This window comes from Apodemus sylvaticus, chromosome 6 (assembly GCF_947179515.1).
Source record: "Apodemus sylvaticus chromosome 6, mApoSyl1.1, whole genome shotgun sequence".
NCBI lineage: Eukaryota > Metazoa > Chordata > Mammalia > Rodentia > Muridae > Apodemus > Apodemus sylvaticus.
Window position 1 is genome coordinate 68,523,676 of NC_067477.1, and position 1,153,433 is coordinate 69,677,108.

Here is a 1,153,433-nt window from a genome sequence, read left to right on the forward strand (position 1 = left end):
GTGAGAAGGCACCTTAGAGACCATCTCCCCTGGGCCCTCCTTTTGACACACAAGTATCCCACGGCCCAAACAAAGTGCTTTCTCTCGGCCGCCCAGCCAGGTTGGGCTTGCCTTTGGCAGCTGCCACTAGACCCTGGTTCCCTATTTCATCCTCACCTGATCTTTGTTCTCTTTCTGAACCTTACAGGAGTAGCTCTTGGGTTGGCAAAAAGCTTTCTGAAAGGATGCAGCTCTCTGTCACTTCTGGTTCTGTCTGTGGCAGTGGTTCTCAGCCTGTGGGTCTCAATTCCCCTGGGGGGAGTCGCATATCAAGTATCCTGCATATCAAATATTTACATTACAATTCATAGCAGTAGCAAAATTAGCATCATGAGAAAAGGATGCTACTCAAGGGATGTAGCACCAGGAAGGTTGAGACCCAGTGGTCTAGCGTCCTTCCTAGACTGCAGGCAGACTTTACTACCTTCTGCTTAGAATCCATGGCCTCCCAGGAAGGCTATGTTTAAAGTCCTCTTCCATACACTAATGGAAATCGGCAGATGACACGAACAGGTGGTCTGAGCTCTCCAGTCATGTTTTCTTTGGAAATTGCCCCCACTAGATCCCTTTCTTTCTAAGGAAGTGTTTTGCTTTTTAAATTATAATCTGCATCTTAGTCATTCAGTATTGAAACCTGCTATTTTCTACCTGTGCCCTGTTCTGACAGGCGAACTGGTTTGCTTTTTCAAAGGAGCCTTTTTTTGCCAGACCATTCTCATCTCATTAGAACAATCCCTTTGGGGTGTAGCCAGCACCAATGTGAACATCCAAGGCTTGTGGTCAATGTGCCCCTGAGCCCTTTCACACTTCCTCACTGCTCCACGCGGGGGCAGTGACATTTCGTTCCGCCATTGTGCTTTAATGTTCTTGGTCTCAGAACCCTTCCTCTGCCACCACAGACACATCTTCACTGTCTTCTGACTTCCACCACAGTAACAGCCCAGCCTAGATCATCACATTCTGCTTCTCTGCTGTCTCATTAATGCTGAAGAAATCTGCTCTGAAACTACCCAGCCACGGCACCCGTCGTTCCCGTAGGATTTGATGGTGACGCAGGTTCTCAGCTCTGCTCTGGACACCCAGCGTGCTGCCTGGTGTGTGCAAGTGAGGGAACAAACGGTGGCTGTGTATATGGTTACCTCTAATTGTACCTGCAGAACACTTCTCCTTTTTAGTGATTTCCAAAGCAGAATCAAAGACCACAATGGAGACTGGAAACTTCAGTGAATTTTTGCACCACAAGGAAATCAAACAACTCCAGATGGGCTCAGAGGTGTCTTGGTGGGAAAATGGTCTCTTTCCTCTTACTCCTCATTACTTACTTAGTCCCCAAGTCACGGGGTTACTGCAAAATCCGCTTTAGCATTATGGAATAGTAAATGACTGTTCTTCTTTGTCATTATATTAGTCTTAATTTTTAGATTTAGTAAATTTGCTTCTTAGCATAGGAACAGTACCTGTTGCTACACAAAGTTGTTTCAAAGCAGAAAATTACTTATAAATAAGAGAGGATTAATGGTTAATGTATATTATAACAGCACCGGTGAATCTCAGTTATGGTGTGTCTCACTGAGTTAAAGATATCAGCCTCTGTTTATTAAAACAATTCTACAAAATACAAACTGTATTGTAGTTGTCCCTTGATATTCCTGGGGAATCCAAATACTCAAATCTATGCCTAATCAAGTCCTCCATTTAAGCAAACTAGTATCTGCATATAACCTACAGTACCTCCAGGATACTTTAAATGACCTTTTGACCCAACACCTAAGATACTGTGAATGGGGAAATAGCTGATATGCTGGACAATTTAGAGAATGATAACGGGACAAAGTCTGTACATGTTTAATACAAATGTTATTGTTTCCAAATCTTTTCAACCTGTGGTTGGATGAACCCTTGGACACAAATGCTGGCAGGACACTGTAAATACACAGCTTGCTGGGTCCTAGATACAAACTATATATTGATAAAGCTGACCTAAAAACCCCTTCCAGGAAATGGAGCCTGCTTGAGTCAGTTTAGACTTCTACATAAGCTACTGGTGTCTGGGTGACCCAACAGCTTCCCATGCCAGCAGACACACTGGTGACTGGGGATGGTCTTGCCAATGAAGAAACATCTTCTGGCTGCATCCAGTATGACAGGAAGAACAGAGGTCATTCCTCTCTCTGTTGTTGTATTGCTTCTATTTCAACACACCATAGCATTATAACCCAGTCAATCCTGGAACTTCCTAGGGTACCTCAGTCTTGCCTTAGATTTATAACAACCCCGCTCCTTCAACCTTCCAAGTGCTGGCATTGGAGGGAGATTGTCACTTTTCCTCTTCTTCCTCCCCCTATTCCTCCTCCTCACAATATTTCTATACAGGCAGGGGCCACAGCCACTGTCCATTTAAAAAGCAGAGGAAAGGGTGTCCTGTACAAGTGAATGCTAACTACACGGGGTCAGAAAGGATCTGGACATAGCATGGCAAGACAAACCTTGGTTTCTGGCTTAGAAAAGAGATACCAAGCAACTGAGAGGCAGCAGAAAGCCTTTGCTGTCCAGCTTCAGCTGCCCGCAGGTCCCTGCTCTGCATGAACACCTAGGGGACAAAGAAGATCAGCCAGATGACATCCCTCTGACTGTCTAGCATTCTGGAGAGGCAGCACAAGATGCTATCCTCCCTTGGGAACTTTCACGTGTGACTCACTCTGCGCAGATGCTCATGTTGGTGTCAGCGCGCAGGTTACACTTGGCAACAGAGGGGAGAGAATCAGGTCCGGTGGGTTCAGGCTCTCAAGACAACAACCTTTGTGTTGGTGCTTTGGGGATAACGGGGAACGCCCTGCTTCTTGCTCTCTTGTCAAATTAAAAGGTGCTTTCCTCACTCCAAACTCAGCTGGAATAGATCTCGGCTTTGATGTGGGTGGTAAGTTTTGTGGGCAGATCAGGCCACACGTGTGACCTTTTTTCTACTCTGAGGAATTTGGGTTTCAGTTGGGGTTGAGATTAGACCTCAGGACCCATGTTGGTTGGCACTTTACAGGAGGAAAGGCCTGTGGGTGCCGGACTGACAGAAACTGAAGAAGGCTGCTGTCCAGTGCTCAGCCTGAGGTGGTGACAGTGTAATCAGAATGCCTTGCTTTGGGACCAGTGAGATAGCTTAGGCCTGATGGGGCTTGCTGCCAAGCTGTGAGTTCAATGCCTTGGCTTTCACATAGTGGAGGGAGGGAAGTAACTCCTTCAGGTTATTGTCCTTTCATTTCCATTTAGATGCTTTAACACACACACACACACACACACACACACACAGAAACACACACAGTCTCACACACAGACACACATTCACAGACACACACACAGACACACACAGAAACACAGACACAGTCTCACACACACACACACACACAAACACACTATAGATGGTTTATAAAAACCTTAATAATTGGGAGCACTAAATTGTGAGCAGTTATGAGGCTGAGGAAGGAGGGCAAGAGCCACACTTGAATCATCCCTGCTAAATGTCTTAGGAGCCAACTATAGAACTGCACTGGCGCTCTCTAGCCATGAAGTGGCTGACCTACCCTGACAGGGGAGTTCAGGCAATAGCTGAAAACCTTTACCTGCCCAGGCATACCCAGGACATAAAATTCAACTCATTGTTACTACTCAGCCAAGTTAATAACCTGAGAAGCAAACAAGTGTGTTCCTTGTGAAACAAAGGTCATCACTAGCCTCACCTCCAAGACGAGAAACACCACTCCTCACCAGGCTTTTTGTGAGCATTGAATGGTAAAATTCGTAGCTGAATGAGCAGTGAGTAATGTTGGATCCCCTCACTGACCGTTTCCATGGCTGCAAGGAATCGCCCCTTCTGAGAACCACTTTCCAAAGTGGACACGGCTCTTAGATTTGCATATCTGCTATTCTCCCTGCAGCAAGACGGGACCGTGAATAAAGCACAAACCAATAACTGCTTTTCCTGTCCATGTCCTGGCTCCCTGAACGGAGAACAGCTACAAGCATCTCCACCTTCCTCTGAGGGTGACCTTGAACGTTGGATCTCTTAACCTCCATTCATAAGTAGAAACATTTTTGATCAGTTCTGCTTCCTTTCCTAGCAGCTCCTAATTTGAAAACATTCCTCATTCTGACTACACACAAAACAGAAAGCTATAAAATCCTCTTGCTGCGGTTGAGTGCTGGTCACTGAATTAGACCTGGGAACCCAAGCGTTCTTTTCAAATGGTGATTCATGAAGAAGTGGTCATGAACGGGAAGAAAGCAGGAGTTTGGATCCTGGAGCTAGGCAGCCTGGACTCGCTTCCTAGCTCCACCAGCTCACTGTCTACGTGACTTGAACCAAGTGACTGGTTCTTGCCAAGCTTTGGTTTACTCATGTACTAAGCAAGAAGATAATTGTGTACATCTTATAGAGTCGCTGTGATGAGTAAGGAACACAGGTTGGAGCTGTAAGTGGCCTGGTATGCATAGCAGATATGAACCAGCCATAATTAATATCATCATGTCCCAGAGAAACGGGGGGAGGGGAGGTTTAGGGCCTTGAGGGAAGCTGTGACCCAAAAGAAGAGGGCACAGCTAGCAACAGCCAGGCCTGTGACAGGGGGAGGCATAGAGAAGAGCGCTGTATGGGAGGCATATGACCAGCTGCCAACTCCTAATGGGACAGGAGTGGCTGGCTGCTTGACAGGAATCTGCCACCCGAAAGCCCCTTTAGAATTTGACAGTCTCCATGATACTCTGTGGAATTCCTAGATACAATCTCCCTGCCAGCTGGCCCAAGATTTGTTCCAATGAGGATGACACGATAGTACAGGGCCGAATCAGTGACAGACCCTTTGTTCTGTCTCCCAGACTCCTGCGTGCTGGCGTACAGACATGTCCAGCTTGGCAGGCAGCTGACATCTGAAGGATTCGGGTTGTTATCAGATGGACACTCGTTCAACAGTGTCCCTCCTGGCCTCTGTGGGGCATGCAGCAGTGCACGTAGGCCTGCATACCTCCTATCTCTGCCCAGGCAATTACATGCCAGCCACCCTGCCCCATTCCAAGGCAGCTGGAGCCAGCCAGGGCACAGTGCTCGGTGTGGGGCAGGAGCTAAGCAGGTTTTCTCTCTCCATCCTTTTCGATGCCACGATCATTTTCTTCTAAGCAAAGGCCAGGGCAGCACTGGTCAATGTGGGAAACCAACCTGCAAGACCTTGAGACTAAGCCGTGCCTGCTCTGTAAGGGAGCTAATGGGCTCAGAAGAACGGGGAGAAGCTCCCCTCCTTCCCCGGCCACAGACTGCCCTGAGAATTGTGCTCAGATCTGGATTTAATCACTGGGTTTAAAGACTCGTCTGAGTGGGAAAGGTATATGTGTTGGCATGGGTCCTGGCCCAGGATCCAGGTTAGCAACCCACTTGTGCTAGATAATTTTATGCCAACTGAAGTCATTTGAGGAAGCCTTAATTAAAAAAGAAAAAGACCTACATAGGATAAGACTGTAGGCAAGCCTGTGGGGTATTTTCTTAATTAGTGATGGATAGGAAGAGGACCCAGCAGCCCCCTTGGGAAGTGCTATTCCTGGGTTCTTTAAGAAAGCAGGTAGAGCAAGCCAAGGAGAGCAAGCCAGTAAACAGCACCCCGCCATGGCCTCTTCATCAGCGCCTGCCTCCAAGTACCTGCCCTGCTTGAGTTCCTGATCTGACTGCCTTAGGTGACAATCTGGGATGTTGAAGCTCAAGCTGAAAAGACCCCTTTCCTTGCAAAGTTGCTTTGGCGGTGGGGTTTCCTCACAGAATAGTAGGCCTAACTAGGGTATTACCCAACTGGTCCTCAAAGTCGGTCTTTAGCATAAAAAACAAGGCCGGGCCATTCTGAGCGTCCCTGACCACTCTCCACAGTGTGTAGAATCTTCTTGGTGTGTTCTCTCACATACCGATGGAACACTAATGTCAGGACCACTTACTGACAGCTTGCTCTCAGGCAGCGGTAAGGATGCTCGGAGTGGTCCTTTCTTGCAGTCTCCCCACCAGTGCTGGACAGATGAGGACCCTGAGCACTGTGATATAATATTAGGAAACTTGGCCAAGGACACCCCACACAGAAACACGTAGGGCTAGCATCCAAATGAGGCTGTGTGACTCAGAGCAAGCTCCAACCACTGAGACACCCAATCCTTTGTCATCTCTGTTGGCATCTTGCTAAGGATAAGACCAGCACCTGTGAATGTTATTCCCACCTTTGCTTCAGCAGGGGCTGGATCCTTTACATGATTGACACTTGGGGCTAATTTGTTACATCCTAGACGCTAGTCAAAGTATTGCAAAGTGGATTTATTTCCTCGATGGTTTCTAGCTTGTTGGTTTTGCGTGGAGCTGAGGCGTCAAGGGCTCACTAAGCAAGTGCTCTGTGTTATCCTAGAGCTAGCAAGGAGAGCCGCGGCAAATGTGAAATGGCTTCTATTCAAAAGAAAAAGAACCTTTCTAGACACGGGAAATGCCCACCCTGCCCTCTAAGAAGGTCTGGCTTTTCTCTTTGGTTTCCTCGCTCACAGTCCTGACTCCATGTCAAGGCCTTTTGTTTGATAAAGTACCTACCACCCCAGGGCCTTTGCACCTTCTGAGATATTTCATATCTCTTGGAGTTGACTCTTCTTCACTCTTTGGGTCTCAGTTTAAGTCTTCTATAAGAGGTTCTCTCTCACCAGGTGGTGGTGGCACACACCTTTAATCCCAGTAGTGGGGAGGTAGAGGTAAGCAGATCTCTGAGTTCAAGTCCAGGCTGCTCTACACAGTGAGTTCCAGGACAGCCAGGGTTACACAGAGAAACTGTCTCAAAAAGGAAAAACAAACAAATAAACAAAACCTCCAAAACCAAAATGAAAAACAAAGCAATAACAAAAAAGTGGTTCTCTTTCACCTCCATTGTTTAGCATGGTTTTCCTCTGTTAGTCTCATCATTTCTGCTTCTACACACACACACACACACACACACACACATGTTTATATTATGTATGTATTTCTGTTTATTATATATTTGTATATGTATATTTATATCACATGTATTGGTTTTTTCATTAACTTATTAATTTATTCATTTTACCATCGATTGCAGCCCCCTCTGTCCTCCCAGTCCCCCGCTCTCATTCCCCTTTCCCTTCCCCTCTGAGAAGGGAGGGTGAGGTCCCTTCCCAGAAACCAGCCCACTATGGCACCTCAAGTCACTGCAGGACTAGGTACCTCCTCTCCCACTGAGGCCAGGCAAGACAGCCCAGTCAGGGAACAGGATCCAAAGGCAGGCAACAGAGTCAGTGTAAGCCCCGGCTCCAGTTGTTGGGGGACCCGCATGAAGACAAGCTGCACATCAGCTACAGATGTGCAGGGCAAGGGGTCTAGTTCTTGTATGCTCTTTGGCTGGTGGTTAAGTCTCCGGAAGCCCCAGGGTCTAGGTTAGTTGACTCTGTTGGTGTTCTTCTGGAGTCCCTATTCCCTCAGGTCCCTCACTCCTTCCTCCAACATGTCTTCCTACATGTCTTCCCCAGCTCAGCCTACAGTGATGCTTGGCTGCGGGGCTCTGCATCTGTTTCAGCCAGCTGTTGGGTGAAGCCTCTCAGAGTGAAGCTTCCTGTTTGTTTGTTTGTTTGTGTTGTTTTGTTTTCTTAAATATAGGGTCTCACTGCGTGGTCTGGGTGACCTGGATCTTGCTAAGTTGCTAAGTAGACCAGGTTGGACTGGAACTCACAGAGATCCGCCAGCTTCTGTCTCTTGAATGTTGGTGCTAAAGGCATGCACCACCCTGCTCCCACATCCCATCAGCGCCTCTGGGCAGTAGTAGGGTTTTCATTCTTCCCATTCTAGTCCCAGCACATAAAGAGGTGCTCACTGTAGGGAGTTGTGCAAAGAGAGTTGAACATTATCTTTGAGTTTTTAGATGTGGTCATCAGATCCCGTGACTTTTCTATCTTCTTTAGCTTTCACTGTCTCTATAGCAGGGCCAATAATTGCATGGCTACGTTTTCAAAGAAACTTTGGCTCAGGAAGCACTAGCCTTGTAATTATGCTCCTCAACAGTCCCCTGAGGTTTTTCGTTAAACTTGTTTCAAGCAAAAGAACCGCATGTTCAACACTGGTCAACACCAAAGGAAGATGTAGCATCCAGTTGCTGCCCTTCTGGATAAAGGAGTCTTTGGAGTGGGGAGCTGAGGGAGGTGTGAGGACTGAGCTCCGCCCACAGCTCACCCCAGGCACGATTCTGTTTGGTCAGCCACTGCTCAGTCACTTGCACAGTGCTTACTCATTCTACTCAATGCTCAATGCCAGCAGGAGCTGGAGATGTGGTGTGTGATGGCCCCTTTCTTTTCTGAAGGCCAGAATCTCTTGAGTTTCTGTCCTTCCCCCTCCCTCCTCCCCCCACACTCCTGATATTTACTAAGTATACGTAGGTGTACTTCCTACCTACATATCCACTTCAGGGCTGATGTTGAACTTAACCTCCTAGGCTGATGTTGAACTTAACCTCCTAGTGGCTTCTGTTTAATAGGTCGGCTATTTCTAGGACTTGAGTTTCACTTGGCTATTTTCTGAGCAACCAGTAGAGGCAGATCCTGTGCCTGAGGTTTCAGTACATAGAGTGAAAGGAGGGGCTGGTGAAGGAGCATGCATGAAATGTCTGCTCTGAAGAATGGAGTCTGCTGAAACACGGACAGATCTTCAGGCTAGAGAGATACCTAGATGGGCAAACAGGAGTCCAAATTCCCTAGCACTCATGTTAAAAAGAGGGGAAGGGCTGGGCATGGCTACAGATGTCTATAATCCCAGCACTGAGGGTGAAGACAAGTAGATCCTCAAAGTTTGCTGGTCAGCCAGCCCAGTCAAACCAGTGAGCTTGTGGTTTGTTTGGTAGAGAGCCTGTCTCAAGTCTGCAAAGAAGAAAGTAATAGAGGAAGACACCAACCTCCTGTTCTGGCCTGGGCATCACATTCAATACACACACACACACACACACACACACACACACAGACACACAGACACAAACACACACACACACAGACAAACGCACACACACAGACACACACACACACAAGTATAGCAGGGAGAAGAAGGGTGAGCAGGCAGCCTTTGACACAGGGCTAGGTGCCTCTGTGAGGAAAGAGCATGGATAGGCAGGGTGGGGCATTTCCACCCTTTCTCCTTACCTTATTTGTGAAAGCTGGAAGAGAGACCCGAGGACAAACCAGAATAGAAAAATGGTTTTCATGGCAGTCTTTGAAAAAACGCATTCAGCATCTCTCCATGGGTCAGGGAGAGATAAAGGGGGCAAGGTCAGAGCTCTTTGGGAAAGTATTCAGATGAAGGACAGACGTGACAGAGGTTATGGACATGTGTCAATAGTGGTAGAGTTACTCAGTCACCTAGGTAAGAGGGAGACTTGTGACCTTAGGAAGCAACATGGAGGCAACAGCGGAGGGCTCTGGGAGTGACCGAAGGTTTCAAGACTCCTTGTAGGGCGTGTACCACCGATGTAACTGCGGGCAGTTACATCGAACAGGTTACCTGGAAGGGAAGCTGGGGATGGATGGGAAGGTGGCGAGAAAGGAACGAGGCCAGGACAACAGATTGCTGATCGAGGTCCAAATTTTAATGGGTGACTGAGACTGAGGTTGGGGGTCAGACCCTTCCCCCAAGGTTCAAGAGTCTGCTCAGTGGGTGTTGGCTCCACTGCTCTACGGCTCCACTGTTCCAGTGGGGTAGCCTGCTTAATTCAGGAAATTATAGATCTGGAAGAACAATGGACTTCACCTTGGTCCACCTAGGTGGAGGAGATTGTGGCTAGCACCGAGGTCTGGAAACTCCCACTCAGAAGGCTGAGGGGAAAGGGCACACACCGAGGGTGGACTGACAGAGTATACATCTTTACATGGCCAACAGGCACCAGGCACCCAAGCCTGTGGTCAGGGCAAGGCTGAGGAGATGGCTCATTTGGTCATAAATGATTGCTCTGTGAACTTGAGGCCCAAGTTCAGATCCCAGCACCTACAGGTGTGGTGACACGTCTCTAGCCCCAGAGTGACATCTCTAAGAGCAGTATGGGCACATACTGGCTGGCCAATGTAGCTAACATCAGCAAGCTTCAGGTTCACTGAGAGAGACTAGGTCACAAAGGAAGGTGAACAAAAGTAAAGGAAGATACCCAGTATTGATCTCTGCCCTCCACACAGCACACACACACACACACACACACACACACACACACACACCTCATGTACAAGAATATGGTCGGGCTGAAGACAAAGATTTAGGAGTACTCAGCACAAGGGTACCAGCTGAATGGTAAGTTATTGAGCTTCCTTGGTCATCTGAAGCTAGGCTTTTCTGGTGTCTGGGTGGAGTCCTGATTCCCCGCCCCCAATACGGATAGTTCTTGGATCCTTAAGATACCAAGAAAGGGCTTCATTCTCTCTGCCCTCCTCCTCCTCCTCCTCAGTTGTCCAGCTTCTAATTCTTCAAACAACAGCTGAAGAGAGTCAACCCAGCAACTGTGAGGTACAAATGAGGAAGGCATCCAGACTGGAGAGCGGCGGGGGTGTCACAAGCACGGAGTAGGTAAAAATCATTTACCAGCTGTGTAAAGGCATGACACATTTACATAAATATTCTTCACAATAATTTGCATTGTGTCCTAGAGATTATTTCATTTTACAGTTCATTCACAGGGATCGCATGAACACTAGGCCTGAGCCACACTCCCAATGGAGTGTGTCCAAGGTGAGGAGATGAAAAGCCAAAAAGAGGCTGCTCCCCACAGTCTCCAAGGACGACAGGAGAGGCTGCTATCCACAGCCCTCCATGGACACCAGGCCTCTTCCTGGAGAGTGACTAGGGACTGTGTGCATGATTTTATTCCTGGTCAAACCTAAGTCTCAAGCTGGGTAGTCTGTATGTAATCATAACTTGCTACTCTCTCTCACTGACCCAGTGTTTGTGGCGGGCCACTGTGTAGGCCAGAGAGAGGCATGAAAACGTCCCTGAAAGAGCTAAGGACCCCTTCATGCTATGGCTGCTGCCTCCCTGAGCTCGGAACTGGCAAGACCAAACTGCTCTTCTGTTGGAAGCTGTCTCTCCAGGGTTCTGGCCTCCTGTCCCTGTCAGTCCTCAAATCACGCTTTCCCAGCTCTGGGCATGTGGGGCTGTCTAGAGACTTGGTTGTTACCACTGGGTGGGGACAGAATTCTAACTACACAAGGTAGATAAACCAGGGATGCCAATCATCCTCTGGTGTTCATAACACAGAGTCAGAGGTGCTTTAATTCGAACCCTCACCAATGTCTGTTCCAAAATGAAGGAAACAAACTTCCCAGTAGGTAGATGTTTATCCTGGCACAGCAGCTCTGTGGTGTGTATGTGTGTGTGTGTGTGTGTAACTGAGTGAGCATGTGTGAGCATATAACTGAATGAATAAGTGTGTGTAACTGTGAGTGTATACATGAGTGAGTATATTTGTGACTGTGTATGAGTGTGAACATATAAGTGAGTGAATAAGGGGATGTGTGAGTGTAAGACTATGAGTGTGTGTCTGACTGTGAGTGTGACTGAGTGAATAAGTGTGATTGTCACTGTAACCAGCTTTTTTTCCTTTACTAGTTTTGCTGACACTCTTGTCATATCTGCCACCAAGCTTGCGAGGTGACATCATTAACACAGATAGGTCATAAACCAGGACGCATACGAGGCCCATCAATTTTCAAATGTTAGTTAAAAAACAAAGCCAGAACATGTAACAGTGGTTATCACTGTTATGTGAGCCGTGTATTAGAACCCAAGACTTGGATTTTTAAAATATTTATTTTATTTGTGTACGTGTGTACACGCATGCTCATGCTCACCGAAGTCAGAAGACATTGGATCCCCTGGAGCTGGAGTTACAGAGAGTTACAGGTGTGCCTGAGATCCTGAAGGGACGCTGGGGAAGGGTTAGTAATGAGAAGTCTGCCTCTTCTTACATTTCTCTTTTAAAAAAACCCTTTTTTTAGTTCTTTGGGAGTTTCATACAACATTCCATTTACATTTTTTCAAAATGTGTTCTTTATATATATTTTGATCGAATTTAAAATATTAAAATGAATTAAAATATTTAATTACACATTAATAGTGGTCCTTTTATTATTTCTCCTCCTTTTCTTTCTTGTTTTCTTTCCCTTCCTCTCTCCCCTCTCCCTTCCTTCCTTCCTTTTTTGATTCAGGTCAGAGAGAAAGCTAAGCTGTTTAGAGTGCTTGCCGTTGTTCCACTGTGAGGGTCAGGGTTTCAAGCCCAGCATCCCCTTCAGGAATCTCAGACACACCTGTAACTCCAGCTCCAAGGGATCCAATGTCTTCTGGCTTCAGTGGTTACATGAGTATGCATGTACACATGCGCACAACAATATAATAAATCTTTTAAAAAATCCAAGTGGGGTCCCTTTAGTGCTTTCTGAGGACAGGTATTTATCTATAAAAAAATTAAAATTTGTCATTAACTAGCTGTATGTTTAATATGGATGTCCCGGTCCTTAGTCACCATAAAGTGTCCCAGACTTGCCTGACAGGTGACCCTGCTTCTTGAAAGCTCTTCAGACTTTTCCCAGCTCAAGTGGAAGTGCCAATCTAGATGTTTCTCTGCAGCAAAGCCCACATGACAGCTGCTTCTCCTCTCGGGACTCCTTGAGGCCAGGAAGGCAGCTCTGAGATCCGTGCTTGGCTGTGGCCCACACCCTTGGGGCCTCCGGCTCAGGACAGATGCTGTGACAAATGCTCTTGCACAAATGTTCTCCATCAAATCTCCCTGTTTTGCCCCCTCCCCCCACCCATGCTACCTGATTGTGTACCAAAGTCTGCCCTCAGGGGCCTGTACTCATTTTATTCATTACAAAACACAAGTTTCCAACACAAGGACTGGCACACATTTGGTACGCAACAATTGTTTGGAGGATGGATAAATATAAGAAAAACAGTGACACAGAGTGTACGACCACAAGTAAAGAAACACCTAGAAGTCCAAAGTCAAGGCTTAGCAAAGTCTCAAATTCCTGGGCCCCTTTCCTGGAAAAGTTGACCACAGGCATTCTAATATTATGCCCAAGGCTGGGTGGAAGAGACATTAAATGATACCTTTCCTGGAAAGACAACTGATACTCACATGAGACTGAATCCTATATCCCACAGCTGTCAGAGTCAGTCGGCTTCTGCTTTCCAGAATGTTCTGTTCACTGTGCAGGCCAACAAGCTATAGCAATGGCTTCTTGAGATGCCAAGGTGCTAGATGCAGGGTGATGTGCAGTTCTATGCTTCAAGGGGTTCGATTACCCTCCATCTTCCTTGGGATGAAGGACAGTTCCTTCCCCCAGGGACAGTTTTGGAAGTTTCTGGGAGGCCCCTGTGCCAGGTGTGGCCTCCAGAGCTGGATATTGGCTTGGGCCCTAAAGAGGTCGTCACAGCATCTTTGAGGAAACTGCAGCTCCCAGGCTCTTCCTGGGCTTGTCTTAACATTCCAAGTGGGAGAGAAATTAACTAGTCAGTACAAATTAAGCCAAACGGTTTCAAACTGTGACCTCTTAGATCAGTTTTCCTCAGCGAGAGCACAGTCCATACTAGTGGGGAGCACAGTCTATACTAGTGGGTAACACAGTCTGTACTAGTGGGGAGCACAGTCTATATTAGTGGGGAGCACAGTCTGTACTAGTGGGGAGCACAGTCTGTACTAGTGGGGAGCACAGTCTGTACTAGTGGGCCATGCAAGCTTCATTCATTTTGAAAATCAACTTTCGAGAACCAATTCGGCCAATTCCAAAAGGCATGGTTCTTATGGGGGAATTATAGCATTTGGACAATCCATACTGGACTAAGAGATAAGGAAAGAGTAGGTTGGGGGAAAGGCTAATAGTCAAGGTGATGGTGCCTTGATCAAGAGGCACAAGCAATTGGTGATCTACTCCCAGGGAAGTGTTTGTAGTGTACAGATGACATGGCCCCTACTACAGTTCCCAGTCGCACAGAGAAGGGTACGAAGACATTTTTGCTTGATACCCGTGGCAGTTTGGATAGGAATGGCCCTCACAGGCTCATGTATTTAAATGCTTGGCCACTAGGGAGCGACCCTACTTGAGAGGGATTATGAGGTGGCTTTTTGGGAGAGGGTGCAGCTTTATTGGAGAAAGTGTGTCACTGGGGGTGAGCTTTAAAGTTTCAAGGACCCAAACCTGGCCCAGTGGCTCTCTCTGCCTGCTGCCTGCCAATCTGGATGTAGAACTTTTCAGCTCCCATGCCTGCCTGCATGCTTCTGTCACAAGGATAATGGACTAAACCTCTGAAACAGTAAGCAAGCCTCAATCAAATTATTTTTTTAATGGCCATGGCCATGGTATGGTGTCTCTTCACAGCAATAGAACAGTGTCTAAGACACTATCCCTCTTTGTATACGTTCACACACGTGTGTGTGTGCTGTGTTTTGAGAGGATTTGACTTAGTGGGTTTAGTGGAAATGCTGGTTTTCCTTTAGGGGAGTAAAACCATATGGTCACTGTGATTTTTACTTCTTGCTCTTAGGAGAAAATTTCCTAAGAAGATGTAATTAATTAAGAAGTCTTTTAATGAAGGGTAACTGAAAATGTTGGGCACAATTTCTGGCTGGAATTATAGTGTGGTCTTAGACTCTTTAAATACACCCATCTCTTACAGCTCAGGCGGGGAGTTTGTGCTTGGTAAAGAAAGGAGGGAGACAGATGTTTGAGAATAATGGCAGTGCAGTTAGCCCTCCAGAGCCCTCCAGAGCCCCACAGCCATACTTGTGGTCCAACCAGCTACTAACCAAAAACTTAATCTAAAAATGGTCTAGAGAGATGGCTGACCATGTAAGAGTACTGATGACTCTCCTAGAGGACCCAGGTGTGATTCCCAGCACCCACATGGTACCAAAAAACTGAAGGTAATTCCAATTCCAGGCACTCTGATAGCTCCCTCTAGCCTCTGCCAACAATGCATGCATCTGGTGCACATACATATATGCAGACAAACCCCCCACACACATAAGGAATAAATCTCAATAAAAATTCTTGGCTGAACACATATAGATGATTTTCTTGTCATTATGTCTTTGTGTATAGTATTTATATTCTCTCAAGTATTATAAGAAAGTTAGGCTGGGCAAGGTGGCGCACACCTTTAATCCCAGCACTTGGGAGGCAGATGCAGGTGGATTTCTGAGTTCGAGGCCAGCCTGGTCTACAGAGTGAGTTCCAGGACAGCCAGGGCTAACACAGAGAAACCCTGTCTCCGGGGAAAAAAAAAAAGAAAGAAAGAAAGAAAGAAAGTTAGTGATGACTTGAAAAGAGTATGGTAGGGTTACACGGGCTAGATAAAGACTTCTGTTGTTGGAGACGCGTCTCCCTCTGTTATCAGGGTTTGCTTTGAACTAGAGACTCTCCTGACTCAGCTTCTTGAGTAGTCTGGATTATCATCTATGTCACCCCACAGTTTAGCATAAGAAAGTTGACTACCCATAGATTTTAGATTTCCTGGGTGCTCCAAAATGAAATCCCTTGTAGATACTGAGGGGTTAACTATATTTCATATTAACCTAGAAGAAAATCAGCACTGAGACCTCAGAGTCTTTACACAAGATGACAGCAGAGCCCTTCCTCTGTTGCTACATGCTGTTTGCCTCCCTGTGACGATGCCCCCACCCACTTCTGTCAATTTAGGGGTAGTCTGTTTGTTCAAGCTTTGCCAAAATTACTAACATATTGTAATAGTTACTTTCCCATTGCTGCGATCTAACACTGTGGCCAAGACAGCTTACACAAGAAAGAGTTTATTTGAGCTTATGACTCTGGAAGGTTAGTGGCCCACGATGGTGGACTGAAGGTACGGTGTGTGAACAACAGGCTGAGGGCTCATACCCTGAGCCACAAACAGGAGGCAGAGAAGGAACTAGGCATGGCTCCTAATTTAAAAGCCTCAAAGGGCTGTATGCCCTCCAGCAAGGCTAAACCTCCTAAACCTACTCAAAATAGGGGCCACCAGTTGAGAACTGATCATTCAGACATCTGAGCTCCCACACATTCATCATTCTCTGTGTTTGTGGGGCAGCTCTTCTAAGAAAGCCTCCCATCTCTCCTTTAACAGTGTCTTAAGTCAGGAAGTACTCAATCTCCTATCTGCTGAGGTCTTCTCGCTGGCGGGCAGTGGTCTCCTGCCCCAGGTGCTGACACCGTGGTGTGTGCTGTGTACCCAACTCCACCTCCAGCTGGAATTCTGGATCTGCTCCCCAGTCACAAGGTACGGGGCAAGTTATTCACATTTCTCCGAGTCATAACTTCCTCATCCCTGAAATAGGATAGGCCCAGCACCTGATGGCCTGTGTGGTGGAGAGGACTAGAGCGTGATTATAGGGGATGTTTGTACAGGCTGCGGGCTGTGGGAAGCAGCAGATGAGTGCTCCCTGCTGTGCCTGCCCATTTTTATTGTCACCTCCCAAGAAACTACAAGCTGACTTAAGATAAATTGTTAAGGTTATCATTTCCACATCATTCACACAATTGCTAAAAGATTTGGCATTAATTAAAGCAAACTGTCCAAGTAGATAAAATGATGCTTAATTCTGTACTTCTAATTTTAGTTTCTCCCCATTGTTTAGACTTTCCAAAATTCTGACATTTTACCAGGGCTCAGGGCTTTAGGAGATGCCTAACATCACCCTTGTGACTGTGAGCCAAGGTCTAGGTGCCTACAGGTCTCCACTCACACTTCTCAAGGAGACCAGAAGCTTCAAATTTCCTTTGGGTTTTTTTTTTTTTTTTTTTTTTAATCATCTTGACACAAGACCTTAAGAGAGGATATGTCTCCATCGGGTTGGCCTGTAGCCCAGACTATGGGAAGCTTTTCTTGATTGGTGGTTGATATAGGAGGGCCAAGGCCACTGAGTGGAGCCATCCCTGAGCAGGTGGTTCTTGACTATATAGGAAACAATCTGAGAAACCTACAATGAGCCATCCAGTAAGCAGTGCCCCTCCATGGCCTCTGCTTCAGTTCCTGCCTCCAGGTTCCTACTCTGAATTCCCGTCTTGTCTTCCCTCAATAGACTGTGACTCAGGATATGTGAGCCAAACAAACCCTTTCCTCTCCAAGTTGCTTTTGGTGATTGTTTTATCACAGCAATGGAAACCCTATATAGATGTAGTGCTTTTAGGATACAGTTCAGGGATGGACTGCCCAGTTCAGTTCCAGAAATGATTCATCTTCAGAGACAGACAGAACTGGTGGAGGGCGTGGGAGTTTTGGGGTTAAGTGAGATCATTAAGAGCCAAGACCATTAGTTCTACTTGCTGGAGATAATAGTTAATTCTAGAACTGTTTTGTTTGCCTTTGATTTTTTATTTATATCCTTTAAAATTATTTACATTATTTTTAATTGTCACATACAATTATGTTTTCATTGGATAGACATCACTAACTTTTGTTTTATTTTTGTTTTTGTTTTTTTGAGACAAGGTTTCTCTGTGTAGCCCTGGCTGTCCTGGAACTCACTCTGTAGACCAGGCTGGCCTCAAACTCAGAAATCCGCCTGTCTCTGCCTTCCAAGTGTTGGGATGAAAGGCGTGTGCCACCACTGCCCAGCTTCATGAACTTTTAAAAAAATCAAATTACTTATTTTTCTTTGCATTGACTATGAGAAAACACGACAAATTTACATTTGCATGTCTTTGGCTAAAAGCCAATAATTACCATAAGTTGCAAATTCAAATTAGAGTTGAAATTACAGCCAGTTTGTCTAAACCCTCTTCTAGCAGACAAGAAAGGAGGAAGTCTTTTGCAGAGCATCTTTACCTCCCTCTGGAATAGTCATGATGTGCATGGTATCATCTTAAAGCTTCTGGAAGGCTGGTAGTTTAAAGTCAAAACAACAACAACAACAACCCTTAAAACTGTTTTTGTTTTGTTTTGTTTTGTTTGGAATTTGGTTTTTTCGAGGCAGGGTTTCTCTGTGTAGTCCTGGCTGTCCTGGAACTCACTCTGTAGACCAGGCTGGCCTCAAACTCAGAAATCCACCTGCCTCTGCCTCCCAGAGTGCTGGGATTACAGTCGTGTGCCACCACCGCCTAGCTAAAATTGTTTTTAATTACACCTATTTAGTGTGTGTTTGTGTGTAGGCCTGAGTCTGCTCTGCCACAGGGCACTGGGAGTTTGACTGCCGGCTAAAGGGAAGTGCCCAGACACTGCTGGGCAGAGCACAGCCTGAGACTTGGCAAAGCTGGAGCTGGTTGGGGGAGGTGTCCCGGCCTGCGACAAGGATAAGGCCAGAGCTGTGGGGTTCTCAGGCACTTGGACATCTGGGTACCACTGGGAGTCATGGAAGAGCAGAGAACAGAGTGGGGTGGGGGGGCTCAGGCTGGGGATACCATCTTGCCTGGGGCTGGGAGGGTGGGGAGCAGCTGAGCATAGAGAGTCCTTTTACCAGAGATTAGGCTGCGGCCCAGTAGGCGAAGGCCTTCTTCATGGCTCCCCATGGTGAATCTTGATGAAAAGAGACAGTCCATGGTTCTAAACAGTTTACTGTCATGGCGGAAAATGGATTTGTGAAACCAGACCCTACTTCTCAGGGTGGGCCTGAGATTAAATACCTTTTGCAGGGAGGAATGTCTGGGAAAGGATCTTAATGGCTAAACCCTACAGGCCTCTAGATACCTCATGAGGATGGGGAACTCTGTTTTGAGCCTACGTGACCACAGGTCACGTCTCTTTTATATGAGAAGCAGGGCACATGTTCCAAGTCAAGTGTCTGGCAGGGAGCTGGGTATCGCCTAAGCCTCAGGCGTGTGCCCACGGAGTCTCTGGGTCTCGACCTGCTCTATCTTACCAAACTTCTTGGCATGGTTTTCGTCCCGTGTGTGTGTGTGTGTGTGTGTGTGTGTGTGTCTGTCTGTCTGTCTGTCTGTCTGTCTGTCTGTAGGAGTGCCTGCACGCCAAGGTGTTCATGTGGCGATCCAAGTATAACTTCCTGAAGTCAGCTCTCCCTAACTCCATTTTATAGATCTCAGAGATCAAACTCAAATGAGGCTCGGAGGCAAGTGCCTTTGCCAGACCAACGAATCTTTTGAACTTTATTTCTCTGCACTTATAAAAATGACATGACTACGGAGTCTTTAAAATTCTTTTAAATTACATTTATTTGTTTGATTGTTTGTTTATTTATTTATTTATTTATTTATTTATTTATTTTTGAGTCCAATTTATTTATGTCTGAGCACATTTATTATTCCACTGAGTGCAAGTGGACGTCAGGACAACTTGTGAGAGTGGATTTTCTTCTTCCGTCATGTGGGCAGGGATCAAATTCAGATCATCAGAGCTGCTTTTCTCTTCTGAGCCATCTTGATGGCCCTAAGAATCTTTAAAAATAATTAACTCAGGGAGACAAGAGAAAATAATGGGAGGGAGTATGAATATAATGATAAAAATATTGAAAACAAAACAAAAATATCTTATAAATATCTAGTTCCATATAAAATATATTTACAGAAATACTTTTTTTTTTTTTTTAGTAATCTATTATTTGTTTTAAAAATGATGTTAGCACCTGGGCCTGGTGGTAAATGCCTTTAATCCTAGCACTTAAGAGGCAGAGGCAGGAGGATTTCAGTGATTTCCAAGCCAGCCTAGTCATTCCAGGACAACTAGGGCCCCATAGAGAGACCATGTCTCAAAAATAAACAATAAATGTGATATTTACAGAAACAGCCCCCAGGAGAATTTGCAAAGTTACAGATTTCCTTTGAAAAGCATCAAAGTAAAGAAGATGGGTCTGGTGTAGAATCTTCAGCCTTTCTTTAAAGGCTTGTATACCAAAGTTGATGCAACTTTGTGCTGCCTTGTCAGGGGCTCACAGTGAAGAGGTGCCCCACTGTAGGCACAGGTTGTCCATTTGAGGGATCTCTGTGTAGGACCTATTCCCCTTTTTTTTCTCCACTTAAAACCAAGCAAAGCAGAGACAGTGACGTGGGTGGAGACCTCAGAATGCCTCCTGTTGTGCATGGGATGATCCACACCTATGGAGGCATGCATGCGCTGCCTGGGTTGAGCCTGAGACTGTTACAGACCAGATACTGCATCCCCTATCTGGGGGTATTGGTCTGCTTGACCAAGGAAGCCCAGAGGAAGCAACAAGTCAAGCTCATCTTCAAGGAAAAGTGGCAGGCTGGGGAAAGCACAGGCTTCATGCCAGGTCCTGGGGTAGTATCCAGTCTCTCCACCAGCCTCTGGGATACGTCACCAGACTGGTGGTTTTCACTGCCTTGCTCGGTGTATGACCCTGTGAGGGATGGAATCAGCTCTTTCTGTGGGCCACTCGTGTATCTCTAGCTATACTTTTTAGTCTTTCTCTCCTCTCCTCCCCTCTCCTCTCCTCTCCTCTCTTCTTCTCTCCTCTCCCCTCCTCCTCTCCTCTCCCCTCTTCTCCCTTCTCCTCCCCTCCCTCTCTTTCCCCTCCTCTCCCTTTCCTCCCCCCCTCTCCTCCCCTCCTCTCCCTTTCCTCTCCTCCGTCTCCTCCTCTCTTCCCTTTTCTCTCCCCTTTCCTGACCTTCTCTCCCCTGTTCTCCCCTCCCTTTCTCTCCCCTCCTTTCCTTTCCTGTTCTTTCCTCTTCTTCTTTCCCTTCTGCTCTTATCCCCTCTCCTCTCCTCCTCTCCTCCCCTCCTTCTTTTCTCCTCTTCTCTTTTCCCCCCTCCCCTCCTCTCTCCTCCTCTTCTTTCCTCTCCTCTACTTTATTCTTAAGTTCAGAATCTTATCACCTAGCCTTGGGTAGCCTTGAACCCATAGAGCTCAGACTAGCCTTGAACCTGGAGTCCTTTTACCTCTGCCTCCTGAGTGCTAGGAGCCCAGGCACATACCAGCACAACTCATATTTCTGGGTTATTATTGTTGTTATTATTATTATTATTATTATTATTGTTATTATTGTCTTGAGACAGGAACTCAACTGTGTTTCTGCCTGGCCTAGAATTCTCTATGCAAACCAGGCTGGCCTCTGACTGTTTCTGCTGAGTGCTGGGATTAAAAGTACCCACCACACACACACACACAGGTTATCATACATTACTATTACTATTATTATTTTATTTGACCATTGGTCAAATAAAATAATAATAGTAATAGTAATGTATGATAACCTGTGTGTGTGTGTGGGTGTGTGGTGGGTAGGATGGAGCAAAAAGACGAGATGCCTACCACGTATCAGGCATCGTGTTCCAGGCACGTGCCCCAGCCTTGCCCCGACTGAACACATGGGAGCTGAAAACAGCTCACACTCAATATGACACGGCCTCAGAGGCACCACGAGTGAGTGCAGTGATGGTGGACTGGGAATGCACTTGACACTTGTTTCTCCACAAACACAATTACTTTTCAGCTTAGTAGTAACCACTTCATAGAGGAAGAGTAAGCCAGGTAACTCACTGGAGATTAGCCCAAGAGACAACAGACAGGCACCCTCAGCTCAAGGCTACCCACTCTCAGCACTTCAGCAGACTCTAGGCACGGAAGGCAGTGCTGCCTGGAAGCTGGTCCCTCAAAACGCTCTCAAGGTTCCCTGAGGGAGCAATGTGCTTAGGATGGCCTTCAACTTTAGAAACTTCTAGAATATGCTTTGGCCTTACATCCAATGGCCAGTTTTAAAAACTCATGGCAACCCATTAGAAAATAACAGCACATTAAACTAGCTACAAGGCACAAAACATTATCATTCCTAAAGAGGTGATTTTCATTTCAGTTTCAGAAGAAATCCTGGAACAAACAGGCAAGACGAGCTGGCTCCCTGGGCGTACCAGGTCCCAGAGAGCTGGCACTGAAGCCTGAAACCCTTGTGCCAGGCAGCGGCTTGCAGGACTGTAGGAGCTGCTTTGATGAGACAGAATGGTGGAATGCCAACCACGTGGATACCTCTGGCTCTCCTGGCTGTACAAATAGTTCTCTAATTTGGGGTTAACAACAGCATATCTTTCTCATTAGCAAACCCAGTCTGCTTTTCCTGTTCTGCAATTACTGATGCACACTAACATGCTTGGCTTTTTACATGAATGCTAGGGTTTGAATTCAAGTTCTCCTACTTGCATGGTAAGCATTTTATCAACTGAGCCATTCTCTCTAGCCATCCCCCTGTCATAGGATTTTAATACTTGGTTGGCAGCTGTGAATGGTGGCTCCTATACAGCACCTAGGAGACTGAGACAGGAAGATCACTGTGAATTCAAGGCCAGACCAGGAAATATAGTGAACTCTATACTTGTCAGGGATACAAAGTGAGATCCTATCTTAAAAATCAATTAATCAATCAAAAACTCAAGTTTGTCACTACTATTAGACAAATTATGTATGAATAAGGACTGTATGTCACATCTTTATAGCCCATAGTTCACATAAAGCAAAGTGCTTTTTTGTTTGTTTGTTTGTTTTTTCAAGACAGGTTTTCTCTGTATAGCCCTGGCTGTCCTGGAACTCACTCTGTAGACTAGACTGGCCTCAAATTCAGAAATCCTCCTGCCTCTGCCTCCCAAGTGCTAGAATTAAAGGCATGCGCCACCACTGCCCAGCAGCAAAGTGCTTAAGAAATATGTCATATGTTGATTCTGGGAGTTCATTTAATGGGCCATCAAATTCCTGCATTCTGGGTCAAGTGGTGAAAAGCAGTAAGTCCCATGTATACAACTCTCAGATGCATAGGTTTTCATCACTGAGAATGCTGGCACAAAGATGCGTCCTCATGGGGAAATGTGGTCCTTCTGTGTGGCATTCTGTGCTTGAATGGGTATTCTACTTGAGGGCTGTGTGTTTATGACCTGATGCTGTCTCCAGGAAGGTGACATCTGAGAGCAGGACCCCCATGGAAGAGAGAAGCATGACTCCCTCGGGGGAGTCCGCGCTATAATCACATTGACTCCCTATAACTAGAGGGCTTTCATGGCTTCTCAAGGTCACATAGCTAACACGTAACAAGCCTTTCCCTAAACTGGACATTGTTCCTTAGTGGTCTTCCTCAGTGACTGGAAGGTTGAGGACCAATTTCCGTGTTGATATTTGCTGACAGTGTGAATAGTGAGACAGAGAGCTTCCTGTTAGAGTTTGCCAACCTATGCTCACGTCCTTTCCTGTTCTGCTTGAGTTTGAGATGCATCCAAGCTCCACAGTGGTCACTTACTGAATGACCTTCAGTGTGGGGGTAAAGGATGGGGGTCTGGCCTACACATCTTTCTTTCTTTCTTTCTTTTTTTTTTTTTTTTTTTTTTCTGAGACAGGGTTTCTCTGTATAGCCCTGGCTGTCCTGGAACTCACTCGGTAGACCAGGCTGGCCTCGAACTCAGAAATCCGCCTGCCTCTGCCTCCCAAGGCTGGGATTCCAGGCATGCGCCACCACTGCCCAGCATCCTACACATCTTTCTAAGCCTGGAGTGTTCTTCCTCATGATCTTCCTTACTCTGCCTGGACAACATTGTGGTACTTTTGTTGGCTGTCACAATTATTCTTTCTCAATGATTCTTTAGGGGCCTCTTTTCTCATTCTCCACAGATGAGGAAGGTGGAGAAGTGTGGGGCAGGCAGACAAGTTAAACAGCTGGCCCCAAATCATCCCAAAATTATTGTAGGGTACTGGAGTGGTATCTGAGAACTTTTATCTGAGCCATAAAATGAAACAGAGTGATTGAGATAGAAATAGAGGTAGGTAGGTAGGAAGGGAAAGAGAGGCAGAGAGAGAGAGAGAGAGAGAGAGAGAGAGAGAGAGAGAGAGAGAGAGAGAGAGAGAGAGAGAGAGAGAGGAGAGAGAGAGAAAGAGAGGTGGGGGAATGGCTTGGGCTTTTGAAACCACCTCCAATGACACACATCTACCAACTAGGCTATATCTTCTAATCCTTCTCAAACAGTTCCACCAATTGTAGACCAAACATTCAAATATATGAGCCAGGGGAGGCCATTCTCATTCAAGCTGCCACAGAATCTAAGTTCAAATTCATTTGGCTCTATCCATACATTCTTCAAGGCAATTTTTAAGCATTTATTTATTTTGTGTGTGGCACTTGCAGAGGTCAGAGGAGAACTCCCGGGGACTGGTTTTCTCCCTCCGCCTGTGCATTCCTGGGCTTTAATTCAGATATCAGGCTTTTGTGACAAGCACATTCACTCTCTGAGCCAGCTTCTTAGTGCTAGCCACATTCTCAATCCCTTTGTGTGCTGTCTAGATTTATGTGAACTCGACACAAACCATAGTTCCCTTCTCTGCTCCCTGGCCCACTATGGTGTGACCTCCGCTGCCCTGCCATGTCTTCCCTGCCTGGGTTGAATACGTTTATCTCAAGGTAACACAAGCTAAAGTCATCTGAGAGGAGGAACCTCAATCAAGAAAATGCCTCCATAAGATCAGGCTATAGGACAGTCTGTAAGGCATTCTCTTAATTAGAGATTGATAAGGCCACAGACCATTGTGGGTGGTCCAACCCTGGGCTAGTGGTCCTGGGTAGTATAAGGAAGCAGGCTGAACGACCGTGTGGAGCAGGTCAGTTGGTAACACCCCTCCATGGAGGCTACATCAGCTGCTGCCTGCAGGTTCCTGCCTTGTGTGAGTTCCTGCCCTCGCAGCTTTGGATGATGAACTGTTACCCAGAACTGTGATCTCCTCCCGAGTTGCACGTGTCATGGTGTTTCGTCACAGCAATAGTGACTCCGACTAAGATTCTTCGTAATCTGTCCTTGCCTTACCTTGCTCGTTTATTGATGTTGCTTTTGTTCTCATTCCCACTACGCGAGTTCTCTTCTGCTCCGCTCTTTTTCTTCTCCATCTGCTGTCATCCTCTTTATCATCTTCCCTGGTCCTCTTCTTCTCTCTTCTCCACATCAACTCTCCTCCTAATCCCATTAGTGATGGCCGTCATGACATTACGTACCGGAAAGTTCTAGCTTTGGGAAGCCCGCTGTCCGCACCTGGGCCCTTTCTACATGCTTTGCCACTTCATGAGACACAGTGCAGATGGGAGTTATAAATCTCTCAACTAGAGTGCTCCTACTTTTTATGATCAGTTAAGATACACTTTTAAAATCACCCCGATTGTGAACTTTGAGTTGAGACTGGTAAAGGCAATAAATGCAATATAAAGAAAAAGAAATAAACTTCAAGACAACACCTCCCTCCACCTTTTTTGGGTATATGAAAAAGCCACATGCACTGCAGAGATGCTTCTCAAATAAAATTCAATACCCCTGCTGCCTGATGCTTCCTTTTGCATTCTCTCTCTCTCTCTCTCTCTCTCTCTCTCTCTCTCTCTCTCAAGTCTTTGAAGTCCCCTTTGGGACTGTAGGCAGTATGAGGAAAATAGACTGGCCAGGCATACTGATTCGAGTTTCTGGGTTAGCCCAATTTCATGTTCATTTACTCTTACTTTCCTTGTTTTCCAGCATGATGGCTCTTTCCATATCTGAGCAGGTAATGCGTTCAGTGCATAGATGGTGAATGGTCCAGTACAGCTTCAGACCTGTAAACCACCTTACAGTCATCTTCAGGGCTCCAAGTGTCACCGAGGTGCTTCTGGGGATGAACTGGGTAGTGTTTTTTTGAGAGCACATTCTATTCTCATTTAATAAAGTAGCAGAGTGTGCTAATGGAAAATTAAGAGGATTTAAGGAATATGCATTCAGAAATGTCACAGCTTCCTTCATCAGTGTAACAAGAAATGCAATGGCAGACATAGAGACACCTGCCACTCTCATGGGTTGTGCTGGGAATTGTGTGAAGATTCCCAGTGTGTCATAAAAGGGACAGGAAATATACCCAAGATTGTAGAACAAGGCCCTTCCACTGTCTTATTCACAGTGTAATTCCCATTACCAGGGGGCCAAGATCACCACAAGATTTAATTATGAGTGCTGTGATTAAAGTTATAGGTCATTAGTTGTTCATCTGTAATGAGGCATATTTGGTTTGAAGCACCTTGTATAAAGTAAACATGCACTAGGAAATGCAAAATGCTCCGCAAAGGCTGGGTATGGGTGCAATATTATAATGTTTGAGGCAGGATATTGTTTGTTCAAAAAGAATCATTTTGCTGTTTTTTTCTGAAGTATAAAAGTAATCACACAACTGTAAGAAAAACATATTTGTTTCTTTAAAAGCAACTATATGAACATTGCAGAAAAGAGGCAGATAGACTAAGATAGATATCACCAACAGTCCTTATTTCTAGGTTAAGGGTTGGCAGTGTGGTTTATTTTTTTTTAATATGCTAATATTAAGCTGAAAGAATTCAATAAGCAGTGCCAGAATTTGCCCTTCTCCTGGTGTATATCAGACACCAATTCTGCTGCACTGTGCATTGTGTGAATGCCTTCTGAAGTATTTAAACAACTCTATTATTGGAGAGTCCGGATCATTCCAGGTTTCTGATAATACGCCATGTTCTCTTATATTTTCTGGTTGTGGGCCTAGCCTTTAACGGCTGAGCCATCTCTCCAGCCCACGCTATGTTCTCTATTGAATATCTTTGACTACGTACCTTGAGTCTGTATATGATGATCTCTCACGTACACTTTGAGACATATGGTTAAGTAAAAGAAGGTGTGTGTTCACATGTATGTTTGTACATTTGGGGGCCAGAGGTCAACCTCAGGTGTCATTTCTCAGTGGCCACCTTGTTTCTGCAGCAGGGTCTCTCACAGGCTGGGACCTTCCTACGGAGGCTATGCTGGCTGGTCAGTGAGACCCAGGGACCGTTGGTCTGTCTCCCTAATACTCGGGCCCTCCTGTTTGCATGGGAAACCCTTTATTAACTGAATTAATCTCCCCAGACTGAATATCTATTATTAAAGACTTGAGACACATACATATATGCATTCTGTTCCCCATGACAATCTATGAACCTTTCTAAACATATGTGTATGTATGTATGTATGTATGTATGTATGTATGTATGTATGTGTATAAAATAAACTTGAACTAATATCTTTCTCTTTTTAAGATTTATTTTAATATTTAGTGTGTGTGTGTGTGTGTGTGTGTGTGCCCTCAGAAGCCAGAAAATCTCTCCAAGCTGAAGTTATAGACGTTGTGTGCTGAAAACTGAACTTGTCTTCTGAGAGGTCATGGAGCACTCGTTCCTGCTGAGCCGTGTTTCCTGCTCAGTGACACTTTTCTCAAGTCATATTTTTATCTACTGAACTGAATTTATACTAGTGTTGTATGCTGTTATATTTACTTTTACATGCAAATATTAGTTATTATCACTTATTTTTTTCCAATTTGAAAGGTAAATTCTTGATTTGCACACATTTGATTCTTAATTAAAGGGAAGCCCTCTTTTCAGGGATTATTGACCGTTCACAAGTGCACCTACCCTTTGATCGCTTTTCCTGTGAGGGGTCTGTGTTTCTGTTAATTTGTAGGATGTTTTTTGATCTAACTATTGATTCTTTGCTATTACTTTGAGTTTAAAAACTATTGAAATGAAAGCTGTGCATAATAGTCCTTAAAAAGAAGAGCATTTTCCCACCAGGCATGGTGATGCATGCCTAGGCTCCCAGGGCTTGGGGGCTGGCAGTTGGGGGCCAGTTAAGAGTTCAGAGCTGACCTCGGCTACTTGAGACCTTGTCTCAACAAAACAAAACAAAACAAAGCAAAACAAAACAAAACAAAACAAAACAAAACAAAGCAAAGCAAAGCAAAGCAAAGCAAAGCAAAACAAAACAAAACAAAACAAAACAGAAGAGGGGGGAGGAGGATAACAGTTTCCCTAAAGTCACTTACAGACATAGCCCCTCCCTGACACGCATACCCTCTGTCTACCACTGGCTATATTTTCTTTACTTCTTTTGTTTCCTGGCAAATGTTTCCAAATGAAAGCCAGCTAACACCATCTTTACAAATAATGGAAGTTTCATCTTGAGATAAATAAATTGTTGTTTTAAATAAATAAAATTATGGGTTTTAAGCATTAGTGAAGCTTGTATTTATAGTCTTCACTTCCAAAGAATTTCAATTCAAAATATTTCTGAAGGTCAGTTTGTGTTTTCTTTTACTGTAACTGCTTCATGGTGGGGCCATTGATTCTTCCTGCCCTTCTCCCCGGCCCCAGCAATGATTAAAAACTGGGACAAATACAGGCCAAAATTACAAACCCAGTGTTAGTCAAAAGGAACTCTGAATATGTGGTGGTGCTCAGGGCTGGGGAATCTAGAATTTGCTACTTGGGAATGGAATTCCTCCCCTCCTCCTCCCCCTCCCCCTCCCCCTCCCCTCCCTCCACCCAGCCCTTTCCTAGGACTGGTGGCCTGGTCCTAAATATGCGTTTGCTTCCTTGGGGGAGGAGTAGTCATAGTGCTTGCGGCTATCTGAGCAGGGGTGGGGACATTCTTGGACCAACACTGAGACTTTATAAGAAGTGGAATTGCCCAAAAGAAGATGATTAATCATTCAAAGCATATCTCCCTCCCCTCCTTAAAAACAGAGCTGTGATTGGGCATGCATGCAAGCGTGTATGTGTTCATCTGCACACACATTTTGTCGTCTATTTTAAACTATTCAAGTAGGTTTTTCAGCTTGCCTTTTAGAACTGTAAATGATTTTTTTAAAATCCCAAGAACACCTCCATTTTCGAATAGTCTGGCAGGCCCTCCTATTAATTAATGGGGATAGCTAGTGATGGCTGCATTTTAACTTGAAGAGTGCGTAGTTGGCTGTGAGTATTGTCTAGCAAAGGCTGCAAGCACTAACTAGGAGCACTCTGCTACTTGTTTCCAGATTGTAGGGTAGGAGTGAGACTAAGGTTTTAAGGGATGACATTGGTATGTCCCATCTGCTGGAGCTTAGGCAAAGCCTCCTTCCTCTCTACCAATCACAAGGATAAAATCTCTGCTGCAAGCCTGACCATCTGGATCCCCCATTGTCTCCTGTGTTCACACCTGGAGAGTCAGGGCGAGTCCTTGATGGATGCTTTACAAAATTGCCTCGTAAAATCAAAGGACAGATGAACAATATTTTTCAAAGACTGGAAATGATAGAACAACATTCACAGCTTTCATTACTGCTTTGAGAATAATAATCCCAGCCCCTGGGAGTTGGTAGGAGTGCTTTTGTTCTTGTATGTGTTGCACTATTGGAGCTAAGAGTAAGATACTGGTGAAAGAGGTCCCCAGAATCTCATGAGGAAGCAGGGTCACCTCTGTATTGGGTGACTTGTCTTTCAGAGAGCAAATGATACCTGGGTTTTGTGGTCAGCAAGCCCTTCTGTCCAAATAGCCATGAAAGAGGATGCTTTTGAAGGGTTCCACACTGTTCTGAGTTACCATGACATTAGCAATGTCCACACACACACACACACACACACACACACACACACACACACACAGACACACACCTTCAGTGTGCTTAGCTAGGGCTTCTTCCTCCTCACTCCCCAAGCTACAGTCTGTGTACTGCTCCCTCGTCTGAGAGGAAAGACAGACGCCACCACCTCAAGCTGAGGTTACTTTCTGGATCCTATCAGTTTCTCCAGACACAGTAATGTATCTGCCCCTGGGGTGTGCCGCCAGGGGTCACAGGGCCCCACTGCCCAGCTGTTGCCTCTCTACTCTAGAGCTATGTGCTTTTTAGGGAGCAGGGAGCTAATTCCCCCAAGTGCCACACACTTGGAGACCCTTCAACATGAACTGCAACAGGGCAAAAACAGGAACACGTGCCGGTTTCCTGGCATCAGACAAAAGGCTGGGCACTTAATATCACCTTTTCCTTCCTTTCTGGTTCAGAAGAGGGAGTAGGTGCAATTTCAGAGAAGAACGAGGCTGATCCTTGCTAGGACTGTATTGTCTGCTAGCGCTACTCCAGCAAGGTTAGCCTCTTAAGGAATAATGAATTTGAAAGGTCCAGGGCGCAGGGAAACAATGAAACATAAGATCTAGACGGTCCACCCCAGTCATGTAGCAAGCTGACCTTGCTGTGAAGGGAACTTTCATCTGGTTAGGAATGTGGTATCACAACCAGGCTGCCACCCCAGCCGGTGCACCGTTTCCTCCCCTCTTTGTAAGGCCGCAGCAAGTAGCCTGGTGTGAAACTGGAACTCATGTGGGCAAAGAGGCTGGGCGGAGGGACAGCCATATTATCGAGTTATTACAAATGACCCGACTGGTAAATTCACACGTACGCATTCCACATTACAGGAAGCTCTCACGTCTCAGCAGCGTGTCCTGTTGGCCTTTCAGCATTGAATTTTCCATTGCTTACCTCTGAAATACCAGCTTCCAAAAGGCTGGCTAACTCATAGCGTGTAAGTTGGTTTTCCATAGTGAAGTAGGAAGATGGCCACTTGAATGCCAAAAATAATAATCTACACAAATTAAGCAAATCTACAGGACAAAAGACCACAGGCCCTGTCAGATGGCAGTGGGCTTGGCCTCCTTTGCTCTACAGTACTTCCTGTGAACTGATTTTGTTGGGTGAGGAATTTTTTTAGTGTGTGTGTGTGTGTGTGTGTGTGTGTGTGTGTATATCTATGTGTGTGATTATGTGTATGTATGTGTGTGTTTGTGAGTAAATATGTGTATATATGTATGTGTGTATGTATGAGCATGTGTATGTATGTGTATGTGTGTATGTGTGTATGTATGAGCATGTGTATATATGTGTATGTGTGTGCATGTGTGTATATATGAGCATGTGTATATATGTGTATGTGTGTATGTGTGTGCATATGTGTATGTATGAGCATGTATATGTATGTGCCCAAAATGAAGGGGAAGAAGAGGAAAGGTCAGACTAGCCCAGAGGAAGAGAAGACACAGTCTTGGCTCCTCTCTTGGGAGTCAGGTCCCTGTGTGTATATGAAACTAAAACAATCTTACCAGTTGGATCACAGAAATTTTTAGCAGCTCCATTTGTTCACAGATTACCATTTCTTTTTCTTCTTTATATAAAATTTCTTTAATTTCCCTTCTATTGCAAAAAAGTTATCTATAGATAAAAGCTTATGAAACTGCAAACTGATTATGCCTCCCCACTCCCTAACCGGTACCAACCTCCAAGCCACATTTACTTCCTGTGTTTGTACAGCCATAGTTGATTAGAATTTCTAGGAATCCTTGACAACATAGAAAAGAAACACAGATAAGGAAGGTGTACCAACAAATAATCTGTTTCCCTGCCCAAAATGAAGGGGAAGGAGGGGAAAGGTCAGACTAGCCCAGAGGAAGAGAAGACACAGTCTTGGCTCCTCTCTTGGGAGTCAGGTCCCTAAGGGGAGGTCTCCTGTCTCAGCCACCTTGATAAACTTATCAGACCAGAAAACTACCCAGTAAGTAGGTGGTGCCGGTGAAAGCTGACTAAAGAGCAGGAACTAACTGGTTGGGGTTAGGCAGAGGTCAGGGAAACAACTTCTGGATTTTTCCATTAATGAATGCTTCTGTGTGACAGCATTCTCTGCTTAACTTGGGTGTTTGATCCTCTGCACCCAGCAAGTGCTACTTTGCGGTGTGCTTGCTGCTACATTGAAATATGAAAATGGAAAACCCTTATGGGGGAATCTGTACATGGAAGAGAGTGCTTTGAACCATTTTTCACAGTAGCTCTCTGTGGGGATTGTACTAGAAAAAGTCGCTAAAACTCAAAGTGATCTCTAGGAATGCTTGCTCCCTTTGGGTAAAATGGGGCCACAGGGGACTCTCTAGGCATCAGTGCTCAGTCTCTGAGCACACACAATATATCCCCCTTCGTCACATCTGCTTAGACCAAAAAGCAGGCTGCATTCAGCCACTCCATCTCCTTCAGGTAGCCTGGAGTTGTATTGGAAAGTGACTGGATCAATCAAAGCCCTCCCCTTGAGGAATTTGAACTTGTGGTAGAGAAGGATAGGGACCAGAAATAGAGAAAGGCAAGGAAGGTGATGTGACATCATCCAGAAGCCAAGGGGCATAGAAAGATCAGGTGATGACTTTGTAGATAGAAGCTGGAAAAGAAAGAAGACTCACAACACTATCTGTTAGCAAGGGATAAACAAGGGAGTAAGGAAGAGTCTTTCTGTTCTGAATAAGGTTCTTGAGACTTGATATGTAATCCTAGAAGCCCTGCTGATTTTGTTGGGTGAGGATTTTTTTTTAGTGTGTGTGTGTGTGTGTGTGTGTGTGTCCAGACCTCCTGAGTACCCTTTACCCCATGATAAAAGACAAGGTCTGCTTTTTGTGCAACTTGAAGCATCCCCATTGTCAAAAGAACAGTTGACCCAAGATGGTCATGAATCTCTTCCTTGGTAACTTGAGCTCACAGTAAAGCACACACAGGTGGCTAGCAGCTTTGCATGTTAGTCTATATTTTGTGGGTTTGCCACACCGTATGTGGTCAGTGCTTTATGGGGGTCACCATAGTTCAAGAGGTTTTTTAAATTTCTATTTATTTATTTATTTATTTATTTATTTATTTATTTATTTATTTATTCTGAAGTTCTTTGATTTGTTATTTGGACTTCCAGACTCTAATTCTATGAACTAAATAATATTGGGGGATGGTTTTGTGCACTGTGTACTTAGATACAAATTGCTGTGCCCTGGGGTCTGGCTGCAGTCCAGATGAGGGCATTGCCAAGCATTTTCTGTTTCAGTGCTGTATAAAAATTGTTTTCCATCACTTCTGATTGGTTAATAAAGAGTTGATTCAGCCTATAGTGGAGCAGGAGAGGATATGGTGGGATTTCTGGTTCTGAGGGGAAAATAAAGGGGAGCTCAGGTGGGAGAGAGGCAATTTCACCTTGAGAGATGTTTCCATGGGCGTGTTGTCAGGGAAGCTACCATGAGGAAGGACACTGATGGAGCAGGAGTGGCCAGGGCATTGATGGGACATAGACAGCCATAGTCAGCCTGGAATAGTTCAGTATCTGCCCAGCTACAGCTCTTAAAGCTTGGAGCAAAAATAAGGCCTCCATGTCATTTATTTTGGAGATAAAAGGGGCAATAGAAATGCCCCCTCAAATTTATTTTAACCAATAAACTTTTTCTTTATAATGTTATCTGGTCTTAGACATTTTATGATAGCTACAATGAAAGCAAGCTAATACAAAATTTTCTTTAGAAATTACTAAAGAAATTTTCTTCAGAAATTTTAAAATTTCTTTAGAAATTCTAAATTCTTTAGAAATTTAGAAATTAGAGTCTTTACCCTTTTCTCTGAGTTATTCTTTCTCATTTTTTTTTTTTGTGGTGTTATAATGTGTATGATGTTGGTTTGCCCCTTACCTTTATTTGACATTTGCCCTGTGTGGTAATGGTAATGCTCTCTCCTACAATGTTTTTCTCATTCCTTCACACTCCTCTGCATCTCCACATCCCTCAGGACACTGTACCAGAAATACTACCAGCACTTTGAATTTATTGAGTTCAAAATGGAAGGTTTCTTTTTCTTTAAAATTCTCCTTATCTGTCTATTCTTTATCTGAATGGAATTGAGTTAAGGAAGGCCAAGCCTCAGTAGCTGGGATTATGACATCCTACTAATTCTCGCTGTGGACTTCCTATGTCCTCTCTGTGCCAATTATGCAAAGGCCTAGCAGCTTTGAGCAACGTGCTTATTATTTTATATAGTTTCTGAAGATTAGGAATCTGGGTGTGGTGTAGCTTGGCTGGGCTCTCACGAGGTTGGAGGAAAGCAGCTGTCAGGGTTGCAGTCACCTCAAAGCTTGGCCAGAACCAGTCTAAGATCACCGCCTCTTCCAGCAACTCCACACCTGTTGTCTCAGCTTCTTGGCCTGAAGCCTCCATTTCCTGCCGTGGGGTCCAGCCCATGGGACGGCTCACACCATAGCTTACTGGAGAGAGGGGAAAGATGGGTGGGGGCAGGGAGAAACAGGTGCTCAAGGTGGGAGCTGTAGTCCTTTTGCAACCTAATCTTGAGAGTCATACAACATCACCAGCAAGCCCAGCTCACACTTCAGACAGGTATTACTGTGGATCTGTTTGTGACACCAGTACCCTCTTCCCTATTTCTGTGGTCCCCACTCAGAAACACCCCCATTTCCCACTAGTGTTTGTTCTTAATGAAATACTCAGATCTTCAGTCTGTTCTGTATAATCTGGTGCTCTTGCATTAGTCTCTCTCTCTCTCTCTCTCTCTCTCTCTCTCTCTCTCTCTCTCTCTGCTGCTCTCTCTCTCTCCCTCCCTTCATATCTCCCTCCCTCCCTGTTTCCCTGTCTCTCCTTCTTCCTCTCCCTCTCTTCTCAAGAGTCTTTGATTTCTTTAGGCAGTAGGTGTCACTCTGCATACTTACCTCAGAGTTCTGTTGTTCAGTGGATCCCAGGTGCTGGGTGATTTAACCTGCCTAACAGTCACTCCCTTGCCTCACTTCCATCCTCCTACCCCAATGCCTCCCTGGTCCTGTCACCTCTTCAGGACTCACTTCCAGGTTCCCTGTGAGTTCTCAAAACTTCATGGATTTTTCCTCCATACCGTATGTAGTTATTTGACATGGTTTTTTATCTAGACTACTAGTTAGTGTTGGCTCATGACGTCTAGGATCAGCTATGAACATGGTACTTATTTATTATATAACTCTGTTGTTACAGACACAGTGGGGCTTTCCAGTGTTCAAACACTGTGATCATCTGGTGCCTATGGGGCACAGCCACTTCTCTTCAGTCCAGTATCTAAGGCCCTGTGATCTGGGCTTGTCTCTCCTTCCCTGGTCTGCTGCATAGACACCAGGCTTCTGACCACAATGACACATGCTGTTGACATGTGTTCTGTAAGCTCTACTTTACGCTACTTTCTCATTCTGTTTTCTGAACTCTCATGGGGTTAGATGGAAATCTCTTCCTAGAAGAAATGGAGCCTCAGAAAGCTTAAGTAATTGATTTAAAAGAAAAAAATCTAATGTTGGACCTGAATTTGGAAGCCTTATAGTCTGGCTCCAGGGCTAGAACAGCTCTAGAGTCTGGACAGTCTCTGCTACTATACTGCCCATTGGAGAGCAATGGGGGACTTCTTACCCCCCTTTCGATCACTTGGGAGCTGCTGCTTATTGCTTAATAAATTAATCAGGAGCTGCTAGTGTTTCAGGCAAAAAATGGTCCTCCTTTAAGGACCTGACAAAAATAATAGTCACATGCTCCCTTTTGTGATGGTTAATTTTTTTATTAACTTGACATAATCTGGGGTCACCTGGGAACCTCAGCTGAGAAAAGGCCTCTGTCAGATTGGCTTGTAGAAAAGTCTGTAGGATATTTTCTTGAATAATGATGGGTGTGGGAGGGCATTCAACCTGTGTGCAGGCAGTCCTGGGGTGCTATAAGAAAGCCAAGTGAGCAAGTCATGAGGAGCAAGACAGCAAGCAGTACCCTTCCATTGTCTCTGATTCAGTTCCTGCTTCTAGGTGCTGGCCTTGAGTTTCTCCCGTTTGGTTTTAGACTGTAAGCTGTAAGATAAAATAAGCCCTTTCCTCCCCAAGGTGCTTTTGGTCATGGTGTTTATCACAGCAATAGAACCAAGCAGTTATTCATGTTCAGCCACACTTGCTTGTCCCAAAGGGGCTGATGGGAATTCCTTAGCTCAGGCTTTTCGGTCTAAGGTAATCTGTGAACAGGTTCTATGGTTCTACCACGGGCTCTGCTCCTGCTATTGTATTTCACTCCATGAGATGCCTTGAACTTGAAAATTTCCTGCCTTAGTCTTCCTTGATGGCATCCAAGGCCAGAGCGATCAGACCTGGCATTAACTTTTTCTTATGAGTACTTTTAAACATGAAAGTAAAGTGAGCAGCCTATCAACTCCCACATTCTGTTAGTTACTTTAGACCAGTGGTTCTCAGCCTGTGGGTCACAACGCCTTTCCCCAAAGGGTCAATAGACCCTTTCACAGGGGTTGCCTAAGACCAGAGGAAAACACAGATATTTGCATTCTGATATTATAATAGTGGCAAAATTACTGTTATGAAGTAGCAATGAAAATAATTTTATGCTTGGGGGGGTCACCACATGAGGAACTGTATTAAAGGGGTGCAGCATCAGGAAAGTGGAGAACCACTGCTTTAGACCATGGGACCAGACACTAGCTGAAACAGCTCAAGGGAGGAAGTGTTTGTTTTGGCTTCTGGTTCAGAGGATAAAGTTCATCAGATGGGAAAGGCACTGTGGCTAGGGCAGCTCCACCCAAAGTGACAGGAGCCTGAGGTGGCAGCTGCCAACATCTGGAAGATGAGGAAGCAGACAATGCAAGCTGGTAACAGGAGTGGGCACAATCCTCAAAGGTCTGTCCCCGGAGACCCACCTATGCCAGCTATACCCCCAAAGTTCCACCCACTCCTCCAAACACTGTCAGCAACTGGAGTAGGAACCAAATGTTTAAATACAGGAGCCTACGGGGTCACACTTCAACACTTCATAAACACACACACACACACACACACACACACACACACACACACATACACACACACCTGGCAGAATAATTACTATCATTTTACCCTGTGTGTTTTCTGATAAATTTTACTGAATTAATTTTACTGGAGGCATAGATACCATGGAATGCACCCTTGCATGTGTTCTGGGGGAAAAGGACATTTTCCTACTCAGCCACAATAGGATTGTTCGCCTGCAAATTAGCAGTAATCTCTTTACGCTGTCTTCATTTAATCAGAATTACGTTTCCCAGTGTCCTAAGGGTCATATCCATCTTGTTTCTATCTCAGCATCTAGCAGAGGGTCTGACAAGCACAGATCAATGGAATGGGAACGAGAGACTAGATGAACAAATGGTTAGATGGATGTGACGTGAAACCACTCGGGTTTGGGAGGGGTGGGTTTGAGCAGTGAATTGTCTGGCCGGCTTGATGCTCTAGGGCCCCTGCTAGGGTGGGCATGCCTGGAGAATGGTCAGGCACGGTCTGATTTGAATGAGACAACAAGAAGGGAAGTTTGCAGAGCAAGCTGAAGAGTTTACTCCACAGCAGCAGCGTGGCCAAGCAGTGTCTCTACATTTTCCCACTTGCTTCAGAGACAAAGAAAGATTTCTTCCCTTTATGCATCTACAGTGGGAAGTTATAAGGAAATATGGACGTGCCTAGGATCTGTGGTTTCTTAAACTTTGAAGATTTATTTATACTTGGGGAGGGTGGGGGTGGGATGGAGGGATACCGTGTATGTGTAAATGCCCATGGAAGACAGAAGAAGGTACTGGATCTCTCAGAGCTGGAGTTATAGCTAGCTGTGAGATGGTTATGAGTTGCCCAAACTCAGGTCCACTTGAAAAGCAGCATGCACTCTTGACGACTGAGCCACACCTCCTGTCCCCTCAAACTTCTTAGGTGCAACTTAGATCCAGAAGCTAAAGAGAGAGGGAGCTTCGGATTTCATGTTTGTCTCTGAAACTTTGAGGCTCCAAACAACAAGCAAGGTTAACCTTCTGTAGACTTTCACTAATACCGTCCTGTGGAGATCTCAGGAGTCCTTCCCATAATGTTCTGAACAAATGAGTTGGAGCCACTGAAGCACAGTGTTTTTCTCAAAATCGTAGAGCCCACAGATGCTGTGTCCATGCACCAATGTGACGGAAATTGGAATCATAAATTATTGCCTGGAGGTTAATAGCAGTAAGCCAGGACTTTGGGAAGGCCTCATGCACAAACCCACCCCTATATTCGTGGGTAATAATAGAAATAAACATTGAGGAGAACATGAGGTGAGGCAGGGGTAAAAAGCCAGTGTTCTTTGAATGTCACCAGAACGCCTGAGCCATGGCGCAGCAAGGCAGGGATGCCTGCTTCTTGTGCTTTCTTTGACTCTAGCAGAAGAAAATTCATGTTATAGCCATGTTCCCTTCTGCTTACCCCTCCCCCCTTGGCCTTTCAATAAGGCCACTTAAATATCTACTGAGTTAGCTCTGAGATTTGCCTTTGGTGTTGGTAAGGTCTACACCCCTCCTCTGATATATGATATAAAATATATGATATAGTTAAAATTATATCTGAAGCCCATCACTATAAGAGTTAATATATTCCATAAAAAGCTATAAACCTATTTTATAATTATTATAATTATTCTGCTTATATATTTGTATGTACACACACATTTATTTTTGAAGTTTTCTTCCCAATTTTGATATATGAAAACGTTGGTTCAAGTTAACTGTGAACTTCTTAAACAAGTCCATGACAAATATTTTGCTTTCCTGTAGTTTTGGTCTTCCCCATGATATACTTTTAAATGTGCCAAAACTTAGAATTTTGGCACATGCCTGCTGGTATCTTCTGGTTACTTTGATTACTTTCATTGGCTACATTTCTCCTAAAATTTTGTGTATGTCAAATCTGCAGGGGCTAGTGCATTGCTGTTTATGTGTGATGGCTAAGGTATCCACAGCTGTCTCTGTTTTACTGTGGATAAACACTGAGTTAGAAACCATGGGTGTGTGTGATGAGAAGGCGACAGGAGACGTTGAGTTCAATCACAAAGCTGTCTTCCATCCCCTTACCTTCCAGCTCCCAGGAGCTTTCTTCAGTGGCCATGGAAGCTGGATGGTAGGGTAGACTAAGGCAGATTCTGGCAGCCCTACCTTCATGAAAAGCCCCAGAACTTCCTTTGATAGACACCCACATGATTTCCTGAAGATTCCAGAGAATTTTGCCATTGGCTTGGGATGACAAAACATTTCATGTTCTATCTATATGATCAAAGATAAAGGAGCACATTCATTCCTGTTGATCTGTATTCTTCGTGCCTTGGCCTAACTAAAAACAAAGATTTAACCAGGTAGAGTGGCTCATACATATAATCCTAGCATTCAAAATGAAGAGGTAGGGGAATTCTGAGGTCAAGGTCTGCCTGAGATACATAGTAAGGACCTGTTATAGACAGACCAGACAAACCCGCAAACAAAGAAACCAACATCCTAACAGTGGTCAAGGCCTAATTGTGATGTTTCACATTTGGTACTTTTGACAGGATTAGAGTTTCATCTGTGCATCATTTTGTCTTCTGGCTTTTTTGAAAACCTGACTCACAGTTGAACTTGGCACTGGAGGAGCTCATCCTATTTCTGTAGTGGTATGTTGGCTGAGATGCTACATCTAGGAAATAATACAACAGCCTCCATAGCACCTGCAGAAATTTGGGAGGATGAAAGCACTTGTGAAAGTCTGATTTCGTTCCTTGTTTATCTACAGCCTTACTAAAACAACATGAAGCCAAGTACAACTCAACCATTTAAAGGATTTAATGAAACAGACTCAGAATGAATGTTCCAAGTTGTGCAATCATTATCCAAGTAATTTTAGAGCATTCTGTCACCCCACAAAGACACCCTATACTCACTGGCAGTCAAGCCCATGCCCTGTCCTCGTCCCCCTGAGTCTTAGGCAGCTGTTAGACTGCTCTCTGCCTATTCCAAATAGATCTGATGAACAGAATCGCACCACATGTGCTCCTTTGTGATTGGCTTCTTTCACTGGAAATGTTCTTAATGTTCATCTATATTATAGTGTAAGTCAGTACTTCATTTTTATATAAATCTATCATCTTCATGTATTTACTAGTAACTAGGTATTTGGATTGTCTCTCAGGCTTGACTTTATGAATAATACTGTTATGAATATTTGTGCACAAGATTTTTATGGATATAAGTCTTCATTGCTTTGGAGTATATATGTAGAATTAGAGTTAGCCTGCAAAAGACTGGCCATCTCAGTGGTTAGTCATGCCTAGAGAGTTGATCATGGAGCACTAGTAGTTATTTATAGAGGCTGGAAGTGGGATCATGGTCTTTAGTTGTTTTGGCAATCCCACCATGCTCCAGGGCACAGCTCCACATCTATGCTTGCACAAATGGCCCTGGTTAAGCTCAGTGGGTCACAAAACAAAACAGAAAGACAGAAGTGTGTAAAAAAGGAACTTGGGAGGAGAAGAGAGTGATGGAGTGGAAGAGACATCAGAGGATCAAAAAGTATCATACTATGTAAGAAATTGTTAAAGAATAAATTAAGTGTGCCAGAGATTCCACTCAATGGTTAAGAATAAATTATTACATTTAATATATGTATATATAGGTTCTTAAATAAATTATGTATATTGTATCATATTTAAGACCAGAAAAAGTCTGAGGAAAGTAACAGTGCAGCATAATTGTACTGTAAACCTATGGAAAGTAGTATAGCTAGGCCTTTAATCCCAGAACTTGGAAGGCAGAGGTAAACAGATCTCTATGAGTTCAAGGTCAGCCTGGTTTACATGTTTCAGAGCAGCCAAGCCTACATAATGAGACCCTTCTCAAAACACAAAAACAAGCAAACAAACAAAACTAAGTATGTGCGATCCTGATTGAGCTTAAGACCTTCACCAAGGTGTATAAGGCTATATGGATGATGCCATAGCTCTGAGTGTCACACTAGATATAAATGGAAATTTACAACTAATGACTGTTCACTGGTCTATGAGTGTGATCTAAATCTCATCTGTCAAGTTTATGTAGGTCAAAGTCAATGTTATTTTTCTTGATTTTAAGCAGGTCAGTAGAAAGTAAATTTTGTTGCCCAATGGTATACGGCAGATAGCAAGGATTTATCTATCTCCTGACCTATGAATTTTAGAAACAAACAGATTCTCTGAAGCAGAAGGATCCCTGAAGTGATGTGTGCAGCATCCAGTAACATAACTGCTCAGCTAGCTGAGTATGCCTAGGACTGGGGAACTTTGCATGATGGGGATTAACCCTCATGTGCTGACAGCCCTGGACTCACTTCTTCAGAGCAAGCGGTATCGCCTCTGTATTCTTTCTCCCCTGATCTCTGAAACTACTAAGAATGAAAAAAGTACAGTGCATGTTTGATGCTCAGTAACACTTGAGGAGAGACTGAAATTATCAATTGCATTATTTACAATAAAAATTCATGGGGCTAGAGAGATGGTTCGGTGGTTAGGAGCACTTGTTCTTCTGCAGGAGACTTGGATTTGATCCCCAGTACCTGCATGGCTCACAATCATTTTTAACTCCAGTTCCAAGGGATTTGATGACCTCCACAGGAGCCAAGCATGCACGTGGTGTACACATGCATGTACCTACACATGTACCTACTTGCAGGCAAAACACTCACACAAAACTAAGATGAATAAATCTAATTTAAAAAGAGTGAACTTATGTATGCCTTTTATAGTTTAAAGCAAAAACAATAAAAAGAAAAATCTCTTTTCTCTCCCTCCCCCGCCTATCTCCCTCTCCTCACCCTCCCTCTCGCCTTCCATCTTTCCCATACAAGTCAAAATTTTGGTTGCCTCCTTCTTTCCTTGAATACCTATTGGATTCAAGATAATTACAAAAGTTGTGTGTTTTTTTATAAAACATTCGTTAATATTTAGAGTAGAGATTCTTATTTGAAGCAAAATTATTTAAATGCTCCCATTGTCAGTCCTAGCTTGGTCTTTAAATGTGAGCGTTGTATCATGTACTCGCATGTAAATATTTCCATTTTCATAGACATTTAGATGCTTTCTAATGGATGAATAGAAAAGATAAACCTCTGTTTCAACCTTCCTTTTTCCAAATGGGTGGGACTTTGGATCTTACACGTTCTTATTTGGCCTTCAGTCTTGGCTTGCTGAGCCATTGGGCCTGTCCTTCTTTGCCAATCTCTTTTCCTACTGGGTTTCCAGAGTCCAGCAACTCTTCCAGCAGAGGATGACGGCTGTGGCCTTCAGAGACCCTTACTCTTTCCTTGAACATGGCAGTCTCGAGGCTAGTGTGACAATAAGCATTCCTCTTCTGGGCTCGCAGGAGGTTTGCTCCCATCACAAATCTGTATACTCTCAAGAAGTTTAGTTTCTACCTTCCCTTTCCATGAGACCTGAGCAGTGCCCTGAGTCCTCTCATGTCCTCTCCAGACAGGATATGGTGACCCCAGGAGGTGTCCATTTCATTTGATCCATTACATCCTCATGTCCTGACAGCTTGTGTCACTACACAATGCTCAGCCTTCATGTTGAAGCAATCCAGTCCCAGCTGCTTTTCTTACTTAGGAAGCTTCTTCTTCCCCAGTGGATAAGAGTGAGGATGGCTAAGTCATAGATGAGGCTCCAGAACTCATTATCCTCTTCCCCTTTTGCAACTCAGAAGTTCACAATGGTGAACATCCATGCATTTGCAGCTGAATGTGTGAATTTATACTTTCTCAGGTAGACAGGGCCTGGCACGCAGCTTCCACAGCAAAGGTGGTGACATGAATAATTCTGCCCTGAAAATAAGGTTAACTCTGATCTCATGAGACCTACACCGCAGGCAGGAACAAGTATCACACAGACCTCATACTCTGCAGACCCTAAGCGAGTCTTCCTTCTTTTATGTATGCCAGAAAATGAAACACATTGTAAAATGGACTGCACTTGTGAAAAGATGACCACAAAATACTATTGTAAGAAATGGTCCTCTAAAGAGGTGGCTCGATGGTTAGGGGCCCTAGCCGTTCTGCTGTAGGACACAGGTTTGGTCCCCAGCACCCACATCTTAGTTCACAGTGGGCTGTAATTCCAGCTCCATGGGTGCTAAGGCCTCTATTTGTACTGAACACACGGTGCACATTCATGCATGTAGGTTAAACACCGTACACAGTAAATTAAAAATGAGATAGTTCCCATGTTCAATTTTTCTTGTGAAACTTAAGAGGTTATACAGATGTATAAAGTCAGGCTCAGATGTATAAAGTCAGGCTCTATACAAACTGTCATTAACTTTTCTTTTTTACTTATACTGACTGTATACATGTGTTAAAGTTTCCTCCTTCATCTATATTTTTAAAAAAATTCCTACAATAAGTAAATATTAAATTGTAATATAAAAAGTATCTTATTATGTTGTATTACTGAGTGGAAAACAGACCCCCCCCCCGACACACACACACACACACACACACACACATACCTTGTGATAAATTATTAGGATAAAAAGTAAATTGGGGTGGGAACTCAGACAAAATTACTTCCAAGTTTATTCCAGCCTGCAAGGCTTTATGAAGTTACCATTAAACTCAGCCAGTAAAGTAGATGACAAATTGTGGCATGGCCACGTTCTTTAGGACCTGTCTTCAGTTTGTATAGGAACTATTTAAACTAGCTTCAGTGAGACAACACTTCTTGGAAAGGTCCAGACAGAGCTAACCCTTGCTCCTACGTGGCAACCCTGGCTGTTTGCCCTTGGTACACTTTGTTCCTGTTGCTGTGAAACTCCCTAGTGTCTACTCACTGCCTCAACAAGGCTGGCCACCCCCAGGGACCCCTCAGAAGGCCTCGCTTCATCACCAGAGGATTATATTCAGAATAACAGTGGGATTTCAGGACCAAGGACAGGCTATTTTGTCCTGCCCCTCACCTTCGGCCTTGTAACATTAATTGTTTGGAATACTATCCTTAGGATGCATGCTATCTCATGGGATCAAAAGGCATAGATGTAGCTGGGACTGAGGATGGGGACTAGACTCATGCTCTTGGATGCTGTCAGATCTCTGCCCATTTCTCTCATCTTTGCATCTGTTTCTTTTCTCTCACTGCTACCCCTGTCTCCAAGTTCACAGGCCAGAAATACGATCTCCAATAGCTCTCAGAGCATTCATGTCTTAGGACTGGCTGCTCGGAAAGAGATTAGTTTGCCTCACTCCAAGCCCCTTTCTCTGTCCCTTCCTACCTTTCTTCCAATTTTAAATATTCAGAGAAAGGACAGAATGGCCCATCTTCAGTCATGGGCCCATTCCTGAAGGAAGGGAACATGTTGCTTTAATGTTACTCCTCCTGCTACAACTCAACAACTGCATTGGTAGAGGGAATAGGTAGACACACACACACAAACACACACATACACACACACACACACACACACAAAGGTGTGTGCAAAAATATATGATAAACATAATATATAATCAGGAATAATGACTCAGAAATGCAAATGACAAAATCATATCTAGAAACATTTTGCATAAAAATAAATAAAAACTTAAGTAGCCTGAGAAGTCATTATTGCACAACATCAGTCTGTAACTATATAGTCACCTGATAACTAGAATTCCATATTTCCAGTGGCTTTGAGCAATATGTCTTAAAGATAATAATCTTGAATATAGGAGTAGGGGACTTGCTGTCTGAGACACAGTAGTCAGGTAGTTAAGAAATAATATTCAACAATGCTAGATTTTGGTCAGTCTTTGCCAGTTCCTTCCAAGGGAGTGATGATTATACCTACTTTTTAGAGTAGAGTAAAACACATTTTATGTGAAAATCCTTTGGTTGAAAGAGTCAAGATGTTATTAAAAAGTTTCATGGCATGCCCCTTTTATGTTTTGTGAGAACCAGTTCAACAAATTTCCTTGTGGTGCAAAAGATTTGAGGGCAAGTGTGTTATTACACTTCAGTGATTCCTGATACAAGTATCGTTTATTAGATCAGATCCCTTGATTGAAGATTTATCTATAATTTCTATTCACTGTTTCCTATTTAGTAGTTTGTGTAGTAGTAGATTCCATGAAATTCTAAGTGCCCTCTGTACCCATGGTCTTTGCTAGAAAGTAGCTTCGGATAACTCTTTGTTTATAAAGGTGTTGCCCTCTACAGACAAGCACATGAGCATCTCTTCTAGAAACTGCCCAATAACAGGGCATTGTGTTAGATGTTAAAGTGACTACTTACCCTTCCCCTCTCAGGAAGTAGAAATATGACATTACATGGAGAGGTTGGAATGTTCTGGGCACCCTTTTGGAGAGAAACAGAGATCTTTAAAACTCCAAAGTTGATGGCTGACCAGAGCTACCACCATATTTTGAATAGGCATGGACTATATTTCTAGTTTGGCATGGAGCCTGCTGTGCTGGGCAGTGACAGAGCACTGGGACTTGTGGTCAGAGTGGAGCTTCTGAGATATTCTCCAGGCCTGTCTCACTTTGCTACAGGAGTAATCTCCATTAACTAATATATTTTTCTTTATTGATAATTTCTTTGAGACAAATTGCCCCAGGTGAGATAAAGGAGCTTAACTGTATTTTAATGACTCTAGATAGACATTGTCGCATTGCTTGGTAATACTTTTTTTAAGATCTTTCCTTCTGGGCTGGCTATTTATTTTAAGATCTTTCTGTAGAAACAACTTTAGCCCTCCCCACATCCACAAAGACAGATGAAGAGAGCCTTATTGAGGTGCCGTGTCACCTGGCAGGAACTTGACATCAACCAATAGACCAATGTGAAGTTCCTCTCACAGCCTTTGAGCAGGAACTCCTGTGTCAGCCATAATCCCCTCCAACTAGGGTGGAATGCTCAGACCAAGGTGAAGCCTATTGTTCTTTAAGGACCTGCAGTCTTCTGAGAAACACTAGCCATCTGTGGAGCAACTGAACTGATTCTGCTGAGAAGCTTTCAGCCCTTTCCCCCTCCCTATATATTGAGAGTTCTTCATTAAACTTTGAGACCTTGGTCTCTGTCTCTTTTTGCCTCCTTCCCATACATCCCCAGCTTCCCTTCCAGGTAACCCGTTCGATGTAACTGCGGGAGTTACAGACCATCAAGCTTATGACAGCATTCAATTGTGAATTCATCATCTGGTTAAATGGTAGAAGTAAGGACAGTACTAATGAGGTTGATGTGATATTTTTCACTTAAACTTTTTATTTCATGTTGAAACAATACTTTTAGACTGTTGCACACATATAAGAAAGAAATACAATCAAAACACATTGATTATTGAATTTGCTATTGATTGGCTGTGGGCTGAGTGTTTCCTCAGAGCCCATTGTAATGGAAGGCATAGTCCGTGGGTGATGGTGAAGCCTCAGGAAGTGAGGCCTAAAGGAGGTCTTTAGGTTATTGGGGCATCAGTCCTTTTGGTAGACAGTTTTTGTGAGATTCCTTAGTACTTCTCTGAAGAGAGTTGTAAAAGACCTGAGTTTGGCTCTACCCAACCCTCTGTGCTCCTGGTTCAAGTTGTAATCATTCATTTGCTCCAATGACAGAGTGACACTCTGTCATTATTCTAAACAAATCTCCCTGCCGGGCGGTGGTGGCACACACCTTTAATCCCAGTACTTGGGAGGCAAAGGCATGTGGATTTCTGAGTTTGAGGCCAACCTGGTCTACAGAGTGAGTTCCAGGACAGCCAGAACTACACAGAGAAACCCTGTCTCAAAAAACAAACAAACAAACAAACAAACAAAACCCCAAAAAACCCTAAACAAATCTCCCTTCTTTAATCATTGGCTGCCTCAGATGTTTCTTTGCAGTAATGCCAAGTTGACTAATACAGTGTCATTAATTTTCAGAATACAAACTTTTACTAATATTTATTATTTTAAAGTTATATTTGTGTGTCTGGGTCTGTGTGGAGGTATGCATATGTGAGTTTAGGCACCTAAGGAGACCAAAGGTGATGGATGCCCTTGATCTAAAGTTACAGGATCATGGGTGCTGGGACCCAAACTGGGTTCCTCTGCCACTGTTGACTGCCGAGTCATTTTTCCAGCCCTGAGAGCTTTACTTTTCCCCTTTCTTTTCTCTTTCAAAACCATCTCGCTTCATGTGTATCATCACACAGTGTGGTCTCTTAAGAGACTATTAAGAACTATTGATGAATTAGCATTATTTAAAAAAATCTTTTTTTCTCTGCTGAGGTTGGAGAGATAGCTCAGCACTCTGCTCTCCCAGAGGACCCAAGTTCAATTCCTAGAACCTACATCAGGGAGTTCACAACTCCAGATACAGGGGTTCTGATGCCCATTTCTAGCCTCCCCCACATGCATGTGGCATTCAAGTACAAGTGCACACACACACACACACACACACACACACACACACAAATATAAGTAAAGCTAAATCTTCTAAAAAAGATTTCTCTGTTAATATTTCTAAGATTTTCTTGCAAGCCATGGACTCGCACACACTCTGAAAGTCTCAATGCTGACCTTTTAGATTGTCTACAAACATGTTCATAGACATTTTTCAGGCAATGACACTCTATGTACTTCACTTGAATAGTTCCTGGGTATTTTGTTTAATGACATTTCCAGAGGGTCACCTTTGTCCAGTCTACTCTGCTGGACAGACAGAGGGCACACAACATACATTAGTCTGTTGCCTGTCAAAAATGACAAGAGAGTGTCAACCGTAAGTCACATCATTGTTTCTTAGATGCTAAAATGCAATCGATGTTGTATATCCCATATAGCAAAGACTTTGCCATCTACAATCCTCCTTTAAGTTATTAAACAGTCCATGTTGCTGTTTGATTGACCCCCTCATACCTTAGACTCAAGTGTGTCTACATTAGTTCTGTTGCTACTGTTATGATGTTCTTACAAAGTTGTTGGTTTAAGGCCACATACATTCTTTTTTAACTCTGAGAATAAGCAGTGCAACGTAGATTTGTTTCACTGGGCTAACCCTGCTGGAAGGACAGGGTAGAATTCACTTGCTTGACTTTTCCTGTTTGTGGGGAACCTACATTCCTTGGCCTGTGGCTTTTCCCGTCTTTTGAGCACAAAATGGTTCATCTTTCTCATTTCTCATCACTGATTTCACTCTCTTGACTTGTTCTTTCATTCATAAAGTGGTTTGTAGCTGTCAGACCTTCCTTGACAGGCAGGGGTGGGCCATCTCTTTCTTTCATATTTCTTCATTTAATTATACCCATAAAGGATCTTTTTCATGGAAGGTAAAATATTCACCAGTTTGGGATATTAGGATGGCAAGCAACTTGGAGAAGGATCATTTTTGCAACTATCACCATTGTCTAAAACTAAATTCAGGGCTCTCTTCTTTATTCAAATTCACTTTTGCTTCAAGGCTTTTCTATCTCAGTGACTGAAGTCACAACTAACCACTTCCTGTGACCATAATCATTCTATAATCCTAGTTTCCTTTTACTCATTTTCCATATCAGTCAATCAATCATGTGATCCACTGTGGTCTTGAAAGAAAATGGCTCCCTGGGCTCATAAGGATTGACTCTATTAGAAGGTTGTAGGAGTTGTAGGAGTAGGTGTGGCATTGCTGGAGAAAGTGTGTCACTCTGTAGGTGGGCTTTGAGGTCTCAGATGCTCTAGTCAGGCCTAGTAGGACTTTCTCTTCCTACTGCATGTGGATCCAGATGTAGAACTCTTAGCTCCTTTTCCAGCACCATGTCTGCTTGCACACTGCCATTAGCGTCATGCCATGATGATAATGGACTAAACCTCGGAGTGTAAGCCAGCCCCAACTAAATGCTTCGCTTTTTAAGAGTTGCTATGGTCTCTTTAAAGCAATAGAAACCCTGACTAAGACACCCACCAATCAGTCCCTTGTATCATTTCCTCCTGCTAAAGAATTCTCGGTCTAGTTGGGTGTGCTAGTGCACACTTTTAGTCTCAGCACTCAGGTGGTACGGTCTGAGACCAGCCTAATCTTTGTGGTGAGTTACAAGACAACCAGAGCTACATAGTGAGACTCTGTCTCAAACACACACACACACACACACACACACACACACACACACACACACACATACACACACACAGAGAGAGAGAGAGAGAGAGAGAGAGAGACAGACAGACAGACAGACAGAAAGAGAGAAAGATAGAGAGACAGAGACATAGAGACAGAGACAGAGAGACAGACACACAGACAGACACACAGACAGACAGAGGCTTCAGGGTCATTAGTTCTCCAGGTGCTGTGACTTGCTGGTTTGGCCCTCAGCATCCTCTCTTACTGTTTAATCACTGCGACCTCCCTGCCAACTTCTCTCAAAGAAGTAGTACATCTCAAAGCATGTCAGTCACAAAGTCTCTGGTTCGTTTTGTCCTTTTTATCCCTTGGTGCTGGGAATTGGACCCAGGACCTCTCACAGGCTAGGCAGGTGCTCCATCGCTGAGGTTCTCCCAGACCTCTTTTTATATTTGACATAGTCTCACTAGATAGGCTTCCAGGCCCTGCCAGGGATGCAGTTTTGATGTTACTGGTGTCCCATGCTGCTAGAGGGGCGATGCAGGCACTGTAAGACACCAAAGGTTGCATCTGGGTAGGCTTAACTCCTCTATATCTTACCATAGTCTTCCAGCTCCATGGGAACCCAGCACTGCTGTCCTGGTTACAGAGACTAAAGGTTCTCTTGGCTTTGAGAAGCAGTTTTCAGTGTTTCCTAAACCAAGCAAGCCTTCCATAGTGTCCGGCTCACAGCATTCACTGTCATTTCAAACTCACCATCTGCAAAGATAGATCTCTCCTCAGGTCCACACTTCTGCCATTTATTCCTCTGCTTATACTCTGTCCTTACTGTCTCCACCCCCGACCCGTCTAGCCAGGCACCAAGACTGACTAGACCTTACTTGGGGTACCTCTTACCCTTCACCCACATCTCCCACCACAGCTGGAAAATCCTGTTTTCACTTCACCAATAGTGAACAGCCTGGTCCTAGGTCACACTTCATCCTATACTTCATGGCCAAATAGAGTCTGGAAATATCACTGAAATTGAGTCACTCCCTGGGTCAGAATCCCTCAGCAGCTCCTGATCCTGCGTCACATTAGCTCCAAGCTTCTCTGTGTGGCCTTAAAGGCCCCCAGTAATCTGATCATCTGTGTTGTCCCAGCACCTGCTCTACACAGGACTGCTGTCTCCATGACCTCACTGGCTGCTCCCCCATGGCTCTGCCTGGTCGGGCCTCACTAGGAAGGCCTGCGTATTCCCTCCTGCCATCCCATACCTCCTCCTTCAGCCTGGTTCAGTTACCTTACCCAGTTTTGGCTCCCTAACTTGTCCTCGGGCCCACATTTGCTTCTGAACTTATAGAGCACTGTTAGGACGGAGGCCGCTGCTGTCTTGGCTCCTTAGTCTTCTCCAAGTAAAACTGAGATCGCTCCCCGCTTTCCGTTTTCCTGTTTCCATATTCAAGAAGTAAATTTTTTTCTTCACTGATTCTTGGAATTATCACCAAATCAGAGACTTTATTCCTAGCTTGAGATTAGTTTACTGACTAGATTTCTTTTAGCATTTCAAGCAATGAAGATGGTGGGATGTTTGACAGTTCGTGGGTCTGTGTTGATTGATGAGTAGCTCCTGACAGCAGAGAAAAGACAGTGAAATCACGAATATAAGCTAAACACGACCATTATACATGCTGGTCCCCAGACTGCTTTGTGTATCAGGTGCTATTACATAAAAGTAAGCAGGTGAGGAGGATGGGAGAGAGCTGATTTGGTCTCAGGAAATGTAGGACATTGGCAGTGGGGAGGGGTGCAGAACCATCTAATGGTCTCATCAAGATAACAGGCACAAAAAGGAGGCATGTAAAAGCAGGGTGAAAGAAGAAAAGGAGATTCATGGGAAACTAAGTCACAGCTCTGAAGAAACAAGTCCCACAACAGTTTTACTAAGAGAGATGGCACCTCCAAACCAACACGATGGTGGGCATTTCTGCAGCTGGAGCACATGTGTATTGAGCACCCAGATGAATAAAGCTTCCCCAGGAAGATTCCTCCCCACAGATGTGTGTGCCAACGTGTGACTGCTTTCACCAACGTGTGTGTCAGTGTGTGATCAGTTTACTGGTTACGACAACTTTACAACCTGGTCAGTAACAAGGTTTTCTGACCTTTACAGTGAGAAGACATCATGTTTATACATACTGTGATTCTCAGGCCACTGCCACCAAGCTGGGCAGATGCATGGGCACACACTCACACACAAAACATTCCTGAGCCATTAGCAGTTTGTGCCCTAAATGTAAAACAAGGAATTCCCCCAGATGAGTTTTAAATTCCAGAGCAATTACTGCGTCCAGTTTTGAAGATCCATAAGGTAGAATCATTCTGCCGGGGAGCTATTAGTGATGGGATTGCTCCTGCTTCAGAGTCTGTGCTGGGTCAACTCCTAAAGTACTCAATCACTTTTCAGATCATGCCGTGGTGTCACGTGGCCTAAAGAGAAGCTACCATCTTCAAAACCTAAGGAGGTAGAAGAAAGGAAGGCCACAGATTATCTTACTTGTAGACTATGTCTAATGAACTGCCTGAAAAGTCAAAGCATCAAAAACATTTTTCTGCTTTAGCAAATACAATATTAAATGTCAAGTTTCTTTAAGTAGAATAGACATTTAGACTAATTCATTCATGGTCATGTGACCATCATAAAGACGTAACGGCATTGAAGCTGCTAACAGCATACTCACTGGGTATACTTCTGTTGCTGGATTGTTTTCTAGCCAGTGCTGCCTTGACAATGTATTTTCACAGCAGAAACTGGCAGGATGCAAAATCTCCCACATCCTTTCGAAGAGGAAGTGCCTAATAAGAGATGAGGGGAACACTGGCTCAGCGATAAGGGAGTTGGATGGTGCACAGGCCTATGTGTTTGTGTTCTTACTTCTTCTCAGGCCTAAAGCAACCATGTATCATCAGGTTTTCTGAACCCTCAGCAAGTTGGAGCTGGTTTCAGAAACCTTCTAAGCAGGACTCCAGGAGATCGCTCTTGTCCGGTACAGGGCACCTGAGGCCAAACTCACTTAGAACTTCGTGCCTAGAAGGAATAGAAGCTCAAAACAAAACAAAAAACGAATCAACAACAAAAACCAAAACAACCCCCCAAACCAAAAACCAATCTTACCATCCAAATTTACAAGTATCTAGCTACCAAACTAGGGGAGAGAAGCTATGAGATTTCAGTTTGTTGAGATCCCTGTGGTTTCATTTACAAGACACTTTAAAAATACTAGAGTCGCCAGGCAGTGGTGGTGCACACCTTTAATCCCAGCACTTGGGAGGCAGAGGCAGGTGGATTTCTGAGTTCAAGGCCAGCCTGGTCTACAGAGTTCCAGGTCAGCCAGGGCTACACAGAGAGACCCTGTCTTGAAAAACCAACCAACCAACCAAAAAAACCAACAAGCAAACTAGAGTCAGTGGGACCAAAGCCATCTTGGCTTGTGCCCTTGTTGTTATAGATTAGTAAACTGAGTCAGACTTGTACTGTGTCCACTTTGTCCCATACTGCCCTACTGCTTGGCTGACCACAGAGTATAGTGAGCAGATTCCTATGGTTCTGATTCTATCATCTGTGGACTTTGGGGATGGCATATGGATTATCATGTAAAATATTTCATGCAAAAATGGTTCAATTGTAAAGTAGCAATTTTGTCAATTGGTAAAATTCTAAACAATTTATTTCAGGTATTAACAATACTAGAAAAATACAAAATGATCACACAGGTGTTTTCCCTTGCACTTAGTTCATGGGACACAGGGTATCCCTCGCACTTGGGATGTGCTAGGATTTCCCTAAATGTGGGAAATCCAACTGCACAACTATGGTAGTGGGGACTGCATTTCTGCTCACCTCTGGTTAAAAGAAGAGAGGTGCAAATCCAACGTGGATGGAAAAACTTGGACTAGATGTCACAATAAGTAAACCCAGCCTATCTTAACGCAAAAATACAGCAGATATTAAGTTAGTTACAACAGGTTCTGAGGAATTCATCATGTTCCATGCTCATTTAAATTCCCATCTAAAGGAAGAATCACGCACTCTAAAACCACAGCACTTGGAGGTGGAGGCAGGAGGATCTGGAGCTAAAGCCCAATCTGGGATATAGGAGAAAGACAAGAGGGTAAGAAGAGGGAGGGGGAAGAGGTGAAGAAGGAATCACTGTTGCTTTTTAAGGGATCAAAACATATTTGTGCTTCTTTTCTGACCTGTGCAGGAGATAAAGCGTACTTTCCCTCAGTTTGACCTTTCAGTGGTGAAATTGGCCCAGCCTAGCCTCTCACCTCTTCCCTTGAGACTTGGCACATGGATAGATTCGCTTTTCTTATGTTGAAAGTGAAAATACCATCACCACCCACTGATTACATAAGTGGGAGATACTCTTACTCTGTTGCAGTCTTAGTCAATGTTCTATTGCTATGAAGAGACACCATGACCATAACAACACATATATATAAACAGCCCTCAGAGTTATCCTGAGTTGGGGGAGGTGGTCAGAACCCCATCTCTCCTAGTCACTGTCTTCACCCTGGGCTAACATATATATAAAACATATAATCGTTTATAGTTTTAGAAGTTTAATCCATTATCATCATGGTGGGGAATGTGGTGGTAGCTCACAGGCAGACATGGTGTTGGAGAAGTAGCTGAGAGTTCTACATCTAAATCAGCAGGCAACAGGCAGAGAGATAGTGGGTCTCTCCACTGAGCATTTGAAACCCTAAAGCCCACCCCTAATGTTACACTTCCTCCAACAAGGCCACACCTACCTCAACAAGGCCACACCTCCTAATACCTGTCAAATTGTACCACTTCCTCATAACCAAACCTATGGAGGCCACTCCTATTCAAATTATCACAGCTGCCCATTAAAAAATCATCTACTTTCAAATATTCCCAAGCTCTGATATTGAATGATAGTCCCTGGGTTTCAAACCCAGGTGTTGATAGTTCTTAAAATGCCCCCTCCCAGGTATCTGAAAGGTTCAGGCAAGTTTACCACTGTGTTGAAGCAACAGGATTACTGCTCCTGGAGAATGCCAGGTCTGGTGAAGGTCAAGCCACTGCTGTAGTTCAAAGGTCAGTAGCACCCTTTATCTTTAATGTTCTCAAGTACTTCAGTGTAAATTTAGCATGCTCCAGGAGTTGGGAGCTGAGATAGCAAAGGGGCAGATCTCCATGCTATTCTTAGGTTGGGACGCATTGGCTTGCAAGAGAAGATTTGTGTATACCTTTTCAGTGCTAATTCAACCATGGTAGAGTATTTACACCATAGAAATATCCAAACCCTACAAATGGAACTCTTTATTCAATTTGTCAGCTGAGTTTCCTGCCTTTGGGGAAATTGCAGGGGTCAGCCCCTCATATGCAATTGATAAGCCTTGCCCTGGGAAAACCACCTTGGAGCTCATGCTAACTTCCCTGCCAGGTTAGGTCGAATTTATCTTTTCTTAGCAGCAGATAAGTAAATTTATCTTAATCAGAAATTGTAGAGAGCTTTTGGGGCCGCTTCTAGGAATTTGGCAGGAATTTGTCTTTGGGCTAGGATAGGGAAGTAGGTTCCAGAGGAATACAACTAAGAAATGCGGATCTTCATATTTTGATAGGTCTTGTTAAGACCCTGAATACAGTAATCATGGGACCTTTGTTTATGCTTTGTTCCTTAACTACTCTGTTTATGCCTTAGGACTGACCAAATTCTTTGCATGTACCTAGAATGTCCTAAAAGCATACGGGGTGGGGGTGGGGAGGGGGATAAACTCACTTTAACCTCAGCACTGGCTAGAGTCATGTTATAATGTTGTCTAATTGTCTTTTTATTTTCAATCCTCTTTCCCTCCCTTGAGACCCGTTGACTGGCCAGCTGGCTTGGTCAAGAAATCAATAGATAATGTTATAATATGGATCAAACTGAAGTCCTTGGCCTTGGTCAGAACTAAGAGTCACACTTGGCTCATTAGCAAGCCAGAGCTTGGTTCTTCCACTCTGAAGGGGTAACTAAGGAGAAAGAATAGATCCAGGTAGCAAAATATCCAGAGTCTGCTGTTGTCACCACAGTTCTGGTTGCATTGTACATAAAGGAAAAGGTTTTAAGAGTCTAGTACAGAACAGCACTCCTCTATTTCTCATGATGTTGCCTAGGCACCTGTCTGCATTAAAGAATGAAGATAAAAGAAGGCTAGACACTTACTGGTGTAGTTAGTTACAGAGATGGCTCTAACATTGACACGCCCCCTCCCCACTGCCAGAGCTTACTGGATATAGGAGGAGGCAGGAGTATCATTTTCAAGGCCAACCTTGGCTGCATGAAACCCTGTCACAAACAATAAACACAGCAGCAGCAGTTGTCAAGAGTAATGTGAGGAGGGAGTTTGGACACACCATTCCCTTGGTCCAGCTTAAGATGACTAGGATGCTAACTAGTTGGTGGCAGTCTTCTGGGAGACCCAGAGGTAGCAGATTCCTGGCAAAACTGCACGCTGGTCTCTGAGTCCCAGACACCACGGTTGCGGAGAAAAAATGCAGATTTCTTCTTCTTCTTCTTCTTCTTCTTCTTCTTCTTCTTCTTCTTCTTCTTCTTCTTCTTCTTCTTCTTCTTCTTCTTCTTCTTCTTCTTCTTCTTTTTCTTCTTCTTCTCCTCCTCCTCCTCCTCCTTTCTTCCTCTCTTCCTTCTCCTCCTTCTCCTCCTTCTCCTTCTCCTTCTCCTCCTCCTCCTTCTTCTTCTCCTTCTCCTCCTCCTGATTTATATATTTCATGTTTGTCAGTACACTGTACTTCAGACACACCAGAAGAAGGCATCAGATCCTATTAAAAATGTGAGCCACCATGTGGTTGCTGAGAATTGAATTCAGGACCTCTGGAAGAGAAAACAGTTCTCCTAGCCACTGAGGCATCTCTCCAACCTCCCAAAATGCAGATTTCTTTTTTTTATTATTTGATATATTTTTTATTTACATTTCAAATGATTTCCCCTTTTCTGGACCCCCACTCCCTGAAAGTCCAATCATCCCCCATCCCTCCCCCTGTTTTCCCACCCAACACTTACCACTTCCCTGTTCTGGTTTTGCCCTATACTGCTTCACTGAGTCTTTCCAGAACAAGGGGCCACTCCTCCGTTCTTCTTGTACCTCATTTGATGTGTGGATTATGTTTTGGGTATTCCAGTTTTCTAGGTTAACACCCACTTATTAGTGAGTGCATGCCATGATTCATCTTTTGAGTCTGGGTTACCTCACTTAGTATGATGTTCTCCAGCTCCATCCATTTGCCTAAGAATTTCATGAATTCATTGTTTCTAATGGCTGAATAGTACTCCATTGTGTAGATATACCACATTTTTTGCATCCACTCTTCTGTTGAGGGATAGCTGGGTTCTTTCCAGCTTCTGGCAATTATAAATAGAGCTGCTATGAACATAGTGGAACATGTATCCTTATTACATGCTGGGGAATCTTCTGGGTATATGCCCAGGAGTGGTATAGCAGGATTTTCTGGAAGTGAGGTGCCCAGTTTTCGGAGGAACCGCCAGACTGATTTCCAGAGTGGTTGTACCAATTTGCAATCCCACCAGCAGTGGAGGAGTGTTCCTCTTTCTCCACATCCTCACCAACACCTGCTGTCTCCTGAGTTTTTAATCTTAGCCATTCTGACTGGTGTAAGGTGAAATCTCAGGGTTGTTTTGATTTGCATTTCCCTAATGACTAATGAAGTTGAGCATTTTTTAAGATGCTTCTCCGCCATCCGAAGTTCTTCAGGTGAGAATTCTTTGTTTAACTCTGTACTCCATTTTTCAATAGGGTTATTTGGTTTTCTGGAGTCTAACTTCTTGAGTTCTTTATATATATTGGATATTAGCCCTCTATCTGATGTAGGGTTGGTGAAGATCTTTTCCCAATTTGTTGGTTGCCAATTTTCCCTTTTGATGGTGTCCTTTGCCTTACAGAAACTTTGTAATTTTATGAGGTCCCATTTGTCAATTCTTGATCTTAGAGCATAAGCTATTGGTGTTCTGTTTAGGAACTTTCCCCCTGTACCGATGTCCTCAAGGGTCTTCCCCAGTTTCTTTTCTATTAGCTTCAGAGTGTTTGGCTTTATGTGGAGGTCCTTGATCCGTTTGGAGTTGAGCTTAGTACAAAGAGACAAGGATAGATCAATTCCCATTCTTCTGCATGCTGACCTCCAGTTGACCCAGCACCATTTGTTGAAAAGGCTATCTTTTTTCCATTGGATGTTTCCCTCCCTTTGTCGAGGATCAAGTGGCCATAGGTGTGTGGGTTCATTTCTGGATCTTCAATCCTGTTCCATTGATCTGCCTGCCTGTCACTGTACCAATACCATACAGTTTTTAACACTATTGCTCTGTAGTATTGCTTAAGGTCAGGGATACTGATACCCCCAGAATTTCTTTTATTGTTGAGAATACTTTTAGCTATCCTGGGTTTTTTGTTATTCCAGATGAATTTGAGGATTGCTCTTTCTAACTCTGTGAAGAATTGAGTTGGGATTTTGATGGGTATTGCATTGAATCTATATATTGCTTTTGGCAAAATGGCCATTTTAACTATATTAATCCTCAAAATGCAGATTTCTAAGTCACTAAATTTTGAGATAATTTGTTATGCAGAAATAGGTAATTAGCCCAGTAATGTTAAAAATCAGATATCGCCGGGCGGTGGTGGCGCACGCCTTTAATCCCAGCACTCTGGGAGGCAGAGGCAGGCGGATTTCTGAGTTCGAGGCCAGCCTGGTCTACAGAGTGAGTTCCAGGACAGCCAGAACTACACAGAGAAACCCTGTCTCGGAAAAAAGAAAAAAAAAAAATCAGATATCAATGAAGGAGGGAGTTGGGGAAAATCATTCTTAGAAGTGAAAGCTATTAACACTGGGAAGGTAAGTACTGAACTAAATCTAGTTTTGAAAATCAAAAGCATATTAAAAGCAAACTTAAAATTAAGTAAATAAACAATATCAACATGTCTTGATGTTATTAAGGTTAAGAATTAAGAATCAAGCTTTGGTCTGCAGAGAAAAACACTTGATTTTCCAGGGAATGACAGTATTGGCATAATATACAAGCCTAGCTTCTGAACTTAGGAGAAGAGCCATCGAGGAAAACATCAGTTATAAACTAAAATAATCATTCTGAGCTGATTTTCCAATCATTGTGATGAAAAAAAAGAAATATTTCATTTTTGGCAGTTCTGTAGAACAGTAGCTATGAGCTACATGTAGCTACAACAATTAGGATTAAGTTTCTCAGCCATTCTAGGTATATGTCAGAGCTCAATCACTAAAAGTCACAGTACTTCACAGCATAGACAGAGAACCTTCCCAGAATCTAGACCTTCATACTGGGAAAGCCTTCTCTGCAAGGTTTTCATAAATTCTGGCACCAATATTTCCTCAGTTTGCTTTGCTACTTGTGACCGTTCATCCTGATCCACCAATTTGACTGGACCGAAGTGCCTAGGACATTAACAAAGCATATCTCCCATACATCCATGTCCACAGGGATTCAAGAGGAGACTAAGTGGGAAGACCTGTGCTGAACTTGGGTGATGTCATGCCATAGGCTGTGTGGTATTTTGAATGAGAATGGTATCCATAAGCTCATATATTTGAATGCTTAGTGACCAGGGAAAGGAACTGTCTGATAGGATAAAAAGAGTAGGAGGTATGACCTTGTAGGAGGAAGTGCGTCTCTGGAGTATGGGTCTTGAGGTTTCAAAAAAACCTATGCCAGGCCAGTTTCTCTGTCTCTATTTTTGTCTCTGTCTATGTCTCTCTTTCTCTGCCTTTGGATCAGGATGTAACGCTCAGCTACTGTTCCATCCTCTGCCTGCATGCTGTCATGCTCCCCAACATGATTATAATGGACTAAACCTCTGAAACTCTAGGTAAGCACCCAATTAAATGCTTTCTTTTATACAAGTTGCCTCCATCATGGTGTTTCTTCACAGCAATAGAAGACTGATTAAGATGGAAGTTGGTGCCAAGGACTGGGAAACTGCTAACCAGTCTGTTTGTTGGAGAAATATGGAAGACTTTGGGACTTTGTACTAGAAAAATGGTTGGATTCTTTAAATGGGGCATAATGGGCCCTGGTAGAGGAGCATGGAAGATAGACTGTGGTGCTGAAGGTGATGTTGAATGTAGGAGCCTTGCTCAAGAAGTTTCAGAGGAGAAGAATATAAGTAAGTGGCCTAGAGACCATTCTTGTGATATTTTAGTAAAGGATGTGGTTGCCTTTTGCCTTTGTCCAGAAAAAAAAAATCTATCTGTGGTTAAATTGAAGAGTTTTGAATTAATGGAATTGGCAGAGGAGATTTCAAGACAGCTTAGTATTGACTTTGTTGTGTGATTATTAGTGGTCATTCTTATGCAGATCTATAATGAAAAAGAACAAGCCAAGCAAGGAAAAATACAAGATGTATAGTTTGAGGAGAAAAGGAGATGTATAAAGAAACTAAGTCCTGTACTCAAGGAGATAAAAAGTTTTTAAAAAAAGCTTGATGTGGCTTAGAGAGATGGCTCAGCAGTTAAGAACACTGACTGCTCTACCAAAGGCCCTGAGTTCAAATCCCAGCAACCACATGGTGACTCACAACCATCCATAATGAGATCTGATGCCTTCTTCTGGGATGTCTGAAGACAGCTACAGTGTACTTACATGCAATAAAGAAATATTTTTTTAAAAGAAACTTGATGCTAAATGGGATAAAGGGAGTGGTCACCTCAGGGTAAGACCCCTCTGAGTTAAGCTTCCATCTTGTGGAAAGGAATTAAAAAGCTTAAGTAAAGGAAGCTATCAAAAACAGAAAGCTGATTGAACATGTATTTGAACAAGGGGGCCAAATTCTAGCCCCAGCAAGCTATAGAGCTTGGGAGCTTTTGGCCACGTGGTCTGGCTTTACAGTCAAGGATACATACAAGAAAGGGGTTATGGAATCTTCTCCCATGGCTAAGGAAGGCTGCTGAGGCCAGTCAGGGGTCAGAGGTGTCCCTGCATGGAGTCCCAGAGAGGCCACTGAAAGAAACTCTTAAGATGCCTAGATACCTTGGAGACCCCAAGATGTTGAAGATGACAAAACCATGGGACACTTGCCAAGAAGAGCTGCTAACACAGAGTGGAACCAGACCAAAAGAGAGAAATGTGTTTCAGTCAACAAACCTGAAAGGAACTGTAGATCTGAAGAGCACTTTGGCATCAGACTTGGAAATGCAGTTTGGAGTTTTTTCAGCTGGTTGTTTCATTTTGTTTTTTGGTCTTGCTTTGGTCCAGTATTTCCTCACTCTGCTCCCTTTCCTCCATTTTGGAATGGTGATGTATATCTTGTACCACTGTGTGTTTGAAGTATGTGATCACTGTTTAGTTTTGAGTTTACAGGGATTACAGTTAAGAGATAACTTTGGGCCTCAGAAGACACTTTGAACTTACAAACAGTATTGAGACAGTGATAGACTATGAGGAGTTTTGAAGTTGGTTTGAATTCATTTTTTCATATGGTTACAAGCACTACTTGAGAAAGATCAGGAGGTGAGGCTTTGTTGGATGAAGTTGGACATTGGGGGGTGGATGGGCCAGGCTCAGTCTCCCCTCTCCCCCTCCCCTCTCCCCCCTCCCCTCTCCCCTCTCTACTCTTCCCCCTTCCCCCTCTCCTCCCCTCTCCCCCTCATTTCTCCTCCTCTTTCCCCTCCACTCCCCCTCCTCTCTCCCCTCCCCCATCTTCTCCCTTCCCCTCCCCTCCCCTTCCCCCTCCTCCCCTCTCACCTCTCCTCCCCTCTCACCTCTCCTCCCTTCTCCCCTTCCCCCTCTCCCTTCTCCCTTCTCCCTCCCCTCTCCCCTTCTCCCTCTCCCCTCTCCCCTCCTCCCTCTCCCCTCTCTTCCCTCCCCCCTCTCCCCTCTCCTCTCCTCTCCCTTCTTCCCTCTCCCCTCCCCCCCATCATGATGTTAGCTGTTCTTCTCTGCCACGCCCTTCCTGAGATGATGGGCATGAACTTTTAACCAAAATAAATTTATTTTCTTTATATTTGCCACATGAAATTTCAAGTTCTGTCCAAAACAACTGAAACCACTTTACAATAAAGTCTCTTCTGGTTTAAAACTATTCTTTAAGGAATCTTCCAGGCCTGGGGCTGTTTTTCTCCAGAGTCAGAGGTTAAGGAGCCCCGAGAGTCTGGCTGCCATTTCCCCTAAATAGCCACCATTCCTAATTCTCAGTTTCCTTCTGTGTCACTTAGCATGTTTTCTGGGGCCTTGGGAAGTTCTTCCATGCCCCAGGTCAGCTGTGTGAAGTCAGGCCTGGGTGGTCTCTCAGTACTTTTTCTGCCTGACATTTGACTTCAGTCTCCTCTGCCCTGTGTTGATTCCATGCTATAGGTGTGGGCTTAGCTGGCAATTTTTCTGGCAGTCAAGAAACACTTGTCTATACTCTCAGAAGAAGATACAGAGACAAAGTGTAGAGCAGAGTCTAAGGGAAAGACCATCCAGAGACTAACCTACCTAGTGATCCATCCCATACACAGTTACAAAAACGCAGACACTATTATGGATGCCCGCAAGTACTTGCTGACTGGAGCTGGATATAGCTGTCACTTGGGAGGCTCTGCTTGGGCATGACAAATACAGAGGGGGACACTCTCAGCCATCCATTGATCTGAGCACAGGGTTCCCAATGGGGAATCTAGAGAAAGGACCCAAGGAGCTGAAGGGGTTTGCAGCGCCATAGGAGGAACAATGATATGAGCCACCCACTACTCCCAGAGCTCCCAGGGACAAAAACATCAACCAGATAGTACACATGGTGTTACCTACCCATGGCTCCAGACACATAGGTAGCATAAGATGGTCTTGTTGGACATCAAAGGGAGGAGAGGCCCTTGGTCCTGGAAAGGCTCAATACAGCAGTGTAGGGGAATACCAGTAAAGGGAATCAGGAGAGGGTTGATTGGGGAACCGGGGGAGGGGAGATGGGTTATTGGACTTTGGGGGGGGGGGACCAGGAAAGGGGAATCATTTGAAATGTAAATAAAGAATATATCTAATAATAATAATAATAAAAGTTGCTCTGGATTCCTCCAAAGGAATCTATTCATTGCTCTTCCCACTGCCGATTGGCTTCTTGACTGTTTAGTTCCCTGTGGTGAGAGTGGTAGGAGCCTCACCATTACATCTAAGCTCTCTTCCCTTCATCTACCCTTCCTACTTCAGCTCCATGGCCTAACTTGTCACTGTGAGGAATACCTTGATGATAGCAAGTTGAGAAGGTCTGGATTTGTTTGGCTTACACCTCCTGATCACAGCCCATCACAAGAGAAGTCAGAATAGGAACCCAAGCAGAAGAGCCAGGAACCAGGAAGGAACTCTGCTCCCTGGCTTTGCTGCCCAGGGCTGGCACAGCTGCCTTTCTTACACCACCTACTTGGAGTGGCACAGCTCACAGTGGTTGGGCCCTCCCACATCAATCATTAATCAAGAACATGTCCCACAGGCTTACCTACAGGCCCATCTGATGAAGGCACTTTCTCAGTTGAGGTTCCCTCTTGTGTCAAGAGGGAACTACCAAACACAGTGTGTCTCCTTATCTTCTCTCTCTGTTCTGCCTTTTAGCAAACTTATTCTTCCTTTGAATTCTTTAAAGAACTCTGGGAAAATTCCACATTGGTCAAATAAACATCTACATTTCTTTTGTTATAGGTTAGGTAACTGCAAAAGCTATAGCCTGTAGCATGTTTTGCATTGTGTGTGTGTACTCTAAATTCCCTTCTGTTGAAACCTGAGAACCTTATATATCATTGTGTTTCGGTGGAATGTTTTCACATTGAACCTTACCCACAGAGTCAGCGCTTGTTGTCCAACCAGCCAGCTAATCTGCCAGTCCTGCCTTCTGTTAGAAGAAGCCTTGATTTAATTTTCCTCGCTTTCTCCATGGCAGCCACATGGCATGTGAATTCCAATGTTTAGAAGCAAAGGTAGATGGATGCTGCCCTTGCTGTCCTCTAGAAACCGCCTGGCACTCCTCCGAAGCTGTGCAGATCTTCAGTCAGCTAGTCATTTAGTGCCCTGGAGGGTTTGTCTCCTGGGGCCATGGACAGGAATTCAGGTGGTGCGAGGTAGGTATAAACTGGAATAGGAACTGCTGGAAAAGGGAAACTGGGATGGGAGAGGAAAGCCAGTAAATTACAACAAATTCCAGAAGCCGATCATTTTAAGAAAGAATACATAAAGCTGACTATATTAAAACCTCCTTCCTTCACCTCACCAGAGAGTCCATGACTCAGAAAGTCTTCATGGACTTTCAGAGATTCACAGGAGCCATTTGAAGACCTTAGCCTTGCAGTAAACTGCGCCCTGAACCCCTAGCATGGCTTCGAAGATGTTGAAAATGAAAACTTTTTGGATTTAGGCAAAATCCTTTCTCTCTTAACAAAGCCTGGAATTATCGTGCTGTGAACTTAAGAAATTTAGTTTGACACTTTAAGCCGAGTAATGGCTTTGTTCTAGTTATGCGTTCAGCCTGCCCCTGGAGTGGTAGAACCCATTGATTCACAGAGACAGGGGTCATAGGGCACCGCCACTTACAGGGAATGAAAATTACTGTGGCTTAATATTTCAAGGGTAGCATGGTGCTTTTATCTTTCCTTTGGAACAGGGATTAAACTAACTCTGGGTTACAGGGCTGATGGACTGGAGAGGTACGAAAACAGATTTTGACATAAGAAAAGGGAACGGTGAAACAACGGGAGACTAGTTTCATGGAGTTGTATGTCACCTGGGGCGTCCGCCTGCTCACATCGAAGGAAGACTGACTCTCCCACATGCCCGTGTTTCTACCAAGTAAAATGTCTCTTTGGGGTTAATACTGATGCCAGGTTCCTGATATACCACACTTATTGGTCATCCTTGGCATATACATTCTTTTCTTTTTATACTGAAAATATTTTTCATAACAATATATTCTGATCACAGTTTCTCTTCCTTCAAGCTTCTTCCCACTTCCCCACCCAGCCAATTCTTCTCTCTCTTTAGAAAACAAACAGGCATGTTAACAAAATCCAGAACTTTTTAAAAGACAAAAAGAGGCACATATACATGCAGACACACGCACACACACAAACTCACTTACATACACACAGTACCCATACATACACAACCTATAAAAACACAAAATAGGAAACTATAATATATAAGCTTGCAAGGTAAACAAAATGCCCAGACAAAGCAATATGAGACAAAAAAGATTGCCAAAAATACCCTTGAGTTCATTTTGTGTTGGCCATCTACTGCTGGGCACAGGGCCTGCTCTAAAACTGGGGTTTGTATCCCCAGTGAGACTCCACTGGAGAAAACCACTGGTTTTGATTTGCAAGCTGGAGATCAGTTAAGGATAGTTTCCTGACTAAGGATGGGGACTTGTATTCACTTCCCCTCTCAGCACTGGGACCCTGCCTGACTCGAACTTGTGCAGGCCCTGTTCTTGCTGCCACAGTCACTGTGCGTTCATATGTGCATCAGCCCTATTTTGTCTGGAAAGCACTTTCTTTGTTGTCTTCATTCCCCGCTGGCCCTTCTCTTTCATTTTCTGTAGAGCTGCCTTTGCCTGGAGGGGAGGTTCAGTGAAGACATCCCATTAGTGCTGAGTGTTCTGAAGTCCCTGACTCTGCACCTTGTCCAGTTGAGGGTCTTGATATAAGCTCACATCTACTTCAAGAGCAGTTTCTCTGAGCAGGACACTGTTCATGGGTATAGCTGAATGATGTTAGGAGGCATTTAACTGTTATATTCCTTTGGTTGGACAATATTATTTGCTTATCCCTTGGGTCTTTGGTCTATTTAGTGTCAGGTCCTTGGCCACTAGAGCAGTGTCAGGCATGGGTTCCACCTCATAGAGTGGCCCTTACAACTGATCAGATAGTGGTTGGTGACTCCCACAAGTTTTGTGCCACTAATGCACCAGAGTGTCAAGCAGGCAAGTCACCACTGTGGATTGAAGGGTTTGTATCTGGGTTTGTGTTTACCTTTCTCCTCTGCTAACATGGAGAGTGCCTTCCAGTATCATGGACACTAATCAGTAGGGGTGAAGGCTCTAAGGAGGTACCAGCTTGATTTATCCATGTTCAATGAAAGTGTTGTCTTCAGCAACAGGACCTTATCATTTCCATAGAGCCCCTGTGGCTGTTTAATTAGATATAACCCACTCCTGGCATGGGAAATTATAGTTGGTGCCAAGACATGTCTAGTTGGGATATTGTCATACACACCCCCATTATTTGGTGTCTTCATTTAGAGTTCTTTCATATATGTATATATTTTTAAAAGCTTCTACTGTAGTAAGTTTCCATACGGCCCCTCTTGGTGTTTCCATAAGGTCTTTGGTGTTAATGCCCCTTCCCTGTATTCCCTCCTTTACCCTTCCTCTTCCCTACATTCTGCATGTAATCCTCCCATTCCAGTCTCTCTCCCACTTCTCTATAACTGTAAATTTTATTTCCCCTTCCTTAAGAGATGGTTATCCAAATAGTATTATGCCTATTAAAGGTGTAAAAGCTGACACATATAAGAGAATACATTGTCTTTGGGGTCTGGGTTACCTCACTCAGGATTTTTTTTTTTTTGGTTTTGGTTTTGGTTTTTTGGAGACAGGGTTCCTCTGTATAGCCCTGGAACTCACTCTGTAGACCAAGCTGGCCTCGAACTCAGAAATCTGCCTGCCTCTGCCTCCTAGAGTGCTGGGATTACAGGCGTGTGCCACCACCGCCCAGCAGGATTCTTCTTTTCTAGTTACATAAACTTACCTATGATGCACAAGATTTCCTTTTTAAGGGCTGAATGATATGCCATTGTGTAAATGTACCACACCTTCCCTATCTGTTTGTCTGTTGATGTGTATCTAGGCTGTTTCCTAATTCTGGAGATTATGAATAGAGCAGCAATGGACATAGACGAGCACGTCTTTCCCTGTAAGATGTGGAGAGCCCTGTGGGGACCTGTGCAATATTTGTACAGCTGGATGCTAGAGTAGATCTAATTCCCAGCTTCCCGAGGAACTGCCACAGCGCTTCCCATCATGGCTGTACAAGTTTGCCTTCACACCAGCAAAGGATAGTGCTCCTCTTACCCCTCACCTTTGCCAGCATGGGCTGCCGTTTGTTTTATTGATTTAGACCATTCATTCTCATAGGTGTAAGATGAAGTCTCAAAGTAGGTTTAGGCTTGCTTTTCCCTGATGACTAGGCTGTTGAGCGTTTCTTTAAATGTTTTTCAGACATTTGTGTTTTATCTTTTGAGAATTCTCTGTTCAGATATGTGCCCCATTTTTAAATTGGGTTGCTTGTTTTCTTGATGTCTAGTTTTTTTTTAAGCTCTTTATATATTTTAGATAGTAACCTCTCTTGGATGTGTAATTGGAAAGCTCTTTGCCATTCTGTATGTGATGGTGTCCTTTGCCGTGGAGAGGCTTTTCAGTTTCGTGAGGTCCCATTCATCCACCATTGCTCTTATCGCCCGTGCTGTGTGTCTCCAGGAAGCCCTGTCCTGTGCTGACTGGCTCAAGACAGTTCCCCACCTTCTTTGTTTTTAATTACGCTTCATCCATTTTGCATATCAATCCAGACTTTTTTTAAAAAAAAAAAAAACCTCACCTCAAATTTAATTTTTGAGAATGAAAACATTTTAGGATGGAAACGGTAAAGCAAAGGCACCGGGAGCTGTTGCTACAACAGGCAAAACAGAGCAAAAGAGTCACAGGGCAGAGAATAAGGAGCTGGCTCCGGAGCAGCCTGCTTGCTGCTCATGGGGCCCAAGGTAAGATTCTCAGTAGTCCTGTGAAAAACCAGACCTGATAACAAACCCGTGCCAGAGATAGAGATAGAGATAGAGATAGAGATAGAGATAGAGATAGAGATAGAGATAGAGATAGATAGATAGATAGCTATAGCTATAGCTATAGCTATATCTATAGCTATAGATATGATATAGGTATAGGTATAGGTGTAGGTGTAGGTGTAGGTGTAGGTGTAGATAAAGATAAGATATAGATATAGGTATAGGTATAGGTATAGGTGTAGGTGTAGGTGTAGGTGTAGGTGTAGATAAAGATAAGATATAGATATAGGTATAGGTATAGGTATAGATAAAGATTAGATATAGATGTAGGTATAGGTATAGGGATAGGTATAGATAAAGATAAGATATAGGTATAGATATATAGAGATAGATAGATAAATATAGATAGATAGATAGATATAGATAGATAGATAGATAGTTAGATATAGGTATAGGTATAGATAAGATATAGGTATAGGTATAGATATATATATATATAGATAGATATAGATAGATAGATAGATAGATATAGATAGATAGATAGATAGATAGATAGATAGATAGATATAGATATATAGTGGGATGTGATAGAGGAAGGTAATCAATATCGATCTCTCTCTGTCCTCCATGTTCATACACACCCATTTTTGTGAGCATGAACATGCCCACACACACACACACACACACACACACACACACACACACACACATGAGGATGTGGGGAAGATGATATCCCATGGAAAACTAGGAAAACTTCTAGTCAGTCCCATTAAGAGATGCCCATGGCCATCCCAGTCTCTCTCCATCCCAGTAAACGCCCTCTGACCTTGGTTTTCTCTGCAGCCCTCCCCCCACTGCTTTTATGAAGAACTCGTATTATTCTCTTCACCTCAGACAGAGCACCTTGCTATGATCATGCAGTCATAATCCAGGGCTATCATCACACCCAGAGTATGCCAAAGTATTCTGTAGCTCTCCAGATTTGATTCCCTTTCTCAGTGGAATGTTGCTAACACGATTATACATCCAAATTAAATGCTATCAGGACTACTGTGAACTTGAAAAACAGCAAGTTCCCTATTAATTACAAGTGGCCATCTGTCAGACATCCAGAAGGAGTTCTTTGGAGGGGATGTTGGAGCAGAGCAGAAGTTGGAGAGGGGGGTCTTACAGTACCTTTTATACCACAATTCTTAAGTTTACTCTTCAGAAGTAAAGAGATTTTTAAAAATAAAAGTCCCTCTATTGTTGATTCTAGATGTGAAATAATATGTGTGCATTTTTTTTTAAATCAGGAAAGAGCTAACACTCTTAGCTCAACGGTGAGAACACCTGCCTAGCATTTGTTTTCTCTCTAGCATGTCTGGGAAAACAAACAAGTAATAAAAAGGATAATAGACAGATTGAAATAGTGTGTTCATATTTTGACCCAAAGGAAAGCTGCATTATTCACATTTTATATATATCATGTGCAGTTTCAGGTTCATCCAGCACTCATTTAACTTATGGTATGTAGCTTTATATCTCCATTCACCCAAGGAATACATTTCCATAGGGACAATTGCAAACCTACGTCATCATTTGTGATAGTTATATAGACTTCTCTAATCCACTTAACCAACATCCTATTAGTTGGCTGTAGGGAGTGGTTTTTTTTTTTTAAGATTTATTTATTATATATGTAAATACACTGTAACTGTCCTCAGACACTCCAGAAGAGGACATCAGATCTCATTACAGATGGTTGTGAGCCACCATGTGGTTGCTGGGATTTGAACTCTGGACCTTTGGAAGAGCAGTCGGTGCTCTTAACCACTGAGCCATCTCTCCAGCCTCCTGGAGGAAGTGTTTTAAAAGTTTAGAAAATAATGCAATGAATACACTATCATGTGTGTCTTATGAAAAAGAGCTTTGAACATTTCCCCAAAACTTTTGAAAATTAACCATCCTTCTATACACTATTACACTTCAGAAAATCCTTTCTTTCTTTCTTTCTTTCTTTCTTTCTTTCTTTCTTTCTTTCTTTCTTTCTTTCTTTCTTTCTTTCTTTCTTCTCTCTCTCTCTCTCTCTCTCTCTCTCTCTCTCTCTCTCTTTCTTTCTTTCTTTCTTTCTTTTTTTTTTTTTTTTTTTTGGATTTGGTTTTTTCGAGACAGGGTTTCTCTGTGTAGCCCTGGCTGTCCTGAAACTCACTCTATAGACCAGGCTGGCCTCGAACTCAGAAATCCGCCTGCCTTTGCCTCCCAGAGTGCTGGGATTACAGGCGTGCGCCACCACCGCCCAGCTCTTTCATATATTTTTAAAAACATGTATATGTATGCATGGTTGTCTGTGTCTGGGTGTTGGGGTGCCCGAGGAGACCAGAAGATGTTCCAAGGAGTGTCCAGTCCCTTGGAACTGGACTCACAGGTGATTGAGAACTGCCCTGAGGGTGCTGGAAACTGAACTGGGCCCTCTGCAAGAGCAGCCAATGTGTAGAATGTAGCAGCTGAACCACCTCTCCAGCGCCGCCGACACAATCTTAAATTCTCTACTGTGAAGTTGAATGTCCTTCTGGAAATGATGAAGACAATAATGCATTGTGCCATTAGGCAGGGTCAGTTCCTAAAATTTTAAATAAAGGCTTTATTTGCCTATAGTCAACGAAATGTGCCTGTTAGGAAAAAAAAATGTTTTTCATAATTATTATTAGTAGACCCCATAGGATAATTTTTATCAATTTGCCCCTCATTCTATCACCCCAGGAAATACAGCATAATCTAAATCTCCTATAGAGAAATCCAATTTACATCCAGTTATATCTCCATAAAAACCAGCTGGACTATGATCTGAATGACCATAATGAAGCCCATGTGATGCGCCACAATGTCATTTTCTATAATCAAGTTGAAGTGAGTGCCAAGAATCCTCCCTTAGGAAAACCCTCAGATTCCAACTGCTGCCGTCCTTGTTTGGGAAAGAAAGGTCTCTTCATCATATGCTGCATTTGCAATGGCCGAGTAATTGTTTGCAACAGCTAGGAATATTTTCCTAGGTAAATACACTGTAAATTAGCTCTCACCTGCACTAAGGTCTAAGGAGAAATTTCTTGTGGGAATACAGAGATGTTTGGCACTGGGGTTCTGTAGAGATGGGGTGGGTTTCTGACACAAAGACCTATAAAGTTAGGTAGGCACTTCACACAGCCTGTTCTTCCCTTTCCTGCATATCAGTCAGGTTAAGTTTGAGTCTCTATGGCTCAAACTTAACACACAGCCTGCTCTAAGTGAATGAAATCTTCCTTCTTCTCTCTCTTCACTTTTATACTCAGAAAAAGAACTGACAGACATGGCCAGGTGGCTGCTACTTTACCTTACTGGGGTGTTGAGGCAGGAACACCACATGTGTTTTCCACATTTGGAAATGTGTTTACAAGGCTTTCCAGTCTTGGCTAAAGGATGGCTCAATGCCTCAGAAGGTGACTAGTGAACAAGACTAAGGACCCACCTGGGAGAAGTGGATCCTACTAATAGTGCGAAAATTCATTAGACTGTTGGCACTCCTTGAAAAATGTAGACACTGGAAGCAGTCCAGCGGAGAATGGCTGAGTGAATGAAAAGAGACAATAAAAAGGAAAGCCATGGCTTCTCCTAGGGATGGTGGAGGGGAAGGTTAATTGTAGATAAAAGGGAGAGCATAGCCAGAGGCAGGGGCATCTGGAGAGGCCAGAGTGAACACTGCCCAGAGCTGGGCCGTGCGAAGAGAGGAGGAGGGCAGAGCCCGAGACCAGAATGGTAAAGGGTAGATAGAAGGTCTGGATAATCAAAAGGGCTGGATTTTATAGAGAAGGGTGGCTGAGGGAAGGGCAGTCCAGTCCCTGGACTGGAGATGTTTAGGGTAGTGGGTGGGGTATGCCAGCCATAACCTGTCACAAATAGGAACTGAGGGATACAGGTAGCCAGGGGAGCTTTGATGTGTTAAATAGGCACCTCAGTTAGACATATGTCCCCTTTGAGACCTAACACTCAGTAGTTACAAACACTGGCTGCTCTTCCGGAGGACCCAGGTTCGATTCCCAGCACCTGCACAGCATCTGTAACTCTAAGGGGATCAATCCAATGACCTCTTCTGGGTTCTGAGAGCATTGCACGCCTGTGGTGCACAGACATACAAGCGTGTAAAACACCCATACACATAAAATAAAATAAGGAACAAACAAACACAAAACAGAAAAGGAGTTGGTCATTAGTTACCCTGGAGATAGTGGCAGGAAGACAGAAAAGAAAAGGAGCCATTTCTCTCTGAATGGGTCTTCTTGTCAGTGAAGAGAAAGAACCCAGGGGATGTGTGAATGGCTGCCAAAGGCCTGGAATGCTCTCTGGAATTGCCAAGTTCCCCTCTTACCTCTCCTCTGGATTCTTGACCTAATCACTTGCCACCCCTGTGGGCTTTCAGCCTCCAGCCTGGGTGGCCATCACTCCTCACTTTGATTGGCTGCTCTGTTTCCATTTCCTATTATGTTCTTTTTGGAAACCCAAAGGACTTCCAGACTAGATAATACCTTTAAGGTCATGCAACACAGGGCTGGCTGTGGGTTTGATGGCATGGCTCTACAGGCAAAGTTGTTTGCTCTACATGCCTGTGGCCTGAAATCAGGCTGGTGGCCACACATGGGTCATGACAGGAGCTCCCTCCCATAATAATACATTTTAAAAACAATACAATACCATACATAAAAGAGTAGTCAAACAAACAAGGGTTTGTTTAGAATGAGAAAAATATGAGTTACACATTTAAAAAAGTCAGCATGTACTCGCAGCATCACAAGGGCCAGGAACAGTTTTATAAAGTAGAAAAACCTGCTGTAAATACTTCCGAGATACTTCCAGTCCTTGGCTTGGCAGTTCTTAATCACGTTGTCAGACAATGGTTTTGTAATGTAATTTTCCACAGAATAAACAGAGAGTAACTTAATCTCTCTTGTAGCTTGCTAATTTAAACATTTGAAAATATCGAGTTAAGAACAATTCTTTGCTGGGTGTGTTGGCACACGCTTTTTGTCCCGGCATTTGTGAGGCAAAGCCAGGTGGATCTATATAGTAAGTTCCGGAACTGCCAAGACTTCCCAGTGAAACCCCATCGACAAACAAACAAACAAACAAACAACCCTCGATGACAACAAAAATATTTTCTTTCGGCACCATATTGATGATATTGTTTGGGAAAACTAGTACTTTGGGGTTCTTTTTTTTTTTCTTTTTGAAGTTTTTGTTTTCTTTTCCAGCTTCTGTTTTGTGTTCCGGTTTGTTTTTTTCTGTGACAGGGTGTAGGATTTAGTGGGGGTAGGGTGGTGGTGGGGTGGTACCTTGGGTCTAGGTCAAGGTATGCCTTAACATAGTACAGCAGCGATCATTCCTTTCAAGAGATCTCATGCAAGAAGTTTATTGGGGCAGAGGAAAAAGGCCATCTTAAGAGTTTGGACATCTTGAGTGAGAGCTAGAGATAGACAGGCATACAGAGAGAGACCAGGAGAAGGGTGTGTGTGTGGGGGGGTGTGGGTGTGTGATATAGAGAGGGACCTTTTAAAGGGCATGTAGCATAGAAAAGCATGCGATGCAGAATGATGATGGGAATCTGCCACACCTGGCGGCTGCAGGTGATGACAGCTGCTGGCACTGCGTCCCTGGAAGGCAGGCCGGTGGAGAACCTGATTTATGACACAGGGTCTTAGGATGTAGCAGAAGCCAGGCTTACTTTGAATTGAGATCCTCTGGCTTTAACTGCCCCAATACTAGAGTTACAGAATTTTTTTTAAATAGAAGTTACAAAGTTTAGGAGAGCTTTTTTCTTGGGGGACCAACATATTTTAGGCTAATTTTTCCTTTCCTGTACATATCTATCCATCTGTCCATCTATCTATCCCTCTTTCCACACACTGATCCATCTATCTATCTGTCTGTCTGTACATCCATCCAAGCATCCATCCATCCATCTGTTCTTCCACACACATCTGTCCATCCATCCATCCATCCATCCATCCAGAGCCGGGCTTTATAACATTGTTCATATTGAACTGTAGCCTGTGATTTTGCACTTTGCACCCAAAGGTCAGGACATCCAATGAATCACAGATGGAAAGTGACCAAGACCTCAGGAGGGAGACAGGTACATTTGTAGAAGAGATGGCAGGAAGTGGATAAATTTTCTGCAACTTTCATTTTTACCCTGAGAGAAAGAGATGTTAGGAACAGAATCCCAGATTTAGCAAATAAAAACATAAGATACAGTAAATTTCACATGGGTCATCTATTAAAAAGGTATTCACTGTTATCTAAAACTCACATTTAATTGGGGTATCCTGAATTTTGTCTCACAATCCTAGGAACCTCTTGAGAGAAGGAAACCCCTCACCCTGGGTGAGAGCTAGCCAAACTCTCGGGTTAAAAAACAGAAAATCCAATGGAGAGAGGGCTTTGTAATGAAATTCAGGTTCTTGGGTGTGTAGGCTTACACACCTCCTGTGACTTCAGAAACAAGGTCACAGACATAGGATTAAAGAGCAGCTCAAGCAGTTTCTCTTCTTTTTATCCTCCCCACTTGTGCTTTCAAGAGAACCCAGACAGAAATTTGTAAAAGAAAGATGTACTGATTATGGATTGGAATCCCAATCACAGAATGTGTTAGCATAAGAATATTTTATTCCACACTTCTCAAATATGCCATAATGTATTCACCCAAAGCAATAAATCATGTGCTGCAGGAGCAAATTATAAACAAATGATAGATGCTGGCGCTTCCCTCTCTAAGAAGCACAGAGCAGATAATTCAAAAAGAACAGATTTTATTGGAACGTCAATAGTTTTCATGACACAGATACTTAAACTACTCGTTTTCAACACACCCATATAAAGAAAGTGATGAAAAGTTTTGTTTTTTAAGGAAAAGATAATTTGACAGATGGAGTCTTTTTATGGGATCAGTGGAAGTGATAAAATTGAATAAATTACCAAGATTTTATCTCCCTTCCTGTAATTCTCCCTAAAGATTTAGCGATGGCAGATTGAATCAACTAGGAAATAAATTTTCAAGTTTATAATGTGTCTAAAACAGAAATTAAAGACCAGCTTCTAGCCTTTTCCAGAGTGTTATGCCTTTCAGCGACCTGCCCGAGTTTATCAAATGGACTTGTACCACAAAAGTTACCAGAAATGTTGCAGAAATTCTGCAGACGGTTCACTGTCTATTATTATTGGTAGTGCCAAGAATAAAATTACAAATTATTGTGAACTTTAAAAATGGGGCAACTTAAAAACAAAGAACAACATTTTAGATGAAATTATTTATCATGAAGCTGGATTAGATTTTTAATCAAATTGAAGTACAGTGTTTTGGTTCACAGCATGACTCTTATGATATTAAAGTCATGTGATCATGTTACATGACAGCATCTGTGCTGGAGAGGACTGGAGTTAGAGATTCCTTTTTTTTTTTTTTTTTCATTCTTGGAGACAGGGTTTCTCTGTGTAGCTCTGGCTGTCCTGGAACTCACTCTGTAGACTCCTTGACAGGCAGTCAGGTAGGGGGCAAAGACTAGGTGATCAAGATGTGAACTTTCAAGATGGCGATGGCGGCAACTTTCTCATTCTCAGATTTGAGACAAAGAAAGGCTGTGAACGTTTTTCATCTTTCACCAGCTGGCCCCTGCTGATGGACTCACTCAATGAGTTCAAGGTGAGATAAGGACACGTTACACAACAATTGTGGACCTGTCTTTCTTTAAACTTAACCAATCCTAAATTATAAGAGGAAGACCTTCAGAGACTTTCAAACCTCCCAACCTCTGCGTCTCAGAGGTTCTTTTGCACTGTGTGTCTCCTGCATGCAGCTGTTCCTCACCCTTAATTAAAAACCCTTTCTTCAACTGCTGAGTCTGTTCCTGTATGCAGTTTGTGATGTCCCCAGATGTAACTGGGTGCTCAGGGTTTTCTTGGCTTTTAAGGTTGTAACTGGCAGAGATGTTCTGATCAAGACCCACTTAGGGTAACATCAGAGGACTCCTGCTTGGGTGACAGTGGGCTGTTTTACTAGCAGGGTGTGTGCACCTTACTTTAAGGGAAATAATGATAGAATAGTTGTACTTTCTTCTCATACACTATCTTAGCCCCGCTTGTGCCTCAGTCCATTTTCTACTGCTATAACAAAATGCTGGAAGCTGGGAATTTTATAAAGGAAAGATTATTTTGCATATAGTTTTGGAGGCTAAGCATCTAGGATTGGAATCCCTTTCTGGTAAGGGTGGAGGGAGTGGTGAGAGTGGTGGGAATATAAAGTTTGCAAAGGACCACCAGCAGTATTATGAAGGGGAGTCTGACAGATCCTGTACCCCCTCATAGAGAGGCCAGAACCTCAAGACCCAGAGACAGGAAATGACTTCAAATTGCTCTCGCCAACTGAGTAGCAGAACTGGAGTCATGTGATTGGCCTCGAGCGAGTGAAAGGAGACAGAGTCCTCTAGGGCTGGGCACAAGCCTGCACTGAAGCTTCTGTACTGGCTTTTGTTGCGCTCTCAATTCTGATTTATGCAGGTGCTGCAAGCCTTTATTTCCAGCACTCAGGAGGCGGAGGTAGGTGGATCTCTATGAGTTCTAAACCAGCCAGGTTTACATGAGTTCCAGATCAGCCAAGGCTGCATAGTAAGATCCTGTGTCAGAAAAAACAAAACAAACCAACAAACAACAACAAAAACAAAAAAATCCTAGATGTACATTGGCAATGCTTACTAGGTGTGCTTTGTCTTTTGTATTAGATCGTGTCCTATGGTCACAGGTTTGTAGATCTACTTCACTGATTTTACTGCACCTATTGATAACAAGACATGGTAAGCAGGGTAGTAAATGAGAGTTAGGTCTTGTGTGGAGTAATTTATTGATTTTTTTTTTTAAATAAAAGCAGAAAATGAACTCTTGCTTTCTGCTATAGTTTTGGTTGTTACTCTGTCTCCTCACTTGCAAATGTTTCCCTTTGTCCATGTGTGCAAACTACCATTGGTGAGAAAATCATGAGATTAAGATTCTTTACACTGGGCCTTGAGTTGTGCAGCAATGCAGGCAGTGCTTACAGCAGTCCCACTTCCATCTCTAAATTGTAGCAGAAGGTTGTGGAAATAGTTAATCTCAATCTGGGGCTTCCACCCCACCTTTGGGTGTTCAGTTCCCAAATATAAGACACACACAACCTTTAGATTTATAATAAACCTTAATTAGCACTAGTGCTTGGCCAGTGTCTACCCTCTGTGCTATTAGAATCTGCTTTCTTATTAATAACCCTGAGTTATTAGTTACTATGTTGCATCTGAATAGCTCTTAACTCCAATTGGCCAGCCCTATGGCCATGATTTTAAGATTCGTACCCCATGGCATCTTCGCGTCTCTCCACTTTCTCTCTCTACTTCTTGGTCCTCCTCGACACCAAGCCCTGCCTGTCTCAGTTCTGCCCAGTTTATAATCTGTAAGCATTTTTATGCACCAATCAGGAATAACTTTGGAAACAAGGTCACATAAGTGTCATTTGGGCCCTTGGAGTCTGGGGGGGGGGCAATCAGGCCTTGGTGGGGGGTCAATATTTAGCATTACAATTCAAGCCTTATCAGACCAAACCACTACAGTAGATAAAGTTGTGATTGTTGTTGTTTTAGTTCTTTATGAGATACAGTTTCATTGTGTAGCCATCATGGCCTGAACCTCAGTATTTAGCCCAGGTCTCCAAGTTGTCCTAGTTGGTTTTTTGTCCACTTTACACAAACTAAAGATCTCAGGGAAAAGAAGCCTCAGCTGAGAAAAATGCCTCAATTTGGCTTTTAGGCAAATCTGTAGGGTATTTTCTTGACGAATGTTTGATGTGAGAGAGCACAGCCCACTGGGACTGTAAACTGAAATAAATCCCTTTTTCCCCCATATTGTTTTTGGTCACAGGTCACAGTATCGGGCTAACAAAGTTGCGCCACCATGCCTGGCCTTATGTGTAGTTCCAAGTTCCATCCTCCACGAATGCTGACATTACGTTTTGTGTGGTATGCTTAGCTTTTTATGTGGGGGCTGGGAACAGAACTCAGGTGTTCATGTTTGTGAATTGTGAAAAAGTTTTTTCCCCAATAAAGTGCGGGTTATCTACCAAGGATCAATATTCTGTACATCTCCTGAACTTTGTAAAACTTTTGTTTATGGGAAGACCCTGCTGCATTTCTAGTATTTTACAGGTAATACTTACCTACCAGACAAAACAGATAGTTGTATGCAAACACTGTATAGGTATGACCTTTATATGAAATCAGTGGAACCAAGAATAAATCATTGGCAGAGTTACCAAACTTAGGAATCCCAGCTTGGATTTCTACAAGCCAGATCTGATGCCCATCCTCTATAAGCCAATGAAAGGGGCCAACTTAATAATGGAAAACAGAAAAAAAAAAGATTTATTCAATATGACTACATTAGGAAGATAGACAAAGAAAAGCAACAACTTCTGAGTCCATCTTGATGGGGGATCAGGGTAGAGTTTAAATATAAAGCAAGAAATGTGAGTAACTAAACAATCAGGCAAGCTGTGTGTCTCCTACCCTCCACTGGTCCAGCTCCTGGTCCCTAGAACAAGGACAGTCTGTCCTGAGAGGCCATCTAACAAGTTGTAAGTCTTTCTCCAGGAGACTATTATCTTCTCTGGCTGTCCCCAGAACTTCAGCCATTCCCTCTTCCGAGCAAGAGATTTCTGGGGAAATTCTAATTTCTTGGGTTCAAGAGTCTGATTCCAAAGAGAGAGCACAACCTCTCATTAGAACATATTCATTCCTGACAGACAGGCCAGTTTCAGCAGTAGCATCAAGTGGGAGTGGATGATGGAGATAGAGTTAGATAGATAGATAGATAGATAGATAGATAGATAGATAGATAGAGAATAAAGAAGGGAGAGAGACCCCCATGAGAAAAGAGAGGCTCTAGAATGCTGGTATCAGACACTCTCAAAACCTTGGTTCTCCCAGAAGGGAAATAGATGACAATCATCCACCTCTCACAGACAGTCGCCCACCAAGCTGTGGGGCATATCTGTCTGCAAACTCCCAGCAGCAGGAAACTCCCTGATAAACCCCAGGGTGTTGCAAGATATTTCCTATCCATTCACATTGAAGCAGTGAGAGGCCAGTGATTGGAGGGGAGAGAGGAGGAGGAGCTAAGGAGGGAGAGAGGTGATGGCTTCAGATGTATTTCTGGTGTTTTAGAGAGGTTAGAAATATTGGGATAAGACTTTATCATTGTAAATTGGCATTGTGTAATTAGGAGTTTTATATACATAAATATATTTGGTTAGCTGTTCAAGTTTAAGAGTCATGCTTTACCGGATACTTGGAAGGAGTGGATGCTGTGCAGAAGTGTGGGACTCCCACCGTTTACAGAATCTATAGTGGAGAGGAAACACAGCTGGGATGCTGTGAGTGCTAGCTGGGAAAGAATGGCTCACGGAGACAGTGAGAACTGCGCTGAGCCGGGCTCTCTACGACTTGGTGCAGAGGCCTGGCAGAGTGATCAATATTAATTAATTAACACAATACCAGGGCTCATCCCCACTCTGGACGAGTAACAATCACTATAATAATAATTGAAATCTCCAAATGCTTTCATTTTTGGTGCCTGACCTTCAGTCCCTTCCTGATGTGGCCTTTCTTCTGAGTTTGCACCAAGGACTTCTTTCAACGCCTCTGATACTTCCAGCATGTTCCAGTCCAGTACCTTCTGAACAGAGCATTTGTTTCCGCTCTTTGTGTGAAACTAAGGTTTCCACTGGAGAGAAGTTTCTTCAGAGGAACTTTCATGAATGACCATAGCGACAGCAGTCCATTCTTGAAAGGGTTCAGTGCGATGCTACTAAAGCTTGCATCTTTGTGGGGAAGCCTCCCTCTCTTCACCAGCCCCATTCTCCCAGGTTTTAATGTGGGGAGGAAGCAGGGTTAGGGAGCTTCTCCCACCCCACCCCAGCTCCACTTCCCGGCTTCTGACCTCCCATGAACACGTGACCTCCCGTGAACACGTGACCTCCCGTGAACACGTGACCTCCCCTCATCTAGCATGGACCACGGTGACAGCAGTATGTGGGGCATAGACCTGAGTACTTCATTAAGCTCCAGGTCTTCTCAGAGCCAAGCAGTGATTCTTGCCTTTTAAAAGTTATCTGGCTCTGAACTTCCTGTAGACTCCCTTTACTACCATTTTGCCAGGCAAAACATGGTGGGGAGATTTGAGGAGGCTACAGAGTCAGCTGTGGGCTGCTCAAATCAAGGGAGACTATGGATGTCTCATTGAAATTTGTTTTCATCTTTGTTTTTGTTCATCTTTTTTTAAAAGATTTATTTATGTATATGCCTGCATGTGCACACCATTTATACTACAGTTGTAGTATACACTACTATACTACAGTATACACCATTTAACTATAGTTATAAATGGTTGTGAGCCACCATGTGGGTGCTGGGAACTGAACTCAGGACCTCAGGAAGAGCAGCCACTGCTCTTAACCACTGAGCCATCTCTCTAGCCATTCAGAAGCTGCTCCTAGTGTTCCACATTATGAAACAGGAGGCAGGAGAATGAGAGTTTAAAGACTTTTTCTCCACAACATACATACATACATACATACATACATACACACACATATGCAACATGAACTTATATGTATATACAGGCACACAAGAATACAAACATTAGTTTCTTACTAATATTGTCTCATGGGGCCTAGCTTCTTCTGCCTCAATCTGCGCCTGTAAACTTACAAAATGGTAAGATTTTTTTTTTTTGCTCATAACTCCAACCCAAATCCATTGCAATTTAAGAGGAGTAGCTTATCATCATCATCATCATTATTTTATTATTATTTTAATTATATTGGGTATTGAATACTGGAATACTAAGAAAGAATAGGAAAAGAGAAGCAGAAACATTAAGCAGGAGAAATGGGAGCTGACTAAAGGATGCAAGGTAAGGTATGGGTTCAAGTGAGAGCCCAGGCTACACTGTTATGGGTCCCAAGAAGGAAACAAATTTGCCTTAGGTAGCCTATGGCTCTTAATGCAACACTGGCTGGGTCAGGGCCAGAAGACTGAGCTCCCATCCATCCCCTGGCAGGAGAAGCATAGGCAGAAAGAAGATCTCAGTAGCTCTGAGCTTAACCTCTGAGTTTTCACCAGTTTGCTTCTAGCAGAAGATGTGGGCTCCCTGGCTTGTTCCCATGCCTCTAATAACAGTCAAAGGTGCAGGAGTGGTAAGAAGCCAGGTATACAGGAAGCTTCTGTGTCTTGACTGGGCAGAGGCACCTTCAGGCCTCTCAAGTACATAATTAACCAGCAAAGAGGATGCATGTGATGGTTTGAATGAGAATGGAGCCCCTAGGCGCATGTGTTTGAATACTTGGTCCTCAGTTGGTGGAACTGTTTAGGAAGGATTAGGAGGCGTGGCCTTGTTGGAGGTGGTATACCACTGGAGTTGGGCTTTGAGGTTTCAAAAGACTCTGGCAATGCCCATTTTCTTAGTCACCCCTCTTCTCCCTTCTTGCCTCATGGTTATGTCTCAAGATGTGGGCTCTCAGCTACTGCTCCAGCGGCATGCCATCCTGCCTGCTGTTAGGCTCCTTGTCTTGATGATTATAGACTCTAACCGTCTGAAACAAGCTCCAAATGAACCCTTATATAATAGGTCAGGGTGTTTTATCACAGCAAGAGAAAGGTAATTAAGACAGTGTATAGTAGGTTTGGTCTTTGTTCCTGATTTCTGTCATGAGCTTTTAAAACCCTGGGAATTTCCTGAGTAATAGGTGTGTCTTTTTGTAGATCCTAAAAACATCCACTGGGTAACCTTTGAATTTATGTTAATACATTGCCTTGGTCTCCGCTGGATTAGGACCCACTTCTAGGACAGGGGAAGGAGAGGGTGGGTGTTGATGAAGATTAAAGTCTACAGAAATCCTGGAGGAATTTCCCTGGCCCTGAACACTTGGAGTTGCTAAGTAAGAGGCAGAAGGAGAGAGTCTGGGAGCCCTGCCCTCCACTGCCTTCACCTGTCTGTCTCTGCAGCTGGCTACCCACAAGTGTTTCCCTGAGCACTGTGAGTCACCCTGGCCCATTACAAGGAAAGCATTGTGGGAACCCTGATTTATAGCCCATCTGCTAAAGGTGTAGCATGGCGATAACTTCATTCTTGCAATTGATGTCTTCAGTGGAGGTAATGTGCCAAAGCTGGTCAGTCAGTGTTCCGAAGGGCACCGAGGACTCTTTCAGGAAGAAAATAAGCCTGTGTCGTAACCACAATGAGCAGCACGGTAGTTTATTTACTGTGCTGTCCTACCATGCTGATTGGGGGGGTGCCCCTCTCAAAGTCATGCTGATAGAAAAGTAGCCATAGACAACATGCGTAAGAAGAAGCCCAGATTTTTTGTTTTACATTTTTAAATTAGATATTTTCTTTATTTACATTTCAAAAGCTATCCCCTTTCCTTGTTTCCTCTCCAAAATACTCCTATCCCATCTCCCCCTCTCCCTGCTTGAATTGTTGTAATAAAACTATTTCTTCCATGGGCAGTAAGGACAGGCTCTCAGGTCAGAGTCTACTTCCCCCAACCCTCTCCTCAGATATTTGCACAGGCAACACTGAACAAATGGATTATAGGAAACCATCAGAGAAAAGCCTAAAACTGGAAAAAACTATTAGGAAAGAATTTGCTTTTAGTCATTTCCATAAAAGCATTTGGGTACTTGCCACTAAGAGGGACTCAGTATTTTGTCGACCTTTGCACATTTTAAGGTTTTGTGTGTTTTTAATTACTTAAGGTGGGAGGAGAGACAGTAACTTCTTCACTCTTCCTGGTAATCTCCAGCCTCAGGGCAAAGGTAGCCTTCTCAAGGAAGTCTTCGAAGGTGCTATGGGCTTGATGTGGCCTCTATAACCTCTATAATCAACTATTTATTCTCTTGCTGCCCAAAGTTCTCTGTTTATCCAGGGTCTTCCTGATACACAGGAAGGCCTCAGAAGGAAAGGCATCCAGTTTGTCATCTTGTCTTTGGCTTTGCTTCTGGGGCCAGCACACATGGAGGTTTCAAGAAAATGCTTGTCAATTGAATGAATGGACGGATGGATGGACGGATGGATGGACAGATGAATGCTCAATTGAAGGGACTCAAGAAAGTAAGAGCTAAAATGTTGATTCCTATGCATGAATATGGAGAGTGTGAAATAACGCAGAACATTTATCCAGTTTATAGCAAACAGTAGATTGCGTGAGGCTCAGAACTTGGTACCAGAAATACAGTGATTGGCATGTTCCTGCCCCCATAGTCCTGGATGGGATAGAAATAAGGCAGACCCACAAACACAAACCAACCAAATTGTCGGTGATCAATGTTGCCACCATGCAGCTGACCTCAAACTTTTGATCCTCCTGCTTCAGAATTCTGGGTACTGAGATCAGAAATACTTGAGCTTCTATGGGGTAGGGGAGGGATACACACATTGAAGAGGTAGCAAGAGGATTGGCCTGCTTAGGAAACTGAGAGAAAGGTACTAAGATGGGTCACAATGAGGAAGGGGCAGGGACAGTGCCGGGGTTAAGGCTATTTATCTGCATGAGCCTGAATTCCTTCTCTCTCTCTCTCTCTCTCTCTCTCTCTCTCTCTCTCTCTCTCTCTCTCTCTCTCTGTGTGTGTGTGTGTGTGTTCCCACACATACATGCACAAGTGTTCATGTGTGTGTGTACCAATGTCTGTGTGTTTGTGGCACTCAGAGGTCAATGTTGGATGTCTTTCTCAATAGATTCTCTGCCTTATATTTTGAAACAGGATCCTTCACTGAGCCCAGCGTCAGACTGAGGCCAAAAGCCCCAAGGACCTTTAGACTCTGTCTCCCCAGGGCTGGGACTACACACTCACACTGCCTGGCTTTTGACGTGGATTCTTGGGTTCAGAACTCAGGTCTCTATGCTTCTGCCAGTTTAGTGAATGATCCATGTCCTCATCTCCTCAGCCCTGACTTATAGCTTTTTGTGACTGAAGCCTGGGTGGCCTCAATCCCCTCTTGTCAAGGGTTGGCATTACCAGAAAGCACCCACCATGCCTGGCCTTGAGTTTTAACTTCAGTGATTTCTCAAAAAGAGGAGGACTACATCTAACCTTTGCCCTGGGGTTTCTGTGAATTGTACAGTGAGTCTGTGGAGGTGGGCCAAGTGTGGAAGCTGAGAGGTCTGCAGGAGTCTGTGGTCTTCACTGGAAATGCTGATGGTTGTGGGCTGGTTAAAACAATGGTCTCAGGGAGAAGAGAGGCTCTGGAGGTACCGGTGGCAGAGTGAGCTGGGAGATTCTCTGTAACCTTGAAGGATGTGCAGGCATATCCATTGGTGTTTAACTGGGATGATAGAACCCTGAGTAGGCATCTGTAGGGAACAGAACACAGAGAAACAGTCATAAAGATCTTGGCCTGCTGGGTGGTGGTGGTGCATGCCTTTAATCCCAGCACTTGGGAGGCAGAGGCAGGTGGATTTCTTGGGAGGTTTCAGGCCAGCCTGGTCTACAGAGTGAGTTTCAGGACAGCCAGGGCTATACAGAGAAACCCTGTATCAAAAGAAGAAGAAGAAGAAGAAGAAGAAGAAGAAGAAGAAGAAGAAGAAGAAGAAGAAGAAGAAGAAGAAGAAGAAGAAGAAGAAGAAGAAGAAGATCTTGACCAATTGGAGGAGCTCGAAGGGGTGGCTGTGGCTCCTAGGGATAACCTAGGGATAAATATAAGTCACTGTTACTGCTAAAGCTGGCAGAAAATGGAAGGTATGGAGCTATCAAGACTAGGAGTGCCTGGCCTCTGCCCATGTGAGAGGTCACCAGCAGGGTTGGAGTTGGCTGGGTCATGAAGTCCTTGGCAATGTTAAAAAGCCACAGGACTCCACTGCTGCCAGCATCACCTACCCTTGCCATGTCTAGAAGCTCACGATAATGGAGAGATGGCTTCCTTATCACATGTATTCTTGTCCCTGGCAGCACCATGCACTGCTAACTCGCAAAGGCCTCTGGGAAATGCAATTCGCAGTCTTTCAGGCCTCACCAATGAAGCAGTGCAGTCAGGAAGGGCACTAGTGCAGAGAAGCCAAGGGCCAGCACAGGAGTATACAGATTTGTTTTCAAGCCGGGCAAAGAAAAACATATCTTTAGTTATTTTTTTTTCTTAAAAAAAAAAGTAATGCAAGCCCATTAGGAAAAAGAAAGAAAGCACAAACAACTGAACATCAAAAGCTCACCCAAAGCCCCACTCCCAGTATGTCTTCTCTCTCCCCTTCTCTCGACCTTATATTCTGTGTTGTAACCCAGTATCCTAAATGTATGCAATAAACCATCTGACAGGCGTTTCCTTTGTTCTAGCTCCCAGATTCGAGTGTTCTGCATTATCACATTTCTAACTGTAAATCACATTTCTATCACATTTTATATATATAAAAGAATTATTGGCTAAAAATAAACTGCAATTCAAGAAAACATTTCATGCAGAATATAGTCAGGACATAAACCCCCCCTCCTCTCCATTGGACTACCATTTAGGACTTACTTAGGTAGAAGTGGAAAATGAAGCATTTTAAATACATAAGAAAGCCAGGTCTTGGCTTGCTCTGTTCATTTTCTCTGATGGGGAGAAGTCGTTAGAACTCTGGGCAAAGGTAGGCAGTGTGAAGACAGGAGAGGCTCTGCCTGCGGCTTCTGTGGGCCCACTCCCTTCTTACTTGTCCTCACCTGATGCCAGTCTGGCCTCTCCTGAGTCATGCTTCTGCAGAGTATATGAGGCAGGGACTCAGGTAAAAAGATATTTAGCTAGGCGTGGTAGCATATGCCTTTAATTACTCTCAGCACTTAGGAGGCAGAGGCAGGGAGATTCCTGAGAGTTCAAGGCCTGGCTGATCTACATAGTGAGCTCTGGGCCTGTCAGGTATACATGGTGAGACCTTATCTCTAAAATAAAGTAAAATAAAATAAAATAAAATAAAATAAAATAAAATAAAATAAAATAAAATAAATTGTGTGTGTGTGTGTGTGTGTGTGTGTGTGTGTATGCTTTCTATATATTTATTTGAGACTGAGTAGTTCTGGCTGGCCTGGAACTTGCACATAGACCAGGCTTACAGAGATCCACATGTTCTATCTTCTCAGTGCTAGGATTAAAAACATGCATCACTACACCCAGGCACACATCACGGCACCCAGGCATGCATCACTACACCCAAGCATGCATCAGTACACACAAGCATGCATCAGTATACTCAAGTATGCATCACTACACCTAAGCATGCATCAGCACACCCAAGCATGCATCACTACACCCAGGCATGCATCACTACACCCAAGCATGCATCAGTACACACAAGCATGCATCAGTATACTCAAGCATGCATCACTACACCTAAGCATGCATCAGCACACCCAAGCATGCATCACTACACCCAGGCATGCATCACTACACCCAAGCATGCATCACTACACACAAGCATGCATCACTACACCCAAGCATGCATCACTACACCTAAGCATGCATCAGCACACCCAAGCATGCATCACTACACCCAGGCATGCATCACTACACCCAAGCATGCATCACTACACACAAGCATGCATCACTACACCCAAGCATGCATCACTACACCCAAATGTGTACCACTACACCAAAACATGCATCACTATACCCAAATATGCATCACTATACCCAAACATGCATCATTACACCCAAGAATGCATCACTACATCCAAATGTACACCACTATACCCAAGCATGCATCACTACACCCAAGCATGTATCACTACAACCAAGCATGCATCACTACACCCAAACATGCATCACTATACCCAGTCATGCACCACTACACCCAAGCATGCATCACTATACCCAAATATACATCATTACACCCAAACATGCATCACTATACCCAATCATGCACCACTACACCTAAGCATACATCATTACACCCAAACATGCATCACTATACTCAATCATGCATCACTACACCCCTGCTTTAAAATAGGTACTGTTTCTTAGGATCACAGGGTGGCCACACATCTCAGTATCTGTTAGGATGATCTTGAAGGCTGATAGCTGAGAATTGTGACATACATTGACTTAAAGAATGAGGAAACATTATCTCTCATAACTGGAAATCCCAGGTGGAACAGCTCTAAGAACTGAGAGATGAGCCAATCTGAGATGTTACTGTCTCCCTTGTTCCTCACTGCTCTGCTCTGCCCTGCCCTCTGTGGGTTCTGAGACTAGGTTCCTCTGCCGATGGTATCCAGTTGGCTGCCTCGGGGTTGTGCCACCTTTTCCCATATAGCAGAAAAGATAACCTCTTCAATGTAAAATCTCTTCCGCCCAAGCAGGTTCTTGCTACCACAGCAAAGCTTTACTATTTGCTTCTTATTATTTTGTTTATGTAATGGTTTACTATTTGACACTATTAATCTGAACTTTTAAAAGAGCAGCAGGATTGGATTCCTGGAACTGACCAGGAGTCCACCTTGAGTCTGCTGAACCAGAAGCCCCAGGGAGGGGCTTGGCCGGGATACCGTCTGAGAAGCTGGCCAAGGGTTCTGAGATCCTCGAGTTTGAGACTTTCTGTCTTAGGCCATGAAATAGTTTCTCTGTAGCAAGGGAAAGGACACAGGTCAAGCAAGGCAGGGGCCTGGTAGGACAGTGGATCCAAGGGCTGCTGGGCCCATCACACAGCTCCCACCACCAGGCCAGAAGAAAAAAAGGCAAAGTCAGCTGCCTGGGCTCTAAGGATCCCTGGGTATCCAAATAGTTCCACTAACTCCTAGCCACACAAGTGGGCACATAGGAAGGAAACAGGCAGGTCTGATTGCTGTCTCTCTCTCTTTACGTCAGGGGTCTTTGGACTGGTTTCTACAGGAGGTATAGGGCTGGCAGTGTGGGGGCTTTCTTTCAGCCTCTATACAGTGTCAACAGGATCCTGGAAGATACAACAGTCATTGCATGAAAATAAAGATAATCTCGCCAGGCAGTGGTGGCGAACGCCTTTAATCCCAGCAATTGGGAGGCAGAGGCAGGCAGATTTCTAAGTTCGAGTCCAGCCTGGTCTACTGTCTTGAAAAACCAGGAAAGAAAGAGAGAGAGAGAGAGAGAGAGAGAGAGAGAGAGAGAGAGAGAGAGAGAGAGAGAGAGAGAGAGAGAAGGAAAGAAAGAAAGAAAATCTGGCAAAAATAAGGGCTTTTGTTACTAAGAATATATCATCACTGTTCATAAGTTACAACTCTACCAAATAATACAAGATGTTAACAGTGGAGAAAACAGCCTGTGGGGTATTTGAAAACTCTGCATGAGTCTTCACAGCTTCTCTCTACATCTAAGATTATTTTAGGATATGGTTATTTTTAAAAAAACATACACTATGGTGTAAAATTCTAATGAGTAGAAATGCTTTGGGAAAAGCCTTTGTAAAATTAAGGCTCATTAAAATACTCCATCTTAAAATTTGACACTTTATTTTTTATGACTAATGCAAAAGATTTTTAGATACTTAAAGCCTAAACAAGAGAAAACTGAAAAATATTAACGAACATTTTTATTACATTTCCCAGAGCCAGACCCTGACAGAATAGTCAGGGAACAAACCGAGATGGACTCAAACACACCTGTGAGCTGAGACGTAATTAGGGACTGACACAAAGCGTGCTTTCTTTGGCCTCCTCTTAGACCCAGGAAAGACCAGGATGGCTCAGGTCCACGGGTACAACAATGCCAGCAAACACTTCCTTCTCTGAACCCGAGCTATACCCATGAGCTTATGGCCATAAATTCATTTTGATCTTGATTCACTAGCGATGGCACTGAAATGAACTCACTTCCTGTGTCCTGTAAAAGCACCCTGTGCACAGACTGAAACATACGTAGCTCATGACCAGGGATTGTCTCAACAGGCTAATACATCACCAAAATCTTTGTCTTGCATCCTGGAAACCTGGGTTATAATTAGGATGGATCAAGAAGCAGATCTTAATTTGCAATTTGGAAAGTGACTGTCATCTAAACAATGTATGGTATATTTTGCCTATGTCCCATCTACAATCAGTATTAGTGAGGAAGCCAATAGGTAAAAATGCCATCACATGTGGAAGTATCCCAACTAAGAACAACAGAAAAAAACAAACAAGCAAACAAGTGCTCAGGAGTAAGTTATCGCTACACCCCACATGTGGTTTAGCATTTCCCACACCCTCAGTTCACTGGGAGTACTTCCCATCTTATATATGTTTTTAATGTAAACTTCAACAAATTATTTACCATCCCCATGTTTCACTTTTTTGGTCATATTCACAATAGGGGCTCATAATTGAAGTTATGTCTTAGTTAACTGAAAAGTTAACTGAATTAGTGGTTGTAAAAGCTGTGACACCATATTAATTATTTTGAAAGTATTTCAGTTGCATGCAGACAATGATACTCAAACACCTACTAGGATAAAAGAAGACTCAGACACGGAGGGACTTTCATGGGAAATAATAAGTTACATGAGGATTAAGGAAGAATTTGAGGGACTACAAAGACAGCTCAGCAGTTGAAGGACACCAGCTGTTCTTCCAGACCCAGCCCACAAGAATCTGTGACTCCAGTTCCAGGGGGATTCAACTTCCTTTTCTGACTTCTGCAGGCAACAGGATCATCCATGTTTCACACACATACAAGTGGGCCAAACCCCACTACACATAAAATAAAAAGAAACACTTGGGGTGGACACAGTGGCATATAGCGTTAATTCCAGCACACAAGAAGCAGGAGATCTCTATGGGTTTGAGAGTAGCCTGGTCTTGGTAGTGAGTTCTAGGACAGTCAGGACTATATAGTGAGGCCCTTCTTGAAAAAAAAAAAAAAAAGATAGACCCCTGTGGCCATCAGACCCCTTCCATGTTAATGGTGTGAATGTGAAATGCTAATTAATCTGTTGAAGAAAATAGTTTGGTGGATCTTCCAAATGACTTCAAATTTTCACTTTCCCCCAAACTGAAAATGGGTATTCAAATCTTTAGGCACACATGTTCACATCAGTACTACTAACAGTAACTCAAATGTGGAAAGACCCCAAACATCCATCAGCTGATAAGTAGGGATATTATGGTATAGCCACAATTATTTAGCCATTAAGAATGAAGCACTGATATGTGGTACAATGTGGGTGAGCCTGAAAAACAACTTTATGTGAAGAGAAAGAAGCTGGAAGACGTCCCGTGTAGTATGGCCCACTTACAGGAAATGTCTGGTATAATTAAATCCATGGAAACAGAAGCAAATCAGTGGTTGCCAGGGATTGAGGAAAGGTAGGAACAGAAAATTACTGACCAAGGGGTTCAGACTTTTCTTTGGGGACAATGAAAGTATTTTGGCACTACAGAGCTAGTGGTTGTAACATGCTGTGGATGTAGTAAATGATGCTGAAATTTTCACTTTGAAATTGTGTGATGGTGAGTTTTGCCAACTTGACACAATCTAGAATCTTCTGGGAAGGGAGTCTCAGTAAGGAACTATCTATACTTCATTTATTATTTTATATATGGGTGTTTTCCCTACATTCATGTCTATGCACTTGAAGTGTCCTGTTATCTTGGAGATCAGAAGAGGGAGTTGGATTTCCTAGAATTAGAGTTATAGATGGTCACGAGCTACTGCTACCATAAGGGTGTTGGAAATGGAATCCCTGTTTTCTGAAAGAGCACCAAGTGCTCTTAACTGTTGAGTCATCTCTCCATTCTCTAAGTGAGGAATTATATAGACAGGTTTGCCTGTAAGAAGTCTGTGGGGGGTTATTATACTGATTAACTTAAGTGAGTGGGAAAGACCTGCCTACTCTGGGCGGCACCATTCCCTAGGCAGGGAATCCTAAACATGTAAGAGTAGAGATGCGTGTATTCACTCAGTGCTTTCTGCTGCTGACTGTGGATGGGATGTAACTAGCTGCTTTACCTCCTGATACCTTGGCTTCCCTGCAATGATGAACTGTGACTTCTCAGCTAAAATAAGCCCTTTCTCTTCTGTGTTGCTTTCATCAGGTTATTTTATTATAACAGAATTGAAAAGAAGAAAGTTGGCTTTATGGTTTTTTGTTTAAGTTATTTTGATGCTTGCTATGGTCTGGCTCTTAAATGTCTCCTGAAGGCACATGTGTTTAGATTTGGCTGGCAGTCAGTGGCATTGCTGAGAGATAGTAGAACCTCTAGAAGGGTGGTCTAATAGACAGAATTTAGTTACTGGAAGTGTACCCTTGTATCTGATTCTAACCCTGGATTCTTTATCACTCTTCCTGGCTCTCTCTGACATGATGGGCCTTGCCACAGTTCCCAGAGACTGTGACAACACCTTAAAAACCATGAATGATTGTCTTAGTTAGGGTTTCTATTGCTGTGAAGAGATACCATAACTGTGGCAACTCTTATAAAGGAAAACATCTAATTGAGTTTCAGAGTTCTAGTCCATTATTGTCGTGGCCAGAAGCATGGCAGCATGCGGGTAGATATGGTGCTGGAGGAGCTGAGAGTCCTTGATCCAAAGGCAGCAGGAAGTGGCTGTGCACCCCTGAGCCTGGGATTGAGTTTCTGAGACTTCAATATAACACGCTCCAACAAGGCCACACCTCCCGAGAGGGCCACTCCTTATGCGCTACATATTCAAACCCACGAGTCTGTGGGGAGAGGGGGCATTCCTAGTCAAACCACTCCAATGACTGTTTCAGGTATATTGTCATAGCAATGAAAAGCTGATTAATATAATATTCACTTTTAAAATGACTCAAGTTAAGGGACAAATATCTGAAATAAATGTACTGAAAGTTGGATTTTACCCATCTGTGCTCAGCCTCAGAGGCTGTTTGGCTCCCGCCTGTCTGTGCCCTCGGTCAAATCACAGACCTTTGATTTCTACCAGTCACAGAGTGTCTAACTTCCCTGCTGCACTCAGCGCTGGCAGCCCTGAGTTGATTGGCAGGTCTGTGATTGATTAGTAAATGCCCTTGCCAAGTAGGGATGGTGCTCCAGGAGGGACTCCCTTCCTACACAGGACAAGTTTTGGAAGTAAACTCATCTAGAACAGCATCAGGTTTGAACTTGCTTGGACTGTTGTTCTAGTTGTGACTACCCTAGAAGCCACTGTGCTCTTAAATTATGGAAATATTATTTAAATATTGTTAATAACTTTAGTCTTGGGATCCTTCTGACGTCTACTACAATCTCCAAGCTGCTAAAGCCCCAAGGTTTATACCTTCCACAGCTGCCTACTGGAAGGTGTCCCTGCAGATCACGAGAGGGGTCAGAGTGGCTCCTGGAGACGGGTTCAGATAACACTGGGGAAATGGCCTTCCCTCCTCTTTGGAAGTTATTTTCATTCTCTCCTCCAGTGAAGATAAATTACTCTCCAGCCTTTGTTTTGTTTGCCACTACTGGGATAGGACAGGACAACTGTCCTGCAGACATTCTCACTGTCTCCCTCCAGTGGCCATTGAGGCCTTCTTCTAGATACCCTGGGAAGCTCCTCAGTCCAGCTTGCAAGAGGTCCTGCCCTGCTGGCTTCCTGTCTAAAATCCCAGACAGTGTTGCAGGGCCCAGGTTCAGATGTCATGTCTCAGGAAACTATTTTCTAACCATCTATTGAGTACTGGCATCAGTGTCCCAAGGACATGGGCTCCTGTCACCCCAGTGCTGCTCTGGGCTTTTGGATGACAGCCTCTTGAAGTGAGGGCAATTTGAGCCTTTACCTTAAGGAAGGACACCTCTTCCTGGACAGACACGTGGAAGAAGCCAGCTGAGCACAGGCCCTGACAGCGCTTACACCCTCCCCGGTTGACGCCCACTCCCCAAAGCCCTGTGTGCCCCCACCAGCTACAATATCGGATTCTTCCCAATCTGACAGCACTCTCTCCTCTTCTGCCTCTCCTTCGCATGAACTGCAGCCCACTTCTCCCCTCAGAGGAGGTGAGCAGAGGGGCTGTTGGGAAAAGAATAAAAGTGAACAGACTGTAGGGACTTTATGACCAAAATAAATGATGCTCGAAAGACCGGCGCAGTTAGTTTTTCATTCCACTTAAATGAAAATCCAAATGTGCGAAGATGTGAACTGATCTCTCTCTCTCTCTCTCTCTCTCTCTCTCTCTCTCCTTCCCCCCCCCCCCCATTTGGAGGGAAAAGGCATCAGAAATCTGTAAAGACATCAGCTTACAGGTAGATAATTAAGCCTTTTAGGTAGGGTCTAGGGCTCTATGGCAAGTTGCTTGTAGTAGAAGCCAGAGAGACCTGGAACACAGTGTATCCTTCGAGAGAACACGAGAACACGAGTGACTTGGGGAGAGAATTTCTTTTTGTTTTTGTTTTTTTGAGACAGGGTTTCTCTGTGTAGCCTTGACTGTCCTGGAACTCACTCTGTAGACCAGGCTGGCCTCCAACTCAGAAATCTGCCTGCTTCTGTCTCCTAAGTGCTGGGATTAAAGGCGTGTGCCACCACTGCCCAGCTAGGGGAGAATTTCAGAACCTTTTAGTAAAAAGCTAAATGGTGTATAAATGGTGCACGAACATCTCCCGCAGGGCAAAGTTCAAAAATTTGCAGGATTTGGCAACGCCCTCCTTCCTGCAGTGCCTCCCTTTCTCTCTGTCCACCACTCCCTCCTCAGGGATACACACCAGCCTTGCACACCGGTGGGGGGAGGTCAAGGGGAATGTGTGTTAAGGAATCTGTCAGTTTCGGTTAAAACTGAATTCACCTCACTCTCTCAGGGATTGGAACCGTCTTACCCAAGTCAAACAAAAGAGGAAATGAGAGGAAGGAAAGACACCAGGTAGAGCTTAAACCTCACTGTTTAAGAAATACAGTCACCATAGTGACTAGCCCAGAAAGTGGCAATAAACTGTTCATGTGCATCTCAGACCTGAGATCCAGGTTTTGAAGTTTGTTAGGGGATTTAACGCAAATCAATATGCAAATCGAGAGCATAACAACAACAACAACAACAACAACAACAACAACAACAACAACAACAATTCCAGCCCTTTCTTGGGTCCCACACAGGTTAGCTAGAGTGGAGCTAGCCCAGATGCTCCTCAGCCCCAGTTCAAGAGGAAGAGCCCGGAGGAGGGCAGTCCCGGGGGCGGGGCCATGACGTTGGGGTCAAGGCGGGGCTTCTTCTCGTTCCTCCCCCGGCTGCGGCCGCCGCGGCGGCGGCTCTGAATCTCCAAAAGGGGCCCTCCGACTTCTCACTGGGCCAGTCCGGCGCTGGGTGGCGGAGCTCCCGCCGGTCTCAGAGCGGGACTCCCTTCTCTTCCGAGTTTCAAGCAACTTTCTCCGCCTCTGGAGCTAAAGTGGCTGCTGGCCGCCGCAGGTGGGAGAGCCCCCGGCCCGGCTCTCCGCATCTCCGCTGTGCATTCGCTCTGGGCAAGCCCTGGGTGCACCCTGGGGGTTCCCGACCTCGACTCTGTGGGCGAGATGCCTCTGGGACACATCATGAGGCTGGATCTGGAGAAGATCGCCCTGGAGTACATCGTGCCCTGTCTGCACGAGGTCGGCTTCTGCTACCTGGACAACTTCCTAGGCGAGGTGGTGGGCGACTGCGTGCTGGAGCGAGTCAAGCAGCTGCACTACAACGGGGCCCTGCGTGACGGCCAGCTGGCGGGGCCGCGCGCCGGCGTCTCCAAGCGGCACCTGCGAGGCGACCAGATCACGTGGATCGGGGGCAACGAGGAGGGCTGCGAGGCCATCAACTTCCTCCTGTCCCTCATCGACAGGCTGGTCCTGTACTGCGGGAGCCGGCTGGGCAAATACTATGTCAAGGAGCGGTCCAAGGTAGGATGCGTGCGGGTGCCCAGCCGCAGCTGCGCTGCAGGGGACGGGAAGCCTTCGTTCGGAGTGCTGTGTCGCCTTCGCTGGGCTGCAGCGAACTTTGGTTTTTTAACCAAGAAGTCAGCTTGCCTTATCTGCCTTACTTGCGCCCCCTCCACCTCCTGGCCTAACTCCTTAAGCAAAAGTCCACGTTGAGGGACTCAGGTGTCTCGTGATGATGAGCTTCTGCTGACTCGGAAAGAATTGCTCTGGTCTTGGTGATGACCGCAAGGACAACTGGCTGGTGGAGGGAAAAGATATTCGAAACACTGCGACACGCATGTCCGTGATCCGAAGTGTCTGCTTTAAAGCCACCCCGTACTGCCCTTCACAGTAGCCAGAGGCACTCTTAACTCTACTAGAGGCAAGTCTAATTTTTGCCTTGTGTTAGTTGGCTTGTAGAGTTAGGTGGGAGGGAAGAGTTTGATACGAGAAGTAAGACTCCACTTCTGCGTGCAGCCTCTGAGCTCTGGGGTCCAGAATTCTCTTAGACACCTCAGCCCAAGTGCCGAACCCCCACCCATCGCCTTTCTTTACCTATAAACTCATGGCAAAGTCCACTCAAACAGCCTGATAAGGTTCATGAAGAGAGTGGTGAAGTACCTCTGGGCAGAAATCTTGTTTTTTGTTCACACAGCCGGTAATGGGGGCAGTGGGTGGTGATGATTATCTTGAAAACGCTTTACAGGTAGATTGGCAGGCAGGTAGGCCAATGGGAGGCCGAGGAGCTGTGCCTGTGCGTTTAACGTTACTTTGGGTTAGTCTCGCTCCTGGCCATTTGTTCCAATAAGGATAGTAAAACCATCTCTCCAGGAGCAATTCAGAGCGATTCGCCCCCATGTTGCTGCTGCTCAAGGGACTCCCCGAACCATGAGAACTTCTGAAAGCCCGGGAAGGTAGAGCATTCTAGCGGCGGAGAAGCCACGAGCATTGCCACGGACTTCTCTTTAATAATAGATGTAAAGTTTCTCAGTGTAGGTTCGGTCTTGGGATAAACTACTGTAGTCTTGTTTGTCCCCAGAGCTGGAAAGATCACCCTTATAAAAAAGCAAGTGGTCACCTGGAAACGTCTGGAAGTGAAGGGTGGAGATGCGCCAGGAGAGTTGGTTGCTGCAGGCTGCTGTCAGGCTAGGAGGATGTGAAGGGACTGTCTGACTGACGAGGGTCCTTATGAATGGACCCAAAGTAAACCTTAGAGGAACTGTTGATTCCTACGTGTTAGTTTGATTTCGAAGTAGTGCAGAGTTACCTGAATTCTGTTCGAGAATGATGACAGGGTATTTTTTTTCCATCAGTCAGTTTGATGGTAGCCTCATCTGCGTTTTCATCAGGGGTGTTTCTGCACTAAATGACCTTGCTGATAACCCTGGGCTTAGCCTCTGTACTGGGAGGCACGTGTAGCTTTACTCTGAAAGGCCAATTGACACCTTATCAGTTTTGTCAAGTTTCTTCCAAGCTTAGCTGTTAAAGAATTTCCCCTCAGCGGTTTAGGAATACTGTTTCCCCCTCTGAGGGAGATTAGAATTAATGATATGGCGGGTCACTAACATGGTTTATTATTTAGCTTTGACTTAGTGGATGACGGGAGGATCCAGAGCTAGGATTTAATTCAAAGGTAATGAAAAAATTATTTCACCATCCAGGGTGAGGAGGGCGGGCTCTGTAGATCCTGGAGAGGGAGGTGGGGGGGTGGGGGGGTGGACCAAGTAACTTTCCAGTTAACTGTGTAAGAAGGTTACTGCGCATTGAAAAGAGAAAATCTGCCTTGCCCACGGAAGAGACGTCTTTCCTTATCCAGTTTCTGGCTGTCTTGACTGTTCCTGGCACGAAGTTTTCCTTCACGCCCTTTACAAAGTCCATTCCTAGATTGGACTATTCCCTGGGTAATTAGAACCAAAACAACAACAAAAACCAAAATAAAGCAAAAAAAAAAAAAAAAAAAAAAAAAAAAAAACAAGTTTCAACAAACTATTATGATAGATTTTTTAAATGTAAAACTTTGCTTTTGATTCTATTTTATTTTGATTTATTTTATTTTGATGTTTTAAATGTACAGCTCTGAGGCCTGTGGCTCCGGGTGCCTTGCTTGGGGTTTGCTGGTGATGCATTGTCAAGGCACATCCTGTCTATAGGGCTGCCCTCGCTTCCTTTCCCTCGGCCTGTTTTCTTTCTTACGTGCCCTTCCTCCCTCAGTGTCCTTCATTGGCACTACTTCCCACAGTACTGACATAGATAGACCTAATTTCCTCCTTATGATTCCAGGGGAAAATCTGTTTTCTTCATGGAGAGAACTTGTACTGATTTTCAACGTATTTATAACTTTTGATTGAGGGGATTTCAGACATGCACCCATGCAGACAGGCTAGCATGAACTCCCTCCCACCAGGCCATTTCAGCAACTGCCAGTTTGTACATTTAGTTTAGACTTTGTTTTTTTTAAAATATATACTTCAAATTCCTATGCATTACACTAATGGATGCATACACCCTCCTTACGGTTTTTTTTTTTTTAAACTGGACTTGTAAAGGTTATTGAATAATGTGAGCAGATTTGTAAAGGTATGGGAAGAAACAAGAATATTTACTGGTCTAAACTGTGGGAGTGCTTCTGTCCCTGTCATCCAGTCTCTCTCTCTCTCTCTCTCTCTCTCTCTGTGTGTGTGTGTGTGTGTGTGTGTGTGTGTATTAGAAATTGTCTGCTTTGCCTCTGTTGTAGCAAAGTGGGATTTGGAGTCCCTCTGGGGAAAGCAAGCCCCTGTGGTCCTGAGGAGTATCATGGCGCCCCCTAACCTCAAGTGTGGTCATCGCTTTCCAACTAGCACTGGCTATCTGTTGCTACTCCCTTCTGGAGACCCAGGCCATATCCAAAATAAATACTGCTTATAATTTGCTCCTTTTCTTTGGCTGCCTAGAGCCTGCAAATGGCTGTTTTCCAGAGAACGTGTAATTTATAGAACCGAATGTCCCTTTGCCTGAAGCATTCACTGTAGACTTGGAGTTGGGAACTCTAACAAAAATAAATACCGTTTATTGAGCTGTTCGCACCGCCTGGTGCCCTGCCTGGCACTATGCGAATTTTACTTTTCTGAGCCTCGGCCCCCAAATGAATCAAACACTTAGATAATAGACCCAAAGTCTCTCACAGTCAGGGACCAGAGGCGGTTTTAGAATGAGGTTGGGGGAGGATTGGTGTTACTAAGCCTTGTGGTCTTAGATAGTTAAGTCGCTTGGGTCTTATCAAATGTAAAACAATAATAATTCAGAGGCTTTGGGAAAAAGACCTTTATGACAACCCATGTAAAATTCTTAGAATTTCCAGTCTTCATCTTTGTTTAAAAGCTTCAGGTGAGTTTTGAGATTCTCACTCAGACTGGTTTGACTTGAGTCTGTTTGTAACTTCAGGCCTTCCTATTTAGCACTGCACATGTACATGTGTGTCTCTGAGTTTCAGTGCAGCACTCCCGTGAGCCAGTTTACACTCACAGGTACATGTGAGCTGTAGGCTAGTCTAGTTCCTCCTTAACTCCATCTCCAGCCACGAGACACACAGCACGAACTATCGACGTGGGCCACTTGAGTGCACTGAGGTGCAAGTGAAGTGCTGGGTTAGTTTTTCCAGGGTTGTTTTTAGGCAAGTATTGGTAGACTGGTTGTTAAGACCCTGACCAGAGAGAGCATCTGTGGGTAAGGGTGGTGAAAGGGTTGTGTTGTGAGCAGACAGGTCAGTCCTTTCCTGGAGACAATACCGAGGACTGAACAGCTTGTGGCTATTGAATAAGAGCCTGTAGCCTGGGGCGTGGGCTTGCTCCCCCCACCCACCCCCCCCTTTTGAGGAGCAGCTGTTTGGCCCGCCCTTCTGGTAGTGTTAGGGATGCTTGCTACTTAATGGAACTTGTGCTGGTTGGAAATGACTGTAAGCAAACATGGGGTGATGTACTGTGCTGATCTGATTTCTCTCAGGACACAAGCGCAGGAAATGCAGTCAGGAGTCTCAGAGGACTGGGACCCATAAACATGGAGCTGATGCGAGCTCTCTGCCTTTTAAGACTTTTCTTTTCTTCTCTGTTTCTGTTCTGTGTATTTCTTCCCCTCCACCCTTCTGATCCAGCCTTTGCTGCTGCTCCACACGCTTGACTCAAGGTGATGCCCTACAATGGCCGCTTCAGCTGTTAGTCAAGATGGCCTGACACTTGGACACCAGCCCCGAGTCCCAGCTTCCACTGCCCCAGAGAAAGCTGCACTGCCTCGACCTTAGCTCTGGATACTATGAGTCTTGGTTGGGGTGGTGCAAGCATATAGAATTGTATGTCACAAGTACGGTTGCCAGAACCCATGACGAGGTGTGATCCTTAAGAGAGCAGAGATTTGCAGTTTCTCTGTAGACAAAATCTTAAACTGTCTGAAGAAATGATTTATAGAAGAGGAATCCTGTCTTTGATGAGGGAGATTTCATGGTCTGTGTTGTTGAATGACACTTGGGGACATAAAAGAAGCTGTGCGACTGCTCAGGAGTCCCCCACCCACCCACCTATGGGGAAGCCATTTCTCCAGCCCCAATTATGTGTGCATTCGTGTGTGTGTGTGTGTGTGTGTGTGTGTGTGTGCGCGCGCGCGCGGGTGTGTCTTCTGGTCCCTCATCCAGGAAGAAAGGTGTCTCTCCTAGGAGAGGAGTCCTAGATCAGCCCCTGAGAAGGGCTGTGGGAATCAGTGCCTTGAAGGCTGGGGCTTGGTCACGTGGCCCAGGACTGGCTGGCGAATTCTGCTGTGTGAATTCATTATTATATTTGAAATTTTTATTTTTTATTTTTTGGATTTTTTTTTGTTTTGTTTGTTTTGGTTTTTGGTTTTTTTTTTTCAAGACAGGGTTTCTCTGTATAGCCCTGGCTATCCTGGAACTCACTCTGTAGACCAGGCTGGCCTCGAACTCAGAAAACCCCCTGCCTCTGCCTCCCAGAGTGCTGGGGTTACAGGCGTGCGCCACCACCGCCCGGCTCTGAAATTTTTAAATATGGCTCAGACTGAAAATAGTAAGCACCTTTCTGGTGTTTATTTGCTTATCTCTGTAACAGGCTTTTGGGTGTCAGGAAACAATTTCCTCTTTCTGACAGCTTATGCGAATTTGGTAAATTCTCCCCTGACTCCTGACTCTGGCTAGGAAAACTAGTTTTTCCTAATAATAAAAAGATCTTTGCATCCCAGGACGTATCCTGGCAGCACACCATGTATAGGAGACAATATGCTGAGGCCTGAAGACTTCCACTGAACAGAACTGCCTGGCGAGCATCTCCAAGCGCCACAGTACAATCAATGTGTCCTTCAGGACAAGACTCAGAAGGCTGCTCACCTGGGACTTTGGTCTGCTTGGCCTCTCTACTCTTAGCTAAATTCTCTGGTGCTGACTTGAGCCCAGTGAAGACCAAAGAGTAGTGAACAAAAGTGTCATACTGTGGGCAGGCAGATTTCTGAGTTCGAGGCTAGCCTGGTCTACAGAGTAAGTTCCAGGACAGTCAGGGTTACACAGAGAAACCCTGTCTTGAAAAACCAGTGTTGTACTGTGGACAAGGCTATTAGTTTTTTGTTTTGTTTTGTTAAGTTACTTTAGCCACAGATTTGACGATTCCTTTGTAGCAGCACTTTGTGGCTGTTAGCTAATACTTTGAGATGCCTGTCAATTTCCCCAGGTGTTTGTCATATGCACATGTTCTGACAGTAATGATAGTTCTGATGTTTTCGGCTGGGCATCTGCCAGGGGTGCCCAGTAGGTAGCTGAATCCAGAGGTACTGGAATTGTAAATACAACAGACAGATCATTTTTATGATGCCAGACTAAAGAATTCAACTTTGGCAGATGGCCAGGAACCATTGATTTGGCTTGGATTCATAGCTCTGTGGGTGTTTGCCAAATAAGATTAGTGAGCTTGGTTAATTATACATAGGATTTGTACCCTTTTCTCTTGGTTATTTCTATCTTCACCCAGAATAGCACTTGATTCAGTTTGCCACCTCTTGTGATCCTCATTTGTGGGTGAGCTTCTGCCCATGGTTTTAGTGAACTCTGTGTCTCTTACCCCTTGCCCGTCTCAGCGTTACTGACTGACCCCTGCTCTACGCTGTAAAATGTAGCCACTCAGGTTTCGAAATGGGGTTTATGTGGCCCCTGGCCTAGGGTTCTGTGTGCTTAGAACAGCAATGATACATCCTTATTAAGGCAAGCCAATTTTTGATTCTTTAGAGGGCACATCGATAATGTTGCCCAAGTTGTAGAGTAAATATGTATTGTCGCTTTGATGTAAACTACCCCCTCTGTAAGTTTAGGTGTTTGAGCACCTATTCCTGAGTTGGCACCGTTTTGTGAAGTTGTAGAACCTTTAGAAAGTGGAGCCTTGTTGGAGGAGATGGGTCACTGGAAGAGGGTGTTGTGGTCTGCAAGCCCTGTATAGGTCTACTCCAGCTTCCTGGCCGTAGGCACTTGAAGCTGCCAGTCCTGGCCAGGAATTCCCTCAAATTTTAATCCAAAACAAACCTTTCCTATTTCAAGATGGTTCTTGTCAGGTATTTGGTCACATCAACCAGAAAAATAGTTAAAATAATGCAAGTGTCTCATATTAATTATTTTTGCCTCTCAAAACAAAAAGAACCTCCAAATCTGTCTAATGGAAGGATGTAATAGTAGTCTGGATTATTTTGCCAGTCAGAAGACAAAATGGGAAACTCAGGTCCAAGTGCCAGTGATACCTGGTTTTGACTTTGTTAGGAGAACTTGAAGTTGTGGTGCTGTTTGGAGGTGTTTGTATGTTGTCCTAAGCTTGCGCTGCTGATATTCTCTAGATGAACGATAAAGCACCTCTCTCTCCCCAATCCATCCCAACCTCAGGAACTGTATGCAAAACTAGTCCCCCCTCTTACCATTTTGTTCTTTTTTTTTTTTTAAAGCAAACAAAACCCAACTTCTTTCATATTCATCTTGTTTTGTGGGTTAATTTGAGTGATTTGAATGGACCATCAAACCACTTAGCCAGAGACTCACAGGATCTTCGGTCAGAATTGGGCGTTGCTTGTTGTAGTTCACAGCTTCACTGTGGAACCTCAAATTTTCCTGGTTTTCTTTTCTTCAGTAGACATTCTGAAGGAAGAAGAGTGGCTGCCTTTGCTTCTCACCTTCTCTGTTGGTCCCTCCCCTCCCCCCCCTCCCCTCAGCCAGTCTGGTGATGTAGGCTCCCTACTAGTTATGGAGTTCCCCTTCTTAAAGCAGGATAATAACCAGTGCTGTTCCTCCCCATTGTCCACTGTAATAACCCTTTCAACCTCTGCTGAATCGTGAGGCCTTTTCTGTCTGACCTCCTGACTCTGCTACACTCAATCTCCTGACTGCCTTCATTCCTATCCCCTGAAATGCTAGAAAGAGACCTGCTAGGCACAGCCAGTTTGCCCCTCCATTGTCTTCCCCTCTATAGCTCCAGGCCATGTCATGCTTGTCTTTGGAAGCCTGTCCTCTGTCTCCTGCCTAGATGGCCCCAGGACGTTTATTTGGTTGCTTGTTCTGCCTCCCTTCAATTTAGAAGCTCCTGAATTCAGAGACCACTCTGCTTTGTATTATACAGTTCCTTAAGATTATGGACAGTTGACTTCATTTCCTCTTTGAAAGGAATTTTGAACTCAGTGGATGTCAGTATATGTGCGTGTTATGTAGTGTGTGTGTAATTATTTTAAAGCACATATGATTTGCTAGGAGATAAAGGAGTTTGCATCATGAGAGCTACCATGGGAAGTACATGAGGAATAGTGTGGGGCTTTTCCTGTTTCCTCTGTTAGCAAGAGTTCGGTTGATCAAATCCAAGCTCATTTATTCGTTGCTAAAGCTAATAAGGAACAAGCATTTTTAATTTACGCGTGAGATTTCGGGGGAACAACTAGGCCGTACGTACACATCTATGGCTTTTCTATTATTTGTGCAAATAAATTTCATTATTCAGAATATAGTTGAAAGGAAGCTTGGAACTGATTTCCTCCCGTTTCATAAGTCAAGGGGAAAGTATGTCGTGATGACCACAGATTAGAAGAAAGGAACAAAAAAAGGTTTATGGTCACTTTGGTGATTGCAAATCTGAAGACAGTGTCCTGCAAACAGCCGAGTCTCTGAAAAATTATGTATATATATATATATGTGTGTGTGTGTATATATATACATATATGTATATACATATATATATATTCCAACTATGGCTAACACTTAGGAGTCCAGAATCCCTGGCCCTTCAGAATAAAGAGGCCTAGCTATAAAGGGCGTGAGAAAGCCAAAGTGTGGGACTCTGCCCTGAAATCTCTGGACTGGAATCGAAGGTGTGATTCAGTAGAAATCGGGGTGTGGCTGTTTCGCTTCCTCCTGCTTAGTTATGCACGTCCTTGGTTTTTTTCCCCAGTTGGGGGTTGGGAGGTATATTTGGTAATTCAGAAGAACTTAGAATTCCTTATTGCTTGTTTTGTTGTGCTTTGTTTGTTTGGAGACAGTCTAGTTGCCTAGGCTGCCTCGAACTCACTATTAGCTGGGGAAGCTGTTCTGGGTCCTCTCCACGTCCCAAGAGCTAAGATGGCAGGCTCCACCCACTGTACCCTGCTTCTTCCTTTGCTCACCTTGGAGTTGAGGAAGACAGTTTCATCCCCGGCCCCTCTAGAAAGAACAGCACCTATTTCAGATAACACATTCCTAGTATTTTGGAAACCGTGTTGAGTGGTAGAAAGTCGGTGCTTTGGAACACTAGCGCACCTACACTTCGTAATGTCCAGAGCCTTCCTGGAGTCTCTGACTCTCAGTTCTTACTTACGTTCGTTTGTGGGTTTTGTTGTTTTGGAAGCCCAGATTGACCTTGAACTCGTGACCATGGACCTCAGGCTTCTGCTAAATACTAGGATTACAAGTGTGTGGGGTCATACCTGACTGTCCCCTGCGCTTGTCAGAGGGACGGAAGCTGTCTTCGAGGCGCTTCTGGACAATTGAATTAAGGGCTTGACTTGAAGCCAGGCATTCTTATTTCTAGTTCCCCTTACATTCCTCAAAAGCATCGAGGCATCTCTCTCTGAGAAGCCCCCCCTCCTTCTACCCCGGCTAAAGATCTTCTGGATGTCCTCCCTCCTTTAAGCCCGCAGTCTGCATCCAGTGAATTCTAATTAACGTGACTGTAGTCCTGCGGCTTGTGAATTCTAATTAATGTGCTAGTAACAGAGTTCAGATATCTCCCGAACTAGCTTTCTGCCCTAGCAGGGAAAATTGATCTCTTCCCCGGGATGCTTTTACTTGGTGCGTCTCGTTTTCTTTCCAGGGAAAAATGAATTTTTATGTTTCCTCAAAAAAAAAAAAATTTTTTTTTTTCTGAATTGTCCACTGATCAGCCGTCTTTGAAGCTAGTTTGGGAGCCATAGCTTGTGTTGGCATGACCTGAGGAAGAATGGTGCTGGAAAGAAGCCCCCAACATCCCAGACTGTGGAAGGACAGCCTGGCTGGCTGTGGACTGGCCCTGCGCTAACGTGGGGCCTGGGGCATTGGGAAAGGAGAGTGGAGAAAAAGACCAGGGACCTGGGTGGGGCTGGTGCAGAGGCCCAGGGGCAGCCACAACCTGATGGTGGGATGGGGTTGTCTCTGCAGTATGGTAACACGAGCCAAGACAGCAGCTTGGTCCTCGCTGCTTTGCCACAAGATTTAGGCGATTTCCTTTATTTCTGGCTCTGCCCTCAGCTTATAATTCATAAGTAACTTCAAGCACATTCATTTCTTGTTTTTATTTTTTTTTTTTTGGTATGGTTTTTGTTTTGGGTTTTTTTTGTTTGTTTGTTTGTTTGTTTCCTATCATGACTTTCTCTTTGTGGGAAACAATGAAATGAAATGACTCCTCTGGATCTTTAGATTCAATCTCAACTGGCTTGAAAATATTAGGAAAAGATGGTTCTGCATTGAACATGTCTAGATCTTTTTGGGCATTTCCTAAGCCAGAGAGTTTGACAGCTCTTTGCATAGCATCCTGTAAGGTGTTTCAGTGACCTCAGGATGACTTACAGAACACAGGAGGGTTTGGGTGTCTGAATGCAAACACTCCACTGTTTTCTGTGGAGGACTTCGGCATGTATTTTGGGATCTGAGGTGGGTCCTGGAGTTGTCATAGAACTCTTAATTCCCCCAGGAAGCAGGGTGGGGGGTGGGGGGGCAGGGGGCAGCTGGTCAGTCTTGCACCTTAAACAGCTTGCTTGTTAAACTTTGGATTTCAGCCTCACAGTCTTCAGCCAGACTGACCCAAAGACAAGTTAACTTACCTCCTCTGTGCCTCCATTTCTTCTCCTGCGAGGATGAGTACCCTCCTGATGGGTTCATGGCACAAATGTGGCAGCACTTGAGATGTACCCATGACAATCAGGGACATGGTCAGCACTGCATGAGTGTTTGTGTGGTAACTGCATGTGAGTCCCGTGTTTCCCGAGTTCTGACTGCATTGTCTTTTGGTGTGTGATATCTTTAACTGAGCAGATGCATTTTTCTAAGTGCTGAAATGCAAATATAGGATTCTCCCATCTAATCAGTGTTGCTTGAAAGCTTTTTTTTTTTTTTTTAAATTCCAGGACATTTCGATTGGTTAATAAAGTCTTTTCTTACAAGTTGCATTTAAATCACCATGGATTCCTTCATATACTTTGGGACTGATTTAAGATGAAAACATAAAGAGAGCCATTCACAGCTGTCACAGCCTTTCTAGACTGTGTATGGTCTTTAGGGCACTACAGGTGAAGTTTGAGGTTTCTGCTAAGTTTTTTTCTCAAGGAAGTTAAATGCTGTGAGTCCCAACCCCACGTTGTCTTTAGGGTGACTATGGATTTGTTCTCTAGGGACACATGGTAACCTCTAGGCCCATATAATAACCAGGGTTAATGACTCCCTCTGAATAGCCTTGATTCCGGACAAGCTTCTGCTCACCCTCCCAGTCACCAGGCAATTAAACAGGTTCTGTAGAAGTGCCACCTGGGCCCATAAGGGTTTAGGAAGTGACAGCTGCTAGGTCTGGACCAAAGCCTTGGGAAGGAGATGGTTAACCACTTGTCTTGGTGTCCTCCCGCCTGCTAGACTGGCTGATTTTGTAATTGCCAGGAGGAAGCCCCTGCTGAAAGCCTTTCTCTGGTGACTGGAGAACGGTGGGGGGAGGAGCCAGGGCTCCCCAGAGTCTGTTCCCTCCTCTGGCTGCCTGGCGGTGTGCTCGGGTGTGGGCTGGCTGCCACTCTCACGAAGCGCACGTAGCCCTGTCACTCAGTCATCTCCCTGCTGGCCGGGAGCCAGACCTCCACGGGAAGGGCTGCTTTCCCAAACCCAGACAGCCTGCGCTGCTATGTGGATGTTGCCAGGCCTGTTTACTGTGCCTAATTGCAGGACTTAGAAGAATCCCCTTCAAGCCAAGGAATTAGCTACAGCTGAGAAAGAAATGATGGTTGTCTCTTAAAGCCCTGATCTCCTGAGAGTTTCAGGGACATCCTGGGGGAGAGTGACTCACTCAGAACTTTGTGCACAAAATGGGGGACCCTCCGCAGTGGAATCTTGACAGTCTTGTGGTCTCCCGTAGTTCTGTGCAACCTTGTGGGCATATGCATGTTGTGTGGGGATGTCTGTGTGTTCTTGCGAGTGTTTTTTCCATGTGGAGCAGGAGCCAATTTCTTTAACATAAAGATCTCAAAAGACTATGGTACTTGGTACCTGTTAGCTCTATCGTCAATACCACAGAACAATTACATAAAAGGTTATCTTCTTCATAATTGCTGGTGTTTGTATGATCTGGAAGCCAAGGGCCAAGTTCACCGAGGAGTGGCTTGGAAAGTGAAGATGGTGAATTAATCTGCCCTTCCAGGTGCAGCATCCCTGCCAGAACCGGAAGGGCAGGCAGACCCACTTCAAAGGAGCTCAGCCATTTGTAACACCCATTTGCAGAAGTCCCGAAGTTCCTTCTTGGTTGTGCAATTGAGGTGGAAGGGCACGCACCTCGCCACGCTGCACCGGCAGTGAAGTTAATATGTAGCAGTACTCTGGGCGTGCGGGTTTGGGGAATGGCGCTGCTTTTAGTGTCAATGTAGGGGTGAGGAGGGCAGAAGGAGTTTTCCTTGTGAGACACAACCTATAGGGAACGTGAGGGATTTGGAGTTTGTTGAAAGGACTGTAAACCTGACACGCACTGGACTCTGTCATCTTGAAACTTTGGGAAGGAAAGTCTGGGAGCTGGACACAGCCATGCTGCTGCCCACCAAACTGCACTGCCTTCACTCCCCTCTCTAACCAGAGGTGCTCAAAGGGAGGAAATGGAAGGGCTTGATCGGAAACCATTGATAGGGATAGCGAGCAAGATGCTAAGATAGCTAACGACAGTGGGAGCCCTCACGTACCGTTGTTCTCTAAGTGCTTGAGTTGCCTACAGCTCCTCTCTTTACCCCGTAAGTGGTTGGAATAAATTTGTAAAAATTCTAAAGCTGGGCAATGAGATGGCTCGCCTGGTAGAGGCGCTCGCTCCTGCCAAGCCTGACCTCCTGAGTTTAGTCCTTGGGAACTCACAGGGAAGGATAGAAGCGACTCCCACAAGTTGTTCTCTGCCCTCTGAGTGTGTGTGTACACATGCTTACACACACACTAATCTCATAATAAGAAAAGATTTCTAAAACATTTTAAGTGTGTTTCCTGCCCCCACCCCCCCATCCAGACTTTCCCTTTTTGTTCCTTGCTCAGCTGGTGGCTACTGTGAACTTTGTGCTGGTGACATTTTCCTAAGCTTAGAAAAGGCTTTGCATGACTGTTGCCATCTTATGAAGAGGCCTTCACATTAATTTGGGTGAGCACGCGCGCACGCGAGCGTGTGTGTGTGTGTGTGTGTGTGTGTGTGTGTGTGTACACACGCGTGTACGCGCGCACGCGCGCATGAGAATGTATATGGGCACGTTCATGCTGTGATATGCATCGTTGAAAGTCAAAGGACAACAAACGGAGTTCCATCTCTCCACTCTCTTTGAGGCCCCCTAGGATAGAGTTCCAGCAGCCTGGCTTGGTGGCAGGCATTTTCCCAGAGTCAACCGGTGCTCTCGGGCCTTTCCATTGTAGGAACTTAATCTTGATGTCCTTGAAGAACACCAACCCATGATGGGGGAGGAGGGTGCTGAGGGCTAAAGTCTCAGTTCCAGTCAGTGCCCCAGGCTTTCTGCATTTAATTTGTAAAGGATATTTGGAGTTCTTTTGCTTGTGGTCAGAGCCAAATACCGAGTGTAACTTGACGTGCCAGCCTCAGTTGTCTTTAACTGACAAAACACATTCAAGAACAAACCTTGCAAAGACTGCGACTCTTCTTCTACTTTGTTGATTCTCTCTGGTCTTTTTGGTCGGACCGATGCAGAATGGAGAAATTCAAGCTTAGGGCTGTTGCTTGCCATGGAGGCCCCTGTGCAGTCAGCCAACCTTCGCCCTGCCTCTGCCTCCGTGTCATGTGTCACCTCATGGGCCCTGCCTAAGCAGTGCAGGACAGGAAGTGTTCAAGGGGCGGCTGGCCCTGCTCACCCTCCACATTCATTGTGTGAATTAAAGTATGTGCGGAACACAAACCTTTCTCCCCAGGTATTGACGCCCTTCCTCCTCTCAGGCCCTAAAAACACTGCCACCACACTGTCACCTAGCCCTTGCCATCTGAATACCAATGACTGTTTCAAGGTACAAAACTCAGTTGTGACTCTCCCCCTGGGCTTTTGTTCAGGCTAATGAAGGTGTGTGCTCTCCTTGATTTTCTCCTGACTCCTGACGTCTAGTTCTCTGTGTGGCTGTGCTTCGGGGTAGAGAGGGAAAGAAGGAGAGGGTCCCTGTGGCTCTAGATGCCAATGAAAGCAATCGATCTTGCACTACAGCTTTACATGGATTATTTACTTCGGTTTGCTTAACCCCATTTTTACAGATGACTTAGCTGAGGTACAAAGAGATTTAAGCGCTGGTAATCAAGCCCGTGCCTAGACAGTGCTGCATTCACGGGTTATTCTATGCATGGAAAATGTTTCTTCCCTCGCCTGCATTGTTGCCCTCTCCTCTCCCTCCTCCTCTCACTCCTCCTCCTTCCCCTCCTGCTCCTCCCAGGCAGTGTCTCTTTAACAGAACCATTCTTTTTAAAAGAAAGTTATTTATTTTATTATATGTAAGTACACTGTAGCTGTCTTCAGACACTCCAGAAGAGGGCATCAGATCTCATTACGGAAGATTGTGAACCACCATGTGGTTGCTGGGATTTGAACTCAGGACCTTCAGAAGAGCAGTCCGTGCTCTTAACCCTCTGAGCCATCTCTCCAGCCCTTAACAGAATCATTGTTAATTAAACAGATCCAAGGGCCAGAGAGATGGCGCTTGGTGATCAAGCAGAGGACCTTCGTTTGATTCCTAGCACTCAGGTCAAGCTGCTCACAGCAGCTTGTAACGGCCATTTCAGTGGGATCCAATGCCTCCCGGCCTCCACCAGTGCCAGTCCCTTCCCACCCATAGCGACAGAATTAAGCAATAATATTAAATCCCTCAAAAAGAAGAATTCAGAAAACACTCTTGAAAAGCGTTTGCTAATATTTGTTTAGTAAGAGGTCCAGTTTGTTAGTAAGACAAATTTTAAAGGCTGTTCCGCCAGATATCTTTAAAGTTCTACTGCTCTTGGTTTGGCTTTTTGTTGCATCCCTTTTGATTGTATCTCCTTTTATTGGATAGGCTACTCTAAAATTTGTGATGCTCCTGCTTCAGCCTCCTCAGGAACTGAGTAACAGGTGTGAGATACTGTGTCTGGTTTAAACAATATCTGTATATCAATTGTTAATTTTATAAATAAAATTATCATTAAAAAAATTTTTTTTGCTGAGTAAAAATTTGCATAGAATGCAACTTTGCATTTGTAAAGGTCAAGTTATATTAAGGAATCTGATTGCAAAGTCCTGAGCAATATGTGTGTGAGATATACATATATAATATAATATATACATTTATATGTGTATATATATATTCATTTTAATAAAAACACATGGCCTGGCCTCTTTCCTTTTAAGGGGCTAGGAGTCACACCCACGCTGCGGTGCATGTTAGGTATGACTCTATTGCTTGCCCCCACCCCCAACCCATCCCCACCCCTACCCTCACCTGCAGTATGATCTATAGGGAAGTACCAAGTGCACTGTCTGAAAATGATCATTATTGCTGAGTGAACGGTTGAAGCTGTTGATACTGGCTTTAAACCTGTATCCTTCCTCAGGCTGTGTTGGTTGCGTTAGAACATCCGTTGAGGCCTTGGAGTATAGCTCCTGGGCTTGATCTCTGAACTTGGTTTTTTGTTTGTTTTTAGAATTCTCCCACGGCCCCAAACAGATGCATGGTTTTCTTTTCTCCTGGTAGCATTTATACTTGGATTCTGATATATTTCTTCTATGTGTATGCACTTCTTGCCTGAACGTGACCATGGAGGTGTCTTGAAGCACATATCTCTGGTGTAGAGCCAGCTCGGGAACACCTGGTTCATTCCTCTCATTTCCTGTTGCTACAGAGCTGTGGAGAGGCCTCTGGGGATGGGGGGGTTGTGCACAGCAGGGGCCGGGGCTGGGGCTGGGGCTGGGGCCGGTGATGCATCAGAGAACGTGCAGAATCAGAGGACATGATGATTCATCTGTAAACCTGGGACTAGAACTAGGGTACAGGAACATTGATGTGCTATTAAAGTGTTGTAGTTTTCAAGTATTGGTCAAGCCAGGAAGTTTTTACCAATAAAAAACCCCTATAATAAGATACCTTCCTCATTCCCATAAAACAATGAGTGTTGCAGCCTTTTCCTCCAACCTGCACTCTGGCTCCTTCTGCAGACTTGATGAGGTTTAGATAACAGATCTGATAAGCCCGTCAGTTTCCGGAGTCTGTTACTGCCCCGTGCCCAAATTGGCACGGGTGTGATGACTCGTCACTGAGGTTTGCCTATCAGCGCATCCTTAGCTTCACAGTTTGAGATCCTGGCAAGGACCAGCAGACAGTTGGGAATGTGTCCGAGCCAAAACCCATCTCCTATGGCACTCAGCCAGAAACCTCAGTGGTACAATTGGTCAGCACGGTTGCAGCGGGACCTTTGAGCTTCCCGTGGTTTCCTCCCATTGTTTAAACGTGATGCACATGGCTTCTGGAATCAGAGAGCGGGTGACTTGCACTCTGGCCAGAAAAATGATTTCTTCCTTCCCTTCACAACGTGTATGCTCACAATTAGAGGGGCGTCCTAGTGGTAAATCCACTAGGATGCCAGCACATTCTCTCTGTTATACCTGCTGCAGTCAGTGGAGGGTGTGTTTGTGGGAACTGTCTGTATTTCCTGCTTGTATTTTAGTTCAAGCAGAGTTCTGAAGCCCGTGTGAGACACTGCTCTTTTCACGGTCCGCTGGGCTTAGATCGAGTCACCTCTCTCCTTGGACCTTGGAGGACTGTGTTAATCACTTGTCTCGTTGCTGTAACAAAACACCCGACAAAAGCAGCTGAAGGAAGGAAGGATTTATTTTGGCTCAAGTCCCAGGGCACGGTGCTTTGTGGCAGGAAGTCATGGCGCAGCTCAAAGCAGCTTGTCATGGTGATTCCACGGTCAGGAAGCAGAGGGAGAAGGATGCTGGTAGCCAGCCCATTTTCTCCCTTTTTAGTTAGGACAGGTCTTTCCACCTCAATTAACCCAATCTACAAAATCTATCACAGACATGGCCCGAGATCTGTCTCCAAGGCCATCCTACATCCTGTCAAATCGCAGCAATCGATATAAACCATGTAGCTCGTCGTCCTCCTCACAGGAAGGAGCTGGGATCACAGTCAGTTGCAGATGAGGTAGATGGCAGGCATCCAAACCACTGACCTTTTCTGAGAGCAGAGCTGTTTCAGAATATAAAACTAAAGCACTGACTGACAGCAGGTTTTTTAAATTATTATTATTTTTAATTTTAGATCCACCCAGTAGTTGGGGAGACCAGGATGGTGGGGAAATCACAGTGTAATTGTGCTAAGTGATTTTCATTGTTGGCCCTTACACTTCTGACCGCTGCTTCCAGGAATAGGCAATTCCCTACGTTCTAGGCCACTTCATCTGTCTCTTCCTCTCCAGCCACGTCAGCAATCACCCTTTTCCAGGCCACCATCTATTTAGTCAGACCATAATTTGTCAACTCCTTATTACAGTCACCTTGAAATCCGACTTTCGGGTAGACGTTCAGGCTGACAGAGCCATTTCATCTCTACACAGGACAGCACAGTGGCTCTTTCTGAGGCAGGCCGAGGGATGGCTAGCTGTGAGGGATGTAAAGTTACAGGTATCCTCTGATTTAAGCTTCGAGATCATTGCAAAGCCAGGCCAGTACTCCGCTTCTAGCAGGCAGTGTGTGTGAGGCCCAGCTCACTTAACTGGGGGCTCTTCTGGACTAGTCCTTTAACTCGTGAAGTGACCTTGCTGTTTATCAGGGAGTATCACAACCCAGACCCCCAAGTATGTCTGAAAGTATGCTTTCAGAGCAGAAGAAAGAACCATCTACAAGTTCATTGGTACCATGCATGTAGTTTTTTTTTTTTCTCCTTCAAAGAGACCTCTCTGTATTGTCTGTGCTGACACGTTAAGCATTAAGGTCTAGCTTCCCACTCACCCTTCTCTCTTCTTGTGGTCCTAAGCCTTTTATTGGGTAAGTCTGACCTTTACTCCCTTTAGGATCAGACGTATGTTTTTGTCTGATTCCACAGCTCAGGGGCACTGCTAGCCAAGCATAGTCCCTAAGCCCCACACCAAAGGCTCTTCTTCTGTCTTTGCCTCTCTGCACACTCTCTTCCTTCCTTCCTTCCTTTTAGAGAGGGTCTCCCTATGTAGACCAGGCTGTTCCCATGCTTACTGCCCTAGCGTCTAAGAACAGACACAGACACTTACATGTGCGCCCCCATATGCCTGCCTCTCATATCTGTAGATTCTGATCTCATGGGGTTCGGATGGGAACCTGGAACCTGCTTTTCCAAAAAGGAATATTTAAGAAAGGCAAGCATCGTGTTGATGATGTAGATGGGTGTCTTTAGGAAGCTCTTAGTGTTCTTCTAGGACACGGGGCTATCACTGGATCATTTACCCTGCACCGAGTCCTAAGGCAGGGCCTGCCTGGTACGCTTTCATATCAAAGATGACCTCGTGTTAGTTTTATGTACTGTATATGTCTGCTGGAGACTGAGTTTTTTTTTTTAAAACAGCATCTTTGGGATGATGTCTCCACAGGCGATGGTGGCTTGCTATCCAGGAAATGGAACAGGTTACGTTCGCCACGTGGACAACCCTAATGGTGACGGCCGCTGTATCACCTGTATCTACTACCTGAATAAGAATTGGGATGCCAAGGTACTGTGGAATAATGTGTGTGTGTGTGTGTGTGTGTGTGTGTTGGGGCGGGGGTGGGGGTGGGGTTACGAGCTTGGGGAGTTATATGCTATAGAAGGTTCAGATGCCCTGAGATGAGAAATCAGATCAAAAGAGCATGCCGTTTCCAATTAAGTAAAACCTTCCGGTAACTTTAGGAGCCTTATAGTTTCTAATAGCCTGTCTTCACTGTTTTATGTGCCCTCCCCCTCCCCCTGCCACCTATGGAATTAGTGCCAGAGTTGATAGGTTAGGATCAGTGGCTCTAGAGTCAATGTGTAGGGGGTAGGGTGATTGTGGTCAGGGGTTAAAGAAGGGAGGTGCTTGGACATGGGATGCAGAGTCGATGTGGCCCTCAGCGCAGCATAGGATGCACACCTTCCCTGCTATTGCTACCCTGAGAGAATTCCATAAATACAGAGCAGTGGGGTGTCAAAACTGTTCCTGAGAGAGACTTCCCACATAGCTATCTCAGGATGGTATGTCCCATGGGGGTGGCATTTGTCGTGGCCTGTGAAGAGCAGAGGTTTGTGTGGCTTGTTTTTGTATGGTAGATGGTAGAGATGTGAAGTTCATATAAAGTTCTCTGAATGTTAAGAATGATTTAGGAGTCTGTGAGGTGGGAGAACTTTACAAGCTTGCTTAGCTTTTGAACTTTCTGCAGCTCCGTTTGCTGTTTATTAGGGCAGGGTCCAGCTGTTATGATGTGAAACTGTATCTCTCTTCTCTATTTGGTAGTAAGTCTACAACAGTTCCTTCAGAGCTTCAAAGTATCTTTTGAGATAACTGTATTGTGAGCAGAGTTATTGGGACAACAGTGATAAACAAGGAAGAATGAAATCAACAAAGATTTGAGTTTCTGTCAGCATTAGACTGTGTCTGGTAATAATGATTTACAAGTGTAGCCTGATTTCTACCCAGAAGATAATTGTTTAAGTAGGACAAGTAGATTATATGAGTGAAAAAGAAAAGGCCGGTGATAGAGTGATGGATGAATAAAAAGGTAGATAGATAGCATGGTGTGAGAGGTCACGGAACTGTCCAGTTAACGGGGTCAGAGGGCATTTCAAGAGTTAAGGGGATGGCTATAAATTGTGATTGCAGGAGCAGCTGTATAGGAGGCTTGCTTAGACTTAGTATCTGATGGCACTATGAAACTGCTCAGGATTTGTCTGCTTGCTTTTGGCCTGTTGAAGCAGTCCGACTGGATGGTTTTGCTCTCTGACTGTCCTCTATTTTGTGTCTGTGGCCTTCATGGCCTTGGGAATAGGAAGATGCTGAGATGAAGCTGAATATGACTGTCTATAGCTAAGTCTGAAATAAGTGTGATTCCAAAGTATGAGGGGGAATAAATATTTATGGGATGAAACTCACTTAAAGTTGAGGTACAAGTGGTATTTCTCCTGGATAGAGATGATAAACCTCACGTGGAACCAGGAAATAACTAAGAACCTTCTTGGTCTTCAGTTACACGGAGGGGTCCTGCGGATATTTCCAGAAGGAAAATCGTTTGTAGCAGATGTGGAGCCCATTTTTGATAGACTCCTGTTCTTCTGGTCAGACCGCAGGAATCCACACGAAGTTCAGCCCTCCTATGCCACCAGGTAAGAGCTGGGGCCCCAGTTCCTCTTCCAGGGTACATAGGAACCCTATATCCTATATGGGGTGCTGGGTACACCCCAAAACTGACAGGTGAACCTGCTTGGAGTGATAGACATTGAAGGAACCTCTTTGGGATTTATTAGCATACAAATCTAACTTCAATTTAAAGTAACTATTAGCTTCCTAGTCTGTGAGCTGTGCATGCTGAAGTCTCAGTTCCTTAGGATGCTCCCCCTATCCTTCTGCCCCTTCCTTCTTGACCATTAGAAAAAGTTAGAGCTGCCTGGGCTTTAGGGTGCACTCCTGTAATACCAGCACGTGCGGAATCAAGATGGAGAGTTCAAGTCTCAAAAGCATCGGGGAACAGGCCCAGCTAGTACTGAGCCAGCCCTGCCCGGTCACACGCTCTGCTTCTCTGAGTGAAGTTACAGTCAGGTCAAGCAAAGAAAGAACCTTGGAAAGGAAAGAGTAATTTGTCTTGAATTCACTTCTTCACTCTTTGTGTAGCTTAAAGTTTGTCCGGGCTAGCGTGATCTATGAAATAACAATCTTATTCTATGTAATTCTATGAAATAACTGTCAGATGGTATAGTTTTGCTTGTTCATCTGTCTGTTGCTAGGACTTTATGCACACAATGCAAGCATTCTATCAACTGAGTAGACCCCAAACCTACAATTCAGTGTTCTTAAAACCTTTTGTGTTGTTGTTGTTGTTGTTTTTTCAAGACAGGGTTTCTCTGAACTCAGAAATCGGCCTGCCTCTGCCTCCCAAGTGCTGGGATTAATGGCATGCACCATCACCACCCGGCTTCCTTAAAACCTTTTATCTTTCTTTTTTTCTTCTATTTCTTTTCCCTCTTCCCTCCCTCCCTCCTTCCCTCTCTTCCTTGGCCCATGGATAAGCAGTGTTTTAAAGTCACTGAACATTTTAGAATTGTCTAATCTTAATCTAGAAAGCTGATAGAAGTATTTATGTCTTCTTCTGCCTTCAGTCCTCCCTCTCTCCCTCCCTCTCTCCCTCCCTCCCACCCTTCCTCCTCTCCCTGCACTGTGGGCCAGGCAGAGAGCAGAGTGGTGTGGAGCGGGGCTTTACTGGGAAGGGCGTTGAGGTGGGAAAGGCTGTGGAAGGAAGGTGCTAATCATTAGCAAGCTTAGCCTTCTGCATAGCCCTGCAGACATCCTGATGTGAGCCCCAGAGTTACAGATTTGGTCACGCTGTGACATGCTCTGTATAAGTAGGCACTAGTCCCTGATGCTGCCGCCGTGGCTTGTTTTATGGGGTTCAATAATAGGACCCTGTTTTATGGCACGATTCTCTAGTTACTTCCCAGCTCCCACTGTGACCAACTTTATAGAGAAAACATTAGCAAAAGTGATTGGAAGCCCCTGGGGGTAGAGTGGGGTGAGATGGGATGTTGTGGGAAGTATTGTGGCTAATAATAATTATAAAAGTAAAAGGTTTAAAAATCCAAGCATGAGATAGCTCCAAGTACAGTCTATCCCATGGATAGATAAAGCAAGTAACAGGAACAGTGGAAAGCCCAAAGGTATCCTACTGAACTGAGTCTTTTCACCAATGCCTAAAACTGAAAAAAGCAGGCCGAGAGTCAGAAAGGTTCCGTGACTGAACGAAGCTCCTCGTGAAAGCCTCCCTCAAATGTCACCTCCCTTTCTCTGCTCCCTTCCCATCGTCTTGAGCCTCCATCCATAGCGGGGGCAAGTCTCTTCCACTTCTTCCTGTGCAGAGTGCATTTCCCCATCGAGTTCTCATTCATCCCATCAGCCTCTGGAGCCCGAGCTCTGAAGAGAAGTTCCTAGGGATGGAGTCAGTTCAGCTCTGAGTGTTCAGAACAGGACCTGGCAGTCCCCGGAACACCTGTGTTCTGGGACATTTATATAGCATTGAACCCAAGGAAATATTTGTAAATTAAAATAGTGGTGGTTTTTTACAAATGCTTTTACTGTGAGCTTCACAGAGTGAGTCTGAAGTTTTTGGTGGTCTCTATAGCACATGATTTTCTTCCACAGGTACGCGATGACTGTCTGGTACTTCGATGCTGAAGAAAGGGCAGAAGCCAAAAAGAAATTCAGGAATTTAACTAGTAAGTATCTGGCTATTTTCTCTGACTTTAGTTTTTTGTTTTTCTGTTTTTTTAAGAATTATTTATTTCATGTGTATGAGTATACTATAGCTGTCTTCAGACATACCAGAAGAGGGCATTGGTTCCCACTATAGATGGTTGTGAGCCACCATGTTGTTGCTAGGAATTGAACTCAGGACCTCTGGAAGAGCAGTCAGTGCTCTTATCCGCTAAGACATATCTCCAGCCCTCTATGACTTTAGTTTTATCTTTTGTAATAACACTGTTTAGTCTCAGTTGTGACTCAGCTTCATATATTATGATATATAAAACCTCAGCCTTCATGCTCTTAAAAGAATCAGAAGGAAATGGTGGGACATCCCCCCACGGGATGCCCGTTGATTTCGTGATGGTTTGTAATAGATAGAAATAATTTAACTTTTTATTGTGAATGTTAATCAGTTATGTGCAACATAGAATTTTGTTCACAAATTTGACATTTATATAGAATATATAACGGATCCTAGCTCCAGTGGTCAATTTAAGTTGGTATGGAATGAGGCGCAGTACAGAAGCAGGGCTCTCACACTGTCAAACTGATAGGATTTAACATTGTTCCTGCCATCTGCAGCCAGTGTTTATAAGCCACACTTCTCAATGCTGGTTGCACTAAGCTAAGCATGGTGGAACCAGCACTCTAGGCTGGGGCAGGAGGATCGTGAATTCGATCGTGAATTCAGGTCATTACAGCCTGACCTCTGTAATGTCCTGCCTCCCCAAGAAGTTGTACAAAACCAGTAATCCTACCAAGTTGGTTCATAAAAAGTTAAATTCCTGGCCCTCTGAGTACAGGAAATACTGTGTCCTATATCCTTTCGAGTAACTGAACATTATTATATTGAATCGAGTTCCTAAGAAGTCTTACAGGGAGAATTGGAGATGTAGCTCAGAGTTGGAGCACTTGCCTAACACGTGGCATGTCCTGGGTATAATTCTCTCCACTACCAAATAAAGTGTATGTTTACATAAAGAAACTGACATAACTTTACCTAAGTCATTACCTCTTTGACCTTTGTACCTATCAAATGTCAAGAAAGACAGCTTTGCAAAGTTCTGGTGTGCGTGTGTGTGTGTGTGTTAGAGAGAGAAAGAGAGAGAGAGAGAGAGAGAGAGAGAGAGACTGACTTGTTAACTGACAAAATTAATCAAATTTGACTCCCTTTTCCCCCCTGTTTTCAACCCAGGAAAAGCTGAATCTGCTCTTGAGTAAAGACTGACTGGTGTGCAATCCGCTGGCCATTTGTTTAGTAACAGTTCCTGAAATGTTAAGTGTCACGATCCAAAGAGTCCGTGCAACCCCCCCCTCCTGCCCGCATCGCTCAGCTCCCCACCTTGTTTGTGGTACTTCGTATTTTCTTGCCGGGACGGGACTGCGTCGACCTTCAGACTTTGCCAGATGCACTCATTTGCTAACTCCAGAAATACCTGCAGACATCCTAGCTGGCCAGCGGTTTAATGGATAGATTTGAGAATACAGCTGTTGAGCCCAGGATTGCCTCTTATTCGCACTTTATGTATATGTCCTCATTTGAAAGGAAGAGGTTTGCAAAGAAATAAATTGGTGACAGATGCCATGAAGAGGCACCCTCAAAACTTTAACTTCCAGCGAGAGAGATATCTGAATGACATCCAGATGTTTTTAACCTAAAACTGGACAATTATGATGACCTAATGACATTATCACCTCTAGAAATGGCTGCTGTCATAGTGATCGATTTATAAATGTCCCACAGTGGATGTCCCTTTTTTTCCTGGCCCTACGACCCATTCTCTCTGAAGGTCATTGCTAAATCAATGGCTTTCTTGTCGAAGATGACCCCCAGTATTTTTGTTCTGCCGCTTCTTACTTGGGGAACCTAATTATCTAGAGAATAAAACTGGCCAGGAAGTTTGGGTTGTTTTTCTGGTATTGAAATTTGAAGTTAAATCAAAGGACAGAAAGCTCCCTGGTAATTTAGCCTTAGCTTCTGCTAACTCTGTGGGAAGAGCAGAGCCTAGAGGTGTATGATTACCACACGCACGACCAGCCGTTCGGGAGGGAGATGGTGTGGAAGTGTAGATGCCCCCCCTTTCATCCGTGTTCCCTTTAACTGTTCATCGTTCACCACAAAGAACAGCGCGCTGTACCCTTAAAAGAAATGGAAATAAACAGACCTCAGAGCTCTTGGAGTTCTTCCGCATCACCTGCCTTGCCAGCCTCACTTGAGTCGCCTTGATCCTTGACAGCAACTGGTTGGCAGTGTGGCCAGAGCTGTGGAATTTCCTAGAACCCGGGAGGTTCTCCTGCTGCAGGACGCAGGTGCCGCTTCCTCCAGGACTCTGTACCAAACACCTATTTTACAAAAGTTAGCCATCCCAGTTTTTGCTGCTGCTTCCCCATCTTTCAAACCTCTTTGACTTCCTTACTAGACTCCCACAAGCAGCATGCACCTGGAAGTGTTTTATTTCATCATGTTCAGACATTCAGACTGTCCAAGAAAGAAGCTGATACTTTTCCTTTAATTGTTGTGGAAAGTGTCCAGAAAGAACTGTCATTCCTTCCCCTGTGGCTTTTGTTTGTTTTATTTAGTATTTCCCACCTTCTAACTTGCAATGTCATTTCCTTATTTATTTTGTTTATTATCTTGTAGCCTGTGACGTCTAGAGTGTTTAGTACGAAGAAGACAGGAATTTTGTACGTTTTTGATCCATGCAGCATACTCCCAGCACCTAACCCAATACCTGGCATATAGCAAGCAGGGGCTTAGTAAATACATGTTCAATAAATTCGGTCTCCTCTGTAATGGTTTGATTCATTGTCATGTGTCTTTGGCAGGAAAGGCTTGCTGGATTTTATATCTTTGATTCTAGCCTTTAGACTGTTTGTATTTCTTTCTTTCTTGGATTTAGAAAGTGGTTTCTCCACCTGTGGGTCGTCTGACCCCCAAATGCCCCTTTCCCAAGGGCATATCAGATATTTACAACAGCAGCAAAACTACAGTATGGAGAAGTAATGAAAATAAACTTTATGGCTGGGGGTCACAGCATTAGGAAGGTCGAGAGCCTCACATCTACCTGGCAAGCACTCTTCCACTGAATCGTATCATCACGGCCCTTGTTGCTGTGACTTTCTGCTAAGAGTATAGAAAATTCTAGTCATGGTGAGTGCCTCATGCATGGGTGCCATGCCCCACACAGCCGGGACTTGATCTGACTGGGAACTGAAATAGAATGAAAAAAGAACTGACGGACATTTAAGCTGGGATCAGGCGGGCAGTGCTTTGTCCTCCTACACAACAACAGGGCCTTGTTATGTACAACACTAGAGTTAGCTCATCTTAGTAGCTCCCTGTAAGGGCGCAGACTCAAGTTGCCCTCTTCTGAGAAGAGGCAGCTGCACACAGTAGACAGTCTCATGCTCGCACACACTGTCAACATTAGCATTTTGCCCTCCTTCTGAGCTTCACCTATACAGGGCAGGCTTTGCCAATCCCATGGGTCTAAGGCATTGGACCCTTGACATGGCCATGCCCACATCAGCAAAACACCTTCACTCAAGACTTCATCTGCTCTACACACGTACCCGGGCAGAGCTGCTCCCCACACAACCCTGACACGAGGAGCAGAGTTTTTTTTTGCAGTTTCATGGCTGTGAAACGGTAAGAGAATCTTAAAACCTCAGTGAGGAAGGTAGGTAGATGGGTCATGTATCCAGCATCTCAGGGTTCTGTAAAAATGGTGACTGCCTTTTCAGGATTACTAACATCCCACGCTAGTGACAGGATTCTGAAGGGGAGCCATAGTCTGTATGAACTGCTGATCCCCGTCTGTACCCACCTGTGAAGAGCACTTAAACTGATGCTTGCCCTGCCCTTGCCGTTAGCACCTTCTGCTTTGAGTTCCTGCCTACTGTCCAGCTGAGCAGAAAGACTCCCAGGTCTAGGGGGAGCCAGCTGTGGCGTCAGGTGTGAGCATGTGTCCCCCTAGATCCCTGTTGAAACTTCAGTCCCTACACAGCAGAATAAAGACGTGGGGCATCTAGGTGACAAGGTCCTGGAGTTCAGTCGTGATGGCCGTGTTGCCCTTAGAGAAGACCTCTGAGGACTGGGATCAGTCCTTCCCCTGGGCATGTGAGGGCAGCAGAGGACACAGTACACACTGCAGCCTTCTTTGTACCGTGCAGCTCCTGGAACATTAGTCTTAGCTGGCTAAGTTCCTTTGGTACAAGAAGTCAGTTTCTGTGGTTTATTTTTTTTTTTCTTTTTGGTTTTTTGGTATTTTGGATTTGGTGTTTTCGAGACAGGGCTTCTCTGTATAGCCCTGGCTATCCTGGAACTCACTCTGTAGACCAGGCTGGCCTCAAACTCAGATCTGCCTGCGTCTGCCTCCCAGAGTGCTGGGATTACAGGCATACACCACCACTGCCCGGCTTTTCTGTGGTTTATTAATGACTCAAATGGCTTTTTTTTTTTTGAGAACAAGAAAGGGCTTTATCTCCAATGTCCATAGGGAGGACACGTCTTGTGTGGATGGAACTCAGGATTCACAGGTTTTCTCCACACACACATGCACCCCAATCCACTCATATCACTTCATATCTTTCCTTCACCCTTGCAACCCCTCCTGCAAAAGGAACAAAAATAAATAAATAAATAAATGAATAAGTAAATAAATAAATCCAACAAAAAGCTATCTCACCATGAAAAGTGTGATGTCATGGTATGTTACACAGTATACCCTTTGCCCAAACAGCTTTAGTTACAAATGTTCATTGCAATGAGTCTCTCTGGCTTCCGCTACACTATCAATCCTGGATCCTCAAGAGGACTCCTCCTGGCTATCCTGCTGTTGCCCTGTGGTGTGGAGCTCCTGCAGCTCTGGATCTGCAGGGCGGTCTTCCTCACTCGCTCGTGCAGTTCATAGATGGGGTAGAAGTTGGGGTGGACCGACTCAGAGCCCTGGATTTGGGCCTGGATGGGAGCTGAGTTGGTCGGCTTCTTGTTCGTTTAGAGTACATCGACACATGTCGTTGGAGTCCCAGGTTTCTGATGAGGGTCTCAGGGGGAAGTTGTAATGCATTTGTCCCCCTCTGAGGCACCACATGCTCAGGGACACCTTGGAAACAACTTTTTGACAGGCACCCATAGGATCGGAGGCTCTGATCCTTTAAAAAACAATCACAGCTTAAAGTGAAGATTTGAATACTCTTGAGTGTTGAGATAAAGTCTGTGCAAGCCAGATGTTGCAGAATTTTAGGGTCCATGCCATAAGGCACCCAACGTATGCTTCCTACCTAGTAAACAACAGTGTCTATAATCCACAGAAGCACAAAGCATCCGCCCATCATTATCAATGCTATGGTTGCTTTCATTATTGTAAAGTGGGAAAGGTCTTTGGTATGGAGTGAATATGAAATGTCCCGCATTATCTCATGAACCTTTGGGCCCTGTTCTGGATGGTTTCATGTCAACTTGACACAAGCTACAGTCATCTGAGAGGAGGGAAGCTCAATTTAAAAACCAAAAACAAGGGGGCTGGAGAGATGGCTCAGTGGTTAAGAGTACTGACTGCTCTTCCGAAGGTCCTGAGTTCAAATCCCAGCAACCTCATGGTGGCTTACAACCATCTGCAACAAGATCTGATGCCCTCTTTTGGGGTATCTGTATTATAAGTGTACTTACATATAATAAAGAAATAAATCTTAAAAAAAAAAACAAAAGAACAAAACCCAAAAACTTGCCTCCATAACACCAAGTTGTGGGCAAGCCTGTAGGACATTTGTTAATTAGTGATTGATGGGGGAGGGCCCAGGCCATTGTGGGTGGGGCCATCCCTGGGTTGGTGGTCCTGGGTGCTGGGTGCTGGGTGCTGTAATATAAGAAAGCAGGCTGAGCTAGCCCTAAGCAACATTCCTCCATGTCCTTTGCTTCAGTTCCTACTTCCAAGTTCCTGCCCTTCTCTCAGAAATGGACTGTTACCTGGAAGTATAAGAGAAAAACAAACCCTTTCCTCCCCAAGTTGCTTTTTGATTATGGTGTTTCACCACAGCAGCAGAACCCTAATTCTTCAGTCTGCTTAGATTGCATAGTTTTTTGAGAAGTTGGGAACCCCTTGGATGTGGGGTCCAGCTGAAGCTGTTTGGTCCCTATGAGGCCCAGGAAATTGTCAATACAGGTAAACCAGTTCCTCTGACCCATGCTGAGCACACTACCAGGCCTTCTCCATCCTCCAAAAGCCCAGGGCCAAAGCAACCCTTCCTCAAGTTGCTTCTTGGATAAGTTACCCACAGCAGGGACAAGAATAGCAGGAAGCCATGATGGCCACAAGGCCGTGGCTGTCAGTGGTAGAGTCTTTGACGGATCCTGCTGAGTGAGGTATCTGAGAGTTCTTCAGGCACTTTCCAGGCTGGGAGCAGTTCCCTAGAATTAGCAGTGGTTGCATCTTGTCCTGAACTGAACGGAGGGTTCTAATCTCTGCCTGAGCTGCTGAGAGTGACACTGAATCCATTAAATATGGCCCGTGGTAGAAGACAAGTCTCCGAGGCCTGATGACGGTCTGAATTTAGGAAGAGTGATAGAAGGCGGCCGGAACAAGCCTCCCAACCCCCCGGGTGTCGTTGCCCAGGTGTCCTTGCTGAAGGTCAAAGGATGCTTGAGAGACTGCAGAGAGTTCCTGGTGTTTGCTGTGATGGAGATGACAGGTCTCAATCTGACAGTGTCTCTAGATCTTTGTGAAGCAAAGGGCATGGCCAAGCCATCTCCCACTGGCTTAGCAAAACATTCCTTCTGTCTCAGGAATGCCTACCACTGCACCACATCATGCTCCGGAACCATGGCCACCAGGTAAGTCCCAGACAGCCCCACATGGGAAACAGAGCCAGAGACAGCAAGCAGCTTGCTCGTGGGGTCAGAGCACGTTCGGGCGAGCAGGTAACTGCTGAGCCAGCCCTTTGGTTTATAAAGCCAGCAGGTGGGGAAGGAGGTTGCGTTGTCAGGGAGTCTGTAGGGAGAAGCCAAGCAAATAGGTGGATCTAAGTAGGCGTGACTGCCAGAGAGACGGTGAGTCTTCGGGACACACAGAGGGGCCAGCCCAGAGCCTGGCTGGCTTCCCTGTGGAGGGCCATGTTCATGCTGCTCAGGAGACATTGCTAGGTCCTCTGGATTCCTACCCAAGAGAAGTGGGTGTTGAGCTAACCAAGCCAGCTTGCTCATGTACGGCATCTAAAGTGTCCATCATGTTTTCAGAGGGGAGAGGAGTCCATCACTATGAGAGACTGTATACCAGGCTCTTGACACATCCTCACAGCAGCCCACAGACATCAACCTTACAGAGGACACACTGGATTTAGGGATGCTAAGCAGTTGTTCTTGGGCACAAAGAGTTTGATCACAGAATCTTGTAAGTTCATAGCCAGACTTTCAGATATAGCTGTAATGCCTTTTGTGGCCAGAGGCTGGGACCTCAGAGATCAGAGGTCAAGTCTAAAACTCTCTGGAGCCATTTTTTTTCTTTCTTTGTGTGCTGGCTAGTCTTGTGTCAGCTTGACACACAAATCGGAGTTATCTAGAAGGAGGGAACCTTAACTGGGAAAATGCTTCCATCTAATCTGGCTCTAAGGCATTTTCTTAGTTAGTGATTGACAGGGGAGGGCCCAGTCCTTTGTGAGTGGTTCCATCCCTGGGATCTGTGGCCCTGGATCCTATAAGAAAGCAGCTGAGCAAGACATGGGGAGCAATCCCGTGAGCGGCACCCCTCTGTGGCCTCTCTGTCAGCCCCTGCCTCTAGGCTCCTTCCCCATCTGGGTTCCTGTGATGACTTCCTTTGGTGAGGAACAGGAATGTGGACGTATAAGCCAGATAAACCCTTTCCTCCCCCAACTTGCTTATTGGTCATGGTGTTTAGTTGCAGCAATAGAAACGCTAACTAAACCTCTTGGATTCCGGAAACACGCATTCTGTGTGGAAGCTTCCCCTGGTAGAAGTATGAGAGAGGTAGGGTGACGGAGAGAAGAGTGCCTCGGACCAGGCATGTTGGTGAGGAGCTATTTTAGGCTGTGTGTTCTCAGAGCAGCAAAGCAGTCCCTATGATGGACCAAAGGCAGATTACAGTGTGATGTGTGTTTATCATAACCACGCATGACTTATTTCAATTCATGGATCTTGACGCAAAGCACAGGTGGGGTCTGCATGGCATTGACCAGGCAATAGGTGCCCCAGGGTCCTCTCTGCTATTACTTCAAGACACTGTGCTTATACCAGGCAGGAGGCTAGCTCCTGGAGGGATTGTCAGATAGACCTTCTAATGTAGGCCATAAAGAAGAGTGTCTGGGCCTGCTCAGGGTCCTGAAACAGAATGGGAAGATGGTGTTCAATGTTATTGTTCAGTCCATCTCAAACCAGATGGAAAGATGATGGTGGTCCATAAAACAGGGCCTGTTTAGAGCAGGGAGCATTGGTTGGTGAGCTGCAGCAGTTAGAACTTTTTCAGTGACTCCCTAGCCAAGAAGGCCTGTGGAAAGGGCTGTAACCATTTTCTCTAGGAAATGATAGAACTTTGGGTAAGCTTAATCACTCTGTGTGGCTGGACATGGTGGCACATGTCATTGATCCCCACACGCAGGAGGCAGAGGTAGGTGGATCTGTGGGCTCATGGGCGACTTGTTACTAAGCAGGAAGCTCCACAGTGCATGATGGTAACCATTGCAGCTCGGGAGGCAGAGCCCTAGTCTATATGCTTAAGAGTGAACTTCATATGTACCCTAAAGAGCATACACAGGAAGCCTTGAAGCAAGATAAAATAAAAACATCACAGAAGACAACTGATGGCAAACCACATGCACAATAACAAGAAGGGAACACGAAGGGATGGCTGGACACTGGTGGCCAAACGTGTCAGTATAGGAAAGTTGAAGGCTCTTATCCACTTCATGAGCATTGCTAACTTTGCTACAGTGCTGGACAGGTACATGCACACACATATGCAAACATGCACACACACCTTTTGATTCGGCAATTATATCTGTGATGATTTGTATATGCTTGGCCCAGAGAGTGGCACTATTAGAGGGTGTGGCCCTGTTGGAGTAGGAGTGGCCTTGCTGGAGTAGGTGTGTCACTGTGGGTGTGAGCTTTAAGACCCTCATCCTAGCTGCCTAGAAGCCAGTATTCTGCTAGCAGCCTTCAGATGAAGAGATAGAACTCTCAGCTCCTCCTGCACCATGCCTGCCTAGATGCTGCCACATTCCTGCCTTGATGATAATGGACTGAACATCTGAACCTGTAAGCCAGCCCCAATTAAGTGTTGTCCTTGCTTTAGTCATGGTGTCTGTTCACAGCAGTAAAACCCTACAACAGTGTGTGTGGGCTTCTATGAAGTAGATCATGAAAGACAGTGACAGAGACGAATCCAAAACTGCTAAGCACTGCTTCTCATAGCACCTCCAACTAGGAAATGCTCAGATGCTTATCAAGCATGAAACTGCCTGGGGAAGTCAGTACATACCCTTCACAACAGTGTGCAACAAGCCAAGGTACACCTGGTGAGCTAGAGAAATCTCACAGTGATGCAGGCTGGGGAGGCGGACTCAAGGTGTGAAAGCATAAGAATCTGAGGTCAGAGGCACCCACATAAAAACAAGGCTTTGTAGCCTCGGGATCTGGGCAGAGATACAGGGGACGGAGGCTCTCTACTGGGCAGTTTATCTAAAATAATAATCTCTAGGCTGGAGAGATGGCTCAGAGGTTAAGAGTCCTGGCTGCTCTTCCGAAAGACCTGGGTTCAAGACTGAGCACCCACAGAGCATCTCACAACTGTCTGTAACTCCAGTGCCAGAGGAACCAGCACAGTCACACAGGCACACATGCAGGCAAAACACCAATGCCAAATATCCCTTCTCACACGAAGGTGTGACATTCCCAGATGTCAGATTATGCAGCTCTGGTTTTTTCCCTAGAATATACAATGACTGAGAAATGTTTTAGAAATTATCTTTATCTTTTTATACTGTGTGTTTTATCGAACACCAAGTTTAATACTAGGCCTACACTCTCCTGAGATAGATACACAGAATCAGAAACTGACCACACTTTCCATGAATTGCCCAGTGCCTAGATTTATTGATGCAAATGGGCAACTTGTACGGAGAATGTAAAACGAAATGTATAAAAGTAAGTAATTTTAGACTGAAAAGAGCCCTCAGCTGGTGGACAGGCCAACTTTAACTCTAGGAAGTTCCTGTTGTTTGAGCTTTTCAGGCCAAGAGATAACATGGCATCGAGGTCTTCAGAGAGAGGTGGCAACTGATAGGTGCGAAGCCACTGTGGCTGGCAGTAGCCAGGCTTCCCACAAGGCTTGGAGCCCGGAGTCTAAGCCAGAGAGCTAGCTGAGATAAAGTCATACCGTGTCTACTGGTGGTCCTGGCCTGCTGGTTTTCTATTCATTCAGGCCAAAGACTTGCTTCACTGGTACCTAGCCAGCATGGAACTGTCTCTCTCTAAGTAAGGGACCACCCACTGCTCTGCTGATCCAGAGAGAAAGGTAGACAAACAGCATCTCAGAGGTCTCCTTGGAGAACCTGGTTTCTAAGAGGCAGCTTGGAGGTTTGAAAGCAGCGTGGGGTTGCAGTCAAAACTTCAGGAATGCCACCAGGCAGCCTGGCGGCTGAGCCAGGACAGCTAGGTAGCCTAGCCGTGGGACAGGTGTCCTAACTGGCCAGGAGCTCATGCATGGCTCTTCCTGGGCTGGGCATTTGGGATTTTGAGGCTTTTGTTTTGTTTTGTTTGTTTTTGTTTTTGTTTTTTGTCTATCTGTCTGTCTGTCTGTCTCTGGAAGGTGCCCTAAGCACCTCTGACTTTGTCTCAAAGTTGCCATGTCCCCAACCCCAACCCTGGCCAAGGCCTAACTTAGTTCACTTTAGTTGTTGACTGGATTAGGGATTTAGAGAAGTGAAAACATCACTGTTTGAGGAGTGTCATCTGTTGAGCTTCGGTCAGCATGGGACTAGGTGGGCAAGCACAATTCAGTCAGGTATGTGAATACTGGGGGGAGGGGGAGAGACAGGGGTGGGATGGGGGACGAGGGGAGGAGGGGGAGAGACAGGGGTGGGATGGGGGACGAGGCATAGAGCAAACACCAAAGGTGATCGAAATCCCAAGGGTCCCCTAGCAGAGTAATTAAAATGTCTAGGATTAAAAATGAAAATCCACTAGTCATATCAAAAGTCAGGACAATTACACATTTTGTGAGAAAAAAAAAAAAAAGACTGCCTGCTGCAAAGACCGAAATAACCCTGTAGACATTATTTCACAAAGATTCAAAGGCTTACAATAAGAATATGTCAACAGATTCCCTTGAAACAATGAAATAATTATCTCAGCAAAGAAATAGATGTGGTAAAATATAGGAATTTCAGAACTGAAAAGATACAATTAAAATAAAATGCTCAGTGGCCAGGGCCTGAAGAGATGGCTCAGTGCTCAACAACCCTTGCTGCTCTTGCAGAGAACTCAGGTTCTGTTCCCAGCACACATCAATGGTTTGCATTGGTCCATAACTTTCGTTCCACGGGATCTGGCGCCCTCTCCTGGCTGCCCTGGGCACCAACAAGGCACATAATGCAGATACATAGATGAAGCAAAACACCCATGCACAAAAAATTAAAATAAATCTTAAGGAAAAACGAACAAAAACCTCGTTGAACAGACTCGGTACTAAACCAAAGACAACAGTACCTAGAACCTGAGGACTTAAGGGTATCAGGGTATATTGAGTGTAAAACCCAGAGGTAAACAAACAGAGGACAGGCCATTCAGAGCCTTAGTGATCTATGAGAGGGAGACACTCACCTGAACACCTAGATGGCTAAAATTCATATTATCAGCATTAATGGGGACAGAATGCAGGGCCCAAAAGTCCTCAGATAGTGTCTATCAAGCTCCCAAACTTGGCCAGACAGACAGACCAAAAAAAAAAAAAAAAAAAAAAAAAAAGCCTCAAAATCCCATAGCTAAAGATTAAACCAAAGCAAATTAACAATAAAACACCAGTAACTTAACTTCCAAAAAAATCAAAAACAAAAAAAAGAGGAAAATAAAACTTTAAACAGCCTGAGGTGAATGCAGTACCTGCTCAGGAAGAGCGAATGAGTGACAGCAGATCTAGAGTCATCAAGACCAGAAGTTAGCGGCACATGGTAATGAAGGATGATGGAGGGGGAGGAGGAGGAGGAGGAGGAGGAGGAGACTTACCAGCCATGAGCCCTGTATCTGAGAAGCCAATACTGCAGAAATGGAAGGTACACTGAGATGGCTTAGTGGGCTCAGGGGCTTGCTGCCAAGTCTGCTGATTGGAATTTGATCCTCAGATCCTATATGGTGAAAGGAGAGAGAGAGAGAGAGAGAGAGAGAGATCTGATTTTACCAAGTTGTCCCCTAACCTCCACACACCAATGCCATGGCAAATGCATGTAGTACACACACAGAGAATGAACAAATTTAATAAAAAACAAGATTGATAGCTGAATGGGTAACACATTTATTGTTTAAGTTTAAAGACCCAAGTTCAAATCCTCAGGACTTATGTAAATCCAGATACAGCGACATGCATCTGTAATCATAGTGCTTCTATAGCGGCATGGGAGGTGGAAAGGTAGAATTCCAGAAGCTTCTGGGCCAGGAGGCCTGTTTGTGGAGGAATTTTAATCCAGTAACTTGTCTGCTCTGGCAAGGGACCACATCCAAAGACCTTTTAGGTCTATGTGATCTGGCTGGAATACAGATGTGCCTTTAATCCCATGAGGCAAGCAGATCTCTGAGTTCAAGGCCAGCCTGGCATAGAGCAAGTTTCAGATGAAGAAAAATGTAGGTCTGGGCTTGTGAGTACATGCCTTTAATACCAGCAGTCAGAGGCAAGCAGATCTCTTGCGTTCTAGTCAGTCAGTTCAGCTGAGTCAATGAGTTGAGGGGCAGTGGAGTGGAGTTCAGAGGCAAGTTTTACAGGGACAGTTTTACAGAGACAGGTCGCAGAGAGACCAGGCTAGATGCAGGTGAAGCCAGAATCAGCCAGAGAGTGAGATGGAGCCAGATTAGAATAGTCCTGGTAGGAATCCGGTCTGGAGTTCACTTCAGTCTTAAGGCTCTGTTGGAGCAGAGAGACATCCTGTGGCTCAAGTGGAAAGTAGGCCCAAGCTCTGGACCTGGGCCTATTGTTATTACTAACAGCATTCACGCAATCCTCGAACGAACGAACGGCCTGCCCAGTGCAGTGGCACGGGGTATACATACCCCGCTCCTGATTCTCGCAGCTGCCTGGGACAGAGGGCTTAACAACTAACTGCTCGTTACTGTCTAATCTCTGTATTTTGTATCTTTCATTTTCAAATTATTTTGACCCCGCAAGGGCCATGACTCTCTAGCCTTCGCCTATTTTTTCCCAGACAAAGGTCCCCTAAACTAATAAACCACACAACAAATCACTTTTTATACATACTAATTTTCCCTGACTGATCCGAGGCCTGCGAGATCACACTGGAAAATGTGATTCTCAGTGTCTCCTCTCCTGTCCCCTGCCTTCACGGCCCACTTAGGGGAGGACTTGGTCCCGCCGAAGAAACATAATTTGGCAAATAATCTGATCAATTTCACTTATATTCCTGGCAATGAAATGTTAAGAGCCTACCTCACCGTTACATCATCTGAATAGGGCAGAGTCCGCAGAAGGAGATTGAATTTTGGAGCAAAGATCCAATTTCATGGAAATAAACCGCCGTACCTAAGTACATTTTAAAACTCTTTAGTAGAGTAGTTAATGCCAATTAAATTGTGGGCTGTCTGAATCATGAATTATCAATTCGGACATGATTTTGGTTTTCTTCTATAAGTAACTCCTTTTTTCTTTTTCTTTTTTTTTTCTTTTCTTTCTTTTTTTTTTTTAGAGGTTAGGTCATCTGAATTTAGCCATTTGGTCTTGAAATTTTTTTCTGTGCTTAGAAAGCTGCCCATGCCTGGTCAGCACTTTGTGTAAGACAGGAGTTGGCATGCCAGGTACATCTAGGGTTGTACTCAGCAAAGCTATAATAAAAAATAACTCAAAATTAACTTGGCTTCTGCCCTAGATTTTTTGTGCAGTGTGGAAAGAACATTGGCCAGTGGGGTTGGCTAGAGACGTATCAGACAGAGTGGCAACCTACAGCTTCCTTCAAGCTGAGACCACACTTGAAGTCTACACTCGAACCCCGTTGAATAATTCGTGCTGGTTTACATTCAACTGTCAGGCCTGTTAATCTTGCCCTGTCCAAACATGACTTTAATGTGGTGCTTCTCACTGGATCCCTGGACCCTTTAAAAGGCACCTTTTATTCACCATGGGTCATTGCCTCTGCATTTGCAAGGCCAAAGAGAGAGGCAAAGAGTCACATCCGGAACCCTACAACAATGGGCAAGTTGAGTCCTCAGAGGATACCTGTATGCCTGAGGCCTGTGCTACGTGCTCACCCGGTTGTTCTTTGTAACCAGAGTGAGGCAGCTCTTCCTCTTTCTGGGATGAGGAAACTACTCAGAACAGTTTAGGTGGCTCTGCCAAGGTTGCAGTGATGGAGTAGCAGAACTGGATTGGACTCCAGATCTCCAGTTCCTTGCTGTCTCTGTCCTTCCTGCAGAGTGGATAGCAAAGAAGGAGCGTGACTAGACCGGAGAGGCGAGCTTTCAATGCAGACGCGGATGCATTCTTAAATTTTCTCTCCCCATAATGAGTTATTCACAAGAGGTCCAGGGCCAGCCTCCTTATTCAGTCAGAGCTACGCATGCAGAAGGTCCGGCTCTGACCTTGAACACTTTCTTGCTGCTTAAATAGGATTTTCTTTGCCAGCCTCACGAGACTACTGGCCTTTTGGGTGTGAGATGTTTGGGGGTATATTCTCCCCCTTAAGGTAGAGTTAAGCAGCACAGGTTGTTTGGGGTGGACAGCACCGGGGTGCAGTTTGGAGCCTTTAGGCAGTGTACCTGAGGCCTCCCTTGTGTTCCTGTGTCAGACACACTTTCCAGGGATGAAAGGGAACATTGCCTTTTCTTCTTGACACACTTAGATTCCTACCTCGTGACTCGCAGCCTTCAGCCTACTTAATAGTGTGAACAACTGTGTTGAAATAAGACTAAAAAAAACTTTGATCTTTGGTGATTTTCCCACTTAAGACAGATAACCTTTCTCCTAACTCCTGGAAGTTAACTCTTATGTTCCTGAGTGCTTTTCTCTTCTTTTCTTTTCTTTTCTTTTTTTTTCTTTTGGGGACAGAGTATGCTTTTCCAAGTTAGGGTTTCTCTGTGTAGCCTTGGCTGTCCTGGAGCTCACTCTGTAGACCAAGCTGGTCTCACAAAGATATATCTGCCTCCCCCCCCCCCCTTTCTTCTGAGTGCTGGAGTTAAAGGTGTATACCACTACACTTGACCCCTTTGGGAACATTTATAGAGGTCATTTTGTGGTTCTTTTTTTTTTTTTTAATCTCTCATTATTTAGGGAATAGTGTTGTATCCTATTGACAATGTTTTACCAACCTGAGAAATTGTTCTAGGAGTGGATAAATACTGAGCTGATTAAAACACTACATAGTTCAGGAAGTCTCAAGTTTGTGTGTGTGACTGGAATGTGGTGTGTGTGTGTGTGTGTGTGTGTGTGTGTGTGAGAGAGAGAGAGAGAGAGAGAGAGAGAGAGAGAGAGAGAGAGAGAGAGAGAGAAGATGTCAAAAGGTAACTTGGGATTAAGGATTGGGGAGCCTTTCATCTTTTGAGGACTTCTGGGGAATAGGACTGAAGAGAGGCGGGATCTGGACAGTCTGCGTTGGTATCTCACTGCCCAGCAGCTCTAGGAAGCCTCTCTTGTTCCTCTTGCTCCACTGAGCTGGGGTGGCCGGAACTTGGGAAGGAGCTAACGATTCACCAACTATTGATTTGGAAAATTTCACTGGGTGTGATCCATAAAATGCGGGAAGTAGGACTTTCCCAAGAAACCTTTTCTGTCGACTGTTTTTTAATAGCTTGAAAAGGTAATATCCAAGCAAACGGGGAATGCCACAATTCTAAAAAGGTGGGAAGGAAGGACAAACTGCTTCCTTCCCCGGTACTTGGCTGTGTCGTGCTTTAGGGAGTGTCTTACCTCAGCAAATTCTCTCATTCTGGCCTCTGAGCGAGCTGCGCTGTCTCAGCCAGCACCCCAGGGCTCGCTCGTCCTGCACGCACGCCCCGTGCATTGGCTCGGTCATTTCCTCCTATTTTTCTGCTTATTCATCCTGTGGCCCGGGTTCCCCTTGACAGACTTTTCCCCCACCCTCCTGTGGGGAGAGATAACATTCTCGGGAGGGACTTTAATCCATCTGATAAGTTCTATTTTTAGCCATGCCCTGCAGCCTTTCCTCCTGGCTTGTAACTTTCACAGGCTCGCAGATTTCTGAGCCTCCTGCGGCTTTCTTGCCATCACTTGGTGCCAGGGGGTTCCTAACAGACAGAAGTTGAGTGGGGGAGCTCGGAAGGTGGATTGACTTCCGGGACAGGGGCACTTTCTCCTGGGTGTGGGGCGCTGTTTTTAGCTGCTTCCCCTCTGGGCTGCCCACGAATTTCCTCTTGTCAGTAAATTTATGTTATCTTGATAAAGGACACCCGTTTAAAAAACCAGACCGCTGTGACTTGCATGGTTAGCACTAGGGTCTGGCAGCTCCGATGCCCGGTAGCTACTAAGACTTCTACAGGGTGACAGCTTAACCTGCAGCCTTTGAATAAAGATTTAATCAAAGCAGCCAGTTCCCCACGTGAGGGGAGAAGTTTTGGGTTTGGTGTCATGTGATCTCTGCCTGTTGATTTCCTAGACAAGGATGTGGGAATAAACTTACCTCGGTACTTTATATAAATGTGCTTTTTCTCCTATTAACCCTTTGGCCCAGCATTCCTCTTCCTCAAACACACACACACACACACACACACACACACACACACACACACACACACACACACAATGGAAGTACTTCTGATGAGACTACAGAGTTTGAAGAGGAAAATGGGGTCCAAATGGTGGTGTCCCCCTGTCTCAGGAGTGCTCATGGGAACACCGTGGACCAGCGGTCTCCCAAGGCTCGATTTGCTCGGTCACCATCATACCTATTGTGCTTTATAAAACATGTAGCATAGTAGAGCTGGAGGTGGCGCCTCAGCCGGCCCTGCCAAGGTGTTCCCGGATCAAGCCACAGGACAGGCCAAGTACAGAAGTTTGTTGGGGGAAGGGAGCCAGGGAGCGGAGCCACAGGGTTCCTGGAAAGAGGAGGGCAGTCAGGACAGAAAGGGAGAGGAGAGGGGACAAGGAGAGGCCGGCCTGGAACATGTAGGGAAGAGAGGGAGAGGGATACAGAGAGGGAGGGAGGGAGAAGAGAAGAGAGAGGGAGGGGGGAAGGGAGAGAAAAGAGACCAGTGGTCCTTATACTCCTGGCTCCTTGCTGGAGCCTGGGGTGGAGATGCAGACTGTTGCTAGGTAACTGTTGGGCAGAACCTAGAGAAATTGCTGACCCCTATGGCCACTATAATACTGCAAGTGGCATTGGTAAATTGGATAGTTTCATGGGGTGGGACACACTTATCAAATGACTCACTACTGGTAAGATTTATGTAACTTATGGTGCTGGACTCAGTGGCATGGTTCAGGCTGTTTGCTGGTTTTTCTCAGCAGGGGCTGTGGGCAGTCAGGCAATGGGACCTATTTCTTTTCTAGAGCTAAGACTATCTAAAAGGACATTTTTAGGACTGCAAATGTACCTCAGAGCATGCAGAAGGTCCTGGGTTGGATCTTCAACTCTGCTGGGTATGGAGTCTTATGTCTGTCCAATCTCTGTATCAGTGGTTCTTAATGTCTGGTTTGAGACCTCTTTGGGGCTGTGTGGGTCACATTTCATATATCCCTGCATATCAGATACCCAAAACAGTAGGAAAGTTACAGTTATGAAGCAGCAACAAAAATAAGTTTATGGTTTGGGGTCACCACAGCAGGAGGAGCTATATTAAAGGGTCCCAGCATTGGGTAGGTTGAGAACCGCTGTTCCTGAGTCATTTGTAGTTCAAAGTTCAGATCAAAATTTAGTGTGTCAGCCTACCTTGTCCTTTCCAGATGCCACAGAGGTATGGCACGGCCTTAGCACATTTTTGTTGCTGTTTTTGTAATGAAATAACTGAAGCAGGATAACTTTATGAAGCAAGGAGGTTGATCTAGCTCCTAGCAAGGCTGGGTGGCTCTATGTGTTCTGCCTCTAAGAAGAGCTTTAGGATGGAAACCGTAGTGGTAGGAGTGAGCAGGAGAGCCAGTGAGTGACCAAGGAACCATTACCTCTCACCCCCCAGGGTTCCACCTTCCCCATGTGGGCACACAGGGAACATGCTGGAACAACACACAGTCCAAGCAGATCACAGTAGGCATTTCACTCGATAACAAGGACAAAGCCTGACCCAGCAGCCTGCCTTCTAAGAGGCCCACAGCCTTCCTCACTAAAAATGTGTTCGTCTTCCTGCAGGTGTCACACACTCTGGTGATAATGTGGTCTGTCACAGCAGCTTGTCTCTACCTCCATCTCCTCAGCTGAGAGCCAGAGGCCTTCATTCCCTCTCTTCTTGCCACTGCAATCTAAAGCTGGCTGAGCTCTGGCGGCAGAAGGCAGAGAGACACGGATCCCAAGGACCAGGGCTCTGGCTGAAGAGGCAGGGCAGGCTCACAGAGCTGAGCCTACAGCGCTACTCCCTCTCACCCCATGCCCAATCGGGCCTCTTGTTTGAACTAGAAGAATAACAATTTCGAAGCCAACCTTCCATCTTGCTTCTGACTATCAGCATGAGGAGGTGGCGACATTAGAAGAATCTCAGATGTATTTATGTCATTTCTACTTTGGAGCAACAGCAACAGACTAGAAAGGCCTTTGGCGTAAGCCTGTGTTTAAAAAGTTAGATGTGGTAGTTGGTGTCTAATTTTAGTCCTACATTTCTGTGGGCAGATGGGAGGTGGAGATGGGAGAATCGGGACAGTCTCTGAAGCTCAGGCACACAGCTTAGTTCCAGATAAAACAAGAGAGACCCTGCCTCAAAAACAAGGTGGAAGGAGAGACCCAACTCCTCAAAAGATGTTTTCTGACCTACACATAGGAGTCACAGCACACACCTGTATATGCATACACAGCTGCATACACACAGTAAGAAAGGGCTTGCAGTAAGGACATGCCGTTCCTGGTTTCTCATATCTCTTGTGATGGCAATAGGATCTTTTTTTTTTTTCCTATAGGGAGAGTAGAAGTAAGAAGAAAGTCTTACTCTGTAGCTCTTATCAAACTTGCAGAAATCCCCCTGCCTCTACCTGCTGGAATTACAGGTGTAATTAAAGGCACCCTGCTGTTTTCACTAGTTCCAAATACACAACTTGATGTGCCATTCTGAGTACCTGGACCTGTGGACAAGGGTGAAAATGATGAGCCTTTGCAATAGGTCTTATGGGCTGCGTGACCTTGGATAAACTCTCTACCCTCTCTGGGCGTTTTTTCTTCCCCTATAAAATGAGGCACATTTCCTAAAGGTTTTTGTAAGGCTTATGAATATTTACAGAGTCTTAATATGACAGACTTATGGACATCAAGACTCCATAGTGTCTGTCATATTGCCATATATATGCAGGGGTGCTAGATTTGTGTCTGTTAAGCAAATATAAAGTGAGGTAGTAACTTGTTATCAAATGCAAAAGTGATACAGCCTGCTTGCCTGCTACTTTGTATCAGCATAGTCTGTGACTCTGAAGCTCCAGTTGACCCAGGTTTTGGGAAGGAACCGTACAGAAATCAGGTCCTGTCAATGCTTAGCACAGGCTGTAATCTCAGAAGCTGTGGATGGAGGAGCTCAGGGAAGGGTGCAGCCTGTTGGATGGATCAGCAGAAGGCTCTGTAGCTTCCACAGCCCTCCTGCCTGGATGTGAGCGGCAGCCTACGCAGAGGAAGAAGACCTGACTCACTTGAGCACTTAGCTTCACAGGAATCCATCAGGTCCTGGAAACTCCCGAAGAAGCCTGGCCTTGGCAGGGCCCTCTATACAAATGAAAAGTAATGTTTAAAAGTTTCCTCTTCAGGGAGAATAATTACATCATAGCCATTTCTTATCCGATTAGATTACGGCCAGTTGCCGTGTGTGTGTGTGTGTGTGTGTGTGTGTGTGTGTGTGTGTGTGTGTGCGTGCTCTGCATTTACTTTAGGTCAAAGTTACTGTTTCACTCAAATGCCCCCCCCCTCACCTTGTGTTTCCCTGCTGCCCCATGAGTAAACCCTGAGGGTAGAAATGAGATCAGGAAAAGCAACTTCAAGGCTGCCAAATGGAGGCATTGGTGACGTTTAACCATCTAAGTGTTAAGCTTTTTCAGAGCAGCCTAGCTGAAGGGTCCAGTAAATGTCAGCCAGAGCCTCCTTCCTGTTACCAAGTAGACATTTTTCTTCAGAACCACTCTTGTCACGCTTAAGGTAGATTGTGATCCTCTGCCATGGGACAGGAAGTGAAGAAACCGAACCAACCACCACATCTCTGGACCCGTACACTAGTCTCTGCTGCAGCAGTCTCAGGTTTGGAAAGGTTCAGCTCTGATGGACTGGTCCCGAAAGTGACACTTGGTCTGACAACCTGTGCTCCATGGTTGTGGTTTGTGATGTAGCGATTCTCTTAGCTGCAAGAGTCAGGGCCCTGGGCAACTGCATCTGATATTGTGTCCCCAATGTGTCAGAGTAGCTTTATAGATCACATGTGGGAATCTGGGGGAAATTTGATTTTAGAGTCCAGGCCAGATGTTCTAATTCTGCAATCTAAGTTATCCACTCTTTGGGGGCCCATTTTCCTCCTTTGTTTGTTTGTTTGTTTGTTTGTTTGTTTGAGATAGTCTTACTCTTTACTTCTGGCTGTTGTAGGCTAGACTAACCTTGAACTCAGAGATCTATCTCCTGCCTCTGCCTCTGGGATTAAAGCGCCCTGCCCAGTTTTCTCCTTTGTAACTTCAATTGCCTCCTTTCTTTCTAACGGTGACTTGATGACTCTCATTTACTGAATCTGAACTCTTCCAGCTAAAATTTTTTTTTTTGTACCAAAGGAGAAACTCCCCCCCACCCCCCATGAGGGACAGTCACGTAGTCTGGATGTAGCTTCAGATGTCACTGTTAAGTAAATAATCAGCAGTCAATGACAGGAAGACCCAGAGCCATCTGGGTGACTGACTGATGGAACTACGAGGGGAGGGGTAGGATCTCTGATGCTTGACGATTAAGGGAATGTGGGTAGCAGATATCGGGCAATTCCCTGGTCCATCCTGGGCTATTTTATCCCATAACGACAGTGACAGAGACCTCCAGCTACACTCTCTGGCTCAGCCTCCTTGGCAATGGAAGGAAAGGGGTGTGAAGCGGGTGTGAAGTGGCCGGAACTGCCTACTTCTGCACTCCAGAGCTATTCCTCCATCCCTGGTTCCCCAGCCCCGCTGTGAGCTTTTCTCCTTTGGCTTTCAGTAGTGGTGAGCTCTGTAGTGGAGGGTGCTCGGGGAGCTTCCCACTTCAGTGCACACCCCTTCTGCTCACACTCCCACCTGTTCCTCTGGTGGTTATTTGTGGCATCCATCTATGGTTACAGTCACCACATCCAGGTGGTGCTAACCCTCTAGAAGTTTCCTCAGCACCCAGTGTGTACCAGGCTGCAGCCGGATCCTCTCTGAGCAGACAGGAAGCTGGCTCCATGCAGGACAAGCCCATCCGGCTTTGTTCTTGGCTTGCCTTCCAATAAGCTTCTCTTCCTCAGCTCCAGGGTGTGCTTAATTATTAGTGTGAACTCAGTCACAGATTTGCATGTAAAACCTCTCTGTTCAGAACACTAGTCCTGCCTGACAGAGAGTCATCCTCAGGAAGAGTTCCAGGAGACAGGTCCCTCCTCCCATGTGCACATACACCTATACAAATGGCCTTCGGGGCATGTGTGGTTAAGGGCAACCCTCCTCACTGTGGAAGGTAGCATGGATCACGCTATCCCCTGTAGGCAATTGTGATGAGATGTCAGTGGCTGCAAATTCTCCAGTCCCCTGGGCAGGTGCTTGACTCCATGATGACTGTGCGAACCATGACACTGAGTGAACTTTCTGGCCACTTACCAGAGTATTTACTGAGTGAAACTGACAAGGCCAGGTCCTTTACCCTCTGTTTCGGTCACGTCTGAAAAACCTGAGCTCTGATTTCAGCTCTAAAAGAGTTATTTCTTCTGGCCACAGAATTTATATTGCTGGGTATAAGCTCTACAGTGTAACTGTGTGAGCTCTCGAATTATAACACACGGCATTCCAAATTTCTTACACTAAAATGCAGGGTATTAAATGGGAAAGAATAGAATTCTGAAACATGGGAGAATATCGGGTTAGAGTCTGATAAAACTGACAATCACTAAAACACTTTTTACATTGATGGTGCATGTGTGTCCATGTGTGTGAGCAAAAGGGTGTGTGAACGGAGCTCAGGATCTGCCCTTCTACCGTGGGGCCCTGGGGGTGAGCTCAGGCAGCCAAGCTCAGCGGCAGTACCCTTAGCTGCTAAGCCAGCTCCCTGGCTCCCAAAATGGCCATCTTGAACCCTAAGTTACTCCAAACATTCCCCCCCCACTCCAACCCAGGGCCATCCCTTGACTTTTATGTTTGAAGAGACTAATTTCCCTTTGCATGAAGGTCCTGTGCTGCAAAAGGGAGGTCTCGTCCTCCCCAAGGCTCATCCGCAGCCGTCCCAAGCGGCCATCTTCCTCCAAGCTCCATCTGTCCTCTCCAGGGATGCTCATCAGCTCTGGCCTGAGAAGGCATACGGTCGATGGACCCTAGAACTTAGAGACATTGCTCATGCGCCAAGACTACCCTGAAGAACACGCATGGCTGAGGAGCCCACGCCTGTCAGGCCCATCGTGGTTCCAACTTTTCTGCTTATCCTTTTGTTAAGCCTGTTGTTTGATGGACTTTGAAGCTCTGGGGTTGATGTCCAAGTCTTTGACTCTTAGAGTTCTGTGGGTTGCTTTCTTTTAGCAACATCACACAGCATAGAATTCAATCAACTAATAATGTCACTAAACTCACTATTATCACTCTTCATGTAATTATTCTCAGGATAAGTATTTACTCTCATTTTTTTTTTTTAAATCTGTTTCTAGGGTCAGTTAAATGCTCACTATGTAAGCATGACGACTCGAATTTAGTCACCAGCATGCACATAAAAGCCAGGCAGACAGCAGGATGTGCCTATAATCCCTGAGCTGGAGAGGTGACGGCAGGAGGCCCGGCCAGCTGGTCCAGCAGAGCCATCAGGTTCCAGGTTCATTGAAAGAGGTCCCTTGTCCTAACAGGACAGGCAACAAGTCTATCTTAGTTAGGGTTTCCATTGCTGTGAAGAGACACGGTGACTAGGGCAACTCTTATAAAGGAAAACATTTAACGGGGCTGGCTTATAGTTGAGAGGTTAGTCCATTATCATCATGGTGGGAAGCACAGCATCATGCAGGCAGACTCAATGCTGGAGGAGGTGAGAGTTCTACATGCTGATCCAAAGACAGCAGCAGGAGGCTCTGTGTCACACTAGGGACACAGAGCATGTCCCTGAGCATGGGAGACCTCAAGGCCCGCCCCCACAAGTGACACACGTCCTCCAACAAAGCCATACCTCCTAACAATGCCACTTCCTTATGGCCAGGCATTCAAACACATGAGTCTGTGGCAGCCATTCCTTTTCAAACTGCCACGAAGCCCTTGAGGAGGTAGACCTGAGGTCAACTTCTCGCCTCTATGTGCATGTGCATAGAAGCATATGCACATTTGAATACACACACACACACACACACACACACACATACACACATACATACACACACATACACACACACACATACACACACATACACACACACACACACACACACACACACACACACACACACACACACTCCATTCTAGTGTTTATGTAAACCTTATTTTTGGGCTATCTCTTGAAAATAGCCCTAAGTTTTATTGCCTCTCAGGAAAGCTACCCTGGTGTTTCGGGTTTGACTCACCACACCCTGCCACCTTCTTTATTTCCATGTTTGTTTTGTGCCACTTCTGTCTTTGATTTTTGAGGTGGGAAGAAAGGCCTGCTTGCCTTTTAATTTTTATTTTACTATTTTTGAGACCAAGTCTTTGTGTGTAGCCGAGGCAGGCCCCTTGCCTCCGTCTCCCGAGTGCCTGGTCACAGGCATACACCACCACACCTGGTTGTCTGCTTTGATTCTTGCTCCTTTTTTTCATTTTTGTGTTTTAGAAACAAAACCCTGCTAATGTCTTTCTGGTCTTAAGTTTTTGATGTACCTAATTATTTTTTTCCCTATCTCCTACATTTAGACAGTATATATAGGTTTTTTCATAAATAAGAATATTCCTACACTTTGAATTTCTTCCTGTAGCCAACCTAAGCCTCACATGAAGACAATCTCAGGTAATCTCTCATATTCTGTTTTCTTCAGTAAAATGATCTCTAACCCAGATGTGGTGATACTGACCCGTAAGCCCAGTACTGCAGGCCAAGGAACTGGTAATTCAAGGCCAGCTTTAGTTACACAGGGAGTTCAAGGTTAACTTGGATTATGAGACCCCATGTCAACAAATAGATAAAACACACAAAGGGAAACGTCTTTTAAACCCCTCTCCTATTTTAGTGCTGGCATCAAACCCGATGCCTCCTGTGTTCTTAGCCTGACGTTTTCTATTTCACATTTTCCCTGTGGATTCATGTCTTCCTCCTGAGCAAGAGAGCCCCCTTGCCCTGTTTCAGGAGGTGCATGTGGGTGTCCAGCACAGTGGGCACCCTATTATTTGAATACTTCTTTGATGTGTCCTAAGCTTAACCAGGCTTTGGATTTCACCATGGACAAAGAGTTTTCTTTTATGTGAGTGCCATTTTTAGATTAATTTTCAGATTTGACATAGTAATGGCTGTTGTTACAGAGTTTTCATAGATATCTGCCTTTGTTTCCCCTTGCTCCCGCTGCCCTCTCCTGTCTCCCTGTCCCCTTCTTGCTGGCCTCTCCTTCCTCCCTGTAGCCCCTCCTCCCCTCTCCCACTTTTATGTCTTATATATTCCATTTCCCCTCCTTTATTCCCACCCCCACCTCAAGATCTCCTCCGTCTTGCTCATGGTCCCTTTTCTATCCTCATCACATACACGCGTGCATGCATGTGCACACATACACATTTAGATGTCATGCATCAGACATAACATGTGACATTTGTCATTCTGCATCTGGCTTGTTTCACTTAACATAATTTCAGGTTCAATTCCTAAATTTTTTTTTCTGAAAACAGCGTGGTTTTGTTTTGTTTTGTTCCTTAGCTAAAATAAATTCTGCTGTATTTATGTGTCACATCTTATTTCTCCACTTACTGATAGACACCTGGGTTAGTTTTACTTCTTAGTCACTATGGATACTATAGTAATAAACATGGATGTGGAAGCATCTCTGTGATATACTGACTTGCAGTCCTTCAGTATAGATCTAGAAAGGGGGCACCTGGGTCATATAGTTTTATTTTAGTTTTTTTGGAGGAGCCTCCTTATTTTCATCTGTAGTGGCTGTACTCAATTCCATTCCTAAAACACTCACGGACACCTTTCCATTACCTGCTTGCCAGCACTCGATGTCTTTTCTTGATGCTGATGGGGATGAGACAGAATCTTTAAGCAGTTTCAGTTTATGATTTCCTGGGAGCCAAGACTGATGGACACTTTTTCATATATCTACTGGCCACTTGTATTTCTTCTCTTGAGAACTGTTTAATTCATTAGCCCATATATTGATGGGGTATATTGACTTTTTTAGTGTTTAATGTTTTGAGTTCTTTTATATATTCTAGCTATTAATTTCTTCTCTTAGCAAAAGGTGTGTAGGAGTATGTCTTCAGTCAGGTTTGTTTTTGTTTGTTTGTTTATTTTGAACCGCATGGAAGCCTTAGTTTCATGGAATTCCATTTTTCAGTTCTCAGAATTGCTTCCTATATGAGAGTCCTTTTCCAGGAGTTCTTGCCTACAGCCACACCCTAAAGTATTTTTCCTGTGTCTTCCCCTAGCAGTTTCAAAGTTTCAGCTTTTCCATTGCAATCTTTTTGCTTGGGGTGAGGATACTAACCCAGTTTATTCTTCCAAGTGTGGATATCCAGTTTTCTCAGCACCATTTATTCAGGGGCTGGTTGATGACCGCATTGTCAAAAGCTGGCTCTAGTGGTGTGCGTTTATTTCTGTGTCTTCAGTTCCTCTGGTCTCCTGTATACTTTTGTGCCAATAACATGCAGTTTTGTTACTGTGGCTCTGTAGTATAGTTTGAGATCAAGTATCGTGATACTGCCAGCGTTGTTTTTCTTCTTAGGATGTGTGGGATTAAGTTTTCAAGTTTTCTCTGTAGTCATGTGTGTTTTATCTGTTACATTAAAATCATTTTATTAGACATATGCAATTTTAGAATTTTTAATACATTCATTATGTATTAAACTTTTTGAAGATCATAAAATATTTTTTCTTGGTAATGCTCCATGTTTAAATCTCTCTTCTATGATAACTATAGAGCTGTCCCAGCTTGCGCTCTTTAGTCTTCTTATTTTTGTAGAAAATAAAATAACTGTATGTGGATATGCCTTGCAAGTATAGCATACAGTTGTGTGCTGTATGTGTGTGTATGCGTATATGTGAGTGTGAGCATCCGCACATGTGTGTGGAGGCCAGAAGAGGATGCAGGGTGTCCCGCTCGCTCTCTCTTTGCCTCATTCCTCTGAGACAGGTCTCTCACTGACCGTGGAGCTCTGTTAGTGAGCCTCTTGCTCCCACCCCTTGATGCATGCACCGCACAGCACTGGAGTTATAAGCACCCATGTGGCCAGGCCTGGCTGTTTACAGGAGTGCTAGGATCTGAACTCAGGTCCTCACGCTGTGTGTCAGTCCTTTTCTTCTTGGTAGTAGGAAGCAGCATGCCGAAACTGAAATGGATAAGAGGTGTGGCCTTTAGAACAGAGATTTGGTTGAATTAGGTCCTGTGGATCCCTGTCATCGGAGCATGACATAGTGGGTGAGTCCTTGAGATCAGAGCATCTTGTGAGTGCCCACACGAACCTTCATGAGATTGGTGCACTACCATTTCCTTCTGGAGGGCAGGGTGCAAGTGAAGACACACGCCACCCCGCTATCTCAGCTCCTGCCTGAGGATATGCAAGCTCAATTTCTCAGAAAAGAGTCTTCTGAGACCGTATAGCTACCCATGATTTGCCATGCTCCTGTAAAATAACCCCAATTAGGCTCTGTGGTTTGTTAGGCTAGCCCTAGGAGAATAATCTCTTTTGTTATTGTCTCCCCCCCTCCCCACCCAGACAGGGTTTCTCTGTGTAGTCCTGGCTGTCCTAGAACTCACTCTGTAGACCAGGCCGGTCTCAAACTCAGAAATCCACCTGCCTCTGCCTCCCAGAGTGCTGGGATTACAGGTGTGTACCACCACCGCCTGGCTTGGTTTTTGTTTGTTTGGGGTTTTTTTTTTTTGTTTGTTTGTTTGTTTTTTGTTTTTTGTTTTTAATCTGAGGAGAACAGCTATTTGTTGATATCCCAGGAAAAGTAATACAACAACCCTTTTCTACAGAAAGAACTAAGCAAGCAAATGTATTTATCCTGCTGATCTCTCAATTCCATGGAACACCATAGGCCTTCACTCTCCTGGCCACATTTCTGTCGAGGTTCCCAACAATATATTTGCTCAGTCCTGAAATAAATAAATATTTTATGATTGCTGGGCTACCCACAAACGTGTTAAGGAAAGTCTGAAGTTTCTTTGCAGTTTACTTTTTTGTCCTTGGATTAAAGTCCTTAGAGTATCACTAATAGTGGATTGCCAGAATATAGCTTAGAAGTTAGCTATTTTCCTTCCTATAGCTGTGCAGCAGGGTGACCAGGCTGTGTGTCTTGCCTAAGCTTTTGATATTGCACAAACCAACCAGTCTTGCCCTGGGTTGATTCTATTTGGGGTGTAAATGCAGAGACAGAATGACTTTACTTCTGCTTGTGTATGTAGATGCCACGACCTATACAGCATAAAGCATGGGCCACAGATGGATAAATAACACATTTATGTAAGTGAAGCGGTTCCATCTGTGAACTTTCAGGGGTCTATTGGGGTACAGGGCATGTGGGCCTAGAAAACCATATCAGAAAAACTATGCCAAGAATTTAATGAAGACATACCAACAATGGGTACACTACCTCACCAGAACCTTACCAAAAGGATAGCTAACATCCCCAGGGTAACAGCCTTATCAGCTGACTGTCCAACAACTTAATGCACAGGTCAAGGGGCCAATAGACAGAGAGCTGTCAGCTGTTCCTGGCCTTAGCTGAGCACGGCCCATGCTGCTAGCCATGGTTCCCTTGAATTGTGCATCCATCTGTGCAGACCTGGACCTGTGCTGGTCTGGGTTATGTGCACCTCAGCAGCTCTCCTACTCAGCCTTACCTATCCAGCATCTGTGGAGGCGTCTTTATTAATTCTCTCCTTCTCTTTCCACCTAGGCCTCCTTGCACTGTAGCCTCTTTAGCCCTTCTGTTGTTGCACAATGTATGTTTGCATATAATATATACACATTGTTATGTGAATTGTAATGTGACATCCGAGGTGTCCTTGTGAGGTGGCATGCAGCTGTGCCTACTAGCCTCCAGTGCAGCCTGGCTTCAATCTGCCTGCTCTTGCACCCCCAGGATCTTATTCTTTGACCCCTGCATCACTGTATGCTCTGCACTTCCAGGCCTGGTTCCTCCCTGCTGGAGCCCCCAGGTTTTATGCCTTGTTACTGTCAGTCTGACAGCTACTGAAAGCAAACCTGTGGATTTACCCATAGCTTTACTTAGAAACGGACTCCTTGTTTAGGTGGCAGTGGTTTCTCTTTGCTGGACATAGACATGAACTTACTTTGCTCATTCTAATTGGGCTTCAAGTTCCTAGAATATGGTGGCTACAGAAAGTCTCAGACATTCTCTTGTGGTCTCTGCCTCATTCTCCTCTTCTGTAGGAACTCTGTCTGGGTACCCTTGACTTTTCTTATTTACTAAATGGCTCCTTTTTGGGCTTATTTGTCTCTTTGAAGTATATTCAAATTAATAATCTTAAAAAAAAATCAGTCAATGAATGTGCCTAATATGCTATCAGCTGTTCTTACAATACTACTGCCTCAGTCTCCCAAGGGGGAAAAACTACCCTGAAATTGCAAGAGTATACTGTCCTTCCTGGCTGGTTATCATATCTTGAGTTCCCTTTCTCATTTGCTAAATAACTTTGTAATGGTCTCTTGATTGCTACGGATGCCTAGAGATGTATCTTTTGTATTTCTTTAAACACAGCAATCAGCATTTTCTAATAGTCACATCTGGTGTGTATCCTCATTCTCCCTAGAGTCATTTTCTCTCTAGTGTGATTTCTCCCCTTTTTATCTGTGTCTCTATCTGTATCTACAATTACATCTACCTCTACCTTTCTATGTCTACCCATATCCATATCTATATCCATCTATATCAGTTATATCTGTGTCTATGTCTCTATATCTATATCATCTATATCTGTCTACATATATATATCACCTATATCTACCTATATTGATATCATTTATATCTATATATCATCTGTATATCTATATATCTCTGTATATCTCTCTATCTATAAAGATATAGATAGCTATCATCTCTATATAGCTAGATATATGTACACATCTGTATACGTAGATATTATCTAATCTCTTTATATATCTATATACCTATATAGAGACATAGACATGGATATAGATGATAGATATAAGATAGATAGATAGATAGATAGATAGATAGATAGATAGATAGATAATTGATATGGATAGAGGTAGAAAGGTAGAGATAGATATAAATGTAGATACAGATCTATAGATAAAAAGAAGATAAATCACACTAGAAAGGCACTATCTATCTATCTCTATATATGTTTATTCATGATATATGTCAAATGGATATGAACATATATGTATGTGCAACTAAATGCATATGTATATGCATGTGGGGGCTTGAATTTAGCAATGTTCTTCGATCAGTTGTCCACCTTACTTTTTGAGGCCAGGTCTTTCAGTCAAGCCCAGAGCTAGAGAATATGGCTTATAGCTTGCCCCTTAAAGTTCCTAACTCACTTTTAGGAGGCCACAATTAGATGTGGACCATCATGTCCACCCAACATTTATATTAACCTGGGTTCCGGATTCAAACTCTGGTCCTCTTGCTTCTGTGGCATGTACTTTAACTGCTGAGCCATCTCTCCATCCCTGATTGGTTTTAAATATGTATTCATTGTTGATTACTGTTGCCTAGGAAATATTTCTACGAATAGTGGCTAACTAAAACATGGCTGCAGTCCTTTGTGAAGAATTTTACCTGAGGGTAATGTGAGTATATGGCCCTCTCAACCCCAGAGTTCTGGAGTTCTGGAACTACTGAGAATGTAGGATCTCACAGGGCCTGGATCCCTTTGGTCTACCCTCGACCTCTGACACCTAGATGTCAGAGGAAAGACTCTTCTGTTGTTGCCCCTCTTGATATGTGGGTCTGGGCCATGATATAATGCCTCTTTCTGCAGCCCCAAGTTATTCACATCCAAATATAAGAATTTCAGGAAAAACAAACTGTCCTAGACAGAAGTGGGGTCTCTGCTCAAAATCTGCTCATTTGCCTCTGGGGTTCTTTGCTTTATTTTTTCCTTTTTTGTGAAGTGGTCCTTACATGCCCCAGGCTGCTCTTGATGTAATGGAGGATCCTCCTGATCTGTTTTTATCTCCCAGTTGCTGGGTGATAGGCATGGGCCCCTACACTGCACTGAGTGCTGTAGTTCTGATAGATAACTTCTCACTATATGTTTAGCACCTTTCACTTTTAAGAAGGGTGTGACTTTTATTCTCTAATGTTTTAATCAGAGACATGTTCCGTTTGTTTTGTTTTCTTTCCTTTTCTTTTTATGAGGGTTGTCCATGGTCCCAGGCCACTGTTACAGAGATTCTGATGTTTTATGGTCTTCTCTGACAACTCATTTGTCTTTGCTTTCTGACTTTGGAATACACACACTCTCTTGTTTTGGGTTTCTAATTGCAATTTTTAAGCAACACTATATAAATATCTTATGTATCTAAATGACAGAAAAATCTATCTTCCACCAGGTACATACTAAATGTTTTATAATCTGTCTTTGCAATAACCCCAGAAAAGTATAGAGTTTAAATGTTAAGTAACTTCATCAAGACCTTAAAACCATCTACTGTCCAAGCCATAGCCACAGGCTAAAGTCTGACACCACAGCCCCAGCCCTAAACTGCCGTACCCCAGTGGTCTCCACCTGTAGAGACCTAGCAAGTTGCTTTTATTAAAGTCTTTAGAGAGGAAATCACTGAGAATTCAATTTTTTTCAATATGCACCATAACAGTAATTTTGACTCAGTATCTGTTGATATCGTAATATGCCAGTCCTTGTGAAAGTCAGGCTTCCAGCAGCCGAACTGCATGTGTGCACAGACCTGTTCTTCCCTCTACACCAACACATTGTAGGGGAGTTTTCAGCCAGGGCAATGCCATGGCCATTTCTTGTTCTGGCTCTGCCTTTCTCCACATTTCACACAGAAAGAAGCAGCCTTCTCACTGGCTGTAGTCTGTTTTCAGTATGGATTGCTAATATGGGTGGATTTTCTTCGGGGCTTTGCTCATTCCTATGGGTTTTCCAGGGCGTTGCCAGCTACAGGGGGTAAACTTACAGGTTTAGAGCCAGGCTGCCCACCAGGTTCTTGGCTGAGTCCGTGGAAAAATCACTCAGCTTCTTTGTGCCTCTGTTTTCAAATCTGAAAAAAAAAAAATGTAAAGTGGGGCTGGAGAGATGGCTCAGCGGTTAAGAGCACTGACTGCTCTTCTGAAGGTCCTGAGTTCAAATCCCAGCAACCACATGGTGGCTCACAACCATCTGTAAAGAGATCTGACGCCCTCTTCTGGTGCTGTCTGAAGACAGCTACAGTGTACTTAAATATAATAATAGATTAATCTTTAGGCTGGAGTGAGCAGAGGTCCAAAATTCAAATTCCCAGCAACCACATGATGGCTCACAACCATCAGTACAGCTGCAGTGTACTCATATACATAAAATAAGTATTTTTTAAAAATGTAAAGCATCTATCATATGGAGTAATAAGAAATGTGTGTGTGTGTGTGTGTGTGTGTGTGTGTGTGTGTGTAGTGAGAGAGTCAAACCTTGCAACCTTGCTGAGGGTTTTCCTGCCTAATTGCTGGTTGTTTTTACAGATGTTCTCTAGAAATATTAAATAAAGAACAGGTAAGAATGAACATTGGCCATGGTGGGGTGAGCAGCTCAAAAGACAAGTTCTGTTTGACACACAGGGAAGAGCTTAATGCTGAATTTTAATAATTCATATTTTTATTTATTTCTCAGTGTTCTCTAAGTCCATTCATATTTTGTTTTCTGAATCAATGTGTGGTTGTTGTTGAGGGACTATTGGCAGTTAATGGTTGCTGGCCAGAAAATTGTCATTTTTTTCAGTGCTGTCACCATGGATAAGTTTTCCATACTAGCAAATAATCCCCAACCCATGCTCACACAGACAACTCTAATTAAGCTTAGTGTGTAGAAGGAAAATAAAATGAAGTATCAGAGAGGCTTCAGGGTTGGCACAGAACACACCAGACACACACCACATTCTCAGGAGATTTTATTATTTGGGCTGAGGACAGAGGGGATGCTTATGGATCGGGAAGAACTGATAATGGCCAATTGGCCCGTGGCCATTTTAAGAACTCTAGCAAGGGAAAGGAGAAGGGGGACAGAGAATTGGAGCAGCTGTCTCTGACTGGCTGGGAGGAGAGCAAGGAGATGAGGTAGCAGGCTTTTCATTTACATAGCTCAGGCCATTTTATCAGGCAATGTACCTTGGTCATGTGGTCCGATGGGTTTGAGAGACCTTATCAGGGCCAACACGTAGAGGGGAGATTTGGGAGGAAGAAGGGCTCACCATTCTGCAGGAAATAAAGGGGAGGGGATGAGGGAGGAAATGGGGGTGCAATGTTCCCAATTCATTATATACACATGTATGAATTATCAAATAAAAATAGCTTTTTGTTGAAAATTCCCATAGTTAGTGTGTCTGCTTTTGTTTCCACTTATTTCCAGTGTGGGTGTATATTTTGAGCAGAACATAATTAAAAACTTAAAGCTGAGAGTCTTAAAGGGAGTAATCTAATATCTCAATGGGTTTTGTTCCAGAAACATAAAAGCATGCCCGGTTTTGAAAAAAGACATTATTTGCATACATATGAATGTGTATCAAACCATTCTCGCTAACGCTCATTCTCTAACATTCTGCAGAGTTCATTGCACTAAACTTGAAGATCAGAAATTCTCCCCAATATCTCTAAATAAAAACATGTAAAATATTTTTAGATCTTCAAAGAACAAAATTCTTCTTTGTAGTTGGTGGATTCCGGTACACCCTGCCAAAGGCACTCTTTCTTGTCTTATTACTCTGTTCCTTGTCTTATATTGCCCTTTCTTGAGGATCCCCAAGTGCCAAGTTTTGGGTTAAGTTTTGAGTGTTCTTAATGGGAGAGAAAAAGGCTCTGGAAGGGTATTGGGTTTCCTGCCACTGAAGCGGTACCAAGAGCAATGTTCTGTCGAGAGGAATGGAAGGCACGTGATGCTGAGAGACTTGTTTATTTAAAAGTATAGAATGAATATATATATATATATATAAAGATTTCTTTATCTTAATATGTATGAATATCATGTACATGGTGCCTGTGGAGTCAGAGGAGGGCTCTGGATCCCCTGGAACTGGAGTTGTGAACCACCATTTTGGGCTGTGAATCAAACCTAGTCCCTCTGCGAGAGCACTTACCGCTCTAGACCGCGGAGCCATCTCTCTAGTCCCGTTTGCTTGTTAACCAGTGTTCCTTTGGCTTCAGTTAGTATTTACTGCCCTTCCCTAGAGTCAGGCTGCGAAACTCGCTTAGAATGAAGCCCAAAGCCCAAATAAGCAACTTTATAAGCAGATTCTGAACAAAGACAGGACGGAGCACACTCTAGTGCCTTCCTGGGCCAGGGCTGCTCTCCCCAGCAGGGGCAGCCCATCAGAGGCTGTTTTAGTAGCTCCCATACCAGGTGACACCGCGTACCTGGTGCCTTCTTCTAATGTTTCTGTGAGGATTCCCCTGTCCACACACTACCTGTGTATGTTGCTAGGCAGCAAAGAGATAAAGGCATTAGATGTAACCGGTTGCCTGCAACTCTGTCTGTTTCTACCTACTCAGCGCAAAGAAGCTTTCCTGTGGGGATTCATGTTCAAAAGCAAAGAAATCTTGTCTTCGTTTCTCTGCCTACATCATTAGTAGTGATGGCTCCATTTTTCTGAGGTGGCAAAGCCAAGGGAGCACTGACCCTGCCTTTGACTGCCTGTGTCACACCCCCTGCTGGGAGTACCCTCCCACCCTACCCTGCCACAGGACTTTGAAGGCTGCTCAGTGCTGGCTTTGTGACTGTTCTGGTGGGAGGAGATGATTTGCTGATAGTCACTCTGGCGCTCAGCTTTCTGCCACGCTCCCTCCAGGACTCTGCTCTTTGTGCCTCTATGTCACTCTTGGTCCACAGCAGCAGGGCTTGTCTTTGAACTCTTCATCCCATGGTGGCCACAGTTCAGTTCTCGCCTGTTCTCTATCTAGCAGTTTCTGGAGTATATCTGAAAAACAACCAGCTAATTTGGAGGGAAAACTAGCAGGGTTTAAGTCCCCTATCTTTTACCTGTCCAAACTCAGTGTGTGTGTGTGTATGTGTGTGTGTGTGTGTGTGTGTGTGTGTCTGTGTGTCTGTGTCTGTGTGTCTGTGTGTCTGTGTGTGTATGTGTGTGTGTCTGTCTCTGTCTCTGTGTCTCTGTGTGTATATGTATTTCTGTGTGTCTGTGTCTCTGTGCGTATGTGTGTGTCTGTGTCTCTGTGTGTATGTGTATGTCTGTGTCTCGTGTGTGTGTGTGTGTGTGTGTGTGTGTGTGTGGTGTGTGTCTGTGTGTGTGGTGTGTGTCTGTGTGTGTGTTGACTGCTGTTTGGTTTTGGACCCTGGGACCGGGGACTGAAGTGCATATTTTACATACCAAAGCAGACCTGGACTCCAGGTTCTCCCAGCATCCCTCAGTTTCTACCTGTCATACCCCGTCCTCAACCCTGACCTTGGGGGCTGGGCTGCCCTTCCTCAGAGGCTCTTCCCCATATAATGCAGACCTTCTGGTCCCCTACTTCTCCTCCTTCACCTTTTCCTCTCTTTCTCCCCTGTAACCGCCTCCCCCAGGGAGACTCCCCTGGCCTCCATCCTTGGGGCGAGTAAACTCAGTCAGAGCAGCTTCCCAGCAAGCCTGCCTCTACTGTGGTCTAGTGTGACTGGTTGGCTCATTTCACCAGTGGAGAAATAACCTTTCAGCTGCCGCTCTTCAAACACTATCCACCCTGATTTTTGAGCAAACATGCTAGGCTGGCCGGCCACCGATATCCAGTGTTCTGAACGTCTCCACTTTCTCAGTGCTGGGTTTATAAGGAAGTATCACATGCCCAACGTTTCTTTTTTAAAAAGTTAAAAAAAATATTTTTAATGTTATGTTGCATGCCTGTGCCTGAGTGTATATATATTTATACCAAGTGTGTACAGGAGCCATTGGGCCAGAAGAGGGCGTCAAATCTCTGGCCACTCGAGTTACAGGCAGTCATTAGCTGCTGTATGGATGTGTGTGTGTGTGTGTGTGTGTGTGTGTTTAAATATGTGTTCTCAAGGCTCAGATTAGGGTCTTATGGTTGCAGGACATACACTTCTTTGACTAAACAATATTCCCAAATCATCTCCCCTCTCATTATTTTCTAAGACAAATTTATTTAAGCATTATTTCTGTTTTAGCTTCCCGTGACGTTAAGCTATACATTTCAAGGGACTTCCAAAAACTAGTTTTGGAGTTACCAGTGAACCTGCTTGCTTTTGCTTGGGTTCACAAGTGTCTTTGTGGGAATGAACTGTATGGGTTTGTAAGGCAGCAATAGCTGTCACCACTGGACCACGTAGTTTAATTCCATCTGTTTCCTTCTTAGAAAACCCAGGACCAGGTGAAGACCAGATGTGGAGGGCTTTTTCATATACCCCAGGGCTGGGAGAAGGGCTAGGTGGGGCCATTCTGCAGCCCCACCCCTCATGTTATCTCCCGGCTTCCCTGTAGTGCCACAAAGTGTAACTAAGCTGCACGGCCCCAAGGGACCGTCCTCTCGCTCTAACCTCCTGACGCTGGCATTTCACATTTCAAGTGTAATTCAGCCCGTGATCTTGGGTAGCCCGCACCTTCACATTATGGGTCAGATTATGACAGTTGATCATCCCATGGCATGAATTCACAGCCTCTATTGCTCCTAGAGTCACCCCTGCCCCTGTCACACAGGAAGTGAAATCAAGCCCTTCTAGCCTGATTTGACAGGCTTGTTCAGGTCTCTCAGTTGCCCAGCCATTTAGCCAGGAACATTTTTCATCACGAGCTGTATGCGTTGTATACATCATTAAATAAATTTGTAGAAAATGTAAGTTCCCCTTATCCAATATCCAAGTTAGTTGACTGGGCATCATCGGTCTATGTAGAATATCTAGTAAATGAAACGCTGGTATGTGACCCAACATTATTAACTACTATAACTCATATATACCCATAATCATATATATATATTACTATAACTACATACATACTCATGAGTGTGTATACATACATGAACATTCATTAAACATAATACATAAGAGAATAAAGAAGTACTTTATTAATTTTCCCCCATATTTATTATTAAATTTTTTAAATGTATATTTATAGTATATAGATAATTTTGTATATTGATGGTATATGATATGATCATTGTGTATCTAATTAACTCAAGAAAATTAGCATATCTCTTATACATTTTATTATCTCTTTGGATGAGAGCATTCGACATCTACTGCCTTAGCAATTTTCATGAATACGATAGATGAATCTCTTTGGCACCTCAGGGCCTGGTGGAGGAGGACACAGCAATGGTGAGAGGACGTGCGGCAGAGCTGTCACGGGCCTACGGGAGGGTTTATGGGAGAACTGCTCATAACAACTTGATTTTGTGGTAACCAGCCAGGAGCCTGTGAGAATGACAGATTCCCTTCTGTAGGCAGTAGTGCCAGTGATCTAACACCTTCTTCTACTAGGTCTGATCTCTTACAGGTTCTATTGTACCTCATCATTGCCACTCTGAGGTTCAAGCTTTTGGCATGTAAGTCTTTGGAGGCCACACTCAAACTATGACCAAAGTGAAGTAGCGTAACAGAGACTTCTCTCAGAAGCTGTAGGCATGAGCTCCAGAGAAAGCATTGGTCCAGTAGGTAGGCATCCTGGGAATGTGGGATACTAGCCTCTGCAGCTTACTTGTGACCTATGTGTCCTTTCAAGCCCCGTGTATAACTTTAATGTTATGGTACATTTCTTCAGAGCCAATGTGGCCTTGTGGTTTCATTTATCATGATAAGCAATTAGAGCCACTTGGTAACTCATGAGAAATTCCCTTTTTAGTATACTCGGAATTATTTTTCAAATGCCATATAATTCCCTCTACTTGTAGAACCTTAAGAACCTTAAGAATCTATACCATGCCAGGTCTGGTGGCACATGCCTTTAATCCAATCACTTAGAAAGCAGAGGCAGGATGATCTCTGAGTTCAAAGCCAGCCTGGTCTAAGCTCTGTAGAGCCAAAGCTATACAGAGAAATCCTGTTTCAAAACAATAAAAATTAAACAAAACCAAAAAGGTGTGTACTCTGACTCTCCACTGGGGCATGCCTGAGACTTTGTGAGGCTCCTTTTGTACTTATGATACTACTGGACCTACCAGAGAGTGGCCCTTCCAAGCAGAGATGCTTGTCTTCCAGTCTGAAGCTGCTACTTACCGTTTCTCTCTTCCGAATTTCTCTCTCAGCTGTGGATTTTGGATCTGAGGATTACTCGGCTCTCAATATCAGGAAAGGGAAATTGTATTTTATTAGGGAAGTAGAGGGCCAACACTGTTTCTGTACCCTCTTGGCCTTTTAATGGGTTTGGAGATGTTACTCAGCAGGCAAGGGCACGTACGCTCTTACACATTTCAGTTCCTAGCATCCACATGGGGAGGCTCACAACTGCTGTGATTCCAGCACCAGGGGCTCCGATGCCCTCTTCTGGCCTCCATGCATACCACACACATTGACATGTACTAAGACATGCACATATACATAGAAACATCTTGAAAATAACACTAAGCAATATCCACGTGTCCACTTACACACATTGTTTCTAGGACTACACACCCCTGAAGGTACAGGTATTGACCATCACTCTGACCTCTTTAGAGTACCATGATCATCTCTCTTCAGGCAACGCAAGTGTTACTGCCAGGTCTCTGCTACTTTATATTCTATAATCCCCACAGATGGTGACAAACCCACTTTTGGAAAAACAAGTTTCTAAGCTTCTTGGTGATGCCAGCCCCTAAACTAACACTCTTCTTACTGTCTCAGTGACCAACGGACTCCTGGATCCTTCCAAGGGCTCCACAGGCTTTCTGATACAAAGGAATGAATACATTTTAGCATGCCTATTTCTCTGGGCCCTTTAATTTTTCATCTACAATCAACCATGATATTGTTTATCTTCTCTTTACTTAATTTGAGGCAAAAAAAAAAAAATTCCCAGGCTGCCATGAACTATTCAACCAGCTGTTGAAGAAAATCTCTGGAGCCTTTTCAAGGCAATAGATCTTATATCCTAGAAGGGAGGTCTCCATAGGAATAGCTCTCCCTCATCCACCGTGTAACCCCACTCTTAGTCAGGTAACTAAGTCAGTAACTCCAACACTCTTAGTCAGGACCTTAAATACACATCCAGGCAACTTCCGCTTTCCTCTTGGTCCGCCTTTGTTGGTTCCTTCAGTGTGTGATCCCCAACCCCCTGCAGGTCTGAACCTCTCTGGTTAGTCTATGCAGGTGGGAGCAGGTCCTGAGGAGAGTAACCGTCCACTCTGGAAAACCTCCCTCCATCAAAGCTGCTACATGATCATCAAGTTAGAGATTAGAGATTATCTTCTAACATGGAGACAAGTTCCCTTATCAAAGGAGCCAGGAAATTTGGAGGTTCAGTGTTACCAAATCATCTCCTAAATATTCCTCTCCCAACTACCACAGTTCTCTGTCTTCTCTACCAGGGTCCTGAGTTGAAGATAGACTTTCTAGGGTTCAGAATTCTTTCTGTTGAGATTTATTTTTGATAGTTTTCATTATTAATTCTTGACTTGGTTTCTAGTTTGGTTATTCCTCTGGATATTAACATATGAGGGTTTCTTGAAATCCAGCAGAGAGGTAAACAGAGTCTCCGCCTTTCCCACTTTGGTAGCTATCGCCCTAATGTATTTAAAGCATCAGCAGCCATAATTCCGAATCATGGGCAAATGCTTGCCACCCTCTCTTGTCTCACACTTGAGTTCTCACACAGGCACTCAGCTCTGCTCATCCCAGTCAGCTTCATGGGGAAATGCTTTTTGCTTCATTTTTCTAATCATTATTTTATTCAGTTTTACAGTTCAAAATAATTGAATAAGTAGCACTTTGAGTTTCCTAGAAGCATTTTATCCCTGCCCCACCTGGAAGAAATTTCCCTTATCAGTAACGTTTTCTGTTGGATGGTACATTTCTTCTCTGTAGTTTTTATTAAGGTTACTCATGATAAGCCTTTCCTTTATTTTTAGTTTTTTTTACGATAAGCCTTTCTATGGATTTTTAAATATATCCTAGAGGAAGGGGAGGGGGGAGAAGAAGGCTCTTAGGAAGGGATACCTCTTAAAGCTGTTAAAGGGAATGGAGTTAGCATATGTTCACACTGTTGTGAAACAGACGCCTAGGACTTTCTCATCTTGCAAGATGGTTGGTCTTCACTGTAAATTGACAGGATTTGTAATTTCTATGGGATTGAGACACACCTCCAGGTGTGTCTTTGAGGGCATTTCTAGCAAACTAATTTAGCAGAGAAGACTTTCACTGAATGTAGGTAGCGCCAGCCCAAGGGCTGAGAGCTCAGGAGCAGGGATGTCTAAATGGGGAATCTGGTCAGAAAAATAGGCAGGGCTACAGGAGCAGAACCTACGAATAAAATTATTCATAACGAGCTCTAAAACAGACATGATTGCCAAGTGGGTGGAAACATGGGTATTTATAACAAGGGAGCCATCACAACACTTTTGAAACAGGGTAGGGTTGCAAGATGGTTATCAGCTTTTTGGAACCAAAAATCATGCTTGCCATTCCTGGAACAGAACAATTTGCAATAAAAGTTACAGATGGGGCATCACCCAATCCTTGAGAAACATCAGTTTATCATAAAGAGGAATGAACTTAGTCTGTCTTTACTATAAGATGGCTTTTAAGCCTACGATGGAAGCAGGCTGGTTCTTCAGTATCTTTAGTGTTTTATATAATATGATCATTCTATCAGTGAACAAAGATATTTTTACTGCTTTCTAATTTGAATGTCCCCCTGCCAGGCCAGAACTTCAAATATTATTTGGAAAGAGCTGATGGGAATGGGTCAGTTTGTACTGATCCTTGAGTTAGAAGAAAGGCTTTTAGCCTTTTGCCGTTAGGAATGTTATCTATGGCCTTTTTACATAAGCCTTTCTTAGGTTGAGAAAAATTTGTTTTAGTTGTAGTTCAGTGAGGGCACTCTGGTTTGTATCTAATCTTGAAAAACTGTTCAATTTTGTCAAGTGCTTTTCTGGTATCAACTGAATTAATATGCTTTTTTCCCTTTTGATGGGGGAATGCAGTAGTGGACATGGAATCCCAGGGCCTTGTACATGTTAGGCAAATGTTCTACCACTGAACAGCATTTTCAGCCAGTCCTTAAGGGTGTTGTCTGTAAATCTGCTATGTGGGGTATTACATGCCGGGCCACAGTTGCATTCCATGAATGAATTTCATGTGTTCAGAGGAATCATCCTGCTATTGAATTTCTGTTACTATTAGTAGCTGCTGCATTCTGCCTAGGTATTTCTGCTCTTAGAGAACCTCTACATTTTGTCAACTGTAGTGAGTAATAATTAATAAAGAGTACCACCTGCCAGGCCTCGCCACCTAGTCCCGCGGGGGGTCTCGCTCAGGTCAGCTCTCACTGTCCCTGCCGAGCCAATCTTTTCCAGCTAGCTCTCACAGCATTCCAGCTGTGTTTCCTCTCTGCCATAGACTCTGTAAAAGAGTCCGGCGCTCCCGCCCTACACCCAAACACCTTGTAAAGCATGACTCTTAAATAGTTAACCAAATATATTTATGTTTATAAAACTCCCAATTATATAACGCCACTTACAATGATAAAGTATTATCCCAATATTTCTAACGTCTCCAAAAACACCAGAAATACGTCTCAAGCCATCTGGATATCCGTGTCTCCGCCTCTGCTCCTCTCCTCCACACCACCCAGCCTCTCTCCGCCCCTCTCTTCCCTTAGCTCCTCCTCCTCTCTCCCCCCTCCAATCACTGGCCTCTCACTGCCTCAGTGTCAATGGATAGAAAATATCTTGCAACAGTCAACAAGTGTCTTTCATTCAAGCTTGAAAGATTCTGTTTAGCATTTCTTAGAGATGTAGTCTAAGTGGTAATGAACCACTTTGGGTTTTTGTCTAAAAGTCTTAATTTCTCCTTTGGGCAGGTATGTGGACCCGTCTGTGCATACACACTTGGAGGGCAGAGCAGGGTGTCAGGGGTGTTCTGTCGGTATCTCTTTGCCTTGAGGCAGGGTCTCTCGCTTGCTGTCCACATTTGGCTGACTAGGCAAAGCAAGAACTTGGGATCTGCCTGTCTCTAACATGTCCGACCGGCTCTGTGAGGTGCTGGGGACCCACACCCCTTTCCTCATCATTGCCGATCAAGCATCTTACCTACCGAGCTGTCTCCCCAGCCCTTTCTCTTCAGTTTCTGAAGGGTAGTTTTTCTGAATACAGTATTTTGGATTGGCAGGTTTATTTTTTTATTTTTTTATTTTACTGGTTTATATAATTCTGCTGAGACAGAATCTCCCCTCCTTACTAGGAGCCGTTGGAAGTTGATAGCTACTGGAGAAGGACAACCATTCATTTCTGAAGGTGTTCCCACCGTCAGGTTCCCCATTCTCCAGTGGAGAGCCTCCCACCCATGCATATATGGGCAGCACTGATTGGACTTAGAGAATCATCACAGGGGAGAGGTGGGGCTAGGAAGAGGACAAGCTGGGGGTAATGCAGGAGGGGCTGCAGGAAAACGGGGTTAAATATCACAATCAGTACATGCCTGATATTCTCAAGAATAAAGAAAAATTATAATTAAATCTTGAAGAAGCTGACACATTGATTTCTTGAGTGGTTTCTAGAATTTTCTCTTTTACTTTTGATGCTTTGTGTCATTCTTTGGAAGAGTTGAAGATCATTGAGCTTTTAAACTTGTGGGGGTTTGTAGCTGGTGATTTTCTTTTTGTTTGTTTCTTCCACCAGATTTAGAAACATTTAGTTTTTTTCTTGCTGTGCCGTTTGGTTTTCAAATAAGTTCTTTGTTCGCATGGTTTGTTTCTGACACTTCCATAAAATAAATGTAAGTTTTCTTCCTTCTCTTTCCCCTTCTGACTAGGTTGCTAATGATCTTATAGTTCATAGAGTTCTTCCTTTGTCCAATCAGTCTGCTGCAGAATTCTTTGAGTCACGTTTGTAGTTTTATTTAATCTGTTTTCAGCACCAGATTTCCTATTTGTCCCATCTTTGTACTCTATGTCTCTGTTGATAGTCTCATTTTGTTTCTGCATCACTTGGTTTAGTTTTGTGTGTTCAGTACCTGAGGTGGAATGGAGGTCCGGCAGTAGATCACTCCCTGGGTGGAAAGAAACATTTGCTGGGGAGCAGACTGCCAAAGCTAACTCTGGAGAGAGAAGAATAACAGGACAGAAAAGAAGGATTTCACAAGAGTTAGCAGGGTGGGGTCTTTGAGCTGATACAGGCTGTTTCAACTGAAGGGGAACCAGAAACCTTGCCTAAGATAGTTGACCTTTGGGGGGCAGATTAAGGGAGGTCCCCGATAAACAGAAGCCTGCCTCCTGAGACCTGCTTTTCTGGTATAAAAAAAAAAGAAAGAAAGAAAGAAAGAAAGAAAGAAAGAAAGAAAGAAAGAAAGAAAGAAAGGAAGGAAGGAAGGAAGGAAGGAAGGAAGGAAGGAAGGAAGGAAGGAAGGAAGGAAGGAAGGAAGGAAGGAAGAAAGAAAGAAAGAAAGAAAGAAAGAAAGAAAGAAAGAAAGAAAGAAAGAAAGAAATCTGACTTTATGCTTGTTTACTCAATAAGAATCCTTCTGTTTACCTGGCGAAGCCCTCATGTTTCAGATGATGTCACCAGCCCTGCCATTTAGAACCTCTGCGATGATAACCTTAAATTCTCTGTTAGGCAGCTAATGTGAAACATGTTCTCAGCTTCAGTTTCGGAGTTTCCTTTTGGTTCTTTGGACCATGCCTTCCTGCTTCTTCACATATTATGGAATCTCTTGTTGGGATGTGAGCGTTTGAAAAACCTCGCTTCCAACATCCCAAGTGTTTGCGTTCTGGTTCCGTGCAGGGTAAGACCCTTCACTCATGAACACACTTCCCCCAAATAAAAACCTTTAGGAGGAACTCTCGAAGCTGTTTTGAATTCTCGTTCATCTGGCACTTTCCTGGGAACTACAGACAGTTCTAGAGACCAGTGGTGTTTGCTTTTTTTCAACTTTGCTGGTCTCTGAATTGGACAACCAGGTTCCAGACAAGCCAGAGTGCTAAGCACATGGTCTGTTCTTCTCAATGCCAAGGTAGAGACCTGAAATAGGAATTTCTTCCCAGTTGTACACATTATATACTGTAGGGCCTGAGAAACAGGTGTACAAAATGCTGTGATTTTTTTTCCCTCCCCTGTTTATTGAAATTCCTGTATGCTAGTTATTTTTTCCATTGTTGTGACAGAATGCCCGTCAAAAGCAACGAAAGGAGGAATGTTTATTAATTTGAGGGTACAGTTCATCATGGTGGGCAACCACTGCAGCACAAAGCATCCCCAGCCAAGAAGAGGGAGAAGAATGCTTATGGACAGCCTGATTTCTCCTTTTCATTCCATTTGGGACCAGCCCATGGAACGGTGATACCTGTTTTCAGGATTGGTCGCCACACCTCTATTAAACCTTTCTGGAAACACCCTCATAGACACATCTAGAGGTGTGTTTCCATGACAACTTTGATCCCTATTGACAATGAAGATTAAGCCTCATGTTCATCTTGGTTTTATGTTGGCCTAGGGGGTCCGTGTCTTGTAAGCTAGTCTCTAGATCGTCACAAAAGTCTTGTGCTTATGTTGTTAACTTGTCTTCACTGAGGGAGAAGTGGAGCATCATTAGAACTTCTAGTTGGGCTGGTGAGATGGCTCAGCAGTTAAGAGCACTGACTGCTCTTCTGAAGGTCCTGAGTTCAAATCCCAGCAACTACATGGTGGCTCACAACCATCTTTAATGAGATCTGACACCCTCTTATGGTGTGTCTAAAGACAGCTACAGTGTACTTACATATAATAATAAATCTTTTTTTTTTTTTTTAAAGAAAAGAACTTCTAGTCTTCCTTCTTGATATCCGGGTTCCTTTGTGAAAGGGCTAATAAGACTACTATAACATCAAACCAAGTACTATCAATATTTATCTGACTGGCTCTCTATCATCTGCCTACAGTTAATCTTGTTGCTTTCTTTTTCTGTTTTGCTTTTTGAGTCAAACTTATCATATGGTTCTGGCTGGTCTTGAACTCACATCTTCTTCAGAAGCAGTAGAATTATAGGCGTGTGTCAGCATTTTTGAGAGGGTCCAGTTTACAGGTATTCTAACATAAATAATCTATCTCTAGATTTGCTGATTCCCAGGATCACTTCTGGTATCACATCTCTTTTAGATTCCTTAGAGCAATGATTCTTAACCTTCCTAATACTGTGAACCTTTAATTCAGTTCCTCATGTCGAGGTGACCATCAACCATAAAATTATTTTGTTGCTATTCATAACTGTAATTTTGCTACTGTTATAAGTTATAATGTAAATATCTGATATGTAGGATATCTGATACACAGTCCTTTAAAAGGGCGCAACCACAGGTTGAGAACTGCTTTCTGAGACATAGAATTTGAGACAGGGATTTAGATAATATATTTTTAAGAAGAATATGAGCCCTGATGGTGGTGCAAGAGCCAGGCGGTGGCGGTGGTGGCGGTGGTGGTGGTGGTGCACGTCTGTAATCGCAGCACTCTGGGAGGCAGAGGCAGAGGAAGGCAGATTTCTGAGTTTGAGGCCAGCCTGGTCTACAGAGTGAGTTCCAGGACTGCCAGGGCTACACAGAGAAACCCTGTCTCGAAAAAAACCAAATCCACAAAAAAAAAAAAAAAAAAAAAAAAAAAAAAAAAAAAAATTAAAAATAAAAATAAAAATAAATATATGGGGAAGAAGAAAGTGGAGTAGGAACACAGGTTTGTAATCAGGTCAAGTTTATCTGAGGATTGATTTGTAGGGAGGAAAATGCCTGATCCTCAATCCTATCATAAAATACCCTGCATTAAGGTAAAGGGGCATCCTTTCAGCAAGTCACTGTCTTCAGGCAAATCTGAATTGGGAACCTAATTTTTTAACATGTACTGAAGACGGTGTTCTATGAAGTGACAGCTGTGAGCCACAAACAGCCAATATGTCCAATATCTGTGGGATCTAGATAGAATAGCTGTGACATCCATTTATACATATCTGGTTAGAAGTCTATGTTTTGCCTGGTATAGTGGCACAAACCTTCAATCCCAGGGCTCAGAAGGCAGAGGTCACCTCTATAAGTTTGCCTTGTCTATATAACAAGTTGTAGGCCAACTAAGACTACATGGTAAGACCCTGTCTCAAGCAAGTAAGCAAAGTCTCTATGTCCCTACCCCGTGGTAGAGTTAATTTGTTTCAATGGTGAAAGGACAAAGGTACTATTTTTTAAATTTGGTAATCTCAAATCTGAGGCCTGCTAACCTACTTAGTGCCTTCACTCTCTATGTAGGAAGTTTATAATTGAACTTTAAGCATCACGGAGCTGTAGCCACACATTCAAAAGCTATTAGGTTTCCACTGATAACACTTAAGGGGTTAAACAGGTTTTCCCACTAAGAATAGAACAAAAGGGTAAACAACACAATTAATAACAATCACAGCCTCAGTGTTCAGAGCACTGGAGAGCCAGATACCTACTCCTGGAGCAACCTTTTAAAGGAGCAACCTCCATTTGTTATTAAGCTGTTGGCTGCTTAGTGGGAGTGTGGTCCAAATTAGATTCAGCTTCCAAACTGAGTTAGACAAATACTATTTTGCCCTTTTTTGTATGCAAGCACATAGACTATTGTTGACCAAGCTAGGACCAGATCTCAGATATCCTATGGCCACATAAAAAAATATGTAAAGCATTCTTAAAGTAGTTGTCAGCCCCTAGTATAAGAGCAGAAATAGGCAGGAACTTGGAGGCAGGGAGTCCAGAAAACACAGGCGAATGAGGTGATCTTCCCCTGTATCCTCATCTCAGAGGGTTCATATGACCTTTTGGGTGAGGGCGCGGTTCCCAGATCGGCAGCTGCAGGAGCCACAGCTGGCGGGAGAAGTGGAGCAAGTGTGGCTGGAGGCTCAGTCCTTCCCAGTCCAGCGCTGCTCCTGCCAGGGTGTCCCCCTGAGGTCCGGTTGGTGACATGGCCATCATGAGCCGTTGCTTCCTTCATGGTGCTTCTTATCTGGAAAGTCGACTTCTCTCTTTTTCCCTCTGACTTTAATTTCTTTAAGGTTGAACCAATAGAGCCATCTGGTCTTCTGTCTCACTCACACACACACACACACACACACACACACACACACACACCATCACACACTGGATCATGTGGCCACCCAACTCTGTGGTTAAGCATTTTACCTTAAACATAACAGATATGAACAGAAGCACCTGCTTTCTGAGGAACCCTGGCTATGGTTGTTCCACAACTGTATTTAGTTGATTATATAGGTATACATAATATAATATATTATATATATTATGGCCCCCTTAATAATTCCAACAAATTATTATTTTAGTATCTTGTATAAAATGTGTTTTTGTTTTATGTTACTGGTGTTTCGCTTGCATGGATGTCTGCGTGAGGTCACCAGAAGCCCTGGAACAGGAGAGAGTTACAGACAAATATGAGCTGCCATGCGGGTGCTGGGAACTGAACCCCGGTCCTCTGGGAGAATAGCCAGTGCTCTGAACCTCTGAGCCCTCTCCAGCCCCTTATTTTAATATCTTAAGCTGCTCCTTTGGCTATGTCTATGTCTCTGTGTGGTATGCTTATAGTGTTATTCCTGCTTGTTTTACCTTTGGAGCTTCAGACTTTGAAATTGCAGATTTATACCATGTGCCGTCCCCTAGTCAGGGCTGCCGCTTTATACTCCCTCAGTTCTTAAGAAACTCATATAGTACCTCTTAGTCCAATATATTCAATTCTTAAAACGTTTACATTTTAATGTATGCATGGGTATTTTGCCTGTGTGTATGTATGTGCACCATGTAGATGCCTGGTGCCCCTGGAGGCAAGAAGCAGGCATTAGATCTTCTGGGACTGAAGTTACAGACATCTGTGGGCTACATGGTGCATAAGGATTGAACCCTAACCCTCTGGGAGAACAGCAAGTGCTCTAAGGGCTGAGCCCCAGTATAGTCAATGATTTTTAAGGCCATGACAACAACGCTATGTGAACGGAGCCATTGTGTATTCTGTGACAGTATTTTCATACTGAGCGACACCTTGTATTCCTTTGAGCTAAAAAAATCATTCCTTCTTATTTTCTATGAGTCACTAGCCACCCCATGAACAGGCAGACTCTTCTCTTAACATGCTTAAACACATTTAAATCTTCTCCTCCTGGCCAGCAGAGCTCCTTGAAGCATCCTGTGGCTCACGCAGTCCACTGTGCCCTCTAAGCTGCCAGCACAGTGGCCTTCCTGGGAAGACACGTCAGCCAGTCACAGGCAGCTCCATGAAGAAGCACCTCCATTTCTTGGCTGCTCCTCTGTTTTGCTAATATATGAGCTCTACTGGCTTCCTGAGGAAATATTTCCAGGTCACCTTCCTGAGTCCTCATTTACCAGAAAAAAAAAAAAAAGCTTTTATTCTGCAATCAGACTTGGTTGATTATTTTCCCAGGCAAAGAAATCTTGTCAGGGAAGTTGCTTTTACTGAGAACTAAAAGGTGTTTTATTTTAACTTGCAGGAAGGTCCCGGTGCTGTTGTCATTCCTAACTCTTCTTCTGGCCTTCCATCCCACCGCCGGAAGCTTTTGAGGATGTGTGCAGCCCAGACTCTTTTTTTCCCTTTTTTCTTTTATCTGATTGCAGTTTTGTGTGCACCCACGGTCTGAGAGCTTCTGGGTCTCGTGTGCTGAGTGCGTCGTCCTTACTCCTGACGTCACTTCCTCCTCTAGAACTCGTTTTATTTGGATGATTGGCCTTTGAAACTAATTTCAAGTTTCATTTTTTCTCATTTTCCACCTCATTTAATTTTGCTCTGTTTTCTGGGACATCGTTTCCACTTTGTCTTCCAGACCTTCTATGGTACTTTCAAAATACCTCCAACTGTTTTAATTTTCTTTTCTTTTCCTCTGAGTATTCTCTATTTTCTTTTAAATATCATCTTGTTTATAGCATAATGGATGTGAAGCAGTTTCTGAGATTGTCTGAGGATATTAATTATACGATTTCTTCTATGCGTTCCCGTTCTTCTAAGTGTCCATTTGGTCACCTCTCTCTATCTTTCTGTCAATGGTAGGAACTGTCTATAAATTCCTGGCGCTTCTTGGGTTCTCTCTTATTATCTAAGAGGAAGGTCATAGGCTTGGGACGGAGGTCGGTTAGTAATCGAGTACCCACCCAGCTAGCATTCAGGAAAGCCGTCAGGATCACCAGCACCATTAGCTGTGTATGTGTGCTGGAATAGGGGCTGGGGGATGGGTGCTCATGTGTGCTGCACGTGCACAGAAATCATAGGATGGTTTTCAGGAGCTGTTTTTTTCCCTTTCGCCTTACTGAGACAAGGCGTCTCTTGTTTCTGCTGTTGCAATGGCTTGCAAGCCTTCTGCCAATAATCCCGTCTTTCCATTTTACAGTAGGAGTGCTGGGATTATATGCCGTTGTACCTGGCCCCTCACACAGGTCTGGGTATACCTCAGGTCTCCAGGCTTGCACAATGAGCACTTTTACCCGCTGAACGAATCATCCCTAAGCCTTGGTTTGTTTTAATTTGGGAGCATCATTAACTTCTATCTTTAAAATAAAAATGTCCTTACTTGGTGACCTTGGAAAGAAGAAAAAGGAGGCACGGAATCTCCGATGTCACCCGAGAGCATGCATGAAATGTCTGTTATCTGATCTTGGCTGTAGCAGGGGTGCTGCCCTTCAGATCTTCATCTTGATCTTGGACCTCCCAGCCTTCAGTGCCAGGAGGAGTAAGTTTCTATTGCTGGTCAGTGGCACAATAACATCCATTTTATTATAGAAGCACAAACAGTCTAAGATCTCTTTGTCTCTCCGTCTCTCTCTGTTTCTCTGTGTGTGTGTGTGTGTGTGTGTGTGAGAGAGTGTGTGTGTGTGTATGTGTGTGTGTGTGTGAGTATGTGAGTGTGTGTGTGTGTGTGTGTGTGAGAGAGAGAGAGAGAGAGAGAGAGAGAGAGAGAGAGAGAGAGGGAAGGAGAGGGAGAGAGAGGGGGGAGGAAAGGGGGAGGGAGGGGAGAGGGAGAAGGAGAGGCAGAGGGAGAGGGAGATTTTTTTTTTCTTAAAAAAATCTTAAAGCAATATGAGGAAAAATTGTGCTCTGACAGTCTGACCCAACTTAGCATCTCCTTTTCTTTTCCTTCCTTCTTTCTTCCTTTTCTTTTCTTCTTCTTCTTCTTCTTCTTCTTCTTCTTCTTCTTCTTCTTCTTCTTCTTCTTCTTCTTCTTCTTCTTCTTCTTCTTCTTTTTTTGGTTTTTGGTTTTTGGTTTTTGGTTTTTGGAGTCAGAGTTTCTCTGTATAGCCTTGGCTGTCCTGGAACTCACTCTGTAGACCAGGCTGGCCTAGAACTCAGAAATCTGCCTGCCTCTGCCTCCCAAGTGCTGGGATTAAAGGTGAGCACCACCACTGCCTGGCAGCATCTCCTTTTCTAAAGCATATAAAACATGTTTTGTGTGTGTGTGTGTGTGTGTGTCTCCTTACTAATCAGACTTTCTATGTTATCATTTATTTTAAGTCTATGCCTATTCTGTATTCATATGTGCCTGTGGAGGCCAGAAGCAGGTGTCTCACTCCCTCTCATTGGAGTGGCAGAGTCGTTGGCTTCTATGTAAGTGCTGGAAATTGAACCTGGAGCTTCGCTCTTTGTGTACTGCTCTAGCAGGTGATGCAAACCTGGGAAAGTGGGGCCTAAAAATGAGGCAGACTAGAGTCTCACGAAATAGCCGACTTTATTCAACATTTATCATACGATGTATACTCTGAGGGCTAAGAAGACTGACCTAAATGTGCAATCACAGGGACAAGCTGCACTTGTCAAAACGTTCTTTCATAGAGGCATATATGCAAATAAACAAATAACAATAGTTCATTGTAATGAATAATCTGAAACATTTCCAAGCTTAGATTTTCTAAAATGCCTTAGGTCCACAGCTTCTTACACATTTACATGCTGCTTGTACTGGATAGTTTTATGTCAATTTGACACAAGCTAAGGCATCAGAGAGGAGGAAACCTCAATTTTAAAACCACCTTCACAAGATCAGGATAGAGGCAAGCCTGTAGGCATTTTCTTAATTAGTGATGGAGGGGGGAGGGCCCAGACCTTTGTGGGTGGTGCTACTCCTGGGCTGGTTGTCCTGGGTTCTATTAGAAAGCAGGCTGAGGAAACCATAGGGAGCAAGTCCGTGAGCAGCACACCTCCATGCCTCTGCATCAGCCCTGCTTCCAGTTCCTGCCTTGCTTTAGTTCATGTCCTTCTTTTGATAGAGAACTATAATGCGGAAGCATAAATTGAATAACCCCTTTCCTCCCCAAGTTGCTTTGGCCATGGTGTTTCATCACAGCAATAGTAACCTTATCTAAGACAATGTCCTACACGGAAAATTTTACATGCAGAAAACTATTAAAAATATTTTACAAATGTACCTTCATACTACATGTAGAAGTTATACATGAAGCATAATGCGTTTCGTTGTAACATATCATCCTGTGTGTCTTCAAATACCCCCAAATCTGAGAAACAGAGAAGTCCAACATTTCTGATAAAGGCTCTAATTTGAACGACTGTTGGATTAGTTAGTAAAATGTCTGATGCTGGTGAGGAAGGAGAACATGAGTCTTGTGGCCACTCTCCTAGCATTAGGTGTTGTTGCTGAGGTGTTTAGTTGACACCTAAACCATTTGTTCCTGACCCATGCAACTAAATGCCGTTAGCATCCAAGACTTAAAGAGACACAAGCAGAATGAGACACAACAGCATAGAGTTTATGGAAGCACATGGTATTTTAAAAGTAATTCAGCATTATCCTTAGGGAAATTTTCCAAACAGCTCTGAGAGTAGAGAACAGTCTTTCAAAATTATATAGGTAACACAAACAACAAGCATTATATTATTTCAAAATTAAGTGTGTGCACATTAAAAGTTAGAACAGGTGTCTTGCTAAAGATCTTTTCCACTCTTCTTTAAAAATTTAATACAATAGCATCAGGGAGCCCAAGCCAGCAAGGGTCTGTGCCAGGGAGGCCAGAGCAGTGTTTGGAGTTCTTCGCTTGAATTTTGTTTGCTGAATATTTTATCCCTCTACTGAATTCTAATTAGGTATCTCTCCCCCTACCCTTTTCTGCCTGAGGGATTTTTGCAGGACCAAAACCCAGAAGCTGCTTGAAGTCAGTGTGCCTCTTCGCTTTTTTCTTAACAGGCCAACCTTCTCAGAGAGACCATACTGGGGACTCCAGGTGTGAGGGAGCAGAGGGGGCACTGAGGTGCTGGGGCAGCTCACAGGCTGGAGATGAGCAGAAGCTTGGCAGGCTGAGGAGTGAGCTGCAGGGACAGAGGCCGTGCTCTGTGGCAGGGCCTCTGTGAGAGCTTAGGGAGCTGGCTCTGCACAGCAGAAGGAGGATTTCTAGTCATCAAAGACTGGCAAAAATCAATGTGCAGGGATAGGCAGGGCAGCCTTAAGAAAGCTTCTGTGGCCCATGAGTCACTCAAGAATTTGGCCCAGCCGTGGGGAGAGACTGAGCACAAGGAAGCCTCAGTGGGGTTTAAGACAGAGCTCAGTTGGGGGACACTGCACAGGATTAAAAGAGAATATGGAGTTGAAATTCTCTTCCCCACTGTGGTACGGACCAACTCATCCTAGACGTGTAAAAAGACTTAGGCCTAAGAGGAAGGATTTGCTGAGTTGTGATCCCCTATAAAGAGGATCATAGGCCATTGCTAACTGTTAGAGTGAACTCAAGGCTGTCTCGAGATGCAGAAAGCCTGACCTGCAGCCCATGATTCTACCTTGGTAAAATCCCGTTGCCTTTCTAGAACTTGGTTTCTCTTTTGGCAGGTTAACATTTTATTTATAAACACAGGAATGGGGGTGCGTGCCCACCCCTTCCTCTGGCTCGGTTCGCAACTCCCCTTCCCCAAGAAAGATCGGGGTCTGTAACACTGAGATGTGGAGGGTCAGGGCCGAAAGCTGGGTGTCTTGATGCATACCTGTAACCCCAGAACCTGGGAAATGGAGGTAGGAGTGTTCCTCTTTCTCTACATCCTCACCAACACCTGCTATCTCCTAAGTTGTTGTTTATTTTGTTTATTTGTTTGGTTTTTTTTTTTTTTTTTTGGATTTGGTTTGTTTGAGACAGGGTTTCTCTGTGTAGCCCAGGCTATCCTGAACTCACTCTGTAGACCAGGCTGGCCTCAAACTCAGAAATCTGCCTGCCTCTGCCTCTCAGAGTGCTGGGATTACAGGCGTGTGCCACCACCACCCGGCTGTCTCCTGAGTTTTTAATCTTAGCCATTCTGACTGGTGTAAGGTGAAATCTCAGGGTTGTTTTGATTTGCATTTCCCTAATGACTAGTGATGCTGAACACCATTTGCAGATGATATGATAGTATACTTAAGTGACTGAAAAAACTCCACCAGAGAACTCCTACAGCTGATAAACAACTTCAGCAACTACAGCTGGTTATAAAATCAACTCAAGCAAATCAGTAGCCTTCCTATACCCAAAGGATAAGCAGACTGAGAAAGAAATTAGGGAAATGACACCCTTCACAATAGCCACAAACAATATAAAGCATCTTGGGGTAACTCTAACCAAACAAGTGAAAGATCTATATGAGAAGAACTTCAGGTCTCTGAAGAAGGAAATCAAAGAAGACCTCAGAAAATGGAAAAATCTTCCATACTTGTGGATTGGCAGGATTAATATAGTAAAAATGGCCATCTTGCCAAAAGCAATCTACAGATTCAATGCAATCCCCATCAAAATCCCAACTCAGTTCTTCATAGAGTTAGAAAGTGCAATTCTCAAATTCATCTGGAATAACAAAAAACCTAGGATAGCTAAAACTATTCTCAACAGTAAAAGAACCTCCAGGGGAATCAGTATCCCAGACCTCAAGCAGTACTACAGAGCAATAGTGTTAAAAACTGCATGGTATTGGTACAGTGACAGGCAGGTAGATCAATGGAATAGGACTGAAGACCCAGAAATGAACCCACACACCTATGGTCACTTGATCTTTGACAAAGGAGCTGAAACCATCCAGTATAAAAAAGATAGCCTTTTCAACAAATGGTGCTGGCTCAACTGGAGGTCAGCATGCAGAAGAATGCAAATTGATCCATTCTTATCTCTTAGTTGTACTAAGCTCAACTCCTCCAAGTGGATCAAGGACCTCCACATAAAGCCAGACACACTGAAACTAATAGATAAGAAACTGGGGAAGACCCTTGAGGACATGGGCACAGGATAAAATTTCCTGAACAGAACACCAATAGCTTATGCTCTAAGATCAAGAATTGACAAATGGGACCTCATAAAATTACAAAGTTCTGTAGGACAAAGGACACTGTGAAGCGGACAAAATGGCAACCAACATATTAGAAAAAGATCTTCACCAACCCTACATCAGACAGAGGGCAAATATCCAATATATACAAAGAACTCAAGAAGTTAGGCTCCAGAGAGCCAAATAACCCTATTAAAAATGGGGTACAGAGCTAAACAAAGAATTTTCACCTGAAGAACTTTGAATGGCTGAGAAGCACCCCCACAGGCCACACCTCCTAATCCTCCCCAAATAGCCATCAACTGGGGACCAAGTATTCAAATGCCCAAGACTTATGGGGGACTTCTATTCAAACCACCAGTCATGGCAGCTTGCTAAGTGTGGTAGTTGTGGGTTACAGTATATATCTCGTTGTAATGATTTTGTTTGGAGGAAGTTCCCATTTACAGAGTTTACTAAGTGCTGGCTCTGCTGTTTGCAGCATTCTGTGAAGGGCTTGATGTGGTAAACTTCAGCTTAGGCTCATGATTCCAGGCTGGTCCTTATCACACTTTGCAGAAAGGTGGCAAACAGGATAGATAAGATAGGGTTCTCACACACAGTCTCATAGCTTAACAGTTAGGGTTGTGTTTAAACCATTGACTTTAATTGTCTTATAGAAAATATTTGAATATACATCATATACATACATGAATATATGGTGTCTGAATTTGCTTTCTATTTCAGTGATAAATGCCATGACCCTTAAAAGCAGCTTGGGGAGGAAAGGGTTTATTTCAGTTTACACTTTATAGTCCATTATGAGGGAAGTCGGGCCACAAATTCAAGCAGGAACCTAGAGGCAGGGTTTGAAGCAGAGATCATGGAGGAAACAATCCTTACTGGATTGCTCCTCAAGGCTTGCTCAGCCTTCTTTCTATATACACCTGGGACCACTACCTGCTGATGTCACTCTCACAGTGAGCTGGGCCCTCCCACATCAATCATTAATCAAGAAAATTTCCCATAGATTTGCTTACAGGCCAATTTGATAGAGGCATTTTCTCAATTGAGGATCCTTTTTCTAGAAGACTCTGGCTTGTGTGACAAATGAACTGGCACTTTCTCTGTACATGACTCACTCCATGAAATACTCATTGGCTGTCAGATAGTCTGTGTCGGGCGCTCATCTAGAATCAGGGGAGAAAGAAGTACATGGTAAGTCAGACCTTAGATGTCTGTGAAGGAGGCAGGGAGGATGCAAAACCAGGTAAACTTCTTTTTCTCCTCCAGTTGATAGAAAGGAACTTTATTGAGCCCAGGGGTCCTGAGCCAGGCAGGCCCCAGCATTATTTAACCTCCTCCTTGGGGTTCAAGTTGTTGGTGTGACACACTTGTGACAGTTGACAGAATGTAGGCATGCATAGCGCTTGTGGCAGAGCATTTTGTGAGCTGGGCAAGTGACATCTCAGTGATGCCACCACACAGGCACAACACCAGGTACGGGAGGATGGTGTAGTTGGACAAGATGAAGCCATTCTCCAGCTGCTCACCAGTGGATGTCAGTCACTGTGGGCGTGGCACAATGTCTTTCTTATTTTGGATCTTGGCTAGTGCTGCTGCTGGGCTCTACCTGAGGGTGATGGTTTGTCTCTTAGGGTCTTCACAAAGATCTGTGTGTTGCCTTCTCTTGGCTGCCTCATTGAGGAGAATGAGAACGCTATTACTTCCTGAAGATTATTTTGTGTGAATATGGGCGTGTGTGTGTGTGTGTGTGTGTGTGTGTGTGTGTGTGTGTCTGTGTTCACAGAGGCCAGAAAAGGCAATCTGCTCTTTTTTTGTAGATAAACAGAGCCTTTGAAAAAACAATACTTATTTTTTAAGGCTTTTTTTTTTTTAATTTTAACATCTATGTGGTTTTGCCTGCATGTAAGTCTGTGTAACACAGGCTGGCAGACCAGAATTGGGCATCTGATTTCCCACATCTATAGTCACAGATGTTTGTGAGTCACTATGTGGATTCTAAGAACCCAGGTTCTCTCCAAGAGCAGCAAATGCTCTTAATCACTGAGCCATCTCTCTATCATCTATATCCTAATAACTAGACGATGAGTTTGGGAAGTGGGTACTATGGTTTAGGGTAAACTTCCGGGAGATGGGCCAGTAAAGGTAATCCAAGGGGTAAGAGGGTCCATGGGACTCAAGAGAGAAGGCCAGGGTATCAGGGGTAGAGGTAGTAGAAAGAAAGGAGAGAGGGCAAAGTCCCTGGGATCAGCAGACCCTAATCTTGAAGGGTCTGAGACTTTTGGGGGATGAAGATAACAAGAAGAAACTGAAAACCTCAATAACACAAGGTAACACAGGCAGTGGTGGGAGAAGTTGACATACTTAATCCAACACGCCTGGTAAGCAGACCTATCCACGCCTCATAAAACCAGATGTGAGACTGGATCCTGCAGTTGTCTTCCTTCTTCTTCAGCATCGTGAGGATGACTACACAATCCTGGATGCTTCTGGTTACCTCTGTAGTGACAGCAGCATTCTTTAGTCTAGCCTGTTTAGTCTAGCTGTTCAATGCTAGAGCATATTTGCTTCCCGGGTTTCTTTCGCCTCATCAGACAACACTTATGCTCAGAATATCTTTTCTCATTGGTAACAACGTTCTCTTCACTGATCATCCTTGTGTTTTGTATTATGGGGGCAGTCTTTTAATGTTTGGTTTATTTAAACTGACTGTAAGAGGCCCTACCACAAAGGAGGCTGGGAGCTGGGAGCTGGGAGCTGGGAGCTGGGAGGCTAAGCCAGATTAAGGACCCAAGTAAAAAGAACACCCAGAGCAGTGTTAAAGGCAGGTCACACTAGAGGCCAGGCTCCATAGACCCCAACTCCATCATGGCCTCAGCACGAAAGCTTGCCACACCCTCACTGGAGTTGTCCTAGCTGGGCTAGCCATATGTGGATACACCTGTGACCAATTCCCTTGGCTATAGTTTCTGCCCTCATAGGGATGACTCCAGACTTCCTCACAGCAGGCTGCCTCTAGAAGGAGTTGGAAGGGGGAAGGGATTGCACGCAGTTCCCTTGCAGTGTTTGGATAGGACCCGAGATCCAGTTCTTCTGTCAGTTGCTCTTGCAGGCACAAGATTTATCACCCAGCACTGATAGTTCTTTTTTGCACAGGGTCATTCAAGAACCCACACTTCTAGGTTCACTGGTCAACTCTGGGGTCTCAAGTTAAGGGAGTACTCATAGAAACTAGGATCCTGGCTAATCTATCATTTGCATTTAAGTGCCATCTCTCCACAGCGGTCCAGTTCAATAGTATCTGTAGGAAGTGTCTTTGCATCCTTCCTGGCTGTGGAATGGAGTGGTAGGAATTCTTCCAGGGATTGCACTGCACAGTTGAATTGTCCTCGGGGCTTGTTTTTCCCTGATACTTGGCTAGCTACAATGCAAACATTGTGAAGTTCAGCCCTGGCCATAGTAGTCCTGAGCTGGTACCCTATTGGCCACCCATACCAGAAAGAGCAATGGCTATGCTGTCATCAGGCAAGTCACATTAGATCTCACTCATCTCCAAGTCCAGGTCAAGGAACTCAGCAATCTGGAGTCCTGGGTGATCGTTCAGCACCATCTCTGGGGACAACAAAGCCTGACTGCTTTGGGTGGCCACAAGGAAAGTACTCAAGGTGGGTACCTATGTGGGGACTGTCAGCTTATGTCTCAGTAAAAGTGTAGAGAAGATAGAGGCTAATACCTAGGTGAATGCCAGGGGAGGGGGAGAGGAAAGAGTCTTACCTTGCATCCATTCTTTGAACTTGTGTCCCCAGTCACGATACTGGTTGGCATTGTTGGTTCCTGCTTTGATTTCTGTGCTCGCTCGAATGTCCTGTCTGCTCCCTGCGTTGTGGCTGCCTCTGCTCACCGTGCCCACGTGTGCGCACCCCGGGCACCGGGCCGCGGGCCGCGGTGGAAACGTGAACCGCAATGAGACACGCTAGACCAGATAGCTCCACGTGGGCTTTATTTAAGAAGGGGAAGGGGTACCCGGTGGGAAGGGAAGGGGGAAGAGAAAGAAAGAGAGAGGAAAGGAGCGCTGCTCAGTTATATACCGGGGATGATGTAATTACAGGTAAAGGTGGGCTATGGAATTCTGGGTAAATGGCAGCCGTTGCCTTGGCAACAGACCTATACATTGCTTTGTATGGTGTCACAAGCTTTGCAGGCCTCAGGCCTTGGGTACCTACAGGCATCATCTCTTATATTCCCACCGGGACTTCCCCAGGCAGAGTGGTTGATGTACTGCCCAAGACTTTGTTGGTTTATAGTGACTTACAGCCATACAGTTGACTCGGTCCCAGCTTACTCTCATCCTAGTATACATTTTAAAGACTCTTTGGTAGTTACAGCATAGAGAATTTAGTACTAATAGTTAAGAAAGCTTGATTGAATTTTGGCTCAGTCACTTCCCTGTCACAGCTTGGGTAAAGTGTAGAACCTCTCTGTGCCTGAGTTTGGCTGGACCTTTCAGATCATTGTAAATAGTAAACATAACAAAGATGGATTTATGGTTTAGAGTCTCCCCCCTAAGTAATATCAATTCCATGCTGTCTCTAGTTCATCTTCATTCCCTCTTAGACTCATCCTGGGGAAGCCTCATCTCTGTGTGGAAAGGATTCTCATCAAGAGGAGGCCCAACTGTTGTATTCCATAGCTGCCTGCAGCTATTACGAACTGGGTTGCTGGAACAGAAACTGAGGGATGGATGGGGAAGGGGTGAAAAGAAAGAAGGGCCAGGACAATGTTTCACTGGTCGAGGCCAAAATTTTAATGTCGGTCAGACCTTTTAACAGTTTGGGCAAACCCTTCCCCCCAGACTCTGGGCTGAGTTCCGGTGGAAGTTGTCTAGCTTCTCTTGGAGGTCCTTGTCTTGACTGCTCCGGCAGGCAGCTGGGTGGGTCATCTGCTCAATTCAGGAATTCCTAGACCTGGAGGAACAATGAGCTTAGCCTTCATTGAGCTTCTCCACCCGAGGATAAAAATTCCTGCCTTAACCTACTTCCCTATTATTCCTGAAGCCAGGAATTGTCCTTGACCAATGTCAAATTCAAACCTTGTGCTTGACTGCCCCAATATGGCTCTGTACACCCAACCATCCTTCCTCGGGAGCCATGGTCAGTTCTTTCCATCAGTACTGGCCTCTAGGCTATCCTTCAGAGAGACACTGGAACACCATTCCCGCTATGGTATGGCCCCTGTCCACATTCTACCCTGCCCTGTGCTCTTTCCTTTACAGCACTATAGAAGTTTCCTGTGACTGCTATCACAGATGACCAAGCAGCAGTGAGTCCTTACACAGTTCTGAAGTCAAAAGACAAAATCAGTTCCTCTGGAGTGAGACCATTTTGTTTTTTTAATCTTCTGGTGACTGCAGGCATTCCTTGCTGTGGCTGTGTTACTCTAGTTTGTCCCTGTGGTCACAGTGCCAGCTCTGCTGTGTGCCTGTGCCAGACTGCCTACTGTCCTTCCTATAATACTATCATGTTTCAGGATAAATGAAGATAATATCCCCTTCCCTTACATCTGGAATCTCTTGTAATATATGTAATATTGACCAGTTCTAAAGATTAGGGATGGATAGTTTTGGGGGAATATTTTCAGCTAAATAATCATGTAAATGTAACATTGATTTGCCTTAATTTGTGTTTTGTGTGCATGTGTGTACATGTGTATGCATTCCCAAGTGGAGGCCATAGGAGGATGGCAGGTTCTCTCTCTCTCTCTCTCTCTCTCTCTCTCTCTCTCTTGCTGTCTGTCCATTGTTTTGAGCAGGGTCTCTCACCGGGAACTTGAGAGTTTGAAGCTAGACTGATGGCCACAAGTCCATGGGAATTCTCTTAACTCTGCTCCACCAGGTGCACAACGCCACATCCAACTTTATATGGGAGTTGGGGCTCCAAACTCAGGTCCTCATTGCTTGCACAGCGAGTACTCACTCTTACCCACTGAGTCATCTACCTAGGCCTTTAGTACATTTTATATCCCCTCGAGACTATATTAAAGTTCATGTGGAAGGAGATTTTGTTTTGCTTACCTTAAAAGTGTGAAGAAATATTTTGCCTTTTTGGTCTGCTGGAGCTGTGAAATGAATGGGGAAGTGACTTGAAAGTCCTTTTGGTTTAAGGTGGGGTTCAGTACACATGAAGAGTGCATTTGTTGCAGCATGTTTATATGACTTTTCTGTTTGCCTGATTTCCCAGGAGTTATGGAAGTGTAATGGCTTATAAGTTTTTTTTAATTTGTATAACTTCTTATACAATTGCAAATGCCACTTTTCATACCTCATACTCCAATAAACTGTATCAATCTATTGCTTTCTAAGGATGCAATGAGATTGAACCACTTAGCATGATATGGTTGCCATATAATAGATGTTTAATTGTCCCATAGCCAGCAGGGAGTAGCTCATTTACATTTGTGTGGAATATTGAACTATTGAACATATTAAACGTCTACACCTTACCAGTAAGTTTGTTTCTTATTTATTATTTCCAGTTGTTTTTGGCTTTTGATAGCAGGCTCTCAATGTGTTCTCCAGGCTGGTCTTGTATTCCTGGCTGAAGTGATCCTCTTGCTTTAGCCTCTTGAGTAGCCAGAACTATAAATATTCATGACTGTGTTCACCTTCTGTTTAATTTGTATTTGAGAATGACATCTCTAGAGTCACTGTATATGGGACTTCTCAGCAATCATCGCAAAGGCTCATAGTTAAAGGGCTCTCACTTGTGCCTCCCCATGAAGAGGGGAAGAGGGCTATCTGAAGAGATACTGATCCTAGAAGAAAGGGTAAAGGCTTCCAAGGTAGGACAAATGTCTTCCATTCTTGCATTCCCTCCTGGCTTGACTCACACTTTAACCAAATCTGTGGAATGATAGCTCTAAGTCCTTTCCCTTTGTGTTGGTCAACATTCTGTCACATGACTGTTATATGACACGCAACCAGAAGTAGAGAAGGTTTACTTTAGGTCACATTTTCTAGGTTTCACAGTTGTTCCAGTCTATTATAGGAGGAGAAGAATGGAGCAAAGGGACTGCTTACCACATGACAGCCAGGAGAAGGGGAAATGAAGAGGAAGAGGAAGAGGAGGAGAGGGAAGAAAAGAGAGAGGTGGACAGAGAGAGTCACTAAAGTTCTGACATTCTCTTCAAGGGCACACCCCCAACTGCCCATCTTCTTCTGCTGGTCCCACCGATTTCCCTAAATAGTAGCTGCCTTCCACAAGCTTCTGGGAGATATTTGCAAAATCTGCAATACTATTCCTATAGGCTAGATAATGTCTGAGAAATTTGGGCCCCACAGAAGTTTATTCTTGGCAAACAAATTCCGACTTAAACATGACCTCCTAAGTAGAAATATTTACTAGAAGCTGTGACTTGTGAGCATTTATCCAGACAGTATGCATCCATTCAAAGGTTGAGATGGGCAGGACCATACCAGGTTTTCTATGAGCTGGTGAGAGAAAGATGATGCATTGGCAATAATAAGTAGAAACCAAATCACTGGGAATTAGATGGTTTTATTAATCATTACACATCCAAAATCCAATCTGTAATTAAGTTTGTATCGAGGGAACTCTATGCAGGGCATCAGGTTTGCTACAAAACCCATCCCCCAGGAACTTTTAGGGGCAGTAAGAGAGAAAGAAAAACCAAGAGATCTTCAAAATCCTGTAATAGATGATTGTATTGGAAGATGACCTTGTCTACTTCTTCATCCAGTCCAACCCACATGGATGAGAAGAACTTTGCAGAACTTAGTGTAGCAGCTGTGGGTGGGGAAACTTTAAGGAGATTCCCCCCTTCATCTTTATCTTCGCCATGCCCATGTATATAACCCTTCTAAATATGGGCATTTGCCAAGTCTTGACTGTATTGGTGGAGACATGTCAAAAGCAATGGGATCATGTTCATGTGATTGCCTAAGAGTGTCCTGTTCCCCTTGTTTAGAGTCCCTTTCTGTTATTAGCTTTGGAAAAGGAAGATTCCATGCATCCTGTGGACATAGGAACTGCATGTTCCCAGTTCTTATGAGTGTGGGCAAATCTGTAGATGAAAGCCAAACCCTGAAGAGAACGGAGCCCTGGTCCATCTCTTGATTGCTATCTTGTGGGACCATGCTCCTAACTTTTGAAAAATGATGAGGATGGCTGGGGAGATGGCTCTGTGCGTAAGGTGCCCACTGTGAAAGCACAAGGACCTGAGTTCTGATCCCTGTCACCCACATAAAAACCAGGTGTCCTGGTGACCCAGTACTTGAGATGTGGCTGGGAGCAGAGGCTGATGGATCCCCTAAACTTGCTGGCTAGCTCATTTAGCTTAAGTGGCAAGTTCCCAGTTCAATGAGAGACTGTCTCAGAAAATAAGGATTATTAGTGACTAAGCCCACTCAGTCAGTCAATGGGTTCTCCAGGGAGGGAACTAGGATTTTAAAAAAAAAAGAAGAAGAAGAAGAAAACAAAAGAAGAAAAAGACAATTAGACTAACACTGTAGGATGATCCCAGCAAGTTTATTTTTCCCCCAGTCTGATTTTATATCATTTTAAGTACATGCAAATAATAAGGTCGGTTCTAGGTTAGGGAACAAACAAGGCAATAAACACAAATAGTCTAGGAACAAACAAGGCAATAAACTAAGTCCTGAGATCACTGTTTCTAGGGGCTTATCAAGATGAACAAGATATCTGAGCCTACTTCCCTGTCTTAGCCCAAAGTCAAATTCCTGCTGGAAGCCTACTTCTTTGTTCTAGCCCAAAGTCAGATTTCGGCCTGAGCTTACTTCCATGTCCTGGCCCAAAGTCAAATTCCTGCCAAGTTTCTAGAAGTGGCACCAAAAGCTCTCCACACATTAGCCTCTGGACTCTACCTGTAAACAAGTGCATGTATCTTCTTCCATACATGCACACATATAGAGATGAAATATATATAGACTACTATAATATCCAACATGTATATACACATAAAATTATGAGATGAGACGTATGTTCATTTCAACTGCTGAATTTGTATTAATTTATTACATAGCAATTAAAAAACCAGAAAAAACAAAAAAACTAGTATCTCCTGGCATGACCATCCCAACACCCCCCCCCACACACACACACACCCCAAAAGTAGTATTAATTTTACCACTGGGCAGAGAAGAAGAGGCAAGATGCAGATCCTGGGGAAGGGGTGGAGCCAATGGTGCCTCTCCAGGGTAAAGAGTTCATATTTGATCCCAGAATTCCTGGGGACCTTGTAACTAGCATATTTTTCTCATTACTATGACCAAGTACCTGGCAAGAAGCACCTCTAGGTAGAATAAACTTACTCTAGATCAAAGTTTAGGGAATATCTCTTTGGGGAAGGCCAGCTTTCCTTGTGGTGGTGGGAGGTTGCTTGATTACATCTGGCCAGGCAAGGAAGTAGAGAAAGCAGAATTCAGTACTTGCCTTGTTAGACTCCCAAAAACTGAGGGCACCCCAGCACCCCACACCTCGGAAGGCGACACCCATATCACTCACAAGAAATGGTCTTGATGCAATAACATGAGGATTTCTTTTATTCCAGAGCTCTGGGGTCCACAGCCGTACACTGCATGGGGTAGAGGACTGTGGGACCCCATGCAACTGAAGTCAGGGGTATTTAAAGGGGAAAAAAATCACAAGACAAGGGGTGGAGGACAAATTATGCATGGAATGGGGAAGTACAGAATGAGGAAGTAAGGAAGGTTAGAGATTATCTGGAGCAAACATCCTTGGGGCATTTTATAGTTAAACATTGGAACTAGAACAGGGTGGGCTATCTTTCTCAAGCTGAAAGCAGAAAAACAAGGTACTCTGTGCTGGGCTAGTTGTTAGTGGTCTAAAAACATTGAGTTGGGGTCTCTCAATAGCAATAGAAATTGAGTGCCATGAAGGGGCATCTGTGAGGGCTAAAGTTATGGGGTTTTTTTGGTTGTTTGTTTGTTTTGGTTTGGTTTTTTGGATTTGGTTTTTTTCGAGACAGGGTTTCTCTGTATAGCCTTGGCTGTCCTGGAGCTCACTCTGTAGACCAGGCTGGCCTCGAACTCAGAAATCTGTCTGCCTCTGTCTCCCAGAGTGCTGGGGTTACAGGCGTGTGCCACCACCGCCAGGCCAAAGTTATGTTTTAAGTTTAATTACTGTGCTTAAGATCTATAAAACAAAACAAAACAAAACAAAAATGCCTCTAACCTGTAAGCCCCACTTACCCAAGGGGCAAATAACTTCCTGGAATGCTAGGGACTGTTTATGTAAAATAAGCCAGTTTGCACTTCAGTAAACAAGATTGGTTGTCCCAAGTGCACAGGATATGCTTGATCACACATAGGCAGGCGATCCATAGACAGGATGTCAGGATGTATGCTTGCCCATGATTGGACGAAAGTAGGGAGTGTGTGTCCTGGGTTTGCCTTTCTAAATCCCTGTCTAATGTAATTCAGCAACATTCTCTGGGAATCCCAGGTATTCTGTCCATCGTACTGGCCAGTATTTAATAAAACTTGCTTCAAATCTGACTTTAAAAATTGTGGTAGTAGTCTTCTTTTCACCCAGGGGGATTATGATATCAATGAAGGAATGGCAAACTTTAGATCTCTTAGTACTAACTCTCCTCTGAATGAAGGTGTGAAAGGCTGGCTTGTTTAGCCACAGAGACAGAAGGAAATGCCCGTGCTCCCTGCTGCCTCCTCCCACAAACCCCCACTTCATGCCTCCTCCCAAACCAGGAGCTACTAGTCTGAAAGTTTCTTCTGTTATTCTCCACCACTTTCAAAGCTTGTGAAGATAAGTGGAATGAATACATTATTGGCTCTTAGAAAGGCTTCATAGATGATCTAAACAAAAGCTCCCACCCAGAGTTCCCCTCTTCCTGTTGACTCCTTCCTTCAGGGAGCCTGCATTTGATAGGCAAATGAAGCTTCTGGGGTGGGCAATCTGCCTCAGGCACATAGGCAGCCGGCCTGGCTGGGGTAACTACTTTATTCAAATGATCTATTTCTATTTTTGCCAGCGATCTAGCTTTGGTCTGATGGGTTCATTTTCAGTAAATACTGGAGAGAAATATATTCTTGTTACACAACTGTGTCGTTTTAACACTTCACCATCATGGGGTCTCTTCATTCTCTTCTTTCTTAGCTCTAAGTTCTTAGATGGTTCCCGATGGGGAAAGTGGAGTGCAGCTTGTTTCCCAAGCAGAATGTTTACTGCTGCTGTGCTCAGTGTTGTTTTCCTGACTCCTGGCTATCTGTCCGCCATCTTTATCCATTTTCAATGTTGTTCATTTTCTATTGTTCCTTAACTTATCCTTCCTTCACTCTGCTCAGGGTTATATCTGCCAGCAGCTGGTCAGCCTGCAGCCACTCTGAGGGACGCAGTGAGCATCAAAGGGAGTTTAGAGTTAGCCCCATCCCTCCAAGGCCAAAAGGGGAAAAATCACAAGACAAGGGTGGGAAGACACAATTCACAAGGCCAGTCCTTGCTGGACCTAGGTGCCGCTTGGCTAACACTTGTTTTACGACGCTCATAACCCCAGGTGTTTTCCGTTCCAGAAGTAATCCTGACTCTCCCTCATTGGCTTCCAGCCGTTCTGAAAATCCTGGGCCCCAGGTGGATTATCTTCTTCCGGCTTTTTGCCTCAGCTCCCAGATTTCCGCACGACGGTCCGGACTCTCTGGCTTAGCTGCCGTTTCATTGTTACACACTATCCGGGACGCCGGTAGTAGTATAACAATGCCCCCCCCCACACCTGATGGGTAATAGCGTCTTCGCCGGTACCCCCAGGAAGCCATCTTAGTTGCCTCCTGGAAAATCTCAAGTCTCTGAACTAATAAACCTCTACAATAAGGTCTGGACTCAATATAAACTAGATAATAATTCAAAATGGCCACCTAATGGCACCCTGATCCAATTGTTTTAAGGGATCTTAATACATACTATAAGCAATCCGGTAAATGGGACCGAATCCTATACATTTAAGCTTTTATCTATCTCCGGTCTAAGCCTTCTCTTTGCCCTGCCTGCTCCCCATCTGTGTTCCCACACCCTTAGCTCATTTGCTCCTATAGGCTGTGTGCTCAAGTTGATGTTAACAAGCCTAAATCTGCCTAGACATCACAATTTTATCCATTGCTGCCAGCTTTCTTTCTGTGATCCTAGCATCTTTACCAACCAAGACAATATACTTTCCTCTACCTATACAACCTGTCAAAGCTACTTAAGATTTCCATTCCTAGTCTCTCTTTAACTATTGCTCTCCTATCTTGCGCTCAATCTTGTCAGAAGTTTGTTATTAGATTTAAGACAGACAGAATTCCCAAAGGCCTGACAGCTTCTCCCAAGAGGTCTCAGAAGAAAGATGGACACCGCCACAGGATGCTGCCTGAAAGTGCAGTGGACAAAACTAGATACCTTGAGTCAAATGACTTAGCTAAACAAAGGTAAGCCATTTCTCATGTCATGGGTATCCATTCCACAGAGAAAAGCCGTGCATCTTCTGTGCTTGAAAGCCACACTGACAGCCAAAGTCACCATAGAGACCAAAGACCACAAAGAACTGCTGGCTACTGGAATCTGTCATTCTTTAATAATATGATTGCTAAGTTATTGTTTATTCCTCAGACTTCTGACTACATTGACAGCTAGACAGTTATCTCCTTACCTAAACTCTGTTTCCATTAAATGCTTCATATCTCCTCTCCTTGCTCTGTCACTTTCCCAACCTTCAATTCTATTTCTTCTGATCCACAAAGGCTCATCTTAAGGACTGTTCATGTGGTTAACTCATGTTATCTCTTTAATAAACTTGTTAGCTACAGGAAACCTACCCAAATCTACTGCTCATGGACCAAGTAGGCTCCATCCAGATAAGTACATCTGCCCAAGTTCCCACTTTACTACCTTTCCAAGGGGTGGGATTCCTCTGGGTTTCAATTGTACACCTTAAGAAAAATTTCCTTTCTCCCAAATGTACTTCGTCTTATTCCCTAACTATACTAATGTGTTCCAACATCTTGTCAAGTCCAGGCCCTTGCCATATCCAGGACAGCTCCAGAGAAGCAACCTTCAGATGCTCCAATCTCCTCTCAGCTTCTCCAGACGCAGACAGCTTCTACTGGACCTGTTCTCCTGACCTATCTTCAAATGGCTCTACAAACCCTGGACAGCAAGGAAGCAGCCAGTCCTCCTGGGACTGGACAATCACCCCCCATACCCCTTTCTCTAGGTTCCCCAGAGACACGCCGCCCCAATGTCAGCATGAAGCAGCCAGATCACAACAACGACCCTATTCCTGCTTCGCCGTATGCGCCGTCATTTCTTTTCTTTTTTCTTTTTCTTTTTCTTTTATTAATAAACCAAACATTGGGGACTGTTGGGGTTTTGTGTAAGCTCCACCCCACACCTACCTGGCAATAGCCAGGTATGCCCCGCCCCAGAGATCTGGCCCACTATAAGAAGGGCTACTTGCTCCTCCTCTCCCTCTTTGCTCACCGCTCTCCCACACGCTTACCTCTCTGCCCCTGGGGCTCTTCCCCCCTCTCCACGTGGTCATGGCCGGCCGCCTCCACACTCTCTCTCTCTCTCTTTCTCTCTCCTCTCTCTCTCCCTCTCTCCCTCTCTACCACTAACTCCCATCCCCTATTCTGAATAAACTCTATTCTATACCATGTCCGTGTTCACTGACTCCCTCACTGACTCGACGCCCCTTCATTTATACTCCTTCATGGGTAGAGGACAAAACATGCATGGAATGGGGAAGTACAGAATGAGGAAGTAAGGGAGGCTAGAGATTATCTGGAGCAAACGTCCTTGGGGCATTATATAGTTAAACTTTGGAACTAGAACAGGGTGGGCTATCTTTCTCAAGCTGAAAGCAGAAAAACAAGTTACTCTGTGATGGGCTAGTTGCTTAGAGGTCTAAAAACATTGAGTTGGGGGTCTCTCAGGACCAGTTTTTTATGTGGGTGGTAGGGATCTGAACTTGGATTATTGCTGAACTATCTCCTGAGTTTCTACCTCCAGGAATTTTCTATCATGAACAGAATGCTGGTAAAAACAAAACAAAACAAACAAAAAGACAAACAAATAAAAACAGACCATCCCACCGAGTGACAATAGTCTCTGGATCCTGTTTCTGGTGGCTTTGAGGTAAACTGATAAGAATGTTGCTTGTAGGAAACCCAGGAAAGTTGCGAAGGAGGGTTTGCAGCTGAAGGACCAAGATGTCTGTTAGGTGGTTGGTGTCTCTAAAGCTCTTAGATTCATGTCTGTCAACCCATGGGTCATGACCCCTTTGGGGTTCACACCCCAGATCTCCTGCATATCAGCTCTTTACATTATGACTCATAACAATATCAACATTACAGCTATGAAGTAGCAGTGAAATAAGTTTTTGGTTGGGGGTAACCATAACATAAGGAACTGTATTAAAGAGTCACAGCATTCAGAAGGTTGAAAACCATTGCGCCCATTTTTCATCTAAGAAAACAGCAGTCTACCTGCCCAATGAGACGCCTGTAGGATGACAAAACCCTAGTAGTGCCTCATGCTGCTGGGGCAGTTTCAGGAAGAGAACACAAGTGCTTGGCCCCTTGAGGTTGATATTTTACAGATTTGTTGTAAAGATGAAATCAGGTAATATCATGGTATATGGCACATAGAAAGTCCTAGACATGTTAGTGTGGTGCATCATTAACATCTTATTGTATGCTATTTGTCTTGTGTGTATAGGTGCAGGTACACTTATGTGTGTAGAGGTCAGAGGTCAACCTCAGATGTCACTCCTCAGGAGCCAACTACACTGTTTTTGAGATAGGAGCTCCCTTTGAGATTTGGTTTACTGATTAGACTGCAGGCTGGTGCTGATCCTCAGGGATCTTCCTGTCTGCGCCTCCCTAGGGCTGGGATTATAAGTGCATGCCACCATGCTTGGTTTATTATGCGGGGGAGGATGTTTGAACTCTGATCCTTGTGCTTATGTGACGAGCGCTTTAAGGACTGGGTCATCTCCCCAGCCCTAGTCGTTGTCTTTTCTTACCTGTAGCTGTGATTTGAAATAAAACTAAGATTAGCCTTGATTTTGAAAGGTTAGAAAATAATACAGCCTAACTCTAATGACCCCCAAGAAATCAGGAGTTTAAAATGCTTTCTCGTTTTGTTAGAAACTAGGTAAATGTCACATTCCAGAGCCTGCCCTTTGTTTAGACCTAGCAGAAAGGCCTTGAATAGGTGATCCTGGCCCCATAGGGTAACTGGAAATGGGCTAAGCTTATCTTCTGTAAACTTACGCCATTACCCCTAAGCAGGAGTTCACGCAGCTGTAGACATTATAGGAAACTAATTGGTCCACTGAGCGTGGGCTCCGATAATTTAAACTGATTGGCCTAAAAACTATGGAGTGGTACAAATCAATTGACTCTCATTTCTCGGGCTCTCCATGCTAAGAAATGATTGGTTTGTGATTCTCGGGCTCTGTTGTAAACTTATAAAAGATGTCACAATTCAGCACTCGGGGTCCATAGTCCTCTAACCCTGCATGGTGCGTGGCTATGGAACCCAGAATTCTGGAAATAAAGAAATCCTCATGCTATTGCATCGAGACCATTTCTCAAGAGTGATTTGGGTGTCGCCTTCCAGGGTGTGGGGTGCTGGGGCACCCTCGGGTTTTGGGGTCTTACATTTTCATGCATTCTTTTGATTTTTGAGACTTGATCTCCAGAATATATGGTCCTCTATTCATTCTCTCTCCCTCCCTCCCTTCCTTCCTTCTTTCTTTCTTTCTTTTTTCTTTTCTTTTCTTTTTTTTTTTTTTTTTTGTCTAATCAGCTATTGCTAAGAGGGAAGAGGGCAAGGTCATGTGGCACAAACTTGTTCCTTCTTAGTTTAGCTTGCAGACAGTCTGCAATCATTCTCTGGAAAGAGTAAGCAAAACTAAATGGACTTTACCTCCGAATCCTTATTTATTCCCTGTGGTCATTTACAATATTATGTAAGAGGTATTTCATTTGCAATATTGTACAACAGGCATCAAATAAACTCTAGCCCAGTCAATTATGCCTCAGCTTCTCTATTGCTTTTGGTTCCTGGGGCTTGTCTGAATTGATGCAACCATGACTGAGGATCTGCAACTCATAGTAGCTACTGGGCATACAAGAAGAGAACCTGCTTCTTGCTCTTTCTTGAGGCAATGACCGGGAGGCTAACAGTTATCTGGCCATGTAGTGAGCAGTCTAGGGGAAGCCTGCAGCCTACGAACAGTGAGCACACAGATGAGAAGGTATTAAACTTCAAGAAGGGCTTGGGCTTGGCCTTGGCAGTGGGGGGTTGGAGAGTCTGAAGTGGAAAATCTGGGACCAAATGGTGCAAATGGTGAGCGGGACAGAGTTGTTACTGTGGTGTGAGATTCCTCATTGGTCCGGGTTGGCAGTGTCCTTCTTTGATGAAGGTCTCAAAGAAAGACCAAGGCTTGTTTTAGACAAACGATAATTAGCTCCATTTGTGGAAAGGAAGTGTGTAGAGCTGTGAGGATCTGGTAATCAGGAGACTGATGTCTATAAATACTTGCAAAGGGCCCAGGCCTAGAACCAGCCCCACAGGTAGATACAATACTTGTCCCTTGCATCTGGACTCCTGAGTCTCATTCTGTCTGGAGCCCTGGCTTGTCATTGCTGGCCACCCACTAGGCCTCTGCCTATTTCCATGGTGGCACTGCCCTGCACAACAACTCGATGTCTCACGACTGGTGTGTCCTCATTGTAAGGGTGCCCTGGTACTCACGGAGCACTGTATATCTTAGATTAGTGCATGCTGGACTTTCTGCTGCTGATAGTGCCTGTGAGTCCTTTGGCCTGTGACCTCAGCCTTGGGCCACCTATGCTCAGAACTCCCTCTCTGACCTGTGGGGGACTTCCTAGAAGCCAGTCTTTGCAGCCGACATTCACTTTGCCTGGTCCAGAGGAGAGAGTGCAATGATTTGAAAAAAAATACATAGAACTGTCCAGGGCTCTCTGTAGTTAGCAGGTTGGGAATTTTCTGTAGCCGCTTATAGAAGAGAAGAAAGCTTTCAGATTAGCAACTTCTGTCTTTCAGAAGGCAAGCAGAGGTGAGATCTCAATAAATCAAACATGAAGGTGTTGCCCCCAAGTGGCACAAAAGAGATTAGATTCCAACTATCTGTTCCTATTAGTGACTCTCGAAAGCTGAGGGAAGCAGTGCTTTAAAAAAAAATGACATCGGTGAATTGCTGAGTTTGCAATTTGGGGAAAGTTGTCTTTATGGTTATTTTTGTTCCTATCCCAGACCAGTGTGGCCCCACCTCTGCTACCAGCGCCTGTTTTCAGACTCTGCTCCACCATCCCTAGGCCCCATCTCGGGGGTTTTCATCTGGAGTCAGATCCAGAGAAACTTGGGCAGCCTCATTTTCACTTGTCCCGTGTCCACCTGAGTATCTTCCTTGTGAGATGTGTGTGCCTTTCTGGGCAATGTCCTTAGACAGGTCGTACGGTTTTTGGAAGGCAGAGTGCCAGTCTTACTTTATGTGGGTGATCTTGTCTAAGACATCTCCCCACCGCCTCCGCCTTTTATTTCTGGGTCTACAAAGTGAGACCAGGCTGGGCTTGAGCTCTCGCAGACCCTGCCTGCCTCTGTTGGTATTAAAGGCATGCACTACCACACCTGGCTCCCCACACCCAGCTCTTTTAAAGTTTTGTTTTTATTGCTATTGTTGTGCTTCTCAATTCTTTGGCCCTGGATTCCTAATCCACAGAGGAAAGGGAGTGGCTATGCTTCGGCAAAGTATGTGCCACTCTTGAGGCATGTCATCCTGTCTGGTTCTGTTTATCCTCACATTCTCCACTGTGAGAGAAACCCATGTGTGCTGGCTAGTTTTATGTCATCTTGACACAAACTGGGGAAGAGGGAATCTCAATTGAGAAATTTGTATTATTTAGTGATTTTCTTATTTAGTGATTGATAGTGGTCCTGGGTTTTATAAGAAAGCAGGCCAAACAAACCAGGTCAAGCAAGGCAATAAACAGCACCCCTCCGCTGCCTCAGCCTCACCTCCTGCCTCTAGGTTCCTGCCCTGTTGAGTCCTGACTTCTTTCAGTGATAGACCACCACGTAGAGGTGTAACCCAGATAAACCCTTGTGGTATTTGTTTTAGGTTTCAAGTCCTTCACTTTCTCCCTCTCAGGCTGGAAGGATGAAGTGGTGTCCAGAGTGGGCGGGGTTCTGCAGGATCCCAGGCCAGCTGGCAGTGTGTGTGTGTTGTCTCTCTGTCTCTCTTTCTCTGTCTCTTTCTGTCTCTCTCTGTCTCTCTCTGTCTCTCTGTCTGTCTGTCTTTCTCTCTCTCTCTCTATATATATATATCACTTCTCTGAGGATGTTAGTGTTGCAAAGGCCTTCTCTGAAACAGGTCTCTGAGACAATCTTTATTCAGGGTGGGCTTGTATGCATACATTTTATTCAGGATGAGCCAGGACTATATATAGACTTTGGAGAGTGGGATGGAGTTTCCAAGGTAAATGAAAATCATTGGTTAGAGTCTAACATTCTGTAAATGTCTCATGTGCATGGAGAGGCGTTCCAGGAATCCCAGGTACTTGCTGGGTGGGTTCTTATTTGGAAGAGTGGAATTGAACTTGTAGGTCTGCCAAGGACTATCCAACCTTCTCCCACCAGAGGGTGTGGGGTTTCTGGTTTCCCACCAAGGTCAGAGAGGGAAGGCCCTTCTGGGAAAGGGAGTCCTTCATTCTGTGCCAGGCTCAGAGAAGTTGTCTGCTCAAGGTAGAATTCTACCTTAATTAGTAGACAAACCCTTTTCTCCCCAAATTGTCATGATGTTTTATCACAGCGGTAGAAACCCTGGCTAAGACACATGTGATGGATAGTTTTAGATCAACTTGACACAAGTTAAATCATTTGAGAGGAAGGAACCTCAATTGAGAAAATTATTGCATAAGATCTGACTAGAGGGCATTTTCTTAATTGCTGATCCACAGAGGAAGAGCCAGCCCATTGTGGGTGGAACCATCCCTCAGCTGGTGGTCCTGGGTTCTATAAGACAGCAGGCTGAGAAAGCTAGGGAGAGCCAGGTAGTAAACAGTGTCCTTTACAGTTGCTGCCTCCAGGTGCCCTGCTTGCATTCCTGTCCTGACTTCCTTCAGTGATGGATTATGGTGTGGAAGTATAAGCTGAATAAACCCTTTCCTCTACAACTTGCTTTGGTTGTGGTGTTCCATTGTAGCAGTAGTAGCTCTAACCCTAGTATCCTAATAATATGGCTGATGTGTGGACCGTAGTCTACAGGTCTTACCACCCAGGCGGCCAAGTCTCACGTAGCTCCGGGAGACACTCCTACTCTCTTCCTTTTCGGCTTCTCTTTGTTGGCCCAGGGGTGGATTTGGGATGCAAGAGCCAGTTCTTTGTGAAACCTTCCTGGATGCCACCCCCCCACCCCCCACCCCCCACCCACCCCCCACCGCACCCAAGATGGGAACAAAGAGATACTAGTCATTGTATAATGTTCTATCTATACTACAATCCCACAGAAAATGGACCTTGACCAGGCTAAAGGAGTAGACATGTTTTGATTGTGAATGGAACGGTCAAAAAACGTAATCTACCTCGTCCCTCTTCTCGCCCCTCTTCTCGTCCCCTCCAATGGGTCTGCGCTTGCTCAGTTCCCACTCCGCTCTCCTCACAGGACACAAGAGAGTGGAGCACTGTTTCCATATGTGTCTTTTGACATGTCAACCTTCCTAGATCTCAGTCACAACAGCTGAACAATGGGAATAGTGACCATTATGTTTTTAGCATTGCACTGAGAATTTCTAGTGTTTTTGTTTTTTGTTTTCTCTGCAGGAGAACTCTTGGCTTTGAAATGGGAACACACCCAGGCAAAGGTGCTGCTATCTCTATCACTGCAGTATGGGGCTTCACAACCAGCAGATGCATAGACTGAGGACATGACAGCTTCCAGGTATGGTTGAGAAGAAGGTTTTTATTGTAGATGTGAGGGACAATACAGCCAGAGGAGTGTGGAAGGGTCCAGAGCAGAGAGAGAAAGGAATAGACTAACCGTGAGCAGCAGTAGATGAAACATGGCCAGTAGACTGGATCAGGCTAGGAGAGGAGGTGGGTGGGACGGAGAGAGGGAGGGAGGGAGGGGAGGGGAGGGGGGAAGAGAGAGAGAGAGAGAGAGAGAGAGAGAGGAGAGAGAGAGAGAGAGAACAAGCATGAGCAAAGCAGCCTAAGAGGACAGGAAAGGGGATGGAGAAGGGAAGACTGTGTAAGGGGAAGACCACAAGCTGGAGTTTAGGGTAGGGTGGGGTAAGAAAAGCTAAGAACCATGGGTACTGAGGAAGGCTGGAGGCAGCAGGTGCTTTGATATGCTAATAGATACTTCAGATAGCATAGCCCCAGGTCCCTTCTGTTCTTGTTTTGTTTTTGTTTTTGGATTTGGTTTTGTTTTGCTTTGTTTTGTTTTCCCCAGGCAGGGTTTCTCTGTATAGCCTTGGCTGTCCTGGAACTCACTCTGTAGACCAGGCTGGCCTTGAACTCAGAAATCTGCCTGCCTCTGCCTCCCAGAGTGCTGGGATTACAGGCGTGCACCACCACTGCCTAACTCCCTGGTCCCTTCTGAATGAGATAGAAAATGGCTCCCTTGAGGGGAACTGTCCCAGAATTTGGGTGAATGGTGTTTCCTTCAGTTCTGACTATGGTTGAGTGGTTTGGAATGGAGCAGGAAGAGAGGGAAAGGGAGCCTGTCAGAGCACATCTGACAGGAATGCTTTTCCTTTGGTACTTGGCCTCTTGTGCGTGCATGCGTGTGCATGTGTGTATGTGTGTATGTGCGTATCTGTATGTATGTGTTCATGTTTGCCTATGCATAACCATGTATGTGCATATTTATCAATGTAAGCATCTATAAAACAGCCGCTGAGCTGATAATCTCACCATAGCTTAATGAATGAGAAACAACCCCCAAACAGGCAGAGGAGGAAGGCAGGGCTTCAGGCATAATAAATCCCTGGCCTGACAGTTTTTAGTATTTTCTGTCTGGAGGGGGAAAAAGGTGAATAAATAATAAATAAATAAATAAATAAAATTCACATTAAACAAAGAATTACCTTACAGTGTTTTTTGAAAGGAAGAAAAAGGGAGAGTTGAACTAGCAGAATTATTTCAAGATGATTTAGCAGGTGAGAGGGAGTTAGCTGTGACTGTTTTATGTCTCGTCTATTAGGGACTGTGCGCTGCGACAGATCCATTCTAAGTTATACAGTTGTTCGGCAAAACTTTTGTGGGTTTTTAAATTGACTGTAATGTTTTGCAATTGGAATATAAATTTATTCAAGCCTCTTATTTGGCCGCCTCAATGGCGCATTACAAAGTATTTTATGGTGTCTGATCTGTTTAGGTTTTACAACCAGCTTCCGTTTTGTGCTGCTCTCTTTATGGCCCGTGCTGAGAGCGGGGCTGGGTGCTCTGACGCCCGGTCCTAAGCTACTCTTGGGGTGCTGGAGAGGGGGTTCGCCAGCTGAACCCAGGATGTAAACAGGTCTCTTTGTTTTCATGCTATCTTTTTCCTGGATCCCTGCCACTTGTCTGGTGTGAGGCTACAGGGGACTGACTGTTTGGGCCTCATCCCAGCTGTGGTATTGCCTTCCTGGTCCTCCCTGTGAGCATGAAAGCTAAATTCCCAAGCTTCTTTGATGCTTTTGCCTTTGCTGGTGAACAATTGTCCTCCTCCCCGACTCCTCCCCTTTCTGGTTCTCCTCCCCTACCTTCTCTCCTCCTTCTCCTTCAACAGAGTCTGACTAAGTAGCCCAAGCTGGCCTGGAACTCAGTAGATAGACCTAGCTGGTTTCCAATGCACAGAGACCCATCATCTACCTCTGGCCCCCGAGTGCTGGGTGGTACGCGCTGCCATGATTGGCAGGGAACTAATTTTTTGAAAGAATAGCTGGTTATAGTCATTCCTCACCTTCTTACAACCCACTTTCATCAACCACTGGAAGAAATGCACTTGGGGCCTTAGAGAAACAAGAACGGAGCAGAGCCAAGAGGGCCAAGGGCTGACACAAAAAGGAAGAATGTGGCTCTTCCCACACTGTGTGGGAAAGCAGGAATCTGGGGGAGAGTAGAATAGAAGATATAACAGCCTAGCGATGGGTCAGGAGAAATGTCACTGAGGCTGAAGTGTGTCAGGCCAACGCCCACAGACACCCAGAAAACACACACTTCCGTCTGATACCCTGAGCCCACTGGGAAAGCTGTGCCTGGAGACCACTGGAGCATGTATCCTTATTACTTATCTGTTTTCTTTTGAGACAAAATAGGCCCAGCTATGTTTAAACTTGGGAATGCAAGGTGAGTGGGTGGGTGGAGGGGGAAAGAGATGAAGATGTACAGTCAGGTGTAGCGGTGATCAGAGATGTCAAGTTCCCAGAGAAGATGTGAGAGTGTGACTCTGGGCTGTGGACTGAAGGGCTGGCCTTTTGTTTGAGGACAGAAACCTCTGGATTTATAACAGAGAAGGACTTGATGGAGGCAGTGCAGGGGATTTGTGACAATAGGAGGGCAAGGTGACCTTTAAAATGGCTTTCATTTCTCAGTGGCATTAATGTGCAGCTAAACTTCCATTCTACTAACAATAACCATTACAGATGTCAGCATAGGCTAAGAGTGCTGACTGTAAGTGTTTATAGTTAGCAACTTATCTAATACCTGCCCCATCCAACAAACCATCTTGGGTAGGTTCTGTTTTATAGACGAGGAGATTGATGTTCATGAGGTTTAAGAGACTTGAACAAAATCACAGTTGGTGAGTATTCAGACCAGGATTTGAACCTTTGGCTGACACCCAAACCCTTGTGATTTATTATCATGTGGACATTCGGTTGTGGGTGTTTGTTGTGTACTGTAAAGCTAGTGAAAGCTGCTAAGATAACAAAGAAGCTTTTGCTCTTTCATCTCTTAATTGAACTGTATGAGGCTTTGCAATTCTGAGAATAGTAGAAAAAAATGGTAGCCAGTCACACGGAAGACTCTTCCCATCATTTTGGTCTGACATGTAGCTATCAAGTATCATATTCTGTTATAAAAGTCAGTGCGGGTACAAAGCAAACATTTACCAGGTCTGGTCTGATTAAGGAGGCCTCCAATTTGTCTTCTTACAAAGGTCTAGCCCTGTTTTTGTGGGGATTGCTCAGTGTGTACCCTGCCCTCTAGTGGCCGAATTCTCCCACAACCCAAGGCGTGTCAGCTCCATCCTGGCAGTGTAGTGGTGCAGGAGTCGCGGTGCATGGCAGACAGACAGGCACAATCTCTGCCCAAGGCATCCCTGCGTTCTCACCCGGTAGCTTCCCTTCCCATAGCCCACAAGAATGTAGCGGACAGCCGAATACTCCAGCAGACCACACTCTTAGTTCCATCTTAGAGGCTTAAGGCTTTGACAGCGAGGGATTGAGCCTGGGTAGGAACACCACTTTGATGGCAGAAAGTTCAGGAACTGACCTGCACACTATGTTGGGGCATCTTCCTTCAGGAAATGGGATAGCATTAACCACCGGAGAACTGAGTGGGGAAGAGCACGCGGATGGCTGGCTATCTGCAGATCAGTCAGAAAATGCTGGTTATCATTATCTTTGGCTTAAGATCTCCAGTAAGTAAGAGCTGCCTCTGATAACAGTGTGGCTGAGCTGCCGTTAGTCCTCACTGGACAATAAGCTCTGGGGAAGATAGAGATCTTCCTGGCATCCCCCTGCCAGCTTGTCAGCCACCCAGCAAATCTCCTTCGAATAAATAACATCTGTGTGTGTCAGTCACCAATGGAAGCCTGCGTACTGATTTCCTTACTTGCTCAGGCCCATAGGTTCTTTATTTGTTTCTCATTACGGATGGTTGTGAGCTACTATGTGGTTGCTGGGATTTGAACTCATGACCTCTGGAAGAGGAGCCGTTGCTCTTAACCACTGAGCCATCTTACCAGTTAAATTTATTTATTTATTTATTTATTTATTTATTTATTTATCTATTTGTTTATTTACTTATTTTTAAGACAGGGTCTTGCTACGTAGCCTTGGCCGGCCTGGAACTCTTTGAGGACAAGGTTGACCTTGAACTCATAGACATCTGCCAGCCATCTAATCTGCTGAGATTAGAGGCATGGGTCTCTACTCTCGGGTTGGTTTATTTTATCAGTGATCCAGCAGTTGCAGCTACAGGAGCTCAGCCTTGGCGAGGACTTAATTTGATCCTGATTTTTATTCTCTGTAATTTGTTTCCTGTCTGGAGACTTTCACTATTAACGGAAAAGCCAAGTTCTTGTTCTGCCATCCAAATCTGTGCTACAAAGACTCACATATGTATCTATAGACCAGAGTCTGATTTAATGCATGAAGAGCTTTTTTTCTAAAGGTTTAATTATTGATCTTATGTGTGTGTGGGTGTGTGCTTGTGTGTATGTATGTGTGTGTGTTTGTATGAGTGTATATATGTGTGTCTGTGTATATGTGTATATGCGTATATGTGTCTGTATATGTGTTTGTGTGTGTATATATGTGTGTGTATGTGTGTGTTTGCCTATGTGTACATATGTGACATGCATGCAGGTGCCCATGGAGCCCAGGAGAGGGCATCAAATTCCCTGAAACTGGAGTTACAGGTGGCTGTGAGCTGCCATTTGGTGCTGGTATCTGAACACAGACTCTCTGCTAGAGTATCAGATGCTCTTGACTTCTGAGCCATCTTTTCAGCCTGCCTTTCACTTTTTTTTAAGTATTTAAACATGGTTTATGATTTAGCACTTCATTCACTGCTTATAAGTATGCTCAAAATTTTTCCAAATTGACATTTTGTATATTGAAAATATTTTAAGATTGCTGATATACTTCCCTCCAATCCTTCCTTTCATTGAGCCAAGGTCTCATTATGCAGACTAGGATGGCCTTGAACTCACAGAGATCCACCTGCCTCTGCCTCTGTATCTTGAGTGCTGGAATGGAAGATGTATGTTGCCGTGCCCAGCCAATGTTGTTAGTCTTTTAACTGAAAATGGCTGCATCCATTTCCTTGGCTTGGTGTCCTCAGGGCTTCCAGATGAAGTTGATCTGGTTTACAGTGTCCACAACTCTCTTTTTCTGACACATTCACACATCAGCTGTACGAATGTAAAAAGTTAGCACAGGCTTTATTGTATATGCTTTTGCAGAACTCTAACCCTAAAGAGAGCCACCAGTGCAGCCTCCATGTGGAAGGGATGCAAACTTCTCATAGATCCTACCTCAGGCAGTTCTTCCCCCCCTACTTCAGTGATGTCAACTGAGAAATTGTAAACACATGTAATACAGAACCTTTCCTATAACATAAACACTTACGTATGCAGCGTGAAGTGGTCACCTCAGTCAAGATTATTAAAGTGCCCATCAACTATAGTTATCTTTTGTAATAAGAATATGTATGGTTTCTCTGAGGGCATTCCAAGGGTCCACTACACAGTTGCTGGCTGAGGTTATCACGCCATAGGTCTTCAGAGCGTACTCAGTCTGCGAGCAAAGCCCCACCCCGCAAACTCCTCAAGTAACTTTGAACATTTACTAGCAGAGAAGTGATAGTTACCATGTGATTAAACTCAGGCTCATCCAACCACTTTCTTAGAAACTGACCTTGCCCTAGGACAGCTCCTTTTCTAGTTACATCCTGGAGAGATGCACCAGGGATTGCTAGATTGGAGCAGAAGTGTACTGTCTGTTTCCAGAGGCCCCGAGTCACCCACAGGATTCTCACTGGTCTATAACTCCAGTTATAGGGCACCCAGTGCCCTCTTCTGGCCATCTTGGACAGCAGACATGCACAAGGTATGCAGACATACATGCAGGCAAAACAGCCATACATACAAAATAAAAGTAAATCTTTTTCTTCTTTTTGAAAAGAAAGTTTCAGGGGCTGGAGAGATGGCTCAGAGGTTAAGAGCACTGACTGCTCTTCCAGAGGTCCTGAGTTCAATTCCCAGCAACCACATGGTGGCTCACAACCATCTATAATGCGACCTGAAGCCTTCTTCTAGTGTGTCTGAAGATAGCTACAGTGTACTTATACAGAAAATAAATAGGGCTGGAGAGATGGATCAGTAGTTAAGAGCATCGACTGCTCCTCCAAAGGTCCTGAGTTCAATTCCTAGCAACCACATGGTGGCTCACAACCATAACAAGATCTGACACCCTTTTTTGGTATGTCTGAAGACAGCTAAAGTGCACTTACATATAATAAATAAATAAATCTAAGAAAAGAAAGAAAGAAAGAAAGGTTGTTAGGATAGAGATAAAACCTTTTTTCATGACTCTTAGCTCCCAACTTCAGAATAAAAGAGACGGAACCTGGGTATCATACTGATGGTTCTAATGGGGGAAGACTTATTTTTAGAAGACGTTCCCTTAGCGAGAGTCAAAAATTGTGCAGGCAGAAACCAACTGTTTCATATGGCTTTACCATAGACATACTTTCAGTCTTGACTGAGTGGATTTATTAAATATACAGCAAGCCAAAGTAAAAGTAAATATGAAGTAGCAGAGAGAGACAGAGAGAGAGAGAGAGAGAGAGAAAGAGAGAGAGAGAGAGAGGAACAGAAAGACAGAGGGATAGACAGAGGGACAGAGGGACAGAAGACAGATTGGGTTATTCCCAATAGTGAGAGTTCCAGACAGAACAGGGTCTGCTCAGGGGAGGCTTCTGACTGAAATACCAAATAGCAGCAGATAGAGATAGTATCATGGAACTGGATGTTCACAACACCAGCAAAGCTGACTGGCGAGCTAAGGCGGTCAGCTGTGTTCCCAGTTGAGCTTCTCTCTGTGTCTGAGCCTCCCGTGTCTGAATGTCTGCTGCAGGCATGTGTGTGTGTGTGTGTGTGTGTGTGTATGAGGTAAGCTAGAGAACTGCATGCTTAAGCTTCCAGTTGTTCTCAAGAGCACAGTGCTTTTCCACGTGGGCTGTTTTGTTCTCGTCTCTCTGTGTCACAGAGTTCCTGGGGACGGGCCCATGTTTGGACAGGGGGCCTTGGAGGCTGTGTTGAGAAAACATGGTGTGTGTAAATGTGTAATCCTGAATCCACAGCCAGCTTCTCTATAAACTCAAATAGCACATGACAATTAGCCTATACAATGTATGTTACACAAACCCAAGTACCAACTATACAAAAGGATATAAAGGGAGACCCTTTGGTAGAGTCCAAGAAGACTCCAACAACCATGTGCTTGTACAATTGCAACCCTTCAATTGTGGGCTAACTCTGCTCTTTGTATCTAACCAGAGCAAAAGGAGAAAGACTGAGGTGAATGGGTAGGGACTCAGGACATTGCCACCTCTTCCTGAGGGGCTCTTGTCAGTTAAGGGTTGCTCAGGGAAAGAGAGTCATTTTCTTCAAGGTATAGCCAACCCAAGGAACTCACACTCACGGGTCACAAACAAAAGACAAGGACATGGGAAATAGGACATGGAAAATAGGACATGGGAAATAGGACATGGAAAATAGGACATGGAAGGACTGTTGAAAAGAAGAGGTTCAGAGGGGATGGGAGAGGGGTGAGAGGATGATGGGGCGGGGCAATGACCTAAACACTTGCACACATGTATGACATTGCAGAAGATTGAGGGTGATGTGATTCCTGTGCTTGGGTTCCGTGATGAGGGCCTAGAAATCTTCAAGGCAAATCAGTAGATTTTAATGAAGAGGATGCTCTCCACAGGTGGGCCTGACCTCATCAGATGAGGGAAGCTGTCCGATTCTTCTGCAGATCTTGAAATACAGGAAGGAAGTGTTATGGAGATGCCCGCATTGCAAGGAAGAGGAGCCAGGGCTCTCAGCTCTGCAACCATATGAACTGCCAACAGCCGGTCGGTCTTTTCTCTTGTGCCATCTCAGTAGTGACACTGGTGAGAGAGAAGGCACAGAGAGGGGCAGCTTGGTTTCCAGAAGCATCTAAATCTATCGGCAATATGCAAATGAGCCCTCTTTTGATCCTTTCCAAGGCATTACCTGGAAGTCCAGCTTTGTTGATTTTGAGCCCATTTCTGGGGTGAACGTCTTGTAGTGTGTGTGTGGACAGCGTGGCTTTGGAGTTTGGGGTCCTGCATGAGATTCATAACGGAGATGGAATAGCCTGCATTTCAGATGCCGCAGGCTTTCTCTTCACTGTGCTGGCTGTGCAGTAGCTTGACCACCTACCTGCCCGCTCTTCCCAGCAAGGCTGGTACCCTCCTTTGTCCATCTTGGCACCATAACTGCCCAGCTCTGTGTAGCTGACTGTCTGCTGACTGAAGAGAGCCTCTTAGTTCCCAGGGAAGAACACAGAGGTCAGGAGGGCTTCCAACCCCTGCTCATTCTCACAGCTTGCCCCCAGGGCTACAGCTGGTTCTAAATTTGGGAACCTCTCCCTTGCCTGGGGAGACAGAGGCAGGAAGGCAACTGTGTCGTCTGCCCAGGATGTTAGTTAGTAGGCTAGCAGCCTCAGGCAGCTGCCACCAGGCTCAGCCATCTCCAGGTCTAGCCTGGCCTCCACCAGACCTTCCTGGCTCCGAATTGTGCACACACTTCCCGATGGCCTCCCGGCCCAGCTCCCGCCACTGCAGTTGGCAGCTTCACACTCTGTGAATTTTATTTGCAATCGATAAATAAGAAAAGCTATTATCACCCGGGCTTTGTCCCCTCATCATATATCTCGTCTGTCATACGCCATTTCAGGCAGGAGGGAGGGCTGTACACCCGGCACGTCCCCCTTCTCCCTCATCTTGGTTTCTGAGCCGTGGACCGAGATATAAACAAAGAGCTCACTTTTGAGTCAGCCGCAGAATGTCCAAGCATAAAAATCATATTTAGACATTATTGTATTTGAGATTAGCGCTGGGGGAGAAAAAAGTCATTACCTCGTCAGGCTCTTTGTCCTTATTAGAAGCGACAAAGAGTTTTGTTTTTCCAGTCACATGTGACAGCTCTGATGGGAAGAGGCTCTTTGTGGAGGTATTTTTAGACTGCCATGGCTTCTGGCCATCTCTGCCAGCTTTGTGGGAGGCACCTGATCAGAGTGTGCTTCGAGCTGGCAAAGAAGGTAGGGTTGCAGTTCCACATCAGACATCGTGTTGTGGGGAGAAGCTGCCTGCATAATGCTGTACAGCTAATTAGGAGCCCTAGCTTATTATTAGTATGGCTACACTCCTTCATGGTAACAAACATTTCAAATAGATTATATAGTTGGGAAGGCTAACACTCCGTTTCTGGGATGCCATAGAGTCTAGGAACTTTGTGTGTGTGGTGTGTGTGTGTGTGTGTACATGGAGATCTGTGTGTGTGTGTGCATGTGGAGGCCAGAGGTCAACTCTAGGTATTTATCCTTGTGAGACATCTACCTTGTTGTTGTCTTTTCTCCCAAGATTTATTTATTTTATGTTTGTGTGTGGGTCTGAGTGTATGCATGTGCGCTCACAGAAAACCTCAAAGGAGCACCAGCAGGTGCTCACATAGGCCAGAGAGGCATTGGGTTCCAGGGACTGGAGCTACAGGTGGTTTGTGAGCCACCTGATATGGGTAGTAGGAACAAAATTCAGGTCTTCTGCAAGAACAGCAAGTGTTCTCAGCCACTGAGCTGTCTCTCTAGCTCCTGCCTTGATTTTAGAGACAGGGTCTCTCATTGGCCTGGAGATTTCCAAGCAGGACAGTCTAGTTGGCTAGCAAGTCCCAGGACCTGGCAGGTTTTAGCTGCCTCAGTATTGGCATTATAGGGGTGCTCTGGCACACACTGCTCTAGAAGCATCTTGGGTGCTGAATATGCGGTGTGCCTCCCGTATCCTGAGGCAGCTAATGAACCTGTGCAGCCCGGCCCCAAGGTTCTTGGAAAGGCATCCTCTCTCAACATCTAAGTCAAACAGACATGAAGGTAGTGTTGCCCTGGCTTCATCATCTGCCAGAAAGTGAGTTCTCCACACCACCAGGACTGTAGCAGAAGCTCAGGGTGGCAGGGGACATTGCTTATCTTGATAATATGATAACAGTGGCATTTCTTGATCAGAACCCTGCAGGTTTCCTTTAATGCTCACAGCACTGAGGTTTGTGTGATACCTTGAGGCTTGTGTGACCCCTGACCCACCCTGCCCAGTATCTCGAGAAGGAAAGTGAGAGGTTGAGAAGCTAGACAACTAGAAGGGGGTCACAGCTGGGATAAAGTCCAAAAACATGTGCTTTCTGTCATGGGGGATATGAATTTAAATTCACACGTGTATACACATGTAGGACATGAACTTACAGTGGGACACTGAGGGGGACGATGGGTTCTAAAGGGAAGCAGAGTGGGCAGAGGAGAGCACAAGCAATTAAAGCTGAGGATGGAGCTATCAGGGTAGAGATGGGCAGGGGAGCCCGGGGAAGACACTGTGGAGAGCGGCTAAGAGCGAAGTCTAATACATAGACGTGTGGAAACGACAATACACAGCCTGGGCTTTGGGTGGCAACCATAACCCTCCCCCCCCTTTTTTTAAAGGAGTCAAATTACAGGAATACATGCACAGCTGGTGGATGTAACAAGACCAATGAATCCAAGTTCGATAGTGGACTGTTGCAGCCCATGGTCCAGGGCTTAGCTTTTACCGAGACAAAGATGGAGGGAGCGAGTCTACTGGGGGAGCTGGACTCAATGGTATGCTCTTAAAGGGGCTTCTGGGATCCTGGTCTTTCCCTCCTGGCCCAGGGAGGGTTCTGTTTTCACATAACACACACACACACACACACACACACACACACACACACACACACACACGGACCTTTTAGAACCATGAGGCATAAGAAACCACTTTCATTTATAATCTAATCACTCAGGGGTTTCGGCATAGTGGCAGAAAGCTGACTACCATGTAGGTATATGGGGCTTATGATAGAGGCTGTTTTAAAATGCTCAGATATTAAAAAAAATCTTCACAGACATAGAATCATAATAGATTCTTTTCTATAAATACTTAGTTCAAGTCTGGTGAGTTTAGCAGAAGCAAAATATACAAACAAGACTAAAATGGTGAATTTTGAACACATCTTCTTTTGTTCCTAGAGATTGGTTTCTAAAGCATCCCTTAAAGGCTTAAAAGTAATCAGACAGCCATTCAGTTGTGTGCTGTCCAGGTTATAACTCAAGTTTCACAGTAAATGACACGAAGAAGAAATAAGAGGAGACGACACCCCCACCCTTTCTGTCTCTCCTACACCCTGCAGCATCTGTTAGTCGTCCTTATCGTAGTAGCTAATAAATTCAAATTAAGGACAGCAAGAGTATTGAGATAATATTTCAGTGGGTTTACTGTTCAACATCTGATCTTACTAAGGCTGGATATTCCTGAATTAAAATTTCTTCCTTTAAGTTTTAAGATTTTAAAAAATTTACCCTTTTGGGGGGCATGTATATGGTGTATATGCACGTTCTCTCTCTCTCTCTCTCTCTCTCTCTCTCTCTCTCTCCCTCTCTCTCTCCCTCTCTCTCTCCCTCTCTCTCTTGGGGAGAAGAGGGGGGTTGGGGGTCTGAGGTTGATGTCTGGTGTTTTCCTTGCTCTCCAGCCCTTATTCTTAGATTGGGGCAGTCTTTTGCTGGTCCTGGATCTCATCAATTGGCTATTTTAATTAACCAGCTTGCTCCAGGGATCGCCTGTCTCTGCCTCCCTATTGTTGGGATTACAGGCAGCTCCCGTGCCTGCCTGGCTTCTGTGTGGGTGCTGGGGACCCTTAGCCCCACAGCAAGTGCCTTATCCATCCCAGCACATGAATTACAAGTTCTAGGAATAGGCTGTAAGAATGGTGCAAAAAATCTTTCAGTTCAGGAATTGGAAGCCAGTCAGATGTTTTCTTTCCATTCTTAAGGTGATGTTTATTTGACTTTTCAGATGGTGAAGAATTCTCTATTTTAAAAAAAAATTATTGAAGCCTTATAAAACCATTAGGATTTGTCTCCATTTTTATTAGACAGTAATCTTGTTTTTTTTCCTTACCTCAGAAGTATTCTCATATATGATCGTCCAGAACATATATGTTTCCTGGTGTAGGCTGGGCATACCCTGTTGGTTCTGGGATTGATATTCTCCTTAAACTACTTCTTGTGTATATTTAATATATAAATGTGCTGCACCACATGCCGCACGCAAATATACTTAAAATAATGCATTTATGTATATTATACATTCATTTATTTATCCCTAGCATGTAAGTATTATCATATACTAAATATCTTATATTAAAGATTCTTTTAAAGCTAGGGCCTGGGCTGTGGTGGTTATCCCTTTAATCCCAGACTGTATAGGTAGAAGTAGTTGAATCACTGGTTCAGGGCAGCCTGGTCTATATAGCGAGTTGCAGGACAGCCAAGACTATGTAGAGATATCCTGTGTCAAACCAAACCAACCGACTAACCAACCAACCAACCAACCCACCAACCAACCAACCAAACAATAAAGCCCCAAAAGTCCTTTTACTTTTCCCGTGTCTGTTAGATTCTCTTTAATTCCCATGGGTATTCAGAGTGTTTATACTGAGCCATTCCCATTTCTGGAGTGAATTTTCAGAAGTACCTCATTCGTTCTTTTCAGTTCTAATTTTTGCCGTAATTTTATAACATGGCTGTGGTTTTCAGCTTGTTTTCTTTCATCTGCATCTTCTCTCACCTCATCTATTATCATTTTATCTTTAAGCCCTTGTTGCAAACACTTGCTTATTTCAGTAAGTTCTGCTTTGCGTGTAGACAGAGTCTCACACTGGATTCTTTCTGTCTTCATTGTTTCCAGCCTGACTCCGCCTGTAGAGCTTACTGCAGTTTCTTCTGCTTGCTCTGCTATGGTTTGGATGACTTTAAAAGTCCTTCCCTGTGATATTTCATCTCTCTCTCTCTCTCTCTCTCTCTTTCTTTTTAGATTTATTTTATTATTACATGTAAGTACACTGTAGCTGTCGTCAGACACTCCAGAAGAGGGCGTCAGATCTCATTATGGATGGTTGTAAGCCACCATGTGGTTGCTGGGATTTGAACTCAGGACCTTTGGAAGAGCAGTCAGTGCTCTTAACCGCTGAGCCATCTCTCCACATATCTCATTTCATTTCCTCTAATGTATAATGTGAGGAAGGCTGTTGCTGCTTTCTCTAAGGCGAGGAAGTAGCAGGGTCTTGGGTGTGAGCCGGGAGTAAAGGGAGGTCATGTGGTCTTGACTGTTGTCTCAGTTTGACTCCCATTGCTGAGATAAAACACTGACTAAAAGCAACTTGAGGAGGAAAGGGTTAATTTTATCTTTCATCATGGAGGGAAGCCAAGGCAGGCTCCATGAGCCTGAAGGAACGGAAGCAGAGGCCATGGAGGAGTGCTGCTTGTTGGCTTGCTTCCCAAGGCATGCTCATCCTGCTTCCTCACACCACCCAGGGCCACCTGCTCAGGTGTGGTACTACCTACAATGAGCTGCATCGTCTAATGTCAACCATCAATCAAAAAGATGTCCCAGAGGCTTGTTCACAAACCAGTCTGGTGGTGGCCTTTTCTCCCCTGAGGTCTCTTCTTCACAAATGACTCCAGCTTGTGTCAAGTTGACATAAAACCCATGGTTCTGGTTTTCCTTGACCTCTCCCGGATGTGCTCTCCAACGTCAAGCAGTTGGGGAGTGCATGGTGTCTTTTGGATAGAGTGATCAAGCTGAGAGTGCTCATTCCGCTCCTGTATTTAATTTTGTTTTGCTAGGACAAATCCGCTGCAAGCCACTTCCAGGTCAGGAAGATTTGTTTGCTCACAGATACAGAAGAGCAGCCAATCATGGCAGGGAGAGCAGGGCAAGTACGTTGTAGCTCAGTGCCATGGCTGGACAGGACGTGGGGAATCCTAGCTCTCAGCTGCTTCTCTTCTGTGTCTGCTTTTGTTACTGGGAAACCTCCAGTATGTTTTGGTGCTGCTCACATTCAGGATGCTGGTTTACACATCTCACATCGGGCCCTGTCTCTCAGTTTATCCAGTCTGAACACACCCTCCCAGACACACCCAAGGGTTTGCCTCTAGCCAGTTCAGATGAGCTGGCTAGCTTTCATCAGCCCTGTTGTTCATTTTCCCATGTTTCTTCTAACCATAGTCTGCCTGAAGAAGAAAGTTAATGTTAATCATGCAGTTTACCTCCCTCTAGATTGGTGTTGACATTAACCCTTTTTGTGTTACTATAACAAAATACCCGAAGCTGGTTTCTTTATAAAGAAAAACAAAAAGCAAAAAACCTTATTTAGCTCACAGTTTTAGAGACTGGAAATCCAATTCTCCTCTCCTCTCCTCTCTTCCCGCATTACCTCCCCTTCCCCGCCCCCACCTCCTCTTTTTTTCCTTGACTTCTGGTGACAACTCCAGGGTAGTGAAACAGACAAGAGTTATAGTTCTTTGGGGGGTAGGGGGGAGGAAGGAGCAAGCACTCAGGGTAGACTCACTTTGTGACAATCCACTATCTCTCGTTTTTGAGGGTAGTACTCACCCCTTCTGCCGGCAGCACCCATATGGACTGATTTCCTCATCTCTGAAGGCTTGTCCCAACACCTTAGTGCTGCCACAGTGGGGGCCAGTCTTCTGGCATTCTGCAACTGGGAGATGAAGTTAAATGGCATAGATCCACCTCATTGCATTATTGTATTTATGAGAATTCTCAGTACTTCAATTAAATCAGTAGTTTACTCTCAGGCAAGGGGATGAGAACTCAGGAACAGGTGTGTGCAGTTTTTTCCTCTTTGCTCCTGTAGGTTCTGGTGTGAAGTTTATGACAGTAGGTCGCTTGTATATTTGGTTGCTACTGTTCAGTTTCTACTTCCCTTTATTCTTTAGGAATCAGGAGTTAAGAATTTAGCCAGGGCTACCTTCATTCTCACATCTCCCCATGACCCAAGGAAGCCTATAATAAGCCTACATAGTTCTCTTTGACTTGAATAGTTTCATTTTAAGAAGGTTAAAGATGAGAATAAAAATCAGTTCACACTGTAGTTGCGAAACTGTAGACCTGTAATATGAGTTATTAAAAATCATTATGACGTAGAAATATTTAACATGTCCATTTAAAAGTGCCCTGGGACAAATGCTTTGACAAAACAGCAAATCTGACAAACACACTGATTTTGTTGTTGTTCTAGAATATTCACATTTGTCTATCTAGGGATATATCAGGGTCCACTAGAACAGGTCAAACAGGTCGTCTCTGAGCCTCCATTCCTAGCAGGCTTGTATTCTTCACCAGACAGGGTCGATGGGAAGCCATTTCTCCTAGAAGGGAGTGACAGCCCTGAGGCTACACAAGACCGGAGACAGAGATATGCGCAGCACCCTGGAGGGGACAGGCCAGTGTCTTAGTCTGTGGTGCTGTCCCTTGCATTGCTAACTATTTGCACACTTAGAGAGGACACACTTAGAGGACAGGGCATGACTGGCTGCAGGGGCCAAGCTCAAGCCACAGAAGAGGGAATTCACTATCAGACTTGCAAGGGCGTGAGTGTCCCCATTGTGACTCGTATGTTCTGAGTGTCGACTGAGGCCCTTTCCGGTACCGTGTCCCTGAAGCAGTCTTCTGGTTTCAGCAAAGGTCTCCCCGTGTAACAGAAACTGCTGAAAACACACAGGTTTAAAGTGCTTCTGAGTCTTTCACGGTAATTTCTCATGGTAATGAGAGGCTCAGATTACCATTTGGTTTTTCCCTGAATACCGTGAGAAAAGAAGATTGTTACACCAACCTGAATAATTCCAGTCTGTGTGACAATTCTATTTCTCACTTTAAATTAACATATTGCCACCCTGATGCTCATGCAGGTCCTCTGGACATTTTAGTCAGTAGGACTCCGTGCTTTCTCATCTGATTGCCCCTGGACACTGACAAGCGTAAGCCAGCCACCTTCCTGAAAAACTCTCAATTCTATTTCCATCTCACATCCTCCATTTATTTCTACATCAAACACAGTTAGTGTTTGTTTAATTTATCTGTTTTAAAATGTGTTAAGACCAGATAAAATTCAAGACACCTAAGAGAATCAGTGATAAATTTCTTTGGGATCTCATTTTTGCCTCTACTTCAAAGTTTTCAAACAGGAAGAACAGCTTGGGGAAACTGAGGCAGCTTCTTTTAATAGTTTTGTGGAGATCATTTAAATTTTAGGACCAGTGTTTAAGGTGGGATGCCCTTTACACTACGTTGTCTGCCTGGTCTGAGGATACAGGGAACGTGATGAGAGGCAGAGGTGAGAGTCCGGCAAAGTCTGCGCCTGAGAGAAGGGCGGTTCCAGAGCTGTCCCAGACCTCACCAGAGCTCTCCCCTGCTGGCCTCTAGTTACCTCTTGCTCACCTATTCTGAAAAGCCAGGAACGGTAAAGAACAACATCGGAGCCCTTTTGGACTCCAAGAATTTGTTGCTGCTGTTGTTTTTAATGGCAGTTGGATGTCTATTATAAAGATCACTCCATTCAGTTCAGGAAAGAGAATCCCAGTTGTGAACTTACGGAGGGGGGCTTTGTTAGCTAACAAGATCAGGACTGATAGCTTAATCAAAAAGTTGGATGAAGCATGAAATTTGTTTAAGAACTAGCCATAAAAACAACCCTAGTGCACATGTACCTGTAACATTTTGCACTAAATTAAGATGTCTAAACATGCTCATTTGCATAGAATTGATAGGACTCCCCGCCTCTGTTCTGAGAGCAAGTCTACTGGTCAAAGCCTCACTATACCTTCCCTGTGCAAGTGACACAGTATGCTGTTTAAATCAGAGCCGGTTAAAAGAGAAGGGGAAAACAAAACAAAAACAAAACAAAAAAAAACCTAAAAGTGACTGATAGAACCAGGAGCAGACTCCACCTAGCATGTCCACACCCTTCCAGAGGGAGTCTACTCGGTCAGCTTCACGAGCTCACTCTTGTCCTGGTAGAAGCAACATTCACTCTCATGTTTAAATATTCAAACAATATTAAAGAAAATGCATCATCACAGCAACACGCAAACAGTGTTGTAAGCAACAGTCTCTAAAAGTAGGGCACTCTGCACTGACAGCCACAAAGCGACCCACAGTGAGCCCTGGGACCTGCCATCAGCGAGGGGGGGCAGATTGTGAATGCACCTGCATGCTGGGGAGAGGTCAGAGGGAACTCTTCTGTGCAGGCCTTGGAGGTCACCTTGTCCAAACTCAGCTCATTCCAGAGTTAAGACAGTTGAACTCCAGAGAGGTCAGGGTGAACTGCAGCGGGTCACAGAGAGAGAGAGAGAGAGAGAGAGAGAGAGAGAGAGAGAGAGAGAGAGAGAGAGAGAGCTCTTAAATGTGTCTATTTCCCAACCCTTATACTTAGTGGTGATTGCTTCACAATATGATTATCAACTTTCCCTCCTATATTTAGTCTAAATACATTGTTTGTATCAATAAATGGGTGCGTGTGTGTGTGTGTGTGTGTGTGTGTGTGTGTGTGTGTATATGTGTATATGTGTGTACATGTACACATGTGTTAAGATTTGTGGTTAAGGTAGCTGTGGTTTTTATAATGTTTAATAACAATGACAAATTCGTTAAATTGTTACTTTTTCCAAGGAGTAGAAGGTGGCATTTCTCTGTGAATGTGTCCTTGTGCTGGTCAGGCATGGAGACCCTTTCCTTCCTCCGGCTTAAGTGCTTGGCTTCTCTTTGTGTTTTGGAATCCATAACCTGTTACCAGTGCCTTCTGAAGTTGATATTTATCTAACACTTTCCTTGAAGTTCTTATTTTGCCTTTACTTAGATCCACTCTTTGTTTCTGCCTAGGTTTATGTTTCTTATTGGGAAATATATTTAATATATTTAATGTTTGTTATAGTATAGCTGGTGATAAGCTAAGGATATCTGTAGATAAAGTAAAAAAAAAAATCTAAAAGATTCCAGATCCATGTGTGTGTGTGTGTGTGTATGTGTGTGTGTGTATGTATGTGTGTATGTGTATGTGTGTGTATGTGTGTGTATTTGTGTGTGTATGTGTGTGTATGTGTGTGTATTTGTGTGTGTGTATGTGTGTATGTATTTGTGTATGTGTGTATGTATTTGTGTGTGTATGTGTGTATGTGTGTGTATGTGTGTGTGTATTTGTGTGTGTGTATGTATGTATTTGTGTGTGTGTATGTGTGTGTATTTGTGTGTGTATGTGTGTGTATTTGTGTTTGTGTATGTGTGTATGTATTTGTGTGTGTGTGTGTGTGTGTGTATGTGTGTGTATTTGTGTGTGTGTATGTGTGTATGTATTTGTGTGTGTGTATGTGTGTGTATTTGTGTGTGTATGTTTGTGTATTTGTGTGTGTGTATGTGTGTATGTATTTGTGTGTGTGTGTATGTGTGTGTATTTGTGTGTGTATGTGTGTGTATTTGTGTGTGTGTATGTGTGTATGTATTTGTGTGTGTGTATGTGTGTGTATTTGTGTGTGTATGTGTGTGTATTTGTGTGTGTGTATGTGTGTATGTATTTGTGTGTGTGTGTGTGTGTGCACATGAATGTGGAGATGAACGTTCAACATCAGGTTTCTTCCTCAGTCACTCCCCACCTTATTTTTCGAAACAAAATCTCACTGAGCCTAGGTCTGACTAGCCCGTCTGGTTAGCACACTTCAAGGATTCTCTTGTCTCTGCCTTTTCAGTGCTAGGATTAGAGGAACACACTACCACACCCAACGTTTATGTGGGTGCTGGGCTTTAGGCATAAGTCTTCAGGCTTATTGTACTGACTGGACCATATCCTTAGCCCTACTCCAAGATCACCCTGCCTCTGCCTCCCAAGTGCCAGATCAAGTTCTTAATCAACTGACTGGGATTCTAACAAAAATCGTGAGGAAGTCCCAGTAGTTTTGCCTATGCAATGAGTCCTGGGTGTAGTCGCACGTCCCCGAAGCATTTGGTTTCCGAGACTCTCGCTTGCCTCTAGAGTTATCCATCACAGCCTCCACCAGCCTTGTTTCCCCCTTATTCTTGCCTCAGGACCAAGGACACTTCCATCTTTGATGAAAGGGTGTTTTACTAACTGTTCTTATGTTGTTTATTTGCCCGTGGGCCCCAGGAATTTGCTTGTCTCTGTTTCTTCAGCATCAAGATAATGAGCATAAACCACCACCCTTAACTTTTAAGAAATCTGGCTAGTACTGAGGTCTAAGCATTTTGTCTACTGAGTCACCTCCCTAACCCTTGACTGACAAGTGTTGTTACAATGAGGTTGGCGATAGTGGCTTATCTGGTATATTAGTTACTTCTCTGCTGCTGTGATAAACACCCTGAGCAAGACAACTTACACAAGAGTTTATTTAGGCCTATGGTTTCAGAGGCCAGATGTCCATTATGGTAGTAGGTGACAGGCATGGTGTCAGGAACAGGAAGCAGGAAACTTGCGTACAAGCACGAGCAGAGAGAGTGAACAGCGAGTAGGGCTTAAGCTCCCAAACCCTGTCCTGTCCCCAGTGACACCTTCTCTAGCAATGCTGCACGTCCTCAAACAGTGCCACCAACTGACGACTAAGTGGGGGATGTTTCTCATTCAACCCTTTATAGCAGGCGCTGATGGCGTCAGAGTCAGCCTCAGCCTTTACAGAGAGATCCAGGACCAATCTCATCCTTCCTCCAGGAAGGCGCCCTCATGCATTTCATTATCTTCCCTTTCTTGGAAGCTGTTTCCTTAAAAACAAACAAACAAACAAACAAACAAACAAACAGACCCCAGACACAAAAGAGCCACAATGTGTTAACAGCGAAGTCTTCCTACAAAGTTCTTCTGGCAAAACTGAGAGGTCTTGGAGGCCCAGACACTCACACGGTATCACCTCTGTCTGGCCTTAAGCACACAGATCATCTCCCGTGATGGTACTTCTGGGTCCAGAGACCAAGCGGTGGATGAAAAGATAGGGTGCACATAGATACAAGGTGCCCAGGGATTCTACAGGGACAGGACTTTGCCTCAAGCCTATTCAATGTAGACCTACTTAATGCAATGACAAGGACACTGTAGTTTCTTAGAGACCACACTACTCAGTGCCCCAAAGAAAGTCCCTCATGATTGGAGCCTTCTTCTTCCTTGCTCCATTTGTCACTACATTTTGGGTTCTGCGACTACACTTGCACATCTCAGGGTGGGAATGTTGATTGTTCTTGCCTTCTTAGAGATTTTTCTTAGTTTCTACTCTTCCTCTCAGCTCCTTGTAGTTTTGGTTTCTGCTTCGGGAGCTTATTCCTTAGATCACATTATTTTGACGTTCCATAACACTTCCTTCTTGACCCTTTTAAGAATTTCATAGCTTCCAAACGTGTGTGTGTGCGCATGTGTGTGTGTGTGTGTATGTGTGTATATGTGTGTGTATGTGTTCATGTGTATGTGTGTTTGTGTATATGTCTGTGTGCATGTGTGTGTGTGTCTGTGTGCATGTGTATCTGTGTATGTGTCTGGGTACGTGTGTGTGTGTGTGTGTGCATGTGCATCTGTGTGTGTATGTATGTGCATGTGTGTGTGTTATTGCTCAGGCTCTTCTCTCCTCCTTCCTCAGTGATGATTTCTCTGATAATAACTTTAAGCCTGATTTTTCTCCAGACATCTAGAACAATTTTTCTTTTTTTTTGTTTTTTGTTTTTGGTTTTTTGTTTTTTGTTTTGTTTTGTTTTTTGGTTTTTTCGAGACAGGATTTCTCTGTGTAGCCCTGGCTATCCTGGAACTCTCTCTGTAGACCAGGCTGGCCTCTAACTCAGAAATCTGCCTGCCTCTGCCTCCCAAGTGCTGGGATTACAGACGTGTGCCACCACCGCCCGGCTTAGAACAGTTTTTCTAGCTACCTGGGTATTACATAAGCACCTAAAGTATACTCCCTAGAAGACTGGCTCTTGAATTTACATCCATTCCTCTATCTCTTTCTCTTCCTGTATTTTACATGGCTTTCTCCAGGATAGTCACATACTTGAGCCAGAAATGACAGTTATCCTTAGTTGTGCCCTATCATCTCTTTCCATGCTCAACCTATCACTGAGAACTATTTCTTTTTTTTTTTTAATTTTTTTTATTCGATATACTTTATTTACATTTCAAATGATTTCCCATTTTCTAGCCCCCCCCCACTCCCCGAAAGTCCCGTAAGCCCCCTTCTCTTCCCCTGACCTCCCTCCCACCCCTTGCCAGTTCCCCGTTCTGGTTTTGCCGAATACTGTTTCACTGAGTCTTTCCAGAACCAGGGACCACTCCTCCTTTCTTCTTGTATCTCATTTGATATGTGGATTATGTTTTAGGTATTCCAGTTTTTTAGGTTAATAACCACTTATTAGTGAGTGCATACCATGATTCACCTTTTGAGTCTGGGTTACCTAACTTAGTATGATGTTCTCTAGTTCCATCCATTTGCCTAAGAATTTCATGAATTCATTGTTTCTAATGGCTGAATAGTACTCCATTGTGTAGATATACCACATTTTTTGCATCCACTCTTCTGTTGAGGGATACCTGGGTTCTTTCCAGCATCTGGCAATTATAAATAGGGCTGCTATGAACATAGTAGAGCATGTATCCTTATTACATGGTGGGGAATCCTCTGGGTATATGCCCAGGAGTGGTATAGCAGGATCTTCTGGAAGTGAGGTGCCCAGTTTTTGGAGGAACCGCCAGACTGATTTCCAGAGTGGTTGTACCAATTTGCAACCCCACCAGCAGTGGAGGAGTGTTCCTCTTTCTCCACACCCTCTCCAACACCTGCTGTCTCCTGAATTTTTAATCTTAGCCATTCTGAGAACTATTTCTTAATGGTCTCAATTCTTTCTCCTGCCGTCCCCAATATGGCGTTTGTTTTGGCCTGAGGCTAGTCTCAAGATCACCACATAATCCAGGCTGGCGTTTGACTCTCAGCAATCCTTGTCCTTAAGCATTCCCAGTGCTGGGATTAGAAATGTGAGCCTGGGCCGGGCGGTGGTGGAGCACGTCTGTAATCCCAGCACTCTGGGAGGCAGAGGCAGGCAGATTTCTGAGTTCGAGGCCAGCCTGGTCTACAGAGTGAGTTCCAGGACAGCCAGGGCTATACAGAAAAACCTTGTCTCAAAAAAACCAAAATAAATAAATAAATAAATAAATAAATAAATAAATAAATAAAACCAAAAAAAAAAAAACAAAAAAAACAAAAAAACCAAAAAACAAAAAAAGAAATGTGAGCCTGAATTAGACCCAGAAAACCATCCTACCCTGTGGGATGTGGTTCTGGACTCTAGTCTCACAGTGTGACCTGTGGGATACCGTCTATCTTAGTTACTGTTCTATTGCTATGAGAAGACACCATGATCATGACAACTTTTTAAAAATAAAACCTGGGGCTGGTGAGATGGCTCAGTGGTTAAGAGCATTGACTCTTCTTCCAAAAAGGTCCTGAGTTCAAATCCCAGCAACCACATGGTGGCTCACAACCATCTGTAATGAGATCTGATGCACTCTTCTGGAGTGTCTGGAGACAGCTACAATGTACTTACATATAATAAATAAATAAATCTTTAAAAAAAAGATAAAAAAGTGCATTTTTCTTGTAAAAATAAACCTGACTGGGGACTTGCTTATGGCTTCAGAGAGTTAGTTAGAGAGTTAGTCCATTATCACCATGGCAGGCAAGCATGGTGCTTTGAGCTCATGTCCTAATCCATAGGCAGTCAGGCAGAGAAAGAGAGAGATTGGGCCTGGCATGGGCTTTAGAAATCTCAAAGACTCACCTCCTCCAACAAGGCCACACCTCCTAATCCTTCCCAAACAGTTCCGCTACCTGGGGATCAAGTATTCAAATATATGAGCTTATGAGGCGCCATTCTCCTTCAGACCACCACAGCATTCACATTTCTCAGCTAACATTTAGGGTGGCTCCTTCCCAGGAGCTGTTTGTAGTCATGGGCCCTTTGCATGCCAACAAAAAGGATGCCCTCTTCAGGCCTTTGTCAGCCAGAGACTGTATGTAGCTCTGGTGAGTAGGTTAGGACTTTACATTGGACCATGGCACTTCTTCTACTGAGACAGTCAGCCCCATCCCAGGGGACAGGCCTTAGCTATGAAAGCATAGGCGTGCGGCCATGCACATGCCAGCTGGCCACTCCACAGATTCTGAGATGGTGGCATCACCCCAGCCTACTGAATGGCTTGCAAGCTCTCTCCAGCCTCTATGACATCCTTTCCAGGGATTGTGTTTCTTTGAGTGCCTACATTTAACTCTTTATCCATGAGTCTATGTTTGATGTCTCTCACTCCTTTGGGGAGGCTTCTTGTACTCCTAGTGTGACTCCTTCGTTGTCCCTGTAATCTTGACACAGAGGGTGCATGCTTGTCATGTTGTATATCATACTCGAATGATCGACTTTCACTTTTTCATTTTAAAAATTTTCGAGCCAGGGTCTCAGATTGCCTAGGCTGGCCTTGGACTTATTTTGTAGCTGAGGATGACCTTGAACTCCCAATCCTCATGCCTCCACCTTCTAAGTGCTAGAATTACAGGTATATGCCTCAGCGACTGGCTAATTTTTACATCTTTGTCTCCCTTTTTTACTCTATGAATTTGAGGGCAGAGGGTGAAAATGCTTTAGTCAACTTTGTATTTCTGGTGTGGCATAGATAGATCATCAGTAAATTATTTATGGGCTACGGTTACAGGTCAAGAAAAGTCTAGGTTTAGACAGAATTACAGCACTTTTGTTTATTATATAAATATGTTATAAGCATAATAGTTCTATTTAGGGATGCAAAATGATCGAGAAAATAGCCCAGGAAGGAATCAACATTTCCTATTTACAGGTAAGAATAGGAAGCAAGGATGCTGATGGCAGGCAAGTCTTGGTCTTTCAAGAAGCATATTAAGGGCCTTAAGGCAGAATTTAAAGGGTAGCAGCTTGTAGGAAGAGGCTCTGATGTGAGCGAGGCAGATGAGCTGAGAACAAACTTGAATTAAGCCTTAGAGCAGATAGGGGAGCTTCTTTTAAAACCCACACTTGCAATTGACTGGCCGTTTGACCTCTGGGCAAGTCATTAACCTCTGGGTCTTAGTTTCCACATCTGTAAAGTGGAGATAATAATGTTTCCCTACTTCAAAGAATTATAGATTAATCAATGTCTGAAAATGTCTGTAACTTGGGCAACTCTATGTAAATATCCAGGACAGCACAGAGGGACGTCAGGTGGAAATTGCAGGGAAACAAAGCGGAGCCCCCTTTTAATTCATTCAAAATGTTCCAAATGGAAAATAATTGCAAACGTCCTCATCCTAGAAAGTGCCATGAAGGGAGAGCGGTTTCATTTGTACTTTGGGAAAATATCTTTTAGTTGATTATGGCTTCTTGGTTTCCATGCCTTTGAAGCAGAGGTGTGTGTTGGGGCCTATGGGTTTGGGCAGCGGGGACCAAGGCCTCTTGGATCAGTCCTGGAGCACACTGTGGCCAGTGTATGTGGCCAGTGACTGCTGTTGATGTATGACGTGCCTCCTCCTCTTTTGTTTCTTCTTCTCTCCCCACTTCCCAGCCTCCCTCCATTAGAGGAGAGTTCTAGGCATCGAGGGCACAGGCAGGGACTCACACCTGCCCATCAGGGCTCTTGGCTCCTCCCTGGAGGATTAAGGACTGGAGAAGGAGGACACCTCCTGATTTATGTGCACTTTAGATCATTTCATGGGATCCAAAATGGACAGTTATCCACTCTAACTTAGGTAAAGGGGTATATTTCCTGAGAGGACCAATTCATCAGCTGGCTTTTAGGGCCTGCCCATCCTGTCAAGTGGGTGATGGGCAGGATGACCGTGAAGGTTGGGTACTCAAGAGGTGAGACAGGCCCCTGATCCCTAGAGAACAAAGTGACAGAGAACCGGGAGAGGTCCTCATGATGCAGAAGGGAGGCAAAGGGGCAAGTGGGTAGATGGAATTAGGAGGTCAGTAGAGAGAGCACTGCTCTGGAGATGGAGACTGGGTGAACTAGGAAGGTTAGGGTAGTGGGCAGAGACCTCATAAGTTTCTCATGGAGAATGATGCTTTGAAGGAGAAATGTGGCATTTTTAGTGGGGCCCTGTTTTAGTTTCTCCTGCTCTTCGTCCCCCCACCGTGTGACCGTGTGTGTGTGTGTGTGTGTGTGTGTATGTGTGTGTGTTCTCTTTCTTTCCTCCTGTTGCTATGAATTTATCTTAAAGGAGAATGTTTATTTGGCTCCAAGTTCCAGGCTAGAGTCCAACGTGGTATGGCGAGTGGCGTGGCAGGAGAAGAAGGCTAAGGAACTGCTCACACTGCATCTGCTGTCCTGCAGCCCAGAGCAGATGCTTCCCAGAGATCTTCTCACTGTCTCAGCTTACGTGGGCCAGGATCTCCTGCCACAGGAGAGCACAGTCAAGACTGGTCTTTCCACATGCATTGATTAGTTTTATGTCAACTTGACACAAGCTAGCGTCACCTGAAAGAAGGGAACCTCAACTGAGAAAATGCCTCTACTAGATCCAGCTGCAGGGTATTTTTAAGTCAGTGGTTGATAGAGGTGGGCCCAGCCCACTGTGGGCAGTGCCATCCTTAGGCTGGTGGTTCTGGGATCTGTAAGAAAGCAGGCCAGGCAAGCCAGTGAGCAGTGCTCTTCCTTGGCCTCTGCATCAGCGCCTGCCTCCAGGTTCCTGTCCTGACTCCTTCAATGATGGATTGCAACGTGGAGGTGTAAGTCAATTAAACCCTTTCCTCCCCAGCTTGCTTTAGTCATAGTATTTCATTCCAGCAATAGAAACCCTAACTAAGACCCCATGTCAATTAATATAATGAATATAATCCTCCACAGGGAAGGTGCATTACAGCAGTCCAGACACATTCAAGAAACAATTATTTTAAGCTGGGCGATGGTGGCACACGCCTGTAATCCCAGCACTTGGGAGGCAGAGGCAGGCAGATTTCTGAGTTTGAGGCCAGCCTGGTCTACAGAGTGAGTTCTAGGACAGCCAGGGCTACACAGAGAAACCCTGTCTCAAAAAAAAAAAAAAAAAAAAAAAAAAAAAAAAAAAAAAAAAAGGAAGAAAGAAAGTAAAAAAGAAAGAAAACTCAATCATTTTAAAACAAAGGCAACAGAACAGGGAGGGCTGCTTCAGGTGACAGAGCTGCTCACAGGATGGTGTGCTTTTAGAGGCTCATGACCCTGGACTTAACTCTTACTGTGAACCATGTGTATCCTCCTAGGTTTCTGTGCTCACTGCAGCCCACCCATTTCTAGTCCCATTTCAGTACTGGGGAGGAGACAATCTGATCTAAGCTCAGGAGTTCCCGTGGGACTGTATTGTCTGGGATGCTCGGGTTAGTACCTCGGTGTGAGGAATCTATTTCCTGAGACAGGGTGTTACTGTGCAGCCCCCGGTGGGCTTGAACTCACCATCCTCTCGCCTCAGCCTTCTGAGTGCTGGGATTGCAGGTGTGCCACATTACACCTGGCTCTGCTGTGAATTATCTGTTGCTCATTGCAATGTACCTAGCTTCACAGGCATAGCTTGTCAGTTAGGAAGAAGAGACTAGGAGAAAGCTCCCTTGTCCAGGAGTTGATGGTACACACAGCTTATAACTGCCTGGTTGTGTAACCTGGTATCGCCGTGGGGGAGCTGCCCCAGCGCCTTTGTTACTCACTTCTTTCCTGTTTGAATTGTGAAAAGAATGTGTTACCCAAAGAGGAGCCCCACGACCTGAGGGATGGGATCTACTCAGTAGCTTGGCTAACAATGCCTTTGTGTTGCTGTGTGCTTGCTCTCATTAGCCTTCGGAGACCATGGTGGAACTGACCAGACCTGAGCCTTGTCAGCTCTATTGATGATTTGTATGGGCACAGATATTTGTGTCTTTCCCAGTGTCTGGCTTTACTTCAATTCGCTTCTTCTAAGTTCAGAATCAGGACCAAGCTTTTTATCTGAGTGCAAGCAATGCATTATATATCGGCACATCACTGTATTCTTATTTTCCTGGCTTTCTGAGACCAACTCCTTTTGTTTTATTACTATCGCCTGAAACAGAACAAACCTTCTGCCTGTTTTTATCTTCTGAATAAAATCTTTTCAGATAGCTTCTTGGGGGGGGCTGGAATAATTAATTACCCTCCCCCATCTTTCTCAATACATTTAATTTGAACTTTCTTAATGAAAACTCATCTCTCATAAATGCTGGCTTGGCCCGTTTTGTGTGTGTCTGCTCTGTCCCCCTTTGAGTGATGTGTAAATAAGAGGCAATCTGGTGATGAGTTTTGCTTGTGTCATGTGGAAGGGTGGAGAGGGAGGAGGGTTTGATGAATAGAGGTAACCAGAAAATGTACTTGATAATAACGTGGCCATGATTGATGTTGCAATTCCTGAAAAATTATCATTGTGATATAATTATTTGTTTATGAACTGTGCCCTGAGACTCCCAAGTTCTAGATTATTCATGGCACAGATAAAACTCCAAAGTCAATAATTCATCAAGGGCATAATGGCTTTGCTTCAGGGAGGTGGGGGGGGGTCACAGGGATATTACATCCTGTTTCTGACACTTCCACTATAAATCTGAGCACCTTCCAGCGCAGGGAGTGTCACCTCCTTACCTTCTGTTTCCTTTGTTCTCTTAGCTTTAACAGTTCATCCATATTATTCCTAAAGCCCCAAATTTTGTTTTCTTTCAGAAAAATACTTCCAAGATAGTCACTCCTTTTGTAATATTTTGTGGCTCCGAATAGGACAAGGCCGAGGGAACAAATGACCGTATGTCCCCAGAAAAGTATATGACAAATGCTGAAAAACCAGGGACTAAAAAGTCTAGTTCTGGGGGCTGGGGGAAACAGTCCGTGAATATATTTTGGGCTATTCTCTTTGATTTTGACCAGTAAAAGGGACTAAGGACACCCCGCCCCCTGCCATCGCCAATATTCAGGAAATTGAAGTGTTAGAGTTCCTAATTCTATTTTAAATTAGATGGATTTTACATACATGTGCCAAGAACATTGGCATTTCCATTTGGGATGCTGGGCCCATGATGGGGCTGATATAGCACTTTAATTCTTCCCAATTCTTCCCCATGGTTGGTTTTCTTATGCCTCAGTTTCCTTACAAGGAGGTACCCAGCCCTGGAAGTGTCTGTTATGGGTGCACCTTGTGTCTGTTATCTAGACTTTAACATATGCTTGGGTCAGGTCTCTAATTTCCATCAGTTATGTGAAGGGTATGTATGCCAAGCACAATGAAAGTGGGAGTGTTTTCACAGGGACAGGCCCTGTTCACCTCCTATTCTTAGTGAGCCACTTCCTTTCAATTAATTGTCACCACAGCACAGCCCAACCTTGGGCAAGGGCAATATGCAAAGAGGAGGGTAAAAAGACCCAGGTGTCCTAGTGGAATAGAGGTTTGAGTTAAGATGAAAACTTGATTTAACAGCTTATGAATCTAACCACAAGGGGCCTTAATTAAGAGCTAGGGCCCCAAATAAAATGATGGATTAGGACCTCCATACCATACAGACCCTGCTCACATCTGCAGCTGACTGACGTGTCCAAGGACACATTAGACTCTCGTGAATGGACTTACCCTTCCCCCACCCCACCCCACACAGTTAAGTCAGCCAGACCACTGCATGTGGTCTTCTTTCCATATATTTTTTTTTGTGTGTGTATGTAGTTGGGTGTTGTAGTTGTTGTAATCAGTACAGATGATGTCATGATGGAGCCAACCAGGTGCTTAATCTAATGAGATTGGTGTCTGTAGAGAGCCAAGGGACCTTTGAGTGAATAAAACTCTGTATGAATGCATGCTGTCGACTTGGGTATAGCCATATAAGGGACCCCGTAGCCTCAGGCTCAGAGGGATGGCAAATCTTCCCTTGTGCCATTGTTAGTGTGTGCAGAAAATGTGCACCACAGCTTTTTCTCCCTGGATATTTATAGGCTGAAGATGGCTCCCCTACAGGGACTGCTCCCTCTTAGATAATCTAAGCCTGTCTCTCTCAATGCAGCTGCACACCATAAACTTTGCCTCTCTGCTTATCTGAAATCACTCCACTTCTTTCTTCAGCTGTGCGCATTAACCCCACCTCTCTGCCTAACTCCATATAATAAAGAGGCTGTGCTTCTGGAGAGCTGTGGCTTCTCTAATTGGGAGCCCAGATCATTCTCCACACCCTTTCTGTGTGTCCACGTGTGACATGGGGGCACAAGGGAGATGGGGTTTGGAGTGATCCCAATGGTGATACCATTCACCAAGGACTGAAGGATTGCTAGGTGTAACCAGAAGTTAAGAGAGAAGCACGGAGCCCAGTCGTAGAACCCTCTTTGGTGGCTACAGTAGCTTCAGACTTCTAGTCCCTAAGAGCTGTAAGAGTCAGTATTTTGTGGTAATCAAGTGGCTGTAGGAAATTTAAACAAGGAGTTGATGGATCCTCATATGCTCAGATGCCAGTGACTAGAGCATGAAAGAATTCAGCCAACAATGCCATGGAGGGTGGTGGGTGGATGGGCGGGGCCTGGCCTACAGTTTTACAGAAACTTTGACATCTATCTTCACATCTTTGAAAGCCATGCAGATCGGAGGAGAATTTAGATTTAGTCAGTTTGACAGCAGAAAGAAAATTTCAATTCCAACCTTTTATCATAACTCTCCAACTGTGGGGTGGCAAACCCTCAGCATTCGAATGTCTACACATGATCTCTCCCCATTTCCAACAGTCTCTGGAAGGCTTGCCTGCAAGTCTAGAAGGGTATTTTAATAAGCTTTCTTTTATTCAGTATCTATTATGTGGCTGGCTGCAGGATACAACGTCACTCACAGTTTACCAAGGTCAACTACTTAGATCCCTTTGGCTTCCTTTCCTCTTTCTTCAGTTTATCTCCATAGTTGTTGGGTACAGAGAGGACAACAGTTAACTAGCCTACGTTTCTCACTGAGCCATTCTGTGCCAGCCAGGACCATAGGAATGAGTGAGCTTGTTGGTTTATTCATTTTAAACTTCCTCTCTTGATAGAACCTCAAGCTGTCCTGTCAAACATGGATGCTTTTAGTAGAATCTCTGCCCCTCAGTGGATCATGCTTATGTTTTCTTGTCTCCTTATGGCCATTTGACCACAGGGCCGGCACTATTTGTAAATCATAGTGCTGGGCACTCTAGAAGGCCCTGATGTTGAACAGACAATGGTTCATGTCTATGGGGGAGTTTTCCAGGCTAGCTTTCTTTTTCTTTAGAATGGTTTCCTAGGAGACACAAGAGAGTAGAGGCAGCTGGGGCTGTTCACTCACTCACCTTAGTGTTGTAGAGAGGTTTCCTGCTCCTGGTGGTGTTAGCAGTCTTTGGGAATTATGCCCCTTGACAAGATTTGTCTGTTTTCACTGCATGACATGACATGGCGTGTTAGCAAAGGCATCCTTCCCTTCCCTTGTTTTCCAAGACCTTCGCTCTCTGGTTTGAAATCTGGAGAGGAGCTTTGGCTTGACCAGACCACCTTCCGGGCTCATGTCTATACATCACTACCTGCTCTCAGTGCAGTGCACAGGCCCAAAGTGCTAGCTCCTCGTTAGTTGATTAAACATTCTCAATGCAAATAGACTGTTTAGGAGCAGAGGAGGATGGGTAAGAATCGCCATCCAGGAGGAAGACCAAACGCAGCTTCTTCAGGCTCAGCTCAGTCAGTGTGCATCTTCCCTCTTGGCTTTTCTGTTGCTTATGTGTAAAATTTTCTTGTTCTTTATTGCCGAATGAATTTCATCATTATCAGCTGGAAGACCTGAGGCGGTACTGGCTTCTGCTTAGCCCCCCACTCCCCCCAAATCTGCCTATCATCTGTAAATTAGAGCCCTGACAAACTTACATACTGCCAGCCTGGCAAAGGAGAGGCTCTGTGCTTATGCAGAGCTGGGGACTCTGGCTGGGCTGTCAGTCCTGGCACTGGGAAAGTGGCAGAGTTTCAGGATGGGCAATGGTCTGATCCTAGAGCTCACTCCCTTTCTATGACTGCAAGGTTACTTCTTTAGTGATCGTTTTAAAGCACTGATGGGTACTTAGAAAAACCAGGGAACTTGTTGATGATAAGAGTCTAGAATTTCTTCTACTTTCAGCGCAACAGTGCTGATGACGGCAAGAATCTGAATTAATTTATTATGCCTGGTTTGCCTCCGTTGGCCCCCATTGCTACCACTTCTGGATCACAGGGCTGAAAGTCCAGAGGTGGAGTGCCATGGCTGACTGTCATTGGCATCCACTGTCAGTTATACAGTAGTCCCTGTGCCTTGAGGAGACCCTGAAAACCAGCCCTAAGAGCCAGTGCCACCAGCATCCATCAGAGTGCCTTGGGTGGCCCCTTCCTCATTCACCAATTATTCATTTAGGACTGTATTTCTAGCTCAGACATTTGTCTTCTCAGCTTTTCTTTTTCCCCCTTTGTGTAGCCCCGGCTGTTCTGGAACTCACTCTGTAGACCAGGTTGGCCCTAAATTCAGAAATCTGCTTGCTTCTGCCTCTCAAGTGCTGGGATTACAGGCACACACCACTACTGCCTGGCTTCTCAGTCTTACTATATAATAATTATCTGACTCTCAGGGGGAAAGCGGGAAGAAAGGAGCTGGGCAAACTCAGTTGTGTGTTTCTTTATTTTTAAGTACTTCTGAATGAGGATCCACTTGTGGAATTGTAGAGAAGCCTAGGGCCATACAACTCCGCCTACCCTGACAGAGCCATGCCTCCATTAGCAACAGCTACCATGATGAGACAAACGTCACTGAAGACATAAAGCCAGGAAGGCGATAATTACCATTGTCTGAAGTTTTTGTGCAAAAGTTTGTCTCTGTTTGTAGTATACAGAGTTGACTAGTGATCCACCTCATCCTTACCTTTGAGATAACAGCTGGTGCTTTAGAAAACACTTCAGATAACCTGCCTTAAAACAAAACAGGCCACACGCTGACTTCACCGTAACACAGCCCAAGCACAGCTTCCTCAGGCTAGCCACAAAAGTAGGTATTGAGGTTAAAGAGAGAACATAAGCAATGGAGAGTTGGTTATACATTATAGATCATAAGGATGGAAACACAGAGTGCATTTTAAATGATTAATGTACGAAAACTGTCACCGTTTACTGTGCATTAATCAAGAAAAAAATGCACTTTCCCACAGAGGTTAATGTCCAGGCCCATTGTTCAGCTTTGATAGCGTGCACAATAGATGCTCACTATGACAATGAGTTGGGGTAGCTGGAAATTCAGGATGGTTGCAAGTCCCGTGTAGTATTTGGATTAGCATCGTAATCTGTGCCTTGTCAGCCTCACGAGGAAACAAGCTAGATATGTATTTTTTCAAGTGTTTTCATTTTCAAAAGTAAAAAATAATGACCAAGGTACCTGCTTAAACAAATACTACCAGCATTCGCCAGTTAGGATGATTACATGTAAAACAAATGATGCCAGAGTAACAAATCCAAGAGAAGTTTATTATGAAAATGGCACCTGCGGATGAAAAAATTAAGTTACATAAAGACAACCATGTATGTGACATGTATGAGAATCTACAAAAGTATAAAAAGAACCCTGTTGTAAATGAAGTATGTACATTTCTGATTTGCAGCATTATCAATGGTCAATGAAAAAAAAATGTTTCAAAATAAGCCAGGCACTCAGGAAGTTAAGTCCGGTTAGCTTCACACAAAACAATGTAGCATCGCTGTCGCTTTGTAACATTTTAATTAATTTTATATATATATTGTAGAGTTGGTAACACTGCTAAGGTTTTTACGAACAGAAGATCCCTTTCCCCATTATTCATCTACGGGGCGCCAGTCTCCTCATAAAAGTTTTCATATATTTGTACAAGAAATAGTTAAAAACACAGACACAGTCTTCACAGGTAATGAAGTGGTTTTTTTTTTCCATTTTGTAATTTTTAAACACTATGGATTTAGACAGCAGCTGTGATTATCTGTTAGTTTAAATCACCAGAAATCATTTTGACACAACACAGAAACATTTATAAAAGAAAAAAAAAAAAAACCCAGCTGTCTGGCTGTTCTGTAGCTGAGAGGCGCATTCCCTTGATTGTTCGATAGCTAGAGTACGGCTTCCAAAACTAATCTTTAAATTTCTCCATCGGCTTTCTTCATCTTCTAAACTGACTTAAGTCCTTCAAGGAAGCTCAGTGCTAAGATTTGTGGCATTTACCTTCCTTCTTTTATTATCCACCACAGCCTGGGCCCAACTCACAGAATCCAAAGTTCTAGAGGAAATCCACTCAGCACAGTGATAATTCAAAGGACAGCCGAGTTACTATATTAGCATTGCACGAATAAACAAATATATATGACAATTCTATATTCCATTAACCCCTCCCATTTTGTTTAAAAAAAATGTCGGTTGGCCTTTGAAACCATTTTCTGTCTAACTGGTAATTGCTTTATATACTGCTCCATCAGCCAACCTGAAAGGAAAGGAAAGAAAAGCACCCACTGCTTACAGGTAGAGCACAAGGGACTCTGGGAATGTTAGCAGCTGAGGCTGCATGGCGTCAGTGTGTTCCATATACCTGGGCATTATTCTCCAGTGCTCTGTGTAGTACTCCACAGAGAAAGTCAGACCCAGAATTCCATTGTGGGAAAGATGGCTCCATTAACCTTGAGCTAGTTAAGAGTCTTTTTTTTTTCTTTTTTTATCTCTGAGAATGAAATTGATTTGGGGTATCAGGGAAAGGGGAAGCAGAAGAGAGAAAGGGAAGACAGGGAGGGAAAGACCAGGGGAGGCAGGGAGAGTATACAACAGCAAAGCAACAGCAGGGATTTAGAAAAGTAAGACAGGATCCACAGACAATAGAAGCATATGGGTGACATCACAGGGAAAGGCCACCACACAAACCCACTAACCCCCAAGAGTCACCGATTCACTAGGACTGCAGGAATGGGACTGTGCCACTCCACTAGAGACAGAGCACGGAGAAAGACAGGGACAAAACGACTACAGTAGCTTAGCATACACTGCATATAGAAACACAGAAACTGCAATGGGACCCACAGCCAAGGACACTACACGTTGCACACATTACAGTTCTCACATCTGGGATTAGATGCCTTAACAAACAGCTGCCAAAAACGAAGTGGGAGAACAGTCTACACTGGACAGTCATTTGGAGTGTTTGACACCACACTGATTTCTGGCAACAAAGACAAAATAGGAACTTTTTTTCTTTTTCTTTTTCTTTTTTTTCCTCTTTTTTTTTTCATTGAATGTGCAGTTTTCAGTTGCAGTTATCTGTCTGAAGCTTAATAACCCATTCTTTAGTTTTAAAAACTTGTTGGTTTCAACTCAAATAAGAATCAAAGGGAAATAAATTCCATCAAATCAGCTCCCCCCCATACAACCTATTTTTTTCCTTAGCAAGAAATAAAAACAAACAAAACCCCAAATAGACAGAGAGCATGTTAAATATTTCTCCTTCTCCTTCTTTTACTCTGAAGTGTTACTGAAATTGCAAAAATCAGCCTCAGTTAGACTGAGTAAGGACAAAAGAATCTCAAAAATGGCAGTATGTTCTTAAACTGTTCTTCAAATCAGTCTGAGTTGTCCAGAAGTCCCCTTTTAATAGGGCTTTACTGACCCATTAAATTGAAAGTGAGGCTATGTTTGTTAGTTGGGAGGTAAAAAACTTTTAAGTCCTGCAGCAAATGTTAATGAGGGCTTTGTCTTAACTAACCAAGGAGACTGACTGTAGCAACGGACTCCAGACCAGGACAGAACACATTTTCTTTTCCAAAATCCAGCCCGGGAGCTGCATTTTGTATGAAGACATTATAGATTAATAAATGATAGCACCATGGTTTTAGAAATTAAGTTAATGTTTCAGTAATTAACACTTAGTCCAACTTTTTTTTTTTTTTTAAAAAACAAAACATTCTAGTCACAGGCCAGAAATTAAGTTTAAGAACCCAAATTATTTTTATGTGCAAGTAAGAAAATCTTAAAATCTTAATCATAAAAAGAATTAAATTCTGCATAAAATTCTAAAATACTATTCCCCTATTTTCAAAGGAATTAGGAACAGGAAAAAAAAAAACACCACCCACCCCATTTCATTTGACTTAGTCAAACAGGGCACAATTGTTTAAGCGTGTCTCTTTCCATCTTGATCATATCAAGATCTTTAGGAAGAAAACCCAATGGTTGTCACTTGAGAAATCTCTTGACCACAAGACTGAGTATTCTATGGCAGAGGCATATACACATTAAAGACACCTTAATAAAGATGCAAAGGAAAGCCAAACAACCCAACACACATCTTAGAAGACAAAATGGCAGGCAACCGGTCATCTGACCCTCTGAAGGCAAAAAATAAACATGTCTTTACAAGAAAGAATAAGTCCAATGAAAGAAAGACAGGGGGTGGAATGGGGCCACCGTGTTGCGAGAAGACGCTGACCAGCTCGAATTCAAAGTGCTAGAACGAAAGGTCTAAACGAAAATGACGATGCCTCCTGAGTGGGGCCCGCTCAGTCCTCCTTGCGCTCCAGAGTCTGTGCCGCGTGGATACCATTACTGTAGACCGGGAAGGGCAGCGTGGAGAAGAGTCCCTCAGCCGTGGTGAACACGTTGCCACCTGGCATCTGTGTGAGGCTAGCCGCGCTCACGGCGCCGCCAAATGGTCCTGACATGTTGAGTCGGTGGACGTGGTGGTAGAGCATCTCCATGGGCGTCTTGGGGTCGAGGCCAAAACCTGGGCTGTTAACGTCCACGAAGTTAACAGCATGCGCGTTGGGTAGCAGGTTGCCCTGCATGGCCAGGGTCACCTCAGCGGGTGCGTAGCGGATGGTGCCCGTGGTGTAGACCCTCTGTGCGGCTGTGCTGGTGGCTGCCAGGGTCCCGGTCACCCGGTGCACCAGCGGAAGCACGACGTTGCCCGCTTGCAACCTCTGTAGGGCCTCCAGGTCCCCAGTGTACAGCAAGGAGTTGGATGCACCAGGGCCACCCCCGCCACTCCCCGCCCCGCCCCCGGGGTGCTTGTCCCGCGGGGACGCCGAGAGCGGGGGCGACAGAGGATCAGAGGCCACCGGGGCTGTGCCGCTGAACTGAGTCTTGCGGCCAGCTGTGCCATCGGCGCCAGGTGGGGTGAGGACCGAGTCGGGAATGGCCACGTGCAGCGATCCCCCTCCTCCGCTGCCACCTCCCTGGCTCTGCGGGGACGGGAAGTGCTCAGAGGTGGGGGGCTTGGTCATGCTGTACGGGGACTCGTTCCTAGAGATCTCCCGGTTGGGCGGGTAGTTCCAGATGCTGCTGTCGTTGTCGAAGTTGATGGGCTCCGCGATCTCTGTCTTGATCTTGAGCACCGAGGCGCTGTGCGGAGACGACAGCAGGCGAGGAGGCTCCACCAGACCCGCGTCCAGGCCTGGGCTGGACGCGCTGGACAGGCGCCGGCGACTGGCGCTGCCGCCCTTCTGCCGTTTCCGCCGCCGCTTGCGCTTCTGGTGCTTGCTGGACGCCTGTGCGCCTGTCTCGTTTGCACTGTCTGAGTCCTTGGCACTGTCCGACGTGAGGGACTCGCAGGGCTGCAGCCGCAGGTCCGCCTCGCTCTCCACGTAGCGCTCCACTTTGATCTGCATGGGGCCCAGCGTGCCGAAGCCATCCTCGGCCGCCTTGGGGTGCTCAAAGTCCGAGTGCTCGAAGCTATCGTCGCTGTCACGGCTGTCCGGGTTGCTGGAGCTGTGGCCATCGTCATTGCAAGTCATGTCGTTGTCGCACGCGCTGCCTGACTTCTTGCGGTCAGGCTCCGGATCTTCGCTGTTCTCGGACTGATTGCCCTTCTCGTCGGACTTGGAGTTCTCATTGTCCTCTGTGTGAGGCCCGCGTGGCAGGGGGCGTGAGGGAAGAGAGAAGACACCTGTTAGCAGAACCAGCACAGCAGGAGCGCAGTGACAAACAGCTCAGGCTTGGCTGAAGTTTAGCCAAAGGGGCGGGTCATAGCACAGCAGCACCCACCCCTCCGGGAGGTCTTCCACAAACAAAGCCCCACATTTAGTACCAATGCAGACCCGCCCCCCCCCCCCCCGCCCCCAGGTTCTGCCCTGCCCTGGCCTGTGAACAGGTAATTCTTAGCACAGTCAAGTGTAGGAAGTCCTGCGGACACCTACACGGAGTCCAGGGAGTCAGATTAACCTGGAATATAGTTTTAGGGACATAAGAGATAAGATGACGGAATATCACGTGACTGTTAAGAGAGGTGCTTTGGTGAGAATCTATTCATTATTGAAAACCATGCTCTATATCTGTGGTTGGATTTTTTTTTTTTTTTTTGATTCACTGTGTTTTTATCTGCATTTGTCTCTTTCTTCAACTATAAGCTCACAATAGTATGGGGTTTTGTTGACTACTATGTAAGCAAAAGGCAGAGACTATTCTAGAACTTCAGCAGGGTTTGGGGGTGGGAGGGGATGATGACAAAACTTCACATTTTACTGACCAGGAAGGCAAGCTTCATCACGAAGTGTTGAAACACAGCCTCTACACCCCAAGCTGTGGTTGGCGTTCACAACCCTGTAATTCAGGGGCTCTGAAGGCCGATGGAGCGATAATCTAGTCACTTGCCTCATTTGAGGGAGAACAGATTTTCCCCAGCAGTCAGTCTCATGAGATCTAGAGGGATGTTGGTTTCTATGGCTTTGCCATAACAGTTGTGAGCAGCAAACTGGATTAGAACCCTGGGCGAATCCTGTACCGACTCTGGCCTTCATTTCCCCGTTAGGCAGCTGTGCAGCTGTAATGGAGAGTCCAGTTCTCTGCTTACTGTGTCTCTGGGAGGGGACTGGGAATGGAAGGAAGACCAACCTCCTCGTGGCTCCTGGACTCGCACTTCTTATCACTCAGGAAGTTTACTCCCTCAGATAACCAGAAATGGGAGACTATGGACTTGCTGTAGACACTTCCAGAAATAAAACCTAACGGTCTAGCAGCCGAGCAACTATTTTACTCTATTAGTATTGTATCACTATAAGAGTTGTTTACTGGGGTAGAGGGTCTAGAATAACTTCTGCAATTTGTTTGTGGATAGTATGGAGTAGTGACCAAGACATAAAAGCCTCTAGCCTGTGGGCTTAGAGTCTCCTTTAGAGGCTCCTTCCCAGCTTGGTGGGGCCTCTGTGGGGCTGGCAGAGCTGTTCCTGGCACTTGCTTCCAGCTGTGAAGCTATAGTATGAATAATAATAGTAATAGACTAGGAATAGTATCCTATTCCTTCTATAAGGACGGGAGGGCTAATATTAAGTGATTACTTACTCTTTCCTGTGTATTTATGTAAATGATGCATACATATCTGCCACAAGATATGTACACATAATATATATTACACATAACACACATAATATACATGTAATATATACTATATAATCTCTCTATATAATATATAATAAATATATAATATATAATATATAATATATAATATATAATATATAATAAATATATAATATATAATATATAATATATAATATATAATATATAATATATAATATATAATATATAATATATAATATAATCTCCATATAATATATAATATATAATCTCCATATTATGTATATATACAGATTAGTGTGTTTTGAGATAATTAGTCAGGAAAGATCTTGTTACAGGATTTGGCTTGCTGCTAGGCCTGTAACTGTGGCCCGATGACTGCTTCCCATCCCTCGAGTTCAGACCAGTATGCCTTAGCTATAGAGCATGGAGAAGTAGTACCTGTAATACCTGAGGTGTCTTTAGAGTCTGACTCCGAGTCGGATGTCTCTGAGGATTCTGAAGCTTTCTCTGGCAAATGTGGGAGTTGCGCAATGTCCATAGGCGTGTCCTTGTACTCGGGATTACTGTGGGAAGGAAGGCGCCTGTTATCAGGAGCAGGGGAGGGGCATTCATTCATCATCTCCTGAACTTCCTTGCCCTCCACTTTTGGGGTGGAGGAAGTTTAGAGGACTAAACGGGAAATCCTTTCTCAGCTGCTCACAGAACTCCGCAGAAGCCTGGATTGTGTGCGCCAGGGTACAGGTGCACCCTGCCACAATGATTGAATACCCAAATGCTGCAGGAAAGCCACTAAAAAGCTTTTAAATAATCAGGTACCACTGGGGGCCAGAGGACCATGCCGCTTGGCTCGCCTCCTGGCGTAACACCTGGGGGCTGGGCCAATGAGAGGAAATCTCGGAGATTCATTCCCACACCACCTGGTGTGTCCTGCCTTCTCTTGTGCTCCTAATGAGTTCACTGCCTCAGTACCCTTGCCTTGGCCCCTTGATGCAACTTCTCAGCTGTTCAGATTGCTCCGAAGCTGTGGGGGTGGGGGGGGGTGGCAGGCCCTCGGTGCCTAACGATCTGTCAGATGCACAGGTGCATCTTGGGATGCACGGCTCCTGAACTGTCAGCATGCCCATTACAATCACAGTTTCGTCTGCTCATGTGGTGCACACCTGTGGCTTGTTAGCTGGGAGTCTGATTGCACTGGGAGAGGCCCAGTGTGAGAGGGGCCCTAACAGAATGGATCTAACCCCATGTACGCAAATGTGCTTAATGTTTGTTCTGTTTTTAATTTAGAAACGAGCCTTTTCTGGAAATGAAATGCTTGGTCAGTTTGAGCTAGCCATCTTCTAGAAAAGCCCATCTCAGCCTGCCAGATTTATGAGCAACAGAGCCTTCTGTAATCTAAAGGCAGGAGAAAAGCATCTTGCCTCCAAATGGGCAATGCCTCTTCTATCTTGTATGTGACTGGCCAAGGCCGTGACAGCACATGATTAGGGACTCATTTGCTACTGAATCCCCATATTAAGAAGTCACTACTCTAAAATTGCAGACTTCCCTGGGAGGGTTAATTCACTAAGATGGATTATCAGGCATTTACTCCTTAGTGTGAATTAGCTTTAACAGCAACAGCTTTCTCTAGATAATCAGATGAGACTAATGGTAGGAAGGCAGACTTGGCTCTTTGAGTCCCTGAGTACTCTGAGGTTAGTATTTCTAGTAAGCGCTGCCAGGGAATGGGATGAAGACTGAGGGCAGAGATTCCTGAACGGCAGAGGCCGAGCATAGAGTGGGCCCAGATGTGAGGCGTTGCTTGAGTAAGAATAAGCCTTTTCGGCTAGGAAGGTGGGAATAAAAAGCCAACTTAGGAGTTTGTCTTGTGCCAAGGAATGCTTTTCTCACTAGATTTCCAGCCTGCAGGGTGGCGCCTATGAGGGACTGACTGGCTTGTGAGCTTCCTCGGGTCTCAACCCACGGACCTCAGCTTCCTGTAGTCATGCTACTATGGGGTGAGGGTGGGGGCGGGCTCCAAGATCTGTGTCTCCAACTCACTGTTATTATTGATCACAGGGTAGGTCTTAAGGTCATCTGTGAAAGATCTACCACAGTTGAGGCCAAGGTGTGGAAGCCCGAAGACTGGCCTTTGATAGCCAGACTGCTTTCTTCCTATCCATAAGGAATTTGATGAGCTACATTTACCAAATGCTTGTGGGCTGTTATTTTTCAGCTCAGGGGTAGATTAATAATGTTGGTCCAAATTCGTCTCTTAATCCTTGCTATCTCTGCCATCGCAGGCAGAGTGGGAAGTCATGTGATAGTCTAAAGGACTCTCGTAGAAAGCACACAGTGACCAATAAATAGATAAATAAATAAACACACAAATAAATACCATTGTGCATTTCTCAAGAAAATATACAATAACCAGAAAATAAATCCCACAGAACGTGAGTAACAAATGTAGATGCCTTCAGAGCCCTATCGTGTACCAACGTGGTAGACACGCCACCTAACCTATAGCCAATGCTGACTGCTGTTTAATTCTTCATAGTGACACCACCACGTTTGCCCAGCAAAAGAGCCTCCGTGTCTAGTATCTTGCTCTATTTTCTGTTTGTCACAGGTGCTTTGATAGCTTTGTGTAGTAGCGGTAGTGGCTGCTTTATGAAGGGACTTAAACAGATTCCTTGATGTCAGAGCCTGCAGGAAAAGATCGCAACCAAGGGGGACCATGCGGTCCTCATGAAAATCAGCCCTCGGAGAGAGCCACATTAAACACACACCCTTTTACAGAGAGAAATGATATAGAGCAGAAGAGGTCGAAAAAGGAAGCAAGAAAGCAGATAGATGAAAACCCTTGGAAGTGGCGTCCATTAAGGCCCTCTCTGGAGCAATGATCATTAGTGTCTGATTGATATGGTGCAGAAAGCAAACACATTCATGCCTTCAAGTCATCACCAAAGTGTGCGAGACACTGAAGGGCCAGTGTGCCGATGAGCCGTGCTTGTTAACATCTCAGCGCCATTTGGCTGTCTCTAAGAAAAATGGGACTCAGGTAGCCTTTGTCGAAATTATCAGCCAAAGGGCACCAACTTCCATTCATTAGCTCTACTGGAAGTTTTTCTATTCAGAGCACATGTGGTTTGGTGCCTTTAGGACAACAGAGGCCATAGAGTGGAGTTACGGTGGTGGGAGGTAGCCATGCCAAGTGCTGTGACAGCTCTGTGACAAGACCAGTAGAGAACTTTCCTGAAGGCTTGCCCTCGAACCCAAGCCATCCAGGCTGTTGGCTTCAGTCACTTTACTGCTTGTTGGAATTTCAAAGTAGAACAGACATCGGGAAAGGGAAGCAAAGGTGCCTTGTACCAACATTTAGGAAGCAGTAGAGTTTGGACTGCTGTGGATACAAATTTTAAGAATGTTAAACTTGACTAAAAGCCCAGATCAACAGGAAAAGAAGTTACGATCATTATCATCATTATTATTTTAATTACACGGAGACTGTCAGTACTCTGGCAAAGTGGTTCATCTTGCTTACCAAAATTTGAGTTCCCAAAGAACAAAACACTGTGCAGAAGGTTGAGGGGATCAAAACGGTGGATTGCGGAGGAAGCAAAGGTCCTTGCTATTGCCCTCTGGCTCTGTTTGCTCCCCAGGGACTGGAGTGCAAGGACAAAGGCAGGCAGGGGCATAAGGAGATGCTTTCTAGGATGCAGCAGCATCAGGCAAACATCTCAGGGTGGAACTTGTCCTAGGGAAGGAGAGCAGCTCTGGGGACAGGGCTGCCCAAAGATTGCCAACCAAGATTTAGTGGGCTTTGATCATCTCCCGTTTCTTTGAATCTTGCAGGAAGTAGAGCAGCCTGCCGGTCTATGTCCCTGTCCGAAGGCAGTACTCACGACCTGTCAGCTATTAACCACTGTGCATGCAGTTTATAACTGAGAGAGAACATAACAGAAAAGGTACCTAAGGAGATAGTTCACCCAGATGATGTTCTTCTCATTCGCATTCTTCGCGTTGATAGCTATGGTGGCACTAGACTGTATCCAGATGTAGCCTCCGTTCTTCTGCATCCAGCGATAGTACTTGGTCACACACTGACCCTTGTTCAGCACTGGGGTAGGGTAAAGGGAGATAAAACAAAACAGATAATTGTAATATTAAGATGGGCAGTAATATTAAGATGGGCATAGAACGGTTTTCATTTCTGCCCAACCTGAGACCAAAGCTTGGGGAACCCGACGGATGCCTGAGTTAAGATGCCATCAGCACAAATGAAATCAACATCTCACTGGAGCAGCAGCTGCTCAGCTAGGGTTCCTGGCATCTGTAGTGAGACTGTATTCCCTTCTGGACAGCCGTGGTGAAGAAGGAAGAAGAAAAGGGCTACTAATCTTTTTGGCTCAGAGCACACTTAATGTGGTGTGGCTATTGTCGCTGGGTTTAACATCAGATGGCAAGAAAGGCAAATCTCTGTCTGATTTATGCATAGCTCCGAGTTGCCCTCCGTGAGATTCTGGATATCTGAATGGTTCTGAAGATGCCTCGCCCCCGCCCCTCCCCCCCCCCCCCCCCCCCCGTTTGATCATTTCCCTTCAGCCTGAGCAATATCAACCCGTGTCCTTAGCCATCCGTTCCTTTTGATCTTGTCTTACAGAATTTATAGTCCTTGGATGAAGTAAATTTACATTGGTCAGCCAGGGTAAATTGTGGTGAGACAGCTGAAGGTTGGAACAAAAATATATCCCTGGGTTGAGTCAGAGAGAGACACTGGCCTAAGAGAGGCACAGCACTGGCTTGACTTGAGCCGTGCAGAGTGACAGCTCCAGCCGGACTCTGAAATATGGCACAAAATGAAGGAACAAGTAAAAACAATCAGTAATGTGAACCGGTGCCTTTAAATACCCACTGTAAGAAAGCTTTAAAATGCAGATGTTTAAAAACGATAGTCTAACCAGAATCTTGCCAAGTTGAAGTAGATTTGATTTGTATCTGAGTTCTCCTGAGCTAGTAAAAAGGGAAATGGTAGTAAATCATCTCCTAAATAAACGGCTATGGATGCAGAGAGTATGCAGGAAAGGCTCGGCTTTAGGACTTGAGACCACCGCTCTCACCCCCCCCGCCCCAAGCTCACCAGCCTGCCAGCCACTAGAGGGCAGTGCGCACTCGTCTACATGACCCACTTTTGGCATGTCCTTGTCTCCGTCTGCTAAAATGAAAAACCTCTAACTGCTGTAATAAATTTGGCTAAATTAGCTGCTAAATGGTTATCTCAAGTAATATGTATTTGCATTAATCATCTTGCTCTAAACCAGAACAAGCCAGAGTCCTAAAGACGTAGTAAATTCATATTGTCCATTTAATTACGGCTAATAAGTGCTTCATATACAATAGTTTCATGAAGTACATTTTGATTTTTTGGGGGGGGGTGTGTGGATGGGGAAAGGGAGTCACTTTGGAAAAGAGCAACATTCCAGGCCGTTGAAACTCTTCCTTCCTCTGAAAGTGGTCACAAATCAAAGATTCTGAGTCTATGAGCAGACAGACTTTCATGCTTTTCTCTCATTCCCCCCCCACTTTTTCTCTCACAATATGCTAAATGGATGGTTGTAAAATCTAATAATTATGTCTTTACTGTTGCTTGAAAAACGCCCTGATGAATGCTTCACACAGGGACAAGTTTTGTTCTGAAGCAACCACACAATGCAGGGCGTCGGACTGCCACCTTCCCTCTGTGGTCGGCCTCCACAGGTAGCTCTGTGAGCTCCTTTTGTTGGCAACAGTAAGTTCTGCCATCCTGCATGCACTGCTTCCCAGGTTACACAACTCCTAGCTGAAGCAGAAAGCAGTGAGGTGCCAGGTGTGCCACACGGCTCGCTCTCCTGTTCATGGCAGTGGCATGCAACACGGAGTGCTTTTATTCAGAGCTTCTCAGCCTGAGTGACCTGAGGACAGTGGCTTGTGCAAGTCTGCAGAGGAAATCACCACACTCCAATCTAGTTGGTGACAGAGTTCTATGTGCTTTGTAAGCAGAATAAAGGATAATTCCTAACGGTTTTAGTAATTTTAACAAAGATGAAAAGGCAAAACAAAACAAAAAACCCTTTTGCAGAATCATATGAAAAAAAAATTGAATTGTCACGTTAGGCTGTGGGGATTCTGGACGAGAGCAGAACCCAGAACAGACAACAAACAACAGAAAACACCAACTCCAGAATATAGAGCACTGAAAGGGTTAAGTTGAAGAAACAAATAAGATGAAGTTAGAATGTAAAGAATCAACAGAAAGATCACTCCACCCTCCATACATTCTCTTCCTTAAAACACCAACCTCCCTGACAGATTTCAGATAAACATCCTTTCTAATACAAAGAGCTGATGCAATGCCATCTTTAGATGATGAGGGAGGATGGCATGGTCTGCTTAAAGGGCATTTGCTGCGAAGATAAATACAGATTTATTAGGGTCCATGAATACATTAATTCAGTCTTTCATTACATCCAGGTCCAGGGATGCCTAGCCAAGAAGACATCCCTGAATGACAAGGAGGTAGACAGGTGAGTTCTGATGTGAAGAGGAGGCCAGGAGGAACTGAACAGCAAGGATTTCTTCCTCCTGGAGTCAGAGCACTGTGGCTGTTCCTGGCTCACTGGTGAATACCACAGGGTTCAGAGCTCATGGTGCACAGCTGAAGGCAAGAGGTCTCTGGGTCATAATTGTTCCCTGGACTTGTCTTTAACAGACTTTGCCAGGGTCACCATCTTCACACGGGCTTTAGCGATGACTCACGGGCTGGTGTTTTCGGAATGAGACTTCCGTGTACTATTGGAATCCGCAGAGATGACAAGATAGTAGTTCCAGGAGAGAATGAAATGTTGACCAAAACATTACCCAAGTTTGTTTTTGTTTCCAAGTTCACATAACAGAAGTTCCCAGGATGCCTTCTTTTATACTGAATCAGGAATATGTTTTGCTCATAACTTCTCACAGAATATAAATGTATAACTTTGGGATGAAGCTTATTTCTTGAAAAAAAAATCATCCTAGCAAATCATTTGGATCATTCCAGCTGTGCCAAAGGCAGGATCTGACAGCTTTTCCTGAGCTCATGTGGCCCTAATCAGCTCAAGAAGAAAAGCCATGTTGGTGCCAGTTTGAAAGAGATTTTTAGTGTGTAATAAATTAGAGAACTTGAAAAATACAAAAAGAAAAAAGAAAACCAACCCTTTTTGGATTCTCTGTTATCTAGTAGCTGCTGCTGTTGTTTTTGAGTTGTGGGTCTGAATAGTAGGGAGAAATGAGGGAATATTTAGGTCAGCCTTCTTCACAAAATCCTTTTTGTGGAGAAAACCAGAAATAAGTACAACATACCTTAGTTGATATGGCAGTCCTAAAAAATAGCCAATGAGCCCCAGAGTATGTTCAAACACACACACACATACCCCAAGAAGGAAGTACAGGGAGAGGAATTACACATGATAATTGTTTTTCCCTGTGGCGTCTGAGATGTGGGTTGGGCCCTGCTGACACATGATCTGGCACCAGCTTTGTGGCTTGTTCTAATGTGTGCATTCTACTCTCAAGATTCCTGGGCTGGTTGCCTTGTGTGCCCCAGTTCAACGGAACTGACCGATCACATCCAAACATCTTTACAATTCTGTCTCTTAAGGGTCTGCAGTTGAGGTATTAGTTTTTATTTAAAGCTCTCCGAGAGTTTCAATGGCTTTTTCTTAGATTTTTACAAGACATCCATGAAGACACAGGGAGGAGAAATAGGTTTACCCAGGTTTACTTGAATGATCCAGGCACTATTTTCTTCTTTTTGACTTCTAGTCTAGGGGAGTATCAGTAGCCATTGGTGGCTAATGCTCTGAGGACCCCTCCCCCCTCCCACTGAAGCCACCAGACCCACTGTGTCCCTGAAGGGCAGATCTGACCTTACATTTGTGTGAAGAACACAGTTTTTGTGTTCTCCTGGTTGAGATCTGCCCACCTAGCAAGTAAAGTACCACCATTGAGGGTCTGTTTGGCTTTTAGTCAAACACTACCCAATGCCCTATCGGGCAGGGAATGGCAAATAATGTACCCAAAAGCCAACTGTGAAGGGATTACATTTTAAATGATGTGACCTTTGATAGTCACCCCTCCCCCAATGAAAGATGGGGTGATAAGCTTTATTGAGCATCCTTTTAAAATGCCACTTGATCTCTTGACTCAAGACTATAGGCAAGAATGTTCTGTTTGTAAATAATACTCACTTTACCCCCAAGCCCCACAAACCTTGTTGTGTTGCCTTGGGGCATACCGTGTCCCTGCATACAGTTCCCACCCGAAGGAGTCACATTTCCTTGGGAAAACTTTGTCCACAGACAGACAGTGACTGAAAGGATACAAAAGAAGCCAGTGTCTGCAGCAGGGACAGCCTTCTGCTATCTGGACATATCAGTACAAATTTGCCTTTAGAAATATGAAGAGGAAGAACAAAAAGAGGGGGCTAATGTGGTGTCTTCCTATTGGGCTGTTCCTCAAAACCAAGCCAGGGTCTTAATAGTGAGGTAGTTGTGTCCTGTGGAGAGGCAAGCAGTGCAGTGTAGTCTGAAGAGATGAACACAAATCAAAGCAGTCACCTGGCACAGTGCCTCCCAGGAGGACATTCAGAGGTTTGCATATGGAAGACATTCAGAGGTTTGCATATGCATTAAAAAACTGCAATGCTTGGTGTATCCAGGTAAGTATAGAATAACTAGGAAATGGTAAGCTCATCGGACAGGCCACACTTCACATTCACAGTGTTGAACAAAGAGCTTCCTATCGGTGTGCAATAGGAGGACACATCTGCAGAATGCTTACCCCCCACTGAGCTACCTCCATCAGTAGCTGTGGAGCGGAGAGGCTGGTGCCTTTTGCTAGGGATTCAAAAATGATTTTCAAACACATTGAGGTGGCGTGTGAGAGTATGTGTGTGTGTGTGTGTGTGTGTGTGTTTAAGTAACGATGTGTGTGCTAAAATCATGCTTTCTACTTAATACCACAGTTGGGTGCTTAGCTGTGGCCACTGGTTTTCTTTCTACATTCACAAAACTGGCAGATGAAACATGAAAAAGAATACTGACTCTTTAATCTCTGCTTCTTCACCTAAGGCCCAAGGCAGGCTGACAGGGAAACTTCATTCTGGAAACAGACTTTTTGAAAAAAAAAAATTCTGGATTACTTTTTTTCTCTGCTTTTGAAAACTGTAGACTACTGAAGAAGGGACCTATCGCAAGCCTAAGAGAACAAATTTCATTACCTAAAAAGTTATAGTCCTTGATGCTTACAGGAAGGTCATTGTTAAGATCCACAGTGGAGACAGCATTGGAGCCGGAGACTGTGCTAAGTGCTTTATTTACTTGTGTTGAAGACAGTGCTTGGTTTAGAACCACTCAGAGGATCAGCTGACACTCTGATGCCAGGCACACTTTCCTATAGATTTTGCAATTAGTGAGCTAGATATATCTTTGATGGCAAGCATCCACGAACTGGTCTCCCCTCCTTCTTCTTTAAAATCTATGTGCTGAGCAATATTTGGTAAAGTTGGATGAGAGTTGATATTTAGTGAGAGTTCCAAGCTTAAAGACAAGGACCTGCAGATGTTCTGTGAATGACTATGCATCAGATATGGATTCCCTCTTGCACACTAATGACAGACTCTGCCTGAGCCACTGTCTGTGGTTTACAACCTCAGAAGAGGTTTTGTCCTCTTGCCCTGCCGATTGATAGATCTTTATTAACTGCTAATATTGAATCATGCAGAAAACTTTTCATTGATTTGGGACATGTCAATTTGTTCGGCTTAAAAAATAAATTTCCTTCTTCTTCATGATGATGTACTGAATCGAGTCCAAGCCTTTTAAAACCTGATGGCATTGGTGTGGTCTTCTCAGAAAGACACAATCAAAGGATGGTGGCACAAGTGACCCCTGAGATCTTAGAGCTTATTTTTAAAAGTTTATATGTATGGGTGTTTTTTTTCTTGCACATATGTATGTGCACCACATGCATGTCTGGTGTCTGTGGATCCACCTGGGTTTGGAGTTACAGACAGCTCATTGTGATCCATCAGGTGGTTGCTGGGAATTGAATGCTGGACCTCTGGAAGAGCAGTAAGTGTTACTAACCACTGAACTGCTTCTACGGTCCTCAGAGTTTTTTCAAGATATTTTTAGTTCAACTAGGGAGTTTTATTACTACTCATTCCTGCCCCTTCCAATGTAAAATAGTGAGATCTGGTGTTTTCCTAGCTTCTATACCTTTCTTTTTTGAAAAGATTTGTTATATAAAGGAAAAGTACTAAAGTCTCTAGAATGGCACCAAGAAAGGATTCTGGCTCAGAATGAAGGAAATTGTAGGTTTTCTCCAATCACTTAGGAAGATTTTTTTGAGTGCCTACTGTGGTAGGAGATTATGGTAAGCAAAGTCTGTCCATGGGCCTGCTCACTGGTCTCCTTGAGGAGTCTCGTGTGTGCAGAGTGATTGAAATGTTTTCTTCATTCTTCACCAGGATTTCTCTCCAGTTGCCTTTGAGTGGAGGGTCTCACTTCCATTTATGAGTTTATAATGGTTACAAGTACCTGGGAACTGGCATGGTACATCTGCTAAGGGGCAAGGAGGCTGACGTAGGCTGAGGGAAGCCCTTAAAAAGTTAGAAGAGAGGTTCAGAGACTGATGGAGAGTAAGAGAGGCAGAAGGGATGAAGTGGGCCTGGCTATCCTCAGTGGACGTACATGTAACAAGGTATGTTTTAGTTGATATGCCCCCCACAAAACTCAGTGAAGCCAGACAGGATCTGGGCATTGATTGGGAATGGTGAGTCAACCTCACAGCCACAGCCAAACTCTTCCTTGTATACTAGCCACATACGTGAAGTAAATTCTATGCTGCTCAGCTGAGCCTAGGAACACCTTAAAGGACCTTTTGTAATATGCAGAATGGATTTTTTAAAAGGAACATATAAAGATAAGTCACAAAAAAAATCAAGAATAGATGATATAATAGAAAAGTAATGGGGTTGATCCTATTAGGCTAGTTGGCTTAGGTGAAATGGGTGATTTAGAAGTATTGATTTTTTTTTTGGATCATGTTTTGTAAAAGCTGCTTTTGAAAGGACTATTTTTGATGTTCTTGTATTAAAAAACACATAACAAAAGCAGCAGCTACTACTTGAACTGGCAACCAGGGACGGGAGTCCACTGGAGAGTTGAATTTATCAGTCAAATCAAAGTTGTAGCTAGCTCTCTGGGGAAAGCGATTTTTTATTCCATGTTTCCCAACACTTCTCTGCTTCTGGAATGCCCTTGATACACCCCCGTATCTCCTGCCATCTTGGCTCCTTACCATCCTTTTTCTAGGGCTGGGCCTTGTCTACCCCTTCTGGCGCTTCTTTTCCATCTTTCCTTTGGATGCCCCCACCTCTGGGATCTCTGAATTTTATTCTTAAATCTTAATAGTCTTCATTGTATGTTATATATTCAGAGTTGGATGTCTCATGCTATCTTCCCCACCAGTACGTAAGTTCCCTGAATAGCTTATTTTTAAATTTCCTAGTAATATTACAAGGTGTCCTGTATGGTAAAAGTAGTCAGAAATGTTACATGGAGGTAAACAAGGAAAATATCCCTACTCTTATTCACACATGTAATAAAGTATTCATAGGAAAATATTACCCTGGGGAGAAACATCAGAGATTTCCTTTTCATCCCTAGAGCTAGATATAGTTATTTTTAATACAGTGTGTGTGCATGTGAGTATACCATGAATGCAAGATGCCTGCATAGGTCCCTGAAACTGGAGTTGTAGATGGGTTAGCTACCCTGTGGGTGCTGGAAACTAATCCCAGGTCCTCTGCAAAAGTAGCAAATGTTTTTTTATTACCGAGTCATCTCTCTAGTCCTAGTTTATATCATTTTTTAAAAAGTCAAGTTTATCGGATAATTACACACTCCTTTCATTTGAACATTGATTGAGATACCCTCAATCAATGTGCTTACATGCCACTATCATCAACAAAATCACTCCAACTCTAGAGGAAAAGGAACTTGAGCTGATTAGTTGGTTTGTATTTGCTCCTTATAAAATAGTTCTTCCTAGCTGCCAGTGTGGTCAGCACTGCTCCGTCTTCACTGTGAAGGGAGTTGGCAAGCGATCGTGGACTTACAAACCCTGGACTCTGATTCAGTGCATTTGGCACTGGCCTGAGGTGTTGCGTGTCTGCAGGCTCCTTGCACATGTCCACACTGCTCCGGAGCAGGCTGACAAGCGGGACAAGCACTCGACTGGTGAGCAGACTGCTTGCTTGCTATGGACTTGAAAAGCCCAACCCAGCACTTGCCCCAAGAAGAAAGATACAAAATACGAAGCCTAATCCATTCCTGCCTAGAAACCCGGTGCTTTCATGCAGGCCTGTGACAGTCTCTGCAGCTAAGGAACAGACAACGATGGAGACTGACTTGGCTTCTGGAAGGGAGGCAGCTGTGATAGCTATTCAATGTATTTTCTTCCATGGGAATTTTCATATTCATAAGGGAGAAGAGAAAAAAAAATCACTTACTTTGGGAAAAAGTCCAGGCAATGGCCAGGTTGTAGCAAAATCCCAGAAGACCCAGCCCAGAGGAAGCACCGAGATCAGAAAACAGCAGAGAGCCCCTGGTGCAATCTGTCTTTGGCCCACCCATCAAACTTTATTCCTTCCTGTCTTCCCTCACTCACAGCTCCCTTTCCTGTGAGCTATGGCTGCATACCCAAATCAACAATTAAATTCCCCCTTTGTTTGTGTGGCAGATGACAAATGCATGGAGGACATCTTGTGTTGCCTAGGCAGGCAGGGCACTTACTTTGATTGATGTTCAGTTGTAGAAAAAAATGAGCTGGGAAGGAATTACAATGGAGGGCCTGCAGACTGGAAGGGGATATACTAATTAGTCCTGCATTAAGCAGTCTGCTTGCATTTGGCGATGAGACGCCTTCAGGAGGGAAGTGTAGGGGTTATTGATGCAAAACAGCATGGAATGCATTATGCCAGGTAGCTGTAGAGTCATGTTGCTAAAAAATGTATTAAGAAGCAAGCAGTATGGCTACCGTGTATTGCTTGAACACTCGGCCTTAAGTATAGCGGGTCAGCCATGCTTTTTATTTCCACTTGGTCCTGTGGGCAACAGGGCAGGCCTTCTGTTTCTCTAGAAAGTCATTTGGAGTTTTTGTCATCCTGGAGGGGAGGCAGCCACTGTCTGTAGCTCATGCTTCTTTTCTTTGAATCCCACTGCAGAGTCGTGTCACTGGTAGAACACAATGTCACAAGGTGAAATAAAGACACGACACGTCTCTTTTTAAGGTTTTAGAGAACTGTTGACCTGACCTAGGAAGAACCCCAGGAGCTGGACCAATACAGCAGCTCAGACTGTAGGTGAAGGCTTCATTAGTAGGAATAAAGACAAATGCATGGATTTGGCTTTGCAGCCCGGGGTTTAGGCTCTAGGCAGACAGAGGGTTTTGTGCTGAAGCATCTTATAATTCAAGGGTGACCCAGATGCTCTTAGGTAGCTGGAACATGTGATCTAGGGGACAGGAATGGCCATCTCTAGGTCACTGTCTCCTGAGCAATGGAAGACTAGAGGGCAGTGGAGAGAGAAAGGTCCCCAAATAATCACTACCATATGCAGTTTAAAATTCAAACCTTGAAATGGTGATTTAGCCAATTTGACCTGAAGAACCAATGAAACTAGGCTTAATGAAAAGAAGTCACAGAGGTCTTTTGTCACAGTGGGAAATAAACAGACTTGAAACTCCCTTGACTTTAGAACCATGGTCACTAGGGAGACTGAACATGAACTCCTGGTAATCCTCCTGCCTTAGCCTCTCCACAGGGATGACAGATGTGAGCCACCAAGCCCTACTAACTATGTGACATTGTAGGTGGAGATCTATCTCGCTAACACCAGGCATCTTGAACTTGCCCAGTGGGAGGCAGGAGGTCTTGTGTTCTCAGTGTCTTTCAGAGTCATGTGATCCTAGTGCAGCTGAGATTTCTCCTTACTTTTCTGATTCTAGGGATGAGTTCATTTATGGATTTACAGACAGACACCTATGCTGAGAAGAGATGCCAGTGATAAAGGTAGGATTTCTAGTCCTCAAAGATGTCTGAGCCCCCTTTTCTTTAAGTCTTATCTATGACTGGGAGCACAAGACAGATATCAGAATATCTGAAGTATGATCAGATGTCTAAAACCCACCTTTCACAGACAGAACCAGGAACTGTGCCAATAGCTCTAGGAAGAAAAACTAAATAGTTAATGTGGTTTATTTTTTAACCACCCCTTTGTTTTAGAATTCTATCTTATTCTTGAACTGAATCTATGTCACTGTGACCTTCTCCTGCCAGGAAGGCACAGTTAAGGCCTCCTTCAGTAATAGCCTAGGGCTTTGGACAAGCAAGATGCTGTGCTGGCTCCTTGCCTTTCTTCCAGTGTTTACACAACCAAGACTTATTACATGCTCTGTCATTTTGTTACTGGGGCTGGCTTTGGTCTGAGAATTAGGTAAACATCAGACATTCCATCACACAATTTCAAACTCAATCTTACTTTATAATGATGTTAATGTTTATTGTACCAAGTGGGATGCATTTGTATATTTCAGCATCTTATTTCAGTCACAGAATGCAAAACCTGACATTGGAATCAGCTTGGTGTGTGTGTGTGTGTGTGTGTGTATGTGTGTGTGACAGAGAGAGGGCGGGAGAGAGGGAGGGAGGGAGGGAAGGAGGGAGAGAGAGAGAGAGAGAGAGAGAGAGAGAGAGAGAGAGAGAGAGAGAGAGAGAAAGAGAGAGAGAGAATATTAAGTCCTACAAGAACACTGGAATTTCAATCTGATTAGGATCAAAATTCTGCAGGATCAAAACAGTCCTTTTCTTCCCCCTACAGTTTGACTAATTGTGCATTACTTGACATTGTGAGGTTACTCCACAGCATGATAGCCAAACATGTGAAGTGTATTTTACTGTGCAGAATTATCAGCCCATTCTGTTTGTTTTTCATGTGTTTAAGGTTATTAAAAGAACTCAAAATGAGAAGGCATGTGTATGCGTTAAAAGTATGAACTCAATCATTGTTAGTAGGCTAACTCATAAAGCAGTAGCCAGTATGTCAATATCAGGTAATGAAAAAAAAAATCACAGAATGTGAAAGCATACTGTCTTTGTTTATTGTCTGGCAATTTAGCAGAAGAATCAGGAGAACCACATAGCGGTAGATGGTAGTGTAGTTTATTTTCTAGTACTTTTACATTAGTCTGGCTACTGAAAATAAGACAAGAGTTGCTGGGAAAAAGAGATGACATCAAGCACATTTGTTAGGGACTGTTGCCTCTGGGAAGAAGTGTGCTGCATGGCCTCAGCTGCTCAGCAATGGTGTTTCTTCAAGTTATATGTCAACATGTTTTTCAGATAAGGCCCAAGGATGACAATGCTCCTTTACAATCAGCACCAGGTTGCTGAATTTAGACCTTAATTAAGGCTCCCAAATGAGAAATCACTCCCTGCTCCAGCCCCCCCCCCCCATACCCCATCTTCTCAACCCTGTCTCCCCTCTTTCCTGCTAACATGGGGTGGGGTGGAGTAGTGTCTTGAAAACAATATGTCTATTTGAAAAGTCTTTACCTCTGGCCTGTGGCATTCCAGAAATATATCCATTGGTCTCTTCAGAGATCTGTATTTTTTTACATTTTTTCCCCCCAAATTCCCAGCAACAAAGAACCTGATGTTTCTACTCAGGAAACAACATCATTTTCCTCCCCAATTAATTGAAGAGCCATCTGCTTCTGTGATACACAACACCCATTCATTCTTAGCAACAAGTGTGTTCCCCGACTCCCCGGGGAGTGATAGCAAGGCACGTTCCTAGCGTTGGGAGTAGACTGTGCTAGAGAGCATCCTGCATTCAGGCTGTGCCAGAGACACAGATGTACAGAATCTGACACTGAGCTTCATTCCATATCAGTATTGCTAATGTAGAGTTAAGAAGACAGAAACGGTGTTGATCGCAGAGAGACCTGGGTTAACTCAGTCTCCATCAGACTTTGAAAAGCTGAGTTGAGACTGAAGAACTCATTGCAAAGGGCTAGATATCTGGGGTGCAGCTCTTCTTATCTGAAAGAAGAAGAGACAAAGACCACCATCCTGGCCTATGGGACATAAAGCCCTCACCTTGAACTGGACTATTTCATTGGTAGCTTCTGAACTATGTAGAGCTTTCAGGGAATGTCGCTGGTACAGCTCATCTTTCAGCAAGGCTGTAGGATGGCCATATGCTTGCTTGGAAGAGGGAACGTTCACCAGGCCACAGCTTCCTGGGCCTTTGTTGTGCAGCAGCAGACTGGGGGGTGGGGGGACTCTGAGAGAAACTTGCTTGCTGAGTCTGCATGTGAGTTGTTGCTTAGACTCAACCAGTGTGCAGCTGCTCCTCCGACTCCCATTCTACAGAAGATCTCAGTCTAATCTGAGGCCAGGATCCCAGAGCAAGCCTCAGAGTGAAGACCAGCCCCTTATTTCTAGAGGCTGGAAGCTGGAGGCGCCTCTGTAGGAGCTTCTCTAGGAAGAGACTGCTATCGACAGTGATGCTCATGTACTGTGTTCTGCTCCTGCCTCCCAGGGCTTTGCCCTTACCTAATTTTTGTGGTTCGGCAAGCAGGCATTTTTTATGAGGCTCTGGACTATTTGAACTTGTCTTCTCCCATCCATAGTTTGGAACTGAAACCACAAATTTCAAAGTGGAAATTGTTGTCTAGGAAATGAAAGGGTCAAGGAGGAGTTTAAGACAGATGATCTCTCTGTCTACTTGCTGGGAGTGAAAGCAAAGGCAAACACACAATTCTAGAAGGGTGCCTGGAGATCCCACAATGCCTCTGGGCCTAGTGTTCAGCTTTCAACATAATACCCAATGCCAGTTGAAATTATTTAATCTCACTTTCTCTCACTGAGTGACAGTTGTTTCAGATATAGACAAGAGACATGAAGGGGTAAGTCAGCACTGAGTCCCATGAGGTCAGGGACAGCAGACAAGTGATACTTCCCGACAGCGGTACTTACAGTCCAGGTGGCTGTGTCTGATGCCTTCCACATCTTCGGCATGGATGAAGTGGTAGCATCTTTTCCCTACGATGTCTACAGGGGTCAGATCCATGTAATCACTAATCCTACAGGGAGAACAATAGAGACTGGGACTCAGAGAGGAGCAGACTAGAGAGACCGTGAACTAATGTGTGACGCTGATCTAGCAACATCCCATCATGCCAAGTACCTGTGAGCATGAGGCATTTTTGAGCAAATGCTGTCAGGAGAGAATATTATTTCTGTGGTGTATAACAACATTTTTATTAAATTTTGGATATGTTGCTAGATCAAGCAATTGTATTTAAGTAATTAGGTAGGTTTGTCCTTGGCATCCGAATGCACATTTGGACAACGTAATTCCATGAAATTATTGAGGAACTGTAACAATGCAAGATACTCATTACAGGACAAGATAATTCAAGGTTACATAATAAAATAAAAACATGTTACGTTGATACCAAGTGATTAGAGACACCTTTCATTTAAGCAGATTGGTCTTCTGTTGGGTATTTCCATGAAAAAGGGATTCAGCTGCTTCTTGGCACGAAGTCCAAATTGGCATTTCGAGGGATATAATTTAAATGCTGAGACATGCAGATGCCTAGGGGTGTTATCTTTTTTAGTCTCAGTCATTTGGGAGCTCAGCTTTCACTCCTGGCTCTTTTAACTGGCACTTTGTGGTTGATTCTACACAGAAAGTTGAAAACCACTTCGGTAGCTCTTCTGGGCCTGCACCTGACAGTAAGTATGTCCCAGTGCCCATAGCTGACTGTCCAGTGTCCTCAGGCAGGACACAGAAATACAGAACCCAAACTATACAACACATAGGGAAATCAGCCTTGTTTATATAGATATGGATAAAATGCTTATTGTCCTTTATATCATTCATTTTGGTTGGTAAAAAGATAGGTTTTGTTTAACTTATTCTATTGTCCCCTTTAGAAATTACTTGTGACACAGGATCTATTCAAATGTGAAGCTAATATTTGGAAATGCTACCTTTAAAAGACACGGGATTAATGTTGGAGGACTGTGCTTGATTCACAAGGCAGGGGTCTAACAAGGACTGGTAGTACAAAACCATGATGGGGTTAGTAGGGCGTGGTGGCATACGCTTGTTACCCCAGCACCTGGGAGGCAGAGGCAGGAGGATCTCTGTGAGTTCCAAGGCAGCCACAGCCATGTAGTGAGATACTGTCTTAAAAAAAAAAAATCCAAAACAACAACAAAAACAAACAAACAAGAGCTGAGGGGTATGATTAAAATATACTACTCAATGAGGTAAGTGAATTTCTCACTGTTTAGTGATTGAAATAATCATTTTGGCCAAACTAGAATTCTTAATGAGAGAAGATTCCTTAGGGAAATGAAAAGCAGTTCTCAGAGCCTTTGTGGTACAAAACAGATTGGTGAGATCAGTGGTTTTGTTTGTTGCCTTGTTTCCCAAGTACAAACATCCACTAGAAGCTAGATGTTAAAAGACCCTCCTTGGTATCTGTGAAATCGCCAGCTCCTGAAAGCATTAGATGTTAGCTTTGCCCTGGGTCATGCTGAAGACCGCAGAAGACTTGCCAAGGAGCAAGCTTACTTTTAGTTAACAATTCCCTAACTTAATAATAAACCGCAGGAAAAGGCCTGGCTATTCTTTTGGGGAGGCATTGTCTTTTATTTGAATGAACACCTTAAAAAAAATTTCAGGATCACGCCCTTTAGGAGCCACAGTCTGCTGTGGGGAATAGGACCACTTCGGCATTAAAGAAGTTCTTAATAACCCACAGAGCTAAGCGTGGCAGGCCAGACAGCAGCCATCCTTCCTGTTCCTCAGTGCCCTCGCCTGTAAGTCACCTCAGGGCTTCGTGAGGAGGGTCAGGGTGGAGTGACATTAGCAGTGTCTGGAGCTTGGTACATGGCAGCTTTTCTGTAAACCAAACAAGCCTTTAATAAAGGACATTTCCAGATTGCTGTCATCTTCATTTGGGAAAGAATGATGCATGTATTAGTTGGTGGAGTGTTTTTGGAGGGTAGGGTTGGGGAAGAAAAAAGTTAAGAGTAGGTCCCAGAGAATAATCTCGATTGCTGGACTAGGACATTGAAAACTAGTGGCACTGGGACTGGAAAACCATTGGAAATTCGGAACAGGTTTTTGGAAGGTGTGGTGATTGTGGGGCCGAACCCAGCCTGAGGCTTTGCTCTCCTTTCTGTCCCTCCATTGGTTTCCTCCACTGTCCTGCAGCCTACTTAGAGACTAAAGGGCTTTGCAAATGCTAATTGTGTTCTTCCATTGTGAGTACACATGGAAAGTTCCTCTCGAGGAGGTTATTCTGACTGGTTTCAGTGGAATAGTGGTCACCATTCACCATGACCACTAAAGAACAATTGGAGAATGGGAGACCTCACAGGAGATTGCTAAGCCAGGGGCTGTGTCTCTTCTTCAAATCAAGGCTTGCCCAGGCTGACAGGAGCGGGAGCAAGTGCTTACCTACAGAGCAGGCTGACCTGAGACCATAGGATGATGACTAGAAACACGCGGCCAAAGTCAGAGGCTGCTGTTAGTAGACAACTACTCCTGCCAATCCTTCCGGCTGGCAGGAAGGCCTTTCCTGGCCTCCTAGTCCTCTCCAGAACACCGGTGACACACCCAAGTGTACGGTCACGGTAATGAAGACTTTATAAATGCCAAATCTCTTGAGCAGATTTAGATGTAATAATTGGATAATAAAGATAAGTACATGATACTGTCTGTACTACTGAGCCTCAGAACTAAGATAAAATTCTCCCAGCCAATGCCTGGCTGGAAATAGGAGACCATTCCCAAAGTGATCTCTTTAGTAGCACTTCCCAGTGGACTGGGTGGATGCAGGCGCTTTTGGCCTTCCTCTTGGCTAGGTTCTGCAGAGGTTAATTACCTAAGTCACTTGACCATTCTGCTCTCCAGTTTCCCCTGTGAAGGCATTCACGGGGCCCAGGGGACATATATTGCCTTTAAACCTGACAATCTATGGCCGGAAAGTGTCTTCCCGCAACTGTCTCAGTAATGCTCCTTGCAGCACCGCACCAGGAGATGGACGGCTTTGCCATGCTGCGTTCCCAAGACTGATATAGAGGCAGCCCCTCCTCCCCCCCCCCCCTGCATCCGGATTCCCTCTTCACATCAGTCAGATGGGCTGGTGACTTCCAGGTGAGAGGTCTGTAAGGTGCACCATCTTCGATCTCTGTCCCTTGCTTTGTGCTTAATGGAAAAAGTGAACTTTCAAACCATAGGCCAAAATGTCCCTTTTGTAAATGCTCAGTCTTGGGAACGAACTGCCAACTCATTTCTAGGATGAGTCATCTTTTTTTAATTTATAAAAGAAAAATCCTCAGGATGACAAAGTTGTATTTAATAGTGTTGCCAATTCCTTTTGCAGCAGCAGATTTCCTCCGGGGGCCTCAGATTCTCATTCGTCCTATGCTAAATGTCTGCGAGGACACTGCCCGACAGGATGCCAGGCCCTTGAATTAGTGGGAAGCAGGTCACCCAGAGGCACAGGGGATGCCTTTCAGTGCATCGTTTTGCCAATAATGCCCCATCCCTGCTCTGTACTTGGGTCCTCAGCCAAAATGGGCTTTCTTTATAGCGGATGGATGTCTGGGTATCCCAATTCATTCAATTGTTGTCCCAAATGTAAATCAGGGAAGCAATGTACATTTTAAATAAAAAGCATGTTTGGTGTCAGTCCAAGCAGCCATTAAAAACAAGATCAGGATTTATAATGAGTCTCACTGGGGAAGTAAAATCAGGCAGCCAAAACCAAACCTTCACCAACGGGCAGTGTGCAATGGGCAAATGAACAGGGAAACAAAGTACCTATTTTCACAGTAAATGATATTGAGGTCCATGTTTACTCGAGTGACGAACATATGGCAGTCAATCCTGACTTCATTGATTGTAGGGGGAGGCAAGGCGTGAGCCACAACCACGAGCCCCATGATTTGGCTGGGGACGGTCCTCCCGTGGGACAGCGACACTCTGAGGCGAAGCCGGCCTGTTATGTGAATCACCTGAAAAAAAAATTAAGTACAGGACACCAGTCAGATGTACATCCCAGAGGTACAGGTTATTTCTTCTTAGGGATCAACCAACATTCGGTTGTATCTTCTACAGTCATAACGGCTGTCCCCATACATGCGTCCATGTACTCACGGAGAAGCACAGAGAACATATTCTATGATACTTTTTCAGGCAGTGGTGTTACAGTGCTGTTTGGTTTTTAAGGACCCCGCCTCTTCCACATTTATAGAAAATTCATTATCAGATCCCATGAATAAGAGGCTGAGCACTGAGCGAGCGGCAGAAGGACATGTTTGAATTATTAGCCTTGTTAGTAAAAGATGTCCTTCTCTTTCCGATTCTGTAGTGAGAGAGATTACATGGCCACCTGCTTCCTGGAAGCTGTGGCTTGGAGATTTCCCGTATTCAGAACATTCAGTCGTTGTTACCAAAGTCTGAATAACAGGCTCAGAGCTATGACATGAACGTGACAAACGGTTCTCATTGGGCAGTACGAGGTTAATCAGTGACTGATTGCAGCACGCTTGGCATTTTGGCCTGTGATGCTTTCCTTGCGCTCACACTGAGTCAGGAAGATGGACAGAATTTTTGTGGCATCTCAGAGGTACCTGCCTAGGGACTCCAGGGGCAGTATTGGTCGGAATTGTTTAGTTTATGAGCCAAAGTATACATAACACCCAGAATCATCACAGGAGAAGCACGGGTTCAGCTTCTAGAAATGATGCATTAGACAAACAAAACCATAAATGGGTGGAATGTGCTCTGAGAAGACAGAAACGGGGTGTGTCTATCAGGGCTTGGAAAAGTGTTCATATACGTATATACGTGTACGTGTATGTGCATGTGTGTGTAAACTCTTGCTTCGTTCTGGAGCCCCTGTTGTTCTGTGTGGATCACAGCAACAGGGCCCAGCAGGAGCCTCCTGTGGTTCAGTCTACAAGAGGCCCTGCTCAGTGGCTGAGTTCCTGAGTCCCCATCTGCTTTGCTCTCCTGACCTATCTTGGAGGATCACTGCTCCACCTAGCAAGATGCCACGTTCGCTCCCTTGTCATGAGGAAGCAAAGTGAGGAGTCAGCCTCCCTCGCCTCTCCTTGCTTCCCTTGCCTCCCCTCGCCTCTCCGGAGCAATACCATCTGGAGTCTGCTCTCCTTCCCTGGGGCTTGGCCAGCGGATGCCTTTTCCATTTTATTTTTTGCTTCTCTTAAGTTATTCTGTTTTCCAAAAGCAATGCACACTCCTGTCAGTCAGGAAGAGGGATCAAAGCTTCCGGGGCTGCCCTTCAGAGTCCTGGCTCTTGTAAATAATACGTCTAACCCTGTCACCCTTCACATGAGCGCCCAGAGCCGAGGAGTGGGAAACACCAGCCAGGAGAAGTATTTAGGTTATTTCAGCAGCGGCTTTTCGACCACCCACATTTGAAGTTGAGTAAATTCATACTTAATGCACCTCTGCTTTAAGCTTTGGTCAGATGAGCTACTTTATGAATATTTGAAACCATTCCTGGAGGCAAGGGTGCTAAAACACCATCAGAGACACACATTTTTTTCTTTTCTGCAAGACCTCATTAACTAATAAAGAAATAGCTAAAAGAAACAGGATTAACTTCACAGGAGGGATGTAGCAGTCCCATCCTCCTCCCAGCGAGGCTTACATAGATGCTCATTTATCATGATCTGTGCTGTTTTATCAGGAAACTCAGCTTCTTAGAAACTCAGAGATCTATAAATGCTCAGAAAAACACACACCCAGAAATGATATACCAAATAATCCCTGCTTGGAATTCCGCTCTAAAGCAATTTCAAGGCATTGGGGGCAGATATGGGTTAGGAACTCCTGTGTCGGATCCAAGCTTGACTCTGGCCATTGTGATATTGAAAGACAGACAAAGCAGCATCCAGTTAGGTCTAGACTTGCAAAGTTTCCTGAATCTGTTACCCAAGGCAAGGTACTCAGCCTCTTGTGTCTCATTTTTCCCCCCTGTGAAATAGGGAAAACAGTGACTATCCCACTGTGACATCCAGAAAACCAAGGATGGCATTGACATAGATGCTTTATAGCTGGTAAGGAATTCTCTGACTTTTAAACACTGTCTTTATCTTTAACATCAAGCAACAAGAATAAGGATGAAATATCTACTAAGTGTTGGCCAAATGTCTTATTTTCAGATAGACCATAGCATTTCATATCTGGATGAAAATGACTTTTTCCACTAGGTGAGACAAAAGGGCCTGGGAAGTCCTTTGCCTGTCCTGTCACTTAGCTTAGAAATGGAAAGTTGCCCGGAGCCCAGGTTTCTGGGTCTTGTGCACGTGTTATTTGAACGCTATTATGCCTGATTTTTTAAATGTCCATACTCTTACTGAATGAAGTATTAGAATTATATGCCAGAAGGCAGCTTGCTACCCTAGGCAAAGTCAACTATGAATCTTCAGAACAATTTTACCTAGAAGCCAAAGCTCAGATGTTGAAAACTCTTTGGGCTACTGTACAAACTAGGAAGAGAAATATAAGAGGGTTGGGATTGAAAGGAACTCTTTTGGATCCCATGATTAAATTTTAGGTTTTAAACTAATATATTTTCCCAAACCTATTTTGTCATGCCTTTACCTCCATGAGACTGATTATATTCAGATTTAGAATATGCCTGGTAACACATATGTTGAGAGCTTTTTTTTTTCTCTCTCCCTTTTCTTTCTTTCTTTTTTTTTTTTTTTTCATAGTTGCCTTTAGGCTTAAGAGATAAAAGAACAAGAATTGCCAAGAGGACCTGGGTTCAAATCCTAGCTCTGAATCTTTTTTTTTTTTTAGATTTATTTATTTTATGTATATGAGTACACTTGTAACTATACAGATGGTTGTGAGCCTTCATGTGGTTGCTGGGAATTGAATTTTGGAGCTCTGCTTCCACCAGTCAGCCTCGCTCGCTCTGCTGAACCTTGTTCTCTCAGTCCCTGCTCACTCTGGCCCAAAGATTTATTATAAATAGGCACACTGTCGCTGTCTTCAGACTCACCAGAAGACGGCGTCAGATCTCGTCACGGATTGATGTGGTTTCTGGGATTTGAACTCAGGACCTTTGGAAGAGCAGTCAGTGCTCTTAATCGCTGAGCCATCTCACCAGCCCCCTAGCTCTGAATCTTGATACCAAGAGAATTGAAAGAACCATCTTATTTCTCAGTCACTATGTAAAATACTAAAAGCCCACCACAAGAGGACAAATACATGCAGCCCTACATATCTGAGGGATTGGTTCCAGTATACCATAAAATACTGAAATCAGCATATAATTCTGAAACCCACCCTTTGAAGTAGGGTCCAGGCTGACCTCATATTCACTATTCTCCTGCTTTAGATGCTAGAGTGACAGGCAAGCATCAGTGCTTGTCCGGTTTTTAAGTTTTACATATAGATTTGCATAGAACATATGCATATCCTTCTGTATATGCTAGGTTAAGCCTACATTACTTTTATCATCTAATATAAAGTAACTGCTGCATAAATGAGTTGTTACATTGTCCTGTTTAGTAATAACGACAAGGAAAAACATATGTGCATATTCAGTGCAGACTCAATGACTTTTCCCCACACAGTTTTCCTCTGTCATTGGTTGAACCCTTGGGTGTGGGATCTATGAATACAGTGGGCCAGCTGTCCTTAGCAAAGATCTTTTTGTTTTTTTAGTGAGCTCAAGGAAAGTTGTGTATGACCTTGCTGGGTGCCAGAGAACAGACCACAGGGACTCCAGTGTGACCTCATCTTCAGCGAGTTTAGACTGAGGCAACGCAAAATATATGTAATATTCATAAGAGGGAGATGACACATTGGCTGATAGAGACAGAGACTCTCAGTCCTAGTTATGTGTCATATTCACTGGTAGATAGCCAGTCTTTCTCCTTGGGATTCTGATTGGTAGGACTAGGCTAGACCATAGGTTTTATGTTTGAAGCTTCAGAGAGGATGCTAAAAACTTAAGTGTCTAGCAGATGCCTTTGGAGTTGCACCAGTGGTTCTTGATATACATTGGATTCATGGAAAATGGGTCTGGGATTCTCCATACCTATACCCAAGGCCAAATAATCAAGTGACTCAGGGAGCAGGGCACTGGCATCAATGTTTACATATAGGTCTATGGAACTCACTCCATAGACTAGGCTGGCCTTGAACTCAGAAATCTGCCTGCCTCTGCCTCCCAAGTGCTGGGAATAAAGGCGTGCGCCACCACTGTCCTGGCTTGGATCTAATTTCTTTCCTTTTGTTTCTTCTTTGATCACAGCTACTAACAAGCTCTCTAAATGACCAACAACTATCCAACTCCAGCCTCTCAGGACCCTATCATTTATATACCCTCTGAAAAGTTTCCAGAATTCCAAATGTGACACAATTGCAGGAATTATCTCGTGCTGGCAAAACTACGCCTCTACTAGAGCATGAGGCAAATCATTGTCAGTTACTGTGGTTGGTTGGTCCGAAGCAGCCTCACAACCTTATACCTGGGATAAATTGAAAGCACATTCTTACAATCTCTCTCTCTCTCTCTCTCTCTCTCTCTCTCTCTCTCTCTCTCTCTCTCTCTCTCTCCCTCCCTCTCCCCCCCCCTCTCTCTCTGTGTGTGTATGTATGTATGTGTTTTAGAAAAGAAACCAAAGTCCCCAAATTGTCACTAAAAGAGGTCAGTGTTGAGTGCCTTCCTTTTTGCTCTCCACCTTATTTTTTTCATTATAGGATCTTTGGCTGAACCTGGGGACTCAGCTATTCAGTGAGGGTAGCTGGCCAGTGAACTCCAGGGATCCTCCTGTCTGCACCCTTCTAGAGCTAGGGTTACATGCACATGCTGTGGTGCTTGGGCCCCAAGCTCAGGTGCTCATGCTTGTTAGGCAGGCCAGATTCTTACTGCCTGAGCTATCTTTTTTGTGCCACACAATGACATTTGCGCCTGTGTCAGAGCACAATGAGATGATAATAGCAATTGGGAATCTAGGAACATCTGACTAGTGTGAGGACAAACATGATGTCCGTGGGACCACTCTGTGTTTAACACCCTGGGGAGGTAGAAAAGGTGCCCAAGAGATGGCTACCAGCAAGAGATGGGTATCTAAGTAGTGATGACAGTTGAAGGTATTGTTCTGGAAGGTTTTGGAGATTATAGTTAAAAACCGAGAAATCCAAAGAAATTATTAATGGAGAAAACATAGACGAGAGGAAAGTGCCAAAGGCATTGTTTTTGTCCCTTTGGGTACCTGAAGCCTAAGGCAATGTATGTTTTTGTCTTTTTCTAAGCAGAGGCTCCCTTACTCTGTAACAGTGCAGCTGTCCTCCCTTCATATGCACAGCTAACTGTGGTCAGGAGATACTGCATAATGAGAAAGGTTGAGAGCGAGAGGATGAGAAAGCATGAGGGGTGGGGGGAGAGAAAGTTCATGTAGTTTCTATGGTAGTATATCGCTATACTATTCATTTTATGATGACTATGTTCCTATAACTCTTATCCTGGTACATAAACTCAACTTCCTCATAGGGAGATCATAGTACATAAAGGTTTGGTACCGTTGAGGTTTCAGGTGTCCACTGGAAAGGATTTGTGTGTCTGCCTGTTTTTGTTGTTAGGGATTAGCATGAGCCCAGAGCCCTGTATATGCCAGGCAGACTCGACCCCTGGGTTACACTCAAAGTCACTGGGGGTCTTAAACTAATCTCCTAGATAAGAGGAGAATGGTATACTTTTGTTTAAAAAATAAGGAGGAGAAGGGGGAAGAAGAGGAAATGGAAGAGGAGAAGGAGGAGGAGGAGGAGGAGGAGGAGGAGGAGGAGGAGGAGGAGGAGGAGGAGGAGGAGGAGGGACTGGAGAGATAGATCAACAGTTAACAACACTGGTTGCTCATCCAGAGGACCTGGATTCAACTCCCCAAACCTACATAGAGGCTCACAACTGTCTTTAATTCCAGTTTCCAGGGGAACCAGCATTTTCTTATGGGCTCTGTGGGCACTGTATGACCTGGTACACAGGCATATATGCAGGTAACCATCACTCACATAAAAAAAAATGTTTCTGAAACCTCCTAAATACAACCCCTCTTTGCTAGTGACATCCTAAAATAAATGCAGGCTTATCATAGAATCTCCAGTTCTAGATGCAGTATTCTAAAGGGTGGCTCTAGCCTTCCTGTGAAGTTAAGGACACGAATGGGAATGATTATGAATACAGATATACCAGTTCCAATTCTAATATTATGTCAAATATTTTTTTAAAAAAATATGGTTACTTTAAAATTTAAGAGACATTCCGGGGTAGAAATAACAAAATTGGAAACAGGCCTTTGAATTTGGTCCTAGTTCTGGTAACCATGGTAAGCCATCCATCTTGGCCAGGGTACTAATTCTTCAGACAGAAAATGGTGAAAAGAAATAGATGTGGATGATCTCTAGAGGATTCTATAACCAGATACCCAGTACAGTGTACTTGGCACTGCTGCTCCATCAGCCCATTATAGTTTGTAGGTTTTCAGAGGACAGCTGTGAACTGATAAATGTAGTTTCAAATAGTCAAAAGGGATTTTTTTTTAAAAAAAGATGTATTTATTTTATGTATATGAGTCTCAGAAGTGGCCTTCAATTCCAGTATAGATGGTTGTGAGCCACCATGTGGTTGCTGGGAATTGAACTTAGGACCTCTGGAAGAGCAGTCAGTGCTCTTAACCACTGAGACATCTCTCTAGCCCCATCAGCAGGAATTTTTATGTATCATACCTGAGTTAAAACTGCATCTGCACTCCAAAGGGTCATCCCATTCTGGTCTTTAATCTACCAGTATTCTTTAAAAGAGCTCTAGGCACTATGAGATTCTTCACCCCTAAGCTCAAGTTCATGGAAGTTTGAACCTCACACTTCCTCTCACCACTCTCATCAGGAGATGCACAGAAAGGCCAAGCCCATAAGTCTCCTCAAGTCCTCAGGTAGTTCCACTGGGAGGCCAGGGATTTCCAGGCTGAATTCCCACCATCATAATAAAACCAGGCAAGTTGCCATTGCTTGCTTGTCCCTAAGTGAAAAAGTCATGGTCCAGTGTGTTGCCTTCCCTGATGAGATCTGTGTGCGATGCTGTAAATGACTCTGCAGAAATGGGAGAGCTTGAGAGTGGTAACAAGTCACTGCCTGGATGCACTGCCAGTTCTTTCCCTGCTATATGCTCCTTGCATTTGTCTCCTAGTGATACACATATTTCTTAATAGTGTCTCATTATAAACAAGTCTGTTGCAAGATCCTGATAAGACCTTCCCAGTCAGTATGCAAGGTAAGAAGGTCCACATGGAAACCACATCTGGAAACTAGGCTCCTTTCCTTTGGAAAGAATTCTAGCTTGTAATATTAGGAAACATTTACATTATCAAAGGGAAGTGCTGGTGTTGTCACCTGATGTATAGCATGGCATGAGCATGGGCAGGGGACAGACATGGCTATAGGCACAGAAGACACAGATCTCTGAGTTTAGAACATCTTTTTTTTGTTGTTGTTTGTTTGGTTTTGGTTGTTTTTTATTTTATTTTATTTTTCCCCCCGAGACAGGGTTTCTCTATATAGCCCTGGCTGTCCTGGAACTTACTCTGGAGACCAGGTTGGCCCAAACTCAGAAATCCACCTGCCTCTGCCTCCCAAGTGCTGGGATTAAAGGCATGTGCCACCACTGCCCGGTGGTTTAGAACATCTTAAGAGATTTTTTTTTTACTTTCCCTTTAAGGGAGTCTAAATTTATCGTAAAAATTAAGCTTCTGGCACTCTGGTTTCTTTTCTTTCCTGTGTAGAAGTCTGGTTTAGAATATAGATTATATCAAACCAGTAGCTTAGAGGGGTAGTCAGCTGGTTATTTAAATGAAGAGGGCTTTGAGGTGGTCCCAAACTTGGGAAAGATAAGAGCTTAGTCATGTCTTTGGAACCAAAATAACTAGCCCAGAGCATAACCACTTAATTTACATTAGCATAATAATATTGACTTTGTAGACATTATTGCATGCAAATTCTTCTGGAATGTTCTTTTGAGAATTTAGGCTATATTCATAAGTTGGAGACTACTTGAGAAAATCTTCTGTATCTCTAGCTTCTGCTGCCAAGGTCTTTGTACAACGCCTGAAAAGCATCCAACCAGCAACTTCTTCTCTGAGCCCTAGGGGAAACCAGGTCCCTCTCTAGAAGAAGCAAACATTGTGGAGGAGGATCTCAGAGCCTTAGACTCAGTGAGGCAGGGTCGAGGATGCCATTTTCCCTCCTCTTTGCAAGATCTCAGATTTTAGTTTTAGAAGCTGACTTTCAAACTAAAACTGTAGATTTGATGTGAGTTACAGCAGGGCTTCAAATGTGGAAGACTGCCTTCTCAAGTCAGTGCAGAGATGCAGAAATGCAGATGTACTTACTGCAAGACAGTGCAGAGATGCAGAAATGCAGATGTACTTGCTGCAAGACAGTGCAGAGATGATTCAGAGGAAATGAGCTATGGGCTAGGAGGACATATAAGGCAGATCTCTTGCTGGGCCAAGGGGAGATGTACAAATTCCAGGGCTGTCCTGGAATGTCACTGGGTAGGTATGAAAGGCGTCTGTGAACTCAGAGGATGCTAAGAGTCTTCCTTCTAATTACAGGGGTATTGATACTAGGTACAGATTATAGGGAGAGCTTTAGGTGGGCTCAACATTAGTGGGGAAGAGAAGAAGTCTGGGCATGAGGGAAAGTGCTTTAAAAGAGGTGAATGCTGACAGAAGTCAGTCTTGGCCAGGGGAAGGGCTATAATTACCTGGGAGTGTTAGTTTTTAGGACTCTACATCTTTTAGATTTGGAGAGAGGTAAGGAGGGCGTTCGATGTCACAGGAACATACTGTGTGCTGTTTATCTGATGACTGAGCCAGCTAAGGGAAGCAGGAAGCAGACACAGCAGGCAGCCTATAGGGAATCTCAAGCTGCAGATAGCAGCCTGAAGGCAAGGAGGGAGTCTTTCAGCTCTCACGAGAGGTACTCAGGTCCTGAGGGCTGACCCACTCAGACAGACATGTGTGTGAACATAGGCCTTGGTACTCTCACAGATGGAGTCCCCTTCGACAGCTCTGCGCACAGACACCCAACGTGATTCAAAGGCCAGGTGCAGAGGGAGAGCACATCGAGTCAGCTCTTTAATTAGAAAGCATGAAGTAACTGATGGTGATATCAGGGGTTTTGTTGAAACCAGCCAGCCAAAACCGCTTCTGGAATTAGTGGTTCTTAAAATTGTATGTGTGTGAGAAATGAAAGCTTGTGAGGCCGGTGGATTCCCAGCTCCCATCTCTACAGCTTTAGAGTCTTTGTCTCTCAGGAGGTCCTAGGCATTGGCTTTCCCCACTGCTTGGGACGGCAGGGCAGAGGTTGGCAGGCCTTACTGTCCACCCAGCCACAGCTTCTCTCCACACAGAGCTGGATGAGCCCATGGAGCCTAGAAAAGGCCACCCAGGGGCCATCAGAGCCGGCCTTCCAAATCATGTTCATGCATTTACAATGAATTCTGTACTGAAAAATAGCCAGACCTGGTGCTTTTTGGTTCCCAGACATGGAGGATTGGCACCTGATAGGCAGGAGGCCTGAGCTGGTGCGGGCTAGAGACAAGCTTCCGGTGCTTGCTCTTTTCTTTGTGAAAGGGTCTGCCTTCTCAGTGGCTACACCACAGTGGGCTGCTCTGTACTGCTGGGAGCCTCCTGGGGGAGGCTGAGCTCTGCCAATCCCCTCCCCCTCCCCATCCTGCCGCTGGCTCAGCTCCTGATTAATTCAGGGGATCCTGGGAGGTTAACCCTTAATTTGATGGCTCCAGCGGGGGAGCTGAGAGATTGCTGGTAATTCATCACCCTTGTTTTATGTTTTTTAATAGAAATATTTTCTAAGGCAACAAGTAAAAATTCACTTTTAAAACCCACATTTAATATACATTAGATAGAGCATCCTCTCCTTCCAATACTGTGTCCTCTAAACATAAGTGACTACTCATCTATCTCTTTTAACAAAGTTCAAATACATATCATGGAAAATAGAACTACAATTACAGCCCAAAGGTTTCAAAATGGTCCCAGACCCCATATCTGCTTCTTGTTCCCTTTGGAGAAAACAGTCTTTCTTCTACCAAAGATAAGATTTTTTTTTTTTATTGGGATAGTCTAACTAAGCTGCCAGATCTCCTTAACGAGATTATGTAAATGTATGCCAAGGATATAAACCACATTTTCTCTGAGAGTGGAACACTTCAAATATCATTTAATAAAACAGGACCGTGGTAGAAACACCTCTATAAATTGTTATGTGGCAAAGCAAGAAGACTGAACTGTACACATCTGATCAAATTTCACCTGATTCAGTTACTTTATTAAAGTCTCCTAGAGAAGGACAGAGCACCATTGTGCTGTAGGAGAGGGCAAGTTTCTCATCCCCTGTCGTCACTTGAGGTGGAGGATGGGTATCACCCTTCCTGGCCTCTCAGAACTCCTTGTGGCTTAGTGCCACCGACAGGGCTGAGAGGCAGTTCTTCTCAATATAACAGGCTTCGATTGTATCTTCCAACCAGGAAACAAAGAAGATTTGGAACAAGTCTTATGCCAGGCAAGCGATAAAAACTGACTTCCTATTTCCTTCTGCTGCTCCGTTTCTCGGAGATGCTATGATATGTGATACACTGCCTTTGGAACCCATAGGCTCATATCTTACTGGGAAAGATCTAACAAATTCTGTTTGGCTAGAAACAAAGGCAAGGGGATGTTTCCAGCCTTTGCTTAACTCTTAGGTACATTTGACATACATTTCTTGAGTTCAACAACCAGTCATGTTCTATGTCTCTTATTTTTCTCTCAAGTTTGCTAGCAGAATTTTATATGGGTGGCCTAAACTATAACAAATCCAACAAATGTTCAAAGCCAGCCACGAGCCATGAACTAAGTGCTCCTTGCATGAAGGCAGCAGTCCTGGCCAAGAAGAAACGTGAAGGCGGCCTCACAAAAGGGCACCTGCTCTGCCCCTTCTTCATCATACAGAACTGTGGGATAATAACGCATGCGTTTTGACCAGAAAGGAAAACACTGAGAGATGATTTAGATACTGAGTAGAGCCAACTTTTCTCTTCCTGAGTTATAGAAGTCAGAGAATTAAAGTGTTAGCCACACAGACTTGACAACCAGGCTATCTATCAGTGGAGGGCAGTCTCCTGAGGTGGAGTAGTTTTTTAATTTTCCTCTTAAAGGAGAAACATAAATAATATTTATGCTTGATAGTTAAAGTTGTTTAAAGCAAACAGGTAGGTCAGTTTTAAATTCCAGTATTCCATGAATTGAGATATAAGACTCCTTAATGATGAAACCTAGTGGTTATTTGCTTAATGCTTTCCCTATCATTCAGAATGAAATGTCAGAGGGCATTTTCCTCTTTTCTTTTCCTAAATATGTACATCCGTGTGTGTGTGTGTGTGTGTGTACATGTACACGCATGTCTGTCTGCCTCTCTGTCTGTGTACATATATAAACGAATTGATCAAACTTAGGACTTTAACTTTCCCAAGACCCATGCACTGCCATGGGTCATTATCCATTCAGCAGATGCAATTCCAACACTCGCAGGCCTTCTGTGCGAGCCGCCAGCTCATCGCTGCGTTCGGTTTATTCAGCCATGATTAGAGATAGTCATTTACAGTCACACATTTGGAAACTCCTTAACCAGCTTCTAGCAGTTTCTTTTCTGAAGCTGTTTAAATAGATGAGGGTGTAGTGTCAGCAGCGACAGCACTTTCCCAGTCTTGCTGATTTCCGTTGCTATTTCTATGTCTTTATCAGGATTTCCATTTTATAGAAAGGCTTAAAACACGGCTTGGGGCACAGAGATGCACAGCCCAGAGCTGAAAGGAGTCATCATTTTGGGAAAGATCGATTCTAAAAATTAAAATCGAAACCACACTCTATAAGAACAACAACAAATTCCCATCTCTTCTTTTATTTTCAGGAATACTTTTTGAAGTAATTGGCACAAAGACGTTTCTAGTGCAGACTGCTGCAAGTGTGCTCTTGGCAATAACATCATACACACTAGGGAAACCTTAATGTGTTCAAGATGCCAAATACAAACTGACACCAGGAACTCAAGTGTGGGAACAAACAAGGGAATGGAAAGCATCTCTGTGTAATACAGACCTACACACAGAGGGAGCAGTTCTCACTGTTCATGGTTCAGCATACAATGCATCATCCTCTGAGTAAATAGAGAATATACTTAAGAAATTAGAATTATCAATGGGGGGAGGGTTTGGTTCCCAGGAGTCTTTTTGATATATAGCACAACAATGATAATGCCTTCTTCAGTTTCTTAACCAGACATCATTGCAGCCAAAGAAACCAGGTTGGGACCTATTTAAGAGAGGAGAGTTTGAACTTGGAGAATTTGACCTCTGGGACAGAACTTCTATAGGGAATCATCAAAGGAATGGCTTGCATTTTCCTGTGCTTTGACTTCCCACTATTTAAAGAGTCAGTGTGAATCTATATAACCCAAGTGCAGGGAAGGGGATCCTGTTATATGTCTCTCCTGTGTGGAATGAAGGGGGAAGAATTTATAGGCTCGAGCACACTGAAGATTTGGGGGAAGAGTTAGATTTCCCTACTGAATTATATATAAAATGAAAACTTGTTTTTTTAAAAAATTCCTTCCTCAAGTCATGATCTGTTTTGCTATTTTATGGTGAAGATTCAAGGATTTGGAGATTTTCTGCTTCTTTCTCCGCCCACTTTTCAAATTTATCCCTCATTGTGACCAGCACTCTCTCCCCCTGAAACTGAAAAGATGGCTCCATTTTCACAGTCTTGCTAAGTGAGATTTCTTCTGCATCCCCTGGAGTTCAAACGTGCTATCCTTTTTTTTTGCTTGGGGAACGTTTGAAGTCCCCTTTAAAAATAATGCCTTGAGGATATTTTTCCCTAATACCATTTAGAGAAACTTGAAAGCATATGGCCCTTGAAGCAGCAGAGGGTTCTAATGAAGCAATCAGCAACAGTGCTCAGCTGCAGGCTTCCCCATGAGCGAGCGAGCGAGCGAGCGCTCACACCCGGTCCAGCTCAGCCCTTCCAGTGAAGTGCAGTTCTGCAGAAACCCGGATAAAGGCACAGTGAACCAGTATAAGAAGTGATGACGTTCAGCCTTTGAAGGATGGAAGGTGCTGGAAAGGTTGGGTTAGATCACAAGCGTCAGTGGCCAAACAAACCAATCTTGTAAACTTGCATGACACTGCAGAGCAAATATTCCTCTGTGGTGTAGTCCCTGTACATGGTATGGGAGGGGGAAACTAAAATTTCTTTGTAGGGTTCTATTTGATGTAGTCCCTAGAAGCCCTCCCATTACCTTAGGTGATTCTCTGCACAGCCAGGAAAGACTAAATAAAACAAAAACATGGGATATTAATGCACTCTGCCCAGATCTGGGTGGAATATGCTGCTCTCCTGCAGTTCTTTAATAGCTCTCCCAAATCTATTATAATTAAAATTACGCTTCTTTGGGTATAGTGTCAATAGTGTCAAAAGTTTGCTATTTCCTTGGAAATAGCTAAAAAAAAAATAGTAATGATTCTCTTGATTATTGGAACTCATAAAGGCTGAGAAAGAAGGCAGTGGGTATCAGCATCTATTTTCTGAGATCTGCTTTAGCCTAGGTAGGCATGACCCCCAAAAGATAGACTCAGAGGCAGTAAACCTCACTCCTTTGCAATGCCTTCTTTTTTTATTAACAGTTTTGTAGGGAGAGATGAGGTGAGTGGGTGATTGGCAGGTGTGTGAATTGCTTGGATTTGAGGGGAGATGTCCTCCTCTATCCTTGTCTCTAATGTGGTCTGATAATGCTTTTCAAGTGTTCAGATGTTGCTATATTATTTTGTATAGCCCATTTGAGCTACATAACTTCATTCATTCAGTCAACACTATCACAAAGATTGATCTACTGCCTGACATTGGCCTAGGCTCTTGGGATACAGTGGCACAAAAGGCCCACAGGGAGGGGTGATGAGATCTGTTGAATGTTTCTGGCTGGCTTCCATAGTTTCTCGGTAGAGGTCAGGTAGAATACTCCTGCAGAGGTCCAGGCAAGGGAGAAGATGGTAGTCCAGAAGGAGGTAATATTTCCTCACTGGGTTCTGGGTAAACTCTGAAGGCAGAGTTGACAACTTGACCAATGTTTGAGTTTCTGGTGTGTTCTATGAGGTCTGAAGCAGAGCAGGGCCATGTCACAGGCCTACACTTGTGTCCAGAGCTTCGGGATGGCGGGTGGTGCTACTTCCAGAGGTGGAAAGACTGGTGGGCGGAGGGCAAAAAGTCTTGGGGATGGCTTTTATTTCTATTAAATTACATTTGAGAAACTGTCCTAACATTCAAATAAAGATGATCCAGTTGAGCGTAGCCATTTAAATGTACATCTTAGTCATCAACATCTTCCTCCAAGCTTTGTTCAGAGATCATCTATAATGCTAAATGGAGACATTCCAGAAATTGTATAATACTCATTATGATAAATACCCCTGGAAATAGGGAATTAATGCTATATATACACTACAAGGCCTGATTTCTTTTTCAGTCTGTGTCTGAGTGGACAAGGGAGGCAGTTTCTGATAAAATAGATACTTGTGAGTCATACTGAAGACAAGTCCAACAAGTCCAGCAAACCTAACAATGGACCTCAGTAAGGAGGCCTGTGTAGCCCTAGGGAATTTACCAGTCAGACAGAAATGTATTTCCTAAGACCTTCACCTTCTTGTGTTTATGAACAGCTTTCAATATCTAGAAACATGAGAGTCAACCTATGCAAACAGGCTCTGGTCAACCCCAGATATAATAGTATGACTAAGGAGGTTTGATTTGAATGTCCTCAGAAGACCAACTGTTTCCTTAAGTCCTGCCATTTCTCATTTATGCCAAGGTTCTGGAAGTTAGCTGAGGAAGACAATAGACAGAACTTCCTGGCAGAACGTGGAACACTCTTCTATTTAGAGTGTTGGTATATCTGGAAAAGGTCTTTAGAAATCCCTGTGCAGAGTGAACCTGGCCAAAGCAGTGACCTTCTCTCAGGCTGCTGGGGGACTGCTACTTGTGTTTGGTTTCTTTAATGCTGCTACGGCAGCAACGATGGCATGGGTGGTAATTTATTTATAAGGAAGTATAATAAAGCCTCAGCAATTTGAATGCTGGTGCTGAAAAGTGGAGTTGAGCCGTGCCGAGGCAGGCGATCTCAACTTAGAATAAGCATCATGGCAATCTTATGCTTTATCTACCCTTGGAAGCAATTTTGTCATTTTTAATTGACCGATTTTTACCTTGTTTGCTTAACATTTATTAATTGATTGTTATGCTCATGCAATTAATTCAAAAGCTGGCAAGTTTAATGCAGAGAAATTAATTTTCTTTTACCAACATGCCACTTAAAATACGTTTTTGGAAGCCGGGGTTACCAGGAAATTACCTTCAAATTAATCAACAAGGAAATTAGATGGTAGTGTCCCTTGACACCTGTCAATCCAAAATATGTCAGTTCCTTCCTTTTGTTCGTGTGAGCTTTTCTGCTGAGTAAGGTAGAAGAGGAACCCTGGGTTTTAAAGTGCAGTCACCCCACATCTTAACAAGCAAGGAAGGAGGCAGGCATCCAAAAACATGCTTAAATGATTCTTACTTTTCTCTAAGAGAAACTGAAGCAAAGGGCTCAGTTTTACAAAGAGATTCTGGACATTAAACTTATTACTTTTTCCTTAGAGAGCTCGTCTGCCTCTGTTCTTTATTTGACCCCTTACCAGGGGCTGACACTCAGCTGGGCCCTATTGTAGCAGATTTTTTCAGGTAGATGGACGTGCCAGCCAAACTCTGAGTGAGACCTCTAGCACAGGAGGATGCCAAGCATGGGGGAAGGAAAAATAAACTGCCCAGGAGCAGTGGGGGGGACGGACTCTTGTAGGGGGCAGCATTGGCACGGGGGTTTTGTGGGTACCTAGGACCCACAGGCATTTAGGTGGGAGAACGTATAAGCAAGCAGAGACAATAAAATGCATTTTGTGTTCAGAACTCAGGAATGGAGACACCAGAGTGGCACAGTTGGGCAACGCTGGGGAATGTGGTGCTGGCTTAGTCATAGCGAGGTACAGGCAGCACAATGCTATTGGGACGTTTGTTTTGGAGACAAAAAGGGAACACCTGAGGAATTCTGAAGCAAAGGTTATATGATTTGACACTCCTCCCCCTGGATTTAGAAAGACAACTCAGAAGGTTTGTATGAATTCCACCAACTAGTATTTCCCTCTGTCAGGCACTGTGCTGGGCGTTAAAGCCACTGCAGTTACTAAGGAAACCACAGTACATCTATGTTCAAGAGCAGTGATGGGTAGAATGGAAAGGTAAGTGAAAGGAACGTCTGAGAGCCTGACCTGTGAGAGCAAAGAATGAATGTGGGAAGTAGTTGTGCCCGACTCTGCAGGCCTGAACCTTGTGATAAAATACCCCTCAAAAGCAACTACAAATGGTTATAGCCAAGGCAGGAAGTTCAAGTAACTAGTTACACCCATAGTCAAGGACATAGGGGATGAATTAACGCATGCAGGCATGTCTTTTCTCTATACTTGGACAGTCTAGACCCAATCAATCTAGGGAATGGTGCCATTCATATTTAAGGTGGGTCTTCCCCCCATTCACCCAATTAAGAAAAAATTGGCTCCTTATAAAAAAAAACCTCCTTAGAGGCATATCCCAGGACCAACCTGATCTAGGCAATACCTCCCTGAGACTCCCTTCTCAGGTGATTCCAGCTCATGTCAAGTTGACACTTAAAACTACCCAACACACCTCTACTCCTTCTCAATTTGACACACAAACAATCATGCTAAGGCCAAACCTTCTCTCTCTTGTCTTATGTTTATCTCCTTATGCAAACTACAGTGCAATTGTAAAAGTCTCCTCAGTCTTTAAACAATTCCAAGTTAAAATTCTCTTAACTAAGCCAGGCAGTGGTGGCACACACCTTTAATCCCAGCACTTGGGAGGTAGAGGAAGGTACATTTCTGAGTTTGAGGCTAGCCAGGGCTACACAGAAAAACTCTGCCTCTAAAAAACCAACCAACCAAACAAATTCTCTTAACTGTAAGCTCCCATAAGATATATAAATATAAAATATATAAATATATTTAAAATCAATTTTATATTAAAAATAAAAAATAAATATAAAATATATGTTCCCCCCAATCAGCGCCAACATATTGATACAGAGCAAACATTATTTCAAAAAAAAGAAAGAAATAGGGAATCACCAAAGCATGCTGCTTCTTGCCTAGCATCTTGGACTCATACTATTATTTGGTATCTGAAGGGCTGAGGTAGTCACACCCTACCCCGTGTCTGCTCCCCATGGCACACACGGCTTCTTTCATAGACTTAGACAAACTCCAACCCACCATCCTTGCAGTTCTCCTTGGCAGATGTCCTATGGTCCTGGCATGTCTAATATTCTTGGGTCTCCAAGGTAATTGAGGCTTCACCTCCACAGCTCCATACAATGGACTTGCCAAGGCCCTCTCTGCAGGGACTCTGACACATGGTCCCTTGGTCTCAGCTGCTCTCCATGGTGCCCTCCTTTTTCATCTTTCATGCCTTCATATCCAATACCACATGGATGGTACTTACACTGCCAAGTTTTACTGCCAGCTTAAGATGCAGAAAACCCTCTTGGACCATAGCTGTATCTGCTTTTGTGTGCTGAGCTTGAGGAAACGCTCCTATACAGTTGCTTTTGAGGAGCAGGGAACACTCTTAGCTTAGGATCCCCATAAGATGCAGCCTATATAGTGTGAGAACATCTCATTAGGACACCTGTACACTAGTTCAGTGCAGCCCAGGAGACTCCACTTCAGTGATATTGATCTCTTATCCAATCCCTGCTTTCTTAGCCTTAGCCTGAATGTTTTCCCAATCTGAAATACCCTCTGGCCAACAAATCACTCCATCATCTCTCTTATATTTTTGGTTGTGAGCCTAGCCTTTAACGGCTGAGCCATCTCTCCAGCCCTAATTCATCATCTCTCAGTTTAACCTCACTTAGTTTTCAGGACATGGGCAGAACGAAGCCAGACCTTGAGTGGAAATATCACACGAATGGCTCCTCTCCCAGTACCAGATAGAGCCCTTATTCTACTCTGAAGCCTCAGGCGCCTGCCTTCCACACTCTTCTCAGTGTTCTTATCTTCAAAGGTAAGAATTAAGTTCTGTTTCCAGCAACAAATAACCTTTACAGCCTAACATGCCTAACACTTCCTTTTACCTTCTTCCTACAGAGTCGTCCAGGAGGTTGAGAGGCCCGTAGTTACCATCGCTATGTGGTGGTGATGGAAGTACTCCCTCTGCACGGGTTCTTCCCTAGCGATAAAATACTCTTATCAATAAGCAGCTGAAGGGGAAAGAGCCACAATTCCAGGCTACAGTTCATCACTGTGGCCAAGTTACAGTGGCAGAAGCTTGAGACATCTGATCCTATCACATCCACAGTCAGGCATGTAAGAAGAGATTGAACTCATGCTTAGTACTCAGCTAGATTCTTCTCTTCTTATATACCCCTAGGACCCCAAACCATGAGATAGTGTCACCCACCTTCAAGCTGGTTTTCCCCACAGCAATTGGAGCAATGAAGACAATTCCTTACAGACATGTCCACAGGCTAACCTGATCTAGACAGCATCTCACTGAGACTTTCCCCACAAGTTGATTCTAGGTTGTGTCAAGCTGACAATTAAAACTGTAGCTATCACATGGCTGAAGGAGATAATGAGGGCAAGTTAGGATGTGAAAATTGAATTAAATAAAGAGATAGAAACAGTAAACAAAATCTAAACTGAAATGAAGCTAGAAATGAAAATTGCAAGAAATGAAAAACCTAAAATGAAATGGGAATTCAGTGAGTCTCATAGAGAGCCCAGTGGGAAACCTCGCCAACTGAGCAGGGCATATAGAAGACAGACTATCAGGTCTTCAAGAAAAAGTAGAGAGATTGGATCATTCAACTTAAGAAACTGATAAAAATTAAAAAAGAACCCTATTTGGATGGAATAGGCAGGAACTTTCATACCCTATGAAAAGGCCAAATCTATAAATTCCATCATTTTACCCATACAAAGATAAAGTTTCCAGTCAATGGTTTCCCGTGTGCCATCTTTTCATCGCTATCCTTTAGAATCCTTGGAAGAACCAAGAGAAGCAAGGAAATTTAATACTTCATTAACAGTGTGTCACCATGTGCTCTAAAGTGCTATCGATAATCTCACTGTGACAAAAATCTTGGTCCGTTCTGGTGGGATAGAATTCAGATCACTTAGCTCATCATGGGAAGACTTGTGATGACTGAGCCTGGTCATCCGAGGCTTTCCGCCTGCATCTGCCTGTGCTCACCTGCTCCACCTGCCTCCTTCCCCTTTCGGGCCAGCGTGCCTTCTTTATTCCTTTTCACTGGCAGAAATAACAGGTGTTCATTAAGAAATAACAAGTCATGAATTAAATGTCCTTTCCTCTTGGTCACTCAAGTCCAAAGCTACCTCTCCCACCCCATTTCTACTATCCTTCTCTCTTACCTAATCAGTTTCAGTCCCCCTCTCTCAAGGGGGATTTGTCCTTTGTGCCTCTGACTGTTTCCCACAGTTGAGGCACAGAATGTGTCTGATTTCTCTGCCTACCTCACGAGCTCAAGACTACAGGAGGGAGGCTGACTGCTGAGGTACTCTGATTCTATTGCAGGAGAATTCACAAGTTCTTAATTTCATTTCTTCCAATCCTCGCTACTGCCTCAGAGACAGGGAGAACAGATATTAGTATCTCCATTCCAGAAATAAGAAACCAGAGGCTAAGAGCTGAAGTGCTGGGTTGTGATTATATACCTGAAATGTAGTTCAGACATCCATCCAGTTTAGCGTTCCTATTTATTGTCTACTCGTGTCTCCTGCCACGATCCATTCCAATTTTGATCTGTCTGGGCAGTCTGAAGCTGCTCAGTCTTCCCTTGCATTTTAGACACCTTTCAAGATAGATTTCTCTTTAAACACGTATATTAACAATGCTCTTCTTGGCAATTAGTCATTCACTGAACACAATTGATTACCTTAAGAAGCCATACTATTAGAAGTACAGAAATACCAGGCCATGAATTATATAGAAGGTATTTTGGGCCCACTTTGGGAACTAAGGAGAATACTGTTACCATGATTACTTCTAGGCACCCTGTGTCTCCATAATATTATTTAAAGACTCTGGAAAGTGATTACTCCATTGCAAGAACAAAAAACACTAGATATGGGCTTCAATCACTAATCAATAAAATATCCTATTCAGAGCTTATAGATTAGTGAGGTAATCACCATCAAGAGATACTTAGCTGCTAACCAAAGTAAATAGCAATGGGGAGGAGTTCACAGTGGCCACCAGGTCTATTTACATCAGCCTTGACTCATGGGTACTTTAGCTCTTCCTATAACCTGAGCACCCACAGACTATGCTGTGTGTGGCACACAGCCATGGTGGAAGCTTCTGTCTATCATCCTCTTTGTCAGCATGTTTTCTACCTTCAGAAATGGATAATCTGAAGGCTTCTATTAATGGCCATTTTTCTTCCCTCCCCCAAATAAATGTCCCAAGACCAGAAACATAATGAAGAAGAGATAAATTTCTATTGCTGAACATATGTTACTCCAATACCTTCCGAAGACACTAACATCCAGGATTTTATAGTTAGGGTCTAATAAAGACAATATTAGGTGTTCATGCTAGCCACTTATAGTTCTCATAATATTTTCACACCAGTGCTTTACATTAATATCATAGTAACTCTGTGATGCTTGAAGCAACAGAGTCAGGCTAAATATCTAAGATCAAGAATATACCAGGGGAAACTTGGACTCAAACATAACTTGTTACTAACAAGACTAGGTCAGCCATAATGACAATGACAAAATCTCTTATATTATCTAACATGTACACAAAAGCTACACTATACACAGCAATTATGTGTTCTGTTCATTAATTTCAACTTTTATTTTATAGGTAGTTAATTTTTTTGATGGCTCTGCTGGGGTGGAACAGTAAATAGTCATAATGCTATCAGCTGTTGCGTTTAGGTTACAATGATAGTGTGAATCAACTTTGGTTCAAATATTTTGCTATTCAATTAATGGTCAATTTTTATGCAACTCACCAAGTGACCCTGTGGTCATCTTAATTGGTCATAAATATGCCTACTGAATTGCCTACTTATTTCAGAAAGACATATGACCATGCTTCTCTTTGTCCATAGGCAGATTTTATATCTTTGCCCTGACCCCAAGAAGACAACCCAAAGGGTTCTGGAAGTTCACCAGCATTTCAGTTCTCTTAATCATTCTAATTTTCTAAATGACATGTTCAAATTTCAACTCGGTCACTGGAAGTAAGAAATTGAACTGCGTTGGAGGGGCCCGTGTGCCCTGACTTACAGAAGGGCCCTGAGGCTCAGTGCGAAACAAGTTCTCCATGAATGGACCTAAAATTAGAATCTTTCAGAACTCATTATCTTCCCTTACAAAGCAGGGCTAAGGCAGGACCTTGTGGCTCTTTTCATTGGCACACCACTTGCCTTCTCTGTGCTGTACCCATGGAGCAAGAGCCAGTAGATCCCAGAAGGGAGATTGATGTCCACTAGTGTTGGAGTAGCATATGATTCACGCATGAGGTCTCCTTCAGAGATGGAGAGATCTGCTCTGGATCAGGTACTCTGTCTGAGTTGTCCAGTGTCTCCCCTACCACTGATTATAGCTTCCCTATGTATTTGACTCTTCCTTCTCATAACTAAAGGGTTGCCTGCTGTAGCCACCATTTCTTCTGTGAGAAACCACATGACAATCTCTTTAGTGAGAAATGCTCATGTTTCAAAGAGGCCCATCCTGTCAGTCCTACTTCATGAGAATCAACACCACCTCTATAGACCTTTCAACTCTCCAGTTCTGTGATGTTACAGAGGAATAGGGAGATGAATATGGTGAAGAAGAAGCTGTGGTATTTGTCTTGAGGGGAAAAAAAGAGGACAATGAAACTTCTTAGTGATTTTCTGAAAAAAAAAATTCAGAATAGAGGACTATTTGTACCTCTGTCCTTCATAAATGCAGGGGGATAGGGATGGGAAATACTGGTTCCAGAATTGACATGAAATATTGCTCATCTGAATGTCTACCCAGCCATGAACTCCCTGCACCGCTTTCACCCTAGCTCCAATCTACTAAGCATGCCAGAGTGGATGGGCAAGAATGAAATGTGCACTTTCTTGGCTCATCTGGTCAGTGGAACATGACTCTAATGCCACCTTTTAATGCCCATGTTTTCTTTCTTTCTTTGCCGCCAAAGTTCCCCCCACCTCCACTGTGCTCTATCTCACTGGTATTTAGAAGCCTAGATTATATTCTGTGCCATCCTGCCTCTCTCTGCCCATTTTCTCAGCCCCCACTTTTAAGGAACAGCAGGGAGCCCCTCTGAGGTGAGATGGCTCCACTATCTTGAGGATGTGCTGCTGTAGCTTGCTCTTGTCCTCTGTACCTTAACACCTAAGGCCAGTGTCTTCTTCTACTCTTCTCAGTTTCTGCACAGGTTCAGAAATCAGCTTACCCAGCAACTGGTGTTCTTTACAAATGTCTGAATGGAGGATTGCTTACCTCAAAGCCCCTGGGAACCTCATCTTGTCTGAGAGTCCATTCGCTCTGGGTATGGGGTGCTGAGGTCGAGACTCTCTGGAGTGCTCTACCACTAAAGCACATATCTGAGATTCGGTTTATAAAGCAACAGGTTTCTTTGTTTTTGTTTTGTTTTGTTTGCTTTTGCTTTTGGCTCTCTGTTCGAGGGTTCCCAGTCCAGGAGCGTTTGGCTCTGTTGCTCTGGACCTGTGGGGCCCATCTGGGGGGACCTGCATGACAAGAAGGGAAAGAGCAAGCAAGGAGGGGCCCAAGGTCCTACAATCCTCTCCAAGGACACGCAGTTAAATGACCTAAAACCCACCCACTAGGCTCCACCTTTTAAAAGCTATCCACTCCCACAACATTATCCTGAGGACTAAGCCTTTAATACACCAGCCTTTGGGTCCTGTTTCTGATAGAAACAATAGTACCCAGGAATGGAAATCCTATTCTTGACTCATGGACATCTGATGGTAGAGAGAGGACGATGAAAAAGAACAAGTTTGTAAAGGAACAATAAATCATTTCTTTTCCCCAAGAACGATTCTCATCGCGTTTGCTGTTGTAGTTGCTGAAGCAAGAGCAGGGAGCCGGGACGTGTCCTGGGTAGGTTGTCTTGCTCTGCAGGGTACTGCTGCAGAGCTGCAACTAAACGATCCTTATGATCCTTACGTTGTGTTCCCAGTGCCTCGAGAGTACTGGCTACCCCTCCCTTTCCTCTCCCCACCCTGCTCTTGGCTCCAGAAGGTTTATTACTTAACAGTTACTGCAGAATCAATCTGGACTGGCCAAAATCAGTGACGGAATTTATAGCATAATAAATGTCCTGCCGCACTAGTGTAGTCACACATGAAAGGCTTGGGGGTGCTCTTTTGGGCAGTCTTTCTACATCATGGAGAATATTTAAAGAAATCAATTTCACAGAAGCATCCTAAGCATATTTTGAGAAGTATAAGCCTGTTGGCATTGGAGCTGATTTTCCCCGAGGCAGATATTATTGCAGAAAAAACAATATTATTGATAAAAGAATCTTAGTATATTGGAATTTGGAAGAGAGATTCTACACATCTTCATTGTTCCCATCAGTCTGGTTGAACTCTGTTTTACAAGCCTCTATCATATCTCACTTTCTCTGTAAAGGTTTATTTTTTTAAAAAATAAGGTGGGATACCTCTCAAAGAACCCTGATCAACTCTTCCATGTAAAAACCTAACATTACTCAGGTTGGCTCCTAAAAGCAGGCATAATCTGAAGTACACTCAAAGGATAACCCAGGTGGCAGCATCAATGATATCTCTTTTTAAAACTCTGCAAATGGGGCTGGAAAGACAGCTCAGAGGATGAGAGCACCTGTTGTTCATGTTACATGGTGGCTTACAGCCAGTGTAACTCCAGTTCGGGGGCAGGAGGATCTGACACCATCTTCTGACCTCAAAAGCACAAAAAGTGACACACATATTTTTTTGTGCAGGCAAAACACTCATATACACAAATAATTCTATAACAACAACAACAAACAAAAACAATTCCAAAAGTTGAAAGGTTACACCAGTGTTTGGATTTGTGAGCAAACTGTCCTTTATGATAGTCTGATACACAGTAGAACTTGCCCATGAAAGGCTGAAAAGACAGTCAGAAAGACAGATGGTAGGCCGTCCTCCCCCAAACTAAATTTCATATTATGCATGCGATTGCTAATAAGCAAGCACTAAAAACTTATTCTCCTTGACGAAGAAGGGCTGATTAAATTGTCAACGTGAAGTCACACCGTGGCTGTGCCAGGGATCCAATGCGTTTGTGGGTCTGGTCCCACCAGAGTTGGCTTCTTACAACCATATCAGAATTTATGAATGCATGTGTCTCTAAAGTGAGTGAAAAATAACCTACAGTGCTTGTTTGTTTATTGCATATTAGTTCTGTGTTGTTTTAGTACATACAAAGAAACCATGCACCCTAAACGTCTGTGCCCAGTTCATTTTTCCAGATTCTGCATACGGTAATGAGACGGAGCCAAGAAAGACTAGGGAGGCAGTTTCCCCTGCAGTCCTAGGAATCAACTTATGCTAAACTATCTACCAGTAAGAGGCTTTTTCATGGTTTGGGGTTGTACTCTATGAGGCTAGGTTAGCGTTATGATAAGAGCAGAAGCCTTTATGAGCAAATGGAAACCATGTAGTTGCTGGGTATTGAACTCAGGACCTCTGGAAGAGCAGTCAGTGCCCTTAACCACTGAGCCATCTCTCCAGTCTCTAGCTCTGACTTCTTATTGTCATTTATCTTGTAACTTAAGATTTCAGTGTGTAAGGACTTTTTGTAAGTTTGCTTTTGCTTTGACTCCAGGAAGATGATATTCCTCCTTTTGGAATGTCTATTTATATGAGCTATTTGAGGTTCAGAAAAATTCCTGTACATGTATTGGTAGGCTTAAAAAAAAAAAAAAAAGGAGCAATGACGTGAGAAACTTCTAAAAGGAATTTCCCAGTGGCTGACTTAAATCTACATACATACTTAGTCTCTTGTCCCGTAGGCAAAGAACAACCTTCATGGCTTCCTTGTTACAGAATTATGTCCCCTTTTCTTATAATGAGTCCAAGACATTTTGTTAACATGAGCTCTACCTAATTTCCATTCTTGTTATTCTGAACACTGCATATGGAACTGCATGAAACCAAGGCTCCTAGTCCTGGCCACAGTCACTGACATCGCTGGTTTCCGCTCCCCACTCACCTCTCCTGAGATGGCTTTATGCCCCACTTGCCAGTAACACTTCTTTCTACAATGGCCTTGACTCTCATTGCTCTGTCAGCACTGTCCTTCCGTGTCATGTTCAAAATCTCTGCCTGGTGACCCAGTCCATGAGGAGCTGGCTACAAGGATGCTCTCTCTGTGATCTATTCCATTCTGTTACTCACTCCATTCTGTTGCCCACCAACACACCTCTACTGTAGCACACAGCACAACTGACTCATAATCCTTTCTTTGTGTAATCAGCCTAAGTCTAGCCTCTGTTCTCTGGACCAAGGACTCAGTTTTATTCATCAGTTGTCTTCCGAACACCAGCACAGTGTGTAATGCACACAAGTATTGAGCACATGACTGGGCAAAATCAATTGCTAAGTACTTTGAATGTCACCTGATAGCGAGGGAGGAAAATGAAAGCATTCTTGGTTATACTGGGTTTCTCTTTTGTTTTCTCTGACTCTTAGAAACAGAGGAGGGTTGTGTTCAAAATGTTCTTTGGTAGGCACATGGAAAGCTTTGTGGGGAGCTACACTTTGGAACTAGTTGGAACAATTAAAATTACTGATTTCACACCACTCTGCAAAGAGCTGAAGTAGAGAAGCTCTGGGGCTAGCCTCTGCCTTGCTCAGCGTTCTTTAAGGCACGGGGAGTCATAAAGCTTTCCATTTTTCTCTTCAGTGAAATGATGCGGCTGAAATATCACCTCACTTTTTTATGCCAGGAATGATTTCTTCTCACCTCCATGATGTCAAAAGGGAATTACTCTTATTAGAATGACAGATTACGAATGATGCTGTAGGAGAAGAGAAGGAAAAGCTGAAATCATTGTAATCCAAACAGCCAACACACCCCGTCTTGACAGAGCATCCGCTGCTTGATACTTTGAGCAGAGTCTCTGCAATGTCACAGCTGTGTGGAAATTATTCCAAGCAGGAAGTAAATCAAAAGCAGGTGCCCATGAATTTTTCCCTAGCAGAGCACCATGCTTTAAGAGTTTTTAGAACTGGATGGCATGATTAGGAGGTGCGATCACTGAATGCAAAAGGGAGAGGAGCCTCTGGGCACTCCACTGTCTCAAGGCTTCCCTTCCACCAAGATTCCTCAAAGGGTAGGACCATCGAGAATAGTGACAGTGTGGTGGGTGGGTCTGAGTTTCATTCCCCTTTCACTTACTGAGCATGCTCTGTCTACTTTGGGATTTTGTTTTTAGCATGATGGGACTACAGTGGTCTTTGAATGCCCAATGACTTTCAAGTGCCAGGCACCATTACTATTTTTGTGCCTTAAAGCTCATACTTGACATATTTAACATAAGTTAAAATTCCCCATCGTGTCCAGGTGCTAGGGATATGGCCACTATGGGGTCTTGGGTAAACTTCATCCTCTTTTAGATCCTTCTCTTGAATGAGATGAAATATACATTTCACAGGGAAGTTGGTAATTTATTAATAACACAAATCAAGAATATCAATGTCAGGCCCAGTGTGGTACCACATGCCTTTTCTCCCACTACTTGAGAGGCAGAGGCAAGCTGATCTCTGTGAGTTCAAGGCCAGCCTAGTTGACACAGTGAGCTCCAGGAAAGCCAAGGATTGAGAGACCCCGGTTTAAAAAAGTCAAAAGCAAAACCAAACCAAACAATAATCCCCCCACCAACATTTTCTAGTTCCATGTTATTTTTCTTCAAGAGCCTTAGAATTTATATTGATAATTCCACTTTATTATATTTGTTATTTATTATATTTAAATAATATATTTAAATATAATATATTATTTAAATATATTCAAATAATATTATTTAAATAATATACTTTATTATTTATATTGATAATTCACTAAAGAAGTGTTTTATCATGACTCAATACATTTTAGGTTCTTTCTAATGGAAATTTAAAATGATTTCAGAGTGTTGGCACAGGTACCCAATTTCTCAAAATCCAAGATGGAGGATATGATATTGTGTGAATGTTGCTTGGTCCAAAGATAAGGGTGAGTATGCACTATGACAAACTAAGTGAAAAAATTTGTTACTACTAGAATTAGACAGAGGATCCCTCTCAAACCAACATTTTATTTTTCCCCTCCATTTAGGATCTAGGGTGATTTCTCTGAGTCTGAGTTATATCAGTCCATTTATAATCTCCCTGAGGACAAGGTTTACAAATTCAAGGTTTACAAAGAATTAGAATCCTTCATGCCAGGCATTGTGGCACATACCTTTAACCCCAGCACACAGGAGGCAGAGGCAGGTTTCTGAAGCAGGATTTCTAGAGTAAGAGGACAGTCTGGCTAGCAAGTTCCTGGACAACCAGAGCTACCCAGAGAAACAAAAACAAACGAGGAGGAGGAGGAGGAGGAGGGAGGAGGAGGAGGAGGAGGAGGAGGAGGAGGAGGAGGAGGAGGAGAGATGATCCTCCCACCAACATTTCTTTGCCTACCTTTTTGATTACAGTTCTGGAATATTTTGGTTATTTAACTACCTTTTGCTACAGTCATGCAACAAATTAGATTTCACTTCCCTGTCTTCAGACATCAGGGCTGCTCCTGTGGAGAGAGGTTCTTTTCCATGCTACCCAGAATGTCCCAAGAGAAGCCACACCACTAATGTATAGAGGCGGCATCAGTGTCAGGAGGCAGTGTCAACCACCACTGACTCATGTGCATCAAAGGCAAGTCCTGCTGTTTAGTTTAGTTTTTTTTTTTTAAGCCAAAGAGCTGGGAAGCCAGAATCCTTAGGATACCTGCCTTCCATTGCAAGAGGAAGAAAGGAAGTGCTGGGAGTAGGAACTGTGTAGGATTTCCTAACTCACCCTATTTGATGCACTCCTACTAAGCCACTTCATTCATGACTTCAACAAGGACTCAAGAGTTTGAAGGACATTTGGTAAGGGGCTGTTGAGGAATGTTAATATATTCAGAACTACCAAGTAACAATCAAGTATCTCTTGATTATGCTTCTAGAGCTCTAACCACAGAATTGGGTACAAGTGGGGGTTTAAGTTAAATACATGTTAATTTTTAACAACCAAATAGAAAAGTATGAAAAATAACTGTCATAAAGTGTGTTAGCTATTAGCGTACATTTAAAAGGCACAAGAAAATGTTAACTTATACTTACCAGGGCATGGAAAGTTAAACAATTATTCATTCATGGAAAACATGTTCTGAACTCCAAGTCCCTTCTAAAGAACTGTAACTCTTAGCCAGGGGAGGGATACATGCTCCCCTTACTACAAACCATGAGCAGTATGTATGAACACGTTTATTTCTGAAACAGAAAAGTTATTTAATTTTAACTGTGTGTTTTATACCATTCGAGGATTTTGTGTATAAACTACATTTGAAAGGAAAGAAACCTATGCAAATAAATATATACAACAGGTTGTGTTCACTGCTCTGAGAAGTCACGGGACAGAGAGGAAAGCAGGTTGGTGGGCAGATGCTTGAGTTAGTTTTTATTGGGAATGGGACAAGAAACTGATTTTTTGATAAAAACCTCAGTGAAATACAGTTGATACTCATATCCAAGGGCAGCACAGATTTAGGGAGAATCTAAAGCTAGGACAAAAATACCTGTAAAAAGGAATGTAGAGATGCTGCATGAGTCAAATGACAATTTATATGAGCCTAACTGTGAATCTTCATCATGGCAACTTAGAGATCAAAATGTGCAAGTGTGCTTAGATCAAAATGGAAAAGCAGACTGGGTATGGTGGCACATGCCTTTAATTCCAATATTCAAGAGGCAGAGGCAGGTGGATTTCTGTGAGTTCAAGGGCAGCCTGGTCTACACAGTAAGCTCTAGGCTGGTCAGGGCTGTATAGTGAGCTGCTGTCTAAAAAATTCAACAAACACAAAAATAAAGCCTTGTGTACACATACACACAGGTACATATGCATGCATAAATGCATGTCAGTATGGCAACCCCTGAATATGATTCCTGACGGATATGAACAGGTCACGGTGATTATTCTTCTGGTTCAATAAGCATCTTATGACTCCAGAACTTTGTAATGAGGTTATGCTTTTAGAGCGATGGTGGGGTTTGGCAGGGCATTTACAGAGATGGGAAAGGTGTGATTGATAATATGTTCCTCCAGAGAGGCAATGTATGAGAAGATCTGGAGTCCGGGATTCTAGCTCCTTTCTTCTACTTGGAATGAGAAAACAGAATTTCCTTGGAGATGCCACAGGGTTTAGGCCAGAGTGATAGTTGCCTACCCTTGAGAGTTCAATTTATGATATGTAGAGGGTCTGATCAAACTTGGAACCTTGTGCACTGCAGATCCTAGAAGTCCCATTTATTCCAGAGATCAACAACATCAAATTAGCCCTGCCTCTACTACATTTCTTTCATTAAAGGGCTGTATTAGTCTTGCCATGACGCTAAATCAATTCCAAAGAAAACCATTTGGTATGTGCTTCTTTTGTTAAAGGGACAGATGACGTATTTCAGTCACATTTTGTCCCTTATAATCAAATCAATATTCAGGACACTAAAGCAAAGAGAAATTTCCCAGAAATAAATGCCTTTTCTATATTCTGGAGAAATCATTTATTATTCTGGAGCTCATACAACTTCCAGGAGATGATCTGAAGAGGTACCACTGAATTACTGTCCATCACTACAGGTATACATGCAGCGGTAAAGAATTTAAGGTTTAGATAATCTGGACTCACCTCTGTAAAATGCTCAGTGCGGTCCAGGGATGGCAAGCATCTCCTATGGTCATGTACCATATACTCCCAGGGCCTGAAGTCACTTCACTTTCATGTTTTTTTTTAATTAATTAATTAATTAATTATTTTACAATAGCCCCACAAAGAAGGCTCTCTTACCACTTTCTCTTTATGGAACAGGAAACTTCAAGTAGTCAAATAATCTACTTAAGGTCAAAGAGCTGGGGAGGTAGAACACAGTCCACACCCTCGGTTAGCTGACGTCACAGCTCTGTGCTTCATCACTGCTCATCGGGGAGGGTCTGAGGTAATAAGTGTCAGTTGGAGTAATTTATTTTCAAGCACTTAAAATTTGCAGAGTTTAAGAAAAACTATCATTTTGGCCGTTGGAAGAGATTATTTTGGGGGAGGTAGGGACTCTCAGCATATTAAAGTGTTGGCCTGGAAGAAATGTTGAAATGTTCAAGTGTTTACCTTTTAGTTCTCAAGTCCATTTAGAAACTAATTTCTATAATCCCCTGTCAATAAATGGGACAATTATATAAATGCATCTGTGAGATTTAGAGTATAGTGCTGAAGCTGTTATAAAATTTGAAGAGTATTAAAGACATCTTATGTTGAAAAGGTCATTTTGTTTTCCTTAGGAATGTCATTTCCAAAGTGGCCATCACTTTTGTTGTTTGTGCTACAAATGCTTAGAAACCAGAGAAGATACAACATCAGCCAGATGGGCTATAGTTACTTCCTCCACCTTCTTCTTTGTATAATGCAAAATGGAGGACCTGTAGGTTAGTGGCACATTTGGGTTGCAGTCTTTGGCATAGTTAGGATTTAGACATATCACAGAATGGCCAGTGATCATCTCTTTGGTTGGTAAAATAGTTCAGTGCTGGGAGAACTGCCACATCCCAAGCTGGAACTACTGTCATGCTTTGGTAATGGGAAATGCATGCTTTTATATTAGAAACAATGTCAGATATATATGATGATACTGGAAACCATATTCTAATAGGCATGTCTTAGGGTTTTACTGCTGTGAACAGACACTATGACCAAGGCAACTCTTATAAAGGGCAACTTTTAATTGAGACTGGTTTACAGGTTCAGAGGTCCCTGGATGGAGGTTCAGTCCATTATCATTAAGGTGGGAACATGGCAGCATCCAGGCAGGCATGGTGCAGGAGAAGCTGAGAGTTCTACATCTTCATCTGAAGGCTGCTAGTGGAAGACTGGCTTCCAAGCAGCTAGGATTAAGATCTTAAAGTTAACACCCTCAGCGACACACCTACTCCAACAGGGCCACACCTTTTAATAGTGCCACTCCCTGGGCAGAACATATACAAACCATTACACTGACAATTGTGCAGAGGTGAGCAGAGACTAAAATGATTTAGAAATCTTGATTTTATTGGTTCTCTGTTCTATTTGCATTTTTTCCACTAGGATAACCTCTGCCTATAAATTCTACTCTGGATTTTTTTTTTTCTTCTTCTTCAATTTATTCTGGGTGTTGGGGTTGATTGAAAGGCAATCAATGCACAGTTTTAGAAGGTCTGAACTGATTGACAGAATTTTTGGTCTCTCTGAAACGTCATCTATTGATTTGACAAGATAGCCACATTCTGCACAGCTTGGATGCTGTGGGATGCTGTAGTCATCATTTCATGATAACACGGAACCGTTATGAGGCAAAAGCTTCAGAAGCACTAATGTGTCCAGACACTGGGGCATCTCTGAAACCCAGACTGAGTGGAACTTTTCAATGGTGTCTTGTATTGTCTATCCTTGACATGGAGAAAGAGCAACTTTCAGCTGATGAATGCTCTCAGTGCAAAACTGTAGCTACACTGCCCCCTCCATTAGTGCTAGGCATACCTCCATGCAACGCTGCTCTCTGAATGTAGTTAACTTCTTGGGCAAACAGAGAGTCAGTTTCCTATGACAACACTTTCTGTATTCTTTACAATTTCTGAGGAGTCATAGAATTGTATCATAAAATAGCATACTAGCAAATACTCTAATAATTAGAAATGCAGCCCGTAAATGTTAAGGAGAAAGAGGATAGAAGTTAGATCAGTAGGGAGGAGTTGGGGTGTTGGGAGGGATAAAATATGATCAAAACATATTACATAAAATTTAAGAATTGCAGAAAAATGCTTTTCAAAGATCATTTAAAAGAAAGAAAAATTCTGATCACCACATACTGACAGGAAATGACCATGAGAGAGATGCTAATCTCTGTCATTTTCTGAACTAGTGTCCTTAGTAATATTGTGCACTTTGATTTGGGTAATACACTGAGAAAGATTCACAATTCCTTGAGATAAAATGGAGAAATGGGAGCCAGATCTTGTAGTTATCTGGGTTTATAGCTGTTCCAAGGGTCAGTCTAAATCAATGGTTCTCAACTCTTTAATGGATTTAATGCAGCAATGCTGTGACCTGTTAACACACTCCTCATGTTGTGATGACCCCCAACTATAAAATCATTTTTGTTGCTCTTTCATAACTGTAATTTTGCTACTGTTATGAATTGGTTTTTATTAGATATTTTCTTTATTTACTATGAATCATAATATAAATATCTATGTTTTCTGACTGTCTTAGGTGACCCCTGTGAAAGGGTTATTTGACCCCCAAAGGCTTATGACCAACAGGCTGAGAACCTCTGGTCTAAATACTGCTAATATCAGATTAGAAAACTGGAGGTTAATCTCTATTGTCAACCAGATTGGATATAGAATTGCCTTGAGGTTGAGGTAGACCCCTGGGTGTATGTGAGGGTGTTTTCAGAGGTAAACAATGGGAAGCAACCCTTGCCTGAGGTATAGGTAGCATCATCCCATAGGCTGGTGGTATCAATGAAATAAAAGGGCAAAGAAGAGAAAGACAGTGGGCATTCACATTTCTCTTTTCTGCTCCCTGCCATGCCTTTCCCTGCCTGTGTTGGATTTATGTCAACTTGACACAAGAGGAGGGAACCTCAATCAAGAAAATGCTGCCATAAGATAAGGCTCTAGGAAAGCTTGTAGGCCATTTTCTTAATTAGTGGTTGACGTGGGAGGGCACAGCCCACTGTGGGTGGTGCCATCCCTGGGCTGTTGGTTCTAGGGTCTGTAAGAAAGCAGGCTAAGCAAGCCAAGAGGAACCAGTAGGCCAGAAAGAAGCACTCTTCCATAGCTTCTGCATCAGCATCTGCCTCTAGGTTCCTGCCATTTGAGTTCCTGTCCTGACTTCCTTCAGAGATGGCTACAATGTAGAAGTTGAAGACAAAAAAAAAAACAAAACAAAACAAAAACAAAAAACAAAACAAAAAACCCCAAAAAAACCCTTGATCATGAAGCTTCATCACAGCTAAGACTTTCACAGTGGATTGAAAAAACAACCCAAGTAATCCTTGTTGTAAATTTCTATATAGTTTGGCCAAAGCAAAAGAGAAATCACTAATTCATGCTATCTGATGGTATGAAATGGCACACAGTCCTGTAGACAATCCTCATTCACATTTCATATGAAAGGAAAGCATGCAATTTAATTCAGAAAACGTTTGCTGAATAACAGTTTGAGGCAGCAGACGGTGCTTGGGAAGAAAGGAGAATGTATCCAGCATTCACCAGAAATGAAAATCTTAGAAAGGAGAAGTTTGGATTCAGGAAATCTGGATAATTCTTTGAGCCTTTTACCAAGTCATCTTTTTACACTCCAGTTTTACTTACTTACTTTCAAAATTGGGAAATCAGAGGTAATTGCCTAAAAGAAGTATTATGATATTCACTGAAATTATAGGAAAATATTTCATAAAATGGCACGAAGATGCTTAGTTGAGCTTGAGTGATTTGATCTGTAGGAAAAACATTGAATTATATACTACTTCACTTTACTGATAAGAAAACTGGCACAAAAGATCAAGTGTAATGATATAGTAGCTCAGAGATGGAGGGCTTTTTGTTTTTTGTTTCTTCACATGCAGTAGGGGGAACAAAAAAAGGCATCAGGTATGGGTGTCATAGTGGTGAAGCGTTTCCCAGGTAGCCAAGAAGCATTTTGGGAAAGGTGAACAGCGCAGTCAAAACCATAGTACCATGACTGGACACATGCATTTCAGGAAGGATAAGGGCTCTGGGCTAGCTAGAACATCTGTGGAAAGAATCTTAGGAAGAACAGCTTGACAGAGGGAGAACCTGGGCTCAGCTTCATAAGGATCCTGGTACTGTGAGCAGCTGGTGATACAGCAGCAGAGAGTCAAGGTCTCTGAGTCCATGGGGAGATAGCCAAACAGAACGTAGGAGAGGCAGTGAGGAAGAAGGTCTCCTAGGAGCTAATTTGGAAATGTCTCATGGCAGATCCGGAAAAGAGGCATTCAGGTTGGGGAGGGAGACCTGGCCAAGTTCAGCAATGAATTAACACTAGCGGGGGTCAAGTGGGAAGGGGAGGCTTCGTAGTGTTGTGGACCTTTCTGAAGAATTAACCCAAGGACCAAAATTCCAAATGACTGACAGGGCAAGATCTATGCCAGCATTGCAAGCATCCTGAAACTTAGCAATAAAAATATCCCAGCAAGACTGTACAGAAGGAACCTTCCGCCTTTGAAATTAACTAGCTGTAATTTTGATACTGAGCTCAGTAGCAGGATGCACTGAAAATAATTGTCTTTATATTTATTTATGTACTCAGGTCATCAGGCTTGTTCGCGAGCTACTTTACCCACGGAACCATCTTGTTAGCCCTTAGTTTAAGTGTAGTATTTTTTTTTCTTCTTCCTGTGCCCTCTCTCTATCTCTGCCTCTCTTAGCGGATTTAAGGCAAGGTTTCTCTGCAGAGCTTTGGCTGTCCAGGAACTCACTCTGTGTAGACCACACTGATCTTGAACTCAGAGGTCTGCCTGCCTCTGCCTCCTGAGGGCTGGGATTAAAGGCATGCCCTACGATTGCTCAGCAAGTATAATATTTCTAAACAATCATTTTAGAAATGATCTTTATCTCCAAGAGGGATGTCAGGATGGAAAACATGGTTTTCTGCTTCTGTGGTCTAAGATCTGCTGCTTTTGGTAAGGGCTCCAGGGTAGTCTAATGCTAAGTAGGTAAATGGGATGGGGAGGTGAAATGGAACTAAAGGTGGACATATACTGAATTATTTTCTGGAAGGCATAACCTGCTCCTTTAATGCGTTCTGAAGATGGCTTTGTAGTAAATGGGATTCATCTTTTGTAACAAGATGAATGGATAAGCCCCAAGAATTCAAGAATTTACAGATGCAAATTGAATTTACCATGGGAGGCTCCCTACAAATCATCAAATCTTTAAAGAGTTCTACAAAGTCAAAGGAAATAAAACCACTGTGAAAATTTTATGATCTTATTAATGTCATGGGACAGCTATTACTAGGAACTCTCAGAGACTCTCAGAACAAGAGATATTTGTACCTTAAGAGACACTTTTGTGTGTGTTTAGAGAAGGCAAGGCTTTCTTTAGCTAAATTTCACACTCCAATTTACTGCTCTTGCTACCATACATTTAAGACTAGATGTTTGTAAAATGGAAGTTATCAGCAATTGCAATAAGCCAGTGCCTCTCAACCTGGGGGTCATGACTCCCTTTGGGGTTGACTGACCCTTTCACAGGGGTCGCATATCAGACACCCTGCATATCAGATGTTTACATTTTGGTTCATAACAGTAGCACGATTATAGTTATGAAGTAACAATGAGATAATTCTATGATTGGAAGTCACCACAACACAAGGAACTGTGCCAAAGGGTCACAGCATCAGGAAGGTTGAGAACTGCTACAATAAGCCAGAGAGTTACCAGCTCTTCTCTCATTCGGAGTCTGTATGGCCTTTCAGGCATTTAGTTCAACACTTTGGTACCAAACTATCCCAGATGAGGGTTGTAGGAGTTTAAAATTTACCCTGAATCCCCTCCCCCACCCCCCATCATCCCTTTGTGATCCCTGAGTGCATGCCATACAGGAACAGCAGTCACTGCAGATTTCACTCTTGGGAAGAAGTGAAGGACACTCTTAGTACTACATAAAAACGGGATAGGGACTCTGTGTCTGTTTCCAGAGTATAGGCTGCTCTGCTATGCTATTAGAGTCAGGACATTAAAATGTGTGGGGATAAATATTCCGGAGATGACAGAGGTGCTGGTGGGCATGCAGGAGTAGATTAGAAAGCCGGAAGCGCCACACCGATGGAAGCTATCCTCCAAAGACAGGAGCTAAGGAGGCGACCCAATTAGCGTTCCTTTCCATAATTTCCCTGATTACATATCTCCTTTTGCCCCATGTGCTCTACCTAGTAAGTTCCCCCAGACATAGACCTAATCAAGAAGGCAGAATATTGATGCAAGGCAATTTAAATGAGAGCTGTGTTATGCTAAGATATGTGGCCAACAATGAGACCTAAACAACAGGGAGGCCCCTAAGGCATAAAAAGTGGCTTGACCAGATAACACGCTACTGTGGATTTCAAGGTAGAGAAGGACGGAAAGAACAAAACTTCATTAGAGCAATTCCCTGAGGTCTAGGGTGTGGCGAGTGAAGCCTCCACACTCCATTCCTGAGTCAGTGGACTGAGTGGACCCTTCTCGGTTAGAATTCTTGGTTATGAGGTCCAGGTCGAGTAGTCCTTATCTGAAATGCTTAGGGCCAAAAGTGTTTGAGATTTTAAAATATTTGCATGCATGACAAGAATTTTGGGGATGGGACTGAAGTTTAAGTCCCCAAACTCATGTATGTTTCATGTATACCCTGTGCACAAAGCCTGGAGGTAGTTTTATGGGCTATTTTTAGTACCATCCGTGCTTTGACTATGACCTGGCAGATAGAGTCAGGGGTGGGATTGTGGCATTGTGCTATTGGTTAGCTGCTTCAGATTTTGGAGTTCCAGGCTAGGGGCTCGTGTGGGTCCTGGAAAGGAGGATGGGTCTGTTAGACTCACCGTACCCTGGTGTGTTAGAGCAGTGGACACTGTAAGTCACACCAGGAAGGTCTTAGGCAGGATGCTTTCCTTTAAAAATGTAATGACCATATACTGAGGCCACCATCTCAGTGATGACAGGTGAGGCCACCATCTCGGTGATGATATGTCGTCTTCATTCTTTACGAGTGAAGCAGAATGGTTGAGAGGGCCAGTTCTGGAACTCAACTGTTTGGCTTTCATTCTGATTCCCTAGCAGCTGTTTAAGAGCTGCCCAAAGCAAAGGGTGGAAGTCCACCTGTGAAAGCCTCAGTGTCACGGCCTGTAAACTGGGCATACGGTATACAGACTGCATGGAGGAGATTTTAAAATTATGCTCCTTTGTGGACTAGTAAATATAGTTATTAATAAGTACACAGTTCCTTGTACTCAGTTGGCATTTGATAACTGCTCCTTTTTTTAAAAAAATATTTATTTATTTATTATATGTAAGTACACTGTAACTATCTTCAGACATCCCAGAAGAGGGCATCAGATCTCATTACGGATGGTTGTGAGCCACCATGTGGTTGCTGGGATTTGAACTCAGGACCTTCTGAAGAGCATTCGGGGCTGTTAATCGCTGAGCCATCTCTCCAGCCCAACTATTCCTTTTATTACTGTATGCTATGCTGACAACTGTAAAGAGATGGAGTCTTAGAGAAAGTTAGAAGGGTCCATAGTCCAAGGTCAGAGATAAAAATTGAAGAAATAAAATGACCTAGACAGTCCTTTGTCGAGCTTTATGGGAAAACCAACATTTACATGATGATAATAAATTAGAAGGAATATTGGAAGTATGGGGAAATTATCATTGCAATTCCTTTTTATTGCATTTATTGTGTGGTGGTGGGTGATTACCAGGTTTATTGGAATGTTTTATAAGCTGCTAGATTTACTTACTGAGAATGAACCGATAAACAGGGATGCTCTTCAGCTGTGTCGTGTCACAGGCTTTTGCCGGGCCTTCCCCTAACTTTCAGACAAGGTTAATTACTGAGGAACGTTTGTTGCAAAGACAGGGCAAGTCTGGGCCTGCCGGATGATTCGTCTATGATGGGAGGACAAAATGGTTGAGGGCAGTAGATCTGAGGAGGGGCACATGACACTTGCTAGACACTTGTTTCCTGAGACAGACTTCCTGACAGGTATGTTGTGGTGAGATAGGCACTCTGACATGTCATGAGGTGACAGGTTCTAGAACTGTTCCTGAATGCTTGTCAACTCTTACTTGTTCAAGATGGTCCTTTTGAGGTTTTGTTTCCTTTTTTTATAGTAAGGGGCCTTTAATCCCAGGCTTGGGCTGTTTCAGATGTCCCTCTCCCCAGCTGTACACATGAGGTCTCTTCTCATTCATGGCTCACAGGTGACAGACCACCTATTTTGGGGAGCCTCCTGTGACGTATCCTATGTAAAGTGGCATCTGGCACTCACATTTCCTCCCTTCACATGGGCTATGAGTCAGTGCTCCAAAGCCCAAGCTCCTTCTGCAGCGTGTGGCCTGGGGCAGGCTCATTAATTTTCCCAGCCTTAGTTTCTTCGTCTCTGTTAGGTGGGGACAGTCCAAGCACTGTCTTCCAGGACAGTTGTGAGAGCTAAGCATGCCCATCCCGTCACAGGGCTCCAAGATGCTGGCTGCTCTTCCTTTAGCTTTCATTACTCTCTAAATCACTGCTTTATTTCTTGGTATGGTCCTCTCCCCACCGCCGTGTTGCGATCACTACGAAAGCAAAGGCTTTGTATTGTCTGATGCTGGGATTGTAGACTCTAAAACAAGTCCCACCCTGGGAGCTCAAAAGTCTCTGCTGAATGGACAGCGTTCACAAGTCTAACTTCAGATCAGGCAGCTAACGTTAGCTTCCCTGAGGCACCCAAATGGTCAGTCACAGCCTAAGGAGATGCTTGGTCTGTTGCCTAGACAGACTCTTTGCCCTTATTATTGTTACAGCCATGCATGCCACTCTTTTTGCAGATCAAATATCCAAAGAGCTTTGTAAACTATAGTCGGTAGTATGAAATCATTTTGTTTTTTCTCAAAAACTTAAATTACTTGGTGATATTGAATTATACTAACTACTGCTTTCCACCTGTGCTATGCCCACTGTGCCCACTGCCAACCAGCAGGAGAGAGAAAGGATGCTGGCAGGCAGGAAACCCCAGGACTCCCAAATCTGGAATGCCAAGAATGACCCTTTCTAGTACTTAAATAGTATCTCATGTCTATAGTCTACTTAGAGAATTCAAATGCGCTAATGTTCACGGTTAATAAGGAGCAAATGCACACTGTTCACTGAGACAGGGAGGCACCAACGACCCTGAAGAACAGGCCTGTCTTCCTTCCTGACAATGCACTGACGTATAATAACTGTCTATAGGGGAAGCTACTGTAGGAGCTGACCGGTTGCTCCCTCTTTGCTTTACAGCCTGCTAAAGGTCAAGGTTGCTTCTCCTGTGCCTTTCAGACTGTAGGACAGCTCAGCTAAAGGTCGTCCTGGGAAGGATTTTCCACCTCCTTTCTTAAAACATTTTTTTCCCCTTAAAGAATTAATGTCAATGCCTCTGACTTTATACAGCTGCTGGCGTTTTGATGACTTACATAAAGGTTTTAAACCCTGTCAGTAATGGTTGTTAGCACCACCAACAATGCTGGCGTCACCCTAAAGAACACAGATAAGCTTTAAGGTCTCAGCCTGGAGCAGGTCATGCTGGCATGCTGATACCACATTCTGTTTGTGTTTGCCTTCCGATGTACAATAAATGCTGTTTAAGAGACTGGTTAGTGTGCTGTAAAATTGTATGATTTGGGTTTCTAAAGGCATTTCATAAATTTTCTAACTCTTCATTTATGTTGCTATAGTAACTAGAATGTTGGGATTTCTTGAGCTAGCCTCAGCCTTAAAATGATGATGTTGGGTAGATTATGACTCCACACTTTGATCTCTGCTCGTGCAGAATATGTAGTTCTGTATTCAGAACCTTGTAGCTCTGAATATTCTATGGATGCCTAAGTATGATGAATGTCTGAGAATTATAATTTTAAAATAAAGGATTCTAAGATTCAACCTGACTTGTGTGTGTGTGTGTGTGTGTGTGTCTGTCTGTCTATCTCTCTCTGTGTGTATGAGTATATGTGGATGTGTCCACCATAGTTTGATGTTTAGCATCTACCTCAATTGCTTGCCCTTTTCCTTTTTGAGATAGTCTTTCACTGAGCCTGGAGCTTAGTAAGCCCAATTGTACCAGTCAGGGCTGGCCAGCCAGCCCCGGGCATCCTCTTGTCTGCCTCAGTGTCACTCAGTCTGACTTTCTATGTGGGTGCTGGGAACCCACACTTAGGGACGCCATGCTTGCACAGCAAACATTTCACCTTCTCCCACCTCACCCCCACACTTGTCTTTATTTGATCAGCTTATACAAATCTAGGTGATAATGTTATTGCCTGGGATAGTTACTTCAGAGAAAGGGGTTATTTTAAGGGGGACATGAGAAAAGGGAGATTCTCATAGCAGCCATTCTGGAAGAATTACCTGCAGGACTGAAAGGAATTTGACTCCCCTTCTCCGCCAGTGTGAATTCCTAGCAGGTGCTGGAGCACTCGGCATATTAATAACTAGTGGCTCGAAGAAAAGACATGAGCTTGGGCATTTGATTCACCAGCTATGTCTGAAGTGATAAGGAGGGGGTTCAAAGATGTCTCTGCTGAGGTAGAAAAAGGGCCAGGGAGACTATGGTGTGGAACACTTTGGGTCCCATGAGTTAATTATATGGGACCAAAGTGTTTGGGAAAGCCAGTGTAATTTACCTTGGATTGGCTGTGTTCCCAGACTCAGCTTACCTTATATCCCGATGACTTGATGTGCACTCCGCGTTTGGTCAGAGTAGATTTCATTCGGATGAAAAAGGACCGTTCAAGGGTGTTGTCTGTGGTTAGCAGACTGGGGCTGGTCGTCTCCACTGAGGAAGAGATAAACATAAACACGTGTGATTTCCATCTCTGCACAGCACCCCAGAGCTGCTGCTGCTCAGGTGCAACCCTTGAGTTCACTAAAAATAAATGACTGATGGGTGCTAAGAGTGTTGTAATCAATTTACCTCATTGAGAAAATGTTTACTTTGCAGAAAAGAAAAAAAAAGAAGAAGAAAAATTAAGGCATCTAAAGAAACTCCTTTCCAGTTTCTAGCAAGAGCTTTTCAGGTCTTTTAATTTGCTGTAGCTCCCCGAGTGGGGCCTAACAGTAAGTAAGTGCAGCTTCCTTTGAGCATTGGCTGGCATGCTCAGAAGCAGTCAAAGGGAAGGGCTCAAGTGTTGATGCGATGGACAGGGTATGGGCAGGGATGCCCTGGCAACAGGGATGAGGCCCTGCTGGTTACTCTACCCTCTCAGCTGATTCTTTTTGTTGTAAATAGGAAGCATGCAATCTTCTCAACTGAGTGCCAATGGAGGTAAGAACATGGGATATCCAGGCAGAGAGAAAGAAAAACTACGCACATATTAATGTCTCATCGCAATGGCTTGTTGCTCCAGTTGTTAGCCAAACAGCACAGTCTGTTTTTCTACTTCTGATTTTATTTTTTAAGTATTTATTTTATGCTTAATTATTTGTGTCTTGCCGTCTTGTGTCATCTATGTTGGGGCTATGTGCAGGTACCCACAGAGGCCAGAAGAGGGCATTGGATCTCCTGGGGCTGAATTTAGGGCAGTTGGTTGTGAGTTGCCAGCTGTGGGTGCTGGGAAGTGAACCTAGGTCTTCTGCAAGTGCAATACTTGTTCTTAACTGCTGAGCGATCTTTCCAGCCCCTCTGCTTCTCCATGTTTAGTACAGGGCATTTTCTATCTTGAACAGACTAGTTACTCTTCCCCAAGAAATGCTTCTAGACTGAATCGAATGTTTTTACCTGTGTGACTCAAGTGCTGGGTGGCCACAGGCTGATCTAAGACCTCTATCCAAGCAATGGCCAGAGGGCTACGGAAGCCAATTTTCTTTTAAAGAAATTTTGAAGAGATTTTATAAATTGAAGTATTTTCCTGCAAATAAATTAAAATTGGGGACTTTATACTAATAAATATTCTAATTTTGGTCTTCTTAGATATTAGTTTTTTCTTATTTCAAAGTTATAAAGAATAAAGCCCATCAACAAACTGTTTTTTGACTAGCTTTAATCTAACACTATTTTTTCTTTTTCTTTTTTTGAAACAGAGGTTAAAAATCAACAATAATAACAAAACAAAACAGACAGACAGACAAAACCCATGTAATAAAGAGCTGTAAGAGGCTGGGCATCCATGGCTCACACACGTGAGCCCTGGGAGGCAGAGGCAGGCAGATCTCAATGAGTTCAAGGCCAGCCTGGTCACATATTGAGTGCCAGGCTAGCCAAACCTGCATAGCGAGACCCTGTCTCAAGAGACAAAAACAAAAAACAAGAAACAAAAAACAAGGAAGGAACCAGTGTAAAAATCATAGGACAAAAACAACTATAAAAGAGATTAAACACTGGAGAAACTTCAAATTATGGCATGTATTTTTATATTTTTAAAGAATAAGTAACATCTGCATTTTGTATTAAATGTGATTGATGCTCGATGGCAGGAGGGTGTGGCCACCATTATCACAGGCATGGTGCTATCCGTGGCCTAGGAGACCTGTCATGTCATTCATAGCTCAGTAAGCCTCAATTTCCTAGGTTGGTAGCATTTCAGCTCTGGCGTGCAGGGCATCGGACAACTGCCCCTTTCTTATGTCCCTTCCAAGGCTTTCCTCTTTTTGTTTTAGAGAGCACGGATCTGATGTCATTTTAAATGTACAGCTTTTTATCACTCGAGGGAAAAGCGGAGCCATGTTATATTTAGTACTTTCATTTCTTCTGATTAAATATGAATTACTATGAAATTTTTCTCATCATCTAACACGCCATAATACGCCAACAGCTTTTTAATACACTATATAAGCACAAACTTCTGCTCTAAGAGTTTAATTTGCCCCTCTAATCCAATCACATCAACCTTATTTCTCTTATCAGAGATTCCCATTTTGAATTAAATGAGCTCATTAGTTTTAATCAAAAGCAGAGAGATCAAAACTTAAACGTAAATGCTTTAGATCAGAACTGTCAGTCAGCCGTGCAGTTCTATTTTACTAAAACACAAGATCAGAGACCCTTAGAACCAATTTTTTTTTCCTCGTAAGGGATGCCGAGAGCTTGAAGATGCTATATCCTTCCTTTCTTTTTTTTCCCTTCTCCCAAGGACAGATTATACATTTAAGGTTAGACTTAATTTATAGCAGTTTTTCATCCTGCTGGAAATGGAAAAGTACGGATGTCTACCGTTGTCCCTCACACATTTATTGACACTGGTCCTCAGAGACTTGAACTAACTTGAAGCCATCAAAATCCACAGCACAAGCCCAGCTTTTAAAAATTTAGCTCTGTTCAGCAAGATTGTGTTTGCAATAGTGGAGGGAACAGAAATAAAGAAACTTCTCAGAGAAGAGAAATATGTCTTCAGGGCTTTAGGGGTAGGGTTCTGGCCAGCCTCACCTAGCCAGGAAGCAGGCACCTCGCTGTAGAAGACAAGGTCATTCAGGCGCGCTGAGAAATACTCGCTGCTTTCAGAACAAGAACTGCACAGTGAGACACTCAGAGTGCTTCGGAGAGATCGCAGTGAGGGGCCTTCCAGCTGGGGGACCACAGCTTCGAGTCGCTGTGCAGCCAAGCGCCGTGTCATGTTCTAGCTGAGGCAGGCGTGCAGCATCCGCCTCATGTTACAGTAGTAATTGCCTAAACACGCAGGGTAATGTTAATTACACTGGGGATAACTGGTGTGTAAGGAATGCTAAGGTCAGGTTCTGCCCCACTGAAGCCAAGATTTAGAATCTAAATTAACCGTCATACTTTACTTCAAGAGCAAGGGGAACTGAGGAGTCAATGAGATGTAGGTGGGGCGGTCAGAGCTTGTTTCCGGGATGGTGATTTCCACTTCAACTGCCTCTAGCTTCCTGGTTCCGGGCACAGGAGCAGAAAGAGCCTGCCATGTTCCACCTTTCGATGGGACAGTGGCCAACTTACTCAGAGCACCCTGACCATGGTCAGACTTGCCATGGGTAGCAAAGGTAACAATTGTGACAGCGGTGGCTCTCCTGTAAAAAGGGGATTTACTTGCAATGTGACAGGCAAGGACAGCCACCTCAGAAGAACAGCTTCTTCTTGAGAATGTGTCAGGTGAAAGTTCATGCGCGGGGGTGGGGTGGTGGTGGTGGTGGTGGGGGGGGGGGTGGGGGTAGCTGTGCTGGGGGAGCAGGCACAGTGGATGGTCCGGTTGTGGCTGTGCTGAGGGAGTAGGGGAATGGTAGGAGAGGTCCTCTAGAGACCTGCGTTCTCTAGACACAGTGGCTCCATCTTATGTCTAAGAAATATTTTTTGAGTGTCTTTTTAGATATGGAATATACTACTGTTAACTCTCAGAGGCCAGCTGCTCCTGCTCTTAAAAGTTTGGGATTCCACGAAGTTCTAACTACTGCCTGAAACACAAGGCAGATCTACGGAAAAGCTGCCCAGAGGGGTCAGATCTGAGTCATGTCCACTCTTTAGCCTATGAAATACAAGCTAAAAGATGAAAACATAAAAACAAGAATGACATGATAAAAAGCTAAACCAAAAAACAGACAGATACACTACTTTGCTCTGCTAAGTCTCAGGAGTCTTAACTCTTCAAAAAAATTTGTGTGTGTGTTGTGCATGTGTGTATGAGTTCAGCATCTATGGAGGTCAGAGGCACTGGAGCCTTTTTTGTTGTTTGTTTCTTTTTTTGGATTTTTTTTTTTCTGAGATAGGGTTTCTCTGTGTAGCCCTGGCTGTCCTGGAACTCACTCTGTAGACCAGGCTGGCCTTGAACTCAGAAATCTGCCTCCCAGAGAGCTGGAATTAAAGGCATGCGCCACCACTGCCCGGCTGGCACTGGATCCCTTAATGGTAGAGTTACAGGCAATTATGAACCATTTAATGCAGTTGCTAGGAACCAAAGTTGGATCCTCCTTCTATAGAGAGAGGAACATGTTCTTAACTGCTGAGCAACCTTTCCATCCCCTCAACTTTTAAATAAGTCTATACTGCTGCAGTTCTTGAAATATCCATTTTGATATATTTTTTTAATAAAATTTACAGAAAATTCATAACCAAAGTCAGAACATTGGCACATGCTGTAATCTCAACGAGACTTCAGCTATTTACATTCATCTGCTGGTGACTCCATTAAATGTGCCCCGTGCTTCCCTCGAGTCCTCCTAGGGACAGGAGCTGGTGTTGAGATCACTCTAGGTTTTCCAGGATGGGACTGAGGGCCAGGTGCTTTCTGAATACTGTCAGTATCTGCCGTGGGGACTCCACAAGGACATGGGGTAACGCACCGACAGGGCCCTTATTTTAGTGTAGCCAAAGCTTTCAGTGCAGGTCTAGCATTGGAACCCTCTAAATACCATCAAGCCCTGAAGCAGGCTGGGAAAAAAAAGAGAAGAATAAAAGAAAAAAATTAAGTTTTAAGAAATGTAGTTTCTCAATAGCAAGATATTTTCTTTGTATAAGAGAAATATAGGGCTGGTGAGATATATTGGCTCAGCGGTTAAAGAGCACTGACTGCTCTTCTGGAGTTCTTGAGTTCAAATTCCAGCAACCACATGGTAGCTTACAACCATCATGAGAAACAAATATAAAAAAGCTATGGGCTGGAGCTTGTAGGGCCAGAGAGAGAGGGAGAAGGGAAGGGGGGAAACATAGGAGAAGTATAGTTTGGGTAAGTCTTTATGACATGGAATTAAATAAAGCCATTCCTGTGTCTACATGCAAGATTGGTTCTAGAACCCCCACAGGTACCCAAATCTGGACATTCTCAAGGAAGCCCCTTCTAGGAAGGGTCTACCACTTGAGGACAAACTACTTTCAAAGCTCCTTGGAGCTAATGCCCATGTCTCCTTTCAGACAATGAGATGTCACAAAAGTCACCTCATTTTCAGCCCCTAGTCTGGGTGCTCTGCTGTCTCTGTCCTTTTACAACAGTGACTATCACCAGTTCCGAGACTGGCTGCTCTCATAAACTGGGCTTTAGAAGACAAGGTGCACGTCCCTCTCCCCTGACTATCAGTCTCCACAGATAGAAATCATTTTGTAATTGGGGATTTTTTAAAACTGCAGAATGATTAGCCCATACTGAGCAATGCAGACAATATTTATTATATTAGAATATCAGCATGTTACCAAGATATCTCAGCCATCTAGTAGCAGAGCACTGATATGACATGATCTGGCTCTAATGACCATGATGTTGACAACATGTTTTTGTTAGCTTACTAACATACTTTTAACTTCCATTTAATCTTATCCTAAATAGCACAAGGCAGCATGACAGGCATCTAACTTTGATCTCTTATGACACCCAGTATGGTTCATGGTTCATTATATGTGTATGTATGTATACATATAATCATTGCTTTGGATACATTACATATATATTTGTATGTTTATGTATATATACATACTTAGCCATATACATATGGCTGAGGATATATATATATATATTATTAGTATTTATCTAATATTAATTTAATATTTAATATTTATTAAATACTGACTTACAAAATCTTCCCAACCTATTCTATGAATGGCAGGCCAAGCATGAATCTTTTAAAATCATAAAATTGTTATGGCAGATTTTATATTTATTCCAGATGAAATTTTTGGTGGTTCTAAGCTGCCACAAATTCCTCAGAGCTCCTCTTTTCAAAGGTGGTGGCATTTCCTGTTTCTTTGAGGGAGTGTGGGCTGGGCCCGGTGACTTCCTTTTACTAAACAGCATGTAGAGGAGTGGATAGTATGTGACTAGCTGGTTCTTCCATGGCCTCTTGAGTCACTGTGATGGAACTCAGAAAGACCTTGTGACAAATGCAGAAAGTTCTATGGAGAGTCCACTGTAGCAAGAGCCACAGTAATGACCATGGAGGTGGACCATGTAGCCCCGGGAGCCGGCAGGTGACTGTACTCTGGCTTTCACAGTACTGGACCAAGATGCTCCGTGGCTCCTCACTTCCAGGAGCTACTCAAGGCAGCTTTGCATTTTTAAAGCTTACAGTGCTCAAGGACATCTGCATTCACAGTAGCTGTGCCATCCACGTTGGACCTTTCTGGGAAAGCCCGAGCTTTGTTCTGATACAAGACATGGGTCACGCTTGTGCAACGGTGGCAAAGAATGCTTACCGGCAAGTCGGTAGCTGGCAAACTTGCATGTGGAGGGAATATGAATTGCAATATCGATTTAATGAAGAGAGGTTCGATTGCTCAGGTTTTTTTTAGTGATTTTTTTTTTTTTTTAGTTTTATGTATATGAGTATACTGTAGCTGTCTTCAGACACACCAGAAGAGGGCATCAGATCCCTTTACAGATAGTTGTGAGCTACCATGTGGTTGCTGGGAATTGAACTCAGGACCTCTGGAAGAGCAGTCAGTGCTCTTAACCGCTGAGCCATCATCTCTCCAGCCCAAGTGCTAAGTCTTTTAAAGTTGGTAATTTTTCAAAAGGTTCTAACAATAGGGCCATGACTTGATGTCCCGAGGTGGGGTTGTCTTTCCAGCCTTGCTCATCCTTCTGGGTTACCTGTTCTGAGACAAGGGAGCATTCTCAGCCACTTTCTCTCAAGAATTCCACCTCGGCCTCTGCCACTCTCCTAGGCTAAGTTACACTATCACAGGACACTGTGAGGGAAGGGAATCGATGTCTCTTCTCCCCGTGCTTGTCTCTACAGAATTGATTCCCTCCCCCACCAAAAAAAACCAAAAAAACAAAACATTATTTCAGTAGTAAGAGAGGGCTGGTTGCAACTTCAGGTAGAATACTTTGTCTTCTGAGAGTTGTTTTCATCCCATGGGCCTGTCTTTGCTATGTTCCAGTACTACAGCCCTCAGGATACTACAGTGGAATTGGTGGCCCTGGTGGCAAGGCCAGTCAGTGTCCCCTGTTTTCTGTGTTCTGGAATGTCCTTTCCCTCACAGGCCGTGCAGTGGTAGGTATCCTCCATCTTAGTGACCCGTTGTCCACTGGGGCATTTGCTCTGGATTGGGTTAAAGCAAGCCCTAGTCTTCCAAGGGCCACTTCCCACTCCAACTCATGTGAGTCTGCAACTTTGTTTAGAAACTTGCAAACCATTAAAGAAACTCCAGAGCAGAGCTCTGACATAACTGCAGTTCAATAATGACGTAATACATTCTTTTCAAAGTATCATTAAAAGTAAGGCTGGGGAGGGCAGAGAAGAGAAAGAGAGACTGAGAGACAGAGAGATTGAAAGAAGAGGGGGGAGGGAGGAGGACAGGGGAGAAGAAAGAAAGACTGAGGAATAGAGACTCAAGAGAGAGGACAGAAGGTAGAGTGAGAGAGAGAGAGAGACAGACAGACAGACACAGAGACAGAGAGACAGAGAGACAGAGAGAGACTGAGAGTTAAGTCTAATAGCCTGCCAACCCCTGCCACCTATCAGGACCCTGGCCCTCTCTGGCCTGACTGGGAGTGGGATCTTAACACTGCGTAGCTTTTCGGGCTCCTTGTGCCTGGCAGGGCTGTTGCAGGAGGTGAGCATGCGCGGCGGCAGCTGCCTGCAGCTATCAGTTGTTGTTTGGGTGATACCTCTCCGAAAAAATATATACAATGTCTGCAACAAGCTGCTGCTGCTGGTGGATGCTTCTGTACACAACTACCAGATGGGATGGGGGTGGAGGGTTCAAGCGGAATGCCAGGTACTGTGAAGATCACCTCAGAGAGAATGGGATAGTCACTGCGACCCGAACTGTAGTGCCCGTGCGTGCTAAAGGACACACGGTACCAACACTGCGAGCCAGTGTTTTAAATCTTCCGGGAAACTTCCTATAAATGTTGCCACTTGAGGGATCTATTCTGGAAGAAAAATATAGCATGTCCTCCTGGGACACAGCGTGGATTCCATTACGAATACTGTGTATGGGATCGAGTGTGGCAATGCTTTTATCACCGCAATAAACGGGTTAAGAGCCAATTCTTCATATAAAAGATCCTCGCCAGCACACGCCTCCTTCTTTCTCTTCCATTTCATTCCTCTATTCCCTTCCCTCTCTTTACACTTTCTTCTCTGTTCTCCTTTTCTTTATGACACCTCTGATACTAGACAAAGGGCATCTGGACTCAGTCTTTGTAGTACGATACAAAATAATACATAAACACCTTTGTGAAGGCAGCTCAAACCCCATGTTTTCTATTAAAAAGTCATGTTCAATCTTCACTGTTGATAGAACCGAATAGCTAACGCAGGGAACATTGTATATCAGAAAGGTCAATAGTTATTATGAGCTACAAATATATTTTTTTTTATCCTTCAGGCTGTTTAGTGCATATCACAGCATGAGCAGCTGTCTCCTTTAATGCTTTTAAAATTAGAATTCCCAAAGAAGAAGAAAAAAATTATAGTTGCAGTGATTGCTCTTTGCTTTTGTAAGTTTACTTTAATAACTATTTTATATACATGGAATCTTCTGTGCAGCCTACACGTGGAGTGGTAACTGGTGACCAGTATCCAGGTGAACTACCATGTTTATCTTCTTAGCATTCTGGCCAAGTCTCCATCTCAGGCACCGATGCTGGCCAGGATCTGTATTTTAAAATGGAGGTATCTGAGGAGCCTGTGGAAACACGCAGCTGCACTCTGCCTTTCCTCGCTGGTAAGTACAAGTGCGCTGAGGCTGTGAGGTGGGAGCAGCTTCATCTCATCCGATGCAAGGTCAGGGAGTGGACCAAACCGCGGGCAGACAGCGCAGCACTCCCTGGCCAAGCGCATGGATTAGGAGCACAGCTTTTAGACTTTCAAAGATTGCCCTCTCCTCCCTGCCCTGGAATGTTTTGCCTTTCTTTGTCATATAGCCCCACAAAGACAATATTAATATTGTAAATATTCTAAATTCATACACGTATACATCCAATCTTTTATTATAGTTCGCTACTGTTTTCAGTTATATTAAAAGTTATTGAATGACTCTAATAGTGGGAATGTGCTATATACATACATACATATATATATACATATATATATATATATATATATATATATATATATATATATTATATACATATGTGTGTGTGTGTGTGTGATATTTTAGATGTGTTACTTCCGAATATTTGTTCAATGTTAAGATGAAGTTCCTGTCTTCGGTGGGGGACTTCCTGGGTCTGAAGCAAGCTTGTGAACATGACTAAAGCATTCAGTGGCACTTCGGTGTTCCCACTGGAGATATCCTGAGAAAGCAGCTTCTCCAGAAAGAGTGGGAAAGGACTGACTTAAGCAATCTTCTCTCCTTGGTGATTTTTGGTGTTAAAAATAAAGGGCCGTGAGCACGTGTGCTGATTATGCCACTGGAGCTTCGAGTTGTGCGTGTTGGAAATGCCAGCTGAAAAAACTTAAAGCTAAGAGATATTTAATCAGGACAGAGAAAGAAGTGAACTTCTGAGATGGGAGAAAGAGAGAAGGGAGGGTGAGAGGGACAAGGGAAGAAGAATCTGGACAGGAGAGTTACGAGTGCCCTGGGAACACTGTGCATGTACTGTCAGTCAAGCCAAGGCTGGTGAGAGATTGGAATCGGATGAGGAGGTTGTGATAGGCCACTGGGAAACCAACCAGGATGGACAGAAAATAAATACTAAGATGATGCAGTAACCATCGTAGAAGAATTCCTACAAGCTGGGGTCTAGCCTGGCTTACATAGTGAGACTGTGTCTCACAGAAAAAAAAAAGATTACATCTGTCTGTAATCTTTACACTGTTAAGACAGCAAATGGATACTGGGACTCTAGGGGACCAGTTGTAAAACAAACATTTTAAAAGAAACATCTTAAACCTTATACCTTCATCTGTAACTTCATTTGTTCTTGTCATTACATCATTTTAAAAAAAGCACCATTTTTAGTAGTTATGTAACACTTCTTCAATATCAATCTTACAGTTTTGCTGTTGTTTCTTAGGGTAGATCCCTTGAAAGAATCCTATTAGCCTAAAGGGCAGGAACTGATTTTTTTTTTTTTAAGGTTCCTAATAAGTCTAGACAAACGGATTGCCTGAGAAGTTGTCCTGTGTCACCTGATGTGCTCGTCAGCTGTGTTCGATGCTCTTTACTGTGACAGTCATCTGAAAATATGTGTTCTTATTTGATAAAAAGACCAGACGAGGGACATACAGAGGAAGATACTTATGGGGAGCCTGCTGATAAGCCATACGCAAAAACATCTTACATGTTTAATTTGCATTTCTATTTTTAGTGAGGATGAATTACGTTTTAATACATATTTATTGGCCATTTGAATGTTTTCAGTAAGTCATATATTTATGTTCTCTGGTTTCTAATTGGGCTTTTAGTATTTTGGTTTTCAGTTTGAATGAGATCCTTGAGTATATTAAGGTTATTAACTTTGACACATTTCTTGACAATCTCTCCCTACTTGTTTGCCATTTCTCTCCCACTTAGCTCTGATGCTTATCGGTACTGATGCAGTTTAAGACCTACATGTATGTTTTTCCTCCATAAGTTTTCCTCAATTTCTCTTTTAACAGATTTTTTTTTTTTCATTCTGAAAACGAAGCCCAGTGAATGTTCAAACTCAAAGTGAGTCAATGATTGATTCTTCAGGTCAAGGAACTTCCATGTTTAGTAGGTTCTGCCATGCACCCTGATTCTGGCATGCTGCCACCTTGTGGTTGGAGGTATGAAGAACAGGAGCTGTGCCTCTGAACCAGGTCAGTGAGGGATATGGATGTTGACAGACAACTGCACTGTGAACAGGGACAGAATGCTATTTGCTTTTAAAAATATATTTATTTTATGTGTATTTGTGAATGCCTACATATATGTGTATGCATCATGCTGGGGCCTGGTACCTGAGGAGACTGAAGTGGGCATGGAATCCCTTGCAACTGGAGTTACAGGTGGTTGTGAACTGCCTGAAGTAGAGGCCAAGACAGGAACTCATGTTTCCTCTTAACCTTCCAGCCATCTCTATTGTTATTTTGAAGAGCAATTTTTAAAGCCTTTGCAATTTAGGCAAAATGGTGTGGAAATGGGGAGCAGAAAGAAAATATGACCACTCCTTTTTTGCATAAGAGCAACTGAACTGAGCTAGTCAGAACACTGCTATGGTTCAACAGGGTGGTCTAGAGAGGAGTGTGGCTGGTGGGAAGGCTGGTGGTGACTGGAAATCTGACTTCTAATTATAATTTCTAGAGAAAATTCAGGGCCCCCTATAAATTTTGGATTTTTGGATAAACTATTATTATTATTATCATTATTATTATACTATAATCTAAAATTACATATGTTTCAGATTGAACTAGTAATCTTGTATTTTCACTTGCTTGTTAGGCTCCCTGCGCCTAGAAGGTGGTTTTGGATGACTGCAGTGATGTGTTCGGTAGGGATGTGAATGGGGGAGGGGTCGTTTAGAAGCCAGACCCAGGCTCCATGATGGAGAAAACGCTGAGTGTCCAGTGCCTTCTCACTGTAGGCAGTGGGAGCAGCAAGCTACAGTTGAGGACTTAAGTGTGATTTGCAATGAAGGGCTTTTTTCCAGATTTATCTTTTCAAGAATGAGGCCTAGCGCAATGATATCCCTTCATTTTCTACTCTGTCTTTGTCTCTGTCTCTGTCTCTGTCTCTGTCTCTCTCTCTCTTTCTCTCTCTCTGTGTGTGTGTCTACTCACCACTCCTGAAGTAATGGCATCTTCTGTCAATTTACCAGATCTGTTCCTATAGAAGGAATCTGGGTGTGGGTGGCTGCAATTTGTTGGTTATACAAATGGCTATATCCAGGAGCATCTTGAAATGGTTACTTTTGAAATGTTTTTAGACAGAGGTACTATAGCAAATCTACCATCAGTAAAGAATTGGAAGTTATTTATCTTAGTAGCATTATTTTACTTGGTAATAATTTAAAGAAGTCAGAAACTGGAGATAACTCAATAATTATCTTCATCTTTTATTTTGGTAATGAATATCTTTTTAGGATATCTTTAATTAAACAAGTTTTCCTGTCTCGTGATTCCAATAAGTTTCAATGACCAGGGTTCCATCTCCTGACCTAAAGCCTTCCAGTCTTCTGCGAGACATCACTATCCTTTGTTGTGAGGAGGCCAGGGTCTCACCATCATTGTCCTCACCTGCTAATGTATGTGTGGGCACAATTTCCATATCTGAACTCCACGTTAGGTCATTTGTGTGTTTTCTTCAAGGCTATGCATAATCTTCCCAAGTGGTGGGGATAAAAAAAGCAGTCATTTTTTAACGAGTCCATTTACATAGCTTGCAGTTAGACTTGCCATGGAATTGCCTTCTCTTCCTCAATTAAAAAAGATAAAGGCCGTTGCTACCAGTCATGAGGGAAATGGGGGTAAAAACTGCCTTTTCTCAAACTGGGGGCAAAGCAAATTTGTTGATATTAATTACTACTATTTTTTTTCCTGTTTCCTAAGACAGGGTGATCTTTTCAAATAGACTTTCTAATGATACATATAATTCATGTCTTTAATATATGAAATTAAATTAAATATAAACTTACCATCAATATTTCAGCATCGTATCAGTGGACTTCTGATGCTAAACTGTATATATTATGATGTTAAGTAACTATTTTCAAAGCTGCTACGACATATTCCCTGTTGCCTGGGAGTCGGATGCTCTCTCTGCATTCTTCATAATTGTTTCATGCTTAATTCCCTCAACTGCAGGGGCTCCAGATATTTATGGCTATGTCTGTTCCAGGTCTTCAATTATTTGACCTTACTTGAGAATGAATCTGCCTGTAATAGTAGGCTGTCCTTCACCCACTACTCCATTTTATTCTTTCCTTTCTTGCTAACAAACTCCATTTGCATGTCATTAGTAAAGTTCTGCTATTTTTCAGAACTGAATTTTGGAACTGACATATATGAATTTAGATCACACACGTGGAGACAATGGCCCTGCCACGGCGTCTGCCCGTTTCCTTGTGAACCGGTCCAGTTACAATCGAAGCTAAATGAACCTAGAAAGTTTTCCTAAAAGGACTGGGTTATTTACATGTAAAACACTTGAAACCGAGTGTGCTTTGCTGCTGCGGAGAGTCTGTGAAATGTTTTGGATTCATTATACAAATACTGTGTAAGGATTATAATGACTGGTGATGTTCATTATATACATGAGAAATAATAGTGCATTATTTTCACCTGGAAAATGTACATGTTTCATTTGTGTGTTCAAACTGTGCATGCTAAATTCATGTTATATTTGAAAATTATGAACGTCTGATGTTCTTGGTGAAGCAACTCATATCTGTCTATAGGGGAAGCTAAACTATGTACATGCACTCACTAGTGTAGGCCTAGAAAGTCTCTATTTAGATGCTATGTCTTACCCTACAAAGCTTTAGTATTATTGTTGATACAAATAACCAGCATCTACAGTTCATCTTTGGAAAGTAGAATGTTGCTCTTTGAGCAGGCAAAATAACTCTGTTTCTATACATGCACGCGTGCGCGCGTGCACACACACACACACACACACACATACACACACACACACACACACACACACACAGAGAGAGAGAGAGAGAGAGAGAGAGAGAGAGAGAGAGAGAGAGAGAAGATGATATAAAAAAAGAAATGATCTTTCCATCAAAAGAATTTATTCAAAGGAGCATATTTTTTTCCTAGACAGTTTGAAGTCTGGTGTTTTAGATGCATGCATGTGAGTCCAAAACATAAAATTAGCAATACAAATTCTTGCTACTCTGACAATTATTTTCCTTTCTCTTTTAGCTTGTTGAAGAAGAGAACAAGCAATTAGACACATGCAGAATACATAATCTCAGCAAGGTGAGATATATATATATAAATATATAAATAAATATGGAAAATCCCAAGAATATTTCCGCCATTGTATTTTCACTACCCAAGAGCCTGGGCTGTTATTTTTTTTTTCCTGAAGTCTGAAGATCACCCCATGGATTAACAAATGATTGAGGATTCTCTCTTAAAAGACTCTTTAAAAAACTGTCAGAATCAGCCTGAGACAAAGATTTATTATGAACTATTTAAAGGGCTTAATATATGTATCCCCAATGAGCCCTTGGAGCAAACTAAAAAGAAGAGTGGAATTCTCAAAGAAGAGGAAAAAAATTCTCCAATGCCCCACTTTCTTCACACCATGATTACTGTTTACTCAAAGGATAAAATGCCTAACCTGTCACACAGAGTCTTCAGAAGCCACAGTCCTGCTGATGTACAGTAAAAAACAAAACAATGAAGAGCGACAGTAATGTGTGCGAGAGAGGCAGCTGTAATCTACTTCCTAACCTGCTCACTAACACACTAATGTGCCTACATCTTGTAGCAGGAGCTGATCCCTGACCCATGCAGCAATCAAACAACTACCCAAGTGTTGGCTGTCACAGAAGCTGGGACCGTCACCTTAATTACACGTTCTCGGATAACAAGCCTTCCCTTAATGAGCAACTTTTCTCTTGTCTGTGTCTCAGCCCACCCCTTCTGTCCTTGAGAAAGGCCCATTGCAGTTCACTGCAGCTGGAATTTGTGAAGTATATTCATAACTATCCTTCCTAACAGATAATGAACACTACCTGAGCAGCCTATCTGCTTCATGAAGATGCCAAGACATAATTGAAATTATAGGCTTATATAACCTCAGGAGACTCCAGAGGAGAGGAACTCAAAACCAAAGGAGAAGTTTTCAATGAACTCAGAAGCCAGCATTTAACTCTCCATTTATTTTTGCTTTTACTTATTTATGATGTATATAATAATAATAATAATAATAATAGATTGCCTCAGAGAGATTTATATTTGGCAATGAGGTTTTCCTCTCTAATGGGGATGATTTCTGCATGAACCTTCTTTAATTTTCTTGTCCCTGTAATAATTCCTATCTCTGGAGTGACCTGGTGCTTATGCCTGATACCTGATGTGGGTCAATAAGCAGACTTTTCGGGAGGTCCTACCTGAAGCTTGGGGGGAAATTGTGCCTTCCAAAGGAAGGAAGACAAAGAGCAGAGGGCAAAGGGTGAGACAATCATTGCGATATGGAGATTTATTTCTGTCATGACCCCTGTTTGACACTAGTTCGAGGCCAGCTCATCAGAAAGGAAAATGCTATACGGCCCGGTGACCAGTTAGAGAGGAGGGATGCACTTGGCAAACAGATTTATTGGTTCAATTCCCATTTTATTTTAATCTCCACAAGACCCCACTTCCTTTCCTTTCCAATAGTTAATGCTTTCTCTCTCTGTAAGACAGTTTTGGTATATTTGATAGAGTAGATAGCCATGTATGAGTCTTTAAAGAGCACGGCAGGGAGACTGCTCAGTTCATGAACAGCTTGCACATAAGCATACAGACCTTAGTTCAGTCGTGAACCTCGGCACCTACATAAAAGGCAGACATATGCCTATAATCTTAGCATTATAGGATCACTGGGGCCTGTGGGCCAGGCAGGCTCGATGAATCGGTGAGTTTCACGTTCAGTGAGAGACCCTGCCTCAAAAAATAAAAAAGGCCACAACTGATAGAGGAAGACACTCAATATCAACCTCTGGGCTTCATGTACTGCCCAACACAGGAACAAACACGTGTATGAATGCATACACCAAACACACAAACACACACACACACACACACACTCACACACTCTGATGTATACATATTGGAGTAGAATATATGAACCAATCCACATAAATCATGTAGACACATACTAAGACCTACTACATGACAGTTTGTAGTCTTCAAAGCTAACAGCTCTGCAGGTTGATTTCCTGACACCCATCTTTAAGATCACTCGGTAGATAAGAGACAGGCAAAGGGTGATGATGCTTGGTAGTTAGCTGGCTCTCAACGTAGAAAATCCCATCCTAGAAAACCAAAAGTGGTGTCTTCAGGCAGGACCAAACAGAGAAAGCAGCAGTGTGGGGGTAGTGGCTGGGCAGGCATTAGGAAGTCTTTGTAGACCTATAGTCTTAGGTCCAGCATGTGGGTGTTGTTGTTGTTTTTGCTATTTTATTTTTCCATCTATCCTCTTCATGAGGTGAAGGGCATAATGTTACTTGGATGGCAAACTTGCAGAAATTGTTGGGGTAGTCAAATGTACATGAGGGTGAGGTTCGCTAAATCCAAGTTAATTCTGAACAACACTCATTTAAGGGGTCAAGTCAAGATCTGACTAATACTAGAGACCAACCAACTCTACCATGGCACAATTTGTTCTCAGGATTGATATGTACGGTCCTAACCCTGTGGTAGTGGTGCCATCAGACATACTGGAGAAAATTTTCCAGGCTGATACAGTTCAGAGATACATAGCTACCGTGAACTTGATAAAGACAGGAAGAGAAGTTTAGTCCATGGTTTTGCCAGATAATGGGGAATAATATATGTAACATGAGAAAATGCAAATGTAAAAAAAGAGAGAATTTAATGAAAAAAAAAAAGAAGAGTAAGGAGAAGGAAAGAGAAGCACTAAGAGGGACAGGGGAGATACCCTGTAGTTACGCAGATGATGAGACAATAAGTTATTCCAAGCTTGGTGTGCTGGGGAGACAGGAGAAAAGGAAGGGAAGGAGGGTCCTCGCTTTCACAGCCACGTTATATGTCTGTACTGACAAGCTGGCTGCTGGCTCTGGGCTGTATATGCTAAAATCCAATCAACTTCTTAGACCCAGACAACTGAAAACACATGAATTAGCACATATTTGGACACTTACCTTAAAAAACATACAATCACCACAAAGGCAGGTATTTCCAAAATTGGCAACTACTATAATTTAAAAGCTAACCAGTGGGTGATTGGTTAGTTTTCTCAATAGCCATTTTATTGTGGGGAATGCCAGCTTTGAGGTGCAGGGGGATTAGGATTAATGCCAGGTGATTTACATACACATTTAATTGAGTTGTCACAACAGCCTTTGAGATAAGCACTTTTATTTTTCCCATTTTAAAGAGGATCCATTGTCTATGACCACGCACTCTAAAACCCTCCGATTGCTTGTGTAGCATGCCTTAAACCCGAATCTAATTTATTCATTGTGATTTTCTTAGAAATCTTTAACTTTCTGCATCTCTGCCATGGTGTATTTCTGAGGCCTGCTGTGTGGAAATGGAAAAGAACACACGAGGGTTCTGGCAGGGAAATGGAACGGACTTAGAGTGATTTTAGTTTGTTTTCTAGATTTAATGAAATAATGTACTATTCTATGATAATCACTCTTTACCCATACTTATGTTTAATGGGCTGACACCCACTTTTCCAAAGCTCCCAAAACAGTGTGGTGTCCTCTGAACAGTTCAGATTTCAGAGTGAAGTCAACATTTAATGTTAGCAATTGCCACAGAGGTAGGTGTGGCTGGACTCTAGGATTCCTATTTCTCGTACTAAGGAAACAGCCTTTTTCTGCATAGTCTCTGTCTCTGTCTTTCTCTCTCTCTTTCTCTCCCTCTCTCTCTCCCTCCCTCCCTCCCCCCTCTGTCATGATAGGGAGTGGACAGAGACCAGGCACGTTACTGGTCAGTCCCTATGTCTAAGTAAATCTCACCGTGGTTTTCAAGCTCAAAGGTGTCCTCTGGCACACTCGGCTCCCTTAGTGCCTTCTCTTCCTCCAGGTGACTTTCCAAGTGCTGCCATTTGTCAGTTGATCCTCTCCAGAAACCCACTTTTAAAAAATCGCTGAAGGTTCATATTGTTTTCCTTACATAGTTGGTAACACATAAACAGAGCAGGACTCTGGCTAAGAGAATGAATTAAAAACCTCAGAATTACAGATGGATGTAAGAAGATATAAAGGAGGCCTATTCTGAAGTGATAGCGGAGGGTAGACTGAAGGATAAAGATGGGGGTAAGGGGGTGGTAGGTAAGGTAGGGGGGGATATTGTTGGGGGTTACAGTGTCAGGAATGACAGCGAAGAAAAGGAGACTGAACCAGCAGAAGGAACCACAAAAAAAAAAAAAAAAATCTCCCAAACACAGGAAGGGTTATGATTACAAGGTTGTATGAGACAGTAGAGTGGACTCAGTAGAGTGGACTCGATGGAGAGGAAAACAGAGAATTGTTTGTTGGGTACCTGTGTTTCAGTTTATAGCAATAAAGTTCTGGGGGATGTTGGTCACAGCTATACCACATTTAGATGTATTTGATGCTGTTGTCCTGTAGGTTGAATATTGCCCAAATGGCATAGCTCTTAAGTAAGGTGTATTTTACCCCAACAACAAGCGTCAGGCCCTGGACTAATGAAATGGTTAAGATTTCAGATGGGAGTATAAGAGATTAATACAAAAATATTGAGGATCAAAGAGAGAAAGACGCAAAGGAAAGGACAACTACAGTTTCCATCAAGGCAATGGGGCAGTGCTTCAATTATTTATCAATTAAACAGATACCCATGAGTTTCTCATAGTCCACTGTACACTGGGGCTCAGAAATGGATTATAGTCACTGTCTTAGGAAATACCTGAAGCTTTGGAGTCCAGAGGTCAGTGAGACATTGTTTTACTTTCAAGCACCACATGGCCAATATTGCTACAGTGCTGTTATATAGGTAGACAAATACATTTAATGTGATCCAGGCCAGCCCTATTCAGTTTTAGGACAGAGGCTGGACTCATTGCCCAGGACAAGTACCCATCATAACTGCCCCTACAAAGCTGCACAGCACCTACAAGGCTCAGTGATCTAAAGGAGTCCCCTATGAGTAGAGAAAAAAGAATGTGGGAGCTAGGTGACTTTCTCAGAGTTACCTCATTCCCCAGGGTCAGACTAGGTTTACTGACCTACTCTTCCCTTGCCTAATACAGATTTGAAAGATACAAACAATTAAAGCTTTATCATTAATCAGAACAATAAAGGTGATTCACATGTTCATCAGGCACCAAGGACTCATTGAAATAAAATCAGAGTTTACTCCCAAGGACTCAAGGGTTATTGTTTCATAGGACAGCCACGAGTCATATAATGATCATCATAAGGAAGGCACAGAGCCAGACTCCAAACGCAAGCCGGAAACTGTTCCGGAGTGACTAATGCAATAATACTGAGGAATGTCACAGGTCCCTATTATAGTCAAAGTCACTTTAACTAATTGGCTCAGACCATAAAAACATACAATCTGGGTCAAATGACACTGCTGCACAAAGCTGTTCTGCACAGACATCGTCTTAAATCAAAGCTTCCCAACAGGAAGGGACGAGAGGAAGGATGGCTGCTGCTCCTGGGGTCCTCCAGACTGTCACCAGACAGAGGTGACACTGGGCTTTCTAGGTACCCTTCGTCCTTCAGAAGCATGCTGCTCCACCTTTCCTGAGATTCAACATGGGTTTGAGTCAGGGCTATCTCATGGTAAGATGCCTGGTCATCCTATTAAGCCTAAGGAAACAAGTCCTGGGAATTGTAGATTCTTATAAACACACAGATGTTAACATGGTCTCCAAAGTCAGTGATTCTGATGAACAGGAGAAGCAGAATCAACGAAATTATTAATCATGACTCCGGATAAGTTTATAACCATCTCTCTTGCTTTTAAAACCAGAACTAGAATGTCATTGGAACCCGTGGACTGCTTTCCCTTTATTTCTACAAGTTTTTCCCTAAACAAAGCAAAACAAACAAAAACTTCTCTCCGATTTCTCCCCACTAACCAATATTTATCTCCCTACTCGGCTTTCTCTTCTAGTTCTATTCAGGAAAACAAGACTGCCACTAAAATGGTCAAAGCCATCCTAATCTGTGGATGAAGTGTGCTCGGCAAAAGCCATCATGAGTCTCACGATTCACTTCACAACAGATCCGATTCAGCAAGTCCTGTCTGAGTTCCTACTGGTGTTAGTCCCTGTCATAGGTTTGGGATCACAAAGGGAAGAAGGCAGGAATGGGACAGAAAGAAATTCTCCCCATAGTGGAGTGTGTATTTTATTAGGAGGATAAATGGATGTGTGAGTGCACACATGTGCATGCACACACACACACTATAGAAGTATGGCGATAAACATACTGTAAAGATGTGTTTAAAATGGGTATGAAGTGCCTGCATGGCTAGAAAGCTCAGAGAGGGTTATCTAACTACAGGTTTGAAGCATGCAAGGTCACTCTGAATATCTGGTGGGATAGTTCCATGACGGAGGATCAGGATGTTGGGAGGTCCAAAGGCAGGGAGGGGTACCATGTGTTGAAGGGCTAACCAGGCCACCACCTCCCAGCTGTCTCTGGATATTGCTGTGAGGCTATGGGTACTGCTCAGAGCTCAAGGGAAGGACTCACGGGCACCAGGAAACAGCAGCAGAATGGTCAGCACCAAGCCTTCATGATTTTGTTAGGCCAATGAACAGCTAGCTTTGGCGTTGTCCATTCTCTGGGAGTCAGTTATAGTTTGAGTAAACTTCTCTGACAGACAGATGATGAAACCTGAGCAAGACTTATGCTTGGATTCCGCAGCTCAGTTTTCCTGACCACAAACACCTCCAGGGAGGAAGGAGCAAGGTTGGCTCTGGGAGGGGAAAAGACAGCAGTAAAAAGAAGGCCAATGCGGCATCTTGATGGGATGAAGGACCCCGAATACAGAGAAGCAGGATTCCAATACAGCCAGAACTAATTCACCGGTTTCTCTAACCACAGCTTAGCTTTCAGAGCCTCATTTAAAACTCCCGAGTCACCCTGCCTATCTTCCTTTACACATAGTGAGGACTGCCCAATGCCTGTAGCGGGAGAAAGCTGATTTTCTTCAGGGTCTTATGTATGTAATAAATCCACCAAAGAGACATCCTAAGCAGTCACCCCTCCCCACTTTAGCAATGTTGACTCCACTTAGCACTGAGTATAGTGTGCTGTGGTATCGAGAGCCTGCAGGTGGGAGTTGTAGTCACAGGTGTCGATGATGGAGAAGCAGTGGTGTGGGTAAGACAGTATCTTTGGCTTTTGTCTAGGAGAGCGGGGCAGCTGCTCAGAATGCAAAAGCTAACTTCAGAGAGACGGTTGCTTTTGTCCTTGTGAAATATTTGGCTTTTCTTTGAGCCCTGGCTGGACTTCTTATTGCTTTGGTGGCAGCACAGATGACTCAGAGACCAGGAAGCAATAGTGATGACTGTCACTGTCCCAGGGCAGTTCCATTCAGGCCCCTTGTCCTTTTAGTTGTTCAGCAGAGACATGTTTAGTTTAGTTTTACCTGTGCCAGCTCAGGCTGGGATGGGGTACAGAGACAGTTTCTCAAAGGAGGACACTCTGGCTATAAACCTACCAGGTCCTTCCCAGCTCAACCCCTTTCCTGTTTGGTGTTTTCACATCTCCCAATGATGGGAATTTTCAGAACAAAGCCTGGTACTTGGAGTGCTTATTTGCATGTCAATTTCCAGAATGCTTCTCCAACTTTCCCTCGCGCCATAGTGATGCTTTTGTATCTCCTCTGATCTGGGATAAATGGAGAGGAAGGGCTCGAAGTGGGTCAGAGCAGTGTCCTGGCACTTCCTTTGGCTGAGTCTTTGCCCAATGGGGTGGAAGCCAGACTTCCTTCTCCCTGGCCCTTCAGCTCCTCTAAGCAGCCTTGCAGATCTGGGAGGTCTGTGTTCTTTATTGCAGCTTTGGGGTGAGCAGGCACCTGACCATGGGAATATTCCTTCCTCCGGTCACAGGCCAGGCCTCTGTGAGGGACCCTGGTGGGGTCTAAGGGTGGTGCTTGCTGTGTTCTTACTGTCTTTCCCTTTAACCCATTTCTTGCGGGTTCTCAGCCCTGGCTGGAAATAGTAAGTGTGTTTGGGGGTGCGGGTGGAGAGGGAGCAAACGGCCAGAGCAGGCTAGGGTTTCTTTTTCCTGTGAGACGGTATCCAGGTCCTGCCTTAAGGTCAATCAACTGTAAGTATCCTGCAGCACTGTCATAAAATGTGAGAATTAAAACATCTTTTTTTTCCCCATCAAAAGAGTCTTTGAAGTTACAGTCTTGGCTGAATCTCACAGAAGGGCATATAGGAAACAGTATTCTGCACACACTTTTTTTTTTTTGGTCCAGTTCCCTATCATGTGCGAAGTTCCTCTACACTAATGTCTATAAAGCATTTTTTCTTGTCACTTTTCAAAAGGTCTCAACTCCATCCTATGGGGACCCTGGGACCCCTGGGACCATTACCACTACTAGCCACCTAGTAGGCTATCATGAAGAAGGTGTTGCACTTCTGAGCACAGACAGAATTCAAATAGTTCCTCCCGTCACCTGGCATTCTGTTCTATTAAAATGATATTTTAAAAATCATATTAATTTTTACCTTGGTAAATGTTTACTATGTAGGTATAAGGTAATCAGAATGCTTATTATATAGTATACACATGAATATATTACATCAATAAAGCATCATCTAGTAAATTAAAAAGTAGGTGGGGGCCTCAGTTGTAAGGTGAGTTTGAACTACATGTTTTTCCCCAGCGGCACTGCATTCTAGAAAGTCAGTGTTTGTGCTTAAACCTGTATTGTAATCCAAGAAATTAGAATGTGCTATAGCATTGGGGAATATCTGCTCATATGATGAGCTAGATCATATAGTTCTTAATTATTTATGAAAAGGTAGCTTTGATTATAAAATGTATCCCATTTTCTAGCATACTACTATGACTCTAAAATATTTCCAAGTGTTTTTTTTAATTGATTTTACTTTATGTGTGTGAGTATTTTGTTTGCCTGTATGCCAGTGCCTGATGCCTGCAAAAGCCATAAGAGGAACTGGATCCCCTAGAACTGGAACTGCAAACAGTCGTGATCCACCACATTAGTGCTTGGAATTGAACCCAGGTCCTCTGGAAGAGAAGTTGGTGCTCTTAACTGCTGATTTATCTCTCCAGCACCCCTGCCCCCGTGTACCTTTAAATCCGTGTATCTGGGAAACCAGAAATAAAAACGAATGCAGGAATTAGTCTCCGAGTTTCCCAAGAAAACTCCAAAGGGCGGAGTGGGCGTCCAGGGCCAGTTCTTATAGAACGGACTCATTTTGCTTTCTGTGGGGCCATGTGGCTTCAGTGTGTTGCCTTGTTGACTTTCTACATGTTAGAGAGAGGTTAGGGGCAGGACCCCTGAGAGAGAGAACGCCATCTTGGCTGGATAGTGGAGATCTGACAGTTACTGATGATATTCCAACACCCACACTTTCCTTAGGTGCTGGAAATCTAGCAGATAGGAAGCTGCATGGTCCTCTAACTCAGGACAACTTGAGATCGCAAACCAAACAATCAAGTTTCCTTATTCACAGATTTCTTGGATACAAACCATCTGCCCCTCTCCCCCCCCCCCCCCACTCCACCCCGGCTTGAATCTAGACCTGAAATCTGGGAACTACAGATATCTCGGTATTCTGATTTATGTTTTCAATTAGAGATTGGAATTGGTGCTCACTTGAAAATTCTGCCTTTGCCACCCAAGTCTGAAAGTTGTTAAATCAAATCTCATTGTGTTAATATCTTCCTATCTCATTAGCAGAGATTAAATTTGCTAATGTAATATGAAAATCACTAACATACTATGAGTGCAAACAGAAATCAAAATCTCTACAGACTTCCTAAAGGGAATGTTGAATGTGTAAACACGTTTCTCTAGTGGGTTGCTCTTGCTAACGTGTGTGAGTGTGTGTGTGTGTGTGTGTGAGTGTCAAAGCTGCACATCCATTTGTCTCAAATGCTCCAGGCTGGGGAAGGGGGCAGGTGCCAGGAGGGAGACTGAGGGCAGAGGCAGGGCTGCAGACATCACAGGCCATATAAATCACACTGGCCCACACGTAGGGAAGAGCAGCGGTATTTTCTTTATCCTTTGATTTGGTTAAGTGGAATGAGAACATGGTTTGTAGCTAGAACACTGAGTTGACATTTCAGCCCTGCTGATCATGGGCCAGGAGGGAGCCTACCAGGGCCTCAAGTTTTCTTCTTTATAAAATGGTAAGTCAGGGTGTGACAGTTGTAGGTTTGTAAGATTCCTTCATTGTGGTTGTTCTAAATTATATTCCTACCCGTGATACATAAGGACTCTTCTCTGTCACAATCCTCACAGGCATTAGTTGCTTATGGTTTTTTTTTTTTGTTAAAATTTATTTTTAGTTGTGTGTGTGTGTGTGTGTGTGTGTGTATGTATGTTTGTGCATGCGCACATGTGAGCATGTATGTGTATGCTCAAGTGCATGAGTGTGTGTGGTCTCTGTGTGTGCATCTCAGTTTCTCTGTCTCTGTCTCTCGGTCTCTGTCTCTCTGTGTCTCTGTCTCTGACTCTCTCTCTCTCAGGTATATGCATGAGTGTGCAGGTATCTATGGGGATCAGAAGAGGACATCAGATCCCCCAGAGTTGTAGGTACTGGCAGTTGTGAGCCACACCCAACATGGGTGCTGGGAAACAATCTTGGGTGCCCTGCAAGAGCAGTACGTGATCTCGGGTGCAGGTGGTTGTTACTTGGTTTTGTTTTCCTTTTTGATAAAAGCCATTTGTAATGGGGAAAAACACGGAACCTCAGTATAGCTTTATCTTGTATATCCCTGCTGGCTAAGGGTGCTGAACATTTTATATATGCTTATTGGCAACTAATACTTCCTATTCTGAGAGCCATTTGTTGAGTAAATTTGCCTAGCTACTGACCGGATCAGTGGCTCCCACAAGAGCGGCATTTTGAGGATGAGAGCGGGCACATGAAAGCATGTCCTAGATTAGAAAGCCATCTTAGCCGATGTTTCTCATGGCGTCTACCCTTTTACCTCAACTTCTGCTATGAGTCTCTTCCACCATACAATCCCGGCAGCCTGACCCCTCCCTCCTTTATTCAGAGGGTGGGTTCTGTCCTCCAGAGGACCAGGGATGGGGAAGCAGGGGTGGGAAGGAGCAGAGTGTGAATTCACTTCTGCCTCTCCTGGAGTCCTGTGATATTATTCATCAGGCTTCCGGGTGGGACAATGTTTCTTTTCCATTTGAAATAGCTAGGATGTATCTTAGAGGAGGCTGATTAACTTTCTATTCATGAACACCCACCTTTCTCCAGGGGACAATGCCTGACTCACACACTCAGGGGATTCACCTTGCTGCATTTGTAGAACTAAAGCAGCTCTTTTGGGGAAGAGAAGAGAGCTTCAGTCATGTGTCAAAAGCAGGCAGAAGAAAAGAGTATAGAGATGCCAGTGCTTCCGAGAGATGGCCACTAATTCAGTCAATGAACACAGAGGCAGTGCTCTCTCGTTTGGACATTTTAATCCACTTCCCATCAGCAAAGGACCACAGCTCTCCGCAGAGCTACGCGGACCACTGTTCTTATGCTGTAACAAGAACAGATGCAACACTGTGTGCTCCTGTGCCACAGTGGATGGCACCATATAAGTTTGTCTCCACAATGAAGGGTCCCCACGCTCAGCTAACCCCACACAAAAGGACTGTCCCCCCAGGCGACAGCAGCAGGGCCCACACACTGCAGTGACGGGCCCTTCCTAGGGGAGGCGTACGTTATCCTCCAAAGCTCTGGCTGAATTTCTTAAGTGCTGGGTTATTTTTAATTTTCGTTATTTTTTTTTTCTTACCACATGTCTGTTTTCTAGATTCTCTCAGACCCTTCCTTCCATGACTCAAACAGCCTTAAATAATTCCTTTTCATCAACAAGTTCCACCATCTCCCTTTTCATCTTCCTCTTCCAGGTCGTTATTAAGACTCTGAATAAAGCTGGTATCTGTGTTCTCCCCTGGGCTCCCCACAATTAACCTCTTTCTACAAAAAGAAATGGCCCTTTATTCCTTCCCATTTCTTCCCATCTCTTAACTAGTTTTTAAGATGTAACAGAATTTTAACACTTGCCCTATGGTTACCAATTTTGCATAATAACCTCTTGCAAGGATTATTATTTTTTTTCTCTCTCTCCTACTTAAAGTCCTTTGAAAGTCAAAATGTACCACACCTACCAGCCCTTCCTTTTATCCATGATTTTGGGGACTCATTCAAAGGAGTCTAGCGCTTGCTCCCAAGTCCTTCCAGGTTGCTCTGATCCTGCCACAGGGCTGCAGAGTTCTTTCCAGAATGCCACCTGTCTCGGTGAGAGGGCAGCCCTGGGCTCTGCTCCCAAGGCTGGGTGTTTCCTGCGGATACTAGGATTGCAGGCTCTTTCTATTTCCGGCTGGCCGCTCAAGAGCCATCGGCCCTTGTTGAGAACTAGATAGCATTTTCTCTGTAGCTTCTTTGAGGACTGTATCTTCAGGCCACAGGTTCTACATTGTGCCTTTCCTAAGGAGCCTGATTTAGATGTTGACCCCTGGTGCTCGAAGCAGCACACAAGAGGCAAAAGGACCGCAGAGCTCTAGGGACCCCCTAGCATGCTCCTGACTTTCACTCCACTCAGGACCTTGCTGCCTTCCCTCCGTTCTTCTTCTCTGGAAGGACGGAGAAAAGATTGACACGCTCCTTGCTATTCTTTCTGTTCTTTATTCTTCGCTCTCCTGCTCTCCATCTTGCTGTCTGTCGTTTGTGGTCCTTTCGGTCCTTTCTATTACAGCAGCACCAGGATTCCCTCTCGCTTCTCACTTCCGGTTTTGCTGTTGTTCAGGGCTAGGCAAATACCTCTCCCTGTCCTAAGGTATTCCTCAGCTGCCTTCCTGCGGATTCTGTGGATTTCAATTTGCTTTTGTTTCCCTTTAGACAGTTTCCAACAGCCAGTCTCTAGGTCTTGCACCGTGCCGAGTACTCTGTTGGCACTCAACAAATATTAAATAATAATCACTCTTCAAGGAAAGAAGAAGAAAGCAGCCGCCCTTGAATTCTGCTTGTCAAAATAGAACCATTTGTGTTCGAGTCTTTACTCCACTAGCGTCCAACCTAATTATGTGGAGGTCAATTTTGTGTTGCGGCTCAACAGCACAAACTGTCTAAATCAGGACCAGTGCCTCTGCTCCTTAGAAATAAATATATTCTGCCTTATTAATCATCTTGGTTTAGTAGCAAGAGAATGATTTGAGTACCCACAATCTGTTAGACGGTACCACTGTGGAAAATAAATGTTATCTCTTCTCTGAGCATACACTGTCTGGACAGAAGGACTGAGGATAAATCACATTTTATTTTAGTTGGTGGGATTATTTAAAAGCAGCTCTTTCCATGCTGTTCCTAAAACTACTTTCTTAAATGTGGCTTTCTTTTTTATCCAAACAATAAACAAGAGGCCGGCACCATTTTTTCCCTCTAAGTGAGTTCTTACTCTCATCTTTAGATTTAAGAGACACTAAGAGGTAGCGGCTGGGAAGAAGGTTCTAGAGCTGGCAGGTTACCATTGATTCTTAGCGTTACCAGCTCCTGGGTGTGGGACTCCAGGTTACATTCTCAGTCCTTATGATCCATTGGTCCATCATGGAGAAGGTATTAACAATAGCATCCACTCTTAAAAAATGCCAGAGGGGGGAATAAGCTAACAGTCCTTTGAAAATGCTTGGCCCATAGGAATAGCACTCTGAATATTAGCTAGTGTTATTTAGATTTGGGGTGTAAAAAAAAAATCACCCTGAGTTCTTTTTTATTTCCTTTATACATGAAGCACCCAGTGTCCATTTTAGGGGGTATGTACATCTTGGACCATGAGGACCAGCAACACGAGGGTCTAGACCCCCGACTTTTCTGTCTTTGGGTGCTGGACAGATGAACAGCTCTGGTTTTCAGTTTCCAGAGCTCATGGGACCTGTCAAGGAGGAAGCCCCCACCTCTCTGGCTCTGCACCTCACTGACCTGGGACACATCACCAGGCTTTCCTGGGCAATAAGAACCCCAGCCAGCTTACACTGAGATGTAAAGAAGGGATAAAGAAATGTAAGGAAGGAAGGAGAGGCGAGGGGAGCTTCCCTGTAGGGAGGGCTCTCCTAACAGCAGCGTTAATGTCATTCCGGGATTTGTTATACTTGAATGAAAAGGATTGTGTGGCCACAGGGCCTCCCCTGGCAGGGATCCGTGGACAGGGGTGGGGGATTTAGGCTAATAACACATCACTCTATCCTCAGAGAATGCATTTTTCATTGGTCATTCACTTCATTTTTCATTTGCTGTTTTTCATTACGGTATTAAACTGTGTGATAAATGAAAGGTAGAGGAACTTGACAGATGATTTGATTTCCGCCCTTGTCAGATTATTTGGCTTAGTTTCCTTATGAAAATAGAAGGCAAGCCCTGTAAAATTGTTCCCGTGGATTTGTTTTCCAGCACGCGTTTCCCGCCACTGCCATATCTAATCTATCTATTTACCTGTGATTCAGTTACTGATCCTTGTCCCTCAGGAGCCTGGATACATATTGACAAAGTTTCCCATCTGCTACAGTGGGAAGTGTCTGAGGAGCACTCGCATGAACTTCCAATTCCTTTTCCACACGGCTTCTCTCCATCCGTATTATTAAAGAGGTTTCAATGATAGCACGCCCACAAAGGACACAGATTTTCAACAAAGGAAAGTCTGTCCATTCTTCTGTTTGAATACAGCAGCAGATTTTCTTCTCCTTCTTAGTAATGTGGAGAGGATAAATACAATATTGGGTTTCCTCTGCCATTTATGGGTTTCCAAAGCCAGGACTAGGAGCCTGGCTATTCATTTCGACATACTTGAAACTTTACCCAAACTTATTACTGTGTGTGCTGCTGGGGGAAGGAAGGCTGGCTATGAACGGGGTTACTCCTACTAACTGCATAAATAATAACACAAGGAATCGGGAAAGAGAATGGGAAGATGCTATGAAGGATTCTTTCTCCCTTCCCGGTATACATAAAAGGTTCTGAAACAGAGAGTGCATGTCTCTGTCTTGTTGCAGCTTCCAGTAAAACTAATGTGCCATGCCAGCTTCAGTCACTCTGTGGCAGTTTTACTTAAACAACAGGCATGGAATGAGGGGCTCACCCAGCACAGACAACCTTTAAGAAAGCAGAAAGCCACTGAATCCTTAAGCTTACTAGCAGGTTAATTGTTAGTTAGGAGAACAGGCAAGCAATGGTGTCGGAGCCACCTGCTTTCGAGGGCTCCCACATTTTCATGTGTGGATTTGCCATGACGCTCTTCTCTTCTCCCCTCTACTCATGGCTTAGAAGTTATGGCAGGCTCTCCCAGAAGCCTTTGCTTTCTCAACTTCCCCATTAAGCAACATTCACAAACGCACGCTCAAAGTGTCAGTTATTAGCCTCCGCAAACGTCAAGCCCGTTCACCCCCCTGCTAATGTGAGCTGTTTCTCTGCTCTTGACCTATTAAAACTTTGTTTGCTATTACACTTGCTGGCAAGCTAGTCATGCGGAAAGGTGTTGAGGAAATGAGCCGGTGTGTTCCCCAGGTGATGCAAACACTTATCAGGCCGATCCCTGCCCTGTTATGTAAACTGTACCAGGTAGCATTCATTTTAAACAAAGAGATAAACAGATCTAATATGCTCCAGGCTATCATGCTTTATGCATGAACTGCTTCTCATTTTTATATTTGAAAATTTTCTTTTATCCATTCCATTGTGAGTGTGAGGTTGGGATGCAAGCTAAGACTTCAACTACAACCGCAGCTAGACCTCTTGCCTGTTCCATTCTAGTTAAATTGTCAAGTTCACACTTAAACAATTAATTACAGTGTGTGTGTGTGTGTGTGATTAATGATTCCTAGGGATCAAACCCAGGTCCTTCTAAATGCTAACAGCATCTACAATTGCCTTTAACTAAAATTCCACTAATAGACTATAAAAGTCTAATGAAATTATCTGCAGAGATAAAATTATATGTATAGACACCACATGTCATATGCCTACACACATTCAGATTGTTAGCTGTTTACTTTGTCAATTTAGTCTGTTCTCACAGGCCCTCTGATTTTACCTGGTAATTCCCCTGATCATGAAATGGGATTTCACCTTGGATTTCCACAGGGTTTCCTTTCCTCCTAGCAGAATCCTTTGAAGTGGGTATTATCACCTCAATTGGGTAGACAAAGCAATGGAGACCTAGCCAGTAAATAACTTGTCTGGTATTACCAGCTCTGGGACAAGATTCAGAGTGAGGTCTCTGAGCTTGTGCCCAGTGGTAGAGGGGAGGGAGCATGGAGCTCAGGTTACCATACTCAGATCTTGGTCCTGTTGCTTACTGCTGTGCGATCTTGACAAATGAAGATTTCTGAGATTTCTTAGTCATTTGTGAAATGGGGTCAAGAGTTCATTAAATCTTAGCATACCACCTCATAGGATATGCTAAGATTTAATGAACTATTCAGAACATGCACAGTGCTTGGTGCATGACCTCTCTTAAGTTTATTATTATATATGGCTGTCAGTTACTCCGTATAGTTGTGGATTTTTAGCCATTATGTGCATAGAAGAGGAGACTCTAATTCTGGAAGAATTAAGACCACGTGAATTTTTTAATGTCACAGTATCTGTTGATTGAAACTTGACTTCTGACTGTAAGTTTTGAAGTCTTTGGTATTAAATATGAAAGTAATTCTAGGCCAATTCTTTTTTTTTAATTCGATATAATTTTTTATTTACATTTCAAATGATTTCCCCTTTTCTAGCCCCCCACTCCCCGAAAGTCCCATAAGCCCCTTTCTCTTCCCCTGCCCTCCCACCCACCCCTTCCCACTTCCCCGTTCTGGTTTTGCCAAATACTGCTTCACTGAGTCTTTCCAGAACAAGGGGCCACTCCTCCTTTCTTCTTGTACCTCATTTGATGTGTGGATTATGTTTTGGGTATTCCAGTTTTCTAGGTTAATATCTACTTATTAGTGAGTGCATACCATGATTCACCTTTTGAGTCTGGGTTACCTCACTTAGTATGATGTTCTCTAGCTCCATCCATTTGTCTAGGCCAATTCTATTTCCTTTCTTCCTTTATCTAATGTGATCTTCAAAGAAAATAAGTCGATTGGAGAGAGAGTTCATAGTTCATTTTCTACTGCATTAAACTGAAAATCCTAAGTCAGCCAGCAAGTCAGATAAATAATATAAGACCATACACTATAGGATCTATAGAAGTTTCTGGGTTGAAACTTTGTACCTAGCGCTATCAACTGCAGCTGAAATTTGAAGAAGGCGAGGTGCTTCAAGCCCCACTCTGCCTCTTTCAGTCATGATTTGCAAGATCAGTAGTAGCAGGGATGAGCCCTGCCCAGGAAGAACCAAGAATCCTCTTCTAATGCAAATGAAGATTAGCACTGTAGTTCTACCTCCACATAGCCAAGCACACACACACACACACACACACACACACACACGCACACACACACACATTCACACTCACATGCATATATACATGCACATACACACATCTACTTGCATGTATATACAACACACATTCACCTGTATACTCATACATATACCTACATTCACATGCACACACACACACACACACACATTTACACTCACATGCATATATACATGCACATACATACATCTGCATGCATGTATATACAACACACATTCACCTGTATACTCATACATATACTCACATTCACATGCACACACACACACACACACACACACACACACACACACACACACACAATCTAGATCAGGTATTGGGTAATGGTCAGTTGCTTCTACAGAGGTAGGAATTGCTGTGTATCACGAGCTAGCCCACTATTCGTTCTTCTGAGGTTCTGTGTAGGATGGCTATGCTGACCAGAAGAACGAAGCAGATCTCTGGATGCAGAATCAATCTGCTTTTGTCACATGATCCAACTTGTGTTTTTCAGTTTCCTTATTTGATAAGTAAGAGCCATTAACCTCACAAAGTATTGCTATTTGTGGTGTATTTATAGAATAATTTGTTAGGATTATTTGCATCTGCACTGAAATTGGTTTTGAGCTCTTTCCAACTGGACAGATCCATCCCAAGCGCTGAAAATGAGTGAAAATGATAGGAGCTTGTTCCAAACGCAATAGAAAAGCACTCTCCCACCAATTGTATTTTTGGCTGAATTCCCTCCTCATACGGCCAAGATAATTCTGTCCAAGGAACAGGGATAAGTTTGAAACTGGGCGGCAGTAATAGTTAGATGACCAACACTATTGTGCATATCTGAGGAGAATTTGAATGAATATGAAGCTAATATGCATCTCCAGAGAGGACATTTCTGAAAGGCAATGAGGTATGTTTTTAAAGCACTTTTCCAGAACGCTGTATGTTCATTCTGTGTCTCCTCTACACAGATGATCACATTGATATTCCCCTTCCTTCCGCAATGGCTCACTTCCATTCTGTGTTCTTCCTATACCCATCAATGCCTGTGCTTCTATTACCAGGCGGAACGATCCTCTGGGGACCAGCCCCACTTCTCATCTCCTTCGAAGCACCCGGGAGAGAACTTTGTGCATGGAGTGTGGGTCAAACACACAAACTGAACTTCTGGGTAGAGAATGATTCAGCCTTGTGGGTACTCAGATACCGTCTGTGAAGTGAGTGGAGGAGTCAGCCTCTAAGGCACTGTCCACAGCTCTCTCACTGAAGAAACCAGCAAGTCAAATGACTGGGAGAGGTGTGGCACCTAAACATCATGTGAACTGCAATTCTTACTTCACTGTCCTGCTCTCCAAGAAAAATCAGAAAAAATAACACAGATGCAAAGTCCAAGGCCTGGGCTCTGATGAAGGATTCTGCTCTGGGCATATTCCTTACTCTTTTGGAGCCCAAGGTCCAAGCTGGGAACTTGCACCAACCTTCAGAACAGGGACTTTATTTTTGGCCCATTCTCAGCTGGCACATATATGTGCTCATCTGGCATGCGAAGGACACATGGACCCAAAGCAGTCAATGTGAGAGTTCATGAGGACAGCTCGGAAGTTCAGGTTGAAATCACGAGCCCAATGATCAGGCAAAAAGCATTAATTTCTCCAACTATGGTTCTGCCATTTATAGAAGGACAACATTAAAGGCGCCCTTTAGCCTCACAGATTTGCTTCCCAGAGCATGCCAGGCATGGTGCTGTGTGGTCGTGCAGTGCCACATTCATAAAAGGTGGGCTGTGGCGTTGCTTCCTCGCCTGTGACAAGGTGGATACGGGAGCCTCCAGCCAGGTCTCTTCTTCCTCTTCTTCATTCCTCACGCTACAAACATCCCTGCAGTCTTTGCTCTGATGTGTGCATTTCCCCTGCTAGCTGCGTGACTGTCCATGAGGCTATGTTCCTTCCTTTGTTCTCCATCCAAGTTAATGCTTTGTATATAACAGGGGGAAATACATTTGTACCGGAGTCAAGTTGTTAACATCGCCTTTGTCGATAAGCAATGGGTTGGATGGCAGTGAGGTTCTAATGTGTAAGTGGGTTGGTGAGCTGGACTCAAGAACTGCAGTACGCAGAACACCCGCTCTACCCATCCCGACACAAGCCAGACAAGGCTGATTGATTAAGTAGCTTAGACACTCTCACGGCTATAGGAGAGCCTTTCAGGCTTCACCTCCATTTGCGAGGAGAAGCTAAAAATCAAAGAACTAATAAAATCCAATCACCCAGAACTTCTTCCTGTAGACAGGCTGAATTATAACTTTTTAATTTAGGCAGGTAAAGAATTATTACAGTAGTACTCTAGGGCAGGAATGTGTTAATAAAATCATCCTCTCTGCCTTTTCATTTAAAATAATCCCCTGAGCTGATTAAATGAAATATCACTTGTTTAATAACTGACAGAACATTATTTTTAAGCACAAATGTTTTGCATATCTCCACTTCCCGCTTTGATTCCAGGCACAGGAGAGGTGGGGGCACTGACATCACAGAGGAGCCGGGCTCTGCACTCACGTGCAGTTTGCCCCGTCTCTGTGCCATCTATAATTTAGTGTGAGGCAGCAAGGTAGACAGAGCATTCCCATTAGAAACCATTCTGAGCAGGGATATAAAACACAGTCACAATAACACTTGTCAGAAAGGTGACTCCAGTCAGAACTCATATCCACGAGGTTCAAGATAAATGCTGACACGGCAGCCATCCTACAAAGACTATTATTGCTTTAAAAAAAATAAATAAATAAAAAGAAAGAAAGAAAACCAAGGCAATCCCCCAAACAAAGCAAGCCCGCGAACCCTCCCCAGAGTGAGCAAGTTAGTGTGAAGTTTGCATCTAGGGTGGCATAAACTTTGGGCGATTTATAGCAGATACATCCCTTCCTCCGCTTGGAGAAGGAGCTTTATGAGGCCACAGAGGAAGGATCCAATAGCATTTTGGGTTTAATGATGTTAAGCTATTTGGAATTCTTTCCCCTCTGTTATTTGGAATATATGAGCTATGCCTCTAAACCAGGTCATTAGCTGGGCTGTGGGTAGGTTCATCGCCTCACCCACGGGACGGCTCGCCTGATGCTCCTGGTTTCCTTGCCTTCTACATTTAGAAAACCCTCTTTGACTTAGTGGTAGGCTATGATTTAATAACCCCGTTCTGCTGACTTCATAAGCTGTAGAACCTCTTCAGCTGAGGGGAGGGGCTGAGAATCCCAGATCTGAATTATAGTTCTAATTCCTCTGGCTGAGGTGAAGCAATTCAGCATGGAATGCTCTAGGTGTGCCCACTTCACAGGAAGAGGCTGTGATTATTTTCTCCCTCTCTCCTCCTCCATGAAGGCAGGTGCATTTCTCGGTCTATCCAGCCTGCAAGGCTGTGGGGGTGGAGTGGGAGCTGACTGCTTGGCGATCTTGTGGAATTCATTTATTTTCTAAGCTTTTCTTGCTCTTCAGTTAGGGAAATGTAGATGTATTATAAACGTGAATTTCGAATTCAATGGGGATGTTTCCATCACAAAAGGGATGTGGTGAACATGAAAGAATAATTTTAGAATGATTTCTTTTTTATGTGTACTTGCTTCTAATTGATGGTATTTCTGGCTTTTAAATGTTCACATCTTCTAATAATTAAAATGTTCAGAAAAGTTAGTACACATTATATGACATTAAAGAAATTTCAAATAGTGCTGAGGGTATATAGAGAAAACAAATCTCCCTCCCTATTCTAACTCCAAATCTCTCCCAGAGGCAAGCTCTGTCCCAGTATTTCTGGATGTCTGCAGAAGGATGCATGCTGTGTAAGCCATGATAGATATCAGTAGATGTTTTCTATATGTGCACAAGTGAAAACAGTGCACATAAACTATAATGCCCTTTGCCCTTCTCTGGCCTATTGCTTGGGAAATATTATGTTCTAACATATACATATTCACCACTCTTTTAAATGGCAGCATAGTATTTTAGGTTGATGGCATTACTGACTTATTTAACAAATCCTCATTATTGATTATAGGTCGTTCTTGACTATAGATCAATTCTATTCGTTTTTACAATAGCAAGTTACTGTAGATAGTTTTAGAAACCTCCCTTCTTGAAGTTCTACTGGAATACATATGGTTTCGTTGAGAAACCTGCCTGAGAGGAGAAGTCACGAAGAAGAATTTAAAACTAGTATCTAGGAGAAGGTGTTGCTACCTCAGAATGACCAGACAAAGCAAGGTGGACCTGGGCCCTTAGCATGGAGAAAAGCGTTTATGTTCTAAAAATGTGCCTTGGGGTGCATAACATTATTCCACAATGTAGGTCACCGGTACTACCCACGGACCTTCTGAGGACTGGACAGACTGCAGCATGACTATAATGTGTCTACTGAGAGAAGGCCGGGCATCTGAAATGACATAACCAAGACTTGGCCCTTTCCTTCAAAAGTGTACACAGATTACCCAGTTGGTGGCCAAAAGCCATATATGAATAATATGATTTCAAAGAGGTATATTCTAACTTCTGGGACAACATAGGAATGAAGATGTTGAAATGTTTACTTCTATTTTAGATAGTCTGGTGTCATCCCATCAGTGTCTCTTGCTGCCTTGCAGCTGTCTCCTGGCTGGGATTATCATCTGAGTTTGCCAGTGTCTCACTAGAGCTCTGGATGGATGCTCGAGGGCAGAGTCTGTCCCAGCTCTTTACAGGGAGCCTGCCTGGCTGAACTGGGGGCTTTGTGAATGGTGAGCCTCTCAGATCTCAGCCACTTAGCACAGAAGAGGCATTCTTCTTAAACAGGAAGCATAGAGAGTTCTCCCAGAATAGGAGGGTCTTTTAGTCACAAGCCATAATCTACCCATTTCTATGTCACACTGAAGAGACAAGACCAAGGGTGGTCAATAACCCTACCATGTGAGGATTACACAAGTATTTATTAGATTATTTAGTGTAGCTAAACATTTCTCATTTATTTGCTCTTAGCCAAAAACCTGAAAAGCAATACTCCCTCTTTCAAGTCTTCTGTGCTATCATCAATTCAGCCATATATTAAAGTCCATATCTAATTGGGACACAGAAGAAACTTGTATGTATATGATATATTTTGATTTATCTACCCCTTGTCCCATAATACTTTTCCTGGACCCCTTTAAAGACTCCTCCCCTTACCTTCATGTCCTTTTATTTTATTTTTAAAGAAACTGATTTAGTCTGGTTAGTATTTCCTATATGTTCATGGGTATAGAGTCATCCACTGGAGAATGGTCAACCTACCATGGTCTTTATCCCCGGAGAAAACTGCGCTTTCTTTCCTCCATCAGCCATCAATTGCCAATAGCTCTTTAGCTAGAGGAGGGGTTTTGTAAGTTCCTCCTTCATCCCTGCTTGGACTATTGATCCTGCTAATTTCTTATGTAAAAATCTATGGTTTTGTGGTACACTGATGGATACCATGAAGCTGTAGTTACTAGCAGTAACTTCGGATTCAAAGGTAGACTTTCCCACAATTGTTTGGAGTCTTGGTTTATTTTCCCATCACCCTGTGATGACACCAAGTAAAGATTCTGATTGAGTTATTTTTGGAGAATGGGGCTGCTTCTTGTTTAATTGGTGGTTTTAAAGGACTGAAATTTGGTTTAAATTGGTGCCATAATCTTATCGCCTCTTATATTTCCTCCCATCCTTTATAATTAATGTATATGTAAATATAAATGTAATGTATATGTAAAAATGAAGGCCTGCTGTTCGAATCTGGAGAACAAGTGTTTCTCATCTTATGTGCTGATAACCCTGATGAAGGACAAAGTTCATCTGCCTTCCCAGATTACCTGAGGTGTCCTCTAGATTCTGGCTATATGTCTCCAAGCCATCCAAGGGCTAATTTAGATTAGAATTCAAACAGAAACATTGTATGCCAAGACAACAGACTCAGGTTTAGTTAGATGATATAGAAATCTCAAAAAAGCTTCAATGGTGTCACCAAGTCTATGGATACCCAGGGGTGACGATAAGATTTTTATTTTGGACAAATCTCCTGCATTCTCAAGTTGGAGGACTGTGGACCCTAACAGGCAGTAGTCAATTTCAGAAACTCGAAATGAAAGACACGGCCTTCTAAAGCCTGGGAAAGACCCGTCTGTGATCGTATCATTACAAAAAGAAACATGGCTGTATGCTTATACACAGGCAGAGAAAATAGGTCCTGGGAGAGAAGCTTGGCACTTCAAGTTGATTTGGGTAACGCGGATGTAAGTAATGCTTTTGTAGCACATGTTCAGGAGAGTCGAGATGCAAAGGTAACCCCTGAGCTTCTCTTCCCTGAACAAATCACCATGGAGTCATATACATTATATATGAAACAAAAGCAATAAACAAAGCAGACTGAATTTTTTTTGCTAGCAACCAGGAGTTTGGGTTTACAGCAAATGCACTTTCCTTCACTGGCAGCAAACTAAATTATCTACAGATTAGGTTAGGTGGAGGAATGGATTTCATCAGAACTGTGTTGGATAATCTAACTTGGATCCTGAAGTCGACAGCCGCTGCTGTGGACATGTTATTGGAATGTACAAATTCAAGCGGCCACTGTTCACCTATGAAAGTATAAAAATCACAGCACCCCAAAACTGGGACTATACTATTTACTCATTGTGTTAGTCTTCTAAGCTGTTTAAAGAGAATGTTTTGGCTGTTTTGTTTTGTTTTGTTTTAGCACTTTTGTGTTTATTAGGCTTTGGATGGCTCCAGCAACCCCGTGAGTAAATATTGGTTCCATTTTGTAGATGGAGAACGGGACTCAAAGTGTTTGAATACATGCTTAAGACAAGCCACTGGTAGAGACTACGCCGGGAGCTGGTGAGTGTCTTAGTCTCCCTCTCTAGTGTTCTTCTTGTGATACCACAGTTGTCTCACCGATGTGTTTCACTTAGCACAGGGTAAGGGTTGAAAACTTGCCGAAAACTAAGCAAAGAACACCCATTTGTCAGGAATTCACTGGAACATGGATGAAGCCCTGTGGAATTATGGGAATTGAGCACTCCTTGGAGGGAGAGGAAAAGTTATCCTTGCTTGTATCAAGCAGCCGTGATACGGGGTGAAGGGCTTTAAAACAGTTGTTAGGTTTATGTTTTCCAAACAAGAGGAAACGAGGAAAAGAAAGCAAGACATTTTTTTGAGGGGGAGAACATAGGTGATTTCTCAACAATTAATATGATGGACGCCCCTTTAGCCAGATCAGCCTGCATTAAACAAACTAGAATTGCATGGGAAAATCCCAGCCAATGGTGTATTGGTTGAAGGTAATGATCAGCTTGAGTTTGAGGTCATTTGGAAATTATAAGAAGGGATTGTTTGGCAATCAATTCTTTTTATTTGCTCTTTCTTTTGTCTTTGTCACTTATGTAGAAGTAGAAAACAAATTACAGCTACCCTATAGCTCTCACAAGTCAGAATAATTTAGTTTCAATAGACTTGGTGATACTGTTTAAACTTTGAAAGTTAATAAACATGGATTTGTAGAATTAAAAATATTGAACTATTGGAGTGCTACCAACTCACAAAATTAAAGTTTTATAACCCAAAGTCGAAGACTGTATTCTAAGGTTTAAATATTTCATATCTGACATTTTCCAACTCGACAATGTGAAGTCTGATTTTTGATTTTTCAATGCAATATGAGTTTGGGAGTTTAATTCAAAACCAAGAGAAAACCATTCCTGAGACCACTCTTTCTTTCTGCAGTTGCCTTCATAAAAGGAGTATATTTTATTTCACTTTAGTAAACAAGCTTTCCTATTTAGGAACTCAACAGTGACTGTGTACTGCTATAAGTGAACAACCTAAAAAATGGAGTCTCTAATGCATTTATTTTTTGATAATATTTATGTTTAAATTATATTAAAAGAAAATGCTTTTAAAAATGTATTGTGAACCACTACAGAAATTCCTGGTAGTAACCATCTGCCAGCAGGGATGGGAGTTGGGCGGCCATAATGAAGTGATGTCAGGTAGGACGCCTTGCTATCCAAATTCAATAGCTAGCCAACATTCTCCTTTATAAGAAATTTTCCTTTGGAAGCTATTAATGGCATAATGTACATTCCAAAGAGGCTTTGACCAAAAAGCAGACACAGAGAAATAAACGATCTGGAAAGACCACCAAGGCTGACATAGAAAGGAACTATAATACTAAGGTGATTTTTCACTTAAGGGGTCTTGCTATTTGAGTGTCTGATGGAAGTATGTATTCGGGTTGTCTTGGAACCGGATAAATCAATGTAGGTTAGGATTCATGTTGGGTTTGTGGACAGGAATAAGAAGACATGACAACCCACCAGTGGCACTTTGTGAGAGCTTTAGACATGAGCAGTGCATTCCAATATCCTTAGTGTCATGGCAGGAAGGGCAGGTCCACATCCTGGGGTACCAGGAAGGAAGGAAGCTACATCGCACCCCTATTCCCACTCCCAGGTTTTTTCCCAGAGTTCAAATGTGAAGCCATCTTTTTCTTAGTAAGACACACCAGGAAAGGAAATGTTAATTCAAGTTCCCTGTACCAAGTTCCTTCCACCCAACTGAAAGCTTGGGCGAGTTTGGGTTGTGGTTTAATTAGGATGGACATAACACCAACTCCCAGCCCACAAAGATTTTTCTGGATCCATGTTGTTGTTGAGTACACTTTCCGGGTAGATGGATAGAGGGACTAACACATATCATTTCTTAGATAATGTTTTAATATCCTGCACTGAATAAAACTTTTTTTAATCAAGTTGCAGTGGTAGCACAGAATGCCACCAGGGGCGAGGGGGCTGCAGATGGCTGCTTCCCTCTAAATGTTCAAGCTTGACTGACCCATTTCATCAGCACTGTCAGAGCCTTGCACTGATACGTGTTGACAACATTTAATCTTAAAAAATTGAAAGAAATGAATTAATATGCAAATTTCATCAGCTTTGTAATAAAAATGTCCTTGAAAAAAAACAGTGAACATGACCCCCGAGGAATTGTGTGAATTATCCCAGCTCAATTCTTTAAGTTAGTCGGAGGTACGCAGGTCCATAAGGAAATCAGTGCAGATTTGACTTGGAAATAATTATGATGAAGAACAAAACACAAGCAGGTTGAATGAACGTAACAACTTGGGAAAAAGTCTTAGTACTATTTGTTATTCACTTTGAATTAACAGGATTAGGTCTGGTTTTTGAAAATAAAGGAACACCACCATGTAATTTTAACACCTAAGTAATGTGAAAACAATGTTTTTAACTATCTATTTTAGTGCATATTAAAAGAAATCTCATATGATAAAAACATTTTTTTTTATAAAACAGAATACAGGTTTGTCTTGTGGACAAAAGAAATGATTATAAGAATTGATTTCTAGACTATGGATATAGTGATTTCTATGCGGCTCACAGTGATAAGGATGCCCCATCAACTTACTGCTCGCACAAATAAAGCTGAAAGGTGACCAGTTGTTTCACTGAATTCTGTAGGTGGGTGGGACCATATAAATGAAGTCTCCAGATGTGAGTTAGAATTCCAACACGTTCCACATGGTCACACAGGGTCTCGGCAGTCCTGGGGGTGTATGTCTAGCTGTGGCTCTCAGGCTCTAAGCCCAGACCCAAAGGGAGGATCAGAAACTAATGGGGGCTTGTTATTACAACCAAATTTTTCTATGTAAAATCTAAGATTTCTTTAAATGGAATCATCCCCCAGAAGGGATCAGAATGCTAACAGGGGAGCGTCAACCATTAAGCAAAATCAAAATCAAAACATTATCATCAAAAGCAGCTTTCCAGCGGTCCTAAGCAATGAATGATGGCTTGAAGATGAATATCATTTCTCCTCCCCAAGTAAATCTCATTAATTTAAACAGATGTGCACATGGGAAGGGAGGGAGGGAGGGATACATATTTTGCTTCCACCCTTTGTACCCTTATCACAAGCTGGCCTTGCTGCCTCTCTTACCACCACATAATGCACCAGCCAAACTCTGGGCTCTGGAAGGAGTCTACTTGGCTCCATGTTCAGTTCCTTCAGGCCTCAGAGTTGAACATCTTCACATGGGGAGCACCTCCAAATGGGGAGCACCACATAGGGAGTACCTCCTTGTTATTTTTTTTTTAATCAAGTGATCAGGGTATTTATATTTAAAAAAAATCAAAATCACACTCCCCCAAACTGAAGTCTCAAATTAAGATCCCAAAATACTGTCAACCATCTGGGGCTCTCCTTATGGTTCCTTAGGGACTCAGGAGTCATACAACTCTCCCGAATCCCTGTACCCTCAGAAGACCAAGGCAGACAGCACTGGCTTTGCCCAACCAAATTAATTTCTTCCATAAGCTTTTGTGGTTCTCTACAAAAGGCTTTTAAGTTTCTCCTTTCTTTCTTAATCGACCATCAGTAAAATCCCACTTTCCGAGGGTGCCCTTTGCACCAGCTTGCATGAAATGAATAACCCCACAGTTTAATTATGCACTGTTCTATCAGTTGGGGAGTGATATAAAGTTGCATGTAGGAAAAAAAAAAGGCTAAAAACATTGTTTGGTATCCAAAATTAATATATGTCAAGCTCAGGGTAAATCTTAATCTTTTTAGAAACATTTTTTTTTTTTTCTTAAATAGGTGTCCTTTTATCACCTGCCGTATCAAGACCCATTGGAGGGAGGGAGAGGGAGAAAAGGCATTTGGTTAACATGCTGCACAACAGCACTTTCTTTCCCTCCTCACTTCAGGCTGCTCTTGAAAGATCTGAACAGTTGTATAATAATGAAAAATGGGCAATACTTGTGGGGCATTGCCTGCACTCACACACCTCCGCCCACGCATTCATCATTCCGCAGGTATTGTCAGTGAGAGTTTAATTGCATAAACACTCTGTAACTGTCCCGTCATATTTCTTGTCAGTCTGGATTCCCTCTCTGGGCTCACTATCTCACAGAACTATAATTGAATTGCTACCAAATCACAAGAGGTGCCCCCCCCCCCAAATAAAATCTTTATGAATAGAATTTGTTCCCTATCAGCCGATTTGACAAATTATGGCAGAGGAAAGGCCTTGGTGATAATTTTTGAGTTTATTCTCAACGTAGCTATTTGCTGAATGCTCTTATCTATTAAAAAAAAATTTAAAGCCCCAGTTCGGGATGGGGGTAGGGAGTATCCTACAACCCCACGGGGCTCCGTGGTAATAATTTTGCAGGACTCAAGAAAGCCAGTAAAACAAAGCAAAACAGGAAAGTTTTGCTTGTATTGTGGAAGGAAACCATTGCAAATGAAGGGTGTTAAGAATGAATTTGGAATTAAACTGGCTCCCCATCAAAACCAAGATCTCACCAAACCATGGATGCTTAGGTATGAGGTGTTGAGCGCTCTACTTGGACCAGGGTTTATGCCCTCCCTCCGTTTCTCCTTACACGAGCCCTTTTAGTAGCCATTACTCATGTCTGAGCTCTGAACAGCCAGGCTCTTTGACACACTTTTAGGACCATGAACAAGTGAAAATTAATCAAAGGCATGACATGCAATTTACTAAATATGTGATCATGAAATTTTAATGTCAAATTATTAGTATTTTTTTCAAAACAAGCAAAACATCAATGGTATCTGGTGTGAAAGGGGGGGGGTTATCTTTTGTCTGTTCTATTTTATGTTCTTGTATCCCGGCCACCCATTCCCCCCATTTCAAAATAGAAACCCTACAGCAAAGGTGCAAGTCTGTTCTGGCTTGTCATGCTGCTGGTGGTATAGGCATGACATATGAGTGCCGGCGAAAAACTCTTAGATGCGTCTGGGCTTTGCCCAGACTGACAACTGTCTGGTTGTTTATGTTTTTTAAATGTGCTTATCAAAACCATATAGGATTAATGGGTGTTTTTAGATGAAGTTATGTTTTCGCAACAGACTTAATTTAGGACTAAGGTTAAGGCTTAGGATAAATGAGTGCATTAGATGATTAAACAGCATTTGTCTTGTGGGACACTGAAGTCATTTATTTATGACACTTTAAAAACAAGCCAGGAGAGAAGGCACTGTGGGTTTAACGAATCAGCTTTATATACATGTTAAACCCAAACTAATGACTTTTTTTTTTTAAATGGAACTCCAAAATCTGCCTGTTTATTAAATGCTCAGTTGCAGATCAGATGTGCAGTGGAATAGATGATGGGAAACTTTGGACTTTATAGTATCACTCTACACAGAGCTTGTGTTTGTGCACACTCATGCCTGCCTCCTTCTCAAACTTCTTTTTCAATTGAAACTGTTCCTTTATTTGAGGAATGAGGTTTTCTGCTTTGATGTGCTTTTTATACATTTTAAATAGAAGAAGATTTCCTGGTGGTACAGGAGTTTGGACTATTGTACTGCCCTGGACTCAGTATGATAAAATACCTTGTCAGGGGCGGCTGGATGGCTCAGGGGGTTGGTAATGGGATATATAGAGCCTTTCACCCGCAGGTCATTGGCTTGAATTTTGTCCAGGTTGGCAGTGACTAAAAGTCATTAACATCTCATGACTGCCTGGTGGCCTATGTGAAATGAGTTTCTTAATTTATTTATTTAAGTCCAGATATAGTACCCATAGCCAGGGCATCTGGGCATCTTTCTTGCTTTTACAGAAGCATTCTACCAGATCAACATTCATTTCAACTCTCAAGATTAGTGATGAACTGAGGCCCTCCCACACAAAATAAATTGATTTATTTAAAGTTCAAGCCAATCCTAAGTTCCCCATCCCATTCTCTGGAGCAGACCAGCAGGCTTCATGAAATCTGATTTGACAGTAAAAGGAGATTTCAGTCTAAATCTGATTGTGGGTCACTTAGTCTTTTGTGAAGCATGTGTGGCTATGGCTCCACAATGGTGGCCCAGCCAGATAAAAAGGGAAAATGTCAGTCAAGTATGTCAGATGTGCGAGGTCATAAGCAGACTACATTTTAATGGGCCACGCTGGAGGCTGCACACCTGAAGAGACTAGCATCCAGGTCTATTCCAAGTAAGAACTAGGCAGCTCCCAGCTAGCCTTAGCCAGAGACCCCAACTGGCAAAGCTGCTATGTAGAATCTGGGAAGAGTGACATGGAACAAAAATCACAGATCTTAGTTATGCTTTAAGAAAACAGAGTGGGCTGGCTAGCGCGATGGCTTAGCAGTTAAGAGCGCTTGCTGCTGTTGTCCAGGATACAGGTTTGATTCCCAGCACCCATGTGGATGCTTAGAGATATTTGTAACTCCACTTAGGGTCTTCTGACCCTCATGGGCACCAGGAGCACATTTAATACGCATGCATTCATGCAGGCCATAGACTCATACACATAAAAAAACAATGGATAAATATCCACCCTAGTATTGGTGTGAGGATCTATAAAACTAAGCCCGGTGCTTTGCAGGTGCTGGAGAGCAGTGACATCTTTATTTCCAAAGAGCAGTCCTCATACACAAAGTTCTTACGAAAGGGCTCCATTTAGTGAGTGTGATGGTTACTCAGAAGTGCCCCTTGGGTACTGTGTGCCTTTTGTAGAATCTGAATTCCCTCAATCAGGCAACAAGTCCATGATGTCAGTGAAACCCAAATTCAAGCCCTTCATGAACAGATCCAACTTCCCATCATTAAATCCCTGACAATCTCTTCTCTAAAGAATAAACCAGGATGCTTATTAGTTCAACAGAATTAATACTATTCACTGAAAGCTACATATCATACTAAGTATTTTACCTGATTAATTCATTGTACCCTCACAAGATACTTGTATGTGAATTTTTTTGAAGAGAAAATCAAATGGAAATTATCCCTAGTCCTGTATCTGATCTAGAACACACAGTAAAAATTTTATAGTGGGGAAACTGAGGCACATATAATTAAATTAGTTTGCTTGAGGTCACACATCTACTAAGTGACAGAATCAGGGTTTGAAAATAGAAATGGCATTGGCTTCCAAGGCTTGTGCACTTACATGTCTGTGATTGACACAAGACACAGCACAAGGGTTGCCCTTCAGTTGGGGTGTGATGTTATATTCACGTGTTGTCAACTCTCAGTTGTTAAGGTAACCTGCAAGTTATCAGACTGTGGATTATAGAAAAAAATGTCTGTAATATACTAATGTAATATAGAAGAGCCTCCAGTAACTGAAGATTACGCTGTACTTCTCTGGGTAGCCATGATCGGTTTTACACTAAGAGCTATTGGCCTACTGCCGCAGTGGGTGGGGAACCAGACATTTTATGTTAGTGAACAGTAGAGACGGCAGGATAAAGAGGAAGCTGAGTGCCTATAGATACATGGCCAGCACCATACAATAAAGAGGGAATGTATACATGGAGTCTTAAAAATCTTTGGTGAGATACTAGATTTATTTCTAGGAAAGCTTGAAGGGACCCTTTGGACTGATGAATGCTACTTACGGAAGAAAACAGCCTTGAAGATGTGGCCTACCTGTGACCCTGCCTGTATCATGAAGGCTGTGGAAGATGAGTGGCCTCCAGTTACGCAGAGTGGCTAATCGTGAGTTTAGGGGGCTGGGAGAATTGTAAGAGTTGCTGTAAAAAGTTTATCTTAGTGTGGTCTGAATATGGTTTTATGGTTTGAATATGGTTTGAATGTGTCCTAGCCCTGATCCATGATGTGGTGAGGCTATAAAAAGGCACATCTCTGCCTGGGTTATGTCAGTGGACTGGAAGACATTGTGGGACTGGCAATGAGCCTGACTTGCTGTTGGGAGACAGGGTTGCTTTGTACCCCCCCTTCCCCCCACATCCTACTTTTGATGTCTACAGCGAAGTAATGTAGCTAAGAGGGGCTCTTGCTAGAACCTTAGCCATGTAGTTTGGACTTTCACTATCCAAACTGTGAGCTAAGTAAACCTCTTTTCTTTATAACATTAACTTCTCTTAGTATTTTGTCATAGTAGTGAAAGACTAATACATTGAAAAAACTGGGGGAAAGGGTCTAAAAGTAGGCTTACCTATCATAAAAACATGAAATTTTCATCAGGATAAGGATTGGTAATTTCCAGTGAGAAGATAATCATAAAGCTGTTTTTATTTACTGTTTAACACTTAAAAAGGAATCTATTTTTGAAATTCTGCAGTAGAATTTATCAGCAACAGGGTCACTGTAAGCTGTTATTAGTTGGCCTGCTACTCACAAAGAGATGGCCTCGGCTCTCTTTGACAGTGGCCTGTGTGAGTATGAGTTGTATGAGAGTAGAGACAGTTTTGGTAAGTACCATACTAGGATAAGGCCAATCTTGTAGATGTGTACTAAATAATAACTGAGTGAATGCAGAACTTAAAGACTGAAAGAAATAGTGAAGGTCTTACATATGTTGCTATAGACTTGTCTAATTCTCTCTCTCTCTCTCTCTCTCTCTCTCTCTCTCTCTCTCTCTCTCTCTCTGTGTGTGTGTGTAGACACATACACAGCGTACACATGCCAGCCTTGTGGAGGTGAGGAAACAAATTTCAGAGTCAGTTCTCTCCTCCCACCATGTGGGCCCTTAGGATGGAATTCAGGTGGCAAGTTGTTTTACCACGTCAAGCCATGTCCCTGGTCTAGACTTATTTACTCTTATGCTTTTAATATGAAGTATTTTCTAAATAGGAATGACATTTTAATTCATTTTATGTGGTCAATGAAATTGATTTTTAAGCTTCTGATCACTTTTCAACATACTCTACTCAATGAAAAGGTGGATAGACAAAAGCGAGTGGAAGTTTGCATCCTTCTGGTACCACCAGTTTTATCAATGCTGTCACATTCTGCAGCAATATAATTCTATGATATACTTGAGTAAATCATTAAACCAATCAGTGTTCACTATTTAAGGAATTTTATTAATATGACATCATTGATGACATATATAAAATTTTAAATTTTCAAATGTTTTAGGATATAATATCCAATGGAAGTAGGCTGGTGATCCCGATCATATATGAAAGCTTAAGGCATGTGAAACATCAAAAGTAGTCCCCAGAAGCTCCTGGCTAAGTCCTGAGCGTGAGCTGGCTTTCTGCCTTTTCCTAAGTGTTATCTCAATTCTAAACCATCCTTGCTTTCTTTGCAGGTTTTCCCGCTATTTCTCGATATTTCTGCTTAACTCCTCCTTCTCTGGTATTACTCTTTTTAAAAATTTTTCTCTTTCATATTTACTTAATATGTAGGAGTGTTTTGCTTGTATATATGAGTACCTCATATGTGCCTACAGATGGTTGTGAGCCATCAGTGAGTGCTGGGAACTGAACCCAGTTCCTTTGGCAAGAATAGCAAGTTCTTAACCACTGAGCCATCTCTCCAGCCTCCCACCCCCAGTGTTGGCCTTTTAAATGACTTCTTTTGTTTCCAGGTTCTCTAGTGAAAGATCCTGAACATTCCTGGAAAAAACAGTCTAATATCAAGTGCTATGAATGTAAGTTACCTATGTTGTAAGAAAGACCTTTTGGGTGGGAAGGAAGATGGGCGCTCCCAGCTGGTGATTTCAGTTGAGAGGTGGATAGCTATTTCAGGTAGGTTATGGAGGCATACTTCGGAGGAATGGTTAATACTGGGTATTGGCTATCTTTAAGGCTTCATGTGCTACAAAACAAATCCTCTTTTTCTTAATAATTGTGGTGGTTTTAATATGCTAGGCCAAGAGAGTGGCACTATTAGGAGGTGTGGCCTTGTTGGAGTAGGTGTGGCCTAGTTGGAGGAAGTGTGTCACTGTGAGGGTGGGCTTTGAGACCCTCCTCCTAGATGCCTGGAAGCCAGAACTCTCAGCTCCATCTTCTACACCATGCCTGCCTGGATGCTGCCATGATCCTGCCTTGATGATAATGGGCTGAAGCTCTGAACCTGTAAGCCAGCACCATTTAAATGTTGTCCTTTACAAGAGTTGCCTTGTTCATTGTGTCTCAGCAATGAATCCCTAACTAAGGCAATAATCCATTTGTAAAATGGGAAAGATAAAGTTGCCATCTTTATAACGTTTTGTAAGGAACTGGCTTACATCATGCATGGTCTTACACCATGTTGAGATTCTATGTACATTAACAATTACATCATACAGGAATTCAGTAGTACCTGGGGACTTGTAGACTCTTAAGGCAGGAAGTTTCTAAATTTGGGACATTAAAAATTATTAATAGATACATACATTTGAGCAGACTGCTGCTTTAATGAGTGACTTAGTGCCCTAATCTCAGAGGGGTCATGATTGCACTTGGGGTACTCTCTAATCTGGCAGCAGTATAGATAAAATGTTCCTTTACTTTATCCAGGATAGTGGGGTTCCCCTTCTGCTCCAACAATGCAGTACCACCATCACACTGTGATATGCGGGGGTATGGGGTGTGGGGCGTGTGGGGGGTGAGTGTCTTCAACATCATCTCTGTCTCTCTGCTTTGACAATGGTTTCGTTAGTAGGGTAGATATAGTATCCCTCCTAGTCAAAGCTTGTCACCATCACTGAGCTGCTCTTCTCTTTCTCACACTACAACTATGGTAAACAACATATCTTCTTTTTTCTACTGGCTGTCGACTAGGACTCCACAACCTCTTGTATGTTCAATGCTACCTAGAAGGGGTATCTGGAGACTATCTTGAGAAATAAAAATACTTATCAATGTACCCTCTTATAAAACAGGAGGATGGGGGGTGTACTGGCTGGTTTTGTGTGTCAACTTGACACAGGCTGGAGTTATCACAGAGAAAGGAGCTTCAGTTGGGGAAGTGCCTCCATGAGATCCAGCTGTGGGGCATTTTCTCAATTAGTAATCAAGGGGTGAGGTCCCCTTGTGGGTGGTACCATCTCTGGGCTGGTAGTCTTGGGTTCTATAAGAGAGCAGGCTGAGCAAGCCAGTGGAAGCAAGCCAGTAAGAAACATCCCTCCATGGCCTCTGCATCAGCTCCTGCTTCCAACCCTGCTTGAGTTCCAGTCCTGACTTCCTTTTGTGATGAACAGCAATGCAGAAGTGTTTCCTCCCCAACTTGCTTCTTGGTCATGATGCTGTGCAGGAATAGAAACCCTGACTAAGACAGGGGGCAAAGCTTATTCATGGCATTAATAAATAGCTTTTGTTATTGCTATACTACTTGCAAAAGCTCTGTCTTGAGAGGAAAATTCCAGAATCAGTACAGTTGTCCAAGCCAGGATTTCTAGAATTTCAGTCTGTAAAACTGGTCCATGTAAGGTGGATGGAAGGCTATTTGAAGACACATTCCTTTTAGGATGTCTCTCTGCAGACTGGAAGCATCAGTCGGAGGGATTCTCCTTCTCTCAGACTATGCCCCAGGCAGTGTTAGGTCACCTAATGAAAGAAAGGAACAAAAGCAAACAGAGACTCTGGTAATGTCCAGCAAGGCCTCCGGTAGTCAGGGTCTGTGCATGTGTGGGGATGTTGAAGTTGCAGCCGTTGAGGCAGATCTGCTGATGTGTGCTCCCATGTTGCCCTGCTCTGTAATTCTACATGCTTGCACTGTGTAATGACCTCACATATCCCCTTCACTGAATGGTCAGCTATTGGGATGCAGGGGCCTTTATCTCTGTATCCTCAGTGTTTCACATAGTATCTGAAACATGATATCCAATCAGTGGTTGTTGAATAATCTCTACTATCTCTATTATCTCTACTAATCAGACCTCGATCCTGAATGAAATTTCACTCGGTTAATAATTGCTAGAGAAAAGACTAAAGTTTTGTACCCCCCTCCTCTGATTTTGTAAGCTAGCAGAAATTGGGTATTATTTCTAGAGGGTCCTAAGAAACCAGGACTGTATCTCATTAGCAGTTACCTATAGGCTTATCTACCTCCTAATGGACATTGGTGCTCTTTTCTATTAAGCCCATCTTGGAGACTTTTTCCGGGAAGAAAGGAACTGATGAAGTTGCACAGAGCCATGCTCAGTGCTGGCTGAGGTAGAGTCAAGGGAGCATGCACAATTTTGAGCGCACACAATTTTGGCTGTGCTCCTGGCTGGGGTCACACAGTGAACGTGGAACAAGGCATTCAGGGTCAAATCTTGCCTATGTTTTATTCAGAAATTACTGTTCAATGTGACATAAAGGTTTTCATTGCAGAGAAGTAAGCAAAGGAAAGGACTAGATGGATTCCCCTCCCCCAATAAGATACTCTACTATTAAAAAAGTATTTTAGCTCAATGACATATATGTATAAAGGGATAATTAGGTTTCTGTTTGGACTTCAGATTCCTCTAGTGTGAGCCATCTCACACCTCACACCCCCATCATCTGTCTCCTGGCTTCCCACCTACTTCAACATTAATATTGTACCTTTTCTTTTAATCTTGGCTGCTAAATCTAACCTGTGTGGCTTGGGGCAAGCCAGTTAGAATTTCCATCCCCTTTCCTCCAGCTGTAGAACAAGGGTAACACGCTGACCTGCCTCAGGGGGATATGGTGTGAATTAACTCCTGTAATTAGCAGCTCCTGTGCTCTGCACACACCAAGCAGGGTAGGAGTACCGCTATGATCACAGTGGCCAGAGTGTATTGTGCACAAAAGCTATACTTGGGGATAACTGCTTGGCAAAGAGCTGACAACTGGAAGTTGCAAACTTTACACAGAAGCAATATTTCCAGTATTTTCCCCAAGCAATCATGAGTAAATTGCTCACTAGGGGTGGAAATGGTTTCCAGCCAGTTCTGCCTCTTCTGATGTGTGCACCCTGCAAAGCTCAGTCAATGCCAGGTAACTGATCCTTTGTACGGCTGCTGTTTAGTGCAGATGAAGAATTCAGAACGGTATAATTTGGACAGGGATGAAATTTCTGTGCAGTGATATGTATTAAAAGCAAATAACTTGTGCTTTCTTCAAAGCAACAGCTGTAGAATCTATAATTTTTAATTATCCAGTGACAAAGACATCCACATTTTTTAATGGGCAGAACATGTCATCATTAACAACTTGTATTAGGTTTCATTTTAGAAACTTAAAAAATGTACCCCTTATCATTATAGGTAAATGAAAGTAAAAATTACAACCTGGAAAGCTATTTAAGGGAACTTACAAAAAGTGTATTTAAGAATTGATTTCCTAAACCATTTTGCTGGATTGTGTTAGGAGAAAATATGTATACATTCAAACATATATACATACATACATATATACATACATGTATGCATCCATGTAAATATATACAGACATACACAGAGGTGACCTATCTTATATTTTGGTAAGATGTCTTTGTTTCTGTATTGAATAAAATGGGCCTTGAAAATACCATTACATTAATTTGTATATAAGACATATATATGAAATATATATATGCTTTTTATATATAGTTGTAATATATATTTGTTTATATATTATATATACTTATATATTTGTATATCTGTGATATATAATTCAAATATATATATATATATGACCACCACAAAGATAGTTTATATTCTATTTCAAAATAACAATGACTGCTAAAAATAAGAAATCATGTGTGTGTGTGTGTGATATATATTCCCAGCATCATTTTGGGGACTGAAAGGGAGTCTGCCTTCTGTGGACTGATTTCAGAATATTAGGTCTCATAGGAAGCCTGGTGCCACAGCTGTACATCCTGTGAGCTGGCCTGGAAGGGCAACACCCAGGTACTGACTGGGACGGAGGGCTTGGTAGGAAGAATATTTTTTTTAATTCATCTTTAGTTCCCCCTGCAAGATTCTGGACATATAAGCCTACCTTGTGAGCGCTCACACCTTACGCTGACAAGCAGCACAGCATAGGCAGGCACAAATTAAGGGGGTAAGTGGGCTTAGGTTTGAATGCAGAAAAGGGCGGGGTGGGGTAGGTTATTTTCCCTTTGGTGGCAGATCCAGGTGCTCTTGTTTTGCTTAATAGGGGATAAAGGTGACATTTAAAAATAGCCTATAATCTGCAGGGAAAAAATGGTACTCCATCAAGGTAGCTTTTTTTGAGGTAAGAGAATTACTCTAAATCTGGCAAGGCAGACCTAGTAAAAGTACTGGCTGCTGTTTCTGTTTCTTTTGAGGTGGGGTGCTGTATAACCTTGCCCTGCCTTGGTTTCACCAAACAAACCTTGCTGGCCTCAAACAGTTTCTGTTGAGCATTGAGCTTACAGATGGTTTCTTCTTAGAGTATGCCTTATATTCTGCCACAAAGACAGAACTATATATTTATATATTCTATTTCAAAATAACAATGATATTTTTAAAAATAAGAAATCATATTGTATATATAATTTTGTATAAAAGCTCAACTTTCCCCTAAATGATAATTTCTTTTGATTATCAAAAGATTAATTTTGTTGGGGGTGTTTCTATGATACTTGGCATGAACATGGGCAGCTGGGAATTAACAAGTGTGAAGCAAGGTTGAAGGACTGAGAATTCGTTCAGCTAAATGCTGGAGTGCCGGTGGTGGCAAAGCGCTTCATATTCAGTCCAGCAGAGACGACTGTACTGCATTATCTGATGGATTTATCTTTGTTTATGTTGAGTGAAACTGGGAAGGAATTAAATGTGTATTTACAGTTTGATAAGCATTAGACATAAATTATAAATTTTAGTTTCACTTATTAGTTTGGGAATATGAAATGCAGGGATTATATTACATACAAACCACCATTACAATGGAAGGATGAACTTCCTGAAAAGGTTCCTAACTGCAAGAACAAATCCATTTCCATCCTCTCTTAGTCATGCCGGGGTTTATTGTCAGAGTTCTTGAAAGCCTAAAGGGGAGTACTCTAAAGTTTGTTGTTTATATGTCCAGTGCTTATGGCATGGTCACCATGTGTTAAGAGTCTATTATGTTACAACTTGTATGAATGCTGAAATCATCATGCAGCAACAGAAGTTTATTTACATCTGCAAGGACTGTTCTAATCATTAACATTCAGAATGGTCTCCATGATATTATCGTACCATATAATGGCTCCAACAATTTCTCTCATGGATTAATGACAATAACATAATTCCAGAGAGTCGCCACTCTATATGTAGAAATATATTGGCAATAAAAGCCAGTCACTGTATGCCTTTCCCCAGTAGAGGATCTCTCACTTTTCTCTGATTTTTTAAAGGCTTCAGATCAATAACTGGAGTGACATTATTAACAGCTCCCTCAACACCTTGGCCAGCGCTAATATTAAATCCATTACACCTTCTGTTTGACATTTGCAGTACAGCAGACAGTGGTGTGGATACAGTCACACTGTCTGGGGACTAGGGCTGGATGTGAGCTTAGTGTGATGGTTTCTCTTGTCTAACTTCTACATTCAGCTCATTGGTAGGAAATTGTAATCAATCCTAAAAAACAAAACAAAACGAAACAAAACAAAACAAAACAAAACAAAAAACCCTACCACAAACCAGATGATAAATAATCCACACAACACACTCCATGTATATCTTATATTCAAGCAGTAAAATATTGACCTTCAGATAATCTTATCTGAGAAGATATCTGATCTTTAGATAATTTTATATTCTTTGTTACTTATCATTTGTTTCTCTAATTTTTCACTTAAAAAAATCATCTAGTGATGTCATCATCTGAGTCCTTTTCTGGAGGATTTGATCAGATTTACCACTGCATTGAGGTCACACCCAAGCAATGGTGGTAATTTCCATTTACATAAACACTCTCCTGCCCCATCCCTGACAGCAGCATTCAGGACATAGAACAGACACTGTAGGCATGGAGCTTATGCCAATTCAGCCCACAAAACAGACTAGATTCTGCCCAAAATGTGAGACAAAATATGATAGCCTATGCTTTAGACAACCAGTGCTTAACCATGGTGCCAGAGCTATTCTTTATCCCAAATACTGTCTCATATATTTTGCTAAATTGTCTAAATCCTAGTGTAGTATTGATTTCCCCTCCTATGAACTCACACCCATCCAATAAGCTACAAGAACCTCTTGTCCTTGCTGAATTCTTCCCAAGAAGGGCTGGGGCATGTTTGCTCCTGACAGAAGTCCTACGGCCGATGCTGATTGCTATCCTATAGGAGGTAGACCGCTGGAGACAGAGGGAATTTCATTTTGATGAGAGAAATACGACCCAGAAAGAAGCTTGCAAGGTTACATGAGAAATCAGGTTGCCAGAAAGATGAGTGTCAGGATCTTCCTTAGGAAAACATACAAAACAAAAGCCAAGCAACATGCTCTGGGGGCCTCCTACTTATGTGTATATGCCTACAGGAAGAGAGATGAAACCTAGAAGTCTGGGTGGTGCCCCTGTATGTATAATGTAGCAGTCAGTATTGGTTGGCCTTTCCCCACTTCTCTTCTGCATGTTCTGATTTTCATAATGACTATAATTTAATTTTATAATTATAAAATGTTATATGAACAAGGAAGGATTAATAAAAATACTATTTTATGACAACTCAAGGAAAATTATTCTGCCTTCAAAATAGGAGATTTTTAAAGTTCCTCCAGGATTTCTGGGAGAAGCTGTCTTTCTGTTTAATGAGCATCTGGAAGGCATCATTGATAGGGTTTGTAACACCAAGATGCAGGACCATTTAGAGCAATGGAAAAGCGCAGGCAGATCTACACAGTGAAAACGCACCATCTAAGCAGCACACTGTCCAAGCTACATGTACCAAAGGGCTGGACTCCTAAGTTGTCTGAGATTGCTGGAGAAAGAAATGACTGCCTGCTAGATAGTGAAGAACAATCTCCTTCAGAATATTCTGACCTACTTCTGCCAAAAAGGCACTCTGGACTATCATGGCTTTTAAAAGTCAGGGTGCCCATTTATTTTTTCTAATGCTTGACTTAAGATTTCTCCAAAAGAAATAATGTATTTACTAAACTATCTGTAAATGTGCACACATATAAGATATTTATTTGGGCTTGCTGTCAAGTCAACTGATTCCCGCTCAACCAGCACCCCTACCCCCACCATTATCTTGAGACAGATTCAAGACAAGACAATCAGAGGGTTGGCAGCTCAGGGAAACAGAATTCCTATCATGGCAGTGTCACCGCCTTGAAATGGCTTTAGTCACTTATTTCCTTTTATTATAATGCCAACTGTTATTTAGATTTTAGTCATTTAGTAATGCTACACTGCACACATCAGGGCGTCTGCAAAATTCTTTACCCACCAGCCCTTTCATTTCCATAATAACCAGATAGTGATATCCTTTTCCAACCAAATTTCACCGGTACGTAGAGAGGAATCTGAGTTTCATCAGAGTTTAGAAGATTACCAGGCAGTGAACAAGAGTCTTCAATAGTGTTCCCTCATGTTATTAAGAATTAGGAAATCTTGTTAAAAAATTTCAGCTCTGCGAAACATAAGCAGCTTTGGGATGTAGTGCCTGACATGCACTTTTAAAGTAATTCTCTAGGAGCAATCATCTGTATTAGTGAAGATATTTCATTCCAGGTAGCACCCTGTGCTGCTTTTTCAGTATTTGAGCAGTCAACCCAATTGCATTTTCAAGCCCCAAAGGAAAAGAACCAAATTCAGTAGATGTGTAGGGCTAAGATGGACGGGCATGCCCTCCTGGTGGGAGGAGTCACACTGACCCTGTAGGAGGAGAGAAGCAGAGTTGATGGGCACTGGCTTTTGAGTGGTGGGAAAAGTGGAGTTTCATGTGTGCTAGCGAGAACGGCTACAGAAAGGGCAAGCCAGTGCCTGTCAATCAGCTGTTGATCTAAATGATAGAGTAGGTCTAGAGGAAAGAAGTATGGAGACAGCACAGGAGTGAATCCCCTTTAGGAGGCCAGCTGTGTCCTCCAGTTGTGTTGAATGAAAAGTAGGCTAGAACAGAGTGCATGGGGTTTATCCAAGGTCTTTCTTTAGGATATTTATCTGGGTTTGTTGCGCGCCCTGGAAGAACCAGTTGGGACATGATTTAACCATAAGGTGCGTTAACAAAAGCTCAGTTATCTAAACCGAAAAGGCAACAGTTCTCTAAAATGATTTTGGAACACTTAAGAGCTGTGTTCAGTTCTTAGAGGTGTGTAGACTGTTAGAAGGTCATCAACAAACTACAACCCAGTCAAGGCAGGATGGCATGGACGGTGAAGTTCTTAGGAATACACCCGTAGATGGAGAGTGGCTGGGGACCTGCTCTAAGTTGGTAGCAGAAAGAAGGGAGGAGGGCTTGATCTCCCTCATATGACATAGCTGAGTGTTTACACAAGAAGCTGCAGGACATGATCTGAAACACGGTGGAGGAGAGGGGGAGATGCAGTAAAGGAGACTTGGGCTTCAAAGTAGGGACTGCTCAGCATCAGAGGTGGACAGCTTGACCAGCTCACCGGCTTCATATTGGGACCTCTTCCCAGGGGCAAATAGCAAGGGGCACCTGTTGGTATTTATGCTGCCAATGCTGGGATTTGTGTGGAATGACTGACAAGATCCTGGGTCAGCTCTGTGACTCATGGAAGCAGAATCCATTTTACAAAGGCCTTCCATTAGACAACAGCTTTTCAATTTAAATTACTTTATACTGAGTCATGAGGAATCCAGGCTCTTGGATCCATCTTTAGAACCAATGAGCAGAAAGCCCTTCTCGAAGGCTGCTTCTCATGTATACAGACAGCTAGGTGTGTTCTAACAATGAAAACCAGTGTAATTATCAAGCTGACATATTCATTCAGTAAAGCCAGTGAGCTATGGTATAAAGAATATATGGCTTCTCCCAGAAAGCTATTTAAAATTTAAAGGTAAAGAATGGTCTTAAATGAATACTATGAGTAATGGACACGCCCAGGGGTTCCCTTAACACCCATGGGAAAACATGGATTTGGTTCTATATAGAGTTAAAATATTTCCAAGAGAGGAAATACTTTTTCTTTTTACCCTGTGACTACACATATTGTGATCAGTTACAGGAAGGACAGAGTATTTTCTTGAAGTACATAGTTATTTTAAAATTAATCTTAAGGCGGGGTTTTCATTTTCCTCTCTCATATGATGCTTTTGTGTTGTAAATTCTGTTTTTAAAACTACAGATCAAGTGGCTTTAAATGCAGGCATCTTTGAAGAGTGCAAAATAACTTCTCAAGTAAGCAAATAAAACTTTGCACTTGAAATCAGGCCTTGATTCATTAAAAATCTTAAACTTCTCATGAGAAAAATTAACATTTAAACCACTGCTGCTTGGCCAAGCACTCCGCCACACAAGAATATGAAATATCTCCTTTAAAAAAGTACAAAAAGGACAAAACCACAAATGTGGAACTTCAATTAATTTAAAGCCCCAATCAGCAAAGAATAAATCCTTCGCAGATCTAATTACCAGCGCTCTCGGAAGACCCGGGCCGACCAGCCAATCTTCCCCGTGTTTGAACAGCTTGATGAACTAGGGGACTGATGGATATCAAGTCATTTTGTTTAATTTATAAATGGATTTTCCCCTAATACTTAAATTATCATCAGTACAACACAATGAAAATGGGAACATTCTGAATGCAAAGTCTATAAGAATCCTGGAAGGAATCCCAATGAGGAATGTCACCTCTGTTCACTGCTCTATACAATTGATCTAATTAAAGACTGAGGGTGGAAAGGCGGTTGAAAATGTAGCCATTTCTGTTTTCTTTTTAGCCTTAATTTATCTGTTCACATCTTTCAAGTACCGTCTGATGCTTTCAGAGGAAAAAAAAAAAGAAAAAGAAAAGAAAAGAAAAGAAAAAAAGAGAAAACAAGATTTCTGCAAATCCCTAATACTTTTAATTCTCTACAAGCTAATATTCAAGATGCCTCTGCCTGAGGGTACATTTTGCTGAATAATAAATAAATGTATAAGAAGAAAGGGAGAGGCTGTTCTAAGCCAGCAGATCTCCTTCTAGTAATTTGAAAGAGAAACCAGAGGAGATCGTACCTTCCAGATGTATTGTTCAACTGAAATGAGATCTCTGGATTACACTTATTAAAATGTCTCCTTATTTTCAAATCTCTTCCTTATTTAATTACCGCATGGGGCTGAATGCTGCATGGAATTGTTAAACACCCTTCGCCCTATTTATAGTCTCTCCACACGGGCACCTTGAGCACAGCCATTCAGCGCTGGTCCTGCCCACCGGCCACCCTCTGCAAACACATTGGGTTTGCAATTCCCACCTGGCTCAGGGGTCTCTGACTGAGAGGAGGAAGATGCTGAACTGGCCGCGTCCTCTGTGGTGCCCTGCGAGAGGAGGCCTCGCCCAGGCGGGAGCTTCATGCCCAGCTGCTCTGCCATCTCCACGTGGTCCCCAGGGTGGACATAGTCAAAGACACTGCTGCCTGTCAGCTCCACCTAGAGAAGGAGAGAAGTGGAGAGAGAGGTGTCATGGGCTTTTCCATGTTCCATGCAGTAACACAGTGACACAGATTCTGAGAAGACGAGGTTGACAGGGGCCCCAAAGCAATTTTGGCTCCAAGTCTCTATCGTCAGATACTTCAGGATTCTTGGAAGAGAGAGAATGTTGCTTTTCCACATGTATTTTTTTTTTTTTTTTTAGCAATTGTTTAGCCCAGTTTTCTCCCCCTCATACAGTATTGTTTGCATAGAGCCAAAATGTTCTGTGAAATGTGGACAACTCTGCCTTGCGTTCAGCTGTTTTATCCATGCATCATCAAATACTTGTATGTTTGGTGTCAACTGGATGATTGACTGAGTCCTACAGTTTTCATGCTGAGAAGAAGTTTGTGCTTTGTATAAAAACCGTTACAGAAACAGCCAGAGATAACAGGCGAGTCTTTCTTTTAAATACACAGATTTCTAAGATTGTTTTTTTTTTAAAATACATATCCTTTTATTTCTATGTAAGCTTAAATGTACGAAGTGCCTCTTTAAAATATATGCAAAAGCATAATGTTTTCATTAAATATCATTCATTAGCTCTGTAATCATATGGAGAATTTTCTATGCAAAAGAGGTCAGCTGGGGTCTGAAGTAGCCATTTTTTTTTCTGCTGGTATCAGCTTGTTTTGCCTTCAATCTAATAAAATACGTGGCAGAAAGCTCCTTGAGGGCTTTAAAAAGTGTTTTATTTTGTCTTTGAATGATGCTGCCTCCAAGAACAGAGGGTGAGTATGAAGTATCAGAGGAAGGGGATGACTATTTCAACGCTGTCACACATGGCCTCTGTGAAGGGGTCGTCTGCTTTAGGTTGGGGGGAAGTTGCTTGCAAGGGCTGGCCTTACCTTCAAGCTCTCAGAGTGCTCAGACTTTTATCTCGTCCTGAGACCAGCCTTAATGCTTCTAACAGAATGTCCTCACAGGGTAGGTACTGCAGCAGGGTGGGCATGTCAGTAGCAGGGCAAGAAAAAGCTCTGCCTGGGTCACTAATGGGTTTACCTGTCCTTTGCAGTGTGATAGGCTCAGGCCAGCTATGGTGAGTCATGGAAGTTTCCAGAGCATCTAGTTTCTTGGGCATATAATCACCTAACTCGCTTCCTGCCTCTTTGCTGTGTGATAGGCAGCATCTTTCCAAACTCTACCACATTTCTCCTGCCAGGAAGGAAGGGAGGGCAAATTGTGACAGAGAGTGGGATGGTCTGATCAATCACTCTCCCCAGCGCTCCCAGTCCGGGGAAGATGATCCATCTACCTGCAGACAGCAGTTGATTAAAATCTTAACGGGCTACACATCTTCAACATCTACCAATTAGCAGAGGCATAACCAGGAAAAGAGAAGGCAAAATTCAGTTTGGGTAATAGCTCTTCCCGAAAAAGGCTTGCCCGACTTTTACGGAAAATGAGGTACTTTCTGCAGCTATTAAATTACACTCTCTTACTCTACTCTGCTGCTGACCATATCATCTTCCTGTACCTATTTCTTCTGCTTGGTATTGTGACGGGGAGCACATTGGGATTCACAGTGATCAGCTGCTACCCTCTGGGAGGGGGGGATTACATGGAAATAATCCCTTTAATGTGCGCCTTGCCTCTAAGCACTTCACACAGCAATAAATGGGTAAACTGACTTTGCGCAATTAAGAAATTAAATGAAACTAATAAAATGTGTGTTTTAATATTTCTTGATGGTTATTTTGTTTGAGGATTAGTGGCTATGAGGAAGCCACTCTCTGCACATGAAGTCCAATCAAAGCACTTCACTCTTCTGAGATCTCAGTGTGTTACTGTAATATTTCTGTGACCTTCAGACACATACCACAGACTGTGACAAGATTAAAACCTTAGTGAAATATTTTTAGGGTGCTGGTTATTGACTGTTCATGAAAACCAGCTCTACAGAGCAGTAGCTAAGGTCTTTACAACTTGCTTTTCCTGGAGATATAGATCCTTCCTTCCCAGGAAGCAAGGTTAAGACACAGCATGCTCTACTGTATATAGCAGCAAGGATCCTCTACTTCAGTGCAGCATGGAGTCCTGCACTGAAAACCCAATATTGGGGCTGGAGAGATGACTTAGCAGTTCAGAACACAGACTGCTCTTGGAGGGGGCTTGAGGTTAAGACCCAGCTCCTCCATATGGCAATATACAGTGACCTATAATTCTGCTTCCAGGAGGATCTGATGATCTCTTCTACCCTCTATGATTACTGCTCACATGTGTATACACACACACACACACACACACACACACACAGAGACATACAATCTATCTATCTATGTGTCTATCTATGTATCTATCTATGTATCTATCTATGTATCTATCTATCTATGTATCTATCTATGTATCTATCTATCTATCTATCTATCTATCTATCTATCTATCTATCTATCTACCTATCTAATTAAAAATAAAATGAAATCCTGAACAGTAAAACCTAAATTGATGGAAGTTGATACTGTCAAGTTGACACTTCCACAGCCTCCACATATCTACTGTGGTTGAGCCCATAGGTATGGTGAGTGGTATAGGCTACTTGGAGTCATAACCTGAATTTGAGATTAGAAGCTTGCCCTGGACAGCTGTGTGGCCTTGGACAATTCCTGCAACCTCCTTGGACTCTCAGAGAGGTGCTATGGGGGACAATGGGGACATGTCTCACAGTGCATTCCCCTTGCAATGCTGGTTCTTGGGAATGAGGCAGGGCTACAGCCTTTAGAGTAAAGAGAACACAAGTTGTCGCTTACTTGCCCCATAGCTCTATTTTGAAAATCTAGTGAGACCATGCAGGGCTATCATCACTCTGTAAGAAAAACAAAACCTTCTAGATGCCTACTAGGTTGTCAGGATGGCTTAGTGGGTAGAATATCATAGCAGTCTTCAGTTTGTTCCCTAGAAAGCACACGGTGGAAGGAAAGAACTGACCTCTGCAAGTTGTTATATGCCATGGCATGGGACACAGACAGATGGCATGGCACAGACACAAAGATGCATGCACACATACAGACAAGAGAGGAAATGCAGTGCATTAAAATGCCTACTTTTGTTACTGTTTGGTGGATGAGCATAGGAATAGATATTCCTACATAGCTTGGGTTTGTGTTGTCACCCTGGGATATCATTTTAATGAGCCGGGGCTACAACGATGGTGATGTCTTGTGAGACCTAACTATAAATACTAGAACAACAGTATTATTAGCTATTTACTCTGTGAATGTGCTTCTCCCACCTGACAGAAAATCTTACTGTGTAGCTTTTGACTGTCCTGTAACTCCCAGATGTCAATCAATATATCCTAGAAATTGTGGTGACCTTCTACTTGCTGCCACCTCCAAAGTGCTAGGATTTACAGGGGCGCATTTCTATGTCCATATTCTTTGCTTTGCTTCATCTCACAAAATATTCCAAACTGCTATGATCAACCCCATGTCAAAGAAAAAGAATCTAAGTAGTGGAAAGGGTTAGTTGTGGAGGCAGAACTGGGCTGAGTTTGTGTGGCACTCACTTTTCAATTAGCATTTGTAGCCCAATAGACTGAGCAAGGGACTCTGAATCCTTCTGTCCTTTATCCTCGCTTGTGGGGAGAAGACCACACTGAGTTCTTAGGAAGTAGGCTAAGGGCAGGTAACCTGACAGACTCTTGGGACTCAGGATGCTTTGTAGTTAGACTCTTGGACCTAACAAAAATGCAGAAGGAGGCTGTCTACCCCGATACAGACATGGGGTAGCTGGCAGGCAGCTTAACACTCATATCCAGTCGTCAAGAGTGTTACCTGTTCTAGTCATCATCCTTACACTTGCCTGACAGTTCCAGTGGTGTCAGGACTACCTCCAGGGCACTATTGTTTAGAACAAGAAAAAGATTTAAAAGTTACCTATTATGGCCTCCAACTTTAACTGGCAAAACCATAGTTCTCAGAAGTTAAAATGCTGTTTCAAGTTAATCTAGATCCTTAGGGATCTAGATCCCTTAGGGCTAGAGGGTGACTAGGTCCAATTGGTAAACTCAGTCTACAACTTTCTGAACCTAAACCTTAATTTTTTTTCTTATGAAGACTGATCTGGTAGACAGACTAAATTCATGTTTACTGCCACCAAATTTGATGTCATAAAACAGACTACAGAAATTAAGACTTTTGTTGTTGCCCAATGGATAGACATTACTTCATGTTAGTTTTGAGCAGAAAAAGTAAAACTCCAATCCATTGCCAGTGTGATACTGTCAACCCCCATAGCTGCTAATTCTTCTAAAACATTCACCCACTAGACTTGTTTTATCTAAGTTATCACAGATGTTTATTGTATAAAATGTGCAGAGAGTTAGATCTAAAACAAGATCATTTGATCTATGATTAACTAGATCAAGCTTAAATTTTTTTTTTCTTCTCCTAAGTGTTATTACTGGCATTATGGCTATAGTGTATTAGTCTGTAAAATGTGTTACAATATAGCGCCATAATGTGTTCATTCCCAGTAAACTTGCTAGGTACATTAACAGCTAGACCTTCTTTTTGTAGATCCAGCTGAATTTGACTGAGGATGGAATTATACAAGTTCTGGGAAAGTCAGGCTTTGAGAAATTCTTTTAAGAGCTCACTGATCATCTTTTTCAACCCATTTTGTTTCCAGTTTAAGGCAAAACAGTTAGATGTAAATTTCCAAACTCCATACTTCATGTCCTCATAATCTGAATTAAAACACACTTTATAAAAAATAGTATAATCCTTTCCGATCACTGAGAGTAGAATCTTAGTGTAGTTCCATCTGGTATAACTTGCTGACTGTATCCTTGGTCCTTCATTAGGATCTTCACAACGGAAATGGTAGCTTGTCACCCTGAGTGGTGTACCCTCATTGGCTCAAATGACATTTAGGGAAAATTTAAGAGCCTCTTCATTTCATAGTAAGTTTAATCACCATATTTGGTAGTTCTATTTGTCCTACTCAGGGAACAGACCCAGAGGCCTTTGAATGGGCTTCTGAGCTCGAGAAGGAGACAGGCAGGCACTGCTGTTTCTACCTTGACCATAAGGACTAACTTTACCCTGATTGAGTGACTCAATATTGTTGCCTTGGTTGTTTTGTTATTGTTGTTTTTTTGAGACAGAAGTTTTCTAGTTCAGACTGGTGCTGAACTCACAATCCTCCTGCCTCAGCCTATGTAGTGTTCATATTACAGGCTCATGTAATCATGCCCCATGTGAATAATGGCAAAAAAGGAACAGCTCTCTTGCATTGCTTAGAGTGTTCAACAACAGCAACAGCAGCTACAAAAACAACAGCAACAACAACAACAGCAGCAACAACAGCAGCAGCAGCAGCAACAACAACAACAATGGCCAACAACAACAGCAACAGCAGCAACAACAACAGCAACAACAGCAATGGTAGCAACAACAGCAACAGCAACAACAGCAACAACAGCAGCAACAACAGCAATGGTAGCAACAACAGCAACAGCAACAACAGCAACAACAACAGCAACAACAGCAATGGTAGCAACAACAGCAACAGCAACAACAGCAACAACAACAGCAATAGCAGCAACAACAACAGCAACAATAGTAGCAACAGCAACAAACAATAACAGCAACAATGACAACAAACAATAAACAACCACCACAACAATAAACAATAGCAGCAGCAGTAACAGCAACAACAGCAACAAAAACAACCACCACCACCACCACCACCACCACCACCACAACCACAACAGCAACAACAACCAACCAAAAGAGTACTGGAGCAGCAGACAGAGGATGGGTAATCCTTAACTAAATCTGGAGATCTCATTTTGTTCAGACTCTTTCTGCCTAGATATACCCACTCCATGTTCCAGGATAAACCACAGTCCATAGCCAAACTAAGCTATACAGCTTTCCCGCAAATGAATTTTCATGATCTATTAGCTTGCATGTAATTTTCACTTTGGACAGAGTTGATTTTGTAACTGAAGTTTTGTAGAAAATTGTAAATATATTATACAATGCTCATGACCCTTTTCCACGAGGGGTCATGTGCCCTGCTGATAGCTCAGATGAAGGACTAATTTGTCTTTTCAAACATCAAGCTAGCATGTCAATAGCCATGGCTTGATCCCCTGAAGTAAGCAATATCCTTTTTAACTATAGCAGTGTCCTGAAGGGCTCCTTGTGAGTCCAAGGCCCCTTTGAGAAGGTTTGGTACCGGTAAGGGACCATCAGTGATTGTATATCACCTGCATTGTGAGCCTACTAGAGGATATTGCTTTAAGCCAATGTTTTAGGAATTTAAAAGACTTTCATCTTAAAAATAACACAGGGTTGATTTTTATTATATAAAAAGAGAAAGAAACATTTTTTAAGGCTGACCATTTAAGGTAGAATGCCACAACTCTTTTGGAAGACACAGATTTTCTTGAGGGCCTTGCAAAGTGATGACTGGTGATACTCTCAATTGGGTCCTTCTCCAGACCCACTCACTCCTCAGAGGATGCTAACTGTGTCTGAAAGTCACTTGCGAGAGAGAAAGGTGGCTTGGGAGCTGTCTCCTAGGTTAGGCTATCAGATCTACCAAGAGACCCTGACATTCTGGTTAGAAAATCCTGACCCAGGATAAGGTAGAAACTCTATCTCACCCTAGCAGGTTAGGATTTATTTGCAGTTTTTTTTTGGGGGGGGTCACATTTGTGTTATTGAAGGATAATAAAGTGATAAGGGAATAAAATATAATAAGATATGATAGCTTGATTAGCATAGGTTTTCTTTGGATTTACTGGTATCTTAATGCCATCTTCATAACTTCCTACATATTGCAGAACTCTACTGAATATTTATGAACTGTTTTGACAGAAAGTTGATGTTCTTTACTGCTCTGTCTCATTCTATGTATTTGCTGACTTATCTGAAGAAAAAAAAAACACATAAAAGCCTTAGGTCCGTTACAGAAATGCGTGTATAAATTAGTAGAACAAGAAGAAAGGAAGGTTCTGTATCAGAACAGTGAGGTGGAATGAAAACCTTTCAGTGCCATCAAATAAGAAAATGAACCCACTCTGTTCAGAGAGACGTCGCCAGAGTTTTCCCTCAGAAGAGTGTGCACTGAAAGATACCACATCGTGTGTTTATTTTATCTTCAGAAATAAACATTTCCTTTCCTGTGGGAACTGGTGAGGCTAACTATATTTTATTTTTGTTTTCATTCACTTTCCTATAACCCCTGGAGTACCTGACTAGAGACTGCAACAGCAGCATGCAGAACCTTACTATACAAGCCACTCTGGGCCCTAAGAAGGACAGGGGAATGCCAGGATGCCCCTTCATCCTCAAAGTGAACAAGGTCCAACAAGATGACCGGCATAGACTGGCACAGACTTGCACAGTGCCTCTGGTCAGTGGTATCTCCACGTCTGTGCCTCTCATTTCTGATGGGTAAACTGATCAGTCCGTAATTAACATGGATTGATTGCTAAGTATTCAGGGAAGCTCCATGGGGGATTCTGTACAGTCAAGATTCCAACAGAGAATGCTTAAATCTTTACTGAAACAGTCCCTGGAAAAAATAAACAGCAGACTCTTTGAGATCGCTCCATTTTTGCCCAGTAAGTGATGTGCACCATTACAAGCCCTCCTCATCACAGCATTGAATGCACCACACGTTTCAGAAGCAGAGGTTTTAGGATGGTTTGGAATGTTTTTCCCTTGCAGGGAGAGGCACCAGCTAAAAGAAGAGTTGACTTCCTTAACACAGAGTGGACCCTCCACCAGACAAATGAGCCCAGAGATTTGTGAATGTGACCAAATCAGGAGTATTTAAAGCCTGTTTTACAAGGTTTCCAGAGTTTTGAAGTTTTAATGTGTCTACAAGGCAGGAAAGGCCAACTTTTCGGTATTTATTACAGCACTGGGAGGGGAAAGGGTACCAGGGTGGTGGTTACCTCACAGAGAAAATGGAAATGTTGCTAAGAAAGGAACATTAGCCACAAGGTAGCTGACGTCAATCTCTCTTTTCTGAAGATCAGATGGACACTAAGATGTCACTTTGAAAGTGTCTTTACCTTGGTATACAGGAGACCAATCAACATAAAACACTTGCTATTGGCATAGTTAATCCATTACTTCTTATTTTACATGTTTGACCATTTGCATTTAAATCAGGATTCACTTTGCAAAGCCAGAATTCACTTTACTATCTGTGCATCCTGAGATTTGTTTAACTATATATTTTTTAATTCTCATAGCTATTTTTTCCCTCCTCCCTTTTTTGGCCAAGTGAACATCAATGAGAAAGCAAAAAAACATAACAAACAAAAACAAACAAAACAAAACCCAATGGTGGCAACAGCAACAACAACAACAACAACAACAAAATAGATTAATAAGATTGAGATTTAACAGCCCATTCAGTTCAAAAAGCAGTAATTGGATTAGGGAGACTGTAATAGTTCTGGGCTTGAGTTTCCTATGTATTTTAGGAGTTCAGACAGAATGGTTTTTATTTTATTCTAGTCACAGTAAAACAGTGTGGCTTATATGACTGAAACCTTGGCTATGGTTAATGCACACAGATAATCATCACATAAACCATAATAAATAATAAAACACACACGAGCAATCTAATTAATCATTCTTGAGTTTTTAAAGGGACACTCTGTGAAGGATCTCCAGTGGCATTCCGTGCTAAGAGCTCAGGCAGAATGTTTAAGGGACACAGAAGAAAAAGAGGGGAGAGAGGGAAAAAATGAGAACAACAAAACACAAACAATAACTGGCGTCTCACCAAAAAAGCTGAGCAGAGTAATTTTCTTCTTGCATGTACAGAAAGCAGCCCACAGGAAGGCTCCCACTTGCCTGATGCTTTGGGTCCCAGGCTGGACCGCCCCGCACCAGTCACAGGCTCTCTGTTTAAAATAACCAAGAGCTCATGCTTCCTTCCCATTCTCTTTCTGAACTTTCCAAAATTTCTTTTTCAAGAAAATGCAAGGCGGATATTAAGTATTTTGCTCACTGAAGAAAGTGAATGGTTAGGTCACACCAAGAAGCTTGTGTGTTGATCCACAGACAGGAACAAGGAGGAATAAAGTCCCCAAATCTGTGAACAGCTACTGACCCCTCTAGAGCCTTCTCTATTGATGTGTATGTAGGCGCATTGTGGGAAGCCTCTGGGTGACTTATGAGAACCATGGCCCAGGTACCTCACTTCTCTGACTGTATTTTGGCAGTTGTAACGTTGTGTGACTATGGAGGCTCTTTTCTCTGAAGTGAGACAGTACTCAGAGCCTCTTAGGGGCTGTTGTAAAGGAATAAGTGAAAGCCACACATGTTTAAGAACAGGCTGTGAGTTAGACTTGTTACAGCGTGGAGCATAAACGGAAGTGGTAAGTGAAGAACCCTCGTCAGAAGAAATGAGCTATCCCATTTGCAGAGAGTAGAGTGTATTCTTAAGGTACCTGGGAGGGACACCATGTCTTTTTGAGAACTCAATGTGCTGTTTTACTAGGAAAAACATGCCAGTTACACATGATTAATCTGGAATTTTATCTAGGGGTTTAATCTCATAGTCACTTATGGCATTTATTCTTGAATTATTTTTTCAAGAGCCACACTGCCTGATATGGTATCTGCATATTTGGAATATAGTTGCTTCTGAACTATAATGAAGTGGCAAGTGTAAAATTAGCACCAGGTCTTAAACATTTAGAACAAGGCAATCAAAAACAAAAGAAAAGCAAAAGGGCAGGGGTACTGAATATCACATCATTAAAACTATTTTGCTTTTTAAAAAGTGGCTACTTGGACACTTTAAATTACATGTGGGGTTTACAATGCTTCTGTTGAACAGCACTATCCTGGAACATGAATCCCTGGACTAAGATATGAAGTACTGGACTACCACCTAAATGACAGGGAAGATGGAGTAGATGTAAGTGAATAAAACAATGGAAGCAGAGGAATGCTGTTCAAATAAAGAACTGAATGTATAGATTTAATCAGCCGGTCGACTCTTATTGATCACTTCCTTATGGAGAGAAAGGCATGAAAATTAAGTATCTGACCCCCAAGGAGTTAATGGTGTATTGTGACGAGGTAAGACAAATACATGCAGAGTTAAGGCACAAATGAAAAGCATGGGTCAGTGTAGTGTGTGATTAATGTGTGATATGAGCATTTTAAGTCACTGATACTTAAATCTCTCCAGAGCCCTCTAGGATTTCCCAAAGGTGGGTACACGGGCCTCTAGACACTATGGCTCTATGGATCTGGGTGAGAGTCTAACATTCTTTACTATAAGAAACTCCCAGGTGATATGGATACAGTTTGTCCATGATCCAAAGTTCTATGGATGTATCCAAGGTGACTGAGAACCAAAAGCATATAGGACAACAACCTCCTGCTCCTGTACTGCACAGTAGCAGAGTCATCTGAGACAACAAAGCTGAGAGCAGCCAAGAACAGGAGCTGCCTATGAGGTGCTTACAAAGGCGAGGAGTGAAGAAGAGGATGCTGGGAAAGTAGTAGGAGGGCTTTGATAAACCTTGGGTGTTTTATCTTGGCTCCAAGGAGAAGGATGTATGATATAGTTCATTACCTTTTCCCTCTTTAAAAATACTGAACAGTGTTGTGTAATCCTTTATGGAAATATTATACTTTTTATTCTCAAATATGTACCTCAATGACAACTGCCCTATTGTAGAATGAGAACCACTAGCTCACGGGCTAGATCCCAGATCTCTTCCCATATCTAATATGCTTAGATACAGTCAGTTTATAATAGATGGGTTTCCACTCATGGGTGAGCTTAAAGTCCATGGCATACTTTGCCATGTTTTAATTTAGTTTCCTGCATTCCCAGAGAGAATTCGGTGGGCTTGGTGTCATTTTGCCTGGCCTTCAGTCTACCCACAGTGGTGCTACTCAACCTTTACTGCTGCAACAAGCACAAATCTTCTAAAAGAAGAGTCCCAACTAACGCCCTCAGGTTTCTGTGATCTAATGATGGACACACAGCCCAGTAACTGAGAGATTCCTTCAGGCTTTGTTCCAGATCATGAAGCAACAGCCAGTGACCATGGATCTTGGATGCATAAGACACACTTGGGCATGCTTGGAATTAACAAGATCAATCACCCAATACTATGTTGCTTTACAGATTTCAATATAATTTATGAATCCTTTTTTTTTGACAAATTTTATATACAGCCATCAAAACCTTCAAGTTCTACCATACCCTATCAGCTCTACTTAAAAAAATCCAACAGAGGGGCAAAGAATGCCATTGGCTGAACAGGGTTGGGGGTGGGTGTGAAGGGAAGGGTAAAAACTTATCAAAAGTAAAATTGGATTAAGAGTCAATCAAAATCCAACTGTGAATTTATCATTTCAATGAATTTCAATGAATGGTTTAAAATCTGTTTGAAATCTATTTGAAAATGAATATGTAATAATATAGACATATCTCCTTTTCAAAGCCAGTATTGTCAGATGTATTCTAGGCATTATAATTCATGAACAGAGTAGATGACTATTTGAAAAGTATTAAAATGAGCTGACTTTTCAATACAAGTGTCTTCACAATAAGTTTTTTTTCTATTCTGGGCAATTCAGAAATGTAGACAATTGTGGTAGAAAAATAATATGTATTGTAATATTCATTGTACAGTAGTAGTGTAGTAAGTGGCAATTCTGGACATTACAAGAGACACAAGGATTATTTTCTGTGATTGCACAGAGAGTACTTGGATTTCTTGTGAAGCTTTTGCATTGGAAATGAGATTCATCAGTCTGAACGGGGCAGGGTTAGAGCCCTTAGCAACATGCTTATTTTGTAGAAGGTCACTCAATAATAACTTCCTCTGCCCTCCAAGCTTATTAAGACTGACTGGCATATATTAATGAAAACACCTGATTCTCCAACCATAAAACCCAGACAAAGACTTTATTTTAATATTAAGGAAGGAACCCTTAATTAGCAGGGTTTCAAAAATGTCAGCTTCTTCTATTAGCTGTTCTGGTCCATCAAAGCCATAATCCCTACTGTCAAATTTCATCACATGATAGACAGTTTGCCGGGCTGCCTTTTTTCCCCCTTTACTGATCATACTGACTGAGCTTTTGCTTTTTAACATTTTTTTATTTTGCCATCACATTTAACAACTCATTGTGCACTTGCCTATTACACTCTTGATTTTACTCTTTGCTTTTAGAGTCTTACATGGCAGTTAAAAATGGCGGGGTGGGGGAGACATTTCAGAAACACAAGTATTACATATGAATACATTCGTAGCTGTATAATTAAGGGCTCTTGGAAGACCTGGGCTTGCTTATATTGATTGCCTTCAAGAGTATGTAAATGTGCTGCCCGAAATACAGACAAATAAAACAGCCTCACAGATGATCTTTCTTTCTTTCTTTCTTTTCTTTCTTTCTTTCTTTCTTTCTTTCTTTCTTTCTTTCTTTCTTTCTTTCTTTCTTTCTTTCTTTCTTTCTTTCTTTCTTTCTTTCTTCCTTCCTTCCTTCCTTCCTTCCTTCCTTCCTTCCTTCCTTCCTTCTTTCTTTTCTTTTCTTTTCTTTTCTTTTCTTTTCTTTTCTTTTTTTTAATGTGTCAAAACAAAAGGGGAGAATTCTGGGGGAAGAACCAAGGATCTTTTAAGGTAAACATTCATTACTCTTGACCATCAGCACACTTGCAAGGGAATCAGCACACACTTGGCTTTGCACCGTCCTTCACAAGATGGAATGAGTACATCTAGAAGGACAGAACAAATACCCAGCTCTCAAAGTATTTGCGGTTTTAATCTGATTCAAAACATTGACTGTTGATTAAACCCTTTTTTGCAAATGGAAAAGTTCATGCCGTCCATACCGAGAGGAATAAAAAAACAGAAGAGAAAACCAAGACAAGGATAAACCAAGGGTTCATGGGCACTGCTTACAGAGACACCAACACAGCTTGTTCTTTATCTATAAATGAACATGGAGGTCTCAGTGGTAACAGATACAGTGTTTAGAAGCTGGAGCATGAGCTGATGGAGGTAGCTTGGAGCTGGTACACTTAGCTGCCGGAAATCCATTCTTAAGGAGGATTGAGGATCTCAGCAGAGAACAGCATGGCCTCTTAGCTCACCCATTCATCAACAAGGAACAGGCAAACTAACGTGTGATCTAGTTTATTACTTCTGTTGGTTGTTCTTTTTAACACCAGGTATCCAGTCCTTCCTCTTTTTGCTTTAGTGGTACACGTAACACATGTTCTGTAGCATCCCAGTGCCCTTTGGGGTGATATGTACTGAGACTCTTTGAAAGTGCTACCTCCTCCAGCTTGCATCTATTTTACTTATCTGACCCATTTCTTCCAAGCAGAAAACCAATTCCTCTCCAAATTTCAGTGCTGGGAGAAGGTGGACTGGATTTTTCCTATGTCAAATGTTCAAGGTTTATAAGTTAATTAAGTCCCTTCTGGGGCCTTCATATGAGTTCGCTTATTCATTCCTTCATTCATTCCTTCATTCATTTATTCATTCAATCAGTGAGCAGTCTTTTGATTTCCTAGGCATTCACTCTATTGTCTCAGCAGTCCTCACATAAGCAGAGATAGAAACAAACCCACAAAATCTTAATTTCAATTTATTACTGAGGCACTATCATGGTAGAGGTACTGTTTTTCTTTGTTTCAATGGATGTTGTTGAAAACAAACTTTTGGTAAGCTGTTAGTTGCATTTACTGCCAAAGCATCCACACTATGTATGGGGTTTGGGGTGAACTCCTATGACTGAGACTAGTTTTTTTCTATCAAATGCTTGAAGAGGCACATTTTAGAGTGGCTAGCTAGTCAAGGCACACTGCTTGGATTACAGCATTTAGTTGTATATTTGGGTTAGTCAGACTGGCTAACTATACACAAAGTGAGCTCTGCTGTGGGAGGCTTTCTAACACCTTTCTATGGAAATGGCCTTGGATCAAAATCATCACCTCTCTTCTTCTTGGGCAAGTTACATACATTTCTTCAATTATAAAGGTAATAATCATATATCTTCTTTTTTGCTGCCAATGTTAAATAAAGGCAGTGTCTCAAACAAGGCAAATATGGCATATATAGATCTTCATCAAAGATATGTGTATTTATGTAAGTTTTCTGAGGGGAGAAGCTGTGTGTATCTACTTCATTGCTATAAATGTAGGTCAATGTCCTATATAGATGTTGACCAAATGAACAGTCTTGCAAATGGATAAATGATGTTAAACATGTTTGAGAGACAACCTGGTTCAGAAAGGTTTGCCAAGTTCCCAGGGTAATGGATGGTGGCTTATCCCTGGTGCTTACCATTCATTACATTAGCAGAAGCCCATGCTTGGGCAATCAATTCTGGTCTTTTAGGAATGCAAATTGATAAACTATGGTAAATGGAGGTTGGCAGACAAAGATTTTATACTGAAAGACAATTGTCTCAGATCCAAAGAGATCATGGATCCCTTGATTCTACAACGAAATACATGATTTCCTTCCCTGACTTCTAGAGGTTGAAGGTAATTGGAAGTAATCCACAGATTCACTGAAGGTTTTGGATAGGCCTCATGGTCAGGGATCTTGGGATACCTCTGAGCCCATCCTCACCACTTTGCAGTTATAGCTATTCTATGTTGGTGTTTTATTTGCTTTTGGTCATTCAAATGTTTAATCTGAAAAAGAGTATTCTATAGCATTCCAAGTAGTTCAAGGACAACACTCCTAACTTGTGGGCTATAGAACCTGGTAGGTATGTGGAACTGATGTGCTCAAAAGGGAAAGTAAAACAGGCATAAACTAGGCAGCCACCTTGGGGGTGGCTCTAACGTTAACTGGCTTAGCCTTTGCCTCGGCAAACAAAGGCTTGGGGTTCTTACTTCTTCTCTCCTTGTTCTCACCACTGATTGTAAGGTGAAGCTGTATGATTTATTGTACCTTTTAAACATTTTCAGTCTTTAGCTTGTTGCCTTGCATAGACAGATCCCTGATTCCCTCGAAAAACAGCCACAGAATGTTCTAACCACACACCTAAGCCTCTCAGCTGACAACTTGTGTACTTCAGAGTGGACACCGAAAAGGGGAACGAGCTCACGCAAGGCTAGCTGCCTCTTCAGGCTGAGACGGGGGAAGAAGCATGGCTGGCATTCCAGAGAATCAATACCCAAGATTTGCAGGAGCCCTGAGGAGCGAGCAGTGTGTACTTGGAGGAAGAGGAAATACTTGTTTGAAGAAGTCAGTGTTTTGCTTACCTCCTGTAGTCAGCTGAGACGCTCACATAGAATGGGATGCTGTGAAGTAACATCCATGCCCTTAACCCCACTGCGAGTTAATACGGATATCATTTTTTTCCCATATTGTACATAGTTAGTGTTTGTGTATTTGGGCAATGTTATGTGAAAAAAAAATCAGCCCATGGGGACTTTGCTTTCCAATAAGAGTGAGAACAGCAGAGTATAGGAAACAAGCTGCAGAGAGGCAGGGATGTGCTTACAGATGAAACAGATGGTGACTTTCTCTTCAACTTTCTCTTCCTCTCTTTTTAAGTGTGTGTTCAAAGATGTCATGCATGGGGAAGAGATGGAAATGGCTTGTTCTAGGAGCTTAAACAATTTGGCAATACTAACTTAGCTAACTATGAATTCCCAGTCAACCCTTTTCTACAGTTCAAGCTTCTTGATGTCTTGAGTAATGGTTTACTTTCCCGCATACTTATCAAGACCAATAGGTATTTGTTGGCTTGAGTAAACTGATGATCTCAAAAGGCTTTCTTGAATGTTACTCCTTTGTTCCCTGGTGCCTTTCATTCTGTTCATTGCCTTTTAGACTAAGGACCTGAGATCTAGAGTTTTAGGGTTTTGCCACAACCTCACACTAGGGTGAGTTGACCAGTCAGGGTTTAAGAAAAGTCAGTTTCTATAACACATATATATATATATACACACATATATACATACACACAGGCAGGGTTAGGGAAGAGTTGGTTTCTACTATATACATACATATATATATATGCATACACACATACACAGATACATTTACACAACATACATGCACACATGTACATATACACATTTAGGGTTAAAGAACAGTTTCTTTTTACAACATACGTGCATACATACCATACATATATACACACACATAGTCAAGGTTAAAGAGATGTCACTTTTTATAACATACATGCATACATACACACACTTAGTCAGGGTTAAAGAACAGTCACTTTCTACAACATACATGCATACATACATACTTACATACATATATACATTTGCATACCTATTTCACATTTTAGAGCTATCATTCAGTATTTTTCTTATCTGTGTCTGATTTAGTTCACCTAGCAAAATGTCCTTCAGGTTTATTCATGTTGTTGCAAATGGCAAACTAAATACTATTCCATTCATCTACTGACAGGCACTTAGGGTTGATTCCATATCATAGCTATTATGACTAATACTGCAGTGAGCATGGGAGTGCCATTATTCCTTTCAGATACTGATTTCATTTCCTTTGAAAAGCAGAGAGGAAATGAGATGGCTGTTGGAAAGAACACAAGCTTCATTTCTACAGAATGAAGACATTTTGGAAATCTAATGTATATCATGGCACTAGAGTTGGTAACAGCACATTACATGAAATTTTCTAAGAGTCGATCCAAAGTGTCCTCATAACACATGAAATGTCCTCACAACACATGAACTGTGAAGTTGGGTATGTTAATTAGATTGACTGAAGTAATCAGTTCAATATGAATATGCATATCAAAACAGCAGCTGCATACCTTAAATATATACAATTTCAATAAAAAAAATTAAGTACCCAGCCTGCCTATCAGGGAGGGCATTGACCTCTGTTTGAGGAGCTACTTGTACTATCGGCAGGGCTGCATTCGGGCTTTGGAAGAGGAAAAGCCAGAGTTTGAATCCTAGCTCACAATTTCCATGTGACCTTGAAGAGGTCATACAACCTTTAGGAGCCTCCATTGTTTCCACTGTAAAATGGGATCTTATCACTTGCTCTTCAGGATGTTGAGGGACTCGAGAGAGATGATAACTCCAGGAGCATACAAGCAGATAGTGAATAGTACCTACAGGACAGTCATTGTTTGCCTTGTCTTGACTTGTCTTGCTTCAAACTGTGCTCAGAATTGATCACACAGACCCACACAGGTCACATAGTACACCACTTTGTTATTTAAAAATCCCCCAAAATTCCCATCTTTGATCTGAATGCATTTTAACCAAAATGCATTTAACCCTCTTCAAGTGAGTCTTCCTGTAAACAGTCAGACTAAACAGGGTGATTTGATACAAAACTTATTTTTCGCTTCCTTGGCACACTAGCACGGGCATAGACAAGGAGAGTACCTGGAAAGCAGTTGGGACAGAATAGCCAGGAAACAAAACTGGTAGTCCCAGGATGCACTTAGCCTGTACTCTTAGGAGCAATACCCATGATTTGTTAGCATTAAGGAAGAGCATGTGCTGTTTCTTTTCAAACTGACATTGAATTAGATGTAAATGCTGTGGTTTTTACTCAAGAGTATATGGGATGGAGCAGTGGGGTTCACTACCAGGCAGAGATGGGAGTTAAGCAGGAAGTCCTGGAGGCTTTGTGCTCTTCAGAATGGCCACTGTGGGGAAAGGCATTTGCCACTAACAAGGCAGAGACACTTGCCGATAGCCCAAGTCCTAGTTTTTAAGGCTGTGTTAATATCCTCAGTGCTTTGTCCAGGTCTCCTCTCTCTCTTCCTATTTTCTCACTCTCTCATCTCCCTCCCCCTCTCATTCTTTTTTGGTCAGTTATTTTGGTTTTCAAATATTCAGGAAAATATATTGGAAATGCTATTAAGTAGCTACACAGATTGCCTTCTCCTAGTTTGGATGTTACAGATCTATAACTCTATCTGTCTATCACCTATCATCTTTCTTTCTTTTTCTTTTTTATTTCTTCTTCTTTTCTGTCTTTGTTTTTTGAGACAAGTTTAGGCTGATCTTCAACTCACCACAAGCATGAACATGCCTTTGTGAAATCAGTCTCTATCCGTCCATCCATCTTCTGTCTGTCTATCTATCTATCTATCTATCTATCTATCTATCTATCTATCTATCATCTAATCTATTTATTATCTCCTGTTGGGTAGATATCACAAAGGCATAGGCATGTTTCCATTTGAGGAAAGCAAAAGTTGATTTGCTGTTTAAAATAAAGGCAAAGTGAACCAATGAGATCTGAGGGAAACAAGGTGTTACTTTAAGTTAATGTGTTTTAGCCTGAGCTATTCACAGTTTACCTGAAGATGTGATGGTTCTTTCAAACAGAGAATTAGGTATAAATGTCATACCTATACCCAAATGTATGAGATAAAATACAGAGATATGATACCTTGGAGGATATGAAGAAGTTAAAAAGTTTCCAAAATGGCTCCTAATTGGAAACCACAGGCTACATAGCTGAAAGAACTGGGTTCTGGGCTCAGCTCTGAGCCTCACTGGATTTGTTTGGAGGGTATTAGAGGTGCTTATTCTAAATACTTTTGTAAAAAGAAGTTCATCCAGTTTGCATCACCGAACTTTTACCTTACCTGTGTAATGTGGATATGTGGATAATTCTATCTGCTTTACAGGGCACTGAGGGATTAAACAGGGTAAGCATCTCACATTGTGAGTCCAACCAGGCCCAGAAAAACATATGTAGTCAGAAAGCTGCAGTCTTCCTTCCCCATCTCATGATTCTTCAACTTAGGAATAATTTCAACCGTAATGATCTTCACTACCCTTGTCACTACCCATTGCATCAATGTGTGATGCAGTGGTCACACAAGGCATCCATTTTCTGAGAGGGAATCGACACACAACTTTGCCAAGTGAGGGTCAAACTGACACCCACTTTCCAGTGTTGGAAGAAGCCCTGTTTAAATCTCCTGGATCTAAACATTTACTCATCAACAGTTGGACAGTCAGCAGTATGGTACTGGCTGAGCACAGTCGGAGGCAGGTGGCTCATATGTATCAAAATATAACTGAGCAACAAAATGATAATGCCCAAGGAGCTCGAAAGTGCCTGGTAATTACTTAGAATATGTTTACTTAAAAGGCCAAAGTCTTAATTTTTAGAAATAATAACTTCTAACAAACCATTTTTTTATTAAAAAAAAAAAAGGTTATGACATAAAAGGCCTATCTCACAGTCCCAGCGGAAAAAGTAAAATTTGTCTAAAATGCAAAGACTTTGTTAACACTGGCAAAGCTGGGGCACTGTAGCAGAATTAATACAATTTCAATTTTTCTTTGTGTCTGTAATGGTTTTCTATTATCCTGATAAGTGGGAGCCATTTCGCTTCTTTTATTGATATAGCTGTGAAAAAGAATTAGATTTCAACACTTATGTAACTGAGATTAATTGATTGATTAGATTATTAATTAAATATTCCATTAAATTTCTTGTGAAATAAATGACCAAGGACTGTGGATTCCCTAAGGTTTCCCTAACTCATGGAAGAATAAACAAGGAAGTACAGAGCTAAACACTGTATATTATTATCTCGTGAGAAATAACTAAGCCAGCAGATGTGTTACTATGAGGAATATGTACTGACTGCTGGCCGTCTTAGCAAATGTCTGTCTGCAACCAGCATCCCAATACAAGGCAAAAAGACTCCTCTTCTTTGTGGACTGAAGGAAATCAATAAAGGGCTGGGAAGCACAGGGCACTACACACTCAGTGCGTGACGTTCTGTTAGCTGGCCTGCTGTAGTTGGGAACAAAATGGTTTACTCAAAACTTTGAGCCATGCAGTATTTCAAGGAACCCTAGAAAAATAAAAACAGCAAATGGCCTTTCAGGTAACCCATAATTATAAGCAATTTTGAGCTGTCTTTTCAGGAAACCTACCCAGGGGAAGTATTTGCTACCTGTTTGACCTTCACGATTTTGAGTCCTTGCCAGTGTCAACGACCCCTCTGAACTGAATTCAAAACTAATCTGTGACAGAAAAAGAGAAACAGAATTCATGCAAATCATATTAATTCCAACATTTCCCCAGTGAGCTGGGTATAAACTACAGCCTAATTAAATATTTTTTAACGATGTGAGTAATTTTTGCCAAGGGGCGGATTCAGGGGAAAATTTAATATGAGATCACAAAAGCTGTTCCCAGCGTTGATTCTGTAAATTAATGACTATCTGCCTTATGATAAAAACATGCTGCTAAGAATGAGAATGAAGTCGGCAAAGCTTGCTCTATTTGTCTAACAACCAGATATACAGAATGCAAACCTTTAAAGGCAATGGGACATTTTCCATTGTGTCTGTGACATATCTAGGATAGAGACACACCGTGCCAACAAATGAATGGCTGGCTTCAAGGCGCTCTCGACAGTGTGGGATCCTCTTTAGGTAGCTGCTGTCTAGGTCCAGAAATATCTTTTAAAGCAGCCAGTTTGGTCACAAATTATTGCATCCTGTCTCCAAAAGAGATTCAAAGTGGCTTACAATAAGAGAGACATACAAGCAGGCAACAATGTTGAAGGCAAAATTGAAGGTCAAAACGATGTCAAAGGCAGATACTTAATTATTTGGTACCTACGTTATTAGCATTATGGGTCCGTCGGTTTCATCCTCAGACTGACCATTAAATATCTTTCCACACCCATGTTGATCCCCAGGGCAGTTCATTCTGGAAACTTGAATTGGATTGCTATCCAAGGTCATGAGGGTGAAACTGGGGGTGCATATAGCAAGCCAGAGCTGATGTCAACACAGCCCTGGACAGCTTATTGCATCTAAGTCTATAAATGGCACTGGACAAAAGGTGGCTTAGTAGATAAGGCTTTTCTTGTCTGTATAAGTCCAATCTGAGAACAGAACTTCCCCCTTGGGCTCAGATTCCAGGTTTAGGGAGCATTTTAAAGAAAAAGAACAACGTGTTATGGAAAAGTCGGGGTGGCGTCTGAATAAAAGCCAGGGAGATGTCCTCCCTTCGCCTCGCTTTGTAAGAGCAGCCTGCTTCTAATGACTCTTCTAGTTAACATACAGAAGTTGCCGGTGGTCCCTTGTGACGTATGACCGGCTGTGCTAGCCCCAGGTCATCAGGCCAGCCCATCACAAGGGCTTTAGGAGCCCTATTTATTTAAATTCCTGTCGGTGCCCAGCAATGGAGATTGAATTTAAGGTCTTTCAATTAGAAGGTCACCTGTGCTAACTAGTGCACCACTGGCTCATTAGAATCATAAAATTAGTGAGGAAGGACCAGGCTGAGGAGTATGGAAACGCTGGTTTCCAAGGTGAAAGGTGCTGTTTCCTTGGGTTACAACAGATGAGATCAGAGCAGCAAGCCCTTAATCAGTCAGTTCGCCCCTGTTGAGCAAAGACCCTCTATGAGACCAGTCAGGGCCCTAAGAGCTACAGATACTCAAAGTGACTGTATTTGTCACGCCTTCTTATTTACTTGTAAGTTTCCTTGGCAAGTTAGATACAAATAAAAGTAGCAAGAACAGCTGGAAAACATGGCTTAGGATTTTTAACTATGTGTGTTTGAGGTCGGAGTTGATCACTGGTGTGCAATGCAAAAAATAGAAGCAAGGGCTACGGGCAGGGTTGAAGGGCTGGTGAGGACGGGGCAGGATACCCTCATGAAGCTTGTAGTTTCTTCTTCTTCTTCTTCTTCTTCTTCTTCTTCTTCTTCTTCTTCTTCTTCTTCTTCTTCTTCTTCTTCTTCTTCTTCTTCTTCTTCTTCTTTTTTTTTGTTGTTGTTGTTTGTTTTTTTCGAGACAGGGTTTCTCTGTGTAGCTTTCGCTATCCTGGCCAGCCTCGAACTCAGAAATCTGCCTGCCTCTGCCTCCCAAGTGCTAGGATTAAAGGCATGAGCCACCATTGCCCGGCAGCTTGCCACTTCTTTTTTTTTTTTTTTTCAATTTTATAATTGGTGTTGCTAGTGGGATCAGTGGGTACTAGTTAATTAATATCAATGTTATTTTAAAACAAGATAAAGTAAGAGGAACTACGGGAAACACCTAAATTCAGTAATAAAAGGAAAGAACACAGAACAATCTACCATTCCTTAAGCCCTCCCATCTCTGGGGTCTTCTTCCATCCTAGAGTGACCTGATGAGGGGCAGCGGTGTCTCAGGTCCTCAGAAGTGCAGAGCAAATGACAGGCCCAGAGCTGAAGCCACAGGTCATATTTATTTCGTGGCAATTTGTATTTTTTTGATACTAATTGAGACAGCACCTGCTTATAAACATATTTCATTTCCCTAACCTAAGAAGAGGGTCTTCAGGGATTTCCTTGTTAGTGACTGAGGGAGGTGAATTTGGGGAAGAAAAAAAAATGGTTTCACTTTGAGTGCATCAGGATGACCGAGAAAGATTTCTATTCAATTATTGGAAAGCATTTCTACAGTGTCAGTGTCTGTGAGGGAGAACATGCCACCCAGGCCTTTGGTGGTGCTTCTGTTTTTGCTTGGCGTATGAACTTTCTTTGGTTGTACATCTGATGTGAGATTCTAGCCTGCATTAGGTTGGGCCAGTGTGTGAGCTGCTCCACTGGAGTGTGGGAGGTGGCAGATGAGGGTCACGGGAACTTCATAGGCAAAGACAGTACACTAACCCGGAGTCCTGAGTTTCCAGACTGCTACTCTGCCTGAGAAGTCACTGTTAACCTGCAAATGCAACAAGCTCCCATCCAGATGCAAAAACACAGAAGAGGTGTAGGGAAGGAAGATGGTAGGGCTCTGGCTCAGTGCTGGGAGAAGGGAGAATGAGGGTGAGCATAAGTCAGAGGGGCAGAGCAAACAGAGGCAGGCTGGCCTCCTGCAGAGAACTGGGGGGTGCAACCTCTCTCCATGGCTGTTTCTCCTGGCTTGTGTCTGGGCTCAAGTCTCCCTTGCTCTATTGTTTGCTTGCTCCTTGTTTCATGTGGATGGGATCTTTGTTTACAAAAAGGGCTCAGAAGCCGCTAAAACCCTGATGGTCCGAGCTTGAGTTCTCTCCAGCACCTGCAAAGCCCTGGGTCCTCTCTCCTGCACAAAAGGGTCAGCTGGTGCTCCTGGTGTGAACATGGGCCTGACACCAAGGAGCCAGCACAGCATGAATAAAAGGCAGGGGAAGATTGTCTTCATCCTGAATCCCCGGTGGAAGGGACTTGTCATCTACTCGTGGCAGCGGGAGCAGAGAGGGGATTTCTTTCATTCCGAAGCCTAAGTGTGGGGGTCGCACAGAGGGCTGTGCTCAGAGGAGGGGAAGATCAGGGGTGAAGCGATGAATAACCGGCACATGTAGCAGTGACAGATCACTTGCAACAAATGTACGCTGACCCTCCAGAGCTCACAGCTCACCAGAGCCTTCTGCTAATTAAGGATAATCCAGAATTATCATGCTTAATTATTTTCATAGGTTTCTTTTGAAGTGCATTTTTTCTTTTCTCTTTTCTTTCCATCCTTTTCCTTTTCCTCCCCGTCCCCCCTTTTGGTGTCTCAGTTGGGTGGGGCATCTATATCTCTATCCACAAAGGGCAAAGGTTGATTTAAATCTAAAGTAAGTACCTGTTCTCTTGTTCCTCCATCCCTGCATCACGGCTGCCTTTCTGTGTAGTCCTAAGTCCATGCCCCTCCTCCATGCTTGCTGCTTAGTTTTAAGCTGCATATTCCTCACCTACAAACAACCTCTGTTCTCTTATAAGAAATTGCTGCTGTTAAAATATAACATGCTATTATATTTTAACATAATATGCTGTTTCCCCTGCTTTTCCTGCAATTTCCTCCCATAATATCCGAGCATATCTCTGTCAGCACGAAATGCTACAGCACTGGCTTCCTTCAGAGGATACACATCTGAATCCGGTCCGCAGGCTGTATTAGGCTTTCCTATGTGATGCCAGGGAATCTGCATTTTAAACCAGAATTCCAAGGAAATCTCACAGGTCTCAAGGTCATTGGGTGGTTGACTTTAACTTTACCAGAATATGTATACTTCAAGATCATCTTCCCTGGCTTTTCCTGTCTTCCTCAACACACCAACCCATTCCATAACGGTTTCTTCCTCTGCAGTTACTCCACACGCCCGCTTCCTAATTCTCTTACCGCCCTGTTTCTCTGCACACCGTTTTCGTCCTTGCGCACAGTGTCTCTACTCCACTCTTCTGACTTAGTGTGCTCTTTCCCACTGTTTTCCTTCCCGGTCCTTTCTGCCTTGATGATTCTTCTTACCTCACAACCATTAGCCTAGGTGGCTTCTGCCTTTATTATTATCACATAATTATGGAAGTTCTACCACTGGGTGTTTTCTTTATAAAAGGACAAAAAAAAAACCCAAAAACAAAACAAAACAAAAAAACCTTCAAAGTATGTGCCTGATATGAGAGCTTTGATAAAATAACAATGCTTATGTTTGCTTTGCTGCCAAGGCAGCAATGGTGCCCTTTACACATCTGCTGGAACACCATGCTGTTGACCTCCTGGTCATAGTAAATCAGATTATGAATGGTTTTTAGCCCAATGCAACCCTTTGTGGCATGCCTCTGCTGGCTTTTCAGTGTCATTTTCTCCTGCTCTGGTTCTACTGGCTGGCAGGGGAGAAGCATCTTTGGAAGAGACAACTGGCTTGGGCTCTAAGTACCTCATGTTGGGTAATCATGCTTCTGCATAGGTAACTGGGAACATGGTTAGGTTTGACCAGGTGTTGGCTATGACCTACTTCTAGGAGAGCAGGGTCATAGGAAGGAATGCTCTCAGGATTTTGGGGTGTCCCCTCAAAGTAAGCGGGGTGTTTTTGTACAGTGGAATTTGGTCTTTGATGGGATGACCTCAATTACAAGTTATAACTTCTGCAAGATATTTCTCCCTACTGCCTACTTTTCCCTCCCTTCCTTCCTTCCTTCCTTCCTTCCTTCCTTCCTTCCTTCCTTCCTTCCTTCCTTCCTTCCTTCCTTCCTTCCTTCCTTCCTTCCTTCCTTCTTTTCTTTTTTTGATACAGGGTTTCTCTGTGTAGCCCTGGCTGTCCTGGAACTCACTCTGTAGACTGAGCTGTCCTCGAACTCAGAAATCCACCTGCCTCTGCCTCCCAAGTGCTGTATACATTTCAACAGCTTGGGGAACAGGCATCCTCATGAGATCTTCACCCAGCGAAGCTGCAAGGCAAAGGCACCCGCTCCTTTTGTTCCTCTGGATTGTGAGATGGCTCAAGACCACACCAGGACCTCAGCATTAGAGTAAGCTTAACACAGAGTCAAGGGCAACTGAGCTTTGAAGGACTTCGTTCTGGTGGTGGATGGTGGATGGGTACAGGGGAATGCCCTCCCCTGCCTGTACACAGGACAGTGATGTGAGGGCTTCACTCCCTCAGAGCCTGGAATGCTGTGAGCACTGGGAACGTGAGTCTCTGTGCCAAAATATGCTCACCCTATAGGCCAGATTATGGCACCTACTTAGCAAGCACAGACTATGACTTTTTAATCCCTTGGAGTTCTATCAAACGCATGCTATCAAAGTGACTTTTAGACACCTTTTATTAGATTTGCCTAAGCCTTTCCCTTTCTAGGAGTTTAATATTAAACAAGCCGATGAAAAATGTTCTAAAATATTAAATGTGTGAGAGATACAAAATGGCACAGGCAAAAGTTTTTTATTCCCAGGTGCTAAGGATCAAACTCAGGCCTTTGAACATGCTAGGCAAGTGTTCTACCATCGAGGTACATCCTACCCTTCACAAAGCGACACATTCAGTCCTGTTCACCCAGTTTAAGAAGACAATGGCCGTTGACTAGCAGCCCCAATGGAAAGCATAGACCTTTTCTAAACCCGCGAGTTCAGTGGGCTGAAAATGTTCTGGTAATAATTTGGAACTCATTGACATTCAAAACACAAAGTCAGTCACACCCATAAGATCAGCTGAGCTCCTACAGTTGACAGACAGCCCTGTGTGCCATAATATGTTCATATAATGTTCCTGAGTTTGTTTCTGGTTGTTTGTGTGTGTGTGTGTGTGTGTGTGTGTGTGTAAGGGTGTGACAAGGCCTTGCTGGTCTGTTCTCTTCTCTACTCTGTGGAATCCCAAGCCTTTCATGCTACCTGAGGGCAAAATGAAAGTGAGCAGTCGAAAGAGCAGGAGATGCGGTCCCATCTTTTCTATGATGATGGGAAATTCTGTTTGAAGACCATTCCAAGAGGATTTAGCACAGAATTTTGTATAATGTTGTCAGTTGAGTGACTATGTACCTATAGGTTTATACAGTTTAATCTGACTATACTGGCTCCATATTGTTTTTAAGAAGGTCAGTGTAAGGAAAAAGCAGTGGAAGCCAATTAAAGAAACTGACCCATTCAACAATGTAAGGTGGACGGACAGGTAAGCGGGGGCCGTCGGGGCTGAGCTGCCTTCTGTTGGCTTCTTGATTGGCTGCTACTTCAACTGCAACTCAGGTGGGGGCAGGGAGTAGTTGTTCTTTGACACTATGAAGTAATAATATTGTCCTGAGTCACAGTGTGTACTTTTCAGAGTAAATAGGAGCTGTTTCTCGCATTTGAATTTAAACTGGTTTAAGATGAAATAATTAGTATTAATCAGATGGTAATCCAGGAAAGAATAAAATCCCATGAGTTCTAAACACAACAGAATAGCCAACAACTAGATCTGGGCTGCTCTTGTTTCAACATACATGTTCTACAGAGGGATCACATGACACTAATGAACTTATAAGATGCTGGACCAAAGAAAGCGTTTACATCTCCTCTGTCCAGATGCGGTATCTCTTTAGAGTTTGGTCATAAGTAGATAATACAGGTAGAGGACACTGTAAACAGAATGAATACAGGACTGTGTTTACCGTGTTGCTTTGCGTGGTATATTTAAAAGGGCTTATACCCCAGAAGTGCTTAGATTATTGTCTAATTTTGGGTTTCTATTGCTATGATAAATATCATGACCAAAAGCAGTTTGGGGAGAATGGTTTATTTAATCCCATACTTTGTCGTCCATCTTCCGAGGACGTCAAGTCAGGAGCTGATGCGGAGGCCAGGAAGGAGTGCTGCTTGAAGCCTCACTCCCCATGGCTTGCTTAGCTGGCTTCATTTTTTAAAATGTAATTTTAAAAATGTATTTCCTCTTATAGTACCATACTTTTCCTTCCCTCTTCTTCTCCCTGCTACCTTTCCCCTCCCCTGCAAAATCCACTCCTCTTCCATTTCCCTTCAGAGAAGGGCAGCCCTACCAGGGATAAAAACGAAACATGTGGTATCAAGTTGCAATGAGACTAGGCAATCTCCTCACAAAGGCTAAAACAAGGCAATCCAGTGGGTCCCAGAAGCACCTGCCGGCTTCCTTATAGCACCCAGGACCACAGTGCACTGGGCCCCTAAGGCCACATTAACCATTAATCAAGAAAACACCCCACAGGCTTGCCCGTGGGCCAATCCTGGTCTGGGAGGTTTTCAATTGAGGTTTCCTATTCCAATTCCAAAATGACTTTAGCTTTTGTCAAAGTTGACATAAAATTAGCTAGCATAACTATTTAGCTCATTAAACAGGTTAGTATATGGTCACTTGCAGTGCACAGTGGGGTATAAGTCATGGCAGTGAGTGACTGATAGACTTTTACATCATTTTGGTTAATCGTCTTTTTTTGAAACTATGACCGGCCATTACTAGAAGGACGGTTCCTTCTGTATAACTCTACTCCTTCATTCCTCTCACAGCATATGTACATAACCAGCAGTCCCTTCTACTGTGAGCCTGCGAGCAAACCGTAGTAGTTGCACATACGGCCTGGTTATCACATAGACACTGAAAGCCACAACAAAGACATTTTCCGCATTGATCTGGGAGACATTTAATAAGAAGATAAAATTAGAATGGAATCTTCAAATGTTGAGAGCCATGGGGTCTCATGGCTCAGGCCATGGATTCAAGCAAGATCACTTGTAGGAATGCCTGTGTTTTATCCAAGCTAAGTCATGTATTTTTACGGGACCACATAAATGCCTGCACATCTTATTTCCACAATCTCATGAAGACTGAAACACATCATAGGATAGATGCTTGAAGGTGGAGCTAGTTCTATTATTTTGATAACTGCAGTTAGACCAATCACCTATGTAGATACCTACTTACTAAGTACAATGTTGGCATAAAAAAAGTCTTCGTTGAACAGTGTGACAGCTACAGATGGACTTGGCCTTGAGCTAGATAAGGAAGTTAAGAAAAGGTGTTTGGTGAGATGCTCTTCAGGGATGGCAGCTCTCACACCCTTAGCATGGCACAGATACTTTGGTGCTGTCTCTTTTCTTTCTCTTTCCTCTTTAGCAAGTGTGGCAGCAGGGTGGTTCTCCATCCCCACTTCTGGCTTTAAGATCCACTTGCCTACCAGGGCTTAGATGACACTTCATTTTCTCACAGAACTGTGAGCTTGTTTCACTCTTCCCGTTATGTGTTTTAGTGTCCTGCCCATCCCTTCTAGGAACTAAGTACATGTAATTAATTCCCACCTAGCCCTCCGGCAGAGGGCACATAGCTTTGATTTCTTCTCAACTGCCATGACTCCAGTTCTCATGGCTATTCAGAGAGGTCTTCTGAACAGTGACTCAAAGTGTTCTTGGACACCTGGCACTCGGTAGGATAGGACTGTGTGCACGCTCACAAGACCAATGGACAACACCCCACCCCCTACCCCTACCCCACCCCCATTGCTGTGTCAAGCAGCAGCTACTCTGCCAGGCTGAGAGGAAGGAAGGCTGGCTAGGCCTTTCCTAAGCAGAGGATGTATGTTTGTTGGCACCTGGTGAGACAGGCCTTCAGAAAATCTCCCATGCATACACTTGATCCTGCTGCTTAAGGAGAACTTAACTATTGCTTTAAGTAAACCACTGAAAAACAAATGACTTCTCTATCATCCTTCCTACAGCCTAAAATGCCACCAGGCACTATTTCATTAGCTACAGCTTGCTACAGGGAGCTGTGGACTTTAAAGTGCACAAGAGTAATCTGCTGTGCTCGTTAATGTGCAATTCTTGTATCCTACCCTCAGAGAATACCATTTTTAGTCAAGAGTGGAACCACCAGTCTCCAGGATCTCAGAGTTTTCGGTGACTATAAAGAACTAAATATATACTCTAGACAAGTGCTTTCGAAAAGGCCGATCATTGATATTTTTCAACTCTTAGATCATTGTGGGTTTTTTCCCCTTGTCTCTTAGCATTGTATTTTAAAAGAAAAGTAAATCACCAACAACAACTGTTTGGTGGAACAGCGTGCACTTTGCAGAGAGGAATGGGGTGTGGGCTGGAGGAAACCTGGGCTCTCCTCCCTGTGAGACTCTAGCTCTGAGACCTCTGGTCACACACTTAACACACCCCCTCGAGTCCCAGGGCGGTGTTCCCCTGTGTAAAACAAAGGTGGTCCTGCTGCTACAGAACACCTCTCACTGTGGTACTGTGAGGAAGATGAAAACGGTGCGAGGCTTCGGCCGAGGCCAGAAGGATGCTGCACGGTCCAAGTCACAGGCTGGACTGTCATCACACCCACTGGCTGCACCACACCCACTGGCTGTGACCACAAAGGCTAGACTCATGGCAGCTCTTCACTTAGGCTTCAAAATATGTCAGACTGCTGCCAAACGGGCACTGAAATAAGTATATTTCATGCCATTACCGTTTCTCGTGCACCACACTTTTGAGAAGGTATGTTTCACGGCTCATTTGCCAAAAATTATGAGATCTTAGTTCATATCCAAGGAATATGTTCACAGTTTAAGTGGCAAAGGCACATTCTGATGAATACATAGAGAAATGATGTGGATGTGGAAGTCCTGTGTACTTTTTAATGGAAGTGCTACCAGTAGGTCCTCAAGGCCGTTAAAATAACGAAACGAAACAAAACAAACAACAAAACCCAAGTAGGATGAGAAATCCATGGACTTTTCTTTCTACCTTAGAGTCTTCTGGTGCATTTGCATATAACAGAAAATACACCCTAAAGATCAAGTATCTGGAGTGGAAATTAAATAAAGCTTTGTCAAACTTGACAGAACCAATCATATGTGAGAGAAATGACAAGACAAGCAGTCTTTAGGTTAAAAAAAAATCTTCCTCCCAATTTGCATGTTTTCAAAAATTTACATACATTATTTAAAAACAATGGACTTGAGCTTGGAAAATTCTACAGACAGCAGAGAGAAAACTTCAACAATTAACTTGGAAGGACAAAAAGGGTAGAATTTCTCCCGGCACACACTCTCCTGCCTGATTTTTATCGAGCTCACAAAGCCCTTTAGATCATCTTAATCCACTGTGGCAAAGTAGCTGAATATGTGATTCAGATTGTCTGAGAAAATTCTGTGCTACCAATCAGCTTCCTGACAACGCTCTTCTCTTCAACCTTCAGAACCAGTGACAGCAAAGACCAAAAAGCCAACTCACAAAGGAGCTGTAAAATGGCAAACTCCAAGAGCTTATTGCTTAACCCGCAGAACAAAGATTCTTTTTGACACATCCGAATAACTTCTAATCCTAATATTTTAGCAATGCCGCTAACTTTACACAGTCTCTTGCCCTCTTGTGCTCTCTCTGTCTCTCCGTCCCCTCCCCCCTCTGGGTGTTATCTTTTTCATTTCTTTCTTTTTCGAAATGTATCGGAACTAGGGTGTTGGTGTTTTACAGCAAAGGGTGTCTGCCTAACAATTACTTTCCCTAGACATGCATAAATATTTAAGTTGACAACTCTTCCTGATTTACAGTGTAACTTTATAGCAGATAATACTATCACTGGTTATGAATAACATCATGGAATGCTGCTAGAAACTGACAAGACTAATGTGACCACTAAATCAAAACCTCAAATTACAAAGAAAATAGTTCCTAGTCACAAGGGCTGCACTGAGAAGTGAGAGCCGAGATCACAGCATTAACAAGGCTGATTGATCTATATACGATGGGATGATTGCCCACATGAAGATTATTGCGACAGGAGATGACAAGCCTTATGGATAAAAGCCATTTCTCTGATCCATGGACACTTTTTTTGGTTTAAGAGCCTTTTGTAAAGTTACTCAAGATACCTCTGCATCACAGTAAATTTGGCAGCTACAATATTGGCAAACAAAGAAGAGACAAGTCAGGCAGCCATCTGTGAATTCATTTTCTCCCGTCCACCCAGGCCATTTGGAGGGAAGAGCAAACCAGGAGATGAGGGGTTCAGGGAGGCCTCCCTGAGATCGCAAAACGATACGCTACCCCATGACCTTGTAAAGTTTTCCTGCTAATTAAAAAAATAGGTGCGCCTCGCTGTCCCCACTGGCAAGCGTGGACAATGCAGTTTTTCTTTAAAAAGACAGAGCAGGTCTAAGACTGCTTTTATTTTCCCCGCAGCAGCAGTTTTAAACAGAGCCTTACTCTGTTCCTGCAGGAATCTAAGTGTCTAGATTGAGATTTTTCAATCTTGTACCGGGACTTAAAAGAAATGATCTATAAACAATCACAAATTGCAAGGGTACCGATTAGTGCCATAAGAAAGATTAAACATTCCTGGGCCATTGTTCTCTCCCCTCTCCTCTCCAGCCCGCATTCCTCTCCGGCTCCTTATTGAAATCACTTATCTATTGCTGCTTGCTGCATCTGAATAACGGCTGGCTGCTAGAACATGCCTGGCTTAAAACAATCAATAAACTCTCATTTTCTTTTAACAGTTTAATATTAATCTGGGGGATGGTGGGGAATGGTAAATGTGCTGTTACAGCGGCCTGACCTCCTCGCCAGAGCTGGAGCTCTGAGCGAAAGGATGATGTGGAGAGAAAATGAAGACAGGACACAGCGGGAGATCCGAGATGATCTGTTAATGAAACTTCTGTGCTGCCCTCTGTTTTGATGAGTTCCCATGGTGATCAAATAGAATTATAAATAGGCTTTTGTAGTTGTGGTCAATTTTCTATCTATCGACATGATAAAACAAGACATGACACAATCATACACCATAAATCTCTCACTCTTCCCTGCTGTTGGGAATCAATGAATTATTGAACACAAACTCTAAAAAACAAATGAGAAATTTACTTGGGCAAAAAACTTTCTGCCAGACAATGTGGTCAGTAAACTCTTATCATGCCACCATGTTCTTTCCTTTATCAGTCCAGACAGGAAAATAAAGACATGGAGGCCCCTGTGCACAATTAACACAAAGAACTAATCGTGTACAAGGAGGAAATATAAGAGCAAAGCCCCCATTAGGAGAGGATTCCTGCCCAGAGTAAAAAGGCATTTGGAATATTCTCACCTTATCATACTAATAACTTGAGATTATTAAAGCCCCTCCCCTCCCCAGTAGTAAATGTGGTAATATACATATAATATAAATAGTAATATAATATAAATATAATATAAATTGGTTACTGGTGCTAATTGTCAAACTCCAGAGTTAAAATGTGAAGGTTCTCTGCCTATTAAGCTAAGTTCCAAATGCCCTTCGGTGAGCTGTGTGAGGAGGCTGGTTCGTCTTTAAGCACTTTCAGCTTGGTGATTAAATTAGCAACTACTTCCCCCCACCCCAAACTGGAAATGAAGCTATAGAGTCCAAGTCACAAATAATACAATAAGAATGAGGGCATCTTCATTCTTGAGAATAACAGGCCATGTTTAAATTATTTCTGGGAGGGCCAGTATCAGTCTGTTGAGGCTGAAGTCCTTGCTCAGTGGAAATAGATTAGATGTGAAAATGAAAACAGAAGAACCATCACATAGCAACACTTTCTCCCCTCTCTTTTGTAGCTACTAGAATTATGTGACAGTTATTTGAAAGGGCTGTCAAGGGCTTTTCCTTTTCCTTTTTAATTAAATAAATAACATATCACCTTTGAAATTTTATAAGCTATTATAAATCATAAACAAGATGCTAAAAAAAAAAAACCCTTACATTTTATTTTATCACTCAGACAGAAACCCTAATAACAGTTTGGTACCTACCTTTCTGGAATTTTCTCTATCTGTTACAAAGTTTAAAACATGTAGCATCTGCAGTTTTATATGTGTGCAGAAAAGGTCAACAAACATTATTTTGCATTATAATCACTTGGTGAAATGCTGGGCTGTTTCTTGTTTGAATATTGATACAGTTTTTCAGTTTTTGGAGAGCTAGAATTTTGTATGTATCCTATATTATTTCTGTGGCAGCACCTCCATCTCTCCACTAATCCTTTAGTTTTTGTAGGTGCTGGTTTTGTGCTCTGTAGGTCTTTGCAACTGCTCATTGAATAAATGAATCAATTACCACCTTTGATTAAAAGATTAATTTTAATTAAACTAAAAAACAGTTCAAAATAAATTGGTGTTAGCATATTTTATATGCTTCCCCCCAACTCCTCTGGGAACCACTAAATTTAGGAATTTTGAAATTTTAACTGCAGAAAAATGGCCATCTAAAAATATTCTTCAAATTGTAACTGATAGTCCAAAAATAATGTCTCAGGAATATGCGAGTGGTTTGTGAAGATGGACAGTACATAGGTTTTGACCCTTTCAACAGAATATGACAGGCCACTTGCCCAATGGTAAGGACATGTGTGAGAGAAGGGACCAATTGACAAAAATATGGATCATCGAAAGACATGTTTATAAGCATTACAGCTGATGGAGAATATAGAGTAAGAAGATGATGTGGCTGAATGAACACAATCAAGATGGGGTGATGAGTACCTCAGTTTACCTTCCGCCACTTTGTGAGCTTGGACAAGCCTGGCGACACTTCCACTTTCCTCTTAGAAATTCTGACTTTGCAGTTACGAGTCAGATCATGTACCATATCAGACTGAGAAGCTGATTATTAAGGTGAAAACCTTTCCATTGTGCCAATACTGCTCTGTGGCTGGTGGCAGGTGAGGGAGTGACTAGGCAATTGAATTGGGGGTCAGCTGAACACTGGGTTCAGAATTCTTGAGCTTTACCTCAGAATCCTGGGTAGGAATTAAGAAGAGAATGTATAACTTTTAATCCTTTAAGTCTGCCACTATCTTCCTCATATGAGAAACCATAGTAGGTTAGTACCAGCAAGCCCTTGGAGTTCCAAGGAAGGTTAATAAGTAAATCTAGACAATATTTTCAGATTGCCTCATATTGGGTAGTATTCCTGATCATGAGTAGAGGGGCAAATGGTTTTGTAGAGTAGCTTAACTCTTCCTGTTCTAAATTTGTCTCCAGATTTTCTTTCTTTAGCTTGTCTAATCTGATGAAGACAAGGTCTCACCCTGCACACAGATTCCCAACTTTGGTGACTACTTGGTACACAGAGCTTGTTTCCTTGTTGTTTGTTACAGAGAAGAAGTGGCTTTAAAGAGGTATATTTAGATTAGTGTGGGGATAGGTACCAATATCATCAAAACACCTCATTTGAAGGTGGTTTTCCCTAAATTGTGGTCCCAGGGAATCCTGGCATGGGAAGGCTTTGGTGTATTAACTTCTGTGATGTATTACATTAGCTGGGCCTTGGACACAAGTCTGAGTAGAACCAAGCCAAGGTTAAATTGTACAGGGCCTTTTCTAAGTCAAATAACTTTCAAGGGATTTATCACATATAACTTCTAGAGTGTCATTGGAGAAGTGAAAAATAATACTAGAAGTCATTGTATTCCCTGCTTGAGATTTAGGACAGTTACATTACTTTAAAATATATCTGTGTTCATGGCTGTCACAAGAAATCCTAACAAAATCCACACATTTGCCACATCCATTACGACTGGAAAGAATTGCTTTGAAATGCTTGCTCTAACAGTTACACAGCTTCAACTTCCTTATTTGAGGTTGGGCATTGCTAGTTCTAGGCTCAAAGTTTTCACACAAGGGGCTATGTGATGGTTGGTAACCCTCCAACCACTGAGTTCTTATAGCAATGAAAAGTCCCAGCAGCCAATATCTATAGAGAACTCAGTCCTTGTCACCAATTCTAGGAGTCAGAGGTGCACTGCAAAGTTTGCATTTTATCTAGTTTAGTCTGCAGAGCAGTACTAAACAAAATGGTATTATTCTCCTATTAAAGATGCAGATAGGAAAAGAGGTTAAGAAATTTACCTAAAGAAGTTTACCCAGTAGCTCATTGATAGCAGGAGGAGTTTGAGGTCAGATTGGACTGAAGAGTGAGACCCATCTCATCAGAACCAAACAAAAGTTTATTTATTGTCACCTAAAGATTATATAGAAGGACTTGCCTCAAAAGCTAGGTAGGTGTGAACTCAAGGGTGTCCTACCTATTATTACTCTGTTTGCAGAGTCATGTTCTCTGTAAGAGAACAGTGAACAGGCAATCCATTATACCCAGTAACCCATGATCACCAAGTAATTCTACTTGAATTATCTTTAATACTAACAACAATGAAGAGAAAAATCCCCTAAGCATATAATGTAAAAGATATTCAAATAGTAGTGGTTTGCATGGTGAGCCATCCAATATATTTTATTACAGTTTCTATGACAGGTCATGCCATCCAAATAGAATCAGCTATGGGGTGCATGTCCTCTAAACCTCTGGTACTTTCCTTTGCATGTTTTGAACTATGTTGCTTTCAAATAATTCATTGACCCTATAGGGAGCACTAAGATTCCCAAGATTTAACCTAGATTTCCTGAGAGACTTGCCCAGCATGAGGTATCTATTTGCAGAATACATAGCAGGAGGGAAGCTGCACTTATCTGGGGTGGGGTCCGTCCAGTGCCTGCATGGAGTACACTGTGCATTTTAGGCAGGGTAGAAGGCAGTGTTTTATATTTGTCATGCTTAGCACAGCATCTAGATTCTGTGTGCTCATCATGCTGTGCAATAGCTAGCCTAAAAAATATGTGCTGATAATGATATTATCATCTTGTTTTGTGCTTAATAACGAGACGGATAAAAACTGTAGCTACTCATGAGTACAAAAGCGAAAAAGAAAAATGGCAAACGAAAAAGGTAAGTCATTTGTTGTAAGAACCTACAAATAAATTAAACCTTGCCTAAGATGTATTGATTTTCTGTGGCCTTGCCTGTAGAATAATGTCAAGGGTTCCTGACAATCCATTATATTCAATAGGCGAAATCTCCTTATAATTTTTTTCTCTTTCCTGAACGATGTATAATCTATTTTTTCCTTGATGAAAAAGCAGTGCTTTATAAGCTTGAGAATTCTTTGAGGCTGTGAACAAAGGGGGCATGCTGTATATAGAGAAGTATCTTGTGATTATCCCTTTAGCATCACATATGGATAAAAGTGGTTATAACTGACCCTAGGAATTATTAGACAAATCTGAGTACACATAGACTACTTTACACAGCAGCAGACACCTGAAATCTGGAGGTAACCATTGGGCTATCTTTGTCATGAAGTGGGGAAAGATAACCTGGGGGTGTGGAGATATGGATTAGAGGCCAAGAGTGTGTATTGCCCTTGCAAAGGACCAGATTTTGGGTTCATTGTCCACACAGGAAGGCTCTATAACTGCTTTGTAACTTTAGCCAAGAGGATCTGACACCTTTTTCTGACCTCCATGGGTTCTCCCATACACATAATTTTAAAACAATCTTATAAGAAGTGCTATGCTAGAGTGAACATTCTGCATTTTTCTCCTAAAGAGCTTAGTATTATAGGACGAATAAAAATCATATACTTCTGACTAATATTCAGTGTAAAATATCCAATACCTTTTGATCACCAAGGGAAACTCTCTTTATTGCCAGCACCAAAAGTGATTCTAGAGAAAACATTATAAAACAGTTCCTCCACAATTTAAAGAGATGCTTCTCTTGAACATGCAATAACCTGATTGGTTTTACCACGGACAATGAAAATTCTTCCACCTAAAGTGAGGTTGAAGGAAAGATGGATACATTTCTAGTAGAACAGTGACACCAGTCCTCATAATCTTTATCCCTGCACTTACGCTGTGTAAGAACATGAGTGGGTGCGTGTAGTCCTGGTCTCATACATGCATGTACTCTTTCTGCCCATAACCTAGTTGCAGAATGGAAATTAAGGCCCTAAAAATTTCTCGACTGATTGGGAGTCTTCCATTTTTAGGGTTTAATAGTAGTATCTTGTTTTGAAATTGGCCATTGAAGGGGCTGGAATGTCACGATTCTTTGGCCTAATTTTGTGAATTTGGAAGCCTTATTATCAATGTCCAGGCTGGTCTGGGATTTGGTCAAGTTAACTATGTATTCTAGACTCTGGCAATGGCTACTTAATTCACAAGGTTCAACTTAAATTTCCCAAGAAACTCTCCCTGCCCACCATAGACCATTAACAAGTCAGCAAACACATGGAAGAAAGACTCCAGCTTAGGAGAGACACCCCTGGAGAGTAACTTGGGAAAGAGGCAATCCCAGTTGATGTAACAAAGCATACACCCCAGGGTTCCTTTCATCCTAGAAAGAAAACTGCTACATCTGTATAAAACCTCTTATCTATATTCAGACAAATATAGAGATTTGAAGCAGGCATATAATGCAGATGCTGAAGTGAACCTGCATCGCTGACACTGAGCACATGGTCCTTTGTAAACATGCTCATTCATCTCTTCCATAAACTACCAGTGAGGGCTTATGATGGGCAGCTACTGTGTGGGGCAGCAGAATAAGAACTAAGCTGTGCTTAGACCTGTTTACAGCCTGTGGATTGCAGTGCAGAGACTGCAGATGTGTGAAAACCCAGCTGTATGTGGACGAGCCTCAGGGTGATGTATATATAAGGTACCTAGGACTGGGAAAGCCATTGGAAGCTTCCCAAGGGGAGGGACTAGTTTCATAGAGAAGGTGGTCCCCAAGGGTTCAGGAGAAATCCTCCATGTTAACTGTAGATGTCATGCAGGAGAGGCTAGGGATGATGGCCCCCTGGGGTCCTCAAACAGGATGTGAAATAGGAACTGTAGGCTGACTGCAGAGCACTGAGAGGGAGGGTGTGATGAGATTTCTAAATTGGGCCTGAGAGGAAGCAGCTGAGAGGAAGCAGTGTGGAGGTGATGGTAACTGTCCACAGTGAGATTCTTCCAAAGCTTTTCCTCTACATCACGAAGATAGCGTTTTCTCCTCCTTGTTTCCCCTTTCCTTCCCAGATGAGCTTCTGGAGGTGGCGACCTAGGTTCCTCCTCCTCACTTCTTGCTCTCCATCCCCATTAGCAGTCTTCGGAGGTTTGTTCTCCAGACTGCCACTCCTGAGAGTGTGCGTGGCGAAAGTCTCCAGCATCCTGTCAACTGCCAGATCCAAAGGACACGTGCCAGGTCTCTGCCTATCTGTGTCTTCAGATATGTTAGATTCAAAAGCTCCCCCTGGCTCTAAATGGTGTCAACTCTCCTTCCTTTATGTACACATGCTGTGGAATCTTCCATGGGCGGCTTCTTTCTCCACCTGGCATGCCACTTGTTTTACACCACCCTTTCCTTAAACCAGTGTTCAAACTCTGTCATCTCTCTAGCCCACTGACTGCCATTCCCCATATCATGATAAAGACAGACCAGACCAACGGTTACCTCCAGATTTCAGGAATCTGTTACTGTGTGAGAAAGTCTGTGTGTGTACACACACACAGACGATCTCACAGGAAATCTGGACTCAGATAGGCGGGCCTATCCACCACAAATTATAATTCAGTAGGTCACTGGTTCAGCTCAAGAATTTGTATGCAAGAAAACAAGTTCTGGAGGATTGTGTTTGCTGTTGGCTGTCTGATTCCACACTATGAGATCATTGCCTTGAAACCATCCTTTCTATGCCTTTGACTTTTGGTTACCCATGTTGTTAACTAACAACATGGACAACCTCAAACTTAGCTATCCCAAATGGGTCTACCACGTGTGCTATGGGCATCTAGCACTTGGCCTATATATACTGGGCATATTAAATTCCCTTGACCCTGACTCTCCACAGTCCCAAGTTTACTCTTCCTTCTGTACTCACTGCCTTAGAGAAAAGAACTGCCTATCTCGATACCACACACTGTTTAAAATCTCAAAATTCTCAGGGATGGAGCTGCTGGTTCATTAATTCTGATTCCCATATTGAGTCTCTTTCACTGCCGAGGTGCCCCATTTTCTCCCCCAAACAGGGATTATGGTGATACCCTCACTATTTCCAACCTCACCTTCTAAACCACCCTCTATGTTATTATCAGAGGGATTTTGTAAGTGTCACTCTGAGCAGCTGACACAGGTGCAACCCTATCTTTCCTCATATCCTCACAGACATACTGGTCAACCTGTGAAGAACTTGTATTGCTTGGCTGTAAACCCTTGTTGACCTTCAGGGCTCCCTGCATGGCCATACACAGTATGTGCATTGTGTACACGTACTGTGCATAGGGTTACCACTCTAACACACCTGCAGGTATTTTAGCTGCAGAAGCAGCATCAATGCCTAGGAAAGTGTAAGGTATCCTGAAAGGTTTAATACTTCTTGTTTGGACTCATAGGAAGAAATCAGCTGCTTTGAAATGGCAAGCACTGTTACACACCTTTAGATTTCTCTGGCAACCATTCTAGTTCAGAAAGTAAACTGCAGATTGTATTGTTTTTTTTTTTTTTTCCTTGCTAACAAATAATTCTGCGTGTTTTCTTTTTATTCTCTTTGCAATAGAGACACAGTTGGCCCAATATTTCTTTCAAATACATTCATGTTCAAAACAATAAGGCATATACTCTTACGCTTTCCTGTACCTACTTGCTCTGGAGCTGTGAGGACGGAATGAGGGAGAATTAGGTTTTAGTTCTGGCCTAGAAACAATCCTCCCAATCTCGGGCACCCAGGCTCTTTTCCTATAAAGGGTGGTATCTGGTTCAGTGAAGCCATTTCTTAGGGGGAGTTTCATGTATTACCAACAATTTCAACAGAGTGTAAATAAAGTATCCTCAAAGTGAGTGGATAAAATTTCTCCATATGCAGGCCTGAGAGGCAAAGAGGTACTGTGGAAGTGAGGACATGAAGGGCTGGAGCAGTATGAGAAAACTTTGGTGCATAAGGCACTGGACTTAAAGCCTTCAGGAATCACAGTCTCTGTGGACACAGTGGCAGGGGAGCTCTGCTCCAGCAATGAGTCTCTACTCACCTAGACAGAAGAAGGGAAGCAGATGCTATCACTACTGGAATTTTCTATACACATCTGTTGAACTGTCAAGTTAACTCAATGGCCCCTGCCTGTGAGTCAATTCATTTGTTTCTACAGTCTTTTAAAAACAAAAGATAATTACGTTTATATATATATATGTGGATGTGTGAGTGTGGTTGTCCTTTCAGTCTTGAAGAAGATATTGGATCCCCTGGGACTGGAGTTCCAGGTGGTTGTGAGCATTTGGTCCCCTGCAAGTATGTGCTTTTAACCACTGAGTGATCCATTGCTCCAGCCCTTATTGGTAATGTTTTATTTCTATACATTAAAAAGTTATAGCCAATAACTACCTTTATCAAAACTATATTTTGAATATCAATATCCATATTTTAATCCCAACCCACACCTCCTGAAACATCAGCTTCTTGAGAGAGTCTATTGAATACTGAGTTGGAGACTATTACTACTACTACTACTACTACCACTACCACTACTACTACTACTACCACCACCACTACTACTACTACTACCACCACTACTGCTACTACTACTACTATACTCCTCCTCCTCCACTCCTCTTCCTCCTTCTTTTTCTCCTCCTCCTCCTTCTTTTTAAGTGAAAAGGGTCTGCTCAGGTTTGATGAACTATGGCATGATTCAACTCATATGAACTTGACCAAAACTTAGAACACCTCCATCTAGTTTTTCAAACTTGTATGATAAGCCATTCTAATGCTATAAGAGCCTTCAATCCCCCGTACATCTCTATTTTGTCATTAGCCACACCAGTTTAAACACTCAGCTGCAAGAAACATTGACAGGTCTTCAAAAGCTTTTCAAGCTTTTGCTGGCTTGTCCTAGTCACCAGCAGCACACATAGTATCTTTTGGAGGATGCAGGACTAGCCAGCCTTTTAAAACCCACTTTCATTGTGATAACATCATAAGAGGTACTGAGTGTGCCAAGGTCTACATTCACATTCAACAGATCCATTATAACTAGCTAGCTGGGTCAGCAAGGAAAAGGATTTAGTGCTCCCAGGAAGTCCTCTTTGGTATGACAACATGCAAATGAAGAATGCAACTAATTAAATACTTCATCAACACTGTCCAGACCCAAATACATGCTACCCTGATGATTTTGCCTTTAGTTTGTTTACCACAACCACCAAAGTCAAGGCAGAGTGGGGAAGGGTCACTGTAATATGCAATACAATAAATATATCAATTGAAGACTAACATTAAAAGAGTTATTTGCTAATGGGCACCATGCCAGGGTTACTCAGGCAATGCTGCTTGCAGAATTCCTAAGCTGAGTTCACAAGATACAGATCGATGCACCTCCAAAGAGAGTCTATATCAATCTCCATTTCATTCATTAGCTCCCACTTCGAGCTGGTTGGCTGCTAGTTAACTCTTTAATGTGGGAGAAACTGTCAGTGTAAAGGCCACTGGGACATGTGCTCTTCCCAGCTGTACTTGACCTGTCAATATTTCTTGCAGCAGACTGTTTAAACTGGTGCGGTTAATGGCAAAATGGAGACCTATGGGGTTTTGAAGGCTTTCATAGCGTTAGACTGGCTTACCATCCAATAGCAAACATTAGTAAATTCATCCCATTGCTGTATTTCTGCCTGCGCTTTACCATCCGGGTGCAGAGAAACCGGGATAAAATTATTTTCCATAGCTCTATCCTTGAACTCAAAGGTATTTTAGACTACACGTTATGTAAATGTGGGCTCCTCCACAATGAGATGCTATCACACCAAGGACTTGGCTGCAGTGGAGATCATTAGTTTGTGATTCAGCTCCAAACAATGAGGGAAGCAAGGCAGCAGCATCTATAAAGTTAGGATTCATTTTCAATTTGTATTGGTCCAGGGACAACTTTATTGTTGCACAGTGGAAGAACCTGGGTGCTCAGGGGGATGCTTGGTGCATGAACTATTTCAAACCCTTCTCAAAATGTAAATAAGAGCCCTAAAATATAAAGGCATAATTACCAAAACAAAGAATAGTCTCAGACCCCCAGGAAGAGCTGGCTTCGCTTATTTTCTTTCTACAAATATTGAATTTACTAATTTCCCTTGCCTTACTGTTGAATAAAATCAATTTTCTCAGTAGAGCTGATCTCTGCTTTGTTTGAGGTTAGATGTGAAGTTGATATGCATGCTTGGATATACTGTTGTGGAAAAAGCCTTGAATATTTAACCTACGTCACAGTGAGCCCTCCCTCCATTATCCTGTGGGGTGTATATTGATTCATTATTTGACAATCAGGATTCTCCATAGGTTAATTGACATGTTTGGAATTCATGGCAAGAAAGTCTGTGCATTATTTTAAAACTCCTGTCAAATTGTTTGTAGATACAGTTTGATAACAACACCTGTTTTTGCCTCCTTGGCCAATACAATCCATTGAGAATCCTGGCTTAAAAAATTTCCCCGCAGAATTGTCAAACATATGTATTTGTATTTCATTACTTGGGTAATCGCTGATTTGCCAAGTTCATTTACTACCAGTTGCTTCCCAAACATCTCAGCGGGATAATTAAGGATACTAAGAACTGAAACTGTACCGAGTTGGGGGAGGGGCTGGAGCCACTGCCCAAATCCCAGTCCTGATTAAACTGCTGTCCAGAATTAAATATTCAATAACTGAAAGTCTCTTTCCCTCCTTTACTCTGAGCAACTTATCATCAAGGAGATAGGGCTACAACCCAAGTTGTTAAAAAAAAAAAAGAGAGAGACCCCCCGCCTCGAATTAACCACATCAATCAAACACATCAAAATCCTATAGACTTTCAAATGAAATATATTTAAGCTAAAAAATTTCACTTGGTAATGTTCTAAATGGTTCCTCTCAGTGGCAAGAAATGTGGGGAGAGAAAATAAATAGTAACTGTGGGAGCAGGTCCCGGATGAGAATGGGGAGGGCTGAGCAGGTTCAAGGTTATGGCTGAGAGAGCAGCGAGGACTGGGGCAGCTCCTGCTCTCTCTGGAGGAGGAGTCAGGAGAACGCGGAAGCACGCCAGCACTGGGCTTAAATATCCTCAAAGAATCTTGCTGGCTCATTGCACAAAGAAAAGAGATATTTTAATCATGCGCCATCTATCATCAGTTGAATTCGAATGCCTGTTGTTTGAAGTCATAAGCTACTGAGTCCTATGATGTAAGTTTTCAGGTGTAGTGCTGAGGGGGAAAAAGGTACGAAAACTTGGAAAAAAATGTTCAAAACTCAAACATAGAAAAACAAATGGGCATATACTTGACAGAAGATAACTGCACCCGGAATGATGTCTCTTTTAAATTTTGGACAAGGAGAAGTCAGAATATTCAGTAGTGAATTTCTCAGGATATTTCCTCTGAAGAAAATGAAACTGTACAAGGGACTGGAAAGAATGTGTGAGAAATAAACGGTGGAGGGTCTGTGAGTGGCACTGTCATTATAAGGATGGCGAACTCGTTTATCAGCCCATAAGCTTCCGGAGTTCATATAGATGGTCCAGGAAAAACACCCATGGGTGCAGCCACAAGTCTAATTCAAATGCAGATGATGTCTGAGTTCTTGCTTTCTTGTCTTTCCTGTCTCAGTGTGTATTCCTTTGTGACTTGTTACACCAGCTGACTCAGGAGACCTCAGAACAGTTCCTCAGAGAGAGAGATACATGTGGTTTTCCGTCTATTAGGCATTGGGTGCTCAGGGGGATGTATTACTATTTTCTGTAAGGCAAAGAAGTCGCCTAACAGTGATGGCATGATCTTCTTTTATTAACTTTCATTACCTCGGAAAAATTGTATAGTTTTGAGTCCTGGAGCCCAGGAGCTCAGGCATAAGAGGAAGAAAGGATCGGATTCTTCCAAGAAAAGAAAAGGAGCAAGAGAGCTGGAGAGCTCCACTCGGCACATCTCCACAATTTCCGACGTTCAGGCCGCCACTTACAGGCCATTTCTTGACATAATCTTTAGGCTTAAGCATGTGGAACAGTGGACCAACTAGCTTAATAAAAAGACAAAGATGATATGCAACTAACGGACAGAGCATCTCAAGGAGGTGTTAACACATCATTCATCGAACTAAATGCTCTTTCAAACTCTGCCGCAGAAACAATTAAAGAACTGACTGAAGTCTTAAGTTGCTTTTGGACTGTCTGGTACAATTGATCCACAATTATCTTTGTTCTCCCTGAAGCCCTGAATGCTACCTCCTTCTTCATTGACTTTAAATTTCTTCATACTTCTAAGCTGTGTCTAGCATACTGAGTATCTGGTAAAGACAGTATCTATTGGAGAAGTCTATTTTGATAGTCTTGGAATCCTAAATATCCAATTAAAAAATCAGAGCCTTTTGCCTCTTGAATGCTTAAAACCATCTTCTTAAGACAAATAAAAAAAAAACATTGAAAATGTAAAGATGATACTGGGTATAGTGATCCCAGCACTCAGGAGGCAGAGGTAGGTGTATCTTTGAGTTCAAGGTTAACCTGCTCTAATGAGTTGCAGAACAGCTAGGACCACAAAGAAACCTTATGCTAGGAAAGGAAAAAGAAAAAGAAAGAAAGGGAAAGAAAGAAAGAAAGTGTATAGATAAGAGGAAAACTTTAAGACAAAAGAGTAAACCTATTATTTTCACAGGAAATTTGACAACAGGCTTTATAGCAATAAGACAAGCTTGACCCCAAAGTTGGAGCCCTGTGCTACTCATGTGTAGTGTGTTCTCAAAAGCTAGAGGACTGTGCCTCTCCTGGGTATGTGGTCAAGGAAATTTGTTCACCATTTTGATATGCTTGGATAGTCTTCAATGGTCTGACAAAACATTGCCAATCGCTTTCCCAAATATTAATTTACATGTCTGTTTAGCTTTTTGTTGTAAAGACAACAGCTGTTTTGTGACAATCTCTGTAAGCATCCAATGGAACACAACCAAATGTGTTTGGTTCCGAAGGCACGGTGAATGAATCTGGTGTGGACACAGGACAAAGGTGTAGCTGCCAACACCACCTGTATAAAGAGTATCTGTCTAATAGCTGCCGCCCTTTGTCTTCCTTGCTGAGAGAAATTTTGCAAAGTTATATAAGTGAAAACTTTTGAGGATAAAGGGACTCAGCTGTTTTCTTTGAGGAGGTTTCTCTGTCCTAAGATGGTACCTATCTTACAGTTATTGGAGCCAAACTGAAGAGTCATTTTGAGTTGTTCTACAATGACCTGCACCTGTGTCTGCATACGGACTCAGGGTTACTGTCACCCAGACATGAGAATACCATGTCCATGGATTATTGTTTTTATAAGGCTTTTCACTTGTTTTTGTAAATGATTAGGTATATCTTGATAGACACATTACAAAGACTCTTTTAGCTGGGAACCCAAACTGTTCAGATTGCTCGGCCTCCTCAGAGGGAAAATCTGAGCTTACACCTGAAGAGGGTGTCACAGTGTATCAGTACTCAGTATCAGAGGAAGCCAGACAAATAACTTCACTTGTGCACTCCATGGAGAATATTTATCAAAATCTCAGTTATCTTTAATGTGGTTTCCTCAGAGTCCAGCACAGACTCCCGGGGAGATATTGTAAATGTTCATTAAAACTGCTACTTAAGCCATCGGTGTTCTGTTCAGGAAAATTTCCCCTGTGCCCATGTGTGCGAAGCTCTTTTCCACTTTCTCTTCTTTTAGTTTCAGTGTATCTGGCTTTATGTGGAGGTCCTTGATCCACTTGGAGTTGAGCTTAGTACAAGGAGATAAGAATGAATCAAATCTGCATTCTTCTTCATGTTGACTTCCAGTTGAGCCAGCACCATTTGTTGAAAAAGCTATCTTTTTTCCACTGGATGATTTTAGCTCCTTTGTCAAAGATCAAGTGACCATAGGTGTTTGGGTTCATTTCTGCATCTTCCACTGATCTACCTGTCTATCTCTGTAACAATACCATACAGTTTTTATCACTATTGCTCTGTAATACAACTTCAGATCAGGGATGGTGATTCCCCCAGTTCTTTTATTGTTGAGAATAGTTTTACTATCCTGGGTTGCTGGTTATTCCAAATAAATTTGAGAATTGCTTTTTCTAACTCTATGAAGAATTGAATTGGAATTTTTATGGGGATTACATTGAATTTGTAGATTGCTTTTGGCAAGATGGCCATTTTTACTATATTAATCCTACCAATCCATGAGCATGGGAGCTCTTTCTATTTTCTTAGGTCTTCTTCAATTTCTTGGTCCTGCGAAGGCTTGATGATGCCCTAGTGTAGGGGCATGCCAGGGTAGGCAGCAGGAGTAGGTGGGTGGGTGGAGGAAAACCCTCATAGAAATAGGGGGAGGGGAATGGGATAGGGAGTTTACAGGTAGGTAGGGGGAAACCATGAAAGGGGATAATATTTTAAATATAAATAAAGAAAATAGCCAATAAAAACCCTGCTACTTAGCAGAAAGTTTATAATTTTAGGTTTCTCTGTATCTTCTGTGAATAATAATTCATATGATCTACTGAATTTTCATTTGACATACTCCAAGTCTTTGATGCTTTGCTGTGGCTTGAATTAAGTGTTAACATTAGAAAAGATGTACTTACAGAAAATGTAGAGTAATACAGGCACATTAATATTAAACATCTTAAGCATCACTCCTACCCCTATATCCGCATTTCCCCTTTTTCTTTTTGCAGTTACCACCTGGACCACACTGTAAATGATCTATTTGTTCCATTTCCTACTTATTGGCTCTCTTTCTCTCTGAACTATCAGCTCCATGAAGGACGGAGTTTTGCTTTGTTCACTGGTATGTCCCTGGAACCCAGGATAGTACTTGACACATAGTAGGTACTGAATAACTTTATTAATGAATGGACCACACTGTCTATCATATAACAGGGTAATGCAAGAGCTAATGTAATATATTTGTTCTCTATGTCTTTGCTGCTGTCTTTCCCAATGAGTTAATGATGGCTCAGTGGTCTGTGTTTAATAATCACTCCCAGCAATACTGCAGGCTCTGATTGTCTCAAACACAGTGGGAGGTATAGGCCCCTGGGAAAATGGTTAAAGTATAAGATCATGTAGAAGAAACATTCTTTCTATACACTTTTGACATTTGAAATATTTACCTACCATCTGTAGAAAGAGGGCAAACTTCAGTGCCTGTAATGTAATTTCTAGAATGTAATATTTAGATCCTATAAAGTTCCCTCTGCCAAAAGTAAATTTTAGGCAAAAATTTTCAATAGGGTGAGGAATTTTAATGTGCTTACATGGCTATATATTCATATTATTTTATTCTCTCAATGTACCTCTGCCTTGATCTCTTTCTCTGTCTCTCTATCTCTGGTTCTGCCCCTCTTTCTCTCCCAGCCTGTATGTCTCTGTCTCTCTCTGCTATCTCTCTCACTCTCTATCCTACACATATACATCCCTGCACCCACATACACACTGGTAAAGGAAGAATGTACTGCCAGAGAGACCATAATGATAATGTAGAAAAACAAAGAAAGGGTTGGGACTCAAGTCCCAAGTCATGTACACTTCTAATTCTGCTCCCACTCATTGTAGCAGATTCTCTTTGAGAATCCTGTTATCAGTTAACCATTTAAGATCCCCCTTTTCCTCCAAGTATATATATGTGTGTGTATATATATATATATATATATATGCAAATAGAAGAGATCAGTAATAAGAAGATAAATTCTATCTGTGTAAAGGACCCCATAACCACTCCTTCTCTGATGGATTAAATATTCACTAGTTCTACATTGCTTTATCCCCTTCCATCCTTTATACTTAGAAGGTTGTCATTATTTGGATACTCTAGAGTTGATGTCTGATCCTCTAACCCAAAACATTGCCTTCAGTGAAAGCTGTGTTGCCTATATAATTAATCAGAGGAAACTTCAAAATAGTTTATGCCATCAATCTCTTTGACGACATACATAAGTGCTTATTTCATCTTGCCTTTGGAACGATGCCAAATAGCAACATGTAGACCCCTTTGCGTGAAGCCTGTCTTAGCTCCTGCTTTGTCACTTCACGTGTTGAGTGTGTGCTGGTCACTCAAACAATGTGGAGGATTTCACTAATGTACCTCGGTGCATTTGTTTAGTCTACACTTTCTTAAGGTACTTGGAAGGGATTCATCTCTTTTGACACAGGGAAACTCGTCATTTAAGTAGAGGAGAAATTTTGTCTCCTTGCATGTTAGGCAAGTGCTATTCCATCAAATTAGATCCCCATCCTAAGTTTTTTATTTTTCATCAGTCAAAAGAGGAAAAGGAATTACATCTTCCCTGTTTTAGCTAGCAGGGAAGAACAAGTGCCAAGGTCACCATTCAGCACCTGAGTAAGATCAAGATACAACACACACTGCATATTTAGTTTGTTTCTAGATACTAAGAGGCCATCTTAGGGCAGAACAGACCCTTCAGCATCTAACAGAATATGTACTGTGCTGGGATCAAGCAGTATTGATTTTGCAACTAACAATGTACTATCTAGGTAGTTATACAAACTGAGACATACATATTCAATTCCATTTTATTTAACACATATCCATTCTATATATATACTTGGAGCAAGCAGAAAATAGTTTCAAGGCAACAAACTGGCAGAAATGTATATACATTCCATGTATAAAGGTATGTGGTGGCTAGGGATAACCTCCAAAATGATAATCTTCTGGTATTTTGGTACCCTGACTATTTTCAACTTAACTGATGTTCAGTTCATTTGTTCAAACTGAGGCTACATAATTTTCAACTTTCCTGTTTGTGAAACTATGAATAATGCCTATATATAATTAATAAAATGGGAAATTATATAGTTCTTCTCAAATGAGATACAGTATTTTAAACCAACGATGAACTTTATTTTTGATGTCCAAGACCTTTGAGTCTCTCATAAAACTTCTAAAACTTCACTTCCTAGTATAAGAACCATACAAACACAACATTTTCTATCAATTTAAAGGTTCCTAGCCAGATCTCATATTTGAGATCTAACCCAAAAGGCGCACCTTCCTCCTTTTGGTAGGAGCTGCTTTGATGAAGCACTGTGGGGGCTCAGCATAGAACTTCAAAGCGCAGCACTTCAGTGGTTGGAAGACTTGGTACTGAAGGAGCCAAGAAGCAAATCCTTCCAACACTCTCTAGACCTGGTTCTTTCCTTCCTTCCACAAATGGAGTCCTCTAACCCAGCCTTCTTCTCCCCAAAGTTGAGTCACAGAAGCTTTTAGAATCTCCCTTCCTAAAGCAAGTGGCAAACCCTAGACTAGCTATTCTTTACCCTCTTTGAAACTCTATCCTCCATATCTCCCACAGCTGTGATGACAGAATGCTACATGGAGAGGCCAAGAAGGTTCTGCACAGAAGCATATTGCTACCTCTCTCCCCACGCTACCCATGCATCAGACTCTGTGTAGTCTCATTTCTACAGGGCTGTGTATGCTTTAGTAAAGTACACCCCCCCCCACACACACACACATGCACACACTCATTCAATCTCTGGGTCTTTGTTTCTGAAGTCTCTTGCATCATTTTATACTAAGATTAAATGAATTTGCCATGCCTTTCTCTTGCTATCACATCTTTTGTTGCAAGAATATGGGACCCAGGAAGTGGCTGAGAAAAGACCATACCTTCTAACCTTACAGCTTCTGATACTTGTCACGTGCTGTTTGAGGTAATGAAATGTCTCAGACATCAAACTACTGTTCTATGACCCCAGGAGGGCAGCAAACAGACACTCCTGGCCAAATGATGTAGTTGTGTGCCAGTAGATGAAAACTGCTATGGAAAAACCGAGAAAGTATATAGGAGCTTGGGAAAAGAAGCTATAGCAGTTTGCAACTTAAATTATGGTAGTCAAGAAATACTTTGACATGTGTGGTACTTAACATCTTGATGCAGAAAACCAAATACACCAATGAAGAATGTTTAGGAAAAGGACAGGAAGGTGGGGTTCAGTGAGAGGGCAGGATGGCTGGGGTGAAGGGAGTGATGAGAAGCCAATTAGAGATGAAGTTCCACAAAGAAGGTGGAGAATCTTGCAATAACTCAGGCCTTTTCTTCAAGCATCATGGAAAGGCTCGAGAGGAGTTTGAAACAAAGTAACAAGACCTTATTAAGTGGCTGGTCCCACTGTGGTCCTTGGGTTTGGGGATTAGAGAGACAGAAGAGGCACCAATCAGGTAGTTGCTATAGAGACCTGGAGAGATGATGGGACCAGATTGCAATGTTGGCTAGGATGAGAAGAAATAACCTTATTCTGGATGCACATCAAAGTTGTATCCAAATGCTGGTCATAGCTGTGGTATACAGTCAATTATGCCCCCTATGTTTCTCTGGCAGAGTTGCTGTTCATTTGACCTTAGAGGGAACATGGAGAGTTGTCACCATGAGAATATAGTATAAACATTCAAGGCTGACAGCAATAGAATCTACCAACCATTTTGATTTGTAGGATGATATAAATTTCCTCGCCTTTATATGTTGATCAGTACTTTGAGCAAAAAAGTGGTTAATATTTTCCCTCTGAGTACTACATAGTTGAATAAGGCAGCCTACCTCATGAAGGCTTTAGGGACCACCCTAGCCTCTTTTCATGCATTTATAGCTCTGTCAGGCCACACATTTGTTTATGAAATAGTTTACAACGCTTACAGACTTCTTGGTATTTGTATCTCATTTACCTAGAGCTTAAGGTTCCCAAATGTCACCATTATACCCAACTTTTTGTACAGTGCTAACTCTACCTTGCTGTCTTAAGTTGTTGTGATACAACACCAGGACCAAAACCAACTTGGGAGGAAAGGGCTCATTGACATGTCCTAAACACAGTCTGTCCTCATGGGAAGCCAAGGCAGGAACTCAAGCATGGCAGAGACCTGAAGTACATACACACAGGAACACTACTTCCTAACCTGAACCCGAGGATCTGCTCAGCCTACTTTCTTATACCACCCAGAATGACCTGCTGAGGGGTGACACTAATACACAGTAGGCGAGGCCCTCCCCTAGCAAGCATCAATGAAGAAAATGTTCCACATGCCTGCCTACAGGAAAATTTGAAGGGGGCATTTTCTCAGTTGAGGTTCTCTCTTTTCATAAGACTCTAGCTTGTATCAACTTGACAAAAAAACTATGCAACATTACTACTGTGTTACAAGAAAAGCAGAATTACTTAATACATCCTTGGCTGGCTAAACAAACAAACAAACAAACAAACAAATGACAACGAAAATCCCGTCTATAGAAGTCTCTCGAGTCCTTCCGTGAAGCATCTTTTTTTCATCTGTTCTTCTTTTCATCCTTATTTTCTATTCTATTGGAACATCATCTTTTACTATTTGACCAGGTCTGTATAACAAGTGAAAAGAGAAACCACATTTGTGTCTTTGGTTTTTGTTGTTGTTGTTGTTGTTGTTTTGTTTTGTTTTGTTTTTTCCTGAGTTGGGATCTGGATATAACCACCCAGACCAGTATCTGGCAAGTGCAATAGGATCTGAGATTTTGATTAAATGTTACATCAACATTCATGTTATTGGTGTCTTTGAGGGAGGATCAATGTTTAAAGACCCGTCAAATCTGTTCTGTAGAATCTGACTGATCCTTTTAGTGTTTCTTTTGAATTTTCTTACAAATGAATCATTGGGGCTCATTATCAATGGATTAAATTGGCAGGCAGTCAATTAAAGAACAAACTCATATATGGTTGCTTGAATTATTCAAATACAAGTAACTTCATTATGTGGGCACGGTCGAGGGCTATTAAGGATTTTAGTAGATGTTTCTAGCAGTCTCAATAAAGGCTTCTCCCTCATGGGAGTGCATCTTCTGTGTTAATTACAAAGAGTTTTCCTGTAGATCCATTTCCTTGGTGGATCTTAATCTTGAACCTAGTAGGCTATGCTTAGTCTGTTGCATCTAGCAAGGATTTATTTCATTCCCCCCTCCCCCAGAGCCCACTGGTACTTAGGAGCGTTCTGAGCCCAAGAAAGCTGGCCTTAGATCAATAGGACTGAGATGCTCAAGCAGAAAGGCAGGTGAACAAAATCTTTGCTCTCCATTGCTTGTGTGAATCTGCTCAGCCGGTGGGCATTCACCATCCTGCCCTTCCCAGTAATTAACATAGACCTGCTTTAAATTCCAACACTGGCCCTCCTGGCTCTTTCTTTCTTCCTTATTATGGGTTCTGAGCAGGAATTTATTTCAAATTACCCTCCATTATAGACATGCCATTTTGCACTGTGTCTTTTTCCAAAAGACCTTTCTCCTGATAGAGCTTCTCACTTCTAAACTCGACTGCATCAGGAAGAAGGAGCATCGCGTGGTGGGGAAGTAGCTTTCCTTTCTGCTTTTCACCCTCTGGGTTTTGCTTATTTGGCCTTTAATGGGTAAAAGGATATTTCTCTGATACATGAGTTGTCCAGATCCTTAGTTTTGTAACCCTTGATGCTTTGATGCTCACTTCTAGGTAACGTACAGCAGGCTATCACATACATCAGAGGAGAAGGAGAATGAGGAGAGTGTTCATTGCCCGAATTTTAAAGCTTAGTAGCTACCGATGTATGAAATTTTATTATGGGGTATGAAGATTATTACATAAATGTTGATCAAGCCATTATACGACTTAAATATACTTATGCTCTGTCTGTTATTATCTGGAATAATCCATTTTAAAAAGTATACAGAATGGTTCAAGATACGTATTTGTGTTCTACTGTAGCTAGGAGAGAAGAGAAATCTAATGTGTCAGACTCGACTAATATGGCTCCAAACATATGCTCTGATAGTTCTGTCTTTTAACCAGAAAAGTATTCTCTTACATATCATGTGCAACATTCCAGAAAACACACAGTTAGGTTCTACTTCCCCTCTACAACATTCCCCCAAAGATCTTTCAAGGTCTCTGTAATTATTACTGCTACTCCGAGCTCCATACACACTACACATAGATCACTGCCGCATCCTTTGTTATTTATTTCAAATCCACTTGGTATTTTTGGGAAGTTCTTGAAAGGAAGCAACCAAATTGCAAACAACTTGAACATTAGCCATAGACATCAGTCTTGAGTTATGGTAACATAAATTAACACTTTTTTTTGTGAATGTTTTGGTGATGGAGAATTTTAATGTCAGATCAAACATACTTCCTGGAAGATTATCTTGATAACATATTATTCATATCAGAAAACCTTTCTCAGCTAAGATTGTGTATACCATGAACGTACTTTGATTACATATTTGACACAGAGACAAATCATTGCTTATTAATATATCAGTCAAGTTGAACCATAGTAAATCAGTGAGGCCAACCAATAGCCCAAATAAAAAAAATTATAGCCCAAGTAGATAGAAGAAAGGAAATAGAACAACAACAAAAGAATGTTTGGAACCATAGAAATAATCAATCTGTATCCAAAATAATGCTGATTTTTAAGAATATTTTTAAAATTTAAACTGAGCATGACTAGGCTTCTCACGAATTTTGTATTTTACCTAAGTCAATTTCAGGAAAAGAGTTAGTGTCTGTCCACACTTGCCATCTGAAAGTCTTTGTTACCACAGAGCTCAGTTTCTGATGCACACAGCACACACTGCTCAGGCAGTGCTCTGTTCTCCTGCTACCTAAGAGCCACACCTGGGTTTTTCAAAGCATATTCCATTTTGAGTGCCAGGGGAACAAAAGCTAAAGGATGAAGGACATCTAAGTTCCATTTTCATAATAGAATTCTGTTGTTCTAGAATGATTTATTTTGAATAAGGAAAAATCCAAGGAGCCTGGAACACAGACAGAAGTAGCTTCTCATCAAAGGTTGTCTATCGTTTTATGAATCACATGTGATGGATGAGATTTATGAATTAGAATCTGTGTCAAAAGATTTACACCATCCTAAATTAGTTATGACATCTTCTCGTCGGTGCGCATAAACTTTCAACAAAACATCTATATCTTCACCACAGGAGCATGGGCAGCCCAATTCCTTCATTCCACAACAGCACACCCAGACCCTGTCACTGCAGTTGATGAATTCTTGAAGGAATGGGCTTCAGATCAATTAAAATAAACACCACAAGCTGATTTATCAAATCTTTTCTGAATGCTCTCAGAAAATGTCAAAAATCTGATCCATTGACAGAGAAAAGTCAGAGAATCGTGGCAGCCTATGGGATCACAAGACCTTTTCAAAACCATCATAAATCACCACAGAAAACAAATGGGGCACCATGTGATAAGATTTCTTCTGACAGCTTTGCCTCAACAAGACATACATGAGATAAATGGATACCTTCGCCTATACCCAATTGCCAGTTTACAAAGTTCCAAGTTGTCAAACTGCAAAATTCACCACTATCAAAATCCTTCCAAATAACACACCTTTTTTGGCGGAGCATGCAAGGGTGGCTTTAAAAGAATATCCCTCTGGCTCTATGAGTGCTGCAAGCTATAGACACAGCTGTGTTGATATGTGTATATGTGACATGTGTGTGTATATGTGTGTGACACACAGTAGGTTCCCAATTTCAAATTCATATACATATCAGTACACACACACACACACACACACACACACACATACACCCACATATTGTTTGGACTAATTAAACTTTTTCCACTCTTATTAAATAATAATATTTAAAAGGCTAAAGTGCATTTAATCAAGGTACTCTTTGTTTGTTTCTTTTTTTAACCATCTCAGTCTTGTCTTATTTCCTGTACATTAAGTGTACATTCAAAGACAAGCAATATCAGGCTAGGCTTCCAATCTACATCAGGAACACAGAAATGTTTCTATCAATGAGCTTTATAAATATGACCCAAAATCCAAAGGTACAAGTCAATGTAGTAGGCACTGAATTTCATGATAAATTTTCATTATAACTGATCTTCTACAGGTGGCAGATTAAAAAGTTAGTGAATATGAAAAAATTTTGTATATAATCTATAAAGCAAATTTACTGATTCACAAAAGGCAAAGGCTGAAGGCTGAGTTTAGGGGAAGGAAAACCGAGTTAGCTGATTCTAAATATCTAGAAGCAGTTAAAAAAATACTGAGTCTAAAGATTTCAGATAATGTTTATTATTCAATGGGCACGATGTCCAGTGGAACCAAGAAGCAATTCCTAACTCTGCTAGTACTGTGAATCATAATGTAAAGACTTTTGGAGATAGAAGCTTGCCAAGGGGTCACAACCCACAGGTCAAGAACCATTGCTTTAGACCTTTGTGAACCTCCTTCCATTGTGGAAGGTCTGATTTGCTCTTCAAGGTTACACTAATTCAGGTTGCACTCACTAGAAAAGTAACCTCCCTCAAGATCCTGCCACACTTAAGTAGCTCCTAGAAACCGTGGCAAACCCACGGATCTTAACTCCAGGGAAACCTTTTAGTAGTATAAAGTATGTTGGGTGGGGGGTGGAGATGCCCACGAGAGCCAAACGCAGCAAACACAGACAGACCAGCTCTTCCTTCAGCATGGGTGCTCTGGTTTCTGTATTTTATTTCTCTTTGTTTCCTATCCAAAGATCTCATTCATTCCACTGACATCTACCGAGTGTCTACTCTTCTCACTTCAGTAGTATTAGTCAGTTACTAGTGGACAGAGGATGTCGCGCCCAGTTGCCTTTAAGTACTTCGTAATATTAAAGATGTTACATGGAAATGAAATGGTAAAGACGTTTAGATACCTCTCTGTTTACTCTTATGGCAAGAAAAAAAAAACCTGCCTTTGCCTTGTAAGCAATAGTCAAAGGGGTAGAGAGATCTATAAGATCACCTTCCTGGATATCTAATTGGACACAGGCTTTGAGTCTATGACTTAACACATACTTCAGGTAAGCAAACATGAACTTCCACTCATTCAGGGTAAATCTTGGGTTATCAGTGGTCAGATAAAATCTCTATTAATTCTCCAAAACAAGAGGACCTCTGATTTCTGATGGGCCCCAAATATATGTGCCATGTTTCTTTTCTTTTCTTTCTTTTTTAAGATGTATTTACTTATTTTATGTGTATATGTACACTATAGCTGTACAGATGGTTGCTGGGAATTGAACTCAGAACTTCTGCTTGCTCTGGTCCCACTCGCTGCGGCCCAAAGATTTATTTATTATTATATGTAAGTACACCGTAGCTGTCTTCAGACACCCCAGAAGAGGGCATCAGATCTCATTACAGATGATTGTAAGGCACCATGTGGTTGCTGGGATTTGAATAGTCAGTGCTCTTAACCGCTGAGCCATCTCTCCACCCTGCCATGTTTATTTTCAAAAGAGATAGCAACAGAAAACATGTAGTGAAATCTCTTCAGCTACCCAGAGTTCGGAGCCCCAGTAAATGTTTTCATTTGTGGGCAGCTTGGTTGGTGTGTGGGGAGGTGGCTTGTTATGTTTCTTTCTATATGGGCTCTTTCTCTCTGGACGGCCCAACGATGACTTCATTCCATAGCCTTTGATTGCTTTTCTACCATTCTTGCTTCAAAATCCCAACGTAAAAAAAAAAGACTCTTTTGCTATGAGTCAGTAAATGGGATGCATTAATAATGCTTGAGTGTCTGGCCCCTCTCCAGGCTTGATCACCCTAGCAGCAATGGAGGCTTCGATTTTTTTTTTTTTTGTTTAGTGTAAAGGAAAATTACCCTATATAGCTTTTAACTCCCCAAGGCTATCCCTAAAAGCCTTGCTCAAACTTCTAAGGTGCCTGGACTAGCGTTTGAGCTTAGAAAAGCTGTTGGCAAATCCCAGTGAAATTTTTTGACAGATTCATCTTTTAGCCTTTGGGAAAGGGAAGGTGCTTCAGGCAAGATATTTGATTAATGCCATAAAAATAGTGTTGCGGGCACAGCTGGCACACTGGAGGAAAATTCATCACTAACTCTAAACCTGCCATGTAATTTTCTACCCACGGTTCTTTTCCTCACTTGACAGAAGATCTGCACAGGACAAACTCAGCTGACAGGGGACAAGGCAGCCAGATGTTGAGGTATCTCGAAACATGACAGATCACTATGTTTTAGCTCAGATTAATTCACTTATTAGAGGTAGGCCTAAATCACTGGTCATTGTCAAATCAGTTGTCACCACCAGCAAATCATACCACGTTCCTGAACAAAAATAGTTAGGGTTTTTAAAAGGTTGCTTTAACCTCAGCCCTCAGCGCTGAGTGAGACTTGGGGGGGAAACCCCCAGGATGCCTCTCCTCAGCGGCGCGATTGCTTTGAATTGAAGAAGCATCTACCTCACCAAGGCTTTCTGGGAGACTGCGCAGAACCAGGAAGAGGGTGTGCCGTCCACTAAGCTCAGAATTACTCTGGTCTTCTGAAGTCACTTTCTCTCTTCCTCCCGGTCTCCTTTCTACTTCTGAGTGCTCTGTAAGGCACTGCTATGATTTGAACCTTGGCTGATGGCCACATAAACATAAATTTGCTCATTAAAAAAAAAATCTTCCAAGAACCACTTTTAGAAGGCCGAGGCAGTCGAGCCCTGTTCTGTTAGTTCCTATGAAGCACATGCCCCTCCACCCTGCCCAGGTTTTTGTGACTGCTACAAAACGCATCGACTTTCTAGTTCATCTCCCGATGGATTAGTATAGAGTTTACAGAGTCAAGACTACAGCTGGCCCCCACCTCCCGAGTTGGCAGGCAGAAGTAACGTGTCAGGGAGTAAATAAGCTACGAAAAGTAGCTAATATCTTCATCCCTGGAGGTTGAGTGAGGAGATGGGAAACACTGGCGGAACGAACAGTGGGGAATTGGTACCAGCGCGCTTCTTCTGCGGCTTCTTGGTCAAAAGAAAACGGGGTTTCTTTCTCGAGCTCGCCAGGGACTAGTGCTCCTCGAGAGACGAAGTCCCATTAAAGCTGCAAAAGTCAGGGCAAAGTGCCACACAAAAAGGTAGTTCTTGTCACTGATGTTTTAATTCTTCTTTTTAAAGGCCAAGATTTAGTAAATCAAGTCGGCGGTCTCAAATAAGAAATCTCTTGACACCCAGGACCCCAGCAGTGTGCTGCTCGCTCGCTCGCTCTCCGTGCTACCCTTTGGCATCTGGTAGCTGTTTCACCTGGTTGTCTCTTCACAGAGAATGCCATCCTTCTCTCTGTGCTCCCTGAACCCCTATGTTCCCTTAAAGGTAATCTCAGTCAGCCTCTCCTGTGAGTTCATCCCAGTGCCTTTATCTCTTCTCCACTTCCCTGCCTGATGTTTTCTCTACTAGTTCATTGCTTCTCAGTCATTCTGTCTGTACCACAGCACTTCCTGCTGTGCACTCAAGGGTAAGTGCTTTGGGGATTTGGATGAAGTAATGTCCATCACTGTATGTCTGTAACTTTTAATTAAATAGATAATCAAACTGGGTTTTGAATCATTAGATTTATTAGATTTTGGTCATCACATATAATATAGGTTCCCAAAGGCTCTGTTTCTGAAATGTGGGGTTCAGGGCACGTAGCTGGACAATGGCTTGAGTAGCGTGTTTTGCTCTGACCTTGGTCTAGTCCATAGACTAGTAGTGGTGTTTTGAACTGCTGAGATCTGACACTCCAGGTGGCTAAAAATATGATTTCCTGCTCAAAACACCTGGTGTGGTTATAAGGCTGGCAGTGGTTATAAGGCTAACCATTGACCTTGGCATCTTTAATTTTCTTGGGTCCCACTTTCCCTTTCCATCCTGCCACTTGGGGTACAAGGGGGAACCAATGACACAGCTGAGATGCAATGTCTGCCCACCAACATACTACACAGCATTGTGGTTAAATTGTTTGAAGTTCTCTGTGGAAAGCTCTAGGTCTCTTCCCATGTCATTTGAGAAGCGTTACTTCTATAAACATCATGAGGCTCTCTGAGGTGTCTGGGCCTGTAAACCAGAAGAGGCTCATGTCCACCTCAGAGATGTTTATTCACAAGTAGTCTTTATTGTCAGACACATTCCCATTGCAAGCATGGGATGGCTGTGAAAGGAGTGCATATACGTGTTTAGATGGTATGTTTCTGATCACTCATTACTTGAAACTTACTGCTTATCCTCTTATATTCATTTATTTATTTTCAAGATCTTAGTTAGGTGGTATGCGCTTCAGGAAAGCTTCATGAATGATTAGACACAGCCTAGGAAATGGTACCTACAATGAGCAGTCAAGGAATGGTTCTAAGGAATTTAAAATCTGGTAGATAGAGGTGATACAACGGCCATGTGCATAAGAGCTGTATTAGGAAGAATAGCAGTCCTGTTTATAATAGCCAGAAGCTGGAAAGAACCCAGATGTCCCTCAATGGAGGAATGGATACAGAAAATGTGGTATATATACACAATGGAGTACTATTTAGCCATTAAAAACAATGAATTCATGAAATTCTTAGACAAATGGATGGAACTGGAGAACATCATCCTGAGTGAGGCAACCCAATTACAAAAGAACACCCATGGTATGCACTCACTGATAAGTGGATATTAGCCTAGAAGCTCTGAATATCCAAGACACAATTCACACATCAAATGATGCCCAAGAAGGAGGAAGAACAAAGTATGGATGCTCTGGTCCTTCTTGGAAGGAGGAACAAAATATCCACAGAAGGAGATACAGAGACAAAGTGTGGAGCAGAGTCTGAAGGAAACACCATCCAGATACTACCCCACCTAGGAATCCATCCCAGATACAATTACAAAACCCAGACACTATTATGGATGCCCACAAGAGCTTGCTGACAGGAGCTGGATATATCTGTCACCTGGGAGCCTCTGCTAGTGCATGACAAATACAGAGGGGGAAACTCTCAGCCAGCCATTGAACTGAGCACAGGGTCCCTGCTGGATAAGATAGAGAAAGGACCAAAGAAGCTGAAGGGGTCAGCAGGAGGAACAACAATGAGTCACTCAGTACTCCCAGAGCTCCCAGGGTCAAAACCATCAACCAAAGAGTATACTTGGAGTTACACATCGGCAGCAAAGGATGATCTTGTTGGACACCAAAGGGGGGGGGCGAGGCCCTTGGTCCTGGAAAGACTTGATACCGTATTGTAGAGGAATACCAGGACATGGAAGAATGGGAGGGTTGATTGGGGAAGGGGAGATGGCTTACAGGATTTTTGGTGGGGGGGGTGATCCAGGAAAGGGGACAACATTTGAAGTGTAAATATACCTAATTGAAAACATTATGACTATACTCTATATATAAAAAAAGGAAGAAGGTAAACAAATTCCTTGCCTGCAACACTGAGGTCCCAAGAGAATACAAGGCTTGCAGTCCAAGAAGTAGTCACGAAGGAAGCAGAACTGGCTGAGCTTGAAGGCTGGATAGATTTTTAGAAAAGGGTCACTAGTTCTGCCTCTTGGGGCTGGAACTGGGTTTGGGAAGGAGAAGGCAAAGGTTGAGTCTTATGGCCTGATGGATAAAAGGGACAAAGCTGACAGGGACATGGGAGTAGCATGGGAGTTTCTCCCACCTCAGAAGGACAGAGCTGTAAACCAGAGGAGGAAGGTGGCCATGCAGCGGCAATGCAGAAATAGGAACCAGATGTGGCACCAACAAAGAAAACTAGGGGAGCAGCTACTGTGGTTGAGAGTCAGGAAAGGAAGGTGAGAAGGTCCTGTGAGGAGGAGCCCAGAACAACTGAGGCTGATAAGGCTAACTTGCAGGGGCCAGGGAGGGTCCTTGGAATTATGGGGATAGGGAGAAAATTGGCCCCTGAGTCACTGTTCCTGCTTGATAGGCATCAGAGGAACCTGGTCCTATGGGGTCAAATCCAGGCCCAGAGAGTCTAAAATGGTCTCAGGGTCACATGACTTCTTTTAAAAGGCTAGGTTTGTAGGGGCACAGGTATTCTGCAGACAGGCTGCCTTAGGGGTTCTGGTTTTCTCATTAGGAGGGTATGGAAGTAGGTTGAATAACCTCTATCTTTTATATTACCCATATTTGAATCTTCACTGATTTGAGCCTAGTAGTAATTCACTGAAATATATCTTTAGATTTAAATTTTCCATTACTCCACATTACTGTCTGATCACTACAAGAACCATAAAATATGAAACAAATGAAAACAGCAAGCTCCAAAAAAACCTGCTTCTGTAGGTTGAGCGGATTTATATCCTTTCTTGCTCTCCCAAGTAATTAAAGGATACAAAAAAGCAGAGGAAAATTAAGAGCGCTCGGTACTTTCTTTTCCTTTGATTCAACTGTGCTAAAATTATGGGAAAAGAAGCCTCGTATTTCTCATCCTGGAAACCATGTTTTCATGGCATAAAGACTCACATTTGGTGGTGGTGGGGGATGTTGGGAAGATAGACATTCTCACTTTTAAAGGCTCCCCCTCCGAAGATACTGTAAAGGTTATCTTAAATAAGGTACCACTCCTTTAAAGTTCCCACACTCTGTACTCTAAACCTGTAAGCAGTAGGATAAGACAATTTACAAAAAGGTATGCAGGGATCAAATAACTCAGAAGTCAGTATGTTTTTGGATCAGGATGAAGCTGAGTGGTAGAGCACTCCCCAACAGCCACTAAGGCTACAAGGCCCAAACCTTAGTACCATAAAAGAGGAAGTTGCATAAAACATACATACATACATGCATACATACATACATGCATACATACATACATAGTATGTTATAGCCAGATGAGTTAAACCCACCCATGTGAGGTACATGGTTTGTAACTTTGTCATAGAATATCTATGACAAAGACCTTCAACAGAAAATCTGTGCCAGGACAGTGGGTTCTGAGAAGGCAAGGCTCTGTGTGCTATAATGCAAACAGCATCTCTACTTGTTGTTGGAGGCACTTTGACCACAAAGGGGAGTAGAGGGAGACACCAGCTGCACAGTGGGACATTTCTTTTCTCCAGGCTGGACCAATGGTGGTCTTTCTTCCTTTTAATCTTCAGTGCCGGGTTTTCTGCCTGTCCTCTCCTGCCTTCCTGGGGGTGTCCTGGCTCTCCAGAGCTGCAGATGTATCATAAGGGCAGCTACTCTGGCTCAGTGCCTGGCTCTGCAGATGCCCCAAGGTCTCACCTGTTCTGCGGGCAGACCCTATTCTAGTGTGTCACCCCAAGGCATAGGGCCACCTAGCCCAGAGCCTGCAAGGCTGGGCCACTCAGTTCTCCACATAATTAAGTCCATTCCATTCCAGAAGCCAAATTTACTTTTGGAAAGATGATTTCATTTATTTTAATTGATTTCCTCTCTCAAAGCTTATTCATGGATTATGTAGAAGTGTGTGATTTTCTCATATATTGAGATATATGTACTAATTTAAATTAAGTTCCCCCCAAATTTAAAATGGTCATTTAGTTTATCATTTAAAAAAAAGCAGTACAATATGAGTAATTTTACTTGAACACTGAGCCACAGTTGATGAGGTAATTTTTATAAGAAAGAAAAAAGAAACCTAGCCCTTAGTCACCTTGAGTGAGGTTTATTTTCACAGATAGCCACTTTCATTTCGCACATATAATTAGAAAACACATAGACAGGGAAAACAAACCACTGCAGTGAGCAGCCAGCCTTCCTGGCACTCCTGTGGGGTTGCCTCCTAGAGGTAAGGCTGCATTTAATCCCTAGTCTGGGACTACCTTGCACTACTTTCCCAAGATCTGGGTCATATCCTACCTCACCTGCCCTTCTTTGTGAAATCCATAAAATGTAGGTGTTAGCAGGCATGTTGTTCATAACAACAAATAAGCAGGGGGCATGAACCACAAGAATAGGGCATCCCTATTGACGTGAGTTCCTAGCATCAAGAACCATCACGAGGCCTTTGTGCTGCTGCCCTTGCCACTGGTGCTTTGCAAGGTGAATGAACATACACTGTTTCATAGTGTTTAGTCGTGGGAGGCCGCCCCACATCTGGTTCCTTTGGGAGGCCTGTTGACACACGGGGACTCTTAGGGTCCCAGTCACGCAGAGGCATTGGTACATCAGGGAGGGAAGGATCATGTCTGCAGGGTGTGGGATGGCAGGCTCAGCTTTTAGGAGTGAGCCGCAGGGAGGAGTCGTGATTGCTCCGTGGGCCTCCGCTGTATCATCTCACTCTTGATCTGCAGAGCACAAAGGATGAGGATAAAAACCGGTGTCCCAGGCCGGAGGAAGTTCTGAGCTGCACCGCACGCATTCGTTCTGTGGCCTGGAATTCTGGAGTGAAATCTTTTGAAAAATGAGCAAGCCCACTCTGGTCTTCTCATGAGGCATTGGAGAAAGGTCAGCGGGTCGGGAAGAATGTGGGTGTGTGAGAGTGTGTGGGGACTTGTGCAGGTCAGAGACAACCTGGGTGTCATATTTTCTGCCTTGTTTGATTCAGGGTTTCTTGCTTGTCACTGAACAGGCCAGACCAGCCAGCTGTGAGTTTCTGGGGACTCACCTGCCTCTGCTTTTTAGCGTCCTGTCTTGGCAGAATTAAAGTACTAGATTACAGACTTGAGCCCCTGCATGGGTTCTGGTGATCAAGTGTTCTCACACTAGCGTGCAAGCCGTTTAGCTTCTGAGCCCTCTCCCTGGCCTGGCTTTGTTTTTTAATACAATGAGCAGTTCTGTGGTCCTTATCAAAAATATACCCCCTTTTCATAAGACTGTGAAAAAAAGAGGGAAAAAAACCCTTAGTGAGCTTGTGAAAACTAGTTTGCCAATGAATCCTGGCACAACGAGGGGAGAGCGGAATCTCATTAAAACTAATTTATCTTATGGTCAGGAAAATTTAGCGACTGTATCCACTGAAGAAAAGCATGTGGAACTTTTATTCAGGCAGAAGCTCCGGGAAAGCAATCTCAGGCAGGCAGACGTAAGTAGCCTAAGATACCATTTTTCTTATTAATAAATTTCTATTCTTCAACTTTGAGAGTCTAGACTCATTGTCTTCCTCTTCCTTGGGTTTTCAGGCTTATTTTGAACAGTGAGTTGGAAGGGACCACTCCAACAATCACTACAATCGACTCCAAAAGAAATGGGTGGGGCAAAGTTTGGCAGTCAGAGGGTGATTTCCGGGATAGGTACTTAGTGATCAGCTGAACCCAGGGCTCGCTCTGCACTCAGTTAAGATAATGACTTAAATAAACAGAGGAGCACTGAGAAGCCCCGGATCCACACCAGGGTTTTCCTCCCAGCATCTGAGGGAGGATGCTCACAAGCTCATGATTGGGCCAGACGGAGGCAGGGACTCAGGGCTGCGGAATGGGAGGAACAGTATGTAATGAGGCATCAGTGCCCAGTGAAGAAAGGGGAAAAGATGAAAAAGAATAAGAATTAGCCCCTGGTGCTTCGGAACACAGGAGACCCACAAAGGCTAATTTCAAATGGCTGGAGCTCTTACATCTTAGGGATGAACTTGCTTCTTGATGCACTTGTAACTCCCATTAATGTTAATGCGGCCAAGCCCACCGAGAAGAGAATGCAGACCCTTGCTTTGCTTTCATCAATTCCGTTTCTTTCTTTCTTTTTTTTTCCAGTAGGGGGTGTGCAGTTACCTTTATGAATTAAGACAGGAACCTATGATAATGTACAAATACATTTGGGTTGAAAAAGAGAAAGAGAATAACCTATGAGCATAAGAGAGAAAAAAAATCAACTTCTCTAAAGTACACGGAACAGATGGCAGGTCGTGGAGCGCGGCAGTTAGTGGCCAAGCTCAAGTCCTAGCCTGTGACCTCTCCCAAGGATTAACGGAGATAGTAAGTGACATTGGACCCTTTGCACAGCCCCCCACCCCAACATTCATGCCAGAAAAACTCTTAACAACTCCTTGGTAAATAAATCATTAGCATTTGTTACAAAGAGAGGCAAACTAGGGTGAAAAGAAACTTAAAATTTTAAACTTAAAAAAAATTATCAGAGCAGTTAATGGGGAGAATAGGGTTAGCAGATAGCTTAGTGATGAGATGACTCGGAGAGATGCAAACCTGTGCCCACCACAAAACCATGGTGTAATGTGCTCACCGTGGTCTCAGAACAGGCTACGCCAATTCAGGCAAGCCTGTGGGATCATAAAGGGTCCTTAGGGCATTTCCCAGAGTTCCATACATGTTCCATCTCTAGTGTAACACGTGCATGGATGACTACATACGTGCCCAGGAAATGCCTGACAGGTAGTGTGGAACGCTATGCCTTCACCATCCTCCTGCCTCGCCGAAGCTTACCCTGAATGTAGGTGGGCACTGTTTCTGCGCATGTTCTCTCTGGACCAGGACTGAGGACTCGGAAGCAGCCACAGTCCTTGTTCTATAGCTGCCCACCTTCTACTCACTCTGTTTTCAAATGAATGGCATGAACTAAAAGCAAGCACGATAAGTAGCCAGGCATACCTATAACCAGTCCACATTTTAAAAACCTATTCTCCCATCTGTAGTCCTTCAAGCTGTGTTCATCACTCAGCTTTTCCATATTTTAAAACTTGACACTGCCTAATACTAAAGTGGGTGTATAAGAATTTGAAACAGTATCCATGTATATGCTAAACTCTTTTGACCTGAACTGTTTTTTGCCAAGCATAATTATTTTGTCCATTCACATTGTAATCCATATCAAACTTTATTTCTATGGATGTGTATTAATGTAACAGCATTTTATGAATATACCAAATTCATCTGATAATGGACATTGAGATTATTTCCAATTTCTGATCTTTTAAATAAAGCAACTGTGAGCAAATATTGTACAGTTGTTTGCATATATGTGTTTATTTTTAGACCGATACCTAGCAGTGAACGCACTAAGTATGGTATCCATAGGCTTAATTTTCTAAACAGCTGAACCATTTTTCCAAAGCAGAGGCATCACTCCATGTTTCTACAGGAGTTCTAGCTGTTCATGGTCAGTCTTGATGCTCAGTCAATGACATCGCTGTGAACTTTCCATGTTTGGGACTTGACATTCCTCAATAAAGAATGATGCTGTCATCTTTGAGAATGCCATCTTAGCGGGACAGCTTCATTGGGGAAATGACTGTTCACAGGGAGTAAAAGATGGGCAACTTGTTACATGGAACGAGGAGTTTAGGCTTCAGAGTCTGAAGGTCTTTTGTCAGATGTGACACAAGTGCTCTCTTCCAAGCTGTGGCATTTTAGTCACCTAAAGAGACTTCCAAGTAGGCTTGGCCACTGTGTACCCCCAAGTCATCAACCTTCAAAAACAATGTCTTTGTGGTCACCTTTAAGCAAGTTGGCTGAATTTAATTTCATCAAAGCTTTCATCAAGTTTTCTTCTGTAAGTTTTATAGTTTGGACTTATGCCCACGGACCCCATGTCTGTTAGCTTCTTTATATGCTCAGAAGGTTCTAGATCAAAGAGTCTTACATATGAATATGCATTTGTTCCAATACTATTTAGTTATTGAAAAGACTTTCTTTTGAATATGTTTATACCTTTGTTGAAAACCAGTAGTGTGTAAATATGTTGGTTTCCTTCACTGATACTCTTGTCTGATGTTGAAAGGTTACAGTGTTTGTGTATACACACACACACACACATACACACACACATTCATGTGTATGTCTATTTTTTGAAAATAGTATCAGTCCTCCAAACTTGTTTTTCTTCTCCAGATTGTCTTGGGTATGCTACAAACTTTCATGTCCCTACAAATGTTAGCATTATTTTGTTATTATCTGCAAAATAAAAAAGATTTCTGGAAAGTTTGATTGGGTTGTATTGAATTTGAAGAACACTTTGGGAAAATGGAATATCCTACCTAAAATGAGGTTACTGAGATATGAATCTGGTGTATCCATTCTAATTTTTCTCACAAATGTTTTTATAGTTTTTTTTGGTTTTTCACTTATTTATTTATTTTTGAATAAAAAAATAATGAGGTCAGGCTGGCCTTATATTTTCTTTAGAGCCCAGGATGACTTTGAAATCCCAATGGTCCTACTTCTACTTCTGCAGTGCTGGGGTTATAAGTATGCCACATGGTGCTTGGCTGGTTTGAATTTGTGTGTGTGTGTATGTGTGTGTGTGTGTGTGTGTGTGTGTGTGTGTGTGTTTGTGTGAGATAGAGTCTGACTAGATAGCACTGCCTGGTAGAAATCTTGTTGTATAGACCAGGTTGGCTTCAAACTCACACAAACTTGCCTGTCTCTGCCCCCAGAGAATACTTGGATTAGAGGTGTGTGTCATCACACCTGGCTGTTTGGTGATATTTAAATATACATGTTTCTCATGTTTTGCTAGATTTATTTCTATCTAAGTATTTAGTTAAGAATGCTATTATAAAAGATCCTGACTTACTTTGGTTTCTGATCATTTATGATATGTACAGGAAAATAGGAAGAATTAATTTGTACATACTGGTCTTACATCCCAAATCTTACTAAATGTACTTGTTATTCTTGGTGGTTTTTGTTGCAAGATATTTCCTATCCATTCACATTGAGGCAGTGAGAGGCCAGTGATTGGAGGGGAGAGAGGAGGAGGAGCTAAGGGAAAAGAGAAGCTTGCTGAACTGCAGTAGCAGAGGAGAGAGATATATTCAGATATCCAGACGGCTTCAGACATATTTCTGGTGTTTTGGAGAGGTTAGGAAATTGGGATAAGACCTTTACCATTGTAAATTAGCATTATGTAATTGGGAGTTTTATATACATAAATCTATTTGGTCAACTATTTTAAGTTACTGAGTATTTGGGTGCAGGGCAGGAGCACGGGATTGCCGCCATTTACAGAGTCTATGGCAGAGAGGAAACTCAGCAGAGATGCCATGAGAGCTGACTGAAGGAGATTGGCCTGTCAGCTGTGACACTGAGAGGGGCCCTGAGTGAGACCAGCTGGACTTGGTGCAGAGGCCTGGCGAGGCGGTACTATTTTATTAAATAATTCCTGCTACAGTCTTTGGGTGAATTTAATCAGATTTTCTATAAAGATGATAATGTTGTCAACAGATAAAACTGCTTTCACTTCTTGTTGGTATAGATACCTTTTATTCTTTTTTCATGCTTTATTGCAGTGGCTAGACATTTTTAGTGCACTGCCACATTAAAAATTTCATGGAAGATATCACCACCCTTAATACAAAGAGAGAGTTTCAAGCGTTTCACCCATATGATGTTACCTGCGTTGCTGTCTTTCAGATGGCTCCTGCCAACAGGAGGAAGTCATATTTCACTCCTATTTAGCTCGAAGTCTTTGCTCCTGCCCTCAAAGAATAGGTTTTTCATTTCATTACTTTCCCCCATTAGCGTCTATTTCATTAATTTCCACTTTGATCTTTATTATTTCCATTCTTCTGCATATTTTGGACTTAATATTCTGTCCTTTTCCTAGCTCTCAGAGTAGGCTCTGGTAATGTAAATTTAAAATATTTTTTATTACCTAATATAGTGCTATAAAACATCCTCTTGCATTAGTCATATATTGCAAATCCTAATTTTTCATCTCTCTCTCATAATACATTTTAATTTACATTTTGATGTCTACTTTAAAATATGAGTAATTCTGAATGCTATATCTAAATACTTGAGATTTTTCTAGAATGAGCCTTTGCAGTGGCTTTTATCTCTGGTCCATGTGGTCAGGGATGATATCTCATATAAAACAAATTGTAGAATTCATAAAGGCTTATCTTATTTGGTTAATTTGGTTTATACTTTTTATTGGTGGGCAGAGTTTTGATTTTTTAAAACAAAAACATTAATGAAATTGATCAGAATTACTGTTTAAGTATTATATTTCTACTGCCTCTCTGTTTAAGAGAAATAGGTATCAAATCTTTTTACTATAGTTAGAAATTTGCTTCATATATTTTAAATCTGTGGCTAAGTACATAAATATTTGAGGTTGTTGAATTTTCTTTTGAAGTAATCTTTTCACTATGAAATAGGTTTTATACCCATGGCTATATTTTCTCTTCTGAAATCTACTTTGCTTCACACTAACACAAACATTCTATTTTTCCATCTGAATTGATGCATTGGCCTTTCCCCCACATTTTTAATGGATCCCTATTTTGTTTTTATATGGGAAATATCTTTTAAAGGCAGTATATAGCTTGCTCTTTTTTCTTTGCATAATCCGACAGACTCTGCCTTTTGAGTATTTAGGGTACATAGGTTAAACAGAACTATATCTATGTTTGCGTTTGAATCTTTCATGTTGTCATTTATTTCTATTTGTTGCATGTGGTTTTCTCACCCACGCCCTCCCTGGCTGCCCATTTTGGGGCAGAGTACTTTCCTGACACCAGTTTATATACTCTGTCATCTTATTAGCTATAACTCCTTGCTATTTCTATAGTTGTCTTAGGGTTTACAGTACACATCATTAATGTGACACAGTTGTCTTCACATGATAGTATCACATAAAAAGCCCGACGATGGCCCACTTCTCTCTTTCTGAACTCTGTGCCAGATTTACCAGTATTTTGCTTTTGCATATGCCATAAATCCTACACTAGCCCATTATCTTTGAAAGATATTTAAATATTAAGAAAATTGGAATCTATTTCCTCACGCGGCTACACTGGCATTATTCATGCCTCTGTAAACATTTCCATCCACGGCCATTCCACTGGGGGCAGGGCTCTGTGCTGACAACTCTCCCAGGATTTTTAAGACATCCTCCCACCACTACTGCAACCCTTATCTTTGTTCCTTTGATGTTCACCATCTTTTAATTTTCTTTATTCTTTTTTTAACTGTGTTCTTTGCCTCTAGTTTTTGAGCTTTTGGTTAATTATAACATGTCTTGGAGTTTTCTTTATGCTTTTGTGACAGAGTTTCTTTTTTTGTTTTTTTTTTTTTAATATTTTTATTTTTCTATATTCTTTGTTTACATTCCAAATGATTTCCCCTTTCCCGGATCCCCCCCTCCCCATATGTCCCATAAACCTTCTTCTTTCCATCCCTTCTCCAATCACCTCCCTCTTTTTTCTCTGTCCTTATATTCCCTCCCCATGCTAGATCAATCCTTTCCAGGATCAGGACCCTCTCCATACTTCTTCATGGGAGTCATTTGTTATGCAATTTGTGCCTTGGGTATTCAGAGCTTCTGGGCTAATTAATATCCACTTATCAGAGATTGTATTCCATGTGTATTCTTTTGTGATTGGGTTACCTCACTCCAGATCAAACCATTTGCCTAAAAATTTTGTGAATTCATTGTTTCTAATTGCTGAGTAGTATTCCATTGTGTAAATATACCACCTTTTCTGTATCCATTCCTCCTTTGAGGGGCATCTGGGTTCTTTCCAGCTTCTGGCTATTATAAATAAGGCTGCTATGAACATAATGGAGCATGTGTCTTTATTGCATGCCAGGGAATCCTTTGGGTATATGCCCAGGAGAGGTATAGCAGGGTCCTCTGGAAGTCTCATGTCCAATTTTCTGAGGAACCTCCAGACTGATTTTCACAGTGGTTGTACCATCTTACAGCCCCACCAGCAGTGGAGGAGTGTTCCTCTTTCTCCACATCCTCACCAACACCTGCTGTCTCCTGAGTTTTTGACCTTAGCCATTCTGACTGGTGTAAGGTGAAATCTCAGGGTTGTTTTGATCTGCATTTGTGACAGAGTTTCATTCAACTTCTTGGATCTGGAGGTTTACAGTTTCCACCAACTTGGAAAATTTTCAAAATTGGTAAAGTTGTTCCTCAGCTCCCCGAGACAGTCTGTGTCACTGGAAGAACCTACACTGTTCTGTACTTCTTTTGTACAGAGCTTCTCTAGGCATGCTTTCTCACTACTGGATTTTCTTCTGTGATGCCTAATAGATTATCAATGCTATCCACACTGTAGTTTTCTTCTGTAGCCTTTCTCTTATCTTTATACTTGGACTGCCATTTAAATTTATACATATAATTTTGTTGTACTAATAAAAATACAAATGTTTGTATTTTAATGTAATAAAAATAGTTTGGTATCCTTGACTCCTAAATCTACCACCTATGTTAGTTCTAGGTAAATCTTTGTGAATTAGTTTCTCTCTTTATTGGAGGCTATATTTTCTAGTTTCATATTGTATCTGGTACTTTTGTGCAGATATGACATTGGATTTTTTAGGGGTCTTGCTTATGTCATGTGTTAGGTAGGACTGTAGTGTTGTTTATAATCAACTGTGCTTACTGCTATATTGAAGCACCTCAGCTAATCGGCAGCTGTCCTTCTGTGTTAAGTAGAAAGAAGACCAGAACTTTTGTCTACTCTATCCTGGTGCCCGAGTCAAGCCTCTCTCACACAGTGGAGAGAAGGAAAAAGATCAGTTTCTGCAGAACGATGGTCTTGCCCCAGTGCCAGGAACCTGTTGGGCATGGAAGCCCCAGCAGTCTCATATGTTGTGTTTGCACTGGGATCTCTGCTTTCATGATGATGGAGGCAGAAGTGCAGAGACTTGCACTGATAACATGTGGCAGATCCCATCAGTAAAGAGACTTTGTGAGTATGTAACCCAATGCTCTGTGGATCCTAGTGGTTTCTAACCTGGTAGTGGAAACAAGTACCATACTGGGCTCTGTCTGAGTGCTGGGCACTCCATCCCAGATGGAGCTCAGCCTGGTCTTGCCTGTTTGCTTCCCATGCAAACTGATTAATACTCAGCAAATTACTCAAGGACAACCCACTGTTTAGTTCTAAAGAGCTCCTCTTCCTGTTCCCTCTCTATGTATGTATGTATGTATTCGTGTGTGTGCATGGGTATGTGCGTGTGTGTGTGTGTGTGTGCAACTACCGCCTGTAGTTCTTATCTTGTGGCGCTCTAGCCAGTGACACCTAAGAGCACTACTGCCCAGCACAGCCCGCCCTCCAGCCCCCTGCTCTGGGAGGGCCTCAGCAACAGGCAGCCTCACATTTGCTCTGTTGACTTCACTGTGTGTGTAAAGCATTAGTCGCTCTGGTGCTCAATTGTGTGTTGACGTGGATAATGCTGTGTAACAGCTGCTGCTTGCTTTCCACGTCCTAGTTCAGTACTGGGACTAGCTCATCCACGTTCACGCTATCTCTCAGGACCACTCTTCTGTATTACCTGATTGTCAGGCAGTCTGAAACTATTCTAAAAATTATGTCCTCTCTTTTTGCTTTGCCAGGTGGGAAGGCCAGTGCAGACATGGGAGCTCATGGGCACAATAGGAAGTATTATCACCTTCAGTGTGAAAGAATCAGATTTCTTCTTCAGGAGTATGCTTCTGAAGATCATGTAGGAGGACTAATTTAAGTTGTTGAATATTTTAGAAACAAGATTCTTTTTTTTTTTTATAAGAAAAGCTGTAGTATTTTAGCACACCTTCCCAGCTAGTCCCAGAGAATAATTCTTTACCTTTTACACAGAACTGTGGTTGTGAGAGTCTTGAGAAAATTAACCAGTGTGATGACTGTCACTAAGACTCCTAGGTATCTTTATTTGTTCATTCACATTTAAAAAATCACATTAAATGTGATCTCTCTATCTTCAAGCTGGTTTTCCAGGCTGAGCTATGCCGGGACCACCTCTGTCCTCTTTAGGTTTGTAGGCTGAAGGAAGAAACAGCTCACCAGAAATTCATGACAATTCACTCTGCAAAGCGGAGTCCTGAGCCACAGAAAGTGACCCTGAATCAAGGGCTATGCTCAGAATTGCATTCATCAAACTAAGGTTGAATTTGCCAACCTGGGGCACTGCCCGATTGTCATTTCCAGGAAAATGATGTGAGAAAATACTTTGAAGAGGCAAAATAATTATCCTCCTTCAACAACTTCAAAGGTAGTCCTAGAAGATGAAAATGAATCCATTTCTCCTGACTTCAGGACCACATTATCAACTGTGAACTTGCTTCACGACATACATTCTGAGTGGATAGTCTGGTCTCTGAACCAGTTCCACACAGGAAGGAGGGTGACATTTAGCTCTCCCTTTGGCTGCTAGCTAACGGGGTGACAGTACCTGTCCAGTGGGGTGCACGCCCAGAATTCTTGTGTTCTCATTGCTCCTCTATTAGAACCTTCTAGAAAAGTCAGAGCCTATCTCAGAATGCAGGTGCTGATGCTCTCATCTCTCCTATGCTCTGAGGTCTAGTTAAAACATATTACTGCCCACGAACCCCTTCTCAGACAGGCTCACATCCATTTACACAACTCCTACCAGGTTTAACAGTTTAGATAGTCTAACTTGAATGTATATGTTTGGATCTTTTGTTCTATTTGCAGTGGTTCCTGCACTGACTGTGTCTTTATATGACTGTCAACAACTGTGAGCTACTTTGAGGAAAGAGGGTGGGGATTATGTTTCCTCATGTTTGCATGTGCCTATTCATTTGCCAGTAATTATTTGTATAACTATGGGCAAATTAATTAAATTCTCATTAGTCCAGTTTCTTTCAATCTATGTCATTTTGGATTAAGAGTAGCCTCTTTACATATGCTTCCTTCTGCTAGAAAACCTTCCGATATCATTCGTTCAGCACAAACATTACGCTCATGCAGTTTATGTTCGCTGCTCTCAATTCTGTCGCCCGCATTGATCGGTGCTCTGCGAGCATTGCCATGTGATAGGTGCTCTGTGAGTGTTGCCAGCATTGATAGGTGATTTGTGAGCCACCGTGAGTAAGACTGAGAACTCCATTCAGCAGGTAAAGGCATCAGTAAAGAACATTGGTAAAGGCAGAAAGACGAGTCCTACACTGGTCAGCACAGGTAGGGGAAGTGCATTAAGGGGCTATTTACGCAGAGGTTAGTCAGGCTGATTGACCCACCTTTATTCTCTTGGGATGGTGTGAAGGATATTTTTTGTTGTTGTTGTTTTGGTTTGGTTTTTTTGTTTGTTTTCTAAAACAGGATTTTCATGGAGCAAGTTAATAATACCAGTCAAATACTTCTTTTAAAGATTTTACCATGGGTTATTGTATAGAGAATAGGACCCTTTATAGATGAAATTGTTCCATGAAAATACACAGGGATAGACCTTTAAGTGCCCCTAACATTTAAATATCCATATTTTTTTTTCTGAGTAAATATTGCAGTTGGGGAGAAATCTAAGTCCCTGGTCTGAGTGGTCACAGGAGAACAAGAACTTACATGATAATAGATCTTATTTAACCTTCTAGAAGCTGTCCACATTCAGAAATTCTGTCTACCTCAATGTCATCAACCTATCCTGTCATGGACTCTGAAGTATATTTTTCAATAACTGTCACTCTTCAATGGCTAACAAAAGGCCTTTTTTGTGTTGACCCTGTGTCTTTTATGAGTTCCACAAATAACTAATTAACCTCCCCTTCAAAAGGCAGCAGGAAGACAGGGGTAAGCCTCCATGAGCCAGCCCTGCTGATCTCAGGCACAGTCTCCCGAGTGAGCACCACAATCTTCCCCTCTCCTCCGAGTTCTCTCCAGAATTAAATGCTTATTGACTCCACGCTAATATCCATTTAGTAAGCTGCCGTTTTTGTTTGTTTTAATATAGCGCTCAGTTTTACAGTAGAGGGGAATTATGCAGTTTAGAAGTATGAATATTAAAAAAGGATTTAATTAAATCTGTTGCCTGAAACCTCTGTCTAAAGCTATAATGACAAATTTAGTCCATATTTATTATGGTGCACAGGGGACCTTAACCAGATCATTAGTTTATATGCCTTACTCAGTACTGAAGTTCTAAAACTTTACATTTTGCATATTATTACATTATTCATTTTTCCAACTAGGCATAAAATACGACTTCCCATGAGTACAATACCTAATTCTTCAAAATATACAAAGATAGCAATAAAATGATTAAATTACAACTCTTACATCTGTTCTTCTTGTCTGATTATAAATTAAAATGTTTTAAAACAGGAGAAAACAATTCAGGTGGCAAATGGCTTTCAACTGCTCAACCTCCCAAAGGTTGGAGAGCAAATAAAAATAGATACATCTACCTAACAGACGTGTGCACAGACATGTAAATACATGGAAAGGTGCCCACCAATGAGAGGGTTAATTTGCACCCACCACGGTTCCTACGTGTCCATAATAAGAGGCCACAGAAAGTGAAATGTTCTTCCAGTGACGACATAAAGTGTACACTAGCCAATGGAGGTACCAAAGTCCAAGAAATAAGTGAATGAAATTATAGTGTATATAAAATGTTCTTTCGTTTAGAGCCAAACTATAAAATGTTATGTTTGCCAGGAGGAAAATATTTAATGCCATCCTAATCCATTAGCTATCACCACAAAATGCTGCCTTGTGTTTTCTTTAACAGTCACACATTAGCTCATGGTTAATTTAATGATGGCATGGGCAGAAGGCACCCTGAAAATACTTTTGATGCTGTCTATGGAGTGGATACCCAGCTAAGACAATGCAATCACTGTGAACTGCAGACTTAAAGATACCCATGTGCTGAAGACTTTAAGACAAAATTGTAGCACAAGAACTGCCTAGATTAATTATTTTTTAACAAGTCATAACCCAACGTACACAAGTTTATAACTTGGGAACTCATTCTGGAGCTGAATATTGCCAGCTCAATTCCAAAGCATCTTCTTCAAAGCCTACTGCTTTCTTGAGATGCCGCAGGATTATGAATGCTCGGTTTTGAACACGGGATGAACATCAAATGCTGGTCAGTTAACACTATTTATACACACCCATTAAACACTCATGAACACAGACACTTATTACAGGAATCCAAAACTCTAGATACAAAATCAAAGAAACAGAGGTTTATTTAGTAGGTCTGGTGACTCCAGTGTTTGAAGGGTACAGTTGGAGGACCAGGTGGAGAGCTCTGGGCAGGATGGAAAACAGGAACATTAGCATTTCTTTGGAACAGGCAGTGAGGATGATAACCTGCTTCCCAATCATGATAAACAAGCTAGTCTTGTAGGGAGATTCCAGCAGAGGTAAGATCATGGCTCCCACCGAGTTACCTAGAATCTTTTCAAGAGAAAAAACTTCAGCTTAGTAAACCAGTGTTGGGGTGAATATATCCTTTAGTTTGTTTTAAGCCCCAGAGACTGCAACAGAACTAACCTCTCAAGCAACTTTCTAGGTAGATTTGCAGAAAGCACTGGTCTATTGTTTTAAATGAAGGGTTCTATGGGATTTCAGATAGATTTTTAAATGAACTAAAAGAGTTGAAGACAATAAATAAGAAATCTTAGTCTTTTTTACAAACAGTTAATACAAACAATCATTACTTTAGACTGCTGTATATCTATCTTTAGGAAGAACAGGGACTTTTCCTGAGTATTCCCCATGCTCATCATAGGAGGAACAACTCTGGCTAGTAACTCAGCTCAGATCCACTACAGCAGAATAGGCTCATTTTTGAATATTCCTTGACCCCACATATGCATGGAGAAAGTTCAGATGACAATTCAGAGCTCTTGTTTATGACTCAACCAAGGTTTCTTCAAATCAATATACCAGAATACAATGTTAGTCTTCGCTCATGAATGCATGAATTTGCTTTGAATGAAAATAACCACTTATGTTCCTGTGACTTGTTCTTCCAGGAATATTTTATAAACTACTGCAAAGCACACCCCCTGCAACCATGACTGAGTAAATTGAAATATAAGAAACCTAGGTATCAACAGGCTTGATGGATGCAACCCTCTCCTGGGGAATCAGTTGACTCCAAGGGAGTACTGTGTCCTAAAGACTGAACTCACTGCTGTAGAAACATCTCATGGGTGGCAACATGGACATGAGAGATTTGAGTGATTCTAGATAGGAAGGGAAGGAAGCCAGGGACAAAAGAGATGGAAAGGGGCAAGCAAGGCCAAGAAATAGGCCTGCTCAGAACAAGGAAAATCTTTTAGCTTTCTGAAGGAATATTCTTTGGCTTGGCCAAATAGCCCTATTTATAAGACTGCCCTTAATTTCTATAATAATCTGCAGAATCCATCCCCACCCCCAGTCTTAAGGGAGCAACTCTGGCCTCATCACCGGATGTCCCTGAATAAATAAAAGCCAGATCTGGCCTCTGTCCACTTCTGTTCTAAATGAGCCCAGTCAGCCTAGCCCATGGTTTTTCATTTCATTTTCTGGAGCCAAATGACTACCATCTGCTGTCATGAAGCTGTCACACTATCCGTAATAGAAGATTTCTAAGGAACCTAATGGCTGGAGAATGAATATATGACAGCCCAACTTGTACAGAGAAACAAGAGAACAGCTACCATTCGGAAAGAAACAGCCCTGGTGCTCCCACTTCTCGGCGAGTGCATTGTAATACAAATCTTTATTTGAACTCAGGACGTTGACAGGTCAATTGAACAGAATAAGTCTAGTTTATGATACACTTGTCAGAACTGGTTAAAGCAGGAGTCTGTTTACCGACGTCCTAGGATATTCTAACAATTTTTCTTGCAAACCAGCACCTTGAGGTTAATTACTTTACCAATTTGAGTAAATGGCAAGCCATATTCCCATCTGTCTCCATTAGCTCCCCACTATTTCTCAATTTATGATGACTGGGGTCAAGGCCGTGGTACAAAAGAAGAAGTAATAAAGCATGAATGGAGTAATTTTCTGTTTATACAAATGTGGTGGCCATGGAATAAATAAGGCAAAGGCATTTTGAATGTGCATATTCTTAGCTCTGAAACCTCTGGATGCTAACTATATTTACAGTAAATGTGTCTCCTAATTTGTAAATGTAAAACAAATACAAATGGCAAATGGCACTTTCCATATTTATGGGCTGCAAGCTGGACTCTGATGTCATAGGCAGCCAGGCCTGTGGGTTGATCTCACAATAGAAGCCAAGATGTTAAAATAATTCAGGAAGACCCAGCACCGTAGGACTGTCTTAAGCTTCCCTGATCGTATAAAGCAAGGTCTTTGGGAAGGGAGAGATGACAGGCGGCTTCGTGGTACTGACAACATGTGCTGATGTCTCCTTTGCATTTGGCATACACACTTCTTGCTATCCATACAGGATTTCATGTTGGAAATCCTAAAAATCAATTCAGCGCCATCTATTAAAATTTTAAGAATTAACATATTTTTCCATTTCCTTCCCTCCCTCCTTTCCTCTCTCCCTCTCACTCCTCCTCCATGTCATTGTTATCCTTATGGTGAAAAAAAATTATGTGCATCGATTTAAATCATAAATATATAACACACTTTAATCTGAATCTTAAAGCATTTTTTTCCTTCATTGAAAACAAACATCTTTAAGAGCCCGTACTATACAAGTTAAGGAGAAATCTCACCCAACTTCTCTACTTTGCTTACAGACAATAGCATATGGCTATTTTTGCCAATCTTCTTTTCTCAACCATTGACTTTAAAAGGACAAAGAAGATTGGCTACTTGCCACAAATGGCCAAAATGAAGATTAATTAAGTGCCACAATAGACTTTATAGCAAATGAGGCTTAAGGCATATACTTTACAACCAAGGACCCAGAATAGAAGCAAAAGCCCTCCTCCTGAGCCCTGTGACAGTCTGCCTTCAGCACTGTCACTGCATATGCACAAGCCGGGAGAAAACCAGCATCGAGGATGAAACTGGAGTCAAATACATATTTTAACATCTAATGGGGCTATTGGAATATCAAAATTTCTTCTTGCCTTTAAGACAGAGTCCTGGGGAAATGAAATGATTTTGTTCTTTTGACTTTTTTACCTCTGGAGTTTCAAAGCCCATCAGATTTTTAAAAATGTACTAAGTTGCCAACTCCATTAATCAACGGGGTGAATTGGCTATGGCTTGTTTTTAAATTACATAGTAAGGGCTTCTAAAACTACTGTTGGTTTGAAATGCTAACGTCAGTGCTTTCCTTGCTGTCTCTGGGTGACCCATTCCTCTCTACCACCAGTCCTCCTCTTGCTCCTCTTCCCTTTATCCTGAGACCTAAGAGATTATTCACACAGAGAACAGTTGGGAAAACTGGCACCTCACAATGAGATGAAGAGTATAATTATATACGGTACAAGGCAAGGGTACTCGGTCATGCTGGGGCTGAGTGTTCTCCAACTCCGGACACTCCGGAGACACATGGCTCCATCTATGAAGACCAGGCCTGTCTTCAACGGAGCTTTCCCAGGGCAGAATCCTGAAGAGATTCTTGTTTTCTCCATATCTGAGGAGAGTGGAAAGTCAGAGGTCTGGATCTGGTCCCCCTCCCCTTTCAGGAGAAAAGAAGGGTAGATCTGATGCTAAGCAGACAGGCTGAGGTGAGCGAGCGGCAAAGCTGGCTAGAGCACTCCTATGTCACTTATGGGCCAGCATCAGGGCTACTGGGGCGTGGTAGGGGCTAATCCCAAGGTCTTCTTTTGAAAAGATTTGTTTATGAGCATATGCAAACTTCACTTATTAAACTTAAGTGTTATCTGAGTATTGGCAGAAGTGTGATATTCAGAGAGAAAAGTTTTCTGTCTCTAAAGATACCCTAGTCGAAGGGAAAAAGCATAAGAAATGATGATTCCTTCCCTGTGTGAGGTACACACAGGAGACCCAAGGTTGTGGTACTTAGATCGTCTTCAAGTCCTATGCATACGTCAGCCTTCTGTGGAGCATCTCTGAGCTCCTGTACCATCTAGTCAAGGATCTTGTCTATTGGTAAGTGTCTCCGGTAAAGGACACTGTTATTTGTGAGTGAAGTTAAACACACTACTTTCATATCTTTTAAGGAAAACTGAAAATTAGAAGGAAACTTAGACATCATCTTAGCTCAAGTCCCCCACTGTATGGAAGACCAGGCAGGAGAAGGTATGAGGTTGGCCCAAGTTTACTGGAGGAGAATGAATTATAAGGGCTAGCTATCAGCACTTCTCTGACCAAATTCTCTACTGTGTTGATGAGTAAAGGAAGCTAGGCTCTGGAGGTAAAGCTCTTTGGTCCTCATACTTCCTACTTAGTAAATATTTTCTAGATCTTTCCTTTATCATTTTAATATATCTACTGAGAAACTCACAACTGGCCAAACTACAGAGAGTGTCAATGTAGTTCTTAGCTATAAACGGGACATCTACATCACCAAGACTTGATGAAGATAAGGTGAAAAGGTTTTTAAAATCCACAGATCAGGGAGCACAGGAACAAAGCAATGTCTTCTAGAGCTCACAAGGACATTGTGCTCATATACCAAAGCAGCTGTAGTTTCTTGCAAAGGACTGGCACATGATCAAACCAGATAGTAGTCCAGCATGTAGAGCGGAAGGGACGCATGAGTCCCCACACTCTGAACTAAGGATCTCTAGAGAGTTGTTGACTTCTGCAGGAGGAAGAGCCAGTTTTCTATAAAAATGACCCCTGGTAGGTTGACCATGCTCCACTGGCTGGCTCTGCACCCATATGTGGGCAGCACAAACTGGACTTCATAGATTATTAAAGAAAAAAAAAACAGGATGACATCAAATTGGGGGTTGGTGGGGAGTAGATCTGGGAGAAGCTAGAGGAAGGAGTTGGGGTGAGTATTATAAAAGCATATTATATGGAGATTTTAATAAAATATTAAATATAATATTTTATTATATTTAATATAATAAAAACATCATATTAAAATTGCATGAGTATTTTCATGTATCATAAGTGATACCAGGCACTCCAGGTGAATAAAAGATAGAAAAGAACTAGGAGAAGTCAAAAGAAGGGAACTTGGTACCAATTATCACTGCCATGCAAAATGGATGGTGCCCTGGAGAAGCTTCAGCACGGTTCATCCTTTTCTCGTTGAGTGGTTGGGAGGACTGGAGATGGGATGTTAATAATGTACCATGCTTGATACAGAGCAAACATTCGATAAATGATCGGTCGAGCAGTTTCATTTGCTTCCACGGAGTATGAAATCTAGGGATGATGGCTGTCTGTTTCATGCCAGGCCTACTGCTATGTGTAGGTAATGCAAGCAGAGGTCATCACGAACTTTATCACATCTGACCCACTGTGATACCTTAGAAAAACGGAGAACAAATTCTCCCTAGGTAGTTCTGTAATGTTGGGGTATGTTAGATAATGCAGAATACATAGTGATTTGCCAAAAGCGCGTGAGAAATGAGGTTGAGGCAGAGGTTGTAAGACACAGAGGATGGTGAGAGTTTGGGAAAAAAAAAAGAGAATCTGTTTTATTCTGTCGCTCGAATCACCCTTAAAAGATTATCATCATGCTCCTATCTAAAAGGTCAGCTGGTGTTTAAGAGTTCCCAGTCTACCAGTTTGAAAAGACTTTCTACCTCATCTCTATGTAAATTCTGATTTGTGTTTCAGCAATTTGCTTTGCATCAAAATGCTTTGCCTATTTCTGTCACTAGCATTTGCTCACCTAGTTTTCTCCACACGGATGCCCTTCTCCCAGCAGATCCATTTTACTCATTAGTCATAGTCTGGTCCACTCCCATTTCATATTCCCCTGTTTAGCCACGTGTTCTTTCTTGCCTCTGTCCTAGTGAGACACTGAGTCACCCAGCACTCCTTCAGCAGAGACTATGTATCGCCCCTTAAATTTTAATGTCTCTGCCTTATTTCTCCAATTTAGTCTTAAGCTTTCCCATGATACAGAACACACATCTTAGATGCCTTCAGACTCCTCTCTGCAGCTTTCAAGGACTTTATAAACACTTAGCTGATGAGCGTGCCTATGTCAAGGTGCTAATGCTGGTTTTCCTTTGTGCTGGGGATGAAGGCATGGGAGGGGGAGGAAGGCAGAGGGCGAGCTAGGAGTCAGCTAGGCTGTCTATTCCAAGACGGCGCCACTCATCCAACACGTAGAGAATATGAGGTGGACTCAACATGCATTACTGATCTCTCAGAGGTCAGTCAGCAAGCTATAATTTCCCTCTCTTTGTGAAAACTGGTAAGACTTCTCCATTTCCCACACAGCAATACTGTGAAGATAAAACGAGAGGCAGTGCCTGGTTAGGGGCATTAGAGACTCTCAAGAGGCACGTGGGGGGCCTCTTCATGCACACACAAACTCTGAGTGTCAGGGCCAGCCACAGATTGTTCTTTTTCTGTGTGTGGATTCTCTCCCTCTGGGCAGCCACATCATTTCCAGGTTAAAGGGTATGCTATACACTCTCCCCGGGGAAGAAGCTATGGGGATAATGAGCTAAGACAGAGAGCTTTTACTGTGCTTAGGTAAACTGCAGTGACCCAAGGTTCAAGTTTTGGGGGACATATCTAATTAGATGTGGTAGGTGGAAAATTTCCTACATAAGGTTTCTACCGGTGTAATTAAGCCCTGAGAATCAAATCAGATTATGCTGGTAAGACACAGAGAGGCTTGGATCACACAGCCCAAATCGCCTCTCAGCAATTCTGCTTGGCCTTCACTCCTTTCGAGGTCGGTCTGTGGCAAATTGCCATCCACGGATGTGGAACTCTGACCACTTGCCAGAATCTGGTGCTTCTCAAGCTCATCCCTGTGTAGCTGGGAAACGAACCTTTTCATTTTCTAAGTGAACAGAGGGGGATAGATGGGCATTAGTATAAATGCTTGTATGGTGCTCCTACCAGACAGGCCACCATGCTAAGAAATCAAGAAGGAAAGCAGAAGGCACAGTTTTAAAGCCACCCGCAATTACCGAATAGGTAGCATGAAGGAGAAGAGTAACAGGAGAAAACTGGCTTTGCAGTCCAGCACAGGGAAGGGCACCTGGCAAGAGTCGATGACTTCCCACAGGCAAGACACTCACTACACTGCCATCCCTAAGCTAAGAAGCCATGACAGAGAACACAACTAAGACTTGTGATCCCAATGAATACCTTCATTCTTAGGGCATCCTAACAAAGATATCGCTGTCGACAAAGTCTTCTGGATCATGTAGCCAGAGGCCAGAATGTTACAAATAATATGGCACAACCAGGGTTAGCATAATGCATGGCCAATGGGCAAAAATATATGCAGAATAAATAGGAATGTATGGATACAAACAATGAGTGAATGCAAGAAATGATTTATGAGCATATCTTGAGTTGTATAGACCCAGGGAAGATAGAGAGGTTTTTGACAGCAAAGTCCCCATGTGGTGACCCCTCATGATCCCTTTGCTGCCTTACTCATATTAGTGGAAGGTGAGTTGGCATGGAGTAGAAGCTTTGCTCCTCAGGTCTGGTGTAGCTGGGATTCCAGGCTCAAAGTCTTCTTATAACCTCATTGTTTCATGACTACTGCAAAATAACGGGTCTTAGAATTTTGGAAGAAAGGTGATCCTCTTAGACTGTCACATTTCCTAAGTTTAGTCTCATATTCTTTGATAACTCTATTGGCTGGTTTTGTGTGTCAACTTCACACAAGCTGGAGTTATAACTGAGAAAGGCACCTCCCTTGAGGAAATGCCTCCATGAGATCCAGCTGCAAGGCATTTTCTCAATTAGTGATCAAGAGGGGAGAGCCCCTTGTGGGTAGTGCCATCCCTGGGCTGGTAGTCTTGAGTTCTATAAGAAAGCAAGCTGAGAAAGCCAGGGGGTGCAAGCCAGTATATAACATCCCTCCACAGCCTCTGCATCAGCTCCTGATTTCTGACCTGCTTGAGTTCCAGTCCTGATTTTTCTTGGTGATGAACAGCAATGCAGAAGTGTAAGCTGAATAAACCCTTTCCTCCCCAACTTGCTTATTGCTCATCAGGTTTGTGCAGAAATAGAAACCCTGACTAAGATAGTAGTCTGAAGACAACCGGTGATCTTCCACCCCATGCATTTCATTCACTTTGGTCATCAGAGATCAAGGATAAGTGGTTCACACATCAGAAATCCAGTGTCAAGAACATCTAATATGGCAAGTAATACATGTATGTATCTGAACCCTGGACCACACTCAAGACAAAACAGTGTAGGGCTCTCTGGGGAGGTCAATGAATTCTTTGTGACTAAATGCTGCAGCTGGAAAAGCTTCCCTGTCAAAGGTTCTTTAAAACTTCTTTGAGTGGTTTTTTCCTGCTTTAAATATAATATTTATCTGTTTATTTTTATGTGTATGTGCCTGTATGTATTTATATGCACCATGAACCCAAGGAAGTCAGAAGAGGGTGTTGGATCCTAGGGGCTGGGGTCACAGATGTAAGCGCCTTATATGTGCATATGAGAATTGAACCTGGGTCCTCGGCAAGGGTAGCCAGTGCTCCTAACTGCTTGTTGGGAACCAGAGAGCTTGGCTCAACACCCCCAGCTGAGCTTTTTGCACAGGTTTCTTGAAAGCAAAACATCCTGAGGCTTAGCTTGATTCCTGCCTTTCTGCCCGGTATGGTAGGGACTTTCCAGGTGCCTGACCTATGATTATAATTGTTTTTTCCTGTTCCTTCCCTGGCCTCTAGTATATATATTGCTGGTCTCTCAGTAAAGCTTTGGCATTCTCCTTACAGAATGACCTGTGTCTGTGTTTTTTGTTAATCCCCCAGGCCTACGCCCGATACTTGGTACCATGACAGTGCGGGCACTGTCAACTGCTGAGACATCTCTCTCAAAATTATTTAGAAATTTTTGTTCACTATTTTCCTATGAGTCTTTAAAATTATATATATATATATATATATATATATATATAATGCATATTCTTGGAGGCAGGGGGTGGGAGCATGGCTGGGAGTTTTCAGGGAGGGAGGAAACTGGGAAAGGGTATAACATTTGAAATGTGAATGAAGCATATATTCAATAAAAAAGTAAAAATAAAAAATAAAATTTCAATGCTTGCTTCTGCCACTGCTCCACAGCTACCTAGTTTTCGCTGGTGGCCTTCAGAACTCTATCCCTCCAAAAACACTTCTTTTGCTCCAGAACATCTTGTTTCTACACATTCAGTGATCCCGATTTCTATCTTTATCCCAATAAAACATTGCAGAGCAAATGAAGAAAGTGCTCGGTTCTGTGATCAGTTTCTGAAGTCTACCTACCTAACTTTGGAAAATGGTCCTTTAGAAGTAGGTTTTGGTAATTTTCATATGTACCATGACAATGAGCATAGGGTCCTGGAATTTTATCTGAGACAGATTCCACATCTTTCAACAGTGTAACTGAAGCCCCACTATGCTTATAGTAGGTGCTGACAGCAGAGACTGACTATGGGGTTCAGACTCTGTACCTCCATGCTGCAGTTCTTTTACACTAGTCTGGGTAGTAAACACTTAATTGCAATCAAAGTCACGCTTGAACCATGAGTAATTTTAGGCAAGTTTCCAGGGTTTTGCACTGACGTAACCATGGACTCTCATCTTGCTTGGCCAGCATGGGAATCAGGAGTAGCGATGAAATATTTGAAGGTTGCCTTTGAAGGGAGTTGCTTTTCCACTGTTCTCCTGCTGAGCTCGTTTCTTATATTGATTGCTTTTCTTCATTTTCATAAGCAGTACTCAGCTACCAATAGAATCTAATTTCTCTCCATCTTTCATGGCCGGGAGATGGTTCTCATCCAACTGACTGCTTCCCAGAAGATGGGCATTATTCTCTCACCAGAAAAAGACATTAAATCACTTTTACTTAAAGCAAAGCAGAAGCAGAGGAAAAATTCCTCCAGATAAACCTGATATTGAAACCCAAAGAAAAACTGAAAGACATTTCAATACATTTTCTTTTAAGTATATATTATTTGAGGTGTCTGTGAAGACAAAAGCAGAGAATATATCTCTATAAAAGACTAGAAATCTAGAGAGATCTATCAGTAGTCCTTATTAATAAGTTAGCCAGTCTGAATATTTAGGACACGAGGCGGTGTTCCCTCAGCTACTGCGATTCATATTGTATGCTTAATCACACAAAATCTAGTTATGATAACATTGCATTAGGGAGAGTCAGTCATAACTTTCAGAAAACCTATAAGCTGTTATCAGCAGAAAGAATTAAGTAGCAAAAAAGAAAAGCCAGGAGAGTTCCCCAAATGAACCATCTGACAGGCTGGGAAATTAAGAGTCTGTATGTCAAGGGGACTTGGGTCTGTGGGACCCTTAAGATCAAGTCACCAATACCTCAGTTTCTGCAGATTTCATGCTAGCAGGTGGTGCTAACATGAAATCTGACTGCCGAAGGATATTTGGATGTGCCCTGCATCTGGGAAGACTGTGGGAAGAACTCTGGTACTAGAGACAGTCTGTTCACCTCACACCTGCTTTCTGTGCCAGAGGCTACAGAGGTGTCCAGAGAAGGGGCCATTTTGGAGCCACAGGTACCCTGCATTCAACCTTTAATTTGCAAAGTGCATCTGCTTTATAGATCTACTTGACAGCAGCTTCATAATTAGAAACACATGCCTTATATATTTGTCCCCCTCCCCAAGCACACAAAAATCTGGCTTTATTTTTAAAACAGTAATTACACGATAGGGGAGGACCTCTCTCTACACTCAGCTAAGACAATCTGCAAGCAGAATATCAAAAGGCCCCGCAGCAGGGAAATTGAGTTATAAAACACCCGTCCTCAAAGCATCCTTCTCCTTAGCCACTGTTTTCATCTCAAGTTCTGTAGCCTATGTTAGTTACATAAAGCAGCCACCCGCACACCGTCAGCTGCTGCTGGTGTGGGCTTTAGTGTCATTTAGGTAACTTAATCACTTATGGAACTTTTAACTGGCTAATATTAAAGAGATCTAACACTGGGGTTTGAACTGAGAGCCAGGCACATGTGTGCTGGCAATAGTTCAGTGCTTTACCACTGAGCTATTTTCCTAGCAGAGTTAACTTCTTTAAAATATCTTTTCATGGGCTGGAGAGATTATTCAGCCGCTAGTATGTAGATTATCCAGGTTCAATTTGTAACACCACATGGAGGCTCACAACTGCCCATAAGTCTAGTTTCAGGGGATCAGACACCTTCTTCTGACCTCTGGGCATACCAGGCATGGTGCACAGACAAACACCCAAGCAAAACACTTACACACATAATGTAAGTTAAGTCTTTTAAAAAACTATTTTCAGATAAAAATATACTCATTAGATACACAATGAAAATGGTTTAACAGAAGAATACACTTAACACTAAGTTTCTGATGGACTGAAGATGTTTGTTTGTGGTCAATGTTGCTACAGGAGTTTCCTTCTTCATGACAAGACATCAAATTATTCTGGCTTTTATAAAAATTTAATTTGTAGACAAAACTAACTACAGATACATTATGTAGTTGAATTATGCTAAGTTGAAAACAGATTAAAGTTCTGGCATATATAAAGAGTATAATAAATAATTTATTTAGAAGAGGCATGCAAGAGGGAGAGGCAGCAAAAGGATGGAGGACTTAGGAGGGATGGGGGGGGCTGGGAAGCCAACCAGGAACCATGGCTCTGCATTCTCCACGTGTTGGGTGTGAGCTACTGACCACTTTTCCATGAGTTCTAAGACATCTATGTGGTATAGGTTCATAAACCCCATGGTGGAGAATACCATAATGCTTCATCAAACCATGGTACACCAGTGCCAAATAAGGTTTCATTGTGTGGGCTTGTTATTTATCTTAACCCCCCCCACTATGTCTGACTTAAAGACAGTGATGTATTTTCAGTCATAAACTAAAAAATAATAGAGATTAGGAAATATACTGTTACTGTAAAATAATTCTTAATTCTCCACAAGCATTCATTCTGCATTCTACCAATGGGCACATCTCCCGGTATATTTTAAGATGACAACATATTTTATTAAAGTTAAGCTACTTTTAACTAATCAGTCATTTATATTATCATATATAAAACAGTGCTCTATCTGCCTTTTCTCTGCATCTTTTTTAGTTGCTATATTAGAGGTTTTCCCCTCTTGGACTCTTTTCATATGCAATTTAACCAAAAGAGTATCAACTTCAATAATTTATTTTCACATAAATATGTACAAATCAAGCCATTTTTAAAAATCAGTGTAGACCTCATTGGTCAGAGGGGAAAAAATTACAAGAATTTCTCTAAGAATGGAGTTATGCTCTGACAGCCATTGGTGGTGAAATTCACTCCTGTGGCTGGGAAGGTTGTAGTCATTTGCTTTTTTTTAAATGAAATGTATTATGTGTGTGTGTGTGAGTGAGTGAGAGAGAGAGAGAGAGAGAGAGAGAGAGAGATGTGTGTGGTGTCTACACCCGTGTGGACCACACTACCCACCAGCACGGGATATCAGATGTCATGCTCTTTCGCTCTTAGATGTCCATCCCTTAAGACAGGATATTTAACTAGACATGAAGATACACTGAAGGTCTATCAGACCTTCAGTCTTCCTGTATCCAAACCTCACAGTATTTGGATTATCAACATGCACTTGGTTCTACCCAGATTTTTTTCTTTTAAATGTGGGTACTGGGATTTGAACTCAGGTCTTCATTTTTGCTCAACAAGCATTCTTACCCACTGAGCCAAGTTGTCAGCCCAAGAAAGGCAGTTTTTAAGAGGGTAAGACAAGATGTATTAATTTGCTTTCAGAAATTAAAACAAAGTCTAAATCTAAAAAAACAAAGTCTATCTAAAGTGTTTGTGGCAGTTTCTTAGCAAATATTCCTGAAACTCCTTCACTGAGAACCCTCTATCTTGTCACTCTTTGATTCCAAACAACAAAGGGTTATTTTTTTATCACTGTTCAATAATTCCAATAATCAGGTTTTAAAGTGGGATTCCTTCCCATCTATTAACAGTCACCATACAAGAAGAAAATATAACTCATATTGTTATCATAAAAATAATTGAAGTTCAGGGACTAAAAACAAACCATCAGATATTTTAAGGCATAGAATGTAGTGTGCTGTAGTCACCCAGTGAAATGCCCCCCACCATCACAGTTTCCAAGCTTGTATTTCAAACTTTCACACTGTAGCTAAAAGGCATTAAGCACCGGCATGATTCTCCATGGAAGAGCAGAACTCAGGGGTAAGTGACATCTGTCCCAATAATGGGCTGGCATTACACAGCCTACAGTCCCTCGCAGAGTATTCAGGGTTTAGCTTGTTTTTCACTTGCTAGTCAAGCTTGGTCTTCAGCCTATTGAGAAATCACATTCATAAAAGATAAGGTGAGTTCAATTCAGAAGGTTCAATTCGGTGAGTTCTTTAGTTTGACTCAATCACCTCTGCCTGGAGGATGGAAAATGGGGAAGAGAAACGTGAGAGAGGCTGGCGGCAGGAACAGAAACTGGCTTCTTACTGGAGGGCCTACATCTTGCTTCTCAGACTCTGGCTACCTCCTTCTCAAGCGCCCTCTTCCCTTCTCCGGTTTATACACTACCACCAAAGGTCATCCAACCTTCATAGTTTTAAGATTCCCCTGGGTCTTTGAGAGTGACAGCAAGTAACTTCCTCTCTGCTGCCTGCCACCCTACCCTGAATCGGTTTCCGGAGAGACTCTAGTCTTTCTTGCGACAGCTCCTTTTAAACCCCACTCCATTCCTCTCCAGTGGCTCTGACACCCTGCTTTCAACATTATAAATAAACAGTAGAAAGACAGATCTCACTTATTTAGCTTAGTGCTCACACCCTCCTCGCCAGAATCTGCTTCCTTTCTTTTAAAGCCCACGCTGCCTAGCTTTGAAGCAAGGCCTCCTGCCCCATCCTGCAGAACGTTCCCACAGGGAAGCCGGCTGGCTGCCTGTTCCTGTCTCCCATGCCCCTTATCTGGCAACCTTGAGTCTGGGGTTGTTGGCTTTTTCTAAAGAGACTGGAGATGCCTGGAGGTCAAGGCTGGGCTTTGAACTGAGTACAGTACAGCAGCGGTGCATGGAGGAGCACCCTCCTAGAGGCAGGGGGTGGGGGATGGGATAGGGGCTTCTCAAAGGGAGACCTGCAAAGGGGAAAACATTTGAGATGTATATAAAGAAAATATCCAATACAAAAAGAACCATGTAATTTCCAAAAGCCTACAAGAAAAGATTTTGAACTTGCTCGTGATGAAGAAATGATCAGAGTCTGTGTAGCTACAGGATTAACCTGAGTGAAACACACACTAAGTATACAGAGCACACTACTCCACAAACACAATATTATGTCTTTATGTATCAGTAACCAAAGTATTTTGCCTGTGTAGGAAATACTCAAAAGATGTCATAAAGTTATTTACATAATTTCCCTTTGAGCTACCTTCTAATTTGTGTATTAATCATGAGTCTCCTAAGGACAAATTATTTCATCAAAATATTTGTTTCTGTTGGCTATGAGTTAGTTGAAGTCTAAACTCCCATCCTTCCAGTCTTTCTTCAGGAATGAGAATTAAGATACTAATATTATTTTTTACAAGAACCCTTTTTGAAAATCTTGTATAGCTATGTAGCTCAGGCTGGTCTCAAACTCACAGTCGTCCTGCCTGTATCTCCCCAGAGCTAGGATTGCAAGGGAAAAGTCTTTCCTTCAAATAATAACTTTACATGTATAAAATGTTAGGTTCACAAAAGAAATCATTAGCCAGGCATGGTGGTATTCGCCTTTAACCCCAGCACTCGGGAGCCAAAAGCAGGCAGAGCTCTGTGGGTTCCAGGCCAGTCAGAACTACATAGAAAGACTCCGTCTCAAAAAAAATTAATGTCTACAGCTTGTTACCAAAAGATCAAATAAAGCCCCAGATGGAATATAACGTACTTTTCTTTTTGTCTTACACATTCATTTGTGTGTGTGTGTATGTGTGTTTGTGTGTGTGTTTGTGTGTGTGAGAGAGTACATGTGCACAGCATAGAGTACACATGTGGAAATCAGAGGTCACTTTCAGGAGTCTGCGTTCTCCCTCCCCTGCACAGATGTGAGGCTGGAACTCAAGTCTGTCAGACTTTGGTAGTAAGCATCTTTGCTAGCTGAACTACCCCACAGCCCATCATAATATTTATACTCACTTCTTTATTAAAATGTTAAATAGCAGCATCTGTTACCTGATCTAATAATGATTAAAAATTTGAAGTAGTGATATTCTACGAGACTTACAATAACAATATATGACATGAGAATCAGAATTAAAGATTCTGTTCACGACGAACACTGGCACTGGTAATATTTCTATGGTCTTATATTTGTAAATCTTGTAGTCTTATATTTGTAAGAGAAATCAATGTAAAATTTTATGTAGAATTAATGAAATTAAAGTGGTAACTTTCCCCTCACAAATAAATGTACTGACTCTTATACTCTGTAGACTCCAGCTTGGCCACGGATCCAAAGTTAAGAATGCATGGACCATAAGAAAGGGAATCTTTCCACTTTTTTTCAAGTATTCTTGGCTATGACACAACTATGGGGAATAAGTATAAAGTAACTTCTTCAACCCACTAGCTTTCTTAAATTGCTGTAGTTAGGTTTTCAACTATACGTCAGGAACTGTGTGGCATCTGCTCCCTTCTTTACAAGCTACACATGTACAGTTCCTTAAAATCTTTAAGTTTCTCATAGCATAGGTGTTGTTCTCTTGCAACAAACCTTGGCACACAGTGTGAAGGAAGGAAAGATTGTTTTCTCCACAGTGGAAGTACAGATTTGCATTATACCCAAACGTTATTAATATTTGTAGATGGCATATTAATAATTGATGTTGTGATTAGCTCATCTTGTCCCTTCACAGGTCATATCTTAGGGGATTATTTTCCAAACTGTTGAAAAATATTACCTCTCTTTCTTAAAAGGTTGTTGAGTGAGAACACTTCAAAATATGAACAGTTTTTTTTTTCAGTTGCCCCAATTTAAGTCCCCATTTTGAAGCATGTACTCCCAGTCTCTGCTCTGATGAGTGTATACAACTCTCCATTGCCAGAGCTGGACAACACTGGATGGGAATGGACAGGGCAGGTTGGTTTGAATAAATCTTCTCTCAGTGGCCCCGGAAGGCATGCCTCCTCATTTGCCCTTTGTCCTAGATAAAATGAGTTGCTGCCTCTTTCCATCAGGCAACAGTTAACCCCAGAGCTCGCTAACTCTGTGACTTCACCCATCAGACGGAGAGTGACGTCAGAAGCTGTGCTTGGTGATGTTTGATTTTAATACCAGCTCTTAGGAAGCAGAGACTGGTGGAGTTCTTCAAGTTTGAGCCTAGCCTAATCTACACAGTGACTTCCAGGACAGCCACTATGCAGAGAGACCCTGTCTCAAAAAATTAAACCACCACCACAACCACCACCACCACCACCACAACAACAGCAACAACAATAGCAACAACAGCAACAACAACAACAACACATCAGCCCATAACTGCTTTAGTGTACAGCTCATACTTAGGAGAATTCAGTTTCTATTTTTCTGTACATCCCTTGTACTAAAAAAAAAATAACCAAAAGCTTTAATAAATATCCAGCTTTAAGAAAAGCTGAAAGGCTAAAAATTATGTCGTTTTAACTAAAAGCCTTCATCGTTTCAACTGTTTTGTATACTTTATGTGCTTTTTTTTTTTTTACAGAAAACCTGCATAAGAGAGATTTCCTCAATACTTACAAAAACCTCTATAACAGTCTGTTTTTAAAAAAATTGTTCATTTTTATTTTATGTATATGACTGTTTACCAGGATGAATGTGTGTGTGTGTGTCTGTGTTTGTGTGTGTGTGTGTATGCATGCATTGGTTTCCTGAAATTACAGTTACAGATAGTCGTGTGCTGTCCTGTGGGCCCTGACAGCTGAATTGGATTCCTTGGACATTGCTTTTAAACACTGAGCCACCTCTCCAGACCAAGAACCATGATCTTACTATCCAGTGTAAAGTTTTCACTTTTTCTTAGCAGGAACTTGAACACACAAAAAGCCTTGTGTAGAAATACATTGAATAAGAAAATTATTTTGGACAGATAGTGGTAGGGCAGTAAGTAACACCTGTTACCCAGTACCTGTTATTGTTCTGTTATTTCCAGGATTAACTTGAGACTAAATCAGACCCACAGACTAGCCTAGTGATGGGGGGGACACGGGACATCAATCTATGTTGTGTGGATGTCAGAACCACAGCGAAGCCTGGTGAAAGGGCTGCCACCCTAGTCAGCAACACCACCCTCGGGGTGCCAGTCAGTCTCAGGCGCTTTTCAGTGCTAAGCAGCCCTGTGGGCTTGAACTCACTTGGATTCAAAGCTGATATCGGGAAACCTCTCACCCACAAGAGTGTGCCGTTTTACTCCTTATTAAAAAGTAAAGTGTGTGACTCGATATGTTACTCAGAGAAAGTCCACCAGAACTGTTTTTCTCAAGAATCATTAAATATAAGACAGTTCCTGCAGAGTCCATTTGATCCAGTTTCTAGGACTTCATCCTGGGACTGAAGAGTACATACATAACATTTATGCTGCAAGGACATTTAGCAAAATCAATAGTTTGCAGAGGTAAAACTCAGAAAAGATTAAGTGTTCGATCAGAGGCTAAATTATGGCATATCTATAGAAAGAAATACCACATACAAGTTATTTCATATATATTGAACAATGTAAACAATATTTTAATGAGAAAAATATCCCCAGTGGAGGGATGGGGACGCCAACCCACCTACAAAACTTTTGACCAAAAATTGCTTCTCTTAAAAAAAAAAATGCAGAGACAAAAATGGAGAGGCTGAAGGAATGGCCAGCCAGTGACTGGCTCCACTTGAGACACAGCCTATGGATGGGCACCAGGCCCTGACTCTATTACGGATGCTATGTTGTACTTGCTGACAGGAGCCTAGCATGGCTGTCCTCTGAAAGGCTATACCAGCAACTGACTGAGACAGATGCAGATATTCACAGCCAAGCATTGGACAGAGGTCAGGGACCCCTATGGAAGAGGTAGGGGAAGGACTGAAGGAACTGAAAGGGGTGGCAACCCCACAGGAAGACCAACAGTGTCAACTAATCTGGACCCCTAGGAGCTCCCAGAGACTGAGGCACCAACTAAGGAGCATACACAGGGTGGTCTGAGGCCCCTGGTATACATGTAGCAGAGGGCTGCCTTAACTGGCCTCTGTGGGAGAGGATGTGCCTAATCCAGTAGAGGTTGGGGGTGGGGTATGGGGGTACTCCCTTAGCAGCAAAGGGGAGGGGGAGGAAGAACTCTGTGAGGGGGGTACAGGAGGGGGGATATTTGGGATGTAAATAAACAAAATAATTAGTTAAAAAAATGTTGACAAAGCAGTAACTTCAAAATAAACATGTAAATGTAAATCCCTACCTAAGCATCAGAGAGGCTAGACATCAAATTGTTCAATGTGGTTTTCTAAGCCCACACAGTATATTTTCTTTTCTTAACCTATGGCTGATTACATTTTTTGTTGTGTGATACTTTTACAATTTAAAATGCATTTTTAATTAGAAGAGTTGTCGGGGCATAAATTAATTAGCACACATGTAAACTACAACTAATTTTTACTTCACTAAAATGAGCACAAGTCCTCCCTTTCACCTCTGGAATATGAGCTGCATCCAGCACCTTTGGCTAAGGACTGGGAAACACAGGGCGAGCACACTTCTCTGCTCTGACATGCGTTTCTGCTAATTACATGTTTTTTCTTGTTCATCAGCAGTAAACTTCAGGGTAAGTGTTTCCTCCCAATTCTAAACAGTTCTGCATGGCCAGTTTTCAGGTCTGTCAAGAAAAGCCAAGACTAATATCCTAGTGTCATGTTCATAGCCATCTGTGTAGAAACAAAATCAGGTGTGGACAGCTTTTGTCTGGCTAAGCTGTATACATTCTGATGCTTAGGGTAAGCACTTGGGGTTAGAAGCATAAATTGGTAAGTATGTTTGGGGGTTATCTTTTTGAAAATACCTATTCTGTATATTGATGGAAAATAATTAAAAGGATGTGACCTGTGTCTTGGGGTATTTACAGTGTGGGAGAACAACAAAGTAATTAAGTGTGATAGTTGTAGGTCAGAGTTGGAACATCCCTAAAAGAGCAATAAAAATTAGATATTTTTTGGTCAAGGGAGAGAGCTTAGTGGGCTGAATGATTTGACTGTTTGATCATAAAAGTTATTCTGATGGTTCTAAAAATAAAATGAGGCAGCAGGCAGCCACACAGGGTTCTGCACTGCTCCAGGGACTGAGTGTAACTACTAGGGCTCTAAGGCTGGAGGCTAGAAGACTGGGGTAGGAGATGGTTGCAAAAGGCACCTATCAGAGTTGAAAACCCTCATAAACATACCTGCCATCTGGCCTCACGCAGTTTCCCCAGAATTAGTTCCCTCTCCTCTTTCTGCCCTGCAGTAATCTTAGAGAGGAATTAGTAACCACAGGATTAGAGTCTTAGGAAAAAATGAATTTTTATCTAATGAATATGAGATATCTTCTATCATATCTTGGTCATTATCTCCTGTTTGCCCAAGCAATAGGGTATTCATTACTGTGAAATCGTCACCCAGGAAGCCGACTCTCCAAGTTCTAGTTGACTCATGGAAAGTTCCATCAGTCTTAATCTAGTTTGTTCAGTGGGCACATTTTATTTAAGAAATCATTACCAATCATGAGTTGATAAGCACTGTTGTCATTGCTTCTAAGACTCCCAACTCCAAAGCTTTAGCATTCTTATTTAAACGTATGCCCTACTGAACCATGCACGGGCTTAATTGTTTTGTGGCTGACAAAGGGATGCAGTTAACTGATTGGTCTACAAAGCATGGAACTATAGCTTCAAATTAATTTTGAAAGCCTGAAATAAAGTGGAAGAACTTTGCAGGAGGTCCATATGGTGAACCCACAGGGCAGCAAATATCCAGATGTTTTGAAACACCTGCATTACCGCCTGAACTCTTTTCTATGCTTCAATCATATTTGGCTTCATGTAGATCTGATAAGGACTACCTCTCATTTTGGAAGTTTCCAGAAAAAGTCAACTATTTCGTGAAATTGTTTATTTTTAATACTTCTAGTTTAAGGCTAATTCTTTCACCATCCTTTGATTGCCTTTGTATTACTGAGTGGCTGCCTAATGCATTTTTGGTTCAACAAGGGGGAAAAGATCACTCATAATTAAATGCACAACTGAATAAGGAAAGTATTTCTGAGTAGGACAATTCTATTATTAGTAATAGCATATCTATGAGCTCAGGAGCACATTTATTCTGAATCCTTCATTCTATGCATCCATATTTCATCAATCTTTATCATCTCTCATTATAATATATAGAGAACATGAATAATTATTCTTGTTTTACAGGTGAAAATACCAAGGAGCTGAAATATGAAATCTGTCAAGTCACATACCGAGTCCCCGCACATCATTCAACTGCCCATTCTAAGACATCCAATAAAACATGGTGTTACTTTAGTTGTACAGGTTTATTGTCTGAACCCAGGAGAGATTTCTTTCCGTATTTATGTTGTATTTATTTGTAGGTAGAAAGACTGAACTACTGAAATGTGTGAGTAAGGGAATATGCATTTGAGACTACACCAGGTGCATCATAACCAGGGTGCTCTTCCCAACACCCTCAGTTTTCATGATGGATGTAAGGACCCTCTATCTGGCCAGCACTGGGCTTTGTGGATAAAATGGGGAGGGTGAGAACAAGCTTCCATTGTACACTCTCTCCATCAGCCTGCACCTCTGCCATGTCTTCATGGTGGCCTGACATTTCCTGAAATTGTGATAGATCAGTCTTTCCTTCCGTATGTTGTTTCCATCAGGTATGGGGGCACAGTAACAGGAAAATGATGAATACAGAGAATTAGTACAACGAAGGTGGGTTGTCAGTGGGATAAACCTCCTGCACAGTTCATGGGTTGCTGAAAGTGGTTATGTGGAATGTGGAAGAATCTAGAGAAACCCCAGAATGCCATCAGTCGACATTCAGGGCAATCCTGATGGACGTCTGCGAGACAAGAATACAGACAGGAAAGATGGATAGTAAATCCAGCCCACGAGGTTTTAGCTGGAAATAAGATTTTATTGGGGATTGGGCTGTAATCATTCATACTCCTTTTAGTAAAGATTCTGGCAACATTTTGTCTGTGTTCTAGAGCTCAGGGTGAGGCTGAACTAAAGAGAAATAGACTAGCTTGGTGGAGAGAATTTCAGGACAATGCCACACCCTCACACCGTCATGGCTACTGCTCTCTGCTTTTATCTAGATGTACAGTGATAATTCAGTGTGTCAAGGAAAGACACAAAGACATTTAAAGTTGTGAATGGAAGCTGGTATGCACATAGCAAGTGCACACAGAGTGAGAATTTAATTGTTAATTGATACCACTCTCAGCCAGTGAGAAGGCTCAGCAGGTCAAGGTACTCGACATCAAGTCTGATGACCTGAGTTCAATACTTGGGACTTTCATGGCAGAAGGAAAGAAAGCCTCAGCAAGTCGTCCTATGGTCTCTGCATGAGTGCCATGCATGCATACATCTACATGCATGCAAACAAATAAAATAAAAGCATTTTTGAAAGGGAAACCTGGCTCCTTATACTGGGACCATAGGAAGGTATTTTAAGTTCATGGTCCTACACATCCAAGGCTCTAAGGCATAATAAAACTGAAACCTCATTTGAAAGAAGTGCTTGTCATAAGGATGCTCTAATAGAGGTGCCTAGGGAAAGTGTTACCCCATGTTCAGCTATATAGGTATTTGGAAGTAACGGTGGCCATGGTTTGGTGTTTAGCTCTACCCTGAGCTGATATTATAACTTGTTATCATCCACGCGATGCTAGTCTCACAGGTCTGCAAAACACAAAGACTACTGGGTCTCAGGGACTTCCACTAATTTTCCTGAAAAAATCTTCTTGTGAGATAGACACAGTATAAGAGGGTTAAATTCTTCACAGAGTACCCAAGAATGATAAATGTGAAATTGAGTTTTAATGGAAACACTGTAATAGTGTCAAAGAAAAGCTGTGGGTACGGAGTGGACCTGGCTCAAAAGAGACAACCATATATGCAGTGGGCAACAGGGTCATGAGATCCTTGACGCTCAGATGATGCTACCACATGATTGAGCCACTGAACATGGAGCTACAGGACTTAAAGTTTGCTCTGTGGGTGTTTGGCCTTACTGGGGTTACTAGTCTCCCAATCTTCACATTAGGAAAGGGCGTGTTCCCTGGGTGCCACTGTGTCCTAGAAGGATGCAACGTTTGTTTTAACAGGGGCCCACATCGATGCATCCTCAGAAGAGACTTGGCCCTTTTGAACAGTGAGAGGGTAGTTAAAATACAGATAGTTGGGCATGCTGACTCGTGCCTGAAATCCCAGCATGTGGGAGGCTAGAACAGGAGGCTTGACAAGACTTTCAGGCTACCCTGAACTAGAGAGTGGGTTCTAGGTCAGTCAGATCCTCCCCCACACCCAAAAGCAAACAGTAACCAAGACGACAAAACCAAACCAAACAAAAGCCACCCGATAAAACAAAGACAAAGTCAAATCTATAAACCAACCAACCAACCAACCAAATCAAAAGACCCAATTATAAGGACTCCTGTGAGGTGGCCATGAACCTAAGAAGACAAGGGGCAGAATATTATAGTTTGAATGTAAATATCTCCATCAAGCTCCTGGGCTTGAATGGCTCCAGCTACTTAGGATATTTTGGTGGGTGTGGAACTTTTGGGATATACGGTCTGTACCAAACTACTGTGGTCACTGAGAGTGGCCCTTGGAGGTTATATTCCCTCAGCTTTGGGTCTAACTCTTGGCATCCTGGTTCAGCACCATGATGTGACCAGCTGCCTTGAGTTCCTGCAGACACACACTGAACTGTCATTGTTGCCAAGCCTTTTAAGCTTTCCTCGCCACAATTTATCAGAATCCCCAGCAACCATGAGCCCAAAGAAACCCTTCCTACTTTAAGTTGCTCATGTCAGGTATTTTGGGTCGTGACGAAAGGAAAAGTAATAATTTCAATTATTCATATGAACAAAAGACTCTATGAATGCTGAAGGACACTTAACCAACATTTATTTAGCGCAGAGAAATCTTGACTCTGTAGATGCTTTTAAAAATGCAGGATAGACTAGCTGCGCTGGCCAGTTCCCCGGAGCAGGCAAAGATGACCGCAGGAGCTCATCTGACTTATGAAGTGGGGAGGCCCAACTGAAGTTCACAACTCTCAGAATGCCAAAGAGAACTGTGCCCAGTGATTCTCACTTTAGAAAGACATAATCAGGATGTGAATTTTGAGCATCTTGAAGTGTGAGAGCTTTGGGCTACCTTTCTGTAGGCCCAGAGGTAATGGGATCAGCTGAGACCAGCAGAAGCCTCTGGAGTCCTTCTTAAGTTGATGGTGTCAAGTAGTTTGTGACAACAACAGAAGGCTGACTAGCTCAGTGAGGCAGGGAATCACAGCAAGGTGCTCACACCTCATGGTGTCTAGGAATGAAAGACTGACTGAGGGGCTGGAGTCCCACAGTCACCTTCAAAGGCATGCCCCAATAACCTACAGTTTCTCATTAAGTCTTACTTCTGAAAGGTTCTTACCAGTAGCCTCCAAACAAGGGCTGATTCTTTAACACAAGGTGGGGATTGGGACATGGGGGCTCCCAGATCTAAATTATAGCTATTGACCTTTAGAACAAAGGATTCCTAAGCCAATTCTCCTTATAGAGGTCACTGTTATCTTTAGGTTCTGAATTTTAAGTTGTCATTCTTGCTCAGGTTCTGCCCAGTCACTCTTTTAAAATAAGGTTTTAATTTCCTTTATCCTGAAAAGAGCCAGGCATCAGAAAGGCTGTGTTGGGCAGGTAGGGAGGGCTCCCCATGCCATGCTAGAGGAGTCCCCAAACCGAGGTCACTGCCATCATCCAGTGAGGGCTACAGGCATGGAGTCTGAGGCAACTGCTATGGGCTCTACCTCACCACTAAGGAGCAGAACAACCAAACACACACTTAAGCTTAAAACCCCAGAGAGCATAGCAGTGTTATCAGAAGGATGTAATGTTTTTAATATGTAATCTAAGGAGGCACAAGTAATCCTTAGTACAACTGGGCATAAAAGCAACAGGAATCAAAGGCCCCTGGGAAGAAAATGAACCCTGCTTCTCATCGGAGAGTCAGGGAACTGCTTTGCTATTTCCTCCACATGGTTTGGTACCAGCTATGTGGCAGCTTAGACAGGTAGCTTAGAGGGACCAAACTGAAGTACCAGCAGCTTGGTTTCTTTCCTCAGTAATGTGTGTGTGTGTGTGTGTGTCTATGTGAAAGTTAGGTGGGTATTGCTAAAATCCTTCTACTAGGCCTGGCTTTTTTTTTTTTTTGATTTGTTTTTTTGAGACAGGGTTTCTCTGTGTAGCCCTGGCTGTCCTGGAACTCACTCTGTAGACCAGGCTGGCCTCGAACTCAGAAATCCACCTGCCTCTGCCTCCCAAGTGCTGGGATTACAGGCGTGCGCCACCACCACCCGGCAGGCCTGGCTTTTTGAATTAATGTTGGGGTTTGAATGAAGATCCTCACATGACTAGAGCTTTACTGACTGAGCTACCTCTCAGCCTGAGAGAAGTAATTCTCCTCCTGAGAGAAGTACTTCCACTATGGCGTTGGCCTTGCAAATGATACAGTGTGGGCTCCACAGACATATTCTTTTTAAAGGAAAGATTTGGTTTGAAATGTACTTTCCTCAACCCCACTCACCCTCTTCTCAAAGAGAAGGGCTTGGAGGGTTCCAATCCAAGGATAATTACTTCTCCTGGTGCACTTCCTCAAGTGCCTGCTTTCTGCTCTTTATTTGTATAAACATGCCACAGTAATGTCTGTGACTTCAAGTGAAACACACCTAGGATCCTGTAAGAATGCCTCACAGGTGTCGGGGACCCTGAGCTCTGGGTGTCAGTCCAGATGTAGATCAGAAGAGAACACTGTTAAAGTGTTCTCTTCTGATCCTGCTCAAACAAGAGAGGCAAGCAGGTGGAGCTGGGGCCTCGCGCCCACAGGCAGGGGAGATCTCAATGTTTTGTTTTATTTATTGAGATCTCTTCTTTACTTAATGTAGAGAGCCGGGTTATTTCACACTGCCACCAAGCCGTAGCTTCTTAAATGATTCAGGGAAGTATAGCTTTCATTTAGGCTTGTGCCCTCCAGTCTGTTTATACTGGTCGATACACTTGTCTGAAAAATATAATGGATTAGCACATCATTCAACGAGCTAGTCAGAAGGCAAGCTTAAGGCGACAGACACCAGAAAGTAAATTACGGTCCGGAGTAGGCGTAGGCCACGCCTAAAGCTAGGAAACATCATATCGGCACAAAACCTGTATTCTCTGGGAATGGTGGTGGAACCAAAAGGGACGAAAAATTTACACTCGAATATAATAAAGCAATCAGCCCCACAAATTCATACGGTACTATAAACTGTGTGCTTTATGACACCGACTGCAGAGCAAAGCTGGCACTACACTAGCCCACACATTACAGCCTCAGCTGGAAACAGACACACATTTGTTTCATTTAATAGGCCCACTTTTGCAAGCAGGCATAGATCACGGCTTACTTTACACATTCCATTTAAATATTTGTAGAGCGGTAGTTGGCCACAGGTCTGTTCTAGGAAGTGCAAAGGCCAGGGAGGGCTGTGGGGGTGGGGAGCTAAGAGGGGCGTTTACTCTTTATGAGCTTCCTCTTTTTTCCTCTCCATCTTTTCTCCTTGTTCCATTTCTTCTTCTCCAAGCCACAGAAGCCAGAATTGAGATATATTTCCAAAGTTTAATATAATCTATTTTGACACGAACCAAATCGTCACTGAGGCAGGTGGAGCGCAGTGACAATTATTAAGCAGCTTTCTCTCTGATCACTGCCAGCTAAAGGTAAGATTTAGAAACGAATCTTTAAAGCCTGAAGGTGTTTTTGAAACTTTAAAATAATCTACATTCTAAATGATGATGCAAGCTGCCTCCTTTGCTGAGCGCTTCCCAAAGGGCCCCCCCCCTTGCTTTCTGAGACTGACGCTGCACCACCACCACAATATATCTCTGTAGCAAGAAACATGGAGGGAAGCTGGGGACCCTACGAATCCAGAGGGACTTGGCAAAATTACTTATCCCATGGACTGCGAGGTAAGAGTATAAATAGGAGCATGCGAGCATAAGTTCAAAGTTACAAATGTTAGAAATGTTCCCTTTTGGTGAAGACTGAAATTCAATTCAGAATTGAATGGGGTGGGAAGTAAGGAACGCAGCCTGTGGTTCTGATTGGCTTGGTGGCCTTCCTCATCTGATAGCAATGGGAAGGACCTGGGCAGCAGATGGCTAAAGAACAACACTGAGTGACAGGACAGCAGCAGGCGATGCAGGGGGCTGTCTATAGTGGAACCCACCCTTACCTCTCATGTTTCCCATATCACACCTCTATGAGGCTTGGCAGAGAAGGAACGACATCACCCTGTCCTCTGTCCACAGTTGGCCTATTCTGCTCTGACCTTTCCATGTGTTTGCTATCATGGTTGCATCCCTGCATGATGAGACTGCTGCTGTCAGTCTTAGCACACAGGTGAGGACTCGTGTGGATCCCTTTCTGTCTCACCTCCTTCCCCTATTTCCCTCCAGGAGACCCATCCTTCGGTTTTGCTGTGGCAAACGTGTGAGAGCTTGCCTTACTTATGTTGTGGTTCCTTTCCACTGTCATCCTTTTCCTTTCAAAACCATGGATGGCCCTTCCCTCAAACCTTTAGTGACTCCCCCCATCCCTGTTCTGACCTTACAACATAGTACTGAAGTTGCCTCAACTTCAATGTCATCTGTCTGCCTTTTATCTGCCTAGACAATCCCCAAGCCTTTCTTTGCCCCCTCCCTCCAGGCTACCTTCCCCCTCTCCTTACCATCAAATGGCTTGGCAGTGTGCCACTTCTTCCTGAATGCACCTGTGCCTCTTGCCCTTTAACCATGGCATCAGGGGTCAGCCTTCCCCAGGGATCCAAAATACTGGCCATCTTCTCCCTAGAGGATGGAATGGCTTTTTTCTATTCTAGTTCAGACATCCAATAGCGTGCTTTCTGTGTGTCTTTTATTCGGCTTTCCCAATGACAGCTTCTCATGATTCTTGGGGAAGATCCTCTATAAATATGATCTCACTACCTGATCATCTACCCATACAGCTTTCCCTCCCTCTTGCCTATGAGGGAATGGGAATCTCTCAGGGCTACCTTCTTAGCAGCCCCACAACTCCTTTAAAAAATGTTTTTTAAAGTATATGCATGTTTCTGTAGCTACAGAGGCCATAAGAGGGTATCAGATCTCCTGGAGATGGACTTACAAGCATAGATGAACTCTGATCCTCTGCAAGAGGGGCAAGTGCTCTTCCCAACTGAGCTATCTCTCCGGTCCCAACTCTCTCTCCTTAAATTGCAATTTCCTTTTCTGAGGCTCTAATTGCTGTGGCTGTGGGTGGGTACCATTTAATCACCAATCACTTTCCCACCTGGAACTGTGAACTCAAGCCTCTCTCTCCAGTTTCTAAAGCCCTTTCAACAGATGTCCCACAGGCTTCCTGAGGGTCACACACTGTAAGCCAAACTAAGCTGTAAAACACTTTCTTCCATAGTTCTGCCACCCAGATGTCAGCCTCCCCTAAAAAAAGGTCTTTTAAATCCCCCACCAGGGATTTCCAGGGACATGCCCCATTTAACCCATTTTCTATTTTTAAGTCTTAAATGGAAGATACTCTCTACCATCTATTTTGCTTTTTTTTGACCAAATTTATTTCTCCTAAAGCATGGATTTAGTACTGCACACTTTCTTCTGAAACATTTTATGGCTCCCAAGGTCCTAAAGAACCATGTCTGCCTTCCTAGTTCACGGACTTCCTTTCCAAGGTGTCTCTCTCACCACAAGAAATAACTGTGCAAATGTGCCTCACCTTTGCCTGGTGAAGGAACCACCTCCCTCCTTTCCACATTGGGAATGGCCATAAGGCCTGATCCGAGATGCCAGCCCTCTGCCTGACCTGAGATGCCAGCCCTCTGCCTGACCTGAGATGCCAGCCCTCTGCCAATCCTTTGCAAATCCCTCCAGGCAGAGCTAGCCACAGGCATTCACCATTTCTATGATTCTGTGGCAACATGCAACATTCAGCACTCAATGACATATTTGAGGCCATGTGAAGGCCTTATCTCCCGGCCACCATGTCCTCAGCACTTAGAGATGGTGTCCTTGGCAACAGGGAAGATGCCATAGCTATCAACAGGAGTAGAGCTGTTTCTGGCACATGGAAGAACCATAGACACCTGGGTTTCTACCCTTATTATTGATTACCAAGTCCCACTGTTGAAACTTGGCATATTTTTAAAGATCTGAATTTTCAGAGATTTCTATGGAACCTCCCTAAAGGTTTCCCATATATTGGCATGGAAAAATTCTCTCTCTCACCATTCTAAGCTGGAAGCTTGATTGCTCCAAGTCTTGGGGTTTTTAAACCCATAAAACTTGAATGAATTAAAGTGATATGCTAATTACAACTGTCCAGGAGCAACTGGTAACCACAGCTAACAGTGGGATCCGCTCCAGTGTTGGTTCTCTTACTTTCTGGTTGTAAGGGACTTAATCTCAGCGCCTCAGTTTTCTTAGCTATGAAATGGTGGTAATAATTTCACCCAACAATATCTAGCATTATAGCCTCCCTGACTGAAGACTCTTTGAACAGTGTAGGGACATAACAGGTGAAGCGTACCCATTACATGCGTTGATCGTGAAGTCACGCCAGTGGACAGAAGACCACGGGGCAAAAGGACACCATCCCCAAGAAGCTGCAAGGAGCACAGAGCACCACCTCAGGCCTGTTTAGACTTTTATGTGTTCTTAATGTATTCCCCATTTTCCACATCCTCACACACCCTCTGAAAGGTTTGGGAAATGTAATAAATATGAATTGACTACGTTTAAATGCCTGGAGTCAGTAAAATCAGTATACATTCTCGAAATGAAATACCCTTGTTAAAAAGAACGTCAGTCTGTCCTTTTGCAGTAGCTGGGAACGAAAGGGTAACGACGAAGAATCTGTAAGAACTCCCGTTATTGACATCACTGACCTATAAACATATCCCCTTCAGCGTGATATACAGCACTTCAGTACCCTTGTTTTTGTATAATTGCCATTACCAAAAGCCTTTCAATTTCGAGTGCTCAGACGAGAGCAATTCATATTTCAGATAATCTGCCAACGAGGAAAACTAATTTCAAAATATTTGATCATAAAAGTTGTCCTCGGCTTCTACAGAGATAATTTAGTCAAATAATATCAGATAATCTGAAAGCAGTCTTAGCAGGAAATTGCTGGGGACTCCGTCTAAGAGGCTCCATTTGCACTTATATAAATGTACGGAAAGTGTAGGCGACTTTGACAGCCTGCCATATGTGATCTCACTGCACAGCCTACCTACTTTGCCATCCAAAGTTATATCCTTTGAAGCATTGCCAGAATTACTTTAGCCCAGTAGATATGCGAGTTGTGCCCTTTAGAAGCCGTATCATTTCCTTTCTACTCTGACTAGTTCAGTGTAGCATCTGCTCAGCTAAATTCCTTTGAAGGTTAAAAATAAGATAGGCTTCTTCCAGCCTCCTGCTCCTGACGCTGCCCCAGCACCTTGTGGGGGCGGGGAAGGGAACGACAGGACAAGTACCCACTGCTAAGTGAACTGTGAGCGAACAGATTGTAAAGCAGAGGCCTTGGAAACCTTAAAAATGACAGTGTGGGCTGCTCAAGGTTAGGGGCCTGTTAGGAGAACAGATAAGACCCAGTCAGGTCTCCAAGATCCCGGTCCAGGCTCATTTTCTTGCTTCCCCGCCGACTAGATGTCTAACACATACAAAAGAACACAGCCAGAAAGCGACAATAGGAAATGTCACCGACAGAGTGTCTTAATTTTATAAACAGAAAATGAATGCTTGGATCTCATCTCCAGGAAACATTTGCGTTTTAGAAATAGTCAGACTTGGCACTCTGTCTTCTCGGGACTGCTGACAGTTGTAGTCAGTTATTACACTGTTGTGACTTGGAAGCTGATGCCCCCCAAACAGTTCAAAATTAGTAACATCGTGATTCAGGATTGTCTGCCTGCTAATCTAGGCTTCTTTTATAATTATTTTAAAAGGCACTATCTGATTTCCTGAGCACCGCCCCAGGTGTTCTCCGGGATAATGAATGGATAAACATATCAGCCAGTGTCACAGAGCGGTTGTGACATTTTCGAAATATCTTCAACTCCTGTAATTTCAATGTATACCACACCCAAGGTTGCAAGCCCACACTTCTACTAAAGAGCTGACTGAATCCTAGTGATTGGCCCCATTTCCTTGACTGAAGAGGCTCCGAAAAGCAGAGGAGCAGCATGGCCCTTTCTTGGTCTTTGCATACTCTCACCTGCAACTAAGGAGGTGGAAAGATGGTGATTTCAGGGTTTGTTCCAACCTCCATTTTTCTTGAACTTGTGTCATCTGGGCTCTGCAACATGCAGACTTCGATAAATGGCAAAGGACATTTTCGTGACTCTCGGCGACCAAGCCTACCAGGAAATACTGATGCTCACAGGCAAGGGTGAGCCCTTCAACAGAATGCCTGCTTTTCTACTGTCATCCCCACATGGGATCTGAACATGGCGATGCCTTTGAACACCGCATCTCTGTACCTCTCTTGTATGCCGTCACACACCATCGAGATTATGGGGTTAAAGGTCCTCTGTGTGGTCAAAAGGAAGAAGAAAGCAACACAGCACTTACGGAAGCGTTTTGTAGCACCAACCGACGTTTGTGGAGTCTTTGGCATGTCATCAGCTTTAACATTCTTAAAACAAGGCAAACTTTACACTTCCTCCAAAAGAATCACCTTGGGGCTAGAATTTCCTAGAAGTGTTTCTCTGTATATTTCCTATGTTGGACTAAGTTGAACTCCTAATAAACACCAAGTTTAATAATTAGAAAGGTTGATTTGCTAGACTCAGGTATTACAGCAGGAACAAACATCTTGGAAATCAAGATGGTGGAATAATGAAAATCTGAGATTGGTGCTACCTTCTCCAACATCTCTGTCCCTTCAAGCTTTAGCCCTTCCCGGCTGGTAGCCAGTGGCCACTGCCTGCATTGCAAAACAGGGCTGAAAGAAATCATGTTTCTAGAATAATGCTGCTACTCTTAAGAAAGCCAAAATGGGTAGGGCTTCTTAATATAAAGTTGACTTCTGTCCAAACTTAGACTGGAAAAAAAAGCTAAACAAACAAACAAAAAGCCCAACAAAACAACAACAGTAAAACCATAAATATAATTGATGGTATTTTACCCAAATGCTGTTCTTGTCCAAAAACTCTCAAGATTTATCAAAGCATACTGTAGGCTCACTAGTGTGAAGGCAAGGCCTTCAACATCCTTGAAAAACGCCCATTCTCAAACCACCTTTTTCCTTCTTAGGGAAAACTTTTCTTTGCATACATTCTCCTGCTCTCAAAAAGTTTCTGTGGTTATCGAAAGCAATAGATTTAATCTGCCAGCACATTAAAAATTAACAGCCTAGGAGGAAGGTTCTGTCTTATTATTGAATGTGGTAAATTTGTAGTTCCAGGAGTCAGGAGAGACAGAGAGAGAGAGAGAGAGAGAGAGAGAGAGAGAGAGAGCAAAGGAAAATCAGGTTTGCCATTTAGTCAATCAGAAATTATTTATATCTGAAAACAAGAAACAGAGTAGGTGCAAAACCCAAATATATCCAATATAACCCAGAATATAGCCAATAGTATCCGCTCATTAGCATATCTGCATATAAATACACATATTTATCAAAATAGCTAAAATAATTGAATGGGCTGACATCATTCTTTTTAAAAGTGGTGGTTTGTGGAAAATGAGATTTTCCAAACGAAGGAGAAAGGATAAGAAAAGCAGAAAGCCATAGGATGCCTGGTGTCTAAAACCAACATCAATTCTCAGGTTATCAGTCTAGTTCTAGAATTTATGCAAAACACCCAAAGTCAATTTCTTACTATTTTTTCATCTGAAATCGCTACAATATTACCCCTGTCCATGATGTCTCATGTTAGCCCTAAACCCTAAGACAGATTGAGCGTGTACATCTAGAGACGGAAATTTGAATTTTGTGTGAATTTAGTGATTTTTTTTGACCCCCTTCTCTGCAGGTCAAGTTATTTCCTGTCCTTGATCTGAGCAGTTTGCTCTTGCTCACCCTCTCCCAGGGCCCAGGCTAACTGAGGAGGGATGCTGGCCGGGGTACAGGGTATTATTTTGCATATATTGTCTACATAAGCACCACATTATGGACAGAAATTATCTTTACTTTCCAACTTTGCATAATAAAATAATCCATAAAATTAATACCATATAGAAAATAGTGCTTGCCAGGCAAAGAAATGTACACTGCTTTCTAGAAATCCGGGGACATTACACTGCCTATGCCTGCATGAATAATACATGGCTTAATTCAGGAAAACACCGTTTCATTATTTAAAAATGAATAAATTACAGACTTAGAATGATAGCTAAATTTCCTGCATCTTACTTTGGTTCCATGTTCTAATTCAAAAATGAACTGGAAAATAGCATTTTGTCCAGCACACCCATAAAGCAAGTGTGTTCCTTCGGAACCATTTCTGACTTTATGTTTCTTTCTCTACAGAATGGAGGACACTGCGTCTCATTTCTTCGCTTGCTCACTTTAATGCCAGAATTAAGACATCGAAGATCTTCAGTTTGTACATTTGACAGTGGCGAGCCTATCCCGAACTGTCCTGGGAGCCCGTGATTCAGTCTAACGAGAAAGGTCTCCTTTGCCCAGAGGTCCTGTGGTTTAGCCTTCTGCTTGGGAATAAATAAAAATAGCCTGATTCTCATATAGGATGCCACAGTAAATTTCTTCTACTGACACTGGCCTCCTTTAAAGGCCTGTTAAAAAAAAAAAATCCAGTCCCATTTGGGGACTGGGGAAGGTATTGAGAAGAGAGAGAAATGCACTAGTAATAAGGAATTAATTTGGAATTAAACTAAGTTAAGCGTGCCCACGCAGTCCATGTAGGCTGAGTACAAAGTGACAGGCAGCAGATTATTCTACCGATTTCTGATGCTGGAAATTCGGATGGCATTTACTAGCATAACCTTTCAACTCTGCGCACATCAATAGAGGCCGACAGTGGTTTGAAATATGATTCCTTGCAGATAGCATATCCTCATTCATCTGACTGGGCTGCTTGCTCTGTGCTCCACTGCACAAACAGCGTCTCCCCCACTTCTGAGAGGACACTAATAAAAAAGGCATCAATTTCCAGCTCTAGTACTACTGTGATCTCTTTATATGTTCGACATCCAACATTAAATTAAAATGCTGTTATAAATCCTACTTTCTGAATCTGGAATGAGTGTTGGGTTTTTGTCGCATGAGACTGCAGCAAATCTTGTCAGATGCAAGGAAGCACGTCTTGTTCACTCAGAATTAATGTTGTGGATGAAAGGAGGAGGTAAAAGGGGTTGAGGATGGTGAACTGAGGGTGGCAGAGGCAGTGGGGAGTGGAGCTTTGGGGGGCCATGCTAGGCAGGGGATTTGCTGCTTTCAAGAAATGGCTAATCAGGAATTGTAATTATCAAGGACAAGCTGTGTGGTAGGAAGATGGCTGGTAAACACACAGACGCATGTGCCCATGTATGGCAACAGAAGAAATGAAGGGTAGAGATTTTTTCTTTTTAGGAATGAAATGCTTTTGGATATGAAGGGGTACTGTGGAAACTTCATCACTTACTAAAATCTCCGCCCACAGATGGCTCCTAGGCGTCAACGGCAAAGGCTCTTGGGGACACGCAACCTAGGCTGTGCAGTCAATGCCGCATACTTTTAAAGTTATAAGCCCATCAGCACCTCAATGACTGAATAACTGTCAATTAAGACTGGTTCATGGTTCTGAGACAGAAGTCACAGGACGAGAGAGGGAACAGGACGAGGGTAAGGGGCTGGCTTCTTCCACTTGGCCTCAGATGGTGCGTGTCCCCTGACGTTAGGAAATCCCTTGACAGTGCCTGATAAGGAAGATCCTTGCCATGATCACCTAATAGCTATGGGGACTATGAGTCCATCGAGGAGTACGCAAAGATACGCAGCCCTGGCTGGCCGCAGGCTCTGCCAGCTGCTCAGAATTACGGAGGAAAGAAAGAGGCATGCTTGCCTATTTGGGAGGGTGGGGCGGAAGGGAAAGGGGAGAGCTAGCAGTTCAATATCTGGATTGAACAGAGGAACTTTTCCCCCCAAGGATCCTGCCGGGAGGAACCTTGACATACACAAAGTCAGACCGTAGACAAAGCTGCCCTGGTGCGTACGATAAGGTCACCCGTGGGATTGGCGAGATTATCTCTGTCAAGCACTCGGACAGCATGCAGTCAAATGATGCATCATGCAGTCATTTTCGGGGGGGAAAAATCAATTTCTTCGCCAGGTCGCTCTTTGCTTTTCAAAGTGCCCTTGTAGGCCGTCACCACCAAGCATTTATCAATTTAAATGCTGTAAATTGATAATGTGCCACCGCGCCTTGTACTGTTTCTGAATTATTTTGATACTTATATTTGCTCGGTAGTCTCTGAACCCTCAGAGCTTCCACGTTCAAAGGGGCATTTTTCTTTGTTACATGCACAAATGATGAACTTTTTATGATTAGTACAGGAGAAAAATGCAGACGGATCCCGGTGGTGGGAGGGAACGCATGTACTTTACTACTTCATGTTTTTAACTTTTTAACTTCCTGCCTGAAAGGCTTGTAAAAGGAAGATATAAGGCTATATTTGTACATGTTTAGTAAAGGCATGCCAATTATCCCAGTATTGCATACATTTAGAAACCAATTGTAAGACTGCAAACACTTGTCCCCACCCTTGTGAGCCCTGGGGTGGCTTACATTTCTGGTCTTTATATTCTACTCTGTAGGATGCACTGATACCAAACAAAAGTAATGACTCCTAAGGAAAGCTTACATCTCCTTTACTCAGCCCTCAATATGTATATGTATATGTGTATGCGTATGCGTATGCATATGTGTATGTATATGTATATGTATGTATATGTATATGCATATGTATACACATACACACATATATGTATGTGTATATACAGATATGTATATGTGTGAGTGAATACACAAACACACACACAAACACACACACACACACACACACACACAAACACACGGACAGACGGAGAGTGTTAACCATACACTAGCCCCATGATTTGCACTGGGAAGCGAGGCATGGGAGAGTTTGAGCTCATGCCTTGGAAAAGCAAGAGAAAAGCGAGGCAGTTGCAGCCTCTTTAACCTCCAGTGATTTATTGGCCCTCAGCCAAGTTATCAGGGGAATCTAATTCTTCTTTATTATTCAAATAAACCACACTTGGCACCATGGCTCCCTTTCAGAATAGCTGCACAAATAGACTGAGCTCTGTCATTTATTTGACCTTGTATTTGTGTGCTGTAGCTATAATTTTATTTGCCGTTCTATACAACAAATGCAGTGGAATCTAAACTACAGAGGTGAACGGTAGGATGGGGAAAGGAGTTTGTGGTAAATACATGTCTGCATGGGTTAAAAAATATACTATTGCCATGTTCTCACCTTCACCCCTTTCAGGTTTCATCTCAGGGTGGCCATTCTACCCTAAGCAAGCTGTCTTTGAGTCAGCCAATCTGTAACCACCTGGAGCTTCCTTCTGACTGGCTTGCCATGGTCAAAGGCTGATTTGTAGGAGGGCAGGCATGGGGAGTAAGGGAGAGGAGAGCAGGGGAGTGGTCAGAGTCACTGTGAGAGAGTCTTCAGCTGGTGGATGAGATATCTGAGCTATTATGAAGTACTTATTTCCAGGTTTCATGCTTGTGCTATAGCCCATTTTGTTGTACACAGGGTTTGGTAGACGGGACAAATGCTGTCCAGGGTGTGTGCCCAGGCGACATCTGCACCTTCATTTCCAGCCTCCCACTCACCTATGAAGTATTTTGAGAAGCTGTGAGTCCACTTTTATCCCCCAGTCCACTGAGCTCTGTGTTCTCTGCCTCATGTTTGTGTTGGCCATGAATAGCCTGGAAGTGTGAGTTCTAGGGAAGTGGATGAACTCGTCATAATCATAATATAGGCTTCATAATAATAACTTGTGTAGTCTATAAAGAATCCTATGCGGCATTTACTTTCAGATTTAAGTTTCAGAAAAACTTGAGTTTCCTTGAGGAGTAGTGTCTCATTGTTGTTAATGGTCCATCTAGTTGTAGTTCCCTTTTTGGCTTTGGTTGCCAGGAAGCACCCAGCTGAGAGGAAAGCTTTATTAAATCTCTTCCATGCTGCATTTAAAGCACATATTTATGGTTTTTCTACCCCTGTGGTAACATAGTACCCCTTGTTATTTGTCTTTTTTCCTTATTCTACTTTGTTACCATTTTTTATGATATACATTTATCTTAAATCTTCTTTTGGAAGGAGGAGATATAGTCAACATATAAATATTACCCCAAGCTTTAAGTCTGATATCAACTAGAGATGCTTTCTGTTTACCATGTGTTGGCTTTTTTGGATTCTCTGGTGAGAATGCTCCTTCTGGTTTGGAAGCAACTTCCTAAAAGCTGGCTTCAGAGCACGGCTGCATGTTCAACACTGGGAGAGCCATTCTGTTTTCTCTTTTCATTTTCAGCCCTGCCAATTCCATTACTGCAGGGAGCAGAGCCGCCTCCACCAGCTCTAGGTGCAGAGCACCACTGACACACAGCACTCCGACTCTACGCAGACCAAAAGAGCACTGCTACAGGTGCACTCCGTCTCTACGCAGACTAAAAGAGCACTGCTACGGGGTCCCCTCCTCAGGGGAGGGCTCCTGGCTCCTGGCAGTCACTGCCACTCCCAAAGGCAAACTGCACCTCGGAAGCTAAGCATTTTCTCTCTTTCTTTCCTGATCATCTATCTGTTTATCTATCTATCTATCTATCTATCTATCTACCTACCTACCTATCACCTACCTATCTATCTATTGTCTATCTGGCAAGGCAGAGGAGGCTGCTGGGACACCACTATTGCTCCATCATCCCAAAGCTACAAGAATACTTCCTAGAGAGAGGCCCACAAATCCAAAACTCAGATGTTAGATAAGCAGACAAGGAAGCCTGCTTGGCCATCTGTTAGCCCAGGCTGCCCCACAGTACTCAGTGGAAGTTCCTCATTCGGATTCCTCGTGTGCAAAAAGTGAATGTTACTTCTCTTCTAAGCCTAAGCCATTTCACATGGTGAAAGAATAAAATGGAGACAGGAATATTATGTGACTAAGAATGCAGCTGTAGCTATGTTGTTCTCTTGGACACTGCTATGCTCACATGCCTACAGCCAGTTCCCCGAGGAATAGATAGAGTCACACACTCTCTAGCAAATCCACATAGAAAGGAATGGATGCTTTTTTTCATGTCTAGACTTTCACATGTTGGGTATCTGTCGAGTGTGTATGCTGAAAGAATAAATGCTTAGATCATATTTTCTTTGGATGTCACCCTTGAGAACCCTGCACCTCAATTCTGCAAGATGGAACTGGAGACACCCAGGAAGGGTCATGGTGTAGGGACCTTTATGGTCCTGTTCAGATGCAGAACCTCAGCTCCTTTGGAGCTCCCTGTCGTGGTTTCTGTACTGACAACATGTGCAATGTTAATATCAACCACAATTTTCCTTAGACTTCCGTTCTAAGCCCATCTAAATTGGTAAGGGCAAAAATTTCCCATCTCCTACTTTATGCCCTCATCTTTGTAGTTATACCTTGCTTCCAAACTCATCACTCTGCCAGCCTCTTCCTAGGCATGTCTGCCGATACCCACACTGTAGCACCCACAGGAGATGGCCAGGCATGCAGTGGCTCGGTTCTGCACCCGGAAGTTATCCCACTGACTCCTGCTGCCCACTCAAAGTGCAATTACAGGAAGAGGAGTGGCTGGCCTCACAGAAGGTGCCAGACACTGTGTCACCATTTTTATGTGGTCTCTTTAGAGAGCACCGTTATTTGTTTCTCGTGGTAAGAAAAGAGTTTTCAGTGTTACAGCAGTGATACAGAGAAAGAAAGGAAAAACTAGCATAGGGTTAAAGCCAAATTTCCCTTGAACAGATGATATTTCAGATGGCCACACTATTCCAGACGCATCAATTTCCTTGAAAATCCAATCCATATATGTGCATATGCTGTGCTGGCAGGAGGACTGCCTGAAATGGCCAAAACCCAAGAGCTAATATTCTTTTGGCCAGAATAATGCAATTATTATTTTCCTAGCTATCAGTCTACGCATACAGAGCCATCTGTTATGCAAAGCAAACATACACATCTCAATTACAGAAAATGCAGTTGCCTTGACAGAATTTGGACTACACCACTAACCAGGGCTGTAAAATGTGTTTGCAGCTAGTATATAATGGATGCTTTTCAGGAGTTCCCTAATTAGCATTTACCTGCTTAAACTAATTATTCATCCTTCTTCTTTACTGGCTTATTAAACTCTGTTGGAAACTCCACATAAACCAGGAATTCGGCATCAGAGAATCCCAACAGTGGCTTCCCAGCTCTACTTGCTGTTAACAACACAGGGGTGCACCCTGCTTGGAATTGCAGATTCCCAAACAGATTAAGATTAAAATCTCTACTGGAGGCTACAACAGAAGAGAGATCTTGGGAGATCTAGGAGGAGGCATTCCAAGTTAACACCCATCAGATTCCATCCCCTGGTTTTTTGAGAGTTCCACAAGAAATTGGTGTGCACACTACAGTCAAGAGCACACATGTTCTCCAAGGAAAGGCTCATGATTGCATCCCCCATTTGGAATCTCAACAGCAAATAATCAAATTTGGCAGGATTTCTGCTCCTTCCCCAGCCCTCCTCAAATGCCAGATCTCTCTATTATTTCCCAATGTCTTCCTTGATTTAGCTGTTTCCCAGTAAACCCCACTAACAGCCAGAAGGTTCCAGCCAAGCTGGATGTTTCCTTTGAGCTGTGCCAACCTTCAGAAGCTCTGAGCCTGGGTGGGACCTGTTTGTGAGGGGACCAGAGACTCTTATCTCCATCGTTAGCCTGGAGGCAGTTGAAGGAGAGGTAGTTTATCCAGCTTGGCAGATCATCACAGACATACAGAGCCTTCCTACAGAGGCTGCATGTCAACCACCACATGAAAAGGGTCAGTTTCAGCCAATCACCTGTACCAGAACAGATACCCAGATGTTGGGAGCTTTCATGGCCAAAACATCTGGATAATTAGCTGAATGGAAGACCTTATTTCAGGATAGACGGGCCATCTATAGCTGCAGCCTGGGCCTCAGAATGCAGCAGAATCGAAGTGTTTTTGTTTCTGGAGAAAAATCAAGGATTCTGTCCCTTGCCCTACAAGCTTCTGCATTCTCTTCTACCCTCCGACAAACACATGTGAGCAATTAAATGGCAAACCATGAAAGGCAGCTTTATTTTATGAAATTGTCTTCCAGCGACAGGCAGATTTTGCCAAGGCAGCGTACTCTCTCCTGGCAGGAACCCTCCCCGCAACACATTTTAATGGTGTCTTTCAGCATTTCTTGACTCCAAATGACTCCTGCCATTGTGTCAGCTCCCAGGATAGCACAGGGCACTCCATAAACATCCAGTAATAGGACACAAGGGAAGCACTATTAGTGTGTCCCTATCCTACCGGGCACTGGGGTTTCAAAGTTCAAAACAACCAAGGGAAGAAACTTCATTTGTTCTCAATAAATTAATAATGATCCTTGGGGGTGGGGTGGGGAAGGAAACTCAAATTTCTGAGCGCAAGTTTATTCCAAAAGCCCAACACAGACAGGCTTCTCTGACTTAGAAGAGTCAGGTAGAGACCCTTAAAGAATAAATTAGACAATTCATGCTAAGCAGAGCATCTCTCTTAGAAGGAAAAACAGTGGGCCGAAAGAGACTTTGCATTTAGTGCCAAGAATCTAAATTGTTCAACTTACTTGTGAGAGGCCTAGGTAGATAGAGACGGTTTCAGAAATGTACAAAAATTTTCCTTCTTGATTTAGTGCAAATACGAAGCCATCCAGGGACTGTAAGAAAAAAAGAATAATTATGTTAATACATATACACAGAGATACTACTAATAAAGGAACACGGCGAATTGAGGCCATTTTTTCTTCATGTGTAATAAAAGTCCTAAGTTGGTTTATATTGCATTATATGAATGAATTAGTGGGTTAAAGACCACAGATCTTTCCAATTTCAGAGAGTTCTTTATGTTTTTGTCATTTCAACCACGATGTGTCTAGGCCATGCTGATTTTCTGAGACATTGCCTTTATTTGGGGGGAGTCAGTGGTAACTGCCATCAAGTCAGTAAGCTCCTGGAAAGGAATGAAAATTAATGAAAGGAAAGGGGGAATGGCTTCTAGTTCTTGATTGATATGAATATCACTAATTAATAAAGGATGCTCTCCACACACTGGGTACCTATATTGGTAAAGAAAGCAGAAAGAGTCAGTGTACATGGGTGGGTGTGTCTGGGCTTAAATCTCACTCACCACCCTTGGGAACAAAACCAGAAAGAAGAAACTAACAAAAACTGGAGGGAATAAAAGTTGTCTTCAGTGTCATCTGTCATTCAGAAGTCTCAGCCTAACTTTACTAAATGAGGATTCTAGTTCCTGTTTGGTTTGACAAATGATGGCAACCACCATGGGGTCCAAGTTCCAACTCCACTCAATCAGGAATCGCCTGCTTCAAGTTCCCGTCATCAAAAGCATTTCATGCCCTCCGCCATCCTCACGGGGTTTTGTTTGGTATTATTTGTCTTTAACAGGCTAGGCTGCAGAAGTCTGTTTCCACAGACAAAGAACTTTTAAATCTTAGTGATATTAACAAAGGCCATGAACTTGTAAGTTCAGAAGCCTATGTCTGGAACAAGGTTTATGGACACATTAATGTCGTGCTTGTATAAATAGAGACAGTTGGAAGAAGTCAGAAATATACATTCTCGAAAACCTCAATTTTGGTCTACTTGAATACTGGAAAAATTGTCCAGATTCTGTGGTTTAAATGTGTTCCCCAAAGATCAGGAGATGAGTGGGGAGTGGGACCGCCAGGAGGTGGTTGGGGCAGAGAGCGCTGCTCTTAGGCATGTGGAGATGCTGTACCTGCTGGGGTGGGTTAGTCACCACAGGAGCAGCTTCTCCAAAGCATGAGTTTGGCTCTCTTTCTCTGCCTTCTCTTCATTGTCCTCTTGTCCTCTGACTTCTGCTATGCAATGAGGTCTCATGAAGGCCCTCCCTGACTACACACAAGCCTTGACCTTGGTCTTTCACACCTCCAACAATGTGAGAATTGAATCTCTGTACTCTGCGAATTAGCCAGTATCTGATAAACAGGTTAAGATAATTAATTTATATATAGGAGATTACAAAAATATACATTTACAGGTCAGCATGAAATGTGGATTTCCATTTTAAACATTTTCCCACATTTGCTCAAAACTGTAGAAACCCCTTACTCTGCTCTCCAATTTAGTGAGTTCTGAAAACAACTCAAAGGTCAGATTGCATTGTTTTACAAAAAGCAGATTACACAAGCAGCAAATCCACACATAGATATGTTAACAGTTCACACTGACTATATATCTTGTCGCATGTACCATCCTTTAATTTCCTCAAATAACCAACAGAGTAACCATAATCACCTAAATTCTCTATACATCAACACTAACAAACTTAGCAAAGTTAGGCAACAAGCCATCTTGCTTTGGAGAGTTGTATCTGAGTCCTGATAGATCAGTGTTTTCCAATAAATATTTAGTATGTGTAGATTAAAGAGAAGTTAAATATTTAGAGTGTTTCTGAAGTTATTTATATTAAGAGGGAACATATGATTTCTTATTATAGTTTTCAATGATTTGTCCCAATGGTAGAATCAGGTCCTTAGGGGTAAAAGATAAGGAGGGTGTAGAATAAAGGAGAGTTCCTGAGTCACGTTTACAGGGGTAATCTATCAGACCATCTCAGCTCTGCAGAGTTTCCCCAAAACAAATACTGCTAAGGGATCCTTGCCATTGACAAAATGACCAAAAGTACTTGATCAGACCTGACATTCCCAGAACAGAATATTAGAATAGTTTTGCTATCCTGTACATTGGCACCAGGCAGGCCTGGCTAGGCACAGAAATCCAGTACTACAGGGAGAAAAGGCTTCCCCTCTCAAGCATCGGAAGGATCCTGCTTCTACACATCTTTACCTCACACAGTCTAACTCTGGTAGACTAGGGTCCCTCCCTTCGACCTTTCCCCAGGAAAGAGGCTTTGCTAGACTTCCTATTCCACTAAGTTGTTGGGACTTTCAACGCAGAGAGGGTTTAAGAGGTCATCTTTACAAACCATAGCATGCCTCAGCAAGTGACAGTGGAGATGTCACAAGAGAGTGGGGTGACAGCCAGAAGGCTCCTGGGGTTCAAAGGACAGATAGAGCCGACCTGAAGATGATCCCCTATAATGGAACCCTTACTTCATGGATAAGGAAACTAAGGCACATGGGGGCTGTTTGGCTGGATAAGGTCAGTTAGTCAATCAGTGCCTTAGTCTTCCGTGCTGCCATGACTTTAAAGCCCTTACAATAGTGGGATGTTTCAGCTGGCTTACTGTTAGACTGAATTTCTCAACAGTCATGCCTTATTTACCTTTCTTTAACCAGAAGGGAATAAACCCTACATCCAGACTTGATGAACCCAGCCCTACCTCTCCCCTTGATATCACACATTCCAGATGACTAAGATGGGATGGAAATCAGACTCCCAAGAGTCCTGTTTAAGGAGTTATTAGAGTGTTTGAACATTCGGATGCCTCCAGTTTATATCAGCTGTGTATGTATGCCCTGATTTTCAGAATACCAGGGTCAGAGTAGATCCTATCCCCATTTCTCTCCCTCCTTCCCTTTCCTCCTTTCCTTTCTCCCTGACTTGTATTTATTTTTTGTTTTGTTTTGTTTTTGGTTAAAGACAGAGTCCCACTCAGATTCCCAGACTTGCAGTATAGCTTAGACTGCTATCAAACTATACGTGATCCTGCTGCACCAGCCCTCCCAAGCTGGGTTTTAGGAATGTTGTTACAACATCCAGCTCTGGGTGTGAGTCTTCTTTGACACTTAGTGCCTGTCCTGAAGAGATGTCTATGCCACACCCACCAAGCTCTCCTTTTGCATTAAAGGAGTGTGTCTCGTGACAGTAGTTCCTGCCCGTATACCTACGACAGTGCAAATGTCTGAAAGACATGGCCAACCCAGTTCACAACAACAATGGGGAACTGGAGATGGCACATCAGGTGAAATGCTTGCTGTGCAAACACAAAGACTGCAGTTCAGACATCAAGAACCCACATAAAGGCCAGGCACGTGTGGAGACACACCTGGAATCTTAGCATAGGAGGCAGAAATGGGATCCTTAGCATAAACCGGCTGTCCAGACTGAGACTGGCAAGCTCTGGTATCACATAAGAGAGAACCTGCCTTGATGCATAAGGCGAGAGCTCCCAAGGAAAACACCAAAGTCCACTTTGAGGCTCGACACGCATTACACATGGACATGTGCACCCATGCACAGACAGGTGTCTGTACACAGATGAACATCTACATGCATGTGAACATGCATGTGAACACACATACACACACACATATACACACAATATAATATCTACCTAAGGAGCAGGGAAAAGTTTTAAAAATCTGGTTAATTAACCCCATTTCCATGGTCTGCTTTTCATTCTGGCCAACTCTACCCACAGTCTGAGATACACCCCCATAACTCAGGCTTGACAACCTTTCAGCTACTGACCAGGAAGGGAACTGGGATGGAAGGCACACTGTCAAGCTAGCTGTTCCTCTCTGCCTCGAGGCTGTCCCCCTTAGCTAGCTACCCCCTGCTATTTAAATCAGTTTGAAGGGTAACATCGATATTGATTTAATATCAATGTCCCAATTTTCGAAGGACATTGGGAGGTGGAAGGAACCATTCAATCCGTAGTTTGGGAAACCAAATGTGATTAATCTGAAAGTTTTGTGGAAAATTTTAAGATTATTGAGTTGAGGGAGCCATTATACACCAATCTGTTGAATGACTACAGGCTACTTTCTAAACTATATTTTTCTAACTGCCCACTGTTTTCAACAGGCGCCAATTAAGATTCTGGGGTCAAAGGGTTAATTACATCTTCTTACCCACTATGTAGAATTTTCTGATTATTAACTAAGGTTGGATTAAGATGAAAAAGAACCTACACAAATGTTAACGCTCACTCTTCCTCAGAAGATTTACTGCAAAGCCTGAAATCTAGGGGCTTTCCTTAAGGCAGACAGAGAACAAAACCTTAGGAGCAACAGTAAGAAACAGCATTTTAAAGATATGCAAGTATCTGATTTATCAAGACAGTTTTCTTATTACTGAAAACAGTTCCTGGCCATGCAGACAGGGCTGATAGGAGAGTTCCTTTGTCACATCCCAGTGAGTCTGGGAGGCAGACAACCAGGAGTGAGGCTCAGATGCAGAAGTAGGAGCTATGGTGTCTTGGAATAATAATGCCTGTAATTATAATTTATATCCCCTGACATCACATATTGCAGACAGTGTATGCCACTGTTTCTTAACCCTCCAAAGCTGGAGGCACCTCATAGTGTTTATCAAGTGATGAGGCTGGTTCCTTTGCAGAGTAGGGGACTAGGCACGGTTCCATGAGGGAAGGGTATGGATGTTTAATGCATTGGGATAAATGGATTTTTATTTGTCAGTTTGGTTTCTGCTTTCCTTTTAAAGCACATTCCTCCACAGCCAGAATTCTCAGAGTAAAACCTTACTAGGACCATCATAGGGACAATTCATGTGTCTATTACCACCGTGAAATTAGTGCTTCCTTTTTTCTGGTGCAGAAGGGGAAAGAGATCACCCTGAATTCTTTTCCCGTGACCTAACACCAGCTAAAGAGAAGAGTTCCCAGTAAGCTAGGGTATTTTAATGACAGATTATTTTAAATCAAGCCCTCACCATCTGTTCCACCCCCTCATTATGAATGTAAAAAGAACATATTTCACAATTACATCAGTTAAAAAAAAATGTAAGCTCTCCGTGATCTAAATGCACACACGTGTTCTCTGTCCAAAATGTGCCAGGCATCTGTGATGCTCTTCTGATTTTGACTCGGACTGGAAACAATACACCCATGTGTAACATGGTACCTGACTGGTATAGTGTTCCCTCCAAACCCTGACCTCTTCACTGTTCACTCTTCATTCAGGGTGGAGGAGGGCACAGCATGCCTTCAATCCCTATGCTGTATTTCTAGGACAGTGATCAGTGGCTTTGCTGGTGACGGGAGGGTCTTCACGATGGACTGACTGAACTGGGCTATGGGATGGCCTCGGGAATTAGCAGGTCTGCTCTTAAGATGCAGAGGAAGCTTGGCTTGGCGCATGAGACCCTGGCTCTAATGTCTGTCTTTCCCCCCTCTGTTCTAGCAACAATTAAAAGAGTCAGAAAGAAAAAATATTAAGGTCTTTGGTTGCTTTTGGATACAACCACACTGATAAAATGCATGAAAATGCTACACATGCCTGCGGTTGTTCCAGGCGGTGAGCGGGAAGGCACTCATAAGGGCTCCCAACGCCAGAGAGCCTGAACAGAGCCCAAAGGATCCACATGTATCTGCGTACAGGAAACAAGGAACCCCCCACTTTAGACTCTGCCCTCTGACCTTTAGCAATATAGCTCTATTTACAAATAAAAGCCTTATTTTCAGAAATGGTAATCTTAGTCAAGAATATTTTCTCACAGTAGATTAGAATATGCAGGAAAGGGCTGGGTTCCTCCCAAACTCCTTGTCTCCCCTTCCCCCTTTAAGTCAATGGCATATGCATTGCCTCGTGCCCAAGGACACATCTCCCAAGTGTCAGTGCGAAACTGAGTGTATTGGGTCAAATTTGACTTGGCACTACAAATGAATCCCATAAAAACAAACCACGACACACCTTGCTTGTACCACGTTGTCTCTAAACCTTTCAAATGAGAACATGGGTTTCTTTCTCACTCTCCTTCCTTCCTTCTCTCCCTCCCCCTCTCCCACTCCCACTCTTGCTCCTAGAAAAGAGGGATCAGTATAGAAGGGAAGATGGGCTACAGCAATGCTAAGATACAAAAAGAACAAGGATGCCTGCTTCTGAGCATGGGAACTGGGTTTTATTTATTTATTCAAATCCTACTTCCTGGAAGCTGTGTCCTCAGAGAGCTCCTCTGCTTCCTCTGGGGTTCGAGTTCAAGCCTGACATCCAGTCCAGAGAGAGAGGAATGTCTTGATTGACATCTAACCAGACAGACCACAGGCCTGGGTATATTGTCAGTGTGAAGCCTTTGAGAGAGTCCCACTTGCCACACACACACACACACACACACACACAGGGGCAGCAGGTAAACCTCACACTGTGGCTTATACTCAGGAACTAGGGATCCCACAGGGCATGCATGACAATGTGTATCACAGGGGTTGCCCAACTGCTCGTTACTGCGCAGATATTAGCTGGTCCTTCTCCTTGTCTCCTCTTGCTCATGTGATGTGTTAATGCAAAGGTAACCCGAACAGAGTTCAGGGCCCAAATCCCTCACTCCTGGAATTTAGAGGTCTCCTTCAAGTTAGGGGAGGAACCTCCCTTGGCAGGAGTAACACAATAGTACATTATTCTGGTCCTAAAAGACCTAAAAATGTCACTGCTCTGCTTTGGCAAAACATATGACATTTGGTCACACAGAGAGTACCAGGTGTCAAGTTGGTGGCTTTGAAAAGCAATGGGAAGAAAAAATCAAATGTTATTTGATATCCTGTAGATTTCAAGAAAGTATTTTAGACGTGTGTGCATGTATATACACACACACAATATATATATATATATATATGTTATATATATATAACATACATATAATAAACTTACTAAAACATATGCATTACATTTATTATTAGAGTACATGGTTCAAGAAACAATATTCAGTTCACTTAATAGTTACTAATGAGAGATGTTAGACTAATTACATTACCCATATATATTACTGGATTCTACTTTACTGTGGGTAAACTGAGGCTCAGAGAAATTAAGCATGGGGTTCCGGTGTCACACAGCCAGAATGTGGCAAAACAAAAGGAGGATCCTGCTCTTTCTGAGACTGCCTGCTTGGCCTCTGCAGTCTCCACAGTGATACAGCTGGAGCGGGGCTCGCATCCTGCAGTGTTTCTTTCCACACAAGCGTTTCCCATGCACCTTGCATTTGGCAGACACTTGTCGAGCCATCCCTTTGGGGGATACCTGTTGATGATACTGCATCTCTTGCTGCAGGCCCATACAGCCTAGTTTTCCCCAAAGGCTGGACTCAATCTACAAGTCTGGGAGCCATGACTGAGAAAATGGGTAAACCATAAAACTAACTCAACAAAACCAAAAGCCCCAAGTCAAAGAAGCAACTTCCAGTCTAAACTACCCTGGACCCACAGGTGCTGTCTGCCACCCTGCTCCATACTGCTACAAGGCTTCCCCTGGGAAAAGGCACGGGTGATTACAACGGTTTCAAATACGCAGTCAAAAACATTGGATTCTGGAGACTATCAGAGCCTTTTGAGAGGAGCCTAGCAGTGAAGCGTGGCTGGAAAACTCCATAGATAATAAAGACTCGCTGGGAGACAGCACCTCCCAGCAGAAGGCAGGGACAAGGTGTGGTGACACGCAGGTTGGCTGCAGCACAGGCTGGATTTCCTGTTCCAGAGTTTTCCATTCAGATTTAAGGGTTTGATTTAATTCTCCTCTCTGTAAATTTCTACATTTCATATGGAAGTTGGTGTGAATGTTTCACAGAAATTTCATTTATAGTGTTATTCACCTGAAAATACTTGGGGTGTCATGTGGGCCACAGGGATGTTCCTGCTATGCCTTATCATATGAATCTGTACACTGGGGAGAGGGTGACTTTAAAAGCCAGGCTTTTAAGAGAAAATAATAAATGCTTGTACATGTATTCCTTGAGGTAAGAAGTTTGTATCAGGGGTAGTAACAATGATTAAAGAACCCTGTAAGGAATTTAGCATCTTAAAGACCACTTAGAAACCTCGGATATTAATCTGCTACGTTCCTGTGAGTTTCATTTCTAGGAACATTGTATTCGTATCTCTAGGGAAAAGGCATTAAAAATTTTGCTCTGAAGGAAACTTGATTGTTACAAATGTAGTTTGGAAACTGGTTGGGGCTAATGCCTCTACCATGGACACCTCATGCTAATTTCAGGAACCCATTACAACGGATCCCTCTGCTTTCCATTTTACAAATCACCCAACTAATTAATAATTAATTTTTAGTAGGCCATCATAAGGCCATAAATATGATGGACCAATAATAGAAACTAGCACTTAGTTCTTGAAATCGACAAAGCCCAGACTAGTGTCTGAAATCTCCCATGAGTGCTTGCAGCTCTCCTGAGCCCCACATTCTGCAATACTGAAATCTTTATATTTTCTTTCTATGCATTCCGAATGCTTAGAGGCTGTGTTGCTTTGCTGCACTAGCTCCGGAATTTAGCTCCACATGAAGCACAGACACCTATTTATGGGAAAATCAATTATTCTGATGGAATTAGGGCCTGCCCCAGAATGAGCTCGGGATAAACAACTTGGCTTCCCACTTGCTTTGGTTCTCTGCTGCCTGGCTGACCTTGGCTTTCATTTCCCATCTAGCTGCTGAGTCTAGGTCAACAGGACCAGCCTGAGCTGCTGTTCCCTGGATTGCTGTCCCTGCCACGGCTTTGATGCAATGTTCCTGCTTTGCTCTCATGTGCCTAATGATTTAACATACATAGGGTACAAGGCAGTTAGGATGGTCTTCTGTCATGTATGTCCTTCACTAGACTCACAGCATAATGACTAAGGCCATATAATTCTCCATTAGGGTAGCTTTACATAGCATCCTTTGAAGAAGCACAATTTGGCCTGTGAACTAATTCAGCTAGGACAAAGTCAGCTAGGTGTGCGTTAAAGGACTGATATGTTTATAGACTCGGGACAGTGGTGAGCAGCTGTGTGGATCCTGCATGCTTCTGTGGTTAGCACTTCAGGAGCAGAATGGCTGTGAGGGGTGAATGAAGGGAGTATTAGTTCAGTAGAGGATTCAACTCTAGCACTTCCCACTGACTTCTTAAAGGGTGTCTTTCTTTGGTTGGTTATTTTATAATATGAAAAAAACAATAAAAAAAAAGGATTCTCTTCTTTTTCTAATTCTATTCCATGGCAATCCATCTGGGGAATTTAATGCCATCCCTAAAGAAAACCTTTTTCTTTTCCTTATGGTGTGAAGAGTAAAAATAGATGCTCATAGATTTTAAAATTTCACAGATGACATTGTGTACAGTCATAACAGTATTCAATGGCACCTCCCAACCTCTTTGTCCATCTAACTAATTATACCATATCCACTGACCATTTTCCTTATCCTTATTACCCAGTCTCTGAAAATCATCATTCTACTGTGAACCTGTAAGGGACCAGTGTCTTCACATCCCTCATATAGATATGGCCAAGTGCTGCTTCTCCTCTGGTGCCTGGTTTATTCACTTAACGTGATGAACTCCATTTTTTCATCCATGTTATTGTAAATGACAGGATCTCATTACTTTTGCTGAATGAATAGCATCCGTCTGCATATGTAGACCACATTTTCTTTGTCCATCCATCAATTTCAGGGCTCTTGTGAATCATGTCATTATAAATGTGGGGTTTCAGATGTCTCTGTGACATACTGATTTTTGTTTCCTTTGCATATACATCTGGGATTAGTATTGCTGGTTTACAGAGCACAGCAGATCCACTTTTAACTCTTTGAGAACTCCCACCGTGTTCTTCATAATAGCCATGCATCCTGGCAAGAGGGTGAAAGGTTCTATTTTCTCCACACCCTGAATATTTTTTTTCTTATAGAAGCTGTTCTTACTGGAGCATAGCTCACTTTGGTTTTGACTTGTATTTCTCTGATGATCAATGACATTGGTCATTTGTGTGTCATTTTGACAAATGTATAATTGAAGGGTGGCTGTCAAGATTTAAACTGGATTTATTTTTGTTCCTGAGTTTTGTTTGGTTTTTTTTTTTTTTTAACTTTCCAGCATCTCCTGGATCTAACCCTTTGCCAGAAGGGCCCTTGATAAATGTCTCCTCATACTCACTTCATTGTTTCCGGAATCTGGGGTTTGCTGTGCAGAAGCCATTTTGCTTGGCTGTAATCCCTTGTGTGTGCTTGCTTTTATTTCCTGTGTTTTTAGAATCTTGCTCTCAAATAATCCTTTCCCATTATATTGTGCCACAACTTTCCCCCTGTACTCTTTATAAATAATTTTAATGACTTTTAATAGAAACCATGGAACTGAAGTTTTCTATGAAGAAGTGAGGTGGGGCTGAGGACATGCCTCAGTGGATAAAGTGCTTGCTAAGTAAGTGTGAGGGCTGGAGTTCAATGTCAGTGCTCATATCAATTCCAGGTGGCTGTGGGAGCCATTTCTAATTCTGGTGCTTGGAAGATGGACACGGGGTCCCAAAATAGGCAGGCTAATGAGACTGTCCTATCAACAATCTCTGAATTCAACTGAGATGTTCTGACTCAATGTATAAAGCAGAGAACAATTGAGGGAGACTTCTGACCTTGACTCCATACGCATATGCACACCCACATCTGGGAACTTGCACACACAGGTGTATTCATGCTCATATGAGCATGCACACATGCATACATGAACAGTACATGAATGCAAAATTAAAGAGGTTAAATATGAGTAATTGGTACACAAAGATAAAACATGAAATGTTTATATTGAAATATAGGTAGAATAAGTATAAAGTAAGTTGATTCCAAAACAACAAAGAATGCATGCAAACTCTGGAATGCAAACTCTAGAAATGACTGGTCCTCCCACCCGCTGTGCCCTCCTGACCCAATGTATCCCACAGTAAACATAACAGCTACACTGTATCATTTTGAATATCTGACAGACATATCAAATAATCATTATGATGATTATTTTTCCCTTAAGATTGATACTCTAATTTTCTTTAAAAATTTAAAAAACATGTTCCATATTGTCTCGAAGACATTTGTAGACTAATGAATTCGTAGTGTCAGAGGGCCCATTATCAAATGGTCAAAACCTTCAGAAATGGGTTTGTTTTCTAAGTTTCGAGACACTTAAAATATAGATGATCACTTCTAAGAGCTGGCACCAACCACAAGAGAACTTTCCAGGGTAGAGGAACTCTCCAGGGCTGCTGCTGGGGTGCACATCTCCTCTCCCCATGCCCATCCTAGTGAGCCACAGTGAGACTCTGTTAATACCTCTTGTCTGAGTTCTTCAATGCAATCACTGGCACGTAAGACACCTAGGAGCACATTCCTTATCTCTGCTGCCAGCACAGGCAGAAGTACTGGACAGGGCAAAGTCACTATGCCTTTGTCTTGGGCTATTTGGCTGAACAGAGAGGCATATAACTAACTGCTATAGAGACTTTCACACCTAACACATCTGAATAATTGTTAACGTGTTTTCAGCACTCAGGACCGCGTGATTTCCTGAAGATGCATGATGACCCTAACAGTGTAGAAGGGATTCAGTACATCAATAACTTCCATCTACTCAAGTACAGCAATGCCTGGATCTAAAAAGATTGTGAAAGAAATGTGCAGAAAGAAACTTCAAATCAATAGGTTTAGCCCAATTCTAATGGGCACAGAAGTCTATTTACATTGTCTTTTGTCTTAATTAGCTAGATCTTTAGAACAAAAGTAATTCGAAATTAGACATTCCTTCATTCAAGGGATCTGATGAATAGCATTCCACCTCTCACCTATTAAATTTACAAGTACATTTAGTCTAAAGAACTTGTTGTGGCCTTAGCCATGGTTACCAAAAATTCCTTCAGCCATAACTTGTATCACCGACAGTAGTGAGATGGAGCAGCGGAGCATATTGATCCAGTCCCAAGTCTGACGTTTCATTTGGCCCTCAGCCTAGGTTTTTAAGTGCCGGGCTCAGGAACTAATGCTTATTTTCATTAATAGAACAGTATTTATCTTAGCTGTCTAGAGTTATAAGATGTCAGGAAGATCACATTATTCACAATGAAGAAAACATGCCCCCAGGAAATCACTCATGCAAGGTTGCCGAACATTTTAAAGGAAGTCTCGGCAATCAAAGAAGGCTATATCCCTATGACAACTGTTTCTTAGCTATTGCTTAGAACCTAAGTAAACTTGCCTCTCACACAAAGACAGCGTCCTGAAAGCAGGGAGAGAGCACAAGGTCATGGGGAACCATCTCTTGCAGTCGACGCATGGCTTAGGAATTGCTGGCTTCACATCTGCTTTTCAGCCCTCATTTTAGCCCCCTTTCTTTTACTTCCTTTTATTTTTCTCTTCTCTCCACCATTGTCTCTAATTCATCCATTCATCCATCATGAATCCAGACTCTGGGCCTGATAGTTGAAAAAAATGGCTGGACTTCACAGCCAATGGTGTGGAGCACATTTCACAGCTGATGTTCCTGTAACTCCTGCTCAGGATGAGTCTGTCCAGGAACCCCAGGCCTGGAAGCAAGTCTGTTCTTAGCCTGACTGTTGGGTACGTGATGGTTCTGAGAAGAAAGGGCAGCTCTGGCTCTGCATAATGCTCCTGTGAGTTGCGGTGGCTGCATACTTGGGATGGGGTCTGAGCCTCCAATGAGATTTGCTCTTTCTAGCACTGACCTTTTCCAACACGTGGGATTTGTTTTATTGTCTTGCTTGGGGGCTTCTCCTTAGTACTAGGATGACCTACTTTAATTTCTATTTAAATGCTTTTCAGGCTTCAGGGTGACTGCTCCTAAAGGAGTGAGCCCCTAAAGACTTAAACTGGCCTCTGAGCCTTAACGGAAGACTGCTATTCTGAAGCAAATAAAAAATATATTAAGAGTTTTACAAACACAACCTTATGCGTTTATCATTTTCTGCATGCTCCTTCCCCTCATAGTACTTGCCTGAATTATTTACTCTCCCTCCTCGACCCAACTTTTATCCTTCTCCTGGTTCTTTCTTGTCCTTAAAGCCCCTTTAAGGTACTGCCCAAGATTATCTTGCCTTTCACGGAACAACAGATGTACTCCACCAGCAGGCACAATGCATTGTGCTCACGACCATCCTCTGTGGCATCCGAGCTAGTGAAGCAGGGCAAGTTTGACCAGCACTGCTCTGTGCCCAGTAATGCAAGGGAGGCAGATGGTGCGCAGGTTCGACAAGTCACAATGAACCTGTTCCCACAGACACAGCTCCTTCGCTGCCTTCCCAAAGCTGCTTCTTCCTATCTTGGACCCCTTCACCCATGGAACAAAATGATCACAATGAGCATGGACCACAAGGTGACAGGAAACTACCTTGAGAAATGTTACGAAGCTACAAAGCTAACCAGCAGCTTAGCTAGACAGAGCAGCAATGGTGACCGTAAGATGAGATGTCACAAAGACCAAGGGGACTTCATCTCTCCACCTAGGTGCTCCCAGGGTTCCCGTGGGAAAAGGAAGGCAGGCCAAGCATGTCACTAGGAAAGAGAGGGGTAGGGACAGACTCCTGGCTGAGACAGTGGTAATGGAGAATGAGACTTCAGGAATCGACCTTCTAGGAAGCCCCTAATGGAGAAGCACAAGGAAAGAGATGCACTGGGTTGATGAGAGCCTTTGGTGGCAGGTGCCCTTGATTGTGAGAGGAACACGCTCTAGTTCACCAAGGAGGGACTTGCTTCCTGTCCTCACAAGTTCCCAGTACAGACACGTTTTGTCAGGTATTGGAGTTTGTGGCTCACAGATCTGTACTACAGGGTGATCTCCCTCAACTCCGCCCCTTTGTCCTCAACATTGGATTTGCAGCTCTGACAAAATGTTCCCAGTCAGATTCAGGAGGAGTTCTAGATGTGAGACGACAGAGAGATGTCTGCTCAGCTCCTCCGGGAAAACTGGTGAACCTGTGGGGCCGAAGGTTGAACAAGGTCCACACCCAAGTTTGAAATGAGAATGCTCCACATTTTCCAAGAGGCGGTGATTAATGGTAATTTAATTTAATGGTAATTAAAAAGAAATTGTGACCTTCAGACTCACATAGGTCTGAGCTGGAATTCTAAAAAGCTGTGACTTTACTAGTTTCTCATATGAAAAAACAGGGCTATTCATAGAGTCTTTAAGCTGCTCAGTAGAGTTGTTGAACTGCTCAAAGAAATACATGTAAGTGTTTAGTGGGTGTAGCACACAGGGTACCCACCCATGAGTATGACTTAACTCCAGACTCAATTCAGGAAGCGGGTCTGCTTACTGCCTTTTATCTCTCATGACGAGGAAAGTGATCTGAGAAGAGATGGTGTAACCACAAAGGCCAGTTAAACTAAAGAAGCTACATATGACACGACAAAGAAAGGACTCTGATTTCATGGTAGAGAATGTCAGTGCTGGAGAGAAAGCTTGGTCCTTGAAGCTCTTGCTAGACAAGTTGAGGATGGAAAACAGCTAAATGCTGGGCAGGGGTGGGAACCTGTTATCTTTCCAACCTCAGACGGAAGAGACAGAGGCTCCTAGAGCAAGCTGGCTAGTGAACGAATTACATTGATGAAGTCTAGGCTTGACTGAGAGACTCTGCCTCGAAGCATAAGGTAGATGGGAGTTGGAGGAAGATTCCCAATATTAGCCTCAGAACTCTATATACTTGCTTATACAAGTGAGATTAAAGACACACATGCATCCACATACATGCATGAGAAGAAGGAGGAGGAGGAGGGAGGGGAAGGAAGAGGGGGAGGGGGAGGAAGAGGGGGAAGGGAAGGAAGAGGGGGGAGGGGGAGGAGGAAGAGAAGAAGAAGAAGAAGAAGAAGAAGAAGAAGAAGAAGAAGAAGAAGAAGAAGAAGAAGAAGAAGAGCCTGCATCCTAGTTACAAACATTTTCCTTTAAAATTGAACAAATACAAGTTCAGTGGTGAACAGGCTATTTTCAAGGATAAGACAGCTATTTGTTAACTCTGAGGGGCTGCATAAGCTATCAGAGTCGCATGAAAGGACCAGAGAGAGAGACTACTTGGATAGTTCGTCAATGGCAATTAGAAGATGAAAAAAAGACAAAGACACAAAAGCATCAGGAAAGCATTTTTAACTTCATAAACACAGTCATTTAAAATGAGAACAACAACCCTTTGCTGCTACTTTTACTCTATCACAGTGGGCATCAAAGCTTCATCATCTGAATCAGTCCACAGCACACATGGGCGGTTATATGTTTTTCAATATATCACATGTCAGAGCAGGATCTAATGCTAACAAGGACAACAGCATTTACTGAGATCTTTGCTGGACCCCCAGAATGAACCCCAAACCTGGACTCAGGCTGTATTCTACTTCCTGTTTCCCTGTTTGTGCTCTCACCTTGCAGGGGTAGAGATCAACAGGGGGTAAGGTGTTCCCCCCACCCCCCTACAACACACACACACACACACACATTGGGCTGTCATCTATGAGTACATGAGTGTAGTCTACTCTGCTAGCTTGAACTCCATTCTTTCAAGTCTGGGACCTTGTTTTGTTTTTGTTTTTGTTTTTTGTATCAAAGAGCTGGCGGTTATGCTTTTGTGGATCTGAGTTCCCAGGTCACATGACAGATACCCTAGTGCTCAGGATGACGTCCACAGCAGGCCTGGGACACATAGACGGTTGCCATGCTGCTGTATTGGGACTTCCGCTGACTCAGACACTAAAGCAGGATTACTGCCTGAGGTGTCTGACTTAAGGCATTCTGCGGCAGACTCTAACCTGTTGAGTGGACTTTACAACCACAGGTACAACCATGTACAAAGGTCAATTCCAAGCAAGCTTCCTCCTTTCAACACACAGGACATGCATGTGATGAACAATATAAGGAGAAACACAGATAAACGATTGACTATGTCCCGAAGTTATTGGAAATGGACATATAATGGGCTCAAAATAGTTGGTTGTATTTGAATAGACCTTTAGACTAAAGTGTAATGGAATATTAAAAAAGCCTTTAATGAATTTTGAGAAAAGACAAAAAAAAAAACTCTATGCATTAAAATAGTAAAGATGGTAATGGAAATGGTTTTTTTAATCAGCAATGTAACCATATGCTAATTTTGTGTAGTTGCCTCTGCCCCATCTGTAAGTTAAAGTAGGTGGGCTAGAGAGGGGCTATGTCTAAACTTCCACAACTCTTTTGTTCCAGACAGAGGGAGACAGACAACACCCAAGGAGGTTATTTTGAGTCACCAAGCTTTACCCTGTGACTCTGGCTTTGTACCATCACAGTGGGGACAGGGGCCATGCCTATGAAGGTGAGCAGATGGAAGAAAAAATGTCAGGTGTGCAAGCCTTTCATCCCTGTGACAACTTTGCCTGAGTCCTGAAGTCTTTTTCACGCCTCATCTCTGTTGACCATAACAAGACACTCACTTGGAAGCTGGTAAGTCTTGCACTCTGTGGCTCTGAAGAAGGCAGGTATCTTTGCGGTGGTAGGTATGCACATGCCTCCATGCCTGCATGCTGGCTTGTACATACACAGCATGCTGCTCCCTGTATACATGAGGCAGCTAACCACAACCCGCAGTAGGAGCTATCAGTACTGGATTTTTTTAGACTCAAGCGAATTTTCCCATTTTCTTCTGCATGTTTTTGAGAACTTAAATAAGTTCAGGTCTGGGACCTGAAAGAAGAATTTAGAAAGGTTCAAAGAGAGCTGGAAGAAATGATTTAGGTGATTTAAGAAATAAAAGTTTTAAGGAAGATTAAGTGTATTGGGTTATTCACCTCCAGGAACCTGAGGTGAGGTGAGTGCTCCATCTCCTCCCCATGGGGTGAGTGCTCCAGCTTCTCCCCATGAGGTGAGTGCTCCATCTCCTCCCCCCCAGGCTTCCGACTATCTTTATGTTTAATGAAGGGCAAATACAATGTGGGTAGTGGGAGGAGATGACTCCACACAGGAGAGTAAGGATTGCCAAGAACAGAGACAGGCTCCTGGGGAAAGTCACAGGACCTCTAAATTACAATCTTAAGGTGAAGTGCACACTGTTGGCAAAGATGGCTGATAAAGGACCCTCCCTGAACTTAAGCAAGTGAAAGAAATAGGTGGAGACAGGTAGGCACTGACTACATGACAACATACTCTACAGCACTATGCTATGGAGTGGTCAGGGAAGCATCTGGGGCTTCTGGCTGCAGTCCCAGTGCCGGCAGGCACACTTCCATACAACTGACTCCTGACTTCAGCATGGCACCAAGTTGACTCTTGAGATGAGCTCCATTTAGGGTGAGAGTCAAACTGAAGGTGCTCCGGGGCTCTGTCTGGGAGGACTTCTATCCCCCTGCAGTAGGGTGGTTACAGTACAGTTACATAAGGAAGGAAATGAACCTGCAGTGGAATAGAAGACCAACCTGCTCTAGGGAGTGGACAGAGAGATACTTGGTCAGCCTTCCCCTGCTGCACCTGGGAACACAGCACAAAGACAGCTAGAATCTAGGAAGGTCAGATATGGGGACATTTGGATCCTCCAAGAGGGCAGACAATGAGACAAACCTTCTGGAACTGGTACAGGAAAGGCCCCAGGCATTACCACATAAAGTCTCGAATTTCTGAGAGAGGCAGTTTTGCTTTCTCCACTGCAGGGACCAGGGACCAGAGACAGGGACCAGGAGCCTCCAAAGGTCTCCTGCACCACGGCAGGGACAGAGCCAGCTTACACACACGTGTTCCAAGTGTGAAGTTTGAAAGTTTAAGTTGTGGGCAGTGATCAGTGATGGTTGGGATATCTTAATTATCCAACTATTTAAGAACCAGGTCTCCAGCCAACCCCTGCCTGTCGTAGCAGCAGTGGCTCTTACCAGGATTACAGCTTTAAGCGGCGTTTACTCTGTGGGTGAACACAGCATGTGGTAAAATGATTTAACATCATGAATAAACACATATGCTTGCTCGGGTCCAAATTTTAGAAGTGACAAACCCATTCTCTGGCCCACGATTTAATGGACCAGAAACAAAACTAAAAGGTATGTTATTTACCATGCATGAACAAATAGCTTCCTTTGCAGCCAGTGGGCTTTGGAAATTGAGGGCTGTAGTTAGAAATGCCAGGTAAAACTGCGCATGCCTGTTGTTTATGTGTGGACAAGGGTGGTGGGCTGGGTGGACTGTGGGGACACACACACACACACACACACAGAGAGAGAGAGAGAGAGAGAGAGAGAGAGAGAGAGAGAGAGAGAGAGAGAGAGAGAGAGAAACATAGAGACAGAGAGAAGGAACAGAGCAAGCTAACCATATCTCAACAGCTTTCTTTCCATACCTTGCAACAATGAGTCTAGAACTAGCTGATAACTGATACCAGGAGGGAGAGAAAAAAAATCTTACTGGGAAAATAAATACATGAAGCAAGAGGTTAATAAAAAGATGCCACATGAGGCAGCAGCGGAGAGAAGTACCCAGCTCTCTTCAAACACGGGGTCCCTTGGCTGGAGAGCAGTGTCCCCCAGTAGACCCGCAGGCCGCTTTACTTTTAGGCCTGCTCCTGCCTTATGTTTACATTTTATTTTCTCATTCCCTGTCCTGAATCCCCCTGCCTCCAGTTTCCTGGGCAGTGTTTACAGAGATCTTTACGAGAATGGGGGAGGTGGGTGAGACCCTGTTTTTGTCTTCTCCCGTAGTGTACATTCTTTCCCTCCCCCCTCTTCCCAGAGAATAGATAAGTTTACCAAGAAAATAAAAAGCTAATACAACCTTTAGCTCATCAACAAAAAGTATGTCTTGTTGTAGCCAGGAATAAGTTAATAAAACAGGGGAAAGGCTTAGTGGCTTAAAAATAGGCTCCTTGGGGTTATGAAGGGACAATGTTGTTTTTTCTTCCCAGCGTGCAAGGATTTAATTAAGTGATAACAGTCACCTTGGGGTGGCTGCACAAGGAATAATATCTAGGTGGAGAAAAATGCTGAAGAGAGTTGAGTACAGTCAATTTATTTTCAGAGAAGGCAATAAGCGAACAAAACATAGGCACTGGGCTGATTGTTTTGCAACGTTTCCACTGCTGATAAGCATCAAAAAAAAAAAAAGAAGAAGAAAGAAAAAAGAAAAAAAGAAGAAAAAAGAAAAGGAAAGGAAAGAAAAAAGAAAAAAAAGACAGAGATTTGGTATTTTCAGCTTCTGAAATGTATTAAATACATTGAAAGGAATTGAAAAAAATGCTCTGAGGTCACATCCTCGTATTGTAATTACAAACAGTTTGGTAATTATTCAAGCTAAACACAGAACCAGGAGATTTTCATGTTGACACAGAGGACAGAGGTGCAGCTGAGTTGTTTACTCATAAGTAAACACACAGAACTTAGAAAATTTTGTTCTGAAGGAAAATCAACAACAACAAAACAAAAGAAACAAAATGAGAGAAACTGTATGACCTGTACGGAGGTGAGCATGCAGAGGGGGGCGGGCTCACCATTTACCTTGGAAGTGGCCACCCTTCTCTAGTCCAAGGGCAGATGTTGGGAGTTTGGGGGAATTAGTGCAGCGATGCCACAATCAGGCATGGGCAAGAGCACAAAATCCAAAGTGCTGATAGACAAACCTTCAGACAGTGATGTCAGCAGCAGCACTGCATGACAACGCTACAAACACCTGTGAGGGCATCACGGAGAAAAGATGATAGATACAGGCCACCGGTTTGCTCCGAGGAGGCTGAGGCATGGTGGGTGATAAGGTGCACGCATTACTTCCCTCTGGGATCTGGAGGCACCATGCAACATTAACCAGTTCTAACGCAGCCTCTGCTGAAATGGGGAACACGAGGCACAGAGGTTAAGGCAGCTTCTCTGAGACCATGCAACCTGTTTGCCTCAAAGTTGTATCCGCAGTTCCCTTCCTGTGTACTCAATGGCCTTCAGGGAGACGAGGCCAGCATTCTCTCAAGAGTACAAGACACATTCTCTCAGGTCTCAGGGGTGAGGGAACATGCCGGCTTTCAACCTCTGTCCCCAAGCCTCTGGAAACTGCTGCAAATCTACGTTCTTTTCAGTGAAAATCTGAGGGCAGCTGGGCTGGGACCCCTGCCTCCAGTCAGATCCAGCCACTCAAAGAACTGTGCTGAGAGGCCAAGAGGAGTTCGGCAGCAACTGGAAGGCTCACGAGATGGAGATGGTTCCTTCCTTCCAGGAGATATTCCGAGAAGAGCCAACAGCTGAAGACTAGATTTAAAATAGTAAAAAAGTCACAAATAGTTGGGTTGGGTTAAGCTCCACAAGGTTTAACTATACATAATGTATCTTAGATTATATGTACTTACAGGTACATATATATATAATATGCATATATACTAGACACATGTACAGATAAAAATGTGTCAACATTATCACAGACATAGTATTAAGTTGCCTTAAGATCAGTCACAAGGGACAGTCTACAAATGGTGTTTCTCAAGCTGCTAAAAGACGCTTCATTTTGACTATGCCTTAAGTAAACAAGCCAAAGTTGTATTTAGGAGCAATGGGCTCAGAGGTCTCCCTATCTTTTCCAAAGACCTGTCAGTGTTCTCTGGTAACAATAATAAAAACTCTCACAGGTCTTATGTAGAAGTAGTGTAGGTGACAGGCCCCTTTGTAACAACAGATTTTAATACTTGATGACCGACAGATGTCCAAAGCTGCCTAGTGTAAGAGCTGACTTGTTTAAAGAATTCACTGCTTTCCTGTTCCAAAGATACTTGTAGGCTTCTGAAGTGGGTGGGGCATGCTGGGAGCTCACAGTGTCTGCTATGGGTCCTTCTAACCAGCAGGACAGCAGGGCAGGAGAAAGCCCTGCCTCTAGCCCTGTAGCCAGGGCAAGGTAAGTTCTAGAACCTTTTGGTTAGGCATTAATAGTTTTCTGTGGTTATTGTGTAGAGTTGCTATTTTCTATGAGATCCTATTGGATCTTTAGGCTTCCCTTGGGCCTAATATTCCAGAGTCCCTTAAAGTAGCAGTTCTCAATCTTCCTAATGCTGTGACCCTTTAACACAGTTCCTCATGGTGGTGGTGACCCCCAACCATAAGACCATTTTTGTTGCTACTTCATAACTGTAATTTTGCTACTATTGTGAAGCAAGGAAGATTAGAATTCTTCAGTTAGACATAGTTGTCATTATAATCCACCTGGGGTGAGTTGGCGGCTGGAGCCTGCAGCCAACAGCTCAGACATTCCGAATATGCTGCTTCACTCTGTGTCATCAGGCCTGTGTGCACCACTGCCTACTTTTCTCTGCAGTGGGCTGTCTCTCAATACTGTGGTCCCCGAGCATGGTCCTCAGTGCCACTCATGAGTCACTGTTTTCTTGACAATGTCTCCTGGGTCCTTACTATCCTGGCAGTAGTGATTAAGAAGTGGATGACTGAATGAATGAATGAACTTGCCCATCTGCATGAGAGGTGTGATGCCTGTGATGGAATGTGGGTCATCCTTTGTGCTGAAGTTTTTCAATGGTATTGCTCAATTAGCATCGTCATCAACATTCGAGATGGCTAGCCCTAGCGACGGGAGATATAAAAATAAGGTCAACTCCTTGGCATACAGAGTTAATATTCCAAGAGGCTTTGGTTTCACTATAAAGGAAGGACAATTCCAATTAATGTTCACTAATCTATGTACCAGCCATATTCTTAAACAACTGGCTAATTAAAAGTGTAGGCCTATGTTGAAACCCCTCCTTGCTACCACTAACAACACCACACCTTGGGAGATCCTGTTTGAGCAGGTCACAGTGAGACACTGAGTTGTTTTTTTTTTTAACTTTAATCCTTAGAGTTGTGACTTGGCTAGTGCATTTTAACATGTTATAAATTAGGGTGGCTGTCTCTGTTAGATATACAACAATTAAATAGGAAATATCAAAGTAAGCAAAACCTACGTGTTTATTGATCTTAAGCATGCAGGAGATACAAGTGATCATTTCTTTAAACAATAAAAGATTAAATTTTTCTTTTTTGGGGTAGCTAGGCTATTTATAGGGACGGACAGACAAATGCCATATCTACTAACTATTTATGCTAGATATATTAATCTCCAATACATGCTCACTATGGCTGTGTGAAACAGTTCCAGACCTCTCCTTATTCATTCTTAATATAGCTTTATTGCTGATATATGAAAATATCCCAGGGAAAAAAATAGCCTGGTAATTGGATAGGCAGTCAGGAAAATGTACACTGATTTTCTTTCCAAATAGACACGTAGCTGAATTTCTAGGCATCGTGTGAGTCACACATACGTAGCAACTTGGCCAAAGCTTTGGCCAATCTTTTTATATAGAATTCAAATCCATTATCTCATTTGTTGGCTAACATAGAAAAAAAAAGACCTGGCTACCACTTCTATGTATTATGAAGCATGAGCTTTACCATACCCCAAAGTAGAATTTTAATAGTCCAACAGCAAGGACTTCCAAAAGCACACAGTGGCACATAAGGTAACAATGAAAGCCACTTCCTAGGCAAAAAATAAATAAATAAATAATAAAAAAATAAAAAAGCCCAGCATCTTGCAACCTGGCACTGCCGTGTGGGTTTTATCCTTGGCGCTTTAGCCTTGAAGCTCCCGTTAATGCTGATGGGAGCTGTGCAGCCACAGCCCATGCATCAAGTTGAGAAAACACTCCTTAGGATCAGTTCTGACTCCAGTGTTATAGCACAAATCATGATAATATTTCTCTATCTCTGCATTTCATTGGGAAAAATACAATCTAGCACTCTATACACCCATAAATCGCAGCTGACTGTTCCCTGCTTCTGACTAGGACCCCATTCCATACAGAAAATGAAGATCTTCTTAAATAATATTTTAAACAAAAATTAAAATAAATAATAATTGTAATTTTATTGAGCTTATCATTTGAGCATTTGTTTTAAAATTTTTTTTTAAACAGGAGTTTGGTGTTATTATAATCCTAACAGAAGCACATATATTGCTAAATGCATTTTACATATTTATGAGCCAAATATTTTGGCATCTTTAGGTTCAAATCCTGCTATACACAAAAGCAGGCAGCAGACGTATGTCTACTCATGATGGGTCTAACTGGAGATTCTATTAGCGTTGGTGGAGTTCAGCAGCTTGGAGAAGTCACACCAGGAGCCCCAGGACTCACTTGGGTAGTTTTACTCTGCCCAACAGCCAAAAAGAGCATTCATGACCCTCATCCACCGGTCTCTAAATGCAGTCTCCCAGCTGAAGGGGACAAAGTGAAGTGTGGCTGGGTCCTTGGAACCTATCATTAATGAGAGGAGATGCTCCGTGTTCAAAAAGGGCAGATCTTTATGAATGGAAGACATTGGATTTTTTAAAATAATAAAACATAATATTTTATTATGGGTTTCTATGGCTTCCAAAGGCCCTTAAATAACGGCAGATGTACTTCTTCAAAAACATTGAGTCCTTTGTCTCCATTACAGAAAATCCACAAAATGCAAACTAGTAAAAAATAGTAAATACAGGCCATCTGTAACCAGGGAGAAGTTCCATGAATGCTCCGATAAACATGTTTTAGTTGACTAACTTGCCAATTATTTGCTGTGCAGCTACTGTTTCCATGGGCATGGAAGAGGTGATCTCATGTTAGAGGTGAAGACAGTGAGTAACTAGACACGCGTCCGTGTTCACGGATCACCATTTTCAAAGTCATACGATACTCTACATGACTTGACCCCACAGAATGTGACAGAAGTCACTTAACCCAAAGGTCTGGCAGATCTACATCTCCTCTGGTCCCTCTGACATCAGTTCTACCCACACATCTACCTTAGTCAGTACCACTGACTTCACATTAACCTTTAGTCAAATGCATTTTGATTCCATCCAACAAGAGGTTGCTCAGGGTTCTTCAATGGAATGATGGGGAAAAGAGATTGCAGGGTCATTTCAGGTACCTATCCGGGATTCTTTTCACAAGTGCTTAAATGCTACTTTTCATGAGTGAATATGTATTTCACAATGTGGAGTTCATGCAAACGCTATATTAGGCCACACAGGGTCAAGCAGCAAAGGAAATTTTGCTCTGACTTTATTCCAGTTCTTTTCAGCATCTCTGATGGGTTCTTCTGAGAATAACAGTAGGTTCTGTTGCTCCTGTATCATGCTAACATGCTCAGCTTATGATGAGCACTGTGTCCTGTGGCTTTAAAATAGCTACAGAACAAGTCCTGGGAAGGGGAATTTCCTAGAGCCAAGGGGAGCCATTCCCACAGGCTGGGCCATGACAGGGGCTCATCCCACCCCCTGCTGTGCTGGGTGAGAGCTGCCTGTGTTAGAGTTTACACCCCCCTCCTAGGCCTCATCAGAGACACACCGTGTGGCCATGGTGCAGACGCTAGATACCTTTTATTTATTTATTTTCAGGAATAAATAAAAATGCACTTGGTTGGTAGGAAAGAAGAGATTAAATGCCCACACAGAGGTTGTAACGTGAAGAAACACACAATGATTTGAACCCCAAGTAACACGAGGCTGCCATGCTCTCCCTGTTGTATAGCTCTCCGGACTCTTTTTACCTAGAAAACAGCAGGCAGGAAGCCATTGTTGGGGCTGGGATCTATGTGTCTACTTGAAAGAATATTCTGCTCACACTCCTCATTCCTTCCTATGTTTCTACAATGCCCGGCTCCTGGTGATTGTGTTATTAAGGGATTTGACCACAAAAGCCTGACTACCCATACAAAGAGAGACACACTGTTTATCATCTTCAGGATGGGCCAGGCGAGAGTGTAAGCCAGGCTTGTTCTGCAGAGAGAATTCAGGCTATCTAGCAGTTACTTTGCCTGAGGCTGGCACCCTGCCATGGTCACATACAAACAGTACTGGTAGAAGGGGTAATGCCTATGGTTTGTGAGACAGTGACATCATGCAGCTAGTGTTCTTATCAATTTGGTTATATTGGCCAATAACTGTTACAGAGCAGGCCATAAATCCTCCCTGTAGTCTTTATATTGGATTATGACACTCAACAAAATAAAAATAAGCAAGTATGCTTGTCACGGTGTCTAGCTGATTGAATAAATGTCAAAAAGATTTGGTAACGCTTTGAAAATAAAGACTATACTTTTGTAAGTCATACTGAATATTATTATATAGGATACAGTATCACAGAAATACTGTCTACCCTTTCCATCCATAAACACTTAACATATATATTTATATTGTATATATACACATGGATAATCTATAGCGTGTCCTCTTGAATTTAACGTGTCTCTAATATCTTTTGAGTTACTCATGTGAGATAATGACTTTTTCCTTAAATAGTATCATTTATCACAATATATTAAGCCATTTCTCAATTGAAAGTAGTCTCAAAATTTAAGGCAATTTAAGCAATACAAAAGCAGGCTCTTGTTAATATTTCTGTGACATAATAGTCTTCAAATTGGGATTACTCAGTCAATTCTAGTAGATGCTGATGTCTTAGCCTCCTTTGCCAACTGTCTTCTAGAAGATGGTAGTGCATAACAATAACAGCAGGAGTACCTAGCTCCTTACGTTCTCAACAGCATTTGCTGTTCCCTGTCTTTCCAGACCTGGCCAATCAGTGACAAAGATCCTCCCTTCACTGGTGTTAATCTGCAGCCCTTCCATGTCTCCTCTAGCCTGCTTCTGTTTCTGTGATCAATGCCTTTTTTATTTTTTTTTAAGTTGTGTGTCGGGGGGGGGGGGGCATGTGTGTGCATACCATATTTATACAAGTACCTTTAGAGGCCAGAATTAAGGGCTGGATACCCTGTAAGCCACCCAACATGGGTCTTGGATTCCTTTGGAAAAACAGTCAGCATCCTTAAAGCATCGAGGCATTTCTCCAGCCCAAACTCCTAGCCACACCTTTTTACTATATTCTAATAAGATACTTCTTTTCTTTATGAATTGATATATGACTATATATAGCTCAGATATTGGTCATTTATGTGTGTGTTGGTTCTGTAAAGGAAAATTCCAGGAAGGAGTCTGTCTGCCTTACAAACACTTCAAGGACTGTAGAGATTGGAGGGTTGTTGATCTGATAACCTAATTACAATGTCTTTGAGGGGTCATCTATGGTGCCTTAAAGAGACATTCCTTGCCCATCTTTATATTAAGCTTAACATTCTGATAAACAGATAAAAATCTCTGGAATGCACTATCAAAATCCTATTCCCTACTAATGGAAGGGCTACAAAGGTATCAGAAATCATCTGAGGCCTATCTCTCCTGCTGTAACCATCTCCTTCTAATGTTTCTCCAAACATATTTTGACATTGCCCTGACTTGCGGCATTTTTTGTTCTGCTACTGATTAACTCCATGAAACTGCTTCCAGGCTGGAACATGGAACTCAGGTTTACCTAGATCCACGTTCCTGGGCCATGATCATTAAAATCTGGCTTCAGAATAAGCTCTTAACTCCCTTTGAGGTAAGAGCTGATCTTGCATGCATGGCTCTATGATACTTAACCCTGATGCTTAACTTTATTTGTGGTCCCTTTATGATTCCTCCTCCATGTGGGAACCAAATCCTTCTTTCCTGTCACATCTGACATTGACAGCTACTGATGCTCAGTGTCAGCTCCTTACTGCCGAATTAATGGGACAGTTTTGAGGGAGGGATTCACAAAACCCACACTCGGTGTACAATCTTTTTCAATGAACTTAAGAGTCATCTTTAAAATCCCATTTTCAAGTACAAACCTGGCTTTTCTAGGACCATGAACTAAAACAGTTCGGGAGGCAGCTCAGAAAGCAAAAGACTACAGTCTTCTCTACTTCCTTAGAAAGCAAAAAGACTATAGTCTTCTTTATTTCTTGTTCTGCTTTTAGGAGCAGAGAGTTTGTTACTCTGGGGCAAAGAGAATTCTGTAGGCTAGAGGATGAGAGCAGTTCCTTTGTACCTAGGGCACCTGGCAATGTAGAGACACAGGGAACAGAGACTTCAGGCCCATCAGCCACCCACCCACTTCCTTCTTCCTACAAGTCTGCTTACTAAGTAGCTGAGTAGTGAGAGTGGCCTGGGTTCAAATGTACATAAATTTATTTAAGTGTATGAAAATTGATAGGATATCCTACAAGAGAGTTGATTTTCCTATAGCTTTATTTAAATGATTAAAAAAATAAATGACAGCACAGCCTATTTTAATATCAAACTCTTTCTGGCAGGACTGAATAAGCACACCTCTCAAGCCCTTTCTCGTGTAAAGAATGAAACCATGGCCAGCAAAGGGACCTGCTTGTGTTTTTAAGTAGACCAATTGTACGGTTCTCTCTCAGTTAGCATCACCATTTCTCAGGAAAAGGAGATCCAGAGACTTGCAGGGCCCTGGCAATGACTGCCTGGGACTCCTCCTCACCTCCTCTCTATCTTAGATCCTGGACTGAGGGAGCATCTTGATGGCAGCATCCAGCCGAGTTATCAGAGACTCAGAATGTCTAGCAGTGGCTTAGCCATCATCATAATATACCCCATCCCAGGTTCTCTGTTTTTATTTATTTATTTTGGGGGAAACAAGTTGTCTTTAACCCTTGGACCCAACCTGAAGGCAATGGAAATAATTAAGACTGACATTTCTAGGGTTAAACGTCAAGTAGGAGAAAGAGCTGAGAAAGGAAATTCCCCAGCTCCCTGGTAATGAAAAGCGGAGGGTATACCTTCTGTGGCTGTCTGGGCCATGCTTTCACATCCATGTGTCAAGGGTTTTTCAAACTGACAACTTGCAAATTTGAAATACAAAAATGCCCAGAGCGATATTTTAGTGGCTCGGGGAAACTCTTGCGTGGGGAAAAAGGATTCTAAAGTGAAACGTCTCTTGAAATCACACAGGGCCTGACCACGATACTCTAATTATGCTAATTGCTTCAATGCCCTTGCTTTATTTATGCTGAGCAGCTAAGATAAATAAAGGAAAATTGCTTTGGATCTAACTGTATTCATATCAGAATGCAAACTAGCCTGTGTTTGTTATGTGATTGCGGATCTGTTTACACTAAATTCTGCAGGTAATTGCAGTTTTGATTGCACATTTATTTCTAGCTGCACAGGTCCCAGGACTAGGTCTGTCTGTTTTTATAATTAAACCGTTTTGTAATATCTAAACTCACTAAAGAGCAAAATGATGCTTTAAGAATTTACATATTTTATGCATTAAATATAATACTTTGGTGAACGGTGACAAAAAGGAAAAAAAGTATGTTTACCACTAAAAAAAAAAAAATTGGACAGCATGTTCTGGATTTGAAGAAATCTGAGACATCTGCTCCAAGGCCTGTTCACCGCCTGGGACAGATGCCTGGCACATCCCTGGAATCTGTTCTTCAATACATAGTTTCTGAACTTTCAGCTGAAACTTTCCTATTATGAAAAATATGTTAATAGAACATGCTGCCACTTGGTGATTCTAAGACAATGGGGAAAGTCTGTGGGTCCCAAGCAAAGGTTACGTCTTTGTCCTTGTGCCTTCTTCAGAAGTGAAACCTCTAAGAGGTGGGCATGAAGGGCCTTTGTTTGGGGTCCCAGGTCAGGCCTCTGGGCTGTGTTCACTGTTTTGATGGCAGATTCTTTTGGATTCCATACACAGCAGCGGAGGGGAGAAAGCAGCATGTATACACGCATGCATATAGAAGGAAAAAAAAACCCCACTCACACAAAAAATCCAACTCCCTCCACAGGACACTCAGTACTTTCATATCACAAAGGAAAAGAATTTGATCATGTCACCACTAGTAGGATGGTGTCACTTTGGGATTACTCCTTCATCCATCATCAAATTCAAAAGCAGCAATTTAGTTTGCTCTACTTAATGGAAAAGTTAACATCAGTCTATACCAGACTACTCTACAATGCTCCTTAGCTCAGATCCTGGCCATGAAAAATCCACTGCTCTGAGCTTATTTTGTTTAAAATACCTCTGAGGCATGCTATCAATAAGTACAAGCTGGCTTTAGTGCCTCAGTGGCATCCTTAGCTTTCTCCTTTCCACTGGAAAGATAAAAGGAGTTAGGAATTTTTTTTGTTGTTTTTTGTTTTTCTGAGACAGGGTTTCTCTGTGTAGCCCTGGCTGTGCTGGAACTCACTCTGTAGACCAGGCTGGCCTCAAACTCAGAAATCTACCTACATCTGCCTCCCAAGTGCTGGGATTAAATGTATGTGCCACCACTACCCAGCCCAGGAAATTGTTAAAGAAACTCAAAACATCTTGAGTAAACTGAGCTACCATAAATGTAGACTTTCCCTTATGACCACAGAAGACTACCATGTTACCACAGTAGTTAGAACAGCCAGGGATGAACAGGAATTCCTCTATTGCTTCAAAAGATGTACTTCAAATGCTCACCTAGACCCATTTTACTCCCGATAGCTACAGAGTTTTAAGTCAAAGTTTTGCCCCAAGGGTGGACAGAGAAAGAAAGCTGAAATCTGATAGCTATGGGTTTGAATACAGAATCTATCAATTCCCTGTGATGACAAGCAAAGTCATTGTATGCTCTGACTCAGATTCCTTAAGACCCTCTGTGAGACTGTTGTGGGAGGATCCAATGATGTAAAGTGTGGTCACGGTTCAACTGGGCATGTGGTATTCAATCATCACCAAGCAGAGATAGTGATATTGTTGCTATGTTTGAAGACAAGAAGTCCTATGATATTTTCCAGTAGCATCCGTGAAAGCAGGTCATTGTGTTGCTGCAGACTACACTGACCCTACAGCCTTCCACTTCCTATGCTGGTCCAATGAGTACACCCCATCTTCTCACAGCTTGCTGGGATGGACATAGGCTGGGGCTTGGGGCACGTACATACGTGCTGATAAGTATTAGGCATTTTTAGAATGCTTACTTGGAAAAGGAGCCCTGTCCCTGCGGCATCTTCTAGCTCTGCAGACATATCGGGAGAATGCTTCTTTCCTCCTGCTTGATCAGGGCGTGATGTGTACTTAGCACCCCTTTTGTAATTGTTTATTATTGTTTCCCTATTTCCCACAGACTGTGGGCTCCCCTGAGGCAGGGCTTGTATCTTCTTTTCATACCCAGAAAATGGAACAGAGTTTCTCACATGACAGTAGCTTACCACGTGAGTAAAAACTGAATGAACATGGAATGTACTGTACAAGGATGTATGTAGATAAAATGTTTCTTTTGTGATAGGGGATTTTTATTCTTAAAGGCAAAAACTAAACAAAAGACAATTCCTGTTGTTGAGAATCGAAGGAACAAAGAAAACAAGGCATTATTTGCTTGTGGTCAGGATGTTAGCTTTCCTATGCTCAGAAAAAGATGAGGTTCTTTGGGTCCCTTTGGGGTTTGACAAAATCACCGCACTCTATTGTATGTCACCTTCTAGCAGGCAGATCAGGGTGCAGAATCTGCAAGTCCCTGAAAACCTAGAGTTGCTCAAAAGGAAGTCCCAAATGCTGGCTTAGGAAATGGAGTTCTCACACGTTTCAAATGCAAGTTCCCCTTGGTCTCCTTCCTGCATCTCTTGGAAACCAATTAATAAATAGATGTGAAAGCAGAATTCCATGAGGTTCCTTCTTTCTCCTTTCTATACAAAACTTGGCTTTTTTTTTTTTAACATGAGATGTGACCATGCATTAATTATCTCAACACACTTATTTAATTCTTCCCACTTGGCACTGGGGTGCCGGTAGGGAGTTGTGTATACACACATGAACTCACAGGGAGGAGATGATACTTTCTTCAGAAGAATCCACATTTCTGAGAGATAATCACACCTTGAGTAATTTTGTCCTCAGGACATCTTGGATAGGGCTAAGGTATCTACATGTAAATTACAGCTGTGCTGGGCAGTAAATTCTTCCCACCATAATAAGCTAGAGTCTGTCCTTTGCTCTGAAAACATGTTAGAGAATAGGTATAGAAAGGGAATTAGTTCGATGCTATGAGCCTTTGGAGAAGAGCTGCAGTTGAGTTCCTCCCAACTGGCCCTGTTCTCAGTGTTTGCAACAGCTGGGGAGGACAGAGGAGAGGATGCAGAGGAAAGCCCTGAATGCGGAAGAAGTGATGTCCTTTATCAATGACAGTATGTAAATGGCTTCAGTACATTGCCAAAGTATTTACTGATGATTCCTTCCCAGAATTGTCAGTAACTTCAAATCTAGTTGAAGTGTTAATGAAAGAGAATTATTTATATCTGATCGTTCTGAAAGGTTGAGAGCAGAGGAGTACATTAGAGCCCCCTGTCCCCCACCTCCGCTCCTCCCCCAGCCCCCTGTCCCCCCCCCCCCCCCAGCTAAGTCTTCTGCTGGAATATTGGTAGGGAAATAACATTTTTGCTAGCTTGTCTTACTTTTTTTTTTTTTTTGTCTATTCCTATTGCTTTTCATCATTTTTCTTTTCCATTTCCAACTTCTTGAGAGTTCCCCCTACTTCTTATCTTGGTATTTCTAGGTTGTTGATTCCTATTATACTTTTATCATTACACTAAAAATTGGGGCACATTAATATGTTAACTCTCAAAAGTTTGATCACACATTTTAGAAACAACTCTTTCCCTTATTTAGGCTTTCTGTGACCCCTGTCTTGATAAATGTCTTTTTGAGGCATTTCCCTTTTTGATAAAGACTCTAGACTTTACTGAAGGATGTCGTGTAACTTCAGAAACTCACAAATGTACAGGATACATTAGTCTCTGGGGGACATAGCTGTATACCAAACAGAAAAAGCACTGGAGAAGAAATCTTTCTGAAATCACTCTCTACAACCTAACACTGTGCTCTGACCCGAGAGGTGGCAAGAGCTATGTTAAAACAAAGTAGACCGACCCTACCTGCAGATTACTGTGGCTTGATTATGGAGGCTTCTTAAGGCATTTGAAAAACTGCTCTTTACCTAAAGCAAAACTCTCAAGATTTTAGAGCAAAGTTAGTTCTAGCAAGATAGCCTAGCATTAACCAATTCTAAATATCACAGTTATGACTTTAAAGTTTGTTCCCATGTTAAGATCTAACATTATTAAGCACCTATACTCTCAGCTCTAATGATGCAACCATTGAGCCTCATCACTTGTGAAAAATAAGGACTAAATAACTATTTAATATCAGCACAAACTAGGGTATTGGTCGTTTCTCATAACTTTTTTTTGATGTTATGGAGTATACTTGGTATAACTATATATTTCTGAGATCAATCAGTGAAGTACAAAATTATATATTATATGGTAGCCACTATGATGTAGAAATTGTGCACTCCCTACCACACTGTTGATGTACAAACCCTCATTTCTTCAAATGTGACTTCATTTGGAAATAATGAACAGAATTTACATAGGTTTATGATGTTTGGCCTTGATTTACTGTGACTAGACCACATTTAAAAATCGGAAACTTGAGCACAGACAGACAGGTAGACACGGAAATAATATTATATCAAAATGAAGGTTGAGACTGGGATAAGGCATCACCATGCAAAGGAATTCATAGACTGCTGGCAAACTTCAAGATACTTTTGAGATAGGCATGGAAGGTGTGTTCCTCAGAGCCTTCAGAATGACTTAACTCTGCCAAAATGAGACCACAGAGTTAGTGTCTCTGGTGCTAGAAGGTAACACATCTGTTGCTTTACCATAGGTCCCCCCTGTGGCACTCTGACACAGAAGCTCTAAAGACCACAGGTGTTGGAGCTGGCCAGGCTGGGTTTGAATGTAGGCTCTACAGATCATAGACCAGTAACTAGGGCAAGTCCATGTTTGAGTGTCAACTTCTCTTTTCTGTAAGAGGAGAGAAAATGATGTCCTCTTTGTTAGATCCCTGTGAAAATTGCCAGTCTTTGAGTGCCTCCTATTTGTGAAACTTTCTGTAGTGTTGAGATGGGGTAGTGAACAAAAAGGCTGTGGCCCCATCCTCATGGCACCATGGAGGTGACAGAATGATATGCATTGAATTCTTGTGTTAAGCATTGTAGAGGGAAAATATAAGATTATCTACAGAGGGTGAAGGAGCCTTAGAATGTGTACTCAGATCAGTCTTTCTGAGGGAGAATTTATCATATTTACACCAGACTACCTAGATTTATTTATGAACCATTGCTGAACTTGACTGGGATCCTTCTTGCTCTGAATTCCAGGATCTATCCCAAACATATTTAAATTGTCTTACCTATGGTTATATTTCATTTTTGCTTTCTTTTCCTTTCTTTTGAAGTGCTGTAGATTGAGCCCAGGGTCTTGACCATTCTCCCATTGAGATTAGACCCCTTGTAGTCTTTGTTTGTAGGGGACAGACTCTCTCTGGGTGACCTGGGCTGGCCTGAACCTTGCAATTCTCCTGCCTCAGCCTTTCTGGTGCTAAGCAGGCATGCTTTAACCCCCATAGCTTTATTCATCTTTTCTTCCATAGAACTTCCTGGAGGGTAGGGGCTTTGTCTAGCCCTATCTTATATACTAAAGAACTTTTAGCCCCTAACATGAATGCGACTAAATTGTTATACAGCGCATGTCTACAAGGACATTCTGGTAAAGTAGCAAAGCTAAGAAACACATCTCTGATATAATTAGTAAACATAAGTAGCACGTACTCCCACTTACATGTGGATATAAAACATTTAGATAAGTAATGAGAGAAATATGTACCAATTAACTGTCTTTCAATTTCCCTACCCAGCAGGCACATTCATTCTTTGTTTATCTCAGCAAGCACAAAACACACGTGTGAGAAAAATCATTGCCCATAGAGGGTGGGTGATATGTGTAAGCAAAGGGGTGGGGCTAGAGCTGTGTACTGTAAAAATGGCTAATGTTCTTTCTCCTCTCAGCTTTACTATAAAAGACAATTACCACAGCTTTTAAAAATGTGATTTTCTGGGCCCGATGTCTTTGTCTGGAAAGTGGAGGCAGTGTTTCCTAGTATCGCCTTATTTCTCAGATCAGACGATGAATGTGCTGTGTCCTGGTACACGGAGGTAGTTAAGAGGAGAGGCGTTTTTATTATCTTCCTATAACATAGAGAAGCTTTCTCTGTACATTCCTGCTATGCTGCCACAGTTGTTTGGAGAGGACCATTTCTCACCCACAGGGATGAGGCCACATCAGTGCATCAAATTGAAGGTGAACCCTGCAACGGGGCTCTGGCAACTCAACACCACCATCAGGAGGGAAAAAAAGCTTTATAAAATGACAAGAAATAAAGATTCCAATCCAGGATGTATAATTACATTTGCTGGTCATCTGAAATATGATGATATTTCATCCCCTGAAAGAGACCACGTGTCACATCAATTTCTGAAGTCTAAACAGTTTTGTCTGCCCATAGGTTTATGGATTTTAACCACAAGGCTATGTCAGATGTGAGCACTTAATTCAGAGCAAACACTGTGTGCGTGTATGTTTTTAAAGGCTTCTAAACCATATTAAATTTTCATTCATATAGGTACACAGAGACACATATTAAATAAACCCTCTACAAGAGTAACCTGTCTAGAAATGCAGCAAGAGACTTCCAAAGGGCCGAATTTATTACAAATTAATCAAATAGGTAAGATGGATTGTAATGGATATTCCAGCCAATGTAAACCGGGAGTTTAAAAAAAAAAAAAAAGCACCGGCAGCAAGTCAAGCACCAAATGTTTCTGTTTTGATTTATTTAGCATTTCCAAGATGTTTCTTCTGTGGGGAACAATATGGGAGGCATTGGAAATTCAGGAGGCACATCTTTTGTGTACCATAAAAATGTGCTGCTAACCTACAATACCCTTATAGAAATACAATTCAATAAGAAACTCAGTTGGGAAGATGTCTCAATAGAGCAACATGAAAAAAAATGGTCAATACAAGAATGATTTACTTTACTTTTACAAGAGATTTTGATGCTGTGGATAGAACTACCTTTGGAACTTACAAAAAAAAAATCCAGATAAACAGCGAGTCACAGAGTCACATTCTTAATTTGTACATTTCTCTAATGTGTCCTCTGCTTGGGAAAAAAAAGCAGATCATCACTGCAAATCTTCACTTCTATCAAGCCCGCTGCCTGCCTGAGCAGTGTCACAGCACACAGCCCTCGGGGCACAGATAAGTCCTCGGCATTGTCACACGGAGCACACATGTATCCAGTGTATCACACTGAATGGGAATACAGTACTTTGTAGCAACAGAACTGATTCTTGCAGAATATCGTGAGATACTTATCAAGCTGTTAAAGGAGACATCAGTCTTTTGTCTGTATTGCCCTTGACACGTTCTCAAGGAAAGTATCTAGACATTCTTTGTCTTGTGAAGAACCCTCAGACCTCTCAGGTCTAATGCAGGTTAAGTGCCCCACAGATCTCCCCAGAATAGAAAAACACCTTGAAAAGAAAAAAAAAGAAAAGGCAGCCTGACATACTGGAAACAGATACAATGGGAGCACATATTCCTACGATCCTGGTACTGGGCGAGAGCGGCAGAACGGGCAGAGGCCTGGGGGCAATGCTGTTTTTGCACAGGACCACACCTTAGTTCTTCCCCAGAACTTATCAGACACAACAATGACCTCTATAAGCCACCAAGGGTAAAATGCATAAAGGTAAATGACCGAATTATCATCCAATTATCAGAGCTTGTTTTGTCAAGGGTAAGTGACAGAACCACTCCTCCTTTGCTTATTGATTAGTGTGGACAGCATCCGTGTCCCCCACCCCTCATGCACAGCCTCCGGCTCCATCACTGCACTGGCACTGACCATTGCATTAAACACTGCAAGCTGTGCGTGCCTCCTGCCCTTTTCTCAGCCATTAAGGGGAGATGGATAAATTATTTCAAAGATTACAGCAGATGACTGGGCACTGTCCTCCATTTCCTGATAACACAGGAGTGTCACTATTACCACACTTGTGATTTGATGCAACTCTAAAACTCAAAGCAGCATCTATCACATCCCCAGTTCTTCTGTGCATTTCATTCTCAACGGCATCACCTGACAGAACTTCACACAAATCTCTAAAGAATCAGCACTTCCTGTTTCACATTTTTCTTCCCACAGATAAATCAGAGTAAACACAGTTTCCTTATTTCATCACAAAACTGTAAAGACAAGGCAAGCTGCTCCTCAACAGATTACACAAAACAACCAAACTCCAACAGGGAATCAACACACGCATCAGGTAAGATTAAGAGTGTGTTTCATCTCCAAAGAACTTTGTTGGCATAAGGGTCCTCTGTCCATTGACTGCAGTGGGCCTTGGGGAAGGCACGGAAACACATATCACAGAGATACCTACATTCCTGGTGGCAAGGGGAACCCACTTTTCTGTAGTAGTGACAGACAGTTCATAGTGTCACCCTGATGACCTCCAAATCTTCTATCTGAAGATGGCATTGGGTGGGCACACTAAAGTACCTCAGTTTATACATCAACCTGAAAACACATTCAACCAAAACCTGGAGAAAGATGTTGTGAGGAGATGCAATAGGCCGTTTCAGAGACCTCAGACTTGAATGGGTCTCTGAAATGACACCATGACTGTCATCCAGTCCCAGGGTGAAGTCTGGGGATTTGTGAGGTTCAGAAATTACTTCTAGGCCTGCTGGCGGCCAGGCAGGCGACACAGTGTTCCTGAGAGGATGAGCAGAGCAGATCATGAGCTTCCCTGGAGAGTGATGGAGGTAGAGGGGAGCCGGGCACAGTGGCAGAGTACAAAACAGGAAACAGAGCTGAGAATTTTGAGATGGCAGGCTGGGGAATGAGGCGAGAAGTCAGTCAGAAGAGGGGGATCAAACGGGAAACTCGCACAAAAGGAGAGTCAAATCAAAGGACACTGGCGAGACTGTGCAAAGCTGATAAATCTGGCTAAGAGAGTGAAGTGGCTGGGAACTAGCTGGTGCCACACTTCAGCTCTGTCCCTTAAACTCTGTGGAGGGTGATATTTGTGCAGGGATGCTACATAACAAAAGGCTGGAAGAGACACATGGCTAGGCACTGAGGAAGTACTAAACTGAGACCAGGAGGATATACAACATTTTATTCACTTTCCTTACTAACTTACATACACACCCATATTCTATTCAAGTATCTGTATCAACAGCCACTGTTGGTTTGACCCTGAAACCAATAAGCCTAGGTAGACATCATGGAGTCTGTAACTGTTCCGTGGGGTTGGGGGCTGGTGATGGACAACTAAGGATGGATCCCAACCCTGTTGACATTATGTTAGAGATCTGAATTCCAAACAGGTTTTAGTAACCAGCTAAAGAGAAAAGAACCTGGAACAAGAAGACATAAAATTTTCTTGTTGTGTATACACTGTGTCCATATATATTATATAACAGAAATCAGTATCTTGGTCCCTCTGTCCCTCCCTTCCTTCCTATTTTGCTATAGATTGAACCCTAACACAGGTTAGGCAAGTATGCTTTCCTATTGACCCATAACCTATCCCAATATTGAGTCAGAGACAGAGGAAAACCAGATCTGCCACAGCCATGCAACACAGTCAGGTTGGTTTCTTTGCTCTTCACTTTCCGACTTGAAATGTTTGGTTGCCGTCAAAGGAACAAGGAAGGCTCGACAGGCCAAAGTTAAGGCTTCTATTTATTAACACGTATGCAAATTCCTCCAATCCTAAGTCCAGACTTAGCTACTCACCCTGAAAGTCTTGCTCCCTTTCAGTATACAAGCAGAAAAACTGAATCCCAGCATCCGTACACTGCCATTTAAGAAGGGCAACTGCACTATCCCCGACCTTTGCCTTTCTGCTGTCTGCCCTCTGGAGCTCAGCATCAGTTTTTGAGCAATACGACTGGAAACCTCCCATCTCAAATCCTCTGCCCACTGATCTGCCTGCATCCTCCCAGGATGCTTGTGCTGAATATAGGGTGAGTTTATTGGGATCTGAAATTTCATACCGTTGAAGCATTCATTCTCTAGCTACCGAATTTAGTTCTTCTATACGAGTGACATCATCTTATCCACCAGCCAGGCATAGTGCCACCTGGTTACTCTTTACCTGGGATGTGGTGAACATTTGACAGTTATCTGGGGCTGGCAGGACAACACCCATATTGGGTAGGGAGCAGTGTAGGCAAGGAGACCCCAGGATTTTGGAATCTGGTTTGTTCTGCAAGCTATACCTTTACTACATACCCACTGGGAGCCCGGGTGCGATGCTACATGTTGGAAAAGGGCAGTGAAAACACAGCATCTCCATGTGATGGGTGCTCACAGCAAGAGCTGGAATGAGGAGAGATGAGCCAATCTGCAAATATATGTGGCTGATGTAATGTGGTACATGTGCTTAAAGACTTGAGCCCAACAAGTCTCTGGGGGAAAAAAAAGACTAAGACATAGCTCCTTCCCTGTCTAGTCTGTCATGGGGGGGTAGATGGAGACTGCTGGGATGATGTTCTAAGAGATGGGATTGGAGAGATGAAAACATAGGACTGGTGCTTTCTAACAGGCAGGATCCAGAGACTGTCAAGGCATGTTCCCCAAATGAGCCGGTGTCTGAGCTCCATGTTGAAGAGATGCTTTTCAGTCAAAGGGTAAGCCTGGGATCTGAAGCATGAAATAGCAAGATATCCACGGGAACTTCCTCTGCGGGAGAGACGCTCCCCACACAGTTGTATTGACAGGAAACTCCCTCAAACTCTGAGATTCGGTAACTACAGGGTGCTCCGAGGACCTAGTGAGCTCACTCCAACGAAATGTAAATGGAAAGCATACTGCAAGCTTAACATACACCCTAGCTGTCCCTCCAACAGCTTTTGGGTAATCTCAAAGACCTCTTTAAGGAATTTGAGCCTGTTCTCTAAAGACTAGTGCTCCCCGTTTGAGGAAAAATTAAAGAAGGTACTGGAAGTTCAGAGAAAACATGCCAAGTGCAATGACCTCATTTAGAAGCTGGCCAATAGGAGAACAAGGCTGTGTGCGTGTTTGTTCTTCCCAAATAACCTGAGGATGTACGTGAATTCAGGAAGTCAATAGCAAGAGCTCCATCCAAGCAGCCACCAACGTCAGACTTGCTGAATACTTATTTGCTCTTCTGCTCAACCCGGCCAGTCATCTGACGGCCGACTAGATGGTTCCATGTAGGAGACTGAGATCTGAGTACAGGAAGTGGGTAGAGGAGGGTGACAGCAGACTGTCACCCATTTCCCTCAGCCACTGACCCTTTACTTATCCCCACTCTGTACAAGCCCCGGTGTTTAGCAGTGTGGGCAAACTTCAAGGTCCTACAGGAATCTCGCAGGAGAGCTGAGAGTGACCATCTTTCTGCTGATCTCTCTACTGTATTATTATTTTCGTTATTCCTGGATGCTTACTATGTGCTGCAATGCATTCTAAGAGCTTAAAATGTATGCACATTTAGTCAGGCAGTGATGGCACACACACCTTTAATTCCAGCACTTAGGAGGCAGAGGCAGGCAGATTTCTGAGTTCGAGGTCAGTCTGGTTACAGAGTGAATTCCAGGACAGCCAGAGCTATACAGAGAAATCCAAAACCCCAAACCAAAACCAAACCAAACCAAAACAAAACAAAAATTTATGCACATTTACTAAGCATAATCACTCTACAAGGTACTTAGCATCACTAGCCTGCTGTGTAGATGAGGAAATGAAGGCTTGGAAGGTTCTATTACTTGCCCCAGGGCATGCATCTATTTGTCGGCAGAGCTGAGTGAATCAAACTCAAGATAAAGTGACTTATAGGTCCTCACACCAGGCTTACACTTTATTTTCACAGGAGGAAAGGGGTGAGTGGTTCTCACTCATCCATATCTTTTCCAACATTGGGAAGCTGGGAAGGAGAGAGGAAAGGATGGATTTCACAATGTCCCTCAAAGGAGGAATGGATACAGAAAATGTGGTATATTTACACAATGGAATTCTACTCAGCAATTAGAAACAATGAATTCACAAAATTTTTAGGCAAATGGTTTGATTTGTAAAATATCATCCTAAGTGAGGTAACCCAATCACAAAAGAATATACATGGAATGTGATCTCTGATAAGTGGATATTAATTAGTCCAGAAGCTCTGAATACCCAAGGCACAAATTGCATAACAAATGACTCCCATGAAGAAGTATGGAGAAGGTCCTGATCCTGGAAAGGATTGATCTAGCATTGGAGGTGAGTACTAGGACAGAGAAAAAGGAGGGAGGTGATTGGAGAATGGATGGAGAGAAGAAGGTTTATGGGACATATGGGGAGGGGGGATCTGGGAAAGGGGAAATCATTTGGAATGTAAACAAAGAATATAGAAAATAAAAATATAAAAAAAAAAACAAAAGCAGACCAAGAGAAAACACACAGAAAGGTCTGTGAAAGCAAAGCTGAAGTATTTAGCTGAACGTGTCTTGCTCTCTTAATGGCCCACTCACATTCATGTTTAAGCTCAGAGGAAAGATAGACACATGAGCTCTGATGTGTTAAGTCACCGTGATACCTCTGGTTGCTGTGATTAGCAGTTTAACTGTAGGTATGGGTACTTGACTTTAGTGTCCTTACCTGTGAAATGGGCTTAAGAAATGACTATGTAGCCAAGCAAAGATGCCCGAGTGCTAAGAGTCAATGTACCTATGCAGTGGCATCCTGCTTCAGATTTAAATGGCAAACTGTACACTCAGTGGTACTTAGCGCATAGTAATGCATCATGGCGGCTTGTAAACAGTAGCATCCTTAGGGTGCTATAAGAGGGTTCCAGGCTATGTGGACAGTTGACAAGTTCAGGATCCATGGAAAACAACAAACACTTAGAAGGTTTCTAGAAAATGACCTGACGTGCAAAGCTCTGTGAGACTGGAGCTTTAAAAATCGTGTCAATGTGTTTCTTGAGTTGGAGGAATGGTGAGATGCAGGGACAGCAGATGTCTCTGATGGACAAATGGTCCACATTTTACACTTTTGTGGGGGCACATGGTTTTCCCAGTTACTTATTGCTTCTGTTATAGATAGAAAGCAGCCTGGATGATGTTTTCAGCGGTGGGCATAGCCAATGAATCTTTATTCAGAATAGCAGTCTGATAGAAGCCATAGTTTGATAGAAGCTCTTCAATTAAATACCAAGGCCTTGGAATAATTTATACCAAATATTACATACACATTTAATATATACATCATATTCATATGAGTTATATATGTGTGTATATATGCTGTGTGAGAAGACTTTTCCTAGGAAGGTACTCCATACATGTCTACTCACTCCAGATAGGAAGCCCAAGACAAACCAAAGTATGAAAACTATCAAAGTCCAACTTGGTGAACCAATGAATTTTATTGGGGTTACCTACAGATGAAGGGGTTCTTACAGGAGCAGAAATGACTCAAAGACAGCTGCATCACAGAAACCCACCCCAGTATTGGTAACAATGTACAAGAGCTGGAAACTCAGAGCCCTCTGCATAGCCTGCAGGTAGCTAAGGGCTGCAAAGTGTCCTTTCTAGGTGACTCAGTTGGTCTAAACCTCTTCTGGGTAGCTCCACTGTCTCTGCTCTTCTAGGCTGTGGATCTGATCTCAGAGTCTGTTTTAAAGCTTGTGTTGACTGAGTGTGACTCCTGGTAGCTCTCATGTACTTTTGAGATGGAGGGCCAAGTGAACCTGGGCAGTTCTAGGGAGTTTCTGAAGCTATTTTGAGTTGTTTACCTTCTACGGGATGGAATATTTCAATTTTGAGGAAACTGCTTCAGAACATAAATATGTCTATTCAAAATCACTTATGATGCCACTCTGATCCCATTCCACTCTGCTAAGGGAATAGGAAGAAAATATAACCAGGAGGCCAGAGATCCTCTACAGTTTTATAATATAGGATGAGCACAGCAGCAATCACCATGTGTGTGTTGGCATGATCTCACACATGTTATTATGGGGAAAAATGTAAGCATACTTGTCCTGATGAGACCAGAAGGAGACTAATAATGATGAGACCTGTCTCTTTGTTATGAATTAGTTATGGGGTCTCTGGTAAATCACACACATACACACACACACACACACACACACATGATTCTGTAACACAAGACAGAAGGATACTTACTCTAGGATACTCCCTATTTTACACAGGATTTTCTTTTTTTTTTTTTTTTTTTTTTTATTTTATTTTATTTTTTTTTATTTGATATAATTTATTTACATTTCAAATGATTTCCCCTTTTCTAGCCCCCCCCCCACTCCCCGAAAGTCCCGTAAGCCCCCTTCTCTTCCCCTGTCCTCCCTCCCACCCCTTCCCAGTTCCCCGTTCTGGTTTTGCCAAATACTGTTTCACTGAGTCTTTCCAGAACCAGGGACCAATCCTGCTTTCTTCTTGTATCTCATTTAATGTGTGGATTATGTTTTGGGTATTCCAGTTTTCTAGGTTAATAACCACTTATTAGTGAGTGCATACCATGATTCACCTTTTGAGTCTGGGTTACCTCACTTAGTATGATGTTCTCTAGCTCCATCCATTTGCCTAAGAATTTCATGAATTCATTGTTTCTAATGGCTGAATAGTACTCCATTGTGTAGATATACCACATTTTTTGTATCCACTCTTCTGTTGAGGGATACCTGGGTTCTTTCCAGCATCTGGCAATTATAAATAGGGCTGCTATGAACATAGTAGAGCATGTATCCTTATTACATGGTGGGGAATCCTCTGGGTATATGCCCAGGAGTGGTATAGCAGGATCTTCTGGAAGTGAGGTGCCCAGTTTTCGGAGGAACCGCCAGACTGCTTTCCAGAGTGGTTGTACCAATTTGCAACCCCACCAGCAGTGGAGGAGTGTTCCTCTTTCTTCGCACCCTCTCCAACACCTGCTGTCTCCTGAATTTTTAATCTTAGCCATTCTGACTGGTGTAAGATGAAATCTTAGGGTTGTTTTGATTTGCATTTCCCTAATGACTAATGAAGTGGAGCATTTTTTAAGATGCTTCTCCGCCATCCGAAGTTCTTCAGGTGAGAATTCTTTGTTTAACTCTGTACCCCATTTTTTAATAGGGTTGTTCGGTTTTCTGGAGTCTAACTTCTTGAGTTCTTTATATATATTGGATATTAGCCCTCTATCTGATGTAGGATTGGTGAAGATCTTTTCCCAATTTGTTGGTTGCCGATCTGTCCTCTTGATGGTGTCCTTTGCCTTACAGAAACTCTGTAACCTTATGAGGTCCCATTTGTCAATTCTTGCTCTTAGAGCATACGCTATTGGTGTTCTGTTCAGAAACTTTCTCCCTGTACCGATGTCCTCAAGGGTCTTCCCCAGTTTCTTTTCTATTAGCTTCAGAGTGTCTGGCTTTATGTGGAGGTCCTTGATCCATTTGGATTTGAGCTTAGTACAAGGAGACAAGGATGGATCAATTCGCATTCTTCTGCATGCTGACCTCCAGTTGAACCAGCACCATTTGTTGAAAAGGCTATCTTTTTTCCATTGGATGTTTTCAGCCTCTTTGTCGAGGATCAAGTGGCCATAGGTGTGTGGGTTCATTTCTGGATCTTCAATCCTGTTCCATTGATCCTCCTGCCTGTCACTGTACCAATACCATGCAGTTTTTAACACTATTGCTCTGTAGTATTGCTTGAGGTCAGGGATACTGATTCCCCCAGATTTTCTTTTGTTGCTGAGAATAGTTTTAGCTATCCTGGGTTTTTTGTTGTTCCAGATGAATTTGATAATTGCTCTTTCTAACTCTGTGAAGAATTGAGTTGGGATTTTGATGGGTATTGCATTGAATCTGTATAGTGCTTTAGGCAAAATGGCCATTTTAACTATATTGATTCTACCGATCCATGAGCATGGGAGGTTTTCCCATTTTTTGAGGTCTTCTTCCATTTCCTTCTTCAGAGTCTTGAAGTTCTTGCCATACAGATCTTTCGCATGTTTGGTAAGAGTCACCCCAAGATACTTTATACTGTTTGTGGCTATTGTGAAGGGGGTCATTTCCCTAATTTCTTTCTCAGCCTGTTTATCCTTTGAGTATAGGAAGGCCACTGATTTGCTTGAGTTGATTTTGTAACCTGCCACTTTGCTGAAGTTGTTTATCAGCTGTAGGAGCTCTCTAGTGGAGTTCTTTGGGTCACTTAGGTAGACGATCATGTCGTCTGCAAATAATGATAGTTTGACTTCCTCCTTTCCAATTTGTATCCCTTTGACCTCCTTATGTTGTCGAATTGCCCGAGCTAGTACCTCAACGGTTGTCCAGCAAGCTCTCAGAATCTGCCTGTCTCTGTCCTCCCAGGACTGTGTATAGCCATGCCTGACATTTTGTGTGGGTTCCAGAGCTTCAAACTCAAGTCCTCATTCTTGAACAGCAAGCACCCTTAATCAACCTTTCTATCTCCCCAGCCCCTCTCCTTACTACGACTTAGGTGCTATTAGAGACTGCATGGGGTCAGCTAGAACTCTCTCAATTTTAACTGGATTTAAATTGCAACTTATGCAAGGACTTACAATAATCACACAATCACAGGTATGTCAGTCTAGCCCTAAAGGTTCTAATGGCAGAGTAGCAACTATTTAGAGCCTGGTACAAGATGACCTTTCAGTCACTCAACAGAGCTTTATTTCTCGATAAAATTTGCTATTTAATATCATAATTTAAAATTTAATTTATTAAATCTTGTGGAACTTCCATGAGAAGATTGGGGAAAACAAATTGTTACCAACTCCTAGGAGACCTTGCCTCTTACTCAATTCACTTATGCCTTTTAAAGAAAATATTCTCAGAGAGAAACAAGGTAAGTGATCTGAGCTACCAAACATTCTCAGAAAAGATACGTGTATGGATCAGTCTGATAGTTGAGCAGGGATAACTGGTACCACCCTTATTTACGAATCACAGACAATCTCACCTAGCCAAGTCTGGAAACTCAGCATCCTTCATGCCAATGAATTAGTTCTAAGATGTTCCAAGGTAACAGACTGCAGAGAAGGCTCAGTGCCTAAGAATATACACTCTCTGAATCTGAGAGACAGATTCAGAGGTAGTCGGACAAAGACAGGAAGGACAAGCAGCCCTGTGCCTATGAACAGATCCCTGGGCCAGACATGACTCCTGTGCTATAAGTTGCCTCTGCACACCTTTGAGCTGCTCTGTAGCCCTCACCAATTCAGTTAGGAACATTTCTCAGTGGAGGCAGAGAAGAATGCATACATGGAGAGAAATGTAGCAGGATGGCGTGTGGGAGCGCACGTGCAGCAGCCCAGTCCCGACAACTCATTCCACCAGAGCACTCAGGCTCTCAGGCCGGCCCCCTGGAGATGTGAATTTATTAGGATGAAGAATTCTTAAACTATTACTCTCCGGGCCTGGGATACATGCTTTGCATCAAGCCTGGGCAAGTCAGATTTCTCTTCCAACCCATTTTAACAACCGCACGCCTCCCAAGTCCCCTCCCCCGGCCCCTAGGAAAGAACACATTTACTGTAGGTAATAAGTAGAGAAACCTTTTATAATAAATCCCCTAAAAATGCAGGATGTGATTTTTTTCTTTGTCAGGAAACTGTGGAAGGGCCCAGCACAAGACCCATATGAACACAGTCCTTCCTTGTCCACCAGAAGGCAGAAGACTTTAGTAGGGATGGAATAGACTAGAACCGCAGACCAGCTTGCTCTTCAATCCTAGCTTTCTTACTCAGCTATGTGAGCATGAGCATGTTCCTTAGCCCACCCCCAACTCCCAAACAGCAGTCATTTGCAGGACCTGGGTTGGAAGGGTACTAATGGCATTGTATGTCAAGAAGGACACAAGAGATGGATCTGCACAGAGTGTCTACACAGAGTCCTGCACAGAGGAACGCTAGTGTTCCTTAGCGTTCAAATATTAATAGTCACAGCTATTACAATAACAAGGTAGTGGTGAAACAGAAAAGCCATGCAAATGCCTGGCACAGTACTTGGCACATAAACACTTAGCAAACAGTAGCTTTATTATTATTATTATTATTATTATTATTATCATTTTCTTGTAGTACTGCTAGTTTAAGCATCTTGTAAGACATGTTTTTTGGGAAAAATTGTCTTGTGGTCTGGGTTGTTGTTTATGGGTATGGTGTTTGGATGTGAGCATGAGGGTGTGTGTTCTCCTGCTTGCATGTGCAATTGGTGGGAGTAGACACTAGGCATCTTCTATTGCTCATCGCCTTATGTCATTGACCCAGAATCCCCCAGTGAACCAGCAGCTCAATCTTTCAGTGGATCTGATTGGCCAGCAAGCTCATAGAATCTGGCTATCTCTGTTCCCCAAGTGTAGGGTGACCAGCGTCCTTTATGGGTTCCTGGGATTCAAACTCAAGTCCTCATTCTTGGGCAACAAGCACTCTTGTACACACAGACATCCCCCAGCCCCTCTCCTTATAACATCTTATGACTAATTAGTCAGCAAGAATGACACCAGAGATGGGTCTGCATAGAGTGTCTAGTGTTGCTTAGAGTCTAAAACAACCCAATGTCTCATAACCTCGATTCGCAAAGAGTAGAATAAAAAAAAATTTTCTCAATTTAAGCTTAAATCCAATATCAAGAGTACTTAATCTAGCCTCTGGCTGAGTGTCCGATGGGCCTTCTGCCAATGACGAGGGGTTGTATCTCCTGAAATCTCCACTGTCTTTAAGGAGGCTGGCTTTCTGTCTACTGAATTCAAGCTAAAAATGTAAATTGTGCTAGAGGAAGAACATTACAAACGTACAGGTCTAAGAACCTCCTGTGGTCACAGAATCACCACCTGAAATATCAATATCACAGAGCTGATTTTTTTCTCTTATAAATAAGAGAAGGGACCTGGGTTAGATGTCAGTTAAGATTTTCATATCTTAATAATATCTAATGATATATGTGAACACAGGTAGTGTCTTGTATATGACAAATGAATGGTTTTCTTTTCTACAGAAGGCATACAAAAACACAAAGATGTTTGTTTCTGTCCTTGCTGCAGAAGGAACCAGAAGACTGTCTTTAGAGAGAGCATTTAGTACACAGAGACGCATGCCAGGATGCAAACTCCACATCAAAATGCTGCTAGAGTTCATAACTCAAATTTCTTTATCCTGTAGCTGCTCTGGGACCCCATTAAATTGTTTCCCACAAATGTCAAGAGGTTTGAACCATTTGTTATAACATTTGAGTCATTTATAAGATATTTTGATCCAGCAAATCTGGAGGTAGCTGTTTAAAGTACAACACTTGACTGATGTCGGTTTCATCCTGCTTCCGATGAAAGCAGGGCATACTGTGGGAGTCCTACAGACCTTTCCCAGGTATTGAAGGGATTTCCTTACTTTCAGGTGCTGGCCAGGAGAATATGACACATAACAGTCCACACTGAACTCACTGGAAAAGAGACGTTCTAAGGATAGATGTGGAAAAGGTATTTTCAAACTCACGAAGCCAACTGCCTTGAATCCCAGATTAGGAACCATCAAAGGAACACAAGTTAGCACAGAAAAGAAATCTACAGAATTCTTCCAGCTAGTGTGGTCCACGATGGCAGCTTTTCTGTCACTATGTTGATGAAATAAGCTAATGAAAAAGACTGGTTCAAATTGAGTCGAGACATGGGACAGGGACACTCGGATTACTCCTGTGGGGAGACAGAAGCAGGGCTAGCCATATCCAAACATCTCAAATCTGAGTTTCTTAAATCAGAACTGGCCCCAGCAACTGGGCTTTAGTAAGTCCTACAGGTAATTCTGCACATAAAGGTGAGGCACATAAATCACTGAAGTAGAACCCTACACAGCACAACATCTGCTTTCTCAAAACCATTTGTTTCAACATTATTTTTTTTTTAACATAAGAGAACTTGTTCTGTCTGAAGTCCAGGAGCATCTTCATTTATCTTCCCTTTAGTTCTAGGCATGGCTCTCTCAATGAGTTAGTCTCCTCTTTCATTGTCATTCGTCTCAGTGTACAAGGTTTGGTGGTCTGCTTCTGTCTGATGACACAGCAGCACACCGAGAATCCTGACAAAAATGTCACCACACACACCCTTTGAATGAGTTCTTCACAGGGGTGGGAGTGGGGGATGTCCTTTGATCTCACTCAGAAATTTGGCCTTTTCCTTATTGATTAAATTGTAATTTCTCTAAAACAGCCTGTAATTGAATTATCTGCAGAAACCCGCTGAAAGGAATGAAAAGGGAGAGAAATAAAAATAGGAAGTTGTATAATTTACAATAGAAATGATTTGGTTGCTGAGGTTTTAATCAAATCAAATGGCATCGTAAAAGAACAGGTGATTGGATTACATGGAAAGATAATGCATTGGGTCTGAAGCCTGGCACTTCTGTGTAAAATCTGTTGAATTCATAACTCTGCTGGCCACATCTCTCATGAGAACAAAAGCCCTCTGGAGAACTTCTCTTACTCAGGAGACCCAAATAAGGTAAGAAAACCAAACAAATAACAAAAAATAAAAAGCAAAGACCCACTTAAAGAAATACAACACCAAACCATTCATTTAGCAATGGCTTAGAGCAGGACAAGGTATAACCCTTGTGAATTGCCAGAGGCGTCACCTAAGCACATGCCAAGATGTTATTAGTCCCTGCCACATGTCCAAGTAACCGCTGAAAGACAGAAGTAAAATGCATATAATTATTTAATATCTTGTGAAAGAATGACAAGCTGTCAATCAATTGCCTCTTCCTACTCCTTTGGCTTGTGATGCTCTCAATACTTTCAATACTTAGTGGCTCCTCTAGCCATGCACAGATGGGATAGTTTTCCAGAATTTGCAGACTGTGTAGTACAACTTAGAATTTGTAATATGTTCAAAACCTGAAAACCTCTATCTCTTCCAACATGCAGAAACCCCAAATCTGCTTCCCTTGCTCATGGCTTTCAGAAAGAGACTAAAACCTTCTTAGTGCTCCATTCGGGTATTATTTTGAGAAAATGAGTTCTTTATGACATAATGCTATTAGTCATGGCTATGAGAAATTGGACCTCCTTTTCCAAGTTATTGTTGCTACCTGGGCAAAGGCAGTGCTGTTTCCTCTGGGAGCTGGAAGTGATTTAATTTCTCGCTCTGGGGAGAAAGAGAGAACTTTTGGCTACTGAACTCTCCCGACAACCTCTGAATCATCCCACAATGATTGTGAAGGCAGCGGTGAGAAATAGAAGCCTTGAAGTCCTTTCCTGGGGTCTGTTTTTGATGGATGTGGAGGCCCCTAAAGGGTGGTACAGACAAGGTTTAAGCAAACATGTTTTAGGCACAGATTTTGAAAATTGAGTACCACTGTCCCACCTGCTGTGCTTCATTTCAGAATCCACAGCTGTCATTAGCAGAGAACAAACTGCTTTTCCAACTGCACACCGCTGCGCTCTGCTCTGGCTCGCGCTGGAAATTGCAGAAGTCTTATGGAGGAGCATGTCCTGAGAGCCTGCTCCTTGTCAGAGTGTCTGATGTGTATTATCCTGGGGTGTGTTGGGGGAGGAGAGGAAAGAGGTGTGTGCACACATAGGTACAGGATATCAAAGCTCGGACAGCTCGACTTCAAGACATACACTATGCTCCCCTTTTAAAAATGAACCCACAGGTCAACCCAGGGCTCACCATGACTCAGTCTTAGAGTTGAATTTGACATAAAATAGACTCTGATGATGACTGGTCACAGCCACAAATGAACAGAGTCCATTTATTCACATCTCACAGACCTAGAGAGTCATAGGCTCTGTGAGAGGTCATGGCCCGGTGGCAATGTTACACTCTCCAGATATTAGTCCAGTGAGCTTGCTAAGACCACTGAAGTAGATTCATCACTTCTTCCTCCCAAGGATTTGTTAAAGTCCAGGTTCAACTGAGACTCATCCATACCCACAGTCTTCTCAGCAAGATGTATGGACAGAATCCCATGCAATTGTAAACAGCTGTTCAGCACAGCAAGGAATAGGGAGCACTCTAGGCATCCGCGAGATGAGAATCTACAGCTTGGCCTTGGTTCTGTCTGATACCCAGCTAACTGTCAAATCAGTGCACGTCACCCAAGGGCTTTAGGTACTTAGCTCTCTCATTATAAGATGAAATGAGGGAGGAAAAGAAAAGGAGCCAAACACTTGTCAGAGTCCCTTATAGCTAATGCTTCTCTTTATATCCTTGGTGTAAGGTGTAACAGGTCAAACAGAACAAAAGAGTTTATACTGGCTGGTTTTGTGTCAACTTGACACAAGCTGGAGTTATCACAGAGAAAGGAGCTTCAGGTGAGGAAATGCCTCCATGAGATCCAGCTGTGGGGCATTTTCTCAATTAGTGATCAAGCAGGGAGAGCCCCTTGTGGGTGGCCCCGTCTCTGGGCTGGTAGTCTATGGTTCTATGGGAAAGCAAGCTAAGCAAGGCAAGGGAAGCAAGCCAGTAAGTTAAAACCCCTCCATGGCTCTGCATAAGCTCCTGCTTCCTGACCTGCTTAAGTTCCAGTCCTGACTTCCTTTAGTGATGAACAACAGTGTGGTAGTGTAAGCTGGATAAACCCTTTCCTCCCCAACTTGCTTCTTGGTCGTGATGTTTGTGCAGAAATCGAGACACTGACTAAGACAGAGTTGTCATGTAAGATGATGTGCTATGAGATAATGTAGAGCAAAGACTATTAGTCATTAATAATGCCAGGAGTACCACCTCCTTAAAGCTTAGAGTGTTCTCACTATGTAGGCATAGGGCATAGCTTCAGTGTAGGGCGTATTCTCAGTGTAAAGAGAGTCTGATTGTCTGCTAAGGGCAAACCTAGCTAAATCATGCTTTTCCCCGAAGATAGGCTAGCCAGCACACACAGTCAGTAACCAAACTGGGCCTACCTTCTGGCCTGGGTGGTGGTGGGGGAATGTGTGTCAAAGAACGCACCATGACATTCAAGTCCAGTTAGAGAAGTGACAGTTATTGTAGATCCCTCTCTCGCAGAAGCCTGGTTCTATCTAGAAGGGAACATCCACTCTGCTGTGGCACACCTCAGAGAGGCAATGGAAATGGTATGACCATCAAAATGATCCAATTTTCCTTTCAAAGACTATATACTATAGAGGTGGGGAGAGAACGTCTCTCTCTATTACTGGCTTTGAGTAGCTTATGCATTTAGGATTTCCTCTAAGGGGGATGGAGGATCTCAGCCATTCTGTATATGGTTCAGTAGATGCCACAGACTTCCTAGGCACTAGACTTCACCCTACAGTTCTTTTTGCATTTTCCAATGTAAGGAGAAGACACCCTCTGGAGACTCCTGGTTTTACATGGCATAAAACAGCAGGCTGGGGAAACCTGGCTTCAGGAGCCTGTCCCTGTCCCCGACACTGACTCATGGGCTGTAGCCAATGGATTGGCTGGATGGTCAGGGACATGGAAAGATCACAATTGGAAAATTGGTGAGAAAGACATCTGGGGAAGAAGTATGTAGATAGATCTCTCCAAATGGGCAAAGGATGTGAAGATATTTGTGTCCCATGTAAATGCTCACCAAAAGGTAACTTCAGCTGAGGAGGAGTTCAATAATCAAGTGGATAAGATGACCTGTTCTGTGGACAGTTATTTCACCAGCCATCCCAGTTATTGCCCAGTGGGCACATGAACAAAGTGGCCATGGTGGCCGAGGCGGAGGTTATGCTTGGGCTCAGCAACACGGACTTCCACTCACCAAGGCTGACCTGGCTACAGCTGCTGCTGAATGCCAGATCTGTCAACAGCAGAAACAAACACTGAGCCCCAGATATGGCACCATTCCTCAAGGTGACCAGCCAGCAACCTGGTGGCAGGTTGACTATATTGGACCACTTTCCCCGTGGAAAGGACAGAGTTTTGTTCTTATTGGAGTAGATACTTAATTCTGCTTATGGATTTGCCTTTCCTGCACGTAATGCTTCTGCCAAAACCACCATCCATGGACTCACAGAATGCCTTATCTATCGTCATGGTATACCACACAGTATTGCTTCTAACCAAGGAACTCATTTCACAGCCAGAGAAGTGCGACAGTGGGCCCACGATTATGGAATTCACTGGTCTTACCAATTTGTCTTAGTCAGGGTTTCTATTCCTGCACAAACATCATGACCAAGAAGCAAGTTGGGGAGGAAAGTGTTTATTCAGCTTACACTTCTGCATTGCTGTTCATCACAAAAGGAAGTCAGGACTGGAACTCAAGCAGGTCAGGAAGCAGGAGCTGATGCAGAGGCCATGGAGAGATGTTCCTTACTGGCTTGCTTCCCCTGGCTTGCTCAGCCTGCTCTCTTATAGAACCCAAGAGCACCAGCCCAAAGGTGGAACCACCCACAAGGGGCCCTCCCCCACTTGATCACTAACTGAGAAAATGCCCCACAACTGGATCTCATGGAGGTACTTCCCCAACTGAAGCTCCTATCTCTGTGATAACTCCAGCCTGTGTCAAGTTGACACACAAAACTAGCCAGTACAATTGACCCCTTGTCAACTTGACATACAAAAACATCACTATTAAGCCTCAACCCTTACTTTCTTATTCATCCCCAAGATCTAAATTACTTTAAAAGTCCCACAGTCTTTACATATTAAAAGTTCAATCGCCTTAAAATGTCCAATATCTTTAAAATTCAAAGTCTTTTAAAAATTCAAAGTCTCTTAACTGTGGGCTTCACTAAAATACTTTCTTCCTTCAAGAGGGAAACATATCAGGGCATAGTCACAACCAAAAGCAAAACTCAAACTCTAAATATCCAATGTCTGGGATCCAACTCACGATCTTCCGGGCTCCTCCAAGGGCTTGGGTCACTTCTCCAGCTCCGCCCTTTGTAGCACACAGCTTGTCTTCTAGGCTCCAGCTGCCTGTACTCCACATCTCGGATCTTGCTCAGTGTAACCCTATGCTAGCTTTTGACATCACATTTTCAAACACAGCTCTGTGGGACCCAGGACTCACCTCTGCAGCCACTTGATAATACATCTGGAACTGATGGTTTGCAACACATTACAAGAACAGATATGATTTTGTTCTGAATTAAATGACAAACACAGTGCGTGGCTGGATCTGTTACCTGGGCAAATGGCTTAGAAATTTCATTATCTTCCTTTGGCTGGAAGGTTTTCCTGTTGGCTTTGCCATAGCATGGAAAGCAGGGGAACCTAATACAGGCTGCTCCTTCCCTGAGGAACCATGGTGATATGATTTGCTATGGAGACAAGGAGGTTGAATAAACCACAGCACACATTCTGCTGGCGATCTCCCATGTTACTATCCTGGCAGCATCTTCAGCCTCTTGAAGTACAGGGGAGAAAAGGGCTTCCTAGATTTAAAGACAATACAGCTGTCCTGTACCATCAATCTAATCAAACCCCTAAACCAGAAAAAGGGGGTACGACCAAGAAAAATCAGCATGCACCAGACATTCTTTATGTGAAACAAGAAGTCAGAGTGCTATTGTCACTGAGAAATCAGTTTTCTTAGAATAAATGTTGCTGATTACTAGACAAGAAATTTACAAAACAGAACAAAACAAAAGGTCCCAAAATGAAACCTGGATCGGTAGAATCTCATACAATTAGATGGAAATATCACCTTTCACTGTAGAGATACTCTAGAATGAAAGAGTCTAAGCTAAAACTAAGTTGAAATTCCATGTGAAGAGTCTCTATCCAAAGGATGAAAGAATAACCCACTCATATTTAGAAAGAGCTGTAGTAGGAGAGAAGAGAAAGGAGCAGGGAGGTGCACATCTCAGGGCTTAAAACAATTAACAATGTTTACTTGACTTCATTGGCCATAATGGGCAAAATACAATTCTCAATACTGGACTTTAATGACAGATTCTCTTAATTCCCACACAAGTAGGCAGTCTAAGGTATTTTTTCTAGTTCTAAGTGAGCATAAAGAGCTAATACTAAACACATATTTTGTGGCATTTTTGCTCTGTAGTCCTGGGCTATATAATGGCCTTCTTCTCAAGGTCAGACCGTAGACACAAAGGTGGGCCCAGAGAGCATAGGGAAGGTGAAGGGTTTCTATTGCCCTAGTCTTTTCTACTGTACCTTCCTATGTTTAGATACATTTAGATACATACATATTTACCACAGTATTACAACCTCCTGTAGTATTCTGAAAGGTAACTTACTGTCCAGGTGTGATGTCTAGAAACAATAGCTATACCATATAGCTATAGAATATAGTCTGTAGCATACCCAGTGTCGTAGTCAGGGTTTCTATTCCTGCACAAACATCATGACCAAGAAGCAAGTTGGGGTGGAAAGGGTTTATTCAGCTTACACTTCCATGTTGCAGTTCATCACTAAAGGAATCCAGGACTGGAACTCAAGCAGGTCAGGAAGCAGGAGCTGATGCAGAGGCCATGGAGGGATGTTTCTTACTGGCTTGCTCAGCCTGCTCTCTTATAGAACCCAAGGGCACCAGCCCAAAGGTGGAACCACCCACAAAGGGCCCTCCCCCACTTGATCACTAATTGAGAAAATGCCCCACAGGTGGATCTCATGGAGGCACTTCCCCAACTGAAGCTCCTTTCTCTGTGATAACTCCAGCCTGTGTCAAGTTGACACACGAAACTAGCCAGTACACCCAGTAAGGTTACAACACCCAGTCTCAAAACTACACCTGGTGATTGAACAGTACCGAAACCTAGTAAGGTATTTCTCAGAATGTTTCCTCATTGGTAAATGACATGCAACTGACCAGTGTCTGTCTTGGAACAACAACAACAACAACAACAACAACAACAACCATGACAACAAAAACCCTGATGTTTAGTTACATTTCCCCACTTGGGCTGATATTCCCCCCAATTCTCTAGAAATAGCCTTACATTTTTGAGTGAGAGAGGGCAAGTTGTTCAGCTTGGACAAAGTGAGCTGCACAGATGAATGGCTTTTCCTGTAATCAGGAAAGATGGTCTTTTAATTTTTTTTAAAATTAAAATACATGTACATGATTTTCCCCATTCCTCTCCTGTGTTGCACTCCTCCCATGGTCTTTTATGTGACTCTTCCTTCTAGTGAGTTGGTTGTTGACTTTAAAGCATAATTGCCAAGTGCAAAACAGTAAATGATGACTTGAGGAAACTGTGCAGGTGTACAGTGCCAAGCGGTAAAATAAGAACCTGGGGAGGGAGTAAAAGAAGCCAGGAAAGGTACACTTCCTGCCCAAGTATGGGCATGAAGGTAAGAGGTCATCTTTCTTTGCAGGTAGTTACATGGACCTGAAGCTCTCTAGTGGCATGCACAACGGGGCAGACAATAAAGATTTGATGAACACATAATCATGAAGGTACCAGAGTAAGCGAGGCATAGCCTGGGGCATCTGGCTGCTTACCTCATCCTGAGAGCCTCCATAGCGAGAGCCTTTAATCACATCAACACAGATCTGTAGGTTTAGTTAGTGGAGGATAGTTGGTACGCAATAATGTCAGATCGTGATGTGAAAACCAACATGTGGCTGTTAACTTTTAGTGGCGATCTCATGACGCCATAAAAACAAGCAAGCAAAAGATAACATGCATTAAAATTTAAACATTAAGATCCAGCTTCCTTTTAATCCCTTTTATCTGATCGCTTAGCATCTTTGATGTATGTATGAGTGGCATCACTGACTGCAGGAAGTCGTATAGTTATATACCCACAGTTATGTCTTGTTCTACCTTCTGTAGTTATTGTTCATTGTTTCAAGTGTTTATTGAGCACCTTCTATGTGCCAGACTCTGTTCTAGGATGGGGGGGGGTGGAACAATAAATACAGGCAGGGCATCTGCGCTTATAAATCCTCTACCTGGTGTAGAGAAATAAATAATGCATAAAGGACATAAAATGTGATGGCAAAAATAGGAGTGTACTGAGGAAGACCAGGCTTGGCAGGCCGGGGAGAAATATTAGCCATGGTAAAGTGCCATTTGGTCAGAGGGCTTGAGGGATCTTCAATGGGAGAATCACTCACACAGGGAGACATCAGGTTGAAGACCCACATGGGGGTGGACAGGGGGAAAAGTGTTAGGAAGTGAAGCCTGAGAGGCAGGGAGGACAGGGAGGAGGCAGAACACAGCCTGGGGAAAACTTGGGAGTCACTGACCCTCAGGGCAGAAGGCTACTCAGCTTAACTGTGCACCCTCGACATCCAGGTGGCTTGAAATACAGTCTCTACTTTAAAAAGTATTCCTCTCTGTTTGAATAGATAAGCACATAATTAAGACAAATATATCTCTCTGCATTGAGTATGGCTCAGTTATTTTTAAATTAATTTTTGGAAACTAATTTTTAACCCATACACCAAAATTTCATTTGTGTGGTTAGGGAGTGCAGATGGGCTCCCGTGAGATATGGAAATTAATCTCAGTGCTGCTGAAGACCTTTAATAACTCATATGTTCTTCTACCTCATGAGGATTTCTAGCAAGAGGGCTGGCTTCGAAAGTTTTTAGGGACTTGTCTGTAGGCTGTCAAAGCACAAATTGTTGAAGTTGAAATGAAAGGTAAGTTGACTTTTTCTCTAGTGAGTATAAGACTTTCATCTTCCCGCTTCCATCAATTGTAGACATACTATGTGGCTAAAGAGTCACACCAAGCTGCCCATGTTACTTTTGTTACAGATCTTAGATGTTAACACTCATGAAGCATCTGCTGTCTGTATTTGCTGACTGACTAGGGTGCATCCCTGGTGCTAGGGAACTTACCTCCTGAATCTCAATACCCAGATACCCAGTACTCAGATAACTAAACAGCCAAAGTTCCAACAATTTAACTGAAAACACCTAATTCAATTATTTTTCTGAAACATTCAATTATTTGAGAAACAGGAATCATTTTTTTCCATGCATTTTCCTCTTCCCTTGAGACATACTCCGACCTCAAATCCTTTACCTAACGCCAATCTGCCCCTCTGGGTTTCAGCTTCCTTCCATGTTGGGTCTCGGGCTGTCCCTGCCATGCACCCCTCCGCACTCTGCACTTGTGTGGTGTTATTGTCTAGCTACCTAATCACAGATGATGAGCACTAGCAGTTTGGGTCTGCTTACCTTGCACATTGTCCTTCCGATGCACAGCACAATTGCTAACACACAGTAGGTGTGGAATAGTGTTTGTTTAACTCATCATCTAAAGAGGCAGCTTGGATTTCAGAACTGAGAAAAATACACACATTCAGAAAGCATTCTCCTTAAGCACAACAATTCAATCCACTCAGTTCCACTGCAGAAGGCCTGAAACTCTTTAAAATGGTCAAGCTTTAAAACACTACATAGGGACTAGTAGAGAATTTCTATCCCATATGCCAAGGAAGCTAAGGCAAATCAGTTTGTTCTGCATACAATTAGAAATATAAAAGTCTTGGGAATCACATTTCTTAAGGCTTGTGCCAGAGTTTATTGCTGGTAGTTTTTTAAATGCATTACATATTCTATAGTATTTGTGAAGTCTTCAACGTACATGCAATATAAAACCTTCTGCCAAGGAGAGTAACAGACAACACAAGGGGGGGAAAGGCCTGAAAATGTAAAATCAGTTCCCAGAGGAGCTGGTGATGGGGTCTGCCCACACCATGGGTATACTTGGATTCTCATTTATGATCAGCGTGAAGCCCTGGGTGCAATGGGAGTTCTGTCTCCGCCCCCGTCTCTCCCTCCAGCTGAAAATGAAGGTCTTAGGGGTATCCATATTGCCTGCACAGTAGAATCTGAACACAGTGGTTTTCACCCAATGTAACAAGGCTGGATTGAGATTTGCTTTTGTAAGAACACCAGGTAATGTTTCATGGATAAGGACTTAGTGTATGGGATCATGCATGAAAAGTGTGTAGTAATCCCTCCCATCGGACGCCTACTGGTAGAGCAGTTAACCCTTTACTCCTGAGCAACCACAGAGGCTTTATTCTGTGCTAACACAGATCCTCTTTCCAAAGGTAGAAAGCGAAAGGCAGAGGATAAGGACAAACGAGGCAGAATCAGACCCATCCGAGTAATTTCCCTCTTTCAATTCTCCCTTCAATTCAAGATTTCTGGCAGGGACCACATTTCCCATGTATCAAGATATATTTCTCCCCGGCTCTGAAGAACATACATTTTTTTTAAGAGCCTTATTTTCAATGCTGCTCAATAATCTATATATGAGCATGCAGGGGTCTGTCCCCTTGCTATGCCCTTTTTACACAGAAATAAAAAATCATACAAGACTTGCGTGCCAATGGGTTCCATTAAATAAGACAGAGCCATTGACTGTGACGGTGCCATCTATCTCAGCAATTAAGGCCTGATACTTTCCTTCCCGATAATTTACTGAGCAGCTACCTCATGGGCAATCTCTTTTTCATATACTAGCTTCACTCCTTAAAACAGTTCTAAGGTCTGAACATTATTATCATCATTAGTCTAAGTACTTGTGTCAAGTATGATGGTGTGAACCTGCAGTTCTAGCATCCAAGAGGCTGGTACAGGTGAATCCCTAGTCCTAGGTTAGTCTAGGCTAATTCGGAAGATCTTGTCAAAGTAAACAAACAAACCACAACAAAACAAAAACTAATTAACCACCACCACCTTGTGACTTGTAGTCCTGAGCTTGGATGTCATCCACTAACATGGATATGTGGACCATTTAGATACATTGTTAACATTACTGCCTTTGATCCTCTGTTCTAGCAGGCATTATTATAATTGCTACATTGTTATAAGCTGAGTCAATAATTATCTCTTTAGGAAGACTTAAAAAAATCAACTTTTTCCCTTAAGATTATTTCTGTCAAAATTTTATGTATATTAAATACTGCTTATTTTCTGGTAACTGGAAAGTTTAAGAAAATAACCAGTCTCAGAGCATTTAATGCAACAGTGTTTGTCTGGCTTACAGCTTGTGGAGGAGGTGGTGATGAGGATGGTGGAAATGGTGTAGCTTCTGTGTGGGATTGGGTTTGAGTGTGTTGGGTACTCTAAGCCTCTGAAAATTTTTATAACACTTGGATGAGATCCTCTTTATTCAGTCAAAACCCAAACATGGCATTACACCTTCAAGACTTATACGAAGTAGAAGCTGTTTCTACTGAGAGAGCTCACATCAGGTTACCAAGACAGGACAGAAAGACGAGAAGGAGCCAGGGCAAAAAGGATACAGCCCATGATGTCCCGCAGATTTGAGGAAAGAAGCTTGTGGATGGGACAGCCAACCTGAGCAAGTGAAGGTGATCACGATGAGAAAGGGAAAAAACTCCTAACTTGGAATAATCAGAGCAAGACAATAGCAAATTTGGGCGTGGTTCTCCGGAAAACAAGACAAAATTCAGCTTTGCTAATGTCCTGTTTCAGTTACAGAGAACAGCCCCCAGCATGGTCTCCCTCCCGCTTGGAATATAAAGAAACGGATCTCACAGACTCTCCATGCAGAATTTTGTCCACCAGAATCTGGGCACGGAAGCAAGCAGGGGTGGTCAGGGAGAGGTTGGCTGGTTTGAGTCACACTTAGCCAAGATTAACAAGTTCTGGTGTGGGGCTATAGAGCAGGGAAGTATACAACAGCCACAGGAAAGGATATTAAATGTCTCTCTAAGAAAAAAGGATGGACAATTGGGGAGGACCAGAAACCCATAGAATTCCTGTGCATAATGCCTAGAGAGAGGAAGTAGGGATTTTAACTAGAAAGATGCAACCTATTATTTTATTGTCCTTGTTGTAAAGGAGAGTGTCAGTATCAGCTGGGATATATTATTACAGGAAAATACCTTTTAAGAAAATGTTAAAATTTAAGGAAAGTAATAGATTTCAAAATCACCTATAAATACTATGGTTTCTCAGATTTAAAAATCTAGCTTTATATATAGATTATGCAAAAAACACACTTCCAAGCTGATGACCTTTCAGCCAGGGGATTATAGCTTTTGTTGTTAGCTGTAGTTTTTTTTTTTTTTTTTTTAGATTTTTTTTTTATTCGACATATTTTTTATTTACATTTCAAATGATTTTCAAACCTCAGTTTTACTTCGGCTTTTGTATATAGAGAAAGCCTCCCTTACGGTGGGTTCTGACACAGGATAATGTGTGAGGTCATTCAGCAAGCCCTCTGTAGTTCAGCTTATCTCTATAAGAATTTATTCTTAAGGAGATATAAACGTGCATATTGATGTATCTTCCAGTAGTTAAGAGTGACAGAATCACAAAAGTAATTTCTCTCAATGTAAATTAGAGTATCAAGATTCACTAGATGTCCATTTCTGGTTTTAAATCTGCATGTTAAAATTCATACCTTTTGAAAATGTTTGATTTAGTCAACCAATTTTTAACTTGTTTTTGTTTTATGAGAAGAGTTTCTCTGTGTAGCCCTGGCTGTCCTGGAACTCGCTCTGTAGACCAGACTGGCCTTGAACTCACAGACATCCATCTGCCTCTGCCTCCACCTGAGCCACCACCACCAAGATCAACGAGTTCTTTAAGGTAGGATCTGATACAGCCCACACTGGTCTTGGACTTGCTATGTAGTTGATTTTTCTCCTCTTGATTTTGCTCCCCCTGGCTCCACCGCCTCCTGGTGCTGGGTTCACACACGGCACCACACCTGGTTCTACGCAGGACTGGAGACTGAATCTGGGGCTCTGTGCATGCATGCTAAGCAAACTGCTAATGAAGCTCCATCCCTACCCCTGAAAAACAACGTTAATTTTTTGAACTGTCCCTAATTACCAAAGAAACCTTTCTAGTCCTATGCCAACAGTCTAAAACTATTCTCATTGACGTCTGCAGGCAAAGAGGCCTCGGGGTTCTTTAGCTCTTTCAATGGTGAGCAGCCGTCACCCCCATGGTTCCTTCACACTGAAAGCCAGTTTAGATTATAACTGAGACGTATCCAGAGGCCACTTCCTACTTTAAACAGCAGTCTCTACTCGGGGTTACTCAGGTTCCATGGACTTGCCTAAGAAATTTCCAACCATTAACTACAGCTGAAACAAATACACAAATACATAGCCAGGCCACCAAGAGCCCACTCCCCCCCTAAGGAAGTGGGCTTAGTGTTTCCCTGAGTGAGGCTATAATTTCTCTGGCAACTCCTTTCTTGATGGAAAAACAACAAGTTTGTCTCAAAAAACATTTCTTTCACTGGCCAGGTTGGGTCGTGTGCCTGTTATTTCCAAAACATGGCTGACCTGCACACAGCCAGTTTCATGGGGGCTCTCCACACTGAGGAGAGGTGGAAAACCAAGCTAAGGGTGCCAGGTGCTTGTGTATTTTTTTCCCCTCAGAGCAGACAAACCTCCTTTGAAAACCATCCAGTGGGAAATGCCTGGGGCTTTACATTCAGATGTGCAAACCCCACACAGAAAATGCCAGCGCTTGCAAAGCCTTTGTTTTCCTCCTCATTTCCTAGATTTTAAAAATAACCTCTCTTATGTGATATTGGATTTCTTAAAGAAGAATCACATCCCTGATTCTGTGGGTTTGATTGGTTATCCACAGCTCGCTGATTGCTGGGTACCAAACTATTAGGTGTTGCCTTTAAACTCCTTCCGTTCTTGACTGGGTGTGGTGCTGCCACCCTGCAGTATGGCTTCATAAGAAATCAGTGAGGAGGGCCAGTCACAAGGGCGTGGGTGCAAGGGAAAGGCAACGAACCCTGGATTCCTTTACTTTCTCTTCTTCAGAGACACAAGACTGGGGCAGAACAGACAATTGGAGTTGGGCAGAAGAAAATGAAACAGAGCAGGCATTCTTCTTTTGATGCCTCACTGAAAAGCCTGCCTGGAGCAAACAGTTGGAAGTAATGAGAACCAGGAAAAATGAGGAAGAAAGCGTCCACACAGCAGGAGCATCATGGTGTTGAGGAGAGTGGTCCCTGAACACTGGAGAAATTTAGTAACTGATTAAGAGTTCTCCACTGTACCTGGGTCAGACCCTGTCCCAGGGTAAATGCAAAACTTCATAAAAATCCAGAGGCATACTCAGTTCAAAAACACACTGAAGGAGCTTCGTTGGCACCGGGAGGGCTCGTGGTTCCGAGGGACTTACCCGAGCTCCAGCAATCTCTGGGGTTTGGCACTACTCCTTAGTTGACTCTATTGCAACAATAAAGCTGTGTCGATAAGCATAGGTAACACTCCTAATCTCCTTCTCCATTTCTTACAGAGATGACTAAATCTTGAAATGCACACTCTAGCTTTTGAAGGGGAAAGTGTGTGTGTGGGGGGTCTTATAGAACTTAAACTTTGTTTGGTATTTTTTGAGAAATCCAATTAAATAATCACAATAAATGGATCCTAACAGTTTCTGAGACCCCAGTATGAAGAAGAACAAAGCTTAGACATGGAATTCTTTTTTGATATCTAAAGGATCCTCTCCTTTCTCTACACACACACACACACATTCATGGAGGCACACATGCATATTTGAGACAGAGCCTTTCTACAGAGTAAAGGATAGAGTCAAACTTGCAAACTTGGGTCCTAGACTACATGTGTGGCCAAAAAGTTAAATTTCTAAGACATATTTTCACTTTTTTCATAGCTTTTCTACAACATTAACAACACCTGTTTCCTTCAGAGAATGGGTTTCCCAAGAGTAATGATCTGACCCCTTTCCCATTCCCAACCTCCACAGGACTCCCCAGCTGAGATAGCACTGGTGTGGATTCAGTGCCCCTTCCAAGCTAAGAAGCAATTTACACTGAGATTCCAAACACAAGACTCAAAACAGAAACCTCACAGTCCATGGAAGGTGTTGCCTTGCTCTCCAGCCTTCCCAAACAACACTAGTAGGGGGTCCAGAAGGCAGATCCAGGCCAGCAGGTACTCCGCCAGGCTTGCAGCACACACAGGAACCAAACCATCACTGAGGAAACTGCTGGTGCAAGCAGAGGTGTTTCTTTTATGGGGTGTGGGAAGCCAAGGCCTGCTCTAAGCCTGCACCATGCTGCAGGGGACACAGAGGAACTGGATGCTCCTTGGACACAATGTAATTTGGAGCCATTACAATGTATTGTATGTGGGACACTACTGTTCAGCTCTTAATATGCAGAATTTTGCATAGTATGAATGCTAATCATTTCCATGATGATGCTATTCATATAATATGTAATACTTGCTAAACAAAATTATGAAACATAATTACTGCTCAGACACAGTTGCTGCTTCCAGTCCTCCAAAACCCAGTCATTTAAAATTGTGTTTTCTTTAAATAAACGGCAACAATCCCCGCTGAAGACTATGTGCCTAGATAATTTCCTTTTCAAAAAAGGAGCCTTTTTATCTTTACCGAGTGACAAAACATCCTTTATGAAAGGTTTATAACTCAGCCATTTAAATTCGCTTCAGGCTGAAATTTGGCGTGCAACTCCTCATCCTGGGAGCACAGTTTTGATTTTACTAAATTTTAGTAAAACTGGTTTGGCTGCTCTTTTAGTCAAACCCTCTGTTTTGTTTTTAGCCAGGTCACCCCAGAGTTATAATTCTGTAAGGTCTCCCTTGCCTGACTCTCATCCCAGCTGAGGTGACACGGTGCCTGAATCAATGGTGCACACATGTCATCCACAAATACACACCATGTGGGTGCACAAACACACTCAAAAAGACCCTGGAGAAAGTTCCCTTTCATTTTGTCCGTAGCGGAACTGAAAAGCAAATGCACAGTTTCAGAGGCACAAAGCGACGCCCTTGTATTGCTCCCCAAGGAGCCGTGCGCAGACAAGACAATTTCTTCCCTCTGGCAAGAGTATAAATTAGGAAGGTGAAGAAAAGGAAAAGCAGGAGAGCAAATAATACTTTACCATCTTCCTTCCTTCCCCTGGTTTACTGGGGGTTTTAAAAGAGGTCTTACCAGTTTCATCAATCTGTGAACGGAACCGGATTCCCAAAATACTGGGAAAGTTGGTCTAGCATTTCAATTTGCTACCAAAATGATGATGAGAAATTTCCCAGAAAGTGTAAGCTGACTTGCCAAATGAAAGAAAACCAGAGCGGTTGATGACTTCTGAGCACGGAGTGCCCACAGTGAGTGTGTGACTTTCTCAGGCACGCTCCCTGCCTGATCACCACAGCTCCAGAGGTACTTTGAAAACAAACAAAACACACATCCTGAGTGCTGAAACATCATAAATCAAGGTTAAGGGACAGTGCGGTTCTAACAAATCCAGTGACAGGCTAAGATCAAGGGATGCCTTGACATTCTCCTCAAAAAGGTCAATCTAACTGGTCTGCAATGTAAAAATGAAGAGGCTCCCATCATTGCCACGGTGAAAGGTCAGACACCAGCCGATTGGTGATAGAATTATCAAATTAACCAATCGATGTGTGTGAGTAATAGATGTGAGCAGCCCTCTGGGACGGCCACAGGGCAAATGCCAGCTCATCAATAACACATCGCTGTGGACAGGAAGCGCCTTGCTTCAATCCATGTCCCTTCCGTTACCAAGAGGAGCCAGACCCTATCTGATGAGGCTCCTATCTGCATAATACACCATAAAAGGGATGAAAGGCCACTGCTTTAGGTATTAGTGCTACACTGAAATCTATAATCTGTGCAGATGACAATCATCCTCTGCAGAACAGAGACTGAGTAATTCTCTGTGCTTGAGAGAAATATTCATGTCCCTCAAGTAAGGAACAAGAAAGATCTCCCTGTTCTTAGAGAAGATTCAGGCCCAGACTCCACTGGTAAAAACATACTACTTGGCACATTACAGGTACAGAAATCACACGCTTGAATGTGTGACTTCACTGTTTAAACAAAAATTTTAAAGATGCACCTATTATCACAGGGACATTAAAATCTTTCAGAGGTATTATCACAGTGGGGGTGTTAACAGTTCTCACTGCTAATTAGGGATTTACTCGCCATCAATATGTGAGTGTAAGTCCTATTAATGTTAATGGGGTTACACGTCTGTATTGAAGGCGGCATAGATCCCTAAGTGGGTGTGATTATCAGCCTGCCTGTGAACATCTCTCTGTGTTTGCACAGCACTTTGATTATAGGACTTTCTTGACACGAACCCAAGAAAAACTCAAATCTTGGCATAGCTAACCCAATTCCAATAGTTTTGGAAAAAAAAATATGAGTGGAAAAAATTGATCAAAACTTTAGATGTTCATTCTGTATCCATATATTTGATTATGTGCACATCTCTGCAGAGATAATTCCCCAGCTGCACTCACAGGCCTTGTTCATCAGCACCTTTGGAGGCGAATAATAATATGGAAATGCGGCCAATGCTTTTGTCTTACAAATTAATATGCTTAGCCATCCACCCCCACAAGCAATGCTTAGGGGCTCAAGAATAAAGTGTCCTGATAAAGAATAACATATTACTGTTTTGACTAATAAAGATATTTTTTAATCATGGTTGTTCTTTGAAGGTGAAGCAGAACTTAGGATATTTACTTGAAGGTTAAAAGTTTTGCTTAAGGTTAAAGGCTATACTATCTGATTTGGTGGCTACTAAGTGGCATTTAGCTATGGTAAAGATTGATTTAAATCTTGTTTGGGCAATAAGGAGCCTTTGGAACCCAGTTCCTAGATTGGGCTGCTCACCATGCGGGTGCTCTGTCCCTCCGTAGTTGCCTGTGGCTGGCCAGTGTCTACCCTGTGAGATTTGCAGAAGGCAAGGCTGTTGTCAGCATAGCGAGTTCCTCAGAGTAGAACCATCTGGAGGTCTTGTGAGGTTCTGACCTGTGAAGAACCTGGAAGAGGCCTAGGAACCTGTGCCTGCCTGCACGGGGGCCTTTTAGCACCCAGGACTATGCTGACCTGGTTATTTCTCTTATATATATATATATATATATATATATATATATATATATATATGGAGGTTTCAGTACTCATCTCTTACAGTAAATATAGCAAAGGGATTGGCGCAGAAAGATTGTAGATGGTACCTTCATTTGCTGCCATTTTCTTTTCAATTTTAGATTTCCTCCTCCTCCTCTTCTTCCTCCTCCTTCTCTGTTTCCTCTCCCTCTTCTTCCTCCTCCTCTTCCCCTTCTTTTGCTACAACTTTTACCCAAGTGAAATATTTTACTACTAAACAAAATCTTACACTTGAAATCACATTAGGGTTGAGGAATCTCTATTGAAGTTACAAGAAAGACACAGAATGGCTAAAGCTACTATAGCCACGGCAGCTGCAGTCAAGGGCTCTGTTTATGGCCATGAACTACAGGATAGCACTTTTGAGTCAGCTTAATGGGTCCCCTTTAATAAGCATGGGTCAGGGCTGATAGGACCACGGGCAGCGCTGTTGCCTATGAACTCATTCTCCACAGGTACAGAAACCAGACAGGAAAGTAAATAGGCACAAAAGGATTGTTTCCGCCAGCGTAGTCCATGCAGGTGATGAGATAGCTGTGCAGGTTTTGTGTGTGTGCCACTGCGTCTCTTCTTGACTTAAAGGGCTTCCATTTTATCAGTACTAAAAATGACATGACGGCCAAAGAGATCTGCTTGCAGGAGCTGTAAGTATGCCGTCACCTTTCCCCAAAGTCTGTGGAACTATGCCCTATCTAAAGCTCTCTGGAGGAGCTCGGGGCTCAATTAGCACCAGTCATTAAGAAGGAACCCATATGAGGAGTTGGTGCCTACTGACAACGCTACTATGGACTGTTCAAAGGATTCCGAAGAAAAACCAGCTGAGGCCCTGGTGGTAAGGAGAGATGTGATGGAGTTTTAGGTGATTTTAAATGCCATAAAAGTGCTTCACCTTTTTTTTCCTCCAGCTGTTGTACCAATTATTAAAATAGCATACAACAGAAAAGCCACCAAAATTTAATAGGTAAAAAAACAGGCCTGAAATTTATAAATATATACAATGTCTCCCTATTTAACATAAGATAGTTCACCAATCTGTGAAACAGATGTATACAGGACAAGGCACTGTCTCCAGTGATGCTCAGACATAAAACCTATAACAACCTCTTAGGACTCTAACTCTGTCATGTAGAGACCGTGTTTTCTTTTTCCTTAATGAGAAAGATCTAGCTGTATGAATACGGTCAGGCAATGCCAAACTGCAAAGGAATGGCTTGCAGTATTTCCGAGAGACAATGCCCCTCTAATTAACAGCCTTTCCACTGCAACCTTTGGCCACAGCATTCCTGAAGCCTACCAAGCATTCCAGATTTGAGTAGATGAAAAACCAATAAAAAGCAGATCAACAGTGCTGAGGTACTGAATTGGACCTACATGTTCTGTCTGAGTCTCAGGCTCATGAAACAGTATTACCAAGCAAGCATGTAGCCCTCAGCAGGAAACTTGACAATCTGATCATCCCCCCCTATTCTGAGGCCAGCCAATTTGTAATACATTCTGGGGTTTACTCATCCTGTACTTGAAAGAGAGGCATCCACGTCAGCCAATGTATAGAAGGAGATACTGTATTCCAACTAAAGGAAGGAAAGCAATAAAATGCAATAGAAAGGTATTACGAAAACAAAACTGATTTAAGTAACAGCTGTCTTAAGTATTAAAATATGCTTGTATTTATTTCCAAGTAGAGGAATCGGTGTTACATCTTATTATTAGCCGGGCACTTGCTGATGGATTTCCTTTCTTTATTATGGGAACAGTTGGCTTTTATTGAATAACTTTTTTTGCTGTGTTTTGTAAAAAAAATAAAATAAAACATGTAATGTTTTCAATATCAACAGAGATTCTGATCTCAAGGAAAGCAATCTCAGTGCTAAGATTCTATCAGAATCCCTTCTGATACAGGCATATGCCTCTAGTTAGTCCTGTAGTTATTGTTTGCCATGTGCTACTGGGAAGTTTGATGTTACGGAAACAAAAGGGCTGAAGGAGCCAATCGAAAAGAGTAGAAGTCAGACTAGTTATGCCCAGCCTGTCAATTTGCATGCAAGTTTACTAAAAATGAACTAAATAAAATTTAACTCGAGCCTGCTTCTTTAATCCTATCAGATATCTACAAAAGAAGCCAAACAAAACCCTCTTTGGCACTGGGTATTATGAGTGTTCAAAGATAAATTTAGCAGTTTTTATTGCCGCTTTCAAAGCAGGTTAAAAGGTTTACTGCTCCAGCAATCCGGCAGAATGGTGCCGTTTTTTAGCTTGCCTGCTTCAGAATGTGAGCATCTTCAGGAAGAACAGCAAAATTGTTGCCTGTGTTCGCACTTCCTGTACGCGCTGGGGTTTCACACTGTCACACAGAGCCTCAATATGGAACACACTCCTTCCACACACAGAGCCACTGGGGGAGAATGTAAACTAAAAGCCTGTCTCTTCAGTTATGCCAGCTCTGGGCACTCCTACCCTGTGCCAGGGGAACAGCAGGGAGGCTTTCCACCCAGCTCTCCAGCCCAGGGGGCATCTGATTTACAGGCGTAAAAGGGAGTATACATTCTCCTCTGTAAGGCAAGCAGTGAGAACCCCAAATACCTTTAGCCATTTCCAGTAATATGATATGTACTATTACAACTTTTACCCTGCTTTTAGTTTTGTTTTTAACTGGTGAATATTAGTTGGACATAATTTTGGAGCATGGAATGCTGTTTCAATGCATGTCTACACTGCATCATGATCAAGTGAAGATATTTAGCACATTATGTCACTTCAACCATTTATTAGTTCTTTTTCATAAGTATCTTCAAACTTTGCTACTTATTTTGAAATATATAAATGGAATATATTCTTAAAGTATGCTAAGAGAAGACATTTCCTTTTCTTAATACATCTTTCTGGAATTCCTAGAGCAGGTCCCCAAAACCAGATTCAGAGTGTGGATTTCCTGGGAACAAAACAATCTCCTTCTCAGATTAAGCTAAGGGTTCTCACACAGCTTCTTCGTGGGTTTCCAGAGATTCAGAATTTGCATCTTGGTGGGTGGTCAGTGAGACAAATGAAGGGGGGGGAAGAGGCGGAAGGAGGTCCATGTACAGCCATCCCAAGGCTGAGGGCTTTCATCCAACTAGGCAAATGATGTCCCAGTTATATGACACCACCTTGCCACTGCCATAATGACATCCCAGACAGGGTCAGAGAGAACACCTCTCCCAGTATAAGATTCCATCATCCAACGTGGTTGATAAGTATATTTAAATAATGAAGCAAACAAGCTGTGGGAAGGCTTGGGTGAGGAACCCTGAATGAGCTGACGAACAATCTGCTCCCCCTCTTGTGCTGGCTTTCCTCCAGATAGAGTTGCTCTCTCACAGGCTCCTGTCTACCTTTCTTTCTCTCCAAGACCTTGAATGCCCAGGCCAGCAAGCTCTGCTGTTCATCTAGTATTAAACTAGTATTGTCCACTAGTTTAAATATCCTCTCAGTTAAACCAAAATATTTACATGTATGTATGCATCTCTCTCTCTCTTTCTCTGTGTGTGTGTGTGACATTTACATGTGTGCAGCCACACATGCACAAGAGAACACACGTCTGTATAGGCTGTTTATTTCCCTCCATTGTTCCCCCACTTTATTATAGAGGCAGGGATTCTGGCTAAACAGGAGCTCTCTGGTTTTGGTTGGTCTAACCAGCCAGATTGTCTTACAGATCTCCAGTCTGCCTCCTGAGTGCTTGGCTTTTGCGTGAATTCTGCATTCATTGCATGATCAATGCCTTTTGCATTGATCCGAATTCCATTCTTACAGGACAAGTGCTTTATCCACTGAGCTACCCCTCCAACCTCTGTCTTAAACGTGATTCCTTTAAAGTAGGTAGCTTCCCTGACATCTCACACCTTGCTACATCTCTACTTGAGTGGTTTTGGTTATTTTTAACTTAATATGTCCCAAATGGCCAGTATCAAAGTAGTGTTTGTATCTCTTATCAATTGTATTTCACATCAATTTGAGCCAGAAAGATGAAGCTTAGTTATCATGTCTCTTGCCCCTAGCTTCCTGGACTATCAACATCCTCCAATAGAAAGTTACAAAGAACGAATCCATATTGGCAACATTATACACAGGTCCCTAGTTTATAATTCAGGTTCATTCCTGGCCTTGTACAATAATCTGTAATTATATGTATCTACCAGTATACTATCAGTATAATATTTTCCTGCCCTAAAACCCCTCTCTTAGCCACATATTCATCCTTTCATTCCAAAATAATGACACATCTTTTCAGATTCATTGGGTTTTTTTTTTTTTTTGGTTTGTTTGTTTACAACTGCAGGAAGCTGGAACCATACATTATGTAGCCTTTTGAAACCACTATATGCCATTGTTAGTTTTAACTGTCAACTTGACACAACCTAGTACTGCCTGGAAAGAGAACTTCAATGTAACATTGTCTAGATTAAGTTGGCCCATGGACATGTCTGTGTGGGACTGTCTTGATTAAGTCATGTGGAATGACTCAGCCTGCTTTGGGTAGCACCATTCCCTAGGTAGATCTTTGACTATATAAATGTAAAATAGGGGGTTAAACATGAATTCATTTCTCTACCGATGTGTTATAACTGTTTCAAATCCCTGCTCCTTTAAATTCCCAGCAATGGTGGACCATACCTTGGGATTGTGGATTAAAATAATCTTTTTCTTCCCTAAGATCCATTTTGTTAGGGTATTTTATCACAGCAATAGGAATGAACGAGGATACCACCTTCTACTTGGTACTATGTATTCAAGTTTCCTCCATGTCTTTTCACTGTTTGCTAGTTTAACTTTTTTTTTTTGTACTGCATAATATTCCATTGTCAGAATGTAACACAGTTCAGTCTTATCACCTGCTGAAAGACGTCATGGTTGTCTCCATGTTTTTGGAATGATGAATAAAACTGCTATAAACATCTATATGTAGGCTAAAGGTAGATTTGGAAAATGAAGATCATAATTGCTAGGTTGTTTGGTAAGAGCCATGTTCTATAAGAAACTCATAAATACCTTTCAAAGCTATATTGGACAGTGCCCTCTCTTACTGTTTTAAGGGGAGGAAAGAGTTTGTTTTGGTTCACAGTTTGTAGGTAGAATCCACTCTGGTGGAGTGCACTTCAGGAGCCGGAGATCATAGTATATCCACACCAGCAGGCAGACACCAATGAATGCTTGAGCTTTCCTTGGCTTTTTCTTTTGTATTCAGTCTGGGACCCAAGCCCAAGGACTTATGCTACCTACGTTTTAGGTTGAGTTTTCCTGCCTCATGGTTAACCTAACTATGATTTAGACTCAGCTGCATGCCTATTCTTTGGTCCCTGGATCTTGGTGCCACTATATGGGTTTCTTATCTCTTCCCAACAATCAGATTTTTCTTTTCCTTTCAATTTTCTTGTTTGGTTAAGAGTGACATCATCTTCTCAATTTTTCCCACTTAAAGCCATCTTTCCAGGCCAGAACAAACTCTCATACCCTCCTCTCCATCCCACTGCTTCTCTGTCCTAGAGAAGAGCAGAGTCTCCACGGGGACACACTGCACTCTAAAGCAGTGACAACCCACAATGTGCAGCAGATAGCTCTTGAACTTGCAATTTTATTGGTCACTAGTTTTAGAATGGCAGTTCTTTACTTAAGTTTTGTTTAAATTAATTTATTTAACCAAGGCAAACTTGTAGACATGAAAGATAGTCTCAGCTGTAACTGGAGAGACAGGGAAGATAGTTAACACCAAAAGCTACATAATTACATAATATACCACCTGCTAATAAATACTATGAACAACAAAGTAGGAAATGGGAGACAGAGAGTGCTGCAGGCCTCAAGGGAGGTTTCTTTGTCAGCATGGTGGTTAAGCAAGTTTGATGACCTGACATTCAGACAGAGATCTGCCCAAGATTGTGAGTTGAGAGTGAGGCACACGGCTTTCCTGCAGGAAGCCCAGGGTGCAGGTGGTAGAGGGAGCGTGTATGAAGACCTGAGGCAGGAGCATGCTTGGCAGTATGAGGACTCAGCTTGGCTAATGAGAAATACTATCAGATTAGTGGTGATAGCTACTCTTGTTCAGACTCTCAAATTTGAAAGATGAATATTCACACTTAGAATTGATTATTCTTCGACAACTCAATAGTTAACACATGAGAACTATTTTGGATCCAAATATATTTAACAGCTTTTTTTGTGGCTTACAAGGTAGAGAGAGAGAGAGAGAGACAGAGAGCGACAGAGAGACAGAGACAGAGAGAGAAGGACTAAATCCTCGTCGTTGATGTTAGGTGAGATTTCAAATTCATTTTTCACAAAGGCCAGTTTTCCTAGCTGGGGATATAAAGTAGACGTTCTTTGCTCATGGGCAAGCTGTTTTCTAAATGGTTGAAGAGGTGACTTTAAAAAAAAAAAGCCTAATTCAATAATAAGATATCTCAGAGGAAATTCTCAGCACACTCATATTTTAAATCTTTTAAAAAATGACTATAATTTGCTCTAGCAAAGATATTTAAATATTTCCCTCTAGCCAACTGTAAATCTCATTTCTAATCTCAAAGCTCCTGTAATCAAGTCCTCAGTAGTTTAAATAAAGCCTCCATTTGGGATTAAACTGCTATTGATATACACACTTACTTCTGATTTTATGTGATATATGGGTGAGTATGTCTGAAATGCTTATCAAATAATTATAATTAAAATGTATAATTTCAGAATGATGATCCACTAATTTTAATGATTATGTCTGGGACTTGGTTAAGGGAATGGAGAAATATGAAACAAAAAAATTGAAATGGGCAATTACATTATGAAATACTATCTGATGTTCATGCCAAGAAAAAAATTATCACCTTCACTTTAGGAAAAAAAAGCAAATTTATTCCTTGGGGTTTTTTCTGGCTCTGAATTTTAGAAAACTACTGTTAGCAATAAATCAAATCTTCTCTTCCTTTCTCAGAATTAAAAAGTTTTCAGTGTGTACCAATTATTTTAGACTCCTCCTAGGCAATATGGGAGTTTGACTTTTCTTCGCCTCTTCAGATTTAACCACTGGAATAAACACCTCAAAACAGATTCATCTGAGAGAATAAACAAACCAAGCATGAAGGCTCCCAACAGGAAGCCAGAACGGCTCGAAAATTGCTCAACATTGGCAGGAAAGTGATACTGTTTGTCTCTATTCTTTGCAGGGAAATGTCTGCTGAGTTTGGTCTAGATTGATGAGTGATTAATCCCTGGAAAACTTAAGGGGTAGCTGAGGACATTTTATACTGGGAAAGAAGGTGGCTCCAGGCCTTCTGGGGAGGGGTTTTGACCCTCCCAAGGCTCCTAGGTCCTTGGGCAGCTGGGATGCAGATGCTGGGGTACTAGGGTTCTCTATGACAGTACTCAGGTGTCAGCTTCAGCATCCAGTCAGTCAAGAACCCTGGAGAGCTTCCAGGCTGCAAATGCGGGAGATGGACATCTTGGTGCACGCAGTGTTAGCTGTACAGCCCGATTCAAAACTCTCCCTGTCAGGCCAGAGCGGCTTCCAGTGAAAGAAGCCATTTGGTTAACTGAGTAAACACTGTCAGCTTTCCTAGCAATTTAAGAACACAGCCTGTTCTCTGTTCTTCCAGGTGGCAGAAGAGGAAGGCACTCTCTGGGCTGAAATGAGCCACGAAGAACAATCCTGAAGTAGGAATTAAGAGAAAATGCTACTCTTCTTTATTTTTATTTTTTGAGGTAATAATGCATCTGTTTCTCTTCTGACTGTCTAGCCCAGCATAAGTCAGTCCACATACACCTTTGTGAGGTAGAAAAACCCATTCCTTCTTTAAGCAAACTATCTTCAAGCTTGTCTATAGCCAAATACAAACCACAATGTAGGCACTCCTGGTTGCCCTGCCTAGTGTTAGTTTTCATAGGGTTTCATAGTCATAGTTTTCATAAATATGAGGCTTTGCATACCCACAAAGCCTCCCCACATCCTCTCCTGGGTTATATGCACAATCAGAGCACAGGCTACAAGTGGAAATCACATCCCTAAGTTAGGCCTCCACAGATGTGACTCTCTTGTTCTCTACAACCTGAGCCCTTTCCCATACAGGGAGCAGAGCTCTAACGTTATGAAGGGCCAAGCATTTCATTGCTTTGGATAAATTCTAACACAGAAAGAGTAAAGGCATCCTATGAAAATTCAGCTCTAATGATCTTCATTGACGTTTTATAGGTCTTAATTTCTATGATGCAAAATGTACTTGGGAAATTGAGCATTTTTTAGTATAATACATCCCATGTTTTACAATTTGTTGATGAGGATGAAAGTTCCTCTCCCGAATGTTAATGTGATGAGAAACCATTCTGGGTGGAGGGAGATGGGCGGTGGGGAGGACAACTAATCCCGGAGCTCTGAATTTTGCTGAGGGTATGTGGATCCCGAGTTTTTGGAAGTTTACTTTAGGCCATGTGAACATCGGTGCCTGTGCCTGGGATGGGGTGGGTTCTGAGCAATCTTCCTGGTGATTACTCAAGTGCGGAGCATAAATTATTACCCCAGGCAAGCACCGACTTAAATGAAGTAGTTTTCTGAAAGTAGAATGTGATTAAACTATGCATTTCATTCAAAACACCTCCTGTTTCCACAATCTCCTTTGCTCCTGGTGCCTCATCTTCAGGGAGATGGATTCTTGGTGATAATTTGGAATGCTGAGAATTTTACACAGAGATGAGGCTAAGCACATGAGGAATCAGAAAGAGATTCTTGTCACAGAGCCAGAAGGAAATCACTGTACGCGAGAGAGCTAGGATGAGGCTTTGGATTTTTATTGTCTAGCCTTGTGTTTACATCTGCTTACCTCACTTGGGGACTGTTGGCTACCTGAGAAAATAAATCAGCTTTGTCAGCCAAAAAGCAGAACGTCCCATCTGTTTGCTGAGTGAACCTTCCTGCTTCCCAAAGAGCACTGGAGTGCTAGGTTAGTAGTTCTCAACCCCTGGGCTGCGACCCCTGGCTGGGGTGGATGTGTGTGTCAAATGATCTTTTCACAGGGGTTACCTAAGACCACTGGAAAGCACAGATATATACACTATAATTCATAACCATAGCAGAATTACAGTTATGAAGTAGTCACAAAGATGATTTTTATGGTTGGGGGTCACCACAACATAAGGAAGTATATTAAAGGTAGCAGTATTAGGTTGAGAACCACTGTTCTAGGTAGACTAGCCAACATAGAAGGGAGTCCTAGGAATTAGTACAGATACAGTAGTAATCCTTCTTACCTTTGTTTGTATCTTATGCTATAGTTTGAAATCCCAAGTCTGTAGTTACTTCTCTCAAATATTCACACACGCCAGCTTCAAGAATGAAACCAATGCCTTCATGTCATCTGTGCTATCTAAAACCAGTATGCCCTTTTGTTGATGATAGCTGGGTGTTCAACGTAGTGAGGCTTGTGTTAGACCATTCTCAGCGTTATCTGTCTTCTCATCCGTGTCCTCAGAGATGAGGAATGTCATTAACACATGTATGCGAGGGACTACACTGCATGCATGGCTTCGGACACCCCTGGCACCTTTATCTTTAGATCATGCTGAGGACTTACTAGGGATCGAGTGATGTCAAAGTTGCTCAGGAACAAAGTTGGGGATGGGGGTGTGGTGAAGGGGTACCCCACTTGCTCCCCCAGTGAGACAGTGCTTCAAGAAATGAATCCCAGAGCATCGACGGCCAGTGTCTGGGATGAGACAGGCAGACCTCCCACATAGTGCACAGAGCATTGATTGAATCTTCCCACCCCACCTACAACCGAATGCTACTTTCCCTACAGTCTTGTCTACCCATAACTATAACTTTGCCACTGTAATGATCTTAACATCTCTTTCTATCTTCTTCCACAGAATTTCTTGGCTTCAGAATACTATGTAGTTTCTTTATTAACTTTCTCAGTTCCTCACGTGTCTTATCCAACCATCACTTCCTCAGAGGGAGAATTTTTGCCATACTGTGTTCAGTGACGCCCTGCCAGTGGCTAGACCCACCGCCTGGAATACAATAGGTACTTCATATTTGCAGAATGAGCACCTGCAATGGAAGTTTTAATGGAGCTTGGGAAATGGACAGCTCTACGGAAACAGGAAGCCTCCCAGAATGCCTCAGAGTGGTGGGGTATTCCAGGTGGGAACGGCTGGACCACTGACCCTGCAATGGGACAAAAGTAAACTAGATTTGGAGGGAAGTGGGTAGCTGTTTAAGGAAGGGGTGTGGTTCATACAGTCACATGGGGTTGAGGTAAATAGCAATGCCTGCAGGACTCCCAATTTTGGAATCACTTTCCTAACGGGAAAGCTACTGTTTGTGAGATAGCATGGCCCCATTGCTTTCCATCAGTCTAGCTGGCTGTGCTGAGGATGTTTGTGTACCAGATGTAAACTCTGGCTTCATGTCTAAAATGGATGGTATGGAGGAGAGAAAGAGAAAGTGGCGTGCCTCTTCCTTCTGATCTGAGGCATAGAGATGGTGAGAGAGGAACAGCGAGGCAGGTGGGGTGTGCAGGAGGGATGGTGGGATAGGAAGGCCCTAGGGGCAAAGGCTCTGGTGTGGCAGTTGGGGGACAAGCACTGGCCTTAGCTCTGTGAAAATGACCCCAGAGTGCTGTGTCCTCTCTTCTACAGCTTGCAATGCCACCTTGGTTTCTTCCTAGTTCTTCAACTGTTCTGGTCTTAGAACTGCATAGGATAACAGTACTGAGGAGAAATCCTTGCATGTTCTAGAGTTGTACTGGTCAGAGGGGAATAAGGCTGAGGCATGAATGATTGTTGAGTTTTGGATTTCCTTAAAATTCTATTGGTTGAAGATATTTAAATGACCCACAGAGCAAATTTAAGGGCCACTCACTCAACCTAAGGTATACAAGGCACCCAGCTACCCTACTGCTTCACCATTTATTCTTCCAAAAAGGATTCTAGAGGACACATGGCAGTCACTTACAGTGAACAAATTTCTAGCCCTTTGAAAAGATACTTTCATTTTGGGGAAGACTTTATAACTTTTAATCTCCAAGAGGTTGGACAGTTATTATTTTTTAATTGATTCTTGGGTCCCTGAGTTCTCCACAGCCAGGATTTGAAAGCTGTCTCCATCCTTGGGCTGCTCTGTATATTCATCACAACCCTTACCCATCCTGCTCTTTGCTCCAGATTTCCTTGCCCACCTTTTGATTTGGCATCTTATCAATGAACCAATTATGTGTGTTAGGCTATGCCCACGGGAGCAGGAAACAAACAGTCATGTCTTCCCTCTCACTTCCAAACTCGACCCACCCTTGATTTTTTTAAAAGACTGTAACCCACGTCCCGTGACGTTTCTTTCATGCCTCTCTCAGCATGGCCCTTTGATCACCGGCTCTTTGTTTATTTCCTTCACTGTGATATTTTTTTTTTCAGAGCTTCTTGCTAAGTGCAAATGAGAACAGGAGTTTCAACCCTCTTGCATAATGGTGTAAAATAAATAAATAACAGAATTGTATTTAAATAAACTATTCAAATCCGTGTCGGTAAATGATCTAATTAATTACTCCTTTGGGGCTGTGTGGTATGTTTGCTTTCTTCTCAGAGAGGTGAAGAAAGCGGAGATAAATTCTCGACTGTTAATGGGGTAAATTCTGTAAATGGGCAAGGGTCAGGGGAACCAACTTTAATTTCTACTACATTTGTTTTTAGGCACTTCATTTACTCTGTTTCTTTAACCCCATTTGGATGTTCCTTCTTGACTTTGGGTAAGTGGTGTGGGTAGACCTGGGCTAACTTGATTGGATATTTTCTGATACGAGCAGTGAAGAAGCCAAGTTATGCACGAGACAGACAGACCTATATGCTACCCCTTATACTTCAGTGTATGATACAAGACTTTTAACCAAGCCCACAGAGATTGGACAAAATCCAATTTGTCATTACTTATTCCTAAGCATTGTGCTCATACTCTGTACTTTTTCCTTCTTACTCGCCATTTCCCCAATTATATCTATCCTTATTAGACCCCTGCTGAAGACAGCATTAGTCAGAGAAGTCCCATAGCTTAGCTTAATCCTATTATCTCTTGATAAACGGGACACATGAGGCACTAGATGGCCAAATTCAGCATCGCGCCTCCCTCCCCTTCCCCATCCCTTCCTTCCCCCAAAGCGTGGGAGACCGCAATTGCTCACCCTTCCGCCTGATGTAATTATGATCTGGAAGTGTGCCCGTCCTAATCCTTACTCACTAGGAGCATCGCTGTCAGCCTGAGAAATGAACTGCAGCTATGATGTAAAGGGCTGACACCTCTGTGACATGCACTGATGTGCTGGCCCTCATGGCCACAGTGACAGAGTGTGCTCTGGGTTTGCAGGGCTTTCAACGCCTGCCAAAAGAGAGCATGAGACCAAAGGAACGGGCCACAGGGGCAAAGAAACTGGTCAGAAGTGACGCTTCTGGGGTGGGTGTTTGCATGGACATAAGGAGGGAGGGAGACTGGCTGCAGGGAGGAAGGGGACAGGGACAAAGTTAGGGGAGGGGTATGAATCACATCTCCTGTAGATTTAGTTCTCTAGGAATTCCACGGAACACGGGATCTACCCTTTGCCTCATAGCAGCCTGCTCAGAGGCCCCGTGATAGCTGCAGATGATGGAATCATCTCTAAATGTCTGCTGGCTGGAGCTGTAGATGTGTATCCACAGATCAGAGAGGATAGATAGATTAGTGGCAAAAAAAGTAAAACAAAAAAGAGAAAACTCTCAAGGCTTACTAAAATGCTTATTAAAATATATCTTCAAATGGAAGTTCCCAAGTGTTGAGTGGAGAGTAAGACTCGCTTTATCCCACAGACACTGTGCAGACCTTGTGCTGTGATTACAGACCTGTTCTCTTCCACTGTATATACTATTTATAACATCAAACGGGCTCTGGGCTTCCTTTCAGAAAGAATTTATTACCCAAAAGGTTGCGTTTGGGAAGACGCCAACTCAAGCCTCTGAGAAAAGAAGGCAAAGAATCTCCATTTGTTTAGGAACAAATATAATTTTGACAACACTAGAAATGGCTTTCCCATACATGTGCATTCTCCAAGTCATACAAGGAGTTGCAGAAATCCCCCAACTCTAACGGATTCTTCATGAACCGAAGAAAATAAATGTGTTCAGAAGTTCCATCCTGTTCAAAGAAAGAACACATTCCTTTTGTTTCAGAAAGAGGCTAACTGGCAGAGAAGGGAATGCCAGCAGGGCTCAGCACAGACAGAGTTTCGCACAAAATTGGAGATCGGGAACTATTGATTGGCCCTTGTGAGAATGGAGGGTTGAGTGGGCAAAATGCCACAGAGTCACACTGCTCTTTTGGTGGTGCCAGCTCCTACACGAACTTGGCTGGAAACTCAGAGACCGCCAACTACACTTTGAAAGCATGGCTTTAGAGCTTTGTAGATCAGTGCAGGACTAGGAGTTCCTTCAGGGGTGGCTAGTTTTATTTTATTGTCACCCTTAACTTTAGCATTAATGGTGCTGCAGTGGTGTGGAGTTAGAGCAGTGGTGTGACTCGGGGAGAAGAGTCTTTCCTCCTAGCCGGTGGCCCCATGGTTACCCATGGACGCAGGGTTACTCTACATTCTGCAAGCGGAGGCTAAGGAGAGGGGATAATCCCCATAGGACACAGAGAGGGGCAAAGAGTTATTATGTTTATTGGAGCAAGCTACTATGCAGGCAATGTCTATGCATTTAGCAAAGAAAAAAGCATATCCTTACATGCTTACAAAAGCATGTAAGCAGGCATTTGTGGGTCCTAGTTGGCACAATAAAACAGCTGAATAATATTAAGGAACATCAGTTTACAGTAACAGTTAAATTATGTATTTATTTTACCGGGGCCTCTATTTACATAATGATAAACATAATGAGAGACATACATAAGAGAGACAGAAGTTGATGTCATCTAGCCAGAAGTGACACTCCTGGTCACAAAAAAAGTGACCAGAATTTTGCCTGGTTATGCTGTTGTTGCCTTTCCTGGCCACTATGTTCACTGACAATGTTATTGCCCTCTAGAAATATTTGGGAAGGGGTACTTTGTCCTAACTTGGGGACCATGGAGTTAAAAATACCTTACTAGACACCACAGGTTGAGAGAGAAAGGGGGGGGGAGGGAGAGAGAGAGGGAGAGAGAGAGAGAGAGAGAGAGAGAGAGAGAGAGAGAGAGAGAAAGTATGTATTTAAGGGATGTGCTATGTCTTTCAGAGTTGCTGGCCAGGGATGTAGTGAGCTCCCATAATCCCTTTCACCTTCCCAAATACTACCAGGTATTGTCAATATTCTTTGTTACTATGCAGAAGTTGAGAACAAGAACCTATTGGTAACTATCGTGCCTGAGTGACAGAATGTGAGGAAATCAAGCTGGTACTGACCTGGAATTCTACTGGCTGGATCTCCACTAATGTAGGCGAAAAGTGCTCATGGGTTTTCTCCAGCTGTGAACCCTGTGAGTTACAATAACAGCAGGCTTGGCAAGACACAGCCACTGGTTCAACAGTGGCACGACTATCATGGGAATAGCCAATGACTCTCTGACTTGTTTTAAGCCCTACTCCACAAGATAAACCCATATCTGGGTCAAGAACCTGTGGGTTGGTATGTTATAAGCCTTAGGGCAGATTTTACTACTATTGTTCTGCTAAATGAACACAGTATTAAACAGACTTATTATTATGCTGGTATATTAATTATCTCTTGAGCCACATTGGAGAAGTATCTGTTTTTAGTAGATAGTGATCAGCACATAGACCCACAACTGGTCAAGGTACACAACTGGTCAACAGAACCATTATACTTCCTCCTTACAAGGCTTAAGTATCATTGAGAAGGAGGGGACTGAAAGAGTTTATGAGCCAGAAGTGGTAGGTGGCTACAAGGAAGGAAGCAGTAGCTACTAGATACAGCAGGGCAGCTATACACAGGAACTCAAAGCTGTTGTGATAGCATGCACGGGGCCTGTGCAGCCTCAAGGCAATCCACAACCCAGTACATAGAGGGGAACTGGGCATGAAGGCCCACCTCTAGTTGAAGAACAGTTGGTAATGGATAGCTGTTGGGAGAAAGACAGTTCTTTTTAAGAGTATTGCCCCTGATAAGTTGACTATGCTCCAGTGGATGGCCATACTTCCACAAATATATGGGTAGCACAAAATGGACTTGCTGTGGGTAAAAATAAAGGACACAGAGCTGGATAGGTAGGGAAGGAGAGACAGATCTGTGACAAGTTGGGGGAAGGGGTAAATAAGATCAAACCACACTGTGTAAAATTCTCAAAGAATATCAAAAACAATCAAATGAAATCAAATGAAAGGCTGTGAGGTTTGTGCTCCCACTGCAGCCCAACCTCAGGTGCTGCTTGCGAGCAGGGAGAAAAGAAAGGGCGGCTAAGAAGAGGTTTCCATCTGCCAGAACTCCATTGCCAAACATCTGGCTCTTCCTCTCCTTCTCCATGAGACTGCAGAGGCATTCAAGACCATTAACAGTCATCCCCGGTTCCCCCAAACATCCCAGGAAATGCAAAATTCATCAGACCTTGTACTGATCCCGCAAAAGAGTAAACCCAGCACAATAGGTTTCCAGGTATGATATAAATCAAATTTTACTTCATCTGTCTCTAGGGGAGGGAGACTGGCAGAGTTCTAATCATATACATATTTAAATTTGTAATCAGACTCCTTGGGAGGACAGGCTGTTGTGTTTACTATGAGCTTGCAGCCAGGGTTTCTGGGGACTGAGGATGCTTGGTTGTAAATCCTGTCATTTTGGTGACTTAATATTTTATATTATCATGGTATTAGCATAATTGTGACCTCTGCATTGTAGCATTTTATGTGTTTCCAGTGTAACTTTTGATACTTTACTAAAGTCAACAAAAATTCCCATTATTCCCTCTTTTAGAACACATTTGGCATAAAGTATTAAGGTTGATTTAATGTTATTAGTGCTTAAAGTGGTGTGAAATCCATGAATATACACATCCATCTCCCAGGTCACCAGCACACCGCCATAAAACGCAAGGAGATGGGCGATAAACATTTCCTCTCCTTTTTTTCTCGTTCCCTAATTTTTCCTGCTGGAGGCTCTGCCTCTACCCAGAGGGCATGTGAGTGTTGCCAGTTCTCCCACACAGATCAATCACCAGGGCTTCCACATGCCCAAATAATAACACAACAGGAGAGCCTGGCTCAGCTGCCAGCCTCATTAAAACTATTCTCAAAGTAACAGCAAGGTTTGGGGAGCACTCTACTTGGACCAGACTCTGCATATTTTCCAAGATAATGACCAGGGAAGAAGCATTAGAGGACATAGTCCCTTTTATTTGTGATTTTGGCAAGTCACAAAAAATAGTGAGGCAAAGCTAACTGTTTCAAAGGCTGTGCAATGGCAAAGTCTTATTTAAAATTCTTAGGGAAAAATTATTACTATGGTAAAACTACTGAGGCTTGAAGGGCTACACGGGGTAAGTAAAGTCAGAGAGACTAAGGTGCTTTGGTTTGTTGGCTTCGGGATACAAAGTTCTTAATCAAAACAAGAAGGGAAAATGGACCCTAGTGTTGGCATCTCTCACAGGTCCTCCAATGTTTTACAAGTTAGTCACTGCAGTGACTGTGGGTGTGTATTTGCTGTAATGTGCTGCTGGGTCATACAGAATTACACAGCCCCCCCCCCGCCCCCCTTCTGAGCTGTGGATGAACAGAGAGAAAAGTTAACTGGAAACACAGGAATTCTGACCTAGTACTTTTATGATCTCTGGATTATGACTTCTTCTGGGTCATTGTCAGAGGCAACCTGGTAAGATGTTCCCTTAACCACAGCAATCAAGCATGCCTGTTATTTAGAGGAAGCAGTGTGGAGATGCATTGGAACAAGCAATGTCTATCACCCACCACCAAATCACTTAAAAGATAAGACACATTGACTAGGGCCTTGGAAAACAAGCTGTCATTGTTAAATTCGTACCTTAAACTCACAGACAAACAAAAGCATCTCACTGAATTCATGCCCAGGATATTTTTTTATGTGGAATTAACATACCTTTCTTCAATTTCCAGGAGACACAGAACATGGCTCATGTTAAGAAGAAGAATCACTTATGTGAGGGCTTCTGTTTTTTAGAAAGAGACACTCCCAAATAGGCTACATTTGAAAGTATTTCCTGCCAGGCAAGTGGCAAATACTCAGAAATGTAGATTAGGCAAACTTCTCTATTAACTATGACACAGTGGTCAGACCTCAGCATAGAAGCCCCACAGGCCAAGGTGTAGAGACAGCAAGTGTAATGCTCTGTCAGAGTCCTTAGAACAGGAACTCGGGTTATGTGTGTAGGTGCTGCATTTTACTTTGATAAAGTAGAAACCACAACTGCTCCAAATCAGGGATGCAGATATGGATGAAAAATATCCCTAGATACTTAAAGTGGGGAATACTAAGTTGACAGTGGAAAAGTTATTGCTTTTTTTCCCCTCCCCCTGTCCCTTAAGTAGCATTCAAGTATGGTCAAGGTTGTGTTGGAATACTGACATTCAGAACTGGAGGATTAATATTTATTTGCTTCTACTTCTTATTCTAATGATAACTCTCTGCTTAATTTGACCTAGTTAATTTATGAAATCAAATCTAGATCAGTGAAATTGACAAGTAGTCATTGCTGAGAGAATTTTACAGTTTAAAAGCACTGAGGATAACAGTATAAATGATAGATGTTACACTATTAAGTGAGATGCCATAAACTGAATTACAATGAGCAGAAAAGGAATGTATTTTATTGTGTCAAAAACACGTTTTTATGTGATGTACAAACTTTATGTTGAATGGCCAGTCTTGACAAGCTGATTTCTTTTTCTGAAAGCCCATATCTATATTTGGATAGAAATCAATAGTGTATTAGAAAGGAGGCAAAGAGTGCCTGGGACACCGGCTCAGAAACACAGTCATTAAGCCTTCAAGTCAGCTTGAGTGGAGTCTCGGATATGCCTCTAGAAACTCTTCAGTAAAACCACCTAGCCTGGCAAAAGGCAGCCGAGGTTGTCTCCACAGCTCCAAATGAAGGAGATGACAGCTCTGGGAAGCCATCTAGGCAGCTGGCACAATTTATTCCCCCCTGGTCCATGCCCCCTCTGGTGGCTGAATGCCAGGGTAAAATGTCCCAGTGTAGAATTGCTTCCCTCTGGGGGAGAGGTCATTTTCTTTTTCTCTCCTGGGGCCACCTGAATCTCCTCAGGCAGATCACGTCATCTATGGCTCCAACCTCCCTAACAGAACAGGGAACACATTCCTTCCTTCAAGAACGATTTCTCAAGTGAATACACAGTGGCAGTCAGAAGAGGAACAGAGGAGTGTAATGACGTCGCAAATTGTTTTGAACTAAAGTCACCCTAAAGGAAATTACCCATCATTGGCCCCTAGTTCTCCCTGATCCTGGTGACACTTCAGACTCATAAAAAAGTTAAAGAAGTAAGGATTGCAGCATCAGTGTGCTTCGTACACAGTGAGCATTCCACAGATGTTCGCTGACTCAGACAGAATTCAGACCTGTTTTTAATGCAATGAAGTCTTATATTTATTATATTCTGATTTTCTAGTCATATACGTGTATATTTATTTATATGCATGGACAGGTACACACATGAGTCCACATGTGCACATATATCCATGTATATCTGTGCAGAAGGCAACCTTGGGTATCCTTCCTCAGGTGTTGGCTACTGTATTATTTTTTCAGATAGGGTTGCTTACTGGCTTGGAGCTTACCAAGTTGGCTAGGTTGGCTGGCCAGTGAGCCCCAGGGATCTACCTAGTCTCTGCTTCCCTGCTTCTGGGGTTACAGTCATTTATCACCACCTTGGGCTTTCACAAGGGTTTGAGACTGTAACTCAAGTCTCCATGCCCACACTGAAGTGACACTCACATATCAGGGTGCTGCCTCCAAGGTTAAGCATGGACCACACCCAAATACCTATCTTTACAGAGATGTCCTTTATTAAGTGGGGAAGAAAAGTGGCCAGTTTCTGACTCAGAAGCAAATGACCTTGCAGGTATGATTTTTAAGAGGGGAAAAAAAGAGGAGGTGTGTGTTAGAATGGGCTAGGATGTGCTGGGATGTTTTGATTGGGCATGTTAATTAGGGCAGCCAAAAGGGGACTTTTGATTGCTAGGCCTTGATGCATTGATAGTGGACCTTGGTTATCAGCCTTTGGAATGAGTTTGCTATAAGCAAGGACGTATAAGGGAACAAAGACAGCATGGTGGCCAGCTTTACAGATGTAATCCATGGTTTACAAGGGAGCGGGAAGGGGGAAGGGCAAGGCTTGCCAGAGTCATGTTTACCAAGCTCTGACCTGCCAGAGCCCTGCATGCAGTGTGTACTTGACATAGTCTACTATCCACCTGTGTCTTTCACAAAATGACTGATTTCTTGCTGTCAAAGTATTCAATCATAACTAAGAGGAAAGTTAGCTATTGATTACATACCATTATTTGTAAAAATTGATCATGGGGCAGAGAGATGACCCAATGGGTGAGGGCATTGACTGCTCTTCCCAAGGAGCCAGGCTCACTTTCTCAAAGCCACATGGTAGCTAATAACACTTTAACACTTGTCCAAGGGATCAGACACCCTCCTCTGGTCTCCGTGGGCACCAGGCACTCATGTGGTGCACAACCATTCCTGCAGGCCAAGCACCCATACACATGAAGAATAAATCTAAAATAAATAAATCAGAACCTCGGCCATTATAAGTATCTATGTGAATATTCTCTAAAGTTGGAGTTGACTCTTTCCCTTTCATTACATTTATTCAGAGCTTATCATATCAGATCTCAACTGATGGCTCAATATACCCAATGGATCGATCATCTTTATCCTGAGAAAGATAACAATCAAAGGGTACAGAAATGTATATGATGAAAGACAACTGCCAACCACAAATTCTCCCTGATCGATACCTAATACTGGTAATACTCTCTGTGTATTCTTCCTCTCATTTTACAGTGGCACATTCAAATTTTCTGACTGCTCTTGCTGAACGTAAAGTAGTCCTCATCCCTAGTGCTGTTGTTTAGATATACCTTATTATAATAAGTATGCAATATTTGAATTTTTTTAAGTTTTGGCCAATGCTGCATTAGTCAACTAAATTTTGTCTAAATCATTGCTGCTGGCTTCTTACTGGTCTCTTTCCTATTAACACCACTGCCCTGTCCATCTACATGCTGTAGAACTAATTAGTTTAAGTTCAAGCTTGACTCTGGAACATCACCGTTCAAATCCTTCATTGATTCCTATTGCTTAGGACGAAGTTCAAATTTTCTAAACTTAGATGCAGAGTCCTAAAAATCAGACACCTTAATGCCAACCTCACCAGCTTCATCCACTGCCATTCTTTTCTTTAATGTTCTCTTCCCAGCTCCTCCGAGGGTACATATATCACATTCTTCACATTTCTGGAATGCAGGGTTGGCAAACTTTCTTATGAGCCAGGTATGGAATGGTGTAGGATTTATTAGGCACACGGCCTTTGTGACAATTACTTCTCTCAGCAGCTACAGCACTAGAGTAGTCATAGATATGCTAATAAACACACATGGCCACGGTTCCAATAAAACTTTATTTGCAAGCTAAGTTTGCTAAAGTGGGCCATAATTTGCTTACTTATTTTACATTTCCTCAGTTTAGCTGACACCTTTTCTCCAGAAGCCCTCCCCTAATTCTTAGGCTTCAGCCTCCCATAAACACTCAATGATGAACACATTGGCCCCCAAAACCTCTGATGTGTGGTTTAGCTCTGGCAATGGTCAGCTACCTAAGGGCGGGTCTGTGCACATTCACTCTGTGTCTCGAGAATGTACAAGGGTGTCAATCAAGTCCATGACACAGACTCTGGAACAGAGTGGATGAATGAACACCTGCAAGGATGGTTTGCAATGACTGCTTCTGAACAAAAGCCGGCGGCCTCTGCGTCCATATTTTTATGTTGACCGAAACCACTCTGCAAAACAACTACGAAACATGTTTCCTGTGGGACTTCCACTGAGGTCTACCACGGCCTGGGTGGCTTTAAGCCTTTGCTCTCTTTAAATGATTTTCCTTTCTATTCTAGCTGTACATTTTATTATAAGCCTCTTCAAATCCTCTGGGAAACTTAAGTAATATAAGCATATTAATAATACATAGATTTTTTTTTCTTTGCCCACATCTCATGACTTCGGTCAACTCTTTTCCAATCTGGTGCATGCACAGTCAGCCCTGATTCTTCACAGGACGAAGCAGCCCGTCTATCCATCCGCTTGTTCAGGAGTTCTCCTTGAACCTAGTGCATCAACAAAGCCTAAGAATACTACATTCCCTGATACAGACCCTGACTGTTTCTTGCCACAGCTACTGCTGGAACCTTCTCATTTTCTTACTTTTAATCTGATCTTAGAAGTTGGTTAGCAAGATGACAATTAGAAGTGAGTTTTTCTTGTTGTTTTGTAGTTAATGTGATATATCTATATATATCACATTAAAGATTTCTTTTGCAATCAGTTAATTCCTTGGTTCAAATCACCCACCCTTATAGCCCCTCCATTTACTCATTCACATTAAAAGCGAAACTCCTTACAAAAGCCTTCTGATACCCCCAGCACCAAGCAAATCCTCCATACTGTCTGGTCTTGTGTGTCAACTTGATGTAAGCTAGAGTCATCAGAGAGGAAGGAACCTTGGTTGAGGGAAACTCTCTATGAGATCCAGCTGTAAGGCATTTTCTCAATTAGTGATTGATGAAGAAGGCCCCAGCCCATGGTGAGTGGTGCCATCTCTGGGCTGGTGGTCCTGGGTTCTATGAGAAAACAGGCCAAGCAAGTCAAGGGAAGCAAGCCAGTCAGCAGCTTCCCTCCACAACCTTTGCATAAGCTCTTGTCTCCAGGTCCACCCCTATATGATTTCCTGTCCTGAGTTCCTTTGGTGATAAACAGCAAAGTGGATTGTGTACTCCAAATAAACAGTTTTCTTCCTAACTTGCTTTTTGGTCATGGTGTTTGTCACAGCAAAAGAAGCACTAAGACAACTTCCTTCCCATGATCCTGCATCCCTATCCCATGGTGCTATGCAGATGACTTCTGGAACTTACCAGACTGCCTCCCTGTATTCTTCAGATTTTTGTTCAAATACCATTGTCCCAATGAGACTCCACTGAATCGATGGTTTAAAATTGCAATCACCTTCAACCCCAGCATTTCCTATTCTCTTTTTGTCTCCACAGTACTTTTAATCATCTGACATAGACATATTTCATTTGTTCCTGAGTCCTGTTTATAATAAATGCCCAGTAAGAATTTTGTATGCTTGTCTGTAAAAACAGTAACTGGAACTATATTACATGCTCAGTAAATATCTACTAGCTTATCAAGAAAATGAATCCTTTTTTGAAGTTCCCCTTTTGTATTTCTAGCTTAAAACTTTAGCAACAAACTGAGAATGCCCCCCTTTTAAATCTATTAGATTAAAAATTCACTTTACAACCTTATTCCTGCCTAACTATTTGATTCTATTAAGGATGATGATATCTTCCACCCAGTCCTTTCAATGACATCACAGACAATATCAAAGTGAATCTTGGAACCTAATAGCCCTTTTCTCATATTTCACATCAAGGTGTAAAGGTGAATCTCAAAGCCAGGACAAGATCGTCCTGTGCTCTCTCCTCTAGATGGCATTGGTTGAGCCCCACACAGCTTCATCAGAGGCTGTCTGCCGACTTCCAGCTGTCAAGCAATGCAGTAAATAGGAACAGAGAGGTACATATGATGAGGTCATGGATCCCTGGCCCAGTTCTTCAACTAATACCATTGGACTCTCAAGGCTCCACACGAAAATTACCATGGCAGATCTGCTATGACCAGGGCTGTGAGAATATTTTTAAAACCATAAAACATCACACCAGCCTATGTTTGGTTATTGGCCCAGTGAAACTACTTCATATGCATGGTGCTTTCATGATGACGAGCTAGGAGGACATCCCTAACAAATTACCCCACATTGGGAAGGATTGTTCTTGTCCCCTTCACAGATGTAGTGGAACATATACCACCAATACTAACTATACTAGCATGTGAGATTTCAGTTAGGACCCATCTTATTCTGGGGTTGGGTGCTCAGAAGAGACAGCATCTCAAAAACAATCACCATATTTCCTCCAATGTGTCTGATTATCTTCAACTGGTGTCCATGGGGAAGAAACTTCCTGAAAGTTTTCTTCTCTTGTTCTCCTATTAAATAATGAGAAATACACAACCTAGCTGTGATGAATGCTAGAATGATAACATCTGGCATAGGATCCTTAGGCAACTGTTGAAGATGTGATCTGCCTAAATGAACTACCTTACATATGTTTGGGGAATTCCCACCTCTGAAGATTTTTTACTATGAAGTAGGCACAAGGCTAGAATTAAATTTAAATAGCCTTCTCTCTCTTTCTCAGTTATCTCTATCTGATATGGAAGTTGGTTTCCTTGAAAAACCTGACATTGGAAAATCCGTGGACATTGGTTTCCATACACTTGTGGTTTAAGACCTGCACTTTTTATCACCATAATGGATGCTTAAGCAAAAACACTAGTGCTAAATGCTTACAAAACTAAGAACTATGGGAAGCTGTGTTCCCAAAGATGGCTAGACTAACATGGCGAGACCAACATATCCATCAGGCACATAGGCAGCTATGGCACTGGCATCAGGTGGGTGGGGATGGATTATAGCTAACTGAAAACCCACACATTTGAGCTGCTCTGTTTATGCCAAGAGAGAAAGCGAAACTCTGTCTAAACCCCAAACTCTAAGCACAATAAATGGTGCTGCTATTTCATGCCACTAAATTTTGGAGTGACATTTTTTAAATGCAGAATAATCAGAACCCATACTATTTTTTACTTATGCATTTCATTGGTATATTGTCATTTTGGGAAAGCCAGCTGACCAGACAAGTGTGAAATTTATGGGAAGAGAGGCTCTGATTATTTTTGTTAAGATTTATTTTGTTTATGCGTATATATGTGTCAGTGTGTGGGTATATGCAAACGAGTTCAGGTGCTCACAGAGTCTAGAATAGAGCACTGGATCTTCTGGAGTTGGAGATATAGGCAGTTGGGAACTGCCAAATATGGATGCTAGAAACCAAACCCAGTTCTCAGCAAGAGCAGTATAGGATCTCTGCATCTATATGTGACTGTTTAAAAGCAAGAAGGAAAGCACTTCATCAAGGATCAGCAATAGCTTCTTCTAAAAATCCTCAGCTTAGAGAACCCACGGCATGAAGAAGAGTCTTTTCCCTCTTATTGTAGGACAACTATATTCCAAGAACACTCTTAAAAGACTAAGATCAAACAGCCATAAACATCTACCTACAATATCAGGACTGACTTCTAACATTTTTTTTTCTTAAATTTTGCATAAGCCATGAATTCCTTGGCATCTCATTTTCCTCCCCTATAAAATGAATGTAAAAGTTACTGAGCTGACACAGGAATCGAGCATATTCGTGTTTATAAAGCACACTATGATCAGCACCCCAACTGGTGTGTAGTTGCTTTTAAATACAAGTTTGTCTTCATTGATTGTGGATGAAGCGACAAGGAAGCATCTGGTGACGAGCTTGCGTTGCTTGCATTATCATTATCGGCAAAGATTAATTTAAAAGGGTTTATACGTTTGTTTTTGTCTTTATCCCTTGATTATAGGTGACGTTCACAACAGATTAGTATTTTCTAGAACAGAGTTTAAAGCAGGTTTTTAAATACTAAAAAGCAGGCGTCAGTCATAAACACAGAAGTAGGTTCCATTGGCATATTCAGAGAAATTAGTACGGACTGGAGGAATGATGAGTTTGGTTGCTTGTTCCTCAAACTGCTAGATAATGCCTTTTTAGACAAGATTTGCAGGCTCTAGCCAAGTGTTTTGTGTGGTAAAGACATTCTGAATTCAACATGAATAAAAGTTTCCTAGGGACATACCCAGTTGAGGGCGAGCCAGTCTTTAAGGAATAAGCGTTTTGCTCTGATTCCTGCTATATAAATCTCTACTTGTTGAATCAGTGTTTGGGCTGCTGCTAGTGTCGATATGGATCACGATATCACAGGGAGGCTAAAGATGAGGTGGACATTGATAGCCATTCTTATAACGTGGCAAGACCTCGTACTTAGGACAATACTTGGCAAGAAAGCTCTCAGAACTGAGTCCAGACAGAGGGTGTGCGTTAAGCCTGCTGAGAGGCAGAGTCTTGAATCTCTGGAATTAGTGCTTTCATTAATATTTAAAAAAATAATTCTCTGGAATTTATTCTCATAGAACATCATCCACAAAGCAGGTCCATAGTTTGGGAGAGAAAAGCCCTCTAAAAATAAATACACTTCTTAGCTTATTATTTATTTCATATTAGCTTTCAAAACAGAAGACAGAACTGTATGCAAGAAAAGGTCCAAGTGACCACACCTTGAGGGGTCTTATTAACAAAGCTTGGCTCTCATTTTTTTCTACACATCTTTATGCAGTTATAAGTTTACATACTCATGTATTTATTAATTCGGCTTTTCTGCCTTTCATGAATAAATTATGCCGAGCTAATTTCCATACGAGCCTGGTGGCCTTTCTCTAGGGCTTTAAATCAGAGAGTCTGGTAAAATTCCATGTACGTTCAACAGCAGTTTATAGAAACATCCAAAAACATTTGACGTCATCCATTTCAACGGCTTCAAATTCTGCTGGGAGGAAACAACCACCCTCATGGGCCTGGATGGGTTGCTTTATTTTCTTGGGGGCGGTGGTGGAATGACCAGGTCAGATAGTGTGCCTGCTATTGTTACAGTCACTGCTACCTCGGCTCTGTGTGGGGGGTTTGTTCAAGTCAAGGCTGAAATAATTAAGATGTTTAGGTCTCACATGATCCATCTCCCGCCCAGTTCAAGTGTCTTGCGACGTGCATTTTATTTGCCTTGCAAGCACGATGATTTATCACCTCCCCTCACTCTCTGGGGAAGAATCAGAGCCGGCAATGGCAACTTTGAGAGATTTTGACTTTTGCTGAACACAGAAAATCATTAGTTTTAAATCTAAAGGCTCCTTATTGATTCTGAGGCCACACAGCCTCATGCTCCTCGCTACTTATATTAACGAAGTCACTGCTGTCGCATACAAAGGGCAAGGGGCTCAGCCTAGACAATACCAAAGCAGCCTTGGGAGGGAGTTTCCGGGAAGGCTTGCAGGTAGTAAGCTCCCTGGAGAACAAAGCAGGATGAACAGTTTCCAGGTTTGTTTTCCACTGCGCCAAGCCCAGTGGCTGGTCCTGTAATGGCTCATGCAAACCGTGACTCACAGGACTGCCGCCTCCAGTTTGAGGTGCTTCAACCTTTCAACGATTATCAACAGGATTTCAGCTTTAATTAAAACTTGATTGTGTTCTACTTTCCTCCCAAAGAGAGAAAGCTAGGTCTTTTGCCAACTTACACACTCACAACTAAGCCTTCCCTGTATACATATAAAAAGTGAAAGGTATTTCTGAATTAGCATATGTTAAATCCAAATATAAAGTCTAAGTTATTTTACTCTACCTGTCCTTCCCTACTCAATGCCTAGGGCAACTGTGATACTGAGCGCAGGCCAGGGAGGCCACCCCCAAGGGCAGCCAGTTACACTCATCTGCTCTTGGCTTTGAAGGAACAATTTTATGAGCACTAGGATGATTTCAACTCACAGACAGATCCAGTAAAAGAAGCAACAAAACAAGCACTTCAATTAGCAGATGAGTTCACGAACTGAGACTTCTGCCTGATGATTCTCTTTGTAACCACCCACCCCCTTCTCAGAATGCTATAACTGTTAGATAAACAGCAGGTATTTAATGGTGGTAACATTTTCTTGATAACTAAACTAAGGTGACTTCTATGGACTATTTGGAAAGAGGTTAGAAAAAATTGTTAATCATCTTTTTGTTGTTTCTTCTCTGGTGTGGTGTGGCGTGGTGGTGATGGTAGTGGGGGATGGTGGTGGTGGTGGTGGGGTGTGTGTGTGTGTGTCTGTCCATCTGTCTGTGTATGTCTCTGTGTGTATGTATGTATGTGGGGTGTGTGTATGTATGTGTGTTTGGTATGTTGGTATATAGAATGATGGGCCCACAGTAGAATGATCCTGGTTTGGGAGACCCCATGGATCTGATTTTTAATCTTCCCACCAGGTTTCAAACCCTTAAGGTGGGCTATGGCTCATTTCATGGTTTCCCAAACTGTTTTGTCACCCACACAGTCTGAAATGCCTACAGTTAGTTCCCTTCTCTGGAATATTCTAGGAAGTCCTGGAGAGTATTATATTTGGGTTTCTTATTTATCTGCTTTATGGAGAAGCTCATGTCTCCACTACTCAGATACTATTTTCAAAACCATTTAATCAGTAGAGACAACATGTAGCAATAGGCTTTTATTTTTATTCGAAGATTAAGCATATTATATCTGATACCACTCACAAGCAATAGAACATTGGGTAAGCTATACAACTTCCCCAGCTTCTGTTTCTTCATTCAGAAAACAGGAATGGAAAAAATAGACAATTTTGTGTGTGAGAGACTCAAATAAGATAATAATATAGAGGTTTTCATAATTGTCTGGTATATACTAATTGCTCAGTAAAGCTAATGCTAACACCAAGAACTGTTAAAACCATGAATGAATAAATACAGCATATCATCTAATTTTAAAATTACTCACATGCATGTGAGTGATGTACTGTAACCTGTTTAAATACAATAATAATATTTCAAACCCTTTTACTCTAGGAAATGAATAGCAAATATACAAACATATGAAGTTCTTAAGTATAACCACACAGGGAAAATTTAATTTTACAGAACTAAAGATTTCATCTACTTAAAACATTTATTGAGCACCTATTGTGTGGAAAGCAAACACCTCAGACAAATCCAAATAGGCACCAGCATCATGGATTGTTCCTAAAACCGAAGGTATCCTGGGTGCCTCCTACAGAGCTCCCGAGGGGTCAGAATGCAGCCATAGAGCCTACAGTCAGTTTAATAGTGTCAATAGAAAGACATCTCATGCTCGATGCATCAAAGCTGAATCCCTACATACAGGCAATGGAAAGACAAGAGTACATGAGGGTGATGGTGACGATAATGGGGTAGTCAGCACAGGAGACAGTAAGAAGTGAGTGCTGTCTGTGTGTCATGCCCTAGGGCTATAAGAGTAGAGGTCTAGGTTACCGTAGAGGGAACCTGACAAATCCCTACCTGACCATGTAGGACTAAGTGATTCTCTGAACAAAGGCTTTGTGGTAGACAATATACAGGAAGGCTCAAGCAGCTCCTGGCCCCTCTCAAATAAAGCCGATGAGGTGAATGACAGAACCATCTCCATTCATGGCCGGAGAGGAAGGTATATGCTCTGCACATCTCCAGTCATAGTTGCAACTGTGAGCATGAAATGTTTGCAGCATAAGTAGCTAGAAACTCCATCATTACCCTGATAAAGGATCCTGGGACCAAAAGAATCAATCTTCAACTGAATTTAGAAAATGAGGGTGGGTGGATTTCTTAAAAAACAAAACAAAACAAAACTCTCCAGAGGAACAGTGACTTTAGGCTCTTTGCTGAGGGCTGACTCTATGACCAATATGATGGTATTAATTCAGAAGGCAGAGCCTCAACACTCACTGTGTGGCAGGGAGCATGCCACTTCAACAATAGATTACTGCAATGTGCTTGGACAGTTCAGCCCTTGCTGTTACCATGAGTTAAGGCCAATTCACTTGAGGTATATATAAAAATAACAACAATAGTAATGAACCTTTGATACACATGCTGGCTTCACAGAAAACCTGCGCAGAATATGGAACTGGGGTCCAACATGCAGATTTGTGGCACTGCCCAGGGGACTCTGGAGCCCAAGAAGCAATGAATGCATTAAGCGAATCTGTAACTACAGTTCCCTCATGTGTGACAGATATAATACCCCTCATTTTACTTCACTGTTTTAGGATATCATGTGTGAATGAGCACAATGGAACAGGAAAAGAAAAAAAAAAGAGGCCTTATATAAACCTAGCAGGGACTGTAACCTTTTATGGGCTCTGGTTTCCCTTGTAGGGAGGAAGAGGGTACATACAGTGGTGACCTCTGGGTATGTCATGCCAAGAATCCAACATGAAGCTTCTCTCTGCTTATCTAAGGGCAGGTCACATGTCATGAAAATTTGTCCCTGGCATTCCAAGCATTTTCACACATCCATCAAATCTCTAATCAATCAGTATAACACACTTTAATTCCTAGACAGACTGAGAATAGAAATATCAATTATTCCATTGTAGTGTACTACTGGCTTGATTAGGAATAAAGGTATAGTTTGATAGGAATAAAGGTATATAGACTACAGAGAACCAAATAACCCTATTAAAAATGGGGTACAGAGCTAAACAAAGAATTTTCAACTGGGGAATATCGAATGGCTGAGAAGCACCTAAAGAAATGTTCAACATCCTTAGTCATCAGTGAAATGTGAATCAAAACAACCCTGAGATTCCACCTTATACCAGTCAGAATGGCTAAGATAAAAACCTCAGGAAACAGCAGGTGCTGGTGATGAGGTGGAGAAAGAGGAACACTCCTCTATTGCTGATGGGATTACAAACTGTTACAACCACTCTGGAAATCAGTTTGGCAGTTCCTCAGAAAACTGGGCATAATACTACCAGAGGACCCTGCTTTACCACTCCTGGGCATATACCCAGAGGATTATCCAGCATGTAATATGGACATATGCTCCACTATGTTCTTGCAGCCTTATTTATAATAGCAAGAAGCTGGAAAGAATCCAAATGTCCCTCAACAGATAAATGGAAACAGAAAATGTGGTACATTTACACAATGGAATACTACTCAGCTATTAAAGATAATGAATTAATGAAATTCTTAGGCAAATGGATGGAACTAGAAAATATCATCCTGAGTGAGGTAACCCAATCACAAAAGAACACACATGGTATGCACTCACTGATAAGTGGATATTAGCCCAGAAGCTTGGAATACTCAAGATACAATTCACAGACCAAACAAGACAAAAGTATGGATACTTTGGTTCTTTTTAAAAGGGGAAACAAAATACCAATGGAAGGAGATACAGAGACAAAATGTGGAGCAGAGACTGAAGGAAAGACCATTCAAAGACCTCCCCACCTAGGGATCCATCCTATATATAGTTACAAAACTCAGACACTATTGTGGATGCCAACAAGTGCTTGCTGACAGGAATCTGATTTAGCTGTCACCTGGGAGGCTCTGTCAGTGCCTGACAAATACAGAGGGGGCACTCTCAGGCAGCCATTGAACTGAGCATTGGGTCCCCAATGGAGAAGCTAGAGAAAGGACCCAAGGAGCTGAAGGGGTTTGCAGCACCATAGGAGGAATGGTGATATGAAGCACCCAGTACTCCCAGAGCTCCCAGGGACTAAGTTACCAACCAAAGAGCACACACGGGACCCATGGCTCCAGATGCATAGGCAGCAGAGGATGGCCTGGTTGGATATCAAAAGGAGGAGAGGCCCTTGGTCTTGGGAAGGCTAGATGCCCCAGTGAAGGGGAATGCCAAGACAGGGAAGTAGGAGTGGGTGGATTGTTGAGTAGGGGGAAGGGGGATGAATTAGGGGAAACAAGGAACGGGAACAACATTTGAAATGTAAATAAAGAACATATCTAATAAAGAAATGGAATACAGGTATTTGAGACAGGAATCTATTGCCAAGGGTTCTTGACGCCAGGCAGGTTTCCTTTCCTCAGCTTATCCCTCTGTAAAATGAGATCAATAACACCGAAGATGCTATGAATGTGCTAGGAACCATGTAACATATTCAGATTACTTAATATTTATAAACCTTGGAAATCTCTTTATATGTAGAGCTGTTTAAGTATAAATTATTATTAAAATTATTAGCCTTGAGAATTATAATTACTGCTTCATTATTTTTCTCATTATGCTCATTCTATGGGGGTTTTCTTGTAAATACTCCAAATGAGCTATTGCCTTTATTGTATCATCAATTTAATATTTGCTCGAAAGCTTTAAAGACACAAAGCATGACATAAATTTGCAAAAAGAGCCCCATAATTTCCTTTCCCATGCTAGAAGAAGTAGGAAAACATCCCTGGGAGTATGATGGTATCTTAAACAGAATTACTAGGGCTATGAGAAGGGGCTTGTCTCTCCTGGGTAAGGGCTGACCGAGACACCATGCTCTCCCACTGTGATATGGCCGGTTTCCAGAAGGAGTCATAGCTCATATGTAAGCACATACTCTTTCCATTGCTACCATCTTCCAGACTTCCTCAGTGAGCCTCAAAGGCTGTATGAAGAGGCACAGAAAGATGATGGAATCTGTAGCTCACACAATGGTAAACCTAGAATAACAAGATGTATGTATCCCTGGTTACATATACAGTTGCTGTCTGCCAGGTGTTTTCTAAAGAGGGTAAATGCAGGATCTCATTTGACCCTTATTCCAGTCAGGAAATAATCAATGCGATCATCAGTGAAAATTCAGAGATACAGCAAACAGCATCATGTCAGGCTGTCAGGAGTATGTTAGGCTAGGTTTCATCTGTGGAGCATAACTCATGGTCATTATCACTTCTAGCATCCACTCCTCCTACGATCTTCCCTGGGGTCTTAGGCTGGAGGATCTAGAGCAACAAACAACCCCGTATGTAAGTGGCTTTAACACTTGGTAGCTTCTTGCTCTCTTATGCTCAAGTTCAGCAAGGGTCATTGGGTCCTCTGCTCCCTGCTGACTCCCTCCAGGGATCAGACTCCAGGGAAGACACTCTGTTGCCACAGAAGAGGGAAAAAGAACTTCACAGCAACTTGTCACAGGTGTGTTGGCATCAGATCACTTCAGATCATAAGTCACTGGTGACAGATACATATTTCCACCACACTTGGCAAAGAAGGTCAATTCAACCTTATGTGTGCCCAGAAGACAGCAGCCCGAGGTGAGCAAGGAAGACCAGTGACTCTCATGATGCATGATGCCCTAGTCTTCAGACTCAAGGCAACGAAATGCTTCTAAAAAGGTCATATAACACACTCCATGTCATGAAGTAAGCTATTAGGAGACAGAGAAGGCACCAGAACTCAGATTTCCACTGTTCATTAAACTTCCCTAACAATATGTCCCAAAAGTCAGCCTACCTGATGCTCAAACACAAAACGCCAAGTTGGCCCCACTGTTACTTGACTGGAGGGCAGGAGGAGAGTCTTCATAGGTACATTCTCACTTAAAAAGCACTGGACACATTCCCAAGCATCAGCTCCACTAACATCACCATCACCTCTACTGCCACATGAGCCAGAGAGTAGTATGTCCTTTCCAGAGCCACTGCAGTGATGGGTCAGACGAGTCAATGCATCTGACTTCAGTCGCAATGGCTGAGCAGGCTACACTGAGCTGCGGTGGATCCCAAGGGTTCCTTCAGGAGCATCGCGAATCCACATCTCATCACCAACCAGATATTGAATGGAAGCTCAGATCTCATCTTGACACCCGGTATGTCAGTTAGGATAAGCGTGGCAATGGCCCTGCTTCAGGCAAAAAGCCACACAGGGAGAACAAACCCTAACCAAATGTCACCATTTACAGAAACTCTTCCCTAATGCTCATCAGGGTGTGATTTCTCCCTCAGACCATGAAACATTTGTAAAAACCTTTCATGATTATATGAGGCAGACAACCACCTCACCATCCTTTGTTCTTAATTCCAATGCCACTGCTTAAAAAAAAAACAAACACAAAACAGTATGCCTAACAGCTGTGTGCACATAAGTCCACCTGTTGTAAGACTCTCATCATTTGGTAGAATGTCACATCTTTGATATTATTTTGAAATCTCTGCAAGGAGGGGCTAGTAGTGACCTTATGTGTAATAATTACTGAACCAGCAGTGTGTGCCAGACACTATATTGGGCACTAGGCAGAAACAATCTCTATCTTTAAGGAGTCTACAGTTCCAACAACTACAATGGAGTGCAAACTGATCTTTAAGATGAGACCTTATCCTTTAAGGACACAGGGACCGTAGGCACTCATGGAAGAGGGAGGAACTTTAGTTGTGAGAAGGGAAGGTTAATGGAGTCGGTAATATTTAAAGTAAGAGATGTGCAATGCTTTACTTCAGGAGACAACGAGATGAGGCTGTTAGAGGGGTGGGCCAAGTGGAAAATGGAAAATGAGTAAATTTTATGTATTCCCTTTACAAAGATGCTTGTGATTATTCCAGCAACACGATAGAATAAAATTATTATTCATGTTTACAAATAAGTCAGAGATAAACTGATTTTCTTGATTGCTCTACCACATGACTTTGAGGTGACACAGACTTTGAGTGCCCACACAGGAATATGTTTGTTGATGATTCTACCAGAGATGCCAGGATTATGATACTCAATTAACTAAATCTGCAGACTTTCTTAGAGAATCAATAATCAATAAGACCTTATGTTTGTATCATATTTTATAGTTTTCTCATCTCACTGTTGCACAGGAAACTATCATGTCACAAATCAATATGCTAGATAGCACCCTACCTTCCGTCTCAGTCTTGATCTCTCTCCCTCTCCACTCCCCTCTTTCTCCCTCTCTCATTCTTTTTACTGTTTTCCAAATTATTATCAAATTGACTAAAATGGCAGGCACAACATTTATTTATCTCAAAGCATCCAGGCAATGTCTGTGCTGGAAAGACACACACCACACAACCTTGTGGCTGCCTTAAAAGTGAAACCTCAGTCAAAGATTCTAAATTGTGTTTCAGAAATGCTAATTAACAAGGAAATGTTGTTTCCCTTTTCAGAAATTTAATTCTAGGGGCTGGGAAGATGGCTCTGTTGGTAAAGTATTTGCTGCTAAAACGTGAGGAGGACCCCAGTTCCTACTGAAAGGGTCTTGCACAGTGTGATGCCTCTTAAACTTCAGTGGGGGGGGGGCTGAGAGATGAGTGGATCCCCACAGTTCATTGGTTAGCCAATCAATGTAATTGATGAGGTCTGGTTCAACGAGAGAGCCTGTTTCAAACATTAATGTGAAAAATGACAGAGGAAGGCAGGTGACATTGATCTCTGGCCTCTCACTCTCAAATGTGTGCACAACTCACACACACACACACACACACACACACACGACTATAACTGTAATAGATATTTTTGTTGGATTTGGAGAAATTGATAATTGTTCTTAGAACCTTCCTTATAGAACTTCATGGTATTTCCTTTTTGTATGTTTCATGTAATAGAAGTTCTGGACCTCAGACATATTAGTAACAAATCTGTGCTGATATACATCCACTATCAAAGCAGGACACTGAACGTAATTCAAAACTATAAAACAATGTAGATCATGACATGACAGACAGTGGATTATCTTTCCATAGAAATGTGTTTGAGATTTGCTTTGAGAATAGTTCTGTGCACACATCTATATTAGCCAGTTAATTCTTGGTTAATGTCTTAAAAATTTGTTATTTGAATCAAAAGATTTCCTTGAGAAATATGAACATTATTTTGGCATTTTATTTGCTTTAAAGTAAACACATTGTGGATAAAAACTAAGCAGATGTTGAAAACTGAGTTCATGAGTATGCCGTCAATGAACGTTCGCATTGGTCTGATTTCTCTTCACTATGACACACACAACACAAAGCTCAGAGTTTCAGACGTGAAGGAGTGGCCTTGTGGCAACTCACCAGACAATGGGCAAGGCCAGTTTGATAGGAACTGTGTGTAGGTATAACAGGCCTGCTCCTAATGAGTGCCAGCTAGGACCCACTTCTCCAAACACTGGCACTTGCTGGGGTAGAAATGCTCAGAAAATGAGCCTACAGGAGCCGTTCAGATTCAGACCACACTAGTACTGGGTAATTTATGTAACTGATAGGTCAAAGGTAGTCTTACTGTAACATTCAAACTTTTTAAATTAACAACTTTGGCAGTAGATATGCCCTGAAAAATATTTTCCATCAGTTGCCAAAGGTTCACGAAATGTCTCTTGGGAACCTTGTCATAGCTTATATTACTGTATTATTAGTTTGTGCTAAATCATGTTCAAAGACTCGGAATTAAGGGACAACTTGATAAATACCAGACTGCATTAAACAAAATGTGTGAGAGCCCTGCTAGCTGTCCCTCAGTAATGTCGCCCTCTGCTCAGAGGAGAGCTGGCATTGTCCCACTGTTCTCCAGAAGGCAAGCTGCAGTCCCAAGCAATGGCAGCGAGGCTGCAATGAGGGATCAGGACGACTGTATTTGTGGGATACAGGCATGCGGATTGCTGCCGCTCCCCAGTGCTTTGCCATATGGGGAGGTGGAAGATCTAAATACCTCCAAATGTATGAACAAAAACAGCCTACAAGTGGGAGTCTAGGACTGTGCCCTCTGTAGGGGAGGCTGTGCTCCAACTGTGCTAGTCTTAGTGCACATCATGCATAGTGAGTGCAGAACATTCACACAAATCAAGTTGAGAACTCTCTTGATGTTCATCTTGAAAGTGAAGAGTCCAAACCCCCTTTGAGGCTTGATGGTCTCACTCCTATCCTGTATTTGTGGCCTGGACGCCTCTCTGAGTCCTCTAGATTCACACAAACTGTCTGATGGCACAGGAACCCAACCAGAGGGCACAAGAAAGCTGTTGATTTCCAATACTTCTCTGCAATCTGTGGAGAAGAAATCAGTACTGAACTTGTATCCAGGATCCAAGATAGAGGATACAAGTTTTTTTTTCCTACATGAAGAGGGGACGACACAACCAAGCAATATAACATGACTTAAATTCACAGGTAAGTATTGAATGGTAACTGTCCGTCTACCTGGCATTAACACTTTGCCCCTTGTTTTCAAGAAGATATAACAGGGCAGGGAAGGTGTCTAATCAACTGTTCTCCTCTGATGATACAAAGAGCTTTTGTGAGACGTATTTGCTTTCTTTAGGTTACTTTGACATGGTCAAATGGCACCAAGGCAGGAGAAGAGCATGGAAACTGCTGTCCTCTGCTCCCGACTTCCACAGCTCAGGTCAGCCTCACCTCCTGTTGTGCTCAGCTGTCCTTCCACACTGGGATGAAGAGAACTGGGATTCCAACAGCATCTAATGTCTAATTTCTATCAGTTCCATTATAACCAAGAGTCAGGTACTTCAGGCTATCTAACATGAGACATTATAAAGTTCCCCCTGCCTTGTTATTGATCAACAAAATGGACTCTTAAAAGTGACCCCCCCACACAAGCAGGGGAGTGCACCTCTTCACATAGTTTAACACTGGCAGCATCTTTTACTAGCACTATCCTACTGAGGGAAAGGGTAAATAAAGATACAAAATGCTCAATTTTCTGCTTAAAGGGGGTAATCTTGTTTCACAATTTTATGCAAGTTGCTATTCCTAAAGTTTTATCATTTGCCAACAAATCTTCTACCTGTTTAGCAGCCCTCATGAGGGATTTAAAATGGTCACCATGGAAATTCTGGGCATCTACTATTTTTATAACGAACTTGATTGCCACCTATGGTATTTCAGCCATCACTCCTCATATAGACATCACACTGGAAATGAGATGCAGGGCCTGCTTTCCATGGAACATTATGCAGAGGCACTCTGACTAATAAATCTTTGTAGCTAATGCATTCCAGATGGAAGCCATGTCTCACAGATTTAACCTTCCTAAACCCTTCCAAAAATTCCTCCCATCAAAGGCTCTCTGGATGAGATATGTTTGATTGAAATGGGATCATCAACACATGACAACTATGCAATAGTACGAATGATTACTGCCCTCAGGAAAACGGCCATCTTCCTTCCCACGAAGACCAAGTTTTGGACCAGTCAGGAGAAGATGGTGCCTCTGTGCCTTCCCAGACCTTCCCTTGCTCTACTAATGGTGATGGGCTCTTTCCTTGTGTTCCCGTCACCATTAGAAGCTACACTGAGAACAGCCATTACTTTTGCACATACATGACAGAGGCTGCTGCTAAGGAAGATCAAGTCTTCCATTTGTCACTAATTAGCATCCTGTTAAAACAAATCGTGTCACCATGTTTAGCAGCCAACATCATTAGTTTATGTCAGACAAACATGGTAAGACATTGAAACACCTATGTGTTGGCACTTACGGAGACAGTCATGTGCAGTGGTGAGGGCAGTGTGTGAGACAAGGGCTTGCTGCACCTGTAACATTCAAAAGTGCTACAAATCACCCTGTAGTTGGTAAAGTCTATAGCAGCTGGCTTTTCCTTCTGAAAATTTCTCAAAGACAGCTCACCTTACGTTTGACACATGGTTTTGCCTGTTCTTGGATTGAATCCTTTCAACAGAGAGTACTCTGGAGCTAAAGACCCAGAGAATCACAATGAAAGGTTTTAAACTTAGACATCTTCTACCCACGCTTAAAATAGTCTCAACTTAGAAGATGACTTGAAGTATAATTTCATTCATTCAGACTAGTCAGACAAAAGTAGACTATTTTAGTGAAATGTGAATGTTTTGTAACATAAACAATTGTGCTTCTTTTTGTTTATTTGCAATGTCTGCAAATTCAGTCGCTGGAATTCATGTCTATCAAACATAATGGTATGCCTTTATGTGGGATACTTTGTGTAAGACTGCTCTAGACAGAGCAGATTCTCATGCTGCTACACACATGTGAAATGCTTGTGACTTTAAATGGTGATGGCTCCACGCCCAGAGGAAGCAGAGCAAGGTGTAATTCACCTTCGTCCTGCTCTATCACAGTTGAGATCAGGAGCCTCCAGGTCACTTCCCTTCCCTACCTGCAGAAGGCAACTGAGCTCCAGTTCCGTGGATCCAGTCAGCAGGCATCGCAATTTAGTCACTTACCTACCCAAGCTATATACATTTGTTCTGTGGTTTCTGACTCAGTTGGTGCTGAAGAAGGACTGAGACTAGCTAACAACCGAGAAGCATTCCCCAACTCCCTGGCTGCTTTCCCAAATCTCCCGTAGAAAACAAAGCTACAGCTCAGCTCTCAGATAGCATGATTCAGCCCACTGTTGCCTCCAAATGGAAGACCCAACATGAGTAACAAGAACCAGTGCCCTATCTTTACCCAAACATCACGTTACTGCAGTGTGATTTCAAGCACAGAAGAACGGTACATTCTAGGCTCCCATTCTGTGCTATGGGCACAGCCCTCCCAACCTAGTTTAGTTATATGAAGTTAAGGGACCAAAAGTAGCCTCTGATCATTGAAATTAGGGTAAGTGCTTCATATTTTTCCCTTTGTGTATATAAATATTTTAGCTAATCTCGTTTCTTGTATTCCAACTGCAGTGAAGATATCTATACCTTAAAAATAAGTTTCATGAAGATAATTTGATATGAGATATTTACCAATTGTGTATGGAAGGGGTGATATGGACAAATGTGTTTGTTACTACCTGGGTGAAAATGTCAGCTAATTACAAAAGGAAAAGAATGAACTTTCCAGAAGTCCAGGGTAAAGGATGCAACTCTAAAACATGGAATTCAGTTTCTGGTGGCCACAACCACCAGGGAAGCATAGTTAATCACTGGAGGGCCACAGTTTTTCTGAAGCTCTAAAATCTGAAGAACATTTTCCATGCCAGGGGCATGATTTTGTTATCCTAACATGTCCTCCTAGCTGGGGTCGAATTATGTTCAAGTTTGCCCTATAGAGCTTTGACACTATCAGAGTGCTGGTCCCAGTCTTCTCCCTTTTGTTTCGAAGTCCTTGGACAACAAACCTGAACAACATTTTCCAGAGAAATGGTAATCGTGGTCAGCTGAAGCCATTTATTCTAGTTTCTCTACTCACAAAAGTTTAAAGGTCTTCTAGGTAGTACATAGGAAAGACTGAGACGACAGAAAACCCGCTCGGAGCCCTTTCCAAACCTGAGGACAAGCCTGGCTCCTGAGTGATGCATGGAGAAACAACATGAAATCATAGAGTGTAATTATCTCCTTTATGCCCTGGCTCTAAAATTCTTAAGAGCCCCTGCTCAAATGTCCTCCTCACTTTGATCTACAGTTATAAGCTTACATTAAAACTCAATCACACCAGGGAATGTCATTTGCCAGCTTTCAGGCAGGTCTTAACAATGGACTCCTGGCTGAGAACAGCATGGACAGGATCAAGCCCTCTTCACCTCCCTCAGCAGCAGGGGCTTGCTGAGGCCAGCACACCTGGCTGAGGGACCCTCATGGGGTAGCCTGCTTAGCTCCAAATGAACTCAGACTGCAGACATGCGCAATCCAAGCCATGAATGCCCAGAATCTGTTCAGTTAGTTTGTACTTGCCAGAAAGTCACTCTGGATACCTAATACCTTTTCTTCATTAACAGTCTGAACAAGCCATCAGGCATTGCGTGCTGACCCCCCCCCCCCCCCATCAAGCAGTCTTTCTAAACTATTTCCTTAAAGAGTTTGTTGATAAAAAGGATTTGTCAACTTTTTTTAATATTAGTTAAGAAATTCTGTTTTTTTGTAAAAGAAATATCTACTCCTATTATGTTCATTAATGAATCCAATTGCTCCTGTGATTATGACCAAAATGTAAAATAGTTGGTGGGGGGCAGTACTTTCGTTACACAAAAATCCAACCAATGCCTCCAATGGAACCGGGAAGCAAGTAGTCTCAAGCTGTACGACTGCCAGCCTGTCTGAGTCCACTCCAGGAACAGGGTGCCCCGTGGGCCTCTGCAAACCCCTCTGAGTGCACTTGTTCACAAGACCATTTAAAGTTAAACCAACACTGATTCTGGCTGCAGCTCTCCTCAAGTCCTGGCCTAAGAGAGCATCGGCATGAATGTGGCAAGATGAAAGGGCTTTTGTTGAAACTTTTATTTTAACAACAGATGTTAATCTCGTTATGAAATTCATGCAGATACTGTCACTGTTAACAGACTGCAGCCACACACAGTAGCTGATGTGGAAGTTTAGGTTGGCCTGTGGCCATGAATGGGATTGTGTGCATATATATGTAACAGTGCCTTCTATGGAAGGAAGGTTTTAGTCTAAAGAGCATCAGTGGAGGATATCTTTTATTTTCAATCTGTTTTCCCTCTCCTTCTCTCCCTCTCTCCCTCAATTCTTCCCTGTGCTTCTTTCTCTCTTCTTCCCTCCTTTCCTTTTTTATTTTGTGCTGACCATTAAACGAAGAACCACATGTAAACAGTCTACTACTGAGCTATAACCCTGTATGCTATCTATCCATCCACCCACCCACCTACCCACCGACCCATCCATCCATCCATTCATCTACCCACCCACCTATTCATCCATCCATCTACCCACCCATCCATCCATCTACCCATCCATCTACCCACCCATTCATTTATATATCAACAGGATCTAAAAAAAGTTGTCTAGCCTCTCCTTAAATTCACTCTGTAGTTCAGGTAGGCCTTGAACTCCTGCCTCAACACTGTCCCCAATCTAAACATATAAGAATCGGTCCAATCTTCTCCTTAATGTTCAGATTCTCTTTCTATACAGTCACCTGATGTACATGAATAGCAAGCCAGCCCGTGTAAGTATCCTATGCAAGTGCTATAATGCTTCTAAATCTGCAATTTAAAAGTGAAAAAGAGAGCAAGCAGTTGGCTACACTCATTACTTGATTTGAGGCCCATTCCATAGGAGAGAAGCCATCATTGGTACTTGAATTCTGGATCAAAAAGTTGAGGTTTTTACTTTGCAAATAATCTGTTATTGTTGGTTTGGATGCGTTTGTCTCTTCTTTAGATGAGATCAGATATGTAGCCCATGCAGACCTTCAGCTTGAAAGCTTCATGCCTCAGCCTCCCTAGCACTGGGGTCACAGCAGCTGAGAATACCTGTGCAAGAGCCTTTCAGAGAGCGGGGAAGGACTCCTGAGCCCACTCTCCAGGACCTACAGGCAGTTAATGGTAGCTGGCAAAGATATTTACTTCATCGGCAAAGCCACTGATAAGGTAGGTACTCAAGCTCCTGTAAGTAAGCCTTCACTCACAACTTTGTTTAGAGCCATATTGAAACTCACTGGGCCATTAAAAAAGGAAGTAAGGACAAGCCACACATGAAACTAGAAGAGGGAGTAGACAGAGAGGAAGGAGGCTTAGTGGAGTGGAAGGAGAACGTGAGCAGTAACACGGATGAATACAGTCAAAATACATGATATGCACATGTGAAAGCACCATAACAAAATCCATTATTATGTAGAACTAACACATCCATGTTAATAATAAATACATGAAAAGAGCCTAATCCCAATACCCTAATCCCAACACCCTAATCCCAACACCCTAATCCCAACACCCTAATCCCAACACCCTAATCCCAACACTAGGAAGACTGAGGCACAAGGCTCTCAAGTTTAAGGTCAGCATGGGCTACATATTTGATCTTATATAAAAAATAGATCAAGAATCCAAATTAAATAAAAATAAATTACTGACAACAAAGCAACCGACAAGCTCCTGTTTTGATGTAAAGGAAAGGCCTGGAGATGTCACTGGTTGAGCGCTGAGAATGGGCAGGCCAGTTTAGGGTGTGGTGCTATTTCATCTGCAGTACCAGCGTGTAATAGTTCTACAAGAGACAACAGACACCACCAAAGCCATGTGGTCAATAAAGGAAAGAAGTCAGATTTGACCATTTTCCAGAAGCCTGGGGCTGGAAAGTTTACCTTCTTTTCCATTCGATTACGAAACGATATCAAAAACAGAGGTAGCTGGCACTTACAGTAAGTAAGGAGACATGATTTTGACACACTGCTTGATCCAGTAATTTTCCCTGATTACAAACAGTTACCAATCAGGTATATTTTATTTGCCTGAGACTGGGCAATGCATTCGAAATTCAAAGATAAAACAGTCTTGGCTCTCAATTAGCTCAGAGCGTGGCTCAATGACAGTGTAAGGCTAACAACTTATGTGTGTGGTTATTTTTAGCTCATATCGAAAAAGATTTAATATTATTGCAAGCAAGGAGGAATTATGATAACTACATTCCTATAGGAACAAAAGATATTTCTCTCCTGTAAAAAGAAACCGAACAGCAATATAGTAAATACATTGTAGCTAAGATGACAATCTAAGACTATTTAACTTTGTATAGTATTTATAAACAATAGAAGGAAACAGTGGAATAAAAACCAGTGGCAACTAAAATATGTTGAACGGTTCTCCAATGTTACAAATAAGATTTAGAGAAAACATTAAAAAATATCATTTCATGTCTACCTCTAAGATATTGTACAAATAAGATGAAAGTCAGTTGACAGTGAAGAAACAAACTTCAGAAAATGAACTAAAATCTGGGAACACAAGGGATGGAGACCTGGCTCAGTCAGTTGAGTGTCTGCTGGGCAAGCCTGGGGCTGAGCCCACTGCCTAGCATCTACGTAGAAAGCTGTTCAGAGAAATGTTTGCTTGCCATCCCAGCACTGGGCTGTGGAGACAGGAGGCTCCCTGGGGCTTACTTGCCTGCTACTCTAGCTTGATTGGTGGGCACTGGGTTCAATGAGAGACTCAGCCTCAAAAATAACATGGAGTGTGACCAAAGACCATACCTGATGCCAGCCTATAGCCTCCACACTCATGTGTACTCATACATACAAAAATGTACACACACACACACACACACACACACACAAACACTGAGTGAGTGAGAGAGAGAGAACTTAATGATTCTAAATATCTAGACTAAGATTTTTTTCAGGATCTAACTCACTTTACAAATATACAGGACACACACACACACACACACACACACACACAATTTGGGAAACAACACATTATGGGGCTCTTTATTTCCAGATATTAGGATTAGGGTTGCATTTTGGTATGTTTTCTCTAGTCTAAGTTTTGTGTGAGGGACACAGACTGGTGGCATCATGTAAGTGTTTTTGTCTTGGCTTAGCAATGTTCTTGTAAGATGGCTGCAGAGTCATCAACAGAGCCACCACCAGCCACACCTGGTCTTCATCCTGTCACAAACCCGAGGAATGTTGTGTTAGAGGCGTGTTAGATGAACAATCTACACCTTGCGTTGCGTGAAGAACAGTGTCCCAGAAGAAAGGAGCAGCCCGCAGTCCTTTACATGCAGCCACAGCACTGCCTTTTGAGGCTGGGGTAAGGGTGTGGGCACTGGATGAGAGCCTGTTCTGAAGACGCCATTTCCACAGCTCACACACTGCAGTGTAAGTTTTCTAGAACTTTCTCATTGTACTCAACGCTGTCTGTGCAGTTAATTTAGGCATCAGAAAACTCGGTTGTTAATTTTCTGACTTGCCTCTGGACTCTTAAATGCTATTGCTCCAATCATAACACGTCGAAACACTTACACAGATTTCAACAATAATATCCACAGCTGGGAATAAATCAAAGCAGTTTTATCACTGATTAAGTGCTATTGAAATATAGCGACAAGACAACATGAAGCGAAGGACAGATTTCAGTTGGGAAGATTAAGACAGAGCCTGGGGGAGGGAAGAGGGTAATCCAAACAAAGTCTATGTGACATTTAAAAAATATAATTCAGAGTCGGAACGCAGATTGCATTTTTTGTCCAAAATGTAAATTCTGTTTCCACTGCGTGTATGTGTCTATGTATTTATGCTATAGAAGAGTCCAGCTATATAAGATAAATGTAGGCACAGCTGCTTTTCCAGCTAAAATGCTTTCTTCCTAAGACAGGGGGTCAGAAAACATTTTCCGTCAAGACCCAGGGAATAAATATTTTAGGCATTGCAGGCCATACATTTCCTGTTGCAGCCACTCACTGTGCAGCTTGAAAGCAGCCATGACAATACATAAATTAATGGGTGTGGCTAGATGCCAATAAAAATGAATTTATAAAAACCGGCAGAGGGCTGCATTTAGCACCTGGGATAAAGTTTGCTGATGTCGGCAGTAACAGTCAAGTTAACCTAGGAAATCCTAAATGTGAGCAAAGGTCTATAGATGCTACATAGTCATCCAAAGACGCAGTCTTACTCTTGGGATATGCTGAACCCTGCCAGTTCTCCCCAGCCTCTCTCCTGTGCCAGAAAACAACCTCTGCTTGGACCTCCATGCCAGGGAAGGGTTAGCGCTCCCAGGATACCTGAGAATTCCCCTTTTCAATTTCGTTTCCCTTGCTCCTACATTTTTTACATGTTCTTTCATTTATATTGCTAATTATTTGAGCCACAAATAAGTCAGGGTTTCTGCTCTCAAATCAGCTCATCAAAGCCTTCTCTGGGGCTGCTGGCATCTGGTGCTGGCAGGTTTTGGCCTACTCACTCGGAGGCTGGGCCGACCATGCCAGGACAGCTGCTTCGATGCTGCTAGCGTTTCCAGCTACATCTGTGCAAAGGTTTGAAGGTAGGACAGCAGCTCCACTTTGTTTGGTTCCTGTCTCCAGGCATCGTTGACATTTTCATTGTGGATACGATGATGGTAGAGGGACAGTCCTCATTAAGACTGCAGATCACCAGTCATGGTGTGGATGGATTCCACCTTGCCCTGTATTCTCAGCATTTTAAATGATCTTGCCACACAGGATCCTTAGCAGCACATGATACACCCTACCCATCCTCTCTCATGGCTGTGTCACAGGTGCCACATCTCAGTTGTCTTCTTCAAGGTGCCCTTCATTCCAGCCTTCCCTTGAGTGGCCACACTTTCTCTTTAGATTAGCGACTTCCATAGGATTCACAGGTTTTAGGCTTTCTGCTCTTAAAACTTGGGGTCCTTGAATGATGTTCACCAAAGCTCATGTTTTTCAGAGTAGACAGCACTCACTCATTCAGTCAGTATTCACACCTGACTCTCTAAACCCGCATAGTCTCAAAGCCTAACCACAGCCTTCTGACCTACAGGGTCTAGCAATATGTCAAGCTCTTTTTATCTCCTCAGTTAAACTAAGCATCTCACTGTCACCCTCTAATTCTGCCAGCCTCCTACATGACTCAGATTTGTCTTTATCACTGTCTCCTCGTGTGTTCTTTCCAGATGTGCTGGCGACCAACTGCCCTCCCTATCCTTGGTCTAACCATTCAGCCCCCATTTCTGTCCCTCTGCTGTCTAACATGCCAGTTGAGTTCACCCTTACTATGGTGTTTCTTGGGGTTCAAGCCCTCACTAATATCTCTTTCCTCCAAAGTGGTCATTCTACCTCTCATCTCCAAAATTCTTTATATGTAATTATGGTTCTAAACTGAAGGGGGGAAAATCACCACCTAAAATACTTTTCAAATATCTTAGTATTCTTAGTGAGTTGTAGTAAGCTTATGCTATGCTAATAATTTTCTTCTTTCTTGCTTCCTATAATACACACACACACACACACACACACACACACACACACACACACACACAATTCATTACCACCACCATAAAGATCTCAACTTCACCCAAATTATACATCAGCTCTCAGCAGGCTGAGTCCTTTTAATGCCTCTGTACCTTTGTCTCTTTCTTACATTTAGAAATTTCTTGCTCTTGTGACATTTTATCTACCCATCAAATTTAGCTTAAGAGTTCCTGTCTTTACAGACTTTCTTAGTCTCTACCTTAATTTGGACCCTCACGGTCCTCTGTATTTGTGATTGTGATAGTTCTGAGACAGTAGACCATTATTGTATAGATCTGGTGTTTTCTAGCAGACCACCAGTTCCTTTAAAAAGGAAAACTGCTTTGTTTCTCTTTATCATATAATTCACAATAGCATCTGGTAGATATGACTATTTAGTAAACATTTATAAGATGCATTGCCCAATAAAGGGCTACTTAAAATTGCAGTGCTATAAGTTAATGAGTTTACTATATGCCTCCAACATAGTATTTTCCTTTGTTAACATAATATTAGAAACTATTAGGTAACATGGAAAACATTAGCATCTGAGTTCTTTCATCAGTTCATTCAGATCAAAAAATAAGCCTATACATTTTGTGTGCAGCAATTAAAATTATATAAAACAAAGATAATTTATGGAAAAAATCATAAAGACTTTATAAAACTAGTCCTTTAAAATAAGCAATAAATGAAGATTACAGATTGAAGACAAATAAGATCAGATGTGATCTAATAGAAATTACTGAAACCAATCAAGAATTTTCTGTTCAACCTAACCACCTCCAACTCCCACCCCAGGGAAGAACGAGAGAAAACTCTCAAGTGAAGAAAGTGTGGGTTTGAGGAATGTCTGTGCATCCTCTAGTTTATTAGAAAGGATGAAGCATTCCTAGAGAAGATGGAAAAACTAATCCAAGATGAAAGCCGGGGGAAGAAGATTTCGGTGAGGCTGATGCTGAACGAAATGGAACATCGGAAGATTAGAGAGTTGATGCTCTCATCAAGGAAAAAGAGAAGGGAAAATTCGACTCCTCTAAAGCCATAAAATATATACATGGCACTGTCCACTGTGGCTGAATTTGGATCTTTCCAAGAGTGCAGTACTCCTTGTCCAGGGCTGGAGAGGGTCCCTGTGCAGCACAGGCTGTTGGACCAGTTGGTGGCGCTCTAGATACTGCTGCAGAGGTGGTCCGGCATGACTCTTCAGGACCATTGCTTCTGAAAAGGATATCCATCAAATCTGCAAACTCCTATGCAGTGGGATTAAGTGAGAATAAATGGTAGTTACACAAAGTGCTTCAAATTGCCTCTTGAAGCTCTAAGGCCTTGGCACAGAGACTGGAGGTCTTGGGGGAATATTTTCATCTTTGAGGTTATGACTTAGCATGAGGAAAGTAATTGGGAGAGTTGTGCCAACAGTGTTTCTTGAATTAAAATTCTTTTCATTGTGTAGCAGAATTATAATCTCCTCACTGGTCAAGATGCAGGGGCTTTTGTAAAGACCAGGAAGCATATGTCTAGCCGACGAAGGACACTTGAGAGGACGGAGGCCCAAGAAACACTGAGTGAGAGAATATACACAGAAGTGCATTAAAAAAAAAAAAAAAACAGGACAGAAGTTTAGCTACATCTTTAGGACTTCTGTTACTAATTTGTAAAACTTTGTTAATAAAAGTGCAATTAAGTAGCATGGAACATGGGGCATATAGACATGAGCATCATCCCACAGTCAGAGTGACAGAGGGCACATGCTGGCTAATGAATCACAGGAGAGAATGGTCCCCATGGGACCAAAGCTGATGTAAGCAACCCAGGAAGCATAATCCTGGAAGGTTCATACAATGAAGACTGTTGGGTTAAATAAACAGCGACTGAGTTGGAAGATGGCTGTGGAAGCTGATGGATGTGTAGGAAGGAGATCCTTAAAAGCAGACTAAGACTGACTAAGGAAGGGTGGGCAGCATGCTGAGAACGGAACTCTAGGATCAGAGTATCTTTGTGGCAATCATTTAGCTGCGAGAAGGGCATCTGATACACCGCTTTATAGACACTTCAACTTTCAGAAAAGAACAGTGAATCATGGTGCGCCAAGGCTCAGAGTTCCCTTAAATCTTCTTTGAACAATACATAAAGCAATAAAGCATAAAGCAGCGCGCCCTCAGAGTTGGAGGATCACAAATACCACCCAGGCTTGTAGATGATGCTCCTGGATGCAGGGGTGAAGTTTCAGCAGTTCCCCCACTCTCTAGAACCAGCTCCATCAAAAGACCCCCCTTCCATGTCCTGCCACATTATATGGAGTCATTTTTACAGTGACATTAAATCTGCTTAGCCACTGATGTGATTGCAGTCCTTATGAAAACACAGAAGAAAATGCCTGTTCTTTTTCAAGCCGGTCCCTCTGATATTTGGAGTCCCTCACTTCTCCCTTCAAGTCTATCCTCTATCCCTGACCTAACAGTCGATGACAATCTGCCACTGTTCATGTATATCATTTTGCAAGCCCCCATGTTTTCCCTCTAGAGAAAGACAAAGAATACAAATGGGATAGAGGAAAGAACTTACAGAAAAAAAAAATACGATATTCCAGAGCGTGGGGAGTGGGATCTGGAGAGAGATTGGGAAAGACTGGGAGAGACTGAGAGAGGGGGAGAGTGTGGCCTGAGTGTTAGGTATACAAACTCAAAATGCATAGTAAGTGGACAGAATAATAATCCGAGGCTAGAGAGTCTACAGTGGAATATTATTTTCAATGCAGCTGGGAGATAAAGTTGAGGCACTGTGTAATGATTCACATAAGAAAATACAGAAGTGAAAGACTTCAGAATAAATGAAAATTGCTAAGTTGGATGTAAGTTTATTAATGTAACCACCTAAAGGATGTGTGGGGTTGGAGGAGACACAGGAAGTAGTGTGAAATTTAAAATGGCATGAAACTAAAGCAGACATGTTGAAAGGCTGGTGATCCTAAGCACATAAGGCTTTCTAGAGATGTAAGAGTGCACACGTATACATTCAGACAACTGGCCTAAGGTAATTATCAGGAAGGACCAAGGACATATAACAGGAAACGCTACTGTTACTAACCATGTGATTTGCCACAGGTGAAAGGGAAAATTATAATTTTTCTTTGTGTATTCTCTATTTGTCTCTGGGTACTCAATTAAAAATGTAGAAAAATTTGAAATATATTTAGACTGTATCAACAACATCACTGAAGAGAAACAAAAGAACTGACATTGTGTGTGCATATATACCTCCCTATACTGCATGTGTGCAAGCATGCACACACATACACACACACACACACACACACACAAAATGTTCTACCTAAATAGAAAAAAATAGAATTGTACCAAATTATATATATGTTCAGGTGCTACAATATAATAAGCCACAACCTAGAGATATAAAACCATGGTTTATATCTAAGGAACAGCTTTTAAAGATAGCAAACGAAGATATGATATAAACTAGGGGTTTGCTGGGAGATAGCTTCCATGGACTTGTGAGTCTTGGTGATTTGATACTTTTTCTTTTCTGATAGAGTTGCTAAATTTGTAGTTAAACCATTCCTCCAACTTATAATAATGTTTTTAGGATCATATTTGGTTGACTTGAAAGTTAGCAAGACATGGGAGATGAAATATAATTAAGTCAAGAGATAAATAGCATAAAACTGAATTTGTTGTTAACTGATATGAGTCTACCATGATGAGAGTATTTCTTCTGCTAGATTATTCCGTAATATCTAGAATCATTCCATATTTCTATCTGTCTTTATAAAGGCATTGTAATAGGCAAACAAAATGTATTTCAGAGGGAGAACTCAATTGAAGGTTAAAGCAGTAGATTTAAAATTATCTCTATAAGTTGAAGTAAATTTGAGAAAACACTTTTGTTATCTTAATTTAAAGATAACAAAAATAAAAGTCCTAACCATTCCATTTTCTTATGTGTCAAGTTGAACAATGTGACCTCATGATGCTTATATGGCAGGTCTGGGACTTTAGTGGACTAAATTGTGGGAAAGTAGAATTGTTGATACAAAGGTAGCATTATTGCTGGGTCCTATGAGAAGGATGATGTGAGATAGAGTGGGTGTAGCTTCTTCCTGTCTCATCCTTTTGGGGTGTGTGAGAATGCTGTCTAGTTTTCTGAGCATGAAGTTGAATGACTACAAACTACACAAATGAAGATCCACAAATGAGCTGAATGAATGGATACAGTCAAGATGACAGCTCGCACAGGAGAGAAGAGGGGGTCAGGAAGGCAACACTGGCACCAGAAGATGATGAAATCAAGATGAATCTTACAAAGAGAACTCCACAATGATAGGATGGGCTACCTTGGCAGAGAGCAAGTCAGATATTCTTGGAAATAGCTGAACGTTGGTAAGATGACTTCTAATAAGAATATTCCCAACAAGTTTCTTATACTAGAGGGTACAGATAACCTGACAGCTGGGGGCCTTCCTGAAGTACTAAGATTACATATCTCATTTTTAATTTATTTTTTACTTTAGGCTATATCATTGCCACCAGAAAAATTGCTTAGTATTGTTCATAAAACATGTTCCAGAAGTCTTTATAACATTGTTTTACCAGGACAGGTAATTGATTTAACAATTTGAATACACAAAAAAATCATAGAAAATACCCATGTAATTGCATTTTTCAAGTTGTTTATTAAAGAAGTAATAATGCTAGGGCAAAATCTCCAAGAAGTATGTAAGTCTACAACTACCAATGTCTTTCCATTTGTCCGAAATTCAGGAGTACAGCTGGCTACTAAGTCTTGGAGATGGGATGAACTAAAATTTGTGTTGCTTCTACTGATAAAAAAATCTGAACAGAGTCATGTGGTAGTGGCACACACCTTTAATCCCAGCATTTCAGAGGCAAAGGCAGATCTCTGAGTTGGAGGCCTGCATGGTCTACAGAGTGAGTTCTAGGATATCCAAGGCTATCCAGAGAGGTCCTGCCCTGGAAGAAGAAAACACAGCAGCAGCAGCAGCAGCAGCAGCAGCAACAACAACAACAACAACAACAACAACAAGAATCACAACCAAATCAAAAGTAAAAACAATTAAAAATTAAAAACTTTAAAACAGAGAAAGAGAGAGAAAATCTGAACAAACCTAGGATCAAGCAACTGAGCAACCTGTTAAATTACAATCCCGGGGTAGTAGTAAATATCCTTAATAAATAAAATAATGTGCTTGCTTGAAAACAGCTCTTTTGTGTTTTTTATAAATTGACTTTCTATATATCCTACATCCTAGGGATAAAAAGGACCCTGTTTTCATGCTATAATGGTAAAAAAAAATGAGATTAGAAAATATATAGAGAGCTAATTGTTAAATTGAGGAAGAATTTGTTAAAGTTAGGCATCAGTGTTACCTTAATCCATAGTCAATATGTTCTGTGCAGTCTCAAGAGCATGCACGGTGAACTACACACTAGAACCTCCTATGCTAGGTCTCCCAGTAAGGATGAAAGATTGGACAGGTCCAGGGGAGTCATTTTGTCTCAATACCATCCGTCTATCAATCAACAAAGGGACAGGGACAGGGACCTGGGCCAGGGCCAGATATCTTAGAATTCTCCTTTGCCACATGAGATGCTAGGTCTCACCTGGCTTCTGCTTTCTTCAACTTATCAGCAGAGGTTTTAGCTTACTGTCTTCTTCAAGTCACATAGGTATACCATGCTGGCTGAGCACCTCTTAGATGCCCTTCAGGGCCTCTGCAAATGACCAGAGTAAGGAGTGTGACTGTGAAAAGATCTTTTAGCACAGGAATTCTTAATTGCAGCACTAAATCAATGTTTCATTTTGATGTTCTTTCCCAGCTACTGACAAATGGAGGAAATCTTACAGTTGGGTTAATTCACGACCTCTTTTAACCAACTACAAACTTAACTTCCATTAGAGTAGATTTGCTCTTATATTTATCAAGGACTATTTAGGAACTGTGTACTTTCTCTGGGGAGGGTCTAAATTTATAATTTCAAGACACATTAAAAAATTTCCCATTAGAATTCTTACTTTTAATGGCTAAGTTTCTTAATTGTGCATGAGTAAGACCACAAGTCAAATAGAAAATGGTCCCTGAAGACCCTGCTCAACTTCATTTCCACAACGCACCCAAGGTAAAACCAGGGGGCACTTATCGTAGAGCCAGAGAGCACCAAGGGTAGAGCCAGGGAGCACCCAGGGTAGAGCCAGGGAGTACCCAGGGTAGAGCCAGGGAGCTGGAGCTTGTGGCCTTTCCTTTGTGTTCACCACAATGAATCCTAAGGCACAGGCATTCATGTGTGTATTCATTCTCATTTTCTCTCTCTCTCTCTCTCTCTCTCTCTCTCTCTCTCTCTCTCTCTCTCTCTCTCTCTCTCCTCTGCAGCACTGTGGAGCATCTTATCACACATATTAATGTCCCTTTTTTTTTTCTGTAGCCTAGGTAGGTACAGCCACTGTCTCTTTATAGAAACTTTCTTATCCATCTCACACAAATCCTACCTACAAACGCCCTATTTATTTCCTAAAGCTAGGGTGAACCCTGTTAGATGCACCAGTTTCTAAAAATTCCTAGGACTTTTAAAAAGAGTGGTATTATTTTTATTTTGATTAGATGTTACCCACTGTTTTGTGAATATGAATGAGTTTGGAAATTCATCAGTGGTGAAAATTACATTCCTGTATACACTTCACTTATCCAGCTTTGTGGCTACAGATCTACATAGTGAAGCCACACTTTATATCATTGGTATGTTACTGACAATCAATTGCAGGCCAAATAAGCGGTCATTGGCAAAAATCAAAGAATTTATTTTAGGCCTGGCTTCATCTTTCGTTTTGTCTTTGTCATCTTCTAACCAATGTGGGAAATCTGTGCTTCAGATGAATACAATGCTGAAATATTGTTTCGTAAGAGACTGGTGAGGTGGTCAGGATGCAGGATGGCTTAGTGAATCTCAGCATGGATCCAATGCTCCTGTCCTGAGCCATTGGTAGAATCCCAATATAATATCCCAGCTGGGTTATTAATAGGACAAGAGCACGGATGAGCATGGCGCATCTATCACATGGGGCAGTCTCCCCCCTTTGGAGCACCATTGTTCCACAGCTCTCTTACGCTTGGCTCAGTCTTACATACGGCTTCCATTTCACATAGCACAGTTTAAGATTCTGTTAGGATATGTTTCTTTTCCTTCTGTGATTTCCCTTCTACCAGGAAAGAAAAAAATATGTCACAGTAACAGCTTCTCCTTTTTCTCCACGTCCCCACCATTTGGACAGTTTTCCTTCTCTTGTGGAAACTGCTTACATGCATTACTTGATCTCACTAAGAAGAAAAGTGGGATGAGAACATCACTGTCTCTGCAGCACGTGTCCTCTCCTCCTCCTCAGGGACCCTCAGGGGCATGGACCTGCAGGATCAGTTATGCTTTCCTCCATACCAAGATGATGTCTGATGTCACTTGACTGGCGTGCATGTGTGATGACCCAAATGCACTACTGAGTATTTTCAGTACTTCAAACTTTCCCCATTTCTACCTTCATTCTAAGAGTCCCAGGAAACTTTATCACTTTGACAGCCAATGTAAGGAGATAGTGATAAACATTTGTTGAGAAACAGGGCTTCCTTGAAGCCTTAATAGTCCTGGCAGTTATAGTTCCTGACTCTCTTCTCCCACCGCTGCAGCGGTAACAGGGAAGACCCTCACCATAGCCCCCATTTTAACAGGACCATATGAATACACTGAGGCTGTCAGTTTGACTTTGTGTGGATTATAATAAAAAATATTTGAATTATTGCATAGGGTTAGAATCAAATTATGGCCTTTCCTCCTCTAACCCAGCTCAACCCCAAAGTGGTTGTCCTCTCAAAAGGAAAACCTATTTATTCCAGTACAGTAAGGGCTCATGTTCTCTTTATCAATCTTGTGGGAAGATTAAAGGCCACTCTATTTGGGACAGTCAATTGGATTCGTTGAATACGCTACTGGAGAATACAGATAGGAGAAAACTATCAAGAGGACAAAAGCTTAGGGTCTAAGGGTTTCAATTGTAAGCCATGTCCCTTTAACCTGACTGTTTCTGTGGCCACAGATATATCAGGTAACGTCTTTGCACTGTTTTGTTTTTTCTTCCCTAAGTAGACAAGTCTTGAATAATGGGTCCTATATTGCCCTGAGAATCTATTCTAGGAATCGTGTTATCTGGTGATGTTAAAAACCTCTCATTAGACCACTGATGAGCTTGACTAATTAGAAGACATTACACAAAGCAAAATATAAACCGGCCGTATCATCTGATACAGCTCTGGACTACAAAAACAAATGACAATGACATCAGTCATCACTCTAGGGCCACTTCTGTGTTGGGATCACTCCTAAAAGCTGAGACTGGGAAAATGTTTGCCCTCTTACTGGTTGATTTAAACAAATCTTTGAGAAGCACACTAGGAAGCAAAAAATGGCAGGAGCAACATGGGCTACAATGACTCTCTAAATGGAAACACCACAGTCAAAAACAGAGCCACAGTGGCTGGAATTTCAATGAGGAGGAATTATTTTTCCTTAACTATGAGAGCCCTAGGTTTCTGAGATTTCTAACTAGTTGGAGGTTAGTTGAATAGTTTCTATGTATGTATCTGAATTGTGCCTTCAGAGCCTCAAGGGTATCGCAACCAAATACTCATATTCATTCAGGAAAGCTAATTGTTTATGCCAATGAAAGATGTTGTAAATTGGATGAAAATATTCATCAGTCCTTGGGTATTCAGGGAAAATTTAAATACATGCAATGACCTTTAAGGAGCATGACTACAGAGTAGCCAGCAGTGGTTGAAGTACAGCCTCACAAAAGCAGCAGTTTCTTTTTAAGGATGTCATACATGGTAGGCAAAGATGAAGAGATCTGGACAGAACTTTGGCAAGAAGCTTCTTGTGATTTTAGTAAGTGTTTCTGTGATCTAACACAGAAACAGCCATCATTCAAAGTCTATTGCTCAGGGTATTAAGGTTAGAAGGTTATACCACATGATATACACGGAAATATACTACATTCCTCCCATTTGATCTTCTGAATTAGTTAATAGGAACTGTCTTTTTATAAGTTAATATGCCTATGGAAGCTGTTCCTAGCACTCCTATCTACAATGGATTTGTCCTGTTTCGTGGCAGAAGCTACATGTATACACAGGCCAGTCTATGGTTTGTTGACATAATGGGCCACATTGAGTACAGAAAAGAACCATCTCTCAGTCACCTAGCTGGCATTTTTTCCCCCTCCACTTCTCAGACTTGGGAGACTCAATTCCGGGTATGTGGGCATTTGTGGATTTGTAGAGATATCAACCAAAAGACATTCGTTTTTTGACAAATGCCACTTCCGTTTCTGAGGTTGGGGGAATCTCCTGTAAGATACTGCTTGCAGGATGCGTGGTTTCTCTAAGACAAAGCAGCCCATCATCAGGTCTCAGATCAAGTCTGTGAGTCTCAGGGATGCTATTGTGTGTGAAAGAGGAGAGCAGAACAATGCTAGCTCTCTACATACTGCTCGTAGAACAGAACCATGGTCAGAGAAATGGTCATGCTCACAGAAATGGTCAGAGCTATTATGAGTATACAACTCCAAGCTTGGCATGGTGGCACACACTTGCAATCTCAACAGGGGAAAGGCTAAGGCAGGAGGATCTTGAGTTTAAAGCCATTTGAAAATATACACAAAATGCTGGGCAGTGGTGATGAACGCCTTTTATCTCAGTAATTGGGAGGCAGAGGCAAGTGCTCTCTGAGGCCAGCCTGGTCTACAGAGCTAGTTCCAGGATAGTCAGGGTTATACAGAAAAACCCTGTATCAAAACCAAAACCAAAACCAAAACTAACCAAACAAACAAAAACTCGAAACCAACCAACTAATCAAAACCTCCCAAAACTAATTAAAACATTATTTATACATACTAAATTGAGATTCATTATTATTATTCTATGTGTGGGTACAAATGTGTATAAATGCACATACTGTGACATGCATTGGGCGGTCATAAGACACTTTTGTGTTGTCTGTTCTCTCCTTCCACTTTACATTAGCTCCTGGGATTAAATTTAGGTTGACATGGTCATATAGCAAGCCCCTCTACCCACTGACCTTCCCTGCCTGCCCGCAAACTAAGTGTTAATCCTATGCACTTAGGTATGTTCACTCTTTGGTGAAGTATTCCAGAACAAACTCTCTGAGCTTGAACCACTGACTAAAACCTGGAAGCACAAAGATGCAAAGTCATCCAACCCCGACTATCACTCACACAAATGGTGGTTAAAAAAATTCGTGCATTCTATCTGATGTGACTCAGAATTTTATGAAATGTCTCATCCTGTTTTTTTCAATCAGGAAATTATTAAAATTAATCTTTTAAACTGATGTATCTTCTAAAGAAAAGTATCAAAGATAATAGTTTATAAAGTCGCACTGTTTCGTACTAGGGACTTAACTTAGAGCCTTGCAAGCACACTCCTCCTAAACCAGATCCTCTTCCCTTTAAACAGTTTTATTCTGAGCCAGCCGTGCTGACTCACGTAAATAGGCAAATGTTGAAAAGGTTGAGTCAGGAGGATTACCAGTTTAAGGCCAACCTAGGTTATATCTTTTTAATAATGTAAAATTTTGAGGTAGGGTCTTGCAATATTTTCCCAGTTGGCTTCGAACTTGACACTCACTGCCTCAGACTCTGGAGTAACTGAGATTATAGGCACTTATCACCAGGCCTGGCTAAAATCCCAAATTCTTTACTCACTTTTTAAATATAGGATGATCTCATAACATCTTGGGAAGTAGAAAACTAAAATCATAATGAGTCTGTTTTATTTGTACATGATAATTTAATGAAAACTTTTTATTTTTGAAAAATATCTCAAACTAATATGATCTTGGCTAAACAGGTAAACATGTCAAATCTAAGGCTTTTTATCCAATCATGGACAACCAGGTTGCTCTTTGCTTTCAAAGTGTACATATGTTACCTAGTCCTGGTGCAGACTACGGGGCGTGTTAAAGGGAGGTAGATTTACAGTGGATGTGTAGTCTGTACCTTCTGTAATCAGAGAACTTTGTAAATATACATCCCACTAAAATAGCTGAGGATAAGATCTCTAGGTCCACTTAAAGATGTACAAGTTCCATGAGGCTTCCCTGGCCAACTGTATCCTGCAACGTGCTCACCCACACTGGCTGCGATTATAACTTCTCAGATGCAAATAGAGGCTCCTACTCTTGGGGTAGGAACACTGGTTACAGAAATGGATACCTAACCAAAGTTTTCATTAAATTATAATGTGCTTTTGTTCACATTGGACTCAGACTGTTTTCAGAAGCCACTGAATCAAACCTTTTCAATTTATAGGTGACTATTTTCTCCATAAAACATATTTTCCCATGAAAAATTTTGGTAGATTTTTGTCTCCTTCCTACCCACCTCTATCTCCACAGCAGTGACCAAACATTGGAGTGCACTGACACTTTTTCTACCCGTGGGAGTCTGGATGCCTTCACTGACTGAAGAGTATCTAAAAGTACGTCACTAGAATGAATGATTTTTGTTCTTCTGTTTATTTAGACAAAATTCATATTAAATTTATATTATATGCTGAGTAATTGATTACATTTCTAAAACCAAGTACATATGTATACATAAGCTACTATAAGACTATATATATTATATATAATTATATATTTAATATATATAAAGTTACATATATTATATATAATTTTCTTAGGTATATTCAAAAGAATCAATTGAATAATTATGAGTTTTGATTTTATGGCTATTATAACAAGTTAAGAGTGGCCTAACAATACTTCTTCATCATTAATCACTGGATCTTATTGTTAATCATAGAAATATTTTAAAACAATTATTATATAATTTGATACAACTTCTTTTCTTTATAGTTTTGAGCATATTTTAAAAAAATACATGCCCACACTGAAGAAAACTTTCACATCTTACATTTGCTAGACCATTTCAGACAAGAGTCTGTTTTCAGGATTTTTGATTCAGGTCTCACTCTGAAGTCAGCAAGATGAGATACTGCCTACCTAACACTTCTTGTTCTTAATTCATTATACATACATGCAATCCCAGAGTTTAGGCACCATGTCACTTACTACTTGGTAACCAAAGCAACAGGAACCAGTTCTACGAAATACAGCAATTGTCTCCAGGTGTGTGGAGAAATCCAAGCAGCTCATATCACTTTATCTGGTTGTCTGCTGAGCCCCTGATAGTCACCGACCCTTACCACAGCAACACAGCTTCCTCTGGGAAGTTTAAGTTAAATAATTCTGAGTGGCAAAGTGAGGATTTGAACTCAGCTCCTCTGACTTTGCAGACAGTATTGCTCTATGTGGTTTCCTTGTGTTGTCTCCCAGCCAAGGCCAACTATAGATTTAACTATAACTGTAAGTTATTATATATATATTATAATAACATTTTCCAATAATAGCCTTAAAAGCACACTCATGACAATATAAGCCTGCTGGTAAACTACTAAACTACTAAGTAAAACATGCCACTTCTATAACTTCATGGTCTAGTGCTGGTTCTTTTTGGAGGGGCAGGTTCCACCTTTATATAGCTATTTTCTGACACCTGTAAGTTTCTTGAAATGTAGTTAATAATAAGCATATACGCTCTCAACATAATGGCCTTGAACAAATACACATTAAAACACCCTGCACTTGAAAAAAGGGTGATGTAAAGATCTCTTACATTTACATATGCCACGCAGACAAGTAAAATCAATGACATGGAATACCTATGTAATAAAGTAATTGCTTTAGAAATGTGTGTGATAATTGCAAATCAGCTGAATAATTCATTACTAAAATTATTGGTAATGAACGTTCATTTAGCACGATTATCTCATGTGTGGGAATATGCTGATGTACAGTGATTTACAGTAAACTTTAAGGATGAACATTTTATTTTTAGACAATTGCATGTTCATTAAATACGAGAAAATGATGACAAAACAGGTTTCAACGATGCATCCAGTCTGCAGAAGTGGCGTTGCAGCCGTGCATGGGTCAGCGATGCTGCCAGTCTGCAGCAGGAGAGGTGCAGCTGTGCTTGGGTTTGGAGCTATATTAGATGTGGCCTATAAATCACATGTAAATATGTGTGCGCGTGTGACATCACACAGAGCTGTCCAGCAGAGGGCTCCTTTGAAACGGTCGTGAGAAATGAGTCCACAATTCAAAGTGGAACCAACATGGTCCTGTGAATAAACTTAGAGGCTTAGAAAAGGGTCAATTCCAAACCAGTCAGTGGCTTCACAGTCCACCCAGAGACTCAACTGTATACACTTACAAACAGATAAGAGGCCTTTGTGATACTTGCCCTATGAAATATAAAATACTTTAAGGCCATATAGTCCCTAATGAAATGCAGGCAAAATGGGTGCCTACAAACTGTATATCTAGATGTTACATTTAATTATATTTATATAGCAACACAAAGCAAATTTACAAAAACTATTAAAAGAAAACCATTTTCCCCAAAGGAATATAGTACATGATGATCCCATTTCACTGGAAACTATAGTTGACATTGAAAGATGGTCCACTGTTTTCCAACTGAGGGTATTTGGGAGTTCTTTGGATTTTTTTTCCCTTATCAATTATCAAGATATAGTAAATAAGAATGTTTAAAGTAATTGTGTATAGATCTGGGGGACCCAGTCCCCTGTAGGTGGTACCATCCCTGGTGTGGTAATCCTGGCTTCTAAAAGAAAGCAGGCTGAGCAAGGCGTGAGGGACAATCCATGAGCAGCACTTGTCCTCCATGGTCTCTGCATCTGCTCCTTCCTCTAGGTCCTTTCGCTGTTTGACTTTCTGTCCTGACTTTCTTCAGTGATGAAAAGTGATCTGGAAGTGTAAGCCAAATAAACAATTTCCTCCCTAACTTGCCTTTTGGCCTTGGTGTCTCTTCATAGCAGTAGAAATACAAACTGTGATAGCATTCCTGTGCAGTTGCATGCATGTGGAGGCCAGAGATTGAGGGCTGATGTCTTCCTCAGCTTCTTCCACATTAGTTTATGAGACACGGTCCTCACTAGATCTGGGGCTTATTGATTTGGCTAGCCATCATTCTCTAGGGATCTGCTAGTCTCTGCCTCACCCAGCACTGAAGCTACAGACACCCACTGTTAAACCCACATTTTTACATGGGAGATGGGAATATGAACTCCGGGCCTTGTGACTGCATGTCAAGCACTTTACTGATTCATTTCTCCAGCCCCAGATCTCTTAAATTTTTTTAAAGATATAATGTGTTCTTAAAACAAAATGTTGACAGTTAGCACCACATTCTATAATGGGTGGCATTAAAAATGATACACCTCACATCAAGTGAATGACACTATTTTTACAAAGGGAGGATAAACTGTGTAACAAATCAAAAACTATTTTCTCCATCCCACTGGGCTGACTAAGAAGCAAGAGAATAATTAACAACTGTTCAGGTTGACAGAGTTGCTCAAGCTGATTTCTCTTTCAGCTTCATCTTAAAGTTTACACTTAATTTTAATAAATGGATACATCATTTCCACTTACTGAGGAGAGGTGAACTTCAGATCCCAAAGAAGATACTGACATTTATAAAACAAAGGCAAGCACTAACAAATCTTTAAAATAACAGTCTGAAATCCTCTGTAATCACTAAGGTGACAGGCGCTCATGTCATGCAATCATAAATCAAACATTCTAGAATTAAGACATAGGATTACATTGCTCCCAAGTTGGCAGCAATTCCAATACCTGGATAGCATGAAACAAAACAAAAAAATATATTTATTGGCCTTTCTGTAAGAAATAGTGCATCCGATCTTGAATGGGATGTCTGTATCTCTCCCTCCAACACTCAAGGAACATTGCAGGAGAGTGTAGAATCCAGCATAAGAGCTGGAAGATGGAGAACTGTTGTAAGTCACTGACTCCTAGACAGGACACAGGATTTGAACTCATGAACTCAGAACAGCTGTGGTTATGTGCACAGGACCTGCTCAAGACCACTCCCATCATTCCATCTCGAACAGGAGTGGAGCTTGGGAGAGCCTACCTTCTCTAAGGACCCACAGCTACAGGGAGGATGAAGCCAAGGGATGGTAGTTACTCATATTCTAGTAAATAAGCCCCTAGTAAATAATCTATGCCCCTGTAAGCAAACCTCAGTAAACTCAGTGATTCATAAAAATAAAGAAACGAATACAAACCAAACCAAAACACCTTTTTAAAGGACATGAAAATAGAAAGACAACCTACTGGGAAGAAGGTGTTCAGTCAACATATGAGGGGATTAAGGGTGGGAGATGGAAGTGAATATGACTGGGATATTTTATATACACATATGGTATTATAAATGAATGAATAAACAAGATATCCTATTTAATAATAGGAAATTCTGCTAATAAACTACGTCCTTGGCCCTTTATGAAATTATAATTAGGCACTGGTATTTGTGTCAGTGGGGAATCGGACACATATTTAACTACTAAGATTTTGCTGTGAGAATCTGGAAAGGCCAGATGTTACAGAATTCATAGAGCAAAACAAAGTCCAAAATCAAGTTGATACGTGTGCTTACTACCTGAAACATGGAAAGTAATCAAACACTGTCAGTCTTAGAAGACAGTATCACTCTAATGGAACCTAGAGAAACAATCAGATAATAATATTGCGTTTTACATGTGCATTTTAAATGCTATTATTTTTCCCTCTTTTGATCTTTCCTTTGTACTCATAAAAGGAGCTTTCATCTTTGGCTGTGTGTGTACTGAAGGTGCACTGAAGCCTGTGTCCTCCCATGTCTATGCAGCTAGCAGCCATAGCAGCCAGCAAGACTTCTACAAATGACACAGGCTGTACCAAGACAGTCACACGTGTCTGCTTAAGTGCTCAGCTCATCTGAGCGGTTCAGGAGCTCCTGCTGTGGTGTTTTGTTTGCACACGCGCACAGATAAAGGCCATCGCTCCTCTCATTAAACAAAAGGCACGTGGGAAAATTAATAATTTAATTTACAGGCAGAAGATGGATGTGGGAGTCAAACGTAAGTCTACAACCTTCCTTGAGTGCTCACTTTGGAGTCGGTGATCTCTGAGGCCAGTTCTGTTGCCTGACTCACGTTTCTCTGGAAATATAAAAGCATCAGCAAATGACTGCTTGAGACCCACTGTGTTAGGAAAGGTTGTCACATCACAGTGTAGCACTCCAGGGGGGGTGGAAACATGGATGGAAAAGAAAGATAGACAAGCCTTATGGAACCAAGTCACACCATGAATCACACTAGGGTCTCCACTATCCTGAAGACTATGCTACAACTCTAGAGAGAGCAGCTTTCTAAATACCACCTGAGGAGGACAGGGTGTGCTCTGCTGGTTCATTAGCATATCAGAGATGAGAACAAACCAATGGTTAATGACGGACGGACGTCGAGGCACCATTTCATCTTTCCTTTCTATGAAGCAGGGTGGGGAGGAATAAAGAACAAAACCTAGAAACTAATTGGTACCTTGTCCTACACCATTGGCTTATGATCTGATTTGCTCTGGTACCTTGTCCTATACCATGGCTTATGATCCTGATGTGCTCTGAAAGCAGACAAAGCCATGATCATCCCTCCCACTCTTTCCTAACCCTCATCAAGTGCCATTTTTGACAAATGTATTGGCATTTTCAGGATACACACTCAGATTCTACTGTAAATTTCAAAAGCATTTCATCTGTGTAAGCGTCTGACTCTGGCAGTCGCCCCCTGTCCCTAAAGGGAGGGGGAATGCTCTCATCACAACTCAGCACGTGAGTTGTGCTTCCCTTTGACCCCAAGCTCTTGTTCCAGTGCCCAAGGGCATCTTCTGCCTAGGACAGGTTTTATCTTCTATTTAGAAAATAGAAATATGGATAAAATATTATATTTTAGAGCTGATTGCTTAAGGTAAGGAAGAGCCATGGCATGGAATCATTATCACTATAAAGTTATCAAAATGTCATCATGTGCTAAACCTAAAGAAAGCTGGGAGGTCATAAAGGCATTTTACCCATGAATGCGTGATAGGCAGCTCGACAAGGGACTGTCACAACTGTACAAAGGCCCTGCAAAATACTTCTGGGAGGCAAGATTTCCTGCCTAGCAACTACCTAGGCGAACAAGCAAGGACTGACACCCTTGTTGCTACGGATCCTGCTTGACAAGGGAAAGTGTTGTCACATGACCCATGTGACTCTTCGTTTACCTTTATGGACCCTGTGTGATGATGGTCCATCCTCACTGCAGCTTAAATGTACTTGGACGTCATCCAGGAGACATGTCTGTGTGTCCAAAGCCCTTGAACTGAAGGGGGAAGACCTACCTTGCATGTGGGTAGAATTACATTTTACCCAGTCTGGGAACAATAAAATGGGAAATAAAGTGAGAAAGCTGGCTTATCATTCATCTCCATGATGCCTGAGCTGCCCAGATGTGGCATCCTGCCACCATGATGTCTTCTTGATATCATCACACTGTTACCCAAAGCCAACCTTCCTCCCATTAGTTATTTATTGGGCATTTGTCACAGCAACAAGCATTATAATGAACACACCCATTTCTCTTTGCCTCCCTAGTATACCTAGAGTTTCCTATGGCTGACAGTCATTTAGTTTGGCAGGTACCATGACACTTTTCATGGAACATCTTTTCACTTCTGTTTCTTCAAGTTTATTGTTTTGAAATCACCCATGTTCCCATGCAGAGATAAAAATCAAATCTACACTTATGGTAATACTGAGAAACTTTACAATTTATTCTAAAATCAGAATATAATCCTTTGTTTCCCCTCTATGTGTGTTGTATGTGTATACTTGTATATACCTGTGTGGAAGAGTGTGGAGGCCACAGACTGAAGTCAGCTCAATGATTTGTAGCCTGGCTGGCCAGCCTAGCTCTGTGATCCTCTGCCTTCTAGTGCTGGCATTATGACATGTGACATGATGCCCAAGGATGCTATTACTAAGTTATGGCTAAAGGAAGTAAATGTCCTTTAAATGTTTCTTTTTTTTTTTTCATTAATGATGGCAGTTCCATCTAGGCTCTGGTCCTGTTTTCATCAATAGCATCAACCAGAAGACTAAAGGTTAAGGATAAATTGTCAGGAATGTTGTAAAATTGAATATGACCAATTTATCTATTGAAAACTTGATGTTGGACCTGAACTTGGTCTCAGCAAGTCTCTAAATAGATGTGCTGACCATCATTTAGGTCCAAGATAAAACCACACACAGGACGAAACAAGACCATCCCAGATATAAAGTCAGAGCACCTGGCATTGACAAGATCCCTGACCACCCATGTTGCCCAGCTTAGGAAGGAAAGTCAGCAACAAGGCACCTTAGAGCACCATTATCATGTCACAGATACTGGTTCATTTAACTAAAGCCAATGGGGAGCATCCTTTACACACATGGTTGGTTCCTCTGTAAGAGCCACGTTGCCATGTCTATCCTCTTTCGCATGACATACACACCAAGTATTTGAGGGCCACTTTTGTGTCTTCACTGAACCCTTTTTCCTTCTCTAACTCAAATATCTGTAGATTCTTCAACAGCAAACAATATGGTTTCTAAGCTTCTCAGCAACTTATTTTTTTTCTTAAGAGTCTCTGGTTTTTATTAAATTTATTTTGAAATATATGAGGAAAACACTCCTCCCCCCCAATTGTTGGGTTTGTGAGTATATTCCACATTTCTATAATATTGGAGCATGGTACCCTACAGTCAGCATTGACTGTGTGAAAGCTGATGGGTATTAATCATCTGACACATTGAAGCCAATGATGCTACTCAGAAAAGAAAACTGTTCATCTTATATTGGATCCAGGGGACTTAGAGGCAGAGCACTGAGTTTCCCAAGTTGATTATGCGGTCTATGTTCACAAATGACCCTGTGGCTACCTTTATTTCAAGCCCTGGCCTTGTGCTCAATGAACCAAAACACCTGGAAACACCCACGGAACATGTGAATCTTCCATTTTCATAAGGGAACTTTTCTTAATCAGCTAGATTAAATGGGATGCTGGAGGAGGTAAAATTTTCATGTTTTAATCTATAATGAACATTAATGTTCAACATTAGCAACCTTGTAATTTACACTACTTTACTTGAACTTAGTACCAGCAAACACATGTAAGGGATTTAGATACATCTGTAAACAAATTTATATGCAGATCTTAGAAACTAATTATAGTCAATAATAACAGCTAACAGAGATCGGGTCTTCTTTGTGCCACACACTGTGTTAAGGGACTTGTAACTAATATTTCATTCAATCCCACCAACTAGGAAATAGGTATATGAGCTAGTAATATATTTATTTTCCAGAAAGTAGACAGTAAATGTTAGAGGAGTTAAAGCAAGGCCAACCAACCAAACAAGCAAAAACATATCCAGTCTCGCAGCAAGCAGCAAAATATGGGCCCTGAAGCCTGGTCTATCTCATGTACATGAGTGATCCACTATCCTAGGGTAAGAGTCATATTCCCATAAAGGAATACCCTTGCTGAAGAGTTTTAGACAGATTCTATGAAACTATACTGGGTTTCTTCTTCTTAATCCTCAATGAAATGTTTCCATGGCATAAGCTAGGGCTCTGGCAAAGCAGCTAAATCACTCCTGCAGGGTTCTAATCATTATAAGAATGTAAATGCTCACAGCAACGCTGAGGCACAAATCATACTGGTGGATAGTTAGATTAGCTAATAATAAGCATTGAAGAATTGCATTTAAGTTAATAACATACCTTGCAGTTTCCCCATTCTCTGGGCTTCGTAGTCCTCATCACAAACACCACAACAAAAAAGTAAGACCTTTTTTGCTAAGACATGGGCATTCATAGAATACTGAGTTTTCAAGGTCAGGTCTTCATTCAATAGCCTATTTGTGTCAGGCCTTATTATTCGTTAGGGATAAAGCTGTGAATGAATCACCAAACTCATCCTCCTTGAGGAATTCAGATTCCAATGATTTGGTTGATGTGCAAAATAGCTGGCCCTTCCCAGTTCCCTAAGGGCAGAATGTCTGTCTGCTCTTCCAACAGCATGAATAATGACCTTCTGACATCCTATTTCTCCCTGGTCAAATTCATGGAGAAGAAAATGATACCACATAGGACCATTTAAAAAGCCATGGCAGGAGCTGGAGAGATAGCTCAGTAGGTAAAGCAGAGGCTGTGTAAGCATTAGAAACTGAGTTCAGATCCATTGCGCCAACATTAAAAAGCCAGGGTCCCACTGTTAGTCTCTGATCCTGTTGGGAAGACAGGAGATCCTAGGGCTCACTGGCCAGTGAGTCTAGCTGACTAGGTCAGCATTGTGTTCTAGTGAGAGATGCTGTTTAAAAACTAAGGAAGAAAGTGACTGAGAAATCTGAATAACTGAAACTGACCTCTGGCCTCCAAATGTTCATGCACACTCATGTATATACACTACTGTACACACATATGAACATGTATGAAGTCACATAGGCAAAGTCAGTGACAGTTATTCTAAAACCTGTCATGATATAAAAGTAATGTTTTTATGGTTATGGAATCACATAATATTTTTAGTGAGAAATCCTGTGTGTGTGTGTGTGTGTGTGTGTGTGTGTGTGTGTATGTTTGTCAGTTAATATGACTTACACTTATACTTTCTAGGACAGTCCAGGGAGTGAAATTTCAGGTAGCAGAAACAGGTTCCAGGTTCCCCATAGCCAACAACTGGGGTACATAGTGGTCACTTAACATACCGATAAGGAATGGGGCACACACTTCCCAAACAACAACCACCCACAGGGAATAGATTGCTTTCACAAAAATAAAAATGTCCATATCACTTATCTTATCATGTGCCTTAGGAAGGGACACTCACATCTCTGCTACAGTGCAGGAATGATGTAGCCATCTGGATAGTGTGAGGTCTTCTACCTCATGCTACACATATAATTTACCAAGATTTGCACAAGGACCATAAAATTAGTCCTGTAAAGTGTTATCCATCAATAAGGTCACAAGGCAGCCAAGGTAAGGTAAATTAAAGCCTCAGGCTTATTGTCTTACACCCTGTGGTAAGGAAAATCTGTCATGCTTCTTTACAGATGTGAAGTCCTCAGACCACCAGAAGAGGGCGTCAGATCTCACTAAGGATGGTTGTGAGGCACAACCATCCCTGGTAGACTGGAAGCTGTATAAACAAGCTAGGCTTTATCAACTGCATACAAAGTCTGAGAGCATGGTGACACTTTGGACCCATACACTATGCTGCCCTGATACCTCCTTCAGCCATCAACTCTTTGGTTCATTTCTTCAATCTTTCCCTCTTCAATCAATCCTTCCTTAATGTTGCTGATGCCCTAAGAGGTCTCAGAAGGTCTGAACTCTAAGCCTAAAACTTTCAGTGCATGTCCCATAACTAGGGAGGTGCCCACACTGTACTCAGGCTCCACCACCAAGTGCAGGATGCCACCCCAATACACTCCTAGGATTCTGGGAGATAGGTTCGCGCTCCCTTCCAAAGTATCTGAGCCCTCTTCTCAGTCTCAGAAGTATGTATGGTACAGTCAACCTGCAGACAACTTTATCCCTTTCAAGACTAACAGAAGGAACACCCAGGCCAGCATTCCTCCTTCCAGTGTATCCGCCTCTGTCCACATCCCTTTCTCTCGTCTTCTCGGAGAAGACCACCCCTCTCTTGAGGCTGTAGCATACCTCATTCTCCTAGCCAGCTCCTTCTGATCTCCATCCTCCCACCTTCCTGGCATATTTCCCTAGTGGGTGAGTGACAGTGTTATCTACTGTACCCTGTGTTTCCCAAGAAAGGAACAAATCTAGCTTAAGGATGTATCAGAGCTCCCCAGACACATTCTGTGCAGAAATTAGGTTCTGCTCCAGTTTTTTACTCAGTATGGACTCTATCAGAGACCAAGGAGATGGGTTTTGAAGGAGTTCCCAGAGTGTGGTGATGCTGCTGCAGGTTCAGAGGTCCCATCTGAGACTCCCTGATCTAAGCCAAGCTTGGCGGCTGCTTCCTCTTTGCTGATGGCTTGTTTAGAGATGGGCAAATGACTCAGTTCTGGCCAATAAACTATAAGAAGCCTAGAGGAATAAAGGAAGGGGGAAAAGACATAGAAAATAACAAACAAAAAAGAACAGAAAACAAAACAAAGAATAAAGGGTGTTTCCCTTGCTTCTACTGTAAATAGAATCAGACAGAACTGAAGAGGCCTCCTCTGGGTGTCTGTATATGGAAACATGGGAGGAAACTGTAATGGTTGGAGTGTCATATTTGAGTTAATGCAGCCATCAAGCATCTACTCAAAAGCACCAGTCTTCATGTGAAATAAAGAATGCAAACATTTAATAAAGATACCGTTAGGTACCCTATTACCTGTAATCAAACACAGCTAATGTATCCACTAACACCTGGCTGTCTAAAAGCATTCCTTTGAACTCTATGTATCTTCCTAGAGGGAGACCCCCATTTCCCTCACTTATTTAAATACATATGAATTGATTGGCAAGCACCTTCCATCCCCTCATGTCCTCTTGGTTCGTCGATCAATCCCAACATGCCCTTCATCCTCTTTATCATCATCAGTGCTCTCTCCATGATATCACCCTCATGGTCTTGGCTGTAACATGATTTCGGATCAGACCTTCTTCACTGACCACAGCATTTGACCCTGTTTATGCTCTCGTTTTCTGGAGCACATTACCTTTTTCTCTTGGCTTCCAAGGCAATGGGCCTTCTTCCTACATCTCCATTACTTATGAGCCTTTCCCCTACGTAGCCTTAGGTGTTAGTGTCAGTCAGACATCAGATCTCTTCTCCTTTTCAAAGGAGTCCTTCCATCTCACTAAGCTTGAGTGGCTTCAATCCTGGGTCCATATCCACATGCCTCACACACCTATGTCCCTTATTGACATTTGCTGGGAGCCCCAGGTTTGTGCCCAGATGCTTTCTGCTCCATTTGACACATCAGAATATCCATGGCATGATGAGTTCATTCCTTTCACCACTTATGAACCTCCTCCTCCACTTCCTCCTCCTTTTCCTCCTCCTCCATTTAAGGATCATGGAAACTACCATGCATTGACAGGGCACTGAGTCTCTTTCCCACATTCAGACTGTCAACCTGACTGGAGTTGGACCGGAGTCCAACTGGCCACAGTTGGTTAGACATCCTAGGCCCCAAAACCTTCCACTGCAAACTTGCTGTTAGCTTAGAATCTGACCCATGTCTTCTTGGGTCTAGAAGGCTGCTTCCCAAGTTACTATCTTAGCCTTTCTCCTTTTGGCTGAAGCCACCTTCGATTTCTTTTAATTGCTTCACTATAATGTTTTTGTCCTGCCATTATGTCTTGACTCATGTTATTCTCTTTCTTTAGTGCTGTCTGTTCTTTTTTAAGTTGCTGTCCATCCTTTAAATTTCAACTTAAATATCACTTCTGAAGGAAACTTCTAAACCAGGCAGGCCAGCTCCTGCTGGGTGTCACGCCACTTGCCTCCTCTAGGGGAACTTGTTAGAGTTACAATTTTGTTTCCATGTGTGATAAATGAGTCATTGTCTTGTCCCCTTGAGAATCACACTTACTGTTCATTTTTGCTTGCTAGAATTGAGAACTTGGACACACAGTTGACTTGTGATCAGTATTGTTGGATGTTCAATGATAGAAAAGGGGAAGTTGGTTTCTGTTTAATTTACTGCTCCTATCAGTCTATCAGGACTTCCTTTAGAGCTTTCGATAGATGCATACATTAGCATATATTTATGGCTTATAGTACTACAATTCAATACATGCATATACTATATATAACAATCAAGTCACCCTGGTCAGCATTTCCGTATGAAGAGCATCAGTGCTGTCATAGCAACATGCAAAGCCCATTCTTCTACCTTCTGTAAAGTAAGTTACATTTGTAGTTGCCCTGATTTTGCTATTGGTATAAGAACAACTTCCTTTTATTTTAGTGTATTTTAATACTCATGGTCTAGTCAATTTATATTCCAGAATCTCTAACTTGCCTTGCCCCTTGGAGACCTTTGCTACCCTGAATGTCTGTGAGGATGCTTTAGATTTCACAAGGGCAAAAATTTGCAGTTCGAAAACCTGTCATCCTCTTTGGCATGGTTTTGATCTATAGTAGTTTACTTCACTATAAACTTCTACAATACCCTAACTTGCTAATCACATCTGTAATTATATGTTTGAAATATGCTTCTCTTTTATACTAAGACCCTTTGCTCGTCCTGACTGAATCTCTATACCTTGCAAAGAGTAGCATTTCAAAGCATGCTTACTGAATGGAAGTGCATTTGCCAGCTCTCAATTTTGCCTTGAAAATATTACATATACATATGTGTTTTTGTAGCAACAATAAACACTTTGGATATTTATATGTATACTTCCATATATCTTTATCTAATACAGACCAAAGAATACTCTTAATAAAACCTGCATTTTGTGGTATAGAGACTACTTTTAATGACTCAGCAAAGTATTTCTGGATGGAATAGTTGTACTGGAAGACAATGTCAAATGCAACCAATTAGGCCTCACAACTCCCTGGAGTGAGGCTAATGACAGTGCATAAATTAAACAAAATTAAATTAAATAATTTGAATCCTATGCAAAGGAGAAATGGCTATAGTCAGCAGGGATAATCAATTCAATAGACTTTGACCATCCACAAGTTCCTCATGCCCTTCCTGAACTGTGGTTACTTAGGTAGAAATAGCTTCCCATTCCTTAGGCCATGGTCATCAAATTGTTATTGCAGAATTCTGTCAGGACTTAAAAGTTCCAGAAATTCTGCTCTGCATCCTACCCACACTCGGGAGACAAGGAATGCTGGAAACAGATTTCAGCTATGGTAACACAGCAGTAAACATTCCTCTTTCAAATATGCTTATTGCTAGTGTATCCACCCAAGTTTTAAGCAGGTAATGTCTTTAACGAGAGGCCAAAAGACCCCAGAATTTCTGGGACAATAATACAAAAATGGAAGAAATCATTTTAAACTTATTCAACAAATATATGTTGTCTATTCCAGCAGATACTCTTATCAGTGCTTGGAACAGGTAAAGCAGCAAAGACATGGGTGCATTTGTGTGTGTACATAGCCGCTCACGTGACTGACATTCTTCATGCCTGTTTTAGAACACCTATGGTTTCCAGAGGTCACAGTAAGCATGAAGGATAAAGAATTCTTTGTTTATACCTGAAACTTTTTTCTTTCTTTTTCTACATTTTCTTTCTTTCTCCTTCTTTTTGCCTAGAGTCTTTCTTAAATCTCTGTTAAATTTTGGAAGTAAATTTCTTTTTTCCTCTAAAGGAGACAAAACACTGTCATCTTTACCGTCTTCCACAACATGGTCTTGAATTGGGCTCAAGTGAGTTGGCAAGCCTTGTATATGCTATTTGATATTTCCCCATCAACTCTCAGATGAGGATCTCAAAATGTTATCATATAACACTTCCTGAGAACTGACAATGTGTGAAATGGCATACAGAGCTGAGAATTAGTCTTGGCCCGGCTGCTCTGTGCGCTCACTAATGCAAACTTTAATTCACTAAGGACACCCAAAATGAGGACACCCATCAGAAAGTTCAGTTTGCTGTCTCCAGGTCCTAACAGTGGCCATTAGCACCAAGGAGGAAATGTTTGCTACAAAAACCTATGCCCACTCTCTATTACCTATAGAGAAAAATCTAAAGTATTTTAAATTCCTACTTATTTTTGGTTGACCAGTGACCACCTTCAGTCTCCTCACTCTTAATGCCAAATAATTTTCTGACTATTTAAATAATATGCTAGTGTCTTTTTTAAGAATGTGAAGTTCTTTACTAACAGTCTTACTAACTATAAAAGAAGTAAATTCAGTAAAACTGGTCTAATATCTATGATTCTATAGTTTCTTGCAGATCATCATCACTATGACTTAAAAAATTATACAAGAAAAGTATGTATTGCTCTGTCTGTCTTCCTTCCTTCTTTCCTCCTTCCTTCCTTTCAGATTTATTTATTTGTTTTATGTACGTGAGTACACTGCTGGTCTCCTTAGACACACCAGAAGAGGGCATCGGATCTCATTACAGATGGCTATGCATCACCATGTGGTCTCTGGGAATTGAACTCAGGACCTCTGGAAGAACAGTCAGTGCTCTTAACTACTGAGTTATTTCTCCAGCTCCTGCTTTATCTTTCTAATAATAGAACAAATATCTGAATTCCCACATGACATCATGCTCAACTTGTCACCAAAAACTTTTCAACTGGAATGCTGCTCTTTAGGATCAATATGGTTGGTCTCAGTGTACAAGATATGTATAACATAATTAGAAACTAAGACATACAGTCAGCTTCGCTTTCTTAACCTCTTCACTCCACTGGAAATCAAACCATTCCACAAAGACAAAATCCCTTTGTTCAGAAATGGCTACTAGGAACATTGTCTGAAAGACAGGCTGCTGTGTGGATAGGACATGCATGCTCACTGAATCCTCTCACCTAACTGGAATGTAATATTTTTCCTGAGACCATCATGACGTGCTGCAGTGTCCTGAAAAGAGAGGGTTCCAAATATTTGAGGTGCGTCTTGATTGTGTGCTCACACACCAATGCAATGTCTTCTTAAGGCTTCAGCCTTGGTTAAAACAACCAAATGTAAAAGAGGGGGAGGATGATTTGCCAATTTTCTGCTCAGAACTCAATTTTAACTACAAAGCACCACGGCATGAAAACCCAGTCATTCGACAGCACTCAGCTACACAGAGGACACTGGGCGAGCTCCTTGTACCTGGCTTGTCACAATGACTGACACTTTCTAATATTGAGCTGGAAATAATATGGATATTTAATACTGTAGCATTTACATCAAATAGAAGCAGAGCACTATTGTTTATCAGCAATCTTCTTCTGATGGCATGAATCTATATAGACATAATTATTGTTGAATGATGAGCTCTGATTTTCACATTATGGCATAAACAAATCTGTGGAATATTCACAATGTTTCATCTTGTGTGATTTGAAAAACCTCATAAAGCCAAATTCTTAAGTATTTGCTATGCTTTCCTCTTGAATTTTGACTAAAATTTACCTTTTAGATCTGTTATGCCACTCATGAATTTTTTACAGTATCCATCTGTGCATCGCAGTCTCTATTCTCCATGGCTCCACATTGTTTTGGCTAACTAACAGGCCCATATGTTGCCTTAATGTATTTCTACACAATGTTTGTGCTTTAAAAAAAAACCACAGGGAAAAACCACAGGTCTAAATAAGCTATAAAGAGCATCCACATACAGTTAGACTGTCTTTACGGAGTCCGAGGACATTATGATTCTGCTGCGACAAGCAGCATTTGTCTTCATTTTGTCTGACTGTCCTCATGTGTTATTATTAGTGGCTGTCAGGCAGAGGCAGAAAAAAAAAATAGCATCACTTGAGTAAGAAGTTGAATGCATAAGCGCAATGCTACACATGGTGGCTGAGGGTGAGGAGGTTTGGAATACTCACATGCAAAAACAAGGATGCGGGAATTTGAGAGCGAAAAATCCACCCTTGGCAAACGTGAGGAAAAGCAACGGCAACAACGACCAACAATGACTGTCTGTCTATACAGCAAAGCGAAGGCTAATCATTGGCAAAAGTTTAGCAGCCTCGGAGTATCTTTGAAGTCCATCTTCTCAGCATGCCAGCTTCGCTTTAGTGCAAGAAAACACATAGGCTGAAGCATTTGCCTGTCATCCAAACCTTCAGATAATGTTGACAAATACCTTGCTTTTCAAAGTCAAGATTTCAGTGTTCAAAACAAAGGGACTTGAAATTCCAACACCGCTAAGTACCTTCTCCCACCTCTGAAGTCAGTGGCTCCCACACTTGGAGTCCCCGCCTGTCCAGTTCTCACCTTTAAAGACTTACCACATGGGCAAACACTTCACTTTATTTCTCCCTTTCATCATTAAAATAAGACAAATCAGATTACAGAGAGACTCAGAAATTCTTACACTCAGCTCCCTATCAGCTAGTATCATTTTAACTCCTCAGAAAGTAGATTTCCCCCCTGAAAATGCATTATCTTTATCTTCTTATTTTCCTATCTGTAAAGATTATCTTCTCCTAGAGTCTCAATCATGGTCACTAAACAATGATTTTATAGAAGAAGCTTTTTAAAAATCTACTTTTAAAGGAACAGTGCCTACAGACACAGGAAAACAAGGAATCACACCTACTTCCCCAATAACATCATATGAAGAAATATATAACTGAATTTCTTTTATTTTTCTGACTTATCACTTATGAAAGTCTACATGTCTTTGAACAGTATATATTTGCCAGAACATGCACCCAGCTTTCATGTATGTACTGACAACATAGGTTGCAACACTAATATGTGGCAACCTTTGTTTTTCTTTTGACTGGGCCCATTGTGTGGTGCTGTCCTTACCCATTCTCTCTTCAGTCAAACTACTTTTGGTCTACCTTCAGGCCCCACCTAGGTGAATCAGTCACATAGACTTCCTTCTTATGTCTTTGCTTTTTCTATCATTATGGGGCAATTGAAGTTCCATCTCAATTTCCCATAATGCACAAGGCCAATCTAAGATGTTGCTTAATACAACACTGTATTACTAATTTTGTGTATATGAGATTTGCCTTTCTACTGAGATGGCTAGAATCTTGTGGCTACTGGGATTTTATGTCTTTATTATAATCCATAGCACCTGATCCAGAGTCGATGGTGATAAAATAACCAATAACGTGAGCAAAGGAGAGTATGCTAAAATAACTGATTTGCATACAGTAGGACAGGCCTCTGGTAACATATTAAGCAAGAGAATCAAGAGCAGGGCTGTCTAAAGTGATAAATGGCGCCCTGCATGAAAGATCAATGATCAAGGAAATATTCAAATGCAAGTGTTTTAACTCGGAAAGGATTCTCCATAAGCATTTCTCTCCCATCTGCACCCCCCTAAAAAAGAAATGAAAATGTTAAAAATGAGAAGAAACCAAATAAGAAAACAAGTGGCAACTATATTAACATATTTTCTTCAAAAGTATCCATAGAGAGATACAAATGTTTCCACAGAAAGGAATGCAGAGGAGGGAAAGCAGAGGCTGTGAAAACGTTTGTCAAGGAATATTTGACTGCCCCTTAGAAATAAACACTGGTTTATTCTCAGTGCCTTGGGAAGAATCTCCGTGGAAATTCACTAGTTTGGTATGAAGAACCAAGCCTTCCACAAGCGGTAACCAGCCTGAGAGGCTTCCTCACTGTCTGTTCCCTTTCTTTAGGGACCACTCTGGATTCCTTCAGAAAGGAGTATCCTGGGAGGTCTGCTCTGCCTATTGCCTCCTTCATCCTGTTGCTTGCTTCTAAACTCACTGTTTTTCAGCCATTGCCTTGGGAGATTTATACAGGTTTTACTTTACAGGTCATGTGAGGCCCCAGCAAGAAGGTGAAGTGGGCCATTTGGTGGGGTGAGCTCTTGAGAGTTGTAAGCTTGTGGTAGGCAAATGCTGATTCCTCTTGAGTTTTTATGTGTGGATTTCTTGGAAAGTATGATTCTGCTGATTGAACTTTTAATAGTTAATAAAATGTATCTGCATAAATGTTGAGCATTAGTAAAATATGTTTATGTCCAGAGAAACAAACCTATGGGAAGACAAGTATTATTGAGAAGACACATGGGAATCTTTTGTCAATAGAAATTAGAAGTAGCTTTGACTTTTAGCAGAAATATGTAAAGTTACCAAATATAAAGACTAATTATTCATTAGTACCTCATTGCCTCTCCCTCTGTATTTCAGTAACATATGCACATTACTTCTCTCTTTTTTTTTCCTGGAAGACACACACTCTGTTTTTTAACTACCATAAAGTGCTTTGAAATTTGATATTTTGAATGATGACCATATCAGCTACCTGATGGTATTTGTCAGAGCAGAGAGAGCTCATGGCTAATGTGGCAACACAGTTCAAAACAAGAGGGTTTTATATTCATCTCTTGAAATAACTGGAAAGATTTTAAAACGTATATTTAAGAACGCATCTTCCTTTGAACAATTCAACATTATAATTTATTTTAGAACCAAGAACTGCTTTTCCCTCACAGAAAGTAATCGCACAGGGATGAACAGCAAATTCACCCAGTGCATACCGTATGTAATGTTAAATAAATACCACAAGCTAAGAGAATCTAATGACCACCCAGTTTAGACCGCACTCTAAGCACATTGCAGTTGTATTTAGAGGTCATTTTTTTTTACTTTGTTATTTGTTTATCATGTAGGGAATAATTCTTACCACCAAGGAATCATTAATGGTTGTTGATTCAAGCTATATTTCATAAATAAGTTATTTTTGAAGATTATCTAGAAATGTATATTGTATATTTCTAGTTACCAGGGTCAAAAGTCTGTAGCATGAGTTGAGGTAAAAGAAACTTATATCTTAATGTATTATTTACAAAATCTGTATATATCAGTGGGGATGGGTAGGCTTCTTAATGATATCATCTTGGTGTATACTTGCATAGAACTCTGAAGTACCAGCTTTCAGCATCATTTCTCTAATATGAATCATTGGAAAATAACAGCTATTCGGAAAGGCAAAGCCACCGGGTCTCATTTCACTGGCGGTTAAAATTTTTTTCTCCCTAGGAATTCCATTTCTGTAATTGGAAACTATATTAAAACAACCAGAAATAAATGAAGTAGAAAGGAAAAAAATTAAATGCACAAGAAATATGCAAGTGTGCACAAACACTGAGGTCTATAAGGAAGGTAGAGGTTGTGAGAAGACATGATTGGATTCACGTTTTGGCTTCTCTCATTTTAGTAAAACAAGAAAGTAGATTCTCATGGTAAAGTAAGAGCAGAGTCTCATCTCTATAGAACAACTCCTTTGTGAGGCAGAAGAAGGGATATTTTAAAGTTTAGTTTTCCTTAGATATTTGAAGACAGAAAACAAATAGTACACATTCTACGAAATACAAGTAGAGAACTATACTCCATCAGATCCAACAGGGTGTACCTTTAGTTACTCAGTCTGTTCTTCATCACAGAAAAAATTTGGGTTGTCCTTATAGCATTTTGGGTTTGCTACCTTTAACAGAAGTAAATATATATATAGTACAAATGCCTGATTAGAAACATGTTATGGGAGTGGTATTATCCTTGAGGGTTTTAATAAAATCCCAGAGCCAGATAAAAATCTCAGTATATCTTCTAGTCTTGTAGACTAGGGGAGAATTATTTTTCCCTTTTCTAATCTCTGGAGAGCACAGTCCTTGTTCTTCAATACTTTGTTTTCACTTTCAAACAATTGTATTATCAAGGAGTTTGCCTCCATGTTTAAGCTAAGTTGCACATGCTAAAATCTTAAGCTACCTTCTGTAACTTTCAACCTGTGATGGTGGAGCCGGCTCGTGAGCACTCACTCTATGCCTGAGGTATGCAGGGCTTGATTCTTTGGTGTTCTCCTATATAGCTGAGAAAGAACACAACTGAAATCTTCATGGACGTTGAGAGTTAAAAACAATCCTTGGTATTGTGTGATCCCCAAAGAGCAGTTTCATGTGCTCTTTCAATTCATGCAAGTCTTACATGTTAGACAGCTACAATATCACATAAAAAAATTTAAAAGATAGTGCTAATAAGATAAAAAATTTAGATGAATATTCTTAAAAGGGTAAACTCAAAATAGCATCCCATAAGATGCAAAGAATATAAACTCTTAAGGCAAGAAACTAATGGTCAAGTAGGAAACAAGCAGAATGAAGAAACAAACACAGCTGGCAGTGTTTCTATGGAAAGAGCCATGACTATCAGGGATGGAAACCGCAAAGAGCTAGGCCATTGACCAGGGGCAGTGATGGTTGTGACAATATCTAGAAGGGGCGGGGAGGGGGGGGGAATACAAGGATCACGATCTATACCATGGTATTATGTGGTACATGTGATTTACAAACAGGAAAATTTATATATAAAATATTTACATATAAAATACTACTGGGAGAAGATTAAAGCAAGTGATTAATATAGAGTAGGATTAACAATATAAGAAATATCAAAATAAGAAGGTAAAACAAACTTGGAGGTTTTCCTAGAAAGTAAGATTTGGACTTAAAGGAAGTTAGAGAAGGAGAGAAAAGAATAACAGGCTTGGGGCGATACCAGGGGCTACAAGATGTTCGATCCAAGAGCAATAGCAAGCAAATGAAGCTTTGTTCTCACTGAAGACCAAGAGGAAATGACCTTAAGCATGTCTTCCCTCTTCTCCTCCGGCAGTGTGGGCTTATGTTCTAGAATGGACAAATGGAAAATGGAGAGAGGTCCATAGAGTGAGAATATAATCTACTCACACAGGGAACAGGCTGGAAAGAAGAATACTCCCATGGGCTGGAGAGATGGCTCAGCAGCTAAGAGCACAGAGGCCCTGAGTTCACTTCCAAACAACCACATGGTGGATTGCAACCATCTACAATGGGATCCGATGCCCTCTTCCAGTATATCAGAAGGGAGTGACAGTATACTCACATGCATTAAATAAATGAATGAATGAATGAATAAATAAATAATTTTTTTAAAAAAGATACTTCCAAAAGTAGATGCAGAGGCAGGAGGATCTCTGTGCCTTTCAGGCCAGCCTGGTCTACAGAGTGAGTTCTAGGGTAGCCAGGGCTACACAGAGAAACCATGTCTTTAAAAACAAAAAATAAAACAAACACAAAGAGAGAATACTTCCAATAACAGATAGAAATGATAGAAAAACTCTCCTTAGTGGGTCGCTAAGCAACGTGGGCTCCTTTTAGAACAGCTTTCAAAGTTTTGCATGTATCAACCACATGAATGCTATCATCCGTGGGCTTGTGTGTACATCTTGGCTACAAAATAGCTTTGTTCATAAAATTTGGCTGTTTCACATCTCTTTAAAGAATCCAGGGTGCTGGGTTCATACTTTGTAAGTAAAAGAGATCTTCTGTGTCTTAGAGATTGGAGTGGGAAAGAGAAGAAGGAAGCCATTTAAACTCTCTTCTCTCCCTTAGGAGAGACTTAGGACAGTCTTCATGTCCTAAGTGCAATGGTACACTGTATTCTTTAAAACTCACTGCTGGCTTTTTAACCACTAACTCTCAAAGAGGAGACAGAGCTAGAGTCAAAGCCTCCTTCTTCCTTCCTTCCTTCCTTCCTTCCTTCCTTCCTTCCTTCCTTCCTTCCTTCCTTCCTTCCACAACCAGATCTACCCTACTGACCACAAGTCTTTCCTCAGGACTCTGCAGCTTTTCCTGAGGAGAAAGATTATCAAGTGAGTATCTGTTTTTGTGATAACACCAAAATCAATAATTAAATTCTTTAAAAAAAAGAAATTAAAGAGATGGTCAACAAGAATTCACATGCTCAAATACTTCGTAGATTTGAAGAAAGAGGTGTCAGCCATGGAAAAAGACTTGGCCAATGAGGTAGGAATGCTGAGCAGGAGCATAACAGGCTTCCCAACTGCGCTTGGACTTTGCTTGCATTTCTGCTAACTGATTCATCACGCCAGCAGGAGGATCTGTGAATTGATGTTCCTTCGCTATACCATACAGGTCCATGCCATTCTTTAATATTATATAAAAAATTCAACCTAAATTAAGGAAAAAATTCAAAAGCATGAAAAAGCCATGCATGTTCCCATTCCCTAATTCCTTTTGTGTTTTGATGACTCAGAAGAGAAGAGTGGTCACTCAATGCTCAGAGTCAGCAAGTGCTGGGTCAGGCTGGATGTAATCTCAGCTTCTCATCAACACATCTGTGGGCCCCAGATTTGGCTTCTCCACCTCTATTTAGAAACAAAAGTGGAACACTGCACTGGTTCCTAACTAAGGAAACAATGTTTCCGTGAAGAAGGGAGAGGAATGACCTCCAAAAGAGAAAGTCTGATTCTCTCTCCTGGGCTAATATGAAAAGGAGGAGCTGGGAACTGCCAGTATATATATATATATTTTTTAGCAGCAATTAATTGGGAAGTGGCTGGGATGTGGAGGCTTTAGTCCACAACTCCACCCTAGGAAGAAAGGAACTGTTTTCTAAAATCCCAAAGATCTGAGCTTTGCTTAGTCGGTCACGTAGCTGAAGGCAAAAAATCAGATTGTGCAGAAAGGATACTCCGCAGTCAGGGCCATGCCTTCTCCGGAGAATGTACAAAGAGGCTACTTAAAAAACCTCAAGTCCATACACACAAATTACCCCCACTCGTGGCCCAGTCCTTATATAGAAACCCCTGCCGCGGCACAGCCTGCTCACACCAGTGCCGCTGGTTTGATGGATTTTCCTACAGTCACCTGCCTCCCTTCAGCTTCTGATGCCCAGCACGCACAGAGACGAGGGGCGAAAGGGCTCACTCTGGGCCTTTACATTCAAAGGCAAGAAAATCAATATCTATCTCCAAAAGATAGATCTAAGGATGCTGGAGTTCCCATACATCCGTGGTTACTCTGAGGCACAGCTGCCAGGACAGGAGTCACACAACGGAAGACGCAGCGGGGCCATGGCCTCGTGCGGATTCCAGAGGACCATGTCTCAGAGAAGGATAAAGGAAAGGCATCTACAGAAGACAGAATTAAATGCAGAAAAGCTTTGAATTGCCTCAGAAAAGGGGTGAAAAAAGGAATATTAACTCATATTTGAGTATATAGAAATAAGGAAAATATGTTAACACACGAGAGAGAGAGAGAGAGAGAGAGAGAGAGAGAGAGAGAGAGAGAGAGAGAGAGAGATCATTATCATTCCAGGGAGGAGATGTAGGAGATGTGACTTGTGAGGGAGGTGCCAGACAACTCTTCAGTGCCATTAGATATTTACTAAGCATTTCCAGACCTGGGTTTCCTGTTATAGGAACAACCTTTGTTTTCAATCCCTTGTACTTGAAAAAGAAAGCTTCTTATGACTGAAATGTCTTAGTACTTGGGCAGTAGATGGTAGTCTCCTTGTGGTTGTCATTTCTGCATCCCTAGCTCTTGGCAGAGGTTATAGCACAGAGTGGCTTTAAATAGATGTGCAGTGAACACTGGTGACTTTATGGGCCATAAATAACTCTCAAAGATACTGACTGACTAAATGTCATAATTCTTTGATACAGGTTTGCTATGCACAGCCCTCAGATAATAAACAAAAACAAAGACAAAACAAAACAAAAACAAACCCATATCATCAGATAGAGCGGGAATTAAGGCAGAGGTCATGTAGCCACAGAGGAGCCCGTGCCATGTGAGCCTGTTTCTGTGACTTTTTCAAGTTCAGGATAATAGCTTTGCAAGCCACTGAAAAGGCAAACAGTAGAGGGATAATTTGATACTATATATGATCAGCAATGAAAACACCAACCATTTGGCTCATTCCTTAGAAGGGATTTAAAGGAAATATTGTACATAGAAACAAAAACCTGCATAACAAAAATATGCCACTTGATATGATTCTTATAAAAAAATACCCTTAATTTTAAAACTAGAGGAGACCCTAGGTTAGAAATTTAGAGCATATCAATTCTATTGAACATATTATAACTAATATATAAATTCTAGATACTCTGTTAAATTAGTTTTAAAAAATATATTACAGTTAGTGGTGAAAGTTGTTCTAGGATACATTTCTACGGTTATAAACTTGTAAAGCAGCCCACAGTATATAGGTTTTAAAATTGTACTGCATTATGAACTAGTTGGTGCCATTTAAACATCTAGAATTATGTAACATTGAAAAAATGGCACAGATATTACTATCCTACAGGAAGGCCTTCCATAAACACATCCGACCCCAGGCAGTGCAGGAGCGCTGGGCTGCAAAAGTGCACAGGCCCAGAGCTGTGTTTGGAACTTACAGCACCTATGAGAAAGATGTGACAATTTTAGGGGTTGAAACCAAGTGCTTGTAGAAGTTTGGGAAAAGATTTCAGGAAATAGAAGGGACTGAGTCAATGGGGCAGAGGAAACACGGCCCTTCAGACCCTGCGCCGTGACTATCCTTTAACAGCTTTAGCCAACGTGCTGAACCACTGGGATCCTAGGAGTAACTCATCAGTCAGGAAAAGCAGAACGCCTCTGGATGTGGCCAAACATGTCCTAGAAGGAAAAATCTCCCCAGATGAGAAATTCCAAGCTAGAACTTCAATTGGAACTTAGCTCTAGTCAAAGGGGGCACTCTGTGTGGCAGGGAGTGATGGCAGAGCACTGGATTTTAAGTTTGCTCTCCAAAGGCTCCATCACCAAAGTCTGCGCAGGACCCAGGAGCATCGACCAGAGCAGAGATAAAACACTATTCTGAGACCTAAAGTTAGGTGCGCATCAGTCTTTGTGATGACTTGAGACCTGACAAAGGAGACGGGCTGCGATGAGAATGGATACATTTCTGTTTTGTTTTGTTTTGTTAACAAAGGGAGGAACTAGAATAAATGGCAGACTGCTGTTTACTAATCCCAGGAACGTGAGGAGGGTGGGTTAGATTATCAGCCTCTAGAGGAAGGAAGACATAGACAATTTAGGAGTAGAACAATTACTTCGGAGTGAGGACAAAGAGCCCAAGACACTGCCGATACAGGAAAGATGGACGATGTCAAAAGCGAAGAACAGCGTCAAAAACCTAAATACTCTAAACGCAGCCTATGGCGTGTAACACTTTAACAGTGTAGACTTAAGTACAGGCGGAGGACATGTGCGAGCGTGGTCCTACTTGGTAAGTTTCAGTACCTCAGACAGACTCAAGAGTTTCCTTTATTTATTATTTTTAATTCCTTAGACTTATGCAGCTTCATGACACCAAACCAGAAAAGGATTAATGAAATAAGTTTATAAATATTTATAAATTGATTTTATTTATGCAGCAATTTTGAAAAAATACCAACTCAACCTGGAGCTGCCAATGTGAGAGTTACAAAGAGGGCAATAAAATACCCCAATCAATTACAATTTGACGATTCAGTTAGCACATCTGCTTCTCGAAAAACATCAAATATATCTACTGTTTAAGCAGTGATATTCTCTCTGTCCTTCTCGACTGTCTGCCTGTCCCCCTCTCTCTCTCAATTACCCTTTAGTTTCTTGCTTTGCTAGATTTTGGGGAACAATTCATGTAGAAAGAGGAACACTGATGTCTTGAGGTTTATATTGCTATGCTGAAACACCCTGGCCAAAGGCACCTTAAGCAAGAAAGGCTTTATTTCATCTCTAACTTTCAGGGTATAATTTATCACTCAGGAAACCCAGGCAGGAACTCATGGCTGACTGCTGAAGCAGAGGCCACAGAAGAACACTGCTTACTGGCCGCTCCTCCTGGTTTATTCAGTCTGCTTTCTTATATAACTCAGGACCACCAGCTCAGGGGTGGCACTGCCCTCAATGGGCTGGACCTGCCTATATCAGCCATTAATCAAGAAAATGCTTTACAGACAACCTGGTCTGTAAGGCAACCTGGATAGAAATATTTTCTAGATTGAGTTTTCTCCTTCTAGATAATTCTAATTTGTATTGAACAGACAGAAGAAAAAAAAAACCCTAAGAAAATGCAATTCCAAATCCTGATGGGCTCTAGATGTCCAGTTCTTAGCCCTTTGGAGAGTATGTAGTTGGGGGTGAAACATTTTGGCCAAGGGTTAGAATATTCTAGGATCATGGTTAATGGAAGACTCTGGGTAAACTTTCTGTACTTTCCATTTTGGAATTAAGGTCATGAATTGAATAAACCCTGTTTATTCAAAAGACATACACAAAGAAAATATTCAATTACAATGTATTCCCCTTTTTTAGTTAAACTAGTGACTGGCACAAAATTAAGAAGTCATAGAGAAAAATTGGTCATTTGTCACTGTTTTCAAATGCTAAAAATATAGCCATGATTATTAAATCTCCAAGTTAAGATCAAAGAAGCACCACAGTCCTCCCTCTCCTGTGTATTTTGAAAACTGTTATCCTCCCTTGGTTGAGGGGATGAACACCACCACCAGGGGAGGGAAACACACTTTTGTGAGGCTTGCCATTGGGACCAGAGTCATCCCAACTATGCTGCCTGCTCCGGCCAGCTGCTGGATTCCACGTCCCCTAGGGTCACACATGAAGTCACTTAGCCACAACCCTGGGCACTCCATGCTTCCGATTCTGAAATGTCACCTGCCACTTACAGCACGGACCCTACTCTTAAAATGACTCAGCAAATGAGCAGATATTTCACTAAAACGCAAGCAGTATTAAAATGTTTTTTTTTTTTTCCCCAGCAAGAAAAATCTAGACACTTTCCTCATCTCCCGTTTTGGCACTGCTTTAAGCAGCTGTGTCCAGATATAAAAGCACGTATCAGCAAAATAGTTGGTATTTTCCCTCAAGACATTCCATATGCTCTGTTTCCCCTGCTGAGTCCATCAGAGAGGTCTTCAAACTTTATCAGATTATTCTGATACCATGCTATCAGAAATAAGCACCACATTCAGTCCCACAGCGTTCTCTGTCTCTGATCCTGCCCTTCCAAATCAGAATTACTCTCCATCTTAGCTTCTTTGTTCCTTGTGTGTTCCTTCGTGAAGGGCACAGGATGGCCTTTCCTACAAGACAGTGCCCAGCAGACTGGCACCCACAAGCCTTGCTATTATCAACAGTAAGAACACAAGCCACATTTATAATCAAAGGAAACAGGACCAGATCCCCAACCCAGCTTAATAAGATAATTGAAAATTACCTCATGCAAGGTGTTCAATGACCAATAAGTGTCTGGCTGGTGGCCAGGGGTCTCTGGATACACGGGCATTGATTATGAAAGGATGTTTGGCTGTTTCCCAGGAAGGGTAGACAGGAAAGGGCAGAACTTCCCCATGTGCGTGGCATGAGGGGCAGCGAGCATTGAGTAGGACAGGGTTGAATCAGGGACGCCGTGACCATTTGGCCAGTGATGACTGCAATCTGCCAAGGAGGTTTTACTGCTATGCTTTACTTAATCCAGGGCAAAATGACTGGAAATGACCCAACTCCTCCAGGGAAAAGTAGATGTAGATCTGAAAAGACCCAGAGAGTGAACTCCTGATAGTCACTCAATATTTAGTAATTTGACTTAAAAGGGAGCTGTGTATCAGGGCCCTTGTGGGGAAAAAAAAACAGACCTCTGCAGTTCTTCATCTAAAACAAGACATACATACAACATTGTCTATTTTTATACATCAAAGGTACATGCTTTTAATGAACCGATATTATAAATTACTTTCATTTCCCAAGACTTAACTAAATATTCTGAACAAGAATGCTTTCTTACATGTTTATTAAATTTCAGGTATTTGAGCAATGCCTTTTGGTCATGTTTACTCCCCATTCCTCAGTGTTAACTGTTCCCAGGTTCACCACCTCATAACTTCATGGCATTTGTATGGGTGGGGCCATCCACTGGAGTGGATCTACCAGGGCCCACACTTTTTAAGAAAACTGACCCTCTCACCTCCAAAAGCACCAGATGTCAATATACCCTTAGCTAGAAGTAAGGCCTCATGAGCCCCTCCCACTCCACGCTGAAATGTTGCATTGTTTGGTCCTGTGCGTGCAACCACAGCAGCAGTGAGTTCATGAGTACCGTGTCTCAATCATACCTAGAAGACTCCATTTCTCCTCTGTTCTCTCTGATCTCTCACTCTTACAACCCAGCTATCTTAGAGGTTCTCAACCTGTGGGTCATAGACATTTACACTATAATTCATAGCAAAACCAAAATTACAGTTATGACATGGCAACAAGATAATTTTATGGCTGAAGGTCACTACAACATGAGGAGCTCCATTAGAAGGCTTCCAGAATCAGGAAGGTTGAGAACTACTGATCTTTCTCTTCTTCTGAGATGGTTCTGATACACTGTGGGTAGGGGGTAAAATATAGATGCCACATTTGTGGTTTATGGAAACTCTCTGTACTCTGACTAGTGGTGTGTTAACTGCCATTCACTATATGAAGAAACTTCTCTGATCAGGTCTGAAGGTGCATTCGTTTTTCAAATCATGTTAAGAACTATGTTTTCTAGTGACTAATAAAGAATGGTCTAGGTATGTAGTAACTGTCATAAAGAAGTTCCATATTTTCTGTCTGCATATGTGTATAACCTTAATCAAGGAAAAAAATATATATGAATGTATATATTAATATGAGAATGAGTTTATTTTGCTGGGTCTTTACATTTTTAATATTTACATTTTGTTTTTTTGTTTCTTTCATTTTAGCCACCCTTAAAAGAGAATGACTGACTGGGCGGTGGTGGCGCACGCCTTTAATCCCAGCACTTGGGAGGCAGAGGCAGGCAGATTTCTGAGTTTGAGGCCAGCCTGCTCTACAGAGTGAGTTCCAGGACAGCCAGGGCTACACGGAAAAACCCTGTCTAGAAAAAAAAAAAAAACAAAAAACAAAACAAAACAGAGAATAACTGGAGGCCACAAGTCATGCTGTTGAACTGTTCATACTATATGTGTTCGTTTTTACTATATCCTGACCTGCCCAAAGGGGGTACAGTGTTCACTGAGGGCCATATTAACACACCAGTCATGTGAGATGTGCAGAGAAAGGCTGCAGATCTGTGAGATAGCGATCAGCAACACCTCCATCTCAAACAGAAGTTGGGAGAGAGAAAATAGAGAAATAGAGAAGTAGAAAGCAGTGTGAAACAAAGACTCTTGGATTCAAAGGAGTTAAGCAGTAATAGATCAGTTTGGACTCACACGAGGCTGACAGAACTGGAACAAGCCAGTCCCGATTCTTGCTATTTGAAGTCATATACCACTGCTGATATTTTAAAGTTTTTCTAATTTCACTTTAAACTGACAAATCATATGAATTAATAGAATGCTAAGAATTTAGAGAATACCTACATAGTTATGTAAAATTAAAGTGGGAAAAAGAAAATGACAGCCCAGGCGGGCAGTTGTACCTCATTTTTCCTATAGGGAACACGGAAATAATTTCCCTCCAACTGCAGAGGCCAGGAAGTGGACCATTTCCTGAAACCTGAAGGGGTGGCTTTCATGGTTCTTGGTCAGGGACAGCACTCCAGAAGGAGTCTTTGCCATTGCCTCTAGTGTCCCTGGAGAACTGAAAGGGATTTTATGGCATCTCCCCTGGGATGTTGGTATCTAGAGGCACCAGGATAGAAACCATCTGAACACATTTGGAGAGGGAGAGGTTTGCTGAGAGGAAGACAAGGGCTCTGTTAGTGACCACAGGTCCTGCTTAAGATCTGAGTCAGACTAACAGGGATTCCCTTCCTGTTCTTTGTCTTCAGAGGCTCAGCAGGGATTGAAACAGTTCCATAGGAAAGAACAGGGCAATTATTAGGCCCTTTGAACTGTACTGTGTAGGGAATTCCAGTGGGATTGTGTGTTTATAGGCAAATTAGTAGCTTCAGTGGTTTATTGTTAAGCTAACAAGTGATTAGGAAGGTCTGATCTTCTAAGCACACTCTCTGAAGGTATTCATAAATTTTGAATCTGGAATAGGAAAACTCAGTCCTGGGTTAAAAGCAGTGTACCCGGCCTCTTTGTTTCTCTACCCAAAATGTAAGCAGGAAGATTGTTGGAACAGCTCTCTGTGGGCCATGCTCTCCTATGATCTGATATGCTTTCCTTTACTTTGGTTTTTGATTGACACATAGTAATTGTGCATGTTTAGGGCACAAAGTGATTTCCTGATACATGCATACATTACAGAATGATCAAATCAGGGTAACTGTCACATCTATCACTTATACGCTTACATTTTGTGTGTGTGTGTGTGAGAGAATGTTCAAAATCTTCTTTCAGCTACTTGACGTACAAAGCATATGATTACTTGTGGTAACCCTACTGTGCAGAGCAGACACTCTCACTCTTGTCTGTCAGGTTACACCTGTTGACAGACCTCTTGCTATCCTCTTCTCCCTATAGCTCTGTCAACACACTCCAAATCTGTAAGACGAATGTTCGTAGATTCCACGTGACTGATACACTGTATCTGGGTTATTTTAATCTGGCTTTATTTCACTTGACAAAACAAGCATTCTTCAGGTTTATTTCTGTTGCTGCCTGCAGCAGAATTTCATATTTTCATGACTGAGTACTATTCCACTGTTGAAATGTAAGTTGATGAAAATTGTTTTTCTGACTAGTAGATGCAAGTTCAGGAAAAGCTGCAGTCTTCAGAGGATGCAGCAGCAGAGGGCTAGAGGCAGCCAGCTGGCCTAGGATTACTCAATTTTCTTGCTTGGGGGTTTTTGTTGGATTTCTTGAAGCATTAAAAAAAAAAAAAAAAAAAAAAAAAAAACAAGTCCAAAAGGAAGATTTGAGTCACAAATGCTGCTGTTAAGATCCTCCAAGGTCACAGCTTCCTGGATCCTTCAGGGGTCATTAGCACAACAAATAGAAGTCCCCCCTTCTTCCTGTCACCCCTCTTTGCCTTGCTGCTTGCTTCCCTTTCCTGGTTTCTCCACCCTCTATGCTCACACAGGGATGGGCGGGGCTAAGCATGCTTATACTGCTAGAGTTTAGGTTAACTTAAACATAGAAGCAAGAATTCTGCCCTGTTTGACACTGCATGGTTTTAAAGCGCCATTTTCCTCCCTTTTTCTGGCCAATCTCTCTCTCAGGGTGAAAGTTACTGAAACTGAAGGAAGGGAGTACTAGGCCTTGTGTTCCCTCTCCCTCCCTTACAGGTGTGGACCAGGACAGAAATAACAATGGAAGCACTCCTAATCAACACCCTGAGCCCTGGTGGAGCATGCTCAGCTCCAGGAAAATGAAAACAAAACAAAGAACAAAACCCAAAAGAACCACCAGTGCAAATGGCCCTCTGAGTACCTGAGTTAAATGTTATCTGACTGAAGGACCTGTTATCAGGACACAAGAGCTCAAGGACCCCTCAGCATGTTCCTATAAGTGCTTTGAGATTTTGAAAACTGGATTTATTAAAAGCTCTTATATATTTTTCTAAGAACAAAGACTTGTTTGGACTTTGACGTCAGAACAGCCGGCTGGGAATTGTGTCACAGAGCCTTCAACAGCACAGACCTGACCAAGTCCAACCAGTGACAGTCCAGAGCAGCTGTCAATCAGCCTCCTGGCTTCACTCCCCATTCACTTCTTTTGCATGTATTATTTGCATCAAAATATAGAAAGAAGAAATGCTTCACAGTTACCCATTTCCGCATTACTTCTGAGGTGAGGAGGCTCTGTCCCGGTGGAGAGTTCCATTTCAGCTCCTATTCTGTCGAAAAGGGCCGCTTCCTGCCTAAAGGGATTCAAAATAATTTCTGGACAAAGTGAAGCTGCAGAGAGTGAGGGAAGGGCAGGGGGGAGAAAGGATGCAGCAGCAGACAGAGAACACGAGTCCAGATCATACACATGGCGACTGTGACAGTGGGCTGCAGCAACATGCCCCCACTCCCAGCCATTCCCAGCAAAGGTGAAGCAGACAGCCAATATGAGGCAGAGCACACCAGAAGCCAGGCTCACTGCAAATCAGTGTGTCAAGACCAAGGACTTGAGCTGACGGGAAAGAAAAGAGCGCTCATTCTCTATGCTCCGTAAGCAAGGTCTAAGGGAAGATATTGCCATTACAACACAGACATGGAGAACAGAAACATCCAGACAGACAAGAAGACAAGACCAGGAAGAGCGCCTCATCCAAATCACCAGTCTCCCTGGGAGGGCTTGGTACTAGAAGCAAGAGAATATATTCTAGGTCCAATGTGTCAGTTGATGCATAGAAAGCTAGATACTACTCTCATTTCAGAAGATAGAATCTGTCATTACCTATAAACTTTCATACCAATGCCAAGTGCCCATCACACAATCTTCTCAGGCATTTCACCAGAATGATTCACCAGAATGAAGGCCTCAGAGACAGTCTCAGAAGCTAAGTTTCTAGCCTTCTTGTCTACCTCTTGCCCTATTTCCTTCCCAAATGCAGCCATAAAAACTAGAATTCCTCCTCTCCAAACTGGGTGCAAACACCCAGAAGCCCCTTTCTCCAAAGCCACTCAGAAAACCTAAATATACCACTGTGATCTCTCTCTGATTCAGTAAGAACTACCACAAAGACACAAACCTTTGTTGTGAAGGAAGGGTCTCCTTCCCATTTATGGGAAGAAGACAAGATATGAGAGAGGGGTCAAGTAGATCTTTACACACAGCCTTGGTGGGTTTGCGTGCCTCAGTCTACTGGCATTAAGTCAAATCCTTTTGTCTAGTCTTTTTACATGGCTGTTCATCCTTTATTGGACCTAAGTGTGTGAATTAACAGTTTACGCTAGGCTAGATATCGGCATCTTCAGTCTGAAAGACTCTTGTTTCTTACAAACTAGGATCGAATATGTTTGCTACCCTGCTTCTAACTAAGCTCCCTTGGGCTACATGGCTTGGTCATGATTCTTGACCATAAGCTCTGTTTTCTGCCCTACAATATCTAGGCCAAGTGCTTCTGACGAACACTTGAGACTCTAATAATAGCTGAAGGAGTAAAATTCAGATTACTGTTTTTTTAAGCTCCATTTCTATGAGCAGGTAAATATTTATTATGAGTTAATTTACTAGTGGTGATAAGAACAGATGAATAATATTAGAGATAGTGAAACAGACATTAATTATAAGAGCTAATGAGAAAAACAAATGGATGGGCAATTTCTCTCTGGGTGTGTTGGATACCGCTTAAGTGAATCCAACCCTGCTCAGTGCCCTGTTTCTCTGTGACCACCCCTTGCACAAGCCACCAAAGTAGAGGACAATACCTCAACACTGTTTTCCTTCTCATCTTCTGGAGAAAAGAAAAGGTCCTACCCCCAGGAGTGTCTCCAGGAGGGCTGGACAGTGCTGTTCTACAGCACAGAGACTACGCTGTAGTCTCTGAGACAATGCTCTATGCTACCATGACTCTGAAGCAGCTGCTGCCAGCTCTTTCAGCCAGGCTAGGAGTATGTCCTTGAGGAGGGGTGGTACACTTTACCATCATCCACCTTGGTCCCCAGGCATCCTCTATCTGGGTCAGTAAAGGGACATTGTGCAACATGATAACTGCTGTTTTATAGCAGAACCTTTATATCATTTGAATACGGTTGCACTTTTTCTTCGTAAATATTGGTGGTTACTGCTTAATTAAATTGGTGAGTAGGAAGACACGGGGCTGTCAGAGGTTAAGTTATAGGTCTTATAGACTTTGAGAGAAATCAAACTGCTTCAGTTAAACAAAAAAAAAAAAAAGAAAAAAGAAAATATATGCCATTAGAGCGGCTACCTGGATGTCCACCATCATTACCCATGGACCACAATAACAGTTTATCTCCAAAGGTCTGTCTCCCATCAACTGGAGGAGGAGAGGTGCAATGGAGAGGAGGAGGGAGTGGGCGGAGAAGATAAAATGCAGAGAGATGAAAAGGTGCCTGTGTCCATTTATGACCCCATAATTTTAGCAAGTCATTTAATGAAGAAATTGAATGCAAACCCCATATAATTCCATCCAAATGATGTCAGCTGTGCTGCTTTATGTAAGCTGCAGGACTTACATCCGCTGTTTACCATTTTATCAGTGATGGAATAATAGAGGCAGGTGTTCCTGCTGCTCTAAGTGGAAAACACTCACTGAACATTTTATAAATCTATCAGGCTGTTGTATCGGTAATGCATTGTACCACTGTGGTTTTCTTAGGCCTAAGTTATGGAAAAAAAAAAACATCACCAGCCTCCTGCTAAGCATCAGAGAGTGAGGTTCACATCCACTTACATTCTTCTTTTTAAAATGTCTACTTACAAAAACAAACAAATAAGCTCTCCATTGTACTTGCAGAACTGCCTTTAAACTAATTTGAAATGAAAAGAAATCCCACAGTTTTTCTGTGAGCAAACCAACTTTCCATATTCTAGTGCATTTATTTCTCTTTATATTTCAAGTCTTTGTGGCTTTGGAAACTTTTTTTTTAAGGTAGCGCTCTGTGACAAATGAACACAGAGACTGGAGGTCTTACCTGGTAACTCTCATTTACTCTCATCTCTTCTGGGGTTCTTCTTAAGCCCTAGCAGGTCCAAACTCTTGGCACATACTATAAATGTCTGTCCTACAGAGGCACAGGAACCACTGTCCCCAGCTCTTTCCCACACACCTATAGCTAGGGAGTCTTTTCTTGTTTTCTGCTGAAACTTGGCCAGACACCGAGTAGACATGAATTGTTCCAGAACTACCTTGTCTGTAAAGGATGCCTGTTCAAGCGTCAGGCTTGAGGGGTTCCGAACCAGTTCCTGAGTCCTCTGTAGGCAGTGCTTCAGCATTCAGCTGACACCTGATGAATTCTCATAGAGAAAACGCCTCTGAATAGGTGAGTGTAAGAACAGCAGGATGAGATCTGTCACACAGGAATGATGTAGCTGGGAGAGGCTGGTGGGCCCATCTTACAGATGAGTATGAATGCTCCCTCTCTGTGATGTAGACTGAAAGAATGAACAATACTATGAATGATAGGAGGTGTCCCCCACTGCACAGCCCAGTGTCCTGCCTGCTGATCCCAGCACTGGTCCAGGGGGAGTCAGATCTCACACCTCTCAGCTGGTCTAGTTAGAGAGGCCCCTCCCCCATAGAGAGCCAGAGACACAAAGAGTGCTTCTTTCTCGTCGTATTCCTTGACAGCCACAGTATTTCAAATCTAAGTTTGATGATAAGTTAGATGAAAAATATTTACCCTTAAAAATTTAAATGGTATCTTTTAGATTAATTTTTAAAAAAAGCCTACAAAGATCTTGGTGCACACAGCTTCATGCACCATTTAAAAATGAGCTTATGTTAGTCTTCATGGTACCTTAAGCATCAGGAAAGTAGAGGCTGACAGCACTCCTGAGATTCATACACAGAACCTCCCTGGCTGATCTACCTGCATCAACTGGACCGTGGGATGCATGACTAACGGTGATCTAAGACTGGCTACTGCTTTCCTAGATGGATCTCTGTTTATACAGATATACCTTGGTCTTTTGTGGTCTTTCCTAAGCCATGAGAAGTGATATCTTTTGTCTTTCTGACTTAAAAAAGGAAGGAAAATAGAACTGAAGGAAAGAAGGAGGGAAGGAAGGAAGGAGAGAAGAAAGACAGAAGCATATGACTTTTAACTCAAAATAGTCACATTTCATTTCAGTGCCACTTCTGAGCTTCTGCTACATGGCAAGGGAGAGGTCTTCCACCTTGGATCTTGATGCCTTCAGCAATGAAGGTCTTGGACAGGTGTTACATAGCTGTGTGCTCTTTAATGCACTGATTAATGCTTCTAGCAACTATTAACTAGACCACTATATGGTATTGTTACTGTACTGAAACATGTAATGGTAAGATACTAAAGATAATAAGTAGATATCTCCATTGAGTATACCTGGTGCTTCCAGCTTACCACCTCCTGGTTTTGAGAGCTCCCTCCCTTTTGCAGGATTTCTATTATTATATTCCCTTTATAGAGAGGAAAGGGACCTTCTGCTCAGCATAGAGCAGAGCTGGGGCACCGAGCCCACAATGGCAGCATGCTGACACTCGATCACTGGAAAGCTTCCTATGGCACTCTCAGAAAGAAAGGAGCAAGGTCCAGTTTTTACAAGGAAAAGGTAGCCATATGCAGCTTCCTGGGAATGCTTTTTGTAGTTTCTGAAATGTGGGCCTGGACTGTGATTCTATTCGAATTACAATATACTCAGGACAAAAAGGCAAATTTCCTCTCCTATTCTGAGGTTGGTGGTCTTTGAGTATCAATGCTTGAAGATGGGAATTCAATTTTCAGACTTGCCAGGATCTTCAATTAAATTAACCACTATTGCAGATGTACCTATGTTGGAACAGACCTGCTTTTCATAAGGCTCTGAAGGGAAAAAGGATTTCTGAAAGGCAATTTTCTAACATTTTGAAATGGCCTTGGCCTACTAACACCCAAGCAAACCAGAAAAGATCCGTGATAACTGCACCCCAAAATATCTCATGCATATCATGTCTAACAAAGCTGCTTAGAAATCTCTCTTTAACAAAAGGATACCCCAAGAGAAAGGTCAAAAACAGGCTTCAACCTCAGGTCAGCTGTCCTGAGGAGAGGACTGATATCCTAGATATGTAGAAGTACTTGTTGTTGCACACACACACACATGCACACACACATGCACACACACACCATCATCACCACCTCCACCAGCACTCATCACATGTAACTGAAATGTTCCCAGATGGGAATCGCAGAATGTGACTTGTCCAAGGCAGGTAAAAGGCTTCAGCCTCCAGGTGAAGTATGAGCACTTCTGGCCATGGTGTTTATTTACATTCTGGTCTATGACCCTCCTGGAGCCATTTGTATTTTTGTTAATTAGATCCATTAATTTATTTGGCAGAACAATTTCACAGTAATACTATACCTTTAATTTTCTATACCCAAGCCCTGGTCCTGGCCTTCATCAAATGCTGTGAATGTAGGTTTTGAATAGGCACTGACACAACTGCCTTTTACTGGTTCTCACCACACCCCTAGTGCATTACAACATGACATGGTGCTAAGCTGCCAGCAGTATTTCTGCACTTGTAGCAGGAACTCTTGCTATTTTAACCTTTGTGCTATCTCCTTTGCTGAGATTTTAGTGTTATTTCTGAAGTTTTTTTTTTGTTTGTTTTGTTTTGTTTTAATTCTTGGATTTGGGTATTTTTCTAGTTTCTTTTAATTACAAGTGCGTTTGATGAATTTTACCAGCACTTATTCACAATGGATTATTTTTTACATTAAATTTCCATTGAGCCTTGACAACCACACACATTTATGAAGTGCAGGGTGGCATTTTAACGACATACACAACACACAATGGTCAGATCAAGATGGATGGCATCCACCATTTAAAACACTGGTCACTTATTCGCACTGAGAACCTTTAAGGCCTTCCTGAGAATTCTGAAGCATACAGTTTTCAGCCGTCCTCTTTACCATGTGCCTTCCTCTCTCCAGCCCCAGGCTGCCTGTCCATCTGAGCCTTTGGCACCTCCCATTTTACTCTACCTGCATTAAAATATGTTTTTAGCTTCAACATGTAAGTGAGGACATGTGGTATTTGTTGTTTTACGCCTGGCTTATTTTCCTTAATAGGATATTCCTCAAAACTATCTTTCATGCTATAAAAAAGCGTGTTATAGTTGTAAAAGATGGATGACATTATAAGCAAGAGATTTGTCAGAAATGTTGAATGTTTTTGTTATATTCCTGAGTTTTTCTTTATCAAAAGCTATGATGTAGGGGAAATATTTAAATACTGGCTAAAATATACAGTTCCCTGGGGTTTGTGTCTTCTGTGTTTTTCCTACTGAGATTTTAAGAATCAACCTGTTTCATGTTTTATAGTTGAGGAAACTGATATAGATTTGAAGCAATCTGCTCATCATCACCCAGGCAACTAACAGTGGAACCCCGGGGTTAGACATGAGGCACTGGAGCACCCGACAGACACGGGCTTCGGATATGAATTTAGATCAAATACTAAGGAATTGTCTTAACATAAAGATGGTGAGCTAAGAGTCAACATCAGTAAACACAATCACACTCCGAGAACAAGAGATAACTCATTACTGTGGGATAAATAACAAGAGCCCTTTGAGCACAGTGATCAAGGGTACCAGACAAGATTTGATAGGAGAAACAGTGAGCTAGCTGATGGTCCCATGCTCTTGTCTGCTTCCTTGTGGCTTTGAGGAGCTGGCCCAAGTGCCGGGAAGAGACTTCTCCAGAGCTCCCGCGCTCTCGGAGGCAGTCAACGCTGAGCAAGTCTGTTTGAAACATGTGTCTTTGAAAGTTTAATGGAGGCTTTTCCTCATTCTCCTTGTAGCCTTTTAGGAAACAGCCTGCATCCTTTCAGGATATCTGTCTCATCTTGTTCCTTTGCAAAAGGCAAGTACTCTAGGATTCCCAGGAAAAAAAAAAGAGCAAGGCCACTTTGATCATGCGGCTGGCGAAGGCACACTCTCCCTGAACAATAAACTTACTTTCAAAGTTCAGCATACTGAAAAGCAAGGGCATGGGACACAGCTTGGAGGAGAGTCACCTGTTAGACATCTTTTAGAACAGTGAGCCTCAAGCCTCTCAGAGGTGCACCAGCAGGGCTGTCAAGTGTACCATTATCCTCCGCCAATAAAGAGTGATGGTATGTCCTTTGGGTTCACAACCAGTCTCAATAATAGTCCATTCCCAGTACAAGTCAAGACAGTGCTGACACTTAATGTTCTGGTAAATAAATGGTCTAGCAATTGGGAGCTAATTGTCACAGTGGGACAGCATGGAAGACTTGTAATCATGGCCTTTATTGTCACAATTAATTTTCATATTGTTGTAAAATATAACCTCGGGAGCCCCTTTGGATAAAAAAAAAATCACTTTGTGCTCAAATGTCGAATTTGTGTGTTTTAAATAAATCTCAGCAATTTAAAAGCATTCCAACTCTTGAAGAGAAACAGTGAACACTTTACCAAAGAAGTAAAATGATCTATTCCGTCTCAGAGAACAGATGGGTCCTATGCATGCACAGCAGGCTTTCGATGCCTCATAGGTTTACACTATAGACCTGCAGCACACATCTTAAAAACATCTGTACTTATTGAAGGCTAGAGGACACCCGGAGACCGGCAGAACACTGGTGCTAAACTAGAAGGAGCCTGCACTGCACGATAGAAGTCCTCATCTGAATCGTTTACCCCTCTCACAAGAGGATCCTTAGAAGGCCATGCAACCGCAAACATGTGTTACTAAGGGCAAGCTGAGCTGGTGTGGAAATCTGGGGAAGTGACCAGTGCTCAGGACCTCCCGGGGAGGGGGGGTGTGTTATCTACATTTTTTATTTTACGAAAATGACAAAAGTTCCGTCGGATAATTAAATATACAGAGGATCCAAAATCCATTTACTTCACAGGACCAAAGCTTCAGTAATTATCTCCCCAACCACAGAAGGGAATCAGACAATGTGATTTTGACTGAGGGTTTGCACAGAGTGGCAGGGCGATTGCTTCATTTAACTTTCTTTACAATTATTAATCTTCTGGAAATTAGACTTCCCTCTGAACAGTGTGAACTGCCACCTTCAAAACAACTGGATAATCAAGTAGGAGAAAGCCTGTTTCTCAGAGGCACCGTTTCCATTGTAGGTTGATTTTTCTTAATCTTCCTTTCCCAAGCAAAGAGCATTTCCCCAACAATTTTTTTTTTTTTTTTTTTTGGATTTCTGTGTCGAAAAGATGATTGGAGACTTGATGTAAATCAATTTGGTTGAACTTAGTAAGATGAAGCCAAATAAAAATTATCCCCAAATAGATAAAATTCAGTGAGATGAGCATCTGACCTGATGTCTTTATAGGAATGGGAGGTCAGAGCTGGTGGCAGCAAGGCTGATTCAGTTCCCGCCCTGCTCTACCCGTGCCTGGCTTCCAAGTGCCCTGGTCGATAGCCTGAGCTTTGGATGGAGGCTCGGCAACCGCCTCCAACACTTCCTAGGTTTGGATGAGCTACTTCCATTTTTTTCATGCCCAAATGTAGATGATAATCCTTATGGTCTACACTGTGGGAAGCAGAAGGGGGAAGACACTGAAATAGAGTAAGACCAGAACAAAATTCCACATGGGACTGCCATCATTAACAGATTTTATTATTATTGATCTAACATATACCATTAATTAAAATAAAACACAGCCATAGCAAAACAACCTAGAAGTAACAGGAGATAATAAAGAATTCCATGCTTGGTCAAATTTTATTTAGAAAACTAAAGCCAAAATTCTAGCTCTGTAGTCTTTAAACTATGAGTCTTGGGAAAAAATCCCATAAGTCCTGTGAATTTCAGCTTCTTCATGATGATGAAAAAAAAAAAACCCAAACCAAAACAAACAAACAAAAACCAAAACAACCTCTCACACACAGTAAGCGTGTAAATGTCGTTTTGAAAGTATGGAGTACTATAGTACTGAGTAGATTCTGAACACAGCATCTGCACAGTATCTGAGTAGGTTTTCCACACAGCTGCAATTGCAAGACCAATTTTATAAAGAAATTCTAAGCTCTGGACTTAGGATCTGTAACTGCATGCATCTGGCCAATACTCTTAGATAGATATCATTATTATTATTTGAAAAGGCAAAAGAAAGTGTTCTTAGTTCAATGCCAACCTCATCATTTCCTGTGGATTTGACAGAAACTGCAGTCCTACTGTGAAAATCTGTTTTAATCCCAATCATTGTCATAGTGTGTCAATATTTGTGTCCACATCATGTAACAAGGGAAAATTTTAAGCATATAAACAAGGTCACCCATGCTATAACTAATAACAGGATACAGTGGTCTATCATAAAATTCTCATAAATAAAACAGTTGTGCATGCCATATCAGACTCGGAACATTTCATGGCTATATTAATATACATACATGTTCAGTCTGTACTGAATTTATGGTAATATACTCAATTGAAATCTTTCATCTGTGCCTTAAACACGATAAGAAGTCCCAAAAGAAATTGGATAAAATGTCTGTAAAACTTCCCTATCAAGAAATGTAGTATTTAGAAGATATGCTTGATTTGTAAATCACAGGGAACAGAGGGAAGCAGAATGCTCAGAAACAGAGTTTTTCAATAGGTAAGTGATAATGTCTTCTTCATTTGGCTTGGATATCAGCAGAAGTAAGCAGAATACTGAAACTGACAATGGTTGTCCAGTATAGGATTTGATGAATCTGGGAGCGAATAGAGAATTTTACAGTTCAAAAGGTCAAAATAAGACAGTTTCCTTGGACTGAGATCGGCTCCTCTCCCTGAGAGTCTTGCTTAAGGTAGAAGGGAGCAGAGAGACAGCATGTTCACTGTGAAGTCACATGGTCACAGCTTAGGTGTGAGGTACGTACGTGCGCAGAGGGGTGGAGTGAGAGTCACTCCAACAGAGGAATGAATTTGCTCTTTATTCAGCAGTAGTGTTACAGTCTGTGACTCCAGTGAGCTAACGCTCATCCTTCTTCATAGATAAGGGGCAAGGTTTCTAACCCAGGATAGAAGCGACCTGCCAGCTATTCCTCTCAGCAACATTAACAAGATCTTTGCTATCCAATTCTGACTCATTCCCGAAACCCGAGTGTATAGCCAATTAGATGGTGCCCAAGAATGGTGGCTGGGGTACAGAATGGGGGTGGGGTAACAGGGAGGCCAGGCCACTGCAAGAGAGTCATGGATAGGTAGCCAGAGCCAGGAGGCACCCCTTCTATGAGGAAGCAGCTGTCCTTGAAGAACATCTGCTTATAATATAGCTGGCAGACAGGAGGAAAACACAAGAATAACTAGTACTGTGCAAGTTTCTGCTATCTAAATGGTCTCTAAGCTCATGAATTAATGAATACAAAATTGAAAGACTCAGTGAAGGAATTCATGAAAGTACTAGTAAGCCAATATATAATGCCGAAATATCAGATCAGTCAGCCCAGGGAACTGACGAGAGCAAGGAAAGGTTTCCTGAAAAAGTTGAACTATGCTTTTAAGGACTAAGAAAATAATATTTTTATATACTACTGTTTCTATCTGAGCATGTTTCTATTTGAACACAAGCTCAGAGCACAGAGACCAGTTACCTCCTGCCACGGAATGTCTTTGCCTCCATTGATACAGGCATATAAATATATTTCTACCTATTCACATTTTATATTTTATATTTATTATATTAAATTATTCATATCAAGCAGCGACAGATTTCTCTGAAGCTCTATTTGCCAAGATTTAAAACAAAACAAAAATGAAAAATAGTATCTATGGAAGAGCATTACTTTTATCTAGTAGATGCCACATTCTGGGTAAACACCTTAAAAAATGAAGTGAGTGTTACGCTCCTGATACCTCCATCAACTGCCAAATATAAATGACAATGTTTATTTTCCATTGTGACTGAGGCACTGACAGAACTAATATTATCTTAAAGTATCTGCTGATTACAAAATGCAAAACAATGCTAATCACTCTTCACATGACTCTTCAAAAATTCATTAAACTCTCTGCAGAAGTTTCTCTAGTAGAAAAACCAATGCTACTTCAATTACCTTTCAAGAGATCTTTGCTATTTACAATTCTTACTGCATAGCCCCTGCTGTTACAGAATTCTGCTACAACCAGTGTACTGAAAATTGTCAACACCTAATTGTTGTAATTTTCTAGCCTGTAGAATCTGCTAGGGATTTTATTTTATTTTATTTTTTTGCTGTTGCGGAGTTTAAGGACTATGATATTGATAAATGCGGCCACCGCCTCCTCAGCTCTATCACCACATACATGCGTGTATATTTCAAGCAGCAGCGAGGCTTCTGAATGTATTTTAAGCATCTGAGTAATGATGAAAAATGATTTGCAAGGCAAATGCACTTATCAGTCTGATCTCTTGACCCTGGATTTTGATGGTGCTTGCTGAGAACTTTGGACATAAACAATGGCCTTTGGATTTCTGGTAAATTCAAAATTCTAGCCATTGGTTTGGTTTTGTGAGGGGTTTGTGGGTACATAGAAAATATTTTCAATATTATAGGATAAATACTATAAAGATTAAAATATGATACATGAAAGGCATGAACATCTTTTAACAATAAAAATACCAAAACAAAATTTTAGCAAAAAGAAATTTTAAGCATAAGCCAACAAATGAATAAAAGCTCAAGTTTTACTAAATACATCAAGTCAGAGGATAAGGGTCCTAATCAGAAATCCGGGCTAATATAATGAGATGTTTGCTCTGATTTGCTCCATTAAGCTTTGCTAAACACTGCGTTTTACTTTAATTTTCAAGATTGTAAAGATTGTTCTAGAGGAAAAGAAATATATAGCGTGCCCCCTTTAGTAAAACTGTTTTTAAATTCTAATAGAATTTCAAGGTTATTATCTATTTCAGATCAACAGTGGGGGTCAGAGTTCACAGCAGCCAGAATTTACAAACCTCCAATGGGTTTTGATTGACAGCAATCAGCATCTCTTCAGCATCACTGAGGGAACAAAGTACAGGTCAAGACAGCGGGCGATTTCATCTGTCATTTTTAATTATCTAAATGATATTCACAGACAAAACCTTTCCCATCCATCAGGGCATCACATTACCATAGACAATGTTTGTTTAAAGAAGAGGCCATAAAATCAAACAATTATGAATGCAGACAAGCCTTGCTATTGACTGCATAAATAATCAAGCCAGAGTTCCAAAACTCTCCGCTAATGAATTGGTAGATTGCTGGCAGGAAGTAGCAAGTCATATTATGGACAACAATCTAATGTTCTTATTGACTTTTACTAAGGCTTGACTACAGTCACAAAGATACAAAGATGACGTCAAGTGAGGTTTCCATAGAGGCAGTATTGATAGCGGTACACAGCTAAAATACAAGTAGTTAACTCTTGACCTTATGGTGGGACCAGAGCTCCCCGGAGAGCCCTGAAATGCTAGCAGCGTAATACATCATGAACTGGGCCAACAGCCGCCGGGTCCCTGACAGCATTACCACACAGGCAAGGGGCCCTTCTTTCACCATTTATAACACACTAACCTCTAATAATTCAGCGGAAGCCCTGAAAATTAACTCTATTTCAGTTTGTTACATGAGTAAATAAAGTTTTCCCTCTCCCCTCCCTTCTTTGGGAGAAGCAAGAGGAAAGAAAGCACAGATTTAAAATGCTGGTAACTGGTAGGGATAGCTAAAGCAGACACCTCGGAGTAGCTGTCCTCGGTGACTGAGCTGACATACCAAAGGAACAGGCAAGGAGGCCGCAGAGGTCAGGGAGTGTCTCCTCTGGCTAGAGCAGGCCAACCATAGGATGCTAATTAGTGGTATCTGTTTTGGCTGCATAACCTCTACTCTGAATCCAGTCTGCCTCACAGAGACCCCACTTTATTTTTTTAAGCCATCAGCATAAAGTTAATCTCAACAGATATCATTTTGATGGGCTAAGGAAGTTATTAATTAATGCCTCCGATTAGATAAAACACTTTCACACGGATGTGCATTCTGAAGGCCCAGGGAGTTAGCCGTATACTTTTCCTGTTCCTCTTCCACCCCTCCCCCATATATCCAAAATGTTTTCATGTCATTTAGTACGAAAGAATTTAGCAGACAAATATATTAACTTTGACTTACTATGAAAATGTTTAGAGAAAGGAAAATTTCTCAATGGCATCAAGAAAAGATGGTTTAAGGGGTTGACTGGGAGACTTTACCTAGAAATAGTATTTTCTACAGTAATTCAGCTAACTGAACACCAGACAATGGTCGGGAGAGGATCTGTTCACGCTGTGAACCTCTGGGTTCAAGTTCACACTGCTGGAATTGGGAGGCTATGGGGTGGGGAGGAAGGAAAAAGCCTGAACTGAAGAAGTCAACATGCAATTGGCATGGGACTTAAGTGAGCTGGGCAACAGGATTTTCTTAAGCAGGAAAATGTAATTGTCCTGGTAGATACACAATAACAAACAACAAACCACAGCTTCATCTGGAGGCTTCTGGGACTCTCCCTTTGGAAACAAGGAAATGGTCAAAATACAGGAAAAAGGAATGTTCTATGGATTTTTTTTTAAAGTATCTTTTTAAGTAAAAACAAATTGTAGCATATATATAAGGTGTGTGTGTGTGTGCGCGCGCGCGCGCGCGCGCGCGAGCACGTACACACACACACTTGTGTTTAGTGTAGTATAGTAGGCTATGACATAATTGTGAGGGTCAGAAGACAGCTTGCAGGAGCCTAGTCTCTTCTTTGTCTGTGAGTTCCAGGGATGGAACTCAGGTTGTCAGTTCTAAGGGTGAGTATTGACACACTGAGCCCTCTCTCCACTGCCCACTGACAAACACACTATTCACACAGGCTTTATACAGGCAAGCATCTAGTTCAACTCAGCACTTCAGTGCTATGTTTTTCCTAATATTATTATTGCATTATTTTAATCATATTAAAATTTATGTGTTAAGTTTTAAAAGTGCAGTAATTGTCATCAGACAGACCTAGAAGCAGATACTATCTTTGTTATTTGAAAGCTAAGTGACCTTGACCTTTATTTCTCTTATCTATAAAATGGGAATGCTAACAGATAATTTATTGGGAGGTTGTGAATATAAAGGAGCTAGGTATATAAGAGCTTACAGACGCACAATAAATATTAATTCCTCCCCTTTCCTACTAGTTTGTATTTATTTAATAAATATATAGCATAATCTTATTACTATATATTTTACAAAATGAAAAATTAGCTATTCTGTAAGAAGACAAAAAGTAAGATATGTCTTCAAACTGGTGGCATAATGCCTCTATTAGCCAAAATAACTTTTACAGTAAACAGATACCTGTTAGAATGAATTTTAGCTATTTTACATTGTTTTCAGTACATTGAAATTTCAACCATAATCTGTAAATCCGCTATGGACACACCTTTTTGTAGTTGACTATTATTATTATTTTTTGGAAATGTTTCTACACAATGCAGGGGTCCTCTTCAACAGTACAATTATTCTCTTACTTGAAATGCAACACACAATTTTTATACTGTGATATGCTTAGAATAAAGCCTATCTGGGAATTTGACTCAAGACCTTCTGGTGCCATCAATATACTGAAGAGGGAACATTTCTTTGAAATTCCAGAAGAGCCAAGAAAAGTAAGGTGGCACCTCACAGGATTAACTACCAGGTCATTACCACCAGCCGCATTTTGTGCTTTTTCTATCTCTGACCATAAAAACTTCAACACAATGTCTTCTCAACCTTGAAAAATATATCACTTTCTCCTCCCCCCTTCTTCCATCAGCCTCAATCAAAAAATAGGAAAAGCCTTTAGACAGACTAAATCTGAATGAAACACTAATAATAAAGTTAGTTGTGAATTAAGGAATTGAGGAATTAAGGAGGAACACAAACCTCAGCTTTTCCTCTGCTCAAACGCCTACTCTAGTCTCTTAAACAGTGATTCCTTGCTTTGGAAGTGCACTGTCTTCAGGTTCTCTTCCAGGGAACTGTCCTTACTGTTAGCTTGATGGACATTAAGTAGTCAGAGAAGGTACAAGGTAGAAATGGCCAAGAGAGCAGATGAAAGCCACAAACATTCCAAGGCACACCTTCATCAAAGAACATAAAAGACAACATGGAGTGGCCTGGCTTGTTTGTTTGTTTTGTTTTGATTTTGTTTTCGGAGAATGAAACTAAAGATTGAATTGATTTGTAGAAGGGAGCAAGCTACTTCTGTTTCCAGAGAATTCTTGAATCAAATCCAGTGACTAAAATATAAACTTGGTCACTCTTCCTTTTCTAATGTCATACAAGGGTTTTATTCTGAAAATGCAATGAAACATATAAAGTATATACCCACACAGTCATACCCACAATATAACAGCATCTAAAAAAGTCTGTAGGTATGCTCCAAGCAAGGATTAAAAAGAAGGAAGACATGGTGAGAGGGAGACCAACCATGTTCACTTGCTTGATGCAGTGCTAAGCCCTCATCCGGATCTTACAGAGAAGCCACAGCCAAGTCCAGATCTATAATATAATAGGAGGATGAAGTGTCTTTGAATATGGGCCAGCATGTTAATTCCTGCTGAAAGAAATGCTGCTGATAGAAATATTGACTCTGAATTATTCTTTTCTCTATCACTCTTACCTGGTACATTAAGTCAATCTCCACTATAGACACTGATAGGGAGCAAGACTCATTCTACCTCATTACTAAAGGACCCTGTTCTCATGACCACATTAAAAAAAAAAAAAAAAAAAAAAAAAAGAAGGTAAGGACATATTAGCACAAAGGTCTAAAAGGAAACATAATCTTTTCTGCTATAAAACATGATCATATCAAACTGAAAATATCCAGAAATATAACAAGCTTCACCTATATTACAAAGTAAGAGGAATTCCTCTCCTGCTGTCACAGTTTAAACCTGACTGCATCTAATTTCTCCATATTTAGATTCTGTGAAAACTGTTCCACTTTAAAAAAAAAACATGAAGCATTCTAGATGACATGTGAAGAATAAAATTCTTTTTGTGGAACAACATTCGGCTGACAGATGACCATATGACACCCTTCCAACAGTACAATATGTCACATCAGAACGTGGCTGCTGTGAAGTGGGTATTCAAGGTAATATTTAATGTTAAAGTCAAAACATAATGGAATTTTACCATTATGTTTTAGGATGAACATACATGAGGAAAGGAAACAACAGGCTTTCTTAACTCCAAATTATTTGGGCTTAATTTACAAAACAACTTGGAAGATGTCTATAGTCTTTGGGAGACATGTTATTATATTTTTGGCTACAAAATTAAATGAAAAACAAATACGACATCTATTTTTTTGTGGGGAGGGCAGATGAATGATCAAGACAGGCTTTACCTTCTTTCATGTTCTCTTAAGATTCGCCCCATAGGATTAAGGTGGTGAGGTCGACCCTGAGCAATGGCCCCTCCTAGGTCCACCCAGGCCCATTGGGGGGTATGAACTTCTGGAGCTCCACTTTGTATAAGACTTTGCTGAGACAGAGGGTAGAGCCCAAGTATCATCCTTTTGCTAAGATTTGGCATGGATTTTAAGGTGACATCTTTCCTTCTGACATAAGTGTCTTGGGTATGATTCGGAAGGACAGCATGCATTATCCCGGTTGTATTCTCCTGGCAATTTCTGGTTTCCCCACAGTGAAGCTAACTTGAAAGGGATCCTAAGATAAATGACATTGTCAACTACTAAAAATACCTTAGAGGAAATATATGTGCAGAATCCCTTAAACAAGGTAGTTGTGATAGAAGATGTTTGCCCTAACTGTTCCAAATGACCAACACCTGCACATCATAAATGATTTAATGATGTCTGCTTGCTGCCTTTAATGTGCTGTCATGCCTTAGCTTCTTACATGTCTAAAAGAAACATGTCTGTCCTTTTTAGAATACCCACAGTGCTTTTTGCAGCAACTCTTCTTGTCATTAGTGGTGGGAGGCTCAAGATGCTATAGTATAGTCTATAGTGTAAAGTGAGGCACAGGACACGGTGTCACAATGATGACAGTGGTAAAAACAGCCAGAGAGGCATGAGGTCTCAAGTCCGTATGTTTACTCAGGCAGAGTGAAAAGGGGCTTATGTGGTTTATGTCATCTAACTCCCATAGCGCATCGATGCAATAGGCCCAGGGCTCCATTCACAGCTCCAGTGCTGTGGAGGTCCTTGCTATCTAACTTGCTATATTTCACATATTTGAATGAGACCTTTATTTTTCTGAAGACTTAATTTCACAATCTATAAAGATCAATAACAGAAGTTTCTCTTATTGTAGTCTCATTGTCTCCACTAAGTGCCAGCTTTAGCCTCTCCTCACAGCTAGCCCAACCACAACCTGACTCTGTCCCTGTCTTCCCTTCCCCTGCCACGATCCTAACTCAAAGCACAGCATTATTCACCTGTACCTTTCTGGTTCTTCGGAAGTGAAGTCTACAGCTGGGATAAGTTTGAACCTGATAGATGAGTCCTTCTAGACTCCTCTACCTGTCTTCTGCTCGCTCTGTTAAAATCCAAGGGTGTCTGTGTCTGTGTAAAGATGCCTTCCTCAGTGCAAGGTGAGGGGGAGCTGATGTTCATTCATATTCTCTAATTCTATGTCTAATTCTATGTCTGTACTGGTACATGCGATAAATGTCTGATTCTAAATGAATGGACCGATAATGCCAAATTTTCTATAGCCATATAGAAAATTGTTGTGGCCAGGTGGGACATCTTCCTACATTCCTGCAAACTCCTGAGTATCGGGCAATGTTAACCTCCCTGCCTGGAGTATCTTTTCCCAATATTCTCTACTTGTTAAAAAATATCCTTATCCACAAAGACCCTTGCAAGGTACTTTTCTAGCCTTTTCCTTATTGGTTTTCTTGAGTCTACACAGCCATAATGTGCTTCTGAGAAATCTGGTCACTATTGCTTGTTTCTATACGTTCCTTCTTTCCTGACATCTCCCCCCACCCCCAGGATTTGCAATGACAAGAATAGCAACTAAATGTTTATATTTTTAACATCTAAGTTTAGTGTGCCAGTATAGGTAAACAGTTACATAAATACATATTTAATAGGCTAGTGTTCAATTCAAGAAGTAATAGATAAATCATCACCTTAAGAGAGGGCTTTTGTATGGAGCCCTGATGCCACCTTGGCTGTTCACCCTGAGAACTAGAAATGGGGTAAAAACTGAGCCTATCAATTTTCACTCTTCCACAGCTACCCTGTCCTCTTGTTCTCTCAATAGGACTTAAAGTCAGGTACAATCATCCCATAGACTGTTAAATTGCATCTGGAAGTCAGACTAGCTGAAGGTTCCTCAATTTTGCCAGTGTAAGAGATTTGGAAGTTGGGGGTGGGAGAGAACCTTTAAAAAACAAAACAAGAAAAAAAAAAAAAACCAAGCAAAACCAAACCCAAGTCTTATTGTTAGCCCAAATAAACAATATCAAGCATCCAAATTGTCTTTGTAAAAGCCTAACCAGCATCCCTCTCAGAGCCTGGGTGAATATTTCTGGTCCTTACCTCCTAAGTACCTTCAATTTGTCACCATTGCTCTGATGTTGAATAGTGCAAGCTCTTACTCAAAGGTATGTAAATATGTGTCAAACTCTGGACCATACCAAAGTTAACATGAAGTCTCTTCTTGTTCTGGATTAGAGCAAAGGGATCTGAAGCCCTGGTCCCTTGTTTGTCCTATTAATGTCTCAACACTATGATTAAGGTGTCAAAATCTATCAATCCTGACATCCAACATGAGATCAATAGTGATACTATGGTCTTGCTTACACCCAATACTGTCAAAACACATTTACACGTGACCTTAAAAGCTAAATGATTCTGAGTGCATAGTTCCCCTGCTAGATTATCTAGTTGTACAGAGAATTTATAATATGTAGTTACAAAACAACATATATGTAAGGATGCCCACTCCAATCTCACCAATGACAACTACTGATACATATTATCTTTAAAATGTGTATGCTTCTATAACAACATTTAAAACTTAATAACTACATTGATTATACATAGATGTGTGTGTATATGTTGGACGTGAACAAGTATGGGCATACATTTGTCATGGCACAAGAGTAGAGGTCAGAGGTAAACCTGTAGGAGTCGAGTCTTTCCTTTACATATGGGTTCTATGATTCACACTTGGGTCATCAGCCTCGAGAGATGAGTAACTTTACCTGCTAACATATCTCATGGGCCCTTAAGAATATTTTTGTAACTTAAATTGAAAGCTAATGCAATACTAAGAAATAGCATTCTGACAAATGTCTCCCAAACTGTTGGTGAATGGGTCCCAAGCACAGAGCAAAACAAATATAACGACTCATTCTTTTCTCCTACACCTAGCCTGGCATCTATCAGGAATTGGTGATTTTAATAAAGATAGAGGTGTTGAAACAAGCAGTTGAAATTGAAAGAGTACACAAACTGGACGCCAGTACAGACTGTCCCCATTGGTCATGGTGCTTCAGATATCAATGCGAGATAACAGCAACATAGGACTTAACTCTGGTCTCCTTTTAAGGATTCATGGGAGGGAAAGAGATGACAAAATGCATGGTTTATGAGGGATCACTCAGTCCCCTGGAGCCATTATGAAGCGATAAGAGAACTACTGTCACAATGGCAAATAGGAGTTTATGTGCTTGAGTCGCTTCCCTCTTTGTTTATGTGGGAGGAGAGGTGCTATGTTAAATCTGGCATGATGTTCCATGCCAGCATAGTGCATCAAGAATTCCCACAGTGCAGCTTTAAATCATTCACCATTATCATTTGATCCTAAATTTCCCAGAACACTATTAAACTGGTCAAAAAAATCCCAGTTAAAATGCACTCAGAATCGTCACCAAAAAATAACCTCCCTCCTAAAGTGAGCATTTTAAAAATAAGTCATCGTGGGTCCTCAAAAACCCATCACTCAAAGTGCCTGGACTGCTTCTCCGAAAATTAGCTTTCATAAGGCTAACATCCCTGCTTTTGACAGCTGTCTTAGCAAGAAAAGACCCAGACACACAGCTATGCTGGTATCTAGTCATGCCATGGTGACTGTGTCGATCTGAATGTTGACTGGTGGCATAACCCAAGCAGATGTAGTACCCATATGTGCGGCTCTAGAGAAGATCTCCAAAGTACTGGCATCTGGATGTCAGCTTTGCCTCCCTGGCCCCACAGATGAGTGTTCTGCTAGACCTGATTGCGTCTCTGCTGGGTATCAGTCTGCTGCAGCCCCGATGGGCTCACTGGCACTACCTAGACTCCAATGTTCTTGGAAACAGTAAACCAGATAATCACCTTGTACCAGAGCACTCTGTGAATGTACCTGGTTTGCCAGGAGCCATACTGAAATCCAGCAAGGCAGATCTTACTTCTTCTGCTCTTAATCACTGGGGTGTACTTTGAAATCCTCCAAACAGTGACGTGGGGTAGGGTGTCTTAAAGTGGTATGGGAAATCTGGTTTTTACATGTTTCAAGTCACCAACTGGAAAAATTAGCCCGAAAAGAAGACTTATTGGGGTATGTGGTTTGGATATGTATTTTTCTGGGTTTGGGCATTTTTGCTACAGTTTTGAAATAGTGTCTGTCACAAGCACTTAGATCCCCAAAAGGCAAGGGAAGGTCATCCCCCCCACACTTGTCTCTCTTCACTTTCTCCTTTGCAAATGAGTCCCTGGATGAATCCTTCCTTCCAATTGGGAGAAACAAAATGAGGGGAAAAAGATGCTTGGCAAGTGCGAATCATCAAAGATTAAAAATGCCAAAGCCTTCCTCAAGGGAGGAAGGCTAACTTGATAATAAATTAACAATGACGTGTCCTCCTGCCTCCCGCTCTTCTGTGCCAGGTTTCCCAAAGCGAGGGCCCTCCTCTCCCCAGCTGACTTCTCCTCACCCACAGATAGAAATCTCTCACTGCTTCCCTATGTGGGCCTCGAGCCTTGAGGGGAGGAGAGCGTGAGGAAATGAGTTTTGTTTGATTGATATGAACTCTATCAATTAGATTCCTGGGTGAAAAATGTCACCGTGATATAAGCACTGGTATTTCTGAGCGCACAGAACAGAGATGGGATTTAAATAAGGACAACACAGTGACATTACTTCAAAAGCAACCACGAAGAAGTGCTAAAATAACACTCAGTGTTTACTTTAAATTAGAACAATTTGATCTCAAAAATAAAATCTCACTACTCAGTCAGTTTACAGACAGGGAATTAAAGTAGTAAATTCTCTGGCCTTTACTTTCTGTATGCCTTATACATTTAAAAACGGGACATAACCAGCACGCCCAATAGGTATGGCTTCACAAATGCCGTGTATAGTAGGAACACTGACAAGATGTTTAGTAAGAAGTGGTGGATGGCTGGCATTTTAAACTTTGCCATTTGGGAAACATGACAATTCCAATCACTGCCATTTTGCAGACATAAGTAAAAATCGCGGGAGACAAACCCACCCATGCTCCCCTTCAGGAACATCGTGTTGATCTTAAAGTATATTTTAAAATTTGTATACATTAGAGAACAGCTGGAAGGTACTTATTTCAAACAGTCTCTTCTGGCAGAATGATTAATGCAAATAATGCAGTAAATTATGCGTTAGAAATTGAACAGTCAGAATGCTAGCTCCGGTTCTGAGCAGTTCTGCCTTTGCTGGAGTCATCCACTGGTCATGAGAAGCGCTGACCACCCTTCTGTGAGTCGCAAACCCTCTAGACCTCTGTTGACTACTTCCCTCAGTATGCTCATGTGAAGCCCTCAGAAGGAGCTACTCTCTCTTTCAAAGAGGGTTGACTTGGGCACAGTTAATCACTAACTGTGATAAAGAAATTAAATGTATTCATAGTTAGGACCAGACCCAATGTAAGTAATCAGAAAATGAAAGGGAAATGACATTTGTGGTGGGACGGGCTCCTTTAAGGTGACCTCCTGACTGAGCAGGGCACCCTTACATTGACACATGGCGACTTGGGCATAATGCATTAACCCTGCCAGGATCCGAGGTGTCTTCCTCACCTGACAGGACACACCCTGAAATCCTTCAGCACTTCTCACTTAAGTGCTGCCTTCTCAGTACTCAAGGCAGAACCACTGGTCTGTCTGAGGCTCCGTCCTGTGTCTGGACAAATTCAAACGAATGCTACAAATATGAATGCCTACTAAGAGCACTGCATAATCTGGGGCTGGAGAGATGGCTCAGTGGTTAGGAGCACTGACTATTCTTCCAGAGGTTCTGAGTTCAATTCCCAACAACCACATGGTGGCTCACAACCATCTGTAATGGAAACAGATACCCTCTTTTAATGTGTCTGAGGACAGCAACCATGTACTCACAGACATAAAATAAATAAAACCTTAAAAAAAATAAACAAGGCACAAACATGATCAAGGCAGGATGCCTGAGTTCAAATGCTTACAATGTAGCAAGAATCCTAGGACATGCATGGATACATGCTATATATAACCATGCACATGGATACAGCTATATATAACTAAACACAGGAGTCCTTCAGAGTGGGAGAGGTAACCCAGAAGTACTTTGACTAAAGTTCACTCAATTTTAGGTCCTTGTCTCTACCTCTGCCCTTCAACTTTAGTTTAGGACATATTAATTTATTAGAAATTGAGAGGAAGAACAACATATAAAATATTCTGCAATGCTTCATTTGGTCATCTTCATACAGTAAGCTGTCTGCTGTCTATGGGTGTTTATATAATGTCAGGATATGAAGTTTGTTTTATCCCTGCCACAATTAAACTGGTCTACATTTAAAAGGAGGCAGAGCAAAAGAGAGAGAAGGAGAGACTGGGGTATAGGGGGAGAGAGGGAGGGAGGGGAAAGAGGGAGAGAGGGAAAAAGGGAGGGAGGGAAGAAGGGAGGAAAGGAGGGAGGGAGGGAGAAAGGGAGAGAGAGAGAGAGAGAGAGAGAGAGAGAGAGAATATTTATGAATTCACAAAACCCTGGGCTTTCAGTGGCAGAGTCTGTCCTTTCAACACTGCCTCCCCATTGCAATAATCCAGAAGAATCTGAGATACATGTCCAAGGATCATGGAAATGTAGATTTTGATTGAAATAAGAATAATATAATATTCTGGTCTGGATTAGTGCTATGTCTTAGAGAGCTAAGGTTAATAGAGGTGTAAGGAGAAAAATAAGTCCAGCATTTTAAAAATAAAATGAATTTTTAAGCAGTTGTTTTCAATACAAGGAAAAGCATACAGAAACGAATGCGTCTCTCACCCATGTTTTCACCACGTTAGTCATGAGTTTTGTGTGTTTGGGGGTGGGGCATTATCTTGTGATTTTGAAATGTCCCTAAGCTTCCCTGAAAATCAGCTAACCCCCAAACAGAGTGGCAGGATATTCTATTAGATGCAGTTTGGTTGATGTGGCCCCAGATGACTTTTCTGAGCTTTCTCTCTGCAGGCCGCCCCAAGTATCCATTTCTGTTAATGATCTATTGCTTCTGTCTGATTCAGTGCAGCCCACCGGCTATGGGAATGGCGAGTCTCAGCGGGAGACAACAAAATGGTCAGCAAACAGGGCTGAGCCATGTCATTTTCCTCAAATACTTTCCTAGGAATGAAATGACAAGCTTTAAAATGTTGTCTTCTGCTCAGGGCAAATATTTCTTTATTAAACAAAAGTGGATCTCCTCCAGCTCCCATTCGGCTCGCAGCTTAAAGTCTGTCACTCGAAACACTTCTACTGTAAAATAATTTAATGCCCGACACTTCCCCCATACTTCCATTCTCTGTCACTCTTCTACTTCTCCTTCTAGGTTCAAACCCCAGCTGTGCCAGTCGCTAACAGCTGTAGGACCTTAACATCACTGTACCAAATCCCTGGCCAAAATAATATCACTGTATTGTTATCTCAGGGTAAGGCTCAACTAAATGATTGGCAATTAATAACCAATGGTAACTAGCTGATTAGTGAGCTACCACTAGTGATACTATTTTGAATCTAAGAAAACCCAATTCCCAGTTTAAAAAAAAAATGAGTGTAGCTGGGACTCGAGTGAAAAGAAACCATTCTGTAGAGATGACAGGTACTGATAGAAGGGCCTGAGTGGGTGCTTAATACCTAGGGAGAGCCAACAATGACTCGTGAAGATTAAATACTGTCTAAATCATGGATTGGGCTTTTACATTCAGTCCACCAAATGTGGTCTCAGGAGAGGACACAGTTGAACTCAGTATGCATCATTAAATAGTTACTGAGTTTTATCTCCTGTGTGACTAAAATTCTAAAAGTATAATTTAAAATGTCATTGAACTATCCTTATGGATTAAAGATGCAATTAAAATGGTCATTGATATTATCGTTTGCTTTTTGTATTTATGTGGAACACACAGACTTCCCACTTACAAATTTTTTAACCATAGAATTTTCTGTTTCTTTGGGTCAATTCTACCCTTGGTCTAATCTCTGCACCAGATGAATTTTACAAAATCGTCGTGTCGCTCCAGAGTGAAGCCCGAGAGAAGGTTATTTCAGAAGGCATTTTCTGAGGGCCTAAGGGATCACTTGCAGTTTGCTCTGTCTTCAGCAATGAGGGCAAGAGCCCCATCTGACTCAATCCCTGCTGCAGCTGGCCAGCCTCCTGGGACTCAGGAGAACAGGATTCTACTGGGTGGGGATTTGTCCACTCCTCACACGTTTCAGTCATCTAAAACAACTGCTCATGAAGCATAAATACAATATTTAGATTAAATAAATATTCTGAAAGCCAAAATATGATGCTTTTTCAACACAGGCAAAGGAACAAGGTGACGCTTCTTAGACAGGGTTTTATTGCATTGCTGCAATATAGTACCATCCCCTGGGTCCCTTACCTGGCACACATAAATCATCAGATCTTGAACTAGCAAGTGTCTGTAAGTGATTCACAAGGAGCCAACAGACAAAATAATATAAACAGCTGAAGGCTGGGTAAGCCCAGCTCCTGGGCTAGCCAACTGGTTCTTGTTTGCAGCTTGGGCTATGACAAGGGCTCTCCAGGATGATCCCCGAGGCCATTTTGTTACTGCTGGTTCCTAAAGGCTCTGGTTTTCTGTGCTTGCAGATGGGCAGTATAACTCATATCAAAAGTAGAAGACTATTTGTAAATGTATTAGGCATGAGGTGCTGCTGGTTAGACCAGGTCTTGAAAGCAGAATTCTTCTCACAACTACTTAAATGAGGCAGGGACTACAGTTCCATTTTGACATTTATAAAAACTCTATTACTTGGTTTAAATCTTCTCTTTTCTATATTTTGAAAGATTTCTAGCATTCTCCTCTTCCTACTTTATACATTTAGAAATAAAAACATTTGAACATAAATATACACACATATGCATGTACAAATGCATGCATGCACACACTCTTTTGGAAGATTCTTCTATAGTAATCTTTCCATCTTTAAAATGCTAGTAATGTCAGATACAGATGTGAAATTATAGTGTAATTGTTCAATTATATATTCCATTTAGTTCTTATTGTATTTACAGATTTTTAATATCTTAAAATAATTCTGACAGGATTCTTTGGGCCACTTTTCCCAAGTGTCTTTTGCAGAATAAAATTGCTCCAGAATGTTCCTAACTGTCTGCCTACCAACTTAGCTGGAGGCACAATGCCCACAACTGTTCCCCAGCCCCAGCTCCCAATTCTTTCTCAAATTTAAATGAGTCTAAAAGGTATTTAAAGTTTGGGAAAGTGTGAGGGAAGAATAAATAAAAAATATTTATGTTATAGACAGGTCTATGAGGTCAGTGAGTTGGCTTGAGTGGGGTCTAAGTCTAATGGCTTGAGTTTGATGCATATGTGATAGCAAGAGACAATGGACTCTCACAAGTGTCCCTTGTCTTTCACAAGTCTACTATGCCATGCTTGTACACATATGCACAGATATATGCACATGATAGATAGACAGACAGAAGAGGAAAGATAGATGTATACCATGGACACAAGTTATGATGCCTAAGCCAGCCCAAGTAGAACTCTGTCCTGTGGCAGCAGAACCTATATACAGGCAGACAGACAGACAGACTGACAGATAGACAGAGGAAAGATAGATGTATATCATAGAAACAAGTTATGATGTCTATGCCAATCCAAATAGAACACTGTCCTATGGCACAGATTGGCAGAACATACATGCATCAACACAGATGCATAGAAAGTAGCAAATAAAACTATTCATATTTATATTATAGCCTCATATTCTTTTCTAAGACATATGCTCATTTTTGGGGGGTGGTGCATGCTTTTAATTCCAGGGCTGAGACAAGATGATCTCTGGGACTCTTGGGGAGTGCCAGGCCAGTGAGAGACCCTATCTCAGAACAACTAAAACAAACAAATACACAAACTCTCCCCAAGAAAGCAGAGCCAACCCCCAAGCCAAAACAATGGGAATGGCACCCGAAGACAATTCTCAGGGTTACCTCTGGCCTCACACAAACATGGACATACATATATGTCCTCATTGGTAACCATAGACACACAAACACACATACATGTACACACTGCAGATTATTGGTTGTTCTGAGATACTTCTGCTTTATCCCCTATTTTGTGCTGCATTTCTTGCCCATCTGCTCATTTTTAATTGGTAGTATATTTGTCTTGTTATTTCACTTTAATCTCCAAATAATCTAGTCACCCTCAGTATCTCAGAAAGAGTGACCAGTATTCCCATATCTTACATCCTCAGAGAGGCCTCAGACAAAACCTGCCCATCCCGGCCAGTGCCAGTGTTGCTTCTTTTCCTGCCTTCTATCTCTGCCGTATGTGCCTGCACTGAGAGAACACACGTGTCAAAGTGAAGCTGCCACTCTCAGCTGCTCCTGGAGAACTTGAACACCAAACCTTAAAAGGTGTATGTGGAGGGAATAGACTGTATGAATCTACAACTGTGGCAAGGGGTCGCTGACTGGCCGCAGGCTGGCTGACCAGATTCTCCATCATTCTAAGGACCAGCCTCTGCCACAGTCAACCCAGCAGGGTCCTGATCAACCCCTGTGTGCTCTGCTGTGCATTGCATCTCATCTGAGGCAGGTACCCTGGGGACCCATTCCATGTAACTCTTGTAGCATTCTATAAGGAAGTATTGTCATCTCTATTTGGGATTCGAGAAACTGGCACGAGGGGAGTAGGTGTTACTTGTCACGTTCATATAGCAAAGACCAGGAATGCAAATCCAGAATCATCCACCAAAAGGAACTTAGTTGACTTTCTTACGGTGGTTCTATACTCAAAGTGGGACGCTATGAAGCAAGACTATAATTCTTGTATTACCATATTTTCTTCTTTCAGCTACTTATTAGCTGTTCAGAAAATAAGTACTGAACTGCACTTTCTCATTTTTGATTTTTTGTCTCATTTCCCCAGATCTGGGGTACCTGACAAATTAGATTTGTGACTACAAAGACCCATTTTCTACTTTCACTCAACTGAAAAACTAACTATAACTTCCCTCCACAGCGACTTAACTCCAACCCTATCGTCTACCCACACCTCTCACAGTATTTCACAGTAAATTATAGCAAATATTTATCCTGCAAATCAAAGTCAGCAAGGTACATAAAGCCCAAATGATGTGTATATATACTCCAAGATTCCTCAGAAGGAGTCTCCATTTCATGCTGGCATAGATGGATCTCTCTGACACGGGAGATGATGAATGCTGCGCAGATCGTATGGGGAGCATTGCATGAAGACTTAATGGTATCCTAACAAAATTTACAGCAGGGGCTGATGACTGGATCTACCTTCTAGTTCTGCAGGTCTGACTGGTGGGCTGTTGTTGTTTTTCTAAGCAACTGAAATTAAAGAACCTAAGAATAGCAACAAATCACATTTATTCTAAAGGGCAGCTTTACTCTGGAACTTTTGTAAGTTCCATTTCTACCTCTAACTAAATAGCTGGCTCTGCTATTGAGAGGAGGATTGTCATTTGAGGTAAAACGCACTGGGGCCATCAAGTTTACTATGTTTTCCTCTAAGGTGGCCTATACTGCCTAATGCCAATACTATAAATGTTGTTACAATCGGTGAAAAAAAAATCCTTTCATCTAAGAGGATTTTATTGATAATGTCCACATATTTCTATTTGTGGATATATGAAATCTATCTAATTGAAAGTATTCTTGATAAGCATTTCTTAAAAACATAGACATTATTCTAGATTACCCAACAGAGACAAAAACACTAACAGATATTTACCAATGTTCACAACACAGGTGGAAGAAAAATATCTACTACGGCTTTGTCCATTTTCACAATGAAGAAACAAAGGCCGACTTAGCGCTGGCGTGCACTCTAGATCTACATAGCTAAAAAGGAGCAGGTTGGGATGAGACTTCAAGTTGACTGGATGTGGAAATCCACATATACTGAGGCTGGCTACCAGATCCCATGGCTGGAAGAAGTTGATAACTGAGCTAGGGGTGTGAGACCAGGGGCTGGCTTTGTTGCGCAAAATGTATGCCTTCATTCTCCTGTTAACTAGTTACTTCCTGAGAATCATATAGAAAACACTCATGCTTTGCACTTCAAATACACTAATCTGCATACTTATTCCAGCCTGCCTGCTTCCTACTCTGACTTTTTTTTTTTTTTTCTGTGCTTATTCTGACTCTGGAACGGGAGCTTTTAGAGCGAAGGCATCCTGAGTTAACTTTTCCCAGATTATGTAAAATGAATAGCTCTAGTGTCATCTTTTGTTTTTTCAACTTTTCTAAAGTGACAGGTTTTCAATTTTCATAACTATGCATCTTCTCAAAATCACGAATAAAACTTTCATTTGAGCTGTGAGCTTTGAATAATAAATTCCATTTCTAACCATAAAACAACATTTTGGGGTACTCTGTTAATAATGAAACAAGGTTTGCTATCAACTTAGCTGCTTCAGTTTTCCAATTTCGAGAATGGAGATTCTTATAAAATATAATACTCATCCCCCCCACACACCAACAGTTAATGGGGAGGCTGGGCAAGTCATACCAAGATCTCCATTTGACTAGAGAGAGGCACCAGAATTAGACACAGCAAGGCCCAAGGTTCTGAGGCTGGCATAACAGGTGAGCTGCAACCTGCAGGTGGGAGACCCAATCCACCACCTTGGTGAGTTTGCCAAATTAGGTAACAAATAGCTCACCTCTCTTTCCTAAACTCCATTTCAAAATTTTTAACTCATCCAAATCCAGTAACTGAGACCAGTCACTAAGAGAAGGTGGAAGTTAATTTACAATATTAAAAAACATTTTGTAAATGCCAAACTGATATCTTACTTGAGGTAAAGATGCCGAAGAAGTAATCAGCAGAAGTAGGGAATTTCTACTTTTTCTACTTCTTCTTTCTTTTAAAATAATAGTACTGTATCCTTACTTTCGATTGTTTTACAGCTCAATTGATAAGGTGTGTTCTTTTTTTTTTTGTTCAAGAAAATTTAAAAGCAACTAATTTAAATATGCAAAATTATCTTGAGTTGTTCATACGTGAACTTAAAAGCCGTGCAACACAGGAAAATTAAGTAATTATGCCTCCAAGTTATTTACTGCAATTAAGCTCATTTATCATATGCAAATTAGTGCAAACTGGTCTCATTAGTTACTAAATTACTCAATATGAGCTGAACAATGTAGCACTCCAGTTTGTAATGAAAAATCCCTGTAGAGGCAAGCAGTATCAATTAAGCTAATTTGCATATGCAAATATATTCACTAACTTTCTCTTTTTCTATATTTAGTTTTACATTTTCTTACCATTCCAGATCATACCAAGACAGTTGGGTCATTCACCTCTCTCAACTTATTCCATCACAGCTAAAGGAATTAATCCAGAATGCCTCTATTATTAGAAATCATTTTATCTTAGCACTTACATCCAGCAAGGTATCACCTCACTAGGAACAATCAGGAGAGAGGATGCTGTTTCCTAAAACAAAGATAACATTCTACCTCATCAATAAAACAGTACCCTTAATATCACTTTCCTCAAGTCTTTTTGAAAACATTACTGTCAGGAAGAAGGAGTGCTGACTAAGCTAGGCATATCATAATATGATCATAATTTGTATTTTCATATTAGCTGTTGACACATTTTAGGTCGACTCACTTTCTTTTGCTTAGGTATTTGGTCAGATGCTTCATCTGGTTCCAGTTTGGTTTCCTTGGTGTGTGTGGCTATACACTCATTTGTTGTAGAGGCCGGGGGCTCATACTGGGGTCTTCCTCAATCAATTGTTTCTTATTGTTGGAGGCAAGGTCTTTCCTGGGCCCCAGAACTCCCCATTATGCTAGGCTAGTTAGACAACCAAGTCCTAGAGGTTCTCCTGTCTCTGCCTCCCCAAGCACCAGGATTACAGATGTACATCACCACATACCATCATTCACAGAGTTCTGGGGACCACACCCAGGCACACATGCTTGTGTGGTAGCACTTTATGAACTCAGTCATTTGACTCAGCCATTTGACCAGCATCTTGCTCATATATATATATATATATATATATATATATATATGTATATGTATATATACAATATATATTCAAATTTTTGATGATATAATTATATATAACCTGTACCTTTAATTTTAATTTTCTTTACTGAAATGAATGAAATTGAAAGAGTTTAATGACAGCAGTTTGTTCATTCTCTGTCCATTCCCAACACTGCTATAGGTGTCTATATTGCCAAGATATTTTCTCCACCAGGATCTTTAGTTTTTCTATTATAATTAGCTGATCTCTGAGACAAAAATAGTACTGTGACTAAAAGTACTTGCATTATAACTAAGATACTATAACAAAGACATATATATATATATATATATATATATATATATATATATATATAAGCAAGATGCTGGTGAAATGGCTGAATCATGTATAAGAATATATATATTCTTATACATCTGCCACTTTTTAAAAACTTTTCTGGCACAAAACCATATGTTCTCGTTTAAACATGATTCTGGTGTATTCTATTATCTAAACTTCAAAGTATGATGAAAATAGGTATATATATCCTGTATTAATTTATTCTAAACCTGTCCCATGATATCCTCTATCAAAGGCACAGGTTCTTCATTTACTTGAAGCAAGAGTATGCTACATTTCCTGGTGCATTTTCTGGTGCATGGTTTGATTTTATTATCTTAACATTTTAAGGTGGGTGTAGCAGCATTAATATAAAACATGCATAAGCAATATCACAACTTTATATAACAATTACATAAACATTATTTACAGAGTGAAAAAAGCAAACCCTCTGCTAAGGGCATACAAATAATTAAAACATCCCATTCATAATTCTGGCACCTGAGGGAAAGCTATTCCAGTGGTTAATTTTTATGACTTGCAAATATGATATTTGGTATTTTATGTTTTGCTAATTTCTATGAAGTGAAATATAAATATCAAGCCTGGTCCCTACACTGTGAGAGTTAAAAGAAACAGCACTTGTAATTAAAACAAATTCTTATTCTTTATTATTCTGTGTGGGGCATGTGCATGATGCATTGAGTGTATGTACCCTGCATATGTGGAGACCATAGGGTCCTCTGTGAGGGCCTTGTGTGCACCGTGGCACATGCGGAGGCCACAGGCTCCTCTCTGAAGGCCTTTCTCTCCTTCTGCCTCCACATGGGGTCTGGGGATTGAAGAGTGCCAGGCCTGAGCAGCAGGCCTGGCACTGACTTTTACCTGAATAGCCTCAACAACCCTGCCTGCCCTCACTTCCTTATGGAAAGGGAAGCATAAAGAGACAACAAAGAGAACTTGAGCCAAATTCATACTGAGTGACATGTATGTATTCAGGAAAGGTCCCTGTAGTGGCCTGCAAAGGTTCTGAAATTTTCAGTGGGTCTGCCCTAAGATGTGCAGTCCTCAGCTTCCACATGCACCTGCCTTCCCATCCCTCAGCTACCTCACAAATGTTGAAGAAGCTACATGTCTTCACTTGGGCCCTCTAAGGCCAACTTCATAGACTTGTACTTGCAGGGCTGACATGCAGACATTACTTCCGTCCTAAAGATGCTTGAAAATGACAGGCTCCCCTGTCTACTCCAACAGTGGCCATCAGTGGTAAGGTATGCAAGTGGCCCTTGAGTTACACACTACATAACACTTGACCTTCATCTCACCTGCATGTACAATTACTAAACCATTATACAGAACAAGCAGACATGAATGGGGGAGAGAGAGGGAGAGAGAGAGAGAAGAGAAAAGAGAATTTTACAAGGTCAGAAGCACCACAAAGTTTAGAATTCTTCTCTATTCAAAAAGGTACAGATCTGATCAAATTTTAAGAAAGCTCACAAAACTCATTTTTCCTGAAACTATATACATATACTTATACATGTGTGTGTGTGTGTGTGTGTATGTATAAGCACACACTGATGGCATTAAGAAGGGAAGTTGGCACAATACATGAGACTTAGCAAAATTACAATGCACTCTTACTATTATATACCTGAACTGCACTTTTATAATTAAAACACACAGAAGTGCACACCTTTTTCTTACAATAGTTGGTATTTGCATTATAAATGGAAATTTTTAGTTATAGTTAAGATACCCAATGCCAGAAAATTGACTAAATAAACTATATATTCATATGATATTTGGCTAACATGAATAATGATGGAAAATATTCAGTACAGCTAGAGGATACAAATAAAGGATACTTATTATATAAAGAATGACAGATTAATGCTTTGTCTGTCTATCAATCTGTCTATCAATTTACCTATCTATCTATCTATACATACATACATACATACATACATACATCTATCCATCTATCTATCTAATAAAGTTAGACTTAGTTTCCAGTACTCACAAAATGCTTGATTTGGTAAACCTTAACATGTGAATGTATTTCTACCACATGCAAAACTATTTGACCTGGACATCACTTTCTTGACTGTCATTCTACCCTACCATAACTGCCTAGATTTTCTTTCTCTTCCCCTGGACCTTGCTGTGCTTTTCTTCTGCACCTCATTCATCTGTGCCATGTTTTCCATACATAAAACCACTGTTTACCTTACTGAAGGATTTTTATCACCAGGAGGTTATTAGAATTCCTTTCTTGAGCAAAATCAAATCCTGTGGCTTCCTTCTCCTTTGTCACCTTTTCCTTGCTTAGAAACTGATGAGATACGTGTCCCAAGGATGCTTTCCTTAACTTCTTTTTTCATCCAGATTATTCCTACTGGTCTTCAGTCCATTTCTCTTACCAACCATCTGTGCTCCGGTGATTTAGAATTCCCAGTCCCATTTTCAGTCCTGTACTTCATAGTACTTAAACTAAGGTCATGCCTAGAACTTTAGCTCCTTACCTTATATCAACTCTGCGTTTTGACAGGGTATGACTTTCAAAATCTCTAAGGAATAGGATCTTAACTTATAGGGTCTATCACTGTTCTTAACCCTGTCACTTTTATCTGTCCATGATGTCCATGGGCCAATGACTGTATCGGTTCTATGTGTTCTTGTCCCACCCTGGGGCTCTACCTCAAGGGCATCTTCATTTTCTATCTTAGGCTGTTATCATTAGATTCTCACAATGGACAATCTCCCAGATACCATGTTTTTGATTAATCCAAATCTTTCCTTGTCCCTTCTTGCATGAAAACCTTTCCCATAGGATCATCAGTATTTGGAGACTGGAACTCCCACCTCCTAAGTTAGCTCAGTGGGCCTGTAACACATGATTTGTAGGATTTCCCCACCGTTACCGCTCATGTGCTTCCTGTCCGTGTGAACTGGCCACCATATCAAATGTTATCACATTCTCCAAATAAGCTGTATGATTATTTGTCTGCACTTCTTTGCATTCCACATTGTCTTTGATTGGAATACTATTCCACTGTCTCTGCTTAAGAAACTACTCATTTATCAACAATGTGAGATCCCATCTTGATGTCTTATGGGCAAATAAAACTTGGATAGTTCAGATTCCTACTATACTAAACCACTATTACATATATAATTTTAAGAAGCTTCCCTTTTCTGTTCTTTAAATGAATGTAAGCTAGTTATAGACAGCCCCATGTAGTGAATGTTGTATTCCTACTCAATATTTAAAAGTTGGGTGGGATGGTATTGCTACAAATCAGAAGGTCTGAGATCAGGCCTATAATCTCAATGACAGACATTTTATCAAGAGATTTTTTGCAAGGGATAAGAAAGGATAAGAAAAGAAAGAAAAATTTCTCTCCAGACTCCATCAATCTGTCAGGGTCTATCAGAGATCTTTTCAAAACGAAATGTACGGACTCATCGCATGCTTCTGCAGCACTGATATTTTGCTGTCTGCAGTACTGACATCTGTCTGTGGACTGAAGACTGCCCTTGCTAGTGAGGCAGATAACTAAGGAGAGCCTGGCAAAGGCTCTTTTGCTACAACTACCCTTAAGTTTAGCACAGTAAAGTTCTATATTGAGCACTGTACCATTCTTCCATTCCACAACCACTGTGCTCAAATTAAACGATATGAGAAGTTCTAATGTCCTTGGCAATTTCAAGATTCTATAACTCACCTATACTTGAGTATCTTGCTTTTGTGAAACCATATTTACCAAGCTACCAATATATTCCCTTAAAGGCAACAGGTTCCAAATAACACACATGTGTTCCAGTGTATGTTGAATCTTTATGGTAGGATAGCAGTGTTTTTTTTTTAATCTGCACTCATTTCTCTCTCTCTCTGTCTCTGTCTGTCTCTCTCTCTCTCTCTCTCTCTCTCTCTCTCTCTCTCTCTCTCTCTCTCTCTTTCCTCTATACTCTGAGGACAAAAATCAGTATGGTTTGCCTTACTGAGCTCTTCCAATGCATAGAACGGGCATTACCATCCATTTTAAGACATGTGTTCTCCAAACAATTTCCCTGGGTTCTTCACTGTTCTTCATGTAACATGATTTCTAATGACAGTCTGTCTGCTCAGCCTTCCCAAAGTGGTGGCCAATATACAGGCTTCTCTTGTAGCATGGAGTCTAAGGATAATGTGAACCAGCCACACATCCTGGAAGCCAACAGTCTCCCTTTAAAACCTCTATTCTCTAAGTAAAGCATGATGTTGAACAAATATTTGTGATAGCCACCCTATGTAATGTGTTTATACTAAATTACAATCAGTTTAAACTCTTACAATTTTTATTAGTTTTAAATTATTGCAACTCCTAACTTACACTCCTAAAGGAGTCTGAACTCAGAAAACAACAATCTAGGGTTTCAATCTGAACTACCCTCTTATTGACTAAGTGTAGGACTGAATGTGTCAGAATCTAATTAGCAATAGTCTCCTGTGTCCCAGTCTGTATAGGATATGGAATAGAGATCCTGATCTAGAACCAAGTATGTGCATGAAAGAAAAAAAGATAAAAATCAGAAGGTTTAAAGAGACATGGGATCCTTTCTGTAACCTTAAATAAATCTTCAGTTATTATAAAGGTAACTTAAATGCTGTTCTGTATGCAACATCCTTCATGGTGGATCAAGAAACACCCTGAGATAATAGCAGATATTAATGAAAATCAGAAACAGAATCAACTAAACTAAGTCAAGACATTTCAGTGCCTGTGTATTTTCAATTGTGAACTACGATTTCTTATACAATAAAATCCTTGGAGGTGGATGATATAAATCTTTACTTGACCCAGTAGACCTGGTAGATGGAGATGGTAGGTGAAGACCACGAACTCTTCCTTCAAACACATGTGTGTTGGGGAGTTGGGTGGGGTGGGATTCTCAGGCTACCAGTAAAGAGACTCTAGAACTAAAGGGATGACTGCATGAGAGCCGATTTTCTCCAAGAAGAAATTCAGAATGAATTTATAGACTATTTATAGAATTTATAGAATATATGCTAGATCCAATCCTACTTGGGGGTATCCTTTGGGCTATTCATTTGCTTAACTCTGAATGGATGAGAATATAGAAAGCACCAGCACATCTTCTGAATGCCGCCCACTGATGAAGGTGGAAGCATTACACACATGGGGGTTATCTTAAGGTTATTGTAAGATGACTGAGATGCTGACACAGAGATCAATTTTCTCTGGAACTACAACTTCATCTAGTACCCATCGTTTTATCATAAAATGTGCTGGCAAAACCACTTATTATTAGAGTTCTTTACTTAAATATAGGCTTAAAAATTCACACTAACTAGTTTTCTAATTTGAGGAGGCAAACAGCAGGACTAGAAGCATTTAACAAATACAAACTCAAGCGACGAACTAAAGTTTGGCGACACACACAACACCACAGTACTTTCACAACAAAACCCTGCTCTTTGAAAAGCAATGTATAGCTCCGAGGACACAAACACATTCACTTGCAAACACAGCACACATGTGGCCACTCTGGTAACAGCCTTTTATGCATACTGTGCATCGACTAAGTGCAATTTGTCTAAATTATTACAGCACAGGTAATACTTGCCCTCCCTTTCTCATTAATTTTCCCTCAAGGAATGGCTTTCTAAAAAGGAAAAGAAAGAAAGAAAAAAACAATTTCATAAGGATTCGTGAATTCTAAGAAAAAAATAATAATAATCAAATATATATCTGAAACCAAAAGCATGTACAAGACAATAACAAATATGACACTCCCTTGATAAGATGGAAAAAAAGACTCTTTTAAAGGTACCTGCAAAATGTGGCTTCCCAAATGTGCTTCAAATACTTCAATGGCCAGTGCGCTGGGACTCCGCCTTCGTTGTGCACCTATAACTTGAAAGAAAAACAGAGAGAGAGAGAAAAGAGAAAAAATAATTAAGTTGGAGCTCTGGCAGCAAAGCTTCAGCCTCCCCCGTTTGTATCAGTGCTCTGCTATAGCACCAATGATTTCTGAAGGAAACTCTGACCACTAGCAGTTTGGGTTTTGGGTTGTTTGAGTGTAAGTTTCAGATGAATATCAACATCTATAGACTTAAAACAAACAAATAAGCAAACACCCCTGCAAAAAAAAAAAAAAACAAAAAACAAAAACAAAAAATAATAAAACCTCCAAACTTAAAATTTTACCTTTGCCATATTTTTCCTATACCAATAAAAACCATACAAATATTCCTATTTCTTTAGAACACATGATTACAATTTTTTTCCAAATTATAACATTGTTATTTTGAAGTGCCTATACCAACAGCCCCACCTTGCCACACTGCCAGAGCAAAATAAACTCATAAAACCCAAACAGGATGCCACTAGTATTTTCTAATGTGTAAGCTCACCACAATTTTGAAGAGTTACATATCAGATGACAGATTCTCATTAAGGAGCTTTTGCACTGGTATTCTGTCATGAAGAGTGGCTTCTATATCTCTGAGTACTCATGTGACTATTCTATACAACCAGTAAGCAGTGCAGATAGACCTTGGTCAGTGTACACCTCCATCAGTGGCTGCTTGTGGTCTAAAGATGCCAAGCATCACTGTTCTACCTGAGGGGCAACTTTCTGGTACCTGCCACTAATGGAGATCTCAAAACTAAAGTGCATTTCAGACAGAGTATGGATGGAATCCAGAATTGAGGGCCGTTTCTTCCCAGTATTTCCAAGGTGCAGTGTCAGATTCATGATCTATTGGCTGTTAATTCTTTCTTCTAAGTTCTAGAGTTTCATAGATACTCGTCTGCCTTACAGAGACTTAAGACAGGACATGTTCAGAGCTTTTCTACATTTCTGACAAGAAAGATTCTCCATGTCTTCCTGCTTCTTCACCTCCATTTACCTCCATTTAAATTGGAAACAGCAAAAGTCTTGGCTTTCTCGTAGCTAAACCCGCATTCAGCTAGTGGACAAGATAATCCTGTTGAATGGTACCAGAGGAATGTCACTTCATTTTGGTGACTTCATTAGTCACTCCTACTGAGAGCCAATTGGGGCTGCAACACCAACAGCCAACGGCACATGCTCATTGTGTGGTGTAGACGCAGGAAGCCCACTCTTATTCATGAAAGGAAATATCTAAAAGGGACTTTGCAAGTGCCTCAGCATGAGTGCCAAGAGCCACTGTGGCTGCAGGAGAAAAAGGGGAGAGACATTTCCTCAGTGGAAAAGTATATCAACTGCAACTGGAGAGTGATTATTATCAAGAAATATTCCAGCTGGAATTCCAGCCCTGTGTCCCTGTTTGCTTCTGAAGTAAAACAGGTAACTAATAATTTTCAAATGGAAAAAAACCCCATCTCTTTGCTGAGATTAATCTTTATCATAGGTGAAGACATAAGATTTTACTTTTTCATATTTAAATATATTTAGGCAGCAATGCTGTGTATGTGTGTGCATGTGCTTCTGATTAATTTTCTATTCTAACATGCACATTACTCCCTTCAAAACTCCTTTGGCATTTTTGATAATGCAGCTGTCTTGCTGAATACTGTTTTCAGTTTCTACAGTGTTAATTGCACATTATGGTAGCTTGGTGTGAATGATCCCACATGAATAAAATCTGCAGCCTTTTTTTCCCAAAGCTTATGGGGATGGGGGGCTTTTAGGAGGAGAAGAGGAGAGCTGAAAGACTTCTAAAATGTCCACTCCCTTTTTAAGGCAGTAATTAGGATTCAGAGTTTATTAATAGTTCAGAATTTGGGGAGATTTCCAATTACAAGGCTCAAAATAAATAAATGCATGTCATTTAAGGAAGAATTACTACTGAACTTCAGATAACATAAACTATTCTATGAACAGCTCAGTGAGGTGGGACTGAAAGTGCTGCGGCCACCGACTTTACAGAGCCCTCTAGCCTCCCAGGGAATGTAAGGAAGCTTTTATTTACTAGAAGGCAGGCCCACAAGGCAGGCTCTAGAAACAACAGATGGCAGCTCAAATGCTTCTAGAAGCCCAGAAACAGTTGTCATGAATAACACCCCCGCATTGTGCAAGGCTGGCTTCTGCTGGCCTTTTCTTTCCCTCCTCTTCCTTCAGGGTACTCAGGTTATCCTCCAAAGGGACCTCTCATCAGTTCTCACATCCCTGCCTCTGACCCAAGCAGTTACTCTTTGTTCTCCAAATCCTCCAGAAGCCTCAGCATGCATCCCACTAGCATAATATACCAGTATCCTGTAAGTGGTTTCATGCTATTCTACTCAATGGCGTTTTTATGATGCTGGAACTTCTCTTGATTTATCTGTTTTGCACTTATGCAGGTGATGTGGGGCTGTAATGACAGCTCCTAATTTTACAACCAACATAAATATGTTAAACAGGAGCCCATTACGCCCCTGGTAGGAGCCCTGCTTTAACACTGGCATTCTTGGTAACTGAATAGATGTTAAATATGGACTTCTCCTGCACTTCTCCTGTGGTACTCTGCAGTTTGAGAATCGGTGGGCATGTAACACTGGAACAATGGATACAGCTATTTTGTTTCTCTGGATTAATCTCATTGAGTCTACGAAGTATCATTGAAGCCACAAAGAGCGAAAGGGCATGACCTCAGTGAGACCTGCTGTCTTCAGCGCAGTGACCTGCTTTGTGAATATATCTCTGACTTCTCTGTTCTGAAAGGTTACACTTTTCAAGTTTGTTTGGTAAGCCCCACACAACAGTGCCAAGGCACTAGGTTGTTTTTTTTTTTTTCTATTTCACCTGCTGATATACTTCATTTATCACTTTATTTAATAAGTGACTACTTTCAAAATCAAAAGAGCACTAAATTAATAAACACACCCATAAGCAGGACATTACTAAATAAATGGAGAATACGTTCCATTGTCTGTGAAGATTGCCACTAACTTGCTGACAGAAAGGAGCGATGAATAATTTGAACAGCACATATAAACTGTTAAAAGAAAGCAAGTACATCATATAATTCAACTTAAAACACCATTCAGCATTTGCTAAGTGCCCATTTGGTGTTGAAAAATCTCTAGCTAGGAAGTGGTGACTGGTGCTGGGAATCAGTAAACAAACACAAGAAAATTCTCAGATACTTAAGACCAGGCCCAGTACAAAATAATCTTTAAAAAGCACCACTAACTCATATTTTAAAGATGCTCAACAGGAAGCATCTAGAGTTTTAGAGATTTTTAAATGGAGAAATGTACAGGGGGAAAGCATTATTTTTTTCAAAGATATCAGCATAGGAAATCCTGGTCTTATGTTTCAGAAATCCACAGCAATAGGAGAAGTTGTTCTAGCCCTCATTAGAAAGTAGAAGACATGCAAGGAGACCGCCATTTAAACAAAGACTTCAAAACTTCAGACCTCTGCAATGTTAGCCAAAATATTCTACTCTGGATCCTGTTGTAACCATTCATGGTAGTCTCCAAGAATTAATTCCGTGCAGCAAAATGCAATCCTCTTTCAAAAATACACCCCCCAACACCCAGTCATATTCTGAACTGGTGCTCCATGCCTCCAGGGATAAGGTGGGGTGGAAGGGCTGGGGATTAGCACTCAGTGGGAGTTTGACCTATTCAGCCAAAAGGTCAACTTGCCATGGAAGCATCCATTAGAAGTGGAAACAGGACAGCTCAGTAGACACACATAATGAACGGAGGGAAGTCATGGGCTCTGGTTGCCTTGAGGCCAGCTCTGCCCTTTCCCTTTCTAGCCCTCTACATGTTTTACCAGCACAGTTCATAATACAGGGGGCAACCACAGGCAGGGAGCCACAGAGAGCCTGCTGCACTGGAGAAAAGAGAAAGATCTTCCAAGGTGAAGAGATGACACATGAAAAGTGGCAGTGGTTGACAAGAAGTTCATTCAAAGTTAACCTCACCCCATTTCCCAACCCCCAAGGCCAATGCCGCCCTTAAATCTACTGGCAACGAAAAGGTGTGGTCACCTCCCATGTCTGCCCTCTGAATCCTGGAGACATGGAGCGATCCCTGGTCCCACACTGAGGTTGGGGGAAGGGAGGCCTGAAGGACAAGTTGAATGGCATCTCCAGACCCCACTCCCTGAGCTGTCATACTTGGACTTAGCAAAGCCAAGGGCTGGAGGACAGTGGAGGATAGAATGTTTAATGAGTCTTCCCATGGCTACCAGTGAAGAGAAGAGAGATTTTCCTTGAAAAATATCAGTTAGTGTCCCCTCACTGTAGGGTCAGGGAAGCCAGAAAGCTTTCTCAGGAGCTATAGTAGTTTATGTAGTGTACAAATCTCTCTCTCTGTCCCCTCCCCCTCCCTCTCCCTACTCCATTCTTCCCTCTCTCTTTCCCTCTCTCCCTTCCCCTCCTCCCTCTCTTCCTCTCTTTTTCCTCCTGTTCCTCCCCCTCCCTCTCATTTCCTCTCTCTCTGTGAGACTGAGAAATTTCCACTATCAAATCCCAATTTTGAATCCAGTGCACACAGTTCTGCCCAGTGTCTACAGCCTCCCCCATTTAACTGAGCTCTTACATGCTTTGGGTATTCCTTACATACAGAGATTGATCACCAGTTTGGAGAAACAGTGCTGAAAAGGGGCTCAGTATCAGGGTAGCTCACAGCAGTGCTAAGACTATAATTGCAATGGAAAGGCCAGGCACACCATGGAAAACACCTGGTGTTCTTTCAGTGTACATCTGATAAACACTGAAAACAGATACAAGGTTCTTCCAAAGAAGAGAGAGAACTCGACGCCTTTGAAAATCTAGGTCAGAGGAAAAATAAAATAAAATGGCTATTTCACTGCTAATCAGGCTTCTGAAGGCCTGATCAAAAATAATTACAAGAGTTGGATAAGGTAGTACAACTCTTTAATCCCAGCACTCTGGAGGCAAAAGCAGGCAGATTTCTGTGAGTTTGAGGCTAGCCTGGTCAACATGAGGAGTTTCATCCATAGCTACATAAAGAGACTCTTCTCAAACAAATGAAATAAAATAAAGTAAAATAAAAGTAAGGAACTAGAGAGATGGCTTGGTGGTTTAGAGCACTTGAAGCTCTTGCGGAAGACTCAGGTTCAATTCCCCACACCTACATGGCAGCTCAGAATCATCTGTAGCTCCAGTTCCAGAGGATCTGATGCCTTCTTCTGCCTCCACTGGCACCAGGCATTAATGAGGTTCACATAGGTACATGAAGATCAAGCTCTCATGCATATAAAATAAAATAAATAAACCTAAAATAATTAAAAAACAATTACAAGAATAAAACCCTCCCTATATGTGTAAACAATACACCCTGGGATCATTTTAAAACTCATATTTTAATATTTTTTAAGTTTATAATCTGAATCCCAGAACCTATTACACATTATAGAGTAGTATCAATCCAAGAAAAAAGAAAAAAAGGCATTTAATCCAAGGAAATAATTGAAACTTTAAGCAGTCTTATGCTAATTGGAAAGTTCTCTGATGCAACACATTAAAATTTTGCCTGCAATTTAAATACGGATTGAGTGCACTGGGTAAATTTCAGTGTGGATTGGGTTCAGTGAAAGCCCTGGGGATGACGTGCCTGGATGTTTTAGCCCTTACTAAACTGAGCATGGAGAAACGAAACCTTGCCTGCTCTCCTCAAGAAACCATGCATGCATTGCTCCAGCTACCACAGCCCCAAGCCAACAGGGCTGGTTAGCGAGAACATTTCTACTTCTCACTTCAGGAACTGACCAGGTTTGGGAGAAGGGTACAATACTGTTGGCAAGTCTCTGTTTCTTGGAATGGCACAGTAAGAAGCTGGAATGGCATCCCCGCTCCCTCTACCCCTTTACCAGCTTTCTGTGTACTGCATTACCAACAAATCACAGCATCTTCGCGATAGAGAGTCCCCCAACAAAATAGACACCTTCCACACTTCACTTCTCGTTTCCACTGGAGGACGTAAGTAAGAATTCCAGGTAGGCACTGCAGCATCTGTAGCTAACAAGATGATAAAATGGAGTTTGCCCAATGATCTGGGCATTCCTATATGGTTTACTCAGGTAAGGTCCTCACATGGTCACTTACAGGGCAGCTACAATTTGATGGGAGAACCTACCCTTTCCTGTGACAGTGGAATTCTTACATACAGTCACCTCAGCAGTGTTTGAAGTGATAGAACCTGTGGGTAGCCTTCACCACCAAAGCTTGTAACGATTTATCCTCCGGAAAAAACAGAGATGGCCCACAGCTGGGCTGAGCCTCGGGAGTATTGCATGACGGGTGCCTCAAGAGATGCTAGGACACATGAGAGGTCATGTTTTACCTCCATGGGACTCCCCAGATAATTCAAATTCCAATAGGATTATTTTTTAAATTAAACTTTACTTACTACTCAATCATTCCAATTCAACTTTCTTACTTTAAAACAATTTTATATGTAACTAAAATAAACACACATGCACCATGTGTGTTTAGGTACATGTTAGGGTTAGGGGTTAGGGGTTAGGGTTATGCACATGCACATGTACATGCACATGAGCATGGTAATTTTGATCAAGAACTTTAGTCCAGAAAGAATTTCTGGGTGTATTTATTGGCTTCATGAACTTGTATTTGGTTGTATTGGAGTGTAAAATTAATTTTTTTTAAAAAATTCATTTATACAATGAGGGAAATGAGAGTTTCCTAAATTTTTCTTTACAAAATAAAAAAGATTTTAAAATCAGACAGACCAACAATCAGTTCCTTCCTGTAGATTCCCAGAGATACAGCAAGAGTTGGGCTGTATCCCTCTCCACCTGGAGAAGTTACAAAGGAGCCAAAGGATGAAGACTTAGCAGATAGAGTCTTGAGTTTTATTGCATAAGAACTCAGAAAGAAGATACAAAGTCATTTATTCTGGCTCAGAGATACTGTAGCAAACACAGGTTGAGCCCACAGGAAAGCAGGAACTCAGCTGACTTAGAACCCAGCAGTGATCCAGTTCCCAGAGGGATGCAGACACATGTGCTGGGAAGCTATAGGCCTACATGCCATCCTCACAGAACATACTCAGCTTGCATGGACAGTGGGCAGGCTGCAGCTTGGAGAGGCCTTTCATTTTGTGTAAACTTTTCTTCTTCCCAGGTATGGCAGGCAGGATTATCAAGAGTCCCTCACAGGAAGACACCACATGTCCTCTGACCCATAGCTCTCCAAAGGCAGACAAAGAAGATGCTCTAACTCTGGGATTTGAATAGAACAATAGCTTGTCCTTCAGCTGGAGGGACGTACCTTCTACGATTACACTAAAACTTTTCTTGAGAGTATAAAATGTGAGCAGGGGTGTGGGTGGGGTGGGGTCAGAGATTTGGTGCTGTGCCATGGGCAGGATTCTTGTTCTTTCATTTTGCAAACTGTCCTACAAGTCCTCCTGATGAGCTGCTTCCAGCTGCAGCCCTCCTAACTCCAGGGGCACCAGACAGATGCAGGCTCCGCCTCCCAGTCAGAGTGGTGCCCATTACCAGTCTGCGCCAGCTTCATATCTGGTGGAACAAAGAGGTCCCATCAGTTACCTTCTTTCACTCAAATCAGGCCATCTGGGTTTCCTAGGTCACGCATACAAAGGGGGATGAAGAAACCTCAGATCCGCAGGAAGCAGCTTATTTTCTTCTGTGGGAAAAAAGAAGGCAGTGTCTCCTGCCTTCTCTCCATTTTCTCTTCTGGTCATCCATTCATGCATTCATTCACCCTACCCATTCTCTCCTTTCCCTTCTCTTGCCCATCCTTTTCTCCCTGGCTCTTGGGCCACATCAATGCCTGGCAGCTCCCTGAGTAACTTGTTCTCTGCCAAAGGAACCATCAGTGTCAACAGTTCACAAAGCAGTGGGGCCAGGGAAGGCTGGGTCACAAGACACAGGCTCTGCTTGTATCAGCACCTGCAGCTGCTCTTGAGGTCACTGCGATCCATTTCCAGAGTTTAACCATCCTCATATGATAACCCTACGGAGGCATACAGCATGAAAGTCATCAATCTCATTGACCTCATAGACACAAGCCTCCATTTCCATTTCTAGAAGAAAGGTAAAAAGCATCCATGAAAAATATTTGGTGAGCCTGTCTTTCTGCCAGGGCACTGTATTAAAAGACATGCTAATGAGACGGTACCACAATGACTGACTCTTCAGATGAACAGAACACTATGTGGAGACTGACAAGCAAATGAAGAAAACACAGAAACTAGGTAAATGAAGCCAGGATGGGGGCAGGGAGAGTGGGAGAAAGAATGCCCACAGTGAGGTCACATGACAGATGAGCTACAGTAGTCAGACACAAAGGCAGCAGCTGGACACACCAGCTTTGGGCCCCTTCATCTTGTCAGCTCCATGTTGTTTTTCTTTAGCTACATCACCAATGAACTATCAACCCTCAGAGATTTGCAGGGATGGACCTCCACTCTTCTCCAACCTTCCTGAGACTTGTGACTACAGCCAAGTAGTCATAACACCTCACCCAGAACGACCAATGTGTGCTCAGTGCTAGCACACAAACCTAACTTTACAATTTTATTTTTTACTTCAGTTCCACACCACTGCTTCCATTATTGTCTCTAGGGCACACACTGGCTTTAAGCTTAGTACGGTTGAGGCAACTGAGTCACATAGTAGATTGTTACACCATCTGGAAAGCTGAGTGGCACAGCACTGCAATACTCAGGCCCCTTATAAGGGATGTCTAGCTCATTTTCGAGAGGCTGCCTATCCCTTTGCCTGGAGAGGGGCCTCATAGGAAGGGTTTATATTACTGGGAGGCAGCTTTGCACAGAAGAAAGGATTTGGGCTCTGGAGTTAATCAAATCCAGTGTTAAATCCTATTTATCCCAAATTAGCTGGGTCTTACTGGGAAATTAGGCTCCATAGACCTCAATTTCTTCTTCTGTCAAAACAGAAGTCACTGCCTCTTATAGCAATTGTGAGGACTTATGATGGGCCCCACCCAACTTTAATTTTCCTAGAGAATTATTTGCATAGTATCTGTCCTTTCACTAGCTCCTACCTTCATAAGCCAGAAGATTTGGGTTGTACTGCTAAAACTCTAGCAGTTAAAATGCAACCTAGAGCACAGAGGGCACACAATAACTAGTGAATAAATAAACATTTCCCAGCATGGCAGCCAACCCATGGGAGGTGCTCAGCATTCACTTCTTGTTTGCTGGCAGCAGAGGCCAGAGTTAAAGACTCTCCTGCTGACTATCCTTATGCAATATTTGATGGGAAAAAGAGGAATTTTTCTGTGTATGTTGTCACCAGCTCCTGCCTTTCCTAAAGTATGATGTCATATCTACAGTGTCACCACACACCCTGTGGAGCCAACTGCAATCAGGGCCTCAAACCAGCACAAACATTTCCCACACACTTGGGCTAAGAGCCAGCAGCAATTCACCAAGTGTCAGCAACTGCCCAGTGAATTTTCCTTTGAAGGAGTGATTCATGCCCTGTTCCAGAAGTAATTGGCGCTCACTTTCTGATGCTGAATGCCTCAGACATAATTTGATTAGGTACACACATAGAGCTACCACCACTAGAAACCTAAAACAGTTCTCATATCCTACCATCTTCCCTCGGGTTTCACATAAACAGAGACTGCGGGATTATCAGTCAGAGCTAGGTATGCCTTAGATTAACAGAAACCCCCAGCCTGGGCAAATTTCGATAGGCTTCAAGGTAGCTTGGGTAAAGTTTAAAAGGAAACTAGAGAGATGGATACCATTTGGAATATGTGAATCTGCCAACAGGCTCACAAGACAAGCAGCCTTGAAACCAGGGCAGCCCAGACAGATATGTTTGGGTATTCACCACTCTCATGAAATATATTAAGAAATTTTGACCTGTTACTTAGATTCAAGGCTGACCTCAAGCCTTTAGGGAAAGGTTTCAAAGGTTTCTAACCTCTTTCTTTGAATAATAAGGCTGTTTAAGCAAACCCTCATCCAAACACAGTATCGAAACATACAGCTTTGTGCATGTAATTATAGAGACTTCCAGAGAAAGCCAGCCATAGATCTCAGGTCAAGAATTCTTGCTTCAGACAAGAACCAAATCTTCACATAGACCCTGCACCATCAGCAGGACTGAATAACTGATTCACTGGATGAATGAGTAAGTAATCAAATGAATGAATGCAAGGGGGTCCGGAGACAGAATATACAGCTAAGGCAGACACTTGTATTCTGTGTGGAGACTGGGAGACTGAAAGAAGCAGCCAGTTAGTGGGTTTATTCACAAAAATTGCCTTGTGGAATTATCCGCAGCTCCGCCCCTTCTAAATGCAGACAGAGCGAGGAAAGGGAAAAGGGATAATGAAGGTTTGCAAATGAAGTGGGGCACAACTGTGCAATCAATCAACATTTTCTGAAAAAGAATTTGCATCCCTTGCCAAAAATCTGAACTGAACAACTGAACTAGAATTCTGATGAGAACGGACTTCGCCACTAGCCAGTCCTTTCTATTCAGCCCCCAGCTGTCTTGCTTCCCTTTCCAGAAAGTCATGGGTCTCCTCAGTGGGGAAGGTTCAAACATGGGGACTTATGTCAGCATGTTGGTTCTTTTCATAGACCTTTATTAAGGATTTTCTCTGTGCCAGGCATTGTGTTAGTTGGAAAGAGTATAAGTCGGTGGTTCGTGGAAGTATCTATTGAGGGCCTACTAAGTGCCAGGCATTGGGCCATCAAAGACTGAATGGATGGAAGGAGTGGTTCTGCACTGTTGTGGAGAAGCTGGACCACAATGGTAACCATAATACACAAGCTTCTGCATACAAGAAGCAGGGAGTTACAGTGCAAAAGGAGGTAGAGGAAAATGGCTCCAGGCATCTACGTACCGGTGGGAGGTCAGAGAAGGCCCTCCAGGGATACAATACTCAAGCATGACATGTCAAAGAGAGGTAAGCTCCAGCTAAAGGAGAAGCAGATCTGAAAGGTCCCTGCATGTGAGATACTTGGCAGGTTCCAAAGTTTGACAAGTAAGCAACCCTCTCAAGAATATAAAGCCTAGAAGAGGAGAAGAGGGAAGGGGAGGGAAGGGGAGGGAGAGAAGAGGAAGGGAGAGGAGAGAGGGACGGAAGGGAGGGGAGGGGAGAGGAAAGAAATGGCCGACTTGGTAGAGTTCAGGAGAAGAAACTAACTCCTTGTAGTTAGTGAAACTACAAGATTTAAAAAGGAGAAGAAATAGTTGGAATATGAATGATCTCAAATCTTTCTAAACAAACAAGGCATGTTTTTATTGTGGTGGTAGTGGTGGTGGTAGGGTGACTATATGCAGAGAACGAAATAGCATGCCTAAGAGACGGAAGATTTGTGCACAGGGGAAGAAATGGCAGAGGTTATCTGTCTGCCACTCTAGCCACAGACTGCCTTACAGATACTGTAGAGGACATCACAGTCTTCAAATAGGCATAGGGTTTCCCTCAGAGAGTTTGAACAAGCCTGGATGGTGGGGGGAGACCTGAGCTGTATTAGGTTGGGGGGGTAGGAGAGGGAAGGCATGTGTCTGGAAGAAAGCTGGAAACGATGCTTTTACCAAATCTAGGCAGGAAATGGAGAAGAGTTATCCCTACTAAGTTAGGACTGTAGCAAGGGATTAAGTCCTGAAGGTATTAACCAAGCGGAGTTAGACTGTGATCAGTAAAGAAAGCATGGGCTGTGGAATGGGAGGGCTCTTCAACACTTGCTCATCATCCTGCCCACTGGAGCTGAGGCCCAGGATGGAGTTTTTACTGAGTGTGTTTATCACACACATACATACACCACCACCACTGCCACCACCACCACCAGCAGCAGCAGCACCACCACCAGCACCACCAGCACCACCAGCACCACTAGCACCACCAGCACCACCACCAGCACCACCACCACCAGCAGCAGCAGCAGCAGCAGCAGCAGCAGAACCAGCACCAGCACCACCACCACCAGCACCAGCACCAGCACCAGCACCACCAGCACCAGCACCACCACCAGCACCAGCACCAGCACCAGCAGCACCACCACCACTACCACCACCACCACCACTACTACCACCACCATAAAATCAAATTAAAGTGTCTGGACAGGGTTTTGGTCTTGGTAGATGAGATAGTAAAGTACTTACCACACAAGCATGAACACAGGATGGAGTTCATATTCCTAACACCACATTAAAACCCAGGCAGAGCAGCACACACCTGTAGTCCTAGCAGCACAGCTAGAGAGCTGGAGACAGGCACATCCTTGGAGCACCTTAGGAGCCTGTCTGCCCAAATCAGCGAGCTTCAGGTTCAGGGAGGGATCTTTCCTCAAAAGGAAGGTGGGGAGTAATTGAGGGAGACACCTGATGCCAGCTCTGAGCTCTACACACATGTGTGTGCACACACACAGACACACATACCCCACCAAACACGCACACACAGCAAATAAAAATGTAACAAATAAAGTGAATATAATGTTTATATCCTGAGAGAAAGAGAAAGAAAGACAGACAGGGACAGGGACAGGGACAGGGAGAACAAAAGCAGTTTCCTATAGTGTAGTGACCTAGCCAATCCAAATGAGAGCTCAAAACAGTTCTAGCTGAAGGTTAACCAAGATGATGATCTAGGCTCCATGCTCATGTGTAAGCTATGCCACTGGAAGCTTCCCGGCTCCATCTAAACTCAAGGCAGCATGTTTCCCCTGGTAGGATTTTGTGATGGTCTGCATGAGAATGCCCCCTACAGGCTCAAGTATGTGAACAGGTGGTCCCCTGTTGGTGGCCCTATTTGGTAGGTTGGGAGGTGTGGCCTTGCTGAGGGAAGTACAGCACTGGGGATGGGCTCAGTTCAAAGACTCAGGACATCCTCAGTTTACCCTCTGCTTCCGGCTTGCAGTTAGAAATGTGAGCTCTAAGCTTGCTGTTCCTGCTACCATGTCTTCCTCTTGCTGCCACAGTGAATGCTGTCCCTCTGGAACTATCTCAATACCTTCATCCAGTGAATTGTCTTGGTCATGGTGTTTTATCACAGCCATAGAGATGTCACTGACATAGACTCCATTTTGTTCCTAGCTGCCCGTGCAAGCTATTTATGATCTGTCTCACTTTTTCTTCTGCACTGTGTACACAGGAACTCAGCCAAGGACCCTGGTCTGTACTCATGAATTGTGTTTCCTGCCAGTTTCACAGAAGCATGAAAGTCCTTAAGTATAAGTTTATAAAGATGCCAAAAATGCCCCCCAAATTCAAGACCTCCATTTGTTAGGTCTTACGGTTTGCTCCTCACTTTGTGCTACAAATGTGGCTCACCCCTTCAACCACCACAGATGCTCTCTCTGGGTTCAGTAGGCCCCTGGTTTCTCTGTCATTGTGTCCTTTGCCATGGCAAAAGCTTTACATGTCATAAATAGAGGCGTGATCAAGAATTGTTCTTGGAGTCCCTTCAAATCCTGAATCACAAAAGCAGTAAGTATTACTTCCTTCCAGCCAAAAGCTGTCAAATACTCACAGCCAAGGGTTGGAAGAGATTATTAATATACCCAGGTGTGAACTAAAAGAATATTAAGTAATCAAGGAAAACTGCAAAGCAGTGTATCTGTTGGGGGAAAGCAATCGAAAGGGTAAAGCATTAGCTCATATTCTTCTTGCATTATTTAATGACTTTGGATTAAGCCAATGAAGAAAAAATTTGGGGCTGTCCTGTGGGGGACAGAAGGCCTTGCTTCCTGAGAATCCATTCTCAGCCATAACTGCCTCACCTCTGCTGGAGATGATTTTTCTGTAATTTCCAAAACTACTGGTCTATTACCCTCATTGTCAGGATTTAGGAAGCAATACCGGCTTCTCCCTTTAGTGTGCTCTCCTCCAATTCCTCCTCACAGGCTGCTCTGAGGCCTCGTGAGCACCTTGAGCACCTTGAGCACTCACTCAGTGGCTGCCTTTCTTAGGCTGACTTTGCTTTTCTTCATTTGAGATGTCATTACTCTTTCGCCTGTTTGTACAGCTGTCCTCCACAGTCGGGAAGAATGGTTAAGGCATGGTATGTCTTAACTTTGTTCATCTTGTATACTGATTTACTGATTTCGCTTTTTACAAGACAGAGCTCCAGTGGAACCAACTGGGGTGTAGCTTTGACCTCTGCAATTTCCTTCATAGGACCTTGAAAGATTTATTAATCCATACTTATAATGACTTAAGAATACTGAAAAAGTTGAGGAGGCAGTTGTAATTCATAAAGGTCCAATTCTTCAAGCTATCTCTCTTTATTTCTCCCAGCAGTTCTACTGTTTATGAGTTGGTGATACCAGATAAGACACTTGATATCCCAGTCTTAGCTTCTCCCAGCTCTACAGGGAGACACTAATACCCTGTCAAAAGAGTTACGGCAAGGTCAAATGCCAGGCCTTGTGACAGTTTTCTAGCACATACCTAACAAAGTACATGTTAGTTCTATATGACTTTTTAATCTCTCCGTAGCAAATAATATTGTGTGCCGATACAGGCTTTTGATATGAACAATTAAAGAATGCTGCCAGTGTGCTTCTGTATAAACACCTCTTTCCTGTTATTTACTAGGTTGTGTGTGATGTTGGATCAGCTAAAAAATATCTCAGAAATACAATAACCCAGAAAATAAACTTATTACTTCCCATTTTAGCACTTTGCTTAATAATTTAATGAGCTATGACGTGCAAAGAGCCTACTATGCTGACTCAGTACTTAAGGGGTGTCACTAATTGAGTCCCTTTCTGCTTCAAAGGTATGTATCCAATTGATACTTAAAATATAACCCTGAAGATTTTACAGCATCAATCACATATCACAAATAGGAACAGCGAATGGTTATTAGAAATAGACTATCTTTGATGGTATACTACAGATCTTGAGCAAAATAATATTTCTTGAAAATAAAGGTGAAGTTGGTATCCAGGGTTATCTGGGTGTGCATATACATTTATGTATACATGTGTTTGTTCATGCATTATATTTATGTGCACATTTAATTTCCACTTACAGTCCCATTTCCAAAAATTAGACATGGTGGGTACTGGGTGAATTGACTAAGTTACCCCACCCAGTGAAAATCAGCTAAAGAACTCCATATACACATGTTAGAACTAAAAACAAATTTAAAGTGATTGTGAATTGATTTTTGTTATTATTATATCTTATGTGTAAAGGTGATTTTTTTTAAAGTACATTTTTGACCAGGAGCTTTTTTAAACCAAGTCTCCATATGTGTCAGTCAAAAAGAGCTCGGCAAGCTTGCATGGAGTCTATTAAAGAGGGAATAAGGTTCATGAATTTCAAGCGTGGAGGGCTCTAATTACCTCATGCTCAAACTTTAACTACAAAACTCAGATAAATTGCTGCACTAAACCCATCGAGGATCCTCTACCTGATTGGTGCCTGAGCATCTGAAACTCAGTGAAGCTGATCCCAGGGAGCATTTGCAAATCAGTCCCGAGGGACCACGTCCAGGACATGTCCCTAATGAGTATGTAGGCATTACTTGGATGTTTTGGTAAAGCTACCCGGTAAATTAGGCCATCTGAAATTTTATTAGCCACAAAGCATTACAGCAGCCAGTCACCTAGGCCAGGGATGCTGGGGAAAGCACTGCTCTTTAAAAGATCTTCTAACCAGGTACCATGGATCTGAGGCAGGTCCTGGCTGGCAGTGGAAACATTAAACTAATTGGCTAATAGTTACAGCTGTCTCTTCAGTGCTTTTGTGCTTAGAGGTGTGACCCTGTCTCGAACCAATTTATGTAGACCCAGAGGGTGGTCCTATATTTATCCTAGTTCTGTGTATGAATTAAATTCGAAAGGAAAAGAAACAGCTGCATCTCTCTGTGTGTAGCTATAGTATGACACACCGAACCTGAGTTCGTGGACTGACAGCCTAAACGTTGGAAGATGGCAAATACTTGAGGCAGAGAGGAATGGAGAAAACAAACACTATTCTCAAATATTCAAGACATCCATATTTTACCCAAAGAGGCACGGAGGAGAAATGTGGCTTTTTCTCGCCTGGTCTAACACCCACCATGGCTATTTATCTAGTAACAAACTTTTATAGACGTGAAATATTTGAAGAAGTCCTTTAGAAATGGCCTGAGGTGATTTCAAACTTAACAGACCCTGTCCCACCAGAGCTCATTACAGTGAATTTTATAACAAAGTGCCTTCTACTTAATTTTCAGAGCCTAGCCAAGCGTATGAGAAACGCAGCTGCATTAAGCGCAATTAATGGTACAATAAAAAGCAGTAGAGGGCTGTTTAACACCCAAGAAACAGCAGTAAACACTGGCTTCATGTTCTCCTACAGGCAGTCATGTGGCAAAGGACCTGGGGTGTGAGACTTTCCTACCAAAAGGGTAAATGCCTCTCACGGCAACAAAGCTGACTCAGCCCCTCCTCTTCAACACCCTACAAAAGGCTAGCAAGTTGTTTTCTCCAGCTACCCACCAGCATCTTCACTCCCTTTGTGCAGAAGCCCAACACAGCAAGTTCAGATTCCCATCCGGGAGGGAGAAGGACAAACTCAATTGCACTAAAAAGGAGTCTAATAGCAAGTGACTCATACCATAGAAAATGATTTGGCTTCATAACTAACAAAGTTGACTGGCCAATGACAGAAAGAGGAAATGTCTTCAATCAGAAGGGTTTTCAAACAAACCAAAAAAAATTAGTTTATGGGCAAAAATAATTATAATGATGTTTGCAAACCTCTTTAATGATGAAAAATCAACACTTAGAACTTGAATAAGAGAGACATCCAAAAATAAACAAAAGCCCCAGTGGTTGGTATGGTGGTGACTGCTGGAAGATTTGTCAGTCAGTCAGTGAGTTTGTCAATGACAGTATGCAGTCGCTGGGTCTGGCTATGTATGCAGGCAGACCAGGGGAGAGAAGGAGGATCTCAGATCATCCACAGACCTCTTAGTTACAAACATGACAAAATGCTCTTATGTAACAAAGGTAGTACTGACACCCAATTTTCACATGTACTCCTGTATGCTTTAAATCCTAGGCTACTTACTTACAATGACTCAAAATTTGAAATACTAGGTAAACAATTGTTATATCATATTATTTACAGAATGACAACAGATGAGATTACATGTAGTTGACTGTCATAAATGTATTTCAAATATTTTTTGCTTTGTTTTGCATCTTGGAGAATTCATCGACAAAGAGGTGTGAGGACCGTAGAGAGCCAAGGGTATCCACGTCACTGGAGAACACAATCATTTTGCCACGGGAAGAAGCTGATAATAACCAGTCTTAGTAGCCCACTCTGAACTTAGGATCCTGTCTTTCTATTTCCACATCTGAATAAATTTGTTGTTTGAGTAATTTGAATAAGGTAGAAAATGAAGTTATTTTTGAATAAACTCCTACCAATGGTCTAAGAACATGGCTAGGTGCTTGAGTATATGATAGTACTCTTGAGGCCCTGGATTGGAACCCAACATGGGGACCAGGAGTGTTTAATGATGCCAACAGGGTTCGGAAGGAAGAAGTGGAGGGAAATGTTGAGGAAGGAAGAGGAAGCCACAGAACATGAAAGCGGATTCTTTCTAATCTACAGCACAGACGTGGCTACAGATACAGAAAGAGTAACAGACATCTCCAGAAGTCATTGTGCTGAAGACAAGCTTCTGACCTTAAACAAATATCTCCTGAGATATTCGCAGACACTCTGCTTTCTCTGTCCTCCAGTGTTCAGTTTTGGTTGAAGGCACTCATAGGTCATGAGAGGTGTCGGAGAGCTCTGTCAGCTGTGGAATATGCAGGTGGGACCTCAGACTGGCAGGCAGCAGGGCCTGAGTCTAGGTGGTGTCCCTTTAGTGACACCCAACTATATCTCTCCTCCTAAACAAAATGAGTGTTCTAGGGCCAGTGAGGCAGTCTAGCTGGTAAAGGTGCCTACCACCTGAGTCTTGTCCTTAGAACCCACATGGTAGAAAGGCAAGAACCAGCCCCTTTTTCTCTCTGGCCTTTGAATGGAAGCTATGGAACGTACAAGTGTACAGAATGGTATGCATGGAATACCCAATGTATAAAATAATAATTAAAAATATTTCATGTTGGAATTCTGAATACTCCCTGGGAGAACAAAAAATGTGTATCTCAAGACAGATAAAGCACTACAAAAATGGTATGAGCAATGCCAACTGTGCGACTGCAGAGACAGAAAGAGGCAGAGTAACTTGGGCGTGGGGTCACCGGGCTTGGGAATGGGTGGGAATAGTGAGCTACTCTCTGCACACGGGTGTGTTTGCAAAAGAATTCGGCTATAGTTTACTCTTCAGAAAACATACAAAAACAAGATACATTTTTCAAAAATATAGCTCACTCTGTTTCTAAATGACCTAAATTTGGCTAAAAATAAGTCATTTGCGCTAATAGTTTCCAAATGAGGTATTCCATTACTAGCCCTCTCTCCTTAGAAGGTCTGCTCGATCCTGCTGTTATTTTCATGAAGGCTGGCATCAGTAGCTTCCCTATCAGTGTAGGGTTTAAAGCAGTGCACCCATCTGCAGATAAGGGTCGACTGAGAACTGAGAACCAACCCAGGCTCCTGCCCACACTGAAGGGCCCCACCCTGCAGGGGAGAAGAGTGTAAATTCTAGAAGAAGCAGGCCAATTGAGGTTGCAGTCAGCGATCTGCTGTTTGCTGGCAGAGGCTTTGGGCAACTTACTGTGTCCTGCTGAGCCTTGCCTTTCTCCTCTCAGAGTGCTTGCTTCCTGGGCTGCTGTGGGAATTCAAGGATGCAAAGCATGGGCAGGCCACTCTCAGGTGCGGGTTTCCTATCCACTTCTCTCCTACTGTAGAAGAACTCTTGAAAATCGAGTATCTCCCAGGGGGACAGACTCCTCCTGTCTAGCCTTCCGGGGTTGCCGTTACTCCATTCTCTCGGCTCAGACTACCTGTCAATCTGATTCCAGCTCATGCACACCCTGTCATTCTGGCATCATCAAGTGAGCCACCCTTCCACCAGGCAGCATGAATAGTTAGTTGGAAAACATCTTGCCCTGTTCAGAGCTCTTCAAACATACTCCAGACTCTTCCATCTGCTCCACACTCTGGACCGTACCTGCAATATTTCCTTTATTGAGGTGGTTCATACTTACAACCCCAAATGCCAATAGGTACCCTTAACTATTCTTCCCAAATACATCTAAGAATTTTTTGTTTTGTTTTAACATTTGCCTTTTACGGTGTCTGGAAAAAAATCTGAATAGCCCATTCAAAATGTGTCCGATTTAACAAGCATACTTGTTAGAAAGTGTGTGGGGGTGGGGTGGGGGATGGGGGAGGGGATCGAAGGCCTTCCTAGCTCACAGCACAGCAGCAGCATGAATTGATGTCACCAGCTTGTTTTTCCTTTAATCCCTCAGGGAATGGAGCTTTGCCAACAGGGTAGGAATTCTGATAATGCAGAGCCAGAGATCAGTTCTGAACATGGAATTCTTTCAGGGTAATGAGGGTATCTCGCCTCCATTATCTTCCATAGCAGAGTTAGGATGGGTATACAGGACAACCCGATGCCAACTATGCTCCTGGGAACCCTAGAAGGCATCGCTGGCAGGTGGAAGGAGACACCACACTGAGTGGGAAAGTATTCTAATAATTTCAGTCTATTTCAGATGTTTCTTAGCACCATTCTAGTGCTAAGGGGAAGTGGTGCTATCCCTCCCCTGCCTTGGGACTATAAGGTACTTTGCTCCCAGGAATTACAAAACATGAACGCATGGTCAGTTTTATTGAGAGTGTACAGGCTTTGCTAAAACCCCAAGATTCATTTGTATTATTTTTTTCCCCAAGAAAGAACACACTGGCTTCCCATACCACAAACTAGACACTTTTGTTTTCTAATGCTTGCCAATGGATCCCAGCTGCCTTGAGGGCAAAGATCCCAGCTGAGATTATCCTGACCCTGAAATCAACAGTTCTATACACCTCAGAGTCTTTCTATAAGTAAGTGTTTATAATAATGATTAATTTCAAGCAACTAAGAGTGGGTAGTGAAGAATGAAATGAGATTCCACTAGGAAGACTTGTACAGGATTCTGCTATTTAAGTATTTAGTAGAGACATAAACACCAGAGGCAAAGTCAGGGTCCCAGTGGAGGGCAGGTTGTCTCACCCTCTATATACATCCTCGGGCTAGTTACAGGAGCTCATGTATTCCAGACAGAGCAACAAAAACGTACTTAATTCCCTAGCCTTCCATTTGCTTAACCTGGGTTCCGGGAACAAGAGAGAAAAGTAAGCTAACTTCAGGGCTATCAATTTATTTTCTTTCATGAGCTACGACCCACTCTAAAGTGAAAGACACGCATAAAGAGCCCGTGACCTCGGTACCTTTTAGCTTTGAGTGAAAAATGACTTCATTTTCAGCTACAACTTTTACTAAATATACTTGGCTTCTTTATGGCAGGATGAAATTTTAGCTAGGACCACAATAAGAAAGCTTTCATAACATCCATGACTGGAATCTTCTACATCGATTTTTAAATTGCATCTGAAAATTAGTACCAATGGCAGCTGGATGTTTGTGTTCTTGAACCCAGATCCTCCTGCACCTTGCGTATATTCACAAAACAGCAAGATGCAGATGCCATTGTGTTGAGAGAGATCTCCCTACAAATGAAGTAACTGGCTCTAAATGAGAACTGAAGCACAACTCCCAGCAAATGTAGCCTTTCTTGTTTTCTACTTAAATTTTCCAGTTTATTGGGTTAATTTTTTTCCCTTTACATGTCCTTTGATAAAAGCTACCACCAGGACAATAAAAATCTTATTTTATTTTATATGTAATATTCTCATTTCTATGAAATTAGTAGTAATTGGCTTGGAACCATTCATAATAATTCCATTTCCACACATCTGGGTTCATTCTAAGTATAGGAGCATGGGCATGTTGTACCTCGAAAATTCATGAACTTGCCAGGAAACACTGCATACGTCTTCCTTCTTTGTTAAAAGCTACTGTGAACATCTGATACTTGCACAGCAGAGGCCATTTCTCTGCCCAAGGTGTGAGCCTTAAGTGGAAAGAGCAAATGGAATGAATATAAACAGGAGCTATGGTCCTGCCCACTGGAAACACCTGCCCCTGGCTTCACTTTCATGAAATAATTAGGTTGTTTCATGAAATAATTACACAGCTGGTAATTTCTTAAACCATAAACAAGACTTTGACTAACATACGCCAAGATAGCCGCTCAGTGTTGACACATTTTATATCTTTCATTGAATTGATTCAGTGAAAAGTAGTTTAGAAGCATCTCAGACTTGAGATCTCCCTTGTTGTGAACCCCTGCATTCATTAATTTAAGCTTCACACTGGAGCTACACTGTGTGTAGAGAGGAGGGGATGAAGAATCAATTTTAAAGATAGCACATGGGATGAAATCAGTAAAAGTGAAGTTATAGCGCAAGGTTGAACACAATGGCGAGAAATTAAGGCACAAGAGAATCAAGAGCCTGCAAAACAAACCTTGACTCATCCTCACAGACCTCTAAACAAGCCCGAGTTTGATAAAAAACTAAAGTCGTTCAATCACTGCCACCAAAGATGTCCTAGGGAGGTGTGGATTCAATTACTGAGCAACAGGATACCGGCAGCCCAGTTGATATTTGTATAATTTCAATGCACAGCAAATGTACAAGTGCTGGCATAAAAGTCAAACTATTTGAAGTGGAACGGAGGACAGCGATCCAGAGAGAGATTAGAAGAGATAAGAAACTTATACATCGAAGAGATCAGCCAGTCAATGCCTGTGACACTCAGCCGCCAATGCCTGTGACGCTGGCAATGAGGACACGTGGGCTAACAAATGGGCCAGGGTACAGACTACCACAAATACTACACTGAAATAACCATCTCTGTGGGCAGGCTGTAAAAATCATATCATTCTCATTGAAAAATAATCCATTAAACTGCACCCCGGCGGGAGGCGAAGAACTTCACACAGCATACAAAGATATTGAGCAGCAGGGGGCAATAAACTTTATAAAAACTATTAAAGCAAGAGCCAAGGCAAGCTAATACAAGGAGGAAACAATGGCATTGTGGGCCCAATTTATAAAATAATCATGATAATACAGAGTGCAAACACGGGTGAAAAATGCACATGCCTGCCACATTAAACTCAGGCCCTAGAAGGCTCTCCTTGCATGGCCAGTGCTGGGAAACCAAAGCAAGCATGTTGCCAATGGGAAAGGCTGATGCAGAGCTTCATTCCATGTCATCGCTGTAGGCAGAGGTTCCAGACACCATTCCCTTTACCAGTTTGGATGCAGAGGTGAACTGAAAATAGGACATTGGCAGTGTATGTGATGGGGATGCGTATGGTGATATGCCAGGACACTTACAGCTCTGAGCTGATCAGATTCAACCATCTTGCCTAAGCCTTCCACTCTACCCTTCTGGGAAGTTCAGCATGCACAGCATTGTGGAAGCCTATGTCCCAGTCCATGAGCCTTATTATCATCTGAAGAAACAGAAGGCTTCTGTGATCCCCTTGCTCTCTGGCAGGTGCCCCGTTTCTCCATAATAGCCAGAGCCTCCATCCTTCAAAGTAATAGCAGTGAAATCTGTTAGATGTGCCTTCCCGATGAAGCTGCCTAAAAGATGCTCAAGATGTATGTCTGCCATTGTTAGCAAATATTTATTGACCCAACTTCTTCCTACTGGTTTCAAACATTTAGAGCCTGGGGGTTAGAACTGGGAGTTTGGCCAGGAAGAGTACAAATGAGGAATTTTGCACCCAAGACATCACATGGTCTATAAAACTCCATTAAGCCAGCAAACAGAAATGAAATGAAAACAGTGACCTGAAGACAAAGATACCCATGAAGACTTTGTGAGAACCAGTCCTTCCTACTAACAGATAGAACATTCTAGATATTCATTTCTCCCTGCCTTTCCTTGGCCTTCTTTTTCTCTAATTTATGGGCCACTAGCTCATAGCATGAGACTCATGAACAAATGGCCCACTTATATTTGTTTTAAGGTATTCCATAAAATCATAACCCCAAGCCTTCTATTTCGGTTCCTCTTGGATTACATAATAAAAATGAAATTGTATCAGACAAATTTTTGTTTTCAAAGCCTTGCTAGGTGAATACTCTGGATTTCAGGTTGGGGAGTATTTTTATGGTTATGTTATAGACATCTGAAACTGAGTGGGAGCCACTCAAATGCAGTTTTTAGATTGCAGATGGTCTGCCAACTTTCAAGTTTGATCTACTGAAGATACTTTGTTGTTTAAAAACTGTCACCCTATAAAAGCACATCATTGCTTTTGCTGGCTCCTAAAGAATGGCTGAAGTCACACATGCTGGTACTGCTTGTGGGTCAAAGAACGTATCGTCTTTAGGGATGGAAATGATATCGTCTCTTGGTAAAGACAAGTCAGAGCAATGAAGAGCCGACTGCTCAGGAAATGTTGGTCTGTTGCTTAGTGTGCTGATATTAGAGGGACAGGGTTTTGGATCTCTCTAGAAGGACTGGTCATCTTTATATGTGCTTACAAGGATACATCTGCCTTGCTTCACTCCAGTGATTTCTAGAGCCTTCATAAAAGCCACATTGGGCCACGAGTTTCAATTGTACGACTGTGCCATGCAAAGCTGCATCTGCAGTAGAAACCTATCAGCATCCAGGAGGATTTCATAGAACTCACATTGGAAAAGGTGGGGTATTTAGATTCAAAATATAGAAAATCTTTCAACGAGAGTTTTTTTTCCCCATTAAACCTATTATCTATAGGTTTGATGTTTTCATGGTATCTCAGATTTCCTGGCTGGTTTGTGCCTGGATCTTTATTTTTAGATCCAACATTTACTTTGAGTTGTCCACATCTACTATTTTGTCTTCAAGACCTGATGTTCTCTTTCACATGGCCCACTCTGTTAGTGAGGCTTCCTCTGAGATTTGTGTTAGACTTCCCAGGTTTCATGAGTTTTATTTCGGTTTGACTCTTCTCCAGAATTCTCCTTATTAAATCCTACTTTCATCTCGTAACTGTTTTCACTGTTTCTTTTAACTGTGTATGTTTCTTGGTCTTTATTCTGACATTTATGCATGTTCTCTTTGAGTTCTTTGGACATCCTTACAGTTGTAGCTTTAAAAGGTCTTGTCTTGTGCATCAGCTAAGTTGTTTTCCTCTGGGAATCTCTGCTGACTTCTGGAAGATGTTTATCGTAGTATTCCTGTTTGTGCTGAGGGACCTGGGTTAGGTCTGGGTGGTGAGTCTTGGAATGGGTATCCTTTGTTAAATGGGTGTTTAGCACCTTGTTTACTGTTGCTTCAACTTAAGAACTCTGGTTACTTTCTCCATAGCAATATACTAAGATAGTCCCACTTTTAATTTTTTTAACCTATAAATGATACTTAAGTAGTAGGTGGTACTGGTAATGGTTTATTACTAAATGATTAACTTTCTATATATAAAATATACTCTTTAATATGAAACTGAACGAATATTACTTATAGAAACATTACTGCATGGTAATCTGTTTTTTGTATGGTAGTTTATGAAGAAAACAACTATATGATTTCTTAACCAAGAAATTAAGATAAAAGAAATTACCAATGGTTAGAAAATCTACTAAAATGTCAAACAAATCAGCCCAGCTATGAGGCAGAAAGAAAACAGGTGAGTTAGCCTGGATGTGCATGACTTACCATGTTTTATGACTTCACATTTTAATGCTAAGATCATAGAATACTACATAATAATTTGAACATATCAGGATATTATGTTCATATTTTATTATCTTTTCAATCTTACATTATCTGTAAATTTCTAAACATACACACACGACTCCATTAGTCTTTCTCAAAACATGAATTCAGAGAGCTATTTGTAGGAGGAATTCAAATGCTAGTCTGCCCGGAATCCTTTCCATTAGGAATTACTAAAGACAAACTCCACTTGACTTTTTTCCCCTCCAAATTATGGAAAACTGCCATGCTGATGAATTTATTTGTGCCATTTGACAGGACTAAAATCAGCTTGTCTCCAAATTTTGCAAGCATTCATATTTTTTCCTAATAAGAACTAATTTTACAAGGTCCTTTCTGGCCAAGAAACTTTAAACCACCACAAACTAGTCAGACACAATACAGGATGATTAGCCCAGAGTATATAGACTGTGTAGCATAAACTGACAGTTAAACATTATAGCATGCTTCATTTTAATCATGTAGCTTTCATCCTTTTTGAACACCCTTTTAGCATCTCTTGAAAAAAAAAAAAAGAGGCTTTTGAAAAGCTGAGCTACTGCTGTAAGCTGATGCTGTTATCCAGTGGTTCCCTCTGCTGCTTCCCTGCCCCCAAGGAAACAAAACAGGGTCTCCTCAGTTCTTTAGAGTCCCCAACATCTATGGTTTTGATGTAGTACAATGTCTTCAGCTGGAAGGCCAATCCAGCCGGCCTTTAATCTGGATTAAAATGTGATCATGAGTCACAATGAGATTTATTCTTGTTATGGTAATATATTTAACATAACAATGATAAATCAATGGCAGAGAAATAGAAAAAAATAGGTCATATATATTACATATTCAATTAAAGGGTTAATTCTGCAGTGCCAAATAGCAGCAAAGCATAATTATTACACTTTTTGAAAAAAAAAAAAACTCAGGAAACATCATAATGTTCCCCAAAATCTTAGTAAGTGAAGTGAGGTCCTTGGAGATTAGTAGACTAGGGAACCCTTCCATTGAACCTTAATGGAAACAAGGGAAGTACACAGCTTTAAAAGTAGGAATGAGATTTTTTTCCTGAAATGTCAGTTATTGTGCTCGGGATATATCCTGAGTGACCATGCTTTTGTGAACAAGTTTTGCAGCCATAAAAAATGTGACAAATATATTATAAGCAGGTATGAAATTGTTGTAATGAAACCCATCATTTTGTGCTATTGTGTACACTAATAAAAGAAAAAGGGAAACAAACTTCATTGCAGAACTCTTAAAATTCAAACAGCCTGGTAGTGGTGGCACATACCTTTAATCCCAGCACTTGGGAGGCAGAGGCAGGCGGATTTCTGAGTTCAAGGCCAGCCTGGTCTACAGAGTGAATTCCAGGACAGCCAGAGCTACACAGACAAACCCTGTCCCCCCCACCCCCCCCAAAAAAATTAGTTGTAAAACACTGTATGCCCTTGCAACCATCAAGTAAACAAAGAGAAGACAGTGTTTAATACAAACTCTTAAAGCTGAACTATCTTTCTGTAAAGATTCAGACAGATAGTTCCAGAGCAGAGAAGAGGTTTGTTAAAATTTGAACAGCTAGCAAAGAAGTCCTACGTTTCTAGACAAATGCAGCTTCCATTTCTTTCTCAGGAGAAACAGTTTTGAAAGAAACAGAAACCATAATTCAAGTATATGCTATGATACGATACTAAAAGGACCCTTTAAAGGCCGCTAATGTTGTGGACAAAAAAAAAATAATAAAAAATAAAAAAATAAAAAAAGAATATAGATTTCCATGAATTTGGAATCAGTATCTTCTTGGCAAAGACTTAAAGTAACTGTCTGCCATTTCCCAGGCAGACATACATATATACTAGCTGTTTACACAGAATAGGGGTTCCAGGTGAGTCTTAGAATCAAAGGGAACACTCATTGGGTCTTAGATAAAAGATGATCTTTAGAATAAGCATTCAGAAATGACACAGATACACATGAGCTTGAACCCACACCATAGGCTGGGGGTAGCTCAGTGGCCGAAGATTTGATAGGGTCTCGAGGTCCTGAATTTAGTCCCCAGCACTAAACAAAATATTACCATAGTAACTATGTTCAAGGTTCTTGGCATTTTTCTCAAAGGGTCTAGAATTCCACAGGGAGTGTGAAACACCTTTGGGGAAGCTGGTTAATTTAACTAAGAGCACCAGTGAGTTTGGCTCACAGATGTGGCACAACTCGATTTAAAAGCACACTAAGAGAAGAAGGATCAGAAGGAGGGAGGAGAGGAAAAGGACAGGGAGAGGAGGTGTGGCTAAGAACTACATATATTATATCGTATAATTATCCTTATATAACTTTTCCTTAAAAAAGAAAAGAAAGCAAAAAGAAAAACAAACACGAAGCAGATTGTTTAACAAATTAATGAGAGCCTGGAGCTGGAGCTGGAAGCAGGGCGAGGGTGAGGAGAATCTCGAGGTGAAGGACTCACAACTTTAGATTTATCAAAACTCTTCCAACTGTCCCTTCAGGAACAGTGAAATGTCTGTCAAGCGACATGTACTTCATCGAGGCTCAAGGGGGAGCAGAGCCTCTCTGGGTGAAGCCCCTCTGCAGAGATGAGCAAAACAGTGAAGTGTTCACTCTATCCCACAGGGAGACAAATGAACCCACAAATACATTTCAAAAGACTCACAAGCCAAACATTGACCGATGGCAAGACTGCATCTTACCTTCCCCTGTCTGTACTCAATGCTGATCATTTCTTTATAATCAACCTGGTTACAGAGTTTGTCTTTTCCATTTATATTGCATTTCTGAATGAAACCATTGCAAAGGGTATCTACCTTGAGAATAAAATGCTCCTCTTGAGTATATACTTTTGTCCTATAATAAGACTTCCTCTTAGTTCCATACTTTTGTCTCGTCTCTGATTTCAAACTCTGGTCTTAACATATGCATACATGGGCAAACACACAAGTATGTGCTACACATTTCACACAAACAAAAGAAATTGTCATAAAGCAGTCATGAAGCAGAGCAAAAGACAAAATAAGAAAATAAATCTGTGGCATTTTCTTTTGAAATCATTTTTAATGAGTATGTTAGACATGAAGCATTTGTTAGCTTCAAGAAGCGTAAGTGACAGGCATAGAAACCTTGAGTTTAGAGCTAGTTCAAGGAATGCTATTTACCTCTAATTACTGCATTGCTTACCTTCATCCTACCCATGGTGTGCCAACTAGTGTATTTGATTCAATAGTGAAACCAGTTAATAGGAAAAGTTCTAGTGCACCTTTGTATTGTCCCCAGGTGCTACCGGCTGGGCCAGGAGCAGCAAAATCCTATAGCCACATTGTGATTTTGCTGGTTTCTGCACTATCTCCCTAAGAATTCCACTTGATAACATGTTCTTAATATACAGAAAGAGAGAAATGTCCAAATGTCCAGGAGCAAAATGCCAGTAAGTATCTTGCCCATGGCCTTGGATGTCGTGTTGGAGGAAAATTCTCCTGGCACCTTAGAAAGAGTCTTAGAAACAGCTCCTGAGGCCATTAGACCAAAATCAAGCTTGCTGGGTACCCAGGTTGGAGTGAATCAAGTCCTCTGACTTGTGCACAGGCACAGTGCCATGGAGCCATATGGGTGCCTGTAGATTCTGCCAAGTGGCCATGTAGGAGAATCAGAGGCGTTGGCTGAGGGCAGCAGTCAGAGGATGGGACATCCAAACAGCTGTCTACTCCGAGTTTCATACGCCTGTGGTTAAGGGGACGTGACATGGCTAATCCAGGGTGGACTAATTTTAAACATAACAACAGCTCCTTTGGGCCCATGCGATCAGTTGGGAATATAGGTGTCGCCTTACATGCTGCTCCTCTGTGCTGCTCTTTCTTCCCCAAAGATTCATGATGCCTTTCTACTCAATGGCTTTCAAAGCTGTCTAACTACAGTCCATGGTACTCACCAGACATTTGAAAAGAAAAATAGTCTTTACAAATCCCAGGATCCTACAGTCTTAATCTGACTTTTTAAAATGAGAAATGTAGCTACGTTTATCTTTATAATGAAAAGTATCATTATGGTAAGACCCTTGTAAACTTATTCTATTTAACATGTCAAACCTAGCAACAGAACCACACTAAGGGAGCATGTGCAGGCAAGAAAGAAACTTCAAGGGACTGTTTTATAACTCAAGCTTTCTTTGTGTGTAAAGTTTAGAACACCCCAAATCTTTCAGTACTTAAAATTAGGGATTCATTGGAAATTTTATGTAGAGTTATCAAAGATTTAATTTCTATCTCCAGCCTGCAAAAAATGTAGGCTTAAACATGTTCAGCAAGCAAGACTTTTAAGAAGGGATTCAGAGACGAGACAATGTCCTCAGACCCTGTATCTGTAAGCATGTCATTCAGAAGGGCATTTGGATTGGGAGTGTGGTGTTGTCGGATGTCATGATGGCCTGTTCCACACAGGGTCTCTGGGTCTCATGCAAGGATTCCTCACTCCCTCAATCTGTCTAGGAAATCAAAGGATGTGCTGTGATCCTGAGGAGCCAGATCCTCCCAGCACTCACCTCTTCACTCTCCTGCTACCCTTCCATCCTTATGGTGTTTGCTGAGAGCGCATCTACAAGGAGTCATAGGTGTCCATGCCCAGGGCATGTTTGAAGCAGCGAATGGAAGAAAAGGCTTCAGAGGGGCTAACAGCAGTGAGAAGATATAGCAGACAGGCAGGAGGAACTGAAAATAAGGGTGGGTGGGGAAGCCTAAAAAGCAGGAGGCAAAAAAAAGTCTTAAAACACATTTAGTCCTGGCCAGTTGAACTCACAGTCAAAACAGATCTCATGGTCCAACGATCCCTAAGGATGGCCACCATACTATTTGTGTGTAAATGGGACACATATCTAATGATGCTAAGTCATAAAGAAAAGGTCCCTTATCATCCACAGGGGGCAAAAAACTTCTTCCCAGGTAATTTAAGCAAAAAAAAAAAAAAGTTTGGTGATTAAAACTCCTTTTATTCCAAATTTCCTTAAGCTCCAGATAGTTGAAGTTTTCTTATACATGTACTATATTCATATGTATAAATTATGAGCAACTTTATAGTTTTAAAAATGTCTGGCTGCTGATGAGATCTTACCCCAATAAAGATGATTCCTGATTTACAAGCTTGAGTTTCAAGAGTTATGACACAGTGTATAAAATGTTATTATAAATTGCAACTCGCTGCTTTCCCCAGCACTGAACCAGTTTGAGGAATGTTTTCTTCTTCTTCCTACTAAATCATCTAAATGTAAATAGTTAGATTTTGGCAACTTTTGTTTCCTCCCCCCCCCCCCCAGCCTTTAAGATGTATGCCTTCATTAGAATGCTTTCCTCCTTCATGTAAGCAGATAATTAATTATTCTTCACATAAGGAAAAATGCCTCTTTGCAGCTAGGTCACTGCTCAATTGAAATTATAAACTGTAAGCTTCTCTCTTTGTCCACACAAACAAACAAATCCAGAAAAAAAAAAACCCACACTCTTTGAATAACCTTTTTCATAAAACTCTAATTCCTGACCCTCCAATCTGAATGTTAAACGACTATCAATTTATTTGTCTGCCTTAGAGAAGGCCTTTGGAATATGTGATATCTAATCACTATCAAAATGCATCTATGAAGTTGGAAATGTAGTGGTTTTTAGTCTAGAGCTTCAGATATTTAGTATACAGCGAAGAGAGTAATCCGTCCAAATAATTAGCTGGCAAATTGAAGGAATTATGAATCTAAACGGAGTGTAGTGAACTATAATCAGATCATTAATATAGCCACCATGAAGGGGATATTATGTGCCTGTCATTAAGCCTGCTGCTTGACATCATCTGTAATCCTCCAGATAGCTCTGTGAGCGGGACTTGCCCAAAGTCACACAGTAAGTGACATGAGCTGGGTGGTCGCCAATTCAGCGAACGCACTTTTAAGAAGCAGTGAATTGAAAGAGGAGGAGGAAGAGAAGTATATCCATGCACTGTGCCTCTTACCCAATCGAAACAACATGCATGTCCCAAGTGTGCACCACAGCATTTACGTGTGGTAATGTAAGAACATCTGTAGCCGTAGAAAATCCACACACTGTGCGTTTCCACCCTGTTACTCACAGACATTGCTGCGAGTGTTCCACCACACACACAGCCATGTAATTCTCAAAGTAAGCTTCTGAAAAGGTTTATATTATCATTCGCTCTTCAGAACTTTTCCTTTGGCTTCACACTACATGGAGTGGAAGAGGACTCTACTATGGTCTCCTATCTACGCTGGTATTTTGGGGATGGGAATGTGGGGTTAGGAGTAGTCACAGAAGCCTCCATATCCCCCCCTTTTTAACCACTCATCTGCCATCATAGATATCAGCAAAAGTAGCCTCCTCACTTCTACTTAGTTATTTTAAATAAATCTTAATTAGACTTTTACAGTAGTATTTCCTCTGATTTTCCAAAGTAAAAAAAAAAAAAAATTCTCCATTTGGAAGAAAAGAAAAACCAGTTGAGAAGAAATTTAAAATGCACTTTAATCTAAAAAAATATATTGTCACATGGCCAGAGCCACACCACCCAAATAAGCAACAAGAAAATGTTCAAAGACACCCAGCGTGGCGGTAGCTTCTCTCTGACTACATGGCTGGAGTGTCCAGGAGAACTGCGCTGTTTTGCTTTCACTTTTTAATGATTTCTCTTCATGCACTCTTCGGGCCTACCGACCTCAGCCAACCTGGTCTTCTCTTTCACATGTACTCTGGATTTGTGTTGTTTTACTTTCCTTTGCATAAAAACCCAGACAGACTGGTCTTGAAGACCTGGGCTCCAGTAATATTTCTGCCTCAGCCTCCTCGACAATTAGGAGTGTACCAATTAGGAGGTACTGACAATGCACATACACGATGCTTTTAACTCTTTTTTTCTTTAGCGTTGCTGTACTCACTGCTTGCAATACTCTCCCCATCTTTTTACCTGTCACTGAAGGGGCTACTTCCTTACCTCAATGTGGCTAGAAATGTTGTCTCTCTTTGGAATCCTTCTAGACTACTTTTGCTTCGATTGTGGGCTTTATAGCCCTATGATACAATGTATTTTTCTATCCATATAAGTTTGGGAATACATACTATAACTGTCTGAACATTATGCATACCATAGAGGGACAGGACAGCTCAGCTTGTGTGTATCATTGTTTTTTCTATTGCACCCAACCTAGCATCATGCCAGCAGTAGAAGGGAAAAAAAATCTCTGAGCTCAGTTTTCTTATGTGTAATATAAACGCCTGGCCAGTTCTTGTCCCTACTCTTGTCCTGAGGCTCAGTGAGATAATGTACACACAGCTCCTGGAACTGCATCTAGCCTGCCATGAACACTCAGTATGAAGTAAATCCTATTATGACGAAGAAAATCATATCTCACCCTGGACAGGAGAGGTACAGAAGCCTTCCAAATATTTTAGTAATTAAATAAGCAAATTGGGATGTTAGCAAGCCACATCTATATTAATATTTTGTCAAACTGCAACCATCTTAAACTGCTACCATTTTATGTATGTCATCAATTTCCAATCAGGTCTCTTAGATTAATAACAAAGAAAAGCTATCGAACTAAATATGTTCATCAATTACAAGGCACGTTCTCAATTCCAGAGACGATGTTTCAAATTGCAGAAATGTAACAATTTCACACTAACTTCTCTGGGATTCTGTGACACACTGCTCTTTTGTGAATGTATCTTCATCACTCTGAGGACAGAGCAGCGCCCATCACCTCCTTGTTGTATCTTCCTGCTACCAACATCTCTTGACAAATGTCCCTCTGTGTAGCTGACACTCTGAGCCTGTAGTCTGCACCCAGGTGACACTAACAGCAGCTTGGTGTGGCAGGAAGGGGACATGCTGGCCACCTTTGAAGATCCTTTCTCTGTAGCTTCTGTCGTGCCTTCCCAGCATCTCATGGGCGGGGCCGGTTTTCTCCAAACTACACTTTTATCACAATATTACCTGAGAGCCTACGTTTTCACACATGGCTTCAACATTTTCACACTGCTTTCAGACATTATAACCAAAATAATTTGTATAACTCTTGCCAACTCTTCTGGCCTATTAAAGGAAAAGAAAAGAAAAAGAAAGAAAAAAGAAAGAAACCCAGAACCAAGTACTTGTCTCACGTCTCAGGTGAGGAAATAAAGGTCCAGGTACAATGGCTGGCCATTCCAGTTTACAGAGCTAAGTGTGTAAAATACTCCCTAGCACTGTGACCCCAGCGCGAAGGCCTTTTGTGTTAATGTAGAGTTCACGCTCTCTACCTTGTTTTCTCTTCTCTGCTGCCTTCTGCTTCCTTGGCCAAGTTCAAAGCTACGTGTGGACCCTCTTCCACCTACAGCCGCTATAGCGGAGTGTCTGGCTTTGAACAAAATGTCTACGGGTTGAGCCCTATTCTCCATCCTGATGTACCGTCCTCGCTTGCCATTCCCTGGAAGATTTCCCAGAAAAAGCAGGGAAATGGGGATCTTCACCAGTACATTATGTCCCCTACCTCTACAAAATTCTCTCACCGTATCCAATCAGTAGAAGCTGTCATATGGGGGAAATAGAGAATTCTTTAAACAATATAAAAACTGTATTACTATTTGGCAAAAATAAAACATAGACTCAAGGGCTCTTTCTTATTTTTGAATATCCCAATTCTCTAAGAAAACTGCTTGCGCTTCTTTGATAAGTGTCCTAGTGGCCAAGTAGACCTACACTTGAGAAATGGGAGCCAATAACAAAAACCGTTACAATGCTGGGATCATTTGCTATCAAGCTCGTTCGTGAATTCCCTCTTAGCCACTTCCACAAACAATATAGCCAAATGTGGTAATCAGAATATTTCACCACAGATGTGGACTGCACCCAATAGGTATGGCTTCCTAGAATGTTCTACGTGAATACATCACTGCCCAGGTCAATCTAACTAGCTCAGTACAGCCCCAAAGGGAGAACTTCGGAACTGAAAAAAAACAAAACAAAAAACAACCAGTAACAGTAATGGAATACAACAACTACAACTTGTAAAACTAGGCAAAGTTCGCATAGTTTGAATTTTAAGATAATCCATCGTAATGATCTATATTGTTCTAAATGAACATCATTACAGATGGGATGTTAGTACACACCAATAACCCCCAGTGTTCAGGACTCCTCAACATTCTGAGCAGTCAGGAGAGGACACTAGAAGAGCTAAGCTTACAATGTACCCTGTTTAGCTCTACTTCAGCATTCCAATGGAACTATAATTGAATAACTACCACGAGAAGGAAGTAGGAATCTCTGTTATTATATTAGGCTCTCTATCACTATGAAATTTTATATCACAAAACAAAATTCTAATGGCAACGCGTTCTCTGTGGCTAATCAGGAGATTTCCACAGTAATAAAACATTTTAACTTGCAAGGCATCCTGTGTTTGGTTCATCATTTGATACTATTTAGGACACATAACCCTGAAAGGGGCAATCCGATAATCACACTAGAAGCAATTTTGTGCGATACTAGTGCTCAAAAGTCAATTTAACTTTCCAGCTTTATAAGACTTTGTTATTGCTATTGTTAATTATTTCTCATTTAATGGGAAATTGGCAACAAGGTCCCCGACTGTCATTTTAAATCTGCAGTAATATCATGTGAAGCTTTTCGTCCTTATTCCCAAGTCCTGGATTATCAGAGTTAAATGGCAGATCCGGCGTTACAAAAGCTCAGGGGCAGGCACTGTTACACAAATTGCCAATTCAATTAACAGTGTGCAAATGCTCCTCTGGCAGACTGCAGGAAGGACAGCCATTTTGGCAAGTGTCATTCCTAATTTATCAAACTGTCAAACCTTCCACTCAGGTGCCTGCGGTCACTGTCTGCTTCTTCATGCTGCATTGTAAAAGCTGTAGGAGCCACTCTTGTAGCTCGACAAGACGCAATACTCAAAACTGATTTTAAAACCAAATGTACAGTTGTCTTAATTATTCTCAGTATAAATGATGTTTTAATTACAAAAACAGAGGGGGAATATTAAATCAGGAATAGATACCGGGTTTCCATGGAAAAGGCAGAACCTGTTCTGGGCTCATCTTGAGACAAAGAAGAGCACAGACCACTTGACATGGGAACCAACCACCTTCACCCTCATTGTAAGTGCTTCATTTACATAATCCCATGTGTACTGATTCCCAGTTATAATCTGTAAGGAATAAACCATGTGGAGCACCTTGTAGCCATTAGTTCCACAACTATTTACCACACAAAGGGCTGCAGTCAGTGCCAGAGAGTTCATCGGTAAAATCTGGGGTGGAGTCAGTACCTCATCGACAACTTCCCTTTGCGACCCCTTCCCTTTCCTAGCATTTGTCAAGTAGCCACTTTTCCTAAAATCTCAAGGAGACATCAAAGGCAGGGCCAAGGCAACATCGTCACTAGGAGGTTATTTCTTCCTTTCTCCACATGCACTGCTAAACACAGTGTGAAGTTGGGATATATAAGTGTAAGGAAGGCTGGGGAGGGGCTCGCAGATGATGGAGACATTAGTTAAAGTTCACGAGCATTGCTCATCTAATAGGAGATCCAGGTGGAACATTAGGGGGGCCATCTTAGAAATCTCAGTGAATGATGAAACCACAGTGAGGGCACTTGCATGCTCTGTGCTCCTCTCCGGGTCGACAGACACTCGCTTTACCTTCCATGCCAGGTGCTTTTGTTAAGTTGGTCCAACTTAGATGAGTAAGGCATGACTCTGACTTTGAAGAGCTTTGGTAGGGAACCGGTGACGGCACCCCCTACAAGAGAAGACTGGCACCCTCTAGTTTGTAGCTAGAATCTTTAACATAAACAGAGAAATCTTTCATGTCTTCACTGAGGGGTGCTGATAGACAAATATGTAGAAAGCATCAGTGCATCCTTGGTCAAGACAGAAAAACACTTCAAAGGTACTAACCCGAATCATCCTCTATAACCTGAAATATTGCTAAGCTACTCCTTCAGAGAGAAAGCCTCTTCACTTACCTATCAATTATTAAAAGCCCATTGGAATATTTAGAGATGAAATGAAAAATTAGAATATATAGGTCTGTGGGAATGGGATATTAAAAGAGATGTTTAACAAAAGGGTGTGGATAACAGCTTTCTTTAAAGTTCTGTTTAAAATAACACCTACTTCATATGTGTGGCAAAAGTATGCCTAGGTAATAGTGAACACAAACGTAATAACTACTTAATACAATTAGCAAGAACAAAACTACTTCACATCTGAATCCCAGCTTTATAAACGGGAAGCTGGCTTATAGACTGCAAAATGAAGACAACCATCCCATTACCAATAATGCAGCAACCCAGACAGATACTGGCGACAGGCAGTGGAGGTAGGAGAACCTCACAGCATCAAACCCCACATGAACAGAAAGGCAACTTGATTTTCATCACTGCCTGTAGTGTTTTTTATCAGTCTTGTCCATTTAATTCAATAAACCTTTCACCCAGAGTCTGCCATGTCCACAGTCCTATCCCAGGGAACCACTGGCAAAGCACGAGGGTGCTTGGATGCAGAGGGATTGCATTTCCTACCCAGCCTCTGGTAAGGCTGAACTCATTACTGTCTTCCAAACTTGGCTGGTTCATTTCTCACTCTTGTAGGCATAGTAGTCGTTTATGGAACACCTGCTTCCTGTTATTAGTCCAAAACACTAGCTTTCAACCTTTCTAATGCTGTGACCACATGTTGTGGTAACCCACGACAATAAAATTATTTGTTTGCTACTTCACAACTGTGATTTTGCTACTGCTATGGAATCATATTGTAAATACCTGTGTTTTCTAATGGTCTTAGGCAATTCCTGTGAATGGGTCACTCAACCCCAAAGAGGTTTCAATCCATGGTCAACAAGCACAGGAACTTTCCCAGGATCTCCAGGAACTTTCCCAGGATCTCCAACATATTCAATAGGTGTTGTTTGGAAGACTAGTGATAAAGCATTTACTTGGGATCTCAAGGATGTTCTAGCTATTGGTAAATCATTTCTATGCTGCTTACTACATGAACACATCAAAATAAATTATAAATTAGTAACAGTAATAGTGCTAAGTAATGGACTCTGAAAGTGGTTATTCTGTCTTTGAAGAACTTTTCACATGTTAACTTGGGACCTTCAGGCAGAGGTTGGGGTCATCACTAGCCCCATTTACAGCTGGGGAATGGATACTCAGAACTGGCAAGTCATTTGCTACAGGTCACACAGATTAGAAGTGCGAAAGTCAAGAGTCTCTCAGGGTAGGTAAGCTCTAAAACCAATGCTCTCTTCCCATTGTGTTATGTGTGTGCACTCAAATGACATTAACCCCAAAATTTGTACCCAAGAAGAGTTTAAGGTCTGACAGCTCTGATATTACTCATACGAAGTCTGGAGAATGAGAACAGACATTTGTCTTACTGTCTTCCTCTGGTTGGGTTAAAAGTTGTAAAAAAAAAAAATAGAGGATAATTGGACACTCAATTTCTTATTGTTTCCCCATACCATAATACCTGTGGGGATAGACTGCATTCTATTTAGAATCCTGTCATGCATTGGTCAACTCTAAAGTAGCCACAAATCTCACCAATCTTGCCTTAAAGTTATTTTGAACTAATTAAGCAGAGGAAGCCCTAATCATTGGTTGATATTCCTTACTATCTATTATTTACTTTTATTCCCCCCTGAATCCTGATGTCTGGTAGGAAGTCTTTTATATAAAATTTAATTACCTCTTCCACCCTAGGGGAGGTGTGCAAAACCCTGATAACAAAATAAATACATGAAGGTTGAGGAAATGCATCCTGGTGCATTGCTATCCAAACATACTGAGAGCAGTGCACTTCTCAGTGTGCAGGGCCACCGAGCACGCAGCATGGAGGACCAGCATGGAGGATGTGCATAGTTCATCTCTTATTGATGTTGTCTTTTAAACTGGTCTGCCTCATTTGAACATATATATCTTGCTATCTAGCTCACCAAATATCGGCATATCAACAGGTTTATGCTATTTTTCCCCCAAAAGAGATATAATCATTTCTTTAATTATGTTTGGAAATTAGCCTTTCCTAGCTTCATACTGAACGTGCATTTTGTACATTTTGTACACCTCATTGTGCACTCTGACGTGATACAGGGCCAAACCTGTATCAGGTGAACCCTATAAAGGATATGCAGGAGAAAACCTTCTGGTCCCTATCCTAAGCTAGCATGGCCCTGCCTTGGGAGTCAGAGCTCATGCTATGTCCACATTCTGCTTTTTCACTTCCAGTGGCACAGATGAGATCATCTGTGGAGGCGAATCTTCTATCAACGAAGGCCACAACTCCATTGGTCGTATTTTTGCCAATGCTGTTTTTCTAAGCACAATCAAGATCCTTCTTCCGGTCATAAGCCTCACGGGTTACTGAATGAAAATGTAGTCACTGAATGAAAATGTGTCCTCTGAGAGCGAGCTTTCTAGTGCAGTGTTAGCTTGTCACCTCCACTTGCCTTCCATTAGAAGTTCCACGGCCAAGCCCCTTGCCTATGTACAGGCCTCTTCTTTCTGGTTGATGCATATTTTTTCCTTTCTCTAAATCATTCTTGTTCCATCCTTTGATGTCTTTTCTAATACTACCTCCTCTTCAGGGACCTTCCTGAGTAACCCGTCAACCCTGGGAAAGAATCTCACTTCCCATAAAGGGTATCATCCTGTGTTAGCTCTATCTCCAATAAGGCACTGGACATAGTCTGCCTTGGAATCATTGTCAAAAGCAAGTTATTAAGTACCTATCACTTAGGTATTAGCTCTAGAGGATGAGAAATAAAATTCATTCACTAAAAGATCATATTGAATCTGAACAGTCAGATACATGAACTACTGCTGCCAAGAACAGAGGCCCTGCACTTTATGGAAGGTCTTCTCAAGCTTGGATAGGTGTTTGTGGATCCATTCTCTCAGTTTGTACTGGATACAGGCTTGAGGTTGTGCTGCTCTACGGTACACTATGGGATGGGAGTAAACTTATTTTCCTTAAGGACACATAACCCGCAGAGTGCCTCCCACAGGTGCTTAATTCTTGCTTCTGCCCTTCCCATGGAGACCGAACTGTGAAGGCAAGAGCCGCTTCACTGGTACATCATATATCAAAACACTTGACAGACTTGACTGTGTTTTAAATACTGTGGATTAAAGAGGGCCATAAATTTTAGCAGCTATCCCCATCCAGAGGTGGAATCTATATTCTCTTCTCTCGGGCCTAGGCCTGAGAATTGCTCATGACCATCAAAAGGGGCAGAAGTATGCTGTGCTGGCTCCTGTCATCAGCCGTGCTCCTTCTGGTTTTGCCCTTATGGAAACCAGCGGCCACATGTGACAGCTCAGCACCCAGGGACAGGAAAGGACAAGAAAACCAAATGGTGAGTGGTGGTTTGCAGGTACATGGGGACTAAAGAATGGGAAGTTTTCACTTACTTTTTATAGAGATACATTTTGCTTCATGAAAAGTTTTCTGGAAATTGGTTGTATAGTGATCTGATTCTACTGACTATGAGTGAGCTATGCATTTAAAGTATTCAAAATGATGTCTTATATCTTTACATCTTAAGAGATGTCCATAACTCAGCTTTGAGTCTTTTCCAAAAGGCTTCTCTGTGCTTACATTTATAGATTGAACGGCTATTGCCAAATAGTAATATTTTTCAAATCTTGCAGAAAATTGCTGATATATACAAGTATTTAACTTTTGTATACATGTGGCAATTTTAGCAATAAAAGCCAAGATATAAAGTTATGAAAGATAAAGTGCTTCTATGTTTCTAGACATTAACCAAATAATATTCTTATTGTCATTATTAAAAAAGGAAATTTTCTAAATTGCTTACTAACTATAATCTCTCTACTTTTCCCACCCCTTCTCCTCTGCTTTCTTTATCTACCTCTTTTGTCCCTCCCTACCCCCTCTCTCCTTTTAGCTTCCCATTCTCTCGCTTTCTCTCAAGGTCTTGCTACATCATGCTTCTTCTGTTTCCATGTCCACACAGTACTGATCATAGGCATATGCCAGCATGCTTGGTTCCTTATTCCAATGTCTACCAACTTTTCTTTTCTGTAGAATTAGTGACCTTTAGAAGTCATAGCTTCTCATTTTACTGTGCACACTTTAGTTGTCTGTTGATGCATAAAGGGCCTTGATATAAGCAACTCAAATAATTATTGAATATTGATCCTGATTCTCCTGATTGATGCGAACATTTCTACGCTGTGCCCGAGTCTGTGTGGAAGGATTGGCCTAAAATACAGGCTGCAGTTATGAGCTTAGGGTACAGATTTCAGAATGTGATCTCTCTGTAAATAGCTTGTAATTCTTCACAATGGAGACCTAGCTTCCCTTCTTCCTTTCCCTCCCCACTTCCCAGTTTACTTTCCTATCCTGTCCTGTCAGTTCCCCTTTCCCTTCCCTTACCCCTCACCTTCACCCTACCTCTCTCCCTCCCTCCCTCCTTCCCTTCTGTCTTTCTTTCTTTGTGATAAGGACATAACTGGATCCGTGTGCATTATATAACCCTAACTACATCAGTAATCCATTAAACTTCTCAATAACCACTCTAGGTTTTTCATTGAAGCAGAATCACATACTATTAGTGAACTTTTAATTAATCACTTAATTAGTTAATTAGTTGATTGTTTTACATTCTGTCTGAAGTTTCCTCTCCTTTGTTGTCCTACCTGCTTCCCCTCTCCTCACACATCCACCCTTCCTCCATTTCTCTTCAGAAAAGGGAAGGTCTTCCATGAATATCAACCAGCCATGGCATAACAAGTTGCAGTAAGACTAGGCACCTTCTCTCCGATTAAGGCTGGATAAGGCAGCACGGTAGGTGGAAAGGGTCCCAAAAGCAGGCAACAGTGTCAGAGACAGCTCCTGCTCATGCTGTTAAGAGTCCCATAAGATGACAAAGCTACACAGTTATAACATACATGCAGAGGGCCTAGGTCCATCAAGGCAGGCTCCCTGGTTGGTGGGCTAGTCTCTATGAGCCTCTGTGAGCTGATTTTATTTAGCATGGGGTCTTCAAGTTTTATCCATGTTGGAACATTTGTTGAATCTCTTTCCTTTCTAAGGCTGAATAATATTGGCTTGCGTGCATGGACATACCATATTTTGCGCATTGGTTCATCTTCCCTTGACTACTAGGGCTGTTTCCCTCCATCTGGCTATTGTGAAAATGTGCTATGAACATGGATATGCAACCATGTGAGATCCTTAGTTCTTTGGGGGTAGATCCTCAAGAGTTGAGTCAGGTCATCTAAGGAGGACTTGTGCCCTTTTAGTCTACACTTCAACATGCATGGCTTAGGAGTGATGCTTCTATATTACTTTCAAACCATAGTGATATATGATATATTACATAAAGATATATGATATGATACGATATATGATATCAATGCTCTAGGTATGTAATCTAGTCCTTCCACTTACGGGATGGATGACTTAAACGGGCTACCTAGTCTTAGAAGATTTTGGTCTCTTCACTTATCGAATGGGATGACAAAAGAAAATTTCCTTTTTTAATAATGACAATAAGAATATTATTTGGTTAATATCTAAGCACAGAGCACTTTGCAGAACCCCAAAGCACATAACATAGTGTCTAGCAGAGGGCATGGCTGCTCAGCCTGTACTCTGCAGTGACAAGATCTTCTCACCACTCAGACTACTGAAAGCTTGCATGCTGTGCTCTTCCTTGGCTCTTAACAGAGATAGCTGGGTCTCCCACACTTACATTTTCCTTTTCAGTGCAGTCTACCCTGATTCCTTAAATCCTTCAGCATCACTCGTCTTTTCCTCTTTGCTCCCTCCTCCTTTACTGTGAAGCTCAGTCCAGTTTAAAGGGCATACCTCATGGAGTTAATAGAATTTTATAAGGAACATTAGAAAGTATCTGGTAAAGCTTTCCCTCTCGCTACTTTTCCAGCCTTTGCTTAAATAACCAGACTATAGCTCAGTCCTTTCCAGTTCTGAGATCTCAGTGTGACTGTTCTTCCTCCTGGTTCCCTCCTCGAGGCACTGGAGGTGGCTCTCCTGCTTTAGACAGAGAGAAGAACTACCCTTACCACCAGCTCCAAGGGAACCCTACATGCTGTGTACACACTGATGCATACACAGAATGCCTGTAATGCCTTCCCAGCGATAGTTCAAGATTAACTGTGTCTGTTCGTGATCCTCGACAGCGAGATGAGAAGCAATGTTCGGAGGGAGGCTTGTCTGATGGGAAATGAATTAAATTTGTTTTATTAGCCAACATCAAGATTAGGAAAATCATTCATATTGGTGTAGGCTTTCATGCCCATAGTGGAAAAGAATTTTTTAGCTAGTACCTAGAAGTTAGCACCATCTAGAGAGGTATCATGTGAGTTCACAGTGTTCTGGGAGACCTGGGCCTCCCAGGGTGCTCTGGATGCTGAGTAACATCCCCAGCACTCATGAGATTTTTCACAACCAAAACTAGAAATCTTTCCATCTATTGATGCTCAACATATTTTGTACTGTTAAGGTGCTGTATATTTTAGCAGAGATTCTGATATATTTAGGAAGGGGAAGGGAAATCAGTTCGCTTCATATTAAGCCCGTAATGCAAAAACTCTGAATTATGTAGCTAAGATTTGTGATTCAGTTTTGCAATTAAAATAACTAGTATCTATTAAGAAATGCTCAATGTGAGCCATTTTCTCTGGAATAATTCTGGGAACCATTAATTCTACTTAAGAGACAGGCAGAGGGCAAAAAAATTTACGCTTTAATACATAAATGGCCATTTATCACATGACTGTGTTCTTTAAAACAGCAAAAGGAAAACTCAAATTTAACTTATGTGACCATGGCTGCACAAACCTCAGGTTTATAAGTGGACATGCCAGGTAATATCAGCAAATGGGATCTCTGCAAATTCTAGTAGAAAAGCTACTTTCCGCCATAGCTGGGGAACTTGAGGCTGATCCAGTACACATCAGGTTTCCTAGCCAGCATTTCCAGCAAGGTTTAAATTACAACCCAATTTAGTCTCCTCTAATTCTCATTCCGTTATGAATCTTCACTCCTCACTCTGCCCAGCCTGCCTACCTCTATGGCTTTTCCCATTGGTGAGCCTTTCTCTAACACTCACTCAACCCACACCTGTGACCTCCACAGTGTATCCTTTAACCCGAACGAAGCTTGTTTCTCCCCATACTCACAATGAAGCTCTGCTTCTCTTTCCCATAAGTGTACACACACACACACACACACACACACACACACACACACAGACACACACACACATACACACACACACACTGACCGGATGCTTATTTACAAAATGATCTACTAGGTTCACGTAAGCCACACATAATATTCTGAAATCCAATGGAAACAAAAAGAAAAAAAATAAGAAGAAACAATCAAATAACATAAATCAACAACAAGAAAAATGTTATCCCTCTGGCTATAGATATTGGAAACACTGCTCTGCAGACTTTGAATAGAGCTCAACATATTATGGGGACTGTTCAAAATGGAAGAGAGAAGCAAGGCTAAAAAGAAATAGCAACCTAACCTGAAGGGATAGTTAAAGAAAAATAAATCACAATGACAGAGATTCTTATTCTGAAGTCCCCGAGTGAGCCTGATTCCCTGGTGTGGTGCAGGCAGGGCATGGTCAGTGCATTTGAGGGATAATCAAGTTGGATGCTGTGTACAGATCCGAGTTTAAAAGTTCTGATAACTTAAGAGTGAACACAAGAATCATATCAAGTAATTGAAATTGACCCCTTTGAATTCAGTGCTTATTAATGTCACAGCTCCTGGTAGCACTTGCAGAGGTTTATTTTTATAACACCTCCTCATGGTTTTAAATTTGTAGGACCTAAAGGTAAGCCTGCCTAGAACAAGGGCATTTGTACCTCAGCAACCAGTGTGGTGTGGATGAGGAATGAGACAGACATTTCATTTACAAAGTCCACCACTGGGGATTGCACTCCAGTGAGGTGCCCTGGAAGCTGGTATCTAAATACTTATTCTGACTGGTTTCCCTCTTAGCAGATCGCTTTAGATGGCACTGTGATTCAATAAACCAACTGGGAAACAGCATTAACTCTCACTGTGTCAGAGCTTGAATATCCATTCATATTACAATCAGGGAATTCAAATGATAGATTGTTTCTGGATCAGAGTTTCTCCAGTCACGAACATTTTTATCTGATGAGAATGACTATTTTGACTTTGAGATATAAAACCCATAGAGATACTAATTCAAATCCGTTTAATCTGATCTCCATGCATCCTGGCACTTCACTGCTACATCCTAGCTATTCTTTATAGGGGAAAACTTATTGTACTGCCAAAATACCCCCTGCCACCTCGAATGACAAGAGCATTCATGCATTTTTATGAGCTCATTTGAGGACAGGAAGAGCAAGTTCCACAGTTCTTCACAAACACTTTAAGATGCTATAGTATTCAAAAAGGAATTGTAATTAAAGAAACAACCATCCTAATCCTAAAATATAGAGACCAGTGACAGGAACACATAATATAAAAGGCACTAAGGAGGTTATTAATACCTTCTCTGCTTTCTCATCAAAGTTGCATACTACTCTATAGTATGCATGCATTAATTATATGGTTTTTACTATCCATTTAGTTTTGTTTCAATCATCCTACAACATATATGAAAAATGCTAATTCTCCCATATTCATTTGAGTAAAGGGTTTCACTTTCAAAGACTTTAAGAATCAAGAAAAATATACTTGTCAACCTGTTGTATAATGTGTAATACCTATAGAAACACAAAATGGAAGAGACGATTAAGAAATTCGAAGCTTCAAGAAATAATTTCTGGCCAAAATCTTTAACCAGTAAAAACACCAACTCACTGTTGCAATTTTGGAATCCAAACAGAAACTGGAAACATAGAGATTCAGGAAAAGCAAAGTGTATCACTCCTGTTACAGGAGCCCACAGGTGTGATTGTCTGGCTGACTATTTCGCCCACACACGCAAGAGAATTGTGATTTTTATCAACGAAGCTGTAAGGAAGTGTGAAGAAAACTGCAAGCCTCATTACAGATGCAACCTGGGGAAGAACATCCAGAAATCCATCCATGGACGCCTAGTGCTGCCTAAGGAGAGGCATCAGCATCACTCACAGGCAGCATAAGTGAGAAACGATAGTTATTAGCAAGAGTAATAATAAATCTGTTGTTTTTACACAGTTTCTATAAACGAACCTTTAGTTGTGTTTATAGGCCAAATTCATCTGGAATGATAGCTATTGTAAAATGTGGCCACAGTTTTGACTACTATATTGTGACACACCCAATGTTCTAGTATTGCTGGGAGGTAGCAGCCATTTCTGACTTTCTTGAAGTGGTAAACAAATGGCTCCTTCTCCTGGACAGGGCACCACCATCAATCCAAAGTAACTATTCCACCCAGGTATACCTTGATGCATCAGTGAGTTTAATGGGCTTTATTCAGAATCACGGGCGAGGGGTTACTTACAAGAACACGGTTCATCCCAAAGTGAAAATTCTTATTCTACCATGGATGATGACTTCCCCAGGAGCACATAGATGGAGTCTTCCCCTGAAGTTAACCTCTTACCACCTCCAGTGGGGGCATGTGCAGTGTCCCAACATTACCACATACAGTTGGGACAGAATCACGTACAGCTGGCGGAAAGGGGCAGGAGGGTGTTACTGAACTCTCAGGGGAGGCTCTAATGAGCCTCCTTACCTTCTCTTATGATAGAACATCAGCAGGCCCAGAGAGTTGAGAGTTGATTCTGTTGAAGATGGCAATGGCTCTTCAGACTGTGTACCACAACACTGACCCATTCAAAAGTGAAGTATTTGGAAAAGAAAGATCAGTTGGATATAGCCCAGCTAAAACCAACATTTGCCATGCAAACATCCCTGTCAAACATCCACACCTTCACACGTGAGCTCTCCATCTACTCCCTATCTGGTCAACTCTCCTTCAACATCTATCTCAAATGTGGTCCTGGGTGCAAAATCTATTTTGTTTCTCTAAGGTACAGTTACACTATTAACATGTATACACAGGTAGTATTTGTTATTTGGTTGTCCCTACCATCCAACTGAACTTGTGGAAAGAGGAATTGTTTTGCCTGTCTTAAAAACTGCCAAATCTGATGTTATCTATATAATTAATGAAAATTGAATAGGTGGATGGATGGATGGATGGACCAAATAGACAAAGCTAGACACAAGAACAGCAAGGTACAATCAACAGAAATCCGACACATAAAACAAGAGAGAAATAGAGGGCCGTGAAAATCCATATGGCTTCAGTGCTTCAGTTTTAGACAAAACTGTCAAAATTGCATGTTGGAGAAAAATAAGGCATCTTCAGCAAATACTACTGATAAAACTGTATGTTCACATGTAAATGAATGAAATTACATTCATCTTTCAACTTGTGAAAAAAAAGCAAATCAAATACCTTAATGAAAGAGATGCTCTAAAAACAGCTATAGTAAGACATAGGTAAACACATCAAGATAGCTAAACAAGTAATCTCTGTAAAAGGCTGCAATAGTGCAAGGGCTAATCCTAAGGACTGACCAATGGGAGTCTATGAAATGGAAAAGCTTCTGCACAGCCAGGGACATTATCAGCAGAGTGACAAGAAAGCCCTCAGTATGGGAGGATACAATAATACTAGACAGGGAATTGCTATCTAGAACCTATAAATAACTGAAAAAAATGAACTACCAAAACCAATTCATCTAAACAATAATGAATGAACTTGGAAAATGAGCAGATAATTCCCAAAGGAGAAATACAATTGGCCAAGAAATACTTGAAAATATATTTAACTTTCTTAGGCACTAGGAAAACATGAGTGGAAACTGCCTTGAGACGCCATCTCACCCTGGAAGATGCCAATCACCCAGAAAACCAACGATAACCAATGGCAGTAAGAATGTGGGGCAAGGAGGACCCTCACTCACTGTTGGTGAGAGTATAAACTCAAAATCAAAAAACAAAGACTAGAAACACTGTATAGCCAAACTACACCATTCCTGGGAATATACCCAAGGACTCTAAGTCATCATATCTGAGAGATTTTTTTTTACACATCCACATTTATTGTTGCATCATCACAAGATATGGAATAAACTTAGAGGTCCATCAGCAGAAAATGGATAAAGAAAATGTGGTCCATACAGAATGGAATTTTATTTGGTCATAAAGGACATTAGAAGAGAAGTCAATGGGACTGGATGTCATTAGGTGAAGGAAATAAATGAGATTCTAAAAGTAAAATATTGCAGGTTCTCCTTGTATGTGAGATGCATATTTATAGATGCGTATAGTATATATAAATAAATGTACATATATATGTCCATGTGCACGTCCAAGTATATGTATACAGAGGACTACAAGAGGGAGAGATTTAGAAAGAATGGAAGTGGGATTCAGAAGAAGTGATGACAGATGTATGTAGTGAAAGCCAAAGGGAGAACTCTTTGGGGAAAGAAGGGGCTCATCAAGAGAGACTAGGAGTACAGAACACAGTAACACAAATAAGAACGGGGTGTAATGATATATGTATGGAACTGTTAAAAAATTCCTTGTATGTTAACTTAAAAAATAACAGTAAATAAATAAGTGTTTAATCATAAGCTTTTGTATTTAGGCCTGTACTTTGGAAATGTGAGTTTATAACAGGATTTGTTTGGTGTCCTACCTGCTGTGTGAAGTCAATCCAGGTGACATATTCTCTGCGGCTTTTAAAGAACCAATACACTGTGGCATCAATGACTCTAATCAGAAGGCATGGGCTATACAGTTTCAGGATTGACATCATACAAAGAGAAAGGACATTCTCCTTACATCCACTCACATACTAGATCAAGCCTGTATATAAAATGGGTTTTAAGAAATGAGGATCTCATTGAATAAAGACCCCAGTCAGGCAACATCAAATTCGGATGTGGATGCTTACTGTGCTGACTTATAACGTTCAATGCGTCTATGGCTTACATGGATGTATGACTCTTCTCCTTTTCCATTATTGTTTTGAAATATGGAAGACATCTTGGGGGAAAAGCAACAATAAAATTCCAGAGGGTATTTTGAAATCCAGTGGACAAACAGGACTACAGAAAAACCCTGTCTCGAAAAAACAAACAAACAAACAAAAAATCAAGGAAATGAATAAAATCATTCTCCACATATCTCAATAAATAACAAGGAGAGGAAGAGTGTCCTAAGGAGCCTGAGTCTGTTTTGTACTCTCATTAGGAAATGTCTATGCTAGATGGTACAAAGTGAACTCACCCACTCCTCCGCCCTGGTTTCAAATGTTTGGTTTAACTGATCTGAAGTTGAGATTAAATAAAGACCCCAAAGTGTTTAGTGACCCTAACAGCACAAGCAGAAGCACCTCAGGCGGTGTGAGACAGAGCTCTTGCCAGGGCCAAGGCCGCTCTCATTGATGTATTTCTTCCTGGACTGTATATTTTCCTCTGCTGAATTTCAGTCAACTCCATGGTACACCACACTGTCCGTCTTATTTCATCTTTTCAACGGGGACTTGATGAGGTGACACAGGACTGATTCTTAAAAACACATTACCTGCTATGTGAGCCATTCTGTGACAGGAAGAGCTACCTTAGTGACAGGCACCTGACAGCAGATTTGTTGATTTCATGGTCACTTCATTTAAAGTAACAACAGGGTGAAGTATACCATCTGATAATCTGTTTGAATGTTGACTGTGAAAAGCACTTAGCATTTCCGCCAGCTTCTGTGACTGCAGAATCTGTTCTTCAATATGTGAGGGCCTGCCTTCCTCTTCACTTGTTATTTAAAATCAATTTTTTGCCCCCTTCCCTTTTTTCATAGAGGAAATTCTCCCATCCTTCCCTGAAAATAAGATTATATGGACACGTTGGTGTTGAGGATAAATTGTCCTTTAAGCCATACTTTTTGAGGTACTAGTTTGAAGTCACCGATTTGAAGCCATAATTCTAGATGTCCAGAGGTTGTGGGTTAGAATGCACGACCTTTCTTAAACATCATTTAACATCTCTAAATTCTAAGGCGGTGTGACATGAACATTATTATATCTTACTTCTCTGTTTGCTAAATGATCTGGCCAACTTACCCAAGGCTCATATTTCAAAAATCTTTATGGCTACACATTTTTTCCTAAAAATATTCTCATACACATTACTTCTAAAACACTTGTATTTGTAGTTTCAGATTTGAGAATTTTTTAAATTAGATTTTTGTGTATTTATATAGACTTCACAATTTCACAGGACCCCTAATCAGAAAAACTGACATCCCAAATGCTCTGTAATCCAAAGCTCTTGAGTGATATGCCACACCCAATTCTGGGTTTTGGAGCCTTCCAGATTTTAAATTTTCAGATTAGCTGTGCTCAGCATGTATTTGTAAAAGCAAAACCAACCAGGATCATAGCCAAGCGACAGCATGCCAGCAATGGCTCTGTGTGGATCAAAAGCTTCTTGAACTGATACTGGAGACTGGGTGCTGAGGAGTCTGCCTCCCTCTGTAGGGAAAGGGCTCCTCCCAACTCTGCAGAAAGCTATGTGCTAGCCTTTAATGTGCCAAGAGATGGCAGACCCACAGAAAACAATTATCACCATGTTAATCACAGTAATAATTTGTTCTTGTAAAGCATTTCGCAGTCCATTTACAAAAATTAGGCAGTAAACGTAGAGTCTGCTAAAGAAAATCATGGATAACTCGCCAGAATGGCTGTGTCTTTTCAAGTGGGTACTATGCCTAGCAGAAAGAAAAAGAATCTGTCCTTCTCTGGGCCATTATGGCCCATTAGAAGAAAGGGTTAATTTCAGGCCATTCTACAAAACACTCCAATCCTCTCAGGAACCTAAGAATTACCTGTGCTGAGCCTGAACATATCGTAACCTAATTTCTTGGAATCTCACACCTACCCCAGCCTGGCCACACAGCCCACACAGGGAGCCTCTTGGTCTTCAACATGCTTGAAGCTTTTTAAACAACATTAAATACGAACCTGAAACAGCCCAGTTAAAATTTACACTTTCCCTGAAAGATTTTTGACATCTTCAATGCCTGTGAAAGCTGAGGGGCTGACGGCTTAGTCAAGTACAGTTGAGTGAGCAGGCTGCAGGGCTCCCCACTCCACCTCCAGGGCAGGCGAACCGTGACACGGAGGGCCAACCTTCCTGCCGCCGCCTCAATTCTTTTTCAAGAAAATATAAAAGAGAAAGAAAAAAACCCACAACTTGCTCCTAACTATTGTTTGATGATTTCTTTGTTTAAATAAACATCTCAATAGACATAGGCATTCCTGGAAATTGCCAACTCCATGGCTTTATCTGAATCTATGCTAGGCAGTTAATTTCTCACCAAGTGGGAGGGTGTTTTCCTTGCAGTGAATTCTCCCTTTATAGTTGATCCTTCTCCATCGAAGGAACCACTTCACAATTCTTAGCACCATTTACCAAGGATCTAAAAGAAAATGCCAGGTATACACGGAAGAGAACATTTTCATCAAATGTGAGCCCCATCGAGCATCATCACAGCCGGGGCAACTCCTGCTGCAGCACTTCCATGCTCATTCCAACTTAAAAAAAAACGCTTCTAGTAAAACCTTCCGACATGTTGTGGGGAAGAGATATCTGTGGGTTTGTTTTCTTTATGTGCAAACAAATGAAAGGACCTAGGAAAGTACTTAAGAAAGATGTTATTAAATCAGAAGTGACAAATTGACAATTTCCTCTAAGATGAGATATTCCCCTGAAGGTGTGTGTGTGTGCGTGCGTGTGTGTGTGTGTGTGTGTGTGTGTGTGTGTGTGTGTGTGTGTGTCTGTGTGTGGGGGGGGGGGACTGTGTGTGTGTGGCTGTGTCTATACTTCATGTTACTTGAAGTAGTTATAGAACAGCCCCCGTTTCCAAACTCCGCTACACTCTTCAGACTGCATACCTGCAAAGCATTTGGTGAAAACCATTGTGTGAACCAAGCGCCATCACTTTCAATCTCTGCCATCTGGAGGATAATGAAAATGAAATAAGGACCCCAAAGTATTTGGCTTTCTTGTGTTGGGGGGGCAGGGTACACCCAACGTATTAAGTTATTCAAACACCAGTAATGTATGACATCGCACATTCTCACTGTCACAGCCTTTGTTGAAAAGGATTTCCCTGACCTTTCCTGTAACCAGCAAACAAATAAGGCCCCTCTCTCAGCAGGAGAGAGGCACTGGTCCATTAGACATTAAGCAGTTCTATTCAGACATCCCCCCCTTCCATTCTCCTGTCCTTGGCCACGAAGAGGGAACTGGCAGTGGTCCAATCAGTCAGAGAAAAAGGCAGGCAAGTGTGATTGCGTAGAGGATAGCTTGAAATGTCGCAGCAGGGCCAGAGTCACACAGCAGACAGCACCGAGGGAAGGATGTGGTGCTACATGAAGGCTGGGGTTTCAGTCTGCCAAACAACATAATGACTCACCCAGGCAGGGAAATATTACCACCATGGGGATATGTGGAGCATCTCGGGCTGAGAGTAATTAGGGACTAAACTACAACAGCACGCTGCAGTGAAGAAATGGGAAAATAAGCAATACCTCTGTCAAGTCCTGATTGGCGAGTAGTAAATGAATCGAGGCTTCCATCATCTCTGGCCAGCAACGGAACTTGCAGCAGATTTTCAGAATGGAGAACTGGGCCCACGTTTTCAAGATTTTCATGAAGCAAGACAGCACACAAGCACGTGCGCGCGCGCGCGCACACACACACACACACACACACACACACACACACATGTAAGTGCCCTTGCTGATCCTACAGCATCTCCTACCTCTTGTTATGCTGTCTATAAAAGGTGAAAATGAGCCCAGATGGCAAATGTTAGAATATCTTTTTTATTAATAAGAAAGATATACAAGTTCCAAAATAAAAAGCACATGTGCTTAATGAATTTAGGTAATGGAATTATTCTACTTATTACTATCAGTTGCACAAGTGTACATTCTCTGGCAAAGAGGACAAATGTTCATTTTTATTTCTTTATATCTTTAAATTGCAGACAATTTGTATTCATTAGACAATGCAAAAACCTCTTTTCCCTCTTAATTGTCAAATGACATTATAATTAAATTGGATAGCCGCAGAATAATCTGTAAGTTAAGGGAGTCACTCCCAGGCTGACTGGATAAAACCCAGGCACCATTTAGCCATTAAGCAGTTACACACCGATAAGCTTTCAGTGTAGTGACCAGGTCAGAAAATCAGTCATACAAAGAGACAAAGGTTGGTGAGCCTGGAAGGCCTCAGGGTGGTGGGGAGAACCCCCCTCTCTGAAGAAGAGTGCCTTCTCTGAGAAACCACATCTGATGGGTACAAACCTTGAAACCCAAACAGGCTTGTCTCATCCCTTCTACAGTGGCTGTTTCCTGCTCCCCTTCTTCCCCATATGCACTGTACAATATCACTCTCACCAATTTTGAATAAGGGACAAACACAAATTATCTATGTTCTCAATATGAACAACCTCTATTAGGCCAGGTTAATAAACTCTAATAGATGTAAGGGCTAATACAATATTCAGCTATTGACATAAACATAAATATAAATTTCAAAGAAAATAACCTACTTTAGTAAAACTACCTGTGCAATAAAAATTAATGAACTCCAAATGATTCTGCACATCTCCACCAAATTGCATTTTCAGGCTCACATCTTCAGGACATGCTGGGTGGTTTGATGCATTCCCACAATTCATCTCCCTGCTAAGCCCATTTTAATTTAAATGCAATTAAAGGCTCAAAATGAACATTATGTATTAGATAAAGCCTCAAATCTGCAGACTATCATAAATATGATTTTCAGAAAAATTAATTACAAACCATTAGGGTACAAGTCTTCGAACTGCAAATGTTGAGTTAAATTGCAGAATTAGTTTGTTCATTCCATTAAATGTTAAACACCGATTTTGAGCTTTGTACCAATTTAATATCACTAGGTCATTTTATGATAAAAATGTTATTTATAGCTAGAAGTTCTAAAGTATCTTACTAATTAAATATTATTTACAAAGACATGAAAATAACCAGGAGTCAGTTTTGCACAGATCCTAAGAATATCATTTTTGATATGTGGCTGTTTTGTATCATTATATCACTGTCTTGGCATTCTTTTTTATGCATTTACTATACAGTTTAAATATTCTGCTTTCATTTTAACTTACCATAGGAATACAGAAAAAAATATTATGGGCTGTCACAGATACAGTGATTCCAATTTTAGTTTCTAAGCATTCCTGCCTGCAGACTCTCATGTTATTGTACTCAACTAAGGTTATGCATACACTTCAAACTTAGGAAACTGTCTGTGATCCGAAGTGCGTATGTTACAGCTCTAAGAATTTCACGTCAGACAGGGTCACCCCATGTATAACTGTTTAAACAAAGTTACTGATCTAATAAACTGCAAACATGGACCCACCGCACACCTCAGTTCTAGGACAGGATAATGTAAACAAACCAGACAATCACATACTCACTGGTTCACTTCTTCTGAACTTAAAAATTCAAAGAATTCTAGGAATAAAGATCTGGCAGAATGACTCTTTGTGATGTTGTGTCAACTCCGGTGGCCATTTTTACTAAATATATAATATGCTTGCTTAATTACATCATAATAGTGAGCTCACTGGTGGCAAGGGGTGGAGCATCAGCAACACACTGTAGCCTTTGCATACTATTGAACAACATAGCAGTCACTCAACTAAAACTATGCTATTCACAGTTTTTAAAAAGATTTATGCTATTATTATGTATACTGCATTCTGCCTGCATATATGACTAAAGGCCAGAAGAAGGCACTAGATCCCATTACAGATGGTTGTCAGCCACCATGTGGTTGCTGGGAATTGAATTCAGGACCTCTGAAAGAGCAGCCAGTGCTTTTAGCCTCTGAACCATCTTTCTAGGCCCTGGAACTTATATTTTAAAGGCCATGAAACCTGGGTTCATTTGCAACCAATCTCATTTCTAATTATCAGTCTCAAAATATCTTCCATGTACTTTTTAATTGTGATTAAAAATATATCAGGAAGTATCTGCTTGATATATTTGAAAAATCAAGCATGGCTTTTGATTTGCAAATAATCATCAAGTTGCTAAATTTTGGAGTAAAAATTTCAGGTGGAAAATGTCCCTTTCCCTTCTCTCAGTAGTGAAGGATGAAAGCCTCCTGCCTCGATCTCTCATTAGTTTGACACTGGTCCCCCCAAGTAGCATTTCATTAAAAACAGAACTATTTAGAAAAAATTGGCAGATACTCTGGCAGATATAACCAACTCAGGTAAAATACTTATGTAACGGTTTAATGGGGGCCTATCACCCTCACTCAGAATGCAATGCTGATCCCTCCCTCCTACTTCTTCAGTTAAACTGAACTATACTATAGCCACACTAGAAAAATCCCAACCCACCTTCTTCTCAGACTCCTGTCTGAGTCCTTCCCTTTCTCCAGAGCATGTCTGTCTAGTTATTACTGAATCCTGCCCGTACTATCCTAGAAGTCTTCTCAAGACCTTGGGATGAATCATTAATATAATCTGGAATTAGAACTTCATAATGAATTCCTTTGTTCTATTGCACAAATCCTGAAACAAAAGCGCCACTTTTATAAAAGTTGTTTTATCAAAATATTCCTGTCATAGTCAGGAATACATTTTCCCATTACTTCAGTCCACCCCCCAGCCCTCAATTATTTCGTTTATTTAGTCAAAATGAGCTGTTAGAGCACCAGGCCTTGCCTCTTCCACTCAGAGTAGCACTGGCCTCTGACAGCATGATACAATCTGTTTGGCAGTTTTATTTAGATTTCCTTTATTTGTAATCTTTAGATCATGAATTTATTTTTGTTAATATTAAAAAAATGAGCATTTTCAATAGTCTCCCAAAGTCTTAGAAAATCTAGGAAAGAACCCAGAAACAAAAGGATAACTTAGAATAACTTTGATTAAACAAGCATAGCAAAGTTTCTTTAGAAATCTAGTTTTTTACAAGCCAAACTCTAATCTGTTACACTGCAAGAGTTAGAGATTCAACTGATAAATACTTGATAAAAATTGATATTCACACTTTGAAAGTATTATGTAGATTGTTAAGTAGGTTAAATTTTGAGTAAGTTCTGATTTTCCCCCAGAAAGTCTAAATCTATAATTGGCTGTCCTTCTACATAATTATCCCGACAATTACCTCAGCACTGTCTCTGTTGGAGTACAACAGTGCTATTATTATTAAAAACTGCAAGAATCTTCCTGAAGGAAAGATATAAAAATCACCACACTACTTTCAGGATTAAATAAAGGTAATCACCCTGGGGTACAAAATTCCAAGGTGTATCCTGTAAAGTGGGGTACATGTCTGGAGGCCTAGAGTCATCAAACAAGAACATTTCCAGTGGCAGAGTCATGAACAGTCTGTTTTAAACATGTTGTCAATCAGCTGATATCATGTTTGGTTCTGCGGGAGGATATATGAAGATGTAGATGCTTAAAGGCCCTTCCAAACACAGTATCATCCTGAGATAATGAGATACAGACTATATCTATCCTGAGTGAAAATATGACCTGGAAAAGAGACATGCTAGCCGAGGCACCCCAGCAAGCTCAGACATTCCGCATCCATGGTTCTCCCAGGCCACCCCTGCGGGGGAAGCTGGCCTGGCTTCAGGGGCATCTCTTATGCAGGTTAGATTCATGGTCTATTTTAAGTCTTTCAAGGTCGTGTTCAACCATTCTCTTTCAAAATCCCAAATATTTCTTCATTTCAATTTCTTTTCACACTGATACTCAGACTCCAAATGACAGTGACACTCCACCATTCATCCCTCCACTATGTTGCAATTCATTTCCATTTTCTTCTGGTCACTGCTGACCCTTATTAATTTGTGAATGCCCATCTCTCATTCTGTGAGTTTCACTTGGACCTCAGCTTCTGGGCTAGATGTGTCATCAGTCTTCTGGGCAATAGCCTGTTCCTTTGACACAGTCTCAGAGGCTGCACTTCCACTCAGCATTTCACGTTCTGCTTCTCGCCAGTGCCATTCTTACCAATAGGAAAAAATTCCCGCCTCTTCTCCTCTCACACGTGAAAGCTGTTTTATAAAAACACTTTTCCCTCCCAAGTCCTAGTGAAGAATCTCTTTTGCCTTCCTTAATTCATCTATTTGCTCAAAATATATAGTAAGAATTTGGTTGGCTCCTGAAAATACGTTGGTGAAACAGACAGGGCTCCCACTTTCATAACTTCAACACCCTGAGAAGTACAATAGAATGTATTAACTCACATGTGGTGTCAGAAACAAGTTCATGGCCTCTTGGCTCAACTGTTGCCATTATATTTATGCAGTTATAAGGAAGCTTGCAAATACTGAAATATTATTGGGAGACAAGGATCAATGTTAAAATATTAAAAAATCAATATCTTATGATAAATGGCTTAAGAAAAAATTGTTTCTATGCTGTATTGTTTAGGAAATTGAGAAATTAGACTGTTGATGGGTTTCATCCCTAGTATTGTTCTCATTGTTCTCATATTTAATATATATACATATGCATATGCATATATACACATACACATATGCATATATATATTTATATATATATTATCAGTGTCTTAGTAATGCTACAAATGCACTACGATGTATTTAAATCTATTCTGTGGTGGCATTTTAGTCTTTAAGTTCTCTAAGCGTATGCTCAGCTTTGGCAGAACTATCAGAGAGCCTCTCAAAAGACCACACTTACATCCTACAAGTTTGTCGGCACGACGATAAAACTTTCAAGTTTTTAAAGTTTAAAATGGAATATATCTTTCATGCTTCAAGCAGCACGCTGCAGAGTTCAAACTGTGCTAATTTAAGGGTGGCTCCTGACTTACAGTAGCTGTGCTATTCTCAAGAGTTCAGCCAGTATCACGGGTTCATTATATTAGTATGGCTGGTATTATATGGCAAGTGCTGAAAAAGCTTACAAACTTGACTATAAGACCCACAGTTAAAAGAATGAGTTTAATACACACACACACACACACACACACACACACACAAACACACACAAACACACACATACATATGTAGACATAAACATCTATCTATCTATCATCTATCACCTCCCTATCATCTACTATCTATTATCTATCTATGTCTATGTATATATGCATGTATTTGTACATGTACATATATATATATATGTGTCTGTGTCTATGTGTTATCTTTCTATCTCTCTGTCTATCTATCTATCTACAGAAACAAGATTTTTCTTAATAGCTATCCAATCAAGCAACATTGTATACTTGCAAAACTCTATCCTAGATATTCCTAAAGATCCTTATATTTTTGATCAAATAAAACCTGAAATCTCTCAATGAATCACAAAGAATGTTATTCAAAGTCCATTTTAATTAAGATTTGGGATGTGGTCCTGGTTGAATCCCTGGAATGGAGACAATCTTGTCAGACTTCAAATGTACACATTAACCTCTGTGCTATAGTTTTGAATTACTCTAAGATGACCCTCACACATAATTAAATCACATTTCTCTCATCATCTGTAACACCTATGCTTGGTGCTTATGAAAATCACTTCCTACTTGTGTGGCTGTAGATTTAACTGTTACAATAATCTGTTATATGAACCCAAGGTTTGTTCTAAACACTTTTCTACGTATTTTATCTTACTCCTGTAAAAATAAGGAAAATCATCTTCTGAATTCCACATTTTTCTTACTTTGCCTTCATTTTTCTCTTCTTTTACAGCATTAAAACTTTCTAATTGTGAAAGAGCATTCAACTCATAAACATAAAACAGGTAGCTCAACTCAAATGTAAGGACCAAAAATATAAAATAAAATAAAATGAAATAAAAAATCAATAGATGGATGAATTGGATAGAATGGAAAAATGGAGGGTGTGTGGAAAGGAAGAAAGAAAGCAATGAAGGAAGGGTGAACTAGGATTTAGGGTGAGGCTGTGCTCAGATACAAAGCAGAATTTTCTTTTCCTTGATGGGCTTCACACTCTCACTCTTGTGAGTTGGTCAGATGTTGCCTACTCTGCAGAGGCTGAGTTTGCTAAAGCTCCAATCCAGTAAGAGAGTGTGTGATTTCTTCTAATGGTCCCAGCAAAGACTTTGCATGTGCGTTGCTATGAAAGTGACTCACTCACACAGATGGAAAAACAAGCCAAGTTCTTCTTGAAAGAGCTGAGTCATACGCCTAATGGTGGAAGCAACTTTACCCTACTACTTAGGGGCTGAGCTTTGAGGCAAAGATGCTGCCATAAAAGAAATGAAAATGCTAGCTTTGGTGCATAACTATACAGAGGTTCAGTTCTAAGTCTCCTCCATTTGAGGCCTTAATGGTAGAAATCTACTGGAAAGGGTAGAAAGAAACCTGCTTAGGGGCCTCATCTATATATGAGTTGCCCTCATTAAAAATAATATGTTATTTGCTACAACAGGGCAGTATTATACAACACATAGGCCATATGTGGCCATGCCTTACAACAATTATCATAGGATGCAGTTAGGATGGATAAATAGGAGAAGGGCGATTCTTTTTGTCCCCATTTTCCATTGACATGTTTGGTTAAAGTATGACAAGATTATATAAGATAATGTTGTACCTCTGTTCATTTACACAAAAAAGACTTCAAAGATTAGCCAACTGACAACAAAGCTACATTCTCTGTATAAGTTATTTTCCCAGAATCCTTTGAAACAAAGACCCTGAGCTATGCATGTGGTTCACTTCCTACTTCTCATCTTGCAGTGTAGAAAAGTTGTATTTCTCTCTTAAACAAATGGGATCGTGCTGTATCTCTGTATCTGTCTATTATATATAACAAACCCAAATGTAACAGAAAACACCCAGGATCAGATAGTCCTGACAGAATTCCAGAGGCTAGCAAATCTGTGATCGCCGGACCCAGTTCAGTCTTCATAGACATGTATCTTAGAAGGGCAGACCCTTCAGAGCTGCACAATGCTCTATTTGTCTTGGTACAATCTGAATGAGCTGATTGGGCAGAAACGAACCATCGGGGAAGTTTGGTGGAAATCTCAACAGAGATCTCACTTTGTAGATATATGAATTCCCAGGTATCCCTGACCACACAGTACATGAAGAAAACACGTATATGCATACCTTCTCATGGACTCGGGGGAGGGGACACTTGACCTAACCCAGAAGAGTTGAAGTGACACTTGCCAGGATGATAAATAATGTCTTACACAGTGGCATGACAGCACAAGGCCCCCTGCACCAGTGAATGAGGTTCAAAAAGGTTCTCTGCAAAGGACTGGAAATGTCAGTGCTTCCAATCTTCCTAATGGAAAGATAAGATTTTTGCTGTATGCAAGCAGCAGGGCTCCTGACAGCAGAGCTACAAAAATCTAAGTATTTATTTCAGTATGTCTGTTTTGGTAGCACACCCTTAATTTTATCTTATATTTGCTTGCACTATTCTTGAATTAAAATTACCTATGATTGCAGGTAGCTTCTGGCTATTGAGCACAAGGCCCCTGTGTTTAAAAAGCAAAACACATAGTCAACATTTACAAGTAGGAAAAATAATAATGACAAATGAGAGCAAAGGGATATGTGGGGAAGACATAAAAGGGACTGAACACTGTTACTCTGTATTTATAAATGCTTCCAGGACATTATGATCAATGACAGTTATTGAAAGCGTATGATACACAGCATAAACGTAAATGCTTTGTGTATATTAACTTGCTTGGTACAACCACCCAGAGGTAGAACTCTTCCCTTTGCACGTGAGGAAGCTGAGCTTCTCACTTCCGCCACCACTAGGTACACAAAAGGAAATGCAATGAGACACAGGGAATACGTTTCCCTGGAGACAGCACCTACAGCGGCTTACTGGCCCACAGAGAGACCTGCCATGGCCCTTTCCTTATGGACGGAGGAGCTTGGTTAGTGTGCCTGCCTCCACAGCCTAAGTGGACATGGGACCACAGGCGGGTTCCAGTTTTCTAGGGGGAACAAATCACTGCAATCTTAGCCACAGCATCCACATTTGCATAAGCCCAACTAAATATTTCTGCTTACATATGGAACCTCCTGCTCAAAAAAAAAAAATAGTTGAGAAATTTTCTACTCAGAATTATGTGGTCATCATAGGGCATCGAATTTTTATGCAGGCTTTGCAAATCTGGATGCAGATCTCCATGATCTTGGCAATCACGCACACATCCACACTTAATGGTGATATAGTGGTGGTTAGCAGTCGTACCCCAGGTGCCCTTCATCTGTTAGGACTACATTATCTAAGACACACAGAACTCCACTGGGCTTAATAGATTTAAATCAATACACTGAATTAACCCCAGGAAAGAAATGTTGCTAAAGCAATGATGGGTTGGGAGGGAAGGATCCACATTTATAAAAGAAAACGCCAACATTTCCAGAGGTTTCCCCGTGGAGTATAAAGTGGGTGTGCATGTGCGCGTGTGTTGACAGAGGTGTGTATTCGTGTATGTATACACTGAACATTTATGTAAAATATATATCTGTGAGAAGAGATACTGTCACCATGGCAATTCCTTAGTGAATAAAAAGTGTCACCCCTTGCAGGAATTAGATTATAATTCTTGTAAATTCAGGTTTGAGTCATTCTGTTAGTAAGACAGCTTATGAAAGTCAGAAAATCAGGCCCATTTCCAAAGTTCTTAACCACAGCTTCCCAGTTTGCGCTGATTTGCTCCAGGAAAACATTCAAGTATAATGACAACCCTCTATCTTTTGCTGAGCTCACAGGACAGAATGCTACATCCTGTAGTGCTCTGAGGTTTTAGAATCTGCAGTGTGCTGCAGCATATGTGATCAAGTGAGCTAAGGTCCTTCCTATTTGTACAGGGATATCACGCTGACTTCTTAGCTAGCTGAAATAGCCAGGCCTTCACACTCCACCCATGGCACAGGCTTCTGTCTGTTCCACACAGCTGAACAGCACTGTTTCTCATCAAGAGGGCATTAGAACTCTTTGTTGGCAAATGAAGCCTCCTTCCTTCCTAGAATAAACACTCTTGTTGATATTTCTCACTGTGTCCTCGGTGGGTATTTCTATTAAAACAAAAGGGGGTGCTAAGTACCATTCATTAATTTTCTTGTTTCTGTGAAAAAAAATACCTAATAGATGCTCTTAAGGTAGAAAAGATTGGTTATGGCTTCTGAGAGTGAGCGCTTGGCTGCTTGTCTCTGCTGGTTCTCAGACCTACAACAGTGAAATAAGCTTTAGCAAAGAGAGAAGGGGAAGAAAAGAAGAAGAGGAAGGAAGTCATTAACTTAAGGGACCTATGAGATTTTTACCTTATTGTGGCTCATCAAAAATTGCAGTTGTCAGGACTTATTTGGGGAAAATTTAATGTAAACTTTTAATGTAATTAATTACTCAATGTAATTAGCCTTTTGGCCATGTTTCCCCTCCATTTTGAGGTAGAAGGCAATGCCCCATTTTATTCAATTATACATGGTGGACCAAACAGTATTGTACACATAATATATCTTTTTTTTTACTGCTTTCAGGTATTATTTTTTTGTATAACTATATTTTTGGATGCTAAAACACAATCTATGCTCTTTACTAAATCTTAGCTTATAGTAAATAAAATTTGCCTATCTTTTCTATAAAACTGGTTTGAACTGTAAAAGTCATTTGACCAAACTCTATTCCAGAATCCCAAACAACATCACTGCTTTAGTTATCCATCTTCCTACTGTGATCAACATCTGGCAAGAATAAAACTCAAAGCAGGATGGGTTTACTCCACTCAGAGTCCTAGGGTCCAGATCTCATGTGTGGAAGTCACCTGGTGGGAAATCAAGGCCATATAGTGGCCTCCAAGGCCTTCATCCAGGGACTCTACCTTTGCCTGACATTGCCAGGACTCACTGATACTCTAGATATACATTTCCCTCTGTCTCCTGTTCTTCCAAAGAGCCATCAGAGTGACCAATTGGGTTCTGCTGACAGCATCTGAGGGATTTTCTAGCTCAAAGTTTCAAAATCTTCCACAACCTTTCCATAAAACCAGTCCAAATACCAAAGGACTTCCTGGTCAGGTTGATCCCTGCAAGGCCTCAGTTCTCCACACTAGTTTTTAAGGTTACTTCTCTCATTGCTATGATAAAAATGCTTGCCTAAAGCAAACTGAAAGGAAGAAGAGTTTATTTTGGCTCCTAGTTTGAAGGTATAATCTATCATGGCTATGATAGTATGGCTATGAGAGTATTGAAAATTCTTCCTGCAAACTAACTCCAAAGCCTGTGATGTAGAACAGGTAGTTCCTGCAAGGGCTACATTTGCCTTGCACTGTCAGACTTTTCCTCATTAAGGATTACATGAGAGGGATTGTGTAATAGCGGGATAGATGCTTTTGGTGTTTAGTTCCAGAGCTTTCCAGTCCACTGTGGTGGGGAAGGTGTGGTTGAAGGGTGTGGCTTATCTCCTGGGTAGAGATGAAGAGAAAGAGAGAGGGGCAGGCAAAGGAAGAGGAGAGAGTCGGGAGGAAAGGAGGGCCTCCTGCTTCTAGATGCTCTAACCAACATTCAAGGTAGGCCTTCTTCCTTTATTTAATTCTTTCTAGAAATTATTTCAAGGGCTCTGCCAGGAACGTGCAGGTTGATTACCAGGCTTACCAAGTGAACACTGTCTACACTTGTCTAACAAGTGGCTCTGCAGCTTTAAATGCTGGGGCTTGTCTCAGCAACCCCAAAGCTTCCTAGACTTTTGTGCTATTCGTGTTCCACTAACACACTTCCTTCGAAAGAGGAACCACCACACACTCACACATTCCACAAGATGCACGAGGATGACTGGGAGGGGACCCTAGTGAGCAAGCAGTTCAGTCATTTGCAAAATGTGTCCCACACAGGGATGGCGTCAAGCACAGCGTCTCCTCCAGCACTAACAATAGAAGCTCCATTTTGTTTATGTTTCTGGGTAATGTATCTTTGCAGGAAGTTTCCTCACTTTTAAAATAATAGTAAACTAAAATGTAAAGTGGCTGACTAGTCAGTCTTTTCCTCATGAAGAAAGTTTCTTTTCTATGAGATGCATTTTAGTGCATATTGAATACCAGAAAAAAATAAACCTGACCTCTTATTCTCTTCTTGTGAGATACATAATACACACACACACACACACACACACCACTATCACCACCACCACCACCACCACCACCACCACCACCACCACCACCACCAGTACCACCACCTCGTATGTAGTGGAGTTGGTTTCTTATTTTTATCACAGGATCGAATAATTAAAAATTAGCCTCTAACAACACTGATGATGATGTAACTCTCCTTTGAAAGAGCCTGCAGACACCCAAGCAAGGACTTCCCAGGAAAGTGAAAGACAAGTAGACCCCGTCTGAAGGCTTCCTGAGTTGGGAGTCTATTATCCATCCTAATTCAATGTGGGCTCATGATATCCCTGGGCTGCATAGGAAAACAAAGTCTGCAGAGGGAGCTGGGCTTTCTTGCCTTCTGGAATGGGTCGCCTGTGTTTTATTGTTAACTGCAGTGAGTCTTCAAGCAGATGCTTCTGAATACCCCTGAATGTAAGTTCATAAAAAGAGAAGAAGATGTGTAATAAGTGGGCTGGCAGAATAAACAGGAAGACCCAACGTGCCTGTCTACTGAATCGAGCGAGTGCGGTGGAATGCTGGCTCTGTTTTCTGAAATGTGCCTTTTCTTACTCATCAGAGACAACAAACTAGGGAATCTGTGGGCAGCCACTTCACTTATGGGGCCTCGCTTCAAGTCTCGAGAATTATAAGGAGAAAGAATGGCTCTGGTCACCTGGCCATTTGTCAGCTGCAAATCCGGCCAGCCTCTGGGAGAAGCCAGGCACGGTTACATGAGATGATGCCCACATTATTCTAGATCACCTTCTGGGTACTTTTACAGAACAACAATATTGTTTTTCACCCATTTCCCCCTTAACCAGATTGACAGAATTATAGGTTGACATTATTGTGAAATTTTATGATGTATCATGTTAACGGTGCCAGTTTGATTAGCCTTGATTGACAGCTTGTACCTGAACAGAAAGCAAAATACTTCAAAAATGTAAAGCCAATAGATCTTGCGTGATTTTCACAATAAACAAAATCTCTGGCTAATTTGATGTTTAACTAACTAAGAATTTCATCCTAACCACATTCTATTAAGATTTTCTTTCTCTCATTCTCACCTTGAGGCTCAAGCTGGAGGGGAATAAATCCAGGCTAGAGTTACAAAATCAAGGCTCGCTTCCTGAGACTTTAAATGGATTGAGAACAGATTGCGTGCTTCGCGAGGTCCTGCTCTGCAAGGCCATCATAGGAAACAGAATCGCCTCTGATCTGGCATTTCTATAAGAAGCCGAGGCTGAGAGATGAGGCCTTTATAAACAGCACTGGGAGCAGGCACACACCTCTATCTGCACTGTGGTGATGCCCCTCATCCGTTACTCCAACAGCACTAGCACTGGGAGCCACCTGGCCTAGTAAATCACATATAAGGGTTGTACTTCCCCTCTGGCTCTCCAGGGTGAACTAGACCTAATATTCAAACTGGAATGAGATCAGTAGTTTTCCATTCCTAGGGAAGAGAGAAGCCATTTATACTGTGAAACCCTGACTGAGGTGCAATTAGACACCACTGTAGACTGCTCTTGTGGTCTGACTCCAAAACATAGTCATGTAAAGGGGAAGATCCCAATAATCCCTTCCAGTCAAGAAGCTTCTCTTTAATTTATTTGGATCTCTATTACTATGTTGTCCCATTTAAAATGCTCACTTGCAAAGGGGATTATTCCCATGCTTCTGAATTCTGTTTGGGACAGAACCAACATAGCACGCTTCCACAAAATAAGCCCGAGCTGTGAGGAAAACTACATTCTGAGGACCACATGAATAGCTGTGGAAGAAAATAAATCCTTTTAAAAGTTCAAAATGAGGGCTGAGGAGATGGCTCAGCTGGTAAAAGCATGGGCTGCTTATCCAGAGGACATGGGTTCAATTCCCGGGACTCATTGTGGCTCACAACTGTCTAATTCCAGGGGATCTACAATCCTCTTCTGACCTTCGTGGGCAGCACATCCACATGGTTCACAGACATACATACAGGCAAAACACCCATACACAGAGAATAATAAAAAATTTAAAGTCTAAAATGAATACTTGATTCTTTTTAATACAGACATTACAGCAACAAGGCTAATGTTATCAAGCCAATTCTAGAACCATCTCCAGATAATCATCTGATGGGAAGGGGAGAACACAGCTGTAGAAAGCCACTGGGACACATCTGACTCTCCCACATCAAGCTCACGTGGTTTTATATCTATACATACACTTAAATCTAACAAATCTGCTAATAATCCTTTAAAGTACATACCTGCACAGAAAAACATCCTTAACTACTGGAGACTCTATGTGCTGCAAGGTGGCTTCTCCCAACTTGTGGTATCTGCCCTAAGTGTAATAACTGGTTGGATTTCTTCTGTCCACTTCCATTCCAAGACAAATAAAATATAATCCTGGAATGGATCTCCACGGTTTTTCCCCTAGGATTTTGGTTTATATCAATAGCCAAAGTTGTGAATATTACATAACCCTAGGCTAACAGTGAATGATCTTGACAGGTAGCATAAATTCAGACAATTTAAGAAACTGTAATAAATATGTTCAAGTTTGTTAGAAAACCCCCATATATGACGGTTGTCCTCATTCTGTTGAGACTGAACACGAGGCCTACACGCAGTGTCAAAAAGACTGTAGATGATGACTAGCATGTAGGTGTCATGGGATGGTCAGAATCTTTGTGTTCTTAATTCTAGCACCAAAATTTATAGTGGGTTTCCTCAAGAAATAATTTTGACTTTTATTCCTATGTATGTTTACTTTAAATATGATGCACATGTGGAGGGATAATCATGTTATCAGGAAACCAGCTTGGTGAATTTGATGTAAGGAATATACACATAATAACTCTCATTTCCTCAAATTCTTCCTCAATCTCCAACAACATAGTTTTACCTTTATCAGAATCACACAATATTTTTAACTGTCTTCCTTCTCTAGCTGAACATCATGTTTGAGATTCTTCCATAATATCTCCATAATACCTTCCATATTATCATGATAGAGTTGTATAGAAGACTTCTTGAAGTAGCATTTCCATTGTAATGATTCCTGTATAACTACAGTCTGATTTGATGAATCTTGAGAAAAAAATCACTTGCCTATCTCAAAGATTCAAATCTAGATAGGGAAAGTAGATAGTTTGTGTTTGTCTCTCCAGGTTTCACTGTATAGCTCAGAATGGCCTCAGATTCACAGACCTCATCCACATCTTCCCAAGCACTAGGAATACAAGAGTACATCCCCACATCTGGCTAGGGATGCCAGAGTACCTCCCCACATCTGGCTAGGGATGCAAGAGTACCTCCCCACATCCGGCTAGGTAAGTTTCTCTTGACTTTACAGTGACAGTGTAAGAAGAGAGAGATGGTCAAGGAAAGGCTGGCTTAAGTTAACACATTCTGGGGGTGCACAGAGGGCATATTAAAATGTACAGGAAACAAGACTGAAGATCTCAGACTCTTTAAGATATGGGAATCCTGGACCAGATAGACATAGCTCTCTAGCTTCTTCTAGTGCCAAAAGGTAGAGATAGGCAAACTCATGTCTTTCTCTAGGATAACACAAACTTCAGAGCTAAGTGAGGATAACCACAGAGTCATTTTTATATAATAATCAGCAACTGGTAAGAAACTGTTACTTATATAGTATGATCAATCTATGCATAATACCTTTTCTTGGAGAAAAGAAAAAAATGCATGCCCCAAAGGTACTTAAAACTACAAATCAATGTACTGGCAAGGGTAAAATGAGAGAACAAAATCATACAAATTTGGTGGAGCACACATGCTAAGTTTCAGGAAACATGCATGTATCTGTGCTGTGCCATTACCTTGTTTTTCCAACTCACCCTAATCATTATTACCCCTCAGCTTCCCTTTTTCCACCTGGAAAGTGGAATTCATTTTAGTTCTAAAATTCTAAACACTTCTTCAAATTGCTATAGGAAGCCAGATTACAGGTGCTCTAATGCGCCCTGGCTTGCATGAGTAGCAACAAAGACATTCAGGCGGAGGGTATAGGGTTAAGAAGGACAGAGCAGCATGAGAGGTGCCCAGGTGGCCAGCCAGGCAGCCTGGCCATCTCTCTTCTCTTCCTTTCTTCCTTTGTGCGCTGTTGCTCACACCCTCACCTTCCCAGGACCTGAATGCCTCACCTCGACTCACTGCGGGACTTTTAATCACAGACAAGTCTGGTAAGTAAGCCCTGGGAAGTCCAGAACCCTTTGCAGCTGCTCTAAATTGCTCCATTAAAAAAATTCTTAGTGCAATCTACATTGTAGAACTTCATGTTTAGCAACAGAATGAGCTTGCATCAAGATGCCTATGCAATGAAAAGCGGGGCCAGCAGTTCCAAGAGATGGGGTTATTTCAGGAGCGTTTCTACACAGCCTTTTTCCTCTACAAATAACTCCAAAATGGCAAAGTTCATTTCTCTTAACCTATATCCATACACCAGCTATCTTTAAAATTACAAATTGCATTTCCAGGCTTTTGTAATCTCAAGATAAATATCCTATCTACAAATTAGATTTTTTCCTCCTAGCATTGCTAACCATGCATCTTCCGGATGGCTCCGAGGATAACCACTGTTCTTCGCTCAGGAAGTAGCTTTGCTCCCACTTAGTAGTTGATTTTACAGAAATCAGGGCTGCCATTTCACTATGGAGAAATAGCATCTTCCCACTGCATCAAAGGGATATTCTTTTGTTTCTTTTTCTATCTTCTTCACAGTGGGAAGAGTGATTTCAGAGGCCTCATTGTCAGAACAAGTCAGTCCTCTGACTGGAGTAGAGAAGGTTTTAAGAAAATACTGCACTTAGAAACCACCTAATTAAAAAAAAACCCTAAGAACAAAGCTATTTCTGCGGCCTTACTTCTCTGCCATGGCCAGTCATAATAATATGAAATAACACAAGAAAGGAGATACAGGGTCAGTTCCTTATGACAAATTTTGGTTGTCCCAGAAGAAGGGGACTATCTCCATTTGATAATCACTAAGTTTTTAGGATATAAGATTCCTTAAATATAAAGCCCTGTCGTCCCAACATAATATATTTGCTCATTTGCTTCATGAAAATTTAAAAAAGTAAAATCATGATTAACATCTTCCCAAACCTGGGAGCAAGTAGAGTGAATATGTGAGTAAGAATATTGTCTATACTGAGCTATGCTCATTTCCACCAGGGGTCTAATTAGGCTGAAGAACTCCTGTCACACACGAGATACAATTATCCATCACCGTTCTGATGGAATACCATGGCAAAATCTTGATGTCAACAGAATCTGTGGAAGAAATGGAACAAACAAGAGAGCCAGGAGGATGATCATCTAGTTGGCTACCTGATGACATGGTGCATTCTGGGCACAGCTGGGCACCACAGCCCTGGCAAGCAAGGGAAGAGCCATGACTCCTCCCCTAAAGGACATCAGGAGCCTGGAGACGGAAAACAAGCAAGCAAGGTAACAGTACAATGGGCACTATGCTGGAGTTAAGGATGACTTGGGATATCACAGAATAGGGTGGGATACAGGGTGTCAGTGTGGACATTAGTAGAATCTTCACAGTTCACTGATGACCAGTTGTGGAAACTGGGAAGAGTGAAAGGAATAGTGTGTTAGAAGATTTAAATTCTACTCTGAGTCATAAATGAACCAAATTTAGATTTTGATACATAAACAGGAAAATAGTAAAGAAGAGACCTATCCAAGCAATGGGTAAAGCAGATGCTAAAACAAATGTCTAAAGAGTGGCAGTGTCTGTAAAGCGCAGGCCCGGGGCAGATTAGGTTGCAGAAAGAGCCAGTGTCTTGGTTTCTTTTCTTGTTGCTATGGAAAAGCAACTCAAAAGAGTAGAGTTTATTTTAGTTCACGGTTCAAATTGTAGTTCATCAAGAGCTGATAAGTCCAGGAAGCAGGCGTTTAAAACAGCTGGTCACATTATGTTCACAGTCAGAGGACGCACACAGCAAATGCCTGTGCGCTAGTGCCTAGCTGGCATCATCTATTCCCGCCTAGGGAACAGAACATCCAAAGTGAGAAGGTTTTCTCACTTTAATGAAGTCAATCCAGATAATCCTCTGCAGACATGCCCAGAGACATGCCCTCCTCCCACATGATCCTAACTTCTGCCAAGTTCACGATTAATCCTAACCATCATCGGCAGCATCTTAATAAAACAAAACAAAACAAAATAAAAAAAAAAAACCCAAAAAACGAACAAACAAAAAAACTCTTGTGGCAATGATGCTTAACAGGAGTTGTAGCATCTTCACAGATGTGTAATTGTATCACATGTGTTTGAGATGAATAAAGGTAACAGTATTTGTTTTCCTCTTGGTTGTGCCTCCTCCTACCAGTTCAGACATGGGTTATTCACTGTGCCTGGTCAAGATGGGTCAGCATGAGCAAATATTTTATTCATTAATAGGAAGCTATATGCTACCCAGTCATCTTAAATTCAAAATAAATGATTGCTTAATTCATGATCCAACTGATGGCCACTCATGTCATCATTGGGTTAGCTAGTAGAAAGACCATTCTCCCATCTGTGTGTAAAGAGGTGGGAATCAGACCAGATGTCAGAGCACCATCTCTTGGTTTCATTCCTCATGCCACTTGAGTTCAGCATCTGAAACTAGATCCTTAAGTTGCTCAGTGTGATATGCATGGTTTATTTAAAGTCTGATTTCATTTTTCATATGACTGTGCTAGGAATGGAAACACAAGTACTCTAGAAGCCCTTTAATTAATCCTGAAGAGGAATCACGCACAAAAGACTCGTCGGAAGTTACACATTCTCCATCTCCGTGGACCTCCCCGAAGTGCACACTGACACAGTGGTGACAGCCGGGTTCTGTAATTAGATCTGACCAGTTAGCTATAAGATTAAGGTACTGGTTACATCCCCTCTATAAGCCCTGCACCTGCCATCTGTAATGCCAGGGATCCTGGCAAGAGTAGGAAGAAGCCTTGTGACCAGTGAGCATATATAAAGATTGCATACCACTCAACATGAGCTGGTCTTTCTGCACATTCATCTTTATCATAGTGCTGCAGGGGAAAATATTTTTAAATAATGCAATCAATTTGGGGCCTCACAATAATTATAAACAATATGAGAATTTAGTTGCTCCAAATGTAAGAGCTATAGCAGAGAGTCTTCACCCCCAAGGTTCATTAGATGTAATCCACATCTGATCTCTTACCCATGTTGGCACATACTGTCTGGATATGTCTAGCAACTTTCTGGAATTGTGTTTATTTACAAATACTTCGAATTTAGAATTTCACAGAAATTACAGTTAGGAGTCTTTTCAAACACAGAGCACCAGTTATAAGAAGAAACAATAGCTCTTAAGCTTTTAAATATACAACGTAAATCCAGCTCTCTACAGGATGGAAGAGCTATCCAGGGGATGGCACAAAGAGCTCTCTCTCTTCTACTATTGCTCCTAGTTTCCTCTGACATGTGTTGACTGCCCTTTAAGATGAGAAGAACATGAATGAGAGATATTTTATTTTTAAAGCTGCATTTTTTTTCTACAAATGATGTAAAGGAGTTTATAAAGACATAAGCAGCACAGCCTGACATAGCATGCAAAGAGAAGATAATACATGTGAGGAAAGGAGGGGAATAAGGAGTTAAGGGGGAGGCAACAGGGATGTTTACTAGTAATGTATGTTCCAAGAAGTCTGTGAGCTGGACAAGAGAGATGTCACAACTCACATCTTTCTGCTCCTTGAAGACGCTATAGGGTATTCTCACACTAGAGACTCTAGAGATTCCTATTATTTTGTAAACCCATAGAACCTTCTTCCCATTGGCTTCCAAATCAACGGCAGTCTGATAGTTGATGCCCATGTTTTTGCAGAAAGCACAATGATTGATTAACCTGGTTTCCATCTTTATCCTGGCTGATGTTCTGAATACTAAGGCTGATTCCATAACACAATGATGTCCAAAAAATCCTCTGGCAAACCAAGCTATCAACTTATAGGATAAGGTTTTCCTTCCAATAGACTGTTAAGAACCATTGTTAGAAGAATAGCAAGTCATAATTAAAAACTCTACTATGAAGGTGAGAACATGTACTCTGATGATTTCTATCCCTCCTTGAGAATCCTTGAATTGTAGTTTGTGTTTGTGCTTCTACAAATACATTGGAAGTGCCAGAGTACACTTCAGTAAGCTTGTGTGAGCTCAACTAAATTAATAGAAGAAGGATTACTCCAGCTCTCTGAGGCTGCTTATAATGCCTGAGCTACAGATATCCTACTTTTACTTCTGTGTACATCAAAAAGTAAAACTGAAGCTAAATAATACTGCCTAGAGAGAGCTAGAGATCTCACCATCATGAAGAACAGCAGAATAGCAACTCTGAGTCACAGTCACTCTTTCCACCATCATGACATTTAACTCTCTGGATTTCTCTATGATCACATGTAAATTCTGAATATTGGGCCAGTCACAGAACTCAGTGCTTATGGAAAAAGGATTTGTCTGACAGGAGGACCCAGCAATTAGCACTGATATCCCATTTTTGTGCAGTCGAAGTACCCGTCTTCAGAACAGAGTACAAGACAGAGGCAAGAGCTGACAGACAACGAGCGATTCAGAAGGTTCTAAAATCTTTTACCTTGTTTTCAGAAAGGAGCCACAATTATAAGTGAGGCGGAAGAAACCTGGACCTCTGCGATCTTCAATGCAACACATCTTCAAAGGGATCTTGAAACATTTAGGAAGGGGTCCTTACAGGAGGACAGTACAAATCCGAGCTGTTACATATGTGATGGTACAGAACACCTGATTTGGCATGGTACAGCTATTCAGATGGGCTGAGATAATCATCTCAAATGTAGTTTCCCACCTCCCAGCTGTAGGCCTACCAGCCGATAGATACCGTCCTTAGCTCTGCTCCAGGCTAGCAGTGGAGCAGACTAGTTAAAAGACAATTAGTCCAATTTCACATTCTCTAGCAGCCGAAAAATTTCATGTTATTTCAGTCACAGTGGATGGATGCCAAGTTCACTGGAAGCAGCCCTGCTGATTTATCCAGTCCATTTTAATACTTTAGAAATACTGTTAAAACATGGCTGTCCTAATTACGCAGGGATCAACGCACAGTGTCCCTCTCACCCAGGATTCTCCCAGAAGGGCTGCAATCAGCTGCATTCCCCTTAATTTCACCATGCAATTCCAACTAATTTCATCCTAGTACAGTGCTGTCAGACAACTCCCATGCCTCTGCGGTTTTAATCGATTAGCTCAATGTCTCTATAATGCATCACCAGCTGCCAGGCACAGAACTGGACGCTCTGCAAGCGTTTCAGCTAAAAGACAGTTTAATTACTATACCAGCTTCTCAAAGGCATAGGCACAAAGCCCTGGAATCAAATTATTAAAATATTTGGTGTCAACAAGCCACTTTATAACTGAGCAAACAATGACAATCCAAAAGATGGAAATAAGGAGAAAGTCTGTCTTTAATTGTGAACAAGCTTTTTACAGACTGTAATATATTCAGGCAAATGGATGGCTTCAGGCTCGCTGTATCAGAGACAACGGCATTTGGGCTATTCTCCTATGGCATAGAAGAATAGGACTTACATATTTCACATTGGAAAAAAGAATAAATGAGTCTGAGTCTGTCTTCTACTTTGAAGATTAATATAATTAGCACTGGCCTCTTACACATCCCTTAACTGTCAAAGCTCACACAAGCACAGCGGAAGGACCTGTGGACAAAGCAAACCATTAGAGGAGGGGTGTTGACACTCAAGCTAGGCAACTCTAAAATAGATTCTAGTCTCTCTGCTGGTTGTGACACTGCTTTGACCAAATCTAGCTGACAAAGGAACGAGGAGCATTGTCACAAAGGAAAACCACATTTGTAGCATGGTTTCATTGCGCTATAGAATTGTGGCAAAAAAAAGCAACCAAGAGAAAAAAATTAAAGTATATGTGTACTGGTTAGTTTTATACCAAGTTGACACAAGCTAGAGTCTTCAGAGAGGAGGGAGCCTCAACTGAGAAAATGCCTCCATAAGATCAGGCTATAGGTAATCCTATAGGGCATTTTCTTAATTATTGATTGATAGGGAATGGCCCAGTACATTTTGGGGAGCTCATTCCTGGGGTGGTGGTCCTGTGCTATATAAGAAAGCAGGCCAAGCAAGCCAGTAAATAGCACCCCTTCACCACGGCCTCTACACCAGCTCCTTTCTTTTCTTTTTTATTCGATATAATTTTTTATTTACATTTCAAATGATTTCCCCTTTTCTAGCCCCCGACTCCCCGAAAGTCCCGTAAGCCCCCTTCTCTTCCCCTGTCCTCCCACCCACCCCTTCCCACTTCTCCGTTCTGGTTTTGCCGAATACTGCTTCACTGAGTCTTCCCAGAACAAGGGGCCACTCTTCCTTTCTTCTTGTACCTCATTTGATGTGTGGATTATGTTTTGGATCAGCTCCTTTCTTCAGGTTCCTTCCCCATTTAATTTCCCATCCTGACTTCCTTTGATGATAAACTGTTATAAGAAACTTTGAGTAAACTAAGCCCTTTCTCCCCAAGGTGCTTTGGTTATGATGCTTCATCACAGCAAAAGTCACCCCAAAAAGACAATATGTTTCCAAAACCTAACACAAAAGACTCTGAAGATGGGGTTAATATATTTAAGGGCAGCAAGAAAACTACTATTCCAAATCCAATTAGAAGGACCCAGGGAAGGTCTCTGCATGTTACTCGTATTTCATGGAAGAGTTCTGTGTAGAAACAGAAGAAGTCACTGACTGCAAAACAAATGCTTCTCAAGAAATGTCATAAACAAAACCCAGAAAAAAACTGTACCTGAAACAATTATCCAAAGGACAGTAGAGTGTGGCACAGCTTCTCACGTCTTTAGTACTAGAGGCACAAACCCAGTAAAAGACAAACATGGATCATTCTTTTTTTTTTTTAATGTTCTGTGTAAGTGGTAACATGTTAAAGTTAGTTTGGGCGTTTTACTCTTGCTCCTTAAAAATTCCTTTTAATTATAATTGCTTACTGGAGTCACACTTAGCAACGAGGACTAGAGTACCTACTGATAGCGTTCACTGAAACTGAGTGGACAGGCATCCTAATCCCTATAGCAAAGAGGGGGCTAGTTAAGTACTTGCTAACTATATTTTAGAGTTTAGTTTAAAGCCTTAGAATATCTATTTTGGATTTCCTCAAAACTCCATCCCCTTTCTTTTGTTTATATATTTTCCAAAATCATATTGGTCACATGATTTTGGCTCAGTAACGTATATTTTATTTCTACAAGTTGTCAAAATGCTTCCAATTACATAGTGTAGTAAGACCCACATATCATGGAAAGGGCAATCAGAAGTAGATGTAGAGAATAGCTTTTCCGCTTTCTTCTAGCTGGTAATAAAACCATGGTCAACTCCCAGGCCACTGATTTCATTGACTTGTGTTGCCTGTCCTTGGGGGATGTGAAGACCAACCCTAGCTGATCAACCTACCACTCAGCTTCTACACTTCTAAGGCTCAGGAAATGCTGTAGAAAGGGGTTGGGACATGTTGTAAGAACCATAGCACAACAAAAGTGTCATCTATATATGATAGGGAAGCTATACCCATAAAATCTCAACAATGTGGTGGCCTCAATAAGACCTGTACAACAAAACCACCAATGGGCATCCTAACCTGCAGGTCATGGGGTGCTCTCCATAGATGAAAATCTCCGGGCAATTAATGGATTATGAGAAAGGAAGAATCAATCTTCTCTTGAATTTTGATTCACACTTTCTAAATATATATGAATTCTCCATAATGAATTAACATGTATGTATATATATTAACATATATATGGTGAGTATGTGTGTATATATATGTGTGTGTGTATATATACACATATATAGTGTATATATATACTTTTCTCTCTAAATATATATAAATTCTCTGTAACTAACATGTATGTATATATATATGTATGTATATATATGTATGATATATATATGTGTATATTAGTCATAAATTTGGGGGAGGGCGTGGGGTGCCATAAAATGAGTTTCAGGGGGAGAGAGGGTAGAAATTATGAAAATATAGTACTTACATATGAAATTCTCAAAAATGTTTTTAAATTAAAATGAAAAAAAGAGTAAACCTTTGTGTCCTTCCAGCCCATGAGAATTAAGTATACTCAAGTTAAAATTTTACAAAGAGCTTAACATTTTAAAAGATAAAGATATTTATTTCAAGTGTGCAAGGTACCTAGTGTCTCAATTTGTTTGCTCTTCATTGGACTCATTCTACTGAGATTCTGTTCACTCTTTAAGCAATTAGAAAGAGTCCACTTATTCACACCTGACTATCAATGAATGTTTGCTAGGGGAAACAGGAGTCATTTTCACATTGTTACACAATTTCCATATATTTGGAGTACTTTCCTTATCACTCTGCCTTTCCAGATCCTATCTGAGACCTTTTTGTTAAAGTTGGCACACAGGTCGGGCAGTGGTGGCACACACATTTAAAACCACCACTCGGGAGGCAGATCTCTGAGTTTAAGTCCAGCTTGGTCTACAGAGTAAGTTTCAGTACAGCCAAGGCTACACAGAGAAACTTTGTCTAAAAAAACAAAACAAAACAAAACAAAACAAAACAAAACAAGAACAACAAAAACCTTTAGAACCCAGGAACCTATTATCTTATTTCCTCCTAAGTTGGGTCTTCTTAAAGTCCTCATTCTCAAATCTTCAAATATGGAGGGTCCTAGAACTGTGCCCTAAAGCCCTTTCTTCTCTATCTATGTGACTCCTGGGTGACTTGACTTAGCCCTGTGGCTATACATACCAGACACATGGATAGCTCTCTCCTGGAAAAGTCCAGCCCAGCTGCTACCTAACCACAGGCTCACATTATAGTGGCTTGACATTATGTCTCTTTAAAGTTATCTTTTTCAAGAATATCTCAAAATCCCTCTACCCCAAAGCTGTGTTCTCTGGAACTGTTCCCACATGTTTTGCATGGTTCTTGCTATAGATCACCCCACAGCATTAGCACAAGCTACAAAGTCTGTGAAGTGTGAGTTCTTCTGTCCTAAAGAATTCACATGCAGCCTATCCGCAGATTATGTGGCTCCACCGTCGATATGTTTTGCCTGAGCAGGTCTTATGTGGTGTGTATACCTCCACAGTCTCTGTGAGGTCATATATATATCATATGTGAGTCCTGTTGTGTCGAGAAGATATGCTCTTCTTGAAGTCATCTACCATCTCTGGCTCTTTATAGTCTTCCTGTCATTTTTGCTTGTCTGAATTTTTACTTCTTTTTTTTTTTTTTTTGTCTTATTTTGTTTTTGAGAGGGAGAGGGCAAGGGTAAGAGGGGGAAAGAGAAAGGGAGGCAGAAAAGAGAGGAAAGGAGAGATAAAGAACAGGAAGTTGGGTGGTTGGATGGTAGGGAGGATCTTGGGTGAGTTAGAGGTGGGAAAACACCAGAATATACTATATGAACAAAACTAAGTAAAAATTCAAAAATATTTCAAAAATATACATCTACCCTGAATCTGGTCATTTCTCAATTCACCACACCATGATTTAGGATCGGAAGTTCTATAGTAAAATCATTTGAACTAGTCTCTTTGTTCTGCGTTGGCCCTTCTTACACAGCTACCTGACAAATGATTTATTTTTTTTAATTAGATATTTTCTTTATTTAAATTTCAAATGTTATCCGCTTTCTACTTTTTTCCCTCTGAAACCCCCGATGCCATCCCCCCTCCCCCTGCTCACTAGCCCACCTACTTCCCTGATCTGGCATTCCCCTGCACTGAGACATTGAGCCTTCATGGGTCCAAGGACCTTTCCTCTCACTGATGTCTGACCAGGCCATCCTCTGCTACCCATGTGGCTGGAGCCATGGGTCCCTCCATGTGTACTCTTTGGTTGCTGGTTTAGTCCCTGGGAGCTCTGGGGATACTGGTTGGTTCATATTGTTGTTCCTCCTATGGGGTCAGACAGATGATTTTGCTTCTTTGGTGCTGTTGATTCCCATACTGACATCCTACAGTATTCTCCTTTTCCTCTTTGAGATCCAAAGCCTCTGTCTTGTTTTGGTTATGACATCATCAATCTCTACAGCTGCTTCTTTCTCCCTGCTACACCCATCCTCACTTTCCTAGGGTCCATCAACCTCACTCCCGCAGGCAGGCAGCTCTGCAGGTTTCTCACCCCAGGGTCTCTTCCCAGGGATGTGTGTGATTTGCTCCTTGACTTTGTGGAGGTTTTGAACTAGGTTTCCTTTCTCAGTGAGATGCCGAACTACATGATAAACCCGGAAAAACCCCATTACTTAAGTGTTTATAGAACATGTCAGTCACTTCACATCTGTGCCTGGTAACCTTCTTCTCTGGTAGAAGGTAAGTTCTGAGAAAGCAGAGTGTTTTTCCATGCATTTGTCTGTCCCTATGAATCCTATTCAATAGTCATTTGGTGAGTATTTGGTAATGATGACAAATCACTGAAGCGTAGGCAAAGTGAATTGCATATGGCTACTGGGTAATCAATTCCAGAGCTGGGCCTAGAAAGACTTCATTCTTCCATCACCTACCATTTTGCTTTCTGACTCTGTGCAGTGGGAACTGAGCCACTGTAAAACACCAATGGATACCTCAGCCCACCCCACCTGCATGCCGCCCAAATGGGTTTTCTTTGCAAGAGGAAAAGCACTTGGAGCACAGTCTAAAGTGTTTTCTATTGCTCTGTCATGATGCCCAAGTTTCCTTTGCGCCACTTAGTTTGACATGCATTTATATTTGTCTACTTTCTCCTCAACTGGATGCAAGCTCTGGCCCGGGCTGGCTTTGTTTCTCACTTCTGTTACACAGATACTTAGCTTCCGTTACCTTTCCCGAGTCCTCAGAGCATGAATACATTGATGAAGGCATCTTACAGTCTATCATCCACTCTTATGGAAAGTACGAATTCAACCCTAAAGAAGCACGTATTGGGGTGAGAGGGATACATGGTACCTCTCCTTTCACACTACTATTTATCCAAAGGCATAAAAGAAAAGAATCACCATCATTCCTGTTTATAATCATCCACAGTGCTTGTTATATGTCAAGTATGCTGTGTTCATTGTCTCTGATCTTCACAATAATCCTATGAAATAATTACTATTATTATATTCATTTTACAGGTGAAGGAACAAAATGAGCCCAGGAAAAATAATAAAAGAAGTAACTATGGAGGAATAATGGTCTTGGTGTTTGGAAGGAGTGGACACAGGATTCATTTCAACATCAATGCCCTCTTTTAAAACTTTCCAATCAATATTCAGTCTAATAAATCATACTGTTCCCTTAAAATTTGAGGAATGTTACTGGGAATAAATATTACTGTTCATAGGGGGCGCATTAATGAATGGATTTACATTTCCTTGTGGCCTGGCAGGAAGTTATGAAGTCAGACAATATCTAAGACATGACATAAATCTTGCAGATAGGCAAAAGTAAAGGAAGAAAAATTAATTGCTTCTAACTATTAATGATAACTACATTCATTTCTACCCTCACTACTTCTGTGCTCTCTTGATGGGCAGTTAACACTTCTTGAAAGTAACAGAATTAGAATAATCTTAGATTTTAATCAATATGCATGGGACAAATTTAACTGACTAGTGAAGAAATGATGAAGTATCAATGAGTCTTCAGATCTGGTGACGATGCAGGCAGGATCATCCAGCACCAATGGACAGGATCTACTGGCACAGCCTGGGAATCAAAAGCCTTGCCCTGTAAATCTGAATCCCTGGGGCTATAAACACCAGGGTAAGACAAAACAGATGCTTCTAGAAGGACCTGCATCTGGGCTACGAAAGAAAAATTCCCAGCCCACTTGGATGCTCTACTTTGCTTTTTTTTTTTTCTCTGTGTAGCCCTGGCTGTCCTGGAACTCACTCTATAGACCAGGCTGGCCTCGAACTCAGAAATTCGCCTGCCTCTGCCTCCCAAAGCGCTGGGATTACAGGCGTGCGCCACCACTGATTCTACTTTGCTTTTTTGTTGTTATGATAAACACCATGATTGAAAAGAACATGTGGGAGGAAAGGGCTTATTGCCGCTTATAACAGGTCGGTGTCCATTGTTGAGAGAAGCTAGAACAAGAACTCAAGGAGGAACGACAGCAGAAACTGGGGAGGGACAGTGATTACCTGCTTGCTCACTGTCCCATTCTTGGCTGGCTTTGTCATACAGCCTTTGTCCACTTACCCAGAGATGGTGCCATCCACATGAACTGGGCCCTCCCACATCAATACCCAACTAAGACAGTCTCTGTAGACAAGGCCACAGGCCCATCTGATCAAAACAATTCTTCAGTTGTGGTTCCCTATCCCCAAGTGGCTCTAGGTTGTGTCAAGTTGACAATAAAGACTAACCAGGGCATACAATGAAAAGTGGTACAGTATCTTGATTTTTATATTTCATGAGTCATATGTAGTTCTGAGGTTTTGAGTTCTTAAGAGTTAGAGTTGTAAAGTTATGTCTTGAAAGGATTTGGCTCTTACTAAAACAAAGCCAGTTGATCAAACAGTCAAATTATCCTAATTTATTGTGACTATCCACCACCATCAAAGCAGAAGAGAGAGAGAAAAAAACCACACAAAGACGTAAGGGTGGTGGGAGCATTGTCAATCGGAGGAGAGCTGTGGGAAGACAGTTCTTTAAACATGAATTCTATCCTGGACGTGTCTGTTATGGATTTGACTTCACAAGGAAGCAAAATTACTTAATTCATTACCAACCCGCCCTGATTTAGATCTATGCGTGTGAAAATCTCTGTTACTAATTTTAATTGCACTATTCCCTCTCCACAGGATACTATTAAATTGGTTTGGTGAAATAGTAGTGAATCACATCAAAGTGGTGGGCTACATTTTATAATATATCTAAATAACGATCCCATTTTCCCAGTGTGTTGCCATGCATTTTAAGTATTAATATTATGACTCTGGTTTAGAAGAATGTAGCCTTTTTCTTTAAAATAAATTTTCTTGCTCTTTTAGCACTGTTAAAATTGGGCTGGATTTTAAGTGGCTAACGAGTAATAAAAGAGCAATATCTGCTACAGGGAGCCACAAAAAAACATGCCGGCAGGCACATAAAATATGTCCATGTAAGTCACTTGCAGATACATCATTCTGATACAGTAATGGTTTTTCCAAACTAAGTGGGCTCCCTTTTGTAGCTGTACTTTATTATCTGGATTCTTATTTTCACTCTTACCCCTGGATCTTCAGAGAGAAGCATTTTTTCCCCTCTCACATGCACGTTTGTAAATTCAGAGAAGCGGAAAGGGTCGCGAGAAAAGAAGTTCAGTCATGATTCAGATCTGAGAAAGTGCGCAGGCTCTGCCGCTGCTGGAGGGGCTGCGACTCAATTTTGTTCACCATTTCCGCTTCTCCAACTTAATAACATAAAAGGCAGCAGCAGACTTTTCTCACGTTGAAATCTCGCCTCTTAAAGCATGGCTGCAGATTCGTATTCCTCCATGTCTGTCTGCCTGTCTTTTTCTTCTTCTCTCCTTCCTTTCTTTTTTCTCTTTTTTCTTTCTGCTTTTCCTTCTTTCTTCCAGTTCTTCCTTCCCTTCTCCTTCTCCTCCTCTTATTTATTTATTTATTTATTTATTTATTTATTTATTTATTTATTTATTTATTTATTGGCTTTTTGAAGAGTTTCTCTCCGTGTAGCCTTGGCTGTCCTGAAACTAGTTCTGTGGACCAGGCTGGCCTAAAACTCAGAGGTCTGTCTACCAAGTGCTGATTAAAAGTGTGTACCAACACCACCCAGCCTTTGTGTTTCATAATGGGGAGGGTTTACGCCCAACTAGAAGGTGATGAAACAGGAAGCCTAAATTCTAGACCCTGCCTGGCCACTAAACACAATCTTGGATGGCTAAAGTCATTCTCTCCCTGTTTAGGCTTTTTGTTTTGGTTTGTTTCTCTTATGTACAAGTTGGTTTAATTTTGAGTTTTATAAGGCTCCATCACCGAAAAGTTTAGATACTAGCTTAATACTAACTTAAAAAGGAGGAGGCTAGTTATGAGTTGAGTGTAATAGTACACTTGAAAAAGGATGGCTGTGAACACTCTAAGCTCATCTGAGAAACACAGTGGAAGAGGGTGGAGACGAGGGGCTGTGGCTTAGTGGAGAATCCAGGAGAGCCAGTTCTTTTTAGAAATTGTTGTGTCATTGTAAGTTGTTTTGATTGTTGGGTAGCCATCCATTCAGCACTTAGCAAGTGTGCCAAGCATTTACTCCAGTGTTGAACACACAATAAGACAAGGGTGTGCCCTCCTCCTCCAAGACTCTCACAACCCAAGGGACCCATGTGTTCATCCAATGAGCTCATCAATGACTAGCATGTTCCACATTATTATACATGCCAGGACTGTGCAAATTATTTGAACACATGCACAGGATGGAATAAATAGTATTGCATCAAATATATAAGATAGGAAGGTATCACGGAACGATGCAGGCAGAATTGTGACTCAGACCTAGGCCCCACCCTTGATTTGATGTCTACCAATTTCTCTCCTGTACATGAGGATAACAGAACATAGCTAGAGGAGCAGCTGAGGACCAGTGTACAAAGAATGAGCAGCAAATTTAAAATAATGCACCAGAAGCCAGTGAAGGAGTCCCAAGAAGAAGGAGGAAGGCAGGGAGACGACCAAAAAGCTCAAAAACATCAGAAAGTCATGCCACCCTCAGTGCTGGCCCCACACAGACATCTCTCAGAAACTCCAACATGGAGATGGCTGGAACCATGCACGGTGAGACTGAGGTCAGATCAACACATGGCGTAGTGACAATAGATACCGAATCATGGGACAAAGCGGAAGTGCTGGTCCAAAGTAACAGGAGGTAGCCAGTCAGGCTGATAGCTTAGACAGCAAGAGCAAATTTTCATTTTGCAATGACACTACTGTTTACTAGACTTCCTTTTTTGTGCCCCAGAGGTAATTACATTGGATGAAAACTTCAGATTGTACAATGTTAAACCTGTCAGAATTTTAGTGATATTTCAAGAGAAAAAAATTTCACTTCTGCTTCGAACCTGCTACAAGATACTTAAGATTATGATTCTGGTTTAAAACTCAAAGTTCTAGTCAAAGCAAGAAGTTGAGAGGAAGGCTAAAAACTCCAATGCTATGACTATGTAGATTGTGATCACTACGATGCTGTTTGGTAGAAGAAAGGAACAGATACGAGTCTGAGGGAAAGACCTACTGAATATGACCATGCTAGAAAGCAGAGTGTGTGCTGGAAGGGCAGGCAGCTCAGCAGTTGGGAGCATGTACTGGTCTCACAGAAAAGCCAAATTTACTCGCCAGCACCTATACTGGGCAGCTCATAACTGCTTATAATTCCAGCTCCAGGAGCTCTAACAGTTCTGGTTTCCTCTTTCACCTTCACATGTGCAAACACACACACGCACACACACACACACACACACACACACACACACACACACACACACAGAGCACACATACATATGCATATACATAATTTAAAATAACAATAAATATTTTAGAAATTAAATGGTGTTTTGTATCACTCAAACCACAACTTCCCTGGGATACTGTATAAAGTAGGGTGCATTCAGTAGAACTATTTAGAAGACATGATTTCTAACAGAAGGAAACAGGTTTCAAGCGCTAGGCAAAGGGGCTGGACCAGGCCTGGAACTAGATGAGAACCACAACCCATTGTCTACATGGTCATCACCTTAGCCATTGGTTTAGAAATTTATAGTCACTTAATTTAGACATGTTTTAGGAGAAAAGGAGGAAAACCAAAGTAACATCAAAGTAACGAAAAGCTGCTTGATCTCCTTGTATTTCCTACTTCCCTTTGAAACAGTCACCAAGAATTATTCAAGGGCTGATTCTTCACTCCAGATTAACTGTAATAAAGAATGTGACATGTTTAATTTTATAAATACCTTGCTAAAAAACTATTCCCTGCCCTCTGCAAAAATGAAAAAAAAAAAAAACTGGATATACTAGTTACAGTCCATGCCAGGAGAGTAGAAGGTGACAGAGAAACGTGCTAATTTAATTATGCTAATACTGTGGGACCAGATGGCAGAACAGGCAAACAGGGGAGGAATTTTTAAGATGAGATTTTTTTTTAAATAAATATTTGTGTTCCATGGCTCTACAATACAAGCCCTGGTTCAGTACTGTTCTGTTTGTTATCATCAAGAATGGTGTGAAGCTCCCCAAGTTGCATGTTCAAGCCTCCTTCTCCTCTTCCTGCTGCCCACCCCTGCCTCTAGGAAGGTATCTGATTCAACTTGCTGACCCGGGATACCTACAGAGAGAACTATCTTCATGGCCCAGGCTGTCAAATGGTCCTTGGCGTCGGGGTGATAAACCTAATGTACTGACCATGTCAGTGAGCTGTGCTGTTTATTTGTACCTGGGTGAATGATTCAAACATGATTCTGCATGTTCAACACCAGCTCACATTTTCAAAGTAAGTATCTACTTCACCCCTCTTTTCTCCTCAGAAAGCCCTCTCTTCCACATACTTTTGTAGTTAACTCTTGAATCTGTTAGTTGCATGTTCTTAAATATACAAAACGCCCACCTCCATCAAGAAGAGGTAATCTGTTCCCTGTCTCTTCTCATAGAGCATCTCATGCAAGTCCTTGGCTGGGGGCACTGAAATGCCTCCCTCTCACCTCTTCCATTACCTGGGCCAACCTCTCTCCCCCCAGTTCTAGAAGTGTGTTTACAATTGTTCACCACTGTTAGATTCTCTGAAGACTTACCCTCAGTCACGAATAACCAAGTCTGCTGAAACCATCTAGAAGGTTATATATCGAAAAAAAAATGTAGAGGGAGACAAGGACTCCATTCTGTGTGGTAAAAAGGGCTGGTTGGTGCCTTTCTTTGACTTGATGGAAATTTCTGGATGTAGTATCTCCCACAGCATCAGTGCTCTCCAGTTGTGCCCCCCATCTTCCACATGCTTCTATACTTATAGAAGCATCTCATTCAGCTTCCAGGGCCATGAGGCCCAGACCCCTCTGATAAAGCACTTGCAGTGTTCCAACTTGAAGGCACTATGCTGTTAGTTGAATGAACACTTCAACCTATTCAACCCATTTTCCACAATGAGGGTATTTTGCATTTTGACAGTTGTCAATGCCTTCAGGTGTAATCACGTACATTTGAATAAAAGCTTTTTGGCATTAAAAGGTAATTCTTGCATACCTTAGAGGCCATTCTGAATCACACCTTTTGAGTTGGCACTCCTTTGACTGAAATCATTCTACAAACCCTATGCACACTTCCTCAGAGTTTCCCCCAAATAACTATCTGAATCAAGTACCTAAAACCTCTGGATGAAAACCCTCAAAGTCAAGCTGACTACTTGTGTTTGTATATCTAAAAGGTTAGTGAGTGCTCAAAGCACAGGACAATTCAGTGGCTTCACAACTAATCCTGTACTGCATTCTGCTACTGACTACATCAGAGTCATCAAATTAGAATGACTGGAAGGAGTCATGAATGGACAGACAGACAGACATCATCTCTATCGCTTCCTTTCCTTGTCTATAAAGTCAGTAAGCCCACAAGACTCCATCTGAAAATGGCTTTGTGTCTATTAAGCCCCGATAGACGTAAAGAGCATAGCACACAGTAGACATTTACTAGACTTTGACACTTTGTTCTTCTTTCTTAGTACACTTTGTAAAACAGTATTTTAGATGACATCAACCATCACTATTTCTTAAGGGTTTTCATATCAGGTTCCTACTAAGTAATTCCAGACTATCAGGGGGACAATTACAAGAGCGGACCCTGTATTAGAGCCTGAGTTTATCAGTCAACAGTCAAGATGACACAATCTTTCATGACCTTGTATTTCGTGGGCATGAATGACACAAAGCAGAGGCAAAGCTCTTTCCAAGACTTCTTTGTCTTTCTCTCTCTTCCCCCTTCCTCCCCTTCCCTCTCCCCTTCCCCCTCTCCCCATTCCCTCCCTCATCACTATTCTTCCTCTGTTCCCTCTTGACTTCCCCCTCCCTAAGAGAAACCAGAAGGTCACAGATTCCAAGAAAATATTCCAATCAGGAATATTAACATACCCTTTTTGCTTTCACATGTGTGAATGAGTTTTCAGTTTCCCAATGCCCAAGACCTACAGTGCTAGAAAAGAAAACAAAAACATCTCCTTAAGCTCACCTGCATCTTAAGGCTAGAGGCCACATAATAGATACTGCAAGATCTTTCCATAGTGTCCCATCCATGGTAGACATTTCATAGTTGACTTATTAAACTCCTAATGAGCTAAACTTAAACAAAATTCATGGCAGTAAAGGAGACATTATATTCAAGTCTTGTCTCAAGAGATATGTTCTGATATGACCAAGGGACAAGGTGGGCTATTATCCAGTCAGTGACTTTTGCCAATTACATCCCCCTACCTTATCCATTGGACAAAGCTTATACCAACTACCGTCCTATAGCCCTCACGATCCCAAGTGCTTGAATCTGCTGTCCTCTTATGGTATTCTGAAACTGAACAGGAAACAAAATTAGGAAGAATATAATAATAAGGTTTTCATATTTTATGCTTCCTTGCACACAGTAGTAAATAAAAAGCAATTTCATAAATGTACATATAAATCTGAAATCCTTTCCATCTCTAGAGGTAACAGGAAGAAGCAGGGTTAGCTCAGATCACATGGAGGCGAACTGCCCCACTCACAGGACACCAGCTTGCTGACTTCCTCACGTCCTCTCACCGGGTGCTAGCAGCACGCACGTATGCCTGACCTGAGACTAAGAGTTTTATGGGATTAAAACAAAGTATATGTGCAGATGCTAATCTTGGGAAAAATTTGCATTTTACCTTAGGGTTCTTAGACTCTAGTCAATAATCGTTCTTAAAGAAATATTTTTAATTGTTCCATCCTAAATTATTCAGAAAATTCTTGTGTAAGAAGACATCACCAAAAAAGTATATCACAAAATTCTATTTTTCTTCCGTGAAGAATGCTGAATTATATGCAGGCACGGAGGAGAAAGAGCTTAATATCATGGACGAGCTTTTATAAGTAGCAAGAACTCTTTCAATTCATGCAAACGTGGCCCCTCCCCGCCCTTAATTCTCTTCTCTCCATTTGGATGAGACAACAGAAGGGAGAGCCGGTGTCTAGAGCCCTCCCAAAAGTCAAGACCCTTAAATGCTGCCGATGCTGCCTCAGCAGCACTCAATTTCAGAAGTCTCTGTGTATTCATTTAATACCTTCTCATTTGTACATTTATATAGTAAAATTGACACCATAAAAGATATAGAAAGTACAATGAGCTGGAAGCACTATCTTCTAGTATCCTTAATACCCCAGGAATAGCCTGACCTTGATATGCCCAGCTTCCCTAAGGTCTTAAAATCATACAATGTGAATTGTGGCATTTAATTTATTTTATTCTATATGCTCTAAAATGCAACCATTGATTTTTTAAAGCCTTTGGGCAATATACAATAGCAGATTTCATAAACCACGGGGTAAGAATGACAAAGCCATAATATCGAATGTCAAGCTGCCAATTACCCATCCCGAACAATTCTTTGCATTGCTCTGTTAGATATTCCAAATGTGTCTCTTTTGGACAGAAAACAAGGAAGAATTTTTAAATGTATCAACTCCCTCAACAATCCTCTGCATTCAGACCTTTGATATTTATCTCTAAAGATGATCAATAAGAGGTGTTGACAATATGTGGGTTGTGAATGCAAATATGTGTAGTGGCTGAAGTATGAGAAGTCTTTTTTAAGGCGCGAGTCCATTCTCAGAGCTCTGGAGAACTATCTGTGGACTCCTCTCCTGGAATGTTACAAAGCAGATTTTGTGGCTTCAATGGAGTCCCCTTTCCTCTGTGAGCCTCAGTGTATCTCACCTGCTAAATGAAGTGATTGTGTCAGACATATATATATGACGGGCAAAGTAGCAGCTGCAGAGGCAGTGATCTCGGCTCTTGCTTTACCTGTCTAGGTGGTTTGTTTGCAGCAGAGCAAAGGCAGGCACATCTAAGAACAAAATCAAGATACACTTGGGTCTTGAGAACTGTCCTGGGTATCGTCTGCTGCAGCAGAACTTAGATCCCACAACTTGGGCCTTTCCCTAACTATAAATCATCCCATTTCAGATTCCTTTATAAAAGAGAAATTTGGAGCTGGGAAATAATATGTCTCTCAGTTATTCAAAGCTGGTGACATGATGCAGAGGTCCGCAAATTAATATGTAACCTGTCACTGCCATCTCTCACATACATAAAGAAGGGAACCGCTTCTTTTACCCCTTGATCGCTTCAGCAGATAGACCTCTTTAATATAGTACTGTTTTAAAAAATGAATTTTAAGAAAAGCACATTCAATGACTTCCCAGGAGACATCACAGCTTTGTAACAGTTTTCTATCAGCAGCTTTTGAAACACAAAAGCTACTTTAAGGTATAGGCTAAGTAAATGTGCATGTATTTATCTTCTTAATTTACATATACATATTATGTGTTTTATATTACACATTTGTGATATATATATATATATATATATATATATATATAATATCTTCTAAAATGTTGTCATATGTATACTTCAAATAAAGAAAATCATTTAGAGTATCAGACAACATAATCTAAGGGCTCACTGTGAGGAAACCTATAGAGATTTTCTACTTTTAAAATAGTGATTAAAATATTTCAAGTAAATTCAAATGAAGAGAGTACAGAAGCCAGTGTTTGCAAACATGGGCTGCAGAGACATGGTGCTTGGGCTTGCATAGCGACTCCACAGTGACTGCATAGTGACTCCACAGTGACTTCAGGTGAGTTTACTGAGCAATCTCTACCAGGCTTATGTGACTGAGCCCTGTTTTGTTTCTTTGTTTGTTTGCTTGCTTGCTTGCTTGCTTGGTTGTTTTGTTTGTTTTGAAACCTGGTTGCTGGGGATTTGAACTCAGATCCTTGTGCTTACACAGCAACCACTCTTACTAACTGAGCCATCCTCCCAGCCCCTGTAGCCTCTTTATAAGGAATCAATCACCTCTCAAAGAACTCATATTAAAATACCTTCAGCATTCCTTAAGCAGAGCAGGAGGGATGCTCAATGCTAGAAACAGAAAAGCAGCCCCGCCCTCCCCAGACTGCAGGGAGACCAAGGTGCATGCCTACACACCCAGAGATTGAAACAGTCTAGCTCATTCTCTCTTAGCTCTTACCGTACTTGGTGTTATAACATGAAAAGAAAATGTTCATGCCTTGCTTGTACCAAACATCACAGAAAAGGTTAAATACATCACCACAGAATAGAGATTATGACATCCATGGGTAAAAAGTATATATTGTAAGAGAAAAATAGACATCCCTAAGAAACACCAACACTGTGTTCCACCTAATTTCTCAACTGCAAACTCTTCTCACATCTCAAGTCTTAAGCTTAAAGCCTACTTCATGGGTTGTTGGGCTTGTTGGTGGTAGTTGTTGGTTTGTTTGTAATGAATCTTCTTTATAGTTCTTTGCCATAACACCAGACAAGAGTACAGTAATAGAGCTTCAAGGTTTGGGTTTGGAAATGACAGGGAGTTAGGATAACTCAGCATCAAAAGGTAGCTAATCTTTCCTGCTCCTTCCCCAGTGGATTCTGTCCACTGCTGAGGGCTCCAAAAAAGTCAGCCCATTGTAGAATCCAGAAAAGTTAGCTACAGGGGAGGTTATTTCTGTGAAGCCACTTAAGACCCAAAGACTCTTCCAAAGAAGTGAGGGTGGTAGAAAACTTCTAATCCATTTCCTCCATGTCCATCATCCTCCTAGACCCAGCCATAACAACTCAGAGAATGCAGCCATGGACTGAGAAACATTATTGGACACAGATCTGGGAACAAGAATAAAAAGCAACTCTACAACTATAACTGGGTCTTGGAGGAAGGGACTGGGAGGAGTAGAAAGAAGGAAAATGTGGTTGGGAGGTAATGCATAAGATGATGATGATGATGATGATGATGATGACAACTATGATGATGATAAAAAATGAAAAGCAGAGGTTAAGCCCACAGTACAGAGCACACAGTTGGAGGTCTTAAAAGGTCCTGCATCTTGGAGAGACCTAGGAAAGAAGGCTAGAAAGTAGCAATGCCACAAAGGACTTTCATTGGGCTGATAGTAGAAAGAAAAACAAGAAAAAGAACCATTGCTTAGTGTCTTCTGCTATCCATGCTCTACTACAAGAAGTGTCTCATCTGCTGGAAGAAAGAGGGAAACGTCAGAAGCTCGGCAGAGGGAATTCCATCCGTTCCTCACACATTCCTGGTTCCCTGCAAGTTCCTAATCAAATCTAAGGAGTCTAGCGGTATCTAGGCAAGTGTTAGGCATGCAGACTCTTCCAGGACCACACCACACAGTACCAAAGGAAACACTCAGGTTTAGTTTCTTTAAACATATTTTTTATTTGCTTTTGGTAATTTTCATACTTATTACCTTTTAATATAAGTTTTTAATAAACTGCTCTCAACAGCTTTACTAAGAAAGTAATGATCTTCATTGTATATTCAAAATCTTTCTCTTAAAATTAAACTATCTTTTTAGTGAGTGGATTAAAACCACATTGAGGCTATATGTTAAAAAAAAATGGCATGAAGGACTCTACAAAAGTTAAGGCAGTAAGCAATTACCTAATAGATTACTATTCTCTTAGATGAGTAATGTTATAACGACTTCTTATTGTTATCATGTATGTTCAAGATCACAGATTTAATGTTTTACTGTGTTGTGAGTGGTGTCACTTAAATTGTGTATCTACCTAATTTCAATGACTCAAGGTAAAACTTGACTGACCAACCAAAATCTGCCCTGCTCTCATCAGAATCTGAAGAAACTATAAAACACTGGGGCGAAACCCAGATTTCTGCTCACCACACTAGACTTAGCTATGAGACAGTCAACACAGCGCTAGAAACAAGGCTCCTGCTGGGATGTGAATCCCTCAGAATTACATCTAGAATGACGGAAGCAGAGGCCAGAATACCGGAATACAGCCACAAAAGCAGCTTGTGTGCTGCGTTCTAAAGCGGCGTCTACCTCCTGACAGCTTGTTAAAAATTGTCCTCTCTACTTTTATCTTTGGAATACATCAGGCTTAAAACAAATCTGAGGAGTGAGTCATTTTTAAAGCCAACACTTTTTCCTTCTGTCAGGCTCCTAGCAGGTAGTTTATTTTAAACTCTCAATGAGCTAGCTGTGCTTTCCACTTCATTACCTTGCACCAAATACTGCGCATATCCCCAACTTCAGCTGTGCTCTCAAGGCAAGTGCCAACTCCTCCTGATTGTTGCTAAGCCCAAGAGCCAAGAATTCCTATAATAAGATAGATACCACCTCTATTTCCTCACATTGCTTTAGGATAAAATGATGTCTGAATTTCAAACCCCATTACGTTGGAATAGAAAGAAAACTGCCTAAGTTCTTACATGGAAAGAGTATACTGGAAGAAAATTACTTTGACACATAAAACTGCTATATCAAACTTTGTATTATGATGATCTGAAATGTTAACTTGCCAGCCACTTAACAAGTTTTGATTCTGAATATCTAGAAGAATATCTAGAAGAACCATGTCTTGATTTAATATGAAAATGAAGAAAATGTAATATCAGGACTGTGAATAGTGTGCTTGTAAAACAAACAATTTTTATCGGCAAAATTGATTCTCGAAATCATTATTAATACTAGCATACACAGATAAATTGTGAGTGTGGGAGATTGGGTGAGGAACAGAGTTGGGGGGAGAGACCTTACCATGAACAACTAAATTCACCTGTGTCTAGTATAGTCTATTACAAGCGTTACTTCAATTACAAGTATCATTGCAGCAATGAGAATGGCCTATTATGATACTAGAAAGCTATGGCAAGAGGGGAGATACATTTCCAAAATGAAAAACTTAAGAAACTAGGAATTTTTAAAAGTTACTTAATGTCCCATTTTCTTAGCAGAATGAGTATCCATTTTGAGAGGACAAGAATGAACAAGAACTTTACAAATATCTCAGGAAGTTTAATAGGCACCTAAGTAGAGACTCATCATTACAAGTAATCATGAGCCAACTTCATGTAAGAAAAAAAACAGATGCTGTAGTTTTAAATAGAAAATGATCAAGAAGGGAAATAGGTTTCATTTTGAATGAAAAATAATTGCTTAGACTGACTGAAGGAAGGCATGCAATGGGGGGAGGTTAAGGAGTGTATGTGTACCATTTGGTACTAGATAGAAGGCAAGGAAAGTCAAGGAAAGCCAAGTCAAGATGGTCATCCTGAGGGACAAGGCAGATGAACCATCAATGTGAAGTGTGATTGTTATACAGAATGCTGTGCTTCTCTATGCAGAAGCCAAAGAGATAATTATCTCAGGAAGAGAGTTAAGTTCAATTTGGATCCTGAAGCCCAATATGCATGTTTCTGTTCGCATCTTGAGAACTTCAATGTAGGACTCAAGACATTCAGTGATACCTCTGAATTCAGGTTGATCTAAAAAAAAAAAAAAACAAAAAAAAAACAAACAAACAAACAAAAAAAAAACTCAAGCGAGATGATACTCATGTAAAGAGATTCTTTTTCAGTCAGTTATCTAAGTGGATGCCCCTAAATAGGAATGATGTATTCAAAGATCCAAGTTCAAACTCTCAAAGTAATAACAGAATGAGCTGAGAGTTTTATCACAAGAGAAGGAAGTAAGATAACTTTCTGGGGAAGGCAGAGGCTAGGGAAAAAGCTGTGAAAGACAGTAGCATCCTGTGGGAAGGAATATGTACATGGGAAATGGAGAGGTTGCTGGAACCAACGTAAGTGCCACCTGCAGTGGGATCCTGCCTAGCAGACGTCTGGCCGGCCTGTTCAGTCAGCCACCCGTGCTCAGATCAGACCCTGCTCCCATGCATTCTCCTTCTGCCTCCTTTGCTTCCATATTCCCCTGAACAAGGTTGTTAGAGCCATTCTATGGGCTCACGGCTATTTAAGTTACTAATATTTCCAATTCTTTATTTTTATAGTTTAATATTGAGCACAAAGTAGTGGCCAGACTAGTCATTTATACCACTTACCACAATCAGTACAGATCTATGGAGATTACATTGTGCAGTGGCTATTTCATTCCTATCTTTTGATTCTTACTTTATTTGAAAAATAAAGTTGTTTGACAATATAAATTATATTTACAATACTTCTCTATCAAAACAATTTCTTCAGTGTTGTCTATTATCCATGTCCCTTCACATGAGCCAAGGGTTACTAAACATGCCTGTGTCTTAGCTAGGTTTACACTGCTGTAATGAAACACCATGGCCAAATAAAATTTGTTGAGGAAAGAGTTTATTTTGCTTACAGTTCTATCTAACAGTTCATCCTCAAAAGCAGTGAGAGCAGGAAGAAGCCAGTGCAGAAGACACGGAGGGGTGCTGCTTCCTGGCTTGCTCTGCATATCTTACTTAGTCTGCTTTCTTTTAGAACCCAGGACCGCCAGCCCAGCCAAGGGCTAGTCTCAGCCACAGTGGGCTGGGCCTTTCCCGTAAATCACTAATTAAGAAAATGCCCTCCAGACTTGCCTACATCCTGATCTTCCTGAGGCATTTTCTCAATTGAGGTTCCCTCCTCTCTGATAACTCCAGCTTGTGTCAACTTGACATAAAACTAGCTAGTATAGACTGTAATTAATGATAGGTGACTGTTCCATCTTTTTTAAAAAAAAAATAATAATTGTCAGGAGCTGTGCAGACTCATGAAATTCCAATCTTCCAGAGGCTGAGCAGTGTGAGGTTGAGGTCAGCCTGGGCTCCATTGCACTTTGCAGGCCAGCCTGGGCTACAGAGTGATTCTCTTTCTCAAAGACTAAAGGAAGGGGAGTGGGGAGACTAGAAGGAGAGGGCGGAGGCAGGAGGGAGGGAGGAAGGTGGAAGGGGAGGAAAGAGCTAGAGCAGAATGGGAAAGGACGGAAGATGGGGTTACGTTCGTTACTTTATTTAAAACTCAGACTGGGAAAGAACTGAATTTCTGTTCCATGTTTTTGGCGGGAAGTTTGTTTTGGAACCATTTTATGAATAAAAACCTAAGGCTGGGCATTGTGGGATTACACTCCTGCAATCCCAGCACCAGGGAAGCTGAGGACAGCGGCTGCCACAATTTCAAGGCCAGCTGGACCACATCGAATCCTAGGTGAGGGGCAGACAGGGCAGATCCGTGGTGGAGGAGAATACATAAAAACAGGTATGACAGACATGTGAAGAATGCCAGGAGGAAAAGGCAATTTTAAATGACAAACCTTAGGAATACATGATCAGGGATGGTTTTTCCTGTAGACTTCTATAGAGGAAAAAATATAAAATGAAAATAAGTATGTTCATATCAGAACTGATGACTAGAAGGGACTGGCCTAGGAAACATGAGCCTGGAGTGCAGGCCTGAGACAAAGACAGTCAGCATTGCAAGCAGATCGGAAAGTCTGCTGAGCTGTGAAGGCGGTCTTCACATCAACAGGCCAGAGCGAGGCATGTTTAGGGCAGTGCAGGCACGGTCTTCCGTTCAAGTAGGACTCAAGAGGGAGAATTCTGAAAGCTAGAAAGGAAACGTACGAGGCTGAGCTGCGAGGGACACAGAGGAGAGGCGAGGGCCCTTTTCCCATTAGACTAGGTCTAATACCCGGGACTCAAAACATCACCTGCATTAGATTTATGTACTTGGAAAAGACATAAAAGCCCAGATGAAGGCTAGTTCTCCTAAAGGGCAGCAGGTCACACTTCCTAACAAGGGCTTAGTATTCCATTAAGTGCCTTAACTTCATTTTCCAACGTATTTCACAACAGTGGACATTGAGTTGCACTTAGTTTTCCTTGTTTTGTAATTTCTTAGAAGGGGCCCAGCCGAAGTATATCAATATTCTGCAAAATTTAGGAAATAAAATGTGGCTGAAGTACTCAAGATATCATCTTTATTGCAAAATTTAAAATCAAGCTAACTACAATCCAAAATGGCCCCTTTATGCCAACTATCATAAAAGTCAACCCTGCGAAAGGATTGTGACATGTTGTGATCAAATGGAAAACAATGTTAAAAGCCGAGGCGTTTACTTTTGTGAGAAGACAAATGACAACAACTTGCCCAACTGTTTTTTAGACTAATCCTCCCTGAGTGACCAGCTAATGGGAATTGTGAAAACAGAGCCACATTTAGTGCTAAAGAGCGGAACACCACTTGGGCAGCTCACATGCTCCTCATCCTATTCAGTACTTTTTAAAAGATGAATTTCCATGGTACACCTTATTCTTCATTTGAACAAAAAGAAACCCCATCAGCATACGTGTGTGAAGGCATAGCTTTTATTGAACTTAGGAATGAGACCAAGTGCTTGGACCGATCGATACCAACATTTCCCTAGCTGTCCAGATTTTAGGCTTCCTTGGTAGCCTTGGAAGCTAAGAACCACTTGGCGGTATAACATGCATAGATGAGAGCAGCACATTTGCCAAAGAGGGACAACGTGTGGTGGCGCTGACACAGACCTGGGCCTCGAGGACACCGGTGCTAATATGGGAAACACAGCAAAGGCGCAGCTCAGTGATGCGAGCAGGACCCCAGGGAGGAGCTGAGGGTTGGGGGAGGCAGACAAAGAGAACACCCACTGCCTGGAGAGCAGCAAGCTAGAAACATGCGTGTGCGCACGCGCGCGCGGAGGAAGAGGGCCAGCATCCTTCGGGGATAGAGGAAGAGCCAGAACAGACAGGAGCAGAAAGATCATTTGTGGGAGCCAACCAGGTGAACAGTCCTCATGAAACAAGCTCAACATTTGAAACTCAACTGAACAGAGGTCGCCTCAGAACCTGTTGCTGTGCCCCCAATCCTTTCAGTCAGCTTATCTTTGGGGCAATACTGCACCCCCTGTGTGTAATGTGAGGAAAATAGCTAAGTGACCCATGGGAGCCACCCAGCTCTAGAATTCTGATTTTGATTGGCATTATACTTACTGATTCAAAGTATGATCTAGAGAGTATCTGACTTTAACACAATATTGTGATGAAAATCACACTAGAAAACAAGGAGAAAGAAAATCCCATGTGCCCATCACAGGGCAGAACAGCTCAGTTAATGAAGTTGTGCTGTGCCCAAGAAACAGACAGTGGATGTCAGGGGCGTTTGTCCCAGAAATATCAAGGTAAAGTAAAAATCTGCTAATTGGTTTAACTCTCAATGATACACACACACACACACACACACACATATATATATATCAAAATCCAGTGTTATACATGATAAAAACATACAGTGTTATATGTCAACTTTAAATAAATAAAAATGAATTAAAAGAAAAAATGTATCCTTGGGAGGGACTGGTAGAGATGCCTTCCACATTATCTGTGTCAATCTGTTTTCAGAGACTCCTGAGTTACATTTTAGAACTTTCACAGGGCCTAGTGGCACAGTAGTTTTTTAAGTCTAACTTGTGGGGAGGCTGAGGTAGAAACTTTGAAAGCTGAAACATTGCCAAGGCCCCAGAGTGAATTCAAAGCTAGGCAGGGCAACTGAATCAAACTCCATCTCAAATGAAAATATCTGTGAAATGACAGCTGTGTGTGCGGCTTGTAGCACTGTTCCTGCATGGCCTGTGAGAGTGCTGGGATCAGTTCCCAAGGCAGAATGGAGGACGGGGAGATGGAAGGGAGACGAGCCAACGTTCATATGTAGCAGACTAACATATAACGCTAATTGTATATGCTAACTATATATGATACTAGATAACAGACCATTTGTACCTATGGAGAAATTGGAGCATATTTGGCTTCGAATGGTTGCAATTGTTTTTTTCCCTAAATTAAAGTAGCCAGTATTAAGTATAAGCAAAAATAAAATAAATCTCATGTAAGGAGTCTCAGTAGATTATAACCTAATTTATCACAAAATGAAGACTAAACTAAAATTGATAATTTGGGGGAGGAGATTTCAAGTTCTAATTAGTAGAATTACTAGTAATTTGCTATTTCCTAGATTTAAATTGGGTCTGTTACTATTTATAATTTATGAAAACAAAAATCAATTGAAAATAATTACAATCCAATCCAAATGAGTGGAATTATTTATTTATACTTTTACCCCAGAAGACACAGAAACTTTGTTTTTTCTATAATTAGACTTATTTCTTCTTAGACTGATATCTATGGTCAGAATGTCTTTGGCATTGTTAAGTTTTACTCTATTAAAATTCTATGGCACCTCTCTGGATGATATTTAAAACTGGCTTTCCGACCTGTGACTCTAACTATAAGAGCCGGACTTTACCCAAATCTAAACACTAATTCAAATGTAAAACGTACCTAGAATATAGAAAATGGATCTTGTACTAATGTTATGGTTTTGTTTAAAAGATATAAACAGTGAATATTTATGAATAATTTTAAATATAAAGATATATTCCTCTTCATAATGTAGATTTATCTAAACGAATATTTTTTGGATACTATTTTAGCCCACAAAACAATTCTCTTTCAGAACAACATTCTCATATTCATTCTCTCTCTCTCTCTCTCTCTCTCTCTCTCTCCCTCCCTCCCTCCCTTTCTTAATTCTTCTTTTCCTCCCAGTTCTTCTTATTTCATTCTTCCTCTTCTATATTTTAAAAAAATCTATTTTATTTTCGTGGCTGTGTAAGTCTCTGCAGGTGCTTACGGAGGCCAGAGGAGGGCGTCAGATGCCCCGGATCTGGAGCTGCCCCGGATCTGGAGCTGCCCCTGTAGTGAGCTGTCCAACAAAGATGCTGTGAACCAAACTCCAGTCCTCTGCAAGAGTAGTATGTGTTGTTATCCACATGTCATCTTTCTAGTTCTAACCTTACTTTTTTTATATAATAGGGAATTATCCAATTCACTTGACTTTGTGAAGCTTAAGTGTAAACCCCTCTCCTTGAGTGCCAATCACTGCACAACTGGGCTTCCCAGACAAGGTAGCATCTTCAGGATTTTGCACTGGAAGCAGAAACAGGGTACCTCAGGGCTATGTGACTGCCTCTCTTATGAGATGAAATAGTTAGCTAAAACCAAGCAGGCATACACACACACACCACCACCACCACCACCACCACCAATAATAATACTGAATAATACTGTATTGAAAAGAAATAAACTAAAAGCCTATTTGAAAACTGAGTCTTGGGATCTGGGTAGAGGAGGGAATAGACTTACATGGCTACCTGGGGTCTTTCAAGATCAAATACTAAACGATTATAGATATGTGAATTCTATAATCTATAATAACATGTGGGTCCTATTGTGATTACTGTGATTAACTTGAATGTGGCTATTGAGCATTAACTAACAGGGGAGTAAAGGTTACGGAAGCTGCTCACTCCTGAAGCCTCACTATGAGCTAAAGCAACACCAACCAGCAGGCCTGGCAGGAAGATCTGAGCAGCAGGTCCTTTGGACATTCTGCTCACATATCACTTGAATTACTTTCAGAGTGAAGGCAAGCATTAAGCAATTTCAAAACAGAGTCATTTTCAAAGTTCCATGCTAACCATGGCTTGCTACTGTTGGAAAGGAACATATCTATTACCGAACAAGGTCAGAAGCAAACTCCCTATTCATGCAGGCTTTGGCCTGTGCCCAGTTCCAAATTTTTCTGGCCAACACAGGTTTAATACATTTCCAGAAATAATTTTAAAAATAAAAAGACCAGGTCAGTCTGCAGCTAGTTTCCTGTACAAATTCCTCTGAAGTTGCCAGAAAGCTTAAATCATCTCCCTTGAGTCCACAAGTACACGTTTCCATAGCTTTCCACAATGATCCATCCCCAAGATGAAGAATTTCCTCTATATGTTTCACATTTAGGAATTGTAGTGGAATTTGAAAGCATATTATATTTAATGCATCCTCTAGAATTTGGTTAATAAATAATGTCACTGATGAGGTAGCTTGCTTGTTAATTGACCACCCCTTTTGCTTCTTTGGGGCCTTTGAATATTATATCACTTTATAGTTTTTACAAATAGTTGTCCCAAAGAGCGATTCTCCTAATGTATTAATCCATTCTTCCTTATGTAATTCACTGAATGAGTGGCAGCTCTTAACTATGCACTGCAGTTGGCTTGGAGGATGGAAAGATAAAATGCTTGAGGAAGGTGACAAAAAGCAATGTACAAATGGACACATCCTAAAAAGGAACCCAAGATGTGGGAATGAAGATAGGGATTCAAAAGACCTCCCTGGAACTGAGGTCTGCAACGATATGCCATTCTGGTCACTAGGCTGAGGAAGAGGCAGAAGGTGGGGTGTTGTCACTGCACCTGAAGGCAATGCTAAGACTAAGAAATAAGGACTGTGTCAAGGACAGAGATATGAAGGGATAGGGCTGGACAGGCAAGTATGTTTTAGATATAAAGCACTATAGATTCCCATGCGTTTAGGAAGCAAAGGATTAAGACAAGAACTGGATGATTTTATAAAGGAAAATGACATACATTTTTTAATAGAAAGAAACCTATAGAAGTATCTTTGTAGAACATTGGAGTATAAGGAAGGAGGAGAAACAACAGAGAACACAGTAGGACTCCTGTTCATCAGAGAGCCCTCCAGGCAAGGATATAGTGACAGGTTCAAGAAAGGCAGAGGGCATGGGGAGAGAGAAAGGCAGAAATCATCAATGGGAGGTAGAACTTAAAGGTGGCTTTGCAGTACACGCTGCCATTCCTGGTTGGTGTGATTTATTTTACCTAGCTAGCAGACACAGGAGAAGAAATAGGTTTTGGAAGATAACTGGTATCAAACATTTCACATTTAAAGAGCCCCTGGCAAATCAAAGCAAAATGCACAGCAGACGGCCGAGCACGTGGACAGACAACTTGGAAAAGAAATCTTGGGTAGAGAACAGAACTGACACATGATATTAGGTAGGTAAAAATCACAGAAGCAAATAAGCTCAGTCAATCTAAACTCGCTACCTAGGAAATGCTCACATCTAAGGCTGTATGGAGTCGATAGAGCCCACTCAGCATAATGAAAGACTCAAGCTTGGGGGAAGCACAGGCTATAAGAAATATCTGAGGAAGGAGGAAAATGGAGAGATGAAGAAGAATGGGTAACAGACCCAGGACCAACAAATGACAGCTGGAGGCTGATAGCACTGGGCAGTCAGCTCACAGTGGGCACACCCTCCATTCCCCGAAGCCTGGTTTCTGTAGAACACATGCTTAGGAATCTGCTGGAATAGTGGGGGTTTTTTCCTTTTTTTTTATTCGATATATTTTTTATTTACATTTCAAATGATTTCCCCTTTTCTAGACCCCACTCCCCAAAAGTCCCATCAGCCCCCTTCCCTTCCCCTGTTTTCCCACCCAACCCTTCCCACTTCCCTGTTCCAGTTTTTCCCTATACTGCTTCAATGAGTCTTTCCAGAACCAGGGGCCACTCCTCCGTTCTTCTTGTACCTCATTTGATGTGTGGATTATGTTTTCGGTATTCCAGTTTTCTAGGTTAATATCCACTTATCAGTGAGTTCATACCATAATTCATCTTTTGAGACTGTGTTACCTCACTTAGTATGATGTTCTCCAGCTCCATCCATTTGCCTAAGAATTTCATGAATTCATTGTTTCTAATGGCTGAATAGTACTCCATTGTGTATATATACCACATTTTTTGCATCCACTCTTCTGTTGAGGGATACCTGGGTTCTTTCCAGCTTCTGGCAATTATAAATAGGACTGCTATGAACATAGTGGAACATGTATCCTTATTACATGGTGGGGAATCCTCTGGGTATATGCCCAGGAGTGGTATAGCAGGATCTTCTGGAAGTGAGGTGCCCAGTTTTCTGAGGAACTGCCAGACTGATTTCCAGAGTGGTTGTACCAATTTGCAACCCCACCAGCAGTGGAGGAGTGTTCCTCTTTCTCCACATCCTCACCAACACCTGTTGTCTCCTGAATTTTTAATCTTAGCCATTCTGACTGGTGTAAGGTGAAATGTCAGGGTTGTTTTGATTTGCATTTCCCTAATGACTAATGAAGTTGAGCATTTTTTAAGATGCTTCTCCGCCATCCGAAGTTCTTCAGGTGAAAATTCTTTGTTTAACTCTGTACTCCATTTTTTAATAGGGTTATTTGGTTTTCTGGAGTCTAACTTCTTGAGTTCTTTATATATATTGGATATTAGCCCTCTATCTGATGTAGGATTGGTGAAGATCTTTTCCCAATTCGTTGGTTGCCGATTTGTCCTCTTGATGGTGTCCTTTGCCTTACAGAAACTTCGTAATTTTATGAGGTCCCATTTGTCAATTCTTGATCTTAGAGCATAAGCTATTGGTGATCTGTTCAGAAACTTTCCCCCTGTACCGATGTCCTCAAGGGTCTTCCCCAGTTTCTTTTCTATTAGTTTCAGAGTGTCTGGCTTTATGTGGAGGTCCTTGATCCATTTGGAGTTGAGCTTAGTACAAGGAGACAAGGATGGATCAATTCCCATTCTTCTGCATGCTGACCTCCAGTTGAACCAGTACCATTTGTTGAAAAGGCTATCTTTTTTCCATTGGATGTTTTCAGGCCCTTTGTCGAGGATCAAGTGGCCATAGGTGTGTGGGTTCATTTCTGGATCTTCAATCCTGTTCCATTGATTACCCCTGCCTGTCACTGTACCAATACCATGCAGTTTTTAACACTATTTCTCTGTAGTATTGCTTGAGGTCAGGGATACTGATACCCCCAGAATTTCTTTTATTGTTGAGAATAGTTTTAGCTATCCTGTTTTGTTTTTTTTTTTTTTTTTTTTTTTTTGTCATTCCAGATGAATTTGAGGATTTCTCTTTCTAACTCTGTGAAGAATTGAGTTGGGATTTTGATGGGTATTGCGTTGAATCTGTATAATGCTTTTGGCAAAAAGGCCATTTTAACTATATTAATCCTGCCAATCCATGAGCATGGGAGGTTTTTCCATTTTTTGAGGTCTTCTTTCATTTCCTTCTTCATAGTCTTGAAGTTCTTGTCATACAGATCTTTCACATGTTTGGTAAGAGTCACCACAAGGTACTTTATACTGTTTGGGGCTATTGTGAAGGGGGTCATTTCCCTAATTTCTTTCTCAGCCTGCTTATCCTTTGAGTATAGGAAGGCTACTGATTTGCTTGAGTTGATTTTATAACCTGCCACTTTGCTGAAGTTGTTTATCATCTGTAGGAGTTCTCTAGTGGAGATTTTTGGGTCACTTAGGTAGACTATCATATCATCTGCAAATAATGATAGTTTGACTTCTTCCTTTCCAATTTGTATCCCTTTGACCTCCTTATGTTGTCTAATTGCCAGAGCTAGTACCTCAAGTACAATATTGAAAAGATAAGGAGAAAGGGGGCAGCACTGTCTAGTCCCTGATTTTAGTGGGATTGCTTCAAGTTTCTCTCCATTTAGTTTGATGCTGGCTACCGGTTTGCTGTATATTGCTTTTACTATGTTTAGGTATGGGCCTTGAATTCCTGTTCTTTCCAAGACTTTAAGCATGAAAGGATGCTGAATTTTGTCAAATACTTTTCAGCATCCAATGAAATGAACATGTGGCTTTTTTCTTTGAGTTTGTTTATGTAGTGGATTGCATTGATGGATTTCCGTATATTGAACCAACCCTGCATCCCTGGGATAAAGCCTACTTGATCATGGTGGATGATCATTTTGATGTGTTCTTGGATTCGGTGGGCAAGAATTTTATTGAGTATTTTTGCATCGATGTTCATAAGGGAAATTGGTCTGAAGTTCTCTTTCTTTGTTGGATCTTTGTGTGGTTTTGGTATCAGCGTAAATGTGGCTTCGTAGAAGGAATTGAGTAGTGTTCCTTCTGTTTCTATTTTGTGGAATAGTTTGAAGAGTATTGGTGTTAGATCTTCTTTGAAGGTCTGATAGAAGTCTGCACTGAAACCATCTGGTCCTGTGCTTTTTTTGGTTGGAAGACTTTCTATGACCCCTTCTATTTCTTTAGGGGTTATGGGACTATTTAGATAATCTATTTGGTCCTGATTTAATTTTGGTATTTGGTATCTGTCAAGGAAATTGTCCATTTCCTCCAGATTCTCCAGTTGTGTTGAGTAAAGGCTTTTATAGTAGGATCTGATGATTTTTTTGGATTTCCTCAGTTTCTGTTGTTATATCCCCCTTTTCATTTCTAATTTTGTTAATTTGGATCCTTTTCTGTGCCCTTTGGTCAGTCTGGCTAAGGGTTTATCTATCTTGTTGATTTTCTCAAAGAACCAGCTCCTGGATTCGTTGATTCTTTGTATGGTTCTCTTTGTTTCCACTTGATTGATTTCAGCCCTGAGTTTGATGATTTCCTGTCTTCTATTCCTCCTGGGGTAATTGGCTTCTTTATGTCCCAGGGTTTTCAGGTGTGTCATTAAGCTGCTAGTGTATGCTCTCTCCATTTTCTTTTTGGAGGCACTCAGGGCTATGAATTTTCCTCTTAGCACTGCTTTCATATTGTCCCAAAGATTTGGGTATGTTGTGCCTTCATTTTCATTAAATTCTAAAAAGTCTCTGATTTCTTTATTTCTTCTTTGGCCAAGGTGTCATTGAGTAGAGTATTGTTCAGCCTCCATGTGTATGTGGGCTTTCTGTTGTTTTTGTTGCTATTGAAAACCACTCTTACACCATAGTGATCCGATAGGAGGCGTGGGATTAGTTCGATTAGAACTCCTCTGGTTTCCAACTAGGTTCAGGTAAGAAGTCATCCAGTTACTCCTGGTTTCCATGTCCTCATGTCAAGATAAGGGGTGCGATACATAGGGACCTTCTCAAAGTGCACATGTAGACATGCATAGGTATAGGTCATTACATCTTCAGAAACGTTGACTCCTCATTCAAGCCTTAATTCTTTTACCTGATTTGCATATCAGCCTCTACTGAGCCCAAAGCTGCATTTGGAAACTGTAAACTCTCAGGAAATAAAATTAGGATTTTAGAAATGCGGTCTGATAGGCTACACCTGAATTTTTTTTTTTAAAAAAGGTTTCATATGTATCTCAAGAAATAAGCAAGCTACTCATAGATATCACATAAATTAAGTAGCTTAAACACAATAGATACTAACCTAGTGGGTTTACTATTTAACACAAAAATTTAGAAATGTATGAATAGCCCTCAACCAATATTTCCCAGCCCATGAATAAAGCAGGAAAAATTAGTCATGTAAACTATAATGTACTTCAGCCCTTAGGTCTGAAAGGAATTGAGTTTAACTCCAACTAAAATCAAAAGGAGAACACATAAATGCTTTTGAATTTAAGTTGCAAATAGCAACAAAATTCTAGGTTGACATTGTCTACCTTCACAACTGAGTTGCTTACATGATCAATAAAAACACTGTGAATATATTAAATTGAAACAAGGACATATTGTTTTATGATTTAATAAATTTCCCTTTAAAATTTTTTTCATATTTGTTTAAGCGGAAACTTTTACTGCATAAAATACCTCATTTAAAATTACACTGCACTCAATTCCAGCAGAAGAATGACATAAAGGGTCTGTAACTAGGAAAAGTAAAGGCAAGGTTCAAGAATATAAAGGAACCACACCTCAAAGGTGGCTATTTGGGGACTGGGGATAGAAGCCTTGCTACCTATGGACAAATCCATACACTGCAGTGACCGGGTTATCACTATACTGCATACAAACATCGACAGAAAACTCAGTTTATTCACATACTGCCCTTTATGCCATATCTGACTTCCATATATGGAAGCCCACCCACCACATGGCCAGCAGCACACAACTCTGCAACATGTAGCATGAATTCTGCTTTAACCAACACGACCCTCAACTCATTCATAGCCATATCAAAAGGACACCGAGAAAAATGAAGTTCTGTATAAGAAAAGGAAAGGGGAATGGCTGGGAAAAGAATCACACTGAGCAGTATTGATAAGCAAGATTGATGGTTTCAGATTTCTCTTTGTGTTTACTGACAAAAGGCAGCATGCACTAGCAGGCTTGGTTTGTTCCACTGAAAAATGAGCAGAGTTGGATTGTCTACATACCAGAAATGTTGGCTTTCTAGACTGTTGCCCATCCTTCCCTAGTCTAATGTTGTCTATGTTAAATAGACTCTACCCTCGTTGATACACTTAACAGTTATATCCATATTGGAGCATGTGTTTCAAATAAAACAAGATCTTTAGAAATAGTGTAGGTATTCCTGGGAGATATCCATCTGCAGCATTTATATAGCCAAGTATGCATATGAATTTTTTGGAGAGGCAAAAATGTCCACATTTAAGTAGTTACTCATATTATACAGTTATATCCTGCAAATAAATAGTCAAGGCTGAAAAATGATCAGACCCAAACTAAACATTCTTTTTTCTTTTAAAAGGAAGACATCCATTCATAACTACCATCAAGCATGAACAATTACCAATTCTGAATGTGAAGATCATTCAAATAAATGCAACTGATAGATCATCCGCATAGGGTACAAGTCAGAGTAAACAGACAGTCCACTTTAGAAAGTGTCTAGTGAATTGATTTAACAAGTTTAATGCGAGCATCAGCGTGGGGCTATTACTGATCGTAAGCTTTACTGGCGTTATTTGTTCACTTGGAAAAATACCGCTCTTTGGAATGAGCACATTAAGGCTAAAATTGCAGAGAAAACCCTATTACAACTTTATTGCTGGCAAATTGGAACCAAACCTTGTCTGTATATCAATTACTTAGAGTTACCACAGAGATAAATCCTTTTTTTTTCTTTTCTCTCTTTCTCTCTTTTTTTTTCCCGTGTATAGGCTCAATGTTGAAGACGGTGATGAGAAAGTCCTTATTATACCCTACTAGCATCACTAGGTTTTCTTAGCAATTTCAAGAAATTGTCAATTAAGTTCTTTTTATTAGGTTCCAAAAGCTGTTAAGTCAAACACAAATCTATCATAAGGCTTGTAACAGCATGTTATTTAGGCGCATTTCAATGCTGCAGTCTTTCATTATCTACCTACCCCACTGCAACTGTGAAACTCAAGCCAAGTAGAGAGAGGAGTTTCTCGTTGATGATCCTGGGTTCACAGATATTGGAAGTAAGTGGCCACTCCTTTGGAGCAAAAGCTTTGATCAAACTCCCATTCTTATGAAGATGAAGGGTAGGAAAATAATAAATATGTAATATATATAAAGTAATAAATGTATATTATGTAAAATGTTTATTATATATAAAATAATAAATATGTTGTATAATTAATACACACACAAACAAACAAGATGGATTTGTATCAAAACAAATGGTTGTATTTATTTGACCAAGAATGAGTTTAATGCTGTTCCCTGGGGTAGCAGGGCCACCAAAGCATAAACTTAGGCCTCTTCCACAGTGGTACAAATGTGTCTATTATTTTCAGATTTCACTCATGACCCGGGAATCCTTACGAGTCAGTGTTGAATCATCCAGATGGCAACTGACATCTAAAGTGCCCCAGTGAGCAGTGGGGACCACGGCAGCGTGCCAGCGGTTGTCCTTGCTCCCTGACCTAAGGAAAGGTAAATGCTCAGAAAAGACAATCCTGCGGGGCCCAGGAAGAAGGAAGGAGGTAGTACCCTTGGAAGAACAAAACAATAGAGGTGCATGGAGGTCAGCCCCAGAGGCAGCTGCTCCTTTGACCTTCTAGACAGACAAATGGAGCTTAATAGGAAAGGGACGGAGAACAGCACATAATTCTAATGAATAAATATGGCCCAGTGCTATTCAGGAGTCTGCATGGGAGGCATCCGTGACATCCACATTTCAGATGAGACGGTTTAAAAAAAAATTAAAATGCATCAAGAGCGAGAGTCCTGGCTGAATGAAGAATGTCGTGGTCCACAACTTCTAGTCTTTGAAGGAAATTTCACTGCTGGCTTTGCTTCACAGAAAAAGCAAAATAAATAAGTAAATAAGTAAGTAAATAAATAAATATTTTTAAAATTAAGAAGAATCAGTGTTTACTTACTCGTAAATCCTCTGACTTACTCTCTCAATAAACATAAGTACTCTTCCATCTCTGGGAATTGTTATGATCTCTAGATAAAGATTTAAATTCTCATTTCACTGATATCCTGAAACATGTCCAGGAGCAATATGAACTGACTGCTTGGGTAACAGGTAGGATGCTGAAACCGAAGTAATGCTAACCCTAACCCTCCATTAGAAACACAAACACAGCCAGACTAGGAGGCAAAGAAAACATAAATGAAGGGATTTTTTTTGTTGTTGTTGTTTTTGTTTTTTTAAACCATCCCAGAAATGGAGCCCAGTTGCAAAATCCCGAGAGGCAGCTCCTGGCTCTCTGGCTGCTATGGCTGTGGCTTCATAAGAATTGTTTTTCTTTTTCTTTTTTTTTTTTTAATCTGACTTTGTATTTATGTTTCCATGACATTCTGCTATAGCCTGACTACTTGGTCACAGGCTAACGACATTTGAAGAGGAAGAAGGTCAAAGCTATCATTATGGTGGTGACAACCAATCACAGTGGGAAAAATAAGCTTTATTTATTACTCTTAATATAAGAAACCTTTACTGTGGAATATAATTGCACTGTCACTACACACCAGAGATTTTTAATCCCCAATCATTTCAACATATTTTACAGTTCATTACCTCTTCAGCTAGATAGAGCAGGAAGAACTCTCCTGAGCCCACACAAAAAAGCATTAAAAAAACCTACTATTTTTACACTCATATTTCCACCATACACACACACACACACACACACACACACACACACACACACACACACACACACGTAAACAGGAATTGTAGAAGTGGCTAAACTCTTATATTTTACATGAATACTGCAACAAAACTATACGAGTCATAATCAACATTAAATCCTCCCAGTAAGGCCAAGAATGCCAAACATTACAAATCATCTACAAAATGGAAGCTAATAAATAGGTTAGGATTTTAAATTTACTTTATGACAACAGCATGGCAGTGTCCAGCCTAAGCAAGACTGACTACATACCTTCCTACCAGCAGGCACAGCTCTGCAGGCTGTATAGAGCTACGCTTCCCTTTGGAGATTACCTGTGATGGTTCTCACAAGTCCCAATAAGTGTCATCGTGAAAAGGAAAGCATTTGTGTCGCTGTGAATTCTGTTCAGTAAAAACCTATCACTCACAGTCATTTTTCACACACTGCAGCTCATGTATCTTGCCCTACATGGATTGAATTTACACTTCATCACAATTTTGCTATGACAGAAGTTGTCTAGTTAGCTAAACCGTATCATGAAAATGGAACTCACTTTTTCAACAATTCTGGATTCTGCCAGTGATGCTTCTCTGAACTTATGGGTATACATTGCTATGAGTCTATAATGAACTTGAGAACAGAAATAAGAGGGACAAATATATTTTTTCCAATTCTTACTTATTGACCTGTATCTCCCTACTGAAGAGGCTTTCCCAAGTCTAAGAAGATGGTATCTATTATGAGGTAGGTTTTAGTAAAAGGCAATTATAGACGGTAGACAGCACCTGTGGAATGACACCTCGAGTTGTCCTTTGACCTCCACATGCATGTACATATACATGCATGCACCTCACACACATGTGCACCCCACTACCACTACACAAGTGCACACACACACAAAATACTTACATGGTGTTCAACATGGATCTATATTTAAAAAGAAAACTGCAAATAATGTCTTTCTTCTCAAATGTTTTAAGTATCATCTTTTCTTTTAAGATGGTCAGAAACAAACAATAACATTTAGATGTTTACCAGGTTGCAGTGACATTTCTTTGAAAAATAGAATTTAGAGAAAGTCTCTTCCAACACACTGTTATGTTATGGCCTGTGCTACCAAGGTCATAATATACCCCAGCTGCCATTTTGTTATAAGGAACAAGTCCCTATTTCAAAATAAGTCAATCTAAACATTGATTGCTTTTGAGTAGGATGAGAAAGAAGTTCTTAATTGTTTCTAAAACTGCCTTCAGGAGGAGAAGAATGTAAAGGAAGCACCGCCTTCGGAGGCTCTGTGCTTTCTCCAGAGCTGAGACAGGTAATGCCTAGCTAAAGGGAAAATTCAAATTAAAATGAATGAAACTAAAAGAATTAAATTAACACAAGTGATAATGAGAAGGGTAAAGAAGGGCCAGGAAAGTATTTGCTCAACATTTCTAAAAGAAAAGTGACCAAGTTTGGCCCTGGGACTCAGGCTTGGCATTTTTACTAGTAAATCTTGAGTTAATGCATCTGACATTCCAGGGACAATACTTTCCCTTCCAAGGACCAGAACTTCAACAGACTAAGATAACTGCATAGTGGCTAGAGCTTAGCTTACGTAGCAGATTAGAAACAAGTTATGGGTCCCAGAAAGCACATCTGAGACTATCTCAGGTCTTCACGAAAGGATTCTGACCCTCCTATACATCTTACCCAGGGTCACAGGGCTCAACAGAAGCAGAGGAAGCAGTGACCTTGGAGTCAGCTGAATTCCAAGCCTTCCTACCTTCCACCCACAAACACACATGGTATCAATAGTAGTAGTTAAAAGGTAAAGCTTGTTTGCTTGTTTTCAAGGATAATGGGAATTAGGCTACGGAGGGGGGGCGGCGGGGGGGGGGGGAACCCTCTATTTTAATTACTTTCCTCATTGCCATGACAAAACTTGACAAAGGTAGGAGATATTTATTTTGTTCTTGGATTCAGAGGGTTCAGCTCAGGCATTTGAGAAGACTGAAAGCAGAAGTATGTAAAAGAGACAGTATTTCAAGGAGGGATAAGAGAGCAGTGAGGGGCAAGCCCCCCAAGAGGTCTACCTCAGACACAAGGTGCTACTTTCTACCTTAATCCTTCCAGTAATGCCATCATGACATCATCTTATCAAGGGACTAATCCGCTCATTGCTTCAGAGCCCCGGTGCTCAGATCATCTCTGGAAGCAGCTCTCAGACGCAGACAGGTGTGCTTTCCCAACTCTGAGTCATTTATCAATTCAATCAAGCCGGCCAATTTAACAGACACACTCATTTCACACACACTCCCCCCACAGTTTTAGTGCTGAATGTATGCAGTCTATAACACTTAAAAGTTGCTTATCCAAGGAGGTTTTTAAGCTATCATCTGAGCACAAGATACCTTTGGACACTCTTACTAGCACAGTCAGGAAACATTTGACAGACACCCTGACAGCGCTTAAAAGAAACTCTTCTGGATGCTCAAAAGAGCCTGCTTCATGAGGCAAAATTTAAATTTCACTTTTACTGTCATTTGGAAACTCTGCCTATTATTGTATCTTTAGTATAAGTGATTAAATGATCGGGAGTGGACAAAGCATTTGGTTTTGGCTAGTAACTTAGTGACTTACGGAATTAAGAATTAAACCTCGGGCCTTGCACACTTTAATCAAGTACTCTGCCACTGAAGTATGTCAGCATCTCTCTTTTTACTTTTTCTTTTCATATAGATTCTCCCCAAGATGCCTGGGCTGGCCATACACTCATTTGGTAGGCCACACAGATGGTAAACTCACCAGCTTTGGTCTCAGCTTCTCTATAACCTGAGATTAGATGTTGTCACCCTTTGGCTTGGCTCCTCTTATTTTTTGGTATAAATATACAGCATCAATCATTTTTAAATAATCAAATTTTTAACAAGATAATTGAGAGAATAAATGGAGCTTAGCAAAAGACATGCCCTGCTACAGAATCAACAAAAAAGTTAAGTATCTGATTGGGGAAGAAGGAGCCGTGTAGTGTATGAGTGAAGGTCTCTGCCTATCTATAGAGATGGGCTATAAGGATTACGAATCTGACTCTTTTAACTGGTTTGCTGTGTGCTGTGAGGATTAAATGAGATAATTCACCAAGTACATGTAGTGGATTTTGTCCATAGAAATGTTATTTATTATTATTCTATAATCAGACTCATCACTAAAGCTGCCTGGCCTTTATGTATGTATAAGTACATAGAGTCAGGTGGTCTAAACAGGGATACAGAGTACGTTTTCTAAAAGCTCTCATCTGTGTCTATCTGGTCATGACTTTCAAACAACCATCTGTGGATTTCTCTCAATAAAATGTCCTCAGTGTAGAAAAGAAGGGAATATGGAAACCATTGGCCTGGAGAAAACCCTTTGTCCCAAATGAAAGGTAGAGTTAGGTCAGAAGAAGCATTCCAGGAGGAGCAGGTCCTACTGAGTGCAATGGCAGGGCAACCTCCATGTACACTGCTCAGTTAGGGCAGTAGCTCCCAGCTACAAATACGTCCTGTGCTGTGATAAGGTGGCGAGAGCAGCTTATAGAAGGGAGGATTTATGTGGGTTTGCGATGGCAAGAGGTAAGACATCACCAGAGTGGAGATGCAGGGCAGCCGGAGCTGGAGGTGAACAGCTCACATTCTCAACTCTAAGAATAAAGCAGGAAACAGAAGTGTTGGGAGTTTTCAAACTGGTGACATCCTTCCTTCAACAAGACTCCAGGAGACTCCTCCTAAGCCTCCACAAACACTAGGGCCACCTGGGGACTACGTGTATAAATATCTGAGTCCCTGAGAAATCACCTCCTTCTCCTTCTCCTTCTCCTCCTTCTCCTCCTTCTCCTCCTTCTCCTCCTTCTCCTCCTTCTCCTCCTTCTCCTCCTTCTCCTTCTTCTCCTTCTCTTCTTGTTGTTGTTGTTTCTATGTATGGGAGCTTTGCCTACATGTGAGTCTGTGCAGCACTTGAATGCCTGGTGCTTACAGAGGAAAGAGAGCATCAGATTCCCTAGAACTGTAATTACAGATGGCTGCAAACCTCTATGTGGCTCCTGGGGATTGAACTCAGTTCTTCTGGAAGACTATCTAATACTCCTAATCACTGAGTCATCTCTTCATCTCCCATAGAAGATACTCTTATTCAAACAATCACAACACATTTAAGGTTCTAGTAATGGATTGCAGGCAAAACAAGTAAAACTGAAGTGTTCTGATATTAACTGTAGCACATAGCAGACTCGTGGCTCCAGACTCAACCTCTTCTGAGCTTGCTTTTCCCTAAAGCAGGGATGATAATGTAAACTCTAGAGTTAATAGGAGGCTAAATTAAAAGTTAGTCAGCTAGAAAAAAAATCCACAGATGAATGAAAGGTGGTTTTAATTTTACACTGGGCCCATCAACTGAATAAGACCCAAGGGAAAAAAGCCACAAATACATGTCAGACACTATCGTCTCTAGACCTTTAGGTCTGGAAGCTTCATAGTCCCAACTGCCCTTGAGACAATTATATCACCTGATGAAGAAAAATACAATGCTCAATAGGCTGTGCCAAAGTATAAAATTTATCACAAATATCCAGTGCACTTGTTGAGCATGGCTCTAGAAATACATAGAGAATAAAGGTTCCCACAAAACTGCAAAGTTACAGCTATGCACACCAACCAAACTGCCAGAAACCTTAATGAAATCTTATTTTATTTTGATATATAATTTCATAATAAACTATTTGCCAATAAAATTAAAGTTAATCAAGAGATGTCCTAGTGCAAAAGAAACCTGTAACTCAGGAACGAAAATCAAGCAAACCTGCTGGCCTGGAGGTGAACTAGGCTAGAAAGACTTCCAGGCAAGGAAACCTTCAAATCCCTTTATTCCTTTCTAAACAAGTGGTCTTTGTCCACTAGAAGTCCACAAGGAAAAGGCCATTCTTTTTTTTTGCTTGAGAAACATAACATTAACGACATATAAAACTAATAGTGGCAAATAAAAAAACAAAATAAAGCAAAACAAAACAAAACACAAAAGTTGTCCTTAATACTGGTTTAGAAACCAGTATTATCTAGTATCTGAGCTGCCCTGGCACACTAGGCAGATAGCCACTGTAGCATTATTTTCTATGTGAACACATATGTTCTGTGCTATCTTCCTCTCAGAGGGCAGTCAGCTCCAGGGCAGCAGAGGTAGCAACACCTGTAGTATCTGGGAAGTTAGTAAGGGTTTATTAACAATGCTGGTGAATGGTTCTCAGAAAGGGTTTCCCCAGCAAGACCTAGGGTCAGGTCAAAAGGGCAGCTGATTGAACTCATCACAGAATTCTAAACCATAAATTCTGAAGACTGGTCTAACCATTAGCCATCCCGATGATTCTAGCCCATGCCAAGTAGTGGGAACCCCTGAAGGAGTCATGCAGAAAAATAGAAGAAAAAAAAGTCTCATTCTGCATTATTCAGGATTAGTGACAACAGCTTCCTCAGCTCAGTGTTTATAGATAAATAGATCACCCACTTTGCATTTTTCTCACCACAATTTTTATCTCTGATGAGGTGTTTCTGCTTCCATTATAGAGTTATTCTATTTTTTTTTTTTATCCTTTGAGGTCACAGTAGTACAGAAAGCAATTTGTCAGTAATGATTTTTGCTAGCTATATATCCAAAAAAGGCAACATAAAACAATGAAAATTAACAGTTATCTATAAATTGTATGCATGTACAATTTACTTGATCAGCACCGGAAAAGTGATTTAAAAAAAAAAAATCTCCTGAATTTGTTGCTCTGCCCAAATTTCAATTAAAATATGCTTGAGAAATAAAAGCCTTCCATCGGGAGGAATGTAGACTTTGGGTGGAAATTGGAAAGAACACTCATTTTATCACCTCCCTCCTCCACGAAAGGAAATACTTTATACAATTTAAGGTCATCTAGAGCCATAGCTCCATACAAGAAATCATATTTTAGAAATACATTTGTAGCATATTGTCTCAGATGATCTTAGATTTAACCGTGCCATAATCTCCAAAGTAGCTGCTTGCATTTGGGCCTCAGCACCAAATCTGACTGACTGGTCACAAAAATCTGTCTAAATCCAAAGTGACCTGAGATAAGGAAACAAAAGTTGGCCAGTTTCTGAGCTACGACCTTGACCTTCGTAGCCTGAGCAGAGGTGAGGCACCTGAGTGTCTTTTCGTAGCTACCTGTCTCTAGCTAGAATTGATTGTGACTCAGGCCTGCGAAAAGGCTTCCAGAGAAAAATGATTCACTAGGCTCATTTCTGTTTTTATAAGCAGTCTCTCTAGACTGAAGACACCACCATATATTTCCCAGCTAAGATGCGGAAAGAATCATTAGGAATTTTATTACAAATACAGACTTAGCTATGCACAATTTTAAGGGAAGAAAAAAATAAGTCATACAGCAGAATCTGACATTCCCATGGCTTGTTTTTATGGTGGAAACGCTGGGCACCTCTGCTGGTACATTTAGACAATTTAATTCCTCTTGAATTTGAGAAGGGAAGGGAATCCCAAAGGGTACCTTCTATTGTTCTTTCGCTTTTATTCTCAAAACTAATGCCTTTCTAATGCGTGCTCCTCTCAGTGACTTTAGAACTTGCTTTTCCTCACTGAAAGGTTGAATACTCAAATATTGTTAGAGGACCTGAGTGAAACCACAGCTCCCCGAGTTATTAATATATCAATCTGAGAATGAAGTCCCATGAAGGAGACTTGTAAGTCTGTTAGCAGAATCGCCAGCTGCAATGGTTTACGAATGGAGGAGGGGTAAGTTTACCACTTACTATTTAAAAAAAAATGTGAAACTATTTTCACGTTACATCAATATGCATGTCTAGAAGCTTGTTTAAGAAAACTATTCACCACGGAAAGTTTTAAATGCACAGTATCAAAGAATAATTTTTGACATTTTGATTCATACATGCTTATAAAAGCTCCAAGACAACATGGTTTAATTATAAAACATATTTCTACTGCCTTAGTCATGCCAATTAAATTTGATTGGATACTTTCTTTATTCAACAAGCCCCTTTCATGTCATTTTAATTTACTGTCAAAGCAGCCTGAATATTGGAAACTAAATTATTTACTACAGCCCATAAGCCAATAATGTTCCATTTGTCTCGTACAGAGAGAGACTAGACTAACAAGATTATTAAGGACATTACTTGTAATAGCGAATGTCCTTCACTTTATTTGAGCTTCATGCTGTGCTTTCAGAGATCATACTTCAAAAGAGCCCCATTTCATTCCGTCACAGAACCTCTGATATAAATTATTCTCCACTCCCTTTGTAATATTTTGATCACAGAGAAAGTGCACCCAATATTGTTGGGTTGAAATGGAAGCACTCTTCTCTCAGATAGCTACATAGTTTGTTTGTGTTAAACACCTTTGATGCCTTCCTCTGTGCCAATCTCTCCCAACATGGAAATATCAGTTGAATTTATCTTGCAGTGATAAGATTTCATACATTAAATTCACAAAAGCTTTTGTTTTCATAGTCATGAATGCAAACAATGCTGCTAAGATTCTGGGTTATATAAGTAAATCAATACTCTTAGTTTTCAGAAAAAAAAATCACAGCATTCACTAGGTATATATCTAGACAGGCACTCCACACAGATCTCCATTACTGTGAAATCCTAGAAATGAATTAACATGTCTCGTCCAGAAGCACTCTCAAAGTCATAAAAAATAAATAGGGCCATGGTAAACTCTAATGTGCCCATGGTCCAGGGGAATTCTGCTGGGGTTAGCCTCATGCTAAGACTTATTTAACATCTTCATTAGTGGTGTGGAGGAAAGGAAACACACCAATTACATTCACAAATGGCAATTAATTGGGAAGTATGGTAATTATTAGTATAAAAATGAAAAGAACACAAAGAGGGCTGCAGAGGCCAGAGCCACATAAAAAACTTCTAACACAGCAACTGATCAGTAAATTAAAAGGCAAACCCAGAATACGAACACCAAGTCCCCAAGAGGTGCTGGGAAATTATACTTTAGAACGATCAGGCAGTGATGTTACATCAGGAATGAGCTATAAGGCAATCCAGAGGGAAAGAGGAGTTCAAAGGTCATAGACACCTTGGGACGCAATGGCTATTTGCTTGACTTGAGTCAGAGAAAGCTGAAGGTGATGAGATGAAGGTCTACATGAGGCAGGAAACAGAAAAATCACGTCAGTTAAGTAAATGATCATTTATCAAACCTCAGTTATGACTGAGGTTTACAGATAAAAGCAAAGGAATGTCATACTGGGCAATGATATTTAGATACCTCAGAGTGTTCTGAACAATCTCTGAATAAAGTGGGCTGTAAGAAATGTAACTAGAAAGGAATCAAGAACAGCAACAAAGAAGAAAAAGAGGAAGAAGAGGAGGAGGATGCAGCCAATAATGTACTTAATGTGACCATTTGCTTTGATTTTGTGCAGATACATGAATTTTAGGCTAGAATGTAAAGTAAAGATCAGGTTCCAGCTTCCCAGTGAGCCGATACAATAGCTTAGGTAACAGATTTGAGATATCCCAAATATTGAAAAGATTATCAAATCAGCATCTCTTTCACACCTCTGCTTCTATGCAAGGAATGACAATGCCACTAAAATAATAGAAAGAATTACACTGTGATTGATGGGCAGCACATCTCCAGTAGTGTGAAATAAGCTGTTTAGTAGAGCTTTGACCATTAAGTGATCAGCCATCTTTTACTACAGGACAACACAGAGGCTCCTTGGCTACATTTGAAGGGTTCTATATGCTGAGAGCAAGACATGCTCAAAAGCCCCCCCCCCCCCCCCCCCCCCGTGGGAGCTACACTGTTTACCTCAATCAGGAATAAGAAATCTATTTCTAAGTTGGGGGAAATGAATGCATATGAAGGAACAGCTTACACTTTCTAGGCGATAGGTCTCAATTTTGATGCCAGGGATCACAAGGTGACACTTTTCTGCGTGGCTCAGATTCATGCAATAATGGGCCAATATTTCAAAGCAAATGCAGCTATGATGTTTATGTTAAAAACAATAGGTTATGACAGCAGTCAGATGTTCTGTATCCCTCAAGTGTTGAAAATAAATTGTTTCTTTTTTGCACACAAGAGATGGAGATTACCAAGGTGAAACATGACAGAAAATTTGTAGAAAATGATCTTGTCTGTGAGTAAAGCTAGCTTGCTGGTACAGGCTGATAAAGACGGTACCCCACGGGCCACTGTAGACTGCCTTAATGAGTCGAATGGCAGTGAATTTTGAACAAAGAGCCTTGGGGAGGGAACCCATCTATTTTGCTATCTGTCTTGGGCTAAATTTCTATTCACACATACAAAAAATAATGAGGCTTTGAGTTTAAACAGCAGTAGGTGGCAGTTTCTATTTTATTTCAAGATGGTGGCAGGCCTGGCACACATTAGACTCATAGTAATTCCTTGTTAATAAACTGATGGACTGCTTGTCTCTAAGCTTCCCATCTCTCTCCCACCTGGCTGGCTCTTACCCTGGAATTTGCGCTTTCATCTAACTAAATGAAAACTAGCATTTCTCAGCACCACGACAGAGAATCCTTCCCTAGACCCAGAGAAGAGCAAACTAGAAGGTAAGTGTGAGGCCAAAATGGACGACAGAACAACTCCCTGATTTTGTCAGAGTTCACTCTGACCTCCGACTCTGCTCGTATACCCATGTTCACAAGTAACGCACCTCCACAGGTAAAGATTGGCTTGTGAGCATAACAGACTTGTCTGGATTCTCAATGCCCTGAGTAACTTGGAGAAGTAGAGATTTTCCTCCCAACTTGTATACACATTAGTTACAGTTGACTAAACTACCAGACATTATAGGAGCTGGACTCTCTATATTTATTTTATATGCCATTCTGTGATTTATTCCTTCATTATTGGACCATTTGCTTGGTGAGAGAACTAATTACTAAACTCACTAACACAAATGGGAAGGACTAACTCGCTGCACTGCCCCACTAGGTAAAAGACAACAGCTTTCATTACATCCTTGATCCAATTATTACTTGGGTTATTCATATATTACTGAATGTAATCATATATGTCTACAGACAGTACCCCCTTTTGTGATTTTTAACTTAAGATGTTTAAAATTATACACAATGGAAACAAGTATATACAATGTTACATTTGGGTCATTTAAATAGCTTGAAACTTAAGGGAAGTGTTAATTTTTCTTCTCTTGTCAATAATCAATCATTGTCTGTATACAGGGTCTAGTCCATCTGAAACTTGTTCTATAAGAGGTGTTTGCACCCCACCACACTTGTCTGCATCAGACAGAGAGGATGGGAACTAAAAAAAACTAATTGGGAGAAGCCAGTAAATACTATCATTTTTTATTTCATAGATCATTTTTATATGTATCTCAATATAAATGATTATCTCTGTGATTCATATTTGGAGATTATCAATATAAGCCCTAACATTTATAATCCCTGATTGGTCCAGGCTCTGCAGTCAGTACTCTCACAATCTCAGCAGATTTAACATGTTTCCCAGCTTCAAACTGAATAAAACAAAGATATGCCTTGAGATATTGGACACAGCAATCGCTTGCCTCCCCCAGTTACAATACTTCATTTTTTATGAGCTGATCAACGTTTGAATTCTTTGGATATTTCATTTTGAAATATGTACTATGAATTAGGTCCTCTATGCAAGGATTGAGATGTACATATTCTGCTTATGAAAACCTACAGGGGAAAAATCAAAATATACAAAACATATTGTAAATACATGTTGAATGTTATAATTATAAGGTATGCCAAAATGCACAGTAAATATAGGCTGCCCTGGAGTATTTTAATATTTATCTTCTTCATATGAATACATATGCATAAAATTCTATAAATAAAATCGTAAGATAGAGTGAATAACATTTCAACACAGAAAATGTATATATGCAAATCTATAGATATATGTATGTGTATGCAAATCTTCAGATATATGTATGCATGTATATTTTCCTGATTGAAGTTTATATCCGACCCTCCATTTTGACTGAAACAGTGAAATAACTAGCAAGTTGCCTCTCTGAAGCCGAAAGCAATTTCCTTTTCTAATTTTAGTTATGCAAAGCCTATGGGCATCATCAGCATTTAGTAATTAGTTTTATAATTACTGCTGTTTTGCTCACTGTCATTCAATTTTTCTTACAACATGGTCTGGGATTGAAACATCCCACATCCACAGCTGTGTAAATTGCTACCCATTTATAAGGCAAAAAAAAAAAAAAGTAATGTCCCCTATACATTATTATTCAGTCAAGAATGTGTTACGGGTACTTAGGTGATGCCTTCAGTGAGTAAGCTGTCCACTAAAATGCTGAGAAAACTGGTATTGCAAGGTTCTGGAAAGGCTGTCTAACAAATAGCCTGAGGACACGAAGCTCCCAGAACAGGAGGATTACATCAATGAGCACAATGGAATATCAGAAACCTAAAGATCGTGATGTCAAGACAAGCATTTAGACTGTTAGGGGGATGTTGTTTACAGTCCACAGGAAAGAAAAATCACACAGTACCCAGATATCCACAGGGCTCTGCTGCATTAGGAACACTGTGTTTCCTTAAAAGGGCGGCCACAGTGCTGCAGAGGGTACAGTCTTGATAGATTAAAGTTTTCCAAATCTGGCGGAAAGCCCAGCCTCAGGGGTTGATATTTCGCTTCGATTTTAACTGTGAAATCAAAACCCTGATTGACCTTTCATAAAAACTGGAAGCACAAGGAGGACAAAGGGTCCTCGGAGTGTCAAGGCACTATTTGCTTAAAGAGAAGCTTCAGGAAACTTGGAGCATTGTTGGGCTATATCACTTGTAGCTACATTCGCTTAAGATGTGTGAAAATCAAAACATAATGACCATGCGTCCCTTAACAAAATCTGAACTGTTTAGGCCAAAGCTGAGGGATCGTGTGTCAACCCACGCCATGGAGTTGACTTCCAAGTAGCCAAAGAGCTTAGGGTTGGCTTCCTTGAGGACATATGCTAATGTGCTACAGAACCGAAAGCCCACTTGACAATGAGCTTGGTCTCTGTGCCTCCGTTTCTTCATCTATACATATGGACAGTACCTTCTATAAGGCTGAGTGGAGAACACTTGAGGCAGAGAAAAGCTAATGAGAGCCTTCCTATACTCCTCCTGTGATCCTAGAATGTCTTTTTAGACCTCTGGTAACAGCACTGTGCACTGCTTAGAGTTGTCTTCAGTTTCACAAGCTACACCTCATGGTGTGCTTCCTCACAATTAAGTTAACGATTCTTATGTTTGAAGTCTTATTTCTACAATGCATAAATTATAATAGTTTAAGAGCTCAAATGCATCTTCTGTTTCCTTTCTGTCATGTGGCAGGTGGTCAATATAAGCTTTCTATTCTAAAGGTATGAAAAAAGTTGCAATGGCATGGGAGAAAGAAGAGAAATGGCTAAATCTACTGACAGTGAGACCTTGTACTAGACAGGGTCTGTGTGATATGCAAAGGCAAGAATTTGAGGGGAAACACAATAAGAGAAGCTGGTAGCCAGGCTGAAGGCTTAACTTTAACCATCCCTTCCCAATCAGCCATAATCATCAACAGACACTTCCATAACTGGGGAGACTGGTAGGTAGGTAAAGAGCAGACGCATGAGGATGAGAATTTGGATTCCCATCATGCACTTTGAAACCAACAATGGCAGCACACAACTGTAACTCTGACAATTGAAGAAAGGAGGAGACGGGCAGATCCTTGGAGTTCACTGCTCAATCATGCTAGCTGAACCAGTGTGTGTATAAAACACCATTTATAAAATACATCTGATTTTGACCCCTGGCCTTCATATGCACATTTAAACATGTGCACATGCACTTTACACACACACACACACACACACACACACACACACACACACACACACACACACGCTTTTCAGGTGGAGACAGAGAAAACCCAAGAAAGGGTAAAGGGCAGACCACAGCAAGCTCTGCCACCCTTCTGAGTCTAAACCCTGGAGCTAGAGACACAGAACCGTGGATTAAGATGGAAAGATAAACCAAACAGGTGCCGTGGATTTCCTACAACTTTCTCCTTATTCATTATCTTGATATACTTAAGGCCAAAAGGCTCATTTGATCTAGTGTTTCTGAGAGTGATAAGAAACCCAGAAGCTACTATTTATTTATAAAGTAAATGTCAATGAATTTGAATAACTTATTTTAATCCAAATACTCCAAATATTTTTCCAAACCATTTATACTGGAGTCTGGCTATATGCACCCACAGATCTCACGTACTTGCACTTAAGTTTTGAAAGTCTTTAGTTTTGCATCTTCCTCAAATGTTAAGTCATAAGAGTGCACTGAAGGCTCTCAGGAGGTGTTGACTTAACTGTTACTGCAGTTACTGTTAAGTAGACTTAGCCAGCTAGATGCAGATATCTAAGTGAATAGAAATTAAAGCCATAATTTAGAAAAAAAAAAAACCAGAGATAAACCTTTCTTTCAGTGAACAAAAATGCTACCAATTGCCATTCTTGAATCATAGGGTTAGGGTGAGGGTTGGGGTTGGGGTTGTTTAATTATACACTCAGGAAAAAGGAGCAAAATGAAGAGAATGTGCAGAATTTCTGCTCCAGGGCATCTGACAGCTCTGGCCTCTGGAGGAAGTAGTACTCAGGTGATATATGCCTGTACACAAGCGCACACAGTTCACAGAAATAAAACAAATCTTTGTGCTTGAGTAATGGCTTAGTAGTTATAAAACCATGATGCTCTTGCAGAGGGCCTGAATGCGGTTCCCAGCACCCAGTCAGTAGCTCATAACTGTCCATAACTCCAGGTCAGAGGGATCCAGGATCCTCTTCTGGCCTCCACAAGCTGCACACACACACACACACACACACACACACACACACACACACACACACACACAAGCAGGTGAGACATTCATGACCACAAAATACTGTTGGAAAAACTGTGAAAGATTTTCTTTGATATGATTCCTCAGAAATTCATGAAGTACAAAGATATGGCTGGCAGGAGAGGAAGGAAGAAGGTGCATTGAGAAAAGGTCATTATTTAAAATGAAAGAAAGGAACCATTCCATTTACTTTCATAGCGCATTTCACCATCAATACAAGTTTCTCATTTCCACACTAACTTTGTGAATTTTATTTAGTTTGTAAATTACAAATTAAGAATTAGATGGTTTCCAAATTTTACTTTGCCATTACATAACGGTTCTTCCTTATCTAATCCATTCATCAAAACCCATCCGGATCCAACCAGCTACTGCTGCCAAATGCTTGCAAAGAGTGAGCAGCAGCACAGGCAATGAGAAATCAAACACAGAATGTGAGAACAGTCATGTGCCTGCATGAGCAAGGGCGCGCGCGGAGAGTTTCCCTGCTGCCAGCTCCCCCCAGTTCTAGGCGCAGTGCTTTCAAGCTGAGCTAGCTTGAGAGCTGGAAGTGACTACTGAGTAAGCTCTAAATGCACAGACTGTTAAGTCAGTCACCTAATAAAGTGCATCTAGAAGCAACACAGAACTAAGGACACCCGTAGTCTTCCAGGTCTCTCAGTCATACTTTGCACTCACATCTGAATTACTTGGTATCACTGCTCCTTTGGGTCCACCTCTCACCTCCCAGTTTCTCAATTGCTTCTGATAATACAGAGACAACAATTCCAAAAGAAATATTTAGACATTTTTGTTTCACATCCACACTGGCCCAAAAGGTATCTTATGGAAAGTTAACTAAAAAGTAACTGCCAGTTTATAAAGGAAACTGGCATAAACATTAGTATCTATAGATAATAAGGGAAAAGCTAGCTAACCAGAAGAAGGTTGGTAAAACTTTCAAGATCTCATTGAACATGAAGCCATGTTTTTATTTTATTGGGACATTTTTCTTCCATTACTGCATAATTGAATATATTTGAATTAGTTACTTCTGGTTACAAATTGTTTTCCACAAAAGAACTGAGTCTTTGTTAAGGGGTCTAAACAGGAATAGAAAGGAGAAAATCTCAGTGGTTTTCACAGAAGTGTAAACATGCCAGATGCAGCTAACTTTCTCAAGATCTCAACTAAGTTTTCTTGAGTATATTGAGTATAACAATTAAGTTCCTTCAGTAGTTAGTACTTTTTAATTCTAACAGCACAATACACTAAAGGGTTAAAACAGGCATAAATTAACTTTATTGTCAATCATTAGATGCAGAAGAATAATTAACTCAGTATGTTTATTTATCTACTTTCCCTACTTGATTAAATGAATGATTGATGACAGGTTCCTTGTTTTCTTTTCTTTCTTTTTGTCAGTATAAATGATCAGTATGGAACTAAACGGTGACATTAAAATGAAATCATTAGCAAACTAAAATGCATACCAACCTTCACATAGGATCCTATCTCTTTTGATATTGAGAAATCTAATCAGATCATTGGTAACCCAAACATAGACTGAGCATCAGTAGATGCCCGAATCAGGCCCTCAGTTTCCATTTTAGCACATGTGTAGTTATGTTGCAGGCAATTCCTTTCCTTTAAACTCATTATAAGAAAACTAATTTATTGGGTTTTGGACTCACTTGTTGTCATATTTATAAAGTATAGCACTAGCATTTGTGGCCTTTACCAAAAGAAACATCAAGATGCCTCTGAACTAGATTCATTCAAAATCAGGATATCAAATCATTGATGATTTGAGTGACTTGGCTGCTGCAGGATTTGTCATGATCTGATAACCCTTTAAAGGTTGTTAGTTATCGCTTCTTGGCCTTTTGGCTAAGATCAAGTGTAAAGGTTGTTAGTTTTAGTTTTGCAAATCATGTGACTGGCAGCAGCAACAGAGGCCCATTACATACATTCCATATGGACACCAGCGGGGCAGAAATGACCCATAATACAATAGTGAATTTCTTCACTCCATGTCCCCCAGCCAATATTATATGCTCTAGAAACTGAACAGAAACCTTCAGATCTCAGAGAAACCTATACTTAAACATCTGATTCACATGGGCTGCCCTTCTGAGCCTTGCTTAGCCATTATTTAAAATGTTACCACTATTGGACAATTTTGTACTGCAAATCCGTGAACAAGACTACGAACTGTAACATCTCAAAGAAATAGTTCAAAGAGGGAGCAGAAAGAGAAGAGGAAAACTGGGCTGGAAGACAGAAGGAAATCGAGACAGGAAACTGTGAGACACTCTGGGAACTCAGATCTCACTAGCTACATCCACCAGCACGCTTTACTCAGCGCAGGAAGAAAAGCTTGGCACAGATAGAGTTCCAAAGCAAACAGCAAACAGAGAAGGAGTTCAACGAAGCACTGGTGAATGTGAGGAATTCTCACTCTAGCTTGGTTAACTCCAGAAAATTATCTGTGTCAGAGTACAATGTCATATTACCAAAACCCCATGAAGAACAAATAGATTTAATGTAGGATCAAATCATGATCTCCTAGTGTTAAGTCAAAGCAACCCCTCCATGGCAGGGATGCAGCTCCAGAAGCAATCATACTTTCCTGCACAGAGTCCCCTGGATAACAGATGATCAGTTATGTCCAGAGGAGAGTCAGTGGAGTTATGCCAAGGCTCACAAATCTAACAGCATTGGCATCACTCCGTCTGCAACCTAAGAAACTATCTTCTGACCAGCTTCGATCCACCTGGGGATACCGCTAGAAAGTGATAGGAGATAATACTGGATAAAACAAAATCCATACCAGCAACTAAGTCTGTACCAGATGTCTCTATAAGAACTTGAATATGAATTATAGCATGAAATATTATTAAAATCATTTCAGTCTAGTTTGCTTTCTTAAACAGAAGTCAATAATATTAGATGTACTTTAATATACTTCAACTTTTACATAGAACATGGATCAAATTGAATGCATTTTGTTTGGCAAATTCGTCAACATATAAAGCATCTGCATTCATCTTAAGAAGGACCCTTAAATACCATCCTTTTCATATTTATCTTTTGCATGAGTCTATAAAGATTATTCACCATACAAGAGGAAAAGACAATACTCATCTTATGCCACTTACACAACTATGGGACAATTGATACACAATATTCTCCATATCTTTGTATTCAGTTAGTTTCAAAATCTTTGTAAGCTCTAAGGACTGCCAATTGCATATTTGGAAAAAAATATATATATTATTCTTATATATAAGAATTATTATAATTCTTATATATTTTTTCATATATATATAAAATAAGAGTATATTGTCACTGTATACTCTTACTAAACTCAAGAAATGTTTCAAAGATACATGGGTAACAAATTGAAGTATGAAACAGATTTCTTAAGCAACTATTTTGTGAAGAATTTCTAAGTGCAAGAATAAAGTGAGTTTTCATACCTTCCTACCATGATAACGTGTGTCACTTCATTAGTATATGAGAAAGGCTTCCATGAGCATGCGGCCTATCACAGGAAAGTGCATTCAGAGTAGAATACAAGTGCCTCTGGTTTACCAGCACATATAACTCCATTTCATGGAGCAATTAACTTGTACACCTATGTAGGATATGGACATGGGTTTTTTGCATGGAAAACAATAAAAAGGAATGGTTAGCTGGATTCAGAGTCCAGAGACATTAGTGATTAAGACCTTGATCTATTTCACAGTCATTGCCACATAGTTCCAGTCCTCTCTGCTCTGCTTTCTCTCTTGTAGAATTACCTGTAGTAAATTCCATGTCATATTTCAGAATATAAGTTCATTTTTAGTAGGTGGATATTGTAGTTCTCTCATGTACATATCAAGTATAATATGGAACAAAGATTAGATGAGATTTTCTCTGTCTGTAGAAGTTTGAGAACTCTCTTCTAGGGAACTTTAATGTATAAAGCCCACTTTGTCTTCTTAACTCCGTCAATGGTGTAAAAGTACCCCATGACTTTAGCTTTCGATAATCAGAGTGTAGACACCATATCTGAGTTTAGAGCAGGCTTGTGCCTCTGGTGTGAAGTTACAGAGAATTAACACATATTAATTTGAAGCTGGTTGTGCAAATGCTTCTGGCATCTCCTTCAGCACTTAAACTCATTTTCAGAGAATGGACTGCTGTAAAAGAATGCAGGCTCATTAAGAGTTTATTTCCTCAAAATGCTGAAGGATGGCAACTTTCTTTTGTGTGGAGCCCACCAAGTAGCATTTATCTCCAAGCAGGGGTGGGAGACAGACTCTACAGCACTCTGTTTTCTAGCAGGCATCTTGGGTTCAAAAATTAAAAAAATTTCATCTTGTCACACTCTGGCTTACCTTGTTTCAAGGCTGGCTGTGTTTTCTTTACACAGAATAAAATTTTAGCAGGAGCAGAAGCCAAACGCATAAAATGAATGATCAACTTACAATTCGTATGAATCTGTTCTTTCATGGCTCTCTGCTTAAAAATAGCATCATAAATGCACATCTGCAAAGGCTGTGGACCCCCCCTGTTCAATCGTACAAATTATTAGAGTCGTTGACAAAAGTGGTTTTTTTGTTGTTGGTGTTTAGGGGTTGGTCTGGGCACTCTCTTGGCAGACTGCCACTTTTGGAGCAGTGGAAATACTGCTCACAGAAAGCCACATTGTACAGAACAGCTGTTCTGTTAAAACACGGAGCTAGCAGCCCAAGAAATGACTGACTTCACATGTGAAGCGAAATTGTTCCCTCCCTTTGTACTAATTTAAATGAAATGAAAGTATAAAATATCCACTTCCACACTGTCTAGTCTCCCTTCTCAGTTACAGCCTGTGGTTGCTTGTGTGCAAATCCTGAGGGCAAGGGCAGCTCGCATCAGCCACCATGCCCCAGGCTGGCCCTTGGACTTGGGACATTTGGCTTGGGGATGGGGTTCCTTCTCTGGTGTGATCTTTTCTGTATTAGGATTAGAGGGGCTGAGGAAACCATGTATACTAGGAGTTCTGATTTTGAAAGTATCTTTTACTTTTCTATATCTGTTAAAAGCAAGAACAGTAGAAAGAAAATACTAGATTATAGTTCATCAAGCTGTTTGTCTTTATAAACCATAGTGTGCGATTTATGCTGTTAGTTTGTTTGAGATATGTTTAGATAACAGAAATATATGTATGATATTCTGTTTAAAACAGTCTTTTGCAAGGGAAATCCTTCCCTTAATACGTTCAACCCAAATATCAGGGCCCCAATTCTCACTAAATGTCCCAAGGTTTATGCCATTTTCTATGAAACACGGTAAATTGAACAGTTTTACAAGTATCTAAAATTAAGACCTTGAATATTTTCATCTGAAAATAAAAATTCTGGTAATACCTTTCTTAGTCGATGGTTACATTCTTACCAAGAAAGCACCATTCATACATTTTTAAAATATGCTCACTCATATGCAATAAAAAGCTAGTCTCCTTTGAGACCCCCTTACAGGCTGCCTGTTTTAGACTTTACACTGCTTTTGATATAAATAATATCTTCCCTTATCTGATTTTATTGATAAAAGTTGATACCCTAAAACCCAAGTAAGATTACTTCTCTTTAGCCAAACTCACAAGAAAGAAAAGTGGCACATATCTTCATTATTATATTTCAATAAATTGGCCTTTGAATTCCAGGCATCAAGTATTTAAAATGTTTTGTTTTCTTATCAATTCAATGAAATATCTACATGCTGGTGATTTGTAAAGCAGCTTCATAAGTCTTATCTTGATTGAGATATTTTAACATTCCCAAGTCACTTGTGCCATTTAAGAAATATCAAATTTCCTTTACTCTATTATGAGTTACTATTTTTCCATATTAGAATCTGAATTACTTTTTAAACAGTGCATATTAAATTCAACCTTCTTCCTTATTCCTGACTTACTTCGTCTTGAATATCTTAATAATACAATAATAAAAGGCAAACAGAAACTTTAAGGTGTAGCGCAAATCATAAGCAGGAGTCCCAATAAGCCCTTGATATTCCTCTACAAACTCAAGCTTTTCTTTTTTTTGTTTGTTTGTTTTTTTTAATATTTTTATTTTCTATATTCTTTGCTTACATTCCAAATGATTTCCTCTTTCCCAGATCCCCCCTCCCCATATGTCCCATAAACCTTCTTCTCTCCATCCCTTCTCCAATCACCTCCCTCCTTTTTCTCTGTCCTTATATTCTCTTACCATGCTAGATCAATCCTTTCCAGGATCAGGACCCTCTCCATACTTCTTCATGGGAGTCATTTGTTATGCAATTTGTGCCTTGGGTATTCAGGGCTTCTGGGCTAATTAATATCCACTTATCAGAGATTGAATTCCATGTGTATTCTTTTGTGATTGGGTTACCTCACTTAGGATGATATTTTCCAGATCAAACCATTTGCCTAAAAATTTTGTGAATTTGTAAGTTGCCTCCTGGACACTGAGGAGAAGACATACTCGAACAGTCAAGAGTCTCAGATTCGAATTTTCAGATAAGGGCTGGAGTTAAGAAATATGTATATTGTTCACAAGAGAGGTTTGAAGTCAGAAGCGCCCTATTCCATCCACCAAGAACTGCTGCATGGTTCTCAAGATGCATTGAGGCCACTGGGTGGATGCCTCACTTCTACATTCATATCCTCTGCTTTGTCTCCAGCATTGAGTGTGTGGGCTATGCCTCCATCACAGGCAGCTGAATCTCTGTACTGTGGACTGAATGGATGTCCCCTCCAAATACTGTATGTTAAAAGCCTACTTGTTCACTGGGGTGGTGTGTGGAAGTTGAGGCTATGGGAAACAATGGCCATAAGGGTGGAATTCTCAGAAATGGGATTACTGCTCATGAGATTGGATAAAGGGGAAAAAAAGACATTCTCTTTCTTTACCACCCTGTCTCCCCAGAACAGTCCATATCAACCAGAAAGTTGGTCTTCACTGGGAATTAGAGCATGACACACCCAAATCTTAGTTTTCTAGATATTCAGAATGGTAAATCTATTGCTTAAAGCCATTAAGAGTATAATGTATATCATAGTAGTTTAAACTAATAAAGATATCCTACAAAGGCCCTCTCTCCTGATTTCAGTTTCCAACGGAAAAAAAAAAGCTCATATTGCAACAATTGCAATGTCCAACTATTACCAGAAGGCTGTGTCTGGTTGCTGTGGCTGATTGCCTGCTTGATGAAAAGCAACACTGGTTACATCCTGAACAACTTGTTCACGGATGTTTCTACCATCAGTAGCTCCAAATCAACACTAGACGCAATGAAAAACATTGTGTGTTGGGTGTCAGCTAAGGAAATGTCACCTTGCTGCTTTCTGCAGCCCCTCCCACAAAATGCCCCCAAATAAGGTTTGCCTACGTCAGTCTCACGGCTCCCTTCATGTCTCCCTAGAACATAGCGTACTTCCCACACTTTCGTCTGCTCTCTTCATGCCTCCTTTCAACACGGAAAATGAGAGCCCTTTTGCTTTTATGCTAAAACTCTTGTAAAAACCTGGATACTATTCATCTATTTTTACAGAAGAAAGCCAATATTTTAAAGTATTTATATAAAACCCAAACACAGTCTGTTTTTATCATCAGTGCTGATATTCAACACAGTCTTATTTTTCAAACTGTAAAATTACATATGAGTGATGTGCTTTAATTACCAGACATCACCAAGTTTTTTGTTTTGTTTCTAGACTGTTTTGGAAAGCTATGATAAGGAGCTCACCACATGTTGGTGTCTTTTAAGTACTTACACAGTAACATTCACACATGGCGAGCTTGGCTAGGACGTTGTAAAGAGCAGATCCCAGAGGACGTGAGGAAAAGACCAAGGGAGCTATTTTCCGCAGACAATGTTTGATTTCTTGAATATAATAAGTTGCTAAAGTTAAATCCTGCTATTCAATTCAATCCTATTTCTTCATTTCGGCATGGTTTTAGAAATGTGTGAAATTCTATCTGCAAAAGATCACGTTAGCTTTGCCCATCTAAGTCAGTGTGATAACGACAGCTTTGGAGTCTTGGGCTAGGGGTACAGAGTATCAGGGCAGAGTATCTTCTTAGCACATGCAAGGCTATGAGCCTGATCCCCAATACTGCAGGTATAATAAGAATAAATACTATAATCAACTAACTATAGTTATAAATAATAATAATTATTGTCATATTAATAATAATCATTATTATTATTGCAAGGCAGAGAGGACTGAACCCAAGAATTTTTCATGCTAATTAGGCACTATGTCACCCCATCTCTAACACAGGACTATTGATGAACAAATTCTAAGTGTCTTATTCCTAATAATTGTTTCATGATAGCTACAATCACATGAGGATTTAAACAACCAGGTCAATTATAAAGAAAACTAATAAATTAGATGGTGAGGCAAGTCAAAAGTATTTAACTTAAACAACTAGTTGTTTGGTAAACAATTTAAGTAAAAAATGGTTTCATATACAATATTTTCATTTTAATTCTCTAATAATCTCCAGAGAATGCTATGGAAATAAGCCCATGTTTTAATTATTACTACATTAAATTGTAAAAGCAGTGAAAATAAGCCAAGCTACCCCAAATGCAGAAAACATTATTACAACCATATTCACCTTAAAATATAAGCCATATCACACTTCTGGCTGGAGCACAAGTTATTTACTGATTACCAAAGTATACAAGTATACTAACATATATCAACTCTGAATTTTGCTTTTAAAATACATCCCAAGCCATACATTGTCATTGTTAAACCTTAGATATGAATCAACCTGTACAATTAGCACTAAGATCCTGTAAAAATGATTTTTTAAAAAAGTATCACTATCCCCACCTATTCTGATGGCATAGACAGGAACTGGCAACCTATGGGCTAAACCACAGGTACATGCATGAGCCCCCTATGTGTACATGTACTGTCAGTGTAGAGAAGAGATGTTAACAAGTTGTAACAAGATTAAAACAAAAAGTCATCATCATGCAGGAAAATGTATTGAATGTAATTCTACTCCCAAGTTCAGTACTCTTTGTTTTTTCCCCTTCTCTCTTTTATTACTGTTACATTTATAACCATAGACACATCACATGAATATATAAAAATAACTGCTGAGTCCATTTAGTACTGCTTGTATGTATACAGACGATTTCAGGGCTTACTTACTCCATATCAGATAAGCTAGGGTCTCTTCCCAGGAGAAAACTGATTCTCCCTCTTTCAGCAGTCATTAATACAGCAGACAACTGAGTGTAGGTACCACACCATACTAGATTCACCTACAGTTCAACTCCTGCAGATAAGTTTCAGAGAACATTGTGGAAGAGGAGAAAGGTTCAAGATTCAGGACCTGAACGTTTACAGTGAGATTTCCAGTCTTCTCTAAATGGCAATCTAGCTATACATGTGGCTACCCAAATAAAACCTTAAAAAACAATATCAAGAGACAGGATAAAATGGGGGGGGGGAAGAAACTTGATAGAGCTACCAATATACAAAGAGCTACAGGCTGCTGATAAATCACTTCATCTTGTCATTGAACTTCTCTCTACATTCTCTCAAATTCTTTTTTCCCCTCAAAACAAGAATGGAATAAAAGTATGGCTTCTAAAAAACAAAGATCAAAAACTCAGGTGACAGCAGGTGGTGGCAAGGATGTGAAGAAAGAGGAACATTCCTCACTGCTGGTGGGATTGCAAGCTGGTACAACCATTCTGGAAATCAGTTTGGTGGTTCCTCCGAATATTGGAAATAGTACTGCTGGAGGACACTGCTATACCCCTCCTGGGAACAGACCCAGAAGATTCTCTAACATGTAACAAGGACACATGCTCCACTATGTTCATATCAGCCTTATTTATAATAGCCAGAAGCTGGAAAGAACCCAGATGTCTCTCTACAGGGGAATGGATACAGAAACTGTGGTACATTTACACAATGGAATACTATTCAGCTATTAAAAACAATGAATTCATGAAATTCTTAGGCAAATGGATGTAACTAGAAAATATCATCCTGAGTGATTACCCAATCACAAAAGAACACACATGGTATGCACTCACTGATGAGTGGATATTAGTCCAGAAGCTTGGATAACCCAAGATACAATTCACAGACCAAAAAAACTCAAGAAGGAAGACCAAAGTATGGATACTCTGGTACTTCTTAGAAGGGGGACCAAAATACCCACAGGAGGAGATACAGAGACAAAGTATAGATTAGAGACTGAAGGAAAGACCATCCAGAGACTGTCCACCTGGGGATGCAGGATCCATCCCACATTCAGTTAGCAAACACAGACACCATTGTGGACGCCAACAAATGCTTGTTGACGCCAACAAATGCTTGTTGACAGGAACCTGATATAGCTGTCTCCTGAGAGACCCTGACAGTGCCTGACAAATACAGAGGGGAAGGCTCTCAGCCAACCATTGAACTGAGCACAGGGCTTCCAATGGAAGAGCTAGAGAAAGAACCCAAGGAACTAAAGGGGTTTGCAGCCCCATAGGAGGAACAACAATATGAATCAACCAGACCCCTCAGAGCTCCCTGGCATTAAACCACCAACCAAAGAGTAAACATGGAGGGATTCATGGTTCCAGGTGCATATATAGCAGAGGATGGCCTTGTTGGACATCAAGAGAGGAGAGGCCCTTGGTCTTGAGGAGGCTGGATGCCCCAGTATAGGGGAATGCCAGGACAGGGAAGCAGGAGTGGGTAGGTTGGTGAGCAGGGGGAGGGGGTATGGGATAGGGGATTTTTGGAGGAAAAACCAAGAAGGGGGATGTCTTAGTCAGGGTTTCTATTCCTACACAAACATCATGACCACAAAGCAGGTTGGGGAGGAAAGAGCTTATTAAGCTTACATTTCCATGTGGCTGTTCATCACTAAGTCAGGACTGGAACTCAAGCAGGTCAGGAAGCAGGAGCTGATGCAGAGGCCATGGAGGGATGTTTCTTAAGGGCTTGCTTCCTCTGGCTTGCTCAGCCTGCTCTCTTATAGAACCCAAAAATACCAGGCCAGGTATGGTACCACCCACAAGGGGCCCTCCCTCCTTGATCACTAATTGAGAAAATGCCCCACAGTTGGATCTCATGGAGGCATTTCCACAACTGAAGCTCCTTTCTCTGTGATAAATCCAGCCTGTGTCAAATTGACATACAAAACCAGCCAGTACAATTGACCCCTTGTCAACTTGACACACAAACACATCACTATTAAGTCTCAACCCTTACTTTCTTATTCAATCCCAAGATCTAAATAACTTTAAAAGTCCCACAGTCTTTACATATAAAAAATTCAATCCCTTTACAAGGTCTAATATATTTTAAAATTCAAAGTCTTCTAAAATTTCAATGTGGGCTCCACTAATATACTCTCTTCCTTCAAAAGAGAAAAATATCAGGGCATAGTCATAATAAAACGCAAAACTCAAACTCCAATGGTTCAATGTCTGGGATCCAACTCACAATCTTCCCGGCTCCTCCAAGGGCTTGGGTCACTTCTCCCACTCTGCCCTTTGTAGCACACAGCTTGTCTTCTAGGCGCCAGCTGCCTGTACTTCACTGCTGCTGCTGTTCTTGGTGGTCACCTCATGGCACTGGCATCTCCAAAACACTGTCTTCCACTGTAACTATGTTTCACTAATAGCTTCTCATAGGCTTTCTTTCATGGCACCAAGTCTCAACTCCTATGCATGACCCCTTCAGTCCTGGGCCATCAATTGCAACTGAGGTTGCACCTTCACCAATGGCCTTCCTCGACCTCTCACAGTGCCGAGCCTCAGCTGCTCTTCATGGCCCCTTCATGCCTTCAAAACTCTTACATAGTACCAAGTCTAGCCACAGCACAAAATACAACTGTGGCTATCTCTGGAACACAGCCTCTGTACTCTCAGAAAATACTTCCTAGAAGATTTCACCTCAGTGATGCTGGTCTCTTCTTAATCACCACTAATTTCTTAGCTCCAGCTAGCCAGCATCAATAGTCCCAGTAGCACAAAGGTTTGCTTTAGTGGTTCTGGTATCTTGTTAATCACAGCTGGTTCTTCAGCCCCAGCTAACCAAAAGTACAGAATCTTCACAATCAAAACATGGCCCTGATAAGAGTCTTAAATCTTCCCTCTGAAATTTCACAAGCCAGGCCTCCATCTTCTACTCTGGTCTCAACATTATCTTCCAAGCTCCTACACAACATCCCACAGAGGTCTCAACACTGAATGGACCATCTAGCCCAAAGTTCCAAAGACCTTCCACAGTCCTCCCCAAAACATGGTCAGGTTGCCACAGAAATTCCCCACTACACTGGTACCAATTTGTCTTAGTCAGGGTTTCTATTTCTGCACAAACATCACGACCACGAAGCAGGTTGGGGAGGAAAGAGCTTATTGAGCTCACACTTCCATGCTGCTGTTCATCACTAAGTCAGGACTCGAACTCAAGCAGGCCAAGAAGCAGGAGCTGATGCAGAGGCCATGGAGGGATGTTTCTTACTGGCTTGCTTCCTCTGGCTTGCCTGCTCTCTTATAGAACCCCAAAATATCAGCCCAGTGATGGTACCACCTACAAGGGGCCTCCCTCCTTGATCACTAATTGAGAAAATGCCCTACAGGATCTCATGGAGGCATTTCCCCAACTGAAGCTCCTTTCTCTGTGATAACTCCAGCCTGTGTCAAGTTGACACACAAAACTAGCCAGTACAGGGGATAACATTTGAAGTGTAAATAAAGAAAATATCTAATAAAAAAATAAAATAAATAAATAATTAAAAATAAAGATCAAAAAGTTCTCTTTACCCTCCTTTCTGGCCCAGGTTCTGGCATTTATTGACATTTTTCAGACTCAAAAAGGATGTGAAAAGCTGTAGCCAATCAGTATTCTAAGCCACATTAGTTTTCATAGGCAGAGGTTACCATGTGTTTATTAAGGCACAGCTAAGACTTATGCACAGTATCTAGGAAGCAGTTTCAGAAAATTAATGCCATAGTACAATTTCAATCATATAAAGCAGTCAGAGGTGCCTCTTTGCCATGCTCATGAAATATTTTTATCCACACAGTGCTGAAACTATATATAATGCTTTGCAAGAGGTTTTAGGGCTAACAGAAGCATATTAAGACTCCCAGTCTTAAAAAACAGAACACAGAAACTTAAAAGTCCTAAATAAGTGGATACCAAACAGCATAAAATAGAGCCATGGTATGGCATGATTGACACATGACATTAGTAGGAACCAGTAGATTTTCAAAGTAAGTCAAATGTGGCAAAGAATACAAGAGCATGCTTTAAAGTTGTGGTAAGAAAGGAAAGCAAAGAGCAGGCATATAAAGTTCCAGGGACCTAGGCTGCTGATGCCACTTTTTTATAAGGCTTTGTGCTTTGTTTTCAGGCTCTGACTTGTAATTACTACTTGTATTGAAATCTGAATTATCAAAACAGATTTAAAAGACTTCAGTGGAAAAATATGTATGTGTGTTTATGTGCATGTGTCTATGTGTTTATGTATGTTGATCATATTTTTAGTCCAAGTCACAATAGAGATATAAAATACCCTTATGTTGAGGGGAATAACATAAAATGAAAGAAATACTAGATACTAGCAGAATACGAACTCAAAGCACATAGGTTGTGATACTACTCATGCACAGCATCAAGAAATCCAAGCACTCTCAGAAGTTAGCAATCGCTAAATCTTTTCTACAAACCATGGGTTCAAAATTAGAAAGCAAGTAGTCTTCCAGGCCAGATTTGCTGAGATAGATAGATAGATAGATAGATAGATAGATGCATACATACATACATACATACATACATACATACATACATACATACATACATAGATTTTTCTTCTTCCAACATTGAGCACTAAAGGAATTTTGAGAAAAGACAGAAATCTGTTGACCAGACTTCAGGCTACATGGTACTCATGGTACTCATGGGCTTTGTGAGATTGGAATTTTCCACTCCTCTGAGTGAGTCTATGGGAGAATGACAAGGGCTCATCCAAGAACCTCAACTCCATCTCATGCCTGATCTACAACCCAAGTTACTTCTCCTTTGATTTCACACTATTGCCATTATTCTTCCTCCAGTTCTCCTATTTTTTTCTTTTTATTCTTCCGGTTTTATGATCTGCACCTGCCCACGGATGCCCAAACATAGCATTTGATAAGTGATATTTAAGTGTAAAATCAGAAATCTTTATTATAATTCAATTCTAAAGTAAGACTCAGTCCTCTTCCATTTACAAGGCAGCATTCTTAGCTGTAAAAGAGAACATGAGGGGCCAGGTGATGCTTTCAATGAGCCCGTGCCCTAGTCCACAGGCAGGTACATAAAAGCACATAAAGGAATAGGCTAACAAAAAAGCAACAGAACAATGTCAGTGTGCCTTGCATAGATGGTTGATGAATCAGGAAGAAGAGAATTTTACATAAGAATGGGACATATGAACTGGGTATCAAAAGCTGAACAGGAGCACACCAAACTTACCAGCTATAGCAAACTCAGGAAACAATTTTCAAAGCACAAAACTTTGACCTGAATGAGACTACAAAAGCTTTAGAAAACAGATGTTCTCTCTGGTCTTCATTCCCCTTTGTCCTCCAAAGTCTCTCAGTGGCAGGTGGCTTTCCTTATGCCCCATGTTGAAAAGATAGGCTGAGAAGTCTCTAGAAGAATCTAAAAACATAAGGCATGCCTCTCATCTAATTATAGACCCTTCCATCTAGTCATATTCATATGTGCTGTCCAGTCTTCACTGAGCCAGGAAATGAGAATAGTCTTTTGCATGTCTTCTGGTCTGTTTTTATTGAAGGCTTTCTATATCACATAAAATTTGATTAAAGTTAAAGTGTTCCAATAATCTCTTGGTAGTTTTTGTTATGGGAATGCCAGCCATGGCACTTGTCCTAGATGAGGGAGGGAAAGAGGAATGCGTGAGGGTGAGTGTGTGTGTGTATATACATATGTGTGTGTGTTCCTACAAAGAGGACATTTCAGCATAATGGTGACATATATAAAAACACACATAGATAGCTTGAAGCACTGATTGCTATCGGACAATGAGATGATAGTTGAGAGAGGGCAGATTGAGCTCATGTTTCCAGAAATCTCCCCTTCCCTCCGGGTATCTAATTTTCCTTTTTTGACAAAATAAAAACAAAAACAACCATTCAGAAGACAAGAATAAAGTACAAGAACTAATGCCATGGGGAGAATATTCTAGTAAGTCCTGTGTTTTTATCATGTACCCATGTCTTTTCCATGTTTCTTCATGGACACTTCTAAATGAGGTGCACTGAAAGTTGCTGGCCATGGACTTGCCTTACTCTGACTCCAGCCATGATGGCATAAGTGGCCCTATACCAGTTATGAACCACTGCACTAGGAAGATGTGATTAGTTCTTCCCTATAAATAACTGACAAGCACACCATGATAGTCACACATTCTCAGTGATAATTCTTCAAAACAAGCTTTCTTTCAGGGCTTGGGGTTGAAGAGAATTCTAGAAGTTCAATCACAACATATACATAAGAAATGGGGCCAATGCCTCAAACAGTGACATAGCAACACACACACACACACACACACACACACATATTTAGTACACACATGCTAAATTATGCTACAATTTCATATTTCACAGTCCACATACATAGACAAAAAAACTTTTCATGACAGTGTGAAACTCCAAAAGAATCTTAGAAATACATTTTCCCACCATTTTGCCCCCATTTTGTTGAAAATCTTGTTCTTCCCACCAGGAGAGAATGTGTCTAGGCAAGCAGGGTAATGTATACATTGCTTGTCCAATCATGAAACCAAGTCAAATAAAAGATTAGATTTTAAATGACCTGCTCACAGAAACAGCAACCTCAGACACATATAGAATAGGTTAGCAGCATGTCACTAAAAGGCTTCCTGGAGACATACCTGAGAACAAAAATTACGTAATAGTATATTTCCATGGGGTACTAAGGTTAGGCATACATTGCTCAATCAAACAGCAATAAGCACTGACAGCTCTGCCTCTGGATATGTTTCCATTTGGTGCCACAAGCAACTTTGGATTGAGGCAGATGCAACTAGATACCAGAATGAGTCCCCCGATGTCCTGAGGATAATGGGGGTAAGGGCAAGAGCCAAGTAAGCGCCAAATTTCCATTTTTAAACTTGCTTGTCCATCATCTCTAAGGAAGCTTCGACTCAAAAGGTACAAGAATTCACTCTTGGTCCTGAAAACCTTGCCTGTGTGAAAAGAAAAGCAAGGGATGCCACAGCTCAGAATAACAAACTTATGTTCATCTTGGGAGGGTTTTGAGGAAGGAGAAAGTGCATCTTGCCTCCAAGCATGAATGTCGCCTGCAAGAAGCACATGCTTATCCGTACACACCAAAATGCCAGGACAGTAACAGGAAGGCTTCCCAGCTGTGCAGACTCAGAAGACAAGCTCAGACCACCCTAGCAGGCCCGTACCTCTCCTAAAACCAAAATCACCATTATTGTACCCATTACTCTACATGATTACTTTAAGTGAGTATGCTAGGCACCACTGTTTACATATGGGTGTGGCATTTGAAGAAGGACAGATAGCATGTTTAAATAGAGCCCTGCCAGTTTCTTTTCACATGCAGGAGTACTTAGTCTTCATGTATGACACATGCATGTGTGGCTCACATGGAGGCCAGAAGAGAATGCTGGGTTCCCTGAGTTTGGAAGTAGAGATGGTTGCAAACTACCATGTGGGTGCTGGGAACTGAACTGGGTCCTCTGCTAGAGCAACCAGTGTTCCTCCTGATGAAGCATCTCTTGAGACTCTTTGCAGTAAAATTTTATAAAGATAGAAGAGCTCTTTAATCAGCAGTTGTCTTCATGTTTTCCAATTGCTCCTCTGCAGAGACGAAGGCTGCCGTACATTTTATATATTCAGCACCACTAACTGCCACACACGCAGGCAAATTATCATTTAAAACTCCGGAATGTTTGAATTGAAATAAAACTTAGGTGTACAATGGCAAATATCCTCAGATTAATTGAGTTGCAAGAGACATACTCCAAAAATTGACTGAAGTCCATGATATTAGGAAGACAGAAAATTTATCTAGTTTTAGTAAATGTCAAATCAGCAGCTATTGCTTTTAAGATTAATAAAAGATGTAATGGTTTCTAGATAGCCTCTAAATAGAGATTACTATGAATGGAGAAGTGATTTACCAACAGTCACCACAATGAGATTTCTTTAAAGGTTACAATCATCAGTTATTTAGCTGAAACACTGCCGAGAACGCCTGGTCATTTCGTGAATAATGCATAATGTTCATTGTAGACTTGATCTGTACTATAACAATACAGATATTTCTAAAATAATAGAAAAAACTATCTGTTGCCTTCCAATTGCTTAACATATCATTTCCATGAAGTAATTGACTCAGGACATATTACACACCGTCACCTGAGTGTTCTCCCTGCAAGCATAACTTGTAATAATCTGTATACAATGGGCATCACACAACAAACTCATCAACCTTCATAGACTGCTAAGAAAAGATGTGATGAATGCCGGGCAAAGTAAAAGACCTTTTGGAGGCAGCAAATTAAAATGATTAAAATTCTACATAGTTGTGTGGGACAAATTTAAATTTCAGCTTTGAAATTTAATTATTAGCATGATCAACTCATCACATTAAAATATGTTGCCTACATGGTGTGAGTACTTTTCATATAAATTTCAAAATGCCTTTAGGTTTAAGGTTTATTCAAGAGGCTGTCTGGAGAAGCTCAAAGTATAATGTCTGTCTGTTTTATTGCTGGATTATGAACTGCACTTCACAGGATGCTGCAGGCTATTTATATAAGCTTGTTTATCCATATGAACTTCTTCAAGGGCACAACATAGAAGACCTTAATAAATTAAAATGAATTTCTTTTGATGTTGTTGTTTCATGACTATTTGATCGAAATGAGTAGCAGTTTTGCATTAAAGAGCTAGAATAATGCAATAAGCTGTGTGCATATTCTACAACAATGGCAGCTTGTAGGAAGTGTTCCCGCATCCTAGAAACACTAGAGAGCCAGTGCAGACAGGATGGCATCACTGAGCTTGTATTGTCAGCTCTAATCTATTGCAAGTTTACTAACACTGAACATGTATCAATTTCCATGCTCTACTGTAATCATTAACTAAGATTTGTTATCTCCTAGGCTCCTCAACAACCATCCCAAGCTCCCTGCCTTCATCAGTGATACCTCGCACCCTGGCATAGACTGTGGCACCCATGGGAGATGTGACCGTGCTCTATCTTTTTACCCATCTTAATCATAACAGGTAATTACAGAGCTGAACTGACTGAGAGCCACCCAGTGAAAACTCAATTAGCAGTTATACTATGCCTGACAAAATTCTCACCTGGAATGTTTGATAGTTGTGACACAAATGAATATGGTTTATAGCACTGATTCTGGTCTTAGATCTGTTAAGGATTCACTGCAAAATCATCTCTCATCTGTGTAAAATAAGTCAGTATTTCTATATGATCTAAGGGTGCACAACTGAAAAGGACTGCTGTACCCAACCCACATAGTTTCATCGTACAAGAACAGAATGAACAGACGGTAGAGGCATCACTCCTTTCTCTATTTTGGCTGCCATCCCTGCCACGAGAGCCTCTTCACTTTAAACTCATTCAAAATGGAAGCAAATTATAATTGTGCTAAGCAAATAAATATAAGTCCAGTCTATCAATTTATATAAAATTAAATAATATATTTTTACACTGTGTGGTTTCTGACTCACCGACCTTATCAGTTCCTTTTACACTGTTCCAATGAAACAGAAAGATAATCATGCTTGCACTAGAGTAAGCAATTTACCTAACATACATGCACTAGAATTATATACAAATCTTTTGTGAAATTTCAGGGTTATTCTGGTATCTAGGACATACATTCATGTGTCACCAAGTTGGTAATCTACATTTTCAAAGGCAGAACAGCCAATAGGAATGTGTGTTTGTTTTTTGTCATGTTGATGTCCTACCCTTGAGGGGTACTTTAGGTGTGTGTTTGTGAGAGTATGGCTGAGTGGATTCAAAGCCAAAATTATTTACTCTAAGTTCCCTTATAGGAAAATGTGTCAGCCATGCTCAACAGGAAAATAACAGACAGAGGTCCAAATTCCAATTTTCCTCTCTCAACCAGAGCACAATTCTTTTTAGTATCTAATATTTTCATATATTTTAAATCACATTTTCCCCTTCTCTGAACTCTCTACCAATCCAACTTCAAAACAAAAGAAAACAAAAAAAAAAAGAGACTAAAAAGACAGATAAAAAATAAACAAGGGGGAAAAACCGCACACTAAAAACGTGGAGTCCATTTTGTGTTGGCCAATTATTCCTCTGCATGGGGTTGATATACTCAGTATTACTTCTTCTGAGAAAATTCATTTTCCCTTTCCTAGCTGGTATCAAATGCGAACAGCTAGGTTAGAAGTGAGACTTTGTGTCATCTCCCCTTTCTCCTAAGAACACAAGGCTTAAGTACAGACCATGTCTGTCTTTCTTATCTGACATGCTGGCAGCTAGAAATGTCACAGATTTCAGATATTGGAATGCTTACATATACATAAAATATCTGAAAGAAAAGACCCAGGCCTATATGTAAAATTCATTTATTTCTCACATATCCCTATGTACATACCCCTATGTATGCCACCTTAAAATAAGTTTACATATTATTCTTAATAACTGTATACAGGCATGCAAAAGAGCTTTCCTATCATGGCACCATGTTGGAATAGTCAGCATTAGAGAGCTTCTAAGGTCATGGTTTGTGATTAGGGATTTTCAAACTAAGTGATTCACATATATATGACCACAGCTCTTGGCATGCAATGACCAAACAATCAGAGCCACAACAGATGCTTCAGTTTGATCAGAATTCAAACAAAAGGTTATAGCACCTTACCAGTACTCTTCCCGACAATTTTCCTAACACAGCCAAAGCTACAAGTACCCTTTCCAGTGGTAGCTGGCAATATGAAATCACCTAAGAAGTATTTCAGATGGGCATGGTGGCATAGGCCTTTAATCCCAGAACTTGGTAGGCAGAGGTAAGCAGATCTCCATGAGTCTTAAAACCTGGTCTGCACAGTGGGGTTCAGACCAACCAGGTCTATATAATAAGACTGTGTCTTACCCTGAACCCCACAATAAAATGGAGTTAGGGACGACACATCAATTAAGAGTACCTGAGTTTGGTTCCTAGCTCACCAGGCAATTTACAACTACCTATAATTCTAGACCCAGGGAGGTCCAAGGACTCTTGTTTTCTAGGGCACTTCCACTCACATGTACATAGCCCCACACAGACACATATAAATACATACAATTAAAATAATAAAAATAAATCTTGAGGAAAAGTACTTAATTTGCCTTTTGCCCACATGAGAGATTATCAATACCTCCTTAGTCTGTTTTTATTTGATGCTTGCAAAGGTTCCTTACAGGTTAGACCATGAGAATCTCAAGATTTTAGGTTACCCACCATGGAAAATACACCCTTAAGAACCAACAATCAATGGCCAATATCACATATATGTTAATTAATTCATGCATATTTGAACACTAAAAATGCCCTCAATTTTTAGAAGTTTTAGGAAACAAATTCTAAAATTTAATCATCAGAGGGACAGACCTACTATTTAAAAATAATTTTAAGGGGTAACTATGTAAAAGGATTTGAAAAACAAATATTTGTTTAGATTCATAACTTTCAGGCAATGTGTTCATAGAAAAGCATGAAAAATTAATAGATGGCTTAATTTTCAAAGTCAATAAAGTCATGGGTTCAAAACCACATGCTCTGGTTGGGTCTTGCCCTCTCCCTGTTTTTGTTCACTTAACACAAAACACATTAGCTCCCCCATACATTTACATATGTAAACTATTTCATCATAAATCATAACACATATGTAAATTATTTCATCCTAACTCCTATAAAACCTTAATTAATGTAAAAGAATGTTCAGGTGGACAGACTTTTTCTAAAATAAAATAGAAATAGAAGAGATTTATTTCACCTTCACATGGTGTCTTTCTCATGCAGAGTTCAGATTTCCACATTTGAATCCCTTAAAGGATTTGATATGCAGGAAAAGAAGAGAGGACGCTGGTGAACATTTCATTTCAGAGACACGGACAGACCACCATAATCCAGACAGAGCAGTGGCCTAAAACCTACCTTTTACTGAGGTGTTTGGTGGAGGGCCTTCCATCCTCAGATTCCATGGAGGGTCCCCTTGGTTGGCAAAGTCTCTCATCTTGAGATAACTAATTGTAAGTCGGATGATAGACGCCTTGTCAAGCTGGCTGGTGATGGCCGCAGGAAGAGGCAACAACTTGGCCAATTCATAGAACTCAAAATTTTCTTTTCCCCGGCGGGATCGAGCAGCATCTCTGGATTTCTCCTTTCTCAGTGCTTGTAAACTGAAAACAAAAAGGTAGCAAAGTGTTCAGAACCTGTGATTCTAATTTTTAACTTCTATCTTTTCCACCCAAAATAGACCAAAAATTAATCAGAATTAAGAGCCATAGTCAGATGAATTTTAAGTAATGTCTATGGTGGCCACTTGTCACAAACAGTTATAACTAATAAAATCGTGTTTTGTTTGTTACAACACTTGTGTCTTCCAGCTGTCCAGGCAGTGAGATACTGCCCTTGTTTCTAAGACATAAGGCTCACAAATGAGGCATGGTGATATAGTCATAAGCAATTTAAGACTCAACTTGTATGGTTGTGTTTCTATACTGATTCTCAAGGTTTGTTTCATTAAACTTTCATTGCCACTAGAAACTTTAACCACTAAAGGAAACACTTTGTATATATTGTTTCAGTTATCATCTTGGAAAACAACAGTAAACACCAAAGTAATTCACTTTATCAGAATCAACAAAGATAATACTCCAGTGTTCTTAGACCTCTACAAGGATCTTCACACTTTCAATCACATGATGGAAATGTCACAGTGAAAATATAGATTGTGAAAGGTGTTGATGTCCACTTGATAAGAGAACACTGTAACTTCATACAAGTGGGCCTGCGTTAGCATAGAGATAGAGTCTCAGAGATACTAGAGAATGCACTGCCCCCAAAAGCCAAACTTCCTTGATAGCATGAGTTTTAAGTGGAAAGATAAGCTCTGTCTGGGTTATGAAAATTTATAGACATTATAGACATATTACTTCACAGAGGAGGCAACAGGTTGGATCCAGAATTTTCCTTTAACTATTCATGTGCATTTCTGTTTGAAGTGTTACTCACATGCCTGAGAGCAGAACCTGGCACCACCGAAGCCGTATGCAAGGCTCTGAGGGGAAAACCATCTCCTCTGAGTCACTCTCACTGCTTTGCATCTGATGAGTGATGTATTCGAGCTCAGACCCCAGTGATAACTAACCAGGTTATATGTGCAGCATCAAGGAACTAATAAAATAACTGGTAACTACCTGCATTACTGAATGGAGATGTTTTAAATGTTTAAATCCATATCCTGGATTCCCGTAAAATAAAAAGAGCAACAAGGAAGGATGCAAGGAAGGAAGTCTGGAGACAGAGATTAAAACTGTTTCAGCAGTATGGCTGCATTTTCCCATAAATAACAAATGAAGAATAATCGGCTAAACCACACTGTAACAGGCATGGATTGCTTACAGTGGGAAAACGCATGCTCTTCATATTCCCCAAACATCTTACAGAATATCTGCATAGCTTAAGAAATGCCATGATAGTTGCTGGGATAACAGGCTAAGCAGCATGCATGCTGATGTGGTTAGTAAATGCATACATACAAATATGCATGCATGCATACATACATACATATCTTATTTAATAATAGGTATATATTAAGCAACTAATGTTATTTTGAATAATTTAAGGAATGAGCATTCGTCCTGTAATATGATTCAGGACTGATGACAGGCAGAAACATGAGTAACTTATGAGGAAAAGTTGTGTTACATCATATACTTCCCAACATCGTGATCAGTTTATTAGAATCTATGAATGTTTAATATTGGCTTATTGAAACTATGTAAGTGACAGATGCATTAATATAGGGCATAGTGTAGGTATATCCAGGATCCAGGCAAGGATCTTAGACCAGAGGATTTTGGGTCTCCCTTTGCAAAATACAACCAATTCACCTGGCAACAGCTTAGTGGGCTACATCAAGGACACCATGGGTTTTCCACATTGTTTTGTTGTGATATGGTTTGGTTCGGTTTGGTTCGGTTTGGTTTGGTTTGGTTCGGTTTGGTTCAGTTTGGTTCGGTTTGGTTTGGTTTGGTTTAGATTTTCACACTACACATGTACAGAGGATGGTGTAGTGCTTGGAGTTTATTGCTTTTCTTTACTGTGTTCTCGTAACTAAATACAACTCTAGAAGGAGGGTTAAACTGACATTTTCTTGTTGCAGTAAGTGCTTATGACAATGTTCTTGAGCAGGGATTTTTAGGGCCTTTAAGGTAAAGGAAAGGACTTTAAGTAAGTAAAGAATACCAGGGAACTGAAGACCAACAGCCCCAACTAAGAGATAACACATGATTTCAGCTACTCATGTTGCCAAACTCCCAGTGTTGTGTTTCTAGATTAAAAAAGAAAAGAATCTACATTTTTATACGAAAGTTCAAAATTTAATACATTAACTAATTAAAGTTTCTTTTGTTTAACTGTGCATGACCATAAAGCACGTTATGGTCAATTTTGGATCAGTGACTCATTTTACAAGTGGGTCATAACTGGGGAGGCCAATTTGGAAGGCAGTTTTACATGGATGTTATGTGTAATTTTCCTTGTCACCCAAATGATCATAAATGAATTCATTCATTATCTAATTAATATTCCTAATATTTACACTAGAAATTTCTCCATGCAACTAAAGCAAAGTGGATGATTAAGCAATTATTCTGAAATTGATATTAATGAATAGGCTTGTCAATAAACCAAGGGGGAAAATTAATCCTCATGAGGGCTAGGGATGCTAAGAGAGAGGGAAATGAATAGGGAGAGGTTGATGGATGGGCAGTAAGTTAAAGTTGGCTAGGAGTGAAGAATACAGCAGTGGGGTGCACAGGCATGGCATGGTGGCTATACAGCAACAAAGTGCTGGGCAAGAAAAAAAACTGGAAGTAAATATTTTGAAAGATACCACCATAAAGAAATGATGAAAGTTTAAGGAGATATATGTTCAATCTTATTTAAATATTATATAATGCCTACATGTGTTGAATATTATACATGGTACTTATAAATACATATGAATTCAATACTTTGTCCAGGTTACAATAAAAAGAAGCAAAATGTTAAAACATGACTCAATTAAAACAGTGAAAAAAATGTCATCAGGTGAAGCAAGCTGCAAGACTGTAGAAGACCAAGTAGTAGCTTCCAATGGTTGATTGGGATACAACCTTTTCCCTCAGGTTAGGAAAATAGATAGCTACTCACATCTATGAACCATCTGCCTAAAATACTTCACTTACTTTTTCATGCCAGCACTGAGAAATGTTACTAACATGCATGCACATATGAGCATGCACAAACGCAAAACATACATGTGCACGCACACACACACATACGCGCACATACACACACACCCTCATACAAACCTATACTACCTCCCTGTTCTCTTTGCAACCTTCTCACACTAGCTCCCTCAACTCTAACACACAATAGACCCCTCTACTCAAGTCATGTTCTTGGCTATTATCTTAATGATAAAGGGTTTCCATGACTCCCACATCACATCATTATGCATACACCATAGTTCAGAAGAGTTTCAGTATGACAGCACTGTGTCTATAATAAGTAGTAATTGGTTTTGAGGGCAACAGCAATAAAATACAGTCAAAGGATTATAATGGCTGTTGAGACTCTGGTATAATAGATGAAACTAAAGATCTTAAGACAATAACACAGCTTGCAGATTAATCCTCTGCTCAGCTTTATGAAGTAGAGCCTTGCTGTAATCAGTTCTCAAATTGAATTAAGGACCATGTTAAAACCTAAAATAAACTTTGTTTCTCTATATTTTGTTATAGACAAAACATTTGGGCTGCATTTCTAAAACACAAAAGCACCATATATTGGTTGTGTAGGAGTAAAATATCAGAGTGCCTATCTCTCCCATCAAAAACATGACAAAACTTCTGATCCATAATTATTGGCTTCCTGGATATAGAAATCCCAGAACTCCACTGTGCTCTGTTTGGATTCTGGATAGAAGAAACAGAGAGCTCATTAATCCTCAGTGAAGACTGTGATAATATCAACTCTCTCTCTGGTGACTGCTCCATCCTCTACAGCAAAGAAGATCATCACCAGCAAAAAACAAGATCAACAAATAAGTTCAAAAGACATCATTTTTCTATATAAACATACATTTTTTTTTACCAAATATCATAGACAAAGTTGTGGTTTTGTGTTAATTTTTCAAGAGATAAGTAAATGATTTTCAGATTTTCAAATGGTTCCAATCATTCCAACTGAGGGTAATAATAAGCAAACATCTATAGTTCCTATTAGAAGAACAAGAAACATTCAGCCAAAATATTTGGTGTTGATCCCTGCTCTGGTACTGATTAACTATGCAAAGCTTACTTTAATACCTTGGGTTTTATCTGTAAAATGGGATGATATCACTAAGTACTTTTCTTATTATTTGTTAGAAATAAAGCTTTAATGAAATGTTTATAGTTGCTGTATAAGTCATGTGATGGTAGACTAATTGAATTTCACATGGGCAGTTTGATTCTTTGAATGTCCACAATGCTTATTTATAATGGAGACACTCTTTTCATTAGCATGACTAAAACAATACCCTTATAGCTAATACTGAGCTTTCTTTTCTGTATGATATTTATTGTTTTTAGGGCCTATCTATCATATGCTACATGTATACTTACACATATATATTTAATAATGTAAGCTTGAATGTTTGCAAAAAAGTTTCTAGATAGGGGATGTGTAGTCATTTTCACACATGGGAAAAATGTGAAGAGAATAGATTACTCAGGAAGATTGAAAATTATGTGCAGAAAACCTTAAATGGTAATAGTCATTTTGGTAATTTTAAGTTATAAAGAACACATAGGTTCTTTTAGAAGGAAAACTGTCTTTCAAAATATCCTCCAAAGCTCACTAATCTGAATGTTCTAGTGAGGACAAATCCAGGACTGTGGAGAGCTCATACAACCAGGCAGGAATCTGCCCCTCAGACTCCTCACCAAGAGTCACATCACACTGAGACTGTATTTGATAAAGAAACTGAGGAAACAGAAGAACCAATCACATTTAAAGAAGAGGCATCGTCAGCTTCCTGACACATGGAACTAGCTATGAGTATCAATCACTTACTGAGCTTGTCCAGTACAGGGAAAGATGCAACTTTGAACCGGTTACTCATTAAATTATAAAGAAGTGATATCTTTTGAGGATGATCAACATTAGACTTGCAAAATTGATGCCTTTGGTTTAGAAGTCATTACAATGGTTAAAATTATTACTGAACTAAAACAACTGTAGAGGCCAACAGCAAGAACAACAACAAAGTTTATGCAACAATCACAAAAGAGCAATAGGCAAACGAAATAAACCAACACTATCTTCCTCCACAGTGATCTGTTCAGAGACATGCTTTTACAAACCAGGAGGGACCTGGGTGGGAGAGGGGACAGGGAACAAGAAAGGGGGAACATGATCAGGTATTGGGGGAGGGCAGGAGTGAATCCCTGAGGGCCAGCAGAAAGAATAGAAACAGGCATCCTTGGGAAGTAGGAGATGGGAGGAACCCTCTAGAATGTACCAAAGACATGGGAGGTGAGGCATGGTCAGGACTCAAAGAGAGGGACCTTAGCTGAAATACCAAACATTGGGGAGAGAGAACTTGTAGAGTCTACCTCTGGTAGAAAGTCAGAGCATCAAGTAGATGGATAGAGTTTCCATTCCACAGTCAAAAACTCTGACTCAGAATTGCTCCTGTCTAAAAGAACTGCAGGAACAAAAATGGAGAAGAGACTGAGGGAAAGGAGTTCCAGTGACTGGCCCAACTTGGGATCCATCTCAAGAAGAGTCTCCAAGGACTGACACTATTACTGATGCTATGGTGTGCTTACAAAGAGGAGCCTAGCATGGCTGCCCTCTGAGAGGCCCAACAAGCAGCTGAAAGAGTCAGTTGTAGACACTTACACCCAACCAATGGACAGAAGTTGGGAAACCCTGTGGTTGAATTAGGGAAAAGCTGGAAGAAGCTGAGGAGGACAAACCCATAGGAAGACCAGCAGTCTCAACTAACCCCGACCCCTGAGATCTCTCAGACACTGAGCCACCAACTATGCAGCATACACTAGCTGATATGAGGCTGGCCCCTGACACATATACAGTAGAAGACTTCCTGATCTTGACTTAGTGAAGTGAGAGAAGATGTACCTGACCCTGGAGACTAGAAGCCCCAGGGAGTGGGGAGGTCTGGTGGGCTAGAAGTTGGGGTGGGGACATCTTGGAGATGGGGGAGGAAGAATGGGATGAGGAATAGTCAGAGGACAGCCTGGGAGGGGAATAATGACTGGACTGTAAAAAAAATTAAATAACAACAACAATAATAATAATCAAGCTAAAAGTATAGTTTATAACATAAATGTTTTGATTCATTTCTTTTGCTATTGACATTATCAGTTCAATGTTACCCCTCTCCACAGAAACCTCACCACTAAGCCTCAGTTTGAATAATTTCTGAAAACTTTTACAATCTAATATGTAGTCTTTCTGAAAGAGCATGGCAGGGTTTGGTTATCCCAGTATAGGGGAAGAAAGGAGGGGTATAAAAGGCTTTAAATTTTGCCTTTTTGAGGTGCTTCTAAGGAGCCAGACAGGCAAGATTTTTATGGATTTCCCTACTTGTTTTGCTTAGGAGCACTGGAACTACAGACTCCTATTTATCAATTAATCTGGCATGCAGCCTCAAAGGAAGAAGGTAGACCTGTATTAAAAATGCAGCCATCAAAAATTCATCAAAGGCTTCAGCATTTTAACTCATGAACCTTTGAACACCTGCACACTTGTCAGATCTCTGGTCATAGTTAATGGTAAAGTCTACAGTTACTCCAGTGCCTGCACTTGCCATACCATGAGCTGAATGAGAAGGCTTTTCAGGAAAAATATACAACAGAGACCCCATAAGCACGCTGGCCCTTCCTTCATTACACTTAGTAAATCAGCTCTCCCCACACTGACATCACATAGATTTCAAAGTCAATCAAGTCAGTTTGCTGCAGAATAAGCTCTTTCCGGTGTATTTTGAGAATAAATGCAAATACAAAGTAGTATAATTGAGAAATGGATGGACAACTATTACCTGGTGGGAGTGTAAACAACAAAGCTCACCAATGGAAGTATTTCATAGTTCGAGAGAAGGTCATCATTTCAGAACTCTTCATTAGCACGTGACACAAGCTGGGTAGTCTATACTAGGTGTTAAAACTGGAACCTTCAAGTTCAAGGTACGAGCTCTGCTGCCTAACTAATGCACTGCTCATAGCTGTCATCATTAATTTATGTTAGCCTCTGTAAACATCAGGAGTATAATAGGCCAATTTCACAACTAAATATAGATGCACATTTTGCCCTTATATAAATGGCAGATTGCCACTGTAGATCATCGGTGCAGCAACACGTCAGTAAAGATGCACTGTTTGATGGTCTGATGCGCACACAATATATGAAACCAGTTGTAATGGTTGTTTGGAAGCAAAGTGTAACAGCAGCAAAATTTCATTTGTTCCACAAACTCAGGATATATTAAGCTTGGCTGACAAAGACTGTCTGATGTGCTAAATCAGTTTGACCTTCACTCCTGCTTTATTTTTCAAATTTAACATGTGACATGACCATTGTGTCTCCACATGTAAGAAAATGTTGAATCTGATTGCTTTTAAACTGTGTCAAAAAAACATGTGATTGCTAACATATGGTAAAGTATCAAAACCAAGAGTCATGCTTACGGTTTTCAGCTACGGCATATTCTGATGGGATCATCGTGACCCTTTTGACTTGAGGTAAAGTAGATCAGACGAGTAATTAAAGCCATTCACCGAATGTCTCCCCTCATCTTCAGAAAATGTCTTGTGTACGTTTGAACTTAATAATTAAATTAATTGGTTTTAGCCAATGAGCGTTTTTCATTCTTACCACTTCAAATAAGAGGCTCTCACTCCAGAATGAGTCATTAGAACAGTAATAAAGAAAGCCGATCAGTCTGCCCAGCCCCTTTCAACTAGTGTTCACCTTGGTTCCAATAACCCTTGAATGAACCGCAGCAACCCCAAGCTATTCATTGTGTGCTTAGTTGTGTGCCCAAAGTCTCATGAATCAAAGTGTTTTGTTCTTCGTTTTTTATCCTACAACTTTAACATACACAACTGTCAGTTTCATAATAATGGGGGGGGGGGGACCTGCAGCTTTATCAAGTATTTTCTGTCCACCCAATAAATAGCACTTTACCTTGGGGCAGCTTGTATATTTCACACCTTAAATTTCTATTTACCAAATCAGCTAATCACTTCACAATTGAACTCAGAACAACAACAAAAAAATTATCAATTAAAGTGGTTGAAACTCCTGCAAATTATCATTTAGGGATGAAGTAATTGCTTTCATCAGGGCAGAAAAGCCCGCCAGAACAGAAATGTCACTTTAGATTAGTGTTCTCACTCCTGAAGCTATGGATGACACAGCTGATATAAGACTAAATGCCAAGACCAATCAATTGCTTTTGTGGCTCTGCTCTGAGCTGCTGTAAAAGGGGCCATTTTCCAGGATCTACTCTTCATTATAGTAAATGCTATCTCCTTGGTAACATAATTCCATTTCTCATAAATTCTGTCTAAGAGCATTGTCCTAACAATGGATGTTTGTAGAAAAGAATGCTGTTGGTTTAATGCACAGAATTAAGTGTGAATGGCTGTCAAACCACTATAGTTTACTAGTTCTTAAACATAAATTGAAGTCCTACATTAAAAGAATTCTTGGGAGAAATGAATGTCCTGAACAAGGGGAAGATACTATATTTGAAGGCTCTGTGCACCATTGTGGGATTTTGACAATTCATGCATTTATCTGCCCTGTACATTAAGCCCGTCAGCTCACAGTGGTGTTGAGAAACACTTCACTTATTTTTCCAGCACTGTGGTTTGCAAATGTGAAACCTCAGAAGTAAATATGAACTCATTAGGCCACTGTGTTTTGTGAATAGCCACAACTGTGTTTAAAGAAAAGAAAAAGAAAGACAGAAAGATAGAAAGATGAAAGAAAGAAAGAAAGAAAGAAAGAAAGAAAGAAAGAGAAAAAGAAAAAGAAAGAAAAAGAAAGAGAGAGAAAGAAAGAAAGAAAGAAAGAAAGAGAGAAAGAAAGAAAGAAAGAAAGAGAGAAAGAAAGAGAGGAAGAAAGGCACTGTTTGAACTGGTACTTCCTAGAAAGCATCCAGATCTTAATTGATATTGTCCAACCCCTGGAGTTCCAAGGATCTGGATTGCAGGCTCCAATTAAAAGGAAATTGAAGTCACTAATGTAGCGAGAAAGCAGTAATTCCCAGTACTGTTCTCCTCAGGTCTGAAGTTTAGAAAGAGATTCAGGATCTGTGTTCAACATGGGATAAATTCTCTCTCCTCCTGGTGAGCACACGTGTCACTTCCATTAACCGTAACAGGGTGTGCGAGCACACACTGAGGGGCACACATTGAGAAGATGCTGCTGCCAAATATTTGAAAGGTGCTTCAGATCTCTGCTGAAAGGCAAAGAGAGAAGCTAAGGTGGCCACCTTCAGCTGAAGAGCCTTCCTGGCCCCACAAACAGAGGTGCTGGTACTTCTAGCTCTCCAATAGTGTTAACAGCAGGACAGGAAACATACATTATTTTATGCTTCTTCTTACAAGTATCCATTTCTATTAGAGAACAGCATGGAACTTAATGCAGTAATCAACACCAACAGGTTTCAATAGTTACTATATTGCACCCAGTTTTGAAGTGTTTTTTTTTTTTTAAAAAAAAAAAAAGATGCCTTCATGATTACAGTTAGCCAGTGTCTGTTACTAAGGCTGGGAGGTGACTCACACTGACCCATCCAATACGGAATCAGAGCTGTCTTTGATCATGAATCATGTCTTTTTTGTTACAGGTAAGATAGGGGGTAGGAGTTTGTATCTCCCTCCATCCCTAAAACCAGGGAGTAATTTTGGTTCTGGTAGGAACTTTGGATGCTGGACTTCTTGTGCTCCATGTGGGAAAATCCTAGATAAACCAGGATAGCTAATTCCTACCATCAGGATTGAAAGTGTAGAGGGGAGTGGCTTTTAGAAGGGGACCCCCCATAAGGAACACAAGCCTACCCTTACCACCAGAGCACCCCCATGCCTGTGCAGGGATAAGATGCCACGATCCGTTTTTTTCTTTTGAACTTCCACAACACTGAAAAAGCTGGATTTAATTTACACTCACCTGTAGAGATTCCATAATAATTGTTAGAAAAACTTAATTCTTTAATGAAATATCCAACAAAAATCCCCATTTTCAGGCTTCTGGTGGTGCTGTTAATTGCTTCAAATCACAAACTTGATTGCTTTGGAATTCAAATTCAAAATGACCATTTTTTTTTTATAAAGGGAAAATTTACTTTTTCTTTCAATTTTCTTCAAGTGTGATTTCAAATACTTGAAAGCACAACTTAGTAAAAGCTGTTTAAACCTTTCAAGTTTGCTGCGGCTCACTTGGAAAACAGCAAGCATGCTTTGACAAGTCTGAAGATATTTGAGTGTGAAAATAAAGTTATGATCATGTGACCACCACATACATGCTATGCCTTACTAATGTTAAAAAGACATCTGTATAGTTTAACTGTCTGCATTCCTTTGTGAAGAGGAGACAGCAGAAGGAAAGATCCACTCCTTCCTTCCTTCCTTCCTTCCTTCCTTCCTTCCTTCCTTCCTTCCTTCCTTCCTTCCTTCCTTCCTTCCTTTCATTTTAGTTTTGCTCATATGATTTTTTTATTTATCTATTTGCATTGGTTATTTTATTTATTTACATTTCAAATGCTATTCCCTTCCTGATTTCCCCTCCACAAATCTCCTATCCCATCCCTCTTCCCCCTACTTCTATACGGGTGCTCCCCCACCCACCTACCCACTCCCACCTTCCCCTACACTAGGGAATCCAGCCTCCACAGGACCAAGGGCCTCTCCTCCCATTGATGCCAGATAAGGCCATCCTCTGCAACATGTGCAGTTGGAGCCATGGCTCCCTCCATGTCTTTAAGCACTACAGTTACAAAGTATAACAGCCTATAGCGACTGTATATGCTATTTCTTACCTTGTGTTTGGGGGTAGGGTGTGTGCATAAATAATTGCATGTAGATGCAGGCATGTGTGGGCACCTGCACACAGAGGCCAGTGATAAACACTGGATGTCTTCCTCAGTTGTTGCCCAATATATTTTTTGAGGCAGGATCTCTCTCTAAAATCAAAGCTCATCAATTTGTGTAGGCTGAATGCTCATTAGGCCCCAGGAAGATTATTCCCCCCCCCCCCAGCACTAGGCATTTATGTGGGTATTGAGAACCCGAACTCAATTGAGCAATTCACTGGCTTGGGAAAAACTTTAAAAAAAGAAAAAAACTATTTACTTCATTTTCATCTGAATTCTAAAAGCACTGTACTGTTGCCAGGATTAGAAACTAATTTTCAGGGAATGATTTGTCAAATACATATTCAAAGGCTTAAAAGTCCAGCTAATTTGAAGCTCACTTCACAAAACTGTTAAGAAAAAGTAACCAATAGTTTGAATAAATATATTTCTAATATATTGGGAAATAAATTTACAGTATGTTGGGTGATAAAGGTAACTTCTAAAGAGCATATATAGAAAATCATAAAACTGAATCTATGTATCTATATCTGTATAAACAGACAGAAAAATATATCTAAATGTAAACTTCCACTAGCCAAAATAATGAGACTGCTTAATCCTACATGATAAGATCAGATGGGTGGGAACAAAATGTTTGTTATCATTTTGATCAACAGAAATGTTTTACACAGTTATTTATTTTGTGTGTGTATGTGTATGTGCGTGTGTGTGCACATACATGCCCTGTTGTGCATGCAGTGGTTGGAAGACAGCTAATACAACTAGTTTTCTCCCCTGCCCATGAGGATCCCACTACTGAACTCAGGTAGACCTGTCAACTGGCACCTTCACTTGCCAAGCCATCTCACTGGTCCTCAATAAATCTATATATTCTTATATACCTTTTAGAAACAAATAAAAGCATAGTTTATTGAAGTCAAAGATGAGAATAAGGTGTACCTGGATGCCAAAGGTTCCTGTGTGGTTTTGTAACTTTTCAATTTTCCAAAGAATGGTACCCAGGGACATGACTTGGTGGCCAAAGGTACCTACTGCCAAGCCTGACAACCCAATCTGATATAGGACATTTACCACATGGATATGAGTCCTTTATCCGTATGGTAAAAGAAGAGAAATAACTCCTAAAAGTTGTCCTCTGACCTCTACACATGCTCTCTAGCCTGAGCACACAGACACCCATAACGCAAATGATTCTCATTTAAAAAAAATACCAAATGATGCTTTGCCCAGGCCATAATCTGTAAACTACTGCTTGTGGCTAGAATGTCCTTCTATGAGTAGCAGGCTCCACGTGTCACTTCCCAAGACAACAAAGTCACAGCCATAAATCTTATACAATATGAAGCATTACAATAATCACAGGATACTGGCCAGTACAGGCTTGATAAAATACAAGCTTGGATCCTGACTAAAGCCAAAGTATGGCTGAGTGTGACACACTGGTCAGACCAGTACAATCAGGACAGAAACTGTTTGGCCACTTCTCACTTCACTAGGTTTGGACTCTTGCAGGCAAGGTGGCTTCAGGGAATTAAATGCTATGTGTCTACAACCTGTATGTTGTTTCACACTAAGGTAGCATGTAAGATTTGATTAGAAGAGACATAGGAGGTACTTCATAAAGAAGACACCAAAGGGACTTCCTGCCTGCTCTTAAGCATCCCCTGCTCATTCAGGAATCACATCCTGCACAGAATTCACATCCTTTGAAAATTTTCAGAAAAATGCCTGCTTAGTCTCATGAAAGTCTGACTAGGGAGCTACAACCATTTAGACCCAAATGTTCCTATGTAACAGGGTGCCTGCTTTCCCCTCCACAAATATAAAATAAGGATATGATAATTAGGCCTATTTTCTGGTTGTGTGGACTTGTGAGTTGCTTATGGGAAATCTAAAGTTTCTCCTGTGACCCAAGCAGAGACGTTCTATCCCTTATCAATTGAGAGACAGAAATAAAGTCTCTCAATTGAACAATCACGGTAACTTTAAGAGGAGCACCCACCCAAACTGTGAGAGAGTTCTCAGCTAGAGGAGAAAACACGATGGTTTGTCAGACATTGTCAAGAGACTGCGTAACTGAACAGAGCAATGGAAGATGCCAATTGTCCCAGTATGCCTTGCTGTGGTTTGAATGTCAGTCCCACCACCTCCTAGACTTAAATGCTTCAACACTTGGTCTCCTGCTGGTGATCTTGTATGTGGAGACTTTTGGAGGAACAGCCCTGCTGGAGGGAACGACTGACCTTGAGGTTCTATAGGAGGGAAAGAGATGACTTCCTGTTCACTCTGCTTCTTGACTGGGAATGCAATGTGATCATCCAATGGTCCCTGACACCATATCCATTCCCAACCTCATGAACAAAACGTCCTTAATTGTGGCTGGGCCTGCAACTCAGAGTTCAGCCTGCAGCTCAGAGGTAAAGCAGTTCCCTTGCATGTGAAAGATCATACATTCAGACTTCAGCACCCTAATAACTGTAGTAACTGAATCTGTCAGACACCATATAATTAGGTGAGAAACATAAATGTGCACATGCACTTGAGGGTGAGCCTCCTGGCAGCGCACACCCTGGACTAACATGGACCCTGTAGCCTTTTATAGGCATTTTATAGAACTTTCTATGCAATGTCTGTACTGTCTTCGGCGTTTTCCTTGGATTTGTCTGAAATGAGACCAATGCAGAAAAAGGTTTCCACTCTAGGTCTCGGAGTTATGGGCCAACAAAAGATCATTTATTCTTCTGAAAGTCATAATATTACCAAAAAAGAAAATCTAGTTGCAGAGATGGTTTGAAGATCAGCGTGCAGTAGCCATGGCCCCATGCATCAACACCTGTTTTCAAACACTCCCAGGGATCCACACTCCAGGATCACCGTTGGGAGAAGGTTAAATGTCTCCTGTGGCTGCGACTAGACAGACTTTTGTAAATACTCAAAATGTTCCAATTTCTTAAAGAGGCTATTTGGGCTTAAAGGGGGTATTTACTTACAGAGCCTGCCATGTTGCTTTAACAATGAATCTGCCCTTCTACGTCATTTTCTTCTCTTTAGTTTCCCTTGAGAGATTCACTCACTGGAATTAGTTATGTCTCTTCTAAACTCATTGTAAAAGAAACAGAAAAGTTGGTTTGTTTCTTTTTGCCTTGGCTTATAAATTTTTCATGTTATTTTTAAATATGTCTTTGTGGGTGGCAAAGCCCAGGCATGTGTGAGGAGGTCGGAAAAGAGTCAGCGAAGACGATGGGAATCACTTCTCTCCTTCCTACATGTGGCTCAGGGATCAAACTCAGGTCACTAGGCTTAAAGCAAGTGCATTTACCAAAGGAGCCATCTCATTGGCTCTCTGTTTATTTTTAATTTTATGGTTTGCTATTAGCATATTATAAAAGAACTTAAAGAAGGTTATAAATTCTAACACCTAATGAATAAAAGGAACATATGCAAGAATGCAAAGATGGGCAAAAGAAAGTGGGACAAGCCTGATAATGCTAGAAAACATCATACTAAGTGAGGTAACCCAGACTCAAAAGGTGACTCATGGTATGCACTCACTAATAAGTGGATATTAACCTAGAAAACTGGAATACCCCAAACATAATCCATACATCAAATGAGGTACAAGAAGAAAGGAGGAGTGGCCCCTTGTTCTGGAAAGACTCAGTGAAGAAGTATAGGGCAAAACCAGAACGGGGAAGTGGGAAGGGGTGGGTAGGAGGACAGGGGGAGAGAAGGGGGCTTATGGGACTTTCGGGGAGTGGGGGGCTAGAAAAGGGGAAATCATTTGAAATGTAAATAAAAATATATCAAATAAAAAAAAAGAAAAAAAACAGAGAGAAATGATTTGTTCTCATTAGTATTTCTGAAGAATTGTTAATTTTTTCTATGGTTTGAAATAAATTATTAAATATTTTCATAAAAAAAATAAATAGTCCTGGACTGCATTGTCCAGAAGAAACCTGGAAGAGTGAGAACGAAGAAACCTGGGAGTTACTGAACCACACCATCCCCACTCAGGAGAGCATCAGAATGTTAAACTGTTCTCTCTACATAGGAATGCCAAACCAAAAGGATTGCGGCCCTTAACATTTTAAAGAGATTTATTTTAATTATGTCCATGGATGTAGCTGTGCACAGGTAGAAGCTTCAGATCCTAAGGAACTAGAATTATCTGGTGGTTGCAACCTGCCTCAGCACTGAGGAAGCATCTCTCCAGCCCCTGTAATCTTCTATAAAAAAAAATTCTAAAATACAGATACTTTTAAAAATTGCTATCTTTTTGTTTACTATAAAATTTAAACTCTTGGTAGGACATGGTGGCACACACCTTTAGTCCCAACACATGGGAGACAGAGGAGGGCAGGTCTCTGTGAGTTCAAGGAAGGCCTTCTCTACATGAAGAGTTCTAGGCCAGCCAAGGTGCCATAAATAGACTCTTTGATAGACAGACAGAAAGAAAGAAAGAAAGAAAGAAAGAAAGAAAGAAAGAAAGAAAGAAAGAAAGAAAAGAAAAGAAAAGAAAAGAAAAGAAAAGAAAAGAAAAGAAAAGAAAGAAAGGAAAAGAAAAGAAAAGAAAAGAAAGAAAAGAAAGAAAGAGAGAGAGAGAGAGGGGGAAGGGGGAGAGGGAAAGAGAAAGGGAGGGAGGGATCCTTGGAATATTCATGGGTTTTATTGGCTTGTAGAATGTGTAAATGTCTGGTTAAACAGCATGAATGGCCATTCGAGAAGTAGACTTAATTATGAGCATAGAAATGGACTATGAACATGTTTCTGAAGTCAGGTAAAAATTCACCGAATGGGTTAGGGTTAGTGGTGATATATTAAAGGTGGATTAGTGCCTTTAATCCCAGCACTTGGGAGGCTGGCAGATGTCTGAGCTTGAGGCCAGCTTGGTCTACAGACTAGGTTCCAAGACATCCACGACTACACAGAGATGTCTCAAAACAACAACAAACAACAATAATAACAAACCCTGATCATGTGGGAAACGGGCATAACAATAAAGGAAAGTGAAGAGAATCCAGGCTAACCTGGGGGAACAGAAACCCTGGTGACTAAGTAGAACTTAGTGGGCAGTTCTAGTAAGGATTCTGGAAACCAGAATACTGATATGATTATAGACAATAATCATTTTCTCTAAGAGTCAAAGTTTCTGCTTCTATTTTCCCACTGTTAGATATTGAATATAAATGTTCACCATAGGTTTAGGCATTAAAGACTTGGTCCCAAGTCTTGGCATTATTTTAGGAGGTGGTGACAACTTTCTGAGATGGGATCTAGCTGGAAGAAATGGGTCCCTGGAGACATGCCATTGGAGGTGATTTTTATTCCTTGCCCCTTCTGGTTTCCCTCTCTGCTTTCTGACTATGCTGCAGCAAACAGCTCTGACCCAGGGTGCCCTAGTGTTAAGACATCAGCTTCACCATAGGCCTAGAGACTAAGGAACCAGCAAACCACGGCCTGAGACTTCTGAGGTTATGAGCCAAAACAGATCTTCCTTCAGTTAGTGTTTGATGAGAAAGCAGATTAATACAAATAATTAGCACCTTGGAAGTGTGTGTATGTGGGACATCAGTAGCAATTCCTGACAACGTAGTTCAGGAAATTTGGACTGGATGCCTGTAAGGAGTTTGGAAACATTTAGAGATGTGAATTTGTGAACTCCAAGGATGCTATCAGTAGAACTTAGTGGGCAGTTCTAGTAAGGATTCTGGAAACCAGAATACTGATATGATTATAGACAATGAAGAGGTATTTCATATGGGAAGAAGCACTCCACTAGCGTGCATTTCACCTTGCTCACATTCTTTTATAGCACAGAACTCATCTGCATGTTTTACCTGCTCTATGAGAGGCTAAGATTAAAGATGATGGGCAAACTAATATTATAGTGAATATTTCAATACAGCCCAGACCTCAGGTTATAGCACAGTCCTCTGACAGCTTTTATCCAAGCCCTTAATGAGAACTGAGAGCAAAAAGCAAATGTAAATATTGTAAGAACTTATAGTTTGGCTAAAGCAGACACAAGGTGAAAAGCTGGGCTTTGTAGGGAAGGTATGGTTATCAAGATTAGTGCCATTAAAGAAAAGCCAAGTACTTGGCACCAAGATGAAAGAAAAGATGCCTGAGGGGAGAATAAATACCATTTTAAGTAGCCATCACAGGTTCAAGAATATAAAAATTTTAAATCATTTAAAAAAACTTTCCTTTGACAGAGTCATGGTGCTACTCACATACTGTGCCACAGGAAGTTGTTTGTCTACAGTATATTCATTTACCATGCTCAGCTTCTCAGGCTCTCTAAGGTAGCTTTGAGTTGGTCTGGTTCCTGCTCCAGTGATGGGCAGACCATGGCATCACACATATTCGTGCTGATCTCATAGGCATGCAGAATACAAGGTTGTAGAATGATGGCGGCTTCTACCCAGACTTCAAAGTCAAATGGTCCTAAGAGTTGCCTTGATTCTCTGAGGAGGCTTTGGGCCTGGACTTGCAACGAAGCTTAATTTGCAATAAGAGGGCAGTCTCCCAACCCAAAAATATTACCACTTGATGTCTTAAAAGCACATGCTAAGCAAGGCTCTGTTTTTATTAGTGCAATAACAATGTTGAGACAGTGTCGTGTGCACACAGACAACTTCCTTAAGTATTTGTTGAATGATGATTATGCCGCTGATGATCTGGATGTCCTTAAAAGTCATGATTATAAATAGTAAACAACACATCCAGTAATGGTGCTATGGAAATTAAACCTACCCGCAAATCAGTCCAAGAAATGACATTAATAGAAGGAAAGGGATGGGAGGTGCGGAGAGTGAAGGACGGAAGCGGAGATGCACACTGCAAGCTTCCATCTCCATAATTCTTACCTAACAGAAATATGTACACTTTCAACGCATAACCCCGTGACCTCCCCACACTCCAGAGGGAGCTGGAGCTAGTGCCACACGAGCTCAGGCAACTGAGTGTGAGGGATAGGAAGGAGGAATCGAGAAACCGCCCAGTCTCCATCAGTAATTATACACGGCCATATTCAGATTCAAACCTCAGTCAGTCAGCCCTTTCTCATGCTGGACAGAGCCCTGATGTAGGGGCAGGAGAGAAACCTACCTCTGTAGGAGATGCCTAGGTGTTCCCTTTTGTTGCATTTGCATATGTCTCATCAGAATGTCAAAAACAGTGGACAGAGGCAGTACTCCAAGGGAGAATGGCAAGCAAATTATAGAGAAAGGGGCGGGAGATGGCAGGATCCCCTCAGATACCTTGAGGTGAAATGTGAACTGCCTTTAAGCGTCAGACCAAGACATTAGGCAGAGACATCTTCAGCAAGGCAAGATGAGCTGCAGAACTGCTGCTTGCCCACAACTAGCCTCCTTCTGCTTCTATGGAGTGTCCTGGCATTCTTTTGATTTGTTTTTATTTTGGTGTGAATTGTATATCCATCAAAATCCCCTCCAGGGGTAGCTCCAGCATTCTCACTTCCTCCCGGGCAACCATGATCACTCACTGATAGAATCTCTTTCCCCTGGGATGGAAGCTGACAGCTCAGGTGGACAGAACCATGATGTCTGCAATCTGCTGCTTTATGGGTTGATCAGGATGGCATACTTCTAGTCAATTTGATTCACAGCAGGCAAAAGTAGGAGAAACATTCTTCTCTAAGAGTCTGAACTGTTCTTTATCTGTGTTTTCCAGGACTGATTGTAAAGTAGCTCTCAGTTTGGAAAAAGAAAACATTAAGAGAGAGATATACACATAAGCATATACACATGGACACACATACACATGGATACACACACACACACACATACACACAGGTTAGAGTTTGTTGTCCTCCGCTTGCACTATAGACAAGAAACGTTGTATGCTCAACTATAGGCTATAACTTTATCGATAGACTCTAATGGCATTATAAAATCAATAAAGGCAAAGAACAAGCGATTTGTTCACTTCACTATGAATTCAATACAAGAATACAAGCTTCATTTAGAAGGTTTTTGAAACGGTTTTAAAAAAATCATTCTTGATGTATTGTTATCAATATCTATATTTGAACAATGACTATGATGAGAAGAACATACACGGGCTAGACCTAGGCTTCCCTGCACATATGTAGCAGATGTGCAGCTTGGTCTTCGTGTGGGTCCTAAACAACTGGAACAGGGGCTATTACAAAAGCCCCTGTCTGGCCTCAGTGAGGGAAGCACCTAGTCTCCCAGAGACCTGATGTGCCAGGGTAGTGGGGGATACCCAGTAGGGGCCCCCATCTGCTAAGAGAAGAAGGAGAGGCAGGATGGGGGGAAGGACTGTGGTTGGGAGTGCCCTGGAGGTGGACAGGGAGCAAGATCAAGCTGAACCTACGAAGAAAATAACTTTAAATTTCACTACATAAACACAACTAATTTAGAAAATCTCTATAACATTTGTGAGAAATACGGTAGATGGAAAAGGGGAAGTTTGAATTATTCCATTGGTTTCTACGCCTTCATGTGCTACAATGTGTTCAACAAAGATTTAGATTTTAATAAACAAAATGGGGCTTGGCATCTTCTATACTACAAAAAGGCAAGGGTAGAAAGACTACCTCTTTCCAACTTTCACACAAACTGGACAGGTATTGTTGCATCCTTGGGAGAGCACGAAACTGTAGCATATACATTTCACAAAGAGCCAGTACTCCAGGCACTTACAAAGCATAGGTCTGAAGATGAGTTTGCCATGTACGGGCCACTGAGTGTACAGAAAGTGGCAGTACTAAGAAGTCGACCATTCCTAAAGCAGAAGCGTTTTCTCCTTCCTTGTGGTCAGAGGACTTGTAGTGCTAGGTAGGAGAAGGCTAATTGAGCCACCAAAGACAAGCCCATCTTAGTCCATGCTATACGTGGAAGGTCCTGGATGGAACCAATGTTTGCATAAAAATGATGTCAGCAAATGCACACCAAAACAATGGAAAGATCCTCTTGAGAGTTCAAGAGTTCATTAGATATGTCTAATGCACAAGGAGGCTTCTCTGTGTGTGTGTGTGCATGAGCACGTGTGTGTGCGCGTGCATGTGTGTGTGTGTACATGTGTGTGTGTTAATCATACTCACTATAATGTAATTCTAACCTATATAATCAGATGGTAGATCACATTACAAAATTAGTATATATTTAATTTCCCCTGCTATGTTTCATGACCTTAAAATAAATAGACTGTTCCTTGGGATATCTTTCAGCTTGAGGATTCCCTTTCACTTGGGCTTTTGCTATATAACTCATGTGCTGAGGGCTGTGTCTGCTATAACTAGAAGGCATTGCCTATTTACCTAGTTTCAATGGCACAAACCCTCCCTTAGTCAGCATGGTACTGTCTCCAACATCTCTAATGTGTGCAATGAGCAAATGTGCACTCTGCATTTCAGGATGGTGAGACTGCATGGCTGTTAAACATGAATGAAATATGAATGAAACAAGTATGGAACATGAATGAAAGCTGGCTCCACTAAAACTTCTGTTTAAGAATGCAGTGCTTGAAAGCCCAGGTCTTCTCCATCACTGACCAAGCAAAACCCAAAGCAGTCATACTTAGTAAGTGGCGAGTGCCAGAGCTAAAGGAATACCGCTTATCAGAGAGGTAGAGCTCAGTTTTGAATATTAATCTTTTACTGGTGGAAAGGAGAGGTTCAGATGGCTGCTTTGCTTGCATTTTTTAAACAATATCTATTTACTATCTATGTATAGATAGCGGAAGACATCCATAGAATGCCAAGCATCTGGATACGCACTCAACAGGCACATGCTTGCAGTTCTGTGCTGTTGGGTTGGATCCAGGTCATCATTCTGCCCTCCCTCACGAGCTCCCGGACTCTCAGTCCTGGAAGCATGAATGCAATCCTCTCACCTGTCCCCAAGATTAAGCAACATTCATAGTATCTTCTAATCCATTTGCATAGTGACCTGCAAAGTTCTCCCAAAACAGGCTTAAATCTCAGGGGCAGTCTGATCTGTAACTGACTTGAAAGCAGCCACCTTCCCACCTCTCCAACATGTCCTGGGCCTTCGAAACCATCACAAGCCTTGCTCTGGTGGGTACTAGAGGTAAGTGGTTATTAGAACCATAACCAACTGCATTAGTCCTCACATTGACGCATAAGTATGATTCCCTCATAAATCATGTGCACTGCACTGGCCAACAACATAGGCAGACCTGGTAAGTGATGTCTAAAATCACTTTGAATAGTAGGGAAAAGGCAGCATGTCTTGTGAACCTCGTACATTAAATAGAGAAGGGAACCTTTTCTAAATGGCAATGTGTGGAGGGTTTTTAATACTGTAAACAATGCTTACATTAAATTCACTCAGCCTCTTGCTGGCTTGGAGCCTACTAGCTTAGGATTTTGAATTGTTAGCAGATAGTATGTAGCTTAAAGTTCTAAAAAGCCACAAAGTCTAAGTCTCCTTTCTGTGTTTGGGGTGATGGGAGGTGGAAGATTAGAAAAGACTACAAAAGGAACGGAAGCACCTTCACAGAGAGCTATTATACCTGATAGGCTCCATGCAAGACAGTTGAAATGTGAGCCTCAGTATTCAAATAGAAAGGATACAATCATATGTCTGGTTAACTTACAGGAAATAGTTCCAGAGACAATTTTACACTAACTACAGTGATTTGGGCAATTTTTTAAAATAATACCAGCCAATTTCTCTCCATTATACTCTGCTGGCAGAAAATAAAACATTTTTCTTTGAAATGATTGCCTTTGGTTTTGTTAAATCATGCATTCTGTCAACATGTGGTCACCATTTTTACATGATCTTTCTGCTTCCCCAGAAAAGAATGAATTCACAGTCTGAACCCTGATATAAATATGTAATCTTGCGACTGTTAAGGCTTCTTCTATTACTGCAAAATGAAGAGATAAAAAAATGGACTTGGTATAAAAGAAATGAAATGAAGAAAAAAAGATATGATGATGACCAAGTAAGTATGAGCCTGAAATTCCTGTACCTTCTCCAACGTCGGGGAAAGAGGATGCTGGGGTGAACATTTTTCTCAGTGTAACACAAAGGGACTGTATAAAGTTCATCATTTGAAAAGCACTAATATTTGAAAACACATTTGGGAATCTCCATTTATGCCCGTAGATGCATGCATGTGACTTAGCTGCAGCCAGGAAAAGGTTAGAAAAGTGGAGTTTTCAGTGAAGTCTTAAGACAGGCATTATCTTGTCATTAAATAAGGACTTTTCAGATATAATTGCAAAATGCCCAGGGTGTAATTGCTTCTACTCACTCTGTCATCTGGAGGCTGGAGATCCTTATCTCCATCCTTCAGTCTATCTACTTTTTTAACGATAAATTATTTTTGCAAAGAAAACTGTAGATGTTTGTCTAGTTGCTCCCCTCCGAGCCTTTGTTAGCAGCATAGCCAGAAAATACCTTCTTCTAGATAAGCGTCGCAATGCTAACTCCTTTGCAGCTGGAATTCTGTGTGGGCAGTCAGAAAATTTTAGCTTTACTTTACACAATAGTTTAGGCATATAGTATATCTCAAAGTAATTTACAGCCTTAAGACATCAGTGTTAAGCCTAAGAAAGACCACTGAGATACTTGAAACAGATTAACAAAACTTCTCCGGTTTAATATTGAAATGGATAAGAATATGATGTGCAAAATCAAAGTGAGAATTTTAAATTTTCATTTCTCTTACATTTATATTCATTTCATGTTTGCATACGCATGTTCCATAGTTCATGTGCACAGTCAGAGGCAACTCGCAGGAGGTGGCTCTCTCCTTCCAACAGGAGTTCCAAGAACTAAATTCAAGTCATCAAGCTTAGTGGCTGTGTTTTACCAGCTGAGACATCCATCCCTCCAGCCCCAATGTAATGAACTTGTATAAATATATGGGAAAGCAATGCTCACTATCCATCTTCTACAAAGTAGATTCTGGAGACAGCCCCTAAGAAAGCTGCAGCAGTCTAACCAGACTCAGATCATGCTAGACTGTGTAGGTTTACAGGAGTTCACTTGCTCCCTTTCCTTGGATGGTAAAGAAATAACCTAAGTTAAAATAAAAGTCTTAGAGAAGACTTTGCTGCTTCAAAGAACTTACCTCAATAAGAAGTGGGATGGTGCGATGGTTTGTATATGCTCGGTCCGGGGGCTTTCACTATTAGGAGGTGTGGCCTTGTTGGAGTAGGTGTGTCATTGGGGTATGGGCTTAAGACCCTCACCCTAGCTGCCTGGAAGTCAGTATACTGCTAGCAGCCTTCAGACGAAGATGTAGAACTCTCAGCTCCTCCTGCACCATGCCTGCCTGGATGCTGCCATGTTCCTGCCTTAATGATAATGGACTGAACCTCTGAACCTGTAAGCCAGCCCAAATTAAGTGTTGCCCTTATAGGAGTTGCCTTGGTCATGGTGTCTGTTCACAGCAGTAAGACCCTAACTAAGACAGGCACATTAAGGAATATTTTAGCTCTGATTGGGAGGAAATCACCTAAGCCTGATATTGTGATCACTGTCAAAATTTTAATGATTTTTCTTCCTTTCTTCTCACTCTATGCCCCACAGCCCCTCCCACCCAAATAGCATCAATAACCCCTTGGGTGGTCCATGAAGAAGACACATATTCCTCCTATTCTCTGCACTTCTCATATTTGCAACACAGTGTATGATGCTTGTGTACATGTATAAGACATGACTTGAATTGGGCAAAACCTTGAATAAGCAAGGGAAAGACTCAGTGTACACCAGAATCCCAGTCATCAAAGCTGAGAAAGTCCTAGTTTCTAGCAAGCAGCAGCATAGCAATAGGCAAGGCACTGGACGGCTGACGTTAGGTGTATGCTCCCTCTGAACCTCATGATTATGACAAACAAGATGCCTGGCAGGGCTATTTGTTGCACATATCTGAAATCTTCCTTAAGCTCTAAAGCACCTTATTTTTCCTGAGAACTTTCCAAAGAAAGCTAAACTCTAAAACAAGTATTTTTGCCCGACTCAAGAGGAACTAAAATATTGCTCAGTAAGGCTGCAACAAGTTATTAAGAGAACAATGCAGATAATCACTGCCCACTCTGGGAAAAAGGCTTCCAAAGGCTGGACAGGGTTCACAACATACACACTTTGAGGACTAACTGCTGGTCTCCATTCAACGATCAGTGTTGAGGAAATACCATATGTCTAAACTCAAACATACACTTAGAGGCTATGATATCCAATTGATTAATGGAAAAAATAAAACAAAACCAAGAAACAATCCATCTCTTCCATTTCTTAGTAACAACTGCTTAAGCAAAGATTTAATGAAATATCTAATACCTAAGCACTTAGAATTTCTTCATATCGTGTTAATCAATTGCCTTACATGGTTTCTCACTGAAGCCTTAAACAACCATGTTTATACATTGCTGGCATCAGAGGGGCATACAGTGGTCACATAACTTGCTCAAAGTCTTCTAGCAAGTCATTTACTGAGCCAAGGTTAAATCCAAATGTTTTGGCCTATAAAATGCTGGAGTTTAACCCCAGTAAACATGAGCAGGTGAATAACAGAGTCAGAAGAAAAGATGTGGACATTTTTATTACTGGAAGTATGAAAAGGTGATTTTAAACCATGTGAATATTTTAAAAATAATCAAAAAATTTAAAGAATCGTTTTAAGATCACATGATTTCATTTTAGAGCCTAGATCATTATAGTAGATTTGTAAAGTCTTATTTTTTAAAAAAAAATATATGAGTTAATTTACATAAATAACATGACTGCTCTATTTGGCTTTCTGCCACCCTTGTAAGCACAGCTAGCAACACCTTTGAGGATGCTGCTAGGTTTGCAGTGGATCTAATTGAAGCCTTCCTAGTAGTAATTTCAATTTGATATTTTAGACCAAATTCTACTTTGCAAACTGAAAATTCTTCCTCACAAATTATACTTTGCATGGTAGTTCTGAAAAAAAAAAGAGCAAGCAAGGGGTGTGGCTAGCCATTTTCAAATCTTTCAAAGTAGTCAGATGTGGTGATTCTTCTGATGTCCATCAGGAGATGATCCTAGAACTCAATGGTTGTAGTTTCCTACGTGTGGTACGAGTAATCAAGGAGACTCGTGTGTGGGTGTGGGTGTTTATGTGAGGGGATGCACCTGCGTGGTGTGTACAAATTCACAAATACAAACAAAGGGTTTCTGTTTGTTTTCTACCTTGCTTGAGAAAGGGCCCTCTGTTGCTGTACTGCCCATGCCAAGCTAGCTGACCTGAATGCTTCTAAAGAGTCTCTGGTCCCTGCCTCCTGTCTTTCATGGGGCGCCAAGATTCCAGGCTTTCTGTGCGCTCTAAGGATCCAAACTCAGGTCCCTATGATTGTAAGGCAAGCACTTTACCCACTGGACTAGGTCCCCAGTCCCAGAATTTAGACCTTCCATCTTTACTGATACTTTGTCATATAATTATAATTTTCTGCTCCCTTTCATCTTATTTATATAACAACATGGCTAGATTCTCTTGAATAAATTTATATGACCTTATAAATATTATATTATGAAGTATAACATTGTTGACTGTATCTTTTTTCTACCAGCATTTATTTTCTACCCAAGGATAATAATACTACTTTGTGATTTCTGCTGATAAATGTCCTTCTTAAAGCAGCCCTCATATAGACATTATAACCTTTAGGGTTAAATGTATCCACTCTCTCAGTGGACACATGAAGACTCACTGGCTTTGAGGAATTCTCTGTGGCTCTTCTCCATAGCACTGTCGCTGTGTATGCAAAACCAACCGTTCCCTCTACATCTCATTTTGATCCTTATTCAACCAAAATAGGGATAAAAGCCATACTGATATTGCGAATAAATAATATAGCTTGTAGAACAACAAAGGGGGGCGTTCCTTAAGCATCAACTATTGCCATAAGAAAAATAGCATTGCTGTCTTAGAAAGCAAGGAAAAAGAAGTGAACACAAGTAACCACTGAGACTCTAATTTAACCTTAGAACAAAGTTATTGCGAGGGGGTAACAGGGTCCATACAACAACATCTCAAGACTACGAGGGCTCTAGCCCCCACCACTGCCTTTAGGAAAACATTATCCCATAGAAGCAGGATTCTGTGAAGCCAGGTAGAACTTCTGGATCTTATAGGCAAAAACCAAGGTGCACAGCCTCTCTCATCTACACATTTTTCTTTTCTTCTCACTGGTTATTCAAATGACATCCTATGTGAAAACAATGACTGAATAAAAAATTGTGGACTCAATTCAGTGGGACTCACTTCTAAAGTAACATGAGCCATTGTATAGAAATTTTAAATTTCAGTTTTGAGAACTATGAAAGCCAAAGTCTTTCAGTACCATGCCTCTCAATTCGCACAAGTATCACCATGATATTTTGTCTTGTATAAAATTCTCAAAAGGATAAATGCACTCAAAGGAAACAGAACTTTAACTCACTTTATTTATAGGTATAAAATCATTCACTTGATGTTTCTATGAAACTTAAAAACACATGTCTTAAAATCAGGGCCATATTTACACTGTTAGAAAACCACACTTTATCTCACCATGAGCCAGCACCTCACTGAGCATAGCAATTGAGTTTCCCCATTGCTTATAACAACTTACTTTGAGCCATTTCTAAATTCCTATATTAAAACAATTAAATTATTTATACATACTTTTATGTCATATTTTAGAAATTTGTAGGTAGAAGTAGACATTCAAGCTAAGAGTGGAAGCAAGTATTAGCTAGAATGAAGTCAATGCCTTATCTGCTTGTGAGGAGAAAATCCTTTGATTTTGATTTGACAATGACTAAGCTCACATGGGCTTGTGAGCTTACTTCTACATGTAAATAACAAAATGAAGATGCATTTGTATGGTAATTTGTTTATCTTGGAATTACATTAGAATCTATAAATTCAATTGTGGATTGGAATTATATTGACCTGTAATTCTTCAAAATTTTTGATTTATAAAATAGTATTAATTTTGTAGAGGAATGACACATCTTAATGTCTCAATTAAATATATATTAGCAGATTAATCCTACTATATATCTCACTGCTTTCCATAGGTTAAGAGCCTGTAATCTCTTAAAGTATAACTATATAAGCTAGACATACAGAGATCACTAGCCTCACATATACCACTGGTTTGGGCTTTTGTTTTGCTTTGGTTTGTTTTGGTTCTTTTGTTTGTTTGTGCCTGAAAGCATCAACCTATAGACACAATATCTGAAACAAAGAAGTCATGTCAATGATTGTGGAAGGCATTATTCTCAGAAAATGCCCTCCCTTTTGAAGTTCAAAGTATTTAGATTCAGTAGCTATAGGACAATAATTAGTTTTCCTTCCACTCAATGCTCCCTCATGGGTCTTGCTCAGTGTCTAGTCCCAGGCAACCATGGCCAGTGTAGAATTTTCTGAACAGTCAAGCTAGATGAAATGCATGCTATGTCCCAAGTGCTTAGGACACAATACAGGCTTTTGTGAGCCCTTCACCTATGGTGTACAAACACAATTTTGAAAATAAAGTAGGAAATTTAAACACCTTTGTCCTTAAACCAAGCATGTTCTGCCAAAAAATGCTGTTTTCTGTGGACTCTTGGCACTGATGGGGGAGAATGAAATATCCTGTGCATTTGGCTGCCAAAGACACGAATCTAGACCCAAAAGGAAGAAGCCAGGTAAATCATTCAGGCTTATGACCTAACATTCTCCTTGGCATAAAAAGATTCATTCTTCTGCCTTCCAATAAGGGCTGCCAATTGGAAAGGCAGTGAAATCATTATTCTGTAACTCTGTGAGTAATTCAGATAAATAGTCTCCAACACTTGAAAAGTCTTTTTTCCTTCTTTAATTTTTAAGGCCTAAAAATAAAGAATATTAAGGTTCTAGTCCTCAAAAATCATCTCTGAAAAATAACTCTTACTATGCTAACTCTAACTCAAATAAAGATTAAACCAGAATAAAAATGGAAAAGGACCCTTGTATATCTATCTTGATTTTTCAATTAAGTTTGATGAATGCATCTCCAATAACACAGTACAGACATGCAGGAATGTTAATTTGATATCTCCTTGAAGATAATTTGGAAATGATAACCATCTCCATGTCAAAAGTTTTATTGTGATGCTAAAAACTAATATCCAGAGATAATCTTCTCTGCCACAGTACTGGGTTCTGAACAGAGTGGAAAGGAGAGGGTGATTCAAGCCTCAATCTCCCAGCATGCCCTGAGTGTCCCTACAGTGAATTGTGCCCAGGACACAAAGGCACACACATTGAGATGAAAGGCAACTGTACAGGTAAATGCTATAATATAGAACTTGGCAAGCACTGCCAAAGAGGTACAAAGCAATCACTCAAGATGAATATTTGTGTCTTCAAACAATGAGACTCCAATTCTGCTAATAGTCACTCTCCTCATTCAAGTATTCTTTTTTCCAGCCCAAAAACATCCTACGAACACATAAAGCAAACAAAGAAACAACCCCCCAAAACCTCAGTGCTAAGAACAGGAACTAGGGTAAGAAGCAGATGAAGCAGAAATCTCCTTCTGTTAAGTGATGCCACACTAAGAGCTATAGTAGTCATCCTCATCACTGACTCTCTTCTCAGTGCTTACTGCATGTCAAAGATCTAAAATGTTCGGCATGTATCAGCTTCACGGTCATCACAACATCATCAAGATGCAAGGAACACTGAACTGATGCTGCTGTGCTCCATGACAGTCGATGGGGCCTGTGTTATGATGTCACCAGTTGCTAAGTGTGTAACCTTGGAGGGCACTTAGCACCTCACCTCTCTATGCCTCAGATTTCCATTTATAAAATAAAAACCAGTGGCAAGTTCTCCACCTTTAAGGGTAAGAGATAAGAAAAAATGCATTTTAGAGACCACGTCAGAATATAACAGCTTGCAGTAATAACATCCATGGCTTATGATAGTTATCATGATTAAAGAGCAGCACTAAGCACCTGGAAATGTTTTAAAAGAATTAACACCATTCTTAAAGAGAAGAGTAACTTAAAACAAACTGAAATGACTATGTGGCTGAAGGTGTCGAGTTCATATTTATTTTAAAAAAATGAAGCGAAAGTAGAACTCAAAATTATACTTCAACTCTGATGATGTTAAAGTTACAAACTGAAGAGTCAAGACAAAGCAGTATTACCTAGATAAAGGTAGAGAGAATGATGCTTCTAAAGAAGAGATATCTGAAAGCCTGGTGACCTGGAGTGTTGGGTAAGAATGAAGATACAAAGCAGACAGTGCAGTACATCTCCAGAACAGGGTGTGGCCTGGAGGGATGGAGTAGATGCTGGAGAAACCATATAGGGCCCTGTTCACTGCCTCAGAAAATCCCAAGCAGAAAGAAGGCCCAAAGAACAGAGAAATTTGGTTTCCTTCCTCAAAGCCTAATGGAAACAGGTGCATTTCATGGCTGATTTGGTCACCCAGCAATGGTCATCCACAATGCTGGTTTAGACTTGAGTAAGACTTCCCAAGCTTGGCTTACCAATGTGTCATGCTGCACAATTCTATATTGTGCCATATTTCCTATTCATTGTATGTTTTTATTTTAAATCCTCTCTAGCTTCTCTCCACTCAGCACCAGCAGCCAATGCCTCTGTTTTAACAAATAAGCATGACTGAAGATAAGATTAAACATTACATGGAGGACAAAATCTGTCCTTAGCTGAAAAGAGTGAACTAGCAAGATACTGGGCAGTGAGGAGAGGAAGACAGATTTTAGAAAGTGAATGAAAAACTCACCAGAGCTTGCTGGGCATTGGGAAGTGAGCTAGAGGAGAGAACTATGCTGGCAACTCTGCCCTGTGAGGCTCTCCAACTATCGAACTTAGGATGTACTGATGCTATGCATTGAGAAAGGGATTGTGGGAGCTGGAGAAGGCTTAGTAGCAGTCATAGGCTCAGAGTTAAGGCTGCAGAATTGGAACCATTATCTCTGCATCCCAGTGGTCCTATGTCAGGAGTTTAAGCTGATGTGTTCTGTAAGAAAGGCAAGTGATAAGCCCAGGGATGGTTACTGACAGTACCTATGCAAAACACTTAAAAATAAATCACTTGCCGGGCGGTGGAGGCACACGCCTGTAATCCCAGCACTCTGGGAGGCAGATTTCTAAGTTCGAGGCCAGCCTGGTCTACAGAGTGAGTTCCAGGACAGCCAGGGCTACACAGAGAAACCCTGTCTTGAAAAAAAACAAATGCAAAACAAAAAAATAACAAAAAATAAATAAAATAAAATAAAAAATCACTTAAACCATATTATTTTGTAGTTGGAGATCAGAAAATGTCTACACAAAAGTCACCATAGACCTTCCATGCCGTAAGACATCTTTCAAAAATTATTTTAGTCTTTTAAACCAAACAGATAGCCAAGTGCATGGGCAGAGTGTACTTAACACTAGAGAATTGGAGCTACGTGAAGTGTAACTTAAAAGTATATGTGGCTCACCCCAATCAAGGATGCTTTTTAAAGGCTTAATTTGCAAAGCAAAGTTAAAAACGAGGATCAAGAGTGACTTTCAGAGAGGGGGTGGGTTTCTACTTGTCTTTGTGCAGAAATCAGTGGTCTCCTATCCTAGCATCTTGAATTATATTCTGATTGCAACTACCTTGCCTGAGACCCAAGCATTTCTCATCAGAACTCAGATTCACTTGATTTTTTCCCTAGTGGTGTGTGATAAACATAAGAAAGTTCAATTCTTAATCACTTCAGATCTCTAGAATTTTTGAAGATAGAGTCCATGACCTTGGGGATTGCCTGCTGGAAGGAAAAAGAAAAAAAGGAAAAAGAACCCTAGTTTAGTTCTATTATTTAGTGACCAAAGTCATAAACTTGACTCATAGTGTGCCTCTAAGCCAGAGAAGACAAAAAGAACATGTGTTCTTCCCAAGTGTCTGTCCTCCAAAGATTTTCCATGGTCAGTATTCAATGGGTCCCAACCACACACGGAGAAAGGGAAGAGATAAAGGGAAAGATGAAAGAGATTTGTGTGTGCCTCTGATTCTTCCAGAATCGCCTACTCAATAACATATTAACTATGATTTAAGTAAAGTGATGCCTCACAAGAATCCTTACAGCTTTTCCTACATAATACTTAGAGATAATGCCAAATTAACTTCCAACTGAACATAAATATAGGAAGAAAATGATATCCAATAAGATTCACTTTGGAAAGTGTGATTTATTTTCTCATTGTATAGGTAAGTATACTTTGCAAAAACCTGAGCTACTTAGATTTTAAAACTATAGACATTTTTCATTAAATGAACATTAGCCCGGATAACACTCACACACTACCTAAATAGATCTGTACTGCCAATCAGAATCTCAGGGAGAATAAAAGCAGACAGTACCATCAACATGGCATCAGAAAAGATGTGTTTATACCAAGGAAGAAAATGGTTCTCACATTCATCTGCGATACTTGAGAATGTATTTGGCTTTCTGCTATCCTGAAGCACACAGAAGAGTCTTACAAAGGCTTACACACTAATCTTAACTGGCTATAATATCCTGATAGAGACAACCCTTGATGGAGAAGAGTGGACTGAGTCACCAACTAAGTATTCTCTTAGCTTCACATGATGATTCTTCTTGAAAGCCAACTGTGTAACACTCACATGACAGACATGGAAAATCTGCATGTGTTAATGATTGTTACCAGCCTGTCAGAGCCAGGCAGGTGGCTCTAACCTCTAGATTTTATCTGCTATCCAACTTTGTTTTCATGTCCCATAGGTGATTTCAATGCATAGAGAGATCTTCATCTCCCCCAGGAATGCTTGTCTGGCCCCAGGTGTGCTTATCCATGTTAAATGGGACACTTGCACAGGAGATCCTTCAACGGAGGTCCTGGGTCTGATAAGCTGGGACAAAAACGATACAGGGAAAAACAGAAAAAGAAGAAAAAGATTTATTTTTCTAAGAAGAAAGTTGTTCACTTGTTATGGAGGGAAGAGAAGTCATTAACCACTGAATGATTGGAAACATTTCCTTGAAGGCAGACAATAGGAGGCTGTGGGGGCAGATTCCTATAGAAAGGGGAACCAACTGCCAGGATATATGCTTACTTTAAGAAACTGGGCCCTGAAAGCAAAGGATGGGGAAGATAGCTAAGATAAAGAGGGCTTGCTTGATAGGATGATCAGCACACACTCAAATGCTAATGTGAAAGAACAGACCACTAAGGACAGATACTCGATGGATATCTCCAGACACCAACATATGCACTTGCTGGTTGAACCTGAAAGAGTTGGCTAGAACCTGGAGCAAAAAAAAAAAAAAATGCATTCCAAATGGTTACACTTTTCTAAATTTAAATTTAAAGGCAATACAATTTTAAAATATGAGAATAATAATACTTTTGAAATTTTATTTATTTTTATTGTATGTGTAAGAGTAGTTTGCCTGCAAGTATGTCTGTGTAGGACACCTACAGTGATCCTGTAGGCCAGAGACAAGTATTAAGTCCTCTGGAACTGGAGTTATAGATAATTGCAAGCCACCACATTGGTAGCAAGAAGAGAACCAGTGTCCTCTTCAGGAGCAGCAAGTGCTGTTAAACACATAGTTATCTCTCCAACACAGTCTAAAATTATGTCTCCAACATAATTTTTATCTAGGGATACAACTGTACATCTGTGCTGTTTGTTTTATTTGACCCCATCTTTAACCTTATGTCCTAAGAATTTAAATATTATACCTTAATTAAACTGTCTTTAAATATATAATGCTATATATATTTATGTATATAAATATATAGAATATATAATGCTGTTAATATTGCTTCCTTTGATAATACTTTAAAAACATGCTGAGAAACATAGGCAACAGTGAGGTTCCCTAAAGAAGAGTGTTGAAAATTCCAAATCACTACCATAGAAACCCATGAGTGGTCCAAGTACAAAGAGTGTCCATGGATACTTCACCACAAATGTACCATCTATGTTTGTGCTTCACCCCAATCTCAAGGACCTTCTTGAAATAGGGGACAATAAGACTGTAAAAGCCAGAGGTCAAGGAGGACTAAGCCAGTCAGTGAATTCCAAACTCTACAAGACCACTGCATTAAAGAATTGGCAGCAGTTGTTATCTAGACTAGACTTGAACAAGATCAAGCCAGTCAACGGGCTAGAATGGAATGAGGAGGAAGATCACGGGCCTCCGCACCTACCTAAGGCGATATAGAGAGCTGATGGCCTCTGGGTGATAGAGAGTCAGCTGTCTTTGAAAATGTAACTCCTGGTAGGTCATTCACCTTTCAATGGATAGTTCCACAACCAAGAGTATACGGGCAACACAAACTGGCCTTGTGAGTTATTTTGAAAGTAAAACAGAAAAAGAACATGAAGTTAGGATGGATCTTGGAGGACTTAGGGAGAGAAAAGAGGGGTCAATACAACTAAAACACATAATATAGAATTCCCAAAGAATTTAAAACATTAAAGAAAACTTCAGGCCACTTACTTATTGCTATGAAAACCTGGGAAAATATACTTTTTATATCACACACATAACTGGCCTTTCCTGAAGAGGCTGATAGGTGTCTTTTCCTGTCACTCACTCATTGACTATATCTTGAATGCTCTGCAAACAGCCATGTAGAAGGAGAAAGTAGGAGCAGTTCAAACACAGAGCGTTCCCATTACACACTATTCTTCTGGAGGAACATCAGCCAATAAAGGGCCTGCCGTGTAAGCAAGATGACAAGAGTTTGAATCCACACACAGACATAAGGAAGTCCAGGCATGGCTGTGGGCATCTGTATCACTAGGTTTGTGGAAATGGATATAGACAGGACATTGCCATGGCTTTCTGGCCAGCCAGTCCACATGATTTTGAGCACAGGTTCAATGAGAGACCCTGTTTCAAAAGATAAGGTAGAGTGTGGTCACAGAAGACACCTGATACCTGACCCAACCCCCCAGCCTCCACTTGAATACATGCATATGCAGACACACAAAGTTTATCATGTTGTTAGGAGAAAAGCCATACATAGGCATGATGCAATAGAGAGGGAATTTAAAGACTTGTAGATTTTATGGCAAATGTGTCAAAGTGGGAAGCCATGATTTCTGAGAGAAAATTACTTCTACTGGTTTTAGCTTGCCAATGACACTCAGTAAAAACCAGCTGACAGATACTGGGGAGGGGTACATTGGTACAAAGGCAGCCTGGAGAGAGACACGAGCCTGGACCTGAGACATCCCAGTTTTGCCACTTGAATTGCTAATCACATTTTATAGCAGCCATTTAATTTTAATTTTTTCTTCAGTCATATTAAATAAAACTGTTAACAAGTTACCAATTAGGTAACATAAAAGCATTATTGGGCTTAACCTCCTCAACTATTCAATGTTTAAAAGATAAAAATTAAAATTACATTGACAATTTTTTCGAGTTATGCTACAGAAATATGAAATCATGGTAAAATTCTCCTTGTGTGAGAAAGAAGTAAATTATGACAGAAGAGGGATGTTTTCCCCACAATTTCACTAAAGGAGACTAAGACTGCTGTATTTAGACTTACACCATTTGATAGTCTGCCATTACTTTCTTCCTTTGGTGTCTAAAATTTATTATGGTGATTTTAGTATTTGTATAAATAGCAAAATTATTTAAACAGTTCCTTCTTCCTCATGCTTCCACAAATATCTACTGCTACTGCACAATACATACATACATACATACATACATACACATATACACATGTTCATGTGTGTGTGTGTGTTTGTGTGTGTGTGTTTATTTGTACTAATGACCTTGCCATACTCAAGTATGGCATCAGATCTATCTCACTGGATTCTCCAGGAGTCCAATTTAAAGTCCCCACATCATACCAGGGCATCTCATAGGAAAAGGTCAGTTTAAAGAGTGAAGCAAGGCATCATATTAGCTTATACTGGAAAGAGTTCTAATGACTCTTGAGGACACAGAAATGGTGGCAAAAGAGGTCACTGAAGCACAGACAGTCTCTGATTCATAGCAGAACTTCTGAGCAGGAGACTTCCTTGCCTTTACGCTACATCCATGTGCTCAAATACCCATCTCTGCATCTTCTCTCTATCATACTGTACAAAATGTCTCAGCCACACTTTTATGAAAGCATCAAAATCTGGAAGGCATTGACTGTTTTAAGACTCTGAACCATCTTAACACAGCAAACAGTTACTGTGTTAATGAAGATAATGCAAGTCCCACGTAAAATATTTTTAAAATGTCAGAATGTCATGTGTTTATAAATGGCAACTTTCCTTATGGTCACCTAGTACAAGAGGCCAATGGGACATTCACAACCTGCTCATCTAAGGTCTTGAGTCTCATGAATGATTTCATGATGTTTAAGACTATCCCTAGTGCTGGAGAGATGGCTCAGCAGATAAGAGAACTGGACTGCTCTTCGAAAGGTCCTGAGTTCAAATCACAGCAACCACATGGTGGCTTAAAACCATATCTAATGAGATCTGATGCCCTCTTCTGGTGTGACTGAAGACAGCTACAGTCTACTCACATATAATAAATAAATAAATCTTAATAAAAAAGACTATCCCTAGATAGAAATAACCCAATGAATTTTGAAATTTCCATCTATTTTCTCACATCTTTGGTTTTACCTATTTCCTTTTTGATATTCCATCTAACTTTAGTGTTTTCATAGAGTACACCGTTGGTAAATTCCCTCTGCTGACTTAAACAGATTTTCCTCCATCCAACATAAACTCAGGTCCCAATGATCCCACCAACACACATCACACCCGACTCAACATTATTTATTCATGTGACTATGCATTTACCTACTTCCTTATTTTAAGAGCAAAGACACCATCCAAAACCTGTACAATGTTTAGGCATAAAGGAGGAAGCTGTGTATACTCTTGAGTAGCATACGTGCACCTTAGCCTTCTCCAGTCACTAATGCCCTCTGCTGTGAGATCTCACTGCAAATATCACACAGCAAGGAAACTACTAATTTGACAAGGTGATGTCATCATAATTTGACTGTTGCAGAAAGATGGCTATTGTCCTAAACACTTTCCATAATATGTTTATATTACTCTATTAATATTTACTCTAAAAGCTGTAAATATCTGTCTACCTCCATCTGAGAACATTTAATGTTACCTGTTTTAGGAAAATATCTCTTGATACTCAAAAGACTGGACTACTATAGAACTCACAACAAAGTTTAAATTCACATTGAGATCACTAGGACTAGATACTTGGCCTACTCTCCTATTTGGCTGATTTAAGTTTAGCTCACCTTTAAGAGAACATGTGACTGACCTTGCTTGCCTTAGATATCCCATAAGGTCAGCTATTGCACTCTAAGCTTATGAGTAGCTTTAATCACAAATTATGTACTCTTTATTCCCTACTCAGATTAATGTACATGTGCATGTGTGTGCTGAGGTACTCACTGCTGAAAGCAGCCAACAGGTGGAAGCCACCTTAAAACCTACCAGAAATATTGCAAGCCACATGGATCTAGCCAGATAACATCTGTTTGCAACAGTGAGTGCTACTAGATCAGTTAGGGTCAACAACATAATTTCTTCCTTTGTGAATCTCTGATAAAGATGGTATACTTTCTGCACTGCTCAGTCAATATAAAGCACATTCCTTTGTTAGAGGCAGGCAGACAAGGAAACAGGACAGTAGGACAGCTGACTGACACACAACAGGCTGAAGAGCCAGGGAAGGAAGTGTGAATTCAACATTGGGCTCCTTCTTGCTCAAACTGTTCCAAGGAGAAGTACTTTGATTTTATCCTTCAATGTGACCTATACACATTTCGGTGCCTCTAGGGTTATCTTTAAGGCATCAACTGACACAAGAGCTACTTGCCTGCAGCCACTGGTGTTATTTTAGAATCAGTGAATGGGAAGATGAACATACCTCGCATCAGCTGGGCCAGTGATAAAGGCTGTAGAGGCAGTGCCACAGTGTTGCAGCTCAACCGCCCTCAGACCTCGCATTCTATTTGAGTGGTTCTCAACCTTCCTAATGCCATGGCCTTTAATATAGTTCCTTGTGCTTGGTGAACCCTAGCCATAAAATTATTTCCATTACAACTTCATAGCTGTAATTTTGCTACTGATATGAATCATAGCATAAATATTTGTGTTTCCAATGGTCTTAGATGACCCTTGTGAAAGGGTCATTCAATCCCAAAGGGGTCAAAACTCACAGGTTGAGAAACACTGTCCTTTTCTTTAAGAAAGGGTTAGTGATATGGAAAACTCATGTGTGTCATTTTTTATTTTTGAAAATATCTGAAAGATAGAAACAACATCTTTACCGGCCTCTGGGACCAGCAGAGTTTGTTATAGAATCATCATTTTCCCATTGATAGCCAGAATGTGAGAGAGTAGGGGCAGGCTCTATTAGAAAAGTTGCTTTAACCATAATAAAATAAGAAGAAACAGTATTCAACAGTATATATATATATATATATATATATATATATATATATATATATATATATATATATATAGTGCATCATGTCAGCCTCTCAAGTATCTCACACTGACCCTCAAAAGTCATCCACTGCACTTATAGGACATATAGCTCTATAGCCAATCAAGAGATACCCAGGAAACATGGAATTATAATGAAGGCCAGTACAACAAAGTGCTGAACATAGGCTGCTATAAAGAATTTTGGATTGTCTCACCAAGGGTTAGCAAACCTAGAAATATACACACATATATATATGTGTGTGTGTATGTATATATATTAAAATTAAATATACACATAGATGTATTTATACACATATATGTATATTTTATATGTGTATATATAATTTTAATTGATTTTTAATTCAAAAATCATTAATATTTATAAAATGATATTTAAAGACCTAAGTCTGTCTGAGTCAGGATCTCATTACATAGCCCAGATTGACCTTACACTCTTAACTCTCCCATCTCAGCCCTCTGAGTACATGGGACAAGATTTTTTTTAATAGTGTTAAGACCCAAAGAACTTTAAAAAGACATTACCCAGTTAATGGAGTTGGATACATAATTGTAGGTAAACTTAAGATATCTTTTACAATAACAATTTGGAACATTAAATATAAAATATATAGGGTTAAAACAGTGTTAACCTTATAACTCAAAACAGGGGCATAAAGCTATTTCCAGTGCTAAGAAAAATTAGAATGCAAATTTTAAAATGACATGCAAATATACCCCAGGGCAAACATCTTCCTGGGATTCATGTACAATTATTTATTTGTTGCTTGGCAAACTATCTTATCACTAGCCAACACACCTGTTTTGCCACAATATTTACATAGAAAATTCGAGTTGTTTTACTGAGAAATCTTGCTGTCCTCTAACTGCCTAAGATGCTTAGAAGTGCTGGAGGATGACTGCTGGGCATTTAGATTCGGGGAGATTCTGTTGGCCTCCATCCTAGCATCTCCTGTCACACTTAGCTGCACCATTTCTCTGCTTCCACACAGCACAGCATTAGGATGCAGTGTCACCATTTTTTTTAGCCTCATGGGTTTGGGTCATATGCTGCTTTTTACTGTTTCAAGGACTTTGATCTGGAAAAAAATAAAAACCTGAGAATTGTCCGATAATCATCTATTAGCTGTAGGTACTATTTTTTAAGTTTTGCCACTGGGATATGTGTCAGGTTGCACATGGTCATGTAGAGCTGGGAGGTAGGAGCCAAAGTCAAGAAACAGTGTCCCTTGTTTTTCCATTTTTCATCATCATTGTAAAATGGGCATAAAATGGTGATAACAATAATTATTATCTTTTAAATAATATAGTATACTGAGACATGTTGCCTATTACTTAATATCCAGTAGAATCTATATGCATATTTCTAATACTAATAAAGAAATTATTTTTATTAAATGTGAAGTACAGTCATAAAGACTGTAAAATATAAAATAAAATCTTTAGATGCACACATACAATTAATACTCAGATATCCTGACATTTCTCTGACAGAAATGCCTTGTTGTGGAAGCCACCCAAGAAAGCATTGAATGGCTATCCATTAATGGATGAAATACATACAGTTAATCCTCAGCAAAAATACCACTAAACTCTATTAATATTAAAGCATTTACATACTAGGAAATTCAATTTACATTAAAAAGATTGTGCCCTTGGACCTAGTAGGATTTATTCCAGGAATGCAAAGGTGATTTAATATCATACTATACAACATAAAGAGAACAAAGAAACACAATCATGTTAATAGATGTAAGACACACCATTGAGAGTTCAACATCATTTCATGATAAGACCACCCTGAAAAAGAGTAATAATTAAGAATACCTACCAATAAAAACCTACATCTAATATCATAACTAATGATGGAAAGCAGAATAGTATTCCCTTAAAATGGGGCACATGGACAGGATGATCTCTTCTCTGCTGTTTAGCACCGCACTAGAATTTTCTGGCAGAATAATTAGACAAGAAATGAAACATCATCAAAAATGGAAGGGATAAATAAAAGTATCTCTCCTTCCAAGTGATATGATTCTGCATACAAAATCCAAAGGAATCTACAATCAGGTCACTAAATGTTTACAAACCTCAAAGTGTTTTGGGTTCTTAAAACAGCAGACAATAGAAGAAATATCTCCACAGACCAGGAAAAAAATGTAATCACAGTAACATAGGAACGTCTAAAATACTTTGGCACTGAATTTAGCCAAGGAGTATAAATATTTGGACAGTGAAAAATAGAAATTATAAAATAAATATTTAAATTATCATTTTAAAATGTTTAAGTGTAAGTAAATGAAAAAGCTCCACATTCATGGATCAGAAGAATGGATTCTGTAAGAATGTCCCTAAGACCTAAAGATACCATGGATTCAATTAAATCTCTATCACAATTTCAACAAGTTTTTCTGGAGAAATGGAAAAGGGAATCCAGAAATTCCTGAAAAGCCAAGATATAGTGAAAATAGTCTTGAGATTGAAAACTAAGTTGCTGTCCCAAGGTTACTAGCTTTTAGATTTAAAGAAAAGCCACAGTAACTAAGATGTGGGAGTGCTTGCTTAAAGGCAGACATGGCTCATCAAAACGGATTTCAGATCTAGACATAAGTCATCTGCTGCTAACTGATCCACAATAAGGGTACAAGTTCACACAGTGAAGAAACAACAGACATCTGGATTCCACAAGCAACAAATGTAACTGGACATCTATGCTGTACTATATATAAAAACATACCCCAAGTGGATCATAGTCTTAAATATGAGAACTTTTACCATAGAACTTCCAGAAAGAATCACAAAGAAAATAGTTCTGTTCTGTGTTTGTCAGTGAATTCTTAAATGTGATACAAAAACCGTAAATCACAAAGAATTGGAAAACTAGACTTCAAATATGAGACAAAAATTTAGCATTATAGAGCTTCTATAAAAAACAAGCTACACCAAGGAAGAAATATTGTGAACCATACCTTACTAAGAGCATAATATGCAAGGTATATAAAAAACTAAAACTGCCATTAAGAGACAATTCGTTTAAAAAAGTTGACCAAAGACCTGCAGAGATATTTTCAAAAACTAAATAAAAGACATAATAGAAACAATCACATAAAATGTGTTCAAAACATTATTCATTATGAAAATGTAAATCAAAACACAGTGAGATTTCATTTCATACTCATTATCCATAGATATCATAAAACAGTGTTAAGCAGTGCTTCCTAGGATGTGGAGAAGTCTGAACTCCATGTATTTTTGGTAAGAATATAAAATGATGCTTCTTTTGTGATTTCCTGCACAACTTTGACATAGGACTGCCATATGACTAGTAACTCCACTAAATATATACACAGCATACTTAAAAATAGGATCTGAAAGAGAGATTTGTAAGCCATTGTCCAACGCAGTATTATAGCATCCAATCCATAAAGCATGTGTCTTCATTAACAGCATAAAAACCACAGCTACATTTTAGTTTCCAGGTGGATAATATTAATGTCTAGCAGCAGAAGCAGAACGAAGACCAACCATCGGACTAACAGAAACCACCATAGCATCCCTGCATTTATCCCTACATCCTCTTCCTTGCTAAGAAAAACCATAGAGGATGCTGAAAGAAATAAAACCAAGGTGAAGGTGAGCTATGGATAAAGCCATGTTGTATGCTGGACCTGCCATCCACAGCCAGAGCCCAAGCCTAAAATGGTCCCTGAAAAACAAACAACTACAACAGAACAGGGAGAGAAAGTACCCAAGGGGAAAGGGGGAAAGCTAATGTTAGAAAGATGTGAATTATCTTGACAAAAACATAGATGCCAAAGCAGCCCTGACACAGAAGGCCCAGGGAGGACACTGGGGATGCCACCTGAATATATGCCTTTCTAAAACCTACTTTTGATGACTATACACATTGAAATATTATGTCTTAGCAAGTTCTCTAAAAATGCAGAATTTTGTAGTACTTAAAAAAAAAAAGCTAGGTTGTCAGCATGATGGGATATAAGCAACCCTTTCCTGCTAATTTTGAATGACGCCTCTTAGCTCCCTAGAAAGAGATCCCCATGTTGACATATGTGCTCACCACGGCGCAAAGGGTCTTGTGGACTGGGAAACTAAATTCATTGCTATACCCTGCTAGCCCTTGTGCCATCAACATAGACTTAACTCCATTAAAAACAGAGACCCCCAGGGACCTGGCTCCCTAAAACTGGTTCTACTGGGATATGGGCACTTTTCAATGACATCACTGGGTACTCCTCAAAAGAACAGTGGTTCTATTTATAAGATTGGCAAGAGGAATGGGGGGGGGGGGGGGGTTGTCTTCAGGTGGATAATTCCGGCAGTTTTGTTTCATTTCTGAAAGTCAGGGCCAGCGTGTGAAAACTTGTTAAGCAACATCCTTAATGTGAAATGTCAACCCTCACTCTATACTTCTTTCCCTTTATTTCAAAACATCAAATGAAGACTTCATTGAATATTACAGTGGCTTTCTGATTTTGGAAGTCTATACAAAAAGGGACCATGGAAGTTCTTGTCTACCGATAATGAGATCTGAATAGTTCTGCCTGAAACACCATGGTTGTTTATGAAGTGTCTTTAATAAAGTTTGGCTTGGAGAATATTAAGGCCTTTCTAATTCCTCTAAAAATGGAGTAAGCTGGAGACAAATCTGAGTGATGAACAAATGAACAGGCAGAGAAGTAAACGAAGACGGAAACCATGGCAACAGTTCCTTTATGACCAGCTAACCAGTCACCCATCCTACTGCCTATGGTATTTGACAACCCTGCTCTACATTGCTGATTGCCCAACTCCACATTACTGATTTACCATCACTAGGAATCTCTGATTTTATTTTAGGTATTGAAAAGATACAAGCAGTAGGACAATATAGGGTGTCTTGCTGGGAAGCATATAAGTAATACTCCATTGAGTGTGATGTCATCCCATCGGGATAGTGTACAGAAAAATCTCAATTAGCCCAAGGCAATACCTTATAAATTAAACTCACATATTTTTTCATTTAACTATTCAATAAAATGAATATACCAGTATGTATTGCCAGTTATTAAAACACAAAACACCTTCTTAGAGAAGCAGATTTATCACTATGCCAAAAAGTTAATTGCTTGTTACACTGTATTAAGAAAAAAAAATGAGAATTCTTCTTTGCCATTTTACCACCATGAATAAAAAGCATTTAAACACCTCTTTCATTTATTTTGTTTCCTTTTGAAATGAGTAGATATGCCTCACACAAAGAAAAGACGACTGAGCAGTCAAATTTCAGTTTTTATTTGTTCAATATAACATCAAAGAAATAGAGAATGTTTATGCAGAAGCAAAATTTTAATGACATTCTAGACAAGGATTAAACAACAAGCCTATATAGCATAAAAATCTAGGCAGCAACTCTGTCACCAAGCAAAACTCCTTCAAATTTCAGAAAAGGACAATAGGGGGTTTCTGAAGAACTCTTTTCCACTGCAATCTCATAATATGCATGGGTTTGTATTTTTACCACAGGTATTTCAAAGTGCCACACACGCTTGGCTACAGCTTTCTTTATGCTTCCTAGGTACTCTAAGTCTTTGAATAGGTACCAAAGAAATTTAAAAAACAAACAGTCATGTTAAAAGAGTACTTAACGTAAGCCCTCACATACAACCCTTGTGATGACTGCCACACTGGGAAGCTCTTCCTTCATCCCATTCTCCTTGTCAGCATTTCCTGCCCCACTTTAAGATCCTCACTTTGCCTCTGACTTACCTGTTTGTGATAATCATGTACTTGTATATCATGTCTGTGACCATCAAAGCCCAATCCCAGGAAAACAAAATTGAGTTGAGAGGATTCACTAGACAGGGCAGTGAGTGGACCTGGCAGGGCATCAAAAGAAGCAGAGGACCAACTCTAGCTACACTGGAGGATGAGGGATGATACAACATAAACCTTTGCATTCCTCTCTTTAGCTCTTTGAGCATTATCTTGCAAGTTGCTCATGGAAAAAATGTATATCAATCTATAGTATCACCTTAGAAACCATTCCAGGAATAAATTATTTGCTACATATGCATTTATGAGGGAAACAATCATCTTTGAGATAACCACACCAGAGCTCTTTCCTATGTCATGTGAGACCCTATAGTTTTAGGATTTTTTTCTCTCCAATATAATCTTGTGATGTCATGCTATGGTTCATTTGTCTAGGAACAAACTAGCTTGTGGTGAGTAAGGCATGCTGTGGTAGGCAGCATTGAACCAACATGGCAGACCATTAGGGATTCTAAACCACTGGCAAAAACAGAAGCAGGGTCTTTCTCAGACTGTTTATAAAACACTCGATTAAATATGCTAATCATAAACTCCTTCATAATCACACACTATTATTTGTAGTATATTATATCACAAAAGAAGACAAAAACCTAGAATTCAATGTAGTCATATGCTTAGAATCTTAAAACATTAGGAATCTCTATTATTTTTTCTAGCTACTAGTGAGTTCCATAAGTAATTTCTGTCTATTCATCAAATAACATTTTCTGGTGTTTGTAATGGTGTAACAACCATTGTGTTTTAGCATAACAGATTTATCAAGAAGGAACATTTCCTGTTAATTATCACCTTTGTATAATCTTATGTACATAACTAAATGACATTGCTGGTACAGCTTTTGAAAGGAAGGTTAAAACACCTGACTTTCAGAAATCAAAAAGAGACAAAGAGTACAAATGGATAGAAGAATAAAGCAATTCAAATATTAAAAAGCCAGTGCTTCCCTAGAATTTTTCATGGTAAAATATACATGGTAATTATTTTCCTGCATTGAGTATGACACCATTCGGTGCTAAATATTCATTCTTGCTATAATCCTGAATCTCAAACTATTCATCTTTTTTTTCAAACAGCTGACATGCTGTATAAACAGAAAGTTTCTATAGTTTTTTTTAAAAAAATAATAAACCATATAGCACATGAACTTTGATTTATTATGCAATTCATCTCTTTCTATCTCTCTGCTATACATAATTCAGAACCAAACAGGACAGTTCTTATAGCATTAATATTTTGCAGTTCTTTTTTAGCTCTAAGGCTATGCTCATTTTAAATGTTTCAGATATCTGCCATTTATCATTAGTATTATAGTGGCATTGCTATTTTAAACTATAATATTTAGTATTTCTTATTTGGCATGTAAGCTTGCCCAGATACTGAGAGTGTGGCATGCCCATTGGAATGTACTACTTCTGAGATAAGTTTTCAAAAGAAACAAATTGATGTGAAGAAATTTGAAATAGTTTAAATGGCTCATCATACATCTGGACATGCAAGGCTGATTCATGAGACTTCTGTATTTTCCTTAATTGTTGATCCAACATATAGGAAAATCAAGACAAGCAACTTCTAAATAGAACATATTTATTTTTAATTTTATTTTATTTTTATTTTTATTTTCTAGGTATGAGTGTTTTGTCTATGTCTGCATGGCTGCATGACATATCTATGCCTGATGCATGAGAGGCCAAAAGGTGGTGTCAGATCTCTAGGAACTAACCCTAACCCTAACCCTAACCCTAACCCAACAGTTGGCTGTGAGCTGCCATGTGGATGCTGGCAAACAAAGCTGAGTCCTCTGCAAGAGCATACAGTGCTCTTAACCACTGAGAAATCTCTCTGTTCTCAAGATATGGAATTCTCAAAACACTAAACATTGTCTTCTTATTTAGGAAAATATGGTTCGTATCTGTTAGTAAAGAACATTTTTCTCATTTTAAAATGGCAGGATTGATAAATCAATCACCATTTGGCCATTTAATTAATCCTATATGGCCTAAACTATTACCCCAAAACTATTCAGTAGATGGTAACAACATACTGACCACATTAGATGAAAGTATTTCCCTATTGTGAAGGGGGTCATACAGATCTTTAGGGAAATGACCTCCTTCACAATAGCCTCAAACAGTATAAAGTATCTTGGGGTGACTCTTACCAAACATGTGAAAGATCTGTATGACAAGAACTTCAAGACTCTGAAGAAGGAAATGGAAGAAGACCTCAAAAAATGGGAAAACTTCCCATGCTCATGGATCGGTAGAATCAATATAGTTAAAATGGCCATTCTGCCTAAAGCACTATACAGATTCAATGCAATACCCATCAAAATCCCAACTCAATTCTTCACAGAGTTAGAAAGAGCAATTATCAAATTCATCTGGAACAACAAAAAACCCAGGATAGCTAAAACTATTCTCAGCAACAAAAGAAAATCTGGGGGAATCAGTATCCCTGACCTCAAGCAATACTACAGAGCAATAGTGTTAAAAACTGCATGGTATTGGTACAGTGACAGACAGGAGGATCAATGGAACAGGATTGAAGATCCAGAAATGAACCCACACACCTATGGCCACTTGATCCTCAACAAAGAGGCTGAAAACATCCAATGGAAAAAAGATAGCCTTTTCAACAAATGGTGCTGGTTCAACTGGAGGTCAGCATGCAGAAGAATGCGAATTGATCCATCCTTGTCTCCTTGTACTAAGCTCAAATCCAAATGGATCAAGGACCTCCACATAAAGCCAGACACTCTGAAGCTAATAGAAAAGAAACTGGGGAAAACCCTTGAGGACATCGGTACAGGGAGAAAGTTTCTGAACAGAACACCAATAGCATATGCTCTAAGAGCAAGAATTGACAAATGGGACCTCATAAAATTACAAAGTTTCTGTAAGGCAAAGGACACCATCAAGAGGACAAATCGGCAACCAACAAATTGGGAAAAGATCTTCACCAATCCTACATCAGATAGAGGGCTAATATCCAATATATATAAAGAACTCAAGAAGTTAGACTCCAGAAAACCAAACAACCCTATTAAAAATGGGGTACAGAGTTAAACAAAGAATTCTCACCTGAAGAACTTCGGATGGCGGAGAAGCATCTTAAAAAATGCTCAACTTCATTAGTCATTAGGGAAATGCAAATCAAAACAACCCTAAGGTTTCATCTTACACCAGTCAGAATGGCTAAGATTAAAAATTCAGGAGACAGCAGGTGTTGGAGAGGGTGTGGAGAAAGAGGAACACTCCTCCACTGCTGGTGGGGTTGCAAATTGGTACAACCACTCTGGAAATCAGTCTGGCGGTTCCTCAGAAAACTGGGCACCTCACTTCCAGAAGATCCTGCTATACCACTCCTGGGCATATACCCAGAAGACTCCCCACCATGTAATAAGGATACATGTTCTACTATGTTCATAGCAGCCCTATTTATAATTGCCAGATGCTGGAAAGAACCCAGGTATCCCTCAACAGAAGAGTGGATGCAAAAAATGTGGTATATCTACACAATGGAGTACTATTCAGCCATTAGAAACAATGAATTCATGAAATTCTTAGGCAAATGGATGGAGCTAGAGAATATCATACTAAGTGAGGTAACCCAGACTCAAAAGGTGAATCATGGTATGTACTCACTAATAAGTGGATATTAACCTAGAAAACTGGAATACCCAAAACATAATCCACACATCAAATGAGGTACAAGAAGAAAGGAGGAGTGGCCCCTGGTTCTGGAAAGACTCAGTGAAACAGTATTCAGCAAAACCAGAACGGGGAAGTGGGAAGGGGTGGATGGGAGGACAGGGGAAGAGAAGGGGGCTTACGGGACTTTCGGGGAGTGGGGGGGCTAGAAAAGGGGAAATCATATGAAATGTAAATAAATTATATCGAATACAAAAAAGAGAGAGAGAGCTTGCATAAAAAAAAAAGAAAGTATTAAGTAGATGACTTTCAAAACAAGAGGGATTCTACTAACAGTTCTTTACTCTGGATGGAATGTGTGGTTTGGGGTAAGATCCTAGAAACAGTTTCTCACTCACTCAACAGTCTTTGGATGCCAGCCCTCTATCAGGTATTGTGTAAAACTATGCATACAAAGAGCAAAACAATTCTACTACCAAGTAATGTCCAGTACATTTTTATAATTCATTTAATTACATTTGAACAATTACCATTCTACATTTTCTCTCAAATCCCTAAAACATGATTTTTATCCTTTTTAATGTCTCAAAAATCCCTATACCATGAATCCATAAAATACACTGGATGTTTTATATTATATTAAGCTGTGTTTTACTGATGTTAACAAAAACTTTCCAACTATGCCCTGTGCCTTCTTCAGTAGTCTCCCATATCCAGTGCTCTCCATTTCTATGTTGTCTGTTGCCTATGGTTAACTACTGTCTGGATAGCTTGAATCAAAATGTCTATAAATAAATAATTCATGAATTTTATTTATCCCCACTCTGAATAACCTGGCAAAGATCACAGCAACATGCTCAACATGAGTCATTCCTTTGTCTAGCACTACCGTGCTGAATATCTGACCCACCCTTACCTCGGTTAGTAGCCATTTTGGCTACCAGGTCAACTGTGACTGCATTATAGTGCTTGCACTCAAATAATCTTTATTTAACTTAATAATGAATCCAAAGCTTTGGAGCACTTAAGACATGCCAATAAAAAGCCATAATATACTTCCTTTAATGTTAATGAGAAAAGAAAGCCTTCTCCACTGTAAGGAAATTAAGAAACAACAACACAAAACAAACTTTACCAGGATTTACAGTTGAAAACTATTTTTCTATCTGTGAAATTAGGAAAGAGAATTCAGGTGCGATGCCATAACCTAAAGCATCAAAGTGAATCCTCCCCACAGCTCATCACAATTGCTTGAGATGATAAAAGAAGCATGCATGCTTGTGTAAGGAAAAGCACAGGGTGTTGCAGTGCTACCCGATGATGCGGGCCCCCGAGTTAGGAACTGAAACGAATTCTTTAGAGATAAAGCAGGATCTACTGTATCCATAAGGCTACTGAATGGAGACTTTAGACTCACTCTGCTCTAAATCCAACTCATCGCTTTTTCTTCTGTTAAGGTTGCTTTTATACAAAGGCTTATTACTGCTCATTTACATAACTTACATGCAAATCCTGTACTGTAAAAGTCTTGCAATCTTTATGTATTAATAGCTCCTAAGTTCACTCCCTCCTTAGTTTTAAGTTGCTGTGATTAATCACATAATAAAATCCTAACAAAAATTGGGTGCATGGGCAAATTTTTTAAGATACTGTGTACTTTATCTATTCAACTATTCGGAAAATGCCATTTATAACAATGTAAGAGTCAAGTGTTAAGTATGTTTATAGTGAACAAAATGGTTGCCCTCAAAAAATTTTAGAAAAAATACAATAGTACTTATTCAGCCATTCAGTGAAAATGACTTAAATCTAGATAACCAAGAAATTTCTGCTTTGGATTCCCTTGACATTCCCTTGACATTCTTGGCTACAAAATCCCCAATACATTCTCTTATAAATTTCTCAACTGAAGATTATAAATACTGTGTTTTGTTTTTCTGAAAGGATGATTTTGAAAAGAATACCTCTTTTAGGAAAAAATATCTAATATTATAATATATCTTCAATTCATAGGGCAATGGAACCATCGGGTATTTATCATAATGCTCTTTTATGGGAGATCTAATTTTCATTTTCCTAGAGCTTAAAACTGCCTAGGAATTAAAGATCAGTGTGAGAAAATAACCTTTGAGAGGCAGCAGGAGGAAGGCAACCATGGCTTCTATAAAGAAAGAGAGAATCAGAAGCCAGCTGTGGAGCTGGGGAAAGAGATGGACTGAGATTCAGAAGAAGGGAGCTGAGAGATAGTTAAAATGCATCCTGTGTCCTATTTGCATCTCACTGTAAAATCCATGTTAACTCCAGAGGAGGAAGGAGTAGGGAAGTCAAGAACTGCCATCAAAATCTTAACAGTGATTCCAACGTAGAAAACGACTCAGGGCTACCTCAGACACCTTCCTAAAATTTACAGATTTGAAATGCAGAGACAAAGATGAAACAGAGACTGAAGGAATGGCCAACCAGAGACTGGGCTATTTTGAGACCCATCCAATGGGCAGGCACTGGTCCTTGCACTATTAATGATGTTACGTTGTACTTGCAGACAGGAACCTAGCACTGCAGCCTTCTCAGAGGATCTACCCAGCAGATGCAGATACCTACAAACAAATGTTGGACAGATGTTGGGGATCTCTGTGGAAGAGTTAGTGGAAGGTTTGAGGGCCTTGAAGGTGATGACAGCACCATAAAAAGACAAACATGTCAACTAACTTGGAACCCTGGGAGTTCCTAGAGACAGAGCTATCAACTAAAGATTGTTCGGGGGGCGGTCCATGGCTCCTGACACATTTGTAGCAGAAGGCTGTGAAGTCTGGCTTCATTGGGAGAGGATGCACCTAATCCTGCAGAAATTTGATATACCAGGGTATGGGTTAGTGAGGCAGGGGGATTCTCTCTCAGAGGCAAAGAGGAAAGTAAAGGGGGGACAACATATGGAATACTAATTAATTAATTAATTTTGAAAGATCTTACAGATTGCATTTCTGCTTACATAGAACTGAGTCTTGGAGGCTAGGTTGCTTCCAATTGTGTGTGTGTGTGTGTGTGTGTGTGTGTGTGTGTGTGTGTGTGTGTGTGAGTGTGTGTGTGTGTGTGTGTGTGTGTGTGTGTGTGTGTGTAGGAGTGAGATGATATCTACTCTTAGTTTCCCATGACTTGACCTGCTTCTCAGGGCAAGAGCTAGTCTTGTTTGCCAAGGAAGATGCTTTAGTTCTTATGTACACATAGTAACGAGTCTCTCCATTGAAGCAGATTGCAGTTTCAAAGGGTTTTGGTTTCTGAGAACTCCCAGTTTAACAAGTTACATGAAACTGCTCCAAATCAATGCCTGGGCCTGAGTCTACCTGGGGTTTGAACCATGGGCTTTTCCTTACCTATGCTACTCCCAAATTCTCAGGCTGACAAAATTTAGCAGAAAAAGTAAATCCCACGTGGAAAAACAACCATAGATGGCAAAAGCAGACAAGATATCAGCAGGGTACTCATGCTCTTCAGCCCACTTCTCTCAGATACAAGAAAAGGCCAGAGGTATAGGTGAAGCCTGCTTAGAATATTTGCTGCTCCTGGGACATGGACTCTTACCAAGGTGTGTCTAAGTAAAGACTTTCATTACTGAGAACAGATCATAGATCTCTGCATAGGTAGACTCTAAGAGTTGTCTTAAAGTTCCCACATCCAAGCATTAACTCAAGTTGAAATGAGTGTCTTCCAACAGAGCAATTAGCAATTTCTATTATCACATAACACCACAAAGAAGGTTTTTCTTTAATTCTTCTGTCCTTAAAGTCATATTCCTTAGAACTGTGTATCCCTAAGACTCCATTTTATACATAAATATTTACAAAATCAGCACTGTCTTTTGTTTTAAAATTTTTTACTGTTGTGCTGAATGGATACATCATGATAGAGCCCAAGGATTGTAGATCTCTACAGTACAAATCCAAGTTAAACAGATGTGTCCTCCATGGGCTGAATTTTAAATTTATCTGCATAATCTAGAGATGTTTGTGTGCATACTCACCATGTTTTCCTTTCCTGCTAGCTCACTGGCTCTTAACTTGTCATGAATACTTTAAGAAGCTGCTTTGGGAACTTTTTCTTCAGTAGATCAGAATGCTTTGAAAATAAATTTTCTATCTAGCTTGACTGGGTTTAAAGAGATGCCCAAGCTGTTTGTGGAATTCTCATTTGGTACAGCCATCCGAATTCTCTTTTGTACCTAATAAACACGGTCTGTAATTTATAGACAGGTTATGAACTGTTAAGAGTTCTACTTCCTGTGTAGACATCAAGCGTTGAAAATTCTATTTTAAGAGATTTAAATAACTATATTATGAAATGTTCATGGTATGAAAAGTACAGAATTAAGATGATTTCAACTATTACAGTGTCCTACTTAAATTATGTTGAAAGGAAATCCAGAGACAGTTTGAAGTGTGGTAAGAAGCAGGCCAGGCCTTTCAATCTCCTTTAGAGATACATGCAGTGAAATGAAAAGCCTTTGCCTTGCCCTCAGCTAACCTTTCCCTCCTAAGCTCAATTTCCATATTCTTTAAATGTCTTAAAATTAGTCAAATGATTTCATTTGTATTTTTTCCACCCTAAATTTATGAGTGAGGCAGAATCAAATGTATACCAATCCATCTCTCTTCCTGTTCCATGTAAGCCAGCTCCATAATTCTACATTAGAAGAGCCAAAATGAAGGCAATGTGTCTATCAGAGAGACTTTACATTAAATGTAAATTTCTGTCCTTTCAGTTAAAAGGGCAGATTATTTAATTCACTTCAATTTAACAAGCATTTACAGAGTAGTGGCAGGCACTGGTCATGAAAAGAAATAGAAAGGAATACAGACTGCTTGGATGTTTCCTGATTTCCCTCTAAGAGCCTGCTATGCACTGAAGGAAACAAGTGTATCCACCATGAGTTCAGGACAGGGCAGAACTCAGACTACAACAGAAGCATACACAAAGGGGAGGTGTGCTGACTGATGTCTATCTAGGGACAGGTTTCAGAGATGAGGTAAGGTGACACTGGAACTGACTAAAGACTGAAGTCTGTGGTGTGGTATCCTTCCTGTGAGAAAGAAGCCCATAGGGCAAAACAATATGCTACATGACTCCACATGACTTGTAGATCCTGGCACAAATAAAAAGATGGGGCCCAATTCAATACCATTAAGAACTTCAATGATGATAACTGAGACACCTGTTATCCAACAAGACACACAGGTTGCCAACCTATATGTCAAGGTAGCCTCTGTAGCTGCAGCAACTGGAAAACCAGAGACCCAGTAAGGTGGCACCTAGTAATCTTAATCATCAAATGTATCAGAGGGCTAGATGATAGGAAGATTCTCTCACTAACAGAAAGTATCCATTGCCGATCTCAGGAGTACAAGAGATACTAAGAACTTTGCAGAGGAGTTAAGAATTAAACAAACACATCCCAGAACATGAGTTCCTTTCTCCTCCACAGGCTGAGACTAAGTTTGATACAGAAAGTATCGTTTTTCCTGTGAGTTGAATTCTTTGGAGGTTGGAGGGAGGCTGAAGGGTCTCCCTCTAACTGAACAAAGAAAAGAGAGAGAGAGAGAGAGAGAGAGAGAGAGAGAGAGAGAGAGAGAGAATAAAGAAACAGATTTTAGATTTTCATTGTGGCATAATATTCTCAATTTCCCACTATTTTCCCTCTTTTAACAAAAAGAAACTGTAATCAAGGCCTTGATACAGCCTCCAGAGGAGCAGGAGGCTATGGACCAGGTTGGTTTTCCTTGTACGGTTCAGCAGTGAGTGGGGCGATTCCTGCTCCCACTTTAGCCTGAAGCTACTTTAAGCTTCAGCCACTGCCCGAAGCATTGGAACTGAGTCTCTGTGGTCCCCATAGAAATCCCAAGGAATGCAGTTTCCTGCTGGTTTGTTACACTGCTTCACAGCCTACTCCATTTTGCAGGGAAACAAAACTCTGCTCCACAGTCCAACCAGAAAGACTTTAACCCTTCTCTTCTGTAATTAAAGTTCCTATTTACATGGAAAGGTTGTTTGTGAATAATCCCTGCAGGGAGTCATCCTAACAAAAATCAATCACCCAGCACTCTCACAAGGCCAGGCCCAAAGCTTGGCACCTAGCACAATACCTATTTGTTGAACAAGTGATGAATGTGGACCCATTTATGTGGATTGATTGTCTTCTGCCCCAGCCCTAACTTCTCCTCTGCTAAATTCGTCTCCCTTATGCTTTTAGAGAATTCTTCAATACATTTTTTTCTCCACATCTTAAAACCATTCCCTGAAGAATTCTTATGGCTCTATATCAAAAGTCCTATTAAATTCTTAATGGGATAACCATGAAAAAGGAAATTATTGTATTAATTCTCTGTCACTGGTACAGAAAGGATGAGTGAACTGACTTCTGGAGGCCGTGTGAGGCTGTGTGCCACATACACTCATGCCACATACAGTACACGTATAAAAATCAGAACCTATGCTTTCACGTGAGAGAGAGTGCACAGCATCTGTGCATCTGAGCCTAGTCACCTCATATAAAGCTCTGGGCACGCAGCCAAGTTATTCAACTTCACTGCACCTGGGGTTCCTCACCATCTAAATGGAGGAGTGAATTCAATCCCTGGAAGTACTTAGCACAGCACCTGACATGTGACACATTCTCAGTAAAGCACTATTTCCTACCACCAATTGGTAGAAAGTATATCAGTAATTGTTAATTTAATAATAATTTTGATATTTTTAAATGTATAAACGTATACACATTCAATACGAATTCAGAAGATTTGGGAATAATATCTGTGGCTGGTAAAAAAATTTCTTCTTTGGAAAAAGCTTTATTTAAGAACATGAGACAGTTACATATAAGAAATAGTTTTAGTTTATCTTTTGTCTCTTGATACATTCTCTGTTGCACTTTCCGGAAAATAAGACTCCTTGACAAAATTTAAATGTTTATAAAACTTCCTTGCAAACTTAAAAATTTTCACAATTTTTTCCTGACAGGATCTGAAGAGAATGTTTGGGTGCTTTCCTGTAGGAGAGGAGGAACATTAAAAAACAAAACAAAACAAAACAAAACACAATTGTCTGCTTCAAAAAGACAAATTGTAGAAAGCAGTGAGGATTTCTCACAAGTCTCAAATTAAAGCCTCCCATCAAACACTATGATATTTTGAAATATTTGGCCATGCAAAAAGCAACAGATAAGCTCTTTCTGAAAAGGATTCTGTCATTTCTGTAGTGGCCGTGGCCCTGCCAGCTTCTCAGTGCTCTTATGACAGCACAATCAGTCAATTCAATCAGAGAAATTCTAAAGTACAATGGTAATTTTCCCCCACATTTTTTCTTTACACTGTCAGTCCAAGTCACCTGCTGAAAGCATCGATGTGGAACAGCTCAGTATTAGCTCTGAAGTTAGTCCCAGTCCGAAGTTAAATGCCTGCACATTCAGTGGAGGACAGAGACTTAACAGCATGTAAGCCCAGCCGTGCAGGGGCACAATACTTAAGATCCTCTTTTTAAAGTCATTCGTACTGACCCCAGGTATCACTGCATTGATGTTAGCCGGGGAAGGAAAACGGGCTCCTGAATAGAGGAACAAATGCTTCAGCATGGAGTTAACTATGAACTATTATAGAACAAATGAACAATAAACTCAACTCCATACCCAGCCCATTACAAGAGCTACAAGGTCTCTACAGAAAGATACAGTACATTTTAAAAGAGAGCTTCTGTCCCTTTAAGTTTCCACGTGGGGTTTGCAGCAGTGTGTACATTTTTCACATGCATCCTTAAACAGAAAGTAAAGTGCAGTCACCCTCTACCTTCCGTGCTCCGGCACCTGGCCTGGCCTGTCGAGCTCAGCGGGTAGGTTGGTGAGCACTGAGGCCGCCAGGATGAAAGGCATTTGCTACATCTACTCAGAGGGTCGTCAATAGACAACCTGTACAAGATTTATGCTTTAAATAATAAATGAACTAAACACCTTGAGGTAATTGGCTGTGTGAAGCTTCACAATAGGCCAGATAGCTTGTCTGTAAAAAGTCAAAGAAGAATAAATAATGGATGTGGAGCGTGGAGGACTTGTGCCTAGCCAATACTGCATAGCTCCTTTTCTAGACAAGAGTGCCCGGGGAGTCCGGTTTCCAGGATCCTAAGAAGTACTGATGGGACTTTCTCTTTTTATGTCCACAGTAATGTCTTGAAACGTCCTTATCTTTCATGTTTTCCAATGGATTTTGGCACGTGACAGCCAGTTCTTTTAGTTTAATATATGTCTCTTGGGTGATGTAATCTTGTCCAAAGGCTACAGCATACTCAATTCTACCTGCAATTTATAAAGACAAAACCAGCATCTGAGGATGTCTGAAGGTGGGTACCAGAGAAAACTCCTGAAACCTAATACCTCTCATGCAGGTACAGACTTAATGACATCATCTGCCACCATGAGGACCAACTGATGACCTGTCCATCAGCCTTCCAAGACATATCTACTGCAGACACTCCTTCCAGGAAACTTTAAAAAAATAAAGATGTTATAGTTTGGTTGTTAACTTTGAAGGGAAGAAGAAGTTTTAGTCATCAAAGGGTTAAAGAAACGGAAAAGAAATAGAAACACGATATAGGTACAACGTGCTTGAGGAAGCCAATATACCTTTCAATGGATTGTACTTAGTTTTCTTTATTGAGAGTTTTAAAAAGTTAAGATTATAATATGCATTGCTGATCCTATATGTAATGGCCTAGGCTTTTCTGTAAGCAGAAAAGCCTTCACCAGTGATAAAAGCACATCAAGATATTATGTGCAAGATATCAAGCACATATTAACACTATGGCACTTTGGTGGAAAATTTTAAGGAGGAAGAAATGAAGTCCAGGTAGGTAAAATAAAATTAAAAAAAATACCATCTTTGAGTTCAGATATAAAGGTATGAAGGATTTCCAGCCTAGATGCTAGTTGCTGCATATCTGAACATTTCTGCAATCAAGTTTACTTTTCTAAGACAAACAGGTATCTGACAGCACAACAACTTATCCAAAGCAATTGAAACCAAAGGTTATTTTCAAGATTTGGAGAAACTGAGCATCCAGAGCCACTTGGAGCCATTTTCCACGTGTACTCAGAAAGCCATGAGTGCTGTGGCCTATCTCTTCAGGAGTGAGGCTCTGTCTCACTGCTCTCCCCTGGTCATAGCAACCAGCTGGTAACCTGTTTCCTGTGCCTTTGGGACTCAGGATATACGGCATCTCCTAGTCACCCATCCTGTTTCCTATGTCTTGTGTGCCTAATGCCCTGCCAACACCTGTTTCTTCCACAGCACTCATAGTTTGTGACTGTTCTACATATCCATTCACACACACTCTTGCATCCTGTGCAGCAGAGCCAACAGGCGCTCTTTCCAGCTCCCTACAGGTCTTAGCGCCACCTTAGAGCTACTGAACTCTTGCAATCGCCCTCTTAATCATTTCTAGAGTCCATCATGAGCTTGCTGCTTGCAAACACAAGCAGATGGACTCCTTCAGACCACAGAGGCACCATCTGAAACATAAATCCACACAGCAAGTAGACCGACACAGGGAACACTTAGAATCAACATTCACATTCCTGGCAATCCTGGCCTTTGCACCTCCTGATAGCACACGGTGGAATAAAAATCACTTTGTCTGCTTTTTAAGAGATGTGTGAATGTAACTGAGCATGCTCCTTAATATCCCTGGCCCTTGCTGCCTCCAGCTCTATGGATGAGATGTCAAATATTAATCACAACGACAACACAGGAAATTGCCTGGCACCTGGCACAGCGTAGACAGCCACAAATGTTCTCTTTATCTCCATGGTTCTCTCCTTTTAAACCTTTCAGGAAATTTGATAAAGGGAATATTTAAAGTGTCCAGGGAGGAGGTGTTAGTCTTTAGATCTAGAGAGTACACTTAATTATTTTAACAGCCCCCATTGTGATCAGGAAAAGCTAACGCCATTGGCAGTTTCCCATGGCCACATGGTTCAACCAGAACATTTGCACTGCAACACTGTAGTGCTTACCAGTTCCCAGTGCCTTTGACCCTTTTGGAATTCTGCACGCTTCGTTCCAGTCTATAATGGTCAAATATGTTCAAGAGCACAACCCTTCAATGTGCCCTGTAATAAAGACTAGTAAGGTAGGCGAGTGAACAAAACACGTCTGCTACAGAAACAAAAGACTATTTCAGTTGGAAAAGAACTGCCCAGAGGGTAGGATACACCCGCATCTAGGGCCGATGGCAGAGATTCAAGGAGACACTAAAATGCAAGAATTTGATGTGACCACAAATTCCAGGAGTTGTGTAACATGCTGGAAAACAGAAAGGTAAAAATCTCATGTTGCAACCCTTAGAACTAACACAGAGTCTATGCTCTTAAAGTGGAAATAGACACACACTGTCCATTGGCTCATAATTACACTATTAATTCAGAGTCTGCACCAAATCTCTGGGAATAAAACAGTCATCATTTGTTGACAACCCAACTATAATATATTCAGTAAAAGGTCTTAATATTTCAAAATTGGATTAACAGACCAGGAAAGACACATTTTATATTCTTGTTTTTAGACAATGAAACAAAAGCACGGAGACTATAATGGTGTTTCTATCGCATACCTTTATGTTGTTCAGTACTGAACACGGAAGCCTGCTGTGAAGCCAGGCCTCCATCTTAGAGTCTATCCTCTCTCCCTCATGCCATATACTTTGCCTTATCATGTGAAGATGAAAAATTTTTTACACTTAACAGACACAAACTGTTTTGTTCTGGTATGTTAAATGAAGCTACAGTGATCTTTTAATAAGTACAGTATTGAAATATAATATTTTAAGTTTGCTCTTGTTAAAGTTGTTTTTTACTTGGAAGCTTGTCTCTTGCCATTAAAACTGTCCCACCTTCAACATGAATGAAGACATTTCCTCTCACAGAAATGAAAAGAGCCACTGGTTGTTTATATTATCATTATTATATGTTCTGCATACACACCCATATATGACAGTCAATCACTATAGAGTTGAGTTCAAAATAAGAAAAAACTATTATTCCACTAAAATATAATTTACCAGGCCCATCTGTGAATGTATTCCCAAATTACAAGTTGTCCCAACACTATCAACCTGAACAATCTCAACAGTTCACGGAATAACCTTGGTGTTTCAACAGGTAAATGTGTTGAGGTTGCATAATACATTGCTTCACAGGGTGGGTTTGTAAGCAAACTGAAAGGAGCACTGAACAGGAACTTTTTAGAGTCTGACTGAGTTTAACTAAGTTCCCTTTTCTCTGGTCTTTCTATGGGTTGAGCATCCCTCCCCTGACATGCTGAGGACCCAGATAGATTTCCAATGTAAGATTTAGGGATATTAACATATACTTATGGTATTTTAGGGGGATGAGATTAAGTCTAACATGAAAATTATTTATATTTCCTATGTACCTTTACATAGTCTGAGGGTAGTTTTAACTAAGCCTTGATCCGGTCTATGACCTACCGCATGAAGTCATATATAAAATTTCTCATTCATAGTTTCACATCAGTGTTCAACAAGTTCTGTATTTTAGAGCAATCCCGGTTTTAGATGTTTTAACTAACGATGTTCGACCTATGAAAAACCAGCATCTCCATTGTATGGCCTTGGCAAGACTAGCTTCTTCTTCATATTCTTCTCTCACTGGCTTTTGATAGATTGCTTCTACAAATTTTTATACAATTTTAATCTCAGTCACCCTGTCTTCAGCACCCCTATCATGAATACCATTTATTTAGGGAGAACCTCAAAGCCTCAGTCATTTACCTCCAACATTTCCCTGTTTCTTCTTCCTCTTTTAAACTCATTTGTTTGTAGATCCCGGTCCACCCCTTTAAGATGCTGGCCCCATAACCTGAAGAAATCAGGCCACATCCCATTGCAACTCCCTCTCTGTGACAGAGAGTTAAGAAATCACCTATTATTTGGTTTTTATAGCTTCTAATTTATGGTCCTACCTAGTAACTGGCTATCCCATGCTTCTTGTTGCATAGGCTATCCAAGACTAAATTATAGACTGTAAAACTTTTCACCACCCCTCTAAGGATATAATGTCAGACAGTTCCCCTTGTTTGGTGAACTTCTCAAGCCCTCCTCTAACTAAGTCTGACCTCAGGGCTCTTCCCTTACTCTTATCTGTCCCCTTTCAGTAAAGCTCCTGTCCAGCTTTCCAAGGGAAGGTGCTCTCTCTTTAACACCTCGTTCTTGTTGTCTCTGATACAGTTCACCACTCCTTTTATCTGCTCTCCCACCTCCAGGCCTGCTCATGGCTCTCATGGATTCCAGGGCCTTTTTCCTAATAAAGCTCATTCTTGTAGAGTTATTTTGGGTCAGCACCTCTCCCAAACCAACTCAGCTGCAGCCTGTTACCCACACTGTCATCTAACCAGCCGTAACCTAGAATTCTTGAGTTTTGTTCGTGTGTGTGTGTGTGTGTGTGTGTGTGTGTGTGTGTGTGTGTGTGTCTGTGCTGTGTGTTGTCTCCTACTGGAACTTCTATTAGCAAGCAAGTTCTCTACCTAGTACCTAGAACAAATAAAATGTCACTCAGCAAATGCTTATGTGAGCCGGCAGTTTTCATATGTCAGCATGCACCCAAACCATCTGGAGACTTTTCCAGATGTAGATTTCCAAGTCCCACCTAAAACTTCCCCCATATTTCTCAAGCTGGGCCTACTGATTCAATGTTCTACTTGGTCCCAAGTAATGACAGTGTAAGGAATTATGGATTTACATCAGCTCCCAGCACAGGTCCCTGGTACTTTCTAAGGGACTTCCTCTGCTTGGTTTAAATGTATAATGTCTCAAACAGATAGTTTCTTAAAAAATAAGTCACTGTGAAATTTTTTCCAACAATTTCCACAATTATGAGACTATCTTTCCTTTAATTTTTATATACTTAAAGTTTTGTTTTGTTGTCTGGTGTTCTTTTTATCTTGATTTTGTCCAAAATGTTCCCCAAAGACGCCTATGCTTAAGACTGGTTAGCTCAGCCAACAGTGCTATGGGAAGATCATGATTTAGGAAGTGAGGCCCTACTATTAAAGCGAAAGTATATCCACTCGTGGTAGTATTCACTTGAAGGAACTATGAGAGTCCCAGTCCCTTCTTTTTGTCTCTTACTGTTCCCCATTACGTGAGATAAGCAGTATCTGTCCATGTACTTCTTCTATGATATCTGTCTTACAATAGAGCCTACGGCAAGGGCCTAAGCATGTACTACAGCTTCTGACAGTATGGACCAAAGTAAAGTTTCATCATTAAGAGATGGATCTCTCAACTATTTTGCCTCAATGGCAGCTGATAAAAAAATGATACCTTTATAATAACTAATATTTACTTACTACATACTTTTAGTTCCAGACACTTTCTAAGCACTTTTTTAATCTCTTATGTTCACATGACCTTCCCACACCTCCACTACAGGAGAGAGAATCAAGGCCCAGGAGCACTGACTGGTTAATTGGACAAGGTAACTTAGGTATCCATAAGCTTGGGGTGATGTCCAAGTGTAACCCACACAATTCCACACCTTTTCTCTTAAACAGCGAGGCATGAAGTCTTATACAAGGTATATATTCCATATTCAAGATTTAAGAAAGTGGCTATAAAACATATCCCTAATTCCTCACCCATGGATCATCTGAACAACAGGTTTCTACAAGCTGTAATTTTCTTTTTTGACCATCAGAAGACAGAACATTAAAGATGCATTTGTCCCATAAGGAGAAATGTCCTACTATAAGCCCCAGTGCTAGACAAATTCAAGGGATGAGTATGATATATTAGCCAGCCCTTCCTGTGAATGTGTCTCCAATTGAAAAAATTCTTTATCCAAGGACAAGTTATTTCTCCTTTCCATCTGTCCTGTGAATTTTTAAATGTCTAAGACAGGTGGCCTGTTAGAAACCTAAAACCCTGTGGATACAAAATATGATTAAAACCTGATGCTGGGCTCTCTGATTAGGAAGAGTCTTAAGTTTAGATAGGATTTTGTAGACATCCTACAAAATGTGTCAAAGATAATTTGAACCTTACATAACTAAAATCTCCTTAAATTCTTTATCAGCATATGCTATAACAAACTTTTACTTGCACAAGATCCCTGTAGAAAAAGTACTAATGCCTGCAGAGCATTATCCCAAAGCCATAAAATATGACCAAATCATCAGTCTTTAAAGGCTTGTGGGTCACAGCTCTGTCCATCTTCTTTTGGAAGCCACTGATGCTTTCAGTGGTTGGTAACAGAGTTCTAGTGAACTAATTTACCAGTTGTTGTTTTGATCCTATCTTTGGGAAATGTAACCACAGTTCTCAAGCAATATTTATTAAGTACTGCATTGCCAATAGCTAAGAAGATCAGTTAATAATGAGAACAGAGTCAGAGCTCATTGCAAAGGCTTCTAAATGGTTTCTAGTCTGGTTATCTTTCATGTAAACGTTAAGTCAGTGAAACTTCTCTGGAAACCAAAACCCCCAAAAGAAGAGTTGAACAGCGGCTCTTCAGGCCCTACACCCCATTTTCTATGTGTTATGGAAAGCCTAGCTTGATTATTTTAAACATTTCCATTTGTTTTCTAGAAAAGATGGAAGGCATATAAATGAAAGTCATTTACTGAGAGTTGAAATCTATGCTGTGTTTCAAGTTTGGCACAGAATACTAAGCAATGATCATGCAGATAATTAAAATTTTAAATGTTAAATGATTTATATTCTTGTAAATAATTAAGGGAATTTAAAAAACCCAAGTAAGGAAGGGTTCAGAGAGAATATATACTACCCATCTATTTTTCTGAACAGTGATATATGAGACTACGTTACTTACATTTTGTTTCTGGTAATGTCAGCAGTGGCTTTAATTTAAAAAGCTTTAGCAAACTTAATGAAATTAACCAAAATTGATTGGCATTCTGATCCAGCAGGTATTAAACGCATCAAGGTAAAAACAAGGCCACTGTGACAAATTCAATAGATCAATCTGCAGTGATGCAAAAATCCAATAAATTGAAATTTAACTAAAGAATATTGCACAAACGTTAATCCCATCTACGAAATAAAGGAGTATTCATCTGAGACTCTATTACTTACTATTACTGCCATGAAATCTATAATTGTGTTACTCTTTGATTCCAGAGCCTTGGACTATTTTGCTTCTTTTGAACGTTCCTACTTTTGTTATTGTCAATGCACGCACTTTATGAGCTGGCCTCCCCCTGGCTTTGTTCTTTCAGTCGTAAGTCGCCACTAAACAGCGTTCTATCTTTGCCAAAGAAATATAGCTTTCAAAGGAAGTTTCTGAAGAAATGTAAATGAATGAATAAAGAGCCAGAGTATCTCAAGTCTATTTAGTGAAATAGTGCAATCTTAAAAAAAAAAAAAAAAAAAGTCTGAGACACAGGGCTTTACCCTTCATTCTGAGACACCACTATCTTCAAAATCTTCAAATAGGAAGCAATGTACATTTAAAATGAGTCGTACATACAGTCTGAAAGCTGTGGGAAATTCATATCTCAATAACATGAATTCACACACACACACACACACACACACACACACACACACACATACACACACACACACCTGTGGAACACATCCCCAATCCTGTAGCCACTTATTGAATTTTGATAAAACGAACTGTCTTCCATGGGATTTTTCTGCCAAGAAATTATAGTTAAGGTTTGTATCCATTTGTCTTAAATAACTAGCATCATGAATATTTTGCAATTATTACTCCAAATGAAGTTGAAAGTATTTAAAAATACTCAAGAGAAAGGAAATGGTTAGTGGGAGAAGGAGATGAGGAGGGGGGTGGTCAGGCTGTCAGAGGGGATGCACAGGGCAGCCAGCAATTGTCTACAATTCCCCCAAGAGAAGCTGGTGAAATGGCTCACACGTTGAAAGCACATACTGCTCTTGCAGAGGACTCAAGGTCATTGCCCAGCACCCAAAGCAGGTGGGTCACAACCTGGAGCAACTGTTGCTCCAGCACCAGGAAGCCTCAAACACCTTAGTCAATGGGCCTCCACATACATCTTCTGTCTGTTAAATGTTCTTCAATATCAAAGTAGAATACTGCCACTGCAAACATTTTCCAAAGGTTATGAGCACCTTCCTTAAGATCAATGGTGAGTTGGTGGAACTATGGTCTGGAACATAAAGAAATGGCAAACCCATAGCAACCCACTAATCTCACTCAGGCGTAATGCCATGTCTGTAGCCACAGTTTCAGCACAGTAAACTACGAATCTCCTTTGCTTTAGAAATAGTTCCCTGTAGTTTACCACTAAGGCCTCCATGGAATTCCAAATTAGAACATAGTAGCAGCAAAAAATAAAGACAGGCAACTTGCTAAATATTTGTTGAAAGGAAACTTCTGAATTAGGCTGGCAGACTGGATATACACTGGTCATTCCTGATAAAATAACAAAAAGACAGTGGGCTCATTTTACTACACACACGAATCCATAAGGACTGAGGATATTGAAGAGGTATCAACCATAAAAAATTGTTAGAATGCCAAGTAGACAGATGACTACCAACTTACTTTGCAGCCACACTCAATGGGACCCCAAATCTCTAATACAGAATGCCAAGAAATACCTAAACAGCCCAAAGCAGCCACAGATAAGGAAAGACACGATCTATGCACCCAGTGCCTATGAAATTGAAAGCTGGCAACTGTCTAAGGATAGTTAGATCCTTCCTATGCACAGCTGCGTAGGGAGAATTTCACACAAGCTGTTTTAAAGGCCATTAGATATCTGGTGCTGAGATCACCTCTCTAAAAGACAGGTGGGAGGACTGGAGGTCTGATGCCTGAAGATGCTAAAGCCCAGCACTGGGGACAATTTCAGGAGAAACTGTAGCTTTGGAACAGGGGCACTGGGTAGCCACATGCACTTGGAAAGTCTCACATTTCCCATAAAGGGCTCCCAGAGGCTGAAGCTCTGTAGATGTGAAAATGAAAGGTTCTATATAGAAATTGGTAAGGCCAAACTCAAGATGAAAGACAGTGAGAAACCCTTCTCAACAACCCTCTCAGTAGTGAGGTCCAAGAACACCATGCACACACTCAGACCATGGGAGCCTCTTACTCACAAATGGTCAGTAGAGCGTACAAGACATCTCTACTATTAAAGGCAGAATCCAGACATAAAGAAGATCAAACAGAAAACTTGAAGAAATGGAGCAGAGCCGAATCTCTATGAATCACAAGGAAGAAAGACAGCTGGTTCTAGAAACACATAGAAGGCTGAAAAACAGAACCAAAACTACCTTAAAATAATAATAATAAAAAAAACACAATAGAAAAAGTAAAGCAAAATAGATAGAGGAGCTAAAAGAACTGAATCAATCTTCTGCACAGTCAAGCAAAGACAGAGAGACACCCTAGGAAAAGGGTTCAGTCCGACATTTACATTGCAGTATGGTAATGGGATCAAAAAGAGCAGGGAAAGCCAATGGAAGGTATGCATGAACTGAAAACGGTCTCCAGAGTGTGAGAAACCAGGCAAACCAGTGTGTACGATGGGAGTGAAGTCATGTTAGCTCACATGTGTCATGTGCATCACATGCCACACATTGAACTTGCATCACAAATCATACATCAACCAGGAACTCACAACATATACAGAGTGGTTATATGTAAAAACTGATCAAAATTTCTCTCTACCATGTAGCCAGAAACCCCGTCAGTGAAGAAAGGGCTTCACGTTCTGCAAAGCTACATTCTTTCCAGCATTCCACACAAAATATCTATCAAATAGAATGAGATAGGGGAAAAATTAGAAACAAAAGGTCCCTCCAAATCCATCTTTTATGGACCATTTTTCCCAGTCTACTTCTAAAAGATGCAATAGAACAAAGAACTGGAGAAACATGTCATAAGCTAGGCACCATGTCTGTTAGGTACCTGAAGACCAGGTGTGTATGACACATATCTTCACTGTGGGTATCGCTGTCACTGATGAGATTCACAAATGCCAGACAGTTCACAATGAAGGAGGCAGAAGGAAGGATATCCCTCCTATCAGTGGCTCCAGTGAAGCCTGGATCTATTGAAACCAGCATGGAAAAGAACCTGGACACAAATAGGCTTGTGTTATTGTTGTATCGTATTCATTATTGTGTGCCTTTCTATTTGGATAGGGATGGTATGAAATCTTTCAGTGGTGGGACCTCAATGGTAGAGGTAAGTCACTATGGGTAGTCCTTTTAAAGTCAGAGTCAATGCCTTGGTTCCCATAGTCTGCTTCCTGCTTCAATCTGCTGTAATATATGCTGTAATATGTCTCTGCCATACACTTGTACTGCACATCTTTCCCACCATGATGCACTATGGAATCTTAAAGCACACGCAGAAATCAATCTTCCCCCTTAAATAGTTTAGGTCAGATTTATCTGTCATAGCAATGGGAAAGTAAGTACATCTTTGAAACCTGAAGTCCCCTAACTTGATTACTTCTGAACGGGCCTGTAACTGAAGAACTAGCCTTAGAAGGATTGGATGTTCAAGAGCGTCTCTGGCCTCCTCTTACCAGGGACATAACTGGAAATAAACTTGTGATGATCACAGATGTTTGCAGACAATGTCAACGTCTCTGGACGGGCAGAAATCACTCTTGGTGGGGAAGGAGGGAAACAGTAAAGGTAGGTGACTCTGAAGAGTTTCCTCATAAAAGAGAAAGAAAAATGTCCTAGCAACACACACCACGCTCCGCAAGAGCACAAACAGGGCATAGTCAGTGGCTGTCTCTCATGAAGACTGAGTTGAAAAGAAAAAAGCCTAACTTTATGTTTATTTATTTTAAAACAACACTACTATAAATGCTTTGTTTAAAAAGGTATAAAATCAGCCTTAAAATTCTGAATGAGCTATCTTCTTTCTTCTTACTTTAATCTCTACTTTTAGGAATATGACATCCTAATATATTCCTGCATATATTTTAGTTACTGTTTATGATATTATTTGTAATAGTAAAAAAACTCTGAGAGATATAATGTTAGAAAATAAATTATGTTAACCCCGTAAAATGAAAAAGTATATATCCATAAAAATTTTTTTTTCACATACCAACATGGAGACATTTCCAAAATATGTCACAATGCTTAAAAGGCATGGAGTAACACAATATATATACTTTATGAATATACAAGCTGTGCATCCTTACTACCTTTTTTCTTTTAGATAGAGGTGGATGTAGTTTATCCTAAAATAGGGAACACTGACAAGAGACCATATGGGATGGAGAATCTATGGCCCTTTGTGCCTTTTGAATTCCAACCATGTAAGTATTTTACTTATACAGTTTAAAATAAAATGAGATTTTTGCCCTGTGAATTTTTGCACTTTAGCAGTCAGTCTGGGTTACTTCCTTAGCCACCGAGGGAGGGCTCAGGAGGCCTTGGAGCAGCAGCACCATCCTGTGACCACCATGCACAGACTGTCTGCAAGGTTCAGCTCCAGGGAGCTCCACAAAGAACCCTGCTCATTCAGGGGAAGGAATGTCACTGTCCCCTGAACAGAACAAGAGTGACCTTCCTTCCTTCTGCCCCACCCCAGAGGATGCTGGGCTCCAGAGCTGGGAAGAAAGCATCATTAGTGTCAAGGAAACCATGCATCCTTTCAAGGAGGCTCATGCCGAAGCAGCCAGATTTAGGAAGGAAGGAAGAAAGGAAGGAAGGAAGGAAGGAAGGAAGGAAGGAAGGAAGGAAGGAAGGAAGGAAGGAAGGAAGGAAGCAGGAGGAGGCGGAGGTTATAATGGTGTCGTCGCATCTACATCTGTAGGACTGGCTTGGGAAAGCAGAGCCAACAGAGCACCTTCACAGCCCACAGCGTACCAGCCACTCTGCTCTGGGCTTAAACTAGAGAAAAAGGGACTGTCAGGGACCAGATGGGGGAGAAAGATGGAACTCAGCTGCTCCTACCCTGCTGCTCTGGTAAAACTGCCGTGGTCATTTTCAAATGGGGATAACTTCTAGACACAGAAATGCAGGATGAACTAGAGAACAAAGGGACCACAACAGAGCACACTGCAGGACTCAGGAAGACAGAGCTCAGAAGGCCCTGTTGGCTGATCTGTTGACCTTATGGATCAACCGCAGCAACAAATGGGAAGCAGGGGAAGGGTGGTATTAGAGTTCAAGGCAGTATTTTAACAAGTAGCAAACCAACAACAAAGCAGAACCTATGTATTTATTATTTACATATGATCCAACAATTTTTGGTTGAGTCATTAGGTTAATTCTGAAATGTGACATCCTAGTGCCAAGACAACCAGGAAGAGGGCTGAGGGTGAGGAAGAACAGTTAATCCTTAACTCTCATTTAACTCAGCAAATATGTTTTTAGAGTACCCCTGTTTATCAGACACACTAACTGGATACAATTTCAGTAAATAGCAAGACGGAGACACAATTTCAAATTTAAGTTAGGTCAACGCAAAATAACAAGGGAAGTTGAAATAATACAGACCATGACACAAGTCCTGAGTTCACCTCACAGTTGCAGGCATCTGAGAAGGCAGCCAGGACAAGGCGTTATCAAACGCAGCTTTGACTGTCACGCTCATATAAAACCAGAGTTTGAATAAGAAAATTTAAAGACACTCAAAAATCTTGGTCCACATCACTCTCGAGACGAATATAAACATACTCTGATGCCTCAGAAGGAGAAGAAAAGACTGCCTGCCTTGGGAGTACTTGGCTTTATTCCCAGGGTGACTACTTGGGAGGCAGGTGGAGCTCTGAGTTCAAAGCCAATCTTGCCTCAGGGAGTCTCAAGTTAGCTGGAGCTATATGGTAAGGCCTGATCTCAAAAAGAAAAAAGAAAAAAGGAAAAGAAAAGAAAGAGGAGGAGGAGGAGGATGAAGAAGAGGAGGAAGAGGAGGAAGAGGAGGAAGAGGAGGAGGAGGGAGACCCAAAGTGTTTGAAGTCATTTTAAGATTTAAATACCTTCCATTCTTTCTTATATTCCATCTTACACTTGGGGATAAACAGATAAACAGAAAGGAATCCAGGTATTATCTCAAGCATATCACAGATGTCTTGTAGGTCAGTGACATTGGCCACCAATGCATTTTTCTGCTGGAAGGATGCTTCTACTCTCTGCAGATGCCTTGACTGTGTCACTCTAAAGCAGTGTTGTTCAGCAGAAACACGACACAAGCTGCACAGGGCATTGTAAGTTCTCTAGTTGCCACATCAAAACGTAGAAAGAAATAACTAGACTGAATTTAATTGTTTTATATTGTTGGGGATTGCATGTATGCTACTCTACCCCTGAGCTTCACCCCTATCCTATTATTAATTAAAAAGTAATTATTTAACCCAATCTCTCAAAAGCATATTATTTCAACTTAGAATACAGAAATAATATGTGATGTGGTTTCTGCATTCTGTGTTTAAACCTTTGTAACTCATGACATACATCTCAGCAGCACTCAGCTCTGAGCCAAACAATAATGCGCTGTCACTCCATCCCTGGGACATCTATAAGGCCACATGGTCAAGGCAGTCACACATATCCTACCTCTCAGTAAACAAGGCAATAAATGAATGACAAGGTAAACTAATATCCTATGGGTTCACTGTTTCTTAGGTTAATTTATTCAATGAAAAATTTTTAAGTAACAAAGATGAAGTGATAAGTAGATATCTAATACCCAATATAAGATGAAAAAAATGCATTTAGTGAAATATTTTGTCTGAAGGCAATTAGTGTTGAAACAAAATGTAGCCCCATCTTCAGAATGAACTGCAGGCTGTGGCTATTTATCTTACCATGAAGACCCTTCAAAAAGAAGGAACGACAGCTCACTAGATAGGAGCTGGACATCCCATCTTTCTTTTTATCTCCTGTGTGTTTCCTAAAGACTTTGTGCCTGACGAGTTGGTGTCTCAAAATATTTGTATGACTAAATCTTGGATTAGAGTCTATATAGTGTAATGCCTATACCTTTCTCTTAAGGCAGATTAACATGGAAACACTAAAATCAAGTATATGTATGATACCCACTTCTTATTGGCTATCAAAAACCTCTTAATGAGCACTTAGAATGTTATAAAAGGTTAAATATGCACGGTTGTGTATTGATTGCATTTTAAGTCTAAATCTTTACTTTAGATTAATTATATTTGTTTGAGGGATTTGCCAGCTTGTGTGTCTGTGTACTACCTATGGTCCTGGTGCCAGCAGAAGTGAGATGAAGATGTAGGATACTCTGGACCTGGAGTTAAAGATGGTTGTGATCCTCCATGTGGGTGTTGGTAATCAAAACTGGGTCCTCTGAGAGAACAAGGGCTCTTAACCTCTGACCCTTCTCTTCAGCCCAAATCCGAATATCTGGAGCATAAACTAAACATAAAAGGGCATCTGCAAACATGGAAAGACTGTGTGACATCTACTATTTCACCTGGAAGTCGAAATGCTCTCTTTCCCTTTTGTCCTTTTTGCAGGACAGCCCTGGTTTAAGAACTATCCACCACAGAGAAACTGAGCCCCAGAGAAAGGACCTATAAGCATGAGCTGATTACCAATGGGAAGGAAAAGTCTTCACTTTCAACCCAGTCTACACAGCCATGCTTTCACTGGTCACTACTCACTTCAGGTAGGGCATTTTTATAGGTAAATCAGCTTCTTTATTCTTTAAACTATGTGGAAGAAAGAATGCAGAGGAAATTCGATCAATAATTTCTTATTCAATTACTATAAGAATGTTTTCACGTATTGCAGAGATAGACCATTGTGCCCACCTTGAAAAAGCAAAGAAAAGAAAATCTGACATACAAAAATTTTAACTTGCTCCACATATAAATTAGGAAGTGATTATTTGCATTACAAAGGATTGTACTTTTCAAAAAAAGATAAGTAACAAGGTTCCTTGAAATATCAAGTCCCTTGGTAGAACAAAATTTTAATCCAATTTACAAAGGAAAGAGGGAAGCACAAACTCATGTAAATCTAACTCCTGCTTAGGGATCTGTACTGGCCTGGGACCCTCTTTCTGCTTTACCCTGCAGAACTCCTATGCTGGACATTATCAGAACCTCCCAGTATTCATGCAAGAAAGCACCCACTCAGCTACAACAATGGGGTCTGGAAGTGGGAGACTGTCTGGGGTGCTAGAGGAGGTGCCAGAGTCTGTCTGGGATACTAGATTACCAAGGAGATGATGATGATGATAATAACTCAGTCCCTGGGTCCAGGCCTGGCATCTGATTCACAGGATTTGGCAAACCAACAAGGCTAGAAAGTAATTTCTGGGTGCTACCATGTAACCTCTGAGTCTCTGCACTCACTGAGGTACCGCCATCTTGTTCAGTTCTCAGTGCCTCATGGTGGAATACGCACAAGTGTGGCCCTTTGTCAGGCTCAGGAGTCAAGTACAGTGGCTGAGCTCACACATCTGCAAAGTGCTGGGAAACTTGAATTCACATCTGTGGGACATTCTGAACTTCAGATAATCACTAAGCACAGAGATAAGATAACTGCATGATACGGGTACAGTGACAGGCAGATAGATCAATGGAATAGGACTGAAGACCCAGAAATGAACCTACACACCTATGGTCACTTGATCTTTGACAAAGGAGCTACAACTATCCAGTGGAAAAAAGATAGCCTTTTCAACCAATGGTGCTGGCTCAACTGGAGGTCAGCATGCAGAAGAATGCGAATTGATCCATTCTTATCTCCTTGTTCTAAGCTCAACTCCAAGTGGATCAAGGACCTCCACATAAAACCAGACACACTGAAACTAATAGAAAAGAAACTGGGGAAGACCCTTGAGGACATAGGCACAGGGGAAAAGTTCCTGAACAGAACACCAAAGCTTATACTCTAAGATCAAGAATTGACAAATGGGACCTCATAAAATTACAAAGTTTCTGTAAGGCAAAGGACACTGTCAAAAGGACAAAATGGCAACTAACAAATTGGGAAAAGATATTCACCAATTCTACATCTGACAGAGGGCTAATATCCAATATATACAAAAAATTTCAAGAAGTTATACTCCAGAGAGCCAAATAACCCTATTAAAAATGGGGTACAGAGCTAAACAAAGAATTTTTACCTGAAGAACTTTGAATGGCTGAGAAGCACCTTAAGAAATGCTCAGCATCATTAGTCATTAGGGAAATGCAAATCAAAACAAACCTGAGATTTCACCTCACACCAATCAGAATGGCTAAGGTTAAAAACTCAGGAGACAGCAGGTGGGGAGGATGTGGAGAAAGCGAAACACTCCTCTACTGCTGGTGGGAATGCAAGTTGGTACAACCACTCTGGAAATCAGTTTGGTGGTTCCTCAGAAAACTGGACATGACACTTCTGGAGGACCCTGCTATACCACTCCTGGGCATATACCCATAGGATTCCCCTGCATGCAATAAGGACACATGCCCCACTATGTTCATAGCAGCCTTATTTATAATAGCCAGAAGTTGGAAAGAACCCAGATGTCCCTCAATGGAGGAATGGATACAGAATATGTGGTATATTTACACAATGGAATACTACTCAGCAACTAAAAACAATGAATTCATGAAATTCTTAGGCAAATGATTGGATCTGGAAAATATCATCCTAAGTGAGGTAACCCAGTCACAAAAGAGCACACATGGAATGCAGTCAATGATAAGTGGATATTAGCCCAGAAGCTCTGAATACCCAAGACACAATTCACATATCAAATCATTCCCAAGAAGGAAGGAGAGGGCCCTGGTCCTAGAAAGGCTTGATGCAGCAATGTAGGGGATTACCAGGACAGAGAAGTGGGAGGGGGTTGATTGGGGAATAGGCAGAGGGAAGAGGGCTTATGGGACTTATGGAGAGGGGAGAACCAAAAAAGGGAAAATCATTCGAAATGTAAACAAAGAATATAAAAAATAAAAACTAAAAAACAGAAACAAACAAACAAACAAACAACAACAACAACAAAGATGCTCACTATGTAGCATGAGCAAGAGGCCTTAGTTACAGCCACGGACCATACAGCACAGCTGTTCTGTCCCATCTTGTCCTAGAGACATTTTATATTTTTTTCAGCAGGAAATGTGCTGAAAAGGATACACCTGCCACATATAGGGGATTAGTAATCCTCTCCTTGTGATTCACTGACAGAACAAAGTCCTTGATAGACAAGGGTATATTTTCGAAAAAGCACACTGCATTTTTTTTTTATTTTGGTCATTCTTCATATATTTTTGACAATAAGTTAAACACAGTAAGCATTCAAATTTCCAGTCCCATGAGCTTAGGATTGGACCTGGGCTCTGCCACTTCTCAGTCACGTGGTCTCTGAGATTACATCAAGAGGGACAATGAGTGCTGGCAGGTGAAACTTCTGAGTGCAGTGGGAAAAAGAAAAGGAAAAGCACAGAGCGATAGGGAAGAGAAACCTGCACTGCACACAGCCAAGCGCTCACGAGCATGGCAGATTACCAAAGTCCTACAGGGGAACAGCAGTGAACAGTTATTCCATAACATACTAGAACAAGACAAAGGACTCCAGGAGGTCAGAGGATTGTGATGAAGAAGAGAAATCACATCTGCTTCTTGATTGACAACTCATACAATGGAAAGGGTGAACAGGAAATCCACAGCAAACGAGAAAAACTACAGAAACCTTTAAAGCAAGACTTTCACAGTGAATACAAAGTTTGCACATTTACCACTATAAACATCATGCTCCAAATTAAAAACTTTTTGTCATAGTTCTTTTCCTTAATTTTGTTGTAAAACCCTGAGCTATTTATTTTTCTGGGTAAGATTTGGTACTCCCTCAAGAATATTCACTGGGACTTTTTCTTAAAGTCTAGAAAAGATTCATATTCTGAAATGCATTAAGAAAGATTCTCTCACACATTCACACATGCATATCCTGGGAAGGCTTTCAACCCAATATGCATAGGGTGCTGGTCAAACGACAGTCTTCTGCAGACCAAACCAAGGTGGTACTTCTACCAGATATCTCTGGTTGGCATTGGTAGCTACCTGCAACTTTAATGAGAGACCCAGAAAATACAGTCTCGACAATGATTTAATTGAAGGAATTTTTTTGTGAGCTAGGAATTCTGTAACAAGCCAAGTTATAATTCAAGTATGATAATAATAATAAAAATAAAATATTCAAGGGCTCAGAAAATCTAACACATAAATCACTTAAACCCACTTCAAGATGTACTCCAGTTAACTGAGAAATGAATCAAACTGGAGATGCTGTGATGTGACAGACTTCAGATTGAAAGTTAGACACAAGTGACTCCTAGCTGATGAAAATGTTGCAGAAGTACATCTAGATTTTAATACTGTAAAATAATTTGGTAATAATAAAATAAGTTCAAAAAAATAGGCTTTGCCCAAAAAGCACATCTTTTAATACAGCAAGTTTCACTTAAGAACAATACAAAGACAAAACATTCCAAGCAAACATCACGCTGGCTATTCCCATGTATCACCTTGATTAGGTCAATGAGCACCCAGGCACTTGGCCGGAACGTTATATTGAAGTGTTTCTGTGACATCCTTTTAGAGTAATGTGAAATTTAAAATAGTGAGAAAAGAAGATTATACTGCTTAATGTGGTTGGCCCTTAAGCAGTTCCTGGAAGAACTGAATAGAACAAAAAGGCAAATGTATGCAAACTCCACAAAAAACAAACCCCAGTTCTTCCTGCCTGCGGAGCCTCTGATTGTTTATCAACCCCACTCCATGGAGGTCTGCAAGCACAGGACAACCCCAGCCTCCCGTAGGCATGCCTTAAGAGATCATCACTCTTTATTAGGGAAGTACAAATGAAATTATAATTAGGTACCATTTTCTTCACAACAGGATAATGGATATTATTAAGGAGTTCCTTTTGAGAAGAAAACCTAGAAAATAGGTGTTGTTGAGAATTAAAAGAAAATATGAATTTCTGGTATGGATATAAAAAGGTATATATTATATATATAGTTTCACTGAGATGTTAGTACATACATGTTATTCTTATATTCAATAGTAATGAAGAAATGCCAAGAGGAAAATCGGCAGATCTAAGTTTGCAAAAGGAAGACAAACTTATTTATGTTGTAAAATAACCACCGAAATGAAAATGCAGAAAACAGTAAGGCTTCAAATGATCACAAATGGTTTACACTAATCAAGTAATGTCACTGAATTTTTAGCAGCAAATCAACTAGCATCTATTAAATGGCATAAATAAAAATATAAAACCATGTATTCAACACAATGAACTTAAATGTGTTCTAAAGAAATACTGGTTTCACTATCAAATGAAGAAATGTGCTAAAACTGGCCTTGAATGGGGTGAAGCCTACATTTTCTCACAAGGCTAGGGAGGTGACTTGCCTTGCTGGAGAGTAATTATCACACACTGAGACACCTCTGGACACGTACACCTACACCATGATTCCATTTCCTGCAAAATTTATATAAAATGTTCACAAGTTCATTTGTAATAGTATATATACAATAGCAAATACATAGGAAGCAATCCAAACAAATTATTGATTACTAATTAAATCACAGTATATCCTTGTTACACATCCCTGAAAAGATGCTTTGAAACAATGCTTAATAGTATGCTAATCTGCCAACAAAGTATTTTGGAGTCACTCTAAAAATCATCCATAGGCAAATTTAAAGGAATGGAAAGAAATTGTGAATTATAAACTGACTAGTGTATTTGGGAGGATTGGCTACTCTTATGCTTACATCTGCTTATATTTGAACAAGTGTCTATGGCATGCTCACTTTGCTTAGATAGCCATGGAGAAAAATACTAAGTAAACTCTCTCTTGCTAACTCATCTTGGGGTCTACTCTATAAGCTTTTCTCTAAAATACCTTGTGTACATACTACTTATATCATTCCCCACTTCGGGATGAACAGAAGTGCCAGTGCGAGTGTAGCCTACAGCCCAGGGATGACTTGCCTTAAGATAAGAGACGAGATGCTTAATATGAGGGCTTCGGGATCAATTTCAGGCAAGCACACACTGCTCGCGCAATTGATTGGCATGTTAACTTCTTGACAAAATAATAAGTGGCTGTAGGTGTCAATCATTGTCTCAATGTATTCCATTGTACACACTTTTGGTATCAACATGATTAAATTATGATTGTGTCCCCAATACAACAAACTCCTCTTGGGAAGCTGTTACCCCGGTGCTCAGCCATTGTCTAGCCCAAAGAAAAGAGAAGCTAAACTCACAAATTGCTTTTTGAATTGAAGATCGGATATCTACAGCTTTACGAATGCCTAGTTATGGCTGCCCCTTAGTCAATAGGCTTTCTTAATTGTATCATTTGCGTCTAAATGCAGCCAGGCCTGACAGCCTCCCTCATCGCTCTCCTCACTCTCAGGACACTTCTAGTTCCTCCTGTACCTTTTACTGCTTTCATCCCAGAGGAGGAAAGAAGGAAGACATGTCTGCTCCCCTTTTCAAAGAATTTTTTGTTTGCCTTTTTTTTTTTTATAACTGAATTTCCAATGCATGTGTGATCTAAGAATTAGAATCCTGATGGGAAAAGCAAACAAAATTGAAGTATGAAAGGGAAATGACACAGTGGAGGATGCATGAATGCAATAAATAAATGCAATGCAAATGAGGGAATCCACAAGACAGAGACGCATACTGCCAAGTCCATGCTCCAGGAAGGACCAAAGATGCTCCAGCCTGGCATTTAGAAGAAAGGACCACACACTGCAGCAGTGCTCACCAACTTAGCTTCCCGGTAAACAGACAAATGACCTAAAAACCCTATTGTTGTTGTTGTTGTTTCTCCCTTTACATATTGCTGAAGCCATCCTCTGTCCCCTCGCTTCCCATCAACAGGAGTGCAATCCATTTCCTGATATCGGAGTGATGTATTAGCCACCTGGGTTTCAAACCTGCTTTCCCTCATTTTCAGGGGAAATTTATGTCATGATATGCCACACTTATTTTGATATAATTTACTGTGCAGAAGTGGTGTTTCTGTGAATTAAAACCAAGGCACTGAACCACACCACCAGAAAGGAGTGGTAGGAGGACACTTTATCACAGCCCTGCTGAGAAATGTTTTAATATATATTCAGAATGGGGAGCACCACGGTAATCATCAAGAAGGAGCACTGACAGCAGACGACGTGCAAAATGCCCTGAAAAAAATTGAAAATCACTTAAACTCTGTTACACATCTTTCTGAGAAGAAAGGCAATCACGCAGGCGGGAATCCTTGGGCTGTAAGAGCAAAGGCAGGGGCACACACTAGCAAGGGTACAACACTCAGAGAACCTCCTCACTGCGGTCCAGTAGATCCCCGTGATGGTGGAGACACACTGATGTGACTATGATGTACATTATTGGTTACAGCAGTCACCAGGCCCACGCGGGCACTGAGCATTTCAACTGTGGACGGTGCACCAGATGGAATCTATCCCCAGTGCTATCTCATTTTGCTAATTCAAATGTACACAGCCACATGATGATAGTGGTTACCATGTTGCACTGTGCAGCGTTACAGAGTCTGTCACCAGAACAAAAGAGCACAGTTACACACATGGTGAAGAAATAGTTTAGGTAATCAATTCTTCAATAAGCTCATGGGTGCAGTGTTTATAATAATTCAAGGGCCCAATTCTTAATACCAGTCCATCCTTCTGTTGAAATAAATGAATGAATGAATGAATGAATGAGGTCAAGGATGATGGGCAGAGGAAAGTAAGCATTGCTGTGAGCACAGTGGTGTCAACATGCTTGCAGTCCCAGCACTGGGAAATAGACAGGCAGATATGTGGGCTTGTTGACTAGACAGCCCAGGCTACTGAGAAAGTCCCACCCAGTGAAACGCCCCATCCCCAACAGGTGAATGACACCTGAGGAATAGCAGCCAAGGTTGTCTTCTGGCTTCCGGGATGTGTATGCGCGCTCATATACACCTGTACACCTGCATGTGCACATTCACCCAGCACACATACACATGCAAGAATTTCAACATCCTGTGACTGTATGTCTAGCTGCATTTTGCTGTTGTATATGCTTGAAAAGCATTGTGTAATTATTCTCTATTCTTTCTTGTGAGGTTCATAAGATGACCCTCATGTACTACTCAACTGAGAATTATCACTCATTCAGATATCTGCTTTCAAATATCTGTCAAGATGCCAGGAGGAATATCAATAGTAAGTCCAAGGGAATCTAAAGTCCAAAAAACTTGCTACTCAGATAAACTTTTGGAACCCATAACTAAAATACTCTCTACAAATCAACTGAGCATGCTAGCCAAACTTTTTTTTTTTAACAACAAAAGCCCCTTTTGGTAATACATGCAGTTCTTTCTTCTGCTTCTTCTTTTGTCTAATACGAAGACAGATTATTCCAGAGAACACTGTCCAGTAGCAGTAAAGTTAGGATCTAAGAAACATATAAACCTGTAGCCTAGAAGTCCCTCACTTAGTTTTTGGCTAAACTATAAATTTTCAAGTAGGGTTATACACACATGAGCATCTTTATTTTAAGTCTGGTAAGTCTGGCTGATCCTCAGATCCTTGTCTCCCAACCCATTTCCATGCCCACGCCCATTTCCATGGCCACACCCCTTTCCATGACCACCATTAAATATCCTTGAATTTTGAAATGATAGAAAAATTCATCGAAACCGTCATTTGTACATAGGTGCAAAGGTTTATTTCATGCTTTCTTGAACAGAATGGAAAACACTCCTACATGTGTGAACCTTCTCATTCTGAACATGCAGAATGAAGTACTCTTCCAACTGTGCTCTGTAACCCCAAAGATGAATAGAAACTATTTATGCTTGGCTCTCATGGATGCCTTTACCTATATTCAAGAAGCAATTGTGTGAACACTGTTTTGATGTTCATAGAGTAGGCACTGTTGAGTAAAAGTGATTATCATGAGCAAGTGTGTTCATGGTATCTAATGCCCAGAGCGATGATAAACGTGGAGAAACTAGATATGTACAACAGAGATAGGCAAAATAGTCTACCATCGCTGATTTTTTTAAAGAGGAAACAGCAGACCACAGATTCAAAACTCCTTCATACCTATCCAATAATGTTCAGAGTTGTACCTCCCCCTTTCCTATCAATACTAACTAATCCATAGAAGACTTCCATTCTTAAAACTAGGCTTAGATATTTTGGCTAGTGATGGAGCACTAGGGAAGCCTCCCTGGAGAAATAATTCATCAGTGGTTTGTTGCATTTAGAACACAAAACACTTTAGTTGTGTTGATTCATAAAACATACGATAAAACTGGGAGCCATGCTGCAAATTGTGGTCAAAGGTCAGAGGTAGCTGCAAGCTGCCATTTTCATGTTGACTACAGATCTATTAAGTCATCATTGGCATGCAAACTTAAATTTACTATTAAATATGGTTACCTTTTAGGTCCTGGGGGAGTTATTATGTTTAACATGAAAGAAGATTTTTTTAATGCTATAATTTCTCACTAATCCTGACACTAGTAAAGGTTCAATAGCCAAAATTGGTTGATGTACATATGAAGCCAGTTTTACTCATCCACACATATGTTGAGCTGAAATTTGTGCTTCATTTAAAATAGCACCAATCAGCAGTCCTTTTAAAGTCCAACAGATACATAAATACTCATTCATCAATTTTCTTTTGCTTAAAAATTAGTAATCTGGGTTGATGGAGAATTTAGCAAAATCTTTTCAATGATAAGCTGTCAAATAAATGATTCCATTTGCTTCAAACTCAAATGTTACCAGAGGCTACATCAGCCACACTAGAGCTTTAAATATCTGAGATGCCTTGATTGAGGTTCCCCCCAAATAGTCCAACCATTCGCCCTTAGTCAATAAAAACATTCATTTTACTGCTTAATATCTTCATGCTAATTCAATTATGTTTCCTATTTCTGCCTGTGTTTTATATATAAAGTGCAAAGTGCTCCTTTAACACCCATACACTTGAATTTTCTCTTGGGTTCTTATAGCAAATGACTCTTTCTATGAGTGTATAATTTATACATGATCACACTGAACTCAAATAATTCCTTAACTTTTAAAGAGAACAGCACAAGCCAAGAAGCTTTGGCACATTTGTTCACTCGCAGTCAGTGGTGCTGAAGAAAAAAAGGGGTGTTTGTGTGTGTAGTGTCTGTAGACTTAAGTCTGATTCTATGGGTGAAGTTATAGCAAAATCTATGAAACTGGATATAAAAACTGACTCCTTTACTGGAGCAGGCACACTAATGTTTGCACATTGTTCCTGCCAACACTGTAACAGGTACAAAACATATACTACACCAAATGTCAAGGCCAGGGCTGCTACGTTTGCAGGAGCAGTGGTTGCTAAGACAGAGGCATAGCATGCCCCTGCATGTCCAAAAAAAATAGCCTGAGAAAGTTGGCAAAAGCAAGCTGCATAGCACTGATTTAATGTAAGGCTGATTTAGGTACTACTCTCCAATCTCAGGTCTATAATTGACTGGTTATAATATGACAGAGACTCAGTCACCACTGCTAGGTCTCAGTTTCCTTGTTTGTGAAGTAGAGACCCTGACACGTATCATTAAAGTGGCTGATGGGATTAAATAAAACTGAATTACCACTGGTATTATTGTGTGTCAGTCATACACGTCAGGAAGCTGTTTGGAACCCTATTGGTAGCCTCTGTTACCACTGTATTAACAAATTTACAGGCAGATCAAGAGAGATAGGGCTTTCTGTTTACTGCAAATGAGTGGCCAAAGCACTTAGGCTACTTACAGAATGCCTGCTTTTACACTGCCTTTCTTCGTGGGACACACTCGGTCCAATAGAAACCTGTTCAGAACCTTTCCAATCATTCCAGGCCCATTTCACCGGAAGAGTGGCCCACTTCCCACTGAAAGTCTCAGTTGTGATGGATCCTAGTGCTTCCTGACAATGCATCAGCAGCAGCTGCTGTAGGTTGTACTTATTTATTTCAAAATTGCTTAACCCTAACCTACTCTAATGCTACCATTTTATTAAGTTTCGTCCTTTCTTTCTTTTTCTTTTGTCAGAAACTCAAGAGTCTAATGAAACATTTCTCAGTTGAGGTTTTTCCCCATTTAAAAAATTTAGCCTACTATGTTTGAATCAGTAACCTATATCATATTCATTTCTCAAAATCAGAAACTCCAAACGCAACTCAGTTCTTTCAACTGATATCTATATAAGATGCTGGATATCTATAATAACAATAAAAATATCAATAAAATAATTTTAGTAAAATTTAGCAGTGAAATATGTATATGATTTTTTTTAAATGTGCTATTTCTTGAACATAGCTCTGTGACTGACATCCAATGAAATAGGTTCCAAAAATCACAAGAGCCAAGAAGAAACACATGGGTTTTCAGTGCCACAGTAGGAACAACAATATTAACCATCCAGTACTCCCAGAGCTCCCAGAAACTAAACCATCAACCAAAGAGTACACATGGAGTTACCCATGGCTCCAGACGCATAGGCAGCAGAGGATGGCCTTGTCGGACATCAAAGGGAGGAGAGGCCCCTGGTCCTAGGAAGGCTCGATGCCACAGTGCAGGGGAATACTAGGACAGGGAAGTGGGAGAGGGTTGATTGGGGAATAGGGGGAAGGGAGATGGGTTAGGGGATTTTTGTGGGGGAAACCAGGAAAGGGGACAACATTTGAAGTGTAAATAAAGAATATATCTATTAAAAATACCCTCAAACAAAAATAAAGATATTTTCTTTTTCTCACTGTAAAAAAAAAAGTTTACTCAGAATGTGTGACTCACCTGATGCCATTACCACCAGTTTCTGAGACCAACAGTGGTCATGCTGGGAACAAGCTTGTGTCTCTTTTGCCCATCTCTGGAATGCCAGGGCTTGAAGTGGTTGGGAAAGACTGCTAGGCCAAATAGTTAAGTGCGTAGAATACCTGTCTAGCAAAGACATGACTAAAAGAAATGTCTAAACTGTCACTTCAAGCAGGATGCAGGAGGGGCAAGTGTCATGACAGTTTTCAAGTGACATTTATAAATCTTAATAAAATGTGACTTAATGCGCAAAGGAAGGACCATCAAAGGACAAATGCTGCCATCAATCTGATAGCCAATAATCCAGGACCAAAAGCTCCATCAGGGGCATCCAGCCTTTTGACAGGAAAGCGCGATGCTGCTGCAGACAGATGTTGCATGGCATCCGCGGCTATCTTCGGACACTGCAGGTTGGATACCCCACTGGGTATGCGTCATCACATCTGCAGTCTCAGGCTGGGGTGCTCTAAGCTCAAAGCTTGTATTTACATGGAATAACTTCTCTTGGATCATCATATATAAAGCAAAACAGTCCTTAAGCACATTCACCAGTAAAAAGTTCTAATCACTCAGACATGGCATTACCCTTACTGAGATCTAATGGATAAGTGCAGTACCAATGAGTTGTTGAGTAGGGAAATGACTGGATTCATCACCATGACATAGATAAACAGAAACAGGCTAACATGGTTACGGGGAAGTTCCACTGTCTTCCTGTCCACTGACTCCTTACACATGACACTACCTATTACCACTTAAAAGCATTTTCGGCACAGATCCTGAGCCATAGAGAGTGTGGCTCATTGTGAAATGTTTGCCTGGATTGATGAGGCCCTGGACCCAGACCTCAGCAAGGGACAAAAGGGACAAAAAGAAAAAATATCAATACCAAAAACCAGTTTCGAGGAACTGACTAAAGTAGACACCATCTCCAAATCAAAATTAAAATAAGCAGGCCCCTGTGTGCTATTATTTTAACTAAATAAAAATTTCAGCATTCTTTAAAAAACATTTAGACAAAATATTTGCCTGTGACACTGCTTTTCAAGTGTTATTTTGATGTAAAATTGAGTGTTTAAGAATGGAAATTCCCTCAAGCGCTCTGAAATGATAGTTCGGTTGACAGTGTCAAAAGTCATGCTGAGATCAAGGCAAATGAGAGGGAGGCAGAGCGACTGCATTCATAAAGAGGTCGTTTAAAACCTCTTTGCTGTGATACAAACTAAAACATGACTAGAATCTCATCAAAGCAAAAGCGGGGGAAAGAAGTTCAAGTGTCCATCCTCAACCAGACGGAAAAAGCACCAGCCAAAACTGCTGAAAGATTTGATGCCTGAAGACAAATGCATTTGTATGAGTTGAAGCATAATTTGTGTTTTATGAACACAAAACTGTAACCCACCAGAACCCATGGATTCCCAGACGAAGGGATTCTCCCCGTTTTTCACCCAGAAGCCAGCTGCACGGTGAGGTTGTCATAAGCACGTCTTCTCATCTTCGTTTGGATTACCACAGCCCCTCTCTTACTCACTTCCACTGCCATTGCTTAATAATATGTTGCTTGTCCCATGACTTCACAACCCTGGTTCAGGGAATGCCCCTCAGTTGTCCTGGGTCTTAAGGTAAGGAGTTTCTCTCTATGGCTTCCCCCTCGCCTCACACATCCTACTCAGTCTCCGCTAACACGAAACCTCCAAGAGCTAGCCATGCAGGGTAGAAACCTTCTTACTCCTGCTTCTCTTCTCATATCATTTGCATTGTCTAATTAAAATGTTCAACCCTTGTCACCTTTCTACAAAGCCATGGATACTTAACATGTGGGTCCCCGTGCGTTACAACAGGGACAGTATTGTTTTACACTATTTACTCTTACACGCATGTTGCTAAGTGACTCTTCAACATTAATTCTTTTATTATTAGTCACAGACTGGTGCTTAGACATTCGCCTGATCAGGCGAACTGCCAAACGTGAAGGCTGGCTTGAGCAATGCCTTTTTAGACCACTAGTAACTATAGTCAGAACATTACCAAATTCCAACAGGTCCTGAAAGACTCGGAGATGCACAACTACGAAGGAAAGGCTGCTAATCTCCCCTGACACAAGCATGTCATCATAGTTTACTTATGCAGGACCTAAGTTTTTCATAGCTGTTGTGTTTGCTTTCAGTTCTCCCTGTTTTCTGCCTGTTTATATGTGGGGTTGTGTAAATGTAAAAACACATATCTTCACCACCACAGATTCCTATTCTTAATGCTACACATAATACATATATAAAAATACATATACTATGGTGCATTTTATTATACATTTTTGTTTACTTCTATGTGGTATGAATTATTTCATCAGGATGTCAGTAACACTGGTGTAAGAGCCCCTTCTACTACACAGAATAGGACTAGAAGAACGGAAGCTCTACTTCGAAAGCTATGCAAACCTTATTTACCTATGGAGGAAATAGCATTCCAACCTATATGAGCACTACATTAGCATCTCCATGCATCTGATCTGCTAAAAAACATGATAATGTAGAAACTTCAATTCAGCTGTAAGATTTGTGTGACTTGGACAAATGCTTAGTATCAAAGTTCTTACATGAAAGTACTCTACGGGATTCACATGAGGATAAACAGAAAATGGAGACATTCTTGGTAGAATGTTTACTGTATAACAAATGCGACTTGTTTCCCTGTCTCCTATTGCTCGTGAAGCTACTTTCATCTGGCTTTTGACACTGATGCTTTAGTGAAACTGCCCTAATTAAAGTCGTGAAATGTGATGTCACTTTCGGTCCTCGGAGGCACCAGAAACTTATCACAAACTGTGTTTTCCTCCATGCCTGTTTCCCTGTCCTGAGGTTCACATCCCTCCACACTAACTGCTCTCTCCTCAGCTTCTTGGCCTGGCTTCCGTCTTAGCACATACAGTCCTGAGGCTTTGTCTGTTCTCATCATCCACTGCTCCTGGTCACATGACAGTTTTTCCATTCTCCTTGATATCCTTTCCCTACCCTCTAGACCCCGATGGTTAATCTCTTCTGACAGGTCCATACTGACTACATTTAAGATCATCTGGACAGACCTTTGATTCCTCCAACTTACTTCTGGACTCAGAAGCCCAAGGAAGAAGGAAATCAGGCTGTCTTACACCACCAGGGCATTGTCCTTTTCAATAGCCACCCAGCCTGGGAACTGGTACCTTCACCCATCACTTGTGCCTGGGTCTGCAGTCAAGCCTACCTAGACTATCAGGGTCTACTCTCTCAGCGTCCCATACTCTTTCCTTTTCCACCAGGCTCCAATCCAGCTGCCACAATCTCTGCAGCCTAAGCCAAGAGTCAAGTCCCTTCAAGTTGCCTCATGGTACTTCCTTGCCAGGATTATGGTCCCTTGAGGTCAGTCGTCCCAGTCTGCCTGTGAAGCCCCGTGTCTGGGCACACTTTAAATCCATTCACAGCCTTCTGGAGGAGCCCACTCTCCACACAATTTCTCCTACTTTCTCTGTTAGATAAGAAACAACTGGCCCTGCAAAGCTTCAGTTCGGCCATCATTGTGAAAGGAACCATGCAATCCTGCTTAACCCTTGGAAGACTAATAGCTAAAGGAACATGGGGCTGTTAGGACACCATATCCTCTTATTGCCCAAATCAATCATTGATATATGGCTGCTCAATTTTAGAGACCATGGGGAGTGTGAGGAGGGGTTACATAACCCAAGCCTTTAAAGGATTATCAATAGACCTATATTAAAGCCAACAGTGTTTATTTCGTCCAGAAGACAAAGTAGCCAAATTCAAGGAGATGACCTAGTTAAAATCTTCATCATAAGAATATGATTACACAAATAAAAGTAGTTTTCCTTGAGGGAAATGGTGGTATTTTTTTGTTTTTGTTTTTGTTTGTTTGTTTGCTTTTTACTTTAAGCTCCCACAGAACCTAGTTCCTAGCCTTTATCTGTGTACAAACTGGAAAGTAACAAGAACAAGGACAAATAGGAGGACAGGGTTGGGATCACTCAGTTCTTAACAGGAGCATACAATGACCCTGCTATGGCTGCAAACCCCCTGAACATCCTTGAGAGCAGAATAAATACCCAGACTCCTAGAAAGTGATCATATCCTTTCTGAAGGTGAACACTGAATCCAATGAAGCACATAACCCCCTGTAATGTGAGCTTCCACTGACCATGCATCCTTCTTCTAAGAGTTTCAGAAAGACAGACAGGCTGCTTGCTTCACCATTTAACTTCTTTAAAAATGAAGAGCTGGATTGTCAGTCAAACACAAGCACATTTTAGAATTCATTCAAAAGCCCCACTCCATTTCCCAAGAAGCCAACTGGCCCTAAAAGTGTCAGCCAATGGCTGTGTCTTTGCCTCTCTTTATTAGAAAGCCCCTTTGCCTTTTTATGCTTTGAACAATAGCATAGAGATTCCCAAACAATGAGACAACAGAAGAGTGAAGTGTGTCCATGGAGTGCGATTGCTTCACAGTGTAATATCAGGACACCATGGAAGCACAGGGAGACTCAGGGAGGTGTCAAGGTGGCCTCACTCTTAGTGGACCTTGTTTTTAAGTTGCTCAGTGCATACCATGATTCACCTTTTGAGTCTGGGTTACCTCACTTAGTATGATGTTCTCTAGTTCCATCCATTTGCCTAAGAATTTCATGAATTCATTGTTTCTAATGGCTGAATAGTACTCCATTGTGTAGATATACCACATTTTTTGCATCCACTCTTCTGTTGAGGGCAAGGCCTCAGGCAGAAGCCCCCAGCTCAACTCTCTCCGCTTCAGATCAGCCTGGGTGGCCGCCACATCTCCAGGTCCCTCAAGAGGCTAGTGGGGGCTTCCGGGCGGCCAGCTGGGAGAAGTCGGTGTGCTCCAATAAATCCTGCGGGCCCCAGCGGGAGCCTTCAGGTGCCTGCTTCGGGATCTGAACAGCCTGGACAACAGCACCCTGTCTATAGGCAGTGCAGAGTGTAAGCTGTGCACCAGAGGCCAACGGGGAAGGGGCAGCTTGCACTGGTGAGTCCAGCACTGACAAGACCAAGTAACACCAGTGAGAGCTAGATGGCAAAAGGCAAACGCAGAAACGTCACTAACAGAAATCAAGGCAATATGGCAACATCTGAACCAAATTCTCCTCTACCAGCAAGTCCTGGATACCCCATCACACCAGTAAAACAAGATTTGGATTTAAAATCACTGGTCATGATGCTGGTACAGGAACACATGAAGGACATTGAGGAGAAAATGGATCAAAAATTAGAAGCCCTTGCAAGGGAAACACAAAAATCATTGAAAGAAATCCAGGAGAATACAAAAGCCAACAAGGAGGAAATGCAAAAAACACTTAAAGAAATACAGGAGAACTTTGCTCAACAGGCTGAGGTCATGAAAGACGAAACACAAAAATCTCTTAAAGAAATACAGGAGAACTTTGGTCAACAGGCTGAGCTCATGAAAGAGGAAACACAAAAATCTCTTAAAGAATTACAGGAAAACACAAACATGCAAGGGAAGGAGCTAAGCAAAACCATCCAGGATCTAAAATCAGAAGTAGAAACAACTAAGAAAACTCAAAGGGAGACAACTTTGGAGATAGAAAGCCTTGGGAAGAAATCAGGGGACAGAGATGCAAATATCAACAACAGAATACAAGAGATAGAAGAAAGAATCTCAGATGCTGAAGATTCCATAGAAACCATGGACTCAACAGTTAAAGAAAATGCAAAGTGCAAAAAGCTTGTAACCCAAAATATCCAGGAAATCCAGGACACAATGAGAAGACCAAACCTAAGGATTATAGGCATAGATGAGAGTGAAGATTTACAACTTAAAGGGCCAGCAAACATCTTCAATAAAATTATGGAAGAAAACTTCCCTAACCTAAAGAGAGAGATGCCCATGAATATACAAGAAGCCTACAGAACTCCAAACAGACTGGACCAGAACAGAAATACTTCCCGTCACATAATAATCAAAACACCAAATGTTCTAAACAAAGAAAGAATACTAAAGGCAGTAAGAGAAAAAGGCCAAGTAACATATAAAGGAAGACCTATCAGAATCACAGCAGACTTTTCACCTGAGACTATGAAGGCTAGAAGGTCCTGGGCAGATCTCATGCAGACTCTAAGAGAACACAAATGCCAACCAAAACTACTATATCCAGCAAAACTCTCAATCACCATAGATGGAGAAACTAAGATATTTCACGACAAAACCAAGTTCACCCAATATCTATCCACAAACCCAGCCCTAAAAAGGATAATAGGAGGACAACACCAATACAAGGAGGGAAACTCCACCCTGAAAAAAGCAAGATAGTAACCTTTCATCAAACCCAAAAGAAGTTAAGCAATCAAATTTAAAAAATAACGTCAAAAATGATAGGAAGTAACAATCACTATTCCTTAATATCTCTTAACATCAATGGACTCAATGCCCCAATAAAAAGACACAGACTAACTGACTGGATACGTAAACAGGACCCTACATTTTGCTGCTTACAGGAAACACACCTCAGGGTCAAAGACAAACACTACCTTAGAGTAAAAGGCTGGAAGACAATTTTACAAGCAAATGGTCTCAGGAAACAAGCTGGAGTAGCCATTTTAATATCAGATAAAATTGACTTTCAACCCAAAGTCATCAAAAGAGACTCTGAGGGACACTTCTTGCTGGTCAAAGGAAAAATACAACAAGAAGAACTCTCAATCCTGAACATCTATGCTCCAAATGCAAGGGCACCCTCTTTCATAAAAGAAACTTTATTAAAACTCAAAGCACACATTACACCTAACACAATAATTGTGGGTGACTTCAACACTGCACTTTCCTCAATGGACCGATCAGGAAAACAGAAACTAAACAAGGACACAATGAAACTAATTGAAGCTTTGGACCAATTAGATTTAACTGATATATATAGAACATTCTATCCTAAAACAAAAGAATATACCTTTTTTTCAGCACCTCATGGTACCTTCTCCAAAATCGACCATATAATTGGTCTCAAGACAGACCTCAACAAATATAAAAAGATAGAACTAATCCCATGCCTCCTATCTGATCACTATGGAATAAAAGTGGTCTTCAATAGCAACAGAAACAACAGAAAACCCACATACACGTGGAAATTGAACAATACTCTACTCAATGACACCTTGGTCAAGGAAGAAATAAAGAAAGAAATTAAAGACTTTTTAGAACACAATGAAAATGAAAACACAACATACCCAAATCTATGGGACACAATGAAAGCAGTGCTAAGAGGAAAACTCATAGCCCTGAGTGCCTCCAAAAAGAAAATGGAGAGAGCATACATTACCAACTTAATGACACACCTGAAAGCCCTAGAACAAAAAGAAGCTATTTCACCCAGGAGGAGTAGAAGGCAGGAAATCATCAAACTCAGGGCCGAAATCAATCAAGTAGAAACAAAGAGAACCATACAAAAAATCAACAAAACTAGGAGCTGGTTCTTTGAGAAAATCAACAAGATAGATAAACCCTTAGCCAGACTGACCAAAGGGCACAGAGAAAGTATCCAAATTAACAAACTTAGAAATGAAAAGGGAGACATAACAACAGAAACTGAGGAAATCCAAAAAATCATCAGATCCTACTACAAGAGCCTGTACTCAACACAACTGGAGAATCTGGAGGAAATGGACAATTTCCTTGACAGATACCAAATACCAAAATTAAATCAGGACCAACTAGACCATCTAAACAGTCCCATAAAGCCTAAAGAAATAGAAGGAGTCATAGAAAGTCTTCCAACCAAAAAAAGCACAGGACCAGATGGTTTCAGTGCAGAATTCTACCAGACCTTCAAAGAAGAGTTAACACCAATACTCTTCAAACTATTCCACAAAATAGAAACAGAAGGAACACTACCCAATTCCTTCTACGAAGCCACAATTACGCTGATACCAAAGCCACACAAAGATCCAACAAAGAAAGAGAACTTCAGACCAATTTCCCTTATGAACATCGATGCAAAAATACTCAACAAAATTCTTGCCAACCGAATCCAAGAACACATCAAAACGATCATCCACCATGATCAAGTAGGCTTTATCCCGGGAATGCAGGGTTGGTTCAATATACGGAAATCCATCAATACAATCCACTACATAAACAAACTCAAAGAACAAAACCACATGGTCATTTCATTGGATGCTGAAAAAGCATTTGACAAAATTCAGCATCCTTTCATGCTTAAAGTCTTGGAGAGAACAGGAATTCAAGGCCCATACCTAAACATAGTAAAAGCAATATACAGCAAACCGGTAGCCAGCATCAAACTAAACGGAGAGAAACTTGAAGCAATCCCACTGAAATCAGGGACCAGACAAGGCTGCCCCCTTTCTCCTTATCTTTTCAATATTGTACTTGAGGTACTAGCTCGGGCAATTCGACAACATAAGGAGGTCAAAGGGATACAAATTGGAAAGGAGGAAGTCAAACTATCATTATTTGCAGACGACATGATCGTCTACCTAAGTGACCCAAAGAACTCCACTAGAGAGCTCCTACAGCTGATAAACAACTTCAGCAAAGTGGCAGGTTACAAAATCAACTCAAGCAAATCAGTGGCCTTCCTATACTCAAAGGATAAGCAGGCTGAGAAAGAAATTAGGGAAATGACCCCCTTCACAATAGCCACAAACAGTATAAAGTATCTTGGGGTGACTCTTACCAAACATGCGAAAGATCTGTATGGCAAGAACTTCAAGACTCTGAAGAAGGAAATGGAAGAAGACCTCAAAAAATGGGAAAACCTCCCATGCTCATGGATCGGTAGAATCAATATAGTTAAAATGGCCATTTTGCCTAAAGCACTATACAGATTCAATGCAATACCCATCAAAATCCCAACTCAATTCTTCACAGAGTTAGAAAGAGCAATTATCAAATTCATCTGGAACAACAAAAAACCCAGGATAGCTAAAACTATTCTCAGCAACAAAAGAAAATCTGGGGGAATCAGTATCCCTGACCTCAAGCAATACTACAGAGCAATAGTGTTAAAAACTGCATGGTATTGGTACAGTGACAGGCAGGAGGATCAATGGAACAGGATTGAAGATCCAGAAATGAACTCACAGACCTATGGCCACTTGATCCTCGACAAAGAGGCTGAAAACATCCAATGGAAAAAAGATAGCCTTTTCAACAAATGGTGCTGGTTCAACTGGAGGTCAGCATGCAGAAGAATGCGAATTGATCCATCCTTGTCTCCTTGTACTAAGCTCAAATCCAAATGGATCAAGGACCTCCACATAAAGCCAGACACTCTGAAGCTAATAGAAAAGAAACTGGGGAAGACCCTTGAGGACATCGGTACAGGGAGAAAGTTTCTGAACAGAACACCAATAGCGTATGCTCTAAGAGCAAGAATTGACAAATGGGACCTCATAAGGTTACAGAGTTTCTGTAAGGCAAAGGACACCATCAAGAGGACAGATCGGCAACCAACAAATTGGGAAAAGATCTTCACCAATCCTACATCAGATAGAGGGCTAATATCCAATATACATAAAGAACTCAAGAAGTTAGACTCCAGAAAACCGAACAACCCTATTAAAAAATGGGGTACAGAGTTAAACAAAGAATTCTCACCTGAAGAACTTCGGATGGCGGAGAAGCATCTTAAAAAATGCTCCACTTCATTAGTCATTAGGGAAATGCAAATCAAAACAACCCTAAGATTTCATCTTACACCAGTCAGAATGGCTAAGATTAAAAATTCAGGAGACAGCAGGTGTTGGAGAGGGTGCGGAGAAAGAGGAACACTCCTCCACTGCTGGTGGGGTTGCAAATTGGTACAACCACTCTGGAAAGCAGTCTGGCGGTTCCTCCGAAAACTGGGCACCTCACTTCCAGAAGATCCTGCTATACCACTCCTGGGCATATACCCAGAGGATTCCCCACCATGTAATAAGGATACATGCTCTACTATGTTCATAGCAGCCCTATTTATAATTGCCAGATGCTGGAAAGAACCCAGGTATCCCTCAACAGAAGAGTGGATACAAAAAATGTGGTATATCTACACAATGGAGTACTATTCAGCCATTAGAAACAATGAATTCATGAAATTCTTAGGCAAATGGATGGAGCTAGAGAACATCATACTAAGTGAGGTAACCCAGACTCAAAAGGTGAATCATGGTATGCACTCACTAATAAGTGGTTATTAACCTAGAAAACTGGAATACCCAAAACATAATCCACACATCAAATGAGATACAAGAAGAAAGCAGGAGTGGTCCCTGGTTCTGGAAAGACTCAGTGAAACAGTATTTGGCAAAACCAGAACGGGGAACTGGGAAGGGGTGGGAGGGAGGACAGGGGAAGAGAAGGGGGCTTACGGGACTTTCGGGGAGTGGGGGGGGGCTAGAAAAGGGGAAATCATTTGAAATGTAAATAAATTATATCAAATAAAAAAAAAAAGACAAAAAAAAAAAGTGACAAACGTACATGTTACACATCATTAAGAAGCCACACTGAAGGCAGATATCTGCTGCTTAGCCATGGAGTTGGGAAAAAAATATATTGGTTTTAACTCAAGGAAGTTTTATAAAAATCAACTTTATCTTTAAAATGCCTTGGAAAGTTAGGATCACATATCCTCTTATTGCCCAAATCAATCATTGTTATATTTTATATTAATAATATAACAAATATATTTGGTTTTCAGGGCCATTTTTCTTCCTCTGGATATGCAATTGCATGTATATGCATACCCATTTCTAGGTGTGCAATTATGAATGTGCCTGCTATTCTTCACAATTTCCTAGTTACATAATACTGCCATACCTGTAGTGCATTCTGAAAATATCACAATTGGGAACAAGCAAATGGCTATAGCCATTTGGGTATAATTTGATTGGAAGATCAAAATATTAAGCTTGGCAAGTGACATAGCTTTCCTCAATAGCAGAAATCTCTTCTCAAGCTCATAAACCTATTAGCACCCTTTAATGTCTCAGAGAATATAAAACTGATGCAGAAAATCTACTTATGGTTATATACTGAACGGGCGCCTTCAAGCCAGGGATGAAAATGAAACTCTAATTCAGGCAATCAGTGGGATGCTTTCTGGATAAACTATCAAGTAACATTCACATTGTTGGGCTAAGATGTCCCTTAACATCAGTTCTATAATGATTTCTCCATTTGGTGATTCTTACACTTACATCATTAGCTAGAAGAGAGATAAATTAAGGTTATGGGGGTTTTTGTTGAGTCTTTCATTGAATTCTGAAATGAGAAGCACTCTGAAGATGATTTGGTCCAATCAATGAGTTTACCTTGTGGCATGAATGGAGTCCAGAGCTCTAGCAACTTTTAAATCACTTCGCAGAGACATTTTGCCATGGGAACAGAGGCTAGGAAATATAGACCTACTTCCTGTTCTGGGGATTATTTACTGGACTCGAAGAACTGGGGAAAATCATGTATAAAATTCCTATCCCAATTTGGGTTATTTGGAATGAGGTTGAAGGTGACTTAAAAACAGATCATAGGATGGACATGACTCAGGATATAAGAGCTGCTAGATCATGAGGACCTGAGTTCAAATCCCAAAGTGAACCTGAAAAGCCAGTTGAGACGACATGTACCTATTAGCCCAGAGCTGAGGGAAGTAGAAACTGCAGGATTATTGGAGCTTGATGACTGCAGCCTAGTTTGGTATTCAGTGAGACGCCCTATCTTGGAGAAATAAGTCAGATGAAGAAAACACCCAGCATCTTCCTATGGCTTCCTTACATACACATATGAGCATGCATGCACATAGCATATACATACACCAAACAAACATTTGCCATGAGTATATAAAACAAAGAAGGGGGAAGGATATTGTCAGCATATGCAAAGCCACGTGCAGGGCAATGGGTAGTCATTTTCCCACAGGAATGAAAACATATAGAAAAGCTTTGCTGAAACAGCATTCCACATAAAATATAATGACGACAAGTGGTTTTGGTTGAGAAGGTCTAAGGATAACACCACAAAAGAGAAGAACATTTCTTTGCAAATACATCATGAAGAGTCTATACCAATCCATTTATTTGATGCAAGTACTAATTGAGGATGTCTATATACTAATTAGCTACTAGTTTAGATTACAGTCATTTTTATTTGAATTGGATTTTCTTGTCAAATAATTTCAATCATGATATGTGTGTTTCATATAATAAAATCATAATACTCATTATACATTATTTCAGGCAATGTTTATAACAACAAGGGTCTAGTATACAAGAAGTATAGAAATTATTTTCTGGAAGTTTCCTCAAATGGGGTTAAACTTGGGTTTTTTAGTTGAGAAGCTATGAGTAATTTTTTATAGAGATGGTGCAAGCCCATCTTTTATAAGCAGGTGATACACATTTTGCTTAAAAGAGCTTGGTGTCCTGTCCTTTGCTTGGGGACACGTCCCTTTCCTTCATTGTTCAATTATTTTAGAAGTTGTACCCATCCTTCCACCGGAATCACCTGACAGTCTGAGTGAGGTTTTTCAGTTCACTAAGTTTTATGGATTTTTTTCCATCCTAATCACTCCAAAACTTTACTGCTGACATTAAACCATGACAGTTATCTCTATTTCTTATGGATGTGATAAAAAAAAAAAAAAACCAAAACCTTACCTCACAGTGATGCATTTAAATTTCTAAAAGTTAAGTTTGGTCCAGGACAGATGGTCCTGTATATGTAGTGTATATGACCATCTCAAAAAATGCAACGTAAGGAAATAGCCTGCTTATGCTCTACTCTGCTTGAAGAATCTGCTTGTCTGGGCTGGAGAGTTGGCTCAGAGGTTAAGAGCACTTGACTGCTCTCCCAGAGGTCCTGAGTTCAATTCCCAGCAACCACATGGTGGCTCACATCCATCTGTGATGGGATCTGACGCCCTTTTCTGAAATGTCTGAAGAGAACTATGATGTACTCACATACATTAAATAAATAGATAGATAAATAAATAGATAAATAAATAGATAAATAAATAAATAAATAAATAAATAAATCTTTTAAAAAAAAAAAAAAGAATCTGCTTGTCATAAAGAAGATGTTCTTAGTAGATCCAGAAGAACACGTGGAGGGGGGAAGTAAGCCACACCCTCGACCGTGAGACCACTGGCTAGACATGCTCCTTTCTGAAAGGACCAAGAGTAGAAACCAACAAAGGGAGAGTGCCAGAACTTTCTAATTTCCACCTTACTGGGCCTGGGGCCAAAAACAGCTAATTCTTAAAACAATGAGCATCAAACCACCCGAGAATGCAAAGCACCTTCACCTTCATTTTATTCTGCTCTTTCTTAGGAGTGAGCTAAGGTTCTGTAACCACCAGTGGCCATCCAGAAGAGGAAGGGAAAGAAGGGAAACACAGGACTTTCAAAAGAAGGAATTATGTCCATGGCTGTCAAAGCCCAAGGAGAAGAGATTTCTTTGCCCAAAGACCAAAATTATTTCTATCTCCCAGGTGATCATTCGTCTTACAAAATGCATTTTAAAACAATAACAAAAACTCTGAAATCTATCCCTGCTTTTAAATCACTCTGTATTTCATACTCAGCACATTTAGCAAGGAATACAATTTTGACTGAGCATTAGTGCAAAATGCTGAAAATCTCTAAACATTTTTAATAAAACTTAACCTACATAACCCATATAGGTTGATAAATTATTGAATTCATACATTCAATATAACCAGACCACAACAGATTCGAACACGTGAGTTATTTTCACATGAGTAAAAATAACTTAAAATGTATAAACAAGGTGTCACTTTGTAAAATCCTAATAAATACTAAAATAGCAGTGGAATTTTAAGAAAGGAAATCTCTAGTACACATTGTGGCTCCACTGATTTTATACAAGTTCAATTCTAGAAAAACAGCTTGATTATATTCAAGGGAAATTCATAATTTAAAACTAAAATCAATGTAAGCACACTAAAAACAAAAAGGAGAGCCATCTCCTTTGTTACATCTGAGGCAGCACACTTAAAAACAAGTCTAGGAAAATAAAATCCAAAGTTTCACCACAGTCAACATGATGTCTGGAGAAGAATCGTAAATAATCTGTCTAAAATTATGTCAAGCTAATTGTAAAGAAAGGAATAATTTTAAAATTCAGTTATATCTGTAGGAGAGGCAGGGGGTGGGGTGGAATTATGGAGGACCCTTGTAGCCTCACTGGTGTTACTAGGGTTCTAGTCCTATAAAGTGGATGATGGAGTCAAGGGTACATAGTTTATAAAGTATTATGTACATTTTGTACATTTTTGTAGTCATCACACTCATTCAAAGTCATCAAAATCATTTAAACTCAAAGTCTATGACCATGCGTCTCTACGGTTGGGAACAAGTCTCAACCCTATTGATGACTGCTGTTTGGCACTTAGAAACATTCTAACAGTACTTACTGATATGCTACAGGCTGTGCTTGCCTCCACCTAGAATTTGCCATCCTCTCCTCCTTACCTCAGCACCACCTGAACCAACGGAGGCTGACCTCCCACCCATTAGTCCTCATGGCAATGTCTCTCATCTGATCATCCATCTGCTCACCTCTCCTTCCTCCATTTTTTTGCTAATACACACATATAAGAGAAATTATCTCAACACATTGTCTGCAGATTTGTCTCTTGAATGTATCTGGGAAATCTGTACTGCAACAAGACTAACCTTGGAAATGGAGTAAGCTCACTGATTCTCAGTTGTAGCCTATTTGACAATGTGGTGGAAACTCATGTCTATCAAAGGAACAGAAGCATCTATGCAGTTTGCCATTTATTGGTGTCTTGTTATTGCTGTCACTTGAAAACACATTTGATAGGCAAGACCAGAGACTTTAGATAAAACAAAAAAAAACAACAAAAAAAACAAAAACAAAAACAAAAAAAACATATCACATTGAAAAGCTTCCATTCAAATTTCATTGTTGTTGCTATGATAAAACATTCTGACCAAAGCCAACATGGGAAGAAGAGACTTATTTAACTTGTGCATCAGATCACAGTCCATCATGAGGGAAGTCAGGGCAGGAACTTGAAGCAGGAGCCTGAAGGCAGAAACCATGGAACAACAGTGCTTGCTGACTCTCTCAGACTCATACTTAGCTAGCTGTTTTTGTAGCCCAGGTCCACCTGCCCATTGGATGGTGTCATCCTCAATGTGTTGGCCACCCAACAATTACAACAACCCCTCACAGATCCACTCATGCACCAACCTAATAAAGACTCATTCAAGAGTCTTTTTGGGTTATCCTAGGCTCTATCAAGTTGAAAGTGCTATCTAGGATAAAGCCTAAGGTTTACATTCTAGCAGTATATCAACATCCAATGACCACAGTCTGAAACCTAGAATGCTATAGTGTGTTCTTAAACCTTCCTGTTAACTTCTGTGAATTACCACTCGTCCATGCATAGAGCTGAAAGCAAAAGGGTGACTTTCATGTCACCCTTTCTTTTCCCAATTCACAGTTGACCTACCCAATGCCTTTGTATAGCATTCTGATATTGGGATAGCCTGAATGAATGTTATCTTAGATGTCTTTATGGTCTTTGATAAAATAAAACAACCATACAACTGTACTAGTTAAAACCTCGGGATTTTTAAAGAAATTATGCTGCCCTTTGCTAACAGCTGGGGATTAAGGATGGGTGTCTCCTGCTCCTAGCATGTGTCTCTTAGTTGTCACACTAGCTCTACATGTGTTTTCTACCCTTCTTTATACTTGATGAGGTTGTTGGTATATGAACCAGATGTAACTGAACTATTCTTTGTATGCATTTGTCTTTCAACAATAAAGAAAAAAATACTAAGAACAATGTCTAAGAACAAGACCTGATTTATCTTCTACCACTTTTTGCCCCAGTCATCAATATTACACACTTGTTAGAACTACGAGGATATTTTTGTTACTTAATTTTAACTGAATAAAAACAGAGGGAAAATATCTTCTATGATTTCCTTGACTCTTGATTTTCCAAATATGTCTTCTAAAGACATATTTCTCTGTCACCACAAACATTTCCTTCAGACTTAGGGGTGAACTAATATTTCACATATGACCTACTTCCTTCTAATGTCCACAATTATTTGTTAATAAGCTTAATTTCTTAGTTCATTAAATTAATTAATCCATTAATTAAATCCCTTCATCCATTAGACATTAAAGACTCACTAACTATCCCTGATGTGCAGAGACCAGGGCTGGTACTGGACAGTCACAGAAAGACATGGAACATGGCTCTTAAATTTCCGTGCAAAAATAAGTGTGCATTTTTGTTTCTCTATCCTCCAAGTATTTCTTTCTTTCTTCCTTCCTTCCTTTCTTTCTTTCTTTCTTTTTTTCTTTCTTTCTTTCTTTCTTTCTTTCTTTCTTTCTTTCTTTCTTTCTTTCTTTCTTTCTTTCTTTCTTTCTTTCTTTCTTTCTTCCTTCCTTCCTTCCTTCCTTCCTTCCTTCCTTCCTTCCTTCCTTCCTTCCTTCCTTCCTTCCTTCCTTCTTCATCTTTCAGCATTTTTCTACAGCCAGTAGACCAATCCTGTTCCACATGTGTGTTTGTATTCCTAAGTCTCTTTCCTGTATTTACAGGGTCCCAAGGGCAGCTGTAAATGCTACTTTTTGGTCTTCTGTGACTCAACTTACCCACTTGCCACCTATCTACTTCTCTTTCACCACAGTTAGTTATGCCTAATCTTCATTGCTTTACAAAGCACTAAAAGTGTGATTAAAAGACAATATGGAGAGAAAAGAAAGAACACAACTGTGTCTTTCTTGCTCATATCAAAATCATCTGCATGAAATATTAGTATCATTTCAGTTTTCTCTACTAGGCAAAACTTTCTCAGACACAAGGGCTGAGGTGGTTTTCACTTTTGCTGAGGATCCTGACTCAGGCTTCTAGACTTTTCTCTATTTTTGAAGCTCTTTTACTTCTTGCCTCTTAGGTAAACCGCCATTCCTGCTTGCTACCTTCCAAATGCTCTTCAGAAAGTTAGTTGTATAAGGGCAGATCTCACCTGTAGTCCCTCTTCAGGCATAGACAGCCTCCCCCACTATAAAGAAGAGGAGATTAAGGCACACTGTGGCCATGCGCCTTGCTAAAGGCTGAGCTGAGAATGGATCAAGTGCCATGGCTTCCACATCTCTCTGCCTTCCTTTATCCATCATATTACTCGGCCTACTGTGTTGGAGGAAAGACATGTTTCCTTTCCCCAAGGACAGAAAAACCTTTTAGTTTCAGCATCTATCTTGATTGTACTAAAGGGAAAAACAGTTTTAGTAAACAGTCCAGTTTTAGCCAGCCCTTCCCTCTGAAGTCAGCACACTACTGAGCTTACCTCAGTGATTGCAAGACAGACACCAGGGAGAAACTGTTCCAGACTCTTGTTTGGTGTTAGCCTTCTCAGGTCTAAGCATGGCCACTTCCTCTACCACCAGTTAGTTCTCCCTTTCCTAGACACCTCTAGGCGCCCTGCAGACCATGTACAAAGCCTCCCCTCCCTCAGACGTTCTGGAGGAGATCAGCAGGGCCCTTCTCAGGTATCCTACACTCTGTTCTCTGCTCACTCGCCTCTCTCTTTGGAGCTGTTGCTTCATCCTTATGCTTACCTCGTTCAAAGGTTTGCTGGTCACCATGCCTGGCCAAGGTGCCTTATAGCACCAAGGAGCCAGGACAGTGAAATCAATTCTGTCCCACCATCCAGCCACTACTCACTCATACAATGAAAGAAGCCAATGGAAGCCCCACATCTCCACGTCCGCAGCAAGTCCTGGCTACCCCTTAGTTTCTAATCAATCCCTAACTCCTCTCCCTGTTACCAGCTATACCTGAGACAAAACCAGCATGTCTCAAGCAATTCCTAAGCACTCCATCAATGAGTCCTTCAAGTACATTTTCTGACAGGCCTTCAACTCATTTTAAATAAAACAAGAAGAGAAGCCCCTCCCCCCTCCATGTTTAAAGACAGTCCTGTCAGGAAATCTCGGGGCTGTTGTTTTGATTTTAATAGGTGCTTTGTAAAAATAAAAATGCAACTCAAGTGTTAATAAAAGCATTGTCATCTTTCCTTTAACTTCTACATGACTAAAAACACAGACTTCATTCTAGTGATTTTACATTCAAGGCCTCCACCAAAAAAAAAAAATTTGAGGGTTCTTTTATGAAGTTCTTCAAAAGTCTCTCAACAGTAAAGGGCTTCTTACCTTATTTCAATCAATGTATTCCCCCCTCAACCTTCCTGTCTCTCCTACTAGTTTTAGGCATCTTCAGCTTAAGAACTACAGGTATTATAGGTACGGGGGTCTATTAAACACTGTGGTAGAAGGAAACTTATTAGCACCTGGATGTTGGAAATTTGAATGCATATCATCAAGTCAGACTGAGAGCCCCTTAGGTCATGGGTCCAATGTCACACTGTAAGTGCCACTCTTAGAATTAAACCCATTTTAATAGGTTTCAAAAAATACCGTAAAAAAAACAAACAAACAAACAAAAATGAACACCCCTTAAGTGAAGAATTATAAATGCCACTGATCCACAGTGATGTTGCAACTCCAGCATCACTACTTTCAACAATTAAGTTCACTTAGTCCTTCTTGTGGCTTCTTCTAGAGAAAAGTGAGGGTTATGTAACTCAAATTTCCCATTCTTGCTGAAGAAATATTAAGAGTATTTCACTTTAAGCTCCATGATGTAACTTAGACAGCCCATCCTGAATTCACACTGTAGCAAACAAGGTGAAACTGTGCAGTTCCCTGTGTGGTCCAGGGGCATAAAGGCATTCCTGCACGGCCGGATGCGGTTGCCACGGAGTCGTGCTCACAAACAGAAAATAATCAGAACTGGAGACAGCTAACACCCTTCCTAGGTGGGAAAAACAGATCCATTGTGCTGTCTTTCTTACTATATTCTTATTAATACATTGGTGTAAACACGTCATTTGTGAACAGGAGAGTCTAACTTCTAAGAGTAAAAAGCACTGGTTCACGGTACACAGGGAGAGTCAAGGGTTGTTTCAAAGTAGACCTCCTTACCCTCCACCAACCAACCAAGAGATGACTGACACATCTCTCACCTCTAATAAGACTGACACAATTTTCACATTAGCTATTATCAAATCCTTGGGGTCCATTTCTATTTCACCCTGGTTTTCTTGAGTATACCAGTTTCTTTCTCACACTGCATTCAATAATAATAGCTCTGGTAATTTCCCAATTTCGATACTTTTTCCCTCATACCCTACATCATATGTGCCCTTCCATTATACCCCTGCTCCCAAAACATCTAGAATAATTCTCTCTGAGGAGGAAGACACTGGTTTTTCTTTTAGAAAGCTGATAGCAGGGAAGAGGTGACTGGTTACTCTGAAGACTCCACAGATTCGCAGTTTGCATTGTGGACGAGTATCCCTTTCTACGGGAAGCACCCTCCCAGATACTAGAACTACACAGGTAACCTGTGAGGAATAGAGGGTAGTCAGGGCTCATACTTAAAAACAAATGCATAACACATTGTGATGCCTCAATGTGAAGACAGAGGAACCAAGTTACAAGGGCATGCACACATATGCCCACACACTCACACATGGATACATACTCACACATGCACACAGACATACACACACACAGGCACACAGACATACATGCATGTACACACATGCACGTGTACACATACACACACACACATACACACACACACACACTTTAGCAGGTGAAAAATAAAAGGGTGTTCCAGAAGGGAAAATATCATATTCCGGTGCAAACGTGATATATGATGTATATGGGGCATGGTGACTCACTTGGTGTGATGCTGGGTCAAGGCGCATATGACAGATGACAAAGAGGTGTGGGACAGAAATAGCTGAATGTTAGAAGTACTATAGAATGAATTGAGCTCCATTTATAAAAAGTAATAATTAGTACTGAGCCAGAAGGAGGAGGCATGAAGACAGGGAGGCCCATTAAGAACCCAGGTTCATGTGATGTTTGAAGTTCAGAAGAATGGAAGGGAGGCTGAGGTTCTGTTACTAGAAGGTCCTCAAAGAGTCCCCGGATCAGTCTTTCACAGTGGTCTCATGTGTAGTTTTACCTCGGGTTTTGAGACACATAGATCAGTACTTCTTACAGTTACCCTGAGGAGCATCAGCTGGGGAGCCTGTTAAATGCAGATTCTTATCCCTCAGTCTTGAGAAATCGGGGACCTGAGATTACACAACCTTTAACGAGCTCTAAATGCAGTCACTGCTACTGACCAGATCCACACTTTGAGCAGCAATGCCATGTGAGTCACTAAGATCTTTGACTCCTTCCTCTTTGTGAAAATTAAGTAGTTGGGGCTTCGCCATCAGTTAGTCAGGTTGTAAGGATGCTTTCCCTTCACTGCTGTGACTGCCAAAGGTATCCAGTCAGTCCTTATATGAGCGCGGTTTCTCTACTGGTGAGAGCATTCAATTTGTAAAAAGTAACTGTTAACTGGCAATAAAAATCTCTGATTCATTCTGGTAATCACACCAACATTCATTATTAGAACTATATGGCCATTTTGGTAGAGAAATAAGAAATATCCAAAAAGGAGGCATTCTAACGGAATTCTGCTAGGGTACTAGGGTGGTAATACAGTTTCAATGTTAAATGACTTGCTTGCTGCAAAGAATGCATGGTTTCACACAGAAGGAAGAACTTCGTTTAGCTTATCGTTTCAAGTTTTCTGTGTTGACCGTCTGACTAGAATACTACCTTACAGAGGGTTTTGTTAGAGTATTCGGGAACAGTCAACATCACAAGCAGGAGAGTCATGTGGGAGGGAGATGCGCACAGAACAATGTATCTTGATTCTGAAAGCTCTCTTTTTCCTTCTAAGGCAGCGACTTTACTGGATTGCAAGTCTCTCTCATCATTCTCCTGGTACGCTGTGACACAGAGGGTATGAGGTAATTTCATGCACCCCATCTAAAGGCATCAGGTCCCCTTCCCATTGACCGATCCGTACTGCTTCACACAAAGGAGACATATTGGTGATTTATCTGGTATAGTACAAATCAAGACTAAACAAAAGCAATTCATTCCAAATCAGGACCCAGCCCTGAGCTGGAGAAACTTAGATGTCCCTTGATTGTTGCAAAAGCAATCACCATTTTTCTATCTTGTTTTCTTTCCTCTTTCACTAAAAATAGAAGGAAAAAAATATCAAAAGAGCATAGAAGTGAGAGATTGGGGAGGAGCCTGCATTTCAGCCTGACTCTTTGATGTAAATTCCTTTAAAAGAAAGAAAGGGGGTGGTGAGAATTATATCACCTCCTAGACAGAGATAATGAATTAGCCATCTAACTTGTAAAACGCTGTCCTGCCCTCCCCCTGAAAAGCATTTACTACATTTTTTATATGACTTATTTTCAATTGAATAATTTAAGGAACATTAAATGAAGCCACTGCTTGCCTAAAAATTTGTGAAGTTTTCCTTGCACAAAGCAATAACTTTACTAAGATGTTTCAGGACATAAAAAGCAAAATCAATGCTAGGGAAAAAAATGTTCTTTTTGTTCTAGGGTCTGTGTTTGGAAAATATTGCCATGTAGCAGTTATAGTAACAGCTGTACGGTTAAACTTTAGGCACAAACTGAACTGCAGAGGATCTGCTGCATAAATAAAATCCCCATGGCAACTAAATGTGCTACTAGATAACAGAGAAAAAAGGATTTATGTGTTTGCTGAGCAGTCTTGCCCTAAAGGAATTCTCCAGGCAAACGCAGGCCACCTGCCACATGTTATATTAAGCTCAGCCTTCTGGACTTATTTTCAAACCCACAGCAAAAAAGGTCCAACTACTTTTATTTGGAAGTTCCATTGTTCTTTATTCCCAGCCCCTCTAAAAATAAACAATTCATTTTTCAACTTCCCTGCTATGTTTTGCCCTGGATGCAAAAGATAATTAATGAGTTTGTTTGTGCTCTTAAGCGTTCTGTTGATCTTACTGAAATAACAAGCATATGTATAACCAAAGGTTCTATTTTTTTTTTTTAATTTCGAGAGTCAACTCGCTCACTGTTTGCAGTGTAAGGTAGGCTATGCAGAAGAAGCACAGTGTTATGGGGTGTTTTGAAGATGAGAAAAAAACACCAGCACAGCAGGGAGATTAACGTCGTCTGTAAGTTGGCACATGGAGGAGTCGTAGCCACTTGCTTCCTAGAGAAAATGGGTGCCGTCACTTGGTTAGAGATAGGGCTATGAAGTCAGGGGACATTAAACAGCTGCTTGAAAACCTCCCTTTCCCTTTTAAGCATACCTTCAACACTTACCACATCTAAAAATATTTAACAACAACACATATTTATGCTAATGGTACTACAATATTATATAATGCTAAGCTATTTCGAATGGGTACATATTTGAAATTGGAGAAAACAGAAGGAAAAAAAAAAGCATTCTACAGGAGTCACTCAACATAATTCCTTATGAGAAACCCGGTGAGTGAGTGGACCGGAAATACATTCCCACAGATGTGAGGTTTGCCTTGGTACTGGCGCTGCACCAGCTTCGCTGAGATGCCCACAGAGTTTCCTCCTGGTAACAGCCTTCGCGACTGGCCAGCCCTCAGTCCACCTGAACTGTAGCACTGTCAGGAGACTTTGTTGGGGCTATTTCTGCCTCAGTTGATATGAAAATAAAGGAAAAAATGAAGCAAGGACAGAGAAATGTCAAGGCAAAGTTTTCTGGCACACGTCAATCTATATTTTGTCACTGTTGGTGACTTGCTTCATTAGGATGGGAATTAGTTTCAGGTACTTAATAAAACCAATGGACATATTAATTATAACTTCCTGAAGCAAAAGACACAATTTTCCATCAAATGAAGTTACAATTTCAATAGAATTTATTCATTCTCAGGTATTTATGGCCTTTGACAGCTGGATTTCCACATTAATATCTGAAGAATGAGAAAATCTTCAGTAAGCTTCTCTCTCTCTCTCTCTTTCTCTCTCTCTCTCTCTCTCTCTCTCTCTCTCTCTCAGAATATACATTGAAATCATGAAAGAGGTCTACAGAGAAACACTATTAACTTTTAATTCTTTGCTTCACATAGCATATCCCCTGCCTTCACAGCCAAAGTAAGCTGTCATGGGATCTCTCTGCCCTGGAAGTATGTAACCTTGGATACAGCAAGTGCCCACTTTGTGGACTTGGGTGTTCTAGGTAAATGGTTGCAACTCTCACACCCATTTCCACTGTGAGCCTCTTTGACTGGTCTAACTCTCTGGTCTTTTTGGTGCAATGAAGACATAATGCTGTCAAGAAGAGGAATGTATTTAATTATAAACAAAGACTATAATCATAGGTGTAGATTTATATTGCAACACAGTGACTTAACTCAAACTTTCTACAAGTCAGTATTGACTAATACTTTGTATATAAAAACATTCTACAGTGTTACTCTATTCACTCCATGTGAGCCCAGTGGGACCACACACCCTAGTTCCCCTTGCAAGAGAATGTGGCCAAGATACCTTGAAGGCCATAGAACAAGGACAGAAGGGACTGTGCTGCTCTAGGCTGAGCCAACTCTAAGCTCCCTCAGGAACTTATCCCTTCTTTCTTCTAGCTGGCTGGATGGGAAACAATCCTGGGATGATTTTTAAAAGTCTGGTAGAACCTCTTTGTGTCCATGAGTGACTTGGAGAAGCAGTCACTTCCTGTCTACTAGCAACAGGCATGTGGGAAACTCCTGAAAACAAGAAAGTGATCCATTTTGCCACCGATGGGTTTGAGCTTGTTCAAGCTGCTATCATTGCCTGGCAGCTGATCGCAATCATTTAGTTACAAGAAAAAAACCAGAAGCATCCTTTTGAAGACACAACATATGATACATATATGTGTGTGTACATAATACATTTTAGAAGTTACTTCAATTTTATTCCAATTTGCACTACAACACATGCTCATCTTAAAGTTCTTGGGAAATTATGGAAATTACTGCGCATACATGATTCGTGACAAGAAAAAGATCCTGATACCAAATAAATAAAGGGTAACTTCGTGGAGCAGAGAATGTGTGTGTGCCTCGTTTAACTTCTCAATTAGCAGGTAACTTATGGGGAAAGCTCAGGCAAATGCTGAAGCTTGCCAACTAGGGAGCCGCTCTGACTGAGCCCAGCAGTGCTTTCTACAATTGCCTCCAAATTTCCATGAAAACTAGCTCACAACCAGTTTTATAGCTCACTTCTTACCCATGGGAATAACTACTTGATGCCTCCAATTATGTGCTACAAAGACTCTAAGGGTCTGTGTCAGGGACTACTATGTCAGTCACTGTCCCTGCTGTGGGGGAGTAATGGGCAACAACTGAATGCAGGAAAGTTCCCGGGCTCACAGTTTCATACCTCAGATCCATGGCCCATTGCTATGAGCTTGCCGTCAGCTGAACAGGACAGTGGGCAGCATTTAGAAGAACAAATCTGTTCACCTTACTGTGACCCAAAGCAAGAGAAATTCAGGTGGAAGGCAGAGCACATCAAAAACCTTCAAAGGCACACTGCCAATTCCTTTAGCTAGCTCTGCCCTCTTGAAAACCCACGATCTGTGAACTTACAGTGGCCCAACTAATGGGTTCAGGACCTTCATAACAATTCGCCTCTCAACTACACCAGCAGCTGATGATTGAGCCTTCAACATATGTGTCTTTAGGGGTCACTTCAGATTTAAACCAGAGCAGGTGGAGCAGCGTAGGAACTGGATCTTGGAGTCTCGGAAAACACAAGACCAGTTTTACAGAGAGGACCTATCAGATATCAACCCTCAAATCAAGGAGATGCAGAGATGTTTCCCACATAGTGACTTAGGGCAAATAATCAGATATATTTAGATCATTACATAACCTGTCTTAATGAAAGCCATTGAGTATGAAGCACAGCATACTATCATTTGCAATGGTATACGATGACAAAGACAGAGTAAAGACCATCTAGCAGAAAAATGGCCAAACTCTTAAGTTATTATTTTTATGCTCAGGTAGCACAAGTGAATGGACTTTAAATGGTGTGCATTTTTATGTGATTTCTTTACCAGAGTTCTTCTAATGCTTCACTCCTGACAGGACATCTAAGTTCTCCGTATGCCCATTGCTTTATCCTACAGAAAAGCTCTGGTCCAAGGTGACCTCAGATGTCTTAGAACAGCTGCATTATGGACTTACCTGCTCAGTGTTTAAACCAATCCATCTTCAAACACACTGAGCAAAAGCTGGCAAAATGATACACATGATCTTTCTCCACCAACAAACATCTGGGGAGAGTAGCCTGTATTTAATAGATCTACTTCTGGGCAAATCCTTCTCTCCTCCCTAAACCTAGAAAGCCAAGTTTCTAATGCTTTCACGGTCTCTTTTCAATATCCAAACCACCTCTCGCTTCCAAAGCAAACAGCCTTGTTTCAGGGAAAAGTTTTACCTTTCCCTAATCCCCTTTCCAGGTTTAACCTGTTTCTTAGTGCTCCTAACAGTAAGAAGACTGACTAATAGAAATCACTTGCAGCCAGGGGCACCCCATAAACACTAGTTTTTAATGCTCCTTCCAGCATGTCTCCCTCAGAAGAGAACCCTTATTGGTTTGTAGTAGGTCATGATCTCCTGCTCGGGCATCTTCTAATGTCAACCTCTCCCCAGCATACTGGATATTTCCTCGGGCTGGTTTTCATTTTATTACCGATTTTTGCATCTTCTAATTACAGTACTGTTATTCGCCCTAATACACCTACACTCTTTACCAGTGCACACTTGATAGATGAGCCCTCTTTTATCTGAGAAGTTACTTAATTTCTTGATTTAAAACCCTTCTTGGTTTTCTCTTAAGACCATTATGTACCCAACTTGATTTTTTTTCAATGAGTAGATTTTAATATGAGCAGCACATAGAGAGAAACACAAAATGAGCCTGCTTCATATATGCTTCATGATGCTACATCGAATAAATAAGGCTCAGAAAAGGGGGTTCTCATCTGCTGATTGCATTTGTGTGATTGCATGACTCAATCATTGCTGATGGCTCTTGTAAGAAGTACTCTTTCTCTAACCAGTGGTGTTCTTCATACTCCCAAGGCTTGCAAGCAGAAGTGAGCTTACTATACATCAGTGGTTCACAGACACTGTAGCATTCCGCTGGAAGCCATGCATGTGCATTTGGTTTCAACCTGTCCTTGAGAAAATGAATCTCACTGGACATCAGAAGAAATGTTCTGAAGAGCATTAAAAAGCTGGCAATACAGAGACTTCCAACAACGTGTTTTTAGAATTGTGTGAAGTAAATTCAAACTAATCCTGCTCTTGTGTTTTGAGGGACCTACACATTAATAATGGAATATTAGTATAATAATGAAAAATAGCTCATGGGGATATAAATTATAAAGTGAGTTGGTTTGCTGTGTGAATTATGATAGCACATTTAATCCAAAATGACAATGGAATATTTAAAAAAATAATTTCAAGTTATTTCTTTATGAGAGCCTGGATTCTCATAAAGCAAAGGTGCCAGTCACTGTGTCCTCTCATCTATCTCCATATCTCCCTTCTCTGCGTCCTAGTGTGCTGTCATTTAGACATTACTGCTGGGCCTGCCACTCCCTGTTAGGCTCTGTCACTGGGAGTACCAAAAGGAGATGAAGAGGCCAACAGAAGAGAAACAGACCTGCTCTCTGAGGGCCTGCATGGTCTGTTAGCATCATCCAGCAGTGGGACTTCGTTCTAATTAAAGGCAGATGGCCAAAGTCCATCACCATGTCTGTAAGTTCACAGAACCAGCTTCCTGTCCACTGACTTCCCAGACTTCCCAGACTTCCCGAAGTCTGACTTCCGGCTTCACAAGCTCTCTCTTTCTTCTCCGTCATTTTGGATGCCTGCTTGGTTTCCTACAATTGCTCTCTGCCTAAGATTCCAAGAGCCTCACTTCCTTCTTCCAATTTACTTGCTATTCCTCCTTAACAGTTGATTGGAACCCTATGGTCAAAGAGCCAGCATGGTGTTTGTCCCCGCACTGGACCTTACAAAAACAAAACCAAAACATATTCAACAGTAGCTAAACGTGAGTTCCCCAAACTGTGTTCTGATGATTCTTTACATCTCCAGAATTGTTACAAATCCAAAAGGGTCTGAGGTCTCAAAATGGTTAAGAAAGCAATATACCCCACCCTCCCACAGGCGATAACAGTAATCTGGTAATGATTACTATCTCAAACCCATGCTTGAGAAGTCCTTCCACAGCTAGACAGTGATATTCACCTGTAACCCTGGCACTGGGGTGATTCAAGGCAGGGTGTGTGTGGATGTGAGGCCTCTGTAGGCTACATAGAGAGACTAAGAAGATACCAGGGAGGGAGAGAAAAGAGGGAGAAGGCAGTCTTCCATGAAATGTACTTAACCCACTGGTTTCAACACATCAGTTTGAAAAGTTTGCAATAATTACCAGCACTGCTGAACTCAAATTCAGTCATATACACTTTGAAAAATGTTGACCCTAATTACTCATTGCTTATTCAATCTGAAACTCCTCCAAATTATTGAAATGAGTATAAAGCATCAGACATACATAAAATATGTAGAATAACTTTTAAGAATACTACAAGTTTTCACATGAATACTGTACATCTATTAATCAATGTATTTTCATCTGTAAGCATATCCAACAGATGCTATTATTTGGTAAATACACCACCTATGAAATAGCCATTGCCTAGAAATTATATGTTAAATCCAATTCCTCTACATAATATACAATAATATTGTACAATAATACAATAATATACTATATAATATCTTGATCCCATCTGAAAAATGCTACTACTGGAAATTTTGCTCCAAACAAAATTACTATCACATAGAAAATGTGTTAAAAATAACTGACGTGAGTATCACAGGCACATGCTCATGTGCTCATAGCTATTAAGCCTGAAGTTCAAACTACACATAAAGTGGAATACTTATGTGGCTGTCTTCATGAATGACATAGCTGTGCTTGCTCTCACTGGCAGCCTTACCCGGCATAGCTAAGTTACATTCCTGCTGAAATCTGTGCTCAATAATACGATACCTGAAACAGAATCAACCATATCATTTCCCTCTCACCATTGAAGCGCCAAATTATTGCTGAAACACGCAAGCATTCACATAGGGATGGAAACCTCCGTCACTTTCCCTATCAAATGAAGTATCTTACTAAAGCAATGAACCCTACTGAAATCTCATCTTGTATGTTTTACAGTATGCTAACACCCACATACACTGCAGGTCTTATCCTATGTAACAATTTCCAGATGCTGAAGAATATAATAAAAGATTTAAAGGAATACTCTAGGTGGCTGTTTTTCTTCCTCATATGTTCATGTGATATTTGTGAGCAGGGAAGGTTCCAAGGGTAAAAGGGTGGCTTTCAGCTGCATGAAAAGGCTACAGGAGGGGAAAGGATGCAAAAGGCCAGGAGAGGTATAAACGTGGTCGAGGTGCTTTAGATACATGTGTGGAAATGTCAAAATGAAACCTACTATGTATCAACACATGCTAACATGAAGTTTTTAGTAATTCTTTTTTGAGATTATAATTCCATTATTTTCCCCTGCCTTTCCTTCCTACAAGCCCTAACATATACCCCACTCTTCACTCTTTTATTGTTAATTGGTGTTATACATACACATTTACATAAATTCATAAGTATAAATTGTTCTGTCTGTACCATGTCACTGGTATGTATGTGTTCAGGGTTGACTATTTGGTATTGGATAACCAGTTGATGTGCTCTTCTCAGGAGAGACTCAGCATTCCTTCGTTGTCTGGAGTTCTTTGGTCCGGAGGCTGAGGTTTCACAGGCTTTGGCCTGTCCACTTTGGCATACCTATTGTTGTCATCCATGTTCAGCTCATGTTTAGACCACCATGTTGGTAAGACTTTACGGGTGTAGCTTCTGATATTATTACAAGACACCATCTCACAGCAAACTCCCAATCCTTTGGCTCTGGAAACTTTTCTGTCTCCTGTGACATTCCGTACATGTCCCTTAGGTGCAGCAGTTTTTGGGGAGGGGCTGGGGGGGATGAGTCTACTGGAGTTGGTCTCTAAAACTCTGCATTTTAATTGGCTGAAATTATTTTAAAGAAATTATGCTAGGTAAAGGGGATTAAGGTGGGCTTATACATATGTCAGCTTAAATATTTACTTCCTCCCCATTTGGCAGAGGAAAAAATTTGAAGTTTACAAGTTCACAAGCACTCCTCTAGTTGTACACATTCTACTTGCCGAGTTGGGGTTGGATATTATATTTTACACTTACACTCAGTTTCAGAAGTACCAGTACATCCCTCGGCAAGATGCTGGATTTGCAGTGATCTCTGTAACAGCCCATGAATACCGTAATATAGAGATGTGCCTTCACATTTCAGAACTCGTTCAGGCAATGTGTTTCTTTATTATTATGAGGAATAGTTTATTGGGCTTTGCAATAAATCAAATCAGCACTGTAACAAAAAAACAAGATAAAACAAAATCTTCTTTGCAAACACATAAAAAATCAGTATAAGTTTTACTCTAACTTGATCTTTGTTAGATGCGATCACATAAAATACTCCACCAATAGATATGACAAGTGCACTTTATATTTCAATGTGTCAAACCGATTCAATGCTCTGAAACTATGTTGGAGCTGGCAGGCAAGCAGACTATATTAAATTTTTCTCTGGAATCGACTTCAATTCTAGACTGAATTATTGGAATTTTAGTGACCCTAAAAAAGGCTGTCAGAAATGATATTCAGCACAGAGATTTCAAATCTAATGCTCTATTACACATACTTCACATAAAATAATATAGTTTCAATATAAACAAACCAGTCAAAAAACACATTCTATTTGTTCTTGTAATTTGTACGCATTCCGATATTGATTTGTCACAGCAGAATCCTCAATGCGTCTGCTTCTTATGACAAAACTCACAGGCAATGCTTCATAATTCAAGAGTTCATTTGGATATGATGAAACTATATATTTGATTATTAACACTTTGTTCATTTTATGTATCATTAAAAAAAAAAAAACCACACACAGTCAGTACAACAAATAGGTGGTTAATTTAACTCCAGCCACCTGCATTTCCTCTTTGTTGGGTTGTGTTTCTTTGCACATAGAACAGAATTATCTCAAGTGAAATGTTTCCCAGTATAATACCAGCTGAACTTAGATTCAAGCCATCACACGGGAAGATGGCTCCTCGCCTTTCTCTGTGACTGGATAGGAATACCCATTTCTTGCTGAATAGAAGCCCCTGTTAAGATTGTAGAAAGCAGTTGAACTTTGAACATAGTCCGCTTGTTTTAAAGAGAAAAAAGGCACAATGTGGGTACTGCATACTGCCACCGTTGCTCCTGAATCTCCTGATTAACATAATGCTGGTGTCATAGACCTGCTGAAGGACACTAAATCTCAAGTGGTGTCAACGTGAAAAAATTGAGAGCTCATGTTTAGGTCACCATGTGGGTAAGATTTCCTGGGAGTAAGTCGATATTTCTAGAAGACATAATGTCACACCAAAGTTCCTGAACTTCTCCCTGGCTCTCACAATACCCCAACCCTGTGCTGTCTTCCACAATGAACCTGAGCCTGAAATTCAGGGGTTGGGCTGTAAACATACAGTTGGGATTGGGATCTCCAAGTCTGCAGTTTGATCAACTATGATTTTTTTTTCTAATGGTCTCCTATGACATGGGAAGCCAGTTTTCTAAGTTACAATTTTTCATCTTAAATATTCCCAACTTTTGAAGAAAATATACATTTTCATGGTACATAAAGCCAGGGAGATTATACTTAATGTTTGGATTGTGTAGTGCTGTGTCATCAGAGAAAAAATGAAATAGGGGTAGCAATGGTGGAGCTCAGACCAAGTTCACAGACATGTCTTCTTTAGAAGATTTATCTAGTCTGCCCTGAGACCAGAGAGTGGTGGCAAAGAGAAAATGTAACCAAAGGTCCTGAACTGACTCCTAAAGATAAATGCCCATGTGGACAATACCCACACATCCTTATTTTCATGTGGATCACTTTATGATACTAATTATATTCATGGTGTTAAGGGAGGAAAGTTCCATCTGGTGCAGGAGAATTTAGAGCTGAAATAGTGGGAAATTAGATAGCACTCCAGATTTTATATAATTTACAGCGTAACTAAAGCAAGTTGCTTAGATTTCCTGTGTGCCTGTTCTAAATCAAGCACGTTGTGAATATCTGATGGGTTCTAATATTTTAAAAGTACAGACTATTGTCATCACTTTTTGTTTAAAACAGCAGTTTTTATGAGCAGGTCTCCTGAGGCAGTCCAAGGCACGTTCTTATTAACCCTTTCCAAAGGTTCCCTAGTTGGTCAGCCACTTTGCAGGCAATATAATTTTCTTCCCTATTTATTTAAACTGACAAACCATCTTTGCCACGCAGGAGTCCTGAAAGTTTTGCTCTGGTCTGGGTTTAGCCCAGGATGAACCTGGGACAAAGAAGCTGCCCAGAGCCTTAGATGTGAACTGACATGTGCCAGCTGCTTTACATGGGAACAAATAGCTCCTCCACTTGTGCTGACATCCGTAGGGAAGCCTTGTCAGTTAACTAGAGGGAAAGATGTTTTGTGTTCATCTCCTCCAAATAACATCTGTTAGCTTACAACAGGAAAGGAGTATGGTGACTGTACTTGTCAAATCCTTGATTAGGAACTGGAGGCCTGGATCTTTGAAGGTCTTTTGGCAGTTGTAGATGTAGAACATCTCTTAAGGTCCTGCCCAGTTCTACCTTCAGCTGCTCTTCATAGAATTATTCCAAAGTCACAGTAAGAACCAATAGCTCTATGATACCCAGGCTTCCAGAGAGAAGTAACAACTATCTCACCATGTAACTTAGTGTCTTAAATAATTCCTACGGGAATGAACTTGAATTCTATTCATGAAGGCGGTTCTCAATCTGTGGGCCATGACCCTTAGGAGAGTCAAACGATGCTTTGTATTAGATACCCTGCATATCTGATATTTATATTACGATTCATAGCAGTAGCAAGATTACCGTTATGGAGTAACAATGAAAATAATTTTATAGTTGGGGTCACCACAACATGAAGAACTGCGCTGAAGGGTTGCAGCAGGAGGAATGTTGAGACATGCTGATGTAGGTCCTGCACTCTGACTCATGTCATTTATTACCCTTTTAATCTAAGGATTGTCTTTGAGTGTCGTCTTGATCATTTTTCTCTAAGTGGCAATCCTTGTTTAACATACCTGAATTACTACCACAGTAACACTGAAATTTACAACCAACATTCACTCAGAAGTCAGGTCTTGTTTGCTGCTTTTGTTGGTTAGCATATTATTTTTTGAGTCATCATAACAAGGAGAAGTTGTCACTGTGCCCAAGTAGCGCAGGTAACAACTTGAATGGGTAAAAATAAGTCAAAGAGACAAGTAATGACCTGGACAGACAGACTGGGGCCCAGGGGTCAACCTAAAGCTGAGCCTTGCTTTTTGAGTCATGGGTGCAGGAAGGCGAAACACCACACTTTGTGTATGGTCACATCCCAGCACTTACTAGATTTTTCTAAATCTAGTTTTGGTTTTTTTTTGTCTCTAAAACAGAGTAAAAGAACCATACTTCAGGCTTTTTTAAGATAATAAAATCTAATGTTCCTCGGAAAGAATAAATTAAATGACAGATTGGAAGTGTCACTTGGGTATACATTTAATGTGATTGTTTACATAAATAACTGTAATTTTTTTATCCCAGTATCTAGCAAACATGGGTGTCATCCAATTTATACGATATTGGTGGTTTTAGCCTTGGTATCTCCTACATAAATATAAATATTACTCAAAGCAAATATACAGCTATCCCACCTTCAAAGTACAGGGAGTGGTTTCCCACATTACAAACCTTTTACTAGAGACATTTCTGCATACCTAGGTTGCCTAGGAAATCTATCCTCAAGCAGCAGCAGCCCCTGCTGAGGTAGTTAGCAAAGAGATAGCTGTTCCTCCATAAGCCAAACTACATCAGGAACACAAATAAGCCAAACACAAAAACCAGTACCATTTTTTTTTTCAAATCCATCTTGAGAGCAGAACATACTCAATTGTCTGATAAATTGGTTAAAATTGGTGCCACTAGAATTGAGTCACTAAAGAGTTTATTTCTGTCACCATATTAACTGTCATGTAGCAATTGCACCTAATGAACTTAATATGGCTTATGGCCATGAACTGCTTTCTCTCAGAAACAAAATCTAAACGGCCCTGCGTTTGAACGGCTAACATTCAGGACTCTATGAGCCAGAGGCGCACGAGGCACACAGATCCACTCTAGCCTCTGGCTGGTTTAGGCTTTGTTCCGTGGGCTTTTTCAACATAAGGCATTTACACTAATATGCTAGGAATCTTAGTAAAATAAAGAGTGGCAAAGGAAATCTGTGGTTCCTTTTCAACAATTTCACTGCACATAAAATCTCTACAACTCACCACATTGTGGCTAAAGAGGAGTCTTAATAAGGTTAAGCGCGAATGCAGCCACTTAGGGATGTGTGCATGTCCGAACTGAAACGGAGTCATCCTTTAAAATAGAATGAATTCGGAAGAACTCAAGAGCAAGGCTTAAGCATAACATATCAATAAACCAAGGGGGTAATAAATACTTAGTGCTTCGCACTACTTGATACTCAACAGAGTCAAACCAAACAAGATCCTTCTGTAACTTACACAGACGGATGTGCTCAGCATACCTGAAAATTCAACAGGCATCGCACCTTGAAGGGACAGACATCTTACTCCTCTCTGGATTTCTCTTTCTTCCCCTCTACACCCTGACTGCAGAAGGATTTCAGTAGCTGACAGGGATAAGCACAGTCTTGTATTGTCCGTATTTATACTTGGATGCTATTTCTCTTTCCTGAGCTCCTTTCTACAACACAATAGCTGCCTGTGGAGCTCAGGTACTACCTTCCAGAAGGAAACCTTTCCAGTGTAGCCTGGTACCATCCTCACCAAGAAGTTCAAAAGTGACCCCAGACAAAACTATTGTCTGTGCATTGCCTGACTGCTCTGAAGCTCTCCTGTGAAGCCTCTCCACTCTCATCCTCATTACCCTGCCTCTGTCGCACAGCTCAAGGCTGCAGCTCCATGGCTTAGAGGCACTAACCTCAAAATAAAACGGGAAAGTCTAACACTGAAGCAATTAAAATTTCACGGTGCAAATAAATCTTCCCGATGGCTATTTGGCAATCTCTTCAAGGATGCTATTTCTCTACAACCGGTCCTTGCTATAAAGGTATTTAGCACCTTTTAACCCAAGGACACCAAAGCTTGTGAAAACCCAAACACACAGAATAAATCTAACTCAATAGTAGGTCTATAAAGCAAACCGGAAGTAATTCAAAGCATACATGGTGTTAGGGTACAGAGGAAATGTGTGGTGTGCAGGCACAGATACTGTACCCTCTGGCTCTCGGATGAGATCCCCACATCAGCAAGAAGGGGCTGAGCACAGAAGTCTCTGAAACATGTAAACTCCTGGGGAAGTTAAAAGTCAGGAGCTCTAGCTGACCTATAGCTAGGCTCTAGAGAATTGCTTCTCCATCAGTGGATCACAACTCCTTTTGAGGTCAAACAACCCTTTCATAGGGGTCACCTAAGACCAGCAGAAAATGCAGATATTTACGTTACTATCCATAACAGTAGCAAATTTATAGTTATGAAGTAGCAACAAAGTAATTTTATGGTTGGGGGTCACCACAATAGAAGGAACTATCTTAAAGAGTCAGGTCATTAGAAAGGTTGAAAATCACTGGTCTAGATGGAAGCAGTTAATTCTTGTTATTGTTGGTACTTAAGACTTTTTTTTCTGTCTTTATTTATTATTTTTATTTCCTTTTTTTAAAAATTGGTAAGGAACTAGAAAGTGCTGTGCTGCTGAGGCAGGCTCAACCTGTGCTTAAGTAATCAACCCTCTTGCCCCAGACACCTGAGGACCTGGGACTCCCGCGCCTGCTTGATTTTCCTCTGTACCTGATAAACTATTCTCTTACTACATTATCTCTCCCCCGACTTTTTTTTTTTGAGAAATGCATGCTTATTTGCAAATAATTAAATGAAGTGGACACTTAACAAATGCTTGAAGACTGCCAGCCTGAAGAAGCAGCCGGGCGGTGGTGGCGCACACCTGTAATCCCAGCACTCTGGGAGGCAGAGGCAGGCAGATTTCTGAGTTCGAGGCCAGTCTGGTCTATAGAGTGAGTTCCAGGACAGCCAGGGCTACACAGAGAAACCCTATCTCGAAAAACCAAAAAAAAAAAAAAAAAAGAAAGAAAGAAAGAAAGAAAGAAAGAAAGAAAGAAAGAAAGAAAGAGAAAAAAGAAAGAAAAGGAAAAAAGAAAAGAAAGAAAGAAAAGAAAAATTTTCAAGCACAACTGGAAACATCCACAAAATTAAGGTCAATTTTCTTTGCTTCGGCTTAGGTCAGCACCTGAGAAAAGCTTGGGCCTCGGTCAGCTCCAGTCAAACTTCCCTCTATCTGAGGCACCACACTCCTGCACATCAGTGACCTCTCTCCTCGCCCTCTCTCTTTCATTACCATAGCTAGCTGCACCAACAAAGCAACTCCACTGCAGTAATGCCCTTCCTATTTGACTACTGGGGCTCTTGGGGTATGGGCTCAATGTTCTTCTTTCTATGTGTACTGTAAAATAAATACTATTCCCATCTATATCTTACAGACGCAGAAGCTAGGATTATAAAGATTAAGTCAGGATCTGCCAGTTACAAGATTAACAACAGACCTCATTTGCTAAAACTAGCCTCTAGTTCTTCTCCCCTTTCCTTCCATTTTCTGGTCAAAACTACCCTAGACTTGCATACCAAGTGAGTTTGTATATGTCATAACTATGGGAATTTCCTCCTAGACACATCTCCAGCCAAGGCCAGTGGCAGATAGCCACATAGAGAATGGTGGGCGGGTGGAAGCAAGAGCTGAGAGAGCCAATCCACCAAGATATGACTCAAGTATCAGATGCTGGTGGCCACAGTGGGCGCAGTGGTGATGCCAGGGACAGATGTGACAACTACCCTGGGGACAAATCACCAGGGTGATGTATGTGATAAAAAAGGGCGAGACAGAAAAGGAGAATAGAGAGGTCAGGATGGCCTTCAGTTTTGTATTCACAAAACTCAGTTAATGGTGATCCTGTGCATGTAAACAAGAACAAGGAAGAAGAAACTAAATTGTCCAGGGTAAGATTTTGGGAGGCCAATGACCATTGGACATTCAACAAAGAGGAAGCAGGATGAGTATGGCTGAGTTCAGGAGAGAGAATTAAGGCAGCAACGTATATTAGGGCGTACTCAGCAAACTGAGATGGTCCATGTCCTGTGATGTAACTTGAACTCTGCTTATAGATATTCTAAGGTGGTCAATGGCTTCAGAGGCAATACGCTGATAAAGGTATTATGTGTCAGATCAGTATAACATCCGACTTCTGCTAAGGAAGCAGTCACTTTAAGAAAATTATTTCCAAAAATATTCACAGGTTTAAAGGTAATTTTAGAAAACTTTATCTGCTCCTTCTGAACAGTCCAGCCATCGCTGTGCTGCCCCTTTCTATTCAGATTATATTATCCGTCCTCCCGGGCTATCCACTGAATGTATTCTTGGTTTAAACATATCATCACTTTTTTTTCTACATTTAGGTATTTTTAAAGGTGTTTGTAACCTCTCTTTCCTTCTAAGGAGCCTACTTTGGAAATGTTATGATTTACCTCCTGACATTGTGCAATGATATGTAATATTTTCATCTCCAAATTCAGTAGTGATGAATCTACTAGAAGGTCTTAGGAACAAGGAAACACATATTTTCTTATTGAAGGACACTGTAAATGAGAGAAGACATTGAAGAACGTAAAGGCTTAAATCTATTAGCACGTAGGAGTGCTCATGAGTGAGATGTGTTATGTGTGTATGTGCACATGTGAACAGGCAAGTATGTGTGCCTACAGGCCATGTGAGGAAATCCATGCAGAGTCTAGCTATTCTAAAAGATATAATCACATGATCCTGAATAGTCCCTAACCAGAAACACTGCATTATAATTTATTACTTTACTGATGACCCTTCAAATGCAATAAAGAATCCAGTAAATCAGAATAATTGATAATTCAGGGTTATATGGAGTTCAGGCTTATATTATGTAATAATGTAAAAATATATACCCAGGTAAACATTGACCCTCATTCAGAACAACCCATTTTAGTGCTATAGAAGCACCTACTGTAAATGAACCAAAAAGAAAAAATATAACCAGAGGCCAGGATTTTAGGCTGGTATTTTAGTGCAATTAAAAATAATTTTCACATTTATTAAGACTGACCCTAATTGCTTACATTGTAAAACTTAAATGATGGAAAATAGGCACTAAACTTAATTTATGATCCAGGACTTTCATTAATTCAGATTGACAAATCTCCCTAATAATTCTTTAGTCATTTTCTTAAGTGAAACATGCAAATGGCCTTTTTTCCCTCAATTTTCAGTGAGAAAGGAGGAAGCAGACACTGACGGTTACATTTTTCCACTAGAATATAAATGTATCTACAAAATGTCTGGGTAGGTTCTTTTATGAATGAATCATTAGGGCCATTAAAAAAACACCCATAGATATAAATTCTGTTTATAATATTCAGAATGCTTCTTTTCTGGATAAAATTATGTAAAATTATCATGACTGAAGTTTTTAAAAAATGTGGTTCAATTTAGTAATTTATTGAAACTCTGTACCTCAATAGTTGTTAGCACAGGAAAAAATGAAATTGACAGGCTCATTGCCACAATTCCCAATGTCCAAAATCACATGATCACAAAGGATCCAGATAGAGGTTACCTATAAACAAATCATTCTGTCCTTGAATCAAGAAAGAAAATAAAAACCAAACATCAACAACTACACCTAACCCAATTGCACTGGCTACAGATATTTTATAGTAACAAAGTGACCTGTGCTAATTCTACATGTTCTATGAAGTTGCATACACTTTGTTCTGAAATATTTAAGAAATCCTTAGACTAAGCTGTTCCTAAATCAAGGCCTGTTTATTAGTCTTCTGTAAAGAAAAGCAAAATACGGGCCCTAAACCCTGAGACTAGAAGTTCACCTTGTAAGGCTTCCTGGTCCTGTTGCTTGATGTTACTGGTTTTGTTTTAGAATATCTCACAATCTTTGTTACTCAAAACACTAAGGTGTCAGAAAATTTTAGATAACAAGTTTTCAAATTAACACAGTAAGTCTGTAGGATACAATGTTTTAGAAATGCCACTATTTCTTTATTGGGTTTCTGTACATGCTATATTGCTTCATGTACCCTTGAAACACATTCTTCTAAATGTTTAAGTGTATTTACTGTGCTAATTGAAACTGGCTGCATAATCTCAAGTCATTCAGTTTAGAAAACAGAAAACTATTCCAAATTTCTAATGCTATTTCTTAATAATCAAACTATTGTTTCCCTTTCTTGGCTATAAATAGAACTTTTAGCTTAATGATCTGAACCTAGATACACAGGAAAATATACAAGATGATGTAACTTTCACAAGATTTGTTAAGCCCATGTCCTCAAGTCTTAGACTAAATTAATACTTGTACTCTAAGACTTCATGAGTTAAAATACCTGCTTATGCGGACGCCCTTGGGACCTGGCTGTAAAAGCATCCTCGCGGAGGCCATGCATGAGATACTTCCACCAGCTTATTCCTGAGTAGGCCTGAGCTTACTCTTAGCGCCTTCCGTGTGTGGGGGGTGAGGGAGGGAGGTCCGCCAAGGCCCCTCTCTGGGCAGGGTTGGCTCCATGGAGGCAGCACAGCCTGTAGCTAAGGAGACCCCAACAGAACTCCAGGCCAACAAAGCTTCCCACCTGGGCACTCTCAGGCAGCAACACAAGCTCACACCAGGTTTTCATCTCCATTTAAATTATGAAAGAAAAATTCATCACAGATCTCAAACCAGATTTTGTGATGCATGCTTTTTATCCTAGCTGTACTGGCCAGGATGGGGGAAGATTATTAAGTGCAAGGACAGTTTAGGCAATATAGTGAGACCTTAGAAGCAATGAATAAGTAAATAAAAATAAATAGAAGACATCATGTCCCAGTGTTCCTGATTCCATTTTTAAATTAGTCCCACTTAACTACATCAACTTATATAAAATAGAAAACTCCTATCTTACTATATCAGTTCTATTTTCTTGCCTTTTCTTATAAGAATGAAAGGGCTCGAGTTTAGAGCCCTGTCTCTGGTAATATTCCTAGATTGTTCCACAGCTATTACACATAGAACTTTGAAATTAGACTTTTGATATAATACATACACGCCTATTATCTTTCTGGGTCTGTTTCTTAAAGAGGTTATTTTAAATATTAAAACAAATCACTAGCCAAAGGCCTTAGTATAGTACTGTTAAATGTGGGTTTTCACCAAAGCCACCATTGCCAACACTGTCTCTGGACCAGTCAAATAAGCACCAATCAAGATTGGATTTTCTACAATTTATATTAAATGTAAAAGGTTTATTGTAAAACATTAAAGTCAAATGAATATTAGATTTGCACTGGTAGAAATTATAATAAAGACAACACCACCATGCTGTGAAGTGAAAATTATGGCAACACAGTAGAAAGAACAGTTATTCAAATAATCTTATCTCACTCCCCTTGCCTATGCTACCCCTACACACACACACACACACACACACACACACACAAATACCTGCAAACCAGTTGCCATGCATAAGTGCATGAGAAATTAATTCCAAATCAGATGCAAATCAAAGGGGTTTTAAGAAAACATGTGAAAACATTTGGGGGATAGTAGAGTTCACAAATAGTTCTTAAATAGGACAGAATATTTTAAATGGGAAAAAATCTTATATCATGTCAGAAAATTTCTTTTCATCTCTGGATACAATTGATAAAAGGCAAAAGAAAGATAAAGAGAGAACAGGTATATTTTATAAAATCAATGAAGATCACATCTGAAACATACAAAAGAGTCTTGCTACTTAATAAAAGAGATCAACAGAAAAAAGTTACCATCAAACGTAAAAACATACTTTTAAAAAACCTAAACTACCAATATACATTTAAAAATGTGCTCATCCTCATTGATCAGCATATTTTCACAAATTAAAGCAATGTAGTACATGCTCATCAGAATTACCAAAGATGCAAGCCAGAATACATGCTGGTAAATACACAGAGGCACACGAACAGCCACTTTGGAAAGCTGGTATTTCCAAAGGATAACCATACATATAGCCTATGATTAAACAATTTATGTATGTATATAAAAACACAGCAGGAAGCTGTCACTCATGTAGGAATATACTTGTCAGGAAACCCCAGCTTTGTGAGAGACCCCCATCTCAAAAAATATGACATGGAACAAATGGCCACCACAAGCATACCTGCACATGTGCACACAATGCTATATAAATATATGGCTACATCTCACAAAGACAGTGGTGATCAAAAGATGTTAAACATCTGGCCTGGAGAGATGGCTCCGCAGCTAATATTATGGCTGTTTTCACAGGTGACCTAAATGCAGTTCCTGGAGCGTGCATGGCTGCTCAGAATCATCCGCAACTCATCTCAGAGGGTCCGAAGCCCTCTTCTGGTCTCCACTGGCACCAGATATGCACATGGTGCACAAACATACATGCACACAAAATATCCATACACATAAACTACTTTTCGAAGATGTCAAACATCAAAAATGCATACTATAAGCCATCATTTTATTAAGTGATAATAATAATAATAAAAAACCTAATGTCTGGTTTTAGGAACAAATTTACTCTTGAAATGGAAAAAAAATGTCAAGAAGGAGCCACAGTAGTGTCTTACACCATCTCTCTAGTCTTTAATTTCCTCATCAAGGGTGCTAGAAATAGACATGTTCCACCTTTTTGTTCAGTTGCTCAGACAAGTGGCTAGGTTAAACGGCGGAACATTTGAAAATGGACACCAGAGCCAAGATAATCAAACAACATTGGAAGTTCAGGGGAGCACATGCTATGGTAACAAGAGTAAGAACTTGGAAGGGCTGCTGAAAGACTTTCATAGTCACTAACAACCATCACAAAAGGCAACTAGAAACATTCTCCTTCCAAATACACTGGCAGAAACAGAGGCTTTTTAAATTCAATAAAATGAAACACAGATTATGTAATTAAGTTCAACTCTAACATTGTCCCTATGAGGAAGCTGAGGCACAGGGGGGCTGAGCAGTTTGCACAGTTATACAGAGTTTTGAATAATGATCTGAGCTGGAGGTCTGAACTACTTAGCTTGGGTTTTAAAAACTAAGTAGGTACAATATCTGATTTAGACATTACACAAGTTCAGTTTGAAAATGAAAGGGCAGGGGTGGCAGGTGACCATGAAGTGTCAAAAGCCACAACAACTCGGATCCAAGAATTAGTAAACAGAACTTCTTGATACTTTCTATTCATATCCAAGCTGATCAATTATCACAGAGTTTCCTTAGCCATGAGGAATTAGGTCATAGAGTTTTTATTGTTATTGTTTTAAGATAATGTCAGTATCCCCACAAGATACTCTTTCTCTATTAAGAAAATCTATTGGCCCAGGAAAGTATGAAGCTCTCAAGCCCAACTATCCTGATTAAGGACAGGAAGCTTTCCTATCACTTGACACTCAGAACAAAACCAGAGGACACTGTATCAGCATGTGCTGCTGACCTAACACAGAGAGCTCTCCTTTGTGTGCATTAGACTCACGAAGTTAAGCTAGAATCACCTTTACAACAGAGAATGGCTATGACTCAGTGCAAGACTTTCCACATGCTAGGGCTCGGTATCATAGCAGCATCCTGACTCTGTGTTCTTCATCTTCTCTGTTATGCATCTGAACAAGGCACCTCTCTCCACCAAGAAGACCATGAAGCACAGGATTTATAGCAATAATGAATTTCTTTTGAGTTTCTGCCTTCTCCACAGAGTACAGGAGGAAAGCGTTCATCTCACCAGGCAGCTTATTAGGATTAGCGCTGAATGATTCACCACAGAATGTCAGGCCTATCAGTTACCAAACACGCATCATACAAACTTTGTCTTTGCGAGAACCTCTGCTCGGCATTTGTCTTCCACCTGAATAATTAACAAGTACATGCAGCCTGCCAGCAGCATGGGGAATTAATTTCCCCTGATTACATGCAGATCACGTCCATAAAGACTCAGACCACACACACACACACACACACCGTACTTCTGCCTCTCACCACTACAGGTAAGGACCCCGCTGTGTAGCCTCCAGCTCTAAGATGATTTAGAACTCAGGACTGTCAAGATACCAAGGGTCTATGTACACTTTTGAATGGCTGCTTGGAATTCTGCACAAACTTATTCAAAGCCTAGGAATTTATTTTAACTACTTTTCTGCCATTTTAAAATAAAAATAATTCTACAGTTATACATGTTCACTATTTTTTTAAATTGGTGTGAATAACGGCATGTTATGAAAACCACACTCATTAAAGTTTTCTGCAAAGCATCTATTTCAGGGAAAAAAAAACACAAGTAAGTGGTAAACACAGCAGAATTGAAACTTGAAACAAGTATCAGCTTGACAGGGATTTATACATTCATTTATGACAGCAATGAATTTGGATTCCTAATTTCACATGAAATCAACAAGATAAAAAAAAATGTGTGGCCAGCAACAGAGAGGGAAGATAGATATCATTAGCTAAATTCTTTACATTGAAAGATTGGCTTGCCATATCTAAGCAGAAACTGTTTCAGGAGGCCCTTAACTAATGAAACTTTGTTGAGTGCAGCTCTTTAAATGCCTGCCTTCAAATAGTAATTTCTTATCTGCATAGTCAGTTCTATAATGATTAAAAGAGAATATTTTAGACCTTACTTAAAAGTTATTAGTGTTATAAAGGAAAATAAGCTAATGAGTTTTCTTCCTGAAAAAGTATAACTTTAAAGGAGGCTGTGAAGCCTTGTTATGTGAGGACAGCTGTCAATTTGCTCTGAGTAGCTCCAGGTACATCCTTCCTTCAATGGGTCACAGCACAGACCAGCTTCACCTGTGGACACTCAGGCCCGTTAAATATGGAAGGCAGCAGAGGAGTGTGACCCTTACCAGTCGCAAGACACAAACACGTGAAGGGCAGTATGAGTAGCAGTGCACTACTTATTCTTATACAACATTGGGCACATATTAAAATATACTCTTTCTGACGTGAAAAATGATTCCTGTTGATAAGCTATGCTAACATTAAAATCACCTACTTTAGACTGAATGGCTGAGACTTCACTCTTCAATGAGATGCTTCGATTCTTTGAAGATCTTTTCAAATATGCACGATGGTTTAATATATTTAAATTTGAAAATATGTTTTTCCTTCAACTCTCACTAGATCAATGTTTGGAACTACTGCCTTCTACAGTTACATTTGTAAAAATTATGACTTGCAAGCCGAGCCCTGTTTTAACATAGTTAACCAATTTAAATGCATCATTTGGATCAACATAAATCTTTTTTAATGACTGCACAGAAGTGAGGTGTTGTACTTAGTACCTTTTTGCAGTAGTATGATTATCTGTACAGAAGTAATTAATAATGTCATGGTCAGAAAACAAATATCCTACATAAAGCTAATTTGCTAGGTTTGACTTTTATCTAATTCTGGAAGAAATGTAAGGCTTGAAATTTCTAATTTTAAAATATAGCTGAATGGAAAGGAACCATGTGTAATACCATTTTATTCATGTCCCCATAGCATGTTTAGTATTGTTGCCAGTCTTATTGAAATTTAAATTGAAAACACTTGGCTTCGTCTATAGCCTGGAGACCTAGATCTAACTGCGGACCCACTATCATAAGGCAACTAAAATTGAGGCCTTGGCCCCATCCTCTGGGCTATATTTTCACATCTCCCTAGAATCTGGGCAATTCATGGATGATTAGCAAATTAAAAGGAATGACAAACCTTCTCTACAACTTTTCTAACTCTTATAATAACCTGGGATGGAAGTCTGTACTCTTCATGCCAGATTAACAGGCAGAGGTTATGTGGCAGGAGAGGAGAAGAGCTGAGGTGGCTTTATTCATTAAGAAGGGGTGGAAGAAAATGACAAGGAATCACCCAAGGTCAAACACTGGAATTCATCCTAAATCCAAGTGAAGGTGTGCTCAGTACAGCGTGGGGAGAGCCTGACACAGAACACCTCACTGATCTGCGCTGCTCCACTGCCCTGGGCTACATGCCCAAGTCTGTGTTTTAGATATTACGTTTCCCGTTCTTTCTCTACAACTGAGACGGTAACCCAGGGAAACTCCAACTTGGGAGCAAGCATCCTGAGTTTACTGTGATGTTTTTGGAAACAAGGCCTTCCCATAGAAACTGCCAAATCCTGATCCCAAGTCCATCCCAGCAACTAACAACACAGGAGAGTGAGACAGCAAACAGGACCGTTTTATAATGTGGTCCTGTGACAACTGCACAAGCTTCTCCGGTGATCTGATGCTCACACAGACCCAGCTACCCTAGGACTCTCCAAATTCAGTGGAAGAGACTCTGCTTCTCAGCAATGTACTTAAGGCACTCAGAATTAAGGTGGCCAGGCACACTGTAAGTGGGGAATGTATTGACTGACATAGTCATAACCAGTAACCAAATCATGGATTGATTTGACACACAAAAGAAAAGTAGCTATGCTAACCACAAAAAAAATAAAATGTTCCCTCCAAAAATGCATTTATATTATAAAAGGAAGGACAATATGGAAAGGATATAAGCCATAATCAAAACAGAAATTTTTAAAAAGTTGGGAAGCATAGGCCCAGAGAATAGCTCATCAGGTAAAAGCAGTACTTGCCAGGAAGCCTGACAACTTGAGTTCAATTCCAGGCACCCGCATGGTGGAAAGAGGACAGATTCTGCCCCATTTGTAGTGTCTCCTAAAGCACAATATGGCACATGCACAGGCAGACACACACACACACAAACACACACACACACACACACATACACACAGACCATACACATACATACACACACATAACATACACATATACTATATACACACAATCATACACATGAGCACAACCATACACACCACACACATACACACTAAATAAGTAAATGTAAAACTGTTTAAGCTAGGAATCAAAAAGAGGAAACATAGATTGCATCAACTGACTAGAGCAGCGAAACCAAACCAAACCGGGATCAGCCAGTATGCTCATTTCAAAATTATTATGAGGATCATTTTTAAATTAAGAGATACAACCTATGTGGAAGTTGTTGTTCAGAACATAATAACTCACAGAAAACTAAGAAGCCTGGTATTTCTGCCATGTTAACAATTACAAGAGAGACTTGCTGAACAGCTAGAAAACAATACAACGGAAGTAAAAATACATTCTGTGTGCTAAGATGGTGAGGGGAGAAAAGGATGGTCTAATGCGAGTGGGGAGACTGATGTTTAAGCCGGTGGTCTAGTCCCTGCCATGAACTGACCTGACTGTAGCAGGACTCCTGATCAACAACTTAATTCAGCCCTGGACCCCAGAGCAGGATCAGAAGTCCCAAACAGAATCTGAAATACTAGACTAGAGGTCAAAATATATCCCCCTTAATAGTTTCATAAAATAACTGTATACAAATAAAATTAGAAAAAAAGGCTTCAATGTTTGAATTTTAAATGAGAAGAATATATAGGAAACGATCATTAAATCAAAACATAGCCTATATACAGTCCATCCAAAACATCCTTGGTAATTGCTTAATCAAGATATTCTATAACCCACACAGTCAACTGCACGAAGCCTCCTCTGGTGCCCATTACATTGAAGAGAAGTGCACATCATTTTTAACATATGGTGGCATGTCCAACCCAGGGCTAGTATCTACAGCTTTCTGGGTGTCACAGAAGAGAAAGCATAATGACCTTGTTCTGCAAGTGTGGGGAGAATGTGCTTATAAAATATATCAAGAGACAATATGCTTTCCACTCCTAGGAGACTGTTGGTAAATCTTTTTTATGAGTACACTACGAGGAGAATAATTAACACTTCCAAGTGAAAGTTGACTACCATAATATTTAGTCAATGAATTGTTACAGTTGAGTTTTAACTCACATGAAAGTAACTATAATACTTTCAGTCATAATAATACGTAAACATAAATCTAAAATAAAAGATAATGAATTCAGTTTAAAATGTCTTTTCACAGACCAGGTTGGTGGTGGTATTTTAATATTATTAAAAAATGAAACAATATCAACATAAAATGCCTTTTCAAAAAAATGATATGCTTAATATTTTAAGAGTTTCTGGGGTACAAATCTACTAAGGAAGAAAGAGGACTCTGCCTAACATACCTATAAGCCTTTCAGTTTAATCACAAGATTCACCCACTGAGCCTCTACAGGTAGTCACTGCATAGGATACATGCCACACACCATGCAATTCCAGAATTCCAGAGAGTTTCACAGTAAAGTCAGTGAGCCCCTCCCCTTCTAGAGGAAAATACTATGAGGAGACCCAGATCCATCACCTTTGAAACAACAGTACAGGTGACTCCTGGTGCTGCACAGTAACTAACACCTGCTGTCTATATTGTCTCATGTTAAGAACAATGGCTTCCCTCAGTTCCTGTCAATCATCTTTGCTTTCATCATCACTTTCACAGAGTGAATGATGTGGGCTCTTCACTCTCTATGGTCAGGGAGATTCAGGGTCTTCCCTCTTTCCTCTTCCCCCTTTTCTTACATATGCCATTTCTTTGACAGAGGTTGGACTGATTGCCTTGCTTAGAATGATTCCAAGGATATGGACAATCAAGGGATATTATACCTCTATTTTCATGGGTTATCCTACAATCTTCCTATGATACAGTTTTGTAAGGCAAAGCTGTAGACTGTAACATCCTAACTTATAAAGTATAACCCAATGTAAAATGGAGGTCTTCTTGAGGTGGGCTTCACCCACAAGTATTGAGGGTAAATTGTACCTGTATTCCAATGCATATTTTCCTTTAGACTGACCACAAGGAAATTCTCAGAAATGCTAGAAGTTGACCTGACTAGACTCTCAATATATATTTAATAAGGTAGAGAAAAATCCTGTCATTTTTTTCACAACTTATTACTAATTGTACTGATTTAAAATTCATGGTGGATGGTTGCCCTAGGGGGGACACATGTATCTCCTTGAGACACAGAAATAGAAGATATTTTATGGATGTATTGAGGGCTGGCAATGGGAAGATCGGATGTGAAGGGGGAGGTGAGATGGGGTTGAGTGAGGGAATGTGGGGAGAGACAGCTAGAACTGAAAAGTATCTGAAGGGTGCTATGGAAACCTAGCACAATGGAAATCTCCTAAAATATATTAAGATGATCCAAGTGAAATCTCCAAATAATGATGAAAATAGAGTCTCAACTGGCCATCTCTTGTCACTAAACAAAGCTTCTAGGACTGGGATTGGATTACATCCAATGGAGTTATTGGCCAAAGGAGTCCCATGGAAATCCCCCAGCAATGCAAGTTGTTGCCAAGACAACAGGTTGCTCTCCAAACACTGACAGCAAGGCCCTATTGCTGAAGCCAGAACACACATACAAGTCACTGATCATGGAGCGGTGGAGCCGGTGCCTACATTGAATCTTCATCCCTATAGTCTAGTGTCTTTGGTATAAGAAGTTACTCTTCAGGCTACCAAAAGAGAAACCTAGGCACAATCCCAGCCACGAATCTTTTGATCTACAGTGCTGTTCTATTTGCAAACTACGCTAAGGGCAATGGTGTCATAAGCCTTATAGGAGTAACTAGCCAAAATCTCATTTGACTTAAGGCCCATACCATGAATGGAACCCATACCCAACAAACCAGTGACAAAAAAAAAAACAGATACCAGCTAGCCTAGAGACCTAGGGTAAAGCCAAATACTACTAGTTTCCTTTTTTTTTTTTTAGTCTTATTTTTTTAAAGTAGTGATAAAATGGTTCCTAACAATATTCTGCTATACTTATAGATCAGTGCCTTATTCAGCCATCATCAGAGAATCTTCCCCTGAAACAAATGGGAACAAATAGAAAAACTCAGAGAGAAGAGAGAAGAGAGAGAAGAGAGAAAGAAAGAAAAGAGGTGTGTTTGTTTGTGTGTGTGTGTGTGTGTGTGTGAGAGAGAGAGAGAGAGAGAGAGAGAGAGAGAGAGAGAGAGAGAGAGAGAGAAAGAGAGAGAGAGAGAGAGACCTTGAAACACACATCTCTAAATGGATGTCTCTATCAATTCAGAGCCCAGGGAAGCCCAAGGATGAGGAGGCAGAAAAAGTGTAAGAGTGAGGGGGGTGGAGGACACCAGGAGAGCAAGTCCCTCTAAATCAACTGGGCAAAACGCATATGAATTCAGAGACTAAAGCAGCAAGCACAGGACCTGTAGGAGTCTCCACCAGGTTTTCTGCTTATATATTATAGCTTTCAGTTTAATATTCTTTTGGGATTCCTCAGTGTGTGGATGAGTGGGTCTCTGAATCTGCACTTTCTCTTTGGCTCTTTCCTTTCTGTGGTTTTCCATCACAACTTTGAAGTGATGTTTTTGTTTTAGCGTATATTTTATTTTGTTATGTTTTGTTGTCATCTCTTAGAAGCCTGTTCTTTTCTAATGAAAGACAGAAAAGGAGTGGATCCAGACTGGAAAGGGGGTTGGGCGGAACTGGGAGAAGAGGGAGGGGGAATTGTGATAAGGATAGATCATATGAGAAAAGAATATATTTTCAGTAAAAGCAGGAAAAAGAAACTGAAGTCATTTCTATGTCATAATTGGAAATAAATAAACTACTTTTGGTTTTAAGGGTATATCAAAGGCAGCAAACAAACAGTATAGTTTAGTAACCTGGGACTCTGATTGGCTTGGGCTACATACATACTTCTCTTCTAATAGTGCATTTGGAAGTTCAAGACCCTTATCTACACAGGCAATGCACACACACACACACACACACACACACACACACACACAAACACAAACACAGATACACACATACACACACACACACACACACACTCCTTTCTCAAGAAAGCATAGAGTGGTCTGTTAGCCACCTTCCCTCCACCTTCACTGAGCTACACTCATGCTCATCTCTAAACAATAGGATAATTTTTTCCTTCCCTTAATTACCATGAAACATAGACACTTAAATGTACTCTGCTAATGTCTAGAAGCAAGAGTAAGAAGGCAAGTCCACGTTCAACTGGTTTCCCATGTACACTGTGTCCTCGAAGTGAACTTTCAGAGAAAATCCCCTACTTAGAATTTTATGCCTATGCATAATTGGATGTGCATATGTTTAAAATCATTATAGGAAGAGACATTCACAGCAGAGAAATGGTTGTATAACTCAATCTGTCAAAATCAAAATAGAGAACCACCCAAAGTATGCCCTAGTAACCAAAATACTCTTTTTCTTTAACCTCATAAACAAATTCCCCAGACAATAATTGGTGATTGAGTAGTCCCTTCACTCGTGTGGCTTTCTGTCAGTCTTGGCACTGCAGTCCCTTCTCATCTGTACTACTGTTTCATTTTGATTAACATTTCTTTGTAGACTGTGTGGCTTTATTTCATTCTGGGAAAAGATGCCAAGAATCTAGAGGCACCTGGTCTAACAGCCAGCTACCAATAATGTAAACAGACTGAACATCTCACTCTTTGGGATTTAGATCTTAAAAACTTCTGGTCTCAGCATGTAATAAGGACACATGCTCCACTATGACTATAGCAGCCTTATTTATAATAGCCAGAAGCTGGAAAGAACCCAGATATCCCTCAGCGGAGGAATGGATACAGAAAATGTGGTACATTTATAGAATGGAGTACTACTCAGCTATTAAAAACAATGAATTCATGAAATTCTTAGGCAAATGGGTGGAACTGGAAAATAACCCAATCACAAAATAACACATATGGTATGTACTCACTGATACATGGATATTAGCCCAGAAGCTTGGATTATCCAAGACACAGTCCTGAGAAAGAATCTGTCTTATCATGACTGAACCATATAAGCTCCCCACGAAGCTTATCTTACGAAAGATGAATCGTAGACAGAAAAATGTACATCTTTAAAAGTATATGCAGCTTAAAGTTTGCTTACACTGCACCCTGACTCTGTCCTGTGTGGGGGTCTTTTAAGAATAAGAGAACTATATGATATCCTCCCCCAATCTGAAGCACCATCTGTAAATTACCAGTTCTCTAACTGCCTATCCCGAGAGGTCAGTTGCAATCCTCCAAATTCTCATTCATGAACCCTCCAGAATAAGCTTTCAATCTCAAGTTTCTGGCCACATGCACATCTGGAAGCCCTCCTGGCATAGCTTTCAATGCTGAGTTACTTAGGGTTCAGACACCTAAGAAACTGACAGCATGCACTCCTGTTCTGAGAACCTTCAGTGGTCTTCTAGGGCAAAGGAGGATTAGGATTCCATGCCTAACTGCTGTGGGCAGAGATCAGATTGTTCATGAGCCTTCCCCAGAGCTCCTGTGGTCCTATTGTGGGGCGCCGATGGGGCTCTGTACTGGGGGATACCCTGACTAAGGAGTAAATCTCAAATCCTTTGTATCTTATAGAGGGCAGTAACTTTCAGACATGGCAATTTTCTCTATCAGAAAGATGAATCGTAGACAGAAAAATGTACATCTTTAAAAGTATATGCAGCTTAAAGTTTGCTTACACTGCACCCTGACTCTGTCCTGTGTGGGGGTCTTTTAAGAATAAGAGAACTATATGATATCCTCCCCCAATCTGAAGCACCATCTGTAAATTACCAGTTCTCTAACTGCCTATCCCGAGAGGTCAGTTGCAATCCTCCAAATTCTCATTCATGAACCCTCCAGAATAAGCTTTCAATCTCAAGTTTCTTCAGGTTGACATGGCCAAGGGACTGCCAGCATTAAGGCTAGTCCAGTGTTCAGAGAGCTTCTGGAGAAAGGAGCATAAACTCCACACATAACCACCTTGCTTTAAGCCTGCACAAAGTCCTATGTAATCCTATTTTGATCCAAAGAGGTCTTGCCAGATTTCTAGACTTGACAACACAGTGCATGAGAGGTGTCAAAATCAACACAGTGAGACACAGACTATAGACTGTACTTGACTAAAACAAGAGACAAAGAAAAAAGTTGCACTCAAGTTGGTCAAGCTCTGAAAACTGTTCATATCAAATTTCCAAAAGAAATCTTCAGAAAATGTAAATTTCAGAGACAAATGCCCTTCCAGTGTCAGCCTGATGTTGCCAATTCTAGCTGGATGTGCCTTCCAGCTGCTGAGGCCTCCACCTTTTTAACACTAGACCTTCTGTGGCAAACAGATCAAAAATACTCTCATAAATGCCACTAATTAAAGGAACACAAATGAGAATCCATGTTAAATTTTTCAATTAGCTCCTGTCTCAGTTCTCTTTGGGCTGGTTGGTCAGCACTAGTCACCGAATGCCAACTGTGTTGATAACACAATTTTCCTTTTCATGGATGCTTTATCAGTGCTTATTTCTCACCAGCATAACCAATCATTGGGGACAATTGATCTTTTAATAAATCTTTAAAGAGAAATCATTGCAAGTTCGGTTGTCCAGGAAAAAGTCCTATAAATCAGTCTATGGTAACAATGTTACTTTGCTCTCCAGAGTATTCCATTTTGTTCACACCAAAATAACCCCAAAATACACAAGTGTGCCCCAAGGACTGTCATACAAAGTGGTTCAATAGAAATTGATTCATGTACACCCAGAGCTATAAAGAAGTGGCCTACCTTATGAGACTGGACAGCACCTACTGACTGTCCTGGTAAACAAGGAAAGGTGTGAATACATCAGTTCACTAACCCTGCACTGTGGCATTCTTTGATCCACCTTAAATTCTAGACACAAAAGAGTTAAAGACAATTTAGATGAGGGCATCTGAATCTTCAGGGCACAGAGGCTGTGTAAATGTGATGTGAATCTGGAAAGGAGGCTAATGGAGGTTCTTTTTCACTTAGGAAAGAAGGCAGTGTCTATTTACACAAAACAACCTCTGCAGAATGCTGAAAACCACTGCTATCAGGATGCAAGGCAGCAAAACTAAAAGTGGGGGCTGGGGCAGCGGTTCCGTGTGGCAGCTGGTAGCCTAACACACGAGGAACCTTCTCCGAAATAAGCTGAGGGAAAGTTGGCCTCCTTTTCTCTCTTAACCTGGGTAGATGCTCCAACCCCCCACTTCCATACTGACTGCTTTGTAAGTTTATTTACACATTCTGAAATGAGAGTATGATCTCTCTTTCATGACTCCCAGAAAGTGCCTGTGGAGCACTAGTCCCCTTCCTGAAAGTGCTGTAAGATCATGTTTTCTGCCAACATGCTGGATGAGGTTGAGTTCCTAGCACAGTCCCCTTCCTTTCAGGTCACTGTAGTCACCAGTTCATTAGCAAAGTGTACAATGAGTGAAGACGATCACTGGAAACTAACTCATTTGTCAAATGGCACTTATTAACAGCCTAAAAGAAGTGCTGTGGGAGACACTCAGACCAGGAAATAGGTAAGGAGAAAGAGCAGAGTCTTTGCTAAGTAGGAACCAAAGTAAAGTAGAAACAGAATCAAACCTCAGGCTAGAGCCGGGGCAGCCAGGGTATAGCTCTGTGGCACAGTGCTTGCCTGGTGAGCTCCGGGCTCTGGCTGTCATCCCCAGTTAAACAACACCTTAAAGGCCTCTTGATGGGTTAAGAGTAACTTCCTCACCCAGACCTTAGGAGTTCAGGCTGGAAAGCAACCAAGAGATGCCCAGTTTTGCCGCAAGGTTTTAACTCATAGTGTGGCTCTCTCATTTTGAATGTTTGGCCAAAGCCTCAAAGCTTCTAGGTGAACTTTTAACTTTGATTTTCTTCCAGGAGGTTTCTGCAGCTTCTTCTAATTCCATCTTCCTCTGGCCTACCCTGTCCTTACCATGGGGGGACATTCACTGTGACATTTGTCTCCCTCTCAACAACCTCATATATTGGGGCCTTGTTTCATTCTTATAAAATAACATTAGGAAAGAATGATGTGTTAAGCTCAGAAACACTGATCCATAAACCTTCTCCCAAGAAAGGATATGCAGAACTTTCTGGTAAGAAACACACACAGACATACACACACTCTTTTTAAATTTGGAAATGTCTCTTGTCCAGCAGTGATAATCACACAGGAAGTACCTAGAGTCTGAGTGTCTGAAATGAGAGAATAAGGCTAGGATTGCAGGTGGACAAGTGTGGACACAGAGTGGGGCAGCAGCCTGGAGAACTGGGGAAGAAGAGCACTTTGATGTCAATGTTCCTTAAACTGATCCCACAGTAAGTACAGGAGCTCGGGAGGCTGGGCCCAAAGGTGCATGCATAACCCTAGCGCCCGCACAGCCCTGCCTGTGCCTCACAGAGGAGGCAGGCTGTTCGCAGAAGAAGAACAGTTTTCTGTTCCTGAGGTAGCAGAATCCCTGGAAATATGGCTTTACATAATTCCCAACTGCTTCTGATATCAAACCTAATTAACTCCATAAGATACTTACTCTAAAGTCATTTTAAATTCTCCAAATTCTAATGGCTTAAGAAACCCATGAAATGGGATACCACATGTCGTGTTCCCCTTATTTCTATGTGAATTCTCTTGGAAGGAATACTTAGAAATAATGTTTGCTTGTTGAGAATTTCTCCAACCGTCTCTTAAGTGGGGGCATATTTATCGATTGTGTTACACCGAAGCTACTTTATTCAAGGATAAAAATTATCTCAGAGACACTTAACCATTCTACCACATCTTACGTTATCTCTTACTTTCTCCTATTTAAGGAATTTGGTGGTTTCTGTGGTATTGGTTACTTAGAGTACTGGAACTCACATTACTGAATGATCTTAAGTCAGTTACAGTTCAGGCACCTTTCTAAGGAATAGGGGAGCCAATTCAAATACAGGACCCTTCAAGTTTGAAATGAACTGGAAAATCTGAGACTCCCGTTTTATTTCTAGGCTCAAAGTCAAAACTCCTGGCATATTATTAAGTAAGTGGTCAATAAGCTGATGTAAGGGTACAGTGGACACACCCCTGAGCAGCCAGAGCTCCACCCACTGTACCACAACTGCACGTATTTTCAATGAAGGGACTGGCAGTGAAAACGAATTATCTATTTCATGGAAACTGAAGCCAAAGGGGGCAGAAAAAAGAATCTGAGAGCAATGTTTCAGCAAAGCAGCCCTGTCTCCCTTCAAGACACTCTTTAAGGTGCTAGAAACTGTAATTAAATCAGGGCCTGGAAAGCGCTAAGCAGAGGGAAAGTGTTAATTAGTAAATTAGTAAGGATACCATTTTTAGAGTGGAAAGGCTTTCTTTTACACTTTTAAACATTTACAAAACACTGTTTCTCGTTAAGGTGCAATTTGGAATATTTATGGAAACGATTTTTATGTTTTCTTCTAAATAATTCATATCACTTTTCATCCACTGAGTTCAGGATATATTCCTCCCCACACGCCACCCTAAGTTAGAAAAAAAATGCAGAACAATATAAAATGAGCCACACGTTACAAAGAAAGCCTGAACCCAGAAAAAGGAAAGGCACCCCTGGATACAGAGGGCACTGATGGCTCAGCGCCTGCCAGTGCCAGGGATGTGCTGACTCACAGAGTCTGCCCGCTCCCTCACAGGGCTCTCCAGCATCTAGACTTGCTCTTTGCCATCCTGTCAAGTATTTCCGGCCACTCCACAGCACCTCCCACCACTTAACATTCTAGCATGGTCAGCCTGCATCCTCACAGAAAGATAAGCACAGTCTGAACCTCACAGTAACACCAACAGACCTTTACATGTCAGATCTGCTGCCATATTCCCAGGGCCTAACAATGGTGTCTCCTACCAATAGGTACTGGAAATGGTTATTACATGAATATATTTTATGCTGCCTCTTTATGCGGGATGCCTAAAATCCTGGATATTCTTCAGAAAAATGTGTAGAACTAAAAATTTCCACTCCAAAAATAGTTCTTGTTAAGTTATAGATATTTAAAAGAATAAATATTCTATCGTATATATTTCGGTTGAAAAAATGCATTTTTACAAGTAACACGTTGCTTTGGATTAATCAGATAAAGATGAAAGTCAAGAATATTTTGCAACAGTGTTTCTTTCTGGCATTACTCAGTTATGCCTTCCAGCTTAGCATATTGTATATGAAGGATATCTTGTTAAAACAACTGTTGAAGGCAAGGCATGCCGTATCAGCTATACTCAGTACCCTATGGGAACGCAAACAGCCCAAAGTCTATGCTAATATAATCTTCCTGCTCCTCCTTTAAGCTACAACAAAATCAGTTTTTCAGTGGCATGACAGCCTTCACAGAAGCACCATATTATCTATATGTCTTCCAGAAAGGAGAAGCATTACTCTGTAAGGATTATGTGGAATCAATTTACGAAGGTAAAAATTGTTAACAAATACCATGAAATAACTTAGTAAATAATCCCAGTCTCCATTTATCAACTACTAGGTACCCTTCGCTCCTGTCGATGGGATTAGTAAATTAGCACCTTTGGGAAGATAAAATCCCCAGCCAGGGACCCAGGTAGCCTTTCAGCAAGAGCCTCTTTGTCTCCTGACACAGGGTCTCCCACACTAGCCTCCCTCTCAGGAGCTTCCTAAGTCTTCCAGAAGCCTTACCGCTTATTAGCGCCTGGGCATTATAAACTGTCCCATTACAAAAAAATAAAAAATACTTGTAGGGGGTTTTGTTTGTTTGTTTGGTTGGTTGGTTTGTTGTTTGCTTTTTATGACTGGAAGGGTAATAGAAATATAAGCTATAAGGGCATTGGAGTTGCCTCCTTCCTGGTATTTCAATTCTAATGATAATTGTAAATATAAAAAGTTATTTACAAAATTTGTGTGACACTTTTATTGGTTAAATAGTTCAAAGCTCCATAGTAACTGTCATAGAAATATATAGTCACAGAAACCCTTCTAAATAGAATAATTTGAAAACTAAATTAAGCCCTTAATGCAATTCTCTCTCTGACTGTACCAATTAGTTAAATATCAATATGTGCAGGTATTCAAATGCCCGAGCTTCTTAAACTTAAACTTTTACTTCTTAAGCGAAGTATATGTTTGTGGACTTTGAAAATACTTTGTTAAAGTCTTACTAAGTTCTTAGTTAACTGTAGCATTCATACACCACCGTGTTCCTTAACTGACACCACATGAGTTAAGTTAATGTCTAAATAAGCCCTTGACCCTTTCACCAGCAAGGCTGCCTGACACTTAGTGCAACTGGTGTAATTTTCTATGCTTTTTTATCAATTAAAAAGCATGGCTACAGCATGCATTCCTTTACTTAGCAGTTGGTGAGGCACAGAGGCCATGACGTGCCCTCCAGGAGGGCTGATGTCAGTCAAATGCTGGAGGCATCAGCTTTATGAGCTCAGACTGATGAGGAGGGTATGTGGGACACTCCTGAGAAATAAAACTCACAGGAACTTTCCAATAATAGATACAAAATGAGAAAATTCCTTTCCAACTACCCAAAGGAATGGATACGTTTTGAAATGATGCAAGCTACAATACTAAAATCTACTAATAGGAGTGATTCCTCTTGCTCGTTAAAGTACCAGAGTTTGACCAAACATGTAGACCACGACAAATATCCCCATAGTCTAGACACTTTTAGTAAATTAAACATTGGATACAAAGAAACATATAATAAAGATGAGCCCCAGTCACAAAACCATCAAATATTTCTGTCACAATTCCTAAAAAAACAACAACAAAAAAAAAAAAAGCTGGCTTAGCCCCAGTATTTCAATAATCAAAGGACTCAGGATATAAAAGATAAAAAACCAACTTCCTGTATTACAGAACATCTCTCAAGTGGGGATTGTATATTGAAAAAAGTAAAGTGCAATACTTTAATTACAAGTTCTAAGGAAAAGATTAAAGTAAGATTTGTTTCCTTTGCCTAGATGGAAGAAATGGGATAAAGAGAGTGAATCCCGGACCTCATAAACAGCAGATCAGAAGAACTTTATGATCCACACTCTCCTTAAGGTGGTGGCTCTCAAGTAATGCATACTAACCTCACACGTTCATCTGTCATTAGTAAACCCTGATAGAGCGTTTTCCGTTCCACTAGCATTGAAAGACGGTGTGTTTTCCTGCACAGGCAGCAACTTAATTCAAGGTGAACCGGAAAGTCATCCACTTGATGATCACCAGCTTCTCCTCTCGTGTTAATGTCTAGTTGTTTCTTACATGTAACAGAAATTCAATATTTCTCACATCTTTCGATAATTAGCCAATCTGTAGGATCGTTTTTGCTGCCTGTACTTTGCCAGCAATGTCTCCTGAGTTGTTTTGGGGGCTCTATTAATACATTTAAGATTTATTCTCTTGATGAATCCTGCTGAAAAAATCCTGTAAACCACAGCCCCGATACAGGACTTGGAAGAGCAGCTCTCTAGCTCTCCAGTTTGCAAATCCCTTTCATGGTATGCAAGGAGGTCTCTACCACACCCCGTGTTCACACAGAGGCCTTTCAATAAGCTGTGTCCCTGCAGACAGAAATTTGATACGGTCACCTTGCAATTATCTTTCAGCCTTTCAGCTATCCTCGTTCTTATATATTCCACACAAACACAGAAACTGAAATAGACCACAGATTCCATTTTTCCTTGACTCCAGGATAAGGTACGCTGAAAATGCATATAAAGCTACATCCAAATTCCTTACCTCTTCATCGGGTTGCACTGGCCTTGCTCCTGTCTAGTCCAATATAAATAGAAGAACAGTTGTCTTTCCCAGGCCCACTGGTCATACACGAGCATAGCTCATTCATTCCCATCCTTCAAAGTCAGCATCAAGACTTATCTCCAGAAAGAATAATTCCTAAGTTCCCTGCAACAACAGATTTTCCTTTCTAGACATGTAAAAAATTGTGAGAATTAAACAACTCTTAAGATACTTTCTATGTCCTGTTTTAGCTCAAAACCATGTGTTACCCCTTTATCCTAATTACGTTACTTTGAGTCATTACGTGTCCACATACTGTCTGCCCTTGCTAACGGTATAACATCACCATGCTACAGAAATCCATGCAGTCTCCTCCTCACTGAACATTGAAGAGCTAGAACAAACTTAGTGTTTAGTAAGCACTCACTAAGTCCTTACTGAATCAGTAGCTGTTGCCTGTCCTCTCACCCAGCTATAGCTTGAGACCTGAATTACCTATGATTTCCCCAAAGAGGTAAATACTTTCTTCATAAATAAAAAATTCATTCCTGAATGGAGACAACCGACAAAACAGCTACAATCATCCCATTTTATCCAAATAAAGCATTCCTATACAGGTCAGTGACTAGAAGGAGATTAAAAGCCAATAATGGTGTAACCATCATTTAAATAATTCTCGTCTAACTCATTCTCTTTACTGTTAGAATATCAAACCTATTTTATGTTCTTGCTTAAGTTGTAGAAATCAGAGAGTTTTATATTTTAGTTTATAACTTCTTCTGCGATAATTAAAATGTATATCATAAATAAGTCTATACAAAAGAAAATTGATAAGGTGTTTGTCTGAGAGAGAGAGAAGACAATGAATTCATTACCTATGCTAGAAGACTAAGCCTAAAAGCACTGTCGTGTTACCCACCAGGCCGTATGGATGCACGCTTGAACATCTGTCAATTCCACTTGACACACAGCATCTTCTGCAAGCTCAGTAACAGAGATTTGCACCAAACGATATTCATGTTTTACACAATGGCAAAATGCCACTTAAGGTTAGGATGAGTCCACCCAACACATGTTCACTTGGAACTTGATGCAGATTAAGGAGAAAGAATGTGACATCACAGCAGGGCGTGACTCCCTAAGCAGCACAGACCATCAGGATACTTCCAAGGCAAAGACAATTTTGCCTTTGGGAATTAACATGTTTTCATGTTTACATTTAAGATTTATCTAAACTTTCAAATAGAATTCAATGATTTCCATACTTATTCTGTTTGGTACCAAGGGTTGAACCCAGACCTTCATGTGTGCTAGGGAACCCCCCACTATGAGTGAGCTACAGGCCTAGCTTAATAGAGTGATTCTGAACATTGTGCTTCATGGGTAACTTGCATAACTGATAAATGAGATCAATTTCCAAATGAACCTTTAAACCTTCCCTTTTCTGGGGTAACAGTTTTCCCATCACTACTCCAGAATGCTATAACTGAATGCGAAAATATTAGTATTTTGCACTACTCATTAAATAAAAATTATAAAATTTTTAAAAGTTCTAATACAGAGTACAGCCTTCAGAAGTTTGACAGAAGCATGAATTTATAGCCTCAATTAGTATAACTACTTTGCAATTTTGGAATTATTCAAATGACTTTTAGAATGAATAATTTTACATTTACATATACACTAAGTTATACAGGTCTAACATTTAATCTACACATAGAATTAATATACTATTCAAGAGACTATACAAAGATTTTGTACTTTTATGGTTTTTATATGCTAAACAATAGTAGTCACATTTATCCAGCCAATTAAATAAACTTAAAACCACAGCAATTATATACTGAAACTGTCATAAAATTCCTATCTTTTACACATAGCTCTAAAATGTAAAACCAAGGTTGTTTTTATCTTAATTATTTCACATCATTTTCTGACTATTTCTCTGACTCAATGGTTCTCAACCTTCCTAATGCTACTACCCTTTAATATAGGATAACATATTGTGGTAACATGCAACCCTAAAATTCTTTTCATTGGTGCTTCATAGATGTATTTTGCTACTGTTACAAATGATAATACAAATATTTGATATGCAGAATATCTGATATGTGACTCCAGTGAAAGGGTTATCTGACCATCAGTTGTCATAACACATCAGTTGAGAGCCACTGCTATAGCCCATCAAGACAACTAAAAACTTGATCCTGAAAGTCTTAGCTTATGAAAATATTTCATAATGGCCTCTTGGACCACTGTCTAGAATCTCCTGAACAGGCTTATACAAAGTTTCCACCTTTGTGTTCTTTTGACCATATAAGAGTGTTCTAGAGGCACTTTCTATTCAACACTACCCATGTCTTTCTACTATTTTATACATATTCTTTTCTGAATACTCAAAATATTAATTACTAATAATGATGATAATGTTATCCCTAATTACCATTAATTTATCATGAGGTTCAAAAATTGGGTCACAATCACTTGACAAGTCAAGTATGGACCACACTCATTGGTACATGTGTCATGTGACAAATATATACCAGTAGATAGCAAAGAACATACCTAGGAAATATATAGAGGCATGAGTTACTTCTTTCAAACATGCACTAAAATGAAATGTTCACTCTCCACCTGCAATCACTATATCACACATCAGAAAAAGATATTTGAACCTGGGTAAAAAGGTACACATACTTTTACAGACATCAGGATTCTCTCATCGATCTCCTTTAATATATTTATAGTCATATCTGCATATCACCAAGTACATTTTAATCATACTTGGTAAAATTCTTTCTCACTGAATACTTTGCCTTAGTGCTATGCTAAAGCATCAGCGTATGCCCTGAACTGTTGTGCCTGAGAAATACCTCATGAGTGCAATCCCGGGTCCAGGAAAAGAACATAATCCTAACTTTCCAGTCCAGCCAATACTCTGACAGTCACCTCACTTGCTCTGTCCATGAGTGATGGAGTTGTTTAGACTTCATCTACTTTCAAATAATGATCCACAAAGTTAATCCAAACAGCTTTCTAATTCAACATTTGCCTGCTACTCGTTGACAGCTACTGCCTGTGTACACGTTCGGTGGGATATAGGAGACGGGTCCAGGATTACTGAGCTCAGACAGAAGTTGAGTGCTTCCCTCAAGTGCCATGCACAGGGAAAGCAGAATTAAGCTGCTCTTCAAAGCCCTCTGGTGCGGAGAGTCTACCCGAGTTCCAGAGCAGCAGTGCATGTGTCTTCCTGGACTGGGAACCAAGTAAGTTGCTGATGATAGGAGGGATAAAAGTGACAAAAACCACACTCAAATAAAAGAAAAAATGAACAACAAGAAGGGAGATATTGGGAATCAAAGTATAAACATGGAGGGGAAAATAGTAATTTCCTGTGTTGGGGCAAAAAAATATTATTCCCTCTCTGATGTGATCTCATTGCTTTTATGTACTAGGAAAGTAATATCTATCCTGAAAATTATTTTTCTCATTTTAATACACATTTGACATTTTAAGCTAAAAATAAGAAAATACTAATATTCTTATGTATTAGATATTTAAATGTTGTTTGATAGTCTGTCAATCAAACACTACCAGAAAGGCTGCTGACCAACCTCCATTACCATCACCAGCAGCAGGCGGGTAACAAGACTGAGCACAATGAAATCTGTTATTTTTCTTCTATGCACAAGAGAGCAAGGTTTACTTGCAGGAGCCTGTTCATACTTTTAGCCACGCCTCCCAACAGGTTTGGGGTATGGACAGCTAAGGAGTGGTGGGGGATGAGCTTGTATTTAGTAGTTCATGAGGTCCCATGGTAAGCCCTAGACCACTACAAGAAAATAGGAAAACTTACAGAGAATGTGTAACATGTTCAAGATTGAGCATAGAATACGGAATAAAATGGGGTTTGCTATGTCATTGTCTCAAGAGAGCCTGGACAGTCACCCACATACTGTGGTACCCCAACTTCATTCAGGCCTATATAGAAAGAAGGCCCTTCCAGGGGGACTTCCCAAGAGTGAGAGGGGACTGACTGAATGACTTAACTACATTATCCATACATATTCTATTAGAAACACCCAATCTTCAAAGTGTGTAATGCCTCATCTTGAAGTTTGTGAGCATTTGCACATACATGATTGAATGATAGATATATTCAAGAGAAAAAGAGAAATTCTGAAACTTAATCTTGGACTTAATATTGACTTTTCTATTCTTCTCCATCTCTTCTATCAAAAAATCAACTCTCCCCTCAAACTATCTTTCCTAGCCCCGGGTTTAATCCCAGTACTTGGGAGGCAGAGACAGGCAAATCTGTATGAGTTCAAGACTAGCCTGGTCAAATAGTAAGTTCTAGGCGAGTTAAGTCTGTATAGTGAAACCTTGTCTCAAAAGATATAGATAGATAGATAGATAGATAGATAGATAGATAGATAGATAGATAGATAGATACAAAGAAAGAGATAGGATCATTTTCAGGCCAGCCAAGGCTATATAGTAAGACTTTGTCAGAAAGGGAGGGAGAGGAAAGAAAGAATGGAAGGAAGGAATGACAAAAGGAAGGAAGGAAGGAAGGAAGGAAGGAAGGAAGGAAGGAAGGAAGGAAGGAAGAAAAAAAGGAAGGAAGAAAGGAAGGAAGGAGAAGGAAGGAGGAAGAGAGGGGAGGAGAGGGGAAAGAAGGAAGGAAGGAACAAATGAAAGAAGAAAGGAAGGAAGGGGAAGGGAAGGAGAAAGAGAGGGAGGGAGGTAAGGAGGGAGGGAAGAAGGAAGGAAGGAAAGATGAAAGGAAGGAAGGCAGGCTAGTTCAAGTTCTTCCCACTAGAAGTTCTACTATACTTGGAGTATGAACACTGAAGCCATAACTGGAGTCTCCATCCAGCTCCCCTGCCTCACTCTTATCTTCTGAAGCATATGTGCACATGTGTGGCTAGCAACCAGGTTCAAGCCTTCTGAGGCCTACCAGCTTTCAATGTGCTATGTACCATGGCCCTTGCCCAGTCACCCACTGCGCAATTGCACACCAGCTCCTCAATGAAGAGGTGTATGTCAGCACCTCCTCAACTTCAGGGCAACTTCTTAAACAAAGACTCCTCAAACCTGAAATGTTTTATTCTCTCGAGCTAAATGACAAATGACAACCTCAGTAATTTCTTTTAGCTGCCCAACTGTTACCTTCCTGATGGTAACCTACCCACCTTTGCCACAGAAGACCTACCATCTTCCTAACGCCTGTTTCTGTTGCGTGGCACCTACCACTATCTAACATACTGCGTTCTCCTTCATTCTTCACGCATGGTGTTTATTGCCCAGTCCAATGCTACCTAATTTTGAGCACTAAGATTGTACGTCTTTACTCACTTGAGCATCCCAAAGAGTAATTCCTTGGTACTGTTAAGTACTCAGTTAACAGGGCAATTTAAGAGAAGAGAGAAATCACTGTGGATAAAACCAGAGAGACTTCACAGAGGAAGAAAGACAAGGAGTCCATCCATGAGCTGTGGCTGCCACTCAGGGCCAGAAACTGAGAGAGCCCTAATGAGACAGGGAAGCCATAAGGAGACGGCAGCAAGACTCGTGGTGAGTTTGAAGCACTGGCCGAGATTACAGACACCATGCATAAGAATGAGCAGCCAATGAGCAAGGGAAGAGGTTGAACACAGACAGCACTGAATCTGGCAAGGTATCTCAGAAAGAAAGGAAAAGCTTGCACTCACTAGCATGGAATATTGGATACATAGATACTTATGTATCTGGGTCTACCAGTTCAAGCAGATAAATAATAAATAATAATAGCATAATAATAAAATAAATAATAAATGCCAAATCTCATTTGGCATTTGTGACAATCTAGGCCTGAAGTGATGCCCTGAATTAGGAAAATGAGAAAAGAAAAAGAAGTATGTCTAAATCTCTAAACAGAGATCAGACACAAAAGAGGCAGAATGAAAGATTATTCCAACCACAGAAATGAAAACAAGTGCAAGGTAGGGAGGAGCATTCTGGGGATGGCACCATGGTCTGTTTCCAAGAAATGGTTATGCTGTCATGTAGAAAGCTTTGATGAGAGATGGGGAGAGTCCTGATTGACAGGCCAACCTTGTCGTGCCACAGCCGTGGCCCAGGGTTTGTTTTATTTTATGCAAAGCATAGTTTAACATGATGCTCTGAGAATCGATTAACTATTTCCATAGACATACAGATGTGTTGGCTCTTACCTATGGAGACTGAATTAAGGTGGAATGCACCTTAAGGAGAAATGCAGAATCTGAAGTCAAAAGTAGTGCCTGATAAAAACAGCTTTAATCAGGGGCCATTCTGTCTATAAGTCCTCACTGAGGGGTAGAAATTGTTCCACATCAGGGGAACTACAGTTCCTAGGCAGACATGTATAGTTTTGCATGCAAAGGACACTGGCCTCCTTTCCTTTGTAGGAACATCCTGATATGTCCTAGGATGTCCTTTGCAGAAGGTTCTTTACCTGGCCAGCCTTAAACAGAGGATGATATGTCTGAAGCAGAGCATCATCCTGCCCCAAGGGCCATGGTGAAATGCAGAAGACACCCTTCCCCCCCAACCCCGCCCTCCCCTTTCCCTCCCCCCTTCTTTCTTCTCTCCCCCTCTCCTTCCATGATCTTTCTCTCTCCCTCTCCAATGTACATAGGAATTCACCAGATTCCATCATATTAGCTGTGTGAACTAGCAAATTGACTTTGTTGAGCCTTCATGTCTCCCCAGTGCAAAATCAGAGTGTAGCCTGCTTTACGTAGCACAAATGGGCCGATTGCAAAAATCTCCAAAACCAAAGGCTCCTGCTCGCATCATGCTCATCTCTGTGCCTCCAGCATCAGCCTCACCTATGTGGAAAAGCAGCAGACACAGACATAAAGTGGAGAAACTGTCCCACCGTCACTGATCTGCTTGTCAGCACCGGCTGCAGACGATGCCCCAACACTCTCCGCACCACAGTGTGCTAAGTGGAAACCTACCATCTCCATAGACGACGCCTGGCAAGTTTCTCCAGGGCATGAGACTGAGCTGCTGCAGCTGTCCCAGGGAGAGCATGCTGCTCTCATTCCCTCCCTGCTCCCTTATTTTCCTCCCTCCTTCTTTCCCTCTCTCCCCCTCTCCTTCCCCACTCTATCTTTGCTCTCAAGACTTTCTTCCCAGGACATCCAAATGCCCCCAACACACACATGACACGAGGATTTCTGCCCCATGGAGCTAGACTCTCTCAGCTTTGCCCTTAAAACTGTTTCTTCATGGAGCCAAGAGGGGAAGTAAAGAGAAGAATCATAGAAAAAAAGATAGGGCGTGCACATTCCAGTTTCCAGCAGGGCAGCACTGGGCTGTGATTCACCAGGAGTATCCCTGACCACTCATCGCCCAAGAAACAGTACTGTGGTGAGGAGTTACATCAGTGGGAAGACTGGAGCAAAACAGAGACACTCACCAGCTAGAGAGTGAGCCACTGCATTTGGTAACATGGGCAAGCAAAGAGACTACGGCCTGGGAAAACTTTGCAAGAGTTCTGAGGAAAGGGAGAGGGAAAAGTACTTCAGAATGTTGCAGAGAGCTTCCACTTGGTGACATGAACCTCAAACACCAAAAACACCCTCTATGTCCTATATCTTATATGTCATGGAATGCTCATGGAAAAACCATCAAAGCATCATTCTTCACTTGATGGCCCATGGATCAAAAGCCTCAAAGCACCCAGCCCTCTCCTTGCTTTGAGAACTAAGAGCTAAATGTCTCATTACACAATATGCAAAATTGTCTTTTTCAGTAAGCGAGGCAATGGTGGCACAGAGCTGGCAGGTGAATAAGTCAGCTACTCTCCTGCACATGTGTGTCTGGATCTTACAAGGATATGTGTTTCTATACTCCGCCACACTCTCTGAGCATCATATTCAGCCTCTTACAGGATTTCCACATTCCAATAGTGTACTATCTCTAGATAAAAATAATAACGAGTTGGTAAAGACTCTTTTTTTCTTTTGCAAATCTCGCTAAATCAGTTTATCTCTAGTTCTTGCCAGAGGAATTTAAAGTTCCCCCCAAATCAAACGATAAGGATCCAAAACCTCAATACAAGCTACACAGGCAAACACATCTCTGCTGAAGATAGTTTGCATGCAGGAGTTCACCGCATGGCCTCCAGCTTCCCCTGCAAACTTAGCTCAGGAAACTTCGCAGCTAATCCATTTGTGGATCAATGCACAAAAACCCACCCCAGAAACTGGGTTCTGCCTGCAAAGAGGACATGCAAGTAAATGCAATGATGCTAAATACAGCAAGGACAGACTCCAGCTTGGCAGGGGTTTGAGTGTTACGGAAACAAATGGCAGTGCAGACATTTCTTCCCTTACCTTCTGCAGGACTAAGATACAGTGCATCTGTATTTATAAAGAACTATCTCTGCCGGTACCTGACAAATACAGAGGGGGATGCTCTCAGCCAACCACTGGACTGAGCACAAGGTCCCCAGTGGAGGAGCTAGAAAAAGGACCCAAGGAGCTGAAGGAGTTTGCAGCCCCATAGGAGGAACAATATTATGAACCAACCAGAACTCCCAGAGCTCCCAGGGACTAAAACACCAACCAAAGAGTACACATGGAGGGACCCATGGCTCCAGCTGCATACATAGCAGAGGATGGCCTTGTTGGATATCAAAGAGAGGAGAGGCCCTCGGTCCTGAGAAGGCTCGATGCCCCAGTATAGGGGAATGCCAGAACAGGGAAGTGGGAGTGGGAGGGTTGCTGAGCAGGGGGAAGGTGGATGGGATAGGGAGTTTTCTTGGGGAGGGAGGCCAGGAAAGGTGACAACATTTCAAATGTAAATAAAGAAAATATCTTTTAAAAAAAAACTATCTCAGAAGAAAAGAAAAAAACTGAAACACTATGCCTGTGAAGGGAAATACTCCACGTGGGGTTAGATCGTGGGGCTAGAATCAGTCAGATCCATTTTCGGCCACCTGAAGTAAGGACAACATGCTACCACATGAACTTGTGATCACAGAGCGAGTAGCTCGTCATCAGAATGAATAAAATTCTTTTCACCCTGATACATGAATTAAGTCCATAGATTCAACTAAAAGATATGCCTACAATACAGATAAAGCTTCCGTTATAGTGAACACGTCTTACAACCATAGTTCACACATAACTACAAATTCCCAGTTAGTGTTAAAACCTGACCAGGGGTATAGCTGCCTGTCTCTGAGGCCACCTTTTGGGGACTTTGACCACAGTCAGCAGTGTCTGTATACGGCCTCTTCCACCTCCACTCCTCCCAGCATGCCGTGCTCTCTACTCTCTGACCTCTCGTTTGTGGGGTTCTATGTCCTGCACTTGTGTCCCACAGGTGTGTCCGTAAAGAATTACTTTCTAAAATGTAAGTAGTCACTTCTGTCACCCCAGTGAAGGCAATTAATACAGCTTCATTCTGCACCATCCTGCCTCGAGACTTCCATTGTTTTATTCTCTGGCATTGATACACCCTAAATTAGATGTGGTCTACCTATGTCAGTTCAAGGGAGGGTCTGAGCTGACTTCATAATCGGAGAATTCTCCTTGATGTTTCCAAGTCAAAACGACTAGCCAACACCAGCAAAAGCTCACAGTCTTCCTTTCAAAGCATGCAGAGTAACCCTCAAAGCCCAATGCAGAGGAAGCAGTGCACACTTTTTGGCTTCCTTCCAACCACCTCCTGTGTGATTCCCAGGCTGTGCTGCACCTCTGCTCCTGTGCTGCCCTGGGCTCTCACGGGGTGACTGTCCTTCATCCTGCCACCTTTGCTCTCCTCTCCTCGCCAGTCTCCTATGCCTGCTTTGTAAAATTCGTAATGTACCACACCTGGAATGCCTGCCTTTCACCCCAAATCACTACCTCAGGCACCTCTGCGCAAGCTGAAAGCCTGAAAGCTCTCTTGATACAGAAAGGTCAGTGTCTAACATGCAGATCCTATGGGGTGCTGAACAAAGTTCATCCTCTGTGTGGAACTCTTTCTGATTCTTTGTCTTGTCTGCTTCAAACACAACAGGCATATGTTATCCTAATATAATGGGAAAGATCATGTAATAGCAATCAATCAAACAAGCAAGCTAAAGAAGTTACCAGCCCTTCAGCACAAGTGACCAGTAACCCACACCTGCTCCATGAGGCTCATACACTTGATGCTCCTTCTCTGGCCTGGCTCATGACTGTATTAGCATACAGACACATCACAGTCATATAACTACGGGGTCATCTCCTCTCCTCTTCCAGGGATCTGTCCATTTCTAGATACAAGAATTCTTGGACAAAAACAGGAGTAACATTTAACTGGTTAGAAAACCCACATTCAAGATTAGCTATTTTGTAAAAGGAAAAAGAAAACCACTCCTTTAGATTTGTTCATTGTAACATGCAGTGTCCTAGGTAAACAGTTTGGCCACCAAAGGATTTTACTACCCAAGCCTGGAGATCCAAAGTAGATTCCCAGAGAAGCACCTGGTGAAAGGAAAAGAACTGTCTTCCAACCTCCTGGAGAGTACCACAGCCCACACACCCCTCCCAACACACACACTGCATAAACAAAATGTTAATTTATTTCAGTGCAGAGTTCTGAGGATAGGAGTATTATCAGTTAACACAGATCTGCTGTGAGGAGGGCAGAGCATGGTTCTCCATGGAGAAGACCATCTTTTGGAATGAACTTCACAGAAGAGGAGAGGGGTTTGGAACAGAGTAGAAAGCTGGAAAACTAACCTTACAACCCTGCCAACTTGACCCTGCTGCTTTAGGCAGCAGAAGTTTAAGGCACACACAAACACGTTCTCAGTTGGGGTTACTCGGCATTAGCTGCACTTCTGAGCCAAGGGCTCCTGGATGGGGCCTTTTCATTGAACAGGAGTCTTGCAGTGCTTACTGAAATGTGCCACATGCCTTCGGGCAATGCTGGTGACAGATGGCAGTCCCTCAGAGTCAGTCTTTTCTGAGTGTTGGTGTGCTGACTATTCTTGAATACAGCCTAAATGATATGCTATTTTACTGCAAATCCCTGAATCACGGGGGGTCAAAACTATCTAAGGTGTATTGCAACTAAACCTCTAGAGTTCATATGACCCTTGCCAACTTAGTTCATCTTATTTCCCCTACTTTTTTTTTCAGTGCTAGAGAACTTATCAGGGTTTTACACATGTTGTGTAATCAATCTACCACTGAGCTATCCCTCCACACACACACGCACACACACACACTTTTGAGTATGTGTCTACATATATGTGTATAGTATGTGTGGGTACTGATATGCACAAGATTGCACAAGTAAATGTGCATATGTGTACGGAGGCCAGCGGTGGATATCCGACACTTTCCTCTATTGACATCACCTTATTGTTGAAGACATGGTTCCTCCCTGGACCTCGAAATCATTGATTGGCTAGACTGAGTGACCAGTGAGTTCCAGGACTCCCCATCTTCATCTCTTCCCACCTCAGCACGAGGTTACACACCCATGCCACCATGCCGGACCTTGCTCTTTGTGTGGGTGTTAGTTAGGCCCTCATCTTGAGTAGTGGATACATTGTTAGGTTTTCTATAACAGGATCAAGCTGTATAGCTCAAGCTAGCCTGGAATGTAAGACCTTCCTGCCTCAATTTCCCTAGTGATGGAAGTGCAAGTGTGAACCATCAAGCCTCATCCAAATAACCTTGATACTTATAGTCCTATTTCTACAATGCCATATCCTATGAATGAATGTTTCATAAGCCAAACACCTTCCTGTTCTCATTTAAAAATAAAACGTGGCCCTGTGAGGTGCTCAGCAGGTGGTGGTACTCGCCGCCATGACTGATGACCTGAATTTGACCTTTGGAACTCACATGATGGAGGATGGAATACAACTGCCAGAAGTTGTCATCCTCTGCTCTTCATGTATGTGCTGGGGCATGCGCTCTCCAATGCATGAAATTAATGAATTAACTATAAATTTTATATAACTTGTTAAATTTTTATTTTATCTTAAATGTTTTTGAATTTGTAGGATTTAAAAATAATTCATACAGTATATTTTATCGTATTTCCCCTCCTAATTCTTCCAAGATACTCCCCACAAAATAAATAAAAATTATAATATACATTTTAAATAAGTGAATAAAACTGTTATCTTCCCTTTTCTGATTTTTCTATATTGCTTTTACTTTTACATTTTAAAGATCAAAAAAAAAAAACCCACAAATTGTCTTAATTTGGAAAGACTATTGGCTCATCCCAATCAAATCCAGTAACCTATAAAAGAGTTTGCTAAAAATTAAGGTATATTATTGTAATCTATTGATGCAGTTGAAATAGAATTTTCAGTAATAAATTAGGACTTTTGGAGAAGCTAATAATGGGTTTTACAACTATATTTGTTTAATAACTTTTAGTATTTTTGAAATGGTCTAACCATTTGAAAAATGCCAAGCAAAATCTTAATGCAATAGACATTCACAATAGTTATAAAACCACAGGCTAACCAACTCTGGAAGGATTCTGAGTAACACCATGCTGGTGAAGGCTGGACAACCTTGTGGAGGGCATGATACACAGCATTTTCCAGTGTGTTGGATGTAGAAGCACTTTTAACTCCACCTGTCTATCACAAGGTCTTCACAAGGAAAGAGGTGGATGCACCTGCACTGGTCTGAACTGGTTATTGTCTATCTCTGGATATGATACATGGATTGTACAACCTCTTTTTACTGGTGACCTTTCCAATCTACTGTACCCTGGATATATAACGATACAGGCCCATATGTTCTATTTATACTTATATACCTGACCCCATATAACATTTCTCATTTGGAGCAGGGCCATGTAGAGACCAAAAGGAAACACATTTTCTCTCTTGACGCACTCAGCGCACACATGCAGTTGATCTACACACATGACTGAGAGAAACAAAACAGAAGTTTTAACAAATAAACACATGCAAATATTACATGTGAAAATATTCAACATGTGAAAATATTCAACATGTGAAAATATTCAACATGTGAAAATATTCTGTTCTTTTCTCCCTCATCACTAAAGCAAGGCCAAACCTCCTGTATGTGTATACCTCAAAAAAAAAAAAAATTCAGCCACACAGATACTCACTGAAGACAGGCTAATACGGCATTTGCCTGAGTTATTACTGTGCCTGGTAATGATTATGGTGGTCTGAGAAAGCAAAGCAATTTTCCCAAATATCCAAAAACTATAGTTGCTAAATGATACCTCGAAACAAGTGGATAATTCATGTCTTTGAATCATGATGGCTAATGCTTCACAGTAGAAGCTGCAGTCTCCCCACACAGCTAAACTGACAGCGGACTCTTTAAAAGCTTGTCTTTCCTCATGACTGATAAAAGTTTAGCCCATTGCTCACCAAGATTTTGTGTCTCTGCCTAGAGAACAGATCAAGTGATCATCCGTTTCCCTATTCCTACAATCCCTAACTGCACTTAAAGATGCCATGGTTCCTACAAAACACCTCTAGGCTTCTAAGGAGCAGAGCTATGTAATACTGGATAGTAAATAGATGGAATAGACAGAGTCTCGGTCACATACACTAACACCAGCTTCCCAAGAACCAGAGATACTAAAGAGGTGAGGTAAAGACTCAGGGAAATAAGATCCAAATCCAGAGACTCTCCCCATCAGCACGCCTGCACAGTGCGTGCTCTCTACAGGTGCTGCGGAAGGCACACCACGACAGTTCCAGACAATGCAGTTAAGCATCCTCACTAAAACACACACCACTATTAATCATCTTAGTGACAGTGCTCCAGTTGAACATCATGGGGATTTCCTCCCCTTCTTCATCATTTATTTGCCAATATTTCCTTGTTATGAATATCCCCCAAGTGACTTTCCCCAGCAGTCACAGCTGTGCTGCCTACTGTGCCTACCTAGACTGCAAATACCACTGACTCTTAAAAACAACAACAACAAAAGCCCCAGAGAAGACTCCTATGGTTACAGGAGGAGTCTTAGCAGAGACTAAAAGGCTCAGGGCCCACCATGCTCCTCACTTTACACTGACCTACCTCAGCCTTTAAGCAGATGGTAATTTCAGACCAGTGAAGCTGGCTTGATTACAAATGAACAATAGCTGGCTGCTAGTAGCCATTATTTGAAGGGTCAACAATCAATTGCTGTTTTAATGTGTCCTTGAAGGACTGCTAACTATACAACAAAAAGCTTTTTCAAAGTATAACACAGCACAAGAAAACCACATATCACCAACAAATTACAGAAACCTTGCCACTGGGACACACACACACACAGACACACACACAAAGCACTCATATAAGTTTGAAAAAATGGAAAGTGAGTTTTCATTGTGATTTTACCAATTCAGGTGACAAAAAGAACAGGCAAGATATATATATATCTTATATATATATATATATATATATATATATATATATAGAGAGAGAGAGAGAGAGAGAGAGAGAGAGAGAGAGATGAACCATGGTAAGGAATGGGTGACAGCAGAGTCCACCAACTTATACTAAGAAAGGGTTTTTAGGGAGAGAGCACTTTATTCTACTGTAAAAAAAAAATAAAAAAGTATAAAGACAAAATCACAGCCCAGTATATTTGCAAAACATACGCAGAAGGACTGATGCCTTTAGGGGAACTGTGTTAACAGTGCATTTTCTATAGGGAAATTTGATGTTAATCTCTCTTCAACAAATAGTCCATAATTTTTTGGAAAGCATATATTTGTATTATTTTTCAGAAGACTCAGAATGGACCATTTTTGAGGGGAACAAAACACAACTTCCTTCTGAGCAGAAGCTGCACAATCAACCTCTGCTGTATTAAAATGCCACTCCCTCCCCAAAGCAGCAGGGTTACTTCAGTAACAGCAACAATACCTCATCACCCAGCTTGTTGATGCTGTTAAGTAATGGACAGAGCAAGAGGCAGCAAAGACAGAGGACTCAACTTCAATTTAACTGTCCTGTAAGGTACATAGTAATTAGCTGCAAAGCTCTGAAATCTTAGCTAGCATGTTAAGTCTGCTACATGACAGTATAATTTGACTTCTTAAAGGATTATGCAAATTACAACTCATCATTCCATTACAGGATTGAAAAAAAGTGACAGCTAATTTATACATAACACACCTTTCAAATCCCTAAGACGCGTAGCACCTGTGCGATGTATTTTGCTGAGATTTTCTTGCACATAAGTACTTGTTTATTGCAATATAAAGAAGCTTACCTAAGAGCTTTAATACAGTTATTTTAAAAAAACTTTTAGACCACAATTTCAAAATAATAGACTCCTCCCACCCTTGATTTCAGAGGTAAATTTTTTGTTTTCTTGTTTTTGTTTTGTTCCATTTGATTTAGCTTTTCCCCCCAGTATAAATTTGATAAAAAATAAGGTTTAATACAAATATACTATTTGAATAGCTGGCAACCACAAGCACTGATGCACGAGCCAGAAGGCAGACTCACAAAGATTTCAACATACTTCTGGTAGGTAGATTCACAGTAGATTCCGTCATATCTGTAGATTTTCCTACATTCTGATTGGTTGGGCAGAGGATGCTGGGCAGTTATTCTGTAGAGGCATCAAAAACAGATAGACATGACTAGAGAGCGGAATGCAGGATAACAAGTGTGCTGAATGTAATCATTTTGCTTTTTTTAGGTTCTACTCATAACTGTAATGTCCACATACACTGTAGCTATACATGGATATAATGTGCACATAGCTACTCACAGTTGTAATGTCCACATACACTGTAGCTACTCACAACTGTAATGTCCACATACACTGTAGCTACACATGGCTACAATGTGCACATAGCTACTCACAGCTGTAATGTCCACATACACTGTAGCTACTCACAACTGTAATGTCCACATACACTGTAGCTATAAATAGCTACAATGTGCACATAGCTACTCACAGCTGTAATGTCCATATACACTGTAGCTATACATTGCTATAATGTGCACATAGCTACTCACAGCTGTAATGTCCACATACACTGTAGCTACTCACAACTGTAATGTCCACATACACTATAGATACACATGGCTACAATGTGCACATAGCTACTCACAGCTGTAAAGTCCACATACAGTGTAGCTACTCATGGCTATAATGTGCACATAGCTACTCACAACTGTAATGTGCACATACACTGTAGCTACTCGGGACTGTATTATGCACAAACACAGTAGCATATGAATTCCCACTCTAGAGAGCCCCAGTCACACAAAAGCAAGCATTTTGGTTCTTCATGGGAACAATCTTACTTTTAATCTCAAAGCCATAAAAGTAGAAGAAAATCAGGACAAGGGTATAAAGCTAAACTCTACAGTCCTCGTGATTATTTTCTAAAGAAAATGTTAGAAACAAATGTCATTAGTGTTTTCGTTACAGGACTGTCATTAATTCAATCATGCGTTACGAGAGGAGGTAACTGTAAATTAGCTATAAAACCAAAGTTGGGTTAATATATTTTCAGCTTTATTCGATTTATGTGGAGTTTGTACACTCCTGGTTTCTAAAGGGATGTAATACAGCTTACAGAACTGAACCCAATTAGGGATAAAAACACAAGCAAGGCCATCGGGAGCGAGGGTTAGATGTTAACAGGCACCTGAGATGAGCTGATTACGGCGGATCCAGGTTTCTTGGCAGTTAAGGCAAAAGGGGGGGAGCTTACAGTTTTTCTTTGTATCACTTAAGCATATAAATTCATCTGAGACTCCCTGCATTACATAGACATAAAATTGCTGAGAGGCATTTTCTGACCATTTCCTTCTATTGAAAATCTCTTCATTCACAGGGGAAAGTACATATGGAACCAAGCTTGTTTTGTTTTAGTGGAAAGTCATGAAATTTAATCAATACGAAATATCAGAAAGAGTACAAAGCTGTTTGCTCTAATGGCGCTAACAGAAAGCAACATAATATCTAATCTCCAAGCATATAACATATTTGCATTTGTATATATGCATATATAGTTACATATTTTATATATATATATGAATACCCACATGCACACACACACACACACACACACACACTCCCCTTGTAGTAATTAAATCATGGAGTGCATCCCTATTTTATAAAAACTCAAATGAGTCTTTTCTAATTTCTGTGTGCTTCTAATGTCATTAAGTTTACTTAATATTTCATAAAGTCCAATATACCTGGGGACAGCACTTTATAACAAGTTAAGTTCTACTTTGGAGCTGTATTTATATGCTTCCCTCAGATATTATTTAACATGTTCTCAGTGTTATAATCAGTCTGGCCCCAAATCTCTTATTAAATTTAGTCGGCCAACAGTTCTATTTATAATTAATCATTTGCCCCTTGTTTAAAGTGATTTTTAAACCCCATTTGATTATTGCACTCAACTTCTAGCATAAATGCACTCATTAGCTATCGCCAGAATTCCAAAGGTTTTCATTAACCTATGTGGTATCTCATTGTAAAGCTGATCGAGAAAGCAGGAAACACAAACAGCTTGAAATGAACAGCAAGCTGGTTTGAAAGATGCAATTACAAGGTCGACCTGACAAATTCGTTTTAGCCATTAAGTTCACAAAAACAAATCCTGAGAAGAGATTTTAAGCAATGACGTTAGATGATATAAGTTTAAAAAAAATTTTTTTTAATGTATTTGATGAGATCGCAATGAAGTTCTCTGCATTTCTCTTCAGTATCTTTTTATGTTTTAAAGTTGATTTCTGGTAGTTTGTGCTAAGTTAAAGACCTGAGAAGCATTTACATAGGAACAGATCTAAGCTGATTCTCAGCAATTCTGTAAACCATCTCAGAGAGGTATTGAGTAAAGTGACAGAAAGACAAAGTAAATAAAATGGACCGTCACCTTCCCCAGCCCCCTGTAATGACAGCCAGGGTTATAATGAAGTTTTGATTTGCCTGCTGCATTCCATTGAGAAAACTAGCTGGGGTAAAAAATAACAGACAAAAACCTCTCCAGGAAACAAAGCCCCAGACCAACATTTACTCAACACGTGGTGTTTCTCCTTTCTTGCTACAATAGATTATTAACCAAAGGCTTTTTGAGTTCATTTTCTTCACCTGGTTTTTGTTTTTAAAGGTTAAACATTACCAGTAAAAAGTTCGAATACACCTTTCAATCGTGAAACTATTAGGAACCTCAGTGTCTGCCTGTCAGTCCACAGTCCTCCCCTTCACGTCAGTCCTGTCTGCATGGACTCATCATCCAGCTCAGGGTAGGACTTAAGTGCATTTACATACATGTGAAACGTGTAAGCTATGACTAATTTTAACTCACGGGGCAGAATTTAAATAATTAGTTACAAGAAGTCAAACTAAGGGAAAAAGGAGGAAAGAGATGGTTGGAGGCAGAGTAGTAAATTGTTCCATTTTTGCAGGTAATCTAAATGCAAACTAGAAGCAACTTATCATGAGAATGGATTTTCCACCATCTGGTCAAATAACAGGGGATTTGTCTAGTGGCGAGCAAAGAATGGAATGATGTGAGAAAGATTAGCGGGCAAGTCCTACAGTTAGCTAAAATGTATTTTGTGCAAACAAGAACAGATGACGCCTTAACAATTACACCTGTCAAAAACTCCAGAAAGCAATCCATCTCTGAACAGCCCAGTTGAAAACAGGCTAGTTCATAACAAAATGAATTTTTTTTTTAAACAATTGCCAGCCATAACAGTTTGATGCATGACAAGCTTAGGAAGTCACATTTCACGTTCAACTGAAACCTTAACTAACTGGACCCTCGTTTCCAGTGATAAGTAAGATATTAGACCCTCTAAAAATGTTGAAACCATATAAATGACAGGTATAAAAGTCACAAAAGCAAAGGAAATTTGGAATTAGAAACAAAAAAAATTAGAAATAAGCTGCTGTGGACATATCCTTTGGGGCCCCTGTAACCACCACTGTCCTGGCACTGCCACTGTCCTGGCACAGTCGGCTCTTTCCTGGGACAAATGTTTCTTTGCTGCAGGAGCATTAGAACTGAAGTTCATCTTGATGAACTAGGGGGCTCGTCTTGATGAGGTTCTGCAGGTGTTCCAAGGAATTTTATTTCCTGACCTTCACAAATGCTGGCAATCCTCTGGAGTTTATAGGAGTATGTTTGTTTGTTAGATTTTCCCTTGTTTTTTTAAAATTAATAGTCTGAACTTCTGGAATAGCCTGTGTACATTATTTTATATTAATCTTCACACTTAGTCTGTTCTGTCAAATTCCCTAGAGACCCAATCATAATACACATATCTCAGAGCCAGATTGGTAATGCATTTGGGTGGTGACAGTGGTTCTTGTTTAATGTGTATCAAGCAATATAATCTACCACAGATCTAAAGACTCTCTGTGTTTTTAAATACATCTAGAAATACTTAGAATTTGCTATTATTGTTTTTTCCTTTGAATATACCAGTGACTCATGGGCATTCTCCTGGAGATTTTCTCAACAAATATGTGAGCTGTAGAGGTTATGAAGACTACATGGGAACTTCATTGAAAAACTATCTATGGCTTCCTTTTTATTTGTTCTATTAAGGTACTATTCAAATAGCTATGCTGTTCATAACGTTCATAGTTTGACTCCAAGTGTTGGGGAAAAATGAGTCTTTTTTTATCATGGGAATTTGCTTCCTTTGATTCCTCTATGCCCTGTAAATAACAGAGACTAGTACCTCATGTCTTCTATGCTAGCACTGGGAAGCTACATCAGTCATATGACACAGAATACTTAACCCATTAAGTTCTGATAGCACCATCCACAGCCTTATGTGTAATGAAACAGGCCATGGTGTTTCTCTAAGACATAAGTGAGCACACTGATATACTACACCAGGCAATGTGGTTAAGAGTTTGGTTAAAATGTGCCAAGTTACCTCTGAGAGGTACAGCTTACCATGTAAAAATGGGAATAACAGAAAGTATCTGCTCTATAACATACCTAGGAAAGTTAAAAGAAATATTTGTGGAAATTGCATAGTTCTACACTTTCACATATCAAAAACATGATAAATGTTACCTTATAATAACATTAATTACCCTCTTAAATTCCAAAGTTATTGGAATATACTATACTTTGATAAACTCCAGGAATAAACTGAGAAACTTTTATTCAAAGTGAGTATTCTAATATGATCTTTTAAGAATTCCTGTAATGCTTTATGCTTCTTGCAGATAGCCTGTTTATAAAGTTTCATAATAATTTGTTACATCTAAGTTCAAGTTAATTCATATAACTTTGATCAAAATGATGTATTTACTTGATGAGATTTTTGTCCTTAACAGTAATGTGCCAAGGAACAGAGGTTAGAGCAATGATGCTACACCGAGCCCAGAAACCAGAGCAATGGGAACCAGATCCCATTTGATAAAACCTACCCAAGAGTATCCAGCTTCAGACATTTGAAATGCTAACTTGCAAAAGAGACTCATCCAGTATGAGCCAACAGAGAGGGCTTAGATCTAAAGTTCTAAAGACATAAAGAGGCAGATGTCAAAGGGGGTGAGGGAAGAAAGTCACATGTCCAATTCTAGACAGGTGTGAAAGGTGGGCTCCAGACAGACCAGATTCCCATTGTCATTGGTACTCTGAGCTAGTCCAAGCACCCACCCAGTGCATTTTAAAAGAGCGTTCTCAAGCACCAAACTTGAAAAAGGGGGACTCTCCTGGGAAAGGAAGACTGTCCTAGGAAGGGAGACTCTACTAGAAGGGAGGCCTGTCCTGGGAAAGCAGAACTCTATTGGAAAGGGGACTTTGATCATGGCTCAAGAATGTTTACAATCAGACCCTTCCACCAAAGTGGTACTAGACAGAAGATCTTCAGCACTACAGGAACTACTTCTGTCTTTCCTACTAACTCCTGGCTGCTAAAAAGCTTTACAGGATAATAAATGGAAGGAAAAACAAAGAAAAGACTCTAACAGGGTAACCAAAAAGCATCTGAAATACTGTATACTCCTGCTAGCCAGTCAAAGACAAAGCAAAGAGGAAGACATGAGATAAGGCGCTCTCTCTCTCTCTCTCTCTCTCTCTCTCTCTCTCTCTCTCCCCCTTTCTGTACTTCTTGTCCCCCTGACCATTGAGGCTTCCCATATTTGCCTATTTCCTGGGACTCTTGTCCAGATACTGTTTAGGACCCAAAGCTTTGAAATTAAACAGGCACCTATGCAAATGTGAGTTTCACCAAATGTAACATTGAAAAGAGGACAATACTTGTCTGAATATACAATGACAATGGTAAACCAGACTTTGTGTATATTGTAATAATGTAAGCCTGCATCAGAGTATCAGGAATGAAACAAAGGATCGTAATCAAAATAACTACTAATTCAACCACTTAACAAACTTGGCCATTATCGCTGTCGATCACTGTACAAGCACATTAACCATGCTACCTGTGCTACCTAAACACTATAGATGTCTGTTCACATGAGCCTGATACATGGAAGCAGAAATTATAGCTTCAGTGAAGCTAAGATTTGACTACTCACAGAAGGGTCAAGGCAGCTTTGGCTGTTTTATAAGTTCACAAACCAAACAAACAAAAGACAACAGTGCACTGATAGAAACTAAAGTTTTGTATCCAAGCACTCTCTTCCCACATACGGATACACATACCTTCCTTTACCAGGGTGCTGTATGACCCTTATTCAATGAAAGCAATGGTGCCTGTTCATGCAGTTTCTATCTACCTTATACTGTAAGACTTGACAGTCACTAAAGGTTCTCAGTGGGGAATGACACTCTGCATCCTAGGGATCAGTTCTGAAAAATACTGACTGACAAAAACCAGGTTGGAATCATATCTAAACATAGAAAATAAAAAGCAAATGACATTGAAAATAGAAGTCCATCATGGCTTGAGCTACAATCCTACTAATGGTGGTAAAATGTGGGTAGAAAGCAGCAGGCAAACATAGTCTTCGCAAGGCCAGGGCAGCTCAGAGGGGCGCACCAACCGTCAGAATCCAGTTAGAAAGACTATCCCCAGAGGAGCACCCAGAGGTCAGACACATGGACTGCGAAGAGATATCTACAAAGGGAAGCTCCTACGGTTGGTTCATCCTGCTAAACTGTTACAGCGAACAGTTCTCTACTTATGCCATAAGAAGTCTATTTCCAGGAATCAGAACACCACGCAAAAATAATTATGTGTGAATATATTAGGCCACCGAGCGTAGTGAATGACCTATTTGTGGATGTTTGGTGGCCTTGAACACTGTCTGAATAACAGGCATGCATTCTTATTAAAATGTTAACTTAAAATGAGGAAATTAGAACAATTATTCTACATAACTTTTAAGTAAGTTCTGATTTCTAGATTATTCTGTTCTAGGATTTGATGTCTACACTTCTTGAAATAAGAGCTAACATGCAAAGTGTTATTACCAAAGTAAATTCTACTGAAAGGTCAGTTCTACATGCAATCCCAAATAAACATCCCTAAATTCTTCGGATAGTATAGACTCTGTCTTTCATTAATGCATCACATTCTATACAGTGGTCCCCAAGTGAACGCTTTCAAAGCAGTAAAGGCATCTCACACAACCTACACTTTCACTAAAGAAACCAAGACTAAAACAGTCAAAAGAGACAACAGACTGTACCCAACACACAGCTAGTTAGAGATTGATGGCCTGTACACTTGAGTTCACTACCAAGGTAGTAAACTCAAGTGTGCAGACCATCATACACACACACACACACACACACACATTTCAGTACCTACAAAACCTCAGCTTTTGTATTAGGAGGGCCCCTAACCAATGTCTTTAGTGGATCTGTATAAATCAGTTGGGGATTGGGGATTGACATGCTTCTATCAATGTTTTCCTTTATGAGAACAATCAGTTATCCAGGGTTCATTAGAAGTAAGTGTAAATCATTAAACAGCTTGGAATACTTAAACTAAGATTTGCTTAGTTCCTAGCCTCTAATATCACCCAGTTTTTATTTACCAGCTGATTCTTTTCTAACACTTGCCCTAAATAGGAAAGGATATTAGCATGTATTGGGGGGGGGGGGACGACGACTAACATTTAGATATAAAAGTCAAATTTAGATTTCCATATTGATGCTAAAATAATTTCATCATCACCAATTAATTTGTATATGATTGAAGGAGGACAATAGGCACTGAAGTTGATTACTAAAACTATTAAAGTGTCAACGGAATGATATGCAATGAATGATTTCATTCAGTAGCCACTATACCCTTCTTCAGGCCAATTTTAACCCTTGACTTTGAATATCACCTGTCTACTAATGGTATCCAGTTCTCAAACTTCAGTTCTTGTTCTAACCCAATCCCAAATTCTTTATGTTCATCCATCTCTACTTAGAACTTCTACCTGATCTTTTGAATACTGAAACCTTCAATCTCCTGCATGAGTAGCTAGCTCTTCTATCCACAAAGCCCTTTAGTGCTGTGCTCTATATATCTGTATAAGGGAAATCTTTATACATGTTCTGTTTGCAGGCTACATGGGTGGCAATGCCAAGTCACCACAGCCTCCTCCTCCTCCTCCTCCTCCTCCTCCTCCTCCTCCTCCTCCTCCTCCTCCTCCTCCTCCTCCTCCTCCTCTTCCTCCTCCTCCTCCTCCTAGCTATCCTGGTTTGGATCCATCAGTCACACAGCATCCAACTTTTTAAAAGGCACATGATGACATCCTGTAATGTCCCCCAAGGGCCTATCAGGCCATATTAGAGGTAGAAAAACTTTAAGACATGTGACCAACTTTGAGGTTTTCCTCACTGGGGCTTGGCTGAAGGGGTCTGTGAGAACATGGCCCGTTTCTCACTATGTCTCATGTTCCTGCTTGCCCCTTGACTTACACCATGTAATCATGGAGTATCTTGCTACTGACTGAAAAGCGACAGGGTTAGAGAGCATGGCCTTTGAACATCCAAAACTGTTCCCACATAAGCTTTTCCACTGAACAAGCTTTCCAAAGGTCATCACAGAAACTCACACTTAACAGAGATCACTACTGTCCCAACTCTCCAATGAACTCCGGAACCACAGAGCCACAGTGTGGCCTTCAAACCTTGTCTTATTCTGGCTCATGCCCCCACCTGCCCAACTTCTACACCTTTTAACAAGCCATTTTATTTCCATTTGAGTTTTCTATGGTTGACTTGCATGCGATTCTCAAAACTGACCTACTTCATTACTTTGAGTTTAGCATCAGCAAGGAGAGCATTTCATATGCTACAAAAATTCTCTAGTAAAGCTTCTTCCCTTGACTGTTGCTGAAATGTGAAGTCTACGTACGGTCATTTTGGACTTTCGATTCTAAAAGCTGTTGGAGAGATAACAAGGACAGTGACATGATCAGAGATGACGATCTATGGTGTGGCCCTAGTGGCCCACTCCATTCCAGTTCAGCACAAAGGCTCTAGGAATAAATGCATCTTCTATTAGGCTAGTGGTTCTCAACCTTTCTAATGCTGTGACCCTTTAATACAGTCTTTCATGTTGAGATGACCCCCAACCATAAAATAATTGTTACTTCATAACTGTAACTTCGCTGCTGATATGAATTATAATGTAAATGTCTATGTATTCTGAAGGTCTTAGGTGACCCCTATGAAGAACTGATGCATTTGTCAATTAACCACTTTCTACATACCCTTAAGTCTATCGCAAGCTGCTTGGGATGGAAAAATTAGTCAACTCAAAGAATGACCATTGGACTCCAGTCTACAACATTCTTGCCCAAATGAACCATATTAGTAACTCTCATTGACAATTAAAAAAAAATTGAAGCCCTAAGACTAGATTGTATAAGCTTTGTCTAGTCAAGAGGTTACTAAATCTAAGATAAAGACATGCGTGCCATCATTAGCCAGGGGCTGCTGGCTGCTTGGCTAACAAACACTAAAGAAGCACTTAGTGTACAGGCTTTGGATCTCTTGCTAGATAAATGGGAATTAAAACAATTTTGTGATCCAGACCAAAAATAAATTGAGAAATGGAAATGCTTCCAACCTAATTACGATGGAGGAAAACACTTCACAGGTCACAACTCAACCTTTAGAGTGTTTTAATTATTGGATGTCAAACCTTAGGGCCTCCCAGATGCTAAGCAAGTTCCCTACCACTAGGGAACATCCCCAGGCCACACCTTAAAATTTAAGATGTAGAGTAGGGTTAAGATATACTAAAATTTAACAAACAAAGTCTCATAAATCTACAAATATATATATGTATATGAATACATTGATGGATTAAAAAGTAACTTCTGAAACTTTTGTTTTACTCTTGGATAACACATGGGATCCTCGGAATCTGGCCTTTGGTAGCCAACGTCAGAGAGCAGCACAGCCTCCTTTGCAGCTAGGCATGGCCACATGACTCTGTTCTTATTAATACAGGAAGAACAGGAATGAGCACATGGCCTTCATGGGCCTAGAATGCTAGCTAGGCACTGGCTATTTGCCCTGCCACAGCTTTCCTTCCCCAGGAGTTGTTCAGAAGTAACCAAAATAGCAGCTTTCACTGACAGACAAGAAAAATGGTAATGACAGAGCCACCTTCAGCTGGGGCTGTTGAATGATGTTAAATAACAGATTTCAGCATTCTCTCAGTCACTACATTTTCTTTACTAAGACCCCTGGATTACACCAGATAATGCCCCTATCCGGCTGCTCTGCTCCTGCTTACACTGCAAAGGTGAGCCCTTCCCAAGTCTGCAAGGCCTTAGCTCTGTCACTTCTCTACTAAGCCACCGAGCTCTCTTGCAAAGCTCCTCATAGGCCAATGTAAAGGTTTACCCTACAAGTTCTTTTTTTTAATTTTTTTTATTCAATACACTTTTTATTTACATTTCAAATGATTTCCCCTTTTCTGGCCCCTCTCTCCCCGAAAGTCACATAAGCCCTCTTTCCTCCCCCTGTTCTCCCACCAACCCCTTCCTACTTCCCTGTTCTGGTTTTGCCCTAAACTGCTTCACTGAGTCTTTCCAGAACCAGGGGCCACTCCTCCGTTCTTCTTGTACCTCCTTTGATGTGTGGATTAGGTTTTGGGTATTCCAATTTTCTAGGCTAATATCCACTTATTAGTGAGTGCATACCATGATTGATCTTTTGAGACTGTGTTACCTCACTTAGTATGATGTTCTCCAGCTCCATCCATTTGCCTAAGAATTTCATGAATTCATTGTTTCTAATGGCTGAATAGTACTCCATTGTGTATATATACCACATTTTTTTGCATCCATTCTTCTGTTGAGGGATACCTGGGTTCTTTTCAGGTTCTGGCTATTATAAATAGGGCTTCTATGAACACAGTGGAGCACGTATCCTTATTACATGCTGGGATATCCTTTGGGTATATGCCCAGGAGTGGTATAGCAGGGTCCTCCGGAAGTGTCATGCCCAGTTTTCTGAGGAACCGCCAGACTGATTTCCAGAGTGGTTGTACCAATTTGCAACCCCACCAGCAGTAGAGGAGTGTTCCTCTTTCTCCACATCCTCGCTAACACCTGCTGTCTCCTGAGTCTTTAATACCCTACAAGTTCTTAAGGCAGGAATCCCTCCCATGCTGCGCCACACACACATTTATAGCTTAATAAGTTCTAAATGAATGTGTCAAATTGAGAAATACCCATACTTCCCGGAATTGACTACAAGTAAACAAGATTTGTTATTTACAAATATCCATCCATTCACACTCAACAGTAATTGTGCTATGTTATATATAGGAAAAGTCCCCAGGTGTCCCAAGATTTGTGACCTTCTCTCCATCAGAAATATGCACAAAACATTGTGGTCATTATGGTCTAAATGCACAGGGGCAATGAAGACTGAAGTCATAACTACAATTAAGTGGCAAAATAAAATGACAGGAAGTAGTCTTTGAAAATCACTTTAAATTATCAATAATTGTTATTTAATGTCAATGATTATATTGTTAACGTTATATGATTATTAATGGTGAGAGGTTATGGTAGTTTGGGGCTCTTTTTTTTCAGTTTTCTTCTTTTTAAGTCCCCCCAAAATAATTTTGCACATTACCTCTGTTAAATTTCTGGCATGGATGTAACACTGGATTTCATCATCTATGGAAAAATACTGTATTAAAGTCAAATTATAGGTATAACACATGGGAAGGTTTGTAAAAGAAAGAAGATAGCTAAGACAGTATGAAGGAACCGGGTGGTGGTGGCACATGCCTTTAATCCCAGCACGTGGGAGGCAGAGGCAGGAGGATTTCTGAGTTCAAGGCTAGCCTGGTCTACAGAGTGAGTTCCAGGACAGCCAGGGCTACACAGAGAAACCCTGTTTCAAAAATAATAATAATAAATAAAAGCAAAAAACAAAACAAAACAAAACAAAAACCCAGTAAGAAGGAGATCAGAGCACAGTCTTGGGATGTGACTTTTTTTTTTAATCTCGAAATCTTGTACCTTAGGACAAATATTTGCAGATTTTAAACTTCCCACCCATCATTTTGTTGAGATATAACACATCTTTTCTTCTCAGTTGAACCGTTGTGAGATTATTAACAGGAGCTGAGACTTTTAAAACAGTGAGTGTGTAATGCGCATGTGCTGGATTCTTGGGCCCTTTCTCCACTAAGAGTTAACAGTCTGTCACAGCGCTCTCTAAGCTCAGGACGACAAGACAAGTAAACAGCTAAAAGCACAAGCGGCCCTGACACATGTATTCTATTCATTATAACAATTACATTTACAGAGTTAGACAAATGCTCAGGAGAAGCTGCTTCCTCAAGTTTGATTTGGGTTGAAGCCAAAACATTTCAGCTTTGGTACTCAGGAGTATTATTTAGAAGATAAATTGCCTGATATCAGATTTTGGAAAAGGTAGAATTACCATCAAGTCTTGTTATACAACAATTCATTGGAGGCAACATACTCTGTATTATTCAGTTTTGCTTATCATAAAAAAGGATTACTACTAAGGAGAATTTAATTGGAATAAAATATCACTGAATTATAGTTTAGTGTAGCATTACAATAATAAGCAGACCACCTCCTTCTCCATGAAAAACAAAGTTTTATCTTGAGATTTTACTCCACAGATGCTATGAAATATATTTAGAAATGCGTTCTTATCATAAATCTTTTAACACCAAAGTTGACTGTACCAACTAGCAGGAGAGCTTCAGGGTTGATCCCTGCTTCTTTTGAATAACAAAAATGGTTTCAGCTTTCAGGGTAGCAATTTCGCAAAGATATATTTGAGGGGAGGAGATTACATTCAACTAAAACTCCATTATGAAGCAGCAACCACAGCGAGGTAATATAAAGTACTTTTCTCAGGTATATTTGAGATCTGTACATATTTTCTGTTTCTTTCAAGGTCTTGATACAGCAAGATTTATTAGCACTGTCTTCTTTAAAGAAAAAAATGACCCAGTGTAAAATTTGTGTTTTTATATATTGAGAATCCACACATCTGTGCTAACCTCTCTCAATATAATGTGAATATAAGGTTTTTCTTAATTTGGTTAAGTTGAATTGCCATTGAATTATCACTAATATTTACTCTTTCTCTTTTTTTTTTCTAAAAATTCAATAAAGATAGCATACTTTCAAACTGTGACTCTAAAACTGAAATGTTAAAAGCATGATCACAGATAATGTGAATGCCAACCTTAAGCCAACTCACAGGGGCTGAATGCAGTGGCACTTTGAAGAGGAAGGACACAGAATGGGTGCCATTAAACAGGACTGGGACAGGAACACCGAACTATGGCTTTGCAGTGCTGTTTTGGCAGGGCTGCCATTTTGACAGTTTTCCATGCTAACTTGGACAGTTCTGTGGACAGTTTTTTCATATACTGACCTGCAAGTTGGGATAGATAGGTGGGTTCTCGTGGAGCAAGGCTAGCCTTCGCATTGTGAGCACAACTATTACTTACAAGTGCTTCCATCCAGAGGATCCCACACCCAAAATGCAAGTGTCCCTTTGCTCCCTCCCTTGCCACACCTGGTGTGTCAGGACTGCCCTGATCGGAGTGATAGTGGCAGCTCCTGTAGTCGAGAGATTCCACAAACCCCGGCACACAAATGCTCACACCTGTGACACTCTGACACACAATCCTGCATGCTCTGACCTTGGTGTATCACTGCACATGCTTTAGAAATTTCCACTGACCCTTTAATATTCACTTTTAATATGCCCAAAAGAAGGAGGTATAACATATTTGAGAAAAAAATATAATGGACACTTAACTTTCTTTTTTTGCGCGTGTTTTTATTTTATTAGTGTATATTTATTGTACAAAGTAATAAATTTTGTGGCATTTTCAATCAAGAATGTCATGTACTTTGATCATTTTTATCCCTCTTCATTATCCTTAACTGTTCTTCCTCCCTGCCTTGCTAGTCTTTCAAGCCACCAAAAATACATACATCTATATATATGTGTATATACATATATATGTATATATGTATATGTATATGTGTATATATATATATGTATATATGTGTGTGTATATGTATGTGTATACATGTATATGTGTATATGTATATATGTATGTATGTATGTGTATATATATATATATATATATATATATCCCAGACATAGTATGATTGGTTCCCATGAAAGTTCTATTCTTGTTCTCCATACCATGAGGAACGGTGGTTTTTAATTGTTGAACTTTCAATTTTCTAATTCAAACATTGCCTGATACTCCATGTTGTGAAGAAATCAAATCAACATCACCTCCCAAATCACAGGGTCTCAAGAGCTGACTCCATGGTCTTCATTCATGGCTGTCTACTGAAGTGTATATGTTCATGCCTTATAAACACTTTTTTTTAAGGAACTGAGCTAGAAACCAACCTGTAGTAAAATAATTTTTTATTAACTAGCACAATAAACAAATCACTAGATGTAGTAAACTGTGATATATTAAACTTTAAACTTTAAAGGCATCATTTTATTGAAGGTTTTTTTTTTTTTTTTTTTTTTTTTTGTCAAAACCCTACAAGGCCTGGAGAGGCAAGTCTGCATTTATACTTTATTCCTGCAGAGGACCTGAGTTCAGTTCCTAGCACCTACACTGGGCAGCTCACAACCAACAGGGACTTCAGCTCCAGGTGCCTCTTCTGGCCTCCATGGGCACCTACGTTCACACACACATATCCCTACACCGGCACACAAAAACCACATAATTTTACAAATACATAAATAAATAATAAATAAAAACTTCTTTTAAAAATGGTCTATGACACCAAACTCCTAGCTCTAGTGATCAGATATTAATAAACAACCTCCACCTTAATCTTCATATCCACCCAGAAAGCTCAGAACTATCAGGAAGCTAACTACAGGCTATTAAAAGTTCTAGCATAGACTTCCAAAGAACTCATCTATTCTTTGTCAAGGCTTACTTGTAACACCATTCATATTGTTCATAATATACTTTTTTCCACATTTGTTTTGTCATTTTTCTCCAAGCCTCTGAGTGACTTAAGGACCCGATCAGGGATGTAGATGCTCGCGTGTGGTAAAGTATCGCTGATGATAAAGTCGCCATGCTATGGGCCATTTTGTAGAGTACGTGTGCCTTTCACTATTATATTACTACTTTGTTATTGTGATAAAATATCACAATCAAGACAACTTACAGAGCAGTTGTTAGGGTGTAAGATACTAGAGGGAACAGAGTCCACTGTGGTGGGCTGGGAGGCAGCAGGTACAGGCATGATCCTGAGAAGTCACATGTAAACCACAAGCAGGAAATAGAAAGAACAAATTGGAGCTAAGGTGAGGCCATATGATCTCAGAACCTGTGCCCAGAAGTATCCTTTCTCCAGGAGGGACACATTTCCTAAACATCCCCAAATAGTTCCACCAGCTGGGGATTAAGTGTTAAAATCTATGGGAAACATTTCTCATTAAAATCATTTCAACCACTAAACTAATTTAGCTTGAATAATGTGTAAGTGCCTGTAAGGCCAGACACCTCAAATCTTCTGCAGTCAGAATTACACAAAGTTCTGAGCTCACAAACATAGATGCTAGCAACTGAGTTCAAAACTTCTGCAAGAGCAGTAAGCACTCTTAACCAGCGAGCCGTGTCTCCAGCTCTGGAAGGAATCCTTTTGCGCACGGTTGTTTTATATAGCATCTAAAAGTCTGCTCGTGTCTCCATTTCATCCAAAGATATTTGAAAAAGTCTACTACACATGGAACCACTGTCAGACTTTTGATTTCTAGCCTGGCAAAGTAAAGCCACCCAGCTAGTTAAATAGATGTTTCTTTAACATACAGAAAATTGTTGATTATTTCCTAGGAATGACTGATTCCTCCAGTGTGTGAGGTACCTGACAAAATGCTGAGACAGGAAAAGAGAGAGATGTTTGTGGAAGAACAGTTGTGAGATCAATGCTGAGAGGGTGTATTACGAAGATATCTGGAACTCACTAATCCCGATAATTAATATGTGCTTATAATGATTATAATAATAAAATAATAAACTCAGCCATTCAATAGCCTCATCAAAATAGCTAAAGTGCCATGGAAATATTTCTCCTTCCCCTATCCCAGAACACAGAGATCAAAATGAGGCCAATCTCCTCATGTCATCATCCCGTCAGAAGAATCATTCTAACAGCCGAATGCTGCAGTTCCATTAATTAGAAAAGAAGACTTTAATACAAAATACAAGCATTTGTCAAGTACCCTTTCTTATACAAGAAAACTTCATATTAAAGATATTTTCCCAAGAAAAATGTATATGGAGCAACCCCCAATAGGGAAAAATGCAATAGGTGCCAACAGACTAGGTGCCAATACGGAAATGACTGAGACTATAAAAATGCCTTCGTCCCCTTCTCCATCAAACCAAACTTGGGCAAAGCAATGGAAATGCCTGTCCCCGGGCCGCAGTGTGCAGGGTACATGTGCCAGGCCTGCTATTGAAAGTGTTTCATAATAGAGGAGCTTGCACTTCGTGTAATTCATAATTAGAGGACGACGAAGACGGCATTCTCTAAAATCAGGCCTTTGTTATCTGCACCAGTTTTAGACAGAAGCTGAGAATCATTTGTGAGCTGTGGCAGACCCAGACTGTTCAAAGCAATTGCTGTTCAGCATGAAAGCTGCAATGGGGGTCACAAAGCAGGTCAGGAGGAAAGATAGTGTATCGATTTCACACCAGGAATAGAGGCAAAGCGCGGGCCCACTGTTGCTGCACGTGATATATTTCACTTCAGTTTAAGGCACATTTCATTCCCGTCCGAGAGGGGGTGGGGAGCAAAGGGCAGTGGATTTCACACTGAATCATGATGAATTCTGGACTTGTGGATTCCAGTAAATATCTTCTTCCTGGCATTAAGCATTTCTGTAGCTGAGTGAATATAACGGAAATTAAGTCCGCGGCCATAGAGAGAATATACCTTTAAAAAAAAAAAGGTAAGCACACCATAGGTAGTTCATTTCCTTCCCTGGCTGAGGTGCAGTAAAAGAAGACAGGAATGTAAAAACATAAAATGTATTTAAGTAACCAGCTCTCATGACTACATCCAATCAGCACCAGTGGTAGAACCAGAATGACGCTGCAGATCTCTCAATGAGACATGTCCATTACCAGGAATAAACCTATCCAAAGAAAATTCTTGGGTTTGGCCTCATATTAATCTTTGATATCACAGATGAGATGCTCATGGCATCCAAATATACCACTTTGTGTTCCCACATCCTTCATGGTCTTCTCTCCTTCCTCAGCTCTAAGATAACATTCATTCTCTGTAATCTCAAAGAACTGATGTTGGCCAAACTCAACAAACTCAAACTCAACTCAAACTCAAACCAGTACAAGCTGTCCAACAATACCAGGAGCTAACATTTCTTCCTAAATTCAGTCAGTTTATATCAGCAATATTGTACTGAGGCTTGGCCGTAACCCTGTGCATGTTTCCCTCAACTGTTACCCTAGTAGGTGTGGTTGAGGAAGTAGGCCAGCTGGTGGGATGGGTAGAATTCTGGACAACAAGGAAGTGGGGCAGCCTTGTTCTCTGCCTTCCCACCAGGGGAAAAAAACTGATTTTCTAGTGCACATACCCAACTCATAGGAAAGTCAACCCAAATGCTGCCGTGGAAGTAAATTACATTCTGATGACAACAGTACAATCCTTTTTAAACCCTATTAATTTTACTACATATACTGTATGTGCACATATGTGCATAGACACATATAACTATTTCTGAAACATTGTGTTTCTGTTCAGAAACAAACATTGTCTCATTTCTGGAAACCAAGCTTCTGATTCTATTACAAAAAGCACTGGGAATCCTCTGGAATTACCTATATCATTTTTCCAGCTGAGTAGGCCCGGAGCATGTGTGCAGGCCTCTCTCTGTTCTCTCTCTCTGCTCTTGTCTTGATGTCCTTCAGGACACACAGATGACATGGACATGGGGACTATAGAAAAAGTGCATAACCCAAGGGTTTTAAACACCAGTTCACCCATTCCCAAACCCCCTTTGCTTAGGGAGGAGGGAAGATTGGGAGACTAGCACAACTGTCTTTATCCTACAATGAAATACCAAAATCTTTCAGGGATATATGTTCAAACAGAGGAGAAGAATTAAAATTTCAATTCCCCAAAGTGAAGCTTACATAACAAAAGTTCTTAGTCTAGGGAAGGTTGATGGAAATCAAATGGCAAGAGGTATGATCAAAACAAATGTCTTTAATATTGAATCCAAAATCTAAAGGGTTAGAGATATACAGTGACAGATGTAAAAGGACCTGGGTGTGAACTCCACTACTGAGAAACTAAACAACTAGAACATATACAAATCTGTAAAGAGAATCAATTCACTCATTTAGCAGGACTATCAATTTAACACACAAGTCAGATAAAGAGTAAGATAGAAAATTTCTGTTAAGCTACTTACAAACTTTACCTGACACTTCACTATTTCTTTGAATGGTTCATCCTCCACAAATATTTTATGGTAACTTACTTCATATAAATATATATGAGAGTCTTTAATACATACAATAGAACTCATTCCATCAACAAATATCTTGGTTAGAGTTGTAATTCGGAGAATTTGGTGTTTCAGTGTGTATTAGAACTCAGTATCATTTACATGTTTAATCCTAATTAGAATAGCTCTCATATTCATTCTCAAGGTAATGGCGGTATTCTCCTCACACTAAACAAAGAATGGTACATGTTTGATAGTTAGAAGCATGAGATCTAAACCCATTCCCAGCAAAAGAGAAGCTGTTCAGCCTTCCTTCAAAAGATTATAAAGTCAAGAACATCATGCTATGTCAGAGGTATTGCTTTAAGCCTCAGTTCCAGTCCATAACATGGCTGCGATATTTTTGTAATCTAATAATTATAATGGCTTGAAGAAGATACCTAGATCTGTGCACAGTAGCCCTTGAATGGGTTCGAAACAGAGCAGACATGCAGCATATTCTTAGGCAATTTGTCTCACTCGGGTACCAGGAAACACTACACTCTCATCCATCCAAGGAACTTTCCTGGTTTATCAGAAATGACCTGATCTTTTTCTGTTTTCATCTTTCTCTCTATTTCAACCTAAAAATGGAAATATAACTTCTTCCTACTCTATGTGGCTGTGAATCATAGTGGTAATACTTCCATATAGAAAACTATTTTATACTTTTAAAACTTTCAAGTTACCTTTAAGAAAATCTCTACTTCAAGTGTAACTAGCACAATAATAAAAGGCTTACTGTGATTCATTCTGACAAAACTGTGACATTCAGGAATTTGGCTTCCTGTCCTTTCCTCACTACGTCTCCTTTAGATGTTCAATGTCCTCTTTGGGACCAAAAGTCTTCAGGATGTGTTAGTGCTCGGTCCCACCAGGTGTCTTCTTCTGATGCTCTTCACCTTATTGAGATAGGGTCTTTAACTAAACCTGAGCTAGGCTACCTGGTTAGCAACATCCTGGGAGCCCCTTACTCCTCCCCTGCCCCACTGCTGAAGCTACAGGCCCATGCAGCCATTCCCAGCATTTTAAGGATGCACTAGAGATGTGCATGCAAGCAAGTCATCCTGCTTACATCTTACCCTGAAACATCTCTCCAGGACCTAACCGTCTCTTACAAGTTTGCGGTGCTCCAATCAGGGCTCTCTCCTTAATGAGTCCATTACTAGAAATATGTAAGCATTATAATACTCTGCTACATCCTGGCCCCAAGTTCTGATGCCTTTGCTTTCCAGACCACGTTCATGTTGAATCAGAAAGGAGAAAGGATGAAGGCCGTGATGGTGACACAATGCACAGACCTTTCTGTCCAGATGGATTACAAAAGGGCTAAAAATTGTATTTTGATTTTTCAAGGGCAAGGAGAGCAGTCTTTGAGGTTCTCTTAGAATGCACTAGGAAAGTACAACGTGATTTGCTTTCATCCTCTTACACCTCTGTCCCCCTTTGGAGCAGTGATTCACACAACCTCTTGATTGCCAACTCTTTGAGCAATCTAACGACCCTTTCACATGGGTTGCCTACGACCATCAGAAAACACAGATATTTACATTAGGATTCATTAACAGTAGAAAAATTACAGCAACAAATACAATTTTATGGCTGGGGGTCACCAGGACATGAGGAACTGTATTAAAGGGCCACAGCCTTAGGAGACTGAGAAGCTGACTGTTCTCCAACATGGCATGCTTAAGGCAGCCAGGCGTTGGCTAGGAGATGACTAATGAATGCTAGGAACTTTCCTTCATTGACAGTGTCCCCCAAACACCAAACCTGGGAGGGTAAAGATGCTGCTGAGAGAGGCTAAGGCACAGATGGACTTTAGAAGGAGAAAAGCTTGGATCCCTGGAAAGTACCTTCAACCACACAGCCACATGGGCATCACAGGCAGCTCTAAGAATATCCTTTGGAAATGTTTTCTGTACCATAGCATGATACAAAAGCATTCTGTGTTTCCGTCTAATGTGTTACATATTCTTAAATCCCTTAATGGCAAGGAGAAGAGGAGGAGGAGGAGGAAGAGGAGGAGGAAGAAGAGGAGGAGGAGGAAGAGGAGAAGGAGGAGGAGGAAGAAGAGGAGGAGGAAGAGGAGGAAGAGGAAGAGGAGGAAGAAACTAGTTCTGAAACAGACAAGCATTTTCTGAGCACCAACTGTAAGACAGCCTTGGGACTGTGGGGGAACATGGAACGTTTAAGACCAGCTTCTGATTCCCTTGAGATCAGATGTGTGCACAGTGAAGGCGAAGCTCTACAAAAACACAAAAATATCTGAAGATTCAGAAAACACCAGCGAATATTTCCCTCTCAGAACCCTGGGCTGATATTCTTCCAAGGCAGGACATTACCACCAACTTAGGAAGTGTCCTCTAAATGGTATCTGGTTTTTGCCAGCCCATCTAATGAATAATATATGTGCTTTAAATAGATCTTTTACTAGGCTGAATTTATATGCAAAATCCACTGAATACATTCAGAAAATAAGACTAACATTTTGAACGAGGCCCTTTCATTAGTTGTCTCCAAAATATCAAAATAACTGATTGGTACAGTCATTAAGCAAAAGAAACTGCATCAGATCAATGTGATAGGCATTAAATGTGGCAACCGACCTAACAGATTTTTGTTTCCTATGAAATTGGCTTCTTATAAACTAACATACGATAACTATTTCTAAGCAAATTTTGGTAATGAACCAGAACTGCTGCTCTGAGTTCAGAGACAATAAATAAAATGTCCCAAGGTGGCCTGTCCCTGGTCCGAAGGCCTCCTTGGTCAGGCTATTATTTTTTATTCCTTCTGTTTTCCCAGTCACAAGATGAAATCATTAGGAAGATGGTCTCTGTGAGCCTGTACTCTGAAGTTATATCAGGAAAGGAATACCTCTTCACCAGGTTAGGTAGGTATCCAAAGTACTTCTGAAATAGATAAGCTAAGCCCTACAGTACTTTTCCTTCATAAAGATATATTCTCTGAAATGTATAAAGGTGAATTAATTTAAGTTTTTAATTCCTCAAGCAATTTCCTTAAATCAAATTTTAAGTTAAAGTAAAATACTAAAATTCAAATTTTAATATTTAAGTTAAAGTTTTCAAATTCTAATTTTGAAGAAATCTCCCTATCTAAATGAGCCCAGTTTAGTCTTTTGTTCAGTTGATTATATAGCAAGAACACTACAACGTATACATGAAGATAATCACATTTTCAAAGAATAAACATAGAATTCAAGGTTTCATTTACAGTGTTACATAAACTTTGTTTGCAGTACTTAAGATAAAATATATTTATAATTTTAAAATGTTAATTATACTTAGGAAGCCGGGCGGTGGTGGCACACGCCTGTAGTCCCAGCACTCTGGGAGGCAGAGGCAGGAGGATTTCCGAGTTCAAGGCCAGCCTGGTCTACAGAGTGAGTTCCAGGACAGCCAGGGCTATACAGAGAAACCCTGTCTAGAAAAAACCAAATCCAAAAAAAATTCTACTTAGGAACACAATTACAACTGTTTCTCGATTTCATATACTGGTGAATATTCTATTATCTAAATTCCTTAGGAATAACCTTAAAATGAAAAAGCATAGAAAAAATAAACACTTGCCCCACAGATGATAGTCATTCATTCAGAGTTTGAAGAAAAGTTGCTATAAATTTAGTGCAAAAGGTACAGTGCTTAAAACCATTTTGTACAAATACATCTGAGTAAATGACTATCTAATTTATATATGTATATATACATATATATAATCTTTCACTGTGTTAATATATAAGCAATCTTTGCTATGTTGTCTTTTGAGAATTTTTAAGCATCATTAAATATTGTTATACAGAATGTAAAAAGGTCATAGGGCAATGACCTGCCAACAATTGTGCCTATAACAGCAATAGCCATGTGGCTCTTAATAATCTTATTAACATACTCGAGGAATGTCAATATGCCCATTATCAGGACAGACGAGTACATAAAGGCAAAGCTTGGTACTTGGCCAGTGTAAGAACGCCATTGGGAGGTAAGTGGCATTGCTATGGGCTGTAAGTGTGGACGATGCCATTATTACAACATGTGTGAAAGCTTTGAATGGGAGAAGGTGATCGTCAGTTAAACAAATGAACCATCAGGCAGAGAATAGCTACGACACTGTGCACCTGATCTACCAATTTTCTGTTAGGCGAATGATGTGAACTGGCTCACAGTATTAATGAGAGCGTACACGGTGTGTAGGGAATCTGCATATGTAAGAAGGTCTGTGGATGTATTGGGGTGAAATGAAGATATTAATATCTTAATTTTTCTAATTTAGACAGAAAATATTTTAAAGTCGACTTTGGATACATCTGAAGAGATTGGATCCAGATCATTTTCTAGAGTGTTGCCGTTTGAGTTGACAGTCTGCTTTGGATGTCTATGGAGGATTAGAGATAGGTTAAGCTGCTTTGAGGTGATGGCTGAAATAAGACTTAATTTCTAGTCTGGACCAAAGCTGGAACCTGGTATAGGTGAACAATGTGACTCAGGTGCCTTCACGTACACTGTAATCAACAACTGTATCAATCAGGACACCTGCACAAATGCCATGACCTCATGTGACGATATGGACCTCAGGGCTTAGTATCTTTTTAGAGATGTTGAAGCTCTTCAGGGTCTCCACAAGCAGAACATTTTAATGCAAAGAATGTATTAGGAATGAAAGAAATGCTGGGGAAGAAGGGTCATGGCAAGGGTATAAAATAAACGCAGTAACTGTGGGCCACTTGAGCATGATCTCAGGAAAAAAACTTAAACACCAAACGTCAATCTCATATCAGGTGAATCCTATCCTAGAAGGATTTTTTTTTTTTTACTTAAATGGTCAAAACTGTGAACACAGTCAAGACCAACTGAATGAATTCCCTTGCCAGGGCCTCAGCATCCAGAGAAAGCCAAAAGTTAGCAGGTGGAAGTCACGTTGCTGTGGTCACTAATCCCACGTTCTGTGGGATGTCAACACACGCGGATGCCCCACCCCGCCCTTGGCTGTGCCTCTTCATGGAAGCAGCCCTTTTTCCTTGAGTGTCATGAGCACCTTCTTCCCTGTCCTCTCCTTAGATGCTCCAATCTCTCCTGTATAGGTTTGCCAAGTTAACCCTCCGAAGCCACGGCTCCAGGGTGTTGCTGCCTCACTCTGAACTGCCTTACAGTTCCCTTTTATCAGAGGCATTATTTCAAAATGCTACAGTCTGGCTCTCTTTGAGCAAACATGTACTTTTCTCTGGCATTCATCTTGTTGTCTGGTTGCTGTTAAATGTCATTATTCATCCGGCCATATTTCCGTCTTTGATCGCATCCTAACCTGGGGGAATGCAGACACTGTCCTGTGCTATTCTAGAGGATACCTTCACATATCTGAGGAGAAGAGCCTTCCTTCTGTGGGTTTCCCTTCCATGTGTTCCTCCAGTGCCTTCACCATCTGACGTCCTTCTCCACTGAGTACTCACTGGGGTCTGCGCACGTGAAGTTTTTGTCCTTTCCTCCCATATTCAGTTCTGAATCACACTCATTTGAAAATATCTAGAGTGATTGGAGCACATAGAGTGATTGAGACATGGTGTCTCAAAGTCTGATGGCAGACAGTGCCACTGTGTCATAAACGAAGACCTGAACTTGGAGTCTAACAACTAAACTGCACTCATAGCTAGGCATAGGACACTGGTGTTTTCTAAAAGATTCCTAAAATAATTCCCACGTATTCATTTCACCACGGTGAGGTACCGTCCTTCAGATGATAATGGAGATGAGTTCAACTCAGTGTTAAGATGCTACGAGTAACTTCATTGTTTCCAATTGCTGAGTAGTACTCCATTGTGTAAATATACCACATTTTCTGTATCCATTCCTCCTTTGAGGGGCATCTGGGTTCTTTCCAGCTTCTGGCTATTATAAATAAGGCTGCTATGAACATAATGGAGCATGTGTCTTTATTGCATGCTGGGGAATCCTTTTGAAGAAGTATGGAGAGGGTCCTGATCCTGGAAATGATTGATCTAGCATTGGAAAGGAATATAAGGACAGAGAAAAAGGAGGGAGGTGATTGGAGAATAGATGGAGAGGGACATATGGGGAGGGGGGATCCGGGAAAAGGGAAATCATTTGGAATGTAAACAAAGAATATAGAAAATAAAAATATTAAAAAAAAAGAAATGTAAAAAAAAAAAAAAGATGCTATGAGTAATTTCATCGGTAATTGTCCCACACATGCTTTCCTGTGTTAGGCTCTCCTGAAACCAATGCCTGTTGACTGAATAGGAAACAGATATCAGCATCCAAATTTAGTTCAGATCTAAGTTTACCAGCCTTGTATGGAAACTCAATGAAGGACGTGGACCCCTTTACACTCAGGACCCCCTGAGTTTTCACTAACAGTGAAACACACACACACACACACACACACACACACAGTATGTACATGCACAACATAATCAAATAAAATAGGCATGTGTATATATACTCAATAAATAAAAAGACTTATTAAAACAAAGAAGAAATGTACAAGGCCCTGTTTTTGTATATATTTCACATATACATTTTTAAAGGCTATGCTTCTTGTAACTATAGAGCTAGATACATGTATCCTTTCATCTTTCCCAGTGGCATACCCTAACTTTACCGAACACTGTCGTCGACATACCTTTTAGATCTTACTAAAGGCTGCCTTTCTTCGGTGTATTAAGCAGCTGCTTGCATATGAGTATCTTGTTGTCCAGAGTGACAGCTGTATTTTCGCCTGTTTTGACATTGAGTCTGATCTGGGTGAATAGCTCATATCCATTAAAGTGCTATTACAACACTGAATGACTGCCAGAATACTTCCTGATCAATTTTAAAAGCCAGCTAGCTGTCATCATCTAATCGCAACAGCAAAAAACAAATCTTTGGGGAATAAAATGAGATTTTTAAACATTTTTAAAGCAGTGTATTAAATATAATCCCTAAAAAGTATTTGAAGAATTATAAGCCAACGGAATGGGAAGGTGGAAATAATATTTTCTGCCCTCTGAAACCCCCTATACTTGCATATTGGCAGGCAATCTGAAACACTCCTTAAATCCGCCATCTCGGCAATCACGGAGTTTGAACTCCTGCCATTATGTAACTTAATAAGCGGCACAGAAAACAATCACCACCAAGTGCGAGTGTGCCCGCCATTAAATTTAGTTCTATGAAATTTAAGGCTGAATTCAATCATCTTCCTGTCTTTTTGCTTCATTGGGTGAAATCCAACTGTTCGGGTTTACTTTTGACTTTTCTCGACAGGCAGACAATATGCATAATTTTTTTTTAAAGCTACAACACCAGCATTTCAGATTCTTGTTTGTTGAGCATCACACAATGGACAGCAGAGCTACTGAGACAGGTGAGACCATTTGAGTTTAGTGGAGGAAGTAAGATTCAAAGGCATATTGCTACCTCTATTTTTATTATTTATCATTTTATATTTTATATGTGTGTGTGTGTGTGTGTGTGTGTGTTTAAGGTGAAAATCTCTACATACATACCAAGGCTATCCTGGAAATTTGGGACCCTTCTAACCTCGGCCTTCTGAGTGCTATAACTAAGATATACACCCCCACATCCAGCTCTCTGTCACCATTACATACAAAAGTATTAACAAGTGTACATTGGGTAAGCTGGCACAATGATGTACAGAGGGTAATTATCTGAAGAAGGTAGTTTGCAGGTACAACCACCAGGGAGAGTTTTCTTCATGGGTGATTATTATGTTGTTTCTATTTTGCTGTTAGTAGACAACATTTCCACACCAGTGTTATGCCAGCACACATAATTTGGAATGGGGCTGTCTCAATCAAAAATGGAAAAAGACTAAGTTTTATGACTTCAGAATGGTCACTTAGCCTCAGTTCCTTCTAGGGTCATTTAGCAAAATGTCAGAAAGTGTGAGCAAAAGGCTAGAAACGCTCACTTGCTAGCTGACGTTTTATAGAATATGAAAAATAGTGAATAATATATCACATTTTAATACCCTTCAGAATATGTGCTTCCTTAATAAAAGAGAACCATTAATGGGAATACTGGGTTGATAAAAAAAATCATTTTTCATTCTTGGAGTTTTGAGAGTTTCCCTAAGACACTGGGATCTGCACCACAAATAGTCTTCTCTGAATAAAATAAAAAAAAAAAGTCTTCTCTGCATTGCTGGATGCCTCATTTCTGACACAAGTGTACCTTCAGATTTTCACTTTGAAACACATTTGTTTTCTTTCTGGTTTGCCTTTATTAAAAATACATATTATTCTAAGAAACTAGCTCATCATGCTTCTCCACTGGAAGGGATTACACTTCTTATTGCAACCAGGGAAGTGTTCCAGTGCCCACAGCACAGCCCCCCCCCATGCCCACAGCACAGCCTCCCCCATGCCCACAGCACAGCCTCCCCCAATGACAACAGCACAGCCTCCCCCATGCCCACAGCACAGCCTCCCCCATGCCCACAGCACAGCCTCCCCCATGCCCACAGCACAGCCTCCCCCATGCCCACAGCACAGCCTCCCCCATGCCCACAGCACAGCCTCCCCCAATGACAATAGCACAGCCTCCCCCATGCCCACAGCACAGCCTCCCCCATGCCCACAGCACAGCCTCCCCCAATGACAACAACACAGCCTCCCCCATGCCCACAGCACAGCCTCCCCCATGCCCACAGCACAGCCTCCCCCAATGACAACAGCACAGCCTCCCCCATGCCCACAGCACAGCCTCCCCCATGCCCACAGCACAGCCTCCCCCATGCCCACAGCACAGCCTCCCCATGCCCACAGCACAGCCTCCCCATGCCCACAGCACAGCCTCCCCCATGCCCACAGCACAGCCTCCCCCATGCCCACAGCACAGCCTCCCCCATGCCCACAGCACAGCCTCCCCCATGCCCACAGCACAGCCTCCCCATGCCCACAGCACAGCCTCCCCATGCCCACAGCACAGCCTCCCCCATGCCCACAGCACAGCCTCCCCCATGCCCACAGCACAGCCTCCTCCATGCCCACAGCACATCAGCCTCCCCATGACTCCAGCACAGCAGCCTCCCCAGGGCTGAAGCACAACATCCTCTCCAGAGCTGCAGAAGCCCAGGGCTCCCTTCATTGCCCCACCCATGTCCTTCTGAAGCTCTGCCTCTATTCCTATTTTGCTTCTAGCTACTTACTCAGAATCCCCAACTTTCTTCAAAATACTTCCGCCGCATGTTTCTGAGAAGCATGCTTCCGGGCTCCCAGGTAAATGTATTATTCCCCATCCTGTGTCCCCACTGTATGTTCCCAGCAACCCTATGTCAGAAGTGTGCACAATGTGCACGTACTTCTCTGCCTGCCAGTCTTCACTGCCATCGTTACAGCACTCTGAGGGGGGTAAAATTAATTCCACCTAGTTCAAATACAGCCAAAAGGCAAGTACCATTGCACAGTGTGATTCATGGGGGCTCTGTCTCTAGGCTCGACTCTGTAGCTATCTTGGGGTGACCTTCACTTGCTCATGCCTTGTAAAGAAGAATTATCAAAATCCATCACAGTTTCAAAATAGGGAAAAGCTGAGGTTCAGTCACAGAACAGCACAAAAATGACAAGGCAAAAATACCAACGAATTTGTGGCTGAACTGCCAAAAAATATATATCCATTTTTATCTGTGTGCTATCCTTAAAGGTAAGTTTATGTTTATGAGTTTTAAGTGTGCTTTGATTTTGGTGACAGGGGCCAAGTGTTCAAAAGCAGAGTAGAAAATTTTCACTGTAGAGGCTGAAGATGGGGTGTAAGCTGTTAGCTCCATTTGCATCTGTGAACTTTTATCTAAAAAAAAAAAAAAAAAAAACACTCTGACACTGTGAGACCATGAGCACCTATCTGTATATCTGTATTGTGTGAATGTTGACCTGACTGAAAACAGCCACCTTTTGACTTTATAACTTAGTCATTGTGTTACGCTCTTAGCACACAGCAGCTCAGCCTCCCAACATATAATTATGTATAGTATGTTTAGGAGAGCCCCTGCCCCTTCTAAGTTCCCATATTAAAGGATAGCCTAGGAGGGGAGGAATCTGTGACAGAGCCATTTATAGCAAAGCACAGAATGCAGAAAACAAATGTGGATGTCTGGAAGGGTGGGGGGAAAAGCATTACCTCTCCTCAGTGAACACTCCTAAGGGCGCTGGGATCTCCTGGCTGACAAAACTCAGTGAGAGCTGGGCCACAAGTATCTCAAGGGGGTGGGGGGAAGGAAGGGAGAGCCAAGGAGACAAGGGTGGAGAAGGCAGGGGAGGCACAGGACTGGGAGGGGAGAGGGCATGGGGGAGGGAGGCTGGATCTGAGTGAATAGTTAGCCAGGTGTTACAGGGACATGGCTCAAATGAAATTCTTTTGTAACAATTTTGTAATCACTTTTTATAGCAACAGGGGTATGAGGGGAGGGAGGAGGGAAGGGAGGAGGGAGGAAGAAATGCTTTAGCATAAGGTTGGAAACCCAGGGTTTAAAAAACAACAAACGAATAGGCTACAGCTTTCCAATGAGTCCTATTCCTCCTGACTCAGTGCCCAAACACGTTTTCCTCTGAACTGCCTTGCTCTTTGGCCAAAAAGAGAAACTTATTTTCCATCTATGTAAACTCCTAGAAGAGGAGGGAACAGGAAGACTACTCAATTCAGCCCAAGAAAAATACAGCCCTTGTTCATATCTCCAGTGTCTGGCAACCACCCAGCCTCTGCCAACGTTGGTGGTCCAGGCTTGCGGCTATGATCTGACCCAGGAATTAGATGGTTTTGCTAACCTTCCTTCACCAGGTCAACTGGAGAAAATGATACACTTACTGAGCAGGAAGGAAGGGCAGGAAGCACATCACAGTTAACACCCCCTGCTCCCTAAACTGGCAGGGCTTAGAGAGAGTCCCTGGAATTCAGCTGCAAAGGCTTTAAGGCTTGCTAAATTCAGTAATAGAGAGGAGCAACCTCCAAGACAGAGGAGGAAGAACTAAGGCAGTGACAGGAAAAGCAAAAGGACTATCCAGATCTAAATTCAAGGAGTCCAATCTATCTGCCTTTACTCAGCAATAACATCAATTAGCAGATAAATAAAGATTAAAAGGGTCGTGAAAGTGAAGAACGGTGTGTTTAAGTGGTCAGATCAGTCGGGGCACTACAGGAAGAAGGAGGAGCAAGGGAACCAAGGGACCAGACCTGGAAGAAAGCAGGAACCTAAGGGACAATCCAGGAAGGGATAATGAATGGGCACAGCTCTCTCCTCCTAGCCAGAAGAAGGAATGGACAGCAGAGAAATGGAGCAGTGGGAGGGGGCCACTTGGTGAACAGGCTCTGATGGCAGACAGCACTGTCTGATGTCAACAGTTACTGTGGCTCAGTAACTGTCAGAAATGCAGAGACAATGATGACAGTCACACTTCCCTGCCCTCAGGGAGCTTAGGACTGGAACATTGCAGAGGACAAGGTGAGAGATTTGAGGAACCCAAGATGAGCTATTTGAGATGCCCCTGAAAACAGCACCTAAACAGAGACCAGAAAAACATACCTGTGATTCAACGCCAAAGCACATATCTCACTGTCCCTGATGTTGACTTGAGATTAGAAGCGTGTTCCTTATGGGTAGGCAAGATCAGGGTCTCACCTGACAAGAACTCAGAAAGTATTCAATGGGGAAGGAACAGAGGTTGAGACATTTCAAGTAACCAAACTCTAGTTTCTTGGTCTTTCAGTATTTTGTTGGTTACCTGTGGCACCAACTTGGGAACTCTCAGGGAATCTAAAAGAGCTCACAGCGGGCCTGTGAAAATGACCCAACTCTGTAAGTAAAGGAATCTGCCACCAAACCTGAGCTTGACCCCCTGTCCACATTAGGAGAGAAGTAATGTGTATGTGTGTACACATGTATACAGACACCCACATGTGAGTATGAATACACTCGCATGCACACGCACAATTTTTTTTCTAATTTACAGTAAAAATTGCATCATTAAAAGAGCTCTCCATGGTTTTCGCCTGGCTGTCCTGCTTTCTCCTGTTTTCTGTGTAGGGGCTAAAACAAAAATAATACCTGAACTTCATAGATGTAAGGTTAGGAATTAAGGCTTAAAAAATTATTGACTACCTACTATGTGATTTATGCATCATGTTACAATCTCACAAGAGCATGATCACATTCCCATTTTGCAGAGGAGAATATAAGCCTCAGAAGTCAATGCTTTTCTCAATGTTCTGCAGCAGTCAGTGGCCACTTCTAGACAGTTTTAAACAGTCACGTTTGTCTTATACCAAAATCCCTTTCAAAACTAGTTAAAGGCCATCTGTCCTCCACCTTCTCCCTCCCCATCCTCAACTTTAAGATCTATAAAGCACAGACAGTATTTTTATTAGTGGGAATGAAGATCAGCTTTAAGAGCACCAAAAAAGCTAATTCAAAATGTATCAACTGAAGAAGAATAAACTCAGTCCAAGAGGACATGGGGGGGGAGGACTTCTGTAGGCAAACCATTTTTATTTACAGTTTATATTATAAAATCTTATCAGAGAGTTCTGTATTCTATAACATTGAAAGAACTGTCTCCATGCTTAGTATTTTATGTTTGTAAAATAATTGTGCTCATAATAAAGAGTCTGTAAAACTAAAGATAAAGAGAATCAAAACAAAAGTTACCTATAGTCCAAACAGTCGCAGCTAGTGCATACGGACTTTCTGCTTGATGAATTCCATACTCTCAACGAAAACCAAACTCTCAAGAGTCCAGTATAAAACTAGATTGTTTTATTTAAAATTATATGCTAAACATGTACATAATACCCCCATAGTAATAAAAATATGACTGAGAGACTGGGAGTACATACAGCTGGATGGTAGAGTCTAACATGTATGAAACCCTGTGTTCAATCCCCAGAACTAGAAATAAAACAAAACAAAACAAAACAAAAAAGATATTCACTAAGTAAATGGTCTTTTTATCCTCTAGGCCTGTTGGACATAGGAGCCCCTAGCCACATGTCAGTTTTTAAACATAAGAACTCAACCAAGTTAATCTAACAAAAAACAGATTAAAGTGTCTGTCTCTCCTCTGGTAATTTCACACCACGAACATCTGAGGGCAGAGCACATGTGCTTTTTTTTCCACATTGGTACCCCCAATTTAGTGATGGCACAAGCTAAATGTTCAATAAATATTCAATGGGCTGCTCAGCATAAAGCCATGAGATTCCTATCGGAAAACAGGCCAGTGTCATGGTGGAAGTTTATTCAGCACATAAATACATGCACAAGAGAACAAAACCTAGGCTCTCTATTTTAATATAAGGAAAATGAAAACAGAATAATATTCAGGGTAAAAAGAATGAATGAACTCCATTCATTACTATTGTATAATCAGAGAGGAAGGGATGTTTCTCTAAAATTCTAAATATATTAAAAGATGTAAGTGCCCCATATGCAAAAGTCATAGATAGTCTCAGTCCTGCTCCCATGTGCCGCGCCATTCCAACACTCAGGTTATCACACCCTGTAGAACCAATCCACCTTTCAGGGTGCGTTTTTTAGAATGTATTACAATGACAATAATTGTTAGCAGCTTTCAGATCTATTTCCAGCAGCAGAAAGAATCAATATATGTATGAAAAGGGGTGATTCTGACTCACAGTCAAATTAGGAAGTGAGATACAGAGGAGAAATATGGAGATTAGGTTACACCTTCCAGTGAAAGGGAATATTCATTCCAAAAGTGAGGCCGTGGGTCAGCTTTGAATCCAAGTGTAAGGTTAACATTTTGTCTCACTAGAAAAAAATGAATTTGACCTTGTAATATTTATATCACATAAAAACTACCAGAGACAGATTTCTTTCTGAAAGCCTTCAGATTGTGTCTTGTCAAACCGTCTGTGTCAGAGATGTGAAATGTGATCTTAAGTGGTGGTCATATTTGATGTCCCAAAAGACAGTGCTGGGAAAGACTTTAGTGTTCCCTTTTAAAAAGAGAGGAAAGAAAGAAAGAAAGAAAGAAAGAAAGAAAGAAAGAAAGAAAGAAAGAAAGAAAGAAAGAAAGAAAGAAAGAAAGAGAGAGAGAGAGAGAGAGAGAGAGAGAGAGAGAGAGAGAGAGAGAGAGAGAGAGAGAGAAAGAAAGAAAGAAAGAAAGAAAGAAAGAAAGAAAGAAAGAAAGAAAGAAAGAAGCAAACAAACAAACCCGAGTTTGCCACTATTTTTGTTATGTCTGATTAGAAGACTAAAGATGTCATTGAGAGTAGGCTTTGGGAAGAATGTCTTCTTTATAAAACTGTTAATAGTATAGTCTCATGGAAATTTGAAGCAGCAGATGCTGTCAACAAAGGTGCATATTTTAAGTTTTGGCTAAGATATGGGAACCCACTGTAAAGAATGCAGAGCCAAATAATTCTGAATGGAACAATGGCAAACAAGCTATAGTAAGTTTGTCTTGGTTGACATTAGTAAAATCCAAAAGTATTCTTTATCCCTTTACATGTTTACAGCTCACTAGGGGAAGAAGAGCATGGTGAAGTTCACAGACATGGACTAGTTAGGAAATAAAGTTTTCATATATAAAGATAGTATTGCTTAAATCTGCAAGTTCACGCAACCCTGGCAGCCTATCGAGAACGGCTCTGTATGACGGTGTTTCAGAGATGTGTGCTTTGCTCTCCCCTTCCAAAGCATATGGTCCAATTCACTCTCCAAGTCATTTAGTATTAGACCCTGATCTACCAGCATTATTTCCCCTTAGCCATTAAAAAGTGGATGCCTTACGGGTTGCTAACTAAGAGAAATATACATGTTAAAAGCCAAGCGCACAATTCCTATGGCCAGATATATCATGTCTTAAGTGAGGAGGAGGCCACTGAGGAAGAAGTCTGAAGAATCAGGAAGAAAGCATGTGTGTGGGGGGAGGGGGGCAGAGGTCAGGTAGAAGTGGGCTATAGTGCCCAGCATCTGTGACTCTGTCACAGGCTGTTACCTAATACCTGGAAGTCTCTACACCTGGTCCCTTTCTCAGCTCACTGGAGACAATGATGACTACCTTTACAGCCCCAAGAAACACCAGACAGTCTTTCTATGTATGAGATATAGGTTCTTAACAAGTTGTGACAATTATTGCTGCACTGACATCCCTGCTACAATTTCTATATTATCCCATACATCATGGGATAAAGTCAGCTACAAAATCGTACATATCAAGTGGTTTTCCTGATCATGTTTTGTGTCAGGCTCACAGTCCTGAAGGAGGTTGGAAAGGAAGATATGAAATCAGAGTACCAAAAGTTAAGAATGGTAAAATATTTCATCTTTGTTTTGAAAAACAAGGACTTACAAGGGTTCTGTAAGAATGGGAAGATCCTTCTGTAAACAGCCCTGGTTGTAAAACTTACACATTAAATGTGTAAGTAGGGTGGTTTTGACTCTTGGGGTGTGATTTGTGCCTCCTAATATTTAAGAAACAAACATTTGGATGAAGCAAAGAAAATTCTCAGATAAAAATAATCACTTAATGAATACTATTTATCAATTCCTATGTGCCTCAATTTCTTTTCTAAAATGGAAATAATCTAATCATTTTAATTTAAGGAAAGAACTTAGCCATTGGCTGTGATATTCAGGCTACTCTGAAGTACTGATCTCTGTGCCACACAACTTCCCTGTACGGCACCGTTTACCCCGACAGTAATCGCAAACCACAGAGCAACTACTTAGAGATAGAGGGTCAACTAGAGCCAACTAGAAAAATCTTTGCCTTGATATGGTTTGTAAGAAGGCATCACTGTGAAGAGCTTTAGGTGAGGCTGATAGTTCAAAGGGACTGATCTGGAGAAAGAAAAGGAGTCTCTCAGATCTTTGTCTCAAGCAATGAGGAAATGAAAGATATTTGCAAGATAGTGGAAGTGGAGTAGGAGAGGAAAAGGCCAGGAACCTCCTCACAAAATGTCATCAGAGGCCACCATATACAGAATGCTCAAAACAGATCAGGCAATGTGTCCTTTTGATAGAATTATGGCATTTGCTTATCCCAGTATTATTCTGAGAATTTGCCTTTAGCAGATGGCAGCAGAGGCTGAAGTTTAGATCACATGCTCAATACAGCTAGTTGACGGCCAGATTTGAACCCAAATTTGTTTGATCTCAAAACCAGCTATCTTGGTCTCTAAACTGTTGTCCCATAGCAGCACTTAAGATGATAAACATGTGACCTGGCTATAAGGATCAATTGGTATTGATTCCTCTATTCTTCAGAATGCATCTCCTTGGTATCTCAAGTGAGAGTCATAGCCATTTTCTGAAGACACGATGCAAATTTCAATTGCCAATCATCAATATTTTGAAAGGCATAACAACACAGATGAGACATTCTTAAAAAAAAAAAAATCTATCAAGGACTATAAATAGCATCTGCACAGTTTTGCATGAAAATGACCCTGTTTGTGAGCATTGTTGCTCTTCTTTACACTGAGTCCAGGTCTGTCAGTGGAAAGAAGAGTGCCTCTTGCAGAGGCAAAGTAAAAGAAGTTTCTAAGCAATGGAATCAAAAAGTTCATTTCTTGAAATCGGATGCTTTAAATGGGGTGTTTTGAAGACATTGTTCATATCTATTCAAATAGACCCCAGCCTGACCTAATGTTAATCTGTCACTCCTAACTGATCCTTTACAAAGCCTTAGACCACGGCTTACAAAAGGAATGTAGTTTATTACAGTTGTTGCACTCCAAATGAATATTGATTTCAATCTCAGGATGCTATGAAAGGACTTGCATCAATTACACAGTACATCAGAGTCATAATGTGAGTTACCTAGTTCCAATGATGCACACAGCAAATCAATCATTCACTTTCACACACCTTCGAAGAGGCCCCAGCCACCATGAGCTTCCTTTATCTAAGCCTTGAAATGAGCCAAGCAGTGCAAAGCACTGATAGAAAAGGAAACCATCCCCGGGTTTTATAAACCATAGGCTACTGTCAGAAAGCCATTATAATTACTCCCTTTCAAGTGGGCTGTGTGTTAATACAAATACAAATGAGGGGGTAAAAAAAAATGAAGCCTTAATGACAGCATTATGAGGGGAGGTTTCTCCTTTACATTATTTATTTATTCAATGGAAAATTATTTGGCAATTATGATAAAGCAACTAGAGGACAATGACTTTCCTTTGAATCACTAATTAAAATGCTGATTGCCTGTGGCGAGAGATGTGTGGTTATGGTCAAACAAGAACCTTCATTGTACTAAACAGCTTGGGCTGGCCTGACACCTGGGTGGTGAGGGGACTAAAGGAATCAAGCTGACTTCATTACTAAATTCAAACTCATTTTTATTCAATGAAATTTGAGTATAATATGAATTTGAACAAGATGATGCTGAGGTCAGTAATCTTAAAAGAAAGAGGGAGGGTGGGAGGGATAGAGGAAGAAGGAGGAGGGAGGGAGGAAGAGGGGGGAGGAAGGGAGGGAGGGAGAGACAGACAGACAGACAGACAGACAGACACACGGAGAGACCCCAACCTCATCTGTCCAGTTTCCAAGTGTTTATTTAACACATTTCCTGTAGGTTCCTGGGAAAGCGATTTCTTAAAGTTAACTTGTACTTCCTGTGTCCCTTACGCTTCTCTTCCAGTCACCTTTATGTACATGCAAGTATCAAAGACATGTCACCTTCTTAGCATGAATGCACTTTAAACAGATGATTCTCTCCAATAATGGAAGAAACACTTCACCGTTAATTGTGAAGAGGAAATTGCCTATCATATAATGAATCTAGTGCTTTGAATTTTACTAAAATGATAACTTTCATAATAACGCTAAAATAGTCATTTTCTAAAATGAAAATATGTTTTATTGCCACTTGTTTATGGTCTTTAAAGAAGCCTGCTGAATTCATAAAGTAAAAGGAAGGTGAACACCATTAACCTATAACATCATTTAAAAATGCATTCTTTGGAAAGACCCATTCTCTCCCTGAATGATAAGCGCTGAAACTTGGAAGCATTTGCTTCCCATGTGGACATTCCTTCCAGAGTGTCTGTGGAGAAGTTCAGGCTTTGCATGGTCTAGAGAAGATGTTGGCCCCTGTTTGAGAGGCAGGGACTATCCCACTTGTAAATGATCTGGAGGCCAGTCGGCTAAAGCGGCTAAAGCGCCAAGGTCATAGTGGCCTTCACTGCTTCCACCCCAGCATCTTTTCTGCATCATAAGAGGAACCAGTCCCTCTCCCAAAAGAACCCCTAATGGCTAGTCATTGTCACCTTGACTGAATTTTGAATCACCTAAGAGACATACCTCTGAGTATGTCTTTGAGGAAAATGAGAAATTTAACTGAGTAGTGAAGACACCATCCCACAGTAGAATTGACAACAGCATCCCCTATTCTCCAATCCCAGAATGAATAAAAAGGAGAAAAAGTCAAGTGAGCATTTGCATCCCACCCCACCCCCATCTCAGATTCTTGACCCAGGCTGTGAGAGAGTTCTTGCAGCCATGGCCCACTCCAGGATGGATTCCCTGACGCTTAGGAATCCCAGAGGCAGTATAAACCCTTCCATGTGCATTGTGACAATTGTCCCACTTCCTTCCAGGACTTATTTTTCCAAACTCGTGAACCATGTTCTTCCAGAAAGCCTAGTGCACCTTTCTGACCATTCACCACAGTTCATCCATTTCAACAAGAAGTAGCTGGAGAGATGTGATTACTCTTCTAGATGTGGTCAAGCTACACAAGTGTAGTAGGAGCTGAGACAGGCACACACACACACACACACACACACACAAGAGGGCCACGGCTGTAGCTGGGAGCCCGTGGGTACTGCCATGCATGTGAGCCCTCTCAAACTTGACAGTGTATCTCCACCTCTGATCTGCAGTCTCACTTTCCTCCTAATTGTCTTGCTTCTTTGGAAAATCTGAGTAGCCTTTACTTTTAATTCTTTGGCTAAAAAGTCAAGAGACTAGAAACACCTGGCCTGCACATCAACCACAGGTAAAGGGAGCCAGTTTCCTTTTTCTGTTTATCTCCAATATTTTTCTTTCAAATGATGGCATAACAAGGTATCTATATATCTCACAGTGAACTCAAACTAAAACCTTCGGTAATAAAGGTATATGTTTTATGCAGTTGGCATTTGCTGCCCACAGACTTCATGATCTTGGTCCACTGTGTACCCCCTCCATTTGATGTCACATAAGCTCTCAAAGCCTTAGTTTCTTCACATACAATGCATTTAACGCAGTATGTTCTGAATGGACACTAGCTGCTACTTCCGGCACACCTGTCAGGTGTCAGGCCCAGAGCAAAGGCTCTGTGCTACCTCAGACACAGGTGGGCATCACCATTTACACTTACAAGACAGAAATGATTCAACACACACAGCTTCAGTAATTTGCTTATGTGGCTTAAGTGGTGACAGGGCCAGGCTCAATGTTCGGGCCACCATAACCACCACACTATCAATGACCGCCCCTCTTCATTCCCTGACTTGTAAAACATTAATAAATGGGACATTGCTAAACTATTAATCAGACTCAGATTAAAGCAGCATTTCTTTAAAGACTGGCTTTCAGCTTGATTAATTCATCTTTGGGGGTTCGCCTGCTCATTGCCTGCAACTCCCTTCCTACACAATGCTCATGAAGAGGGCACAGTCACACCTGTAACAAGACACGTCTATGGTGACCTGTGCACAGTGAGGTCCAGCCACCTCAGATCTCCTGATCTGCTGGTATGGCCCTCAAAAATATCTAGAAGAGTGAACACGTGACTGGCAACGATGACTTCTGTCTTTCCCACGTTCTGCCCATCCTGTGTTCCTTCCTTCACCAGACCAAATCTCAATTTAGGTATTATCAGCTTCCTATTTTCTAAAATCTCAGGAAATTATCTTGTTTCCCCTGTCTATCCTGCAGACTCCCAAGCGCAGTCCCTTCCATTGCAGAGCTGATCCCAGGCTGATTCCCAAGAGCCACCCCACTCTGTTCCCTGCAGGGTTGATCCTAGGCCACTTGGATTAGGGAGCAGGTCATGTGGGGCCTCCCCACCCACTGGAGGTGCCACATTCTTTTAGCTTCTGACATGGTGCCCTTTCTGATTTGAAAAGCCATTATCCTTTACAGAGAGAACAGAAGTCAAATAGAATTTACTACCGTTTGCCTCTGTGTAGTCAATTTTTAACACTCTGCCATCTGCCCCAAGCAATGCAAATCGGCAAATATTTATGGAATGCCTACAACATGCGAATATTTTTATGAGAACAAAGAGAATACAAAGATGGCACAGAATGCTTCAGAAAGTGGGGAAGAGGCAGAGCACAATCCTGGAAGGGAAGTGAGAGACAAAACCGGCCATACACAACAAAGGTAAGAAACAGGCACCCGGTGCAAACAGCTGCAGGGCCCTAAAGAGGAGGGTCCGGTTCAGCGATGAACTAGATCTTTCTTTCATTCTGTTTCTGTTAGGATATGTGATTTTTAAGTCTTTTTAAACTACGTGTCTCAGATGTATATGTTTTCAAACCTGACTTCTCCCGCCTCATTTTGTGTGACAACTGCTCTTTCTATTGTAGAGTTCATTACTCACGATGACTGCTTGCATATCATTACTGAAGCCTCACACACCTGTGGACCATCTTCACTCAATCAGTCCTTCACTCACTAGTTCATTATTCACTTATTATACAAATATACAGTCAGCTCGACACCAGGCCACGCTTTAAAGTCAAGTCACAGCACCACTTTCCTATTTTTAGACTATTGAGGACCGCTATAGGCTTATTGGTTCTACATTAAAGAACCTAAAACACCTTACCAGCTGGGGTTTTTAAGACTATGGTTCCTATGGGAACAGCGAGAGGGCTCTGTGGGTAAAGGCACTTGTCACCAGGTCTGAGAACTTAAGTTTTGACCTCCCCAAAATCCACATAGTGACAGGAGAGATTCAACACTCAAGGGTACACACACACACACACACACAAAATACTAAGTAAGTAAAATATTAATCTAATTAATAATATTAATTAATTAATTAATATATTAAATAATTAAATATTATTTAAGATAATAAAATATTTTAATAAATAAAAATTTAAATATGCTTCTAACCTCAAGCAGCCAATCTAGCTGTATATGGCTTCCACCTGACCGAAAAATTCTGCCCTTATTTAGAAGAACATTAAGGGCAGCCAAGTGCTCCACTGTTTCCTCAATCATCTGAGAGATTATTCTGAAGACAAGTCATACATTCTTCAGATTCTTGGCAGGCTATCTTCAAAGGAAAATCTGCAGTGTTCTGAGGTCTCCCTACTCACAGATGCTTAAGCAAAGCAGCTAAGCCTCCTCCGGTTCACTCTGGGGCCCCGACTCCCTCTGCTGAGTTATTCCGTCCACCATCCACAGCAAGATACTTTCTACATATACATTGACTTTTGTATTTAAAAATATTTCTTAAGTACCACTTCCAAATTCAAAAGAATGATGTTTAATGTTGAAAGGCATGAAAGTACAGATTAGAAAGATTTTTTAAAATTCAAATTTGGAATATCTAGAAAAAATTCTTTAACATTCTTAATGTTTTTCCTACATATATGTAGATGTATATTTGAATATGGAAATATGTGTCTGTGTCCATGTTTATACCCTATAAGTATGTGTGTGTGTATGAGTGTGTGTGTGTGTGTGTGTGTATTACATGTTGACCTATGAACTATGTGGTGAATGCTCATGGCGTTTTAAAATTGAATCACAGTTTCTTGCTGAGAGAAAAGTGAATCCTTTACTGTAAGTCCTTCCAATCTGTCCTTGAGCCAAGAATTGCTCATAATCCTCTGCCACAGTTCAGTTTTCTGATTAAAACCTGTACTTTATACTCTGATTTCCAAAGAACTGTCAAAACCTATATCCACCCTTCTTTATATTGGTCAAATATTAGTTTATGCTTTACTTAGTTTTATCTTCTCTTTACTGGCTATAATTTCCACTGTAAAGCCATCTTTGCCTTAGCGTTGGGTCTTCAGTCAACCTTCTTCTTCCTAGTACCCCAAACTAGAAAAACACAGATGAAGACATATGTGGTTCTTTACCTTGCAAGAGTCTAAATTTCAGAAATACAATCCAGGGCTTTTCTCACCATCTTCCCTCTGAATTCATCAACAAGCAGGTCTCCTCTTGCTCCCCAGGTTCATATGTCTCACAGGGCAACCCTGAAATCTCTGCCCCCAGAATGTATGTGTCTCTCACAACTACTCTGATCAACTCACTGTTTCCTTCCATTTCCATTAGAGACCACTGCAGGTCTGAAGCACAAGCCCCCGAGACACTCAGCACTTGTGAGGTGAGAGCACTACTTATGTCAACAAACATAGGCTTGGGGTGAGGGGAGCCTGCCTGTGCTTCAGGGAGCAGCCCAGACTGCTGTACCACTCTGCTGGGCAGAGGTGCCCCTTTCTATAGAGAATCAAAAGCCTATATTCACCAACCTCTGGAGGGTCACGGATAGTTGCCTGCCGCTGCTCTATTCTTCTCTGAATATTGGTTTGGTTTCATTATTTTCTCTGTTCAAAAATCATGTGTTTTATTGGCATATGATATTGGTACACACAATCTGATCAGAAACAATGCAATGCTGTGTGTGTGTGTGTGTGTGTGTGTGTGGTGATCAACTTAGAAAAAACTGACAAAATAGTTTTGAATGAAAATAAAATGGAGTGGCTTGCCAAGGCAAATATGAACCAGTTATCATATATATATTGGGGTAACTTTAAAATGAACCAAATATAGAATATACAAAATTATCTAAATAATACAGAAATGAAAGTTATTTTCAAAAAAATCTAGGAATAAGTGTTATAACTCAAGAATATAAAATAAGAAAATTGTTTCACAGTTCAAAAGGTTTAGTAATTTACAAAGAACAAATATGACATATTATCCATATACATTAAACTTTCAGCATATAGTATTGAATAATATGTCCTATGTCACATTATTGAGATAATAATTATGATTTTTTCATACCAGTATGTGATCATCATTTTAAGATTAGGTCCAAAGAAAATTAGATCCAATGAATTGTATCTAAATTTTTATTGCAATTTGAGTGGATATTTTTAATTGGAAGCACTAATTATACACATATAGCTATTTTTTATTTTGGTACAAAAACACATTATAGAAAATAATATTCTCAGGACATAAACACTATTCCCTCCTTTGTTACCTGTATCTCCATCATAATGTTCACCTCATTATCTTGTCCTAAATGCCATAACAGCGTGTACTTTAATATTACCTCAAAGACATTTCTATCTCTTTGCCTATCTAAACTAGACTGTGACTTTAATACATGGTTTTTAACTGGCATCTGTCTCCCAGTGCACAGTAAGCTATCACGATTAGTCCTACAGTGAAGATGCTTCAGGTGGTTTTTCTTGTAACTCTTCTTCGTCAGTTGTATGTATACAAAAACATGAAGCTGGTTTTATTTACAGTATGAGCTTATTGTGACAGTTTCGCGGTGTTGTTGCCTTGGAAGTAGGGTGACAACAATTCTGAGGGACAGCTGGACAATGCCCACTTTCATGTATAGCCCTCCTTCTTGATTTGTCTTAGACAAATATAGTAAGTGGGGAAAACCTGTTCAGAAATACAGAAGACAGTGGTTTTTCATTAAAACCAAAAACATCAAAGTCATTTCAAAGAACAGAATTTATCCATGATGTGATACATAATTATACATTCTGCCAATTTAAAAAAATATTGAGATCATTGAGTTGAGTTAAAGCACATTTTAAAAATATAAATGTATCTTAAAAAGTAGGAAATTATCACCAATTTTTAAGTGGTCATATTTTTTTTGAGGTAGGATAGTGGGTATTTTTAACCTTTATATTTCTGCATTCCGTGTTACATAAATAGGCTAGGCATTTGATATTTATAATCAAAAAGGCAGTAAACTATTAACATCTTAAATCTGACTTTAAACTCGGTCTCATAAAACAAAAGCAATTAAATGAATCAATAGTTATGATTCTAAGTCCCATGTGAGACGTTTTTATAGATGCTCATTAGGTCTAGCTAACTCTTCCACACCTATAGAGAGTGACTGTGAACATTCATTAACTACAGAGACACAAAGATCTCCTCCAGGGTTAAGAGTCCCATGTGTTCATGACACAACAAGGAACAGCTACATTCATTGCATGAGGAAACCAAAGCGCATGTGTTCTTCAGGGACGGAGGACAGGACGGAAGAGAAACATGCCTTCCCCACCTCTTGTGCTCACTGAACTGGTGTGCTATAGCAAGAGGGCAGCCATCCAGTGAGCAGACCTCAGCACCTGTGCAGACATAAGGTGATGGGCCGTGTACTCAGGAAACCCACCTGTCCTCCCCCTCTCTAACCTCTAAAAGTACTGGGAACCTCTACTTTTGATACTAGTTGGGTTTGGTCTGAGTATTAATTCATCCAATGACACAGATGACTATCTCCATATGTAGTATATGTTCATAAAAGGATACAGCTTTGAGGCTGAAAATATTATGTATTTTCCCCAGCAGTTTAATTTTAAGACTCTAATGGAGTCTAAATCAAAAGTTAAACCCTCAACTCCGAGGCAAATGTGTCTTACCTTCCAAGAAGAACAGAGCACAGTTTTTAGTGAGTTGGTAGTTCTTGTTAAACTTTGTAATGCATGGCTTACCTTCAAGTAATCCAATATTAAAGAGTGGTTACTTAGAGTAGGTATCAACCAAGGTCTTGGCTTCATGCAAGAACAGGTCTTAGTTCTCTTCTACACTGCATTCCTGCTGAAGTTGCTACACAGAAGAAGGAGCCATTGAAACCTACACCAGGTGGTCATAAAATACACAGCACTTTTTCATCACTAATCATAAAGTCTCATGTGATTATTCTGTGTAGAGAAGTAGGAGAGAGGCCTGGGATGGAAGGATAAAAGGGAATGAAGGCCAAGATGGCACAGCTTCCCGCCAACCTGAGCAGGGTAACCTGCAGCCAGGACCGGATTCCTGCAGTGTCATCCTGAGACTTGGACCTACTGTTTGGATAGTAATGGAGCTGGGAGGAAAAAAGAAAAACTTCTAATAGAAAAAAAAGGTCAAAGGCCTTTCTAACACAGGAACCTGAAATCTGGATTCATCTTTTCAACAAATAAAAAGTAGACCTCGGACAGACTACCTCAACTCCCATAGCCTGCTATGCATGATGGGTAACTCGGAAGTAGGCAACAGGTACAAACCAAAAAAGAAAAGAACATGAGCACATCTGGCTTATTACTGAATTAGTCCCTAAGCAGATGTAGGGCATGAAGATTCCAGCCTACAGGAAGACCAGGCGGGAGAGGCCAGCTCTGCTTAGGAACGTGTGGTTTCCTGTCATTTATAAACATAGCCCTTCCCACATGAACAGGAGCAAGGCTAGTCTAACAGAATATTGCTGTGTTCATTTCTCGATTTAACTCCTGAAACAAAGTTGCTTTAGCTTTTGGGAAGCTACTGCCATTTAGCCAAGGATGATGTCCAGACAGTTCCAAGTATCAGGAAGGGAAGAGGACCAGTCTCTGGTCTACTTCCTGGTCATGATCTGCCTCATCAGACCAGCTCCCCGTGCTGAATGCGAAACGAGAGGCTCATGTTAAACGCCAACATGTCCCTCTGCCAGTGCCAGGGAGCACGGATCCACCTGAACGAAGGCCCACACCATTAACTAAACTGGATTTTTAAGGATCAGATGATTAGAACATCTTATCAATTGAGCGCTAAAATCTTATCGCATGTCTTTCTGTTTTCCTGACACTGTTCCTTGTCTCACCTAATCCACACAGGACAACTGTTAGCTCCATTTGCTGAGGAGACAGCGGAATTACAGAACGAATGCAGCAGTGATCCTTGTGGATTACGGCAGACACCTGCATTTTGGGATGGAAGAAAGTGAGCAGGAGGTGGCTAGCATCTCACCAGTCTGGCCTTGGAAGGGTTTGTCCTTTGAAAAGAGAGAGCAAACATTTCTGCTCTGCCTTGAAACTCAACAGCTACATGTTCTTTGGCAAATTACATTCTCTCTCTAAACCTAATTTCTCTACCATTACATGAAGGAAAAGAGAACTCTCCCATGTTCCTATGGTCTAGGACTTAGTGAGGATGGAAAATATAATGATGTTAAACAGGTAAAACAGAATTTGGCCCAGCTTAAAGCCCATGCTCAGAAAGCACAACTCTGGCATCATGCTAGCACTACACTGGAACTGTGCCCTGCTAACACCTCCATGTCTACCAAGCCCCAGCGGTAGCACAGCTGTTGCTGCCAGAGGCATCTCATACTACTCTCAAAGCCGCTCTGATTCTCACAACCCCTCCCCTGCCTTGAACTCCTACCTCTCACACTAGTCCAGACTAGGCACTTGGGCACAAATCAAGATAAAGCTCTCCTGACAAGCTGACGTCAGCTGGTAGGCACAGGCCACTTGTGCCCCTCTGGTGCTTTCATATAGCTGGATTCGTAGCTGGGCGTTTGAACGTGGGTAGCTTGGGTGCTCGTTTTCCTTGGTGGTCTACTCTTTCAGGAAAGGAGTTGTCATCCATACTTCTTTTATTATCTTTCTCTGTTTTAACAAGTAAGGGGTTGAGAACAGATCTCCAATAATGCTTGCTACCTTGAAAACCCAGACTCTGTTCAGGTGTAAGTCAGTCTTCTTGCCTTGCTATCCATCCTAGGTCTGAACTCACATGTTCTATCCGTTTAACAGTCACATTTTAAAACGATGTGTCTGCTAAACTAAGGTATGCTGGTGTCAGAGCCTTTCTGACTTCTCTTGAGATGGTAGCACAGTACGAAACCACTTTCCCCAGCACAGCAAGACTGCCACACAGGTGAAAATTCCTGAGGCCAGACCGACTATAGCACTGACATGGATAACATTGACAAGCAACCCATAAATCGCCGACCATGGGGGGTCAGGCCAGTGCCTCTGCTAAGTTATTGAGTTTCTAAACTTTCACACTGCTTGAAGATGTTCTGTAGATTCAAGGCCTATGCAATAAATCAATCACATGCCTATTTTCCTGAAGTAGAAATCTCAGCTAGATTTCACTTCCTACAAAACCCTCAAAATTATAAGTGACTATAAATTTCATGTGCTATAATCTTGAATTTAAAACTTTGAAGTCCTCATTCTTTATATTCCTTCAGGGGGAAAAAAAGTCTAACTTTTTGTATGTCAGTATCTAATGTCTTGTTAAAACTTGTGGTTTTCCATTTTTTTAGGCCTGTCTCACAGATTACCTCTGTCAGAGATAATCACTTAATCTATCAGTAGATTTCCTTACAGCTGTTTTTATAAATGTATATGCATATATTTGTGTACACTCAGATGATTGTGACTTGTGTGTTTAGCATGAATGGTGTCATGTTGTATGGACCATTCTACAACTTCCTTGAGTTAAGGTTTTTCTTAATTATGTGTAGATGTGTCTGTCTACAGGTACATATGTGCACATCAATACAGGTGCCCAGAGGCCAGAGGCATCACTTATCCTGGAACTGGGATACAGACAGAGGTGAGCTCCCTGAAGGGGGTTCTGGGAACTGAATTTTAGTTCTTCAGAAGAGCACCAAGTACTCTTAGCCACAGAGCCATCTCTCCAGCTCCTTGAGTTATTTTCTCTCTCAAAAAATTTCCTTGTCAATGACAAATTAGCTAGCTCATTCCTCGTGACACCGATTTCCACACTGCCTTGAACCAGTTCCTTAGCACTTCTTTCTTCCCATTTTCTGGTTTTGCCAGTGCTGTCCTGTGATCACCCTTTCTGGTGTTTGCTTTTGTTCTCCATCATTCCACTATTAGGAAGTCCTTTAATTATGCATATGTCTTGACTTATAACTCTTCAATTCACAGTCTAACACAAGATACTTCTTGGCTGCTAAACTAGAATACATTTTAAATATGTTTTCTATCTATATTACACTTAGGGGTCTTTTCTCAGGTACAACAGGGATCAACACATGAAGACCCACAAGCCAATTCTTCTAACTTCTTCCGTTTTATGTGAACATAACCATGTCTGCTCCTTTATATAGGGTCGAGGCTACTCCTGCAATGCTGAACAGCTAGACCAGAGCCCACACAGCCCACAAAGCAGGAAAGGACATCAATCCAAGTAAGCTTTCTCCCCCAGAACAGGAAATAGTCATCACTAGGACACTTCTGTCTTTACAAAATGCAGGTTAAAACACCAGTATTTTTCAATTTAACTCAAGATGTATAGTCATATTTGCTTCTAAAAAGCAAACCAAAGGTGCATACTAGATGAAAAAACACAATATTTCTTTTAAATTCTACAATTGAGTCTATGTGACTTAATGTCCTATCTGCTCAGGACACTTATAATTTGGGGAGATAACTAAATGAATTCATTAGGAATTCTCTTTAAACAGCAGTGTGTCCTTCAGCCTGATTAGTAATTTAGGCTATGATTTTTCAAAAAAAATATGAGATGTGAAGCAAGAATATAGAATGAGGCAACTGGAGAGATGAGTGAGTGGCAGGCTTCTGGTGTCCCTGTATCCATCAGCATCTGGAAGCAGATTGGCCTCGGATGCTCGCAGAATTCTTTTAGTCCCCAGGCATTAAGGTGGCTAAAATTCCTATTGTCCTGAGGAACTCACAGAAGAACCTCCATTCATTAATATTAGTACACTGCTCACTACAAATTCTATCATTTTTACGTTGCACTGACTATAAGATTTATTTATGGCAGAGTTGGAAAATAGGTGTTAGTATATAAGAACAACAACAAAAAGATCATGTGACCTTATCTCTCCATACTCCCATATAATAAACTGGCTTTCACACATTGTTAGTAGATTCTATCGCCTATCTAAAGAATGTGAGAAGACTCAGTGCAGCCAGACATAATTATTAAGTTCCTAAAATATTTTCATTATTTTCTACTGGACCTGCCAGGAGCATCCTGGATTTTTAATACAGCATCCTGGATTGTATAATAGCCAGGCACAGGCTTCCCATTTTATTCTCCCCTAAAAAGACAAAGAATGGATAAATGAGTTTTGTTTGTTCAAAAATAATAGTGATAATAATTATCTTGGGGGCGTCTATACACTGCCTATCAGAAGGGTTCTAGAGACCTCCTTGGTGACCTGGCAACCTCTTTGAGGTGACCCGCTGCAGCAGACCACTGCCACCATGCTATAATGTGGCAACCTCTTTGAGGTGACCCGCTGCAGCAGACCACTGCCACCATGCTATAATGAAACTCATACATTACGTTTGATGATGGTGCTGTTGTATAAGAACAACAAAGAGGAGGACTGGATAAAGAAATGTTTTTCCTATCAAAGCCTTGGAAGCAAAGTGAACATGAATGTAATTGCCCTAATGCTGTGTAAAATGTTCTACAAATTGTAACTACAAGTTCTGTGCTCACTCTTATTGGGTCCAGCCACGGCACCTCTGCGACCTGCTTTTAGAGTTGTGATTTGGAAAGTTAGGAAGGGAAGAGGGCCCCTGAGTTGAAAAAGGAGGCTCCACAGCCAGACTAAACCAGAGACACGAGGGAGACAGTGGAGATGAGAAGTGATGCCTGGTCGTGCTGGGCGTTTGCGGTCAGCGTTCTTCCTTCTACACCCTCTGCTTGGCCAACCAGTCAGGGAGAAGTTTCATGTTTTCAAGTAGAGCTGTTAGTATTGAGTGCTAAGGATTAGGGTCAGAGTTCCTGGGAGAAGACTGATGTGGTAACCATAAGGACACAGGTCAGTAACATGAGGTCAGCGTACAGGAAGAAGGAATAGAAACATCTAAAGTGCCAACAGACACTCTGAAGACTCTAGAAGAGGCTAGGCTTGAAATCATGGATCCTGCTAGACCACTCCTGGGCATATACCCAGAGGATTCTTCAGCAGGCAATAAGGATATGTGCTCCACTATGTTCATAGCAGCCCTATTTATAATAGCCAGAACCTGGAAAGAACCCAGGTATCCCTCAACAGAAGAGTGGATGCAAAAAATGTGGTATATATACACAATGGAATACTACTCAGCCATTAGAAACAATGAATTCATGAAATTCTTAGACAAATGGATGGAACTGCAGAACATCATACTAAGTGAGGTAACCCAGTCTCAAAAGATTAATCATGGTATGCACTCACTAATAAGTGGATATTAACCTAGAAAACTGGAATACCCAAAACATAATCCACACATCAAATGAGGTACAAGAAGAACGGAGGAGTGGCCTGGTTCTGGAAAGACTCAGTGTAGCAGTATAGGGCAAAACCAGAACAGGGAAGTGGGAAGGGGTGGATGGGGGAACAGGGGGGAGGGAAGAGGGCTTATGGAACTTTTGGGAGTGGGGGGCCAGAAAAAGGGGAAATCATTTGAAATGTAAATATATCGAATAAAAATATTAAAAAAAGAATATATCCAATAAAAATTACATTAAAAATAAAAAACAAACAAAAAAGAAATCATGGCAAATGTTTTTTAGATTCTGAAGACCCTAGAAACAAAGGACATCCTGAGACGGCTGCTTTAAAACATCCAGGAGACTCCTTCGGCACAGAAAGCTTTCTCTCTCCTTCTGACCCTGGTCTGCCAGGTCCTTCTCTCTGTCTTCAGGGCCAGACTGTTCCAGTCTGAATTTCTTCAGGTGAAATACTTTGTTTGGGGTTCCAAGTTACTCAGTGGCTGAGGACCCTATTCCCAAACCAACTTCTCAAGCTATCATCAGATAGCTCTGGGTGAGGGACTATGATACTATCTGATTATGCTCCCCAGTAATCACACAAGCTGTACCAAGTGCGTAAAGAAAACATGCACTGAAGTATCATCACAGTGACTGTCCAGCAACACCTGGCTGCTGTCTCTATGCCAGACTATTTCAAGCACTTCGCATTTATTAATTCATGCAATCCTCACACAACCTTAAGAACAAAGGCACTGTGCCCACTATAGCTAGAAAAATGAGGTTGGGCAATTTTCCTAAGTAACATGTTGGACTGAAGGATGACATGACCAGGATTCAGAGCAGGGCAGTTAACTTCTGGGCATCATCCACCTAACCACAACACTATACCATATCACTTAAGCTGCCTTGCCTATAATGTCAGGGTGGGCAAGGTCTAAACTAGCTTTCATGGTCAACTTTAAGAAACCTCATCAGCATGAATTTTACCACCAGCTAAGCATCCACACTAGCCAATGTTTGTTTTTTGTTTTTTGGATTTTTGCTTTGTTTCTTTGGGGGGGTTTTGTTTGGTTGGTTGATTGGTTGGTTTTGGTTTTGGTTTTGGTTTTTCAAGACAGGGTTTCTCCATGTTGCCCTGGCTGTCCTAGAACTCACTCTGTAGACCAGGATGACCTTGAACTCAGAAATCCGCCTGCCTATGTCTACCAAGTGTTGGGATTAAAGGTATACGCCACCACTGCCTGGCTCCAATGTTCTTTACTTGAAAATTAAAATGCAAGAGACAATGCTCAGAACTTCCCCATACCTCTGTGAAGCAAGTAATAATCTTAAGTCTTTCAACTCCTACTCAGCTTACACTACAAAAGTCTTACTTGGATTTCTTCAAAATCAAAACCACCTGCATATATTCAAGGAAGAGTGCTCATGATGGTGTTACATTCCTTTCTGAGAGCTTCGTTTAGACACCTTCCAGAGATTCCCTTCATGGACACAGAAAATCTTAAACTGTCTCTATTTGATTGTGCTTGCCTAGGGCATTAAGTCCAATCCACCACGTCTCACCTCAGTAACTCCACACAGACCAGACAATTCCTGCAGTCAGCTTTCCCAAGGGGTTTGTTAAGTTTCACATGCATTTAGTCCTGCAGCTGCCCTGCTCAAGTTGATAAACTTGTAGCTAAATTCTTTCTGCAGCAATGCGCTGCTGGGCTTATGTTTTTTATCACCAGGAGAATAAATACTGCAAAAGAAGCTGTTACTATGTGTTAGTGTTATCCATTAGTTTTTAGCATAATTGAGCTTACATTGCAATTTCTCAGTAACTGATAAGTATATTTTGTGGATGTGGTTAAAAGGTGACAAGAATTAAAAAGGGCTAATACTTAAATGTATTTTATAGCAAGAAAAGGAAGGAATTTTGATGCATTACAGAGAGCAACAAAATGAAGCAGAAATTGTGGATGGAATTTCATTTTTATTAAAATTCTGAAGTTGCTATGACACAACTAGACAGAACTCTTTTAAAACAAGCCACTACACACACACACACACACACACACACACACACACAGACATACAATTTTCTACTCATCCTGTTCCTTACATAGAGAGTTTGAATGATTTGCCAAGGTCACTAACACCAATGACAATGGTCAGGGCTAGATCATTGGTCTCCTAATTGTAATCAGCGCTCTGTGAAACACGGTCCAGCCAATAGCTATAAAACATCTGCATCCACAAGTGCTGTTGACATCTGAAATCCAATGCATATTAAATCAACACACTGTAGCCACTCAAACTACCACTCCTTTCAGTGTCACCAACAATATCAGACAATACCAACAGTTATCAGAATTGCTGGGAGCTGCGTCTCCTCTACAGTCTGCTTGTAGCATAAGTTCTTTTTATTTTTTTAAAATAGAATATCTGTTATATAGTCTTTAACAATATCAAACATATGGTATGTATCCTGACCATATACACCCAAAAATCCCCAGTCCTTCTCCCCTGGGGAACGCCCGAACTGTGCCCCCTTGCCTTTCCCTTCCTCTCTAGTTGCTGTTTTTTCTTCCTGTTCATAATCCATGGGGTCCTGTTGGGATGCGAGCAGTCTTGTTGGCTTAATCTTGGGGGGGGGGGGTGGGTCTTGTGCAGGCAAGCAGAGCTGTGAGCTCAGGAGTGCCATGGAGATATTGTGTCCAGAAGACAGTATTTGCCAGCACACCTCCTATCCTCTGGCTCTTACAGTCTCCTGTGCTCTCTTCTGTGTGAGTCCCAAGCATGATGGGGAGGGGGGGATGCAGATATCCTAGCTATAATTTACTTTAATACCCTGCTTCTCTCCACTAGAAAGCCTTTCTGGAAGCATCTCTTGCTTCAGACTTGTACCTTCCCCAATTCTGCAAGGCACAAAGCCACTGACTGGTCCGGTCCAAGCATGCATGTCTGCTGCTTTCACTCAGTCCCTAACAACATGCATGTGTCTATTTACAGCCTGTCAGGAGCCTACACAAAACCCAAACATTCTTCCCTAGGTAAATTTTATTCTTCTTCTCAGAAGCCATCAATGGCTCCCAACTGCCTCTTGAATCAAATGAAAACATCTATCCCAATGATTATCTTCAATCCTAAGTACCTTCATCTTCATTCCATGCATTTTTTCAGCAAGTATTTGCTGAGTAATCATCTTGTACCTAGTTACATGCTCTACCCCATGGGAAACTGAAAGATATATGTCACACTCCCTGCCCTTGTGGATCTTAACAGTCAATGTGGAAAGGCAAAACATGCACACAGAAAACATTTTTTATAGCAAGAAAAGCTGCATATGACTATGTACCAGCAACTCTATGAAACATACATCAATGCTCATCGGAGGCTACGGTGTTTGTATAAGCCAGGGAAGCTAGAAAGGCATGGGAAAATCCATGCTCTAGAAGTGTGTATGTCTAGGGTAGGAATTGGCTTGCTCTATGCTCAGAGACAGAAGCAAGAAATTCCTCCTAGCCTAGAACCTTCTTGAGGCTACTAATTAGAGCTAAGACTGGGAAGAAGGCAGACATGGAGTAATAATGATTCTTTAACAGTACACTATGGTACTTGGAACAACGCACACAAAGGGGAGGAAAGAGTTACTGAAAACACAGCAAGGACAAAGTGACTGTTTACCATGGAACACTATTCAGCATGGAACTTTAGGTAGGAAATTATTATTATAATAAAATCATTATTAAACCAGTGCAGTTACCAGGAGATTAGTTTGTTAGTGGCCACTAACAAAACCATCTACAGACAGAAGAAGGAATGAAGCACAGGCCAAGGAGATACGCTGAAGGTGCCTGGTAAAAATATAAAGAAAAAGAAAATACGACTACCGTGTCATGCTACGGTAATAAAGGACAAAGCATTTTATTTTTAAAATGAAGCCAGGAAGGAGGAGGTAGAGAGACTGACTATGACAGGGCAGACTGCAGAGATGAGCCCAGAGTGCAAGTGGAAACTGAGGATATAGTCTACATTTGTAAGACCCTAACAAAACTGTTAACAAGGGGGTACTCTGTGTTTTCCAGAGCCATGTTCCTTCCTGCACAGCACCCACCCCACCCCCACTGTTCCCAGCCCTTGGTTGGTGTTGCAGCCAAGAGGCTAAGTTCTCCAGTCGGTAGACTATAAGCAGGACTGCCTCCATGCGAGGACCACTTGCATCTCTTGTGGACAAGAAATTTAAGATGACTCAGAAATAAAGTGAGTTGGGTGAGCTTGCCTGGGCTACATGAGACCCTTTCTCAAAATAAAGGAGGAAGGAAGGAAAGAAGGAAGGGAGGGAGGGAGGGAGGGAGGGAGGGTGAGGGAGGTGGGGAAGAGAAGAGAAGAGAAGAGAAGAGAAGAGAAGAGAAGAGAAGAGAAGAGAAGAGGGAAAGAAGGATGGATGGATAGATGGATGAAGGAATGAGGGAGTAGAGGGAGGGAGAAAAGGAGGAATGGAGAGGAGGGAAGTAAGGATAGAGGGAAGAACTTAGAACCTATAAGAAGATTCCTATCATCCAAACCAGCTGGATTGAATTTGGATGTTTGAGTAACTACACTAAGTAGAAGGAGTGGGCCTAGAGAGGTCAGGGAATATGCTATAAAAAGCGCACAACTTTGATATAATTAATTCTTTGATACCCAGAATTGCTTGCTCAGCAATTAGCCTGTTTTAATATGGTTGGTTTCTAAGAGAACTCTACAGCTCAGAGAATCACAGCTATTGCATGAAACCTTGCATCCATGTCTTTCTCAAAGTCTGAGCACCTTTGTTTTTGTTTGGTTGGTTTGGTTTGGTTTTCCTTTCAGTCTACTTCCTAGAATGATTCTCAACAAACTGATCCTTGTTCTTCCTGGCTTTGTGCTTCTACATGCATTTCACACAGGTAGCACTTCCTGCTTTTCTGCAGCTGCCAACACCCACCAATTTATTTCCCTGTCCCCACAGCATTTGTGCAAATATCTCTAGCCATCTGTAACTGGTTATGACTATGTTTTTATGTTTATTTTATCTGTTATCATGTATCTCCATTTATATTTGTTCCATTAGATTATAACCTCGATATGAACAAAGAATGTGTTTCCTATTTCCTTTGTAATTTCCTACATGCCTAATATACTGCCCTACGCTGTCAGTGGTTCATAAATGCAACTAATTGAAGTTCAAACTTCTACTCAGATCCTTGCACTAGATGTGAAACCACTCAGAGTCTGTGGCTAAAACAAAATGCACACACAGTCTTGCGTGGCGCTCTCCTTTAGCGAGCAACATCAGGGAACGAGCTGGCCCAGAGAGTTAATCTTGCAATCAAATATACTGCAGCCAGAAGGAATACAGAGGTAAACAAAAATTGCACATTTAGTGTGCATCTGAGCCTGAAATGTTCTCTAGTAAATGGTATGTTGGTGATAGTTATTAAAATAGGTTTCAACTAGACGTTCAGCAGCAAATTCAATTAAATCTAGTTTACATTTATCTAACACAACTCATAAAAAAAAAAAAAACTTCACATGTGGTAGTAGAGACATTCTCCAGACATCATTAAATCTGGTTGCTCCCAACACTAGTGAAATTCAACTCTATTACAAGGCACCACCACCACCACCTCTGTCCCTGCCCTCCTCCCAGTGCAGGAAGGGTCTCTCTCCTTTGTGTAGTAAGTCATTTACATATGTCAGTCATGACATCCATCATATTAGATGGTAACTATGAGCTTCTCTGTCTGCTCCCCAATCCTACTGCAGATACCTTGGGAACAGCACTGAACCCTCACTCCTCTGCAAACCTCAGAGGCTGCATTACATCATTCCGAACACTGTCTCATCACTAGCACCAAAAATCTGACCTAAAGAAGCTTAAAGAACAAAGAAGGGGAAGGAGGGGGGGAAGGAGGGGGGGAAGGAGGGGGGGAAGGAGGGGGGGAAGGAGGGGGGGAAGGAGGGGGGAAGGAGGGGGAGAAGGAGGGGGGGAAGGAGGGGGGAAGAGGGGCTAAGAAAATATAACATTAAAAGAACCCAGGTATCCCTCAACAGAAGAGTGGATACAAAAAATGTGGTATATCTACACAATGGAGTACTATTCAGCCATTAGAAACAATGAATTCATGAAATTCTTAGGCAAATGGATGGAGCTAGAGAACATCATACTAAGTGAGGTAACCCAGACTCAAAAGGTGAATCATGGTATGCACTCACTAATAAGTGGTTATTAACCTAGAAAACTGGAATACCCAAAACATAATCCACACATCAAATGAGATACAAGAAGAAAGCAGGAGTGGTCCCTGGTTCTGGAAAGACTCAGTGAAACAGTATTTGGCAAAACCAGAACGGGGAACTGGGAAGGGGTGGGAGGGAGGACAGGGGAAGAGAAGGGGGCTTACGGGACTTTCGGGGAGTGGGGGGGGGCTAGAAAAGGGGAAATCATTTGAAATGTAAATAAATTATATCAAAAAAAAAAAAAGAGTACTGACTGCTCAAAAAAAAAAAAAAAGAAAATATAACATTAATTAATTAATTAATTAATTAATAGAGTAGAACACACAAATTTTAAATGTGTATATGCGGTATACATATGCATAAATATTCATGTGTGTCTGCACTGGTACATGTCTGTGTGCATGTATGTGTTCATGTGCACATGAGCCAAGAGGTCAATGTTAAGATATTCCTCTGCTATACTCCACCTTGCTTTGTGAAATGAGATATCTCAATAAACCTAGAGTCTTTAATTTGGGCTTGTCAGCAAACCACAAGGATCACCTGTCTCTGCCTCCTAGTGTCCAGATTACGGGAGTGCACCATAATGCCTGGCATTTTACATGGGTGCTGGGATTGGACTCTTAGGGCCTCATTCTCGCACAGTCAGCACTTTACTGACTGAGCCATCTCTTGACCCTCCCAAATATGTAATTTTTAGGGAATTTTTACCAAAGATAGAAAGACGTTCATTTTTCCTCCTGAAAATATCAAAGGAGACTATTAGAAAATGGATACATTGTATCCTCTTCCCTACAACCCCCCTCCCCTGCACTCCACCTTACTTTCATCTCCCTGAAGTCTGACCAGGGCCATTTGAGTAAACACAGATAGGCAACTATCCAGTGGACTCTGGTGAGCTCACCAGTGGGTTCCCATCTGAAGATAATGACTCCTGCATCCCCCAGAGCCCATTATCTTCTAATACCTTAGCAAGGATGGGTAGAGTTCCATAAACCCCTTCCCCATCCATGACTAGCAATTGATTGGTTGAGTCTGTGCAGCCCAGGACAAGCAACCACAGCTGCTATGGGTTCAAGATAGCATTGGCAAAAGCCATACCCAGACAATAGTACTGCACAGCTGTTCTTCTTGTCTTCCAGCTGCTACATTCTTTCCACGCCCCCTCCACAATCTTGCCAGCCTTAGGGGAGTGGAATCAAAGTCCTCTTTAGGACTAGGCACCCTTCCTTATTCTTAGTACCTTGAGCAATAAGAGGTTGGAGGGAGATGAGAAACGGTGTGGGGTAAGAGTAATCAGAATACATTTTGATACATATATACATGTATGAAATTGTCCAAGAAGAAATTTATTTTGTATAAATAAGTATTTAGTACTGGGAAAATACAAACAGAAATCATCCCTCACATTATCCAACCACAATTTTGCCTTTACTTGTACATGAAATGGGTACAATATGTGCGGTTTTTTTTTCAACAAGAATTTTTCTACTGAAAACCAAATAGAAATACTCTGAAAACATCCATTTTGATAGTTCACATATAAAAAGAACTCTATTGCAATTACTGAATAGTCCTTATACCTCTCATAAAATGCAAATGCATACTAGCTAATTATTTACAAACCCAGCTACGTGACGTAAAAAAATAAATAAATAAAACCACAAAACTGTCTGCAACTCTAATCTAATTCCGCACAGCACTCACACTGAAAATCTGAAAATCAAGATGTGGCCAGGTGCAACTGGATTTTTTTTTTTTTTAACCACAATCAATTTATAACGGAGGAAGTAAAAATTACTGCTTAAGACAGAAAATTATTATTTAAAAGCTAAGTGCAGTCATTCACTGCATTCATTACATGTTGTGGGGCATGCAGAATTCAAACATGAATTAGATATGGCCCACTCCCTGAGCACCAGCTGTGATGGGCAGGAGGGAAAAGCACTAGGATGGTTGCTCCCATGGACAGAAAATGGAATGGGAGGGGACGTCGACACTCTGGTCTTTCTCAGAGTGTGGCTGGACTTACCAAGACAGGCAGACAGAGCAGCTTGAGGCAAAGCTGGGTGCAGTAGAAGACATAAATTATCTCATAGGAGCAGCACTCCCCCTAAGGAGAGAAGGCAAGGGAGAAAAAAAGAGCAGCCACATCCAGGAGGTGGGGCTTGGGCTTAACCAGCTTGCACAGGACTTCCTGAGAAGCTGGAGACCTGGAGTCCCATCTGTACACAAGGGGGAGCCAGCCAAAGGTTGCTTGGCTTGGTAACTACATCAAACTCCACAAAACAGAAATCTTTCCTTCTAAAGTGAACAGAGCAGTGTGCAGCATCTCTAACTGGGGAATCAACCTGGAACCAGAATCTTGTCATCTTCCAACTGGAAACCCTGTCCTCGTGTAAACAACTGCATGATCACCTAGCAAACAGCAACCTGGGTTATAAAGTTCTGGAGTGTGTGTGTGTGTCTGTGTGTGTATCCTGAATATTTCATAGACATAGAGTAAGATAACCACTGTGTTTGCTTTCCTAACTTAACAACCGTATTTGTATCAATGCTGATTTTTAATGATTAAATAATATTCTATTGTATGCAGATAACACTTTCTTTATTCATCCGGTGGCAGGATTTGTGCTTTTATTTATTTTTTTTACTTTTGTCTATTGTAAATAGTTCTTCTCTGTACACACATGTATTTGTCTAAGTCTAATGAAAGTGATGAATAATATGGAAATTTAGTTTTATATTTTTTATAAACCACCAAACTGGCTGCTATACTGGCACTACGCTTTTGCATTCTCTGTAGTGTGCATTCCTAAGCAGGCGGTGACAGGGAAAGAGTGAGGCAGTGAAGTGGCCACTCAAGATGTCTAGATGAACGATGGCCACATTGAGCCAGGACCAAGTGGTGGGACACAGGCACCTGCAGAATGAAGAACCCATGGAGACAGGAACCACAGGAAAAGAAGAGTCAGAAATGGTCTGAGGCTTCCAGCTGGAGTCACGGAGTAGGTGGTTCAGCCATTCAGGAAGTTACAGCCCAAGACAAGACGTTACAAGGGCTCATTTGGAAAAACAAACTGTCTGTTAAAGATGAGCAATGGGCCATGGGGAATTGTGGGAATGTGATGAGGAGGGGTTTCCAGAGCAGTTGGGTAGGGGGAGACTTAGAACAAGAGGACAGGCCCAGGACAGCAGTTGAGAGAAACTCACAAGCAGAGCAAGGTGAATCATGATCTGAGAATGAGAGGGTTTGCAGGAGAGCTATGGTTAAGTTTGCAAGAACCAAAAATAAGATGGATGTGTTATTGACTGGAACCTCCTCTGGACAGGCTGGGTGCTAAGTCATGGTTACTCCTGTCGTTTAGACTGCCGAGCTCTGAAGCCTCTCTACGAATGCCATGTCTACAGGTGTCATGTCAACTCCCCCCTAGGGGAGTTGTGCACAGCATTATTTCTCATTTCTGGTCTCATATTCTAAGACTTAGGCAAGCCACCTTGCTGAACACTCCAAGTTATGGTTGGCGGTGAGGCCCAGGGCTGCCCCTGTGTTGTCCCAGCCCTGCTTCCTTCCGAAACTGCCTTCATTGCTTCCGTCCTCTTTAAGGCATTTCCTGGGGGTTGTTTCTGATAAAGACAGAATCCCAATTTGAGGAATTCAATGTACTTACATATTTAAAGTATAGCTATAATCAGGACTATTCCATTTTTTTTAATACTCAAGGTCCCAATACTAAGTTGTCTTCTAGATTTCACCCACAATTATGTTATAAAAAACATTTTATTCATTTACATTAGCATCTTAATGAAGAAAAATATTTTGTTCTCTAATCATTAATTTACAAGGGTTTAGTATATTTAATTAGTTTAGTTCTGGGTCTGCTTAGTGTTTTTGTCTTTTGCTAAAAGATAAGTGTGAGCAGTATTAGCCTCTCTTAATTTTTGTTAACATGGTATTAATTTAATAGGCGGGAAGTCAGTTTGCAAGTGTCTGTTCTGTTAGATAGAATAACAAGGTACCACGGAACGCCACAAGCATTTGCTTTCTTTTCTTGGTAGTGTACATTAAAATCCAATATAAGCACTTGTGTGAACAGTATTCACAGGACTTGGAATACACAGACTGGCATATCACTTCCTCTCCTGACCCCATCCACACCTGCCTCCCCTCCTCCAGTGATCACCAGACTGACTCCCATCACCTTTGACCTCCTAAAATCCTAAGGAAGGTTTCTCTGCACATTTGCTACTGCTTTTTCCCTAGGGCAGAAAGTAATTAATTCAACTTAAAAATTCTCCTCTTCATATTCCTTCTGGACTCTGATAAGCTAAAATCCTGTTTATGTAAACAAAAGTCCTTAATTAATCAGAGCATGTGATAATGCCAAAAGGAACTGGAAAGATTTCCTGCTACCATTTCAGACATCACAATGGTACGGTGTGTGATGGAGCGTCCCCGAAGATGCCAGGTTCTTACAAAAGGCAGCGGCGTTAACTTTTCTAATGCTTTTATTTCATTTCAAACTAGCTCGCTGTAAATTAGAAATGAAGCGCTGTACAAATTCATTAGAGAATGGTTCATTTACGGTGGGAAAGGAAAGCACAATCAGCAAAGCCCGGGCCTTCTCCCTTTACATGGGAAAAGAAGCTTTACTTAGGCAGACACAAAATACAAAGTGGTGGTAAAAGGCTCTTCCATCATATTTGACACTGTTGTGGAATGGAGTGGCCGCCTCTGGTACAAAGGCTTCTTGCTGGATGCAGCTGGATATAGTTCCTCTAGCGCTCTCGGCAGCTTAGGACTTCCCACCCACAGAGCCGGGATTTTACAGTATTTGGCTACAATCCCTTACAGAGCCACTCACTTCCTCCGGTCTCCTGCCCCTGTCTTCAGCAGTCTCCTTGGAAGAGTTCTTCCTTCCTTCCTAGAATCTGTTCTGGCTGCTCTCAAACCTCTAGGACTTGTCAGTTACTAGCCTACGCTCTCTTTCTGGTTTTTCACACGAGCTCCAGTTCTGTTAGGGCCTATGGGGCATTTCTACCTTACAAGGGAGACCCCACTATAAATGTAACATGTCTCAAAGAATTGTAATTCTTCTTAACAAACACAGCCTGACCTCTGTATTTGCTCAGCATCACCATCCCTCCTCTTACACAAAGCTTTGGACTCCTGCTTCATCCTGAACGCAACCATAGTTTTACGTGTTGTCTGCTAAGTTGTCAGTGTATACAGCATTTGCTTATCGACGTCTGAGGTTTTAAGTCTTTAGTTTGTGCCTTCATATGTCTCAGCAAACATGAATGCTCTACCTCCTAGGGTCCCTACTTTCTCCCATACAGTACTTCTAAAGCAATTGTTACTATAACAATTTATCTGCCCCAAGCTTTATGTCGGGCAGAGAGCCAGCCATCGCCAATTATCTCCGTGACTTCGGCTCTAGACACTGGCAGTACCTGGGAGCTAAACAGTGGCATCGGGAGATTAAATTTGCTTTGACGTTTCTACCCTGGCAATAGCATATCAGAGCCGAAATAGGTATCTGATAGAAACAGAACGGTCCCTAAGCCATCAGGATTTAAGAATTACTTGATAACACGAAGAAAGTATATGGCACAGAGATCCCTTAACTCTAAGAATGATTTAGAACATGAAGACCACAAGGATGAAGACTGCACTGCCCCTCTCTGCCTGACCTTGGGAGAACACACCATAAAGAGAAACCTTTGAGGACCCCATTCTCCGTGCAGAGTCCATGCGAAGCTGGGAAGACCAGGCTACCTACAGTTATGCAGCCACCCTATTCTGACTTCATGTTCACCGGGCACCTTCATGTGCAATCCCAAATCTCCAAACTGTTAGAGAATGCTGGGAATGGCTAAGGCGTTTGTCGGTGTGCCTGGACTTGTCACTGTAAACAAACAATATGGCATTCCCATCTTCCCAGCCTCACGAAGGTGGCTAAGCCAAGTCTATCCAGGAGATACAGATCTGCGCTGTGAATTCCGACATCTCACTTCTGGCTGGGCTAAGTAGCCGACTTAGATAGACTCCTACTACTAAGGCAACGAGCACCTTCCTGGGAGCCCCAAAGAGTATTTATAACAAACCCTGAACAATATTTGATAGCACTGAATGTATAGAACAGCATTTACAGTCCAGATTGCTTTGTGTGAGCTCAATGCCATAAATGAAAAAGTGGGAAGCAACTATCCACTGATCTGAGGGACGTGTGTCATCCTTAGCATTTGAGGACCTGGAGGGAAGAATTCTACCTCCATTGGCTTCCCAACACCAGCACAGGGATATAACAAGGGTTTAAGAGCCAGTACCTCACCTAAAGGCTTTGTATTTTAATCCCAGGTATTAATCCTCCAGTGACTGCTGAAAAATCATCCCCCTAGTTTTAACTCTTTCCCTACTAGAGCAGACTCTCGCACTGGTAGCCTCACACTGGTAGCAGGCAGTGAGGGCAGTGAGGAAAGGCAGCACTCCTGCTAATCAATTCTAAGAGTCCAGCAGAGCCCTATTAACTTATTTGGAAATTTTTAAGCAACAAAATGCATTACTTCTGCTACTTCTAAATAATTAGGATGTTTCCTATTGTGCCTTATGGTTTTAAAAATAATTACAGCAAGTCAATAATAGTCATTTAGAATGTAATGAATTGATGGCTAATCTACGCATCCATTCAATCATTCAGCAAGCATTTGCTTATCACATACATTCAATTATTTTCATACTCTGGATTAGTCTGCAAATATTTGGGTTTCTGCCATTTTGGGTTTCTAATGGGAGCCTTCAGTCTCTAAATATCCAAAGTGAGACTCATCATCTTCTGGCATAAATCTGCTCCTTTTCCTACACTCCCCATGCCAGGGAACAGAAGCACAGTGTGTAGAGTCAGACTCCTGTCTCATGGCTCCTGCCTGCTCCTCCACTCTTCATGCCCAGTGATTAATTGCTGTAGGTTTGCTTCCTCTTATCTGCCAAGCCTGTCTCCTTGCTCACTGTTCTGGACAGGGCACACTTCCTTCCCAGAGAGCTGTAGTGGCCGTGCACTGATGTCTCCTGTCTCTGACCAATGCTCGTTCCTGTCTCTTCTATATTATGGAGTTATCTTGTTAAAGTCTTTATCCAGCTGTCTCACCACACACACACACACACACACACACACACACACACACACAGAGAGAGAGAGAGAGAGAGAGAGAGAGAGATCCTTTTAGTTCTTTTAGTTCAATTCAATTCACAATGATAGAACGTATAAAACAAAGACCAAAATCTGCTGTGTGAAATGCAATATTTAAAGACTTCTCCACATGCAGCTGTCCAGCCTGTGATGCGACCACCTGTATCCATCACAACAGCCTGTATAGATTTCTCTATAGCTTCCCCCCACATCCTGGTGTCTTTATTCATTTTACCGATCCAGAGTCTTCCCTCCTTCAAGAGTCAAAGGGTGCCCTAGCCCATGACATCTACTTCTGGCTCCTAGGTCCACACCTCTAGCTACACGTCAACAGGCCAGTGTTTCACATTAGCAGCCACTGTTGCTCTGCACATGTCCATCTTCACCTGGCCCTCCCACATTTAGGCAGGGAGACCCCAGAAGTGCAGTGTCTCGTCTGGTTATCTGCAACTCCTAGCCACCAGCTCAGTGTGTGTTATACAGAGGTGCCCAATTAGTGCATGCAAATGACTGCATGATAGGGAACCCGGGAAATGCTAACTACAGGAAAATATACATTGAAAGGCCTTCTTGGGGGGTACAAATGTGGATTTTGACAGATTAGAACGCAGAGAACTTTTATATAACAGGAGTTTAGTAACAGCAAGTAAACAGAAGGGACCATGTCTGCTCCATGCTGTTGCCACTGTGCTTCCCTACTGGTTGGTGACATCTCAAGATGATGACATATCACTGCCTGTAGCCTCCATCGTCCTCATAAAAAAAAAAAAAAGCATCACACAAATACAACTTTCACCAGTCTCCTCACAGTAACAGACCAGCTGAAAGTATGTATCCTTAATATGTCTGTGGGTTGGTTCAGCCCCTCTGTTATTATATTACAATCCTTATTTCAAAGAGTCTATTTCTAAACCATTATCCTATACCAGAATGAATTACAGTTCATAATTTAACATTAAAGAAATGTGAATGTTCTTTGAAAACTGGAAAAATCCATCTCTTTGAGATGAGGAAAAATTATCTTTGCTGTTGGTTACGTCACCACCTGGGTATATGGAATGCTCAACAAGGAAGGCTTCGTTCTGAGAGCCAAACTACCAAGTACTATGAGAAACCATACAATGCCCAAATGCTCTGTAATATACCTACGAAAACTGCAAATACTTGTAGAGGAAATAACTTTTAGAAAAACCCGTTGGAAGGCAAAGACGACTAGGAGTAAATGTCTGCAAGCTGCAGGTCAGCTGGAGAATGCTTCTGGAAACCTCGCTAAAGTATCCCCTTTACCCTCTCCATCGACGAGTCCCTTCCAATTTGTTCTAATATTAGAACAGCTATGTCCATGTCCTCAATACAAAAGCATCAGTGGGCATACTCCCAAGTCTACTTCCCGGTCTACTGTCTTCATGGTACTTCTAAATAGCCCCATGTCCTGAAAGCATATCTAAACATCACGTGATGGTTGAGTTTTGGCAGCTTCATCAATCCCAAGACTTCCAGGTCTCCTTACAGGAGCAAACTCTTCCTTCTCGCCAGCTCCGCTCTCCAGCTCAGGAGCAGCATCCACGTGAACTGCCATAGGACAGAATCAAGTCACATGCTCGCCTTACCCATGCTCCGCCTATGAGGCATGCTCAGCCTATGAGGGCCAGCCAACACATGCTCAGCCTATCAGGACACCCATGCTCAGCCTATGAGGGCCAGCCATCACATGCTCAGCCTATCAGGACACCCATGCACAGTCTACAAGGGCCAGCCATCATTCTTGCCTTCTTTTCCTTATCATTTAATATTTTTCCTTCCCATGTGCAAAGAAATCCTGTGATTCATTCAGACTGTTCTTGGTACACACGGCTTTACCAAAATGATTAGTTTCTCTAATCTTTACTTTAATAGAATCTAGCAGCACACAGGACCTATAATAACTCTTACATATATTGGCAATAAATCACCAAATGAAAGATCTCTTACATTTGATTTCTGATTTAAATTGTTTATATATTGACATCTTGCTGTATTTTATTGAACATGTACTTGTTGAAAATTTTTCAAGAATTTCCATTTTCTTCTGCTGATATAGAAGTAGAGATTAATAACAACTAACTTTAAGTGGATATTCATAGTTAAAAAGTAAAAATAAATATTTTATGCATATGCTGAACTATAGTCAAACTGTTTATGTGCTATCCAAATACAGGAAATGATATGAAATGTTGCAAATTAAGTCCTGGTAAGACCTAACAATGATAATGAGTGATTAAAACTATTTTATGTATTCCCCCAGAATGAGTTATATAAGTCCACAAAATTAAACTCAAAAAAAAAAAATCAAAGATTTAGTATTTAAACTTACAACTGCAACATCTATAATGTTTTCAAAATTTTAAATTCTATACTAGCCTACTGTGGTTAGGGTCATCAAATTTTATCACATGTCTTATACAGACCACAGTACATTTTTCTGTTTTAGCGGGGGGGGGGGGGGGGAAATCTGTAATATTAACAGACTTTAATAAAAAAAAAATCTCATTTTGGCATGCCTCTAACAAGAGCGCCTATAAAGGTCTGTCTGAACTTAGCTCCTCCTCTCAGGGATCATCCGTAATTTTTAAATCCACCCTGGAAAATGTAACATTTTGTTAAGCAGCTGACACTTTACACATGCTGGACTGGGCTGAGCATTCCTTCGTCCTGATGTCATGGGCCGGCATTTGTCTCAGAAGACATCTTTTGTAATTTCAACCAAAAGGCAAAAGAACCCAGAGCTGTGAACAGACAGAGGGAGCGAGGAGGAAAGCTACTTAGAACAATTCGCTCAAAAGCATTCTGACACAAACCTGTATATTTCTAGTCACTCAACATGCGCACTTGAACATAAAGCCTTCCGACTTTTATAAAGTATTGTGTGTATTTTCAGACTGTTGGTTTTTAAAATACTCGCTGCTTTATGGTAATGTGTCACAGGGAAGTTAGCTATAGTTTCATGAAAGACGTTTTCATCCCTGACTGGCATCTTCTCAATAGCTGGGGCCCAGGCACACTGCTCTCTTCCCGGCAAGGCCCTCTGCACTGAGAACAGTGCTGCATTCATAACTTACCCTCAGCCCTGCGGGGCCGTGCACAGAAAAGCTCCTCTAGCCTCACGGGTTACATCACTGCAAAGTCTTCCACTTGGCCTAGGTGAAAAACATGAATGCATGCCCCATTCATTTCTCCACCTTAAAAAAAAAATCGAGTAAAATCATATCCACTCTGGAGTGAGAGACCTGCATTCCCACAGGCTGGCTGGAAAAACCTGTCTGACCCTTGTCTGCTCTTGATCCTTGGCTGCTACCACAAACGTGGTGAGCCCACTACTCAGTAGTCCCCTCAGAATGATTGTTCCAACCTGTGCCCCCACCAAACAACACCTCAAAATCATTTATGAATTGATTACTGTTCGTATCACCTTTAGATTTAGGTCATACTTTAAAAATATACTGATGTGTAGTCATGGAACCAAAACCCTCCCTCTCCACTGACCTCAGCACCATAAACCAGTGCAAACAGACAGCTCCCCATGTCCTGGCTCCACCGCTTCCTGATGGTCAGAACAAATCGGCCCCGTCCAACGCTTTTCTGAATGTGCCAAATATCTGTGACTCCTTGCAAGGTAGGCACCCAGTAGTCTAGCCAAAATATTTTATATTGAACAGAACACATTCCCCCTTTCTCCTTATTAGCATATGCCTTTCTCAGCTGAGCCAGGCTTAAGGCTTCCGAGCATTACTACCTTTTTCCTAAAACATAAGCTTTATTAGTGTGAACACAAGTTACATTTGTGGGGAGGAAAGCCGGTTGCTCTCACACTCTCTGCAAATCATACAAATGCAAAAGAGCAGTGTCAAGCCAGAGCCCTGTCCCCAAACGACTGCTACAGCTACAATCTGGAAAGATGTGACATTCCATAGAGCTCAGAATCCCCAATGAATTCCAGGTCCACTCAGATATCTGTGGCAATCTCCATTCTATGGCCTCTCGGCATAACAGATAAACTCATATCAACCAGGAAGCCTGGTGGGCTTTTCCAGCTGATGCCTCACCACAGCCATGTCTACCCTTGATCACGTCAGTCCACTCCCAGGCATTACGGATGGCTGCTGACATCCAGGCCCCCACTGTGAGGCCTGAGCACCACACACATAGGCTGCCTGCTCGTCTCCTGTGAGCCCTTGAGACTGACCTCGGCCTCTGATTGCCTTCCTCTTCCATGGCATGCACTCTCTTGGGAGTTTAGTTCCATTTCATTGTTCAACAGATATAATCCTTCATGGACATATGTAGAAACAGGCAAAAAAAAAAAAAATGGAAAAACTTCCTCAGACAGGCTCCACTAAAGATTCCAAAAGAAAATAAAGTCTAAAAGATGTTTTGCTTTCTAGACAAAAAGTGTATCATTGGCATTAGATAAATGCTACAGAAAACACCAGAAGTTATGATTTGCGTAGAAACAGCTGACGTGGCAGGCAAGGCAGATTCTTCCTAAGCAGTCTTCTCACTGTGGTACTTGGGTTGTGTGGATGTCTGTGTCCTGCAGGTTATTGACGAGAAAGAAAAGCCCGAGGGATTCTACAGTGTACTGCTGTACTTCATCAAACCTGACCTAAACTACACAAAAATAAGATGAAGATCATGGAGAGCTCTGTTGCCAAGCCCACCCCTAAGAGTTGATTTCCATTGCCGCTTTCTTCATCGCCAGCTTGTCCTTAAGGTGACTATGAGCAGACCTTGCTAGACAGTATATTCAGACATGCCAGGCCATATGGCCCCCATAAAGCACTAGTGATAATCACTCTCATAATTTAAAGAACTCCCATTAAGAGGAAATCGACATAAATTGGCCCTCAAATTATTTACATCCTTTTGCACACTATACCTTGGACTTGAGAGGCCTACAAGGTTGACATCAAATCAGAGAAATCCCTCACAGCAGCCATTGGTAGCACTCAGACCCTGAGCTCCAGAGCTTCTGAATGACTAAGGCAGAGCTTCAGACTCAGAGGTCATCCTTCCACACATTCTTTTAGGAGACAGGGAGGAAAAGAATCACAGAATATTCACATGACTAAGGATAATTAATGTCAACTATTTCCACCCTATGAAAGAAAATGGGTCTTCTGTTAAGAATGAATAATAGGGACATTGTTGTTGTTCCATTGTCTTTTTTGAAGAAGTTCCCAACTCAAAACTGCACGTGCAAATGCACTGGTCTTTCAGCTATCCCAGGGTTCTGCCATTCACTGATAATGCTGCTACAGAAAATGTGAATGCTACACGAGCTGAGCTGCTTCTGATCTCATTTCCCGTCAAAACACCATGTAAGAATGGCCTATGGAAAGCTGATGGGCAAGTACTAAGGAAGTTAGTGATGGTCATCTCCAAAGACCAAGGAACCAAACTAGCATTCTTTCAGTAAGAATGCCAGCTCCGTGCTTCATTTATCATTCCTGTTCATACGTCTAATACTATCTGAATGTCTTCTCATTACATATATATTAAAAGGTTGACACACTTTCCGTAACTACGTCACTGAGATCTATGTGGAAGATACATAAGGAACAGGGTGGGACAAGTCCTCACTCCATTTTTTTCATTCCAAATTCTAAGGCATAGCAAGGATTAAAACCAAGCAAAAAAAATCAGACATGCTGACTCGTGCCTATAATTTCAGCACTCAGGATGCTGAGGCAGGAGGGTCATGACCTGAAGGACAGCCTGGGCTATGCTGAGACCCTGTGGCAAACATTAATTCGGCATACAAAAAGGAAAAAAAAAATAAAACAAACCTAAGATAGAGCCATTAGAGTCAGCAAGATGGCTCAGCAAGTGAAGTCACTTGCCACCAGGCCTGATGACATCAGTTTGATCCCAGGTCTCACGTGAAGGAAGGAAAGAACAAATTGGAACAGGTTGTCCTTTGACCTCCACAAATACCACCAGCATGCATGCCCCCCCCAAGCCCTGTGTGCAGCTACACATATACTCAATAAATAAGTACAATAAGAATATGATTTTTAAAAGAATGTGGCCATAAAATAATTGTCATCTAAAAACTATGAAGCTCATTTGCAGAGTGAGACAATAATTATATATAAGATGTTATAGATGCATCTCATTAGGTTTTGTTTAAAAACCAAGTGGTATTAAATAAGTTTTCTTCTGAACTTTTCGTGTATACATAACAGCTCTATTTCCCTCACTAAGCATGTATAAATATCCAAATTCAGCATGGTACCACTAACTTGCAGCCATCACTGGGGAAGAATGCTTCATATATATCACATAGCCTCAACCCAAAGGCTGAAATGTATAGGATCTGGAAAAGACTTTAGCAATAAAAACATGACATATATATTATTTCTCTTTTGTAAAGAGAAATTTTGCACATATTATTGGAGATATTAAAAAGTAAACGCAAACCTATGAAGCTGTATTCATTGTAAGAACGTATTCATTTCAAAATGAAGGATTTCGTATAAGTCAATGGTCTGCCCCTAAAAAATAGTAATAAGCTTAGTATAAACTGTGGACTGAGATAAATCACCCCATCAAAATATAGCATACATATGCAAATACACAACTTGCTTAAATAATAAGTAATAGAATTTCTAGAGTCTAAGAAAATACAAAAAAAAATCTACCTTATTTTTATTCATTTATCACACACTTAGTGTTGCATACCTACCACCTTGCTCATGTACTGTGCTGGACAGGACTTATGCAAAATACAGTCGCAAAAACTCTACAGCTAACTGATTCTGGGAAAGGGGGTGCTATCTCTAACACTGCCTAGTTGAATAAGGCAAAGAATGTGGTGGGTGCCGAGGGCTGCTGTGTGGAGTGCAGACAGGGATTATTTTACGGAACATCTTAGTTTGGAACATGAGGACCTCATGATTTATATTGAGAAGGGAGGTGGAATGAGAAAGCAGAACGTGGTGAAGAAGCCTCACTCCAGTTTTAACTTCATAAGTACTGGGCCGAGAGATGGAAAGCGTCTACGAGACCGAATGGGCCTTCAGCAGAGCGCAGCTATTGGTCACTCTGGAAATAGATGAGGTCGCACAGGAAGAGAGTGGGAAGGGAGGAGCAACAGCTTGGGGTTGTCTGCACTGGTGCAATGCAGAACTGAATGCACACTGGTTCTGCCCTGCAAGAAGAGTGCTGCTGCAACCCTGAGTGCCATACCCCAAGACTGCAGAGAGGCTCACGGCCTTGCAACCGGAGGATGCCTCTGGTGCACCTTAAGGGAAAACTCCTGGGCTTGGCTAAAAGGCTCAATAGAAAAATTTTTTGTACTGTTTAGCCAGTTAGTTTCTGAGTATTTTTTCAATCAATTATTTTTCAGTAAAAATAAAGCTTAAATGTTATTTTAAGGTAAAATAAAATTTACAAAGCACATGAGCAAACTTATATTACACAAAGAAATGTGTGCTTAGTTAAAAATTATTAAATGTCTTCCACGGTTCACTCCGGAGGTGGATTCATTTCATTTCCATATTAGATTCAAAGATCACTTTTCATACAGTAGTCTCGAGACACATACTCCCTTTACAAAGCCTTTTAGACCAAAGATGTGTTTTGCAAATACAGGCTATGAATGATTGCCACCGGCATCATTTTTTATTGTCCTAGGCATATGAATGGATTTTGCATCTGGTGGCTATAAGAATTTAACACAGCAGGGTGGCTGGGTTAAAATCCAAATTACTAAAGTGACACTGTAATACTGTGAACTACAATGACATCCAGGAAAAATAATGACTGGTAAACAGAGGAGTCTCAGCATGGTAAGAGCAGAAACACCAAACCTGAGGCCACCGCAAGCACAATGCTAGCTCCTGGTACTCAGTGGATGGGTTTCCTAGATCTTCCCTGTGAGCTTATGACAGCCAGAGACACTACAAATAAGTAGTACTGAAGAGTCGAGCCATTTGAAAGTGTGTGTGTGTGTGTGTGTATGAGTGTGTCTATATGACTATGTGCATGGACATGCATGTACATGCATACACTCCTGTGTATGTGTGCATGTGTGTGCATGTGTGCTTGTGTATATGAGTATGTGTGCATGAGTGTACGTGGGTATGTGCATGCATGCATGTGTACACACGTGCTAATGTGTGTGTGTGCTTGTGTGTGTGTGCAGCTACAAAAAAATTAAATTGAAATACTTTTTCTAAATACCTTCCACAACATAAGTGGCCTGTATCATCTTTCAAGACAGAGTATCAGTTTATTTCAAATTTAGAGATCCTGGCCTCGATTCAAATTCATGGCAGTTATAGAAACCAATGTTCCGTGCCTTGGTTCAGGTGGCAAGCATTAAATCTTTTTCCAGCTGTCATGCAACAACAACTTTAATACAAATTAGCACTGCCAAACTCAGTTTCCTGGGCTCACAGGCCCTTGATGCCGGTCCGTGAATTTTATTCACACTATGAACTGTGTGCTCTTTGAAAGCATAGCATTTGAAAGAAAAAAACTAAACAAAATACAATTTAATTACTCCCAATTCAGTAGTCTAATATACAATTCACAACAAAAAAATTAATAGCCCCCTTTTGTTATTTTGATTAATGTGAAACTTAATCATTATATCACATGGGAGAATATTCCTACACGCAAATTCTAATTCTAAAACTGCAATCCTTACTGAGACTGTTTACATTGAATAGAGACTTGTCAATCAAAATCAAAATCAAAAATCAAAAACGTAGGGCCTGTTTAGCATCCCAGAGTTTCTAAGTCAAATCTTTCCCAAGCTCACAAGCTTGGGAACAACAGACAGCACCTCCTCTTGTCACAGAAAGCCCCAATAATCATGGACTCTGAAACTCCAATAAACTCTGGGATGGCTTCCAGCAAGGAAGGATCTATTAGAAAAACAGCTTCAAGCTAAGAGTGCATTCCCCTAGTATCTTGTATTAGCTCTGAATTAAGCCACCTCAGAGGAAGGCACAGTAACAGAGTCATTTTAGCCAGATATGGGATGTACTAAAATTGTGATCCTCTGGCCAAATTCTAACAGTTACAGAAACTCTACCAAGCTGCCTCAAACTGACATAATAGACTCCTTCTTTTATTTTAAAAACACCAAGTTGTAACAAATCAATTGGCTGATCTTATACCTTAGCCAGTCTAGTAACTGCTTTTTCTAAATATCCACTTCAAATCCTATCAATTGGGTGATGTAACACAAAAACCTCTTCCTGTGTTGGCCACACTGGCTTACTTTTTCCTGGCCTCAAAAATCCTAGATTTTATACTTTTAGATTAAAAATTATAAGAAAAAAGTGTGAAATATTTAAAGCAAATACAGAGTTAGGAAGATGCCATTCCTTTAAATGTTTATTTCAATTGAATGCAGAGAAAACTGGGTATATACTATATACTCAGGGGCAGCAAAGGTTCCTGGAGGGTGGCTACTTTATTCCCTTCTGTCAGTTCTCTCCAATGACCCAGACCCATGCAACTGTAATGTCCAGCATGCGGGGGCAGGGGTTATCACTGAGATAAGAAATGAGAGGCTTGGGTGTTGGTTTGCTTTTATGGTGTATATACATATGTACGTGGGTTGTGTGCGAGTGTATATACACACACTCACACACATATTCAGATGCTTGAGACTAAACCAGGGTCTTGCACATATTACAGTGTGCCACTGAGCTACATTTCCAGACTCTAGAAATAGACTCTTTAAATAAGAAACCAAAATGAGTCTCCTTGCTTGTGACACACTGTCTGTGCTACACAGCTTTAAAAGACTGGCAATACCGTTGGGTGGTGAGGGTGCGTGCCTTGCCTTTAATCCCAGTAAACTTAGCAGGCAGAGGCATGTAAATCTCTGAGTTCAAAACCAGCCTGGTCTACAAAGCAAGATATAGGACAGCTAGGTCTATACAGAGAAACCCGGTCTCAAACAAATAAACAAACAAACAGATTGACTATACTGACAGAAAAAGCTCAAGCTTTTAAACCAGTAACCACCAGTATGTGTGGCTTTTCTTCTTTAATGACAATTTGACTGAATAAATAGGTGTGTGTGTGTGTGTGTGTGTGTGTGTGTGTGTGTGTGTGTTAGGAACAACACCTCTAATTAACGATGGCCCATGCCTTCTGGGTCCTATAGTCTGGTTTAAAGAATTCAAAATGGAAGGAGGCAAAAATCTTGATGCCAGCTCTAATTAAGGAAAATGGACTCTATTCAAATTTGGGAGGGAATGGATTGGTTTTATTAGTTGTTGTCACATTAAAGTATCTTTTAGAATATGAAATTATGTCTGGAAACACACTGAAACTTTATTTTACTTTGAATGGAAAACTTTATAGGGAAGGGTCTTCCGTGAACAGAGAAGGAAGTTCAACCCAGGCTTAAAGCCAAAACACAAACAGTCCTGGAAAACCCAGTTTTCTTCACACCCATACTGAGAGGACGCTCATCATCAAATCCGGCTCCCAGCTGGACTGAGACCTGGATTCTGATCGGATGCTGTTACCTTAGTTCTTCTCTGCTGATTTCTGAGTCGGCTTTTGTTTAAATACCAGCTTAGTACAGGCTTTTCCCCTGGCATTCCCTGTCCAGCCCACCACTGCTCCTCAGCATGGACATGTCCTCTGCCTCATGGACAGATACTAAGGAAGGCAGCATTGAGTAGTGTTGATCTCTAAATGAAAAACAATTAAGGAACAGTAAACGTTTGCACGCTGCTAGACGGAAGTATGGATTCAGGCTGTGGCAGTCATTTAAAGAGGAGCTCTCTCAGCGTCTTTGATCTTGCAGCTCTCTTGGTAAAACAGCTTATAAAACAGGCCTTTCATATATGCATCCAGCTCTAGACCTAAATTGTAAACATGCAAAATTGCACTAATGCACATGTGCTATAAAAGACAATCAAGAAATATAAGTTTTGAAATAACTAAAAAAAAAAAGATCTATTACTCCATTTCTATACCAAAATTAGTCTTGCTAAAAACATCCTGGACTGCACACATCCAATTTTGGAGTCCCAGGATTTTAGCCCAGAGCAGGGAAGATGCCCAAGACCTATTCTAAGAGCTGCCTTACTTTCCCTTAACATCACTTCCTTTCTGCAGGCTTTATCAGAGTGCATTCTGGGACCGTCCTCTGTCAAAAATCATCTAGATTCCTAGTTTCCCCTTGTGAGCAACTTAATAAACCAGTAAGTCCATGGACTTTGTGTTTATCAAACACCCTAAAGGCTATTTCTATGCATTAATGTTAACCAGTGATCTAACAAATCATCACTACCTGATTGCTCTGGTCCTCCTCAGCTACAGTTCCCAAGAAGAACAGGAGAGGGTGGGGGTGGGGGGAGTAAATGTAAGGTTACATTGACTCTGCCAAAATGCATGTGCATGTGAGTGTGTGTGTGTGTATGTGTGTGTGCGTGCGCGCGCGCGTGCGTGCGCATGTGTACGGGAGTGCGCAAGAACTGCTGCATCTGCTGTATTCTTCTCTTGGACAAAGAACTTTGCATTCCACTATTTCAAAGTTTTTAATTTAAAAAAATAAAATGGAGGGGGTGCTGGAGAGATTGCTAAGTGGTTACAAACACTGGCTGCTCTTGCAGAGGATCCCAGCTGATTTTATTCCCAGCACCCACATGGCAGCTCACAACCATCTGTAACTCCCACCCCTCAGGGCCCAACATTTTCTAACCTCTGCAGGAACCAGGCATGCGCAAAGTGCACAGACCTCCACACTGGCAAAACACTCATACGTGTCAAATTAAAATATAAAAAATAATTAAATATTTAACTATATCATAGTGATTTAATAAATGCAAGTTCCTTGGCTCCAAGAGAATGGCTTTATGATTTAAAAATAACATGATACTTCTTATAAATCTGCTGACAAAGTCAACAAAAATGACCAAATGACTGTGACAGAAAGAAGTCACAGAAACAAATTCCTTCTAGAAATGAAAAGAAAAACACAATGCACACCTCCTCCAGTGGAAGCCAGGAACTGTGTGACTGCTCCTGATAATTCCCTTGGTTGGTGACCTGGAGAGAGCCCTGTGTCCCGATGCCTTCCTCCACCCAGAGACTGAGAGCCCTGCTGCGGCTGCAGCTTTGCCCTATACTTCTGTTAAAGTTGTGCAACGAAAAGCTTGCCCACCATCAGTGTCTTCTAACAGGCAAATCTAAAGATCATGATTGATCACCTAAATTCTGACAGATAACTTTCATACTCTATCAAGACTTATTCTCATAACTAACACTAAAGAAAACTATTAAGTCTATACTTTCTGTTATATTTGCCTCTGATCTTCTTTCTATACTCTGGATGGTCTAATGACAATTAAAGTTTGCCAGTGGCACTGTTTTAACCATTGACCATGCAATCAAAGTCAGTCTGTGGCTTCGTAAAAAGCCTTTACTTTCTGATAATAATAATAATAAATAAATAAATAAATAAATAAATAAATAAAAGCTTGAACATGACTGTCCAGCCCCTTCCTTGCTTCATACTTTATGCTTTGAGAATTGATAAGACAAATGTTGGGGACAGACATTGGGTGACCATTGGACAACAAGCAATATGACTATGAGTAAGGCATCTGTTGGCTTTAGGGGTGAAAATCAAGTCACCTACCTTTATACTCTGAAGTATTAAAAAGGATTAGAATTTGCTTAAATTATTCTGGGCTTTTTTTTTTTTTTGATCTGTAGGACTGTAGCTCTGAGATGCTTTATAGATGTCAAACTCCAGAACAGCATATGGACCATACATATTCTCCTGTATAGTTAAAACATATTCAATTCTATTTATATTTCATAAATCTATTCAATAGATTGCTTATTATATTTAACCCAATGTAAATGCCATATAAATTACTGATTTGTGGTCCTGTTCAGGGAATAACAAGGAAACATGTTCTTTACATACACATATATACTATGCTTTTAAAATGCATTGTTTTTTACATTTCTGACCATAGTGCATCCATGTAGAGCCTCAGATACAGAATCCCCAGATTCCAGACACAGAGGTACTGTGCCATCCCCTAGGTCATGCTTCCAAACTCAGATTTAAATGTTACCTGACACCTGAGGTCCTCTTCCTCTGATGCTGTACTGAAGCCCTGGAGTCACTTGTGTTATTAGTGACTTTTCCACTGGAAGCCTAACCGCCACGCCCCCCATTCTGTTCATTTGGGGCCCTGAAGAGCACTGTCCATTGGCTGGCAATCATAGGTGCTCAGTTACAAACTAAGAAGGAAGCTAATAATGCAAGATATCGTCCATTGCAACTTAGATGACAACAGATTCACTCATCGGCTTCTGCATGTGATGCTGTGGAGCCTCTGTCTGCACAGAGAGGGCATTAGGGCATCCGTCAGGCCCTCAGCTCTAACTGACCACTTACTATGTGCGGGACACACACTGTACACCACAGAGCAGAAAACTATTCAATATAGGCCTTGATTTCAAATAAAGTAAATTCTGGAAAATAAGATTTCATATAGAAAACGAAAATTCATTCCCTTAATGTATGCCCTAGCTGTTCCAGATGTCAGCACTTGAAGTGGTTATTGAGTATAGGTATCCTTGCTGTAGAAATGACATTCAAAATTCAAAAGTTGCTTGTAGAACAACAAATAGATTTTCACTTACAAGCAATCCCAAACTAAAAACAAATGAAATTCAAAGTGTACGTTTTATATGAAACTCAGATAACTTCAGATTGTGATTTGGTGTCTGATCAGGCTTAGGTGCCTGTTTGCTCTGAACGAGGCAAAATTATGAGCCAGGTATCCCCAGCAAGGATAACAAGTCAGGGAAGAGGGAGGTTTGTTTGAAGCTGTTTATAAAAGAGCATCCACCCCACTCCATGTCTGCTTCTGCAATTAACTCAAGGCAGAGGCTTCAGACAGATGAGCATGTCCTCAGAACGCTGGCTTTAGAGTCTGGACACTCTCAATACCTCTTCCCCACATCACCGATGGTGCCATTCCTCTCAAGCAAAGTCCACTCACCTCAGATACAAGCAAGAGAGCAATGTTTGATCAAACTCATTTGCAAGAATGCCCTCAATGCCATTTAGGAGAGGATTCACACTGTCCAGAAAGATGAGGTGCATATTTTTCAGGTGCACAGGACATCAGTGGTTTCAACTGAATGGGTGGGTATCTTGAGAGTACATTTGCTCAACTGTTCGGGACCACCCTGAGCTAACATTGCTGTCACTCTAACCACTCTCCATTCCCCATGACCTTCCTAAAACATGTCAGTGAACATATAGGAAAGCTTTGGGATGTCTCAGGGTGCTATTTCTCCCCGACCTATGGCACCTTCCACAGCAGACACAGCACGGGTTTTATGAGGGTAGGGGTAAGTGGGTAACTGGCTGAATTTACTATGGGTTATTTGAACTTGGGCGCCCATCTGCACTTACAGGGTTGACTACTTTAAAACAGAAAAAAATGTGACTACAAGGAAATAAACTGCTTTTGTTTGTTTGTTTTTTATTTTATGCTGTAGACAGATTTCAGTAAGGGCCTTGCGTGTGTGTTTGTATATGTGAAACAGAGACAGTCAGAGAAACAGAGAGATAGTGAGAGACAGTGACGGGGAGATTTGGTGGGGAAGAGAGGGAGGGGAGGGAGGGAAGGAGGGAGAAAGGGAGGGAGACAAAGAGATCTTTAGAATCTCAATCTTCAAAGATAACAGTAGGAATGACTTTTTTTTTTTTAACCAAGAAAAGCCTTTTTCTAAAACTAAAGCATGAAGTAGCTTTGGTTTGGGCCAATTTTACAAAGGTAGCTGCTTTTATTTTTTCTTTCTTTGTATGTTTGTTTGTCTGTCTGTCTGTCTGTTTCTACTATATGGGATATTCTCAGGCTAACCATGAGTCCTGGTGATGATGCCTGACACTAACACCGAAACACTTGTGAGGACCGAGCATACCTCAATAAACGCCATGACGACTGAACTATTTGAAATGGGCTGAGAAGCAGCATCATGAGTTCTTCACAGTGAGACATGGATTGCACTGCACTGTGAACAAGCAGAAGAAATAAAACATGTTCCATAACACTGTACATATGTGCTAGTCACTGAGGAGGTAATGTGTCTGGGAAGTAAACGTGGCCAACAGAGACCTCACAAGGCATCCCTTCTAGTCTGCCTGCTGGAGTCTTATTTCTAAGTTATTTTCCTTCCCCTGCAAGAAGAGACATTTTTAGCAAATATCCTGGAAAACTGATACATGTACTTTCCAGACTGCTTCTGAAAGTGTACATTCATTTTATTAAAAGAAGACTTCAGCAACTGCTGTTGTCATGACTGACCTGAGGCACAGGGGTAGGACACCCCTGCAAGCGGTCACTTCTGGGAGGATGAGCGAGTTGGTCTTAGTGTGAGTTTATCTACTGAATCTGTCCCCCTCCCGTAACACTCCTCAAATAGGCTGAACTACTAAGCCCCTAGTACTTTAGAACATTTCCAAATGTTATTTGGAAATAACATTTTCAGATACAGTTAAAATGCAGTCATTAACTGGGTTGTGATTGTTTGTATGTGAGTGGCACTATGAGGAAGTGTGGTCTGGTTGGAATAAGTGTGTCACTGTGGAGGTGGACAATGAGACCACCTGCCTAACCATATGAGAGCCAGTCTTTTCCTAGCTGCCTTTAGAACAAGAGGTAGAACTCTCAGCCCCTCTAGTGCCATGCCTGCCTGGACACTGCCGTGCTTCCTGCCTTAGTGATAATGGACTGAACCTCTGAATCTGTAAGCCAGCCCCAATTAAATCTTGTTCTTTATATGAGTAACCTTGGTCATGATGTGTCTTCACAGCAATGAAACCCTAACTAAGACAGGGGTCCTAAACAGTATGGCCTGCATATAAATCCAAAGGAGAATTTTATGCATAAAGATAATGGATGGATGGATCCGCATACACATTAATGCCATGGGAACATGGAGGTAGTCATTTTTAGTCCCTCAAGGAACCAAAGAATTCCAAGAATGCCAGTCTATCACTAGACACAGAGTCAGATAATAAAAGTGCATCTCCCACTCAGCCTTAAGAAAGGGTCAGTCCCACAGGTCCTTACATCCGAGAACCACAGCCACTAGGCTGGCCCAAAAGCTACACTGTTTAAGCTGTCCAGTGTGTGAGACTTGGTTGCCTAGGGCCTGAGCACAATGGAGTCATTGTAGCAGCATGAAGTTGCCTGGATGTATGTTTTCACTAGCAATGAAAAGAAATGGCAAAAACAACCATTTGCAAAACCGTGAGAGTTTATACAAAATGGACAGAAACCCAACTCTCTGGGTTGGGAAATCAATCCAAGCCACAGAGCTTGAGGTTAACAGAAGGATGAGAGGCATCAAGAACAAAATGGTAACGACCCTGCACTTTCCTCCAACAAATGACACTCCACAGGTGTTAATTTACCCAAACCCCACTGTGCGGGAGGGAGAATCCAAGTTCAACTGCTTGACCATTAACAGCTTCTGATTCTTGTTTATAATTTCCTTGGCATTAAAAGCATTTTATTAATGTCCCAGTCTCTATTCAATCCAGTTTTGAAAAATATGTCTCTACTATCCCAAATACTCTCATAAAACATTAGAGGTCAAAATATTTTAATATAATTAGATAAAATACAATTAAAAAATTAATCTATGTGATCCTCAGCCTCACTACACTACCTTCAGGTCCTATCCCCAAGGTCTGCATTCAGCTGGATTTAAGTACAGGCCACTATACATGGTATTCTTTTCTGTACCATAACAGAACATTAAATTTTTAATGTATCTTTCTATAAAGTTTTCTACAGGTAAATATTTGCATAGCCATGTATACTCCTAACTGTGCTTAATTTCAACCAGGCCAGAGTTTTCACAACACGATTAAGACTGCATTAGTCTTATATTATATATAGATAGGAACACGGAGTCTCAGGAATGATACAGCAGATATGTGACTTTGGAACTCTGAGTTTTCCCCCCATTAACAATTGCTTTTTCAGTCTGATGTAACAAATTCTATAAGAATATGCCAATTCAACTTTTAAAATCACTAACAGTATGCATGTAGAGAATAGGATGATAGTTTAAGCTTCCTTGTGTGTGTGTGTGTGTGTGTGTGTGTGTGTGTAGTGTGAATGTGTTTGTGTTGGGCAGAGGGGACACATATGTGCATGTGTGTGCTCCTATATGGGGAAGCCTAAGGTTGACACTGGGATTCTTTCTCAATAGCTCTCCAGCATAAGCTCTCACGCAGGGTCTTTCAACTGAACCAAGAATTCTCCTGGGACCCCAGAGCTTGCTCCTGGGTCCAGTGTCTGCCCTCTACAGGTAGTCCCCATACCCTCATGGCATTATACCAGTTCTGGAGATCCAAACCTCTCACATTTGCAAGGCAAGTGTGAGTCACAGGGATCTCCTGAGCCCCAGACTTTTTGTATTAATGTATCTAGTGTGTGGAGTACACTAGATATACTCCACAATGTTTCTCCAGACCCTTGGGATTTCATCCACACAATTATCTTCCAAGGACACACTTGTAATCAGTCTTGGAGATGGTCCCAGTGATCTCTACCTCTTAGCCCTTCACACTCTGTTTGCTTTGTCATCTTCTATCCACACTACACCAGGCTTGGTCTCTGACTAGGGAATATGCTATAACATTTCCAAGATGGCATTCTAAAGGACCACAGCTTCTACTTGGATCTCCGCCTCCCCCCCCCCCACTTCCTTAGTCCTTCCTTACATTTCTCCCCTCCCTCCTCCTTCCTTTCTGCCTTTCTCTCCCCTCCTTGTCGCTCACTCACTCTGATGCCAATCTAGTACCATTTTGAGAGAGCTTGGAAAGTCTATGGAGAGGCCTAGGAGGTAAAGAACTGAGACTACCAAGGAACAACCGCAGGCCGGCAAGACTATCAATCGCCACACCCACTGAACCTTCTTAGAGGAGAGCCCTAAGCCTACGGAGACCCAGAGCCAGAACTGGCCCAGGAGGGGCTGGCAGAGCCCCACCCTCAGGAACTCTCTTAGCCAGCAAATGTGGATTAAAGCATAAAAATGTTCCACAGTAATCTTTGTTGCTGGACTCGGAAAATCTATAATCTATAATTATATTCCAAGTATAAAACTGATAAGTCAACTGATGCAATAGAGTTAAGTATTTATGCAAGATATTTAATCTCCTCCATAATTTTAGTACCCATAGTCACATCAAAACATCTGTATACATTTGAAGTTGACAGTAGGTACATTTAATTTTTTGATAGTCTATTTTGTTTTGGAAACCATCATTGCTTTTTGTTTTGTTTTGCTTTCTAATTATACCTTTTAAACTATGCAAACCTTCTCTGGCAGAATAAATAGGCTACCTGCTTATAATAGAGATGACCAATAAATCTTTAAGGCTCCCTCTATACATATGGAATCCTAAATATCTGCATGGAGATATCACAAGTTTTCCTATGTAACAAATAGATTGTTTTTAATTTTAAAAAAAATGGCTAAAGTGCTAGGGATGGGCCTCAGTCAGTCACAGCGTCGCATATTTGTGGGCTCAGAATTCAAGATGTTGAGACAGGGTATTTCGAGCGCAGGTATTTGAGGCCAACCAAAGAAAATAGGGAGAACTGCCTCAATAATATCATTTTTTAAAATTATGATTAGCCACATCCCAATGGATGACCACATATCTATGCAAATCTGTGCACTGGCTGCATTTCATGGATTTTAATTAATTAATGTAGGAGGATATGAAATTTGGAGAGAGACGTGATGGTGAGATCCTAGAGATGAGGAGGAGTATGACCAAGATATGTTGTTTGCATGTATAAAAATATGTATATATATTATATATTATATATTTGTACATATACATATGTAAAATACATGTGTAAGGGAGGGAAGAAAAGAGGGAGGGAGGGAGGGAAGGAAGGAGGGAGGAAAGGAGAGAGAGAAGAAAAGAGAAAGAGAAAGGAGGAAGGGAAGGATAGAAGGAAGGAAGGAAGGAAGGAAGAAAGGAAGGAAGGATGGATGGATGGATGGATGGATTATTCTTAGCACAACCTAACTGCTGCAGCAAACACCAAATCAATAAATGCATCCAAGTTTTATACAGCACAACGTGAAACAAAACTGGGAGACTTGTTCCCAGTTGGAGAAAATACTGTTTTGAATATTATGATTCACCTTGTTCATATTCTAACCATTATTTTTGTAAATGTGATCACTTCCAACTTTTTACTTTAGCATCTAGTTCTGGTAGACAAACAAAGGGATGTAAAAGCCTATATTGTTTACAGAAGCCTCTTCAGGCTCCTGAACCAGTAACCCTTAAGGAAGTATCCTACACTTGGCAGTATTGGTTTTGTTTATGCGTGTTCTGCCTACATGTCTGTGCACCACATGTGTGCACTGCAGTGAAGATGTGAGAGAGGCATTGGATTCCCTGGAACTAGACCTGCAGTAGTTGTGTGGGTGCTGGGAACTGAACCCAGGTCCTCTGCAAGAGTAGCCTGTTTCCTTATCCACTGAGTGCCCGCTCCAGGTTTGAATGTTTAATACCTAATGGCTTCTTGAAGCAGCAGCTCTCAACCATGCAGGGCATCTTGCCTAACTCAGTTGTAGACAGATTGTGAATTGGCTTAGAAAGCGACTTTTTCTTGCATCTTTTACTTTGGCTAATTCTTCCTGACTGCACCTAAGTCCCACCCTCTTCCACCTATTCCGCCCCACCTTTCCTCTGGCCTCCTCCCTCTCCACTTCCACACCACTTACTCACCCCCTCCCTGGAGGCATCCGCTCCCTCAACATCCCCCTTTCTAGATTCCTGGCTTTGAAGCTGGGGTATACATATCGCCTGGGTCATCTCTCTACATAATTTTCCAATTCTGATCTATTTACCATTAAGTTTCATAATTTCCTTTTAGTAGCTACATTTTCCATTGTGCATATGCAACGCATTTCATTACCCATTCATTAGTTTATTGGTTTCTACGCTGGTTGCATTTCCTAGCTACTAAGAATGAACGCGGATGAGCAAGTTTCTCTATAGTGCAGTGCAGAGTGCGCTGGGGTAAATGCTCAGGACAGTAGAGCTTAGCCATATGGTGGTTCTATTTCTAGCCTTTCGAGGAACCTTCAATGAGTCCCATAGTGGCCTACTATCATTTGATTTTCCTTTTAATACTGGTCATTCTGACACCATACACACTGATTAGAAGTTGAGAGAAACCAAGCAGGACCTGAGCTAGAAGCTCCCTTCCCACTAGCTGGCTTCCAGAATAGTGCTGGAAGGCTCTCTCTACAGCAGCTGCTGGCGGAGAAAGGGTATCAACAATCTCACCCAGATATGAACTCTAAGAACTAAAACTGCCTACCGCCCAAGTAATGGCATGATGATGACAAGGGCACTCAACCCTCTCAGAGTGCGTCTGAGGCCCAGTTATGAGAGATATGTGTTTGGTGCTGTAACTTAGTCAGAAACAATAGCTAAAGAGATCACAGGCTCTCAGGGGTGGGGGGTGGGGAGGACGTACCCCTGTTGTTTAGCCAAACTCATATGTCACCAAATCCCCTTCTAAATATTTATATTTATGCCTGTAGACAAATGCTACTCTAAACCTTAATCAGAGAAACTCGTCTTTGGAGGGAACAGACTCATGCTGTTCAGGAGCGAAATGACGAATGAAAGCTCAGTCCTAAACTGCCCTGTGTGCCACCTCTCTAAGGCTCAGAAAATATTGTGGAAGAAGAAGAAAGAATATAAGAGTATATATAAAGAACGTTTTAAAAAAATGAGTATAAAGGCTGAAGTATGCTATCTTTACGGCATACAGAGCCCCTGAAGTCACAATCTTGATCTCACAGCAGCTACTGAGGCCCACATTGGGCCAGCATGAGACTGAGACCCTCAGAGTTCAATCACAGACCAGTGAGGTACTCATAGGGTCCTAGCATGCATGCCTTGATGAAATACTGACTACTGATGAGTTCTGGTGAAAGGACAGTCATTATCTTCAGTCTTGTATCCACTGAGGAGCTCACCAGGTTCTAAGGGATAGTACCGAACCATGGTCATGCAGACGTTCCTGGTTAAAACCAGTGAGGCACAAAACATGGCAAGAAGACATGAATGTGGGAAAGGGCCTGTACAGAGGAGGGGACAACAAGCATGGGATGGAGACGAAAGAAGGCAGAAAGAGAGGGGGGAGAGAGAGAGAGAGGGAAAGAGGGAGGGAAGGAGGGAGGGAAGGAGGGAGGGAGAGAGAGAGTGTAGAATGTATTATACATATGTATGAAATGGTCAAATAATTGTAATCAACTAAAAACAGTAGGTTTTTGAAAACAGAAATTTGCATTTTAGTAAAGACAACATGATTACTCTTTAAATATTATTTTAAGTGGTATCAAGAGGAACAATGGAAAACTGAGTCTTCTATTAATTAAAACGCAGCCTCTCCAGCCCAATTTTCTTTTTCCTGTAACAAGAACGGCCTTAAGAGTCAGGGTCAGGGCCGCTCAGACCATGCGATCAGTGCATCACTTCTAACTTTCCCAGAATGTTGGGACGGACTAAGCCACATGCATTGTTTGCTCGCTCATCTACTACTGAGTTCACTCAGCGGAGAACGAACAACGGGACAGTTTATGTAGACAAAGCAGGGTCGGGGCAAAGTCGAGGAAGAGCAACCCTACAAGCAGATACATTCACTCTTTTGTTTGTTTGTTTGCTTGCTTTACACAACTGTTACTAGAATAGGCTCAACTTTTACTTTCTGAGTTTTCAGCATTTATTTATATAATGAAAATTGTCACAAAATATTTTCAAATTTAAAGATGTTTATTTCAAGAACTGCCATGAAATTACCATTTACGTGGGGAATTAGGCAGAACAAACATTCCTCTAACTACTTCCAGAGGTTGTTGAAACGTTGGGATGCGCGTTCTGGGGAAGCGGAGCCCACCCAAACAATACACTGCACTTGTGTAATTAAATGAGGCTGTCCTTGGCAGCTTTTAATCTCCGGCCAGTTCTGAGAGGGTCGCTGAGGCTCTGCATCAAGTCCTTGCTTGGAACTAGCCACACATTAAGCATAGTACATATGAAATAGGACTTTAATTTCAGAAAGGAAATGATTTTGATCGATGTTAAGACAGCAAAACAATACTTAACTCCCCGCTCCAAATCATGGCTGTATTTGACTAATTGGTAATGTAATGAGGGAAATCCATTTTTATTATTTCTGAGTTAATTAAAGCTATAATAGTATATAGAATAAATGCTTCCTCCTTGAAAGAAAAAGCCTATAATATTTGCCTTTCTTCGGTGGCACTCTTGGTGACAGGGAGAGACACTCCATAGTCAACTCCCTCAGGGCATGGGAAGAAATGTGCCTCTCAAGTTTCCATCTGTATTTGAACTGCTTCTTTTTATATTAAAGGCTGGTTTTCCTTTGACTCTTCTGCTGTTCTAACAAATATTCAAGGGCATATAGACATCACAAGCTGTGGCTTCTCCCGGCCAGTATCATAAATGTTACCTTTCTTTTCTCACTCAAACCCATCCCGTGAGTTTGGTAATAACTGTTAGGAATATTTAAGTCAGTGCAGGGAAAGCTACCTAAATACAAAGGATGCTGTGTGTTCTCACACAGTGTATACAAAAATGTTTATGCAGGCACACATAAGCTCCCTGACTCCCCCCACACACCTTCTTTGCAGAGTATACCAGACTGAATATGCACACTATCACTACACTGCACTGCACTACACTATCACTACACTACACTATACTACACTGCACTGCACTACACTGCACTGCACTGCACTATCACTACACTGTACTGCACTATCACTGTACTGCACTGTACTGAAGTACACTACACTGCACTACACTATCACTACACTATCACTACACTGCACTACAATACACTACACTGCACTGCATTACAATACACTATCACTGCACTTTACTACAATACACTATCACTGCACTTTACTACAATACACTATCACTGCACTGCACTGCACTGCCTCATATCCTAAGGTCAGGTGATCAGCTTTTCTCCCCAGTTACCCTGAAAACAGTCAGACCCTCAGCACAAAGTGCTGATAATATTTTTATAAAACATGGCCAACGTTTGTAAAATCAGCACCATGTGGTTATTTGTAGAGTTTATGCTAAAAGGTCCATCCTTAGTCTCACAGGCATGACTGATAGTATCCCTTAAAACCTTTGACACAATCCACGCAAGCTGCAGAACATTCCATGAAAGAAAAGAAAATTAAAAATTACAACATGATAATAGAATCAAAGTATGAGTTATTTAGTCTTTAAATGTGAGCAGTTTTTTGCTTGTTTATTTTACTTGGATTTGAGGGGGTGGTTTTGCTTGTTTTTGTTTTTGTTTTTTAAAGAGGGTGAGCTCTTTCAATTATCCAATATCACTATAGCTGGACACAAGACAACACTAGAATTTCCAGAAGTGTCCATTGGGTGAAGGAAGCTATTATCACTTCTAGAAACATTTTGGAGAGAAATACTTTCTTACAGAATTTATGAAATAAGAAAATAAAAAGCAAGGCAAAGAAGATGGAAGGGAAGGGATAGTAAGGGAGGGAGGGAACAAACCTTAGAATGGTTGAGAGTGGAACGGCCAGATTTTAAAGGGAGTTGCTGGAATGCACTTAAGGAAAGGTGACTGGCCTGGGATAAAGAAGCTAGCAACAAACAAAGGAAATCAAAGTGACAAGCAAGAAATGGGAGCTTTATGGATTGAACCAGAATATGGACATTATGCACATGAGTGCAGTGACTTCAGGCCATGGTTTCTACCTTCATGCTTGCAGAATGTTCTATGAGTTTCTAAGGAAAATAAGTGTTTCTATCAGCCATCAATACTCACCATGACCTACCACCTAACACAGGACTATGATACTCACAATTCTCAAAACTGAGGCACAGAAGTCAGTCTGTAGGTAAGAGAATGGCACATTTCAACAAAACTCTGACGTTCTTTCAGCTTTTAACATGTCTAAGAGAACAGGGAAATGAAAAATAAATATCTGGACTAGGAAAGAAATGTTTACAATAAGAAACACTCAAAGATTTCAAGGATAAGTTGCAAATGAGATCCACATAGTTAAAGAGTCTAAGAAAGGATGATAAAGAGCTTATCACTATGCCTGACACATAAATTCTGTGATACATGGAAACTATTCAGATGTTATTATTACAACTAGAAAAATTACTTGCCTAATTTTTTTTTAGGAAGAAAGGCATAATATTAAGATGGTGCATACTTTTCAGAGGCAGAGCATAGACATTATGAAGAAGACTGGTTTCATCTAGAGTTGGGAAGCCAGAGCAAATATGAACAAACTAACCAGAGTGGCATATGTGCTAACCCAGTTCTGCCAGGAGCCACCTGTGGGTGCATTTGCCTCTGAAACACCAGCTTCTGTCTTAACAGCGAACAGAATTTCTAACAGTGCTATGGCACAGACTCCAGTTTATATGTCCAGGGGCGGACATAGAACTTATTTTAGGTGTGTGCTTCAAAGACTTGGGGCTGTCCATTCCTTCACAGGTCAGCTGTAATTTTTGTTTAGAAAAGTCTGTTTTCTCACCTGTAGATTAATAGACCAATAGTAAAATTTTATAGCTAAAATTACCCAAAACATATTTTCAAATACCTATATAATGCTGATCTACATGGAAGATGAAATTTAGTATCTGTTGCCTCGGGCCTATAATCTAGCACTCAGTAGGTTTAAGCAGGAGGATTACTCTGAGTTTGAGGCCAATATGGAATGCAGAGCAAGTTTCAAGCCATCCCTGCCTAAATAAAAATATCTTGTCTATAAAAAGAAATGTCTATAGATTATAAACTCTAAAGTGGCAAGTGATGTTCAGAATACAGAGAGAAAGCAGTGAGTGTATTTGAATTACTGACCTATTCCTTCTCCAGAGCTATAACTTTGTTTCTTTTTACATATTAAGTTCAAGCAAGTTTATCAAGAGTTGCCCTCCAATATGTTGGCATCAAAGTAATAATATTCACTATATCAGTCAGTCATGATGAAGAGCCAGAATCATCACAGCCAACAAACACTTACATGAGATCTATCTGCAGATTTTGTCATACATGATGTGTACACAAAGCCAAGTCATGTCTGAACCATGCCACTAGAGCTCTGGAAAATGTCAGCACTCTCTTTGCAACCTGTTCTATTTTACATGATTGAATTTTTTCAATTTTGGTCTAATCAACTTAAATTATTATAGGTACAATTTTGTGAAATATAAAATTAATGGAATTCAAATTTTATGGAATTATAATTGACTATAAAATAGGTTTAATGTTATCCTAATTGGAAACATGGTAGCTCACTGTTCCAGAATTCATCTTTTTGGAGGTTAAGAAAAAAACTGTCAGTGATATATTTTATTCTAATTGATTTTCTTGATTCCTTGAATAATAGAAAGTCATCTTGGCTCTACAAGCATTGTTGGTAAAAATATATATATATAGCAGAATCTTCCAGGAGTCCATGACAAATTATGTGGATAACTCAGATTACTTAGCATGGGAAAAAACTGCCCAATGCTCACTTTTTTCTATTGCCTCAAAGATCATGGGATATGCCAACAGAGGTAGTCAATTTTCAACAGATGTAGGTAATCTGAGGCTTGTAAATAGAAATGGACAGAATTAAAACTGGCATTCATTTATGTTGCCAGGAACAAATTCTGTAAGTTCTCAAGAGATACTAGAAAGCAACAAAGGATTATAGCATCCACTGGCCCTGTACTGAAGGACAGAACAGGATATGAAGAGAAAATGTCATGTGATACAAAAAGGTACTGTGGATGAATGCAGGGATAAAGCCCCTGGTGAAGAAGTGAAGGAAAACAAAATTCTGAAAGTCAGGAGGAAACTCGTGCAGTAAAAGAAGGCCACCTTAATCAGACACTAGCTTCAGGTCAACTTCAGATCTAGACTCACCGAGACCTTGTCTGCAAGTGAGGATAATGGAACTCACCACAGGGAGAAACTTTAAAGAATGCAAAGACAGAGAACTACCTTCATTTAGGGAAAGTGTATATGTTAATATAGCAAACAGGAAGAAAGCATGCTTATCAAACAGAAAACTTCCACTAAGTTCTGAAAGTGTGAGTGTGTAAAATCTTGACCATTGACCAACTACACAGTCAGTATTACAGCACACACCTAAGCACCCAGGAGGAAGTTATACATCTGGGATCTTTGTTGTTTTCTTTGTGATAGTAGACTTTATACCTCATTAGGCTAAAAGAAGTATGGGACTACTGTACCACAAGGTCCTATCACCATTCTACAGCTATCTCCACAATTGCTCACAAGAGCCCATGACTGTCAAGAGACGAGACTCTGGTTGCTCCACTTTCTGCACATCTGTCAGGCAACACTAACCACTCTTCATCAGGTTCTCTATTTAAGGCTGATTGTATACAGAGGAGCCTTGGACAATAGAGGTAACATCCTTCTCCAGAACAGAGGAGATACATTCACTGTCCATCTTAAGACTCATGTTCCCTGAGCTAGGAGTATTTCTGGCAATAATATACTTTGAATATATAGGCATCATGTGACACTCTTCACATAAAGCTGTGGTAATGGGCTGAGAAGGGTTGACCAGAATAAAATGCTAATATGCTGAATACCACTCTTCTATAATAAACTGCCTTGCATCCCTGACCCAGCATCCTTTAAACTGTGTCTGGGATAGTCCTTAACTCACATGTGGGATAAAAATGTAGCCCCTACACAATTCTGAACACCAAATTTTAGCTCATAAAGTTGGAGAGATTTTTAGATCCCCAAAGCCCCATTATTAACTACCCAGTATAATACTGATAGACTAAAGTCAGAAGCCCACTTAGTCTGGGTCTCTTAAATATGTTTCAGAAACATGCTACTGGCAAATGGTAATAAACAGCAAGGCATGGCTATATGCATGCCCCTGCAGCAATACTTAAGAAGTAAAATAAACTGTGAGAAGGGACTGGAGAGATGGATCAGTGGTTAAGATCATTAACTCCTCTTCCAAAGGTCCTGAGTTCAATTCCCAGCAACCACATGGAATCTTCAACCATCTGAAATGGGATCTGCTGCCCTCTGCAGGCATGTCTAAAGACAGCAACAGTGTACTCAGATACATGGAATAAATAAATGCTTGCCGTGCATCCTGTTCCACAATGAGTGCCACAAGCCCCTGCACACCCAAGAGCAGGCCCATGCCAGCTGTCAGGAGGCACTGTGACTCTGATGGCCACAGGGTCATTCACTCAATTTTTAATTTTTTAACAATGTTAATATTTTAACTACCTGAAACAGAAAACTGATCACCAATGTAGATATAGCATACATTCTTTTTGGACATCATTTAATTTGTGGATTATGTCCTGGGTATTCAACGTTTTTAGGCTAATATCCACTTATCAGTTAGTGCGTACCATGATTGATCTTTTGAGACTGGGTTACCTCACTTAGTATGATGTTCTCCAGCTCCATCCATTTGTCTAAGAATTTCATGAATTCATTGTTTCTAATGGCTGAATAGTACTCCATTGTGTAAATATACCACATTTTTTGTATCCATTCCTCCGTTGAAGGACATCTAGGTTCTTTCCAGCTTCTGGCTATTACAAATAGGGCTGCTATGAACATAGTGGAGCATATGTCCTTATTGCATGCTGAAGAATCCTCTGGATATATGCCCAGTAGTGGTATAACAGGGTCCTCAGGAAGTGTCCTGCCCAGTTTTCTGAGGAACCGCCAGACTGATTTCCAAAGTGGTTGCACCATCTTGCAATCCCACCAGCAGTGGAGGAGTGTTCCTCTTTCTCCACATCCTCGCCAACACGTGCTGTCTCCTGAGTTTTTGACCTTAGCCATACATATTTAACCCCGCGTACATCTCATACTATTTATTCACTTTTGCACTCAATAATATTATAAAATAAAAACCCAATGAATGATGGGACTTATTCTACAGAAGAAGTACATTAAAGGGCAGACTAGCATGTGTATTTGGGAGGGATAGGAACCCGTGAATCAGAACAGAAGCAGGGCGCACTTTATCTTCTCAGTGTTCCAATAATGTAAAAATTTGTTCATTATCACAAGCTCCTCTTAGGAAATTATATCAAAGTTCAGTCTTAACTGCAAACTGCTCTGATCAGTTCAACCTCTAACAAGTCAGACCGAGCTTTAAATACAGGGTTTTGACAAGTGAAGATGGAGTAAAGAAGAAAGTTACAGAAGTGGGATCTTTGTTATAACATGCTAGAATCCTTCCTACTGCTTTTTGAAAAATCTAAAGATTTCTGTAGAAACAACTACTTTACATATTCATGTGATACTATTAACAACAGAATAATCAAGAAGCATACTCTTAATCTACATGTGATACATAGAGTACATATACATATATTCACAGAGTATATGAAGCTAATTTACACAAAGCAAGATCAGGCAAAGGTGTTAATTCTCTCATTTGAAATTTTCAAGAAAATAATAAATAAGTGGTTCTGGTGAATTGAGCAAAGATGGCCCCCAGAGAGTCATGTATTTGAATACTTGGTCCCCAGTTGGTGGAAATGTTTGGGAAGGATTAGAAGGTGTGGCCTTGTTGGAGATATACCTTTGAGGGCAGGCTGTCCTAAGTCAGCTTGTCTCTGTCTGACTCCTTTTCAGTCTTAGTCTCTTGTCTCCCTATCTCTCCCTCTTTCCTTCTCTCTCTCCCTCTTTATTTCTGCCCAGGGGTTGTGCCCCAAGATGGGAGATCTTGGACACTACTCTAATGTCATATGCTGCCATGAACTTCATGAACTCTAGCCCTCTGAAACCATAAGCCCCAAATAAACTTTCTTTTATAAGTTGTCTTGATCACAGCATTATATCAAAGAAGTAGAAAAGTGCACAGCATTCCTTTTTATAAACTCATTAATCTGCTCTAAGTAAAAACAGCATAACCAATCATTAATCCTTAAGTATGCCTATACTAAACTCAATCAATGAGTAAGAAAATAAATAAGAAAACACACAGGACGAAATCTCTTTTAAAAACAAAGTTTAAAAGTATAAATAGCAAGTCTGAATAAGTTTGTTTCTGCATCTATGTTCTAGAAATACTGAGTGTTAGAGGTGAGTCTCCCCTACACTCATCCCTGCCCTCTACCTGTCTACCAGATACTGTATTTTTACTTCCCTATGGGCATAGGTAATTTTCAAACATTTTCAGGGATCTTCTATCTTGATTAAATTCACCTAAAAAGCATGTTTGTGTGTAATCACTGAGCATCCTCTCTAACCAGACACCAAGCCTTGAGCAAAACAGTTGTACTTGAAAATACAACTTAATACATGCATTGCTTTCCCACTCATCCCTCTGGCTGTTCTCCAATACGTTTCTTTTGAAATATATTTTGAAAGAAGAAAAGAATACTCAACTATCATATAGCTCATAGACTAGAGCTTCCATGGAAAGCATTAGTTTAATCCAAGTTTTACAAATGAAGAATATATTTGTAAGCATTAATGCCATCAGAGAAAGACTCCACCATGGCTTCAGCTCATTATTTTACTGTCTATGTCCACACAGCCTATAGCACATATGTCTTGGCTTTGTGCTCAGGGCTGAGAACTGCTCAGTGCTCTATGGGAAAGCTGAGGCATTACAAAGTTAAAGGGCCTGTGTGTGAAGACTTCCTACAAGGATAATGGAAGACCTGCAGCCTAGGGCATAGTCTTTCTAGGAGTCTGGGAGTTTTCAGGGGTCAGTGACCAAGGGAAGTCCTAGTGGTACCCTGACCGGCTCCTCACCTGTGGCTTCTGTCTGGATGATGGGCTTGTTCATAAGCAACAGCATTTTGCTTCTTGCCTACTCGCTCTCACACACAACGACTGAGATCCTTTGGGTGCTGTCTGCTGCTTCTGCCACAGTATATTTTACTGGCAATTTAAATATTCTGACTCAGCAATGTGGCATAGCCTCACAATTACAGCTACCTCTTAAAATACACAAGCCACATCAGCTAGAGCCTGGTGCCACTAAAAAGGGGTGGGGCAGGGCACGAACAATCCTTTCAGTCACTGTGTGGGCACATAAACACAACACATAAACAGACCTCAAGAAAAACACTAATATTCTGAAGAGAAAGAAAAGGATGCAGTAAAAGCCGTCCTTTTTGTTAAGAACAACTCATCCTGCTAGTAGTTTTATTAAATTTGAAATTAAAGCTAAAATATGAAAGAACCTAACTCTTAAAACTAGAGTCTTTCTTACACTAACAGGAAGGCACTGTTTTTTAATGTTCTATATTTTATTAACCTAAAACCAAAATAATAATAATAATAATAATAATAATAATAATAATAATAATAATAGTAAAACTACAAGAGATTAAATGATGTGGATACAACTGCCAGAGCAGTACAGGTTAAGGGAATATTTATCCACAATGTCTGCAGCTCTCTGTATTGCTAACCATAACTCTTGCATATATAATTCCATTATACTTTTATAATTCAGCATTTTGAAGATGCTTTTGAAGCATCAATATATTTTCCTGGTTAAAATTCTTTGAGATGTTCTTAACAAGAGTCTTAGATAATGAATTTGAGCAAACTCTGGAACAGTCTTTACAGTATTATCATTCTCATTAATTTTCAGAACTACCCACTGTGTTGAGATGATTGTCATGGGCCTAAGACTTCAATTTGGCTAAATATTTTTGCATATATTTCAACATATAAGTAACTAACAGATGTTTAAATGTTAAGTTTGTATGGAAGCTACAGTTAAAACGTATTTACTTTAATCTCATGATTATCTGGTCACACTAATTCTCATTTTACTATCTCTTTCCCTCTTGTGCAGTTTCCTCCATATTTTGGTCATCAGTGAATCACGAATTCAAAAACTCCATCAAATGTGACAATTCCTTGCAACATTACGGAATCTGAGCCGCCATTTGTGCATACACAACATCCAACATCCCGACAGCAGGGACTTTTAAAATGAGAAAACTTAGAAACTCAAACACTGTTTTTGTAAAACAAATACAATCCTTACAGAGCACAGAGGTACATTTCCTCCTTTCTCTTTCTGTTGCCTTCTTCTTCTTTTCAAAAGGGAGTGGTCTCCATCTGTATATTATTGGCTTTAGCAATCTGATCTAGATACAGCCCTAACCTGCCAGCAGAGGATGGCAGGAAGCTGCAGCAATGTTCCTTTAAGAGAGTTAATGGCTGCATTCCATACTTCCAGACAGCTTCTTTTCTCTTTGCCTTTGGTTATCTCTCCAGCCTGCCTCTGTACCATTGTTCCATCCTTTAGCATTCACATATCAGAGCACTAAGTATTTCATTACTGGTTTATCTGTCCAGAGGCTTGAGAAGCCGTAACAATTAACCCTCCCTTCACAGTGATTGATACAGGCTTTGCTTTCAATTTGTTCCACTACACAGATCATGAAATTCTGAATGCAATCACCCTCATTGACCTACACTTTCAAACACACAGCTACAATGAGACGAAAGTAATTATGAAAAGGAACGTGGGACCACTGAGATCTAAGACCAAGTCTTTCTAAAATCTGTAAGATGACCTTCTGGCAAAATTGGCAAATTCCGATGCTCGGGGAAAATGACAGTTTTGTGCCTCTGTCTGAAAATATTCAGTGTAAGCTGATGTATGAACAGTGTGGAGACAGTACCAGGATGGTATGCACCAGGACAGAAAGCCACTATGGGTCTGTCACAGGCAGAGCTAAACCCTAATAGAGTTTCATTGGTGCAAATTTTCTTAAGGAAACCAAACTTCCTGATTTCTGTTAAAAACAAAAATCCTTGCCCACAGCAGAGAATCCAGACTGGATCTTCTAGAAAGCATCACATACCTGAGCCACCCACTTCCCTCCCCTCCCTCTCTGTTCCCTTTACATGAAGATTCGCCTTAAGAAATGAATACATTTTTCACAAAGTCTGAAAAATAGCTTCAAATAAATATTAATCTACAGCAATCGATATATATGAGGAGTGGAGAGGTGTGGGTTGGAGAGCGCTGAGCACAGAACTATATTAAAACAAGGGTTGCAGTTAAAGAAAATCAGGGTGGGAAGAGAGGCAGTGGGCCTGAGGCTCTAATCACAGAGCAGAGAGATGGAGATGAAGCAATACTGCATGGATTAGCAATGAATTATTTTGAACCATAGTCATATGCCTGCACAGAAGACAGGCAAAAACTAACCATTGCTCACACACTGATCTGCTGATTGAGGGAGGGAGGGAAAGAGGGAGGGAGGGAGGGAGGGAGGGAGGGAGGGAGGGAGGGAGGGAGGGAAGGAGGGGACAGAGAGAAAGAAAGAGGGAGGGAGAGAGAGGGTGGGAAGGATGAGGAGACAGAGAAAGATGGGGGAGAGGGAGACAGAAGGAGAGATGGAAGAGAGGGAGATTTATATGCTAAACTATTCAGAATAATGAAAACCTAAAAATGTGGTTATACCTCAGCAACATTTTCTTTTTAATGTCTCCCACTTACTACCTAATATGGAGAATTTAGAATATAAACTATAAAGTGCTTGGATTCAAACAGGATTAAACCAACTACTGACTTGAAGATTAGGACGTGATAGACGTCTTCCAGTCTCCTTTCTTGTTTGAGTGATCAAACCATTTAAAGATAACTTGCCACTCCCCAAATAAAAAGGATATGTAAGTATTTAGTCCTTAAGAAGTAACAGCACTCAAGGAATTAACTTCCTCTGGAGAATGTGAAAAAATTCATATCCAATGAAGATTCGATTGTTAGAACTAATTTTGTTGGGAATGAAAAAAATCAGGACTGCGGGTAGCACAAGATTCTTAGGAACAGACTGTTTAAATGAAGAGCACTTTAATCAGTAGAGGAATCCTCACATTCCTAATGTCTTGCTGTGCATTCTGCAGGTTATAGTAGCAGCTGGTTGAGGTCATATATCTTTTGTGAGCATCCCAAAAAGGCTCACTGCCAGACTGTTAAATTATGAATAAGCAATGAACAAAAGGATACAGATACGGTGGTGACAAGATAATCCAAGCAAATTTATCTATGACAAATTTCACAGGATTAACAAATTACATTTACACAGAACAATAAAAATGTGCAAAAAAAAATGATGAGCCTACTTTTCCTCACAGCTCTAGGAAAAAAAAAAAGTCACCAATCCACTGTATATATTATAATTTAACTCGATCTAAAGTAAGACATTTATAATTCATTCAAGAGAGCTTTGTAATGTTTATTTTGCATTTTGGGTAGGAGTATACAAACCCTATATCTGCTATCTATTTTATACCTATTTAATATTGTCAACATATTAATATATAAACTATATATAACATGTATGAATTCCAGCACAATAAAAATTCCATTCACATGTGAATAGAACGCATTCATTCTCAGAAGCAGATTCTAAGGAGTGAATTATTTTTCTAGGAAAAAAAGTGCACTGTCACTCAACATAATACATAGTAACTATGAAGATATCCTTATTTATTAATGTCTATGTTTTCCAGGACCAAAGAAAGAAAGGGTCCGCCAACAGTTTTGATTACTCCAGTTGCCCCAGCAACTGCTGTAGACCCTCTGAACACAATGCTTCTAAATGAAGTTTTGAACCAGCATCCTTTTTCTGCAGTCTCAAAAAAGAAAAAAAAATATAGCAAAAAATGAAACTCATAGACTTAGGGGGAAAGTGAGCTTGTCCCCACGGGGTTCCCTTCCAGGGGACTCCATCCCACCTTAGCTTTTTCTTTACAGAGAGATCATCCCATAAATCTTTTTACAAATCTTACATTAAATTGGTTGTGGTATTGTATGATTCTGGGGTCCCACGAAGAAGTATTAAAATATCATGAAACTACACTTTGAAGTATGTGACACGGAGATCTGTTACATCCCTGTGCTGTATGCTGGATACCCGAGTCAGGGCTCTTGAATCTTGTTTTAGCTTTGGTGCTGATGACGAGATACTGGACTCAGAGGTGATTTCTTTTAAAGTGATCTGACTGCTGGTTGGAGTACGGCAGTCTGCAGTTCACTTACATTTCTCACTGAAGTCTGCCTTTGATCCTTGACGTGCCTGTAGACCTCTCTAAAGGAGTTCCTACCAATATTTTATCAGGCAACATTTTTGTGTAAACAAATTGCTGATTGTAAAAAAGGAATACCTAATTAAGACCCACAAACAAAATAGTTGCCTTCATCAACCACAAATACTCAAGCACTGCTTACCTCATCTGTTCAAGCCTTCAAGGTTCTGCTACCCATGTTTAACCCTATCTGGCTAATAGCACTTATGCAAAAATGTAAAGATAAACACACCATGGTTGTCAGCCACCTTCACCCTACATACACTCTGCAGCGAGCTGGCCTGAAGCCTGACACTAGAAAACTCCCTAAATCATAGTTTTATCCAAAAACTGGTACAATCCCAACCAACCACCTAGATCCCTAGAATAGAGAAATAAAAATGTTATAGAAGACATCCCTTCTGTGTGTCTCTATGGCAATGTGTCCTTATATGTGTTTGTGTGTGCACATATGTGCACATGTAGTATGTAAGGAAGAACTCAATAACAACCCACCAGATTGTGAAGATAAAGCATTTGCTATATAAGTGTGTGCTTCTGAGTTCAGATCCACAGAACCTACTTAAAAGCCTGTAATCCCAGTCTTCCTCCTACAAGACAGCAGGGAAAACAGAAGAATCTACAAAAGCCTGAAGGCTGGCTTGCCTAGGGTAAGCAGCAGCGACCAAGACGCTCTGCCTCATACAAGGTGAAAACTGAGGATGGACACCTGGGGTTGTCCTCTGACCTTCACATGTGCATACATGTATATACCCTCACGTGTGTATGCACATACATACGTCATAGCATACACACATTCGCAAATAAAATAATAACTTCCCAATGAATTAAATGAGGAAGTATATGCAAAGCCCTCAAAACAGTACCTGTTTAATAACAGGTTCCTTAAATGCTTGATGGCATTATAATATGCCTAGTACCTATGCAGAGGTCAATTCATATAAAAGGTAATTATATATGTCAAATGATAATACCACCAAATACAGTTAACAGTTAAAGTAATTCAGAAAACTCTCTGAGATCGTTCATATCAAAATCAACCTGGATCTATTTAATCTTGAGACAAACGGAGACAACCAGGAAATGTGGCAACAGATTGGAGAGCAGCTCTGAACCCTGGGGTATGTCTACCAGAAGCCAGGTCCTGGAAAATGAGTCAGCTAAAACCATGAGTAAAGAATGCACTACTGAGGTGTTTGCCTACAAACGGACTCACATGCTAAAGGGCAGGGAAGGGACACTTGAAATATTAATTGCCCCTCCCACTAACTCTATACCCACTCATTCTTGCTATTCTCCAAACACCTGATAAAGGTTCAAGATACAGCACTATCATCCGTTCTGCCACAGGGCCCTTTGGCTCAGAAATCCTTAGTTTTAGGAGGTTCAAAGCCACAGGATCCTCACAGAGGTGTGACAGAACATTTCTACCGCAAGCCAAGCTGTCCCAACCTGCATCACAGACAAATCCCAATTTAATCTCCACTTCTGTCATTTTCCATAGGAAAAGGAAGCTGCTATCCCCTAAGTAGAGATGCTAACACTTCCTTAGAAGGGTTATAAGGAAACCGAAGAAAAGGTGCTGTGACATGAGCAGGGTGGGGTCTGAATAAGGACAATGCCCAGTGATGTTTATTACTGCCCAGCCCCCGCGGAGCCTAGCTCTACACTGGTCAAAACATCTTCTGCTGAAAATCGCTATAAACACACTTATATTTATGTATCTTTTTATTTCCTCCAAGAACACGTCATAGTCATTAATTAGAATATTTTACAAAATGGATGCCTACTATCAAAGAATACTCAGCTAACATGAGGGGGAAATGTGAAATAAAAATATAGAAGACCTTGCCTCTCTGAATTCTGCACTACTAACTCATAGAAAGAGATGGCTTCTGACTCTATTGCTTTGCACTTCTAAAATCAGGGCAACTCTCTAACCTGAGAGGCTGCTCCTACAGGATGTGTTATATAGCTCCAGTCACCAATCCTAAAGATAGTGAAAGAAGCAACCCATACTTGTCATCTGGGGTCATGGGCACCATGGTCCACCATAACATGTAATTTTCTTCTTGTTCCTCATGACTTTATATGAAAGAGTGCATGGTATTTAATTTGCCAAGACTCTGTGCCTTACAAATGTGTACAGACAATAAGCCCAAGTGCTCTTCAATGTTGTCATTGCCCCTGGCATTTCAGAGACACCAGCAGTCACTCCAGTCTTAGTAAGCCATGGCCCGTTTATGCTCTGTGCTATTGCTAATATTACTACAGATTATTCTAACTATGTAAGGGTCTATCAAACCTGATAGTACAAACATCCTGTTTATGCTAATGATGACCAGTGCAGTAAAAATACCATTTGGTTACAGTTGGTTTAGTTTGCTGCCCAATGAGAAGAAAGAAAAAGGCCACTATTTACTGTGGCAATGCTAACATCATTAATGCAAACAACTGAATTTTCTCATGAATGTAAGAAGTTCTTACCTAATGGTAGGTTTAAATTATCAGTACATGCAACCATGGGAGCATTTAAAAGTCAGAGAGTAATATTTACTCAACCAACCTATTAAATTTTCAGCATATATTTTTGTACACACAGACATGTGTATAAAACACCAGGAGTTCCATTCAAAGCCAAATGTAATACAGAACTTTCAAAAATCAATCAAAACAATTAAATACTACCATGTAGGAAAAAAATGGCCATGTACACGGGCTGGGTGGCTAGCCACCATATCCTGTGTGTTTATTGTCCCTTAAATTTAGAAGCATTATGTAGAGGTTACAGCAACTGCAAAAAAGCAAAAGTATAGCAAGATTCACATTGGGGTCACTATTAATATTAGAGCACTTGAGGGTGTTTATAAGGGAAGACATTACTAGAAGTAATTCTGAAGCTCTGTGTGTTATTTCTATAGATACTCCCACACATGATGTTCCACAGTATTATAAATGACCAGTTCCCAACAATCTTCTATATCCCATTCACGGTTGCTTCCTAGCAAGAGTATGTGTGTGGAACACTGGTTTCTGGTCATAGAAAACCCCACAACAGAGCAGGGACCCTGGGAAGCAGACCTGATGTAAAAAAATGAAACTATGCCAGGGAGTCCCAGTCAAGGATCTTGAGCAGGGAATCAAAGGGGTCACTGAAATTTCATCCCTCTTGTAAAACCGCTTTGTTAACGGACAACTGCTATGAAGAAGGATTGGGAGGCAAGAGCCAAACTCATATTACTAAACCTATCAAACTGTCCTGATGCATAGGTTATATTTAAAGGGCAATGTAATTCTGATTTATTGCCAAGAAAGATGTTACTTATGTATAGCTTCTAGTCAAAAAATAAGTCATACTATAAAGAGTGTGGGAACAATCACCCCTGCCCACACCAAAAGAATGGACTTGGAGACTTGTAGGGCAGTGGGGTTAAATCTTCAATGGTGACCTTGCAGGATCAGGAAGGGTCTGGTGAGCAAGTATAGCCATGGCTATTACAGCAAGCATTCTATCCCCTAGGGTGAAGGGCTCTCCCCTGGCTCCCCACTGACCTATTCCTATAGGAGTATATGTTCTTCTGAACAACACCTAACCTTAATTCCTCACCTCACCACCTTTGTCCACATCTCTCAGCAAAGACTTTGCTGCTGGTTCATCTTTCCCTCAAGATCCTGTTTGCTTAAGGACCTTCCAGATGCATGAACTTTGTCACATCAGCAAGCCATTCGGCAAGTTTGGCTGCTAGTAATTTTCCACTCTGAGCTCAATTTCTAGTTTGAATGAGGTAGTTAGGAGGCTTCCAACAAGCATGTGCTGGCTGTGAGGGCAAGGGCTCACGACTGCTTGCTATCTTCAACTTGTAACTCTAAGGCTGCCTAAGGGATCTTTGTCTTGAAAATGGACCATCCTATAATTTTACTCCTCAACATATGTATATTACATGCTATAGGATGATATACACATGAAAAAGCTCTACTCACAGAGATATCACAAATTGAGAAAAAGAACTCATGTAAATTTTTATTTTTAAAGAGCATTACATGATGTTGAATTCCAGTTAATGCATCATAAAAAAAAATCAAATCTAATGAATGGCACATTGGACCTTTGCAGTATCTTTCTCTATCTCTCAATTCATAAATCATAAATTGGGAATCAGAAAGCATTCTGTGATGTGGGAGGGTCCTATGTAACAGCTGACTCTGGAGCCCCGCCATCTAATATCCTCTCTGGTGGATCTATGATATGCCCATGCATTACGGTTCTTGTTGACAGCCTGTTGCCTTGGAAATATTTCATTATTTCAGTTTTTCCATTTGTAGACCCTTGGCCTTGTAATATGAAGGCCATCTTATTTCATATTTTCGATTATCATTTAAGCAATCTTGTGGAGCTATTTATATATATAAGCAAGAGTTAGACAACGCATATCATCATTTATCACTGTTTAAGCTAGCACTGTAGGAATACCTTAGGAAAAGCACCCGCCACCACCTCTACCTTTTAATGCCTTGCAAACCAGCATGGGCACAGCACACACTTGGCGCTGCTCTCTAATTTTCTTGGTTATAGGTCCATAGAGCGGAACAACTCTGCGGCAGTGCTATATAATTTGCAGCCTATTAGAGTTTAAAGAAAATCAAACAAGTGTACATACACAAGGTTTTCAACTTACTCTTTTAAGCCCTAGAGCCACGTTCTCTGTATGTATGATTCAGAGACCTTCAAGGACTGCTAACTGTCATTAAAGATGTTAACAAGCCTCTCTGCACATGATGTAAAGAGGAGTCTTTGCATACTATTATATTCAGGACATACACTTGATAAATGCAAATGACACCTTTTCCTTAGTTTTGATCGTGGGCATATCTGAAAAGCAGGGAAGTGTCCATAAATAGCTGTGTGACCAGTAAGTCAGGGGCCACTCTTTAAATGAAACAAAAAAACTTAAAATGTGTCCATGGTGGGAGGGGACACTACACATCATTCAACTGATTTGTCTTCAGCTGCTACTGCAGAGCAGTAACCAGCCAGTGCCAGGGGCAAAGTGCAAGCCAAGGTGGAATGACTGTCTTAGCTAAAAGAAGGCTCTGTGAAAAACAACTTCCTTTTAAACAAAGCATCTGACTTCTCATTTCTCATTGCAAAATGAAACCAACCTATAAGTGTGACTTTTACACTTAAACATGTTAAGTGCGTTTAAAATCCTTGTAACAGAGTGAATCCTCGGGGGCATAAAACAACTGTTTGGATAATGGACCAAGTTTGTGGTTATTACTGTTTCAAACAGTTTATAACTTCTTCCTTCCTCTCTTCTATAATGTCCCTTCTGTCTCCTACCGACTTTATTAGCCCTCCCTCGCCCTATAGGTGAAAGTTTCTTAGATCCAACCTTCAAAATGACAGCATCCAAGCTGAACAAGAAGATGCTATTAAAGGGCATTAAATTAAATACAGTATATCCTCCTACAACTTCAATCAGAGTTTCAGACCAAGTGTTATTTAGTTCAGCCCTCGAATGGAGCAGAATAGCAAATGGTACACTTTGATTTACCTTCCTCGAATGCCAAATGGAGACAGGTGATAAAGAACGCACTCATGCACAGGCTATGAAGTTTCCTCTAGAAATTAATTCTATCTTCAAGATTCCTATCTCAGAGAAATTCCCAAAATGGCACACAAATAGGCCTCAGCTAGAGAGATTACTGGGGCAATCCCAGTAAATGCATTTACTACCAGCAGAAAAGGGAAGGAAGTAACTAGGAGGAAAGGAAGGGAGGAAGGGAGGGAAGGTGGGAAAGAGGGAGAGAGAGAAGGGGGAAGGGGGATGGGCAAGGCAAAGGGGGGGATGAGGTCAACTATAAACCGATTTCAAAGTATTTATCTCCTCGTTAAATAAAAGTCATCATTCAAAGCTTTGCACAATGATCTGAGAATAGATTTCTGTATCTACAAGGGTAAAATGTTTAAGATGTTAATTCTTCATGAGACACAACTATTAAGCACTAGGTGTTTATTTTCGGCTATCCTTGGATGTGTGATTTTCTAGTTTCAAAGTAACCTTGGATGAGCCCAGCATTTAACACTTAACATCTTTTAAAACTAGATGGCATGTAACTAACTCCTCCAGTACATGAAGTTTCACGGAATTATCTAGGACTTTAGAATAAATCGACTATGTGTCTACTTTTTAAAGCTGTTTGCTTAATCCTAATCATTCTCCTGTCTTTTTAAAATGGAAATAATGCATAGTAGAAGAAAAGAAAAAGAAAACTACCCAAAAGGCAGGTTTTTAGATGAACAGTTCTCTGAGTGTCCTCTCCATCTTCGTTTGATACACTAAAACTATGCTGTATCGAAAATAAAATTATCCGTGTGATAACTGAGTCTCGTTGCATCTAAGCACTTCTCTCTGCTTCTTTTCAAGTTCTCCTAAGCCTGTGAGGAAAGTAACTGCTTGCTGGGTGGGGGTGCACAACTCTGCATTTGTTTTCGTCTTGAATCAATGGGTAACATTTCATACTTCCTACTGAGCTTTTCCTCGTGGAGACAGAAAGAGATATTCACTTTGCTCAAACCGATATGCTATCCGCAATTAATGTCATTAACGCTGTCAATTAATAGCAAATAGGCTTCTAAACACAGTAGGCTGGATGGACAGCGGGAGGGAAGCAAGTCGGAGCTGGGGGGCGGGGTTCAGTCACTCTGAAACCTAACAATGCAGTTCACGTAGGATGGTTAGGGATGTTTTGAACACAAACTCCCTTTCCCTTTGGCTCTAGTAGTTTAACTAACTTCAGACAGATATGCTCCACTGAGCCTCTTGCCTGGATATGCAATTCTCACCAGGAACTTTTCCCAAACACAGATTCCCCAAACAGTAACTAACCGGGGTAGAGATGCTCAGACCACTGACACATTTTGGATCTTGCTGTTTGTTTGCTCATTTAGACTTAAGGGGGTTTCTTTTTTTTTTCTCTCTCTCTCTCTTAATTTTTTTTTCTTGGAGAGGGGGTGGAGAGAAGGGGAGGGCGAGAGTGGAGGGCAGAGCGGGGGACCCACAAGTTGCTGGGCTCAGGGCAGCGGCAGCGGGAGGCAGCGCGCCTGGCTGCGCCCGCCCGGCCTAGCAGCTCTAGGAGACGGCCCCTCGAGCCCAGCGCTCGCTCGCCTCCCGCCCCGGCCTCCTCCCCCTCCCCTCCTCCTCCCCAGCTCATTCCCTTCCTAGAGAGCAGCTGCGGCGGGACCTGCGGCGGCCGGGGGATTCCTGGCCCCCACCCTCCTTCCCGTGGCTCCCGGCACACACGGCTCTTTAAGGGTTGTTTGTCTTTTTTTTTTTTTTCAATCTTTTTTTTCTCTCCCTCTCTCTTTCTTTGGCTTTTTTTTTTCCTTTTTTTTTTCCATCAGCGAGTCACTCCATTCGCCGAGCTCAGGAGGTGCGACTTGCTCGCCGCCCGCCGCCGCCAGAGCCCGCTCGCTGCCGCAGCCGCCGCGGGCGGACAATGCGCTGGGACCCGGCAGCGCAGCCCCCCGCCCCCGGGACCGCGGGGCCGGGTCCCCGAGGCGGGCTGCGGAGGGAAGCGAGCCCGCCCCCCCGGGGCGGCGGCGGGAGCCTGGCGCGGGCGGCAGGTTCAATAAACAGAAAAGTGTTACCGTTCTCGCCTGGAAGGATCCTGCTGAAAGCTGGGCTTGGTGGGCGCCATCTTCCTGCAATTTTTTTTCCTCTTTTACTTTTTGCCTCGCTCCCCCCCTCCCGGGGCGGGGGGCGTGGGGAGGGCGGGGGTGTGCGTGTGCGTGGGCTGGCGGGAGAGAGTGCAGGCGTGCGCGGCGCTCGGGGGCCCCGGCGGGCGGCGGCCGTGGCCGTGGCCGTGGCCGTGGCGGCGACGGTGGCGGCGGCCGCGCTGCTGAGCCTGGGAGGCTACGGGAAAGTAGTGGGGCCCGAGCGTCGCCGGCGGCCGGACGTCCCCTCGCGCCCAGAGTGCTCCCCGCCGCAGGTCGCCGCCTCCTCGGCCGTCCGCGCCTGGTCCTCCCTCTGCTCGCCGGCCGTCTCCGTCCATGCGCCGCACAGCGCCCGCGGCCCGGGCCGCCCCGGCTCCCGAGACATGCCCGGCGCGGAGACAGGCGGCCGGCGCGGGCGGCGGCGGAGGAGGGGCGGGCGGCGGGGGAGGCGGCCGCGCGGTCCCGCGGGCAACCCGGCCGGGGCCTCCGGGTGCTCGGGCCGGCGCGCAGCCGCAAGCCCCCTCGCCGCAGCCACCCGGCTCGGCCGGCGGGCAGGTGGGGAGCACACCCTCCCTGCAGGGGGCGGCGGGGGCCTAAGTGTGGAGGGACCCGGGGAGGGAGGACACGCGGGGGGTTCCCAGCTTGACCACTGGGAAAGTATTTCTGGGCATTTTCCAGTTGCTTTGCTCCAGAGCTCTCTCTACTCCTGCAAGCTGATACACACCCCCTTCCCCTCCCCCTCCTTCGCTCCCCCTCTCTGTGCCTCTGCGCTCGATCTCTCTCTCTCTCTCTCTCTCTCTCTCTCTCTCTCTCTCTCTCCCTCTCCCTCTCCCTCCTTCCCTCCTTCCTTCCCTCCCTCTCCCGCCCTCTCTCTCTCTCATTTGGGGACTGGGAAGCTTGGCTGCTGGCGCAACAACGCCACTCAGTTGCAGTTTCAAACACTTCCCTTCTCTAGAGTATGTCAGCCTGCAGAAAAGAGAGACTGGGGATTAGAATGCCAGGAGAGTGGACTGGACTGTCTTCAGGGACAGTAGAAATAAAAGCGTGAGGTGATGAGTCTTGAGCTGACCCAGGCCAGCAGGCCCAACTGCCCTGAGCCTCTGAGCACGGATGCAGGACCTGGACCTTGTGACTCTGGCGCCCTCAGCCAAGAGCCAGAGCCAGAACATCTGCATTTTTCACGCCCCGTATAGATATGCAGACCCCAGGGTTCATAGGCCAATCCCCAAGCGCTGAGACGCAGTAACATACGAATGCCTTTGCAGAGCCAGGTCCCCGGTTCCTAGGACTGCACTGCTGGCCTCTGGAATCTAGTCCAGTCACCTCCCCATTAAACTGCCCATGGAAGCTTAGAGAAATGGCTACTCAGTGCAGAGCCAGATGGAATTGTGTTACCCGGAGAAACCCTGGGCAGTGCATTTATCCACTCTGCCACTCTGCAGAATGGGGACAGCTCCCTTTGCAGACTAGGGCCAGTTCTGTATTAAGCAAGCAAGCAAGACAGACACCCAAGACTGTTCTGCATTGAACAAATGGAAGAGACTGGTGGGAAACGTCTTTCCTGAGTGAAGCTTTGCCTTCTGCTCTGAAGTTGGGGTGGGAGTGCTCAATGGGTGTCTCCTTGGTAAAGTAGGGAGGGGATTCTGACCCACTACTAGATGCTTAAGTAGGTGACAGAGCTGCACCATCTTCAGGCTATTGAAGACTCTTTGGAGTAGTTAGTAGGCTCTACAGGTAGGAGAGACGGAGAGGACCTGGGAAGTGGAGCATGATGAGTGTTGCCTACAAGACAAATGGAGCTAGCAAAGGAGAGGAGGAGCATTAACCAGTCAGAAGATCTGGTTCCAGGAAGCAGTCCAGGGCAATTCTGCCCTGAGGTGACAAACAAGAGGAGTTTGTGTTCTCAACAGGCAGAGCACTGCTTAAACCCCACTCCTGTCACCCCTCATTAGATCTCCAAAAGTACTTTAAAATGTTTAAATGTTATTTCACAATTCACTTTAGTCCGGGTCTCCAGGAGGAAATTAAGTCTAACCCTCAGAGCCCTGAAACCAGTCCTGATGATTCCCAGTGCTGGTGAATGGTGAAAGGAGACTCCTGGTTTAGACCTTACTTCCAGCACCTGCCAGTAATCTTCTTGCCCAACTCTTCTGCCCCCAAATTGACTAAAATTAAAGACAGTAACAGGTGTCATGAGATCTGAGTAATAACACCGAAGAAAACTGCATTTCACTACTATCATCTTACCTTATCAGTATGAGAGAACATTTAAATCAAAGGCAGGCATAATTCACTCCAAAGGAGAAAGTTTAGAGGGTTTGGTCATGGTTTTTTTAGTTTGGTTTGGCTTGGGGTTTTTGTTGTTGTTGTTGTTGTTTGTTTGTTTGTTTGTTTGTTTGCTTTTTCACCCCTATCTTTAGAAGAGCAGTGGGCTGAGGTTTAACAAGTGGCCTGAAACCCAAAAGGAACCCTTAGAGGGAAGTGTTGAGGCAGGTGCTTGGGGGTGGGGTGGGGGCGATGACTGCCCCTGGATGCTCCTGAACCCCAAAATCATCTTTTTCTAAAGGACAATGCCAATACTGAGGAGGGGGAAACCGAAAAGTGGGAGATTCATGACAGCTCCTTATGCCCAATTTACATCTTATGGGTCAGCTCAAGTTCCTGGAGGTCCCTGGAATTGTCCAAAGGCCATGTGACATTTCTGACCTTTGAATCTCTTCCCCCAGACCACACTATTGTCCCTACTGCCTACACTTCCTAGTTAAAGTGACCGCCAGATCCTATTGTCATTTAAATGTTTTATAAAAGACAAAAAAACATACCTGAACCATTAAAAAACGGAAAACTGAATTCTTTACTGGGGTTCTGCATTTGAAAGATGCCCAGATCTTTTTTGTTGTTGTTGTTAAAGGTTCTCCTAATCGCTCGAGTAAAACATGGCTAAAATAATATAATTAAAACTATATATCTGACAGAGATTAGCCCCCTTTAGAGTTATTTCCACTTCTTTTTTTAAAAACTTTTGACAATAAGCAGAGCATGTAATGAAGTCTTCTACAGAATATTTGCAATTACATGAACTTGGAAAATACTGTGTTAGGCAAAATCTGGTCACTGGGCCATTGGTCAGGAGGCACAAAATATAGCAATGACAGATTACTGTAACCTTTGCAGTTTAAATACTATTGTTTCAAACCAAAGGTTCTCAAATCAATGAAGTTTCAAAGATGAGGTAAAATGGGAATTTGAATTATGCATTATGTATATTTTAAGTTAAATGCCATTGGCAAATCTCTCAGATGTTTAATCGTGTACAATCTGGGAAACACAAATATTTAATTTCACACCCTCATGTGCTCTTTTTCCCCCATCTACCATAAAATTGAACCTCATGAATGGAGAGTTTACCTTTTTGATTATATTGTTATTTTTTTCTCATAGCGATTTTGTGGCTCACATTTTCAATAAAATCTTAGAACATCGAAAGTTATCCTTAAAGGGAAAACTTTAGGGTTAGAAAGCTGTTGGTGATAAATTTCTCTTTATTTTCTACCTTTTTCAAAGGGTGCTCAGTGTTTTAATGACAATTATTTTGAATCTAAAGAATATTTTTAGAAAACTACAAGCAAATACTATATTAAAACTTCCTTTCCATCACCAAGCCTAACTTTTGTAAAATTTGCTTCCTAACTTGGTTCTTGGAATCTCACCCATTTGCATTATAATGCATTTAAGACAGTTAACAGCGCCTAAGAGATTCGGATTTTACTTTGTTTTTCTCTGTAGTAACAGGTGACAGGATCTCACTATTAGGTAGAAACACAAGTCTATCTCTGCACATGAAAGTCGCCTCTATCCTATTTGGAAACAAATGATCAATCAGCCTCCGATGATCAATTGCTCCCCTGACTGTCCGTCAGCGCGGATTCGCACCCGCAGAGGCTTTGAGAACATTTTGCTGAAAGGGGACAGGAAGCCCAAACTTTGCAAAAGCATCTCCTGCGGCGTCTCTGACTTGACTGGAACTCTCTGGCTACTCGGGGCTGAGGCTCAGCGTTCAGGGCCTGGCAGAGGGCAAAGGATGACTTCACTTCGCCAGTGCACTCGAGTGCTTTTCAATTCGGATTGTGTATCCTCCCCCACCCCTCCTTCTATAGCACAGGGGCAGGCAAAGTAAGCCCTGACGAGGTGCATGTGTGTTGTAAGGCACAAAACAAGAGCAAAGTGAGTCCCACCCCAGTACCCGAGGCGGAGGCACTATCCCAGCTCGGGCGGGACTACTCACCGCTGCTGGTAGGAGGTGATGCCCTGGACGTTCTGCGGGGTGCCGTTGGCCGCGGCGCCGGCCCTCCCCATGCCCGCACCGGTCGGTACCCCAGCGGCTGCCCCGCCGGCCGCCGCGGCCGTCACCTGCACGCTGAAATCCGGAAAGATTCGGATCATCGCCGCGGCTTGGAGCCCCAGGCGCAGCTGCTCTGGGCTCGGACTGGCGGGGGCTCGGGCTCGAGTTCGGGCGGCGGCAGCAGCAGCAGCGGCGCGAGCGGCGGCGGCGGCAGCAGCGGAGCCAGGCACCAGCCTGCAATCCCATTAGTGAGCCGCGGCCACTGTGCGCGGCGGAGAGGCGCTTTGATGTGCGCGCAGCGGGCTGAGGTGGAGGGGGGCGAGGAGGAGGTGCGGGGGGTGTGCGAGGGACTTGCAAACAGCAAAACGTGTCAGGGTGGGGCCTTTTCTCCCTTTTGGGGGGCACTGTTGCTCCCCCCTCTTTCCAGGATGTTGCTTTCACTGGCTGCTCCAGCAGCGCCGCGCGAGCCCAGCTGAGAGAAGAAGGGGAGGGGGTGGAAGAGGAAGGATGCACCGGGAGGCTTGGCGAGCTCTTGGCCAGTGCAAGGGAATAACGGGCAGTGGGGGGTGCATTTTCCCTCCCTCTTCTAAACACACACACACACACACACACACACACACACAGAGCGCACTTCCGACACAAAGTGTAAGACTGTAGTGCGCTCTTTCTCCTCCTTTCTCTGGAGAAATAACCACCATCCAGGCTGGCTCCAGCGTTCAGAGGCTGCCAGAAACCAGGATCCCAGCCCGCGGGTGTAGGCATGGGGCGTCAGAGCCTCCTGTTTCAGGCTGGACCCCTCTTTGACACTATTCTCCACATTCAGCAGAGCAAGTGTGGCCAAGCGCAAGTTGGGTTCCTGGGGAACTTGATACTTATCTAGGAGAGGTGGTTTGCAAAGGCGACGGAGTCGGGGGCGGGAGGGGGTTGGCGCTTTTGTACAATGGAGAGTTTGGGTCGCTTAAAAGAAAGAGCTCTTCCCGCTCCTGGTGAGCGGAAGAGTTAGTCTTGGGAAACTTGTGAGGTGGGGGTCTCGGTCCAGCTAGATCCTAGTTGGCACTAGTGATCCACCTCTTAACGCCCCCCTTTGACCGAGGAAATGAATAAATTAGTAGCCACAATTGAAACGAACTCTGCGAATTCCAACCACCAAGGAAACAAAAAGAAAAAACACGTGCATTTATTTCCTCGCGCCTTCCTGTTACTTCACATTGTTACGCCCGCCCGCCCGCCTTTCATTAGGGGTGAAGAGAGATCCTTGCAGTTTGGATGCGTCTTTTTAGTGAGACTTGTACTGGGTTTCAGTGAGCTAGGGTTGGGGGCGTGGGAGTTGGTCGTTTCCCCTCATCTCTCCCCAGGACCCGGGTTGTCCACTTTTCCCCCTATCTTCTGGCAGGAGCGGAGAAGCGAGATGCAGGGGGATGCAGCCCTTGAGGGGCTCTGCTAGTGTCCCTCACTCGAAGCCCCTGCCCAGCTTAGCTGCTGCTGCTGCTGCTGCTGCTGCTGCTGCTGCTGCTGCTGCTGCGTGGTGGTGGTGGTGGTGGTGGTGGTGGTGGTGGTGGTGGTGGTGATGGTGGTGGTGGTGGTGGTGGTGATGGTTGGTGGCGGTTTCCCATTCTGGTACTCTCCTACCCCATCTCGCACTCAGGGCCTGGGCACTGCAGCTGAAGGGCTAAGGCAGACGCCCAGACGCCGCACCCTCCAAACAAACCCAAGTTAACTGTGACGGCCGCGCCACGCTGCCCTGACCCAGGGCCAATCGCGCTTCTCTGGGCCGGACACCTGCTTAACCCTTTGAGCCTGGGAAACAGTCGGCCACCAGGATCCAGCGAGACAGGACCCACTGGCCTGAAGTTGCCGAGGTGTAGAGTGGCAGAGGCTCCCCGGCAGGACAACTCTGCACAGGATCTAGGAGCCAGATGCCAGCCTGCAGCAGCGGCTTCATGCAGTCCCTCCCACCCTGATGATTCTGGAAACTAGAGGAGCTGGACAAAGGCGAGTCCTGGCCAGGCCCCATCCGCTCCTGCCAGGGCAACCTCTGGGCATCCCCAACCCAAGTGGCTTTTGGGAGGAGCCTCCGCGCCCAGCAGTCACAGGGAGACTGGGGGTGGGGGCTGGGGGGGGGAGCCTCGGCTCTCGCTGGCCGAGCCCACGGCGCAGCTGCGTTTCCATTTTCCTCTCAAAGAAAATGCTTTGGACGGCAGATAATACCAGGAGATATGAAACTGCTTCGTCCCCCACATGTTGCACGTAAAAAGAATCGTAATGAGCATCTGTGGCTTGTGCGAAGGAGCCCAGGAGTTAGTTGAAGGCCAAAGCAAGGTTCTGACTTCCCTCTTCCGGGTCATTTTCAAGCAGGACTAGACAGACATTAAATGAATCGCCTAACTGCTTAGACCCTGGTTGAGCGCGCAGTGCGGGGCGGCACTGGTGGAAACCAGCCCCTGAAGGACTCCCACAGAGGGACCTCAGCCCTCACTCAGCCCAAAGCTCTGGCCTCTTTACCTTGTTGTCCTTTGGATGGCACCTGAAAGGATTTCAGATACTAGCCCTTTGCTCTGTGCAGGCTTTCTACAGAGACAGAGACTTCATGCCCATTCTGGAGAGGGCAGGGATGTTTTAGAGCATTTCTACCTGGGTTAAGACCAGCAATGCTGTAACCAAAGGAATCCCACTGAAAGACTAAGGAATGAAGTTAAAACTGAGCTCCTTAGCAGGCAGTGGCTTTCTATATAACAGCAACTGTCTGCATAGTTGGCCCATCAGAGGCACTGGTGCTGACAAAGCCACCTGTAGCTAAGCTAACCAGGTTAAGGGAGACTCCCACTGAGTGGCTCGGACCTGGGGGACCAGTCCTGTCATGCAATGTTTCTAACTCTATCTGCCAGATGCTGAAGCAGTTTCCATGTATCAAATAAAACAGAAGAAAAAGTAAAGCCCTCTTTAGCCAAAGCCTGGGGGGGGGGGGGCGCGGGGACAAGTTTCTTTAATGTCGTAACAAGTTATGTATTTGTAGACAAACAATACCACTTCTTTCCTTCAGTACTAGCTCTGTGACTAGGTGAGGCTGGGAGTGGTTTGCTAGCCACTAGTTATTTTGCAGAATAGTTGGGCTGCAAATGTATAAGCTGGTTTCCCTTCCTTGGAATACTTCTTGGAGAGGTGGGGTTTTTTTTTTTGGGGGGGGGGAGCCCAAGGGGCTAAAGTATCATAAAAGAAACCATCTGATGTTTAAAACTGCACACCCTGAAGACTCTTCAATTGTATACTATACTGTTAAAGCAGTTGAGTGAGCATGTTCAACCTCAAATTATGAAGCTGTCAATTACTCATATTTAGAATTAATATGACTCCTGTCCTCCAGAAACTGTTTGCTAAAACATAAAGAGAAAGAATACTCAAAGAAGATGTGCACAATAGCTTACCTTGGGATGCATGTTCCATTTCGGTATTTATCCTTACATATATTATCTCAGAAGGTTGGTTTGCAAATATAGGATCTGCTTATCTTGGTGTTCGCTAAGGATCTTAAGCAAAATATAAGTTTCTCCTCTCATCAGTGATTACCCTGTTCTGTCAGTTAAAATCTTTACATGCTGGCAGCTGTTTTGAAATATTTTGAAAGTTGTTCTGGCAGCTACCCAAGCAGAAGGACTCCAGTAAACTATACGCTTTCTTGGTTCATGCCCTTCTGTTCAAATACGCATATTAGTGAATGTAGAGATACGGAAAAGGATTGGATGATGTTGTAAGCCCTGAATGCATGCATGCAATATATGTCCACAAATTTACATCCTCATTCTTGTTGTCAGTATAAGACTAAGCCCTTTGCTTCTATGTTAAAAATATCCATTCTCTGGAAATTTGTTTCCATTTAGTTAAGTGGTTTGACTTTGGGTTTTCACTATCTGCCATTGGACGCTGCCTGTGACAGGTAGGGGAGGAAACGCCTGCTCAGCTTGATTGCATCTAATTTTTGTTTTGTTTTGACGAGACATTTTTCTAAAGAAGAAAAATAAGCTTAGAGACAGAGATCAGTATACCATAAGCAAAACAAGAAATAAATAGGATAAAATCTTATGTACAATGAACAAGTGAAAAAAACCAATTTGCTTTGAAATGGGTGGTTTATTGAAATGATGATAGTGCAATAGAAGATTTTGATCAAGAAGCTGAAAGGATGATATCCAGCCATCTGGTAGGATTCACGGTAGAGACAGTCATGAAGTGATGTTGTATCTCTGCCATACCATGTAAGGAAGATGTTACATTGTATGTGTGTGTGTGGGGGGGGTGTAAATATTTGATTCAATTTTCCAACTTTGCTTCTCAATCCAAATTGAATTTGGGCTCTTATTGCTAAATTTTCCATGCTATTAATGTGTTCTCTAGTCCGTAGAAAAGCAAAACAATAATGTTAGGGGAAGAGAAAATAGCACAAACTTAAGAATATGGCAATTCTTGATTTTCTAGGAGGGAAACTAAAGAATGAAGATACATGTTTAAATCACTGTTTATAATATATGGATGTCTCTATATAATATATGAAGACTTCTGGTGATGTTTCCTGCTTTTTAAAAAAGATTTATTTATTTCAGTTATATGAGTACACTGTAGCTTTCGTCAGACACACCAGAAGAGGGCATCGGATACCATTAGAGATGACTGTGAGCCACCATGTGGTTGCTGAGAATTGAACTCAGGACCTCTCGAAGAGCAGTCAGTGCTCTTAACTGCTGAGCCACCTCTCCAGCCCTGATTTTTCCTCTTAATCCTAAACAGGTCACACATTGAAATAGCTTTAGCCATTATATTATAGTCTCAGGGAACCATGTAAATAGCTATAAATACATAAAATTTAGTTAGAAGGAAATATTTTCAGCTTTTTAAAAGACTCAATAACAGGCAGTAGAGAAGACATTACTTAGACAAGAATTTAGAAATCTATATATTTTGCTAAATTTTGCGACACCATTTACTGAAAAGCATTTGCACATCCATAGACTGTAACGAAAGGTGAAGTTATTCTTAAATCCTAAATAACAGTTCTCTCAACATGGCAAATAGTTTGTCTTTAAACAACAGACTGTTGCTTAATTTCCCAAATGCTAGTGGGTTTGATTTGGGCATTGAAGTCATGCTAACTCTTAGGAAAATGACTTAAGTCCATCTGTAATTATCAGGATGCCCCAGCCCCTGGTTCTGTTTTACTGCTGTTAGGCCAGCTCAAACCTCATGGGGGCTTCTGGGAAATAAGTTGGTGCTTAAGCCAGAGGGTCCAGCTCATGTTTGCTCCCATGAAAAGAATAGATCTTCTTAACCAAAACTTTGTGTCTGGTTCTCCACGTGAGCATACTCATGCAGCCAATGGACTTTTCTTCACAGAATTCTTCTTATTGATTATAAAGGTATTTATGTAAGATCAGATTGGTTGAAAGACTAGTTAAATTGCTTTAAAATTTCTTTTTCCAAAATGGAATCAACCACACTAGAAGGTTTTTACATGAATTTTTCATTTTGGGGTGGATAGGATATTGTATAAACCTAATCACACAGCAAATCAAACAAATGGTTTTATTAAGCTCCATGCTGAGTCAACCATTCTGTTTTTATTAAAAACTGTTATATCCCTTCACCTACAGAGATGGCTCTCAGACATTAGTGTGCATCAGAATTAGAAGGACTTATTAAAACACAAATTTCTGGGTGTCATTTGATCTTATTCTGCAAATTTACTCCACAATGGGGATCGTAATCTGCATTTCTAAAAAGGTGTTTGGTGATGATGTGTTTGCTTTAAGCACCTTAATTGGGAACTGTAGTGTATTTGTGACAGTAGATCTTGACATAGCTGCACTCTTGAGTGAGTGGGGAAGGACAAGGGCTCTAGGTGCTTTGTCCTCAGCAAGCTGATATATTAGCAGAAGTACATCTGTTAAGATACAAAATAACAAAAGCATCCCAAGTATATCAAGTGACTTGTGTATATGTGTGGTTTGGGGATGGGGTTTGGGATTAAAGCAGATGAGACTATGTAACAGCATAGACAGGGTGACTTTATTTATTCCAAGTGTCAGTGTTTTTATCTGTAAAAGCAGTCACATTGTTTTCAAAGGATTGTCATCACAAAGTACCCAGTGCTGGATCCATGTTAATTACTCCTGAAAAGTGGTCACTCCTAGGCAAAGAATCTCTGTGCTGTCTTTCAAGATCTCTGCAATAGAGATGGGGAAAGTCTTGGTGATTACCCAGACAAGTTATGAAATATTCACACATTCTATTTATGAATGTTGACACATCTAAACAATTATTTATCCTAAACTCTACCAGATGCTTGAAATCAAAGTCAAAGAAGATACCAGATAAAAACATTTCAAGTGCTTCTTAAAGTCAGGAGCCCTTTTTCAGAAGCCTGAAGTTTTGTTTTTATTCAAAAGACAGTAAGTGTCAGGCATTGGTCATATGTAGGAAGTCTACAGGCATGAAACAAATAAAACCACAAATTAGAAGTACAATTCAGGCAACAGATATTCTACCAGTTACTACTGGAGATAAGGCTATCTGAATTTTATTTCAAATCTATTTAATTAATTCATAAGACTAAGGAAACTGTTGTGACCAAGATCTCTGTCAGGACTCCCTTTGTTTCCCTGGTCCTGGCCATGTCTGCTGCACCACTTTAAATGAGACAAACAGGCTGCAGTGGAGAAGACAGGCAGAGCTTATTCACACGGCACACTGTTCCAGAGAGGACAGTGGCCAGAGACACATTGTCCTGATCCACTTCTAAGCGAGCATTCCAGGCAGGTTTTCTAAAATCTCTAGTACATGCGGCTTTTCCTGAGAGAGTGTGCTCTATGCAGGTGGGTCCAAGCCCTATTTAGCCAGTCTTCTGACACACATATCCAGAGGATGGCAGCCTCTGTTCTTTACAGAGAAGACGGAACACAATACACAATGATCTTACACTGCTCAGGGCTGCCAGAGTAGGTTCGTGTAATTACTATTTAATGGCCTCCTACCCAGACCTGGAAGCCTGTTTTCTTCCAGCACTAGAGATATGCCCGGTCTCCATTCTTCTGACCACTGTGCAAATCCTTCACCTTTTGCTGACTATGAATCATCTTCCAGTCTCAATGTCTGCCAAGCTGTCACAAACTATGACCCGCATCAGAGCACACCAGTATTCCAGTACTCATGAGTACTCAGTACTCCAGTACTCATGAGTACTCAGTACTCCAGCACTCATGAGTACTCAGTACTCCAGTACCCATGAGTACTCAGTACTCCAGTACTCATGAGTACTCAGTACTCATGGACATGTGTATCCCAAAAACCCTTAACTCTTGAATACCAACACAATAATTTGGACTATTTGTATTCCATTTATCAATACTTATTGCATGAAAATCTAAAACGTATGTGCAGAAATACATTAGTTCATCTAATCATAGTTAGATGGCAAACCTATAGTTATATAACAAATAATATTTTAAGGAGAAATTAGTTTTACATGAAACAAGAAATAGAAGGGTGATATTTCTTAATATCTTGGGTTCTCTTTAATGTCTGGCTTAATAGAAAACTTTAGATGCTTCCATCCCTTCGGTATTCATTATGCTATAAAATGTTCAGGTTGTATTAGAAAAATTCTAGGTCACACAGTTATATAAGTAGGTAGCGATGTTAAATTTTCTAGTCTTGTCAGATAAGCATGTGTTCGTCTTAGCTATACTACACAAAACTTCCAGAGTTTTAATATTTTTAATATGAATTTATTTTTATTGTATTTGCTTGTGTAATGTCTACATATGTGTATGCCAGTTGGATGCCTTCTGGCTTGAAGAAACCAGAAGAGGGCATTGGTTCCACTGGGTGTGATGTCGGCTGCCATGTGGATGCTAAAATCCAAAGCTGGGTCCCCGCAAGAGCAGCAAGTGCTCTTAACTGCGGAGCCATCTCTCCAACATTAACAAAATAACTTCTTAAAAGTTAGTTATGACATGAAATCTAGAATCATATTAAGAAACTTTCTTAATAGTATGGTCATTAAAAACCCATGTTATGTTTATATTTTCATCAATGCATAATTTTGTTCATTTATACATTGATTACTTAAAAAAAACTTGAACTAATTGGGTTATGTAGTCTTCTAGATATTGACATACTTTGTTGATCAATGTGAAAAAATGATAAAGTCATATTTAAAACTGAGAAGCTGTCAACATTCATGCTGAAAGAAGTTTCCTAAAATTCAAATTTTTGCTTGAAAGCTTAAATATTTTTATTCACAAATAAATATGGTCTGTTATTATCTTTGAATATAAAAGAGACTTTTCCCCTCATTTTAAATGTGAGTCAAATGCTAAAGGCTAAATATCCACAACTTATCAGTTACTTCTTTAGTATGGTGAGGGGTTTCTCATGAGAAAATTGACCACTGAGCAGAAGCACCATTGAGTCAGCTGCCCGAATTCTCGCCAATCCACAGAATGTTTATCATCATTGATTTGATAGGAGTGTAATTTCCCACAACTGAAAATGGCAAATACATTTATATTATAAAAGTTTTTTCCTCAGCCCACACTTAAAGGACTGCAGGCTTAATAGTTATTTTTATAATAATTAAATAAGATGTTTAAAATTCCTTCTTGCAATTTCCCAAAGAGTGACTGTTGATCACAGTTCCATATTGTTTTATTATCAAGTCATGAATATATAGATATCAATGTTATACTTAACATTCCATTTTTATGTAAGGCTCAGAAATAAGTGTCTTGCTTAGGGTTTGTAGAGCCCCAGGCTTGATCTCAGCACCTGGAAAGGAAGGAAGGAAGGAAGGAAGGAAGGAAGGAAGGAAGGAAGGAAGGAAGGAAGGAAGAAAGAAAGAAAGAAAGAAAGAAAGAACAAAAGAAAGAACAAAAGAAAGAACAAAAGAAAGAAAGAAAGAACAAAAGAAAGAAAGAACAAAAGAAAGAAAGAAAGAACAAAAGAAAGAAAGAAAGAAAGAAAGAAAGAAAGAAAGAAAGAAAGAAAGAAAGAAAGAAAGAAAGAAAGAAAGAAAGGAGGGAGGGAGGGAAGAAAGAAGGAAAAGGAGGAAGGGACAAAGAATGGGAAGTAAAAGTCCTTTGTATTTTTGTATCTGTCGAGTTAAGGATGCAGTTTTGAGCGAAGCAATTGCAGTACTTACCATTGACAATTTGGTGAGAGAATCTGATTTTTACTCTATTATCTGAGAGACAGATAGGCACACAGAGTCAAATGGCCTTCCAGAAAGACAGAATGGTAAAGCACATAGGAGCTAGATTAAGTTCCATGTCGGAAATAGGTTGACCATCACCTGAGGAGGGCTGTCTCTATGAGGCTGAGCCTTTCTGATTTGAGATGTATTTCAACTAAGGGGAACCTCACATTCTAGGGATGCAGAGGAACAATTTTACACTAGGTGTGTGTTTGAGTTTACAATATATAGAGACCTCATGTTTAACCATGATGTCTCTATGCCATGAGCAAAGTGTCACAGTGCAATCTTTCTAACATGGTCTTCATGGGAAAATACAAATAAGCCTCTTTTTTTTTTTATCATGCAGGACTTCAGACCCTTGTTAAAAAAATGAAGGCGAACTGAATTATCATGTAAGGTATCTTCTGTTTCTCTAAAAGGGAGCGAGGGAACTATATAATTTTAGGATTTAGAATAATTAATTTTATTTAAGTACCCTGGACAGCTGCTCAAGCCACAGAGGAAGTAGGATAACTAGCTGGTTCTGGGGGTAGAGCTCTGTGCAGGAGTGACTGGGACACAAAGACCATCCCAAAGAGGGGGCAAGCCATGGGACATTTGCTCAATTAATATACATTGTATAATCCTGTCCAAGAAGCCTGTCCCTACTGTCTGCTATATACTTGATGGAAGTTATAGAAGAATCAGTCTCCTAAGATACTTGTTTCTAGTAACAGATGTTCAGTGTTCTGTCTTAGAGGAATCAAAAAAAATGTGTATCGTGGAAATGTTATCCATGCACATTTTCACAGTGCTAAGATACCACTATAACTCTGCTTTAATTCTTAATTTGTCTGAGAGTGATCTCTTCCAAAAATGATTTAGGTGGCTATCGCCAATGCTCATCCTGAGCTTGATGAGGAGTCTTGGAGTATAATCATTTTTAAGGCAAGACATCTAAACCAACTGTTCACATTTTAACATTTTTGAGTTTTATTTTGTTTGATTTGAAGGAGTGGTACAAACTATTTTCTCTTGTAAATTTCCTCTCATCTAAAAATCTTGGCATATTATAATTTTTCACGATTTGAAGTTTTGAAGAAGATATATATCATTTAGCTGTAAAGAAACCCAACACTGTAAAACTAGAAAGAATAATATTAAGTGAGGTAACCCAAACTCAAAGAAAAAGAAACCTCATGGTCTCCTTCATATGCACATTCTAGTCAGTAATGCATATGTGTATATATGTAAATAAATGTTTGGGTAAAGCCCAAACATTTAGAAAGGAGATGAAGAGGGGTGAGATTAGGTGTTGGGAAGCACAGAGTTTGGGCAGAAGGATGTAATGGTCACAAAAGAGGACATGGCTTTGTGAGCTTCAATTTCATCATACCTTGTTGTTTCTTTGTCCATGGTGGACAATGAATTCGAGTTTCTATTTATTAGCATAGCAAGGACCAGTTTTTGCATTACAGAAGAATCCACATGATTTGTTGTACTGCAGAATCCACTATGATTTGTTCCACTGAGGCAGCGATTGGGAAAGTCAGGCTACTTTTGACTTCCAAAGACCATCAGTGCAGAAGAAATGACACACATTAGCCACTGGGTTCATCATCTGTCTTTTTGAGTGACCCACCTACCAAAAGTGATTTTTAAAATCCTATTTAGGGGAGAGGTTCTGTGACTTGGCATGTTTCCCTTTGTGCCATTAAAACTGGTACCATATCATTCTATTACAGTGTTACCTGATATCCACATTACAATCCTACAATACAATAAAATACAGTTTTAAAATTAACAAAAGGAATGTTAAATAGTATAGAGGATACATAGTATGTCAAATTAGCTTTGTGTAATAGGAGCATAAATTAAATAGTTGCTCAAATAAAATAGAACTTTATTTCTTTCTTATGGTAAATGCACAAAGCATGCTACATCATGGGTACTGAAGAACTGTGCTCCTTCTATCCTGCTCTGTCATGTCCAAGGTACTGAAAATCCTGTTGAAACCTGTCTAGACAGGTTTGATATGATAGCTACTGCACCCTACATAGAAGTAGCAGGGCAAAGGAACTAAAGTGGGGAGAAAGAGGCATTTATAGTCCTCCAATGAGGCTGTTTCAATATTAGAGATGTCATGATGTCAAATATCTTTGGTCAAGAAATAGTCACATGACCACTATTGACTGTATGACATATTGAAGTATAAATCTAACCATTTAAAGTGTCAGTATTGTAAAAGAAAGGGACCACTGGATTTAAAAATTCAGTAGACATTACAAAACAAACAGATTCACTTAATCTGAAGCTAATATATTAGAAATTATACTTACTCATCTACAAGTTAATGAGGAGACACCCGTGGTGTTTACTTAGCTGCTAGTAAACAGCAAATCAAAAGCCTTCTCCTAAAAAGCACAGAGATTCACGATTATCCAGGAAGCCAAAGGGAAGAGACACCGGAAATGTGTCCATTAAAAGGAAGATGATATATTTCTAAAAACTCTGGCATCAGACATTTTGTATTGTAAGACGTTTTCATCTGATGGATGACATGGGACTTAAACCCAGATGAAGATGCAAAAGTGATTATACCACAATGAGGATTCCCACTGCACCTTTCTTTGATGCATATCCAGAACATGAAGAAGGCTCAGAATTACTCCATTACCATAACCTCCTTGGTAGATGATGGTTGGAATCAGTCAAGCTCTTAATGGAAGTCTTTAGTAGGATCTCTATAGTGGATCTCTACGTGATCACACATAGCTATACGGAACACCTGGCTCCAGCCTTTAATCTTCAATTTCATTTGTTCCTGAAATCTAAACTATAAGTTTATTTTTAAAAATACATTTACTCCTCCCTGTCTCTGTCTGTCTCTGTCTCTCTCTCTCTTCTTTCGCTCTCTGTACTTGCATTCAAATGTCACAGAACATATGTGGAAATCGGAGAAGAACTAGCAGGAGTCAGTTCTCTCCTTCGGCCATGGGCATGTTCTAGGAATTGAATTCAGGCCATCAGACTAGGATGTAAAAATCTTTATTCATTGAGTTATCTCACATGCATAAAACCCTCCCTTTTAAAGGATAAAGACAAGCAGTGTCTTTATCAAGTATCTTCTGGTATTATACCACTGTTCTTACCTTTTGAGGCTTAACAAAGGCACAATCTAAATATCTATGTTTTAGGGAGAGTGGGAAGATTTTTTTTCAGTTTTTATAATGTATTTGGAACATTAAATGTGATAGAAGTAGAAAAAGTCTTTTATGAAGTTCTCTATGAAAGGAAATTGTGACAGGTTCCTGATTAGACAGACACCGTTCCATCTCCAAGGGAGAATACACAGCATAACTGTGGCTTCATAGAATGAATTGGGTAGTGTTCCTTCTGTTTCTATTTTGTGGAATAGTTTGGAAAGTATTGGTAGTAAGTCTTCTTGGAAGGTCTGATAGAATTCTGCACTAAACCCATCTGGTCCTGGGCTTTTTTTGGGGGGGGGAGATTTTTAATGACTCCTATTTCTTTAGGGGTTATGCGACTGTTTAGATGGTTTATTTGGTCCTGATTTAAACTAGGTACCTGGTATCTGTCTAGAAAATTGTCCATTTCGTCCAGATTTTTCTAGGTTTGTTGAATATAGGCTTATGTAGCAGGATCTGATGATTTTTTGAATTTCCTCAGTCTCTGTTGTGATATCTCCCTCTTATTTCTGGTTTTGTTAATTTAGATACTGCCGCTGTACCCTCTGGTAGTCTGGCTAAGAGTTCATCTGGCTTGTTGACTTCTCAAAGAACCAGCTCCTGATTTTGTTGATTCTTTGCATAGTTCTTTTTGTTTCTACTTGGTTGATTTCAGCCCTGAGTTTGATTATTTCCTGCTGACTACTTCTCTTGGGTATATTTGCTTCTTTTTTGTTCTAGAGCTTTCAGGTATGCTGTTAAGCTGCTAGTGTATGCTCTCTCCAGTTTCTTTCTTTCTTTTTTTTATTCGATATATTTTTTATTTACATTTCAAATGATTTCCCCTTTTCTAAGCCCCCACTCCCTGAAAGTCCTGCAAGCCCCCTTCTCTCCCCCTGTCCTCCCACCCACCCCTTCCCACTTCCCCGTTCTGGTTTTGCCGAATACTGCTTCACTGAGTCTTTCCAGAACAGGGGGCCACTCTTCCTTTCTTCTTGTACCTCATTTGATGTGTGGATTATGTTTTGGGTATTCCAGTTTTCTAGGTTAATATCCACTTATTAGTGAGTGCATACCATGATTCACCTTTTGAGTCAGGGTTACCTCACTTAGTATGATGTTCTCTAGCTCCATCCATTTGCCTACGAATTTCATGAATTCATTGTTTCTAATGGCTGAATAGTACTCCATTGTGTAGATATACCACATTTTTTGCATCCACTCTTCTTTTGAGGGATACCTGGGTTCTTTCCAGCATCTGGCAATTATAAATAGGGCTGCTATGAACATAGTAGAGCATGTATCCTTATTACATGGTAGGGAATCCTCTGGGTATATGCCCAGGAGTAGTATAGCAGGATCTTCTGGAAGTGAGGTGTCCAGTTTTCGGAGGAACCGCCAGACTGATTTCCAGAGTGGTTGTACCACTTTGCAACCCCACCAGCAGTGGAGGAGTGTTCCTCTTTCTCCACACCCTCTCCAACACCTGCTGTCTCCTGACTTTTTAATCTTAGCCATTCTGACTGGTGTAAGGTGAAATCTCAGGGTTGTTTTGATTTGCATTTCCCTAATGACTAATGAAGTTGAGCATTTTTTAAGATACTTCTCCACCATCCGAAGTTCTTCAGTTGAGAATTCTTTAACTCTGTACCGCATTTTTTAATAGGGTTGTTTGGTTTTCTGGAGTCTAACTTCTTGAGTTCTTTATATATATTGGATATTAGCCCTCTATCTGATGTAGGGTTAGTGAAGATCTTTTCCCAATTTGTTGGTTGCCCATTTGTCCTCTTGATGGTGTCCTTTGCCTTACAGAAACTTTGTAATTTTATGAGGTCCCATTTGTCAATTCTTGATCTTAGGGCATACACTATTGGTATTCTGTTCAGAAACTTTCTCCCTGTACTGATGTCCTCAAGGGTCTTCCCCAGTTTCTTTTCTATTAGCTTCAGAGTGTCTGGCTTTATGTGGAGGTCCTTGATCCATTTAGATTTGAGCTTAGTACAAGGAGACAAGGATGGATCAATTCGAATTCTTCTGCATGCTGACCTCCAGTTGAACCAGCACCATTTGTTGAAAAGGCTATCTTTTTTCCATTGGATGTTTTCAACCTCTTTGTCGAGGATCAAGTGGCCATAGGTGTGTGGGTTCATTTCTGGATCTTCAATCCTGTTCCATTGATCCTCCTGCCTGTCACTGTACCAATACCATGCAGTTTTTAACATTATTGCTCTGTAGTATTGCTTGAGGTCAGGGATACTGATTCCCCTAGACTTTCTTTTCTTGCTGAGAATAGTTTTAGATATCCTGGGTTTTTTGTTATTCCAGATGAATTTGATAATTGCTCTTTCTAAATCTGTGAAGAATTGAGTTGGGATTTTGATGGGTATTGCATTGAATCTGTAGATTACTTTTGGCAAAATGGCCATTTTAACTATATTGATTCTACTGATCCATGAGCATGGGAGGTTTTCCCATTTTTTGAGGTCTTCTTCCATTTCCTTCTTCAGAGTCTTGAAGTTCTTGTCATACAGATCTTTCACATGTTTGGTGAGAGTCACCCCAAGATACTTTATACTGTTTGTGGCTATTGTGAAGGGGGTCATTTCCCTAATTTCTTTCTCAGCCTGCTTATCCTTTGAGTATAGGAAGGCCACTGATTTGCTTGAGTTGATTTTATAACCTGCCACTTTGCTGAAGTTGTTTATCAGCTGTAGGAGTTCTCTAGTGGAGTTTTTTGGGTCACTTAGGTAGACTATCATGTCATCTGCAAATAATGATAGTTTGACTATCATTGATGGATTTCTGTATATTGAACCAACCCTGCATTCCCGGGATATGGCCTACTTGATCATGGTGGATGATCATTTTGATGTGTTCTTGGATTCGGTTGGCAAGAATTTTGAGTATTTTTGCATCGATGTTCATAAGGGAAATTGGTCTGAAGTTCTCTTTCTTTGTTGGATCTTTGTGTGGTTTTGGTATCAGCGTAATTGTGGCTTCATAGAAGGAATTGGGTAGTGTTCCTTCTGTTTCTATTTTGTGGAATAATTTGAAGAGTATTGGTATTAACTCTTCTTTGAAGGTCTGATAGAATTCTGCACTGAAACCATCTGGTCCTGTGCTTTTTTTGGTTGGAAGACTTTCTATGACGCCTTCAATTTCTTTAGGCATTATGGGACTGTTTAGATGATCTATTTGGTCCTGATTTAATTTTGGTATTTGGTATCTGTCAAGTAAATTGTCCATATCCTCCAGATTCTCCAGTTGTGTTGAGTACAGGCTCTTGTAGTAGGATCTGATGATTTTTTGGATTTCCTCAGTTTCCGTTGTTATATCTCCCTTTTCAGTTCTAGGTTTGTTAAGTTGGATACTTTCTCTGTGCCCTTTGGTCAGTCTGGCTAAGGGTTTATCTATCTTGTTGATTTTCTCAAAGAACCAGCTCCTGGTTTTGTTGATTCTTTGTATGGTTCTCTTTGTTTCTACTTGATTGATTTCCGTCCTGAGTTTGATGATTTCCTGCCTTCTACTCCTCCTGGATGAAATAGCTTCTTTTTGTTCCAGGGCTTTCAGGTGTGTCATTAAGCTGGTAATGTATGCTCTCTCCATTTTCTTTTTGGAGGCACTCAGGGCTATGAGTTTTCCTCTTAGCACTGCTTTCATTGTGTCCCATAGATTTGGGTATGTTGTGTCTTCATTTTCATTGTGTTCTAAAAAGTCTTTAATTTCTTTCTTTATTTCTTCCTTGACCAAGGTATCATTGAGTAGAATATTGTTCAATTTCCACGTGTATGTGGGTTTTCTGTTGTTTTTGTTGCTATTGAAGACCACTTTTACTCCATAGTGATCTGATAGGAGGCATGGGATTAGTTCGATCTTCTTATATTTGTTGAGGTCTGTCTTGTGACCAATTATATGGTCGATTTTGGAGAAGGTACCATTAGGTGCTGAGAAAAAGGTATATTCTTTTGCTTTAGGATAGAATGTGCTATATATATATATATGTTAAATCTAATTGGTCCAAAGCTTCAATTAGTTTCATTATGTCCCTGTTTAGTTTCTGTTTTCCTGATCGGTCCATTGAGGAAAGTGCAGTGTTGAAGTCACCCACAATTATTGTGTTAGGTGCAATGTGTGCTTTGAGCTTTAATAAAGTTTCTTTTACGAAAGAGGGTGCCCTTGCATTTGGAGCATAGATGTTCAGGATTGAGAGTTCTTCTTGTTCTATTTTTCCTTTGACCAGCAAGAAGTGTCCTTCAGAGTCTCTTTTGATGACTTTGGGTTGAAAGTCAATTTTATCTGATATTAAAATGGCTACTCCAGCTTGTTTCCTGAGACCATTTGCTTGTAAAATTGTCTTCCAGCCTTTTACTCTAAGGTAGTGTTAGTCTTTGACCCTTAGGTGTGTTTCCTGTAAGCAGCAAAATGTAGGGTCCTGTTTACGTATCCAGTCAGTTAGTCTATGTCTTTTTATTGGGGCATTGAGTCCATTGATGTTAAGAGATATTAAGGAATAGTGATTGTTACTTCCTGTCATTTTTGACATTATTTTTAAATTTGATTGCTTAACTTCTTTTGGGTTTGATGAAAGGTTACTATCTTGCTTTTTCCAGGGTGAAGTTTCCCTCCTTGTATTGGTGTTTTCCTCCTATTATCCTTTGTAGGGCTGGGTTTGTGGATAGATATTGGGTAAACTTGGTTTTGTCATGAAATATCTTAGTTTCTCCATTTATGGTGATTGAGAGTTTTGCTGGATATAGTAGTTTTGGCTGGCATTTGTGTTCTCTTAGAGTTTACATGAGATCAGCCCAGGATCTTCTAGCCTTCATAGTCTCAGGTGAAAAGTCTGCTGTGATTCTGATAGGTCTTCCTTTATATGTTACTTGGCCTTTTTCTCTTACTGGCTTTAATATTCTTTCTTTGTTTAGTACATTTGATGTTTTGATTATTATGTGACGGGAAGTATTTCTGTTCTGGTCCAGTCTGTTTGGAGTTCTGTAGGCTTCTTGTATATTCATGGGCATCTCTCTCTTTAGGTTAGAGAAGTTTTCTTCCATAATTTTATTGAAGATATTTGCTGGCCCTTTAAGTTGTAAATCTTCACTCTCATCTATGCCTATAATCCTTAGGTTTGGTCTTCTCATTGTGTCCTGGATTTCCTGGATATTTTGGGTTACAAGCTTTTTGCTTTTTGCATTTTCTTTAACTGTTGAGTCCATGGTTTTCTATGGTATCTTCAGCGTCTGAAATTCTTTCTTCTATCTCTTGTATTCTGTTGTTGATATTTGCATCTATGTGCACTGATTTCTTCCCAAGGCTTTCTATCTCCAAAGTTGTCTCCATTTGAGTTTTCTTAGTTGTTTCTACTTCTGATTTTAGATCCTGGATGGTTTTGCTTAGCTCCTTCACTTGCTTGTTTGTGCTTTCCTGTAATTCTTTAAGAGATTTTTGTGTTTCCTCTTTCATGACCTCAGCCTGTTGACCAAAGTTCTCCTGTATTTCTTTAAGTGTTTTTTTGTGTTTCCTCATTATTGGCTTTTGTATTCTCCTGGATTTCTTTCAATGATTTTTGTGTTTCCCTTGCAAGGGCTTCTAACTTTTGATCCATTTTCTCCTGAATTTCTTTAAGTATGTCCTTCATGTGTTCCTGTACCAGCATCATGACCAGTGATTTTAAATCCAAATCTTGTTTTACTGGTGTGATGGGGTATCCTGGACATGTTGGTAGAGGATAGTTGGGTTCAGATGTTGCCATATTGCCTTGATTTCTGTTAGTGACGTTCCTGCGTTTGCCTTTTGCCATCTAGTTCTCACTGGTGTTAGTTGGTGTTGTCAATGCTGGACTCACCAGTGCAAGCTGCCCCTTCCCAGGTGGCCTCTGGTGCACAGCTTACCTCCTGCACTGCCTGGAGACTGTGGCCCAGGCTGTTCAGATCCCAAAGCAGGCGCCTGAAGGCTCCTGCTGGGGCCGGCTGGATTCACCGGAGCACACTGACTTCTCCCTGCTGGCAGCCCAGAAGTCCCACTTGCCTCTTTCAGGACCTGGAGATGTGGTATTGCTGCTCAGGCTGATCTGGATCTGGAAGCAGAGAGGTCTGAGGGCTACCGCCAGAGGCCTCAGGACTGAAGCCTATGCTCTGTGCCACAGGAATGTCTCTCCAGTTTCTTTTTGGAGGCACTTAGAGCTATGAGTTTTCCTCTTAGGACTGCTTTCATTGTGCCCCATAAGTTTGGGTATGTTGTACTTTTGTTTTCATTGATATTTCACTGATGTGTCAACACATTTTGAATACCTACTACATGCCAAGTTTTCATCTAACCATCAAGGTTACAGCAGTGTGAACATTCAAGCCCTTATTTATATGGACCTCTTATATAGGTACAAAGAGATATCAATAAACAAATACACATAAATTTCAGGATAGAAAGCCTCATAGACTTGCCATTAAGATAGCATAGCACAGTAATACATGAAGTTTCAGCACAGTACCTGATGTGCAACATGCTCTCTCATTAATGCAACAGGGATTTGAGAAAATTGTCAGTTAAAAATTTGAGTAGTCAGACATTTTAAAAAGTGCCTGTAACCCCACCTACTTGGGAAGCTGAGGCAGGAGTATCTCTTTAAGCCAGGATTTTGAAGCCAGTCTGGGCAAAACAATGTGTTCTTGTTTGGAAAAAAAATGAGTTTAATATAGTAGTCTAAAATAACACACATAGTTTGCATTTGTTTTGTAAAAAAATTAAATCCTCAATTTTAATTCTTGTATCATCTAAAAGGATAACCCCACATTCAATGCATTTTGCAACTTCCCTTCTTATTCTCTGACTACAGCATAAGGGAAAAACCCTGCTTTTTGAACTGAACTGAAAATGAAAACTTCTTATCTCTTGATCATCTGCAGACGGATGGTATACACACACACACACACACACACACACACACACACACACAAACACACACACACACAAACACACATACACACACTTTAGTTTCCTCCTTAACAGCCTTTAAATACATTTTATTAGCCACACTTTCATGGGTTTCAAAAAAGAAGCTCCATGAATTGCTATAAACTCAATTATATATAATACAATTAAGAATTTTTCACTGTAGCTTTTATCATTCAGTGTTAGTTTTTATTTTATAAACAATGGGTTACAGATAAAACCAAAATGGAAACGTAATACTTCTGTTATAAACATCAGTCTCAATATCTTACTAATGACGGATCTTCAAATATATCAGACTACTTAACTTTGACAATTAAGTTTGTTTTGATAGATCTGGAAAAACCCTCACTGTTCGAAGATAGGTTACACCCATCAGCATCAGTCATTTCCTGTTCTCAATTGGAGATAGCAATGCTATGGAGAAGAACACAGACTGGTAATGGCATTTCTTACCTGAGAACTTACTACAAATGCAAATTGTCAGCTATCACCTGTTAAAAGACCTAGAAGAGGGCTAATCACATGCATTCTTAAATACACTGTAGGCTGTTAGAATGTACATGGGAGCCTATTGGTATGAAATAAATAAACAGTGCTATAGACCACCCTATACTACTTTCTCTGAATCTAGGTCTCTATGGAGCCATCAAAAATGTATGTCATTGGTTTCCTGTCTAAAAAAGTTAAAAAGAAAGAAAGTCAAGAAAGAAAGAAAGAAAGAAAGAAAGAAAGAAAGAAAGAAAGAAAGAAAGAAAGTCAAGAAAGGAAGGAAGAAAAGAAAAATTTAAAACCCACAAATATCAAGGAATTTCTATAACTATTACCAATTTGGGAGCTGCAATGACTCTAAAGCTGGAGCAAATATTTCAAAGGCAACCGGCACGAAATTTCGTTCTGCTTCCAAAGGGAAGGGAATATATTGCAAGGACCTTAAGATCTTCCAAGTGCAGGAGAGCAAACTTGGGGCAAATGGAGGGGCTCACACAGGCAGCTGTGGAGGCTTCCTACCCTGGGGGCCTGCAAGGAAGGGTCCTGTTGCATATGTAGATGGCCGGGGAGTCTGATTGGTTTGTTAAACTGTGGCTGAGATTAGAGCTTCCCAAAGCTCCCTTCCTTCCAAACGTCAAGTCAATTTCTTACTAAACTCTTTCTCATTTTAAATGGGAAAAAGATTAGACTTTTGAGTGCTTGGGGAAAAAATATAAAACTGGCTGGTAGGCAAGCTTTCTCTTGAAAAAAAAAAAGATTCTCTTAGCCTTCTGAACTTGAATATAGCTTAATAAAAGCAACTGGAAAAAGACTAAATCAAGCAGGGCAGGGCTAAGAGAAGCGGATAAAAAGGAAACCAAATCTCTCTTTGAATCAGCATTCACTGAATATCAGTGAACGAAGTTTTTGCAGAGATACCATCGAGACAGAGGAGCAGCTAACAAATACTTCTAAATAGTACGTGGAGTCTTTTAACTTCGAACTAACCGGGGAAGTACCTTCCAAGGATACAAAAATGTGCGTGGTACCGGAAGCAGTCATACTTCCTACTGCTAATTGGCTTGGCTGCTGTCCTGACCAGCACATCGGAGACTCCACTAGACATCAGGTGGGAGGCAGAGATGGAGGATGCCAAGAGAAGACTTTTTCCATGCCTGTAGATAGAACGGACAAAATGGACAGGGCTTGTGCAGGAGAACTTTCCAGGTAGTTTATTCTCCTTAAAGCTCTGAGGTTACTGGACTTGTTTGGTGAACAAGGTTTCCCAAGAAGCTGTGTGAAAACATTTAACTGGTGTTGGAGCAAGTTAGCCAGAAGTTAGGCTTTTGGCCCCAAATCAGAATTTTATCATTATTGAGTAAAACACCACATCTGGGAATTGAGTGTCCATCTGAAGGTGGGAAGGTTCTGCATGGAGGAGGCTGGGGATGCCCAGAAAGTGGAAAAAAAAGAAGCAGTCCCTGGCAAGGATAGCCCTTAGACCAAGACATAGATCTGAAACTGGTGAAAGGGAAGTGGGCAGGGAGCAGGCCTGGGAGTCAGGCTGCAAACACTGCACAGTCACTGCATGTGTATTTGAGGAATTCCATGCTGGAAAAGTGGTCAGCCCAGGGTTCCATCATTCTCAGTCCCTGATGGAGGGGGATCTGGGGTTGAAGACTGTGGCTCTGGTTCAAAGGCTTGACGTACCGAGAAGGAATGGGTGCTGAGACCCTGTCAGCTCTGCACACACCACAGAGCTGAACAGGAAGGACAAGTTCTTTTTTGGAGTCCTATGTTGTGTAAGTCCTTGACAGCCATGGGTCACCTTATGCCAGGAGATCAAACTGTTGTAACTTCAGAAGCAGCCCAGATTTCAGGATTCCCCATGCTTAACACTGTCTGGCAGCTGGTACTAATCAGTCTCCTTGGACTTCAGTCCTTCCCTTCCCTTCTCTCTACAGGTCTGGATGGTTTGTCTCATTCTGTTTGTTGTGAGAGACATGATCTCACTGTGTAAAACAGGCTGAATAGAACTCATGAGAGATCTACCTGCCTCTGCCTCCCGAGTGCTCAACAAGATTTATTTTGTCTTTGTTTTAATTTATTTCTTCATAGGCGCCCATGAAGGCCAGGAGAGGGTGCTGGAGTCTTTTGGAGCCGGAGTTACAAGTGGTTGTGAGCCTCTAGATGTGGATGCTGAGGAATGAAAGTGGGTCCTTTGAAAGAGCAGCAAATGCCCTTACCTACTGAGCCCCCTCCGCAGGCCTTTCTGCCTGGTTTTTCCAATAATACATCTCTTTACTGTAGAAGACTTAGATATATTTTCAAAATCACAGGAGCCTGCATTGAGATGCAATCAGGGCTTGCCATAAACTCCACTCTGCCTTTATGTACCGTTGGCCACACAGAACAAAAACCATAGTTTCTTCCCCAGAGAGTACAGACAGCAGGCTTTCTTATACATGCAAACTGAACCTGGCCCCTTATATTAGGACTTGAGTAGTATCCCTCAGTGTAGAAAGTCATGTTTACAGCTCAAAGAAACTTACCAGGCACAATGCTTGCATCCCATACCTCCCAGGGTTACAACAGAGATTAAAGAGCCCTGAGACAAAATTGCCAATAAATATCATTATCATTATCACGTGAATATAGATATTTCTGCTCATCTTTCTTGATTAGAATAGAAAAAGTCTGCTAAATAAAAAGGCCATATATATATATACACACATATCTATATATCTATATCTATATCTATATCTATATAATATGCTGAGGTCCTTACCCAGGGATCCTGAGTCCACAAGCTCCTCCTTATCTATCATATGTTGGTCCCCTTTGCCAAAATCTAAAAGTTCAACTCCATCTATTTTCTAAGCTTCTGCTGGTGGTTCTGGCAGACAGAAAACTTCTGGATGTGTCTGTTTTCTCTGTTAAGGGGCCCAGCATAGAAAAGGGTTATATTGTTTACCAACTCGGCAGCCAGATGATGGAGGCAGAGGCCCCTGCTACCATGTCATAAAGACCCTGAAGGGCCTTCCCCCATAGGGAGAGTTCTAGTTCTCAGTAGAGACCGATAGGTTCTCTTCCCTACATGAGCTCTGAAGATTCAGAGGGTTCTGCACGGCCAGTATGATCAGACACATCCCATATGCCAGACATCCTATTTCCCAGCTAGACCCGTGTCCACTGGGCATTCCGTCATCCCTAAAGCTCAGTAAATTCATGGAGCAGTTTCCAGTCTTTTTCTCCTTTCCCACTGAGAAGGTAAAGATGGCTTTCCATACTGCTGAAGAAGCTCACTGGGTTTGCAGTTCATCACAGGCCTTTAGCTTCGCATTGTCCTTCAGCAGGTTTTATGTTAATCAATTATCAGCCAGCTTAATTCACTGTCCTCACAGGCACTATTGTCACCATCTATGACATCAAATCCTGAATCATAGCAATAACGCTATCCCCCTCCTCTTTAGAATTTTTGCCACTGGAGTCACCACGCTCTGCTAGGAATCCTGTGAGCTCCGTCTGTCACCCACAGAGGGTCCTCAATGCCAGATGAGTTTCCTGTAAAACAGAAGCCATTGTTACATTAGTGGAGAGTCCAGGATGCTTACTCTAAGACACGGTTAGAGTGTAACGGTGTGTTCTGGGGGGGATGAAACATGTAGAAGATGAAGGGACCTCTGGAAGAGCAGTCAGTGTCACTGGGCCGTCCCTCCAGCCCCTCAATCCCTTCCTTTTAAAAGCAAGTCAGTTTACCAAATGACTGACTAAATGTGAGCAGAACAGGATGACATGAATAAACACACCACGATGGGGAGAAGCGCATGAGGCCTCAGGCCTACACGAAGAACTAGAGGCAGCCAAGGAATGCCGGGAGTGGGAAGACAATGTCAATTGATTGTTCGGTGCCAAATTGTGAGTCCTGAAAATATACATACACGTAACATTGTATGGACTTAACTCATACTCAGGACTGTATTTGTATATATGAATACATATATGCATATAGTAACAAGCCATTGACAAACTGTGGATTTGAAGGAGCGTGGGGCTTATGGGGGATTCGGAGGGAACAGAGGCATGTGAGAACTGTTGTAATTAATATACAAGGGGGGAAGAGAGTCGCTGAAGGCTGGGTGACTACTGATCTAAGGTCACATGACCACCTGAGAGCAAATCCCATTTTACTAAGTCTGCAGCTTAGGGCCAGAGTCTCACGGTAACACCACGTACCCCCTTGAGAGTCGGAGGGAGATTACACAGTGTTTAAATTCACAGAAGTCACAGAAACTGGAAAAATTAATTTATAAACAATAGCAGTCATCTAATGCTAATTCAGCATTTAATACCAGTAATCCTGGATAATGGAGCTGATGCCCCACTCACGTGGGCCTCACACTGCAACTTAGCATTAGTTAAAAATTAAAAAAAAAAAAAAGCAGTTTTGAACCAAGTACAAAAAATTTCTAATCCTTATTAATTTTTCTTCTTGTAGCTTGTCTGAAACCTGCCTTCCTTTGTTCAGCCTCTAGTCTTTAATACGTATTTGTAAATTCTGGGCTTGTAAGAGGAAACTCACTGTGGAAAATTTGAATTAGCTTTTTCTATCCCCATTTACTTAATTGTTGCAAATAATTTCAAGAGGACTTTTCTATCTTGATACAACCACTATCTTGTGTTTATTTTGTAACAGGTTTTTTTTTTTTAAATCATCTGTTTTCCATCCAACAGTTAAATTAGAAGCTACATTTTTGAGAGATAGCTGTGTCCCTAAGAATAGCCCTGGAAGAGGTGAATTATGAGTAATAGATTCTCTATAATCTTTTATATTCTAGAAGAAGGCATTATGAACTATTTGAAAATTTACATTTCAGGGATGACACATTTATAAATTTGATTAGTTTTACACAGATGTTATATTTTTAAAAAATTAGATTTTTTTACCTGATAATCTTCGGTGTCGTTTTCCAGATTTTTCTTAAAGCAACATGATCATCAGTCACACGCTCAGTATCGTGTGGTTTGCCTGCTGTACCAGCTGTACACAGTGCAAAAGGCAAACAACCCAGAGAAGACCCTGCCTGACCAGGAGCAGGGAGGAGAAGTGTGAATTCCTTTATCCACAACTTGTTAGGCAGCTCCCGGTGCTTTTACTTTACTTTCAGAAAAGTTGTCTGTTCATTTTCAGAGTGTCCTTTATATTTGTGATCTTACAGTTGTAAGCAGATGTCAATGTGTTTTCAGAACTATCATTGTAAACATCTAGGTACAAATATAAACGGTAAGAAAGCAAAGTGAAGAAGCGAACCCAGTGGATAAAGCCTGAGAAAACACTGTGCTGTCAGCCGCTGTAAAGAAACCTAGTTTCCTCTTAACATACGATGTAAGGGGGGGAGAGAGGAAGAGAAGGAGGGAGAGAGGGAAGAGAGGGAGGAAGAGAATACATTCTTTTTTAAAATTCCAGAAACACTGCAACCAGCTGCAATGGCACACACCTGATTCCTGCCCTTGGGAGGCTGAGCCAGAAGGACTGAGTTCAAGGTCAGTCTGGTGTATGTAATGAGATTGTTTAAGAAGGAAGGGAGGGAAGGAAAAGAGGAGGGATAAAGAGTGGGAAGAAGGAATGAAGGAAAGAGGAGGAAAAGGGAGTAGTGGGGAGTGATGAAGGAAGTGGAAAGGAGTGATGGAAGGGAAGGAGGGAGGAAGGAAAAGAGGGAGGGAGAGAGAGGGAGAGAGGGAGGGAGATAGAGAGGGAGAGAGGAAGAGAGTGATGGGGAAAGAGGGAGGGAGAGGGAGAGAGACAGGGAGAGAGAAAGAGAGAGGGAGAGAGAGAGGGAGGGAGGGAGGGAGGGAAGGAGGGAGGGAGTTGCTACTGAAGCGCAACTCAAGTCTCCTGATAAGCTACAAATTACAAAAGGCTCTTATTGGGATAGTATTCTGGGTGGCTTTGTGGGAAGAGTTGAGGTTTCTGGAAGCTCTCACTTCACTGGTGAAAAATAGAGACCCAGGGAGCACTTGACTCAAGTCAGCCAAGAGACAGTTGGCAGAAATATCTAGAAGGGAGCCCAGCTGCCACACCCATGCATTCCACCAGAATTTTTTCCAGATAAAATTGAATTTAATGCTTGATTCAGTTAATACCCCAGGATCACCCGTGAGAAACAGTTGCACAGGCAACCTCAACATTGTCTTCTGAGTCTAAAGTTCCATCACAATGTGCCTGACTGTAAGTGAAACCCAGCAGGCTAATGCTTTTCTCCTCTCCATGGCTGTACTAGGTAAGTTTGGGTAAAATACAGGTGATATGTTTGTATTGTTTAAGATCAGTTTCCACATCAGCTCATATCATTGTGAAGCCCTGGTAACCGTGGCAATGAGTGTTTACATTCACCATCATAACCATTGGGAAAATGTGAGTGAAAACGGTATATTTCTACATATTTTAGAATAATTAAAATGAGGGAGACTGAAGAGATCAAGTATCACCAGCTGTGTTCAGCGAGCCTCAGCCACTGCTGGCAGGGCTGTAAAGTGGCGCAGCTAAGCTGGGAAGCTGCACCGTCTAATAAATCTAAACATATGCATGTCCTGTGGCCCAGCCATTCCTCCATACTGAAACGCCAACAGAACACCGCTCCCCTCACAGACAGGCGGACAGGAGAATGTTCATAGAATATTCATATGAGTCTCACAGTGCAAAGTCCCCCCAAAAACTATGCACAGAAGAATCATCAAATAAAGGCGCATTCACAATATAATTAGAGGATGGAACACGCACATGTCATGGCTAAATCTCACCAAGCAATCCTCAAGGGAAGTCAGACATAAAGGGACATATGAACACCTCAATGCACAGAAATAGTCCTGAAAAAGACAAATTGGCGCTGTGCTGGTAGAAGCCAGGAAGTGACTGCTTTTAAGTCACTTTTGACTTAAGGGAGAAAGTCTGATGGGAGACTTAAGACTGATGGCTCAGGGGCTGTGTGCAAAGTTTTGGTCCTTGACTTGATGCTGGTTATACAATTTGTATAAATTCATACAATGTGTGTGTGTGTGTGTGTGTGTAGTAAAAATTCAGACACATGCTCCCTGAGTGGGAAAAAGATGTGAACTCTCTTTCCTGTCTTAGACGGCGTGCTTTGCAGTTGCCTTCCAAGCATCTGTCTCTTCTTTATAGCAGTGAGCTTCCTGGGTGAGAGCCATCCTTTCTGGATAATAGTGGTTTGTTGTAGTAAGGAAAACATCTGGGACGCCCCCCCCCCCCCCGTCCTGCCTGGCAGTGAACCACTGATGAACAGCACAGGACAATCCACAGCATTCCCGGTGAGCTGGTGGCACCTTGCTCTGGGCATAGGCAACTTCCTAGATGCCAGCTAAGGGACAAGCTGTCCTTGATGCTTGTCCTGGAACACATGAAAAGGCAATGCCACCGCCACCTGGCTTCTTGGCTGTGCTGGCAGCACATCCCTCTGAGAGTGGGTCTGGGAGCATCGTATGAGCTCCTCATCCTCGTGTGGACCACACCCTGCTAAGCAAAGTAATGTTGAGTTTATGTAAGTGGCGCTTCCTACTATTTCAGCTCCGTAGAAGTGTGTCCCATTACTTAGGCTTCCATGCTAACAACAGCACAGTTTCAATATTTAGAACATCAAGGTGGGAAAACCAATATTTAACATTGAGGTTTTTTTGTTTGTTTATTTGTTTTATTTTAATGGAGGTCAGACATTGGAGGGAAAGGTCACAATTGTTTCAAAGACCGTACATTCCTGGTGAGATTTAAAACTCCAAGTTTTTAAATTCATTTTTATTGGATAGCTAACAAACATTCACATGTAGTTTGTATGAAATGAAAGAGCTGAACTGAAAATCATTGTCAGGCTTTTAAGAACACTTAAAATTTCTTAAGTGAATTATCTTCTGTGAGTTGCATATTATTAGTATCTAACTCTATTTCCCACATTTTTTTGTCCAATTTAAATAAAATGTGATTCTAGATCTGAAATCCCAGGATTTATTTCCTTCTACTGCTTTACATTTACAAAATGTCTTTGTGTTGTTGTTGCTGTTGTTGTTGTTGTTGTTGGTGGTGGTGGTTTGCTTATTTTTGAAACAGAATCTTGCTTTTATCCAGATTGGTCTCTAGCTAAAGTGCTGCTCCTTCCTCAGCCTCTGGAGTCAAGCACACAGGGCCCTGTCCAGTTGTGAGCCCACCCACTGGCTACAACCAACCTCTGGAACCCTGCCCCAGAGCAACCTGTCAATTATTCAACACCCACATGTCCTAAAGTGTACCTGGCAGAGATGTTTGTGCAACAGCCCACTGAGAAGAAACCAAGGGAAGAAAGAAAGATAAAAAAAATGTAGACCCTTGCTTTAAAGGATGCTTTGTTGTTGTCTGGTTGGTTGGTTGGTTGTTGTTGTTGTTGTTGGTTGGTTGTTGTTTGATTGTTTGGTTGGTTGTTGTTGTTGTTGGCTGGTTGTTGTTGTTGTTGGTTGGTTGTTGTTGGTTGTTGTTGGTTGGTTGGTTTTGCTATATGACTTTTTTTTCTAATTCATTTATTTATTCACTTCATATCCTAATCACCACAGCCCTCTTCCCTTCTCCCAGTCCCCACTTCCCCACCAGCTACCAACTCTCCCTGGTGTATCAATTTGTATCACAACTAATCCAGTCCTCTCCCACTGAGGACATAGAAGGCAGCCCAGCTAGGGGCAAGGGATCCAAAGGCACACAACAGAGACCCACACCCAGCTGAAGACCAAGCTGCACATCTGCTCTGTGGAATACAGCTACCTCATCCTCCGTGCCCTGCCCTCCTTCCGTGTGTAGCATACACGCATTCAATATGAAGGATAGTGTGTCCAGCTCTGCTCATTTTCGGCAGCCAACAGGATGCAGCTTAGCAGTTGGAGTTCCAGGCACCACACTTTCCCTTATGTTGGAATCTGAAGGACCCTGTTGCTCCTCTCCTAAGCGACCTCTAGTTTCTGAATTGGTGAGAACATTCTGGAGCCACACTTCCTCCCTGCCTCTCATCTTCTTCTTTTTCACCCCACTGTCAGAGGCCTTCAGGAAAAATTTTTTCCCCAAGCTTTTTTTTTTTTTTTTAACTAAAATCATCATTGAAATCAGAATTCCCAATAAATAGCACCTTCCACTAGACACAAACACTTCTTGGCAAAAAACTCCAATTAAAAGATTGAAGGTTAATGCAAAAATTATAGATTTTCTTTTCAAAAACAACCACTAAGTTTTCAGTTTAAATATAGAAGGAAATGAAATTCTTAGTAAAATGAGCAAGGGTTTAAAGTTTCTGGGCAAGTTACCACTGGCACCGGAGTATTGGCAAAATAAAGGTAAGAATGAAGGAGATGGGTGTGTGAATTAAACACGGTCTTGACCCTCGCTGGAAAAAGCTGGGATTGAGATTGCTAAATGTTTGCAAAGAGAAAGGTTACACATGTGGCAGACCTGCGTGACTTAAACAGTAACGTCTTCCCATTCTTCTGGGGAGACTGGTCCATAGCACAGAACACAAACTAACATTTGGACTTTGTCCATGTTGTGTGTAGTGAGCATATTTTTGGCATGAGATTTAAAACACCTCCCTCAGTTTATCATTCAAAAATACAGCAAGGACGCGCTTCTCCAGCTGTGCCCTGTGACACAAAAGAATGCCTGAGGCAGAGGCTGTATTGCCCTACATAAGAGGTGAATAATCCTGTGTCTGGGTGGGATTTGTTTCCTTCCCTCTCTGGTATATAAGACACGGGTGGAAGAAACCCCCCTGTAAAAGCGAAATCATCGGGTAAACGTGAGCAAGTGACTTCTGGAGTTTTTCCGGTCTGAAGCATGAGGACATTCTAGTTTTTGCTCTCTATCGTTATTTGAAGATTGTCCTGATGCCTAGAAGCTACTATAGTGTATAGTGTCAACAACAGCAATCACACAAGAGAGGGGACACTGTCTACGTGCTTATAAAACTGCCAGCTTTTAAAATGTTTGTAATTTCTGGGGGTGGAGGACGTGTATGTGCCACACAGCAAGCTTCAAATGTTTATAATCTGGTCCTTTACGAGCCTTCCCAGGGTCTGCTCTAAATCTCAACTACAATAGAGATGGTTGTTCAGGGTAACTGAATAATACAAATGGAATGTTGGCAATATTTAGATTTTCTCTGGGGCTACACAGCATTTCTAAGATTAAAAATTGATTTTATAACGAAATTATAATTTCTTATAAAAGTTCAAAGTTAACAAAATATTTATCAAGGAAATGGGTTCTGATACAACTTGTCAGGGCTTTTCTGTCGTGCTGAAGCCCTGCCTGAGACCACTGGGAGCTTCAGAGTGGCAGCGATGCTCTTGGGGTCTCACAGTCAAGGAACAGCCCTCGGGACTGCATGCAGCAAGGCAGCCCTCCAGGGACTCCAGCCGTACTGTGCTCTCTGAGTAGTAGTGCTTAGTAGCTGCCTTTGAGAGAAGACAACAGAACCCGGTGGCAGCTCATGCACACCTTTAATCAACCTCAGCACTCAGGAAGCAGAGGCAGGTGGGTCTCTGAGTTCGAAGCCAGCCTAGTCTACAGACAGCCAAGGATATGCATAGAAACCCTGTCTTCAAAAATCAAAAACCAGAGAGAGCCAAAATCTAAGAGAGAGAGAGAGAGAGAGAGAGAGAGAGAGAGAGAGAGAGAGAGAGAGAGAGATACAGAGAAAAGTCACCAGAGCTATTTGAGCTGTGTAAAACAGGGGAAGCAACCTTTAATAGCCTTTAGTTAAAATTATTTTAGCAAATGTGTGAAATTATTTGTTAAAAACTATTTGGACAACAATGTGCTTTCATTTAACTAGTTGTGGATCTATACCCAGGAGAGGTATAGCCTGAGTAACAACACAGCCTTTTAGGCATTTGAACAATGTTTTCCAAAGATTTGAAGACCATTAGCAGGTGGACACAACATGGTTGGGTGACTGTCTTAGTCAGGGTTTCTATTCCTGCATAAACATCATGACCACAAAACAAGTTGGGGAGGAAAGGGTTTATTGAGCTTACACTTCCATGCTGCTGTTCATCACTAAAGGAAGTCAGGACTAGAACTCAAGCAGGTCAGGAAGCAGGAGCTGATGCAGAGGCCATGGAGGGATGTTTCTTACTGGCTTGCTTCCCCTGGCTTGCTCAGCCTGCTCTCTTATAGAACACAAGAGCACCAGCCCAAAGATTGTACCACCCACAAGGGGCCCTCTCCCCTTGATCACTAATTGAGAAAATGCCCCACAGTTGGATCTCATGGAGGCATTTCCCTAACTGAAGCTTCTTTCTTTGTGATAACTCCAGCCTGTGTCAAGATGACACACAAAACCAGCCAGTTCAGTGACTGACAGATCCCTGCCATCCAGGTGGTAGAATACTGGCCCGCCATGAAGCAGGAATCTGGTTGTAGGAAAATTCGATTTCTTTTCTTTAAATTCTTTAAATTCTTTAAATTCTTGGCTTAAACAAGGACATGGAAATTATGCACACCAAATTTGCTATGGATAAAATTGGGAGGCTAGAGGCTCCAAGGCAGATTTTCCAAATGAAAACTACCACAATAGACAAGAACTAAGTTAGAGAGAGAGAGAGAGAGAGAGAGAGAGAGAGAGAGAGAAGAAGCAGAATAGAAATTGATCCTGTACATCAAGGAACCCCAAACCAGTGCTCTCTCAAATCAGTATGTGTAATCGATTTTGAGCTTAACTGTATTTTTGGCTTCAAAAGACCAGGGATTTAGAGAAGATGATGGTAAGTGCGGAGAGCAGCCGAGGTCCTTACACACCTGACTTTGTACTCCTTTACTAAGGAGGTTTAATTTTTTTTAAACAAAGGTAAAATTGCGAGGCAGCATTTGAGACGTGAAGTCTGGCCCATAGATTTCTTATTTACCCACCATCAGGTTTTAGCTGTATGTAGAATTAGCTGCTCACATTGAGAAATCCCTAAATGCCCCAACCGTATCTGGACTTCTGGCTCCTCTTAGGCCACAGTGGTTTATAACATACTGGGCCTATTCTCTCTGGGCAGCAGGGGCATCTGTTCTAGTAAGTCAAGGCTGTAAGCTGCAGTCACCACAGCCCTTACCACTCCCTACTGTCTCACACATACCCTGCTTACTCATCTGCATACCCTGCTCCCAGCGTTTGAATGAGTGTGTGACTCAGGTAAGGGAAAGTGATGAAGACTTTTGCAAACATGGAATGTGCTTCCAGATGTAGCCAGCTGCTGCAGGAAGTGTTACAGGAGGAGCTGCAGCTACTCCAGGCCATGCAGGAAAGCACTGTTGAAAGCTTGCACCATGGCTCTCTGGGAGGAATCTTCAGCTTTTAATTTGTCTTTGCCTCCCCCCCCCCTTTTTTTTTCCGAGACAGGGTTTCTCTGTGTAGCCCTGGCTGTCCTGGAACTCACTCTGTAGACCAGGCTGGTCTTAAACTCAGAAATCTGCCTGCCTCTGCCTCCCAAGTGCTGGGATTAAAGGCGTGCGCCACCGCTGCCTGGCTCAACCCTTCTTTTAATAAAGGTTCTTAAATGCTTTAACCTCCCTTCTAGCCCACCATCCACCAGAGGTAGGGATACGGGGCAAGTGGACCTGTTTAGAAATGGTTCTTTGGAGCAAATCCCATCTGCATTGTCAGAGGAAATCAGCAGTTCAGTTTACAGGTTAGCAGGCAGCGGCAGCTCAGTCCACTTGCCGACACTTCATGGATATCCCAGCGGTCCAGATCCAGATTGGCAGTGTCAGGATAGCAAATACAAATCAACAGCCGTGGAACGACCTAGCAGAAACAGCCAGGCCTATGCCAAATTGGCATGATCAGCCAGGAGTTTTCTCCTCTATCAAAGATCAGCTCTACCAGCAAGCTCCTTTCCCGGTCCGCTGAGCTGAGTCCTATTTATACTCCTTCTAACCATCACATGCTCTCCATGGGTCTTGCCACACCACGTGCAGCCGTGAGTCTGTCTTAGCAAAGCTCCACACTGAGTTTGTCTTAGCTGACATCACTCTGCCAATCAGCCTGAGTCTGCAGAAGCGGCAAGAAGCCGCAGCTTACTGCCAGGTTTCCCTTTCTGGAGTCCTGACAAATGGAGCTCAACTACGCAATGTAAGACAGACCAATACATGCCTGTCCTTAGCGAAGAATCCTTCATCATCTGTCCTTTTAATGTGCTTGCTTTAGTAGAACATTCTTTCCCCTGTATCTGATTCAGTGAAACCTTCCCCACGAGTCTGCCTTAGCAAACCATCCTTTCACCTGTGTCCGCTTCAGGAAAACACTGCTTCGCACGGTTGTCCCAGCAAAACACTGTCAGACACAACTGACTTTCCAAAGAACCCTTAAGTTTCTGCTTCATGATTCTTACACAGGGATGGAAAGCAGGCAAGGTTAATGTCTTTCAAATTTCTTTTTATTTAAAAGAAGAGGTATGTGGTATCACTTGTTTATATTACTTTGATTTTTAACGAGTCTTAATCCTCCATAAATGTAAAACCCAAGCTACAATATTATGTTATAGTTCTGATTCATGTAAATTTCAAATAAAGGTTGGACTTTGAAAATCATTGCTGCCTAACAGTTCTCTAAAAACCTTAAATTATAATTCCACACACTGTGTGTTTATGATGTGCGGACACAAGCAGCATCTGGGCTCTTTCATCTTCTACATATTTTGGACGACCATCTTGGCACTGCGCTCAGCCAGCCCTGCACAGTCAGGGATGTGTCTTATCCTCTAAGATTCCTGGGAGGCTGGGTCAGCACAAGCAGCACCGAGGGGAATGAGTTATGCCAACTCATTTAGGGATTCTGAAGAACTGGTCAATATTTGAGATGCAGATGTGCATGTGTAGATTCCGTTTACAAACACAAGGCTTTGACATGTTGCAATGGAGTCTGAGGATGTTTGTGGTGCTTAGTGTCTTCCATCCCCAGAGCTGAAAAGTATGTGTAACAAAAAGATGTTGTTCTAAGGAGCATCCACTCTTCTTAAAGACAAGACGCAAACACAAGAAAGGAGTAAATAGTAATAGAAATAGCACATTGTGAAATATGCTACGGGCTATGTAAATGCATTGAGAAGAAAAGGATGGTAAGCTAAGTCAACTGGTGGGGAATGGGCAAAGAGCACTGATAATCCAAAGGGAGGAGAAGGATGTGCCCAGGAAAGCTACAGGATTGTTCAGAAGCATGCTCCTCCCATGCCGGAGGCATCATGGGTATGGGAGAAGCTTGACCCATCAGTGAAACTCTGCTTAGTGACTGAGCAGAGAGAGAGTGGAGTGAGGAAAAAGGGAGATAGGACACCAGGACAATAAATACACTGTTCATAGAGGCAAAGGCATTGCAATTAACCATTGATTGGTCTGGTGTGGTAGTGATAGGCTAAGGGAAAATGCTAAAGAGCAACATTGAGCTTACTAAGTGCTGACAGAGAATTGGATTAGGGTATTCTTTTTGGAGACTGTTGGATTCCATTTAAAATTATTACCTTAAAGGATGGAATTAGCCCCACAAGGCAATGAACTTACTTTTTTTTCTTAAAAATGAAATAAAAAAGAAAGTGTGGATAAAGGTACAATTTTTAGGTGGAAAAGGAGGATTTAAGGGAATTTAGGTTGCCATGCCTTAATTTCCTCAGGAGGAGGGGCATCTCGGAAAATAAACACAGGAGATTAGAGATAGATTATGGGGAATATAAATAAAGGGGCAAGTAACAGCCTGGCCTGGACACTCTAGAGCCTACAGAGGTTGATATTTAAACAGAGAACGAGTGGCATGAATGTGCGACTGAGTGCAGCATTGTGATTTTGAGAACTTTGCTCCTGAACCAACCTTAGATAACAATCAAAGACAAAGAAAGAAGACAGTAGGCAAAAGAGACACTGGGGTGGGGGGTGGGGACTGGGAGGTAGGGGGTGGGGGTGGGGTGGGGCGGGGTTTGAGGAAATATTGAGTACATCATCAGTATGGTTGGTTACATGGAGGAGTCCAGAGTGCAGGAGTTAGGGGTGGGAGGTGGGAGGTGGGAGGTGGGGTAGGGGTAGGGCCGGGCGGGAGGCAGAGATTAGAGCTGTCAGGACAAAGAGAGAAATGAAGGCACTGGAGAGTACCATGGAGACTGGAGGGGATGAAAGAAGGGGAAAGGTTCCCCCCCCCCCCAAATAATAGTAGCAACAACAAGCTCCTGCTTCAAATTAGGAAGTGGAGCCCTCGGTGACTGTGTCTCCACAGCTGGACTACTGAGAGGACAACACACTTGGGTGACGAAGGAGAAGATGAGATATAAGGTGGGGCCATTGTGCAGACACCAAAAATACTGAACCCATTAAAGTGGTGCTAGAGCGTAGGCTGCGGAGAATGGAGACTCTAGTGCCACCATCCTGTGGAGGTTGGAACAGCATCTGAGGCTGGACTCGGTGAGGGAGAGACTTGCTTAAATAGATGTCATAGGTCCTGGAAGAAGATTGTGTACTGGGAGGGAGAGAGATGAGCTAGAGGTTGCTGTGATTAAGGACCAGGGTTCCTATCTGTTTAATGGATCTCTCTTACATTCTGGGCCCCTGATGACTCCAGGATGGCTGCCGCAACCAGTTTTGCCCAAGTGGAACCTAAGAGCATCTCAACTGAGTTACACAACTAGGCTCTGGCTTTCAGCCCAGCAGAAAGCCCAACACTGCTTGTACCACTTGGTCAGGACAGTTGTGAGCCCAGCTTATTTTGGGGGGAATGGTGCCTCTCTCTCCTGTTTCTGGGCTGGAGCAAAATCGGGGCTAACAGAGATGAGAACTTGGGGTGGCAAAGAATAGGAATAGGAATCCTGCACACAAAATAACCCTCTATGATAAACCAAGACACCACAGCTCGCCAGGGGCTGTTTAACAATTCAGCTCCACATTTGTCTTCATCTTCATTTGTTTGACCCAAGGCTGAGTACCAGACAGTCTCGCCTTGCTCCGTATCTCCGTTTCCTGCCAACATACTGATGTCATCCTGCATCCAGCTCTTGAAGTCACTTCTATACACATTCACGGTGTCTAATTCACTATAGCTTCATTGACCTTGCCTTCCTTTAATAAAATACACGGTCAAATCATTCTAAAAGTGTCCAGAAACAAACTGTCATGTAGAGTCCTTTAGAGGGTGAATACTCACACACACACACACACACACACACACACACACACATTCATATATGTATTAATGGAGATTTTTCTGGTAATATCACATTCATATTTTGCCAGTTTTTTGAAATCTTAAAATTTGAATGAGTAAATAATCAAAAAACCTTTAGAGTTTTATAAGGCTTTCAGCATTTTTTGATGTTTTGGTTTAAACTTTCGGTGATAAGAGGCACTAATAATGAGTTATTCTAAATGGGGGAAAAAGATTTCTGGGTGCATTTCTGTTTCTCTTGAGCCATGAACACTGGAGCACAGGGCTCTCTCCAAACAGATCATAGGGAAGGCTTGGAAGAGGGGTCTGTATGATTCACATTCAACTGAGCCTCGAATTGTGCTTGGGAAGATCTTACAAAAGCAACACATTTGATTTGGAACCACAGGAAACTGGCATCAACAGAGAGCTTTGAGGTGACTGTTCCCCATGCCGCTCCGTGACACTGCCCTTTCCTCACGGTCTGCTCAGCCTTGCCTTCAGGTGCCTTCCAGAGCCTTCTGTAATTATGGCACAGCACAACCTAGCTGATAAAGCAGTGGTTATTTGTAAGCATCGGGTGTGGTGTGCCTAAAGCAAGGCAGTGTCACTGCCCCATCGAGTGTCTCACCTGCCTAGGTTTGTAACCAGGGGACTCATCTCCGCTCACAGCCCTGCCTTAAACAGGAAATGCAGCTTCACATCTTCTTCATCTGGATTCTTTCAATTATGTCTGGGATTTGTTTTTAATTCCATCTACTTTACTCCTCTTCTCCTATTGGTGAGATTTTAGCAGATTCGTGCCCCCCCCCCAATCAGTTTGCTGCCCTGCCATCATAGTTAGTGATGCCAATTCTATTCAACATAATGGAAAACTAGCCATCTAATGGACTGGAATTCACAGAAACCATTTGCTCAGGCACCCCTTCTCCTCTCTTGAACAGCTAAGCTAATAATCAACACTAAAATGCATTTATTAGCAGATTGTACGAACAAGCATATAGCTTCATTACTCTGCCACTGGGAAGTTAAAATGTACGATTATCTATGTGTCCAAGTAGAGGAAATCTTAGCTTTAATAGCATCTTTTAGCACCAAATGTCTAAGGAAGCAGACCTGGGTCTATGACCCACATGCTGGTCTATGCAGAAAGGGTGAGATCATCACTATCATGTCAGCAGCTCTTGTGGGGCTTAGAGCTGACCCGGTCCCACATCCCAACCTCTTCTGTGTCACAGCACTCTCTTATACTCTCTTATCTATTGGAGGCACACTGAGCCTGGCATCCTACCACTAGCCATGGAAATTGACTTGGGGATAGTGGGAATGTGACATGACTTAGTTCAATATGACATCGTGGGAGGTTTACTGAGCAGCACTGAAGGGTAGAATAGCTAGTGGCCATGTTGCTATCCCTTAGAAAATTTCTGAAGGAAGCAGAATACCAGTACCAACCAACCAACCAACCAACCAACAAGCAAACAAAAGCAACACTTTCAAAAGATAAAGAGATATCAAGTATCATGACCTCCTTTGAAAACAGCAGATGGTCCCATGACACTGAAGCCAGGTCTGATCCTGGACTTTCTGGGTCTACAGATCTGGTGTCTATGCAGGCTTTGCTAAAATGAATTTAATTTGGGAGTATGTTACTGGTAATTGAAATGTTCCCAGTAATGTATGTAATTTGTCTAATTACAAGTTCTACCAGCACTTTAGATGGGATCTTTTCATTCTAGTGCTTCTCAAAGGGAGAGCTACAAAGTCCTCCCTTCTGGATGGAGATGACATGTAGGTTCTGCTTCAGAACTGAGTCTGAGGCAACCTTCTGCTTTGGAATCTATAAGGATCAGGCTCAGGACCTTCAAGCTTGATAAGAAACCATGGGTGATGTCATGCAAATTAAATTAAGAAAAACACTACTGAAGCCGTGACTTTCGATTCTATCAGCTTAGATGAAGCTGCTTTTTAAAGATGTCAGATCAGCTTGTGAGTTGTCAAACAGCAACTCTTTTCAAATAATTGATCACCATATTTTAAATGTCAGCATTGATGTACCTAGAAAACAAAATGAATTCTTAAGGGCCTATGGGAAGGGGCCGGAGTGAGGATCATCCTGTTTAAACACTGCAGAGGTTCTTTCTGACCTGCGACCTATATTCTAAAGAGCATGAGAACACACACAGTTCTACCAGGTTCAAGATTACTGAACATGGCAAACACAGTGGAAAAGGAAAGAACCAGGTTTGCCAGGAAAGATGCAGGCAACAAGGCAGACTATGGCAGAGGCACAGGTGACGTGACTGTTGTCAGTTTCTGGATGTGACTGTTGTCAGTTTCTGTTCTTTCAGAGGTTGAACTTTCACACTGCTCTAATATGGGATTCATTCCTCACACTTGAATAGTTTCCTCGTTTTCCGAGGAGCACAAGGACAAGGAAATACCCTTCATCTGTAAGGTCCCCATGAACTCTTCTACTTCTTTGGACCCTTTCTATTACATTTAAAAATTAGATGTGCTTAATTAGCTAAATTTTGGACCAGACATCTCACAGCTAAAGGAATTCATTTTCAAACCAGTTTAGAGGAGACAAACTGTGTGGGACGATGGTAACATGAGTGACCTACTTACCAATGGATGGTCAGGGAATATATTCAGCAAAGGGGGGAGGGGTATTGATGCCCAGGCTGGTCTCAAATTCATAGCATCCTCCTGCATCTATCTCTCAAGTACTGGGGTTACAAGCATGAGGTACCATGTCCAAATAATAGAGCTAAATTGAATATTAAAGCTATTATTAAATCAAGAGGTTTAGATGAGGTGGGAACAGATCTTACCAGACCAGGGGATATAGGTCTCAAAATAAGCATTCTTGAGAGACCTGAGCAGCCTGGGACCTGGAAGCCAAGGTTAATATGGAGTACAGAGGGGATGAAGACACAATATATCTAAGATATCCAAGAGCAGCAGCTCCCTCTGCCTGGACTCTGTGGCTTTGGCTTCTATGTAAGAATAAGCCAAGCTAGAGGAGGCTCAGAGTTCTACCTCAGTGTGAGTGAGGTGGGAAGAAGGCTTTCAGGATCACTATTAAGAGCATTATGATACGTCAAGGATGGACCAGGAAGGGCTTGCATGAAAGAATTGAACACACAGTAGCATTCAGGGGGCTGGAATATATGCTGTAAAGCTAAGACATGCTGGGAGAGAAAGGGGACAATTTCTAGTCTGTGCTGGCTAGTGGTATGTCAGCTTGTCACAAGCTAGAGTCATCTGGGAAGAGGGAACCTTAATTGACACCCCTCCCTCCCACATACACCAGATTAACCTGTAGGAAAGCCTATGACATAATTTTTTGATTGATGGTGGTGTGGGAAGACTCAGCCCCTTTGGGTAATATCACCCCTGAGGTGGTCTAGGGGTTTATAGGAGAGCAGGCTGATTGAGTCCTGGGAAGCAAGCGAGTAAGCATTACCCCTCAATGGCCTCTGCATCAGCTTCTGCCTCCAGGATCCTGTCCTGCTTGAGATGCTACCCTAACTTCCCTCTGTGACAGACAGTGTTGTGGAACTGTAAACTGAAATAAACCCTTTCCTCTACATTCCTTTGGTAATGGTGTTTTATCACAGGATTAGTAACCCTAAAAATGGCCTAAAGCAGAGGTTCTCAACCTGCGGGTCAAATGCTCCTTTTACAAGGGTCACCTAAGATCATGGAAAACACAGATATTTACATTATGAGCCATAACAGTAGTAAAATTACAGTTTATGAAGTAGCAATGAAATAATGTTAAGGTTGGGGGGGTCACCATAACATGAGGTACTCTATTAAAGCATTAGGAAGGTTGAAAACCACTGGTCTATAGGATTATCCAAAACCTAATATCTTTTTATTGTCTCCAATTTCCCTTGGAATAATTCCGAAGATGTCAACAGATGATTTGACTTAGAAGCAAGATCCAAACGTAAGGATACTGAATGTCCATTGAGTTACAAAGTTATTCTCTGGATTAAAAGAAAAGTTTTGACTGAATACACGAACACATCAAAAAGATCATTCAACATGATCAAGTAGGCTTCATCCCAGGGATGCAGGGATGGTTTGGGATGGTTCAATATATGGAAATCCATCAATGTAATTCACTACATAAACAAACTCAAGGGAAAAAAACCACATGATCATTTCATTAGATGTTGAGAAAGCATTTGACAAAATTCAACATCCCTTCATGTTAAAAGTCTTGGAAAGATCAGGAAGTCAAGGCCCATACCTAAACATAGTCAAAGCAATATACAGCAAACCAGTAGCCAACATCAAACTAAATGGAGAAAAAATTGAAGCAATCCCACTAAAATCAGGGACTAGACAAGGTTGCCATCTCTCTCCCTATCTATTCAATATAGTGCTTGAAGTTCTAGCTAGAGCAATTAGACATCATAAGGAGGTCAAAGGGATACAAATTGGAAAGAAAGAAGTCAAAATATCACTATTTGCAGATGATATGATAGTATACTTAAGTGACCCCCAAAAACTTCCACCAGAGAACTAAAGCTGATAAACTTCAGTAAAGTGGCTGAACACAAAATCAACTCAAGCAAATCTTGGAATCTTATGCTCAGTGGATAAACAGACTGAGAAAGAAATTAGGGAAATGGCACCTTTTACAATAGTTACGAACAATATAAAATATCTTGGTGTGACTCTAACCAAACAAATGAAAGATCTGTATCGCAAGAACTTCAAGTCTCTGAAGAAAGAAATCAAAGAAGACTCCAGAAGATGGAAAGATCTCCCATGCTTGTGGATTGGCATGATTAATATAGTAAAAATGGCCATCTTGCAGAAAGCAATCTACAGATTCAATGCAAGCCTGATCAAAATTCCAAATCAATTCTACATAGAGTTAGAAAGTGAAATTCTCAGATTCATTTGGAATAACAAAAATCCAGAAAAGTGAAAACTATTCACAACAAAAAAAGAAGAATCAGCATCCCTGACCTCAAGCAGTACTACAGAGCAATCATGATAAAAAGAGCCTGTTAATGCTACAATGACAGGCAGGTAGATCAGTGGAATAGAACTGAAGACCCAAAGAATGAACCCACATACCTGTGGTCACTTGATCTTTGACGAAGGAGCTAAAACCATCTGGTGGAAAAAAGATAGCATTTTCAACAAATGGTGCTGTTTAACATGCAGAAGAATGCAATTTGATCCATTCTTATCTCCCTGTACAAAGCTCAAGTCCAAGTGAATTGAAGACTTCCACATAAAACCAGATACACTGAATCTAATAGAAAAGAAAATAGGGAAAAGTCTAGAACACATAGGCACAGGGGATAAGTTCCTGAACAGAACACCAATGGCTTATGCTCTAAGATCAGGAATTGACAAATGGGTCCTCATAAAATTGCAAAGCTTCTATAAGGCAAGGGACGCTGTCAATAGGACGAAATGGCAACCAACACATTGCGAAAAGCTCTTTACCAATCTCATATCTGACAGAGGGCTAATGTCCAATATATACAAAGAACTCAAGAAGTTAGACTTCAAAGAGCCAAATAACCCGATTAAAATACGGGGAACAGAACTAAACAGAGAATTCTCAACTGAAGAAACTAGAATGACTGAGAAGCACCTAAAGAAATGTTCAACATCCTTAGTCATCAGGGAAATGCAAATCAAAACAACTCTGAGATTCTACCTCACACCAGTCAGAATGGCTTAGATGAAAAACTCAGGTGTCAGCAGATGCTAGCAAGGATGTGGAAAAAAAAAAGAACACTCCTTCATTGCTGTGGAATTGCAAGCTGGTACAAGTATTCTGGAAATCAGTCTGGCAGTTCCTCAGAAAATTGGACATAGTACTACCTGAGGATCCAGCTATATCATGACTGGACACATACCCAGAAAGTGTAATAAGGACACATGCTCCATTACGTTCATAGTAGCCATATTTATAATAGCCAGAAGCTGGAAACAACTCAAATGTCCCTCAACAGAAGAATGGATACAGAAAATGTGGTGCATTTACACAAGGAAATACTACTCAGCTATTAAAAACAATGACTTCATGAAATTCGCAGGCAAATGGATGGAACTTGAAAATATCATCCTGAGTGAGGTAACTCAGTCACAAAAGAACATGCAAGGTATGTACTCACTGCTAAGTAGATATTAGCCCAAAAGCTCAGAATACCCAAGATTCAACTCACAGACCATATGAAGCCTAAGAAGAAGGAAGACCAAAATGTGGATGCTTCAATTCAGTGCTTCTTAGTAGGGGGAACAGAATACTCACAGGAGGAAATATGGAGACAAAGTGTGGAGCAGAGACTGAAGGAAAGGCCATCCAGAGACTGCTCCACCTGGGGATCCATCCCACAGACAGCCATCAAACTTGGACATTATTTTGGATGCCAGGAAGTGCTTGCTGATGGAAACTTGATATGGCTCTCTCCTGAGAGGCTCTGCCAGAGCCTGACAAATACAGATGCTCGCAGCCAACCATTGGACTGAGTGTGGGGGTCCCCAATGGAGGAGTTGGAGAAGGGACTGAAAGAGCTGAGGAGGTTTGCAGCCCTATGTAGGGAGTAAGTGTTAACAGGCCAGACCCTCTGGACCTCCCAGGGACTGGAACACCAACCAAAGAATACACTTGGAGGGATCGATGGTGCTAGCCGCATATGTGGCAGAAGATGGCCTTGTTGAACATGGGTGAGAGGAGAGGTCCTTGGACCTGAGGGTGTTGGATGCCCCAGTGTAGGATAATGCCAGGGCAGGAAGATGGGCATGGTGGGTGGGTGGGGGAGCACCCTCATTGAGGCAGGGGGAGGGGGATAGAATAGGGGGTTTCTGAAGGGGAGACCTGGAAAGGGGAAAACATTTGAAATATAAATATAGAAAATACTCAATACAAAAAGAAAAAAGAAAAAGGAAAGGAAAAAGTCCAAGTGAAGAGAGAGAGACAGAGACAGAGACAGAGAAGTTTTGTAAAAGGAGAAATTGCTTCTGAAAAATAGGATATCTGGCAAATAAACTTAATTACAGTTTCTTTACACCAGACCTTTCCAATAAGAACGGAAGTTTTTTGAAGTTGTTTTCTAAAGTGCTCTCCCATAAATATTCTGCCTACCAGCTGTGACAACAAGTGAGAGTTGTTGAATTCTGTCCATTTCATGAAAGTATCAGTGTGCCCTATCAGTGGTGTTTTACGGTAGGAGGTGTGATGCCAAGTGGGATAACTTTGTTTTTAAACCTCATTTTCTCTTTCATTCATTCACTGCAATAAAAGCAAGCAAAGTTTGGCTGTTGAAAAAAAAAAGCAATAACTCATGTAAAAGAAACAATTAGAGGGATTATTAAAAAATCCATAAATCTTATTAAATTTATAAAAAGCTCTCAGTGCCCATAAATAAGTCGTGTCTTTATCTAGACACATTCAAACTGGGCATCCATTAAAAAGGGGGAAGGAGACAAGGGAAGGAAACTCCAAGTGGAATGAGGGATGAAGTCCTTCATTCTAAAGGTTTTGATTGGCTTTCTTTGCAGGAACTATTTTTTTCCTAGCGATGACAGATGCAGAGCCTCATCAATCCAGCTTTTTACCCTTGGTGGATACTTGTCTTTCTACATGCATAATTTTTTTTTTCTCTTTGGCTCCAGACACAAAACATAGTATGATTGTGATACAGGCTTTATTTGAAGAGATTTCATCTGGAAGGAAGTCAAGTAGAGCGCTGGCGGGGGAGCTTTTACAGATTATGACATGTAATCTGGATAATACTCTCAAACACAAAGATCCGAACGCTGGGATAAGGTTACCTCATATGTGGCCATGGGCCTCCCCCTGCAGCCCCTCTGAACTCACTCTAGAGTCTGAGAAGGGCGCAGCTTGCACACGCCCCGGAGGGATAAAGGAAGAGACAACACCCCACAGGGGCACGTGATCCGAACGAAGCCCAAGACAAACCCCCAACAGGACTCAGGCACTCTGCTGTTGTTGCCTGACTAATGGATTGCCCTTTTAGATAGGATGCATGTCCACAGTTATTGATATAGAGAGGGTTCGGGGTTGAGTGCAAATAAGGCCTTATTTCCATTCTGATACTTATATAAAAGTTAAAAGTTATAGAAAAGTGATTTTTACCTATTCGTTTGGAGACCAGTAGATTTTAATCTGCCCTCATTTTGGAACTGACTGCTGAAAGTACATCTTCATAACATCCAAGTTAAGTTTTGACTATGTGAACACAAAGAAGATTCTAGAAGATATTAAATGACTTTTTTTTTTTTTTTACTTGCACGACTCTTTCCTGGTTGCCTTCAGACCAAGACTCTCAGCTCCTTCTCCAGCACCACGTCTGCCTGGGCTCTGCCGTATCCCCTGCCAGGATGATAATGGACTGGACCTCTGAAGCCGTAAGTCAGCCCCAATTAAATGCTGTTCCTCATAGCAATCGCCTTGGTACTGGTGTCTCTTCACAGCAATGGAAACCCAAACGAAGACACATTCCTAAAACTTTTGGGACTTTTTGAAATTGTCAAATTTCAGACAACTGATAATACTAACTCTCAAATGTAACCCACTTACAAATGGGCTGCTTCCAGAATTACTTGTTTAGGTTGAGAAGCCAAAGCTAGGCAAAATAAGTAACAAGAATTCCTCAGACACGGCTGCCCTGCGGCTCATCCTCCCCCACAGACTATTTTTTGTCGTTGCTTCACATATCAGCTTACTTGAGAAGAAGTCACATTATTGTTCCAAGTGAAGTGATAATTTTTTTAAAAAAATCATTTTAGTTTAAATTATGTGTCTGTTTGCAAATATGTGCATGTGAGTGCTGTACCCCTAGGGGCCTGATGTGGGTGCTGGGAACTGAATTCAGGTTTTCTGCAAGAGCAGTGCATACTCTCTCTTAAACTGCTGAGTCATCTCTCTAACTCCTTAAGTGAAAATTGAAATACAAACATTGAGTGGATCCATGTGGGTATATATCCAGTGAGTAGCCATGCTCAATTCCTATCACATCAGCCATCAATAATTTTTTTTTAAATTTGTTTTGGGGACAGGCATTTTCCTTCTTCTGCTTAAAACTAGGCATGCACAAGTAACATTATATCTACTAAGCAGGGTGTATTTATGTGTTTAGGAATAAATAAATACATATACATATGTCTTTAACAACAAAGATAAAAGATATGAGTTTGAAAGAGAAAGCCTGGGGGGGGTGTACATGGTAAGTTTGATGGGAGAAAAAGGAAGGGGTAAATGATGTAATTATATTATAACCTTATAATGCTAAAAACTTAAAAAGATATATCAGCTCACTGGGCATGTTGGCCTATGATTAACACTCCAGAGGCAGAGGAGGTAGATGTCTGTGAGTGCAAGACCACTTTGTCTATACAGTGAGTTCCAGGACACCTGTGGCTGCATAGTGAGGCCCTTTCTCAGATCAGAACAAAACAAAACAAAAATGCACCCTAGGTAAACTCATTCTATTAGAGTGTTGTTTAGTATGTAAACTGCATTGCTACATATAAAATATAAAATATAGCCTTCAAATTTAAAAATAAGTATGAACATTAAAGAGAAATCCTTGGGTAGAAAAGCCTGTAGACACTGACTATCAGTCCTTGGATTAGTCAATAGAAAGTTCTGGTGAAGTTTGCCTTCACCATCCCACACAAGTACCCACTAAACATCGTTTTACAAACTCCTTGAAGATTCTGAACACATAGAGAAGAAAAAGAAACCAGGGAAGAGAGGCTTCCATATGAAAAAGACAGGTGAGGCTGGAACCCAGGAAATAATCTTTCTGACCTGTATTCTCTATGAATGCTGCTTTGCCATGCAGTTTTATACTAGAAAGTTAAAAAGAAACATTTATTTTAATAGAGAAACAAAAGAACAAATGTAAGATGCCGTTAATTAGTTCCGGGACAGAGCCGAGTGTTATGTGAAAAGAACACCATCAGAGATTATGAGCCCTTTCTCACACACATCCTCTCCTTCCTCTGCAGACACTGACACACATCTCTAAGCTTCTGAATCAGAGAGCTTTTGATGTGGACTTAGAGCAAGCAACACTATTTTTAAACTACTTTCCTTGTTTGTAAAATGAGAAAAATACTTTTTATTTACTTATGAAAAGAAACAAAAAAGTAGAGATACAATATAAAAGATCAGGGTGTGTGTGTGTGTGTGTGTGTGATGTTTAAATCAAAGACCTCCGAGTCACTTAGCTGTGATGTTTCTAACCACCTAAACAGAGAAAGACCACTTCTGAACATGGAAGACTTTTCTTCTTTTACAAGCTTCTTAGTTTGAATGTTCTGCTTTAACTCTGCTCAAACTCCACAGTACAATTCATGTTGCTTTATTTCATTTGCCATTCACAGCAGCTCTGAGAGGTAGATGTGGCTTTCACTCAGAGGAAACAGAACAAAGGAGAAACTAGGATCAAGAGAAGGTCAGCCTTGCCCCTGAATCAGCCATCTCACTGTCTTGGAGTAGTTGCAGCCCAGGGCTGGATATAGCCAGTTCCCTACCAGGGAGGAGATGACCATGACTTGTTTATTCCTCTTGTTTCAGTGTTGCATTGATTTTATTGAATGGTGGGCTGAGTTCTTGGGAAAGGATATAGGTATGGATATGAATACAGATATAGATACAAATATGGATATGGGTACAGCTACAGACATGGAGGTAGTAGATGGGTGGATGGGCAGGCAGTCAGGCAAGCAGGTAGGCAGACAGACAGACAGAAAGACAGAAAGATAACAGAAAGACAGAAAGACGGGTAGATAGATGGATAGATGATAGATAGATGATAGGTAGGAAGATAGGTAGAGAGATAGACAATAGATAGGTACATACATACATACATACATACATACATACAAAAATATATACATAGGTGGATGGGTGGGTGGGTGGATCAATCAATAGATGACAGAAAGAAAAATAGATAACTTAGATAAATAAATGGGTGAATGGGTGGGTAGATGGATGGATGGACGGATGGATAGATAGATAGATAGATAGATAGATAGATAGATAGATAGAGCAGCAGGTAGGATACAGATTGGATATACGGGCATCCATAGAATGTTACAACGACATAGATTCAATTAAGAATTACTAATCTTAGTCCTTTGATTCCTTCAAATATTTTTGTAGCCATTAAATGGGATAAAAGGAGAGACTGGTTACAAATGGGATGCCAGTAATTATCATAACTAGTAATGGTGGCAGGGGTGAAGCAGCTGCTTGCCCCTTGACATAAAGTGACCCAGGGTTAGAGAGGGTTAGAGCAGCAAGGGAGCAGATCTCTGGGGTCTGTGTCCACTGTGTCTCTAATAGCATTAGGAGGGGTGCATTGGTGTAAACAATAACAGGGTTTAGATTAGTGCAAATGGCTACTGACTCTTGATTCTGAAGAGAGAAAAGAGAAATTAGACTAGATTTTCTGTTATGCCCAATTTATGGGAAAGTGAAACACAGCTGATTCCATTGAACGCAGACAATGGGATGGTGCGCCCCAGATTCTGAGGCCTCAGGATTGTCACCTGTGGAAATAAAATGGCAAAGAGACAGCAAAGGCAAAGCAAGCCATCCCTGTGGGTGTTTGGACGAAGGTGTCTAACCACAGAAAGGGTCTAGCTGAGAGTAGCTGTTCAGGGATAGCTCTGTGCCCACAAGAACAAAGATTCTGATCCTGCTTGGTGGGATAGGACATCTAACACCCAACCTACAGTGGCTGCCTTACGAAGGAGCATTCTCCCCACCTATTTCCTCACAGTAGTCTTTTAGGGAAGCAGACAACCTGGAGTGTCCTGTTACTGGCCTCGAATTTAGACCACACTTTAGTGTGCAGGCCGTCCCTACCTTCTTTCTGTCATTGTAAATAAAGACCCCCACATCAGAAGCTTCTCTTTCCAGCTTTTTTATTAGTCAGAAGAGAGACTTTTTTTTTTTTTTTTACTCAGAGGAAACTCCCCATTGGCTTTTACAATTATTACCAGGCTCCCACGAACATTGTGGCCTCATGAATTTATATTAACAATCTCATTAATTCGGCTATATATTTTTCGGCAACAGCAACAACAAAATGGTCCTTGTTATAGTCTTATATATGGGAATTCCATCTTCTTAAAAATCACCTCATGATTATAAAAACAAATATGTAAGGGAAGAGAATCTTTGGCCACCAGAGGGAATGGAGCCACAGCACACTGATGGACCATAATAAAAGACAAATCAAACTTACAACGGAGAATTAGATGCCTGCGCTTAAGATCTGCACCTATACTCTCTGAGTTTTATGGCCTCCCTAAAGGGAAAGGTATGCGGTCTGTTAAATATCATCATAAAATATCTCCTTGAGGCCTTAAAATGTGAGTGTTAGATGCTTAATCCATCCAGGGTGGGCCACTTGTAAACCCGAGACGCCAGTTCCCAAATCCAGGACAGTCCTCTTAGTCTACAGACATTAGAGGAAGGAGAGCAATTATCAAATGAGTAGCTGTAACAAAATTAGAATAGAAAGGCACTTTTGTTGTATATTGATTAAATGTACTTTAGCACTGTGTCTATACATTTCCCTTTCTACATGGGATCCAGGAGAACACAAAATTCTTATCTAACTTCTACCGCGAGTGGCTTTAGAAGTGCTGTTCAGCTTTCTGTATGTTGCATGATATTTTTACAATGATAAATATAAAATTATCATAATGATATTAATGTAACAAATAAAAGCAATATATGGGATGGTAGAGATTTTAAAAATTCTGCTCATCTCAGATAATAACGGTGAATATGATCAAGGACTGTGGCACAATCTTATAGCTAAAACAAAAATCGTGATGTGGAAGGTCACTTTATAGTTACTACAACATCCCTGTAAATTCCTTATTTGATCCCCATTTTTATCTGTCTTTGGCATGTATTTAGAAACAAAAAGTCAGCAATTATCTCTAACTCAGAAACCAAATTTATTAGCCCAGGTAAGCCACCGATTTCTTCTTTTTTTTTTCAAAATGTTTATTCTATTATTTCACTGCATTCATGAGATGTTAGCACTTTAAATGTTTATCATTTTTAAGTAAACCAGAATAAACACTTTCATCATAGATGTAGCTAATGATTATTAATACTTTTTAAAGGACCTAAAGTTCTCCCAAATTTTAGTACAGGTAGTTTTATTTTATATTTCATCTAACAGATATTTTTAAAAAATTATGTAGAAATAATTGTTTCCATCTAAGTAAATATATTATACCATGTTATCAATCTGCCAAATCAAAAGTGCTCGCCAAGCTGAATAATAAGTTACAAAGAAATAATAATTCTGGGTTACATAGATTGTGCAGTGTTTTCAAAGCTCTTAGGAATTACCCACTAACACAAATCTCTGACACTTGGAAACCAAATTTATTAGCCCAAGTAAGCCACTACTTTCTTATTAAGAGCTGCTCAAAGCCTGGGGAGGGTGTGCACTTGTGAAAAGATCTATCCCAATGGCTTGGGAATGGGGACTCAAGTTCCAGGTGCAACAGAAAAAAACCAAGATGGTAGCTTTTAAGACAGACAGTGAGCAAGCTTAGGACGCATAGGAAGCTGGACATCCGAGCTCCCACCCCTGTGTCCCGATGCGTGCCACCTTCTCACACAGTCTAGATACTCCATGTCTGCGAGAATGGAGGTGTGTAACCACACCTAGCTGGCTTATTTGCAAACATTAAAAAAAAAAAAAAGCATACAGTAGAAATGCAGTCCTGAGATCCTCAAGGGAGGGAGGGAGGAAGAAGGTTGGAGGGCCCAGAATTGCTGTGCAATTTCACTAATCCCATCACTTATAAAGTATACGCAGTAGACACTGAAGCCTCGAAAGTCTCTGAAATAGAGGATTTACAGAGAAGAGACCCTAAAGCAATTGAACAAGGAGAAAAGGACAAGAAAACGATATTTCATAAAGTCAGGCCTAAACTAATACCTTCTGCCCTCCACCCCCACAGTCACACTTAACCTAAAAAGATTAAAATATCATAATAATTCTGGGCTTTCTGGCTTTCAAGATTTCCATTATGACACATCAGTAAAGCGAGGCAAGGTGACTGAGGAAGAGCAGCTGGCTTTCATTTCCTGCTCATTTGAAGGTCACTTTTGGAGATAAAGATTATATTTTTTGCAGAACCAGAGGATACACGATCATTTCTAGAAACTTGTAACATCAGATGTTCTGAAGGAGCGAAGGAAAATGAATGATCCTATTAAGATACTTCTACCCATAAATCAGAGGTGTTAAGCTCTGACTGGCTAACTTCTGCTTCCCATTTGACTCATTTGAAAATGGAACTGATGTGAATATAGATTGGGGAAAGATGCCTGGCGCCATTAGAAGAGGTTCATAAGCGACTACTCACGGATCTGCAATTGAAACACAATGTGCCTAGCACTCAGGGACAACTATTTGCATCGTTTCGTTGTTAAGTGACTCTGTACATGTAGCAGAAAAATGGGTGTCATGCTTGTAATACAAAAGAAGAGCTTGCATTGGAAGTCAGTGTCTGTTGGGGAAATGGTGTGAGCAGTTTGCTAAGGACTTACTGGGGGAGCCCTCCTATTCTCCAGAACTGACTGGGGGAGCCGTCCTTTTCTCCAGCACCCCTCCTCCTGTCTGGGAGCATCAACTTCTGTTTACACAGTGCTGTGTGACTCCTCCCTCCATGTAGTGTTTATAGTGATATTTCTGCTTTATCCTTTGCCTTTGCTGCAACAATTGCTAAGTGTGGGCAATATGGACACACACTCTCACATTTTCTGCCGTTCTCTCCGGGTGGTCAGGTTCCAGTCTCCGGGTCTTTGGTTCCAGACACTTTCTTCAGGTAGCACGGCAAAGTTCTGCCATCCACCCAAGAGCAAGTGACTGAGGTCTTCTGAGCCTCAGTTTTCTCCTCTGAACAACAACAATAACAACAACAACCAAACAAACAAACAAAACCTAAAACGGAGCTAAACAACTCTTATCATAAATAGTAGCAGCTTTGAGGCACAAAATTGGATTTGCAGAGGTGTGCAAAACACTTGGTAACAAATTGCTGCAGAGAAATGACCTCTAAAACTAAAGGGTGCTAAGGAAGTAAAGAGAAATTCTTTGACAACAAAAATATTCAACATCCAATGATGTGAACATTGTTTTTTTTTTTAATGTTGCTTTTTTTTCACTGTTGAAAGGCTTCAATGCATTTGTGTTCTTTTATTCCTTCCAATTTCACACAGTGTATGAAACTGTTGGCTAATTATATTTGTCTTATAACCATAGCATAAAATGCCCTCTGCCTATGTCCACAGACTGACCATTTCCCTGACTCACTTGAAAAAAAAAAAAACTAGAACATTTAAAAGAAAGGTCAGCCAGCCCCTTGTAACTGAGCATGTGCCGAGGAGCCAAACTCTCCTGCAACAGGTGAGATCCAGACTTGACTGCCAAGACAGAACCTTAGAGATGGCTGTCTGCAGACTGTGTCATTATCACTTTTCTTCACTGCAAAACAAATATACTTTCTGCAACAAAACAAAACAAAGTAGAGACACCAGCCCCAGGCTTTAAGAGAAACAAAATGGGCATAGTATATACTCCTGAACAGATACTTAGAGCATGGCGACTAAACCGGGCACTATGAAGGCAGTTCTAGAAGCAAGGGGCGGCGGCAGCAGCAGCAGCAGCGGCGGCAGCGGCTGGTCCAGAGGAAGGGCCATCAGCAGTAGAACCAAGCAGACAGGGTCCAGGCAGACCCGGCGCCCACGACCACTGGCCATCGCTGGCCAGCCAGGCTGCAAGCAGCGGCGGATTTACGGTGCCTTTCACCACACAGAAGCCACATCAGAACTCTGCCTCCCGCCAGTCAGTTACCAGGGCTCCATATTGGTTCTCGGTCGCCAGAGAAATCAGACTGAGGTACGCAAATATAACCCGAGACCAACATCGCGGGGGTCTAAGCCCGACGGGCGTTGGCCTGCACCCAGGCCCTGGGCTGATCGGGGGTCCACTGGGGTGCAAACCCAGCCAGGAGGTTTTTTTCCTCCCGGGCCGGCGCACGCACCACCACCATTTTGCCTAAGGGAAGCCAGGGAGACCTAGCAGGCAAAACCAAACCAGCTAACAGGCATAACCCGAGGCGGACATAGCAGGGGTCTCAGACGGTCAGGCCCCGGACTGCCCCCAGGTCCTGGGCTGCTCGGCGGGCCATCTGTGTGCCGACCCAGCCAGGAGCTTGTTTGCCTGGGCCGGCGCGCACCTCTGCCATTTTGCCTACGGGAAGCCAGAGAGACCTAGCAGGCAAAACCAAACCAGCTAACAGGCATAGCCCAAGGCAGACATAGCAGGGGTCTCAGACGGTCAGGCCCTGGACTGCTCCCAGGTCCTGGGCTGCTCGGCGGGCCATCTGTGTGCCGACCCAGCCAGGAGCTTGTTTGCCCAGGCCTGCGCGCACCGCTGCCATTTTGCCTACGGGAAGCCAGAGAGACTAGCAGACCAAACCAAACCAGCTAACAGGCATAGCCCAAGGCGGACATAGCAGGGATCTCTTTCGGTCAGGCCCTGGACTGCCCCCAGGCCCTGGGCTGCTCGGTGGGCCATCTGTGTGCCAACCCGGCCAGGAGGTTGTTTATCCGGGCCAGTTTGCCCACCACCGCCATTTTGCCTACGGGAAGCCAGAGAGACCTAGCAGGCAAAACCAAACCAGCTAACAGGCATAGCCCAAGGAGGACATAGCAGGGGTCTCAGACGGTCAGGCCCTGGACTGCCCCCAGGCCCTGGGCTGCTCGGTGGGCCATCTGTGTGCTAACCCAGCCCGGAAGTTGTTAGCCCAGCAGACTCTCCCAGCACTCTCAGGGAACTCCCTCACGCCACCATCCTAGCCACCTGACACACCCAATTAACACCCACAGCTGAGGGGAACTTTGCACCGACATTGGCCTGCCAGGCTTTTGCCTAGACTCAGGGCCTGAGCAGCTAGGCTAGCCTTGTGTGCACCAACCCGGTTGGGAGTTCTGCTGCCCAGATCAGCCTGGGCGGCAGCACCACATCTTGAAGTCCTGCAAGTGGCTAGCTGGGTTTCCGGGCGGCCAGCTGGGAGAAGTCAGTGTGCTCCAGTGAATCCAGCGGGCCGCAGCTGGAGCCTTTCGGGTGCCTGCTTTGGGATCTGAACAGCCTGGGCAGCAGCACCCTGTCTACAAGCAGTGCAGGAGGTAAGCTGTGCACCAGAGGCCAACTGGGAAGGGGCAGCTTGCACTGGTGAGTCCAGCACTGACAAGAAAAACTAACACCAGTGAGAACTAGATGGCAAAAGGCAAACGCAGGAACGTCACTAACAGAAATCAAGGCAATATGGCAACATCTGAACCCAATTCTCCTCTACCAACATGTCCTGGATACCCCATCACACCAGTAAAACAAGATTTGGATTTAAAATCACTGGTCATGATGCTGGTACAGGAACACATGAAGGACATACTTAAAGAAATCCAGGAGAAAATGGATCAAAAGTTAGAAGCCCTTGCAAGGGAAACACAAAAATCATTGAAAGAAATCCAGGAGAATACAAAAGCCAACAAGGAGGAAATGCAAAAAACACTTAAAGAAATACAGGAGAACTTTGGTCAACAGGCTGAGGTCATGAAAGACGAAACACAAAAATCTCTTAAAGAAATACAGGAGAACTTTGGTCAACAGGCTGAGCTCATGAAAGAGAAAACACAAAAATCTCTTAAAGAATTACAGGAAAACACAAACATGCAAGTGAAGGAGCTAAGCAAAACCATCCAGGATCTAAAATCAGAAGTAGAAACAACTAAGAAAACTCAAAGGGAGACAACTTTGGAGATAGAAAGCCTTGGGAAGAAATCAGGGGACAGAGATGCAAATATCAACAACAGAATACAAGAGATAGAAGAAAGAATCTCAGATGCTGAAGATTCCATAGAAACCATGAACTCAACAGTTAAAGAAAATGCAAAATGCAAAAAGCTTGTAACCCAAAATATCCAGGAAATCCAGGACACAATGAGAAGACCAAACCTAAGGATTATAGGCATAGATGAGAGTGAAGATTTACAACTTAAAGGGCCAGCAAATATCTTCAATAAAATTATGGAAGAAAACTTCCCTAACCTAAAGAGAGAGATGCCCATGAATATACAAGAAGCCTACAGAACTCCAAACAGACTGGACCAGAACAGAAATACTTCCCGTCACATAATAATCAAAACATCAAATGTTCTAAACAAAGAAAGAATACTAAAGGCAGTAAGAGAAAAAGGCCAAGTAACATATAAAGGAAGACCTATCAGAATCACAGCAGACTTTTCACCTGAGACTATGAAGGCTAGAAGGTCCTGGGCAGATCTCATGCAGACTCTAAGAGAACACAAATGCCAACCAAAACTACTATATCCAGCAAAACTCTCAATCACCATAGATGGAGAAACTAAGATATTTCATGACAAATCCAAGTTTACCCAATATCTATCCACAAACCCGGCCCTAAAAAGGATAATAGGAGGACAACACCAATACAAGGAGGGAAACTTCACGCTGGAAAAAGCAAGATAGTAACCTTTCATCAAACCCAAAAGAAGTTAAGCATTCAAATTTAAAAAATAACGTCAAAAATGATAGGAAGTAACAATCACTATTCCTTAATATCTCTTAACATCAATGGACTTAATGCCCCAATAAAAAGACACAGACTAACTGAATGGATACGTAAACAGGACCCTACATTTTGCTGCTTACAGGAAACACACCTCAGGGTCAAAGACAAGCACTACCTTAGAGTAAAAGGCTGGAAGACAATTTTACAAGCAAATGGTCTCAGGAAACAAGCTGGAGTAGCCATTTTAATATCAGATAAAATTGACTTTCAACCCAAAGTCATCAAAAGAGACCTTGAGGGACACTTCTTGCTGGTCAAAGGAAAAATACAAAAAGAAGAACTGTCAATCCGGAACATCTATGCCCCAAATGCAAGGGCACCCTCTTTCGTAAAAGAAACTTTATTAAAACTAAAAGCACACATTGCACCTAACACAATAATTGTGGGTGACTTCAACACTGCACTTTCCTCAATGGACCGATCAGGAAAACAGAAACTAAACAGGGACACAATGAAACTAATTGAAGCTTTGGACTAATTAGATTTAACAGATATATATAGAACATTCTATCCTAAAACAAAAGAATATACCTTTTTCTCAGCACCTCATGGTACCTTCTCCAAAATCGACCATATAATTGGTCACAAGACAGACCTCAACAAATATAAGAAGATAGAACTACTCCCATGCCTCCTATCTGATCACTATGGAGTAAAAGTGGTCTTCAATAGCAACAGAAACAACAGAAAACCCACATACACGTGGAAACTGAACAATACTCTACTCAATGATACCTTGGTCAAGGAAGAAATAAAGAAAGAAATTAAAGACTTTTTAGAACACAATGAAAATGAAAACACAACATACCCAAATCTATGGGACACAATGAAAGCAGTGCTAAGAGGAAAACTCATAGCCCTGAGTGCCTCCAAAAAGAAAATGGAGAGAGCATACATTACCAGCTTAATGACACACCTGAAAGCCCTAGAACAAAAAGAAGCTATTTCGCCCAGGAGGAGTAGAAGGCAGGAAATCATCAAACTCAGGGCCGAAATCAATCAAGTAGAAACAAAGAGAACCATACAAAAAATCAACAAAACCAGGAGCTGGTTCTTTGAGAAAATCAACAAGATAGATAAACCCTTAGCCAAACTGACCAAAGGGCACAGAGAAAGTATCCAAATTAACAAACTTAGAACTGAAAAGGGAGATATAACAACGGAAACTGAGGAAATCCAAAAAATCATCAGATCCTACTACAAGAGCCTATACTCAACACAACTGGAGAATCTGGAGGAAATGGACAATTTCCTTGACAGATACCAAATACCAAAATTAAATCAGGACCAACTAGACCATCTAAACAGTCCCATAATGCCTAAAGAAATAGAAGGAGTCATAGAAAGTCTTCCAACCAAAAAAAGCACAGGACCAGATGGCTTCAGTGCAGAATTCTACCAGACCTTCAAAGAAGAGTTAATACCAATACTCTTCAAATTGTTCCACAAAATAGAAACAGAAGGAACACTACCCAATTCCTTCTACGAAGCCACAATTACGCTGATACCAAAGCCACAAAAAGATCCAACAAAGAAAGAGAACTTCAGACCAATTTCCCTTATGAACATCGATGCAAAAATACTCAATAAAATTCTTGCCAACCGAATCCAAGAACACATCAAAACGATCATCCACCATGATCAAGTAGGCTTTATCCCGGGAATGCAGGGTTGGTTCAATATACGGAAATCCATCAATACAATCCACTACATAAACAAACTCAAAGAACAAAACCACATGGTCATTTCATTGGATGCTGAAAAAGCATTTGACAAAATTCAGCATCCCTTCATGCTTAAAGTCTTGGAGAGAACAGGAATTCAAGGCCCATACCTAAACATAGTAAAAGCAATATACAGCAAACCGGTAGCCAGCATCAAACTAAATGGAGAGAAACTTGAAGCAATCCCACTGAAATCAGGGACCAGACAAGGCTGCCCCCTTTCTCCTTATCTTTTCAATATTGTACTTGAGGTACTAGCTCGGGCAATTCGACAACATAAAGAGGTCAAAGGGATACAAATTGGAAAGGAAGAAGTCAAACTATCATTATTTGCAGACGACATGATCGTCTACCTAAGTGACCCAAAGAACTCCACTAGAGAGCTCCTACAGCTGATAAACAACTTCAGCAAAGTGGCAGGTTATAAAATCAACTCAAGCAAATCAGTGGCCTTCCTATACTCAAAGGATAAGCAGGCTGAGAAAGAAATTAGGGAAATGACCCCCTTCACAATAGCCTCAAACAGTATAAAGTATCTTGGGGTGACTCTTACCAAACATGTGAAAGATCTGTATGACAAGAACTTCAAGACTCTGAAGAAGGAAATGGAAGAAGACCTCAAAAAATGGGAAAACCTCCCATGCTCATGGATCGGTAGAATCAATATATTTAAAATGGCCATTTTGCCTAAAGCACTATACAGATTCAATGCAATACCCATCAAAATCCCAACTCAATTCTTCACAGAGTTAGAAAGAGCAATTATCAAATTCATCTGGAACAACAAAAAACCCAGGATAGCTAAAACTATTCTCAGCAACAAAAGAAAATCTGGGGGAATCAGTATCCCTGACCTCAAGCAATACTACAGAGCAATAGTGTTAAAAACTGCATGGTATTGGTACAGTGACAGGCAGGAGGATCAATGGAACAGGATTGAAGATCCAGAAATGAACCCACACACCTATGGCCACTTGATCCTCGACAAAGAGGCTGAAAACATCCAATGGAAAAAAGAGCCTTTTCAACAAATGGTGCTGGTTCAACTGGAGGTCAGCATGCAGAAGAATGTGAATTGATCCATCCTTGTCTCCTTGTACTAAGCTCAAATCCAAATGGATCAAGGACCTCCACATAAAGCCAGACACTCTGAAGCTAATAGAAAAGAAACTGGGGAAGACCCTTGAGGACATCGGTACAGGGAGAAAGTTTCTGAACAGAACACCAATAGCGTATGCTCTAAGATCAAGAATTGACAAATGGGACCTCATAAAATTACAAAGTTTCTGTAAGGCAAAGGACACCATCAAGAGGACAAATCGGCAACCAACAAATTGGGAAAAGATCTTCACCAATCCTACATCAGATAGAGGGCTAATATCCAATATATATAAAGAACTCAAGAAGTTAGACTCCAGAAAACCAAACAACCCTATTAAAAAATGGGGTACAGAGTTAAACAAAGAATTCTCACCTGAAGAACTTTGGATGGCGGAGAAGCATCTTAAAAAATGCTCAACTTCATTAGTCATTAGGGAAATGCAAATCAAAACAACCCTAAGATTTCATCTTATACCAGTCAGAATGGCTAAGATTAAAAATTCAGGAGACAGCAGGTGTTGGAGAGGGTGTGGAGAAAGAGGAACACTCCTCCACTGCTGGTGGGGTTGCAAATTGGTACAACCACTCTGGAAATCAGTCTGGCGGTTCCTCCGAAAACTGGGCACCTCACTTCCAGAAGATCCTGCTATACCACTCCTGGGCATATACCCAGAAGACTCCCCACCATGTAATAAGGATACATGTTCTACTATGTTCATAGCAGCCCTATTTATAATTGCCAGATGCTGGAAAGAACCCAGGTATCCCTCAACAGAAGAGTGGATGCAAAAAATGTGGTATATCTACACATTGGAGTACTATTCAGCCATTAGAAACAACGAATTCATGAAATTCTTAGGCAAATGGATGGAGCTAGAGAATATCATACTCAGTGAGGTAACCCAGACTCAAAAGGTGAATCATGGTATGCACTCACTAATAAGTGGATATTTACCTAGAAAACTGGAATACCCAAAACATAATCCACACATCAAATGAGGTACAAGAAGAAAGGAGGAGTGGCCCCTGGTTCTGGAAAGACTCAGTGAAACAGTATTCAGCAAAACCAGAACGGGGAAGTGGGAAGGGGTGGATGGGAGGACAGGGGAAGAGAAGGGGGCTTATGGGACTTTCGGGGAGTGGGGGGCTAGAAAAGGGGAAATCATTTGAAATGTAAATAAATTATATCGAATAAAAAAAATTAAAAAAAAAATGAAGGCAGTTCTATAGCCAGTGATGTAAGAAAACCTAATAGCTAAGTAATGGCTCAATTTATAAATTAAGATTTTTATCCCCATATGAGATATCATTCAGGATCTCAAGTTACAAGTTAGTGAGAAGTAGGGTTAAATACTTGTGACACTCCAAGTTTGGATTATAAGCTACAGTCCTGTAATGTTAATACATCTTAAAGAAAAGCAGGGAAAAGGTATTAAAGCAAAAATTTCAGCAAGTCTATGAACCTCTAGAATCACCCTTCCACAGTGGTAAGCACCACCCTGAGCACTTGCAGTGTTCTGAAATGCATTTTTAGTAAATAAATGATCAAGCACCATGCTACCAAATCCAACATCCCTGTTTCCAGGTACTTGGAGCTCCCTAAGAGGATGCCCCAGTAGTGTTGGTTGTGTTGTGTTTTCACGTGTATAGATGTCCTTTGCACCTTGATACAAACATTGTACTTTTCAAAGCTTTGGAAACTTTCATTCATTCATCCATCCATCCATCCATCCATCCATCCATTCATTCAGAGTATGCCTAGATTTTCTTTTCCTTTCTTCATTTAAATGAGTAAATCAAATTAAAATAATTGAAATTTCTAATACTTAAATACGCTAAAATTATTCATGACTGTATCTTGATGGAAGTGCTAAAATATAAAATATAAAAACTGGATTACAATAAATATATTTTGTAAGGTTTCCAAAGTTCATCAAAAACTAGAAGCTAACGTTGTTCCACGTCTCTATCCCATGTTACACCTGACCCCATCATCAGGAGAGGTCCACTGCTTTGTTTCCCACAGCCATCCATTCATTTCTTCACTCATGCCCACTCCGTGTATTTTTGTTGTTTCTTCATTTTATCCTAAGTTCTGCATATAATTATAAATAAATTCCACAATGTTCTCCGCTCTCACATGTTTTAGGATTTGATATGGAGAAGACACCTTAAGAATAAAAAGCCCTATGAGCTGAAATGTTACATGCCGTGCGTTCTTTAAAAGGGTATTGGAGGGAGCATACCCATTGTTTGTTTAGGACCAAATGTTCAGTCCTGAAAACATACATACAAGTAATATCATATGGACCCAGCAGGTTATATTTAGGAATATACATGCATGTACAAACATATATGCATGCAATAACAATTGATGAAATAAGAGACCATGGGTTTGGAGGAGACTGGGGAGGACTGTATGGGAAGGTTTGTAGGGAAGAAAGGTAAGGGAGAAATGGTGTAATCAAATTAAAATCTAAAAATAAAGAAAAAACTGAGTGCAGCAGAAGCGTAACGTGGAGACCTGACTTAGGCAGTTCAGGGAAGTGTTCTCCGATGAAGAGTTGGACCAGGTTAAAGGGCAGGCAACAGAAAAGGATAGAATGCTTGGTGGCCAACTCTTTGAATAGTTGGGAGAAATCTTCTGGCTTGAAGAAAGCAGGAAAAATCCAGTGTGGCTAGAGACTTTGAAGCAATTGTCCCCAACACTGATGGCACTTAGAAAGCTTTGGAAACATCCAGGGCCTGAGGCCCATTCCTCAGTTTTAATGATGATTAGAGGATGAAATAAAAATCTGAATTTGTTCTTTCTACAGGGTTGCAAACCCCTTCAGCTCTTCAGTCCTTTCTCTAACTCCTCCATTGGGCACCGTGTGCTCAGTCCAATGGTTGGCTGTGAGCATCTGCCTCTGTATGTGTAAGGCTCTGTCAGAGCCTCTCAGGAGACAGCTATATCAGGATGCGCTTCTTGGTATCCACAATAGAGTCCGTGTTTGGTGACTGTATACAGTATGGATACCTGGATGGGGCAGTCTCTGGATAGCCTTTCCTTCAGTCTCTGCTCTACACTTTGTCCCTGCTCCCATGAGTATTTTGTTCCCCTTTCTACCAACTAGACCCTCTGAGCTCCCAGGGATTTAGCTACCATCCAAGGAGTACACATGGAGGGACCCATATGTGGCTACAGCCACACATGTAGCAGAGGATGGCCTTGTCAGGCATCAATGGGAGGAGAGGTCCTTGATCCTATGAAGGCTTGATAGATGCCCCAGTGTAGTGGAATTCGAAAGCGGGGAGGCAGGAGTGAGTGTGTGGGAGTGTAAACTATACAACCATGGAAAACAAAAGGGAGATTCCAAAGCCAAACCGAACCCAAACCAAAAACCAAATAGAGTTACCTGATAATCCCCCAGCCACAGGAAAGCAAATGCTGTGTGATCTTACTTAAAGGTGGGACCTAAAAGCATCGAGGAGAGCAGTGTACTGGCTGCCTGTGGCTGAGTTGGAGAAGTGGGCCTAAGAAGAGGCTGGTCAAAGACTCCAAGGTTTCAGATAGACAAGACAGTACCTTCTGAAGACCTTTAGTCTACCCCTGTGGGTGAGTGAAGTTAATAATGGTACATTGTTGTGAAAACAGCAGATCTAAAATCTTGACACAGTACGGTGCATATATGAGTCGGGCAGCTATGCTAATGAACTCAATTTAATCATTTCATTATGTTTACCTGGATCAAAAAGTCACAGTGTACTGCATACTCTCTATAAGCACAACTTACTTGTCAATTATATCCTAATAAAGTGGGAAGGAATCTGAATATACAAAACGGGGAAAATACAAGTTACTCAGAAATAAACATAAAGGCAGTTATTGTGTAGGAATACTATTAAAGTATTAGTATTGTTAATTGTTCACATTCCTCCACCAACAGATTATTTGCTTTGCACCAAATCTTTACATCATCCTAAAACAATAGTAGTTTATAAATAAGTTAACAGAAAAATGGAAGATTTTGTTCATTTCTACTCGATAAATTAAGGAATTTATGAAATCCTAGTGAGATTAGTTTCTCAGGAATACACCGTGAAGGCAAGAAGGCTAGCGTTACGAGGTCTTGCATGCCTATGATATTAGGGTTTGGAGGATGAGACAGAAGACTCAGAGTTTGAGCAGGCCTGGCTGCATATTGAGTCCTCCCTCCCCAAAGAAGGACAGGGGTATAGGAAACACACCATACCACACACACACACACACACACACACACACACTTTCTATTTCTAGAGCCCATGAAAAGAGCCAGGTGTGCAGATGTGGTGTTTTACACTTGGAACCCTAGTGCTTAAGAGGGGGAGAAAGGAGAGTCTCAGTGCTTGCTGGCTAGCAGCCAAGCCTAATTAGTTCAGGTGAGAGATTCTGTCTCAAAAGGACATGGTGGACAGCTCCTGGTTGACAGCAGGTGAGATTGATTCTGGTTTCCACATGCAAATGTATACATGCATGCTTGTGTGTATGTGCCTGCACATGTATACACACACACACACACACACACACACACACACACACAAAATCAAAAGAAACACTTGACCAAAATTATACACAGATGATAAAAGCAAATGATAATTAGGGAAATTCAAATGAAAGCTACAGTGAGGACAAGCCCCTCAGTACAGCTAATTATCTCAAAGGCTGGCAGGGAGTGAACCGGTTGTTCACGCCAGTGACCCCAGCACTTGGGAGACTGAGGCAGGAGAATCTAGTCAGAGGACAGCCTGGGGTGTATAAGAGATGCTACTGCACAAATGGCAAAAACCCAAAGTAAACAAAAATCCTGTCCACATTTAGACAAGGACTTGTGCTCACAGGAGTGGTAGACAGTAGTCTGGCATTTTCTTAGAATTCATTAGTATTCATTTAATAGTTCATCCAGAAGTCCTGTTTTTGGGGTTTCTGTCCTAGAGAAACAAAAGCATCTCAAATTAAGCGGCTTTATTTACTCAAAATAGCCTATAGAGGTAGATGTCAAAATAGGCTGAGTGGGGGGAGGGAACCTAAATCCCGTGGGACTCCAGATTTGAGCTCCAGAACACACAGCACTACAACTCAAAAGTAATCTGGGCCAGGGAAGGGCTGGACACGAACAGCCCCTGCGTGAAGGGGCTTAGTCGCAGTCATGTTTGAACAGCCATCTAAATAAAGTTAAAATGGGTTTATCATACTGTGTATCGATTATAAAAACGTAAAACTGGTACACACTTAAGCACCACTTACTGTGAGTGTACCGTTGTTTCCTTTTTTGAAAGTAAAAGTCCATAACTTATTGCATGGTACACTTTACGGCCAAAAGTAACCACAAATCCTCAGAAGAAATTATGCTTGACTATTTCACATTTAATCCTAGATTTTATCCTTTTAATTGTCCCTGTGACCGATTGCATGTCAAAAGAGCCTTTTACATTTGAAAAGAACCCTGATTTTCTTTGAGGGAATGGAGTAAAAAATGGAGTCCCTGGGCAACACAGAGATGAGAAATGAAGATTGATTTCACTTGGGGTCCCCACGTAGAGAAGCACAAAAGCTCTGTTGTGATCCTAAAAGTGAGAGTTCTACCGAGAAAACATTTGACGATGTATTTCACAAACAAAACAACCTCCTGGATATCAATGAAAACCATCTTCATTCTGAGTATGGGATTCAATGCCTTCCACTGCCTCTGCCACTTACCAATGACAGGCTTTCTGTCAGGACGCCACATTTCTAAGCTGTTGGGAAGCACAGTATATTGTTTGTATAGACTCTCAGACAGCAAGACAATGACCAGTGGCATGCTCAACTGTGGCTGACTGGTCCGCAAGTGGGAATTACTCATTTTATGCTCTACAGGTATTATTTATATTATTTCCCTACTGTGTTGTAAGTTAGAAGACTATTATTGTTAATCTAGCATTTTCTCTCTTGTCTATTCGATGGATATTTAGTGAGTGTGTTTCAATGTTGAGACAGCAATGGTAAAGAAACTCTGCAGGATGCCAGCCCTCAGGCAGCTTTCAATATAGCAAGGAAACATCAGCACACAGAGAAAGAGAACCGAGGAGATGGATATTAGTGAGGGTACGGTTTATGGTTTGTAATCATTGGCTACAAAACTGAGGACAAGAGGGGGAGGAGCTTGATCAAAGCAAACAGCCAAAGGAAGTACAGGGGTGCAGGGTGAGGGTGGGGGTTCCGGGAGTCATGAGCTTGGTATGTGAAGAGACAGTGGGAGGTTTGGAAAGGGGGGCAGGTCAGGAGACAGCCCTCACGGGTTTTGTGGTCTTGGAGGCTGCTGAGAACCGGATATTAGTCAGGGTAGTGTGGGAAGCCATGGAGCAGACAGGATAGCTAACATACAACTTATAGAGTGAAAAGCCAATGAAACACAGGAGTGGGTCATGGGTCTGGGAGTATGATAGTAGAGAGGGTCACCAGTGGAAGCCCCCCATCTCTTTGTCAATAGCCAGGATCTCTTCCCTTGCCGTTTCTTTCTCCTCACTTCCCACATGGATATGCTTGTGGTCTCTGTGGCTCTGTGCCCCTTCTCTTTGCTTGAGGTCTCCTTGATGCTGTCTGAATTGTTCCCAGGTCTCAAACTGAGTCACCTTCCCAGTAGAATTTCACTGCTTCTGACTAGACATTCTGCCTATTTGGAACTTATGCTAGATTGTCAAGTACTTGCATAACACCAATTTCCAGATTAATAACTAGATGTGAATTTGCAGATATGAATAAGTGCACCTTATTTCCAATTTAAGACAATTATAACTCTGTAAATGTATGGAACTGTGTCTGGGTATGCGCACATGAGAGCTGGTACTCACAGAATCCAGAAGAGGGTGTCTGGTCTTGGCCAACTTGAGTTACAGGCAGTTGTAGGTTCTGGAAAACAAGTCCTGGTCCCTTGCAGAGCAGGGCATGCTTTTAACTGGGGAGCCATCTCTTCAGCCCCTCCTTCTATGATTGTATCATGGAATTTGGACATTTCAAACATGGCACCAATGCATTTATTTCTCCCTTCTCAGCCACTACGTTCCCTCATACCCCCTCCCTGCCTTGCTTCCTTCCAACCTCAGTACAGAGCAGGCAGCCGTTGACTCTGCTCTCTCTGTCCCTTCTTGTGTTCCTGTTCTCTAGAGTCTGCGTTATAATTGGACTAAGGTGTCTTGTCATGGACTAATGACAGTTCAGTAACATGGGTAGTCAAGCTTTTGGGAGCTTTAAAATTTGGATTTAATCAAATTGGCTTTCTGCTTTTAATTAATCTCAGCAAGACTTGAAAACTTCCAAATGAAGATGTTTTTCCTTGAATGGTAAGTAATTTTAACAGGATATAATAACTGAAATGGACATACACACTCTTTGTTGTTTTTAAGCATTGCATATATTTTAGAAGAGACTTTTGTTGTTTTTATTTGTTAATCTTTGTCTTACTTAATTGATTGAAAGTTCTTTAACTGCATTTGTATATAAGCAAAATGAACAGCATTCATAATCTTATGTTGCAGTGTTAATGGTAAAATTACACATATGCACACATATCACACACTCACAGGCACATGCACAGGCACATGTGTGGTGCTGAGGACAAAACCTAAGGCTTTATATTAGCACAGCATATGTTTTACCAGTGACCCACACTCTTAATTTTAATAAGTACAAGTTGCTATTCTGAGTCAATGTGGCTTTGAAGCACAAAATACATTTTCATCCCAAATTACATCTAATATGCTTGTCTAGAGGTTAGAGGAGTAAATATTCAAGTATTAATAAGACTTACTGGTTTACATCATTCTGTTGCTGATGTGGTATACGATCACCCACCGATAATTATGGTCAATTTGTAGGACGGAAGAATGACTTTAAACTAGAACGTTCAGATATGTGGCTGTTCAGAGGCTGACTCAAAGACAAATAGAATATGTTTTCCCTAATGTGTATTTCCAAGCTAAAATTTAATGCACTTCTTGCAGCAGACCAAGCACGGAACTCTGCGTTCTGATTAGTGGTGTGCTCAGCACTAGCTGGCTTGCCTTCTTTTAAAGGGCTTTCATATTTAAAAATTTCCAAATTCCTTCTCCAGGATACTATTCCATGGGTATAAGAGTCCTATCTTCTTCTGCAATGCAGCTCTTACTCAAGGGGATGCACCCTGGATGGTTGTAGGGTCAGTATGTTTTCTGAGTGAATGAATTGATGGGTGTGTGAAGACATCTGACCAGAGGAAACAATGGATGTTTCAGCATATTTTAAAAATAAATGGATGAACACAGTAGGTTGTTTTTGTAATTTTCATTTTCTTTTCTGAAGAGAATCAACAGTATCACCTAAAAGGTTGACACAAGAGGGGTGGGAATGCTCTTAATCAGAGCTGATTTCTGGAGCCCTGGCTGGAGAAATGTGTGCTTGTAGTGTTCAGCGTTTTCCCTAATGTGAAGTAAGCGCCCTCAAATGCTTGGTAAATTGGTGGTTGACCTGAGCTTGGACTCGGATAGATTAAATTAGTAGCTTTGAAAATGAGAAGTACCTGTGAGTAGTCCGGACAAGATTTTCCTAAATCCTGGCTCCACCACTGGCACACAGTGTGTGTGTTCTCTTCTTTGCAGGTGAGCTGTGAAGACAGAAGACCGTTGCCCTCACTGGGCCGGGAGAGACACAGAAGAGGCCTGGTTACCTTTTTTTGACTTTGAGTTTTAACCAGGTTGTGCTAAAGGTGAGTGGGCCGTAGCTTTTCAGCTCCTTCCCTGGAGAACAATGCAGAGCAGTAATTCAGAAAAATAGGGCAAATTTTCAGATTAATTATTGGAACAATATCTGAACCATGAAAAGTTCCATCTCCAGAAGAAGATTTAAGGAGGGCTCACACCACTAATTGTCATAGACTCCTTGTTACATTTATGGATTTTTTCATTTTGCAAAGCAGTGATTCATTTACAAGAGAAATTTGAGCAGGGATTCTAGCAAAACGTTAAATTAATACAGACATTAGCCTAGGTTCTCCACGTGCGATTTTGGCAGGCTGTGTGCAGGCTTTGTTCCTGTGGACACTGCCGATGGGAAGACAACCTCCCCGTTTTCTGCTCCTCAAGACATTTACCAGAATGTGAACCCTGATGTGTCCTTCCCCTGAAATTCATTATGCCGGCTTCAAAGGCCTGCTGGCCCTCTAATTAGCCAAGTTTTCTTGCCTGATTTCTTAAGAAAGGGACAAAGCCATCTGAATGCAGAGGCATCTTTTCACAATATGGAGTCTTTATCATTTTCCTTTCTCAATGATTTTACAAATAATGATGTGTAGGGGAGAGGGAAGAACGGCCCTCCAGCGTATACGCGCCAATCACCCCGTATTGTTTTCAAAGAATGGACAAGGGTTAGCCTACACTTCGGGTCAAAGGAAAAAATTTTAAAACTTTGCTAGGATTGTATGCGTGCCCATGTAGAAAAGTTTCATTTTTAGAGTCAACAAAATCATAGCATCTCCTCCCAATTGGCTTCTTATATCAAATCGCTGCTGCCTTAAAGGCCACAGAAGCCTCATACCCTGCCATCCATCCCAGCCCCCGCACGGGCCTTGCTAGTTACTTCTGTGGACTCCAAGCAACGGGTGGGGCAGCACGTGACGTCAGAGGGAGAAGGCTGGCCTCTGAAGAGATGTTCTTGCACCTCTTCAGGTGTTGGCCCACCTTATCCCCCAGGAAAGTGGCCTGTCTTTGTTTGTGAAATAGATTCACTTACACACTTACAAAGCCTCGCAAGTGAGTGTGAGTCCATGGTACTAGAGACAGTGCCTGTGTTAGAGACAGCTCACATGGAATTCCTTTCACGGGATTAACAGCTACAGTGCCCATCGTTGCTGCTTATGCCGTGGCACAAAGTCTTGGTGTGGACCTCTCCCCTTCGAGTTCTGCCTTTTAAACTGTGTCATAGTTCATACATCAAACACTTCCTTGCCCTTCCTCATATACTCATCTTATAAATGTGAACTGTAGAGTTATGTCTAGGTCATCCTGATCAGAAACTCTCCCTCCTTTTGGAAAACTACATCAAAATGCCTATTGGTATTTTTACAACTCCAGGATCCTTCATTTAGTGTGTACACAGTTTACATACTGCACACAGGTGATTACATTTTTATAGTAATAGCAATGCAAGTGTCTGTTTTAGAGCAGCATTAGTGTTAGGAACCAAGACCCAGACCACTAGATATCAATACTCTATAACTGGTGCAGCTTTAGGCAACATATCCCAAAAGCTTAGTTAGTCTAAGGAACACATTCCCAGTTTACATATTCTGCACTGAGTTATTTTCTTGACTGTTGGAAGGCTATCTATGAGCTGAGGAATCACAGAAATAGAAATGTAGGTATATAGCATGTCTTCCACTTTGTATAAGACTAAGTTTTCAAAGAGTACAAATACGCAGTTTTTGTGTTCAGCGAAGGACCCAGAAGAGGCAGATTAATAGAAATAGCTAAAAAAAAAAAAAGTCCCACTTTACATGTGACACAGCTTTTTGTGTTCTGACTCTCTGAACTTTTGAGTATTAGTACATTTCTGTAATCACTACTGTTCTGGGAAGTAATTACAGTCTGTGTTTGATTCTCTGGGGAATTTTGAGATGGAGTGAACCTTGATATCCAGCCCTACAAATAGTATCTGCAAGCTCATTTTAATCCAAAGTTTTAACATTTCCCCCTAGTGGGCTTTCTGCAAGAGCTAATGACAAATAGAAAAATGGAAGACAAATGGTATTGAACAGGAACCCACAGGCCTTTGAACAACTGTGGTAACAGGGAGACTTTCGGGATGTAGACGATAACTGATGTTTTGGCTGCCTCAGGGGACTGAGGTTGCTGCCCTGGGGTCAGTTCTTCATGAAGGTTCGTAGACTAGGTTCGAGCCAGGAATGTCTACAAGACCCATCAATTCACAGCAGAAGTAATCACAGCAGGCTTTGTGAGGCCAACTTAATGCTCACCCTAGAGAGGGTAATTCAATCTTCTGAATGTTCACATTATATTAACATTTGCACAGCTGATTCCTGTGAAGTGCCTACTATGTTCAAGAACGCCAGCCTGGCCCTGCGGTCTAGTGTTTCTCTTGCCCTTGGTTCTACTTTAAATCTCCTTGAGTTGCTACCAGCAAAATCTTCATGTTCAGAAGAGGAAAACGCTCTGTTTGTCATTTCAGAGCAGAGCTGTGCCCATCAACCTTGAATCCCTGGAAGGGCCTCCTGCACTCAGCTATTGCTGCATCCGGTTGTCATCATTATTCCAGGCTCCTGAAAGGGAGCGGAGAGCGATTCTCTTAATGCCAACTGTGATTTGCATGTTCATAGAAGGTTTGAAGTTTCAGAAATTAAATGTCGGGGTGTAAAATTTTCTTGAAGGAAGCAAGTATGATTGCATCGAACTTTCAAAGTACAATCAAAGTCTAAAGGAAATATAATTATTATTGTCGGTTTATCACCTCAAACATGTTGTTGTAAATGTCATTATATCGGATGAGTTTGGGAACAGGTTTTCCATTTTGCACTTTATTTGACAAGGTGATTCATTGTTTAGTGCAGTTTAAGATGTCAGTCCTTCTGGAAAGAATTGAGCTGAGCTGATGTGCATAAGAACATCCTTCCATCAAAGTATATGATTAAAGAAGGGTTAGGCTTCTAAATATTGTTTCCAAACTTACTTTGAATAAGAGTGCTTTCTCTGAGATGTAATTTGACACAGCCTTCTCCATCTGGGAGAAAATGTGAAGACTGCATGATAACCATGGCATTCTGTACAGCTCTAAGCCTGAGCAAGATAACCCTTCCTTGGGTAAATTTGTTTCTACCATGGACACCTACCCAGTTACTGTTGTTGTGGTTTTATTTTCTTTCAATCCGCCTCTAGTAGCCTGCTGGAGGGATAGAGTGAGCTCTTTGGCCCAGCACTATTGCATGCAATATATAGGGTTACCAAATATCAGTCAAATAATATAATACTTTGTAAGGCTCTATAGAAGGGAACTAGAACTTTCTTTTTACTACCTTGACATTATTGAAGTTAATTTATCATGTCAAAATTGTAAAGAACATAGATACTCATACCAAGAAAGAAAACCACTATATCTTACTAGGGACCAGGAACTAACTGGTGTATTCAAAGTGATCTTCTAAACAATATACACACCATTGCATGACTAAGGGACACGAGGCTGTGAAAAGTGAGTAATTTGCCTAAGGACATATAACAGCAAACACTAGAGCTGGAATTTCCAAATGAAACGCTGACTGCCACACCCAGAGTTCTTCTCCTGTGGTTGGTATGTATGATACATATATACCATACATACAAAAGCCTAGATACCACATGCTGTAAAATTAAAAATCTCAGAGCTAGGAATAGGTTAGTTGCTTTGGCACTGTTGGCCAGTGAGGTCTATAGACCTCTCAAACACAATAGGCTTTTGCCAGTGCTCTTAGTTTCCCTTCTGAACTTAATGATAAGGCTATACCATGGAGGTTACTGAGTACTTGAGTCATAGAACATGGATAAATTAAGCTGCCACTGACCTGGGAGCTTCATTTCTACTGGCTAGCTCTCCTAGTGCAGAAAAAGCTATGCATGCTGCCTGGAAAAGAAGAATAGTCATTACTCCTACCCTGCTGTGAGTCCTGTGAGTATGGTAATGACTGGCCTGGTGTGGCCCATCCACTTGTGCAATAGAGGTGTAAACAACATAGGAATGCCCAACCTCTTTCTGATTTGATTTAAGAACCTCTCCACAAGATGAAACCTATATCTGGCATCATTATTAGGCCAAGAACCTATGACTAGACAGGTTCTAGGAGAGAACTTACAGTGGTTATTCTGTGTGGCGGTTTAAATGACATGTGCCCCGTGTGTCATTCGGACATTTGACTGCGTGGTCTCCAGTTGGTAGTTTGTAGAGAGCAGTGGTTTAAATGATAGTGTCATATATTTGAATACTTAGGCCTCACTTGGTGAGACTGTTTGAGAAGGATTAGGAGATATGGTCTTGTTGGAGATGTGTCACTGGAGGTGGGCTTTGAGGTTTCAAAAGCCCCTGCCATTCTTAGCTCTTTCTGCTCTACAGCTGTTGTCTCATATGTGAGTCCTTAGCTTCTGTTCCGGCATCATGCTCTACCTGCCTGCTGACGGCCATTCAGTCCTCCATAATGGGCATTGGCTCATCCTTTGAAACTGTAAGCCCAATAACGTGTTCCTTTATAAGTTGCTTTTGTCTTAGTGTCTTGACACAGCATTGCAGAATAGAAAAGTAGCTGTGCATTCAGCAAAACAGACATAGTACTAAACTGATTCCTAATGACTTTTTGTTATGCTCAAAGATGAACACATCTCTTAATTGTCATCGGAGAAATTTCTGTTTGCAGTATATGTAGATTGACATAGAGACCTACAGGTGGCAGAAGTGCAAAGAATGCGAGACTACAGAAGCTCAGCCCTAAATGCGACATCTGTATCATAGCCTCTCCTCTCAAAGCTCAGGGATGGTTGCAGGAGAGGGGATGGAAGTAGTGTACAAGTCAGAGGCTATAGATGACTACAGGAAACAGTGTCTTATAGACATACCAGGGTGGCTCCACATATGAACTCACAACAGTTGTGACAGCATGTAAAGACCTGTACAAACTCAAGCCAGACCGGGTCACAACATGTCAAGGGAAGTGGGCATGGAGTCTCTCCCAGCTGAGGAGCAAGAAACAGCTGCTAGGTGAGTGTGAGAGTCAGTTTTCTCAAAGAGGATAGCCCCTGCTAAGTTTGGCACACTTCAATGGGTGGCCACTCATCCATAAATGTGTGGGCAGTGCAAATTGGACTTAAATTTTCTTTTCTTTCTTTCTTTCTTTCTTTCTTTCTTTCTTTCTTTCTTTCTTTCTTTCTTTCTTTCTTTCTTTCTTTCTTTCTCTCTTTCTTTCTTTCTTTTTTACTTTCAGTCACTTTTTTTTAGTTACTTTTAGGGTTTCAGGTTTCTGTGGCCATGATTAAACACCATGACCAAAAGCACTTGAGAGATAAAGGGTTTTTTTTTTTTTTTTTTTTTTTTACTCATGGTTTACCATCAAAGGCAATTGTAGTAGGGACTCAAGCAGGCCAGGAATGGAGACAGGAGCTGATGCAGAGGTCATGGCGTAGTACTGAGTCCTGGCCTGCTTCTCGTGGCTTGTTCAGCCTGCTTTCCTATCAATCCCAACTCATCCACATGGGCTGGGCCCTCCCCAACAATCATTAAGTGAGAAAATGCCCCACAGGTTTCTCTGCTTACAGGCTGATCTTACAGAGGCATTTTCACAATTGGGGTTTCCTCAGCTCAGATGACTAGCTGTGTCAAGTTGACAGAAAGCTAGCAAGCACAGACACAGAGTCAATGGATAGTGCATCAGGGGTGGTTCTGGTAGGAGTTCAATAAGGGGACTGAATATGATAAAAAAAAACAGAAAAATGAATACGATAAAAACATAAAAAAAGAACTAAATAATTTTTAAAGCATGGGAAGAAAACCAACACCAAGCTTATCCTTTTTCTCATTTGTAGCCTGTTCTTGCTTACAATGATGGCACTTCTTCTGTATACACATTTTTCTACATAGTATTTTTTTAAAATGTATTCATTGTATTAGCTTTTAGATTCTGATTTTAGATGCACTTGTGCTCAAATATAAGCTTCAAGAATGATATTCTTTTCTTCCTCTCCCCACACTGAAACCTGTGCTGATCTCAACAAAGTTTACAAAGTTTCAGGAAGTTAGATGTGGATGAACTTTAAATATCTTACAAATTACATTACTTAACAGTAACCAAGTAGAAGGTGTCATGTGCTCAAAATTCCTGCTTTAAGCTGAATTTGAGAGGACCTTTTTTTTTTTTTTTTTTTTTTAACGAGAGATGCAATGAACAGTGGTTGAGGATATAAAATAATGGTGAGCTATTTATGTAGTTGCCATTAAAAAATGACAGCTATGTCCTAACTGATGGTACCCTTTAGTGGTGAAGCAGAGGTGGACTTTACACTAACAAAGATTCAACGCTGATAGTGGTCAGGGTCTCAGGTTTCCCTGAATGTGGGAAGTCCAGGGTAATTTGGAAGGATCTCAGTTCCAACTCAGTCCAGTCATTTAGCATTTGAGTCAAGACACTAGATTTAGCATTCATTTGAAACTTGAAATATGCCACACTAGGCCAAGGATTCTTGTGACTTGGTTCACGTTAGTGGCACACCAGAAGCTCTGTGTGTGCCTGAACATGAGGTGTGAGCTCGTAAGTCACTGCACGAAGCATCTCTTGATAAGTGAGATCTGCTTCCTTCTGAGACTTAAAAAGAGTAGATCTGTAGGTGTAGAGCATCCAACCACACACATTTGCATATATGGTTTTAGATTTATAGAGTTGAAATGCTCACCATACATTGCTTATGGAACAGACTACGTGCTTGGTGTCAGATGCCCAGGTTTAGACTCAAACTTTAGCCCCATACTGTTTCTAATGCCTTGGCCAAGTTATGTATTTCCTCTGTTCCCCAATCCGTCCAATTTTCAGTTAGTTTTTAAGGCATGGGATGGTATTTAGAAAGCACCTTGCCTATAAGAACACTTTATACATGTAGCAAGTGCTTTGTAACATTTGCTTAGTGACCTTTTTCTAAAAGCAACATGCTTATAGTGAGTGGTAAAAACTACCTACAGAAGCATTTGAGAAACGGTCTCACTATGCACGCCAGACTGGCTTTCAACTCTCTGTGTTGAACTCAAACCCATGACCTTCCTTCCTCACCTACCCAAGTTCTGAGGTCATAGACCTGAGCTACCACACCTGGTTCTAGAAGCATATTTTTGGAGTATTAATTCTTTTGTTTGTCATCGATAAAATTCGAAGATTATAGACTCTGTTTATATTATTCTAGATTTTTATTGTTTTTTAAATGTATAACTTCTAGTTATTTATTTTTTACTAAAAGTACATGCCAAGTTTTATAGGTAACAGTCTTTAAAAATGACTTTTAAAGCAAACAACCAGATTATAGCCTATACTGTAAATTCTATACTGTAAATTCTATACTCGGCTGAGGCAGGAGGATTGCCAGAAATTCAAGGCTAGTCCAGATTATAGAGATGCTGCTGCCACCGAACAAACAAATAACAAAATGAAATAAAGCAAACAGGCATCTACTCTAGGATAACTGAAGAAAGGAACAGAACGATGATTTTGTTATTTGAATACCTTATTCACATTATTTTATGAGCTATGCATTAAAAATATATGCAAGTGCTATCTGCTGACTCTCTATAAAGACATTGGAAGGAATCAGTGGCAGATTCTAGTGAGAATCATAGAGACCCAGATACATACATAGAGTGAGGCCAGATTGCACAGCACTGGTTGTCAAATTGTGATTTCTGTATTAAAATTAAGTGGATTTCTGTGTTTAAAAAAAAGCCTATATCTTAAAAACATGTGGATGCAGGCCAGCAAGATGTATCGATGGATAAAAGTACTTACTCCAAGCCTGAGGGCCTGAGTTCAATCTCAAGGACCCCTGGTGGAGAGAACCCCTCCTCCCGCTGGTTGTTTTCTGACCTCTGTAAAAGCACACCCAGAGTAAACGAATGTAACAAAAAATATGGGCGGGCTGGAGTCCGTGACTGACAGATAGTGCTTACCTAGCACCCAAAAGGCCTTAGGTTCCTTTCCCAGTGCCACACCTTTATTATTTTTTTTAAATTGAGAAATTATAGTGAGTTTTAGAGAACTAAAAATAAGTAAAATGAAATATTGAACAGACAAAAAGAGACCCTAAGAAAAATGATAGAAAATATATCTGCTTATTTACATGGAAAAACCCAATCAAACAAGCAGTCTTCGTTTACAGCTCTAGAAGACAGTTATGAGACTTGATTTTTATGGATAAGAGAGAGTGTGTAATGAACTGTAGAATGTAGAGCGAGCTGGGTGACAGAAGGGTTTCTGCACATAAACCATATCCCCTCCATAGGATGGTTTCTCAGTAGAGGTATCGTATTCCAGAAATATTTAAGCATGACATCACCAAGCACTGTCCTGGAGGTTTAAAGTGATTAAAACTAGGACCACTTTGCACCGTTTGTTTTATGTACCGCTGACCAGAGCTTCCAACCGACATGAGAGAGCAGAGCTGAAGTTGGCCCGTCAGTCCCCAAGGTGGGCTCTTAAAACGGATGATGCCCAGAAGTGATTATAGAGCCACTTCTTCCGGTCGCGGCGCGGTATGATGTCATTACTTTGTGTGTGCCAGGATGTGAGACAGAGCTAAGGAGTCATGGACTTAGCTGAGTAATATCCTGAAGGAAGGTTGGCACAGAAGCGGAAGGATCATCAATCACTTCGTCAGAACGCGTTCCGAGGCTCAGTTCCCTGTCAAGCTCCCCACGGAAGCCAGACCGCAATGGGAAGCGTGGGAGGCACGGCTTTCATTTTTCAGTCTAGTGAGGTGGTCTCTTGGGACTTTTCTCCTAAGGGAAAAGTATCAGACAATTCCAAGCAGAGGGTTGCAGTGTCTTGTCTCTTCCTCTGTGGAAAGTGCTCATGGAACCTGTGCATTTTCAACAATGTCTTTCTCAAAACCCCCAAGGGGCATGACTCCAAACCTCTGTGATTGAAGTTCAAAACAGCCTTTGAGATAAAGGGCACAAATCATATTCATCTTCTTTTGCTTTGCAGCTCCATTTTATGACTCCAGATTATTTGAGTTGAAACTTTATATCTTCAAATTAGGAAAACCAGCTCCATTATTTACTTACTTTCTACTCATTCATTCTTTGATTTAGTAAATTCTTAGAAGATGCATGTACTTATAGAATTACTGTGTAACGCTTTGGAGCCCCCAATAGAAAGGAAATCTGTAAGAATGGATGCTGTAAGACATGTGTAAAACAGGCATGAGTGTATACAAGAGGAAATAGGAAGGGTAGACTAGGAAAATAAATCTTTGCCAATTGGAAGGGAGCGGGGAAATTAGCATGCAGCATGCAGTTTTGAGGAGAAAATGCAGCTTTTCAATCAGAAGCACTTTAAGACTTTTCATGGAACTTACTGATTTATGGGTGGCTATTGAATTCATAAAGAGATCTTAGCCGATGATCTTAACCTAGGTTTGGGGCTTACAATTCTCTCCTTAAGCCATTACTACTGGCTATTATGACCCAAATCCACATGATAGGAAAGGTCCCTTTGACCCATGAAATGTAGCATAAAGCAGGCATGGATCCCCAAATATCCCTTTCTAAATTCGATAACTGAATGAACCGGTTGCCTTTTGATGACCTAGCCACAGCAATGTAAGTGGCTTCCATGTGCTGATGATGACACACCTTCCTGTATGGTGGTCATCATCCTATATGGTGGTAGAAAATGTTTTGATAAACAACTCAACTCGTTAGCCAATGTACATCAAGAGAAGTTATAAATATAATTTCTCCAAAAACCAAATGATGGTTTTCAGCAGCTGTATTTTGATGTCCAGATAGTGCGACACTAGCCTGCTTGGTTTTCTTTCCTAAGACGAGCATATGTATTTCCTGAGGGGCCATAATTTGTGATTCCTTGGTTACAGTTAGGGATGCAGTCGATTCAAATTATACATTTATAGGCATGAAAGACTATCTGTTGTCAAGGTAGATCATTAATACTTCTTGTCCATGAGACCTTTTAAAATATTCCATCTTTTTCATGCCTGGCAGTACAAGGTTCTGCTGCTTCCATGAGCCTTTGATCTCTTTGAATGTGCTCATGTTACAGAGGTGAAGCAACTCTGATTTAAAATAAAACATATCAGACAAGGGCTGAAGAGGTGGCTCAGTGGTTTAGAGCATGCGTTGCTCTTGTAGAGGACCCCGGTTGGATTCCTACCACTCCAGTGGTGGCGCACAACCATCTGTATCTCCAGGCCCAGTGGGACCACTGATCTCTTCTAACCTCCATGGGCATCGGGCACACGCATGGCACACACGCATATGTGCAGCCAAAATGTCCACAAATGTAAAATTAAAATTAAAATGTCACACGATCCTTGCTACTTTCACAAGGAAACAGCATCTTTGTCATCTACACCTGACATCATTTTTCAGTTAGCAGTGTGGACAAACTGTGAGTTCAAATGGATAGAAATCTCAATTTTAAAGCATCTAATACTCATCTTCTGAAAAAAAAAAGCTGCCTGTCTGAGACTATCCTAGGGGTCCCCCATTCTCCAAGTCATTTACCTTCAAGATTCTTTGAGGTACAAATATACTCTAACCTTAGTTTGCAGGTAACCTGATTTTTAAGAATTAAGTGGGTAGACCTCATTTTGTCTAAAAGTTTAAATTATACTATCTGTTTGGACATGAATGGTTGTTAAATAAAGAACAGCAAGACAAATGCTCTTGATGTTCAAGTACAACAAGAAGTTGCCCCTTTTATTAATGAATTCTCTTTTGATCATACTTCCCTCTCGATAGCAATTTCTGAGACGCTCAGAGAGAATTGTTATTCTTAGAATATTTTCCATTGGTCTTGATTTGTCTATAATTATCCCTTTACTTTTATGTCTTGCCTCATAGCCTCATATGTCTTTTGCTATATTAATAGTTTCCTACTTACTGAGGATTTTAAAATCTTAATTATTATTATTATTGATTATTATTTCTTTCCTCTCTCTCTGTATCTGTCTCTGTCTCTCTCTGTCTCTGTCTGTCTGTCTGTCCGTGTGTGTGTGTGTGTGTGTGTGTGTGTGTGGTCAGATTCCCCTGGATCAGGAATTATGGGCACTTGTGAGCTGCCCAATGTTGATGCTGAGAATCAAACTCAGATCCTCTGCAAGAACAGAATTTGCTCCTAACCACTGAGCACATCTCCCAACCCTCACTTGAAATTTTTAAAAACTTTTTATCGATTCTTTGTAAGTTTCATATCATGCACCTCATTCCCACTCACCCTCCTGTCCCTTTCTTTGTATCTGCCCTCCACCCTTATAACGCCCCCCAAATTAAAACATACACACATAAACAAACAAAATAATAAATAATACAAAACAAAGCATAGGGAAGATCTTGTTGTGGAAGCTGTAGTGTGTCATGATGTGTTCTGTTGAGTCATTGGAGTGTCATTGGTCTGGTTCTAGGTCTCTGACTTCTGTAACACCATCAGCACTGGGTCCTGAGTCCTCCTGGTAATCCTGTTGTTGCCCAGTGTCATGGAGATCCTGCAGTGGATCAGCAGGATTGGCCCTTTCACTCTCTCCAACAGTTCACAGATGATGTAGATTTTGGGGTGGGCCAAGTCAAAGCCCTGGATCTCAGCCTTGGTGGTAGCTGAGCTGGTAAGCATGGTGGTTTTCCCTTATCCACACCACCAGGGTGAGCTCTCCAACACCCAATGCTGATACCCACTGTTGCCCGCACCTCCAGAGCCAGCTCCATTTTGTTGCCTAGTCAAGGCACCGGTACACCCTCAAAAGTGCTCCAGCTGACAGGGTGCTGAGCTAGCTCTCCCACTCTCCTATCCTCCAGGCTAGCTTACCCATGCTTTTGCCATCAGGGCCATCCCCATTGTGCTGCTCAGTTAAGGTGCAGGGCCTCACTCTCCTAAATGCTACAGCTAGTGAGAGGCAAGGAGAGCTCTCCTGCTCTCATGACCTCCTGGCTAGCTCTCCTAATTAAGTAGGTGGATAGGGGTGAAGGAGGGGAAGGCATCAGCCCTGTGCCCATGCCACCTCACAGCAGACAAGTGGCGGGGCCAGCTCTTCCATGCTTGTGCCCTTGGGCCAGCTTACTTGCACCCTCTCCACCAGGACCAGCCCAACAGTGCAGCACAGGCGAGGTACAGGATCCACTCTCCCAAGTGCTGCAGCCAGTGAGGGGTGGGTCAGCTCTCCAGCGTACCAGTGAGGGCAGGGCCAGTTCTGTACAGCTCTTGGGCATCTACAAGGTCCCAGATGACTACTCAGACCAGGGATATCTCTGTGATCTCTAGGGTGATATGAACCACAGACATGACACTGACCCCTGCTGCTGCACAGCCATGGGTCCAGACATGGCCTTCAGTGGCAGCATGGACTAGACCTTCTAGGCCACTAGACTGTGGTCTCAGGTGGCATGGCTGGCTGCTCACGATAATAGGACATTCCACTCTGGTTTCGTATCTCCAGTTCCATTTCTTTTTATAACGTTCAAACTATCCTGCTTCTCTACCTCATCTGTCTACCACATCCTTGTACATTGTAGTGGCTCCTACAGTGATTTTCTCTGCTTGGGCTGCATGACAGATCTCCCTACTGCATGCATGCAGGCCTTGGGTAGGTCTTTGAATGCCTTCCTCCTTTGGAACTGCACTGTGTAGCTGCTGGCAGGGCTCTGTGTGTCTGCAGCTCCTTACTTGAGGTTTTTATTTTAAGCTGAATTATACAGCACCACACTTCATTTGGAAGTTATGAGTATACAAATACACACATGAAAAATAGCTCCTAATTGGGCATGGTGACACATACATTTGGTCCCAGCATTCAGGAGGTAGAAGGATTTCAACTGGAGGATAGCCTGGAAGACTTAGTGAGTTCCTATCACAATCAAGAAATGATTTTTTTTAAAACTATAGCTTAAGTAACAAGTACTGCCTTGATCTAGACTCAGAAAGCATGGCTTATATTCACTGGCAAAAGGATAACCTGGGACATTTGTAATTCAGGCCCTATTCTGAGACAGTTGAATCAGGATCATGGCAGAGACCAGATATCCTTATTTTTACAACCTTCTCCAGTGTGTCTTTAAAACTTACAGAGTGAAAGCCACTGAGCTGGGCCACTCTCCGTTGATCACATGATCCACACGATTGTCATGTGATCCACGGATCAGTTGGTAAACTGCCTTCAGGAGAAGGGCATGCCATGTGTTTCATCAATATGTCTATAGCTCTAACAGGACACACCCTTAAATATCCAGAAAGGACTTGGTTGATTAAAATGTTTGGGGCCAGTTAATGGTGACCATGGTGAGTTGTAACTCACGAGCAGCTCCTAAATGTGGAATCAGGAAATTATTGCCCCCTGACCAGGAACCTTGGCATCAACTGGTGGTGAGAACAGATAATATTTAAACAGCTTCAGACCATCAGGACTTTCTTATTTAGGCAATTAGAGAGATATAGATAGCTGAGATATTCCAAGTTTGAATCTTGATCAAAGGGAAAAAGACATATGGGAGGTGAGAATTGGTATAAAATAGTGCAAAGCCCATTTGGCATTGAACCTTGAGGGTCTAAGGAAAGCACCAGGCCTACATCTGGGACTCTCAAGAATAGTCAAGCTTAGATTTGGAAATGTTGGTGCTGTGTGCCCGGAAGTCAGCTGAGTCTATGGAAATAGAGAATTCCAGAAAGCACAGTGGGAAGACAGGAAGGCATGCAGGGGACAGGGGAGGGGGACACACATGTCAGAGAGGGGAAAAAATGGAGACTACCACCCCCCCACTCCACCCCACCCCCACCCCCCGTAAATCAAAAGAGAAATAGCTTTTAAGACCATTTCCAACATCAGAAGCTTGTTTGTGCTGAGTGGATTGTAGTTTTGTGGAGAATTTCACTTGAGCAGTTTATGTAGTGGGGAGAGAGAAATGTGACTACACAGGAAGAAAGAACAAGAAAGGTACCGCTACTGTACTGCTGAAGAATGGGGACACACAGCGGGGCTGTGGGCAGAACTCCTTAGCTTCTGTAATGCTTCTTGGAAATGTCTCCTGCTGTGGTATAGCTGGACCCACACTGTCTACTAGGCTCTGTAGTGTCTTTGACAAATTAGGACAATGCCCTTGGTCTGGGCTCAGCTATCCCCAGGTATGTGCTGGCATGGCTTGGCCAGGAAGTAATGAGATGCATCTGAACCTTAAATGGGTACCTAGCTGGGGCATTTTGTGCAGTGAGCAGACCCATGAGTTTCTCACGGCACAGATATTGATGTCTATTTCTAGGCTTTGGGAAAGCTGTCTGTCTGGCAGAGGGTGCACAGAATTTACTTAAGAAAAAGAAAAGAAGGAAATTGAAAGTGAGATATCAAAAGGTGGGCTCAAAATACAGCTCTTAGACAATGACCAGAGCAGACCTCTCTTTCTGGCATTAAAGAATCTGCAAGTTCTGACTGTGAGTGAGTGCTGCATTAAAACACCTGGGAAGACCTGGGGAGCACGGGCAGTGCTCTGCCAAGAACAGCAAGCTTTGAAAAAGGAAAAGAAAAAGGACGCACAGAACATGATGTTTTTGGACTATGTAGAAGGGAAAAATGTGAAATTAAACATATATGTGCTTATTATTGCAGAAAGAAAGAGACGAAGAAAATGCAAGAGGAGAGTGAATCTGTGTGCAGACAAGGCCTGGGAGGAAGTGATATGGAAGGACTGGGAGGAGGTGAGAACATTTTAAGCTCTACATTTTTGTAGAGCTTCAACTTGAAAGTCATGTTAATTATTTTACATATTCAAAAATTAAAATTAGGTCAATAATGATGAGAAAGAAGAAAAAAGTCCACATTGAAAGAAGTCAAAACACAGTAACTTAGTTCTAATTATGTCAAAGGAATATGAATGCCATATTAAAGGAATATGAATGACAGCCATATTAAAGGAAAGAAATAGGTGAAGAAGAGAAGGGAGAGAGGTAACAGCACAAATAACTTGTGAACTTTGACCACAACATGACTATTACCCAGGCTTCCTCAGTGTCAAGCAAGATGAGGTATATTGGGAAGAAGGGTTAACAGAGAAAATCAAATGAAACCTGCCTTCTAAATAGGTTTACTTATTGTAATGGTTCTAAAGCAATTATTATACTATTTTAGACATTATCCTATTTTATTCAGCAAATTAATAAGTCCGAAGATGCACTTGGTGTTTGTTGCTGTCTGAGTAATGCACATAAAGAACTAGGACTACCAAGAAAGTACGAATGGAAACTGGAGATAGTAGTATGAACTTCTAAAATAAATGTGTGTATCATATATGCATGCTTATATGCACGGTCATATGCCATTGAGACTATTTGGCTCTGTGGTGTGTGTGTGTGTGTGTGTGTGTGTGCGCGCGCACGCGTGCGTGTGCGTGTGCGTGTGTGTGTGTGTGTGTGTGTGTGTGTGTGTGTGTACTGCTATATAGTACTCAGTTATGATGATTAAAAGCATCACAAGGAACAATATGCCTGTGTTATTAAACAAACCAAGCATTGTCTTATCCAGGGCCATTCTCTGTTAAAAAGAGTGAAGCTTCTGTGATGATTCTGTGCATTGTTCTATGGAGGATTGAAGCAGTTACACTTGGGTCTTTCTTCTCCTTAAGCTCCGTGTGATTTGTGGGTGGCATTGTGAGCATTTTGAGCTTTTGGGCTAATATCAACTTAACAGTGAGTGTATATCATGTGTGTTCTTTTGTGTCTGATTTACATCACTCAGGATGATATTTTCTAGTTCCATCCATTTGCCTGTGAATTTCATGAAGTCATTGTTTTTAATAGCTGAGTAGTACTCCATTATGTAAATGTACCACATTTTCTGTATCCATTTTTTCCATTGAGGGACATCTGGGTTGTTTCCAGCTTCTGGCTATTTTAAATAAGGCTGCTATAAACATATTGGAACATGTGTCATTATTATATGTTGGAGCATCTTTTGAGTATATGCCAAGTAGTGGTATAGCTGGGTCTTCAGGTAGAACTGTTTGCCTGTGGTATTAAACACCTGAAGAACCACCAAATTGATTTCCAAAGTGGATTTACTAATTGGAGGTGGAGGAAGGGAGGGAACCTGGCAGGGAGAGAGGAAGGAGATGGAAAGAGGGGACAGGATCAGGTATTGGAAGGGACAGAAGAAAAATACAAAGGGTTAGGAAATTGAATAGAAACATGTAGCAATGGGGGATAAGGAACTGGAGGTAGCCTCTTAGAAAGTCCCAGACTCCAGGGAAGTGAGAGGCTCCCAGGACCCAACTTCAATGACTTTAGCAGAAATACCCAAAAAAGGCAAAATATAAACAGTAGAGACTACCTCCAGTAGATAGGCATGGCCCCCAGTTGAGAAATGGGGCCACCCACGCATCTCAGAATTTTTAATCCAGAAATGTTTCTGTTCAAAGGAAAGACAAGGACAAGAAATAGAATAGAGACAGAAGGAAAGGCCATCCAGAGAGTGTCCTACCTAGGGATCCATTCCATCTGCAGACACCAAACCCCTCCACTATTGCTGATGCTAAGAAGTGTTTGCTGACAGAAACCTGGTTTGACTATTGCCTAAGAGGCTCTACCAGCACCTGACCAACACAGATGCAGACACTCACTGCCAACCATCAGACTGAGCCCGGGATCCTAATGGAAGAGCTAGAGGAAGGGCTAAAGGAGCTGAAGGGGGTCGAAACCTCAAACAAAGAATAATATCAACTAACGGGACCACCCAGAGCTCCCAGGGACTAAATCACTAACCAAAGAGTATACATGGAGGGAGCCATGGCTCCAGATACATATGTAGCAGAGGATGGCCTTATCTGGCATCAACGGGAGGGGAGGCCCTTGGTCCTATGGAGGCTCGATGCCCCATCATAGGGGGATACTAGAGTGGTGAGGCAGGGTGGCTGAGTGGGTGGAGAAGCCCACATAGAGGCACAGGAGAGGGGGGGAGAGGGATGAGGGGGGTCTATGGAGGGGTAACCGGGAAGGGGGATATCATTTCAAATGGTTAATTAAAAAAAGAAAAGAAAAACGAGTGAAGCTTCTCAGAGCAATGGTGGTTAAAACGTGGGGGACTCAAGGCTAGGGGTCTAGTGAGAGCAGCACAGTGACAGCACACTCACATACTTTGCGCGAAGCCCTGAGTACCATCTCCCCAAAACACCAAAATGATTTTTAATATTATTTAATGGTGGGGACATGCAGGGACAAAATGACTCTGTTATATCAAAAGCAAGAAATTAGTTAAAAGATAGCACAAGAATACAAGAACCAGATTGAAGAAAATCTCATTGGTTAAGTCTGGATAATGCAATAATACCAAAGGAGTGGAGTTGTGAGTTATGCAAAAACTGAGGGGAAAGGAATTCTGGATCAGTGGTAAAGATTAATGAAGGGAGAGATCTTCATGTTGTCTACCAAAGGCCAGCTGATGAAAGTGGCCAGGGTTAAAGGAAGAAAATCTTAATTTTGCATCCATTTTGGCAAGGATTAGTTAGATAAGAAATATTAATGGGTGCGTAATGTAGGAGAAAATTTGAAGGGGGAAGGGTATTTACATGACTTTAAAGTGTTTTTTTTTTTTATTTTAAAGATCAAAATTAATATACCAGGAGGCACCGTGGACACCATACTTCTCAGGGTGTGACACTGGCTACAGAATACTCTGGGTGAGAATGCATGAACTTAACCTAATTACAATGGAAGGCCTGACAGATATATAGTAAGGGGTAATCTGTTTTTAAAGGAGAGTCCTTTCTTACAGAATTACTGTCACAACAAGGCAAATAAAGGTTGGGGAAATGCTTCAAGATTAAAGGAGGCAAAAATGATCTGACCTGAATTCAAGACCAAAAACATGGACTGAAGGGGAAAAAGATCTGCCTTGATGACAGTTCCTGGGGACCCTGACAAAACCAGAAACATAATTAGAGAAAAACATTATTCTAGTGGATATATTTGATGTTAAAAATGAGCTTTGACTATGCAAGAGAATATAGTTATTTCTCTATTAAGTAATAAACAACAGGACTGGAGAGATGGCTCAGCAGTTAAGAGCATCGACTGCTCTTCCAGAGGTCCTGAGTTCAAATCCCAGCAACCACATGGTGGCTCACAACCATCTATAATGAGATCCGATGCCCTCTCCTGGTGCATCTAAAGACAGCTACAGTGTACTCATATAAATAAAATAAAATCTTAAAAAAAAAAAAAGAAACAACAAAGTAATTAGAGGCAAAAGGCCACAATGGACTCAATCTACCTCCAAATAAAAACCTAATATGTGAGCCTGCTTCTAGAGCACACATACATGGAGGCGGGAATGACATAGGAAGAAATATTAATAAGTCAATCTGGTTAAAGTTGCACTACTTTTATTTATGAAATTCTATATTCATGAGGCTGAAATTCTTTTCAAATTAAAAGATTCCAAAACCATTTATCTCTCCTGTTACAAGCCCATGATGGCGGCCTGCCTGTGTGGAACTCAGAACCCAGGAGCTCAGAAAATGTCTCTTAAAGAAGATGAGGATATTTGAGTTTCTCTGAAAACACAGCACTCAGCTTTTCTCTTTGAGCCAAACTGCCTTTAGGAAAAACATTTACCTATGCAAAGAAAAACCTTACATAAAGAATGCAAGGAAGCACAACAAAACCTACATTTTAATTTCATTGCCTTAAATTTAATTAATATTTTTGCTTTATGAATGTTTCTTTCTATTACTTTTTTCAGATATGAAATAAAGTCCATGGGTGGGAAATGACATACTGTAAAGTATTTCTCAAGCAAAACATAATGATAAAAATGTATGTTCCTACTCGAACATTAATCTCGTCCATAATTAACTATTGCTTTTTTCTTTCATCAGACTCTGACCTTTAAGGTGTTCCTGTTGTGTGTGTTTTTAATGCCTAACTTTTCTGGAAAATGTGCAGAGGTCATAATGAGGCATAATTATATACAGTATATAATTTTCTTTGGCCTTTTTCAAGTGCTAATTTAGCTATCATTTCTTCCTAAAGAATTTTTATAAGAAATTTATTTTAAAATGAAAGCCCTTTCTCCAGTTTTGACCTGAATTACTATTCAGTAAGTATTTAATAGAGGTAGGAAATTCAGCAACATATATATAGAGAGAGATAAAGGAAAATTCCACAACATATCATCATTTAAGCAGCAAATGAATTTTAAAAATAGTCTTTTGCTCCTCAATATCCTGTTTTTATGAAATACAAACATAATACATATAAAAACTCACCTACTTCTTCAGTCTGCAAATTGCATATTACAAAACATATATCATCGCTAGCTCTGCATTTTTTTAAAAACAAGTAACTAAATATGTGGACATCATTAATCACAAAGTATTTTGGGGGCTAAATTGAATATCAGAAGTACTTAGCATGGTGCCTGACACACAAAAACAGTAGGTGGTCATGGCTGAAATGATTATTGTTCCAAATGAAGCAGCAGTACCCAGTGCATTTGTTTAGCTTCGTTCCCTGTAACTTGCCATCCCATGACACTAAGCACCAGTTGGTAATCATGACCATGTTGAATGAGCAAGACGTTGTGAAGTTGCTTTAAATTACTTAGGACCTAAATAATCAGACTTGAGGGCTGTGAAGAATTGGGAGCCTCCCAGCGTTCACAACCAATCAGAACTTGTAAGTTTAAAAACCCAATTGCTTTCTATCATGAACTATAAAGTGTTTGCATGCAAAGACACCATTGGTAAATTAGAGAAGAATATCCAGAATTTAGAACACAGTGAGAACTACTTGGGAAGTAGCAGGCGTGAGCATGTGGGAAGGGAATTGCTTCTTGGAAAGTCAGGACTTTCTATAAAGCCGTACCAGAGCGCCATCCGTCATTCGGTGAAGAAATGGCCATGAAGGAGCACAAACAGGAGCCTCCATGCTTTTCACACTATTTTAGTGACAAGGTGCATTCCATCTATTTGGCTTTTTATTTGGAGATTCTTTAAAATAAATGACATGCATTTGCCAGGAAATACACACAAAAGGAATGATTTGCTTTGAATTTCCGACTTAGTTTAAAGTAACACGATCAACTAGTAGAACCAGACTAATTCTATAACCCCGAATGTTTTTATAAACTGGTAGTTAGGGAATATAGGGTTTACAGAGGATTTTGAGTATTTTTATGTTCTTAATGCCTGAATCATTTAGGACCTTGAATAAATCTTGCTGAATAATACTTTACATCTATAATACCCCCATTTGGTTATGGAGTTGGTGTTTTGTTTTAAATGGTAGATTGAATACAAAGACACTTCATAATTTTAACACAGTTTATGTTAGACTACATTACTCATTCGCATTAAATTGATAATTGTTGCATGTCCTTATGATTTGGAAAAATATCCAAATTTATTCCTGAGGCTTCCAGTCAAACTTCCCCAAGCTACAGAAGTGAAGGAAAACAGCACAGTGGGGAACTGATGAGCTCTGTGACTTAGGTGGTGAGGTGTGGCTCTGGGCACACCTGGGACATCTTTATTATCTTCTGCCTCCAAAGTTCACGGTGGGCAAGGCTCCCAAGACCAGATTGCCTGGGCTGGCCCTGGACTGGCCCTTTCCCAGGGTCACGGAGTCAAACCTTCACAACGCTGCTACACATCTCTGTTCTTAATGTTTTTTTTTTTCTGAAGATCCTACTCCCCACAGCTCACATTCCTCATGGTTGTGGATAAACTGGGGCTGTTCAGACAGTGTTTTGCATAGGGCTCATTCTCTCATGCTTTGGGACATCTCCTATTTAATGTGTCTTAAATATGATGTTACAAGGTTGCTAATCAATAAAAACACACAAAACTTTAGAAATAACTTTTTTTTAAAAAAAAGGAACAAATTAGACAGTTCTTAAACTGCCTTTAAAACCATATCATTCCAATCAACTGTGTTGTCTCCTTTCTTGCGAGGTGAGAAGAGAGCCGAGTAGCCTCCTCCTTGGAAACTGTTTATTGACAATTGCCTCAGTGCCTGTAAATGCCTGTGTTGTGTTCTGAATGTCTGTATCCCTAAGTTTCCATGTTCAAACCCAGTCCACAGTGCAACAGAATTAATAAGAGTCTTTGGAAGGAGATAACTGCCCGTAGAGGGCTGAGGGGGCTTGTTCAACGCCCCTCGCTGTGAGGAAGCACAATGGGCCCCCATCAGTGAAGCAGCTCGAAGGATCTCACCAGACACTGACTCTTCTGTGGCCCGATCTTGGTCTTCTCAGCTTCCAGATTGTCTAGCTATCTAGAAAATGTTCTTGTTTTAAAAATTTCCCAGAGCAAAGTATTTTGTTATAATAGTCATACTGGATTAAAACAACCTCACATGTGTGGACAGCATCCAAGTTTGGCCTGCATGCTGCCTGGGAAAGAACCTAAGGAAGGTTGCTTAATGAAGGCCCTGGTTAATTTCAAAGCACAAGGAGGAACGAACCACATACTTTCTGCTTTGGTGGGAGTCCATAGTGGAGAGTCAGGCGGTCTCCAGGCATTAGCCAGCATGCCGTTGCTAAAGAAACCTATCATGGACCTGATCTATGAACTTCATATCATTTTCCTTTGGACAAGCAAATTGGTGGCAAGTCTCAAATGGAGAAGTAATTGCTGTGTGGAAAGCATGTAACTCTTTTTAAAGAAGCATCTGTATGGCTGACTTGAACATTCCCTTGCTGTACATGTGACAGAGCTACCTGCATCAAATCAACAGATGAACTACAAGACTAACTTCATTGAACTCTTCTACTCAATGAGAGTGTCTACCCACAACCACAACAAGGTCTCAATTGAATAGCTATTTCCTTGACATATGAAACTTTTTATTTATGAGCAGGGAGTGAAAGTGTGTGTGTGTGTGTGTGTGTGTGTGTGTGTGTGTATGTTAATGTTTGGGTTGAAAAATGAATAAATAAATAATCATAATAATGAAATAACTTTGTTTAACACTGCTTTAGAGTAAATGTCTCAATGTATTGGTACAGTGAGTTTAGGGTGCATCAATTTTTCTTGTGGGTCTTGGTTGCACTAAATATCTGATCTGTAACCGACTAAATTCCAAATCAATCAGTAATATCCAATCTGTAACTGACTAAATTCAAATCCTTATGCTAATGATGTAAAACAATCTTTTTGTTTAGGAAACAAAGTACACTTTACTTTTTTCTAAAATTACAAGTCAAAGGAAAAGATCTATTCGGTCCTTGGCTATAGCTGGCTGGCCTCTGCCTTAGAAAATAATAGAATGCTGTAACTTCAGAATGTCAATGGATCAGTCACTCTTCATGGAACTGAAATTGACAATGTGAAAAAAAAACTAGAAAGAAAAACTTGCATGTTCTATGTCCCAGTAACTTTACAGTCTATTGGCCTCTCACAAAATGGTATCAGATGTTTTAATTCTGTAGATCAGAGATCAGAAGGGAGTTTCCAATGGGTCATATAAGAAAACATCTCAGACATACTGACTATACTAAGTAACTGCAGTTACAGTGCAAAACTAACTATATATAAACAAGTGTGTGGTTGTATTCCAAAAAAGCTTTATTCACTGACACAAACTTTTTGATTTCTTATAACTTTCACTTTTCACAAAAACATTATTTTGTTTTTCAGCCACATTAAAAAAAGTAAAAGTCATTTTTAATTCCCAAGACAAATACAAATAGGCAGTGGGTTAAATTAGGCCTATGGGACACGATTTGCTGACCCCTGTCCTAGAAAACAGAAGAAAAGTGTGAATCAAGAATGTGGTGGCACACGCCTGTAATCCCAGCACTCTGGGAGGCAGAGGCAGGTGGATTTCTAAGTTGGAGGCCAGCCTTGTCTACAGAGTGAGCTTCAGGACAGCCAGGGCAATCAGAGAAACTGTCTCAAAAAAACCAAATCCAAACACACACACACACACACACACACACACACACACACCACCACCACCACCACCAACAACAACAACAACAACAAAAGAGTGTAGGTGATCGATTCCCACACCATTCGAGATCTAAATACGGTATCACCCAGAACCTATAGCTATGAACCCAGCTCACCCTGAGTCTTACAATGAGAAGATAACTGGACTTATCCAGGTTGTAACTCATTCTATAAAACTCATTTGAGCTCTTCAGAAATGTCAATACAGTGAGGACCAAAATGGGAATAAGAGTATGAAAAACCTGTTTAAGATCAAGAAGATACAAAGCTAAAAGGCCTATGTGGTCATCTTTTGGGCACTAGATTGAAGGTAAAGGCACACGCGCGCGCACACACACACACACACACACACACACACATTTTGAAAGTAGAGAAACTATAGTAAGGATTACTATGTATTATTGTATGGTATTACAAACTTGTAGAAAATGCCTTTAAATTAGCTTATCTTTATAAATGAAGTGTTGTATGTAAAAAATGAATTTTTAATGGTACAATTGTACAAAAATGTAGTGTGTTTCACGCATGTGTGTGTATATGTGTGTGTCATGTGGTATGGCATGGACAGAAAGAGAGATATCAAATATTAACAGTAAATATATCTGAGTGAAGTGTGCAGAGGCATTGTTCTTATACCACTTGGCTTTTCCATAGGTCTATAATTACCAAAATAAAATTGGGGAAAGCTATGTGTATCTGAAAAGAGATATCCCTATAAATTTTGGTGGGCCAAATTCTACTTCAAATATAAAAGTGCTGATACTTGGAGGTTAGTTACCCTAGGAAACTCTGTTTCAGTTTCATTCACAAGTAAGCACAGTTCTCCCTGTGAGAAGCAGCGGGTGCACCTCACTGTTCTAAAGTCTGCATTTACTCTCTTCTCAGCTACTAAGGTGGAAGCGGAGCTGAGTGAACCAGACACCGAGATACTCAACCCTGGGCTCTCACAGGTCCTAGACTCAGACTGCTATCCCGTTTGCAGATTTGCTGAATAACTAAAAAAAAAAAGAAAGAAAGAAAATCTTAAAAATACTTTTTCCCTCTTAATTAAAGCCCCTTCACTTCTTCCCACAGTTCCATCCAGACCATAGGACATATCAATTTGGTCACCTGATTTTTGATAGTGTAGACAGACTAGATAAGAGGCAAAGTAAGTGGGTCTGGGGAAAATTAATCTGGGGGATATGTCATAATTATTATCTTCAAGGGTATGATCAGAGGGATATTTCTAAGCACATATGCTTCAGTTGTCTTTGTGTAGGTGAGGCACACTATGCCACACACTAGTGGCTACTCAACAAATATTTGAATGGCCCAATGAATTAGTGAGTGAAGAAATGGAAGAGTAGATCTGTTTCCCATGGAACTGTCAGGTTTGGATCCAATGTAAGGAAAAGATTGAAAATGAGTTCAACACTAGCCTGGACCACGGAAGGAAGTCATGGATTCTTATTTTATTCACTTGTTTATTTGTTTATTTATTGAAATTTACAATAATAGAATAAACATATATCTTGAATATATTTTTGAGAAAACTTAGCACTTAAATGTCCACACATCTCTCTATATGTATGATGACGACAGTCCCTTGACGTCAGGGGTTCTGCCTGTTTAACATTCAGTCAGGTTGAAATGGATCTGAAATCATGACCTATGAAGGGCAGTAAGAGGAACTGCCTGGGAAAGAGTAACTGTCCTCAATTACCTGCAGGGCGGCCATGAGACAGAGGGACCAGGAATCCTCTGAGGGGCTGCTCTGCAGCACAGACATAGGACCAATGAGCAAAACTAAAAGGTGGAGGGGCACCCTGTGGACTTTATTTAGCAATCTAAGAAAGCACATTCTAACAGAAACACATGCCCATCAGAGGGACACTTTGCCTTAACAAAAATCATTGTGGGACATGTGTAGATATTGTTGGTTGAATCAATACAAATCAAATGAGCTGTTTTCAGATGCAGCTGGGAAGGTAGTATCTACACAGGGTATGAGACATAGGGTCTTCCATCTCTTCTGGCTGGAAAAGGCATTAGTAAACCCAAGAGTCAACCTGGACAATTTGGTGTTAGTGTTAAGTAGATAACTAATAAATACTTTCAAATTCTAAGTCTTCACGAGTACATAAGAGGCAAATAGTTCAGCATGGCCCATTAATTTTTTAAATGTCTTTTCAATAGACACAGACTTGACATTAAGTATTGACCAAGAGAAATTCAGGTTGTCTCAGTATATAAAATAATGCCATATCGCAACAGAGGTCCAAAAATGTTCAAATACTTTTCAGGGCTCTAGGATCTGTCTTTCTCTGTATCTCAGGCTACAGTCCCTGTGCACTCTGTTATTGCCTTGAATCTAGCTAATTTCCCCTACTTTTCCCACCACATAATTATGTCTAACATCTCCCCTTAGCAATCCTTTGTGAACACTATAACTAGATGTCTCTCTAAGACTCCTTTGGAAGAAGTCTCTACATACTCAAAAGCCTAGAATGAGCCATCCATTTAAAAATATGTGCAGCAAAGGTGAGAAGGGGCAAAACCCACACACAGTTATTAAAGTTGTGAAATTGTAGATATGTGGTATTTAAGTGTTCTTGGGATGGTGCTAGTAAAGTTCCAATCACTGGGTCTGCTATACCTAGTACACAGCACACAAACGTCCCACGCCAGCGCCATAAACACCCTCAGTCCTCTCTCTTTGGTCTTCTCTCCTACCACACTGTAGCGAAGCCTCTGCTAACCTCTGCTAACCTCTGCTCTCTCATAGCCTTTCTCTTTGCCCCGGCCTCTCACTGCTGTCTCTCTCACTGTGACTCTTTCTCTACACTCGCTTTCTTCCTCACCTGTGGAACACTGTGGCCTGTTGTCTGTGTGGTTGGTCACTCTGTCTCAAACAAAGATAAACCTCCAAAGGCAGTGCATCGTTCACAGCTGCTCTCCCCGATCTAGAATAGTGATGTGCAGGCAAAAGATGCTAATGCGTGATCTACTGAATGAATGATTGTCATTTCTGTGGCTACATATGTCTTTGCTTTTTGAAATCTGATTCACTTTGCACATCTTTTTCCAGTTTCAATGCAGGAATCTCAATAGATATATTCCCCACTCAATACTCTAATTCAGAAAACTCTATGAAATACCTACTGTGTGTCAGGCACTTTAGTAGGAGTTATGATATAAATTAAAAGCTGAATTTTTCAAGTAAAAAAAAACCAAATGGAATATTTCTCTGTCTATTTTTCTTAACAAAATAAATACGCCTGAAGTATAGTTTAAATAAAATAATAATCAAATTTTCTATACCATCCACCAAACCCATTCAAATATTTAAAATAAATTAGGGCATGTAAGAGAACTCCAAATACAACTTTAAACAATTAACAAGTGGAAATAAAAACATTAAGAATGAAACATTGTTGATGGGAATGGCCTTTAAACCTTTGCTATTTCAGGATGTATACAGTGAAACAGAAAGATTTTGAAAATTATGAAAGCTTCAGTCAGTCTGCAGAAGTTGGTTAGTCTGCAGTGTAAGTATCTTAAGCCTTCTGTGCAATGTGGATATTCTGGAAGAAAATATATGGAGCCTGTCTGTTTTTCTTTTCCAGAACCAGATGCAAGAATTTGGTAAAGAACACAGGTAGAAGAGATCATTAATTTTCCTTTCCCTCAATAAGCTATTTTTATTATGCCAATTTTAATTACCATGCAATCGGACGGGTTTAAGGCTTATATTCTCCACATCACTGGACATCACAAACATGAAAGCATTTTATACTGTCATACATCAGTGTTTGTTCTAGCTTACACATATATACAGAAATTATCCACGCATCTTAACCTTGCTATTTCCTCCTTTCAAACCAACGTCATATTACCACAAAAGCAGCTTTTTAATAAATGGTATAAGAAATACAGCAAGGCACACTGTTTTAAAAAAAAATTTTTTTTCTCATTACCACCTCAAGAAGCATAGAAACCAAAAAC

General features: G+C 41.6%; 3 protein-coding genes across 3 annotated transcripts in view; 1 reads left to right on the forward strand and 2 right to left on the reverse strand.

The window, feature by feature from the left end:
* Positions 1-92,503: 92,503 nt before the first annotated feature.
* Egln3 (egl-9 family hypoxia inducible factor 3) lies at positions 92,504-118,191 on the forward strand. The gene is given in 8 exon segments (XM_052185863.1): positions 92,504-92,650; positions 92,653-92,733; positions 92,736-92,810; positions 92,813-93,210; positions 111,528-111,647; positions 113,133-113,269; positions 115,296-115,369; positions 116,593-118,191. Coding segments are annotated over 8 exon segments (1,035 nt in total). The 5' UTR covers positions 92,504-92,526; the 3' UTR covers positions 116,619-118,191.
* A 106,329-nt stretch (positions 118,192-224,520) lies between these two features.
* Npas3 (neuronal PAS domain protein 3) lies at positions 224,521-798,477 on the reverse strand. The gene is made up of 11 exons (XM_052186732.1): positions 798,416-798,477; positions 797,336-797,580; positions 655,232-655,314; positions 464,334-464,423; positions 348,564-348,738; positions 290,087-290,205; positions 248,937-249,130; positions 245,066-245,172; positions 231,916-232,063; positions 228,412-228,527; positions 224,521-226,510 (listed from the first exon to the last, which is right to left on the reverse strand). Exons 1-11 carry the CDS (start codon positions 798,475-798,477, stop codon positions 225,174-225,176), a joined length of 2,676 nt encoding a protein of 891 aa, XP_052042692.1. The 3' UTR covers positions 224,521-225,173.
* Positions 798,478-1,152,792: 354,315 nt separating this feature from the next.
* Positions 1,152,793-1,153,433, reverse strand: part of Akap6 (A-kinase anchoring protein 6) — a 282,310-nt gene continuing 281,669 nt past the window's right edge. Inside the window, exon 13 of the mRNA XM_052185864.1 lies at positions 1,152,793-1,153,433. This exon is cut by the window's right edge and continues 621 nt beyond it. The gene's annotated coding sequence lies outside the window, so the exon portion shown is untranslated.

Excerpts from the sequence above, each read along its gene's own strand:
- Npas3 (XM_052186732.1), bottom strand. The coding sequence starts at position 798,477 with ATGGTTTTCCCCTCAGAGCCTTGCATACGGCTTCGGTGGTGCCAGGTT. Across the intron at positions 797,581-798,415 it reads CAGGTTCTGCTCTCAGGCAT|TTTACAAGCACTGAGAAAGG; the intron begins GTGAGTAACACT and ends TTTTGTTTTCAG. Across the intron at positions 226,511-228,411 it reads AGACTCTAAAGACACCTCAG|AGGACAATGAGAACTCCAAG; the intron begins GTATTACAGGTA and ends GGCCTCACACAG.